This window comes from Salvelinus alpinus, chromosome 16, assembly GCF_045679555.1.
Source record: "Salvelinus alpinus chromosome 16, SLU_Salpinus.1, whole genome shotgun sequence".
NCBI lineage: Eukaryota > Metazoa > Chordata > Actinopteri > Salmoniformes > Salmonidae > Salvelinus > Salvelinus alpinus.
Window position 1 is genome coordinate 23,974,502 of NC_092101.1, and position 1,013,157 is coordinate 24,987,658.

The 1,013,157-nt window shown below is 42.8% G+C and overlaps 18 protein-coding genes and 3 long non-coding RNA genes across 68 annotated transcripts; 11 read left to right on the forward strand and 10 right to left on the reverse strand.

Annotated features, from left to right (window-relative positions):
* The first annotated feature begins 5,402 nt into the window (after positions 1–5,402).
* Positions 5,403–12,812, forward strand: LOC139541778 (uncharacterized). Its single transcript, XR_011668407.1, has 4 exons — positions 5,403–5,550; positions 11,877–11,934; positions 12,041–12,103; positions 12,221–12,812. It is a non-coding gene; the product is annotated as an uncharacterized lncRNA (long non-coding RNA).
* An 11,969-nt stretch (positions 12,813–24,781) lies between these two features.
* On the reverse strand, positions 24,782–28,505 carry LOC139541184 (putative nuclease HARBI1). 3 transcript variants are annotated; one of them, XM_071345546.1, is made up of 10 exons: positions 28,124–28,505; positions 27,766–27,836; positions 27,502–27,678; positions 27,350–27,411; positions 27,181–27,267; positions 27,052–27,093; positions 26,810–26,983; positions 26,042–26,730; positions 25,649–25,760; positions 24,782–25,554 (listed from the first exon to the last, which is right to left on the reverse strand). In XM_071345546.1, exons 1-8 carry the CDS (start codon positions 28,279–28,281, stop codon positions 26,671–26,673), a joined length of 831 nt encoding a protein of 276 aa, XP_071201647.1. In that variant the 5' UTR covers positions 28,282–28,505; the 3' UTR covers positions 24,782–25,554; positions 25,649–25,760; positions 26,042–26,670. The 3 variants fall into 3 exon arrangements, with proteins under 3 accessions (XP_071201647.1, XP_071201649.1, XP_071201646.1); XM_071345548.1 differs by having other exon boundaries at positions 25,649–25,972; XM_071345545.1 differs by lacking the exons at positions 26,810–26,983; positions 27,052–27,093; positions 27,181–27,267; ... (2 more) ...; positions 27,766–27,836; positions 28,124–28,505 and adding an exon at positions 25,857–25,972 and having other exon boundaries at positions 26,042–26,669.
* A 2,082-nt stretch (positions 28,506–30,587) lies between these two features.
* On the forward strand, positions 30,588–34,298 carry LOC139541186 (putative nuclease HARBI1). Of its 7 annotated transcripts, XR_011668321.1 has the most exons (10): positions 30,588–31,312; positions 31,400–31,576; positions 31,667–31,728; positions 31,811–31,897; positions 31,985–32,026; positions 32,095–32,268; positions 32,348–32,383; positions 32,482–33,036; positions 33,318–33,429; positions 33,524–34,298. XR_011668321.1 is itself a non-coding variant. In XM_071345553.1 (9 exons), the coding sequence occupies exons 6-9, from the start codon at positions 32,565–32,567 to the stop codon at positions 33,892–33,894; spliced, it is 1,071 nt and encodes a 356-aa protein (XP_071201654.1). In that variant the 5' UTR covers positions 30,588–31,576; positions 31,667–31,728; positions 31,811–31,897; positions 31,985–32,268; positions 32,348–32,383; positions 32,482–32,564; the 3' UTR covers positions 33,895–34,298. The 7 variants fall into 7 exon arrangements, 6 of the variants coding, with proteins under 6 accessions (XP_071201654.1, XP_071201657.1, XP_071201655.1 ...); XM_071345553.1 differs by adding an exon at positions 33,106–33,221 and having other exon boundaries at positions 30,588–31,576; positions 31,985–32,268; XM_071345556.1 differs by adding an exon at positions 33,106–33,221 and having other exon boundaries at positions 30,588–31,576; positions 32,348–33,036.
* Positions 34,299–36,117: 1,819 nt separating this feature from the next.
* On the forward strand, positions 36,118–73,263 carry LOC139541185 (centrosome-associated protein 350-like). Of its 4 annotated transcripts, none has more exons than XM_071345549.1 (38): positions 36,118–36,478; positions 38,128–38,205; positions 38,595–38,638; positions 38,814–38,928; positions 39,114–39,327; positions 39,705–40,294; positions 40,398–40,511; positions 41,303–41,416; positions 42,655–42,771; positions 43,880–44,526; positions 44,791–44,915; positions 45,584–46,518; positions 46,617–46,776; positions 47,009–47,151; positions 47,264–47,456; positions 52,353–52,567; positions 54,289–54,452; positions 54,637–54,747; positions 55,007–55,147; positions 55,335–55,576; positions 55,743–55,906; positions 56,445–56,641; positions 57,575–57,765; positions 57,986–58,073; positions 58,372–58,524; positions 58,692–58,849; positions 60,529–60,651; positions 62,105–62,337; positions 62,556–62,743; positions 63,583–63,718; positions 64,212–64,372; positions 64,482–64,618; positions 64,716–64,798; positions 64,927–66,713; positions 69,030–69,497; positions 69,610–69,756; positions 69,861–69,983; positions 70,080–73,263. In XM_071345549.1, exons 2-38 carry the CDS (start codon positions 38,133–38,135, stop codon positions 70,242–70,244), a joined length of 9,159 nt encoding a protein of 3,052 aa, XP_071201650.1. In that variant the 5' UTR covers positions 36,118–36,478; positions 38,128–38,132; the 3' UTR covers positions 70,245–73,263. The 4 variants fall into 4 exon arrangements, with proteins under 4 accessions (XP_071201650.1, XP_071201652.1, XP_071201651.1 ...); XM_071345551.1 differs by having other exon boundaries at positions 62,556–62,731; XM_071345550.1 differs by having other exon boundaries at positions 44,794–44,915.
* A 674-nt stretch (positions 73,264–73,937) lies between these two features.
* LOC139541169 (sulfhydryl oxidase 1-like) lies at positions 73,938–92,739 on the forward strand. Of its 2 annotated transcripts, none has more exons than XM_071345501.1 (12): positions 73,938–74,317; positions 76,891–76,991; positions 77,385–77,433; positions 77,567–77,669; positions 78,254–78,341; positions 78,928–79,073; positions 80,243–80,377; positions 80,508–80,637; positions 85,734–85,856; positions 86,751–86,889; positions 88,281–88,457; positions 91,201–92,739. In XM_071345501.1, the coding sequence occupies exons 1-12, from the start codon at positions 74,029–74,031 to the stop codon at positions 92,130–92,132; spliced, it is 2,412 nt and encodes an 803-aa protein (XP_071201602.1). In that variant the 5' UTR covers positions 73,938–74,028; the 3' UTR covers positions 92,133–92,739. The 2 variants fall into 2 exon arrangements, with proteins under 2 accessions (XP_071201602.1, XP_071201601.1); XM_071345500.1 differs by having other exon boundaries at positions 73,939–74,317; positions 78,251–78,341.
* Positions 92,740–103,757: 11,018 nt separating this feature from the next.
* On the forward strand, positions 103,758–113,115 carry LOC139541170 (LIM/homeobox protein Lhx4-like). Its single transcript, XM_071345502.1, has 6 exons — positions 103,758–104,033; positions 107,740–107,911; positions 109,430–109,632; positions 110,383–110,537; positions 110,675–110,846; positions 111,474–113,115. Exons 1-6 carry the CDS (start codon positions 103,955–103,957, stop codon positions 111,851–111,853), a joined length of 1,161 nt encoding a protein of 386 aa, XP_071201603.1. The 5' UTR covers positions 103,758–103,954; the 3' UTR covers positions 111,854–113,115.
* A 6,961-nt stretch (positions 113,116–120,076) lies between these two features.
* Positions 120,077–174,912, reverse strand: LOC139541171 (acyl-CoA-binding domain-containing protein 6-like). 2 transcript variants are annotated; one of them, XM_071345503.1, is made up of 8 exons: positions 174,484–174,900; positions 174,043–174,107; positions 168,532–168,628; positions 164,669–164,740; positions 161,553–161,657; positions 157,786–157,875; positions 122,790–122,820; positions 120,077–120,587 (listed from the first exon to the last, which is right to left on the reverse strand). In XM_071345503.1, the coding sequence occupies exons 1-8, from the start codon at positions 174,757–174,759 to the stop codon at positions 120,433–120,435; spliced, it is 891 nt and encodes a 296-aa protein (XP_071201604.1). In that variant the 5' UTR covers positions 174,760–174,900; the 3' UTR covers positions 120,077–120,432. The 2 variants fall into 2 exon arrangements, with proteins under 2 accessions (XP_071201604.1, XP_071201606.1); XM_071345505.1 differs by lacking the exon at positions 157,786–157,875 and having other exon boundaries at positions 174,484–174,912.
* Positions 174,913–189,426: 14,514 nt separating this feature from the next.
* Positions 189,427–307,086, forward strand: LOC139541189 (xenotropic and polytropic retrovirus receptor 1 homolog). Its single transcript, XM_071345562.1, has 15 exons — positions 189,427–189,795; positions 198,042–198,093; positions 246,445–246,546; positions 248,976–249,193; positions 249,580–249,729; positions 249,952–250,035; positions 250,707–250,788; positions 250,975–251,162; positions 286,176–286,355; positions 288,172–288,340; positions 289,444–289,638; positions 301,740–301,906; positions 302,000–302,139; positions 302,268–302,489; positions 302,709–307,086. The coding sequence occupies exons 1-15, from the start codon at positions 189,727–189,729 to the stop codon at positions 302,767–302,769; spliced, it is 2,079 nt and encodes a 692-aa protein (XP_071201663.1). The 5' UTR covers positions 189,427–189,726; the 3' UTR covers positions 302,770–307,086.
* A 1,689-nt stretch (positions 307,087–308,775) lies between these two features.
* On the reverse strand, positions 308,776–318,294 carry LOC139541188 (paired amphipathic helix protein Sin3b-like). Of its 2 annotated transcripts, none has more exons than XM_071345560.1 (19): positions 317,817–318,294; positions 316,625–316,731; positions 316,139–316,292; positions 315,546–315,884; positions 315,202–315,354; positions 314,960–315,082; positions 314,782–314,871; positions 314,547–314,665; positions 314,158–314,371; positions 313,577–313,693; positions 313,180–313,418; positions 312,870–313,053; positions 312,046–312,778; positions 311,743–311,912; positions 311,386–311,559; positions 311,028–311,120; positions 310,620–310,714; positions 310,072–310,270; positions 308,776–309,779 (listed from the first exon to the last, which is right to left on the reverse strand). In XM_071345560.1, exons 1-19 carry the CDS (start codon positions 317,922–317,924, stop codon positions 309,546–309,548), a joined length of 3,645 nt encoding a protein of 1,214 aa, XP_071201661.1. In that variant the 5' UTR covers positions 317,925–318,294; the 3' UTR covers positions 308,776–309,545. The 2 variants fall into 2 exon arrangements, with proteins under 2 accessions (XP_071201661.1, XP_071201660.1); XM_071345559.1 differs by having other exon boundaries at positions 315,525–315,884.
* Positions 318,295–319,267: 973 nt separating this feature from the next.
* LOC139541172 (HAUS augmin-like complex subunit 5) lies at positions 319,268–327,241 on the reverse strand. 3 transcript variants are annotated; one of them, XM_071345507.1, is made up of 20 exons: positions 327,102–327,238; positions 326,919–327,022; positions 326,656–326,718; positions 326,475–326,507; positions 326,286–326,310; positions 326,023–326,155; positions 325,737–325,896; positions 325,530–325,620; positions 325,348–325,439; positions 325,206–325,260; positions 324,966–325,093; positions 324,342–324,420; positions 324,099–324,247; positions 323,735–323,897; positions 320,855–320,935; positions 320,615–320,760; positions 320,385–320,481; positions 320,127–320,265; positions 319,809–319,941; positions 319,268–319,694 (listed from the first exon to the last, which is right to left on the reverse strand). In XM_071345507.1, exons 2-20 carry the CDS (start codon positions 327,014–327,016, stop codon positions 319,592–319,594), a joined length of 1,968 nt encoding a protein of 655 aa, XP_071201608.1. In that variant the 5' UTR covers positions 327,017–327,022; positions 327,102–327,238; the 3' UTR covers positions 319,268–319,591. The 3 variants fall into 3 exon arrangements, with proteins under 3 accessions (XP_071201608.1, XP_071201607.1, XP_071201609.1); XM_071345506.1 differs by having other exon boundaries at positions 326,919–327,241; XM_071345508.1 differs by lacking the exon at positions 326,656–326,718 and having other exon boundaries at positions 326,919–327,165.
* An 8,533-nt stretch (positions 327,242–335,774) lies between these two features.
* On the reverse strand, positions 335,775–341,313 carry LOC139541173 (fizzy-related protein homolog). 5 transcript variants are annotated; one of them, XM_071345510.1, is made up of 14 exons: positions 341,200–341,313; positions 339,745–339,841; positions 339,395–339,523; positions 338,657–338,720; positions 338,428–338,558; positions 338,268–338,347; positions 337,987–338,170; positions 337,813–337,878; positions 337,591–337,693; positions 337,308–337,492; positions 336,939–337,172; positions 336,741–336,845; positions 336,563–336,655; positions 335,775–336,420 (listed from the first exon to the last, which is right to left on the reverse strand). In XM_071345510.1, exons 2-14 carry the CDS (start codon positions 339,811–339,813, stop codon positions 336,379–336,381), a joined length of 1,485 nt encoding a protein of 494 aa, XP_071201611.1. In that variant the 5' UTR covers positions 339,814–339,841; positions 341,200–341,313; the 3' UTR covers positions 335,775–336,378. The 5 variants fall into 5 exon arrangements, with proteins under 5 accessions (XP_071201611.1, XP_071201612.1, XP_071201610.1 ...); XM_071345511.1 differs by lacking the exon at positions 341,200–341,313 and adding an exon at positions 340,274–340,389; XM_071345509.1 differs by lacking the exon at positions 341,200–341,313 and having other exon boundaries at positions 339,745–340,235.
* Positions 340,337–343,326, forward strand: LOC139541175 (uncharacterized). Its single transcript, XM_071345514.1, has 2 exons — positions 340,337–340,854; positions 341,127–343,326. The coding sequence occupies exons 1-2, from the start codon at positions 340,681–340,683 to the stop codon at positions 342,345–342,347; spliced, it is 1,395 nt and encodes a 464-aa protein (XP_071201615.1). The 5' UTR covers positions 340,337–340,680; the 3' UTR covers positions 342,348–343,326.
* On the reverse strand, positions 342,590–349,695 carry LOC139541176 (replication factor C subunit 4-like). Of its 2 annotated transcripts, none has more exons than XM_071345516.1 (11): positions 349,467–349,695; positions 349,125–349,241; positions 348,807–348,885; positions 348,626–348,705; positions 348,387–348,506; positions 348,059–348,202; positions 347,777–347,897; positions 343,313–343,438; positions 343,115–343,195; positions 342,880–342,993; positions 342,590–342,791 (listed from the first exon to the last, which is right to left on the reverse strand). In XM_071345516.1, the coding sequence occupies exons 2-11, from the start codon at positions 349,235–349,237 to the stop codon at positions 342,696–342,698; spliced, it is 1,074 nt and encodes a 357-aa protein (XP_071201617.1). In that variant the 5' UTR covers positions 349,238–349,241; positions 349,467–349,695; the 3' UTR covers positions 342,590–342,695. The 2 variants fall into 2 exon arrangements, with proteins under 2 accessions (XP_071201617.1, XP_071201616.1); XM_071345515.1 differs by having other exon boundaries at positions 349,125–349,245; positions 349,467–349,634.
* A 947-nt stretch (positions 349,696–350,642) lies between these two features.
* Positions 350,643–486,913, forward strand: mcf2l2 (MCF.2 cell line derived transforming sequence-like 2). 12 transcript variants are annotated; one of them, XM_071345519.1, is made up of 35 exons: positions 350,643–350,747; positions 354,854–355,076; positions 386,240–386,323; positions 390,014–390,128; positions 397,654–397,744; positions 398,077–398,196; positions 409,289–409,405; positions 409,642–409,791; positions 410,169–410,293; positions 410,403–410,517; positions 417,786–417,905; positions 418,123–418,314; positions 427,813–428,004; positions 428,117–428,303; positions 428,656–428,762; positions 429,787–429,875; positions 448,210–448,276; positions 448,636–448,751; positions 461,373–461,442; positions 461,542–461,634; positions 461,830–461,922; positions 462,351–462,476; positions 462,703–462,921; positions 463,763–463,855; positions 465,018–465,096; positions 466,703–466,757; positions 466,903–467,000; positions 469,305–469,403; positions 475,595–475,681; positions 476,249–476,323; positions 476,693–476,782; positions 477,126–477,241; positions 477,729–477,844; positions 482,597–482,694; positions 485,018–486,913. In XM_071345519.1, the coding sequence occupies exons 2-35, from the start codon at positions 354,998–355,000 to the stop codon at positions 485,098–485,100; spliced, it is 3,756 nt and encodes a 1,251-aa protein (XP_071201620.1). In that variant the 5' UTR covers positions 350,643–350,747; positions 354,854–354,997; the 3' UTR covers positions 485,101–486,913. The 12 variants fall into 12 exon arrangements, with proteins under 12 accessions (XP_071201620.1, XP_071201619.1, XP_071201621.1 ...); XM_071345518.1 differs by lacking the exon at positions 350,643–350,747 and having other exon boundaries at positions 354,646–355,076; XM_071345520.1 differs by lacking the exon at positions 350,643–350,747 and having other exon boundaries at positions 354,646–355,076; positions 398,077–398,190.
* On the reverse strand, positions 361,683–364,310 carry LOC139541180 (uncharacterized). Its single transcript, XR_011668319.1, has 3 exons — positions 364,191–364,310; positions 363,707–364,021; positions 361,683–362,724 (listed from the first exon to the last, which is right to left on the reverse strand). It is a non-coding gene; the product is annotated as an uncharacterized lncRNA (long non-coding RNA).
* On the reverse strand, positions 434,898–446,971 carry b3gnt5a (UDP-GlcNAc:betaGal beta-1,3-N-acetylglucosaminyltransferase 5a). Its single transcript, XM_071345531.1, has 2 exons — positions 446,742–446,971; positions 434,898–437,969 (listed from the first exon to the last, which is right to left on the reverse strand). Exon 2 carries the CDS (start codon positions 437,675–437,677, stop codon positions 436,559–436,561), a length of 1,119 nt encoding a protein of 372 aa, XP_071201632.1. The 5' UTR covers positions 437,678–437,969; positions 446,742–446,971; the 3' UTR covers positions 434,898–436,558.
* Positions 486,914–489,325: 2,412 nt separating the features above from the next.
* On the forward strand, positions 489,326–519,397 carry ect2 (epithelial cell transforming 2). 7 transcript variants are annotated; one of them, XM_071345533.1, is made up of 27 exons: positions 489,326–489,746; positions 490,753–490,911; positions 491,061–491,140; positions 492,328–492,423; positions 493,001–493,183; positions 493,853–493,942; positions 494,076–494,183; positions 494,889–494,962; positions 495,376–495,506; positions 495,688–495,803; positions 496,185–496,247; positions 496,688–496,913; positions 497,204–497,470; positions 497,864–497,988; positions 499,117–499,236; positions 499,464–499,532; positions 499,611–499,721; positions 499,928–500,024; positions 500,965–501,046; positions 501,184–501,262; positions 505,231–505,350; positions 506,458–506,596; positions 511,036–511,190; positions 511,936–512,043; positions 512,189–512,329; positions 512,960–513,328; positions 518,408–519,397. In XM_071345533.1, the coding sequence occupies exons 2-26, from the start codon at positions 490,782–490,784 to the stop codon at positions 513,302–513,304; spliced, it is 3,255 nt and encodes a 1,084-aa protein (XP_071201634.1). In that variant the 5' UTR covers positions 489,326–489,746; positions 490,753–490,781; the 3' UTR covers positions 513,305–513,328; positions 518,408–519,397. The 7 variants fall into 7 exon arrangements, with proteins under 7 accessions (XP_071201634.1, XP_071201635.1, XP_071201636.1 ...); XM_071345534.1 differs by lacking the exon at positions 518,408–519,397 and adding an exon at positions 515,222–515,281; XM_071345536.1 differs by lacking the exon at positions 512,960–513,328 and adding an exon at positions 515,222–515,281 and having other exon boundaries at positions 489,329–489,746.
* Positions 519,398–535,065: 15,668 nt separating this feature from the next.
* Positions 535,066–554,235, reverse strand: LOC139541779 (uncharacterized). Of its 2 annotated transcripts, XR_011668408.1 has the most exons (6): positions 554,033–554,235; positions 546,883–547,024; positions 536,328–536,382; positions 536,156–536,195; positions 535,745–535,824; positions 535,066–535,610 (listed from the first exon to the last, which is right to left on the reverse strand). It is a non-coding gene; the product is annotated as an uncharacterized lncRNA (long non-coding RNA). The 2 variants fall into 2 exon arrangements; XR_011668409.1 differs by lacking the exon at positions 546,883–547,024.
* Positions 554,236–562,419: 8,184 nt separating this feature from the next.
* LOC139540602 (spermatogenesis-associated protein 16-like) lies at positions 562,420–616,966 on the reverse strand. Its single transcript, XM_071344424.1, has 11 exons — positions 616,832–616,966; positions 615,716–616,277; positions 614,175–614,320; positions 599,985–600,074; positions 584,313–584,397; positions 581,862–582,012; positions 579,663–579,815; positions 578,033–578,185; positions 571,089–571,357; positions 567,090–567,173; positions 562,420–563,896 (listed from the first exon to the last, which is right to left on the reverse strand). The coding sequence occupies exons 2-11, from the start codon at positions 616,268–616,270 to the stop codon at positions 563,648–563,650; spliced, it is 1,935 nt and encodes a 644-aa protein (XP_071200525.1). The 5' UTR covers positions 616,271–616,277; positions 616,832–616,966; the 3' UTR covers positions 562,420–563,647.
* A 12,780-nt stretch (positions 616,967–629,746) lies between these two features.
* Positions 629,747–960,826, forward strand: nlgn1 (neuroligin 1). 4 transcript variants are annotated; one of them, XM_071345564.1, is made up of 8 exons: positions 629,747–630,238; positions 686,888–687,747; positions 688,523–688,582; positions 757,564–757,623; positions 760,988–761,140; positions 946,102–946,314; positions 950,593–951,382; positions 955,481–960,826. In XM_071345564.1, exons 2-8 carry the CDS (start codon positions 687,240–687,242, stop codon positions 956,295–956,297), a joined length of 2,601 nt encoding a protein of 866 aa, XP_071201665.1. In that variant the 5' UTR covers positions 629,747–630,238; positions 686,888–687,239; the 3' UTR covers positions 956,298–960,826. The 4 variants fall into 4 exon arrangements, with proteins under 4 accessions (XP_071201665.1, XP_071201664.1, XP_071201666.1 ...); XM_071345563.1 differs by lacking the exon at positions 629,747–630,238 and adding an exon at positions 676,041–676,453; XM_071345565.1 differs by lacking the exons at positions 629,747–630,238; positions 688,523–688,582 and adding an exon at positions 676,041–676,453.
* A 20,345-nt stretch (positions 960,827–981,171) lies between these two features.
* LOC139541182 (putative nuclease HARBI1) lies at positions 981,172–984,905 on the forward strand. 6 transcript variants are annotated; one of them, XM_071345543.1, is made up of 10 exons: positions 981,172–981,921; positions 982,009–982,185; positions 982,276–982,337; positions 982,420–982,506; positions 982,594–982,635; positions 982,704–982,877; positions 982,957–982,992; positions 983,091–983,645; positions 983,927–984,038; positions 984,133–984,905. In XM_071345543.1, the coding sequence occupies exons 1-7, from the start codon at positions 981,813–981,815 to the stop codon at positions 982,978–982,980; spliced, it is 675 nt and encodes a 224-aa protein (XP_071201644.1). In that variant the 5' UTR covers positions 981,172–981,812; the 3' UTR covers positions 982,981–982,992; positions 983,091–983,645; positions 983,927–984,038; positions 984,133–984,905. The 6 variants fall into 6 exon arrangements, 5 of the variants coding, with proteins under 5 accessions (XP_071201644.1, XP_071201642.1, XP_071201643.1 ...); XM_071345541.1 differs by having other exon boundaries at positions 982,704–982,992; XM_071345542.1 differs by having other exon boundaries at positions 982,957–983,645.
* Positions 984,906–1,013,157: the final 28,252 nt, after the last annotated feature.

Below are 1,013,157 nucleotides of genomic sequence, written 5' to 3' on the forward strand. Positions count from 1 at the left end.
GGTTTACATTTCCCTCATTGCTTGTCGTGTATTTAACCCCCCATGTCTGTGTGTAATTGTTTGTTGTAAGTGCACATTCTGACTGGTGCGGGACGGGTTTTGTACCCATATTTTTTTATTTCTGGATGCTGTTGGTTTTGATAATTAAACTGCTCCGGTTATTACCCAGTTCTGCTCTCCTGCGTCTGACTTCCCTGACACCAGTTACGCACCCCTTACAGTAACATAAGAAGAACATAAGAAGAAGATGCGGCACTGGACAATTTCGAAGATTTCACCTGCTGCTTCCGGGCAGTCTTCGACCACCCGCCCGAGGGTAGAGGGGCGGGTGAACGCCTTTTCCATCTGAGGTAGGGGACGAGGAGCGCCCAGGAGTTCGCGATGGACTTTCGGACCCTGGCTGCCGGCGCAGGACGGAACGACAGGGCCCTGATCGACCACTATCGCTGCCGTTTGCGCAAGGACGTCCGTCGAGAGTTGGCCTGCAGGGACACCACCCTCACCTTCGACCAGCTGGTGGTGGACCTGTCCATTCAGCTGGATAACCTGCTGGCTACCCGCGGACGTCCAGAACAGGGTCTGTCGGTTCCATCCCCCAGCACCACCGCTCCGATGCCCATGGAGCTGGGAGGTGCTGCGCTCAGGGAGACCGGAAGAGGTTCCGTCTCGTGCACCATCTGTGGCAACAAAGGTCACACTGCCAGTCGGTGCCGAGTTGGTCCCTCTGGGAGTCGAGGCAGCAGGCAGGGCACTCTGGCGTCACCTCAGGTGAGAAGGCACCCGTTGCACACATGTTTTTGTTTGTTACTTTTCCTGAGTTTTCCCCACATTCCCAGCATAAGGCGCTCGCCTATTCAGGCGCGGCTGGGAATTTTATAGACAGATCATTTGCACATAGTTTAGGGATCCCCATCGTTCCAGTGGCTTTGCCCTTCCCAGTTCACGCCTTAGACAGTCGACCATAAGGGTCAGGGTTGATTAGGGAGGCCACCGCTCCTTTGGGCATGGTGACGCAGGGGGGGTCACAAGGAGAGAATCAGTCTCTTCCTCATTGACTCTCCTGCATTTCCCATGGTACTAGGCCTACCCTGGTTAGCTTGTCATGACCCCACTGTTTCATGGCAGCGGAGGGCTCTCACGGGGTGGTCGCGAGAGTGCTCGGGGAGGTGTTTAGGGGTTTCCGTTGGTGCTACTACGGTGGAAAGTCCAGACCAGGTCTCCACCGTGCGCATTCCCCCCGAATATGCCGATTTGACTCAATTACCACCCCATCGTTGGGGGGATTGTGCGATTAATCTCCTGGTAGACGCCGCACTTCCCAGGAGTCACGTGTATCCCCTGTCACAGGGGATACACGTGGAAACATATGTCTCCGAATCCCTGCGTCAGGGGTACATTCGGTCCTCCACTTCACCAGCCTCCTCGAGTTTCTTTTTTGTGAAGAAGGAGGGAGATCTGCGCCCGTGTATTGACTATCGAGGTCTCAATCAGATCACTGTGAGGTACAGTTACCGGCTACCTCTGATCTCCACAGCGATTGAGTCAATGCACGGGGCGCGCTTCTTCACCAAACTAGATCTCAGGGGCGCTTACAACCTGGTGCGTATCCGGGAGGGAGACGAGTGGAGACGGCGTTCAGTACTACCTCAGGGCATTATGAGTACCTCGTCATGCCGTATGGGTTGATGAATGCTCCATCAGTCTTCCAAGCCTTTGTAGACAAGATTTTCAGGGACCTGCACGGGCAGGGTGTAGTGGTGTGTATTGATGACATTCTGATATACTCCACTACATGCGCCGAGCATGTGTCCCTGGTACGCAGGGTGCTTGGTTGACTGTTGGAGCATGACCTGTACGTCAAGGCTGAGAAATGCCTGTTCTTCCAACAGTCCGTCTCCTTCCTAGGGTACCGCATTTCCACCTCAGGGGTGGAGATGGAGAGTGACCGCATTTCAGCCGTGCGTAATTGGCTGACTCCAACCACGGTTAAGGAGGTGCAGCGGTTTCTAGGGTTTGCCAATTATTACCGGGTTTTGATCAGGTAGCGGCTCCCATTACCTCACTGCTGAAGGGGGGACCGGTATGTTTGCAGTGGTCGGCTGAGGCGGGCAGGGCTTTTCGTCACCTGAGGGCTCTGTTGACCTCGGCTCCTGTGCTGGCCCATCCGGATCCCTCTTTGGCATTCATAGTGGAGGTGGACGCGTCCGAGGCTGGGATAGGAGCCGTACTCTCTCAGGGCTCGGGTACGCCACCGAAGCTCCGCCCCTGTGCTTTCATTCTCGAGGAAGCTCAGCCCGGTGGAGCGAAACTATGACGTGGGGGACTGGGAGCTGTTGGCTGTCGTCAAGGCTTTGAAGGCATGGAGACATTAGCTTGAGGGGGCTAAACACCCTTTTCTCATCTGGACTGACCACCGCAATCTGGAGTACATCCGGGCGGCGAGGAGACTGAACCCTCACCAGGCAAGGTGGGCCATGTTTTTCACCCGTTTTGTTCTCACCCTTTCTTACAGACCAGGTTCCCAGAACGTGAAGGCAGATGCACTGTCCCGGCTGTATGACACGACGGGTTTTGTACACATATTTTGTTATTTCTGGATGCCGTTGGTTTTGATAATTAAACTGCTCCGGTTATTATCCAGTTCTGCTCTCCTGCCTCTGACTTCCCTGCCACCAGTTACGCACCCCTTACAGTAACATAACAAAATGTGGAAAAAGTCAAGAGGTGTGAATAATTTCTGTATGTACTCCTGTCTATACAGAAATAAATCAAATCATTCAAAATACTTCACCAGAGAGCATGACTTAGCCACAGAGGATCATTAGCTTATTTAGAAAAATAGCTGTGGATTGTTTCAAATCACAAGTGCATAGGCCTATTTGGAAAGCCCGCAAGTTGGGCAGCATGCATGGCAAGAGGACTAGCTGATTATTGAGTTGCAGCTGTCAGTGAAAAGCATCTAAAATTAGATAATGTGTCTTGTGTATAATTAAATATGTTGAGACAAGAAGAAGGGGAGGGGTGTGTGGCGAAGATATTGAAGTGTCTCTCTCCAGAATGCCTGAGCTGTCTCTCGCCAATTCTTGTGCATTCATTGTTTCACTGTGTTAATTGTTTGCCCTTTGATTGTTTATTTTGATCAATTTCCCATTACATTTGTCACCTGTAGTAAATGTACAGTTAATCCCCGTCATTTGGTTACATTAACTTATGTTAATGTATATATTCATTACAGTCATTTACCGTTCTCATTCTCAGAGTGGAAACATTGTTTGCATATTTCATAACCTGCTACACTTGTGAGAAACCATTTTTGGGATATTTCAGAACCATCATTTACGAGTTTTGTCAATTTCTCCATCTGGTTTCTCTGTCCTGTTAATAGAGTTCAGTGTGTCAAATCAGAGGGCCTGTTGTCCGGGCCTCTGGCAGTCTCTATGGGGGGTGCCACAGGGTTCAATTCTAGGGCTGACTCTTTTCTCTGTATATACAGTTGAACTCAGAAGTTTACATACACCTTAGACAAATACATTTAAACTCAGTTTTTCATAATTCCTGACATTTAATCCTAGTAACAATTCCCTGTCTTAGGTCAGTTAGGATCACCACTTTATTTTAAGAATGTGAAATATCAGAATACTAGAAGAGAGAATGATTTATTTCAGCTTTTATTTCTTTCATCACATTCCCAGTGGGTCAGAAGTTTACATACACTCAATTAGTATTTGGTAGCATTGCCTTTAAATGTTTAACTTGAGTCAAACGTTTCGGGTAGCCTTCCACAAGCTTCCCACAATAAGTTGGGTGAATTTTGGCCCATTCCTCCTGACAGAGCTGGTGTAACTGAGTCAGGTTTGTAGGCCTCCTTGCTCTCACACGCTTTTTCAGTTCTGCCCACAAATTTGCTATAGGATTGAGGTCAGGGCTTTGTAATGGCCACTCCAATACCTTGACTTTGTTGTCCTTAAGCCATTTTGCCACAACTTTGGAAGTATGCTTGGGGTCTTTGTCCATTTGGAAGACACATTTGAAAAAAGTTGCATGAAAGGCATGAGCTATGTTTTGCGCAGGCTGTACACACTTCATCAGTCTCTCTTGGTCACATGATCAGGTCTTTTTCACAGGCTACAAGTGAAGACAGACACATCGGGGACACAACTGCATGTGTCCTTATCCAATTCTGAGGCGCATATTCAAGATATTGGAAGAACTGTCCAAATGTACTTTTCGTCAGCCAACAAGATGAATAGCCCTACCGAACAGCAAAATCACTAGACTATGTCAATCTACTATCGCCTATAGTACAAAAATTGACCTATTCTATTCTGTGCGAGAAATAAATATTCCAAACATAGTCTGGGACAGTTGTGGGATGCGATAGATTCCAAATGAATACAACCACTAGCATCAAAAAAACTATTTTAAGCAATGAGCCTGATGCAACAGATGAAAACATTTAGCTTAAAATGTTGATAAACTATTAGGCTATTTCTTCACATTATAAGCGCAGCAATCCGCACACAGCAGTAGGCTATAACCACAAATGTTCCATTAGCAGGAAAACACCATACTCAGTGACCACAAATCTGATTATGCATGTAATGCTTTTATTATAAAGGTGCATTTTTATGGTGAAAACGATTTTCCCCAATCTTGAAACTCACAACTGTAGAGCCAGCAACGCTCTACACCCGCTGTAAAGCGGATTAATGTGCTTAATTTTAAGAAGTTATTTGGCCACTTTAGTTGTGAAACAAACCTCATCAAAACATATAGGCTACATGAGGTGTGCGAATTTGATTTGGAAATTATTTGGAAAAGTCGCAAAATAATTATGCGCTATTTGCCTTAAACTGGGGATCATTCACAAGTGATAATATATAATTCACAAGTGAAAGGCTAATATTGTCACCCATCACACTATTCTCAATTTAATCTTGTCTTTACATATACTAAATAATATATGTGTGAAATGTGTTTTGATTTAGAATAGACCATTATCATACACCTTTTTTCGAAACGGGCAGTGTCAAAGAATACATTTAATCGATACAATTAAATAGCGAATGGAGGGCGCTTTTCACGTGGTTCATTTTCATGGCAGGCAGGTAGGCTATACTCATGTTGTAAAGACAAGCAATGTGCTAAATAATTGGAAAGTTGAGAAATAAATATAGTAGGCCTAGCCTATAGAAAGCTGATAGAATCCTTCTCTTTTTAATAGAGGCCATCAATCTGTTTTCTCACGCAATTGCATAGCCTATAGAAATGTTGCCCAACATGAGCTCATGGGCTCTCGAAGTGTTTGATGAGATTTTCAAATACATTTGCATTGATGTCAGAGGGACAATAGAGTGTAGAGTACCAGGCAGTTAGCCAGTTTGGTAGGTTATTAATGACCATCAGCAGCATCAGAGCTTGGAGAAGCCTAATTACCGTGACTAAAAGGTCATGTGGAATTTGACTGTAGTCATGACTCGTGACCGCTGGTGTGGCGGTAATACGGTCACCATAACAGCCCTAGTTGGAGTTCCTTGGTCCCCAGTGGTGGTGAGTATAATAGTAGCTAGACCAAAGACTGCTGGTAATGTATCTGGTTATGTATATTTTGATAATCATTATCACTATCATCTCTAGCAGAGCTGACGTTAGCTAGCTAGCTACCAACTAGCTAGATAGCTGCCTAACTACCTAGCTAGCTACCTATCTAGCTGGCTAACGTTAGCCTACCTCAATGCAACTTGGATTTGGCTAGGAAACACAACATTTCAAAACAAGGCAAATAATTAGTAGGAAAACCTTTTGTCATGATGTGGATTGACTTTAGATGCAGTATAACTTTAGCTAGCTAATTAAGATTGAGGGGACCACTGTATTTTAGCTATAGCTGACATTAGCATTGCTAGTTATTTTTGACAAACTTTGCTAACAGCAATGGCAACATTTCCATTCTCTAAAGTAAATTTGACGACATCATAATATGGCAAAGTTGTTTCCTACTAATTATTTGCCTACTTTAGCAATGTCAGCATATTTCCATGCCACTCTAAGTTAGTGTATTTTAGACAAAGCATTCACATTAGCCTCCGAGGTGCAACCCATGTCTAGGGCACAAATAAATATTGAATGCAGCTATGGTGGTACTAGCTAACATATGTCTGACTACAACAGTGTACTAACTAGCAGCAACAAACTCAAACCAACCCAGGGCTATAGCAAAACATGTCACGGTTGGTTTCATTGTGTAACGGCGTCACCGGCCTGAATCCAGCCAGTCAGTCTACATCTGTAAAGCATAGAATTAGCTTCCAAACGAGATTACGTTATTTCTTGAGCTATGTTTATAATTGAGGGATGATGACAATCGTTGACACTGTTTTTCTGTTAGACAAAGTGCACAGTTGGGTGCAAGACTGATCCCCTGGTTATGAATGGATACCGGGACCTACCAGAAGGAGCAAAAGTGGGCATCATACCATGTCCTGCAATGTGATTGCAATGGTTTAGCGACCTCCAAAAATAATTTCAAATCACTGTTCACTTACTATTTTCACAGCTTGTCAGGAAAGATCTCAGAATAAAAGTGTGTCATGCGACACAAGTCCTCTTGTGACACTTCCTCTGAAAGCAACCTGGTCTCAGAGCATTTCATATTATTTTGTACATAAATCTGAGACACTCCATTTAGTATGATATGTTTGGAATGTATAACTTTGATGTCCATGACTCATTTCGTATGATATGTTATGAATTACAATTCATATGATATGTTACGAATTACAATTTGTATGATATGTTATGAATTTGTGTTACGTATGAAATGTTATGAATTCTAGCTAGGTGGCTAAAGTTAGCTAGCTCGCTATTGTTAGCTGGGTTTAGGGTTAAGTTTAGGAGTTAGGTTAAAGGGTTAAGGTTAGGGTTAGGGTTAGGTGAAGGGTTAGCTGAAAGGGTTAGGGTTAGGGGAAGGGTTAGCTAACATGCTAAGTAGTTATAAAGTAGCTTAAAAAGTAGTAAGTAGTTGAAAAGTAGTTAATAAGCTAAAATTGTCTGTGATGAGATTCAAACTCACAACCTTTGTATTGCTAGACATTCATGTTATACGCCTACCCATTCACTCCGACCAACAACCCTCCTTTCGTTTTTGCGCTAAGTAACCATCTGTCTTATGTAACCATGCTAAATGTAACATATCATACTAAATAACATGTCTCAGATTAACGTACAGAAGAATATGAAATTCTCTGAGACCAGGTTGCTGATATCAAAACAAATCAATTTTTATTTGTCACATGCGCCGAATACAACAGGTCAGAATAATAGAAGAGAGAATGATTTATTTCAGCAACAATGTAGTTTCAAAAAATACAGATAAGAATAAGAGATACAAGTAACAAGTAATTAAAGAGCAGCAGTGAAATAACAACAGCGAGACTATATACAGGGGGTACCGATATAGAGTCAATGTGCGGGGGCACCGGTAGACCTTACAGTGAAATGCTTACTTACGAGCCCCTAACCAACAATTTGCCATTGAGGACCAATGGCAAATCTTTTCAGTCTCCTGAGAGGGAATAGGTTTTGTCGTGCCCTCTTCACGACTGTCTTGGTGTGCTTGGACCATGTTAGTTTGTTGGTGATGTGGACATCAAGGGACTTGAAGCTCTCAACCTGCTCCACTGCAGCCCCGTCGATAAGAATGGGGGCGTGCTCGGTCCTCTTTTTCCTGTAGTCCACAATCATCTCCTTTGTCTTGATCACGTTGAGGAAGAGGTTGTTGTCCTGCCACCACACGGCCAGGTCTCTGACCTTCTCCCTATAGGCTGTCTCGACGTTGTCAGTGATCAGGCCTAACACTGTTGTGTCTTCTGCAAATGTAATGATGGTGTTGGAGTCGTGCCTGGCCGTGCAGTCATGAGTGAACAGGGAGTATAGGAGGGGACTGAGCACGCACCCCTGAGGGGCCCCTGTGTTGAGGATCAGCGTGGCGGATGTGATGTTACCTACCCTTACCACCTGGGGGCGGCCCGTCAGGAAGTCCAGGATCCAGTTGCAGACGGAGGTGTTTAGTCCCAGGGTCCTTAGTTTATTGATGAGCTTTGATAGTGACCAGAGTTACTGTCCTGATGACACAGATGGCTTCAGCAACAACGGCAGGTTGTGAAATGTGAAAAGTTGTATGAAAAAATACCTGGCTTGATAAAATAGTAGGCTAATTCCCCAGCAAAGTAGACATAGCCGCTGGAAGTGTGGGTGATGAAGCACCCCCTGAAGAATCTGGAATATATATATATTTTAATGCAAGTAGTGCCTTTACTGGGCCTTTACTAGTTCTGTATTAGCAGACCAATATAGCCGTCTGTAGCGCAGACCCCCCCCCCCCCCTACAATAAATTCTCATACCCATAGTATATAAACTCAGCAAAAAAAGAAACGGCCCTTTTTCAGGACCCTGTCTTTCAAAGATCATTCGCAAAAATCCAAATAACTTCACAAATCTTCATTGTAAAGTGTTTAAACAATGTTTTCAGTGCTTGTTCAATGAACCATGAACAATTAATGAACATGCACCTGTGGAATTGGTCGTTAAGACACTAACAGCTTACAGACGGTAGGCAATTAAGGTCACAGTTATGAAAACTTAGGACACGAAAGAGGCCTTTCTACTGACTCTGAAAAACACAAAAAGAAAGATGCCCAGGGTCCCTGCTCATCTGCGTGAACGTGCCTTAGGCATACTTCAAGGAGGCATGAGTACTGCAGATGTGGCCAGGGCAATAAATTGCCATGTCCGTACTGTGAAACGCCTAAGACAGCGCTACAGGGAGACAGGACGGACAGCGGATCGTCCTCGCAGTGGCAGACCACGTGTAACAACACCTGCACAGGATCGGTACATCCAAACATCACACCTGCTGGACAGGTACAGGATGGCAACAACAACTACCCGAGTTACACCAGGAACGCACAATCCCTCCATCAGTGCTCAGACTGTCCTCAATAGGCTGAGAGAGGCTGGACTGAGGGCTTGTAGGCCTGTTGTAAGGCAGGCCCTCACCAGACATCACCGGCAACAACGTCGCCTATGGGCACAAACCCACCGTCGCTGGTCCAGACAGGACTGGCAAAAAGTGCTCTTCACTGACGAGTTGCGGTTTTGTCTCACCAGGGGTGATGCTCGGATTTGTGTTAATCATCGAAGGAATGAGCGTTACACCGAGGCCTGTACTCTGAAGCAGGATCGATTTGGAGATGAAGGGTCCGTCATGGTCTGGGGCGGTGTGTTATAGCATCATCAGACTGAGCTTGTTGTCATTGCAGGCAATCTCAACGCTGTGTGTTACAGGGAAGACATCCTCCTCCCTCATGTGGTACCCTTCCTGCAGGCTCATCCTGACATGACTCTCACGCCCTGACCATAGATTGCTTTGTATGTTTCTATTTTTTGTTTGGTCAGGGTGTGATGTGGGTGGGCATTCTATGTTTGTATGTCTATGTTGTCTATTTCTTTGTTTGGCCGTGTGTGGTTCTCAATCAGAGGCAGCTGTCTATCGTTGTCTCTGATTGAGAACCATATTTAGGTAGCCTGTTTTCCCACTTTGAGTTGTGGGTGATTATTTTCTGTTTAGTGTTTTTCGTCACCTTACAGGACTGTTCGTTTGTCGTTTTTGTTGTTCTGTTCAGTGTTCAGTTGTTTTATTAAAATAATGAACACTTACTACGCTGCATTTTGGTCCGATCCTTCATACTCCTCATCCGATGAAGAAGAAAATCGTTACAGAATCACCCACCAAGAAAGGACCAAGCAGCGTGGTATAGAGAGGCAGCGATATCTGGAGAAATGGACATGGGAGGAGATATTGGACGGCAAGGGACCCTGGGCACAGGCTGGGGAATATCGCCGCCCCAAAGAAGAACTGGAGGCAGCTAAAGCTGAGCGGTGGCGATATGAGGTAAGGCAGCGCAACAGGCACGAGAGGCAGCCCCCCAAAAATGTGGGGGGGGCACACAGGGTGATTGGTGGAGTCAGGCGATAGACCTGAGCCAACTCCCCGTGCTTATCGAAAGCAGCGCGTTACTGGTCAGGCACCGTGTTATGCGGTGAAGCGCACGGTGTCGCCAGTACGCGCTCATAGCCCAGAGCGCTATAGGCCAGCCCCCCGCAAGTGCCATGCGAGAGTGGGCATCCAGCCAGGGTGTATTGTGCCAGCTCAGCGTGTTTGGTCTCCGGTACGCCGTTTTGGCCAAGGGGATCCTGCGCCGGCTCTGCGTACTGTGTCTCTGGGGCGCTGGGAGGGTGCAGTGTGCCCTATGCCTGCGCTCCGCCCGTGCCGGACGAATGTGGGCATTGAGATTAAGGGAGAGGTGCGAGTGGTATGCACCAGATCTCCAGTGCTCCCCCACAGCCCGGTCCATCCGGTGCCTCCTCCACGCACCAGGCCTCATGTAGGTCTCCCCAGCCTGGTGGGTCCTGTAGCAGCCCCACGCACCAGGCTGTCTCTCCGTCTCCTCCCTCCAGGTTCTCTCCAGTCCGGCGCTGCCGGAGTCTCCCGCCTGTCCGGCGCTGCAAGAGCCTCCCGCCTGTCCGGCGATGCCGGAGCCTCCCGCCTGTCCGGCGTTGCCGGAGCCTCCCGCCTGTCCGGCGTTGCCGGAGCCTCCCGCCTGTCCGGCGCTCCCGGAGCCTCCCGCCTGTCCGGCGCTCCCGGAGCCTCCCGCCTGTCCGGCGCTCCCGGAGCCTCCCTCCTATTCGGGGCCCGCTGTAAGGGTTCCCAGTCCGGGGTCGGCGGCGAGGGTCGCCACTCCAGAGGTGCCACATAAGTGGACCAGGACTAAGGTGGAGTGGGGTCTACGTCCCGCACCAGAGCCGCCACCACGGTGAAATGCCCACCCAGACCCTCTCCCTATAGGTTCAGGTTTTGCGGCCGGAGTCCGCACCTTTGGGTGGGGGGGTACTGTCACACCCTGACCATAGATTGCTTTGTATGTTTCTATTTTTTGTTTGGTCAGGGTGTGATGTGGGTGGGTATTCTATGTTTGTATGTCTATGTTGTCTATTTCTTTTTTTGGCCGTGTGTGGTTCTCAATCAGAGGCAGCTGTCTATCGTTGTCTCTGATTGAGAACCATATTTAGGTAGCCTGTTTTCCCACTTTGAGTTGTGGGTGATTATTTTCTGTTTAGTGTTTTCCGTCACCTTACAGGACTGTTCGTTTGTCGTTTTGTTCAGTGTTCAGTTGTTTTATTAAAATAATGAACACTTACCACGCTGCACCTTGGTCCTCCTCTCCTTCTCCCGACGACAATCGTTACAATGACCCTCCAGCATGACAATGCCACCAGCCATACTGCTCGTTCTGTGCGTGACTTCCTGCAAGACAGGAATGTCAGTGTTCTGCCATGGCCAGCTAAGAGCCCGGATCTCAATCCCATTGAGCACATCTGGGACCTGTTGGATCGGAGGGTGAGGGCTAGGGCCATTCCCCCCCAGAAATGTCCGGGAACTTGCTGGTGCCTTGGTGGAAGAGTGGGGTAACATCTCACAGCAAGAACTGGCAAATCTGGTGCAGTACTTAATGCAGCTGGTGGCCACACCAGATACTGGCTGTTACTTTTGATTTTGACCCCCCCTTTTGTTCAGGGACACATTATTCAATTTCTGTTAGTCACATGTCTGTGGAACTTGTTCAGTTTATGTGTCAGTTGTTGAATCTTGTTATGTTCATACAAATATTTACACATGTTAAGTTTGCTGAAAATAAACGCAGTTGACAGTGAGAGGACGTTTCTTTTTTTGCAGAGTTTATGTTTGTGTATTAAATATCACCTATCCCTAACAGCCATTGGTAATAGAAAAGTGACTATGTTTGTGTGTTTACAGATGCATGAGATGCAGAGACCTGACACTCAACACATCCACTAAACACATCCACATTGAGGTGGATACTAATAATACAGTACAGCACAAATGACAAGTAATAGCAAAACCCTTTTCATTCCATGTGTCACTGATTAACTCTGCCTCAACCCTGCCTATTTCTACAGATGGACTGGAGATTCTTCTTCCAGACGGCAGCCGTAGTCATTTGATGGGGAGACCATAATTGGGTAGGTTTTATTTGACCTGTTGAAACTTCAACATAGTACAAGTTTGTGTGGTCAGATATTACCTATGCTAACTGCCAATGGCAATAGAACAGTAACTATGTGTGTATTTGTTCACAGAAACATGTATGGAGCCAGCACATGGTGACTTGCAAGATGATGTGCTGAAGTCCAGACTGACAAACGGGCTTGATACTGATGTCTCTGAATGGAGAGAGACCTGGCACTCAGCGTCAACATTTTACTAGACACAACTTTTACTTGTATTGTCTTTTTGTTATAGTATCAGTCATTATGGGGAAGGAGAAACCCTGTGTATTCTGCACCAGGATCAGGGAACTCCTGTTGTATACAGGACACCACACAGGAAGGTATGACCACTCTGACATGTTTGCCAAGGTAGCCCCATTACCACCAGACAAAATACTGATAGGCTCGGTATCTGTATCGGCTGGGAATGACAATGAAAGATGTAAAGTGCACATTGTTATATTAGTAGAACACTGTTCTATGGTATTTTGTAAAGGGTTGTTTATTCCTACATGGACCTGTTACAACATTTGAAAGTTAGCAATGTTTTTAGGGGGTAGATCAATTTTAATATTGCAGATACATTGATGGAAGCTACAATCTAATTGTCTGCATCATTTCCAATCCCCCATATATTTCTTTGTAAATAAGCTCAGCAAAAAAATAAACATCCTCTCACTGTCAACTGCGTTTATTTTCAGCAAACTTAACGTGTAAATATTTAGTAGAAAGAGGAGGAAGGGAAGCGCTACTAAGGTACACAATAGTACATTTTGGTAGACAGAAGGTGCTCTTTGGTAAAAGGGGTAAATTGGTCATCAAAAAGAAAAGAGGACCAAGGCACTCTTCATATAATTATTTTAAATGCCTTTATTAGTATGGCATGTTCAATAGAAACAAAGTTATTTTTTAAAACGACGCGTTTCGGCCTTGGTCCTCCATTCTTTTTGATGACCAATTTACCCCTTTTACGAAGAGCACCTTCTATCTACCAAAATGTAATATTGTGTACCTTAGTAGTGCTTCCCTTCCTCCTCTTTCTACTAGTTAAGCATAGCACTTGGGTGGTGCTTAGAGGAAGCAGCTCCACAGTCATTTTTTTCTGTGTTTTTTGAGGACATTTTACAACTCAAACTATGGATTTTACCCAAGAGGCTACAAGATTTTCCTATTCCCATGAAGAGGGCCAAAGGATTATTACCACTACCTCATTGCTAGATGAGATGACAGCCACAGAGAATACTGGAATGGACTTAAACAAGGCTTACAGAGACTTGCAACACCTTGATCAACATTTCTGGAGAACCCCTATCTGATGATTACATAAGGGTCTTGTCTAAAGGACTGTCCTTTGCTCCCACATATTCAACTAATGAATTTAATACAAAGATTGACCTATTTCGTTTCTACAGGAATCTACATCTGAAGGCCTGGTACAAGTAAAACATCTCTCCAACTACAGACGCCAGTGTCTCCGGTCAGGCCGTTTCTGTTCCCTCAAAAACACCTTTTAAGCCCAAGTCCACCTTTTGTCCCATCGTCCAGAATGCCACACTAAATACATTTGCCAAGAAAGTGAATTTTGATGTGGAGAATCTGTTTAAGGGTAAAATTGACTCCAACCAAACACGACGTAATCTTTCTAAGACAGAGAGGGATGCAGTTGAATCATTGTCCAAAAATGGACGGATTGTGGTTAAAAAAGCAGACAAAGGTGGTGCTACAGTAGTGTGGAGTAAAGACAAATATGTGACAGAAGCCTACCGTCAATTAGACAATGATAAATTCTACCAATCTCTTACCTTCAACCCTACAGAGGACCTAAAAACTGAATTAAAAGGGATCCTCACAGAAGCTAAGGAGAATGGCTACATTTCAGACAATGAGTTCAAATTTCTTTTCAATGACAGTCTGCGTATGGCTTCTTTTTACCTTCTTCCAAAAGTCCACAAAAATCTTGAAAATTCCCCAGGCAGACCAGTCATTAGTGTTAATGAAAGTCTGACAGAACCCATCTCTAAGTACATTGATTACTTTATTTAGCCTTTTCTGACGTCACTCCCAGCCTATCTTCAAGATACCACAGATGTGTTGAACAAAATTAAGGAATTGAACAATATAGGTACAGCTTCCTTTTTAGTCACCATGGATGTGGAGTCTCTATACACCACCATTGAGCATGAACAAGGTTTGGCAGCTATGCACCATTTCTTGAGTACCCGACCTGAAACTGAGATGCCTCCTACAGAATTCATTGTCTCACTGACTGAATGGACTCTTAATCATAACATCTTTATCTTTCAGGACTGTATTTTTAAACAGGTCAAAGGATGTGCCATGGGAGCTTGCTACAGCCCTTCCTATGCTGGTTTGTACTTGGGTAAATGGGAAAATGACTTCATTTTGGATCCTTCTAATAACCATTTCTTTGACCGGATTATATGGTGGGGACGCTATATTGATGATGTTTGCCTGTTTTGGTCCGGCTCAGAAGATGAACTTATTTCCTTCCACCAATACCTTAACAGCATTAACCCTAACATCAAACTAACTATGGAGTACAGCAAGGATAACATTCATTTTTTGGACCTCGACATTAGAAAAAATGACAAAGGTTGTTTGCACACATCAATCTTTAGGAAGCCTACAGATGGGAATACCATTCTGAGGGCAGACAGCTTTCACCCCAAAAGGCTAAAAGAGAATATTCCATATGGCCAATTCCAAAGAGTCCGCAGAATTTGCGATCAGGAAACAGACTACAGTGTCAAATCTGCTGAATTGGAGAATCGCTTCTTGAATCGGGGCTACAGCGTTCAGGTCCTGAAAGATGCAGGTATAAGGGCTGGATTACTTGACAGAGAGAACTTGTTGCGAAGGGGAGTGCCTCGTGATACATCAGAGAGATTGTATTTTGTTACAAAATACAGCACTGAAGCAGAGAACATTAAAAGAATCATTAAAAATAATTGGGGAATCATCCAAAGTGATACGCTACTATGCCAAGTCTTTCCTGAGCCACCAGTTATAAGCTTTAAGAGATGTCCTACCCTAAATGACAAATTAGTCCACAGTTGTCTTCCGGGTGACTCTCAAAAAACTTGGCTTGACCACAAACCCAAGGGCTCTTTTAAATGTAACCATTGCAACCATTGCAGAAATATTGCACAGAAGAAGTATTTTGTTGACACAGATTCCATAATGGAGTATTACGTCAAGCATTTCATTAACTGCAAAACCACTCATGTCATCTATAGACTGGAATGTCCACAGTGCAAGGTGTTCTACATTGGACGGACAAAGATACGCCTTCAAGACCGCTTAGCGGAACACAAGTACGCCATACGGGTAGGCAATGAAGACTACCCCATGGCAAGGCACTACAAGTCCTTACACCATGGCAATCCTGCCTCCCTACAAGCTATGGGTATTGATCATATTCCGGCCTCTATTAGAAAAGGGGACCATCTTAAACAGTTAAACCAAAGGGAAAGTTTTGGGATTTACAAACTACAGGCCACTAAATACCCTGGTTTAAATGAAGATATGGATTTCTCACCCTTCCTGTAGGGTCGTGATGGGTCCATTTGCTGTCATCTAGTGGACATTTTGCTCAATTGCCCTCAGCTATGTTTTGCTGTGTTCTAGTGTACTATGGAATATATTGCTTTCTTATTCTTGACACTTCTCCCAGTCATATTTAAGGTTAGAACTACCTTTTAGTGTTCTGATACTTCTAGCTTGGAGTTGTATTTTTATGATAACATAGCTACAGTATTTCACATTTTAATGTGTATAGTATTGCTTACTAGGTGTGTGCAGTTCCCCTTTAACTCACCATGACCACCACTAATAAGCTGAGCCTCTCATGTATTATTTCTTAACCTCACACAGTATCTCATCAAAGTCCATTGTGAATGATAATAGTTCCTCAATCCTCACACTATTTGAAAAATCTTCCCAACATTTCCCCCCCTCGATAATCACCAAACCTACGTGTGAAAGAGCAACATATCATGATCCGATGATCCCATACATCACAACCTGCCGTGATTGGGAGTCCCATAGGGTAGCGCACAAATGGCCAGCATCATCTGGGTTAGGGTTTAGCCTGGGTAGGCCGTCATTGTAAATAAGAATTTGTTCTTAACTGACTTGCCTAGTTAAATAAAGGTTAAATAAATAAAAAATAAATATATTCAGTGGAAACGTCATAAAATACCTGAACACTTAACCCCAAAACAGCTCTATCCCGAGCTCACTTGTGCAGGAAACTGAGGGTTCCAAATAACTTTTTGGATACAATGTTGCAAGTTTGCTAGTGACATCTTTGGTCCTGACCTAGAGCCCTGTGACCCAGTTGATTGATTTGATACAATGTTGCACTTAACTTGATAGTTCAAGTCAAGACAGATAGAAAGGGAGTCAGACAGGCAGAGTATAGAGATGGAAACTATTGAAAGAACCTGAATATATCTGGATATTTTCTACTTTTTTACTTGTCAGCTTCATGTTGGCTATTTTTACTTAGTTGACAATGGAAGTTATAGGCATTTGCTCATTTCTTTAGCCGCCAATGGATCACGGTGTATCAGTGTGTCCATATGGACACATTGGCAGGTGCTCTCGCATTAGTTGAATTTGACCTTTTAGATTTGTATCATTTATCACAAAAATGCTCATATGAAAATCATAATTGGCATGCAGATCGGTAGAAATGGTAGGATACATTGTAAGCTTCCCCAAACTTTAAACTCAAGTGCCGTTTGACAATCAAATGAAAACATAATGACTGGTTGTGTTCATGCCATATTAAAAGGTAATATCAAATCAAATGTATTTACTCTTACATCAGCTGATATCTCAAAGTGCTGTACAGAAACCCAGCCTAAAACCCCAAACAGCAAGCAATGCAGGTGTAGAAGCACGGTGGCTAGGAAAAACTCCCTAGAAAGGCCAGAACCTAGGAAGAAACCTAGAGAGGAACCAGGCTATGAGGGGTGGCCAGTCCTCTTCTGGCTGTGCCGGGTGGAGATTATAACAGAACATGGCCAAGATGTTCAAATGTTCATAGATGACCAGCAGGGTCAAATAATAATAATCACAGTAGTTGTCGAGGGTGCAACAGGTCAGCACCTCAGGAGTAAATATCAGTTGGCTTTTCACAGCCAATCATTCAGAGTATCTCTACCGCTCCTGCTGTCTCTAGAGAGTTGAAAACAGCAGGTCTGGAACAGGTAGCACGTCCGGTGAACAGGTCAGGGTTCCATAGCCGCAGGCAGAACAGTTGAAACTGGAGCAGCAGCATGGCCAGGTGGACTGGGGACAGCAAGGAGTCATCAGGCCAGGTAGTCCTGAGGCATGGTCCCAGGGCTCAAATCCTCCGAATACATTTTTACAGTTAAATGACATGTCTTTACTATAAAACCTATAAAAAAATGCATTCACATAAGAGGTCCAGTGAAAGAAATGTGCCCCCTGTGGAAATCAAATGCCTGTCCAACTGATTTGTTTTGGCGCCAACCCTGACCCCAACAGGTGTAAGATATCTTGACTTGCCCATTGAATGAACATGGTTTACACAGCTTTTTCAGTTCAGAGAGTGAGTGTTGACATTCAAGAGATTTTTGACTCCATAAAGCAAAGCGATTGAGCTATCATTAACATAGGCTACAGTTTACAGCTGTTCAGGTGAGGTCTATGAAGGGGAGTCAACAAGTCCAAATGGGAGGGTACAATGTGGCGATTGAGATGTAGCCCATTATGTTTACTGATCTTGCCGCCCATGCTTAAGCAGGCGCAGTTATTTATTGGATAAAGAAAACGAAAAATACATCTCATGACAAGTAGTTTGTCCATTAGAGGACAAAAATCCTGCAATACCCTGGAAAAGACATAGAATTGCGGACCCCGAGCAATGTCGTTAGAATGTATAGCGGTTGCCATCCAAAATCACTACTAGAATCCCTCCGGCAGCGCATCAAGCTCTGAAACCTCACCGAAGTGATACAGCCAAGGCTCTTCAATTTCAATGTCAATGAAGAAATTAAATATGAAAAACGTACCTTGACTCATTCCTATAGCCTGCTGTCCTGCTGTCCACGCAATGCAAAAGTTGTCTGATGAGACTCTCCAAGACAAAAAATACAATAAGATCTTCCAATGCTTTCAGATGGGAAATATGTACAAAGCTAAAACATATATATATAATATATATATATCAATGACTTCCGAACACTGCTGAGAAATTGGCAGACGATCGAGCTACAAGTGTAACATTCTAACAGGCTATTTGCCTTCCCTTTTATTCTAACTGAAACGACAGTTTCACAATTTTACCTAAAGGCTGTCTCTCCATTTTTTTCTTCGAATCCCCCAAAAAACAAAGTGTTCTTAGATAACGGACATGTCCATGTTCATCGAAGAATTTCCTTGTTATGAGTGAGAGAAGATGTAAAGGTAGAGCCGGGCAGAGATACTGTATGAGTGACTGACTCTGCTGAGTTTCACGTAGTCATACAGGTTAGTTCACCACAGGGGGGCTGTGAGAGCAGGGCCGGCCCTAGCATTTGGGGGGCCCTAAGCGAGATTTGGTTTGGGGGGCCCACACCTCATGGCAAAACGTTTTTGTGGCCATCCCTCTAAGTTTAGTTTTAGTTTTAGTTTCAAAGTTAATTTCCTGCAATTCTAAACATTTTGCCATGTGGTGTACCGAAAATGTTGTCGTTTTTATTTTTTATTTTATTTATTTTTTTCTCCCCTTTTCTCCCCAATTTTCGTGGTATCCAATCGCTAGTAATTACTATCTTGTCTCATCGCTACAACTCCCGTACGGGCTCGGGAGAGACGAAGGTCGAAAGTCATGCGTCCTCCGAAGCACAACCCAACCAAGCTGCACTGCTTCTTAACACAGCGCGCCTCCAACCCGGAAGCCAGCCGCACCAATGTGTCGGAGGAAACACCGTGCACCCGCCCCCCTCGGTTAGCGCGCACTGCGCCCGGCCCGCCACAGGAGTCGCTGGAGCGCGATGAGACAAGGATATCCCTACCGGCCAAACCCTCCCTAACCCGGACGACGCTAAGCCAATTGTGCGTCGCCCCACGGACCTCCCGGTCGCGGCCGGCTGCGACAGAGCCTGGGCGCGATTGTTGTCGTTTTAAAGATAGTTTTCTGCAATTATTTTTTTTTTTACAATGTTATAATCCATGTCATGGAATTCTACTCATTTTGACATTACAAGAGAAAAACGGCTGATGCACAGCCAAATTTCGAAATTGCACCTGGTGTATTCTACTATTCTTAACTTGAGACCCGACTGAGTTCCTAAAGAAAAACGTTCAGGGCCCTAAGCAACCTGTCGCTTATGCCTGAAGCCGTCCCTGCAGGAGACTCACAGTGTACTGCCAATTAAAGGATATGAGTAATTTACTGCCACCATATTGTTCATATGATGTAATAGACATAAAATAGTGCCCATGGGCCAGTTGTTATTTATTATATTTATATTAGTAATTAAAAAATCTATATAATTAACTTTTTGTAATTGTATTATGTAGACCCACCCTATGAACAGGTAAGCATACGCTTCTGGTTTTAAAAAGAGTTCATAATTCTTATAGTCATAAGCTTAAATGTTCAATGTATGACTCACCTGTGAGCGATCTCTCTAATGTTCAGACAATTTCTATTATTTTCTCAGCAATAGGTCCCAAAGAGTGCAATTAACACAGGCCACATAATACTAGACATTTAGCAATATCCTGGAGCCAACTAATGTAATAATATATCATAATGAGATTCAAATACTCATAATGGGACAGTGGAGAACTGAACATGTTAGACTGATGTGAACTGGTATTAGAAGGGACAATATCTTACTAGGCTAATAGGCTATATTCATACAATTGTCACAAATAAATTAAAATGTTAAAAACTTTGCTCTGTTACAAATGTATCCTGTTTTTATTGAAATTAAAGGAATACCCACCAGTTTACATTGTTGACTTCATGAGGGGCGGTCATACAGACAGTCCTTGCCATACTGTACACTTTAGGATTGATAGCCATGCACCACCTCCTTCAAGTGATACACAAGCTGCATGGACTACAGCCCAGATTTTGACATAGTGCAAATTTTCCTCTGATATGGCACATTGAATTTCAGCTAAATAAGGCCCTTATTAAGGAGAACCCATTCATTGATTTAAATCTAAATACTGTAGTGAACGGCGAGAAAGGGAAGCGAACAATACTCAACACATTTCCCCAAAATCAGGTTATCAAACAGCAAATCATGTTGAGTGACTCTTCTAACTACTTGCTAAAGTGGATTTCAGGCTTGAACTTGAGAGTATGGCTTGTCCTCTGTGTGTCAGTAAACGACCACTTATACCCACTGCTTTATACAGAGCTAAGGAAATAGTCTGCAGTTAGATTTCAGCCCCTAGCACCTAAAACGTGACTTGAGCTGTGAAGTTTGATGACGGCCTTTGTACTTCTCCAAGGATTTTGCTCTTAAAGTACTCTTTTCATCCTTTTGCTGATCTGCTATGAGGATTTTTTACCTATTCAACATTAATAATTTCCTTGTAGAAAGGAAGATAGATAGATATATGTTTGAGAAGAACAACCAGGAGAGGGTGCTACAGCTCTTTCTTTCAAAATGCCTAAATAGCTAGTTTGATATTTCCCAAATGAAATGTTAGTTTATGACAGTCTCTAACCATTGCCACTGTATCTAACCATTCTGTTGTGTCTTTTCTAAATGTATGCTTATGTTTACCTCTTCTGTTTCCCTTGTTTTATCAGAGTGGCCAGAGACAGGAGATTGGAGATGCAAACCTTGTAGATAGAAGTCTCTGGGCCAGGTTCATATAGCTCAGTGTGGCCTAGCCCAGCCGGCTGGCAGTTTATGCTATTATTCCTTTTAGGTTGTTTGTCATCTGCGTCAAAGATGTTATATTATATTGACAAGATAATCAAGTGCCCGCTCAAAAAATGTAAATACATATCCTCAACGATGGAAGGCAGGCAGTACTTATCAAACAAGATATCATTGGGGTTTGATGATTGGTTTTTAACTGGATAAAGGATTTTCTTTTTGGGCGATCAATACAAGGGAGGTACAACCCAGGGAAGTGGCATTAGTCCTTTAATGTTTTCCATTATGATTGACAATGTATTCTCCCAGGTGACACCTGATATTGGGAGATCATTGTTTGTGGATGACAGGGCACTGTGGAAGAGAGGGAGAAATATTACCCATACAGCTAGGAGAGTTCAAGAAGTGATCAGTGAAGTTAAGCAGTTGTCCCTCGGGTGGGGCTTCAAGTTTTCAGTTGATACAACACAGACTGTGTTTTTTTCTAGAAGGAAGGTTGCGGAGGAAATATACTTGTTGTATGGAAAGAATCTTAAGATGGTGGGAGTGTTTTGGTGTCTGGGGGTCTGGTTTGACACTCAAATGACATGGGTGGAGCATATTAACAGAGTAGTTGTCAAAGGAAATAAAATATTGAATGTGATGCATTGCCTGTCAGGTATGGAGTGGGGGGCAGATAGAATGGCATTGAAAATGCTATATATAGTGCTGTTAAGGTCATCACTGGATTATGGAAGGGTAGCATACGGATCAGCAGCTCAGACATCTTTAGAAAAGCTAGATGTTATCCAGGCCCAAGCCCTAAGAATATGTTGTGGAGCACTCAGGACCTCCCCGGTGGCAGCAATGCAGGTAGAGTTGGGAGAGATGCCGTTAAAGTTAAGAAGACAACAGCTAACCATGACATATTGGGTAAATCTACAAGGACATAAGGTTACACATCCTACAAAAATTGCTGTGAATATGAACAAAATCTGAATAGAATTTTTGGGTGGATAGGCAATGGCAATGCGAGAGAGATGGGGTTGTTTGGGAGGGAGTTTAGCCCCTTGGTTTAGCCCCACCTTTGATGCTCCCTCAGTCAGTGATAGATCCAGGGTTGCTTGAGATGGTAAGAGCTGTTGAGGAAAGAGTAGATTCAGTTGTAAGTGCACATTTAAGAACACAATACTGTGCTTTTTAAAATATATTCACAGAAGGATCTAAAGACCCTAAAACAGGGAGGAGAGGTGCAGCTTTTAGTGTTCCTGAGTTTAAGGTGGCAGTGACAAAAAGAGCAATGGATCATTTATCTGTTTATACAATGGAGTTGCTGGCCACACTCTTGGCCGCAGAGTGGGTGGAGTAGGGGAGGCCAGACAGGGTAGCCATCTGCTCTGACTCCTGTGCAGCAATGAAGAGCTTAAATTAATTTGTGTCACGGAGCAGACAGGATGTATTGTATGAGGTATTTCAGTGCTTATATAGGGTGAGACAGATGGGGGTATATGTGATGTTCCTCTGGATACCAGCTCATGTGGGAATAGAGCAGAATGAGATCAAAACAGTGGTTAAAAACAAATGGCAAGAGTTGTGGAAAAGGGAGGGAATGGGAAGGCACCTGTATAAGATTCAGGAAAAGGTGGGGGCAGGGATGTCTTCAGGCCGAGAGAGAAGGGCGGAAAGTGTAATCACAAGGCTGAAACTGTGACACAGAAGGCTCAATAGTACATTGAAATTGGTGGGGAAACATTGACCTGGGAGGTGTGATCATTGTCAGGAGGAGAAGGAGACAGTGGAACACATTCTATTTCAGTGCCTGAAACATGGGAGGGAAAGTGAGCGATTGTTATTAGATTTGAGGAGTAATGGGGATGAAGAGCCCATATTAAATGAACTGGGGATGTAGTATTTAATTATGTATTTAATTTCCTTAGGGAAACAAGAATATTGCATAGAATTTAGACCTTTCCTGTCGCTGGTCCACACTCCAGTCCAGTTGGTGGCGGTAATGCATCTTAAGTTGGTTGCCAGCCGCCAAATAAAAATAAGAAGAATAAGACAGGATGGCACCTTTTGAAACCCCACTTCTCCTTATATGGTTACTTTCTAAATGCCCACTCCTTTCGAAACCGCCACTTTTCCTGAGAGATTACATATCAGTAGGTGGTAGCATAGAGACCATGGCAAAGTTGAATTGAAAATATCAACCCAGATTTTAGTCAATAACCTATGCCTATTGAAATAAGTCAATCTTGCAAAAAGGCCATTTATAACGGTTTGTTATCTTAACAAATGGTGCATAATAATGGCACAATTGCCAGAAAATAGCCTGTCATACCTTGGTGGTTTGAGCCCTGAAAGCTGTGGTATATCAGACCGTGTACAGTGTACCACAGGATTATTTTTTTTATTTTTTTCATTTAACTTGCAAGTCAGATAAGAACAAATTCTTATTTACAATGACGGCCTACACCGGCCAAACCTGAACGACACTGGGCCAATTGTGTGCCGCCATATGGGACTCCCAATCACAGCCGTTTGTGATACAGACTGGTTTCGAACCAGGGTGTCTGTAGTGAAGCCTTTAGCACTGAGATGCCGTGCCTTAGACCGCTGCGCCCTTCGGGAGCCCAAATTACAAAACATTTATTTTTACTGTTCTAATTATGTTGGTAACCAGTGTATAATAGCAATAAGGCACATCAGAAGTTTATGGTATATTGGCCATATACCACACATCTGGCCTTAATGCTTAATCATAGCAGTCAAAACAAGTTAAATCGACATCCATTGACAGAAAATTATCTGGCGAGTTTAATAAGGGTAATTTATATTTTCTCTTGTGACATACTCTTAATTAAACGGTCAAGAATTATTATTTTGATAGAAAAACTAATTTTGCTTCTTAGTCTTTGTCATAAAAAATTGCGTTGATATTCCTTCTTAATTCGCTTGATACGGTTAGGGTTCCCACAAAGCCATATCTCAATGTTACAGCTCATGTTTACAGAATACATATGGTAGAAAGAGAGACCACTGGTGCTAATTGGCTATCTAGCATGCTCCCTGGGGCCTGTTGCACAAAACTAGGATAAGGGATTAAGCCAGGATATCTTGGTGATCCTGGCTCAATTGATCCGTAATCCGGTTGCACTAAAGATGGATAGGGGGCAGGAGGATATGTTATGGTATAAATTACCATGGAGATTTATTCTGTGGAGCTAGCCTGCTCCAGACCAGGCTAAATTCCAGGATCTATTTAATCTCATCCCTAATGTCAGTCAGCAGTCACCACAAATGGAAACCAATAGTTATTTCACTGCTCACTATACATTGTTATCACATATAACTAGACCCACTGTTATTATTTAAACGTTTGTGATCATTAATTTCAATGATTTTGGATAAAAAATGATTTTTAGATGATGTTGCTATCATTAGATAATTTACAGTTTCCCATAGACTATAAGGCTATATATAAAATGATAGAATATTAGGGCCACAGAGGGGAAAAAAACACAAGTCATAATATTGTAACCAGTTGTTTTAAAGGAGGACAGTTGTTAAAATGACAGATGTGGGGCATTTCGTGAAATTGTACTTCAGTATGGTTTCATAAACAAAGACATGCTGATGTGCCAGAATATTAAGTATCACATTGTCATAAGTATCAACAACAATATGTAGCTTTTCTGCAGAAAGAACCAGCCTCATAAATTTATGACTTTATCCTTTTTCTTCAGTGTGGCCCTAGTACTCTGTCATATAAACAAATACACATTCCATATGAATATAAAAACACAATGTGTAACATTATGTTCCTTTATTGAATAAGGACAAAACAAAGCAGGTAAACCATCAGCTCCTTTCGAAACTGAAGTCACAGTGACTCTACAAGATGGAAAGCACAGAATCCAAGCATATTATACAAAATGATACATACACATTCAAAGGTCTGTATATAACACACCCTGCATGTCTGCACACTAAAATAAATGCAGGACAAATCCATACACATCAACTGAACAGACAAATGAATGGATGCAGTAGCCTCCCTGCAGCCTTGTATTACACACAGTATACCGCACAAACATCATAAGAGGCCAAATTCGTCAAAAAACGAACCCAAAAAAACCCAAATTCCTCTGCCACCGCAGGACATATTTAACCAAAATTGAAAGCACACATACTAACTAAAATAATTCAACACATATTGGTCCCTCAGCAGCCGACCACTGTCGTCATCAGGGAAGATTGCCGGATTGTCCCAGTCCATGGCTGGTGGCACTCTGGGGGCCCTCTCCTTCCTCAGGCAGGCCACATTGTGGAGGACAGCACAAGCCACAGTAATATCACATGCCCTAACAGGGCTGACCCTTAATTTGTGAAGGCAGTGAAAGCGTGCCTTCAGGAGGCCAAAGGTCATTTCAACTCTGGCCCTGGTCCTGGCATGGGCATGGTTGTAGGCCTGCTGTGCTTCCTGGGGGTCTGTGAAAGGTGTCAGGAGAAAAGGCTGGCAGCCATACCCCCTGTCTCCCAGCAACACACCAGAGAATTCACCTGTCAACACAAAATCTCATCATTACTACCTCATAAACACAGTGATATTCTTGACACAGCCATGATGGTTATAAATAGGGGTTGTGTGGCTTACCTTGTGATAGGCACTGATAGATTTCAGAGGCCCGAAAGATTCTGGAGTCATGGACTGAGCCAGGCCATTTTGCCACAACATTGCTGATCACACAGTCAGCATTGCAGACCATCTGAAATCATAAGATGAGGAATATTACACCAATCAATGCACATCACTGGCAATGCAGAGTGTTCGTCAATGGACAATATCAAAAAGTTATGTTCACCTGAACATTAATGCTGTGAAAGGATTTCCTATTCACAAAATCGGCCTCATGGGCACCTGAGGGGGCTTTTATCCTTATGTGTGTGCAGTCCACTGCACCAATGACATTGGGGAAACCTGTCACACAAAGTAATGAGTATCCTACTATGTGTTAACAGTTGTCCTGTAATTTGTAGATCCTCTTACCTGCAATCCTATAGAACTCCTCTTTGATGTCACAGAGTCTTCTGTGGCCAGGGAAGGAGATGAAGACATCTGCTAATGCTTTGATAGCCAGACACACACTCCTTATTGTGCGGCAAATTGTGGCCTTGTTCAGCTGTTCTGCATCCCCCACTGAGTACAGGAAGGCTCCACTAGCAAAAAAGCGCAAGGCCACACAAACCATTTGCTCCACACTCAGTGCATGGCTCCGTGCAGTGCAGTGCTTAATCCTGGGACCCAGTAGTCTGCATAGATACCTGATGCCATCTGCAGAAAACCTGTATCTTTCATATAGATGGTCATCAGGGAAGGCCAGTGGGTCCAACCGGTCCCTGAAGACCCTTTCTCGCCTGAAGGCTCTCCTCAGCACAAGTGCTTCTTCATCCACCACATCTCGCACGAATGGGCATGCCATTGTCAGAGCAGAAAGGAACACACAATTTTGGGCCTTCATATAGGCTAGTGGCCACACCTGGTGCTGGGGGGGTGGGCAAAAGAGGGCGATGCCTTATAACGATGACTTGGTTGTACTGATTGCTGGGAAAATAAAAAAAACCTTAGAAAGATGCCACCGTCCTGTGTGCTCACAATAAGAGCTCATATGTCATGGCTCACTTGACTTTACGAGAATATACCAAATTTTTATTTTGAGCTGTGTCATCTTCTTGGAGCTGGGGGAGGAAATAAAAATAATGATTAATACATTTGTGTTACAGTTAGCATACAGTGTACATTGAAGGCATATCTCACCTCCCTCTCAAGTTTTTTTATTTCAAGGTCCAGTTTCCTAATTGTCCTCTTTTTTATTTCGGACTCCAGTGCAAGATTTTCCATCTTTTTCTTCTTGTACTGAATGTCTATGTCTGCCAGTTCTATTTGGCGCCGGAGGTGGTTGCCATACAACTTTCTGATAGCTTGTGAGCTCTGTGAACACAATACAATTAGCGCAGCTGGAATTTGGCAGGATGTGGTGTCCTTTTATTAATACGCACTATGTTGCCAGGCTGGTTTTCCCACTGTATAGCATCTGGGTCCTGTAAAAGAAATTAGATTTTTTGATTTTGATGAGGACTCCTCACCATTGTAGAGTAAATAGTACTTTCACAGTCTTAACATGATACCTCATGCCTTCTGGAATCCAGAGAGATGGTCTCCTCCTCATCATCGTCTCCATCATGTGCTGTTGCTGCTGCACTGGGGCCTTCACCCTATCACATTTAATCGGATTCATATTGAAGCTAGTAGACAAGACATGCCAGGCCTACAGTATGCCTTTGATGGAGTACTCACTGGATCAGCATCGTCTGGTGCTTGTGCTGGTGGCTCTAACAGGAACACAGTGCTGCCAGACACTGCAAGGCAATAGGTAAACCAAAGTCAGACAGTCCAAATTGATTCAATATGAATGTGGTTGTATCCCATGTAGAGATGGAAGGACATACCTTGAATGAAGCGGGTGGCATCTTGGGAGGAACCTATGCTCGTCTCTTTCCCCCCAGGGATCCCCTCTAAGACGGGCCTGCCTTTATTTAGCTCCAAGGCCATGTCCTCTGCTGGGGTAAGGTCAGCCTTTGGTGACCCACCACCCGTGCCTTGTCTGTGGGTATTCTTTTTCACTGCTAAAACAGTACAGACAATGTGTGAGCAGGCACCTTCTGGGTACAATATATGCTTGTGCTTTGTTAAATATTAGTCAGGGACCATACCATTCTGCAGAATGTTCTTGTATTTGATTTTGACCTGCTGCCATGTCCGTTTTGGCCCGTTCATGTTTAATCTACACACACACACACACACACACATTTAATGGAGTCACACTGCAAAAAATTACTTGGTATTTTTGTCTTGTTTTCAGTAAAAATATCAAAAAATGTATCATAGCTTTATACAGTGTGATGGAGTTACTTTACACAATTTCACTCATATCTGCAGTGCATTTCAATTAAAAATTTAACCGTTTCATAATTACAGTACAACTGCATTTTTGGAGATGTGAATTAAATATTTGAATTGTAATTGTGATGTTTCAGCGGAGCGGTGAGTGTGTAATTGTGCACTACTTACGCATTCAGGCGGTCTGCAATACTTTGCCACGCTTTTTCTCTTTGCTTTATCACTGTGGCGGTGTTGCCTTTCTTCTTAATTATATCTTTTACCTCCTCGTATGCCTCCATGAGGATTTGTGCTTCCGACGGGGAAAAGTACGCGGCTCTAGTTGCCATGGTAAATCAGTTAATCTGTGATCTGTGGCGGGGTCTATTTGAGTGAGCCGTGAGCGCGCACCTATCCAGGATTGGTTTCACCTGGCTTAATGAATCCGTGTCTGCTCATCCTGGCTTGGTCTTTGTGCAACCAATTAAGCCTGGACGCACATGTTTTGGCTTCATTGAGCTCAGCTGAGTCATTTATCCCGGATGTCTTAATTCTACTTTTGTGCAACAGGCCCCAGGTGTCAGAGTTTCCGAGTTATCTCAAATGCACAAAAGCCAGAGGCGTAGTTGTCATAAATCCTCAAAGTTCCATAAGGGGTCAAAAATGGCAGCCATCTTGGTCATCCAAAACCAGTCTAATTGGAATGAATAACAGTAGAGGCATAGGTGCTGCATTTCCGTCTTTTACAGGAAAATAAATGGCATGTAATATCAGAAAATGTGTAGTGGAATTATCGTCAACCTAAAATGTTGACTATTGACTATTCTGTATAAATAAGCTCTAAATATATGTAAACAGAACATAAAAGTCTCAGATTGTGTTTTCTTGGAAAGCTGTGAGTGCTATTACATGACACAATATCAATACTTATTTTCGCCAATGCTTCCAAATCAAATCAAATTTTATTGGTCACATACACATGGTTAGCAGATGTTATTGCGAATGTAGCGAAATGCTTGTGCTTCTAGTTCCGACAGTGCAGTAATATCTAACAAGTAATCTAACAATTCCACAACAACTACCTAATACACACACATCTAAGTAAAGGGCTGGAATAAGAATATATACATATAAATATATGGATGAGTGTTAAGTTTGCTGGACCATTCGGGAAACTGTTGAGCGTGAAAAACCCAGCAGCATTGCAATTCTTGACACACTCAAACCAAAACTGTACTACCATACCCTGTTCAAAGGAACTTGCCCATTCACGCTCTGAATGGCACACATACACAATCCATGTCTCAATTGTCTCAAGGCTTAAAAATCCTTCTTTAACCTGTCTCCTCCCCTTCATCTAAACTGACTGAAGCTGTTAAACATCGTCATCTGATTTGAGACAGCAGTGTATGGCTGTGGATTGACTGCACTGTTTGAATTAAATGTTGGCATATTGGCAGTTAATTAGAAAAATGTATGGAATCATTCCTCTAAAACTGTCTGGCTAGCTAGCTAACAAACATACACTGCAGATACATTTTTCAAATTCATTATTTTACATACAATATCTTATCACAGACCTGGCAAACCATGGGTGACCGTTGCATTCCAGGTGACTACCTCATGAAGCTGGTTGAGAGAATGCCAAGCGTGTGCAAACCTGTCATCAAGGCAGAGTGGCTACTTTGAAGAATCTCAAATACAAAATATATTTTAATTTGTTTAACACTTTTTTGGTTACTAAATGATTCCATATGTGTTATTTCATAGTTTTTATGTCTTCACTATTATTCTACAATGCAGAAAATAGAAAAAATAAAGAAAAACCCTTGAATGAGTAGGTGTGTCCAAACTTTTGACTGGTACTGTACATAGACACTTTAATAATGGAACACTAGTCACTTTAATAATGTTTAAATAATGTACACATACTACATTACTTATCTCAAATGTACATACTATACTGTATTCTATTCTATTGTGTTTTAGTCAATGCGACTCCGACATTGCTCAATCTAATATTTTTATATTTATTAATTTAATTATTTTACTTTTAGATTTGTGTGTATTGTTGTGAATCATTTTTAGATACTACTGCCCTGTTAGATACTACTGCACTGTTGGAGAAAGGAACACAAGCATTTCGCTACACCCGAAATAACATCTGCTAAATATGTGTATGTGACCAATAAAATTTGATTTGATTTGATGATTTGATTTGAAGGGGGTCGGTTTCCTCCTTTTTAACTAGGTTTAATGGCGTGCCACCGGAAAAATAAATGCAAACTGTCTTTTTTCCCCCACCACCGTGCTAGTGGATATAGCCCAAGTTGTACTCATAAGGAGCCTACCATTACTACTTAAAGCAGAAAACAGCAGTTGAAACAACGACAAAGCGCAGATCCCGCACATTTTTCGGTAAAAAGCTGAGGGATGGCGCTAGAGAAATTTAACCACTCTCAAATGCATAGACATAGCTATGGATGCAAGGACTGACCATCAATGACATCAAAATGATAGTTTTAACCATGTGTTGAGGCTATATGGTGTTTGTTTACATTTACTTTGTTTACAAACATTGGGATAAAACAAGAAACATGACAACATGTTTCTTACGACCTTCTTCCTTTACATACATCAGGGGCCTGTTGCACAAAAGTAGAATTAAGACATCCGGGATAAATGACTCAGCTGAGCTCAATGAAGCCAAAACATGTGCGTCCAGGCTTAATTGGTTGCACAAAGACCAAGCCAGGATGAGCAGACACGGATTCATTAAGCCAGGTGAAACCAATCCTGGATAGGTGCGCGCTCACGGCTCACTCAAATAGACCCCGCCACAGATCACAGATTAACTGATTTACCATGGCAACTAGAGCCGCGTACTTTTCCCCGTCGGAAGCACAAATCCTCATGGAGGCATACGAGGAGGTAAAAGATATAATTAAGAAGAAAGGCAACACCGCCACAGTGATAAAGCAAAGAGAAAAAGCGTGGCAAAGTATTGCAGACCGCCTGAATGCGTAAGTAGTGCACAATTACACACTCACCGCTCCGCTGAAACATCACAATTACAATTCAAATATTTAATTCACATCTCCAAAAATGCAGTTGTACTGTAATTATGAAACGGTTAAATTTTTAATTGAAATGCACTGCAGATATGAGTGAAATTGTGTAAAGTAACTCCATCACACTGTATAAAGCTATGATACATTTTTTGATATTTTTACTGAAAACAAGACAAAAATACCAAGTAATTTTTTGCAGTGTGACTCCATTAAATGTGTGTGTGTGTGTGTGTGTGTAGATTAAACATGAACGGGCCAAAACGGACATGGCAGCAGGTCAAAATCAAATACAAGAACATTCTGCAGAATGGTATGGTCCCTGACTAATATTTAACAAAGCACAAGCATATATTGTACCCAGAAGGTGCCTGCTCACACATTGTCTGTACTGTTTTAGCAGTGAAAAAGAATACCCACAGACAAGGCACGGGTGGTGGGTCACCAAAGGCTGACCTTACCCCAGCAGAGGACATGGCCTTGGAGCTAAATAAAGGCAGGCCCGTCTTAGAGGGGATCCCTGGGGGGAAAGAGACGAGCATAGGTTCCTCCCAAGATGCCACCCGCTTCATTCAAGGTATGTCCTTCCATCTCTACATGGGATACAACCACATTCATATTGAATCAATTTGGACTGTCTGACTTTGGTTTACCTATTGCCTTGCAGTGTCTGGCAGCACTGTGTTCCTGTTAGAGCCACCAGCACAAGCACCAGACGATGCTGATCCAGTGAGTACTCCATCAAAGGCATACTGTAGGCCTGGCATGTCTTGTCTACTAGCTTCAATATGAATCCGATTAAATGTGATAGGGTGAAGGCCCCAGTGCAGCAGCAACAGCACATGATGGAGACGATGATGAGGAGGAGACCATCTCTCTGGATTCCAGAAGGCATGAGGTATCATGTTAAGACTGTGAAAGTACTATTTACTCTACAATGGTGAGGAGTCCTCATCAAAATCAAAAAATCTAATTTCTTTTACAGGACCCAGATGCTATACAGTGGGAAAACCAGCCTGGCAACATAGTGCGTATTAATAAAAGGACACCACATCCTGCCAAATTCCAGCTGCGCTAATTGTATTGTGTTCACAGAGCTCACAAGCTATCAGAAAGTTGTATGGCAACCACCTCCGGCGCCAAATAGAACTGGCAGACATAGACATTCAGTACAAGAAGAAAAAGATGGAAAATCTTGCACTGGAGTCCGAAATAAAAAAGAGGACAATTAGGAAACTGGACCTTGAAATAAAAAAACTTGAGAGGGAGGTGAGATATGCCTTCAATGTACACTGTATGCTAACTGTAACACAAATGTATTAATCATTATTTTTATTTCCTCCCCCAGCTCCAAGAAGATGACACAGCTCAAAATAAAAATTAGGTATATTCTCGTAAAGTCAAGTGAGCCATGACATATGAGCTCTTATTGTGAGCACACAGGACGGTGGCATCTTTCTAAGGTTTTTTTTATTTTCCCAGCAATCAGTACAACCAAGTCATCGTTATAAGGCATCGCCCTCTTTTGCCCACCCCCCCAGCACCAGGTGTGGCCACTAGCCTATATGAAGGCCCAAAATTGTGTGTTCCTTTCTGCTCTGACAATGGCATGCCCATTCGTGCGAGATGTGGTGGATGAAGAAGCACTTGTGCTGAGGAGAGCCTTCAGGCGAGAAAGGGTCTTCAGGGACCGGTTGGACCCACTGGCCTTCCCTGATGACCATCTATATGAAAGATACAGGTTTTCTGCAGATGGCATCAGGTATCTATGCAGACTACTGGGTCCCAGGATTAAGCACCGCACTGCACGGAGCCATGCACTGAGTGTGGAGCAAATGGTTTGTGTGGCCTTGCGCTTTTTTGCTAGTGGAGCCTTCCTGTACTCAGTGGGGGATGCAGAACAGCTGAACAAGGCCACAATTTGCCGCACAATAAGGAGTGTGTGTCTGGCTATCAAAGCATTAGCAGATGTCTTCATCTCCTTCCCTGGCCACAGAAGACTCTGTGACATCAAAGAGGAGTTCTATAGGATTGCAGGTAAGAGGATCTACAAATTACAGGACAACTGTTAACACATAGTAGGATACTCATTACTTTGTGTGACAGGTTTCCCCAATGTCATTGGTGCAGTGGACTGCACACACATAAGGATAAAAGCCCCCTCAGGTGCCCATGAGGCCGATTTTGTGAATAGGAAATCCTTTCACAGCATTAATGTTCAGGTGAACATAACTTTTTGATATTGTCCATTGACGAACACTCTGCATTGCCAGTGATGTGCATTGATTGGTGTAATATTCCTCATCTTATGATTTCAGATGGTCTGCAATGCTGACTGTGTGATCAGCAATGTTGTGGCAAAATGGCCTGGCTCAGTCCATGACTCCAGAATCTTTCGGGCCTCTGAAATCTATCAGTGCCTATCACAAGGTAAGCCACACAACCCCTATTTATAACCATCATGGCTGTGTCAAGAATATCACTGTGTTTATGAGGTAGTAATGATGAGATTTTGTGTTGACAGGTGAATTCTCTGGTGTGTTGCTGGGAGACAGGGGGTATGGCTGCCAGCCTTTTCTCCTGACACCTTTCACAGACCCCCAGGAAGCACAGCAGGCCTACAACCATGCCCATGCCAGGACCAGGGCCAGAGTTGAAATGACCTTTGGCCTCCTGAAGGCACGCTTTCACTGCCTTCACAAATTAAGGGTCAGCCCTGTTAGGGCATGTGATATTACTGTGGCTTGTGCTGTCCTCCACAATGTGGCCTGCCTGAGGAAGGAGAGGGCCCCCAGAGTGCCACCAGCCATGGACTGGGACAATCCGGCAATCTTCCCTGATGACGACAGTGGTCGGCTGCTGAGGGACCAATATGTGTTGAATTATTTTAGTTAGTATGTGTGCTTTCAATTTTGGTTAAATATGTCCTGCGGTGGCAGAGGAATTTGGGTTTTTTTGGGTTCGTTTTTTGACGAATTTGGCCTCTTATGATGTTTGTGCGGTATACTGTGTGTAATACAAGGCTGCAGGGAGGCTACTGCATCCATTCATTTGTCTGTTCAGTTGATGTGTATGGATTTGTCCTGCATTTATTTTAGTGTGCAGACATGCAGGGTGTGTTATATACAGACCTTTGAATGTGTATGTATCATTTTGTATAATATGCTTGGATTCTGTGCTTTCCATCTTGTAGAGTCACTGTGACTTCAGTTTCGAAAGGAGCTGATGGTTTACCTGCTTTGTTTTGTCCTTATTCAATAAAGGAACATAATGTTACACATTGTGTTTTTATATTCATATGGAATGTGTATTTGTTTATATGACAGAGTACTAGGGCCACACTGAAGAAAAAGGATAAAGTCATAAATTTATGAGGCTGGTTCTTTCTGCAGAAAAGCTACATATTGTTTTTACAGTTTTGATACTTATGACAATGTGATACTTAATATTCTGGCACATCAGCATGTCTTTGTTTATGAAACCATACTGAAGTACAATTTCACGAAATGCCCCACATCTGTCATTTTAACAACTGTCCTCCTTTAAAACAACTGGTTACAATATTATGACTTGTGTTTTTTTCCCCTCTGTGGCCCTAATATTCTATCATTTTATATATAGCCTTATAGTCTATGGGAAACTAAATTATCTAATGATAGCAACATCATCTAAAAATCCTTTTTTATCCAAAATCATTGAAATTAATGATCACAAACGTTTAAATAATAACAGTGGGTCTAGTTATATGTGATAACAATGTATAGTGAGCAGTGAAATAACTATTGGTTTCCATTTGTGGTGACTGCTGACTGACATTAGGGATGAGATTAAATAGATCCTGGAATTTAGCCTGGTCTGGAGCAGGCTAGCTCCACAGAATAAATCTCCATGGTAATTTATACCATAACATATCCTCCTGCCCCCTATCCATCTTTAGTGCAACCGGATTACGGATCAATTGAGCCAGGATCACCAAGATATCCTGGCTTAATCCCTTATCCTAGTTTTGTGCAACAGGCCCCTGGAAACTGGTTGTAGAAAGATGATGCCGCGTTGAAGTGCTAATCGGAACTAGGAAACTCTGACATTTCTGACTTAAACTATTTGTAGAAGTATGAGCTCCGAGTTGCCCACTTGAAAGTACCAGAATCAACCAATACGAAGAAGTTCTACGCAAATAACTTACGTTCAATTTTAACTCTGAGGTTCCGAGATTCCGACTTCAGGAATGTACCATATGTCTATTGCCGCATTTACTTGCTATCAGAAACTCGGAACCTCCGAGTTCAAATAAATGTAAATTATTTGCATAGGTCGTTCTGTTGGTTGATTCTGTACCTTCTCAAGTGATCATATTTCTACAGCGAGTTAACAAATCGGACATTTCTTAGTTTTCTAGGTCCGACTATTACGTGAACGCGGCACATCGTTATACGACGCGTTAGCAAATCGGAAATGTCAGCGTTTCTTCGTAAATTCAATCTGGAGTGCCAGAGGGCGCTCTGGGCGTTCGTAAATTCAGAGCATTGTCAGATGGTCCGTTTGTAAATTCAGAGCACACACTGGACGCTCTGGCCAAGGAGTTGGGTTGATCCGAGCGTTCTGACCTCACAACGGCAGTCAAGCACTCAAGCTAACTGGCTGACGTTGGCTAGCTTGCACCTTTTTTAAATTCATAATACAAAAATCAACTTACATTGCTACATCAAACATGTCTAGCAAACCAAACACAGGTATTAACAATACTCAAACATACATTGCTACCTACTTCCAGACACAAATGAGAGTACGCATCACTCTGACCATTTTACTCGTTCTAGCAGAGCTGGTAAAAGCTGTTTTCATGTTATCCAGAGCGTTGGTGACTGTAACTGTGATGCTGGCAACAATTTTATTATGCTTCTTTGCTGACGTTTACTGACACCGGCCATATTCAACGGGTATTGAGCGTTAGTAGATTCATCAGCTACTCAGCGCTCTTGCACACTCTCACGACAGTGCTCTGAAATCGTAGTAGATAACCAGAGTGAATTTATGGAACGCACTCTTCGTTCCGACTCGAACTTGAATGCAGTCTCGTGTTGTGAAATCACGTTTCCACCTCCCGCGAGGTTCTGCTGCACCAGTTTCCTGTAGTTATTTTGTCAATGGCGGACAGTCAACGTAACGGACGGGGAATATCAACACTGTAACCCGGGAAAAGACAACCTGAAAGGCGGGTGACTAATTATTAATAGAAGCCTTAAACCAAACTCTCCAATACTGAGGCTTTGATAACAGGCGACAGACCTCTGGAAATAAGTTATCTGGTTGATGCTAACAAGCTAGCTGGCTAAAAACTGACAGTAGCCTAGCTACAGTAGCAGCGGCCTGGGATTTTGGAAAAGTTGGATTTTCTGACCATCAACAAATTAGCTAGCTAGCTAGCTAGCTACCATCACTAGCCATGGACATCTAGATCGGAGCGTCACCCGTACCGGTATGTGGCCACGATTGGCATCTTTTTGAAGTTGTGTAAAACTAAGCCCCAAACTAACGTTAGTCTTATAGCTAGCTACAAAGTTAGGTATTTAGCTAATGTCGATTACCCACAGAAGAACAATCATACTGAAGATAGTTTTATTAATATACATACTAGTAGTAGCTAGCTAGTTTTCAATACAATGTGTGGTGTTTCCCCCGTCGGCAAATCCTTAGTTAGTTAGGTAACTAACGTTAGCTAGCTAACAATTTTACCTAACTAGCTAACTACTGTAGGTAGTTAGCAAACGAATGTTAGCTAGCTTCACTGAGGAGTCAGCTTTTCTTGATAGATTCAGCCTCTCATCTAGACATTGAGACAACTAGCTAACGTTAGCTACTTGCAAGTGACCGATGTTGTGCTTCAATGTGGACAACGGAACAGTCATGTTTCTGTGAATAATTCTATACAAAATGCAGCCTAAGTTGATTTAACTTTTGTGTTGGCAGCCTCACCTTAGAAAAACTATTAGATTTGTATGTGTATATATCAGCCAAGACAGGTAGCTAGCTAGAATAACACACCATTTAAGGAAACGATTTATTAGTAATGATGAATAATGGCTTTTCAAACGTATAAACACTGAAACTGTAGCTAACGTTGTGTGCCCAGTTATTACACTTTTATTACAAAGTTGCTGCATTTAAAGTATTTGTTTTTGCCTTCAATGCCTGATAATTTGCTATGTATGTAGTGAACGAATTGTTGTTGCAGATCTCATATTTTATTGAACACATTGATTTGTGTCTGTCACTTTCAGTTGGCAGAGAGAATGTAAAAAGTGGTAGCTGTGAGTGTATGGGGAGTAGGCTAGATCTTGAATGTAACCATAGCATTTGCATTAGTCATTCATGCTAGCCTGAAGTGACCAGCTTCAAAGAAGTGTTATGTGTTGTTTATGAGTAAACTGTCTTGACATGAGAGGAATGCATGAAGTGTGACTTATGAGATGCCAGAATGCCTTGTGTTTTTCTCATTTGAACACATCTAGGTAAAGGGACCATTATTGGTTTATTTAACAAAATCTTAACTCTGGGAGAGGGACATGCATTGATTGTGTGCAGCCCTATGGGACTCATAATCACGGCCAGATGTGATACAGCCTGGATTCGAACCAGGGACTGTAGTGACACCTCTTGCACAGAGATGCAGTGCCTTAGACCGCTGCGCCACTCGGGAGCCAAATACATAAACCTTGTTAGTTAATTGCTGTAGGACCGGTTTTAAATGGTAGTGCAACCTCTCTTGAGTCAGCAGTCTGTCATGAAAGACAAATGTGCCATTTCCTAGACAACCATATATATGTATAATTCATCCTGTTTTGACCCACTGCACATAGAGGTGCTTGTCCCAGTCACTTGGATTATCTGCCTGCCACTATCTTTAATGTTGTGTTTGGCTTCAGTGTGCTCAGGCAGTTTGTATTCTGTGTACTCTGTTTTCCGAGGTAGATGGCAGCATAAAAGTACTGCTGCTGACATTACATTCCTTTTTCTCACTTACAGCTACTCAGTAAACTGTATTTATTGATCAGATGATTGTCTTGGTGAAATGTTATCAAGTATATTGCCTTACTTCATTACTGTCTTCTACTATTCCAATTGAAGGTGTGATGTGGAGCTCCAAGCGGAGTGAGCCACACCTGACTCCCCCGGCGCAGCCTACTGGGCAGGACAACGGGAGAGGTCGGCTTCTTAATGTCTCTTATGCTATTATTATCCTTTTTATATCAGTGCAACATCCTACTGTCTGGCACACTGAAGTAATAAGGACTTGGGATTCCCCTCCATGTCACCTCAAATGTGTATATCACAGCAGGTTGGTGTTACCTTAATTGGGGAGAACGGGCTCGTTTTAATGACTGGATTTGAATGGTATCAAATTCATCAAACACATGGTTTCCAGGTGTTTGATGCCATTCCATTTGTTCTGTTCTGGACATTATTATGATCCATCCTCCCCTCAGCAGCCTCCTGTGGTGTCTATGGGGCTGCAAGATGTTGTTTACCTTTTTGTGTTGCCTTTTTTCTTTAGCCCTGTGTTTCTTTTCACTGAAATGCCTTTCTCCACTCAGAGCTGTCAGCTGCATGGACAAGTCTGAATCAGACCAAAGCTGCTGTAAGTAAACCAATATTTACAATGTTGTCTGATTTTACTGTTTCTTTCTTTGAGGGGAGACACCCTTAATGTAATGACTCATGGCCTGTGATATTTGGGATGTCTGTCTGGACTCTGAAGTGAGTTTTTGTTCTACATTGTGTATCTGAGGCAGGCGCTCTTGTTTTCCTTGCAGTTGCGGCACATTGAGAACCGCCTGGAGGCAGCTCCTGGCTCTGGGGTTCTGCTGGAATCCATCATGGATACAAAGAAAAGCTCTGGGGGCGCCACAAGGAAAGTCAGCCGCAGAGGTGAGGCACCCAATGGGATAGCTAATCCTTGGAAGCCATGGTTACTATTTATAGAACAAGGTTCTCTCTCGGACTGGACTTGGCAGCAGCAGCAGGCATCATCATTACTTTGCAGATGCAAGTGTAATTCATTTTGCATTGCAAGGTTAGTTTGCAGGGATCTAACCCTATCTCTCCTGACTCAGATGGGCGGCGCACAGAGGACTGCTCTCAGGCAGGTGGAACCTCCAAGTCCAGCACAAGAAGTCGTCGCAGCCCAGACAAGAGCTCCCGCAGCCCAGACAAGAGCTCCCGCAGCCCAGACAAGAGCTCCCGCAGCCCCCTGAGGAACACCACACAGGACAGCAATGTCCGTAGGAACAACTGTGTGGAGTTCAAGGAGCCTCTGGCTTCCTATAGGTATGCACTGTTAAAACACTCAGATTTTTATGAGATGTTTAAAAAAAATCAGAATTGCATTTCTACCGTATTTACTCATGTTTGCTGTGACTGAGTGGAGGTTGTGCTATGATACAGGACAAAAGGTTGTTTTTTCAGTCCCTGACTGTAATCCTATATGGCCTGCTGTCAGAGGATGGTTGTTAAGTGGCTACTTCAAAATAGTCCTTTTATACTAATAACCGCCACATCTACATGTGTAAGTCTTTGCACATAAAAGGATGCCATTCAAAGCCATGTGATCTTGACACCTCCCACTCGAGTAGCTTGTTTTTGGAGGTTTTTGTAAATAGCAACTAGCCAATTTGTTTCTGCTCTAATCATCCTGCTCCCCCTAGGGAAGCGACTCCACCACCCCTGACCTCCTCCCAGCTGGAGGCCCACAGTCTGCAGTCGGAGGTGGCTAACCCCCCTCCCCCGGACTCCCGTCTCAGCCAGCTGGTCTACCAGAGTGACACCCGAGACCAGCAAACCCGCCGAGACCTGGACAGCACACACTCGTCTGCTCTGGACAGCACTGTGGTGCGCTACCTCAACGACCGGCCCGCGCTGGACGCCCTGCGTCCACCAAGCCACGCTACTGCAGCCAGAGACCTTCACAGGGAGGAGGGCCCGGAGGACAGGCCCAAAGCACACACCCTGGAGTGCCCGGCACCACCCTCAGCAGAGAACTCTTCGTCCTCCAGTCCCGGCTCAGCCTCCCAGCGGCTGGAAAACTTAAGGCGAAGGCAGCCGGACGACAAGCTGGAGAAGCTGAAGGAGCGGATCCGCAGGCAGAGAGAGCACCTGGAGGAGGCTGCAGAGAGAGACGGGTTGCTGGGGTACCTGGATCAGCCAGTGGGCATCGCTGGAGCTGTGGAGAAAACCACCGTACCCACGGCTAAAGTGCGCAAAGTGGCAGCCGCACCTCCGGCACCTATATACAAAGGTAAGGTCCACTGGAGAGATGCAGTTACACTGGATGTAAAAATAGCATTACATAATTCCTTCAAACCAAATCTTATGTAACCCAATCGCTTGTCCCATATCAGGTTTCAGCAGTAGTGAGACAAAGATCCGCACTCCTGATGGGAAAGTGTGGCGAGAGGAGGAGTTCCACAACCTGAGTAGAGAGATCTACAGAGACCTGTCTCGCCAGCTCTCAGGTGGGCACCGAGCAGTAGATGTCAGATCACAGAACACACACTATTATATGCTACATAATAATCCCTGTAGTACAGAGTTGTAGGTTGTGACTCAATGCACTGTTGAGATGAACTGCCAACTCATCAACGCTCAATAGTCAATGGGCTGTTGAGAACAAATGGCATCAAATGGACAGTGTAGTTGGTTGTCCTGTTGACAGTCCGGTTTCAAGCTCCTGTGCATAAATGCTGCTCTGCCTTTTCAAACTGCCCTGGAAATTAGATGGCATTAGATACGCACCAGTACTTTCAGGAGGACTGAGACCTATTTGACCTATCCCAATCAACTGTTTCCTTTAAGAAATAATGTAACTGTCCTCTTTGATATGAGGATAATGCCGAGAAAGAAATGCCACCAAAGAAATCTGAGTGTTCTCTTTTTTAAATTTAGGGAAACTTGATGACTGCGCTGAGGTTTTCGCTGCAGTAGACTTTCCTTGCATTTTGCCACAACTGCAGCAATGCTCATTTCCCATAGTTTTGTATGACTACTTGAAGATATTTCTTCTCTCAAAGTCTTTTTTCTTTGTACTCCCTGGCACTCTGCTGATTCCTGGGCTTCCACCCAAGTGTAGGAGCCAAAGCTCTCAGCTTCTTCATTTACACTGACACAGTTCACCAGCTTCCTATTCAATAGCTTTGTTTTGCATTCAGATTTTTTTGTTGAACTGCTTTTTGTAATTTGATAGTTCTGTTCATTTCCACTCTTTGGTTCTCAGACTGTCATGTCATCTCCTTTCTCCCAATTTTAGACAGTACCAAGCCCCAGCAGTGGCCCACAGAGAAGGCTAAGGAGAGGAAGCCGTCCAAGCCTGTGAGGAAAGTCCATAAATCAGCTTCTGTTCCTGACCCAAAGACCAAGCCAGGTTGGATCTCTTTTCCTCTTTCTTTCAATCCCCCCCCTGTAGTGCTTACTCATCCTGGGTCTATGCATTCAATAGAAGATGTCACACTTACTTCAATATTGTGTGTAGGTTAGGTGATAATACTCATTAATAATCATTGTGAAGCCAAGGGGTCTTTCACAAAGGGGAATCCCCCTCAGTAGGAGACTACAAATCACATTTATTTTGGTTCATCAGTTACTGTGCAGTATGCGCACTGAACCAGAGCAGGCGTATCACAGTGAATACATTTGGCAGGCCCGTACCACAGAAGGCCTCTCTTAACTGTGTGCTAGTCAACAGGCCCCTCTGTTTGTGTGTGAGTGCCAGCATTTAGTCTCTTATCTTCAAAGATATGTCCAGAATGTATCGCATGCTGATTGCAAGCAAGCAGCGGCTTAGAGGCACACTATCTGGAATGCAGATGCGTCCCAGTTCAGCTGGGCTCGCCATACCAGCTCTGACAGCTGAGAACAGACACCCTTTACAGGGCCCATACCAGTCTCTCAATTTAATTTAAGGGCCTTTATTGGCATGGGAAACTTATGTTTACATTGCCGAAGATAGTGAAATAGATAATAAACAAAAGTGAAATAAAAAATGTACAGTAAACATTACACTTACAAAAGTTCCAAAAGAAAAGACATTTCAATTGTCATTAAGTCTATATACAGTATTGTAATGATGTGCAAATAGTTAAAGTACAAAAGGGAAAATAAACAAACATCTTTCTCTCCTTCCCGGTGCAGTGGAAAGTGAGATGAGTGTGGTATAACCTAGTCTTATCCTGTCACCCAGCTATCCTCCCCTTCTACCCTGCTGCTGGCCTCTGCTCCCAGTCCGCTCACTAAAAATAGCCCTCTGAAATCTGTGATCAAGTTCCTTTACCAAACAGAAACAGCTGCTGGTCTTTACATTTTCTAAGTTGATTTCAGATGGTGCATAATTGAGCCAAACTCATTAAATTTGATGATGCAGCTCTAAAATAATTAATCTCCAAAGACATTCAAAGTAGAGAGAGAAATCATGTTTTTGTCTCTCTTTTGGGGACATGAAGATCCTTGCACTTCAATAATACAATATTAGGGTTTTATGTGATTCATTTAAGTTGTAAATCTTGGCTGTCTGAGAAACAATCCTAACGTAAGTCATTACTGCAGAACTCAACACTGATTATGACCTTCTGTGTGTTTTGTTTCTGTCTTCGCTGTTGCTTTCAGTGATCAGCACCACGTCATGGCGGGAGGGCCAGAAGATGGTGAAGATGGTACTGGGTCCCCCTCCACGTCTGCCTCGAGAGCAAAGGCCAGAGCCCACAGACAGACTGGCCAGGACAGGTGGGATTTGAGACCTGCATACTACCCTCACTCCTCTCTGCTCTGCTTGGCCTTCCCCCCTCTCCTCCAACCCCTCCTCTCTCCTCCACCCCCTCCTCGTTCCACCTCGCCTACACCCCTCCCCCATCTCTCTCATCCCCCTCCACTACATTTACAGGCAAATCAAATCTAACTTTGTCAGCACTATGAAAAACCAGACAGCAGTTGGTGGTCTGGCAAAACAAAAAATGTGTGACAAAGCAATTGTTCCAGTATATGTGGTGTTGATTTCATGTTAAAAGGCGTACAGTGCCCTGCGACAGACAGTCGGCATGGCTAAAGAAATATCAATAAATAAAGGGGTTGTCGTCTCTTCCAGCACACAGGCACATTAGCAAACATTGGCTGTCAGTGGCCAGAATGAATTAAGATTGACTAGCCGTTTCTGACTGACTGCACAATTCAGCACGGTCTGGTTTCCAGTGGTTGTCCCTGTGCTAGACTCAAATACACAGGGGGAATTGGAGTGAGGCATAAAGGGTTGTACTGCCACTATTCTAAGACAATAACAGATCAGCCAGGTCTGAGTTCACATAACATATCATACAGCTAATGCATCTAGCCATGTCTACTTCTTATCCGTGTTCATAAACATGAACTAGTCACAAGTTGCTACTACTAGAATTGGGATAATTTGCTAAAATCTTTTGACTTGAGGACTACAATAAAAACAGTTGCTAAATGGAATCAGAGTTGAATCTAAAGGATTTCAGCCTTGGCATTCTAAACTTTCTCATTTTGTTAGCTAGCTAATGTTAGCATAACAAACTAGCTACTTCTGTGCAAATTAAGTGTTTGTTGTTATTTAAAGAAACACCTGTGAAAGTGTTTATGGTTGAACTTTGAAGTTTTCCTTATAAAAAAATGTTGCTCAAAACTTCCTGAAAAAATGGAGATGTGATTTAAATGCCTAAAACACAAAACAATACTGTTAAAAAGGTTGACTTTGACAGCCCTAATGGCGACCAATATTTCCCACCTAATCATGCACTCAAAACATTTTCCTTTCCATTAACAATAATATCAGTCACCAATCAGAACCCTTTTTGTCTTTACAAATCTTTTCCAGGACCCCTTCCCCGGTCAAATTCAGACCACCGTCCGGAGCTGAAGCATCGGTCCAGACCCAGCAGCCGAGACAGGACCACCCATCCCAATTTTCAGTCTGCAGGCACAGCCAAGGACAGGGCCCCCAACACAGACGACCTCTCTGCAGATATCCGGGGCATCCTGGATGACCTGCAGCTGAAGAGCAGAGCAGAGGAGCGAGGTCCAGCGGATCCCAGGAGAGGTTTGGAGTCCAGGGCCAGAACCACAGCATGGACGACTGGTGGCTCCTCCTTATGGGGCTCCCGCAGTGCAAGCCCCGCCAAGCGCAACAAACCAGAGCCCTCAGAACTAGCGCCCAGGAAGAGGCACTATGACGCCGACTCAGTGCGCCAGTACATCGCCCGGCAACAGGAGGAGCGCAAGAGACGTCAGGTGGAGGAGCGGAGGGCCCAGAGGGAGGAGGCGGAGAGGAAGAGCCAACGTCTGCAGGAGCTGTACAGGAAGCAGAGAGAGGGGGTAGCCAATAAGGGCCCTGCAGTACCGGAAAGCCCAGTACAGAAACGCCTGCAGGAGACCTACACCAAGCTACTACTGGAACAGGCTCAGCTAGGAGAGGAACCTCTGCCTTCCCAGACACAGCCAGCATCTGCCACAGTCATTTACCAAGTAAAGGCATCTTTAGTTGTAATGGGGATGAAGCCCTCACCATCCCCTTACTCGCATGGCAGGCTTTAGTGAAAATGGGGATGGTATGGCCGGTGTGTCAAATGCAATTCATAGCTGCTCTTGTTATGTAAAGGGACCAATATGTGAAATAGTAACATGTAGAATTACCCTCAGTTTAACTCCTCAAGTTGCCTGTAGGAAATGACACCTCTCATGTGGTGAGTGAAACTAGCTATGAGTTATTTGTGGTGTGTTCCCGTATAGCAGAAGTCCCTGTACCAGCCATCCGGGGAGTCGGACAAGGAGAACAAGAGACAGGAGAGACCCCAGAGTGCCTCCTCCAGCAGTGACCTGTCTCTTTCTGAGCCCCTGCCCCCTCCACTCTCAAGGTCATTATATATGTAACCTTTTCCACTAGCACTGGCTAGTGTAGAGGCCCAAAACAAAGCACAGAACCATAGTACTTCCTCATAGCGAAGCAAAAGAGCCAATAAGGAATTGTTTGTTTCTAAACTGTGTTTCCATGGGCACTCCTAGCAGCATTTCAAAACATGGTGGCGTATGCTCGGTTAACCTTAAAACAGGGAATTTCCAGTGCTATTTTAGATTCAACAGTTACATTTACACAGAGAGTCATCTGATGTATGTCTGGTCCTTGCGTGGGGTAAACATTACGGTATGTAATCTGTAATCTGCATAATGTTCATACGCTCTTGAGTTGCTATGCAGTTCTTGGAATTTTGTTGACTTGATCCTCGGCCCTGAACATGTTTGCTTGTATAGTGAACACACAGGTTGTTCTCAGAAGCTCATGGTTAGACTGTACAAACCACATATTTTAATGGCTGCATGCATTTTTAGATGTCTTAAATCCTTGTAAACCTTTGACATAGCCTATGGACAATATTGCTGAGTACTAAAATGCTTTGAGTCCATATACTAAAGGACTTTGTGAGTCCATAAAACAATATTTCCAGTGTTTCCGAGCCCTTTTTAAAAGTATATTCAAACAAAGTGTAGTATATTTGAATACTAACCCTCTGCTCTCTTCCTGTAGGAATGAGTTGGGCTTGGGTGTTCCATCGTGGCTGCAGCCGGACCGCCTGAGTTCTGCAGTCAGACCCTCCACCGCTCTGGCTCCACCCACAGACCAGCTCTTCTCCCCACTCTTAGGACCGGAAACAGCAGGGAGCTCTGGTGGGAGGGGAACCAACCCACCAGCCAGGCCCCAGCACTCCACTCTCAATGGAGCTGGCAACAAGACCAAGATGAACCGCATTGAGGCCCTGAAAGCCACCGCTGCGTCCCTGTCCACTCGCATAGAGAGTGAAGCGAGGAAACTGGCTGGCGCAGGGATCAACTATAGCTGTGCATGGGACATGGACGTGACTGGTCTGACCCCTCCGGATGACGGCCACTGGGCCAAGCCTGTGAGCCCACCGGTCAGAGAGAGAGCTGATGCTGCTGACGAGCTGTCCATGAGGATCCAGAGGCTGCTGAGTGCTGGCCAGAGCACATACAACGGAGCTCTCCCAGGGGTGGGCAACCTGCACAGCTTCAGAGAGCAGAGAGACAGGACCTCTGCTCCAGGCAGCAGGCCCCAGACAGCCCCAGGCCTCGGCTCCCATAAGCAGCCAGAGGAGGAGAAGGGAGGGAAGACCATCACCCATGACTCCAGTGGTGAGTCCATCAGTGAGGGCCCACTGCTGAGCGAATGCAGCCTGTCGGAGGGCGACGGGAGCCCCCTCACCAACATAAAGGGGGACGCAAAACCGGCAGAGCGTCTCGGGGCTCTGGACTTCTGTGCAGGCCAGCGGGAGGGCTTCCAGCCCATCTCTCACTTCCAGAGAGAGGCAGAGAAGTACTCGGGCCTCAGCCCCCTCTCTCAGCAACGGGACAGCAGCCGTGGCCCATGGGAGGAACTGGCCAAGGGAAGCCCTCATAGTGTCATCAACATCTTCACCAAGAACCACCTGCTCAACCACACCAAAGGTTAGCCAACACATTTACACACCCAACCGTATCCTTAGTGTTTTGAATGAAGAATGAACGTTTAAACAATAATCTGTTCCTCTGGCTTCTCCCTGCAGTTGGAGGAGAGGAGCGAGCAGACCGGAGTTCCCCTCCTGTGCATTGTGGCCTGTCTGCAGCCAGCTTGGTGGATGGGGCACCAATGTATGAGGATGACTTTGTGTCATCCCGTAGCAGCGGCGGCAGCAGCCAATATAAGAAAAGATACAACGGACGCAGGTAAGGAGGGTTTTTACCACTGTCACGTGACAGGGGGCTGCTATCACGCAATAAAAACATTATTTTGAAAAAACTGTAAAAATGACAGGATTAACCACAAGGTGGCACTCATGTCACATGGCTGACAGAGAAGCCTGGCAAGGAGTTTTGAAGTTGTCTTAGTAGTCTTTTTGTGGTTCGATGCACATGATGTGGGACTTGAACCATCTTTTATCTCAACGTCTCATTGCAGTGTCACGAGTGGGAACAGTCACTATGATGAGTTGATGAGTCGCAGGTCCCCTTATGACACCAGGACTGTAGACCTGCCATCCCAACACTCCTCAGGCTCCACACCAGTATCTTCACCTCACTCAAAGGGCTCTGTGAAAAGGGGTGAGATTTTCACCATAAAATAACCACTTTCCCTGAAATTATGCTATCAAGTGACCATTTCTTACCAGTGAAAGTGTCTCTGCTCTAAAGAGAGTGTCTCCCCTCTCTTTAGGCTCTGCTTCAGACAAGAGTGATGCCACTCTGGTGGAGGAGCAGAGGAGCCCCTGCTACCCGGACTTGGAGGCCCTGACTAGAGACTCCAGATGGGGAGGCTCAGTTTCCGAGAGAAGCTCTGTCCACAACCTGGTGAAGAGCGCCTACTCTGACTGTACACTAGGTGGCGCCTCAGGCGACACACTCCGCAGGTAAGTGGCCTCAGCCAAGCCCAGAGCTCTTCTGAGGGGCTTAGAGGGATTCCCAGGAGCTTGAATATCTTCCTTGACCTTCAGTTTTTACTGGTATTTCTGAGCACATTTGAGTGGGGATATTATTTTTGAAGGCATACAGTTGAAGTCAGAAGTTTACATACACCTTAGCCAAATACATTTAAACTCAGTTTTTCACAATTCCTGACATTTAATCCTTGTAAAAATTCCCTATCTTAGGTCAGTTAGAAACACCACTTTATTTTAAGAATGTGAAATTTCAGAATAATAGTAGGGTGATTTATTTCATCACATTCCCAGTGGGTCAGACGTTTACATACACTGAATTAGTATTTGGTAGCATTGCCTTTAAATTGTTGAACTTAGGTCAAACGTTTTGGGTAGCCTTCCACAAGCTTCCCACAATAAATTGGGTGAATTTTGGCCCATTCCTCCTGATAGAGCTGGTGTAACTGAGTCAGGTTTGTAGGCCTCCTTGCACGCACACGCTTTTTCAGTTTTCTATGGGATTGAGGTCAGGGCTTTGTGATGGCCACTCCAATACCTTGACTTTGTTTTCCTTAAGCCATTTTGCCACAACTTTGGAAGTATGCTTGGGGTCTTTGTCCATTTAGAAGACCCATTTCCGACCAAGCATTAACTTCCTGACTGATGTCTTGAGATGTTGCTTCAATATATCCACATAATTTTCCTACCTCATGATGCCATCTATTTTGTGAAGTGCACCAGTCCCTCCTGCAGCAAAGCACCCCCACAACATGATGCTGCCACCCCCGTGCTTCACGGTTGGGATGTTGTTCTTCAGCGTGCAAGCCTCCCCATTTTCCTCCAAACATAACGAGGGTCATTATGGCCAAACAGTTATATTTTTGTTTCATCAGACCAGAGGACATTTCTCCAAAAAGTACGATCTTTGTCCCCATATGCAGTTGCAAACCGTAGTCTGGCTTTTTTATGGCGGTTTTGGAGCAGTGGCTTCTTCCTTGCTGAGCGGCCTTTCAGGTTATGTCGATATAGGACTCGTTTTACTGTGGATATAAATACTTTTGTACCTGTTTCCTCCAGCATCTTCACAAGGTCCTTTGCTGTTGTTCTGGGATTGATTTGCACTCTTAGCACCAAAGTACGTTCATCTCTAGGAGACCGACCGCGTCTCCTTCCTGAGCAGTATGACTGCTGCGTGGTCCCATGGTGTTTATACTTACGTACTATTGTTTGTACAGATGAACGTGGTGCATTCAGGAATTTGGAAATTGCTCCCAAGGATGAACCAGACTTGTGGAGGTCTACACTTTTTTTCCTAAGGTCTTGGTTGACTTCTTTTGATTTCCCCATGATGTCAAGCAAAGAGCCACTGAGTTTGAAGGTAGGCCTTGAAATGCATCCACAGGTACACCTCCAATTGACTCAAATGATGTCAATTAGCCTATCAGAAGCTTCTCAAGCCATGACATAATTTTCTGGAATTTTCCAAGCTGTTTAAAGGCACAGTCAACTTAGTGTATGTAAACTTCTGAACCACTGGAATTGTGATACAGTGAATTATAAGTGAAATAATCTGTCTGTAAACAATTGTTGGAAAAATTACTTGTGTCATGCACAAAGTAGATGTCCTAACCGACTTGCCAAAACTATAGTTTGTTAACAAGACAAATGTGTGGAGTGGTTGAAAAACAAGTTTTAATGACTCCAATCTAAGTGTATGTAAACTTCTGACTTAAACTGTATATGGCAGAGTTTTTTCTGGATCAAATAGACTAGAGACTTAGGTGGTGGGTGTGGCAATGGGCACGGTCTGCCATCTGCACAGCTGGAGTTTAGAGACATTTTTAGACACTTTTCCATCTTGATGTAGAGACATTTTTATAATTAAGCCAATTTTTTGCAATTCTACACATTTTTTCCCATGGAGCTGAGAGAAAGTGTGGCAATTTTTAAAGCTAATTTCCTCATTCTATGTATTTTGCTATGGCTAATGCTGTTATTTTGCTCAAACATAATAAAATCAATACTGCTAGATTCTTTGTTTTTGGAATTTTCAATTCTCCCTGACTGTGTAGCTTTTATTTTGTTGATTGTTAGTTCACAAAGATTATATTATAAACAAAATATCTACAGGTCCCTCATCTTTTTTACGTACTTTATATCTGTTTTTTAGTCATTTAAGTTCACACTGAAAGCGTTTTTCCATTCTGATTTCTAGGGCAGAAGAATCCCTGTATGGCACTTAATGCTGCTTTCAAATACACATTTCTGGTCTATTGGTTTCACTGTGCAGTCTCACTTCAGGGAGAGTAATGATTAAGTGAACCCCGGTGTCCAAAGACCAGCGCTGCACCCCATACTATTTTCAAATGACTGGAGAGAATATTGAAGTGAACTTGGGACACCACATCAGCCACAGTGTTCTCTCTACAAAGTATCTCTCCGCCAACATAAAGATGAATCTTAAAACCTCTATCAGGCCTGAGCAGTGAATGTGGTATTTTCAGTTCAGTACCACATGGGGCACCCCTGTTGTTCCCCTCACTCAATGTCCTTTGCTAACTCAACACTTTGGAACGCTTATTTTGCTTAGGCTATATAAGCTTAGCAAAAAATGAAACGTCCTCTCACTGTCAACTCTTTATTTTCAGCAAAATTAACATGTGTAAATATTTGTATGAACATAACAAGATTCAAGAAGACAAACTGAACAAGTTCCGCAGACATGTGATTAACAGAAATGTAATAATGTGTCCCTGAACAAAGGGGGGGGGGGGGGTAAAAATCAAACGTAACAGTCAATATCTGGTGTGGCCAACAGCTGCATTAAGTACTGCAGTGCATCTCCTCCTCATGGACTGCACCAGATTTGCCAGTTCTTGCTGTGAGATGTTACCCCACTCTTCCACCAAGGCAGCTGCAAGTTCCCGGACATTTCTGAGGGGGAAATGTCCCTACCCCTCACCCTCCGATCCAACAGGTCCCAGATGTGCTCCATGGAATTGAGGTCCGGGCTCTTCGCTGGCCATGGCAGAACACTGACATTCCTGTCTTGCAGGAAATCACGCACAGAATGAGCAGTACGGCTAGTGGCATTGTCATGCTGGAGGGTCATGTCAGGATGAGCCTGCAGGAAGGGTACCACATGAGGGAGGAGGATGTCTTACCTGTAACGCACAGCGTTGAGATTGCCTGCAATGAAAACAAGCTCAGTCTGATGATGCTGTGACACACCGCCCCAGACTATGACAGACCCTCCACCTCCAAAACGATCCCGCTCCAGAGTACAGGCGTCAGTGTAACGCTCATTTCGTCGACGATAAACGCGAATCCGACCATCAGCCCTGGTGAGACAAAACCGTGACTCTTCAGTGAAGAGCACTTTTTGCCAGTCCTGTCTGGTCCAGCGGCGGTGGGTTTGTGCCCATAGGCGACATTGCCGGGGATGTCTGGTGAGGACCTGCCTTACAACAGGCCTACAAGCCCTCAGTGCAGCCTCTCTCAGCCTATTGTGGACAATCTGAGCACTGATGGAGAGATTGTGTGTTCCTGGTGTAACTCGGGCAGTTGTTGTTGCCATCCTGTACCTGTCTCGCAGGTGTGATGTTCGGATGTACTGATCCTGTGCAGGTGTTGTTACACGTGGTTTGTCACTGCGAGGACGATCAGCTGTCCGTCCTGTCTCCTTGTAGCGCTGTCTTAGGCGTCTCACAGTACGGACATTGCAATTTATTGCCCTGGCCACATCTGCAGTACTCATGCCTCCTTGCAGCATGCCTAAGGCACGTTCACGCAGATGAGCAGGGACCCTGGGCATCTTTCTTTTTGTGTTTTTCAGAGTCATTAGAAAGGCCTCTTTAGTGTCCTAAGTTTTCATAACTGTGACCTTAATTGCCTACTGTCTGTAAGCTGTTAGTGTCTTAACGACCGTTCCACAGGTGCGTGTTCATTAATTGATTATGGTTCATTGAACAATCATGGGAAACAGTGTTTAAAACCTTTACAATGAAGATCTGTGAAGTTATTCGGATTTTTACGAATTATCTTTGAAAGACAGGGTCCTGAAAAGGGGACGTTTCTTTTTTTGCCGAGTTTATTTGGGCATAGAGGCTAAACACTAATAATTAAAATGTGTTTAAGAGCTGTAGTTCAGTGCTAGGGAAAGTAGTGTTGTGGCTGAAGGGTCTGCAGCAGCCAGCCTCATGCCGTCGAGAAGAGGGGGGTGTGGGGGCTAGCATAACACTGACTCTTTTGATTGGGCTGCACGGTGGTCAAATCTCCCCACTGCAAAATGGGCACATCGCCAGGCAGAGTTCTCTCCTGTGACATTTGAGCATCCTCAGTGGCATTTTAAAAATATATCAGATTTCCTCCATACTGTTCTGTCTGTGTGATTTGATAACATTCAGAATCCAGTCCTTAATGCTGCAGTTGTTCTCTGGTAAGGTAAAGCACTGGGTGCTTGCTTGGGTGCGCTAGCAGTTAGGGCATCAGAGAGGCACCACTGTCCACTACAGTGTCTACTGTTTCCAGCTAGGAAGCCGAAGCATATATCATCATGGATTAGACATCGTTGCCTGTTCCACTGGTTCAAAGCAGCACAATATGGTCATTGATACTGTTCTTTCAGCTTAACATACTTAGGATGGCTTTCCTGGGGCCCCCTTTCCTTGATTCTGTTAGTCCCTGGTTCCCATTTCACCTTGTTACAGTGCTCTGTATAGCACACATACCTGAAGTCAAACGGAGTGGGAAAAGTTATGTCAATGTTTTTTTTTACTTTTTCAAACAATAATCCAGCCTTATTTAAATTGACAGTTAGAAATGGAACATGACATTTATTTTCAGAAAGCATGCATATGAATACATTCGTTTTTTTCTTGTTTCCAGTTTGGGCTTGGACAATAAGAAATCCCCCAGCAGCCCTGGCCTGTCTCCAGCTGGCTCTCCTACAGGCTCTGGTTCTCCTCGTGTGTCTCCAAGCAGCGCCTCCCTAGCCGGGGCAGACAGCCTGGGCCTGGGTTCCGGCTCCCCTCACTCCTCAGCCCGCCCCAGCTCATCCTCATCCCTGTCGTCTGCAGCCAGAGCAGAGCCCAAGGCTGCAGGTATACCACCTAGAAATACCCGCTCAGCAGAAATACATACCAGTATTGCCTATCTACAGTGCCTTCGGAAATTATTCATACCCCTTGACTTATTCCACATTGTGTTGTGTTATAGCCCAAATTCAAATTGTATTAAATAAATACAAAATCTCACCTATCTATACACAATACCCCATAATGACAAAGTAAAAACATGTTTTTAGAATTCAAATTAGTTGAAAATCAAATACAGAAATGTCTAATTTGCATATCTATTCACACCCCTGAGTCAATACATGTTAGAATCACCTTTGGCAGCGATTACAGCTAAGAGTCTATCTGGGTAAGACTCTAAGAACTTTGCACACCTGGTTTGTACAATATTTTAACATTTTTTTCATTCTTCAAGCTCTGTCAAGTTGGATGTTGATCATTGCTAGACAGCCATTTTCAAGTCATAGATGTTCAAGCAGGTTTAAGTCAAAACTGTCTTCTTGGTAAACAATTCCAGTGTATATTTGGCTATGTGTTTTAGGTTATTGTTCTGCTGAAAAGTGAATTTGTCTCCCAGTGTCTGTTGGAAAGCAGACTGAACCAGGTTTTCCTCTAGGATTTTGCCTGTGCTTAGCTCTATTCCATTTATTTTTATCCAAAAAAACTCCCTAGTTCTTGCATGATGCAGCCACCACCTTGCTTGAAAATATGAAGAGTGGTAGTGATGTTTTTGATATTTCTTTGTCACATTTTTTGCAGTTTTACTTTAGTGCTTTATTGCAAACAGGATGCATGTTTTGGAATATTTTTATTCTGTTCAGGCTTCCTTTTCACTCTGTCATTTAGGTTAGTGTTGTGGAGTAACTACAATGTTGTTGATCCATCCTTAGTTTTCTCCTATCACAGCCATTAAACTCGAACTGTTTTAAAGTCACCATTGGCCTCATGGTTAAATCTTCTACATTTTACATTTCAGTCATTTAGCGGATGCTCTAATCCAGAGGGATTTACAGGAGCAATTAGTGTAAAGTGCCTTGCTCAATGACACAGTGACACATTTTCACCTCGTTAGTTCGGGGACTTGACGCAGCGACTTTTCAGTTACTGGCACAACACTCTTAACCGCTAGGCTACCTGGCGGTTTCCTTCCTCTCCGGCAACTGAGTTAGGAAGGATGCCTGTATCTTTGTAGTGACTGGGTATATTGATATACCATCCAAAGTGTAATTAATAACTTCACAATTTTCAAAGGGATATTCAATTTCTGCTTTTTTTGAAAATGTATTTGTGAGACATGGAAAACCTATTTGTGGTTGAATCTGTGTTTGAAATTAACTGCTCGATTGAGTGACCTTACAATTATCTGTATGTGTGGGGTACAGAGATGAGGGAGTTATCATAAAATAATGTTAAACACTTATTGCACCCAAAGTGAGTCCATGACACTTGTGACTTGTTAAGCACATGTAGACTTGCCATAACAAAGGGGTTGTATACTTGACTCAAGACATTTCAGCTTTTAATTTTTTATTAATTTGTAAACATTAAAAAATATATAATTCCACTTTGACAGTAGGGGTATTGTGTGTAAGCCAGTGACACATCTCAATTTAATCCATTTTAAATTCCGGCTGTAACACAACAAAATGTTCAGAAGGTCAAGGGGTGTGAATACTTTCTGAAGGGACTGTACTATCCATGTCTTAACTCTCCCTCTCTTTGTTTCTATCCGTCTCTTTATTGTCCAGGTGAGCTCAACTACACCCCAGGGGTGTTGCAGCAGCGTATGTCTGCAGAACTCAATTACCTGGAATCTATAGAGGAGTCAGTGCGTCAGCTGGGTGACGTGGAGCGGCTGAGGGGCGTGTCTCTGGCTCAGCATGAAAGCGTCTCGCTCGCCCAAATACTCAAGGTGATAGATTCCAACCCACCAATCAGAACACCTGAAGATTGCTAACCATATGTTTAGATGCTTAGTATAGTGCTGCTGCACTTTTGAAACATTACCTTCTGCACTTTTGGCGTGTTAGTTATGTTCTGGTAGTTTTCATTCGCATTTTTCCATAGGTCCTGACCTTTGACCTCTAACCTTTCAGGCGCAGCAGCAGCGGCACGAGCGTGACCTTTATGAGCTGAAGGTGAAGGCAGAGCAGGAGAAACTGGAGACCCAACGTCAGCTGGAGGAAACACGGCAGAAAGCAGCCAGGGTACTGTACACACAGCACTGGCATTTAGAACGAGCAACTCTGTAGAATACAGAAAGGAATCACCTAGAGTTAGAACCATGCCCCAACTTGGTAGATTGTTGATACTCTCAAGGAGGGCTTCATATTTGCAAACACCTTGAATATTTATAGAACGCAATCTAACTTCACTGCATTTGTTGTGAGATGGGAGCTATTTTATTAGACGTGTGTAGACCGTGTAGTGTGATTCACTAACTGAACTGTGTGTGTGTCATTGCAGGCTCACGTGGAGCTGCAGGAGAACATGGCTCAGACCCAGCAGCAGTCTCTGGGAGGCATGCAGGAGGCCACCACTAAGATGATGAGCCAACAGGCTGAGTCTGTCCGCTATACGGCCGAAGCTGCCCGCCAGATCAAAGAGGTGAGAACACTCCCTCTCCACTCTTTTCTCTACAGCCAGTCACTGGCCTTGGTTTTTGTTCGTTTCCTCACTGAGTCACCTGTTGTATTGAAATGAGGAAAATATTACAAATATGCAAATAATTACCGTCTACTTTAGGTTGGGTTAAGTCTGCTTCTCAGTTGATACAAGTTGCTCTCTCTCCCAGATGACCGATCTGGCCCGTTCTCAGATTGCTGGAGCCATAGGTGTCCCTGCTGCTGCTCCCATCACCACCCTGTTTGACCAGCAGAGGCAGCATCACCAGAGCTTCATGAAGCAGCTCCAGTCCCGCACTGACACAGACAGCTCCAGGAATGAGGTGTCTGCTGCCTGGACCAGGACTGAGGAGCCCCTCTCCTCCCTGGACAGCCGCTCTGACTCCATCCCCTCCAGGAGACCCACCCTCAGGTACTGGGTCTTTCACACACTGGAGCCTCACAGACACCAGGGGTCTTTCCTTGTTAGCTCACTTGACTTGGTCAGGAAAAACTTGGTCCCATTTATAGGCATTACCTTGACTCAATACTCAATTGTTTTTCTATCTCCCCCGTCCCCTCTGCCTTGCGCTCCCCAGTGGTGGAGAGAGTAGCAGCCACATGAGTCCCTCCCTGGCCTCATCTGAGAAGAGGGAGAGGAGGAAGGCTGAGACAGGTAACAGCTCAGTGGAGGAGGAGGCCCATACAGCAGCTGATGACTCCATCCCCAGTGACAGCGTGCAGTCCCTACTGGATGAGAAAGGTAAGGCCTGGGCTCATAGCACGCATTGTGGGATCTGGAGGGGGACCATTATCAAGCAGGCAGTGTATAACCATAATTTATGATACATACACTCCCATCCAAAAGTATTTGGACAGTGAAGCTAAATATTTTATTTTGGCTGTATACTCCAGCATTTTAGATTTGAGATAGAATGTTTCATATTAGGCGATTAGTATAGAATGTCAGCTTTATTTGAAGATGTATTTATACATATCAGTTTTACCATTTTAGAAATGAAATCACTTTATGTATCTAGTCCCCCCCATTTGAAGTAGTCATAAGTATAGTTTATTAAAGTAGTCATAAGTTTTGTGTTTGGTCGACTAAATACATAAATTGCTTTCATTTCTAAACAGTAAAACAGATAAATAAAAGGTGACGTTCTGTCCTGTAACATCATATAAAGCCAAATATAACATAGCTTCACTGTCCAAATATGTATGGAGGAGAGTGTAAATAACCTGGAGTCTCTTAGAAAGTTATCTATGTTTCCTCTCCCCAATCTGTCCCCATACAGACAGCACCTCAGTTGCTACAGAGTACTCTCTGAAGTTTGATGAGTCCATGACGGAAGATGAGATTGAGGAACGTTCGTTCCGCTCTCTGCTTCCCTCTGAGTCTCACCGGCGGGGAGCGGTGGAGAAGAGAGGTCCCCGTGAGGAGTCAGACAACCAACCCAGTCAGGAGAAGACCACAGAACAGGACAGCTCCAAGGTTAGTATGCCACCTCATCGCAATAGTTGTAATTCTGGCAAAATAGCAAGGCAACTCAAATAATGATTGGCCTCCACAGTACTGAAATCCTAGCACTTATCCAAAAGCTTAAGTGTACTAGTTTACTTGGAGAGGTTTCTGCCTATCCTTGAATTAACTAGTGCATAATGCTTATCTAGCATTTAGCCCTATTTGACCTCATTAATGGTGAACTTATATCTTCTCTACTATTTTGGCAGCAGCATCTGTCTTAGCTCTTAATGTCAAGCCACAGTGGCAGCTCCCTGCCTCTCTGAAGGGCTCGGTGTTCAGTCCCTGAGATGAAGTATGAGGGAGTGTGCCTGGGCATACTGAGGCCAGGAAAGACCTGCCTGCCTTGTAGGGCTCCACTGGCCAGGGCATCAGAGAGACTGGGAAAGCCTGCTCAACTCATTTCTACCCTGAGAACAATAAACGAGCTGTGTTCCCCAGTCCGCTTAACTGCTCCTAGGAGATGTCCTTCCTGGCTGTATCCCTCTCTCCCCAACCTGTACTCAGTCCTCTCAAACCCAATATGTCGAGGAGAGGTTGGCTGTGGTGCAGTTAAGATAGGGTGGAGAACCATACACCCTTGTTCACACCTGGCTGCCACATGTGGAGATGATCTTGTACAAACCTTGGCCTTCATTGGGGCCTGGGTGTTTTATCTGAATGGACTTAGAATAAGTGTTGTAAATACCTATGTAGCAACAAACCTCACGGACAGAGGCCTCTCCCACGCCTCAGTCTGTTTGCCAGCCGAATAAACATTTAACCAGTGGCCAGAGTGATTTTCCGTCTATCACTGTTTGCTCTCTGTGTATGCCCGGTTTCCTGACTGATAAGGCTTTGTGTTATCTGTGTGTGAGTGACTCACTGTCCCCTCTTCCTCTACCTCTCTGCCTCCCCTAACAGCAGCAGGATGGCAGCATGCCCTTCTCTAGCGGGCAGGACAGCTTCTCCAGGTTCACCATGGACATGGTGCGTCAGTACATGAAGGAGGATGAGGTGCGCGCACACCACCAGAGCTCCCTGCTGCGCCTGCGACAGAAGGCCCTTAATGAGAAGACCAAGGCCGAGCTCGCCTGGCTGGAGCATCAGAAAAGGCACTGGTTTACTTTTATTAGGATCCATGTTGTCCAAATTAATAGTGTCTCATTCCCCGCTAAATTAAATGTTTTGTTTTCTGTCATGTCCTCCAATGATTCATATACAGTAACCACGAGAGAAATTCAACAGAACACATTGACCAAAACTAGACTCCATTTGGCACTTCTGTCCTCATTTTCCATTCATGATCTCACTTTCTCCTTTCTGACCACATAGGCGCTTCAGAGACAAGGGTGAAGATGACAAGATGCCGCCCATCAGAAAGAAGCAAAGAAGCCTACTGATGAAACTTCAACAGGAGCAGGTAACAAACTCACAACTAACTTACTAAGGGCTTGATTCAGTCTGTGACGCTGAAGTTCAGCACTATGGTGTGATTGACATTTAAAGGCAATTTTTCCTCATTCGCGGAGACTGCATTCACGGTAAACTCAGCATTTGTCTGCTCATCGGAAAGTACCTTTCAAATTGAAGCACACTATAGCACTTAACTTCAGCGATACGGATTGAATCGAGCCTTAAATCTCTGCCCATCTCACCTGCTTCCATAACTGCCCATCTGTAATGCTGAGTGACCATGACCCTGTGTGTGTGGCGTCCAGGCGGAAATCAAGTGTCTGCAGGAGGCCAACAGGGCAGCCAGGAAGGAGAGGCAGCTGCTGCTCAAACAGCAGGAGGAGATAGAGAGGATGAGATACACCACCCTCAAGCTGAAGGAGCGCCTCAAGTGTGCCAGCACCGGTGACACCCCACCAGTCAGTACTACCACCACCTTTCATCTTATTCCTATCTGAGACGCATACACTTCTTATTCATGGAGATGCTGAACTTCAGAAAGACATGCTTTTTGTGTTATTCATATGTCTAAAACAATGCTACATGGTCTCATAAAGAGTTGAAATGATACATCTGTGTCCTACAGGAGACTCCAGTGTCAGAGCCCATAGATGTGACAGCTTCCCCCAGTGCTGCGATAACAGACGGGGACGTGCGCAGTGCCTCTCCCCTCTCAGTGTCTGGCAGTGAGACCAGCAGCATCATGCAGAAGCTCAAGAAGATGCGCTCTCACATGGAGGAGAAGTAATCTTCTCTTCAATTAACCTATTAATAACTACACTGTCCAAATTTCTATTGACAACTCAAATGTTTAATTGACAGTCTTCATGGGCTCTTTTTTTCAACTTTAGGGGTTATAACAGGATTCACTAAGATGGACAATATTACGCTACCATTCTGGTCACTGAATTTTAATTTATACCAACTTTTAAACAGCTGAAATTACCATATTTGATAACCATATCTTTATGGGTGTGATTGTTATCATACACTGATGATTGAACAAAACTATAATCCTGTTCTCACATTGGCCATGTCAATCATTCAAGCAGTTTGCTTTATTATTCACAAGGAATTAGCTAGCGACCTCAGCACTTCCCTTAGTGAAAACAATTTAGTTCAAATCACTATTGCCTTGTGAAAGTGGGGGAATGGCTTGAGTAGACACCCTGATCCTTAACCTGTGGTGTGGATATGAATATAAGCATGCTTCCTGTCCTCTATAGATAGAGTGCGTTCTCTCTAACCTCTGTACTAATCATTGGAATATTAACAATATGAACCAGAGCAGATATGTATTGTAAAATGTCTGTCTGGTGTCTCGTACAAGCAACTAGGGCAGGTTTAAGTCTGTGTTAAAAATGTGGTTATGTGACTCTGGGGCTCACATAATGGTTATACAACCAGACCTGCACACTGACTAAACTCATTTGTGTACTTGAACATTCTGCAGTACAGGTCCTAACAAACGTTCAGTTGTTGTGGCGTTTTAGGATTTGGAACTTTCTTTCAAGAATGTCATCAGTACTAATTCTAGAGCTAATGATTCCTTGAATTTATAAAATGACCAAATAACACGTAATGTTACGGCTAAACATGGGAGGTCGCTGTCAATTTGAGCCTAGACTTTATTTTCTATAGGGAACTAACAAGCTTGCTTGTAGCCATGCCTCTGTCTGCTCGCTAGCTTTGGTCTTCTAACAATCTGCCCTTTCATTATGTCAATCATACCGTAGTGTTATTGTTGTGTTGATCATAGTGAAGGTTTGTGTGCTTTTGGCCTGGATTTTATTCTAATGAAGTCCAAATCAGTAGTTAAAAACATTAACAAAATGATCACCCACCACGTTTGCAACTTTTTGCAAAAATAATCTAATCTCCCCAAATTCCTCAATCCAGTGCATTTAATTAAGCAGAAGCATTATGTCTAGTGGGGTGCAAAATGAGACAAAGGCCTCTCTCTTAACCCGTAAGGATGATCATTTATCAGTCACGCCTAGCTCCCGTCTCTGGCACCGCCACCACTGCACGCATTCACACATGGCTACACATTACTAGACACCAGCGATTCATTGTAGTCCGGCTCCAAAGACAAACACGCACTACATCCTTGCCATTGTCCTGGCTCACGTCTGATGAAAAGGACTGGGTTTTAATACCCCTTTAAAGCACTGCCAACAACACAAAGCCCTAGCGCAGTAATTAAGTACATTCATTCTCTTAGAATGAAACATGAAACATTCGGTGCAATAAAACACATGCTTACTCACTGCTGTCTTCTCTCTCTCCCCCTCTTGTCTCTGGTTGTTTTTCTATTACTTCCTATTCTCTCTATTTTGCTTTTTTTTTTTTTTTCATTTTCCAACTCATGTTTTGTTGTTTTTCTCTGTGTGTCATGTGTCCCCTTGCTTTGTTTGTTGTAGACACTGCTCTCCTGTGCACTACTTCTTCTGTGTGTTTACGGCCCACCACTGGGCCTCTCTCAGTCTCTGTTTCCCCAATCTCCATCCCAACCTCCAGCTGTTTATCTACAACCAGTTGGTCAGGTACAGTGCTGCTCTCGCCTCTCACTGCTGCCTCTGTCCCATGGAGCATGCTTGTGTTCAGCCACTACCACCAGTGGAAGCATGGGTGGAATGGTGTGTGGGGGGGGGCTGCTAGGTTCTTTCCAGTTAAAAAAAAAATAATTATCCAATAATTAGGGAATTGAAAGCTTGAAAAACACAAACCAAACACAAACCAAAGTCACCAGGCATTGCATGTACGATCACAACCGTATGCATGAAGGGGCACAGAAGTAATACAATTCAAAAAGTGAAAACAAAAGGCATTTTTGTCAATAATAATATGACCTCTCTTTGACCTGCTTCGGTCAAAGGTCATATTCATGTTAATATGGTTGGCCTGATTTAAGCGAGACTCTCCCATTGAACAACGAGAGCTCACTGTGGTGTTCCTTGGAGGCGCTCATTTAACTCTCATTCAGAGTGAATAAATCATTATCTGCATCTCCTAATATTCCTCATATTCATGCACTCACTACTTAGTTGGAACAAAGTCCCTAAGATTAAATGCTGAGATATTAGGCTACAACCCATCTATGTGAAAGACGCAGTGCCTTTGGGCGTTGCTTTAACATATGATAAAGGGTTTCATCTGATTTAATGAGCCCAGTAAATCTTCACTGATTTTCCTGATTAGGTAACTGTTGCTTGTGATAGGCTAATGAGAATATATGTCAAGTGGGCTTAATAGAATTGGGAGCACAGTCTAGACCAAAGCCCTACAGTATCTTTCCCAACTTCAGTATGAATTAGGCTGGTGCAAGAGGGAGTGAGACAAAGCCAAACAACACAGTACTGTCTGGTACTTCTACTAATTATAGTCAATATGCAAAATAGCTGTTTAACTTGCATTGCATAACGCACCAGTCCTTTTCAATGTATAGTATAAATCCAAGCAATGGAGAATGAATTTGAACGTTGTCTTTTCTCTCAGCAGTGTACGTGGGAAATGCATTTTGACTCTTGTGTTGTGTAGAATTCATGTTGAAGTTACACCCATAGAGACATGTTGGATATTCTGGGGTGCGGTTTTGTATTGGACAGAGATGTTTGAGAGGTGTTAAATCAAATGCATGATGTTGGCCTGGTGATCAGGTCGCCACCACACTTTGTTTCTGTTTTTCCCCATTTTGACCAAATGCTTCTACTCTGTTGTTTGGGGAAGAGTTTGGGTGACTTGTGCACTATGGTGTCAAAATGAAACCATGTCTATCGAGGTAAACATGGTTTGTTGTGTGTGTGTGGGCGATCCCATAGGTTTTGAGTTTGCAGTGAAGATCGGCAGGGGGTGGTTGGGTTGACTGTTTGGACTGCTGGTGGCTCTGCTAGCATCTGCAATGTTGCCATCATTTCACTGCTCATGTAGATTGTGCCCTTTGTGCTTTCTCTCCTCCTCCACCCTTCTCTCCATTCCTCCGCTCCTCCCCACCATCAGGTTCCTGACCAAGCGGGAGCAGGGTTTGATGCAGCGGCGGAGGCATGCGGAGGAGCTGCTGGAGTGGAAGCAGAGGCTGGATGCTGAGGAGGCAGAGGTGAGGCACATGGAGAAGCAGGCCATGGCTGCCTGGGACAGAGAGTGTCCTAGAGACCGAGACCAGAGGTCAGAACAGAGAGAGAGCCCCAATGCCAGCCCCAGCCAGCACAGCCCTGAGGGCAGAACTGACAGAGGTGAGAAAGAGGTTGTGTATGACATGAAATAAATGGGCACCTGGTAGTATACAGTCGTTTCTGTTTACTGCCTGTTATCAGGTCATCTGTTTGCTTGCCTTATGTCATGTACTTTTATGAATGACAGAACGCCATACAGTCCATTTAGCTAGCTGCGTCTCAATGTTTGAGGCTGCAGGTCTATCTACTCTTGACCCATGACCTTTGTATCTCCTCAGACTCTGTGAGTGAGGGTGACTACTCCCCAGTGGTGACTGGCTCCAGCGTGCACACAGAGCTGTCTGGGTCCCAGCAGCCAGACATCCCCTCCACTGATCAGCCTTGCTCTGTCTCTGAGCTGCCCTCTGCCCAGCACAGCCCCTCTATCTACACCCAGGACTTTGACTCCCCCTCTGTGAGCAGGAGGGTAATGCCCTGTGCATGTTGGGATTTCATGTTTTGCAGTAATGTATTAATACAGTAGAAGACATTGATTACATGTGTTTATTAGCCTTTCCATAAGATTAGGAAATAATGTTAAAAGAAATCAAAAGCAGCATGTGTAAGGAATATGGAGGGAATTGTATAATGAGTTTACAGAATCTGTTTCCCTCCTGAGTGCAAATTGAGACTTTGTTAGCTCTCTCTTCCCATCGCTGGGCAGCTCAGTGAATGCAGGCCTTTGTCCAGGCTCCAGGACCAGTTGCTGCTTTCAGTGAATTGTCACTTCTCGTGATCAATGAATTTGTGCTACTTGATTGTTTTGTTACATGCAGTATTGTTAATCAACTGCCCTATTAGGTCAAGAAAAAAATCACTACTTTCACCCAAATTATGAAAAACATAATATGTAGTTATCTGAGTTAAATCATTTTAGGAATGTACATTTTTTCAGTCATTTAGCGGACGCTCTTAACCAGAGCCACCTACAGGAGCAATTAGTGTAAGTGCCTTGCTCAAGGGAACAAAGACTGATTTTTCACCTAGTTGACTCGATGATTCGAACCAACGACCTATTGGTTAATGGCCCAACGCTCTTAACCGCTACCTGCAGCCATGTGCAAATGGGCTATAAGCAAGAAGACTAAAACAAGGCAGAATATGGCATATTTGAATCCATTAGGGACACTGCCTTTTGAGTGTGTTTGTTTTTGTGTATGTGTGAGATGCTTGGCATGGTTAGTTAGTTGGAGAATGCTGTTGTGGTGAATGTGAGACTGTGTCCTGAATTCCCCTTGGACCCTATCCTTTTTCTCTGTTGAACAGTCTCCTTCACCAAAAGCCAGCCTCGACACTAACACACACCCAGAGGGCAGCAGCAGCAAGATGCAGCTCCGCTCCTCCTCCAGGACCGCCAGCCACGACCCCAAGGCCACTGACACCCCTTCAGGCATACACACAGGTGAGTTGGCCACAATGTCTGGAGTAGTAGTCCCTTCCAAACTGGGGCATTATTTTGTATTTTCTGTTAGATATGTTGAAAGGCAGAGTAGAAAGATGACTGACTGTGCAGGCATAATGTGATGCTGTAAGATAAGGATTGTGCGTGCAGTTCCCTGACGTTCAACCTGCTTAGTTGTGTTATGGGAGTATGGAAGCTTCCTGCCTGTGTCACCGAGCTACATTCATAGTCCTTAAACTGTTGCTGATTCTGTGTAAATATCATGGTGGGAATTTCAATCTTCAGGTTTTACCATTAACCATAACATGTACTTGTGCATGCATTTTTGGAGTATCCTATGAATGTTGGTATTGACAAACACCAAATAATGACATATTAACCCCCCCCCCCCCCCCGCTCAGAATTTGAGTTCTGTAGCTCTAATTTGGATTACTTTATACTCAACAGTCTGGTATGGATTTAGCATTCTAACAATACTTATTGTGCCACACAGAGCCCGTGTCAGATCAGAGAGATATCGAGAGCCGTATCCGTGCCCTGAAAAAGGAGCTGCGTAAACGCAAGTCTGTGGTGTACCATCTGAAGAAAGAGCAGAAGAAGAGGCACAAAGAGCGTCTGAAAGCCCAGGAGGCCAGCCTACTGAAGCAGCTAGAGGTCAGTGTGTGTCTGTCAGAGAATCCTAGCCTGCCCTGCTCCATTCAATGAGACATGACATAAAAAGAGTGACTGACTGACCTTTTTTTAATTTTTTTATTACGTCTAGTCCTACAATGACTTCATTGAGAAGACCAAGACTGAGTTGAATAAGGAACCAGACTCGACACCCTCTGCCAAGCCTCAAATCAAGGCCCCCATCTCAGCCACAGAGAAGCACAAGATTAAACCACTACCTTCTTACAGGTACACCATCGCACTTCACTATATGTATGATTCGCAAACTGATCAATTGGTCTGCTTTCATGGGATCTTAATCGGAATATTCTAATATTCTCCCCAGGTCTGAAACCAGCAAAAACTCGAAGGTTGTCTCTGACTCTGAGAAAGCTGAGAAGACCCTTCCACATTCTCCAGTTGGACAAGGTAGGTTGTGGATAAGCACTGTCAATAAGTGTATTTTTCTCCTCAAAATACTCTCTAAGACTTAGACATTTGTGCCCATACTGTGATCATAACACACATTGTTTAATGCGTTGTTGATTTGTTTTCAGATGACCTCACACAATCTGGGCTCAGTAAATATACCTCAGGGCATGAGGAGTCCTCAGACGAGGACCCCCCTACAGTCACCCCAACTCCAGTGTATGGGAGTCCAGAGCACACCAACGGTCTAAGGGGCCTGCTATCCCCCGAGCATCTCCCCAGGCAGCCTTCTGAGGGGGCACTCCCTCTGAGGGAGCCAGCCAGACCACAGGCCACCGACTCGGGGGATGAGAGCGTTGTCTCCAGCCTCCGGTCAGAGGTCATGGAGGAGCTGGACTCTGTGAAGTCTGAAGGCTCTGAGCATTCTCATTCCCGCTCTGAAGACCGACACTTTGACCATCTACTCAAACTTGACCTAGAGCAGAGACCAGCTTCCCAGCAGCACCAGTCTCTGTCTGAACATGTTTCCATAAAGAAAGGAGAACAAGGGCTTTCCCCGATAAGCAGTCTTGATGTTGATGAGAAATCACCATCCCCCATCAAAGAGCGATCATACAGCCCTGAGTCTGATGCTTTTTCATCAAATAGGGACTTTTCAGCCAAGGGTAAGGAGGCCTCTCCTTCAGCTGATGATTATCATGAAGACTTTGAATCCTCAGTGGAGTCGTCACTCAGGGAGGACAACCAAGGCTCCAAACCTACCTCACCGTCCCGCCAAGAGACCAAGGAGGCGTCCCACAGTAGTTCACCCTTCTACAGTAGTGAGGAGGATATCGGTGAAGCGCTGAGTGAAAGATCTGGAGCTAGTTGTGGCAGTCCTTGCTCTGAAGGACTTCTGGACCTGAATAGCCAGACCAAGGATTCCCAGGAGAAGGTGATTAGTTCAAAACGCTCCCCAACGATCTCCCCTTCCCAGACACCACCTTCACAATCAGTGGATGAAATGCCTAACTTCACCATTGGGGACAGGGTTTTGGTGAGCAACGTCCAGCCTGGTACGCTTAGATTCAAGGGCCACACCAGCTTTGCCAACGGCTTCTGGGCTGGAGTAGAGCTGGACAAGTTTGAGGGAAGCAACAATGGCACCTACGATGAGGTGGTTTACTTTGAGTGTGAGGAGGGCCATGGCATCTTCGCTCCTCCAGACAAGATCTCCCATCTGCCAGATAAGTTTGAGATCTATGTGGAAACCACGGAGGATGAGGACTCTTTCCTTGACGACCAGTCTGAAGACGAGACAAAGAAACGCCACATTGAGAAGACACACGGGGGGAATCTGACAAATAGAAAAGAGGAAACATCTCAGAAGAGTTATGATTCTGAAGACAAAGGACCTACTGATGTGAATGATGGTTCAGCTGAACACAAGATAAACCTGACCAACTCGCATGAGTTCAAAGAGGGAGAGTATCCAATGTCCAATGGAAGAACCAAGACAATCATTCTGGACCTTGAAGATGTGCCTACCAGTCTCTTCAGCACTGACATAGACAGTAAGATAGCCTTGGGGAAGAAAACTCTTAATGAGACCACTACCCTCATTGAGAGGAAAGGCCTAGATACCCATCAGAAGTCTACTCCAGAGCAAACCGTGGAGAAAGACGCCCTCAGTGCTTTTGCAGATAAGCTCCTCAACAACTTCATGAAAGATGCTGTGAAGCAATTCGCACAGATCAGAAAGTCCAAAGAAGAGAAGATATCAGCTTCTAATCAAATGCAAGATTACCTTTTTAATGATGAGGGTAGGGAGACTGTCTCCCAACCACAGTCTGTAGCACAAAGAGATGGTCTGCCCTTCTTCGTAGATGCAGAGCAAGAAGAGCAAGTCTCCTCTCCAGAACTCTGTAACCGGCCTGTGAGTTCATCTGACCCTTTCTAAAGACATTTATAGAGTAAATGTTCTAAGTGTTAAAACAAATAATTTAGTCCTCTAATAATGTGATAACCTGAAATCATATCATGTGTAACACATTGAATTTCAAATGTATAAATTCCTAGTTTTTCAGTTAAAGTACTTAAAAACCTCTACCGCTTCTCTCTCCCGGATCCGGGATCCTCCTCATCAAAAAAGCTGACTAGCATAGCCTAGCCTAACGCGACAGGGATATCATATAATATAATTTTCATGAAATCACAAGTCCAATACAGCAAATGATTAGAGGATTGTGAATCCAGCCATCATTTCCGATTTTTAAAATGTTTTACAGCGAAAACACAATATGTATTTCTATTAGCTAACCACAATAGCAAAAGACTCAACCGCATATTTTCACAATTTTTCTACCGCATAGGTAGCTATCACAAAACCGACCAAATAGAGATATAATTAGTCACTAACCAAGAAACAACTTCATCAGATGACAGTCTTATAACATGTTATACAATAAATGTATGTTTTGTTCGAAAATGTGCATATTTGAGGTATAAATCATAGTTTTACATTGCAGCTACCATCAAAAATATCACCAAAGCAGCCAGAATAATTACAGAGAGCAACGTGAAATACCTAAATACTCATCATAAAACATTTATGAAAAATACATGGTGTACAGCAAATGAAAGATAAACATCTTGTGAATCCAGCCAATATTTCCGATTTTTTAAAGGTGTTTTACAGCGAAAACACAATATAGCATTATATTAGCTTACCACAATAGCCAAACACACAAATGCATTTATTAGCAGCAAAAGGTAGCGATCGCAAAAACCGGCAAAAGATATAAAATTAATCACTAACCAAGAAACAACTTCATCAGATGACAGTCTTATAACATCAGGTTATACAATACACTTATGTTTTGTTCGAAAATTTGCATATTTAGAGCTGCAAACCGTGGTTATACATTGTGAATATGTAGCATCGATTCACCAGAATGTCCGGAGCTAGTTTGGACACTCACCTAATCTGACCAAAGAACTCATCATAAACTTTACTAAAAAATACATGTTGGACAGCAAATGAAAGATACACTGGTTCTTAATGCAACCGCCGTGTTCAATTATTTAAAATAACTTTACCATAACAAACCGCTTACGTTATAGCGAGACAGCGCCCGCCAAAACGGCGGATAATAGGACTCAACATTTTACACAGAAATACGAAATAACATCATAAATTGTTCTTACTTTTGCTGAGCTTCCATCAGAATCTTGTACAAGGAGTCCTTGGTCAAGAATAAATCGTTGTTTGGTTTTAGAATGTCCTTTTCTCCTGTCGAATTCGCTCCACAAGGCTAGCCAATGTTGATGACGTTCCCAATTTCTCTCGACGCAGAGAACGGAAAACTCCAAAAGTCCCAATAAACGTTAAATAATCTGATAAAACTCGGTTGAAAAAACATACTTTACGATGTTATTATCACATGTATCAAATAAAATCATAGCCGGAGATATTAGCCGTGTATACCGAACGCTTATCATAAGACAATATGGAGGTGCTTCCCGCGCCTAGGTAGAGAAAGGAAATTCTGGACACGTCATTCCAAGAGCTCTTGTTCGACCTCAGATCAAGCTAGACACCCCATTCCACCTTCCACTGCCTGTTGACATCTAGTGGAAGGCGTATGCAGTGCATGCATATCCATAAATATAAGGCAATTCAATAGGCAGGCCCTGAAACAGAGCCTAGTTTTCAGATTTTTCACTTCCTGTCTGGAAGTTTGCTGCCAAATGAGTTCTGTTTTACTCACAGACATAATTCAAACAGTTTTAGAAACTTCTGAGTGTTTTCTATCCAATAGTAATAATAATATGCATATTGTATGATCTAGAAAAGAGTACGAGGCCATTTCATTTGGGCACGATTTTTTCCAAAGTGAAAACAGCGCCCTCCTATTGACAAGAAGAGACTTGATCTAGTAAATGATTAAACAGAACTGATAAGATAACTGAGGAGGAATGTAGCAATAATTGCATTTAGCAGCACTATCGATAACCATCCTGTCTTGATTTGACCTCAAAAGACCTCAATGCGATTTGTTTGAGTCCGAAGGTCAAACGACAACTGGGACCAAGAGGCTTATGTTGACAGATATCCAGTTGAATTTGGTGCTCTATTTTCTTCCCTTTTGTAGATTTTCATCACAGTCTAACATAAACTATTAGGTTTTTATTGTTGTTGTTTTTTACTGTGAGTGACTTGTCTTTCCTTCCTCCCTCTCTCTTTCTGTAGGAGAGTCCAGTGTTGGGGGCCAGTGGTCAGGAGGAGTTGGCCAAACGTCTGGCTGAGCTGGAGCTGAGCCGCGAGCTACTGGATGAACTGGGAGACGAGCAGGACTGGTTCGATGAGGACTATGGCCTCAGCTCTCATAGAGAGCAGCAAAGACAGAAACGGAGGCAGCAGCAGCAGGAAGAAGAGGGGCTGTCTGCTGGCTCAGGATGCCAGGTGAAGACCCCACCCAGACCAGAGCTGCCCCTGCAGCCCAAGCTCCCTGAGCAGCCTGCTATGGTGGTTCCCCACTCCGCCCCTGAAGTGGAGAAACTGGTCCATGCTGCCACCCAGGAGATCTGGGACAGATTTAACTTGGGCCAGGGCACACAGACCCTCGCTGGTCTCCCTGTCCTCAAGCCTTCAGAGGAGTTCCTGGGCTGCGATACCATAGGCCAGGATAAAGGTCAATGTGTTCGCAGCTACAGACAGGTAAGACCACATTGAAAAGGATTTGCCACAAACATTTATACTATATGAAATCCTCAAGACCCATGTAATTTATTGAAATGTATCCATTGACATAACCTTTGCTTATCTGCAGGCTGTATATGACTTAACATGGGAGATCATCCAGGAGATCTTTGCAGAGGATCCTAACGCCCATCAGCCTCAGTGGGTGAAGCCTCGACGCATGAACTCCTCCTACTTCCATAGAGTAAAGAGCCCTGGCGACATCACCAGGGTTCAGGTGTGTATTCCATGTTCATGGTGGCATCCAATGTGGGTAACACTTCAGTGTTGGTGGTTTGATTTGCTAAGATCACAATGTAATATTTAACCTTGTCTTCTAAGGTGTTCATCACCACCGAGGTGTTGAAGCTGTATGGCCTGAAGAAAGACCACAACCAGAAAACAGATTGGCAGAAGATGCTGAAATTCGGGAGGAAAAAACGGGATCGGGTAGATCATATTCTGGTAAGGGCATTGAACAGTAACTTCAGGAGTTAGTCAGGAATTTTCCAATTTCAAAAAGTCCTTTATTTTCTGGTAGTAAGTATTGTGCATTTTCAGGTCCAGGAGCTTCACGAGGAAGAGTCTCAGTGGGTGAACTATGATGAAGATGAGCTCTACGTCAAGATGCAGTTGGCTGACGGGATCTTTGATGCATTAATAAAGGACACAGCAGAGGTTCTCTCTCAAATTCAGGAGAAGAGATCAAAAAGGGCCCTTTCCTGAGCTTTTAAACCTCCGTTTTAAACCCACCTTCCACCAGACATTTCCTCCCACAGCCAATGTGCCAATGATCTCCGGATGCCTTCATTTCAGTCAAACTGGTACCTCTCTGCTACACAGATTTGGATCAGCTAATTGTGGATCTACCACATGTCTTACACCAAACATCTTTGATCCAGCCTTTAACCAATATGTAAAGCCTCCCACGCTGGCCCACCTGTTCATGGCCAGTCAAAGATGGAGTAGACCTAGTTTTGCATTAAATTAATCAATGCTGCTAAATGTAATGTTCCATGACAAACTCATGGTTTTTGTGATGAGCACAGGGGTAATTTGACAAGACACTAAAGACGGGACGATAAGGATTAATAGAGTATGGAAGAATCATTGGGGTTATCAGATTTTTTTTTAAATTATAGTATACAAATAAATATTTTGCCTCCTGTATTGTGATATTTATTGTGAACTATTTGATTCGGATTTTTTTTTTTGAATTTGTAAGTAATCTTGCTGTTAACATGTTTAGAAACAAAGTTTATTTTAGAATTTTGTAAAACAGACTGATGAAATAACAAAGCACAAAAATAAATGGGAATGTGAAAATGGCAATTCATTGTATAGGGATTTAAAGGGAATGTTGTTGAAAAGACCTGCAAAGATGCCTATTTGTATTTAATATTTAAATATCTTAATATTAGTAATTGATGGATTTGAACACTGTCCCGTTTCTTCCATCGTTTTACCTGTTAACTAGCCTCTTGGCCACAAACAGATACCAAGAGGTTCTACACGTTTAGTTTAGAAACCTTTAATTCTGTCATGCTGGATTCAGTTAAAGTGCCTCTTTTCTGTTCTGTATGATTATGAATTGCCTCACTCAAGAAGAGCAACACAATTTACAGGCCTTAAGTGATGTCTCTACTCTTATGGACCTCCTTTATTTTAATGTTATTTACATACATATACCATGTTTTTCATAAATACCTAAAGGATAACTTTTCCCCAACTGGGTAAACCTTCAGTCTCTGCCTTATTCTGTGTCTACCGAAGCATAGTTCTATCAGAGAACACCTTGATATCCCCCATTTGCCTTTTGGCATTTGAGTCACTAATTCAGAAACATTAGAAATGCAATACAGACAAGCAAGTATTGCATTTCTAATGTTTCTGAATCAGTGACTCAAATGCCATTTATGGTAGGTAGATTAACTAGCTTCTGTGTCGTTATGCCTCTGTGGGTGTCACTGATGATACACATTTGATATACTGTAATGGAACCAAGTGTTCTCGCCATTCGTCCACGTACACAATGGCTTTTGCATCATGGTAACACGAGTCATGGATTAATCTGTGTGGGTCGTAGCATTCAACATTGATGTTCAAGGGCTTACTCTTCTTTAGCTACTTCAGTCCAAGAATACTGTGATGTAGCTACAGATGAATTTAACATGCATGACTATGCTTGTCAACTGTAATGTCTGTTAGCAAAGTGACTTTAATGGTGGTAATGAAAGTTTGCATACCAATTAGCATTTACCACCACTGTACTTGTACCGGACGAAGGGGTAGATATTTAAACGGTCTATTGCTAGGGCTCTGACTGTACATTTCCCTTTGATACCTGTTTCTCCATGATATGCCTAATTTCTGGTCCCTAGATGTGTTTAATGAGAGAACTATGATGTGATTTGTACCTAAGAAATGCATTTCCACAAGGCTGTATTGCAACACTTCCCCAGGGATTGACATTTAGGGATGCCCTGTTTTGGGGCTGCAGGTAGCCAAGTGGTTAGAGAGTTGGGCCAGTAACCGAAAGGTTGGTGGATCGAATCCCTGAGCTGACAAGGTAAAAATCTGTCGTTCTGCCCCTGAACAAGGCAGTTAACCCACTGTTCCTAGGCCGTCATTGTAAATATGAATTTGTTCTTAACTGACTTGCCTAGTTAAATAAAAGAATACCAAACTGCAAAGAATTTCATAAGCCTAAAATTGATATTTCTGGGTCCTCCCAGTTAAGTGAAAGACAAAACATTTGTGGGGCAAGTTGAGCCTGGTGAGAATTTTTGTACTGACAACCATTATACTAAGAATTCCAGTACTGATGTTTCTGATTCCTCCCATATGTGTAGGTGAAAGGCAGGCAATATGACACTTCTGAGTGTAAATACGACTAATAAAACTAACTAGCTCATTTACATTTTCTGGGAAGTGATCATAATCTTCGGGTAACTGAAAAATACTCCTGACTTGTCCGACTTTAATGTTAATCCCTGGTGGTCTAGAATGGTAAAAAAAAAATCTGAATTGATTGTAGTTTGGGGATGAAATGTCCCATTTATATCTATGCAGTATTTGTTGGTTGGATACATTGTTTTACAAGCCAGCTTTGTAGTCTCATTGAATAACAATGTAGTTGAAGTTCTCTGGGCCTCCCATAGGACAGTCAAAATGCCTCAAATTGTTTTCAAACTGCTGTCTGTCTTTCGGATTGTGTTGAGCCTTACTGTGAAAGGCACAAGCTGAGGCACACCAAACAATGTTTTATAGAGATGCTGACTAATGGAGAGTAAATTATAAAAATAAAAAGTCTCACATTAATTATGCTCCCAAACATTTAATGGGAATAACAACCAACGTTTTGGCATGCAGTGCCTTCTTCAGGGTTCACTTGCTATGAGGACAGGGATTTCAATTCCAAAACAAAAATGTATATTAGGCAAAAATGGTTAGATAATCAAATGGCTTGTAGACTAGCGAAATCTTTTTGCATCTTTAAAGTGTATGAATATTTATAATAATGTACTACTGTGAGAGACGCAGGTGCACTTGAAGACTTGTACATTGTTTTATGGAGTGTTCTTGTATATTCACAATCTCCTGTTGGATCAATCACTATTGAACCTATACGATTATTGTAAAATAAACATTGTTCACTTTGCGGATATGTATATAGTATACATATATATTTGTTAACTAAATTGAACTTTGAAATTGTAAATAAAGCTTTCATTATTTCCACATATTAAATGTTGTATTACCTGCAAAAAAAACACTTGCTTTTGGTGCTCAGTGCCTCAAGTGTGGTTTGCCAAATGTGGCTTGCCTTTCAGCTGTTTGAGTGATTTGCATAGGTGTATTATAAGTGTATTATTGTGTCCTGTTACACCTTGAACTTCCCATACCCCACACATTGTCATAATTTTTTTAATGGAAATTTGCATTTGGAAGTCTGACTACGAGTTATCATGAGGTAGTAAGTCATAATCATGAGCACTCATTATTTTGAGATACTAAGTCACAATTGTGAGATAGTAAATCATCATAATTGAGAAGTACGTTTTAATTATAAGGTGGTATCTATCTCATTATGACTTACTAAGTCATAATTATGAGAAGTCATTATTAGATGTTTAAGTCAATTATCAGATAGTAAGTCTGGATCATAGACATTGAATACGTTCTGCAGGCCAACCCCTTTTAAAGGGGCAATCTGTGATTCAAACAAAGGCATCCCTGCCACTTTTTTCGTAAACAGCTGAGGAATGGGGAGAAATGTAACCACTCTCAAATACATAGACACAAGTATTCTCACATATGGATGCATCAACTCACATCAACAAAGCTCAAATCAATTATATCACCTCCGTCCTTGTTTATGAATGTAGCCCTGCTTCTTCGGCGGTCAGAGGTTGGGGGAGGGAGTTGGACGAGTGAAAAAGTTTCTATAACTTTCATATACAGTGGTTGCCTTGCTCGGACCTGGTAGCTGTCAGAAAAGCATACGAAGATGGCGTGGCGCTGCTACCGTGCCACGTCTAGGTTTACAGGGAAAATACACGCAAATTTGAGAGAGTCATTCATATCTACTATCTTATTTGTGTGTTTCCTTTTTCCTTTTACCACCGAAGCTGGCTTGTACACCGCTTCTGATCAGGTAGTCGTTTTAACCCCGGATAATGTGGACAGCGTTTTGGTCAATTCTACAGCCGCACTGGTTGTTGAGTTTTACGCCTCTTGGTGCGGGCATTGTATTGCTTTTTCTCCCGTATGGAAAAGTCTCGCAAGCGATATTAAAGGTTGGTTTGCATTTTCCAGTAATATAATATTCAGTGTTGGCTTATGGCAGTCTCGCCTACTTCCTGGTGTAAGACTAGTATTGTTTTTGAACGGGTTTCAAGTTTATATCATCAAATTAATTAAAATGTAGTAATTTAAGATGTAAAATTATATTCGTGTATTAATTAACTTTTACTCAATGCCTTCTATATAGGTTTCGATTACGAAGAGAAAAACGCAATCGAAAACGTTCATTAAAGGCATCAGGTTAATTAAATTAAATTAAGGCACGAATATAATTTGGATGTATCTTAAATTACCACATTTTCATGAATTTGATATAATCTGGAAGCCCATTCATAAACAGTACCGTAGGCGGGGTTTTTACAACGTATTGAACGGGTTGTTGTTAGTAAACCAATCATAATTGACTGGTCATGTGTTAAGTGTACAAGTCATGGGTTAAACAAATTTAAATGTTCTTTCTTGCGACATGGATCCATCAATTTGTCTTCGTTTTTCACTTACAGTGCATTCGTAAAGTATTCAGACCCCTTTTCTTTTTCCACATTTTGTTACGTTACCACCTTATTCTACAATTTATTCAATTACGGGTTTTCCTTAAATCTACACAATACCTCATAATGACAAAGTGAAAACAGTTTTTTTTTTTTATGTTTGCAAATGTCTTACAAATTCAAAACAGAAATACCTTATTTACATAAGTATTCAGACCCTTTTCTATGAGACTTGAAATTGAGCTCCATTGTTTCCGTTGATCATCTATGAGATAGCCAGCCAAACTGAGCAATCAGTGTGAAATGCCTTGGTCAGGGAGGTGACCAAGAACCCAATGGTTACTCTGACAGAGTTCCAGTGTTCATCTGTGGAGATGGGAGAACCTTCCAGAAGGACAACCATCTCGGCAGCACTGCACCAGTCAGGACTTTGTGGTAGAGTGGCCAGATGGAAGCCACTCCTTAGTAAAAGGCACACGACAGCCAGCTTGGAGTTTGTCAAAAGGCACCTAAAGGACTCTGACCATGGGAAACAAGATTCTCTGGTTTGATGAAACCAAGATTGAACTCTTTGGCCTGAATGCCAAGCGTCACGTTTGGAGGAAACATGGCACCATCCCTACGGTGAAGCATGGTGGTGGCAACATGTTGTGGGGATGTTTTTCCACGTCAGGGACAAGTCCAGGATCGAGGGAAAGATGAACGGAGCAAAGTACAGAAAGATCCTTGATGAAAACCTGTTTGAGCGCTCAGGACCTCAGACTGGGGCAAAGGTTCACCTTCCTACAGGACAACGACCCTAAGCACACAGCCAAGACAATGCAGGAGTGGCTTCGGGACAAGTCTCTGAATGTCCTTGAGTGGCCCAGCCAGAGCCCGGACTTGAACACGATCGAACATCTCTGGAGAGACCTGAAAATAGCTGTGCAGTGACGCTCCCCATCCAACCTGACAGAGCTTGAGAGGATCTGCAGAGAAGAACGGGAGGAACTCTCCAAATGCAGGTGTGCCAAGCTTGTAGCGTCATACCCAAGAATACTCAAGGCTGTAATCGCTGTCAAAGGTGCTTCAACAGAGTACAAACTAAAAGGTCTGAATACTTATGTAAATGTAAATTTCAGTTATTTATTTTTAATACATTTGTGAACATTTCTAAAACCTGTTTTTGCGTTGTCATTATGGGGGTGTAGATTGATGGGGGGGGAACAATTAAATACAATTTAGAGCAAGGCTGTAATGTAACAAAATGTGGAAAAAGTCAAGGGGTCTGAGTGCTTTCCGAATGCAGTGTATGTATTCATGTTTTATATGCCCATCAAACTCCAGTGCAAATTGAGACCGTGTGTAGTATCCAATTTCTAAAACAAAAATTATTAGTCTATGCAGACTTTTTAAATGTATTTATTGCATTTTTTTTTAAATAAAGCAATTATTAACAATTGTTTTAATTTTATATTCCTGTATTATTCCACTTTAAAATGTAAATTGCGGGATAAAAGCTGTGTGATGCTGACCTTGTTGTTTTTCAGAGTTCAGCACAGCCAGTATCTCAGCCCTCCCCCTCCCCTCCCCTCTAAGGCAGACTCTACATTTTTTATTTTTTTAAAGGGGTGGATCAGCTTAATATTGCGGAAAGAATGTTGCTTCCAGACTCTACATTTGATTATTGGAGCATATGATGTGATTTAGGAATTTGCATTCTGTCCATCTCATAGCTACTCTTGTTCAAACACCATCCTTTGGAATCCCAAATTAGAATACATTTTGGCATTTCAGGTCTCAGTCTATATGCAGGATCCAATTAACTGTGTAACAGGAAAATAATCCCATGCAGTTAGTTTGAAATGGACATAGTTTCCTCTTGGCAGCAGGCCCAAACCATGAGGCAGGTTTTAAGGCCTCAGATCAAGAGAGAAGCCACCAGCCTCTGGCCTGCTTTCCTGCTGATCATATGGAATAATTGTATATGCTTAGAAGTTGTAGTAATCAGAGGAATATTTATATAACCCCTATCGTATGGAGATATGCATTTTTGGTGCATTGAGTTTGAAACTAATTATAATGTCTCTCCCTAGAGTGGAAACCGGCTGTGGATTTAGCTGCCATAGACTGTGCTAATCAAGATAATGGTCCGATTTGTTCCCGTTTTGGTGTCAGGGGGTACCCAACACTGAAGGTACTTCAACTGTTATATTCCACCAGCTTTATGGATTTTCAGTGTCTTACCTCACAGGAACCAATGTATCCAATGTTTAAAAATGAACCATATCACAGATTGTGAGTCATTCATTATCAGCTATTTTGACTCATAAACCCTAACAGTGTTACGTTTCAGGTAGCAATACACTCACTTGAGATTAGTTGTCAATAAATGTCTGAGTTCTTCTTTTGTGGTCTGGTGAAAGTCAAATCAAGGAGACCATTTGTCTGAATGAATGAGGGAGCTGCAACATCTGCAGGTGATTTAAAGTAGGAATGGGTTTTAATGGGGAGGGGTGTCCCCTGTTCCTCCCAGTGGTCAACATGTGGCGACCTGCCATCTGATCCTCTCTTTCTTTCCCTCTGACAGTTCTTCCACGCTTACTCCAAACCTGACTCCAAGGGAGAAGGTTTCAGAGGTAATACACATTTTTAGATAATTCCTGGGGCAGATGGTGATGGGGAATGGCTAGTATGAGAAGTTTTGAACTGTGTTTTTCTACGTTTTTCTACATGTTCTCTTATTAGTCCTGTGTGCCTGTATCCTCCCAGGATTTCCTCCTAATGTGAGGGGTTTACGCCATAAGATCATCGATAAGATGGAGACCCATGCGGTTCCCTGGCCCCCTGCCTGCCCCCCTCTGGAGACTGCTAGGTGAGGCAGCCTCTTCTTTTTTTCCTTCTTTTTTTAAACAAACATACATGCAGGAGAGGCAGCATCTTCTGATCACACAAACACCCTAGCGCTCACACACACACAAACACTACCTCTAGGGCCTAGGCCATCATGATTTCCATTTATATTGTGACAATACCACCCTTGGTTTAAAGGTTTTCATGGATAAGTGAGGGTGTCTTGGGTTGTGCCACAGCACATATACTCACACACTCCTCCAACCCGTCATAAGAGACACTTGAGTTTTACTTTTGGCGTTATTTATCTCCGTGACTTTACAAGATAATGGTTGATAACATAGGAAGTAGAATAAAGAAAACAGTCAGGAGGTCACGTTGATTCCTCTTTTCTGAATGAAAGTGTTAGATCATGAAGTCTTCTTCCTCTTTTGAAGAAGGCGCTATACCACTTGTCATGTGTGTTACATGTCAATGCTCAGATTGTGCTGTTGTTCAATTTTTATGAAGTCTTAATAGAAATGTACTTGATGTTTCAATCGTCAACTATTAGTGATATGTTGTGGTCCCTATGTAAATTGTATTATCCTCCTCGCTCCACAGCAGAGCAGAGCTCGACAACTTCTTTGAGACAAACAGTGTGGGACACCTGGCCTTGCTCTTTGAGACCTCTAACTCATATGTGGGCAGAGAGGTAAGAATTAATTAGCAACAGTCAAGCTACATGCTCCTCAGAGGGAAATGGAGGAGAAAAAATCGTGGGGTGGTCAAATGGTTAACATTTACAAGCACACGAAAAACATTTTCTATGTATAGCAGGTGTTGGCAAAAGACAGTGATATTTCTTTGGCTCCCCTAAATTTTGATTCAGCCCCCCCCTCAAAAAAAACTGGGGGGGGGGGGAATCTGTTCCCACGAATTCCCACAATTAAAAAATATATATAAACATTTGAGATATGTGGTGATGTCTCATTTTCATAATCATTTTTATTTTCTAATAGAATCTATTTTTGGACTTAGTTGTGGTCAATTTGAAATGTACAAATCATTGTGCCCTCCGACCATCAGCCCCGAAAAAAATCGCCCCCGGCTGAATCTAGTGGCCTACCCCTGCTGTATAGTAGACAAACATTATGTCAACTGTGTCACTCTGTCAACAAGTGTGTCACTATGTCAAGTGTGTCACTATGTCAACAGTGTACTTGTGTGCCTAGTACAACCAATTTGAAACAACATGCAGACAGTCGGTCATTACTGTGTTGGTTTTTCTTCCTCACCAGTTGACTCTGGACCTACTGCAGTATGAGAAAATAGCTGTGCGGAGGGTCCTGAGCACTGAGGATGGCCTTGTGGCTAAACTGAATGTGACCGACTTCCCCTCCTGTTACCTGTACTATCCTAGTGGGATCTTCACCAGGCTCCATGTGTGAGTGACTGCTCTAATACCATCACAATATGTGACAGAACTGCAGATCACTTTCAGCTTTCCTCAGAGTCTGGATCCTAATGTACCTACTCATCAAGAGTTTATTTTCTATTTTCACAGTTCAATACTCAACAATCTTGTTGTGAAATTTGTTGTGTTATACATTTTTATAGTAGGATGCCTTTTAACATCTGGCCTCTTAATGGGATCATGGAATTAAAATATTCTATTATTATCACTCAATATCATAATACTTTGTATGATGATTCCTCACCCTGTGAATTAATCTGTTGTTTCTTTCACTTTGTTTTGCTTATTTCCATAACTTGGCATGCAAGAGGAGTCTTTTTAGTTGACAAATGCAAAAAGGAAATGATTTATTGCTGATTTATTTATTCCCCCCTCTTCCAGGGCGTACAGAGGGGGTTTAATTTATTGCATGGATACAATAGCGTTCCTTTCCTGCGGTTCACCTGCCAAACCACCCCAACGTTGCCTCGCGCTGCGACAGATGGTCGCCCATTGAATACGTGATTGATCCGGGGGGGGGGGAATGGAGTCGCACATCCGTCATGCGTGTGCCTCTCCCAGGTGAAAACGGCCCCTCCCCTCCGACGTGTGCCTCTCCCCCCTCTGACGCGTGCCTCTGTGCTCTGGGGACCCCACAATGAATAGCGACCCAGCGAGTCTAGTGTAATTGAGTCCCAGGCAGGGGTGGGCCGGGCGAGCTCAGGCCTGGAGCGTCCTCCTGCTCTCATTGGTCCACAGGGTGGTTTGGCTGGCTGGTAAGAACAGGGAGACGGATATCAGTCTTTTTGTTCCTTTTGTAGGGTTAGTAGAGAGGGAAATGATCAGCGATGGTATTTCAGCACCATCTGTTCACCAGAGGAGAGAGGAGGGCTTAGTGAGGAGACCAGGGGCCCACCTGTGGTCTGTTGAGGGCAGGCCCTGGCACATGCAACCACTTGTATCCTGTTCCTAGACAGAGAAGCTAAAAACCGTATTTTTCCACTGTAGCTACAATATACTGTGAGGTCTGTGTTGTTATTCTAGTGGGAAGGATTTTTCACCTGTTTCCATGGTTAAAATCTTCCTGTGGCTGGTGCCAGATTAATAGAAATTCATCAGCCCTAACTGTGAACTCAACTGTCTGCTTGGCTTTCTTCCAGACAACTTGAGGCCCGGACCTTCTACACCTACGCCCTCCAGAGGCTTCCTGGGGTAGTGCGGGCCGGAAAGTCACTGCCAGTGACCTCTGACCTTGCGAAAAACACAACAGAGGACCAATTGAGACCATTTAACAGGTAAAGCATTTTAACTTGACAAAACAGTAATGGTGTCCAGAAAAATAAGTTCCTAATTTTTAGGTGTAAGATTTACCAATGTAACCCCATTGATTCCATGACAAAAATGTTGAATTGTGTGTGTCGTTAGGTCTCGTGTGTATATGGCAGACCTGGAGTCTACTCTGCACTACTCTCTGCGAGTGGAGCTGGCAGCTCACCCTGTCATCAAAGGAGAGGCACTGAGCACACTACAACGCTACATCTCAGTACTAGCGAAGGTGAGTGGACAGGTTTGCTGCTCACACTGAAACTAAACCATACCCACACTGAACACTAACCTCACCCATTCATCCTCTCTCTGTTCATATCAGCCCTAAAGAAGATGGTTGGCTGGCTGTTGTCAGGGCTATGCAGTTATGACGACATACCACTAGAGGGAGAGTGAGACAGTGCTTTGGATTTGTTCAAGGATATCAGTTGTGAAACAGAGGCCTTCCATTTAGCTGCATAATTAGTTCTAATTCAGTTTTGCTTTAAAAAGAAATATGAAAATATGGTCCATATAATTCACCAAATGAACAAGTGCCATTGTTACTTGGTTCAAAATTCCTAATGTAATACCGTTAAGTGTACAATAACTTTACTATTATATAGTTTTTACATGCTTATACCTTCACACCCAAAAATGTGTATCACAGTAGGAATGACACTCTCAATGGTGAACCCCAAATTGGAGGTAATTGACTTGACAGGTCACAAAAGGCTCTCTTGGGGAAATACTTTATTTGCTTCCCATTGGATCCCCACCTCTTTTTTTTGTATGCAGACATACCCTGATTAGGATTTCTTAGAACTGGGTAAAACCCCTGCCCCCACCCCTCACCTCCCCTCCCAGCTCTATGCTACCCAGAAGTGTGCCAGGGATCCCAAGACAATGACCTCCCCAGTCCTGCTCGTATTGGCTGTGCATCAGGCATCAGGCCTCTCCACCACCAATCTCTGTGATTATTTCAGACTCTCTAGGGAGGGATTGAACGGACTGTGGGAGGGTTTTTCTCCAGCCCCCCCATTAACTCTAGTTTGTTTTGTCAATACCTCAAACTCCCTGTGGTATTTGTCAGTGCCCCACAACAATGTCCTTGCTGAGACTGTAGCAGAGAAAGCAGGCATTGCAGCAGTATTTATTGACGTTTGTCAGACCGTTGCCTCAACAAAGGGGTTGTATTCAACCTGTCTTAGGGATGGTTTGGACCAATACAGACAAGTGAACCATGTGTATAAAACCATGGTCTGTCTGTTCATGCTCAATCTCTCGTATCCCTTCAAGTGTTATGACCAAATGGCAGACTGTACAGCACTGTTTACCCGTCTACTCGATCACACGCACGGCATGTCACAGCAAACTAAGATTCTTAAACTTCCAGAGTGACTGGTGTAATTGGATCATCCTGAGAATGAGTCACTGTGCACAAAACCTACAGCTGGTCTCATACCGATGACACGCTCAGCTGTCAATAGAATCTGTGGTGTGCTGTGTGCTCCCACATCACAGTGCATCTCTGTCCCAGACAGGACGTAAACAAGTTATATTTTCTTGCGCTGTAATATTACTAGATTTACTGTCTTGTCAACCAGAATCCAGATTTATGAATCCATACATGTATATGAGGATTTTAAAAAGTGGATCTGGGAAGCATGAGAGCATTACAAAGAGGTTTTAGGATTACCGTTTCTATCCTGCTTTCTTGAAAGAAGCCTCCTGCAGCAAGGGAGGGAGGGCCAGGGAATAAAACAAGGATTTAGGGTGGAGCTTGAGCCCAAATCCATCTCTCTCCTGTGGCGCATGGCTCAGTGTGTCCATGCTAAGGTTAGCAGTTAGCAGAGGTGGATGGTGGTGGAATGTGGCTGTGTTAACTGATTGGCCTCAGTGATACTGTAAGGGTAGCCCACCAACCTCTGGACTCCACCAGTAGGACAAAGGCCTTTGTTTGTTGGGTTGTGGCTGGGCTGTGGGCATGACAGATAGGTCCACTAGGCTGCTGCATGCAGGGAAGCAGTTAGGCAGCTTTTACTCAGTGGCATGTATATTGGTCCCTGAGGTTGAATGAGGCAGGATTAAAAAGGGCTTCCCCGGGCCAGGCCGACAGATGCATTCTATTTTGAACGTCTCTCGGAGGAGACTGCGGTTTCTCAAGTGCTGATACTAATCGGATTTAAGATGACATATTGCCGGGTGAAGTGGATTGTCATGGTCCTCTGAGAGGCTGGGGGAGGGGGCAGGGGGTTAGGTTTGGGGGTCAGGTGGGGGCTCTGATAGTGGTTAGAGGTATACTACCAGAGAAGAGGTCACTCGGAGAGATCCTTCATGATGGGAATACAGTATACTGTAGCATTGATTCATCACACTTGATATGTTCATGTTTGCCAATCAAATACTTCAGACCAAATTACTACTAATTTCCCAGCCAAATATGTTGGCCTTTGCTTATGATTTAGGAAATCGATACGCAGGTGGAGAGCAGAACATGCTAAGTGTTTGGCTCTGGTGAGCAGAGCCCATTTGCCTGCCCGTCCCCAATTTCCTCGCTGTTAAATTCAAATGTGTGTTAATGAGCTTTTCAGCCTGGTTAGTGCCCAGTAGTCCCCAGACCTAGGCGTCTCAGCCGCCCGGCCGATGATCTAATTGTCCTCCTCAGCAGCAGCAGACGGGGGACCTCTTTTGTTTCCTGTTAACAACCCACCTGTAGTACAGGATTGGGTATCTGTATCTGTGAATACCCAAACACCATCTTTTTAGCTGAATGTCTCAGATTAAGGGAGCAAATCAAACCCTGTATGGGGCTGTGTGGGCCACAGGGGTTAAGTAAATCTCCAGGTGCCTTTTTAAGTGGGCCTGGTGTAATGGAGATCCAGTTAGAGTGATGAATAGAACCATGAGCCAGGCACCCAAACGCTGCTGAACAGATGGCCAGGGCAAATTGAAAAGACTCTGCAGCACAAATCAAAAAAGGTGCACCTCTGGGATGCTGTCCCCTCCCGGCCAGGCTGGGCCAGGCCCCTGCCTCTGTGTCGCACTGATGGGTTTGTGCCCCCGTGCCGCAAAAGGGCAGCACTGGCCCACTTCCAGGTCCACCATGTTCACACTGCTGGATGTTACTACACTGACTGTTTCTTGTGGGTGTGTGCGTGCATACACGCCTGCACATGTGTGTGTGCATCTGATTTGATTGTTATCTACAGGCTCCTCATAAGTAGTTTTCGCCATGACAACACCAGAAAATGCTAATGAACTTAAATAGTCCATTGTGACTGAGACATCTTACCTCTGTTTTGAATGGGAGAAGGTTGCCATGACAGCCTACTGTTTATTTGGTCGTCTCTTAGCCGTTAGGGTTAAATCCAGGTCGACCTGTAGAATCTAGTCAATAGCAGTATAGTGATGGGTCTTCCAGGGTGGCTGTTGTAAGGGTTCTTTAAGGATCGGAAGTGGCTTTACACCTCCAATCAGCTTGTTCTGTTGTTAATGCCTCCCTGTCTTCAGCTGACCCTCTTCTGTCACCATCTGTCTCAAACACAAGGCACTGGGATTTCCTCCCTGCCTCCCATAGTGGCCCACTGTTAGTTGCAGTGTTATATTTCCACACACACCATGTTGTCTTTGTATTTATTAGGGATCCCCATTTGCTGCTTCCAAGGCAGCAGCTACTCTTCCTAGAGTCCAAACATATTAAGGCTCTTCCATCACACATAAAATAAATTATAAAACAGTACATCATATAACATTATTACACCACTACATATCTACAATACAAAATGTATAATACCACAATGCAACAATATTTCAATGTACGTGTGTTTAGAGTGTGTGTGTGTGTGTGTGTGTGTATGCATGCATGTGTCTGTACCTGTGTGTTAGTCTCTTCACATTCCCTGCTGTTCAATATCTGTTTTTTTTATCTGATTCTACTGCTTGCATCAGTTACCTGATGTGGAATAGAGTACTGTGTGCCTCCCATAGTCTGTTCTTGACTTAGGGATTGTGAAGAGACCTCTGGTGGCATGTCTTGCGGGGTATGCATGGGTGTGTCTTGCGGGGTATGCATGGGTGTCTGAGCTGTGTGCTTGTCGGTTAAACAGACACCTCAGTGCATTCAACATGTCAACACTTCTTATAAAAACAAGTAGTGATGAAGTCAATCTCTCCTCCACTTTGAGCCATGAGAGATTGACATGCATATCATTGTTAGCTCTCTGTGTACATTTAAGAGCCAGCCGTGCTGCCCTGTTCTGAGCCAATGGTAATTTTCCTGATTATGTTGGAGAGGCTTCCATTAAAGAACACCCCCTGTGTTCTGTTAGACAGGTAACTCTTGGTCCACAATATAGCAGGGGGTGTAAAGCAGTGGACTATGATCAATAATTTCAAAAGCCGCACTGAAGTCAAAACAGCCGCCACAATCTTTTTAATCAATTTCTCTTAGCCAATCATCAGTCATTTGTTTAAGTGCTGTACTTGTTGAATGTCCTTCCCTATAAGCGTGTTGAAAGTCTTATCAATTTGTTTACTGTAAAATAGCATTTGTATCTGGTCAAACCCCTTTTTATTTTTTACTAAGGGTTGCTTGTATGCTGATTGGTCGACTATTTGAGCCAGTAAATGGGGCTTTACTAAGGTAGCGGAATTACTTTTGCTTCCCTCCAGGCCTGAGGGTACACACTTTCTAGTTGGCTTAAATCAAATAAATGGCAAATAGGAGTGTCAATATCATCTGCTATTATCCTCAGTAATTTTCCATCAAAGTTGTCAGACCCCGGTGGCTTGTCATTGTTGATAGACCACAATAACTTTTTCACCTCTTCCACACTTACATCATTTGGTCAGTTATACTTGGATGTGTAGTGCCAGCGTTTGTTACTGGCATGTCATGCTTAAGTTTGCTAATCTTGCCAATGAAAAGGTCATTAAAGTAGTTGGCAATATCAGTGGGTTTTGTGATGAATAAGCCATCTGATTCAATGAATGATGGAGCTGAGTTTGCCTTTTTGGCCAAAATTTCAACCTACTTCTTGACAACGGCAGAGGTTAGAGAACGTAAACAAACAGTACAAGAAACAGTCATGACAAATTCTCCGGTGTCTTATACGCTGTCGTTTTTACTAAATTAGTGGAAAAAAACATTACACGTTAAGTATGGCAAAAGCGGGTTTAGGTGAAATTTCTAAACTCAGACAGATGGCATGACAGATGGATTTCCAACTCATAGTAATAATCATCTATTACCACACAGTACAAAATATACTGTTTAAGAGTCTATTGTATTAAATGAGAGGAGTTAATGATGATGATGTTTACCTGTAATGTTGTCTTGGGCAGTACTTCCCTGGTCGTCCTGTGGTGAACAACCTGCTGAAGTCTGTGGACACGTGGCTGAAGGGTGAGAAGGACACAGAGCTGTCCTACAGCTCTCTGAGGGACGCTCTGGACAACACTGCAGAGGTGAGGGGTCAACCCGCCAGCCAATCAGACAAGCCTGAGGCAGAACCACTCACCATATTGTTGATGAGCCAGAGTCAAGTGATTTTATAGATGATAGCTGAAATATTTCAGGCATAGAGTATCAGCACACAGGGAAGTAGGTTTATGTAATGCTGTAAATGAATCTTGTGAGCCTTGTGCCAGCATATGTATTATTGGAAAATGTATGTGTTGTTGACTTTGGATCTAAGCCGACATGCCTATAGGTTCCCCAATTGGACCAGTCACTTAGTGACATCATTAGCTTTTAGCAGCCGAATCAATTAATCAATGAAGAGGTATGAACCAGCTCCTCTAAGAAATGGACTGGTGTCGAACAGTATACACACACCGAATCTTTACTATCGACTTTGAAGTAATTCTGTCAATCACAGACTCTGCAATCCTGGGCAGTGGCAGGGAGGAAACGACAATATGTCAGAAATATGCTGTTTGATCAAAGCGTGTTTTAGCAGTGTTTCCTTCCCTTGACCTGAACACAATCTCACCACTCTGTTGAGGCGTTTCCATTAACCTGGAATCGCCATGATATAGAATGAGAATAGTATGGCATAGAACGTGCTCCCACTTAACATGACATGTTGCAGTAAAATAAATCATAGATGTATTTTCCATGTACTTACTTGGCCTGTTTTCATTAATGTAAACTAACCTCTTATTAAGAATCCTCAGATAGAGCAGGTTATATGGAAACCGCTTTATGAGAAGAAAGGGCGACATCAATCAATCTTAGTGTTAAAGTAAAATAAATCAAATCAAATATTCAAATTTGATTGGCTACATACACACATTTAGCAGATGTTATTGCGGGCGAAGCAAAAATGCTTGTAAATGTGTGCGTTTGTGTGTGATCAGGTACCTAATGCTGCGCTGCCAGAGGGGGTGAGGTGGGTGGGCTGCCAGGGCTCCAAGCCCCACTTCAGAAGGTACCCCTGTGGCATGTGGACCCTTTTCCATGTCCTTACTGTACAGGCCGAGGAAGCTGCTGGCAAAGGTAGGAAAACTCACTGAACAACAGCTATTTTTGTTTTTATGATTACATGATCACTAAACTTCAGTTAATTCAAGAGGAATGTTCCTGGGACAATGGTAGTAAGTGGAAAAGGGATGTTGTTAGAAGCTAAAACAAGTCCTCCTGCCATGTTAGCCTGTTAATGCGGCCTTTAGAGCCCATCGCCTCCTAGGAAATTGGCCAGAAGTCAGCAGCCATTCAGTCTTAGAGGAGTGAGTGTGCCCAGGCGATGAACCATGACACAAGTGTTTCCAGTCTGTTAGAACCCCTATGGCTCTCTGGGGACAGATCCCTCCAGGTCATTGAGCCAGTCAGAAGAGTGTACAGCGTTCACACAGGGGCTGCTGCTTTCAATACAGGGATATGGTTCAGCTAGGGGAGAGCAGGGTGGGGGGTGACCAACCGGGGACAAGTGCTTTGTAAACAAATTAGCCTGGAATGTTTAGTGGAATATTTTGCAATGACCGTATTTAACTGCACACACTTGCACAACATTTAGACAGTCCCACACAACAACTCTCTCACACTTACTTCAGTGTTAAATTCCGTAAGTAGCCTATACAAAGCTCTTTTTTCTTTTTTGTTCTGTTTTCTTGTCACAACAGCATCTGAAACAGTCCCTAATTGTGGGTGGGTCAAAAGGGATTTCTTTAGATTAGTGGAATATGGGTGGTTAATAATGGAGGCAGCTGACCAGCACTCCTCTCCTGGAGGGCTTAATACCAGGGCTTATGTGATGGGGTGGAAAGGGGGGCACATAACCTGCAGATGGGCCAGCAGGGGACCAGGGGTGTCCATCTGGCCCCCTGCGGATGGACCTCTGGATTAGGCCTCCGCCCTACCACCACGGATCATCTGAGGGCAAAATAAAGCTTTACTGTAGGGAATTAAACACAACAAAAACCTGCAGCAGACATTTCGGTGCTGGTACTGGTGGTGACATCTGCCAACCTGGTTGTTTTTCAGAGCACATTGACTAAATACTGGTATTCATGGAATATATCAGAGCACCGTGGGAATGCCCAGGGGACTCAGGATCCAGGCCCTTTATTGCCCTGTTATTAACCACTAATAGTTTAGCACTGAAGAATTCCTCACTATCCCTGTCCATGTCTGTTGTCCATGTTTTGATGTTTTAAGCCTTTCATAATAACTGGCAAAACATTTTAAGGGACCTTTGCACCTTTTTTACATTGTGCCAAACCCATATGTCCTTAGCCATACTAAATGTATACGAAACAATATACAGACATTCCTTGCTGCAATTTTCAAATGTACAATATTAGACTCCTTTTCAACAGTACACTGATGTGTATAACAAGTATGCTTAATCTTGCTAATAACTTCCTCCTCCAATGCGTTCTTCTCCCCAGACCCCCAGGAGGTGCTCCAGGCAATGAGGTCATACATCCACAGTTTCTTTGGCTGTCAGGCATGTGCCACCCACTTTGAGAACATGGCCCAGGAGAGCATGTCCCATGTGGGGACACTGTCCTCCGCTGTGCTGTGGCTCTGGTCCCACCATAACCACGTAAACAATAGACTGGCAGGTAAGGATGCATGACAAATGTTACTGCTACTTCCATTGAGGACGATTGGTCTTTAAGACTGAACCTCCAACACGTAAATCATAATATGCTAATTAGTAAGTATAGAATTTGCATATATCATCATATTACTATAGAGTAGTATGATAAATTGAAATGTCTCCTACAGTGGCCACCATTGTCCATACAATAACGTTAGATAAATGTGGCTCCCACAGGCCATTGTACTTTTCCCTCTCCCACTTCCCTCCTAAAGGATCTCTTTCAGCCTCTCACTCCTTTAAAAGGGCCCCTACGGACCCCCCCCCCCCCCCCAAGTGTCCCAACTCTACTCCTAACCCCTAAATCGCTATAATACGCCTGGCGATCCTCTGGGCAGACACCAGCTGTCCCCCCTCACTCCTCCTCACCCAGTCTCCCCCTTCTCTTCTTCCTCTCAGAGATTAGCCCTCCTTCCAGAAGACTGAGATCCCTGCCCTGCCCTAGCCTGTCTAGAGCTCACTACAGGTCAACAGTAAATACTAAATCTATGACCTTAACTGTAGTGCTAAAGACTGCAAACGGCCAAGACTGCAGCCTTGATGTCCGTGTCATTTTAATGAGGGCTATATGGCTGCTGAGTTGGCTGTTAGGGCCATCATTTGAGTTTATTTGGTACAAGCCTGTCATTATCACCTCACTTCGTTGAATCACATTGTTGTTGTTTCTGTGTGATGGTGGTGACTCCCCCATCCTCAATCCCCTGGACAGCCTGTGTCCTGAATAACAGGGTAGAGGGGCGTGTGCGTCACCTTCTGTGCTTGTCCCTGGTCCCCAGACACTCCTCCCTATTAGGACTGCATGTCTGTCCCTCCCCAGAGAGTCATATCCTTCGCTTGACAATTGATATGGCAACAATCTCCCAGAGCGAGGACCATCAGCCCAAGAGCTCAATTTCCAAGATGCTTGTGACAGCAGTTGGCACACGCCATGTCACCTTCATCACGCTTCCCCCTGTTTTGTAATCCCTCACCAGGATGCTTCAGGTTGTGACGTGTGGTGGGGTTTGGGGGCAGGGCCTCAAGGGGTGGGCTTGGCTGGTGGGGACGGGATGGTGCAGGGGTGTTGGTAGCATTGAGTAGCAGTATCTCCTCCGTCGGTCTACCCCCCTCACGCCTCTGCTTCTCATCCCAGTCTTCCCCAGGGGGAACGTACTCTCCTCTTCCCCCTCTCTTTCTCTCACCCCTCCCTCTCCACCTCCTCGCTAAAGTGGGGCTCTTTAGCAGCTCCCACTGTCCTCCTTTCAGAGGCAGCCATGCATGAAGCGGGGCCTATTTGTAAAGCAGCGACGCAATTAATTTAGCTGGCACAAAGAGACCCTGAGCCGAGCCCGGCTCGGTAGCAACAGCAGACCTGTCCTGTTGCCACTTGTCAACAGGGTGAGATAGAGACGCATGTCTACAGACACCAGAGCCATGGGCCTGCCAGGGCTCAGTGAGGAGGGGAAGGGAGATGCTGAGGACGCTCTCTCAGTAGTGCTGCTGGGGACTGGAGCAGCTCGTACTGTATCAGCCTCATGTTGTTGGTTTGCTTTGTAGAGCATCACTCTGCTAATCTACCAGTCTGCCTACATTAATAGTGCTCCTCTGTGTCCTGTACAGTAGATCTCCACATTGAGAATTAGTGCTGAAGAAACTATTTTGATGTGGTAAATAGATATTTCTTTATACCTGATTAATATTTATGGGATGCTTTGAATGACATTCCCTGACAAGCCTTTGTTACAGTATCAGTATACTATTGCTACTATAGTATCAGTACTATTGCTAAAGTCACCCCTGGAAATGAAAGGCAAGGTAGTTAGAATAGAGACATCAAAGACATGTCGTCATAAGGGGACGGGATATGAAAGCTGTCACGCTGGTGAAATGTATAAAAGGCTCCAAGCCTAGCAGGACATAGTAAAATTGATGTATCTCTTATGTAAAGTGCTGTATGCAGAGTACATACATACATGCATATGACTGAGATTAATCTGGGGGAGAGACGGGCGATGTAAATTGACAGCGCTGTAAAGTGACAGAACTGCTGCAGCTTTGACTTTCCTCTCGCATGGGCGACGACAAGCAATTTATTAGCAGATGCCTCCATTTGGGGGGCTAAAGAAAACATGTAAAGCAAAAAAATTGTAATTCATTAAAAGGAGAGCTCCCCTCTGGAGGTGCCTGCTTTCATATTCAATTTGGAGAGTGGGCCGTCTTCAAAGGGGTGTGGAGGTAAGGGGTTCTGGGTCTGGGAGAGGTTGGGGAGGGGGGGTGGGGTAGCTGTCCGCTTGGACGACGTCTATTATCTCGCCACCCCTCCCTCCGGGACGTCCCAGAAGCACATTGATCATTGTTAGACCCTGTCACACTGTCACACACACACCGAGACATCACACACTCATCCACACACACGATGCAAACACACTGCACTTACTGCTTATTATGAGCCATGTGGAGAAATTGATCTTTGTAATGTATTCAAGCATCAACATAGATTCTGCATGCAAAAATACCTCTGTCTTGGTATCAGTTTAGTTTAATTGTGTGAGATGTCATCAGTATGTCCTTCTATTGGACCAGTCAGTTTTACCTAATACATTTACATTTCCACAAACAGTTTACCCTCTCAACATGACTGTGTTGTTATCTGTATCATTTATGTTAGCTCTGATAAGTAAGCACACTTACTCATCCTAAGTAACCGTCTCATTCCTGCTGACCAGGTGCTCTGAGTGAGGATCCCCACTTCCCTAAAATCCAGTGGCCGTCCCCAGAGCTGTGTCCCAGTTGCCACGGGGTTAAGAATGGAGAACACACCTGGAACCAGGAAGAGCTGCTCACCTTCCTCCGCTCCCACTTCTCCTCTGAACACCTCCTCTCTGACTACCTGGAGGAGGAGGCGGCCCAGCTCCTCAGCAGGCAGAAGGAGAGGCTGGTCGCCAGGCATCAGGAGAAGGAGCAGGAGGCCAAGAGAGGAGCAGAGAGGAGGGCCAGGCAGACCCAGGACACCTTGGTCAAACCACTGCCGGAGGAGGAGGAGGAGGAAGAAGTGGCTAAAGAAGAGCCAGCAGAAGAGAAGGAGGCAGAGAGGGCAGGAGAAAAGGTGCAGATGTCTGAACCCCCACCCTGGGTAAAGCCCAAGGCAGATGTGTCCCACCAGCCCCAGCGCAGGCCCAGCATCGTGGGGCTGAAGTTCAGGCCCCCCCAGGAGGAGATTGTAGACCTGGACTCCTTCATCAACCAGCACTACAAGGCCAAGGCCCTCCGCGCTGCAGCCAGAGTGTCCTCCCGTGTCAAACTCAGGACCCTGCAGAAGAAGGAGCAGCCGCAACCTGGAGCCGGCCTGGAACAGGGGCCAGTGCTGCAGCTTGGGATGCAGCCCGTGGAGCCGGCGGACTTGTTAGGGCAGCACAACACGCTGCAGAAGAGGATTCTGACGGGCAAGTACACTGGGTCAGAGGAGGAGGGGGCTCTGGAGATGTACCCGCACCCTAACAAGAGGCGCTGGATGTCCTTGCTGAGCGTGGGCTTCTCCAGACTGGACATCAGCCTGTGTGTGCTCCTCTACTTCCTGTCCTCAATGTGTCTGCTGGCCATGTACCTCTTCTTCAAGAACTGCCGGCGGCTGCGACTGGCCAAGGTGGCTCTGCCCTGAGTCAACATTACCTGGCAATGCTACTGTAGATTTACCCATACTGTGACGCTGTGGTCAGTTCCGAAACCCTCCCAACTGAAGGATTCGTAATGTTCCGCATCAATGGATTGCTTCATGGTGCTTGCATTCAGGATAATAATTTATGACCCCAAAATATTTAGCATTTTTTGACCACTTCTGAAGGATGAATTAAAACACCAGGGAATTAATGGGATTTTATGATTTTTTGTGAAAACAACTAAAGGGGTTTATTTGATATTTATTGTAATTCTTAGGCTGTATATAATGACAAATTAATTTATGTGAAAAAAGAATCACTGTATTGAGTTTTATGGATAAAAGCCCTAATGTAATAGGAGAAACACTGCTCTTCTCTTAGACCTGTCACTGCCAGCCTTTCCAAAGAGTTCTATAAGCTGTGTACTCTAACAACTATTTTATATTCTTAGAAAGGAATCAACCTCCATTAGAAAATGTGATTTTACAAAGAGAAATGTGCCTTGAATGTCATTTTGGAAAAACAGTGCCTGAAAGTAGATTATCCATATTGATTTTAGCATAAAGCAAGTGGATGTTTCCAAATAAATAAAGATACTATATGATAAAATGTGTGTGTATATATATATATATATATAGTATGTGTGGTCAGATTAATGTTTATTGTTCACACTATAGAATTAGTTCTTATTCTATGGTTCACACATTCTGATCCAAAGTGGTCTATGTTGTGACTGGCCATACCATGCTATTGTCTGATTGGCTAGTGCATCTTACATGTCCCAATTAGCTTTGCACAATAGAGTTTAGACATGAATGAAGTGTTGTAGAGCAGCACTTGTTCACAGATTACAAAATAAGCAGGATGGGGGTTTTGGCTGGTGTCCATTACATTAGGCTTACTGGTCTCACTCAACTCGAGATACTGTGTTTTGCTTTGCTTATCTCAATCAATCAAATTATTTTTGCTAAGATTTTGCATCGTTGTAATTGTTCAATAGTGGACTTTGATAGTTCTCCTGGAGCAAGTTGCACTGTTAGAATATACACTATAACTACCTTTCTGCTGTTTTATATCTCTACAACTAGAGATTAATGTAAACCAAATGTACATACAGTATACCATCAATATCCAAAGTACCTGAGATGCCAGATTATTCTTTTTTTTTCTGTCCCTCCACAGCTTTCCACTTTATGTTTTGCATGAGGTTTTATGAGTAACATTCAAATGTTTTGTTTTGAGGAAGGGGGTAGGGTAAGGAGTGGTGGGGGTGTCTGTAGGTTGAAGGAAAAAGGCTGTTACCATCTGGTCTGTTGCGCTAGCTAAATCCTAACAATTTCATTGGGATTATAGCAAGTGAGTAATCCAGTTTTCCTTTGGGCTGTGGGAGATTACCGTGAGGATTAGCTCCCACCCGATAATAAACTTTATTAAAACGCAATCGGCTTTCAGGGTCTCTTCCTTCACACACTTGCAAGTGGGCTCTGCTGGGGGTGTTTCAACCGTGGATGTGAAGGCTGGGTGGATACCTTGGGGAATAGGAGGGTTTTGATGTGCTCCAGATTACAAACTCATATGAAGGACAGTAAACGCTTGATCTTGAGCTTTGTGTTTTCCTGGAACATTGCATTTCACCCATCCCGTGTCCCTGACCCCTCTAGTCCAAGCCCTCCCTGTCTCCTGGATTTCACATTGGCAGAGTAGAGTATAACCATGGTCACAGCAGCCAGCAATGTGATGGTGGCACTCTCAATTGTCTCCACAAAAGCACACATGATTAATGGCCCTACATTGCAGTTGAGCACCAAACCTGAGAAGCTGTGATCTCTGACCTAATCAAACCTTTCAGAATTGTGAATTATGGCAAGTTACAGTTTATGATCTGTAGAATGGGCTGAGAAAAGCATAGTTTGTGATGCTGAAATTACTGCAAAGTTTATACATTTTACTGATTGCCTCTGATGTATCATCTATATTACTCATTCCGGGGAGGTGTATCTCTCTGATTGAGCTGTCTGAGACGTCAAACTGCTGTAAGAATGATGACATGAACAAACATTTGTTAACTGTACTTATTTACTTGCTTTATCACTTGCTCTGTTACTTACCTGTTACTACTTACCTAATTATTTTTCTCAATTTACTTGTTTATTTGTTTAATTGCTGTTGGATTGTGAGTTGTAAAGGTGCTTGTTGACACCCTCCCTGCTGCTTGTGGCAACCCTCAGGTGCTTTGAGCCCTAGAGCCCAGGATATTATGTGGGTTGAGACTAATGAGAGTTAATGAGGAAGTTGGCTGTGCAATATACATCTGTGGCTTTGCCAATACTGAAGGTGAAAAGTGCACACTGAGAACAAGGTTTTCTAATCCAGTCGTAGACTCTCAGCCATCCACTTGATTTCCCTGCTCATGAATCGAGATCACAGAGGGACACTTTTACTACTTTAACATCTTTTAGAAACTGAGAAAACCTCTCCTTGCACTGATCCTAAAACGTGGCCAGACTCGGTGAGGTCTGTGTCTGTAGCACTACACCAGAAGAATGGAAATGTTAATGTTATGGAAGCTCAAAACAGAAGGGTAAAAAAATCACCTAGCTGCCCTGTATGGTGTTGTCTTCCACAATGCTTAGTTTTATTGTCGGCCTCTCCTGTATTCACAGCCAGCATGTTTATTACCTTTGTATTGATATTAAAATGCAGGACAGGCTTGATACATTTTCTGTCATCTCTCTCTGAATTTAATAATACTATAAAGCTTTCCCCTATAGAGGTCCAGAATGTAGAAATGTAGTAATTTAATTAAAAAATGAAAGACAAAATAGGTTAATATATGATATACCCTTATCACATCTCATTCACCCATTTATCCAGGGTTTTTACATTTGCCTCTAAAGAGGGAGTCAAGCAGGTACAGATTCATCTCAATTTACTGCCATGGCTCAACCTCCTCCACTTGGACCGATCTCCTTGGACACACATCTCATCTCTCATGCATCTTATCCTATCTTCAGCTTCCCCACCATGGCCACCAAATCATCCTCGGAAAAGGGATATGTCTCCTGAGAGAGATGATAGCAGAGGATACCTCCAGAGGCAGATTGGCCATCAGGCTGGACTGTTTTTTTTTTAGCTATGATCCCTTATTGATTTCACTTGTTAAATCCACTTCAATCAGTATAGATGAAGGGGAGGAGACAGATTAAATAAGGATTTTTAAGCTTTGAGACAATTGAGACATGGATTGTGTATGTGCCATACAGAGGGTGAATGGGCAAGAGAAAATATTTGTGTCTTTGAACAGGGTGTGGTAGTAGGTGCCAGGCGCACTGGTTTGTGACGAGAACTGCAACACTGCTGGGGTTTTCACAGTCAACAGTTTGCCCTGTGTATCAAGAATGACCCATCACCCAAAGGACATCCAGCCAGCTTGAGACAACTGTGGGAAGCATTGGAGTCAACATGGGCCAGCATCGCTGTTGAACGCTTTCGACACCGACACATTGTAGAGTCCATGCCCTGACGAATTGAGGCTGCTCTGAGGGCAAAGGGGGGTGCAATTGCAACTCAATATTGGGGATGTGATCCTAATGTTTGGTATACTCAAAGCATTATGAGCTGATCAGTGTGCAACGCCCGGCCCGGTTTTCTGATAGACTGAGCTGAGGTCACGCAAATTCACATTCAATGTCATACATGGAAGCACCAAAGAGACAGCCAAGATCATGGATCGTAAAAAACAGAAAGACCACATTCTACATTGTCACCTCACTCAAAACGTCCTGTTTGTTGGGCGGCTAAAACCATGATTTGGCCAAACAGTAAAGTGCATTGTCCTCATGACTCCTGTAATGAAAATGTGTCCCATTCCCTGCGTCTGTTTTACTGGGGCCAGCTGCTGTAATGAGCGAGACACTCTCCTCTCCCGCCATGCGCTCAACAGAAAAATGTGTTCTGATCCTATAAAATTTCAAAATGCAATTTCGAGGAAAACACAGCTTTTGAAGCTTCATCCCCTTGTCCCTGTCAAATAGAGGGAGGAGGGTATCAGCTTTCTCTAGGCATCGTTTTTATTTCTCAACTCTCCAAATTCAGCTCAATAGCAACTATTTTACAACCAAGATATTTGGTATGGCTTTGGGATATGGAGCGGCGCACGCGCGAAATGCGCACCGGCCATGGCGAGGGCATAGGCCTAAAGGTCTCATGGGTAGTAGCCTACGGCTGCAATGTTTTTACATTACATTTACTGTTGGATGGGTACATGGCTTGCAGTGGGTATTATATTTAGAGTTAGCGATCCAGGTAATGTGTTTTGAGTTTCCACTTCCTCAGGTGTTGAACCCCAAATTAATTAGACTATAATATCAGTTACTGAACATAAAGATACATGTCATTCATCTCTATTGAACACAAAGTCCTATTTTGACTGTAAAATATATAAACTACAGTCTAAATTGTCAACCCAAAATTCATGACAATTACTGGATTAGGTTGCACAAAATATCTTGAGTCGTGTGTTCCTGCTTGGACATGTTAGATGAAACAACGTTTTTCTTGAATATCTCAGCAGTTTATTAATTACATTCTAAATAAAGCACTATGAATTACTTTATAAGATTATTACTCATGATTTCGGACCAACCAAATCATGGGCTGGTGCCACCAACTGTAAAAGATAGTGGCACCAGTGACACCAGGGGAATGTTAGTCTGTAGCCCTATAATAGTAATTAACACTTAGGGTAGGTGTTGATTCAGGGGAACATGCATGACAGGCACTAATTTGCAATATAGCCTAAGTCGTTAGCTTGGCTTTTATAAACTATAAGGAATAAAAGCAGACAGACAGACAGACAGACAGACAGACAGACAGACAGACAGACAGACAGACAGACAGACAGACAGACAGACAGACAGACAGACAGACAGACAGACAGACAGACAGACAGACAGACAGACAGACAGGCAGGCAGGCAGGCAGACAGAAAGGCAGACAGGTAGGCAGACAGGTAGGCAGACAGGTAGGCAGACAGGTAGGCAGACAGGTAGGCAGACAGGTAGGCAGACAGGTAGGCAGATAGACAAGAGAACAAGAGAAGCACAGTGACAGCAGAGAAGGTGCTGAGACAGATAGACAGGCAGATAGACAAGAGAACAAGAAGAAGCACAGTGACAGCAGAGAAGGTACCAGGGCTGAATTATTGTCCCAGTCCGCCCCTGCATACCTCAATGAGAGTAGAGGACATATCACCATATCACTATAGCAGTGAAAACAGTGCACCCATGTTTGCATACTTTAACTATATCTCATTAATGTGACAACACAACATTTGTTTTTACATACACGGCTCAATCCATTTTACAATAATTCCATTGTCAGCATGCTGTAGTCTAATATTTACATGTAGCTTACTTCACTTGTGATAATTCTTAAGTGTAATTATTCAATAATGCATGGTGAAGAGTTGTTTGTAGATGTGTAGATGCTTTATACCTGCATGCATTATCTCAGTCCAAAGCGCCTGACTGTGGCTCTCCTGTTTCACCTAGACCTTCAATTGTCATGTGACTGCTATTTAAGGAGGACTCTTTTTAGCTGTAAAGCTCGACGATGAACAAATTCCCGGATACGTCGATCACATTGTTTTAATGCACCCAAGCACCCATGTATTTTCACCCAACAGGGAATATTTTCTGTTTCCCTTGTTTATTATAAGATTTCAGTCGATGTTCATTCAAGATGTAGATCATCAGTGTCAGGGCTGCGTGTTCTTATTTGTCAACAAGGAAATTCTGATTTTATACAAAATATAAGCCTTTTTAATGTTCACAATTGAAACGTAGGCCTGTGATATGGGGAGGTAGATAGACATTATTGCAAAATAAACGTTTGTGAGGTTTGTTTTTTAAGTCTTCAGTTCGGTCATTTTTCAAGACCTATAAGCTCACCATATAGTGCCATAGTAAGTAGCCTACCGCTGGTTGTGGTTCACATTTGTGGTCTAATAATAGCAACGGATTGATTACATTAGCCTACAGATAATACAATCAAATGTAAAATATAACGTATTAAGCCACAAAATAGTAGTCAATCAGAATGCGGTGGAAAACATGCTTTCTGACTAAAATACAGCTCGTTTGTTCAAGCAATCTCTTCCACTAATTACCTAAATGGACAGGAACTGGCAGGAGACAATAACTATTCCCTAATAGAATTTGCTCCCAAGTGCAATTTAATTTTCTCCTTGCCCTCGTCTAAAGGTCCCCCTTTCTTTCACTGTCTTTTTCTGGCAAAGAAAGGGGGAGCACGTTCTGACATGCCTCAGCCACGACGGTTCTCTCTATTTGTGTCTCTATTTTCAGAGAAAGAGAGACAGATATTATTAAAATGCTACAGCTTTCTCCTCGTGCTTGCAGAAGCTAGCTGGAGTAAACAAGAAGTGAGAAAGCCACGACCTGGCTGCCACGCTCGCGCCACGTTGAGCGCTGTCCAGTAGGAGTAGTGCTGAAATTAACATGACGCCTGCAATCCACCTAAGTAGGTAGGTTTGCATGAAGTTGTACGTGTTTTGTCAATACGAGGGGCAGAAGTGTGATGCTCCCTATGGATATTACGCATCTTGAATTTATGAAATTAATTTATTCATGTGATGTTAAAACCTGTATATTGTATAAGTCTGGGTCCATTCATTGTGATTGTCTTGTCTGTGCCACTTTGACAAGTAGGCAACGTAGGCTTATCAAAAGTAACTAGATAAGGATAAGAAGGAGATTTCGAGATTTCTCCTATGGCACACAATGTTCCATGTTCAATTCGAGTGAAGTTGATCGCTATTGTAGTTTAAGTTTCATTGTGCAAATGCATTAAATGCACAAATCAATCACAATTTACAATATATTAAAATATTGTTCCTCCTTGAATTATTTAGCAGGATATAATTTATGTTTTAAAAAGAAGATAAGTAGAGCTAGCATAAATAAACCATTGGCTTTTTTATTTATATTGTTATTCATGTTTCTCCCAATCACGTTGACTGTTTTCGTGTGCATATCATCTCATGGAGCGTATGGTGTACACACTCTACGGTGTGTGTGTGTGTGTGTGTGTGTGTGTGTGTGTGTGTGTGTGTGTGTGTGTGTGTGTGTGTGTGTGTGTGTGTGTGTGTGTGTGTGTGTGTGTGTGTGTGTGTGTGTGTGTGTGTGTGTGTGTGTGTGTGTGTGTGTGTGTGTGTGTTTTCTTACTGGAATCTACTGTACTACTGGACAACCAATGTGCAGTTGAGTTAGGTTCAACCTGTTCAACTATACAACCTGACTTGATATAGACCTTGGAGATTATTTATATTTCTGTCGATTACCCACAACTATCAACTGCATTTCAAGTAAGATACTTATAGGCTATAGGTCCTCAAGTTATTTGTGCTTTCTGTCAATCACCAAACCACTTCCCTCAGTGTGTCTCGGGTTAAATAATAAGCATAGATGACGCCTTATTTCGTTGAGGGTAATCAAGCTAGCCTATTGGTTGCAAACGTGTAATATTATTTTATAAGCTGGTTTTGGGGAAGGCCTGGTTATCCTATGAACAATATAGCGGTCCAGTGGTGAGAATGAATGGTTGTATTGCGAGACCTCTTGGTCCTTGTGCTTTACCTATAAGATGGATTTGTGAATCGCAGATGTCAATGAACTCTTACACTGAAATATTATATCTAATTAGAGGTGACTGGGTCAACAGTGGTGGTAGAAAAGTTGCCCTTTGCTTGAGTTATAGCTTCCAGCCTAGGACTCATTGTCCTATACTAAGGGATGCATCATTAGATTTTACAATGACACAATGACTTTTCCTCCCAAGCACACAAGAGGAGGTGTACTACCCACTTCCATTTATTTGTACCTTCTAGCAGGGGATCAAACAAATGCAGAAGTTTATACTATTTCAATAGGTCTAATTCTCTTCAGATATTTTTATCGCTTGCTTTATTGTATTTTTATATAGACTACTTTTTATATACGTTCGTGGGTATATGAATAAAAGAAACAACATCTACATTTTGTCCAGCAGTTTCACTGTCAAATGTGCTCTGCCATTATCCACTATAGGCCTACTACATCCATCAATACATCTAACTGAATGACCGAATGTTGACAGTCCAAGATCATTTTCTCCACACTGTATTTAAAAGCCAAATGCATGATTGCAATGCACTCGACAATCAAAGTAATTGAATAATCTTTGGGGAAAAGTGAATATTGAAAATGAAAGTGTATGACGGGATGATTCCCTTGCCTTGCCGCACTGTCCTGGATGAGGAGATAGATGGAGGGATGGGGATGAAGGGGGTGGATATAACTGGGACACCTGGCATACAGACATGAAGCAGGGTTTAGCGCTGGTGTGGGGCTGGTGTGGGGAGTATTCCCGTAATATCCCTGCTGCTCTCATTTAATCAGCTTGATGAGTGTTTTCATTTGACTAAATTCAATTTGAAATATTAACACACAACCGCGTATGGGGTTTGTATAGGCCCTATTGCACTGCAATGTGAGACAATGAAATCATCAGCTAAGTTTGAAATATCCTATCAGTTTAGCTGAAATATCCAACATCATATTCCCATTATGCAAATTATTCCGAATATCTTCTATTTTTTAGACATTGATTCACCTATAGGCCTATATTGTCAGTCTGCAAGTGATAACCCAACTGATTTGAGTCTAGTTAGCATTGATATTGAAAAATACTAGTTTTGTAGTTGTATATATTTAGAAAACGAAAGAAGATGCCCACTGGGCACACGCTGGGGGAATCAACGTTGTTTCCATGTAATTTCACCAACGTGGAATATTGACGACTGTGGGAGGATGCAAGGTGAATAGAAAAACCCCTGATATTTCTTATGCTCCAAATTGATATTTTCCTCTTTCAATTGTTGTCTGGACAAAATAATATTCTACAGTTATTGTGCTCATTATCAAAATTCTGTTGATATTAATAGGCTATTATTATTATTATTATTATTAGTAGTAGTAGTAGTAGTAGTAGTAGTAGTAGTAGTAGTAGTAGTAGTAGTAGTAGTAGTAGTAGTAGTAGTAGTAGTAGTAGTAGTAGTAGTATTGTTAGTATTGTTCTTATTATTGCTATATTGTAATACAATCATTCAATGATGGTAAATAGGCTACATATATTATTTAATGTAATAAATGTTCAATGTTCATGAGCATTAATGTAAACACTTGTTGTTATATTAGTAATGGTGGTACGGGTTATGGTAATAGCAGACATAAGCCTATATGCTATAGATCTTTTGTATTCAGATATTCCGAGATTCAGACGGTCGGCTACTTGTAGGCTTCGATTTCGTTCAACGTGTGAGTGGAATAGGACCGTATTGTTCATCTGAAAGCTTGGGACGCGGACCAAGCAACCACACTGTACATGCTTGAAGCAAATTGGAAGCGAAGATTGAGTTCATCTTGCTTGAACTACGAACTCTCCGGGGGGAATATCTTATCCGAAAGCAGTCTCTCAAACGCGGAATTGAAATGAACACTGTCAGAAGGACTGTGCTTGGACTTCTAATACCTGTCAAGGCTCTCGGACAAAAGGTCTTCCTTGCAGTCAGGTTACATCCCATTCACAGAGATCAGACACAAATATTGTGATTGTGTCCAATCAACGAAAAATAAAACGGAAACCCCGCACGCTGATGCTCATGCTCTAAGGTGATTTTATTTTAACAACCATACTACACTTAAGTCTTCATCAGGCATCCATATCCCAGATGGGGGTGGAAGGTCCTATATGTCCAATCAACAACATTTAATTAACTTGCTTTTTTAGCCTACACATCATCGATGGTAGGCCTATTTGTATGCTATCGGCAAACCAAATTCAATAACTCCAATCCTAACAAATATGACCTACCTTTCCTTAAGGTTTAGAGCATAATTTCTCTTTTTTTTTGTTGCCTACATGCAATTTACAGATCAGCTAATTGTCAAATCCTTGAGCTTCAATGCCATACAACACTCCTTCTGTGGCCTCCAACTGCTATTAAATGCAAGTAAAACTAAATGCATGCTCTTCAACCGATTGCTGCCCGCACCTACCCGCCCGTCCAGCATTACTACTCTGGACGTTTCTGACTTAGAACATGTGGACAAATACAAATACCTAGGTGTCTGGTTAGACTGTAAACTCTCCTTCCAGACTCACATTAAGCATCTCCAATCCAAAATTAAATCTAGAATCGGCTTCCTATTTCGCAACAAAGCCTCCTTCACTCATGCTGCCAAACATACCCTCGTAAAACTGACTATCCTACCGATCCTTGACTTCGGCGATGTCATTTACAAAATAGCCTCCAACACTCTGCTCAGCAAATTGGATGTAGTCTATCACAGTGCCATCCGTTTTGTCACCAAAACACTATATACTACCCACCACTTCGACCTGTATGCTCTCGTTGACTGGCACTCGCTTCATATTCGTCGCCAAACCCACTGCCTCCAGGTCATCTATAAGTCTTTGCTAGGTAAAGCTCCGCCTTATCTCAGCTCACTGGTCACCATAGCAGCACCGACCCGTAGCACGCGCTCCAGCAGGTATATTTCACTTGTCGTCCCCAAAGCCAACTCCCCCTTTGGCCGCCTCTCCTTCCAGTTCTCTGCTGCCAATGACTGGAACGAATTGCAAAAATCACTGAAGCTGGAGTCTTATATTTCCCTCACTAACTTTAAGCATCAGCTGTCAGAGCAGTTTACCACCATTGCACCTGTACACAGCCCATCTGTAAATAGCCCACCCAACTACCTCATCCCCATATTGTTTTTTTTGCTCCTTTGCACCCCAGTATCTCATCTTGCACGTTCATCTTCTGCACATCTATCACTCCAGTGTTTAATTGCTAAATTGTAATTATTTCGCCACTATGGCATATTTATTGCCTTACCTCCCTCATCTTACTACATTTGCACACACTGTATATAGATTTTTCTATTGTGTTACTGACTGTACTTTTGTTTATCCCATGTGTAACTCTGTGTTGTTTGTGTCGTACTGCTTTGCTTTATCTTGGCCAGGTCGCAGTTGGAAATGAGAACTTGTTCTCAAATGGCCTACCTGGTTACATAAAGGTGAAATAAAAACTCAAATTAAAAAATATGAGAAAACGTATTAATTTCATATGTCAGCAGAGCAGGTAGGCTGTGGATTGGGCTGTATAGGCTAGTAGCGGTTGCTCAATGTTACCTTTCACGTCTCTGAAGAAAGAGACGCTTTGATAGTGCAAAGTCTATCTATTAAAGCGTATTGCCATATTCAGCTGAAAAACATTTTACCCCTTCATTCTGATAGAACGACAATGCTATGTGCAAAGCGAGACTCTATTTGTTGATACTATTCTAAAGAAGGTTGCCTCTTTCTGGGGCATTCTGTTTTGTCACCAATTCTTCCGTCTTTCTCACTGTACACCTGCGCCCAGGAGCAGAATTCTTCCGCCCATTTGAGGCTTGATGGAGGATCCCATTGGTCCCTGGTGGTGCCTATGCTGGGGTGACGTCACAGTTGTCCCTGCAGTGTGAATGAATCAAGCAGCTTGTATGATCCACATCAAAAGAGCACGGCGAAATCTCGCACGCATGGACAATATTCCAGGATAATAAAAAATACCGGACTTTAAAGGGACAGCTAGATCTACAGAAGGGTTCATACCCTGTTTCTATTTGACATATTCTACATTTCTCACCAAAAGACGGGAGCTTCAGCCCACCTTGTTGAGCGGGTATATGTGTGTGTTTATTCCCGGTTCTGGATCAACATGATGCAAAGTGCTGCTGTTCTACCAACAGAGAGTCCTGTGAAGGGTGTACCCGAGATACTCGGAGTGCCAATGCAACGTAAGGCTTTCCACTTCCTTGTCTATATTGATTATATCATACGGAAATTGGCAGCCGAGCTCTGAAATGCTGCAGGGCACTGCTGTAGAAAAAATATGTGGCGTTTAATTAAACTGGGTTGAGGGACAGACAAGCCAGGCTAAAGAAGGCAGTGATATTATTCTACCGGATCATATATTTTCATATTATTCTACTTACTCATATAACGTGTGTTTCATATTATTCTTTGAAGTGAGGGTATTATGCATTTCATTTTGATCTTCTGGTCCTCATGTGGAATTTTGTGGAATGCTGTATGGATAGAGATTCTTTATCACATGTAGCCTATGTCTTGTTTAAAGTGTGCGTTTGTACTGCTCGTAATGTTGTCTCCAACCCCCAGCCTTATGCACGAGTTGTACATGCTGGTTTTAAACTATTAGAACCCATGAGCATATATAGGCCTAGGTTGGGACATGTGTATAATAGTATAACACTCATCAAGGCATAAACACTTTATGTTTGTACATTTTTTTTAATTATACAGGAATATTCATATTCCCTACCTCGAGCGCATTTTGTTATTCTATTCCCTCGAGCTGTATGAGAAGTTTGCTTCTGGTCAGAGATGAGACAGCTGTTTATTTGTCTGGCCATGGACGAGAGATCAGACGCTCTCATCACCTACTCTCCATACCCTACCAGTTTGACTGACAGCTATTACTGAGTCGTATCGAAATTATCCAGGCTATGTATGCGTATGCTTTGATGTTTCTGCTATAGCTGTGTTATTGTACAATTGTAGGCTACATAATTGTACAATTATGTTAGTCTTATTATTGTTTGACACATAGGGTGTAGGCTATATTACACGTATAGATTGTGATATGATATTATAGCCTACTTAAACAAGTAGTTTTAATTTTAATTTTAAAAATGACAAACGTGGAATATTTCACTACATTGTGTGTGCGGTAAATACTTTACCTCAACATCAAAGCAAATAATTGCTCATTATCTTCGCATCTGCTCTTTAACTCAGTTTTGTTCATCTACGCTACATAATCTGATCCTGCAATCAAGATGGAACTGGGTTGGATACATTCCTGACCTAATTATTCATATGCGAGCCACGGAAATGTATAGATAGACCTACTCTATTACCTCTAATGTTGCTTTTAATCCAAAATGAAATACTATATAGTTTACATCACAGATCCAAACGAGTTGTTGCTTCTTTCAGCGCAGGAGAGTATATTTTTGTTCAAAATCTAGCATCATTTATCATTTAACCCATTTAAAAGTGTCTTGAATTGACCTTCATTTAGGCTACCTTATTGGTAAAGGCAGTGAACCATAATGTTTAATGCACAAAGTGAAACAATGCAGAATTGTGAAATATAATTGGTTTAACCTATAAAACTATATGTTAGTGGTGTATGCTCTTTAATTTTGTAAATCGAAGGAGATTGTGTAAAGATTGTATAAAGATTGTATAAAGATTGTGTTAAGATCTTGCCACTCAACCCCCTTGGTGCATACATGCAGGATTTAATACCGCATTACTCTGGGAATAAAAGCAATTTAGTATTATGTATCTAAACATTATTATCATGATTCATATGGCTGTTAGCATGCTCTTATGAATATGGGTAATTATTCTAAACCGTTTGGATACAAGAAACGTTTAGGCCCCAAGAAAAATAAGATTATTTTCTGAATAGAGTTTACAGTCTGCTTGCTTTGAAGTGTAGGTCATGCAATCTACAAAACATATGAGCTATAGGCCTATGAGCTCAATGTGGCCTGTGAGCTCTATAGGCTATGTGCTCGTTCCCTATAAGACCTACAGTTATTCCGATATTGTAGCTAATAAGTAAGTTGGGTGATTTGAAACACTGTTTTTTAGTCCTGTTAAAAAACACAATTATCCTCTGCTAATCGAAATACAGTAAAACAGGATGATATATTTATGTTGTAGGAGATGCAGTAACTGAGAAAAGGAAGCGTATAGGATCACATTTGATTAGATTTGAGGACCCCTCTTGAGGAGGCTCACAAGAGATCTTAAGTGGTATGATCGTGTGAGTTTACAAGTTATGCAGAAAGAGAGGGGGGGGGGGGGGGTGAAGGGGCTATTAGACATCGAACGTGAATACTGCCAAGATTGGCCCTCGTGCTATCCTTTCAGTATCATCACGTACACCAAAGCATAATGCATAACGCTCCAAAAATAAGGGTATTTCTTTCATATTTTGTGGATGTAAAATACACCTTGCTTTCATTTAAGTTATGTAAAAAGTCTTAAAAAGCCATGTACTCCATAGTTATCTCATTTGATTGTGAAGTTGATTGGGAAACACCTGGTATGCCGATGTCTGTACAGGCTAATGCCACATCGCAATACTACAATCAAAGAATTGGAGCTTTGCAGCATCTCAAAATGCAACTCCTGTACATTGTATAGGCTACCGTATCACCTTCATAAGTGTATTGTAAAATCAACCCTCTATTTGTGCATGCTTAGCTTAGGCCTTGTGTATAAATGTTGTTGATTGAGCAGCCCTCCAGAAACTATACATAAAAATGTAAATGTTTTACTCTTCAAAAATGTCTCCCAACGTAGGCTACAGTATGAAGATGCACATGTAGGCCTACTGTATTGTAATTGTTTTGAAATGTTGTCATGACCTCCACAGCGCACATTTAAACAGCTTGGTATGGGTGTGATTAGATTACTGATTAGGCAGTATGAGTTAAACAACTATTTATTTAAAACAACAATTAGCTTGGCAAAGCCTAATTGCAGACATACTGTAGATACAGTACAAATATTAAACTGCTCGAGCACAAAAAAAATCACCTGGCCAATTATTTTGTGCACAAAACGGTGCTTATTGCATCCGTTTTCATGAGTTTGAGGGGTCAGTTTCAATTTCGATCTCTTCATGCCCTCACCCGCTATTCTAAGATAGTGAAAAGGTAATTTAGTCTACCATGAGAAGCCTCTCTTCATCTGGTCATTGTTCACATGCGGTACCATTTTACTGACGACAACGGAGATTGAGGGAAATTATTCCCGAAGTTTCATTTTCTGAAATGAAAAAAAAGAAGATGGCTATAATAATAATAATAACAATACTATTAATATGTATTATTCTATCACATTATAATATATATATATATATATATATATATATTTATAAATATAAAAATAACTCTGGTTATTTCCTTTTGCATAGACTATTCACATTAATAGCGACACTGTGCTGGTGTTACGATGTTGATGGTGATAATAGTGCATTGTTTTTAACACTATAAGGCCGAGGTTATTGCTCCTTCTTATAGCCCAGTTTTTATCTTTCACGTTGTTTATGACTATTAGTATTTATTATATATATTTACTACTTGGTTTCGAATCAGTCGGCTTATCCAATCAAATCCACTTCAAAGCTAAATATTGTGGCACTGGCACAGGCCTTTGATAAACCTAAGTCGAATGAGTGGCATGATGATACAATTTACTCTGTCAGACCATATTTGTTTTCAAATATGGGTCACAATGATGAGGAATTAGGCTACATTACCGATTTTGTTTAACATAATTTTAGCCTGCTCTGATCTTTAAAACCTGCAGGGGCAATGCTCACCTTGTCTCCTTGCACTATTCCACCACCAATATTTTATCTTAACTCATGGTGTGTGTTCTCTCTCTCTCTCCCCATAGAAATCCCCCAGTGTGCGGGCTGTAGTCAACACATCCTCGACAAGTTCATCCTGAAGGTGCTGGACCGCCACTGGCACTCCAAGTGCCTCAAGTGCGCAGACTGTCAAGCGTTGCTGGCAGACAAGTGTTTCTCGCGGGCAGGAAATGTGTACTGCAAAGAGGACTTCTTCAAGTGAGTTCCACTTCTTCATCTTAAAACATTCACCTATCTTGTTTGAATGGGAATTTTGAGAATTTGATTGCTGCAAGCTAAGTGACATTACATTGTAGAAGTGATTTACTTGAATATTTGTGAGCTCAAAAATGGCAATAAAATTGCACTGATTTTGAATTGTAAAATCTGTGACATGATCAGAGTGGTCTGTATTGCATGTTGCTTTTGAGGAAAGATTTGGTGAGCACCTTACTCATGGACTAGGTTTGACTTCACTTATCATACAGGACTAGTGCTAGTGAGGATTTTCCTCTTTACATAGTTTACTTTCATAATATAATGATGTGAGATAATGGATGTTATAAAACAGGCTTGTGTCAATACTTAGTGACAGGACCAACACAATGAGGTTAATCAAGCTGAACATCCTACAACATCCTCCTGCCTTTCTGTCCTTGTTGAATACTTATGTTGGATAAGACAGAACACATAACACTCAAACTTTCAACTCCAAAGACACTCTATATACTAATTAAATTAATTACTGATCTACCAGCCTTAGCTGGACACACACAACAGCAACTTGAATTTCTTCTCATCCCGCTTTCTCTCTCTTTTGCTTCCATCTTTTTAAGATTGAATTTCTGAGGCATTAAAGAAGTAAATTAAGTTAGACTTTTATCCAAAACAGGATCAGTACTGTCTTTTACTAAATCATGTTTGAGAGGTTTTAATGTCAGAAGCTTCAATGAGACCTAAAAAGCTTGCGAGTCAGAGAGTGGAGATTAACTTTATTAGTCGGCCCTGGGGACAATAGGGGCGGTTTCTGCTGTTAAAACTGCAGTGATGCTGTGTGTGCACTATGGGGATGCTACCGGAGACAGGGAGAGGAGTAGAGATGATGGGGCTGAGGCCTGGGCTGGAAACTGGAGTAGAGTGCAGGATTTCCTAGCAGTAATGAAGAAACTTCTCCTTGGTCTAAAGGAAGGGTTTATTTTTCTGTATAGGCTTTGTGAATTACAGCCCCATCCCGAGTCAGTGCTTTATTGGTTCTCTGCAGCCTGTTTACTGTGCAGGGCTCTTTCTACTGGTTCTTATAGCTTCCACTTCCACTGCATTGATCCAGGCCATTCGTCAAGCTGAGGACAAGCCCACCACCAACACAAATACATTCCACCATTGATGCTTTGCCCCTCTACAACTAACCCAAGTAGTATTACAGATACTATTATTACAGGTGGAAGTGGAAGTGAAAACTATGCGTGCTACGTTATAACTATGTTATAAAGCCATGTTATCTTCAGCCTCTGAACATTGGAGATGCATCCACCTGTTCTGTGTGGGGTTTGTGTATCTGATGGCAGGTGTGTGTGTGTGTGTGTGTGTGTGTGTGTGTGTGTGTGTGTGTGTGTGTGTGTGTGTGTGTGTGTGTGTGTGTGTGTGTGTGTGTGTGTGTGTGTGTGTGTGTGTGTGTGTGTGTGTGTGTGTGTGTGTGTGTGTGTGTGTGTGTGTGTGTGTGTGTGTGTGTACTTGCAGGCGGTTTGGAACAAAGTGTGCGTCGTGCCAACAGGGGATCCCTCCGACCCAGGTGGTGCGGAAGGCCCAGGACTTTGTGTACCACCTGCACTGCTTTGCCTGCGTCATGTGCAGCCGGCAGCTGGCCACTGGGGATGAGTTCTACCTCATGGAGGATGGCAGGCTGGTGTGCAAGGAGGACTATGAAACAGCCAAACAGAATGGTAGGTTTCTGACTGGGCCATTCTACTAGTTCTATGGCCAATCGGCCATCAAATAATTCAGTCTTATCTCCCTGGTTGATAAACTGTTATATTCAGAACCTCTTCAGGAAATTGACTTGAATTAACTATCTAGAGCTGGTGTGATGCTCTGAGTAATGGGTCCAGCAGGGTCCAGCAGGGGAGCTGTGGAGAGTGGTGCAGGAGTTAGCAGCCCATTCAAAAGCATTCAGACAGGGAGTTCAGCAGACAGCAAGGTGCAATTAACTCCTTTATGTACAATAATACTGAAGCATTGAGGAATCACAAGAGACAGTGGGATAGTGAAGCGACAGAATCATCATAAACCCAGCCGGATGGGGTCCCAGTGTCTCTCAGTGTCTCTCAGTGTCCTGCTTGGGCATTAAATCTCCAGTTGCTGTGACCTTTTATGGATCTGATACTGAAAGCTCTGCCTATGTATTTATGGAAATTTCCATGGCCCACTGATTGATTATGTTAAGTGATGCAATGCACTTTTACGGTGGGTCCCCAATAACTCCCTTCTTCTGGCATTCCCCAGGGAGATTTATATCCCCTACAGATAGAGTGGGACAGTTTCAGAAGGGTATTGACTTGCCACTCAGTCCATCCAAGCCTATATGATGTTTTCGAAAGCGAAAGCCACAAGTTGATTTCAATTTAAAAAAATGCAAATATTGCAAACAATATTCTTCAAGAAGATATTCTTTAATTCTTGCACATCTTTCTCAGATGATTCAGAGGCAGGGGCAAAGCGACCACGGACCACCATCACAGCCAAACAGTTGGAGACCCTTAAAATTGCCTACAAGAACTCTCCCAAGCCAGCGCGCCACGTCCGCGAGCAGCTCTCCTCAGAGACGGGACTGGACATGAGAGTAGTGCAGGTGTGTGCCTCAACAGGATCTTTAATTCCAAGCTGAGCAGTTGTCTAGTTTGGACTAGCTTAAGATAACATCCCAGTGATAATATGCAGATATATACATGAATTAGAAGTCAAACGTCTCTACTCCCACAATGGCAGGTGTGGTTCCAGAATCGTCGTGCGAAAGAGAAGCGTCTGAAGAAGGACGCAGGGCGGCACCGCTGGGGTCAGTTCTACAAAAGCGTCAAACGTAACCGAGGGGGCAACAAAGCAGAGAAGGAGAGTTCAACAGACGATGCGGGACTGAGTGACAGTGAGCTCAGCTTCAGAGGTCAGTATGGCTAACCCAACCCCAAACCTCCTTCACTTCACATCTTTCTCTCGCTTCTTCAACTCCTCCTCCTCTTCCTCTCTTTCTTTTCACACTTCTCCAATATGGAGCCTACACGAAAAGAGAAGCTTCTACTGTGCAAATTACATTTTAGACATCCCCATGTTTTTATGGTTGTTTGATGTTTGTGAGCCCGTTTTGGGGACTCATAAAAGTCTCAAGCCATTTTTAAAAGGAGGCCATTTTTACGAGAAATGAAAACCCCATAGCAGAAACTCTATAAAGTAGGTGAAGCTTTTAGTCAATTAGAGGGAAAGTGCTCTGGGGCATTGTTGTTATTGAAACAGCACTGGAGGGACTGCCGGAGACAAATATTTTGTATTGCACGCACAGACCCCCTTTGTTTGAGCTTAAGGTAAATCACAAGTCTTTCAACCTCTTACTAAGCGCTGGGAGAACACTACACACCCATGCCATTTACCTAGATGAAATCCAGATTATGTTGCCTCAATAAAAAGATTTCATAACGGCACTTAATTCTATTTAAAGATAAAAGCTGGATAATGTTGATATAGTTGATGACAGCACCATAGAAGTGTTAAAACCCTCCCTCCCTTCTCTCTGTAGATGACCAGATCCTGTCAGACCTGGGCCACACCAACGGCCTGTATGGGAGTGTGGGCGACGGGGGAGTGTTGAACGGAGGCTTCTCTCTGGACGCTGCTGGACAGCCCTATCATGACATTCGGACTGGCAGTCCATACGGCCTCCCCCAGTCGCCCTCGTCCATTGCCTCACTGCCCGGCCACACCCCGCTGCTCAACAACCTGGGCTTCACCATGGACAGCATCATGGCCCAGGGGGGGCAGGGAGGCGTGGGGCAGGCTCTCAGGTCCATGGCAGGAGGCCCCACCTCTGACCTCTCCACGGGAAGCAGCACGGGCTACCCAGACTTCCCCACCAGCCCTGCATCATGGCTGGACGAGATGGACCACTCCCAGTTCTGAGCTCCACCATGAACACAGCAGACTGACTGTGGAACAGAGACAGACGAAGCAGGCTTTTTACATTTCTATTTCCCTGAAACTGATATTGCTTGTTGTCCAATAATGGTTGTGGAAGTAGTAGGTATGCCGGACAGGCTACACTTCAGCTACCCTCCCACCACATTAGAGTAAAGGATGTGTGGAGACCCACCACTGACCTGAGCAGAGGCGCCACACAGAACAGAATGGCAGGACAAAACACTACTGAATGTTGAACTTACACTGTATTATCTTTTTTTATGGATAGATTTTATTCCATTCTCTAAAAAAACTGGATTTGACATTTCCAGCATGAGTTTCTGCATTGGGATGATGTTTGTCATTAAACCCTGAGGCAAGCCCAAACAGGCATCAGCAATGTTAGGGCCACAATCTAAATGGAATCCCTAAAAAAAGAAGCTTCCTGCATGCTTCTGAATGAGGAGGATCAATGTTCATATAAAAGCCTTTTACATTGGCAATGCACTTTACACTTCTCCTCTTTTGTACATGGACAGCAACAAACAGAAGAGAGATGAATGCACAATGCAACCCAGCAGTGTTTCATTTGAGAACTAGTTTCAAACAGCGACACAAGTCTAATTTTACAATGCAAAGGTTTTTTTTAATGTAATGCTGAAACTAGCAGCACTGGGTTTTTAGGAATTACTAGATGTTGGTCTATATAGTGTGGGAGCCACAGAGTATTCTGTATATGTGAGGGGGAAGTCGCTTTCTTCAAACCCATTCTCTTCTGTAATGTAGGTGCTCTTGTTCTTCTCTGTGAATTATCTGTAGTCCTGGGGGTACACTTTTGTCAGTATTTATTTCTCTGTTGTTCTTACTCCAAGAATATGCTCTCTGCTAGAAGTCGTCATGACCCAATGACTGTAGGATAGAAAGAAGTGCAAAGGCAACCCAACAACAATGTGGAAATTCACATTTGATATCCTCTTTTATTGGTGCAGCTGACAACATGGGGAATCTTAACTCATTATGACAGATACAGGAACAGAACAATCATTTTACTAAATGTTTCATTAATGCAGTATATTTATTTATATGAGAAAACACACACCAACCTAATCTTGACTGAGGAACATTCACTGTTAATGCTGAAAAGTCATAAACAGCCATCCTGGCTCCAGTATCTTTGGCTGCTTAGAAGCTACTCTTCTCTGTCAACAGATGTAATATCACCCATCAATGTATACTGAACAAAAAAATAAATGCAACGTGTTGGTCCCATGTTTCATGAGCTGAATTTAAAAATCCCAGAAATGTTCCATATGCGCAAAAACCTTATTTCTCTCAAATTTTGTGCACACATTTGTTTATATCCCTGTTAGTGAGCATATTTCCTTTGCCAATATAATTGATCCACCTGAAATATCAAGAAGCTGATTAAACAGCACGATCATTACACAGGTGCACCTTGTACTGGGGACAATAAAAGGCCACTCTAAAATGTGCAGTTTTGTCACACAACACAATTCCTGAAGTTTTGAGGGAGTGTGCAATTGGCATTCTGACTGCAAGAATGTCCAACAGAGCTGATGCCAGATAATTGAATGTTAATTTCTCTACCATAAGCCACCTCCATTGTAATTTTAGAGAATTTGGCAGTATGTCCAACCGCAGACCACGTGTAACCACGCCAGCCCAGGACCTCAACATCCGTCTTCTTTACCATCAGGATTGTTTGGCTCCCAAGTGGGTGGGTCTATGCCCTCCCAGGCCCACCCATGGCTGCGCCCCTGCCTAGTCATGTTAAATCCATAGATTAGGGCATAATTTATTTATTTAAATTGACTGATATCCTTCTATGAACTGTAACTCAGTAAAATCTTTGAAATTGTTGCATGTTACGTTTATATTTTTGTTCAGTATAAATACATGCAAAAGGGATTATCAAACGTAATACTTAGAGACAGTGGAAAACAGCTGATGGCCTGATTGTCATGGTATCATGAATATGCTGTTGTGTCATGTGTCATGTATCTTAGGACCCGCACTGGGTGAGATGAGAGAGGTTTTACAAAATCTCAGTCTTGTGTGATGGTGTTGGTTTCAAGACTTTCATGTTGTTTCTAAAGATTTACGACGAGAATAAGTGTACAAGGGGACAGAACAATTCCTGTAAAAAAATCTCTCAAAATCTCAATGTCTGCTAATTTATATTTCTTTCCGTGTCAATTGCCAAATGTTGAACCAGCTGAAAAGAGCATACATTATGCCAACCAGAAAGCAAACAAAAAAAAACATGCAAATATATACACACACCAATATACGTTTTGTTCAATCTGTTGCCTCAGAACTTTGCGTCTTAATTGTTGTAAATTTTGTACAGTTTCAAAAGGTGTTGACAGTCTTGTTTCATGAGCGCTATTTATTGCCATGTGTCTTTAAAAAAGATGAAACAGATAGCACTGAAACTATTCATATATGCCTTCTGTGCATTGATAGGAACTGTGTACAGAAATATCTATATGAGGAAATAAAGCTAAAATGTCTTTGGATTAAAGTGGGTGTATTTCTCTTTAATATTTACATGTATATTCTATCATAAAGCAGATAGCAGATGCAGTTAGAAGAGATTAGTCTTCAGAATGCAGAGGAAGAGGATGAGCAACAACTCAGCAGTGGGAAGGACCTAGCTATGGCCGGCCCACCACTAAAGAACCAGAAGAAAAGAGGAGGGACCATAGTTAGTGTTTCCTTCTCATAGGGAAAGGTGTGACAGACAAGCAAAGCAAGGGCCTGGGGATTGTTCACTCAATTTCTATAATTTGTCAATCTTGTTCTTACCTTGTAAGAAGCATATGGGCCAGGAGTGACTGCAACCTATGATTCATATTTTATGACTTAGCTATGACCATGCACCAGAAGGTAAGGATAGCATCAATTATCTCAACCAGTGGTGTTTAACATCACTCACTTCAGAAGAGTAATCCCATAGGATTGTAGCTATGTGTTTATTGAAAATGTAGAGAACATTATTTTCACTATTATACACGTCCATATACAGGGCATTCAGAAAGTATTCAGACTCCTTGACTTTTTCCACATTTTGTAAAAATCCTCATCAATCTACACACAATACCCCATAATGACAAAGGGAAAACAGGTTTTATTTATTTTTGCAAATGTATAAAAAAACTAAAACAGAAATGCCTTATTTACATAAGTATTCAGACCCTTTGCTACGACACTCGAAATTGAGCTCAGATGCATCCTGTTTCCATTGATCATCCTTGAGATGTTTCTACAACTTGATTGGAGTCCACCTGTGGTAAATTTAATTTGTTGGACATGATTTGGAAAGGCACACACCTGTCTATATAAGGTCCCACAGTTGACAGTGCATGTCAGTGCAAAAACCAAGCCAAGAGGTCGAAGGAATTGTCCGTAGAGGTCCGAGACAGGATTGTGTCGAGACACAGATCTGGGGAAGGGTACCAAAACATTTCTGCAGCATTGAAGGTACCCAAGAACACAGTCTCCTCCATCATTGTTAAAAATTGAAGAAGTTTGGAACCACCAAGACTCTTCCTAGAGCTGGCCGCCCAGCTAAACTGAGCAACCGGGGGAGAAGGACCTTGGTCAGGGAGGTGACCAATAACCCAATGGTCCCTCTGACAGAGCTCCAGAGTTCCTCTTTGGAGATGGGAGAACCTTTCAGAAGGACACACATCTCTGCAGTACTCCACCAATCAGGCCTTTATGGTAGGGTGGCCAGACGGAAGCCACTCCTCAGTAAAAGGCACATAACAGCCCGCTTGGAGTTTGCTAAAAGGCACCTAAAGGACTCTCAGACCATGAGAAACAAGATTCTCTGGTCTGATGAAACCAAGATTGAACTCTCCCTACGGTAAAGCATGGTGGTGGCAGCATCATGCTGTGGGGATGTTTTTCAGCGGCAGGGACTGCGAGACTGATCAGGATCGAAGGAAAGATGAATGTAGCAAAATACAGAGGTCCTTGATGAAAACCTGCTCCAGAGTGCTCAGGACTTCAGACTGCGGTGAAGGTTCACCTTCCAACAGGACAACGACCCTAAACACACAGCCAAGACAACGCAGGAGTTGCTTCGGGACAAGTCTCCAAATGTTCTTGAGTGGCCCAACTAGAGCCCTGACTTGAACCCGATTGAAGTTCTCTGGAGAGACCTGAAAATAGCTGTGCAGCGACCCTCCCCATCCAACCTGACAGAGCTTGAGAGTATCTGCAAAGAAGAATGGGAGAAACTCCCCAAATACAGGATTACCAAGCTTGTAGCATTTTGTTCTTTGTCATTATAGGGTATTGTGTATAGATTGATGAGGGAAGAAAAAACAATTTAATCCATTTTAGAATAAGGCCTTAAAGTAACAAATTGTGGAAAAAGTCAAGCGGTCTGAATACTTTCCCGAATGCACTGTATAATTTAGCTGTATGTATTTTTAGATATAGGCCTATTGTAAATGTGTATTATTGTTGCGTCACCATCTTCTTTGCGAAGATAAATAAGTACAAACATAAGCTAAATTACAGAAATCTGGATTTTTTATTTAACTAGGCAAGTCAGTTAAGAACAAATTCTTATTTACAATGACGGCCTACCCCAGCCAAAACCTAACCCAGACGACGCTGGACCAATTGTGCACCGCCCTATGGGACTCCCAATCATGGCCGGTGATACAGCCCAGGATCGAACCAGGGTCTGTAGTGACGCCTCTAGCACTGAGATGCAGTGCCTTAGACCGCTGCGCCACTCGGGAGGAATGCAGACAGGCTCTATCTATCTGAGCTACTGTGTCCAACACACCACCACCTGTTATGTTGGGCACCAACTAACCAAAAAAGGTGTTAGGATTTTTTTTCAATTACATATTTTACAACAAAAAAAGGTTTAAGGAAATACAGGCATGCACCACATTATTACAGAACAAAACAGCTCAATCAAGCCAGATGGTCTTGTAAGTATTAAAGTAAAGCTTGCATTCATTTAATAAAAAGAGCATGAAAAGGTAGCGTAGTGGGATAATGTCTTACTGCTGTGTGTGAAGAATCCAATACATGAACTTGTATGTGGTACAAATCACATTGTGGAAGCACCTCCTCTAAGAGTATGAACTAGGCTGTTTGAGAAGGTTTGAATCCTAAGCAACCTGCCTACACATATAGTGTTTAGTACAATACCAACATAGCTAGTGTAGTAGGTCAAAGCTGTGTGCTGTACAATCTTAGTAGAGCATGGGTGGGATAGGCATTGTGGTGCTCAAGTTAATTTACTCTCTTTTTCAGCTTCAGACCAATGCCTATTCTCACTTAAAACACGTTTAAACAAAATATTCTTACTACTTTGGGTAAACTATCCCTTGAAGGATGAACTGATAATAAATATCACATTCAAAGATGGAGATCCAGTTAGTAACCAATGGTGGGTGTTGGTTTTCGGTGTCTGCTAGTCCTTGGCCGGTAGTGTTTGTTTGCAAGCCCATATACACCACTCCCACCCATAGAAGAGACAAAACGGGGGCAGAAGCAGCACATCTGCTTAGCTGCTGCAAACACTGATCCCTCTGCTACTAAAGACCGCACCAGATTGCAGTTTTGCACAGTCAAATTTTTCCTTAATCCCTGCACTGTTAACTAATTGTAAACTGCTTTGTGAAATACGGATAAATATGCTTTGTGAAATACGGATAAATATGCTTTGTGGTCAGGCAAGATACACTCCTAAAAAAAAGCAAAAAGGACTCTTCGGCTTTCCCCTTAGGAGAACCCTTTGAAGAACCCCTTTTGGTTCAAGGTCAAACCCTTTTGTGTTCCATGTAGAACCCTATCCACAGAGGGTTCTATATGGAACCAAAAATGGTTATTCTATGGGGACAGCCGCAGAACCCTTTTTTCTAAGAGTGTAGAGATAGAGAGAAGCATTAAGTATGGCATAAATACAGGAGTGTATATTACATATCATAGTAAATTAACTGAATACGACAAGTCTCAATTTTAAGTTCCTTACAATTCCGCATTACTAAAACCCATGAGCTAAAGCAGTCTTGTTGGCTAGTCATCTGCAATATACTGGCTATAAATTCATAGTTAAATGGAAACAAATAGAATGTAAATATAACTCCTTAATAATTTATCCGTTATCCAGCCCTGTCAGTCATAGCATGTGTGTCCTATACTTAAGTATCATCAATTTGGTTGCGTTTTAGCTATTCCTGTTGCAGAACAAGCACGTCTGCATAAAACGCCACAAAACAAGCTGGTTTTATTCAGCCATTGATTAGACAAGCCATGGGCATTAATGGATAGCCTTTAATAGTGCTGCCTTACAAAGATAAACAGCGACAAAGACAGTTAGGATAATTTACACGGCACTTACAGCACTAGTATACAAATAAATCTGGGAAATTCCTGCACTGTTGCTTTTGCAAAGATGACAAACACAAGCACAAATGCCATTATCATCGATCTGAGGCTTTTATTACAAACTTCCTGAAGGTAACAATTCTATGTTCCTTCTGATGGAAAGAAATACATTAACATGTAAATAGATATTTGGTTCAGACTAAACTTAATCTTGGACATCAAGACAGGATATTTTTCTCGTAAAATTATGGTTTATTTTAATGTTGAGCAATGGCTGCCATGACAGACTGTAGCTTTAAAGGGTTTTGAGTCACAGAGAGGCCTTTCAATGACAACTTCAATGTTGTTCTTCTGTTTGAAGTGAAATTAGGTTAGTTTCACTGGGTCATTATAGCAGAAATGAGATAGTGCATATATAATTAGACAGAGGGAGGGTCGTTAACAGGATATTGCCTTCAGTGCCTGCTGAGGTGTTGCATAAGAACATCCTGAGGAGAAGAACCATAGAGACACTTGAGTGTCTGTGGAGCAGCTTTGATCACTATCGCCTCGAGTAGCAGCAGACGGCAATGCTTGTTAATCATGCACTAAACACACGGCTTGCAACAAGAGACTTATCGAGTCCTCTTGAAGATATTAGAGGGATGCATTTCAACAGCAGAGCTGAGATTTTGCTTACTGTTGAATTTCAAGCAATACTGTTCTGGGGACTAGCGAGCGGATTGCATTAAGAATTGGCCAGTACAATGACATGCCACTGCTTTTAACCCCCAGACTGGGGAGAGTAAGAGAGGGAGAGGAAAGTGCTCCAGTTCATCTCTGTAACAAACCTTGGCCATCTGTCACTAATGGTGTTAGAGAACCATAGAGGCGACTTGTAAAAATGCATAAACGTTAAGTAAAGAAGGTTGAGCAATATGGGCTGCGATTTGAGAGGAGGCAGTGTCAAAAGTGAAAAGCTCAGAGAAAATGGAGGCCCATAATGGAAACATAATGGGCTTAGTGCCACAGTTGTGCAGACATGCCCGGGGAGCATGCCGTCACCGACTACTACTCCAACCCGATCAGGATTTAGGAAATTACTGGAAGATGGGCGAAACATCCTTTTGGAATATACCGACAGCATAATTCCTGGTTGTGTAGGGAATGCATAACAATGCTCTCTCTCTCTCTCTGTGATACCGCAACAGAGCAGACTGTCTGGGCTGGATCATCTCTGTTCTGTATGCTGGGGCCATGGTGATAGACAGCAGTCAGCCGCAGCAGGACTCTTTTTGGTGACTTATTTAATGCCTCGCGTTCAGAGAGAGGGATTACAGCATGTCCCCATTGTTTGTTCAAATGTGCATTAGCTTCTTTATCAAGCTGTGGTTAAGAGCTGAGATTCCAGATTTAGTATTCTCATCAGGTGGGAGGGAGGGGGTGCCAAAGAGACTGCTCTGATCAGAAGAGCTTACGAAAAACTAAAGCAGATTTGGAGGCAGCCCATGTGTTGGCTATTTGGAGAACATCCAAATATATCTTAAGTGACATAATAGAGGGTGTGGGTATGTGGGGTGGGCCAAGGGAGACAGAATGTGCTCAGTGGACAAAGGGTTCACTCAAATGAAGAGGCCTGGCCAGGCAATTTGATCTGTGTGCTGCTATGGTTACGTTAGTTATTATGGAAAAACTTCTACCTAGATTTCTCCATGCTCCATCTGAATATAAAATAGCATATTCTAAGTTTCTTTTTGGACAAATATAGGTTAAATTTGTATTTTTCTTGTCCAGTTCTATATATGCAAGGATGATACCAACTAAAAATGCTAAATAAGCAGTCAGACTAGATAGGTAACAATAGGTAAACCTCTTTAGAAGTTATATTTTTAATTTTTTACCAATATACATAAGCTCTCCAAATGTCTTAAAAAAATAAATAATAATAATCAGGAAACACAAGACAAGTGAAGGTAACACAAAATCCGAAGTGCAAACATGACTGTCGTGTCATCAAAGGAGGTGGTCTGAAAAAGTCAGAGAGAAACTCATTTTTTTAATAGCGATGATGATGGATGCATTCCTTGGAATGGGACATGAGAGATGATGAAGTGGTGGGTTGCACTTTCAGAGTGGGATGACCATTACTGAGAGAGCTGGATGCTAGGTCTAGGGTGGGGTGGGCACAGGCTGGAGGGGAGGGGATGGCGAAGCTGGGCCTAGCCCTTGGGGGCGGTGTACTGGCGCAGCAGTGAGGAGATGGTGCTGGATTCAGTGACCTCCTCAGGCAGAGAGCCCTCCTGGTCTTTCATGGAAGGGTCTGCCCCAGCCTGTAGAAGCAGTTCCACTATGTCAGCAAACTCACACGCAGACGCTGCAGGACAGAGCGGGAGAGGGGGGGGGGCAGAATAACAGATCAGGGAGCGAGAACAGAAGGAGAGAGTGTGGGGGTGGGGGGGGGGGGGGGCACAGCAGGGTGAGAGAGAACGAGAGAGAGAGAGAGGGTGGAGAGAGAGAAAAGCGATATCATTGTGATGCACTTCAGAGGTAAAAGGATCCAGGATTGACTACACAGGTAACATGCCATGAAAGCAGCCATTTCCATATATCATTCTGGGTGGTATGACAAGACAGGACATAGTAAATCTCATTGTTCTGACAGCAACTTTAATACACACTTATCTGTATATCTTACAGTACCCAAATTACTAATAGAAAAGGATAGGATCACCTTTAAATATCTCCAAGGTCACCTGAGGAGACATGATGCACACAACTATGTCTAAACACAGCCTCTAAGCATTGGTGTTTATATTCCTTTTTTAACCTGAGTGCAGGAGTCAATGAAAAGCTCATATGGAGGCCCATTGACATTTCCCTGAACCTGTGGTTGCCTGAAACACTCAATTTGTGCCCGATTGGCAATTTGTGTCCCACTAAAAGGACTCACAGGCTAGGCTACGATATGAGGATAGGGCTTGCATTTTCTTAACTCAGTTAGCGAGTCACAGCGCTGATGCACCTAGATTCCTCTGTGCTCAGAGTGCTTTTCTCCGCCAGTGTCAATCGCTCTCTCCTCTTAAAAAGAGAGCCCTCCTGCTCTTGTGTGATGGGCTGATGTCAGCAGGAACAGCTGATTGACAGCAGGCCCTTTTTATCCTCCAGCCCAGAGGTGGCTAAAGTGTCACCCGTTCTCAGCAGGGAGAAAAAAAACCCAGCCTTGGTTATGTCAGGTTCAATCATTTTTTATTCTTCTATATTGTATATATTTTTGGGGGGGCTGCGTGCGCCGTGTGGGACCTTGGCCTGTAAAAACCCTCTTCCCCCCGGGAGTCGTTGAGAAGGAGAAGAATTTATAGTGTGCAGTAAACCCTTCATTAATCATTTGCCAGCCACTGTGGCCCTGTGCAAAGAGAGGTGGAAATGAATTTTCATTCTCTGCTATTTGTCTCCAAGAGTTCATCGCTTATGTTTATTAGTCATTTTTTAAGCCCCATCCTCCTGTCCCTGCCTGGGTCCCCAGTGGCGTGTGGTCTACTGTACGCTAGCCACGTGCCCAGTCCCCACCTGTAGTCACCCAGCCCAGCCACGTGCCCAGTTCCCACCTGTAGTCACCCAGCCCAGCCACGTGCCCAGTCCCCACCTGTAGTCACCCAGCCCAGCCACGTGCCCAGTCCCCACCTGTAGTCACCCAGCCCAGCCACGTGCCCAGTCCCCACCTGTAGTCACCCAGCCCAGCCACGTGCCCAGTCCCCACCTGTAGTCACCCAGCCCAGCCACGTGCCCAGTCCCCACCTGTAGTCACCCAGCCCAGCCACGTGCCCAGTCCCCTCCCTGTAGTCACCCAGCCCAGCCACGTGCCCAGTTCCCAACCTGTAGTCACCCAGCCCAGCCACGTGCCCAGTCCCCACCCTGTAGTCACCCAGCCCAGCCACGTGCCCAGTCCCCACCCTGTAGTCACCCAGCCCAGCCACGTGCCCAGTCCCCACCCTGTAGTCACCCAGCCCAGCCGGGGGCCAGATGGTGTCCCCCCACACACACACCAAGGGCTCAGAGGACATGGGGGCCGCCCATGGGAGGGGGTATTGCGAGTCTGAGGAGCACTGTTGATTTCCTTGGGGAGACCTGGTGATTATTACACACTGCCACTCCATACGCACAGACACACACACATAGACCATAGATTAGACACAAGCACATGAACACACACAAGCACATGAGCACATGAGCATACACACACACACACACACAGAGATGGAAAGAGGGAGGGATGAAAGAGACGCTGATGGATGAAAGGCACCTTAGATAGAAAAAGCAGTAAAAGAGGGAGAAGAGAGGGGGATGAGAAAGAGCGAGGGAGAGTGAGACAGATGCAGGGCCAAGAGAGCAGATGGTGCCTGCTTTCCCATCCATCACCATACAATTGTTCACACTCATAAACAGAGATGCAATTTACAGTACATGTACAGACAAACAACCATTCATACACAAACATAGCCTATACACACATATTCACCCAGAAATCTAGATGACATTCTCTGATATCTGGAAGCTTTGGTTTATGACAACTCCTTACCATAGTGTAGCGCTGTCTGGCCCTCGTCATCCTGCGAAAAGAGAGTGAGAAATGTTAAGAAACCTGAGGACAGCTAAAGACAAACAAGTCTAACTTGCAGACCCATAACACAGTAATAGGGACAGCAATTTTTATCATAGAGACAATAACCATGGCTCTGTTTGTCAAAGAACAATGAAAGAACCTTAGCCTTGACAGTTGTAAAGTTCTTACTTGTGGCTTGCAAACTTTGCAGTTGAGAAAACTATGGTATTATTGACTAAATCAAAAACCCAATGATTTCACCATAAAGGGGATTATGTGAAAAGATTAAATATTGATCTCAACCTGAGCGAACAATTAAACCTTTCAACTTAGGAGAGACTCTATAGCGACCTGAGCCAGTGGAACCAATGGCATTAGCCCAGTAGCTACCCCTGAGCCGTCCCTGCCACAGGTTAACACACTGTGGCCAATGGGCCAGGAAGAGAAGCCAGACCTCCGTGCTCAACAGGCTCTGAGGTAGGGTGACACGGCCAGGGTCGAGGGACAAAGCCTGGGCGTCTCTCGTCATTGTCCTGGGGTGAGAACGTGCTAAATGCATTACCCACGGAGGCCGTACCGTCACACAATGGTCTTAGTACAAAGGAGCAATCTGCCCTGAGCACGGCCACCGTTTGGGACAAATTGAAGTGGTATCTGTGGTCTGTGTCCTGGAGCGGGGGTGTAAATCCTGTGAACTGTATGTGTAGGAGGCATGAGGCCGGGAGTGAGACGGGGAGGGGGTCGGTGTAACACTGACACAGTGTATGACACGCATCATCAAGGGGGATTCATCTCTTAATTACCACTCCAGCGTGCCTTTTCACCCCATAATGATGACAAACTGCAATACTGTTGTCACCAGCAAGCCGCAGGATCAGATGGGAACAATTAGAATACCTGCAGTCACTGAGCTAACTGGCTGTTTCTTTAGTAAGGTCTAAGGCTGTCAAAACCTGACTATCAGCATCCAGCATAGCCGCAGGAGCAGCCTTTCTGCTCCTTACAAGATAGAACGATCATACAAGGCAGCATGAAATATACAGTCAGGTAAAGAATTATTGGCACCCTTGATAAAGACAATTCCCTATTTCTTCTCAAATAAGTTGAAATGTATAAAAAACTTTCGGTCTTCACACCTTGTTATTGGTTTTTCAACATTCCAGAAGCAATATTATTTCTGTAAACTTAAGTTTACAATTTTATTTAGAAAATAAAGACAAATGACATTGGCACCCCAGAGGTAGTACCTGGTTGCAAAACCTTTGGACAAAATAACTGCAGAATAATAACAAAATAATGCTTCTTGTAGCCATCAATGAGCTTGCTGCACCTTTCTAATGTCAATTTGGCCCACTTCTCAGCAGCAACCTGCTCTAATTCTTCAATGTTTAAGGGGTGCCTTCCACCAACAGCTGTTTTCAGATCTCGCTATAGGTTTTGGATGTAATTTAGATCTGGACTCTTCGCTGACCACTCCAGAACAGTCCAACATCTCTTCTTGAATCATTCCAGGGTGCTTTTTATGTGCGTTTGGGGTCGGTGTCTTGCTGGAAGACCCACAACCTTCAATGGAAACAAAACAAAATTTCACTTAGGGCTCCCAAAAGGCTAGGGCTGGCTCTGACTGCATGTGTGGGTATGGATATGGGTAAGCAGATGAGTTCAGATTTTTGTGTTTCCCCCACCCCCATCAAATTTGCCCATCCCTGGTCTAGTGGGTCTATTGCATGTGTTAACTTCATGCAGGAGAGATGCAGCCATGATGATACCCACTGACAGACAGGCAGGCGGAGAGAGAAAGGCAACAAACAAACAGGTAAGACAGTGAAAAGTGCCTCTCCAAGTTCAGAGTTCATATGATCTCTGATGAAATTATAGCATCGTAAGTCTAGAGGGTGAATTGTATGTGTTAACTTCATGCAGGAGAGAGGCTGCCATGATTATATTTAATTTTAGAGTGGTGATTGATTAATTTCTGTTGGACCTTTCAAGCCTACCTTAAACATTTTTTTTTAACAGATTTTAACTGTGTATGTTGCTGTTTATTATTACAGTATACTAACTGTATTCTAAGTTGAAAATATGACGTTAAGTTTTAAACCATACAGTATGTAGACCTGCAGTAGCAATAACCTGACATAGGGGAAGTGAGTAAAATACTAGGAAATTAATCATACAGTAGCAGAGAAAGAGTACAAAATGTTTGTTAAATTAAATATATCCACATTAAGTCACACTGGTATTCAGTACAGTATGAATGGTCATGGCCCTTAGACTGATTGGACTGTATCAGTGTAGGTGCCCCTTTAAAAAAATATATATATATATTTCACCTTTATTTAACCAGGTAGGCCAGTTGAGAACAAGTTCTCATTTACAACTGCGACCTGGCCAAGATAATGCAAAGCAGTGTGACACAAACAACAACACAGAGTTACACGTGGGATAAACAAGTACAGTCAATAACACAATAGAAAAATATATATACAGTGTGTGCAAATTGTAACGGTTTTGACTTGAGGTTATTGTTTGTAGGGGTGCCAGGTTGGTGGTGCCTACCAGGAGAAAATATTGATTTCTCCTTTTGGTTTGGGAGGGAATGAGTCCCATCTGGTCCGTCAAGTCTACACCAATACAAAGGAATCATGTAAAAGTCAGGATGGACATACACTTTTCATAAACCCTTAAAACATTGGAAATAACTTCAAAACAACTGTATTATTTTGCGTGGGTGGTATTACCAACATAAATGATCACACACACATAATAATATAACAAATAATGAGCTCTGGTTCCTGTACCTCGGGCCTAAAAGAGTCCAGCCAGGTAAAGGAGTTCAGGGAACTCAAGTGACCTTAGTCACGCAATGTTTGTCCGTTCATACAAGTGTAGCGTAAACCCAGTATCAAATCATACAATCAAAATTTCAACTCATTTACCACACAACCCTAAAGGGTATCAAATCTCAATAAGTATTCAACAACAACTGACCACATAAATCAGCACGGTATACATCACACCAAAACAAATGAAATGCGGTATACAAAAAGGTTGTAGTCAGTCGGTCAGTCAGACAATCCAATCCGCCAACAGATCTCCAGCGGAGAAAGACCACGAAGAGCAACGGAGATGTGTAGTCCAACGTAAGCAAAGAGTGGATCAGATCCTGTGTAAACTTGCTATTAGGCTACAAAGCACACTTTTAAATACAACAAAACAAACGGAGTAAAGAATCTTCGGAACTGAGGGTTGAACACATCCTCATTCGCACCACCATCACAACCCCACTTTTGCGCAGCTGATGCTGGCTATTTAATTGGGAAATAAAGGGGAAGCGCCCTATTGGAAGGAGAAGTACTGAGACGTTCAGACAAATTCAGGGCCGTCACACACCCCCTCCCCTGGAAAAAGCCAACCATTGCCCTGGAAGGCACATCTTGGTCTGGGAAACCAAGAAAAGTCTCATAATTTTCCTCTACAAAAATGTTCATGACTTTGTGGCGCTCACGCTCCTCAGTTGAGGGGTAACAGGCCTTAAGGCGTGAGACTTCTGGGTCTGGGAATCAGAGAAAAGTCTCATCACTTTCCTTCTCAAAGATATCCAGGACCTTGCGGCGCTCAATCTCCTCCAATTCCTCAGCCGAGGGGTAACAGGCCTTAAGGCGTGGGACATGGACAACGCGCATAACTTCACCTGTGTCCTCTTTCACCACTCGGTAGTTCAGAGGGCCCATCTGCTCCATAATCCTATATGGTCCTTGCCATTTAGGAGTGAGCTTGGCCGAGAAGAATTGTTCAGCTTTTGAGTAAGGATGAAAGCGAAGCCACACCCGATCACTAACCTGGAACTGCATGTCTCGTCTCTTCTTATCATAATTTCTCTTCTGCTTGAGGCGAGCCTGGATCATGTTCTTTGAGACAAGAGCTCTCAATTCATGGAGATGGACTACCTGGTCATAGCAAGCAGCGTCTGGTGTAAGCTGCTGGGGCTGTAGCATCGTCTCCAAGCGTCCTCGGAGGGGACGACTCAGGTTCAGCTCTGCAGGGGTGACTCCAGTGGACTCCTTCACAGCAGAATTCAGGGCAAATCGAAAACTCGTGAAGGTGCTTATCCCAGTGTTTGTGCTGTGTCCCTACATAGGAAGCAACCATTGTCTTCAAGGTTCGATTAACTCTCTCAGTGAGGATGGTCTGTGGGTGATAGGCCGTGGTCAACTTCTGTCTCAGGTTCCATCTTTGGCAGGTCTCCTCAAAGAGATCAGAGACGAATTGGGAACCTCGATCAGACAGGATGTAATCAGGCACTCCCCAGCGAGTCAGGATCTCTTTCGTGAGGATGTTAGAGACGGTCCTTGCTGTGGCCTGACGCAGAGCAAAGAGCTCCAACCACTTGGAATAGTAATCAACAAAAACAAGCATGTACACATTCTGATTGGAGCTTCTAGGAAATTAACCCATTAAATCCACTCCTAATATTCCCAAGGTCGGGTAACCACCGTTTGCTGCAACTTGCCAGCAGGCTTTCTACCTTCTGGTTTGTACATTTGACAAACCTGACAGTTTCGGATGTGTGACTTCACATCCATGCTCAGATGTGGCCAGTACAGTAATGCTTGCAACCGCTTGTAGGTTTTGAACCTGCCCAGATGACCAGCTAATGGGTCTTCATGGAAATGTTGCAGCAGTTGAAGGCGTAGAGGTTCAGGTATGTACATTTGGTAGAGTGTTCTGAGAGGTAGTTGTACAACTCGGTAGACTTTGTCTACAATGATGGTCGGCTTGGTGGTAGGATTGACCATATTTTCTCCATCTTCCAGGTTAGTCTGGTAAAAAGCCTGTACTTCTGGATCATCCTGTTGGGCTTTCCATATGGCCTCATCAGAGAAGGGAAAGTGCGTTTTGGGTGAGTCTCGACTGCTAGACAGGACAGTAGAACATGGAAGATGAGGGCCACCATTACCACCAGCAGGAGCTCTGGATAATGCATCTGGAACAGTGTTGTATTTTCCTTTCCTGTATTCTACTGCAAAAGGTGAACTCTTGCAACCGTAGAGCCCATCTGATGAGTCTGGTACTTGGTTTGTTGGTCTTGAACACCCACACAAGGGAGGAATGGTCAGTGACCACAGTGAAGTGTCTTCCCTCCAGGTAGTACCTCCACTTTTCCAAAGCCCAGACAACTGCAGAGCACTCTTGCTCGGTTGTGGAGTAGTTCCGTTCTGCTCCATTCAATGTCCGACTGGCGAACGCTAGCATTTCTTCACTGCCACGTCCAGTCTGTTGGACTAGGACAGCACCAAGTCCAACATCACTTGCATCAGTGTAAACAACAAAAGGGCAGTCAAAGTTGGCATGACCCAAAATTGGAGGCGTGACGAGGTGTCGTTTCAGGGTTTCAAAGGAGGTCTGGCACTCTGCCGTCCATCGGAATTTCGCTCCTTTTCGCTTCAATGCGTTAAGTGGTTCTGCCACCTGGGAGAAGTTCGACACAAACCGATGGTACCATCCAGCCATCCCAAGGAACCGTTGAAGGAACTTGAGTGTGGTTGGGACAGGGAAGTCTTGTACAGCCTTGGTCTTTTCAGGATCCACATGAATGCCGTCTAAAGACACAATATGGACAAGGAACTTCAGGGAGGTTTGGCAGAAGTTGCTCTTCTTCATGTTCAATGTCAGACCAGATTCTCTTAGCTTGTCCAACACTGCTTGAAGATCTTGAAAGTGTTGTTCTCTGGTCTGGGAGTAGATAATTATATCGTCCAGGTAGACTAAACAGATCTTCCCTTTGAGCTCACCTAACGCAATCTCCATGAGTCTTTGGAAAGTGGCAGGTGCATTCTTTAATCCAAAAGGCATCACCTTAAAGGAAAACATGACCTCAGCACAGACAAAAGCAGTCTTGTCCTTTCTTTCCTGGTCCATCTCAACCTGCCAATAGCCACTATTGAGGTCAAGGGTAGTGAACACAACAGCGCCAAACAATGACTCCAGGATCTCTTGGATGGTGGGAAGAGGATAGGCATCAGTCTGGGAAACATTGTTGGTCTTCCCATAGTTTACACAAAATCTAAGACCACCAGTCTTTTTTGGGATGAGAACAACAGGGAGAGGAGGAACGTTCAATTAGATCTTGTGTCAACATATCATTAATGAGTCCCTTTTGGATGATTAGCTTCGCTGGGGACAAACGATATGGCTTCTGCTTGATCGACATTTCCTGTGTAAGGAATATTTTGTGCTTCAGGAGCCCGGTGCGTCCCACCTTTGAAGCACATACATCAGAGTTATTATGCAGCTGTTCCAACAGCCTTAACTCCTCTGGCTGTTCCAGCTGAGCTCTTCTCACAGCCTGTAAAAGGAGATCATCAGAAGGATTATCAAGGGTTAGTGGTACCGGAGCCACGGCAGAGAAGACTGCCACATTTGAACCCCAATCATGTAACTTCGTAGCGTGTATGGAAACCAGTAGCAATTGTGTGCGATATTAATCTAGGCAGCGACTCTTGGGGTTTCAGCTCTGGTCAAAGCACCCAGAGTAGGATGGTCGTTCCTGCAAAGGGAGTTAGGTGTGTTGGCCTGTTGTGATTTGTGGTTTCTGGAAGGGTTTACTTGATACTGACTTGGACATGTAGCTGAAGAATGTCCCTTTTGGCTACATCTCCAACAGAACATGGGAGGGGTCTTGGTGGGAGACTTTGGCTGTTGTTGATGGTCTGGCTTGGGTAACTGTTTGGGTGTCTGTTTCTTTCTCTGTTCATATTGCTGTTGACATTCTCTGTCCTTCTCCAACTGCTGTCCCAGTCGAACCAGTCCATCGACAGTGGTGACTCTTTCTCGGAGTTGACTGGCTAGTAGTGGGTTGATGTTCTTCAAGATCAACTTAATGACCTCTTCCTCCTCAATGCCAGGATTCCGCCTTCTGCACAGAGAGTGGTAACAGTATGCAAAGTCACGGATACTCTCTCTCTTTGCACTCGATTCCTGACTCTGTCTGCCAGCTCATTGGTGTAGTCCTCAGACAGAAATGCAGAGGAAAACTTGGCCTCAAAGTCAGCCCAGGAGGTAGTGGTGAGACGTGCCACATCCCACCAGTCTCGAGCTGTCCCATGCAACACATTCCTCAATGTGGCAAGGAGTTCTTCGCTAGCCAGGGGATTGAGGGCAAGAAAGTCACGACATCTTTCCAGATACATTAGCGGATCAGGACCTTCATCCTTTTCCCCAAAGGTGGGAAATTGCAATTTAATGGGCATCGGCCCCCACATGACGTCTACTCAAATCACCATGAACAAAAGAGCTAGGAGGGATTGAGGAAGTAGAGGGTGAGGGAGTTATCAGACCATGAAAATGAACACCAGGATGCATCCAGCAAGGGGTGGCTGCAGCATGGCCTTGTCTTGGCTGTTATGAGGTGCCAGCTTGGCCCTCAGTGGTCTGAACAGAAGTGGACACCAGAGAAGCTCTGTGCAAGGAGTTGTGCCTAATGGAGGCCATGTCAACAGACACGTCATCCAACATTTTAACACATTTAGAGAGCTCTGTCTGCAGTCTTAACCAGAGGAGAAAAACAGGTCCTTGAGGACCTCAGTGTGATGACGTTGCAGGCGCCACTGGAGAGTAGCAGTGAGTTGGTTTCGTTGGTAGTCAAACTGCCTGTCCATGGCACCAGTAATATCCCATCTTCCACTCTCACTGAGCTCTGTCAGCGTGTGAGTTAGAGTGCCCAGTGAGTCTCTGAATTACATTGTTGGCCGGGGTTGGGGTAGCCAGGTGGAAAGCCGTAGAGAAATGCTTATTGAAATTCTCAATTATCGTGGTTTTATCGGTGGTGACAGTGTTTCCTAGCCTCAGTGCAGTGGGCAGTTGGGAGGAAGTGCTCTTATTCTCCAAGGACTTTATAGTGCCCCAAAACTTTTTGGAGTTAGAGCTACAGGATGCAAATGTATGTTTGAAAAAGATAGCCTTTACTTTCCTAACTGACTGTGTGTATTGGTTCCTGACTTCCCTGAAAAGTTGCATATCGCAGGGACTATTCGATGCTAGTGCAGTATGCCATAGGATGTTTTTGTGCTGGTCGAGGGCAGTCAGGTCTGGAGTGAACCAAGGGCTATATCTGTTCTTTTTTTTTTTAATGGGGTATGCTTAGTTAAGATGGTGAGAAAATTACTTTTAAAGAACAACCAGGCATCCTCTACTGACGGGATGAGGTCAATATCCTTCCAGGATACCCGGGCCAGGTCGATTAGAAAGGCCTGCTCGCAGAAGTGTTTTAGGGAGTGCTTGCAGGCGATGAGGGTAGGTCGTTTGATCATGGGCCCATAATGGATGCAGGCAATAAGGCAGTGATCGCTGAGATCCTGATTGAAAACAGCAGAGGTGTATTTTGAGGGCAAGTTGGTCAGGATAATATCTATGAGGGTGCCCATGTTTACAGATTTAGGGTTGTACCTGGTGGGTTCCTTGATAATGGTGGGTTCCCCTGGTGGGTTCCTTGATAATTTAGGTCACCAGTTTAGGTCACCTAACAGAACAAATTCTGAAGATAGATGGGGGGCAATCAATTCACATACAGTCTCCAGGGCACAGCCCCTCTGCAAGGCCCTCCTGTAAATTTGCCCATTTGTAAGTTAATATGTGTCTGTATAGCTCTCAAAAGTCACTAGAAATGAACAACAGAGTAGGGCTGGCTAATAAATCCTTAGTTTTGGGGTTATGCTCAGGTAAAACAATTTGGCTAATCTATACTTCCATATTTCCAAGTCCTATTCTTAAAGATCAAGAATTATGTTTTTTTAATGTAAAGATATAATTTACATAACCAACCCATAAAGTAAAATTGAACATCCATATTTGGCCAGCTATGTAAACTTTAACATTGATTTATCCTGCAATAGATGTCATTCAATTGGTAACATACATTTTTGTCTTCTTCTAATGCCTCTTGAGAGGAAAGTAATCTAAAAGTAACTTAATGTAATCAGATTGCGTTACTGAGTTTGGGTAAGCCAAAAGTTACGTGACCGATTACAATTTTGGACAGGTAACTAGTAACTAACGGATTACATTTAGAAAATAACCTGCTACTGGTGTATACACCTTTTCTATTCACATATTGTCCATACTGTCTATATAGACTATTCACATACAATACCAGTCAAAAGTTTGGACACACCTACTTATTCAAGGGTTTTTCATTATTGTAACAATTTTTTACATTGTAGAATAATAATACTGAAGACATCAAAACTATAAAATAACACATAAGGAATCATGTAACCAAAAAAGTGTTAAACAAATCTTGATATATTTTAGATTCTTCAAATAGCCACCCTTTGCCTTGATGACAAATTTGCAGAGAACCACATCAATTTACAGAAATACTCATCATAAACTTTGATAAAAGATACAAGTGTTATGCACAGAATTAAAGATATACTTCTCCTTAATGCAACCGCTGTGTCAGATTTCAAAAAAGCTTTACGGAAAAAGCACACCATGCAATAATCTGAGTACAGCGCTCAGACACAAAAACAAGCCATACAGATACCCGCCATGTTGTGGAGTCAGTAAAAGTCAGAATTAGCGTTATAAATATTCACTTACCTTTGATGATCTTCATCCAAATGCACTCCCAGGAATCCCAGTTCCACAATAAATGTTTGTTTTGTTCGATAAAGTCCATCATTTATGTCCAAATACCTCCTTTTTGTTAGCGCGTTTAGTTCACCAATCGAAATTCACAAGGCGCGGGCAAGTCCAGGCGAAAGTTCAGACGAAAAGTCCAAAAAGTTATATTACAGTTCGTAGAAACATGTCAAACGATGTATAGAATCATTCTTTAGGATGTTTTTATAATAAATCTTCAATAATGTTTCAACCGGACAATTCCTTTGTCTTTAGAAAGTGAAAGGAACAGAGCTTGCTTTCACCGCTGCGCGCATGATTTAGCTCATGGCCTTCTGCCAGACCCCTTAGTAAAACAGCTCTTATTCGCTCCCCCTTCACAGTAAAAGCCTGAAACAAGGTTCTGAAGACTGTTGACATCTAGTGGAAGCCTTAGGAAGTGCAATATGACCCCCTTTACACTGTATCTTGGAAAGGCAATGAGTTGAAAAACAACAAACCTCAGATATCCCACTTCCTAGTTGGATTTATCACAGGTTTTCGCCTGCCATATGAGTTCTGTTATACTCACAGACATCATTCAAACAGTTTTAGAAACTTCAGAGTGTTTTCTATCCAAATCTACTAATAATATGCATATATTAGCTTCTGGGCCTGAGTAGCAGGCAGTTTACTCTGGGCACGCTTTTCATCCGAACGTGAAAACGCTGCCCCCTATCCCAAACAGGTTTTAAAGTAATGATGGATTGTCGTTTCTCTTTGCTTATTTGAGCTGTTCTTGCCATAATATGGACAATAATGTTGCCAATAATGTTGACCACCATCTTTGAGATTTTGTTTTATTACTTTCCGATTTTTTTGTTGCATATTGTTGCAATACTGTTGCTCAGTATTTGTATAATTTATTTTATACAGTATTTTTTTCTCATCTTTATCAAGGGTGCCAAGAATTCTGGACCTGACTATATGTCTACAAATGTATGGGTTTAAGTACAGGTTCAATTGCGTCCAACATTTAAGTTGGTTCATTCAATATGGACCCTTATGTGAAAAGCAACAAACAAAGTGTTTCACTTTCAATATCAGTAAATCCTCTATTTCTTAGCCCTTGGCCCTAGCCATTAACCACTGAGCACAACCATTAGTAGACCAACCCAGTGTCAGAGACTGTTAAACCATCCCAGAGCATGAGGGGAGATCTCCTACACTGCCTGGTAAAGGCTCCCTCTAACGAGCCCAGAGATCCTATTGTTCGCCCTGAGTAGCACCACTTCAGGGGCCTGCTGATTCCATTAGAGAGTTCAATTCCCCCAAGATGGATAGAATACTGATGCAAATGCCCTCAACCATAAATGGTCAAGAGGGATATAGTATTTTCTTATGGTCTGTCCCTAGGACAATGTTGAATATTCAGTACAATGTGAGTGTTAGGTTTACTAAGCTAAAGCTGCAATAAATCATGAATGGGTATTAATCCCACTTGATGTGCAAAGTGAGTATTAATATCAAATTCACATAATAAGTACAAATGCCTTTACAACTAATTGGCTGAACAGACAGATGCATATCCGGACAATAAATGCATGTCAGCGCGCAGACGCTCTCACACACACTCACGCACTATGGTTGGTCTATTGCCCTATACAATAGAGGAGTGGCAGATGTTTAGTGTAGAGGCAGTGAGTGGGACCTTGACGCACACAAATACATACAAGAATAATTAAACTGTAAGGGGTTTAGGTCTTAATCTGCTCCCACTAATCTGGTGTTAGTCCCGGATGGGCTGGGACAGCACGGTGTGTGCAAGGACACTCCCAGGGTATGACAGGAACACACGAGTTGGCTCATGCACAACACATACACACACACACCACAATTAACACAGATGAACAGCGTATAAAATAATACAGAATAATAGCATATAAAAACTAAGATTAACAGCATATAAAAGTATACAACATAATGAAGTAACCACTGCAAAACTAAGTCTGTATAAAAATTATATTAACTTAGACTAAAAACATGCCTGTACATTTCAGTCAAATTATGAAACCAAAAGCACCAGGTTACCTTTGAAGGTAGCCTAGGCCCCATAGTATGTGGCAGCGGTATCCAGAGGTAGAACACTTTGCTGCAGGTTGGTGCACTGTGGCTGAATAAATGTATGTTAGGGCAGGTGGGGGTTCTGGGCTTTACTGGGCTCTAGTGTGGAGGCTGGCTGGACCTGTGTGTCTGGGAGCTGGTACTAGAGGGGGGTCACTGGCCCATCCTCCTCTCCTCTCACCGTTTACTAATGCTCCAAGATGGGCTTGATGGTAATCAGGGGAAATTGGATTGTCTTGCTTTGGGAAAAAGGAGGAGACTTCCTAGTTGGAGGAAGCTGTTTCCCATGTAGCCTTCCATCCCATTACAGAAGCACATCAGAGCTCAATATATATATTTTTAAATGTCACCAAAAAATACCAAGATGAATGTCAGCATACAGCTCAATAAAGCAGGGTCCATACAACAGATAGAAGCGGGGGGGTAATATAATACATACTAGAGGGCAATATGATTTGGAGGTTCACCATAAAAATTGATTGGTCTATTTGTGTGATGGCAGTACTACCTTTTGCTTACACAAATCTATCATTCCTTTTGGAGATTGAGAGAGGAATGCAACATTATTGGAATAGGTCTGCACAAGTGAATCAAACAACTACAGTCTACATCTTATTGTCTGGCTGCCTTTTTAGTGTGTGTGTGTGTGTGTGTGTGTGTGTGTGTGTGTGTGTGTGTGTGTGTGTGTGTGTGTGTGTGTGTGTGTGTGTGTGTGTGTGTGTGTGTGTGTGTGTGCGTGCGTGCGTGCGTGCGTGCGTGCGTGCGTGCGTGCGTGCGTGCGTGCGTGCGTGCGTGCGTGCGTGCGTGCGTGCGTGCGTGCGTGCGTGCGTGCGTGCGTGCGTGCGTGCGTGTGTGTGTGTGCTTGTGACAGTGTATCAATATGTCCATCTCTGTTTATCTATTTGTTTGTAGCAGCCAAAACCCTGGAGGATGCGCCAATCAGATTACCCTTGGAGGGGAGTGCTGGAATTTCCCTTTCCAGTAGCATGGGGGGGAAAGAGTCCGCAGACAGACAGAGAGAGAAATAAGACGGATAGACGTGAAGACCCTGAAAGAGACGATAAAACAGAGAAAAACATGGAAATAGAGATAAGAAACATGGACAAAATGAGAGAGAGACACGAATAGGGGTTGAAAGGGTTACAGAACAAGGTCTTTCCAGTCCATCACAGCAAAGTAGGTTTGTGTCTACATGAGCCAGACACAGATTCTGTAGAGAAAAATCCCTCTCAAATCCACTGCCATCTGTAGAACCTGCTGCAGCATATGAGGCAGCAGGCAGGGCTTGTTCTCTCTATGGCCAGCCACTAAAAGCTTTCTTGTTTTCATACCACAGCAATCCGGCAACGGCATATGGTAGGTGTGCTGAAAGCCATTGTGGGATTTTTATCCTTTAACACCATTCTCTATTGCAGCTAAATCTCACTCTAACCCCCCCTTCCTCTCTCCATCTCCCACCCCCCTCTCTCCCTCAACTGTCCCTGACAGGCACATTAAACAAGTGGGAAAAATGGACATGCAATTATGATTTATGATCAATGCATGCAGCTGCAGCTGACTTTTATAATGACAATGGCGCTGAGGAGAAGGGAGAGAGAGGGGAGAAAGGCTCAGGTGTCTCCAGGGCCTGCAGTGGGACTTGTGAAGGGAGAATCGATTGAACCCTCAGCCATTCATATGGAGATAGCATTATGATGAGCAGGTGCCATTAATCAGAGTCCCATAAAGACAGAGGAGAACGGGCTGATCCCGTCTGAAGACCTGCTGCAAGATACTGGGTCCTCTATGGTACTGTCTGTTTTCTTTATGGTACTGTATTCCATCGAAGCAGATCACAGGGCACATACAGCGCACTGATGGGCTGAACCGATAATGACATTCTACTGTACACGTCTGTTTGGCGTTCAACACAGGAGTGCAGGTCTGCACTGTCATTGCTCTTTCTATGTTAAAATTCCAGAAAATGATGTCATGGCTTTAAAAGCTTCTGATAGGCTAATTGACATAATATTAGTTAATTGTAGGTGTACCTGTGGATGTATTTCAAGGCCTACCTTCAAACCCAGTGTCTCTTTGCTTGACATCATGGGAAAATGAAAAGAAATCAGCCAAGACCTCAGAAAAAAATGTTGACCTCCACAAGTCTGGTTCATCCTTGGGATCAATTTACAAAAGCCTGAAGGAACCACGTTCATCTGTACAAACAATAATATGCAAGTATAAACACCATGGGACCACGCAGCTGTCATACCGCTCAGGAAGGAGATGCGTTCTGTCTCCTAGAGATGAACGTACTTTGGTGAGAAAAGTGCAAATCAATCCCAAAACAACAGCAAAGGACCTTGTGAAGATGCTGGAGGAAACAGGTACAAAAGTATCTATATCCACAGTAAAACGAGTCCTATATCGACATAACCTGAAAGGCCGCCCAACAAGAAAGAAGCCACTGCTCCAAAACCGCCATAAAAAAGACAGACTACAGTTTGCAACTGCACATGGGGACAAAGAGCGTACTTTTTGGAGAAATGTCCTCTGGTCTGATGAAACAAAAATATAACTGTTTGGCCATAATGACCATCGTTATGTTTGGAGGAAAAAGGGGGAGGCTTGCAAGCCAAAGAACACCATACCAACCGTGAAGCACGGGGGTGGCAGCATCATGTTGCTTTGCTGCAGGAGGGACTGGTGCACTTCACAAAATAGATGGCATCATGAAGAGGAACATTATGTGGATATATTGAAGCAACATCTCAAGACATCAGTCAGGAAGTTAAAGCTTGGTCGCAAATGGGTTTTCCAAATGGACAATGACCCCAAGCATACTTCCAAAGTTGTGGCAAAATGGCTTAAGGACAACAAAGTCAAGGTGTTGGAGTGGCCATCACAAAGCCCTGACCTCAATCCCATAGAAAATTTGTAGGCAGAACTGAAAAAGCGTGTGCTAGCAAGGAGGCCTACAAACCTGACTCAGTTTACACCAGCTCTGTCAGGAGGAATGGGCCAAAATTCACCCAATTTATTGTGGGAAGCTTGTGGAAGGCTACACGAAATGTTTGACCCAAGTTAAACAATTTAAAGGCAATGCTACCAAATACTAATTGAGTGTATGTAACCTTCTGACCCACTGGGAATGTGATGAAAGAAATAAAAGCTGAAATAAATAATTCTCTCTACTATTATTCTCTGTGTGTACAGTGTCTTCAGAAAGTATTCACAACCCTTGTCTTTTTCGAAATGTTGCTGTGTTACACAGCCTTAACTTAAAATATTAATGGAGATTTGTGTCACTGGCCTACACACAGTACCCCATAATGTCAAAGTGGAATAATGTTAATACATTTATAAAAAATGAAAAGCTGAAATGTCTTGAGTCAATAAGTATTGAACCCTTTTGTTATGGCAAGCCTAAATAAGTTCAGGAGTAAAAATGTGCTTAACAAGTCACATAATACGTTGCATGGACTCTGTGTGCAATAATAGTGTTAACATGATTTTTTTCATGATTACCTCATCGCTATACCCCACACATACAATAATCTGTAAGGTCCCTCAGTTGAGCAGAGAATTTCAAACACAGAGACCAGGGAGGTTTTCCATGGCTCGCAAAAGTAGGGCACCTATTGGTAGATGGGTCAAAATAAAAAAACAGACATTGAATATCCCTTTGAGCATGGTGTTATTAATTACACATTGGATGGTGTATCAATACACCTAGTCACTACAAAGAGACTTCCTTCATAAGGAAAGCCAATGGTGACTAAAATAGTTACAGAGGTTAAGGGTGACAGGAGAACTAAGGATGGTGCAACATTGTAGTTACACCACAATACTAACCCAAATGACAAAGTGAAAAGAAGGAAGCCTGTACATAATAAAACATGCATCCTGTTTACAATAAGGCACTAAAGTAAAATTTCAAAACATTTGGCAAATACAAAGCGTTATGTTTGGGGCAAATTCAACACAGCACATCACTGAGTACCACTCTTCATATTTTTAAGCATGGTGGTGGCTATGCTTGTCATCATCAAGGACTAGGTAGTTTTTTTAGGACAAAAATAAACAAAATAAAGCTAAGCACATGCATAATCCTTCAGACTGCTTTCCAAGAGACACTGGGACACAAATTCACCTTTCAGCAGGACAATAACCTAAAACACAAGTAAACACTGGAATTGCTTACGACATCGAATGTTCCTGAGTGGCCTAGCTACACTTTTGAGTTAAATCTACTTGAAAATCTATGGCAAGACTTTAAAATGGCTGTCAAGGAATAATCGACAACCAACTTACCCCTTTTTTCTCCCCAATTGATAGCTACAGTCTTGTCCCATCGCTGCAACTCCCCTACAGACTCGGGAGAGGCGAAGGTCGAGAGTCCGTGCCAAGCCGTACTGCTTCTTGATACACTGCTTGCTTAACCTGTGACAAAGCCTGGGATCGAACCCGGGTCTGTAGTGACACCTCAAGCACTGCAAAGCAGTGCCTTAGATCGCTGCGCCACTCGGGAGCCCTTATTGACAACCAACTTGACAGAGCTTGAAGAATCCAGGTGGTCTTAGAGACTTACCCAGATAGACTCACAGCTGTAATCACTGCCAAAGGCGATTCTGATATGTATTGACTCATGGGTGTGAATACTTATGTAAATTAGATATTTCTGCATTTCATTTTCAATAAATGTGCTAAAATTTCTAAAAACATGTTTTCCTTTTGGGGTATTGTGGTAGATGGGTGAGAGGAAATATCTATTTAATACATTTTGAAATCAAGTTGTAACAATAAAATGTGGAATCAGTCAAGGGGTATGAATCATTTCTGAAGGCACTGTATGTGTGTGCATCTGCCTCTGCGTGTGTTTCTGAGGGAGCTGGGAATCCAGTGTTAAAAGGATCAGGAGACAGGGGCACCCCTAATTGAATCTGGGCCACCTCCCTGTGCAGTGAGTGTTAACCTTGCCATTCAGCGTGTGCGCGCTACTATGCTGGTGCAAATTAGCGCTTCCTCAAAGTGTCCTTGAGGTGCCTGCCACCCCTCGCAAATGGCCAAGCCCACTCCACGTAGTTAAACTGAGACGTTTGTATCTGTGGCCTTGAGGTCTGATGCTCTTCTCAGCTCCCTAATCAACTGAAAGTTTGGGAATGGATCCTTCCAACAATGTCTGCTAGGAACTATTTATTGGGCATCTATGTGTGTTTTGATATTCAGATTGAGGTTGATTAAAACCATAGACTGGGGTTAATTTCTCTCTGCCCCCCCCCCCCCTCCCTCCTTCTGTCCCCTCCTCTCCCACGGCTCTTGCTCCCGAGGGACACCTTAGAATCCATTAAGCATTCTAGCATGGGGGAGAGTGGCAGAGAATTAACATTGGTGAGCTCCTAGTCGAGTGGATCATCAGTGATGTTTAAAAATAAATATATAAAATAAATACATAAAAGAGTGTAATATGAAAATCTATGGCCAGGCAGCAGGCATTTGGGAGAGACCTATAAAGCAGCAGTGTGTACTAACTGGACTCTAAAATGAAAACAGTCACTTTGTTTTCTCTATCCATCAGTATGCAGCTGAGGACAGCTTTAATAATGCTCAGGGCAATTTATGTGGATGGTTAAAAAATATTTAATAAAATTGTTGAGTTTACAAATTGTGAGAAACCAATAAGATGGGTAGCTACAACGCAACAAAGAGGGACTTTATTTTATACCTGAGGCAGGAATATGAGTCAAGTAGCTATTTCTTTACACAGTGCTTCATACAATAAATCCATATCTGTGCATCATCCTATTGGGACTTTTAAAATGGTTGTGTGGCCGTTTTACTTTCATTTAAACATATGCCATATAACCCCTGCTAGCAGGTATAAATGTCAAATGTTCTGTATGAGTGGTGTAAGTTCACTCTATACGTCTGTGTGTGGCTGAGCAGAGTGGTTCTTTACAACGGTTGCTAATGCATATAAGACAAAATATTGTAATACCCTACACAAAAGTAAATGGTTGCTTATTACAACTCCTACGATTCACCTCTGTTGGCACCATATGTAAAGAGCTGTCAAACTGAGTTTCTGTAGACCTCTTCTCTTTTATTAAAAAAAAAGCACACACAAAAAACGTGCTTCCACAAAACAGTGCAATTACCTTTAGGCAAGGTAAAGAAACCATATTAAACACTGGGGCAATTAATTTGTTTGTCAATGGCCCTATTAAAAGATTGGAAACCGGGCTGGCTTTCTTAAACATCTGTACATGGGTGTATGACCTGCACACAGTAGCTGTGCCATGCAGATGAGACTTATTCCTGCACATGTGAGAACACTGCCATTCTCATGCAGCAGGCAACGACCCTCCCCTCCCCCTTTTCCCCTCTCCCCCTCTCTTATCCTCCCCCACACACACCGTTATGACAAACTCCGTTAGATATTTGTTATGACTCTGATGACTGCGCCATTTGTTATGGGAGGCCGTGCTGGGAAGGGGGAGGGATACAAACCTGTAATAATGCTCCAGCCATAGAATTTCAATCAGCCGCTGTTGCCCGTGTGTGTGTGTGTGTTTACTAGTTTAATAACCAAGGCAGTTGACACTGAGGTGGAGGACAGAGATGAGAATGTTCACTGGGCTGTATTGCTCTGATAAAACAGACCCTGGCTTTGGATAGACCAGGAACATGGCTTCAATACCTGACCTAATGTCCATGGTCTACAGCAGGGTTCTCCAACTGGCGCCCCGTGGGCCTGATTTGACCCACGGGTGGTTTTATTTGGCCCCCCCATGTTTTCTGAGCATTGACGGACATAAAAACAAAAGGAAATCAGCTCCAATTTTGGAAATCTGTCCCCAAGTATTCCCACACATAAGAGAGACACGTGATTGCACACAAACTTAAGCAAGTTTTGAAATGATACATGTTTTAGTCAAATATTAAATCTGTTTGAGTTTCTTGCGATCAATTTGCAGTCTACAAATGATTTGTAATTATGTTCCGGCCCCCCGACCATCCGCGGCTGAACCTAGTTGATGATCCCTGCTCTACTGTCTAGCTTCACACAGCTGAGGGCAGGTACAAAGGGATGCATTTCTATTCACATTACATTAAAATATCAAAATTACACTGCATTGCATGGCATTGCCACTAACTAGGACGGTGCAGCAAACATTCAATAAGACAAAGAGTAAAACACAATTGACTTACTGGGAGAGAAGAGTTGTTCACAGTAAGACACTGTGAGAATGTCATTATTGTCATCATACAGTACTTAAATCTACAGCCAGAAGGCTTCTGTACAATAAATTATCCCTATTCTTAGAGCCTTGCAATGAGCTTGATTTACTCTCTTACTGTAGAGACCACTGAAATCAGGAACCTACAATCAAAGTGCCACGACTGCTCTGTGAGGATCCAAATAGTTCAGGTCAGCTTGGCAATGGATGACTTCAACCAGACCCTCTCTCACCCACAGATCAAATCAAATCAAATGTATTTATATAGCCCTTCTTACATCAGCTGATATCTCAAAGTGCTGTACAGAAACCCAGCCTAAAACCCCAAACAGCAAGCAATGCAGGTATAGAAGCACGGTGGCTAGGAAAAACTCCCTAGAAAGGGGGGAGGAGGGAACTGGTGGGGGGTTGACCGCCCACACCCTGTTGTAAATCAAGGAGAGAACATCCCTCTCCAATACTCACCAGGGAATGTGCCTTTGTCTATACAGACATTTTCCCGCCAAAAATCTAACACGTTCTAAAGTTAATACTGGAACAATATTTCTAACATAGACCACTAATGTCGGTTTGGGTGTTATTTTGTGACATCATTAAAAATGTTATAAAGGATATACTGTAACTTGGAAAGTATATCAACTATATGTACGAAGTTTCCATCCTTTACTTTGTGTATGAAATAATAATAATAAAAACGATTAAAGTGTTTTTGTTGAGAGGGATGTGATCCTAGAAACTATAAGAGTAAATTGTTTCTATAACTTCGTACAAGTAAGTAGTCACCGCCCCCTTGAGTGAAGTCAGAGAGCGTGTCAGCCTCACGAACCGCCCCTTTTGAAGAACTGTATAAAATTATGGGTTAAGAATTACCATATCAGACCAGAGAGCCGTTGAGCTGCAGCTCACGTCCAAAGTGGTTTGAACTCTACCTCTTGTTGAGATTTCAGAGACAAAGTCACCTCCTGGACAATCACTGGTACGGCTGATTAGCTGTCCTAAGTAAAGTATCTACAAAAGTGAATTTAAGTCGGACCATTCTACTACTCTTCTCAAATCACCGTAGTGCACTACTCTTATCACGCCACTGAGAACCATCGACACAGCTGGCTAGCCTATCTTCAAAGAATCATCTTCCAGAGCGAGTGGAAGCAGAGTGAGCTCTGTAGTTCTGTTCAGGACTACACCACGGGTCGCCAGATGCCGGGCGACGGCAGAGGAGAGCAACAGTAGAAGAGATGGGTGGGGACCCCTTTTGGACAATCGTAGTCTTACAAGTGTGCCGCGGAATGGTCCAACACCCTTTCCAAGAAGGCCTGATTCCGACAGAGATACACAGCGAACCAAGGCATTTACACGTAAATACATTCATGATTTCCTACTCCAAATGGGAGGCGGTTTGTGTGCAAAGTATATGATTACTGTGAGAGTAATTTATAAAATGTACCAATGCTAATTGTCTCTGTCTCTCTCTCCCTTCCTCTCCATCTCCTTTGTAACAAGCCGCCATATTGTGTCAGTCCGCTAGGGACCTGTTTCTAATGTATTAAGTGTGTATGTTTATCCTGTGTTATCATTTAGTTAGCTAGTAAATAATTAATTTAACCAATTTGTGTAGTGTGTCTAATTTCTCAAGTGTGATTCTGACACACAACAGCTATAGAAAAACATGCATCACTGTCCAGATAATGTCTGAGAATGTTTTGCTTGTCTTCACACAACCCAACAAACTGCCAAGGTCCCTATCTAGCCATATAAACAATCCACTACATTGACACTAAATATGTATACAGGCCAGGGGGCACTTAAGCACTTAGCAAAGATTTCATTTCTCCTCACATCAATATCAAATCAATGTGTTTATAGTCTAAGAGGTCGTACAGAAAAAGAACACTTACGGCATCACAAATCAAACACACACACAGCGCTTGTTGCTGACGTGCACGCTGACCTGCCAATCAGCACTCAATACCAAGTGTGGTAGAAGAGTAGTCTGATGTGAATGTCTATACGTCTATAACTACCTAAACTACTTCCCTAGTCAATCTGCAGTTGCAGCCAACAGTGAAGTACAGAAACCATCTAGGAGATAGGACACCAACATGGAGTCCCCCCCGCCTTTCCTCTGCCCCCTCTGCCCTGTGATGCCGCTGTCTGTCCCACATAATGCGTGGCCATGAACTAGTTGTAGCCCAGCCAGATATTTATTACTATTGATCTACCTGGTCCCAGCCAGAGACTTTTGTTCTCTCGGCTCTCGGCTTTGACCTCAATTAAGTTATGAATTTCTATCTGATAGACTGCGAGCGCTTTAGACCGGCGTGGCCGAGGCCTGGAGTGGATTAATTAGAATTAGTGGTGCTGGGAATCACCCTCTGCGTCTCATGGATCATGTTGTTTTAATACAAAGTAAAGAGCCACACACACAGTCGCCGGCTCAGCCAGCCATGCACACACAGGGACAGCCACTGTCACAAACCACATGCAGAGGACAGGACTAGATTCAGTCTGGAGATTATTTAATCCAGCCCCACACACAAACTGAATTTACAACCTGCCAATATAAATAGCAGATTCTTCCACTTCACCTCACTGTAGTCTTCCTCCTGCCTTGCCCCTCCGCCTCTCTCTTCCTCCCTCTACTTTTTTGCCTCTCTCTTCAAACTGTTTCTATTTGTGATTGTTGCCTGTTGCCTTACATGCACCTTACCCTCACACCCTTTTTATGAGATTAAATCTGCCCAATTCCAAACCTCCCACATTGTTTACATGTTTCCGATCTGTAATCAGCCTAGCTGAAGTCTTAAATTGTGTTTTTGTTGCTACCTGCATATCCCACTACAGCCCATTCCCCAGGAAGCCAGGCCACAGCCAGATTGCTGCTTGTTTGTTTGACACAAAATCCCAACGGGGAGGCCAGGATGTCTGAGCCTTGACCAATGAAAAGGACTCTTAAGGTCTTATTTACATTAGTGAGAGTGGCTGTGCACATAGCAATCAGAGTTTTTCCTGGATCAAAAAGTGGCTTAGGTGGTGGGCGTTGCAGGGGGTTTCGCAGGGGTGTGGCAATGAGCATGGTCGGTCCGTCAGCGTGTACAATTATTTAGGAACATTTTAGAGGCCCCCATCTTGGCAGTGTAGAGACATGATTGCATTTAAAAGCTAATTTCCTGCAATTCTACACATTTTGCCATGCAGCTCAGAGAAAACATTGCAGATTTAAAGCAAATTTCCTGTGGTTATATATATTCTGCCATGGAGATGATAGAACCCTTTAAGTTTCCTGGAATTATATGCATTTGCCATGGCTAATGCTGTGTTCTTTTGGTCCAACAAAATAACAAAATTAATACTGCTAAAATCATTGTTTTGGGAATTTTCAACCATCACCGACGGTCTAGATTTTATTTTGGTGATTGTTAGTTCTCAAAGATAAAAAAAAAAGATGCAAGGGCCTCCCAAATGGTGCAGTGGTCTAAGGCACTAGAGGTGTCACTACAGACCCGGGTTCGATCCCAGGCTGTATCACAACCGTCCGTGATTGGGAGTCCCATAGGGCGGCGCACAATTGGCCCAGCGTCGTCCGGGTTAGGGGAGGGTTTAGCCGGGGGGGCTTTACTTGGCTCATCACGCTCTAGCGGCTCCTTGTGGCGGGCCGGGCGCCTGCAGGCTGATCCCGGTCGTCAGGTGAATGGTGTTTCCTCTGACACATTGGTGCAGCAGGCATCCAGGTTAAATGGGCGGGTGTTAAGAAGCGCGATTTGGCGGGTCATGTTTCAGAGGACGCATGACTCGACCTTCCACTCCCGAGCCCGTTGGGGAGTTACAGAGATGAGACAAAATCGAAATTGGGGAGAAAAAGGGGGGAAGAAATGTATATATACACAGTGCATTCGGAAAGTATTCAGCCCCCATGCCTTTTCCACATTTTGTTGCAGCCTTATTCTTAAATGGATTAAATAATGTTTCCCCCTCACCAATCTACACACAATACTCCATAATGACAAAGCAAAAATAGGTTTTTATACATTAAAAAAAAACTGAAATATCACATTTACAAAAGTATTCAGACCCTTTACTCAGTACTTTGTTGAAGCACCTTTGGCAGTGATTACAGACTTCTTGGGTATGACGCTACAAGCTTGACACACCTGTATTGGGGAGTTTCTCCCATTCCTCTCTGCATATCCTCTCAAGCTCTGTCAGGTTGGATTGGGAGGGTCGCTGCAAAGCTATTTTCAGGTCTCTAGAGATGTTCGATCAGGTTCAAGTCTGGGCTCTGGTTGGGCCACTCAAGGACATTGAGACTTGTCCCGAAGCAACTCCTGCGTTGTCTTGGCCCTGTGTTTAGGGTCGTTGTCCTGTTGGAAGGTAAACCTTCACCCCAGTCTGAGGTCCTGAGCACTCGAACAGGTTTTCATCAAGGATCTCGCTGTACTTTGCTCCGTTCATCTTTCCCTTGATTCTGTCTTCCAGTCCCGGCCACTGAAAAACATCCTCACAACATGATGATGCTGCTACCACCACCATGCTTCACCGTAGGGATGGTGCCAGGTTTTCTCCAGACGTGACGCTTGGCATTCAGGCCAAAGAGTTCAATCTTGGTTTCATCAGACCAGAGAATCTTGTTTCTCATGGTCTGAAAGTTCTTTAGGTGCCCTTTGGCAAACTCCAAGCGGTTTGTCATGTGCCTTTTACTGAAGAGTGGCTTCCGTCTGGCCACTCTACCATAAAGGCCTGATTGGTGGAGTATTGCAAAGATGGTTGTCCTTCTGGAAGGTTCTCCCATCTCCACAGAGGAACTCTGGAGGTCTGTCATAGTAACCATCGGGTTCTTGGTCACCTCCGAGTCTGAGTGGTTCAAAACTTCTTCCATTTAAGAATGATGGAGGCCACTGTGTTCTTGGGGACCTTCAATGCCGCAGAAATATTTTGGTACCCTTTCCCAGATCTGCGCTTCGACACAATCCCGTCTCTGAGCTCTGCAGACAATTCCTTCGACCTCATGGCTTGGTTTTTGCTCTGACATGCACAGTCAACTGTGGGACCTTATGTAGACAGGTGTGTGCCTTTCCAAATCACGTCCAATCAATTGAATTTAGCACAGGTAGACTCCAAGTTGTAGAAACATCTCAAGGATGATCAATGGAAACAGGATGCACCTGTTCTCAATTTCAAACTCTCAAAGCAAAGGGTCTGAATACTTATACAGTGGGGAGAACAAGTATTTGATACACTGACAATTTTGCAGGTTTTCCTACTTACAAAGCATGTAGAGGTCTGTAATTTTTATCATAGGTACAGTTCAACTGTGAGAGAAGGAATCTAAAACAAAAATCCAGAAAATCACATTGTATGATTTTTAAGTAATTAATTTGCATTTTATTGCATGACATAAGTATTTGATACATCAGAAAAGCAGAACTGAATATTTGGTACAGAAACCTTAGTTTGCAATTACAGAGATCATACGTTTCCTGTAGTTCTTGACCAGGTTTGCACACACTGCAGCAGGGATTTTGGCCCACTCCTCCATACAGACCTTCTCCAGATCCTTCAGGTTTCGGGGCTGTCGCTGGGCAATACGGACTTTCGGCTCCCTCCAAAGATTTTCTATTGGGTTCAGGTCTGGAGACTGGCTAGGCCACTCCAGGACCTTGAGATGCTTCTTACGGAGCCACTCCTTAGTTGCCCTGGCTGTGTGTTTCGGGTCGTTGTCATGCTGGAAGACCCAGCCACGACCCATCTTCAATGCTCTTACTGAGGGAAGGAGGTTGTTGGTCAAGATCTCGCGATACATGGCCCCATCCATCCTCCCCTCAATACGGTGCAGTCGTCCTGTCCCCTTTGCAGAAAAGCATCCCCAAAGAATGATGTTTCCACCTCCATGCTTCACGGTTGGGATGGTGTTCTTGGGGTTGTACTCATCCTTCTATTCCTCCAAACACGGCGAGTGGAGTTTAGAGCAAAAAGCTCTATTTTTGTCTCATCAGACCACATGACCTTCTCCCATTCCTCCTCTGGATCATCCAGATGGTCATTGGCAAACTTCAGACGGGCCTGGACATGCGCTGGCTTGAGCAGGGGGACCTTGCGTGCGCTGCAGGATTTTAATCCATGACGGCGTAGTGTGTTACTAATGGTTTTCTTTGAGACTGTGGTCCCAGCTCTCTTCAGGTCATTGACCAGGTCCTGCCGTGTAGTTCTGGGCTGATCCCTCACATTCCTCATGATCATTGATGCCCCACGAGGTGAGATCTTGCATGGAGCCCCAGACCGAGGGTGATTGACCGTCATCTTGAACTTCTTCCATTTTCTAATAATTGTGCCAACAGTTGTTGCCTTCTCACCAAGCTGCTTGGCTATTGTCCTGTAGCCCATCCCAGCCTTGTACAGGTCTACAATTTATCCCTGATGTCCTTACACAGCTCTCTGGTCTTGGCCATTGTGGAGAGGTTGGAGTCTGTTTGATTGAGTGTGTGGACAGGTGTCTTTTATACAGGTAACGAGTTCAAACAGGTGCAGTTAATACAGGTAATGAGTGGAGAACAGGAGGGCTTCTTAAAGAAAAACTAACAGGTCTGTGAGAGCCGGAATTCTTACTGGTTGGTAGGTGATCAAATACTTATGTCATGCAATAAAATGCAAATTAATTACTTAAAAATCATACAATGTGATTTTCTGGATTTTTGTTTTAGATTCCGTCTCTCACAGTTGAAGTGTACCTATGATAAAAATGACAGACCTCTACATGCTTTGTAAGTAGGAAAACCTGCAAAATCGGCAGTGTATCAAATACTTGTTCTCCCCACTGTATAAATGAGATATTTCAACAACAATTTTTTTTTATACATTTGCAAGCATGTCTAAAAAACTGTTTTTACTTCATCATTATGTAACAAAATGTGGGAAAAGTCAAGGGGTCCGAAAACTTTCCAAATGCACTGTAGGTCCATTATCTTTTCTACATACTTTATATCTGGTTTTAGTCCTTTAAGTTCAAACTGAAAGCGTTTTTCCATCCCGAAAATAAAAAACAAATACAGTACCAGTCAAAAGGTTGGACACACCTACTCATTCAAGGCTTATGCTTTATTTTTAGAATAATAGTGAAGACATCCAAACTATGAAATAACAAAAAGGATATTCGTTTGTAGGCGTCCGTTCAGACGCTACAGTCGTTTTCGTGGTCTGACAAACACCACTATAGCTCTGCCACCTTCCACCGCAGATACTGTATGGAAGGCCGACATAGAGATATCTCAATCCACTGCATCTGCCTATCTTAAACTGACGGATATTACTTAGATTGACGCCCGGATGCATCAACTCTTAAGGACTTGTTTCAACTTTTAAATTCCTGTAAACTGAATGATTATGTTTATTATATAATGGAATTTTGAGGATATTTAGATGTGCCTTTATTACAATGCAGTACACTAAATGTCAGCCCACATAAAATAACTGAGTTATGCTTCTGACTTCACAAACAGGGTACCCTACTTCTGCCATCCGGCCCAGTTTCTGGGGTTCATTTGTTAAAGTGCAGTAGAGAAGCAGTGATATGGTGGTTAAGGGCCAGTGTGAGGCATTCTGCTAATGACAGGTGGTATACAGTTGATCTGGGTATTCATGGACAGAGCTACCTATTGTAGTCCCTTCTGATCCCAGATTAGAAATCAAACAGTCCATAATGCAGGTTACCGGGTTTGGACATCCACTGAAACAATCAGTTGATTAATTTTCAACGATTTTCACTGAACGCATTTTTTTTGTTTGTTATTTAATCAACAAATTAAACATAAATCACTTTTATCTTTATTTAACGGCAGTTGGCAGAGGTCAGTTCAGATTACTGGGATATCCAATACCCCAAAAACCCAATACCAAACATCCTCTACTGCCTATCATACACAGACAAAAGGAATGTGAGAACGTAAAACGGAGGAGACTTTTCACATTCACAGGACAATTTACAATTTAAATTATTTGATAATGATATATATCATTATACATATTATAATTCACTGCACATATACAGTGGGGAGAACAAGTATTTGATACACTGCCGATTTTGCAGGTTTTCCTACTTACAAAGCATGTAGAGGTCTGTAATTCTTATCATCGGTACACTTCAACTGTGAGAGACGGAATCTAAAACAAAAATCCAGAAAATCACATTGTATGATTTTTAAGTAATTAATTTGCATTTTATTGCATGACATAAGTATTTGATCACCTACCAACCAGTAAGAATTCCGGCTCTCACAGACCTGTTAGTTTTTCTTTAAGAAGCCCTCCTGTTCTCCACTCATTACCTGTATTAACTGCACCTGTTTGAACTCGTTACCTGTATAAAAGACACCTGTCCACACACTCAATCAAACAGACTCCAACATCTCCACAATGGCCAAGACCAGAGAGCTGTGTAAGGACATCAGGGATAAAATTGTAGACCTGCACAAGGCTGGGATGGGCTACAGGACAATAGGCAAGCAGCTTGGTGAGAAGGCAACAACTGTTGGCGCAATTATTAGAAAATGGAAGAAGTTCAATCACCCTCGGTCTGGGGCTCCATGCAAGATCTCACCTCGTGGGGCATCAATGATCATGAGGAAGGTGAGGGATCAGCCCAGAACTACACGGCAGGACCTGGTCAATGACCTGAAGAGAGCTGGGACCACAGTCTCAAAGAAAACCATTAGTAACACACTACGCCGTCATGGATTAAAATCCTGCAGCGCACGCAAGGTCCCCCTGGTCAAGCCAGCGCATGTCCAGGCCCGTCTGAAGTTTGCCAATGACCATCTGGATGACCCAGAGGAGGAATGGGAGAAGGTCATGTGGTCTGATGAGACAAAAATAGAGCTTTTTGGTCTAAACTCCACTCGCCGTGTTTGGAGGAAGAAGAAGGATGAGTACAACCCCAAGAACACCATCCCAACCGTGAAGCATGGAGGTGGAAACATCATTCTTTGGGGATGCTTTTCTGCAAAGGGGACAGGATGACTGCACCGTATTGAGGGGAGGATGGATGGGGCCATGTATCGCGAGATCTTGGCCAACAACCTCCTTCCCTCAGTTAGAGCATTGAAGATGGGTCGTGGCTGGGTCTTCCAGCATGACAACGACCCGAAACACACAGCCAGGGCAACTAAGGAGTGGCTCCGTAAGAAGCATCTCAAGGTCCTGGAGTGGCCTAGCCAGTCTCCAGACCTGAACCCAATAGAAAATCTTTGGAGGGAGCTGAAAGTCCATATTGCCCAGCGACAGCCCCGAAACCTGAAGGATCTGGAGAAGGTCTGTATGGAGGAGTGGGCCAAAATCCCTGCTGCAGTGTGTGCAAACCTGGTCAAGAACTACAGGAAACGTATGACCTCTGTAATTGCAAACAAAGGTTTCTGTACCAAATATTAAGTTCTGCTTTTCTGATGTATCAAATACTTATGTCATGCAATAAAATGCAAATTACTTCATCATACAATGTGATTTTCTGGATTTTTGTTTTAGATTCCGTCTCTTTGCATATTTGAGCTGTTCTTGCCATAATATGGGCTATCTTCTGTATACCACCACCTACAGTGCCTTGCAAAAGTATTCATCCCCTTGGCGTTTTTTCCTATTTTGTTGCATTACAACCAGAAATTTAAATTGATTTTTATTGGATTTCATACAATGGACATACACAATATAGTCCAAATTGGTGAAATTAAATGAAAAAAAGACCTTGTTTCAAAAAAACGAAAAAAAAAACGGAAAAGTGGTGCGTGCATATGTATTCACCTCCTTTGCTATGAAGCACCTAAATAAGATCTGGTGCAACCAATTAACTTCAGAAGTTAAATAAAGTCCACCTGTGTAATCTAAGTGTCACATGATCTGAGTATATATACACCTGTTCTGAAAGGCCCCAGAGTCTGCAACACCACTAAGCAAGGCGCACCACCAAGCAAGGAGCACCACCAAGCAAGCAGGACCATGATGACCAAGGAGCTTTCCAAACAGGTCAGGGACAAAGTTGTGGAGAACTACAGATCAGGGTTGGGTTATAAAAAAAAAATATCAGAAACTTTGAACATCCCACGGGGCACCATTAAATCCATTATTAAAAAATGGAAAGAATATGACACCACAACAAACCTGCCAAGAGAGGGCCGCCCACCAAAACTCACAGACCAGGCAAGGAGGGTATTAATCAGAGAGGCAACAAAGAGAGACCAAGATAACCCTGAAGGAGTTGCAAAGCTCCACAGCGGAGATTGGCGTATCTGTCCATAGGACCACTTTAAGCCGTACACTCCACAGAGCTGGGCTTTACTGAAGAGTGGCCAGAAAAAAGCCATTGCTTAAAGAAAAAAATATGCAAACAGTGGTGGTAGTATCATGCTGTGGGGATGTTTTTCATCAGCAGGGCCTGGGAAACTGGTCAGAATTGAAGGAATGATGGATGGTGCTAAATACAGGGAAATGTCAGTCTTCCAGAGATTTGAGACTGCGACGGAGGTTCACCAGCAGGACAATGACCCTAAACATACTGCTAAAGTAACAATCGAGTGGTTTAAGGGGAAACATTTAAATGTCTTGGAATGGCCTAGTCAAAGCACAGACCTCTATCCAATTGAGAATCTGTGGTATGACTTAAAGATTGCTGTACACCAGCAGAACCCATCCAACTCGAAGGAGCTGGAGCAGTTTTACCTTGAAGAATGGGCAAAAATCCCAGTGGCTAGATGTGCCAACTTTATAGAGACATACCCCAAGAGACTTGCAGCTGTAATTCCTGCAAAAGGTGGCTCTAACAAAGTATTGATTTGTGCACTTCACAAAATAGATGGCATCATGAGGAATTAATATTACGTGGAAATATCTCAAGACATCAGTCAGGAAGTTAAAGCTTGGTCGCAAATTGGTCTTCCAAATGGACAATGACCCCAAGCATACTTCCAAAGTTGTGGCAAAATGGCTTAAGGACAACAAAGTCAAGGTATTGGAGTGGCCATCACAAAGCCCTGACCTCAATCCTATAGAAAATTTGTAGGCAGAACTAAAAAAGTGTGTGCGAGCAAGGAGGCCTACAAACCTGAGTTACACCAGCTCTGTCAGGAGGAATGGGCCATAATTCTCCCAACTTATTGTGGGAAGCTTGTGGAAGGCTACCCAAAATGTTTGACCCAAGTTAAACAATTTAAAGGCAATTCTACCAAATACTAATTTAGTGTATGTAAACTTCTGACCTACTGGGAATGGGAGGAAAGAAATAAAAGCGGAAATAAATAATTCTCTCTACTATTATTCTCTGTGTGTACAGTGTCTTCAGAAAGTATTCACAACCCTTGTCTTTTTCGAAATGTTGCTGTGTTACACAGCCTTAACTTAAAATATTAATGGAGATTTGTGTCACTGGCCTACACACAGTACCCCATAATGTCAAAGTGGAATAATGTTAATACATTTATAAAAAATTATATTCTGACATTTCACGTTCTTAAAATAAAGTGGTGATTCTAACTGACCTAAGACAGGGAATTTTACTAGGATTAAATGTCAGGAATTGTGAAAAACTGAGTTTAAATGTATTTGGCTAAGGTGTATGTAAACTTCCAACTTCAACTGTAGTTATAAACTCAGTCCTCAGTCCTCTCACTGTCAACTGTGCTTATTTTCAGCAAACTTAACATGTGAAATATTTGTATGAACATAACAAGATTCAACAACAGACATAAACTGAACAAGTTCCACAGACATGTGACTAACAGAAATTGAATAATATGTCCATGAACAAAGGGGGGGTCAAAATCAAAAGTAACAGTCAGTACCTGGTGTGGCCACCAGCTGCATTAAGTACTGCAGTGCATCTCCTCCTCATGGACTGCACCAGATTTGCCAGTTCTTGCTGTGAGATGTTACCCCACTCTTCCACCAAGACACCTGCAAGTTCCCAGACATTTCTGGGGGGAATGGCCCTAGCCCTCACCCTCCGATCCAACAGTTCCCAGACGTGCTCAATGGGATTGAGATCCGGGCTCTTCACTGGCCGTGGCAGAACACTGACATTTCTGTCTTGCAGGAAATCACACACAGACCGAGCAGTATGGCTGGTGGCATTGTCATGCTGGAGGGTCATGTCAGGATGAGCCTGCAGGAAGGGTACTACATGAGGGAGGAGGATGTCTTCCCTGTAACGCACAGCGTTGAGATTGCAGGCAATGACAACAAGCTCAGTCCGATGAAGCTGTGACACACCACCCCAGACCATGATGGACCCTCCACCTCCAAATCGATTCCGCTCCAGAGTACCATCCTCGGTGTAACGCTCATTCCTTCAACAATAAACGCGAATCTGACCATCACCCCTGGTGAGACAAAACCGCAACTCGTCAGTGGAGAGCACTTTTTGCCAGTCCTGTCTGGTCCAGCGACAGTGGGTTTGTGCCCATAGGCGACGTTATTGCCGGTGATGTCTGGTGAGGACCTGCCTTACAACAGGCCTACAAGCCCTCAGTCCAGCCTCTCTCAGCCTATTGCGGACAGTCTGAGCACTGATGGAGGGATTGTGCGTTCCTGGTGTAACTCGGGCAGTTGTTGTTGCCATCCTGTACCTGTCCCGCAGGTGTGATGTTCGGATGTATCGATCCTGTGCAGGTGTTGTTACACGTGGTCTGCCACTGCGAGGACAATCAGCTGTCCGTCCTGTAGCGCTGTCTTAGGCGTCTCACAGTACGGACATTGCAATTTATTGCCCTGGCCACATCTGCAGTCCTCATGCCTCCTTGCAGCATGCCTAAGGCACGTTCACGCAGATGAGCAGGGACCCTGGGCATCTTTCTTCTTGTGTTTTTCAGAGTCAGTAGAAAAGCCTCTTTAGTGTCCTAAGTTTTCATAACTGTGACCTTAATTGCCTACCGTCTGTAAGCTATTAGTGTCTTAACGACCGCTCCACAGGTGCATGTTCATTAATTGTTTATGGTTCATTGAACAAGCATGGAAAACAGTGTTTAAACCCTTTACAATGAAGATCTGTGAAGTTATTTGGATTTTACGAATTATCTTTGAAAGACAGGGTCCTGAAAAAGGGACGTTTAGTTTTTTGCTGAGTGTTTACACACACACACACACAGGCTTCGGACAGTACTCAGACTCCTTGACTTTATATCAACACACACACACATGTGGTCGCTTAGGGCCCCAGGCAGCCACAACCCTCCATCAGGGTGTCAACTTACTATTGAAGGTTAGAATAGTAGAACACACAAGGTGCAAGTTTGATACCAAATCTTGCTTAGGGCCCCCAAAAAGGCTAGAGCTGGCACTGACAGTGGGCTCCAAAATTATTAACACCCTTGATAAAGATGAAAAAAAAGACAGTATAAATTAAATAATTCTAATACTGAGCTATATTGTATGCCCCCAAAATTGGGATATTATTTCATACTAATTCAATTTCTCAGAGAATTATATATTTTTTAACAAGTAATACTTTTTTTTCTCAAAAAAGGTAGTGGTCAGAATTATTGACACCCCTAAAGATTCTTATAAATAAAGTATTCATAAGTTTAGTATTTGGTCCCATATTACATTTGACATTTTAGTCATTTAGCAGACGCTCTTATCCAGAACAACTTACAGTTAGTGAATTCATCTTAAAATGGCTACAGTAGGTGGGACAAGCACATATCACAGTAAGTCCATTTGTCCTCAATAGAGTAGCTATCATCAAAGTCAGAGCTAGTAAGGGGGGAAAAGAGTCAAGTGCGAGAGTTAGTTCCCTAAAGGCTGTGAGGAGCGGGGGCAGCAGGATTATTTAAGATACTCAATTCCAGGCTCACGCAGTGACTACATCAAGCTTGTTACTCTACAAACTTGTTGGATGCATTTGCTGTTCGTTTTGGTTGTGTTTCAGATAATTTTGTGCCCAATGGTAATTAATGGTAAATAAATGTATTGTGTAATTTGAGTGACTCATTATAAATAAGAATAAAACATGTTTCTAAACACTTGTACATTGATGTGGATGCTACCATGATTACGGATAATCCTGATTGAATCATGAATAATGTTGAGTGAGACAGTTACAGAGGGTCAATGATCATACCCCCACGACCTGCTAACCTCTCACCATTACCAATAACAGGGGAGGTTAGCATGTCATGATCTTACTTGTTAAACAAAATCAATTTCTCTGAGCAATTGTGTTATAATAAAATATAATTTCCCCATTTTATGGAGCATACAATAAAAGCTCAGTATTTGTATTATTTATTTGATACAGTCATTGTTGCTCATCTTTATCAAGGGTGTCAATAATTTCAGACCCCAATGTATATGTCAAACCTACTACTGTACATACCTACTACGATACTATTACCACATGTATGTTTGCCAGTTTAACAGCGAAAAGGCATGTAGCATCCAAGGCATCTAGTCTAGTTCAGCATGGCCAGAAAGTGACTGAAAACAGCAATCTAATAGAATGTAATAAGAAGTAGCAGGCTTTATATCCCCATCAACTCTAAGTTACGTGGGGTTTACATTGTATAATCATTTGGCAAAGACTGTTGTATGATTTAGCTAGTCGTATTTCCTTTCGGCCACCCCCACGCCATCTCGTAAACCTGATCTCAATAATTATTGTGCAAAAATCCAGTTGCCTTAATATCTACCCTCAGGCAGCTGACTGGGTACTTCTGAGCACAGAACGAAGATGGGTTTAGTCTAGAAATGACACAGCTTTTGTCAAAATTGACTTTCATGGCAGGTTTAGGAGAACATAGGCAGCATGTTAGGAGAATTAGGTTAAGGATAGGAAAAGGTTTAGGGTTAGCTAAAATGCAAAAAATAAAATAAACTTTTGATGTCAATTTGACAAAAGCTGTATCCCATCTAGACATGACCGTAGGGGTCCTAATGGCCTGAGAGGGACTGCAGAGTGACCTCTCACCCTGGGTCTTAATAAGGACTGTCTGGCATTCAATTACACTTACTGGTACCTACACTAGGAAATAGTATGCATGTGTAAAGCTATGCATATTGCACACATACTCCCAGAGCATGTGTCTGAAACTCATCTGAGATGCCAGAGATGTACAGGTATTAGATTTGACCATATTTAACCACTTTTTTTTATATCAGTGTACTGTTATTGTAACTACTGTTATTATTCATAAATGAAGGCTAAATACAGTACATGTTACAATGGGCTTCAGAGAGAGGCTCCACTTCTCTGTAATTACAATGCAGCATTTAACATGCCTCCATTTAAGTAGTAATGTTTGATTGTAAACCATGACCATAGCCACTGCCAGGAAGACCATATAATTCTCTATAAGCCAGCGCTCTGGTTTTCATCCACACAAAAAAAGGTTCAAGGCCAAAAAAAGAAAGTCATTTGCAAATGTTCTGATTTTATGGGTTGTATAATGCAAACAATTTGCCTGATTACTTCCAATTGATTTGTCTTACCGTGGGGCAGTAAAGCCCCTGGCCCCACAACTGTATGCACCACAGTATTAATGCATCGTTCAGCCAGCTTAAGACAAAGCTGCCTGCCTCTAAACCTGAATGGCGTTCAGGGTTTTTCTCTCCACAGCCAGGTCACTAAACAACGTCTACCTGCTTACTGTGTTGGATAAACCCCATGGGATTTGTCGATATCACAAAGTGAATTACAGTAGACCTGCTCAGAGGGTTCTAGGGAGTGTGTCACCGGGCCTATAGCCCCCTGGGCCAGCCACAGAAACTAGGCCTCCATGGATACAGAGGATTGACTCTCTGGTGTGTAGTAAAATAAACTGGAGGTGTGTGTTTGGCAGGTGTGTGCTCAACTGTTGACAGAGTGTACTGTGTAAACTGGAGGTGTGTGGTGGGCTGTTGACAGAGCACACTGTGACGGTGTCATGCCCCTCTTAACACAATTGTGAATCTCACAGAAATCTTTAAATCTCCTAAAATATCTGACCCCATGAACTTCTGCATCAAGTGCCCCTTGATCCCTATCCCCAGATGTCTGTGTATGTGTGTGAGAGACTCACCTGACTGTTAATGCCAGCACTGTTCTGCAGTAACACAGACACCAGGTCTTTGTGTCCTCTGTCACAGGCCCAGTGCAGCAAATTCCGTCCCTGAAACACACAGAGGTGTGCCTCTTTATTCCTGCACTAACACATTATACAATACATGAGCAGGTACTTCAAAGTACAACGGGTACCGTTAACCATCATTGGAGTAGCTAATGAGTTGAGGAGTCAAGATACTGAATCAAATATGATAATCGTTTTTGTCTTAGGTAAAACCCTCAAAGTAAATGTCAGTACTTGTTTACACACCTTAACACTATCTATTGTAAATCCTAACTCTTGATCTACGATACATTTTCTCAAGAGGAGAAAGAAAACTAAAGCACTACCGGTAGGTACAGTACTTAGTAAGGTTGCCTAGTGAATGGACTACAGCTGGCATGAATAGTGACAGTGTGTGTGGGGCGTCTGACCACACAGAGATATGTAAATGCAGCGTGGGGACCTGCTGGAACATTCAGTGAGATGGATGGAGGCCCAACCCCTCCTCACCTCTAATAGAACCATCTATTCCCTTCTGTTATGCACGGCTCCACAAAGTTAACTACACAATAGATTTCTCAGCTTAAAAATAATAATAATGATGCACTACAATTTATAACTCAGAGCCTTCAGATCCCAACTATAAAACGAGGTGGTGACAGAATGAGCTCTGCCTCCTCACCAGCAGGAGGGGTGTATGTGTGTGTGTGTGTGTGTGTGTGTGTGTGTGTGTGTGTGTGTGTGTGTGTGTGTGTGTGTGTGTGTGTGTGTGTGTGTGTGTGTGTGTGTGTGTGTGTGTGTGTGTGTGTGTGTGTGTGTATATATATATATATGTATGTATGTATATATATATATATATGAGTGTGTGTAGGGGGGTTGTGGATGTGGAGGGGGCTGGTCCCGGAGCTCAGGGACAAATTGCGGATGGCCGACAGAGTCCTTAGAGTTGATTGATGGGATGCTGTGGACAAAACGAGAGCATCCCCTTGATCAGCCCCCACATTCTCTCTCCCCTCCTCTCCTTAGCTCCAAACCCCTCATTCTAATACAACCGCCACAGGGAGCTCATTTTTCAGTTTAGGCAATTAGATAAAGCAAACTCTCTAAGTCCTATTCTATCGCTTAAATTATATTGATCACCACGGCTGTATGTTGAAATTGATATTTATGAGAGAGGCGGGAGCCTAAATACCGCGGTGCTTTCTCTGTTTTTGGTGTGCCCCTCTGATTGTTATTTGTTAGTGTTTCTCCTCATATATTAATTACACTCCGGAACTTTCTGTATATACTCTCAAGAGAACTATGTTTTGGAAAAGAGTGAACTTTCACTTTAACCTCTCTACTGGATTGGTTCTCAGACAAAGACTGCCCAGTGCACTCAAAAAGTACACCAATAAAATGTCTGGTTGGATAAAAGAGCATTTTCATGGACCCAAAAAATATTTGAAATAACCATTTATCCTAAGGAGGAACATAGCACTCTTATTTGTCTGAGATAACAACAAAATAAGAAAACCCTACTGGAAATCATCCACCAGGAATCAGCGCTGCTGGCACTTTTTATAATAGAAGGTTAGGGATGGCCTGAACCTCTCTGTTCTAAAGTGCTAAACTAGACTCCCTGTGTAGTGGGGGATTAGCCACTTCCAGGAGCCGTGACAGGTGCTTTAACTCGCACCCACGGTAACACACAACAGACATGTCTACATGGGCCTAAAAGGGCACTCTCCTCAGTCGCTGCCTGCTCCTCAGTCTTAGTGGGAGGGGACCTGTCAGCTCAATTGGCTCTAATTGAATGGGGGGATTTGGTCCCTGAGAGAAAGAGAGAAAGGGAAAAGAGGAGTTCCTTGGGCGGTATTACAACATGAAATCCAGCCCTCCATTGTTGTGGTACATGGGATTGGTGGTTAGAAGTGGCGGTGTGATCGCTCTCAGTGGCATGTGGAGACCTGTGTGGATGTGGGGACGCTTCACCCAGAGTCTACTGGGACAGTCGCTTGTACACTACACAACTACACAGTAGTAATAGGCAAAAACACAACATATCTCATGATTATTCAGAGAGTGAAGGAGACAAATTCATGAGGGAGATTCTATTAGTAATGACTGACTAGACTGTATTCATACTCTCCAGTACCGGGGTATATTAGTCACTGTAGTCAGTGTCTAGAATCAGTCCTGTGTTCAGCTCTGGGTAGTGTACTAGACATACAGTACAGTGTCTCAGCCCAGTGTGTAGCTAGTGCTGTACAATACCAGTCTGTTCCTGTGTAGTGAATACACACACAGCCATAAAGCAACATTTGTCCTGCTTCTGTGTGGGCCTTGCTCACAGCATGTGTGATTGATCCCATGCTTATGGCTGGTGTGTATGATGTATACCTGCGGCGTGGCCCCCATGCCACCGTCCCCGCAACAGTAATAAGATGGCCTCAGTGAGCCATATGGACGCGGCGGGGCACCCTGATCTATTTTCCCCATCATTAGGATTATTTCCCCATTCGCCCCACGCCTGCACTGTACATTACAGCTAATGCCTTTGGCCTCTGGAAGGGAGTCAGAGGACCAGCCACACCAGGGGTCAGAGGACCAGCCACCCCAGGGGTCAGAGGCCATCCCCCGGGCTCATATCACCCTGAATTAAAGTGCCAATATCCCCCACTGCTGAAAACATATAACAGAACATTCTGATGAAGAACAGCCTACTAAGTCACTAATACTGGAAGACTTCGGTTAACAGTGGATACAAGAGTCATTTATTCAGTCTCTAGATATGACTTTGGAGGATACTAGTGGGACATTCAATTATGGCATATTCCAATTAGTGCAAGTAGAGAACACAAGGTTCTTGGTAGAGCAAAACTTGAATTATATAAATAGCAAAATATGAATCTGTACTTAAAAGAACCGTCTGTGGCTGTCACTGTTGACTCTTGAACATAGGCTAAACATACAAAGCCAGGCTGTTTATACTTTTGCCTAGCGGGATTTATCACCAAATTGTACCTAAACAAAGAGAGAAGACGGTAGGATATGTTAATCTATTCAATCAGACCTCTCTCTCGCTCTAAAAATAGCCTGAATTGATGCAATAACTATACCCTTTAAACTACTACAACTAGTTTGATGGTTGTAGCCATCAATTGTCCCGTTAGCAATCACCCATATTAGCAAAATTATTTCATTTCAAAATTCACATTTCTCTAGTGTAGGCTACTTATCATAATGAACAAAATCAGCAAAATGCCTCCGATAAGTTGTCGGTATGGACAATATTTGGTTTATCGTCCCAGTTCTACTCTCTCAGCTGGTTGCCTATCTGAGATGAATCACCTCAGGGGGTGGATGAAACTTCACTAGTGCCCTCTGCTGGTTGTATTGAGGACCTGCAGTCCACTGGTAAATAATGCTGGAGTGGCCCCACAAAGAACACCACCATCTGCCATGGCTGCTGATGCACCAACTGGTTCCTCATTTGAAGAATTGCTGTGATGAAAGAGGGACTAAGGCATTTGCCCTCTGTGATAAATGAATAAAGAGCAGTTGAATAGATTTGGGGTCAAAGAGCTGGGCTTCTCCCATAGATCTGAGATATTGCTGTGAGGAGTTCACATGGACTAATAGTCAATTTGAGGCCAAAGACAATGGAGCTACAGGGGAATGTTGTACCATACTGCAAATGGGCAGGTTTTGGGATGAATAACATGTTTTGTTTAAAAAGAGGACAGGATGTCACTTACCTCTTCATCTTTTGCGTTGACATCCACTTCCTTGGAACTGATAGCCGTGGTAATGTGTTCTATGTTGTTCTCTCTGCAGTAGTCAAATATGTTCTTGTCTTCTTCCTTGTGAGGGGAGAGTAAGAAAAAGCATCAGAGTACCAATGCATTGAAGTGAAGGAACTGGGAAGAGACACCTGTTCTCCAGGGAATTCTACTTCTCAGCAAAAACAATCAATAACACCACCACCACACACACGGCTAATCAAAAATATAGATCTGAATAAAATGTATTAAGTAATTGAATCCTTATTGAAATCTTGTCATTAACAAATCTGGATATGAATTCATATGCCAATATATTGAGTATTGTCAGGTGAATGGGCAACTTTCTGTTTCTTGGCCCCATAGGAGAGGAGTGGAACACACTGTCGTCAGCTGGGCATTTTGTTTGGCTGGAAAAAGCCCTGTGTCTGGCTGTTTGAGGGGCCAGGTGTGGGTGAGGTAAACCCCCCCCCCCCACACACACACACACTATGACAGCTTGGGTGGGGTAAACATAACATTTCCTCCTGCTCATCCCTGGTGGGTTATCCCTGGTGGAGCTGCTGTACGGTAGGTACGCCACACTAGCTCGAATTATATCCCACCTAATCACCTCCTGGTATGAAGCCACGCCAGGTGGGGTAAGGGTAGAGTGGGGGCATACAGGGAAGGGGCTAAATCTCATTTAGATATTTACGTCTTCCCCTCTTATCCATGCAGGGATCCTAATTAATTGCATTTAGTTGCCATTGTCTGACAGAAAGCAACCCAGTCCCAGGCCCAGTCCCAGTGGAGGACAGGCTGGCTGGGATTAACACTATGGGTTATGAGGGGAACTACCTAACTGGAGGGGAACTTAGAAATGTGGTTCTGCTTTGTGTTTTGAAGTATCTGAATAAGAGGTAGGATTATCAAATAATTAGAGGATAGGTAGGGTGTCAGAAACTCAAAATGTAGCCTAAAATAGCAACAGTGTTAAACAGAATACTGTGGAGCCCTCTCTCCCTTTGTTCCTGATGCTTGCCTTGTGCCTCTGTATCACACGTTGATTTATAAACAGCTCATTCCAGGTGAACAGAATAAGGTTACATGCGAGGACACATTCAGCCCCTCCCCTTCTCCGGTGATCGCAGCGCTGACCCAGTGTCCCTGCCACGTGGGCACCATCAGTCTCCCACGGCAACTAATCAATGGCAGCGCTTATCAGTCAGGCTGCGCTGGCCGGCGAGGGTTTGGCCTCATGGCTGCCGGCCACCCCTCCGGCCGAAAGCACACACACGATTAATGGTGCCCTGATAAACGACATAATCAGCACCACCCACCGCACGGCATGCTGGGAAGGTCACAGGCTACTCTGTCATCCCCAGTGCCTGGTTAACCACAGCTGACTACCAGCTGGGGGAGAGAGTGGGGTGGGGGGGGAGAGAGAGTGCGGTGGGGGGGGGGGGAGTGGGGTGGGGTGGGGGGGGGGGGGGGGGGAGTTGGGTAGGGCCAGTTATCATCCCTGATGTGTGTATGACTGGCCTACTACTATTGCCGCTTTTTCAGTTTTTTCAAGCGACGGTCTTTTATGGGAGTATGAGAGCCGAACCGAATCATGCAGAACTATAACATCATGTGGATGTTGTAACTACTGTGTAACTAATCAATTACTGTAAATGTGGATTTGGTGTCACGACCCCTAAACACCATTCCGTCATCCACGACACCACCCTGCATGAGCAAAACCCACATCAGCTTCATACAACAGTCCTGATGCCCAGCTCACTGACACACACCAGCCTCATACAACACAATCCTACTCCACAGCCCAGCCCGGCATACTGACAGATTTCCCCCTCATCAATCAGCCTGCATGCATGCCAGCCCTTCAACAGGAGAACACTCATCTCCCAACACAGCCAGACCACTACAGATTACTTCAACAGCTCTACCATTAATCACACACATTCTTATAGGGAGGTCACTCACACACACACCATGGGCAACACACACACAAAACACACAGGCTACAACAAAGCGCTTTGAGTGGCAATGAGAGAACTCACACTCGCTGGGACTCTCCAGCCAGTGGTCTAGAATGCCAATCAGCTAACAATAAGTCTGATGTTGATCAGAGCGTTTTCACAATCTGTGAGGATTACAAGTGTAGCTCACAAAAATCTATTCCATCACAAGCAGCAGACTTCCTTATCTTCGGGATATCGCCAATCAATCCTACTTTTGTCAATACACATTCCACACATAGCTACCCGACTCGGAGCAGAAAATGAGCAAAGAGGATGCAATTAACTCAGTGAAAAGCAGCTGTTTGAGAAGGCAGAGTAGTTCATATGGAGAGGGTCTCCATATGGGGAAAAGAGGGGAAAATTGGATATTCAGCGAACCAGTGAGTGTAACAGTTTGGAGCGGGATACACCCGAGAAAAACCTCGCTGAGGGGGAAGGTTAATGACTTCCTGTCCCCATGGAGCATCCCCATTGGCTATCATCTAGAGGGGCGTCGCCAGGGGAGCCCACACGGCAGCGTGCTATACTCACCACTCTCTCAGTTCACCACGCTAACAAAAAACTAATTAAAAGCAGGCGCTTCTCAGCCCACCTCTCTTCAACACATGCATACTAATGAGGATCATTTAGGGGAAAACCTGCTGGATACAGCCCTCATAAAAATTTCTAAAATATCAATTTTTCCAGAAACAAGGTGGTGTTTAGGGGTGAACAAGATTCTGAGGGTTTCCATAAGGGGAGTGAATAGAATTGACATAAATCAGGACTGTCTCCACAACAGTTTACAGTCTGCAGAGGAACTTCTGACACTCAGGGCAGAAGTGAGAGAGCGAGAGCGAGAGCGAGACAGAGACAGAGACAGAGACAGAGACAGAGACAGAGACAGAGAGAGAGAGAGAGAGAGAGAGAGAGAGAGAGAGAGAGAGAGAGAGAGAGAGAGAGAGAGACAGACAGACAGACAGACAGACAGACAGACAGACAGACAGACAGACAGACAGACAGACAGACAGACAGACAGACAGACAGACAGACAGACAGACAGACAGACAGACAGACAGACAGACAGACAGACTGTGTGACGTACCTGATCATTTCTTCTTGGTAGAGGGAACTGACTGCTGGGCCTCCAAATCCTGTCCTAGGCGCTCTTCTCTCCTGGAATAAGAAACTAAAAATTAAATCCAGACATTCATTGAAAGGGGTCAGACAACTGCACCAAGATCTTACACTATGAATAACACATTTGACATAATACCTCCTTCACATCTTGTAATAACAGTGAGTCTGTAGAGGTGCGTGCCACACTATTGTGCTCTAAGGACAGCTCAGTATTCCCCTACCTAGTTATCTAGTATAACAGTGCACTCTTCTCCCCACCTAAAACAAGCACACTGTGCCATACAATGGAAAACAAAAGAGCCACTGGGAGAATGAATTTCCCTATTCACAGACAGAAATAGGTTCACGTAGTCACGATGCTCTCACATATTGTTAGACGTGACTCCAAAACATGGGTAATAGTTCTATTTAAAAGGTCAGCTTTGAGTACTGTAGTATATTTTAACTGCTCAAAATAATTTGAGCTATTTTAGCTTTCCCTATTTTCTGAAAAATGTCTGACCTGATAATACATGCTGTAACGGTAAACCATCATAGCCTGCATGGATACAACAGCGCTAGTATAGTTATGTTCTATATTCTCTCCACAGTGACTCACACAAGACAACTAACAAATCAGATGTCATTTTTGAGGGGATCATGGCCTTTCAGGAGTGGTATTCACTTCTAAACTCAGAATATTAGTTGATGCACTTCCTTTTATAATGTAAAGCTAGTGCATCCCCCAAAAATAGGAGGTCAAAAACTGACTATTGTTTCTGCTGCCTTCATCCCCATCCAGCCTCTCCTAAATCTGTTTGTCTGGACCCTAGTAAGAATAGAGTCCCTGGACTTTGTTAACACTAATACAATCACATCCTTTTCAGAGGGGCATTTGTGCATTTGTCTTCCCCTGGCATTGTGCCACGCTGGGGGCCTTGTCAGCACGTATTGGTCTCGATGGCAGCACCAGAGAAAGGGACGTGTCAGGCTGGCTTGCAGGCCACTGATGCCTGCTGACACTCACATTGTAGCAGGACGGACGGAGAAGGAGAGAGGCGGGTGGAAGGCACTAGCTACAACAGGACGGGTGACAGGCTTTTATGTCACACCGCTAAACATCACTCTAAAGCTCTCCTTTGAGGACAGAGAAGGGGACATATCTGCTTTGTGCTGAATTTTCATTGGGGAAGAAATGTTGGTACTTTCCTCAGCCTTGATAAATAGAGGTCGGAACAAACGATATAAAAACCATTCTGCATCTGTTGTATCAAACCATACCCTACCCATGCTGGAAATTAAATACTTCAAAAGGAGGGACTGGTCTATTGAAACACAAACATGTTGTTTCATTCAACCTTTTTGCAGCCCCTCCTTCCCATTCCCATAGTCTTTAACCACGTTTCCATCCACAGTTTTTATGCAGTAATGTCTAAAAAAAAATCATGACAGCTTTAATGGAAACAGGAAGTTTTGGTACAATTTTATAAATAATGACAATTTGTTTGTTCGACATGGTGGGATCTTTTTGTGTCAGTAAAATGTATTATGCGAGAAATGGCTTTGGAAAAGCCTTTATGCGTAAATATTGATATACAGTGTCTTTAGAAAGTATTCATACTTATGACTTATTCCGCATTTTTTTATGTTACAGCATGTCAGAGCAGAAACTATATCATGAAGTCCATGTAACTGTTCGTAGATCTCTGAGAGAATTGTGATGAGGCATATATCTGGGTAAGGATATAAAACTATTTCTAGTGTGCACAGTGGTCTCCAACACTGGGAAATTGAAAAAACATGGAACTACTCAGACTCCGTCTGTCCGACCAAACTGAGCAACTGGCAAAAAGGACCCAATGACCACTGACAGAACTACAGATGGGAGAAACTGCCAAAAGGACAACAGTCTCTACAGCACTTCACCAGTCTGGGCTGAATGGGAGAGTTGCCAGACGGAAGCCACACCTGAGAAAAAAAGGCACATGACAGCACGCCTGGAGTTTGCAAAAAGGCACGTGAAAGACTGAGATCATAAGGCAAAAGATTCTGTGGTCTGATGAGACAAAAGTTGTACTCTTTGGCCTGAATGAAAAGTGCTATGTCTGGAGAAAACCAGGCACAGCTCATCACCCATCTAACACCATCCCTACCGTGAAGCATGGTGAGTGGCAAAGAATGTTGCAAAGAAAAAGCCATATCGCAGACTGGCCAATAAAAAGAAAAGATTAAGATGGCAATAATAACACAGACACTGGACAGAGGAACTTTGTAATTAAATTTGATGTTATTTTAAAAATGGACAAAAAATGTGCTTTTCTTTAAAAAACAAGGACATTTCTAAGTGACCCCAAACTTTTGAACGGTAGTGTACGTTTGCACATATTTCTTAAAAACATGTTTCAACTTTGTCATTATGGGGTATTGTGCGTTAAAAAAAAATATTTAATACATTTTGAATTCAGGCTGTAACAACAAAATGTGGAATACGTCAAGGAGTATGAATACTTTCTGAAGGCACTGTAATAACCATCATAACTTGGAGTCACGCGATGATATGACGTGTGGTCCTCACACTACGAATCAGGAAACCATGTTGTTTATTAAACTACAGAAGGCTACAGATTAAACAAATTATGATTAACTTCACAGTTTGGTGAAAGTGCACGGTGATCTTGGTGCTCCTTTCCAATAAATATCGAGGGTGTGATTCTGGTGACATGATGATCGATGCATGGCTGCTGTTTGACCAAAATATTGTCGCTCTTATCCATAATAATCTCATCATGTAGACTAGCCTACCCGCACTGTATCTGCCAGCTGTTGGCTAGAGCGTGGGTGCCAAGACAAGAGTAGGCACATCTGCTGTTTAATGCAACAGTTTTTGTGACAAAACTATCGGGCCAGTTGAAAATGCCATAGAAACACATTGAACTTGGGATTTTTATTCGGTACATGAAAAAGTACATTGTGTGCACTATTGCCAATTGGATGTACATCTAGCTACTGTCAGTCTGCTTGGTCCCAGTTGGCAGGGCTGTTATTGTAATGGTGTATCATTTAGTGAGTGAATGATTCCAGTGCCGTACTCCCTGAGAGAGCAGGCTCATGTCTGCATAACAACCCTACCCCTGATGCAGGCAGGTACACCACATACGCAATCTGTGAGCGCAGAAAACGTCTTGTATTTAGGCTAGAGCCAAAACCCTCACAAATAATGTAAAACTCACAATAATTGTATTTTGCCTACATAGAAGATGAAAACAAAGAGAATCACAAAATAATTTCCTGGAGTTGGTTTCATTCTAATCTGTAAAGATGAAAAGAGACAGTATCAGGTAATGTTAGACAAATGTTGACTAGCAGGGGGCACTGACTGACTATGCAACTTGGCAGAAAGACCACGCATTTGTCAAATCAAATTGTATTTGTTACATGCTTTGTAAACAACAGGTGTTGACTAACAGTGAAATACCTGTTGTTTACGAAGCATGTGACAAATACAATTTGATTTGACAAATGCGTGGTCTTTCTGCCAAGTTGCAGTCAGTCAGTGCCCCCTGCTGGTCAATGTGCCATACTGCATTCTAAGGTGCCGATGGAGCTGTCAACGTTCATTATCTTTATTTAGTCAAGTCAAGCCTACTGAAGCAATGGAGACAGGATTTTTATCAGAAGGTGCACATACTATTATTTGCACACTTAACCTACAAATAAAAATGGTTGAAATGTGAGAAAGACATTTGTTTCAGTTCTCCTATCGCTGTGTTTCCTGCAGTTGGAAATGGTATTATGTAAATATATCAGATGAAGTGTAATGTATTATTGGATTTATGAGGGCTTTTTACCTTCTGACTGCTGTCTGGGTCTAGTGAAGTTACACACGAAACGTACTCCTGCATTGCCTGTTCTGCACTCATGTCCTCAAGCTGCTTCCATGCTGTCCTGTAGCAAAACACAACCACAACACTCAGCAGATTGCTTCTGTTCCTCCCAAAAGCATTCAAGAGAACAAGACCATGCAGTAAATGAGTAAGATCCCTGACGCTCGTTCTGAACGTTAAAACTCATCGCTTTGGGTACGGTTTTGGAAACATAATGAAAGTATCTTTCATATCAGCGAGAATTATGATTTTTTTAAGCGAAGAACTTAAATGAATATACACCGTTACAGTGTTAGTGTTCCCACACGGCCACATCACCGTGTTACAGCGCTTGTTTACGCAAAACAGATGGTAGACATAGGCAGCCACCTGTGCTAATTAGTTATCTAGCATGCTCCGAACATTGTGTGTAAGCGTAACTGGGGATGAAGTGTGTAGTTCCTACCCAGTTCCTCCTCACACACAGCTTATGGATTTGTACAAAACTGCTACAGTAAGTATCTTTTTTATTTTAAAGATTATTTCTCGCTGATATGAACGGATGAGGGGCATATGTTTCGAAAACCATTTCACAAGGGATGATTATTGACATTTCTAATCATAAAAACACTACAAATTGTAGTTTACACAGCCAACCATGGGCGAAGTTAACTGTTGAAAACCCTATGAAGGATTTTTGAGAGTTAGATTCACCCAAGCCCAATATTGGACAAAAGGAGCCTAACATTACTCCTTAGTTCAAGGACTTTACATGTTCTGTTTAAAGGGCAAAAAGGCTCTGGAAGCTAACACTCCCTAATACTCCATCTAAACGTGAATCGATTCTCAATTGCGGTACGGTTCTAGAAACATAAATCCCTTTACTTTCCTATCACATCAAAATAATTTCACAATGCAAAAAACACACTTACTGAACACTATACAACCGGTTTTAACACAGTTGCAGCTGACAGTATTTTTCCAGTGTCCAGTGGTGTAAAGTACTTTAGTAAAAATCGTTTTTTGGGGTATCTGTACTTCACTTCAATATTTATACACTGCTCAAAAAAATAAAGAGAACACTAAAATAACACATCCTAGATCTGAATGAATGAAATATTCTTATTAAATACTTTTTTCTTTACATAGTTGAATGTGCTGACAACAAAATCACACAAAAATTATCAATGGAAATCAAATTTATCAACCCATGGAGGTCTGGATTTGGAGTCACACTCAAAATTAAAGTGGAAAACCACACTACAGGCTGATCCAACTTTGATGTAATGTCCTTAAAACAAGTCAAAATTAGGCTCAGTAGTGTGTGTGTGGCCTCCACGTGCCTGTATGACCTCCCTACAATGCCTGGGCATGCTCCTGATGAGGTGGCAGATGGTATCCTGAGGGATCTCCTCCCAGACCTGGACTAAAGCATCCGCCAACTCCTGGACAGTCTGTGGTGCAACGTGGCGTTGGTGGATGGAGCGAGACATGATGTCCCAGATGTGCTCAATTGGATTCAGGTCTGGGGAACGGGCGGGCCAGTCCATAGCATCAATGCCTTCCTCTTGCAGGAACTGCTGACACACTCCAGCCACATGAGGTCTAGCATTAGGAGGAACCCAGGGCCAACCGCACCAGCATATGGTCTCACAAGGGGTCTGAGGATCTCATCTCGGTACCTAATGGCAGTCAGGCTACCTCTGGCGAGCACATGGAGGGCTGTGCGGCCACCCAAAGAAATGCCACCCCACACCATGACTGACCCACCGCCAAACCAGGCAGCAGAACGTTCTCCACGGCGTCTCCAGACTTGGAGTTACATTGTGTTGTTTAAGTGTTCCCTTTATTTTTTTGAGCAGTGTATTTTAGACAACTTTTAATGCACTACAGCCCTAAAGAAAATGATGTACTTTTTACTCCATACATTTTCCCTGACACCCAAAAGTACTCGTTACTTTTGAATGCTTAGCAGGACAGACAATGGTCAAATTCGCACACTTATCAAGTGATCATCCCTGGTCATCTGCCTCTGAGCTGGCGGACTCACTAAACACAAACGCTTTGTTTATAAATGATGTCTGAGTGTTGGAGTGTGACCCTGGATATATATATATATATATATATATATATATATACACTGCTCAAAAAAATAAAGGGAACACTTAAACAACACAATGTAACTCCAAGTCAATCACACTTCTGTGAAATCAAACTGTCCACTTAGGAAGCAACACTGATTGACAATAAATTTCACATGCTGTTGTGCAAATGGAATAGACAACGGGTGGAAATTATAGGCAATTAGCAAGACACCCCCAATAAAGGAGTGGTTCTGCAGGTGGTACCCACAGACCACTTTTCAGTTCCTATGCTGGCTGATGTTTTGGTCACTTTTGAATGCTGGCGGTGCTTTCACTCTAGTGGTAGCATGAGACGGAGTCTACAACCCACACAAGTGGCTCAGGTAGTGCAGCTCATCCAGGATGGCACATCAATGCGAGCTGTGGCAAGAAGGTTTGCTGTGTCTGTCAGCGTAGTGTCCAGAGCATGGAGGCGCTACCAGGAGACAGACCAGTACATCAGGAGACGTGGAGGAGGCCGTAGGAGGGCAACAACCCAGCAGCAGGACCGCTACCTCCGCCTTTGTGCAAGGAGGAGCAGGAGGAGCACTGCCAGAGCCCTGCAAAATGACCTCCAGCAGGCCACAAATGTGCATGTGTCTGCTCAAACGGTCAGAAACAGACTCCATGAGGGTGGTATGAGGGCCCGACGTCCACAGGTGGGGGTTGTGCTTACAGCCCAACACCGTGCAGGACGTTTGGCATTTGCCAGAGAACACAAAAATTGGCAAATTCGCCACTGGCGCCCTGTGCTCTTCACAGATGAAAGCAGGTTCACACTGAGCACGTGACAGACGTGACAGAGTCTGGAGACGCCGTGGAGAACGTTCTGCTGCCTGCAACATCCTCCAGCATGACCGGTTTGGCGGTGGGTCAGTCATGGTGTGGGGTGGCATTTCTTTGTGGGGCCGCACAGCCCTCCATGTGCTCGCCAGAGGTAGCCTGACTGCCATTAGGTACCGAGATGAGATCCTCAGACCCCTTGGGAGACCATATGCTGGTGCGGTTGGCCCTGGGTTCCTCCTAATCCTAGACCTCATGTGGCTGGAGTGTGTCAGCAGTTCCTGCAAGAGGAAGGCATTGATGCTATGGACTGGCCCGCCCGTTCCCCAGACCTGAATCCAATTGAGCACATCTGGGACATCATGTCTCGCTCCATCCACCAACGCCACGTTGCACCAGACTGTCCAGGAGTTGGCGGATGCTTTAGTCCAGGTCTGGAAGGAGATCCCTCAGGAGACCATCCGCCACCTCATCAGGAGCATGCCCAGGCATTGTAGGGAGGTCATACAGGCACGTGGAGGCCACACACACTACTGAGCCTCATTTTGACTTGTTTTAAGGACATTGCATCAAAGTTGGATCAGCCTGTAGTGTGGTTTTCCACTTTAATTTTGAGTGTGACTCCAAATCCAGACCTCCATGGGTTGATAAATTTGATTTCCATTGATAATTTTTGTGTGATTTTGTTGTCAGCACATTCAACTATGTAAAGAAAAAAGTATTTAATAATATTTTATTCATTCAGATCTAGGATGTGTTATTTTAGTGTTCCCTTTATTTTTTTGAGCAGTGTATATACACACACACACAGTTGAAGTCAGAAGTTTACATACACTTAGGTTGGAGTCATTAAAACTCTTTTTTCAACCACTCCAGAAATTTCTTGTCCACAAACTATAGCTTTGGCAAGTCGGTTAGGACATCTACTTTGTGCATGACACAAGTAATTTTTCCAACAATTGTTTACAGACAGATTATTTCACTTATAATTCACTGTATCACAATTCCAGTGGGTCAGACGTTTACTTACACTAAGTTGACTGCGCCTTCAAACAGCCTGGAAAATTCCAGAAAATTATGTCATGGCGTTAGAAGCATCTGATAGGCTAATTGACATACTTTGAGTCAATTGGAGGTGTACCTGTGGATGTATTTCAAGGCCTACCTTCAAACCCAGTGCCTCTTTGCTTGACGTCATGGGAAAATCAAAAGAAATCAGAAAAAAAAATTGTAGACCTCCACAAGTCTGGTTCATCCTTGGGATTAATTTACAAATGCATGAAGGTACCAAGTTCATCTGTACAAACAATAGTACGCAAGTATAAACACCATGGGACCACGCAGCCGTCATGACGCTCAGGAAGGAGACGCGTTCTGTCTCCTAGAGATGAACATACTTTGGTGAGAAAAGTGCAAATCATTCCCAAAACAACAGCAAAGGACCTTGTGAAGATGCTGGAGGAAACCGGTACAAAAGTATCTATGTCCACAGTAAAACGAGTCCTATATCAACATAACATGAACTGCCATAAAAAAGCCAGACTACGGTTTGCAACTGCACATGGGGACAAAGATCATACTTTTTGGAGAAATGTCCTCTGGTCTGATGAAACAATAATAAAACCGTTTGGCCATAATGACCATCGTTGTGTTTGCAGGAAAAAGGGGGAGGCTTGCAAGCCGAAGAACATCGTCCCAACCGTGAAGCACGGTGGTGGCAGCATTATGTTGTGGGGGTTCTCTGCTGCAGGAGGGACTAGTGCACTTCACGAAATAGATGGCATCATGAGGAAGTAACATTATGTGGATATATTGAAGCAACATCTCAAGACATCAGTCAGGAAGTTGAAGCTTGGTCACAAAGCCTAACCCTAACCCAAATGGACAATGACCCCAAGCATACTTCTGAAGTTGTGGCAAAATGGCTTAAGGACAACAAAGTAAAGGGAGTGGCCATCACAAAGCCCTGAACTCAGTCCTATAGAACATTTGTGGGCAGAACTGAAAATGCGTGTGTGAGCAAGGAGGCCTACAAACCTGACTCAGTTACACCGGCTCTGTCAGGAGGAATGAGCCAAAATTCACCCAACTTATTGTGGGAAGCTTGTGGAAGGCTACCAGAAACGTTTGACCCAAGTTAAACTATTTAAAGGCAATGCTACCAAATACTAATTGAGTGTATGTAAACTTCTGACCCACTGGGAATGTGATGAAAGAAATAAAAGCTGAAATTAAATAATTCTCTACTATTATTCGGACATTTCACGTTCTTAAAATAAAGTGGTGATCCTAACTGATCTAAGACAGGGAATTTATACTATGATTAAATGTCAGAAATTGTGAAACTGAGTTTAAATGTATTTGGCTAAGGTATATGTAAACTTCCGACTTAAATTGTATATACACAAATAATATCAGAGAGAATGATTTATTTCAGGTTCTATATCTTTCATCCCATTCCCACACTATTATGTGTAATGTAATTGAACTGATAGTCATGATCAAGTGCTAGATTCACCCATGCAAATTCCTGCCAAAAATTGAATAAACACATCACACCAGCACAATGATTAACCAATGACAAACATACCATTTTCTTTGACCTTCAAAATCAAAAAACCCAGGCTTTGCTGTATTGCACTTTCCAACCTTTACCTGTGAACATATGAAAGAGGTGATGATTCGGGAAGGGATTGAATTGCAGCATAGCCGAATCATCCGTTTGACAGCACTAGGCAGAATTCTCACTAACCATTCAATGGCAAGTAATAGGTGAAAATTGATTATACACCTGTTTGTGATTTGTGTACTTAACTGTGGTTTACCTCCCCCACACCACAAGTCAACAAAACAGTGTAACAATGATATTGTGTACGCAAGAGCATGATTTGGTGGCACAAATAGCTAGAAAATTACAGACATGAATGTAGCCTGAATATGCATACCATGTCACCTGATAGCTATCTAGCTAGCATCTATCTAAATAACAAATGGGACCATTGTTTGGGATGTGCTGCTATCTGATAGTCACCTGTTTATACCTAGCATACAGGTACAACAATTGTTCCCTACTGGCCGTCTGAACTAGATCTCGGAGACGGTCTGCCGCTGCCTCAAATTCGTGTTCCAATTCCTCCCCTTCCAGTCGATGACCCGGGTCACCTACACCGCAGTAGAATTTCCCTAATCCTAGATCTGAGTCGGAGTCTGATCCTCCGCCGAGAGGCTCTCCTGTATCAGGCCGAGCTGGGTCGGTACCTGAGCCTGTGGCAGAATCAGGTGAAGACGATGGAGAGCGTGATGCCATTGTCGAAAATAAAGACGGCTGAAGAAATCAATGACAATCTTATAATATCGCTCTCAGTAGTTTCTACAGCCTACGCATATATAACGTTAATATGTATCGGGTTTCTATTTATTTTATTCTTTATCGCTAAGAATCGTTTATCCGTATTAGTTGGACTTGTTTACACAAATGGTCCGTCTCTGGTACACCCCACTAAAAGAGTCGGGTAGAACTAAGACTAGGAACAAAGGTTCGGAGTATGACAAATCAAATCACATTTTATTGGTCGCACACACATATTCAGCAGATGTTATTGTGGGTGTAGCGACATGCTTGTGTTTCTAGCTCAAACAGTGCAGTATTATCTAACAATTCACAAAAATACACACAAATCTAAAAGTAAAATAATGGAATTAAGAAATATATAAATATTAGGACGAGCAATGTCAACGTGGCATTGACTAGAATACAATATATACATATGAAATTGGTAAAACAGTATGTACACATTATTAAAGTGACCAGTGTTCCATTATTAAAGTGACCAGTGATTCCATGTCTATGTACATAGAGCAGCAGCAGCCTCTAAGGTGCAGGGTTGAGTGACCAGGTGGTAGCCGGCTAGTGACAGTGACTAAGTTAAGGGCAGGGTACTGGGTGGAGGCCGGCTAGTGATGGCTATTTAACAGTCTGATGGCCTTGTCTGAAGCTGATTTTCAGTCTCTCGGTCCCAGCTTTGTATGCACCTGTACTGACCTCGCCTTCTGGATGATAGCAGGGTGAACAGGCCGTGGCTCGGGTGGTTGATGTCCTTGATGATCTTTTTGGCCTTCCTGTGACATCGGGTGCTGTTGGTGTACTGGAAGGCAGGCAGTGAGCCCCCGGTGATGCGTTGGGCAAACCGCACCATCCTCTGGAGAGCCCTGCGGTTGCCATTCCAGGCGGTGATACAGCCTGACAGGATGCTTCAATGGTGCATTTGTAAACGTTTGTGAGGGTGTTAGGGGCCAAAGCCGAATTTCTTCAGCCTCCTGAGGTTGGACCATTTCAGATTGTCAGTGGTGTGTATTCCAAGGATCTTGAAGCTTTTCACCTTGTCCACTGCGGTCCCGTCGATGTGGACGGTCGCGTCGACCTAAGATCCAGACAGAAATAATTGTATTTATTTGGATCCCCCTTATCCGACACCTATGGCGACAGATAGTTTAACTGGGGTCTGACACATAACGAAAAAGACATTACAGACAAAAGACTACAATGTACATACATTTAAAAGCATTAACATGTGTTTATCTTTCAGTTACACATAAACTCAGCAAAAAAAGAAACGTCCTCTCACTGTCAACTGCGTTTATTTTCAGCAAACTTAACATGTGAAATATTTGTATGATTATAACAAGATGAAATAACTGACACATAAACTGAACAAGTTCCACAGACATGTAACTAACATAAATTGAATAATATGTCCATGAACAAAGGGGGGATCAAAATCAAAAGTAACAGTCAGAATCTGATGTGGCCACCAGCTGCATTAAATACTGCAGTGCATCTCCTCCTCATGGACAGCACCAGATTTGCCAGTTCTTGCTGTGAGATGTTACCCCACTCTTCCACCAAGACACCTGCAAGTTCCCAGACATTTCTTGGGGGAATGGCCCTAGCTCTCATCCTCCGATCCAACAGTTCCCAGATGTGCTCAATGGGGTTGAGACCCGGGCTCTTAGGTGGCCATGGCAGAACACTGACATTCCTGTCTAGCAGGAAATCACGCACAGAACGAGCAGTATGGCTGGTGGCATTGTCATACTGGAGGGTTATGTCAGGATGAGGGTACCACATTAGGGAGGAGGATGTCTTCCCTGTAACGCACAGCATTGAGATTGCCTGCAATGACAACAAGCTCAGTCTGATGATGCTGCGACACACCACCCCAGACCATGACGGACCCTCTACCTCCAAATCGATCCCGCTCCAGAGTACAGGCCTTGGTGTAACGCTCATTCCTTAGACGATAAACTCGAATCCTACCATCACCCCTGGTGAGACAAAACTGCGACTCATCAGTCCAGCCTCTCTCAGACTAATGCGGACAGTCTGAACACTGATGGAGGGATTGTGCGTTCCTGGTGTAACTCGGACAGTTGTTGTTGCCATCCTGTACCTGTCCCGCAGGTGTGATGTTCGGATGTACCGATCCTGTGCAGGTGTTGTTACACATGGTCTGCCACTGCGAGGACGATCAGCTATCCGTCTTATCTCCCTGTAGCGCCATCTTAGGCGTCTCACAGTCCTCACATTGCAGGGACCCTGGGCATCTTTCTTTTGGTGTTTTTCAGAGTCAGTAAAAAGGCCTCTTTAGTGTCCTACGTTTTCATAACTGTGACCTTAATTGCCTACCGTCTGTAAGCTGTTAGTGTCTTAACGACCGTTCCACAGGTGTGTAACAGTTTAACTTTAGTCCGTCCCCTCGCCCCGACCCGGGCGCGAACCAGGGACCCTCTGCACACATCAACAACTGACACCCACGAAGCATTGTTACCCATCCCTCCACAAAAGCCGCGGCCCTTGCAGAGCAAGGGGAACCACTACTTCAAGGTCTCAGAGCAAGTGACGTCACCGATTGAAAGGCTATTAGCGCGCACCACCGCTAACTAGATAGCCATTTCACATCGGTTACAGGTGCATGTTCATTAATTGTTTATGGTTCATTGAACAAGCATGGGAAACAGTGTTGAAACCCTTTACAATGAAGATCTGTGAAGTTATTTGGATTTTATGAATTATCTTTGAAAGACAGGGTCCTGAAAAAGGGACATTTATTTTTTTGCTGAGTTTACATGTCAGTACATACACACAACAAGTAGGTCACATGGGGAGAGGCATTGTGTCATGAGATGTTGCTTCATTTGTTTGTTTTTTAAACCAGGTTTGCTGTTCACTTGCGCTATATAAGATGGAAAGGGGTTCCATTCACTCATGGCTCTGTATAATACTGACGTTTCCTTGAATTTGTTCTGGAACTGTGGAGAGTGAAAAGACCCATGGTGGCATGTCTGGTATGGTAAATGTGTGTAAGTTGACTATGTAAACAATTTGGAATTTCTAACACATTAATGTTTCTTATAAAAACAAGTGATTCAGTCAGTCTTTCCTCAACTCTTAGCCAAGAGAAACTGGCATGCATAGCATTAATATTAGCCCCGATTACAATGAAGAGCAGGAAGTGACACTCCGTTCTGGGCCAGCTGCAGCTTAACTAAGTCTTTCTTTGCAGTACTTGACCATATGACTGGAAAATAATCACGATAAGATAAAACTAGAGCCTGCAGGACTTGCTTTGTGGAGTGTTGTGTCAAAAGAGCACAGCATCTCTTAATTACGGACAGACCTCTCCCCATTTTGACAACCACTGAATCTAAATGCATGTTTCTAGTGGTAGACAGGTACACACAGTGCGTAAAAAATCGTGGTGTCTGGTGTCAGGAACAGTTGGATATACTATGTGTCACAAAAATCCCTGATGAAGGCCTATCCCAAGCCAAAAATCGTTGCCGTGTGTTAGACCTGTAGCCTAGGCAGCCGATAGTTGGCGCTAGATCTGCACTATTGTCTAGGATTGATGTGCTGGACTAGTCTCCCTAGCATATTTGTTGCCTCCATCACTGTAACAATTTTACCCTACCCGTGGACCGGCTCGCCCATTCAGGCTGCAAATGCATAATTTTTCTCCTTAACTGGCTTTAATCGCGGGCCGTCGGAACAAATGTGTACCCTTGGCTGAACGCGGTATGCTGTGTGCAACACCCTAAATTGTCAGAAATTCCCGAAAATGGTGGTAGAAAATGGTGTTATGTTGAGAGAGTAGCCTACACATATGTGTCCAGTTTTTCCCGATGGCCATTCATTAAAGCTAGGAGGGAAATGATGTCTTTGCAGCCTGAATGGAGGATGTTCTATGTACGAGCCGGTCCACGAGTATGTATTACTTGCTGGACACATCCATCCTAGACGATATTGCAGATCAAGCGTACACTATCGGCCTCCTAGGCGATTAGACATGCAGCTGCTGTTTATTTATTTATATTCTCTACCGAAATGGCAATATTTTTGTATGTAGCCTATATTTTTTCGTTTAGCTTATATGACCATTATTTGTTTTTCTGCCCAAAAGACGTAGCAACCTATGTCGAGAAAGTGACTACTGTAAGAAATTGTATTAGATACTGGTAACTTGTTTTAACAACTTCTCAACACAAGCTATACTTGGCACAACATGCACCCATCCCCACTATACCCCCACACTTTGTACCCTTATAAATAACCACAGACCCACACACACTCCCCTCCCCCATGAATAGGCCCCTGTTAAAACAGGCGCACATGCATTCTGCTCAAGGATGGGACTTTAAGACAAAGAACTGTGTGAAGAGCCAATGGAACGTCGACATCAGGCCCGGACAGGACTACCCACGACCCAGATTGACCAATCGGAAGGCCAGACTACAAGATCAACCTACTTTGCTTGTTGCCTATATAACCAGTACAAACTGTTTAGAGCACTCCGTTTTCCGACGATTCCATACGAGTCAGACAGAAGGGGCCGTGCTGCACGATTTGCCAAATATCTTTACATTGAATAAACTGTCTTACTAAATACTGTTCCACCCTGTCCAGCGTATTGACTTGGTCTCATTTCTCTAGTAACGAATCATCAACAAAACTTGGTAGCAGAGGATGGTTAGACACCTTTGAATTCGGTCCATAGAAAGTTGATGAGAGAAAAAACAAGTTTGAGACAGATTCCAGAAGGACGGGTGACCTGTCCGCAGGAGACATCGGGGATTCAACTCACCCAGGAAACTGATCTAAGAGCTCGAAAAATAAAGGTAAGCAGAGCCTGTTAAGTCAAAAATCTGCATATTGTATTATAGATTATAACTAAATTTAAGATCAGTGACTGGGCGTGAGTATGAATTTCTGTTTAAATTTGTTTAAAAAAAAAACGTTAAAACAAAGGCATGGTGTAAGGATATCTGCGTTAAAAATCCCATTCCAAGTAGTCTGATAAACAGTGAGGAATTAAATGGATTTTGTCTGTATGGATTCCAAGTAGTCTGATAAACAGTGAGGAATTAAATGAATTTTGTCTGAATGGATTCCAAGTAGTCTGATAAACAGTGAGGAATTAAATGAATTTTGTCTGAATGTATTCCAAGTAGTCTGATAAACAGTGAGGAATTAAATGAATTTTGTCTGAAATGTATTCCAAGTAGTCTGATGTACCAGTGAGGAATTGATGAAATGATGTGAAATGATGAAATGTGATATTGTGTGATCAAGTTGGTAATAGCGAACCTGAGCCTACTGGAGTTGGCATTCCAGTAGACAGAAGTCTATGCGTGTTATTCTGAATGTATTCCAAGTAGTCTGATGTACCAGTGAGGAATTGATGAAATAAGTTGCATGAGCAGAACCGAGACTAGTCGATAACTAATTTTCGATTAGGAGCGTTGGTAAGAAGTTATTGCTTGAACTAGGTGTATAGGAATTAAACCCGAACTCGCCAAATCAATGTGAGTGATTGAACGTTCCACGAGACCGATTGCTACTAATTAGGGATATGCTAAATTGAGGCTGTGTTGAAAGTGACCGCCGAGTCAAAATGTGTAGGCTGTTGTGAAGCTATTGTGCTGATAAGTTGACTTGATTTTTTCCCTCTTGTGCTGCTGGTTTTGCCTTAAGGACTAGAAATCATTTGATAATTATTCTAGAAGCGCTAGGATATACTAATGTATTGTCCCAAAAGGACATGTTTGAAATACTTTGGGAAAGTATTTAATTAATTAGTTGAATATGTGATAATAATATTTTTTGAGAAAAATGAGTCCTAGAATTAATTAAATAATTATTCTAGAAACGCTTGAATTTACTAACATATTGTTCCAAAAGGATATTGCCGAAATACTTTGGCAAAGTATTTAATTAATCGAAAAAGTTAAAAAACAATAATAACTTTTGGGGAAAAGTTCCTAAAATCTTTATTCAAATTATTTTAGGAGCGTTTGAATATACTAATATATGGTTCCAAAAGGATATAGCTGAAATATTGTTGGAAAACGAAAAAAATAAATAAAAATAGAATAGACCCAGACATAGCTTAATTACAAAATGGCCACGACCACCGTCCCCAAACACAAATTCAATGAATACTTAGATCAGAGAATAAAAGACAGAGCAGGGAGAGAAAATAACCCACCTCCCTATTTTCAAAATCCATTTACCCACCTCCCTCAAAACCCTTTTCTGATCCCTGCTGTGGTACAGGCACCGGTGTTTGTGGTGCATGAAAGACACCTAAAAGGTAACATGACTTTGGGGATCCAAGAAGGGCAACTCGTGTGTGAAGAGAGGCCTGATCATCGAGAAAGGGAGGAAAGGGATAGAGCGTACACACAGGGACGTAGAGGGGGTTCGAACCCCGCCTCACTACAGGGACACGGTGGGTCTCTACCAACCTACCCACAAGGACGGGGTGGTGGGTCTCAACCAGGCCCTTTGAAGAGAGAAGACAGAGAGCTGATTCAGTTTTCTTCCACTCCAAACCCAGACCCAAATCAGCAATCACCTCCCCCTTTCCAGGGCATGTCTGACGAATATGCCCCATGGCCCTGAAGCTGCCCACCACTAACCTACACTCATCTTTGAGCTGGACTACTGAAGCATCAAAGGCTTTTGCACTCTTGAAAACAGATCTCTCAGTGGCAGCAGCCTTAACAGCACCTGACTAAAAGTTCCATCTGGATGTTTCTGAAAAAGAAGGATTTACATCATCCATCCTTTTCCATAAACAAGAGGGGGAGAGAAGAGTGTTGATGTATCACTCCTCCAAACTGGACAACATTGAAGTAGGACAAACCACATGCTCCAGGTATGTGGCTGTAGTGGCAAAAGCTATTGAAAAAACAGCCCACATGGTAATGTGCCATCCATTGGAAATCCACACCCACCATGGGGTTGCAGCATATCTGATGAGCAAAGAATTCACGTTCAGCGCTGAAAGAAAAACAAAAATCCAGAATAAATGCACACAATCACACATCACTTTTGTCAACACTGACAAAAACATGGCAGACGCACTCAATGCTGAAGAAGGTCTACCCCACTCCTGTGCAGAAAGAGCTGTACAAGAACTGAAACTGAGACCTGACCTGGGGAACGAACCACTCACTAACCCGGACCTATGGTTATACACAGATGGATGCTGTTACAGAGGAGAAGAAGGGAACATAGCAGCATACGCAGTGGTGCAGCAGCTTCCGGATGGATCACACGTGACTTTGGAATCTGCTACCATCCCACAACCTGCATCAGCCCAATTAGCTGAAATCATAGGTTTGACACAAGCACTGGAAAGAACTGAAGGGAAGACTGTGAACATCTACACCGACTCAGCTTATGCTCATGGAGCAGTCCATACGAATGGATCACAATGGCTGAGACGCAACTTCACCACCACAGGAAACCTTCCAATCAAACACAAGACACAGATGGAAAAAAACTGATTAAATCGGTCTCACTACCTGAGAAGGTGGCCATCATGAAGTGTAAAGGACATCAACAACTGAAAAAACAGAGTCAGCGAGGGAAATGATGCAGCTGATAAAGCAGCCAAGAAAGCTGGCGGATACACCCCGAGACAAATGGTACTACGGACCCAACCAGCTCGGACTGAGCTCACAAAGCAACACATAAAAGAACTCCAGTTCACAGCAGGACCCAATGAACACTCAGTATGGGGACAGAAAGGGGCCACCAAGGGACCTGATGAACTGTGGAGATGCCATGATGGCAGACTAGTGGCACCAGCAAACCTATGTCCAGAACTAATACGAGAAGCTCATGGGCCCACACACGAAGGCAAACTAAAGACTTTACAGAAGGTGTCCCACATCTGGTGGCACCCACACATGAAAGACATGACAGATTTATTCTGTGATGAATGCGGCATTTGTGGTAGCCACAATCCAAAGAAACCATATCAAACGCCCATGGGTTCATACCCAGTCCCTAACGCTTGTTTTCAGGACATCAGCATAGATTACACTGACATGGGGCTAGACAATGTGACAAATGGGAAAAGGTACCTTTTGGTAATGGTAGACAGGTTTTCCAAATGGGTCGAGGCAATACCAACAGCAAGGGAGGATGCAAAATCGGTCATTAAGTGGCTGCAAACCGAACTCATACCAAGGTATGGAGTTCCAAGGCAAATCCGATCCGACAAACGGGTCCCATTTCAGTAACCAACACCTGAGACAGGTGGAGGAAAGATTGGGTATTGTGCACAAGTTTGGGTTAGTGGACAGGCCACAATCTCAAAAGCCTCGTGAAACGCGCCAATCAAATGTATGTGCAGGTTTGAAGTTGATTTGGGTTGAAGCCCTGCCCCTGGCGTTGATGGCCATGAGAGCCTCTCCAGGTGCAGGCACCCATCTCTCTCCTCATGAGATAATGGCTGGAAGAGTCATGCCTGGTCCACCAAGGGAGGGAGGTCATATGCCCGCCCTTGATGTACAACAAATTGTAATGTCTGATAATTGACGGAACTTTCTGCAGCTCTCTCCACACAGATTCACAAGGTCCAAGAGGGGGAGCTGACGGGAGATCCGCCACCACTGAAGGTAAAAAAAATAATTGGTGACTGGGTGGGGTAAAAGTCCACAAGAGAAAGTGGCTAGAACCCAGGTGGACTGGACCGTACGAAGTGAGGGAGGTTACTTCACACTCAGTCCAGGTCAAAGGTAAATCAGGCGCACCTTGGCACCACCTCACACATTGCACTCCAGCCCCAATCCCTTCTAGAACACTGACAGAAGTCAGAGCTGATTTAAACAGCTTAAATTCGATTCCAAATGAAGACATTCCTGACTCAGGGGATGCGGCATCAAACTCCGCCTCCCCTGAAAAAGGAACCTCGCCCAGTTAGAGGGACATTTCTCCCTCCCTGGGCAAGGCTAGGGATATCTGGCCCCTTATTTGTGATATTCCTACTGATATTTGGGGTGTCCCTGGGCACTTTCACATGGTTAATAGAATAACTATAACCGGATCCCCATGGATGTATGTCACGGACACTCTAGTCTAACTAGGTAATAACAGATAAAAAATATATATAAAAAAAAAAAAAAAATTATAAAACAACAGTTAAAATAAGAAACTAATATGGCTCAAATAGAGCGGGTGGAGAGCTGTGCAGAGAATGGACAGAAGATGGCAGTATTGCAGCACTCAACGGTCTCCCAGCCGACGGGGAGCCTGGTTGAATGCTGGTGACATAATTTTGTTTTTGTAGTAAACGTTTAGGTTAAGGGTTTCCGTGTTCCCAGAGATAAGATATCTTAAAGGAGTACACTTATATATATATTAGGAGGATTATTTTCTGAGTTTTATTGAGACAAGGGATTTTTTAAGATAAAGGGTTCTTTTAGTATGTCTAGATATAGTATGGAACACGAATGTAAGGAGGTGATGTAACCTCTTGACCTGTCTTCATTGCATTTTCATGTGGTTTGATCACCCACAGGGGAATGTAGTGAGGATAATGAAATTGTGGTCATTTGGAATACTAATTTTGAGGTAAATTGATTATAATAGAGTTTATAACTCTTGACCATAATTGTAGTTTTAACCACAGAGGAGTCAGGTTTCTGGTTTTAAACATTGGCTATGACGGTTTTGAATGGGCTGTTATTGATTTGGTAATACAACAGAAAAAATCCCATTTGACATCGATAATAAATGGGGGAAGATATGATACATTGAAGTGTGAACAGGAGATATTTTAAGCCTATAGGGCAGGAAAATACATAAGCATTTAAATATAAGAATATTTTACTAATCTTCCCTAAGTCAATATTAAGAGTAGGTAAGGTTGATACCTGGCCAGGGCCAGGTATCAAACGGGAGAGGGGTACATTGTGGTCTAGGATAGGATTGGGGCTTATTGGATAATAAACTAATTTAAAATTTAAAATTACTAGCTAACAAATGGGTATAGAAGTTAAATATATAATCAGATAGAACAAATGAGAAACTGTTTGTTAGCCAAACTTGTATGTCCAGGATTTTATGCGTTACAGGTGAATTAAAGGAGAAGGTGATTCACTCGACCTGGGGGCATATCGCACTTGGAGGGTGAGACACACTGACACTGCCGAATGATCACAGAGTTAAGGAGAAGAACCGTTGCTAATAGAGCTCGGGGATAAACTCCTTAATGAAGAATCCCTGACCCCGACCTCTCAACACTGTGTACGTTCATAGAAGTGAAAGTGTTGCTTGATCTCTGGCTGATGATGTGTTCTCTGAGAGAGGGTGGGGTTTTTACAGGACTGCTGGTAGTCCTGAGCTGTCTGATTTAGGATACGATGGGGATGTTACCATCACAGTACTGCCAGTTCCAACGGACCAGGGTTCAGCCGGCCTCCTCCACCACTTCAAGACCAAGTCCCACACCACCACCTAAGCTCTCCAATCCGGTACAGGTAATAAATGTAAAAGACATCTCAGATAGTGACCAATTGGGGACTGAAACTGGTTATGAGGAAAGGGAGAATATGTGGTTGGCCTACAAAACACTTAATAGAAAGGACTGTGTCATATGTGGACATGCCAGACCTATTCTGGCTGCTCACGCATTTGCCCTAAGTAATGGGGAAGGTTGGATGTGTATATTGGAAAGTTTAAGCCAAATTCAACCCTGTGTAAAACTCTGAGTCTTGTGTTCCCAGAAGTCCCTCCCCAGAAGGTACCGTGGGGAGTTAAGGTATATGGGGGATATTACAGCTGTATCACTGGTACAGGTAGGGGTATAGACTATGGGAGGCTCCCTACTACTACCTGCATCACTAATGCCACTATTAACTAGAGGTGTTGCTGATGTATGGTGGATGTGTGGACCTGCCAGGCGGTTGACCCCAATTTGAAAGGAAATTGTCGTTGCACATGTGCTTTGGCCAGTCTGATACCACCATTGCCTATTATTGAGGTTATAGCTAACCAACTTCTGGGAGCTGCACATGACACAGAGACTCGGTACCAACCCAGGAGACGGCAGAACCGTGACGCTCCTTGGTCCGAGGGTACAGATAACATGCACACCAACCTGTTGGGGTCCCAATAGGGGTCCCCCACGAATACCAGACATCAAACAGGAATGATGGCCTGTGGCATTTATTGCCCATTTTTGGCCCAGCTATTGTTGATGCTAAGCAGAATGCCTGGATCAATTATATCTACTATAATCAACAATGATTTGTTAACTACACCCACACAGTACTTACGGGGATGGCTGAACGATTGGATGCTACCTCTCAAACCAGTAGACAAAATAGACTAGAACTGGACATGATTCTGGCCAACCAGGGAGGTGTATGTAAAATGATTGGAGAACAGTGTTGCACGTTTGTTCCTAACAATACTAGTCCGGATGGGAGCATTTCAAAAGCTCTGAGTGGGTTGGCAAGGTTATCAGTGGAGATGAAGGGTTTTGCAGGTGTGGAGGAGAGTGGACTGTTCCCCTGGCTGGGTGGTTGGTTTGGTAAGTACACTACAATGATGGTTACTGGATTTCTGACTCTAGTTGTTGTTTTTCTTATGCTCATGTGCTGTGCTGCCTGTATCATACCTTGTTTGAAGAAGTCTGTTACAGATGTGGCAAGGAGGCTGATACGGAATCAAGCTTTCGCAGGAGAGTGGGCCTGACAGAGGAGGACCCTTGGTTTGCTGTAGTAGAGGTTGTGGAATGAATAAAAAGTGATGTTTGTCCTCCCTGTTGTGAAGGTTTGAAGTTCCCGGGTGGCGACGAGCCCACCTGGTACAGGTTGTATAGAGGGATGGACCTGAGGGTTTAACATTTTCTCGTTTTTTGGTTAATAATGTGTGATTTTGGACTCAACAAGGCTTTGAGGCGGTCTATGGACAATTGGCAGCTACATCCCTGATGGCATTTCAAAATAGAATCGCGGTTGATATGTTATTGGCAGAACGGGGGGGGGTCTGTGCCATGTTTGGTGAGCAGTGTTGTACTTTCATTCCCAACAACACAGCTACGGATGGGAGTCTGACTGTAGCATTGGAGGGACTTCGTACCCTTAATGGTAAGATGAAACAGCATTCTGGAGTGGACACTTCTATGTGGGACTCATGGATGGATGCTTTTGGTAAATATAAGACGCTGGTTTCCTCTATCCTAGTATCTATTTCCATTTTTGCAGGCATTCTTGTACTTTGTGGATGCTGTTGCATTCCATGTGCGCGCACGCTTGCTAGCCGTGTTATCACTGCCGCCATAGACCCTAATCAGGAAAGGGCCCAAATGTTCCCATTGCTTGATGATGGGGAAGCTGGACCTGTCTATCTATTTGAGGACTAAGAAACTTTTATGTCACGTCTCTTGTGAGACGTGAAGAGGGGGAATTAAAATTTTGTCTTCTGACGAATTTTATCCCATAGCTTTGTCTTTTTTACTTTTATGTCACGTCTCTTGTGAGACGTGAAGAGGGGGAATCAAAAATTTGTCTTCTGACAAATTTTAACTAGTTTATTCACGTCTATAAGACGTGAAGAGGGGGACTTGTAAGAAATTGTATTAGATACTGGTAACTTGTTTTAACAACTTCTCAACACAAGCTATACTTGGCACAACATGCACCCATCCCCACTATACCCCCACACTTTGTACCCTTATAAATAACCACAGACCCACACACACTCCCCTCCCCCATGAATAGGCCCCTGTTAAAACAGGCGCACATGCATTCTGCTCAAGGATGGGACTTTAAGACAAAGAACTGTGTGAAGAGCCAATGGAACGTCGACATCAGGCCCGGACAGGACTACCCACGACCCAGATCGGACCCAGATCGACCAATCGGAAGGCCAGACTACAAGATCAACCTACTTTGCTTGTTGCCTATATAACCAGTACAAACTGTTTAGAGCACTCTCTTTTCCGACGATTCCATACGAGTCAGACAGAAGGGGCCGTGCTGCACGATTTGCCAAATATCTTTACATTGAATAAACTGTCTTACTAAATACTGTTCCACCCTGTCCAGCGTATTGACTTGGTCTCATTTCTCTAGTAACGAATCATCAACACTACCCTATAGAACATGTTGTAGCCTACTGACAAGAGCAGCTTTATTATTATTATAATATTATCTGGTTAAATAAAACAGAAAAGACTATCGGAACCGTTACAAAAAAAAGTTTACACTTACAAGACGGTGTTATTTTGGACGCAGTATTTGCAGCATACTGCAGTTGTACTGCACTTTAATTGCAGTTATACTGCACTCTGACTGCAATCTTTTTTCTTAAGAGAGTTAACTAATTGGATTGTAGCCTATATAACTGTAGCCTGTTGAATTAGTGTTGCTCGTCCAGTAGATGGCAGTATTTACAAGGTGTTGATCTATTATTGAAGGTGGCATCATTTAACTGCACGCACCCACACCGGTCTCGCGTTGCAGTCATCATGATGGCTTGGAACTCCAACAGGCGGATGATTCATATTAGCAGTGCAGACGCGCAAAGAGAAGTAGGCTATTGTGAATTAAATATAAAAATAGTGCACCTTACAATGTGGACCCTGGTACACCACTTGGCCTCAGAGAAGATGGATGGTCTGGAAACGAAACCAGACCAACAAAATAACTTTATTTGTGTTGACATTTGGTCCTTAATCCTCATTATATGGTCAGTAGGCCAGGCCATTGTTGCTCAAAGACGATAAATAAATGGAGAAGTCAGAGACAATTGCAGTGAAACAAATAGGAATAAAAAAATCCGATCCATAAACTTTTAACGATGGTCCTTCATTCCCGACCTTACTATAAAAAATAAAAAATGTAATTTCCTCTCATACGATAGGCTATGGAATGGCCTTGCCTACAGACAGTTGAGTAGCAATTTCATGTGATTGTGTGGCAAAGTAAAAGTTGGTGAGTCTTTCTAAAGTTCAGAAGAAACACATGTTCACAGTCTATAGCCTAAATATTAAAATGATCTAACCTTATAAAATAATGAATTTGGCTAAAATGAATATATATTGCTGTGACTATTGGCAAATACAGCCTACTTCAGGATTATTTTATACATTATACTTTTTAATGACGCGGCCAGGAATTCTGAGGCATATTCCCAGAAATGAACCCCTAGAAATAAAGTGAAAGTGACAGCTAGAGGATTCCACCCAGGTCCTTATTAATCAATATGCCTACCATAATTCATGCAGGTAGGCTATACATGTAGAAAAAAATTTCTACAAATACTCTACCAATAAAGAAAAGACAGAAAGCTTAATTGGCTACAGTTAGGGTGTCTTCCACTGAGGGTGTCTTCAGGGTTATATTCATTACGCCGACTCTGTTTCAAAACGTTTCGTCTGTTGCGAAACGTTTTACTCCAAACGGAAAACGTTTAGCAACGAAAATGAAAGTTTCTATTGGACGAATTCAGGTAAATCCCTACCCGTTTCGTTCTATTTCCTCAGTTTGCGTCTGTTTTGTTCTTAAACGGTAAACGGTTTCCTTTGCGAGATGTAATGAATACACCCCTGATACACCGCCTGTCACTGCGCAGTGACGCAACCACGTTGTTGGCTGAATGCGATGGCAAACTGCTATGTCCCCAGAATTGACAAGGGCTCGAAGGTAGAGTCACTGAAGCATTTGCACCGGGACCGTTATATTGTCATCAAACCACCTGTTATAGGGAGGGAGGCCTCTGTTCCGCTATCCCTCCCACAAAATAGTATGAGACGGAGTTTCTTTGTAGTACGCTAAACGGGATAAGACAGAGTGCCCTAGAGTAAACTGACGCATGCGAGCCAGCAAGTTGACAGACATAACAAAACTTGCGTCAACAGGGGACAGTCCTACTAGGAATTACGGACGTTGAGTAGATAGCTGGTCCTGCAAAATGAAATTCGCGGAGCACCTTTCGTCCCATATTACTCCGGAATGGAGGAAACAGTACCTTCAATATGAGGTAATTACACATGTTTTTATTTCGATGTAGGATGATGCTTTCTGATTTAAAGTGAGAAAAGTCACTCATATCCATGTTAATGAATACATAATGAATTGATAGCATAGCTTGGTATTGGTCTTCGTAAATTGTATTAATCTTGATTTGTGTTTTTCTTATAGCTGTCACTTTAACTTTTAGCCTACTTCTTGAATAGTGTAACAAAAGACTGCTTGAATATGTAAATACGGATAGTTTATGGTAGGCTATTGCGTTGGCTGTAACTTTCCTTTTGATAAACCAAGCAGTCTTATTTATTTAATTTAGATTGTTTTAACATTTTAGGCAATTACTTTGTGCATCATAGTTATCTTTGTGCAACCTTTCCTGAGGCTGTCAGTTTGATGGTACAGTACTTTTGTTCATATATCAAATATTTGCTATTCATAGGCCCTAAGCATTTATTCATTTTGTTAATTATTTTATTTACAAACTGAATTATTATATATACGTGATACATTGTTATCTTTCTTTCCATTTGTTGACATACACTGTATTTTTCACTACAGTCGTCGCGTGCGCTACATGGAACATTACATTGCAACGCTGAACAATAAGGATAGTATTTACGTGGCTTAGTCCATTGCTATTGTTTGCCAGTGTTGGAAAACAGACTTACAATATTTTTTGGTTATTTAAGAATGAGAAATGTAACTTTTTGAATCAAATATATGTCAATTATTATGCATAGGATAGTCTCAGTAAATGGGTAAAATCACAATACAATATTTTCATTATAATTCATACATTTTTTCTATCCTGGAAAATGATATCCCCTTGCGACATAACTGATTTGATTGAATACCACTATTATGTAAGTTATTTTGTTAAATGCAATTTTGGTTAATTAGATATTATGGCTTGCTTTGTTTGAAAAGCTTTAATTGAATGGATTAGATATAGCCTAGCCAAAACCAAAAAGCCTATAACTGGACATTTTTGTTGTGTCTATGGTTTGGAGAAAGCAGTCACTCCCCACATCTTCTTGGTTCACGTTAAGAGCCTGAGTGCAGAAAGGCTCTTACAAGGCTGCCCATTCCATTTTGATCTATGAATTCTAGACAAAGATGCTGATGCGAGCCTCTGGATGATTCTTCGTCTGCATCCCACTATCAAACCTGCATGCCTCACTCTGTGGGCTTATACCATGCTATAACAAGATAAGTTCATATACAACTTATAATTACCTTCATTGATCTAGCAAACCATCAAGTAGGTACAGGAAGGTATGTGCCTTCATTTGGATTAGATGACGGTTAAACACATATGGCCACACTAGTCTTTGTCTATATTTGCAGCCTGATGCATGGAATCCAATACATGGCCATAAAAGCCATTTGACACCTCAGTCAGCTTTGAGATGGATGACCTTCTCAGAGCTGTCATGCCATGTTGGACAAATATTTCAATAATACTCAGTATGACTTATTATATGCAATTGTCTTTTCAGAAAGCACTTTGCTTTGTACTTTTAGTATTTTTCTCTGAGTGAAAGAAATATGTATTGTCTAGTCTCCTTAAGCTGTTGCGCTGTATTGACAGAAATCTGGTCGCAATTATTCTGATTACAAATAAATTATGAAAACTTGTAAGACTTTACAAGTTGCTCTTATACCTGTGTATTAACACTGGTATTACTACAGCAACAACATTGTTATATATATTTTTAGTAATTGCTTAATTGAAAAGGAAAATACCTTAGAGTAATGGATCTGGTTGATGTTTTATTGTGGGAGAATTTGTTACAAAACGACCATATGCTAGAATCCCATATGGAGTTTTTTTTCATTTCATTCATTGAATGCACTTATAGGTGTTTAAATCGTATGCTGGTGCATGAGCATTAGACAACACTCCTGTGGCCAAGCAAAGTCAATCCAGATTCTCCAAACAGATTGGTGTTACAACTGTAATCTGTACAGTATCAGATGGGTGTTGAACATGGGAATGAAATCATAATAGCAAAAGGCATTATATTTCATTGCACAGTCATTTCTTTGCACAGTCATAGCACAGTAAATTAAACCATAGGCCTGATTCAGACTTGCAATGCATAGTTTGTGTGTTAGGCTACTTTAACTGTCTGACCTGTTTGTCTGTTATGGACATGAGGGCACTGGAGTGGGAGGCACAAGCAACAATTGCCAAGAGCCTCTGACTCTTAGAGAATACAGATAACTACATTTTATCCACCGGAAATATTCAATCAAATCACATTTTATTTGTCACATGCGTTGTAGACAACAGGTGTAGACTAACAGTGAAATACTTACTTACGAGTACATTTCCAACAATGCAGAGTTAAAGATCAGATACAAAATAAATAATAGAAATAGTGACACGAGGAATAAATACACAGTGAATAATAATGACAAAAAATAACATGGCTATATATAGTGAGTAGGAAATTACATTACTATATACAGGGAGTACCAATACCAAGTCCATGTGCAGGGGTACGAGGTAATTGTAACGATTGTCGTCCGGAGAAGGAGAGGAGGACCAAAGTGCAGCGTGGTACGTATCCATAATACTTTTAATAAAGATGAATACGAGAACAAAAACAACAAAACAACCAACGAACAGTTCTGAAAGGTGCAACAAACACTAAACAGAAAATAACTACCCTCAAACACAGGTGGGAACAGGCTACCTAAGTATGGTTCTCAATCAGAGACAACGATAGACAGCTGCCTCTGATTGGGAACCATACCAGGCCAAACACATAGAAATACAAAACAAGGACAACATAGAACACCAGACATAGAATGCCCACCCAAACTCACGCCCTGACCAACCAAAATAGAGACATAAAAAGGATCTCTAAGGTCAGGGCGTGACAGTAATTGATGTAGCTACAGGGCATTCGGAAAGTATTCAGACCCCTTTACTTTTTTCACATTTTGTTACGTTACAGCATTATTCTAAAATGAATTAAACACACAATACCCCATAATGACAAAGCAAACACTGGTTTTTAGATGAAACATCACATTTACACAAGTATCCAGACCCTTTAATCAGTACTTTGTTGAAGCACCTTTTGGCAGCGATTACAACCTGGAGTCTTCTTGGGTATGATGCTACAATCTTGGCACACCTGCATTTGGGGAGTTTCTCCCATTCTTCTCTGCAGATCCTCTCAAACTCTGTCAGGTTGGATGGGGAGCGTCGCTGCACAGCTATTTTCAGGTCTCTCCAGAAATGTTCAATCGGGTTTAAGTCTGGGCTCTGGCTGGGCCACTCAAGGACTTGTCCTGAAGCCACTGCATTTTCTTGGCTGTCTGCTTAGGGTCGTTGTCCTGTTGGAAGGTGAACCTTCGCCCTAGTCTGAGGTCCTGAGTGCTCTGGAGCAGGTTTTCATCAAGGATCTCTCTGTACTTTGCTCCGTTCATCTTTACCTCGATCCTGACTGGTCTCCCTGTCCCTGCCGCTGAAAAACATCCCAACAGCATGCCACCACCATATTTCACCGTTGGGATGGTGCCAGGTTTCCTCCAGACGTGACCCAAAGAGTTCAATCTTGGTTTCATCAGACCAGAGAATCTTGTTTCTTATGGTCTGAGTGTCCTTTAGGTGCCTTTTGGCAAACTCCAAGCGGGCTGTCATGTGCCTTTTACTGAGGAGTGGCTTCCATCTGGCCACACTACCATAAAGGCCTGATTGGTGGAGTGCTGCAGAGATGGTTATCCTTCTGGAGTTCCTCTGTGGAGAGTTCCTTTTCCACAGAGGAACTCTGAAGCTCTGTCAGAGTGACCATCGGATTCTTGGTCACCTCCCTTACCAAAGCCCTTCTCCCCCGATTGTGCAGTTTGGCCTGGCGGCCAGCTCTAGGAAGAGCCTTGGTGGTTCCAAACTTCTTCCATTTAAGAATGATGGTGGCCACTGTGTTCTTGGGGACTTTCAATGCTGCAGAATTCTTTTGGTACCCTTCCCCAGATCTGTGCCTCGACATAATCCTCTCAGAGCTCTACGGACATTTCCTTCAACCTCATGGCTTGGTTTTTGCTCTGACATGTACTGTCAACTGTGGGACCTTATATAGACAGGTGTGTGCCTTTCCAAATCATGTCAATCAATTGAATTTACCACAGGTGGACTCAAATCAAGTTGTAGATGTAACGAGTCTCATAGCAAAGGGTCTGAATACCTATGTAACTAGATATTTCTGGTTTGTATTTTTAATACATTTGTAAAGATTTATAAAAATCTGTTTTTGCTTTGTCATTGTGGGGTATTGTGTGTAGATTTATGAGGAAAATGTTTTATTTATTCCATTTTAGAATAAGACTGTAACGTAACAAAGTGTGGAAAAAGTCAAGGGGTCTGAATACTTTCCGAATGCACTGTATGTACTGTTCACATAAGAAGGGGTAAAGTGACTAGGCAACAGGATAGATTATAGATAGTAGCAGCAGTGTATGTGGTGAGTGTGAAAGTGAGTGAGTGTGTGTGGCGTCAGTATGTGCATGTTATGTGTGTGTGTGGGCATATGTATGTGTTGGGGTGTCGGTGTGAGTATGCAGGTAGAGTCCAGTGTGTGTGCATAGAGTCAGTGCAAAAAAGGGTCAATGCAGGTTGTCCGGGTAGCCATTTGATTAGCTACTTAGCAGTCTTGTTTAGAAGTTTTTTATGGCTTGGGGGTAGAAGCTGTTCAGGGTGCTGTTGGTTTCAGACTTGGTGTATTAGTACCGCTTGCCGTGCGGTAGCAGAGAGAACAAGGTTCAGTGTTGCTTGCCCCTGCTTGTCCCAGGTCAAGGTCGGCGGCGAGGGTCGCCGTTCCTAGGAGGCCACAGAAGCGGACTAAGACTATAGTGGAGTGGGGTCCACGTCCACGTCCAGCGCCATGCCCACCCAGACCCTCCCATATAGGTTCAGGTTTTGCGGCCGGAGTCCGCACCTTGGGGGGGGGGGGGGGGGGTACTGTCACGTTCTGACCATAGTTCTTTTGTATTTTCTTTGTTTTAGTGTGGTTAGGGCGTGAGTTGGGTGGGTTATCTATGTTTTGTGTTTCTGTGTTGGTTTTACTCGTTTGGCCTGATATGGTTCTCAATCAGAGGCAGGTGTTAGTCATTGTCTCTGATTGGGAACCATATTTAGGTAGCCTGTTTTCTGTTGGGTTTGGTGGGTGGTTATTTTCAGTCTTTGTGTGTCTGCACCAGGCAGAACTGTTTTCGGTTGTTTCTTTGTTGTTTTGTTATTCAGTGTTCAGTTTTGATTATTATTATTAAATATCATGAACACTTACCACGCTGCACCTTGGTCCTCACCTTCTTCCACTGACGACAGACGTTACATTATGGTCAGATTTGCCAAATGGAAGGGGAGGAAGAGCTTTGTATGTGTCTTTGTGAGTGGAATAAAGGTGATCTTCAGTTTTTTTGTTTCACAGGTGATTTGCTGATAGAAATGAGGTAAAACAGATTTCAGTTCTCCTGAATTAAAATCACAGGCCACAAGGAGTGCTGCCTCTGGATGAGCATTTTCTTTTTGTCTTATGTCCCTATGCAGCTCGGTGAGTGCGGCCTTAGTGTAGGAATAAGGTTATGTATTTTGTTTATTGCCAAAACAGCGTTGAGATCAGTCTGTCCCTTAGACTTGTCTTGAACAAGGTGTTGTGGTAGAAACATCAGCCACAACAAGTCTCCCTGGTTTAGTTTTGTCCCTCGCTCTAGTTTGGCTGCTCATTTGTCTCTCTAAAGGGTTATTACCATCAATCAATTAAGTTACTTTTTCTTATTTTTTTGTTCCAAATGCAATGTTGTCTGGATTATTATAAATGCCTCTGTTTGACTGCAGCAGGGCAGTTCGCTGGGCTGCATGGGAGAAAAAACACCTTAACCATTAAAACGCTTGCATGTGACTTTAGGAATTGACAAAGTGATTGAGTGATAAATTAATGAAGTCTGTTCATCCTATGAGGCTGTCCATTTTAAACACCTGTTTAGAATGGAGGTATGTCCCCCGCTCATTAGAAGACCAGAGGAGAGCCGTAAAAGCAGAGCTCGTTCCTGTGTGATACGCTGGCATTATTACAGATTCATCTCACACTCAGATAATGAAAGCAAACAGCATTAAACAGCTCCCTTTGTCCTTTCTCCTGTCTGTTTTTTATCTCATGGACCTTTCCTTTTGGCTAGTGCAATTGGTACATGGTCTTGGTTGTGTCAAGGCTGGCCCTTGGTCTGGTTCTTGGTCTGTTCTGTGTGAGTGTGGTATACTGTACTTTCAGAGGTGCAGAAACAGAAGCTGCAACATGACTGTGAGCAAGGTAGAGGGGGTTATGCGACAGCGTGGGTGGAATGAAGCCTCTTTTGCTTTTACCGTTGCAATCTAATCACGTGTGTGGGTTTATATATGCATGATAATGCTTGTGTAAGCTAATTTCCTATTTAAAAAGGGACATGTTATTATTTGCAAGATGATTCATTCTGCATAAATTGGATAATGTGAAGGTTTTACTATTCCAACCACTGTATACTTAATGACATTGACAAAAGATGCATGGTAAAAATGAGAACAGAAATAATTGCACATAACATGATGAATATGATCATCCTAGTTTATAGCCGACACAAAATGTCTGCGTTCTGGTGTAATATATCCATCTTACTTCGATAACAGAGATGGAATGGCGAGCTTCCCACAACTCATCCTCTGTTCCCTACTGGGAAGGCATCTGGTCTCAGTCAGCCCTGCCTCCGTTGCACAGTACAGCTCCTGCACTCAGAGATCCACTCAGTTAAAGTGATTATGAGAATTATCAGAGCCGTCATTTCAGATCTCAGACCACCTAGCATCTGCAATACTGTAGTTGATATTGTTATTACTGTACATCTCACTTCAACAGAAGACTAACAGACCCATTAGGGCAGTTGATACCTGCAGGTTGATCTCTGTAAGCTGTTGTACTAGGCTACAATCAGAGCATGTCAATTCCCCAAAGAGCCGCCCTGCCCTGCCCCCATTCCCATCGGTGCTATTGCCATGGCAATATGCCTCCATCTTGATGAAGGTGTGCCCTCTTCCAGCTATTAGCCTGGGCCAGTAAGCCCTGCTACGTGACCCAATGTTTGCACAGGTGGTCTACTACGAATCACAATTTCCAAAGAGAATGTTATCTACAAATGAAATGTTTCTCTTGGATTAGTGTTCAATATGAGCATACAGTAATAACTGACTGCATTATTATTGCTCAGGTAGAACAGATAACAAACTGCGTTTCTAAGTACGTTCCTTCTACATACTATGATTCATCGTCATCCTCTGCTCTCATTATATCCACTTTATACAAACATCAGATAAACCTGGCCAGAGAATGGCCATATGGAACAGAAGCTACATATATAGTGAGGTTGAGATTCTTTGTCACATCTAAGCTTTGAATAAAAAAACCTTGGTTCTACACTGTTGCACAATACACAAAGTTCATCATGCGGGTACCTGTCTATCTCAGTGAAGGTCACAAGCTTAATTATTTTGACTGGATGGCCAAGAAACGCATTCCCAGTTACTGCTATTGCTCCAGAGTGCCAGTTAGTTAGATTGGTATGGAGGAATAGAGATGTATTCAGTTCCAGGCCTCACAGTCCCAGACTAGAGAATCATGTTAAGTTAAGATGTCTCTTGTAATTATCTGGCCATATACATTATCTGCAAGGTCAGAGTGATTGAAGGAAAAAAACTCATTCTGTATAAAGTGGTCTTTGTAGTGTAGGCCAGCCTCCATCTGTTTTAATTTGAACGATCTGGAATCTGATAGACACATTTTTCATGGTTAAATACAAGTGCATTGATGTCTTATAACTCAACCTGGATTCATTATCTTCACACATCTTGGGGGTTGTAACATTAATTATTGCCGAAGGATGGTTCTTTTTCCCTGTAGACATTCTGTACTGAGTTTGCCAATTTCATATACTTTTAATATACTGCTAAGTTTTCAGATCTTTTGTTTTGTTCTTCATTTGCGTGAAGTCATGTACTTATCATAATATTCATGAGACTGGCTATGTAAGTAGATTACTTGAATGTATCAATCAATAGTATGTTGTTCATTATGTTACCATCACTGATCATCGTATTATTATTATTTACTGATATGAAAAAGTGTTAATTGATTTGATTAAACGTCAACTGTCATTTGTTGTACGGTAGTTAATTAAGAAACTGAATAGTGATTATCCCTCTGTTTTTTCCTTTACCAGGCGTTCAAGGATATGCTGTATGCGGCCCAGGACCAGGCCCCATCCATAGAAGGTAAGGAAACTCCTGGTCCACGGACAGAATGAGCTCTCCCTGTACTGCACCCGCTCAGACACCCCGAAAAAACAGGCTCTGCAACAAATAGAGGAAATTGCAGTGATCATCCAGCTACCCCTCACACGACAGAGCAGCCGCTTTGTGCTGGGTGCAGTGAGCGCCCCATCGCTGTGCAGAGCTGGAGGTCGAGGGCCCCCCCAGATAGCATATGATACCAAAATGTCTAAAATGTTTAGGAAATTAGTTTAAAACTGAAAAATTCTCTCATCCTCATAGCAAAATGTGTAGAATAGAAGGAAATTAGCTTTTAAATGGCATATTTTGAACCATAGCATGAGATGTGCTATAAAATAGCAAATGCTTCTCTTTGACCATGGCAGAAAGTGTAGAATTGCAGAAATATTGCTTTAAAACTGAAATATTTTCTCATAGCCTCATGTGTAGATTAGCATTATAACATTTCACATTTTTTCACCACTGGAGGTCGATGCCCTGGGGCCCCAAATGTGGTAGTCCGGCCCTGCATAAAAGTCCTCAAATACATCTCTGCATTTCACAATGGTTGCATGATACATACTCAACATCCAACGGTAGTATTTTGATTAATGCCTGAGTTGCCGTGCTGGTATTTGTTTACATGACATAATCTCACATTTCCATAATGCATAGCCTACTTACAGTACCAGTCAAAGGTTTGGACACATCTTCTCATTCCAGGGTTTTTCTTTATTCCACTATTCCAGGGTTTTTCTTTATGTTTACTATTTTCTACATTGTAGAATAATAGTGAAGACATTAACACTGAAATATCATATGGAATCACATAGTAACCAAAAAAGTGTTAAACAAATAAAAATATATTTTATATTTGAGATTCTTCAAAGTAGCCACCCTTTGCCTTGATGACAGATTTGCACTCTTGGCATTCTCTCAACCAGCTTCATGAGGTAGTCACCTGGAATGCATTTCAACTAACAGCTGTGCCTTGTTGAGTTAATTTGTGGAATTTCTTTCCTTCTTAACACGTTTGAGCCAATCAGTTGTGTTGTGACAAGGTAGGGGTAGTATACAGACGATAGCCCTATTTGGTAAAATACCAAGTCCATATTATGGAAAGAACAGCTTAAATAAGCAAAGAGAAATGACAGTCCATCATTACTTTAAGACCTGAAGGTCAGTCAATATGGAAAATGTCAAGAATTTTGAATGTTTCTTGAAGTGCAGTCGCAAAAACCATCAAGCGCTATGATGAAACTGGCTCTCATGAGGACCGCCACAGGAAAGGAAGACCCAGAGTTACCTCTGCTGCAGAGGATAAGTTCATTAGAGTTACCAGCCTCAGAAATTGCAGCCCAAATAAATGCTTCTCAGACACATCTCAAGTAACAGATACATCTCAACATCACCTCTTCAGAGGAGACTGTGTGAAACAGGCCTTCATGGTCGAATTGCTGCAAAGAAACCACTTTTAAAGTACACCAATAAGAAGAAGAGACTTGCTTGGTCCAAGAAACATGAGCAATGGACATTAGATCGGTGGAAATCTGTCCTTTGGTCAAATGAGCCCAAATTAGAGATTTTTGGTTCCAACCGCCGTGAGACGCAGAGTATGTGAACGGATGATCTCCACATGTGAGGTTCAAACCGGGAAGCATGGAGGAGATGTAATGGTGTGGGGGTGCTTTGCTCTGTTGGTGATTTATTTAGAATTCAAGGCACAGCATTCTGCAGCGATACGCCATCCCATCTGGTTTGCGCTTAGTGAGACGCAGAGTATGTGAACGGATGATCTCCACATGTGAGGTTCAAACCGGGAAGCATGGAGGAGATGTAATGGTGTGGGGGTGCTTTGCTCTGTTGGTGATTTATTTAGAATTCAAGGCACAGCATTCTGCAGCGATACGCCATCCCATCTGGTTTGCGCTTAGTGGGACTATCATTTGTTTTTCAACAGGACAATGACCCAACACACCTCCAGGCTGTCTAACGGCTTTTTGACCAAGAAGGAGAGTGATGAAGTGCTGCATCAGATGACCTGGCCTCAACAATCACCCAACCTCAACCCAATTGAGATGGTTTGGGATGAGTTGGACCGCAGTGTGAAGGAAAAGCAACCAACAAGTTCTCAGCATATGTGGGAACTCCTTCAAGACCATTGGAAAAGCATTCCAGGTAAAGCTGGTTGAGAGAATGCCAAGAGTGTGCAAAACTGTCATCAAGGCAAAGGGTGGCTACTTTGAAGAATCTAAAATATTATATATACTTTTTTGCTTTCAACATGATCCCATATGTGTTATTTCATAGTTTTGATGTCATAACTATTATTGTACAATGTAGAAAATAGTAAAAATAAAGAAAAACCCTTGAATGAGTAGGTGTGTACAAACTTTTGACTGGTATTGTATATCAGATGCTCTGTGTGGAAGAGGGCATGAGAACTCTCTCCAGACGTCATGGTTGAACGGTCTGCCACTGATCTGTGAACGGTGTCTAGTTCTAGTTCACTGGGGAGCTGCATCTCTCTGAAGGTCGACTTCCAGGAGACTGGGCCGACAGGCCGGGCCTTTCTGCCGAGGTGTGAGGGAGACGTTATTTCCAGTCAGTGGCTCTGTATGTGCTGGACGTGTGTGAGAGTGGTGTGTCTAAAGTATCCACTGACCTTGTTGTTTCCAAAACCACCTTTCCGGGGGAATGGGAAAGAGAGGAAGTTGGCAGGTGCGGCTGATAGGGTTGGAGATTGATTCAGCAGAATAAAGACCTGAACAGGGCTGGAACAAGCACAGGAAACAGAAGCAGAACTGAGAGTCCTCAATGGTCAGCTGGCTGGAACCCACCCTCACTGTGTCCAAAGTTGGAGGTTGAGAAATTGAAGGGGTGGTGGGTTTTTGCTACATGACTCCGAAAGAAGACTGACTCACCACTCATGAAGCATGGAATAAGCTGACAAATACCTCAGTCAGACTGTTTATAGTCTCTAGTACAGAGGTCTGTAGTTGCTTCATGATGAGAGGAAAACAGCCTAGTGAGCCGCCGTTGACAGTACCATTAATCACATTGCCAAACTTTCACCATCATATTTCAGCCAACGATGGCATGTGAAGCCTAAATGAAAGAGTTGTCTGTGTGTCTAGTTTGGCATTAACGTATGTGAGCTGTCTTTCCTTAAACACCATTCTCCCGAGGGTGTCAGGTTGGCCTTATCCCCAACATGGCTGATGAATCACGTCCTGTCTGTCCTCTGTCAGAGCTGCCATACACAGGTCACTCACTCACTCATCCATCTCTGGGACAATCCTACCCCTCCTTTAAATTCCAGTGAAGGGTAAATGGATGGAAAAACAGATGGATAGGAGGGGGAATACATGGGGGACCAAATAACTGTACAGGAGCACACAGTGAAGGTTATTGAGACTGCACTGTAGCACCAGTCACTGTTTACTTTTCATATGAGGAACAAGATTAACAGGCTTCGCATGAAATACAAGCTTAGCATAGCCTCCTCACACAAACCCTGTGTCAAATCTGTTTGAGTTAAAAAAGTAATGATTTAATTAAATCACCCCTCAACGAAATAATAATTACGTGAATCTGATTTTTGAGATGTTGTTTTTCTCTCTCGGCAGCGAGGCCTTCCGTGTCTGAGTGAGATTTGGTATTCTGAGAGAGTACTAGTGCCTCCGGGAGACAGTTTACTGGGTTATTACCACCCCCTCTAGCTGACCCGCTACCTGATATAGCCTAGTTGTAGTAGAGATTTGACATGGAGAAGTACAACACTTCAAAGCCTCTGTCAGGGCCTTCTCTTACTGCAGGCTTCTGTCAAATACTTCAGAAGTGCATGTTACTCCAGCAAACAAGGATATGGCCAGCTGTAGTCCCGCAGGATTTGAGATTCGTGCTATGTTTTATACATAACCTACCTCAATGACTGAAGAAGGTTTCTCCTATGTGTATGATCAGCACTCTGAATAAGACATGGAAGCCTAAAGGGATATGAAGTTCAGCTCCACGAGTTCTACAAAGAGTCTGTCAACAAGTGCCCCAAGACATTGATGGGCAGCGGCAGGGGCAGATGCAGGGCACAGTGTGTGTGTGTCCATTGTTTTCAACACCGTAGGCTTTCCTGTGGTTAGGCTGAGAGCATTCTTTGGATGGTTTGAATGTGAGAGCCATTTTAGATGGAGATGAATATCTTAAACTTTACCAGAGACACAATCCCTCAGCTCTGACTCAATACTAGATTGCCCACACAATACAACCTGTTGCATTGGCGTTGATTTTTATACCAGACTGATGAGGAAAGTCATATTTTGATGTTGACAAATGCCTTGTTCAGCGCTCCCTACCTGACTGTGATGAATGTTCAGTAATTAAGAAAGCTTGTTCTAGTTACATGCAGCACCAGAGTGGCTGTAGTGTCTCGTATAGCGTTTAACCTCTTGTGAGATCCTTTGTTATTGCTTCATAGTTTTAATTAAAACAGCATTTGCACTGCAGCTTAGACCAGGAGAACGCACTGAGGAGCAGCTGGCTTGAGTTCAGGCTCCTCTGCTCCTCTCTCTCCCTCCAGTGAGATTGAATTAGATAATGTCCAATTCAATTAGTCTGCCGATTATGAGATTTGAGAACAATAACTGCAGATAAACACAGCAATGGGAGGAATTTGTGTGCCCCCGGAACTATTTCTCAGTAATGTTACATGCCATAGTGGCATAGTCATAGGCAGTGTTACATCAGGGGTGATCCAGGATGATTCACATGGGGAAGGGCTCTCCCACCTCCCAGCAGCTTGACCGAGGTGGAGGGGGAATGTGGAGGAAGTGTTGTGCTATTGACTGCTCACAGGAAGACACCAGAAATATGATTTCCCACGGACAACACATACATTGGGTTAGTTAGCCAAGGTCTTGGGTATCACAAACTGGCAGTAAAATGTTTTATAGTCTCTCTAGGCTGCTCTATAATACATAGCTTGGAGGACTGAAAGCCTTGGGTTTTTATTGCATAATGAAACTGCAGATTGAATGAATGAGGGGAGTCTTTGTGTGTTCCCCTGAGTACCGTACCTTCCTTGTTGAGGTTTGATGCCTCTGTTCTGTGGTATTAGTGTATGGAGCAGCTGCAGTTTGACTGGAAAAGGATAAAGCACCATAATACACCAGTCTTTCCTTGCTCTCACCACTGTTTTAAAAAATGTAAAAATAAAATTACACCTTTTTCGCCCCAATTTCATGGTATTCAATTGGTAGTCCCATCGCTGCAACTCCCGTACGGACTCGGGAGAGGTGAAGGTTGAGAGCCATGCGTCCTCCGAAACACAACCCAGCCAAGCAGCACTGCATCTTGACACAATGCCCACTTAACCCAGGAGCCAGCCTAACCAATATGTCGGAGGAAACACCGTACACCTGGCGACCGTGTAAGCGTGCATTGCGCCCGGCCCGCCACAGGTTAGTGCGCGATGGGACAAGAGCTTCCCTGCCGGCCAAACCCTCCCCAAACCCTCCGCCGCCCCATGGGTCTCCCAGTTGCAGCCGGCTGCAACAGAGCCTGGACTCGAACCAGGATCTCTAGTGGCACAGCTAGCACTGTGATGCAGTGCCTTAGACCGCTGCGCCACTCGAGAGGCCCTCTCACCACTGTTTCTGACCCAGCTCTCAGTGCAGCCTGATTACACTGTTATTGCAATGAAATATGAGACAGTTCATACCTTGATTACACAGCTAGCATATGTTTTCTGTATGGAATACAATACGTTATCCAATGTAAGTTTATACTCTACTGCTAGATATTGCCTCAGCCAGCCATCTTCACCCCTCCTCTCTTCACGCCATGGTGATGGAGGTTTTTCCTGTGTATCTCCAACAATAGCAGAACAGCAATTGTGACTCGACTTCAGTCCTCAGGTGCAATACCAGCAGCTAGGCTCCAGCACACTTCAGGCAACTCGGTCAACAAAGAACAAAGCGCCCACCAATCAGATTATTATGTCGGAAGCTGATGTGGAGGGAGATAATTTTAGAAGTTTTCTTGATTTTTGCTGGTTGTAAAATTGGTGAGATAGTGACGTGTCAGTATATCACGGTTGCAGCCCCAGACAGACTCCCCTGTCTGCGTTGGTGGAGGTCCACAGAGTGGAGCAGAAAGCGGTGCTGTTATCAGAGAGGAGAGGGGGACAAGCTTGTTGCCTGCTGAGAGAGCAGGTACTAGCAATTAGCCTGCCTGCCTTTCTCTGATCAAAGACCACGGAACAGCACTACACTCACTATCATCCTCAATATTGCAGCCTTTTGTTCTCACACCTCAACTGGACACATTAATATTGCACTTCAAAGCCACCTTCATTGAATGAATTAAGGAAAATAAACATGGTAGTAAAAACCTCAATGCTGCCATTCCCCTTTTAGTGCCAATGAATTTCATATGAGGAGGAATATTAATGTGATAAGTACGTAATCCACTTGATGAAAGCGCTAACATCAATCACACTCCCAGATACCACAGATACCTCCACCTTTCATGATGCTTTCCACTCGCAACTCTCCGCTGTCTATAATGGGCGGCCTCCATTTTGTCTGTTGCTGGTGGTTGCTGATGGACATGGCTGGCTATTTGAAGCCTGGTGGTGGTATTGTGGTTTTTGTGATTGCTATTCCACTCACGGGTGCCTAGGTACAGCAGCTGTTATTACAGTGGGCCCAGCTATAGGAGAGGCCCCTGTGTGGCTCTAGAGCAGGAGTTCTCCCCAGTAGCCCAAGGACACAGCCCTGTACATTCAGTGGGCCAGTAGCCTAGCAGCCAGGGTCTCCCACCAGCCTGCATTATTGATGGGCTGTCTTACAAGCTGCCGCTCCGATTTGGATCAAAATGCTAATTGCTCAGTGTTTGTGGGTTTATTCCTCCTCAGCAGCGCCAACTGCCTGCTACCACCTGTATCTCAGTCTTCTGGCTGTGCATCGGTAGACAAAGCCTTGCATGTTCCAGCTTTTACAGTAGGAGGAGAGGAGGAAGAAGCCCAGGGCCATTTTTCTAGTGGGGATTGTTAAAGATATCAAGGAGTTGGGGGTAGTTTACTAGGATAGTAAACATTCTGGTTGATGCTCCAGAGAGGGAGATGGGAGGGTCAATAAAGAGCTGAGAGGGAACTCAAGGTCATAGATTAATCGAAGCAGGGTAATGAACATGAAAAAGCAGGGGACTAATTGGATGAAGAGTGGGGAGATGCTGCTCCCTCGCTCCCTCTCCTCCTTCTTTATCAGATGGAAGGATGGCCAGAGAGAGAGAGAGAGAGAGAGGGACTTAAAGCAGCAGACAGACCAGAGGGTCCCATGGCTCATCTCCAATGCATGCTCTCCTCCGCATTATCTCTGCAGCTATAGTGCACAATGCGAGAGAAGAGAAAAAAACCATGATAGATGAAAGTCTTTCCATCTATTATTCATCTGTGAATTAGATCTCGCATGAATGGTGAGAGGGGAAGTGGGGTGGGGTGGTGTGTGGGGGGAGGGGTGAACAGGAGGTTATTGGAGCTCGCAGGAGTCAAGGTCTTTCCGGAGAACTGGCACTTATTCTTTTAAGGTATTTGAGCAGTATGATGAGGGCTGTAATCAGTGGTTTATCCCTATCTCACTTACAAAAAGGAAGCATGGAGGGGGACGTCCTTATGAAGACCAACATGTGCCAGCGGGCTGTGTGTTGGCACTAATCATGGTATCATATGGATGGTCTGATAGCCAACAGACTGACTGAGATGAGAATGAGTTGAGGGTGTCAGGAGTCAGAGAGTTTATTCAGGATTAAAATGCTTTCAGACATTGTCTCTGCTCTGTCGACTTGGTTCTGTTCACCGTGACAGCCAGGTTACTGTAGCAGCTTTAATCAGGGCACAGGCCTAATCAGAAGCTCGTATGGCTGCCATCAGTCATGTAATGTCCAAAAAAAATGTTTTAACCTTTTTCTTGCATTCATGGACATGATCAATCTTGCATAGGTTGTGGCATATTGATTTGTTTTAGCTTTGTGTATTGTTTTCCTCTTTTTTCAAGAAGTATTCTGAAAAAATAATCTATTGAATTATTGAGTAGTATTCAGTCCATGTCTATTAAGAGTATATAACTAAATGATTGAGATTATATATAACTATTGAAACAGGTTGGTTTGTGATGCCTACATTCACTGAGAGCACAGTATGGCATGAGTGTGGAGAGCAAAAAGCAACTACAGTCTGAGAAAAATAGAGACATACTATGCCCTTGTCTGTAGTCTGTGTGTTTATCGCCTCTCTCACACATATAGAGTGCACAAACACCCAGGCGTTGGCTGTAGTGGGCGGGGCTGAACCATGGGTGGTGGCGGCAGTACCATATGTTCAAGTCTTTTTATTTGTGTTGATGCAAATCAAATGCATTCATTACATGCTCTTCTAATCTTTCAGGTAAACAATGTATCTTCCAAAGCTGCTGAGCTGGGGAAATGAGAAACTGTTCCTGATCTAGAAGTACAATTAGATTAATTGTGTAACGATGTTCAACTCACACATAGCGATTTCTCAAATGTCAATTCTTAATCATGTTTTTTCCACTATTGACTTCTAAACACACAATACGAAGCATTGTGTCCCAGTGTGTGTTTGTGTTGTGTATGCGCACATGTGCTAGCAGTGTGTAGGAGAGACAGTGTCCTTCAGTGCTCCACTCTGTCCATTGTCCCTCTGCAGAGATGGCTGGAGACTGTTAGCTGTTTGGCTGCGGGTATCCTCCTGGGTAACCTGCTGTCTGGTGGCTGTTATCCTCCTGGGTAACCTGCTGTCTGGTGGCTGCGGGTATCCTCCTGGGTAACCTGCTGTCTGGTGGCTGTTATCCTCCTGGGTAACCTGGTGGCTGTTATCCTCCTGGGTAACCTGCTGTCTGGTGGCTGTTATCCTCCTGGGTAACCTGATGTCTGGTGGCTGTTATCCTCCTGGGTAACCTGCTGTCTGGTGGCTGTTATCCTCCTGGGTAACCTGCTGTCTGGTGGCTGTTATCCTCCTGGGTAACCTGCTGTCTGGTGGCTGTTATCCTCCTGGGTAACCTGCTGTCTGGTGGCTGTTGCTGGAGGTCTGTGTTGGCCCCTTCCTCCCTCTAGATCCCACTGTCTCTCCCACTGACTCTTTAATCTATATTGTAATTCTCACCAGAGGGGAGCAGGTGATGACAGGAAGACAGAAAATAGCTCTGAAATGCTCTGACTAGGTATGGTAAAGCTTGTGCCACTGCTATTGACAGATACATTTTAGGCCCATACAGTTGCAGGTCTAGTTGCGCTATTTTACTCGGCAGTTAAAGATGAATCTATTTTGAGTGGGCAGTAGGAAATAGGATATTTTTTGCAGAATGTATCCAAGTGGCGTGTTGGTTTAAATTGAGTCCCTTCCCATGGGGTCAGTATGAGTGAGAGGGAGAGAAAGAGAGGGAGAGACAGAGAGAGAAGATGGCCGTTCCTGCATTGAGCTGGAGCTCCCCATGCTCAGTTGTGCCCGTGGGCTAAAGTGGCAGAGGAGAGACTGGTGACATTGACAGTGATTGTAAGATAGTAAAGCAGTGAGCTAGAGTCTTGGGGATGGCCTTTTATCTCCTCTGTTAAATGCTCTCATTACAAGGATGAACAAATTTGTACATAAATGACAACATGTCACATTGACCATATCTATCTTATTTGAGTGCAGAGGGTCAAGACGTTAAGGCAATAATGTGATTTTTATTATTATAGTAGTGAATCAATTATTCAATGATATTGTGTCCGGACAACTTGTTTTATTTTATATTAAATATTGAATTATTAACACTGTGTTAGATTGGAAATATGGCCTCTCCACAAATCTGGTAATTTATCCCAGTTACAGAAAGCCATTGTGAAGTTAGACATACATTGTATTTCGAGGATTGGATCATATGTGTTTATGGTTTACAGTGCTTGAATCTACAAATCATCATTTATGTAGAAAGCAAATCATTTGTGATACAACAATATTCCACATAGAGATTAATATGTTCATTTGCAGTAAAATAAATACTGTTGTGACAAATGTGGATAGAGCAGTAATCCTGAAATAGGCTGTATTATTATGTCATTTTCAAAGAAACACGTTTTGGATATTTATCGGGTGTAGCAGGAGAACTGAAATTACTTTAAATATGGCTTCAAATGACCAACAAAGTTTTCCTTCAATATATCCTCTTTTTCCTAACATATTCATAATATTCTCTTTGTGGAGACTCGAGCAATGGACCAGCATTTCTTTCATTAATCTTTGACCAGCTTGCTTAGCCCTAGAGACTTCCATTAGGCTTCAAAACACTGGACTGCCACATACACACTCTCACACACGCAGACACTCTAACACTCAAACATACGCACTCTGGCAGGCCCGCTATACACACTGTTACAGTTTCTAGCGCCTCTGTTGTGCAGCTGTTGGAAAATCGTCCCAAATTTCTGTCGTTGAGCTAGTAGTTCTATGTCAAGAATGTGAGCGTTTCTAATTCGTAACACTTCATTTTACCCATCGCCATCATATGGTGGCCTCGGGAAATATGCATATTTCATGTCATCCGCAGCTTGTGGATAATATATTCGTGATGAGTGTTAATAATAACCAATTACCGTTGTACAGTGAGTCTAATCCTGCGTCAGAGTTTTCACACCACATGTGGTACCATGTAGCCTGTGTCTCTCTCTCTGCCCTGGGGACGGACTGGAACTGGGACTGGGTGGCGCCAGGAAGCACAGAGAGAGAAAAGCTCCAAGCCACCAGTGGAGAAGGGACCTAATGTACTTACTCTGATTGAGTAGACTCACCCTATCCGCCCTCGTTGTTTCACCACCAAAACAAACCAGCCCACCATCTCCCAAGTGTGTTAATATGCTGAGTGGTTACTTCAGGAAATGTCCTCCACTGACAACTACCCTGCCCTATTGTTACCTTAAACTCTTCTATTGTTACCTTAAACTCTTCTATTGTTACCTTAAACTATTCTATTGTTACCTTAAACTCTTCTATTGTTACCTTAAACTCTTCTATTGTTACCTCTTCTATTTTCACCTCTTCTATTGTTACCTTAAACTATTCTATTGTTACCTTAAACTCTTCTATTGTGGTTCAAGAAATTACCATTTGTCTATGATTAGGATTTTTCTCTCCCCAGGCAAAATGCATGTTGTCCTGACAGTCGACATCTCATAATTAGGCTCCATATACCCAATCAGTATGCAGTTAAATTGAGCATAACAAACCTATTGTTCCCTTGGCTTGAAAGTGCAGTCTGCAGTAAGAGCTCATTTTCATTTCCTCATTGGCATGTTAAAGACTTGAGATGTGTCTCTAGTTATGCAAATATACGTGACTGTTTGTATAAGTGTTTCTTCTTAAAGACCAAGAGGGGGGAACAGAGCTAAACCTCACAGCCAAAGGTAACCATGGCACTCAGTTGGTGAGCAAAATCATTTGGACATTTTTTTCACATCCAAGGGGCCAAAGACACTCTGTTGGCTGTTGATAGCTGACAACATTTCTAGGCCATGAAAATAGATCAGATTTTCATGGCCTAGAAAAATGTAAGACCTTGTGCTACACTTGTGATGTCCCAACGGGTTAAAGATATTGTGTTTACAAAAATGGTCCATTGACATAGGCCTAGCCTAACTGATTTCCAGATCTGTTATTTAGCTACTGCAGCAGCTTGCGTCTGCTTTGCATAACTTCCCCTTAGATCAACACTAGCCTTTGTTTCCATTCTGGCTGCAGTTCCACCTGACAGGGAGGACTCGTACAGTGCATTACTAGTGCATTAGCGAGCTAATGAGCTTGAGCTTTCTAAAGGACAGGATCATATCAGGCTTCAATTAACAGCGTCAGCCACACTGACCCATTTTTAGCTGACCTCCCTGACAACCTGGATAATCTCTCCTTTGTTTTTGTCCCACACACTTCACACCTCCCTCTCTCTCTCTCTCTCCTCTCTCCTCTCTCCTCTCTCTCTGAAACTCAATCTCCAGCTTGTTTACAGCATATGTTTAAACCTTTCTACGGTCTATTTGGACTGAGCTTAGATTAATGACATTATAGAGCGTACTGCTCTCTTTCCTTAGAGACAAAGCCCCTCTGCCCTTGCCGAGCTCTTTGAACACAGTAGGCCACTGTCCCATGCCGCTCCACTGACAGTGTGCCACACACACACCCCCTCCGGCTCCCAAACCAGCCTTCCTCTCTCCCCCCTATCCAGGAGCCTTCCCACTGTTAGCCTAAATGCTCACCCATGGCTATGGATTTGATTCAAATGTTTCTGGGAAGCCAGATCGATCAAGTGCCTCATGAACATTACCGTCCTAAGTAAATGCTTTGCCTGTTGGATGAAATCACTTGCAATTTAGGGTGGTTGCATTTGAAATCAAATAAAATTGTATTTGTCACATGCACCGAATACAACAGATGTAGACCTTACAGTGAAACCTCCCCCTCGGATTTATACAGTTCCCTAAAATAGAAAATGTTCCGGTTATTTGTGTAATCTGTTGGGATCTCAGGTACTTTGTATTGTGTGAACCATAATGCTTTATTCTTCACAATGATCAGATTATGATGAAACATGAGTCACTATAAGAGGCATGGGCAATACCTCCTGATTTAATTGAATCAGGAAATAGCAGCTAATTTAATAATTTCAAGTATTGGATTCCACATTCCCCTCCCGCTGTGTCCTGCTATGATGCATATCCTGTGAAGCAGTTCATTACTATGGTTAAAACGTCTTTATTAGCCGTTTATAGGTACCATTCTGAACAGGTATCAGGTGTAGCATTGCATTGGAAAGTGATTCCAAACTCAAAACAGCCTGTTATCACACAGGGGAATCTAATAACATTACATAATAGCGTAGATCAACTTTCTCCAACGGTCCATTATTTCCAGAGTTGTTATTTTTTCATGACTCCCTGGTGAGTTGATTTCCTGTATATAGTCCAGACACGGTTTAACCAGGCCAGATAGAGAACCAACAGCTCTCAGAGATTAGAGCGAGCAATAAGATTTTAATAAGATAAGATTTTAAATAAATTCATCTGCACTTTCCAGTGCAACTCTCAGAATCAGCTCTCACCAGGGAGCCTAGCAGCAAGAAATACCTCCAAGACAGTCACAGTTAACATTACCGTATGTCCTTCATGTCACTTTTAGAAATTTGCTATATGGCAGTAAGTAATTCATAGCCAAGGTTTTAGCGTTGTTAGTGCTCTGTCTGGATTGGGGTGAGTGCTAGAGCAGTGTGTAACAACCTTGGAGGAGTCTGTGTGCAGTGTGTAAGCCTAGACACATGCTGTATATCCGATCCAGAGTCCTATATAGAGAGATTTGGGCCAATGCGGTTTCTGTCTGAACGTTCCGAAAGCGCCACTTTCTCCTCCTATAGACGTTGCTAAGTGATAATTGATGCCTCCGCGGTGTGCTGTTTATTTCTGATAGTTTTCAAAAACCTCTGAAGATGTCCAGTGAAAGCAGATATGCAATTTGTTGACACCACAACACAGTACAGACTTGGATACGCAATATCCCCAATGCTAATCAATGAAAACGTCTGTTAAATTGGCCGCTCTGTTTTGATCCAGCCTAGCTCATCCCATCACACACACACACCCACACACACACACACACACACACACACACACACACACACACACACACACACACACACACACACACACACACACACACACACACACACACACACACACACTCACACTCACACTCACACTCACACTCACACTCACAGTGACAAGGAGCAGGCATGGGAGCAATGGACTGCAACATGTATATTCCATTCCTGGTCCATCCCTTGCCTGATGTAAATTTGATTATGTTCACATTAACATTTTGTCTGATCCTTGTGGCGATGTTAGCCTTTTGTCTTGTGAGGTGTGCTCCTCTTCACTTTGATAATTGTTGCCTTGATATTTAGCACGCCATGTGGAGAAGGTACATCTATAGTAGACTAGTTTCATCATCAGTGAGAGACGTATATAGAGTTGTGATAAGAACCTGTTTCTTAGAGTCTGACCTGAGGGGGATGATGTGTGTAGGTGGTTATCTACCTTGATAGCTGAAGTCTTACTGCAATAAGAATTCACTAATAGTTACCATGACCATCCAAAAGTTAGCTGTTGCTGTCAGTGAAGATATTTGGTGTTTCATGCCTATTTATTGGCTGTCATGGGACAGCTTCCTACTGTCAGCCTGTTTCACACAGAATGCAGGGTGTGCGTGTGTGTTCGCAATTCACCTCATTATTGTCATCAAAGAGAGGCTTTACGGCGTGGTTCTTATCGAAAGGCTGCAGGCTGCAGCAGTTAGAATGCCAGGCAGGTCTGAAAGGAGACCTATCTGGCATTCTGAGAGGACTAGCTGACTGACTGACTGACGAGCTGACTGACTGACTGACTAGCTGACTGACTGACTGACTAGCTGACTGACTGACTGACTAGCTGACTGACTGACCAACTAGCTGACTGACTGACCAACTAGCTGACTGACTGACCAACTAGCTGACTGACCAACTACCAACTAGCTGACTGACCAACTAGCTGACTGACCAACTAGCTGACTGACCAACTAGCTGACTGACCAACTAGCTGACTGACCAACTAGCTGACTGACCAACTAGCTGACTGACCAACTAGCTGACTGACTGACCGACTAGCTGACTGACTGACGAGCTGACTGACTGACTGACGAGCTGACTGACTGACTGACTAGCTGACTGACCGACTAACTGACTGACTGACCAACTAGCTGACTGACCGACTAGCTGACTGACCGACTAGCTGACTGACCGACTAGCTGACTGACTGACCAACTAGCTGACTGACCAACTAGCTGACTGACCAACTAGCTGACTGACCAACTAGCTGACTGACTGACCAACTAGCTGACTGACTGACCGACTAGCTGACTGACTGACTGACGAGCTGACTGACTGACTGACCAACTAGCTGACTGACTGACCAACTAGCTGACTGACTGACCAACTAGCTGACTGACCAACTAGCTGACTGACTGACCAACTAGCTGACTGACTGACCGACTAGCTGACTGACTGACCAACTAGCTGACTGACCGACTAGCTGACTGACCGACTAGCTGACTGACTGACCGACTAGCTGACTGACTGACCAACTAGCTGACTGACTGACCAACTAGCTGACTGACTGACCGACTAGCTGACTGACTGACTGACTGACGAGCTGACTGACTGACTGACTGACTAGCTGACTGACCGACTGACGAGCTGACTGACTGACCGACGAGCTGACTGACTGACCGACTAGCTGACTGACTGACCGACTAGCTGACTGACTGACCGACTAGCTGACTGACTGACCGACTAGCTGACTGACTGACCGACTAGCTGACTGACTGACCGACTAGCTGACTGACTGACCGACTAGCTGACTGACTGACCGACTAGGTGACTGACTGACTAGCTGACTGACCGACTAGCTGACTGACCGACTAGCTGACTGACTGACTAGCTGACTGACTGACTGACTGACTAGCTGACTGACTGACTGACTAGCTGACTGACTGACTGACTAGCTGACTGACTGACTGACTAGCTGACGGACTGACCGACTAGCTGACTGACTGACTAGCTGACTGACTGACTGACTAGCTGACTGACTGACTGACTAGTTGACTGACTGACTGACTAGCTGACTGACTGACTGACTAGCTGACTGACTGACGAGCTGACTGACTGACGAGCTGACTGACTGACGAGCTGACTGACTGACGAGCTGACTGACTGGCGAGCTGACTGACTGGCGAGCTGACTGACTGGCGAGCTGACTGACTGACTGACTGACTAGCTGACTGACTGACTGACGAGCTGACTGACTGACGAGCTGACTGACTATCTGACTGACTGACGAGCTGACTGACTATCTGACTGACTGACGAGCTGACTGACTGACTGACGAGCTGACTGACTGACTGACTAGCTGACTGACTGACTAGCTGACTGACTGACTGACTAGCTGACTGACTGACTAGCTGACTGACTGACTGACTGACTGACTGACTAGCTGACTGACTGACTGACTAGCTGGCTGGCTGACTGACTGACTGATTAGCTGACTGACTGTAGCCTGCTGCTAACTGAGGCACTCCTGAACAAGTTCCCATCTCAATTAATTATTTGGCAAGACTTCTACTGAAAAGCCCTGCAAAATGTGAAAATGCACCATAGGTGACAATAATAATATGCCTCAACCTAACAATATGATTATTAACTCTCCCAGAGCACTGTCTCAAACACAGAAGAGCTGTAATAGTATTGTACAGTACTGTAATGGCAATGAAGAGATATATTCTAAGATCTCTGAGAACATGACCATAAAACATGTGATAACCTCAGCCTCTGGAAGGCCAGTCTTAACCCAGGTGCACTCTGTTAATGGCACGGTCACATTAGGTTAATGGACCCAGCAGCATCCTCCAGTCTCACTAAATGTGCTTACACCACATCTCCCATCCTAACAGTAGCCAAGACTTCCCTCAAGATTAATGGGTCCAACTTTGACTATTGACACAACACTTATCTGAGCGTTTATGAGCCCACTGTTGCATGGTGTCCTCGTAAAGACTTACAGTTACAGTTTATCCCTGCAGCGTCTCTATGCTTCAGCTACTGCTCTGATCCTGACAACTTAAAGGACATTTCCACCTAAAAAATATATTTTGGTATTTGTTTCATTAGTCCATTGTTGATAGTCACAAAATGTTTTGCTTGTCAGCGATCAAGTTTTCAAGATGTGTTACTGTCACAATTCAGAAATACAGCCGGTATGATGCATGATGCAAAATGCATCATACTGGCTATATTTCTGTGTTTTGAAAGTTATACATCTTGAAAACATGATTGCTGACATGCAAAACATTTTGGGACTATCAACAATGGACTAAGGAAACAAATACCAAAATGTCATTTTTAAGTGGAGTTTTCCTTTAACTGTCCCCTCTGCAGCTTTATGAGCATTTTCCACTGGCTGTTAATGGTTCTGAATCACAAACAAACAAGCTCTAGTGTTCTGTGCTTTAAAGCATATGTTGTTGTGTGACTTCACTGTAACAGTTAGAGGAGAATGAGAGGATGAGATCCCCCTGAGGGCTTTGATTCCCCTCTACCTGAAGGATCAAACACACACTCTGAAGAGAACATCACAAGGCCTGTCACTGGCGGTTATGCTAACAGATTGCCTTGACTAAACTTGTGTCTGTCACTGAGTGAGTAGGCAGCCCATGTGTGTGTGTGTGTGTGTGTGTGTGTGTGTGTGTGTGTGTGTGTGTGTGTGTGTGTGTGTGTGTGTGTGTGTGTGTGTGTGTGTGTGTGTGTGTGTGTGTGTGTGTGTGTGTGTGTGTGTGTGTGTGTGTGTGTGTGTGTGTGTGTGTGGGGGTGTGTGTGTGTGTGTGTGTGTGTGTGTGGGTGTGTGTGTGTGGGTGTGATGTGAGCTCCATTACTGCAGCCGTGTCCTCTATCTCTACAGTCTGTGCTGAGTTGCTATGTGTTGCCAGGTGTCTGCTGCCTGCCTTCCTGTGTTTGTTGTTCACAGTGTGTGTCTGACCGGGGGATTGGAAATGTAATAATTGGAACATGTGCCAGAACATTGAACCATAATATCACAGATTGCTTTTGACACACTTCACCAAACTTTTCAAGTCCCTTTAGACTGAAGCAGAATATTGTGATATTGTACCATGTATCCGTTAACACTGTATATACACTTTATATACAAAAGTATGTGGACACCTTCAAATTAGTGGATTCGGCTATTTCAGCCACACAGTTTGCCGACAGGTGTATAAAACCGAGCACACAGCCATGCATTCTCCATAGCAAAACATTGGCAGTAGAATGGCCTTACTGAAGAGCTCAGTGATTTTCAACGTGGCACCGTCATAGGATGCCACCTTTCCAACAAGTCAATTCGTCAAATTTCTGCCCTGCTAGAGCTGCCCTGGTCAACTGTAAGTGTTGTTATTGTGAAGTGGCAACGCCTAGGAGCAACAACATTTCAGCTGCCGACGTGGTGCTGAAGTGCGAAGCGCATAAAAATCATCTGTCCTCGGTTGCAACACTCACTACCGAGTTCCAAACTGCCTCTGGAAACAGCATCAGCACAGTAACTGTTTGTCGGGAGCTTCATGAAATGGGTTTCCATGGCCGAGCAGCCGCAAACAAGCCTAAGATCACCATGCGCAATGCCAAGTGTCAGCTGGACTGGTGTAAAGCTCGCCGCCATTGGACTTTGGAGCAGTGGAAACGCATTCTCTGGAGTGATGAATCACGCTTCACCATCTGGCAGTCTGACGGAAAAATCTGGGTTTGGCAGATGCTAGGAGAACGCTACCTGCCAGAATGTATATTTCCAACTGTAAAGTTTGATGTAGGAGGAATAATAGTCTGTGGCTGTTTTTCATAGTTTGGGCTAGGCCCTTTAGTTCCAGTGAAGGGAAATCCTAACGCTACAGCATGCAATGACATTCTAGACAATTCTGTGCTTCCAACTTTGTGGCAACAGTTTGGGGAAGGCCCTTTCCTGTTTCAGCATGACAATGCCCCATTGCACAAAGTGAGGTCCATACAGAAATGGATTGTGGAGATCGGTGTGGAAGAACTTGACTGGCCTGCACAGAGCCCTGACCTCAACCCCATCAAACACCTTTGGAATGCTGACTGCGAGCCAGGCCTAATCTCCCAACATCAGTGACCGACCTCACTAATGCTCTTGTTGTCACGTCTGTTCCCGCTCCCCCTCTCTGGCGCTCTCTGGCGACACCTGGGCGCACACCTGTCATCATCATTACGCGCATCTGCGCAATATTTGATTCACCTGGACTCCATTACTTTGTTGATTGCCCCTCAATATCTGTCTGCTCATCAGTTTGTTCCCTCTGTCAGTATTATTGTCGTTGAGTTTTTCATGTCCAGACGCTGTCCTGTCTTGTTTCTGTTTATTAATTAAATGTTCACTCCCTGTACTTGCTTCTCGTCTCCAAGCGTCTGTCCTCACACTTGTGGCAGAATGGAAGCAAGTCTCCGCAGCAATGTTCCCACATCCAGTGGAGAGCCTTCCCAGAAGAGTGGAAGCTGTTATAGCAGGAAAGGGGGGACCAACTCCATATTAATGACCATGAGTTTGGAATGAGATGTTCGACGACCAGGTGTCCACATACTTTTGGTCATGTAGTGTATTTTGATATTTCTCTCTGCACATGTAGTTCTGGCTTTTTTTCTGCAGATTTTTTATTTTTATTATTCCATCCTGAGACCTGTTGGCAGTTGAGTCCAAACTAGTAAAAAGCATGAGCTGACGCACACCCAACATTTTTTGGAGAGGTGCTGACTAACGAAGAGTAAACTGTAGAAAAAGAAAGAAAGGAAGTTGCACACTCTGTACATACTCCCAACAATTTTTATTTTATTATTATTGGTTAGGTTTACACATTAAATTGTTGGGAGCACATAAGTGTGCAAATTCCTTTCTTTTTATACAGCTGAGTTAGTTGAGTCCAAACTAAAACAAAAACTGCTTTGAGTTCCATGTGAAGTACAGAGTGTACAAAAATAAATGATTATAGCAGGTGTGGACTGGAGCCAGTTAGACAGCTAGAATAGTACTAGAGGAATGATAGCTGAATGAAGACATTCAGACACACTATAGAGTGACTTACACACACACACACACACACAGAGCTGGCTGGCTGGCTGGCTGGCTGGCAAGCACAATGGATCCTTGAGGAATAGCAGATGTATGAATTTATGTGTGATTGGATGATGGCCGGGAGATACAGTCAGCAATAGCGTGGTAGTCCTACACGTTGCCTGGATACAGCCGTCCCCTTATTGTGTGAGTGGCCCTGAGAATGAGTGACAGGCTAAGTGTTCTGCAGAGGTATCCATCTGATCTCTGTTCTTCCTACTCTTCTTCTCATTACTGTTTCTGTTCTATATACAATCCGCATTAATACCCCAGTAATTCTGACACACATTTACTCACTTATGTCTCTCCCATTTCATAGTTTAATCCCTAGATATATCTGCAAAGCCCTTTAACTCTGGATCTGTGCTGAATCCTGATTGTTTAATTATGATTTAGATTAACATACTGTCCGACCACCGACCACAAATGTACTCTGCTATGTTAATTTACTACAGTAATTTACTGTATTATGTCAGGCGGACTGTTTGGATGTTACAGGCTGTCTGCGTGGAGGACTGTGTGTTTGGATGTTACAGGCTGTTTGAGTGGAGGACTGTGTGTTTGGATGTTAGAGGCTGTTTGAGTGGAGGCTGTGTGTTTGGATGTTACAGGCTGTTTGAGTGGAGGACTGTGTGTTTGGATGTTACAGGCTGTTTGAGTGGAGGCTGTGTGTTTGGATGTTACAGGCTGTTTGAGTGGAGGCTGTGTGTTTGGATGTTACAGGCTGTTTGAGTGGAGGCTGTGTGTTTGGATGTTACAGGCTGTTTGAGTGGAGGCTGTGTGTTTGGATGTTACCGGCTGTTTGAGTGGAGGCTGTGTGTTTGGATGTTACAGGCTGTTTGAGTGGAGGCTGTGTGTTTGGATGTTACAGGCTGTTTGAGTGGAGGCTGTGTGTTTGGATGTTACAGGCTGTTTGAGTGGAGGCTGTGTGTTTGGATGTTACAGGCTGTTTGAGTGGAGGCTGTGTGTTTGGATGTTACAGGCTGTTTGAGTGGAGGCTGTGTGTTTGGATGTTACAGGCTGTTTGAGTGGAGGCTGTGTGTTTGGATGTTACAGGCTGTCTGAGTGGAGGCTGTGTGTTTAGATGTTACAGGCTGTTTGAGTGGAGGCTGTGTGTTTGGATGTTACAGGCTGTCTGCGTGGAGGACTGTGTGTTTGGATGTTACAGGCTGTTTGAGTGGAGGCTGTGTGTTTGGATGTTACAGGCTGTTTGAGTGGAGGCTGTGTGTTTGGATGTTACAGGCTGTTTGAGTGGAGGCTGTGTGTTTGGATGTTACAGGCTGTTTGAGTGGAGGCTGTGTGTTTGGATGTTACAGGCTGTCTGAGTGGAGGGCTGTGTGTTTCGTGGGGTAGTTAACCATAGACACCAGGCCAGGTACTCTGTTAAGTTGCTTTGTTCTAAAGTGGTCTGTTGGCAGAATGTAACCTGTTGCATTCTGTCTACTTATTTCCCCCTGACAAACCTTTGTTATTTTGCTGTAATTTTCAGGTAAGTAGGTACAGTTGAAGTTGGAAGTTTACATACACTTAGGTTGGAGTCATTAAAACTCATTTTTCAACCACTCCACAAATTTCTTGTTAACAAACTATAGTTTTGGCAAGTCGGTTAGGACATCTACTTTGTGCATGACACAAGTAATTTTTCCAACAATTGTTTACAGACAGATTATTTCATTTATAATTCACGTTATTACAATTCCAGTGGGTCAGAAGTTTACATACACTAAGTTGACTGTGCCTTTAAACAGCTTGGAAAATTCCAGAAAATTATGTCATGGCTTGAGAAGCTTCTGATAGGCTAATTGACATAATTTGAGTCAATTGGAGGTGTACCTGTGGATGTATTTCAAGGCCTACCTTCAAACTCAGTGCCTCTTTGCTTGACATCATGGGAAAATCGAAAGAAATGAACCAAGACCTCAGAAAAAAAAATTGTAGACCTCCACAAGTCTGGTTCATCCTTGGAAGCAATTTCCAAACACCTGAAAGTACCACGTTCATCTGTACAAACAATAGTACGCAAGTATAAACACCATGGGACCACGCAGCCGTCATACCACTCAGGAAGAAGACACGTTATGTCTCCTAGAGATGAACGTACTTTGGTGAGAAAAGTGCAAATCAATACCAGAACAACAGCAAAGGACCTTGTGAAGATGCTGGAGGAAACACAAGTACAAAAGTATCTATATTCACAGTAAAATGAGTCCTATATCAACCTAACCTGAAAGGCTGTTCAGCAAGGAAAAAGCCACTGCTCCGAAACCGCCATAAAAAAGCCAGACTACAGTTTGCAACTGCATATGGGGACAAAGATTGTACTTTTTGGAGAAATGTCCTCTGGTCTGATGAAACAAAATAGAACTGTTTGGCCATAATGACCATCGTTATGTTTGGAGGAAAAAGTGGGAGGCTTGCAAGCTGAAGAACACCATCCCAACCCTGAAGCATGGGGGTGGCAGCATCATGTTGTGGGGGTGCTTTGCTGCAGGAGGGACTGGTGCACTTCACAAAATAGATGGCATCACGAAGAAGGAAAAGTATGTGGATATATTGAAGCAACATCTCAAGACATCAGTCAGGAAGTTAAAGCTTGGTCGCAAATGGGTCTTCCAAATGGGCAATGACCCCAAGCAAGGCAATACTTCCAAAGTTGTGGCAAAATCACTTAAGGACAATAAAGTCAAGGTATTGGAGTGGCCATCACAGAGCCCTGACCTCAACCCTATAGAAAATGTGTGGGCAGAACTGAAAAAGCGTGTGCGAGCAAGGAGGCCTACAAACCTGACTCAGTTACACCAGCTCTGTCAGGAGGAATGGGCCAAAATTCACCCAACTTATTGTGGGAAGCTTGTGGAAGGCTACCCGAAACGTTTGACCCAAGTTAAACAATTTAAAGGCAATGCTACCAAATACTAATTGAGTGTATGTAACCTTCTGACCCACTGGGAATGTGATGAAAGAAATAAAAGCTGAAATAAATAATTCTCTACTATTATTCTGACATTTCACATTCTTAAAATAAAAAGGTGATCCTAACTGACCTAAGACAGGGAATTTTTACTAGGATTAAATGTCAGGAATTGTGAGAAACTGAATTTAAATGCATTTGGCTAAGGTGTATGCAAACTTCCGACTTCAACTGTATATACACTTGTGAAATGTGTTATCTGATTACTAAAAATAAACCTCTTGAACTGATGATTTTTGAACAATTTATTTAACATTTTTATAGTGGTTGTTTTGTCACTTATCTGACATTCCAGTGACATCATGAAGAGAGTGCAGACATAGAACAATGTGGTCTCAGATTGAACACAGACATGCCAACAGGGGCAACAGGAATGGCTGGGGAAGCAATGCCATACCTAGTTCATAAAGTGCAGAGAGAAAATCTCTGGTATAGGACCTTAAGTGGTCTCTACTTAACTTCACCAGGTTGTGTTTCAAACTAGGATTCAAAAGTGGCCTGATCATTTATTCCTGCTAGTGTGTAAAGCATACTTCCCAGACGTGGATGACGTGCCTGTCCTGATATAGGGTTGCATATTCTCCAGGCCAACTCAGACGTGTGTGTGTGCTGTCCTGGCTGACTCAGACGTGTGTGTGTGTGCTGTCATGGCTGACTCAGACGTGTGTGTGTGCTGTCCTGGCTGACTCAGACGTGTGTGTGTGTGTGCTGTCCTGGCTGACTCAGATGCTTAGACGGTGACTCAGTGAGAGGCTGCTTGTTAATGTGAACTTGGCCACATCTGTCATCACGTTAAACTCTTCTGCTACTGGGGCATGCGTTGCTCAGAGGACTGTGAAAAACACACGGCGCCCTAACACTGTTCATGGCAGTCACAGATGCCCCAGCAACCCTATTTCACGCTCCTAACAATCTCTTTATCCATGTTTAGAAACGCTTACTGGAAAATTCATGTCTCTAAATCACATGTTAACAAAAGACACTGCAATGACAACCTTCCTGTATGGCCTTTGTCTTCTCTAGTTAAATAAAGGTTACATTTAAAATAAAAAAATAAAAATGATCTATTACACTCATCCTTTCCATCTGTTTCTACCACTCTTTCTCCCTGGGACAAATAAAACACAGGAGAGAGAGAAAGAGGGGGATGGCAGGGTTCCATACGCATTCATCCTAGCCCTCTAAATCCAGAGTTGTGAAGTGAATCTCCTGCTAGGTCACTGGAATGGTCAGTGCACACTATAAATACTGACTGATGCTTTTCCAGAACTGTGGTCAAACCACACCATAAAATACCCTAAAGAACAGCTTAAAACCCTACAGGTTATCTGGATAGGTTTGGGACTGTACAGTACATTTTCCCTGACATCCAGTGCAGCCTGGTTTGTGCTAACTATGCTGAAATATGGAGGTGATTTATACTATAGATTTGCAATTACATAATGGAGATTAGTCTCTGCTGTTTTACATGGTTTTAACTTTATCATAGTGACACACCTTAATGTCTTACCGTCCCTGTTCACTTAACATGTAATATCTCTCTCCTGCTCTTTCCATCCCCTCTCCTCCCTCCCAAGGCCCATGACATGCTCTTGGTGAACCCTTGTCGCTGTTGCCGTGACAACTGCCCCCGCTCTGCAAATCTATTCACGTTTCTGTGATGGTGTGATAAGTGCTGCAATTACGTAAATTCTGCCTAGCCAAAGTGTTGTTGTAAATCACCCATCACTGTCACTATGGCTGGCTGCGTTAGGGTTTCACGTTGTGTGTGCTCTCATATTCCACATCTATCACTGTTCATCGTTATGTTATTCCTCCCCTAGCCCTCGGTCATTGCTCTTTCTCTCACATCCTCTTACTGTTTTAGGAAAGTATATACAATGATTTACATTTACAGAGCCAAACTACTGCATGTCTTCTTCTGTAAATCTATCCTAGTTTCAATTGGTTGAAAAAAACAACATAATTTCTGTTCATTTAATTTGAGCTGCTGAGCTGTGTATGTCTTGGAGCTTTTCCAAGACATACTCCATATTGTCTCTGTGGCATTTTCCCTCTTGGTTGTCTCAGGCAGTTTAAGCTTTGTTTTGTCAGCTTGCAGTTGATATAGTTTCAGTGCATGTCTTACACTGAGCCTTTTTCTAAGTACATAATTCTCTGCTTATTCATTTATGAATTTGATTTACATATCTCTCCAGCAAAACGGTTGGTTACAGCAAAATCGTGTTAGGCTTTGTTTAGTCACGGCGTGTGTATGTGTTGCCTGTGTGAATATTCACCACCGCTTCCTCTCTCTGAACAATAACTAATGCCGTGGAGGTAGGCTCTCTGGGGCTGGGTGAGTTAGCACTGAAGCTTCTCCACTCCCTTTCAATGGGACTAAGGAAGATTGAGCTTTTAGCTAGGGAGAGAAAGCTGCTCCTCTGTAGTACAGATACAGGTAATTGCCAAAATCAAAGAAGCCGCTGTCTCAGGCTCTGCTCCAGAATCTCCCATAAGTGTTCAATTGGGTTGAGATCTTGTGACTGAGACACACACACACACACCCTTTAAACCCCCTATACTCCTTTGAGACACCTCTTTCAAAGTCACTGAGATCTCTTCTTCTAGCCATGGTAGACAAAATAATAGGCAACTTGGCATTTTTCTACATGACCACACCTGTGTGGAAGCACCTGCTCAATATACTTTGTGTCCCTCATTTACTCAAGTGTTTCCTTTATTTTGCCAGTTACCTGTAGCTCTCATCAACAATAATTCCGACCTGAGGCTCTGTCTGTTGAGTCTAAGACAAATACCTGGGGGAGTCTGTCTAGTCTCTTTGGTGGTGCAGGGATAACATTAAGAATATTGTTTTGCACAGGGAGCAAGGACTTAAGACCACAAAGCACATATCCCTTTAAAAGTCCGGTCACTCTGGAGATACATTTGATGGTTATGCATTTGATTTTATGGTTATTCATTTGATTTGATGGTTATTCATTTGGGGGCGGCAGCGTAGCCTAGTGGTTAGAGCGTTGGACTAGTAACCGAAAGGTTGCAAGTTCATAATCCCCGAGCTGACAAGGTCCAAATCTGTCGTTCTGCCCCTGAACAAGGCAGTTAACCCACTGTTCCTAGGCCGTCATTTAAAATAAGAATTTGTTCTTAACTGACTTGCATAGTTAAATAATGGTAAAATAAACATTTATTTGATGGTTATTCGTTTGATTTGTATAAGGGCACAAGGCGAGACCCAAATGCAGACACAGGAGGCAGATGGTAGAGCTCTGATATTTATTATAACAAAGGCCAGTAACAAAGGCCAGTCCAAACAGTACCAGACTTACATCAAATCTCGAGTCTCGAGGTCAGGCCAGGCAGGGGTCAGAAACCAGATCCGAGTCCAAAACAGTACAAGGGGATAGGCAGGCTGGTAGTCAGACTAGACAGGCAGGCAGGTTCGGAGTCAGGACAGGCAAGGGTCAAAACCAGGAGGACTAGAAACAAACAGAGACTGGGGGGAAAAATAGGAGCAAGGAAAACCGCTGGTTGACTTGGCAAACAAGACGAACTAGCACAGAGAAACAGGAAACACAGGGATATATACACCGAGGATAATAAGCGACATCTGGAAGGGGTGGAGACAATCACAAGGACAGGTGAACCAGATCTGTGTGGGTGTGACAATTTGATGGTTATTCATTTGATTTTATCTAAGTTCTAAATTTGAACACATTTCTCGGCCCATGGATATGTGCCTTTTTGAGTTTATATTTGAATCCATAAAACGGTATGTTTCAGAGGTCATTCAATTACATTTTAGAACAGTGACAAACAATGGCTATCCTCAAGCATGGTGATAGAGACAATGGTTGGAGATTCACTTATTCAGGAATGGAGAGACAGAGGAAGACTGGAGTAATGGAGATGAACGCTATAGGAACCTGGATAAATGACCTATAATCTATAGGCCTAGTTTTTAAGCTTGTGAGGACAGGAGGAGCCCTCTCAGACAGCTGAAGAGGACAGCCCATGTGTAAGTGTTTGTACTCCATGTGCTCGAGGAGAGCCCTTGGAAACAAAGAGCATCATTGAGTGTTAGTGTGTGAAACAGCAGTCAGTCAGCCTGTTGGGTGTGTGCCTCACACACAGTCCACTCATTATCAGAGGAAGGGTTAGGACTAAACACTCATGCTAGTCCAGATGATTACAACAAATGATCCATAGACACATACCATATTACTGGAGTATTACAGATCCCCAGGGTTCTGCATTATGTACACTCCCTCATTACAGGAAAATATGTGTGTAAAATACGAAAATACATGTTTTAGTAAACATAGGATTGTGTGTGTGTGTGTGTGTGTGTGTACATCGATAGATGTGCGGTTGAAAGGGGTCTTTTGAACTTCATGACTGGACTGGTCTTTTGTTGTCTGTCTCTCAAACCCTCCCCCTCCTTCCCCCTCCCCCTCCTCCCCCCCCCCCCCCCCCTCCCCTAGCATCCACAGACTGACTGACTTTCATCTTCTTCTCTCTTCGATGGGTTTGTGTGTGTCGCTATGTTTATTGTACATGTGTGTGTGTGTTTATCCTCCCCACCTGTCCTTAGAGGTGCTGTGAGAGATTTTATAACTGTGAGGAATGCTATTATTCCTGTTGCCTTGGCCCTCTTTTCGTCTGGACTATGGCACAGTGTGTGTGTGTTCATGTGTGTGTGCCCATCTCTGTGTGTTTTCATCTTTGTTTGTGAGCTCACATGTATATTTGTGAATATGAGTGTTGTGTGTCTGCCTCAGCTATGGATGAAAACCATGAAGAGGAACCTTTAACCTGTTGTCTTAATGTCATTAATGGGCCGGCCAGCACATCATGTGTGCCTTAGCAGTCTACTCACTGGAGATGACTAGTCCCCTCCCCCGAGACACATGCAGCCTGCTAACAGTATTGAAATGAAATGTATGTATTCAAACAAGGTTATAAAGGTCACCACAAGGCTTTGGTGGTGGTTAGGAGGTGGGTGGGGGGATTGTGGATACTGTCAAACCTCAGGAGAACATTGTGAATTAACATACTGCAGCAGTTCATGTTTTTTGCTGAGAATGACAGAAAACACAGACAAATGTGATTTCTTTCTTCATCGGCTGCTCATTTATCTAATGAACCGTTAAATTGGCTCAAGGATTTCCTTATTAAAGAGAGTCCAGTGGGAAAAACACAAATAATTGAATCGTAGAGATTGACAGCAAGATGTATGCACCATAATCCACAGCGTACTCAGCTCTTGCTGGGACACTGCCTACAGTACAGTACCCTCCTCTATTTACTCCTCTAAAACCAAGCGCATCAAGCTGATATACAGTATGTACCTCACTCAGACAGCAGGCAGCCTTCAGTCAGAACGGAGTTGGACCAATCAGAGGGGAGAGAGGGGGAGTGGGTCTCATTATGAATCACTCAGGAGGACTAGCCCTGTAATGAGGATGTGGGGGGAGGCACAGAGTAGAACAGGCCAAATCAATAACAAAGGCCTACGCTGCATTACCATTCAGTGTGATAGCTGTGATAGCGTTTAGGAAGACATTATTAGCATGTTCATTTCCATGGCTATATAAAGTGATTTTACCTCCGTCTCGCTCATAACTGGATGGTTCCACAGGGAGCTCTTGCGGAGAATGAAGCTGTTGATATTTTAAGGGTATCGCTGGGATGCTTTGTTATGTCTGAGTGGTGTGTCAGACCTGGGATAACCACCAGGATTATATCTTTCACTCTCTAAAAGGGTGGCCCTTCATATCTAAGCAGTTGCAGTGTTGTTCTCTGCAGGCCTGTCTTTCCTGACAGCCTAGGCTGAAGGCAAGAGGCAAAAGGGTAGATAGACTGAGTTGAACTCTCTAATGACTTTCGTTTAGCCTCTGCGCAGACAGAGGATCTTTGCCCCACGGACGCTGCTGCAGAGAGAGCAGGGAGCCAGGAATAGAGCCTGGGGTCGCCTAAGTCTGTGGTAGAGTGACAGTGTCTAGGCCTGCTGACATCCACCCCAGCTCTACTCCCAGTGTTAATCCCTGGAGACAGGGGGATGGGGAGCTAGCCACAAGGAACTACGCCAGCACCTCCGGTAAACAGGAATCTGACACCTCGACCACAAAGTGGGAGGACACACACATATAAATGACAGGGATAAATGATTCTACTACCATGGACCAGGAACACGTATCACTGCCGGTGTTCACCTTGTGTGCTGTCAGATTGTCTCCCGTCTAATCCTACTGTCAGGGAATCCTAACATTCTAAGCCTCATCCTAACATTCTAAGCCACACTAAACCTCATTGTCTAAAATTAGTCGGCCGTTGGTTTCACTGCCATCCAATAACATCCAGCCTTGTTATGTGCCGTATGTGAGACCTGCATAGTGTGGGCTTTCTGTGTGATATTGACAGGATTCAGAGTCACTGGTTGATGTGCCCTGTGTGAGACCTGCATAGTGTGGGCTTTCTGTGTGATATTGACAGGATTCAGAGTCACTGGTTGATGTGCCCTGTGTGAGACCTGCATAGTGTGGGCTTTCTGTGTGATATTGACAGGATTCAGAGTCACTGGTTGATGTGCCCTGGAGTGTAGAGCCTCAGCTCCAAATGGACCCCCTCCCTCCTCCCTCTCTGCTGTTTATTAATGGCTGGGTTCATTAAGTGAACCTGAGCAGCAGCAGGTCTCTGTTAATGTTTCACTGGCCCAGGTAATACTCACAGTTCACTGAGGCTGACTGAGCTTCAGGGGCCTTCCACCACTCATTGTGTGTGTGTGTGTGTGTGTGTGTGTGTGTGTGTGTGTGTGTGTGTGTGTGTGTGTGTGTGTGTGTGTGTGTGTGTGTGTGTGTGTGTGTGTGTGTGTGTGTGTGGGGTGGGGGGTGAGTTTGTGTGTGAGTTTTTAATAGACCTTAACATCACCGTGGGGAACTCTCATAGTGAATGAGTTTGATGAAGAGGGCACTGTATAGAAAACATCAAACATTACAGAGCAATATCAAACTGACAGACAGGGCCAAAAACACTCAACACCTTTCAGAAACCACCAAATCAAATCAAATTGTATTGGTCACATACACATAGTTAACAGATGTTAATGCGAGTGTAGCAAAATGCTTGTGCATCTAGTTCCGACAGTGCAGTAATATCTAACAAGTAATCTAACAATTCCACCACAACTACCCAATACACACAAATTTAAAGGGATGGAATAAGAATATGTACATATAAAGTCCATAGATTCTGAGTGCTGTATTTGTAAGGTGTTGACTATAAACCCAAGTGACACTTAGGAATAATTTTGGCAAGGAATTCATCCAAAACAACTGGAGACCATTTTGGTACAACAGCTTAGATATGTTCACTTCTATCTAAATCCTCCTGTATGATGTAAATAGGTTGCCACGTCACTGACTACACAGTGCTCCTATAATTGAATCCACCGAGGACACATGTTGAGTGGGGTCAATGTCATAAAATCAATAGAATTAGGTTATGGATGGTAGAAGATTATACCTGTAAATAAAATCCATGCAGTTGCAATACAGTATCCTATCCATCATGATAAATGTGTTTTTCTTGAGGACACTTCTTCTCCATGCGGGCGTTTTAGGGTCCCTCCAGGACTGTTAGGACTGTTTTAATGAATAAACGATCAGATGTGATTGTGCTCCCGGCCTCCAATGAAAGATAGTCAGTCACATCAATCAGCGGGTGTGGCACGCTGATATCCCCAGGCCTGGCTGGGGAGAGGAGAGGAGGGGACGGAGGCTGATCTCCTAGGGCCTGGCTGGGGAGAGGAGAGGAGGGGACGGAGGCTGATATCCCCAGGCCTGGCTGGGGAGAGGAGAGGAGGGGACGGAGGCTGATATCCCCAGGCCTGGCTGGGGAGAGGAGAGGAGGGGACGGAGGCTGATATCCCCAGGCCTGGCTGGGGAGAGGAGAGGAGGGGACGGAGGCTGATCTCCTCGGGCCTGGCTGGGGAGAGGAGAGGAGGGGACGGAGGCTGATCTCCTCGGGCATGGCTGGGGAGAGGAGAGGGGAGGAGAGGGGGAGGCTGATCTCCCAGGGCCTGGCTGGAGAGAGGAGAGGGGAGGAGAGGGGGAGGCTGATCTCCCAGGGCCTGGCTGAAGAGAGGAGAGGGGAGGAGAGGGGGAGGCTGATCTCCCAGGGCCTGGCTGGAGAGAGGAGAGGGGAGGAGAGGGGGAGGCTGATCTCCCAGGGCCTGGCTGGAGAGAGGAGAGGGGAGGAGAGGGGGAGGCTGATCTCCCAGGGCTTAGCTGGTCACAAAGAGCCTAGATTCCTTTCTCCATCAGCTCTGTATTTTTAGAACTGCCATGATTAATGCAATAATGCAGACCCTCTTAACCTCCCCTCTCTTCTGTACATTATACACATGCACAAACACTCTCACTGTCTCAAACATGCACACACACACACTCCCACACGGCACACCCATGCGGTGTCACATGATTCTAGCTCCCTTGGAAACGAAGACAAAGACTTCAGAGATTAGTTAACCGATAGTAATTAGGAAGTGGTACACTGCATCAACAAGCTCCTCCTATAAGCAGTCTGATTGAGCACAATGGCAGCCTTATCGTTAGCCTTCCTAGTAGCTACTACACACAGTTTTCTCAGGTGGCTTGAGATCTCCAAGCGATAAGGATAAAGTGTGGATGTTTTTTTACACATGACTTCCCAGTAGAAGGCTCAGTCTAAAAGGGTTTTCATGTTACATTGCCAACATGAAGTCATACTGTACTTACCAGGGGCGCAACTTTCACTGGGGATGGGGGCATGTCCCCTCCTCCACATTCTGAAATTGCATTTTTGTCCCCCCCAGTTTTATAATTGGAATGTGATACAAAACGAGGCAACGGTGTGCTTTAGGACCATGCGGACGCCGCCGAGCGGTCAGGTAGGCTGTTTGGAGTGTTAAATATGTCCCCCCCACTAAAACCAAAGTTGCACCCCTGGTAACTACACACTGCACTGCCTGAGGAAAGGGCATGGTCACTAGTGGACTCAATTCCTCTGTCTGTCAGTCTGTGTCTATCCTAAATTCCTTTTGTACATTGAATGCTGTATTTGTCATGTTTCATGCCATTCCCAATCTCATTTCATTGCAATCATTTCTGCTGCCCTTTTCACCCCTCAGTGAGATTAGCTATCCCAGCCATTATAGGAGTGATATTGATTGTGAGGCATACTGAGAGGGGTGTTGCTTGCCATGCAATACAAAGATACTGGACTTGCCTGGTCAATGCCCATTGATCATTTTTTGCTGACTGCTTGCAGTGTGCAGATTTTCTTTTCAACGTACATCATGTGAAAGTAAAGGGATTTTTAAAAAATCCCATAGTTTCCTTTCTGTCAAGATAATGCATATTATGGATGTCTGCCTGATCTGAAATCAAACTGGGGAAAATTATGAATACTGAAACCGCATCATGTACAATCACTGAAACAACCCCCAAACCCTTTCACTCATTTCCCCTCAACACTACCCACCAACACACCATCACTCCAGGGCCTGGAGTGGGGCGGCAGTGTAGCCTAGTGGTTAGAGCGTTGGGCCAGTAACCAAAAGGTTGCTAGATCGAATACCTGAGCTAACAAGGTAAAAATCTGTCGTTCTGCCCCTGAACAAGGCAGTTAACCCACTGTTCCTAGGCCGTCATTGTAAATAAGAATTTGTTCTTAACTGACTTGCCTAGTTAAATACGTTTTTTTTTTTTGACTCGCTCACATCCACTCGCTCACACCCACTCCCTTAGACTCACAAACACACACATCCATGGACACCTGCTCATTCGCATGCATGCGCACACATTCACGTGAAAGCAATTGGCTGCATCAATGGAAAAGCCTCACTCCTGTAGATGGTTGCTAATGGCTACACGGTCCAGGGAAGGACACGGAGCGAGATGTCGATAATGACAATGTCACTCCCAGTGAACCCACTAAAATGGAACAGCTATTTTCTGCCAGACAGCCAGGTGATGGCTGTATTATTATTTTCAGCAACAACTGTTGTAAAGGGTGAAATATAAAGAAAGAGAAGAGAAAGATGTGTCTTTTTCTGCTGGATCTAATCAACACATTCTGTCAGAACATTCAAATGATATTCAGGTCAAATTAGATTGTGCATGTAGTTATTTTCTTTGTCAGTTGTAAAGAAGATTAGTTCCATGCATTTCTATGCAAAGTTTGTAATTATGTGGTTAATATTTTTTGATAGTTAAGGCGTATGGGTTCAGAACCTCCCTAGTAACAGTGATGAGGCGCTCGTTAACCCTGGCCAACAGAGAAGAGCCTGGGAGATTAGGCTCTGAGACTTCATTTCATCACACTGACTGGAATGCCAGTCGTTTCCAAGGGAACATGATACAATAGCAAACATCTCTCAGCAGTACCAATATATTTCTTGCAGACAATTCATTCTCTCTACCTACAGTGTCTCCAGGTTGGAAACAGAGCAATGAATTGCCCTATGCCTCTGGCTCAGACCCCACAGCTCTGTTGTGCCTCTAGACATTATGAAATATGTTAGCGAAGTGAATCACCAGCCTAGTGATGTGGCTAAATGAACCGGGTCCACTGTGTTCACTGTGACTGTGTTCAGTCTGCATAGCTCAGAGGTTGTCGCTATAGACTTTACAGCAGCAGCATCAGCAGTAGCAGTGTTGTTTTCCCTTGAATGCAGAGCTGTGAACACCGCCCTTATCCCTTCCACCTGAGTGCACAGCAGTGAGAGAGGTAGGAGGGCGGAGCCATGGAGCCAGGGAAGAAGCCTTCTCTCAGTCTAACCTCCATCGGGGAGGGAAATGAGACATCAAGAGGACAGCCAGCCGGTTCAGATCCTTAGCGCTGCACGTGTCTTAAAGATGGTTATTAATATCAATCTGTCTGATGAGATGAGAACAGAAACATTATTGTCTTAATAAGCCCGGCAGACGGTCCCTAATGAGGCGTGGCCATATAGACCTGCCCTCCTAATGCGGTTGTTTATGGGAGTGGTCCTCAGATCACACAAAGGAAGACAGGATAAACGTCTGAACACAGAGGAAATGCATTTCTGAGGCAATGAGGTTTTGGGGTTGTCCCAACCGTCTTGTCCCAGATCTCCACCTCTATTCCACTCTCTGCCCCAAGGTGATTACCCCATCATAATGCACACAATAATAAAATGTAATGGGGGCATTTTAATTAATTACACACTATTAAATGGTCATTGAATAGGAGATAAAGAAATGTTTTGAATAACTGAACATTTTCGACGAGCTAAAGTACTGAGATGTGATCCATCTGGGATTGACAGTAGCGTCAGTGTCTCTAGAGCTTCTCTATTCAGGTCAATGACTTCTCTTTAACTGGACTCTGATCTCATTACAGACTGGATCTAATCTCAGATGTCAGCCCCTCACTTGCAGGGAAGATATTTCCAAGCATGCACACTGCACATCCAGACCATTATCTTGCCCAGTTCAAATTGTAGCATTCAATTTAGCTACAGTTCAAGTTATTAGACTTTGCCCTCAGTCATCGGCCAGTGAATGTTTACTTTTTATTTTGAATAATTGACAAGATTATCAGACATTGCATTTGATTTATCATGAAATTTCTTCGGTCCTGATGATAAGAAAATGTAGATGCAGTTTCTCCTCGTGTAGAAATGTAAGCAGGCTGTTAGCATCAGTAAGAGCTAGCTGTCCTATTTAGGCTGATGGAGGACAGATCAACATTTCTCTCCTCTGTTGTTATGCCTCAGGAGGACCACAGGCGCTGGTGTCTGTGGAGAGTTGGCAAACACTGCCAGGCTCTGGACATCTGCTGGGAGAGAAGACTATTCTCTGATGAGACCTGGCATCCCCCCCTCCCCAGACTGCTCCTCTCACAGGAACACGTGGAGTCAGAGCTCTGCACCAGGGCATGTGGAGCCATCTTGTCTGGGGTCTGTGCCGGGGTCAGCATGGTGCAGTGTATTGGTCAGCTCAGCTCTCCTGCAGAGAACAGCCATACCTCACTGCCTCATCCCTCAGCTCTTCATGTTGTGACATTTAAAATGGGATGAGACTGTTTCCCAAAGCAGACCAGGCCACCTGATTTCATGCGGTGCAGTGCTACATGCTGATGTATGCAGTGGCAGTCCTGTTAATTCACAGGCACGGCTACACTGCTCCACAGAGGAGGAGGGAGAAATTGTTAATTGTCTAATTATCATGCAAGCATATATCTCTGAAATAATTGAAAGCACAGCCCTGCTCCTGCCTAATGTTCTAGCTGCGTGGCTCATGTGACTTGGTTGTGTAGCATCCCAGAGCGGATTTAGCTTATTCTGCAGGGTCATGTTTTTTCTTTGAAAGATCCTCCTTGAAATAATAGCTCATCTCTTTGATTGGATTTGTCTCTCCTATTAGTGCTGCGTGACTGTGCATGCTGAGAACATAATGCTTATCTCATTCCCTTTACTGGAGCAGTACCAAACTAATAAAAAGCAATATCATCTGAGATGCCTAACATGATAATGAGAATGTGTTCGCCTATTCGAAATGAAATACAGTACAAAAGCATTTACATATTAATAGCCAGGAATTCTATATTGTAGTTGAAATACAACACATGCTATGATTATGATACATGATACAAAACATGTTGTGGTTCAGGTTGAATTATTCCACCTCCAGGATCTGTGTTCTTGATTCATTTCCCCAGTCTTTACATCCTTGTGATTTCACTGTCACAGTTGGACACTTGTGGTACTTGTGGGGAATCTCCAACATGTATTTCTATATATTCCCTAGGTAGATGATTCTGTTTGATATTGTTCTTCAAAGAACTCCCTGTTTATACATCTACATCCACACAGCCATCACTGCACACTCCATATGTGGCTTGTATTTAGTATGTGTACAACAGTTCTTGAATTTTATTTCAATGGGTATGTATGCAGGTATGCAGAATTGTAATTTAGAGTGACGGGTTGAAAATAGCAGATTTTGTCATTGATAAGGGCCTAAATTGGAATGCAGTAGCTGTACAGTAACATGCTATACATGATGTCAGAGCTCAGGTTCTCCACTTCACAGCGTTGTATGGGTTTTGACTGACAGCCATGAAAACTTGAGCACTGCGCACAACAAGAAGATGCCCCCATCCCTCCTGCTAATTGGGCTACTTTTTGCACATGTGTTGTTGTCTGAGGAGGGAAATGCTGTAAATGGAGAGGAGTGGATGTGTTCTGAAAGATGAGACGTTGAGGATTATAATAAATAGCACTTAGGTGTGTGGTTTGGTTGTATTACATCAGAGTTCAAATGTGCGCTTCACATTTCCATATTTGAGAACTTATGTAATTTACTGCATCAACGTTTATGATCGCTATGTTTGATGTACAGTTACAAGATGACATGGCGTTGTACCCTGGGTTGCCCTGTACTGAATGAGCCCGTGTTTATTTCATTGTGAAGACAATTAGCCGTGAAACACACACTCGAATGCACTCAGGACTCCATTATATGCGCATCAAAATTACAATCTGTTTGTCTGAAGTGTCTTCTGAAAGCCTAACACTGTAAAATTGTATTTTATAACTTAGCTAGCCATGTTGGCAATAGAATAAGCTTTCAAATAATGCCCACCTGACCCAGTTTTGCGATTTATAATGAAACATTTTTAGATTGCGTTAACAACAACAGTAATTGTGGGATAGTGGGGACGCAGGGCAGTGTTCCAAAGTGTGCTTGCTTCAGTTCCTCAATGACAAAACTGGCAGAGCTCAAAAAATAACCTTATAGTTGAAGGCTCTTTCTATGAGTCATAAAAGTGCATCTTTCTCAAACCCTTGCATCAACAGTGTAATGTTTAGATTCAGTCTTGTGTCTGGTGAACTGTTGTGTTCTCGCCTTGGTCTGATCATTTCTACATAATCTTCAAAGTGTTGTCTTTCAGTTGGTACCATGGTCATGCATATGCTTTTTATAGTTCTTTTGTTAGAAACATTTAAATATGGCCCTATCCATACAGGCCAATATCCACGAGTGTAAGGGGTTAAACTGTTTGAAATATTAATCGAAAAGACTCAACAAACTTTGTGAAAAAACATTTAATTCTCCTTCATCAGTTCCATTCCTTTGCTTAAAAGATATAGCAGAGTGACAGACAGTAGCCCGTGAGCCCCTCAATCAGCTCTGTTACCAGCCTGACTTTTCCTTCTGCCTACCTGGGGGAGAGGAGTTACTCAGGAGGGCCCTGATCTTCAAGGAGCCTCTGCATATGGAGCTGTTAGCAGGCAGGGTGAGGTCTGGGCCAAACATCCTCTGGCTGTGAGCACACGAGATAACACTTCACAGCAGCCAGCTTCTACAGGGCAGAGAGACAGAGAGAGAGAGAGAGAGAGAGAGAGAGAGAGAGAGAACAACTAGGACATAAGAAAGGGCAGAAACTCTAGCAGGAGAGCTTATCAAGGCTAAGAGATGGTCACTTTCTCAAGTAAACCAGTGAGTTGAGATCAACAGACATGCCTAGTTGTATTCAGTTGTAGCCCACTGCTTCCTCTGCCTCTGACCTCCCATCCTTATGAGGACAGGGGGGACACAGTAAGTGGAGGAGATTTAAAGCCTTGTTAGCTAAATGGAAGAAGTGATTAACATTCCCATCATAGTCAATATGCTTCCTGGTCTGTGGGTTTCTTTATGCCTGGCTGGAGGATTGTGTGGTCTACTTCCTCTGTGGCCTCTGTAACTCCTTCTGACTCTGTCCTCCTCCTTCTTCCACAGCTCAACTATTAAATAAGCCCCTTAGTCTAAATGACTCAGTCTATACTGCGTAGAGAGAGGCTCACTGGGTGTGTATGCACTGTGGTGCTCTGAGGGCTATGTATGCAGTGGATTGCCCTAAATGCTGTAACTGTCCGACTGTATCACAGTGGTGATGGAAACAGTGCAGAGCAAGGCAGAGCAGGGCAGTGGTGAATACAACGGCAGTCATACACACTCAGAATCAGATGGTAATTCAATGTTTCCACTTCAGGAGTCCCCAAAACAATTGCAGGAGCATCTTTAGGTCAAGGGAGAGACACGGCAATAATAAATATGGCATAAACGACCCATGTTGTAAGAAGCATCTTGTTGTCAGACTGATTGGTCATTGTCTTGACTTATAGAGGATGGACAACAGAACTCTGGAAGGTAATTGAGTCAAAGCTATTGTGAAAGTTTTACTATAGTACTATATGGAGGAAAATTGAAGAAGTTCTAATGAAAGTATGACAAAATTCCCTTTGGTTTAGGAGCGTTGCTCTAATGCGGTTTGAGGGATGTAGGCTATGTTAAAGGGATACATTAAAACATCCTTCTATGGGTAAGAGGAGAGAAGCCAATTTGCCTTTAATTCATGGTTTTGACATTCATTCCTATCATGGTGCAGAAATTGCTTTTTTCTTATCCGAAATGTATTTACTTCACTCAAAAGCTGTTTCAGAACCTTGGACAGCGCTTCCACCTACAGTACAATAGCAAACGGATCTCCCGTTTTTTTTTGTAACATTCTCAGTGCGTGCACTTCAAATGAAGGGATGATTTTCAGCTCAATCAACAACTGCCTTTTTTCCTTAAGACATGGCATATATTAACAAAAGCAATAAAAGGCATTCACTACCTCCAGCATAATCTAGTTAGCTGCAGTGTGTTTTATTAAGTAGTGAACTGGTGAATGTTTCATGATTCATTCTCCCTGTGTGTCTCTTTGTCTCACTGAGCTGGTGTAATATTCCATATTATATCCTTCTCCTGTCTCAGTATCCCTCTTGGTCCCTCAGATCATTTCATATCCCATCTGGTCTTGACTCCTTCCTGCCACTAATGTATTCAACTGGTGCAATATCTGCAGGCTGCCGGGAATCCAACCTAAACACACACACACACACACACACACACACACACACACACACACACACACACACACACACACACACACACACACACACACACACACACACACACACACACACACACACACACACACACACACACACACACACACACACACACACACACACACACACACACACACACACTGACCAATGCACTGGATAAACAAACACCTCTCTCAAGTTGTTAAGTGGCCTCTTGAAAAGTGATTCCTCCCTTACTATTACTACTGTGTTTGAGTTGCTTACTTAGCAAGCAGTTTTTATTTATACTCCTCCTAATTTGGGCTGATAAACCACTCCGGACTTACAGTAGCAGGCTAGCCTAGTTAATGTTCATTCTGAATGGTCTCCTGGCTCCACAAACTGCATGATTGTTATAATGAATTGTGGCTGGAGGGGGGAATGGGAAGAGGAAGAAAGCAGACGAGGGAGGAGGAGTTGGGTTGGTGTGGGGGTACTGTCTGCATGGTTTTGCTTCATGGTTATCCTGTATGTCTGGAACAAGAGGATGTAGAATGGAAGCACTGCTCTGTGTGAGTGCACTTTCTCTTTCTCACCCAAACAAGGCTTCCTTACTCCTCAGATAGGGGGAAACCTGAGAATAATGCAAGCTGGGGCAGCACCTGAGCACACCCACCCACTCTCTCAGTTCAATACAGGAAGGTGATACAATAAGAAAAATACCCTGTCTAATTTGGGCAGGCCGTAGAGTCCTCACAGCACCCACAATAATAGAGCTTTAAAAAAAGTATATAGCCACTTCTGGTAAAGTTCCATTCCATTAAAATGATTTAACTCAGGTTGAGTGGAAAGAGATGAGGGAAATTAATTTCATGACTATAGTGGCAGTAACTGCACTTTCAGCTAATGATGATGCCAGAAGGACATGGGTGATAAACAGCAATGAGGTGTCATTACATGGCTTAAATGAAGTGTAAAATGACTGGGGCTGATATAGCTGTGTCTGTGTGAGACTCGGAGAAGGATCCATGTCATGTTCTCTTGCCTGGCTACACATTCAGGATAATTGTAACGATTTTCCTCCTCTTCAGATGAGTATGAAGGATCGGACCAATACGCAGCGTGGTAAGTGTCCATGATATTTGAATAAACTGAACACAACAAAATACAAAAATAACAAAGTGAACCACACCAGGCCAAACACATAGAAAACAAACAACCTAGAAAAAAGAACATAGACTGCCCACCCTAACTCACGCCCTGACCAAACTAAAATAGAGACACAATAAAGGAACTAAGGTCAGGATGTGACAAAAATAGGAGATGACGACATCACTGGTCCCAACATAAAGGGGCACATCACCCCTCTCCTCTGGGCCAGTCATACTCCATGTTCCTGTCACACTCCCAGTGATAAAAGCCACAATATGACGATGTTCAGTAAAAACAGAGAAAATGGACTATGGGCATAAAGTGGAACACCAATACATCAGCTTGATTTTCTTGTATGGGTCGAACAACTAGGAATAAAGGCTTCCACTTTAGCGGTTGATTAGGCTATATTAGTTAAACAACCCTCTCCTTCGTCTGAAAACTACAGTGCTATATCCTGTGACCCACAACACTTCATGTTTCTTTCTGTATGTGTGTGCATGCGTGCGTGCGTGCGTTCGTTCGTACAGCAAGGGAGGGTTAGAGCCTCTGACATGGCGGAGAGCTCATGTTTTCTCATCTCCACAGGGGGGTTAGTGTCAAAGATTTATGTGGAGGCTTGATGGGGTGGGTCAGGAGGGGAGATTTGAGTCAGGTCTGGAGAAGTTGCTAGTGCTCCTCATGATTTATTTACACCACAGAAGGGAAAGGGGCTGCCCACCATTATGCAACCTGCAAGGGAATACACCAAGACTTGTTTTTCTCAGAGAAGCCCAGATTGTGTTTCTGAGAGAAGACCTTGAATGAACACAATGTAGGCAGTAAGTTTAGTCATTTGTCTTCAGATATAGAACATTTTATTCAGATCCCCTTATTTCTCTCACTTTTGACCTGCATAAAGGTCAAGGGGATATCAAAGGCTTTAGAGGGGATTCATGGTTGCTCTCCTATTGTTGTATTGATATTTCATGAGGTAGACTAATATGGTACTGCTTCCACCAGTAACAGACAAGGACGTGTTCCCCACTGGACTGGGCATCACTGATAACAGCTGAGCAAGAGGTGTCCATATTTCTGAACCTCATCTTACAGGAGCCCTGGGAACCAGTGAATGCACATAGGGTTAATCATGGCTTGATAAAGCTGGCTGCTAACGGTTTGTGTAGGTTTAGATCCTATTTTTATTAGATGTGCAATTATTGTAATTATTGGGACAGTGAAGCATTTTTTCTTATTTTGGCTCTATACTTCAAAAGTCTGGATTTGAAATGATACAACTAATATGAGGTTAAAGTGCAGACTGTCCACTTTCATTTGAGGGTATTTTTACCCATATTGGGTGAACCGTTTAGAAATTACAGCACTTTTTGTACATAGTGCGTCTCTAACTTTCTCACTCATCATTATTCACGATGAATTCAGGATTATCCATAATAATGGTAGCGTCGACATTCATGTAGAAGTGTTTAGAAACATATTCTATTCTTATTTACAATTAAAGTGACTAAAATTACACAATTGGGCACAAAAACAACCAAAACAAACAGCAAACGCATCCAACAAATGTGTAGTCACCAGCTTGATGTAGTCATTGCGTAACATGAATATGGGAACAAATACTTAACTTTTTACTACTTTAATAAACATATAAGTGAATTTGTCCCGATGCTTTTGGAGTATAGAAATAAAAATCCTTCACTGTCCCAATAATTAGGGAGGGCATATTCACAAACACATTCTTATGCACACATAAACATTCACAAACACATCCTTATGCACACATAAACACTCACAAACACATCCTTATGCACACATAAACACTCACAAACACATCCTTATGCACACATAAACACTCACAAACACATCCTTATGCACACATAAACATTCACAAACACATCCTTATGCACACAAACACTCACAAACACATCCTTATGCACACATAAACATTCACAAACACATCCTTATGCACACAAACACTCACAAACACATCCTTATGCACACATAAACACTCACAAACACATCCTTATGCACACAAACACTCACAAACACATCCTTATGCACACACAAACACTCACCCATCCCTCCACAACAGAATAATAAAGTGACTTTCTTTTCCTGGCTGCTCTAAAGCACTTAAGCTTTACTCACTTCCCTCCTGTGACTGCCATGAGCGTCACTAGTTGACGGATTGAAACACGATGGCAAACTGCAGTATGTGGGCCATGCTGGGAAGCCCCTCTGTACTAGGACTGTGGAGCATACCCCATCCGCTTCAAGCACCGACAGGAAATGTCCATGATATGCAGCGCTTGTTAACACATCTTAATCAAACTGAAAGCTTACTTTTTAGACTTACTATACCCAGTACCTACTGAAACAAATACAACTAAGAAACCATGAAGAAAAACAAAACAATGGATACTTACCCAGCCTGTCCTCCATGAGACACTCTGTCGTGAGTAAAAGGTTACAAACCTCAGAGCTCCATCATGTCACTATATAGACAAAACATCAAGGAGCTCACCTCAAAAGAAAGAGTAGAACCCTGCTCAGTGCTGACAGAGAAGTGAAATACTAATGTCCAACAAACACTATCAAACACAGCACAAGATGAGGTGGCCAGAGTATCCATCTTCACACAGAGCCCCCAGGGACAAAACTATTACTCTCCTAGGAGGCATTTCATCATCATCATCCTACAGCCTGCACCACACACTTACACACACACACACACATATCCACCTAAGCGCTCACTCATCCCTGTAATGTTAGGGCAGATACTGCTGCAGGAAGCCATTTAGTGACGGCTGGTGGAGACAGCCTTGGTGTGGCCCAGCCTGTTTGCTCTCTGTGTCTCTGTGTCTTTGTAGCAGAGTGCTGGTTGGGGCAGCAGTGGGCTGGGCTGGTTCCCTTGAGGGATGTTGGCTGTTAGCTGTGCCACAGTACCACTCTGAGGATAATGAGCTCAGGGAGAGGCCCTCCAGAGCTGCCTGTCAGAGGGACACTGGGGAGGATGGTACCATTGGACTATGAGTGGGCTTGGCTGTCGCCTCACCAGCCAGTGGTGCAATAATGAGGCCCCATACAGTGAGAGAGAGAAGACATTGAGTTCAGATAAATACATCTTTGATAAATGGGAATAAACGCACTAAATACCATTATGATTTCACTCGTTTGAGTATTTTGTCCGCTGCGATTGAGCTGTTCATTTCTATCCGTTGTTTTAGTTGAAAATAAATTAGCACAGACAGTTTGTACTTTACTCTAACTCTGTGAGCCTAATTATGTTGATTCATGCAGATTTGAGTAAGGTTGAGGTGAAGCAAATGTATGTTATAGAGATGTTTTTGCATCAGAGGCATGGTGAATACTCAATGTGTAGCTGCAGGGACGGGGCTGTTTCAAAGCAGCGCTGCCTCTCGCTCCTTTGTTCTCACACGCCACACATGCTCACGCACACACATATGCGCACACACACTTCCACATGTGCACGAATACACACAGACACAGTCTCCTGGGGACCAGCAGACCTCCTCAGTAGAACTTCAGCGGGGGGAGATAGGGGTCAGTAGAGCTTCAGCGGGGGGAGATATGGGTCAGTAGAGCTTCAGCGGGGGGAGATATGGGTCAGTAGAGCTTCAGCGGGGGGAGATATGGGTCAGTAGAACTTCAGCGGGGGGAGATATGGGTCAGTAGAACTTCAGCGGGGGGAGATATGGGTCAGTAGAACTTCAGCGGGGGGAGATATGAGTCAGTAGAACTTCAGCGGGGGGAGATATGGGTCAGTAGAACTTCAGCGGGGGGAGATAGGGGTCAGTAGAACTTCAGCGGGGGGAGATAGGGGTCAGTAGAGCTTCAGCGGGGGGAGATATGGGTCAGTAGAGCTTCAGCGGGGGGAGATAGGGGTCAATAGAGCGTCAGCGGGGGGAGATATGGGTCAGTAGAACTTCAGCGGGGGGAGATATGGGTCAGTAGAGCTTCAGCGGGGGGAGATATGGGTCAGTAGAGCTTCAGCGGGGGGAGATATGGGTCAGTAGAGCTTCAGCGGGGGGAGATATGGGTCAGTAGAGCTTCAGCGGGGGGAGATATGGGTCAGTAGAACTTCAGCGGGGGGAGATATGGGTCAGTAGAACTTCAGCGGGGAGAGATATGGGTCAGTAGAACTTCAGCGGGGGGAGATATGGGTCAGTAGAACTTCAGCGGGGGGAGATATGGGTCAGTAGAACTTCAGCGGGGGGAGATATGAGTCAGTAGAACTTCAGCGGGGGGAGATATGGGTCAGTAGAACTTCAGCGGGGGGAGATAGGGGTCAGTAGAACTTCAGCGGGGGGAGATAGGGGTCAGTAGAGCTTCAGCGGGGGGAGATATGGGTCAGTAGAGCTTCAGCGGGGGGAGATAGGGGTCAATAGAGCGTCAGCGGGGGGAGATATGGGTCAGTAGAACTTCAGCGGGGGGAGATATGGGTCAGTAGAGCTTCAGCGGGGGGAGATATGGGTCAGTAGAGCTTCAGCGGGGGGCGATATGGGTCAGTAGAGCTTCAGCGGGGGGAGATATGGGTCAGTAGAGCTTCAGCGGGGGGAGATATGGGTCAGTAGAACTTCAGCGGGGGGAGATATGGGTCAGTAGAACTTCAGCGGGGGGAGATAGGGGTCAGTAGAGCTTCAGCGGGGGGAGATATGGGTCAGTAGAACTTCAGCGGGGGGAGATATGGGTCAGTAGAGCTTCAGCTGGGGGAGATATGGGTCAGTAGAGCTTCAGCGGGGGGAGATATGGGTCAGTAGAACTTCAGCGGGGGGAGATATGGGTCAGTAGAACTTCAGCGGGGGGAGATATGGGTCAGTAGAGCTTCAGCGGGGGGAGATATGGGTCAGTAGAGCTTCAGCGGGGGGAGATAGGGGTCAGTAGAACTTCAGCGGGGGGAGATAGGGGTCAATAGAGCGTCAGCGGGGGGAGATATGGGTCAGTAGAACTTCAGCGGGGGGAGATAGGGGTCAATAGAGCGTCAGCGGGGGGAGATAGGGGTCAGTAAAACTTCAGCGGGGGAGATATGGGTCAGTAGAGCTTCAGCGGGGGGAGATAGGGGTCAGTAGAACTTCAGCGGGGGGAGATAGGGGTCAATAGAGCGTCAGCGGGGGGAGATAGGGGTCAGTAGAACTTCAGCGGGGGGAGATAGGGGTCAGTAGAGCATCAGCGGGAGGAGATATGGGTCAGTAGAACTTCAGCGGGGGGAGATATGGGTCAGTAGAGCTTCAGCGGGGGGATATATGGGTCAGTAGAACTTCAGCGGGGGGAGATAGGGGTCAATAGAGCGTCAGCGGGGGGAGATAGGGGTCAATAGAACTTCAGCGGGGGGAGATAGGGGTCAATAGAGCGTCAGCGGGGGGAGATATGGGTCAGTAGAACTTCAGGGGGGAGATAGGGGTCAATAGAGCATCAGCGGGGGGAGATAGGGGTCAATAGAGCTTCAGCGGGGGGAGATAGGGGTCAATAGAGCGTCAGCGGGGGGAGATATGGGTCAGTAGAACTTCAGGGGGGGAGATAGGGGTCAATAGAGCGTCAGCGGGGGGAGATAGGGGTCAATAGAGCGTCAGCGGGGGGAGATAGGGGTCAGTAGAACTTCAGGGGGGGAGATAGGGGTCAATAGAGCGTCAGCGGGGGGAGATAGGGGTGAGGGGTCACTCCACGGCCCTCTCCCTACCTTTCTCTCCAGGCTTTCATCTCCTCCATTTCCTCTTATAACATAATCTAGGATAATTTCATCCAAAGTCCACATCCCTCTTGTTTCTCTTTCTTCCTTGTCATCTGCCTCCTCCCCCCGTTGTTTTTATGTAGACTAGTTCCAGTGTTCTATCACCTCTTCCTTTGGGATCTTGTATTTGACCTGGTTTTGCAGCGGTATTGCAGTGCCCTGTTCTCACAGGCTTGTTCTCTAAACTTATCCCAGTCTGTGCTGGGAGGACTGGCATCCAGCCAGACGATGTAAAATGGCTAAACTCTCCATTGATATGTCCTGGTCCAAGGTGTGTTGTGACTGCAATGGAATTAGGAAGTGAGGTAGAAATGCTTTCAGAGGCGTAGGCAGAGCGTACTTTCATTCCTCATGCAGATAGCTAGCTGCTGCCTCTCGTCCTCCTCTCCTCCTCCTCTCGTCCTCCTCTCGTCCTCTCGTCCTCCTCTCCTCCTCCTCTCGTCCTCCTCTCCTCCTCCTCTCGTCCTCCTCTCCTCCTCCTCTCGTCCTCCTCTCGTCCTCCTCTCCTCCTCCTCTCGTCCTCCTCTCCTCCTCCTCTCGTCCTCTCCTCCTCCTCTCCTCTATTCCAGACAGAAGGGGATGAGCTGTGTGGGTGTACACTGTAAGGCACTCACACACCCTCCTGACCTCCACTCAACACTGGCTATGACCCACTGATGCCAGCTGTGTCTTACAGCACACACACACTGACCCAGTGAAGATGATACGTTGAAGGTCATCTCAGTCCCTGTTTATGTTCTGTCTCAGTTCAGACAGTTGAGCATGGCTGCTGTTGTTTTCTTTTTGTTCAGTGATGATGTTGTTTTTGATGTTTAATGAGGACTGCAAGATGCCTCTGTCATGAGGTTAGTCTGAACTGCAGTAAGGGGACACATCTCCCCAGCACTATGGGTGTCACAGATCGCTAGGAGTGGTGGGTGTGGAGTTAGGCGCAGAGAGCAGTGCTTCCAATGAATTTGTTTTATTCAGCTGGGCCCAGCCAACAACCAGGCAAAACTGAGTAATAACCCGATAAGTCCCCCAACCAGGGAAAATAACGGACAGCAAACACGTAAGAGCAAAATAATAATACACCACTGACATAAAGGATAAGCCCGCACAACAGCAGGCGGGACCTGGGAGTTAAATAGTCCCTAATTAACAACAAATAAGATACAGGTGAAAACCATCAAAGAAAAAGGAATCGGTGGCAGCTAGTAGACCGGTGACGATGACCGCCGAGCGCCGCCCGAACAGGGAGAGGAGCCACCTTCGGTGGAAGTCGTGACAATGGGAGTGAATCATCATATAAAGTCCCTTATGAAGAAGTTTCAACCACTGAACATGATTCAATTCACTAATTATTGATATACAGATGTTTTTCTAATTTTTTATGTAAAGCTGCGCATCGCTTGACTGGCTCACTGACTCCAAGGAAAATGTTCACAGCCTTTTACTGAACACAATCACAGTCTCTCCTTGGATTCTCGCTCTGTATGCAGGTGAATAGAGCAGGAATATTGACAGCCTACACAGCCTTAGGCATCTTTTTGTTATTACTAAGAACAGAATTGAATGCCTCTCCATCTAAAGGTTTCAACTTGCATTAAAGGGCCATTTCATATGATAGGTTAGCTAACATTTCTATTATAACCCCACTCTTGCACAAACATTTAGCAGAGATAGTGTGATGGAGGGTGTGTGATGTATCCCTGGCTGTGACATTTAGATAGAACATCAATGATGCATCAGTACTGGTGTCAACTAGCAAGTCTGGCCAGACTAACATTGATAAGAGAGTGATCGGGATGAATAATCATTGAAAAATAATAGGTGTTTTAGTAGCAGAGAGAGGATATAGAGAAGCACATTCTCTCAGTGTGCAGATCCTCTTTGTCGCTGTCTTTCTCAGTCCCAGGAGACGAGGCCTGCCTCTTACACTGTGACTCTCTACTCTCAGGATCACTGTCAAATATTGCCAGCTGTTATAGATGGATGGGTTTTGGAACTTGTGGTCACTATAAATAAAATCATTAGAACTACAGCCTGTTGATCCTGTGCTGTGGACCTGTGGTCAGACTTTAAGCTGTGGCTGGGACAGTGCCCTGTGGCCCTGGTCCTCTTGGCTGCTATTGTCTTTACTGGAACGCCAGTCGGCTTAGCTGGGCTAAGGTGAATGGGGATGGGGTGGGGGGAGCGTGGGATGCAGACAGGGGAAGGAATCCCCCAGGCAACTCATAGGCGTGTTGGGTTACTCTGTGTGCTGGATGAGCAACACCAAGTAAGAAGACAGAAGAGAAGGAGAGGATGGGGAGGGAAGGGAAGGTCGGGGAGTAGGGGAGGGGAGGGACCAAATTAAATGTGTCCTTATTTAGAACTGTACCACTGTGCTTGTCCCCAACATTTAATGACCGTCAGAGGAACGAGAGAGGCAGGGGCGTGTTGGTGACTTTTCTGGGCTGAACAGTACACTGTCCATCAAGCCATTTTTAACCGTTTTGTTTCTCTTGGTACCCTGGTCTGAATGAAAGCATTGTTTAAGTGCATTTATGCTTGTTGAAGGAGAATCATCTTGAAAAAGGATGTGAATGTAATCATAAGCCAAACTGATAGGCTACCTGTTTAGCTCCAAGCTGTGGTCATATTCATCTAGGTCAATAATTTCCAGATGCATACATTTTTAAAATGTCCATAATGATGTGTCCATTAATTGTTTTTCATTGGTTAAATAATGTTTTTTTGTTGAATGTTTTGTTCGAAACGTGACCTTTCTCTCTCTCTCCGTCTCTTTTTTTCCCTCTCCAGTCACAGATGAAGACACTGTCAAGAGATACTACGCCAAGTTTGAGGAGAAGTTTTTTCAGAATTGTGAGAAGGAGCTTTTGAAGATCAACACATTTTATTCAGGTAGGCTTATCTGATGGAGCAGTGCTGCTATGCTATGCTATGCTATGCTATGCAAGTTTGTCTCTCTGACTAAGTTAGACCACCCCTTTGATTTTCTGTGAGCATCTGCAGTTTGTCCACTCATAGTTACTTATAATGCCATAGTAACTAATGCCTGCAGTGCAATGGGACTAGCCAGTAATTTCCTTGACATCTTGCACATATGGTTGTCATGTTGAGTGATAAGCTTTATTTGGGTGCCAACTACGTGATGTTTTGTAGAACTGCATTTAATGGGTTGATGCTGCCTGGCAACATGGACATTCGATATATTCTGAATCTCGTTACCAACGAGTACATACTTTATTGGTAATGGTACGAGTTAGACAGGAAGCCAACAAAATATAGAAAAGGTGCATTCATTAGTGTCTACTTTAATTTGCTTTCCCTTAAAGTCTGAAAGACTTTTAAACTCCCTATTTTTCTTCTCCAATAAACCTCCCCTCCCATCCCCTTCAGAGTTGAGGCTTTGCCAGAAGCTGAAATAAACTCAGACCAGGTTGGACTGCCAAAGAGAACTGGCACTCTGATCAACATCCTGTTGCTCCTCACTTTTATCTCCCCTGAAAAACAAGGATTTCCCATCACTGTTGCTCATTAAGCACATCCAGCAGACTGAGTCTGAGTATTTTATTTATTTTATCTTCATTTAACTAGGCAATTCAGTTAAGAACAAATTCTTATTTTCAATGACGGCCTAGGAACAGTGGGTTAACTGCCTTGTTCAGGGGCAGAACGACAGATTTTTACCTTGTCAGCTCGGGGATTCAATCTTGCAACCTTTTGGTTACTAGTCCAAAGCTTTAACCACTAGGCTACCTGCTGCCCCACATCAAGGCTAGACATCTGGCTTTACTCGAATAAATCTGTCTCAATTCAGATTATAAGGAAATCTATAGTAAATGTTGTTTTTAGCAGTGTTAGGTCTTCTTGGCTGTCTTGTAGCCCAGCCACAGTCAGTCACTTCACTCTCGGACTCCAGACTGCAGCGTCATAATCTCTCATTTTCTACGCCTGGATGTGTTGTATATCCGTCTAGCCGGATGTTGGGATGAAACAAGCAATTACTGATTCTTGTTGGACAGACATCGCTATCTCCCTCTTTTTCATGTCTTGTTCAAGGTGTGAGCTTTACATAAGAGAGTTGTCGCCTCCGCAGAGAGCTGTAGCAAGCAGCTTCCCTCTTCTGAAAGGGGTCATCGACCCCATTAAGTGAACCTGGAGCAGTGCATTTAACTATATGCCAGTGACAAAAACCAAGGCACAACACAGTCTCTGTTAAATGCTGTCACAATATCTAAAATATTTGTATGTATCCTCAGATATAGACTCCAGAGACAATATTTTACCTGTGGCTGATCCTGGCAAAGCTCAGACATTAAGGCTTATTTTAGTCTCTTCAGCCTACATACCATTCTGACACCTTTGTCTGTACACACAAATCTACCCAGGCTTAATTTCTTCCAATTTAGGTAAAGTATGTGAGTCTTGACTTTCTCACGCCTCATGTTAAGTCATGACTTGATCCATGCAGAGCGGCAGATAGAGACCCTCTGGACAGGGTAGACAGTGTCAGTGACATAATCTACTGTTATCCTGTGAGGGATTACTCTAATTTTAGCCATCAAAAGAGCAGGCATTCCTGTGAGTCAGGTACTGTGAAATTCAGAGGCTGTGTTTGCAACTGAGCGTTAAAGTAACCATTGAACCCACTGCACCTAACGTAACACCCCTGTCTTCACTGATTGACCGTGGGGAACATGAGACGGTGCTTCGTCGTTGTCACAAACACATGCAGGCAGGGCCTCTCTGCCCTGCCGTTGACCAGACAGTCTTGTTGTGAATCAGGACTGAAGAGGTCTATTGCAGAACCCTCTCTCCAGCCTTGGCCTATGAATAGGATGTGGTGGGGTGCAGACACAGGCGGAGGTGACAGTGGAGGATATGTGCCAAATCCGGGCTCGAGGAGTTCAGTCCTGGAATGTGTTCGTGGGACTGGGATGGGGAGGCTGGGGGAGAATGTGTGCCATGTTCCAGATCTACTCAGGTTCCCTCCTGCCCTGCTGCTGTCTCTCTCTCATTACCCTGTCATGACCCTGGTAATGGGCCTGCCGAGGGCTGCATTTACACGTCTGCAGAACCTAATACTCCTCTTTTCACTTCCCCGTAATGGAGAGGAGGGCAGGGAGATGTGTGTTTACCTCTGGCTGGATTTACTGCAGGACTGTTAAAGCAAGCTAATGTTTCTGACAGTCTCAGTGCAGTAGAAGTTACTCTCAAAACCACTAGAATTATCCACAAGACATCAGCAGAGTGAAATCAGATCTGTCTTTGTCATACTGACACTGTTGCTCACTCGGTTGTTCTCCATATCTCCTTCCCTCGTGCAGAGAAACTTGCGGAAGCCCAGAGGCGTTTTGCCACCCTGCAGAATGAGCTGCAGTCGTCTCTGGATGCGCAGCGTGAGAGCAATGCGCCAGGTCTGCGGAAACGCAAGACAGTGTTCCACCTTTCCCAGGAGGAGCGCTGCAAACACCGCAACATCAAAGACCTGCAGCTGGCCTTCTCCGAGTTCTACCTCAGCCTCATCCTGCTGCAGAACTACCAGGTTGGTACCCTAAACCCTACACACTACCCCTAGGTACTTCCTCATCCTGAGGCAGAACTACCAGGTTGGTACCCTTAACCCTAAACCCTACACACTACCCCTAGATACTACCTCAGTCTCATCCTGATGCTGAACTACCAGGTGAAACAGTCAGCCTATCTACACCCTCTCATCTTTCTGTTTGATGCTGCAATCAGCATCAAATGTTTCTCTGCATCTTACTACCTCTCCATCCACCTCTCTCTAGTGGTGTGTCTATTTCTTCTCTGTTCCTTTCTTTATCTCAGCAGTTCAGTTTATCTCAACCGTCTAGTCGTTGTCTCCTTCTCCCTCTCTGCATCTCTTGCTCAGTTCAGACTTAACCCCACGATTTGTCTTTCTCCCAGAATCTGAACTTCACAGGCTTTCGTAAGATCCTGAAGAAGCATGATAAGATCCTGGAGACTCCCCGTGGGGCTGACTGGCGCGTGGCCCATGTGGAGGTGGCCCCCTTCTACACCTGTAAGAAGATCACCCAGCTAATTTCTGAGACTGAGGTACGTATGGAACAGAAGCCCATGATTGTGGAGGTCAAAGCATTGTTTAGGTTGATGTTCATTCTTGACAACAGTGTATACTCCATCATCTGTTTTAACCACAAAATTGCTAAATCTGGCTAAATCTGATCCTGGTCTTTGACTTTTGTTCTTTAATATGTTGTATTGGATTTGAACTTGTTCCTGGAGGAACAGTAGTGACGTGTGTGTTGTGCTTGTCAGGCTGTGGTGACCACAGAGCTGGAGGGAGGGGACCGTCAGAAGGCCATGAAGAGGCTGAGAGTGCCTCCACTGGGGGCAGCACAGGTGAGAGAGACTGACACCACAGGTTTACTAGAGGGTGTATATTAGTTAGTTAGTGTACAATTAACCAATTAGATCATTCCCGCCATAATTCCCTGCCAGCGCCAGGATCTCATCAACATAAACGTAGTATAGTATAGTGACACACTTCCTGCTCTTCATCTCCTTCCTGCTGTGTGTGTATACAGTATAGGTATGTGACACACACACCCTATTCATCCCCACAGTATTGATCCTGTAAGAGGCTCTCCATACTAGACTGGAAAAATATATTTTCCACAGGGGATGAGAGAGAGAGAGGGCTGGAGAGAGTGCTTCACATCCCCTATCACATATCCTTTAGATTTATAGCTGTATTATTATTAATGTCATGTCCACCCTGAATTATGCCAGATCCAAATGGCTTGTCCAGATTCCTGTGGGAACCTTTATTTGAAATGTATTTTTATAAGGTGCATTGAACAAGGAACAGGTGAACTGGATTCTGGGAATGGCTTCAGCTTCCCTGGATAGGTGTGTCTATCTGTCAGGTAAATTCATTAGTAACTGCCTAGTGTGGATATGTGGCTGTGTGCCTGACAACATTACAGTAGAGCAGAGAAGACTGGCAGTCACACAGGCCTAGTAACTGGTAATTGCTCATCTCTGTCATTCTCTGCTTTTCCTTCCTGCAGCCTGCTCTAGCCTGGACTACCTTCCGCGTTGGCCTATACTGTGGGGTCTTCATCGTCCTCTCTATTTCCTTCATCCTCAGTGGTACATTCACACACAACCATGCTAATAAGGCCTTTTTACGGGGAGATTAACAGATACACAGGAAATGGGGCTTGCCATTAGTGGGGAGCTCAAGTTAGTAGTGCATACTGTATTTTATGACAGGACTGTATTCTCAGATATTTTGATGGAGAATTAGATTATTTAATTGCTATTATTATTTTGCAGGTGCTGTACTCATCCGGTATGAGAACGTGTGGCCTCTGGTGCGTATCTACCGTGGTGGCTTCCTGCTGATCGAGTTCCTCTTCCTGTTGGGCATCAACACGTACGGCTGGCGCCAGGCGGGGGTCAACCATGTGCTCATCTTCGAGCTGAACCCTCGCAGCAACCTCTCCCACCAGCACCTGTTTGAGGTAAGGGAGAGGGGAGAACCAGGGGATACAAAGGACAATAACAAGAATCAAGCCAGACAGTACACTGACACAACTACTGGTAATAATGGAGAGAACAAATTATATTGTTTGACCACCAGAGAGAGAATGATCTAGTGTGACCACCAGAGAGAGAGAATGATCTAGTGTGACCACCACAGAGAGAATGATCTAGTGTGACCACCACAGAGAGAATGATCTAGTGTGACCACCAGAGAGAGAATGATCAAGTGTGACCACCAGAGAGAGAATGATCTGGTGTGACCACCAGAGAGAGAATGATATTGTTTGACCACTACAGAGAGAATGATCTAGTGTGACCACCAGAGAGAGAATGATCTAGTGTGACCACCAGAGAGAAAATGCTATTGTGTGACCACCAGAGAGAATGATATTGTGTGACCACCAGAGAGAGAATGATATTGTGTGACCACCAGAGAGAGAGAATGATCTAGTGTGACCACCAGAGAGAGAGAATGATCTAGTGTGACCACCAGAGACAGAATGATCTAGTGTGACCACCAGAGAGAGAGAATGATCTAGTGTGACCACCAGAGAGAGAGAATGATCTAGTGTGACCACCAGAGACAGAATGATCTAGTGTGACCACCAGAGAGAGAATGATATTGTGTGACCACCAGAGAGAGAATGATATTGTGTGACCACCAGAGAGAGAGAATGATCTAGTGTGACCACCAGAGAGAGAGAATGATCTAGTGTGACCACCAGAGACAGAATGATCTAGTGTGACCACCAGAGAGAGAATGATATTGTGTGACCAACAGAGAGAGAATGATATTGTGTGACCACCAGAGAGAGAATGATCTGGTGTGACCACCAGAGAGAGAATGAAATTGTGTGACCACCAGAGAGCGAATGATCTGGTGTGACCACCAGAGAGAGAGAATGATCTAGTGTGACCACCAGAGAGAGAGAATGATCTAGTGTGACCACCAGAGACAGAATGATCTAGTGTGACCACCAGAGAGAGAGAATGATCTAGTGTGACCACCAGAGAGAGAGAATGATCTAGTGTGACCACCACAGAGAGAGAGAATGACCTAGTGTGACCACCAGAGAGAGAGAATGATCTAGTGTGACCACCAGAGAGACAGAATGATCTAGTGTGACCACCAGAGAGAGAATGATATTGTGTGACCACCAGAGAGAGAATGATATTGTGTGACCACCAGAGAGAGAATGATCTGGTGTGACCACCAGAGAGAGAATGATATTGTGTGACCACCAGAGAGAGAATGATATTGTGTGACCACCAGAGACAGAATGATCTAGTGTGACCACCAGAGAGAGAATGATATTGTGTGACCACCAGAGAGAGAATGATATTGTGTGACCACCAGAGAGAGAATGATATTGTGTGACCACCAGAGAGAGAATGATCTGGTGTGACCACCAGAGAGAGAGAATGATCTGGTGTGACCACCAGAGAGAGAGAATGATCTAGTGTGACCACCACAGAGAGAATGATCTAGTGTGACCACCAGAGAGAGAGAATGATCTAGTGTGACCACCACAGAGAGAATGATCTAGTGTGACCACCAGAGAGAGATAATGATCTAGTGTGACCACCAGAGAGAGAATGATCTAGTGTGACCACCAGAGAGAAAATGATCTTGTGTGACCACCACAGAGAGAATGATCTAGTGTGACCACCAGAGAGAGAATGATATTGTTTGACCACCACAGAGAGAATGATATTGTTTGACCACCAGAGAGAGAATTATCTAGTGTGAACACCAGAGAGAGAGAGAATGATCGAGTGTGATCACCAGAGAGAGAGAGAATGATCTGGTGTGACCACCAGAGAGAATGATCTGGTGTGACCACCACAGAGAGAATGATCATGTGTGACCACCACAGAGAGAAAGATCTGGTGTGACCACCACAGAGAGAATGATCTAGTGTGACCACCAGAGAGAAAATGCTATTGTGTGACCACCAGAGAGAATGATATTGTGTGACCACCAGAGAGAGAATGATATTGTGTGACCACCAGAGAGAGAGAATGATCTAGTGTGACCACCAGAGAGAGAGAATGATCTAGTGTGACCACCAGAGACAGAATGATCTAGTGTGACCACCAGAGAGAGAGAATGATCTAGTGTGACCACCAGAGAGAGAGAATGATCTAGTGTGACCACCAGAGACAGAATGATCTAGTGTGACCACCAGAGAGAGAATGATATTGTGTGACCACCAGAGAGAGAATGATATTGTGTGACCACCAGAGAGAGAGAATGATCTAGTGTGACCACCAGAGAGAGAGAATGATCTAGTGTGACCACCAGAGACAGAATGATCTAGTGTGACCACCAGAGAGAGAATGATATTGTGTGACCAACAGAGAGAGAATGATATTGTGTGACCACCAGAGAGAGAATGATCTGGTGTGACCACCAGAGAGAGAATGAAATTGTGTGACCACCAGAGAGCGAATGATCTGGTGTGACCACCAGAGAGAGAGAATGATCTAGTGTGACCACCAGAGAGAGAGAATGATCTAGTGTGACCACCAGAGACAGAATGATCTAGTGTGACCACCAGAGAGAGAGAATGATCTAGTGTGACCACCAGAGAGAGAGAATGATCTAGTGTGACCACCACAGAGAGAGAGAATGACCTAGTGTGACCACCAGAGAGAGAGAATGATCTAGTGTGACCACCAGAGAGACAGAATGATCTAGTGTGACCACCAGAGAGAGAATGATATTGTGTGACCACCAGAGAGAGAATGATATTGTGTGACCACCAGAGAGAGAATGATCTGGTGTGACCACCAGAGAGAGAATGATATTGTGTGACCACCAGAGAGAGAATGATATTGTGTGACCACCAGAGACAGAATGATCTAGTGTGACCACCAGAGAGAGAATGATATTGTGTGACCACCAGAGAGAGAATGATATTGTGTGACCACCAGAGAGAGAATGATATTGTGTGACCACCAGAGAGAGAATGATCTGGTGTGACCACCAGAGAGAGAGAATGATCTAGTGTGACCACCACAGAGAGAATGATCTAGTGTGACCACCAGAGAGAGAGAATGATCTAGTGTGACCACCACAGAGAGAATGATCTAGTGTGACCACCAGAGAGAGATAATGATCTAGTGTGACCACCAGAGAGAGAATGATCTAGTGTGACCACCAGAGAGAAAATGATCTTGTGTGACCACCACAGAGAGAATGATCTAGTGTGACCACCAGAGAGAGAATGATATTGTTTGACCACCACAGAGAGAATGATATTGTTTGACCACCAGAGAGAGAATTATCTAGTGTGAACACCAGAGAGAGAGAGAATGATCGAGTGTGATCACCAGAGAGAGAGAGAATGATCTGGTGTGACCACCAGAGAGAATGATCTGGTGTGACCACCACAGAGAGAATGATCATGTGTGACCACCACAGAGAGAAAGATCTGGTGTGACCACCACAGAGAGAATGATCTAGTGTGACCACCAGAGAGAAAATGCTATTGTGTGACCACCAGAGAGAATGATATTGTGTGACCACCAGAGAGAGAATGATATTGTGTGACCACCAGAGAGAGAGAATGATCTAGTGTGACCACCAGAGAGAGAGAATGATCTAGTGTGACCACCAGAGACAGAATGATCTAGTGTGACCACCAGAGAGAGAGAATGATCTAGTGTGACCACCAGAGAGAGAGAATGATCTAGTGTGACCACCAGAGACAGAATGATCTAGTGTGACCACCAGAGAGAGAATGATATTGTGTGACCACCAGAGAGAGAATGATATTGTGTGACCACCAGAGAGAGAGAATGATCTAGTGTGACCACCAGAGAGAGAGAATGATCTAGTGTGACCACCAGAGACAGAATGATCTAGTGTGACCACCAGAGAGAGAATGATATTGTGTGACCAACAGAGAGAGAATGATATTGTGTGACCACCAGAGAGAGAATGATCTGGTGTGACCACCAGAGAGAGAATGAAATTGTGTGACCACCAGAGAGCGAATGATCTGGTGTGACCACCAGAGAGAGAGAATGATCTAGTGTGACCACCAGAGAGAGAGAATGATCTAGTGTGACCACCAGAGACAGAATGATCTAGTGTGACCACCAGAGAGAGAGAATGATCTAGTGTGACCACCAGAGAGAGAGAATGATCTAGTGTGACCACCACAGAGAGAGAGAATGACCTAGTGTGACCACCAGAGAGAGAGAATGATCTAGTGTGACCACCAGAGAGACAGAATGATCTAGTGTGACCACCAGAGAGAGAATGATATTGTGTGACCACCAGAGAGAGAATGATATTGTGTGACCACCAGAGAGAGAATGATCTGGTGTGACCACCAGAGAGAGAATGATATTGTGTGACCACCAGAGAGAGAATGATATTGTGTGACCACCAGAGACAGAATGATCTAGTGTGACCACCAGAGAGAGAATGATATTGTGTGACCACCAGAGAGAGAATGATATTGTGTGACCACCAGAGAGAGAATGATATTGTGTGACCACCAGAGAGAGAATGATCTGGTGTGACCACCAGAGAGAGAGAATGATCTGGTGTGACCACCAGAGAGAGAGAATGATCTAGTGTGACCACCACAGAGAGAATGATCTAGTGTGACCACCAGAGAGAGAGAATGATCTAGTGTGACCACCACAGAGAGAATGATCTAGTGTGACCACCAGAGAGAGATAATGATCTAGTGTGACCACCAGAGAGAGAATGATCTAGTGTGACCACCAGAGAGAAAATGATCTTGTGTGACCACCACAGAGAGAATGATCTAGTGTGACCACCAGAGAGAGAATGATATTGTTTGACCACCACAGAGAGAATGATATTGTTTGACCACCAGAGAGAGAATTATCTAGTGTGAACACCAGAGAGAGAGAGAATGATCGAGTGTGATCACCAGAGAGAGAGAGAATGATCTGGTGTGACCACCAGAGAGAATGATCATGTGTGACCACCACAGAGAGAAAGATCTGGTGTGACCACCACAGAGAGAATGATCTGGTGTGACCACCAGAGAGAGAGAATGATCTGGTGTGACCACCAGAGAGAGAGAATGATCTGGTGTGACCACCAGAGAGAGAGAGAATGATCTGGTGTGACCACCAGAGAGAGAGAGAATGATCTGGTGTGACCACCAGAGAGAGAGAGAATGATCTGGTGTGACCACCAGAGAGAGAGAGAATGATCTGGTGTGACCACCAGAGAGAGAATGATCTGGTGTGACCACCAGAGAGAGAGAATGATCTAGTGTGACCACCAGAGAGAGAGAGAATGATCTAGTGTGACCACCAGAGAGAGAATGATCTTGTGTGACCACCACAGAGAGAATGATTGTGTTTGACCACCACAAAGAGAATGATATTGTTTGACCACCACAGAGAGAGAATGATATTGTTTGACCACCACAGAGAGAGAATGATCTAGTGTGAACACCAGAGAGAGAGAGAGAATGATCGAGTGTGATCACCAGAGAGAGAGAGAATGATCTGGTGTGACCACCAGAGAGAATGATCTGGTGTGACCACCACAGAGAGAATGATCATGTGTGACCACCACAGAGAGAAAGATCTGGTGTGACCACCACAGAGAGAATGATCTGGTGTGACCACCAGAGAGAGAGAATGATCTGGTGTGACCACCAGAGAGAGAGAATGATCTGGTGTGACCACCAGAGAGAGAGAGAATGATCTGGTGTGACCACCAGAGAGAGAGAGAATGATCTGGTGTGACCACCAGAGAGAGAGAGAATGATCTGGTGTGACCACCAGAGAGAGAGAGAATGATCTGGTGTGACCACCAGAGAGAGAATGATCTGGTGTGACCACCAGAGAGAGAGAATGATCTAGTGTGACCACCAGAGAGAGAGAATGATCTAGTGTGACCACCACAGAGAGAGAGAATGATCTAGTGTGACCACCAGAGAGAGAGAATGATCTAGTGTGACCACCAGAGAGACAGAATGATCTAGTGTGACCACCAGAGAGAGAATGATATTGTGTGACCACCAGAGAGAGAATGATATTGTGTGACCACCAGAGAGAGAATGATCTGGTGTGACCACCAGAGAGAGAATGATATTGTGTGACCACCAGAGAGAGAATGATATTGTGTGACCACCAGAGACAGAATGATCTAGTGTGACCACCAGAGAGAGAATGATATTGTGTGACCACCAGAGAGAGAATGATATTGTGTGACCACCAGAGAGAGAATGATATTGTGTGACCACCAGAGAGAGAATGATCTGGTGTGACCACCAGAGAGAGAGAATGATCTGGTGTGACCACCAGAGAGAGAGAATGATCTAGTGTGACCACCACAGAGAGAATGATCTAGTGTGACCACCAGAGAGAGAGAATGATCTAGTGTGACCACCACAGAGAGAATGATCTAGTGTGACCACCAGAGAGAGATAATGATCTAGTGTGACCACCAGAGAGAGAATGATCTGGTGTGACCACCAGAGAGAGAATGATCTGGTGTGACCACCAGAGAGAGAGAATGATCTAGTGTGACCACCAGAGAGAGAGAGAATGATCTAGTGTGACCACCAGAGAGAGAATGATCTTGTGTGACCACCACAGAGAGAATGATTGTGTTTGACCACCACAAAGAGAATGATATTGTTTGACCACCACAGAGAGAGAATGATATTGTTTGACCACCACAGAGAGAGAATGATCTAGTGTGAACACCAGAGAGAGAGAGAATGATCGAGTGTGATCACCAGAGAGAGAGAGAATGATCTGGTGTGACCACCAGAGAGAATGATCTGGTGTGACCACCACAGAGAGAATGATCATGTGTGACCACCACAGAGAGAAAGATCTGGTGTGACCACCACAGAGAGAATGATCTGGTGTGACCACCAGAGAGAGAGAATGATCTGGTGTGACCACCAGAGAGAGAGAATGATCTGGTGTGACCACCAGAGAGAGAGAGAATGATCTGGTGTGACCACCAGAGAGAGAGAGAATGATCTGGTGTGACCACCAGAGAGAGAGAGAATGATCTGGTGTGACCACCAGAGAGAGAGAGAATGATCTGGTGTGACCACCAGAGAGAGAATGATCTGGTGTGACCACCAGAGAGAGAGAATGATCTAGTGTGACCACCAGAGAGAGAGAATGATCTAGTGTGACCACCACAGAGAGAGAGAATGATCTAGTGTGACCACCAGAGAGAGAGAATGATCTAGTGTGACCACCAGAGAGACAGAATGATCTAGTGTGACCACCAGAGAGAGAATGATATTGTGTGACCACCAGAGAGAGAATGATATTGTGTGACCACCAGAGAGAGAATGATCTGGTGTGACCACCAGAGAGAGAATGATATTGTGTGACCACCAGAGAGAGAATGATATTGTGTGACCACCAGAGACAGAATGATCTAGTGTGACCACCAGAGAGAGAATGATATTGTGTGACCACCAGAGAGAGAATGATATTGTGTGACCACCAGAGAGAGAATGATATTGTGTGACCACCAGAGAGAGAATGATCTGGTGTGACCACCAGAGAGAGAGAATGATCTGGTGTGACCACCAGAGAGAGAGAATGATCTAGTGTGACCACCACAGAGAGAATGATCTAGTGTGACCACCAGAGAGAGAGAATGATCTAGTGTGACCACCACAGAGAGAATGATCTAGTGTGACCACCAGAGAGAGATAATGATCTAGTGTGACCACCAGAGAGAGAATGATCTAGTGTGACCACCAGAGAGAAAATGATCTTGTGTGACCACCACAGAGAGAATGATCTAGTGTGACCACCAGAGAGAGAATGATATTGTTTGACCACCACAGAGAGAATGATATTGTTTGACCACCAGAGAGAGAATTATCTAGTGTGAACACCAGAGAGAGAGAGAATGATCGAGTGTGATCACCAGAGAGAGAGAGAATGATCTGGTGTGACCACCAGAGAGAATGATCTGGTGTGACCACCACAGAGAGAATGATCATGTGTGACCACCACAGAGAGAAAGATCTGGTGTGACCACCACAGAGAGAATGATCTGGTGTGACCACCAGAGAGAGAGAATGATCTGGTGTGACCACCAGAGAGAGAGAATGATCTGGTGTGACCACCAGAGAGAGAGAGAATGATCTGGTGTGACCACCAGAGAGAGAGAGAATGATCTGGTGTGACCACCAGAGAGAGAGAGAATGATCTGGTGTGACCACCAGAGAGAGAGAGAATGATCTGGTGTGACCACCAGAGAGAGAATGATCTGGTGTGACCACCAGAGAGAGAGAATGATCTAGTGTGACCACCAGAGAGAGAGAGAATGATCTAGTGTGACCACCAGAGAGAGAATGATCTTGTGTGACCACCACAGAGAGAATGATTGTGTTTGACCACCACAAAGAGAATGATATTGTTTGACCACCACAGAGAGAGAATGATATTGTTTGACCACCACAGAGAGAGAATGATCTAGTGTGAACACCAGAGAGAGAGAGAATGATCGAGTGTGATCACCAGAGAGAGAGAGAATGATCTGGTGTGACCACCAGAGAGAATGATCTGGTGTGACCACCACAGAGAGAATGATCATGTGTGACCACCACAGAGAGAAAGATCTGGTGTGACCACCACAGAGAGAATGATCTGGTGTGACCACCAGAGAGAGAGAATGATCTGGTGTGACCACCAGAGAGAGAGAATGATCTGGTGTGACCACCAGAGAGAGAGAGAATGATCTGGTGTGACCACCAGAGAGAGAGAGAATGATCTGGTGTGACCACCAGAGAGAGAGAGAATGATCTGGTGTGACCACCAGAGAGAGAATGATCTGGTGTGACCACCAGAGAGAGAGAATGATCTAGTGTGACCACCAGAGAGAGAGAGAATGATCTAGTGTGACCACCAGAGAGAGAATGATCTTGTGTGACCACCACAGAGAGAATGATTGTGTTTGACCACCACAAAGAGAATGATATTGTTTGACCACCACAGAGAGAGAATGATATTGTTTGACCACCACAGAGAGAGAATGATCTAGTGTGACCACCAGAGAGAGAGAATGATCTAGTGTGACCACCAGAGAGAGAGAATGATATAGTGTGACCACCAGAGAGAGAATGATCTGGTGTGACCACCACAGAGAGAATGATCGTGTGTGACCACCACAGAGATAATGATCTGGTGTGACCACCACAGAGAGAATGATATTGTTTGACCACCAGAGAGAGAATTATCTAGTGTGACCACCAGAGAGAAAATGATCTTGTGTGACTACCACAGAGAGAATGATCTAGAGTGACCACCAGAGAGAGAGAATGATATAGTGTGACCACCAGAGAGAAAATGATATTGTTTGACCACCACAGAGAGAAGGATCTAGTGTGACCACCAGAAAGAGAATGATCTGGTGTGACCACCAGAGAGAGAGAGAATGATCTGGTGTAACCACCAGAGAGAAAGAGAATGATCTGGTGTGACCACCAGAGAGAGAGAATGATCTGGTGTGACCACCAGAGAGAGAGAGAACGATCTGGTGTGACCACCACAGAGAGAATGATATTTTTTGACCACCAGAGAGTGAATGATCTAGTGTGACCACCAGAGAGAATGATCTGGTGTGACCACCAGAGAGAGAATGATCTTGTGTGACCACCACAGAGAGAATGATCTAGTGTGACCACCAGAGAGAGAATGATATTGTTTGACCACCACAGAGAGAATGATATTGTTTGACCACCAGAGAGAGAATGATCTAGTGTGACCACCAGAGAGAAAATGATATTGTTTGACCACCACAGAGAGAATGATATTGTTTGACCACCAGAGAGAAAATGATCTTGTGTGACCACCAGAGAGAGAATGATATTGTTTGACCACCACAGAGAGAATGATATTTTTTGACCACCAGAGAGAGAATTATCTAGTGTGACCACCAGAGAGAGAGAATGATCGAGTGTGACCACCAGAGAGAGAGAGAATGATCGGGTGTGACCACCACAGAGAGAATGATCTGGTGTGACCACCAGAAAGAGAATGATCTGGTGTGACCACCAGAGAGAGAATGATCTGGTGTGACCACCAGAGAGAGAATGATCTGGAGTGACCACCAGAGAGAGAATGATCTGGTGTGACCACCAGAGAGAGAATGATCTGGTGTGACCACCAGAGAGAGAATGATCTGGTGTGACCACCAGAGAGAGAATGATCTGGTGTGACCACCACAGAGAGAATGATCTGGTGTGACCACCAGAGAGAGAATGATCTGGTGTGACCACCAGAGAGAGAATGATCTGGTGTGACCACCAGAGAGAGAGAATGATCTGGTGTGACCACCAGAGAGAGAGAGAATGATCTAGTGTGACCACCAGAGAGAGAATGATCTTGTGTGACCACCACAGAGAGAATGATCGTGTATGACAACCAGAGAGAGAGAATGATCTAGTGTGACCACCAGAGAGAGAATGATCTGGTGTGACCACCAGAGAGAGAATGATATTGTTTGACCACCACAAAGAGAATGATATTGTTTGACCACCACAGAGAGAGAATGATATTGTTTGACCACCACAGAGAGAGAATGATCTAGTGTGACCACCAGAGAGAGAGAATGATCTAGTGTGACCACCAGAGAGAGAGAATGATATAGTGTGACCACCAGAGAGAGAGAATGATCTGGTGTAACCACCAGAGAGAGAATGATCTAGTGTGACCACCAGAGAGAGAGAGAATGATCTAGTGTGACCACCAGAGAGAGAATGATCTTGTGTGACCACCACAGAGAGAATGATCGTGTATGACAACCAGAGAGAGAGAATGATCGTGTATGACAACCAGAGAGAGAGAATGATCTAGTGTGACCACCAGAGAGAGAATGATCTGGTGTGACCACCAGAGAGAGAATGATATTGTTTGACCACCACAAAGAGAATGATATTGTTTGACCACCACAGAGAGAGAATGATATAGTGTGACCACCAGAGAGAGAATGATATTGTTTGACCACCACAGAGAGAAGGATCTAGTGTGACCACCAGAAAGAGAATGATCTGGTGTAACCACCAGAGAGAGAGAGAATGATCTGGTGTGACCACCAGAGAGAGAGAATGATCTGGTGTGACCACCAGAGAGATAGAGAATGATCTGGTGTGACCACCACAGAGAGAATGATATTGTTTGACCACCAGAGAGAGAATGATCTAGTGTGACCACCAGAGAGAGAATGATCTGGTGTGACCCCCACAGAGAGAATGATATTGTTTGACCACCAGAGAGAGAATTATCTAGTGTGCCACCAGAGAGAAAATGATCTTGTGTGACCACCACAGAGAGAATGATCTAGTGTGACCACCAGAGAGAGAATGATATTGTTTGACCACCACAGAGAGAATGATATTGTTTGACCACCAGAGAGAGAATTATCTAGTGTGAACACCAGAGAGAGAGAGAATGATCTGGTGTGACCACCAGAGAGAGAGAGAATGATCTGGTGTGACCACCAGAGAGAGAGAGAATGATCTGGTGTGACCACCAGAGAGAGAATGATCTGGTGTGACCACCAGAGAGAGAGAATGATCTAGTGTGACCACCAGAGAGAGAGAGAATGATCTAGTGTGACCACCAGAGAGAGAATGATCTTGTGTGACCACCACAGAGAGAATGATTGTGTTTGACCACCACAAAGAGAATGATATTGTTTGACCACCACAGAGAGAGAATGATATTGTTTGACCACCACAGAGAGAGAATGATCTAGTGTGAACACCAGAGAGAGAGAGAATGATCGAGTGTGATCACCAGAGAGAGAGAGAATGATCTGGTGTGACCACCAGAGAGAATGATCTGGTGTGACCACCACAGAGAGAATGATCATGTGTGACCACCACAGAGAGAAAGATCTGGTGTGACCACCAGAGAGAGAATGATCTGGTGTGACCACCAGAGAGAGAGAATGATCTAGTGTGACCACCAGAGAGAGAGAGAATGATCTAGTGTGACCACCAGAGAGAGAATGATCTTGTGTGACCACCACAGAGAGAATGATTGTGTTTGACCACCACAAAGAGAATGATATTGTTTGACCACCACAGAGAGAGAATGATATTGTTTGACCACCACAGAGAGAGAATGATCTAGTGTGAACACCAGAGAGAGAGAGAATGATCGAGTGTGATCACCAGAGAGAGAGAGAATGATCTGGTGTGACCACCAGAGAGAATGATCTGGTGTGACCACCACAGAGAGAATGATCATGTGTGACCACCACAGAGAGAAAGATCTGGTGTGACCACCACAGAGAGAATGATCTGGTGTGACCACCAGAGAGAGAGAATGATCTGGTGTGACCACCAGAGAGAGAGAATGATCTGGTGTGACCACCAGAGAGAGAGAGAATGATCTGGTGTGACCACCAGAGAGAGAGAGAATGATCTGGTGTGACCACCAGAGAGAGAGAGAATGATCTGGTGTGACCACCAGAGAGAGAGAGAATGATCTGGTGTGACCACCAGAGAGAGAATGATCTGGTGTGACCACCAGAGAGAGAGAATGATCTAGTGTGACCACCAGAGAGAGAGAATGATCTAGTGTGACCACCACAGAGAGAGAGAATGATCTAGTGTGACCACCAGAGAGAGAGAATGATCTAGTGTGACCACCAGAGAGACAGAATGATCTAGTGTGACCACCAGAGAGAGAATGATATTGTGTGACCACCAGAGAGAGAATGATATTGTGTGACCACCAGAGAGAGAATGATCTGGTGTGACCACCAGAGAGAGAATGATATTGTGTGACCACCAGAGAGAGAATGATATTGTGTGACCACCAGAGACAGAATGATCTAGTGTGACCACCAGAGAGAGAATGATATTGTGTGACCACCAGAGAGAGAATGATATTGTGTGACCACCAGAGAGAGAATGATATTGTGTGACCACCAGAGAGAGAATGATCTGGTGTGACCACCAGAGAGAGAGAATGATCTGGTGTGACCACCAGAGAGAGAGAATGATCTAGTGTGACCACCACAGAGAGAATGATCTAGTGTGACCACCAGAGAGAGAGAATGATCTAGTGTGACCACCACAGAGAGAATGATCTAGTGTGACCACCAGAGAGAGATAATGATCTAGTGTGACCACCAGAGAGAGAATGATCTAGTGTGACCACCAGAGAGAAAATGATCTTGTGTGACCACCACAGAGAGAATGATCTAGTGTGACCACCAGAGAGAGAATGATATTGTTTGACCACCACAGAGAGAATGATATTGTTTGACCACCAGAGAGAGAATTATCTAGTGTGAACACCAGAGAGAGAGAGAATGATCGAGTGTGATCACCAGAGAGAGAGAGAATGATCTGGTGTGACCACCAGAGAGAATGATCTGGTGTGACCACCACAGAGAGAATGATCATGTGTGACCACCACAGAGAGAAAGATCTGGTGTGACCACCACAGAGAGAATGATCTGGTGTGACCACCAGAGAGAGAGAATGATCTGGTGTGACCACCAGAGAGAGAGAATGATCTGGTGTGACCACCAGAGAGAGAGAGAATGATCTGGTGTGACCACCAGAGAGAGAGAGAATGATCTGGTGTGACCACCAGAGAGAGAGAGAATGATCTGGTGTGACCACCAGAGAGAGAGAGAATGATCTGGTGTGACCACCAGAGAGAGAATGATCTGGTGTGACCACCAGAGAGAGAGAATGATCTAGTGTGACCACCAGAGAGAGAGAGAATGATCTAGTGTGACCACCAGAGAGAGAATGATCTTGTGTGACCACCACAGAGAGAATGATTGTGTTTGACCACCACAAAGAGAATGATATTGTTTGACCACCACAGAGAGAGAATGATATTGTTTGACCACCACAGAGAGAGAATGATCTAGTGTGAACACCAGAGAGAGAGAGAATGATCGAGTGTGATCACCAGAGAGAGAGAGAATGATCTGGTGTGACCACCAGAGAGAATGATCTGGTGTGACCACCACAGAGAGAATGATCATGTGTGACCACCACAGAGAGAAAGATCTGGTGTGACCACCACAGAGAGAATGATCTGGTGTGACCACCAGAGAGAGAGAATGATCTGGTGTGACCACCAGAGAGAGAGAATGATCTGGTGTGACCACCAGAGAGAGAGAGAATGATCTGGTGTGACCACCAGAGAGAGAGAGAATGATCTGGTGTGACCACCAGAGAGAGAGAGAATGATCTGGTGTGACCACCAGAGAGAGAGAGAATGATCTGGTGTGACCACCAGAGAGAGAATGATCTGGTGTGACCACCAGAGAGAGAGAATGATCTAGTGTGACCACCAGAGAGAGAGAGAATGATCTAGTGTGACCACCAGAGAGAGAATGATCTTGTGTGACCACCACAGAGAGAATGATTGTGTTTGACCACCACAAAGAGAATGATCTAGTGTGACCACCAGAGAGAGAGAATGATCTAGTGTGACCACCAGAGAGAGAGAATGATATAGTGTGACCACCAGAGAGAGAATGATCTGGTGTGACCACCACAGAGAGAATGATCGTGTGTGACCACCACAGAGATAATGATCTGGTGTGACCACCACAGAGAGAATGATATTGTTTGACCACCAGAGAGAGAATTATCTAGTGTGACCACCAGAGAGAAAATGATCTTGTGTGACTACCACAGAGAGAATGATCTAGAGTGACCACCAGAGAGAGAGAATGATATAGTGTGACCACCAGAGAGAAAATGATATTGTTTGACCACCACAGAGAGAAGGATCTAGTGTGACCACCAGAAAGAGAATGATCTGGTGTGACCACCAGAGAGAGAGAGAATGATCTGGTGTAACCACCAGAGAGAAAGAGAATGATCTGGTGTGACCACCAGAGAGAGAGAATGATCTGGTGTGACCACCAGAGAGAGAGAGAACGATCTGGTGTGACCACCACAGAGAGAATGATATTTTTTGACCACCAGAGAGTGAATGATCTAGTGTGACCACCAGAGAGAATGATCTGGTGTGACCACCAGAGAGAGAATGATCTTGTGTGACCACCACAGAGAGAATGATCTAGTGTGACCACCAGAGAGAGAATGATATTGTTTGACCACCACAGAGAGAATGATATTGTTTGACCACCAGAGAGAGAATGATCTAGTGTGACCACCAGAGAGAAAATGATATTGTTTGACCACCACAGAGAGAATGATATTGTTTGACCACCAGAGAGAAAATGATCTTGTGTGACCACCAGAGAGAGAATGATATTGTTTGACCACCACAGAGAGAATGATATTTTTTGACCACCAGAGAGAGAATTATCTAGTGTGACCACCAGAGAGAGAGAATGATCGAGTGTGACCACCAGAGAGAGAGAGAATGATCGGGTGTGACCACCACAGAGAGAATGATCTGGTGTGACCACCAGAAAGAGAATGATCTGGTGTGACCACCAGAGAGAGAATGATCTGGTGTGACCACCAGAGAGAGAATGATCTGGAGTGACCACCAGAGAGAGAATGATCTGGTGTGACCACCAGAGAGAGAATGATCTGGTGTGACCACCAGAGAGAGAATGATCTGGTGTGACCACCAGAGAGAGAATGATCTGGTGTGACCACCACAGAGAGAATGATCTGGTGTGACCACCAGAGAGAGAATGATCTGGTGTGACCACCAGAGAGAGAATGATCTGGTGTGACCACCAGAGAGAGAGAATGATCTGGTGTGACCACCAGAGAGAGAGAGAATGATCTAGTGTGACCACCAGAGAGAGAATGATCTTGTGTGACCACCACAGAGAGAATGATCGTGTATGACAACCAGAGAGAGAGAATGATCTAGTGTGACCACCAGAGAGAGAATGATCTGGTGTGACCACCAGAGAGAGAATGATATTGTTTGACCACCACAAAGAGAATGATATTGTTTGACCACCACAGAGAGAGAATGATATTGTTTGACCACCACAGAGAGAGAATGATCTAGTGTGACCACCAGAGAGAGAGAATGATCTAGTGTGACCACCAGAGAGAGAGAATGATATAGTGTGACCACCAGAGAGAGAGAATGATCTGGTGTAACCACCAGAGAGAGAATGATCTAGTGTGACCACCAGAGAGAGAGAGAATGATCTAGTGTGACCACCAGAGAGAGAATGATCTTGTGTGACCACCACAGAGAGAATGATCGTGTATGACAACCAGAGAGAGAGAATGATCGTGTATGACAACCAGAGAGAGAGAATGATCTAGTGTGACCACCAGAGAGAGAATGATCTGGTGTGACCACCAGAGAGAGAATGATATTGTTTGACCACCACAAAGAGAATGATATTGTTTGACCACCACAGAGAGAGAATGATATAGTGTGACCACCAGAGAGAGAATGATATTGTTTGACCACCACAGAGAGAAGGATCTAGTGTGACCACCAGAAAGAGAATGATCTGGTGTAACCACCAGAGAGAGAGAGAATGATCTGGTGTGACCACCAGAGAGAGAGAATGATCTGGTGTGACCACCAGAGAGATAGAGAATGATCTGGTGTGACCACCACAGAGAGAATGATATTGTTTGACCACCAGAGAGAGAATGATCTAGTGTGACCACCAGAGAGAGAATGATCTGGTGTGACCCCCACAGAGAGAATGATATTGTTTGACCACCAGAGAGAGAATTATCTAGTGTGCCACCAGAGAGAAAATGATCTTGTGTGACCACCACAGAGAGAATGATCTAGTGTGACCACCAGAGAGAGAATGATATTGTTTGACCACCACAGAGAGAATGATATTGTTTGACCACCAGAGAGAGAATTATCTAGTGTGAACACCAGAGAGAGAGAGAATGATCTGGTGTGACCACCAGAGAGAGAGAGAATGATCTGGTGTGACCACCAGAGAGAGAGAGAATGATCTGGTGTGACCACCAGAGAGAGAATGATCTGGTGTGACCACCAGAGAGAGAGAATGATCTAGTGTGACCACCAGAGAGAGAGAGAATGATCTAGTGTGACCACCAGAGAGAGAATGATCTTGTGTGACCACCACAGAGAGAATGATTGTGTTTGACCACCACAAAGAGAATGATATTGTTTGACCACCACAGAGAGAGAATGATATTGTTTGACCACCACAGAGAGAGAATGATCTAGTGTGAACACCAGAGAGAGAGAGAATGATCGAGTGTGATCACCAGAGAGAGAGAGAATGATCTGGTGTGACCACCAGAGAGAATGATCTGGTGTGACCACCACAGAGAGAATGATCATGTGTGACCACCACAGAGAGAAAGATCTGGTGTGACCACCACAGAGAGAATGATCTGGTGTGACCACCAGAGAGAGAGAATGATCTGGTGTGACCACCAGAGAGAGAGAATGATCTGGTGTGACCACCAGAGAGAGAGAGAATGATCTGGTGTGACCACCAGAGAGAGAGAGAATGATCTGGTGTGACCACCAGAGAGAGAGAGAATGATCTGGTGTGACCACCAGAGAGAGAGAGAATGATCTGGTGTGACCACCAGAGAGAGAATGATCTGGTGTGACCACCAGAGAGAGAGAATGATCTAGTGTGACCACCAGAGAGAGAGAGAATGATCTAGTGTGACCACCAGAGAGAGAATGATCTTGTGTGACCACCACAGAGAGAATGATTGTGTTTGACCACCACAAAGAGAATGATATTGTTTGACCACCACAGAGAGAGAATGATATTGTTTGACCACCACAGAGAGAGAATGATCTAGTGTGACCACCAGAGAGAGAGAATGATCTAGTGTGACCACCAGAGAGAGAGAATGATATAGTGTGACCACCAGAGAGAGAATGATCTGGTGTGACCACCACAGAGAGAATGATCGTGTGTGACCACCACAGAGATAATGATCTGGTGTGACCACCACAGAGAGAATGATATTGTTTGACCACCAGAGAGAGAATTATCTAGTGTGACCACCAGAGAGAAAATGATCTTGTGTGACTACCACAGAGAGAATGATCTAGAGTGACCACCAGAGAGAGAGAATGATATAGTGTGACCACCAGAGAGAAAATGATATTGTTTGACCACCACAGAGAGAAGGATCTAGTGTGACCACCAGAAAGAGAATGATCTGGTGTGACCACCAGAGAGAGAGAGAATGATCTGGTGTAACCACCAGAGAGAAAGAGAATGATCTGGTGTGACCACCAGAGAGAGAGAATGATCTGGTGTGACCACCAGAGAGAGAGAGAACGATCTGGTGTGACCACCACAGAGAGAATGATATTTTTTGACCACCAGAGAGTGAATGATCTAGTGTGACCACCAGAGAGAATGATCTGGTGTGACCACCAGAGAGAGAATGATCTTGTGTGACCACCACAGAGAGAATGATCTAGTGTGACCACCAGAGAGAGAATGATATTGTTTGACCACCACAGAGAGAATGATATTGTTTGACCACCAGAGAGAGAATTATCTAGTGTGACCACCAGAGAGAAAATGATCTTGTGTGACCACCAGAGAGAGAATGATATTGTTTGACCACCAGAGAGAGAATTATCTAGTGTGACCACCACAGAGAGAATGATCTAGTGTGACCACCAGAGAGAGAATGATATTGTTTGACCACCACAGAGAGAATGATATTGTTTGACCACCAGAGAGAAAATGATCTTGTGTGACCACCAGAGAGAGAATGATATTGTTTGACCACCACAGAGAGAATGATATTGTTTGACCACCAGAGAGAGAATTATCTAGTGTGACCACCAGAGAGAGAGAATGATCGAGTGTGACCACCAGAGAGAGAGAGAATGATCGGGTGTGACCACCACAGAGAGAATGATCTGGTGTGACCACCAGAAAGAGAATGATCTGGTGTGACCACCAGAGAGAGAATGATCTGGTGTGACCACCAGAGAGAGAATGATCTGGTGTGACCACCAGAGAGAGAATGATCTGGTGTGACCACCAGAGAGAGAATGATCTGGTGTGACCACCACAGAGAGAATGATCTGGTGTGACCACCAGAGAGAGAATGATCTGGTGTGACCACCAGAGAGAGAATGATCTGGTGTGACCACCAGAGAGAGAGAAGGATCTGGTGTGACCACCAGAGAGAGAGAGAATGATCTAGTGTGACCACCAGAGAGAGAATGATCTTGTGTGACCACCACAGAGAGAATGATCGTGTATGACAACCAGAGAGAGAGAATGATCTAGTGTGACCACCAGAGAGAGAATGATCTGGTGTGACCACCAGAGAGAGAATGATATTGTTTGACCACCACAAAGAGAATGATATTGTTTGACCACCACAGAGAGAGAATGATATTGTTTGACCACCACAGAGAGAGAATGATCTAGTGTGACCACCAGAGAGAGAGAATGATCTAGTGTGACCACCAGAGAGAGAGAATGATATAGTGTGACCACCAGAGAGAGAGAATGATCTGGTGTAACCACCAGAGAGAGAATGATCTAGTGTGACCACCAGAGAGAGAGAGAATGATCTAGTGTGACCACCAGAGAGAGAATGATCTTGTGTGACCACCACAGAGAGAATGATCGTGTATGACAACCAGAGAGAGAGAATGATCGTGTATGACAACCAGAGAGAGAGAATGATCTAGTGTGACCACCAGAGAGAGAATGATCTGGTGTGACCACCAGAGAGAGAATGATATTGTTTGACCACCACAAAGAGAATGATATTGTTTGACCACCACAGAGAGAGAATGATATAGTGTGACCACCAGAGAGAGAATGATATTGTTTGACCACCACAGAGAGAAGGATCTAGTGTGACCACCAGAAAGAGAATGATCTGGTGTAACCACCAGAGAGAGAGAGAATGATCTGGTGTGACCACCAGAGAGAGAGAATGATCTGGTGTGACCACCAGAGAGATAGAGAATGATCTGGTGTGACCACCACAGAGAGAATGATATTGTTTGACCACCAGAGAGAGAATGATCTAGTGTGACCACCAGAGAGAGAATGATCTGGTGTGACCCCCACAGAGAGAATGATATTGTTTGACCACCAGAGAGAGAATTATCTAGTGTGCCACCAGAGAGAAAATGATCTTGTGTGACCACCACAGAGAGAATGATCTAGTGTGACCACCAGAGAGAGAATGATCTGGTGTGACCCCCACAGAGAGAATGATATTGTTTGACCACCAGAGAGAGAATTATCTAGTGTGCCACCAGAGAGAAAATGATCTGGTGTGACCACCACAGAGAGAATGATCTGGTGTGACCACCAGAGAGAGAGAATGACCGGGTGTGACCACCACAGAGAGAATGATCTGGTGTGACCACCAGAAAGAGAATGATCTGGTGTGACCACCAGAGAGAGAATGATCTGGTGTGACCACCAGAGAGAGAATGATCTGGTGTGACCACCAGAGAGAGAATGATCTGGTGTGACCACCAGAGAGAGAATGATCTGGTGTGACCACCAGAGAGAGAATGATCTGGTGTGACCACCAGAGAGAGAGAATGATCTTGTGTGACCACCAGAGAGAGAGAATGATCTGGTGTAACCACCAGAGAGAGAATGATCTAGTGTGACCACCAGAGAGAGAATGATCTAGTGTGACCACCAGAGAGAGAATTATCTAGTGTGACCACCACAGACAGAATGATCTTGTGTGACCACCAGAGAGAGAGAATAATCTAGTGTTAACACCAGAGAGAGAGAATGATTTGGTGTGACCCTGAGAGAGAGAATGATCGTGTATGACCACCACAGAGAGAATGATCTTGTGGCACCACCACAGAGAGAATGATCTGGTGTGACCACCAGAGAGAGAATGATCTGGTGTGACCACCAGAGAGAGAATGATCTGGTGTGACCACCAGAGAGAGAATGATCTGGTGTGACCACCAGAAAGAGAATGATCTGGTGTGACCACCACAGAGAGAAGGATCTGGTGTGACCACCAGAGAGAGAGAGAGAAGGATCTGGTGTGACCACCAGAGAGAGAGAGAGAATGATCTGGTGTGACCACCAGAGAGAGAGAATGATCTGGTGTGACCACCAGAGAGAGAGAATGATCTGGTGTGACCACCACAGAGAGAATGATCTTGTGTGACCACCACAGAGAGAATGATCTGGTGTGACCACCAGAGAGAGAATGATCTTGTGTGACCACCACACAGAGAGAATGATCTTTTGTGACCACCACAGAGAGAATGATCTGGTGTGACCACCAGAGAGAGAATGATCTAGTGTCACCACCAGAGAGAGAGAATGATCTAGTGTGACCACCAGAGAGAGAATGATCTGGTGTGACCACCAGACAGAGAGAATGATCTGGTGTGACCACCAGAGAGAGAATGATCTGGTGTGACCACCAGAGAGAGAGAATGATCTAGTGTGACCACCAGAGAGAGAGAATGATCTAGTGTGACCACCAGAGAGAGAGAATGATCTAATGTGACCACCAGAGAGAGATAATGATCTGGTGTAACCACCAGAGAGAGAGAGAATTATCTTGTGTGACCACCAGAGAGAGAATGGTCTGTTGTGACCACCAGAGAGAGAATGATCTGGTGTGACCACCAGAGAGAGAATGATCTGGTGTGACCACCAGAGAGAGAGAGAATGATCTGGTGTGACCACCAGAGCGAGAGAATGATCTGGTGTGACCACCAGAGAGATAGAGAATGATCTGGTGTGACCACCACAGAGAGAATGATATTGTTTGACCACCAGAGAGAGAATGATCTAGTGTGACCACCAGAGAGAGAATGATCTGGTGTGACCCCCACAGAGAGAATGATATTGTTTGACCACCAGAGAGAGAATTATCTAGTGTGCCACCAGAGAGAAAATGATCTTGTGTGACCACCACAGAGAGAATGATCTAGTGTGACCACCAGAGAGAGAATGATATTGTTTGACCACCACAGAGAGAATGATATTGTTTGACCACCAGAGAGAGAATTATCTAGTGTGAACACCAGAGAGAGAGAGAATGATCGAGTGTGACCACCAGAGAGAGAGAATGACCGGGTGTGACCACCACAGAGAGAATGATCTGGTGTGACCACCAGAAAGAGAATGATCTGGTGTGACCACCAGAGAGAGAATGATCTGGTGTGACCACCAGAGAGAGAATGATCTGGTGTGACCACCAGAGAGAGAATGATCTGGTGTGACCACCAGAGAGAGAATGATCTGGTGTGACCACCAGAGAGAGAATGATCTGGTGTGACCACCAGAGAGAGAATGATCTGGTGTGACCACCAGAGAGAGAATAATCTGGTGTGACCACCAGAGAGAGAATAATCTGGTGTGACCACCACAGAGAGAGAATGATCTGGTGTGACCAGCAGAGAGAGAGAATGATCTGGTGTGACCACCAGAGAGAGAGAATGATCTGGTGTGACCACCAGAGAGAGAGAATGATCTTGTGTGACCACCAGAGAGAGAGAATGATCTGGTGTAACCACCAGAGAGAGAATGATCTAGTGTGACCACCAGAGAGAGAATGATCTAGTGTGACCACCAGAGAGAGAATTATCTAGTGTGACCACCACAGACAGAATGATCTTGTGTGACCACCAGAGAGAGAGAATAATCTAGTGTTAACACCAGAGAGAGAGAATGATTTGGTGTGACCCTGAGAGAGAGAATGATCGTGTATGACCACCACAGAGAGAATGATCTTGTGGCACCACCACAGAGAGAATGATCTGGTGTGACCACCAGAGAGAGAATGATCTGGTGTGACCACCAGAGAGAGAATGATCTGGTGTGACCACCAGAGAGAGAATGATCTGGTGTGACCACCAGAAAGAGAATGATCTGGTGTGACCACCACAGAGAGAAGGATCTGGTGTGACCACCAGAGAGAGAGAGAGAAGGATCTGGTGTGACCACCAGAGAGAGAGAGAGAATGATCTGGTGTGACCACCAGAGAGAGAGAATGATCTGGTGTGACCACCAGAGAGAGAGAATGATCTGGTGTGACCACCACAGAGAGAATGATCTTGTGTGACCACCACAGAGAGAATGATCTGGTGTGACCACCAGAGAGAGAATGATCTTGTGTGACCACCACACAGAGAGAATGATCTTTTGTGACCACCACAGAGAGAATGATCGTGTATGACAACCAGAGAGAGAGAATGATCGTGTATGACAACCAGAGAGAGAGAATGATCTAGTGTGACCACCAGAGAGAGAATGATCTGGTGTGACCACCAGAGAGAGAATGATATTGTTTGACCACCACAAAGAGAATGATATTGTTTGACCACCACAGAGAGAGAATGATATAGTGTGACCACCAGAGAGAGAATGATATTGTTTGACCACCACAGAGAGAAAGATCTAGTGTGACCACCAGAAAGAGAATGATCTGGTGTAACCACCAGAGAGAGAGAGAATGATCTGGTGTGACCACCAGAGAGAGAGAATGATCTGGTGTGACCACCAGAGAGATAGAGAATGATCTGGTGTGACCACCACAGAGAGAATGATATTGTTTGACCACCAGAGAGAGAATGATCTAGTGTGACCACCAGAGAGAGAATGATCTGGTGTGACCCCCACAGAGAGAATGATATTGTTTGACCACCAGAGAGAGAATTATCTAGTGTGCCACCAGAGAGAAAATGATCTTGTGTGACCACCACAGAGAGAATGATCTAGTGTGACCACCAGAGAGAGAATGATATTTTTTGACCACCACAGAGAGAATGATCTGGTGTGACCACCAGAGAGAGAATGATCTGGTGTGACCACCAGAAAGAGAATGATCTGGTGTGACCACCACAGAGAGAAGGATCTGGTGTGACCACCAGAGAGAGAGAGAGAAGGATCTGGTGTGACCACCAGAGAGAAAGAGAATGATCTGGTGTGACCACCAGAGAGAGAGAATGATCTGGTGTGACCACCAGAGAGAGAGAGAACGATCTGGTGTGACCACCACAGAGAGAATGATATTTTTTGACCACCAGAGAGTGAATGATCTAGTGTGACCACCAGAGAGAATGATCTGGTGTGACCACCAGAGAGAGAATGATCTTGTGTGACCACCACAGAGAGAATGATCTAGTGTGACCACCAGAGAGAGAATGATATTGTTTGACCACCACAGAGAGAATGATATTGTTTGACCACCAGAGAGAGAATTATCTAGTGTGACCACCAGAGAGAAAATGATCTTGTGTGACCACCAGAGAGAGAATGATATTGTTTGACCACCAGAGAGAGAGAATGATCTGGTGTAACCATCAGAGAGAGAATGATCTAGTGTGACCACCAGAGAGAGAATGATCTAGTGTGACCACCAGAGAGAGAATTATCTAGTGTGACCACCACAGACAGAATGATCTTGTGTGACCACCAGAGAGAGAGAATAATCTAGTGTTAACACCAGAGAGAGAGAATGATTTGGTGTGACCCTGAGAGAGAGAATGATCGTGTATGACCACCACAGAGAGAATGATCTTGTGGCACCACCACAGAGAGAATGATCTGGTGTGACCACCAGAGAGAGAATGATCTGGTGTGACCACCAGAGAGAGAATGATCTGGTGTGACCACCAGAGAGAGAATGATCTGGTGTGACCACCAGAAAGAGAATGATCTGGTGTGACCACCACAGAGAGAAGGATCTGGTGTGACCACCAGAGAGAGAGAGAGAAGGATCTGGTGTGACCACCAGAGAGAGAGAGAGAATGATCTGGTGTGACCACCAGAGAGAGAGAATGATCTGGTGTGACCACCAGAGAGAGAGAATGATCTGGTGTGACCACCACAGAGAGAATGATCTTGTGTGACCACCACAGAGAGAATGATCTGGTGTGACCACCAGAGAGAGAATGATCTTGTGTGACCACCACACAGAGAGAATGATCTTTTGTGACCACCACAGAGAGAATGATCGTGTATGACAACCAGAGAGAGAGAATGATCGTGTATGACAACCAGAGAGAGAGAATGATCTAGTGTGACCACCAGAGAGAGAATGATCTGGTGTGACCACCAGAGAGAGAATGATATTGTTTGACCACCACAAAGAGAATGATATTGTTTGACCACCACAGAGAGAGAATGATATAGTGTGACCACCAGAGAGAGAATGATATTGTTTGACCACCACAGAGAGAAAGATCTAGTGTGACCACCAGAAAGAGAATGATCTGGTGTAACCACCAGAGAGAGAGAATGATCTGGTGTGACCACCAGAGAGAGAGAATGATCTGGTGTGACCACCAGAGAGATAGAGAATGATCTGGTGTGACCACCACAGAGAGAATGATATTGTTTGACCACCAGAGAGAGAATGATCTAGTGTGACCACCAGAGAGAGAATGATCTGGTGTGACCCCCACCGAGAGAATGATATTGTTTGACCACCAGAGAGAGAATTATCTAGTGTGCCACCAGAGAGAAAATGATCTTGTGTGACCACCACAGAGAGAATGATCTAGTGTGACCACCAGAGAGAGAATGATATTTTTTGACCACCACAGAGAGAATGATATTGTTTGACCACCAGAGAGAGAATTATCTAGTGTGAACACCAGAGAGAGAGAGAATGATCGAGTGTGACCACCAGAGAGAGAGAATGACCGGGTGTGACCACCACAGAGAGAATGATCTGGTGTGACCACCAGAAAGAGAATGATCTGGTGTGACCACCAGAGAGAGAATGATCTGGTGTGACCACCAGAGAGAGAATGATCTGGTGTGACCACCAGAGAGAGAATGATCTGGTGTGACCACCAGAGAGAGAATGATCTGGTGTGACCACCAGAGAGAGAATGATCTGGTGTGACCACCAGAGAGAGAATGATCTGGTGTGACCACCAGAGAGAGAATAATCTGGTGTGACCACCAGAGAGAGAATAATCTGGTGTGACCACCACAGAGAGAGAATGATCTGGTGTGACCAGCAGAGAGAGAGAATGATCTGGTGTGACCACCAGAGAGAGAGAATGATCTGGTGTGACCACCAGAAAGAGAGAATGATCTTGTGTGACCACCAGAGAGAGAGAATGATCTGGTGTAACCACCAGAGAGAGAATGATCTAGTGTGACCACCAGAGAGAGAATGATCTAGTGTGACCACCAGAGAGAGAATTATCTAGTGTGACCACCACAGACAGAATGATCTTGTGTGACCACCAGAGAGAGAGAATAATCTAGTGTTAACACCAGAGAGAGAGAATGATTTGGTGTGACCCTGAGAGAGAGAATGATCGTGTATGACCACCACAGAGAGAATGAACTTGTGGCACCACCACAGAGAGAATGATCTGGTGTGACCACCAGAGAGAGAATGATCTGGTGTGACCACCAGAGAGAGAATGATCTGGTGTGACCACCAGAAAGAGAATGATCTGGTGTGACCACCACAGAGAGAAGGATCTGGTGTGACCACCAGAGAGAGAGAGAGAAGGATCTGGTGTGACCACCAGAGAGAAAGAGAATGATCTGGTGTGACCACCAGAGAGAGAGAATGATCTGGTGTGACCACCAGAGAGAGAGAGAACGATCTGGTGTGACCACCACAGAGAGAATGATATTTTTTGACCACCAGAGAGTGAATGATCTAGTGTGACCACCAGAGAGAATGATCTGGTGTGACCACCAGAGAGAGAATGATCTTGTGTGACCACCACAGAGAGAATGATCTAGTGTGACCACCAGAGAGAGAATGATATTGTTTGACCACCACAGAGAGAATGATATTGTTTGACCACCAGAGAGAGAATTATCTAGTGTGACCACCAGAGAGAAAATGATCTTGTGTGACCACCAGAGAGAGAATGATATTGTTTGACCACCAGAGAGAGAATTATCTAGTGTGACCACCAGAGAGAAAATGATCTTGTGTGACCACCACAGAGAGAATGATCTAGTGTGACCACCAGAGAGAGAATGATATTGTTTGACCACCACAGAGAGAATGATATTGTTTGACCACCAGAGAGAGAATTATCTAGTGTGACCACCAGAGAGAAAATGATCTTGTCTGACCACCAGAGAGAGAATGATATTGTTTGACCACCACAGAGAGAATGATATTGTTTGACCACCAGAGAGAGAATTATCTAGTGTGAACACCAGAGAGAGAGAATGATCGAGTGTGACCACCAGAGAGAGAGAGAATGATCGGGTGTGACCACCACAGAGAGAATGATCTGGTGTGACCACCAGAAAGAGAATGATCTGGTGTGACCACCAGAGAGAGAATGATCTGGTGTGACCACCAGAGAGAGAATGATCTGGTGTGACCACCAGAGAGAGAATGATCTGGTGTGACCACCAGAGAGAGAATGATCTGGTGTGACCACCAGAGAGAGAATGATCTGGTGTGACCACCACAGAGAGAATGATCTGGTGTGACCACCAGAGAGAGAATGATCTGGTGTGACCACCAGAGAGAGAATGATCTGGTGTGACCACCAGAGAGAGAGAAGGATCTGGTGTGACCACCAGAGAGAGAGAGAATGATCTAGTGTGACCACCAGAGAGAGAATGATCTTGTGTGACCACCACAGAGAGAATGATCGTGTATGACAACCAGAGAGAGAGAATGATCTAGTGTGACCACCAGAGAGAGAATGATCTGGTGTGACCACCAGAGAGAGAATGATATTGTTTGACCACCAAAAAGAGAATGATATTGTTTGACCACCACAGAGAGAGAATGATATTGTTTGACCACCACAGAGAGAGAATGATCTAGTGTGACCACCAGAGAGAGAGAATGATCTAGTGTGACCACCAGAGAGAGAGAATGATATAGTGTGACCACCAGAGAGAGAGAATGATCTGGTGTAACCACCAGAGAGAGAATGATCTAGTGTGACCACCAGAGAGAGAGAGAGAATGATCTAGTGTGACCACCAGAGAGAGAATGATCTTGTGTGACCACCACAGAGAGAATGATCGTGTATGACAACCAGAGAGAGAGAATGATCGTGTATGACAACCAGAGAGAGAGAATGATCTAGTGTGACCACCAGAGAGAGAATGATCTGGTGTGACCACCAGAGAGAGAATGATATTGTTTGACCACCACAGAGAGAATGATATTGTTTGACCACCACAAAGAGAATGATATTGTTTGACCACCACAGAGAGAGAATGATATAGTGTGACCACCAGAGAGAGAATGATATTGTTTGACCACCACAGAGAGAAGGATCTAGTGTGACCACCAGAAAGAGAATGATCTGGTGTAACCACCAGAGAGAGAGAGAATGATCTGGTGTGACCACCAGAGAGAGCGAATGATCTGGTGTGACCACCAGAGAGATAGAGAATGATCTGGTGTGACCACCACAGAGAGAATGATATTGTTTGACCACCAGAGAGAGAATGATCTAGTGTGACCACCAGAGAGAGAATGATCTGGTGTGACCCCCACAGAGAGAATGATATTGTTTGACCACCAGAGAGAGAATTATCTAGTGTGCCACCAGAGAGAAAATGATCTTGTGTGACCACCACAGAGAGAATGATCTAGTGTGACCACCAGAGAGAGAATGATATTGTTTGACCACCACAGAGAGAATGATATTGTTTGACCACCAGAGAGAGAATTATCTAGTGTGAATACCAGAGAGAGAGAGAATGATCGAGTGTGACCACCAGAGAGAGAGAATGACCGGGTGTGACCACCACAGAGAGAATGATCTGGTGTGACCACCAGAAAGAGAATGATCTGGTGTGACCACCAGAGAGAGAATGATCTGGTGTGACCACCAGAGAGAGAATGATCTGGTGTGACCACCAGAGAGAGAATGATCTGGTGTGACCACCAGAGAGAGAATGATCTGGTGTGACCACCAGAGAGAGAATGATCTGGTGTGACCACCAGAGAGAGAATAATCTGGTGTGTCCACCAGAGAGAGAATAATCTGGTGTGACCACCACAGAGAGAGAATGATCTGGTGTGACCATCAGAGAGAGAGAATGATCTGGTGTGACCACCAGAGAGAGAGAATGATCTGGTGTGACCACCAGAGAGAGAGAATGATCTTGTGTGACCACCAGAGAGAGAGAATGATCTGGTGTAACCACCAGAGAGAGAATGATCTAGTGTGACCACCAGAGAGATAATGATCTAGTGTGACCACCAGAGAGAGAATTATCTAGTGTGACCACCACAGACAGAATGATCTTGTGTGACCACCAGAGAGAGAGAATAATCTAGTGTTAACACCAGAGAGAGAGAATGATTTGGTGTGACCCTGAGAGAGAGAATGATCGTGTATGACCACCACAGAGAGAATGATCTTGTGGCACCACCACAGAGAGAATGATCTGGTGTGACCACCAGAGAGAGAATGATCTGGTGTGACCACCAGAGAGAGAATGATCTGGTGTGACCACCAGAGAGAGAATGATCTGGTGTGACCACCAGAAAGAGAATGATATGGTGTGACCACCACAGAGAGAAGGATCTGGTGTGACCACCAGAGAGAGAGAGAGAAGGATCTGGTGTGACCACCAGAGAGAGAGAGAGAATGATCTGGTGTGACCACCAGAGAGAGAGAATGGTCTGTTGTGACCACCAGAGAGAGAATGATCTGGTGTGACCACCAGAGAGAGAATGATCTGGTGTGACCACCAGAGAGAGAGAGAATGATCTGGTGTGACCACCAGAGAGAGAGAATGATCTGGTGTGACCACCAGAGAGATAGAGAATGATCTGGTGTGACCACCACAGAGACAATGATATTGTTTGACCACCAGAGAGAGAATGATCTAGTGTGACCACCAGAGAGAGAATGATCTGGTGTGACCCCCACAGAGAGAATGATATTGTTTGACCACCAGAGAGAGAATTATCTAGTGTGCCACCAGAGAGAAATAATCTTGTGTGACCACCACAGAGAGAATGATCTAGTGTGACCACCAGAGAGAGAATGATATTGTTTGACCACCACAGAGAGAATGATATTGTTTGACCACCAGAGAGAGAATTATCTAGTGTGAACACCAGAGAGAGAGAGAATGATCGAGTGTGACCACCAGAGAGAGAGAATGACCGGGTGTGACCACCACAGAGAGAATGATCTGGTGTGACCACCAGAAAGAGAATGATCTGGTGTGACCACCAGAGAGAGAATGATCTGGTGTGACCACCAGAGAGAGAATGATCTGGTGTGACCACCAGAGAGAGAATGATCTGGTGTGACCACCAGAGAGAGAATGATCTGGTGTGACCACCAGAGAGAGAATGATCTGGTGTGACCACCAGAGAGAGAATAATCTGGTGTGACCACCAGAGAGAGAATAATCTGGTGTGACCACCACAGAGAGAGAATGATCTGGTGTGACCAGCAGAGAGAGAGAATGATCTGGTGTGACCACCAGAGAGAGAGAATGATCTGGTGTGACCACCAGAGAGAGAGAATGATCTTGTGTGACCACCAGAGAGAGAGAATGATCTGGTGTAACCACCAGAGAGAGAATGATCTAGTGTGACCACCAGAGAGAGAATGATCTAGTGTGACCACCAGAGAGAGAATTATCTAGTGTGACCACCACAGACAGAATGATCTTGTGTGACCACCAGAGAGAGAGAATAATCTAGTGTTAACACCAGAGAGAGAGAATGATTTGGTGTGACCCTGAGAGAGAGAATGATCGTGTATGACCACCACAGAGAGAATGATCTTGTGTGCACCACCACAGAGAGAATGATCTGGTGTGACCACCAGAGAGAGAATGATCTGGTGTGACCACCAGAGAGAGAATGATCTGGTGTGACCACCAGAGAGAGAATGATCTGGTGTGACCACCAGAAAGAGAATGATCTGGTGTGACCACCACAGAGAGAAGGATCTGGTGTGACCACCAGAGAGAGAGAGAGAAGGATCTGGTGTGACCACCAGAGAGAGAGAGAGAATGATCTGGTGTGACCACCAGAGAGAGAGAATGATCTGGTGTGACCACCAGAGAGAGAGAATGATCTGGTGTGACCACCACAGAGAGAATGATCTTGTGTGACCACCACAGAGAGAATGATCTGGTGTGACCACCAGAGAGAGAATGATCTTGTGTGACCACCACACAGAGAGAATGATCTTTTGTGACCACCACAGAGAGAATGATCTGGTGTGACCACCAGAGAGAGAATGATCTAGTGTCACCACCAGAGAGAGAGAATGATCTAGTGTGACCACCAGAGAGAGAATGATCTGGTGTGACCACCAGAGAGAGAGAATGATCTGGTGTGACCACCAGAGAGAGAATGATCTGGTGTGACCACCAGAGAGAGAGAATGATCTAGTGTGACCACCAGAGAGAGAGAATGATCTAGTGTGACCACCAGAGAGAGAGAAGGATCTAATGTGACCACCAGAGAGAGATAATGATCTGGTGTAACCACCAGAGAGAGAGAGAATTATCTTGTGTGACCACCAGAGAGAGAATGGTCTGTTGTGACCACCAGAGAGAGAATGATCTGGTGTGACCACCAGAGAGAGAATGATCTGGTGTGACCACCAGAGAGAGAGAATGATCTGGTGTGACCACCAGAGAGAGAGAGAATGATCTAGTGTGACCACCAGAGAGAGAGAATTATCTAGTGTGACCACCACAGAGAGAATGATCGTGTATGACAACCAGAGAGAGAGAATGATCGTGTATGACAACCAGAGAGAGAGAATGATCTAGTGTGACCACCAGAGAGAGAATGATCTGGTGTGACCACCAGAGAGAGAATGATATTGTTTGACCACCACAAAGAGAATGATATTGTTTGACCACCACAGAGAGAGAATGATATTGTTTGACCACCACAAAGAGAATGATATTGTTTGACCACCACAGAGAGAGAATGATATTGTTTGACCACCACAGAGAGAGAATGATCTAGTGTGACCACCAGAGAGAGAGAATGATCTAGTGTGACCACCAGAGAGAGAGAATGATATAGTGTGACCACCAGAGAGAGAGAATGATCTGGTGTAACCACCAGAGAGAGATTGATCTAGTGTGACCACCAGAGAGAGAGAGAATGATCTAGTGTGACCACCAGAGAGAGAATGATCTTGTGTGACCACCACAGAGAGAATGATCGTGTATGACAACCAGAGAGAGAGAATGATCGTGTATGACAACCAGAGAGAGAGAATGATCTAGTGTGACCACCAGAGAGAGAATGATCTTGTGTGACCACCACAGAGAGAATGATCGTGTATGACAACCAGAGAGAGAGAATGATCGTGTATGACAACCAGAGAGAGAGAATGATCGTGTATGACAACCAGAGAGAGAGAATGATCTAGTGTGACCACCAGAGAGAGAATGATCTAGTGTGACCACCAGAGAGAGAATGATCTGGTGTGACCACCAGAGAGAGAATGATATTGTTTGACCACCACAAAGAGAATGATATTGTTTGACCACCACAGAGAGAATGATCGTGTATGACAACCAGAGAGAGAGAATGATCGTGTATGACAACCAGAGAGAGAGAATGATCTAGTGTGACCACCAGAGAGAGAATGATCTTGTGTGACCACCACAGAGAGAATGATCGTGTATGACAACCAGAGAGAGAGAATGATCGTGTATGACAACCAGAGAGAGAGAATGATCGTGTATGACAACCAGAGAGAGAGAATGATCTAGTGTGACCACCAGAGAGAGAATGATCTAGTGTGACCACCAGAGAGAGAATGATCTAGAGTGACCACCAGAGAGAGAGAATGATATAGTGTGACCACCAGAGAGAGAATGATATTGTTTGACCACCACAGAGAGAAAGATCTAGTGTGACCACCAGAAAGAGAATGATCTGGTGTAACCACCAGAGAGAGAGAGAATGATCTGGTGTGACCACCAGAGAGAGAGAATGATCTGGTGTGACCACCAGAGAGATAGAGAATGATCTGGTGTGACCACCACAGAGAGAATGATATTGTTTGACCACCAGAGAGAGAGAATGATCGTGTATGACAACCAGAGAGAGAGAATGATCTAGTGTGACCACCAGAGAGAGAATGATCTGGTGTGACCACCAGAGAGAGAATGATATTGTTTGACCACCACAAAGAGAATGATATTGTTTGACCACCACAGAGAGAGAATGATATTGTTTGACCACCACAAAGAGAATGATATTGTTTGACCACCACAGAGAGAGAATGATATTGTTTGACCACCACAGAGAGAGAATGATCTAGTGTGACCACCAGAGAGAGAGAATGATCTAGTGTGACCACCAGAGAGAGAGAATGATATAGTGTGACCACCAGAGAGAGAGAATGATCTGGTGTAACCACCAGAGAGAGATTGATCTAGTGTGACCACCAGAGAGAGAGAGAATGATCTAGTGTGACCACCAGAGAGAGAATGATCTGGTGTGACCACCAGAGAGAGAATGATCTAGTGTGACCACCAGAGAGAGAATGATCTGGTGTGACCACCAGAGAGAGAATGATATTGTTTGACCACCAGAGAGAGAATTATCTAGTGTGCCACCAGAGAGAAAATGATATTGTGTGACCACCACAGAGAGAATGATCTAGTGTGACCACCAGAGAGAGAATGATCTGGTGTGACCACCAGAGAGAGAGAATGATCTAGTGTGAACACCAGAGAGAGAATGATCGTGTATGACCACCACAGAGAGAATGATCTAGTGTGACCACCAGAGAGAGAATGATCTAGTGTGACCACCAGAGAGAGAATGATCTAGTGTGACCACTAGAGAGAGAGAATGATATTATGTGACCACCAGAGAGAGAATGATCTTGTGTGACCACCAGAGAGAGAGAATGATCTGGTGTGACCACCAGAGAGAGTGAATGATCTGGTGTGACCACCAGAGAGAGAGAATGATCTGGTGTGACCACCAGAGAGAGAGAATGATCTTGTGTGACCACCAGAGAGAGAATGATCTGGTGTGACCACCAGAGAGAGAGAATGATCTGGTGTGACCTCCAGAGAGAGAATGATCTGGTGTGACCACCGCAGAGAGAATGATCTTGTGTGACCACCACAGAGAGAATGGTCTGGTGTGACCACCAGAGAGAGAATGATCTTGTGTGACCACCACACAGAGAGAATGATCTTTTGTGACCACCACAGAGAGAATGATCTGGTGTGACCACCAGAGAGAGAATGATCTAGTGTGACCACCAGAGAGAGAGAATAATCTAGTGTGACCACCAGAGAGAGAGAATGATCTAGTGTGACCACCAGAGATAGAGAATGATCTAGTATGATCTAGTGTGACCACCAGAGAGAGAGAATGATCTAGTGTGACCACCAGAGATAGAGAATAATCTAGTGTGACCACCAGAGAGAGAATGATCTAGTGTGACCACCAGAGAGAGAGAATGATCTAGTGTGACCACCAGAGAGAGAGAATGATCTAGTGTGACCACCAGAGAGAGAGAATGATCTATTGTGACCACCAGAGTGAGAGAGAATGATCTAGTATGACCACCACAGAGAGAATGATCTAGTGTGACCACCAGAGAGAGAGAATGATCTAGTGTGACCACCAGAGAGAGAGAATTATCTAGTGTGACCACCAGAGAGAGAGACTGATCTAGTGTGACCACCAGAGAGAGAGAATGATCTAGTGTGACCACCAGAGAGAGAGAATGATCTAGTGTGACCACCAGAGAGAGAGAATGATCTATTGTGACCACCAGAGTGAGAGAGAATGATCTAGTATGACCACCACAGAGAGAATGATCTAGTGTGACCACCAGAGAGAGAGAATGATCTAGTGTGACCACCAGAGAGAGAGAATTATCTAGTGTGACCACCAGAGAGAGAGAATGATCTAGTGTGACCACCAGAGATAGAGAATAATCTAGTGTGACCACCAGAGAGAGAGAATGTGCTGAATAAGGGAAATTAAACATTTCAATAATAATACTAATCTGAAGACATGCACTATGTTTTTTTCTGATCCTATTGCCAAGGACAAATTATATACAGCGTTATAAAGGTAGTTGAATAAAATATATTTTGCTTGTTTGATGGCTTTATCTATTGAATTCTTCCCTAGATTGCAGGGTTCCTGGGGGTGCTGTGGTGTATGAGCATCCTGTCCTGTCTGTACTCTGAGTACACCATGCTGCCCATGCAGGTCAACCCCCTCATCCTCTATGGCTTCATGCTCCTCTTCCTCATCAACCCCTTCAAGACTGGCTACTACAAGTCTCGCTTCTGGCTGCTCAAACTTCTGGTGAGCTCCTTCTCCACTGGGACTACTGTATTATAATGATGCAATGATATCAGTACAATGAAACCCGACTCAACTGGTGTTTGTTTGTACCACACTGTATTTGATGTCTATCTCCTACTGTATTGTGTTTTGTTGTATTCAGCTTGTTTTTTATTTGTCTGATGTTTGCTGGCCAGGGGGATGGGGATGGGGGGGTAGGAGGATTCGGTGTGTGTGTGAGACAGAGGCCAGTGGGGTGAGGGATAATAGAATGCAGGCGGGTCCCTGGGGATGTGGCGGCTGTGACTGTACAATCATTACAGGGATGGATCCATCAGTATGCTGCTCCTCCAATCCTCCCCATCCCTCCGAGCCATTCCACAGCCCTCTCCAGCTTTGATTGGGCTCCACTGGGGCCTGTGCAGCATCCTAGAGAGCCACACACCCACACTGAACACAGGAACTAACCAGAGAACAAACACATAATCAGAGAACAAATCGAGACAGATTGCCTGGTGTGTTTGTTTACACAATGAATACATTTTGAGGAAGGTTTATCTTCTGAATGTCTATAATTTCTGTGTATGGAGATGGTATGGAGATCAATAGGGGCATATATTGCCAGGTAGAAATCTTTCATTAGCTCACATATATAACAGGATGAATCAATATTGTTTGACATTTGCAACTGAAACAATCTGGGACTAGGTCAGGCTGTGTAGCACCCTGGAGGCAAGAGGGGGAGAGTATCATTCCCATTCACCCACAGTCTCATTCGCAGACCCGTGATAACATGATCCAGTCCCAACAGAAACCATACCCAAAGCACAAGTAAACCCAATCATATTAGGCTATATTAAATCAGACTTCTCCAGGGCCATGCACTTGATCCTGTGCTGCTCCCAGACCATCATGTTTGTGGACGTGTGGTGTGTCGGATAGTGTGTCAGCAAAAATATAATTTCTCTGCAAATCAAGTCTTATATCTCCCTCTCTAACTTTAAGCATAGTAGGACTGCTGGCTGTTGCAGAGCTCATGACCTCAACATGTCCCAGCTCATTTGGAGAGTAGCTTCCTGTTCTGCTCTGCCCTCTCGTCTTCCACTACTCTAATTAAGCAACAAGGCCCGAGGGGGTGTGGTATATGGCCAATATACCACGGCTAAGGGCTGTTCATATGCACAACACAGAGTACCTGGATACAGTGCTTAACGTGGTATATTGGCAATATACCACAAACCCCTAAGGTGCCTTATTGATATTATAAACTGGTTACCAACATAATTAGAGCAGTAAAATAAATGTTTTGTCATACCCGTGGTATACAGTCTGATATACCACAGCTGTGAGTCAATTTGCATTCAGGGATCGATCCACCCAGTTTATAATACCCTGTACATTACAGCCTCATTTGCTGCATGACAATGAGCTTCCTCAGTGTTCAAGTCTTGTATACATGGTTTTAGCCCAGGTCTTTACATGTGTGTCCCTTCTCTTTGGTTATTTGTAATGTCTTAAATGGCTTATTGTGAGACAAGCATTGGGAGTTCTAGTGGCATTAGTATGCAGAGGTGTATTGTAGACAGAAGAGCTGTCAATGTTATCTTAACCTCAGACTATTGTTTCTACACCTGCATTGCTTGCTGTTTGGGGTTTTAGTCTGGGTTTCTGTACAGCACTTTGATATATCAGCTGATGTAAGAAGGGCTTTATAAATACATTTGATTTGATTTATTCCAACACACATTGCACCCCTTCAGTGGAAGCATATGTATTTAATCAGATCTCCTGTGTCTTGTATGGGACTACTAACTCTGTCTGTCTGTCCTCTCCCTAGTTCCGTGTGTTCACGGCGCCGTTCCACCGTGTGGAGTTTGCAGACTTCTGGCTGGCCGACCAGCTCAACTCTCTGGTGATTGTACTGATGGACCTGGAGTATCTCATCTGCTTCTACAGCTTCGAGCTCAAATGGACCGACCGCAAAGGCCTTCTGCCCATGTTCAACAGTGAGTTAGACCATAACGAATACCTACCGTTGCTCTGTAAGTGCAGAACTGTCATGTCAGGTATGCAGTGAGGTAACAGCTGAATGTATGTAACCCAAACCTATATATCATGCTGGTTCAGCAGCTCTATTCAAACTCATCTATAACAGTATTGTTTTGTTTAGGAGACATGTACTGAGGTGGAATGGTTTAGCTCTCTCTGACTCCAGTCAATATTCAGTGGGATCTGTCTGTCTGTCTGCCTGTCTGCCTGTCTCTGTCTGACTGTCTGTTTGTTTGTCTGGAAAATGAGTTATTAATGGTTCTCCTCAGTAATTTGCAGCCCTCTGCTGTGGCCTGAAAAATCAGCAGCGAGGTAATTGAATGGAAATGTTTGTGTCCAGCAGTGTGACTCTCATGTTGATTATCTGTCCACTCAGAGAGTCAAATCAAATCAAAATGTATTTGTCACATGCTTCGAAAACAACAGGTGTAGACTAACAGTGAAATGCTTACGGGCCCTTCCCAACAATGCATGGAGAAAGAAAATAGAGAAATAAACACGTAATAATAAAATTAAGTAATGATAACTTGGCTATATGCACAGGGTACCAGTACAGAGTCAATGTGCAGGGGTATGAGGTAATTCAGGTAGATATGTACATATAACTAGGAAAAAAGTGACAGATAATAAACAGTAGCAGCAGCGTATGTGCCTGGAGTCTTTGACAATTTTTAGGGCCTTCCTCTGACACCGCCTGGTATTTCCATTACACACTTTGTAACAGGACAAATATAAACACCCGCTAAATTATTATTATTATGATTGTGATTATTATTATTCTGTGTGTGTAGGAGAGCGGAGAGGGGACAGCACAATGTAGGTGTATGGCAATGAGTCAAAGCATTGGGACTACAGCTAGCTAGTCCATAAATGATCTTGAGCTGTCTCTCAGTGAGTCCAACAAACCCATTCCATTCTAACAGAACAGTTCAAAAGGTCAAGCTACAGTATAAGAATGGTTGATACCAAAACCATATACATAATGAAAATATGGCTGTGTTTGATAAATGTTTGAATGTTTTGGTTGTTAAAATGTAATTTCCTCCCCCATTCCCACTAGGTGATTACACATGCCACAGTTACTCCTATGGTCTCCGTGCCATCATCCAGTGTCTGCCTGCTTGGTTCCGTTTCGTGCAGTGCCTCCGTCGGTACCGAGACACCAAGCGAGCTTTCCCTCACCTGGTCAACGCTGGCAAATACTCCACCACCTTCTTTGTGGTCACCTTCGCTGCACTCTACAGCACCCACAAAGGTAAGGAGACACACCTAGCTTTTTGAGCCAGTTGGACAGGAAGGGGAGGATCATGGGAAGTGGAGTACCAGCAGAGGTGTCATTGAGCTGTGGTCTGACAACAGACCATTGTTTTGCTGTGATGGGAGGGGGATGTCAGGCTGAATGCTGAAGCTCAGAGCATCACAAGCTGTATGAAGACAATGAAAGCAGACCAGACCTTGAGTGCAAATGGTTTGCCACTGGAAGATGTCAAGCCTGGATTTCTTCTCTGTTTGTCAATGCCTCATTATAATGGAAATGAAAAAAGTACAAAAGCGTAGCATGGTATAAACAAGGTTTAGCTCAGAGAGAGAGAGAGAGAGAGAGAGAGAGAGAGAGAGAGAGAGAGAGAGAGAGAGAGAGAGAGAGAGAGAGAGAGAGAGAGAGAGAGAGAGAGAGAGAGAGAGAGAGAGAGAGAGAGAGTGAGAGAGAGAGAGAGAGAGAGAGAGAGAGAGAGAGAGAGAGAGAGAGAGAGAGAGAGAGAGAGAGAGAGAGAGAGAGAGAGAGAGAGAGAGAGAGAGAGAGAGAGAGAGAGAGAGAGAGAGAGAGAGTGAGAGAGAGAGAGAGAGAGAGAGAGAGAGAGAGAGAGAGAGAGAGAGAGAGAGAGAGAGAGAGAGAGAGAGAGAGAGAGAGAGAGAGAGAGAGAGAGAGAGAGAGAGAGAGAGAGTGAGAGAGAGAGAGAGAGAGAGAGAGAGAGAGAGAGAGAGAGAGAGAGAGAGAGAGAGAGAGAGAGAGAGAGAGAGAGAGAAAAAAAAAAGCTTGTCATTCTCCAGCTCCACAATTAGCCGCTGGTTAATCTGGTTCAGAAGTGTTATCACAAAAGAGGACATAGACATGGCCCTCAGTCTCCAAATGCATCCCTTCAATATTCTGCCTTTGTGCTATCTCATATCTTGGCTGCATAGATGTTTGTCCAAGTGGATAATTTCAAAGCAGTTTGCTAAGCGGTTTTTGCCATTTCATTATTTATATGCTTGTCCATCAACAGTTATATATTTATTTGTGCAAATGCCAGCTTTTAAACTTCCGCTCAACCTTTGAAAATGTTAAATGTTACTGCACAGCATGATTTTTGCTTCATTTTTCTTTATACATTTAAATCAATGTTTGTGTTTCTTCTGTAACCTGACTCTCCAATTGGCTGACAGTTTGGAGGCAGTGAGGAGGTTTTAGGTTCTTAGGAAATGAATCCATTAAGGCTTTTTCCTCCTCCAGTCAGTCGGTCCATTCCTCTAGTCTTCAGCCCTGTGGACCCTGGACTAATGAGCCCTCTTCATTTCATATGCTGTGTGAAGACCTGTTTCATCCCCCCCTTTTTAACAGAGAGGTAGAGTCGGCGGCGTTAAGTGAGAAGGGATGGAGGGAATATCCAGACTACCATACCCACTTAACCCACAGTCTTTCAACTGCGTTGGCATGGCTACCAAATTGAGAATTTACAAAAAGTGTATGCACAGGGTTTCCATAGATATTTGAAGTATGTTCTTCATAGTCATTAGAATCTAAAAGAGATGCATATGGGTTAGACTATTAAAAATATGAAAATACTTATCAAATTGTCCAGTCCATTGCTCTTTATTGTTGCTAGACTCAGTCTGAGTCACAGTATACAGTATATGTTGGTATGTCTGCTGTATGGGCCTATCGACTGAAGTCTAGCCAGATGTGAATGTGGAGGTGAGGTGCATCTTGGCCACAGAGTTTGACAGTTCTGTTGTGACATACAGTAGATGGGATAGATAAATGAGGCCTGGACCCAGTGGACCGGATCCTAGCACCTAAATTACAGAGCATCTGTTTCATAAGCAGAACAGAGCGCCGCACAGCACACATGATGATCATCGCTCAGTATTGAATCATGTTCATGCCGGGCACAGCAGTAGTAAATCAGCATAAGAAATGTTGGCAGGGCTCCCAGGTTGTGTATGGATATATCACCTTCATTATACATCCAAGTAGTGCTCTGTTGCTACCTCATGACCTCATTGATTCCAGTATTACACCAATACCACAGAGAATTGTGCTATATTCACATTACAATAAATGTATAATAATGCAAAAGGGACTCAATGCAGAGGCTAAAATGTACCCTCCTACTAGGTTTTAAGATATAGTAAAGGAGTTGGATTAATTTGAATGCAGGTTAAAGACTGAAGTTGTGCAGATACTGTTTTGGCAGTCCTGTGAATAGATGATTACAGTAATAATAATCTATAATTAAATCAAAGACCGATGCTGTGTATGTTGTCCCAGCTGATGTTCCGGGAAATGTAGAAAAAGGACGAAGGGATTTCCTGACTTTAGAGTTTAGAGTCCCCAGAACCACAGGATATTGAGCCTGACAGTATGGCAAAATACTTTATTCAGGATCAATATGGCATCTGCTCTTGTACAGTAGTAGCTTCATTTAATTAAAATAAAATGTTACTCGACACTTGCTTCGTAAACAAAAGGTGTAGACTAACAGTGAAATGCTTACTTACAGGCCCTTCCCAAAAATGCAGAGACAAAAAATTTAGAAATAATAGAAAAGTAGAGCAAGTAATAATAAAAGTAATAATAAATACTCAATGAGTAATGATAACTTGGCTACATATACAGGATACCAGTATCAAGTAGATGTGCAGGGGTACTGTTACGCTCGTTAGATGAATTAGACCAAGGCGCAGCGTGGTAAGCGTACATCTTTCTTTATTTAGATGAACACCAAAAGATAAACGAACGTAACGTTCTCCAGGCTACACAGTAACTGTACAAAAACAAGATCCCACAAACTCAGGTGGAAAACAGGTTGCCTAAGTATGATCCCCAATCAGAGACAACGATAGACAGCTGCCTCTGATTGGGAACCATACCCGGCCAACAAAGAAATAGACAAACTAGAATGCCCACCCAAATCACACCCTGACCTAATCAAATAGAGAAATAAAAAGGCTCTCTAAGGTCAGGGCGTGGCAGGTACTAATTGAGGTAGATATGTACATATAACTAGGAATAAAGTGACAGATAATAAACAGTAGCAGCAGCATATGTAAGTGCAAAAAAGGTCAATGCAGATAGTCCGGACAGCTATTTGGTTAACTATTTAACTGACTATTTAGCAGTGTTATGGCTTGAGGGTATTTTTATTTATTTCACCTTTATTTAACCAGGTAGGCTAGTTGAAAACAAGTTCTCATTTACAACTGGGTAGAAGCTGTTCAGGATCCTGTTGGTTCCAGAGTAGACTTGGTGCGTCGGTACCGCTTGCCGGGCAGTAGCAGAGAGAACTATGACTTGGGTGGCTGGAGTCTTTGACAATTTTTGGGTCCTTCCTCTGACACCACCTAGCATAGGTCCTGGATGGTAGGGAGTGGCCCCAGTGATGTACTGTACGCACTACCTTCTGTAGCACCTTGCGGTCGAATGCCAAGCAGTTGCCATACACAGCGGTGATACAGCCAGTCAAGATGCTCTCAATGGTGCAGCTATAAAACTTTTTTAGGATCTGAGGGCCCATGCCAAATCTTTTCAGCCTCCTGAGAGGGAAGAAGCATTGCTGTGCCTTCTTTACATCTGTGTTGGTGTGTGTGGACCATGATAGATCCTTCGCTGGTCAACACATGCTCTGAGTACGTGTCCTGGTAATCCGTCTGGCCCTGCGGCCTTGTGAATGTTAACCTGTTTAAAGTTCTTACTCACATCGGTTATGGAGAGCGTGATCACACAGTCGCCCGGAACAGCTGATGCTTTCATGCATGGTTCAGTGTTGCTTGCCTCGAAGAGAGTATAGAAGGCATTTAGCTTGTCTGGTAGGCTCGCGTCACTGTAATAGGCTCGCGTCATTGTAATAATCATTTGTAAGCCCTGCCTCATCCGACGAGTGTCGGAGTTGGTGTAGTAGGAATCAATCTAAGTCCTGTATTGATGCTTTGCCTGTTTAATGGTTGGAATATGTACGTACGGTCACTCTGGGGACGACGTCGTCGATGCACTTATTAATGAAGCCGGTGACTGATGTGGTGAACTCCTCAATGCCATCGGATGAATCCCGGAACATATTCCAGTCTGCTCTAGCGAAACAGTCCTGCAATTTAGCATCCACTTCATCGGACCACTTCCGTATTGAGCGCATCACTTGTACTTCCTGTTTGAGTTTTTGCTTTTAAGCAGGAATCAGGAGGATAGAGTTATGGTCAGGTTTGACAAATGGAGAGCGAGGGAGAGCTTTGTACGTGTCTCTGTGTGTGGAGTAAAGGTGATCTAGAGATTTTTTGCCTCTTGTTGCACATGTGACAATAAATTTGTTTCCCTGCATCAAAATTACAGGCCACTAGGAGTGCCGCCTCTGGATTAGCATTTTCTTGTTTACTTATGACCCTATACAGCTTGTTGAGTGTGGTCTTAGTGCCAGCATCAGTTTGTGGTGGAACATAGACAACTACAAAAAATATAAATGAAAACTCTCTTGGTAAATAGTGTGGTCTACAGCTTATCATGAGGTACTCTAATTCAGAAGAGCAGAACCTCAAGACTTCCTTAATATTAGAGATCGCGCATAAGCTGTTGTTACCAAAGAGACACACACCTCCTTCCTTGAACTTACCCGACGCTGCCAGTGTGTCCTGTTGATGCATAGAAAAAACTGCTAGATGTATATTATCAATGTCCTTGTTTAGCCACTACTCTGTGAAACATAGGATATAACAGTTGTTCAGGTCCCGTTGATAGGAAAGTCTTGAACGGAACTCGTTTGTTCTCCAGTGATTGTTTCATCAGGGTGCCCGCACGTCGGCCTCTCTTAAGCCGCCGTTTTCATTTCCAACGCTCAGAGATTATGGTCTGGGGTGAGCAGTATGTCCTTTGCCTCTGACTCTTTGAAGTAGAAATCTTCATCCAAATCGAGGTTATTAATCGCTGTTCTGATGTCCAGATACTCTTTATAGCCATAGGAAACGATGGTGGAAACATTATGTACAACAACAGTTAATTAAGATCCGCGCAAAAAACATAAAATAGCAGAATTGGTCTGGTGGGAAAGACAATGATTGGCCGATAGAGTGTGGGTGGGACAATGGATCAGGTAGAAGACATGGACTAGGTGAGAGACAGAGGGAAAATGTTCCTAAGACTAAAAATATATTAATATGAAAAAAGTGTTAACGCTAAAGAGGAATAATAGACCTGCCGAGGTAGGTGAGAGTAAAACGACAATGAAGATGAAAGAAAAAGTTGAACTCATGTGAAGGATCATCAGATATAAGAGGAGAAAGGAGAGGAGGGAGGGAGGGATGGAAAGAGGGATGGCAGCAGTGGAAGAGGGGAAGAGGATGGACTTGCTCGAGGAGAGTGAGCTGTAATAACCTTCCTGCGGCGAAACACATCTCTGGCGGATGCTGCTGGAATAGAGATGAGACTCAGGGCCAGGCCATGGCTTGCTGACTGAGTAGGATTTAGTTGTCTATGGACACACGGAGCTGCCAGAACCACTGCATAGGAAAGAGCTCAAAGTTCTAACACTCCCCAAACCAACTAACAGGGTCATGATACCCACTGAACTCTGCCTCAACCCTGTTACAACAACACTATCTCTCTGGGACATGCTGCCTATTATGATCAAGCATCATATTCAGTTGCAGGTTGAGTTGAGATATAACTACCGGTATCTGTAATGTAAATCCATATCAATAGAAATTATACTCCAACCAGGCAGGTACTAATATCACTACACAGGCTCACTATCTCACTACCAATCAGCCATGTGAATTCAACACGAGACCACTTTCCCTGAATCAATAACCTTTGTTTGTCTTGCTAGGTCTCAGTGTCTGATTGGATAGGCTCTGTGAGGAGAGGGGGGTGGTGAAAGTGATGGGGCAGGCAGGTAATAGATTCTTTATCACCTGAACAGCAGTACAAGACAGCCCAGGCAGGCAGCACCGCAGCAGATAACAACCCAAAGACAGATGATTGCTTTTCCCGGGTTCCCAGGTGCTGATTATTACCTTCAATAGGAGGCCTGTCCTGAGCCTGTCATGGCAACGTCCCACTCTTAAATGTCTTTTAACCGCTTAGGCGCCTGCTAGACACAAACATTTAGTGAGCGTGACAGAAGCAAGTGACCGCCGTTACCCTCTATTGAGCTCCAGATCAATGACTAGCCACCCACACTAGACTAGACCCTGGTGGACATCAGTCCTACAGAGCCCTTCAGGCCAACCAGAAAGGCTTAGTGATGGACGAGTGGTATCTTATGTGATCATATTCAAAGTGTTTTGATTTCAGATCTATCATATCAAATCAAGTGAAATTGTATTGGTCGCGTACACAGATTTGCAGATGTTATCGAAGGTGCAGCTAAATGCTTGTGTGTCTAGCTACAACAGTGCAGTAATACCTAGCAATAATACAATATAAATAAACAATGCAAACATAATCCAGATATTTTTTTCAATACATTTCAGTACTAGCAATGTCACGGACTGGAATATATATGTATATGTATATGTATATCATCAATCTACACACAATACCCCATAATGACAAAGCGAAAACAGTTTTTAAGAAATGTTTGCACATTTAGAAGAACAAAAACAGAAATGCCTTATTTACATAAGTATTCAGACCCTTTTCTATGAGGTCAGGTGCATCCTGTTTCCGTTGATCATACTTGAGATGTTTCTACAACTTGATTGGAGTCCACCTGTGGTACATTCAATTGATTGGACATGATTTGGAAAGGCAAATGCCTGTCTATATAGGGTCCCACAGTTGACAGTGCATGTCAGAGCAAAAAAGTAATGAGGTCGAAGGAATTGTCCATAGAGATCCGACACAGGATACCAAAATATTTCTGCAGCATTGAAGATCCCCAAGAACACAGTGGCCTCCATCATTCATAAATGGAAGAAGTTTGGAAATAACAAGACTCTTCCTAGGGCTGGCCACCCAGCCAAACAGAGCAATCGGGGGAGAAGGGCCTTGGTCAGAGAGGTGACCAAGAACCCAATGGTCACTCTGGCAAAGCTCAAGAGTTCCTCTGTGGAGATAGGAGAAGCTTCCAGAAGGACAACCATCTCTGCAGAACTCCACTAACCAGGCCTTATGGTAGAGTGGCCAGACGGAAACCACTCGTCAGTAAAAGGCACATAACAGCCCGCTTGGAGTTTGCCAAAATCCCCCTAAAGGACTCTCAGACCATGAGAAACAAGATTCTCTGGTCTGATGAAACCAATGGTCTGACGAAACCAACTATTTGGCCTGAATGCCAAGCGTCACGTCTGGAGGAAAACTGGCACCATCCCTACGGTGAAGCATCGTGGTGGCAGCATCATGCTGTGTGGATGTTTTTCAGCGGCAGGGACTGGGAGACTAGTCAGGATTGAGGGAAAGATGAACGGAGCAAAGTACAGAGAGATCCTTAATGAAAACCTGCTCCAGAACGTTCAGAATGTTCAGGGGTGAAGGTTCACCTTCCTACAGGACAACGACCCTAAGCACACAGCCAAGACAAAGCAGGAGTGGCTTCTGGGCAAGTCTCTGAATGTCTTTCAGTAGCCCAGCCAGATCCCGGACTTGATCCCGATCGAACATCTCTGGAGAGACCTGAAAATAGCTGTGCAGCGACGATCCACATCCAACCTGACAGAGCTTGAGAGGATCTGCAGAGAAGAATGGGAGAAACTCCCTAAATACAGGTATGCCAAGCTTGTAGTGTCATAACCAATAAGACTTGAGTCTGTAATCGCTGCCAAATGTGATTCAACAAAGTACTGAGTAAAGGGTCTGAATACTTATGTAAATGTGATATTTCCAGGTTTTTATTATAATAAATTACAAACATTTCTAAAAACCTGTTTTCACTTTGTCATTTCGCTTTGTCATTTCTCAGTTTCTCGCTCCCAGCTTTGAGGCACCTGTACAATCTATCTGTATCTGTAATTGTTTGTTGATGCAGTAGTTTGGTGGTGTTAGGATGCTCCAGTTTTCCTTCATTCCGGATTTACACATTTTGGGACACAAGTTTGTCCTTCAAACTTTAATGAGTATGTAATGTATAATGTATGTAATCCCAATTGCCTGCTGTGAACATATCAAAAATACTTTTTTAAAGGAGACGTAAAACATTTAAGTTTGAGGGATAAATCTCATCAGGAAATATTTATAATATTATTAATATTGGGTTAATGCGGGGACACGGTACTAGATGAGGTAGCCTGATGCAGAACCCACTGTAGAGTGAGAGCAGGGCTAGAGGGACCAATGTAATTCTCGGTGAAAAATGTCCCCTGTTACTTTCCTGGCGCTCTGGTGGCAGTATGTGGGAGGCATTGGTCATGACGGTTGGCACTGTCCCTGTCTCAGCCCTGCTGGAGTCTGTGTGTGGTCAGGTCAGACTGTGTATCTGACAGTCTGTCAGTGCACACACAACCATGCATGCACACACTGGAGCGTCGTCTCTTGGACCAACAGGCTCCGAGACAGCTTCTACCCCCAAGCCATAGGACTGCTAAATAGCCATAAGACAGCTAAATAGTTAATTAAATGGATACCCAGGCTATCTGAATTGACTCTATTTTGTACTGACTCTATGCACACTCACAAGACTATATATACACACTGTATGTACACTCCCTCACGCACACTAGACTGTCACTCACCACAAAACCCACACACATTCACATACACTATATATGAACACAAACACATAACACACACACAAGCATACAGACACAACACATCCCCAAACACACACACTGTAACGGTCCTGACCTGTTTTATGTTGTTTTTGTATGTGTTTAGGTCAGGGCATGTGTTTTGGGTGGGCAGTCTATGTTATCTGTTTCTATGTTGGTTGTGGTTGCCTGGTATGGCTCTTAATTAGAGGCAGGTGTTTTGCGTTCTCCTCTAATTAAGAGTCATATTTAGGTAGGGTGTTCTCACTGTTTGTTTGTGGGTGATTGTCTCCTGTGTCGTCGAATGTATGTACCATACGGGACTGTTTGGCTGTTCGTTTATTTTGATGTCGTCTGTTTCCTGTCCGTGAGTTTACGTTTAGTTATGTAAGTTTATGTTCAGGTTTCGTCAACGTCGTTTTCTTGTTTTGTATATTTGAAAGTGTTTTGTTTCGTGTTGCCATCGTCGTGTTAAATAAAAAGATGGCTTATTTCCCTACTGCTGCATTTTGGTCTGATGATCCTTCTCTCCTCTCCTCGTCCGAGGATGAGGAGAGAGACAGCCCTTACACACACACACACTTTCACACTCATAATAGGCTGCTGCTACTCTGTTCTTATTTTACTCTTGTTATTATCTATCCTGATGCCTAGTCACTTTACTCTGCCTTATGCACATATACAGTGGGGCAAAAAAGTATTTAGTCAGCCACCAATTGTGCAAGTTCTCCCACTTAAAAAGATGAGAGAGGCCTGTAATTTTCATCATAGGTACACTTCAACTATGACAGACAAAATGAGGAAAAAAAATCAAGAAAATCACATTGTAGGATTTTCTATGAATTTATTTGCAAATTATGGTGGAAAATAAGTATTTGGTCAATAACAAAAGTTTATCTCAATACTTTGTTATATACCCTTTGTTGGCAATGACAGAGGTCAAACGTTTTCTGTAAGTCTTCACAAGGTTTTCACACACTGTTGCTGGTATTTTGGCCCATTCCTCCATGCAGATCTCCTCTAGATCAGTGATGTTTTGGGGCTGTTGCTGGGCAACATGGACTTTCAACTCCCTCCAAAGATTTTCTATGGGGTTGAGATCTGGAGACTGGCTAGGCCACTCCAGGACCTTGAAATGCTTCTTACGAAGCCACTCCTTCGTTGCCCGGGCGGTGTGTTTGGGATCATTGTCATGCTGAAAGACCCAGCCACGTTTCATCTTCAATGCCCTTGCTGATGGAATGAGGTTTTCACTCAAAATCTCACGATACATGGCCCCATTCATTCTTTCCTTTACACGGATCAGTCGTCCTGGTCCCTTTGCAGAAAAACAGCCCCAAAGCATGATGTTTCCACCCCCATGCTTCACAGTAGGTATGGTGTTCTTTGGATGCAACTCAGCATTCTTTGTCCTCCAAACACGACGAGTTGAGTTTTTACCAAAAAGTTCTATTTTGGTTTCATCTGACCATATGACATTCTCCCAATCTTCTTCTGGATCATCCAAATGCTCTCTAGCAAACTTCAGACGGGCCTGGACATGTACTGGCTTAAGCAGGGGGACACGTCTGGCACTGCAGGATTTGAGTCCCTGGCGGCGTAGTGTGTTACTGATGGTAGGCTTTGTTACTTTGGTCCCAGCTCTCTGCAGGTCATTCACTAGGTCCCCCCGTGTGGTTCTGGGATTTTTGCTCACCGTTCTTGTGATCATTTTGACCCCACGGGTGAGATCTTGCGTGGAGCCCCAGATCGAGGGAGATTATCAGTGGTCTTGTATGTCTTCCATTTCCTAATAATTGCTCCCACAGTTGATTTCTTCAAACCAAGCTGCTTACCTATTGCAGATTCAGTCTTCCCAGCCTGGTGCAGGTCTACAATTTTGTTTCTGGTGTCCTTTGACAGCTCTTTGGTCTTGGCCATAGTGGAGTTTGGAGTGTGACTGTTTGAGGTTGTGGACAGGTGTCTTTTATACTGATAACAAGTTCAAACAGGTGCCATTAATACAGGTAACGAGTGGAGGACAGAGGAGCCTCTTAAAGAAGAAGTTACAGGTCTGTGAGAGCCAGAAATCTTGCTTGTTTGTAGGTGACCAAATACTTATTTTCCACCATAATTTGCAAATAAAATCATTAAAAATCCTACAATGTGATATTCTGGATATTTTTTTCTCATTTTGTCTGTCATAGTTGAAGTGTACCTATGATGAAAATTACAGGCCTCTCTTATCTTTTTAAGTGGGAGAACTTTCACAATTGGTGGCTGACTAAATACTTTTTTGCCCCACTGTATCTACCTCTAATACCCCGTGCCCCTGCACATTGATCTGGTACTGGAACAGGACTCCCTGTATATAGATTCATTCTTCTGTATTTTATTCCTCTTGTGTAACTATTTGTAGTTTTATTATAATGTTTTAACTCTGCATTATTGGGAAGGAGTCATAAGCATTTCACGGTAAAGTCGACACCCGTTGTATTCGGTCATGTGACAAATAAAATGTGATTTTTGACACCCTACACACACACACACACACACACACACATACACACACACACACACACACCTGCTGTTACTTACTGGTCATATTCCTTCATGGGGAAAAATAACAATACAACAGACTATTCTAAGACGCACAGTAGACTTACCCAGGGGATTCACCATAGTCAATTTCAGTTCAGTCAGAACTCTCCACCTGGGTAAAGGAGGCTGGTGTGAATAGTTGGGTGTGAATAGTTGTCATAAGAGTGGTTGTGTCACATTGCGTGACGTGTCTTCCAGGCCTGGGTGTCCTGTTGGTGTGTGAGTCTCTCAGTGTCAGGCCACACTGTTCTGTCACAGCGGGGGAGAGCCCAGAGCCCAGAGCCCAGGCAGATCAGACTAGAATACCTCAGTCATCAATAATCCCCCAGGCATTCAGGCTGTCGCTGGAGCAGCATGGGAGTCTGGCCCAGTCAAAATACACAGCTATGACACAGCGAAATCAACATGACACTACTGCAGAGCTGTTTACCACTACAAATTCTAACTGGCATGATGTCAATGTTCAAGACGAAATCAGAACATAATAAATATACTTTTTATTAGTAGTGAATTGCCAAACTGAAGGACACATCAACATGTTGTTTCAAGAGCCTCTGAATAGTTTACTAAGAATTAGCATGACATTTTCCATCCATGGTAACCTGTCTCAGTAAATGTAATACTTATGGTAGAAGTTCTCCCTCTGGTGGGGATAGTGAAGACCAGAGACGAACGTGTATGCACAAGCTGCTGTCTCTGTCCGCAGTTCAAAGCAGGCAACTTATGTGTTATTCTTAATTATCAAGGTATATGCACACAGATTGGGCAAAATGTATTTATTTATTTTATTTAACTACCGGTATACAGACTAATGATGGACTCATTGCTTTGTGTTGGGCTTCCCAGAACAAAAGCATTCCGATGCAGACATGTTCTTCTACCTGCTGATGGTGTTCTCAGCCGTCAGCTCCCTGTACACTCTGATTTGGGACCTGAAGATGGACTGGGGCCTGTTTGACCGTGGAGCAGGGGAGAACACCTTCCTTAGGGAGGAGATTGTCTACCCACAGAAAGTGAGCATCACACACACATAACCTGCATAAACACACACAGCACGGCACACACACACTCGTCCTCTGACCTGACTTCTCCGTTATATTTTCCAGGCGTACTACTACTGTGCCATCATAGAGGACGTGATCCTGCGTTTTGCCTGGACCATCCAGATCTCCCTCACCACCATGACCAACATCCCCTCTGTGGGAGACATCGTGGCCACCGTTCTGGCTCCTCTAGAGGTGTTCAGGTGGGTTACAGTATCACAGAGCTGGACAGACTACTTCTCTCTCTGTCTCTCTGCCCCCCCCTCCCTCTCTTTCTCTCTTTCTCTCTCTCTGCTCATTATGTTATACCTCATTCTTTATCCACACACAGGCGTTTTGTCTGGAACTTCTTCCGTCTGGAGAATGAGCACCTGAATAATTGTGGTGAGTTCCGTGCCGTGAGGGACATCTCGGTGGCTCCGCTGAACGCTGACGACCAGACGCTGTTGGAGCAGATGATGGACCAGGAGGACGGAGTCAGGAACCGTCAGGGCAAGAAGAGCTGGAAACGCAGCTACAGCCTGTCCCTGCGGCGCCCCCTGCTGTCCTCTCAGTAAGAACCTCCTCACACACACACAGACACACACACACAGACACACACACACAGACACACACACACAGACACACACACACAGACACAGACACACACACACAGACACACACACACACACCAAAAATACACATAACTTATGGCCACATGGCCAGGAATTGGTATATGTTAGCCTTGTGCTTGTCTGACAGTATCCATGTGTCTGTTCCTTCTCTCATCCAGATCATCCAAGAAGGACACCAAGGTGTTGATAGAGGACACGGATGATGAGGCCTTCAGCTGAGCCCAAAGCACCAGCTCTACAACCCCAGTGATCACTCCATCACAGAGCTGCCTCACACACACCACACACGCACACGCACACACACACACACACACACACACACACACACACACACACACACACACACACACACACACACACACACACACACACACACACACACACACAGGCAGACACAGATAGACACACAGGCAGACACAGATAGACACACAGGCAGACACAGATAGACACACAGGCAGACACAGGCAGACACAGATAGACACACAGGCAGACACAGATAGACACGAAGGCAGACACAGGTAGACATGCAGGCAGACACAGAGACACGCAGGCAGACACAAACATACACACTAATACATACAGACATACAAAGAAACACACAACAATTCAGTGGCACACAAACAGATTAATTTATTCAAGCACAATCTCAGTATATGATATTGGTATAGATGAGATGGGATTACACACACACACACACACACACACACACACACACACACACACACACACACACACACACACACACACACACACACACACACACACACACACACAGTTTTGAGTTATTCAGACAAAGAGGGATACACACAGGAACATATTTGGAAAACCCACCAAGCACGGGGATTTTCCTATGAGTACTTTTATTTTTTAACAGACTTTATGTTGATACTTTTTGTTTGTATATTTGTTTTTGTAGTTCTTTGCCATTTTTGGAGATGTATTAGAGAACAAACGACTGTTTACATGCATTTATTATATTAGGATCAACAGGGAGAAGAAATATTTATCAAAAAGACTAATAATAATAACATGCCTGAGCATGGACTCTGGATCGCAACATTTACCACAGCATATCAACAACATCAACTGGTTTCAACCTGTTGCTTCTTTTTCTACTCCACTTACTGGGTTGATTTTGTTTATTGAGTTGTAATAATAAAGTCTGTGTAAAACCCTGGCGGCACTTGCAGGAAAAGTGCATTTAATACAAACAAACAAAAACAACTTGTACAAAAATATAATTTAAACATATTTTAGTCTGTGAAAGTTGCTTTGTATATTTGTTCATGTGCACTATTATGTACTCCATGTATTATTTAGAAGAATGAGAATAGCTCAAGCATCTGTGCAATGATATGTATGTGTTTCTCAATGGTGGGAATGTTGAATTAGACTTGTGCCATGTTTTCTAAAAGCTATTGTTTCCCCTCTTGTCCTGTGTAGAAGACTAAGAACACTTCAGGTGGCTCATTCTCCCTCTCATATAAACTTTTCCCACAGATCAGTTAGCCAGCCCATGTTACAACTTCAAAGTTTTTCAAAAACAAACAAATCAATTATCTAATTAGCTTAGTTCAAGTGCCCTACATGTTCATAACTGTACTTTGCTTTTCTGCTAAAGCGTTATTTTAATGAATGTTGTTCACTGGCGTAGCATCAATCTAGCTAGCCTGAGAAGAATAGTCTGTTTTGTTCTACTGTGCAGCTGAGTTGAGATGTCTGAGAGTCTCGTGCATTTCTCTACCCTTTAAGAATACTATCCCATTCTCTCTTTTTATTGCTCAACAACTAAAACAGCACTGTGACCATTTTCGATTGCAGTGTTTTCTACTGATTGTGTGGGGCACTTTGTATTTTTCTGTTGTTCTGCTTTCTCAGAAGTAGTGGAGCGAGATCAGCTGACAGTGATCAGGGCTTTTCACTGGGGTTCCTCTGACTGTAATACCGCCCAAGTAGGTCATGTGGCATCTTCACAGGATATTGATTTCGTCTGCTGAGATGGGTTTTCCATAGGAGGGATGCCCTAGCTAAACAGGAGATCCTCATCTGTCATGTCTGCACTTTCACAATCCAAATAACAGTCCACACCCTGATCTCTGTCATCTTTCCTCTGAAATATCTACGAACTTTACAACATAGCTGCTGCATCACCTCTTTTGAATATATGCATGCATGTGTCATGTACAGTATCATAGGCCCTGGGACTCTGCATGTGTCAGGGTTTTTAGTGGTAGGGTTTGTCAGGCCTGTTGACTAGAACAGGGACCAAGTGAGTGAGTCGTATACCTGCTGTGTCAAGTGATCTTTAATCCTGGAAAGACTTTGCTGTGAAACAGTAGTTCTCAGATCAGATAGCCGTGAATAAATAGGCCCGTCCTCCTTGGGTCGTAGGGCCTGCAGTATTTACTCTGTTGTTTAGGACTGGGTTAGCTCACAGTTTCAAGTCTCAGTGCCCAAAAATGATGTTGAAGGTGAGGTTGATTTCAATTATCAACTCATTCTACAGTACATGTCTGTTTCTCATGCTTTTATGGCAATGCACTCATCAACAAAACTCATGATTTTGCTTTAATGTATGTTGTTCCTTGATTAACATTGGTACTTTTTATTACTTGGTTTCGCCAAGAAAAAGAACCCCATGGAAATTGTTCAACTGACATCCATTGTTAGCGCTCTTTTTGTTTGTTCATTTTGTTACATGCATGCTTTACTTCTATCATTTTCAAGCACAATCTATCGGCTGTAACTTTGAAGCGGGTAAGCCCCTTATCGTGGACCTCGTGGCTTTTCAAAGGAAGGATAAGTGTGTTGTTGACTGCTTTCTCCCCACTCCCTGTGTGTGACACCCTCTCTCTTTCACCCTGGGGCTCAACTGTGTTTACACAATGCAGTAGTTGATGTACAGTGTTGTGTTGATCAATCAGCATGAGCTTGTCTTGCCTTTCTCTTAGCTTTTCTTTATTATTTAGACTGTTGACGCGTCTAATGAGAAATGACAGTTGGGGTCCCAGCGCAAAATATTTGTTTAAATTGCAAAGTTCATAGGCTACAAAATGTTGTAAATGTGTAATAGCACCATCAACAACAAGAAATACACACAATGTCGTGTGCCTTTGATATAGATTTCTTCCATTACTGTGGTGATGATGCAGTTAGACATATGGCAATTATGGCTGTGCAATGAAGTCTGGTAGTGATAGAAACCACTATCACAAAACACACAATTCAATTATCTAACTACTGATTGTGTCCTCTTTGTTGGAAGAATAGGTGCTTCCACTTTCTTCCCACACTCACTACAAATATGGAACAGGCTAGTCAACCAGTCTTTCCACCAAAGAGCACCCTGCTGCAAGGTCGCCTTTGGCATTTCAGTCCTTTTGAAGTGATGGAGAGCTCTTCTACCCCTCAAAACACACACAGATACACACACACACTCTGTTTAATCTAGTCTAAAACTTGAACACTGTCATCTTTTGTCAGAGACCACAAACTTCTCCCTCCCAACTTCATGAGATTGTTCCAAGTATCACTCTGACAATTGTCTTGCCTGCATGCTGCTTTTGTTTTCCATTGTACATATCTGAATGATTGTTTTAATTATCTGGAGAATACGGATTATTCTAGCTGTACTGTTCATTTTTGATTACATACATTGTTTTTCATTTAGCTTTAGAACAAGCAGTATTCCAGGTGTTGAGGAGCATTTTGATTGTTCACAATCCTGCATTCTTTAAGTGTAAAACCTGTTGAATTGTGTTTGTTAAAAAAAGAAGAGAAAAAGTAGAAAGTGAACCTGGATTGTGATTGGCTGTATCTTGTTGGTGTTTCCATATTTTTTCCTGGCTCCCTCATCCTCAGGGTTTGCGTCCAGGGCTACTGGAGGGAGGGGACTAGAGGTTGACAACCCTCAGTCAAGTGAGTGATGACACTAACAAGATATTATATTAATGGTTTCCTAAGATGTTACCTTGGAAGCATTCTAATGCATATGACTGCTTAGCAGTTATTCACTAATTTATGTACAACTGAGCCATTTTTAATGTCAAGATATGGTTAGAAAGTGATAACCCTTTGACATTGAGGGTTACTTTGTATAGTTTTTTTCTAAGACCTGAATCATACGCAAGCCCTGACATCACATTTTCTCGTGAGTAATACCTCTCAATGATTTGTTGATTTTACTGCTTGCTAAATCCCATGTTATGTGCTTGATGTCTCTGCATCTTTACTTCCTTCTTGATGTTGTTGTACCCTTTCTAAAGTAGAACACTAACGGTGTCTATAGTAACTACATGGATGTACTTTGAACGCGTTATGAAAACTGATAAAAATATCAGTTATGTGGTTGTGTTTTAAAAAGACAAGAAAGGAAATGTCTTACAATAGCCCTTTTACAGAGTAGATTGTAAATGTTGAGTGTATAACACTGTACTATGATGGTTTTAATGATGGTCTCATTTGTATTTCTGTATACACTTTGGTGATCCTGTCACATCTGGGTTTTATAAACCACGCATATTTTTTTAAACTGTCGCCCTGGCTCTGGCTTTTTTATTTTGTTCATTCCATAATAAAAATAGTGTTGTCTATACCAAGATTTCCTAATGTTGAACATACATACATAGGTGAGGAATTTTGTTGGCAAATTCATTGGAATGAGAAGAAAAGCCACAATGTTGCACTTCCAAGTTCTGCAGCCCAACACAATCAAGTAAACAAATGATATGGGGGAGGTGTTGCTGTATATACAGTACCAGTCAAAGGTTTAGACACCCCTACACATTTTTCTTTATTTTTACTATTTTCTACATTGTAGAATAATAATGAACACAAATAACACATAACACATATGGAATCATGTAGTAACCAAAAACGTGTCAAAATCAAAATATATTTTAGATTCTTCAAAGTAGCCACCCTTTGCCTTGACAGTTTTGCTCACTCTCGGCATTCTCTCAACCAGCTTCACCTGGAATACTTTTCCAACAGTCTTGAAGGAGTTCCCACATATGCTGAGCACTTGTTGGCTGCTTTTTCTTCGCTCTGCATTTCAACTCATCCCAAACCATCTCAATTGGGTTAAGGTCGGGTGATTTGACACAAGACGTCAGTCGTCCTTTGCTCTTCAAGCAAATGTCACCTTTTCCTCACTGATTATTGTGCAAATCTAAGTACCACTATTCATCAAAATCCACATTTTACTATTAATTTCATCTGATGCAGCACTCCATCAGTCTCCTTCTTGGTCAAATGGCCCTTACACAGCCTGGAGGTGTTGGGTCATTGTCCTGTTAAAACAAATGATAGTTGGACTAAGACCAAACCAGAATACTGAAGTAGCCATGCTGGTTAAGTGTGCCTTAAATTTAAAAAAAAATCAGTGTCACCAGCAAAAGACACCCACACCTCTTCCATGCTTCACAGTGGGAACCACACACGGAGAGATAATCCGTTCATCTACTCTGCGTCTCACCAAGACAAGGCAGTTGGAACCACAAATCTCAAATTTGGACTCATCAGACCAAAGGATAGATTTCCACCGGTTTAATGTCCATTGCTCATGTTTCTTGGCCCAAACAAGTCTTCTTATTGGTGTCCTTTAGTTTATTTTTGTGAAATATATATTTTTTATTGAATATCCAAAACATGCAGTATAGTAAGGGTTTCTTTGCAGCAATTCGACCATGAAATCCTGATTCACGCAGCCTCTGTACAGTTGATGTTGAGATGTGTCTGTTACTTGAACTCTGAAGCATTTATTTGGGCTGCAATCTGAGGTGCAGTTAACTCCAATGAACTTATCCTCTGCAAAGGTCTTCCTTTCCTGTGGCGGTCTTCATGAGAGCCAGTTTCAGGTTTTTGCGACTGCACTTGAACTTTCAAAGTTCTTGACATTTTCCGTATTGACTGACCTTAAAGTAATGATGGACTGTCATTTCCCGTTGCTTATTTGAGCTGTTCTTGCCATAATATGGAAATGGTCTTTTACCAAATAGGGCTATCTTCTGTTTACCACCCCTACCTTGTCACAACAACTGATTGGCTCAAACGCATTAAGGAAAGAAATTCCACAAGGAACACCTTTTAACTGAAATGCATTCCAGGGGACTAACTCATGAAGCTGGTTGAGAGAATGCCAAGAGAAACCCTGGAATGAATAGGCGTGTCTAAACGTTTGACTGGTACTGTATATAAAATGTTAAAAAAGGCTTTTCCAGGCTGTTTAAGAAGTTCACAACTAGGTTGTTTATTCATGATAACTGATACAGGATAAATGTTATACATTATTTTTTTAACACTGATATTGTTTATTTTAGTATGCAAAATGACAAACCAAAGTAAAGATTTGAATATGATACATAATTCTGATGTTCCATAAAATGTACAAAGTTAAATCAATTGTGAGGACTTGTCACACTGGCAATCAATCATCTGTTTAGTCACAAGAAAAAGAAAAATGACCAGAAAAAAGTAAATATCAAGAATTGGCTGCCTGCAAAACACTAAGATCCATGTAATTTTACATTTTATCATATTCATGTAAATGCATATATAAAATGTGTACAGTTGTATATGCACATACAGTAATCAAATTACTGAAGTTGAACTTACTGTACAAAAGACATTGTGGAGCATGAAACACATTTCTAACCATTTCTCAGTACTTCAGTATAAACATATACAAAAACAAACAAAGGCCCTCTGGCTTCAGAAGCTAAAAACTACAATGGACTTTAAAAAAAGAGACATTCACATTTCTGAAACAAACATTTCTGAAACAAACAATGATTTTATTCTCACATCCCTCTGCGTGCACTGCTGACTGTGTGAACAGAGAAGCAGCATGGGTGAATCGGATGAACAGCTCCTGTGTCCGCACTGGATCCCCCAATCTCAGTCTCAACACGTCTGCAAAGTCCACCTAGTCTCTCTCCGTGTGTGTAGTAGGTCAGGTGTGTGTGTGTGAGAGAGATTGTGTCTGGATCCAGCCTCTAGGGAGAGGAGGGGGGTTTCCTACTGTAATGCACCTGGTATCTGTTGACAGGCAGGCCTTTGACCTGTGTGTTGAGGCAGGTGGTCTTGCAGGGGATCATGTCTTCTTCCTCCTCACCCATCAGCCAGTCGTGGACCGAGCGATCGGCCGCCGGCGGCACGTGCTCTGCCAGCCAGCCCTGGTGCCACTTGTCAAAGCACTCGTGCTGTTTCACAGCCACCCTGTGCTGGGACTGAGGGAGAGAGACGGGAAGAGTTAGGCCTAAAGACAGTGCTGGGACTAAGGGAGAGAGACGGGAAGAGTTAGTCAAACCTACAGACAGGGCTTCCTGCACCACTGTGGAAACAGTCTGGATGATAAGGTCTAGCTGATGCCAAAACAAGACACATAACATTAAATTAACTTGGAACCAGAATTTATGTCTGCCATCTAAAGCTATAAATCATTAAAGAGACAAGATATTCCTGCCTTAGCTGTTCTTCACCTCAAAACATACAGAGTAAGACATAAATACTAATAGCTACCTTCCTGGCTTTGACCAGCGCTCCCCGGCGGTACATGTAGTCCTCAGAGTTCATGACGAATACCATCTTGTGGGTGTTGAGTTTAAAGCGGCAGTCCAGACTGCCAGCACTCTCCACGCCCAGCTGCCTGTGCCACTCCCGTCTGCAGCGCATCGCCTCCACCTGGCGCACCTGCCAGCGTCTGAAGTGCCTCAGGTTCCTACACACAGAGACCCACACACGGTAGCACAGGGAAGCGGGGGACAGTCAGAGTATATCAGAAGGAAAATACTGTGCCTCAGGATCAGACAGAGGACCACAGGGACAGCCACATTCAGATTCAAATCAGGGCCTGTGATACCAGGACTCATTTTGTGCATTGCTGTTATGGCGGGCAGAAACCATCTGCACTCAAATACTTTTACGCAGTCATTAGTTAAGACAGTGAAATTACAAAATGTGAAAACACAATAGAGGATTGCTATGTAACATCTAGGGAAATAATGTGGCTTCATACGATGGCCAATATATGGACATCACAACTAACGGTAATAGCATGAATCTCTTACCTGGGCAAAAATACAGGTTTGAAAAAGTAGCCTTCAGTCTGCGAGCAAAGCGTCGACTCTGTCCCTACAAACTGTTCCATATAGCTGGACAGGCACTGGACAGGGAAAGAGAAAATGTAATCAATATGGAAAAAAGCCAGGACATTAAAAAACACTAAAACTGAGATTAAATAACAAAAAGGCCACAAACTCAGGGGTTTAATGATCATTTTACCTTGTATTGACTTTTGAAAGTGGGTGGGAGAACTAATAATGTTTACAATTTAATAACCTCAACCTGTGTTGTATAAACACAAGCTGCCCATCAAAATCTGAAGCAGCAAGTTGCCTTACAAGGTCAGTCTATGTTCATGTCCAAAGGGAATCCTGTGACATTCTATAGGTGCGACTGTCCATAGGATTCTTTACCTGCACATCCAGGGGATCATCGGCCTGGGCCTCCTCTGTGTCCAGCAGCTCAATGGTCAAGGTGACCTGGCCTTTGTTCTGAATGAACAACACCTACAAAGGCAAATCACACCACAGCAAGCCATTAAACATCAACGATTAACACTTATGACGGTTTCAGAATGCACAAAATCTCTGTTCCAAAAAAGCAGCAGCTAAAGCCCTACACTAATGCTAGGAGGAAACTATTCCCTCTCAACCAAATAAAAAGACACACCCTCGGACTCTCCCCATGCTCAAGCACAGAATCAATAGAAAATCTCATCAAATATTCAAGGCTAAAAGGTTCAGCGTTTGTCTCCCCAGGGCAGGCCGTTACCTTGAAGCAGTTCTCCTCAGCCATGACCCTCTCAGACTTCCACTGGTAGCTGGTCTCCCAGGCTGCTCTCACACACTGGGACGACAGGTTCCCCCCCGCTGCGCCCCTCTTCCTCTCAGCCAGGTACAGCTCAGCCACCTGTAGGCACACCTCGTCACTCACCAGGTGCTGCAGCTGCACAGAGACAGAGAAATGATATGTCAGCCCAAAGGAAGGAGAACCTACAGGCATTCAGAGAACAGTCAAACACATCAGGATCACAATGTTATTGAGGTAAAGCATGAATATGTAGTGAACGAATATGGATCTGGTTATGTAGAATGCAATCTGGCAGCTAAAGTAAGAGACAACCCTGACCTGTCTAATGGTATTCTGGATGAGCTTGTCGATGGTGAAGCCGATGTAGGCGTGGATGGTGAACATCTCCCGCAGTGTGTCCTCATACTGCGTAGACTCCAGGTTCCCATCCAGAAGACTGCGCACCATGTCCAAAAACGCTGGGTAGTACTCCTCCAGTTCCACCTCACCTGTGGATCGAGTAAAAAAAAAAAGATTAAAAAAAGGCCAACTTTAGCCCAATGTTCCCTCTCCCATACAGAGATACACTCACCAATGCGGAATACAAAATATTAAAAGACAAAATCTGAGAAGTTCTCTTACTTGGCTGTTTGAGGCGGAGCTCCATGGCCAGGTCGCTGGCCTTATCCCTGCGGCCCTCTGCCATCAGCAGCCTTTCACGGTTCTGCTCGGCCCGGTGCTCCAGCAGCTGCCGTTCTGCCTGCCGGTACACCCTCAGCAGCCGCTGGCACAGGGTCTGGTGCAGCCGCAGGAAGAAGTACCAGTTGTTGTTGACAAAGAATAGGTTGTAGACTCCGTCCAGCTCCTTCTGGTGCTCTGCCTCGGGGTCTCTCAGGTCAACCTTCTCCCCTCCTTCTGGGGCCAGGCTGTGAGAGGAGGCTCCACCCAGCTCCACTCTCTGAGGAGAGGTGCAGCGCCGCCGCCTCGACTCCCCGTTCAGTTGTTGTTGTTGCTGCGGCTGGCCAACGGGTGCTGCCACTGCTCCTGTTATGCTGCTGCTACCACCACCACGGTCTCCTCGTTCCTCCACCTCGGCCTCCTCGTCCGTCCACTCCTCCGTCTCGCTGAGCTCGCCGCGGCGGGAGAAGAATAGGTCAGGGACAAAGTGCTGGATGATGCGCTTGATATGGTCCTTGTCATCCTTGTGGATGGTGGGCTGGCGTTTGACGTGGTAGATGATGAGGGAGGCAGCATCCTCCAGGATCTGCTTGTCCTCATAGGTGAACACCATGTGTGGCTCGCTGACCACTGCCGCACTGCTCCCATCACGCCCCTGCTGGCCCACGCCCCCCTCCTCTGTGCTCTGCTCCTGACGCTGAGGGATACAGACGTGTTAGACACAGAGAGGAGATGTATCAGTTTATCAATACAAAGAAAGTAGACTGAATTGATATCGGAGTACTCACCTCATCATAAACACTTTCAATCTCATTGAGCAGGCTCTTGGATCGGAGGGCCTTCATGTCATTCTGCTTGAAGTTGACCCCCTGGTGGTCCAGGGACTTGAGGTAGGCCTTCTCATACTGCTCCCTCCAGATCTTGTTGAAGCCCTGCTGGGCTTCTCTCCACTCCTCCTCCTTTGCTTTCAATCTACAGACACAGCAGAGAAGACATGGAAGAATGAACACACAGCTAGATTCACATTAGCCAAGTATCTTAGTTTCACCCCTGGATGTGTGTGTGGTTTGTGTGTGTGGTTTGTGTGTGCACCCTGACCTCTTGAGCACCACAGGCACAGCAGTAGCAGGGCTCCTCTTCAGACCCTCTATAATCTCAGGGGCCTTATCGCCATAGATACGGTAGACGGCTCGGCGCTGGATGACCTCAGAGGTGCCACCCAGACAGTCGTCCAGACGGAAGCGGTCCTGGTCCTCGGGCGACAGACGGGACAGCTTCTTCTGAACACTCTCCAGGACCCGGATGGTGGCTAGGTTTGTCTCCAGGACCACATCCAACTTGAGAAAACAGGAAAATAACCATTAGCAATCGTTCTGGAACATGTTCATCTAAATGATTCTGCAGAACGATGCCCTGGGTAGATAAGGGAGAAAAGTCTGTTTGTATATAGTTGGTGGCTGTAGTAATAGTAGTTCTGATATCTCATCTTGCTTACTTCAAACCTCTCATCCTCACAGCGATGAAGCTGCTCCTCGTATGGGGTTTTCTTAGAGCTTGCAAACGTAGAGTCCTCTGACCACGAGGGGAAGGAAACCCAGGTGTCATTCAACACCTGGAAATGCAGGAAGTCAGGACTTTAACACCTATTTGGTTTCACTTTCAATAACCATACAATTAAGAATATTATCATTAAAGCCAACCAGAAGCCATTAGTGTCTGGGAAAAATAATAATCACATGCTCAATTCTGATTGGTCGTTACCAATACCTTATCCTCACTATCTGACACAGATGTCAAGTTAAAAGCTCCAACTAAACATTGGTCAAGTTGAACTCTAAAAGAATGTGGGGGGGGAAATGACTAAGAATTGGCATGCACTGACAAACAAAACTTGTATGGGAGTAGATTCACAGCTACTGGAGCAACAGTAATTCCTGTCAAGGCCAGATATCTAGCACTCAAGACAGAAAAAAGTTGTTTCCACTAACAGACTCAAAAAATGCTATGAACTTGGACTAGAAATCAGTGCTGGAATGGCAAATCTTAAAAAACAGAACTTGTTTAATTTATGCAGACCTCTTTGCAGATGGCAGTGCGACCGCTGCACTTGGGCTGCTGGTAAGTCTTGGGTAGTGCTCTGTAGCTAGATCCCAGGCGCTTGCAAGATGCATAGTCAACCTCCCTGCCCCCACCCCCTTCCATGTAGCGGTCTGACAGGCCCGACATTGAATGAGAGAGCTCTTTGTCCCCCAGAAATGACTTGAACTGGGTATATAGCTCTGGAAACTTCCTGGAGGAAATAATGAACATGTACAAATAAATGAATGAATGGCTCAAGAGGAGACTTGGCAAAACATACTGCCCTACAAAAATATCAGTATGCATTTATTTACTCCGGAAGACATCAGTGACTGTTCCCTTTGAAAGCTCCCATGGTCCAATGCAAGCTCCCACAGTCCACTTACCCCAAAAAGGGGGTGACAAGCTGCAGCAGCTCTGCTCCCGAAACCACTTCCTGGTTAAACAAAGCAATGCAGCGGAGGAAGTTTTCATACACCTCTTGGCTCTTGAAGAAACGTCGGACCTGCAACGAATCAAAACATTATCGTCATTAGTGACCAAGGAGTTCTTGATGTCCGTCAGAGCCAAAACATTATGGAATCATTCCAACACTGACACTTGTACTGTCTTGAGCATTACCTTGTCAAAAAAGGTGAACTCCCGCAAGACTCCATGCTTCCCAACTGAGGCAAAGGACTGGTCTTGGGAGCACGAAAACTTCATCTTTTTCTAAAATAACCAAACCATAACCAATCACATAGAGTAAAGGTCTTCTAGGAAAATGCTAAAGCATATGAATGTGTGATTAAGTCCAAACCTTGAGCAGTGGCGTCATGTGCGGCAGCAGCATGGGCCTTGATCTCTTCTTGCTATGTTTGCTCATATCCTCATCCTCTGCCCTCTTCAGTTGGTCTTTCCCTGTCAGGGAGCTGCCAGTGAACTGAAAGAACACAGAACTGATAGTTCGATATAGCAACACAAATGGCACTGAAAATCAACTGATCAAACATAATGACCAATGACAGGTAACAATCTCAGAAAGAAGGGGAAAATACTAACCAATGATCTCTTAGCATCTGGTAAGAACTGTCCAAACTCAGCCAGTAAGTCCTCTTGGCCTTTGAAGAGGCTGGCCACTTTTGAGAAAACTTCATCCTCTGTCATCCCACTACTACTACGACCCCGGCTCTCCTTGACATCAAGCTGCTCCTTCTGTAAACACAAAAACGGACCTTTGTTCCATCTGAGTAACTGTGATAGGATACACACTCATCTGCAACAATTTAAAGTGGCCTTGACCTAGATGCTAGCAAACAACTTCACTTTAAGCAGACATCAATCAAATGTGTTGTTTTCAATTGACAGAAAAACAAATCAATTACCATATTGATGACACAGTGTACCTGGTAAGTGTGTAGTATCTCAAGGAAGGATCTGTAGATCTCTGGATGGTCTAAGAAGCGGTTTTTGATCTTGTTGACATAGCTGATAGCACTGTCAAATTCTACTGGGCTGGGCTCCGAGGCAGGGGGGGACACCGAGGAGGACTGTGGCTGGGACTGGCTCTCTCTGCTGGGGAGTGGCAAGGACAGTCTACTGGGGGGCTCTGGGGGTCCAGAGGACGAGGAGATGCTTTCAGGCGATGCCACAGCTTCACTTTGGGCAGACCCAGCTTCAGCAACAGATGAGCCAGTGGCACTCACAGCAGGGCTTGCAATACTCTTCCCCTGGCCTGGGGAGACCTACCAAAGAAAAGGCGCACTCATGTTAAACATAAATTAACTTCACAACATGCATCTTAAGAGCACCTTCGTGTGTGACCATGTGGTCTGCTCTGGTAGAAAAGTTGTGTCAAACTCCACTTATATATAGGCCCACTACCAGTACTTTGTGTGGATATTGATTCATAAAACTGGGTTACACAACTTGTTGTGCAGAGGCAGCCAGTATTACGATTGTCTGGAAACGCAATCAATACACATTTATAGTGACCCACCTGGGCAGAGAAAGGTGACTGAAGGAAAACCACTCCATTCTTGGGAATCTCTATCCGATAGCCTGGGGGCAGGAAGGCATTGAATCCCAAGACAAGGTCCGGGTGTCCGTGGAAGAGCTGAGACACACGGTTTATAACACCTGGTGTGTCAATGCTATGAACGAGGAGAGAAAGACTTTTATAGGGACAGAGGACATGACCTTAAATGAGATGGCATTAAGAACATCTGCTTTCAACACATTTCAGTTCCCCCCGCCCCACTCAGCCCTAACAAATGATTAAAGTTTATTCACATGATTAAAGTTTTTTGCCCAAAAATATACTTTTAGTCCATTTTAATGGAAATCTATTACAGTAAGGTATGTAATTGTTAGCCAGAAATGATTTGATATTAATATAAAAATGGCTGCATTGGGCCTTTAAGATAGATTTTTATACTATTAAAGTTAATCACTTATCAAGAAATGGGAAAGGGAAATGCTATACCTTTGTGATTTAAATTCTTTCATTATGTCAAGAAATTTGTTGTATATTCCAGGGTCATTCCCAAATCGTATTTTCACTTGGTCCAGGTATGATAGAGCATCTTCAACCTGAGGGTAAAGATAATGGTGAGGCACCAAATGAAAATGCATTAGAGCAAATTTTATTTTTTTCTCTCTCCATAAAATGCAAGAAATGAAGGGGCCCACTCCAGATCATCAACAAAGAACATAGTGTGGTGTGTGTTATGTTATCACTGTTATTACACGTTCACAAACACAGGGGCAAACCAATCATGTTGCTCCTCAATGCAGTCAATAGCTGAATAACTTATGGCACGTCTTGACCATAACTCGTTTAGCTAGCTACCTTTCCAACTATCTACCAGTATTAATTTGCAGCTACACTTCAAATAATAGGCAGATAAAAAAAAATCTTGCTCAGACTAGTTTAAATAGGCGTACTATACATGACATCGAAACACCTTTGTCTTTGATACATTAACGTAGCTCAAATCTGGCCAACTATGAAAACGTAAACTGTATGGTTAGCTAGCTAACTAACAAAATCGATGGTTCTGTGTGCTTGGTGGAAAACAAGGAATACGCCTGAATAAACAATAACAAAACGTTGGGGTTTTCTAAATATACCATGCTGTTCATAACCAAACAAGTGAACCGACGAGTATGTTTGCTATCTGTCGACCTCGGATTACAAACCAGCAAAGACAAGTCTCCCATTTTGTGCCAACAAACACCATCCCATTCTAGACAACGCACGTTTGACTTTGTTCTGCCTTGTAGTGTGGGCAGAGAAGGTGAACAAGGAACTTCGGATGTCCGAAGTTATCTGACAATCGAAACTAGGTAGCTTCTAGCCAGCCAAATCAACTTGCTAAATAACTAACGTTATGTCCTTCTAGGCTGTATTTGGATGACCCAGTGACTCATTACTAAAATCGTGTTTAACGCCATTGAAGAACCCAAGTTAACTGGCGTTTGCTAACCTCCACTAAAGTACTGTGCATGCATGCGACAACAAACGCCAACTAGCGTTATCGAACTAGTAACATTCCAATCAGAACCCCTTATGATTAGCTAGTAAGCTAACTCGTTAGCATCGAGAGATGGCCAATTTCTGACGAACACAAAATGGTTCTGATGAAGACTTTTCCATTTTTGTTCGCGTCTCTTACCTTCAGTTTCTGAAAGTGCTGTTGTTGCACTTGTTTTTGTACAACATAGGCCTTGTCTTGAATTTGGTTTATTTGCTTCGTGTTGCTGTGTGCCTGAATTTTCGCCATTATCCCGGCGATAGTAGCCACTACTACTTGATAATAAGCTTCAGTATATGGTTGTTGGCTAGCCGACAAATCTTGCTCTTCGTCGGGAAACCAGCTAGCAACGCTTATTTGGCTAACATTAGCCAGCAAGCAAGAGGGAAAATCCAACCAGGTAACTTGGCTATGATGATAAGCTACTACTCGATTTGACTTTGATTGAACGCCATTATTGGTCCAACGGGTGACTACTACTGGTGCGCTATGTCAGAGTGAAGCCTCTTTTAAAACAAGCTTTGAGACAATGGTTGCTGATTATGTTATTTTAAATAAACGATTGCCTGTCCCTTTAAATTCGGCGGCAGCTGTGCAGTCAGTCTTGCTCAATCTTGGCATCCGGAAGCACAGTTGATCAGTGCGCAGACGCATGGAGAAAGGGGTGGAGTCGGCTTCATAATGATGCGTTCATAACAAAGTGGGAAGGTGGTTATTACCAATTGGATGCATTCACGGTTCTTCAACTCGTTGAGAAATGCAGACTACTAAGCTACTTCAACCATAAACGAAAGGTACAGCTATCATGCTTGTAAACAATTATGATTTTTATGTTTTGTTACATTTAACTGCCGAAAATGCTGTTATCGAGATAATTTCCTTAGTGGGTGACTTCAGAGGTCAGTATGTGGGAGAAGCCGCACTCGGCGATGATAGACTAGTAATTACCAGTTGGAAGGGCCGTTCATGTGGCCTTTTCCCAGTTGAATGAGGTAAATACCACCTTCCCACTTGTTTATGAACGCAGCATAACTTGAGTCGGGGCTCGGGATTGTTCTGCATCATCGTTCAATATAACAGTAGTCCTTTTTCAATTTTCACACCTTCATACGCAGACTAGAGGACAAATTTGTACATAAGTGTCCACGTTCCACGTATAATTGGCATATTTTTACGAATGCCTCCACTTGCAAAGATCGAGATATGACCGGTGTGAGCAATGTCATTTGACTGCCCGCCTCTCATCAACTGGGAAGGAAAGTACAGGGCGTGCCATAAAATTGGTCAAACAATGCAAATCACACAGAAAACCATTCCATGTGTCAAGAACAAGTCCTGAATATTGCTAGTTGCCTATAAACACAGGATATTAGTATTATTCATACAACTACAGCTCACAGACATTGCAAAACCACACCATGAACAAAGTGGTCCTATATGGAACACTTGTTTATTTAAACAATCTATTCCTCTACCAACCAAAAAAGTATTTGTCTGTATTGTCAATAATATGGTCATATGGATAACAACTAATGGTCACATAGGATTACATTTGTGATTGAGATTAACCATCAAGCACATTAAAACAGAGATAAGGTGCAGGCAAAGTTAATTTAATGGCATAAAGACAATTGAAATTTACATGTGATATAGATTGAATGGCATCATGTTTAGCAAAAAGAAGATGTGATAAACAAACAATATTGTAAATTAATGCCAGTGGGAATAAAATTGTAGTTTTAGTACTACAAAGAACAGTAATATTCTCTAAAATTCACCTTGGTGCATACCCTCAAACAGAAATTAGTCGTAAGGATGTCCCCAGAACTTCGGGAGGTTGTGTCATGGTCCCCTGGACATCCTGTTTGCTGGGTATCTATGCACTTCAGTCTTGTCTTTATTTTCTAGGGAGCTCATCAAGAAGCCTTAACTGCAAATTTCCACCTCTGTAGCCACTGCTGAAAAGTCAGTCCCCCCTTGCGTATGTCAGGCAGAGCAAACTGAGCAGGCTGATCCCACCTGCACAGAAATAACACAAGAAAAAGGTGAATTGTCAATAGTAGCTGGTGAATAATATGGAGGTTCAATATGAGTAAGAGTTATATGGGAGAAAGTGTAAATGGTAGCACTTACCAATGGGAAATGGCAATCTTGACCTGATACCCATAAGAAAGGCCCTGTGAGCAGCGCTGGGTAAGCTCCCGAACCTTGGGCAATAAAGACTTAAGCAGCTCCTTGTCTTCCTCCAGGACACGTAGCAGGAGGGCTAAGGAGGAATACATAAAAGGGAGATGAAAGCGAGACGAAGAGATCAAACATGTACGATCGCATAATCTGCCTTTGGTTAACTAGGTAAAGATGAGTGATACAGTTTGATTGGCATCTGATTGGATGGCATCGAGGTCTCCCATTTGTTAGTTTGCATCTTTGAACTCTATAGAAGATCTGTACCTTGTTGGTCAGGTGCAGGAAGCAGCGCTCCCTGCTTCTTTACATTTGTTAAAGAGGAGGAGTGCAATTGCAGCAAACGACGCAGAAATCGAAGCTCCAGATGCTGGGATAGAGCTTGGGTGTACAGTTCCTCAGGGGCCTGGCAGAGAATCATAAAGCAGGCACAAAACAGACAATACATAAATAAACAAGAGGATAAGAGCAAGAAGCAAACCACTAGGTGCATAAATGGTCATGGAATAATCAGCTGGGACTCACTCGATACATTGGGAAAGCCAGGCTTTGACACAGATTGTGGAAGGGCAAGGAATGCAAGCGATGGATAGACAACCACGCTGCTGGAATTCTCTGCTTGCTGAAATATATATAGCAGTTTACAAAACTTAACCATCTGAAACATGTCCATTTGAGCATTTTTTCTCATCCAGTGATTAGAAGGATAATAATGCCTCTCACCCATCAAACACAAACAAATATGAAGCGCTTACCCTTCAATGATCCTGCGGTCAAGTGTCAATAGTGACACGTTTCCAAACTGTCTGGCCTCCTGGGACACAGAGTTGCGAAGCCTATTGGCTGCTGAAAGAACTTTAGCAAACTGGGGAACCAGCTTTCCCTGGACAAACTGTCCAATCTTAGGTCAGACAGGAGAGAAGAAAAGGTCAAGTTAGATGGCCACTGTTTACACAATATGCATTACAGTACACAGCACCATAGAGTGGGCCTACCTCCTTGTGCACACGAGTCAGTTCAGTCTTAGCTGTTGAGTTCCCCTTGATCAGACCGCTTATCTGTTCCTGCCTGACATCCTATAAAGAAAAACATGAAAAAAGTGTGTCACATTTAATTTCTTACCTTTATTTTAACAGGTAGGCCATTTATTAAGAACAAGTCCTCATTTACAACTGCGACCTGGCCAAGATAAAGGAAAGCAGTGCGACAAAAACAACAGTTACACATGGGATAGACAAACGTACAGTCAATAACACAATAGAAAACTCTATATACAGTGTGTGCAAATGTAGTAAGAGGAGGGAGGTAAGGCAATAAATAGGCCATAGTGGCGAGATAATTACAATTTAGCATTAACACTGGAGTGATAGATGTGCAAGTAGAGATACTGGAGTGCAAAAGAGAAAAAAAATAACAATATGGGGATGAGGTAGTTGGTTGAGCTATTTACAGATGGGCTGTGTACAGGTGCAGTGATTGGTAAGCTGCTCTGACAGCTGATGCTTATAGTTAGTGAGGGAGATATGAGTCTCCAGCTTCAGTGACTTTTGCAATTCGTTCTAGTCACTGGCAGCAGAGAACTGGAAGGAAAGGTGGCCAAAGTAGGTGCTGACTTTGGGGATGACCAGTGAAATATACCTGCTGGAACGCGTGCTACGGATGGGTGTTGCTATGGTGACCAGTGAGCTGAGATAAGGCGGGGCTGTACCTAGCAAAGGCTTATAGATGACCTGGAGCCAGTGGGTCTGGCGACGGATATGTAGTGAGGGCCAGCCAACGAGAGCGTCCAGGTCGCAGTGGTGGGTAGTATGTGGAGCTTTAGTGACAAAACGGATGGCACTGTGATAGCAAATTGGATGCAGTCTGAGTAGAGTGTTGGAAGCTATTTTGTAAATGACATCGCCGAAGTCAAGGATCGGTAGGATAGTCAGTTTTACGAGGGTATGTTTTGCAGCACGAGTGAAGGAGGCTTTGTTGCGAAATAGGAAGCCGATTCTAGATGTAATATTGGATTGGAGATGCTTAATGTGAGTCTGGAAGGAGAGTTTACAGTTTAACCAGACACAGAGGTATTTGTAGCTGTCCACATATTCTAGGTCAGAACCGTCCAGAGTAGTGATGCTAGCCGGGCGGGCAGCGGCCGGTTGAAGAGCATGCACTTAGATTTACTTGCATTTAAAAGCAGTTGGACACCACAGAAGGAGTGTTATACGGCGTTGAAGCTCGTTTGGAGGTTTGTTAGCACAGTGTCCAAAGAAGGGCCAGATATATACAGAATGGTGTCGTCTGCGTAGAGGTGGATCAGAGAGTCACCAGCAGCAAGAGCGACATCATTGATATATACAGAGAAAAGAGTCAACCCGAGAATTTAATCCTGTGGCACCCCCATAGAGACTGCCAGAGGTCCGGACAACATTCCCTCCGATTTGACACACTAAACTCTATCTGAGAAGTAGTTGGTGAACCAGGCGAGGCAGTCATTTGAGAAACCAAGGCTATTGAGTCTGCCAATAAGAATTCTGTGATTGACAGAGTCGAAAGCCTTGGCCAGGTCGATGAAGACGGCTGCACAGTATTGTCTCTTATCGATGGCGGTTATGATATCGTTTAGGACCTTGAGCGTGGCTGAGGTACACCCATGACCAGCTCGGAAACCAGATTGCATAGTGGAGAAGTAGGGTGGGGTTCGAAATGGTCAGTGATCTGTTTGTTAACTTGGCTTTCGAAGACTTTAGAAAGGCAGGGCAGGATGGATATAGGTCTGTTGCAGTCTGGGTCTACAGTGTCTCCCCCTTTGAAGAGGGGGATGACTGCGGCAGCTTTCCAATCTTTAGGGATCTCAGACGATACGAAAGAGAGGTTGAACAGGTTAGTAATAGGGGTTGCAACAATTGTGGCGGATAATTTTAGAAAGAGAGGGCCCAGATTGTCTAGCCCAGCTGATTTGAAGGGGTCCAGATTTTGCAGCTCTTTCAGAACATCAGCTATCTGGATTTGGATGAAGGAGAAGCGGGGGGGGGCTTGGGCAGGTTGCTGCAGGTGGTGCAGAGCTGTTGGCTGGGTTAGGGGTAGCCAGGTGGAAAGCATGGCCGGCTGTAGAAAAATGCTTATTGAAATTCTCGATTATCGTAGATTTATCGGTGGTGACAGTGTTTCCTAGCCTCAGTGCAGTGGGCAGCTGGGAGGAGGTGCTCTTATTCTCCATGTCCCAGAACTTTTTTGGAATTAGTGCTACAGGATGCAACTTTCTGTTTGAAAGAGTTAGCCTTTGCTTTCCTAACTGACTGTGTATATTGGTTCCTGACTTCCTTAAAAAGTTGCATATCGCGGGGGCTATTCGATGCTAATGCAGTACGCCAAAGGATGTTTTTGTGCTGGTCAAGGGCAGTCAAGTCAGGAGTGAACCAGGGGCTATATCTGTTCTTAGTTCTACATTTTTTGAATGGGGCATGCTTATTTAAGGTGGTGAGGAAAGCACTTTTAAAGAACAACCAGGCATCCTCTACTGACGGGATGAGGTCGACATCCTCCCAGGATACCCGGGCCAGGTCGATTAGAAAGGCCTGCTCGCTGAAGTATTTTAGGGAGCGTTTGACAGTGATGAGGGGTGGTTGTTTGACCTCAGACCCGTTACGGACGCAGGCAATGAGGCAGTGATCGCTGAGATCCTGGTTGAAGACAGCAGAGGTGTATTTTGAGGCCAAGTTGGTCACGATGATAGCTATGTGGGTGCCCATGTTTACAGATTTAGAGTTGTACCTGGTAGGTTCCTTGATCACTTGTGTGAGATTGAGGTAAATTGGTGGCAAGTGATGAAATGCTGTGGTGTGTGTGGGAGACACAAAAGTACAGTTTTAATGATGGCAGGTTCTCACCCCAAGCTGTCTGAAGTCCTTGATGTTTTGCCATTGGCTCCGTAGGTTGCGGAGGTCCTCCTGTCGGTCCCTGGCATGCTGCTCCATTTGAACACACTGGTCCCGCAAACCATTTCTCACTGCTGCCTGAATCACACACTGCATCTCCAGCTTAAACACTGACCTGGGCAGGACGGAAACATGGGAAAAAACAAGGTTTTAAACTGGGAAAGAGTAAAGAGCATCACAAACAATAGATACAGACAACAAACCAGAGTATTCTGATGAATTGACATGACTAGTTTAGAGGCTGAGCATGTTCATTGATGACATGTAAATGTAATGTAAATTATGTGGAAGAAGCCAATCTATAGTGCAGATTTACTGTGACAGGGCTTCGGTTTGAGATTCCCCGCCAATCAGCTCTAACTGTGCCTCTTTCTTTCGGGTATGAAGCTGGGTCTGGAGCTGTTGAATTTGTGACCGTGTCTGAGCCAGTTCCATCAGACTCTGTTCCACCTCCTCCCAGGCTGACTGCAAAAAGATCCCACACATATTACTGTTCCAGCCTATGCAGTGTCTTGGCCCCATGTCGGTATTTTAGTGTAAACGGAAACGTGTAAAGCACCTGTAAAAGACTCTTAACGGTTGGTAGATTTTCCTCTTCTTTTGAGATGTCCAGCAGGTGATTACTCTCGTAGCGAAACCTAAAATAAAACAGATACATTTGCCCCCTATAATTCAAATCCATGCAGATATTTTTGTCCAGCTAACTTTCTTATCAATGTAACCATTTATCGGCCTCCTGAGTGGCACAGCGGTCTAAGGCACTGCTTTGCAGTGCTATAGGCGTCACTACAGACCCGGGTTCGATCCCGGGCTGTATCACAACCGGCCGTGACTGGGAGTCCCATAGGGTGGTGCACAATTGGCCCAGCGTCTTCCAGGTCAGGGGAGGGTTTGGCCAGGGGGGCTTTACTTGGCTCATCGCGCTCTAACGACTCCTAGTGGCGGGCCGGGTGCCTGCAGGCTGACATAGTTCACCGGTGTTTCCTCCGGCACATTAGTGCGGCTGGCTTCTGGGTTAAGCGGGTGGGTGTTAAGAAGCGCAGTTTGGCGGGTCATGTTTCAGAGGACGCATGACTCGACCTTCGCCTACCGAGTTGCAACGATGAGACAAGATCGAAATTGTGGAGAAAAGGGGTCAAAATAAAACAAAAAAGTTACATCTATATTTTTCCCAACCATTTACCGTAATGCAGCAACATCACGAGCCACATCCAAAGAGGCAAGCATCTCCTCCAATGTAATTTCCTGTCCCAAGGCCAGGTACTGCAAGGCTGACAGCACTTGGGTCGGAGGATAGCATTGCAACAAGTCCTGATGAGATTTAAAAAAAAAAATAATAATAATAATATGATTCTCACTCAAATGAAGAATATATGAAAAACAGACCATGATGTAACTAACTAGGTGCAAACAATGCAACTACCTCCACAGCACTTAACCAATGCTGAAATACTGCAGTTCTCTGTTCACGTGTCAGGCTGAAGAAAGAGAGAACAATGATTTATCAATAGAAGTATCCCATGGATGACTCCGGTTCCTATATGAAACCATCTGATGATTCTTACTGTGTGGCAGTGGAAGATGTCATGTTCAGTTCACTCTCTTGCAAAGACTGGAAGAACTGGAGTCTTTCATCACACAACTCTCTGACGTTACGCTAAGGGGAAAAATAAACAAGACCAGTAAAATGAAAAACCATCACTTCGAAGATTATCATATAAGTAATAAAATATAGTAAAGCACTTACCAGAACCTTAGGCTCTGCTCCTGATGGGTTGAGATGGTCCCCACTGCTATTGGAGGTTTCATTTCCAAACACCACCTTCACCTCTGCCCTCCTACAAAACACACCAAAAGGAAAGAATGGATTTAGGGTTGGCTTGAAGCGTCAAATGCATGTGGAAGTGTGGTAAGAAATGGTAAGGGTAAACGGCAGAGGCTCTAGCAAGCACACCTAGACAGCTGCTCCAGAACCTGGGAGTGCCCACTGATCTTGCGGATATCCTCTGAAAGAGAGTGGCGCTCCTTCATGCAGCGCTGCTTAAAAGCCTGTAAAAGCAGCTCCCTGCATTGGTTCTCCTCCACCATCTCCCAGCTCCGGTTAATGGACTGCTCTACTCAATACAAAGGGATTACAGAGTACAACACGTCAAGGCGAAAGAGGACATCCACATATACAGACCTAGCACATTTTAGTATGTGGTATGTAGAAAAAATTATATATTTGGTAAAATGCTCACCCTCAGTAACCAGCTGTGCTTCAGTCCCCTTGATTTGAGAGTCCAGGTGGTTTAGTTCTACTCTCAGCTCATCTATCTGCTCCTGAAGCTCAAACCGCTTAGCAGCATCACTCTGCCCCACTACATGTTTCAACTGCAAATGTGTACATACAATCATGTAAAAGAATGAGCACACAGAAAACATAACACTAACATATTGCTACAATATCACATTTAAGACTATCAAACTATCTAGACATTTGTTTAGAGAAATATGGTTGTACCTCCTTATCGTGCAGAACTTTGTACCTGAGAGATCACAATGTCAAGGCTTGTACAACTGTACATACAAGAAAACATGTGTCATATGTCAGAGAAATTAGGCAGTTATCCTATCAAGAGTTGGTGTCATCTCAGAGACAATGAAATTATCACATTTGTAGATAACTCAAGACACCAAAAATAAAGGATACCATTGGATATTTCCACGCATAACCCTTACATTCCTGCAAAGAGAAAGGAATAGACGAAGATATTGGAAGAACAAACGTAAAAGGACAAAACGACAATAGTTGACCTAGCTACTACAAATAATTGATAGAAACACTAGGAAGTATAAGAAATAAGGTTGTAAAAACCTGTCTGCATACCCACCTCTGATTGAAAATATGTTGTGTGACATATCTCCATATAGAGGCACCTGGGCCAACACATAACCTGAATCAAAACAAACATCAATATACTAAACGTTACTTGGGTTAACTCAATGTTGGGACAAATTCGTTTTAATTAGTCTGCAACTGCCGATATGAAAGACTGTAGTTAGAATTGCTACCAAGACAAAAAGGAATAGCTCAACAAGGCCAAAGAAAGGTGCATGTACGTTAAATTGGACATTTATGAATGACGTTACGCACGTTTTAAAGTAGTTGTCATTTGGGAGACTTTGGGTTGGTAGATTAAATTCTTCAATCGCCCACCGCTTTAGTTCCCGCAGCAGGGTCCTGTCTCCCATCCTTCTCTAGACAAAATAAGCGAGGCGTTAGCTAGCTAGCTATCCAGCTCAATAATGTTCACCAAAATCGAATACTAGCAAGTACATTTTAGCTTGACAGGTGGCTGTAATAGTACGATGGCGAAGTAGATTTGTTTCCAAGTGGTTGACTGTCAAAAAGATGTCAAGAAAAGTTAGCTGTCCGACTTTGCTCAGTTGGGCGCTTGCTATTTTTCCCGCCCGTTCAACTTCCCGCTCTGCAGCATATCCGGTGACGTTTGCTTACGTTCTGAACCAGGACAAATAGTACGTCTAACGTTCTACAACATTACGCCGATTCTGTTGCAAAACATTTCTTAAAGGGAAGCAAACTGAACGAAACGGGACGAGATCTACCTGGATTTGTCTATTCAGAATTATCGTTTTGCTCTGTTTGATTCTTAAACGGTTCCCGTAATGAACACGAAAATGTTACACAAAGTGGGAAACTTACATTTGAGTAATTTAGCAGACGCTTTTATCCAGAAAGACTTAAAGTTAGTGCATTAATTATAAAATAGCTAGGCGGGACAACCACATCAGAGTAAGTACATTTTCCCCTCAATAAGGTAGTCCGAGCGACACAGCAGCTTTCATCCACTTCACCATTCCGTATAAATATATACACATTTGTTCAGTCATATGGCAAATAATAATAAAGACCTAATAGGTAGGACCGGTCCTGGACGTTCTGCCGCCCTAGGCGAGTTAAAAATCTGCCCCCCGCTAGGTTTGGGCTTGGAACAATTTTTTTCTTAGCTAAATCGGAGGAGCGGAACATAATAGCAGCCCAATTAATAGGTTTAACACATTTTTAACACATCTGGTTAGTAGGCTATATTATCAGTTCAATGTCAATAACATAGCCTAATATTTTAAATCGGATTACATTGATAAAATAATGAATGCCCTGGATGTTCTGCCGCCCTAGCCGAGACAAAAATAACTACATCTTAGACATTCTTATGAATCTAAGCATGGCACTTTCAGAAGTTACCTTTCCACCCAGACAGGCTCTACTGACGCAGAAAACTGTAAACTTCAACTGCTGGGTACTCCTCCGTTGTATAACCCAGCAGCAGAAGTGCTTCCCTAAAAGCTGCCTGGGATTAAACAAACATCTTCTCATTTTGGAAAGAAAAAAGCTCAGTTTATATAGGGACAGAATAGCAAAGTATTTTTTATTATCTCCTCGAATATTATAGGCTGGAGTTTAGCTTCAGATTGTCATAGAGAGGAATCAATATATCCCCATATGCATCGGAGTCACGTCTTTCACAGTCATTTAAGAGCTTGTTTCTACCATAAGGCATCACAGAGTTAAGCATTGTTATAGAACACTTTATGTAATCTGGATACGATTTATGTATTTATTTCAAAATATAAAGCAAACAATAGATTCCTTTTTGCCCTTTTATTTAACAAAGGGTATGTGATACCCTCACTCAATTTGAGCCCTGGTTTTAGTCAAACACACCAAGCCCTTCCCAGACACAGGTATTTAATCAGTGCATGCGACAGTGTTGGAGTATTTGGCTATAACGACATCGATGGGTAGGATAATTGTGTCTGTCGAACAGGTAGGTTTACTACTTATTTTTTGGAAGATGAAGAAATAAGCTCCAATTATATTTAACCCCTGCATCGGAGAGTTACAATGTTGATATCATTATGCAACCTACTACCTATAGTAGGAAAACAAGTTTCTCATTAATAATATCCCACCTGTTAAAAAAATCTATCAATCAAATGTATTTATAAAGCTCTTTTTACATCAGCCGATGTCACAAAGTGCTGTACAGAAACCCAGCCTAAAACCCCAAACAGCAAGCAATGCAGATGTAGAAGCACAGTGGCAATGAAAAACTCCCTGAAAGGCCAGAACCTAGGAAGAAACCTAGAGAGGAACCAGGCTCTGAGCCAGTCCTCTTCTGGGTAGAGATTATAACAGAACATGGTCAAGATGTTCAAACGTTCATAGATGACAAGCGGGTCAGATAATAATAATCACAGTGGTTGTTTTGGGTGCAACAGGAAAGCACCTCAGGAGTAAATGTCAGTTGGCTTTTCATAGTGATCAATCAGAGTTAGAGACAGCAGGTGCGGTAGAGAGAGAGTCCAAAACAGCAGGTCCGGGACAAGGTAGCACGTCCAGTGAACAGGTCAGGGTTCCATAGCCACAGGCAGAACAGTTGAAACTGGAGCAGCAGCATGACCAGGTGGACTGGGGACACCAAGGAGTCATCAGGCCAGGTAGTCCTGAGGCATGGTCCTAGAGCTCAGGTTCTCCGAAAGTAGAGAGAGAGAATAAGAGAAAAGAGAGAGAGAGAATTAGTGGGAGCATACTTAAATTCACACAGGACACCGGAAGAGACAGGAGTAATACTCCAGATATAACCGACTGACCCTAGCCCCCCGACACAAACTATTGCAGCATAAATACTGGAGGCTGAGACAGGAGTGGTCGGGAGACACTGTGGCCCTGTCCGACGATACCCTCGGACAGGGCCAAACAGGTAGGATATAACCCCACCCACTTTGCCAAAGCACAGCCCCCACACCACTAGAGGGATATCTTCAACCACCAACCTACTACCCTGAGACAAGGCCGAGTATAGCCCACAAAGATCTCCCCCACGGCACGACCACGAGGGGGGCGCCAACCCGGACCAGATCACGTCAGTGACTCAACCCACTCAAGTGACGCATGGAAGAGCACCAGTAAGCCAGTGACTCAGCCTCCGTAATAGGGTTAGAGGCAGAGAATCCCAGTGGAGAGAGGGGAACTGGCCAGGCAGAGACAGCAAGGGCGGTTCGACGCTCCAGTGCCTTTCCGTTCACCTTCACACCCCTGGGCCAGACTACACTCAATCATAGGACCTGCTGAAGATATGAGTCTTCAATAAAGACTTGAAGGTCGAGACAGAGTCTGCGTCTCTCACATGGATAGGCAGACCATTCCATAAAAATGGAGCTCTATAGGAGAAAGCTCTGCCTCCAGCTGTTTGCTTAGAAATTCTAGGGACAATAAGGAGGCCTGGGTCTTGTGACCATAGCATACCTTGTAGGTATGTACGGCAGGACCAAATCGGAAAGATAGATAGGAGCAAGCCCATGTAATGCTTTGTAGGTTAGCAGTAAAACCTTGAAATCAGCCCTAGCCTTAACAGGAAGCCAGTGTAGAGAATCTAGCACTGGAGTAATATGATCACTTTTTTTGGTTCTAGTTAAGATTCTAGAAGCCGTGTTTAGCACTAACTGAAGTTTATTTAGTGCTTTATCTGGGTAGCCGAAAAGTAGAGCATTGCAGTAGTCTAATCTAGAAGTGACAAAAACATGGATTAATTTTTCTGCATAAATTTTCGACAGAAAGTTTCTGATGTTACAAAGATGAAAAAAAGCTGTCCTTGAAATATTCTGATATGTTCGTCAAAAGAGAGATCAGGGTACAGAGTAACGCCGAGGTCCTTTAAAAAAAATGTATAACGGGAAGGAAATGTCCTCCTTGCCCTCGTTTGGAAATGGTTGAGATAGTAGAGTTCAAAACCTCCCCAACTCCGTCTAGCAACTAGCCTCTGTGTACAAAAAAAAAGAGTACAAATGGGCTAAACATGGGCTAAACATGTATTTTCTAGAACACTTAATGTTGCAATTTTTATAAGTACTGCTGTTTTTGTATGCTTTATCCTATGAATACTGCTCCCCTTACCCAAACAAATGTAGTCTACAGTATATTAAAGGCCTGGCATAAAATATTATGCATTTTATAAATTTCAGATTTAATTTAAATCATAGATATGTTGCCATCTCTTGTACCCCCTTTTGTATTTATGTTTTATCACCAATTTTGTAAGTCGCTCTGGATAAGAGCGTCTGCTAAATGACTTAAATGTAAATGTAAATGTAAAGTTTGTGGCTGGCCGGAAGCGCTTGAGGAAAGAGGTGAAGCTCAGCAGCCCCCTGAGACTGGTGATAGACTGCAGCTTCGACAACCTCATGATGTTTAAGGATGTTAGGAAGCTCCATAAGCAAATACAGAGATGCTATGCAGTGAACAGACGAGCGGTGCACTGTACAACCATTAAGATTAATTGTCAGTTCCAACAGATCTCTTTGTTTCTTGGGACCTAGAACTAGCATATCTAGTAGTTTTGCTTGGAATAGACAAGCCTTGGTCTCTCCCCATTCGCCATCCTCCTTGTAGTGGGCCACAGAAAACTGTCATTGTCCCTCGTCTCTTGGGAAATTCCCCTCCTTATCCTGATGTGGCCCAGCCTGCATTAACATATCCCTTAAAGATCCATTCCTATATTTTGGCCACTCACCGGGATCTTTTATGTTTTTGTCTGGGAGTTCGGATTTAGCAGCAGCACCACCACTGTCATCTGGGACGGGGAGCGAGGAATCTGAATCTGAGTCTGGGTCCAAGATAGTAGGGTCTTCACCGGCATTGTTTGGAGGTGTGGCTAGGCCTGGTGCGACCACCTGTTCTTGTCCAGCCAGAGAGCTTTAATCATTGGTGGAAGTGCATGGCTCGGACTCCTCCGGGTTGCCCTCTTCGCTGCTAGGATCAGCGAACTAGGGCTCGTCGTTCTCGGCGAATGAATGGCCTGTCCTCGTAGGCTTGTCATTCTCCACACCAGCTGATGGACATTGCTGCACGCTGGACAATTTCACCAGCGAATTTTTCTTTGGTTTGAGATTGTGCCTCTTTTCTCATTGTTTTAAAAAAAAATATTCGCGTCCTGATAGTTTTTGTCTCTTAGACATGGTAGCAAATTGTTTCAAATCTCTATAGATTACTTTTAGCTAAAATAATATCCACTAGTAGTAGCTAGCTAACGTTAACAAGCTAGGTTAGGCTACTGCCTTAATCACTAATCGTTTTCGACACACACAAACATAATACAAATACAATCATTTAATTGGCAGATTCATTTTTATTAATGTTTCACAATTGGATAATCCCATATAAACACACACATCACCATTCCTACCAAGGATAGTGGGAGTGAACTTCGAGAAGCGGGAATGGGGTGGGGGCGGGAACTGCAGCAAGGCTTTTTTGTTGTTGATTTGAACTTGCTTTAAAAAAAAATTATGCACACAACAAATACAAAACAATAGAAATATACAAACAAGAGTACTTGTTTGATATTACATATCAAGATTCATTTTCAATTTGTTAAATACTTTTATAGTGCCTATTGCTTTTTTGTTTTTACATTTACTGATCATTTCAAAATAATATTTAAATTCTATCTTAAATACATTTAAATACATACATTTAAATACATTTAAATACATTAAATAATGTGAAGAGGGGTTTGTTCTCTGCCCACTTCATTTTATGGACAAAGAATCTTCCATGAAAGATAAACAAATTAACAATGAAAGTTAAATCAGGGTCCATATCATTTGGATCTAAATAAAACATATTCAAATTAACATCAAATTAACATTAATAGTCGTTTCTTTTAAAATAAAATCTTCTAACTCACTCCAAAATCTTCTGACATAAGAACAGTCCCAAAATAAATGGTCAAGAGTTTCTGGGTCACAACCACAAAAGACACATTTGTTATCAATAGCTATTTTAAATCTGTGTATAATAAAGGTCTTTACAGGGTAGATTCTATGAATGAGTTTGTATGATACTTCTTTCACCTTATTAGATATACAATATTTACCAGACAACAATGAGACTTTGTTCCAGTTCACTTGTCCTAGGGCTGCATTCCAGTACATTTTATCAGAGGGAATAGTAACATATTGACATATTTTCCTTATATACATGTAATTACATTTATAGTTTAAAATGTCAATTCCTTCTAATTGTATTGAGGCTACAAAATCCTCAACAGTTGCAGTTGTTATATTCTCCTAAAAGAAGAATAGCACCTTTAGGGACAGCTCTAACAACAATTTGATACTCCTCAGTAGTGAATGTAACATTGTGTGTTGTAATAAATTCTGGATAATCATATAATTGTCAATCATTATTCAATAATTGTTTAACCCAAATAATGTTGTCAAACCAGTTCTGGAAAAATAAAGACTTGTTTTTGTATTTATGTCTTTATTATCTCAGATTGTATACCTATGTGGGGAAAAATTGTGTTTGTACATGAGGTTCCAAGTTAGAAGTACTTGTTGATGAAAGTTTGCAAGCTTAATAGGGATTTTACCCACATCAAAGTTGCATTTGAGTAAGAGTTCTAGATCAACAATCTGTTTGAATATTAAATTAGGGATAATATTCCAGATGCAATCCTTATTTCTTGAATAGTTTTGTTTAATCTTAAATATTATATTAGAGGTTTTAAAATCCAGAGCATTCAACCCTCCCTCACTTTGGGTGCTACATATTACCGCTTTTCGTAAATAATGAGGTTTATTCCTCCATATGAAGTTAAATCATTTAGTATCAACCATTTTAGTTTACTGACAGAGGAACATCCAAGGCAAGGGAGGTATAAACTAATCGGGACAGACCTTCAGATTTTGATAAAAGTACACGTCCAGATAAAGAAAGATCTCTTAATAACCAGGAGTTAAATCTCTTTCCAATTTTCTCTACAATAGGAGAGAAATGTAAGTTGGCCCTTTCTTTCTGATCTTTGCTAACTTTAATACCAAGATATGTGATCACATCTTTTACAGGGATATTACATACTGAGTTTAAGTCACATCTTTTCAACACAAATAATTCACATTTCCTAATCTTCAGAGATAAACCTGATACATGTGAGAAGGCATTAATACACTCAATAGCTTTCCTGACTTCTTTTTCTTTTTTTCTCTTTGTCTTGTATCTGAATACCCCTAAAACTATCCTTATTTATATGATGTGCCATAACTTGTCTGACCAATAAAAATAAGAAAATAAGAAATTGGGCATCCTTGTTTAATTCCACGTCTAATGTCGAATCTTTGTGAAGTTCCATGGGATAATTTAACAGAGCTGTTACTAATATTGTAAAGTGTCTTAATTACACTTTGAAAATATTGATCAAAACCAAAAAATCAAAGAGTCTCAAAAAGAAAATAATGTTCAACTGTATCAAATGCCTTGTAAAAGTCTACAAATAAAATAAAGCCATCTTCCATAATGTGCTCATTGTAGTCTATCAAGTCCAAAACTAGTCGAACTGCAGCAAGGCTATGAGCTGGTGGCGGCAGCCAAATTGTCAAAATGCCGCCCCAAATTGAAGTGCGCCATAGGCTGGGGCCTAATCTTGCCTAATGGAAGGGCCGGTCCTGCTAATAGGCCAAAACCAGATGTTTGTTTAGATTGGCTCATGACGACAGATGCACATTTAAAAAAAATATAAACACATGTGTTGGACCCATGTTTCATGAGCTGAAATAAAACATCCCAGAACGCATGAAAGCTTATTTATCTCATTTTTTTGTGCAAAAATGTGTTTACAACCCTGTTGGTGAGTGTTTCTCCTTTGCCAAGATAATCCATTCACCTGACAGGTGTGGCATATTAAGAAGCTGATTAAACAGCATGATCATTACACAGGTGCACCTTGTGCTGGGGACAATAAAAGGCCACTCTAAAATGTGCAGTTTTGTCACACAACACAATGCCACAGATGTCTCAAGTTTTGAAGGAGTGTGCAATTGAAATGCTGAATGCAGAAATGTCCACCAGAGCTATTAGGAGAGAATTCAATGTTAATTTCTCTACCATAAGCATTGTTTTAAAGAATTTGGCAGTACATCCAACCGGCCTCCCAACCGCAGACCACGTGTAACCACACCAGCCCAGAACTTCCACATCCGACTTCTTCATCTGCAGGATGGTCTGAGAGGAGCCACCCGGACATCTGATGAAACGGTGGGTTTGCACAACCAAAGAATTTCTGCACAAACGGTCAGAAACCGCCTCAAGGAAGCTCATCTGCATGCTCGTCATCCTCATCAGGGTCTTGACCTGACTGCAGATCGGCATCGTAACCGACCTCAGTGGGCAAATGCTCACCTTCAAAGTGTGCTCTTTACAGATAAAGCCTGGTTTCAAATGTACTGGGCTGCTGGTGTGTATGCCGTCGTGTGGACGAGAGGTTTGCTGATGTAAACGTTGTTTACAGACTACCACATGGTAGCAGTGGGGTTATGGTATGGGCAGGCATAAGCTGTGCATTTTTGCCCCAGTCTATGTAACATACAACAAACACAAGTGCATTTTATTAATGGCAATTTGAATGTACAGAGATACCGTGACATGATCCTGAGGCCCATTGCTGTGCCATTCATTCGCCGCCATCACCTCATGTTTGATCATGATAATGCATGGCCCCATGTCGCAAGGATCTGTACACAATTCCTAGAAGCTGAAAATGTCCCAGTTCTTCCATGGCCTGCATACTCACCAGAAATGTCCCCCATTTAGCATGTTTGGGCTGCTCTGGATCGCCCTGTATGACAGCGTGTTCCAGTTCCCGCCAATAACCAGAATCTTCGCACAGCCATTGAAGAGTGGGACAACATTCCAAAGACCACAATCAACAGCCTGATCAACTCTTAAGCGAAGGAGATGTGTCGCACTGCATGAGGCAAATGGTGGTTACACCAGATACTTGACTGGTTTTCTGATCCACAGCACTTTTTTTAAGGTGTCTGTGACCAAGAGATGCAATTCTTTATTCCCAGTCATGTGAAATCCATACATTAGGGTCTAATTTATTTATTTAGCTAATTTCCTTATATGAACTATAACTCAGTAAAGTCTAAGAAAACACCAGACATTTATTTTGCAATACTCTTGTTCTTGAGTTCCAGCAATTTAACATCACATTTTACTCAGTTTTGTTTACTCCACCCTACTATATTAAATGTAGTGCTTTGACACATTTAGTGGCTATTTTTTTAATTCCAAAAGTTAATTGTTTTTCTTAAAACAACTGCCATGGATTGCCATGATTGTCCCATTATATTATACAATTTGCCCCAGTCTATATAACATTCAAATATAGAATTTCAAATTGCAAAAAAAATTAACTAAAATTGTAGATCCATTTCTCTACATTGTACTTTAAGGCTCCTTTAACACATACTTTCAACATAGACATGGAATACAAAAATCAACATAGAAAAAGCATAACTGTATATTGAAGTGTACATGAATAGAAAAAAATCTAATAAAAACATTGAGGACAAATTATTTTCTATCTGAAAATTATCCAGTTTCACTTGTTTCTGGGCAAAGTAAAACAGTTCTTTCCTCCTCCATGACAAGATGTCATGTCCATGTTAGGTCATTCTTTTGCATTGTGTTGATGAATGTTGTGATGAATTCAAGGCACTCCATCAAGTCTATTCCTGCGTTGCCGTTATCTTATCCTGGTAAAGAGGTTTAAAACTGACACCGATTCCTGAATAAAAAGAGGAAAAAGTTAATTTAAAATCACAGGACAACAAGAAAGTAAAACATAGACAAGTACTGTAATTTTAAGAGCAGATTTGAGTGTAGTGTGTACTGTACACAAATGTGAAAAACCAACTCCGTTTTAGCACCTTTGTTGACCGTGTTTTACTAAAGAGATTCCAGAAGCGTAGCGTTTCATCACCAGCCCCTGTGACGATGGCCTCACCATCAGGAGACATTGCCTTCATAGTGCAGGGGATAGACAATATCAGAACATTAGGAAAAGCTAGGAGGTTAGGAACATCAAAACAAGACAATGTTACTTACCAGGTAGAGCACCCTGTACGAGTGTCCAGTAAGCTTGGCTACTTGACTGAGTGCAGGATATTTCCACACCAGGATCTGATTCTGAGAGTAACCATGTGTGCTGACCTATAGAAAAGGGAGAGTGCCACCAAACCATCAAAGTGCCATCAAGGTTTAAATAACGTTAGGATCACCATCACAACACTGAGTGGTATGTACCAGTTCATTGGCATGTTTCGACCATGCCAGGTTGCAGACCTGCGAGCCTGTGTCCATGCACTGCAGTGGCTGTGCGGTGAGTGTGTTCCAGAAGCGAATGCAGCGGTCAGCCGTTCCTCCCCCAGATGCCAACAGCCCGTGCTGGTGGGGGGACCAGGCGATGGCTTTGACTGCAGCTAGGTGATCCGTGTACTGCTGCACTGGTGCCGTACTAGAGTGGTTCCACACAAGCAGCTGAGAGAAATGCAGGCCATAACCAGAACAGACATACATGGTTGGTGAGGTTGTTATGTTGTAAACTTGGCTAATCCATGTTAAAAGCCATATCTGAGGGATGTGGACACAGAGTCATGATATATGCTATTATACCTTATTGTCGTTGCCCCCAGAGGCAAGCAGCTGGTGGTCTGTACTCCACTTCAGACCACACACTTCCTGCCGGTGACCCTGCAACTGACGGTCAGACTGGAGAGGTGGTGTGCGAATGTCCCTCTGCAGGATCATACGGTCTCGACTACCTGATGACAACTGGTCTGCGTTCCATGCCAGTGCACCTGTGGAAGATCAGACATGGGAATGGTGAGGGAGAGACCGATGAAATGAACAACTAGTATGCTACATCTATAACAGGGAATTTCCACTGAGTGCTCACCAACTCTAGCAGTGTGACCCTCTAGCGTAAAGAGCTTTTTGCCAGCTGCTGCATCCCAGATCTGTACGTAGCCTTTGTGAGTCCCCACCGCCACATGATTGCCCTGAATCAGAAACGCACAGCATTGGAGTCAGCCAACCACACACACAAAAAACACCTAGAGCAAGTAAAAAGTGTTATGGTGGGATTGTCAAACGGCAGATTATATGGAGTTGAACTCACTCTCTCTGACCAGCCCACGGATGTAACAGAATTTCCCTCCACTGATAAGTCACAGAGACGAGTTACCTGGAAAGACAAATCAATGCTCTCTGAGGGTTTGTATAGAAACTAACACCATGTGTAATGAGAGGCTAATTAAATCATATGCACATGTATTAGTCACACAAGCAGTACCTGGCTGGTGCAGGCACTCCAGAGATAGACGCATGTGCCTAACCCAACACTCAGCACATTTAAAGCAGACCAGTCCACAAGGTTGAGGTAGAAGTCATCCTGTAGTTCTGGAGCATCCAAGACCTTGAATGGGATCTTTGAGATTTTACGAGTCTGCTTCCTGGGTGACCGTAGCAACTTCTGACTGCACAGAAAGAAAACAAACCAAATGAAAAAACATTGATTTGAAGTTAACAGTAACCACCCTGCATCTTTACAGAGACACCAACTTATGAATTTACCTTTTGCTACTGACAGGTGACAATGAGTAGGGAGAGATGCCATTGTCCTCATCTGTTGTGCTCCTAGCACTGAGTGAGTACTGCACATAAAGGAAAAGATTTGGGTCAGACCTTGCTCCAGAATAACTTCATGTAGCTTGGAAACAAATGAGATTCTTACACTGAAGAGACTCCTCTTTTCCGGCGTGGATGGCTGCAACCGTCTGTCCTCTGTCTGGGGGTCCTGAACTTTGTCAATGCCTGCTCCGAGCAGCTCATTTTTCAGCAAAGCAGAGTAGGCCAGCCCATCTGCTAATACAGAACCAGAGTTACATTAACTACTATAATGTAAGCCGTTCTTAAATGTTAGTAATTTCATCTGATGTGGCATTGATTGTCATGTAACTTACCTTTGCTGCCATCAGATGTCACATCCTTTGTTTTTCTATTCGGACTTGGTGATTTCTCATTCTCCTAAAAACACAGATCACATACACATTTCTCCATGAGCTGACTAAATGTGTCAATAAAATAAGCTATAGTGAAGTAATGTATTATAATTGTGTTATGGGATTTTTATGAATAATGACTAAAATATGTATACATTTGACTTAGAATTATAACTAAACAGAATACTACTATGTTACTGTATGGATGTATGAATCTTATTATAATCATAATGCTGAATATAATGTGTGAAATTGTAATCAAGAATTGGAACAAGGAATGTCTGTCCCTTGTTAGAAAGAATGGAGTTATCATCAGACAGGCTGGAATGATGTGTTCCTTACAGGAAATTCTGTCTCTACCCAGGGAGGAGAGAGACCTTGGGCTGGTTGTAGGTGGCAGACAATGTGAGGAGGCTGTGAACTATATTGCCATTGTATCCGAGAGGAGGAAGGACATTTTAAAACCTATGACATCATTATTATTATATAACCTGATGTAAATTGTACTATGATCAGTACTCTCAAGAATAAACGCTATTGATTGATTTTGAGACTGGTTTCTGTCCATTTTATGCAAATAAGTATCTTACAAATTCTTATGAATGGGCAGTGTTTTAATTGAATTGGTTGATAAACATATAGGAATTAAATTCCTTTAACAAATTGATAGAGTATTAAAGAGGTTTAAGTGACATATACATTGATTCTGTGGAAGTTGATGTTCCAGTTGGCCCCTGCACGGGATGGGATGAATCTGTCACCATGCTTGCTGGGAGAGGACATTGGGGAGTTGTTGGGTGTCAGGTTCCGCATCACCTCGGTCACCTTCTGTACAATGGCAACATGTAAAATAATCACTAATGATGAATCATGACAGGTAAATGGAGAACCAACAAGTGCCAGTGCCCTTTTAAAATAACATTGTTCTAATAGTATGGTCATCACTGCACCACTTTGGTTAGGTGAGACACACCTTCCTTTTAATAACACTTCAGAAATGTTCCCAGTAATAAAATAAAAGCGAGAGTGGCATGATAATGAATACTCACAATGGGGCTGGTGTTTTCGTTCTGAATGTTGATCTGCCGAAGCAGGCGACGCTGATACTCTTGGTCCATAGTAGTGGTAGTGCCTCGCTGGCTGGATCTTGATTGGAAAGCCACAGTTAAAAGAGCAGTCTACTGCTGGCACTGATCCTCTGCACTTTGCATGCCAGGTATTCTTTTTACCAAGTTAACAGAAACAACACCACCAAAGAAACGAGGGTTCAGTCTACGTCGATGACATTTCACTAAACCACAGATAGCTAGCTAACTTCACTAAGGTCCGGAAGAATAGACAGGGAGCCCTCTCATCTGCTTGGTAACGTTAGCAAGCTAAGCTAACTCTGATAAACTACCAAATACCACACACACTGCCTTGGACACGGAAGTAAATATTTTTAAATCTAGTGCAGGTGTCAGGACACACCAGTTTAATTTTTCTCTTATTCACGAGCAACTGAAGAGCAATAATGTAGAATGAAAGAAGTAAAAGTTCTGTGTGCTAGCTAGTTAGCTGGCATAAAATGTTACTGACCAAATTGCAATGCATTGTGGGAAATGCTTACGTAGCTAAACTGTTCAAATCAAAACACTGAACAGTCACACGTTGTTGCCAGATGAGAGGAATGCTGCTGCAACTAGCTAACGTCCGTTTGGTGAATTCTGAAAACGCACATAAGCTATGTCGTTAGGTTAGCTAATCAACGTAGCTACTTCCTTTGCTAACAATATACACAGGTTAGCTAGCAAGCAAAGAGTTTAGCCCCAAAATACTCATAACCAGAGCCATCTATGTATCTTAATACATGGCTGTGCTGATAACACCCATGGAATTATAATGAGTTAACGTTATCTAGCTCAAATTGAGCTTGAAAACATAGCAGTTAGCTGCATGCATGTCTCCATTTTGATGCTGTAGCTAGCTAGATTCGACACTAAGCCATGGAGAGTTCTATGAAGAAAGCTGTTGTGGAACGGAGGTCGAGGCTTCTGTATCTGTCCATGAGGCGTAGAGAGAAGATTAGGAAAGCCATCATGGATAAACGGATGGAAATCCAACGGCATATCAGACATAGAATGTATATCCTCAAAAAAATGAAGAGGCTTGCACATACAGTAAGTAACAAATGCCCTTCTAAAATGAATGTTTTGGATGTTGTGTAGAGATCACAATAGTCTTAATTTATACTTTCTAATTTAAATTGGGTTGGTGTGTGTGTGTGATATGATCATTAAGAAGGGTAAAGTGTATGTTTCAAGAGAACACATGCAGTATTTCAAAGACAAAATCAAATAGCCTAGGTGATTCAAACATTCCAACTTTAACAGTTTTTCAATGAGTAAAAAGTAGCAATTCAAATATCCATAACTGCTATATCTTTTTTTAGTTTCAGCCACCACCAAGCTCACCTTCAAGACCATCCTCCCCCTCAAGACCCTCACCCATGAGACATTACTCACCTGCAGAGCCTAAATCAGACTGGTGGGAGAGGGTTGTGACTAAGGAGTTCCATCCTCAAGACTGGCTCAACACATTCCATCTGACCAAGGACACATTTGACCAACTCTGTGACCAGCTCAGACCGGAAGTAAAAGACCCTACCTGTCATGTCTCTCTGGAGAAACGCGTGGCAATGGTTATATTACGGTTGGCCACCAACTTGGACTATCTCTCTATCGGTGACCTACTTGGCACAAGCAGCACCACAGTAATCAAATGTGTACGAGACATATGCAATATCATTGTGACAGTGCTGAAGCCACTCTTCATTCATCAGCCAAGTGAACAGGAGCTGGAGGAAATTGCAGCTGAGTTCAACACACAGTGGGGTTTCCCTCATTGTGTGGGTGTCATTGATTCCCTTCACATTTCTGTGAAATCTCAAAGCCAAACCAGTGATGGCTGGAACAGCAAAGGATGGCCCTCCACGGTGGTGCAGGGAGTTGTGAATGGACATGGTCACTTCTGGGACATCCGTGTAGGCTTTTCAGGCAGCACTGATGATGCAGCCATACTGCAGGACTCTGAACTATGGATGTTGGCGAGAGAAGGGGGACTGTCACCGAAGACACCTCACAAACTCATGGGCCAACCTCTTGGCTATGTGCTGTTGGGTGATGCAGCCTTCCCTTTGCAGACCTGGTTGCTCAAATGTTATCCAGAGTCACCTCAACTAACACCTCAGCAACGTGCATTTAATACTCAGCTAAGCCATGCACGGACCCCTATTGAGGGTACCTTTCGTCGCCTGAAAGCCCGCTGGCAGTGCTTAAAGCGCAACAACAGCAATGCTGCCCTGATCCCTGTGATGACTCAGGCATGCTGCATTCTACATAATATGTGTGAGATGAATAATGATCCCTTTATGGAGAAGTGGCTTGAAGAGACGAGCCAAAGCCTTTCCCAGCCGTGTGACCTAGCTCCTGCATGTCTGGATGACTCCAATGGCGAGGCGGTGAGGTCTTTGCTATGTGATTACCTCCATCAGCTACCAGAATCACAGAAGCAGGACAGTACACATGCAGCGCCACCTGACCTGGCAGACTCTCGCCCTGTCACACTCTCTGAGTGTGCTGAAGCAGTCAACATATTAACTACACTAGACTGACAATGTTGATCTGTTACATCTGTAATCCTACTTTTCAAATGCATTGAAAAGTGATGTGTGTGTATATATGATGTATATTATGGACAGTATGTGCATGTCTGCCATGAAGCATCCATATTTTATTTTTTAAATATAAAATATGGTTACTTGTTTGCTTCCTAACTGACTCAGAAATGTGAAAACTTTCTATAACACTGACCCCTGAAATATGACTTGAACAGCCCTGATTGACAAAGACAGTATTTACAGGAAACAATAACATTTTAATACAGTCAACCTACAAAAATGTATAGAAAAAGCTGTTGGTCTAGATGCATATGGAGAGGAATGATCCATGAGGTTGTGGAGTCAGTTACTCAGAGTAGCTTGCTGCATGATCACAGAACACATACTCAGCATCTGCAGGTACTCATCTGCACCATCCACTAAACACTTGTCAACCACCTGAAAAATGAGACAAATCAATAAGTCACTACTACTGTAAAATAAGATTGCCACATTGATGTAAGTTATGCCATTTTGAAACACCTACTGCCATCTTTTCCGTGATGGCAGACTTCTGCTTGTCATTCAGCTCTTCCTCTATGATGGCTTCGTGTAGCTGGTTGATGATTTGTGTGGCAGCATAGCCCTCATCTACCATGTTCTGTAAGTGGCAGAATGGCCGGGTGATTAGTCTGACAGAAAGCTGCTACATTAAAAGTGTCATGGAGTTAGATTTTCGATCCCTATGTAATGAAGCAGCAATAGAAAGTGAATGTGCATACCCGAACAGCAATCTCTAGTTTTTCAAATGTTCCCTTGAAACAGATTTTGAGCAAATTGTCAATCATCTTGGGAGGAACAACCTTAGAGAGGAATGTGAGCATAGGTGTCAGCAAAGTTGGATACCTCTCTTTTGACTAGACTGCACAGTGCAAAAAACAGGCAACTATTGTTGAGTGAAATACAATAAAAGCACTCACCCCTGCTATCTCTATGACCGCATTCTCTGTGATCTCATTATCTGTGTTCAGCCGTGCAGCACTTTGAAGAAAGGTTATGGCTTTTCTAAGATCCCCTTCTGAAACCTTCACCAACGCTGCAATACCCTGCAGGAAAACAGAATGGAAGGGGAAAAACACATTGAGACCTAGGTCTCATTTGCAAATGTGCCCTGGGAACAATACAGAAAATAAAATTATACACAATTTAAAAACACAAAATAAATAAATAGCAAATATTATATACACAAAAACAAAACACATTTATCAATATAAAAATCCCTTTCTCCTAAACTGACCCAGAGACAACACATCCAAATGAAAAGTTACTTGGAGATTATTCCACATGATAGGGGCCTGATAGGAAAAGACGGATTTACCCAGCTCTGTGGAAACACGTGCAGTCTCCAGCATTAACCAACCCTGTGATCTAGTGTTGTAATCAGAGTTTCTATATTTCCACAATGATGTTAAGTAAATTGTAGTTTGAGTTAGGCTTTATAAACAAAAACAGAATAATGAAGTGACGTACGTGTTTTTAGCAAGGTCCAACCAACTTCATGATAAAAACATCTAACAGTCAAAATGGTTTGATGTTATAAAATGAAGTGTTTTTTATTTTATTTAACCAGGTAGGCTAGTTTAGAACAAGTTCTCACTTGCAACTGCGACCTGGCCAAGAATAAAGCAAAGCAGTTCGACACATACAGTAACACAGAGTTACACATGGAATAAACAAACATACAGTCAATAATACAGTAGAAAAAAGTCTACATTGTGTGCAAATGAGGCCATGGCCATGGTGGCGAAGTAATTACAATATACCAATTAAACACTGGAGTGATTGATGTGCAGAAGATGAATGTGCAAGTAGAGATACTGGGGTGCAAAGGAGCAAGATAAATAAATACAGTATGGGGATGAGGTAGTTGGACGGGCTATTTACAGATGGGCTATGTACAGGTGCAGTGATCTGTGAGCTGCTCTGACAGCTGGTGCTTATAGCTAGGGAGGGAGATATGAGTCTCCAGCTTCAGTGATTTTTGCAGTTTGTTCCAGTCATTGGCAGCAGAGAACTGGAAGGAAAGGCGGCCAAAGTAGGAATTGGCTTTGGGGGTGACTAGTGAGATATACCTGCTGGAGCGCGTGCTACGGGTGGGTGCTGCTATGGTGACCAATGAGCTGAGATAAGGCGGGGCTTTACCTAGCAGAGACTTGTAGATGACCTGGAGCCAGTGGGTTTGGTGACGAGTATGAAGCGAGGGCCAGCCAACGAGAGCATACAGGTCGCAATGGTGGGTAGTATATGGGGTTTTGGTAAAAAATGGATGGCACTGTGATAGACTGCATCCAATTTGTTGAGTAGAGTGTTGGAGACTATTTTGTAAATGACATCACCGAAGTCGAGGATCGGTAGGATGGTCAGTTTTACGAGGGTATGTTTGGCAGCATGAGTGAAGGATGCTTTGTTGCGAAATAGGAAGCCGATTCTAGATTTAATTTTGGATTGGAGATGTGAGTCTGGAAGGAGAGTTTACAGTCTAACCAGACACCTAGGTATTTGTAGTTGTCCACATATTCTAAGTCAGAACCGTCCAGAGTAGTAATGCTGGACGGGCGGGCAGGCAGGTGCGGGCAGCGATCGGTTGAAGAGCATGCATTTAAGAGCAGTTGGAGGCAACGGAAGGAGAGTTGTATGGCATTGAAGCTCGTCTGGAGGTTACTTAACACAGTGTCCAAAGAGGGGCCAGAAGTATACAGAATGGTGTCGTCTGCGTAGAGGTGGATCAGGGAATCACCAGCAGCAAGAGCAACATCATTGATGTATACAGAGAAAAGAGTCAACCCAAGAATTGAACCCTGTGGCACCCCCATAGAGACTGCCAGAGGTCCAGACAACAGGCCCTCCGATTTGACACACTAAACTCTATCTGAGAAGTAGTTGGTGAACCAGGCGAGGCAGTCATTTGAGAAACCAAGGCTGTTGAGTCTGCCGATAAGAATGTGGTGATTGACAGAGTCGAAAGCCTTGGCCAGGTCGATGAATACGGCTGCACAGTAATGTCTCTTATCGATGGCGGTTATGATATCGTTTAGGACCTTGAGCGTGGCTGAGGTGCACCCATGACCAGCTCTGAAACCAGATTGCATAGCGGAGAAGGTACGGTGGGATTCGAAATGGTCGGTAATCTGTTTGTTAACTTGGCTTTCGAAGACCTTAGAAAGGCAGGGTAGGATAGATATAGGTCTGTAGCAGTTTGGGTCTAGAGTGTCTCCCCCTTTGAAAAGGGGGATGATCGTGGCAGCTTTCCAATCTTTGGGAATCTCAGACGATACGAAAGAGAGGTTGAACAGGCTAGTAATAGGGGTCCAGATTTTGCCGCTCTTTCAGAACATCAGCTATCTGGATTTGGGTGAAGGAGAAATGGGGAGGCTTGGGCGAGATGCTGTGGGGGGTGCCGGGCAGTTGACCGGGGTTGGGGTAGCAAGCATGACCAGCCGTAGAAAAATGCTTATTGAAATTATCAATTATAGTGGATTTATCGGTGGTGACAATGTTTCCTCAGTGCAGTGGGCAGCTGGGAGGAGGTGCTCTTATTCTCCATGGACTTTACAGTGTCCCAGAACGTTTTGGAGTTTGTGCTACAGGATGCAAATTTCTGTTTGAAAAAGCTAGCCTTAGCTTTCCTAACTGCCTGTTTATATTGGTTCCTAACTTCCCTGAAAAGCTGCATATCACGGGGCTATTCGATGCTAATGCAGTATGCCACAGGATGTTTTTGTGCTGATCAAGGGCAGACAGGTCTGGAGTGAACCAAGGACTAAATCTATTCCTGGTTCTACATTTTTTGAACGGAGCATGCTTATTTAAGATGGTGAGGAAGGCACTTTTAAAGAATAACCAGGCATCCTCTACTGACGGGATGAGGTCAATATCATTCCAGGTCGATTAGAAAGGCCTGGTCGATTAGGCCAGGTCGATTAGAAAGGCCTGCTCGCTGAAGTGTTTTAGGGAGCGTTTGACAGTGATGAGGGGTGGTCATTTGACCGCAGACCCATTACGGATGCAGGCAATGAGGCAGTGATCGCTGAGATCTTGGTTGAAAACAGCAGCGGTGTATTTGGAGGGCAAGTTGGTTAGGATGATATCTATGAGGGTGCCCGTGTTTACGGATTTGGGGTTGTACCTGGTAGGTTCATTGATAATTTGTGTGAGATTGAGGGTCAAGCTTAGATTGTAGGATGGCCGGGGTGTTAAGCATGTTCCAGTTTGGGTCACCTAGCAGCACGAGCTCTGAACATAGTTGGGGGGCAATCAATTCACATATGGTGTCCAGGGCGGTCTATAGCAAGCGGCAACGGTGAGAGACTTGTTTCTTGTTTCTGTGTGCTATGATAAATTGTGTCCAAGGGCTTCAAAACACTGGTAGCTGCATTCATGTATATAATATCGCCATAATCTATAACAGAAATAAATGTGGACTGAATATTTGTTTTCTACTATTTAATGAAAGGCAAGTCCTATTCCTACGGAAGAAGCCCAACTTCATTCTTAATTTCTCGACTAACTCGTCAACATGCTTTTTAAAAGATAGCTTTACCTCAATCCAGAAGCTCAGATATTTATAGGCGGGGACACGATCAATTGGGGCACCATCTAACATACTTATGCATAAAACATCAGTTACATTATTACATGATTTGGAAAATAACATGTACTTGGTTTTACCAGCATTTAGTATCAACTTCTGGTCAACCAAGGCCTTCTGCAAGGTAGTAAAAGCAGATTGAGGAGTCAGAGCCTGAGCTGCCGTAGGGGCAGTAGCGTATACAACAGTGTACGCAGATGACAGATGAAAGTTAGTTTTGTACAGATAGACCAATGCCGTTAATACAAATAGTGCAAAGAACTGGACCAAGAATCGAACCCTGTGTGACACCTTTTGTTATGTCTAGAAATCCTGACTTAACCCCATCAATAAGTATACACTGTTCTGTCTTTTAAATAATTCTCAAACCAGCTGCAAGCAGTCCGATCTAAGCCAATCATAGAGTTTCTGAATAAGTAAGGTGTGATCCACAGTGTTGAATGCCTTGGACTGGTCAATGAAGAAGGCAGTAGTGTTTCTTCGTATCTAAACAATTTATGACATCATCTAAAACCATGGAAGTAGTAGAGATGATACTATGACCTGGTCTGAACCTGGACTGTTTTACATTCAGAAAATATTTAGCAGTTAAAAGGAATCCAGCTGAGTATTAATCAATGATTCCAGGATCTTTTCTAGGCAAGAGAGTTTGGTAAGGGGACGATAATTATTTAGATCACTCAGGTCGCCACCTTTATGTAGAGGAAGCACATGGGCCGCCTTCCAAACTCTAGGGATAGTACCCAATATAATTGTAAAAAAATTATGATGCAGTGTGTACAGTTGTAATCATTACCTCCTTTGAGTACTTGAGATTCTCCTTGTCACAGATATCCAGCAGGCGCTCTTCTTGGACCTGATTTGCTAGAGGTTTGAAGCGGAATTTGGAGCATCTGGATGTCAGGGGCTCAATAATCCTGGAAATAAAATCAGTCAATTTAAGTTGGCTTAGCTACAGATTTAACATTTATTACATCATATTGTAAAGTGTCTCAAAGAGTTTGTAATGTTGTGTAAAAAATACAACTTATAGATTTCATATTCTAGAGTGCCTCTTGGAATACGAAGCCCAATCGACCTGCTGACGTAGTTGCAGATGAGACAGAAGCGGGTGGTCCGGGACTCCTTCTCCATGGTGCGTCTGAGAGCAGCCTGAGCAGCATTGGTCATTGAGTCAGCCTCATCCAGGATGATGATCTTAAAGGGTGGGCATGGTTTCCCACTGTCAGAGGTAAGGAATGGAAAGAGGCTTTAATATCCTAATTTAACATGAACAATATGCTGACTGTTATAGGGGGTAAGGAAAGTACATGTATTATATGATCTGATTTGTTGTGTAGATTGAGCTTGCTACATGTGTGTTTGGGGGGGGTATGTGAATAAAGGTTAAGGAAACTGGTACTTGCTCAGTGCGGTGGCCTGCTACAGTCAGCTGGGCAAATCTCTTGACTTTCTCTCTCACCACCTGAATCCCTCTCTCATCGGAGGCATTCAGCTCCAGCACTCTCTGTCGGTACAGCTCTGGCCTGTGGAAAGGAACGGACACTGAAAACTTACTGTGGTGTAGACAAGCACTGAAACCCACAAACGCATATCTGCATCAGTTGGAATGCAGTAATCTGGAAAGCTGGTGAGTCCCTCTCACCCATAAAGTTCCCTGGCTGCAGCCAGGATGGTGGAGGTCTTTCCTGTTCCAGGTGGTCCATAGAACAGCAGATTGGGGAGCTGCAACAGAAATCATGTAATATTCAAACAGAATCGCAGGCAGACAGTATTTACCCTAAGCATATGAAGTCACTACTCATGGAATTGAAGAGGTTACTTACATCAGCGCCCTCTATAGTCTTCTTCAGCACAGCAACCACCTCCTCTTGAAACGCCACCTCTTCCATACATTTTGGTCTACTGTAAACAGCCAAACAAGGGTTTTCAGTGTTGATCAAATTAATGCAGGGTTTTCAGTGTTGATCAAATTATTGCAGGGTTTTCTTTCTGACTAAACATATTAAGCCACTTTAATTATCACCAAGACATTTGTCTGCAGCTACCGAATAGCATTTCTATTTTTTGGGTGTCTGTAATTACATTCTATGAATGAAGATTCTCAAGGGCTTATACTACAACCGCTGAGAAATTGAACGTACTATTTCTCTACCCAGGGGACAGATTTCTGCTTCTTCTCTCCACTGGTCCCTGTACCTTTCTCTTTCAGAGGTCTGGTGCCTTGAGTTGATGTTCCTTTCAAAAACGCCTGCATGGCTCTTCCTTGAAAATGGGATTTAGAAAACAGATCACTGCCCATTAGTCACCGAGTCATACTTGACTGTCAAAAAGAGGGCGACGTTCACCTCTTTCTTTGACAAGCTAGCTAACGTTAGCTGGCTAAACAATAACAACCACCAGTTAGCTAGCTCGCAGAACAGTTAGCAAGTAGCAACAGTGCTCATTAGCTAGCTATATAGCTTTGGTAATAAGAATCAACTTACCCAAAGTTGATTGAAACCGGACTTTACAGTTAACTTACACCGTTTAAAAATAATTAGGTATATGTAGCTAGATAAACTGCGTTGACATTCGGAATGTGTAATCTGTTGACATGTGTGGTTGATTTCCCGCCCTGACGGTTGTCACTTGTTACCATAGCCACAAAATTAGAATTATGTCTAAAACCCCGCCTATTTATAAAATGTATCTTCTTAAAATAAAACCCTAGACGTAACCCTAACCTTAACTGAACGGCTAACATTATGCCTAACATTACATTAAGATCAAAAAGCATTTTTGTTTTCTTTTCATAATTTTTTACAACACAGCCAATGTTGACTTTGTGGCTGTTGTAACTAGTGACAACCCGCCCTGATGGAGAAGATGCGACGCCTTCTTCCGCCTACGATACTCTTTTTCCTCCAATCAGAGAGTTGAGCGTCGGTAAGGTTTTAGTATTCAATGCGGATTCTTCTCTTCATCCGTCACCTCGTCTAGGGAGGTAGTTCATGTTGTACTACTATCGAATGATGTATTTAAAATAACATAGTGAGGAAAAAGTACAATTATGCCATGGCATTGTTTAATACTCGTTTCTTATTGGCTTGAAGGGCATTCTAGAGCGTGCATTATTTTCTTATGACACACGGTATATCGGCACGGTAGAATTTGGCTTTAATTCATACTTACATGTTTTGAAAGCAAAAGTCGAGTTGAAAACATGATTGGTATTGTTGAATTCGATTATTATAATAGAAAGCTAGAACTGATGGTTTGGTTAGCTAAAATAGCACGTCTGTTTGATTACCACAGCAACTATTGTAGTTATCTAGTAAACTTGCTAGCTACTTCAGATGTTGAACACATTTCTAGTGGCAAATTAATGAACACATTTCTAGTGGCAAATGTGTTGAATTATAGCCATGGTATAAAAGGGATAATGATCAACTCGGGGCCCAATGCTTTCTCTGGAAAATAACGCAATTCCTTGGAAGGTAATTTCAACTCAGTTACATCGTCATGGAAAACACCTTTGACGTCCTTCAACATTATTTTTCATAGAACGCATAGCCCCTCGTTGATTATCCCTTACACATTTTCATTTTGTATGCCTCATCACCAGTCACGACCAGCTGTCAGTTATTCATGATTGTCGCCTGGGGTAATGGAGTGACCATTTATATTTCTATGGGAGTGACATTAGGGGCGCAGATGTCTATGGGGCGTCTGCTCGATGCTCGTCTCCGAGGCAATCGCCACGGTCCCAAGGGCAACGACGTGTGGTAAGAAGATAATGCCCTTGGCTTGCATGTTTGCTTTCATCAAAATGTGGGACAGAGTAGTAGAGGGATGGGTTGACCTTATTGTATTGAATCATGCTTTCTTGCATGACATTACACTATTAATACTATCTGTATTAATACAGCCAGTGATGGGGAAGCTACTTTGAAAATATAGGTTACCAAGCTACCATATTACTTCACAATGGAAGAAGTTAAGCTACACCAAAGCTACCCTAAAGAAAAATGTTGTTTACTTAGCTAAAGTTGATTCAACCTGTTTTTGCCCAGTGAGTAGTTCCAATAGTTAGCTACACCACCACAATTTAGTTCAACTACGATCAAGCTAATGCAAAAGGTAGTTTAATGACTAGTTAAACTACATGTAGTTCACAACTCCACACACACACACATATATATATATATATATAGTCAGGACAATACTGGTCAAGGAGGGAAACTTTATTTTTATAGTTGAAATGTTTTATTTTAAATTTTTGTTGGATTATTTTAGTTTAAAAATTACGATTAGGGGAATTTTATTAAGGGAAAATATTTTGTTTTGGGAATTTTATAAATTTCTATGTCGGATGGAAATGCCCTTGTCCTGAGCAAATTTCAATCTCTCAAAAAATGATATAATGAATATGAACTAGAAGAATATTTATCTCAAAGCTGTGATTCATAAAAAAATGTGGCCTGCGATTTGGTAAAGATTTGTAAAAAATCCTAAATGAATCAGGAATGAGCAGGTTCAGCTACACCATAACATTATTCATGTCCCCATTACATGTAGTGCAATAAGACTGCTCATGGTCTGAAAAGTTCTCTACTTTTGATAGATTTAAACAAACTACAGTGTATTCTGAAAGTATTCAGACCCCTTGACCTTTTCCACATTTTGTTACGTTACAGCCTTATTCTAAAATGTATTCCATTATTTTCATCAATCTATACACAATACCCCATAATGACAAAGCAAAAACAGGTTTCACAAATGTTTGCAAAATTCAGTATTCAGACCCTTTACTCAGTACTTTGTTGAAGCACTTTTGGCAGCAATTACAGCCTCAAGTTTTTGGGTATGACTACCTTGGCATACCTGTATTTGGGGAGTTTCTCACATTCTTCTGTGCAGACTCTCTCAAGATCTGTCAGTTTGGATAGGGAGCGTCGCTGCACAGCTATTTTCAGGTCTCTCCAGAGATGTTTTTCATCAAGGATCTCTCTTTACTTTGCTCCATTCATCTTTCCCTTGAACCTGCCTAGTCTATCAGTCCCTGTCCCTGAAAATCTCCACAGCCTGATGCTGCCACCACCATGCTTCACCGTAGAAAGAGTGCCAGGTTTCCTCCAGACGTGACGCTTGGTATTCAGGCCAAAGACTTCAATCTTGATTTCATGAGACCAGAGAATCTTGTTTCTCATGGTCTGAATGTCCTTTAGGTGCCTTTTGGCAAACTCCAAGCAGGCTGTCATGTGTCTTTTACTGAGGAGTGGCTTCCATCTGGCCACTCTACCATAAACGCCTGATTGGTGGAGTGCTGCAGAGATGGTTGTTCTTCTGGAAGGTTCTCCCATCTCCACAGAGAAACTCTGGAGTTCTGTCAGAGTGACCATCGGCTTCTTGGTCACCTCCATGACCAAGGCTCTTCTCCCCCGATTGCTCAGTTTGGCCTGGCGGCCAACTCTAGGAAGAGTTGGTGGTTCCAAGCTTCTTCCATTTAAGAATGATGGAGGCCACTGTGTTCTTGGGGACCTTTAATGCTTCAGAAATGTTTTGGTATCCTTCCCCAGATCTGTGCCTCGACACAATCCTGTCTCGGAGCTCTATGGACAATTCCTTTGACCTCATGGCTTGGGTTTTGCTCTGATATGCACAGTCAACTGTGGGACCTTATATAGACAGGTATGTGCCTTTCCAAATCATGTCCAATCAATTGAATTTACCACAGCTGGACTCCAATCACGTTGTAGAAACATCTCAAGTATGATCAATTGAAACAGGATGCTCCTGGGCTCAATTTCGAGTTTCATAGCAAAGGGTCTGAATACTTATGTAAATAAGGTATTTCTATTTTCTTTCTTTAATACATTTGCGAAAATTGCTAAAAACCTGTTTTCGCCTTGCTATTATGGGGTATTGTGTGTAGATTGATGAGGATTTTTAAAATCCATTTTAGAATGAAGCTGTAATTTAACAAAATGTGGAAAAAGTCAAGGGATCTGAATACTTTCCGAATGCACTGTAATTCGAAATCACCATGGTCACAACCATAAACTGTCAACTCTATCTATCTGATGGATAGAATATGAATTTTGGTTCAAATATGTTTGTTTTTATGTAGATTTTAGAGTCATAAAGCAACTGAGGAAAAACAAAATGTCTACTTTTTATACCACTTGAATGAAGAAAATTGCAATTTTTGTTAACTCCGTCAGATTTTTGTCTAACGTAAACGCCGTCAGAGTACTGGAAGATCTGATAGAATGGTTATGTTTATATTGGGGATTTTCAAATGGATCATGTTTCATATTTTGCGTGGCTCGTCAAATCTGTCACTGATGGCTAAACCCCCTTAATATACATTTTATTTGTCAATATTCTGAAAAATATGTTTAAGCACTGTTCTGCAACATATGCTTAAAGTATTCAAGCATTTGCTGTACTAGACCTAAGGGATGATGTTTGCTTTATAAATGTTTTTTATATATTCTGAATCTAGAAAAACTTGCCAAAATGCTAATAGAATTAGCCCTGAGTGTACAAAATATTAGGTACACCTCCCTAATATTGAGTTGCACCACCCTTTTGCCATCAGAACAGCCTCATTTTGTCGGGGCATGGACTCTACAAGGTGTCAAAAGAGTTCCACAGGGATGCTGGCCCATGTTGATTCCAGTGCTTCCCACAGTTGTGTCAAGTTGGCTGGATGTCCTTTGGGTGGGAGACCATTCTTGATACACACAGGAAACTGTTGAGTGTGAAAAAGCCAGCAGCGTTTCAGTTCTTGACACATTCAAACCAGTGCACCTGGCACCTACTACCATACCCCGTTCAAAGGCACTTACATTTTTTGTCTTGCCCATTCACCCTCTGAATGGAACACATACATAATCCATGTCTCAATTGTCTCAAGGCTTAAAAATCCTTCTTTAACCTACTTCTCCCTGATTGAAGTGGATTTAATAGGTGACATCAGTAAGGGATTATAGCTTTCACCTGGATTCACCTGATCAGTCTATCTATGCCATGTAAAAAGTAGGTGTTCCTAATGCTATAAAACAAAACAAAAAAAATATTTGTATTATATAGTTCAATAATCTAATGTTAGACTCAAACAATCAAAGTCTTTAAACTTGTTGGACAATAAATATAAAAATGAAATGTCTTACGGAGTTGACATAAATCCAGTTAGGTGCATTTTATGAAACAAATCTAGAATTAGTAGGTTGTTCCCTTACATGGTGTGATAGCTGATACTTTGGTCTATCAAAATATATATTTCCAATTTTGTTAATATTAATACAAATATTTGTGAAAAAACTAGTTGAGATTGTCCTGTTTTTCAAGAATCCCTGATCTACATATTTAATTTCTGTATGCTAACAGCCTATTTCAGCCTACATATTTCCATTATTAAAATGGATTACTTGAAAATGAAATCCTTTACTTACAATATTATATTTGAAATGTTATGATATTATTTGATATTGTCTGCCATTTAGATTAAGCAGATTTTTTAAGAAGCAACATTTTCATCATAGCCCAAGTGGTACTGTAGCTCCATTCCAGTGGCTCTATAGCTCCAGGTTTTGTGTTATGAAATCCATTAGCCCCCTATCTCCCCAAGGCAGGTAGCTGCTCCCTGATTTGCTTCCTGGTGTCTGACTCAGCCTTTATTACAGCAAGCCGAGCATCAGCCTGAAAGCAGCGTTAGCCCATCCTGATTGGCTCACACAGTGAGCGTGTGTGTATCCATCCATTACTAATGACACATACTATGCTAAATTGTATTGTACTTTTTGAGGAAAAAATATATTTTTTGTGGAGTTAGAGGTATCCGCAGAACCTGAAGTTGCTTCCCTTCTCTCACATCATCTCTGAGGTGCTTTCGGACTGGGAGTGGCACTGTGCTTTGTGCGTGAAGGGTCCTTCAGCCTCCGGTGAGGGAGCGGATTGACGAAGGAGAGTGGTGGAGAGTAGAGCAGAGGAGGGGAGAGAGGAGAGCCGAAGCTGCACACACCCTGAGATGCTCTGCTGGCTAAGAGAGGAGGAGATGTCTCTGCAGGAGTTCCAGCAGCGTGTGGGCTGTGTCATCACACATGTCGGTGAGTGTCCTGTCTTCATCCCTCCATCAGCCATCAGCCACACTGGGGGTTGTGGGGAGGGTAGGGGTATGTACCAGGGAGAGAGGGAGCAGGGAGGTGATACCCAGCAGCTGCTCCCTGGATGGTCTCCCTATTCCAGGCAGTATTCTTAGAAATGCTCAGATATGGAATTGCTTTATAATAGAGATACATGTGTAAATGTATGGTCTAAACTGGTAGAAATGTCAGATTTGGGCTGATCATTATAGCTGCAATTTACATAGTTAGTTCAAGGTCATAGTCAACGTTACACAAATAACCATGAAGTATGTGGTTATATCTAGTGGGATCTGGTATGTGGATTTATATTTTATTTTTGTATGATTCATAATGGACGCATCATGTTCCTCACACCAGTCAGACTTCTCATACTATGCTGGTGTAGTAACTAGTTGTCACAGAACTTCACAGGGGTGTCATCATCAGAGAGTGTGATTGTCAAATCAAATCAAAGAAAAATCAAATTTGATTTGTCACATACACATGGTTAGCAGATGTTAATGCGCGTGTAGCGAAATGCTTGTGGTGTAGCAAAATGCTTGTGATGTAGCGAAATGCTTGTGATGTAGCGAAATGCTTGTGATGTAGCGAAATTGTTGCGGTGTAGCGAAATGCTTGTGATGTAGCGAAATGCTTGTGGTCATATGCTCCTATATTGAAAAAGATTTTTCCATTATCTGATAATCCAATCCCATCCCATTCTTATTATGAATTTAATTGTAAATCACTATAACCACATTTAAGAGCTAATATGTATATCATCATGAAGATAGATATACTGTATTTACTGGTATCTATGGGTTTCATTAGCTATTTAATGAAAGTAAATGTTATTAGCCAAAGAAAACAGAAAACCTAATATAAATCTCGTTAGATTCCTATTTCCCCCTCTCTCAATTCCTCTTGTTGACCACCATTCCACATTCTACATCCGGGTCTTCCGGGCTGGGCAGAGGAAGTAGGTTATTGTGCCACGCTGGAGATTGTTACGGAGTGTCTTCTATCATGGCTCTAGTGAGGCAGGCAGTCAGCAGCCATCCATGGGGGAGGGGACCATGCAGGCAGTTACCATAGAAACTGAGATAGCCCAAGCTTGTGTGCATCAGGCCCTATTGATTTATGGAAGCAGCCTCCCCTGTGTTGCTGCTTGCATCTCTCACGTCCCCAATTTATCAGAGACCCCCAATTATCGTCAGTGTCATGTTATATGTTGAGCGTTATAGATCGCTGTCGTGATAATACAGTTGAAGTCGGAAGTTTACATACACCTTAGTCAAATACATTTAAACAGTTTTTCACAATTCCTGACATTTAATCCTAGTAAAAATTCCCTGTCTTAGGTCAGTTAGGATCACCACTTTATTTTAAGAATGTGAAATGTCAGAATAATAAGAGAGAGAAGGAATTATTCAGCTTTCAGCTTTTATATCTTTCATCACATTCCCAGTTGGTCAGACGTTTATATACACTCAATTAGTATTTGGTAGCATTGCCTTTAAATTGTTTAACTTGGGTCAAACGTTTTGGGTAGGCTTCCACAAGCTTCCCACAATAAACTGAGTGGATTTTGGCCCATTCCTCCTGACAGAGCTGGTGTAACTGAGTCAGGTTTGTAGGCCTCCTTGCTCGCACATGCTTTTTCAGTTCTGCCCACAAATTTTCTATAGGATTGAGGTCAGGGCTTTGTGATGGCCACTCCAATACCTTGACTTTGTTGTCCTTAAGCCATTTAGCCACAACTTTGGAAGTATGCTTGGGGTCATTGTCCATTTGGAAGACCCATTTGCGACCAAGCTTTAACTTCCTGACTGTTGTCTTGAGATGTTGCTTCAACATATCCACATAATGTTCCTCTCTCATGATGCCATATATTTTGTGAAGTGCACCAGTCCCTCCTGCAGCAAAGCACCCCCACAACATGATGCTGCCACCCCCGTGCTTCACGTTTGGGATGGCGTTCTTCAGCTTGCAAGCTTCCCCCTTTTTCTTCCAAACATAACAATGGTCATTAAGGCCAAACAGTTCCATTTTTGTTTCATCAGACCAGAGGACATGTCTCCAAAAAGTACAATATTTGTCCCCATGTGCAGTTGCAAACCGTAGTCTGGCTTTTTTATGGCGGTTTTGGAGCAGTGGCTTCTTCCTTGCTGAGCAGCCTTTCAGGTTATGTCGACATAGGACTCGTTTTACTGTGGATATAGATACTTTTGTACCTGTTTCCTCCAGCATTTTCACAAGGTCCTTTGCTGTTGTTCTGGGATTGATTTGCACTTTTCTCACCAAAGTACGTTCATCTCTAGGAGACAGAACGCGTCTCCTTCCTGAGCGGTATGACGGCTGCGTGGTCCCATGGTGTTTATACTTGCGTACTATTGTTTGTACAGATGAACGTGGTACCTTCAGGCGTTTGGAAATTGCTCCCAAGGATGAACCAGACTTGTGGAGGTCTACAATTGTTTTTCTGAGGTCTTGGCTGATTTCTTTTGATTTTCCCATGATGTCAAGCAGAGGCACTGAGTTTGAAGGTAGGCCTGGAAATACATCCACAGGTACACCTCCAATTGACTCAAATGATGTCAATTAGCCTATCAGAAGCATCTAAAGCCATGACATCCTTTTCTGGAATTTTCCAAGCTGTTTAAAGGCACTGTCAACTTAGTGTATGTAAATTTCTGACCCACTGGAATTGCGATACAGTGAATTATAAGTGAAATAATCTGTCTGTAAACAATTGTTGGGAAAATGACTTGTGTCATGCACAAAGTAGATGTCCTAACCGACTTGCCAAAACTATAGTTTGTAAATTAGAAATTTGTGGAGTGGTTGAAAAACGAGTTTTAATGACTCCAACCTAAGTGTATGTAAACTTCCGACTTCAACTGTATGTTATTATACCAATCTGACCTAAATACTGTATCCCCAAAGCGTCCTTTATAAAAGGTTCATAATGAGCTTCTCTTTACAGAAGATGATTGACTTGCTACACAAGACGCTGATGACAGTAATGTTATTCTGCTAGTGGCATTTATTCACCATTGATTTATTTAAGATCAAAGACACAACCCTCTGTTTATCTGTAAGGGATGTAGAACTGTGCAGCTTCAATCACATACTTGACATTTTAAGCCATGAGTGGGAAATGGTGAGCTTGGCAGCTGATGTCGGCAGCACTACCTCAGAGGTATTATTGCAATTAAAACCTTGTAACAGGCTCCATGACTCACAGGGAGAGAGAAAGAGAGAGATTCAAGCCTTATCTGAGTGAAGGCTGCGTAATTTACGGTAACGTCGTATAGATTTTATGAATGATTCATGATAACAAATTATGTTTCAAAACAGAATTATTGTAATGATTAGAATTCAGACCGTAGTATTTGTATCCAGTCACAGCTCTCCCAAACAAATTATATTTAGAGGAAAATACATTACCTAATTGAAATGAACCTTCAAATAGTTTTCAGGAAGAAAAGGTCAGGCAAAAGTATGTTTTGTTTTGTTGCCTCTGTAGCAACAGAGGAATTACAGTAGCACAATGCTTCTTGTGTACTGGGAAATCCTCCATAACTCACCCCAAGGATCTCTAATATGAAGAATTACATTTCCATACAGGAAAATATCAACTCAGTATTACTGGTTGAATTCTTAACCTCATTGTGTGCAAAGAATTTGGCCCAGTGTAGCAGTAACCCTAATTTTGCACACTGTACTATTTAGCAGAGTAGAAGAATGGAAATGTGTGGCATCAGTCACCCGTTGCTAATTGAACTAAGAGGATTAGTATGGTCTGACCACTCATGGCTGGCCCCATATACAGTATGTGGTTAACACAGGGAAATGAAACAGTCTATAGGCCTATCGAAAAAGAAAATACAACCACTTCCAAACATGAGCACAGAATAGAGACACAGCTTGCAGCTGACAGGGAATCATAAAGGCACCAAGGCTGGAAAACACATTCAAATGTCAGAGTAATAACTACAATATATGGTTTCCGGAGGCATTTCGTTTCAAGCATAATTTGTGTGAAAGTGACATGACAATGTACATGTTCTGCTGGCTCTACAACACAGACCTCTATCCTAGACGTTATGTATTTTGTGTGAGCATGTTTATGGTTTCTCTCACCATAAATGTTGGCTAACTTGTCTGTCATTCATTTTGTTGTAACTATGGCACTGTGGTAGTTATATTCTCTTACAGTAAGCCATGAATCCATTGAAACTCTATGGACATCTGCAATGTTGGTTTGTGCAGGTTATCATAGATAGATAAATAGAAATCAGCATTGTTTTGTCCCTCCCTTTATCTATGTGCCCATCCCTCATCGGCTTAGCAGCCAAAGGGTCAGTGCTATTCTCTAAAATCAATACCAGATGCCACCATGAGGGCCTGGTGCCATGTTATTCTGTGATAGTGATAGTACATTCATAAGCCTTGGCACAGAATGAGACACAATTCAGATCTATAAAAAACTGTCCCATACGCAGAGAGGTAAACAATGGGAAGGTCAAAGGGTCATCCTCTCTCCTGTTGGAACAGCAGCCCTGGTGTTCATCATCTCAAACGGCTTGAGCAGATGCCTTCCTTCCTTACCTCTCACCTCTGAAATCATATCCCCTCACAACAATGCCGTCAACTTTATCTCCGTGTTTGTATTTTAGATTATGTGGATTTAGGATTTAATGTTTGTAGTGATACAAGATTATATTATTTGTCGATTTGATTGAAACAAAATTGCAATGTTACACATTGGCACAAGTGCATAGAATCTGCAGACACATCATAGGCTGTTTGTTTTTTGTATCAGTGTAACCGATGTGAAATGGCTAGCTAGTTAGCGGTGGTGCGCGCTAATAGCGTTTCAATCGGTGACGTCACTCGCTCTGAGACCTTGAAGTAGTTGTTCCCCTTGCTCTGCAAGGGCCGCGGCTTTTGTGGCGCGATGGGTAACGATGCTTCGTGGGTGACTGTTGTCGGTGTGCAGAGGGTCCCTGGTTCGAGCCCAGGTAGGGGCGAGGAGAGGGACGGACGCTATACTGTTACATCAGTCATAGGTTGTCAACATCTTTGAACCTCTTTAGGTCAGATATGGGTTCCAGCCATCAATATCCCTGGTGACATAACCCCAGACAGCTCTGGGCTTGTTTACCCAGCCAGGCCAACCTTGTTTTTATGACGTAGGCTATATTCACACTGCTTCCTATTTGTCCCTGCTTTACGTGAAATGGGCTCTCGACATCCTTTGGAAAACGTTGGTCTTTTTTCGCACAGTCCCCTTTGGGCTTTGGCCAGCATTTGACTTGTGCTCACAGTAACACAATGGAACAATAGCCCACTGAGCCATAAGATATGAACATATATTTGAGAGTCTGGCCTAATTTCTGACTCTAGTGTAACTACTCGAGTCCTAGAGGGCTGAGGGTGGCCCCTCAGATCATCTTAGATCAAATGAGGTCAAGCTCCACAGCATGCTTGGGAAACCAGATGGCACGTAGGGGGAAGAGAGGAGCCTTACTATGTCAGCCTAGGACACAGAGAGGGAGTACTTGGGATTACTACTCCCTATTCTCCTTCTGTGACCTTGACCCCATGACCCTCCACTCTCTGAAGGTGGGTAGGAGGGTTTGCAGCAAGGTTTGCTCACCCCCCCACAGGGCATTGTTTTTGAGAATAATTACCTCTCAAGGCCACTGTGTCGATTCATTGTAGACAATAACACTGCAGATGTTTAGAACCTTAATCTATCTCGCAAGGGGCTGCAGTATATTGTGTGCAGTCACAGCAGACCTGATCTTTGGATCGATTTCCTATCCTCAGTGCCTCTCACGATTGAGAGCTTTGATGCATGCTCTGCTCCTGCCCTGGTAACTGAGGTTCACAGCACTAATAATTTATACATCAGATAATAGACCAGATGTTTACAACAGCTCTGAATGTGGGACAACTTACTGCTAATTTATTATTAAATCGTGCTGAAACTATCTTTTTTCATGATGTTTTCACTTATTTTAACATAATGTTTTTTCAGACTGGGTAGGGTGGTTCCTGTCAGAGAAATCAACAAATGGAAGGTAAATATATGCTATTTGGACTTGACGGACTCGGTTGTAATTTAGTCATGTACTACTTGTGAAGAGGACCAGCTGAACCTTCCAATATCTATCTTTTAAAAACAGGGTGACTTTGTGTTGACATGACAACATACATGTGCGAGCCTCATTACAATAGCAGGAAGAGAGAAAAGACACTGTGTGTGTGTGTAACAGTTTCGCCCCTACCTGGGCTCAAACCAGGGACCCTCTGCACACATCAACAACTGACACCCTCGAAGCATCGTTACCTATCGCTCCACAAAAGCCGCGACCCTTGCTGAGCAAGGGAAACAACTACTTCAAGGTCTCAGAGCGAGTGACGTCACCGGTTGAAACGCTATTAGCGCGCACCCCGCTGACTAGCTAGCCATTTCACACCGGTTACATGTGGTTATCTGACTCAGTGTGTGTGACCCTGGACCTCTTGACTACCAGCATGGTGCTGGTCAGAGCTCACATATACAGTACTCAATCAATCAATCAATTTTATTTTATATAGCCCTTCGTACATCAGCTAATATCTCGAAGTGCTGTACAGACACCCAGCCTAAAACCCCAAACAGCTAGTAATGCAGGTGTAGAAGCACGGTGGCTAGGAAAAACTCCCTAGAAAGGCCAAAACCTAGGAAGAAACCTAGAGAGGAACCAGGCTATGAGGGGTGGCCAGTCCTCTTCTGGCTGTGCCGGGTGGAGATTATAACAGAACTATGCCAAGATGTTAAAAAATGTTCATAAGTGACAAGCATGGTCAAATAATAATCATGAATAATTTTCAGTTGGCTTTTCATAGCCGATCATCAAGAGTTGAAAAACAACAGGTCTGGGACAGGTGGCGGTTCCATAACCGCAGGCAGAACAGCTGAAACTGGAATAGCAGCAAGGCCAGGCGGACTGGGGACAGCAAGGAGTCACCACGGGCGGCAGTCCCGACGCATGGTCCTAGGGCCCAGGTCCTCCGAGAGAAAGAAAGAGAGAAGGAGAAAATTAGAGAGAGCCAAGATTTTCAAAATGTTCATAAATGACAAGCATGGTCAAATAATAATCAGGAATAAATCTCAGTTGGCTTTTCATAGCCGATCATTAAGAGTTGAAAACAGCAGGTCTGGGACAGGTAGGGGTTCCATAACCGCAGGCAGAACAGTTGAAACTGGAATAGCAGCAAGGCCAGGCGGACTGGGGACAGCAAGGAGTCACCACGGCCGGTAGTCCCGACGTATGGTCCTAGGGCTCAGGTCCTCCGAGAGAAAGAAAGAGAGAAGGAGAAAATTAGAGAGCGCCAAGATTTTCAAAATGTTCATAAATGACAAGCATGGTCAAATAATAATCAGGAATAAATCTCAGTTGGCTTTTCATAGCCGATCATTAAGAGTTGAAAACAGCAGGTCTGGGACAGGTAGGGGTTCCGTAACCGCAGGCAGAACAGTTGAAACTGGAATAGCAACAAGGCCAGGCGGACTGGGGACAGCAAGGTGTCATCATGCCCGGTAGTCCTGACGTATGGTCCTAGGGCTCAGGTTCTCAGAGAGAAAGAGAGAACGAGAGAATTAGAGAGAGCATACTTAAATTCACACAGGACACTGGATAAGACAGGAGAAGTACTCCAGGTAACCAACTGACCCTAGCCCCCCGACACATAAACTACTGCAGCATAAATACTGGAGGCTGAGACAGGAGCGGTCAGGAGACACTGTGGCCCCATCCGAAGAAACCCCCGGACAGGGCCAAACAGGAAGGATATAACCCCACCCACTTTGCCAAAGCACAGCCCCCGCACCACTAGAGGGAAATCCTCAACCACCAACTTACAATCCTGAGACAAGGCCGAGTATAGCCCACAAAGGTCTCCACCACAGCACAAACCAAGGGGGGGCGCCAACCCAGACAGGAAGATCACGTCAGTAACTCAACCCACTCAAGTGACGCACCCCTCCTAGGGACGGCATGAAAGAGCACCAGCAAGCCAGTGACTCAGCCCCTGTAACAGGGTTAGAGGCAGAGAATCCCAGTGGAGAGAGGGGAACCGGCCTGGCAGAGACAGCAAGGGCGGTTCGTTGCTCCAGAGCCTTTCCGTTCACCTTCACACTCCTGGGCCAGACTACACTCAATCATATGACCTACTGAAGAGATAAGTCTTCAGTAAAGACTTAAAGGTTGAGACCGAGTCTGCGTCTCTCACATGGGTAGGCAGACTGTTCCATAAAAATGGAGATCTATAGGAGAAAGCCCTGCCTCCCGCTGTTTGCTTAGAAATTCTAGGGACAATTAGGAGGCCTGCGTCTTGTGACCGTACTAATCCTCACCATCCTTGTGTGTGTGTGTGTGTGTGTGTGTGTGTGTGTGTGTGTGTGTGTGTGTGTGTGTGTGTGTGTGTGTGTGTGTGTGTGTGTGTGTGTGTGTGTGTGTGTGTGTGTGTGTGTGTGTGTGTGTGTGTGTGTGTGTGTTTTCTGGAGGGAGGAGTGACTGCCAGATGCCAGTGACACTAGTATAATGTGGCCTTACTGCAAACATTGGACCCATGCAGTGCAGGCTTATAGTGCAGGCGTATATAGCCCTGTGATTCGTTGATGTCAACCATGGGTGATGGTAAGGGCTGGCCGGCTGATCAGGCTTCAGAACTGAATAGGTCATAGTTCAGGGAGGGCTGCAGAGGACGTGGAAATGGGAAGTGTGATCTCCAGATCCAGACTTCTTATATGCCAGCATCTTGTTCCTGTTTTTCTGTTTTTAGAGCACATGTCCCAATGGTAAAGGTCATCCCTCCTTCTGCTGACAGAGCCACATGGTGATGTCATATGATGGAATTGACTCCTTGCCCTTAAGTTGAAAAACAAACAGTGCAAATGTTGTTATAATATGCTTGCAGGAGTTGATGCTTTTGTAGTCTTTCATGCTGTTTCATTAGCATAGTGGTTTAAAATAGATACTGTCAATATAATGATTCAAAATCATACTGTTGAACTGAACTAAGGATAGTTCTACTCACATGAAGTAATCGCTCCACCTCGACACCACTTGGGAATAGGAGTCTGGACGCTGCCATTCTCTCAGCTTGAGAGACCAACTATCTGAACATAGGCTGTGGAGACTTATCTCAAAGTCATCTAAAAAGAAAGGTGGGACATTTCATTTCTTTACATTATATGCAAAAAGTGGCGTATCACGTGATGTGATATGTGCGCTGTAAGGTATGTTTGAGCAGTGACAGAACAAGCCATCTTTGTGGACTGAGCTGTGGTCTATTGTTGAAGTGTATTGTTGGGGCATGCAGAGGTAAACACTAATGCTAAAAAAGGCCTATCATGTCAATAAACTGCTCCCTGAATAGACTAGTGTATTAATATTAGCTAGCGAGAGTAATGTATGTTTATCAGCCAGTGGAAAGGTAAGCTTTAAGATACAGACCTGTGTGTTATATCTCTTTTAAGACAGGAAGCACACTGGTTACAATTTCCTGTGTCAAACATCAAGGCTACAGTATCACACATATTGGTCTTTGCTTGGAAACTAAAAGGACACATTTTGATGTAATGGTTGGTAACTCCTTTGCCTCTTCAGTTGTTACAGTATGCTGTGTGGTGTAAAAAAGTTATATTGAAGTAGTAGGATTTCTCCTTATTTTTTGCAAATAGCAGTTCTACAAACTTAGCCCCCTAAATGTGAGGGGACACACAAACACATGCACACATAGACACACTCCAACACACACATCATTTGTATTGTTTGTATATCGTTGTATTTTACATTTGTGTGACTGTCCTTGTCTATCAGTGTATTAGTGTTTTGTTGCTGTTTTGTGTTTTTTTTGTGGACCCCCGGAAGAGTAGCTGCTGCTTCTGCAAAAGCTAATGAGGATCTGAATAAACAAATAAACAAACAGATAACTGCCATGCCCATGGGTGTAACTTAGATACAGTATGACTGACTATAACTGATCATATTCTTGTGTGTTTATTCTCATGTGATACATACCCTTGTCCACTGAGAGTGTCTTGGGAGGGAGGGGTGAGTTAGTGCTTCCGAGACAAGGCCAGGCCAGTGAATGAGCTACAGCCAGAAGGAGGAAAAGCGGTGATGGGTTCCTGACGCACGGTGGCCACACAGCACAACGGCTGAATGTTGGGCAGGGTGGGGGAGGAAAGGGAAGCCCCCAGTGCCTCAGGACATTGTTGAGGAGATTGGTGTAAACTATGGCAGTCTCCTGAGCTCCACTGGTCACAAGACTTCAACTCAGACTGCTGGCGAGAGCCCTGACAGAACACATACACAACCCACCCACACACTCACAGAAACACACACAGTAAGGATTCTGCTCTGCGCGGCTCTCCATACCACAGCTGGAGTCCTCAGGGCAGGACTGTCGGTCTGGTCCAGACAGGAAGACCTCACCATGGGCTCAGTTATGTGTAAGTGACTGGATTATCTACTTTAAACCTTCATGGACATTTTCTGTGTGTTTGACACTCATACAGGTCTGGCTTCTATGGTTATTTTGCCTATGAGTGGTGTGAAACAGATGTGACGTATGCTAGTTGTGGTACTGGAGAAGCCTGCTCAGTAGATAGCAGTAGGTAGGGGCTGGTGATTGAGTGGTGTTTCCTTGTGACGTCTTGAGTAAGGAGTTCTGTGTGGTTACAGGCTGAAGACGTTTAGCAATGTGACCGAACAGAGAGGACGGTGATTACCCTGTAAACACCTTGTGGGAACCTTGTTACGAATAGAGCTAGTAGTTCAAAATGCCCTATAAATTCACATTGGAATGTATGACAGACTTCTTTTCAGTTTCCATTGCTTCTATGTTTCCATGTCGTGCTTCACAGTGATGGTGCATTTCACTTTTAGATTCTCACCTGAGTGTGAAGTCACCTGAGCTTAGATAGAGGTTAGCTAAGAAGGGTTTGTGATTATTCTCTGTTGCATGTGCCTGACAAAGAGAGGTAAGTGGAGGGAAGAGACCTAGGCAGAGGTCAGAGGCAGCAGATCAGCAGCACCTCCCTGGACTGAAGAGAAATAATTGCGGTGGTAGAGGCTGGCAGGGGACCTGATGTGTGTGTACTGTATGCAGTATGTGTGTGTGTTAGAGTTGTGCTGCTCTGAGAGACTGGGCTATCAGATGCAAGGCGCTGTAAGACAAGAGTGTCCAGGGGACATGAATAGCAGACCGGGGGGGATTCAGGAGCTCTAAGCCTGGGAGGAGAGTGACGATCTGGTAGCCACTCAGAGTTCTGTCTGTCCCTGCTCCCTACTGTCTCCCTGAGCTGAAGTCTGGACTGACCTTGGCTATACTAGGCACTGAGTAGGAAGGAACTACACAGGCTGCTGTGCAGGAAAGCCACCTCTTGCACACAAACACACACACTCAGACTCTATATTAGAGATGACTGGTGCCAATATTTAGATGCTCTGCTGTGGTGGGATGATGGACGGCTCTCCGCGGTACCAGACCATCCCTTCGCAGTGTCCGGCGTGCGGGTGGCACACGAGTCAGCCAGAAGTATGTCCTCCCTCTCTTCCCTCTCACCCTCCTCCTCAGTTCCTCTCCCTCGCTCCATCCACCTGCCATTTGACGTTTTATTTTAGTCATTTAGTAGACACTCTTATCCTTAGTGCAATGCATTCATTTTAAGATAGCTAGATGAGACAACCACATATCACAGTTGTAGTAAGAACATTTTACTTCAATAAAGTAGTTATCAGCGAAGTCAGTGCTATTAGGAAAAGACAAGTGGGGATCTGTCAGGTAGTTGATTGATGTAGATCTGCTAAGACCCTGCTATATGTTAATGCTTTGGTGAATTTTCATTAGTCTGCAGCTGCTATCTATGGTGTGCCTTTCTTTCTAATATTAGACTGATGCATTTATGAATAGGTAGTTGTCACCTTCTCAGATAGGAAAGCAACCTGGCATACACTATCTGCCTGTCAAATGGCTTTCATTGTACAGGATAGAAAAGCTCCACATCACAACCACCTTTGAAAGAATACTGAGTAGAACATGTCTTATAACATGCAAGCATGCACCATTTTGATTGTTTCCTTCTGTGGAGAAGTGGCAATGACAGCAGAAAAAATAGCTCCAGGTTTTTATTCCAAAATCTGAATCAGCGTGTGTCTATGGTTGGATAAAGCTGTCCTGACTGACTGTTTTAAATGTGTGGAAAAAGACTTGCTGGCAGTATGCCTCAAAATTGAATGATGTCACAAAATAACATACCCAGAAGCCGTTGATAGCAGTTTATGTAAAACCTTACAAGGTCCCACAAACCCTCAGTGCCTGTCTTTTTATAGTGTGTGTGTGTGTGTGTGTGTGTGTGCGTGCGTGCGTGCATGTGTCTATGTATGTGCATGCGTGCATGCATGCTCAGCCTACTCACTCTGACACATAATGTGTAGACATGCACCCTCTCTTATGTGTGATTATCCTGAGAATGGAATGTACAGCATTTGTCAAACAGTCACTTCTCTATATGGTGTACAGTTAGCCGCTGAGCCTTGAAAATGTATTCGAAAATTAATTCATTTGTTTTTTCCCCTAATCAATCTACACACAATACCCCATAATGACAAAGCAAACACTGTTTTTTGGAAATGTTTACTGAAATATCACATTTACATAAGTATTCACACCCTTTACTCAGTACTTTGTTGAAGTACCTTTGGCAGAGATTACAGCATTGAGTCTTCTTGGGAATGACGCTACAAGCTTGGCACACCTGTATTTGGGGAGTTTGTCCCATTTTTCTCTGCAGATCCTTTCAAGCTCTGTGAGGTTGGATGGGGACCATTGCTGCACAGCTATTTTCAGGTCTCTCCAGAGATGTTCGATCGGGTTCAAGTCCGGGCTCTAGCTCGGCCACTCAAGGACATTCAGAGACTTGTCCCGAAGCCACTTCTGCATTGTCTTGGCTGTGTGATTAGGGTCGCTGTCCTGTTGGAAGGTGAACCTTCATCCCAGTCTGAGGTCCTGAGCACTGGAGCAGGTTATTATCAAGGATCTCTCTGTACTTCTCTCTGTTCATCTTTCCCGCGATCCTGACTAGTGTCCCAGTCCCTCCCGCTGAAAAACATCCCCACAGCATGATGCTGCCATCACCATGCTTCACCGTACAGATGGTGCCAGGTTTCCTCCAGACATGACGCTTGGCATTCAGGCCAAAGAGTTCAATCTTGATTTCATCAGACCAGAGAATCTTGTTTCTCATGGTCTGAGAGTCTTTAGGTGCCTTTTGGCAAACTCCAAGCGGGCTGTCATGTGCCTTTTACTGAGGAGTGGCTTCCGTCTGGCCACTCTACCATAAGGCCTGATTGGTGGTGTCACACCCTGATCTGTTTCACCTGTCTTGTGTTTGTATCCACCCCCCACCAGGTGTCTCCCATTTGTTCCCATTATTCCCTGTATATTTATCCCGGTGTCTTCTGTCTGTCGCCAGTTCGTCTTGTCAAGTCAACCAGCGTGTTCTTGATAGTCTCTGTTTTTCTAGTCCTCCTGGTTCTGACACTGTACCTGCCTGCCTGACCATTCAGCCTGCCCTGACCTCGAGCCTGCCTGCCGCCCTGTACCTTCTGGACTCTGACCTGGTTTATGAACTTCTGACTGTCCTCGACCTGCCTCTTGCCTGCCCCTTGTTTTTCAATAAATATCAGAGACTCGAACCATCTGCCTCCGGTGTCTGCATCTGGGTCTCTCCCTGTGTTGTTATAGATGGAGTACTGCAGAGATGATTGTCCTTCTCTCCACAAAGGAACTCTAAAGCTCTGTCAGAGTGACCATTTGATTCTTGGTCACCTTCCTGACCAAGGCCCTTCTCCCCTGATTGCTCAGTTTGGCTGGGCGACCAACTCTAGGAAGAGTCTTGGTGGTTCCAAACTCATTCCATTTCGAATGATGGAGGCCACTGTGTTCTAGGAGATCTTCAATGCTGCAGAAATGTTTTGGTACCCTTACCAAGATCTGTGCCTCGACACAATCCTGTCTCGGAGCTCTACGCACAATTCCTTCGACCTCATGGCTTGGTTTTTGCTCTGACATGCACTGTCAACTGTGGGACCTTATAGACAGGTTTGTGCCTTTCCAAATCATGTCCAATCAATTGAATTTACCACAGCTGGACTCCAATCAAGTTGTAGAAACATCTCAAGGATAATTAATGGAAACAGGATGCACCTGAGATCAATTTTGAGTCTCATAGCAAAGGGTCTGTATATTTATGTAAATAAGGTATTTCTGAATTTCTCTTTGTCATTATGGTGTATTGTGTGTAGATTGCTCAGGATTTTAACAATTAAATCCATTTTAGAATATGGCTGTAACATAACAAAATGTGGAAAAAGTCAAGGGGTCTGAATACTTTCCGAATGCATTGTATGTGGATCTAAAGATTGAAATGTAATGAAATTGTTTAGGTACATTCAAGTGAGGATCTGTTTCCCTTTTTGTTGTTCCTGGACTGTCTGGATCCAAAGGTCTTTCTGCTAAAATTATATTTAGTCTGAACAAAGGGAAAGCCAACAGCAGTTTCTGTAACTGCCAGGGCGGAAATTCCAAGAAGTATTTGATTGTTAATAAGAGAATGGGGAATCCATCTTAATGTCCTGAATGTATGACTGAAACCATAATGACAGTCACATGACCTTGACATCTCTTCCTTAGATATCCTTTCAGCTCTTAACACCATAATGACGTCCATTAGTTCTGTTCCTCGGACAAGTTACCATATGAATGTTGGCATAACATGTTTGATCAAAGTCCCTATTTTCAGCCCTATCTTTCCATTAGGTTGGTTGGTATTCCCTCCACCTGAAGTCCAGATTATTACACAGCTGGGGCTCATTCAACTTTCAAAGGGCTCAAACACAACCAGACTCCCATTGTCTCCCAAAACCTTGCGCCTTGTAATCAAACCCTCATGACAACATACCTTTGGTTTGGTCTGGCCCCATGCCCGCCTCCCCCGTTGCCTCCCAGGAACATACTGTCAGGAACATACCTGGGAACATACATGGTTTTGTTTTCCTATGGTAGCTGTATATGTACAGTTGCCTTCCATGTTATGACATCTCTTCAATCTAGTGTTGGTTTTGGAGGCAGTGTTGGCTTCGCTTTCATTTGATATTCACCACTAGGTGAGGTTTGTTATTGGGAGATAAATGGACCTTTCTGACACATCCTTTTATTGTTTTCTTGCACGGCTGCCCTTTTCCTGAGTGTCAATGGGAAAAGTGCTCTTTTGGACGTATCTGGAATTCCGAACCAAAATAACTGTTATATCCAAACTTCCCCTCCAACAATATTGAAGGAGATTACATCAGGAGTGTTTGTAGATCTAGGACCTTGGCAATGCCATATTATTGTAAACTGTATGTACAGGTGACTTGATACCGGTACTCCTTGTATATAGTCTCGTTAATTTGTGTTACTATTTCCTGTTTTGTTTTTTGCAAATTTGTCTTACTTTTTAACTCTGCATTGTTGGGAAAGGGCCCATAAGTAAGCATTTCACGGTAAAGTCTACACCTGTTGTACTCTGCGCATGTGACAAATAACATTTAATTTGATGTATAAGTCAAATGGACTACAGGGAAGATTTCTGTATATAAACACAATCAATTCTACCAACTACATCATGTTAGGTAGTTTGAATACTCAATGGTTGAGAGTACTTACCACATATTGTATCAACGATGATATTTGATGTTCTATTTGATGATGTTCTTAGAGAGAGAGAAATATTAGCGGTCTCGTATTCTCCCTGTGTTATTAGCTTACACCATTGTGTGTATGTCAGAATGAGCGTGGGGGCTTCTCGTCCCCCACTGGACCCATGGAGGGTGGTGGTGGAGAGATGCTTGGCCTAGTTCTTCCAAAAACACTACCTCACTCTGTTTTATGGGCTCCTGCTCCGCTCAGCATGGAGTGTTGGTCACAGCTTCTTATGTCCCATTAGTTAAGACAGAACTTTTGTTCTGGAGAGGCTGTTTCAACCACTATAAAATGACATTAAAATCACAAGGCTGGACTATTTTTATACAATACTTTGTGTGTGTAATTTGATTGGGCTTCTGTGTTAAATGTGGATTTTGAGAAACGTATTACTCCACATCGACACACCTGTATGTGTTTGCGTGCACGTGTGTGTCTCTGTGTGGGTGGAGGTCATGTAGCAGGGATCCAACTGGATAAGGAACATTATGGGATGCTCAGGCCTGGTTGGCTGATGTTAATGTTAGGGGAGCTCGAAAAACAGTGCTGTGGTCCCTGATGCTTTTTGTTGAATAGTCCTTTGCTTTAAGTTGCTCATTAGGAAGGCTCCCCATGTAACATTGATATTTTAGTCATTTAACAGATGCTCTTATCCAGAGCGACTTACAGGAGCAATTAGGGTTAAGTGCCTTGCTCAAGGACACATCGCCAGATATTTCACCTTGTCGGCTTGGTTATTCAAACTAGCGTACTTTCGGTTACTGGCCCAACGTTCTTAATCGCTAGGCTACCTGCCACCCTATCCAGCCTATTAACTGTCCTCTCCTGGAGGACAGGTTTTTGTTAAAGGGATGAACTTCTCACCCAGGGCTCAATTTGTCAACTAAGGGGTTCATATTCTACAAGGAAAGTGTGGAGAGAAAGTGTGATGAGTGTGTGGCATTTAGGCTATATGTGGTGGAGATTGTAGGTTTTGTTTTTCACACAAGTATCTAGAGTATCTGTGACTTGTGTCTTCCGTTTGGAAGAGAACAGTGGGAAATGTTGTCATCAACATTGATAGATAGCCTGCAGAGTTCTGTATTACTATCCAAGTCTGTACCCAAACAATTTGAGCTTCTACTTCTAAAAATGCACCTTTCCAGAAACAAGTCTCTCACTGTTGCCGCTTGCTGTAGACCTCCCTCTGCCCCCAGCTGTGCCCTCGATACCATATGTGAATTGATTGCCCCACATCTATCTTCTGAGCTCGTGCTACTAGGTGACCTAAATAGGACATGCTTAACACCCCGGCCATCCTACAATCTAAGCTTGATGCCCTCAATCTGACACAAATTATCAATGAACCTACCAGGTACAACTCCAAATCCGTAAACACGGGCACCCTCATAGATGTCATCCTAACTAACTCGCCCTCCAAATACACCTCTGCTGTTTTCAATCAAGATCTCAGCGATCACTGCCTCATTGCCTGCATCCGTAATGGGTCTGCGACCAAACGACCACCCCTCATCACTGTCAAACGCTCCCTAAAACACTTCAGCGAGCAGGCCTTTCTAATCGACCTGGCCGGGGTATCCTGGAATGACATTGACCTCATCCCGTCAGTAGATGATGCCTGGCTATTCTTTAAAAGTGCCTTCCTCACCATCTTAAATAAGCATGCCCCATTCAAAAAATGTAGAACTAGGAATAGATATAGTCCTTGGTTCACTCCAGACCTGTCTGCCCTTGACCAGCACAAAAACATCCTATGGCGTTCTGCATTTGCATCGAATAGCTCCCGTGATATGCAGCTTTTCAGGGAAGTTAGGAACAAATATACACAGGCAGTTAGGAAAGCTAAGGCTAGCTTTTTCAAACAGAAATTTGCATCCTGTAGTACTAACTCAAAAAAGTTCTGGGACACTAACGCTCGTCTTCCTCCTCGTCTGAGGAGGAGCAAGGATCGGACCAAAGCGCAGCGTGAATACATATTGATTTATTTAAGAAAGACGAACACGAAGAACACTTGACAAAATACAAAATAACAAAACGACGTGAACAGACCTGAACTTGAGAACATAAAACATGAACGCACGAACAGGAAGGACCACACGAACGAAACGAAACAGTACTGTGTGGCGAACAAACACAGACACAGCAACAATCACCCACAAACAAACAGTGAGAACAGCCTACCTTAATATGGTTCTCAATCAGAGGAAACGTAAAACACCTGCCCCTGATTGAGAACCATATCAGGCTAGTTGACAATGAACCCAACATAGAAACACATAACATAGAATGCCCACCCAGCTCACGTCCTGACCAACTAAACAATACAGAACAAAGGAAATAAGGTCAGGAACGTGACAGACACTGTAAAGTCCAAGGAGAATAAGAGCACCTCCTCCAAGCTGCCCACTGCTCTGAGGCTAGGAAACACTGTCACCACCGATAAATCCACTATAATTGAGAATTTCAATAAGCATTTCTCTACAGCTGGCCATGCTTTCCACCTGGCTACCCCTACCCTGGTCAACTGCCCGGCACCCTCCACAGCAACCCGCCAAAGCCCCCACCATTTCTCCTTCACCCAAATCCAGATAGCTGATGTTCTGAAAGAGCTGCAAAATCTGGACCCCTACAAATCAGCTGGGCTAGACGATCTGGACCCTCTCTTTCTAAAATTATCTGCCGAAATTGTTGTAACCCCTATTACTAGCCTGTTCAACCTCTCTTTCGTATCGTCTGAGATTCCCAAAGATTGGAAAGCTGCCGCGGTCATCCCCTTCTTCAAAGGGGGTGACACTCTAGACCCAAACTGCTACAGACCTATATCTATCCTACCCTGTCTTTCCAAGGTCTTCGAAAGGCAAGTTAACAAACAAATTACCGACCATTTCGAGTCCCACCGTACCTTGTCCGCTATGCAATCTGGTTTCAGAGCTGGTCATGGATGCACCTCAGCCACGCTCAAGGTCCTAAACGACATCATAACCGCCATCGATAAGAGACATTACTGTGCAGCCGTATTCATCGACCTGGCCAAGGCTTTCGACTCTGTCAATCACCACATTCTTATTGGCAGACTCGCCTGGTTCACCAACTACTTCTCTGATAGAGTTCAGTGTGTCAAATCGGAGGGCCTGTTGTCCGGACCTCTGGCAGTCTCTATGGGGGTGCCACAGGGTTCAATCCTTGGGCCGAATCTCTTCTCTGTATACATCAATGATGTTGCTCTTGCTGCTGGTGATTCTCTGATACACCTCTACGCAGACGACACCATTCTGTATACTTCTGGCCCCTCTTTGGACACTGTGTTAACTAACCTCCAGACGAGCTTCAATGCCATACAACTCTCCTTCCGTGGCCTCCAACTGTTCTTAAACGCAAGTAAAATGAAATGCATGCTATTCAACCGATCACTGCCCGCACCTGCTCGCCCGTCCAGCATCACTACTCTGGACGACTCTGACTTAGAATACGTGGACAACTACAAATACCTAGGTGTCTGGTTAGATTGTAAACTCTCCTTCCAGACTCACATTAAGCATCTCCAATCCAAAATTAAATATAGAATCGGCTTCCTATATCGCAACAAAGCATCCTTCACTCATGCTGCCAAACATACCCTCGTAAAACTGACCATCCTACCGATCCTCGACTTCGGTGATGTCATCTATAAAATAGCCTCCAACACTCTACTCAACAAACTGGACGCAGTCTATCACAGTGCCATCCGTTTTGTCACTAAAGCCCCATACACTACCCACCATTGCGACCTGTACGCTCTCGTTGGTTGGCCCTTGCTTCATACTCGTCGCTAAACCCACAGGTTACAGGTTATCTACAAGTCTTTGCTAGGTAAAGCCCCGCCTTATCTCAGCTCACTGGTCACCATAGCAGCACCCACTCGTAGCACGCGCTCCAGCAGGTATATCTCACTGGTCACCCCCAAAGCCAATTCCTCCTTTGGTCTTCTTTCCTTCCAGTTCTCTGCTGCCAATGACTGGAACGAACTGCAAAAATCTCTGAAGCTGGAGACTGATATCTCCCTCACTAGCTTTAAGCACCAGCTGTCAGAGCAGCTCACAGATCACTGCACCTGTACATAGCCCATCTGTAAACAGCCCATCTATCTACCTACCTCATCCCCATACTGTATTTATTTATTTATCTTGCTCCTTTGCACCCCAGTGTCTCTACTTGCACATTCATCTTCTGCACATCTACCATTCGTGTTTAATTGCTATATTGTAATTACTTCGCCACCGTGGCCTATTTATTGCCTTAACTCCCTTATCTTACCTCATTTCCACTCACTGTATATAGACTTTTTGTTTTCTTTTTCCTACTGTATTATTGACTGTATGTTTTGTTTATTCCATGTGTAACTCTGTGTTGTTGTATGTGTCGAATTGCTATGCTTTATCTTGGCCAGGTCGCAGTTGCAAATGAGAACTTGTTCTCAACTAGCCTACCTGGTTAAATAAAGGTGAAATATATATATATATTTTTTAATTGTACTCTCCTTGCACTGAGCCACTCTCCTTGCACTCTCCTGAACAGTTGGCTGTCTCCTTATCCTGTCCTCAATAATGGTCTCTTGTTACGTAACCCTGTAACACTGTGTGTGAGATCCATGGTGGCTCAGGCAGGTCGACAGGGCAGACACAGCAGCCCGTCTACCCGTTCAGACACAGCTGATCTCCCTGCTGTAGATTGCTGTTGACCCTCCAAATGATTAAACACACAGCTAATTATCTCATTATAGCAGATCTCTTGGTGCTTTCTCGTGGTGCCTCGTCTCCTAACAAGCTCTCTTAGTTACGATAAGCTGCTCTCGTTGGGTGGGGGTAGAAAGCTTGTTTACACAATCAATGGTGGGGTTTTAAGTATAAACCATGACATGGATTCAGATTGCATGGACATATGTTTTGTAAATGATATAATGTGTCCTCAAATTGTATATTAAATTAAGGGACATAAAACGTTTCATCGGATTTACAAAAGAGAATGTTTTTCAAGTTGTCCTTTGACCTTTTTGAGACCATTGTAACACATTTCACCTGGCAAACTGGACATGTTTCAGTGAATCTCACTATTTTGGAAGCCAATGGGAAGGGAAGCTGCTTATTTAACATACAATGCCTCAGTAGCTGCCACCGGGGTTTTGAGACATGCTTCCTCTAGGACCATAAACACCCCTGTACTCCCAGCCAGCTGCTCTGACAGGGGGGAGGACTCAGAGGAGGGAGGGAGGGGCAGGGCGGGGGTGTCATGTTCAGTCAACCACAGAAAGGACAGAGAAAGACAGAGTCAGATTAGAGAGGGGTGCACGGTCAGCGTGCGACTTTAATGAAGAGGGATGATGCTGAAGGGATCTTCTCGCTCTCTCTCTTCATTCTTTCAGAAGTATGTAGTTAAATGTTTGGGGCTGCCCCCCACTTAAAGAGGCAGTAAGCAGTGTGTTTATGATCTCCCTCCCTCCTCCCTGATGTCCTGATAGGTTGCTTGTGTGGTTGCTATGTTCTGAGAGAGCCTTGTGAGAGGTTAGACTGGAGCTGCGAGAAGCAGCTAAGGCTGGAAAAAGTGACAAAAGACTCGGACGCACTGTTTCCTTAGAAAAAACTCCTTTGCTGCCAAGGCTCTGTACGAGCTGGGTGTGTGTATATGGGGGGAGGGAGTGTAGGGGTGTGTGTGTGTGTGTCTGTGTGTCTGTGTGTCTGTCTGTCTGTGTCGTTACTAAGAAAGTCTGAAGAAAAGAAAGGGATGATAATGGTAGAAAAGCAAGTCTGGACTAAGTTCTACTGGTGTGATTTACCTCTGCCGCCTGGATTAGGGACTTCTATCTCTTCACACCCGACTATCGTGGCGCTATGATGAAGAGAACTAGACATGTCATAGGTAAGGTATTGATACTCCCCTCACTCGCTGGCTCTCTGTCGGGAGCTATAGGGTGTTTACATGCTAAACAGAGAGAAACATTTGTTGTCACTGGCCTGGGTCCTAGACTTTATTTCCATTACAACAGAATACCAAGAGGTTGGTATATTCTCAAGTGTCTTCTGAGAAGCTCAAGGGACTCTTGCCTGTCTGTCTATAGCTAATGCTCAGGGACAAAATGCCTCAATTGTTTTGCAGTTTTCTGTGGGGGAGATGCAACTGTGCTTCAGGATTTTGTGACTTTCTGATGGCGGCCGGCTGTGTGAAAATTAGATTGTTGCGTTATAAACCTTATGTAGGCTACAAATATATAGCATGTGTTGCAATTTTTTTGTGTTTGGTATCCTGTCCTCCACTCATTATTTCGTAACAGCCTTGTGTTAATTAGTAGGCTAAGCAATGATGCATTTTTTTGCCTTTGTATAAATCGATTTAGAGGGAAAGTAGGGTAAAGTGAAGTAGGATACTTGATTTAGGGAATTCTCAACCTCGCAAATTATCTTAATATTCACCATAGCTAATGAATAAAAGGTAAAGCACCTGGTTGGTTGGACTCCATTTAGGTTATTTGAGGTGAGCTAATGTAAAAAAATGTATTTGAAGAAATTATGTACTTTCCAGAGAGAGAAACTGGTGCACTAATCTGCACCAAGCATACAGTACAACTCTACAATGGGAATCCTAAAAGTTTAGGGTAGTTAAAGCTTTATTGTTGTCAGTCAAATACTTGAAACCGTTAGCTGCTATTCTCGTCTCCAGCTCCATGTAATTAAGTTCCTGTCGTTCTCTTCTCTCAAACATCGCTTAACATAAACGGAAACCTGGCTCGTTAATTAGTTCCAGTGCGCGATCACGACTCGCTTCTCTCTCTCAGTTTCTGCATGGCTGAGACCAACCCGCTCCCTGGCCTGGCCCTGCTTTAAGTGTGGTAGAGAAAAGGAAGGCCGGTCGTAAATGAAAGTTTACATACACTTAGGTTGGAGTCATTAAAACTCGTTTTTCAACCATTCCACACATTTTTTGTTAAAAAACTATAGTTTTGGCAAGTCGGTTAGGACATCTACTTTGTGCATGACACAAGTAATTTTTCCAACAATTGTTTACAGACAGATTATTTCACTTATAATTCACTGTATCACAATTCCAGTGGGTCAGAAATGTACATACACTAAGTTGACAGTGCCTTTAAACAGCTTGGAAAATTCCAGAAAATGATGTCATGGCTTTAGATGCTTCTGATAGGCTAATTGACATCATTTGAGTCAATTGGAGGTGTACCTGTGGATGTATTTTCAGGCCTACCTTCAAACTCAGTGCCTCTTTGCTTAACATCATGGGAAAATCTAAAGAAATCAGCCAAGACCTCAGAAAATCAATTGTAGACCTTCACAAGTCTGGTTCATCCTTGGGAGCAATTTCCAAACGCCTGAAGGTACCACGTACAAACAATAGTACGCAAGTATAAACACCATGGGACAACACAGCCGTCATACCGCTCAGGAAGGAGACGCGTTCTGTCTCCTAGAGATTAATGTACTTTGGTGCGAAAAGTGCAAATCAATCCCAGAACAACAGCAAAGGACCTTGTGAAGATGCTGGAGGAAACAGGTACAAAAGTATCTATAACCACAGTAAAATGAGTCCTATATCGACATAACCTGAAAGGCTGCTCAGCAAGGAAGAAGCCACTGCTCCAAAACCACCTGTCACGTTCCTGACCTGTTTTCCTTGTTTTTGTATGTGTTTAGTTGGTCAGGGCGTGAGTTGGGGTGGGCATTCTATGTTATGTGTTTCTATGTTTAGGTTCATTGTCTATTGGCCTGATATGGTTCTCAATCAGGGACAGGTGTTTTACGTTTCCTCTGATTGAGAACCATATTAAGGTAGGCTGTTCTCACTGTTTGTTTGTGGGTGATTGTCTTCCGTGTCTGTTTATGTACCACACGGGACTGTTTCGTTTGGTTAGTCTGTTCCTGTTCGTGCGTTCTTCGTGTTATATTGTAAGTTCACATGTTCAGGTATGTCTACGTCGTTTTGTTGTTTTGTAGTTATTCTAGTGTGTTTCCTGTCTCTGTGTTTTGTCTGCACCAGATAGGGCTGTCTCGGTTTTCACATTTGTTATTTTGTTACTTGTATTAGTGTTACCGTTTATTGATCTAATTAAACATGTTGAACACTAGCCGCGCTGCGTTTTGGTCCGATCCCTACTCCTCCTCTTCAGACGAAGAGGAGGAAAGCAACCGTTACAGAATCACCCACCAATCAAGGACCAAGCGGCGTAACAGAAAGCAGCAGCAGCGATCGCAGGATTCCTGGACATGGGAGGAAATACTGGACGGTAAAGGTCCATGGGCACAACCTGGAGAATATCGCCGCCCTCGTGAAGAGCTGGAGGCAGCTAAAGCCGAGAGGCGGCGGTATGAGGAGGCAGCACGGAAGCAGGAGAAGGATCTGGGCTACACTACGTGGGAGGAGATCGACAGTTGGGCGATCGACCCAAGGAGAGTGCCGGAGCCCGCCTGGGATTCTCTGGCGCAGTGTGAGGAGGGATACCGGCGAATGGAGGCAGCACGACGACGCGGTAGGAAGCCTGTTAGTCAAGCCCAAAAATTTCTTGGGGGGGGGGCTAAAGGGTAGTGTGGCGAAGTCAGGTAGGAGACCTGCGCCAACTTCCCGAGCTTACCGTGGAGAGCGAGAGTACGGGCAGACACCGTGTTATGCGGTAAAGCACACGGTGTCTCCTGTACGTGTGCTTAGCCCCGGTGCGGGTTATTCCACCTCCCCGCACTGGCAGGGCTAGATTGAGTATTGAGCCGGATGTCATGAAGCCGGCCCAACGCATCTGGCCACCAGTGCGTCTCCTCGGGCCGGCATACATGGCACCAGCCTTACGCATGGTGTCCCCGGTTCGCCTACATAGCCCAGTGCGGGTTATTCCACCTCCCCGCACTGGTCGGGCTACGGGGAGCATACAACCAGGTAAGGTTGGGCAGGCTCAGTGCTCAAGGGAGCCAGTACGCCTGCATGGTCCGGTATATCCGGCGCCACCTCCCCGCCCCAGCCCAGTACCACCAGTGCTTACACCACGCACCAGGCTTCCTGTGCGTCTCCAGAGCCCTGTTCCTCCTCCACGCACTAGCCCTATGGTGCGTGTCTTCAGCCCGGTACCACCAGTTCCAGCACCACGCACCAAGCCTCCTGTGCGTCTCCAGAGCCCTGTTCCTCCTCCACGCACTAGCCCTGTGGTGCGTGTCTCCAGCCCAGTACCTCTAGTTCCGGTACCACGCACCAAGCCTCCTGTGCGTCTCCAGAGCCCTGTTCCTCCTCCACGCACTAGCCCTGTGGTGCGTGTCTCCAGCCCAGTACCTCCAGTTCCGGTACCACGCACCAGGCCTACAGTGCGCCTCAGCCGGCCAGAGTCTGCCGTCTGCCCAGCGGCGCCTGAACTGCCCGTCTGCCCAACGCCGTCTGAACTGTCCGTCTGCCAAGCGCCGCCTGAACTGCCCGTCTGTCCTGAGCCTTCAAAGCCGCCCGTCTGTACTGATCCTTCAAAGCCGCCCGTCTGTACTGAGCCTTCAAAGCCGCCCATCTGTACTGAGCCTTCAAAGCCGCCCGTCTGTCCTGAGCCTTCAGAGCCGTCCGCCAGACAGGAGCCGCTAGAGCCGTCCGCCAGACAGGAGCCGCTAGAGCCGTCCGCCAGACAGGAGCCGCTAGAGCCGTCCGCCAGACAGGAGCCGCTAGAGCCTTCCGCCAGACAGGAGCCACTAGAGCCTTCCGCCAGACAGGAGCAGCCAGAGCCGTCTGCCAGACAGGAGCAGCCAGAGCCGTCTGCCAGACAGGAGCAGCCAGAGCCGTCTGCCAGACAGGAGCAGCCAGAGCCTTCCGCCAGACAGGAGCAGCCAGAGCCTTCCGCCAGACAGGAGCAGCCAGAGCCTTCCGCCAGACAGGAGCAGCCAGAGCCTCCGCCAGTCATGAGCAGCCAGAGCCTCCCGCCAGCCATGAGCAGCCAGAGCCTTCCACCAGCCATGAGCAGCCAGAGCCGCCAGCCAGCCATGAGCAGCCAGAGCCGCCAGCCAGCCATGAGCAGCCAGAGCCGCCAGCCAGCCATGAGCAGCCAGAGCCGCCAGCCAGCCATAAGCAGCCAGAGCCGCCAGCCAGTCATGAGCAGCCAGAGCCGCCAGCCAGCCAGGATCCGCCAGAGCCAGCCAGCCAGGATCCGCCAGAGCCAGCCAGCCAGGATCCGCCAGCCAGCAAGGATCCGCCCCTTAGTCCGGAGCTGCCCCTTAGTCCGGAGCTGCCCCTCAGTCCGGAGCTGCCCCTCATTCCGGTGTTGCCCCTCATTCCGGTGTTGCCCCTTAGTCCGGTGCTGCCCCTTAATCCAGTGGGGTTAATTTGGAGGGTGGCCATTTGGAGGAGGCTACGGAAGCGGGGTTTGACTATGGTGGGGTGGGGACCACGTCCGGAGCCGGAGCCGCCACCGTGGACAGATGCCCACCCAGACCCTCCCCTAGACTTTAGGTGGTGCGCCCGGAGTTCGCACCTTGAGGGGGGGGTTCTGTCACGTTCCTGACCTGTTTTCCTTGTTTTTGTATGTGTTTAGTTGGTCAGGGCGTGAGTTGGGGTGGGCATTCTATGTTATGTGTTTCTATGTTTAGGTTCATTGTCTATTGGCCTGATATGGTTCTCAATCAGGGACAGGTGTTTTACGTTTCCTCTGATTGAGAACCATATTAAGGTAGGCTGTTCTCACTGTTTGTTTGTGGGTGATTGTCTTCCGTGTCTGTTTATGTACCACACGGGACTGTTTCGTTTGGTTAGTCTGTTCCTGTTCGTGCGTTCTTCGTGTTATATTGTAAGTTCACATGTTCAGGTCTGTCTACATCGTTTTGTTGTTTTGTAGTTATTCTAGTGTGTTTCCTGTCTGTGTTTTGTCTGCACCAGATAGGGCTGTCTCGGTTTTCACATTTGTTATTTTGTTACTTGTATTAGTGTTACCGTTTATTGATCTAATTAAACATGTTGAACACTAGCCGTGCTGCGTTTTGGTCCGATCCCTACTCCTCCTCCTCTTCGTCTGAAAGCAACTGTTACACCACCATAAAAAAAGCCAGACTACGGTTTGCAACTGCACATGGGGACAAAGATCGTACTTTTTGGAGAAATGTCCTCTGGACTGATGAAACAAAAATGGAACTGTTTGGCCATAATGACCATTGTTATGTTTGGAGGAAAAAGGGGGAGGCTTGCAAGCCGAAGAACGCCATCCCAAACGTGAAGCACGGGGGTGGCAGCATCATGTTGTGAGGGTGCTTTGCTGCAAGAGGGACTGATATACTTCACAAAATAGATGGCATCATGAGGAAGGAAAATTATATGGATATATTGAAGCAACATCTCAAGACAACAGTCAGGAAGTTAAAGCTTCGTCGCAAATGGGTCTTCCAAATGGACAATGACCCCAAGCACACTTCCAAAGTTGTGGCAAAATGGCTTAAGGACAACAAAGTCATGGTATTGGAGTGGCGATCACAGAGCCCTGAACTCAGTCCTATAGAAAATGTGTGGACAGAACTGAAAAAGCATGTGCGAGCAAGGAGGCCTACAAACCTGACTCAGTTACACCAGCTCTGTCAGGAGGAATGGGCCAGAATTCACCCCACTTATTGTGGGAAGCATGTTGAAGGTTACCCGAAATGTTTGACCCTAGTTAAACAATTTAAAGGCAATGCGACCAAATACTAATTGAGTGTATGTAAACTTCTGACCCACTGGGAATGTGATGAAAGAAATAAAAGCTGAAATATATCCTTCCCTCTATTATTATTCTGACATTTCACATTCTTAAAATTAAGTGGGGATCCTAACTGACCTAAGACAGGGACTTTTTATTCGGATTAAATGTCAGGAATTGTGAAAAACCGAGTTTAAATGTATTTGGCTAAGGTGTATGTCAACTTCTGACTTCAACTGTAAGTCCACATCTTACAATATTGCATTGCACTTTGAACCTTGTGCGATTGACAATCTTTAATGTGCCCTATTAACGACACATCACAATAATACATCCATACAGTATACCACACAGCTTAGTTTAGGGGAAATACTGTATGTACTTAAAGTCCTCATTTCCAGAAGATGTGTGACTGTGGCTGAGAGTGAATGTGTGTGTTTCTGCTCATTAAACCTGATGAATTGGAGCAGAAGGCTGAAGGCTGCCTAGGACAAGGTGGACACTGGGATGAGGTTTGATGAGGTGTGTGGAGAGCAGAGGACGGTGCCCCTCTGTGTTGCCATGGCATTAATCCATGGTGTCTCCACATGTTGCTGGCACAACCTGCCACAGAATCAACACACCCACCAGACTAAACATATGACTGACTAGGCCCAGGAGTTTCCCCTCACCACGTGATATAGGAAACCTGGAAGAACTGGACTTTCTTCTGGTCAGAGCCCAATAGCATACAACCAATAGCATTCCAGTAACTAGAATCAATGTGTTGTTGTGCTGTTTTTATTATTGTATACTATAATGCTTTTTGGTATTTAGTCAATAGAATTTGATCATGCATTTTTCCATTGTTTGCTCTGCAACACCAAAGAACAGGACTGACCATTGTGATCTTGTTTTGTGATCTTGCTGTTTAAAAAAAATATTAAATTCAGTATAATGTCATATTTTTTATGTGTCTGTTCTTGGAGAGCTAATTCCTTCCAGAGCCTGTAGCTGGCAGGATGGAGGTAGGAGGGTGGGTTGTGTCTTTGTGCTTTGCATGCTGTTCCTCTAGAATTGAATGTTGTGACCTTTCTCTGAAGCCTGCAGAGGCCATTATGAGACCTGGCTTTGTGATTTACTTACATGTCTGGGGCTGGGATTCCTGCAGCAGGATGATAAGATCTGGAGCTAGCGTGTTAACATGCTCCCAGACGCAGATCCTCCTTCCTCTCGCCACCACTCTGCTGAGGGAGGATGTATGTGTGTGTGAGTGTGGGTGTGTGTGCGCGCGCAGGTTTGTGTGTGTGTGTACTGTGATGCACACGTTTTAGTATATTGTCGTAAAAGGAGCCGTGGAAATATTTGTAAATGAGGTAACATGCTTAGAATAATAATGTCAATGTAATTTGGCCTTGATACCAAACAATGGACCAAATCCCTGTGGAGACTTGAAGTTGCTGGTACCATGACAACACTACAGCTTCCAACTTCCATACAGTAGAAACATGCTTCTGTGAGGCTCTCTGTGCTATCTATAGCCCTGGCTGTAAGACCCACTCAAAGCTCGCTCAGTCTTTGATAAAGTGTAGTTTGTTGTAATGCACTCCTTTATACCGTGGCCAGACAGAGGGTGTTTTGTTCACAGTGGAAAGCTAGCTGCAGTGTGCTTCAGGGTGATACCAAACTATTAAGGCAGAGAGTGATGAAGCTTCATTAACCCTCACCCCTCCCCCCCCAAGCATCCAGAATGGCTACTGAGTCTTCCAAGAACAACACAATGAAAGAAACATATGTCTGAAAGGAGGGATACAGTAGCCACATAAGCTTGTAATGGAAATTGATTGAAGGCACACAAAGATCTGCGTTCACAGCTAATGGTATTGACTGCGAGGGGCAGCGGTAGACATGGAGACCACTGTTAGCAAGAGAACAGACACTGTGCTTTGAGAGACTAGTCAAGGATCATATCACCTCCACCCTACCTGACACCCTAGACCCACTCCAATTTGCTTACCGCCCCAATAGGTCCACAGACGACGCAATCGCAACCACACTGCACACTGCCCTAACCCATCTGGACAAGAGGAATACCTATGTAAGAATGCTGTTCATCGACTACAGCTCAGCATTTAACACCATAGTACCCTCCAAACTCGTCATTAAGCTCGAGACCTTGGGTCTCGACCCCACCCTGTGCAACTGGGTCCTGGACTTTCTGATGGGACGCCCCCAGGTGGTGAGGGTAGGAAACAACATCTCCACCACGCTGATCCTCAACACTGGGGCCCCACAAGGGTGCGTTCTAAGCCCTCTCCTGTCCTCCCTGTTCACCCATGACTGCGTGGCCATGCACGCCTCCAACTCAATCATCAAGTTTGCAGACGACACTACAGTGCTAGGCTTGATTACCAACAACGATGAGACAGCCTACAGGGAGGAGGTGAGGGCCCTCGGAGTGTGGTGTCAGGAAAATAACCTCACACTCAACGTCAACAAAACAAAGGAGATGATCGTGCACTTCAGGAAACAGCAGAGGGACCACCCCCCTATCCACATCGACAGGACAGTAGTGGAGAAGGTGGAAAGTTTTAAGTTCCTCTGCGTACACATCACGGACAAACTGAAATGGTCCACCCACACAGACAGCGTGGTGAAGAAGGCGCAGCAGCGCCTCTTCAACCTCAGAAGGCTGAAGAAATTTGGCTTGTCACCAAAAACACTCACAAACTTTTACAGATGCACAATCGAGAGCATCCTGTCGGGCTGTATCACCGCCTGTTACGGCAACTGCTCCGCCCACAACCGTAAGGCTCTCTGAGGCCTGCACAACGCATCACCGGGGGCAAACTACCTGCCCTCCAGTACACCCACAGTACCCGATGTCACAGGAAGGCCAAAAAGATCATCAAGGACAACAACAACCCGAGCCACTTCCTGTTCACCCTGCTATCATCTAGAAGGCGAGGTCAGTACAGGTGCATCAAAGCTGGGACCGAGAGACTGAAAAACAGCTTCTATCTCAAGGCCATCAGACTGTTAAACAGCCATCACTAACATTGAGAGGCTGCTGCCAACATACTGACTCAAATCTCTATCCACTTTAATAATAAAACATTGGATGTAATAAATGTATCACTAGTCACTTTAAACTATGCCACTTTATATAATGTTTACATTCCCTACATTACTCATCTCATATGTATATACTGTACTCTACACCATCTACTGCATCTTGCCTATGCCGTTCGGCCAGCGCTCATCCATATATTTATATGTACATATTCTTAATCATTCCTTTACACTTGTGTGTATAAGGTTGTTGTTGTGAAATTGTTAGATTACTTATTAGATATTGCTGCATGGTCGCAACTAGAAGCACAAGCATTTCGCTACACTCGCATTAACATCTGCTAACCATGTGTATGTGACCAATAACATTTGATTTGATTTGATTTGTGGAAATGTCCAGAGCCATGCCTTGGCCTCATTTTCTACAGGTCATACTGACCTGTCAGACATGTGGATGGTTTGTCCACCGATGATGACTGGGCCAGTGTATGGCCGCAGGGCTTGATTTGTGAGGACACATTGTACGCTGTTGTTTAATGCTGCTCTCTTTCCTATACATTCCTTTGATATTGTGATTGCTGACTGGAGGTGTTCTCCCTGTTGTTTTCCTCTCCCTCCCCAGATGAGATCATGCAGCAGGAGATCAGGCCCCTGCTTGCTGTCGACATCATAGAGCAGCTGCATCGGCAGTTTGCCCTGCTCTCAGGTACGTAGCTAGGTCTCCGTCTCCTCTCCTTATCCCTGCTTCCCTCACACAAAGACGGGCAGATATTCGAGTTCCTCTCCCTTTGTAAAGGAGCAAATATGGGAATGACAAAATAATCAAATTTTAGTCAGAGGTGATCATATCTACTTTACAGTTATACCGAACAGCACAATGTAATGTTTGTTAATTCATTTTGATCACGGTCAGAAACAATTATTTTGTCATATCCGTTATGAGTTACAAGGCCATTTCCATTGTTGACGTTAAGACATGATTGAGTTGTGACCGGACTTGAACCTTTTAACTACTGATCGATAGGATTGCCTCTTAATCACTTCCTGTCTGAGACAGTAGAGAGGTCTGGTCTGCTCCATGGTCTGTTCCAGGACAATAACAGCATTATCACATTACACCATGAACCATTTCCTGCCAGGATGTCTTTGTCTCTCTGGCCATATTCATGAGCTTTGTTCAGAGTGGATAAAATGGCCACTTTTTCCATTCAGTTAAGTTGGGATGCAGAAGCAATGACTGTGTACATACTATACATTATTATTAACATGTATTTGAGAATATTGAGTCCACTAAATCATGTCCGTATACTCACAGATCACCTCAGTCTGAAGAATCTCTCAAACCTTTTTCTATCTCAGTTTTATTTCCCCTAAACCCAAATAAATGTGTCTTAAACTTCTGTCATAGCCACCTTTGAGTTACCAGAGACATAGAAGAGTATTGGAGACATGAACAGAGGTGCAGGGCCTTAGCTGGAACAATAACAGAGGGAGTTGTTGGTAGTTATTGGGCTAGCCTGGCCTCAGAGCCATACTACACGAAACATACTATGCGTATTTCTGAGCACCTCCAAGACATATGATATGTACTAATGGTCTAGTTACTTTAGACAGAAACAAAAGTAGGGAGGTTGGTCAGGGAAGATGTGTGGATGTATACCGCGACCATCTAGCAATCCAAATGTTGGTGTTCGAGTCGCGTTGGGAACAACTGTAGCATTTTAGCTAACCCTTATTCTAACCTTGACCCATTTCACCTAAACTGCTACGTAAATTCTCCTAACCTTTGTCGTTTTAGTAGTTTTTCTAACCTTTTACATAAATGATCCTAACCTTTGTTGTTAGTTCTCCTAACTACCAATGTATATTCTCCCAGTCATTCTCCTTTGTTGAAACAAGCAACTTGATTTCAGAGAAAGACAGATAATACTATACATCCTCCAGATGTATGATAAGTTACATCATCCAATTCTTAAGCTATTGCATGACTGGGTGAGACGTATATGATACGTCCTCCAATTCGTATGATATTGTAGAACCGCTATTCCATTCATAATGTAACCTAACGTAACGTAATATATCATACCAAATGGAGTAAAAGATTTACGTACCAAATCCAACGAATTGCCCTGAGACCAGGTTGATTGGACGGGAGCTCTACGCCACAGCCTCTGGCTCCACAGGGATTGTTTCCATTCCTTCCCACCTATGTCAAACCACCAAGGGTCAGCCAGCTGCGCTCCTGCCAAGCTGGTGTCTTACTTCAAAAACCCTGGCTCAGCAAAGCTAGCTTTCAAACTTATGTAATTTTACTGTGGAAAAAGCACAAGTATATTTCATTATCTACACAGCAAGAATGTTTTTATTCTCAATGGGTCTGTCACTGAGTTTGGGTTGTTTTGTATGGTTTTAAAACATTGGTCTCCATTCCTTTTCTCCATATTGTGATGCTGATACCTGACAGTCACAAGCAGTGGTGGAAAAAGTACCCAAATGTCATACTTGAGTAAAAGTAAAGATACCTTAATAGAAAATGATTCAAGTAAAAGTGAAAGTCACCCAGTAAAATACGACTTGAGTAAAAGTCTAAAAGTATTTGGTTTTAAATATACTTAAGTATCAAAAGTAAATGTAATGGATAAAATATACTTAAGTATCAAAAGTAAAAGTATGAATAATTTCAAAGTCTTAATATTACGCAAACCAGATGGCACAACTTTCTTGTTTTTATTTATTTACGGATAGCCAAGGGCACACAACACTGATTGATACATCATTTACAAACAAAGCATGTGTGTTTAGTGAGTCCGCCAGATCATAGGCAGTAGGGATGACCACGGATGTTCTCTTGATAAGCGTATGAATTGATCAATTTTCTGTTCTGCTTAGCATAAAAAATGTAACAAGTACGTTTGGGTGTCAGGGAAAATGTATGGTGTAAAAAGTACATAATTTTCTTCAGGAATGTAGTGAAGTAAAAGTATAAGTTGTCAAAATTATAAATAGTAAAGTAAACTACAGCTACCCCAAAAAACTACTTAAGTAGTACTTTAAATTATTTTTACTTAAGTACTGTACTTTACGCCACTGGTTACAAATAAAGGCCACCTCGCTGTTGACGTTATTCCAGTATTACCTCCACACCTATAGAAGCATTATTTCTGCACTACTTATGTACCTTATACCTGATGAGGTGATGCTGAGTTGAGCTTTCTAGACAGGGCAGTATTGTACAGCTCTGATTGTTATCTGGTGTACTGTTGTCAGTGAGAGAGTTAGGCAACAGAAGCTCTGACATATGTGAGGATTCCCTGTGGTGGAATTTTCTGCCATATGCAGGTAAATAATTGGATGTGTCTGGCTGGGAGGTCTGATAGATGAGTTGTCACCCAGTGGGATGGATGGCAGACGAGATGGCACAGGAAATAAACTACATGCTGCTTTTAGCACAAAGACATCTGAGTTTGGGAGGAAGCTGTTATGCTTGTCTATGTGATTTGCTTGTCAGTGTTAGTACATTTTTAGAACTGAGAGACAGAGAGAAGAAGGCAGAGGAGGATTTAGGAAGGGAACAAGTTAGTCAGTAAAAGTAAAGAGCTACAGTTACCTCACCACTAATATGAAAGGCAGCATTTCCTGACGTCCTCCTCCGGAATAAGAGTAATACAGTGTATGTCCAAATAATGTAAGTGCCCAGACTCGGGGGGCCTCAAGTAGAAAATCAGACTGCCTTGGGCAGATGAGGTACAATTTACAGCAGTTCCCCTCTGTCATCCCAAACTGAACTGTTTTGAAGTTGAGAATTCACCCTAAAATCTATCTATACTCCTATCTCCACTCAGGAATGCAGGCACTGGGGCATGATGATGTGTGAGGAGGAACACTTTAGATATAGGGTGACTTGCTGTTCCACTATGCTTTCTCATAGTGATACACTTTGACTGATAAATCTCTGATTGGAGAGATATAGGATCATGGATTATATTATGGCTGCCTCTGATTGCTTCATTTGTTTTAGGATTTAGTGAGACAATTTTGATTATTTGAAATTTACATCTCTCCTCATATTTCTTCATTTAGATTGTCATATCAACATTTTCACTCATCAAACTTATTTAGTTTCATGTTTCATATAAGTTTTGATTCAATCATGACTTTTGGCAAAAAATAATCAAATCTGAATTTGTGCTGACAGCCCAATGCCACCACCTTGTGGTTGATTAGTGGAAAATAACTTTTCTATTGATATAAAGTCACCCATCAGATCGGTAACAGCAGAATGTTGTTTTTTATCCAAATAAATATTTATTTTACTGTAGAAGCCTGGTGTAAATTAATGAATGTAACAAAATTGACATATTTCTGTCAATCTATTGATGTAACCCTATGTGTGCAGGAGGAAGAGGGAAAGATGGCGCCCCCATCATCACCTTCCCTGAATACTCAGGCTTCGGCGACCTCCTAGACGAGGACTTCCAGAATGTTGTCACATATCTGACTAGCATCCCCAGGTAAAGTATGCAGCTTCACTACAACCATAAATATGCTCCCATGGTTATGCAGTTCAGATCAATTCTGCAATTCTGGTGCACATTATTTTCCCACAGTGGAGAACAGAAGCTTACTGTAATGCTACTGTGTATTTGATCAGTACAGGCCAAAGAGTGCTGCCTCTAGCAGCACAGTGATGCATTCATTTGAATGAGTTTTGCTTGAAGAAACACAGGCTTAAATAAACATACAGTGCCTTCAGAAAGTATTCACACCCCTTGACTTTTTCCACATTTTGTTGCGAAACAGCCTGAATTTACACACAATACCCCATAATGTCAAAGTGGAATTACATTTTTAGAAGTTTTTAAGCTGAAATGGTTTGAGTCAATAAGTATTCAACCCCTCTGTTATGACAAGCTTAAATAAGTGCAGGAGTAAAAATGTGCTTAACAAATCGCATAATAAGTTGCATGGACTCAGTCTGTCTGCAGTAATAATGGTTTACATTACACCTGATGTAAAACCAGCGACTCAGGGACCCCATCATATATTAGCAAACAGTTTTTTTCTCACGTCTTGTCTTATCATCAGGTGAATGATAATGTCAAGTGGAAGTAATCAAAAAAAATTCATTATTAGATTTTGTAGATAGTTTTTCATTATTTTGACCTCCCTAAGAGGCGGGTGGACAAACAAAATCCCACAAATTCTGACAAACTCCAAGCATTGATTATGCAAGAATGGGCTTCCATCAGTCAGGATGTGGCCCAGAAGTTAATTGACAGCATGCCAGGGTGGATTGCAGAGGTCTTGAAACAGAAGGGTCAACACTGCAAATATTGACTCTTTGCATCAACTTCATGTAATTGTCAATAAAAGCCTTTGACACTTATGAAATGCTTGTAATTATACTTCAGTAATCCATAGTAACACCTGACAAAAATATCTAAAGACACTGAAGCAGCAAACTTTGTGGAAATTAATATTTGTGTCATTCTCAAAACTTTTAGCCACGACTGTACATTATAGTTGAATGTATGAACTCTAACAGAGCCTCAAATCAAATCAAATGTTATCGGTCACATACACATGGTTAGCAGATGTTATTGCGAGTGTAGTGAAATTCTTGTGCTTCTAGTTCCGACAGTGCATCAATATCTAACAATTCCACAACTACCTAATACACACAGATCTAAGTATAGGAATGGAATAAGAATATATACATATAAATATATGGATGAGCAATGACCGAGCGACATTGGCAAGATGCAATAGATGGTATAAAATACAGTATATACATATGAGATGAGCAATGCAAGATATGTTAACATTACTAAAGTGACTAGTGATCCATTTATTAAAGTGGCCAATGATTTCAAGTCTGTAGGTAGGCAGCAGCCTCTCTGTGTTAGTGATGGCTGTTTAACAGTCTGATAGCCTTGACATAGAAGCTGTTTTTCAGTCTCTCGGTCCCAGCTTTGATGCACCTGTACTGACTTTGCCTTCTGGATGGTAGCGGGGTGAACAGGCAGTTGCTCGGGTGGTTGTATTCCTTGATGATCTTTTTGGCCCTCCTGTGACATCAGGTGCTGTAGGTGTCCTGGAGGGCAGGTAGTTTGCCCCCGGTGATGCGTTGTGCAGACCACACCACCCTCTGGAGAGCCCTGCGATTGTGGGCGGTGCATTTGCCGTACCAGGAGGTGATACAGCCCGACAGGATTTCTTTACCCCTGTTTCTCCCCAATTTTGTGGTATCCAATTGGTAGTTACAGGCTTGTCTCATCGCTGCATCTCTCGTACGGACTCTGGATAGGCGAAGGTCGAGAGCCATGCGTCCTCCGAAACAGAATCCAGCCAAGCCGTACTGCTTTTATACACAATGCCCACTTAACCCGGAAGCCAGTCGCACCAATGTGTCAGAGGAAACACCGTACACCTGGCGACCGTGTCAGCGCACACTGCGCCCGGCCCGCCACAAAAGTCGCTAGTGCGCGATGGGACAAGGACATCCCTGCCGGCCAAACCCTCCACTAACCCGGACGATGGTGGGCCAATTGTGCGCAGCCCCATGGGTCTCCCGGTCGCGGCCCGGCTGCAACAGAGCCTGGGCTCGAACCCAGACTCTCTAGTGGCACAGCTAGCACTGCGATGAAGTGCCTTAGACCACTGCGCCACTTGGAAGGCCCTCAATTGTGCACCTGTAAAAGTATGTAAGGGTTTTAGGTGACAAGCCAAATTTCTTCAGCCTCTTGAGGTTGAAGAGACGCTGTTGTGCCTTCTTCACTACACTGTCTCCCTCTGCTGTTTCCTGAAGTCCACGATCATCTCCTTTGTTTTGTTGACGTTGAGCGAGAGGTTGTTTTCCTAACAACACACTCCGGATGCCCTCACCTCCTCCCTGTAGGTTGTCTCATCGTTGTTGGTAATCAAGCCTACTACTGTTGTATCGTCTGTAAACTTGATGATTGAGTTGGAGGCGTGCATGGCCACGCAGTCATGGGTGAACAGGGAGTACTACGGAGGGGGCTGAGCACGCAACCTTGTGGGGACCCAGTGTTGAGGATCAGCGAAGTGGAGATGTTGTTTCCTACCTTCACAACCTGGGGGCGGCCCGTCAGAAAGTCCAGGACGCAATTACAATTACACAGAGCGGGGTTGAGACCCAGGGCTACAAGCTTAATGATGAGCTTGGAGGGTACTATGGTGTTGAATGCTGAGCTGTAGTCAATGAACAGCATTCTTACATAGGTATTCCTCTTGTCCAGATGGGTTAGGGCAGTGTGCAGTGTGATGGTGATTGCATTGTCTGTGGACCTATCAGGGCGGTAAGCAAATTGAAGTGGGTCTAGGGTGAGGTGGAGGTGATTTGATCCTTGACTAGTCTCTCAAAGTACTTCATGATGACAGAAGTGAGTGCTACGGGGCGATAGTCATTTAGTTAATTTACCTTTGCATTCTTAGGTACAGGAACAATGGTTGCCATCTTGAAGATGTGGGGACAGCAGACTGGGATAGGGAGAGATTGAATATGTCCGCAAACACACCAGCGAGCTGGTCTGCGGATGCTCTGAGGACGCGGCTAGGGGTGCCGTCTGGGCCAGCAGCCTTGCGAGGGTTAACACGTCTTACTCACGTCGGCCACGGAGAAGGAGAGCCCACAGTCCTTGGTAGCAGGCCTATTAGCTAGAACACATTTTCGCTAAGATCAGCTGTTTACCTGGTTAAACAAAGGCTAACCATGTGTTGGCAAAAAATGTATGTCCAAGTCAAGAAAGCTTACCAGTAGCCAGTGGCGCTTGCCACACTGGTAGCCAATTAGTTTTTTCCAAAGCCTATGTCAGAAACTCCATTGAGTGTAATTGACTACAATGAGTGTAATTTGCTCAATTTTAAGAGTTGAGAAAAAAAGTTGACATCATTAGAAATAAGATATTCTCCTATTTTCTGTTGTTTCTAGCAGGTAGCCTAGTGGTTAAGAGCGTTGGGGCAGTAACTGAAAGGTTGCTGGTTTGAATCCCCGAGCTGACTAGTTGAAAAATCTATGTGCCCTTGAGCAAGGCGCGTAACCCAAATTGCTCCTTGAAGTCGCTCTGAAAAAGAGTGCTAAATGACGTCAATGTAAAATGTAGCGATATTTATCAAGACATTTTCGGGGAAAATCACACTAATAAAAAATATGTATGTTTTTGCGGACCCCTTGCAGTACCTGTAGTACCCCTAGGGGTCCGTGGATTTACGATGGAATACCCTTGGTTTACATGATTTTTTTAATGACTACCCCATCTCTGTACCCCACACATACAATTAACTGTAAGGTCCCTCAGTTGAGTAGTGAATTTCAAGCACAAATTCAAGCACAAAGACCAGGGAGATTTTCCAATGCCTCGCAAAAGAAGAGCACCGATTTATAAAAGGGTCAAACATTTTTTAAAAGCAGACACGGTGAAGTTATTAATTAGTCTTTGGATGATGTATCGATACAACCAGTCACTACAAAGATACAGGTGTCTTTCCTATCTTAGTTGCCGGAGAGGTAGGACACCGCTCATGTATTTCACCATGAGGCCAATCGTGTTTTTTTTTAAAGTTACAGAGTTTAATGGCTGTGATAGGAGAAAACTGAGGATGGATCAACAACATTGTTGAAATTAGTGCCTTTTGCATCCCTTTTATATTTTAGGTAGAAATTGTGCACCAATATTGACTTTTAGCATGTTATATTCAATGAAGTGCCCTTTAATATAAAACACATGGACAATTCAATACATCCAATGTTTAATATGAATGAAGACTTAATAAAGTGCCAAAATTCAGCATTTTCACATGTCCCTCCATGCACCCTCTGTGACTTTAACCCACTTAACCTCAAAATGTATCCAAGTTTTCATCATTATTGTAAATCCCTAGCTATTTTGTTGCTTTGACAAAGTCATTTCTGAATTTTATTATTTATTTAATGTGATTCGTGATTCATTTTAATAAAATAAAATATACTGTCAACCCTGTTACGTGAACTGAACTCTCGTTTTAATATGACGAAACTATTCCTTTTTTTTATGTCAAAAGAAACATTGAACATCTAATAGTCAAATCATAGAATAAAAGCAGGTGAGCTGGTTCTACTCTTTATGTTTTGTGGTGGGAAACTGAGTGGGTCGTGCATAACACATCACTGACACAGACACTGCCTACATACAGACTCGAAATCATTGGCCACTTTAATAAATGGATCACTAGTCACTTTAATAATGCCAGTTTAATAATGTTTACATACAGTTGAAGTCGGAAGTTTACATACACGTATGTCATTAAAACCCGTTTTTCAACTACTCCACAAATTTCTTGTTAACAAACTATAGTTTTGGCAAGTCGGTTAGGACATCTACTTTGTGCCTGACACAAGTAATTTTTCCAACAATTGTTTAGACAGATTATTTCACTTATAATTCACTGTATCACAATTCCAGTGGGTCAGAAATTTACATACACTAAGTTGACTGTGCCTTTAAACAGCTCGGAAAATTCCAGAAAATTATGTCATGGCTTTAGAAGCTTCTGATAGGCTAATTGACATAATTTGAGTCAATTGGAGGTGTACCTGTGGATGTATTTCAAGGCCTACCTTCAAACTCAGTGCCTCTTTGCTTGACATCATGGGAAAATCAAAAGAAATCAGCCAAGACCTCAGACAAACAATTGTAGACCTCCACAAGTCCGGTTCATCCTTGGGAGCAATTTCCAAACACCTGAAGGTACCACGTTCATCTGTACAAACAATAGTACGCAAGTATAAACACCATAGGACCACGCAGCCGTCATACCACTCAGGAAGGAGGCGCGTTATGTCTCCTAGAGATGAACGTACTTTGGTGCGAAAAGTGCAAATCAATCCCAGAACAACAGCTAAGGACCTTGTGAAGATGCTGGAGGAAACAGGTACAAAAGTATCTATATCCACAGTAAAATGAGTCCTATATCGACCTAACGTGAAAGGCCGCTCAGCAAGGAAGAAGCCACTGCTCCAAAACCGCCATAAAAAAGCCAGACTACGGTTTGCAACTGCATATGGGGACAAAGATTGTACTTTTTGGAGAAATGTCCTCTGGTCTGATGAAACAAAAATGGAACTGTTTGGCCATAATGACCACCGTTATGTTTGGAGGAAAAAGTGGGAGGCTTGCAAGCCGAAGAACACCATCCCAACCGTGAAGCACGGGGGTGGCAGCATTATGTTGCTTTGCTGCAGGAGGGACTGGTGCAATAGATGGCATCACGAGGAAGCAACATCTCAAGACATCAGTCAGGAAGGTAAAGCTTGGTCGCAAATGGTCTTCCAAATGGACAATGACCCCAAGCATACTTCCAAAGTTCCAAATTTGTGGGCAGAACTGAAAAAGTGTGTGCGAGCAAGGAGGCCTACAAACCTGACTCAGTTACACCAGCTCTGTCAGGAGGAATGGGCCAAAATTCACCCAACTTATTGTGGGAAGCTTGTGAAAGGCTACCCGAAACGTTTGACCCAAGTAAAACAATATAAAGGCAATGCTACCAAATACTAATTGAGTGTATGTAAACTTCTGACCCACTGGGAATGTGATGAAAGAAATAAAAGCTGAAATAAATAATTCTGACATTTCACGTTCTTAAAATAATGTGGTGATCCTAACTGACCTAAGACAGAACATTTTTACTAGGATTAAATGTCAGGAATTGTGAAAAACTGAGTTTAAATGTATTTGGCTAATGTGTATGTAAACCTCCGACTTCAACTGTATCTTGCATTACTACAGTCAGGTCCATAATACAGATACAGTCAGGTCCATAATTATTGGTAACCTTGATATACTGCAGATGAGCAAGAAAGACTGTATCAAAGATCCACCACCATATTTTACAGTAGGTATGAGGTACTTCTCTGCGTATGCTTCTGTTTTTCAACGCCAAATCCACCACTGTTGTGTGTCGCCAAAGAGCTCTATTTTCATGTAATTTGACCACGCAGACTAGTGGTGAGTTTGCGGTTGAAAAACAGAAGCATATGCAGAAAAGTACCTCATACCTACAGTAAAATATGGTGGTGGATCTTTGATGTTCTTGGGCTATTTCGCGTCCCCTGCTCCTGGCCCCCTTATTAAGGTCGACGGCATCATGAAATTTACCAAGTACCAGAACATTTTAGCCCAAAACTTGGTTGCCTCTGCCAGAAGGCTGACACTTGGCCACAATTGGATCTTCCAGCAAGACAATAACCCCAAACACTAATCAAAATCCAATTTTTTTTTCATTACTTGTCTTTATTACTTGTTAAGAAACTAAATCTATTTCTCTGAGCAATTGTATTAGTATAAAATAAAATAGCATAGAATATAGGTCAGTATTTGTATTATTTGTTTTATATAGTCTTTTTTGCTAATCTTTATTAAGGGTGCCAATAATTATGTACCTGACTGTATTTCACAAGACACATTTCTCAGGGTGTGGCAAAATGTGAAAAAGGTGTCTTGTGAAATACGCTCCGAAAATGGCACATCTGGGATATCGTTCTCTCTCTCATGACACAGTGAGTGTTCAATTAATCTGGTCTCATGTAAGCTGCTCTCAGTCAGGAAAATACACAAACGTTTTTCAGTCGAGTAGGAATATACTAGGCCCGATAACACAGTAAGATCACCACCCAGTGAGCACAAGACATTAAAAATACATATTCTTTTCATTGTCTTTTAAACGTCTTGTGCTGATAGGAGAGCAACTTCATTCACCCTTTTGTCAGAGTAACACATTGAGAATGTTAATGACCCTCACTTAACATCTTCCCTGTAAAACACCCCAAACATTAAACAAGCTTACACAGCTCCTCTTACACTGTTAACTATAATGGCCTGGTTCAGAGAGCGCTGAAGTGATTTGGTATAAGCTCTGTTTAAACTGTACAGAGACAGAATACAGCAGTGTACTGTAGTGCCCTCTTGGATATGTCTTGTGACTACATGCTTGGATAGCTTCACCTACCGCATGTGTTTATTTATATCTTTCCTTGTCTAGTTTGGACGCTGCCAGCATCGGTTTCGTTATAATCATCGACCGCAGGCGGGACAAATGGAGCTCAGTGAAGGCCTCGCTGACGCGGATAGCGGTATGAAGACGTCCATATTTAACTTCAGACAATGCTTTTATCTCTTTCCTGGTGGTATAGTCTGTTTGTGCTTCACTCGACTTCTCTCTGTGTTTGGCATCAAAGAGGAGTTTGCCACAGCACATAGAGTATGGAACCAGGCTATTTTATCTCAGCAATTACCATTGTAAAATAGACCAATGCTTCTATATCAGGAAGTCTTGCGTAAGGCAAATTATTCCCAAGTATAATATGTGAGATACATAATGGAAAGTAGAAACAGAGCAGGAGCTCCCTCCACAATCAGAACTAGGAGATGTCATGAAGCTGTGCTTTGTACCTGTGGCCACTAGGGGGCATTTCCAGGGAACCTCCAGCTGGTGTTGGTGCTGAGGCCCTCCCGTTTCTTCCAGAGGGCCGTCGCTGACATAGGCATTAAGCTGCACCGGGATGACTTTAAAATGAAGGTACCGGTAAGCATGCTTCGCTACCACTCACCGTGTCCAACTCTTAGATCATCTTATAAACTTTTCCTCTGTGTCTGGGTGTGAGATAGTGAGTGACCTGATGTCATGTGGCGTGTTGCATGGCAGTGTGATGTTCACCGGTAAACTAACTGCTAGAACAGTGACTATGTACTCACTGCATGTTTTGCTTGTTTATGTAGAGCTACTAATGTGCCAACATATATAGCCAGGTCCAAAATTATTGGCACACTTGATAAAAATAAGCAAAAACACTTTTGTTTTTTCTCGGAGAAAGAGATTTTGTTTAACATTAAAAAAATGTTCTCTCAAATATAGGGGTAAAAAGTATTGGCACCTATGTTTTCAATACCTTCAATGCGTATGCATCTTTCTTTCGATGCAAAACCCACCACTGGTGTACGTGGCCAAAGAGCTCTATTTTCATGTCATCCGACAAATGTGAACGTCTAGAGTTTGCTAAACGGCATTTTGATTGGAACAGGTGCTACTGTATGTTCAGATGACATGAAAATAGAGGTCTTTGGCCCCGAACACCATTGGTGGGTTTTGTGTCTAAATAAATATGCATATGCAGAAAAGAACCCAGTACCTACTGTAAAATATGGTGTTGGATCTTCGATGTTATGGGGCTATTTTGTTTCCACTGGTCCAGGGGCCCTTGTTAAGGTCAACAGCATCATTAACTTTACCCAGTACCAGGACATTTCAGCCAAAAACCTGTTTGCCTCTGCTAGGAGCCTGAAACTTGGCTCCAAGTGGATCTTCCAGCAAGACAATAACCCCAAGCACACATCAAAATCCACAAAGAAATGGTTAATTGACCACAAAATCCCAAAATATTCTGTATGGAGGAATGGCCTAAGATCCCTCCCAATGTGTTCTCCAATCTCATAAAACATTTTAGAAAAGGCTCATTGCTGTTATCTTCACAAGGGAGGTATTGAAAGGTAATAATTTTGACACCTATTTTTGTCTGTGCAAGTGTATTAGTATAAAATAATATGTTGCTTTTGTTTTGCATACTGTACAATATAGCTCAGTATTTTAATTATTTATTTTGTACAGTCTCTTTTGCTCATATTTATCAAGAGTGCCAATCAATTTGGACTTGACATTCATATATTTCCCTTACTTCATTCAAGAATTTTGGTGAAGGCCAATTCTCCTGCATGACTGTACACATTTTCCAAGACAAATGTTCCAAAACCTCCTTAGATTCCTCACCAACTCATGTGGGCATGCCATCATTATGCAAGTGTATGATTCAAGTCAAGACATCTGGTGAAGTGTTAATAGAGAACTGTAATAAGCCAAAAACCTGGTTGTAATAAAACCCACAAGACATCAAATCATGCTGCATTAGCACGCCATGACACTTCCCACTGGGCACAGATGTCAAGTCCACATCTATTCCACAAAATAAGCCAAAAACCTGGTTGTAATAAAACCCACAGAAGACACAAGACATCAAATCATGCTGCATTAGCACGCCATGACACTTCCCACTGGGCACAGATGTCAAGTCCACATCTATTCCACTTTGGTTCAAGGTAATTTAATTGAAATGACTTGGAAACAATGTTGATTCAACCAGTGTGTGCCCAGTGGGCTATTACATAACCCTTGAGGGAGTATTTTGCAAAATCCAGAGTGTGATGCAGAGGAAGTTGCATTAACATCTACACTCCCCTACGTATTTATTTGGTCAATGAAGCAAAAACGTTGACTTTTTCTCTGTATTCCAGTATTTTGGATGTTTCATATGAGGCGACATTACCGAATGTCACCTTTTATTTGAGGGTAATTTAATACATATCTGTTTTCATACTTACTGTTTCTGGTAAATAATGTATTGTGTCATTTAGGAGTCACTTTTATTGTAATTAGAATAAAATGTGTTTCTAAACACTTCTAAATTAATGTGGATGCTATCATGATTAAAGATAATCATGAATGAATTATGAATAATGATGAGTGAGAAAGTTACAGAGGCATACAGTGCCTTCAGAAAGTATTCACATCCCTTGACGTTTTCCACATTTTGTTGTTACAAAGTGGGATTAAATGGATTTAATTGTCATTTCTTGACAACGATCTACACAAAATACTCTGTAATGTCAAAGTGTAAAAATCTAACATTTGTGAGAAAAGAAAATATGAAAAATAAAACACTAATATATCTTGATTTGATAAGTATTCAACCCACTGAATCAATACATGTTAGAATCATCTGTAATGAACATGAGGGGAGACACAAAGGGAGGTTTCAAGCGCAGGGCACAGCAGGTGTTTATCGCACAGTACCACAGGAGAAGGCAGGTAGCTGGGTCCAGGAGCAGGCAGAAGGTCATACACAGGGTTCCAAAAGGGCAACAGTACAGGCAGGGAAAAGGCTAGTAACGTAGTCCTGGAGATCAGGCAATAGGTAGATAACAGGAAATCCGATAGGCTAAAGTACAGGCAGGGAATAGGAAAAAGGCATCGTTAGTGAGGCAGGAAAAAACTATCATACACAGGAGTAAATCACGGGGAAAAACAAAGTGTGTCACAAAACAAACAATACCTCACAGTGATGGGGTGCAAAGAATTTAACTAAATAGTGTGTGATAATGACATACAGGTGTGTGAACAGGTGATTAGAATTCAGGTGATTGGGATCTGGAGAGTGAGCTGCGTTCAGGGGATCTTCGTGTATGAGTTGGAAGCAGACGTTACATCATCTTTGGCAGCGATTACCGCTGTGAGTCTTTCTGGGTAAATGTCTAAGAGCTTTCGAACACCTGGATTGTGCAACATTTCTCCATTATTCTTTTCAAAATTCTTCAAGATCTGTCAAATTGGTTATTGATCATTGCTAGACAACAATTTTCAGGTCTTGTCATAGATTTTCAGGTAGATTTAAGTAGAAAACTGTAGCTTGGCCTCTCAGAAACAGTCACTGTCTTCTTGGTGTAGATTTGGCTTTCTGTTTTAGGTTATTGTCCTGTTGAATGGTGAATTCATCTCCCAGTGTCTGGTGGAAAGCAGACTGAACCAGATTTACCTCTAGGATTTTGCCTGTGCTTAGCTCCACTCCATTTCTTTTTTTATCCTGAAAAACTCCTTATTCCTTAACGATTACAAGCATACCCATAACATGATACACCCATCACTATTCTTGAAAATATGGAGAGTGGTTCTCAGTGATGTACTGGATTTGTGGAGTAACTACAAGGTTGTTGATCCATTGTCAGATTTCTCCTATCACAGTCATTATACTCTGTAAGCATTGGCGTCATGGTGAAATCCCTGAGCAGTTTCCTTTCTCTCTGCCAACTGATTTAGGACGCCTGTATCTTTGTAGTGACTGGGTGCATTGATGCACCATCCAAACTGTAATAAATAACTTAACAATGCCCAAAGGGATATTCAATTTCTGTTTTAGTTGTATTTTAAACCCATCTACCAATAGGTGCCCTTCTTTGCAGGGCATTGGAAAACATCCTTGGCCTTTGTGGTTGAATCTATGTTTTGAAATTCACTGCTCAACTGAGGGACCTTACAGATAATTGTCACGATCGTCGAAATACCATTCGGACCAAGGCGCAGCGTGATATGGGTTCCACATCTTTTTATTCGTGAAACGCACAAAACAATAAAAGAACAGCAAATGATACATGAAGCTATGGAGTGCTCACATGCAACTACACATAAACAAGATCCCACAAAAAAACTGTGGGGAAATGGCTGCCTAAATATGATCCCCAATCAGAGACAACTGCCTCTGATTGGGAACCATACTAGGCCAACATAGAAATAAAACAACCTAGATTACCCACCCTAGTCATACCCCGACCTAACCAAAATAGAGAATAAAAAGGCTCTCTGTGGTCAGGGCGTGACAATAATTGTATGTGTGGGGTAGAGAGATGAGGTTGTCATTCAAAATCACGTTTAACACTATTATTGCACAGAGTGAGTCCATGCAACTTTTTATAGGACTTGTTAAGCAAATGTTTTACTCCTGAACATATTTAGTCTTGCCATAACAAAGGGGTTGAATACTTAGCGACACAAAATCTCAATTTAATACATGTTAAAATTAGGCTCTAACACAACAAAATGTGGAATATGTCAAGAGGTCTGAATACTTTCTGAAGGCACTTTAGGTGGAAAATACATTGGATTTGCACAAAGTCATCAACGTAAACTATTGTTTTGAGGCTGACATTTCAACCACAAAATGATGTCATCGTGGTAACCAATTTTCAACATAGACAAACCTTGTATAAAATATGTTGAATTTGTACCTTTGAAACAATGTCAGATCTTCAACGTTAAATCCACTATCAGAAAAAGACTATAGGCTGGGCAGCACCTCCTACTGGAGAGTTAATCTGTCTACAGCTATCCGTTCAGGTTTTTAACCAAGCCCTGCTAACTAAATAGATTCACGGTTGTTATCGAAGTCATTCCAAAGGGCAGGTTTAACAGAGCAAATCTAATGTAACTGTACTCTATACGCCATATATCATCAATGATACTATACTGAACAAAAATATGAACGCAACATGTAAAGTGTTGACTCCATGTTTCATGAGCTGAAATAAAAGATCCTAGAAAGTTTCCATATGCACAACAAGCTTATTTTTCTCACATTTTGGGTACAAATGTGTTTACATCCCTGTTAGTGAGCATTTTTCCTTTGCCAAGATAATCCATCCACCTGACAGGTGTGACATACCAAGAAGCTGATTAAACAGCATGATCATTACAAAGGTGCATCTTGTGCTGGGGACAATAAAAGGCCACAGTGCAGTTTTGTCACACAACACAGTGCCACAAATGTCTCAAGTTTTTAGGGAGTGTGCAATTGGCATGCTGACTGCAGGAATGTCCACCAGAGCTGTTGCCAGATCATTTCATGTTAATTTATCGACCATAAGTTGTCTCTCACGTTGTTTTGGAAAATTGGCAGTACGTCCAACCGGCCTCACAACGGCAGACCACATGTCACCACTCCAGCCCAGGTCCTCCACATCCAGCTTATTCACCTGCGGGGTCATCTGAGACCAGCCACCCGGACAGCTGATGAGACTGTGGGTTTGCACAACTGAAGAATTTCTGCACAAACTGTCAGAAACCGTCTCAGGGAAGCTCATCTGCGTGCTCGTTTTCTTCACCAGGGTCTTGACCTGACAGCAGTTTGGTGTTGTAACTGACTTCAGTGGGAAAATGTTCACCTTCGATAGCCACTTGCACGCTGTAGAAGTGTGCTCTTCACGGATGAATCCTGGTTTGCTGATATCAACGTTGTCGCCCATATAGCATGTTTGTGCTGCTCTGGATCGCCCTGTACGACAGCGTGTTCCAGTTCCAGCCAATATCCAACAACTTAGCACAGGCATTGAAAAGGAGTGGTACAACATTCCACAGGCCACAATCAACAGCCTGATCAACTCAAACTGTCATCACACCAGATACTGACTGGTTTTCTGATCCACGCCCCTACCTTTCTTTTTTAAAGCCTTCCACAAGCGTCCCATAATAAGTTGGGTGAATTTTGGCCCATTCCTCCTGACAGAGCTGGTATAACTGAGTCAGGTTTGTAGGCCTCCTTGCTCGCACACGCTTTTTCAGTTCTGCCCACAAACTTTCTACAGGGTTGAGGTTAGGGCGTTGTGATGGCCACTCCAATACCTTGACTTTGTTGTCCTTAAGCCATTTTGCCACAACTTTGGAAGTATGCTTGGGGTCATTGTCCATTTGGAAGACCCATTTGCGACGAAGCTTTAACTTCCTGACTGATGTCTTGAGATGTTGCTTCAATATATCCACATAATGTTCCTGCCTCATGATGCCATCTATTTTGTGAAGTGCACCAGTCCCTCCTGCAGCAAAGCACCCCCACAACATGATACTGCCACCCCGTGCTTCACGGTTGAGATGGTGTTCTTCGGTTTGCAAGCATCTCCCTTTTTCCTCCAAATATAACGATGGTCATTATGGCCAAACAGTTCTATTTTTGTTTCATCAGACGAGAGGACATTTCTCCAAAAGGTACGATCTTTGTCCCCATGTGCAGTTGCAAACCGTAGTCTGGCTTTTTTATGGCGGTTTTGGAGCAGTGGCTTCTTCCTTGCTGAGTGGCCTTTCAGGTTATGTTGATATAGGACTCGTTTTACTGTGGTTATAGATACTTTTGTACCTGTTTCCTCCTGCATTTTCACAAGGTCCTTTCCTGTTCTTCTGAGATTGATTTGCACTTTTTGCACCATCATCTCTAGGAGCCAGAACGCGTCTCCTTCCTGAGCGTTATGACGGCTGCGTGGTCCATGGTGTTTATACTTGCGTACTATTGTTTGTACAGATGAACGTAGTACCTTCAGGCATTTGAAAATTGCTCCCAAGGATGGACCAGACTTGTGGAGGTCTACAATTTTTTTTCTGAGGTCTTGGCTGATTTCTTTTGATTTTCCCATGATGTCAAGCAAAGAGGCACTGAGTTTGAAGGTAGGCCTTGAAATACATCCACAGGTACACCTCCAATTGACTCAAATTATGTCAATTAGCCTATCAGAAGCTTCTAAAGCCATGACATCATTTTCTGGAATTTTCCAAGCTGTTTAAAGGCACAGTCAACTTAGTGTATGTACATTTCTGACCCACTGGAATTGTGATACAGTGAATTATAAGTGATATAATCTGTCTGTAAACAATTGTTGGAAAAATTACTTGTGTCATGCACAAAGTAGATGTCCTAACCAACTTGCCAAAACTATAGTTTGTTAACAAGAAATTTGTGGAGTGGTTGAAAAACGAGTTTTAATGACTCCAATCTAAGTGTATGGTAACTTCCGACTTCAACTGTATATAGTGTCAAAGGACACACACAGGTGTCTATAATCGTGGCCTGATATCATTGGTTAATTCTCAGATATAAAAATAACATACCAAAAACATGAATGGATAGTATATGATCATAGATACAATTTGGCTACATAGGCCTACAAACATTTACAATAGCAAAATCACAAAAATCACAAGAATGGCTTCAGATCAAATCAAATCAATTTTATTTATATAGCCCTTCTTACATCAGCTGATATCTCAAAGTGCTGTACAGAAACCCAGCCTAAAACCCCAAACAGCAAGCAATGCAGGTGTAGAAGCACGGTGGCTAGGAAAAACTCCCTAGAAAGGCCAAAACCTAGGAAGAAACCTAGAGAGGAACCAGGCTATGAGGGGTGGCCAGTCCTCTTCTGGCTGTGCCGTGTGTTGATTATAACAGAACATGGCCAAGATGTTCAAATGTTCATAAATTACCAGCATGGTCAAATAATAATAATCACAGTAGTTGTTGAGGGTGATGCAAGTCAGCACCTCAGGAGTAAATGTCAGTTGGCTTTTCATAGCCGATCATTAAGAGTATCTCTACCGCTCCTGCGGTCTCTAGAGAGTTGAAAACAGCAGGTCTGGGACAGGTAGCACGTCCGGTGAACAGGTCAGGGTTCCATAGCCGCAGGCAGAACAGTTGAAACTGGAGCAGCAGCACGGCCAGGTGGACTGGGGACAAAAATCCTGAGGCATGGTCCTAGGGCTCACGTCCTCTGAGAGAGAGAGAGAAAGAAAGAGAGAGTTAGAGAGCATACTTAAATTCACACAGGACACCGGATAAGACAGGAGAAGTACTCCAGATATAACAAACTGACCCTAGCCCCCCCGACACATAAACTACTGCAGCATAAATACTGGAGGCTGAGACAGGAGGGGTCAGGAGACACTGTGGCCGCATCCGATGATACCCACAGACAGGGCCAAACAGGAAGGATATAACCCCACCCACTTTGCCAAAGCACAGCCCCCACACCACTAGAGGGAAAGCTTCAACCACCAACTTACCATCCCGAGACAAGGCCGAGTATAGCCCACAAAGATCTCCACCACGGCACAACCCAAGGGGGGGCGCCAACCCAGACAGGAAGATCACGTCAGTGACTCAACCCACTCAAGTGACGCACCCCTCCTAGGGACGGCATGAAAGAGCACCAGTAAGCCAGTGACTCAGCCCCTGTAATAGGGTTAGAGGCAGAGAATCCCAGTGGAGAGAGGGGAACCGGCCAGGCAGAGACAGCAAGGGCGGTTCGTTGCTCCAGAGCCTTTCCGTTCACCTTCACACTCCTGGGCCAGACTACACTCAATCATTTGACCCACTGAAGAGATGAGTCTTCAGTAAAGACTTAAAGGTTGAGACCGAGTCTGCGTCTCTCACATGGGTAGGCAGACCATTCCATAAAAATGGAGCTCTATAGGAGAAAGCCCAGCCTCCAGCTGTTTGCTTAGAAATTCTAGGGACAGTTAGGAGGCCTGCGTCTTGTGACCGTAGCGTACGTGTAGGTATGTACGGCAGGACCAAATCGGAAAGATAGGTAGGAGCAAGCCCATGTAGTGCTTTGTAGGTTACCAGTAAAACCTTGAAATCAGCCGTTGCCTTAACAGGAAGCCAGTGTAGGGAGGCTAGCACTGGAGTAATATGATCAAAGTCTACGTTGAGACCGAAGGGAGCAAGAGTCTTTAAATTCACGATATATACATCTGTGCAAAATCTCGAACAGCACTGATCACTTGCACTGTGTACTTTTAATGTAATCTGAATCCAAGTAATTTGGTTGTGCTATTAGATGAAGCACAGTGATAACACATTATAAACACATAATATCTGACATTGTATTCCCATTCGAACTTTATTGTGCTTTTAAATGGTTGAACGCATTGTGATAACATATTGGAAATTCAAAAAACTTCTGTCTGTCTTTTTAAGTGGGTGAATAAAGGTTGAAATCTCATTGATCAACATCTCAACCAAAATGTACTCACATTTCTATGTTGAAATGGCGTTGTGGTTGCATCCACGTTCATTTAGAAGTGTTCCCAAACATATTATTTTCTTATTTACAATAAAAGTCCCTCCAAAATGACACAATACATTATTTACCATTAATTTCTATTTAACACAACATAATCTGAAACACAACCAAAACAAACTACAAATGCATGTTGTAGAGTCACAATCTTGATGTAGTCATTGCATGCTCGGAATATAGGACCAAATACAAAACTTTTGACTACTTTAATACGCATATATGTGAATTTCTCCAAATACTTATGACACCTTCAAATGGGGGTACTAGATACTGTCAAAGCTAAAATACCACCTCTGCAAGATTAACGACTCAACTCGAACCTGCCTACCCAATAGCAGTCAGTTATTCCTTGTCATTAATCTCTCAGATCTGTTAGATGCTGCTCTGCCTTACCACTGAGCCTGTTTACGGCTAGGGACTGTTCCTCAAACTCAACAGTAAGGGCCTTACAGTAAAGTGGGCTATCCTCGGAGCCTAGTGCTTATGCTGCCTCACTCTCGTTCCACCTGGTGCCTTCTCAGGATCACCCAGGCCAGAGCTTCCACCGTAGCCCACTATGAGCGGCCCCTATTTCCTGGGTTGGCTTAGCCCAGAATCACCCCTCTTACGACTCCGACCATTGTACTCAGTACCTATAGTTCTGTCTCAGGTTATTTTATTCCAGCAACTAAGGTTCCCAATAGACTAATTAACCAGATGCTAAAAATCCTAAATTAATCAAGTCAATTTCAGAAACCTAGAGTAAAACGACAGGCACTTGTATGACTCTTTGATGACACAGGAGTTTCAGAACAATAAAGCAAGTTTATTCAAAATTCCAGAAACAGGCATTGTAAGTCCCAGCTCAATCAATCAATATCACAAATCAATAATCACACAAGCAATTATGAGAAACAAAAGTTAACTATGGATTAGATACCTCCAGCGCCCTTATCTAAACCCCTATTAGGTTGCCAATGCAATATCTTTTGTATATCACACTTTTATGAGAAGCATATAATTTAATAACAAGAAAAATTATGTCTTACCTTCTACAACTATAAACAGTCTTTTGTTGCCCCCCTCAGGATGATCAGTCCCTCAATTGTTGTTTCAAAACTCTAACAGCTACTTAAAACGTCTATCAATAAGGTAACCTTAAGGATTCCTTGTAGAACTTTACTTTTATTTTACTATTCTAGGTCAAGCTAGCACCCTTAATATACCTATAGCTAAACATCATCATCACTACTAGTTTTAAACATTAACACTTCTTATTCCCTTCAAATCGTTGGGCCAGTAACCGAAACGTAAAAATCTGTCATTCTACCCCTGAGCAAGGCAGTTAACCCACTGTTCCCTGGGTGCCGAAGACGTGGATGTCGATAAAGGCAGCCCCCCACACCTCTCTGATTCACAGGGGTTGGGTTAAATGTGGAAGACACATTTCAGTTGAAGGCATTCAGTTGTACAACTAACTAGGTATCTCCCTTTCCTTTTTTTTTTAAATCAACCTTTAATATTCAAATTTCACTCAATTCTAATTTCACCCTAAACTAACTTATTACTCCAGTTACATCTTAAACATACAACATCCCATCATCATCCTATTATTTCAACATTATAACATTTCGCTATCTATCTCTAAATGTACTGTACCTTCAAACAAACATCTCATCCTTAACCATTTTACTATATTACTTCAGTCACCCTTTAACATTCCCCAACCATATTTAACATTTAATTATTATTTAAATACATTTCAGTCCCAATTCATTTCTTCTTCTTTTTCTTCTTTTCTAGGGTCAATGTACATTTTTCTCTCAATGTTCATTCTCCTTTGTGCGAGTGTAAGTGAAACTTCATAAGTGTGTGAGTGTGTGAGTGGGGCCTTCCTGTCAGCATCACCAGTCCTTGCTTTCTGCCACAAAAATGTCACAGAAAACTAGGCCTTAGCCTGTTATTCTGACAATACATAAAGTGCTTTAATTTCTAAAAAGTTAAATATTTATGTATGAAAATACCCTCAAATATAAGGTGACATTCTGAACTGTCGCCTCATATGAAACATTTGATCTCAAATCCCAAATGCTGGAGTATAGAGCCAAATTAAACATTTTTAGTTCACTGTCCAAATACATAGGTGACTTTATAACATACAGTATTGTATGTGAATATCTTTTCTGTCTTTACAGATTGTGATGCTGAACTCCCTGTCTGACTTACATGGCTACGTAGATAAGGGCCAGCTAACATGTGAGCTTGGTGGGAACCTGGAGTACTGTCACAGTCAGTGGATCCACCACCGGACAGTGAGTCACCATGACATTTGACCTTTGGTCTAAACAGTCTTTACTCACTGGGAATTTCTTGTAACTGCAGGATCTTACAGAGAAGTGAATACTGAAATATTGCCAGTTTCCACATAATAATCCTTTTCTACCATATTTATTTTCTACTGGGATGTCGGTTTACTATAGATGTAATCCTAAAAATGTATGGGTCATGGCACAGTATAATCTGAGGTGTGTTTGTGTTTTGCTGTCAGGCCATTGAGAACTTTGCTGTGACAGTGAAGACCACAGCCCAAATGCTGCAGAAGTTTGGCACAGATCTGGCCGAGACGGAGCTGCCTAATGACGTGCAGTACACCAAAGACCTGCTAACTACTCACACTGAGAAGCATGACAAACTAAAGGTGAGACACTGCTTCAGCATCAACATGGGGCTTCTGAACCTGGCTACCTATTAGGGTTCACCTATACCCATAGTTAGCATCTGAATATTCCCTATGTTGATGAGTGGTAGTATAGTATTAGTAGATTCACATACAGTAGTGAGATCAGTGGACTGGTTTCTATCATGGCCTGTTGCTTAGTAGTTTAACCACACTCATTAGCATCAATGGCCCAGATAACAAGCATAGCAAAGTATAGCATAGGAAGCATAGCAAGTATTCTATTCCAAAACCAGACTGTTGATCAGGAGCAGCCCCTGTCTCATGATCCCCCCCATAGGCAGGTGGGTCTCCTCCTGGCATAGCCTGGTATTTAATTAGTTGTTTAAATTTGACAGGATGAACTGAAATTAGCGGTGCAACAGGGGACTACTCTGCTGGGCTGTATCAAAGAGCAGGCCGCGAAGTCTGAGAACCACAAACTAAACCCAGACGAGATGGAGAACCAGACTACAGTGGAAAGGTTGGTTACTGGGACCTAGTTCAGATACTATATGTTTCTAATAAAACATGTTTTTATGTACAGTTCAGTACAAACATATACGTACAGTTCATGAGTGCATGGGTTTCAGGTTGTTGGCCCAGCTGGATGAGACAGAAAATGCTTTTCAACAGTTCTGGTCCAAACATCACCTCAAACTGGAGCAGTGCCTGCAGTTACGCCATTTTGAACATGACTTCCGAGAGGTATGTACATTTCTATGACAGAGTCCCTGTCTGCTGACTACTGTGGTCAGCAGGTTTTGCTTAATCATATAAAAAAAGAGAGTTGGACAGAACACATCCTGGCTGTTTGAGTTCCTCCAGAGAGAGCATGGCAGTCAAGGTCACTGAAATACATGGATATTATACTACATACACAATAAAACATTTAATTAAATGTAACTAAATGTAATTGAAAATGTAATCTACGTAATCCCCATAAGTACTTATTTATCATGAGAGGGCCATAAACAACTAGTAATGCTGCATACTCAATTTTTATTTATTTATAAATTGCTGAGGTGTAGTCACTTTTGAGGACACAAGACACAGTACACAGTACAAATATGATAAGAATATGATTATATTATATATGATGGATTTTCTATTCAAGAAAACTGTATAAATAAGGCTTGAAATTACTTTTATTCTTTCTAAATATAGCATAATCAGATTATAAAACAACTAACTATAAGATTTCACCTTCCTTATAACTGTAAAATACATTTGTATGTTTAGTGTTAGACAAAATGTGCGTATTTTCTAAAGATCTCTCTTGATCAAAACGTCTGCCCCCATCGCTGTGAATGTCTCACAGAGCTCTAGTTTTGCTTTCTGAACTCGTTAGGAACCCACCTTTCAGATCATATTAATCTTGTCTGTTTATGACAAACAGAAAGGTTTTTTGTTTAAAATCTATGAATTATTTTAGATGAATGGCTATAAATCGATCTCTGAATGTGCTACCGTGATGAAACCACTCTCTCCTGCTGCGCTACGATGTAATGATTGCGATGTAGGGTGCAGCCAGGAGTTGATGTACAGTCGGAAGTGCGAATGAAATGGTAGGAGGAACATCCCAGCTTCAAGTGGTTTCACATTCCACATCCTACGTCACACAGCAAATCCCAGGCACTGTTTCTCTCTTCTCTCACAAAGTGAGGGTAGTGATAATAAAGTCAGAGTGTCCTCCTTGTATCCAGAATATGCTGTGGAGAGGATGATTCTGCAAGTGCACTTCTGGATGCCTTCCAGTTGGTCGGAGAGGGCTTGAGTTAAGGAGCTATTCCAAGCTGGTGCTGCGTGTTCTAGGCAGTGGTGGATGTAGCCTGTGTATGGCTACCAGGTCAGCCTGTGGGACATTGAAACTTTTTAGTCTGCGGAAAACAACTTCTTGTTTCCTTTTCTAACAATGGACGTTACTTGTTCGTCCCACTGTAGATTATTTTGCACAAGGACAAGCACAAACATTTTGACTGATTCACAGACTTGCAGGTCTTTCCTGCTGATTGTAAGGGGACTTGGATGGGGCAGGTTTCTCACAAATGATATCAACAGGACCTTGCATTTCAAGGGGTTCAGGGCCATATGAGTTTCCTGGACCCTCCCCACTAAGCATTTACTGACAGTGTCATGACGTTGCCCTCTTTGGGTACATCAAGCCCCATCCCCCTCTCTCTGTCTCCTACACTCAGGCTGCTGCGACCCCAGGTCGTAAATTCCTGGAGGAGATTATCTCCTCATGGCCACAGTATCGAGAGAGAGGGAGTTTTCATAGAGAGAACAAAGGAATTTCTTCCACCTCACAGAACTGGAGGTCCGAACAGTATTTAAGTTCTGGAGAACGTATAAAAGATCGGTGAAGAATTCAGCTACGAACTGGTCCGTTTGGTACAATTTTGTGAAACTCATGGGAGACAATACGGCCACATTACCATAACGCTGTTTATATAATAGCCTCAGATATGAGGCTTACATCTAATTGTTGTACAGGATGAATGAGGAAAGATTAAACTATTTGTGAAATTATGGGATGCTATGTAATGATGTAATGTGAGAGAATTGTATTGCTGTGTAAAGTTTCACTTAAGTCACTGGCACGCCCCCATGAACACAGTTAGGACTTGGCGTCATGAGACAGCCTTTTTCTGCTTTTCCGAATAAAACCCCCACCTTGAGAATTTCTCAACAGACCATGTTTCTCTCAATTACAAGAGGACAAAGGTTGCAGACCAGCTTACCTCGATAACGAGAGGGCCAAGGTTTGAGACGATTGCTGAATCTTTTAACCATCCCACGTGGTTAAACTCTTAGACTATCGATACCGACAGAATAAGAACAAGTCTTTGATATTAATTACTAGTCTGCAGCTAGGAATTCGGTATCATTGAACGCGAAGACCGACATCCGCCGAAACATCTATTCTATAACGACATGAATGAATGTCACTCTGAACTATTCATTGTAACCACGACAGAGAGAGAGAGAGGACAGACTCTCCAACAGAAACAAACTTTTCAACAGAGATCCCGACGACACACTGAGCGTAAATATATATATTGATTGCAATTGTTCCCGAATGAGTGAGCATTCATGTGCAAAGGATTAGCATTTCAATTGTTATAATTATCAACTGTGTGTTGTCTTATCTCAGTCAACCCCCACTTCCCTTTTGTACACCAAGCCGCGATGCCGGTTTATCCCACTAGGGAAACTCCGTTATCTTTTCCTTGTAACTATCTACTGTTTGTTTATGCATTTCTGTGAATTACTTAGTTAGTAAATAAATTATTTAAGACAATTGATGTATGGATGACATAGTGAAGACTGGGTTTGTGCAGTTAACCAACAATTTACGACGTTTGGAATGAGACTAACATGAGGTAAATAATTCATTAAATCGAAGACTAAGTGATCAGATATTCAAATATCTGAAAGTTATGTTAGGAAAATTATAACTTTATAATCTGAATATTTTCCTTGGTGCCCCGACTTCCTAGTTAATTACAGTTACATGATTAATCAGTTTAATCGCGTAATAATAATTACAGAGAGTTATTTGATAAATAAGTCTTCAGTTTATTGATGCCAAAGACACGACAACAGCAACGTCTTTTGGACCAGTCTATATTTGGCCCAAACATAGACGTCTGTAATTGGTTCAGATTTGGTCCGGTCCGGAACGGCCTTGATTTGGCCAAAACATAGACGTCTATAATTGGTTCAGATTTGGCTGATCTGGACCGGACCAAATCTGAACCAAACATAGACACCTACAGTATGTTTCACAAGTTTGGACATCATAGTACAGCACAGTACAGAACAGTAGAGCACAGCAGAGTACATCACATTACAGTACACAGTACAGTATAGAAAAGTAAAGTATATTACAGTACAGAACAGTAGAGTACAGTACAATACAATAGAGTACAGTAAAGAAAAGTATAGTGTACTGCATTGTACTCTACTTTACTCTAATGTACTCTACTTAATTAAACTATAGTGTACTGTCCTGTACTGTACCATACCATACTGTTGTCGTGTCTTTGGCATCATTAACATGAAGACTTGTTTTATCAAATCAATTCTCTCTAATTATTATAACGTGATTAAACTAATCATGTAAATGTAATTAACTAGGAAGTCGGGGAAAATCTTCAGATTACGAAGTTATAATTTTCCTAATATAACTTTTCAGATATTTTAATATCTGATAAATTAGTCTTCTAATTAATTAATTATTCTTTACCTCACATTAGTCTTATTCCAAACCTCGTAAGTTGTTGCTTATCTGCACGAACTCAGCCTTCACTATGAATCATCCATACATCAATTGTCTTAATCATTTATTTACTAACGAAATAATCACAGAAATGCATAAACAAACAAACAAACAGTAGATTTGGTTACAAGGAAATGATAGGTGATGTTCCCTAGTGGGCTAAACCGATATGGCAACTTGGTAGACAAAGGGAAGTGGGTGTGGACTGAGAAGGGCGCGAAAGACAAAAGTCACTACACAGTTGATAATTATATTGATTGAAATGCTAATCCTGTGCACATGAACGCTCACTCATTCGGGAATAATGGCAATCAATATATATTTACGCTCAGTGTGTCGTCGTGATCTCTGTTGGAATCGTCCATCTTTCTGTTGGAAAGTTCATCTGATCGTCTCTGCTCCCATAAAGTCTCTCGTGGTTAGAATGGATACTTCAGAGTCCCATTCAGAAATGTTCTTATGTGATAGATGTTTAGGCGGTTGTCTCTCTTCGCATTCAATGGCACATAATTCCTAGCTGCAGACTAGTAATTAGTATCGAAGAGTTGCTCTTATTCTGTCGGAATCGATAGTGTCAGAGTTTCAATAACCATTACAACCTTAGCTTATACTGAGATTCTTGTGGTCTCCACTCAACCTTAGCTCCCTCAGCTGACCGAGGTAGGCATGGTCTAAAGGAAATTCCTTCAGGTGGGGGTTATATTCGTAACAGTAGAAAAGGGCTGTCCCATGTGGCCAGATCAATGTTTGTGCTCATGGGGCGGGCCAGTGACTTAGTTAAACTTTAAAGGGAATACAATTCTCTCACATTAACGGTTTAAAATCACATTACACAATTTCACAAATAGTTTCATCTTTACTCATTCATTTTATACAATAATTAGATGCAAGCCTCATAACAGAGGCTCCTGTATAAACAGAGTTATGGTAATGTGGCTGTATTGTCTTTCCTGAGGTCCCAATCATAAAACAAAATGGACTGGTTGTCGCTGGTTTCTCCAGCGACCGTTTACACATTCTTCAAAACATGGATATTGTTCAGTTCTCAAGTTCTGTGATGTAGAAGAAGTTCCTTTGTTCTACTGTGAAACCCTCTCTCTATACTGCCTTACCATGAGGAGAGAGTCTCCTCTAGGAATTTACGACCTGAGATAACAGAACCTGGGTGTAAGAGGGAGAGAGGGGGAAGGCACTCGCTATACCCAAAGAGGGCCACGTCATGACACTGTACTGTACTCTACTGTGCTTTACTCCAGTGGTTCCCAACTAGTGACAATACCCCATAATGACAAAGTGAAACATGTTTTTAGGCATTTTTGCAAATGTATTGAAAAGGAAATAGAGAAATATCTAATTTACATAAGTATTCACACCCCTGAGACAATACTTTGTGGAAGCATCTTTTGGCTGCTATTACAGCTGTGAGTCTTTCTGAGTAAGTCTCTAAGAACTTTCAACACTTGGAATGCACAATATTTGGCTATTTTTTTCTATTTTTTTCTTCAAGCTCTGTCGAGATGGTTGTTGATCATTGCTAGACAAGTCTTGCCATAGATTTTCAAGCCAATTTAAGTCAAAATAGTAACTGGTACATTCAGGAACATTCAATGTCATCTTGGTAAGCTACTGTATATTTGGCCTTGTATTTTTTGGTTATTGTCCTCCTGAAAGAGGAATTTGTCTCCCAGTGTCTGTTGGAAAGCAGACTGAACCAGGTTTTCCTCTGATTTTGCCTGTGCTTCACTCTTTTCCCTTTCTTTTTATCCTGAAAAACTCCCTAGTCCTTGCCCATGACAAGCATACCCATAACATGATGCAGCCACCACCATGCTTAAAAATATGAAGAGTGGTACTCAGTGATGTGTTGTGTTGGATTTGCCATAAACATAATGCTTTGTTCTCAGGACATAAATTGAATTTATTTGCCACATTCATTGCAGTTTTACTTTAGTGCTTTATTGCAAACAGTTTTGGAATATTTGTGTTCTGTACAAGCTTCCTTCTTTTCACTCTGTCATTTAGGTTAGTATTGTGGAGTAACTACAGGACAATGTTGTTGATCCATTCTCAGTTTTCTCCAACTACAGCCATTAAACTCTGTAACTGTTTTAAAGTCAGCATTGGCCTCATGATGAAATCCTTGAGCGGTTTCCTTCCTCTCTGGCAACTGAGTTAGGAAGGACACCTGTATCTTTGGAGTGACCGGGTGTATTGATACATAATCCAAAGTGTATTTAATAACTTCACTATGCTCAAATGGATTATCAAAGCCTGCTTTTTTATTTTTACACATCTACCAATAGGTGCCCTTCTTTGCGAGGCATTGGAAAACCACCCTGGTCTTTGTGGTTGAATCTGCGTTTGAAATTCACTGCTTGACTGAACAACCTTACAGATAATTGTATGTGTGGGGTACAAAGATGAGGTAGTCATAAAAAAATCATGGTAAACACTACTGTTGCACACATAGTGAGTCCCTTCAACTTATTATGTGACTTGTTAAGCACATTTTTACTCCTGAACTTATTTAGACTTGCTATAACAAATAGGTTGAATACTTATTGACTCAAGACATTTCAGCTTTTAATTTGTATTTAATTGGTAAATATTTCTAAAAACATAAGTACACATTGACAATATGGGGTATTGTGTGTAGGTCAGTGACACAACATCTACATTTTTGTTATTTTTTATTCAGGCTGTAACAACAAAATGTTGAAAATGTCAAGGGGTGTGAATACTTTCTGAAGGCACGGTAAATCCCCAAATGGATGTAGCAACTGCAGATTCCGCCTTAAAAATATTATTGTGATATAATGCTTACTTCATTGAGAATGTACATGAAATTTGGCCATAGAATCAATGACCGAAAAATACAGATTTTCAACGTATTTGATATGTATATTCAATATATATTTTAGACACCTGGAAAATACATATTTTCAATGTTACCTTTCATTCAGCACCTAAAATGCACCTGACGTCAATGTCTGGAATAGAAGTCTAAAAGACGTCTTTTCAACGTAATTTTGCTTATTGGGATAGTAGATCTGCTGGTCTCATACCCAGTTGTATCAGACACTCTATTGCTGTGGTGTGGCCAATCTTATCAAAGGCTTTGGAAAGGTTTTGGTGATTAAGGTGGATATTGTGGGTGGAATGTCAGACTCTTTGTATAGGCAGTCAAGCATACTAACCAGGGCTTGGGTGGATGATCTGTCTAAGGTTTGGTGACATGTCCTCTTTAATCCAGGCAGCGGCAAAACTCTCCGATACTTTAGAGAGCTGTGGAGTTAGTGATATACAGTAGGCCTCAACTGGTCGATGGGGGGTTAGGTATCGGCAGCACTGTGTCCTCCTTCCACTGTGAAGGGAATTTTCCCTCCTTGAATGAGGAATTGAGGATGTTGCTAACAGGGTGGCTTAATTCACAGGCAAACTCACATATATTTTTGGGATGTAAGCCTTCAGGGCTGGGTGCTTTGTGAAAAGCCATTACAATGACAACACTTTGCTTGTCTAAAAATAGTTGCTTCCCCTTTACTTTTCTCACTTTTCTCAGTGTTATACATGCTTGTTTATGGTCACACTTACAGTATAACGCTCCCTCTCAAGCATATAAGTTAGCAAAAACTGTACATGAATATGTGCCTGATCTGCAGTTGTCTCTGTGTCCTCTCCCCTCTCCCAGGTGAAAGTGTCATTGGACAGTCTGATGGACACTCTGACTTTCCTGTCAGATATTGGGGACTGTGTCACCCGAGTGGAGATGTTACTGAACGACCTCAATACCTTAGAGGAGAAGGCTCAGGTCAGCTCAGTCACATAACATACGTCATATGAAATGTAACATCTAAACTTTTCAATTCCAATGATTGAGTACATTGCACAATGTCTCCACTATGGCTTCATTAGCATATGATCATCAGCCTTTGATTGTATTGTATGTGAGCCTAACATGGATGTGCCCCAGTGTGTTGGTCATGTGAGATGAATGGCTCTCTGTCTGTCTGTTGTGTGCGTGTCAGGAGTCGTTAGAGAAGGCCCAGCTCCATGCCCTACACGGGGACCAGCTGATCCAGAGCAACCACTATGCTGTGGACTCCATACGGCCCAAGTGTGTGGAGCTCCGACGCATCTGTGACGACTTCACCAACGAGGCCAAGAAGAAATACGATATCCTCTCCAAATCAAACCAAATACACAAAGGCATAGACAAGGTGAGGTGCATTACAGAGGAAGCTCCTCATCCCTATATTTCTGACAGAAAAGACGCTGTTTGCATGATCAATTGCATCATTTACACTTTCTCTAACAGATTCAAATAACTTTCACAGTTTCAAATCTAATTTTATTTGGCACATGCTTCGTAAACAACAGGTGTAGACTAACAGTGAAATGCTTACTTAAGGGCCCAACAATGTAGAGATATTTTTTTAAATAGAAAAATAGACAAATAACAACATGAGGAATAAATACACCATGAGTAACGTTAACTTGGCTATATACATGAAGTACCAGTACCGAGTCGATGTGCAGTGGTACGAGGTAATTGAGGTATGTGGACACCTGCTTGTCGAACATCTCATTCCAAAATCATTGGCATTAATATGGAGTTGGTCCCCCCTTTTCTGCCATAACAGCCTCAACTCTTCTGGGAAGGCTTACCACTAGATGTTGGAACATTGCTGTGGGTACTTGCTTCCATTCAGCCACAAGAGCATTAGTGAGGTCGGGCACTGATGTTGGGCGATTAGGCCCATAGTCGGCGTTACAATTCATCCCAAAGGTGTTTGATGGGGTTGAGGTCAGGGCGCTGTTTAGGCCAGTCAAGTTCTTCCACACCGATCTCGACAAATAATTTCTGTATGGACCTTGCTTTGTGCACTGTCATGCTAAAACAGGAAATTACCTTCCCCAAACACTTGCCACAAAGTTGGAAGCACAAAATCGTCTAGATTGTCATTGTATGCTGTAGCGTTAAGATTTCCCTTCACTGGAGCCGAGCCCGAACCATGAAATACAGCCCCAGACCATTGATCCTTATCCACATAACTGTATAGTTGCCAATATGGATTTGGGCAGGTAGCGTTCTCCTGGCATCCGCCAAACCCAGATTACTCCGTCTGACTGCCAGATGGTGAAGCGCAATTCATCACTCCAGAGAACATGTTTCCACTGCTCCAGAGTCCAATGGCGGCGAGCTTTACACAACTCCAGCTGACGCTTGGCATTGCGCAGGGTGATCTTAGGCTTGTGTGTGGCTGCTCGGCCATGAAAACCCATTTCATGAAGCTCCCGACGAACAGTTATTGTGCTGACGTTGCATCCAGAGGCAGTTTGGATCTCGGTAGTTAGTGTTGCAACCGAGGACAGATTATTTTTACACGCTTCAGCACTCAGCAGTCCCGTTCTGTGAGCTTGTGTGGCCTACCTGAGTCATTGTTGCTCCTAGACATTTCCACTTACATGATAATGCCCGAGAAGCTGGTGTTTGGAGGATATATTGCCATGGGTGTTGTGGAAGGATGAAATAGTATGAATAAATTCATCAAAAGATGGAAATATGTCAATCATTATTTTAATATGTTGTTAACCCATTGTACAAAAGTGATATCTGTGCCAATATATCCTCCAAACACCAGCTTCGAGGGCACTATCCCTTTTGTACAATGGGTTAACAACATATTAAAATAATGATTGCCATATTTTCATAAAAATCTTTATTTTGATTAATTTATTCATACTATTTCATCCTTCCACAAGATATATTCCGAAACAAATCTAGAGTTGCTACCGAAGCCGGCTGGTCGTTCGTTCTATCGGTTTGGTTGCCAGAGACGCGACCCAGTCTTTCAGTATAGTTGTTCTGTACCTATGGTCATTTGTTCTAAATGTTCCATTGCCATATTGGCTGGGAACGTTCTTACCCCTTGCTTGCTAACTAGCCTACGACGGCTTACTTACGGTCACGTCAAACAGTGCAGCCAGAATAACAACGAAGTAGCTGCATTTGCATTAGTTTAAGCTGTTTTCTAGTGACATTTATTTGGATACATCTACAACAATGAGAGAATGTGCACGATTTCACCTGGCATAAAAAAATGTGCTCTCTCGTCAGGACACTGTTGTTCGGAGGAGCTAGCCAACAACACAGCTAACACAATCACTTCAAAAGTTTGGACACGTCACCTCATTCAAGGGTTTTTCTTTATTTTTACAATTGTCTACATTGTAGAATAATAGTAAAGAGATCAAAACTATGAAATAACACATATGGAATCATGTATTAACCAAAAAAAGTGTTAAACAAATCAAAATCTATTTTAGATTTTAGATTCTTCAAAGTAGCCACCCTTTGCCTTGGGACAAGCTTTGCACACTCTTGTAAACAAATCAAATCAAATGTTTTATTGGTCACATACACATGGTAAGCAGATGTTAATGCGAGTGTAGCGAAATGCTTGTGCTTCTAGTTCCGACCGTGCAGTAATATCTAACAAGTAATCTAAAATTTCACAACAACTATCTTATACACACAAGTTAAATGGATCAATGAGAATATGTACATATAAATATAAGGATGAGCGATGGCCGTACGGCATAGGCAAGAGTATATACATATGAGATGAGTAATGTAGGGTATGTAAACATTATATAAAGTGGCATTGTTTAAAGTGACTAGTGATACATTTATTACATCCAATTTTTTATCATTAAAGTGGCTATAGATTTGAGTCAGTATGTTGGCAGCAGCCTCTCAATGTTAGTGATGGCTGTTCAACAGTCTGATGGCCTTGAGATAGAAGCTGTTTTTCAGTCTCTCGGTCTCAGCTTTGATGCACCTGTACTGACTTCGCCTTCTGGATGGTAGCGGGGTGAACAGGCAGTGGCTCGGTTGGTTGTTGTCCTTGGTGATCTTTTTGGACTTCCTGTGACATCGGGTGCTGTAGGTGTCCTGGAGGGAAGGTAGTTTGCCCCCGGTGATGCTTTGTGCAGACCTCACTACCCTCTGGAGAGCCTTACGGTTGTGGGTGGAGCAGTTGCCGTACCAGGCGGTGATACAGCCCGACAGGATGCTCTCGATTGTGCATCTGTAAAAGTTTGTGAGTGTTTTCGGTGACAAGCCAAATTTCTTCAGCCTCTTGAGGTTGAAGAGGCGCTGTTGCGCCTTCTTCACCACGCCATCTGTGTGGGTGGACCATTTCAGTTTGTCCGTGATGTGTACGCCGAGGAACTTAAAACTTTCCACCATCTCCACTACTGTCCAGTCGATGTGGATAGGAGGGTGCTCCCTCTGCTGTTTCCTGAAGTCCACGATCATCTCCTTTGTTTTGTTGACGTTGAGTGTGAGGTTAATTTTCTGACACCACACTCCGAGGGCCCTCACCTCCTCCCTGTAGGCCGTCTCGTTGTCGTTGGTAATCACCTGGGGGCGGCCCTTCAGAATGTCCAGGACCCAGTTGCACAGGGCGGGGTCGAGACCCAGGGTGTCGAGCTTAATGACGAGTTTGGAGAGTACTATGGTGTTAAATGCTGAATTATGAACAGCATTCTTACATAGGTATTCCTCTTGTCCAGATGGGTTAGGGCAGTGTGCAGTGTGCTTGCGATTGCGTTGTCTGTGGACCTATTGGGACGGTAAGCAAATTGGAGTGGGTCTAGGGTGACAGGTAAGTTGGAGGTGATATGATCCTTGACTAGTCTCTCAAAGCACTTCATGATGACAGAAGTGAGTGCTACGGGGCGATAGTCGTTTAGCTCAGTTACCTTAGCTTCTTGGGAACAGGAACAATGGTGGCCATCTTGAAGCATGTGGGCACAGCAGACTGGGATAGGGATTGATTGAATATGTCCGTAAACACACCAGCCAGCTGGTCTGCGCATGCTCTGAGGACGCGGCTAGGGATGCCATCTGGGCCGGCAGCCTTGCGAGGGTTAACACGTTTAAATGTTTTACTCACGTTGGCCGCCGTGAAGGAGAGCCCATAGGTTTTGGTAGCGGGCCGTGTCAGTGGCACTGTATTGTCCTAATAGCGAGCAAGACGTTGGTGTCCGCGATGGGGCTGGTTTTCTTTTTGTAATCCGTGATTGATTGTAGACCCTTTCACATACGTCTTGTGTCTGAGCCGTTGAATTGCGACTCTACTTTGTCTCTATACTGACGCTTAGCTTGTTTGAGGGAATAGGGAATAGCTACACTGTTTTTTTATTCGGTCATGTTTTTGGTCGCCTTGCCATGATTATTAGCATTGGTTCAAACTTTCAGTTTTGCGCGAATGCTGCCATCAATCCACGGTTTCTGGTTGGGGAAGGTTTTAACTGTCACCGTGGGTACAACATCTCCGATGCACTTGCTCATAAACTCGCTCATCGAGTCAGCCTTTACATCAATGTTGTTGTCTGAGGCTATCCGGAACATATCCCAGTCCCGTGACCGAGCAATCTTGAAGCGTGGAATCCGATTGGTCGGACCAGCGTTGAACAGACCTGAGCACAGGCGTTTCCTGTTTTAGTTTTTGGGAGCAACAAAATGGAGTTGTGGTCAGATTTGCCCGAATGGAGGGCAGGGGAGGGTTATGTATGCATCGTGGAAGTTAGAGTAGCAATAATCCAGAATGCTGCCAGCCCGAGTCGCGCATTTGATATGCTGATAAAATTTAGGGAGCCTTGTTTTCAGATTAGCTTCGCTAAAATCCCCAGCTACAATAAATGCAGCCTCAGGATATATGGTTTCCAGTTTACATAGAGTCCAGTGAAGTTCTTTCAGGGCCATCGAGGTGTCTGCTTTAGGGGGTGTCATGTCTTTGGCTTTTCCTGATTAAGTGATATGACATGCTATTCTATAAAATAATTTCTCTGTAATTAATATTAACTGATTAAGCTAATCATGTAAATGTAATTAACTAGAAAGTCGGGGCACCACGGAAGAATGTTTATAGAGCTGTTATCTTCCCGAATAAACTCTTAAAGACCTGGTAATCTTTTACATCAATAGCAGTCAATATTTAATCGTCACCTTGTTTCAGTCTCATCTGAAAGTTGTAAATTATTGGTTATCTTCACGAACCCTGGCTAACAAGTTGAATCAGCAGTACAAATCTTTGGTTTAATAATTGATTTACTAAATACCTAAATAATCACACAGAATTACATAAACACAGAATGGATCATACATTGATTACTAATTATGTCCTACAAGAAAATGTCCCTGGGGGACGGAACCTGTATGACGGCTGGTTACAAAGAGGGGGTTGGGCTTGAATGAAAGCGCGGGAGGATGGAAGAACAAAGGGAGAAGCTATACTATCGTAAATACAGAATCTTATACATTCTAAATAACCACCCATTTGGAAAAGGAAAATGCAATAAATATTTACTCTGAGCTGCGCTTCAATAGGTTGGTTGTAGATGGAAGGCCGTGTTGCCCAACAGAGATCTTCCTTGTCCTTTGAATAGTGTCTCTGGTGGTAAACTGGATACGTTGTAGTATCGTCGTTGTGTGGTAGACTGGATACGTCGTCCGTCCTTTCCTAGCCCACGTTTACAGCGGCCGCTGCTAACTCAACGGCTAGGAGGTATGACTTCTGGAATGAATAAGAGTTTAAAGTTCATACCAAGTTGCCATACTTTTAGCTCATGCTATATTCTGGCTGGTATAGTTGAAGTTCAACCTTTCGTCATCTTCACGTTGAAATTCGATGCTAATTTCGTTAGGTTATTATCTGAGCCCTTTCAACGTGGGGGATCATCGTCCTCTCGTCCTCGGATCACAAAGTTACATTTTCGTCAAGGGCTTTATATAGGAGGGGAGAGAAGGGCGTGTTTCATAGTTTATAACCAATGTCTCTTCACATGGGCGGGGCCACTGAGTGAGCAGAGCTTTAACCTTATGAAAACCCAATTCTCTCATTTGGAAGCTGAAATTACATTTAATCTTTTCACAAATAGTTTCATATTTAAGCATTTAAATTGCACAACAATTCCATGTGAATCTGATAACTATAATGTGTAGACTTTCCAAGATCCAGTTTATGTCATCCTATCATTAGTAAGAATGTCTCAGATGCCAACTGATCTGGCATCATATTCATTAAGTACCAACGCATATTTTCAACTGGTTGGATTACCGAAACATGGTACCTTTCCCCCTACCTTTTGATGTTCCCAGACTCTATATGTTTAACAAAGGCTTTTCAAGAGTCCTTCTGTAGAGTCAAGAGAGAGGAAAGGGAGAAAGGTATTTATGGGGGTGGTCATAAACCTCACCCACAGGCCAACGTCATGACAGGGGGATATACACAGCTGTGATTATAATCGAAGAGAATTCTCTTGGTAGATAATGTGGTCGGCATTTGATTGTAAGGAATTCTAGGTCAGGTGAACAAAAGGACTTGAGTTCCTGTATGTTGTTATGATTACACCACGACTCGTTAATCATAAGGCATACACCCGCGCCCTTCTTCTTACCAGAGAGATGTTTGTTTCTGTCGGTGCGATGCGTGAAGAAACCGGGTGGATGTACTGACTCTAATAACATATCCCGAGTGAGCCATGTTTCCATGAAACAGAGAATGTTACAATTTCTGATGTCTCTCTGGAAGGCAACCCTTGCTCGAGTTCCGTCTACCTTGTTGTCAAGAGACTGAACATTGGCGAGTAGTATACTCAGGAGCGGTGAGCGATGTGCCCGTCTATGGAGGCTGACCAGAAGAACGCTCTGTCTGCCCCTTCTGCGGCGCCGTTGTTTTGGGTCGCCTACTGGGATCAGATCCATTGTCCTGGGTGGTGGTCCGAACAGAGGATCCGCTTTGGGAAAGTCGTATTCCTGGTCGTAATGTTGGTAAGTTGACGTTGCTCTTATATCCAATAGTTCTTCCCGGCTGTATGTAATAAGACTTAAGATCTCCTGGGGTAACAATGTAAGAAATAATTCATTAAAAAAAACGAAATACTGCATAGTTTCCTAAGAACGCGAAGCGAGGCGACCATCTCTGTCGGCGCCATCTTTAGCATCCACTTCAGCAGACCACTTCCATATTGAGCGTGTCACTGGTACTTCCTGTTTGAGTTTTTACTTGTAAGCAGGAATCAGGAGGATAAAGTAATGGTCAGATTTGACAAATGGAGGGTGTGGGAGAACTTTGTACGTGTCTCTGTGTGTGGAGTAAAGGTGAACCAGAGTTTTTTTCGCCTCCAGTTGCACAGGTGACATGCTGGTAGAAATGAGGTAAAATGGATTTCAGTTTTCCTGCTTTAAAGTGACCGGCCACTAGGAGCACCGACTCCGGGTGAGCATTTTCTTGTTTGCTTATGGCTCTATACAGCTTGTTGAGTGCGGTCTTAGTGCCAGCATCAGTTTGTGGTAAATAAACAGCTATAAAAAATATAGATGCAAAGTCTCTTTGTAAATACTGTGGTCTACTGCCTATCATGAGGTATTCTTTAATCTTCCATGTAGGTGATAACCACATACCAAACCAAGAACTTGTTGTAAACAGTACAACATGCCTGGATGAAGATTTACATATTGTTTAAATGCCACCACAAATAAAAAAAGAAACAAAATAATATATCTTTCGTCTCTGTATTTCATAAATGTCCTTCAATTCGCACGAGGGTGAATGTATCTCACCAGAGAAAGCATCCAAGTGAACTAAACAGCTCCACTCTGTCTCTTTATGTGTAGCCCATGTATCTGATGCTGTCTGGTCAAAAATACTATGATATTGTTGCAGCACATAACATTGCATGCAAGGGAAGCCGATGAGCATTTGGCCTCCCTTGATACTTTTTTTTTGTTGCCAATCAGCGTTGAGTTAAACAGAGGGAGCTCAGCTGTGAATGGTCCTAGTGCACCAAAAGAAAGTGTCAAGGGAAGCCAGTTTGGATTTGACTTCACACCAATCACATCACATTAGAAGCCAAACATCATTGACAGAAAACTGGAATTGTTTAATATTTTTGTGTCGGTGTCCTCCGGTGGCTAGCTAGCTAAAATTGTCTCTTTTCTAAACTAGCAATGGATGGAGATAGGGATTTTAACATGTGGTTTTACTTAATTCTCTGTACTGGCCAATGATTATAACATAAATTCTGATCCAACCATAAATTCATACATTGTGCCCCTGGCATGAGAGGATTGAAGTTCAACATGTATCTAGATGTAGTAACGTTAGGCTAATGTTAACTAGCTTGCCTGGAACATCGTTGCTCATAAAAGGAAGTTAGGCTAGCGAGCAAGCATTTTAGCCAGGTAGCCTAGGACAATAAAAACTAAAAGTGTTGTTACATTCTCCCGCAAGAAAACAAAAAATGTCGCTCAAACAGAAGGTGGAACTAACAAAGAGTCACTGACCAATAACCAAAATGAAACAGGTGGGGTTTTAGGAGGCGTTCTGAAAGACACTCATGGGGGTGTTCACTGAAAGTTGACTAGCAACAACTGGAACCCACCATGAGCGCCCACTAAATTTGCCCAAGAAGAGGCAAACAAAAGAAAAACCCAAAAAAGACAGGAAGCAAACCAAAAAGGTGGAGCAAAACAAAATCAGGGAAATCAGGCAAAGAACGGTTTTCTAGATAATAATAACTAGTTGTTGACCCTCCACATCTCTCAAGACAACTGGAGCACTTGGCCAGCCACTCTGAAATAGCACCTGGGCCAACCAGGTGAAACACCTTCCATCTAACAAGATGACCAACCAGAACAGGCGTAACACAGACTGACTAATGAGGTGACACCAATTGGTGTGCCCCTCGTGCTAACGTCCAACCTCAAAATATAAAATGGAAAAACCAAAGCCTGTAACAGCGTGTATGACAGAGTCATAGACTGTTTAGGCAACATGAAAGAGGAGGATGGCATTGGCGTTTCTCTACAGGTAGGGTGAGTCGACATGTTCTTTTCTACTTGCACACACACACACACACACACACGCACACACACACACACACACACACACACACACACACACACACACACACACACACACACACACACACACACACACACACACACACACACACACACACACACACACACACACACACACACACACACATACACACAAATCAGTACCATGGACAGCCCACATCATATTTAGCTTATGTTGATTGGAATAAATCATTTTTGGTATATTTTAGTTATCACTGTTTTAGACTAAGCATAGGTAATTAGATTATGTTGAAATAGTGCTGGAATAGTGGAGGCAGCGCCTGGTTAATATTTGCGACTTGCAGGACCTCTCAGTGGTTTTAAATCAATAGTTGTTTCCTAGTCCAGAAATGTTGGAAACATTAACTTGCTTGACTGTGCTGTAGGTAATGTAACTGTTTGTTACATGCATTATGTTTTGTGGACTTCACAGGGCAGATGTTGCTCCCTGGTTTTGTGATGAAACAAAAGTGTGGTTGAATTTATTTTGCCACTGTGGCTTCTTATTGTCTTGGTCACAGTGTCAAGGCATATTAACTAACAGGTTATAGAGCAAACAACACAATTATCACAACACATAGGTTGTAATAATGCTTTTTTCCCCCTGATTTGGCTTCCCCAGTGATTTTACCCACGCACCGCTACTGCAAATGCTATGTATAGTTGTTCAAAAGAGATAGTGCCATGCCAATGAGCATAGATATATACTACTGATGTGGAGCCTCGACAGTACATACTGTAGTTATTGTTTATTCATCCATGTGTTCTCTGGTGGTTGCAGGTGAACCAGTGGTGTGAGTCGGGGGTGTATCTGCTGGCCTCTCAGGCAGTGGACAAGTGCCAGTCCCAGGATGGGGCTGAGGCAGCGCTGCAGGACATTGAGAAGTTCCTGGAGACGGCCAAGGAGAACCAACTGAGTGACCTCAAGAACAACCACAACCAGTATGAGCTAGTCCTCAACGCTGAAGTCAAGGTATGTGCAGTGGTCCCTTAAATCACTCATGGAATCCTAGTTCCTGGAGTTCTCAGCCTACTGATTAACAATTGTTCAATTTTTTTACCACTTGTATTGTGCTTTCCCTCAGGCCAATGTAAAGAAGGCTCTAAAAAGGTTGGACGATGTACAGGAGATGTTTGAGAAGAGACAGGTCAGTCTGAAGAAGCTGTCGGCCAAACAGACCCGGCCCATCCAGCCTGTGGCACCCCGGCCTGAGTCCTCTCCCAATCGCCACGCGCCCTCCAAAACACCCAGGACCACCGGCCCTGCCCCTGGTAAGTCTCCCCCACGTTGACCTAACCACAAACTTTACCTGCCCTCAACACAAGACCATCAATGTAGAGCCTATTCATTGCTATTCAAACTGAAAGATAGTCTATATACTATACTTTACTTGCCAGGAAGTAGTCATTTTCTAGTTTTAGACAAAACATATGTTTAAAACCTTACATCCTGATGCCTTAGCCTTGTAAAGGAAGTTTATTGTATTCACTGCGGTACTACGACAGGAAGAGGACATGGCTTTGGGCCAGGGCCTTCTGCTGTTGTTCCACACATAGAGAATGGAAACAGGACTTATGGTTCTCTTTCTTCTTTTTCCCATCCCTGTTCTGTAACCATTACCAGCACTCAGTCGAAGGACCTCAGAGAACTCCAGTGCCACAAAGCAGCCCACGGAGGCTGAGTTTGCCAAAAAGAAAAATTTAAGTCGCAAAGTCAAAGGGAGCCTCAAGGTAAGATCTGATGAACTCTAGACAATTGAACCTGAATGGTTCAACCTCATCTACAACAACAACAACCATTTGTTTTTGGTGGCTAGCCACTGGTCCATTTTTATGACAGTGTTCCACCAATATAGTTATTTTATCATTTATTAGAACAGAACTCTTGGTCTGTCACGCCCTGACCTTAGTTATCTTTGTTTTCTTTATTATTTTGGTTAGGTCAGGGTGTGACGAGGGTGGTATGTGTGTTTTTGTCTTGTCTAGGGTTTTGGGTATGTCTAGGTGTGTGTTTGTAGTCTAGGCATTATGTCTATGGTTCCCAATCAGAGGCAGCTGTTTATCGTTGTCTCTGATTGGGGATCCTATTTAGGTTGCCATTTTCCAGTTTGGTTTGTGGGTGATTGTCTATGAGATGTTGCATGTCTGCCATCGTTATTCTTAGCTTCATGTTCGTTTTGTATTAGTTTGTTAAGTGTTCTTCGTTTCATTAAAGAAGATGTATTCACATCACGCCACGCTTTGGTCTCCTCACTACGACGAACGTGACATGGTCAATGGGAGTCTGGGAGAGAAAGTCATTGGGGTGTCCAGTTTTACTATCTTCTGTTTCCTGCCTTTCCCCAGCTGAAACATGTGGAGATAAGAAAACCTAGAGCCCTAGTTGAAATCAATTATGCAAATTTGTCCCTGACAACATCATGTCTGTCTGATGAATATCAATAATGTGCCATACTAGTCATGCATGATAAGCATCTCATCTTATCTAATACCATTTACATTTTTGTCATTTAGCAGTAACTCTTATCCAGAGCGACTTACAGGAGCAATTAGTGCCTTGCTCAAGGGCACATCGACAGATGTTTCACCCAGTTGGCTCTGGAATTCAAACCAGCAACCTTGCAGTTATGGCACAACGCTCGTGGACCAGGAGTGTGATATTTGAAAGGAAATAGGGGCCTCCAAGGTATATGTGCGTGACCCTTCCTCTACCTACAGTATCCATGACTGCATCACTCTGTGTTTCTGTCCCCAGATTGAGGTAATGCATGAGGCAAGCCAGGGAGGCTCCAGCCACATCCTGGTGACGAACGAGACAGAGGAGAGTCTTTCAACCAGGCGGAGGTAAATGGATATTTTCTCTTCTCTGCCCTTCTACAATATGTAAAGTAAAATATTCTGAGAAAGAGAACCGTCCTTTCTTCCTCTTTCTCTCTGCTCTCCGTCAAAGTTGATACAGAGCAACTGCTGTATGTACTCAAAAAGTTGCTAATGATATGGTTTATGATGTCAACATCTACAATAGACTACCATTCCCTCAGTAACTGAGGAGAATCTGCCGTACACCCAACTGTAGCTGAGGTGCAGGAGATGAAGAGCCACATATAGCCAACGTGTGTCAATGCAGTCAGACATGATGAGCAACACTTGGGTTAAAACACAGTGCCAGGAGGCACATCGGTTTGATGCATTTGCATGATACCAGCTGTATTTCTGTATTTTGAAAGTTATATATCTTGAAAATGTGATTGCTGACATGCAAAACATGTTGAGACTATATCAACAATGGACTAATGAAACTGATACCAAAATATAGTTTTGGGGTGGAATTTTTTAAGTAAAAAATTTACTGATGTGTAAATGTTTTACATTATTATTTTTAGATAGTTTGAAATGTTTTATCATGTATTTTTAACATGAAATATAAACACTTAACAAACAAGAATCAGGTGTCACAACCAGGACAAACATAAAAAAAATATGAGAACTATACTGAACAAAAATATAAACGCAACATGCAACAATTTCTACGGTTTTACAGAGTTACAGTTCATATAAGGAAATCAGTCAATTGAAATAAATAAATTAGAACCTAATCTATGGATTACACCTTAAGTACATTTTATGTATATTTCTCATAAATTAGAAATATACTAAAATGGTATTTGAAATAAAATTCATGTATTTTATTTACAAAAAAATTATATTTATAATGTGTTTCAAGCATACTTTCTTTCCTTGATTGACCGAGGCATCTTCTCAGACAATTTTAACATGCTATTTACAAAGGAGTTGTGGCTGGAGCAGAAATTTTTAAGGGACGTTTTTGTGAACTGTGCACCATTGGCATTTCACACTTTAGTGGTTCACATTTCGGAAATAAATGAACATTTCAATAAAATGTGTAATCTGTAATTAAAAGTACAACATTATTCAGTTTGAAAATGAACATCAAAATATTTGAATAAACTAAATATTAGGAACAATATCATAGTATAAATCAAAACTTCAGCTGCAGAAAAGGATGCTGGGAAATATGCATTTTTTTTGTGCACATTAGTTTTTGAAAGTATACTTTAAATACAGGACCAGTCAACGCCTACTCATTCAAGGGTTTTTCTTTGTTTTTACTATTTTCTATATTGTAGAATAATATTGAAGACATCAAAACTATGAAATAACACATATGGAATCATGTAGTAACCAAAAAAGTGTTAAACAAATCAAAATATATTTTATATTTAAGATTCTTCAAAGTAGCCACCCTTCACCTTGATGACAGCTTTGCAAAGGTATTCATACCCCTTGGATTTATTCACATTTTGATTTAACAAAGTGGGACTAAAACAAATTTAATTGTAATTTTTGGTCAACAATCTACACAAAATACTTTGTCAAAGTGGAAGATTTCAATAAAAAAAATTGTATTCAGCTCCCTGAGTCAATACCTGCTAGAAACACCTTTGGCAGCGATTACAGAGGTGAGTCTTCTTGTGCAATATTAGCCCTATATTATTTTCATAATTCAAGCTCTGTCAAGATGTTGGTGCTCATGGCTACACAGCTATTTTAAAACAAGCAGATTTAAGTCAAAACTGTAACTTGGCCCCTCAGGAACATTCACTGTCTTCTTGGTAAGCAACTCCAGTGTAGATTTAGCCTTGTGTTGTTGGTTATTGTCCTGCTGAAAGGTGAATTCCTCTCGCAATGTATGTTGTAAAGCAGACTGAAGCAAGTTTTCCTTTAGGATTTTGCTTATGCTTAGCTCTATCCCGTTACTTTTTAACTGGAAAAACTCCCCAGTATTTGCCGATGTCAAGCATACCCATACCGTGATGTAGCCACCAACCACCATGCTTGAAAATAAGGCGGCAGTTACTCAGTGATGTGTTGTGTTGGATTTGCCCCAAACATAAGGTTTTGCTTTTAGGCCATTTTTTTTTGCAGTATTACTTTATATATTCTGTATATTTGTATTGTTATTTTCAAATCATTATTGTGGAGTCACTAAAACGTTGTTGATCCATCCTCGGTTTTCTCTCATCACAGCCATTGAACTCTGTTTTAACAACACCAATGGCCTCATGGTAACATCCCTGAGCAGTTTCATTACTGTCCTGCAGCACAGTTCAGAAGGATGACTGTATCTTTGATGTTCCTGGTGGTTTAATACATCATCCACAACATAATTATTAACTTGACTGAAATAGATATTTCATTTCTGATTTGATATTGTTACCGATCTACCAATCACTGCCCCTTTTATGAAGCTTTTGAAGGGCAGCCTGGTCTTTGTAGTTGAATCTGTGCTTGAAATTCAAAACTTGACTGAGGGACTTTACAGATGTTCTATGTATTGAGGACAGAGGAAGGGTTACTCATTCAGAAATCATGTCAACCACTGTTATTTCACACAGAATCCATGTAACTTATTATGTGATTTGTTAAGCCAAAAACTAATTTAGGCTTGCCTAAACAAAAGGTCTGAATACTTATGCAACGACTATATTTTAGTTATCAAATTTTTATTAATCTTAATTTTTGTTTTGGACTTTTTCTTCTATTTTGACATTACAGAGTATTTTGAGTTCATTGTTGACAAGAAATGACCATTCAATTAAAGCTCCTGCTTTTAAAATTCCACCTTTCCAGAAACAAGTCTCTCACCGTTGCCGCTTGCGCTAGACCACCTTCTGCCCCCAGCTGTGCCCTGGACACCATATGTGAATTGATTGCCCCCCATCTTTCTTCAGAGCTCGTGCTGTTAGGTGACCTAAACTGGGACATGCTTAACACCCCGGCCATCCTACAATCTAAACTTGATGCCCTCAATCGCACACAAATTATCAATGAACCTACCAGGTACAACCCCAAATCCGTAAACACGGGCACCCTCATATCATCCTAACCAGCCTGACCTCCAAATACACCTCTGCTGTCTTCAACCAGGATCTCAGCGATCACTGCCTCATTGCCTGCGTCCGTAACGGGTCTGAGGTCAAACAACCACCCCTCATCACTGTCAAACGCTCCCGAAAACACTTCAGCGAGCAGGCCTTTCTAATCGACCTGGCCCGGGTATCCTGGAAGGACATTGTGTTAACAAACCTCCAGACTAGCTTCAATGCCATACAACTCTCCTTCCGTGGCCTCCAATTGCTCTTAAATGCAAGTAAAACGAAATGCATGCTCTTCAACCGATCGCTGCCCACACCTGCCCGCCCGCCCAGCATCACTACTCTGGACGGTTCTGACTTAGAATATGTCGACAACTGCAAATACCTAGGTGTCTGGTTACACTGTAAACTCTCCTTCCAGACTCACATTAAGCATCTCCAATCCAAAATTAAATCTAGAATCGGCTTCCTATTTCGCAATAAAGCATCCTTCACTCATGCTGCCAAACATACCCTTGTAAAACTGACCATCCTACCGATCCTTGACTTTTGCGATGTCATTTACAAAATAGCCTCCAACACTCTACTCAGCAAATTTGATGCAATCTATCACAGTGCCATCCGTTTTGTCACCAAAGCCCCATGTACTACCCACCATTGCGACCTGTATGCTCTCGTTGGCTGGCCCTCGCTTCATATTCGTTGCCAAACCCACTGGCTCCAGGTCATCTATAAGTCTTTGCTAGGTAAAGCTCCGCCTTATCTCAGCTCACTGGTCACCATAGCAGCACCCACACGTAGCACACGCTCCAGCAGGTATATTTCACTGGTCACCCCCAAAGCCAATTCCTCGTTCGGCCGCCTTTCCTTCCAGTTCTCTGCTGCCACTGACTGGAACGAACTGCACAAATCACTGAAGCCGGAGACTCATATCTCCCTCACTAACTTTAAGCACCAGCTGTCAGAGCAGCTCATAGATTACTGCACATGTACAGTACATAGCCCATCTGTAATTAGCCCATCCAACTACCTCATCCCCATACTGTTATCTATTTTATTTATTTTGCTCCTTTGCACCCCAGTATCTCTACTTGTACACTCATCTTCTGCACATCTATCACTCCAGTGTTTAATAGCTCTATTGTAATTATTTTTCCACTATGGGCTATTTATTGCCTTACCTCCGTTATCCTACCTCATTTGCACACACTGTATATAGACTTTTTCTATTGTATTATTGTATTATTGACTGTATGTTTGTTTATTCCATGTGTAACTCTGTGTTGTTGTTTGTGCTGCACTGTTTTGCTTTATCTTGGCCAGGTTGCAGTTGTAAATGAGAACTTGTTCTCAACTAGCCTACCTGGTTAAAGGTGAAATAAAAAAATCTATAAAAAAATCAATATTAATCCCATTCCAGGGGGTATGAATACTTTTGCAAGTTACTGTATACTTATAGTGCACTTGATCACTCACAAGCAGAGTTACATAAAATAGATTCTTAAACTTAAATACAAGTCCAAGTGTATTTTGAATGAATATACTAAATTACAATTAAAATGTTTGAAATTGAAGTTTAATGATAGTGAACATAGTATACTTAAATATTGAAAAACAATTCATTTAAAGTACACTTTTAATAAGCATATTGAAGTTGATGATAGTATATTTATAGTATACTAAAAGACTGGAAAAACAATGAATTTAAACTACACTTTTAATAAGTGTATTGAAGTGTGATGATAGCATATTTATAATATATTAAGACTGAAAAAACAATGAATATAAAGTACACATTTAATGTGTAATGATGTAATGATGTGTAATGATCATGCTGTTTAATCAGCTTCTTGATATGCCACACATGTCAGGTGGATGGATTATTTTGGGAAAGGAGAAATGCTCTCTAACAGGGATGTAAACAAATTTGTGCTCAAAATTTGAGAGAAATAAGATTTTTGTGCATATAGAAAATGTTGGGGATCTTTTATTTCAGCTCATGAAACATGGGACCAACACTTTACATATTGCGTTTGTTTTTGTTCAGCATAGTAAGGGGGTAACGGATTAAAGAACTGTCATAAATTACAAGAACCACATAGCCAGGGATCGTGGAAATCAGATTGAAACATGACCCTCATGTCAAAATCATCATTAAGCCCTGCTGGATGTAAGGTACCCAGTGTATGAATCCAAAAAAGTTCCCTTTGGCACAGCTTTTCCCTCCTATGGGTGAAACTCAATTTCCTCAACCATTAGCTTGTTTTAAGGCACTTTGAGAGAGGTCACAGACAGAAAGTGACAATTGAAAGGAGAGTTTAGGAGAGCATAGCACACACAGTATAGCTGTCTGAAGAGAGGATTTGTAGAGATGAAGAGAGACTTAAGGCAGAGCCTCCCAGCTGACAGTGAGCACCAGGTGACCACACACCTGCTTGTGGAATGTCTCCTGCTCTAATTTCAGCCTGCACAATGCCTCCTGATATGGAACACTCGTCATTTTATTCAGAATTTTGAAAACATTATTTGCCACGTCTAAGGGATTTGTTAGATTGTACGGATGCAAAAGGCAGTATAATCTCTGACACATCTGACACAGGAAGTGAAATGACATTTGCATTCCCCTCTTCTGATAAGCACAGGCATCAATGTAGGTCATGTGTATTTGAAACATACAACAGCTACTGTACATACTGTATGTCACCTGATATGCTAAAATGTCCCGTAACAGTTCTGGGTATTTTTGCATAAGAGGGCTTTTTTGTACACAATAGATTTTAAAAACACATGAATAGCAACATCCTGGTTGATTTTGATTTCCCATCACTGGCAGCATCTCTTAAAGCATAAAGTAGTACCGGATAAAACTGCACGAAGTCAATTTATTCCATATAAGGTTGAGAGATTGAGTTTTTCCATCCCACAGTGGATTTCGTCACATTCTGCATTTTTCATTCAACCACAATGGAGAAGCACTGTTTATTTGCCCTAAGTCCCTGACGCATGGTACTGTGGGCTAGGGCCCCTAGAGATCTATACTGAATCCAAATCTAGCTTCACTCCTCCCTCTGGTGCCAGTGAATTCCTGTCTGCAGTGTCACTAAATACTGCATGTTGCCTTTTTGGGGGACCCAGACAAAGACGGGAGAGATGGGGGAGCAGAGTTCATATGGAATGATTTAGTGAGCAGGATGTGGTTTGAAGCAGATTGTTTTGGGAAATTCCCTTGTCTACTCCTGGTTTGCAGCCTGACATTTTAGGAGAAGTGAAACAGGGGAAGACATGGCGTTAGCTCTGTAGAGAGAAGAGGGATTATAAAATGTGTATGATACAGATAATGAGCAATGGTAAACTGAATAAAAACACTGCTAGCAAAATTTAATTTGAAGGATTTTTCACTTTTGACTTATTGACTGCAGCCAAGAACATGAACTCTGTAACGTCTGTTTACATCACACAATTAGCTAAACCACAAAGTACAACTGCAGTATCCATCAAGCCAAGGCAGGTATGGTGAATATATGGTCAAGAACATGCCTTTGGTCTTCATTTTGAAAATGATACCAGCTGCAGACACTGAAATATAAATGAAAAAGACTGCAGTGACATTCTGTGCAGCCTAACAGTACACTATGAAAAGGCTGCCTTGCATGGATAGGTATTTAAATAGTAAGGTTTACAGAGGAGCATGATTTTCACTGCTGTGCAGTACAGCTTTCCCACCTGGCCAGAGGAAATGTCATGAATCTGTGGGTCCATAGCTGCCTTCCACAGGTAGCGGACGTCTGCCACATGTCCGTGAGAGGTGATCATCTTATCATAGATGCAGGGGTGATAGGGGGCCTTCCCTTCCCCTGAAAAGTAAACATGTTCCTGGGGAGACACCCCCATGGCGTTGGCACAGATGCCCATGAACACATCGTCAATGTACAGCGAGGCATTGAGGAACAGAGTTGCCTGGTAGATTTTGGCAGCCACGTCCCTTGAGACTACATACCCTGCCCCTGCGGTGTAGTCTGGGTAGGAGGGCCACTGGTACATCTCATAAGGCACGTGGTACTTGCTGTCCTTCTGGCGGATAGGGGGGGCTCCCCTGTGCACGTGGCCCACCCAGAGGTCCCGGGCCCCCTGCTGGATCAGGCCCTGCAGGTAGTGCACCAGGTTGGGCATGTGGACAAAGATGTCGTCGTCGGCTGACATGAGGAAGCGTGCTTTGCTGCAGTAGGTGTGTCTCCAGCGGAACTGCAGCAGCAGTTTGATGGTGAGGTTGTGAAAGGTGTCCACAAAGTCCTGCTGGACCAGGTCCCCATAGACCTGGTCCTCCCCCAGCAGCCCTCTCTGCACACTGCCCCTCTGCTGGGGGTTGGAGTAGACCCCCAGGGCAAACACCACCCTCACGGTGGCCCCCAGCTCCTTTTGGATGTAGTTCTCATTCCCCCAGGTGGCCCGGATGGCCTGCCTCCTCTCCAGGTTCTCTGGGGAAGATTTGACAAACAGCAGCAGCAGCACTTCATTGCTGTTACACTTGTCATGGTGGTTGATGAGGTACAGGAAGTTGCTCAGGCTTTCCGACTCCTGCTGGCTGATGCCAAAGCTCTTGTTGATGAAGTCATAGCTGTTGACCAAGTAGCGGTTCTCCACATGGTGGTCCAGCTGCTCCCAGCAAACCATCAACACAGACAGGACAAAGCCTGTCGTCACCAGCTGCACACATTGACATCTTCTGATCCTTCTGAAATTCATAAACATTCTGCGATCCTTCCTGCCCTCACCCCGTTTTTTTGTCAAGTCCAATAGGTAGTTGCCTTTGAGAGGCTTCTACTTTCACAATTATTCCAAATGATTTGGGAGTGCATGAGTTCCATCATATTGACCCAACTGGAGACATGGGCTCCTTTGAGAAATGTTGGTATTTCGTTGAATTTCATCTCCTCCGCTCTCTACTGTGACTGTATTGTTGAGACAAGTATGTCTCGAGTCATCACTGTTTTGCTACCCGTGTCCACACAGTCCGGTCAAAGAGCGACCCACATCATAAGATCTGAAAAGAGAAAGACAAAAATATGAACAATTGGCTAAACCTGTGTTTGGACTTCTGAAGTTATTCCAATGGTGCTAAAGTGCGAACTCTGCCGGGCTACTTAAATCAATTGCGCCCGCCTATTCTGTACCAACTGGAGCGAGACTAGTTACCACAGCCACAAAGTCAAAATGGTCTATTTTCTACAAATTCATGAAAAATGTTTTTGCTTTTTGGTCTTAATTTAAGGTTAGGAGTGTGGTTAATGTTAGGTTTAAAATCACATTTTAATAAGATAAATTGTTAAAATAGGCAGGGTTTATGACTTTGTGGCAGTGGTAACTAGTGACGACCAAACAACAACCGTGGGTCGAATTAGTCAACAAAGCTTGGACAGTCCAAATTCAATATTGATTGTAGGTCTATGAACACAAACTGGTATTGTGGCTTTTCAATCAGCCTACTCATCGGAATGAAATAACAACAAGGCTAAAGGCGAAATTATAAATGTTCTCATATTCCAATGATTCCAAATAAAAGAAGGAAAGCTGTAAAAAAACACGTATGCTCAGTGCTCGCTACACAAGAGAAGCGTCATGGCTCGCAATTGAATTCGCGACCAATTAGTGTAGGTAAGGTAAGCCTACATGTTTACCAATTAATTTTGACCTTACCTTTTCAAACGGATTTAATAAGCCTACTATGAATGCAGGGCGCGAGGACATTACTGAGGGAAATTATTTAATCGTTCCTCCTAGCCTTTATTTGTTTTCTGACTGTTGTTTTGCAGCCTACAAATGTTATAGTTGAAACCGATGATATGAAATGCCTTGAAGTAGTCCACTGGGCACACCACGTCATTTAAACTTGGACATTTGGGCAACATTTGGTTGATCAATGAGATTTCAACCTGTATTCACCCACTTGAAAAGACAGCCAGAAGTTTGTTGATTTCCCAATGTGTTATCACTATGCTTTCAACCATCTAAAGGCATAACCAAATTCCAATGGAAAAACAATGCCAAATGTTTGGTTTAGTTGTCATGTAAATATGTTATCACTGCGCTTTCAACCATTTAAAAATTCAACAAAGTTGAAATGGGAATACATTATTAGATATTTTTTATTCATACAACAATTTAATCATGTGTTCTCACTGTGCTTCATCTAATAGCACAACGAAATGACCTGGATTGTAGTTGAGATTACATTAAAAATACATAGTGCTAGTGATTTTCTATGATTACATAAGAAGGCATTTATAGTTATTACATTAACCTCAATGTGGCCATGGATGTGTTACTCATTTTAAGGTTGAATGAATACTGTTACTTTAGTTTGTAAGATAGCCTTAACTTTAGGCTATTTACTGTATTACAAAATTAATATTGAATTGTGTTTGGTTGTCAATGCAACCAAATATCAACTGTTTGAAGGAGATGTATCTTTTGTACCACTGACTTAGTCTGGCTTTAATTCTAGTTTGTCTACAAATTAATCATTAATAGTCTCCATCTCAACCAAAAATTTAAATTAAAGATTAGGAGTAAATCAAATTCAACTTTATTTAAAGTGCATTTAATGTTTGATTTTAATTAATCCTATTCATTATCTTATATTTTTGGTTGGAGATGTGAATCCAACATAACAATTCATAATTTGTAGACAAACTGGATTTAAAGTCACACTAAGTCAGTGGCACAGATGGAACTATCATAGCAGAAGATACATCTGGTAATATTTGGTTGCATTGACCACCAAACACAATTCAACAAATGTATAATTGATATGTTGGATTCACATCTTATATTAAGGTTTATCTATGTTGAAAAGTGGTTACCATGATGACACAATCCTGTGGTAGAACTGACACCCTCAAAACAACATTTTACATGGATGACTTATGGGTTGATGACTTGTAATCCAATGTATTTTCCAAGTAGATTTCACGTCACAATACGTTGACACATTACGTTGAACAACATTGATTCAACCAGATTGTGCCCAATGGGAGGTTTTTAGTGTCAGTCTATTTGCTGGAGTCAAGATACAAATAGGCCTATTACCTACAAGTGTTTTTCAGCATACAGGAAGCCTCTAGACAATTTATTATATGCTATGTCACAGAGGCCGTAGTGACTAACTTCCACAGAAGACAGCAATGGAGGTCAGGGCAGGGCAAATTTGTTTCATACAATTTTCACTAATTTGATTAGAATATTGAATTTCTGTTATTTTTCAGTGCTTACATCCATCCCTGTGTGCTCTACAGTTGAAGTCGGAAGTTTACATACACCTTAGCCAAATACATTTAAACTCAGTTTTTCACAATTCCTGACATTTAATCCTAGTAAAAATTCCCTGTATTCGGTCAGTTAGGATCACCACTTTATTTTAAGAATGTGAAATGTCTGAATAATAATAGAGAGTATGGTTTATTTCAGCTTTTATTTCTTTCATCACATTCCCAGTGGCTCAGAAGTTTACATACACTCAATTAGTATTTGGTAGCATTGCCTTTAAATTGTTTAACTTGGGTCAAACGTTTCAAACGAAGTGAGGTGAATTCTGGCCCATTCCTCCTGTCAGAGCTGGTGTAACTGAGTCAGGTTTGTAGGCCTCCTTGCTCGCACATGCTTTTTCAGTTCTACCCACACATTTTCTATAGGATTGAGGTTAGGGCTTTGTGATGGCCACTCCAATACCTTGACTTTGTTGTCCTTAAGCCATTTTGCCACACCTTTGGAAGTATGCTTGGGGTCATTGTCCATTTGGAAGACCCATTTGCGAAGAAGCTTTTAACTTCCTGACTGATGTCTTGAGATGTTGCTTCAATATATCCACATAATGTTCCTTTCTCATGATGCCATCTATTTTGTGAAGTGCACCAGTCCCTCCTGCAGCAAAGCACCCCCACAACATGATGCTGCCAACCCCATACTTCATGGTTGGGATGGTGTTTATTTGGCTTACAAGCCTCCCCCTTTTTCCTCCAAACATAACGATGGTCATTATGGCCAAACAGTTCTATTTTTGTTTCATCAGACCAGAGGACATTTCTCCAGAAAGTACGATCTTTGTCCCCATGTGCAGTTGCAAACCGTAGTCTGCCTTTTTTGGGCGGTTTTGGAGCAGTGGCTTCTTCCTTGCTGAGCGGTCTTTCAGGTTATGTCGATATAGGACTCGTTTTACTGTGGATATAGATACTTTTGTACCTGTTTCCTCCAGCATCTTCACAAGGTCCTTTGCTGTTGTTCTGGGATTGATTTGCACTTTTCGCACCAAAGTACGTTCATCTCTAGGAGACAGAACGCGTCTCCTTCCTGACCAGTATGACGGCTGCATGGTTCCGTGGTGTTTATACTTGCATACTATTTGTACAGATGAACGTGGTACCTTCAGGCATTTGGAAATTGCTCCCAAGGATGAACTGGGCTTGTGGAGGTCTACAAATTTTTTCTGAGGTCTTGGCTGATTTCTTTTGATTTTCCCATGATGTCAAGCAAAGAGGCGCTGAGTTTGAAGGTATGCCTTGAAATACATACACAGGTACACCTCCAATTGACTCAAATTATGTCAATTAGCCTATCAGAAGCTTCTAAAGCCATGGCATAATTTTCTGGAATTTTTCAAGCTGTTTAAAGGCATAGTCAACTTAGTGTATGTAAACTTCTGACCCACTGGAATTGTGATAGTGAATTATAAGTGAAATAATCGGTCTGTAAACAATTGTTGGAAAGATTACTTGTGTCATGCACAAAGCAGATGTCTAACCGACTTGCCAAAACTATAGTTTGTTAACAAGACATGTGTGGAGTGGTTGAAAAACTAGTTTTAATGACTCCAACCTAAGCGTATGTAAACTTCCGACTTCAACTGTATCTATCTATTCAATGATGATGGCCTATTCACCGTGTTCATCAGTCAGAGTCAATCCTCTGTGCTTGTTCAGTGTGAAGTATCTTAAAGGGATAGTTTGGGATTTTGGTGATGCTGCCCTTTATTTACTTCCCTAGAGTCAGATGAACTTGTGGATACCATTTTTATGTCTTGCGTCCAGTATGAAGGAAGCTAGTATTAGCGCAAAGACTGGAAGTCTTTGGGTACAGCTAATATGCTAGTTAGCGTTGGCTCACGAATCTACCTCTAACTTCCTTCATACAAGACACAGAGACCTACTAATAGTATTCACAAGTTAATTTGATTCTAGGGAAGTAACTTTTGTGAATGAATGCAAAAGCTAACCCAGCGCAAAGTTCAATAATGGAGGGGCTTTAAACCAACAGAGGCTATGGAATTGCTGAAGTCTGTACAAAACAGTCACCATAACAACAAGATATCATTACAGCAGCAGATTTAGGCAAACGGGTGGTGCACAACAATGAGCTGCCCTGACAGCATGCATCATCATTCTAGTGGAGACGGCATGCATCGTCATTCTAGTGGAGACGGCATGCATCGTCATTCTCGTGGAGACGGCATGCATCGTCATTCTCGTGGAGACGGCATGCATCGTCATTCTCGTGGAGACGGCATGCATCGTCATTCTCGTGTGCACATTTGTTTACATCCCTGTTAGTGGCGGCAGGTAGCCTAGTGGTTAGAGCGTTGGGCCAGTAACCGAAAGGTTGCTAGATCAAATCCCCAAGATAATCCATCCACCTGACAGGTGTGGTATATCAAGAAGCTGATTAAACAGCATGATCATTACACAGGTGTACTTTGTGCTGGGGACAATAAAAGGCCACTCTAAAATGTACAGTTTTGTCACACAACACAATGCCACAGATGTCTCAAGTTTTGATGGAGCGTGAAATTGGGATGCTGACTGCAGGAATGTCCACCAGAGCTGTTCCAGATAATTTAATGTTATTTTCTCTACCATAAACCGCCTCCAACGTGGTTTTAGTGAATTTGACAGTACATCCAACCGGCCTCACAACCGCAGACCACGTGTTACCACGCCAGCCCAGGACCTCCACATCTGGCTTCTTCACCTGCGGGATGGTCTGAGACCAGCCACCCGGACAGCTGATCAAACCGAGGAGTATTTATATCTGTAATAAAGCCCTTTTGTGGGTAAAAACTCATTCTGATTGCTAGGCCTCACTTCCCAGTGGGTGGGCCTTCCCAGACCCACCAATGGCTGCTCCCCTGCCCAGTCATGTGAAATTCATAGATTAGATTTACAGTGGCAAGAAAAAGCATGTGAATCCTTTGGAATTACCTGTATTTCTGCATAACTTGGTCATAAAAGTCACAACAATAGACAAACACAGTGTGCATAAACAAATAACACACAAATTATTGTATTTTTCTTGTCTATATTGAATACATAATTTAAACATTCACTGTTGACTTGCGTAAAGCTGGAAAGGGTTACAAAAGTAGCTCTAAAATCCTTGATGTTCATCAGTCCACGGTAAGACGAATTGTCTATACATTTAGAAAGTTCAGCACTTTTGCTACTCTCCCTAGGAGTGGCCATCCTGCAACGATGACTGCAAGAGCCATAATGCTCAATGAGGTTAAGAAGAATCCTACAGTGTCAGCTGAAGACTTACAGAAATCTCTGGAACATGCTAACATCTCTATTGACAAGTATACGATACGTAAAACACTAAACAAGAATAGTGTTCATGAGAGGACACCACGGAAGAAGCAACTGCTGTCCAAAAAAACATTGCTGCACGTCTGAAGTTCGCAAAAGAGTACCTGGATGTTCCACAGCACTACTGCCAAAATATTCTGTGGATAGGGTTCACATACTTTTTCTTGCCACTGTATTTAATTTGGCTGATATCCTTATATGAACTGTAACTCAGTAAAATCGTTATGTTGCATTTATATTTTTGTTCAGTATAGATTTGCTCAACTCCTGCGTCCTCCGTTCTCTCTGGCCTCCTTTTTGAAAATGGTCAAAGGTAATCGAGGAGAGGTGGCGAGGAGACGTAAAGTGGACGAAAGATTTATGAAATGACTCATTCTCCAATCGCGTGTCATCAGCCAAATTACATTTACAGGCTGGAATCCCAAAATAAATGTATAAAGTGATCAAAACAAATATAACTAGTTGTGCACGTGGTCGCGGTCCCGTGTAGCTCAGTTGGTAGAGCATGGCGCTTGCAACGCCAGGGTTGTGGGTTCATTCCCCACGGGGGGACCAGGATGAATATGTATGAACTTTCCAATTTGTAAGTCGCTCTGGATAAGAGCGTCTGCTAAATGACTTAAATGTAATGTAAATGTGCAATACATTCAATAGATAAAATGATAAGTAGCTTTTCATCTTCGAGAAAACAATAGCTGATTCCAAGGGGGGTGTGACAGATTTAAAGTCTTTCACGAAGGGAAACACTTGTGCTCCCTCGCCAAAAGGAGGCTATCGAGGAGGGGAGACCGTCTTCCGTTTGCCTACTAATGAATTGACACACTCCACTGTTTCCGGGTCACAGAGGAGAGAGAACGGATGACAGACAATGGACTTTTGCACAAATGAGGAAAATCCCTGTAACTACGTTTCTAGGACATACTGGTCGTAAACAATGCAACAGAGAGTGGCGGAATTTAAATGTTACATTTAACCCTGCAATTGTAACACTGGGCGCTTTCGAGCAGATCACTTTTGCCAAGAAGATGACCATTGTTGGTCACCACTTTTTTAAAGTGTTGAATTATGGGGATAGAAATTGTCCGACCTTGTCAAAAAAATTGTCCAAAAATATCATGTGATCAAAGGTCATTAAATTTTGACTGCAAGTTTCTGTAATTGCTCTTCACCAACTTCATTCTGCAGCCATCGCCTGCATTGTGGGAGGCTCTATTATCAACCACTCATTAGGGTGTTTTTGTTTGACCCACGCAAACGTGACCAAAGACATCACTGACACAGGAACCAACTTTGCCGCAATCCATGTATACAGTGGATATGCGCACATAAATGTGATATTTGATGCTTTCTCTCACCAATTGATTGTACAATGTACACACGAATGTAGAGTTTGTGAGCGTGTGATATGGGGGTTGGAGACACGTTTAATTCAACATTATAAAGAACAACTTTTAGAAACAATGGAGCCTTGCTGTTGAAAACCACATCAGTGTCCCGCTTTTGGCTGTCGCAGATGCACTTCCCCCGACTTCACTCCTTGGCTTTCGTTTAACAGTCGCCTTACCACTCAAACAAGCCCACCTTCACTGGTAAAAATGAGGGGTAATTGAAAAATGTTATGATTTTAAACTGATATATGGATGATGTAATTGACAAAAAAGCTATTTTGCTATATCGACATTTTATACTAATAAAATTGATCAAAGAAATAAATTTTGTTTGTTTTACTCAAAAAGGTAGGGGTCAAGGGCCTCCCAGGTGGCGCAGTGGTCTAGGGCACTGTATCGCAGCGCTAGCTGTGCCACCAGAGACTCTGGGTTCGCGCCCAGGCTCTGTCGCAGCCGGCCGCGACCGGGAGGTCCGTGGGGCGACGCACAATTGGCCTAGCGTCGTTCGGGTTAGGGAGGGTTTGGCCGGGGATGTCCCAGGGATGTCCTTGTCTCATCGAGCACCAGCGACTCCTGTGGCGGGCCGGGTGCAGTGCACGCTAACCAAGGTCGCCATGTGCACGGTGTTTCCTCCGACACATTGGTGCAGCTGCCTTCCGGGTTGGATGCGCGCTGTGTTAAGAAGCAGTGCGGCTTGGTTGTGTTTCGGAGGACGCATGGCTTTCGACCTTCGTCTCTCCCGAGCCCGTACGGGAGTTGTAGCGATGAGACAAGATAGTAACTACTAACAATTGGATACCACGAAATTGGGGAGAAAAAAATGATTGACATCCCTAAAGATTCTTATGAATAAAGTAGTCAGAAGTTTAGTATTTGGTCCCATATTCCTAGTGCGCAATGACTACATCAAGATTTTGACTTTACTAACTTCTAGGATGCATTTGCAGTTCATTTTGGTTGTGTTTCAGATTATTTTGTGCCTATTATTACGGATAATACTGAATGGGTCGCCAATCATGATGATTGAGAAAGTTACAGAGGGTCAAAAATCATACCCCCAAGACATGCTAACCTATTGGTAATGGTGAGAGGGGGTATGATTGGGGGTATGATCTTTGACCCTCTGTAACTGTCTCACTCATCATGATTGGCGACCCATTCAGGATTATCTGTAATTATGGTAGCATCCACATTAATTTAGAAGTGTTTAGAAACATATATTCTTATTCTTATTTATAATAAAAGTTACTCAAATGACACAATACATTATTTACCATTCATTTCTATTGGGCACAAAGTAATCTGAAACACAACCAAAACTAACTGCAAATGCATCCAACAAATTTGTATTCACAATGTGATGTAAGCTTGATGTGCTGAAAAGCCTCTACCCAAGAAAAATTGGAGCTACTAACCACTATAGATAAGAACACTTAAACAGAGCTCTTATTTGTATTAGCAGATGTTTTATCATATCTACCAATGATCTCTAAAATGATCTCATTTTCTATATCATTGTTGAGTATAATTGTGTTTTTTATTCTGTTAGATTTCCTGTGTCTATTGTTTAAAACCTACCAAGAGAGGTTAGGTTCCAATTCTATGAAAGGGGATTGGCCTCTCCCCCCCTCTCTCCCTCCTCATCCCAGCGATGATTCTACTGTTAATGGACATCTCCCCACAGGCTAACTGTAAAAACAGTGTGAACTCTTGCTTTGAGCACCCTAAGGTATTATAAACAGTCTTTCAGCTAGAGCATAAAACCCCCACACCTCCCTCTCCCTGATCACTTACCAGCCTGTGAGTTCCATCCACGTGTTTCTGGGAAAAGTACAGAAAAGTACTCTCCCCTGCCCCTCCTTTCCAGTAGATGAGCACTATCCCCCTCTTTCACGCTCTTTTTCTCTTTCCTGTCTGTGTGTAGGGAACAACAGCGTAACTGTGTAGTAACTCCAGGGTTCAGGGCTGCTACCTGAGCTGCTCTGTCTGTATATGTCTCTCCAACTGTGTGACTGTGAGAGAGTGAGAGAGCAGAGTGGGACTGGTGGGGGAGGAAACTGCTGGGCAAGAGGGGGAAAGCCCAGCCCCTTTACTCCCCCTGCCTGCCTCGGCTTAGTCAGTCTATGATTTCTCAAGTTATTATCAAATCAGTGAGGCCAACCAGCAGGAGTGAGGCTGGATTCTATGTCAGAGCTTGGAATTTGTCATCTGAATTGCATCCGGTAGTACATACTCTTCTTAATAAAAGTAATTCAGTGTTCCCGAGGGTCACATTAGGGAAGGGATTGTAGCCATACAAAGTCAGGTATGCACAGGACAAACTGGCATTGGCAAGGTGTTCTTTTAGTGCATGACATGTATACGTTCTTTGTTTTATATAGTTAAAGCATTGCTTTTTGGTTGGAGGGTGATTTTATCTTCTTCTTGGCACACAGAGGGCTGTAGACATCTCAGCTCGTTTATGCACTAATACATTTAGCTAGTGTAAACAACTTGAGGGAGAACGACCAAGTAATTATCATTAATATAAACACTGTCCACTAGGGCATTCAAGAAAACTTGTCTTACTTAGGAGCACCAATAACAGGCTAGGCACATGACTTCATGGAATGTTTTTTCCCCCAGGGGTTCAATGAAGGCGTCTCTGTCCATGATATTTATTCACACGATGCTGCCTTCCCACATCCAAAAATGGATATGCAAATATCCTATTGTGTTGGGACTTGGGAAGGCAGTCACCTATGATATGACAGATGCCTGCCTCCGTGAGAGTGGCGGGTGCCTTTGAAGAGCTTTATTGACCTATAAAATGTGCTCATACATCAAACAGCACTCAGTGTCTCGATGGGCTCGTGATGGCACATAAAAATCAAGACCTCAGAACTCATGTGCACATTAAAGGGGCCATTAAAGTCTGGAAATGTTAGCTTTGCTCAAGCTCCTTGGTTTTATAACAACCTCCTCTGTTAGGCCTTGTTTTCCCCCCCATGTACCTCATGTCTGGGGTGCTGTGCTTCTATATCTAGCGGAGCCTCTTTTGGGTTTGTTTGATGACCGTGTTTTCCACCTTCGACTGAGTGCACACCCACCTCCTGATGAGGATGATTATTTGGTTGGAGAACTTTGACAAAGCATTTAGGATATGAGTGGCAATTGGAGTCTCCATTCTGGGTTTTATTAATTTATCTGCACTGACAAATACCACTAAAGGGCTTCTCTGTAATTGGTGTGTATTGACGGATCCTGTATTTTTCCTCCCTAGACACATCATGAATGAGCTGATTGAAACTGAGAGGCTGTACGTCGAGGAGCTGCAGAGCATCATGGAGGTGCGTTTGTTACTGTGACACGTTGTGAATTAGTGGCAATAATGTTAGAGACAGTATAGAAGGCTCTCCTTTCTCTGCTAACTGCACCTAGGGAACATAAAACCTGACATTGCAAATGTTGCATCAGGTCTGGCCATTTCAGAATACTGTATGAACTTTTGTTGAACGTAAAATGTGCTTGCTTTGTCGATTTAGATGAGCCATTAGGCTACTCAAACTGTCACTGATTTATGTTCATATAATGTTCATTCAGATGTTAGGTGTAAAGCCATGTGAAAGACTGGGTTTTATTGGGTTCACATTATCACAGAGGCGTCATAGTTTTACTTATTGGCTTTGAATGTAATTTTCCTGTCCAGGGGTACGCTGCCGAGCTGGACAACACAGAGCTTTCCCCCCTAATCCCTACAGCACTGGAGAACAAGAAAGATGTGCTTTTTGGCAATCTCCCAGAAATATATGAATTTCACAACAGGTAAGCAAATTTCCTCTGTCTCTTTCTGAATTGCATTTCCATATCCAGCGAGTAGACAAATGTGCCTGTGACATCAAAAGAAAAAGGATTGGCATGGTCCCTATCCCTGCTGCAAAATGATAACAATCCTGAGGGAACCATCTTCCTATCCCAAGTCTCCCATTGCTAACAACTGCCATGCTTTCATTGGCTGCAGGCACTCACATGGAACAAGTGGTTTGGGCAGTTTATTCCCCCCCCTTTTTGTACTGGAAGCTCTCAGTAGAACATATTGTACAGGTATGTTATCTATGTAGGATCCTACTCCTGATGACTTGTTTTTAAAATCATGTGAGCAAAATATATTTTGCTTACTTTGTGACGCTAAACCAGACAAAATAAAACGTGCCTATCTAAACTCAGCAAAAAAAGAAACGTCCCTGTTTCAGGATCCTGTCTTTCAAAGATAATTTGTAAAAATCCAAATAACTTCACAGATCTTCATTGTAAAGGGTTTAAACACTGTTTCCCATGCTTGTTCAATGAACCATAAACAATTAATGATCATGCACCTGTGGAATGTTCAATTAGACACTAACAGCTTACAGACAGTAGGCAATTAAGGTCACAGTTATGAAAACTTAGGACACTGAAGAGGCCTTTCTACTGACTCTGCAATGTCCGTACTGTGAGACGCCTAAGACAGCGCTACAGGGAGACCGGATGGACAGCTGATCGTCCTCGCAGTGGCAGACCACGTGTAACAACACCTGCACAGGATCGGTATATCCGAACATCACACCTGCGGGACAGGTACAGGATGGCAACAACAACTGCCCGAGTTACACTAGGAATGCACAATCTCAGTGCTCAGACTGTCCGCAATAGGCTGAGAGAGGCTGGACTGAGGGCTTGTAGGCCTGTTGTAAAGCAGGTCCTCACCAGACATCACCGGCAACAATGTCGCCTATGGGCACAAACCCACCGTCGCTGGACCAGGCAGGACTGTCAAAAAGTGCTCTTCACTGACGAGTCGCGGTTTTCTCTCACCAGGGGTGATGGTCAGATTTGTGTTTATCGTTGAAGGAATGAGCGTTACACTGAGGCCTGTACTCTGGAGCGGGATCGATTTTGAGGTGGAGGGTCTGTCATGGTCTGGGGCGGTGTGTCACAGCATCATCGGACTGAGCTTGTTGTCATTGCAGGCAATCTCAACACTGTGCGTTCCAGGGAAGACATCCTCCTCCCTCATGACGTACCCTTCCTGCAGGCTCATCCTGACATGACCCTCCAGCATGACAATGCCACCAGCCATACTGCTCGTTCTGTGCGTGATTTCCTGCAAGACAGGAATGTCAGTGTTCTGCCATGGCCAGCGAAGAGCCCGGATCTCAATCCCATTGAGCACATCTGGGACCTGTTGGATCGGAGGGTAAGGGCTAGGGCCATTCCCCTGCACTGCACTGCAGTACTTAATGCAGCTGGTGGCCACACCAGTTACTGACTGTTACTTTTGATTTTGAACCCCCCTTTGTTCAGGGACACATTATTCAATTTCTGTTAGTCCACATGTCTGTGGAACTTCAGTTTATGTCTCAGTTGTTGAATCTTGTTATGTTCATACAAATATTTCCACATGTTATGCTGAAAATAAACGCAGTTGACAGTGAGAGGACGTTTATATTTTTTGTTGAGTTTATATAATGAATATGAATTGGGTGGGTTGAGATGATTAAATATAAAAGCACTAAACTTCTCTCTAAAAGCTTCACTTATTCCAAAATTTTCCTTGAACCCTAAATGGTTCTCAAGTAGATTACTAAGAAAAGCTCATCCATTGTTTAAACATGGCCTTTTTGCCTTTGTGCAGATTGCCATGTCTCATTTTCAATTAATTGAAAATTATACTTTTTTCAAAGTATCTCTCTTTTTCAAACAAGCATTGCAGAGCTGGCTACAATTTCAATTTCATCCCCCTGAAAGAAGAACAAATATTATGGCTGAACTCAAATGTGCTGGTTGATAAAATACCTGTATTTATGGGAAAGATGTTTGAAAAGGGTATTTTGTTCTTAAATTATATTGTAAATTGTAATGGTAGAGTTATGTCCTTCATAGAGTTATCAGAATTGTACAGGAAGGTCTGCTCAATCCAAGAGTACAACCAATTGATTACAGCATTACCGCAAAAATGGAGGAGGCAGGTGGCAGCGGGAGGAGGTAGGGAACTGGTCTGTCTGCCCAATATAAAGGATCAAAACTGTCAGAGGAATAAAGATGGCATAAATAGGAAAGTTTACCAGTTTCATTTGAGGACCAGGATGTTGTCAACTGTGCTATACAGATTGCAAATAGTTGGGAAGAGATTTTTGATGTACCAATTCCATGGTATGGGTGTATGAGTTGATATATAAAACAACGCAACATTCAAGACTTTGTGTTTTTCAGCTAAAATTATTATATAGAATTCTTGCCACCAACAAAATGTTGAATATTTGGGGAATAAAATCATCGAAGCCCTGCAGATTTTGTTGTGAGGATACAGAATCAATAGACCATTTATTTTGGTATTGCCCTCAGGTAGCCAGTTTCTGGTCTCAGGTTCAGGAATGGCTGAAAATGCATAGCATTGATCTAAAATTGACCCTAGAAATAGTACTGTTCGGAGATCTGGAGAGACCGGGTCAGTCAATTACTAATGCTCTTTGTAAAAGTATTTATTGTGAACTCGCAATCTGTGGATTCTATTTGATTAGATAGATTGAAATTGTACGTTAAACATCACAGCATAGTTGAAAGACGTGTTGCGTAGTGGGTGGCCAGCAGAGATCGATGGGATGGGCTGAGGGTTGGGATGTGGAATTGGAGACAAGTGGGAGTGGAGTTGCTGTGTGGGAGATCGAATGATGGTCAAAGATAAAAGTTAAGAAAAAAGAGGTCAAAATATAACATAATAAAAGGTACGTTTGAATGAACGGTGGGGGGGGGGGAACTTGGAGGGTTCGGGTTTATGTTTTTTGGCCTGGTGGGAGATCTGTCAACGTGCCCTTGAGCAGGGCAATGACCCTGGATGCTTCTGTGTGTCGCTCTGAATGGGAGTCTGTTGGATGACTGGTATGATGTAGTTGTTGAGCGGCTTCACTGCAAGTATATTGTATGTTTTGGATATTCAATAACAATAAAAATATATATATTTTTAAACTATGTAGGATCCATATGATATGCCTCATCACCAGAGCAAGAAGTAGGAAATAAACAAACAAACCCTGTGTTGTGATTGGCTGAGAGAGCTCCATTGACAGTGGGCACTGTATTGTCTTGGTGTCTTTGTGTTTTACGTGTGACGCCTAATGTAATTGACACCCATTTTCTGTAAGGCCCTGTATACCCTGTGATCACTCACTCTCAGGTCGGGTTGAATTACAGCGAGAGCCAAGGGACAAACAAAAGGTTCCACAGGGACCCATAGAGCTCCACGCCACGTGGGCATGCGATATCAAAGTTTATTGTATGTAGACAGTTTTGCAGTTGTTATTGCAGGTGCAGCGAAATGCTTATGTTTCTAGCTCCAACAATGCAGCAATATCTAGCAATACAATAACAATACACACATATATCAGCTTGAAAATCTATGGCAAGACTTGAAAATGGCTGTCTAGCAATGATCAACAACCAACTTGACAGAGCTTGAAGAATTTGTTAAAGAATAATGTGCAAATATTGTACAATCCAGGTGTGCAAAGATTTACTCAGAAAGACTCAAAGCTGAAATCGCTGTCAAAGGGGATTTTAACATGTATTGACTCAGGGGTAAGAAATACTTATGTAAATTAGATATGTCTGTATTTCATGTTCAATACATTTGCAAACCTTTCTAAAAACAATATTTTCACTTTGTCATAATGGGGTATTGTGTAGATGCGTGAGAACAATACTTTTTTAATTCAGGCTATTCAAAATTCAAAAGACACTCACATCTGAGCTATCTTTGTTGCAGGTGTATGGTAATAGTTGAATAAAATTAGTAAAATTCAGGCTCTAATACAATAAAATGTGTAATAAGTCAAGGAGTATGCATACTTTCTGAAGGTACTGTACATATGAAGTGGGTAAAACGGTATGTAAACATTATTAAAGTGACCAGTGTTCAATGACTACAGTATGTACATAGAGCAGCATTCTCTATGGTGCAGGATAGAGTACCGGGTGGTAGCTGGCTAGTGATGACTGTTTAACAGTCTGACGGTCTGGAGATAGAAGCAGTTTATCAAGAATTTGTTCTTAACTGACTTGCCTAGTTAAAAAAAGGTTAAATAAAATCAGTCTCTCAGTTCCAGCTTTGATGCACCTGTACAGTCTCCGCCATTTTGATGGTAGCAGGGTGAACAGGCCAAGACTTGGGTGGCTGAGGTCCTTGATGGTTTTCTTGGCCTTCCTGTGACACTGGGTGCTGTAGATATCCTGGAGGGCAAGCACTGTGCTCTGATGTGTTGGGCTGCCCGTAGCCTTTTTGAGAACCAGACTTCCCTAAACAGGAAGCCTGTGGCACAAAGTCAGCTAGAAATGGGTGGGAACCAGGTATAAATCAGTTACGCCTCGCAACATGTCAAACCAATCAAATGCCTTGCTTGGGCGGAGCATCAAAGGTGCTCACTAGATTAGTGTCGTAAGTGCAACAGTGTGTGAGGATGTCCATGAAATTGCAGATTTAAACCCCATCAAAATATGTTGATGTATGCCGTGTTTATGGTGAACCGTACGACTGTAACAGGAAAAAACATAACCTTTTGTAAGTTAAATCGTCTTTATTGCGACCGGACTACACAATGGCTTTAGTATAGATAATGCAACCTGTCACACTGAGTGGTGCGTTTTCAAAAGCAGTAAATTATATGGCTCCTGTCGCAATCTTCTACTCATATGAAGAAGTGCCAATGACGTGGAAAGAATGGTCTGTTTTGTGACGGAAAGAGCAAGTTCTATAGTTAGTCGCAGCACATCTTTTCGATCTGTCTCGACCCTCAGAAGTACCAAAATATACGAAGAGTGCTGCGAGACGAGGCTTATTCAGGGACCAAGCCCCAGTGACAGATGACCAGCCGCCAGATATGGGAATTCAACCGCTACAAGCACCGGTTTTTGGTGCATCATCGGCTCTGACAAGAACAAAAGTGATCACTGCGTACTTAAAAGTGCTCTACCTTCTAACAACATTCAGTAGCTATCTACAGATAACTTTTGTCAATGCAATAGGCCATGCAGCTACAGGTGTACTATTGTTTGTTTTTTATCCCAGTATTAATCATTACACTCTTCGTAGACTTATCATATAGGTTAAAAACAGTGTTGCACAAGTCCTACAGGCTCACATTTGTAGGCTACATTGAATAATATAGGCAGTTGGTCATAGTGACAGTTGTAACCTAGATAATTCATACATTGTTTGTATTTTTCCTTGACCATTAAGTAACTGATAAAGCCCATTTTATGTGGCACCAAAGTTTATCATTGCAAATGTGTTGCATATTGCATGTCAGTCTCAGATGTTAAAACCTTATTTTCCTTTTATTAAATGTCACTGTTACAACTCATTCTAGTACAAAGTCATGGATATGTAGGTGTCCTTTGGAAATAATTGGTATATGTCTTCAAGGTTATCGGCACAGAGAAATACCAAAGTATTTGATGTAAGAACTGCGAATACCATGTGCGCCTCACAAAAGACCTCATCCAATATCAAGTGGCACATGTCCAGTTTGATATTGCACAGAAAGTCAGCAAGACCATTTGAGACCACCTCTTGCAATGATTTACTAAAGACAGTGAGCTGAAGCAAGAGTCTGGAAAGCACTCTATCATCTAGCAAGTGTGCTTCTTGATCAGAAGGTGTTTGCTTTGACAACTAGCAGGTTCTACCCAAGTTCCAGAACTTCCAAATAAGCCTATTGCAAAAATTGGACTATGAGGAACTACTGTTGTGGATCAGCAACCACAAACTGAACTTAAACCGTGAGAAGAACAAACTGTCTGCTCATTTGGTATGCAGACTGAGGTCACAAACAGTTGATTTCAGCTGTAGTGCTGAGATCCTAGAATGGAAATGATCTTAAATGTCACCGTTAAAGAAGTAATGTAAGAGAGAAAGAAGACGTTGTACTGAAACCAATGACAATGTAGACTCACAAAATGTGTGTTTACTTTCATAATATTACGTTCTTTGTTGCTTTTATTTGTGTAATTATTTTAACTGAAAATATTCTGTAATTTTATGGGAGCCACCATTGCGATGCAAAATTCTCTAGGGAGGTGTGACAACAACGGGATTTTGGAGGAATGGCAAAGCGTTGACCACAACACCCTCTGGAGAGCTCTGCGGTTGTCGGCAGTGCAGTTGCCGTACCAGGCGGTGATGCAGCCCAACAGAACGCTCTTAATGGTGCATCTATAGAAGTTTGTGAAGATCTTGGGGACAAAGACAAATTTATTCAGCCTCATGAGGTTGAAGAGGCACTGTTGAGCCTTCTTTACCACGCTGTCGGTGTGAAGCATTGTTCATTTAGGCACACTTTTTAGATTTAGTCTAGTCTTAGTCATTTTGACAAAAATATAATTGCATTATGCTGCCATCTATCCATGGCTTTTGGTTTTGGTAAGTTCTAATCATCACCGTAGGAACAACATGCACTTCCTGATGAACCCAGTCACTGAGTCAGCGTATACTACAATACTATTCATTGATGCGACCCGGAACATTTCCCAGTCCGCGGGATCGAAACAGCAGTGACAATAACTAAAGAAAATTATCTTGGGACGTAATGCAGTCAGCATTTGATTGTAAGGTATTCCAGATCGGGAGAACAAAAGGACTTGAGTTCCTGTATGTTACCACAATCACACCATGAGTTGTTAATCATGAGACATACCCCTAAACCTCTGTGTTTCCTGGAGAGTTCTTGCTTCCTGTTCGCACGATGTAAGGAGAACCCCGCTGGCTGTATTGACGGGGACAATATATCCGGAGAGAGCCATGAATCTGTAAAACCGAGTATGTTACAGTCCCTTTATGTCTCTTTGGAAGGAGATCCTCACCCTGAGCTTGTCTATTTTATTTTCCTGAACTTTAGAGAGTAACACGGAACCCAAACCGGCTGCGCGCGTGCGCCATCGTGCATACATTTATTTTGTCCCACACAAAACGTGATCAAGACACGCAGGTTAAAATATCAAAACAAACTCTGAACCAATTAAATTAATTTGGGGACAGGTCGAAAAGCATTAAACCTTGCACTTGCTAGCTAATTTGTCCTATTTAGCTAGCTTGCTGTTGCTAGCTAATTTGTCCTGGGATAAAAACATTGAGTTGTTATTTTACCTGAAATGCACAAGGTCCTCTACTCCGCCAATTAATCCACACATAAAATGGTCAACCGAATCGTTTCTAGTCATCTCTCTTCCTTCCAGGCTTTTTATTCTCTTGACTTTATGTTGTGATTGGCAACCTTCACAAATTAGGTGCATTACCGCCACTGACCTCATTTGTCTTTCAGTCACCCACGTGGGTATAACCAGTGAGGAGATGGCACGTGGGTACCTGCTTCTATAAACCAATGAGGAGATGGGGGAGGCAGGACTTGCAGCGTGATCTGCATCAGAAATGGAACTGATTTCTATTCCTTGGCAACGCAGATGCTTGTTGGCGTGCGAGAGCAGTAAGGGGGTAATAATTGAATAACATAGATTTCTAAATTTATTTTGCAGCGCATGCGACGAGAGCGCTGTGGTCAGCCTGTAATAAACACGGAAGCATTGGATGGTTTGCTCTTCACCTGAGTCTGACTAGAACCCCAATTCTTCTCCGGCGTTGACGTTTTTGTGTTGCAACCCGGGATGAGTGGGGCTGCTAACTGCCTCGGGATGTTCAAAGAAAGTGTCCAGTTCAGGGAAGTAGAATTTCTGGTGAGATCTAATATCCCAAAGTTATTTTTGGCTATAGGGAATAATACAAGAAATTTAGTGTAAGAAATAACTGCCCCATCTGGCCAGGGAAAACAAAGCGGTAACATTATGTATTTATAGCCTAAGCCAATTTATTTAGAAAAACTTTGTTCTCATCGTAGCCCCCCCAAAAACATTCTGCAACTTCTTAATCACTGTCATAACACACACAGAGATCGACTTTAAAGGTCCAGTGCAGTGAAAAACGTGATTTTTCTGTGTTTAGATATATATTTCCACACTATGATGTTGGAATAATACATAATACTGTGCAATTGTGAAAATTATGTTAATATCCTTTTAGTGTAAGACTGACTGAAATTTCTTCCTGTTTTGGTGGGATGGAGTTTTGGCCTGCTTGGTGTCACCACCACACAGTAAATTAGTTCATAAACCAATAAGAAGAGGGTTCTAAACCTCTGCAAATAACAGCTGTTTTTTTCCCACTCTGACCATTCCAAGGCAGTCCTAGCAAAATTCTTGCTTGAGAAATTGCTCTTTGCTAAGAAGTTGCCACTTTCAAAGAGTGGGACACTAATCCAGACACTTGTAAGAAATCCCACTACACCCTCCAATGAATCATCAAACAGGCAAAGCGTCAAGATTGAATCCTATTACACCGGCACTGACACTTGTCGGATGTGGCAGGGCTTGCAAACTATCACAGATTACAAAGGGAAACCCAGCCGCGAACTGACCAGTTATGCGAGCCTACCAGATGAGCTAAATACCGTCTATGTGCTTCGAGGCTAGCAAAACTGAACCATGCATGAGAGCACCGGCTGTTCCGGACAACTGTGTGGTCATGCTCTCCGTAGCCTATGTGAGTAGAACCTTTAAACAGGTTAACATTCACAAGGCCGCAGTGCCAGACTGATTACCAGGACGCATACTCAGAGAATGCGCTGACCAGCTGGCAAGTGTCTTCACTGACATTTTCAACCTCTCCCTGACCCAGTCTGTAATACCAACATGTTTCAAGCAGACAACCATAGTCCCTGTGCCCAAGAACACCAATGTAACCTGGCTAAATTATTCTCGCTCCGTAGCACTCATCTGTGGCTATGAAGTGCTTTGAAAGGCTGGTCATGGCTCACAACACCATCATCTCATACACCCTGGATACATTCAATTCCCATACCGAACCAACAGATCCACAGATGACGCAATCTCAATCGCACTCCACACTGCACTTTCCCACCTGGACAAAAGGAACACCTATGTGAGAATGCTGTTCATTGACTGACTATAGCTCAGTGTTCAACACCATAGTGCCCTCCAAGCTCATCACTAAGGACCTGAGATTAAACATCTCCCTCTGCAACTGTATCCTGGACTTCCTGACAGGCCGGCCCCAGGTGGAGAGGGTAGGCAACAACACATCTGCCACGCTGACCCTCAACATGAGGACTCCTAATGTGTGCGTGCTTAGTCCCCTCCTGTACTCCCTGTTCACCCATGACGGTGTGGTCGCGCACGACTCCAACAACATCATTAAAATTCCCGACGACACGGCGGTGGTAGGCCTGATCACAGAGGACAATGACGATGTTCGACAGCATACAGGGAGTAGGTTAGAGACCTCAATAACCGCTCCCTCAACGTCAGCAAGACAAAGGAGCTGATCGTGGACTACAGGAAATGGAGGGCCGAGCCCGCCCCCATCCACATCGACAGGGCTGTAGTGGAGCAGGTCGAGAGCTTCAAGTTTCTCGGTGTCCACATCACTAAGAAATCATCACGCTCCACACACACGCCATCCAGGATGGCCGCGGCTCTTGCAGAGCAAGGGGAACCACTACTTCAAGTCTCAGAGCAAGTGACGTCACCGACTGAAATGCTTCTAGCGCGCACCACCGCTACCTAGCTAGCCATTTCACATCGGTTACATTCACGGTTACATTCATCCCCCTTTCGACCTCCTCCTTTTCTGCAGCAACCAGTGATCCGGGTCAACAGCATCAATGTAACAGCCCGACACGGGCGCGAACCAGGGACCCTCTGCACACATCAACAACAGTCACCCACGAAGCATCGTTACCCATCGCTCCACAAAGGCCTTGCAGAGCAAGGGAAACCACTACTTCAAGTCTCAGAGCAAGTGATGTCACCGACTGAAAGGCTGCTAGCGCGCACCACCGCTACCTAGCTAGCCATTTCACATCGGTTACACTAGGTGTCAACAGCCAATCCAGTAGGGGTTGGAAGCTATAGAGAGCAAAGACTGGTCAGTTGTGCCGCGATGTCAGAGTATTTGCATAAAGTTCAGCTTTCCCCAATTTTGGACCCACTCTGTTAATGTCCCTTGCCCATGATCGCATCGCCCTATGGTCCCACCGACCACTTCACTTCTTCTATTGAAAATGAATAGCTTTCCGTAGTGTCATCACCCACATCATCTTCAGTTAATACGTACGGTGAGAGCAATAGGATAAAGTGGCTTGCGCTCTGCTTGCCCTGGCCAAAAGTTACGCTTCCAGTGTAAGCAGGTAAACAAAATATACTGCTTTTGTGACGCCCCAGTACAGTGCCTTCAGAAAGCATTCATACCCCTTGACTTATTCCACATTTTGTTGTTGTACAGCCTGAATTCAAAACATAAAATATGTTTTTAGACATTTTTGCAAATGTATTGAAAATGTAATACAGAAATATCTCACACCACTGAGTCAATACTTTGTAGAAGCACCTTTGGCAGCAATTACAGCTGTGAGTCTTTCTGGGTAAGTCTCTAAGAGCTTTCCACACCTGGATTGTGCAACATTTGCCTATTATTATTTTCAACATTCTTCAAGCTCTGTCAAATTTGTTGTTGATCATTGTTCGACAATAATTTTCAGGTCTTGCCATAGATTTTCAAGTAGATTTAATTCAAAACTGTAACTCGGCCATTCAGGAACATTCACTGTCGTCTTGGTAAGCAACTCCAGTGTAGATTTGGCCTTGTGTTTTAGGTTATTGTCCTGCTGAATGGTGAATTCATATCCCAGTGTCTGGTGGAAAGCAGACTGAACCAGGTTTTCCTCTAGGATTTTATTCTTTAACGATTACAAGCATATCCATAACATGATGCAGACGTCACTATGCTTGAAAATATGGAGAGTGGTACTCCGTGACATGTTGGATTAGCTCCATACATAACTCTTCGTATTCAGGAGATAAAGTTAATTTCTTTGCCACATTTTTAGCAGTTTTACTTTAGTGCCTTATTGCGAACATGATGCATATATTTTTTATTCTGTACAGGCTTCCTTCTTTTCGGTCGGTCATTTAGGTTAGTATTGTGGAGTAACTACAATGTTGCACCATCTTCTCCTATCACAGCCATTCAACTCTGTAACTGTTTTAAAGTCACCATTGCCCTCATGGTGAAATCCCTAAGTGGTTTCCTTCCTCTCCGGCAACCGAGTTAGGAAGGATGCCTGTATCTTTGTAATGACTGGGTGTATTGATACACCATCGAAAGTGTAATTAGTAGCTTCACCATGCTCAAATGTATATTCAATGTTGTCTTTTTTTTACCCATCTACCAATAGGTGCCATTCTTTGTGAGGCATTGGACAACCTCCCTGGTCTTTGTGGTTGAATCTGTGTTTGAAATTCACTGCTAGATTGAGGGACCTTTACAGATAATTGTATGTGTTAGGCACAGAGATGAGGTAGTCATTCAAAAATCATGTTAAACACTAATATTGCACACAGGGTGAGAATGTAGGCTTGCTACAACAGAGGGGTTGAATACTTATTGACTCAAGACATTTCAGATTTTCATTTTGAATGAATTTGTAAAAAATTCTAAAAACATAATTCCACTTTGACATTATGGGGTATTGGGTGTAGGCCAGTGACACAATCTCACTTTAATACATTTTAAATTCAGGCTGTAACCCAACAAAATGTGAAAAAAGTCCAGCAGTGTGAATACTTTCTGAAGGCCCTGTAGCTATGTTAGGCTGCTGGAATTAAAAGTAGTTATTGTGTATAGAGTTGTATAGTTTGCAAAGTTAAACAATCATTGGATTTTGTTTGACATGCTTTTTAAATTGAAGAATCTGAGAGTCAGCCTTATTCTGTTACCTTGGAATCGCCCCATGTAATATACTTATCACATTCCGTGCACCACCAAAAAATACTAGATATTGAGAGAATAATGTTCTTCCTCTCATTTGGGTTGCTGACCCCTGGTTTGCAACATGGGGCTGAGGGAACATAGACATGGTCCCATTTAAGGCTGGCGTACTGGAATTCCTTGCATTTTTGTTTTCAGTTTTTAAAAAAACTTGCCCGACTGCTCAGTTCACTCACCCCAGGAAATAAGGCAACCCTTAAGGTCCCTGCTACAACTAGGTTCCGGAGTTTTACCTGCATTTAACCATCAGGAGAAAAAAAATTGCAGACCAGCATCTCTGGCTTCCCTAACATCACAGACATTCCAAACAGAAGTGCACAGATTGCCCACAAGCTGTTATTTTCCAACCCAATCTTTACTCTACACTTCCGATTTACTTCCCAGCATAGGAAATGGCAATCTGATGTAACTGAATGTGCAGTTGCTATGCAATTGAATCCAATGTCATACTTTATGTGCCTTGTAAAGTGCAAACAGGAAATGTGTAATTGAGTTCACTTATTCCTTCTTGTTCACAGGACTTTTTTCAAAGAGCTTGAAAATTGCATGGAGAGGCCAGAGTTGGTGGGGACTTGCTTTTTGAAAAGGGTGAGTTCCTTGTGTTAATGTCATTTGGAAACTGAAGGCCCGTTACGGTGTCGTTACAGTGTGTTGCAGTTCAAAGTCTCTGTGTGTGTCTCTCTCCAGAAAGAAGAGCTGCAGATCTATGAGAAATACTGTCAGAACAAGCCCCGATCAGAGGCCCTGTGGAGACAGTGTGGTGACAGCCTGTTTTTCCAGGTGACTCCCCTTCCCTATGTGTCTCAGTGTTAACATGGTTATGATATAGTATTCCACTATATAATGGTGTCAGTTTACATTAAGCAACATGTCATTGGACAAACTTACATTTTCTGTTTGGATGACTGAAATTATAACATTGACTTAACACAAATGATTGCAACTAGAAACATTCTGTGATGTTTGTTACTGCAGGAATGTCAGAAGAAGCTGGACCACAAACTCTCCCTGGATGCATATTTACTCAAGCCTGTGCAGAGGATCACCAAGTACCAGCTGATGCTCAAGGCAAGTCAAATCTCTCACCTTAGCACCATACAATCAAGCCATCTACATCAACACACAGATAACAGATACTATGCTCAAACTTGATCCTTGGGCTAACATGCAGAGCACTTCATTCTGTCCTAATAGGATTGGAAGTCTCAAGTATATGTATTTGTTATGCCTAGTGCACCTTGATATCTTGCAGTAAAACCACCCACACAGACAGGTCAGTACCTGTAGCCATGTTGCTGAAAAGACACAGCTGAATGGATATTGAATAGTATAAGTTGCTGTTGGTTTTAGAGCGGTTTCTTTGCAGTAGCCTGTGTGGTTGGAAAGCCTTCATTCTGAGACTTGGTCTGTTGTTAGTGTAGGAGTAAGCCAAACACTGAAAGATACATTATTTATCCAACTTCACTTTGTCCCTACCGGCTCTGTTCCCCTTCTAGGAGATGCTGAAATGCAGTAAGAATCAGGAGGGTACTGCTGAGTTGGAGGAGGCCCTGGCCACCATGCTGGACATCATCAAATCTGTCAATGACTCCATGCATCAGATCGCCATAACAGGATTTGAGGTCAGTATGACTGGGCTGGAGTTTAAGGGTGTGAAAAATCAGTTTGATACCTATCTTAGAGTGGATCTGCTGGGCTATGGGAAAGTTATAGGAAACCCTGCCGTAAATGACTTTGACTAATCGGGCGAAGAGGGACTGTCATGGCTAGGCTGTATAGATGTGTAGAGGGTGTACTGTATGTACGTGGGTGTGGGACTGATGGCCTCTGTGTCTCTCTCACCCCCAGGGAAACCTTAGTGAGCTGGGGAAGCTTCTGATGCAGGGCTCGTTCAACGTGTGGACGGACCACAAGAAGGGCCACAGCAAGGTGAAGGACCTGGCCCGCTTCAAGCCCATGCAGAGGCACCTGTTCCTCTACAACAAGATGCTGCTCTTCTGTAAGAAGCGGGAGGAGACCACGGACGAGAAGCCATCCCCCTCCTATAGCTTCAAGCACTCACTAAAGGTGAGGTCGGTTGGTGGGGTCAGTTCTTGTTGGACAAACATAACCTGTGTGTATGTAACTGATGTGAAATGGCTATCTAGTTAGCGGTGGTGCGCGCTAATAGCGTTTCAATCAGTGACGTCACTCGCTTTGAGACCTTGAAGTAGTGGTTCCCCTTGCTCTGCAAGCGCCGCGACTTTTGTGGAGTGATGGGTAACGATGCTTCGTGGGTGACTGTTGTTGATGTGTGCAGAGGGTCCCTGGTTCGCGCCCGGGTCGGGGCGAGGGGACGGACTAAAGCTATACTGTTACATGTATATACAAACATCACCTTTTGTGTAAGATAACTATTTCTGACCTGAAATTGAAACAAGAAAGCATGTGCTAAGTCCATTTGCTTGACTGTAGGGCCATACTGCCCATTATCCTACACTAAGTTCCCCCGCCTCAAATGGAAACTTCACAGTGGCTCTCTGAGACCCCTGAGAACCTTGGTATTCACTGTCACTCCCCATATTTCAATTCAAGCTTATCTAGACATGAAAAATCAAGGCAGTAAACAGGGCCCTACGATGACAGGAACCTTTCATCACTGGGATCCTTGAACAACCATTTGTTTTCTTGAGGAAACCTTTGAACTTGTTTTCTGCTCCCACTCGCTGGCTAGTGTGCATGTAACCAACTCAATGAATAGTGCTACTCATCGCTCAATAGAAGTGAAAAGACACGTTTCAGCTTGTAAAAAAAAAGCTGTAGCAGTTCACATTGGAAGAATACAAGGGCATCATAGTGTGAATCAGCGGTGTTAATCTAAAATATAAAGCCGTCACTGTTTTTAACCACAGCCTTGCCTTTGTTTCAGATGAGTGCCGTGGGAATCACAGAAAATGTCAAAGGAGACATTAAGAAGTTCGAGGTCTGGTATAATGGCAGAGAGGAAGTCTATATCATTCAGGTACATGTCCATATAGTTTCTGTGTAAAAAAACAACTTCCAAAACACCATTGTTCTCATTTGATATTACCAGTTATAGTCTAAAGAATTCTAAATTCATACTAGATAAACTTGATAAAACTGTGATTTAGCAACATCCTTTACTAAGTAGCATACAGTGCAATCGGAAAGTATTCAGACCCCTTCCCTTTTTTCCACATTTTGTTACGTTACAGCCTTATTCTAAAATGGATTACATTTTAAAAATCGTCATCGATGTACACACAATACCCCCTAATGACAAAGCGAAAACAGATTTTTGCAAATGCATTATAAAATAAAAAACATAACTTATTTACATAAGTATTCAGACCCTTTGCTATTAGACTCGAAATTGAGCTCAGGTGCATCCTGTTTCCGTTGATTATCCTTGAGATGTTTCTACAACTTAATTGGAGTCCAATTGTGGTAAATTCAATTGATTGGACATGATTTGGAAAGGCACACACCTGTCTATATAAGATCCCACAGTCAGAGAAAAAACCATGCCATGAGGTTGAAGGAATTGTCCATGGAACTCCGAGACAGGATTGTGTCAAGTCACAGATCTTGGTAAGGGTACCAAAAAATGTCTGCAGCATTGAAGGTCCCCAAGAACACAGTGGCCTCCATCATTCTTAAATGGAAAAAGTTTAGAACCATCAAGACTCTTCCTAGAGCTGGCCGCCCGGCCAAACTGAGCAGTTGGGGGAGAAGGGCCATGGTCAGGGAGGTGACCAATGAGTGACCTGTCAGAGTGTCAGAGTGACCCAATGGTCACTCTGACAGAGCTCCAGAGTTAATCGGTGGAGATGAGAACCTTCCAGAAGGACACACATCTCTGCAGCACTCCACCAATCAGGCCTTTATGGTAGATTGGCCAGATGGATGCCACTCCTCAGTAAAAGGCACATGACAGACCACTTGGAGTTTGCCAAAAGGCACCTAAATGACTCAGACCATGAGAAACAAGATTCTTTGGTCTGATGAAACCAAACCCTTTGACCATTGGGTGGCAGTGTTGTCCTATGAAGAGTAGCCACCCACAGACATCATTCTCACAGAAACATCCATTGTCTGGTGTGAGACAAGCTGTAGAGTGAAACCTCAGGGTGTTTATATATATATATTGTGTGTCTCCACAGGCTCCCTCCATGGATGTGAAGAACATGTGGGTGTCAGAGATCCGAAAAGTTCTGACGGGCCAGCTCGAAGCTTGCAGAGGTATACAGTGTGTGGGGGTTCTCTCTAGGCATATTCAAACCACCCTCTCTCTCATACAGCACTAGACATCTGAACACAGCCCTGAACCCTCTCAGAATGCTGATGTGAATGTTAAGCAGTGGGAGGGGGGGGGTTATCCAGTGTTGGAGGAGAGCTGATTTAGAGGTAGGGGAGGAAGGTGGACAACTGTTTGTGAACACATACCTGACCCTGACGGTACAGTCCACTCACTCACACAGACACACACACACACACACACTCCTCTCCCTCCACCACCCTCTAGCAGTATGCATCAATCGCCGACTGTTCCGCTCTGAAGCTCCTGACAGTCAGGAAAACGACCCTCTGCTCTGTCTACACTCGGCTGGACTGACAAGCTGTGTGTATGAGAGAGAGAGGATGTGTGTGTGTGAGGGGACTGAGTAATGACATAGCAGCCCTCATATGAAGCAGAGTGAGAGAAAGATGCTCTGGCCTGCTGGAGGGTTGGAGGTGATTTACGCCTGTCTCGGCTGGCGAGCGGGGGGAAGGGGAGGGCAGCACGTAGCAGAAAAGAGCGGCACACAAGATAAGCCACTGTGTGCGGTATTAAAAAGCCCGGCGATGTGGGGTTTGTGTAATAGCAGTACAAGGCCAGTATACAGACCTTCCAGCTCCAGCAGTGGCTTGTACTGAGGATACCGGCTGCAGCTGTTTGATTTGATGACTCCCCTGGGCCTTGGCAGTTAACTGTCCTGTCCTCCCGTTAAAGGTCCAATGCAGCCATTTTTCTTTCAATATCAAATCATTTCTGGGTAACAATTAAGTACCTTACTGTGATTTTTTTTTCTCCCAATGAAACTTGTCAAAAAGAAACAAAAATAGCTTCTTAGCAAAGAACAATTTCTCAAGCAAGAATTTTGATAGGACTGTCTGTGAGTGGTCTGAGTGGGGAGGGGAATACTGAAAATGAGCTATTATTGGCAGAGAGTTTTGGAACTATCTTTCTTATTGGTCTATTAAATAATGTACTGCCTGCCTTGGTGATGTCACCAGGCAGGCCAAAACTTCAACCCACCAGAAGAGGCTGAAATTCCAGGGGGTCTTTTCAAACAGCTCTTACACTAAAAGGGCATTATCATAATTTTCACAATTTCACAGCATTTTTCCAACCTCATAGTGTGGAAATGTATATAAAACACAGGATAATCAAATTTTTGACTGCACTGGGCCTTTAAAGACACGGATTAGTGGCTTCCATTCTGTCTGCACCACTGTTTTGGTCTATGGCTTCAGGTCTGACTGCACTGTTTTGGTCCACGGACTCTCCTGTGGCTTATGTGACTCTTGGGATTTCTCCTGTTTTATCGCCTGGCATTGAAACACATAGGTTTATCAGCCTGCTTTTGACTGCAGGTTTCTCACACAGTCCTACACACAGTGTGACATGCACAAGCATGCAAACACCAAATAACAAACATACACACTTGCATACCAAATATCTCACCCAACAAATTCACCTCACTGACCTTTTTATGTCAATTTAACCTAAACTAATATCCCGGTCATTCCGTTGAAAATAAATCTACGTTCTATTCCAATGCCATTTTCTTTTCTCCATTCACAGAGGCTAGTCAACTCCATCAGAAGATCACTGAGAATGTGTATCATGCTCCCATGAGGTAGAGTACTCCGTCTCTCAACGGTTTCATCATGTCGTGTGATTGAATGGCGGCACCGCACAGATGCTCTCAAGGATAGTGAATGTAACGCTTCTACAGTGGCTGTGTGATTGACTGTCCTATATCTCTCCTCTCCTCCACTCAGAAACATGCGCAAAATGGCCCTGAGGCAGTCGGACTCGTCTAGCCCGGAGACAGGCTTCAGGAGGAGCAACCCCAGCCCCAACATGAGACAGAAACGAGGTGAGATGTCACACAGCCGCAGCCAGCCCCGCCAGGCTCCCGGCCCTGCCAAACCAGCATCCACTCAGCTCCGCTGACTGGAAACAAAAGGCAGCAACTTCCATGTACAAATCATCCCATAATGGCATTATGAAAGACACCACACTGATGGCACAATTAGCTGGGATGTTTTATCTGGGCTCTAACTATTACTGGCTCCAACTCTTTCTGTCTCGGCATCAGCCCAAGCCAACCCCTCACCACCACTTCCCTCTGATCGCTCAGTACATACACTATACTGGCGGATGAGGTAATGGGTAAGATTTCACGCTGTGTAGAGCCCGGCGGCAGAGCGCTGCTGCATCACAGTGCGAGGGAGCTGGGCTAACGGTAGTCTTCCAGGGAGTGGGTGGTGGTGGTTAGAAGAGGAGAGTTGCTCTTTGACTCTGGATGTGGTCAGTGGCTGGACGTCCCTGGCTCTAGGAGTACGTGGATCCGACAGGTGCTTAGTCCTGGGTGCATGAGGGCCTTTATTACCCCCACCACAGACTCACAGAGAAAATCTATGAAATCTCTCCCATTCTCCTCTGTGGGAAAGGAATATTACAGAGCTGGTTGAGCAATGGTGTTTTTCAGTCCCAACCTTACACTACAATGTCTACATTATTCATGCAGTTACACAACCGCAGTACAGTACGGTTTTGACTACAATGAGTTTTGAACTGTGGTCTGGTGGGACTTTTTAGTTTTGACCCATATGTAACTGATGCCAACCATTTCCCTGATTGGGACTGTTTCCTTTTGGGTCAGAAGGACCCACTCCAGAGGTCATGACCCCAAATACTGTAGTCCCACTAGTACACCTCCAAAGTATTCTGGGGTTAGTCTGACTAGCTGTTAGATTCTGCCAATGGTACGGTATATACCACGCTCAGATAGTCTGATGAAAGGCTTTCCCATTCTTTATTATTATACATTTTTTTCACCCTGCTTTTCTCCCCAATTTCGTGGTATCCAATTGTCTCATCACTGCAACTCCCGTACGGACTCGGAAGAGGAGAAGGTCGAGAGCCGTGCGTCCTCCGAAACACAACCCAGCCAAGCTGCACTGCTTCTTGACACAACGCCCGCTTAACCTGGAAGCCAGCCGCACCAATGTGTCGGAGGAAACACCGTACACCTGGCGACCGCGTCAGTGTGCACTGCGCCTGGCCCGCCACAGGAGTCGCTAGTGCGCGATGGGACAAGGACATCCCTGCTGGCCAAACTCTCCCCTAACCCGGACGACACTGTGCCCCACCCCATGGGTTTCCCGGTTGCGGCCGGCTGCGACAGAGCCTGGACTCGAACCCAGAATCTCTAGTGCCACAGCTAGCACTGCTATGCAGTGCCTTAGACCACAGCGCCACTCGTGAGGCCCTGCTTTCCCATTCTTAGTCAGTCTACTGTATTCTCTCTCATAGTTGTCCAAAAGCTCTGATTTATTTTCTAATCTCAAGATCTCCAGAAGGCCAGAGTAACCTCAGAGGACAGAAGCAGCAGCTGCGTTGACATCTCTCTGTTTGGCAGCTTTGACAGAGGTGTGAGAAGAGATGAACCTGGAAGTTGTGATTATTCTGTGTTCTCACAATCAGAAGGTGATAATTATGTACATGATAATATGGACATTTTGAGCGGTCCTCCAGGGCAGGTAGTTCAAGTGTCCTTGAAATCACACACTCTCCAAGACAAGCTGTCCATTTTGAAAAAGTGTAAAACTGTCTTCTAGTTTTGGCATTGGCAGGTGTCTAAATCCTTATACCCATGCAGTTCCAGCATGATTGTGGAGGACTCTTCTCTTCCTAATGCAGGTTGTGTTAATGGAACATAGAGGGGTAAATCATGGATCAGGTTTGTCCATATGGTGAAAGTCTCCAGGAAATTCCATGGCAAACTTATTATGCATCTCAGAGCTCTGTCAGCGTTGTGATTAGACCAGAGAGAGACCCGTTTAGTGGAGATGAGAAAGATCTAGATAAAAGCCATCATTAAGGACCATCTGTCTCCAGCATAATCTTACAAACATAATTTTTTACAACCTTGTCAGCACTCTTCAAACTTGTGACAATTTGAATATATTTTCAGAAATAGGTTTAGGTTGGTCTACCCCTGATCTTTGAATCAGTTTTCATGCGGACTCAAGTGTGGGTGGTTGAATAGGGGTCTCCATAATGTCCAGGATTGTCATGGTATCCATTACTCTTACAAAGTCGTCCCTCAGGCTTTCTTTCTACCCTCTGCTTCTGCTTTCTCCTTTACCGTTTTCCTCTCCCTTTCCCTCCCTAGCTGAGGCTTCTGCAACTAATAACCCTGACCACAATGCTGCTCTTGCTAGAAAGCGCTTCACCTTGCAGGGCCTCTCCAATAGAAGGTCTCTTCCCTCAGGTAAAGAAGCCATGACATCTCCACTGACCTGCTCACCCTGTCTTTATCACCACCCTGTCCTCATCCCCTCTTTGAAGTGGTCCCACTCATTGTGTTGTATACAACTTCACCTATTCTCCTTCATTCTCATTGTTAGTCATTATCCTTAGCCTGCTACTCTGTATGTCCTCGTGCCGCAGGCAGTGCTGCTAATACACACTGGTGCTTTCACTCAGAGCAGAGAACTAGTGTATGTAAAGTATGTCAGGCGGAGTCAGAGGAAGGCACAAAAAATTGTCAAAGACTCCAGCCACCCAAGCCATAGACTGTCCTCTCTGCTACCGCACGGCAAGTGGTACCAGTGCACCAAGTCTGGAACCAACAGGACCTTAAACAGCTTCCCAAGCCATGAGACTGCTCAACAAGATTGATAAATAGCTAATCAAATGGCTACCCAGACTACCTGCATTTACCCTTTTTTTGCACTGACTATGCACACACACTAGACTCTACCCACACACTCACACATACTTACACCGACAACCCAACACACACACATTACATATGCACACACATGCATACTGATACCACACACACACACACACACACACACACACACACACACACACACACACACACACACACACACTTTCACACTCACCACGTATGCTGCTGCTCCTGCTCCACATACGCTGCTGCTACAGATCAATCTATTATCTATCCTGTTGCCTAGTCACTTTACCCCTATATATATACTCAGTGGCCAGTTTATTAGGTACACCCATCTAGTACTGGTTCGGACCCTCCTTTGCCTCCAGAACATACTGAATTCTTTGGGGAATGGAAACATTGCTCAATTGGTATCAAGGGACCTAACGTGTGCCAGGAAAACATTCCCCACACTATTACACCACCGCCATGAGCCTGTACTGTTGACACCAAGCAGGATGGGGCCATAGACTCATGCTGCTTACATCAAATCAGCATGACCCAACAGGATCTGGAATTCGTCGGACCACTCCTCAATTGTCCAGTGTTGGTGATCGCCTGCCCACTAGAGCTGCTTCTTCTTGTTTTTAGCTGATAGGAGTGGAACCCTATGTGGTCGTCTGTTGCAATAGCCCATCCGTGACAAGGACCGACGAGTTGTGCGTTCTGAAATGCCGTTCTGCATACCATATGCCATTATTTGCTTGTTTATGGACCGCCTGTTAGCTTGCACGATTCTTGCCATTCTCCTTCGACCTCTCATCAACGAGCTGTTTTCGCCCACAGGAATTCCGCTCACTGGATGTTTAATGTTTTTCTCTGTAAACCCTAGACACTGTCGTGTGTGAAAAGCCCAGGAGGCCGGCCGTATCTGAGATACTGGAACCGGCACGCCTGGCACTGACGATCATACCACGCTCAAAGTTGCTTAGGTCGCAAACTTTTCCCATTCTAACGTTCGATCGAATACTAACTGAATGCCTCGATGCATGTCTGCCTGCTTTTTAGAGAACCACGGTCATGTCACTCACTGAGTGTATGTACATAGCTACCTCAATTACCTCGTACCCTTGCACATCGATTCAGTACTGGTACTCACTGTATATAGCCATAGTATATACAGTGGGGAGAACAAGTATTTGATACACTGCCGATTTTTCAGGTTGTCCTACTTACAAAGCATGTAGAGGTCTGTAATTTTTATCATAGGTACACTTCAACTGTGAGAGACGTCATCTAAAACAAAAATCCAGAAAATCACATTGTATGATTTTTAAGTAATTAATTTGCATTTTATTGCATGACATAAGTATTTGATACATCAGAAAAGCAGAACTTAATATTTGGTACAGAAACCTTTGTTTGCAATTACAGAGATCATACGTTTCCTGTAGTTCTTGACCAGGTTTGCACACACTGCAGCAGGGATTTTGGCCCACTCCTCCATACAGACCTTCTCCAGATCCTTCAGGTTTCGGGGCTGGCGCTGGGCAATACGGACTTTCAGCTCCCTCCAAAGATTTTCTATTGGGTTCAGGTCTGGAGACTGGCTAGGCCACTCCAGGACCTTGAGATGCTTCTTACGGAGCCACTCCTTAGTTGCCCTGGCTGTGTGTTTTGGGTCGTTGTCATGCTGAAAGACCCAGCCACGACCCATCTTCAATGCTCTTACTGAGGGAAGGAGGCTGTTGGCCAAGATCTTGCGATACATGGCCCCACCATCCTCCCCTCAATACGGTGTAGTCGTCCTGTCCCCTTTGCAGAAAAGCATCCTCAAAGAATGATGTTTCCACCTCCATGCTTCACGGTTGGGATGGTGTTCTTGGGGTTGTACTCATCCTTCTTCTTCCTCCAAACACTGCGAGTGGAGTTTAGACCAAAAAGCTCTATTTTTGTCTCATCAGACCACATGACCTTCTCCCATTCCTCCTCTGGATCATCCAGATGGTCATTGGCAAACTTCAGACGGGCCTGGACATGCGCTGGCTTGAGCAGGGGGACCTTGCGTGCGCTGCAGGATTTTAATCCATGACGGCGTAGTGTGTTACTAATGGTTTTCTTTGAGACTGTGGTCCCAGCTCTCTTCAGGTCATTGACCAGGTCCTGCCGTGTAGTTCTGGGCTGATCCCTCACCTCCCTCATGATCATTGATGCCCCACGAGGTGAGATCTTGCATGGAGCACCAGACCGAGGGTGATTGACCATCATCTTGAACTTCTTCCATTTTCTAATAATTGCGCCAACAGTTGTTGCCTTCTCACCAAGCTGCTTCCCTATTGTCCTGTAGCCCATCCCAGCCTTGTGCAGGTCTACAATTTTATCCTTGATGTCCCTACACAGCTCTCTGGTCTTGGCCATTGTGGAGAGGTTGGAGTCTGTTTGCTTGAGTGTGTGGACAGGTGTCTTTTATACAGGTAACGAGTTCAAACAGGTGCAGTTAATACAGGTAATGAGTGGAGAACAGGAGGGCTTCTTAAAGAAAAACGAACAGGTCTGTGAGAGCCGGAATTCTTACTGGTTGGTAAGTGATCAAATACTTATGTCATGCAATAAAATGCTAATTAATTACTTAAAAATCATACAATGTGATTTTCTGGATTTTTGTTTTAGATTACGTCTCTCACAGTTGAAGTGTACCTATGATAAAAATTACAGACCTCTACATGCTTTGTAAGTAGGAAAACCTGCAAAATCGGCAGTGTATCAAATACTTGTTCTCCCCACTGTAGTTATTAGTTATATAATTATTTTTCTTGTTATTGTTATTCACTGTGTATGTATTTCTTGTCACTATTTTTATTTTGTATCTTTTAACTCTGCATTGTTGGAAATTGTTGAACCCGTCAGTAAGCATTTCACCCTTAGTCTACACCTGTAGTTTACGAAGCATGTGACAGATAACATTTGATTTGATTAGAATTTTCCAAATAATAATGTCTAGAGAACAAAGGGATTTCACATTTTCAAGACTAGAGAACAACCTTGGCATCCAGGCAATGAAAACGCATGAAGGCTAAATTCGCAGACAGGTAGCCTTAGTAAATGTCAGCCTGTAATGCTTTTGACATTCAAAAGTGTATTAACATTTTTTTAAGAGGATGGTTTGATTCAAGGTTCTTCTCCACAGAATACATCCTTAATAACAATACTGATAGCCTGATTAGCTACATCTGATTATATTTTACAACAAACATTTGATTTATTTTAGTTAAACAAACCAATTGAACAGGGAGATAGGTGTATTTTATTATTATTTTCTTACCACTTTGGTGCTATTACTGGGGTCTTGTGGTTTGTAAGTGGGCAATAACATTACTGTACATAATATGTCATCATTTGTATGGTGATAATCTAATACTGTGTTGTTGGCTCCATTCATGATGCAGAGCAGGCTAGCTGAAGAGAAATGGACACTGAGGGGGTGATGTTTTTGTACTTATTGGCCCGCCGAGGTAATGCCTCGCTGTGAACTTGAGTTGTCGATAGATTTCATCTTGTTAGCATACCCCACCCCAACCATACCCCACCCATGCTAAAAGATATCATGACCGCCATCGATAAAAGACAGAACTAGCAGCCATCTTCATCAACCTCGCCAAGGCTTTTGTCAATCACCGCATTCTTATTGGTAGACTCAACAGCCTTGGTTTCTCTAATGACTGCCTCGCCTGGTTCACTAACTACTTCTCAGATAGAGTTCAGTGTGTCAAATCGGAGGAACTGTTGTCCAGACCTCTGGCAGTCTCTATGGGGGTGCCACAGGATTACATTTTCGGGCCAACTCTTTTCTCTGTATATATCAATGATGTCGCTCTTGCTGCTAGTGATTCTTTGATCCACCTCTACGTAGACGACACCATTCTGTATACTTCTGGCCCTTCTTTGGACACTGTGTTAACAAACCTCCAAACGAGCTTCAACGCCATACAACACTCCTTCCGTGGCCTCCAATTGCTCTTAGATACAAGTAAAACGAAATGCATGCTCTTGAACCGATCGCTACCCGCCCACCCGACTAGCATCACTACTCTGGACGGTTCCGACTTAGAATATGTTGACAACTATAAATACCTAGGTGTCTGGCTAGACTGTAAACTCTCCTTCCAGACTCACAGTAAGCATCTCCAATCCAAAGTTAAATCTAGAATTGGCTTCCTATTCCGCAACAAAGCCTCCTTCACTCATGCTGCCAAACATACCCTTGTAAAACTGACTATCCTACCGATCCTTGACTTTGGCGATGTCATTTACAAAATAGCTTCCAACACTCTACTCAGCAAATTGGATGCAGTCTATCACAGTGCCATCCGTTTTGTCACCAAAGCCCCATATACCACCCACCACTGCGACCTGTATGCTCTCGTTGGCTGGTCCTCGCTACATATTCGTCGCCAAACCCACTGGCTCCAGGTCATCTATAAGTCTTTGCTAGGTAAAGCTCCGCCTTATCTCAGCTCACTGGTCACCATAGCAACACCCACCCGTAGCTTGCGCTTCAGCAGGTATATTTCACTGGTCATCCCCAAAGCCAATTCGTCCTTTGGCCGCCTTTCCTTCCAGTTCTCTGCTGCCAATGACTGGAACGAATTGCAAAAATCACTGAAGTTGGAGACTTATATTTCCCTCACTAACTTTAAGCGTCAGCTGTCAGAGCAGCTTACCGATCGCTGCAGGTCTACACAGCCCATCTGTAAATAGCCCATCCATCCAACCAACTACCTAGTTCATCCCCATATTTGTTATTGTTTTTGTGCTCTTTTGCACACCAGTATTTCTACTTGCACATCCTCATCTGCACATATATCACTCTAGTGTAAATTGCTAAATTGTAATTACTTCGACACTATTGGCCTATTTATTGCCTTACCTCCTTACTTCATCTGCTCACACTTTATACAGATTTTTCTATTGTGTTATTGACTGTACGTTTGTTTATCCAATGTGTAACTCTGTGTTGTTGCTTTTGTAGCACTGCTTTGCTTTATCTTGGCCAGGTCTCAATTGTAAATGAGAACTTGTTCTCAACTGTTCTACCTGGTTAAATAAAGGTGAAAAAAATTAAAATAATAATAAATTGGTTTCTAATATGCGCCTGTGAGGATGCAACCACCCGCCCGCAATGTCCACGATTTGTCTTCATCTTCCTGCACTTCCTCGTGTCTCCTCCATTCATTGCATGTTTCTCAGTCCCACAGTCAACCGCCTGCCTGTTTGAACTCACTAATTTGATACAACTAAGAGAAATTAATCATCTTGAAGGGATAGTGCGCCATTTTGGCAATTAAGTCTCTGCGTGCCATTTGAAGGAAGTTGAAGGTCATTTCTGGAGCCATTGCTAACTAGCATTAGCACAATGACTGGAAGTCTAAAGGAACAGCTAGCATGCTTCTACTTCCTTCAAACTGCATGCAGAGACACAAAACTACACTCCATGAGTTTATCTGACTCTAGGTAAGTAGAAAAAGGGGCTTAATTGCGAAAATGTCACACTATCCATTTAAGCTGGACAGTGTTTAGTGAGGAATCAACAGTGACAGTTATCACCAAGTCTTGTATCAAATCAGAAGTCAATCCAGAGAAAAGGCAGAAATCCTCAAAGCAATATGCTCATTTAGCCTTGCCACTAAAATGCTTCTCTGTGCCTTCCTGTGCCATCCATCCCTCTCTCCCTCCCTCATATTCTTCTGCCCAGCTAATTGCTAACCCTGCCCTGCCTTTCACAGCCGATCTTCCATCTAAGGTGACAGATGTCACGCGCCGCTTCTCTTTAGCCTCCTCTATCAGTGTCTCCGCCACCAGACGCACAAAAGGTACCTGATTGCCTGGGGTCTTTCGCTTTCTTTTTATCTCTACTCCCGTAGCATCAAACTTTTTAAAGTGTCTGAGAGCAGGTACAGACCGGTTAGTGAGGGGGCTTTTTGAGAGAGAGAGGGAAGGGAGAGAGAGCTAGAGATGTAGAGAGCAGGAGTCAGCTAAGGTAATGAGAAAAAAATAAAATTCTTAACAAGTCCTACCCATTTATGAATCTCATGATATTGATGAGATGATGAATAAAATCAGTCTTTCTCAGAAATGAAACAAAAAGGTAAAAAAAATTGTTGAGAAACCATAGTAATCAAATGTGAATTTTGATAAGCTGACATTTGGAATGTGGGGTGATATTCAGAGCTGCAAAGCAAGTGCAATTGTTGTGGAATTTAGATGAGAACTTAATTTTGCCAATATTCCCCTCCTTTCTTCTTCCTAATAATCAAGTATTTCAATAATTTATGAGCAATGAAAACTGAGGATGTACAATAAAATGGATTTTGCTTGACTGTCTCAATAGATCTAATTTTCCACTAACGCTTCCACCATGCATTCATTGCCCCTGACAGGTCCTCCTTCAACTCATGTTAAAAAGACCAAAAGACATGAGATAAAGAGTGATCCAACACCATTCGGTTATGAAGGTAGCTATAGCAGTATGCTGTGGATCTGTGCATGTTCAGCCGTCTTTGTTAATGGGGACGGCTTTTCATTTTGGTGAGGTGTGTGTGCGCGTGCATGTGTGCTTGCATGCTGTCTGTGTTCATGTGTGGGTGTGTGTTTTGCCTGCTCCATTGTGATTCAATGTGATGCATGGTATATGTATTAGTTTGGCACAAAAAGTGCTGAACAAGATGACTTCACATTAGCAGTGCCATGTTTTTGGTAATGAGTCAGTGTGGCTGTGGAGCGATGATGGCTCCTTCATTTATTTCTGAATGCGTATATCAATTTCCTGCAATGTGATGTAAAATGGCATCCCAGTGGTCTGTAAAGAGCTAATTTCCTCCCAGATACATTACGCAGTGCTATCCCTGCTGCGAGCAGACACAAAGGCACCACAAGCACTGATTCAGCTGTGCCTAGGTCCACTTCTCAACCAGGTAATCTACTGATGGAAAGTCACGCTATGACATATTTATCTTTTCTCATTTTGCTGGTTTTGTTTTGTTTTTTAAATTCTTTTTTTGCCATTGGGTGTCTTGTTGTATGTGACACCTTTTCGATTGGTTTCTTGCATTGTTTTTTAGATATTTCCAACTTCTTCATACCTTCTTTGACTGTCAGAATAAATGTTTCAGAATGTTCAATGCTTATGTGTAAAGGGTACATTTGCAAAGCAGTGGATGTGTAATGCCATGTCTTAAAACTAACGTGTTCACTTCTTCTAGTCAACTGAAGGGTTAACAGGACCTTGTCCTCTTTCTGTGTGCTCTTTTTCTCTAGGCTGGACACAACGTTGTTTGCCTTCAATGGACACAGAGGACTTTGAAACCATCCATTCGAGTGCAGAGGAGCTCTCCAACTCTTCGGATGGTGAGGACCAGTCCAGTAATAAAAATGTAAGTTATGTTGAATAAATCCTGACAGGTAACTTCATCCCCTCCATCTTGTTGCTCCTCTTAAATCCTTCCAATCCTCGGGAAATAAATCCTCTCTGCTTAATTATTTCCCACCATCACCCATCTTGTTAACGCGGGCTGACGACTTGACATTTAAAAGACAAAATAGCCTAGTGTGGGTCTCCCCAGAGCCTCCGGATTTCTCCTTCCATTACAATCTTTCTGATGTATGAGAGCCAGAGATCTGTTTTAATGGAGGGCCTGCTTCACAACTCTACCACACTGAGAATAATGCTCCCTGAGTCCAATATGAGACTGACGGATGGACATGCTGTACACACACATAGAATAGATGGGTGGACACAGACACACGTCACATGACACACACGAAAGTTACACAACATCACATACAAAGACAAACCACAACTACAAGGATAGGGTATCTCCTCTAAATCACCCTCCTCCTCCATTCTCTCCCTGCTCTTAGGTGGACAATGATCGCTTCCGTGTCCAGTTGACGTACGAGTCGAGGACAGCGCAGGACCTGTCTCTGGAGTCAGGAGATTTAGTACAGTTCCTGGATGAGGCAGAGAATGGCCACTGGTGAGTGATGGTTGCACCCACCCTCTCTGTCCATTGAACACTATGAGAGTCCCAGAGAGAAACCAATTCTCCTGCCGTAGTAAGAGGGAACCAACTCAACAGGATAAAGCACAATCATATTAGTCCTTGTTCCTGCACTGTATTCACACACTGCCCATCTCTATCTCTTCTCTGATTTTAAACCGTGTTTGTAAAAATGTATAACTAATAACAATGTTGTTCCTGGGTTCCCTTGGGACTAACATTTATTGCTGTGTAGTTTTATATTAAAAGTTAATTAATTGTCAAATTATTTCGATGAGGCATTCAGGATATTAAAGCATAAATGTTGAGTAGATCTGTATATCACAGTGGAAATTAAAACACAATGCCTAAATGAATAATATATCCGTCTGTTCGATTCATCCCACCACTATGAGGAGTGGTTATTACCTTCTCACAGTAATAGCCTCCAGAATCCATTGCAAGCCAGGGTGGATGAGAGAGGGATTGTGGTTTCACACGAGCTTTCGCAGTGCATTTTGGGGTGACTAATACCCCATTAGATTAAAGCTGCACTTAAAAATGCTTTGAATATGCTCATATTTCATCAACTCATGCATATTTCATATTTTAAAACCGTCTTCAATCATTTGCATCTTTGGGTTCTGGCACTAAAACGTCTCACACAACCCTCTCCTCTCCTTTTCAGCAGTCAGTGATATGAAGAATTTATATATTTTTTCATGGATGGAAGTCAACATGTACTGTACAGAAGTTTTTAAAACTCTGCACAACTCTCTTTGTGTATGATAGTTCTGACTAACTGAAATCTGGTCCACCATTTGCATTGATGTTAGCACAGTGCTCCCAGGAGCGGGTGCACCTGTCTGTCCATGCCACGGATAAGGTGTCAGCTTCACACCTAGCATCCACACGTAGGCTTCAGTACGTCCCCAGCACACTCACTGTTGACAGCATATTTACAAATGCTGTCAACAGGAACTTTGCAAGAACAAGAATGTCTCCTTTTGTGACCATTTTGATTTGCTGTGGGAGCAACCAGCACTCTGTAAAAGAGAGAGGATTCACCCTAACCGCAGGGGTTCCAAGATTATCTCCAGCAACATTGCAAACTGTTTTAGAGACTGACAGCCAGGGTATATTAATGCTCCAGTCCTCTCTGTCGTAATCAACAACAGAGGACATGGAAAGCATATCACCTGCTGTAGAAATGGTAGTACAGTCAATGTAACTTAATTTATGTTTCTCTCACTCCCCTGAATACCTATGTCAATCTAACAGCTTTTGTCATCAGTAATCATGTGCCTATAAACCTGCATTACACTGTTAGCACTGAGACAATTGACCGTAGTAGGAAGCCCACTGGGAGCAGTTCACCTTGCACTATCAGCGCAAATAAGCAACCCAGAAAAGGGCAAAAATCGCCCACAATAACATATGTAGACTGAGAAACAAGGTTCATGAAATCAATAACTTACTAACATCAGATAACATTCATTTCCTTGCTGTCGCTGAAACTCACATGGATAATTCATTTGACACAGTGTTAGCAATACATGGTTATAACATCTACAGAAGAGACAGGAATGCCAATGGGGGAGGTGTTGCTGTATAAATTGAGTCATATTCCTGTAAAACTTACAGAGGATCTCATGTCATGCTGTTGAAGCATTATGGCTTCAGGTTCACCCGCCTCAACTAAAGCCTATTCTTGTGGAAAATTGCTATAGACCACGGAGTGCTAACAGTCAGTATCTTGATAATGTGTGAAGTGCTTGATAGTGTATGTGATTTCAACAGAGAGGTATATTTTCTGGGTGACCTAAATATTGACTCATTTTCTTCAAGCTGTCCACTCAAGAAAAAGCTTCAAACTGTAACCAGTGCCTGCGATCTGGTTCAGGTTATTATTCAACTTACCAGGGTATATATGACTGAAATCATCCACGTGTATTGATCACATCTTTACTAATGCTGCAGAAATATGCTCTAAAGCAGTATCCACACCCATCGGATGTAGTGATCATAATATAATAGCCATATCTAGAAAAACCAAAGTTTCAAAGACTGGGCCTAAAATAGTTTATAAGAGATCATACGAGAGGTTTTGTAGTGATTCCTATGTTGAAGATGTAAAGAATATTTGCTGGTCTGTGTGTATTGAGGAGCAACCAGATGCCAGAATCTACACATTTATGAAATTGCTTCTTCAATTTACTGATAAGCATGCACCCAGTGGATTGATGAGGAATTAAAAAATGTTATGGTTGAGAGGGACGAGGCGAAAGTCTGGCTCCAAAGCCGATTGGCAAATTGAGAAATCATATGACTAAACTAAACAAAAAGAAGAAGAAGTTGTACTACAAAACAAAGATAAAAGATATAAAGGATGATTAAAAAGCCTTGGAGCAGCTTAAATGACATTTTTGGCAAAAAGGCAAACTCAGCTCCATCCTTCATTTAATCAGATAGCTTATTCATCACAAACCCTCTGATATTGCCAACTACTTTAATTACTTTTTCATTGGCAAATTAGCAAACTCTGAACCTTCATATCCCTTAATAACTGACCAAATTATGAAAGACAAGCATTGTTATTTTGAATTCTTTAAAGTGAGTGTGGAAGGGGTGTAACAATTATTGCTGTCTATCAATAATGGCAAACCACCTGGTATTGACAACTTTGATGGAAAATTACTGAGGATGGTAACGGACTATATTACCACTCTTATTTTCCATCTCTTCAATCTAGACCTACAGGACAGTGTGTGCCCTCAGGCCTTGAGGGAAGCACAAGTAATGCCTCTACCCAAGAATAGCAAAGCACCCTTTACTGGTTCAAACAGCTGACCCATCAGCCTGCTACTGACCTTTAGTAAACTTTTGGAAGAAGTTGTTTGACCAGATACAGTACAATGCTATTTCACAGTAAACAAATTAACAACTGACTTTCAGCACGCATATAGGGAAGCGTACTCAACACTGACACAAATGATTGATGATTGGCAGAAAGAAATTGGTAATAAGAATATTGTGGTAGCTGTTTGTTAGACTTCAGTGCTGCTGAAAAAACGTATGTGTTATGGCTTTACATCCTCTGCCATATCATGGATTGAGAGTTACCTATCTAACAGAACACAGAGGGTGTTTTTTAATGGAAGCCCCTCTAACGTACACCAGGTAGAGTTTGCCATACCGCAAGGTAGCGGTCTTGCTTGGACCCTTACTTTTTTCTATTTAAACTAATGACCTACCACTAGTCTTGAGTAAAGCCTGTGTGTCTATTTATGCTGATGACTCAACATTATACACGCCAGCTACCACAGCAAGTGAAATCACTGCAACACTTAAAGAGCTGCAGTCAGTTTTAGAATGGGTGGCTAGTAATAAGCTGATTCCTTAATATATCCAAAACTAAAAGCATTGAATTTAGGACAAACTATTCGCTAAATCTTGTAGTGAATAATGTGTAAATTGAGAAGACTGAACTGCTAGGTGTAACCCAAGATTGTAAACTGACATGGTCAGAACATATTGATGCAAGGTAGCTAAGATTGGGACAGGTCTGTCTGTAAAGCTCTGCTTTCTTGACATCACAAGCAACAAAACAAGTCCTACAGGCCATAATTTTATCACACCTGGACTACCACCCAGTTATATGGTTAAGTGTCACAAAAAATGACATAGGCAAATTACAGTTGCCCCTGAACAGAGCAGCACAGCTGGCCCTTAAATGTACACAGAGGGCTAATATCAATAACATGCGTGTCAATCTCTCCTGGTTCCAAGTAGAGGAAAGATTGACTGCATCACTACTTGTCTTTGTGAGAGGTAGTGGCGTGTCTGTTCAAACAGCTAACACACAGCTCAGACCCCCATACATACCCCACAAGGCCTCCCAAGTGGGGTCTCTTCAGTCCCAAAGTCCAGAACAGACTCTGGGAAAGGCACAGTACTACATAGAGACATGACTACATGGAACTCTCTTCCACATCAAGTAACTTAAGAGAGCAGTAAAATCTGATTTAAAAAACCCCCCTGATAAAACAGCACCTTACGACGCGGACTTCGAAGAGAGACACACACACACAGACACACACACACACACACACATGCATACGCACACACACTGTAAAATGTCACATTTTATATTGTACATTTCTAATAATAGAGTAATAATGCAATATGGTGTATTGTTTTATTTATGATATAGGCTGTTGTTTTGTTGTGATGTAATTGTTTTAATCCTGTAGCTGATGGGGGATCCTAATAAATACAAAATACATGAGAAATGGGAACAGTGCACCTACTAAGTCCCTTCATGTGGGTGGTTCGCATCAGGCCAAGGCCAGAGAGTGCTTGTTCTGCTAGGCAGAGCTGCAGAGTGTACAGGCAGAATGCTGGGAGGATTTAAATACATATATGAAGCAGTACAGAGGCTTTGGACAGAATCAACTGTCGGAGGCAGCAGCATAACCAATGAATACACAAGCTTTCCATCACACGAAGCAGGATGTCAAAAACTGAAACTTTGGACTCGACAGTTCACAGACAAGATCATAGAGAGAACTCCTGATCAAATACTATGCCTATAAATACGTGAGATTGTACACTCCCAGGGCCCCGTCAGCTCTCCCCACTGCCAGTGGCAGTAATCCAACTCCTAGTCACTCTCTGATCACTTCTATTCCAGCATGAGGCCCTACACCAGCCTTTCCATTAAAGCCTACATTCTCTTTCATGTTTTAGGCTAGTCAAGAATCTTATTACTCAGAAGACAGGTCTGGTACCGCCCAGTATACTTCAGACAGCAGCAGAAGGAGGTCACTCATACTGTAACACTACTGGTATTTCTGACTAATCCACATCCATTATAAAATTATGAGGTATTCCTGGCATTGCAAGAAAACACTCACCCTAGCTCAAAGCGGTAGTTTGATTCAGTGCTGGGGGATTGGGCGGGGTGCGTGCTTGGGTGGACTCTAACGGTAAAGCTTTTGCCTGAGAGGTGAACAAGCAAAGCATGATGTCATCCATTGCAGCATGATCTCTCTCTCCCCTCCCTCCCTCACCTCAGCCTTCCCTTGAAATGTTCAGTTCACGGCCTTGCTTGTCTTGTTGTCTTGGAGCTCTGTCCTTTAAACAAGTGCTCTCTCAAGCTCTTGTCTGCACTGAGAGGAATCCCATCTTCTGTTCTTTGCTTGGGCAGTTGACATATTTTTGCTCAGAGTTTCCCCACTTGAAACCATTTATAAGTCACATTCCAGCAGCATACTGGTTTGTACTACTATACAGTTTAATAGAAGCACTCTTCACTGGTATTGATCTTAATCAATATTGTTTCACCATCGTGTCCTTCTTTACACTGCTATTAAAACTGCATTGTTTGGTCAGTCATTGTATCCATTCTATGCAACCCCTCTCTAAAAAGACTGATGGTGATGTTTGAATCTTAAGAATCACCACTCCCTTCACGCCTGTTGCTTGGCCTCCATAACGTTAGATCCTAACTCCCATGTACAGTGGGGCAAAAAAGTATTTAGTCAGCCACCAATTGTGCAAGTTCTCCCACTTAAAAAGATGAGAGGCCTGTAATTTCATCATAGGTACACTTCAACTATGACAGACAAAATGAGAAAAAAAATGCAGAAAATCACATTGTAGGATTTTTAATGAATTTATTTGTAAATTATGGTGGAAAATAAGTATTTGGTCACCTACAAACAAGCAAGATTTCTGGCTCTCACAGACCTGTAACTTCTTCTTTAAGAGGCTCCTCTGTCCTCCACTCGTTACCTGTATTAATGGCACCTGTTTGAACTTGTTATCAGTATAAAAGACACCTGTCCACAACCTCAAACAGTCACACTCCAAACTCCACTATGGCCAAGACCAAAGAGCTGTCAAAGGACACCAGAAACAAAATTGTAGACCTGCACCAGGCTGGGAAGACTGAATCTGCAATAGGTAAGCAGCTTGGTTTGAAGAAATCAACTGTGGGAGCAATTATTAGGAAATGGAAGACATACAAGACCACTGATAATCTCCCTCGATCTGGGGCTCCACGCAAGATCTCACCCGTGGGGTCAAAATGATCACAAGAACGGTGAGCAAAAATCCCAGAACCACACGGGGGGACCTAGTGAATGACCTGCAGAGAGCTGGGACCAAAGTAACAAAGCCTACCATCAGTAACACACTACGCCGCCAGGGACTCAAATCCTGCAGTGCCAGACGTGTCCCCCTGCTTAAGCCAGTACATGTCCAGGCCCGTCTGAAGTTTGCTAGAGAGCATTTGGATGATCCAGAAGAAGATTGGGAGAATGTCATATGGTCAGATGAAACCAAAATAGAACTTTTTGGTAAAAACTCAACTCGTCGTGTTTGGAGGACAAAGAATGCTGAGTTGCATCCAAAGAACACCATACCTACTGTGAAGCATGGGGGTGGAAACATCATGCTTTGGGGCTGTTTTTCTGCAAAGGGACCAGGACGACTGATCCGTGTAAAGGAAAGAATGAATGGGGCCATGTATCGTGAGATTTTGAGTGAAAACCTCATTCCATCAGCAAGGGCATTGAAGATGAAACGTGGCTGGGTCTTTCAGCATGACAATGATCCCAAACACACCGCCCGGGCAACGAAGGAGTGGCTTCGTAAGAAGCATTTCAAGGTCCTGGAGTGGCCTAGCCAGTCTCCAGATCTCAACCCCATAGAAAATCTTTGGAGGGAGTTGAAAGTCCGTGTTGCCCAGCAACAGCCCCAAAACATCACTGATCTAGAGGAGATCTGCATGGAGGAATGGGCCAAAATACCAGCAACAGTGTGTGAAAACCCTGTGAAGACTTTACAGAAAACGTTTGACCTCTGTCATTGCCAACAAAGGGTATATAACAAAATATTGAGATAAACTTTTGTTATTGACCAAATACTTATTTTCCATCATAATTTGCAAATAAATTCATTAAAAATCCTACAATGTGATTTTCTGGATTTTTTTCCTCTCATTTTGTCTGTCATAGTTGAAGTGTACCTATGATGAAAATTACAGGCCTCTCATCTTTTTAACTGGGAGAACTTGCACAATTGGTGGCTGACAAAATACTTTTTTGCCCCACTGTATGTGAGTTTGCGTCTTTAACTCTTCTTTTTTTTTTTTTTACATTCCAGATATCTTCAGTGACATGTGCACAGCAGCTCTGTCTGACTCAGAGGAAAATGAAACCAGTATGTGGGGTGATGTATCTCAGTAAAGTAGATAAGCATGATGGACCATTTGGTCATGAACTTCTGGAACATGCTGTTTGCCCAACTTGGTCAAGCTTCAAAGTGGGGGAGCAATTTCAGCTGCTGTGCTCAGACAGAGAAAAAGCAAGTCTGAAGTCAAGTCAATAGTGGTGTAGGTGCCCTCTGTTGTTGCTATGCTACACTGAAAATAAGACTTTTGCTCGGGTCAGCTTCTGAGATTAAAGAAAATAACTTTTACCACCATTTTGCCATGTGTCAAACCCTGTACTTGATTAGTGCTCTCAAAGATATTCTGATGTGCCTTTGCTGCACACCACACTCCCTCCTGTGGCCTAATCAAGGGTGTATTCATTATGTCTTGCAACGGAAACCGTTTACCGTTTAAGAACCAAACAGAAACAAACAGAGCAAACAGAATGAAATGGGTAGGGAATTACCTGAATTTGTCCAATAGAAACTTTAGTTTTTGTTGGAAAACGTTTTGCAACAGAATAGGCATAATGAATACACCCCAGGTAACCTTTTGTGAGGAGGGTCATCCTGAACACAGTGGGCCAGGAAGTACCACCATGGAAACCGGACTTAATTGGAGACAAGCTTGATTGTATTCTTACCTTTTAAAAATCCTTAAAGTATACATTTCTTCAAACTTTGTTTCGTCCTGCTGAATTCCTTGCCCGTTCAGTTGTTTTATAAATAACTGAGGGATTTCTCATTTTGCAAGAGATATTATTCTATTCCCTGAACAACATAAATAGCTCTTTACTTCATCTTATGTACACACATGTAATATATATTATTTTTTCACTAGTGTAAAATTTGTCTAACTATTCTATAAATATAAATTCCCAACTGATCATTATATAAGTATTCATGCCATCTTCTTTCAGATTTTGGCTTGTGCCTCCCCATTGGATTCATCTCAAATCTACTGTATGTCCTGGTTGGAATGTAGTGAATTCACCCATGAAATAGCATCTTATGGTTGATTATGATTACAGGCATTGAACATAGCATTGAACTTATTCTAACAATGCACTATCATTGTAATGAAAATATTCAAATTTTACTGTACAGAATATTTATTGCTATACGCTATGTTCCCAATATATAATGTTTTACTATTATACATATTTAAGAACTAGCTAAGAGCCATCATATGACTCATATGATCCTTCAACAGTTTATCATCTGACTTTTGTATAAATATCAGTGTTTCTAAGCCATAGAATGGCATTGAATGCCCCAGATATTATATAACATACCTGAGATTGTCTACGGCCACAGTATAGCAATCTTGTAATATAAAGAGCCTCAAAAAGCTGTATTGCTACTGCAAACATTTTTGTATTTATTTATTTGACTTTTATATCCAGGTTAGTCATTGAGAAGCAATTATTTTTCACAATAACAACATATTATTCAATGAACTTGTCGCATCATCTCAATGTGATTAAATATTCTCTGAATATGACCGTCAAGGAACATTTCAACAGTGTTTTAACAATTTGGGGTGTTTTAAGAATTGGAAGACACTGAAAGTTATCAGCACATTCTCAAAGGGACTGAAGACAGAGGAAACTCTTGATGCAGTGTGGTAAATCCTGGTGATGGAATGTGAAGAAGAGGTCTGGACCTTTGCAAAAAATATCTAAGACGTTATGAAATTCAGTCAAAAGGCAATGAATTCCCACAAAGAAGCTGCCTTTTTAGACAGGTTTTTGACTCAATTGTGATGATTTAAGGCTGTGTTAAAATGAAATGTCATTATTTACGGTGAAATCAGAATAAATCTGTGACTGTTTTTATGGACCATGCCATCTAAGTGATGTGTAAATTATTTTTTCTGTAAAGTATATGATGAAATACATGCGTCTTGAAAGCCATTATTTATTAATGCTCTTTTGTCAGTAAACAATGGGGTTTCAGGTAGCAGAATACAGCCAGCCCACTACATAATTGTAATTCCCTCAGTTGGTGACCGGTACAAATTTTTTATCTATTTCTTCTCCCGAGATTAAATTATATTTTAAAAACAAGCACATAAAGTTTTAAATGCTCAAGATATCTAGTCTCTGGCACCAGTTACATGAAAGAAATGATGAAAATAGCATTATTTATAGCACTTGAAAATGATGTCTAAAAAAATTATTTCTCTCAGAATCATTCATTTTCACCAAAAGCATTAACCTAAACCTGCCACTCTAAGTGCATCAACAGATTTCTTTACATAACTGTTATGCAACATATTTTTTAGATTAAAAGTTTAAAAGATGTGATCTTCGTAGGCCAAATTTCCTTGCTGGTGAGTATCATATAGATGTACATTTCATGCTGTTTTGCATTGCCTTTCACTATCTTTTAATTTCCATTGGCATATACACTACTAGGGCATATCTTAGCACTAGCTCCACTTCAATAAAGTGTTCCAAAAAAACTATTGTGCAGTGTCCTGGACCTTTTCAAAAAGGTACTTATCACTGCAATGTGAACATTTAGTCCAACACAGCCAATCACTGCGGTAGAAATTGAGTGTGGTACAGGGAATGACAATGGCAGGGGGGTGGAGGGCAAGGCAAGGCTTTGTTGTACAATGTCTTTCAAGTTACATATGGGAATACAGGTGGAGAGAGGAGTTGACACAAAGAGCTGGAGATGTGACAGGCATACAGAAGCTGGGACTTGAGGAAAAAAGGAAAAGGAGGAAAGGGACTTGCTTGCGCTCATCACTTTGTCCTCCAGGCTTGGTGCAGGTTTCCAGAGGCTCTGTGAAGACAAACTCTGCACCGCAGCCAGAAGGGCCTGCTGGGAGGAATTAATCATGAGCATCGGCCCCAGGAACAAACTCTCAGTGATGACACCAGGGAATCTTGGGCAGTTCAAAGAGGTAGGCCTGTACTATAGGTATTTTGTCTTGAAGCCTTGTCTGGGTGCAAGTCTGAGAAAGTTGATTTGCCTGAGAGGGACTGAAATGAAAACCGTAGGTTGACGCTGTCTTGTTGCTCCACACTCCTCTTCATGTAAGCCTAGAAACAGAGGAGAGGAATACATTATGTGCTAGCCTATCTCACTTGTGAATGTACAATGCACCTTTCTCAAATCAAATGTTATTGGTCATAAACATATTTAGCAGATGTTATTGCAGGTGTAGCGAAATGCTTGTGTTCCTAGCTCCAACAGTGCAGTAGTATCTAACAATTCACAACAATACATACAAATCTAAAAGTAAAAGAATGGAATTAAGAAATATATAAATATTAGGATGAGCAATGTCGGAGTGGCATTGACTAAAATGCAGTAGAATAGAATACAGTATATAAATATAAAATTAGTAAAGCAGTATGTAAACCTTATTAAAGTGGCTAGTGTCCCACTATTAAAGTGACCAGTGATTCCATGTCTATGTATATAGGGCAGCATCTTCTAAGGTCCAGTGAATAACCAGGCGATAGCCGGCTAGTGATGGCTATTTAACAGTCTGATGGTCTTGAGATAGAAGCTGTTTTTCAGTTTCTCAGTCACAGTTTTGGTGCACCTGTATTGACCTCTTCTGGGTGGTAGCAGGGAGAACAGGCCGTGGCTCGGGTGGTTGATGTCCTTGATTATCTTTTTGGCCTTCCTGTGACATTGGGTGCTGTAGGTGGCAGTGTGCCACTGGGGATGCGTTGGGCAGACCGCACCACCCTCTGGAGAGCACTGCGGTTGCGAATGGTGGAGTTGCTGTACCAGGCAGCGATACAGCCCGACAGGATTCTCTCAATTGTGCATCTGTAAAAGTTTGTGAGGGTCTTAGGGGCCAAGCCAAATTTCTTCAGCCTCCTGAGTTTGAAGAGGCGTTGTTGCGCCTACTTCACCACACTGTCTGTGTGGGTGGACCATTACAGATTGTCAATGATGTGTACTGCGAGGAACTTGAAGCTTTATGCAATACTTATTAACAGCACTGTAACAGTTGGCATTTGGTAGGTTATTGGTAGGTTGCCAGCAATAGGGCAGGCTAATATCTTCGTTATTTTGGTCAACAATATTCTAGCTTGAAAAACACCAGAGGTATGTATTGAGGTATGTAATATAGACGACCATTGTCCCACATCTCAATTAACTACAAGTTGCCCACGTTTATTTAGGGATTTATAATAGAAGCGGGGAATTTGAAGAATCTCTGATGAAAAGGTGTGTGTGCAACATCGTAGTCAACCCGTGTCCACCGCAGTGTCAGTGGGCATCGCAGTTTGAATCCACGAGCCAGTCAGAAGCCCCGCAGTGCTGCTTCCGCTCAGGCTTTCCCATTCTTGTCCAATCAGATTACAGAAGCTTCGTATGCCTTGCTTTTTGAATTCAGGTCGAGCGAACTGTTTTGTCCACGGGCGTACAATGTCCCAAACAAAATGGATTATGCAGACAAACAATTAATTCCGACAACCAAAGTTCATTTCGCGTTTTCAGTATGCATTAGATAAGATTTCAACCAGGAGTTACGCAAATATTTGTTTGTTGTACAGCAAACATATATATATATTTACTTTTAGAGACAGGAATAACCTGCAGATAGCAGTGTCAATTCAGTTAGCCAACCGCTAGCTGAACTGGTCGGCTAGCCAGTTTGCAACTGTCACCTGCGATTATTTTTTTGTTATTTCCAAAGCTTTGGGTAAGTCCTTTGATGTTTCTGTTTACTTCTCCCAGCAACCATGATTATTAAGTAGCTAGCTAACAATGTGCACCCTTGGCCTTGCTAGCAAGCATGCTCAACAAGTGAGCTCGCGTTAATTAGCTAGCTAAAGTTGTTCAGGTCGCTAGCAACACGTTGTTGGGTAATGTATATAACTACTGTTAACGTTAGCCAGCCTGCTACGTTCAGCCTTTGACAAGTTTGTCCACTGTACGTTAACGTACACATTGTTTCTAGATAGCTAAGTAACAGCAACAACCTTGATTAACAACCGGGGATGTATGTTACTGTATTTGTACATGGCCATGGGATATGGCTTTCAACAGGGGTGGGGGGAATCGACTGAGTATGTCTAACTTTGGGACACAGTGCATAGCTAACGTTACACAGACTCCTGATGTTGTCACAATGCTAAAGTACGAATAATGTTAAATGCCAAGACAGCTACCAAAAACGCTTGAAATACCCTGCCTGAATAACGATAACTAGTTAAACATTTAGAACAGTAGTTGTTAGTTAGTTAGCTAACGTTAGTGGACCAACTTCTTACTTTCTCAAACCAACTTAGACATTGCACCAATGTGCACATAGCTAACGTTAGCTAACTAACAGTTACCAATATTCAGATACTGTATGTAACGTTAAATCTTAGAAAACAAACCAATCGTAATCATGTGCCTAGCTTGCTATCTTGATTCTAACGTTAACACTCAGATCAACAGCACTCATCCAAGCTAGTTTTGCCTTTGTAGCAGCACAGCCAGTTTTGGCTTTGTAGCAGCACAGCCAGTTCTGGCTTTGTAGCAGCACAGCCAGTTCTGGCTTTGTAGCAGCACAGCCAGTTCTGGCTTTGTAGCAGCACAGTCAGTTCTAGTTCAGACTAGAACATAACATTCGTTTCCATTTTTATTCCAAGTGGTTTGGCAGTTGACACCTCACTCTCTCCTCAAGCTCTGACTCTCCGAACTTTTGATTGTTTGGACAGGATTGTGCCACCACCCTTGTCACACTGCCATGGCTGACAGCAGCATAGTTACTTTGGGGATGGCTCGTAGCCTGCTGGTGGACTCCTCTGTGTATGACTCCAGGTTGGCTGAGACTACTAAGGATGTATTCCTGAGTTTGGACTCTGAAGACATGGAAGGCAAGAGTTTCCCCTTCTCTCAATCAGTTGGATATTAACTTCCTTTCACCTGAGGCTGTCACTCAAAACAGGAAAGACTTCTTTCTATGATTGCTTTCACATTACCTTTGAGATTCACTGAGCCCTTAGTCCTCTGTATTCTCTTGTAGAGATGCTGCATCGTGTCGAAACCAGAGTCGTTCTTGTGGGAGAAGCTGCCAAAAATGGAGCACTTGTTAAAGCACTGCAGGTACCATGCCCTAATAGTTCTGAACCCAGTTGTATGGGTTGTCATTGTGAAAACATTGCATTGTTTTGTTTCTTGTGATTGTTTTGATTGTTTTAAGGATAATGAGTGCATTGAGTCAATGTCATTACAAATACATGTGGGACTAATATAGCCTATATATTTAGCGGTCTAGCTTTGGCGAAGATGAGAAGAATCTCACCCAGGTTCTCCAGTTAAACTTCAGGCTCTGTCCTGTCCGTAGCCTTTAGAGACCCACTACTGCCAAAGCTTTCATAGTGAAGGCAGGACAGGAGACATGTCTGTGTGTGAGTCAGGGGAGGAGAGTGGGCAAATGTGATTTGTCTGTGAACGTGAAACAGGACAAGCCTAACTGCTGGAATAAAATGAGTTCACCCTTGAGAACAACTGAGAAACTTGTCATATCTGAAGAATAAACAGAATCTCGTTCAGGATAATGCCTCTGCATCCTTAAAAAAAAAAAAATCCCCACTGCCTCATAAATCCATATTTGCATTTTTTGTTTTTTTAAAACAGTATCATTCGAACATGGATTTATGGTACAGTGGAGAACATTTATTAAAAAATATATATATATTGTACAGAGGCATTATCCAGAATGAGATTGTGTTGTAATATGAGTTGGTTTGGAGTGTTTTGCAGATTTTTATAACATGCTTTAGACACATTTTCAAATTGCATTGTATTCAATGGCAAATTATGACTCTGCTAAATGTAACAAGCAATTTTGTCTTAAACAAAATATGTTTTTTTAACATTTTGGGGTATCAACTACATGCACAGAACGATTGAAAATAAGGCTACATGTAAACATGTTTGAACATCCCCTTTAAATGATCTATTTCGTGGGACAATCTGTACATAGATAAGTGCTGCACTGTCGGCACAAACATTTCGCTACACTCGCAATAACATCTGCAAACCATGTATGTAACTACTCAAATCAAATTTTATTGCTGTCACATCCGCCAACAGTTTAATCGGACTGAATTGACAAAAATAAGTTGTCCTGCTGCTTTGAACTTTTAATATATCAGAACTTTCCCCCTGGATTGCACTTGACATTTGTTTGAAGTCCTTGCCTTCTGGGTTGCAAGGACACTGGCCCCTGGTTCAGAGAATTTGTCAGTTTGGTGTCGCCAGCTTGAAGTTAATGCTTAATTTTACAGGCCGTCAGAATAATGGAAGTTCCGGTGGTTAAGATTAAAGGAGGGGAACCGGGTGTTGAGGCCGGAGAGAAATTTATCAAATCTATAGTCAATATGGTATGTGTCTGTCCGGACTGTGAGTGTGTTGCATGCTTTAATGCACCAAGGGGGTGTCTGCATGGGCAATCACAGGGTGATTTGTGTGTAACTGCAGCAGTATCGTCACAATTACTGTTAAATGGCACAGATTTCTATTAACACCTGGTGTCCAAGCTAAATGTTTAACATAATGATCTAACACGTTCACACTGTTGATTACTCTATTGCGCTGTACTCTGATGTATGGTAGTAATATTTAACCTTTTGTGTTCTTGATTCAATTTCTGCTCTTGATTCAATTTAGTGAGTTAATCAAAAACTAAATAACACCATCTGAGTGAGCACTCAATTAATTTCATACGGCATTTAGGAATGTCATCATGGTGTGCGGCAGTGTGTGTGTCTGCAAATGAAGGAACGGCTTTCAAGTACCTGAACTTCAATGTTCCTGTTTGCTCTAAACTCACCTAAATGTGCTTTAAATGAGTCACTCATATTGCAATATGATATACCCCTCATAATTATAAAATTGCTCCTTTTTATATCAAAACTACTTGTGTGTCCCTGCTCTCATTAACAGTATTTTAATCCACAGGATATCAATGTGCCTTGCATAAAGACAGACGATGTCAAAGAGTTTGGAAACGGAGAAAACACAGAGTTTGAGACTGTGTTCGTGCTCACAGACTTTGCCTCGCCTGACTACAGCTACCTTTACAAACATGACAACCGGATCGTGGGCCCCCCGGTTGTTCTGCACTGTGCGGGACGAGAGGAGGTAAGGACAGGAGCAAATCACTCCTGTAATATTCTCACTCAATCACTCAGGGATGGCACTCAGTGCTCAGCTATGGATCATTCCTCTCAGGTTCAAGATCTGATGTTTTGACTGTTATGGTGCAATTTAGCATCTGCCTGCTACAGGAAGATGAAGTAAAATGCAGGGAAAGTTGTGCTTTGAAGTTAAATAGATTTATAGGAGGGTTTTGATTGTTCCCATGAACCCTGAGAAATGCGTCACTGTTATCTGGGTCTAAGCAGAGCACCTGCTCAACACAGTCCGATTACTGCAGAAGATGAACACACCACTGGCCACAGATCACTGCACATCTCACCAGACACCGCTCTAAGATGACACTAGATCTATGGAGGAGTAAATCACAACTCTAAAAACTGAACATGGACAGACACGGATGCAAAAGGCATGAAATATGGCCATAATATTCAGAATGAGTAATTATCTCCGGCTCTCTCTCCCCTTATCTACAGAGCCTGTTAACTTCGAGATGTTTGTGTTCTGTATAACATCACATGTTTACACATGCATAGGCCGTACAGCTTTGCTACTGACCAGTAAAGCACCCCCAAAAGATTAGAACTTGATACAAGCAGTGGAGGAATGTTTTCAGTATCAGAGATTTATGAGAACCATGTTTGTTTCCCACAGCCCCTGCCATTTTCCTCTCGTCCTTTATACTCGACCACCATGCTCAACTTGTCACTGTGTTTCACTGGTTTCCGCAGTAAAGAGGAAGTTGTAAGTGGAATGCATTCAAGCTGATTTTGTCATTTGTAACACTACCAAGTACCAACATGTTGGGTTTGCTTGTTATTTTGATGCTGAGAGAGATCTTTTGGTGTCAAATGTCACTTTTGTTTATCCCCTGCAGAAAAACCTGGTGAATCTGGTGCATCACATGGGTGGCGCAATCCGTAAGGACTTCAGCACTAAAGTCACCCATCTCATTGCATACTCCACTCATGGCGAGAAGTACAAGGTTTGTAAAACACCCCTAACATTTCCTCCCATCTGGAAGAGCTCATGTATAAGCCTAATCCATATGATTTAGTTGCGATTGTGTGCCACCAATTTTTCCGTACTCAACTGAAGATCTTCAAACTTAGTTCCACAGCACAGTTTAAACTATCAAAACTCGCGGCGTGCTAATACACTCCCTCATTGGTTCTTTTAAGCTGTGTTTTTGATAGATTCACCTCAGGGAGTCGCTCTTAACTCTGGATTATTTTCTTCATTACATGACATTTCACTTGCTGACTGAAATTGTTATTTTTATTGATTCTCTATAGTTCTGTTTGCTTTTCTCCACACCCCATCCTTTTCTGAATTGAAAGCTTAACTAGTTTCGTCATGTTTTGCTCCAGCACTTTAAACAGGAAAATTAGCTTTGTTCTCTTAACAGACAGACTGAGCTGTTTTACATCGGAAGGTGTCTTAGTTTTTAACAAAGTACAAGAATGAGAGCAGTTATAATACACATGCCTTTTTTGATCCTTAGCTTTGGAGAATAAACTTGTGACCTCTTGCAGTACCTGGTGTGTGTGTATGTATATATGTATATATATATATATACACCCATAACCACCCTATGCTGCGGTTAATGTTACAGCGGGCCAGTAACCTCAATACACATTTCTAAACAATCAATCATTCTCCTAATGTGACGTGTACCTGTTTCTTGTAGCTTGCTGTGTGTATGGGCACACCCATCCTCACCCCAACATGGATCCATAAGGCCTGGGAGCATAGAGATGATGTGTAAGTACCTCCTCATGGACCTGATTGTGGTCTTCACATTCATGTTTGTACATCAACTTATACTATTGTATACAAAACATTAGGAACACCTTCCTAATATTGAGTTGCACCCCCTCTTCCCTCAGAACAGTCTCAATTTGTCAGGGCATGGGCTGTGCAAGTGTTGGTAGCGTTCCACGGGGAAGCTGGCTCATGTTGACTTCATTGCTTCCGACAGTTGTCGAGATGTCCTTTGGGTGGTGGACAATTCTTGATACACACAGGAAACTGTTGAGCGTTAACCCAGCAGCGTTGCCGTTCTTGACACAGACTGGTGCGCATGGCACCTACTAACATGCCCAGTTCAAAGGCACTTGCATGTTTTGTATACTCAGTGTTCAAGCATAGGTTCTGACAACCACCTGTTCCTACAGTAAGTTCCATGCTGGAGATGAAGAGTTCCGCACAGAGTTCAAAGTTCCCCCCTTTCAAGACTGTGTGCTGAGCTTCCTGGGCTTCTCAGACGAAGACAAGACCAACATGGAGGAAAGGACAGTCAAACATGGTATTGGCCTGAGATCTTGCTGATTCGTTAGACCGTTTCAGTATTTTTTTATTCTTTGATTTGTTATGTCTAGTCTTTACAAAAGCTGCTCTGCATGCACATGTTCCTCTTCAATAGTATTTTATTTTTATGGAGTCCTTCTGTAGTTTCTAAAACCTTAATCCTAATGTGTTTCTCCTAGGCGGCAGCTACCTGGAGGTTGGAGATGAGAAGTGCACTCACATGGTAGTGGAGGAAAACTCTGTTATGGAACTGCCATTCGTTCCATCAAAGAGACTTTATGTTGTCAAACAGGAGGTGAGCACTTCAATGTAGTAGATCTCAGCTTACGTCACTGAACTGGGGGGAGGCAGATATAAACATTTTATTTTTTTTAAACATATGAACAGTTTGTCTGACTGAAGCATACTACCTAAAATTCAGGCATTTATGCACCTCAAATTAATGCATTTTTCTAATATGTTGGCACTGTCGAGTCTTGGAAAATAATAACAATGCTTTTTCTAAACAGTATGTAAAATAAGCATTTCTATTCAATGTGTTTAGTTGTATTGATATACTGACTTGGATGGATCAATATTTTATTTTCCTTTCGACTAGGCATGTAATTTGAACAGAGATAGTCAACACTGGTGTTCCCTGCCTAGTATCAATACTCTGTTTCTTTGACTGTTCAAGTGGTTCTGGGGGAGCATACAGATGGATGCCAGAGCAGGGGAGTCCATGTACTTCTATGAGAAGGTAAGTTCTGTCTGAGTCAGTCAGATATATGCAGAAATCTCTACAGTGGAATGGACAATGCTGATATTCTATACCTGTGTCGCACACATCCTCACGAGTCTCCCTCTTTTGTGTGAGTGAAGTGGGCTAGGAAAATCAAAAACACTTTGTCCCAACTCAGAATCAAATAGGCCCCACAAAATTATTTAGTTGCTGTGATAGAAAGTTTTTCTGCATTTTTCAAAGTCTCAGCATGTAGTCTTGCAAACCATCTTAACAATTTTATCGAACTATTATATAAATCTGAGTATTCCCAATTGTAGTATTGTTTGCATGTAAAAGTAGTCCGTACACTTCCACGTCACTGCTTTGCGTAATAAACTAGGTGAAATTATCGGGGGGGGTTTCTCCATACACCTTCATCCGTCATGCCCATGTTTCTGCTACTCTCCTGCTCTCAGATGGACAGTCCTGTGATGAAGAAGGCTGTGTCCCTGCTGTCCCTCAACACACCCAACAGTAACCGGAAGAGGAGGCGTCTGAGGGACACTCTGGCCCAGCTCACCAAGGAGACGGAGATCTCCCCATTCCCTCCCCCCCGCAAGAGGCCTTCTGCCGAGCACTCCCTGTCCATTGGTTCTCTGCTGGACATCTCCAACACCCCAGAGACCTGCAAGACCCTGGCAGGTGAGAGGAGCCATAGTCACTCATAATCAGCCATACGTCATGTCACAGTTCTGGGAACACTTTGACGGTTGTTAATAAGCCCCTCTGTCCTCGTTAAAAGTTATTGCAGGCAAAAAGAGACAGGGTTTATAGCATAATTAGTGTCTCATGTCAGTTGTAATCAGGGCCCTGTCATAGACTGTGGGGACAGTCACTGCTGGTCGCAGAGGGAGGCAGGGAGAAGCAACACGCTCTGCTATTCTGTTTGAACCCCCCCCCCCCCCAATGAGACTGAACACCCTGTCTTTCAGAGAACAGTGTAGAGTGCAGCAGGCGTATGAGGGTATGTGCTGAGACCAGCAGGCAGAGGAGGATGAGGAGTGCCAGAGAGAGGCGTAGGGGGGCAGATCAAGAGTGGACCTTCCACTGCACTAGCACCCCTACCCCTCAGCAGGAGACCGGCACACTAGAGGACCTCCCATGCACCCAGCCAGCCCAGGCCACAGAGACCGAGGAGGCTTCATGGATGGACTCGTCCCAGGAGTCACTCTATCTTAGCGCAGGCCAGGAAAAGACAGGTCACTCAGTTGAACTGTCACTGTGGTGGAATCTGATTTTGCATGATATTAGAAACTGTATAATAAGTTTTTTTAGTGCTGTCTTGCTGATCAAAGAGGAAGAATAGTATATTGATTGTTAAATCCCGGAGAGTTGATTTGAGGGTGAGATGATATGAAGGGGTGCGATGGTATGAAATACACTTGTTGCCTACTCAAACGATTCTCGCTAGCTAAGACAAAAGCCCAACGCTTCCACAGAGTAGCTCTCACTTTGCATGTCAGACAATATACTCTTATTTCCTCAACTATGAGACATACAGGAAGTTCTGGATTGTGTATTGTCGAAGAAAACATGTTTTTCTCCACTGTCTCAATCAATATTCACTTCTCGACTCTCTGGCACTTTCCCAGAACACTCCCGGCCGTCGAAGAGCTCTACACCTGCTGTCCTGAAGCAGTCTGCAAGATGGCAGGTCTCCAAGGAGTTATACCAGACAGAGAGCAACTATGTGGATATTCTCACCACAGTCATGCAGGTTTGTTGCTGCTGCTGTGGACATGGGGCTCACATAACACCACCGGGGATGCTAGGGTCCTTATCAGGCTGTCCCACCGGTGCCTGAGTCCAGTGACCAGTGGGGGAGAAAATGAATAGGATTATGAGCGTCAGGACTGTCAGCAAGGCAGGCAGGCTCCCACTCACACCACACCACTCACTCTGTTGCTCATCGATCCAAGCCTCAGGCCTTTCCTTGTCTCATTGCTCCCACTTTGGCAGCTCTCCATCTCTCTCTGCTTGCTATAGCATTACTATGATACCAGTAGAATGGAATGTCCTCGCTCACTCTCTGGTTAAGCAAACATCACTATGCCAAAAATAATGTACCCACTCCTTGGCTCACTCCCCCCTAAGTCACCTGTGCTCACTTTCACCCACGCCTGGTCACCCACCACCACTCTTAAGAAGTAACCAGTAGTATTGTGTCCTCTGCCCCATGCCCACTACACCATGCCAGCTCAGATGAGACAGATGGCAGGCTTCACATCAAATGGTCTTTAACACTGACTGCTGACAGGTCGACCTCATGTCCACTGCCTTCTGAAGTTCGCCGATAAGCTGGCCTGCCAAGAGTGGGCTTGAATACTAATTTTCCATTATGATTCACACATGTTGGGCGCTCGTTAAAATGTGTTTTTATTAGAACAAATTGTAATTAAAAGCCATTTGGAGCCTTTTTTATATCTTTTACAGGGAAAGCTGAATATAGCTTAGCTAGGTCACAGGGATTTTAATGGGATTAATTCCTTTTAGTTGATTATATTAAAGACCTATTGTTTGGGTGTTTTTTAAGTCTTCAATTAGATGGGAAGGGAGGTTAGCTTGTTATATTTAATACATACCTGCACTCTAAATATTTTTCTCTTCCCCAATGCTGAAAATAGATTTACTGTCTACGTTTTTTATGACATTCTGGTTGTAATATTCAGTCTGAAATAGTGAGGCCTTATCTAAACCACTTGTTTCACAGCCAGTTGGTTGACTTCTCCACCCATGCATAAGTCAATGGTACCATCTGTATTGGGGGGTGTGTGTGTGTGTGTGTATTGGTTTAGGGAATAGTGGGATCTTGGCTGTGTCTCACCTGAAATGTCTGTTCCTATAGTTGTTCAAACTCCCCCTGGAAAAGGAAGACCAAGTTGGAGGACCCATTTTGGCTCAGGAAGAAATTAAGACCATCTTTGGCAGCATCCCAGAGATCTATGATGTACACACCAGGATAAAGGTAAGCACTTCTCTCCTGGAAATGTCCAAAGTTTGTATTTATTTTTTATTTATCTTTAGCAAGTCAGTTACGAACAAATTCTTATTTACAATGACGGCCTACCCCGGCCAAACTTGGAGGACGCTGGGCCAATTGTGCGTCGCCCTAATGACCTGAACAAGAGTTCAGTCTGCAGTAGTCATCTAAAGGCCCTCTGTGTGTCTCTGCTTATTGGGTTGTTTTGACAGGCCGATCTGGAAGAGCTGGTTATGGACTGGTCTGAGGACAAGAGTGTCGGTGACATCATTCTCAAATACGTGAGTATAACAAGCCTTTGTTCTGACTGTTGTATTTAGACATTTTGGACATTCTGACTGTTCCTTTCTCTCTGTCAGTCTAGAGACCTGGTGAAGGCTTACCCACCATTCGTCAACTTCTTTGAGATGAGCAAGGATACGATAGTGAGGTGTGAGAAGCAGAAGCCACGTTTCCATGCTTTCCTCAAGGTATGTGAGACTATGTACATTTGTGTATACATCCATGTGAGTGTGGGTTTTGAAGTTACCATATGCCTCATGTTAAAGATCATTCATTTCTCATCTCTTTATGTGAAGTAAGCTTTGAGAAACTCTGTGTGAGCATGTTTATATGAGTAGTTTGCGACATCTGTCAGGTCTCCTCTTTTTCAACATTAGTGTTTTCTTGCCTCCAGATCAATCAGTCGAAGCCCGAGTGTGGGCGGCAGAAACTGGTGGAGCTTCTGATTCGCCCCGTGCAGAGACTGCCAAGCGTTGCCCTCCTTCTCAACGGTAGACTACACCACACACTGCTCACACTTGACAGCCACATGTTGAGCCACATGCTGCATATGTGCTATGATAGAAGTACTAATTGCAATGCATTCTCCTCAGCTGCAGTATGAAGAAGTGTTGCATGGTATCGTGAAACTGTGGTACTTTTTAGATACTACAACATGAAAAACGGTTCAGTTGTAGAATCTCTGTTACTTTCGGTACTTCTATCAAATGTGTCTCATGTCGTAAACTGACTGAGCGGATCGTATCTGTCAATTTGTCTGAATTCTCTCAAGGCAGTACTAGGCTTAGTTTCTTGCCCATGCAATGGGGAGTCAGCTTTAAGCAATCGCGGGAAACACTTTGAAAGCACTTCTGATGGCCCTTGTTAAAAAGACCAGCTTTCCATCACAACCTCATTTATTTTTCAACTCCTAAAAAAACTAGCGCAAACTGCACTTTTTTGAAACAGTATCAGAATAGTGCTCCGCAATTCGACGTGACTGCATACGGGAGACCGGGGCTGAATGAAATTTGATGTGATTTTAAATGTAACACGGATCAATTGTAACAGGTAGGCAGGCCTACATTACATTTACTGTGTTGCACTTTTTTTGGAGAAATTTAAGTCATAAATATGTTGCTAACTAATAAGTTATAACTGGTTTAGCCTTCCACCAAAAAATTCTCCCCGCTTTCTTTTTTTTTGCCGTGGCATCGTTTTGGTATCGAGTATCGTGATACTAAACCTGGTATCGAATTCAAAATTCTGTTATCGTGACAACACTAGTATGAAGAGTGCTTGATTTGCAACTGAAGTGTCATAAAGGAAAAATATGCACCTCGCCTTTATCCACTGTTATAAATTTGTCCTTGTCATAACAGTTTGCCGTTGACTTTTCATTATTCTATCAATTATGTATGTTATTGTCCATTGACCCCATCCATGCTGCAGATATTAAGAAGCATACTGCCGAAGACAACCCTGACAAAATCACTTTGGAGAAGGCAATCGAATCACTCAAGGAAGTTATGACGTGAGTCAACTGTGCATTTCCAGCAATGCCTGAAGCATTTCGTTGTAATGAAGTTGAAGCCTCATCCATTATCCCTCACATTTACATAAAATTATTGTAGTATCAGTTGGCTAAACTGAATGCATTTTATCCCCCAGTCATATAAACGAAGACAAGAGAAAGACAGAGGGACAGAAGCAGATCTTTGATGTTGTCTATGAAGTTGACGGCTGCCCTGTAAGTTTGTGTATTTCGTCACTAGAATGTGGCAAGCTTTGTTGAGCCTTTAATCTGTAAATGGCTGTCCTCCAGCACAATAACGGCCAGGCCTCTCCCTATGCGTTCAGGCTGATACCCATATTTCAAATTTCCCTGGGATGCATTTTTCGTACTGTTCAATGCATATGTTTATCTTGTAATGCATTGCTTATTGTGCATGTTTCAAGTTACATTCTGGATAGAATTTATGTTGCGCTGTGTGTATAATCTGAACCAAGCCATTCTTCTGTGTTCTGGTGTCCTGTTTTGAGGTGATCATAGTGGACTTGAGTTGGTACTAGAGGGAGTGAATTGGTACACCTCTGGCTCTGGGCTGTGAGGATAGCTCTTATCTGGATTTGGTTAAGCAGAGCTAGGGCTGTTAGGGTGACCATATTAATGCCACATATTAAGTCACGACTGCTGTCAAATTCCACGGTCACGGTAACTAGGCTTCTCCAAAACTGAGCTCTGATGCCACTGATGGTCATTAGTAGTCTACCAAACTTGCTAACTATCAGTCACTAATGGCCGGTACTCAGCACTCTGGTCCCTCTAATCATTCTGACATCAATGCAAATCGAAAATCAAACCAAACACATTCAGCGTTTTGAGAGGAATAGGATTGTCTGTTGCGCTGAGAGAGCCAGCTCCTCATAGCTGGTTGATGCATGGAATGAAATTGGTTTTCCTATAAGCGCATTTTGCGCTACATTTTTATAGGCTATGCAATTGAGTGAGAACTGAGTTTTGATGGCCTCTATTAAAAAGAGGATCCCATCAGCTTTCCATAGGCAAGGCCTACTATATATTTATTTCTCAAGTTTCCTAATATTAAGCACTTTGCTTCGCATTACAACCGGAGTAGCCTACCTGGCTGGCATGAAAAGCGTCTTTTTGCGCCTTTTTGCAACTTTACCAATCATAGATGTGTGCTTCATGTAGCCTTGCCCATAGGCCAATATGTTTTGATAAGGTTTGTATCACAACTAAAGTTGCCAAATAACTCCAAACGTAGCCTAAAGGCCCAAGACCCCTGGATCACTTTTGGATAGCCCATATATATAGCCTACAGAACATTGTGAAACATGTTCTTATAAGCCCAGTCTTTGAGCAATCGAATTGCGATTGGCAATAGCATTGTCAAATTGTGAATGAGAGACTGATTAAGTGTGTGCAGCCTGCGCAAGAAACGGAGCAGAGTGCTTGCTTTTCATGCCATTTTTTTTCAAATCATTACTTGCATCATGCGTCCTTGGAATGTATTACAAATCAAAACCTATAGCCTAACATTTGTATCACAACTAAAGTTGCATGAATATCTCTAAATTAAACATATAGGAGGACCTACTTCTTTGTTAACCGCACAACATGGAATGTGCACACTCCCTCGGGAATCGCTTGGTGAACATATCCTTTCTATTTTATTCAGCTATGTTCAATTGTGTTCTTACTATAAAATAATGCCACAGGAATTAAAAGCAAATCTTGCCAGCTAAATGAACTAGTGTAGTCCACAGCCATTTGGCATAGCCAGATCAGGGCCTAACATAAAGACGACTCAGAATATGCTATTCTGTCTTCTGAAATAGGCCACATTTTCTTCATATCATGTTTCTTTAGACCTGTCTAATAGAAAGCATGAGCTGGTGCACAAACAAGAGAAAATTATTTATTGTGAAGGTGCTGACTAACAGTGAAATAAACTGGAAGCTATCAAAATAGTTTCACACACTGTATATACACTACCGGTCAAAAGTTTTAGAACACCTACTCATTCAAGGGTTTTTCTTAATTTTTTACTGTTTTCTACATTGTAGAATAATAGTGAAGACATCACAACTATGAAATCATGTAGTAATCAAGAAGGTGTTAAACAAATCAAAATATATTTCAAATAGCCACACTTTGCCTTGACAGCTTTGCATACTCTTGGCATTCTCAACCAGCTTCATGAGGTAGTCCTCTGGAATTCATTTCAGTTAACAGGTGTGCCGCCTTAAGTTAATTTGTGGGATTTCTTTCCTTAATGCATTTGAGAAAATAATTTGTGTTGTGACAAGTTAGGGGGGTATAAGGACTTGGTCTTTTATTTGGTAAAGTCCATATTATGGCAAGAACAGCTCAAATAAGCGAAGAAATGACACTCCATTACTTTAAGACATGAAGGTCAGTCAAGACGGAAAATGTCAAGAACTTAGAACATTTCTTAAGTGTAGGCGCAAAAACCATCAAGCGCAGTGAAGAAACGGGCTCTCACGAGCACCGCCACAGGAATGGAAGACCCAGAGTTGCCTCTGCTGCAGAGGATAAGTTAATTAGTTACCAGCCTCAGAAATTGCAATTCAAATAAATGCTTCAGATTTCAAGTAACAGACATATCTCAACATCAACTGTTCAGAGAAGACTGTGTGAATGAGGCCCTCATGGTCGAATTGCTGCAAAGAAACCACTACTAAAGGACACTACTAAGAAGAGACTTGCTTGGGCCAAGAAACACGAGCAATGGACATTAGACCGGTGGAAATTTGTCCTTCGGTCTGATGAGTCCAAATTTGAGATTTTTGGTTCGAATCTTTGTGAGATGCGGTGTGTGTGAACGGATGATCTCTGCATGTGTAGTTCCCACCGTGAAGCATGGAGGAGGAGGTGTGATGATTTGGGGGTGCTTTGCTGGTGACACTGTCTGTGACTTATTTAGAATTCAAGGCACATTTAACCAGCATGGCTACCACAGCATTCTGCAGCGATACGCCATCCCATCTGGTTTGAGCTTAGTGGGACTATCATTTGTTTTTCAACAGGACAATGACCCAACACACCTCTAGGCTGTGTAAGGGCTATTTGTCCAAGAAGGAGAGTGATGGAGTGCTGCATCAGATGACCTGGCCTTCACAATCCACTGACCTCAACCCAATTTAGATGGTTTGGGATGAGTCGGACCACAGAGTGAAGGAAAAGCAGCCAACAAGTGCTCAGCGAATGTGGGAACTCCTTCAAGATTGTTGGAAAAGCATTCCAGCTGAAGCTGGTTGAGAGAATGCTAAGAGTTTGCAAAGTTGTCAAGGCAAAGGGTGGCTATTTTGAAGAATCTCAAATACATTTTGATTTTACATTTTTTGGTTACATGATTTCATACGTAATTTCATAGTTTGTCTTCACTATTCTACATGTAGAAAATAGTAAAGATAAAGAAACCCTTGAATGAGTAGGTGTTCTAAAACTTTTGACCGGTACTGCATATTAACTCCCAGTCATTTATTGTTTAACCAATAAATGACTGGGAGTTTATACATATGGAGTGTACTACTCTCTTTGTTTCTTTAGACCTGTCTAAATAAATCATGGATTTACTGTGATGGTGTAGGCTATGTATTCAATTATTAGACTTTTTATAATGTAGATGTTCCCAAGGTTCGCATCAGTGGATTGTAGGCTATGCGTGGAAGCCGGCGGCGCTTAACGTAAGTTAATTAACGGTCAATTACCGTGAGACCAGCAGTTATTTGTATGACAATCACCGGCTGACAATTTTGTGACCGCCACAGCCCCAAGCAGAGCATCCAAATGAATAAGCAGTGAAATTACCAATCTTTAGTTTTAGACCCATTTAATTCCAATTATGGCCCTTTAAAGATGGAATCTGCAGTAGCGGGGAACAGTGCCACCATTATTGTTTTTATTGCGGAGCTGGCAGCATGGTAAAAAATGTTTGCAGTACATATTGTGCTCTATTGCCCGTGCAATGGGAAAATATGTTTTCGTTGACTGCAGTAACTTTGTTGTAATATCGCAAACGAACGTGGCAGTTTCACTACTAAGGATTCAAGCTTTAAATGAGGCCTGTGATTGAATCATGAAGGTATCTCTGGTGATTATTTATTCACAAATGGCTGCTGGGTGTCTTTGGTTGAGTGTGATATTCATCCTTTCTTTTCTCTCTTTAGGCCAACCTGCTCTCGTCGCACCGCAGCCTGGTCCACAGGGTGGAGACCATCGCCCTGGGAGACAAACCCTGTGACCGAGGCGAAAATGTCACACTCTTTCTCTTCAACGACTGTCTCGAGGTAACGCCCACATCAATTAAATAATACCAAAAGTGCAAACCCGCCCATCTGGCACGCCAGACGAGCTCTATGAAATACTGAAAATATTTGAAAGGGGAAAAACCTACCATTTGAACTGTGGTCTTGCCCACATGCCATCTTATTGTGACATGGCTTTAGATTGTACAACTTTACAATACACCCCAAATGCTCTCCAAGTTAACACCATCGCTCATTTTCACTATCTTGCCATACCAGCTACTCCCCTTGCCGTCCTCTCACCCTCCCCCTCATTATGAAATCTTTGGAATTTTAAATGCTTAAATGGAGATTGTTGGAGAAAAAAATAAGTGAATTATTTATCGATGTGCGATATATCGTTGCTGACAGTTTCTTATCGCTCTCCTAATTAGTGAAGTGTTACATTAGTATGGGGGTGAGCAATCAAACCCAGAATGGGTGAGGCGTCCTGATTCAGGAGAGTCAGAGAAGACTGGTAATGAGGATGGGGAGAGCAGGGGCTGCACTCTTGAATTATTCATTGATTAACTCCTCTGTATTCAGATCTCCACTCCCCTCTGCCCGATAGATATCACCCTGCCTTCATGGGACAGATGCAAACCTCCGCCCCGGCCCCCACACCGGCCATTTAAACGCATGCTAATGACTGGAACCTTTTGCCTTTTATAAGAGGCCCTATTGATTTGTCACTGCATAACCTCTATCACCCCTCCCCCTGAGGGGACACATACTTCAGATATGAAGTATGTAGTAAAGATAAGTCTTTTATTTGTCAAAGATTATATTATAAAAATCACCAAAATAAAAGCTAGACAGGGACATTTTAAATTCTAAAAACAATGAATTTAGTAGTTGATTTTATGTTTGAGTAAAAAACAAATCATGGAAACATTTTAACGAACAGCGTGCAATTAGCTTTAAATGTATCTTGACTTCATGGAGAAATGTGTAGAATTGCAAGAAATTGCCTTAACATTTAAAAAATCTCTACATCGCCAAGATGGGGGACTCTAAAAGTTTCTCAAATTCAGACTGGCCGACTGCACCCATTGCCACACCCACCACCTAAGCCCCTTTTTGATTCAGAATTTTTGTCTGTATTTGCAGATTGCCAGGAAGAGACATAAGGTGATCAGCACATTCAGGAGTCCTCTGGGCCAGATGCGGCCTGCAGCCCAACTCAAACACATCACCCTCATGCCTCTGTCCCAGATCAGGAGGGTCTTGGACCTGCAGGATACAGAGGGTGAGTGAGCCCCAGCTCCTGGCATGTTCGGAACTACGTAACAGACAGTGCTTAACCCCCTTGATACAATGTCCGCGCCCCCGTGGAAGTCTAATTAGCATAATAATAATACAAAACCTAAAAAATCTGTCAGTTTAAGCTATAGGTGTTTTTTTTGGATCTGCGGTGAAAGGTGACAGAGCTAGAGCGGTGTTTGTCAGACTGAGATCTAAAATCGATCTTCTCACAAAATCGTCTGTAGTGTCCAGACGGGTTTGGCCTTCAAACTATTGTGACCCCTTTATGGAAAGATGAGTCTCTCACGAACACGATGGTGTTCTCCGTTTTGAAGTCGGTACAGCCGATCTGACAACTTCTGTCTGTAGCATCCGAACAGCTCGGGCTACACACTAATAAAACCCCCAAACTATTGTGACCCCTCTATGGAAAGATGAGACATACGTACACGTTGGTTGTTTTGCTCTTGGACGCCCACAGTTCTCACAAGACTCATCTGAAGGTCCCCCAGTATCAGTTGAAAAAATTAATGGAAGTACTGTATACAGTGCATTCTTAAAGTATTCAGACTCCTTGACTTTTTCCACATTACGTTACAGCCTTATTATAAAATGTATCCTCTTTTTTTCTCCAATCTACACCATAATGACAAAGCAAAAACAGGTTTTTAGAAATGTGCTAATTTATTACAAATACAAAACTGAATTATCACATTTACGTACGTTTTCAGACCCTTTACTCAGTACTTTGTTGAAGCACCTTTTTGGCAGCGATTTCAGCCTGGAGTCTTCTTGGGTATGATGCTACAAGCTTGGCACACCTGTATTTGGGGAGTTTCTCCCGTTCTTCTCTGCAGATCATCTCAAGCTCTGTCAGGTTGAATGGGGAGTGTCGCTGCACAGCAATTTTCAGGTCTCCAGAGATGTTCAAGTCCGGGCTCTGGCTGTGTGTTTAGAATCGTCCTGTTGGAAGGTGAACCTTTTCCCCAGTCTGAGGTCCTGAGTGCTCTGGACCACATGGTGTGATTTTTGCTCTGACATGCACTGTCAACTGTGGGACCTTTTTATATAGACTGGTGTGTGCCTTTCCAAATAATGTCAAATCAATTGAATTTAACACAGGTGGACTCCAATCAAGTGTTAGAAACATCTCAAGGATGATCAATGGAAACAGGATGCACCTGAGCTCAATTTTGAGTCTCTTAACAAAGGGTCTGATACTTATGTAAATAAGGTATTTCAGTCTTGTATTTCTTAATACATTTTCAAAAATGTTTTTGTCATTATGGGATATTGTGTGTATATTGATTGGGGGGGTATTTAATACATTTTAGAATAAGGCTGTAATGTAACAAAAGGTGGGGAAGGGGTCTGAATACTTTCCGAATGCACTGTATATGGAGACTTAAGTGCCAGAAATAAGGGGTTAAATACATGTCAAAACCATTGCAAATGTTCCCTGATCTTTCTTATCTCTCAGATAATAGGACAGACACTTCAGAACAAACTTCCTTTAGACCTTTTTTGGGGGGGGATGTTATCTGTTTCATGTAGTGAATCTGTTATTCAATGTGTTTGTATGGGCTTATACTGTAGCAGTAAGGCCCCCCCCCCCCTTCCAAATATGATATATATATATCACACACACACAATTTCTAACAGACTGTTAAACAGCCACCACTAACATTTAGCGGCCGCTGCCAACATACTGACTCAACTCCAGCCACTTTAAAAATGGGAATTGATGGAAATTATGTAAAAATGTACCACTAGCCACTTTAAACAATGCCACTTAATATAATGTTTACATACCCTACATTACCCATCTCATATGTATATACTGTACTCTATATCATCTACTGCATCTTGCCATCTTTATGTAATACATGTACCACTAGCCACTTTAAACTATGCCACTTTATGTTTACATACCCTACAGTACTCATCTCATATGTATATACCGTACTCTATACCATCTACTGCATCTTGCCATGCCGTTCTGTACCACCACTCATTCATATATCTTTATGTACATATTCTTTATCCCTTTACACTTGTGTGTGTGTGTATAAGGTAGTAGTTGTGGAATTGTTAGGTTAGACTACTTGTTGGTTATTACTGCATTGTCGGAACTAGAAGCACAAGCATTTCGCTACACTCGCATTAACATCTGCTAACCATGTGTATGTGACTAATAAAATTTGATTTGATTTGAGATGCCTCACAAGTCCTCAACTGGCAGCTTCATTAAATTGGACCCGCAAAACACCAGTCTCAACGTCAACAGTGAAGAGGCGACTCCAGGATGCTGGCCTTCTAGGCAGAGTTCCTCTTTCCAGTGTCTGTTCTTTTGCCCATCTTAATATTTTATTTTTATTTGCCAGTCTGAGATGGCTTTTTCTTTGCAACTCTGCCTAGGAAGGCCAGCATCCCCGAGTCGCCTCTTCACTGTTGACGTTGATACTGGTGTTTTGCGGGTACTATTTAATGAAGCTGCCAGTTGAGGACTTGTGAGGCGTCTGTTTCTCAAACTAGACACTAATGTACTTGTCCTCTTGCTCAGTTATGCACTGGGGCCTCCCACTCCTCTCTCTATTCTGGTTAGAACCAGTTTGCGCTGTTCTGTGAAGGGAGTAGTACACAGCATTGCACAAACATCTTCAGTTTCATGGCAATTTCTCGCATGGAATAGCCTTCATTTCTCAGAACAAGAATAGACTGACGAGTTTCAGAAGAAAGTTCTTTGTTTCTGGCCATTTTGAGCCTTTAATCGAACCCACAAATGCTCATGCTCCAGATACTCAACTAGTCTAAAGAAGGCCAGTTTTATTGCTTCTTTAATCAGAACAACAGTTTACAGCTGTGCTAACATAATTGCAAAAGGGTTTTCTCATGATCAATTAGCCTTTTAAAATTATAAACTTGGATTAGCTAACACGACGTGCCGTTGGAACACAGGAGTGATGGTTGCTGATAATGGGCCTCTGTACACCTATGTAGATATTCCATAAAAAATCTGCCGTTTCCAGCTACAATAGTCATTTACAACATTAACAATATCTACACTGTATTTCTGATCAATTTGACATTTTAATGGACAAAGAATGAGCTTTTCTTTAAAAAAACAAGGGCATTTCTAAGTGACCCCACACTTTTGAACGTGTGTGTGGATGGATATATGTATGGATATCTCTCTCAATTCTAAATGAAGTAGCTAAGTGATCCTTAGTATGAACTTTTCCATATAGCTATAGCTTAGTAGAACCCCCCCCCCCCCGGCTTAGACATGGCTTAGACTCTTGTGGGTGAACGTTATTATTAAGCAACAGCACCGTGCTGGTTTGTGTGATTGTTTCGGGTGAATATGGTATTCTCTGAGCATGTTTATTGCTAATTCTGTCCTCGTCTCCCCCTGTATCCTTTTGGTCATGTGAAATCTCGTTCATAAGCATACTGGATAGCCTAATGTTGGGAGTCAACAGTAAGTGTCTGATATGACAGCCCAGATATAATCAAGTAAACATCTCTCCTCTCTCCCACTAGCAGTGACTCGGCTCATATTTGGCCTTGTAATAGAGCTGCTAGGTTTAATTTCACTGTCAGTATGCACTGTATTAGCTATAAGCAGTGTATGTTGATTAGGACTATGACAGTCATAGAGCTTTTGTTAATATTGGTCAGCCAAATAACTGGTCACGGTTATAACTGTTCGAGTAGCAAAATGCAATTTTCTTTCAAGAAGCACATTTTCTCATCTCTGAATGTGCTGCCATAGAAATTAATCAATAGAATTGGCATCCCCGTTCAAGTCAATGATGTCGTAATGGGTGGACTGGCGGCCATTGCGAGTGTAAGAAAAGCATAGGAGGTGTACCTATCAATATGTGCTGTGATTTGAGTCAAATCAACTGGCATTCCATTGCGTGAGCCAAATTGCTAACATAATTTGTATGAACATTCTACATTACCATGGAAATTATTGCATCACAATACTAGGCAGCCTTTGTGAGTGTACCAATGAGTTTACCAGTCAAATTGCAAGTGCTAGAGGTTCCAATTCTATTTCTGTGCTGCTGCAGGGAGGGGGGTGTTGCCTAGGCATCCGAAGACTAGTTTGCTACAACACTGCTTGTTTCAGCAAGGACCAACAAAGTTTCATCACGTTAAGAGTCCACGTTACCGCAGAAATGGACTCGACCGCACGAATGCCCGGCCGTCTCGTCTTAAGTCACCTTTTCGTTACACACAAAATATGACGGTTATTCCATAACCGTTGTTTATACAGTAATTGTGCCAGCCCTAGTGTTGATGCATACAGAGATGCTCCTCTACGTGTCTTAAAGAGAAATGGAAGAAATGTTTGGGCAGCTAGACTATTTTTTACATCGAGTCGACCAAACCAGAAAGCTCAAATCTTTCTCCCTACCCCCCCCCCTTTCTCAGATTGCCATAATGCCTTTGCCCTGGTGGTGCGCCCACCCACGGAGCAGGAGAATCTTCTCTTCAGCTTCCAACTGACCACTGAGGACACAATGAAGTCAACCTGGCTGAAGATGCTCTGTCGCCAGGTGGCCAATACCATCTGCAAGGCTGACGCGGTGAGAGATGCGAGAGACAGTGGTCCACTGAGCCTCTATAGGCCAGACGGGGCAGGGTGGGAGGGCTCCTGAGATCACATGCTGCCTGTCTGCTCGTCCTCTCACTAACACAGCCAGACTGGCCGGAGGGACCAAGGCATCCCTCACTGGTCTGGTGTCCTCATGTAGAACAGTGTCTGGACTCTGGAGGTTGAAGAGGACACAAATGCTATTATTTAATTATTTAGGCAACTTTTATTACACTTTCAAATTATGTTGCGCAAGAGTCCTTTTTGGTCATTTTAATTCTATTAGATTGTCCTCTGTGGTTAAACTGGAAGATGGATTAATGTAATTAGAAGTGGAATTGTATTTGAACTTTAACACTTCAGACATAGATGGGTTGGTTTCTCTCCTCCACAGGTCTTTTCACTGATGTAGTATTAGGGATTGATTGAGGAAGCTAGCTAGTAATTGGCTGCTACAGACAGACGTATGTTTCCCATCATAATTAAAAACAGGCGTAATAAGCTTCGGCGGTGTGCCCGGGCTATTCCAGCTTTGAGTGAGGTGTCCACTAGGTGGTGATGTAAACCTCTACTACCACCTGGACTCGCTATCTTAATTGATTCACTGGCTCTCCCCGCACCCTGAATACCAATGAGCTCCAGCTGCTTGCAAAAACGGACAAATGCTTCTCACTCTTTGCATTTTGACAGCGTTGCAGAATGGGCTGGATATTTATATTTGTTTCTATTTTAAACAGCAAGATCTAATTCAGTGCACTGAGCCTGACTCTGTCCAAGTGAGCACAAAGGATATGGACAGCACGCTGAGTAAAGCCTCTAGAGTCATCAAAAAGACTTCAAAGAAGGTAAAATGGGCTCCGAATTAGCCCGTCTCACTCTTGTATTCCACACAGGCCTATGCTGGATATTAGACATGTTCACAGCTGCATGTTAGAAAGAGCTATTTTGAGTCAGGTTTTGAGTGTTTGTGTGACTATTTTTACACCCCAGGTAACGAGAGCCTTTTCCTTCACCAAAACACCCAAACGGGTGATCCAGAGAGCCTTCATGGCCAACAGCACCCCAGATGACAAGAGCCCTGGCCCTAGCTCTGAGAACATGAGCCGTGTGGGCAGCAGTGCCACCCTATCTGTAAGTTCATCCATCCATCCCCACCCATCTACTTCCAAGTCCAGGCCTTGAACAAGGCTTGTCTAACCAAGTCAAGAGGCTAAAGGGGCATATTACAAGTCAAAAGGAGGCTAACGGCTATGGCAGAGGAAACATACGTAATTTACCATTTTGACATGGGCTGTCTAATTGCACCATGTACTTTGTTTCCCTCTGAAGATCCATTTGCAGTGCTCTCCAAAGCATGATGGTAAATGGGTTACACATTAGGAGTTTATGTCTAATGGTGAAATTGCTGTTCCTCCAGTGCAAGCCATTTTTTTATTTTGACAATGGCTGCAGTTTTCACATGCCTGTTTTGAACTTTTAGACATTTATTTTCTGTTCTTCTAACTGCGTCAGTGATGTCAGTCTTAATTTAAAAAAATCTTTGATTACCCTTTTTCTGAGCAAGGTTACCTTCTTGATATTTATCTTTCCTTTTACTAAAACGGTAAAGATTAATCATATAACACTAAATATTTGAAGAAAGTTACTGCTCTCCAACTTGGCTATTAAAAAGGGATTTAAAGTGCACCTTGGTGCAGTGGTGGGATAAGTAGTCTGTCCTGTGACTTCTCTCCCCCAATACTCTGATTTGTGACTGTGTAGATGGCTCGCTCTACCTCCACATTCAACCTCAGTGGTTCCATCAAGAACTCTGCTGCTGCCGTGGTGCAGCGCTCGAACTCCCTGGACAACGCCCCCTGTCCCCGCCTCCGCGTTCCCATCTGTATTCACACCCCCGATCCCATCCCTAGTCTACCCTGCCCCGAGGAGACCCCACCTAGACCCCAACCCACCCACACCAGGCCTCCTTACTCTACCAGCCCCCCTTCCTTGAGGATCCCGTCCAAAGGGTGGATTCCCCCTGGGGCTTGCAGGTACCTGCAGGTCCCCTACTCTGACCCCCGCAAGGCAGGCTGCCTGAGCCCCCGCAAAGAGACCCACCTATAGGCGGCTGACTGACCTCAGACTGATGTGAGCATCACTACGCTAGCTTTAACTCACTGGGATAGGTGCTTGGGTGGTGGCTGTCTCACTGACTAACTCCTAATTCCTGGACTGTGCTGGCACCAGGGCTCAAAATAAATACAAATATTGGTTGCACTGGTGCTCTTAACTTAGGTGCTACACAGGATTTTTGCATTGTAGATTAAGAAAACATCCATAATATATCTGCAGTAATAGTGGAATGATAGTGTTTCACAGTATTACTTACCGGCCAGTGTTGTGATTGGCTGTGATATTCGACTATTGATTTCTGCCGCTGGAGCAGCATCTGTTGTCAAAATGTGAAAGGTGTTCTGACTTTGGAGTCACCAGCTTCAAACGGCTGTAAAAAACAATATTTTATTGAAAATATATTTCACAGTGATTTAGGATGGTACAATGATTCCCTACACTATTCAGTGCTTGTTTTCTCACAAACTGAAATTGAGTTTAGTGTAGAATTTTAGCAACCAGGAAATGACAGAGCGATTTCCATTAGATAACGCAGCCAAAGTAGGTACAGCAATTTAGATGGTACAATGATTCCCTACACTATTCGGTGCTTGTTTTCTCACATACAGTGCATTCGGAAAGTATTCAGACCCCTTCACTTTTCCACATTTTGTTACGTTACAGCCTTATCCTAAAATGTATTCAATTGTTTTCCCTCAATCTACACACAATACTACATAATGACAAAGCAAAAAAAAAATATTTTTTTTAATGCAAATGTATTGGATTTAAAACGGAAATATCATGGTTGCATAAGTATTCAGAGACTTTACTCAGCACTTTGTTAAAGCACCTTTGGCAGCGATTATAGCCTTGAGTCTTCTTGAGTATGACACTACAAGCTTGGCACACCTGTATTGGGGGAGTTTCTCCCATTCTCTGCAGACCATCTTAAGCTCTTTCAGGCTGGATGTTTAGGGTCTCTCCAGAGATTTTCGTTCGGGTTCAAGTCTTGTCTCTGGCTTGGCCACTCAAGGACATTCAGAGACTTGTCCCAAAGCCACTCATGCATTGTCTTGGCTGTGTGCTTAGTCGTTGTCTTGTTGGAAGGTGAACCTTCGCCCCAGTCTGAGGTCCTGAGCGCTCTGGAGCAGGTTTTCATCAACGATCTCTCTGTACTTTGCTCTGTTCATCTTTTCCTGGGTCCTGACTAGTCTCTCTGTCCCTGCAGCTAAAAAACATCCCCACAGCATGATGGGATGGTACCAGCTTTCCTCCAGATGTGAAGCTTGGCATTCAGGCCAAAGAATTCAATCTTTGTTTCATCAGACCAGAGCATCTTGTTTCTTATGGTCTGAGGGTCCTTTAGGTGCCTTTTGGCAAACTCCAATCGGGCTGTCATGTGCCTTTTACTGAGGGGTGGCTTCTGTTTGGCCACTCTACCATAAAGGCCTGGTTAGTGGAGTTCTGCAGAGATGGTTGTCATTCTGGAAGGTTCTCCCATCTCCACAGAGGAACTCTGGAGCTCTGTCAGAGTGACCATCGGGTTCTTGGTCATCTCCCTGACCAATGCCCTTCTCCCACGATTGCTCAGTTTGGCCAGGTGCCCAGCTCTAGGAAAAGTCTTGGTGGTTCCAAACTTCTTCCATTTTAAGAAAGAAGGCCTCTGTGTTCTTGGACCTTCAATGCTGCAGGCATATTTTGGTACCCTTCCCCAGATCTATGCCTCAACACAGTCCTTTATCAGAGCTCTACGGGCAAAACCTCTTTTTGTTTTGACCTTATAGGGTATTGTGTGTAGCTTGATGAGGAAAAAATGAATGTAATCAAGTTTAGAATAAGGCTGTAACGTAACAAAATGTGGAAAAGGTGAAGGGGTATGAATTTTAGCAACTAGCAAATGACGGCGCGTCCGAATTTTTACAACAGATACTGCTCCGGCGGGAGAAATCAACAAGCAAATATCACAGCCGATCACAACACTGTGAGGTAAGTAATATATTATGGACATGATCTGAAAGTACAATGCAAAAAAAACAACAAAAAACACTTTTGCACCATTAAAAAAATACTAATAAATAGGTGCACCAAAATGAGAGCCTACATTGGGCCTAGTCTGAGTACCAGTCTCTTTAGCTTATTTTAGTCAATTCGCAAAACGACATTTAAGAAAAGTACCACATACCTAAATATTTATTTTCAACATTGCATTCTCACAACTTCTGTTGTAGGGCTTCCCTCATGCCCCTTTTCATGATGGTGCTAGCAGCCATGTGAGTGGGTGTTAGTTGGCTACCGACTGAAACCTAAAGCTAGCCAAGACTAACAGACTATACAGCTACAAGTAGTGAGTGGCATTAAACTGACTATACTAAACAAATTAAATGTTTTACCTGTGATGAAATGTTTTCCACACATACAGTAGCTAGGTGTAGCTTACACCAAGACCCTTCTCCCACGATTGCTCAGTCACCACATTTCCTACCCTCCCATTTCATGGGACCATTGGGAACCGTAGGTCGGGATTGAACAACACATCAGTTATTCCTCATGTTTTGTTATACAAACAAACTGTTGCTTAGCACCAGTATATCAATGTGTTCTGTGGAGAGGAAAAGAGGTGATAGAGTATCAATATTTGCATAATCGTTTTGATTTGAGGATAGCTGTGAGGGTATCGAATCAGGGAGAACAGAAGATTTTATCCTGATCTCAATAATAGATGGCAGTAAATTGTAGATGGCAGAAAGGCCAGTCTCTTTGGCACATGACATGGAGTACAGGGAGTAAATTGTTAGCTAAAGAGACTGGTACCTAAGCTACATTGGACCTATATGCGTCTCGCTTACTTTTGAAGCACACCCCTTGAAGACATCACCTTTCCTTTCCTTCTGTGCCACCAAATGTTTGCATATACTGGTGAAGTTACCAGGTTGTTAGTAGGGCTGCACGATATGGGCAAAAACAATTGTTGCAATTTTTCAACCAAATATAGGGATTTGACATGCGATATAGATCAAAACACTTGGGTGAATTGTTGGAATCATAGAAATATAATTATTATTTGAATTCTATGGGTAGTGTTTGGCATGACATCAAATGAAAAAGCCAGGTATGGGTTTTAACAGGGTAGGAACCAAAGTGTTGGTCAGTGTTTCCCAGGGGACTATAATCACATTTGAATAGATATTACATTTAGACAAAGGTTTTAAAGTAGACATCTGATTCAGAACATGCCATTGTACAAACATGCTGATCTACACCAATACTGGTAGCAACCTGTATTAGAGCTAACGTTTGCTTTGCCCTAGCTAGTGCATTTTGCTAAATGGAATTTAGCTAACCAGCTAGCGATAAACATTAGAGATTAGCATTATTTTAGGCACATGCCAGCTTTCTTAGATTAACTTGTGTTTTGCAGAGCGCAAGATACACAAACTACTAGTCTAATAGAGAGAACATGTAGATCCATATTTAGAAGCAGCCTCGGCAGCAGCCTCGCTCTTGTTTTTTAAGAATATATTGAGTGCATAAATTGACAGCATGCTGAAAGAATAAACAGCTGTGGAGAAACTGCTGCCTGCTTGAGTGAGGGGGCGGGGCTTGTGTCTGGCCTGGGAACTGGAAGCAAGCAGCCGCTGGAGGGAGAGGACTGGCACTCAGAAGCTGCAGTTAAGCAAAGCCTAATAATCATAACAATTATCTAGGTTCGTTATTTTTTTGTTCAGCCGGTCTTCTTTGAGCAGTGTAGCGAAATATTGTTTGCGATTTGATTTTTTTTTACCCGCAATGGTTCTCAAATAAAACTCCAGGTTGCACATGCAGCCTTTAGAGCCCTGGGTGGGACTCACTCTCCTGCTCTCTGTGGGCTGTTACTTATCTGCTGCACACCTCACTCACTCAGTTCCGCTAACATCCGCCTGAAGCACCGGGCAGACGCTCACTCAAGCTTTTACATAAACCCCCTCAATCAGTTTTGGAATAAGGAGGGATGTATTTTTACAGCAGTCACGGCAGTGGATGATTTGGTTATGATATATGTCCTCCAAAGCAGTAAATGTTGTGGTGACTTATTTAATCATTCTCCCACTAATTTAATCCAATAAAGCCAACATCTGTGTGCCGCATGATGCTTGAGTGTTTGGATGGAGGCTCCAGACCTTTTGGCAATCCATCACTGGGCATTTGTGAAACCCTGGCACTGGCTTCATGTCTGTCCTGTACGGTCTGGTCATCGCTTTTCCACTGCTATTGATCCCAGGTCCTCAAATTAAACCATAATGTCTCCTCAAATCTCATTAACATGGCTAGGCCCTGTTGAAGTGAAATTGTGTGGTGGTGTTTATAGCAACAAGCACGCAATGAGGTGCTGGTGCATAAATTGGGTTGCTATTCAGGCTGGCCTTTCCTTTCACCTTGGTATTAGCCAGCAGCAGCCTTACTGAAGGAGTGTACATGACACGTACCTGTTTACACTCCTACCTTTAACACTCGTGTCTCCATAGGGAAGACTCTTAAGAAGAGTCAAATATGTATGCATTTTAACCAGACAGACCCTGTGCTTCCCCAGAAAACACCCTGCATTTATGCAGCACCTTTCATGTTCAAGTTGCTGCGGTAACATATAAGTACTCAAGGTTCCTTTTCAATATATCTGATTCATCCACAGTAATAAGCAGAGAGAGAACCACATCTTTACAACATGACAAAATGTTGTGAATGGTTTAAACGCTTGTTTTGCAAGTTGGGCAGAGAACAGTAATATTCTATTGGCGTTGCTCGATTAGTTCAATGCCAACATTTGGCTGGGAAGGCTGAATGTAAAAGTAATTAAATAAGACTGGTGCATATAAAACGACCTTGTATCCTTCACTAAGCACTTCCCACAAGATTGCTTCTGCGGCCCACATGACAATCCATCTTCGTGTCGAGGCTTTTAAACTGTCTTCCAGAAGTCCCAGCTTATACTTGTGATCAGAAAGCCTTCATATAGAAGAACTTAAGTAAACACTCAAGTAACTCATTGTCCTTAAACTAACACTCGAGGGGTCATTTCTGTTTTGGAACACAATCAATTTCCTAATTTAATCGATGTCCCTGTTCTGTTCCCTCCAGGCGATGCACTCTCCCTCCATGGTCAACCTGCCATCCATGTTTGAGAGGAAGTACCATACGTTCAGTCGCTCTACAACCCACCTGTTCTGATTGACTCAGAGGGGATAAACCCAGCACGCTGTTCTGCACCGTGCACCCCTCACTATAATTCAGTTAGATCACCTTTCTGCAATGGTACTGCTGATTGGCATGTTCTGTAAGTGTTTTAATTAACACAAGTTCAGGCAGATATTGTCCGACTTGGAAAATGAAGGATGTATACCCTTGTATTTAGTGTTTACTTGCAATGTTACAAGTTGACTTCGTGTGTTAGACATTTTAACATATGTAATAAACAGCCACATGTATAGAGAAGATATTCACTGACATTTTATATAGTTTTGTCGTAGAGGTATATAATTCACTGAATGATTAACCAATGAAACTATTTCTTTGTTTTATGGGAACAAGCCTGTTGGTTTCACTTACTATAGTTTCCAGCTTTTATAAAGCTCTTGAGATGTTTTTACTTTTTATACAAATGATCAGGAATAGTGGAACAAAAGCAAACAAGCTGTAAGTCTGTCTGTTTGCTGTAGTTTTTAGGTGATTCTTTTGTTGTCAAGTGGTTGTTTTTGTTCAGAAGGGACTAGGAATGATACTGCAGTACATATTTATTCTCTAATCATTTTATAAGTCTATAAAAAGTATCTTTCTCTCTTGCTATTAATGTGTAAATGTGCCTCTATCCTGTTTGTCTGTCATTATCGGTACTGTATCATCTTCCAATGTATCTGTATCCAACGCACTTACACATGTACATGATCCAACTTTAAGCTTATTTCTAGTGGTTTATTCAGTTATAGGGTGTTCACTACTTTTGTCAACAGATTAATTAAAAAATAAGCACCCCCCCCCCATCCCCATTCATCTGTATCGAATAGTGGCTATTATTATACCGTCACTTATGGTTTAGAATTGAATTATTTTAATAAAATCCCTTGTATTGAATTATGTGTTTAGGATGTTTTTGGGGGGAGGTTTACATTAGTTATAAACAAAAACGTGCATCTGGACTTCACCCATCTACCTATTCAGTTACTTTCTCATTCATTATGTCCTTGGTGTATTCTCCTCCTTTAATACTTGGGGGAAGTGAAAATCTGAACCTTGTAGGCTGTGGAGTTCTGCAAAGAAATTACCAGGAAGCAATAAATGGCTGCCTGAAATGAAGTATTGATTTGGAAACTGTTAACTGGATGCCATTTGCTTGCCTTAAGCATCCTTTGACCACTCTTTTGACGTGTTCAGAATAGCCCACTCTAAAGTGAGACAAGGCAGCAATGTTCATTGTCTCAATTTGAGCAAGAAATGTACATTACTGGACAAAGCAAGCAGTCTATGAGCGATCATGTGTAAAGCAATAAATGTGATAACTTCCTTATTTGGCACTTTTTGCTACAGCTACTGGCCTATTAAGGTTCAGGTAACTCACTTGAAAGGTGTCTTTTTAATCCCCTTTATTTTTGCCATTTCTACATTTGTATTCATGGAACTAAAGCTCAGTATAGCACACACATCCTCCCCATCCAGTCTGTTCAAAGGGCCAGACGATAAGCAGCCTCCTGGATAGTGAGCCAAAGCTAGAGCCCAGAGGCAAAGGGAGACCAGGGAATACCACAGTGAAAAGGCACCCATTAGAGGACACACTCTTTTCATATTTGCCTTTCCTCCACTTCAAAGCAGATCTGTCAGGCCAGTTAAAGGGGAACTGCATACGCTGATCTGGCCTCTTTTTGGGCTTGCTCTTCAAGAAAAGCTGGCAGCTGTGACAGAAGCCAAATGTGAGTTGGCTTGGGGGTGTGGTTTGATGTGGGTGTGTCTTGGTGGCAAGGACACACCCATCTGTCAGAACCTTGCCTGCAGCAGTTTCCTCCCACTCAATCACAATAAACCTGCAGGTTGAGTTAAATAACTACAGGCAGATGAATGGTGAGATGCCGGAGGAAGCTTTGAATAGGTCAGTAGCCTACAGAGTAATATGGAAGAATGCAATTGTTAAATTTATGTAGATATTCTAAACTAAGTGTTTTGATAACTTTAAAATGCAGTAACAGGTACATGTAGAATAAACAAATATTTACATAATACCATAGAAGCAGTGTTCTGCCAATATAAAAATGTGTACCTTTCATTGTCATTCCCAGCTGAAACAGATACTTGCATCTGCATTTTGTCTTTTCCGTAATGGGGCTACCTTGGAAAACATGTCAGAGTGATACCGGGGTTTCCCAAACTTGTTCCAGATTTGATTATCAATGGCAGTTAGGATAGGTAATATCTAAAACCCAAACAGGTAATATGTTGAAGTTCGAACAGGTCAGATAATACCTACCCAATTATGGTCTCCCAATCAAAAGACCGAGGCTGGCGTCTGGCAAAAGCATCTACAGTCCTCTTCATCTGTAGAAACAGGCAGAGTTCATCAGTGACACAAATACTGGACATTTCTGCTGTACTATATTATTAGTAATAATTTTCAGTCCCACATTGTGGATGTGTTGAGTGCCAGGTCTCTCTCCATTCAGAGACGTCAGTATCAAGTCTGTCTGTCAGTCATGACTCCTTCACATCATCTTGCAAGTCTCCAAGTGCTGGCTCCATAGATGCATCTATGAACACATACAGTCACTGTTCTATTACCAATTGCACTTAGGATAGGTGATATCTGACAAACATATATTATGTTGAAGTTTAAACAGGTCAGACTAAACCTAACTAATTCTGGTCTCCCCATCAACGACCATTGGTGAGCAGGCAAGAGGTGAGACTGGAGGTAAGGTCTTTGCCAGAATCCCATTGATGGGCATGGCAGCGTAGATCAGTTCCTGGCCCCTCATCAAAGATACTGGTCAGTCAAAAAAAAATGGGGGAAAAATTAAATAAAACACACACACACAGATTACATTACCAATGGTGGTTATGATTAGCATGGTGGAACTAACTTGATTGCTGCATTCACCTTTCTATTACACTGCAGCTATCATATGTGGTTCCACCAGGCTAGGTTATGAAGGTAAATTGGAACAAAACTCAAAACTGTTTTGACCTTTGACCAGGTCAAATGTCACCAAGCTGATTCAAGTTTCTCTATGTTCAGTTGCAAACGGGACATCTCTCGAACAACTGCAACAGGCAATCCTCATAAACAATGTACTTCATCTTATGAGCTGGCATTGACTGGGAGAGCCTGTGACAGGGTGATATAGGTTTATGAAGCCATCTGTGTCACCAGGGCAGTAATTTGGTCAAGCTAATTCTAGGTCGTCACTAGTTACCACAGCCATAAAGTCATATAGGCTGCCCATTTCTACAATTTCTTCTAATATGTGATTTTAAACCTAACCTTAAGCACACTGCTAACCTTATGCCTAACCCCAACCTTAAATTAAGACCAAAAAACAAATGTTTGTTTTCATGAATTTTTACGATAGACAATTTTGACTTGTGGCTGTGGTAACTAGTTGAAACCATAATTATATGCTTTGACTGTAGCTCCAGATTGGATTATATTCAGGCCGGTAACGCTATTGCGGAATCAGACATGAGTTAGCTACCCCCATAGCTGCATCCACTATTTAGTTTGCCCTAGACCAGGGCTCTCCAACCCTGTTCCTGGAGTGCTACCCTCCTCTAGGTTTTCAATCCAACCCCAGTTGTAACGACCGGATTCAGTTTATCAACAAGCTAATTATTAGAATCCGGTGCGCTAGATTAGGGTTGGAGTGAAGACCTACAGGACAGCCTGGTCTCATAGATTAAATCAAATCAAATCAAATCAAATTTTATTAGTCACATACACATGGTTAGCAGATGTTAATGCGAGTGTAGCGAAATGCTTGTGCTTCTAGTTCCGACAATGCAGTAATAACCAACAAGTAATCTAACCTAACAATTCCACAACTACTACCTTACACACACACACAAGTGTAAAGGGATAAAGAATATGTACATAAAGATATATGAATGAGTGGTGGTACAGAACGGCATGGCAGATGCAGTAGATGGTATAGAGTACGGTATATACATATGAGATGAGTACTGTAGGGTATGTAAACATAAAGTGGCATAGTTTAAAGTGGCTAGTGGTACATGTATTACATAAAGATGGCAAGATGCAGTAGATGATATAGAGTACAGTATATACATATGAGATGGGTAATGTAGGGTATGTAAACATTATATTAAGTGGCATTGTTTAAAGTGGCTAGTGGTACATTTTTACATAATTTCCATCAATTCCCATTTTTAAAGTGGCTGGAGTTGAGTCAGTATGTTGGCAGCGGCCGCTAAATGTTAGTGGTGGCTGTTTAACAGTCTGATGGCCTTGAGATAGAAGCTGTTTTTCAGTCTCTCGGTCCCTGCTTTGATGCACCTGTACTGACCTCGCCTTCTGGATGATAGCGGGGTGAACAGGCAGTGGCTTGGGTGGTTGTTGTCCTTGATGATCTTTATGGCCTTCCTGTGACATCGGGTGGTGTAGGTGTCCTGGAGGGCAGGTAGTTTGCCCCTGGTGATGCGTTCTGCAGACCTCACTACCCTCTGGAGAGCCTTACGGTTGTGGGCGGAGCAGTTGCCGTACCAGGCGGTGATACAGCCCGACAGGATGCTCTCGATTGTGCATCTGTAGAAGTTTGTGAGTGCTTTATGTGACAAGCCGAATTTCTTCAGCCTCCTGAGGTTGAAGAGGCGCTGCTGCGCCTTCTTCACAACGCTGTCTGTGTGGGTGGACCAATTCAGTTTGTCCGTGATGTGTACACCGAGGAACTTAAAACTTTCCACCTTCTCCACTACTGACCCGTTGATGTGGATAGGGGGGTGCTCCCTCTGCTGTTTCCTGAAGTCCACAATCATCTCCTTTGTTTTGTTGACGTTGAGTGTGAGGTTATTTTCCTGACACCACACTCCGAGGGCCCTCACCTCCTCCCTGTAGGCCGTCTCGTCGTTGTTGGTAATCAAGCCTACCACTGTAGTGTCATCCGCAAACTTGATGATTGAGTTGGAGGCGTGCATGGCCACGCAGTCGTGGGTGAACAGGGAGTACAGGAGAGGGCTCAGAACGCACCCTTGTGGGGCCCCAGTGTTGAGGATCAGCGGGGTGGAGATGTTGTTACCTACCCTCACCACCTGGGGGCGGCCCGTCAGGAAGTCCAGGACCCAGTTGCACAGGGCGGGGTCGAGACCCAGGGTCTCGAGCTTGATGACGAGTTTGGAGGGTACTATGGTGTTAAATGCTGAGCTGTAATCGATGAACAGCATTCTCACATGGGTATTCCTCTTGTCCAGATGGGTTAGGGCAGTGTGCAGTGTGGTTGCGATTGCGTCGTCTGTGGACCTATTGGGTCGGTAAGCAAATTGGAGTGGGTCTAGGGTGTCCGGTAGGGTGGAGGTGATATGGTCCTTGACTAGTCTCTCAAAGCACTTCATGATGACGGAAGTGAGTGCTACGGGGCGGTAGTCGTTTAGCTCAGTTACCTTAGCTTTCTTGGGAACAGGAACAATGGTGGCCCTCTTGAAGCATGTGGGAACAGCAGACTGGGATAAGGATTGATTGAATATGTCCGTAAACACACCAGCCAGCTGGTCTGCGCATGCTCTGAGGACGCGGCTGGGAATGCCGTCTGGGCCTGCAGCCTTGCGAGGGTTAACACGTTTAAATGTTTTACTCACCTCGGCTGCAGTGAAGGAGAGCCCGCAGGTTTTGGTAGGGGGCCGTGTCAGTGGCACTGTATTGTCCTCAAAGCGGGCAAAAAAGTTGTTTAGCCTGTCTGGGAGCAAGACATCCTGGTCCGCGACGGGGCTGGTTTTCTTTTTGTAATCCGTGATTGACTGTAGACCCTGCCACATACCTCTTGTGTCTGAGCTGTTGAATTGCGACTCGATTTTGTCTCTGTACTGGGACTTAGCCTGTTTGATTGCCTTGCGGAGAGAATAGCTACACTGTTTGTATTCGGTCATGCTTCCGGTCACCTTGCCCTGGTTAAAAGCAGTGGTTCGCGCTTTCAGTTTCACGCGAATGCTGCCGTCAATCCACGGTTTCTGGTTTGGGAATGTTTTAATCGTTGCTGTGGGTACGACATCGTCAATGCACTTCCTAATGAACTCGCTCACCGAATCAGCATATTCGTCAATATTGTTGTTGGACGCGATGCGGAACATATTCCAATCCGCGTGATCGAAGCAGTCTTGAAGCGTGGATTCAGATTGGTCGGACCAGCGTTGAACAGACCTGAGCGCGGGAGCTTGTTGTTTGAGTTTCTGTTTGTAGGCTGGAATCAACAAAATGGAGTCGTGGTCAGCTTTTCCGAAAGGGGGGCGGGGGAGGGCCTTATATGCGTCGCGGAAATTAGTATAACAATGATCTAGGGTTTTCCCAGCCCTGGTAGCACAATCGATATGCTGATAGAATTTAGGGAGTTTTGTTTTTAGATTAGCCTTGTTAAAATCCCCAGCTACGATGAATGCAGCCTCAGGGTGTGTGGTTTCCAGTTTACAAAGATTAGACTTAGTAAATGTAAATACGGGACACTGAAATTAGTATGGATGTTACAGAAGGTTACTTAAGGTAAAACAGAAGGTTACTTAAGGCAAAAACTAATGTCTAGCAGCCCGAAGGTTTAGTGTTTGAATCTCATCATGGACAAGAGAGAGAGAGAGAGAGGAAGTGGGAGAGAGCACTGGGGGAGTGGGCAGGTTAGGGAGACACAGGATGAGAAGCAGAGGGCGTGGCAGGAGCAGATGTAACAATCCTATTGGAGCATTCTAGCATTTATTTGCATATTTCCTTTAGGGAACGCCTACTCTGTGAAGTGCACGTATGCAATAACAACATTTGCCCTTGCACTCCTTCTAAACAACGCAATTTTTGGAAACTTTGGCAAAGGGTAAAGTCTACAAAACGCAGTCCACTCTGTTTCAGATTCTAGTTTTGTATGGAGACCAAATGTTTAATTGATGAGAAAATTTGCAGAATGTCTGCCAAAATTCATCTTGCTCCATCTCCTCCCATTGCTGGCCACTGGGCTTCCTCTCATCACCATATTTGGTAGAGGTGGAAATGCCAACCAGATGCTTCACATTTATACATCCAGTGAAATATCTGGCTCATTGTTCTATCTGTGGCAATACAGACAAAACAGGACCAACTAACTAGCAAATCCGACTTGTAGGCTAACGTTAGCTAGCTAGCTAACGTTAGCTAGCCTGCCTTGCTAGCATTATCAAATGATAACGTTACATAAACAGCAGTATCTAGACAATACACAATAAACGTGTATGAGCTACAACCTAACTAAGTTGTAATGAGGTAGCGGTTATCTAGCTGGCTAGCTACGCTAACGATAACCAACCTGCCTTGTTTTATAAAAAGATAACTAGCTACCTACATAACCAGCAATAGCGTTATCTAACGTCGATAGCTAAATTAGGGACTGTACGTTATTTATAATGAGGAGTACCTGGAGAACATCAGACCTCTCTGAAGGAAAATGGATGAACCTCCCTTCAGTAAAATATATTTTGGTAATGCGTTATTTTAAGGGGTCCTTATTACAGTGCAAGTAAATATATAATTGCACTGTAACAAGTAATGTAATTAATTGTAATAATTCATAGTTACAATGCAACAACATGTAACTGGTGGTAATTGATGTCTGCAATTACAAGGGTGTAACGACAAATGCCATGCTTGTTACAAATGTTAAAGTTTCTGATAGCATCCCAACCGACCATATTTCAAACTACGTGATATGTGTTAGCCAATTGAAAACCGATCACCTCATTGATACAACTCTGCCATAAAGATTTGGAGTCTGATGCCCAGGCCAAATGTCAAAAACAGGTTCACAAATGGATCACATCAAAAAATACTTAAAATTATTAAATAATTTAACGGTACATTTGACAATAGTTCAATTCCTATAACTATCAATTAAACATTTTTTGACATGGTTAAAAGATTAAAATTGTGAGATAGCTATCCGTGCTTGTCAAATTATACGCCTATTAAGCTTGGTTGAATAATGTTTTATAAAATCACTTATAATGGTCATAAGACAAACTCTTATTCCATCATGTAACCTTGCAAGGGTTTCGCTGTTGAGGAACATTTTCACTTTTGGATGGGATGCATTGGTGCAATTATTTATTTATCCCAGGAATTAAGTTATTACATCAAGATCTGCCCATCTTGAAATAATGACAACCTCGAATGTGCCCACAGGTGTTGACACTGATGTCCTGTAACAATGTGCAAATAAAAGGGTGGAAAAGGTAAGTAACTATGTTTCCATCCACAGTGTCTATGCCAGTAAAGTCGTACGACATAAAAATAATCACGACAGCTTTGATGGAAACAGGACATTTCGGTACAATTTTATAAATACCTACAGCTAGCAAGCAAGCTAAAGGGATTGCAAATTAGTTAACATAACTCTAGCCAAACAAAAAAAAGTGTTTCTAAATATTTGCTAGCTAGCATTTATGAGGCCAGCAAACACGTTCCTCACACGCTAGGAATGTATTTCCTCCAACTTTTTAATCAAAAGGTGGGGTGAGCCTGATGTTCTGCATGTCACATCTCATGTCCAAAACATGGGAAAAGGGGAGAGAAAGTCTAAATTTCGATGCATCTACAAATGCAATGTTTCATACAATATTGTATTATATTTGATGAGTTACTGACCTGTTCGTCCACAGGCTCGATGTGCTCGCGCTCTGATCACACTGCCACAGGATGCCCATGCAGCAGATTGTCTGAGAGATGCACTCCTGTTGGACTGGAAAACAAAGAGACATTTGGTCAGTGGTGTTTCTTTTTCAATGCTGTATCAACATCTTTATCTGGACAGAAAATGCATTGATTAACATAACACAAACCCACCTTGGACAATGTGACAAGTGGTTCTCAACACCCAATCCTCGTGCCTTATTGTTTGTTCTTGTTTCCCAATCAACAGCTACTTCTCTGATGAGTGGGTCTTGGAGGTTTACAAGTGCACAGCAAGTCTACACCAGCACATTACTATAACAATACAGATAAGGTGGGATGAATCTCAGGATTTTGAAATCTTTTAGTCAAGCATTTGCCCTTTCAACATGAATCCTGTTTCTCACTATGTCTTTTGTGAGATGTATTTCACTCTCTGTGAATCTTCCGCGGTTCAGGAATGGAGGAATGTTCAGAGTGAGTCCTGCAGGCATTAAGCTCTGGATCAAGAAGCCTTTGTCTGTCAAAATCATGTCTCCAGACGTGAAGATCTTCTAAAACCCTGACTTCTGGACAATGGCTTTGTCCGACACAGATCCTGGATACAGATCACTGCAGTATGTTATCACCACATTAGGTGCAACTCCCTGGAGTAGCTAGAAGTAATACATTGAACAGTACACATAGTAGGTTTGCTTCTGCTGATCCATCGGACTAGGAATAGCAACTTCTATATCAGTACAGTCAATGACTATCCTGAAGTTTCTGCTGGAACCCTGAAAAGATGCAGGAAAGCATGTTTGGTTCTTCTCCTGACTTGGAACAGTCTTCATGATGCTCATGAAAAAAGATTGTGGATCACGATAATGAAAGTGATTGTAACAGTAATTGTACTACAATGGAATAGTTGAGCCAGGTGCAAGTTGGTGTAGCTGTGACGCAACTTCATAAGCACCATAAACACTTGATCCTCATATGACAGCATCTCAACCCTCCACTTGGCAAAGTAGACAACGCAGTACTTGTAGCGTTCCAAGTATTCAATGATGTTGAACATGTCTTTGTCTGGAAGTCCTGATTCCATCCTAAGTACTTTATCAGACAGCTGTGATGCTGAATACCTGTTGCAGGTATACAGCTGATTCTCCTGTAAACCTTCAATTGCGCTAATGTTTCCTTAAGATGCACCTCAGTGAGAACATTCTGCAACTGTGCAGACAGCAGCCTCCTACGTTCTTCAGTGGCCGAGGGGCCTGGAACTTCATCGTCTGGCATGCTGGTAGGGTTTGGATCTTCCTCTTCTATCATGGTGGATGAGCTACCTTTTCTGGTAAATACAGAGCAATTTCTCTTTCCCAATGGAAAATGGCAGCTGCATACCCGAGTGTTGTCACTGGGTTTCTGGTCCGCCCGTTTTGAAAGACATTTTTTAAAACTTTTACTAGCTAGCTAGGTTGATTACTAAAATGGTAACATCTATATTTAAATCCCATAACCCACAGACCTGACTATAATAACGGTAAAATAGACTGGGCTTTGGTCTATCTGCACATCTAAATTCTTACTATGTGGATGGGACATTTCTGCTGGGATGGAGGAATATTCTGGAATGCTCAACCAGATGATCAGGACAGTCTATGGTACTATTTGCCCGAAGATGTGAAGTATTGCGATGAGCTATACGACGGTACTTCTGATTCTATTTCTCAAGAGGAAAGTTAAAATCCTCAGCCGTGAGGTCACAGAGGAGGACCAACAGTGATAGGGGGATTGTCTGAAAGGGACTGACATGCAGCGATGTAACATAAGGATTTGGGAACTGGCCAGCAGACCACAATAAATTTTTTCAGGTCCTAAATCTGTGGCATGCCATGTTTGTAAAGGCAACATTTCACTGCTGTGTCAGGCTAGTTTGGCACATTTTCTACTGTAACGATGTGCACTGAGAGTCGGGAAGCAAGTTCAGGGAGTGAGTGATTTAATAAATGAACATAACATAATACAAAATAAGAAACACGAACAACACACAGACATGACAAAGGAATAGAAACAATAATGCCTGGGGAAGGAACCAAAGGGAGTAACATTTATAGGGAAGGTAATCCGGGAGGTGATGCAGTCCAGGTGAGTCTGATGACGCGCAGGTACGCGTAACGATGGTGACAGGTGTGCGCCATAACGAGCAGCCTGGTGACCTAGAGGCCGGAGATGGAGCACACGTGACACTACTAGCCATTTCACTGCTATCTCGGTCTAGTTTGGCACATTGTTTACTAGCCCAGTCTGAAAAGTAATGGACTCATTACATTTGATTAGTCATGTACAACAAATGCACTTGCTAAATATCCCTTCCCTGGTGGGCAAACGCTAGCTAGCATGTCACCATGTGAAAAAGTATGACTACACAAACCGTGAGCTAAAGTTCACTAGCTGGCTAGCTCACTAAAGGCTTGTCAATAAAACGGTCACAACAGATGCACTCGTGGAACAAAACCTGTTTCTATGTTTTGTATGGGGAAAACATTAAGCCCACAAGTTCTTTGTGAGCGAGCTAGCCAAATTTAGCTAATGTAGCTAACTAGCCAACCACGTTGCCTAACTACAGAGCTGTGGACTCGAGTCACATGTCTTGATAACTTGAGACTCAACTTGATAGAAAATCATTTGAGACTCGACTTTGACTTGAGACTGATGACTTGAAACTATCTGGTCAGGTTTTGTAACATTTTGTCACAAATTTTGCGGCACAGAGTCTACATGATTTAATCTATACGCAGACAGAGACAGAGACAGTAGCCGCAGCATCGCCCTTGCAAAAAAACTACAACAGATTGTCTAGTGAAACGCACACTCGGCACTCTGATTGGACCAGCAAACTGTCAATCAACACAGGTCAGGTGAGCTAGCGAACAGATTGATAATTTGCAGTACAGCTATAGGATCGGGTGCAGCGCAAACGTCAAATTGTCTGGAGAGAGTATTGCCATAATAAATACCCTATACTGTATATACAACATTATATGGACGTCCCTTCAAATTAGTGGATTCAGCTCTCTCAGCCATACCCGTTGCTGACAGGTGTATATAAAATCGAGCACACAGCCATGCAATCTCCATAGTCAAACATTGTCAGTATAATTACCTTACTGAAGAGCTCAGTGACTTCCAACGTGGCACCGTCATAGGACCACCTTTCCAACAAGTCCGTTTGTCTAAATTCTGCCCTGCTAGAACTGTCCCTGTCAACTGAAAATCATCTGTCCTCGGTTGCAACACTCACTACCGAGTTCTAAACTGCCTCTGGAAGCAACTTCAGCACAAGAACTGTTCGTGGGTTTCCATAGCCGAGCAGCCGCACACAAGCCAAAGATCACCATGCGCAATGCCAAGCGTCGGCTGGAGTGGTGTAAAGCTTGCCGCCATTGGATTCTGGAGCAGTGGAAACAGGAGTGATCACTCATGGAGTGATGAATCACGCTTCACCATCTGGCAGTCCAAAGGACAAATCTGGGTTTGACGGAAGCAAGGAGAACGCTACCTGCCCAAATGCATAGTGCCAACTGTAAAGTTTGGTGGAGGAGGAGTAATGGTCTGGGGCTGTTTTTCATGGTTCGGGCTAGGTCCCTTAGTTCCAGTGAAGGGAAATCTCAACGCTACAGCATACAATGACATTCTAAACGATTCGGTGCTTCCAACTTTCTGGCAAGTTTGGAGAAGGCCCTTTCCTGTTTCAGCATGACAATGCCCCCGTACACAAAGCGAGGTCCATACAGAAATGGTTTGTGGAGATCGGTGTGGAAGAACTTGACTGGCCTGCACAAAGCTCTGACCTCAACTCCCTCGAACACCTTTGGGATGAATTGGAACGCCAACTGCAAGCTAGTCTTAATCGCCCAACATCAGTGCCCGACACCACTAATGCTCTTGTGGCTGAATGGAATCAAGTCCCTGAAGAAATGTTCCAACATATTATGTGTGTACTTTTGTGTTTATTTTCTCACTTCGGTGGTGCTTCCGGAAGCTGTAAAATAAGGGCCAGGTTGTCAAGATGAGTAATGTACTATATAAGTACACATTAATTACAAGTAAGTAGCCTTCAAGATACACTTCATGTTAAGTAGCTAAATCCTGTGTAACACATAGTAATTACATTGTGTTTATGCAGATATTACATTTAATCTGTGGTGAACTAGTGTGATTATCCCCCCACTTAAATGGTGCTTCCAGAAGCCTTAAAATGAGTGCCAGGTTGTCAGGATGGGCAATGTACTATATAAGTACACATTAATTACAAGTAAATAGCCCTCAAGATACACTTCATTTTAAGTAGCTAAATCCTGTGTAACACCTAGTAATTACATTTTACATTTACATTTATATTTTAGTCATTTAGCAGACGCTCTTATCCAGAGCGACTTACAGTAGAGTGCATACATTTTTATTACATTTTTACATACTGAGACAAGGATGTCCCTACTGGCCAAGAGCAGACACTCTTATCCAGAGCAACTTACAGTAGAGTGCATACATTTTTATTACATTTTGTTTTACATACTGAGACAAGGATATCCCTACCGGCCAAACCCTCCCTACCGGCCAAACCCTCCCTAACCCGGACGACGCTATGCCAATTGTGCGTCGCCCCACGGATCTCCCGGTTGCGGCCGGCTGCGACAGAGCCTGGGCGCGAACCCAGAGACTCTGGTGGCGCAGCTAGCACTGCGATGCAGTGCCCTAGACCACTGCGCCACCCGGGAGATAATTACATTGTACTTATGCAGATATTACATGTACTCTGTGTTGTACTAATGGGTTTATCCTCACTTGGATGGCAAGGAGGTTCAGGTTGTTAATGTACACATTAGTTATAAGTTATTTTTTATTATAACCTTCTCGGACACATAGCGCATCTGTCCATGAGATTACAACCTTGTGACAGTTATTACTGAATCAGATGCAACTGAGAAGAAACTAAACACTAAATTGGTGAATTTGTAACAAGCATGGTAACAAGCATGTTCTTACACCTCTGTAATTACAGACTGCAATTACCACCAGTTATGTTGTTATTACAATGTAACTACAGTTATTAAATTAACAACAATATTTGTTAGTGTAATTACATGTGTAATAAGGAGGTAATAAGGACCCCTTAAAATGAAGTGTTACCTACACTACCAGTCAAAAGTTTTAGAAGGGTTTGTCTTTATTTGTACTATTTTCTACATTGTAGAATAATAGTGAAGACATAAAAAATATGAAATACCAAGAAAGTGTTAAACAAGTCAAAATCTATTTTACTTGATGACAGCTTTGCACACTCTTGGCATTCTTTCAACCAGCTTCATGAGGTAGTCACCTGGAATGCATTTCAATTGACAGGTGTGCCTTCTTAAAAGTAAATTTGTGGAAATTCTTTCCTTCTTAATGCGTCTGACCCAACCAGTTGTGTTGTGACAAGGTGGGGGGGGGGGTATACAGATATACAGAAGATATACAGAAGATAGCCCTATTTGGTAAAAGACCAAGTCCATATTATGACAAGAACAGCTCAAATAAGCAAAGAGAAACGACAGTCCATCATTACTTTAAGACATGAAGGTAAGTCAATACGGAACATTTCAAGAACTTTGAAAGTTTCTTCAAGTGCAGTTGCAAAAACCATCAAGCGCTATGATGAAACTGGCTCTCATGAGGACCGCCACAGGAAAGGAAGACTCAGAGTTACCTCTGCTGCAGAGGATACGTTCATTAGAGTTACCAGCCTCAGAAATTGCAGCCCAAATAAATGCTTCAGAGTTCAAGTAACAGACACATCTCAACATCAACTGTTCAGAGGAGACTCTGTGGATCAGGCCTTCATGGTCAAATTGCTGCAATGAAACCACTACTAAAGGACACCAATAATAAGAAGAGACTTGCTTGGGCCAAGAAACACGAGCAATGGACATTAGACCTTTAGAAATCTGTCCTTTGGTCTGGAGTCCGAATTGGAGATTTTTGGTTCCAACCGCTGTCTTTGTGAGACACGGTGTGGGTGAACGAATGATCTCCGCATGTGTATTTCCCACCGTAAAGCATGGAGGAGGAGATGTTATGGTGTGGGGTTGCTGGTGAGACTGTGATTTATTTAGAATTGAAGGCACACTTAACCAGCATGGCTACCACAGCATTCTGCAGCGATACGCCATCCCATCTGGTTTGCGCTTAGTGGAACTACCATTTGTTTTTCAACAGGACAATGACCCAAAACACACCTCCAGGCTCTGCAAGGGCTATTTTACCAAGAAGGAGAGTGATGGAGTGCTGCATCAGATGACCTGGCCTCCACAATTCCCCGACTTCAACCAAATTGAGATGGTTTGGGATGAGTCGGACCGCAGAGTGAAGGAAAAGCAGCCAACAAGTTCTCAGTATATGTGGGAACTCCTTCAAAATTATTGGAAAAGCATTCCAGGTGAAGCTGGTTGAGAGAATGCCAAGAATGTGCAAAGCTGTCATCAAGGCAAAGGGTGGCTATTTGAAGAATCTCAAATCTAAATTAGATTTGGATTTGTTTAACACTTTGTTGGTTACTACATGATTCCATATGTGTTATTTCCTAGTTTTGATGTCTTCACTATTATTATTTTGTTCTGACTTCAACTGTATGTATGAATTTATTTAGCAATGCTCGCGCACACAATGCGAGCAGTTTTGTTCAGCATGTTAGGCTCTGGTCTGTCTGAGGAGTGAGGATAAATGGCATGTTGGCATGTTCTCTGCAATCCAGTTGCAAACCATAGTCGGGATTTTTTATGGCGGTTTGGAGCAGTGGCTTCTTCCTTGCTGAGCGGCCTTTCAGGTTATGTCGATATAGGACTCATTTTACTGTGGATATAGATACTTTACTACCTGTTTCCTCCAGCATCTTCACAAGGTCCTTTGCTGTTGTTCTGGGATTGATTTGCACTTTTCGCACCAAAGTACGTTCATCTCTAGGAGACAGAAAGCGTGAGCGGTGTGATGGCTGTGTAGTCCCATGGTCTTTATACTTGCATACTATTGTTTGTACAGATGAACGTGGTACCTTCAGGCGTTTGGAAATTGCTCCCAAGGATGAACCAGACTTGCGGAGTTCTACAATTGTTTTTCTGAGGTCTTGGCTGATTTATTTTGATTTTCCCATGATGTCAAGCAACGTTTGAAGGTAGGCCTTGAAATACATCCACAGGTACACCTCCAATTGACCCAAATTATGTCAATTAGCCTATCAGAAGCTTCTGACCCACTGGAATTGTGATACAGTGAATTATAAGTGAAATAATCTGTCTGTAAACAATTGTTGGAAAAATTACTTGTGTCATACACAAAGTAGATGTCCTAACCAACTTTCCAAAACTATAGTTTGTTAACAAGAAATTTGTGGAGTGGTTGAAAAATGATTTTTAATGACTCCAACCAAAGTGTATGTAAACTTCCAACTTCAACTGTACATGTTATTCAATCATTGCACCTACACGAGTGTCTGCGTTGCCAGCTCTAAAATAGAAGTCAGTTGTATTTGTGTCGCTGAACGCGGTGCAAGTCTTGCCTCTCCCATCTCCTCATTGTTTATACCCACGTGGGTGATTGAAAGATGAACTGAGGTCGGTCGGTCGTCGTGGTACACTCTAAAAAGTAAAGGTTCCTGGAGTATCCTTTAGGGGTTCTTAAAATTTAAACTGTGGGGGAACCCCTATAAGTTCTTCGAAGAACCCTTGAAAAAGGGTTTTCAAATAACCCCTTATAATGGTTCCTCAAAGAACCTTTCTGGGTTCATTTTTTTAACTCCCTGTCCACCCTCCCTCCATTATAAAAAAAATGTTTTAATAATAATAATAACAATATTGACAATATTGATTTACATAATTCATTGTTTATTTAGTGGCACCACAAATGTGAATTAATATTTACAAAACAATTGACCAAACAAAACACATTAAACAATTGCAACATTTCTACAGACATGTCAGACCATAGTAAATAATACATTTACTTTGTATAGTGCTTTCCATTACAATTTTTTTTTTTTTGAAATAATGATTTACAATAAAAACAAGATACATTAAAAATGAATCATAGGTAAACTAACAATATTGTAGACTTGATGCTAAATACAGATGTTTTTGCTTTAGTGTGTGTCTGTGTCCTAAACCACTTAGTTATGTTAGGAAGTTTGCCATCTTTATGACCGGCCCTGGTAACTTCACCCCAACGTCTATTATCCCCAGAACACAGTAACTTAAGAATATAAGTGTTTTTCAGAAATGTTGGGGAAATTTAACTGAAAATAAAAGCCCTAGCAGAGCCCCAAGTCCCATTGGGGATGTCCTCTAGGGCGTGCATGTTCTCCCCATCAAAGGCCAGCGGGATTTCACTCTCATGGTGAAATGGATTTCCGCCGATGTGCAGTAAAAGAGTGGGGAGCGGTGAAATCTGTGTCAACAAAAGTAAGAAAAGATGAATACACATACAATTAACAAAGAACATAATAAATGTTCAGCTGTAGTTTTATATAAGCTTGCACACTTATGTTTATGAAGAAACAGATTATCTGTGCATAGGCATACCTTGTCACGGACATAAAGGCCACTCGGGTCCTCATTGAAGAGGTAGGGCAAGAGCAGGATCGCTGCTGTGGTCTCGAGTCCTAGTAAAGTAAAGCAATGATCTTACTACACTTGCTAATTTTATTGCAAAATACATTATAGAAAGGGAAGGAATAAGAGCAAATGCCTCTTCTGTATTGTCCTTCAGGAACTGTTGAAATAGCAGGATGATGTCTTCACCCCTGCCTCGCTACCTCTGCTAGTCCTTGATTTTTTTTTTGTCTATATCTATTCCATGAACTTGATTAATTTCTGAGAAGATCTGAAAAGATCTTTGCACACATTTGTATGCTAATAGATTTTAGTTTGTATTGACTGCTATGTAGGTTAAATGTACACTTCAAATGCAGCTGTCCTACAACATATCCTTACCTTCTTCTTGATCCCAATTCCATTGTGTCCATGTTCTGTCCTATAAGAATTTCAAAGGAAGAGAAAATGTGTGAAAGAGTAGTCTTACAAGCATTAAAAATATGTATATATATTTAAAAAATATTGAAAGACAAATGGCATCGACATACAATTTGATTTTAATTTATTTTACCTTTATTTATACAGGTTTTTTCTCATTAAGATAACATTTATTTTCCAAGAGAGACCTGTTGAGACAATTGAATGCAAAATAGAATAACATATTGGAGAAAGCACTAGCCAATACAGTACTGCCATACAGTTAAAGTACTGCCATATAGGCTTGAAAGATTATACGCAACATTTTGCTGAGTGGCAATACTGTGTTTGGATTCTGAAGGGCATGCATGTATACAAAAGAGGTCTAGTCACTACTAATACCATTATGCTTTGAATCTATAGCTACCATCTAAGCTATTCATTTCCCTCCACAAGGGGGCATACATGTAACCTTTCCAAAATGGGATAGTATTGTACATGTAATGTTATGCTCCCTTGTGAGTTCACAATAGTATTGCATGCTGTAGCAGGCTTTATAAAGAGGAAGCCCTCCATTGACCGATTAAGTTTGTTGCAACATCTCGTCTGGACAGGTCACCGTCCTTAGTTGGTTAGTTGGTGTCAACGAAGCTAATGTTAGCTAGTTCATTCTCACAAAAGTGAGAACTGCTCTAGATTGGAAACTTAAGTGTAAAACCATGGAAACAATATACAATATATGGGACTGAATATAGTTCAGGAAATAATACAAACCTAAACTCAGCAAAAAAAGAAACGCCCTCTCACTGTCAACTGCGTTTATTTTCAGCAAACTTAACATGTGTAAATATTTGTATGAACGTAACAAGATTCAACAACAGACATAAACTGACAAAGTTTCACAGACATGTGACTAACAGAAATTGAATAATGTGTCCCTGAACAAAGGGGAGGTTAAAATAAAAAGGTAACAGTCAGTACCTGGTGTGGCCACCAGCTGCATTAAGTACTGCAGTGCATCTCCTCCTCATGGACTGCACCAGATTTGCCAGTTCTTGCTGTGAGATGTTACCCCACTCTTCCACCAAGGCACCTGCAAGTTCCCGGACATTTCTGGGGGGGAATGGCCCTAGCCCTCACCCTCTGATCCAACAGGTCCCAGACGTGCTCAATGGGTTTGAGATCCGGGCTCTTCGCTGGCCATGGCTCTTCACTGACATTCCTGTCTTGCAGGAAATCACGCACAGAACGAGCAGTATGGCTGGTGGCATCGTCATGCTGGAGGGTCAGGATGAGCCTGCAGGAAGGGTACCACATGAGGGAGGAGGATGTCTTCCCTGTAATGCACAGCGTTGAGATTGCCTGCAATGACAACAAGCTCAGTCCGATGATGCTGTGACACACCGCCCCAGACCATGACGGACCCTCCACCTCCAAATCGATCCCGCTCCAGAGTACAGGCCTCGGTGTAATGCTCATTCCTTCGACAATAAACACGAATCCGACCATCAGCCCTAGTGAGACAAAACCGCGACTCGTCAGTGAAGAGCACTTTTTGCCAGTCCTGTCTGGTCCAGCGACTGTGGGTGTGTTCCCATAGGCGATGTTGTTGCCGGTGATGTCTGGTGAGGACCTGCTTTACAACAGGTCTACAAGCCCTCAGTCCAGCCTCTCTCAGCCTATTGCGGACAGTCTGAGCACTGATGGAGGGATTGTGCGTTCCGGTGTAACTCAGGCAGTTAATGTTGCCATCCTGTACCTGTCCCGCAAGTGTGATGTTCGGATGTACCGATCCTGTGCAGGTGTTGTTACACGTGGTCTGCCACTGCGAGGACGATCAGCTGTCCATCCTGTCTCCCTATAGCACCGTCTTAGGCGTCTCACAATACGGACATTGCAATTTATTGCCCTAGCCACATCTGCAGTTCTCATGTCTCCTTGCAGCATGCCTAAGGCACGTTCACGCAGATGAACAGGGACCCTGGGCATCTTTCTTTTGGTGTTTTTCAGAGTCAGTAAAAAGACCTCTTTAGTGTCCTAAATTTTCATAACTGTGACCTTAATTGCCTACCGTCTGTAAGCTGACCGTTCCACAGGCGCATGTTCATTAATTCAATCAATCAATGAAATCTATTTATAAAGCCCTTTTTACATCAGCTGATGTCACAAAGTGCTGTACAGAAACCCAGCCTAAAACCCCAAACAGCAAGCAATGCAGGTGTAGAAGCACGTTGGCTAGGAAAAACTCCCTAGAAAGGCCATGACCTAGGAAGAAACCTAGAGAGGAACCAGACTATGAGGGGTGGCCAGTCCTCTTCTGGCTGTGCCGGGTGGAGATTATAACAGAATATGGCCAAGACTTTCAAATGTTCGTAGATGACCAGCAGGGTCAAATAATAATAATCAGTGGTTGTCAAGGGTGCAACAGGTCAGCACCTCAGGAGTAAATGTCAGTTGGCTTTTCATAGCCGATCATTCAGAGTATCTCTACTGCTCCTGCTGTCTCTAGAGAGTTGAAAACAGCAAGTCTGGGACAGGTAGCACGTCCGGTGAACAGGTCAGGGTTCCATAGCAGCAGGCAGAACAGTTAACACTGGTGCAGCAGCACGGCCAGGTGGACTGGGGACAGCAAGGAGTCATCAGGCCTGAGGCATGGTCCTAGGGCTCAGGTCCTCCAAGAGAGAGAAAGAGAGAAAAAGAGGGGAAAAGTGAGAGAGAATTAGAGAGAGCATACTTAAATTCATACAGGACACCGGATAAGACAGGAGAAATACTCCAGATATAACAGACTGACCCTAGCCCCCCGACACATAAACTACTGCAGCATAAATACTGGAGGCTGAGACAAGAGGGGTCGGGAGACACTGTGGCCCCGTCCGACGATACCCCCGGACAGGGCCAAACAGGCAGGATTTAACCCCACCCACTTTGCCAAAGCACAGCCCCCACACCACTAGAGGGATATCTTCAACCACCAACTTACCCTCCTGAGACTAGGCCGAGTATAGCCCACAAAGATCTTCCCCACGGCACGAACCCAAGGAGAGGCGCCAACCCGAACAGGAAGATCACATCAGTGACTCAACCCATACAAGTGACGCACCCCTCCTAGTGACGGCATGGAAGAGCACCAGTAAGCCAGTGACTCAGCCTCCATAATAGGGTTAGAGGCAGAGAATCCCAGTGGAGAGAGGAGAACCGACCAGGCAGAGACAGCAAGGGCGGTGTGTTGCTCCAGTGCCTTTCCGTTCACCTTCACACTCCTGGGCCACACTCAATCATAGGACCTATGAAGAGATGAGTCTTCAGTAAAGACTTAAAGGTTGAGACCGAGTCTACGTCTCTCACATGGATAGGCAGACCATTCCATAAAAATTGAGCTCTATAGGAGAAAGCACTGCCTCCAGCTGTTTGCTTAGAAATTCTAGGGACAGTAAGGAGGCCTGCGTCTTGTGACCGTAGCGTACGTGTAGGTATGTACGGCAGGACCAAATCGGAAAGATAGGTAAGAGCAAGCCCATGTAATGCTTTGTAGGTTAGCAGTAAAACCTTGAAATCAGCCCTTGCCTTACCAGGAAGCCAGTGTAGAGAGGCTAGCACTTGAGTAATATGATCAAATTTTTTGGTTCTAGTCAAGATTCTAGCAGCCATGTTTAGCACTAACTGAAGTTTATTTAGTGCTTTATCCGGGTAGCTGGAAAGTAGAGCATTGCAGTAGTCTAACCTAGAAGAGACAAAAGCATGGATAAATTTTTCTGCATCATTTTGGACAGAAAGTTTCTGATTTTTGCAATGTTACATAGATGGAAAAAAGCTGTCCTTGAAACAGTCTTGATATGTTCGTCAAAAGAGAGATCAAGGTCCAGAGTAACGCAGAGGTCCTTCACAGTTATATTTGTTTATGGTTCATTGAACAAGCATGGGAAACAGTGTTTAAACCCTTTACAATGAAGATCTGTGAAGTTATTTAGATTTTTACAAATTATCTTTGAAAGACATGGTCCTAAAAAAGGGATGTTTCTTTTTTTGCTGAGTTTAGTTCTGCATAGTTAGGACATAACGTTATCTAGCTAGCTAACGCTACTGTGCTGTAGCTCATAACGCCAACAGTCAAACCCGGCTTTCTAATATTTACGTTAATTCTTCTGAACTATAGCTAACTAACGTGACAGCTAACCTTATGGAAGCTATTCACAGAAGACCATAATTATCTTTGTTATTCATTAATGTTTTATATTATTATAGACATTATTTTGATACATATTCAGAGCCAAACATCAACCCAACTTACCTTTTTAACTGTTGTCACATTCAAACTTGACATGAGCGTTTTCAGTTGCAAAGTTCCCCGAAGAACTCCAGCAACAATGGGGGTTCCTCGATGAACCCTACCTCCTAAGAAGTTCTTTGAAGAACCTTTTGGGGCTGTTAAGGTTCTTCGAGGATCTTAGAAGAACTCCAGTTGAACCCCTAATTTTTTGAGTGTAATAATATGAACGTTTGATGCCAATTGCCATATAAAGTCCAATGAAGAAAAGCCTGGAAGGAGGAGAGATGACTAGAAACGATTCGGTTGACCGACTGTCGGAGCAGAGGACCTTGTGCATTTCAGGTAAAATAACAACTCAACATTTATATCCCAGGACAAATTAGCTAGCAATAGTAAGCTAGCTAAATAGAACAAATTAGCTAGCAACTGCTAGCCTAATTGCCATAAATGTTTAATGCTTTTCGACCTGTCCCCAAATTAATATAACGTTAATTGGTTCAGAGTTTGTTTTGATATTTCAACCTGGTGGTCGTGATCGAGTTTGGTGTGGGGGGACAAAATAAATGTTATTTACGATCTGAGAAAAAATTGCCTTTTATAAACACATTTCTTGCAATTCTAAATAATTTTGCATGGCTGGAGACAAACAATATTTTTTTAATACCATAACAGAGCGTATAGCGTTTCAATCAGTGACGTCACTCGCTCTGAGACCTGAAGTGGTTGTTCCCCTTGCTCTGCAAGGGCTGTGGCTTTTGTGGCGCGATGGGTAACGATGCTTCGTGGGTGACTGTTGTTGATGTGTGCAGAGGGTCCCTGGTTCGAGCCCAGGTTGGGGCGAGGAGAGGGACGGAAGCTAAACTGTTAAAGGGGTAACAAGGGGTAGGCCTATGCTTTTAGCCATTTTCTTAACAGAAGCCACAATGCCCTCACATAACCCCTCAATTTGACCCCTGGTTTTAGCTTAACACAGCAAGCCTTTACTGACACTGAGATATTTAAGGAGTGCATGGTGACTGAAGGAATTGGCTGACAAAAATATGTGGATAATAGACTAGAATTTAGTCTGTCAAACAGGTAGGCCTACCTCTTATTTCTTGAATAGGAAGAAATAGGTTACAACACAAAGCCCTCCTGTTGTTTGTAGCCTAAAGTCAAATGAAGACTGTTTAAATGAATTATAGACCTTCTCGAATTAGCCTACTTTCAGAACCCATACGCTGTGCATCTCCGTGGCTGCCGATTCATAGTAATTCATGTAACTCTGATAAATAGGAGCTCTCCCTTTACCCCTCTCTCTCTCAATCAATAGGTCCACCAGATCATCGTACTAGCTGAGAGAACACCAGGAAGGAAGATGGCGGACTGAACGTAGTTATGTAGAGCACCTCAAGATAAAAACGTAATATTCAATATCGGTAAGTTAGACTGAATATTAGCACTACACATTCTGGTGGGTGACAAAAAAAATCTTAAGACTAGAGAAATGTATCGACAAATATTACGAAAACAAGCAACACCCAAACATAACGGAGAGTAAGACAGGGGAACCTATTTCAAAACGAAAACTTGACTCTTCTACAGACACAGACGATTTCATATTTTTACCACCGGGAATGGTAAAGGTCGAAACCGATCTGTTAAAATCAATAAATGACAAACTGGGTATACTTGAACTAGTCAGTAAGGATATAGAAGAGTTGAAGGTAAGCCTCGAGATGAGTGATGAAAAAGCTGCAACATTGGAGAAAGACACAAACAAGCTAAAAGGGACAGTCAATAAGATTAAAACCGAAGTTAATGAACTTAAAAAGGAGAGCACCGTTCTGAGAGAAGCCTTACTTGACATACAGACTAATTTAGATCCATGAGAGAGAATCTGGCACTTACAGGTATCCAAGAGAAATAAGGAGAAGTTCCTGAATCTGTAGTCAGAGAGTTCCTCCTTACAGCGCTTCAGATTCCATGCGAAGCTATCGAGAACATCCAACTTGAACATGTACACTGTTTCGGACAGAGAGGGCAGAGGTATGAACACCCAATCGTTGCCAAATTTGCTTTCTTTAAAGATACAATAATGGTTAAAAGCCTGGGTAAATTACTTGCTGGCACGAAAAGTGGCATGAATGACCAGTTCCCAAAGGAAATTGCAGAACGGCGTAAAGTTGTTCTGTATCCAATTTCCAAGGAAAATAGATTAAAAGGGAAACGAGTAGCTCTCGTCGTCGATAAACTATATATTGATAACCAGTTGTTCAGAGACACAAAGACTACTCCATGGCTATTTAGATGAGAAAAATAATGAAACACACAATTCTAGCCCGGTTATGGATTGTAATAATACAACAAAAAATATAGCTTTTATATATATCTTCAAATATAACTAATTGGAACACAAAAGCACTAATTCAACATGGTGAAGATAACAACTCAGTCAACAGAAGGCACAGTATGTGTGGTGTGTGATTTTTGGTGATTGGGAAAGTTTGGCGTTGAGTGAGCAAGGAAATGGTTGCATATCCCAGAACCAATGTATTGCTGTGAGCAGGGGTTGTGAGAGAGCTTTCAATGTTGTTCAGATGATGGATAAACTTTTTATAATGAATTATACATTATTTATTGTCCTATCATGGTGGAACAGCGTTTTAAAATAAATTATACATTAATGTATTTATTGTCCTATCATGGGGAACACATTAAGAAAAAAAATGTATACATCTAATTTATGTATTTATGATCCTATATTGATGGAAAGGTCCACAACCCTATACCCTATACACCCAGCTGAATGAACCTAACTGTTTTATGGGCCTGCTGTAAGCGGTCCGTATGTAGCCAAAATGCGGTCAGAGACCTAGAGCAGCACTGCCCCCTCAAGATTCTGAGCCTGCTTGGCAGGGTTGGTCCTGCAAAGCCAAAGCCCCCCTAAAGGGAGAGCATAATATACAAGGAAATTCTCAAAGCTGCTAATGAGAACCTTCACGACCTTGTACCTAGCCGATGGGGTGCCCCCACCCAGGCAGTGGCAGTCCCCATTTTTTTGCACAGTTTTGCAGGCCTTCTCATACAGCTGCAACTGTATATGCATTCGTAAATTAAGACTTTTCTTGAGTTGGGCTCTGGGATGGTGCAACTGTTGAGAATGTGAGCCTATGGTTGTGTGGGGGAAAGGGGTTGAGTGTGTATGAGTGTGTATGAGTGTGTGGGTGTTTGTGTGTGTCACACAACTGTTGCGAGGGAGTAAAAGATGTTAGGGACATTATAGGATGATTCACAATAATTGTTTGCAATAATGTAATTTTGGTAATGGCGAGACTGGTGAGAGGTAAAATCCTTTGCATAAATTGCCTACATTACTACAAATATTAATAGCTAATTATGGAAAATAAGAAATAGGATTTTTAAAATATATATTTTTTTTTGATGGCTATATATAATACAAATCGAGGTGAGGGCGATGGAAATGCATTTGGCGGTTGATCTACTTCTGTTCTGTAAATGGCACTGTGTGCTCTTTTTGAACGATGGATCCCAGTCTCTTCAGGGCTATGGGATCTGGGGTGTCGGCGATGGTCCGCCGGGCATTGGGATGACAACCCAACTCGGGATGAGGAGGGCTTTTATCGGGTGGAATAGTGGGGACCAATTGGAGGTTTACTTAGTAGCAATGCAAATATCATGGTACAGCTATATAGACACTCAATCATCATGTTACTTTTTAATGGTATGTTTACAAACGTATATTTTGATAAATATAATTTAAAGTTGCCTCATTATGGTAAGTGGTGAAATAAGTATAGCCAGTTGTATAATTGTAATGGCTTAGCAGATAATAAGAAAAGATGATCAGTATTTACCTGGCTAAAAGAAAAGGAATATAATATCTATTGTTTACAGGAAACTCATTCAACGATTTTAGATGAAGTTTTGTGGAAAAAGGAATGGGGGGTGATGGTATATTGATTAAATATATTTCTCCCATGGGCAAAGAAATTCAAAAGGGGTGATGGTATTAATTAACAGTAATTTTGATCCAAATGTGCAAATTGTCCAAACAGATCATCAAGGTAGATGGATTATTTTAAATATGTTATTGGACAATAAACAGATATGGCTTATTAACCTATACGGTCCAAATAATGATGATCCAAGCTTCTTTGAAAATATATATAAGAATTTATCAAGTCTACAAGCAACACTAGACTCTATTATTATGGTGGGAGATTTTAATACGGTCTTAAATGCCTCTATGGACCGGAAAGGAAATCACACTACAAACTATCACCCTCAGGCACTTAAGGTAATCATGAATGTTATGGATATATTGGAATTAGTGGATAGCGGACCTAGTGAGATAGCGACGACTAGCTTGATTAAGTCTCCGCCATGTATATCTCAATACATGGCGGAGGCTTAATCAAGCTAGTCGTCTTGATTACTTTCTTATGTCATTTTCTCTGGCACCAAAAGTTTAAAAAGTGTTGATAGGGGACAGAATGTGGTTGGATCATCACATAATTGGCATATATATTACTTTTACAGAGTTTCCACGTGGGCGAGGATATTGGATATTTAATCAAAGCCTACTAGATGATAAATTGTTTAGAACTAGGACAGAAGATTTTATAACGAACTTTTTCAGACATAACATAGGTAACAGCAGATCCCCTTATTGTATTGGACACTTTTAAATGTGCCTTTAGAGGCCATGCAATTCAGTAATCATCTATAAAACAAAAGCAATTTAGATCAAAAGAGTCCATATTAACAAAGGAAATTGAAGGACTAACAGTACAGTTAGATAGCAATAAAAACTGTAGCATAGAGGCACAGAATAAGTTCGAGGAAAAACACAAAGAAATGGAGGAACTTATTGAAGAAAGATCCAGTGTAATATATTATAAAAATGAAGTGAACTGGATGGAATATCGAGAAAAATGCACCAAAATCTTTTTCAATCTTCAGTATAGAAATGCTACCAATTTTTTTCCCTAATAATAATGTAACATTAACATCTGTACAGAAAGACTCATGTTCACATGAGGCTGAGTTCACATGAGGCTGAGTTTTCCCAGCCTCAGGCCAAATTACAGAGGAGGAACTTCTGGATGCAATTAAAGCTTTTAAGGCTGGGAAAACTCCAGGGCTGGATGGCATACCAGTGGAAGTATGCCAAACCTTTTTTGATATACTCAGAGGACCATTCTTAGCATGTTTTAATCACTCCTATATAAAATGGTAGATTATTGGACACGCAACCAACAAGAAGGTCTGATATCATTATTACTGAAATAGGACTCAAGTGGTATATATAAAGATCTTGTCCTTTTAAAAAATTACACTTCAAAAAAATCATAGCTAAATGCTTGGTGCATAGAATTAAAAAAGTATTATCAGATATTATTCATCCTAATCAGACAAGTTTTTTACATGGACGATACATTGGAGATAATATAAGATAAGTACTGGAAACAATAGAATACTATGAAATATCGTGGACACCAGGCCTGGTTTTCATAGCTGATTTTTTGATTAAAGTACGACTGGAGTTTATATATAAATGCCTAGAATATTTCAATTTCTCTTATAAAATGGGTTAAAGTTATGTGTAGTAACTCTAGGTGTAAAATAGTAAATAATGGCTACATCTCAGAAAGTTTTAAACTATCTAGAGGAGTAAAACAAGGTTGTCCACTATCGGCATATCTATTTATTATTGCCATCGAATGTTAGCTGTTAAAATTAGATCCAACAATAATATTAAGGGATTAGAAATCCATGGCTTAAAAACAAAGGTGTCATTGTACGCTGATGATTCATGTTGTTTTCTTTTAAAACCACAATTAGAATCACTCCACGTCCTCATAGAGGATCTAGATACTTTTGTTATCCTCTCTGGATTAAAACCAAATTATGATACTATATTACATATTGGATGACAAAAAAAATGCTAATTTAACATTACCGTGTAGTTTACTAATAAAATGGTCTGACATGGATGTGGACATACTCGGTATACAAATCCCCCAAAAAAGAAATGACCTCACTCCAATACATTTTTTATAGAAAGTTAGCAAAAATAGATAAGATCTTGCTACCATGGAAAGGAAAATACCTGTCTATTTGTGGAAAAATCACCCTGATTTAACTCTTTAATCATGTCACAGTTGACCTATTTGCTTATGGTTTTGCCTACACCTAGTGTGCCTACACATAGACGTCACTCTATCCAGTCCTTTATATGAACAAGGAATATTCCATTTTATTTGGAATGGCAAGGCAGACAAGTAAACCGGCCTATTGATATAACGAATATGAATTTGGAGGGCAGAAATGATTAAATATTAAAGCATTAGACCTCTCACTAAAGGCATCAGTCATACAAACGTTATACTTAAATCCAAACTGGTTCTCTAGTAAATTGGTAAGAATGTCTTACCTCATGTTCAAGAATGGCCTTTTTCCGTTTATTCAGATTACAACTGCTCACTTTCGGTTGTTTGAAAAGGAAAGAATCTCCAAAATATCGTTATTTTTTAAACAAGCCTTAGAAAGTTGGTTGCAATTTCAGTTTAATCCACCTGAAAAGACAAAACAAATAACACAACAAATATTGATATTGATTAAAAAAACATATTTTTCGATGAAATGTTTAAAAAAGGTATAATTTTTGTGAATGATATCATAAATAGGACTGGTGGAGTTATGTCACACATGCAGCTAACACAGACATATGGAAATGTCTGCTTTACCCAAAATTACAACCAACTAATTGCAGCGTTACCACAAAAATGGAAGAGGCAAGTAGAATGGGAAAAAAGTAAGGAACTTGTATGTTGGCCCAGTATTAAAGAACATAAATGGTTAATAAAGAGAAGTGTGATAAATAAAAACATATACCAATTAAATTTAAGGACAAAAAAATTGACAGCTGTGCCATATAAATTGCTAAATAGTTGGGAAGAGATTTTTGATATACCCATTCCATGGCACATGGTTTATGAATTGACATGCAAAACAATGCCGGATTCAAAACTTCGAATTTTTCAATTTAAATTACAATACAAAATTCTTCCAACCAATAGAATGTTATATATATGGGGGATACAATCTTCCCAGCTCTGCAGATTTTGCTGTGAGAAGGCAGAGTCATTTGATCATTTATTTTGGTATTGTTCATATGTAGCTCGTTTTTGGTCACAGGTCCAGGAATGGCTGAAGAATTGCAACATTTGCCTAGAAATAACGCTGAAGATAGCAATACTGGATCTGAAAAGCCATAGTCAATCAATCAATAATATAATAATTATTTTAGCAAAAATGTTTATCTTTAATTTACAATCTGTAGAAGCTATGAGAATAGAAAGGTTCAGTACTTTTGTGAAGCATCACAGCACAGTTGAAAAAGATATGGCAAATAGAAATCCAAAATGGATGGTGTTAAGAGATAGATGGGAGGGGTTGAATGGAGCTGAAGGGTGGGACTAATAACAAGATAACCAATGTAAAATATACAGGGTCTGTAAAATTTATATAGGTTCAGAGTTTTTGTGAAATAGCACAGTTACAAATATAAATCAAACTGGATGGACATCCGAAATAGAGGAAGGACTAAAAACAAACAAAATGTAACTATTGTAAAATAGATTATGTCTGTAGAATGTGTATAATATGTATAAACTGAAGGTAGAAGCCTAAGTGTTACTGTTTATTAGTTTACTCCAATTGGGGGAAGGGTGGTAGGGTTTGCGGGGAATAATAAAGGTATATTCTAAAAAAAGTATGTACATCTATATAGGTATGTGTATGTATATATGTGTATATATATGTATATGTATGGGTATGCACGTGTATGTATATGGATATTTACCCCAAAAATATATGGGGGATTGGAAATGATGCAGACAATTACATTGATGGAAGCAACAATCTTTCTGCAATATTAAGCTGATCCACCCCTAAAAATTAAAAATATTAAAATAAAAAAAAACAACAACTGATAAATAACCTTGTTATGGGCAACAAAACATATTGTTTTTATTAAGATCAATTATAGAAGTAGAAAGCTTATCTTTGGTCTTCCTTCTCATCTTCGCGCTCTCCCAAATGAACAGGACATCAGTAGGCCTAGTTCACGAGCACAGATATTGATTTATTTTTACAAATAAAACAATATTTTCAGAAGAAGCCTTTGACTCGCTTTCTTAAGTGCTAACATGCACAGCGCCGCCATTGGTTAGGCAGTACAAACATTTTTACATCATCAAGAGCAGAGCAGGGCTCATGATTGGGATAGCCTATCCATTGCAGTGTGTAATGTAGTGTGTAAAACTCAGGGAGGAAGAAGATTTTCTTAGAAATATAATTCTGAGCATGCTCTTTGTATAGCCTAGGTCTCATTTGATTGAGGTCACACTAGTATTAGAGGCTTTGGTTTTTCCATTAATATTTTGAGGTTGGACGTTAGCATGTTAGCACGTGGGGTTGCACAGATTTGGGTCACCTTGTTAGTCAGTAGGTGTTACACCTGTGCTGATTTGTAATCTCGTTAGTGGGAAGGTGTTTCATCTGTGCTGGTCCAGTTGATATTTAGGAGTGGCTGGCCCAGTACTCCAGTTGTCTTAAGAGATGTGGAGGGTTAGCACCTTTAGTTGACTCTCCCTGTTTGATTTCTAGACAAACAATCCTTTATCTGATCTTCCCTGTTTTTGTCTTTCTCAATCATTTTGGTTTGCTTCCTGTCTTTAAGTTTGGTGTGGGTATTTATTTTGTTAGCCGATTAACGGGCAAATTTTGTGGGCGCCCACGGTGGGTGTCTTTCAGGTCCCAAAAGGTCCCCAAGAACATCAGGCCTTTATGGTAGACTGGCCAGGCGGAAGCCACTCTTCAGTAAAAGGCACATAACAGCCCTTGGAATTTGCCAAAAGGCACCTAAAGGACTCTCAGAGCATGATCCAAGATTCTCTTGTCTGATAAAACCAATGTTGAACTCTTTGGCCTGAATGCCAAGCACCAAGTCTGGAGGAAACCTGGCACCATCCCTATGGTGAAGCATGGTGGTGGCAGCATCATGCTGCGGGGATGTTTTTCAGAGGCAGGGACTGGGAGGCTAGTCAGGATCGAGGGAAAGATGAACGGAGCAAAGTACAGAGAGATCCTTGATGAAAACCTGCTCCAGAGTGCGCTCAGGACCTTAGACTGGGGCGATGGTTCACCTTCCAACAGAACAACGACCCTTACCACACAGCCAACACAACACAGGAGTGGCTTTGGGGCATGTCTCTGAATGTCCTTGAGTGGCCCAGCCAGAGCCTGGACTTGAACACGATCGAACATCTCTGGAGAGACCTGAAAGGTATGCCAAGCGTGTAGCGTCATACCCAAGAAGACTCGAGGCTGTAATCTCTGCCAAAGGTGCTTCAACAAAGTACTGAGTAAAGGGTCTGAATACTTATGTAAATGTTATATTTCTGTTTTGGTTTTTGTAAACATTTCTAAAAACCTGTTTTTGCTTTGTCATTATGGGGTATTGTGTGTAGATTGATGAGGGGAATTTTTTTTTAAATCAATTTTAGAATGAGGCCGTAACGTAGAAAAATTTGCAAAAGGTCAAGGGGTCTGAATACTTTCTGAATGCACTGTATATGTTTGATGGATTTTTTTCTATTTATATCTGAATCCGATGCAGTCAGACACTCATAACACCTCGTTTCATGGGTGAAACGATATAGTTTTATGGATGAAAGTTACCCCTACGCCATTTGAGCTATTCTATCATCTTGGAAACACTATACTTTATCTCAGGGTCATCCCATAGCACTTCATGACCTGACATTGACCATTTTATTTGTCATCCCTTTTATTTATTTTTTATTTAACCTTTATTTAACTAGGCGAGTCAGTTAAGAACAAATTCTTATTTACAATGACGGCCTACCCCGGCCAAACCCGGACGTCGCTGGGCCAGTTGTGCGCTGCCCTATGGGACTTCCAATCACGCCGGTTGTGATACAGCCTGGAATTGAACCAGGGTCTGTAGTGACGCCTCTAGCACTGATATGCAGTGTCTTAGACCGCTGCGCCACTCGGGAGAGAAGTGGTGCAGTTTGCAACTGTCAATTAAGGTTGTCTGCTGTTTGCAAAGTGAAACATCCATGTGTGTGTAACAAGGAAGATGTGCCACTTTTGAAATAAATTAATGTTTTTTTTTCCTGTAACAGCTGTTATGTTCGTGTACTGTGGGATATTGTCTGTCTCCAACAAGCCCTTGATAAATTACCATAGTTGAAATCTTCAGTAGGACGTCACTCTATCCAGTCCTTTAGCTGGATTCCTTATGATCACAAATGACGACCTGATATTCTAGGTAACTTAAAACGCCATTGGTCTGTCTGCCTGTGCAATGAGACACCCCCTGAGAGAGAGAGGTGATACCACAACCTGGATCAATGTCTCAAATGATGAAAAATGGATGCATGGCACAAGGGTTTATGGTACTTATGGCTTTAACAGGTGAGAAACAGTATTGACTTTCCACTAAGGGGAGTGATTACTTAAAGAGCCAATATCAAATGGAGAAAGAGCGGAGGTTATTTACATGTTTTACCATAGTAATGATGAGTTAGGGCAGTGTTTCCGCTCCATTTCCAGCTGTACCTTAACATTCTATGTCTGTGACCTTGTGAGGCTCTCAGCTCTTCTCTGGGAGATTGTCTTAAGGTTTCTAGCTCGCATAGGGCATTCCTTCCCCTTCACATCTACATATCACTCACTTTCAGACTATACAGCATTTGAATTAAGAGAATGTCAATTCTTGATTTTATATAGAACATCTATAGTTTCATAGAACCAACAAACCATTCCAGTATGTGTGGAATCATCTTCCCTTCCTGGAATGGTTTTTCTTCCCACACACCTTTTTTTTACCTCCAGGTCACTCATTATTCATTTCTCTGAGCATATGTCTGTTAACATAAGCCTGGTGTCAGCAGCAAACATTTACTCACACTACAGATGTCGGGTCTTAATTTGGCCCCTTTCATCGCAGGAAGAAAATAATCCTGCAGCTGGAGAATTTGAATGAATATTGAATATTTAGAATCACCAACAGCAGCTGGATGCAGTGTTTGTACGCCACTAACATTTAAACAATTTATTTTAAATTGTCACACACCGGATATGTGCAGTGACATAAGTTGTTTTACAGGATCAGCCATATTAGTACGGTGCCCCTGGAGCTAATTAGGGTTAAGTGCCTTGCTCAAGGGCACATTGACAGATTTTTCACCTTGTAGGCTACATGCAGGCTTCAGAGCATCTTGTGTGGATTATAATAAATTGACATTTATAGGGAGTAGATGTATTTTTTGTTAGGAAAAATCTTATTTAAAAAAAATCTATTGTATTGTTATAGTTTCAAGGAAACCAATAGTCAGAATAAATGTAATGTTGCTTCAGTGCCTGTGTGGTCCAGTGGTTACAGGTGCTGACCCCACCACACATTATGCCAGAGTTGGCATGCGTTTGAATCTGGCCCACTACTGCTCTTTGAATTTTTGGAGGAACAAGTACTTTTCTAGTTACGTTCAGTGGGCTGTACTTGTACTCTTATTCAAGTAATTGCTGAAGGAAGTAACTTACTTTTTACTCTGTTACATTTGACCAAATCATTTCATGGACCAGCCCAACAAAAGAAAATACCCCTTCAAAGTGGAAAGGAGAGGTTCAGAAGAGAAGGAGGATGGGGGTAAATCTGGTTTTGTCTAGAAGGGATACAGCTTTTGATTTAAAAAAAATATTTCGTAGCAGGTTAAGAGAACTTATGCAGCAGGTTAGGATAATTAATGTAGTGGGTTAGGAGGAGTAGGTTAAGGTTAGGAAAAGGGTTAGGGTTAGCTAAAATGTAAAAGAAATGTCAGAACTGTATCCATCTACGCATGACGGGTAAATCCTACCTTGGCAGAAAAAAAATGATTGAGTTGCCTTTGGCAATTGATATCTGTTTGATTATTTATTAATTAAATGATTCTTACCTGATCTTTCATGATATTTCATTCTGAGTGAAATTCTACATCTCATTTGGTGTATATCTTTTTGCATGCATTCACCATCACATGTAGCAGTCAAAATTTTGGATACACCTACTCATTCAATAGTTTTTCTTTATTTGTACTATTTCCTACATTGTAGAATAACAGTGAAAATTGGATATGGGATCATGTAGTAACCAAGAAAGTGTTAAACAAATCAAAAAATATTTATATTTTAGATTCTTCAAAGTAGCCACCCTTTGTCTTGTTGACAGCTTTGCACACTGTTGGCATTCTCTCAACCAGCTTCATGAGGTAGTCACCTGGAATGCATTTCAATTAACAGGAGTGCCTTGTTAAAAGTTCCTTCTTAATGTGTTAACAGCTTCTATCCCCAAGCCATAAGACTCCTGAACAGCTAATCAAATGGCTACCCGGACTATTTGCATTGTTCTCCCCGCCCCTCCCCCATTTTTACACGGCTGCTACTCTGTTTATTATCTATGCATAGTCACTTTACCTCTACCTACATGTACATATTACCTCAATTACCTCAACAAACCTGTGCCCCCGCACATTGACTCTGTCGCGGTACTCCCTGTATATAGGCTCGCTACTATCATTTTATTGTTGCTCTTATTTGTTTTTTGCTATTTTCTTCTTTTTAATTAAAATTTAAAATGTAATTTATTTTTTACTTCAGTTTATTTTAAGAAAGTATTTACTAACACTTATTTTTCTTAAATTGTATTGTTGGTTAAGGGCTTGTAAGTAAGCATTTCACTGAAAGGTCTACACCAGTTGTATTCAGCGCAAGTGATAACATTTGATTTGATCGATATAAGAAAGCGATACAAGAAATCTCAGGAAATATATATATTTTTTTATACGTATTTAACCCCTTTTTTGTTGGCACAAAACTACTTCTATACTTCCAGTAATTGTTTTAACCTGTACTGGGTTACCTTCAGACGAGTCCCGTGACACTTGTGGGGGTTGTAGAGAAAAATGGGGAACACCATCGTGTTTGAGAGTCTCCCCTTTCCATAAGGTTGGTTGTTTAGCATCAAAACCGACGCGTGTGCAACTATGTGGCAAAACAGACAGGGTTCGCTTAGATTGTTGATAACAATATATAGTCTCCCTTATGTTTATTGAAAACAAATAAAGTTGCACAATGAGCACTTGTCTCTCAAAGACATTGTTACAGTTGTTGGTAAGCAAATTTTAGCCATATTAGCATAGACGTGACATCAGTCAAAACAAGACAAAACAAACAAGAACAAGATTAAACGAGCTAAAACAAGCTATTTACGATTCACCACATGGCAGTTTCTTGTCATTGTTGCTAGCTATCTGGCCCTCCAGAACCATAACAACACATGGCCTTCTGCCCCTTTGAAGCATGAGCATTGTTTTCGTTACATTGTCAGCTAGCCCAAGATGTACTCTGAATCCTTAAGAGTCTATCGACGCACCCTTGTATCAATTCAGGTAACAACATTTTTTAAATCCCCATCAAAATCTGTCAGTTTAAGCAATTGTTTTTTTTTCACCCACCATATTCGCCAATGTCTGCCTTCCGCATCTGTTGTGGAAGGTGGCCGAACTACAGCTGTGTTTGTCTGACCACGAGACATCGCAAAAATAGGTTTTCTCACGAAAACGTCCGTAGCATCTGAACGGTTTAGCCTAAAAACTATTATGACCACTCTATGGAAAGGGGTAGACTCGAACACGGGACTCGTCTGAAGGTAACCTATACAAAGGAATGGAAATATGGAGGTAGTTTTGTGCCCCAAAAAACAAGGGGTTAAATATGTGTAAAAAAAAAATATATATATATATATATACTACCGTTCAAAAGTTTGGGGTCACTTAGAAATGTCCTTGTTTTTGAAAGAAAAGAATTTTTTTTGTCCATTTAAAATAACATAAAATTGATCAGAAAAACAGTGTAGACATTGTTAATATTATAAATTACTATTGTAGCTGGAAACGGCAGATTTTTTTTATGGAGTATCTACATAGGCGTACAGAGGCCCATTATCAGCAACCTTCACTCCTGTGTTCCAATGTCACGTTGTGTTAGCTAATCCAAGTTTATCATTTTAAAAGGCTAATTGATCATGAGAAAACCATTTTGCAATTATGTTAGCACAGCTGTAAACTGTTGTTTTGTTTAAACAAGCAATAAAATTGTCCTTCTTTAGACTAGTTGAGTATCTGGAGCATCAGCATTTGTGGGTTCGATTACAGGCTCAAAATGGTCAGAAACAAATAATTTTCTTCTGAAACTCGTCAGTCTATTCTTGTTCTGAGAAATGAAGGCTATTCCATGCGAGAAATTGCCAATAAACTGAAGATCTCGTACAACGCTGTGTACTACTCCCTTCACAGAACAGCGCAAACTGGTTCCAACCAGAATAGAAAGAGGAGTGGGAGGCCCCGGTGCACAACTGAGCAAGAGGACAAGTACATTAGACTGTCTAGTTTGAGAAACAGATGACTCACAAGTCCTCAACTGGCAGCTTCATTCAATAGTACCCGCAAAACACCAGTATCAACGTCAACAGTGAAGAGGCGACTCCGGGATGCTGGCCTTTTTAGGTATAGTTGCAAAGAAAAAGTCATATCTCAGACTGGCCAATACAAACAAAAGATTAAGATGGGCAAAAGAACACAGACACTGGACAGAGGAAGATTGGAAAAAAGTGTTATGGACAAACAAATCTAAGTTTGAGGTGTTCGGATCACAAAGAAGAACATTCATGAGACGCAGAAAAAATGAAAAGATGCTGGAGGAGTGCTTGATGCCATCTGTCAAGCATGGTGGAGGCAATGTGGTGGTCTGGGGTGCTTTGGTTGTGGTAAAGTGGGAGATTTGTACAGGGTAAAAGGGATCTTGTAGAAGGAAGGCTATCACTCCATTTTGAAACGCCATGCCATACCCTGTGGACGGCGCTTAATTGGAGCCAATGTCCTACAACAGGACAATGACCCAAATAACTATTTCGTTAAGCTTGACCGTAAGAAGTGCCCATCAAGCCAATCCAACTTGTGGGAGGTGCTTCAGGAAGCATGGGGTGAAATCTCTTCAGATTACCTCAACAAATTGACAACTAGAATGCCAAAGGTCTGCAATGTAATTGCTGCAAATGGAGGATTCTTTGACGAAATCAAAGTTTGAAGGACACAAATTATTTCAAGTAAAAATCATTATTTATTACCTTGTCAACGTCTTGACTATATTTCCTATTAATTTTGCAACTTATTTCATGTATGTTTTCATGGAAAACAAGGACATTTCTAAGTGACCCCAAACTTTTGATGTATGGTAGTATGTATGTATGTATGTATGTATGTATGTATGTATGTATGTATGTATGTATGTCCTGAGCTTTCTTATATTGGACAGACACTTCAAAACTTTATTCTTATTATACATTTTTTTACTGTATTTTTTGCCATTTATCAATGTGTTATTCAATGTGTTTCTATGGGCTATAGTAGTAAATGCCAAATTCAATATTTTATCAAATATCTATTTTTATACCTAAAGGGGTCCTAAAATTCTGAATCAAATGGCTAAATGATCCATGGTATGACCATTTCAAAGAAATTCCATATGGTAGCTTAGTCCTTCATGAGAATGCTGAAGTGTCCACAGAACATAAAGATGCTAATGATTTATTGATGATGTAATCCTAGAGGGCCTTGTGCTTCCCATTGAAGATCTTACTGCAGGTATCATCTAAATGTGGTGATAATAAGAATGGACAAAAGCATCCTCAAGAATGACAAATATGCCTCAGAATCTGATTCCTTTACAAACAGAAGGACAGCATAACTTGTGCTGTGTGACCGTTTAGCTAAATTACATTTCATAAACTCTCTCGAGGTTGTCAGTCTCAGTATGCACTCTCTAGTCCTCTTCCTCGCATCTGTACTGGCTCTCATCCAATCTTTTTTCAGTAATTGCCTCTTCCAAAACTTCCAGGGTCAATTGAAGCGCTTTGGTGTGCTTTTGTGTAAAAAATACACTGATTGTTCACAAATGACTTTGCAGCGTATTAACTCTCTGAAGGTGATAACAGCCCAAGTCAGAGACTAGAATGCAGAGGAAATACTGAGCAGCTTCTTCAGCTGTCTGAGAATGCACTGCTTCTTACTCCAGGAGCTGCTAACATTCCAACATCTGACTTTTAAGCAGCACCAATTAAATGTATTTTTAAAACCACTGCACTTATGACAATTAAAATAGCATCCTCAACCACTCTCCTCATAAAGACATCACAACAGTAAACAACAGTATATAAACAGAGTACGAGGTGACCAGTGTTCCATGACTCCATATACTGTATAGTCGTGGCCAAAAGTTTTGAGAATGACACAAATATTAATTTTCACAAAGTCTGCTGCCTCAGTTTGTATGATGGCAATTTGCATATACTCCAGAATGTTATGACGAGTGATCAGATGAATTACAATGAATTACAAATACCCTCTTTGCCATTCAAATGAACTGAATCCCTCCAAAACATTTCCACTGCATTTCAGCCCTGCCACAAAAGGACCAGCTGACATCATGTCAGTGATTCTCTCGTTAACACAGGTGTGAGTGTTGACGAGGACAAGGCTGGAGATCACTCTGTCATGCTGATTGAGTTCGAATAACAGACTGGAAGCTTCAAAAGGAGGGTGGTGCTTGGAATCATTGTTCTTCTTCTGTCATCCGTGGTTACCTGCAAGGAAACACGTGCCGTCATCATTGCTTTGCACAAAAAGGGCTTCACAGGCAAGGATATTGCTGATAGTAAGATTGCACCTAAATCAACCATTTATCGGATCATCAAGAACTTCAAGGAGAGCGGTTCAATTGTTGTGAAGAAGGCTTCAAGGCGCCCAAGAAAGTCCAGAAAACGCCAGGAGCGTCTCCTAAAGTTGATTCAGCTGCGGGATCGTGGCACCACCAGTACAGAGCTTGCTCAGGAATGGCAGCAGGCAGGTGTGAGTGCACCCGACGCACAGTGAGGCGAAGACTTTTGGAGGATGGCCTGGTGTCAAGAAGGGCAGCAAAGAAGCCACTTCTCTCCAGGATAAACATCAGGGACAGACTGATATTCTGCAAAAGGTACAGGGATTGGACTGCTGAGGACTGGGGTAAAGTCATTTTCTCTGATGAATCCCCTTTCCGATTGTTTGGGGCATCCGGAAAAAAGCTTGTCCGGAGAAAACAAGGTGAGCGCTACTGTCATGCCAACAGTAAAGCATCCTGAGACCATTCATGTGTGGGGTTGCTTCTCAGCCAAGGGAGTGGGCTCATTCACAATTTTGCCTAAGAACACAGCCAGAATGGTACCAACACATCCTCAGAGAGCAACTTCTCCCAGCCATCCAGGAACAGTTTGGTGACGAACAATGCCTTTTCCAGCATGATGGAGCAACGTGCCATACGGCAAAAGTGATAACTAAGTGGCTCGGGAACAAAACATCGATATTTTGGGTCCATGGCCAGGAAACTCCTCAGACCTTAATCCCATTGAGAACTTGTGGTCAATCCTCAAGAGGCGAGTGGACAAACAAAACCCCACAAATTCTGACAAACTCCAGGATGTGGCTCTGAAGTTAATTGGCAGCATGCCAGGGTGGATTGCAGAGGTCTTGAAAAAGAAGGGCAAATATTGACTCTTTGCATCAACTTCATGTAATTGTCAATAACAGCCTTTGACACTTATGAAATGCTTGTAATTATACTTCAGTATTCCATAGTAACATCTGACAAAAATATCTAAAGACACTGAAGCAGCAAACTTGAAAAATGTATATTTGTGTCATTCTCAAAACCTTTGGCCACGACTGTACATGGGGCATTAGTTTCAAGGTGCAGGGGTGAGTACTGGGAAGATTACTGGCTAGTGATGGCTGTTGAACAGTCTGATGGCCTGGTAATATAAGCTGTTTCTCAGTGTCTCGGTCCTGGCTCTGATGCACTGTACTGTCTCTGTCTGCTAGATGGTAGCAGAGTGAACAGACTGGGGCTCAGATGCTTAATGATCTTCTTGGCCTTCCTTTGACACAGAGTGCTGTAAATGTCCTGGAGGGCAAGCAGAGTGCCCTCCAAAGAGTCATGCGGTTGAGGCCTCTTCAACCTCAGGCGGCTGAGGCCTCTTCAACCTCAGGCGGCTGAAGAAATTCATCATGGCCCCTCACAAACTTCTACAGATGCACCATTGAGAGCATTCTGTCAGGCTGCATCACCGCCTGGTACGGCAACTGCACGCTGCACTGACGGTGTCAGTGAGGTGGGAACATTTCGGGTCCTCAGTGATGTGCACACCAGGGAATTTGAAGCTTTTGACCCTCGCCTCTGTGGCCCTGTTGATATGGATGGGGGCGTGCTCCCTCTTCTGGCTCCTGTAGTCCACGATCAGCTCCTTGGTTTTGTTGGCGTTGAGGGAAAGTTCATTTTCCTGGCCCTACTCCGCCAGGGCTCTAACCTCCTCCCTGTAGGCTGTCTCGTCATTGTTGGTAATCAGGCCTACCACTATATTGTGTCGTGGGCAAACTTAAGGATTGAGTTGGAGTCATGGGTGGCTAACTAAAATGGCTTCAAAACAAAGAAAACTTGGTTTTGCAGTTGGTTCAATGTCACTGGCATTCTCCCTGGACAATGATTTGGCATTCTAGAGGAGTCTGGTTGGCAGGTAAAGTTGTCCACCTGTGGATGCCATATGGGTCCACAAACTACCACCAATCTTCTGATTGGGCTGTCAAGTTTGAAGGAGATTTTGCGGCCTGTATTGAGCGTATTCTTCGTTTCTTTAGATCTGTGTTCTGTCCCTGTGCAGAATTCTTCCTGGTTATCAGGGGCTCTGTTATCATCAAATTGACAAAAGGCTCAATGCCAGTCATTTCAATGCCAGTGGTAATCCCTGCAGATTTGCCCAGGTGGCTCAAGGTGGATTCGATTGTGTGCCTTCTGTTGCACAGTCTGTCCTTCTGTCCTTCTCAGACAAGTCGTTTTATCTCGTAGTCTGTTTCCCCCAGGTGTTTGCTCACCTCTAGGAGGCTGGACATTTGCTCCTTTCAGCCTCCTTGCTGTGCAAAACACTCTTTCCGAACAGATGAATCTTCTCCAAAATAATTCAACATTGGGTTAGAGCTGAAGCTTTGATCTGAGGCTGGGATCATGGCAGATTTGGGGCACTGGTTTGTGTCTTGTTTGGGAACACAAATCGAGTGACTTTGAGCATCTTCACTACACGGCAACCATGTTGTTTGCCACAATGTGATCACAAGGACTCTCCAAAGATGTGCGGCTGGAAGAAAACATGGCAGAGATGTTTACCACAGTACTCATCTGGGCGCAAAGCAGACTGTTTATCCCCCCTTCTTCCTAAAGCAGCTTGCCTCCCTCCTGAGTCTGTCAGCCAATCTCGCTGCTGCATCTCTCTGACAACTGTATATTTCAAACAGATGGCTTTGCCAGCACAACCTACAACCCTTCCAATCCCTTCCCAATATTATTTTATTTGCATTTTGCCGAGGTTAATCCATAACCTGCTCCCGCCTCCTGTTTCTTTCTGTTCATGTAAATATTCAAGCATCAAAATGCAGTATACAGTATGTCACGTATACTCCCTCTCCGGCCTCTAGGTCATCAAGCTACTGATTATCCCGCACACTTGTCACCATAGTCAAGCGCACCAGCGCCTCATGACACTCACATGGACTCCATCACCTCCTTGATTATCTTCTCTATATCTGTCACTCCCCTTGGTTCTTTCCTCAGGTGTTATTGACTCTGTTTCATGTCAGTGCGTTGTTTGTGTTTCGTGTTTATTGTTTTGTTTATTTATTAAAACACTCACTCCCTGTACCTGCTTCCCGACTCTCAGCGCACTCGTTATAGTATACAATTTCCACCTCCAGAACAAAATTACATTTGAAAAGTGAGGGTGCCATTTGATGTTTGAATTGACTGTTGTGCTTCCAGACAATCATTTCCCGTGGTCTGTTAAAACGAGTTCCATAATTTCCTTCCCCAAACGCAAAAGCCTATTTATTTTGAAACCCATTAGAATTTATTCAGGGGGGGGGGGGGGTTTCGCTCAGGGAGCCATACAAGCTAGAACCGCCACTGCTTTGGTCTGATGATTCCAAATTAGATTTTTGGGTCTAACCGCTGTGTCTTTGTGAGACGCAGAGTCGGTAAACGGATGATCTCCGTATGTGTGGTTCCCACCGTGAAGCATGGAGGAGGAGGTGTGAAGGTGCTTTGCTGATGCAAGAGAACAAGTACAGAACAGTACCCGCAAAATACAAGTCTCAACGTCAACAGTGAAGAGGCGACTCGAGGATGCTGACCTTCTAGGCAGAGTTGCAAAGAAAAAGCTATATCTCAGACTGGCCAATAAAAAGAAAAGCTTAATATGGGCAGAACAACACAGACACTGGACAGAGGAACTCTGCCTAGGATGGCCAGCATCCTGGTGTCGCCTCTTCACTGTTGACGTTGAGACTGGTGTTTTGCGGGTACTATTGAATGAAGCTGCCAGTTGAGGACTTGTGAGGCGTCTGTTTCTCAAACTAGACAGTCTAATGTACTTGTCCTCTTGCTCAGTTGTGCACCGGGGCCTCCCACTCCTCTTTCTATTCTGGTTAGGGCCAGCTTGCGCTGTTCTGTGAAGGGTCTAGTACACAGCGTTGTACGAGATCTTCAGTTTATTGGCAATTTCTCGCATGGAATAGCCTTAATTTCTCAGAACAAGAATAGACTGATGAGTTTCAGAAGAAAGTTATTTGTTTCTGGCCATTTTGAGCCTGTAATCAAACCCACAAATGCTGATGCTCCAGATACTCAACTAGTCTAAAGAAGGACAGTTTTATTGCTTCTTTAATCAAAACAACAGTTTACAGCTGTGCTAACATAATTGCAAAAGGCTTTTCTCATGATCAATTAGCCTTTAAAAATGATCAACTTGGATTAGCTAACACAACGTGCCATTGGAACACAGGAGTGATGGTTGCTGGTAATGGGCCTCTGTAGGCCTATGTAGATGTTCCATTAAAAATCAGCCATTTCCAGGTACAATAGTCATTTACAACATTAACAATGTCCCTGCTGTATTTCTATCAATTTTATGTTATTTTAATGGACAATTTATTTTTGCTTTTCTTTCAAAAACAAGGATATTTCTAAGTGACCCCAAACTTTTGAATGGTAGTGTGTGTGTGTATGTACACACACACACAAGTACGTAACAAAAAAGCTGTAAAAACTGAAGAGGGGGTGTGCTGGATGGGCTAATAATATATATATTTGAAATATATAATATATAAAAGATGCATCGTAAAACACTTGTAAGAATAAGTTCCATCGCTATCGGGAAACCGGGCCCTGGTCTGTCAAGACGCGGTTCTTCATTCAACAATAAATAATTACATTTGGTACTTGATGCTCGCACAGCAATTAGTAAAAACTGTAAAAAATGTGATCACACCATCGCCATGACAGTTCCATTCTACTCAAGGACTCCATGACCTCTTCCACTTTACATCAACTCCAGCAGCTAATAGACATCAACTGACCAATTCTGAACCAGGCATCAGTGTGAACCCATGTCAACAGTGTGCCACAAAACTGTGTTAGCCCACTGAGCTACAGCCTAGACATGTGGCAGTGAGGCAACAACAGGCAGTGAGGCAACACTGCAAAACAGTACACTAATTAAAACACAAAAAATAACTAACCACATTAGTATTCATATATCGCCATTCTAACCATTTTCATATAAACAGCTTTACACAAAAGTGAAAATCAAGGCTATGGCCTTCAATGTTTTCATTAAATATGCATGTAGGCTTGGATTATAATAATTGTTTACCAAATGGAAACTACACTGGGCATAATTAATCTTTTAAAGATGCCAATACAGTACCTATGCCAACGTTTTCTATCCCCGACCATTCAATAAATGCCATTAATTTATTCAGCGAATAAAATAATGCATGCCCATATTGCTGATCACAACATTGCTTATGCCGACTCGGGTGTCAACAGAATCCCCAAGGTATTAAGCACCCATCTGAACGGAAACGGAGGAAGTAAGAGACAGATGGAGGGTGGGATGAGAAAGAGCGATAGAGAGAAACACTGTACTGTAGAGTAGGAACCCTGAATGAATCCTCAAATAGGGAAATGTGGAAAAGAGAGAAAGAGACAAGCCTTTGTTTTCCCAGAGAGAGTAGATAACAGGAGAGAGAAAGAGAGAAAGCAGCTGTCGATAGCACAGAGCGCCTCTGATTGGCTGTCCCAGAGGAACTACTTTGGGAAGCCGGTGTTGACCGGCCAGTTGATGGATCAGCCGTGGGCACGTGAGTGACGAGGGCCCCACTGATTGTGTTTACTCACAAGGTTTTGCCCTGCCCGATCAATCCCCAAACTGCACATTTGGCATTGAAATGACTGTGATACTCCAGACTGTAGTAACATGGTCATCATACTGTACACAAAGTGTTTATGCTGCTGTTTCCAGCTAGCTACTTCAGGAGGAAGCATGTTTGTTTTATTTGAATCCCTTTTCTTTTCCTCCTAAGGATTGAGTGTAAAAAGGTTTTGTGGAAAAAGGTTTTGTATTTCTTGTTAGTTAACCAAACATAATGATAAAGATAATGTGATTTAATGAAGGTTGTTTCATGTTAGACAGTTTCCAAAACATCAGAATCTGGAGCCGGATTTGCTGTGAATCCCATAATGGGAATGCATACATCATTATGATCATGCTACTGTACCATATGGATTTGTTTGTGTTTACAAACCATCTGTCATATTACAACTTGCATGAACAATCATAAATTAGCGAGTTTAAACATGAAAACATCTCCTTGTGTATACATTGAACAGTCCCACACGTTTGAATCAGCGAGGTCTTTCATCTAGAGGTGGGGCTAGAGACGCTATCTTAACGAGTCAACAAGGAGGAGTGTTAAAAACAGACCCTGAATCAGAGTGAAAGCAAGGCTGCAGAGTCCATTTATTTCTGCCAGCCTAGAGTAATGCTGTGAAAGATGCTGGGACTGAAGATGAGGCTTTGTGAGAGGGAAGAGGAGGGTGTCCATTCATTTTGAGGATGAGGACGACTTCGGGCCTCCACTGTCCTGGCCTGCAGATCATGGATCTGGTAAGGTCATTGGTGCTACTGCTGTCTCCTGCTGGGTTTCAGTGGGATGGACTTTGGCCTTGTCCGTCACCACTGTACCCCCTCCTTTGGCCCCTATTTTGACCCCTGCTTTGGGTCTTCCTCTGGCTTTCCCCTCCGCCCCCTGGACCCCGACCCTCTGCTTCCTACTGGCCCTCTGAGCCTTGTTCTTCAGATAGGTCTCCTCCAGTTGGAACAACAGATCCTCCAACATCCCCACCTGAGCAGAAAACAATTCAAAACACAAGAGAACAGAACAGGTTACAATGTGCTATAAGCAATAACTAACACTTTTCACGTGAAGAGCGATTTTCCAGAGGAGCGTGAGGTTATATAGATTGTGTGTTGCGAGCCAAGCCCAGCAGCTCAACCCCTCCTCTCCTCTGCCCCACCAGGGAAGTAATTCCCTGGTAGAGATGTAGGGTTTGGCCTGTACCTCCCTCATTCATTTGTGAGGTGAAGGCTTGGCGTGGGAATTTACTGTGCCCAGCCCGCGCTCATACCGGAGAAAGGGAGGAGGAGAAAGGGAGTGAAATATGAAAGTGAATGTATGATGAAGAGATGAATTTACAAAAGCCTATTTGGAGTACCGGGGAGAGATGGAGAGGGAGCACTCAAAGTGAGGCTGAGGTGAGAGCGAAGGAGAGAGAGTGGGGGAAATAAAAGAATGAAAGAAACTGAAAGAGAAACAGTGCGATAGAGGGGAGATACAATATAGAGAGACGGAAAGAGACAGGGTGAGAGAGGGATGTGTGTGTTGTGACTGACAGAGGAGCCAGTCTGATGGTGGAGGTGGTGGTGCTGGGGTGTCTGTTTCTATTAGTGGGATCTGAGACCCAACTCCACAGCCATACCCTGGGGATTCACCTAAACTCAGAGCAGGAGAAGTGGGGCTGAGACATTGACTGGTTCAACCCCATCCTGCACTTTCTCACCCTACATACACTCTCCACACTTCCCTACCATGCATCTTAGAACCTGGGACTCCATTTGAACAACAATTAGCCTCTCCATTGGTGTGTAGGCCGCATCTGCACCCCTTTCTATATGAAAACAGCAGCAACTTCAGAGGGCCCAGGGCTGACTGAGGTGGCTGTGCTATCTATCTATTTGTTTATTTGGATCCCAATTATATTTTGCAGAAGCAGCAGCTACTCTTCCTGGAGTCCAGGAAGTAACAAAACACTGATACACAAGAACAGTCACACAAATGTACGATATACAAACACAATACAACAAAAAAATGATGTGTGTGTTAGAGTATCTTTGTGTGTGTCTATGGAGGCTGCCATGCCATGCCCAAGGAGCTGAGCTGTGATATGACACCTGTCAAAGTGTCTATCAAACCTGTCAGCCCTCATCACCACGGTGACGGAGTGTTACCCTATCGACTGACACTCAATGTATTCAAACTAGCCCAGTCAATACAGCCCTTAAAACATTTAGTGACCTTTTCACTGTTCCTAAGTCAAATGAGTTTCTAAATCAATAAAAATGAAACTTTGTGGTGAGTCACAGTTTAGGACTACTTTGTAGTTTTGCTTTGTGTTGTTTGAGCACAGACTCCTGTACAAGCACTCACAGATGCACTGCTCTTAAGCTTTTCCATCTTTCCAGGGAGGGGTTGGAAATATTCTGAAGTTTGAGTAAAACACTACTGCGCTGCGGTGCATTCCACATTTCTTATAGATATTTTATGGAGCGGAAAACATAGATGCCGTCCGTCTGCCGGAGCTGGGGAAAGGGCAGTTATTTTTATGTAATTTATTTACAGCAAGGGCCAATGTCCTTATAATGAATGGCCAAAAACAAACAGGAAAACAATGTATAAGCAGGAAAACAATGTGTATGCAGACCTGTGTCAGAATCAAGTCGTCATTTCTATTTGTTAGTTAATGCCCTGCTGATTTATGCCAGTTGAAGAGAGCCGAAGGGGAAATTAACTTGCCACCTCTAATATTTCTCTAGGCGTCGAGTAGCCGCACTCAATAAATTATTGTGTTGAGAAAAGGTTGGTTGTCACTCTCAGGATATATGAAGCAAATACTGGCGTGCATTGATTATAGATTTTACAGGTCTGAGGATGGGAGATTTTATGACCTTATGCACTTTATAGAGTGGATGGGTGCATGTATGCTAGCACAGGCTAATTTGCGCATACAGTAACAGTACAAATGGCCCTTACATAAAATATTTGAGAGATGGCATGGCTGAATGGAGGATAAGGTAGCCTACATTGCTTGCAGTGCTTCCATTTTCTTCCACAGCCTTAAGGCCTTACATATCTTAGTTTAACAACTGATTTTAGACACAGTGCAGATAACTCAGCGAAAATTACACCCGCTACAATGACGGTAAATTACAATGTGAATTCAACATGCACAATAAATTCAGGGCGACTAACCAATAATATAGTCTTGAGTAAGAAAATGTGATGTTAGTTATCGTAAGTAAAGCTTGACCTTTCAGTGAAAATCAGTTAAATATCAAAATAGGGAAGTACTATAATGTCCCATTGAATAATTCAAGTAAATTACAACTATTACTCCATCCATTACATGTTTAAACATTGAAACAGAAACAGCTTGCCAGCCCAGCCCCTTCCTGCTCAGTTTGACAGACTCTGCATAGGAATGATGTATGGGTCAGATAGGGAGTGAAAAGACCCATCCACCAGCGCTGGGCTCAGCCTGTGGCAGTGGAATTTAAGGTGTGAGTATGTGTGTGTGTGTGTGTGTGTGAGATAAAGTATGTGTGTATGTCAATGTGTGTGCATGATTAATACAGCCCATCACTAACGGCTGTGGTCATGCTCCACTGGGTGTGAGATAGACTGACCCAGTGATGCACTGCACTGCCCTGCGTCAACCCCCCTCCCATACCCACCAGGCACCAGGAAACAACTCCACACATGACAGAGAGCATGGAAATGCAATCAGGGATATTGTAATGTGATTTATCTTTGATTTCCAGCTGTCCAACGAGGCTCCAGCCCTACAGGACTTGATGTTTATACGCTGATCTGCATTACAGTATCTCAGTAGCTTTACACTGGGTTTTGTTCTCAAGCCAAGTCTGTTTGCAGTACTACGTACCGTAGTGAGATGAAATGCCAAAGCCTCACTAATTAACAAAGAAAATAATTTGGTCTGAAAATGAAATGGGCCTCTCCCTCCTGGGAGCCATGCCATTTGAAAGTTCAGCAGGCATTGTTCATCTTAATAGAGGTGACAGGCGTGCCACAAGGATATCCCAAAGCAAAATATATATATTTTTTCCTGATTTGATATGTCAAATCATCATTTAGATTTTGTTGGAAGAATGCTAAGCGTGTGTTTGGAGGGTACAGTGTAGACGTTGGTATTTCCATCCCCTCGTCGCTCTCATTGTCATTTTCCTTTCTCTCTATTTACCTTTTGCATTTCATTCCACACACGTTCTCTATCAGTCCGCCTTCCTTCAAGGGTGTCCATGGTGTCTGCCATTAGAGCCTGCAGCTGTGGGCCCGAGATAAAGATTATCAGAGCGCAATTCACACACCAGCAATAACTTCTCTAAACACAGACTTAAAAGCTAATTAAAAAATCATTTGTCGGATGATTATTTTTACAACTCATTCCTCATACAATGAGGGCTGCCATCTTGTCTTTTTTCTACATGGAGAGAAGCCTGGATGCTGTGGCCTTTCACAGCAGCGGTGGGCTAGGGGAGACAATGTGGACAAATTGACAAACAGCACTCGTCCATCCAACAACCTCTCAGTCTCACATCAGAATTGAACATTCATCCATGTTTCTCAAATGTTACATTTCTAAGTGTTTAGGTAAAGTTTAGCCATTAACGCCAAAGTCTTAATGTTAGGCATTAACTCCGAATGGGTTAAGGTTTGGGACAGGCTTAAAACCAAAAAAAACTTTGTATTACTGAATTCAAATATGCAACCTTTGGAACCAGAGGCAGATGCTAATGCCCATCCACCATACCCGCGCACAATGCCCTAGCAAAACCAAAACCTACTTGAAGGTAACAGCGCTCACTGTTGCCCCTAGTGGCCGTTTTCCATGTCATCTCCCGACGACCTCAGACATGGATGGATGTCGAATACCGACCTGTATCACGGGTGACCTGCTTGCATCCATCAAGGTGCGTGGGAGGAGGTAATATACATGGGGCTGCACTTTGGAGCCCATTTATTTGCAGCACTAACCCTTAACCTATTTTTTTTATTTAACCTTTATTTAACCAGGTAGGCTAGTTGAGAACAAGTTCTCATTTGCAACTGCGACCTGGCCAAGATAAAGCATAGCAATTCGACACATACAACAACACAGAGTTACACATGGAATAAACAAAACATACAATCAATAATACAGTAGAAAAATAAGTCTATATACAATGTGAGCAAATGAGGTGAGATAAGCGAGGTAAAGGCAAAAAAAGGCCATGGTGGCGAGGTAAATACAATATAGCAAGTAAAATACTGGAATGGTAGATTTGCAGTGGAAGAATGTGCAAAGTACAAATAGAAATAATGGGGTGCAAAGGAGCAAAATACATAAATAAATACAGTAGGGGAAGAGGTAGTTGTTTGGGCTAAATTATAGATGGGCTATGTACAGGTGCAGTAATCTGTGAGCTGCTCTGACAGCTGGTGCTTTAAGCTAGTGAGGGAGTGTTTCCAGCTTCAGAGATTTTTGCAGTTCGTTCCAGTCATTGGCAGCAGAGAACTGGAAGGAAAAATTACCAAAGGAGGAATTGGCTTTGGGGGTGACCAGTGAGATATACCTGCTGGAGCGCGTGCTACGAGTGGGTGCTGCTATGGTGACCAGTGAGCTGAGATAAGGCGGGGCTTTACCTAGCAGAGACTTGTAGATAACCTGTAGCCAGTGGGTTTGGCGACGAGTATGAAGCAAGGGCCAACCAACGAGAGTGTACAGGTCGCAATGGTGGGTAGTGTATGGGGCTTTGGTGACAAAACAGATGGCACTGTGATAGACTGCATCCAGTTTGTTGAGTAGAGTGTTGGAGGCTATTTTATAGATGACATCACCGAAGTCGAGGATCGGTAGTATGGTCAGTTTTACGAGGGTATGTTTGGCAGCATGAGTGAAGGATGCTTTTTTTGCGATATAGGAAGCCGATTCTAGATTTAATTTTGGATTGGAGATGCTTAATGTGAGTCTGGAAGGAGCGTTTACAGTCTAACCAGACACCTAGGTATTTGTAGTTGTCCACGTATTCTAAGTCAGAGCCGTCCAGCATCACAGTGATCGGTTGAATAGCATGCATTTAAGAGCAATTGGAGGCCACGGAAGGAGTGTTATATGGCATTGAAGCTCGTTTGGAGGATTGTTAACACAGTGTCCAAAGAAGGGCCAGATGTATACAGAATGGTGTCGTCTGCGTAGAGGTGTATCAGAGAATCACCAGCAGCAAGAGCAACATCATTGATGTATACAGAGAAGAGAGTCGGCCCGAGGATTGAACCCTGTGGCACCCCCATAGAGACTGCCAGAGGTCCGGACAACAGGCCCTCCGATTTGACACACTGAACTCTATCAGAGAAGTAGTTGGTAAACCAGGCGAGGCAATCATTTGAGAAACCAAGGCTGTCGAGTCTGCCAATAAGAATGTGGTGATTGACAGAGTCGAAACCTTGGCCAGGTCGATGAATACGGCTGTGCAGTAATGTCTCTTATTGATGGCGGTTATGATGTCGTTTAGGACCTTGAGCGTGGCTGAGGTGCACCCATGACCTGCTCTGAAACCAGATTGCATAGCGGAGAAGGTTCGGTGGGATTCGAAATGGTCGGTAATCTGTTTGTTAACTTGGCTTTCGAAGACCTTAGAAAGACAGGGTAGGATAGATAACTTATGTCATGCAATAAAATGCAAATTAATTACTTAAAAATCATACAATGTGATTTTCTGGATTTTTGTTTTAGATTCCGTCTCTCACAGTTGAAGTGTACCTATGATAAAAATTACAGACCTCTACATGCTTTGTAAGTAGGAAAACCTGCAAAATCGGCAGTGTATCAAATACTTGTTCTCCCCACTGTAGGTCTAGCAGTTTGGGTCTAAATAAAGGTGAAATATATATATTTTTTTAAACTAACCCTTAACCTAACCCATACCCTTACCCCTTATTGTAAGCATAAGCATAACCCTTACTGTGAGCAAAAGCCTTTTCCCTTGTGGGGACCGGTGAAGTGCTGAAATTTCCCCATTAAGATAGTAAAACCAAAAACACACACACACACACACACACACACACACACACACACACACACACACACACACACACACACACACACACACACACACACACACACACACACACACACACACACACACACACACACACACACACACACACACAGGTGTGGCTGGCTGGTACACCTGCTTTCACAACACAAATACCTTTCCCCCTTCTATTTCTCCAGACACAGGACACTTTTCTGAGGGGCAATTCACCAACATGCAGCGTGTGTTCTGAATTATTAAATTTCCTGAAAGAGAGCGCTCGCCGGAAAAACTGTGTTTTTTTTGGTCTCCGGCCGGACATCCACTGAAGACACAGAGAACTCTATAGTTCAGTTGGTAGAGCATGGCGCTTCCAACGCCAGAATAGTGGGTTCGATTCCCAGGATCACCCGCATGTAAAATGTATCCACGCATGACTGTAAGTTGCTTTGGATAAAAGAGTCTGCTAAACAGCATATATTTGAACTAAAGGCAGAGCAGCTCCCAGTACTGAGTGACTGTGCCAAAATATCCACTAAAAGAGCTGGGTATTTAAACTGATTCACTGACAGAAATATAATTATTTTGGACATGTGTTTTTCTCCTTGCCTGTTGAAAGGAGGCACATCGTCATATCGTCATGACTCCAGTGTATGCGACAGCCGACCCCTTTACTGTACTGTAATATCTGTGGTAGTAGAAGCTGTCATGGCTGTTGTTGTCTAAACAAACATGGCCCCTCTCTCCTGGTCTCTATTCATGGTAGATTTGGTTGCAATATCACAGCCACTGTGCGGCTCTATTCTAGTAAAGAGGCAATTATAGAGCTTCAGCAGCACAGGACACGGTATACCTGAATGAGACTTGCATACACCACCTCTTCCATTTCTGTTTCCCTATTCCCTCCTGTTATCTACTCTCTCTGGGAAAGCAAAGGTCTCTCTCTCTCTCCTATCCTATACTTTTTTTTGCCCGTGTGCTGTTAAAGTGCTCCTAGATAACACCACCTCAGGCCTAGGAGAGACCTCTTATCCACCCCTGTACCGCCTCTGATATTACCAGAGTGATGTTGAGGTCGCTGCGTCCTGTTGTGTGTCAGTGCACAGAGAATGAGTCAGTACTAGGTAGGCATTTCAAAGTTTGGCCAGAGACTGTTGGTTGCTTACCAGTGAGGTATCTGCGTGGCTGAGGTCCTGCAGGTAGGGGGCGACAGCGAGCTCAGCCAGCGCCTGGTGGAGGATGACGGTCTGCTCCCTGCTCCGTTGGATCTGTCCCAGGTAGCCAGCATACTGCAGCCTCTCCACAAGCCCAGACCCTGGGGAAAAACCTGCCTGTTGTCTTGGAACGAACACAGCATGTGAGAAACAAGGAAACATGTGAAGAATAAAACTTGTAAACCACCCCCCCTTCTCTCTCTTTTCACTCGGCCCTGTTGATCACTAATCACACATTTTTCAAACAGCTGAAGTTGGAAGATTACATACACCTTAGCCAAATACATTTAAACTCAGTTTTTCACAATTCCTGACATTTATTCCTAGTAAAAATGCCATATATTAGGTCAGTTAGGATCACTACCTTATTTTAAGAATGTGAAATGTCTGAATAATAGTAGAATTATAGAATTATATAGAAATAATAATAAAGGCATTATATAGAAAAAATAATAAAGGCATTGCCTTTAAATTGTTTAACTTGGGTCAAACTTGTCAGGTGGTCTTCCACAAGCTTCCCACAACAAGTTGGCTGAATTTTGGCCCATTCCTCCTGAGAGAGCTGGTGTAACTGAGTCAGGTTTGTAGGCATCCTTGCTCACACATGCTTTTTCAGTTCTGCCCACAAAATTTATATGGGATTGAGGTCAGGGCTCTGTGATGGCAACTCCAATATCTTGACTTTGTTGTCCTTAAGCCGTTTTGCCACAACTTTGGAAGTATGCTTGGGGTCATTGTCCATTTGGAAGACCCATTTGCAACCAAGCTTTAACTTCCTGACTGATGTCTTGAGATGTTGCTTCAATATAGCCACATAATTTTCTCATGATACCATCTATTTTGTGAAGTACACCAGTCCCCCCTGCAGCAAAGCACCCCCACAACATGATGCTGCCACCCCCGTGCTTCACGGTTGGGATGGTGTTCTTCGGCTTGCAAGCCTCCCCCTTTTTCCTCCAAACATAACGATGGTCATTATGGCCAAACAGTTCCATTTTACATTTACATTTACATTTAAGTCATTTAACAGACGCTTTTATTCATCAGACCAGAGGACATTTCTCCAAAAAGTACGATCTTTGTCCCCATGTGCAGTTGCAAACCGTAGTCTGGCTTTATGGCGGTTTGGAGCAGTGGCTTCTTCCTTGGTGAGCGGCCTTTCAAGTTAGGTAGACATAGGACTCGTTTTACTGTGCATATAGATACTTTAGTACCTGTTTCCTCCAGCAACTTCAAAAGGTATTTTGCTGTTGTTCAGGGATTGCGTACTATTGTTTGTACAGATGAACATGACACCTTCAGGCATTTGGAAATTCCTCCCAAGGATGAACCAGACTTGTGGAGGTCTACAATTTTTTTCTGAAGTCTTGGCTGATTTCTTTTGATTTTCCCATGATGTCAAGCAAAGAGGCACTGAGTTTGAAGGTAGGCCTTGAAATGCATCCACAGATACACTTCCAATTGACTCGAATGATGTCAATTAGCCTATCAGAAGCTTCTAAAGCCATGACATAATTTTCTGGAATTTTCCAAGCTGTTTAAAGGCACAGTCAACCCACTGGAATTGTGATACAGTGAACTATAAGTGAAATAATCTGTCTGTAAACAATTGTTGGAAAAATTACTTGTGTCATGCACAAAGTAGATGTCCTAACCGACTTGCCAAAACTATAGTTTGTTAACAACACATTTGTGGAGTGGTTGAAAAACGAGTTTTAATGACTCCAACCTAAGTCTATGTAAACTTCCGACTTCAATATGTCACTGTCACACTGTGCAGTTGTCTGTAGCGGTTCATTATACCTTTGAATTTTCAAGCGACAACAGTGGGGTGGTGAAACGGGGATTGCTGGCCACTATACGGTCTACTACAAAACATTGAACAACAAATGAGCATAGATCGTCAGCAGGATTAGCATTTTGCTGAGTTTTGGAGTATTGACAGCTGTTAACACAGTTCCATAAGGACTAGTGTCAAAGGTCCTTCCTCCAGTGGTATCTAATCTAAGTAGCTGGCGCTTCCTGAAGCGATCCATCACTGAAGATATCTTTTGGCATATCTCCCGTTGTGTTCTTTCTCCACCCGCTGGAACCTGACAAAGTGCCCAGGCCCTTTTATTCCAAGGCAACAAAAGGCTGAAAATCATGTTGAAAAATTGTGATTTTCTTTTTGTGGGACAACGGCCCACCTCTACCCCTCCTCTCGCAGACCTCAAGGTTTTGTTTGTCCTGGCCTGCCTCCCTTCTTGGTTTACTTTCAACATCCCAACGAGGGAAAAAACAACACATTCCTTTTCAATCTATGCTGTTTTGTTTTGCTCCCCCTGAATATTTCATATAATAATTTTTTTGTACTACTTCCTCCTACCCTTCGCATGCAATGTTTGGGATGCTACAGAGCAGAGCAGTACAAGGCAAACAGTGCAGCAATAGAGTTTGATTTTTATTGTAATTATGTACAGTATTGAAATTAGTTAAGTGTTGCTGGTTAAACTATGCAAATTATCAAATTGTTGGTGCCTACTGTAAAATATTTGAATCTACATCTCTATATGTTAGCATACTGTTCCTATATGAGGAGTTTAACCCAGACCCAGAACATAAACAGATGTATTTCATGAACAAATATTTTAAAATACTACATCTAAAGTAGCAGACGTGAAAAACCCATCCCCATTTTAAAATGAAACAATTTAGCATTGCGCGCTTCACAGCTCTACCAAATACATGAAGCACACATCAAATAATTGTACACTAATTGTTGGAGGGTGTTCAAGCTGCATTTGTCTAGATGCATCGCAACATAATAGGATTTCCTTGAGCCTTCTCAGCTGCAGAGTGACTAATTTAATAACCATTGTGTCTCTGCATCTCATAGAGCCGGTGTTACAGATGGAATTACAATTATGATGCTTCTGAAATCGACAGCCAGAGCTGTGCTGTGTGGCTCCAAATGAAATCTCCTCTTTAGTTTGCATTGTCCATCTTAAGAGAAAAAAGGGTCAGTGATCAACCAGTTGAATTATTGAGAGCAGCGGGAGGAGAGCAAGTTCGTCGGTGACAGGGCTGTCTATGTGGTGGCGAGGAGTCCGCTTGACCTGCAGCCATGCTGCCAGGGGCCACGGGGGAGAGCAGCATGTGTGTGTTTCTCTCGCTCTGTGCGTGTATCTCTCTCTCTCTGTGTGTGTCTCCATGTCTGTGTGTGTGTGTGAAAGTGTGTGCATGCGTGCGTGTGTGTAATTCGATTGTGTGACTCCCTCAGGCCACATGCTGCTTAGTAAACCCGAGACAGGATCGAGACACAGCACACCAATCAGGGAACTGGCCTGGCCTGCACTGCAAGAAACGAGCACTATATTTACTAGGGACAAGCACATTTTAACAACAACAACAACGACAGTGCAAACAACTTCCCCACAAAGTCTTTGTTACAAGCCACTCTGAAGCTCCATGCTACTTCATTCATTACTGCTCATTCCCTTTCAAAACACACACCTTAATTCATTACTGAATATCCGTACAACTAATGGCTATAGTACACACGTGAGTAGAAAGGGGTGTGTATGGATGTGTGTGTGTGTGGTTCTCTTCAGGTAAGCAAGAGAGAGCTGCAATGAGTTAATTAATTTCTTGCAGATAAGAGGACACCACATTATCATTTTGAAAAAACAATCAATAGTTCCTCTCATATCTCAAAGAGATGAGCCTTGTGTACATTTAGTTCTGCTCTCCACATAACCTGTACTTTCCTTTGACATGTTTCTATGGTCTTCCTCTTTATAAGGATTATTAAAATAACAACAAAAGACATCAAGGACACCACAGTCCTCCTAGAAATCATCTTCATTATGGAAATGCTGTCTTTGAAAATGTAGTAATTATGATCCACATTATGTCCTGATAACGAGCTAAAATAAATGACCATTGCTGCTTGATTACAGAACATTTTCTTACTCCACCAATTCCAGGGATTTTAGGAAATAAGTGGGTATACTACTGCCACATTAAATTACAAACTATGTATGAACTGTTATCGTGGTACAAAATATGAGAGAAAGCGTTTGAAATTAAGATACAGTTACTGTGATGCATCTGAACAAACGTTGCTTAAAGAATATGACAGACAGTTCTGACTTAATAGGCTCTTACTAGTGCTGCCTAGCCGTCTGTTAACGCTGCTGCCTAGCCGTCTGGTAACGCTGCTGCCTAGCCGTCTGGTAACGCTGCTGCCTAGCCGTCTGGTAACGCTGCTGCCTAGCCGTCTGGTAACGCTGCTGCCTAGCCGTCTGGTAACGCTGCTGCCTAGCCGTCTGGTAACGCTGCTGCCTAGCCGTCTGTTAACGCTGCTGCCTAGCCGTCTGGTAACGCTGCTGCCTAGCCGTCTGGTAACGCTGCTGCCTAGCCGTCTGTTAACGCTGCTGCCTAGCCGTCTGTTAACGCTGCTGCCTAGCCGTCTGGTAACGCTGCTGCCTAGCCGTCTGTTAACGCTGCTGCCTAGCCGTCTGGTAACGCTGCTGCCTAGCCGTCTGTTAACGCTGCTGCCTAGCCGTCTGGTAACGCTGCTGCCTAGCCGTCTGTTAACGCTGCTGCCTAGCCGTCTGGTAACGCTGCTGCCTAGCCGTCTGGTAACGCTGCTGCCTAGCCGTCTGTTAACGCTGCTGCCTAGCCGTCTGGTAACGCTGCTGCCTAGCCGTCTGGTAACGCTGCTGCCTAGCCGTCTGTTAACGCTGCTGCCTAGCCGTCTGTTAACGCTGCTGCCTAGCCGTCTGTTAACGCTGCTGCCTAGCCGTCTGGTAACGCTGCTGCCTAGCCGTCTGTTAACGCTGCTGCCTAGCCGTCTGTTAACGCTGCTGCCTAGCCGTCTGGTAACGCTGCTGCCTAGCCGTCTGTTAACGCTGCTGCCTAGCCGTCTGTTAACGCTGCTGCCTAGCCGTCTGTTAACGCTGCTGCCTAGCCGTCTGTTAACGCTGCTGCCTAGCCGTCTGGTAACGCTGCTGCCTAGCCGTCTGGTAACGCTGCTGCCTAGCCGTCTGGTAACGCTGCTGCCTAGCCGTCTGTTAACGCTGCTGCCTAGCCGTCTGTTAACGCTGCTGCCTAGCCGTCTGTTAACGCTGCTGCCTAGCCGTCTGTTAACGCTGCTGCCTAGCCGTCTGGTAACGCTGCTGCCTAGCCGTCTGGTAACGCTGCTGCCTAGCCGTCTGTTAACGCTGCTGCCTAGCCGTCTGGTAACGCTGCTGCCTAGCCGTCTGGTAACGCTGCTGCCTAGCCGTCTGGTAACGCTGCTGCCTAGCCGTCTGTTAACGCTGCTGCCTAGCCGTCTGGTAACGCTGCTGCCTAGCCGTCTGTTAACGCTGCTGCCTAGCCGTCTGTTAACGCTGCTGCCTAGCCGTCTGTTAACGCTGCTGCCTAGCCGTCTGGTAACGCTGCTGCCTAGCCGTCTGTTAACGCTGCTGCCTAGCCGTCTGTTAACGCTGCTGCCTAGCCGTCTGTTAACGCTGCTGCCTAGCCGTCTGGTAACGCTGCTGCCTAGCCGTCTGTTAACGCTGCTGCCTAGCCGTCTGTTAACGCTGCTGCCTAGCCGTCTGTTAACGCTGCTGCCTAGCCGTCTGTTAACGCTGCTGCCTAGCCGTCTGTTAACGCTGCTGCCTAGCCGTCTGTTAACGCTGCTGCCTAGCCGTCTGGTAACGCTGCTGCCTAGCCGTCTGGTAACGCTGCTGCCTAGCCGTCTGTTAACGCTGCTGCCTAGCCGTCTGTTAACGCTGCTGCCTAGCCGTCTGGTAACGCTGCTGCCTAGCCGTCTGTTAACGCTGCTGCCTAGCCGTCTGTTAACGCTGCTGCCTAGCCGTCTGTTAACGCTGCTGCCTAGCCGTCTGTTAACGCTGCTGCCTAGCCGTCTGGTAACGCTGCTGCCTAGCCGTCTGTTAACGCTGCTGCCTAGCCGTCTGTTAACGCTGCTGCCTAGCCGTCTGGTAACGCTGCTGCCTAGCCGTCTGTTAACGCTGCTGCCTAGCCGTCTGTTAACGCTGCTGCCTAGCCGTCTGTTAACGCTGCTGCCTAGCCGTCTGGTAACGCTGCTGCCTAGCCGTCTGGTAACGCTGCTGCCTAGCCGTCTGGTAACGCTGCTGCCTAGCCGTCTGGTAACGCTGCTGCCTAGCCGCCTGGTAACGCTGCTGCCTAGCCGTCTGGTAACGCTGCTGCCTAGCCGTCTGGTAACGCTGCTGCCTAGCCGTCTGGTAACGCTGCTGCCTAGCCGTCTGGTAACGCTGCTGCCTAGCCGTCTGTTAACGCTGCTGCCTAGCCGTCTGTTAACGCTGCTGCCTAGCCGTCTGTTAACGCTGCTGCCTAGCCGTCTGTTAACGCTGCTGCCTAGCCGTCTGGTAACGCTGCTGCCTAGCCATCTGGTAACGCTGCTGCCTAGCCGTCTGTTAACGCTGCTGCCTAGCCGTCTGGTAACGCTGCTGCCGTCTCTTACAAAGTCACAGGGAAATGAGTGCATATCAACCTACCCACGACCAAGGCGTGATGACCTTCACACCATCCTGCCTGTTCTTAACAAGAGGAGAGGGTAATTGACAGATAACACACGTGGTGCACAGTGGGGCGTCAGCTAGCCTAGTGGTTAGAGCGTTGGACTAGTAACCGATAGGTTGCAAGATCGAATCCCCGAGCTGACAAGGTAAAAATCTGTTGTTCTACCACTGAACAAGGCAGTTAACCCACTGTTCTTCGGCTGTCATTGAAAATAAGAATTTGTTCTTAACTGACTTGCATAAATACAGGTAAAATAAACAGTGACGCTCAGTCAGTCAGCACATTTTGTTTACCAGTACAGCACCACTCTTTTTAGTAGAGCTTAAGGACCGAATATGACCTATCGTTCTGTCAATTATGGTTGCTTTGTTTTCCTCCACTCAAAGCATGTAAACGTATACCCACAGCTAGTTTGGTGCACTTAATAAAATCTAAGACTGGTAGGATCCTCCTGCTGAACGTGTCACACACCCGCTCCATGTCCTCTGGGCTACTGGAGCTGAATGAGGCTCTGGGTCCTGAACAAACAAAGAAATAAACATACAATCAACATCCACAGACTCAGCTTTAAACTCAAACTTACTTTAGCACAAATAAATTACAGCTAATCAACACTACGGTTTGCTAATCAATGCAGGATTGATGGTGTGTCTGGTTCTGTGTTTGTGACTCACACAGAGCAGCAGCAGCACACACGCACACTGCAGTGGTGACATCCCCTTATGGTGAGCTCAGCAGCCACCCCCCCTGCGCCAGCGGCAAATGACTGATGGCTTAACAGACCCATGCAGTGCCCATGTCTTTGATACATTACACAAAGGCATCGATTTCCCCCCTGCCTACCCCCAACCCTTTTAACAGAGCAGACGACTACAGCACAGCTGACCTCCTCAGCTCTGTCTGTGCGCTCCTCTACCGAGGAACTGAACAAGCCAACAAAGATAGATAGAAAGTCAGTCAGTCAGTCAGTCAGTCAGTCAGTCAGTCAGTCTATATAATCTTTGTTAGTGCAGAGCAGTCAGTTCTACAACATCTCTCCTGTATGCTCTTTCTAGACCAGTGGTTCCCAATCCACAAGGGGTACCTAAGAAGACTCATGAGACCATAGGCCTACTGGTAAAATGTACATGAGGGGGTACTTCAGGGGCACTCCAGCAAGGGCAAAATTCTGTTGGTGGTACAGTAACCAAAACAAGTTGGGAACCACTGCTGTGGACCATATGAAGTGTCATGTAAATGCATAATACAGAAGCTAGATTACTGTTCCATTTCAACAGTGTCAATATTTCACCTCCCCTGCCCCCCTTGACGTAATGATTGCAAGATGACTGGGGTCAAATGACAAATCCACTAATTCCAAAATTGACTAGCTGACTAATGTAATGAACTGAAAGCCTGTGGTCCATTTTCCTACCATCATCCAACCTAGTGTTCTAAGCCTGCAGTACTGTGGTATGCAACAACCCTGCTTGAATAGTCGCTAATAAATATGAAATGTCTCTCGGCAGCATTGCTGTTTGTTCATTCTGAGAAGTGTGTGTCTGTTTTAGAGAAAGTATGTGGGATCTCTTTGGTGTCGTGAGTATGAAGGTGCTGTGAGAACACAGAGCTGACAGTGTGACGTGATCACCAGGTCAAGGGTTAGGTGACAGTCATACCACTCTGTGTGATGTCAAGGGGGTTCAGTGACTTGGAACTGTCTGCATACTTCAATATTCTACATCATCTGCAACCACTTCAGAAAACAACTCTATCGACTCTCTCAGTTCTCAGAGTTACACGTCCATAATAAAACAAGCATGCTTCAACAGATGTACAAACTCCAACATTTTAAAACCGTTTTACAAACTGAAAAGGCATACATGAGTTAAGAGTTGGTAAGTATTGCAGTAGCCCGGGACAATAAAATCAGTGACTACAGCTGCTAGCAACAAACTTCTGTGTTGTGTGTGTGCCAGCAGTGTCACGCGTCAGTGAGATGTACAGTATCTGTACCTGTAAAAGAGGGGCAGGTCCTGCTGGTGAGTTTGCTGAGGAAGCTGCCGTCCTGTCCCCTCCTGAAGCCCAGGGTGAGGACGTATTTCTGCTGGGTGGACGGGGGATTGCTCCAGTCTGTGGTCTGGGGCAGCAGGTGACCTCCACTGGGGTCTGGGGGACAGGCAGAGAGGAACAGGAGGGCTGGGTAATTAACATGAATCTTAATCTATTTATTTATTAGGTGAATTTCATCAATGACAGTGTACATCAAAGACATACAGTACATCTCAGAAGTGAGAAGTGATACGTTGCACCACATTTAGCTAACAGCTCATTCCTCTCAAATCAATAGAATCCAATCAGTCTTTTTAGTATATGACCAATATAATGCACAGTATGTGTGAGAGACAGACTTGGGTACGTTGATTCTTCTTGAGTCTGTTGATTGCTATTCTCACAATGCTGACATACAAGTAGTGTCTTTATGTCTTGTAATGTTCTACAGGCCAATTCACCCGTAAATATTACATTCAAAACCACACACAAATGTCAGCCCTTTCATATGTTACTGCCTGTATGCATAGTGTACCATAAATGCGTAAAAATTGGGAAATTGCCTTTTTCATCCCCCGAGGCAGTTGACAGAAGCCACAGCAGGGGATGATGTGTTCTCCATGGAATTCCAATGATTGGATTACAACTAGGCTGCATCCCAAATGGCAATCTATTTCCTATTTAGTATAATACTTTTGTTGACAGTTCATAGGGAATAGGGACCCTACATAGGGAGTTGGGTGCCATTGGAATTGGGTAGCCTACTGTATTACCAGTGTCCCCCACAATGGCTGCTTTGCTCCCAAACCAGGTCACTCATTTGGGTTGGTTTCATGGCATTGCTGACCCTTGGGTCAAAGTTACATTAATGCTATTAGCCTTAAAAGGATTCACCCCAGACAGACACTCACCCTCAGAGTGGTGATGGATGGATGATGGGTTCCCTGCTGTGTCTATGAATTCAGAGTTTCCATGGTGAATGTACAACACAAAAAAGCAATACCCTTCAGCAAGACTCACTGAGTCTTATAATAGTAATACTGTAGCCTAGACTTCTGGAGAAACTCAAGTGAATGTTCCTCTTTCCTCTCTCAGTGTGTGTGTGTGTGTGTGTCTCTCTCCCTCCCCTGTGTGGTGGTGTTATTGATGAGGCTGGTCCAGAGAGCACTCCCCTCTCCTCTCTGACCACTGACCTGTGTCACCGGGGGTTACTGGTCTGGCTTGTTATCCTGGCTGGGTGGAAGCAAAGAACTGAGCACAAGTCTAACTTTAATCAAGGCCTTCAGAGATCCTCAGCCCTTTTCGTCCACTGTCTCTGGGTACTACCCTTCCCTTCCCTCCTCCTCCTTCCCCTCTTCTCTCCTCCCCTCTTCCAACCATTCCTGCTGATGACCTTCCTGGACACTACAGCTCATGCCTCACCCCATGGCAGTTTGAGAAATCGGACCTGTCCGCGGACACATGCAACATTCAGAGCACATGTCTCAGTGTAGAGGGTAATTAAAGTGAGTCTCCAGAGGTTTTGTATTATTTCAGCCAGTAGTTTTGAAAGTAGTGCTCCCTGAAAATGTTGCACGATCGTGAACTATGTCATCCAGTTCGAATATGTTAAGTCCTGCATTTGAAAAAATATATATAAATGTTTTTTTGCAATACGTATAATACGTTAACGAATTCCAATTCATACAATATGTTACGAATTTGTAAGTGCTTAAGATCATGGACTGCATCTTTAAGAGTTAATGGAACAGCACTTCTCAAATTGGAACACACTTGCATGGGGAGGTAACAGACAGCCCATGGTGGGGTAACCAGCTAATGTGGCTAAACCACAGTAGAGGGCAGCTTATTTGATCTAGACAGGGGTCTGTAGATATGCATTTGTTTTCGATAGGAGGGCATGGTGGAAAGATGAGGCAGGGCAGGCTAATTGAGGCACTGGCAGTGTGTGTGTTTGACCCCTGCTAGTCTGAGCTGCAGGCTGACAGTGAGGAGAACAGGCTATACAGTATAGCCTCCTGCTGAGAGGAAGATGTGGGGGAGAACCATGTTCATCTCACTCACTTCTTCTACTGGAGGGAGCTCTATCATTTCTAAAGGATGAATCTCATAGAGATGAGAGTCTATTCCTCGCTCCCATTCCCCCTGGTCTATATTCCATACCTGTGAACAGGTAGTCTGTGAACGCAGTGTGCTGTTTCCTGAAGGTCTCCTCAGCCTTGGCGATGCAATCCCCCACGGAGTCCCCAGCAGAGCACGGGGTGTACATGACAGAGAAACCATCCTCCATGGTGATCGCCTCGTCCAACAGAGCCTGGGATTGTGGAGTCGTGTGAGGCAGGGAAGAGAGTAAGAGAGGACCATTGTTATCTAATTTCCTTATTTTTTTAATATTTAACCCTTATTTTACCAGGTAAATTGACTGAGAACACATTCTCATTTATAGCAACAACCTGAGGAATAGTTACAGGGGAGAGGAGATGAATGAGCCAATTGTAAGCTGGGGATGATTAGGTGACCGTGATGGTATGAGGCCCAGATTGGGAATTTAGCCAGGACACCAGGGTTAACACCCCTACTCTTACAATAAGTGCCATGGGATCTTTAACGTCCCATCCAAAAGACGGCACCCTACACAGGGAAATGTCCCCAATCACTGCCCTGGGACATTGGAATATTTTTTTAGACCAGAGGAAAGAGTGCCTCCTACTGGCCCTCCAACACCACTTCCAGCAGCATCTGGTCTCCCATCCAGAGACCAACCAGGACCAACCCTGATTAACTTCAGAAGCAAGCCAGCAGTGGGATACAGGGTGGTATGCTGCTGGCCTTACTCAGAGGTAGACACTCCTAAAATGATGAAAGTTTCTAAAAGCAGAGCTGATTGAATTGTTCAGGCTGCTACAAGAGCTGTGACAGTAGATCTGCTGATTTGGCCATTCAAGGTTACATTTGTTCTTACTGTTTTCTGTGCTTTGATGGACTGGGATTTTTTAAAATTGTAAACAAGAAAATGTCTAAGAATTTTAAACATTGCTATGCTTTCCGTTGGGTTGTTGGGATGAATAAAACATAGCAACTGGGAAACTAACGGTGTTCCTGGACTAATCTATTCTCCGTTTAAATCCACTCTGAATGAGAGGGAACAGATTATGGATTGGGGATTAACATGGCTTTGGTTTTCCCATAACCTTTTACATTTGTCTGAAGCTAAAGGGAAATATTACCCTACCAGACAATTCAGCTGTCCATCTACTTATTATTTCAGATGACATTAGAATAAGCAGATTACAGTACTATGTCAATGAGTTCGTTTTGAGCTTCAGATCGCTAGCTAGCTACCTTATTAAATCACCTCTATTGATAAGTGAAAGAGAAAGAGCTGAGGCTTCATTAGTCTGACCACCCAGAAAAACACAACATTATCTCCCTACAGTAGTTAGGGAGATAATGTTGTGTTTTCGCCCATTGATTCAATTATTTGGGGGTGTTCTGTTTTGATGGAGAATTTCTGAGCCATTTGTCAGCAGGCAAGAAAATGTATCACAACGAAACAAATGCCATAGCTAGGGCTCGAAGATATTTTCTATTGACATTCATTTCCATGTGCATGTTTAGTGAGAAAGTATTGCAATAAAATATGGAATGAGTTAGCTGTAAAGATGATCCATAAAAAGGCCATGCGATAGAAAAACAAAATGCCTCCTTGACGTCAATACCAGTCCGAAGTTTCTCCCCTGTTTATTTGACAAAGGAAACATTAAAAGTGGAAGTAGTGTGGTTCTAAATCTGTGGCCCTCACTGAGGGACTTGAAACCCACAGTGGGTAGAAGGCTGTGTGTGATGTTGGGAGCTAGTTTAAGGGCCGTCAGGATAAACACACACAGACGTATTGAAATTCACATGGGACGGAAATGAATAAAACGGAAGGTGCTTGATGTACTGAATACTAAAATCTATCCCGCACTCATCTCACTTCAAGCAAATGCAAATCAAGGCTCGATTTCAAGCGAATGCAGATCCGTACAAACCCACTTTCAAGGTCAAAAGCATTCATTTTGCCCTCCGAATTAAAAGAACTCTTCACCTTTCCTCTGCTAAACTTGAAGTGCAGAAAAGCAACTTCAGCGAGTGTAATTCCCTCTATGTTTGCATGTGTTCCTTCGCCAACCTCCAACATCTTATGGAAACTCATGTACAAAGCTTGGGGTTTATATTCAGTACTACATGGTTATGATGCTAGACATATGCAAGGCAAGTAAAAATGGGAAAACATAGCAAACACATTACATGTATTCTGTCAATTCTGTAAATTGTGTGATAGTAGTGGTTGAGGTCATTAAGATTAGAGAGAACAAGGTTTGTGTAACCATACAGTAGTCTAGAGGCTGATTCATTGGATGACCTTTGCTTGCCAGTGTTGAGGTTAGGTTCACTCGGTGCCACCACGCTGTGCTCTGGTTCATTATAAACCGTTTACTGCTATGCAGCGTTCTGCCTGATTGATATGCAAAGAGCTACCTCAGTCGGCAGTCTTTTAAGTAATAATCATTCATTGAGCTTTTGATTGGGCGGTGGGCCCCTCGTCTCTGCTCTGGGGCCATCTGTTCTCACCTGCCAATACAGTTTGATGAGCTTGCTTATGTGTTCATCTGAGCCCCCAGACAGCCAGTACACCCAGTCAGCAATCATGGCACTCCTAATGACAAGGACAGAGACACACAGAAACTATCAGACAAATTTCAATCAAGATGTTACACTCTGTGGGGAGAGAGGCACAAGAGAGACAGCACACACATTCAATAGCTAGGTGAAAACGGCATACGCAATAGTCTAGCATAGCACAGCATGGCACAGGAGAGCAAAGCACAGCAGAGTCAAGCAGAGCACATACAATACAGAGAGGTTTTCATTCTCTAAAATGGAACAGCATAGCACTGATAACATTATCAAAAGAACCATCTGCAGCAATATCAAAAAGTAAACCAAAATAGCAGACATAAGACCCAGTTTCAGTGTTTCTGGTGTCCCTGCGATGTAAGGATAAATATATGTCAAGGGAAAAGTATTGCCTGGCATCCTGCCATTCAAAAACCTTTATGTCGTTATTGTGTATTTGTCCCATGTTCTCAGAATAACCAGGTTGCCAACAAAAACAAAGAGGAATGAAATGCACATGACATGATACAAAAAAAACATAAGGGACTGAAAAAGCATTCTGTCACGTTTAGTCTTGGGAGCACTATGCCTGTAAGTGGATCTTGCACATATGAGTAACTGTATAGCGTAAACGATCACAAGGTCAGGTATTGTTTGTTTTGCAAAGAGTACCTTTGGGTTACTTTAGCATGCCCCATTTATAGCCAACGCCCGTCCATGGCTGGGGGCTCTGTATATGGCACACTGTGTCGCCTACAGATGTCACATCTGATGCTGCATAAATCCTCCGCAAACATGTTCACCAATCATCTGTGAAAGACCCTTAAAATCATCCCACCATGCAGTCACACTCCTGTCTGTCTCTACTACACTACCTCTATACTCGTGGAGGCACATTGGATTTGAGTTTTTATTCTTAAGACACTGTGGTAACATAACTGTAAAATAATTTTCAGTGCTTTGGTAGAGTGACACAAATTGTCAAATTGATGAAGCAACTATCTCTGATTTTACATCAAAGATTTATTCTCTTTTTGGCTGATGTTTGGCTCCCCACCAGAGAAGAAGCTACCAATAAATGATCTTAAGTGTTGGTACAAGGGCTGGAAGAAAGAGGCTGAGTGGTGATGATGATAATAATGATTCTAGGGGGGGCAACCGAAAGGTTGCTGATTCGAATCCCTCAACCGGCAAGGTGGAAAAATCTGCCGTTCTGCCCTTGAGCAAGGCAGTCCACCCCCGACAACAATTGCTCCCTGGGCGCCGATTAAGGCAGGCCCCCGCACCTCTCTAATTCAGAGGGTTTGGGTTAAATATGGAAGACACATTTCGGTTGATTGCATTCCGTTTGATTTGACTAGGTGTGCCCCTTTACCCTAGTTGCAGTTCAACCCTGTTGGCACTGGCCAGGTCTCTAGCAGCTAGGATCATGCCTTGGCCTGCCAGGTTGCTGTCTCCCCTGCTTCCAACAATCTATACAGTGGCTGATGGCTGCCAGATGTGCTGTGATCACTGAAAGATAATCCCAGTAATTGGTCATGATTGGTTCATCTGACAGTGATGATGATGGCTCAGCTCTAAGGGATGGATGGATGGGCCAGTGGGCCTGGATTGCCAGAGAGAGAGAGAGAGGCCAGGCATGGTTGAAGTCATCATCACAGCCACAATCAATGAACCTCATGAGAGCACTCACTGGTGTGTGTTTGAGAAAGGAAAACCCAATTGCACTCCCCAAAGAGTGAAGCAACTGATTTTCCATTGTTGGACCAGCCTCTATTGACTACAGCGGAGGTTAGGACTCATGCCTGGTTAATGGGTGTGAAGTCCATCTAGTAAACCCTAGAGTCTTAGCATTCCCACAACAATTAAATGGTCAAATGCATTGGTAGCGTTCAATGTACATCAGAGTGCTAACTCTATGCGATCTCTACAATAAAGCCAAGATTGCGAGAAGCCTGCATCTTGGATTTCCCCCTCATGAAGCATTCAATGGAATGCTAATTGCTGGCATACAGTTTGCATATAGCATGAAGCTGCGTATAGAAACAGCTATTGTTAGGAAGCAGAGTGCCATAGTTCTCAGTCATCTCTGTTTAAAATATATTCTCTTTGTTACAGAGTGAGAGCAAACACCCATTTAAAATCCTGTCATGCCACTCTTGTAACAAAGAGAGCTATAAAAACAGGTTTGCCAATAATGTCAATTGACCCCTTAATCCCCTTTTCTGAGGGTCCAAGGTAACAGGGGTGATCCGATCAATAGCTCCCTTACATGAGAGGCCCTGTCTATTGAGTGATGTCACGGAAAGTAGATGTGGCTATCACAAGCCTTTTAAAAATGTCTTCAAAACACTTGGAATTGGAAACCTTTCCGGTTGCACTGTGACCGCCCTATGAGACTAGCCTGCTGCCTACAGCCCCTCGTCCTCTTGATATGTACACATAAAAAATACATCTCCTTTATGTCGATGCTGGCAGTCAATTTGACAGAGTTAAATTCAACAGGCAGACTGGGATTTGGGTTAATTTGAAAAGTTCCTGTTAGTTCTCTCACTCTGGCCACATGGGGGGTGTGGACGAACAATAAGAGATTTGTCAAAGGACAGCATGACAACCAAAAAACAACAACCTCAAGACAGAAAAAAAAACATTTGGGACCGGCCTGACCCCTCATATCAAGATAATGACCAGTCTGACAGCATGGGGCCGTTTGTGACGGCTGGCCTGAAAAAATGGCCAATAGAGGCAGCTTGTGTAGAGAATTCACAATGTGACACCATTAAAGTCTAAGGAAGAAAAAAACAAACCGAAGTGATGGAGAAGGTAAGAGGAAGGCCACAGCAGCCCCACAGCACAGTGGACTACTAGGGGATGGTCAATTCATCATCACCACCAACTCCCTTCACATAGCAGCTCAGCCCAGGTAGCTGTACTGTACCACAACATAGATATGTTCTGATACTCAGGTGACACACCATTGTAAGAATTGTCTTTGAAAGCTGCCGAAAAGAACAGCCCAACCCCACACGCCACAGCTGCTCCATTAGCAGCACATGCAGCTGTAGAGAATGGCGTTGTTTTCTACTGGTGTCAGCATTCTACATACTCTTGGCTCCCGAGTGCAAAAGGTTTGGCATTCAACACCTCTTTTCTCACACAAATCCGAGGTCTGGGCTTGGCAAATCAGATGTATGCATAATGGAAGACAAAAGTGAATCGTATAAGAAAATGAGTTAGTGGTGTGTACAGGATATTTTTCTCTCCATTCACCAGGCACTCAGCAGCCTACCTCCTCTAGTTCCCATATTCATGGCATACATGTGTCTATTGATATACATTTGATTTGATTTATTTGGATCCCCATTTGCCAACGCCAATGGAGACAGCTAGTCTTACTGGGCTCTGACACATAACAACAAATACATTACAGACAAAAGACTTTACATACATTTACAAATATTAAAATGTAGTCTGTGTGGATCTTTCAGTTACACATACATGTCAGTACATACAACAAGTAGCTCACATGGGGGAGAGGCGTTGTGCCGTGAGGTGTTGCTTTATTTGTTTTTTTTCAACCAGGTTTGCTGTTCACTTGCGCTATATGAGATGGAAGGGAGTTCCATTCACTCATGGCTCTGTATAATACTGTACGTTTCCTTGAAATTGTTCTGGACCTGGGGACTAAAAAAACTGGTGTCTCGTGGGGTCAGTGCTTTGTGTAAGTGCAAACAACTTGCAATTTCCAACATGTTTCTTATAAAACAGAAGTGAAGCAGTCAGTCTTTCCTCAACTCTCAGCCAAGAGAGCCTGGCATGCAGGGGCGGTTCTAGCTTGTATGGCTCCCTGGGAGAACCCCCCCTTCAGTTACCCCACAGCCAACAACAAAAAAAGCACCATTCTGCACTAACTGTAATTTTTAGTCAGACATTTGGAACAACACAAATACATAGTCATAACATTTAAAACTATATACATATAAAAAATATATACAAAAATAAGACTCATAAATATCAAAAAGTAACAAAGACAAATAGAAACAAATTGTAGTATATAAATACAAATAAAGATAATCAAATTATTACACTATTACCCTATTGCTAACAATAAACACACAAAAAATTTAATTGCACAAATCCTATATCACACAAATACACAAATAGAATAACACACTTATAAAGAAGAGAACCTGATTATTACACTATTGCACTTCAAACAAGAAACACAAACTAAATTGCACAACTGCCATCTAAACCCTGACTTTTCTTGCCTTCCTTGATTCAAAGTCATCAATTACATCATCATAAGAAATCTGCCCAGCAATTGCATGGTTAATACTGATGACAGCAAGGGCACTAAGGTGTTCCTGTGACATGGTGGACCTCAGGTAGGATTTGATGAGCTTCAACTTTGAAAAGCTCCTCTCTGCTTCAGCTAAGGTCACTGGAAGAGAAGACAAATTCTGAGAGCAGTCCATAAATGTGGATACATTTCTGAGAGCTCCCTTTCGTGTATAAATATCAGCAGCTCAAGCAGGGTCATGGTCTTTTTTTTATTTTTTCCTCCTCTTTAATGTTTAGGAAAGGCGTGCCGTTAGCGGGACACCTCGACAACATCTGGTGGAATGGTAGAGCGCCAAATTCAAATTAAATTAAATGCAATACATCAAAATAAAGCTTAACTTGTTGTTAATCCAGCCGCCGTGTCAGATTTCAAAAAGGCTTTACGGCGAAAGCAAACCATGCGATTATCTGAGGACAGCGCCCAGCACACAAATGCATAACAAATCATTTTCAACCAGGGAGTTGCGACACGAAAGTCAGAAATAGCGATATAATATAGGCCTTAACTTTGAAGATCTTCTTCTGTTGGCACTCCAAAAGGTCCCAGTTACATTACAAATGGTCCTTTAGTTCAATAATGTCCTTCATTATATCCATAAAAACTCAGTTTAGCTGGCGCGCTTCAGTCAATAATCCACTCAGTTTCCCTCTATCAAAATGCATACAAAATGAATCCCAAACGTTACTAATAAACTTTTCCAAAGTTTGACTTAAGAAAGAACACGCTTTCCTCCACTTGCTTGGAAACGCTACAGCCAAAATGCGAGCCACCTAGAAAAACTACAATTTCTGGGTCATTTTTCCAAAAACCAGCCTGAAACTCTTTCTAAAGACTGTTGACATCTAGTGGAAGCCCTAGGAACTGCAATTTGGGAGGACTTGGGCTTATAATTATAGTACTAGTCATTGAAAACAGTGGTAAGGTGAAATTATTATTTTTTGGGATGGTTTGTCCTCGGGGTTTCGCCTGCCATATCAGTTCTGTTATACTCACAGACATAATTCTAACAGTTTTAGAAACTTTAGAGTGTTTTCTATCTAAATCTACCAATGATATGCATATCCTAGCTTCTGGGCCTGAGTGACAGGCAGTTTACTTTGGGCACGCTTTTCATCCGGACCTGAAAATACTGCCCCCTATCCCAAAGAAGGGATTTTTTTTTTCCTTTAAGGGGTGGTTCAGCTTAATATTGCTGAAAGAATGTTGCTTCCATCAATGTAATTGTCTGCATCATTTTCAATCCCCCATATATTTTTTGGGTAAATACATATATCCATATACATACACACATGCATACATATACACATATATACATACACATACCTATATAGACATACATACTTTTTTTAGAATATGCCTTTATTATTCCCTGCAAACACTACCACCCTTCCCCCAATTGGAGTAAACCAATAAACACTTAGGCTCCTACCTTCAGTTTATATATCTTATACACATTTTACAGACACAATCTATTTTACAATGGTTATTTAGTTTTTTTTAGTCCTTCCTCTATTTCGGATGTCCATCCAGTTTGATTTATATTTGTAACTGTGCTATTTCACAAAAGCTCTGAACCTATATACACTGCTCAAAAAAATAAAGGGAACACTAAAATAACACATCCTAGATCTGAATGAATGAAATATTCTTATTAAATACTTTTTTCTTTACATAGTTGAATGTGCTGACAACAAAATCACACAAAAATGATCAATGGAAATCAAATTTATCAACCCATGGAGGTCTGAATTTGGAGTCACACTCAAAATTAAAGTGGAAAACCACACTACAGGCTGATCCAACTTTGATGTAATGTCCTTAAAACAAGTCAAAATGAGGCTCAGTAGTGTGTGTGGCCTCCACGTGCCTGTATGACCTCCCTACAACGCCTGGGCATGCTCCTGATGAGGTGGTGGATGGTCTCCTGAGGGATCTCCTCCCAGACCTGGACTAAAGCATCCGCCAACTCCTGGACAGTCTGTGGTGCAACGTGGCGTTGGTGGATGGAGCGAGACATGATGTCCCAGATGTGCTCAATTGGATTCAGGTCTGCGGAACGGGCGGGCCAGTCCATAGCATCAATGCCTTCCTCTTGCAGGAACTGCTGACACACTCCAGCCACATGAGGTCTAGCATTGTCTTGCATTAGGAGGAACCCAGGGCCAACCGCACCAGCATATGGTCTCACAAAGGGTCTGGGGATCTCATCTCGGTACCTAATGGCAGTCAGGCTACCTCTGGCGAGCACATGGAGGGCTGTGCGGCCCCCAAAGAAATGCCACCCCACACCATGACTGACCCACCGCCAAACCGGTCATGCTGGAGTATGTTGCAGGCAGCAGAACGTTCTCCACGGCGTCTCCAGACTCTGTCACGTCTGTCATATGTGCTCAGTGTGAACCTGCTTACATCTGTGAAGAGCACAGTGGCGAATTTGCCAATCTTGGTGTTCTCTGGCAAATGCCAAACGTCCTGCACGGTGTTGGGCTGTAAGCACAACCCCCACCTGTGGACGTCGGGCCCTCATACCACCCTCATGGAGTCTCTTTCTGACCGTTTGAGCAGACACATGCACATTTGTGGCCTGCTGGAGGTCATTTTGCAGGGCTCTGGCAGTGCTCCTCCTGCTCCTCCTTGCACAAAGGCGGAGGTAGCGGTCCTGCTGCTGGGTTGTTGCCCTCCTACGGCCTCCTCCACGTCTCCTGATGTACTGGCCTGTCTCCTGGTAGCGCCTCCATGCTAAGGACACTACGCTGACAGACACAGCAAACCTTCTTGCCACAGCTCGCATTGATGTGCCATCCTGGATGAGCTGCACTACCTGAGCCACTTGTGTGAGTTGTAGACTCCGTCTCATGCTACCACTAGAGTGAAAGCACCGCCAGCATTCAAAAGTGACCAAAACATCAGCCAGGAAGCATAGGAACTGAGAAGTGGTCTGTGGTCACCACCTGCAGAACCACTTCTTTATTGGGGGTGTCTTGCTAATTGCCTATAATTTCCACCTGTTGTCTATTCCATTTGCACAACAGCATGTGAAATTTATTGTCAATCAGTGTTGCTTCCTAAGTGGACAGTTTGATTTCACAGAAGTGTGATTGACTTGGAGTTACATTGTGTTGTTTAAGTGTTCCCTTTATTTTTTTGAGCAGTGTACATTCTACAGACCCTGTATGTTTTACATTGGCTATCTTGTTATTAGTCCCACCCTTCAGCTCCATTCAACCCCTCCCATCTGTGCAGTGATGCTTCACAAAAGTATTGAACCTTTCTATTCTCAAAGCTTCTACAGATTGTAAATTAAAAATAAACATTTTTGCTAAAATAATTATGATATTATTGATTGATTGACTATGGTTTTTCAAATCACCCAGTATTGCTATCTGCAGGGTCATGGTCTTCGTTGGCAAGTCAGGCAAGTTCTTCAGTTCCTGTGCAAGCTCTCTGCCATCCAAGTCTGAGTGTTCTTTATAGTGCAGTGTCATACTAAGGGCCTCACATTGTTCTGTCAGCTCCTTATTTGAGAGACTTTGGAAGGTTGATAGCACTCAAACTTGTCTCCTACATTTTCCAATGTGGAAAATCTTTCCTGAAGGGCTGAGGTTGCAGCATCAACAACGACACTGAAAAATGTCACCTCCAGTTTCATCAGGGCATCAATCAAAGGCTCATCAATTGATTTGTATGAAAAGTTCCGCTTTATGGACCTCAGCCTTTTTTTGCTGTAGAACAGCCTCTACATTCATTCCCTCGCAAATATCCTTGGCTGACATTTGTGTAGTCATAAAGCCTGTTGCCCTGTAGTTGCTGAGACCTCTCTCTGTCTTTCTGAGAAGACTGACTGCAACATCCACATGCATACTGGGAGACTGCATACCACACCACTGTACAGATGCTGAAGTGGTATGATCCCACCTCCTCTGACAAGGAGTGGGCCTCAATCTTTATCACAGGGTCTTTGGTTTGATCCCTCACCTCTCTCACCGCTGCTGCCTGATACCTCAGTGGCTCGACACCTTTAACTTTACTCTCCCACCTTGTCTCAGTCCACATCTTCAAAGTGATGTCCACATGTTTTTTCAGGATGGCCCATCGCTGTGTGGAGGCTGGGAACAAGGTGTACAGTTTGGGTAAGATGCCAAAGTAACCTGTGGCATCGACAGAACTTTTAGCAGCATCAGCCACAAACAGGTTCAATGTGTGAGCCCCACATGGCATAAATAGAGCTCTTGGATGCATTTCCAGGAGTCTGGATTGGACACCTTTGTTTTTGCCTCTCATGTTGTCCCCATTATCATAAGACTGTCCTCTGCAGTCCTCAAAAGTAATTTTTAGCTCCTCTAATCTTTTGAGAATCAGGGATCAAATGTTGGCTCCTCTGCCTCCAAAAACCCCATAAAATGTTCCTTTATGAGGGGCTCCTCCTCCTGACAATTGTTCAGTGTGGATGACAACTGAGGTGGAATTTAGAATGATAGAGAATACTTTTGCCAGCTTGATGTCATTCACCATTATTGAAATGACCTTGCTGCTCAACAAATCAATGTGTTCATTCTGTATTTGATGGCCAAGGTAGCTGGTGGTGTGACTCAAGGTCCCTTTTTGGTCACGGTTAAGGTGCTCTTCATGACTGGATCAAAATGTGCCATCAGTTCAACCTCTTTGAGGAAATGTCCATTTGATGGAGAGTACAGTGTTTCTGTGTGTCCCCTTAGTGCCAGATTTCTAATTGCCAGAGACTGCACAATAGCAGTCAGACGTGTCAACACCTCTCTCCACCTTATCCTCTAATCCTCCATAAATGCCATCTCATGTTTATTAATTGTTTCCCCTTTATTGATCCTCATTGCCAGTTCTTTCCATGTTTTCATGCAGTTTTGGTGTTCTGAACTGCTGTTGTGTGAAGTCAGCAACGAACTTGCATGTTTCCAGTCTGTCAGTCCTGAGTTTGCTAAATAAATGTTCTTCTTAGAAAATAGTTCGCAGCAGAAGAGGCTGTTGTTTCTTTTGGAATACACCAACCAACTTCTAGGGATTTTTTCACCACTCACCAAGGTCTTCCTAAAATACTTGTGGTGGAAACGTCTTCCATCACTCTCATTCCTTGGGAAAACAGAGTTAGGTGATACCTCACTTGGTCCTCGCAAACTAGTTGTGTCCGAATTCTGTCAGTCAGAACTGAAGGCCAGTCAGCAGGGTCTGTAGACAGTGGTTCATCCTCAGCAGCAGGATTTGGTGGGGATGCATTTCTAATGGAGAGCACATGGGCATTAGTTTACACACGTTATTCACAGCATTTATAGTTTTATAGTGGTGGAACATCCCACATACATACCCAGTAATAATAAAATCATCATTGTTACCTACAATATGGAAACTTAAAACTTTGCAAAAGGGAAAGTATTTATTTTGTTTATGTTATGCAGAGATGTACACATAAACACATGCGTGTGTACTCACACACACACACACACACACACACACACACACACACACACACACACACACACACACACACACACACACACACACACACACGCTCGTGCACAAACACACCTGAAGAATCCTGCTAGGGAGAAGTGGAAGCAAATGGGTCTTCATCCTCGGGCTCAGACAACATTTGTGAAAACACCTGTGTGTCTGAGGAGTTGGATGGCTCCTCATTCTGAGGCTCCGAGATCATTTCTGAAGAGGCCTGTGTGGCTGAGGAGGTGGAAGGCTCCTCATCCTGAGGCTCCGAGATCATTTCTGAAGAGACCTGTGTGGCTGAGGAGGTGGATGGCTCCTCATCCTGAGGCTCCGAGATCATTTCTGAAGAGACCTGTGTGGCTGAGGAGGTGGATGGCTCCTCATCCTGAGGCTCCGAGATCATTTCTGAATAGACCTGTGTGGCTGAGGAGGTGGATGGCTCCTCATCCTGAGGCTCCGAGATCATTTCTGAAGAGGCCTGTGTGTCTGAGGAGGTGGATGGCTCCTCATCCTGAGGCTCCGAGATAATTTCTGAATAGACCTGTGTGGCTGAGGAGGTGGATAGCTCCTCATTCTGAGGCTCCGAGATAATTTCTGAAGAGGCCTGTGTGGCTGAGGAGGTGGAAGGCTCCTCATCCTGAGGCTCCGAGATCATTTCTGAAGAGACCTGTGTGGCTGAGGAGGTGGAAGGCTCCTCATCCTGAGGCTCCGAGATCATTTCTGAAGAGACCTGTGTGGCTGAGGAGGTGGATGGCTCCTCATTCTGAGGCTCCGAGATCATTTCTGAAGAGGCCTGTGTGGCTGAGGAGGTGGAAGGCTCCTCATTCTGAGGCTCCGAGATCATTTCTGAAGAGGCCTGTGTGGCTGAGGAGGTGGATGGCTCCTCATTCTGAGGCTCCGAGATCATTTCTGAAGAGACCTGTGTGGCTGAGGAGGTGGAAGGCTCCTCATCCTGAGGCTCCGAGATCATTTCTGAAGAGACCTGTGTGGCTGAGGAGGTGGAAGGCTCCTCATTCTGAGGCTCCGAGATCATTTCTGAAGAGGCCTGTGTGGCTGAGGAGGTGGATGGCTCCTCATCCTGAGGCTCCGAGATCATTTCTGAAGAGGCCTGTGTGGCTGAGGAGGTAATGGCTCCTCATCCTGAGGCTCTGAGATCATTTCTGAATAGGCCTGTGTGGCTGAGGAGGTAGATGGCTCCTCATCCTGGCTAGTGCCAGAGGGTGCTCCAAAATATTTCAGAAGTGCCCCTGAATTTGCATTGAAATACAGTATATGAGTCTGACACCCTAAATACATGTTGCACAATTAAATATACATGTCATTATTCACAATTTATACAACTTTCAGAATAGGAACCACATGAACCATACAACCTCCTTGGCTAATACTAGGCATAAGACACCCCAAAAGACTCAATATATCACAAAAGATACAAAATATCAGCATAATATAGACGTCTTCTAAGTAAGCCGCTTAGTAAATTCCGCTTACTGAGCTCAGGACACAATCACAGAAAACCTTTATGATGTCACCTCAATAAAAGTTAACCAAATCAATAATGTGCTAATTAGGTTGTAATCGTTTTGCTGCAGGCTACACACATTATCATGATGAAACTGTGTGAAATTATATCCAATACTATGTAAGCTAGTTGGACAGAAAACTGAATATTGTCACCCTATGTGTAATAGCATAGCAAGCAACATAGGCTAACAAATATAAGTGTTTATTTCATGACATGCATAATATTATTCTCATAAAGAGATGACATAGCTGCATACCTTTATCTTTTGCGCGTTTCTCCTCTTCTTCTTTCCTCTTTTTCCTAAACTGGGCACCTGATGGCTTAGACCTTTTCTTATCCATGTGTGTTGATTTGGCACTCGAGTATCAATACATTACCCATCCCCCAACACTGTCAACCAAGAGTCAAGACTAAACCAATCCACCTTGGTGGTGTGCAGACCGGTTTCATATTATTCTTAACGATTTCACACAAACCATTTCATAGTGTGACTGATTTTACTAATTGCATTAGTACTGTACAAAGTTAGAGGTGAGCTATTTGATAGATTCCCCCACTCCCACAACCTCGGGCTTCCAGTGGGGAGACCTGAGGTCAACCTACCCCTACCCCCCTCCCCATCTCGTACTTCTGAATGGGAGACCTTCCCAGGCAGTAGCCTGCCTAGCTCACAAACTACAATCAAGGCGCCCACTCTGACAAGGTTAATTGACCCACAGTCCCACATGGTGACATGATATCACTGAAGTGACGTGCAAATGAGTGATAGAAAACTAAATTACGCAAATGTCACCATTCCAAATTTTTTGGTGCGACCGCCCCATGCCGCTCCTGGCAAGATGCCGCACCTGGGCGGCTGCCCATGTCGCCCATACCTAAATCCGCCACTGCCGGCATGCATAGTATTAATATTAGCCCTCTGATTACAATGAAGTAGTTCCTTATAAATGGAATGCACATTAGCGGTGCGCTGGTCAGCTGTTTGTTCACCCGCACGCAATTGCTAATAATCCATCCACAACTGCCCTACTGTGATAAAGTGGAAATGCCCGACCCTAACCTGCAAATGTAGAAAATCATCTGTAGGCTACAGTCAGAGAGGACGGAACGATTTGACTCAGGATTTATTCTGACAAATTTAGATATTTTTCTGCTTATAATTATGGAATTTTGGTAGGCTATTTGTTAGTCTATAATTACATACATGCACCTTCTCTTCTGTCATTACTTGTTGCCCTAGAAGACTAAATAAAGCCTTACTCACCAGAATAATGTCTTAAATGATAGAATGAATGCTTCAATCTAGTTGACGTCGGTAAAGTTTCTCTGCTTCTTTCACAGAGCAAAGACGTTTAGGGACCTCGGAAAAAATATAAATAATTGGGGGGGAAAATGTCTAAATAACATCAGTTTGACCAGTTGTAAGAAAATAGAAATCTGTGAAAACAACCCAACATGTTTCTGATAAGATTTCAGTTTGGCTTGGACGCATGTTTTATGTGGTTGAAATACTATCAGCTTTTATGATGCTTATAAAAGATAGCACCTCTCAAGATGCTGAAACTAAGAAATTATATTTCTCCACTCCTGAGTCAGAATGTACATTTGGTGTCCCATTTTACTGCAAGAAAAGGCTTAGTTCTGCAGGAGTTCATATTAAGACTATGTGAGAAGTTATAGACCTACAGTCAGTGTCCAGATTTCAGTTTCCATTGTACCCATCTGAACAGTAGGCTACAGTTCCCTTCTCGTGCCATAGGCTTTTTTGAACTCCCCATCTTGTGACTGTCAAATTTCTAAAGTGCCTCACAATCATCATTCACACAGCAGAGGCACTGCTATCATCCTCTTTTATCACTTCATCAAATCTTTCCCAAACATGACTTTTCTGGCCCTCTCTTCTCTTTATTTTCAACTCTCCATTTCACAGCTTTCGCTTATTGAATTAAAACACAGACATTGTCCTTTTTGCCTCAGTGGATAGACATTCACTTTTGCTGCTCGTTCCCAAAAGCGTTTGGCGATTGGCTTGTATGCTATCTGGCACGTGTAAAGTTAGGCCCTGAAGCTTAGACTTATGTACTAATGCCGGTTAGACAAAAAATAATGAAAGAAAAACATTTAGAGATTTTGTTTTATGTATTGTTTCAACCCGACCGCCACCCACCCGCCCTTCATCCACACAATATTCCATGACCCTTAACCCGCCCGCACCGCGGATATAACTGTGGGGACTGCAGGTTGTGAGTCAACCTGCGGATCACTAATGCACATAACGGCCACATTTGTCAAGTGATAAATGTTCCTACAACATGTAAAACATATTTGCCAAAAACGAGGCTATTAGGATCACTGCAGCATTGTATGGGTATTCAATTATTCAGAGCCACTCTATTCATTACATTTCTGTGTCAACGCAGTTTGACACTAGAGAGCGGAAACCATGACCCTTAATTGCTTAAATGGACAAATTTCTTTGTCTAAAATCACATTCATCACATAGCCTTTTTCCTGAGAAGAAACCCTCTACAGGAGAAACATGTTATAGTATACGAGTGGTCAAATAAACATTCCTATTCAATCTTCAAGGTGGCAACCTGTAATGTAATTGTCTGCAGATGACTATCCAATGATGGAAAGTGCACCAGATGTCAGGAAAATTGCAAAGCACAATTCAGTGGAGGCATGGTGAGAGCCTTCTACTAGCAGGATTTCTTCATGGAACAAAGGGGAGAATCCATCACATTCTCACTACCATTGGCATATAAAAGAACAGAACCATTAAATGAATATTAAATGAGATTGATGTTCGTTAATTATCTGCCCACCTGAAACGGCTTAAGGAATGCATTCACTTATCCATGTAATTAGCTTTGATATGGCTTTATATAATTTACAAGAAGAAAATGGAGTGCCTTATAAGCAAGGCTAAGCACAAAATCTCTTGAAATTCCAAAACAGAAAAGGTCTATTGTATGAAAAAGATTCCATTGTAGCTCATACACCTACTGTACCCAGAGAGGTACACACAAGCAATCTTTACCAATGTGCCATCCAGAAGACACATTTAATCAGTTATTTTCAGCAGGCCAAGATTATGACTGCTTTTCTCATAGGTAGCCAAGCGGTTAAGAGCGTTGGACCATTAAGCGAAAGGTTGCTGAATCAAATCCCAAGCCGACTAGGTGAAACATCTGTCAATGTGCCCTTGAGCAAGGCACGTAACCCGAATTGCTCCTGTAAGTCGCTCTGGAATAAGAGTGTCTGCTAAATGACTCAAATGTAAAATGTCATAACAGAAACAGCATATGCAATGACTTGACAAGATGCATCCCTCAGTTCACTAATCTACGATGATTTGAGCCTAGGCAAAGATGCTGATTATCTGTTTTGGAGGGTCCAGGACAGAGCAGTGTCAGCATTGGCTGACCTGAGGGGAATGGACAGGAGTCTGAGACGTGTCCGGAGGAGAGACAGAGCACTGTCCACTGCCTGTGTCCTCCTCCTCTCCCTCTTCTCCCTGGATCCCTGACAGCTGTACTGTAGCCATTCAGTTCAGGCCCAATGCCAGAACCCCAACACAGAGACCCAAGAAAAGGCAACTGACCTTCCCATTGACCGTTTATCAAAGCCCTGATGCACACGGAAAACTGCTAAACACATAAGGCCCTTTTATTTTTGTATTAGTAGGCATGTCGCTAAATTTTTGTTTAATTGGTCCCCCAGACAATTCAAAAGAAGAGGGATGGAGGGGGGAAAGAGCGAGAGAGATTAACCAAACTTAACCTGCTCTCTGCTCCAGTCCATTCCAATGATGTGGTTCGATAATGATGAAACAGGAAGGGACATTAACAAAATAAATAGCAGACGATCGGCTGTGGCTCTGGAGCCCTTTGAGATGTATTCCCTCCTCATTCAATATAGAATAAGCACCGTCATATGTAAGGGACTACTGGTGGACACATTAACAACAATGGAGCTGTAGGAAGTGATGGCTTCTAGTATCTGGGTTATGGCAGCGTTAGCAGAGAATGTAATTATGAGTCTAATTGTCCTCTACCCACTACTCATACTACATTGAGCAGTTAGTATTTATGTGTCTCCATGAACATATTTTTCCTGGAAAAGACGGATCCAACAGTCAGCGAGCCGATGTTACAACCCGCTGACTGGACATGTGTTCATCCTCCCTCTGTAAATGACTTGGCGCTTTAGCCAAAGTTAATCTATCTTCATTTCCTGTGGAGGACCCCCTCCTCACACCCTAGCATTTACCACTAACTCTTACCTCGCCGCGGCACATGGGTTCCCCAGCAGTCGATACACCATGGCCTGGCGCAGATGGTGGCGGAAATAGATGGGGTTTAGCTGGATGGCTCTGGGAAAGAACAAAGAGAAATAAAAAGAGACTAGTGTTATTGAAGAGAGATTCAACCAGTTCAGAATGGTCCATAGTTTCATTGTCTGAGAATCTGTTTAAACGTAATTGCCTCAAAGTGTAAAACAAAAACAGCCTCTCTTTGATGCCTGATGGTTACATTGTACAAAAAAATTAAAACAACATATTGCTGAGTTGTTCTTTTGGGTCACTTAAAAGGGGAAAATATTGTTGTCATTGTGCTGAGTCAGAGTGATTTTGGCTGAGGCTGTTTCAGACAAAGAAATATACTTTTATGGCAGATCAGTTATGGAGATTTATGAGGTAATCATAGAATGAAATGTTCAATGGGAGCGAGGAACTGTGATTCAAGAAGGGAAAAGAATTAAGGTCTGATAGGTTTAATGTGAAATGTGAAATTACTCTGTGCAATTATTGTTCCTGATGTGTTTGCCATTTTATACAAGCATTGTCCTCTTATGTCTAGGCTTAAAAAGACACATCATCAAGATAACTACTGTAAAGCTAAATGAAATAAACAAATTAAATGATAATCATTTTGCTGGTAGAGTATGTTTTGACAGTGGATTTAGAAGTGGATATGAAAAAAATTATTAACTTTAACTTGATTGGTCAACTCCCCCAGCATCAATTTACATAATTTGTATCCTTTTGGGTTCCTGCAGTTCAGTGTTGTGGCACTCTAACTTTACCCACTCAGAGGGCTGTACGAAAATTAAAAAACAGTCACCAAAGATATGGGATAAAAGAAAGGAACTCAGTTGGTGAGGGATAAATATTGCACCATAATAATTAGTAGAGACCTTGAAGAGTAGGAATTTTTAAATAAATAGTTAAGATGTAAAAAGGCAAAAAATGTGCTCAACCACGCGGTTCATAAGTCAATATAAGGTACTATAAAGTATGAAGATTTTTTTTTTTATACAAATACTTATATTGGTGAAGGAAATATTGAATTGTTGACAACACACTATATTATGCAACATAAATTGGTTAAACTGCATTTCATGCCCCTTGAGGTCAATTCATCCATATTCAGACTAAATGTCGCCTGTAAAATAATGCCTATAATATTAATACAAAAATTGTACTTTGTCAAAAATGTATTATCTCAAAAGGTAGTCTGAACATATGTGAAACATGTTGGAAATACCTGGATCATTTCAAAATGTAAGAAAACTGTTTTAGGGGACATTGCACTATACACTGAGTGTACAAAACATTAGGAACACATTTCCATTACATAGACTGACCAGGTGAATCCAGGTGAAAGCTATGATCCCTTAATGATGTCACTAGTTAAATCCACTTCAAATCAGTGTAGATGAAGGGGAGGACACAGGTTAAAGAAGGACTTTTAAGCCTTGAAACAATTGAGACATGGATTGTGAATGTGTGCCATTCTGAGGGCAAGACAAAAAAGATTTAAATGCCTTTGAACAAGGTATGGTAGTAGGTGCCAAGTGCACCGGTTTGAGTGTTTTCAAGAACTGCACGCTGCTGGGTCTTTCACGCTCAAAAGTTTTCTGTGTGTATCAAGAATTGTCCACCACCCAAAGGACATCCAGCCAACTTGACACAACTGTGGGAAGCATTAGAGTCAACATGGGTTTCATCCCTGGTAGAGTGCTGTCCTTTCTAAAATAAACATTAAATCTGAGAAAAAAAACTATTGGAAGTTGTAGGATTTTACGGGGAAATATATACAGTACCAGTCAAAAGTTTGGACACACCTACTTACTTTATTTTACTATTTTCTACATTGTAGAATAATAGTGAAAACATCAAAACTATAAAATAACACATGGAATCATGTAGTATATTTGAGATTCTTCAAAGCCACCCTTTGCCTTGATGACAGCTTTGCACACTCCTGGCATTCTCTCAACCAGCTTCACCTGGAATGCTTTTCCAACAGTATTGAAGGAGTTCCCACATATGCTGAGCACTTGTTGGCTGCTTTCCTTCACTCTGTGGTCCAACTCATCCCAAACCATCTCAATTGGGTTGAGGTTGGGTGATTGCGGAGGCCAGGTCATCTGATGCAACACTCCATCACTCTCATTCTTGTTCAAATAGCCCTTACACAGCCTGGAGGCGTGTTGGGTCATTGTCCTGTTTTAAAACAAATGATATTGGGAATAAGCACAAACCAGATGGGATGGCATATCGCTGCAGAATGCTATGGTAGCCATGCTGGTTAAGTGTGCCTTGAATTCTAAATAATTCACTGACAGCGTAATCAGCAAAGCACCCCGACACAATCACACCTCCTCCTCCATGCTTCACAGTGGTAACCACACATGCAGAGATCATCCGCTCACCTACTCTGCGTCTTAGAAAGACACAGCGGTTGGAACCAAAAATCTAAAATTCAGACTCATCAGACCAAAGGACAGGTTTCCACCGGTCTAATGTCCATTGCTCGTGTTTCTTGGCCCATGCAAGTCTCTTCTTATTATTAGTGTCCTTTAGTAGTGGTTTCTTTGCAGCAATTCGACCATGAAGGCCTCTATCACACAGTCTCCTCTGAACAGTTGATGTTGAGATGTGTCTGTTACTTGAACTGTGTGAAGCATTTATTTGGGCTGCAATTTCTGAGGCTCGTATCTCTAATGAACTTATCCTCTGCAGCAGAGGTAACTCTGGGTCTTCCTTTCCCGTGGTGGTCCTCATGTGAACCAGTTTCATCATAGCGCTTGATGGTTTTTGCGACTGCACTTGAAGAAACTTTCAAAGTTCTTGAAAATGTTCCTTATTGACTGACCTTCATGTCTTAAAGTAATAATGGACTGTCATGTCTCTTTACTTATTTGAACTGTTCTTGATATTTAAAGGACTTGTTCTTTTACCAAATAGGGCCATCTTCTGTATACCACCCCTACCTTGTCACAACACAACTGATTGGCTCAAATGCATTAAGGAAAGAAATTCCAAACACCTGTTAATTGAAATGCATGCCAGGTGACTACCTCATGAAGCTGGTTGAGAGAATGCCAAGAGTGTGCAAAGCTGTCATCAAGGCAAAGGGTGGCTACTTTGAAGAATCTCAAATATATTTAGATTTGTTTTACACTTTTTTGGTTACTACATGATTCCATTTGTGTTATTCATAGTTTTGATGTCTTCACTATTATTCTACAATGTTGAAAATAGTAAAAATAAAGAAAAACCCTGCAATGAGTAGGTGTGTCCAAACTTTTGTCTGGTACTGTATATATACAGTGGGGAGAACAAGTATTTGATACACTGCCTACTTACAAAGCATGTAGATGTCTGTAATTTTTATCAATCATAGGTACACTTCAATTGTGAGAGACGGAATCTAAAACAAAAATCCAGAAAATCCCATTGTATGATTTTTAAGTAATTAATTTGCATTTTATTGCATGACATAAGTATTTGATACATCAGAAAAGCAGAACTTAATATTTGGTACAGAAACCCTTGTTTGCAATTACAGCGATCATACGTTTCCTGTAGTTCTTGACCAGGTTTGCACACACTGCAGCAGGGATTTTGGCCCACTCCTCCATACAGACCTTCTCCAGATCCTTCAGGTTTCGGGGCTGTCGCTGGGCAATACGGACTTTCAGCTCCCTCCAAAGATTTTCTATTGGGTTCAGGTCTGGAGACTGGCTAGGCCACTCCAGGACCTTGAGATGCTTCTTACGGAGCCACTCCTTAGTTGCCCTGGCTGTGTGTTTCGGGTCGTTGTCATGCTGGAAGACCCAGCCACGACCCATCTTCAATGCTCTAACTGAGGGAAGGAGGTTGTTGGCCAAGATCTCGCGATACATGGCCCCATCCATCCTCCCCTCAATACGGTGCAGTCGTCCTGTCCCCTTTGCAGAAAAGCATCCCCAAAGAATGATGTTTCCACCTCCATGCTTCACGGTTGGGATGGTGTTCTTGGGGTTGTACTCATCCTTCTTCTTCCTCCAAACACGGCGAGTGGAGTTTAGACCGAAAAGCTCTATTTTTGTCTCATCAGACCACATGACCTTCTCCCATTCCTCCTCTGGATCATCCAGATGGTCATTGGAAAACTTCAGACGGGCCTGGACATGCGCTGGCTTGAGCAGGGGGACCTTGCGTGCTCTGCAGGATTTTAATCCATGACGGCGTAGTGTGTTACTAATGGTTTTCTTTGAGACTGTGGTCCCAGCTCTCTTCAGGTCATTGACCAGGTCCTGCCGTGTAGTTCTGGGCTGATCCCTCACCTTCCTCATGATCATTGATGCCCCACGAGGTGAGATCTTGCATGGAGCCCCAGACCGAGGGTGATTGACCGTCATCTTGAACTTCTTCCATTTTCGAATAATTGCGCCAACAGTTGTTGCCTTCTCACCAAGCTGCTTGCCTATTGTCCTGTAGCCCATCCCAGCCTTGTGCAGGTCTACAATTTTATCCCTGATGTCCTTACACAGCTCTCTGGTCTTGGCCATTGTGGAGAGGTTGGAGTCTGTTTGATTGAGTGTGTGGACAGGTGTCTTTTATACAGGTAACGAGTTCAAACGGGTGCAGTTAATACAGGTAATGAGTGGAGAACAGGAGGGCTTCTTAAAGAAAAACTAACAGGTCTGTGAGAGACGGAATTCTTACTGGTTGGTAGGTGATCAAATACTTATGTCATGCAATAAAATGCAAATGAATTACTTAAAAATCATACAATGTGATTTTCTGGATTTTTGTTTTAGATTCCGTCTCTCACAGTTGAAGTGTACCTATGATAAAAAATGACAGACCTCTACATTTTGTGTCCTATTGCCTGTTAAAAGGAAAGGCTCACCGGTAGGTGCGAGTACTCTGGTGGGTTTTCTGCTTCCCTTACTCACACTCCGTTTAATGCCATTCTGCTGTGGGGCAACCAGTCGAAATCTCTCCGGGTCCTCATTGACTCTAGGGCTGATGAGAGCTTTTTTGGACTCTACCCTGGCTTCCCGAGCTGGGCATCCCCACTCAGCCCCTCTCCATTCCCATGGATGTTAGAGCGCTGGACAGGCGCTCTATAGGTCGAGTCACCTACAACACCACTCCCATCAACCTATGCCTCACTGTCAGGGAACCACAGTGAGGCATTCCTGCTCATTAAGTCTCTTATTGGGATTCTCCTGGCTTCAGCGACACAATCCCCTCATTAACTAGTCTACTGGTGCCATCATGGGCTGGAGCACATTCTGCCACGCCCATTGCCTGAAGTCAGCACAACCTGCCCCGGGACCTCTTCCTGGGGGCTTGGAAGTTACCCCGGACCTCTCCGCCATTCCCGCAGAGTACCAGGACCTCCGGGAGGTGTTCAACAAGGCCCGCACCACTTCGCTTCCGCCGCACCGACCATATGACTGCAGGATTGACCTTCTCCCTAGCACTACTCCGCCCCGGGTACGACTGTACTCTGTCGGGACCAGAGACCAAGGCGATGGAGACCTACATTGGGGACTCCCTAGCTTCAGGATTAATCAGTCCTTCTTCCTCTCCCGCAGGCACAGGGTTCTTCTTTGTGGAGAAGGACAAGACTGCGCCCGTGCATCGACTATCGGGGTCTCATTGACATAATGGTGAAGAACCGCTAACCGCTATCTCATCGGCCTTCAAGCCGCTCCAGGGGGTCACCGTGTTTTCCAAGCTGGATCTACGGAACGCCTACCGTCTGGGGACGAGTGGAAGACCGCCTTCAACACGGCCAGCGGTCACTACGAGTATCTGGTCATGCCATTTGTCCCTGCTGTGTTCCAGGCTCTGGTTAATGATGTTTTCCGCTACATGTTGAACCAGTTCGTCTTTGTCTACCTCAATGATATGCTTGTCTTCTCCCGCTCCACCCAAGAACATGTGCTCCACGTCCGACAGGTTCTCCAACGCCTCCTGGAGAACCAGCTGTTTGTAAAAGCAGAGAAGTGCGAGTTCCATCGCTCCACAATCCCTTTTCTGGGTTACATCATCACTGCAGGGAGTGAAAACGGTGGTGGATTGGCCCCAGCCTACTTCCAGGGTGCAGCTGCAACGTTTCCTGGGGTTCGCCAACTTCTATCGCCACTTTATCCGGGGTTACAGCACCTCAGCACCCTGGCACCCTGTCTGCACTCACCTCGCCCAAGGTTCCGTTCACGTGGTCTCCAGCTGCTGACCGAGTGTTCAGGACCTCAGAAATCGTTTCACCACAGCTCCCATCTTGGTTCATCCAAACCCATCCCGTCAGTTCGTGGTGGAGGCCGATGCTTCGGATGTCGGAGTGGGGACTATCCTGTCCCAGCATTCTGCCCTGGACCTCAAGTTACATCCCTGCGCCTTCTCCCAACGCCTCAACGCCACGGAGAAGAACCATGATGTGGGGAATCGTGAGCTTCTCGCGGTGATGATGGCGTTGGCGGAATGGAGGCACTGGTTGGAGGGGCAGAACATCCGTTCATCGTGTGGACCAACCACAAGAACCTGGAGTATCGCCGCACCGCCTCAATTCCAGGAAAGCTAAATGGGCCCTGCTGTTCACACGGTTCAACTTGTCAAGCCGGATGCGCTGTCACGGATCTATAGCCCCATGACTACTACCTTGGAACCCAAGACCATCCAGCCCACTTCGTGCCTGGCGACGGCACTCAGCTGGGGAATAGGAAAGCAGGTCCGTGAGGCGCAGATTTCCCAGCCAAACACTGGGGGGGGGCTTGATAACCGGATGTTTGTTACTGACGTCGTCCGCTCCGCGGTCCTGGATCAGGCCCACACCTCCAGGTTTGCATGCTACCCGGGCTCCCGTCGGACCCTGGCTTTTGTGCGACAATGATTTTGGTGGCCTACCATGGTCCCTGATCTGTCCGCATTCGTCGCCGCTTGCACAGTTTGTGTACAGAACAAGACTCCTCGGCAACCTCCGGCTGGTTTCCTCCAATCTCTGCCTGTCCCTCACCGTCCCTGGTCTCACATCTCCCTGGACTTTGTCACGGGTCTTCCCCCATCTGAAAGGCATTCTGCACCTTCATTGGGTCGTTGGCCAGCATGTCCTCCGGGTTCCACCCCCAGTCCAACGGCCAGTCGGAGCGAGCCAACAAGGACCTAGAGACTACTCCACGCTGCCTGGTCTCCGCCAACCCCACCACCTGGAGCCAGCAGCTTGTGTGGGTCGAATACACCCTTCCCTGCTCTGTCACGGGCCTGTCACCTTTTGAGTGTTCCCTGGGGTATCAGCCCCCGCTCTTCCCTGAGCAAGAAGAAGAGGTTGGCATACCTTCTGCCCAGATGTTTGTCTGCTGCTGTCGTCATACCTGGAGGAGAGCCCGGTCGGCCCTCCTCAAGACCACCTCCAGGTATGGATGACAAGCAGATCGCCACCGGACCCCGGCATTGGCTAGGGCAGAAGGTATGGCTGTCCACCCGGGATCTGCCCCTCCGGGTGGAATCCCGCAAACTCTCCCCCCGGTTTATCGGCCCGAAGTCATTAGCCCTTCTGCTGTTCGCCTTTTCTTCCCCCTCATATCCTTTGCCCGCCCCAACAAAATCCACTGAATAATTAACTGGTTTGAAAGCAGAGCTATTAAGTGCACAATCCACATTAACCTATAAAATAATTATGTTTTGTCTGTCTGATGCATCTGAACTGTGCTTATGGTCAGGCCTAACATGCCATGGATCTTTTTTTGTAAATTATGTTTGAGTGTTGGAGTGTGCCCCTGGCTGTCCATAAACTAAAAAAACAAGACAATTGTGATGTCTTGTTTGCTTAATATTAGGAATTACCAATAATTTATACTTTTGCTTTTGATACTTAAGTATATTTTAGCAATCACATTTACTTTTGATACTTAAGTATATTTAAAACGAAATACTTTTAGACTTTTACTCAAGTAGTATTTTACTGGGTGACTTTCAGTTTTACTTCAGTAAATTAACTATTAACGTAACTTTACTTTTACTCAAGTATGAAAATTTGGTACTTTTTCCACCACTGCTCACACTCTTATAATGAGCTTGATGAGTCCTGTCAGAGATTTTCTACAGCAAGCTGTGGCATTTGGGGTGGAAAACAGCTGCTTATCCCTTATTTAACATCTTCGAGCTTTGGAATGTAACATTTGGGTGTTGATAACATTTCCTTTTGGCAAAAATTTCACAAACGGATCCAGAAGCAGGTCTGCCAGCCAACCTTTCTCAGATGAACTTCTCATTCAAAACCTGAGACATTGGACCTGGCTGGTATTATCAAATATAACAAATCAAATTTGATTTGTCACATGAGCCGAATACAACAGGTGTAGGTAGACCTTACCCCAAAATGCTTACTAACGAGCCCTTAATTAAGCAATGATGCAGTTTTAAAAAAGTAAGAAATAAACTAAAGGAAAAATGGTAACAATAAAATAACAATAACGAGGCTATATACAAGGGGTACCAGTAACCAGTCAATGTGCAGGGTTAGTCAAGGTAATTGAGGTAATATGTACATGTACTGTAGGTAGGGGTAAATATGCATAGATAATAAACAGAGAGTAGCAGTAGAATATGTCAAGAATGTGAAGGAATGTGAATGCATGCATGTGTGCATATAGCATCAATATGCATGTGTGTGTGTGTTCATGTGTATATGCCTCCAGTGAGTGTACATTGAGCCTGTACAATAGTCAGTGCAAAACATTTTAATAAATAAGAATACAATTATGGGGTCAATGTAAATAGTCCGGGTAGCCATCTGATGAACTTTTCAACAGTTTTATGGCTTGGGGGTAGAAGCTGTTAAGGAGTCTTTTGGTCCCAGACTTGGCGCTACGGAACCACATGCCATGCGGTAGCAGAGAGAATAATTCTATAAGTCTATGTCTTGGGTGACTGGAGTCTGACACTGCCTGGTATTGAGGTCCTGGAAGGCAGGAAGCTCGGCCCCAGTGATGTACTGGGCCGTACGCACTACCCTTTGTAGCGCCTTGTGGTCTGATGCCGAGCAGTCGCCATTCTGGTGATGCAACCAGTCAGGATGTTCTCAATGGTGCAGCTGTAGAACTTTGAGAATCTGAGGTCCCATGCCAAATCGTTTCAGCCTCCTGAGGGGGAATAGGCATTGTTGTGCCCTCTTCATGACTGTCTTGGTGTGTTTGGACAATGAAATTAAGTCACATTTTATTGGTCGCATACACCTATTTAGCAGATGTTATTGCGGGTGTAGCAAAATGCTTGTGTTCCTAGCTCCAACAGTGCAGTAATATCTAACAATTCACAACAACACACACAAATCTAAAAGTAAAATAATTATCTTAGGCTTGTGTGCGGCTGCTTGGCCGTTGGAACCCATTTCATGAAGCTCCCAACGAACAGTTATTGCGCTGACGTTGCTTCCAGAGGCAGTTTGGAACTCGGTTGTGAGTGTTGCAACCTAGGACAGATGATTTTTACACGCTACAGCACTCGGTGGTCCCATTCAGTGAGCTTGTGTGACCTACCACTTCGCGGCTGAGTTGTTGTTGCTGAGCTGTTCTACTGCACAATAACAGCACTTACAGTTGATCAGGGCAGCTCTAGTAGGGCATACATTCTACTAACTGACTTGTTGGAAAGGTGGCGTCCTATGACATTGCCTCGTTGAAAATCACTGAGCTCTTCAATACGGGCCAATCTACTGTCAGTGTTTGTCTATGGAGATTGCATGGCTGTGTGCTTGATTTTATACACCGGTCAGCAACGGGTGTGGCTGAAATAGATTAATCCACTAATTTTAAAGGGTGGCCAAATACTTCAGTAAATATATTTGCTACTGCTTGACTAAAGAAAATTGAGATCAACCCTAAACCAAAGAGAATTCTCTTTGGAGGTAATACGGTCAGCATTTGATTGCGAGGTATTCTAGGTCAGGTGAACAAAAGGACTTGAGCTCCTGTACATTATCACAATTACACCATGAGTTGTTAATGAGACATACACCTCCGCCTTTCTTCTTCCTGGCGAGTTCTTTATTCCTGTCTGCGCAATGTACTGAGAACCCAGCTGGTTGTCTGGATGGGGACAGTATATCTGGAGAGAGACATGATTTCGTGAAACAGAGTATGTTACCATGATGTTTCTCTGTAAGGAGATCCTCACCCTGTGCTTGTCTACTTTATTGTCCAGGGACTGAACATTAGCGAGTAATATACTCGGAAGCGGTGGATGGTGTGCACAGCTCCTGAGTTGGACTAAAAGTCCACTCCGAATACCTCTTCTCCACCTGCGGCATCTTGGAGCAGCATCTGGGATAAGTTCAATTGCCTTGGGGGCAACAAACAAAGGTTCTAATTTGGGAAAGTTGTATTTCTGGTCAGAATGCTGGTGAGTTACAGCCGCTCTGATATCCAAAAGTTATTTTCCGGTTGTATGTAATAACACAAAAAACGTTCTAGGCTAATAATGTAAGAAATAACAAAACAATTAAAAATACTGCGAAATTGCTTAGGAGCTAGAAGCAGAGCTGCCATGTCTATTGGCACCATCTTTCTCATTGACAGGTCCTTAGTGATGTGGACACAAAGGAACTTGAAGCTCTCGACCTGCTCCACTATACCCCCTTCGATGTGAATGGGGGCATGACCGGCCCTCCTTTTCCTGTAGTCCACGTTCATCTTATTTGTCTTGCTCACATTGAGGGAGAGGTTGTTTTCCTGGCACCACACTGCCAGGTCTCTGACCTCCCTATAGGCTGTCTCATCGTTGTCGGTGATCAGGCCTACCACCGTTGTGTCGTCGGCAAACTTAATGGTGGTGTTGGAGTTGTGCGTGGCCACACATTTGTGGGTGAACAGGAGTACAGGAGGGGACTAAGCATGTACCCCTGAGGGACCCCCCTCCCCGTGTTGAGAAACAGCAGAGAACATTCACAGCCTTTTATGAAGTCATATCGTTCTGTTATTCTGACAGGGCCAGAGCATATCACCATCTCCCTAATCAGGAAATCATGGCAACTTAGTTCTGTTCTCTCCTTAAAAGTAGAACACTATTCTCCTTTGATGTCTGGGGACCTGTTTGTCTGAATCTGGTCTGACATTGTCTGGCTGGCTAATTGACATCTCAGCACCACTCTCAATGTATTGTAAACACGTACCTGAAGCTAAGGAGAAAAATCTGCTAGACAGTGAGATAATGCAATATGAATGTCAGTGCCACGGATCACTTTGTGAAAGTTTTGTTAACTCCTTGCACAGAAACAACCCACAAATGCTCAGTATCCTTCCCTAAAACTGTTTATGGCCATCCTATTTTATCTACATGGAAACGATTACCTGAGTAGGGCTTGGCTCTTTAAAGCCTCCCAGATAATTACCGCCATTAATCTGCTGCCTTAACTAAATGGCTGGCATTTAGATGAACGCACAGCTTTGTAGCTATAGTTTCTTGTACGTAAGTGTTCTATTTTAAACTTTACAGACAGAAATGCCAAGTAAATGGCCATTGTTCAATGAAGGTGAGGTTCATTGCTTTTAGGGAAGAAAAGAGAAACTTCTTCAGTCACATATATAGCTTGAGAACACACACCGCTACGGTGTAGCACTACATCAGGAACAATAATAATGAAAATGCACTAACTGGTAAAACATAATGACTCAAACATACTTTAGATCTGTACGTACATCAATTAATCTACTGAGAAGAAATGAGGAAAGTAAATCTAATTTACATAAGGGACACTCAAATTCTCTCAGTTGAATTTTTTTTCAGTCTGAGGAAGATGTTGGGATCTCAAAATAACTGTTTGTAGACGACAAACAGTTTGTAGATGTGCGATTTGACAATATGAGAACAGAACAGCATTGGAAGAGAGATGGCATCTACAACCTGAAGACGAGACAGACGCAGCCCTGGAACAGAAAGTAATCCATAAACACTGTCATCACAGCGGGTTCAAAGACTGCACCATGGTATTTTTATCTGTATTGTTTTGTCGGGTTCTAGCCTCCTAAACTAATACATACAAAATCCATTTATGGGGGAATCGTCATGGCTTTCTTTGATCGAATCCCCCCTTTCCCCTCATCCTGCTCAAAGCCAGCTCCTATGAAGCAACAGAAAATACAGAATGCACCACATTTACAGCCGGTAAATGCAACAACAACAAAAATACAAAAGGGAAAAAATGATCTAATCTAATGTTTGACTGGTTTTACATACTCCCAAAACATATTTTCAGTTCAAAACCGCTGCTCTAAACTACCTGTCACCCTGATCCAAAATGACCACATGCCAGAGCTGAAATCGCCAACAGTAGACAGAGCCCAAAAACAACCAAACACTTGACTTGTCTGTCAGTAAACAAGCCTTGAGATCCTTTGTCACAAGTACATGTTTTCTGATTCTATACTGCACATCAACATCTTTGGATTAAATATATTTTTTCCCCCTCACCCATCTACACACAATACCCCATAACGACAGTGAAAACATGTTTTTAGAAATCTTCACAAATGTATTGAACATTTAAAACAGAAATCTAATTTACACAAGTATTCACACCATTTGTTAGAATCCCCTTTGACATTGATTACAGCTGTGAGTCTTTCTGGGTAAGTCTAAGAGTTTTGTACACCTGGATTGTACAACATTATTCTTTTGAAAATGCTTCAAGCTCTGTCAAATGGGTTGTTGATCATTGCTCGACAACCATTTTCATGTCTTGCCATAAAATATCAAGCAGATTTAAGTCAAAACTAACTCAGCCACTCAGAAACATTCACTGTCTTCTTGGTAAGCAACTCCAGTGTAGATTTGGCCTTGTGTTTTAGATTATTGTCCTGCTGAAAGGTGAATTAATTTCCCAGTGTCTGGTGGAAAGCAGACTGAACCAGGTTTTCCTCTATGATTTTGCCTATGCTTAGCTCCATTCTGTTTCATTTTTATCCTGAAAAACTCCCCAGTCCTTAATGATTACAAGCATACCCATAACATTATGCAGCCACCACTATGCTTGAAAATATGGAGTGGTACTCAGTAATGTGTTGTATTGGATTTGCCTCAAACATAACACTTTGTATGCAGAACAAAAATGCTTTGCCACATTTTTTGCAGAATTACTTTAGTGCCTTGGAGGATGCATGTTTTTGAAAATGTTTATGCTGTACAGGCTTCCTTCTTTTCACGTTGTCATTTAAGTTAGTATTGTAGAGTAACTACAATGTTGTTGATCCATCCTGGCTGCTATCACAGCCAATAAACTCTGTAACTGTTTAAAAGTCACCATTGGCCTCATGATGAAATCCCTGAGCGGTTTCCTCCCTCTCTGGCAACACAGTTAGGAAGGACGCCAGTCTCCTTGTAGTGAGCGGGTATTGATACACCACCAAAAGTGTAATTAATAACTTCACCATGCTCAATAGGTGTCCTTCTTTGCGAGGCATTGGAAAACCTTGCTGTTCTTTATGCTTGAATCAGTGTTTGAAATTCACTGCTTGACTGAGGGACCTTACAGATAATTGTATGTTTGGGGTACAGAGATGAGGTAGTCATTCAAAAATCATGTTAAACAATATTATTGCACACAGAAAGAGTTCATGCAACTTATTATCTGACTCTTAAAGCACATTTTTACTCCTAACTTATTTATGCATGACATAACAAAGGTGTTGAATACTTTCTGAAGACACTGTAGCTCCATACATAACAGGCCCAGACAGGGGGAAATTTTCACATACAGTATAGTTCTCAGGCACTGTGTGCTTCCAAGGGTAAGAAGACAGTGGGGCCAAGACAGGGTGAGTTATGGGGGTCCAGGTCTGGGTCCTAATGGAGGGGGCGGTGGACAGGTGTAATGGTCTGACTAACAGGCAGGTCGGAGGGACAGAGGCAAGTGGAGGTCAGGCGGGTGGGCAGCATGTAAACTGCTCAGAAATAACTAGCTTTATCCCTGCTCCATTAACACATCCTCCCTTTTATACGCATGGAATCAACAGTATACAGAGAAATACCTTTTAGACTGCTTTTGGCTACACAAGATGGGGGTAATGGTTATGTTATCCTTCTGCACAAAATGGATGTCTATGGGAGTTGTATTCAGGCTTGTTGTGGGTAATTCTGACTTACTCTCCCTGCTGAGTCCTTTGCTGGGTGTTTTTGTGAATATAAAATCCTTACCTGTGGGAGTGGTTGAGGGCTATCTTCGGTCTCTTCAGTCTCAGGTAACAGGCAACAAGTCTGGACTCAATCAAACTGGCAACCTTAGAAATGTCTTCATACACCGCATGCAAAGATTGTTCAACTGCAGCGCCTTTTGAACACAGCTGAGAGAGAGAGAGAGAGAGAGAGAGAGAGAGGCTTTCACTACACAAATCTCACAATTGAGTTACAGAACAATCTCTCCCTCGATAACAACCTGAGTATTTCAACATTAGAACACAAAGCTTCTCAAAATAGACAGAAATTAGTAAAATCTCAGAAGGCAGAATGTTGGCACATTTGACATCAAGTCTAAGAAATACTTTTGTCTATGCAATTATCATATGAACAGAACATTTCAAACAAGTCCTGTTTTTTTTTCTAGGGATCATGGAAAACATGTCTGATGTGTAGTTGGGGTGACCAGTAACACACAGATGAGTCATCAGAGGAGCTTAATCAAATGACTATAACAACATTTTAGTGCCACTGGCAAAACTATGCAGCATGTGCTAATTATAGGACCTCTCAACAATGTACGGTAAAGGATTCATGAATGATTCATTTGCATATAAGAGACTGAGATGTACCTGGCGATGCACTAATGAAATAATTTATTTCAGCAGACAATAAACTGAGATTTTTACATTGAACACTAGACCAGAGGGGTATACTACAAAGCAGGTTCAAGGAGTTATCCAGATAACTTGCCTAAATATTCTGATATAGTATAACATTTTACTTTTAGAAAGATAGGCATGGTCTAATAAATTCAGCATATCTAAGTTTATATTTTTTAATGAACCAGAAAATTAATAGTCATTTGTGCTTGATCATCAAAGTTTCTCTGGGCATGAACGTCTAGTTCTGATTTACATTTGGCTGAGTTTTCAACTTATGTGAATTCAACGTCAAATCAACAAAAAAGGTCACCATGTCATTAAAAGTTGGGTGAAATGAAGACGAAATGCCCTTTCATTGATGACTTCTTGCAAATCCAATCAGTTTTCCACATTGATTCAACGTCATCACATAGATTTTTTGAGGTTGAAATAACGTGGAAACAATGTTGATTCAACCAGTTTTTGCCCAGTGGGTTAGCTGGTTAACTAATGTATCCTGCTCTAAGTTTGCTGCTTTGTGGGATTTTTAAAGTACATACGCTTTGTAATAAGCTGCTTTGTTTTAATCATACAACATTGTGCCATACAAGACAAACAGATGTACACAACTGTATCTAAAAGATGTATTATATTAAAGGCCATGACATTTGTAACACATGCTATCTGTGAAAATAGAGGTCATATACCCTGCGGGAAAGCTGGCTGCTGCCATAAGTTCTGGCAGTTTTCATTTCAAGTTTTCAACACTTTGATTTAAAAAGGTTTGACAATCATTTTACAAGACCGGGGAGGGATGGAGACAATAAATAATGATGTAATCTATTTGTTTAGGAAGTGAACAAATAAATAAATAAATGAGGAAGGACTATGGACAGATTTAATTTAAATATCAAGTACCTCCAGAGCTGTGGTAAAACGACTGGCTGCGATCCCATATTTCTTCTGTTGGTAGTATGAGTCGGCATCCTGTAAGGCTACATCCAGCCATTTGTCAATTTGAGGCAGAAAGCCGAGATTAGGTCCACTTGGAGGGCCTACTATTTCAGAGGCTTGACACATAAATTGTGAAGCCGAGGAGGTGACTGGGGACTTGGAGGGCTGCTGGGTAATGTTGTGCTGCTCGTCACCATACACTAGCTTCATCTCAGCCGCCAACAGGCTTTTTAAAGAGATACGAAGGAGTGGAGGTAAGGGGCTTCCCTCATCACATACCCCCTGCTTCTCCACTAGTGGTCTATCGCTAACACCCCTGCTGTCCGTCATTCTTTTCTTGGGCCTGATGCTGTTTCCCCTCACTCTCGCCTTCCTCCTCTTATTTGGGCCACTTTCCTTGGGTGGTGGTGGTGCCTGGGTATTGTGAATCAGATCCACTTCTGTCTCTGTAGCCGAGCTGGGTCTCTCTGGCGGAGCCTGATTATCTGAAAGCTGTGGAACTCCTGCAGATTGAACCATGATGCGCCTGCAGGAGATGATCACCAATATGAACAGATAATGTAGACTCATGAGGCCAAAGATTCAGCTGGAAAAGTTCTGAGGCAAGAATATACTTGTTACTGTGTAGCCTGGCCCTAAGCATTGTGACTGTTTGTGTGTGGGAAGAAATCTCAAAGAGAAACATGGTTTAGATGTCAAATTCCTGCAAAATATGCGTTATAGCTTATAAACCATTCCTAGTCTACATCAGAACTTTTCAAAGTAGAAAATATGAAGTTTCTCAAACATGAGGTTGGCCTAGAGACAGATTACATAATGGTAGACCTAACCTTGCCCCCTGTCTAATTGTGCATTAACCAGGGTACGGTGGGCCTACAACTGTGCAATAATTTGTTATATGTAACCTAGACTGCTTTCAAAGTCAGAGATTCTGAAAGTCACGCGGACGCTATCCACAGATCTTGCTCAGTAGCGACATCAATTCGCTGCTAATGGGTGCGTTTTAGTAAACATATTAGGCAACACCATATATATTTAATGGCTCTTTGGTATGTAGGCTAGATGGGATTTGTTACTCACCTGTATTTTGCTTGTTATGTGGGTTGTATGCATTCGATCATCTGCATTCGGTTCGTAAAACAACATTCTGTTAGACCATTTGAAAGCGTTCTTCAGGTGTTTGGATTCCATGCTTTATCATTCGCGGCAAATTTGTGCAACAAAATAAAAACACGCCTGTTCATAAAACACGTATTTGATTCCAGTATTTCAACATGAACACATAGATTTAGGTGAAATTTACTTGTTCACTGTCGTCTGCTGCAACCTGATTACAGTTTTTGGGTATGGCGAAAGTGGCATCTAGACTAGAGTTTCCCCAACTCCGGTCCTCGAGTACAACCAACAGTAGGCCTACACATGTTTGTTGTAGCCCCGGACAAAAACAGCTGATTCGACGTGTCAAGGTCTTGATGATTAGATCAGTTTCTCATAGTGGGGTCTGTGGAGGTACTGCAGGGGTCGGTCCACAGCCAGATCAAACATTTTCATTTTTAATTAATATTACTAACAACTACAGGTAAAAATAATTGGCCAAGGGATCAGTGGAATAGGTTTAGAGTGTGTAATACAATAAAATGTAATATTATGAATCTACAATTTATGTTATTAATCCTGGGCAACATGGGCCTTGGAGCCAAGGCTCACAAGGATATTTGTATCCACAGTGCTCCACCAATTATACGTTTCAACTCAATACTTCTTGTATTCCCCCTCAAGATTTTTATTTTTTATTTTTTGCTTTTATAAATGCACTACTTTAAGAATGCAACGTTTTCTCTCTGCCTCATGGAAAAAATGTAGAATTGCAGGATATTAGCATTAAAGCTGCAACAACAACACAAATATTTCTGCACCATGATATGTGTGCTGCGAAACTTTTCCTAATCTTTATTATTATTTTCTGAACACGTAAACGTGATCTGTGGAATGCACATGGCATTTTGACTTGGGACCACCAGTTCTGCTCAGATAGTACATTGAATAGCATGGTTACATCTGCATCGTTGTTTCAAATCCAGTGCACTTAGACTGTTGGTATATTCGTGTCATTTGAGGGTCGCATCATGAGCAAAGTAACTTGTATCATTTTACTTCACCTGTGAGAACCATAAGCAAGTCTAGCCATTCATAGACGCTAACTACCTTTAGGTTTATTGATGAAGGTGTAACCTTCCCGGTGGACTTCTGTTAAGAGCCCGACGCTTACTGTTCATCACATGCGGTACGGTTTTGGAAACATAAGGAACATAGCTTTCATATCAGTGAGAAATATGTTTCTCCAAACAATAGGTTAAATGACATCACACCTTTTATAGAGTTAGGTTTAGTGTTCCCACACGGCCATATCTCCATGTTACAGTGTGCGTTTACGGAAGACAGACTGAAGACAGATGGAAGACAGGAGACCACCTGTGCCTATTAGCTATCTAGGGTGTTCGAACACCTGTGTGTAAGCAAAACTGGGAAGGAAGTGTAGCGGAAGTGCAGTTTGTCTGCTGGAGGCACACAGCCTATATACACTTACTGTGCAAACCTGCTACAGTAAGTGTAGATTTTTTTATTGAACGATTATTTCTCTCTGATATGAAAGATAAGTTCCATATGTTTCGAAAAGTGTATTGCAAGCTATGATTATTGACGTTTCTAAACATTAAAACAGAGCATTGGGATTGTAGTTTACATGGTCCCACCAGTAAGCGGTGCTTATAGCTGAGAACCCTTGGGATGAGGCAGAATGCCTTATTAATGCCATGGCTTCTCAAGAGCAAGTGGACACTGATTGGCAGGCTAAAAATGATGCTTGTGTTGGAGCTCCTGACAATATAGGATACCAGAAGTATCTTGAACCAAAATAGAACATTATTTGTGCCTTTTATATGGTCTTTATATGGGTACAAAGCATTTGAAAAGTCTCTCCGGAGGAATTATTTAAACAAGGAACTGGGTGCGCTATAATAATCTATAGTTTCAACAGTGAGAATGAAGATGCTCAGATGGCTTGACAGTAACTTGCTATGTTTATAGACATCCCATAATTCACAGCGACATTGTACCTCAGCAACAGCTTGGTGACAGATGTATAATTTTGCCTCTAAGGAGAGTGAATCTGCCATTTGTCTCCAGCAGAGGTAGTTAACATTCTAACCTCTCAAGATTAATGAATGTTCTGCACACACCCGTTTCTATTTGATACCTACATTATATCCATGAATCTGTGTCTGACTTTGGTATTAGTCTACATGTTAGTCTCACTTGTGGTACTCCTAACACAACTTGTGCCTATTGTCAAGGCAATTTTTCTGGTTTTCATAGTGCAGAGAATGTTAAACCTTATCACATGCAGATGGGGATAAGTGTATGGAGTAAATGAATAAAATGTCTGAACCCTCCCATCCCAATCTCTTAGATGGTGTAATTCTGCCATTTTTAGTCTGCTGCATCAAGATGGCACTTAAAACTGACAGACCCAATTAAAGAGAAAATGTGTCAATGTCATCAGATGGCCCCAAGTCTTTTTTGTCTCTTCATTCTCTGGTTTAGAATGTGAAACTAAAATAACACTAAAAGCTTGGTATTGTATGATACTCATTTGCCATTGTGAAGATTTATCATACAACTTTGACTTAGAGTTCCTTAGAAATGACAAACGAGCTGGAGGGTGCTCAAGTATGGTGTCACATTCAGCTCTTCTAGGACTACACTCAACCTGTCTGTGTCATTTTACCAATACCCTGTACTGTGCTATGGGGTTCTTAATTGTTCAGAGTGAATGATACACTAGACAAAGACTATGAGTGTGTAGAGCCATTTGATCTCCTGTTGTTTTGAGGGTCAAAGTACAGTTTCAGCAGGTCATATTTTCAGTAGACTCAGTAAGGCTGTCTTAATTTTCAACAAAAAGACAGGTGTTGTTTAAATGCAGTAGCTTCTCTAACCCCCATCCAGTGATTTCTTGAGGGTTCTCTCCTGTGGCAGAAAGCTTTTGTTGTTCCTAGGGCTGAGACAGTCATGGAATTTTGGATGACGGTAATTGGCCAGCCAAATGACCACGGTTACAGTATAACAGTTAGAAATGCACATTTTCTCCTCTCTTCCGCTCCTGACTGCATTTGTAGCATTAGAAATTGAATGAATAGAACGGGGATCCCTTTTAAGTCAAAGATGGCATAATGGGTGGACTGGCGGCCATTGCGAGTGTACCCATAGGAGCAAAGCAGGAAGTAAAATATGTGCTAAAATATGTGCTGTGATTTGTTGATTAAACTCAACTGACGTTACAAACAATACATTACATTGGATGAGCCACATCAGTTAACATCATTTGAATGAACATTCTACATTACCATGCAAATTATTGCATTACAATACCAGACTGCCATTGCGAGTGTACCCATGAGTTTACCAGTCAAGTCAAATTGCCAGGGTTAGAGGTTCCAAGACCGTTCTATTTATTCTATTTCTATATGTGCTGCTGCTGCATTGTGGAGGCATTGCCTAGGCAACCGTAGATTACTTTGCTTGTTTCAGCAAGGAGCAAAGTTTCATCATGTTGTTAAGAGTCCATGTTATGGCTAAAACGGACTCAACCTCACAAATGTTCGGTCGTCCCAACTTCAATTAGCTGTTTTTTCCCACTCAAAAAATAAGAAAACTAATCATTTTAACGGTTATGATGGTCTTCATTCATAACCGTCGGTTACACAGTTGTACGATAATTGTGCCAGCCGTAGTTGTTCCTTTCCAGTCATCTGAGTGACAGGACCATGGTACTGGCACATGTTGCACAGCAGATTGGATGTAGACAATCGACGCAGAACAGCAGACACAGCTATTTCTCTGTTGCCTATTGTTTCCCCTTGATGCATATAAATAGCTGTTTATTCCACCTTTTGCTTACCACTCGTTTTAGTGGCTGGGTTCGATGTCACAGTCCACACGGCCTGGCAAAGTGAAATTTATAAAAGACCTCAGGTCTGAATTATTAGATAGTCCATTAGAGACAATCTTATGGTGCTGTAAATGGCTGTTATATGACTAGTGCGGAGTACATCTGTGTGAAATACTCTTATTACAGAACAGTTTCTTTGCATCTGTATTTGTCTAGAGGGCAGTTAAGAGCTGTACCATTTCCTGGATAAGTAAGTGGAGGGCTGTTATAGTATGCCATATTTCACGTTAAAGAAGTGCTTCTGGACACAGCTGCACTTTCTAAAGTCAAGTCTTTATATTTTCTCTCAATCTCTTTGCTAATAATGAGATAGTAGCTCATCCATATGCATCTACCTTACCCGAGGAGGACCTTGGGAGTATGTTTATGCTTAGTCTAACACACTATTCACAATGAAATAGAAAGCCGTCACAGAGACATCCTTGAGAGTTCTTGCTGCTACATGTAGAACCTTCTCATAATTGCAACCCAATACATAGACCTTGCTCACCCTACCCTGGAAAAGATCATACTGATGATATGCTACAGTAGAATGCATCTCCTTGCATATTGAGTAGTCAAGCGTGGAGAGTCGTAATGACATAAAAGGTGTCGACGTCTCCCGATGGAGAGGCTGCTGCTATGTGGATGGTTTGGAGGAGGAGTGGGTAACTCATTCTGGCTTCCTCTCTCCAGTGGTGGGTCTACTGTTAGACCCTACAGCTTGAAGCTTTTCCTGAGCCCCAAAAGAATCAGCAATGACGAAGGAAATATAATAACTTGAGTGGATATCTAATGAAGAAAGTAAGGCCATATAAAAATCAGTTTGCTCACAAAGGCTGACACGGCTGATTAAATAAATCATGTAAACTGGTTGTAGCTGCAGTATAACAGCAAACAGCATAGGGAGACAAGGCTAGTACTCATCAGGAGTCAAAGTTAGTACCAGTGTGTGACGCACAAAAGCGTAGTGGGTGCGGAGTCAGGCGCAGGAGGCAGAAAGTACTGAGTAGTGTTTTAATAAGGCACAGGGAAAAAAACGTGCGCGCCAAACACACATAGGCGCAACAAACACGAAACCCAAAACCAGGACCAAAATAGCCCAGAGGGAAATCCCAAAACGAAAACAAGCTACCAATAACCTACCACACACAAACACAGTGGAAAAAATAAGCCCGCACAAAGAGCAGGCGGGCCGACTAGCTTAAATAGCCCAACTAAACGTAAACACGAAACAGGTGTAACTAATAAGACAAAACCAACAGAAAAGGGAAAAGGGATCGGTGGCAACTAGTAGACCGGTGACGACGACCGCCGAGCACCGCCCGAACAGGGAGAGGAGCCACCTTCGGTAGGAGTCGTGACACAGTGCTAATGTAGTGGTTCTGGTTAGAGGAGGAAGAGGATGGGGAAGGGTGGGTGCTAATGTAAAATTAATTTAGAAATACAAATAATAATATTAATTAAAATCATCAGTCCGTAACTGATTAACAATACAAACAAATTGGTTCAGAAGAGATTCTGACTTCTTCTTCTAAGTAATGAGCATAACAGAATCAAAGTGAAATGGAAGCTCTGTGTTATTTTGTTACTACAAAAAAAATTGCTAAATATGCCAACTTTGTAATCCTAGATTCCACTGAGTTAATGAAATGGACATCAATATGCTGCTAACAGTATATCTTCCTCTACTGTCTCTGTCCCCATACTGGGCTCAAACAAGGGATCCTATGCTTTGCAACACACGTAACCACCTCCTTGCCAATGTACCAACCATTTGAACTATACAAAGAGTACCAATTAGACAGCTCCATCAGCAACATTTCAAGCTAGCTGTGGAGTGAGTTTACAGCACGTTCTTTACTCTGTTCTATCTAGGGTTAACCAATTCCAGCACTGACCCTTGACTTCAAATCATAAACCTTTACTAAACCTTACTCTCTGCCAATGCTTAATTAAATCCATATGTCATCAGATTTATTTTGGGGTAAATCAGTATCTGGTTCTTAGAGTAATATACCATGGTGTGGAATACATGTGGATGAGAAAATGCTTTCGGGCCATATCAAGAGCCCTACAATCTTCTACTCTGTATATTTTCATCTAAAATGATACACTTCAAATATATATATTTTTAAACTGTTGGATATACCACACATTATCTATGTGTCCTTCTAGAAATGCGGTTGAGGTCTGCCTTGCTATGACAATTCCCTGCTTCGGTGGGAAGTGTTCTTTATTCATACTCGGTTGAATTACTTTTGAGGGTGTTGGTACTAGACATGATGCAGGATTTCCAACCACAACATTACTGACGTAATATAATGTATGGTTCTGGGCTAATGTACTTACCCAACTTTAGTTGAACCTCTTTTGACTTAAAGTAAACAGGCTTGGAAAAACATCTTTAATGTTCAAACAGGCTTGGAGAAATGTCTTTAATGTCCAAACAGGCTTGGAGAAACATCTTTAATGTCCAAACAGGCTTGGAGAAACATCTTTAATGTTCAAACAGGCTTGGAGAAACGTCTTTAATGTCCAAACAGGCTTGGAGAAACATCTTTAATGTCCAAACAGGCTTGGAGAAACATCTTTAATGTCCAAACAGGCTTGGAGAAACGTCTTTAATGTCCAAACAGGCTTGGAGAAACATCTTTAATGTCCAAACAGGCTTGGAGAAACGTCTTTAATGTCCAAACAGGCTTGGAGAAACATCTTTAATGTCCAAACAGGCTTGGAGAAACATCTTTAATGTCCAAACAGGCTTGGAGAAACATCTTTAATGTCCAAACAGGCTTGGAGAAACGTCTTTAATGTCCAAACAGGCTTGGAGAAACATCTTTAATGTCCAAACAGGCTTGGAGAAACGTCTTTAATGTCCAAACAGGCTTGGAGAAACATCTTTAATGTCCAAACAGGCTTGGAGAAACGTCTTTAATGTCCAAACAGGCTTGGAGAAACATCTTTAATGTCCAAACAGGCTTGGAGAAACATCTTTAATGTCCAAACAGGCTTGGAGAAACATCTTTAATGTCCAAACAGGCTTGGACATTAACGTTGCCATGCAGCTTTTTGGCTCAGCTTTTTGAAAGGAAAATGGTTAAATACTGCAGAAATTCAAATGTGGGCCCATTACTTTGTATGAATTGACCACATATTGAGCAGCCTTTGTAGTGTATAAATATGTGCTGTATATGAGAATGTTGTAGGAAATGGCAAGGTCAATACAATGTTCAGTGGATCTATTTCATTAACACACTCAGATCCCCCGTGTGTAAGCCGTTTTCACTGTCAGTTGAGATCTCAGCTGTCTTGGATCAAGGACAGTAAGCTCAGCTGTACCTTTGTTTTACCATCAGATGCATTCTAAAGGTTGCATTGCTGTAAATTTGTGTTCTGTGTACTATAGTGAGCTTTACTTTCCACCACTTTGTCTACAACAATATGCTTTTAAGTGATACCATGTTTTAACATACAATAAATTCTCATCAAGAGAGATGCATAAAACATGCACACAACTACCTGTTTGCCAAAAAGGAGAATTTGGATCCAAAAGCTAATAGTGGATGCAGGATAAGAAAGTGAGCTTGGTGGAAGGCGACGAGAGACAACAGCAATTGAATGAAAGTGAATAAATAAAAGCATGGTAAAGATTGTTATATTATGTCAGAGAAAGTGTGCATCCATTGTCCTCTCTATGGATTTCAGTGTTAGCCACAGTTGGCCTGGCAGCATGGAGGACTCTGTCTCTGTCAGTGTTATGGATGGTGCTGGCCCAATGCTGTTGCTGAGTGCTAGGCTTTTCACGGGACCCACAGAAGGTGTCATCACTATGATGTTGAAATGAGCTCACAGCCCAGACTCAGTACCAGGAAGCTCCTCTCTAAAGGAGAGATGCTCTAGGTCGGGAGGGGAACCGTGTAATATTGGATGTTTCATTTATTAATTAGAAATGTGAAAAAACAGACATGAGACCCTCAACAGTAACCCATTAAATATAAAGAATGTTGTTATTGGCATATTGATAAACATTGTTTTATTAATGCTGTAGAAAATATCAATGCAGCTCCTGCCTCTGGCATTTCATAACAAATATTGGACTTACGCTGTATGTTTATCTGATTCTGGTGGTGTTTGTCGATGAGTTATTGAGCAATTATACCAGCACTGTGTGCATGTCAGTGAAGTGTTGTCTTTTACTTCTTTCAATTAGAGGCTATTTGTGTTTTTGAATGTACACAGTGTTTGACAATGATGTAGATGTGGATGGGATAGATGTTGAGTCTAGCATAGATATCATGGCTGATTGATTTGTCTGAAAGCTATACTACCCAGTACCATGAACATCATGATGACATTCAGGATCTTATCTGCGTCATAAAGGATGCTGGCAGGATTTTGTTTCCACCACCTGAAGTGGTTAAACCATGATCTAGACTTTAGGTCTACCACAGAAGGTGGGCTCTTTCGTGAGGTCATGTAAAACAGAATTGTTTTGCTACACAACCCTTCTATAACAACACAACACTTCTGAAATAAAATGAATGTTAGTTGCAACAGAAATCAATGCCTTCTGTAATTTGCCATTAATATCAACTGGTGTAGCCTACCACCTCAAGACCAAGTATTGATACATTACAACCCAATTTTCTATTCTACCATATAATTTAAAAAAAACAGAAAGACACATTTTCCACTCAGAAATTGAGGTTGGCAAATGATTGTAGCCAAAACCTAATGTTCGTTTCAATGAATATATCTGAAACATGCTGCCTCTATTCAGCAGTCATTGAGATTTTGTTTTTTTTAAACCCAGCTCCACATTTGTTCACATACTCAACTATTTACTAACTAATTTATGCAATGTTCTGAGGTACATTCCCACTCTCTCTCTCTCTGTTGTTGTAAACTAGAAATAATAATAAACAACTTTGTTTTAGAACAGGGGTTTTCATCCTTTTCTTGTCTATGCAAACCGGCAAACCAGGGAACCCCCATCAAGTAATTAACATTTTAAAATGAATAGATTTGGTAGATAGTTTTTTATTATTTTGACCTCACCATGTTACAATTGAAAGTGTAAACTCTAACATAACCTATTAGCTAGAAAGGTAACTCTAAACTACGGCTGTGACGATTATGGAATTTTGGGTAACAAACAATTAATTGTCATGCAAATCGACACTGTTATTGCCATAATTGTAATTTTGGATTTTTTTTCTTCTTCCATAATACATCTTTGAAAACCATACCTAATGAATACAACACAGCTTTGGTGACACCCCTGTCTCAAAAACCAATGGTTTTGATAGAAATGAATAGAAATTGGAAATTAAGCTTCTCCTCCTAACCCTGCCATTCTGCTCGTAAAATGATTACCAACTTTACCCACTTAATGTAAAAAGGAAAAAACTGCTATTGGGTAAACTATATCTAGTTGAATATGAAGTTGAATTCCCCCTTCTCCTAAAATGAATGTAGTAAGACGATAATGACGATTATTATATGATACTGTAATTGTGCCAGCCATACTCCAAACACATCTTTGATAATAGCAGCTGTTAAGATGGTTAAACAAAGGTTAGCAATGTTTTGGATAAAATGTATGTCCAAGTCAAGAAGGCTTGCCATCAGCCAGCTTGACAGCCAGCTGGTATGTCAGATACTCCAGTGAGTGTAATTATCTTAAATCAGTGTATTTTGCTCAATATTAGGAGTTAAAAAATAAAGTTGACATCAGTAGAAAGAAGATATTCCCATCTTTTTGGTGAAACAAAGGTTAGCAATGGTTTGGCAAAAATGTATGTCCAAGTCAAGAAAGCTTGCCATCAGCCATTCAAAAGTTTGCACACACCTACTCATTCCAGGGTTTTCTTCATTTTTACTATTTTCTACACTGTGGAATAATAGTGAAGACATCACAACTATGAAATGAGACATATGGATTCATATAGTAACCAAAAAAGTGTTAAACAAATCAAAACATATTTTATATTTGAGATTCTTTAAAGTAGCCACCCTTTGCCTTGATGACAGATTTGCACACTCTTGGCATTCACTTAACCAGCTTCATGAGGTAGTAACCTGGAATGCATTTCAATTTCAACAGGTGTGCTTTGTTAAAAGTTAATTTGTGCAATTTCTTTCCTTCTTTAATACGTTTGAGCCAATCAGCTGTGTTGTGTCAAGGTAAGTCCATATTATGCCAAGAACAGCTCAAATAAGCAAAGAGAAATGACAGTCCATCATTACTTTAAGACATGAAGGTCGGTCAATGTGGAAAATGTCAGGAACTTTGAAAGTTTCTTCAAGTGCAGTCGCAAAAACCATCAAGCGCTATGATGAAACTGGCTCTCATGAGGACCGCCACAGGAAAGGAAGACCCAGAGTTACCTCTGCTGCAGAGGATACGTTCATTAGAGTTACCAGCCTCAGAAATTGCAGCCCAAATAAATGCTTCACACAGTTCAAGTAACAGACACATCTCAACATCAACTGTACAGAGGAGACTGCGTGAATCAGGCCTTCATGGTCAAATTGCTGCAATGAAACCACTACTAAAGGACAGCAATAAGAAGAAAAAACTTGCTTGGGCCAAGAAACACGAGCAATGGACATTAGACCTGTGGAAATCTGTTCTTTGGTCTGATGAGTCCAAATGTGAGATTTTTGTGTTCTACCGCTGTGTCTTTGTGAGATGCAAAGTAGGTGAACAGATGATCTCCGCGTGTGTGGTTCCCACCGTGAAGCATGGAGGAGGGGGTGTGATGGCGTGGGGGTGCTTTGCTGGTGACACTGTCAGTGATTTATTTAGAATTCAAGGCACACTTAACCAGCATGGCTACCACAGCATTCTGCAGCGACTAGCCATCCCATCTGGTTTGTGCTTAGTCCCATTATCATTTGTTTTTCAACAGGACAATGACCTAACACACCCCCAGGCTGTGTAAGGGCTATTTTACCAAGAAGGAGAGTGATGGAGTGCTGCATCAGATGACCTGGCCGCCACAATCACCCGACCTCAACCCAATTGAGATGGTTTGGGATGAGTCGGACCACAGAGTGAAGGAAAAGCAGCCAACAAGTGCTCAGTATACGTGGGAACTCCTTCAAGACTGTTGGAAAAGCATTCCAGGTGAAGCTGGTTGAGAGAATGCCAAGTGTGAAAAGCTGTCATCAAAGCAAAGGGTGGCTAATTTGAAGAATCTCAAATCTCAAATATATTTTGATTTGTTTAAAACTTTTTTGGGGTTACTACATGATTCCTTATGTTTTGTTTCATAGTTTTGGGTTCTTCACTATTATTCTACAATGTAAAAGAGTAAAATAAAGGAAAACCCTTGAATGAGTAGGTGTGTCCACACTTTTGACTGGTACTGTATATATATATACACACTACCGTTCAAAAGTTTGGGGCCACTTAGACATTTCCTTGTTTTTGAAAGAAAAGCAATTTTTTTTGGTCAATTAAAATAACATCAAATTGATCAGAAGTACTGTGTAGACATTGAAGACTTGTGAGGCGCCTGTTTCTCAAACTAGACACTCTAATGTACTTGTCCTCTTGCTCAGTTGTGCACCGGGGCCTCCCACTCCTCTTTCTATTCTGGTTAGAATCAGTTTGCGCTGTTCTGTGAAGGGAGTAGTACACAGAGCTGTATGAGATCTTCAGTTTCTTGGCAATTTCTCGCATGGAATAGCCTTCATTTCTCAGAACAAGAATAGACTGATGAGTTTCAGAAGAAAGTTATTTGTTTCTGGCAATTTTGAGCCTGCAATCGAACCCACAAATCCAGATACTCAACTCGTCTAAAGATGGACAGTTTTATTGCTTTTTTAATTAGCACAACAGTTTTCAGCTGTGCTAACATAATTGCAAAAGGGTTTTCTAATGATCAATTAGCCTTTTAAAATTATAAACTTGGATTATCTGACACAACGTAACATTGGAACACAGGAGGGATGGTTGCTGATAATGGGCCTCTGTACGCCTATGTAGATATTCCATAAAAAAATCTGCCGTTTCCAGCTACAATAGTAATTTACAACATTCGCAATGTCTACACTGTATTTCTGATCAATTTGATGTTATTTTAATGGACAAAAAAAATGCTTTTCTTTCAATAACAAAGACATTTTTAAGTGACACCAAACTTTTGATCGGTAGTGTGTGTATATATATTTTTTATTTTTTCTTCTCACGAACCCCTTGCAGTACCTCCGTGGATCCCTAGGGGGCTGCGGGCCCCGGTTGAATACCCCTTCTTTAGAAGGAACCATATAATGAGGATAAAGATATATCTCTTCTGGGTACGGTATCTGCAATCAGAACGAGCAATGTCTCTATTACACAGGTATAAGAGTTCAAATCTTGAGATTGAGATTGAGATTTGTCAAACTAATTTTATTTCCTCAATGAGGCTGGTCTTTTCATTTTATAAGAAGATCATTACAGTGTCAAAATGTTAAGGTCCTGAGAAAACAATCATGCATTTTCCTGCTTCAAAAAGTATTTACAAGATTGCCTGTTGAACATTTGATTCCATCTCCTCTTAAATTTCTTGATAGGATTAGATGAGGTTTTAAACAGAATATGATCCTACAGGAACTTCAAACCCCTAGGGGGAAGGAAATACCCTGGGGAATCCTAGTCCTATGTGAAAACAACGCTAAGTCATTCAGCGGCTCAAAAACTGGGTTCTAAAGGTTCAAACATGTGCAAAATCATTTATATTATATTTTTGTTTTATTCTTCAGAATATTGCAGAGACATTCAAAGACAATGGTCAAAATGAATGGGTGTACATTGGGAATCTCTGTGAATGTATTCTAATAGACCAAGCTCAAATAAACGTAGCAGTTTCCCTGTAAATGTGAGATTTAACCTGTTTTAACAGCTGCTCTCGCCTGATTAAACATAGCACGTTCGCGCTGCTTTCTGCAGAATCTCACATCACTTTTGTTATGGCAGCGGAGATCCACCGCCTCGTTAAGATATGTGCGGTTAACTGCTCATCTTTCCATATCAACATTGGTGATTATAAGAGTTGGGTAATTTGTCTGGACTTGGTCTATCAACATACAGTTTAATAACCATGTCGGCGACGTTCTCATTGGAACGTCAGAACTGACTTGGATTCTTCATCGGACTCTATTCTGCTTGTTATTCCGTTCACTGTCAAACACACAGCAACTGGCGCAGGAGCGGGAGTCGACTGTTTTACCTTCAAACTTAGGGAAGGTATAACGGTTGCACCAAATGTAGCCGGTCCAAGCAGCTGGTTCAAGACATTCTGAGAAAAAATGGTAAACTGACTGTTGATAAGCTTTTTGGGAGTATTTACGGCAGAAACCGGGTGCAGTTGAAAAACCTTTGCCACTCCGGTTGCTTCAGTCATCGCAACAGTCAACCATCATTAACTGTGTATTAACTGGGGAGACTCCTTCAAGGATTGCTCCGATTCGACGAGCAAAATAGAGATTCTCCCATAACTCAGGTACGTTTTATAAGCTATCAGCATATTTTACATTATTTAATGATTTATCTTAGATCATGTGATTTATTAGGCCTATGTTTTAAGGCCAGTCTCCATCCCTTATTATATTTGCATAATGCAACTGAGGATTCATGCCTCTTGAGGAAAACTATCAAGACGAAACAAAGTTGCAGTTTCTGATTGATTAGTGTGTGTGTGCGTGTGTGCGCGAGAGAGATGATGAGTAACTGAGTGACTGTGTATTAGGCTATATTACCCGGAGGTCGATAATTCCAAGTGAGATAATTATTACTACGTCAACAAATTGATGAAACATTATTATATATTCTTATTTAGAAAGTCACATTTTTCCTCCACAACATGATCATCGAATTAATAAACTAGCTCTCAAGACAGAGAATGTTGCTTACAAAGAAATAAAACAAATCTGAAAATAACAGTTCGATCTCCATTGCAAAATCTGGTGCGACATTTTGTAGTATCAGAGCTTTTATTAATTTTCATTTAATTAACAATTGAGACAATAAGAAGTAAGCAGCTTTGCTAACTTCCCCAGTGTTTTACGATTTCCCTCACATATTCCAACGTTGGGGCCAGGCCAGCTCTAGTCTCCCCTTTAGAAAACACTGCGTCGCTGTCCATGGTGCTGATTAAGACAGTTTGCGGGCCATGCGTGTAGTTCTTGTTCAACAGGAGCCATTTCTCCAGCCTGGCTTTTCGGTTGAAATCACCAGCACTGTGCGCAGAGGCACCAGCCACCAGGCAGTACGGCATCAGTTGCCTCATCTCTCTCTCTTTAAATGAAACACTAGCTTGAGTCCAATTTGACACGGTAAATCAGTACCACAACCAACCCCATCAACCATTGCCACACATACTGGTCGGGGTTGAGGCACTGGTTGGATACTCACAACATGAGATTCATGATTGTATGACACCTTCATATTCAAAGCATTTGAGATATTCCCTGCCTCGTACAACTACAGTATAGTTGATAGCTGAAAAGGATAGCATAAATCACAAAGCTCCAGTCTCTGTACAGTGGATAGTAGTGATAACACTATGTAGGCCTAAGCCCATCAAATTGCTTGCTTATCTCCCGATAACAGTGATTGTGATCATAAAGGATAGCTTGCGATAGGGTTTTTAAATTCACTCAATTAGTGCCACTTCCAAACTCACTGGTTGTTACCCTCAGGACTGTTTGCCTGTAGATGGCAGTACAGGTCAGATATTAATTTACACACAACACCATCAATCCTGATAGGCCATTGACAGGTCTAGTGTAATTGGGGTATCATAGCGAGATATTGTTGAATTATTCATTGTGGTATGGTGATGGACTAATGTATCTTTATCATGATTTATGTTTGGATGAATGGTGATGTAAAACACTGACCTCAGTGAATGCGCAGAGTGTACAGTAATGTGCATTCTAGGCCTTCATCTAAATTCTGTGGATTACACAGTTGTGCATTATAGACTCTTTGCATAATTTCATGTAGCAGACCTTGATATATTTTATGAAGGCCTGCTCACCAGGTTTCACAGCTGATGTACTGATAAGGTCAATACTGATTCAGTGTGAACTAAACTCACTATGAAATTAAGAAGTTATATTTAATTTATCTGGATTCGGTAAGCAATGCACAGGCTCTATTGGGTGTCTGAGTCACAGGTAACATGGTTTGGTGGTCTGTTGGTGGCCCTGTGTTCCTCTTTGTAGAGATAAAAGCCAGACAGCTTTGACACCAACCACAATACAATTCTCTTTGTATTTTTCTGCTGGCCAGCTCCATGTCCATCATATAAATATTTAGAAAGTGAACAGCTGTGCTTCCACACTACACTTTTAATTTGTATTTTAAACAATAATTCCAAGGGGCATGCTGTCTGGCCACTGTTGATGTCTCATTGTTCATTATTATTGAATCCAGGGTTACATACTGTAGACTGCCAACAGAGATGTGTGCACCAATTTGTAAGTCGCTCTGGATAAGAGCGTCTGCTAAATGACTTAAATGTAAATGTAAATGTAGATGAGTTGATTCAGTTTGAATTTCTACTGCATAAGGAGAGGGGGAAAGGGAGATAGACAAACATTTAAAAAGATATTCAGAGAAATAGAGAGAGCGAGCGAGAGTTCTCAACATCCTGTTGAGTACTACAGTGGAAGAAGTAAAAGAGTGAAGAAATATTCACCACTGAATAGCTACAGAGCTATGAGTTTACTTGATGGGCTCCAATTCTTAGTCAAGTTTTCATTGTCAAATTAAGTGGTGAGTGTCATTTAGAAGATTGAATGGTTCTGTTACACAAACCAGGGATTTTAGATAAACAAATATTGAATACAGTTGGGTTATTTGATTTTTGTTTGGTTGAAGGACATGGTGAGGGTTGATCAAAGTGGGTTGCTGGTACAAACATGTTTTTCAGGTTGTACATGAGAGCCTGCTTGGCTAATGGGCTGAAGGTAATGTATCACGTTTGTAATACTTTCTATGTTAAACTGCCATCAGTGCCATGTTGTAATTACATTACATGTTATGCTTCATGTTGTGCTGGAACCTGAGTCATGCTGTTGGTCTGTCCTGACTGTTTACTGGTTGCCGTAGGCACAGGAGGGTACTGTAGAAAGCTAATCTAAATAACAGCATGTTTTCTCTATGAAGGGTCACTGCCTCACTCTGCCTCACGCTCAACAACAAATCATATAACAAGCACAGAAACACAAAACGTTAACTAAGACGCTGCTTTATTTACTCATGTCTCTCAGGGTCACTATCGCTGGAGTGTCCTTTCTTTCACAATTTCAAACCTGAATGTTGTCTCCTTGACATACATGTACTGTATGTCCATTGTTAGTGAATCCACTCCACAGTGTGTATTGGAAACAATGCTTTCTCTTTTCTCCATTGAGTTAGACTAATGTGTAAGCTGAGTGTTCCCCATTCTTTCAACATGGCTGACTAGCCACCTCATGACTACTTTGACTTTCTAAACCTGGTTCACACGTGTTTGAGGCCTCCACAGACATTACAGGTTTATTTTTGAAGCTCATGTTCATTGTCCTAGTCATTTCCATTTTCTGACTTTGTGAACAGAAAATATGGATATCATTTTTGGGAAGAATAGGTAACTGTTCTGCAGTGTAATCTCATTCTTTTGGGATCTAGCTACAATGTGTTTGACCCCGCTAGCTCCATGGCTATCTCCTTGTTTAGCCCTGTCGCCAGGAGACTGTTTATAGTCACCTTTAGCTTTTGACGGTCCCGGTCACGTCAATATGAGCACAGCTCCTCTACCTCGGTCACAGAGGCTTGAAACACGGCAATTAGCTGTGCAGTCACAGCTAATGTTAAGGCACTCTGTCAGAGGGAACAGGGGGATGAGACATGGATTGCGTCCCAAATGGAACTCTATTCCTGATATAGTACACTACTTTTGACCAGGCCCCATATGACTCTGGTAAAAAGTAGCGCAATGCAGGGAATAGGGTGCCATTTGGGATGCACACAGAGTCACAGAGCTGACGGATGGCAGAGGGCAAAGCCATGTTACGTAACACAGCTCTGGTGATGGTCAGACTCAGACTCATTGGGTTCATTTAGCAAATTGATAAGACAGCATTAGTCAAATTTGAATATTCCCCATTAGGGAAGTCACACATCAAGTGAATATGGGGAACGGATTCATTTAGTCTCTTTGGTGAGTATGACACTAATGAGCTCAGCTAACAGTTCTGTATGTATTTGGGTGAAATAGGACTGCATTTGCTGATATCTTCTTTACTACAGTTAATCTTTTTTGTATTCGTAAACCAATATAACCTACCTAGTCATTACTAGGGAATCAGACGCCTTAAAAGTCATATTGATCTATTTCATGCTCCCAGTACTGACATCATTACTTTCCTATTTTTCTGGACATTTTTCTGGTTCATGAAACCAGGCAGTTGAAACTTTATCTTTACATTTTGAATCCTCACCAGTACTCAAATACTTCAGCGTTGTATCATTATGCAACATTTCCAGGATCTGTCTCGATAATGTGATTCTAAACGTGGCTTGGAAAATTACAAGCGACAAAGCATTCAAGTATTGAATGCGGAGCTCAAGGCAAGATACAAAAAGTACATTTATTAAATTGTGCTTCCTACTAATTCATGGGCTGTAGTTATTCATTTTAGTCTGTGGTTTTGACTTGCAGCGTTGTTTGCACACACAGAGGACATAATGAAATAAGATCTGAGGGAAAGTAATCATGAAGTGAGGGTATAAAATGGCAAGTGTTCCCCACATTGATCATCCGACTCATATCCCCTGGGGGATACAGAAGACTGGAGTCAATTATCATCAAAACGTTTGTACATCTGCAGTCTATCTGAGTTATTACTGCCAATAAAGCACAGAAGCTCAGATGCAGATTTGCATTCAAATGCAGAGGATTTTTCCTCCCACACCGGAGAAGATAGCATCTTTTTGACTCACTTATGAAAATGGCTGCTTCGTTAGGAGCAGGGGGCCTCTGCCTGTACAGTACTTCAGTGTCATCGTCCAGGTCTTGTGGAAGAGAAGTGGAGGTCAACTGTTGTTTGCCAACAATCAATTGGGGTTGGCTTTAGCTTGATTCATTTAATGACAACATGAATATATTATTGAGATGTCCTGTTCAAAGATCACCCGGACCCCTACTGTGGCTCTCCACAGCTAATACAAAGGTGTGTGTGTGTGTCTGTGTGTTCGTGCTTGTGTCCTTATGTACTGGAACGATGGAACTAGTTGGGTGGTTGGTTGAGTGTTATTCAGAAAAAAAGGCTCCATATTGTCTGTATGATTTATATGTTCTGCTGCTTAGCTGATGTTGACGCCCTAGTGTGGCTGTGGCCAAACTAGTGTCATCTCAGCTGTCCGTACAGGACACTACATGTCCCCATGTCTCCACGTGTTTGGCTGCGTACGTTGTCACTGTGTGCAGCACGATGATGAGGACCGTGACCTATCCGCCTTGACCCATACAATGGGTCCATCCACCAGCCCTGCTCCTAACAGCAGCACTGCCCACTTCACCAGATTAAACAACTGACCGCCGCAGTAATACACTATATGGATCACTTGTCTATTGGCTAAAGATCTTTCTCACAGGGCCACTGCCAAGGTTATAGATGGCAACATATTGCACTACAGGCAGGCGCTCATGGCTAAAACACAGCCACGGACACTGACTGAGCCAGAACATCCTCATGAGATGGATGGAATAGCAACTGCTAGCTATCTACAGTGCACACGAGTGTAAACAGTACTAGTTTTACATTGCCTAAGGAATGCCTTTCCAAATACCATTCAGTATACATGCTACACTCTTAGAAAAAAAAGTGCTATCGAGACATAAAAGGGTTCTTCGGCTATCCCCGTATGAGAACCCTTTGAAGAACTGTTTTTGGTTCCAGGTAGAACCCTTTATGTGTTCCATGTAGAACCCTTTCCATAGTGGGTTCTACGTGGAATCCAAAAAGTGTTCTACCTGAAACCAAAAAGGGTTCTCATATGGGGACAGCCGAAGAACCCTTTTGGGATCCTTTTTCTAAGAGTCTATTTAGGCTGCCCTTTACAGGTAATGAAATTCTGTTATATTAGTTATATTTTTCTTTGCTGAAGATGTCACTAACAAGCTTACCCCAGAAGCAGGGTTCTTTCTCACTAGTGTTAAGGAGAGTTGGTAATGTAATTATTCTAATTGTTTATTCTCTCTCTCCATCCTGAGTAAATGGCCTGCACTCACTGCATTCTTCTGAATTACCTGTACTGAAGCAGTTGTACATTACCTTCTATTCTCCACCACTCCTTCCCTTCTCCTTTCTCCATTTACAGAAGTGGATGTTTGACTCTAGTCTCAGCCCAATGCTCCTGCGGCACTCCGCTCTCCCTGACAAAGTAAGCAGCAGTTACATTTTTTATTAAATAGCTCTGTGAAAAATGTAACAAATCAGTACTTCCCTGTGTTTTAGGGAAGCCTTGTCCTCTACCGATGGCTCTGTGGGACACCCAGAGAGAGAGGGCGAGGTTTGTACATTGATACGGCTTCCTCTTGCTTTTTAAGCCTAGAAACACTTGAAAACATGCCACACTCACTCATGTCTCCCCCTCGTTCGTCTCGGGTTGTTTTTGTTGCAAACATTCAAGACCTGAAAATGTTGTGTGAACCTTGTTGAACAGATCATGACCCTTCCTTCCATGAAAAGTAGGCCAGGGGCCTGATAGATATGAGGATCATGTTCTCCCAGGCCTTTGTTGGTCAGTGTGGGGAGCAGAGCAGAGCAGTGGAGGGAGGAGTGGAATAGCCACTGGTTATAGGAGAAGTGCTGGGACATGGGTTATCACTGCAGTGAGGATGAGACCTCTTTCACCTAGCTATGTGATCTACTTACTGCCTCACTTTGAACTCAAATGAGCACCTTGGGTAGAGCCACCGCTGCCTCTCCACCGCGTATTCTGTTCTCATAAGCACTGGGCCTCTTAGGAGTAAGAGGGTTCTCCAAGGTTATCTCTGGGGAGAGCTGATATGAATATGCAAGTGAAATGATGGATATGAAGGTTGATCAGACAATTATATAATTCCTGCCAGCTAGAGCACACTTTGGCTAACACTGACCACTTTGCGTATGCTTTTATTCTCAAGCCCCATCTGTTCTATTTGAAACTTTTTAAGAGTAGGTTTAAAGAAATGCATTTCCTTTTTGAATAGTCAAATGCTTCCGTTTGACTTGCAGGTGAAGATCGTGACCTTTGTACGCCATTTGATGCATTCTGCAGTCTATATCTGGCTGACCTCCATTCAGCCTGGTATTAGAGTGAATCAGCAATGAGCTGAGTGGCCCTAATACGCAATTTTTCACTCTCAACCCTCACACAGCCCTCTAAACTTCTTTGGACAAACTTAATTAAGAGCTTGAAATCAATGCACTATTGCATAAAAAAAAACACAAACAGTGAAGACGGAGGGGGAGAGATTTCGCCATATAGTTAATTATAGAGTATATATTACCAAACAACTACTTTATGTTTATTTATTTTTTTTTGTGTGCCCCTCCTAAACTGCTCAGCCCTGCTTCACTTTGGGTTTTACAAACAAAACTACCACGTCATCCGTGTCAACGATAAAAGGGCTGGTCTATGTGTAAAAACGGCAACAGGATTGCAGATTGTTGGCCAGACCTGGACATTTACGGCTGATTATTACCAGTTCAATGTTGGTTTATTAAGTTGTTTCCCTTTTTCTGAGGCGTGGTAAAAATGTCAAAATGTTCTCTAGTTATTTAATAGGGCAAATGTGCTTACCAGTAAAAACAGCCTCTTGTGATTCCCTAAACTACAACTATGGTAAATCCCAAACAACCTGGTCATCTACAATAGGTCATTGTGTTGTGTAGAGCTCACTAGACACTGAGACAGTATATAATCTGAATTTCAGAGAAGTGCAGATGGATTGTCCTCCTTTTTAGAAGCAGTAGCATGATAGACGAGGTGATTGTAAAATGGCTTCAGAAACCCTGTTGTAGTCAGACAGGTCGTATCAAATATGGCTGGGTTGATTCTATAGAGGCAGCATTAGTATGCCGAGCCCACAGTCATGTCCCTGCTTGTGATGATATCATCTGTAGTGCTCTCCGTCAAATGTCGCCCCATAGTTTACTTGGCCTTACAAAAATTACCCTGGAGCGTGGCCAAATGCACAGCGAACATGGTTGAGCAGCAGCCAACCTGCACCTGGGAGCAGAGCCTAGGAACACTGTTCGAATTTGCTGACAAGTATTCTTAAGCAGTGAGCCCTGGTGACTATTGGATTATGGGAAACAATAATGTTCTGTCCTACAGGTAGCTCTGTCCTACGGCAGCCAGCAGAGGAGCCGACACGGTCCTTAGACAGGCAGCTAACCAAGAATGCAGTGGTTGATTCTCAGTGGCATTGAACAACACTGAACACACGTCGGTGATTGTGAGACAGATTGGGATGCTGTGATCTATAATAGACAGCCATTGTGGCAAAGGATCAGGTGTAAATCACCGCTAACCCAGATCCCTCATCCCATGAACATCACATGATAGCTGCATGAGGCATTTGCAATGCATTATGTGAGGAACAGATGGTGCCATAATAAATCCCCTCATATCAAGTGCCTATATGTCACATCTCATAAAACAATCATGTGCAGTGTCTTTCAAGTGGATAATATGGCGCCAGAATGTACTCGTGTGTGTTGCCTTCTGGCCCCATAGACTGTAAAGTGAAAAAAATCCATGTTGATTTGTCTTGGATATATATAAATATACAGTACATGTTAAATATAATTGTCTTACGTCAGATGGCATCACTCCTACATGACCCTCAACCGATATGTCAGGTAGGATGTGGAACTCATCTAAATAAAATGGAGATTTTGCTCATCCGCCTAACACAAGTTCCTAATCCACTTTTGGTAGCTATCCAGCTACTATAGTAGCCTAGTGCAAGCTTGTTTGAATGGCCATACGGTAGCTAGTTTGCCAGCTTGTTGATTAAGTTGTACGGCACCAAAGTTATGGGACTGTTTTCAGAAATCAGCATGTATCTGACTCTGACAGCTGGCACTGTGCCTCGCTACTTTGTAACATTTGGCCAACGTGATAACGTGGCAGAGAGCAGTCGGCTGGCTCTGCTGTTGTACGCGACGCACTAATCACAGCAGAACAGTTATAATGAAAACTAATTTGCATTAGCTAGAACGTCACTTCACTACACTAGCTAGCTAGAGGGAGTATTAAGCATTGAGTGTGTGAACTGGCGCTGTTAGCAACCCTGCCTTTTGTTTCATATGGATTGATTTGAGACTGGTTCAGCTAGCAAGCAGACACAAGCTAGCTAACGCATTAACTAGCACATTTTCGTGTACATTCCGAATTTCATAAATACTAATTCTACCACCACAAAACACCTTAGTTAGATGTAGAATTAGGTAGTGAAGACTTGCCCATGAAAAAAAAACATCAATAGTCCCTACAGGTTTATAATTGTTGGTAAGATGAACACTTTTGAGAATAAAAGGAGTTCAGTGGACGATATCACCTTGGTAACATTTTTTAATTTTAGGACAGCATATTTTTTAGCTATCCCATGAGTGTTTGCGCGTTATCAGGCCGTCGCACTAGCCGACGTGAGACAATGTGTTAAATATATGAATCTAAATGACTCCAGGGTGTAGGATCAGAATAACGACCTGCAGTTGACCCAGTCATTACTGTGATTTGTTAATAATGAAGTATTGAGCTCCTACAGGATCTCCTTGGCTGGTAGCAGTCAGAGAGATGATGAACCCGGTGAAACGACTTGGCAGGCCACGCCAGCCACTACTGTCCTGGCTCTCAGAATGGACTTTGATTAATGTCCACTGTCCACCCTTACAGTCCCTGGGGAAGACGGACTCAGAGACCAGGTCATTGGTGTCACATTAAAGTGCTGTATATGCTGTGCATAGAGCTCCCTCTGGGTGCTCTTTCTTTACTTTGTCTGTGTGTGTGAGGACGCCGGAACATTATGTTTCTGTGAAGGGGTGGTGTGTGTTTTTTCCCAAACGCACACGTATACAGCAATGATTTATATATACATTAGGCTAATACATAGCATCAGCAATCCAGAGCTTAAATGCATCATTGTTATACAGTTGTTCTGTGCATCGAGGGTTGAGCGTGTTGTGTTTTTGAGTGTGTGAGTATTGTATGCTTTCCAGAAATGCCTGTGTATCTCAGATAGGCACTATTGGTATTGTACACACCACTGACACTGCTCACTGGTGGCTAAATGCTACACACTATAAACCACTTTCAAGCTGCCCTCTACAACATAGCTCATGGAAACTACCATGTGTGAAGAGAAAACTATTTTGCTATTGATTTGTGTGCTACAGCTTTCAAATCAAAGTTTATTGGTCGCATACACAGTTTAGCAGATGTTATAGCGGGTGCAGCGAAATGCTTGTGCTACTAACTCCTAACAACAAAATACAAAAAACAAGAAATCAAGAAATGTCAGAACAAATGCCAGTTAGCAACCCAAATAACAATGTATCAATAATCCAAATGCAATCTATGTGTCTATAAACCAAAAAATATATAGTGAGAATGATATGTACAGCAGTAGATATATTAGCTATGTCAAGAATACAGTATATAAATAAGAATCAAGTATATGAATATACGGTGTGTATAAACAGTGTAACAGAAATGCAATGTACGGTAGAATATATATTATAATGAGCTATATGAAGAGTATACAGTGTGAAAAACACTATAAAATAAACGGAAGTATCCAGTGTTTAATGTCTCTATATACACGGGACAGCACTATTGGCTGTTTGTATGTGTGTGTTCGTGAGAATGGGTATATGCTGTGTGTGTGAGTGTATATGTGAGTGCAGGAGTCTGTGTGTGTAATATGTGTGTGTGTGAGCTTGTGTGTGTGTTTTGTGTGAGTGTGTGGGAGTATGTGTGCAAAAATGTCTAGCCGGCTAGTGATGGCTGTTCAACAGTCTGATGGCCTGGTGATAGAAGCTGTTTCTCAGTGTCTCGGTCCTGGCTCTGATGCACTGTACTGTCTCTGTCTGCTAGATGGTAGCAGAGGGAACAGACTGGGGCTCAGATGCTTAATGATCTTCTTGGCCTTCCTTTGACACAGAGTGCTGTAAATGTCCTGGAGGGCAGGTAACGTGTCCTCCGAAGAGTCATGCTGTTGAGGATGGTGCAGTTGCCGCACCGGGCGGTGATACAGCCCGACAGAATGCTCTCAATGGTGCATCTGTAGAAGTTTGTGAGGGTCCATGACAAATTTCTTCAGCCGCCTGAGGTTGAACAGGCGCTGTTGCTCCTTCTTCCCCACAGCTGTGATGGGACGATTTTCTTTTGGGTCAACTTGTTCGTAAACAATTCGATTGAATATAGGCACAAAAAGTGGAAAAAGACAACAGCAAGAGAAAGAGAACAATTCTGAATGGGTTTAGGAAGAACGAAAAACATTGACAGTTATGAGCAATATGTGGAGCTTGCATTGGCGAGAGAAGACAATGTACCATCTACCTTTAGAGGGGATTAGGGGGAGTTTCAGTAGCCTGAGCTGGCTGAGACTGGTTGCGTTCAACTTAATTATGGAAGAAGAGCAAATTTGGCTTCCAATTTTAACTTCCGTTGGCTTATGGTGGATGGCTGATTAATCTGTGATTGTGTGGTGGTGTAGATGGAGGTTGTGGGTAGATTTGATAGAAAAGATTGAACACATTTAGCCATAACTGTGGCCTAAGCTCCACAGCCCTCTATAGTTCTCTAGTCTGATGGAAACCTACAGTATGTGAATGGCTGTGCTCCAGTGATAACACAGACCACGAGCTCTGCCAGCCCCCTCGGGGTAAACAATGGATTCACTAAAGGTTTTGCTGTGTCCAGACTTCTCACATCTCTAGCCGGGGCCTGCTGAATACTAATGCTTTGCCGGCTGGTGTCCATGCATGAACAAACAGACAGACAGACAGACAGACAGACAGACAGACAGACAGACAGACAGACAGACAGACAGACAGACAGACAGACAGACAGACAGACAGAGACACAGACACAGACACAGACACAGACACAGACACAGACACACAGACACACAGACACACAGACAGACAGACAGACAGACAGACAGACAGACAGACAGACAGACAGACAGGGCAGTAAGATGTCTGTTCCTGGTGATCCAGGAGGCCTGAAGGAGAGCCAGCAGCCAACCACATGATTAAGATGCCTGGTCTTGTTAGCAGAAAAAAGGCAGGGTTGCCATACACTGTGTCATTAGTTCAAACAGTGTGCTCTGCTCTGTGTTTGTTTCTGCAAATTCAGAACAAAACATAATCTTATTAATAATGAAGGCATATAAATTGCAATCGGGCTGCTGCTAGTTTCTCTGTCAGGTGTCAAGTTATGAATTTCCAATGAGGGCTTTAACAAATATCACTGGAGCACTCCAAGTTGGTTTGTTTGTCTGTGATTTTTCCTCCCTTCATCAAAGCGTGTGATACATTACAGGTATACCAGTAAAGAAGCAGAAAGTGCTCATGAGATTATTTGCTCCTGCTCGTACACATTCCCCCATATCACTCTAGTCCATACCCATTGTACGGTTTAGGAAGTGCCTCTCTATTTTTGTGCGCAAGTGTGTTCCCAGATGATAGTAGCAGGGGATTAACATTTTTAAAGGTAGTTCTTAGCAGGTCATCCACATTCTCATACAGCAGAGGCTCAGCTTGGAATAGAAATAAGGGGGACATTCGGTGGGATATTTAGTGGAGCATGTGTGTATTTTCAGACGTTGAATGGTGGATCATGCCATTTGCGCAAACTTCCCACATCGTTGTGTGATTATCTGAATGCTGGACATGAAGTGGTGGCCTCAAGCGTCTTTGTCGGTGAGGTGGGGAATAATAGCAGAGCTGGCTGATTTTTCAAGGACAAGAGGACAAAATGGTTAGCATGAAGTGCCATCTTCAACCGAGACGATATAAAGGTCGTTCCACAAAATGAGTGCCTTTTGATATTTTAAGTAGGAATTGTGCACCAATATTGCATTTTAAAAGCCTGTTATATTAAATGAAGTGCCCTTAATATAGACCACATGGAGAATTCAATAAATCAGTTATCGCTATTATTGTAAAGTTATTTTGTTGCTATTATTGTAAAGTTATTTTGTTGCTATTATTGTAAAGTCATTTCTGAAGATGATTATTTATTTCATGTGATTAGTAATTAATTTGTGTCTGTCCCTAATTTTAAGGACAACCCTGTTACGTAAACTGAACTTTTGTTTTAATATGGTGAAACTATTCCTTTTTAAATATGTTTTTTTCAAAAGAGACATTGAACATCTATCTAATAGTCAAATCATAGTGTAAAAGCAGGTGAGCTGGTTCTACTCTGTTTGCCAATTGTCTGGTGTTTTGTGGTGGAAAACTGAGCGGGTTGAGCATAACACGTCAACCCTGTTACCCATAGAAAGACAGGCTAGAAATGTTTTAACAAAAACAATATATATTTGAATTTTGCATTCAACTGCACTTCCCTGTTGCACAAAACAAGCTTCCATTCCCCCTGTCACAAGGGGATTTATGGGTGATTTAAGATTAAAACATCAACCCTGTTAAGGTCAACCCTGTTACTTTCTTTGGCACTTAATAGACTCTTACTATAGTCTTCTGGAGATGGGAAAACGTTTTTTTAAATTAAGTTGAACCTGTGCTCTTTATGACAGAATGTAAAATATTTCTGAAATCAAACATGTATATTTTTTTATACCAAGTTACACTTCTCAAAAGCAACTGAATTGGTGGACCGCCACATAGATTAAACTGTCATCAGTGAAATGGCTGCTTACACTACATTTGTGTTGTTGTTGAATACCAATAGGAGGAGTTTGTTGAGATTCACAAATGTCGAAGATTCAAAGCAGTCAGAGCATGACTACCCTGAAGGCTTGAGAACTAACACCCAGACGCAGGCGGAAGCACAACCAAACAGACAATCCCAGGTGCTTTGGAGTTATGACTAATCAGTGGAGAGAGGGCATGTTCACTGATTTCACAGCTTCTCATACAAATCTACATTGTGCAACATACTGTAGAAGCTTTAGAGCCAGGCTCCTAACACTGGGACCACTATGTTCAATTTAGAAGCCAATAATATTGCTGTGCTTCCATTTAGAAGGAAATGTGTTGTTGGGCTATTTATTGATATTTTCATATTATTTAGACAGAAATGTTCCTCTCAGTCTGATGCTGTTGCTTGATTAGAATGCAGCTAAGCTAAGTGTCCAAATACCGTCATTCGGTGCACAACGCCAGAAGTATAAAGGACAGAGACGTCAGAAGTGTTCCAGTCCTCCCTGGTGTTTGAGAGAGAGAGGATCCTTAGGAGGCCTGAGACTAGAGGAGTTAAAGCTACTTTGGCTCACGCTGTCTCCCTCAGCTTAAATCAGTAGAGCTGGATAGAGGACGGGACAGTTAAAACTCCTCTTCTGAGGAACTCACTGATCTCTGGCTCTCACTTCAAAGAGCCTCATTATGCTACAGATCCTCTGTAACTGCCTTTACAGGAAGTGGGTACTTATTGCGTTAATCTGAAAAAATCTGTCATTAGCAGTCAGACAGCTTTTGATATCCTTCACTGAAGTTTTGTTGGGATTTGAAACCAGTCCAGCACCATGTGAATGGATTATAACCCTTTGGCAGTTTTGTGACAAGCCATAGTCCCACATACCGTAATTCTGAATTCATGACACATCATATGTGTAAAAGTCAGGGTTGATATTGTCCAATCTTAAATGTCCTCCAGGCATATACTGTAGATGCATTCTGTCTCTACTTGATGTAATTTCATAGGATATGAAGATATGAAGAAAACAAAATACATGTTTTTCTCATGTTATTAAAGATGTTACCCACTTATTGATACCATATTTTAATACAGCCTGTCATTTACATGCCGTACAAAAGAAGACAATGTGGTTCTTCAATCATTAACATAGCTAATGGCCGTCTTTGCATTCAATCTTCCAAACTTGGTAGTCAGTTCAGTGGACCAATGTTCTCCTATACTATGAGAGGGAATGGTCAGAGCTCCATTGAACAAGGAATAGGTGCACCATTAATATTCCAAAACAGGTTTTATCCCCAGGTTAAAAAAAATTGGAAGGCGGCAAAAACAGAAGAACATTTGTTGTCAAGGATGAACAGATTGGTTTCCAAACAGCGGCGAAGTGTATTAGATTACCCAGTGAGGAGTCTCAGCCTGACGTCTGAAATGAGGCCCGAACTGTTGAATGCCTAAAAACAAATCCATATTTGCTGGAGGGACCTCCACAGCTCCCCGAATCCCACTTTAATGTCTTTAAATATCGAAACCTCATTATTCTGTTGTCAGAGAGGGGCATTGAGAGCCAGAGGAAGAGGGATGCCATAGTGGGCATAGGGCGGTGCACAGGAGGTGCGCCGCAGAATGTACTCCAGAGATTATAAGGGGGCCGAGGGAGGAGGACTCCTTACAGGAGAATGAATAAACCCTAATACCTTTCTGTTGTGTTGGTTCTATAGATTCTGAACTGGTGTAGAAGAAGTATGTAAATAAACCTGGAGATGGAAAAAAAAAACTGCTTGTTTTTACAACAGTATTTATTTCCTGGCTTCAGAGTGTGGATCAATATTCCTTATTCTAGTACCAATAACTGTGGCTGTATGTATGTGGGTGTATGTACGTACTGTATGTGGTCGTATTTTTATAGACTGTGGCTGTATGTATGTGGCTGTATTTTTATAGAATGTGGCTGTATGTATGTGGCTGTAGTTTTATAGACTGTGGCTGTATGCATGTGGCTGTATTTTTATAGACTGTGGCTGACAGAGCATGAGTATGTGTGTTCGTAGAGAGAGAAGTTAGACATGATAGTCTGACCATCACATTCTCTGTCTAGGAGTGGTGGGAAAGTGGCGGAAAAGTGGTGAATTTGTGGGATGAGGTGGAGTGATGCTTTTCCCACTGATATGAAACTGGTAAATTGCTCTGGGTGATTGGATGAGTACCATAGCATGGTGATGGGTGCATCCATGGCTCTGTCCATGCCTGTTCGAACAGTAGGAGGTGCTCTGACACTATACAGAGGGCTCCTAGGAGGGGTCAGGATTGGTCTCTAATTCTCCCACTTCAGGTAAAAATTATCTGTGTCCTGCTGAGCCTCAATCTGATAGGAACAGACGAGGCATGAAAGTACATGCAGGGGGATGAGGGCCCAGGGAGCTGTGGTGGCTGAGCTACCAGACAGCCTACATAAACACTGAGGCTCCAGGTGAGTCCGTTTCCTTACTTCTGTGTGATATGGTGCCCTGATCATGTGACTTGTGCCAGGTCTCCTCCCACCGTGCCTGCCCCAACCCCTCCTCCTCTCCTTGGCTGCAGCCAGGTCTGTTTGTCACTAATGGAGCTGCACCACTCAGACCTCAAGAGGAGGCACCAAGCCTTGAAATGGTGGGCATAAATCATGCATCCCGCGCTCACTACGCAGCCCCTGTTAAAAATGCATGCTGTTGAGTACGGCCCTCTTACGGGATGAACACTCCCACCGAGAGAACAGAACAGGAGCATGGCTGAGACAGACAGCCGGGTGAGGCGCTTTCAACAGGGAGCCTCCTTTAAAGCAGACCTGCTGCTATTGCCGATTAATGAATGTCTTCCCACTTCAACGTATTGGCTTAGAAGGCATAAATGGCACTGATCCCATCGCTCATTTATGCCACTCTGACTGATATTGACAGCACAGCTCGTTGGCGATGTGTTATTTTACCTCATGCTTGAATAAACCAGGACTTGAGTCATTTATGCATGGTGTGAGCAGTCCTACCAGCTCCTGGCTCTCCTAATGGAACTGGGAGCCCCTTCGCTGACCATTAGTGCAACACAAACAATGATGACCAGCAACAGAAAAATAACAGCAGATTGTGAAGTTCGATCCTTGGTTCCCACTCCTCTCTCTCCATCCATTATTGAGTCATGATGCAGTGTGTCACAGTGGTGGTCTGCTCAGAGAGGGGTTGGAGGCACACAGGTGGTGATCCACTGGCCACTGATTGGGTTGGGTGTTTTACAAATGGTCAATAGAGGCACAGTGGGGGTACACTGACATAGTCATTAACTGTGGAGAACCATTTCTCTATGCCACTGTAGGGAGGAAGATCCCACCCTGCTCGTTCGTGTTTCTTGTTATTAACGGCTGCTTCACACACACACACACACACACACACACACACACACACACACACACACACACACACACACACACACACACACACACACACACACACACACACACACACACACACACACACACACACAAATCCAAATTAAATGTAACTCACACTACACATTGGGACATTCTTACAAGCTTGACTTACAGCATTATTGGAGATGGGGGTAATGATCATGAATCAGGTCTGAGTTTTGTCATTGTTAATGTCCGTGATTCATTTAAAGACTAGAGAATGACGATGCTTCTGAATACAGAACAATATCCCTCTAAGGTTTGGGGCATTTTTTTTTCTCCAACATGCGCATAATGACATCTAAGCGTGGCTGGAGAGGACACAAAGAGAAGATTTGGCAGATATCTCTTTAGCTGCTTTGCACAAGGTTTTCCCATACAAACAGGAATTTGTTTGTCAGATGAAAAAGACTGGATTTCACAAGTAAAACATTGTTTACTGTAAGCTTTACATCCCCAAATTAATACACCAGAGAGAGGGGAGGAGGAATTACCTTAAAATAGCTTTTAACAAGCACTACGATTTCGGGTTATGCTTATGAATTGTGTTTAACCACACACTAACATATAGGACAAAAGTAAGGTAACCAATTGATAACTGAACAACAGGAATGGATCCACTGAGATGAACAACCTTGTAGCCTAATGTAGATTAACAGCACTTAAACTGCAATTAGTGACATGCTCTATGTCTGTATGGAGTTTAGAGCCTCTTCCATTCAATCTACTGTAATCCTCTAAAGGGCTTCTTCGCAGTTCCAATCTACGCCTCTGCTGTACAAGAAGTCCATTTTGACCAGCTATTTGAGTCAGATGTGGTAGTGCTTGGGTCACCAAAGTAACGTAGTGCTTCTATTGGGCTTATCAAAACACCATGTCACGCCCTGACCATAGATTGCTTTGTATGTTTCTATTTTTTGTTTGGTCAGGGTGTGATGTGGGCATTCTATGTTTGTATGTCTATGTTTTCTATTTCTATTGTGTTTGGCCTGGTATGGTTCCCAATCAGAGGCAGCTGTCAATCGTTGTCTCTGATTGAGAACCATACTTAGGTAGCCTGTTTTCCCACTTTGAGTTGTGGGTGGCTATTTTCTGTTTAGTGTTTGTTGCTCCTTTCAGAACTGTTCGTTGGTCGTTTTGTTGTTTTTGTTCGCGTGTTCATCTTTATTAAAAGTATTATGGATACGTACGACGCTGCACTTTGGTCCTCTTCTCCCGCCGACAATCGTTACACACCAGCCATTACCTCTGAAGGGTGTTGTGGCTGTTTGCTGCACTCCATTTCATTCATGCCTGCTGCTTTTTCCAGAACATGACATTTTCTTCCAGACAAAAAGGAGTTATTTTTTATTTTCAGTTTCTCTCCATGTTCTTTGAAAGTATATTTTCCGGTTCAAATCCCTCTAAAGTAACTTAGGGGTAAATAAAACCTTCGTCCTAAAATATGACGGGAACAAAACAACAAATGATATGCTTGGCTTGAAGCTGGAATTGGCTTGCCCTTTTTTACTCTGCACATTTGGGTCTTGCGGCTTGTGCTCACGGCTCAATAATCAGGCTAGTGCTCGGCCACAGACAAAGAGACAGAGATTTTCTTCCTTGTATCTGAACATACGACTGCACATACAGTACCAGTCAAAAGTTTGGACAGACCAACTCATTCAAGGGTTTTTCTTTATTTTTAATATGTTCTACATTGTAGAATTATAGTGAAGACATCAAAACTATGAAATAACACATATGGAACCATGTAGTAACCAAAAAAGTGTTTAACAAATCTACATATATTTTATATTTGAGATTCTTAAAAAGTGGCCACCCTTTGCCTTGATGACAGCTTTGCACACTCTTGGAATTCTCTCAACACCTGGAATACTTCACCTGGAATTGTCACGCCCTGACCGTAGAGATCCTTTTTATGTCTCTATTTTGGTTGGTCAGGGCGTGAGTTTGGGTGGGCATTCTATGTCTGGGTATTCTATGTTGTAGGTCTACGTTTTCTATTTCTATGTGTTTGGCCTGTTATGGTTCTCAATCAGAGGCAGCTGTCTATCGTTGCATCTGATTGAGAGCCATACTTAGGTAGCCTGTTTTCCCATTTTGAGTTGTGGGTGATTATTTTCTGTTTAGTGTTTTTTCGTCACCTTACAGAACTGTTTGTTTGTCGTGTTGTTGTTTTGTTAGAGTGTTCATATTTATTAAAATAACGTATTATGAATACTTACCACGCTGCACCTTGGTCCTCTTCTCCTTCTCCCGACGACAAGCGTTACAGGAATGCTTTTCCAACAGTCTTGAAGGAGTTCTCACATATGCTGAGCACTTGTTCTCTGGTTTTCCTTCACTCTGCTGTCCAACTCATCCCAAACCATCTCAATTGGTTATCTGATGCAGCACTTCATGTCAGGTTTTGGCCAAGACTGTTCGGGTTTTGGTCACTAGATGTCCCCATTGCACCTTTTTTGTACCTTTTGTTTTTTCTTGCTCTAATTATTGTTTGCACCTGTGGGTCGTTCCCTTGTTAGTATTTAAACCCTGTGTGTTCCTCAGTTCCTTGCTCAGTGTTTGTAAGTTAGCACCCAGCCCCAGCCCAAGCCTTGTTTTATACAGATATTTCTCTTGTTGGATTTTCCAGAGGTTCTCTGGTTTAGTTCTTGTTTATTATTTGAGTAGTCTTTTGAGGTTTGTTTTTCCCTGCTGTTTTTTACCACTTTGTGGAGTTTCTTTTGTATTTTGGAGGATTTCCATTTTGTGCCTCTTGGCTTTATTTTTGGACATTGTGGATTTAGTTTCTTTGCCTGAAGATTTTGTTCTTTAATTAAACCACCATCTCTAGTACTGCTGTGTCTGCCTCATCTTCTGGGTTCTGACGATTATTAGTGACTGTTTCTCGCACCGGGTCCTGACACTTCATCACTCTCCTTCTTGGTCAAAAAGGCCTTACACAGCCTGGAGGTGTGTTGGGTCATTGTCCTGTTGAAAAACAAATGATAGTCCCACTAATCGCAAGCCAGATGGGATGGCGTATCGGTGCAGAATGCTGTGGTAGCCATTGTGGTTAACTGTGACTTGAATTCTAAATAAATCACAGACAGTGTCACCAGCAAAGCACCCCCACACCATCACGCCTCCTCTTCCATGCTTCACGGTCGGAACCACACATGCGGAGATCAACCGTTCACCTACTCTGCGTCTCACAAAGACATGGCGGTTGGAACCAAAATGTTAAATTTGGACTCATCAGACCAAAGGACAGATTTCCACCGGTCCAAGCAAGTCTCTTCTTCTTATTGCTGTCCTTTAGTAGTGGTTTCTTTGCAGCAATTCGACCATGAAGGCCTGTTTCATGCAGTCTCCTCTGAACAGCTGGTGTTGATATGTGTCTGTTACTTGAACTCTGTGAAGCATTTATTTGGGCTGCAATTTTTGAGGCTGGTAACTCTAATGAACTTATCATCTGCAGAAGAGGTGACTCTGGGTCTTCCTTTCCTGCGGCAGTCCTCATGAGAGCCAGTTTCATCATAGCGCTTGATCGGGTTTGCGACTGCACTTGAAGAAACGTTCAAAGTTCTTGAAATGTTCTGCATTAACTTCTCTGGGATATGTGGGACGCTAACGTCCCACTTGGCCAAAAGCCAGTAAAAATGCAGAGCGCCAAATTCAAATAAATTACTATAAAAATCAAACTTTCATGAAATCACACACGAAAGACACCAAATTAAAGCTACACTTGTTGTGAATCCAGCCAACATGTCTGATTTCAAAAAGGACTTACGGCGAAAGCACACATTGCGATTATGTTAGGTCAGTACATAGCCACATAAAAACACAGCCATTTTTCCAGCCAAAGAGAGGAGTAACAAAAAGCAGAAATAGAGATAAAATGAATCACTAACCTTTGATGATCTTCATCAGATGACACTCATAGGACTTCATGTTACACAATACATGTATGTTTTGTTCGGTAAAGTTCATATTTATATAAAAAAATCTGAGTTTAGGCGGGACGCTAAAAACTGTTGACATCCAGTGGAAGCGGTAGGAACTGCAAGAAGGTCAATTAGAAATCTGTATTCCCAATGAAAATCCATTGAAAAGAGAATGACCTCAAAAAAAATCTGAATGTTTTGTCCTCGGGGTTTCGCCTGCTAAATAAGTTCTGTTATACTCACAGACATGATTCAAACAGGTTTAGAAACTTCAGAGTGTTTTCTATCCAAATATACTAACACTATGCATATCTTATCTTCTGGGGATGAGTAGCTGGCAGTTGAATTTGGGTATGCTTTTCATCCAAACGTGAAAATGCTGCCCCCTATCCTAGAGAAGTTAACTGACCTGCATGTCTTAAAGTAATGATGGACTGTCGTTTCTCTTTGCTTATTTGAATTGTTCTTGCCATAATATGGACTTGATCTTTTACCAAATATGGTTATCTTCTGTATACCACCCATACCTTGTCACAACACAACTGATTGGCTCAAACATTAAGAAGGAAAGAAATTCCACAAATTAACTTTTAACAAGGCACACCTGTTAATTGAAATGCATTCCAGGCGACTACCTCATGAAACTTGGTGAGAGAATGTCAAGAGTGTGCAAAGCTGTCATCAAGGGAAAGGGTGGCTACTTTGAAGAATCTCAAATATAAAATATTATTGTATTTGTTTAACACTTTTTTGGTTACTACATGAATCCATATGTGTTATTTCATAGTTTTGATGTCTTCACTATTATTCTACAATGTAGAAAATAGTAAAGATAAAGACAAACCCTTGAATGAGTAGGTGTGTCCAAACATTTGACTGTTACTGTACGTCTCACAGCTGCCTTATGTAACACGGCCAGTTCTTTTTCGAGTGTCATAACCGTTGAGAGATTCTGCACCGTCATCCTCCCCTGACGCAAATCCATTGTTGACAGGTGGCACAGTGCAGAAAAGAGATGGCTGGTGGGAATTATCTTGTTGTTGCGTGTGCTGTGGCTTCCTCTCACCCTGAGAATTAGGCCAGGCACACATCATTTGTAGACCTAAATAGGGCAGACACGTCCTGCTCTGACTCAGAGATACATCTGAATTCTAATCCCCTTCACCGTGGGATCTTAGCGTTTTGCATTATTTACTGGAGGAAGGCCATTAAACAAGGCTCTGTTAAGTTTTAGCCACTGACATGACATAGCCTGTCATTTGTGACTCTATAAACTATGACACTGAGTGGCAAAAGTCATGAGAACATTGCGATGTACTGTAGACTAGGCTATGTGATTGTTTTGTTAGGAAGACGGGGAGTGAAATGGAATGGTCACACTAACATTCTGAAGAGCTTCAAATTTCTTCTGGTGAATGCTCATCACAAACTGCTTTCCTTTTTTATTGACCTCATCCGAAGCCAGACACTTTTTGAACACACCGCACACATACAGACACACATCCATTAGCCTCAGACTGTTTGGTGCCATTACTTTTCCTTATTCAATTTGCTAGTAAGTCTACAAATGGTGACCTTAAACGTCTGAGGTCATGGGTCACATTGTACAAAAGGACATGGAACTTTAGCTTGCATTCTAGTCTATAAATATACATGTAGAGAGAATTATTCATTACCAGTGGGTGAAGTTGGAAGACAGAATTTCCAGTAATATTTCATCCACACAGATGCCACCTTGCATACTGTAATAATGTATTGGCCACGAAACAGCCTCATAATGTGCATACTTGTTCTCTATGCTGTAGTAATGCAAAAATAGCTGCAGTCAGTATTATTTAACAGCAGATTATTATAACTCTTATTATTGCTATTTGGAAATCGGTGCTCAGTTAATTATTCTAAAAGGAGCTGCAATGTGCTCATTAAAGTGGAAGAATATTCACATTCATGTCTCAGGTCAGCATTTTTCATCCTTAATGTATTCCATGTGTAAAATACCTTGTGGAGTTGCAGTGACAGTAATAAATAATGGAGGGATGATAAATGAACATTTCTAGGCCAAGCTATGCAAGTATGATAAACACACAGCATATGTGTGAATGTGTAATGGCACCGCTGTTGCCACAATGTGCCTTGTAAGGTCCAATCCCCTGACAGAACATCTGTATCAGTGAGACTAGAGAACCCACACCCATACAGTACCACACACACACACACCCTACCCTTGTTTCAATTCACAATGATCCAGCTCAGTTTAATACGTAATTATTCTACAATATTATGTGTCTCACCTTGGTTTATGACCTGTATCTGCAGTAGATGAGGGCAGTGTACGTAATCAACAAATGCGTCTCTTTGAGGTCTTTAATGACGGTGGACCAAGATAGGGAGGGAGTCCATATTAATTACCTTTAGAATGGAGGGTATTCAGCTCTTCACTCTCCCATTTCAGATTTAATCAGGCTCTGGAAGGACTGGCTGAGATTTACAGAGAACGAGCAGGATGAAGAGTGGAGGAGTGAGAGAGGAGGAGGGAGGGAGAGTAGGAGGGTAGTGTTGAAAAATAAGGCTTTCTCTGAGAACCACTATGAGGCCATTTCCACATTCAGTGTAGCTTTTTAATTTCTCTAAGTAATTGTGTGTCTTTTCACAATGGGATTTATTTTACGGTGCAGCACACACTGGGCCTATGCCTATGCTTACTGCCCATATAGCTCCTGTTGGCTGCTGTACTGCTCCACCGTGGCTGCCGATGCAAGCATAGCAGGCTTTCCCTGAAGTGTAATGGAATGATAAATTAACGATCATACATACAATACCAGGACATGAACGCTAGCACTCACACAAACGCAGCTGTGTCCTTCAGAGACAGCTGTTCCATCATGGGTCTCCATTCTCAGTGGTTACAGGAAAAATCCCTCTATCTAATAGTCATGCCCCCCCCCCCCCCCAACCCCAACCCCACACGCCACACTATATCCCTGGACCATTCTGCATAACTGGGATCTTGACCCTCTGCTATCGATTTTTCCACTGTGTTCACCTGACTCCTGGCATAGGGGTAATTCTCTGATTCAGCAGCATTCTCCAAATTTAAAGGCCATAGCGTATCCATGGTGATGGCAGACAGCAGTCAGTTCTTCATGAAGGTGTGACAATTCGACACCCCTTTCCTTTACAGGTTAGAACTTTTCGTCATGAATCTTGTTTTGGAAGCAGCTCTTCAGAGTAGTCACTAGCTGGCACAGTCACAAAGTCCCAAAATCTGATTTTAAACCTAACCCTAACCATAACCCTAACCTTAACCACACTGCTAACCCTAACGCCTAACCTAAACATTAAATTAAAAGCAAAAAGCTCATTTTTGTTTTCATACATTTTACAATAGCCATTTTTGTCTTTGAAGCTGGCCTATCTAAGGGGAAATCACTCAGTTCTGCATCCAGGACAAGACTCATGACAATAAACATCAACCTGCCTTTCCTTCACCCCACTTTCCCCACTTTCCCCTCTCCTCGTTACTTCTTGAACCCTGAGGTCTCATATCCTATTGTCTACTGTCATCTCTCATTTTCAAATGACTACAGCTTAATGTGACACTGCTGGGTCAATGAATACTGGACATATTGATTTCCAAAATACACCGGGCTTGACCTTTGTATTATGTGTGTATGAACACTATACAGTGCCTTCAGAAGTATTCATACCCCTTGACTTATTCCAAATGTTGTTACAGCCTGAATTCCAAATTGATTACATTGTTTTTTTCTTGCCCATCTACACACAATGCCCCATAATGACAAAGTGAAAAAAAATCTAAAATGTTTGCGAATTTATTGAAAATGAAATACAGAAATATCTCATGTACATAAGCATTCACATCCCTGAGTCAATACTTTGTAGAAGCACCTTTGGCAGCGATTACAGCTGTGAGTCTTTTTGGGTAAGTATCTAAGAGCTTTCCACACCTGGATTCTGCAACACTTGCCCATTATTATTTTCCAAATTCCTCAAGTTCTGTCAAATTGGTTGTTGATCATTGCTAGACAACCATTTTCAGGTCTTGTCATAGATCTTCAAGTAGATTTAATTAAAAAGTGTAACTAGACCACTCAGTTAATGTTTCTGTCTTCTTGGTAAGCAACTCCAGTGTAGATTTGGCTTTGTGTTTTAAGTTATTTTCCTTCTAAAAGGTGAATTCCTCTTCCAGTGTCTAGTGGAATGCATACTGAACCATGTTTTCCTCTAGGATTTTGCCTGTGCTTAGCTCCATTCCATTTCTTTTTTATCCTGAAAAACTCCCCAGTCCTTAATGATTACAAGCATACCCATAACATGATGTAGCCACCGCATTGTTTGAAAATATGGAGAGTGGTACTTTAGTGCCTTGTTGCATGTTTGGAATATTTGTGTTCTGTACAGGCTTCCTTCTTTTCACTCTGTCAATTAGGTTATTATTGTGGAGTAACTACAATGTTATTGATCCATCCAGTTCTCATATCATAGCCATTAAACTCTGTAAATGTTTTAAAGTCACAATGAAATCCCTGAGTGCTTTCCTTCCTTTCCGGCAACTGAGTTGGGAAGAACGCCTGTATTTTTGTAGTGACTGCGTATATTGATACACCATTCAAAGTGTAATTAATAACTAATAAATAAATAATAAGTTCAAACGGATATTTCATGTCTGCTTTTAAAATGTTTACCCATCTACCAATAGGTGTCCTTCTTTGTGAGGCATTGGAAAACCTCCCTTGTCTTTGCTTGAAATTTACTGCTCAACTGTGGGACCTTACAGATAATTGTATGTGTGGGGTACAGAGATGAGGCAGTCATTTCAAAACAGTGTTAAACACTATTATTGCACATAGAGTGAGTCCATGCAACTTATTATGTGACTTGTTAAGCACATGTGTTACTCCTGAATTGCTTGCCATAACAAAGAGGTTGAATACTTATTATCAAGGCACAAGGCGAGACCCAGATGCAGATGGTTGGAGTCTTACAATGTTTAATAATCCAAAGGGGTAGGCAAGAGAATGGTCGTGGAAAGGCAAAAAGGTCAAAAGCAGATCATAGTCCAGGAGGTACAGAGTGGCAGACAGGCTCGTGGTCAAGGCAGGCGGGTACAGTGTCCAGAAACAGGCAAGGGTCAAAACCGGGAGGACTAGAAAAAGGAGAATAGCAAAAGGAGTACGGGAAAAACACGCTGGTTGACTTGACTAAACATACAAGACGAACTGGCACAGAGAGACAGGAAACACAGGGATAAATACATTGCGGAAAATAAGTGACACCTGGAGGGGGTGGAGACAATCACAGGAACAGGTGAAACAGATCAGGGCGTGACAGTATCCCCCCCCCCCCCACACACCCTACCTAGGTGCATACCTGACTGACCGGGGTGTCGGCGGTGGAAATCGGCAATGAGAGCCGGGTCCAAGATGTCTTTAGGCGGAACCTAGCACCTGTCCTCCGGACCATAACCCTCCCAGTCAACCAGGTACTGGAAACCCCTGCCCCGTGGTCGAACCTTCAGGAGGCGTCTCACCGTATACGCTGGCTGGCCACCAATAACCCGGGGGGGAGGGATGGGCCTTGAGACAGAAGACAAAGGACAATGAGACACAGGTTTAATCCTAGACACATGGAAGGTAGGGTGAATACAGAGGGTACGGGGTAACACAAGACAGACAGCAGTGGAACTCAGGACTCTGGAGATGGGAAAAGGATCAATGAAACGGGGAGACAGCTTGCGGGACTCTATCCGAAGGGGCAGATCCCGAGTAGAAAGCCTCAGAGTAGAAACCCTCTGCCCAATTCGGTAGCGGGGAGCTGGGGTCCGGTGACGGTCCGCTGGTCGACGATACCTGGAGTTTGTCTTGAGAATAGCCGCCCTGACTCTTCTCCAGGTACGTCGACAGTGGCAGACAAACATCTGGGCCGAGGGTACGCTGACCTCCTGCTCTTGTTCCGGGAAGAGTGAAGGCTGATACCCCATGGAGCACTCGAAAGGGGAGAGTCCCATGGCAGAACTGAGAAGGGTGTTCCGGGCATACTCCACCCAGACCAGTTGATGGCTCCAGGTAGTGGGGTTGGTTGAGATCAGGCACCTTAAGGTGGTCTCCAGGTCTTGCTTGGCTCGCTCCGACTGACCGTTAGTTTGGGGATAGAATCCGGATAACAGACTGGCCGATGACCCAAAAAGGGTGCAGAATGCCTTCCAGAACTGAGATGAGAACTGAGGACCCCGATCGGAGACCATGTCTACCGGGAGTCAATGGATCTGGAAGACATGCTGCACCATAAGCTGGGCTGTCTCCTTGGCAGAAGGTAGTTTAGGGATGAAATGGGCGGCCTTGGAGAACCGATCGACTACCGTCAGAATGACAGTGTTGCCATCAGACAGAGGGAACCCAGTGACAAAGTCCAGAGATATATGAGACCAGGGAAGATGAGGGACTGGTAGTGACTGAAGGAGGCCAGAAGGAGCTTGCCGTGGAGTCTTGTTCTGAGCACACACTGTGCACGCGGCGGCGAAGGCAGAGACATCAGGGACCATTGTGGGCCACCAGAAACGTTGTCGGAGGAAGGCTAGTGTACGACGGGACCCTGGATGACAGGTCAGCCTGGAGGAATGAGCCCATTCCAGGACCTGAGACCAGACTGGATTAAGGACAAACAGCCGGTTAGCCGGGCCCCCTTCAGGTCCAGGCTGGGAGCGTTGTGCCTCGCGGACCAGGTTCTCAATACCCCAATCCACAGTGGCAGCAAGGCATGAGGTAGGGAGAATGGTTTCAGAGGTTGAGGGTGTGGCAGAGGAACTGTATAGGCGGGAGAGGGCGTCAGGCTTCAAATTCTTTGACCCTGGGCGGTAGGAGATGATGAAGTTAAATCTGGTGAACAGGAGGGCCCACCGGGACTGCCTGGAGTTGAGGTGCTTGGCTGTACGGAGATATTCCAGGTTTTTATGGTCAGTCCAAACCAGGAATGGCTGTTCTGCTCCTTCCAGCCAGTGCCTCCACTCTTCCAACGCCATCTTCACCGCCAGGAGTTCTCAGTTGCCAACATCGTAGTTCCTTTCAGCAGGATTGAGACGATGGGACAGGAATGCACAGGGATGAAGCTTCTGGTCCTGGGCAGATTGCTGGGACAGGATGTCCCCCACTCCAACATCCGAAGCATCCACTTCCACCACAAATTGATGCGAGGGGTCCGGTTGGATGAGGATGGGTGCTGTTATGAACCGTTGCTTCAGGTCCACAAAGGCTTTGTCAACTGCTGGAGACCATTTCAACGGTACCTTGGGAGAGGTGAGTGCCGAGAGGGGGGCCGCCAGGGTGCTGTAGCCCCGAATGAAACGGAGGTAGAAGTTTGCAAAACCAAGAAACCTTTGCAACTGCACCCTGGACGTTGGTTGAGGCCAATCCACCACTGCTTTCACCTTTCCAGGACCCATCTGAACATTGCCCTCAGCAATGACATATCCCAGAAAGGTGATTGTAGAGCGATGGAACTCACACTTCTCGGCTTTCACGAACAGTTGGTTCTCCAGGAGGCGCTGAAGGACCTGTTTGACATGAAGAACATGTTCTTGTGCAGATCGGGAAAACTTGCTATATTGTATTTACCTCGCCACCATGGCCTTTTTTTGCCTTTACCTCCCTTATCTCATCTCATTTGCTCACATTGTATATAGACTTATTTTTCTACTGTATTATTGACTGTATGTTTGTTTTATTCCATGTGTAACTCTGTGTTGTTGTATGTGTCGAATTGCTATGCTTTATCTTGGCCAGGTCGCAGTTGCAAATGAGAACTTGTTCTCAACTAGCCTACCTGGTTAAATGAAAGTGAAAAAAAGGGCAAGACCCAGATGCAGACACAGGAGGCAGTTGGTTGGAGTCTTACAATGTTTAATAATCCAAAGGGGTAGGCAAGGGAATGGTCGTGGACAGGCAAAAAGGTCAAAACCAGATCAGAGTCCAGGAGGTACAGAGTGACAGACAGGCTCGTGTTCAAGGCAGGCAGAATGGTCAGGCAGGCGGGTACAGTGTCCAGAAACAGGCAAGGGTCAAAACCGGGAGGACTAGAATAAGAAGAATAGCAAAAGGAGTACGGGAAAAACACGCTGGTTGACTTGACTAAACATACAAGACGAACTAGCACATAGAGACAGGAAACACAGGGATAAATACACTGGGGAAAATAAGCGACACCTGGAGGGGGTGGAGACAATCACAGGAACAGATGAAACAGATCAGGGCGTGACAGTACATAACTTCTTGTCACTACAGGGGGTGCTGTTTCAACTTCGACATTTTGCGTTCCCAAATTAAACTGCCTCGTACTCAATTCTTGCTCGTACAATATGCATATTATTATTACTATTGGATAGAAAACAATCTCTAGTTTCTAAAACCGTTTGAATTATGTCTGTGGGTGACCCAGAACTCTTTCTGCAGCGAAATTCATGACAGGAACTGCGAAGGTCTGAAAACTAGGCTCTGTTCTCAGATCAGTTTAAAGGTCTGTATGTATCCTAAGGGTCGACATGAACTGCACCCGCCTTCCTCTGGATGTCAGTAACCAATGAGAATTGGAATGGAGTGTCTACGTAGCTCTCAGACCTTATAAAAGGCCATGACATGCAGTGTCCGCTCTTTTCGACTTTCGTCAAGACGCAGAGGAGGACATCAGGATGGCATGCTCAAACGCTCTCGTTTTAGGCCCTATATATATCCGTCTGTGATTTAATTCGATATAGGTGTTAGAAACATCATAACGAAGTTATTTTAAACCGAGTTATATCAGTTTATGCGAGTATATTGCTATTTTCGGTATTTCTTTAGTATTGCGCCATGACGATTTGGGCATGTCTGTGCAACATAGCTATTGTTAGCTGCTAATTCCAAAGTTGAAGAGGACGTTTTACAACCGTGCAACGATTCTTTTGGACAAAGGACAACTTGCCCAAGATTCTGACGGAAGCTCGTCCAAAAGTAAGAGCTATTTATGATGTTATTCCGTATTTATGTGGAAAAATGTAAAAGTGTTTGGCCGCTATTATTGCGGCACTGGTCTGGCTGTAACGCACACTGTATGTCTAGTAACGTTAATTTTAAAAATCTAACACAGCGATTGCATTAAGAACTAATTTATCTTTCATTTGCTGTCCAACTTGTATTTTTTAGTCAAGTTTATGAATAGTTTTCGATTAGAATAGGTGCTTCTCCAAGATGGCGCCGGACAGATTGCTCTAAGTTTTGGCCACTATTCTCATTGTATAACCACGATTTGTGCCGCTAAATATGCAAATTTTTGAACAAACTCTATATGCATTGTGTAATATGATGTTATAGGACTGTCATCTGAAGAATTCTGAGAAGGTTAGTGAAAAAATTAATATATTTTGGTGGCTTATACTTATCGCTATGTTTTTGCTTGAATCAATGCTGTTGTGATGTTTGCTATTGTGGTAAGCTAATATAACGTTATATTGTGTTTTCGCTGTAAAACACTTAGAAAATCTGAAATATTGTCTGGATTCACAAGATCTGTGTCTTTCAATTGCTGTACGCTGTGTATTTTTAAGAAATGTTTTATGATGAGTAATTAGGTAATACACGTTGCTCTCTGTAGTTATTCTAGTCGCTTCGGTGAGAGTTGTGATGGTGGCTGCAATGGTAAACTATGATTTATACCTGAAATATGCACATTTTTCTAACAAAACATATGCTATACAATAAATATGTTATCAGACTGTCATCTGATGAAGTTTTTTCTTGGTTAGTGGCTATTTATATCTTTATTTGGTCGAATTAGTGATGGCTACCTATGCAGGGAAAAATGGTGGAGAAAAAAAAAGTTGTGTCTTTTGCTATGGTGGTTAGCTAATAGAAATACATATTTTGTCTTCCCTGTGAAACATTTAAAAAATCGGAAATGATGGCTGGATTCACAAGATCTGTATCTTTCATTTGGTGTCTTGGACTTGTGATTTCATGAACATTTGATTATATGATATCCCTGTGGCTTTAGGCTAGGCTATGCTAGTCAGCTTTTTTGATGGGGGGGATCCCGGATCCGGGTTTGTGACTCGTTAGAGGATAACTCCACTTTGACATTATGTGGTATTGTGTGCAGGCCAGTGACAACAATCTCAATTTAATCAATTTGAAATTCAGGCTATAACGCAACAAAATTTGGAAAAAGTCCAGGGCTGTGAATACTTTCTGAAGGCACAGTATATACTGTCGTATAGTCACTCTTTAATGAAGCAACATTTCCTTCAGGCACACATATTATGACGCCCCCATTTTATATGAGCTACTGCCTTAAGGCACTTAAACCTTATTGGGTGTTGGAACAGAGGTGAAACCTAATGGGAAAAAGAACACAAACTAACACTCAAACCTTTTTGATATACTCAGAGGACCATTATTAGCATGTTTAAACCACTCCTATATAAACTGTAGATTATCGGACACGCAACAAGAAGGTCTGATTTCATTATTACTTAAACAGGATCCAAGTGGTATATATAAAGATCCAGTCCATTTAAAAAATTGGAGGCCTCTTAGTGTCGTGATGCAAAAATTCTAGCTAAATGCTTGTCGGATAGAATTTTAAGGTTATGTCAAATATTATTCATCCTAATCAGACAGGTTTTTTACATGGACAATACATTGGAGATAATATAAGACAAGTACGGGAAACAATAGAATACTATGAACTTTTGGGGAAACCAGACATGGTTAGCATAGCTGATTTTGAAAAAGCTTTTGATAAAGTACAACTGGAATTTATATAAATGCCTGGAATATTTCAATTTTGGAGAATCTCTTATAAAATGTGTTAAAGTTATGTATAGTAACCCTAGGTGTAAAATAGTAAATAATGGCTACATCTCAGAAAGTTTTAAACTGTCAAGAGGAGTAAAACAAGGTTATCCACTATCGGCATATCTATTTATTATTGCCATCGAAATGTTAGCTGTTAAAATTCGATTCAACAATATTATTAAGGGATTAGAAATCATGGCTTAAAAACAAAGGTGTCATGTACGCTGATTTTCTAACCTCTCTGGATTAAAACCAAATTATGATAAGTGTACTGTACTGTACTATATTATGTATTGGATCACAAAGAAATTATACTTTTACATTACCGTGTAGTTTACCAATAAAATGGTCTGACGGGGATGTGGACATGCTCGGTATACATATCCCGAAAGAAAGAAATGATCTCACTCCAATACATTTGAATATAAAATTAGCAAAAATAGTTGTGGGTGAATTTTGGCCCATTCCTCCTGACAGAGCAGGTATAACGGAGTCAGGTTTGTAGGCCTCCTTGCTCACACACGCTTTTTCAGTTCTGCCCCCAAATTTTCTATGGGTTTGAGGTCAGGGCGTTGTGATGGCAACTCCAATACCTTGACTTTGTTGTCCTTAAACCATTTTGCCACAACTTTGGAAGTATGCTTGGGGTCATTGTTCATTTGGAAGACCCATTTGCAACCAAGCTTTAACTTCCTGACTGATGTCTTGAGATGTTGCTTCAATATATTGTGGCAGACCAGGGGGTTGGGTCAAGACGTTTACACAGATCAGACACGGACAGAGTATGATTAGCTCGGTTTCAAGGGTGTTTATTAAATAATACATCAAAAGAAAAGGATAGGTCTCCCCCATGAGACCCTTTCCGGGATACTGTCTTCTGGGCTCCGGGTCTTCCTGTATCCTGTCGGGCACACAAACTCAAACTCCCTCGTCTTAGCTCGGGCACCGTCTCCAACTACACAGAAGTCACCTTACTTCCCCCAGTCCTCTCCTGTGTGCTGCCCTTCTGGCAGCTTTATGGGGCTTGTACAGCTGGTGAGCAATCAGCCCTTGATTACTCACCAACTCCCCAATCAGCCCCAATTAGTCCTGGGCGGAGAGCCCGTCGAGACCTGGCACGTCCAGGAGATGGAGCCATCACCTCTTAATGTATGCTCCGTCTGTCACCAGCCCTCGACGAGTCCCCCCCTGGTGGCTGTACGCCACAATATCCACATAATTGTCCTCCCTCATGATGCCATCTATTTTGTGAAGTGCACCAGTCCCTCCTGCAGCAAAGCACCCCCACAACATGATGCTGCCACCCCCGTGCTTCACGGTTGGGATGGTGTTCTTCGGCTTGCAAGCCTCCCCTTTTTTCCTGCCAAAATAACTATGGTCATTATGGCCAAACAGTTCCATTTTTGTTTCATCAGACCAGAGGACATTTCTACAAAAAGTATGATCTTTGTCCCCATGTGCAGTTGCAAACCGTAGTCTGGCTTTTTTATGGCCGTTTTGGAGCAGTGGCTTCTTCCTTGCTGAGCGGCCTTTCAAGTTAGGTTGACATAGGACTCGTTTTACTGTGCATATAGATACTTTTGTACCTGTTTCCACCAGCATTTTCACAAGGTTCTTTGCTGTTGTTCTGGAATTGATTTGCACTTTTCGCACCAAAGTACGTTCATCTCTAGGAGACAGAACGCGTCTCCTACCTGAGCGGTATGACGGCTACGTGGTCCCATGGTGTTTATACTTGCATACTATTGCTTGTACAGATGAACGTGGTACCTTCAGGCATTTGGAAATTCCTCCCAAGGATGAACCAGACTGGTGGAGGTCTACAATTGTTTTGTCTGAGGTCTTGGATGATTTCTATTGATTTTCCCATGATGTCAAGCAAAGAGGCACTGAGCTTGAAGGTAGGCCTTGAAATACATCCACAGGTACACCTCCAATTGACTCAAATCATGTCAATTAGCCTATCAGAAGCTTCTAAAGCCATGACATCATTTTCTGGAATTTTCCAAGCTGTTTAAAGGCACAGTCAACCACAAAAATATATGGGGGATTGGAAATTATGCAGACAATTACATTGATGGTAGCAACAATCTATCTGCAAATTAAAGCTGATTTTTATTTTATAAAATATATATATATATCTTACTCGATCTGACTTTGCTGATAGCTACTTTACTGAGGAAAAATGTACTTACTATGACTTGTGATATGTGGTTGTCCCACCTAGCTACTGTATCTTCAAATAATGCACTAACTGTAAATTGCTATGGATTAGAGCGTCTGCTAAATGACTAAATTGTAAAATGTAAAAATGTTTTGTTATTCTCCAGCAGTATCTCAAAGATGAACTTTTTGAGCAGTCAGTAATCCTCTTGTAATGTAGTATTTATTATCCATTATGGAGTCAAACAAGATAGAGCTCCATTACTGACATATATGTACCTGTAATTTATACAATAGTGTGTTGTTAGAGCTTTTTACAGTTGTCAGAGGCCTCACATTCTCCCCATGCCACGACCAATTACATCAATGAAGAACTTGAAATCTAATACAAATTCAGACTTCCCTTTACACTTGAAATTATGAACAGTGGAATATGTAAGGTATCTATCAAGTTTCACAACACATACTGGAATTTTAGCCTAAAATGCATCATTCGCAGGGTAAAATCCATTTAGGTCCATTTCACACTTTCAGGTTATTCTATCTCTCTGGTGTAATTTTTTTCCACTCAGTTTAAACACATTATGCTGCTCGGGGGAACTTAGAGTTCTATGGGATTGACAAATTCAGCAGTACTTTTCCCAAGGTTTTCCCTTTATTTGCCAAGGAAGAGTGAGTCAGACCGGGAGGATGAGGGGGAAGAGGCTGTGCACTTTTTCCTCTGTTGTCAAAAACTAAGTAAGAGGTAGTTTTTTACATCAAAGAAGATGGAAAGCCCAGGTTTCATAACGCAGTCTCATCAACCTGGTGTCCTGTTTGTTTTGGAATACAAATGAGCAAAAGGCGCCGAGCAAAAACAGTTTCCCCGCAAGGACACTGAATGTGATCTCAATGTCAGGCAAATGTTTCGGGAAGAGGTTGTGCAGAATTCTGAAACAGCCATATTTGCTTGACCTTGCATCCAATGAGAAACACCACTTCTGCCTTACTTCCCCTGGTCACTACTTTATTTATCAGTTCTCGATGCATCATCATGTCCACAATGCAGACACATCCTACTAAGTTTAGCAGCACAGTAAGCCCAGCTTTATGGCCAGACCAAACTCCCTAGACTCATTGGCAAGTGGAAATGGGAGGTCAAGAAGCTAATATGTCCTCAACTGTCTCAGATAAAATAAAATAAAACTGTCTCAGATAAAATCTTTATAAATTAATTTAATTTTGTACTTATTCCAGACACTGTCTGGGACTCCTGATTGAGGGATCAGGTCACCACTAAACCAGGCTTTTGTATATCATAATAATTTCCCTACAATAAACCACACTTTTATCTTTCAGATAGATTCAGAGGTTTGTCCCTTGCCCCCTGCTTCAGAGACACTTCTGTCATCTCTTGTAGGCACAGAAATACTCCCAGGCACATTATGTGAGTCAGTGGCGGTCAGTGCCGTTTAAGATGAGAGAGGAAAAATTTGAGGTGACAGACAGTGACACATGGACAGACAGTGACACATTCAATACCGCCTTGCACACTCTTGCCTGCCTCTAGCTGATATAGGGTGTGATCATTAGCCCAACAGTTGCAAACGAGAGTTTGGGCAAATTCAGGTATGTTAATCCATTTTCGAGTCAGCAGAATTATTACACCCCTGATCACGCGTAAACACAGTTCACTTTCATAACAGCCACGTTGTATTCCTTCTCGCATGTATGCACTCTCCTCCTCTCACCTTGTCCCTTCGCTTGTGGACTTCAATGCACAAAACATCAGCTGTATGTGACCAGGCAAAAAAAACTTTCCAAGCCAAACCATATCATAACTGCTATACACAGCCTACATCGTTGCCACAATATTAGATAAAGTAACGTCATAGTCAACATAGCTAATATAATTAATGAGTTAGTAAACCTGCTACTATCATGCAGTGGCATTACAGTGTACAGTCAGTAAGCAGTTTAGCACTTACACCGGCGGGCCCTGGTGGCAATAAATTCGGGAAAATCATAAGCTTACCTTGACTTGGAAGTATTGGATAGTCATAGGCAGCTAGCTAACATAGCATCTATCTGTTTGAGCAGGGTGTTTGAGGAGGATAAACTAGCTAGCTGCATTTGCTACCTAAGTAAGTGAAACTGAAAGTGAAATAAAATGACAATCTCTCTATCTCTCTCTTGCTTCTCCTTCATTTTGGAAGAAATTTAATTTGTTAAAAACTGTTCAACTATTTTCTATCTCTGTCTGAGTCAACTACTCACAACATTTAATGCACTGCAATGCTAGCTAGCTGTATCTTATGCTTTCAGTACTAAATTCATTCTCTGATCCTTTAATTGGGTAGACAACATGTCAGTTCATGCTATAAGAGCTCTGATAGGTTGGAGGACATCCTCCGGAAGTTGTCATAATTACTGTGTATGTCTATGGATGGGGGTAAGAACCATGAGCCTCCTAGGTTTTGTATTGAAGTCAATGTACTCAGAGGAGAACGGAAGCTAGCTGTCCTCCGGCTACACCTTGATGCTACCCTACAGAGTGCTGTTGAGGCTACTGTAGACCTCCTCTGAAAAATAGTATGTTTTAATCAATTATTTGGTGGCATGTGATTATATTTAGTATAGTTTTATCTAAAAAGGATAACTTTTTAAATGTTTTCCAATTTACATTTTTCTGAAAATCACTGAGGATGGTCCTCCCCTTCCTCCTCTGAGGAGCCTCCACTGATGTGAGTGTCTCTAAGACCATGCCTCTGTCAGTCTGGACATCAGACAGAGTAGAAGATCTAGCTGATGCTCCAGACAGAGAGAGGCTGAGGAGGGCTGGAGGCTAGAGGCTTCCTCTCCCATCCCGTGGAAATCTGTTTTGCCAGTAGTGGGCCGCAGCAGTCACACTTGTTGACCCCGTGGCGCGGTATAAACAAGATTTAGTGGGCAGTCAATATGTGCCAGGCAGCTCCAGCCCCTTCCCCGTTCTGATGTAATTGGAAAGGGCTCTCAGATATGGTGGATCCACACTCTCCCAGTTCCTCACTCAGTGATAAAGGGAGAGATCCTGCACGACCAATGAATCCCATTTCACTCTACATGATGTAGGGCACAGACAAAGTCCCTTATGACTCAATGGGTGGTCAAACTCCTAAATAATATTGGACTGTATATAGACCATTCATAGTGGTTAGCTTGGATGGTTCAGCATCATAAAGCTTTTAGACTTTTTGTTGTTGTACATTTTTAACATCATATTTAAATGCAATGCATTAGTCCCCCTTTGAAAAAGTTACGACACATTTAGTTTTTCTTGTTGTTCTTTCTGTATTGACTGTGCCAATGAGAGAGGATTGTTGTGCTTTGGAGTTGAAATGGCTCTGTAAGACGCATTTAATTTCACTCTCTCCTCTCCCCCCCATATAGATTCATTACAGTTTGATGATATCAGATGATTGCTCTCTCACTCCTGGAACAATAGGCTGCCGGTCCCCCTGGCATCAGATATAAATTTGATGGGCTTTTCGCTCAGACATCAATGAGTGAGTCACTTTTGCCAGAACGTCTGCCTCTAACCATATCCTACTAGAGATGAAGGAAGAGAGAAATTAAATTCAATGACTTGAATGCCAAATGAGTGTGAATGGTATTCTGTTAAAAAATGGTTTGGTACCAAAATCTTTTGGGTTTACAAATATACAGTAGAGCAGTGTGCACATTGTCATCACTACTCTTTTAAAACTTGCATGCCTTGATTAGAATGTTGTGTAGCTGACATTCTATTGATACGTATATGGCACAGGGGAACTCATAGCCTAAAGAGTTTTGTTACAATAGCCTTCCATATTCAGCTCATTGGTAAATGTTGCAGATCCTCTCATGCTATGTTTTTCTTATTTAAACATGGCTAAAGCCGGTGTTCTTTGTTTACAACATACACCATGGCAGTTGTAAATTCATTTGTAGACACTAATGTAAAGTGATTTACTTTGTATTAAAGAATAGAATGAGCAGCACTATTTGAGAGCAGCCAACAAGGACACAAACCACACTGTCATTACAGAATACCTGTGGAACTGATTATGGCTGACCGCACACTCCGACACAAGGGAGGAGCAATCACAAATGGAAGCATTTTCATTTCCATTAATTTAGTTATAGATAAAAAACGGTTTCAGCAGGGCCTGTGCTCGAGACCTAGTTGGTAGACAGATTACACCATTAGACTATCATACCTTCTCTGTATGCGGAAGCCCCTGGAGGTGGTATCCAGGGAACAAGTGGTCGGTGGGGCTTTAAATCAATCACAATACTTTTAGAGAGATAAAGAGACCTACAGTACTTTGCTGTGCTTTGCAATATGTAGTTCATAGTGGATTGGCAGGCAGTTGAGTGGTGGTATATACAGTATGTGATGATGGTGTGGCGTGGGCTCTATTTTAGAATGGTGATCTTTTCAGATTTGCTGGAAGGTAACTAAGTGGGTGAAGAGAAGAAGAAGCAAGATAAGGTGGAGGAGGAGGAGAAGAAGCAGGAAAAGGAGGAGACTGTGGCAGCGGACAAGGAGAGTGGGTCAGACGACATGGGGGTTGGCCACAGCAGCGGCAGCTCTTCGTAGCCAGGCATAGGCAGGCCGATCATCAGAATCAGCCTGAGGGGGGCCTGGTTATTACACCAGCGTGTGCTTGGCACCATGCTTTCCTCTCTCCTCTCGTGGCAATGGAGCCACGTGGTGCTGTACCCAGCCTCTCTGTGTCTCCTCCAACATCTGTCCACATGCTTGTTCCACATTGTGCATAGGAAACGACCAGTCTGCATGATGGCAGGCACCTCAGAATGACAGCCCAGGCTGACATATGGAAAAGCTGGCGGTGTTTCATGTAATTCTAGAGAAGACCTCTCCAGCTTGGCCCATTGTACATGGGTGGAGAGAATGGCAGGGTGAATGACTAACATTTGAGTCAATTTCAAGTGTCTCCCTATACAATAGCCACTTTCTGGGAGATCATCTTGTTGCCCATGAAATACAGTATAGACAGGATGGATGCTGTTGTAGTTCTGAGCATGAGTCATATGATGGGGGTGTCCTCCTCTCAGGCTTTGAAGAGTGAACATGGATCCACAGAGGAGAAGTGGGTTGGTGTAATTTACATTGTTCGTGGTTCTTAACAGATATTAGAATCCACAGTCTGCGCTGAATGCAGAGCTTTCATCAGAGTATCCACAGGCAAAAAGCAGCTTTTAGATTCAGTGGGTGGAATGAATCTTGGATGAGGTCAGGGCAGCGTTTCACTGCTAATGACCAAAGTGCATTAATGTGAAAAGTGCATTAAAACTTTCAATGGGTTATCTGGTTGTCTGTGATAAAAATGGAGCACGTCAATTAAAATATGCAATATTTATGAAATGATATAAGAGACAATGACACTGAACAAGGAAGACCCAGTTAGCTGGAGGCTATTTTTTATTTTCAAATGGTTCAGTTCACTCAAATGGGAAACAGGCTGTGCATTGTCTTTCATTCAGTGAAAGCAACAAGCAACCACAGCATGTGGGTAGCTAGCCCAGTAGTGGCCTTTTGTGACGACACAATAGTCTTCAAGGACAGTTATGCCCACATGAGCCAAACATCCTCCATATCACAAAGGATTTACAATGCAGCAACCTCTTTGGCAATAGACAGTGGCGCAACTTTCACTGTGGACTTGGGGGCATGCACCCCCCCACACGCATGCACCCCCCCACACGCATGCACCCCCCCCACACACACACACATTCTAAAATTGCATTTTTGTCCCCCACAGTTTTATCATTGCGCTGTGATACAAAAAAACGGCATCGGTGTGCTTTAGGACCATGTGGACGCCTCAGCGGTTGGGTAGGCTGTTGGGCTGTTTTAGCCGGTTGGATTTAGGACCACTCGGACCCCACAAAGCGTGCGCACAGGCAAAGCTTCTGACCAGCACGGTGTTGCTGTCTGCAGCTGCAGTCTGTGTGTTGCGCTTTTTCTCAGAGTTGTAAAAGCAAGCAGAGCAGAAACTGGCTACTCTTTATTTGACTGATGTAGCAGGCAAGGTAACTACTGTTTTACTTTTTTCCCAGTGCAGTGCTGAGCTAGTAGTGTAACTGACATGTAATGTTAGCTAATGTTTCATCCCTTCTCGACTGAAGTTCCGTCTGAAGAGAATCAACTAGCTAGTTAGCTAGCTAGTAGCTACCACAGCCAGTTCAGCTCTAGCCTCTAGCTATATGTCAGATTGCAGTATCTAACAGCTGTTGTGTGTATGGAAATGTTTTGTAGCCTTTTTATCCTGTTTCAACAGAAGTAAATTAATTTGGCTAGTTGTCATCAGTTGATGTACCATTAGAGCTATCCAAAAGTTGGCTAACTTTAGCTAGCTAGCTCACTAACTTTCGATATTATTTTTACCTCAATCACACTAGACCTGAATCAAACGATGAAACCAACGTCCAAACGCTCGATATTCTGATGTTTTTTGACATAGCAATGTGAGTTTTTATTAAAGTCAGTATAGCAATGTAACGTTATTGATCTGTCAGTTTCTCTAGCGACTTCCCTACTTTTCATACTGACATGGTATAAACAGCTCTACAGACTACACTGTCATGGTGCACACTCAGTACACAACACAATACTGATGATGAATGAATACAGATACTGTATGTTTGAATGCCCAGTCATGTTCATATAATCTCAGACATAAATTACTGCAGTTTAAGACTATCCACAGAATGTACTATATGCCAGTGAAACTGAATATCATGCACTCAGAAATGTAAGTCCTCTGCTGGAAATGTAAAACCAAAAGAGGACATATTTGCATGTTATTGTCTTGTGAAGGCTGGCTAAATTCTGGCAAAGAGTATGATCTGTCTACAGATTCTCCCTTCTCTCTGTTTTTATTTGCTTGGAAATGTTGATACTGGAGACTGTTATCAAAAGAAACGGTGTAACCTATTATTGATAGAGGTTAGGAAATGTATTGCCATTAATTGGAAGGTTGGTTATGCTCCCACAATGTCACAATGGATGGCAGAAATGTCAAGTTATGTATCACTACTAGATTTGATTTATTACAAGATTAAGGGTAAACTATGCAACTTTCATAAGGTCTGGGTGCCTTATATGGAATAGCCTACTGTATGACAAAAGGGTCTGTATTGAAAACATGACAGTCACAAATAGATATTTTTTTTTGTCATGGCACACGAGAGACCTGTTTGATTTGCGCCTGTCTCAGTACACTAAACCATGTAGGAGCCCGCGGGGACGCCATGGTCCAAGAATAAGGGCAGTGTGGCTCAGATGCACAAAGAACGTCTCTCCAGAATGTGCTCACTCCCGCCATTTCGTATACATTGTTTCATAACTTCATTGTGTGCATTGTTTTCTGTGTCTATCAATTCCCCATTACATATATCACAAGTAGTAGCCTGCATTTGTTTAATTGCTAAATTAAATTAAACCAGTGTCTAATTGCTAAATTGTAATTATTTCGCAACTATGGCCTATTTATTGCCTTACCTCCCTTATCTTACCTCATTTGCACACACTGTATATAGACTTTTCTATTGTGTCATTGACTGTATGTTTGTTTATTCCATGTGTAACTCTGTGTTGTTGTTTGTGTCACACTGCTTTGCTTTATCTTGGCCAGGTCACAGTTGTAAATGAGAACTTGTTCTCAACTAGCCTACCTGGTTAAATAAAGGTTAAATAAAAAATTACCATCATTTCTAATCTGCAATGATTGTTTGGTTGTGGTTATTTCTGTTGATGCATTCAATATATTATTATTACAGTCATTTACCGTTCTCATTGTTGGAGTGGACATGTGTTTTACAGAACTCACAACCTATGCTACACTTGTGAGAAAGGTTGTCAATTTATTCATCATCTTTTGTTTGAAACGCTCCTGTCAATGTTGAGTAAGGATGCACACCTGATTACGCATGTAGAAGTAGGACTAGTCTACCTGGCCTGTGCGCAAATGTATGCCTGTAAATGTGCCCATTTGAGGATGTCTGGTAGTATTTCTGCTTGTCTTAACTCACCACCACTAATGAGCTGTGGAGCTTCTCAAAGTCATTTTTCTTCACCTCAAACAGCAAGTAAACAAAGTCTGTTTTTAGAATCAATTGATAATGACAATAGTTCATCAAAGTATTTACACAATATTTCCAGCTCTATCCCTTTCGATGACCACTCGGCATGAAACTGAAAAATGTAATGCTCTGATAAGGTGGAAACCTGATTACTTCTTATCCCTTGCACAAATAGCCTACAGTTGTGTCTTTTATGGGCTCACTGGCGCAGCCCAGAATATTTCATACAATGTTTCGAGTTTGCTAGCAAGAGTTTTGGGGCAACCCGGTTAATAGTTGATACAATGTTTCAAGATCGTTGCAGACAGACTGTGCATAGCCAATGTGATTTACAGGTTATTTATTTTTATCATGATATTTTCTACCTGCATGCCGCAATGTTTTTGTGTTGGCTTTATGCAGGTTATTATTACATAGTTGGGAATGGCAAGAAAAGTTACTTTTAGATTTGTATAATTTTCATTTAGATTTAGATAGAATGTGGATTAACCACAGACAATGATTTTCAGATACAATTACTTTTATAAATTAAATTAAACTGTTCCATGAAAATGTGCATATGAAAATCATAACTGGCATGGAGATTGGTAGAAATTGTAAGATAAATTGGCACTCCAAATGGAAAAGCTTGTCGAGCACTGGTGTAGCCTATTACCGGCAACTTCAGGAGCATAACAGCAGGAAGGAGAAGGAGGGTTAGGAAACAGGTTTTCTTCTTCTGGTTAGGCTATCTTGATCTCTGTCTCCTTCTTGAGTCATTTGTGTGTATTGATTTTTTAATCGAACAGCTTGTTTAAGCATCAGACAAATTCAGTACATATAGCCTAGTTGATTTTATTAAAACACATAGGGTGTGTCTATATTGGCCTATGGAATAATACACATTTTAAAATGGCGATCTATTGATTGGTGAAAGAAAAGACTACTATTGGTGGACCTAGATTTTTTGTTGTTGTGGACAGCCATAGTAGAAATGCAGGAAATTACCTTTAGATGCCCCAAAAAAATCTGAAGGAGGAACCCCTGCCAGGTTATGTCCCACCCACTTCTAAAACCAAAGTTGCGCCCCTGGACAGTGGACGAAGAGTGGCGTTGTTTCCCTTATTCTTAAAAAGAACCATTTTCCAAGTCGCCATATCAACTGTAGCAGCTGAGTTGCTTGATATCTGTCAGTGCAGTTATCACAATCTAAAGTTCTGTTCAAGTGCTTATTCAGTTTCTGGTTCCCTTGAATAGGCAGCTGAAAAAAACATGGAAAATATTCGTACTTTCTTTATGAAACACCATTTTCCACCACCATTTTGGTATTTTCAGACAGGATGTTGCACACCCTTGGCTGTACACAGTGTGCAACATCCTAAATTGGCTGGAAATCTGAAAATGGTGGTGGAAAAAGGTGTTTCATAAAGAAAGTACTCATATTTTCCCATTTTTCCCACCTTCTCGCAATTAAAGCTAGTTAAGGAGGAAAATGATGCCTTTGCAGCCTGAATGGAGGATGCACATCAAGTATTACCGGGAATGCACATCAAGCCTAGGCGTTTGTGCAAATCTAGCGCCCATGCACTATTGGCTGCCTAGGCTACTGATTCCCAAGTTATCTGATGACTGTCAACAGGACAGCACTGTTTAAGATATCACGGACATTAATTTGCTCTATTATATCCGTGTAGTTATACCAACTGAATTACTACAGTCACAACATTGTACTATGTTCTGTGTTACCACGTTAATACAATGTTGTTATTAGTGTAATTACAGCATTTCTACACGTTTAAGAGCAACTCAATGTATACTGAACAAAAATATAAACTCAACATGCAACAATTTCAACGATTTTACTGAGTTACAGTTCATATAGCCAGAAGAGGACTGGCCACCCCTCATAGCCTGGTTCCTCTCTAGGTTTCTTCCTAGGTTTTGGCCTTTCTAGGGAGTTTTTCCTAGCCACCGTGCTTCTACACCTGCATTGCTTGCTGTTTGGGGTTTTAGGCTGGGTGTCTGTACAGCACTTCGAGATATTAGCTGATGTACGAAGGGCTATATAAAATAAACTTGATTGATATAAGGAAATCATTCAATTGAAATACATTCATTAGGCCCTAATCTATGGCTTTCACATGACTGGGAATACAGATATGCATCTGTTGGTCACAGATACCTTAAAAAAAGGTAGATGCGTGGATCCAAAAACCAGTCAGTATCTGGTATGACCACCATTTGCCTCATGCAGCACATCTCCTTCACATAGAGTTGTTCAGGCTGTTGATTGTGGCCTGTGGAATGTTGTCCCACTCCTCTTCAATGGCTGTTCAAAGTTGCTGGATATTGGTGGGAACTGGGACATGCTGTCATACATATCGACCCAGAGCATCTCAAACATGCTCAATGGGTGACATGTCTGAGTATGCAGGCCATGGAAGAACTGAGACATTTTCAGCTTCCAAGAATTACAGATCCTTGCGACATGGGGCCGTGCATTCTCATGCTGAAACATGAGGTGATGGCGGTGGATGAATGGCACGACAATGGATCTCATCACGGTATCTCTTTGCCATTGTTAAAATGCAATTGTGTTCATTGTCAGTAGCTTTGCCTGCCCATACCACAACCCCACCACTACAATGGGGCACTTTATTCACAACATTGACATCAGCAAACCGAGCACCCAGACAATGCCATGAACTTGGTCTGCGGTTTTGAGGCCGGTTGGACATACTGCAAAATTCTCTAAAATGATGTTGCAGGCAGTTTATGGTAAGAAATGAACATGACATTCACTGGCAATATCTCTGGTGGACATTCCTGCAGTCAGCGTGCCGATTGCTTGCTCCCTCAAAACTTGAGACATCTGTGGCATTGTGTTGTGTAAAAAAACTGCACATTTTAGAGGGGCCTTTAATTGTTCCCAGCACAAGGTGAACATGTGTAATGATCATGCTGTTTAGTCAGCTTCTTGATATGCCACACCTGTCAGGTGGATGGATTATCTTGGCAGAGGAGGAATGCTCACTAACAGGGATGTAAAAAAATGTGTGCCAAAAAGTTGAGAGAAATAAGCTTTTATTGCATATGGAAAATGTCTGCAATCTTTTATTTCAGCTCATGAAACATGGGACCAATACTTTACATGTTGCGTTTATATTTTTGTTCAGTATAAATTGAGATTCTTATTTTGTGACCATGGCTACACAATAGAATCACAACTGAAACTCCCTTTGAAGTGTAGAAATCTATTAAACCTAGCCTTCTCTGACTTCTCTGCCCTATTATTTTAACATTAATAGGGTACAACTTCAACGGTTGTTTGTACCCTCTATCTTTCTCTACATGGAAAGGCTGTCCGTGTTGCTGAAAATATCCTTTAGGTGAAATCATATATAGTGGCAGTCCCACAATGCTTGTAGCAAACAGAACAATAGTCTTAGCATTCTCCATATGCCTCAAGTAGCCTATCAATTGTGAAGTGCTTGCAGAACAATGGCTCTATATGGTGGCTAAATCCAATCCAGGGTTTAAATAATTATCCCTCTCAGGTGGTATATGCTCATATGCACTGGTGATCATTCTGTACTACAAAATAAATAACATTCATGCAAATAAAATGCAGTCAAAAAGTACCTGTGAATGTGACGCAACAGCAGTAAATTCAGGGAAGTGATTCATTCTGGGAATAATAGCTACTTCAGAAATGCCCACACATAGAGATACAACACAATAGGTAACCTATAATGGGCTAGAGTAAAATCGTGACTTGAAAAGAGGAAGTTAAGTTGCAGACAAACGGAAACAAATATTCCTTGTCTCTTTAAAAAATATTTAGCAGCTTTATTGAAGTTCTTTCCACGGCCACTAGGTGTATCTCTGTTCCATTTTTCGATCAGGGCATCCTCTCTCCAACAGGGATGAGAAGAGACCTCGGCATTTTATCAAGCAGGTGCACCTAGAATCGTGAGGAGCAGATAAAAAATATTTCAGTTCTTTAGTTTTCATGTTGTTAAGACAAGGAGGGTTGCGCAAGACCCAGAGCAAATGGTCGTCTCTGATGAAGGAAAACATTTTGGATTAAATACACTTATTCCGGCGGAGGGGGACCCTTTAGTTTGTCTTTATTCTGCGAAATTGGACCGAATTACGACGAAGTATGAAAAAGCAAGTTTATAACCTTTGAAGTGAAAAGTCCTATTTTTTCTGGCAAGGTTTGTGTCCCTGATTTTAAAGAGCAATGCACTCTGAAATAACGGGACATGGCACTAAGGAAAATTGTCTGAGGTGACGACGAGTGGTGGAGATCAAGCCTTATGGTAAATATACATATACGCAAATATGACTGTTTAAACATGTTATTCGGTCCCAGCTTTTGTGTACTTTTATCAAATGGGGATTTTAAATGCGAGCCTTTGTGTCGAGGTCAATTGTAATATATTGGGAAGGAGGTGATAAACAAGTTCTAGACTGCCTAAATGTATTTAATTTCATGCATAATGTCTATATTGCATAGCCTATATCATTATCCTAGAGTTATGACGAATTTCATTTGGGGATGATGTAATTGTGGCTACATTAAACGATGGAGCATATGTTGCTATAGATGCTTGACAATATGCTCCTGTTCAGCTCTCTGGTGAAATCTCTCTGTTGGAAGCTCACACACTCATGTGCCTGTATGTTGAAAATGAAAATGTGATTAATCTACTTTCATAAGGGTCAGTTGTGCTGATGCCAGTTGCACAGGTGCTTAGGTCCAAAATCCCCTGTCCATTTTAACACCAGCTGCAGTCCTGTGAAGAGACCTAACCCTATTCAGTGAAATAAAGATAGAACACCATCCTCATTTGATGAAGGAAAATCAATTTCCACCCTTAATTGAAATTAATCAGCCAAACGACTTGATATTAATTGACCCATAATTAAGGATATATACCTCACGTTGAGTCGGGAATGTCTTAGCCTTCATTAATTAATGTCAATGGGTGTTCAGAGACGACTGAGTAGACAATTAAAACATTCAGCTGGTGGCTAAACATTTTATGCTATGAAGAACTGAATGTATTATACAGTAAATCGAGTAGGCAACGTTTGATGGGAAAGTTCAACACTATTGGCTATAGGCACCGGGCACCAGAAAACTGGATAAATGCGGTATTTATGTGCGCTCAATTCATAGCCTACAGACAGGACTTGCTATTCATGGCAGTAAAAGACTGGATTAGTTTATTTGGCTTTGGCAAATAGTCGTTAATGATGTTATCTACAATATGGATGTTTGAGGCATGTTTGTTATGGGGGATAAACTCACTAGTTATCATTATGTGATCTTCAAGCTATTGGTCATTGACTTACATCGATTGCTATATGCATAAGTGGGCATTTTTCAGATAGGCTCCTATACAGTGCGCTCTGGCGTGGTGCCGTTAATTACAGTTTTATTGACATGAACACTGCATGTTGTATCGTTTTAGCCACATTGGATTTTGCTCCTGTAAAAGATCATACAATGAGGTAGTAGGTAGGCCTACCCAATCAAATCGTACACAATATTAGAGTCAAGGACACAGTTGAATGTGATTTGAAATAGAGAGCCATATGATTAGTTGCTCTCAAGCATTTCCCTACTCTCGCATCACCATCTGCTAACCGTGTGTATGTGACCAATACCATTTGATATTGTAACGCAAGCACAAAAAATGATCAATTAGGTCTACTGATTTGTGAGAGCAACGAGTAAAATATTAGCTTTTTCCGTAGCCATTTAAGTTAACATCTTTAACATTGAAAGTAACATTCAAAATTGTTCATATAAATGTTAATTTAAATGGCTAGCTAAATAAAGATATGACTTTTACTCACTCAACTCAACTAAAATGTATGGTAGGAGCCAAATTGATTTGAAACAATGGGATACAATGTTGCTAATGCTTAGGCTACTGTTATTTTTTAAAACATTTATTTATGTATTTATATTTTTTAACATCTGTGTCATCAGTAGTTCATACCCCCAAAAGTCTCAAACCATTGATCTATTGTCAAGCCAGTAGCCTGAAAGGTTAGAGCTTCTTACAATAATCTACCTTCTTTCCTTTAGCCCCTGGCAGCCTCTAACTCAGCTACCCACTCTGTACATGGGAGGGAGCTAGTTCATAAATAATGGAAGTGTTGACTGCGTTCCTGTTGTTTCAGGTGCGTTACTTTAGAATTATGTGACCGATTTAGTGAACTCACCCTCATAATGTTGGTTCGGACATTTTTGGAACACTTTCTTTTTCAGTGCATTATGCACAGTGCCTACGGTAGTGCTAAATCAACAGCCTATGACAAATGAGCATTGATGGCATATTCTATTGTTCAAGTACAGAAAGTCAATTCTAGGTCTCATAATGCATTATTCATCTAATTTCCCTTGTTACAAGTATTGCAAAAAAAAGTCTGATCGCCAAATTGTCATTGGAATAATACTCTTTTCATTACAGTATTGGCAGAGAGCCTCCAACTGTCGCATGTCTTTGTACATAACATTCTCTGTCTGGGCATTTATATAGCAAGATGACCTTCACCAGTTTTTCTTTCTATACTACTATTTTAGATTAATTTTTTTTTGTTTTTAAAGCAAAATATTTTCCCTTTACAGCTTGCATGGACAGTATTGGCACGTGATCACAGTCAGACAGTGTGGCTTTTAGTTTCAGATAATAATTCCACAAGCTAATAGACATGTGGGAAGCACACCTGCTTTTGCTATGGGATGGAGAATATGGAAGATATCTGCTACCCTTTCCTCCTTAGATGATTGCTGTGGAGTTTTCTGTTACAAGTTCTGACATGGTGTTGTTTAATTTGGGGCCATTTTGGAACTGTCTGCATTCTTCGCAAATTTTCTAGCATGGGCTCCAAATGGCCCCTCTAAAGAAGGCTTTGTGAGTATCCTGTGTCATGGATGGTGTTTGGGATTTGCCATGGTAGGTGGTTTTGCATGTAAACTAGCCATTTGCTGGTTATTTAGCCCTAGAGTCTTTCTTCAACTCAAGTGGACTGATCACCGATGGTCTCCTCTTGTCAATATGAGAGCTGAGCTTAATGGTTATTTGCTGTGTTTTTGGTCAGTTCATTATGTCTGACTGATCTGAGGTGGGAAATGGGTGCAGCGAGAGCATCAGCTCTGACAGGGAGCACAGCAGGCTCTGGGAAATGGGGCATTAATCAGGTCGGAAGTGTGTGTGTGTGTACCCAATGGAGGGACGCTGGAGCACCCAATCTAATGAGTGGACAGAGGCACAGTGCTCTCCTGTGGGACCTGACCAACCCTCTGGTCTGATGACTCAGGTTCTCACCTGAGGGCATCCAGTCCTTTTACACTTCTTTTGTCCATTTCCTGAAGAAGTGAAGCACAGTATGTGCCAGGGACTCAAAGTGCAAGACAAAGCTAAACGGCCATAATGGACTTTTATCTCTGTGTCCCTGTGAGGAGTGCAGTTTTTGCTTGCTGCTCGCTTCCTCTCATCTGTACTCCACTTCTCACCTATCCACAGCTGCTGGAGTGAAAGGACGACTCAGCCAATCGATCAGAGTCCTGTAGCTCTAAAGGTGAGAGAGAGCTGGGCCACAGCAGCGCTCTCACACTTTCCAATTCAGTAGGCTCTGTGTTTTCACAAGAACACCTGTCCTTCCACTCAGGGAGGTGGCTTTTAAAGCCAGATCAGAGCAAAAAATATTGGATTCATATAGAGAATTAACACCACAAATGCTCCACTAAAGTTTTGACTCATTTATGTCTCTTAAAGAAAGTTTTGCCCTCTATTTGTGCCCATTAAGAAACCAAACCCAAGTTTGAGTCCCACCAGGGGAAACTAGCTGAGTGTAGGTTCTGTGTTTACTCTCTCCAGCTCACAGGCTTGGCCCTTGAGGGCATCCCAGTCCCTTATGAGCTCTGCAGTAACTAACTGACTAATTATTGCTTTGATGTAAACCAATTTTAGGGGGCCCCCTGGATCCTAGGGGTGGGCTAAAGTGGAGCCGTAAGACCTGTCTGCCCCAGGAGAGCTGGGCTGGGGAGAGCCCGCCACATTTGTATTAGTGGAAAATATTATCTAATAGTGGAGTTGATAATTTTCCAAGTATGATAATGACTTTCCCACGCATCCTCCTGACCAGGCCTGTTCCCTATGCCCTGAAGTGAGAGAGTGGGAGGTAGTGTTTCTCACGGAGCACAGGGACTCTCGGAGAGAAGGCAGGAAGCTTTTCCATTTTAAAATTTTTTCACGCCAACCTAGTGCTTTAGCTGTGACCCCTGGCAAGAAGGCACGAAGATGGCAGCCAGGTGAACCAAGTGGAAGGAAAAAAACAGATGCCCTCCCACACAACCATCCAGCCATGCTGCATAAATGTAGTCAAATTATGAAAACATGTTTTCTAAATACAGGCTCTAACAAGGGCTGTGATCAGCTGATCACTGCCTCTACCACCTCTACCACCTCTACTCGCTACCTGTCCCTGTCTTTATCCATTGATTGTGTTATCAATGTTTATTCAACTTGTATTCCCTTTTCTTGCATTGTTTTGTTTGGCAGTTCTTGCTTCATTTTGTTCAGTGTCTTGACACCCACGTGAAATGCAGTTAAATATAAACTTGATTTGAGAGAATTGACCCGATTTGCTAAGTAGAAGCACCAACGAAGCTGTCCAGTTATGATGCTGTTTATCATCTTGGTAAACAGTGTAATGTGGGGATGTGAGACCAGAGGAAGAGGCTTTCTTAAGGGGGCTAATTAAGGATAAGGAGGTAAAGTAAGGAGTAGTGTAGGGAGTAGTGTAGGCTATAGTGTGCAGTGTGATGCAGGACTTCACCAGAGCTGCTGCAGACGCTGTGAGTAGAGCAGGCTGAATAATGCGCAGCCACGTCACCCCTGTCGTCATGCACTTCAGTGCTCCGCCACGAGCTGCAGGCGTATGCTGGGCACCATACGCCGTGTGTTTCTCTGTGTGTGTGTGTGTGTGTGTGTATATGTGTGCAGTTTGTGTGCAGTGTGTGTGTGCAGTGTGAAGCGCTCACGGCTTGCCATTACAGTTTTAACTCCTCCATGTTCCCAGTACTCCAGAGCACTGAGGGGCCATCAGAGTTGATGTGACATGACAGCACACGAAAACCTGCTACAGTCAGAGGGACTTAAGCAGTAATTGAGTAAATCATGGAATTTGTTAAGTGTCATTAGCCATAATTAAGATGGTAGTAATGATGGAAAACCAAAATGGTGGATACTACTACTTGTATTAGTGATTCTACTACTACTGCTGCTACCAAATGTAATTGATGATATTATTGGTATCAGCGCTCTATCATTTTTTATTAGTAGCACACATAGTGGTGGTGGTCATTTGTCATATGATCATTATTGTTTCTTAATCATAATTTCCTTATGGATTTACTATAGATTGTAGATTTCTTCTTATTAATGCATGGATGCTGGATTTATTCATCAGTCTTTATTAATAACCCCAGCCCTGGGATTTCCCCCAGTTTGGAGACAGGCCTCAGTGGAGCTGCTGCAGTCAAGTCTAGTTACTCACTTCCTCACAATGTGACTGACATGTTTTACTAAAGGATGGTGATACAATGGGCATTGTCACAAACGGTACTCAATTTGTTATGAGCACAGAGGAGGCTTCTGACTCCTGTTCTTAATTCACAGCGACATCTCACTGTCACACCGCAAATCCCCAAATCACACTCTGGCCATGGCGGACCTGCTGGCTAAGCATATCCACTGAAATAGTCATAAGCAGTCGTCTATAAATTCCCCAAAAGCCTTTATTGGAGGTGAAATTAGATCATTAAGGTCAGTGGGAGCTCGCATGGATGTAAACCACACAGTGATGGAAGGTTTAGTCTGTTGACTGACTGCCACCATAACTCTGCTTTGTGCCTCTATGTTCTCTATGCTTTACAGCTTGGGCTCAAATAATAGGCCGTTTGTTTTCCAGAGTACACCTCTATATAATCGGGGACCTTCCAGTGGCTCCTATGGGGAAAAATGTGCTGAACCTCATTAAACGCTGTTCATCTACCATCGTCTCTCAGTCTATGTACTGTATAGCCATGCCTTTTCTGTGGTATTTTGCCACTCCGTATACCCATCAGTTTATTAATAGGGTAATAAATCAAGTGGTGATGACGTATTGTGATGCATCAGGTATAGATTGTCTATAAGTGAACAATTACATATTTTTGACATAACATACAGTCATAACATTGCGTCCCATTTCTAAGCTTCCCATTTCAGCATTGACACTTGGCTGTAGTGTCCCTGAGCAGGTTAGTGATTCGACTCACACTGGGACAAGTTCCTGCACTGGATCTGCAGATGAATGCTTCTCCATGTACTCTGGGAACCAACAACATACTAACAACATGGGAAAAAACGTGGAAAAACAGGGTGATACATGAGTTACTCCACATGCTAAATAAATGGCAAGGTTGATTTCATAGATCACCTCTTTTTGCTTGATCCGCTGAGCTTATTATGGTGGGGTTCTTAAGCAGGGGATTTTCAAAGGATTTGTTAAATGGATATCTTGGCCACGTGTGAAATTTGTTCTCAACACCTGGAAGGGTTTAATCACACACAGAAAGTATGGAAATTGGAGGCAAAGTGGCAACCATTTTCTGTCCCCGTTTAGGGAAAGTGAGGAAAATGGAATGAGAAATAATTTTCTAGAAGGAAAACATGAGCATATAGTACAGTATTTAATTGATTTCCCTTTTGATTCAAATTACATCAGGGTGACACTATTGTTATGCTGCAGGTATGACATAGATATTACAGAGTGTTAAGGTAGCTACCATAGGTTTGTGACCCAGTGTTGCTGGGATGTGCATTACAGTACATTACCACCCCAGAGAGATTTAGCTTTGGGAGAGACCTCAATAAACTCCTCTCACCATAGGCCTGTTTGAGTTAGATTGTCATAAGGATTAAAGGACACAATCTGATCTCATCCTCTGTGCACACACTCATTTACTTCATCTCCCTCACACAGTGCAGCACAACAATGTTACCAAATCCTGCTTTGCGCCAACCAGCCAGCTATCATCACTCCAGCCAAACCTCGCCCCTCCTGGATTCTGAAAAAAGATTAGAGCCAAAGCCCTGGTTTTTATTTGCCTGTCTGCAGTCTAAATATTTGTCTGGTGTGTCAGAGATGACAAAGGCTTGTGGCGAGGTCCATGTGCAGTTTTTCTTAGTCTCCCCATTGTAAAAACCTCACAGTAGTTTTATAGCCTCATTAACAATACAGTACACAATCAATGCCAGAGGTTTTCATTTCGTTCCTCTGTTTATCTGTTTGCCTAATTATTCCAGGGCGCAGACTGCTTGCTATGCATTTGTTTGGATGCATATCATTTGTACGCCTTTGTCGATAGATGCGATTTGTTTTGAAATATGGTTTTGTTGCAAGGGTTGACATGAGAGTGGTACCAGTAATGAATGTGTTTGGCAATATACGAAAAAACAAGTGATTGCAAATATTACCATTGGGTACACCTGGACATCTCATCTGCTGTGTCTGGGATGGTTTAAAACTATCAGACCACTGCAAAACTCCTCCAACCCAGAGCATTTCATTTACATTTACTATGGGAGATATACAGCTCTGTTCCAACCCTGTATTCTTGTATATTCACACACACATAAGTGTACTTAGGTCTACAGGAAGACCAATAAACTGACAGATCTGCTTGACCAACCTAAGTGTTTCTTTCAACATGCTCACAGCTACAGGGTATTTTTAGTACTGCTGTCTAAAAATGTCCAACCTTAGGGTGTGCTTAATGTCTTGGGGTTGTGGGTTGTTAGGATCACTTCATCTCCCCATGGTGTCAACCTACTTCACCACTGGGCCACTCATTTTAAAGTCACTTACTACAGTACATGCAGAGGCATCATGCCCATAGGGGGAGCAGGAACACTTGACTCCTCAGATTTGTCCTGTTTAAAATATATATAGATACATCTTTTTTGTATACATTTTGTTGTTGTTGTTGTTTCTCTGTAATACTACTAGCCATCTAGAAATGTTCTGAAGTTGCCTTTAGCTAGCCCAGTTATGTTCCCAATCTTCAAATCTCATAACTAGCTACTAAGAAGCCATTTCAGCCTAGCAATCAAGTTAGAGTAGCTAGTTTGTCTAACTATCTTAGCTGCCATTCCTGCTGGCAAGGTTGGTAGACTTTAGAAAAGCAAGCAATAACTAAATGTACTGAATAAAACTACAGTACATACAAATATAAAGTACATTTCTTTACCCAGATTATAGCATTATAGATACCGAGCAGCATATTCCAGTCAGGAAGATACAGACAGCTCAAGAGGTATGCTTAGATATGCAGAAAAATATACATTTTTTTTTTTACATTGAATTAAGCGTAATGATTATGACTCTAGATTGCAGGAAACGTGTTTGAAAAATGCAAAATTCTTCAACCTCTTTGACTCTATGTGTGGCGGACCCAGTACAGTAATATTGAGGACAGGCATCCCATATTGGGAGGACATAAACCCATTTTGTGTTTCGCTGGGAGATCTGGCGCTGTTTTCATGTGCTGGTCTAAATGAATGGCTGATCTGAATCTGCCTGTAACTGATTCCCTTGGAGAGAGAGAGCGAGTCGCTTCTAGTTACAAACTAACCTCCCATTCCTCATTAAGACTTGTTTTCTAAAGACGGGTTGGTTGTTTAGCAACAAAACCGATGTGTGTGCAACTATGGGGCAATACACAAAGGGTTGGCTTAGATCGTGGACAACATGTAAACTATATTTCATCTCCAATGTTTATTGAAAACATAAATACATTTGCACAATGATTTGTTTGTTAGCTAGCGAATTTTAGACATATTAGCATAGAATTGTCATCCCAGCTAGCAATGAGGAATTGGCCCTCTTCCGGGGGGCCGGAACTGATTGAATCGGCCCGGAATCGGGTGTCGGACTCGACCCGGAATCAAAATGAGTGACTGCCCAGAATCGGCCCAAGTACATCGGGCCTTTTCTGGCTACTGGAATTCAGCCGACTTTGCCGGCATTTTACCAGAATCCCTCCAGAAGTGGACCGATGCAAATTGAAATAAATGTATACCAAATTACCCAATTTAGTCATTTTAAATATGACTATTATACATTTTATACATACAAATTATACCCATCCATAAAAAAAAACATTTTGTGTCAGAGGGAAATACCATACACCTGGTGACTTTGTCAGTGTGCATGCGCTTGGCCCGCCACAGCGCGATGGGACAAGGACATCCCGGCCAGCCAAACGCTCCCCTAACTCGGGCGACGCTGGGTCAATTGTGCGTCGCCTCATGGGTCTCCCGGTCGCGGCCGGCACGCGTCAGCTCGGGTCTCGAACCAGCATCTGTAGCAATGCAGTTTGCACTGCGACGCAGTGTCTTAGACTGCTGCGCCACTTGGGAGGCTCCAGCCACAAAGTTTTTAATGCTTATCAATTGCGTTGCACAAAGTATCAAAACACTAAAATACTACACAGGACTCTTAAAGAATTTAATTTAAATGTTAATTGTATTTTTTGATCACAGAAACAATGAGAAAATATGGAAAAATAAATTCTGAAATGTTAATTATATAAAGCAGCCCATGTAGTCATCTGCCAGAGAGTAGCCCAGAGCCCCAAGTAATACATTTGGGACAGATAAATGTCACTGGAATCGGCCCAAGCCCCAAATAATTCATTTGGGCCACTGGAATCGGCCCGAGCTCAATCCCGGCATCCTAGCCATAAGTAATACTGCTGAAGGCAGCACAGACTCGGGCCACATGACTCTCAGCCGAGTGCCCCGACTCTCAGCCGAATCGGCCCAGATCCTCTGTGCTAGCTGGGATCAGTCAAAACACCTCAAAACAAGACATGGTATTAAGAACAAGATGAAACTAGCTTAAACGATCCACCTACGATTCCCCACATGGCAGCTTCTTGTCATTGTTGCTAGCTATCTGGCCACCCAGAATCACAACAACACACAAACTTCTGCCTCATTAATTAAATCATGCGTAACGTTTTCGGGACATCAGCTAACCCGTCTATAGAGGATGATCCAAATATAGCTTTCAAATATTTGTTTTATGTACCGTACTGTATGCAAGGTTGAAAGGTTTCTCTCCTAAGATTTGGAAGTAGCCAGTTAATGTGCAAGGAGAAGCAAGTCAACATGTCGCATTACCTCAAGGCTCGGTTTGCAACTTTATTATGTTATTCTTCTGAGCATATTTCCCTAATTAACGTCAATCTCCTTGTTGAGTAAACATGTTCAAAAGGGTGCTCTAGTCATAAGAATATGGATGCTCTTAGAGAATATTTTGATCTCTTTTCCCATTTCCATGCTAACACTGTCATAATTGAAGTTTCTTTATGTCCCCCACTATGTGTCTATGACAGGTGTCATCGCATTGTAAACAAATAGGATTTCCTTCTCTCTATGAACATGATCTTCTTAATTCTCCCTCCCTGGTCTGGAAGAGGAGGAGAGATCCCTTAACTAATACCCAGTCACTCAGTCAGTCTGCTACTTGCACATGATTGATGAGGTGTCACTAGGCAGACTGTGATTCCCCTGTGCTCTGCTTGATGGCAACATAGCCAGAATGTAACAGCCAGTAAAGCCCTGCTCTGTTCATATTTCTTCTCTCCACCTCAGTACTAATTAATTATTTTTTATTTCCTGCAGGATATAGACCCACGCCTCGACTGGGGTTGATTTATCTGTGGAAGACCTGCTGCAAATGGCTGCCCTGCCTGCGTCGCCAGGATGGAAAACAGGACTGTCAATAGGATGCGGCCTGACGAATAGCAGCAAGTGAAGATGTTGCCTCCGCCAGTGTGAAATCAGTGGGGAGTACTTGCCATGCAAAGAGCCTTTGAAAGTTTTGACAGCCGCACGTTTGGGAGGCCTCATACTTTTCCTTTGATTGTACCCCTTTTTGTGGGCGGACCTAAAGTGGATTGTTGCTGCTAGCGCTGCGGTGTGGTGAGCCCTAGTTGGTGTGTGTGTGTGTATCTACTGGTGTGGCAGAGGGAGCATGCCCCTGCAGAGGCCTGGCCGTCTGAGGCTGCACCCTGCCTGGAGGGCCATGCAGCCCCGGCTAGGCGTAGGCCTTGGTTTGGGCCTGGACCTCACCTTCCTGCTATGGATACTGAGCCTAGCGCAGCAGGCCCTGGTCACGGCCTCTCAGAAACTGGACGAGACGGACCCCGTGGTCACCACCGTCTACGGCAAACTGAGGGGCGTCAAGAAGGAGCTCAACAACGAGATCCTGGGACCCGTCATTCAGTTCCAGGGGGTACCTTATGCCGCACCCCCCACGGGCGAGAGGCGCTTTCAGCCCCCGGAGCCGCCCATCTCGTGGCCGGAGGTCCGTAACGCCACGCAGTTCGGCCCGGTCTGCCCTCAGACCATCGTGGAGGGGCGTCTGCCAGACGTCATGCTGCCTGTGTGGTTCACTAACAACCTGGAGATAGTGTCTTCTTACGTACAGGACCAGAGCGAGGACTGCCTTTTCTTAAACATATATGTTCCCACTGAGGATGGTGAGTTAACAGCAGGACCAACAGGAAAAACAGACCTAAACCAACAACCCCTTTTTAAATATTTTCCTGTATGTTTTGTACTGACAAGAGTGAGAAAAGCATGACCTCTGCATGTTTACGTGCATGACACTGCTTTTATGTGTGTGAGTATGTATGTGTGTGTGCGCCTCTATGTGTGTGTGTGTGTGTGTCTGTCTGTGTGTGTGTGTGTGTGTCTGTGTGTGTGTGTGTGTGTGTGTGTGTGTGTGTGTGTGTGTGTGTGTGTCTGTTTGTGTGTGAGTGTGCGGCAGTTCATCAGTCTCCTGATCCCTTCCTCACGCACATCCTCCTGTTTACCTCAGCACGTCCATTCAGGTGAGACTGGTTCCTCCTTTCCCCTCCTCCTCCTGCTTCTCCTCCTCACTCCTCACTCCTGACTGATAGCGGGTCATCATCTGTCCATTGTGTGTAGACACAATGAATAGGGCTCATCAAGGAGGAAGCTCATGTAAATAATGATTATTGATTGATTTACTGACTGATTGATTAATGAACTAAGCCAATAAGAGCAACCCACTGGGCACATACGTCAATTCAACGCCTATTCCACATTGGTTCAACGTAATTTCATTGAAATGACGTGGAACCAACGTTGATTCAACCGGTGTGTGCCCGGTGGGAACTCTCTTTGCTACCACATTCTCTCCTTCCTCAGCAGTCAGATAGTGGTGTTGCATGCTCCAACTGTCCTTAATGGAGCTCCATGTTATTTTTTAGTCTTCTATTCATTTTACAGTAAAAAGAATATCCAAGGAATGTGCCAGGAAACCGGGCAAGAAAATATGTAGACAAGGAGGTATGTATGCACTGGAATAAATAACAGAGAAAACAGAGAAGGGAGGGCCGGTGGCATGGGGCCCCAGAGAGAGGCGTCTCCCCTCCCCAGTCAGCAATCCACCGAGAGGTGAGGAGAGGAAGTGGGGCCCTCTGATTGGCTGCCAGGTCCCAGGTCAGAGAGTATCCTGTAATTGATGACGTGTGTGAGGAGTTAACTGTGGTGAGACGTCGGCCACTCTTAAATTAGATGGGCGCACGGTGAACTTGCAGAGTCTAATCTCAATTAAAAGGGATGGTATCGCTGTTCCATTGGCTTGCTCTGGCTTTATCGATCATGGCTTCATCAAGATAATGTCCTCTAGGCTCCTTCCCTCCCCACTCCTCTCTCTTTCTTTCTCTCTCCTTCCTTCTCGCCCTCTCTTCTGCTGGCTGGCAGAGTGGCAGTGCATTGTGCCTCTCAGGGCCGGTGACAGCGCCCTTGATAAGGCGTGTGGTGTTAATGCAGCCACTCTGGCAGGCAGGATGCTGGGGGGGCGGCGCTCATTAAACATCCTCTCTCTGCGCCCTCTCTCCTCTCTGCTGAGCTACACACACAAGGCAGGGCAACCCCTCTCCAACCCTCCTCCCCTCCGTAGATTTGGGTTCTGGCATATCAGGCTCCGACACTGTTATAGCATTGCCAACATATTCCCACATCATCTCAGATATTCCATCCCACTAGCAGTCCTCCAAGTCCCTTAAACATATATACCCAGAGGTAGTCACACATATAGTATTTTGTAGACATATACAGTAGCTCCAATGTACAGTTGAAGTCAGAAGTGTACATATACCTTAGCCAAATACATTTAAACTCAGTTTTTCACAATTCCTGATATTTAATCCTAGTAAAAATTCCGTCTTAGGTCAGTTAGGATCACCACTTTATTTTAAGAATGTGAAATGTCAGAATAATAGTAGAGAGAATTATTTATTTCAGCTTTTATTTCTTTAATCACATTCCCAGTGGGTCAGACGTTTACATACACTCAATTAGTATTTGGTAGCATTGCCTTTAAATTGTTTAACTTGAGTCAAACGTTTCGGGTAGCCTTCCACAAGCTTCCCACAATAAGTTGGGTGAATTTTGGCCCATTCCTCCTGACAGAGCTGGTGTAACTGAATCAGGTTTGTAAGCCTCCTTGCTCGCACACGCTTTTTCAGTTCTGCCCACAAATATTCTATAGGATTGAGGTCAGGGCTTTGTGATGGCCACTCCAATATCTTGACTTTGTTGTCCTTAAGCCATTTTGCCACAACTTTGGAAGTATGCTTGGGGTCATTGTCCATTTGGAAGACCCATTTGGAAGACCCAAGCTTTAACTTCCTGACTGATGTCTTGAGATGTTGCTTCAATATATCCACATAATTTTCCTCCCTCTAGATGCCATCTATTTTGTGAAGTGCACCAGTCCCTCCTGCAGCAAAGCATCCCCACAACATGATGCTGCCACCCCCGTGCTTCACGGTTGGGATGGTGTTCTTTGGCTTGCAAGCGTCCCCCTTTTTCCTCCAAACATAACGATGGTCATTATGGCCAAACAGTTCTATTTTTGTTTCATCAGACCAGAGGACATTTCTCCAAAAAGTACGATCTTTATCCCCCATGTGCAGTTGCAAACTGTAGTCTGGCTTTTTTATGCCCGGTTTTGGAGCAGTGGCTTCTTCCTTGCAGAGCGGCCTTTCAGGTTATGTCGATATAGGACTTGTTTTACTGTGGATATATATAATTTTGTACCTGTTTCCTCCAGCATCTGCACAAGGTTCTTTGCTGTTGTTCTGGGATTGATTTGCACTTTTCACACCAAAGTACGTTCATCTCTAGGAGACAGAACGCATCTCCTTCCTGAGCGGTATGATGGCTGCATGGTCCCATGGTGTTTATACTTGCGTACTATTGTTTGTACAGATGAACGTGGTACCTTCAGGCATTTGGAAATTGCTCCCAAGGATGAACCAGACTTGTGGAGGTCTACAATTTTTTTGTCTGAGGTCTTGGCTGATTTCTTTTGATTTACACATGATGTCAAGCAAAGAGGCACTGAGTTTGAAGGTAGGCCTTGAAATACATCCACAGGTACACCTCCAATTGACTCAAATTATGTCAATTAGCCTATCAAAAGCTTCTAAAGCCATGACATCATTTTCTGGAATTTTCCAAGTTGTATAAAGACACAGTCAACTTAGTGTATGTAAACTTCTGACCCACTGGAATTGTGATACAGTGAATTATAAGTGAAATAATCTATCTGTAAACAATTGTTGGAAAAATGACTTGTGTCATGCACAAAGTAGATGTCCTAACCGACTTGCCAAAATTATAGTTTGTTAACAAGAAATGTGTGGAGTGGTTGAAAAACGAGTTTTAATGACTCCAACCTAAGTGTATGTAAACTTCAGACTTCAACTGTATATACCCAATATACCTTTACTAACTAATCATATCATAACTTGTCCCCTCTCTCCCTGTCCTCTTTGCTTAGTCATTTGACCTCCTTTCCTGCCAGTCAGAGCCACCATGTTGACCCCCCCCCCCCCCCCCCCACTTAACATGGAAATTAGAGTATGACAGATGTCACATGACTCTGCCCCCGCCGAGTGCAAGCCAATGAAGTGGCTGATCACACCTTTTAATGTCTCTCTTAAATGTTCACTTGATGATGACAAAACTGCAACAAATATGTTACTGTGTTTTGCTACATTGTCTATTTCCATGTGTTCTTATTGCCTAAAGAAATGACACAGCTTCCTCTAAGTTAGGGCTAGAATTTATTGATTGCAGTGCTACATGGGTAAAGCAGTGTGATGAGATGGAATGATGTTTTAGTCACCACAAGCTGCAACACACTGATATGTCTGATTCATTTTTTGGCACTGATCACACAGCATTTTGCCACTGCAATTATCTACTCACTCTATATCTCGGGTCACTGTGGAAGCACACACAATTCAGGCAATGAGTAGAGCTCAGGGACATCAGTAATGCAGTAAAGATTAATGTTTTGTGCCTCTCTTTTATATGTTTGTTAGTAGGCTATTTTTCATCATTCCAGACCACATTGATAATAGGATTTCAAATTTACAGATCAGAATGTCTCAGTCACCTTGATTGTTTCAGGGGAGAGCTAACTCATCCTCTATATCCTCTGTAATACTGCAGAGCTTTTCAGTTATGGTTTGTATTCATTCAATGTTTTGTTCCTCTTTGGGCATATGTAAAAGAGAGGCATATTTGAAGTTGAGTGTTTGGTGTAATTCAGGTTGAACTGTGATAGTGTGGTCCTTCTATTCTACATCCGGGGTTCCCAAACTTTTTCACTCGGGCCGCCTTCCAGCTTTTAGGAACATCCCCCCCCCCCCCCCCCTGCGCGCGCATTCACCACGTCTATTTCTATGGGCACAAGCACTGTCCATGACACAAACTGTTCACACCCCTCTTGTTGGCGGAGAGAATTTTGCAGGTTTAAAGCTTATTTCTTGCAATTCTACACATTTTGTCATGGGGTGCAAATAAAATGTTGCATTTTTAAAGCACATTTTCTTGCAATTCTATACATTTTGGCCATGTCTAATGTGTAATCATGTGATATTTGAGTGACTAAAAAACAAAACAAAATCTATAGGTAAAAAAACAAAATCAATGTTTTTTGCTAACATGGGCTAGTTGATCTGGACATTTCTGACAAGTTATAAATAGCTCTCTAAGGTATACAATGACTAACATGACAAGAGGAACTCATGATGCACTACACAATGTGCGTTCTACTATTACAACTTTCAAGAGTAAGTTTAAAGCCGGACTGAGTTCCATGCATTTTTTAAAATACCCCCCATCTAGTAAGATATTAGTTAGTTTGTTCTCCAAATTTGCATCCACATTGAGGGTACGACAGAGCTGATTTAGAATAGATCTGTGTGGTTGGGGAAAGTCGGTGAAGCTTAAATAAAGCTCTTTAATCAATTTGGGGATGGTTTCTATGAGCTGCTGTTCAGTTGTTACAGTAGTTCTGCAGTACTCCAAATAACTGGAACCCAGTGTAGTTAGTGTTATGATGAAGGCTGTTTCACACATAGAGTAATATATAGTTGCCCTTAGCACCCCCACCCCCCCTTTCCATTTATGAGGTCTCGTCCCAGTTTTGTAATGGTTGAAGGGGGCTCCTGGGGGAGGTGCAGGTCCTCAGGAATAGATTTTTACAGCTCCAATAAGTTTCCAGCCTTCTCCCCACTGTCTCCCCGGAGAGAAGCTGTCTGTAAAACCTGGGCTAAAGTTTTAGTTTTAATGGTGTGCTGTAGCTTTCTTTATGTGGGCTGAAGCACTGTGGGTGGGTGGGTGAATGTGTATATGGTTGTATGTTCCATGTGTTTCACTCTTTCTCTGTAAGATAGATCAAAAGAGGCAAACCTGTGTGTTTGTGTTTGTGCAGGCAAACGTGGGTGTGCATTTGTAGACTTTTCTGTACACATACAAACTGCCTTGTTCTCTATCAGGAAATCAGAGATGAATTGTTCCAGTGGTGACTGTGAACATCACCTGTAGTTTGTGCTAAGTGTATTCAATTTGAGCAGAAGTTTACAATGGTGGGCTCAGCATTTATAAAAAATCAGGCTGTGAGTGAAGTCATTAGAGCTTGGTAGAGTTGGGAAAGGCCCTATATGTTATGCATGGTGGATTGGATTCTCTCTGCGGATTGTGCTTGCACATACAGAGGGTTTTAACTGCTGTGGTGTGTAGTAAGTATGTGTGAGTCGTGGGACTGCTCTGTAGACTTAACGAGGTGCTTCCAGACTTTGTGGGAAATCTGTTAATTTTCAATTGATCGATGTTGATTCCACTACTGAGAGCCACACTTCAAGTGTATTTTCAATCTGAAAAAGTAATACCTCACCTGGTTTTGATAGCTCCGTGCTCTCACCGTGAGTTTCCATCAACTGAGGTATGAAAATGTTGATTGGAAAAGTCTCCCCTGATCTTTTATGCTGTAGCAGGAAGAATGGTGGCTGAACATTTACTATTGTTGTCATACTGAGAGGTTTCTGTGAAGGTACAAATGGTATTCCAAGGTTCCAGTGTTGATAGCTTCAGTTAAATATTAATGACGACTGTATTATGATAAATAAATGAGTATCTTAATTTTTGAATCTTTAATAAAGGGCATTAAACTGAAGTTAACAGTCCAGGCATGGCACTTATTATAGAGCTCCTCTAGTAGTAGGGAACAATGGAAAACAACAGACCTAATATTGCTTTCTGTGCTGTTCATTTCTAAGAAATGGTCTTTTGATGCAGTGTGAAATGCATTGCAAGCTCTCATGCATATTTAAAATATACTGTTGAATCAACATAGATATTGCTGCCGAGAAGTAACAGCTTTTTTACCATAGTTTCAATTTCATATTCACAGACATTCTTTATGGGCCTTTCCAAAATGTGCTTATACTATGTAATGCATGAGGCTGCAATGATGGAGAACATTCAACAATGATAATGCAATGAGTAGAGAAGGAAATGTTCCCACATTTAGAGTTTGTTTTCTTTCTAACAATCAGTGTCAATACCATGTACTATAGCTCTAGTGTTGATGCACAGACGTACACGCACTGTACAGTATGCACATCTTTGCACTTTTACACATGCTAACATATGTTCATCGCAGTAGGGTTTGATTCTCTCACTTCATTTTTTGTGATCTCATGGCCTATTCATCGGAATTCAGAGCAGGGTTGAATAGAGGCTCTTTAAGAAAACACAGGCCCGGATGTGCAATGCTGCAGTGAAGGAGAGAGAGAGAAAGAGAAAGCGAGGGATAGAAAGAGGGAGAGAACGAGAGAGAGAGAGCGCCAGTGGGTGATATAATGTTTGGACCGACTTGGTCGGTGGCAGCTGTGATAAATTCTGAAACGCCAATTCACTGCGGCCCATTTTAAAGGGCCAGGCCACACTTTAGTGCAGAGTTGCTGTGTGCCTCATTTGAACTACAGTGGGAAGCTGTTAAACATCATCTTCCTTGACATACAATCCACTAATTGCCCAAGGACATGTTTGCTATGTGTCAGAAGACTGTGAGGTATAACTCAAACAGAATGGTAATGCCAATGGCAACCTGTAATGAAATGTGATGGTACAGGAACCTTGATTTCAGGATGATGCAGTATTGGAAAGTGGCTTGTTTGTTGGTTCTGTGATGAGTAAAACCCCATAGGTTTTATGTAGGCCTTACATCATGGATACCTGGGACCGTATACTCAGGATACCTTGTACTATACCTGACAGAGGAGATGTGTTTTTTCTATTTGCACTATAGTCCAAAAGTGTCAATATATCGTACATTAACCAAATGCCATTGATAGTTGTACATCAGTTTGAACGTATTTAATACTTGTCAGGGTGGGCATTTAAATAACAAGTCCACATCATCAGGCTCATTTTTGGCTACCAACTGCACACCCATTCTTGTGATCAGGGAGTATGAAATTTGGTTTTAGCCGACTGCCAAGTCACTTTAATTATGGTTTATGCTAAATTAGGGAGTGTCGGATGAAACAGATTCCGTGCCGCACTTGGCCCTGTTCCTGGTTGAGCACAGTGCATTTTCTCAGTAAGTGACAACTATTGAACCTGAAGAAGAGGGGGTAAAAGAGAGAGAACGAGAGCGGGTTGGAGTGACAAGCTGTTGCAGATGGCCACCGTGCAGGGGAATCTAAGTAAATGCAGGTTTCACCTTGACTTGATAATGGGAACAAAGCACCTGACCCAGAGTGTGTTAATCACTGGGTTTAAGTTCACCTCCCAGCTGCTACCTCTTCTACAGTCTGTCTGTTTACTGTAGAAAGGTCATTGGCACATTTTCATTCCCATGTAGAAACTCATTTTTAATACTTATGGTTCCCATAACAAATATGTTTAAATGACAGAGGTTAGTCTTGGAATAAGAAGTAATAAACTGTAATTTTCACATACAGTAGTCCATAAATCACTTAGCCAGGAGCCACGTTCTACTGAGGTGCTCCATATCAGAGGGTGTCATTAATAAATGTTTAACCCCAGCAGTTGTCGAGGCGGCTTTCAGATGCATAATAAAGATAAATCCATGAGGATTTGAAATCATTAAGTACCTTCACCCTGTGTTCACTTGTTTTAATGTTTAATTTCAAACAAAAATCAGGAGTGGTCGAGAATGGTACATGTGGGACTTGAATACTTCGGGGACCAAGCCACAAATTACCCAGGTCTCCCATGCTCCCACTTTCCACCAAACATTTCATTATTGGCCTGGAGTTAAAGCCAGTAATTAGTTTCACCAATCCACGGAAGTGTGACTAATTGGAATTTAAGGCTTCTGTCGGTCAAAGGGACAGCAGATAACTTGCTCCCCTGCCCGGCAATCTCTTACACACTCATATACAGTACACACACACACACACACACACACACACACACACACACACACACACACACACACACACACACACACACACACACACACACACACACACACACACACACACACACACACACACACACACACACACACACACACACACACACTCCCTGAAGTATCCAGATACAGTCCACCACAGCAAAATCAATGGTCCTATTTGTGTCTGCACAAAGGCTGCAATAGACACCTCAGTGCCTCTAATTAGACGAGAGCTGTCAATAACTCATCACTCCTGTCATTAAGCATATTGGCAACCAGGAAATGGGCCGCAGTCAGGTTTTTTTCACTGGTTCAGCGGCTCGCCACATCGTCCGTCTCCCATCTGTGACAGTGCACATTGTCGTTATAGCGGGGGTCATTTAATCACAGAGTTCATAATGTGTGCACGCAGTTAAAAAAGTAACATGTATTCTGGTGGGTGGCCTCTCCACTCATCTTGCAACCAGGCGACGCTCTGGTCTGACAGGTAAAGGCAAAGGTGATGATTAATGGAGGGGTGGAGGAGTACATTAAGTGACGATCAGAAAACAGGCAGACTGGGAGAAATCAGCCTTGAGGTCCGGCCGCGCCGAGCAGGTTCCACAAGCAGTTGAAACTATGAGGAGTTCACCTTGAATATTAATGGCTGGGCAGAGCCATCAATCCCTGTGGCAGCCAGGCAGAGGGAGAGAGGGAGAGAGGTAGGTAGGGGAACTTCAGTATCAGACCGCTGTGGTTATTCTGTGTCAACTGTGCAGCCTGCTTACAGCAGAATTGTATGTGGACATGATAGACAAGTCAAACCAAAATATTTTCAATCCAACTGCAACTACATTCTAAGAAAAAAGGGTGCTATCTAGAACCTAAAAGGGTTCTTCGGCTGTCCCCATAGGAGAACCTTTGAAGAACCCTTTTTGGTTCCAGGTAGAACCCTATTCGGTTCCATGTAGAACCCTTTCCCCAGAGGGTTCTACATGGAACCCAAAAGAGTTCTGCCTGGAACCAAAAATGGTTCTACCTGTAACCAAAAAGGGTTATCCTATGGGGACAGCCGAAGAAACCGTTTGGAACCCTTTTTTCTAAGTGTGTAGACAAGAAATATCAAGATGTCCTATAAGTCAACTAAAGTAAATCCTGGACAGACAATTTGTATCTATTTCTTTTCATTAGAGAGATATTCAATGAGGATACTGTACAGGTCAAATCCCTTTCTTACTCAGTTTTAAAATTGAAGAACAGGAATGGTGGCATAATCCTACATTAGATATACCTTTCTGCCTTCCAGTGTCAATAAAGGATCCAAAAAGATTCACCTATGATGAAGTCACCAGAGAGAGTTAGATTGGGGCTGCTGGACCCACTGGCTAAGAAACAGTATCTCCATTAATATTCATTCAACAAGTAGACATTCTTATGAAAAAGGGGCAGAGGGGGAAAAAACTAAATGTATATTGTTTTACAGTGTGGTAACTCAAAAATAACCAATAATTAGTACACTACAGTGCATGAAACCAAAACAACCTAAGATCTATTCAGCCAAAACAATCACACAGAATCTTATTCGTATATGTGTAATTCCGACAGTCTGCAGAGTGGAGACTTGTTTGAGCTGAGTATACTCCCCTGGGGTGTTAAAGGATGTCAGTGCAGAGTTAAAAGCAGACATCAGAGTCCGGCTGCGCCAATCACATGCCTCACTTTGAGTCAGTAGTCGACTCTATATAGATGGTGCACCATTTCAAGTCTGAGTCACACTCCTTTTTGTGTGTGACTAACTTTGGATCATCCCACTCAAACCGCACCCCGAGCTAGGATGTGATGCTTTGTTGTCTGTTTTATGTTTGTGGGTGTTCGCCAGAGCTGAGTGTATCAGTGTCTCTGTGTAAGAGATCTAAGCCCAAAGAATAATTCCATAAAGCAGAATTTCATGTTGAGTCAGAGGGTAGCATCATAAAAAAACAGTGCATTGGGAATGCGTTCCAGCCTCCTTTTGTGCTGTCACTTTGTGACAAGAAGGGCTCTATTCAATCCGTAGCGCTGAAGATCCGCTTCATAGTGCGATTGACAATTAAAGGCAATGTCTCAAGCGGCAATTACCTTTATATTTTATCTTCCGCGTTCCGGGTTGAATCCAGACGGAAGAATATGACAGTATATAGCATCATCTACTGTAGTTACATTATTGTCATATGATTTAGGAATTTTTCTGTTGACCCCGTCAGTGTTAGTAAATCATACATTTGTATGCTCTTGCATGTGGTATACAGATGTAAGATCTTAATTTGACCACTCTTTTGTTGCTGAGAATGTTCCTGCATTGCAGGAAATGCAGATGAGCTTTGTGATTTACATACATTTACTGAAAACCCACAGTAACAGGGTTATATTAACAGTACTGCATTTTTCATGTAGCCTATTTTGGCCAGTTAATAATAGCCTAACCACGGATCAAGCAACATTATGGACTACACGTTCAAATCCTGTTGCTGCAGGATTATTTTGCTGTGAAATTAAAGTCAAATTAAGATCCAACACCTACATCTGTACTATTATGCCACTTTTTGACACCCTCTAGCTACAGTAATTTTAGCATAACCTTTAAAACAGCAGGATCTTCTCTATGAATTATGCTTGAATAATCTGTCTGACTGTTGCAGGCAGCACAGGACCCAGGAACTGCATTCATGCCATCAGAGTTCATTTTGTGGGATCACTAAATTCAGTTCTGCTCAGGGTCACAGTGAAGAATTCCAATAGTATTGGACAGGCAATGGTCAGGGTCACGTTTGCCATCTCCCTCCAGCGCTACTCCATAAAGAGCTTAATCGGAAGCCTTAGCACTTAGACCAAAGGTCAACACAGACCAGAACCACAGAGAAAAACTGCAACAACATTCAGACTCTAGAAACATTACATTCCTGTAGGGCCAAATCATGTTTGTTGGAGATTGTAACAAATGCAAAGAGCATATTTTCTGTGTTTATTTCAGGAGGATTTATGACTTGGTGATATAAAACGGCACGCTATACTCAAATAGCTAGCAGCGATTTAGCCACTAAAGCTGTCAGGACTCCAACTGTTGGTCCTTATTAACCAGTGTAGTGGCATTTAGGAAGCCACATGACAAGCTTGGCTAATTCTCTACCTCCTTCCTCGTAAAAGAAGAAGAGAATAAAACTCAGGCTGAAAATCAGGTTAGCCCAGTCCACAGATTTGAAATATCAAGATTGTTAATCACACTGGTCTTTTGCTGGTCCCTGACGTTTGAATAATCGCAGGAAGACAGCCTGGCTTTGGCTTTTAATGTGCTTGATGGTAGTCCACTGTGACTTGGCCCTCTTTGTTCCGCTGTTTAAATGTTCTATCTAGCTGCTGACACAGAGGCCTGTGTTTAATTGTATTCAGGGCTCTTTGTTTGGGATTTTGGAGCGCCATTATGCCAGGAAGTCGGGTTAATTGGTGTTTCTGCTGATAGGAAGGACCTTTAAACAGCTCAAACTGAGTTTGACATCTCTGACCAGATATTGCTCAATGCCTCTCAAGCCACTGCTATAGCAGATCAGTAACAGGATGCTAGTTTCACTGAGGCAGCGTGGAGCAACAGTTCCCACTGTACTGTATAACACAGGATATCGGAACAGCGACTTGTTATCATTTGCTCTCGTGACACCTGTCTCAGTGCACTCAACTCCCGATGTCTCAATAATGGGAAAGAAGGAAACCTTAACTACTCACAAATTGTGTTTGCCAAACGTTCCCATATATCAAAGGAGATTTGCACCTGGCTGATACCTTGCTTTTTATTTCCAAAGGCATTTCAAAGTTTGTCAGGGAGATAAAAGTGCTCCAAAGGAATAGGGTGTGAAATGCTGTTTCTTTTCAAATCATTATATTTCTGGTGTTTCTCTTAAGCCCTTAGAATTTATGGTCACCTGCTTGTCGCCTGCAGTTCTTAGATGATGAAGAGAGGCTCTCCACATTAGAGATCCTGCTCTCTGATATCTGCCACTCTCATCTTCCTTCAGCCAGTCATCGATATGCCTTGTTCTCAGTCACAGCAAACAGGCAGCGCAAATCAAATCAAATTAATTCAAAAAAATTGTCACATGCGTCAAAAACAACAAGTGTAGACTTTACCGTGAAATGCTTACTTACAAGCCCTTAACCCAACAGTGCAGTCCAAGAATATTTACCAAGTAGACTAAAATAAAAAGTAATAATAAAAAGTAACACAATAAGAATAACAATAACGAGGCTATATACAGGGGGCACCGGTACTGAGTCAGTGTGTGGGGGTGCAGGTTAGTTGAGGTAATTTGTACATGTAGGTGGGGTGAAGTGACTATGCATAATTAATAAACAACGAGTAGCAGCAGTGTAGAAAAGGAAGGGAGAGTCAATGTAAATTGTCCGGTGGCGATTTTATTATGGCTTGGGGGTTGAAGCTGTTGAGGAGCCTTTTGGTCCTAGACTTGGCGCTCCGGTACCGCTTGCCGTGCGGTAGCAGAGAAAAATCTCTACAAACGATCTACGACTTGGGTGACTGGAGTCTCTGACAATTTTATTGGCTTTCCTCTGACACCACCTATTATATAGGTCCTGGATGACAGGAAGCTTGGCCCCAGTGATGTACTGGGCTGTACGCACTACCCTCTGTAGCGCCTTACGGTCGGAGTCCGAGCAGTTGCCATACCAGGCGGTAATGCAACTGGTCAGGATGCTCTCAATGGTGCAGCTGTAGAACCTTTTGAGGATCTGGGGACCCATACCAAATCTTTTCAGTCTCCTGAGGGGGAAAAGGTTTTGTCGCGCCCTCTTCACGACTATCTTGGTATGTTTGGACCATGATAGTTCATTGGTGATGTGGACACCAAGGAACTTGAAACTCTCGACCCGCTCCACTACAGCCCCGTCGATGTTAATGGGGGCCTGTTCGGCCCGCCTTTTCCTGTAGTCCACAATCATCTCCTTTGTCTTGCTCACATTGAGGGAGAGGTTGATGTCCTGGCACCACACTGCCAGTTCTCTGACTTCCTCCCTATAGGCCGTCTCATCGTTGTCGGTGATCAGACACTGTTGTGTCGTCAGCAAACTTAATGATGGTGTTGGAGTCGTGTTTGGCCACGCAGTCATGGGTGAACAGGGAATACAGGAGGGGACTAATTACACACCCCTGAGGGGCCCCAGTGTTAAGGATCAGCGTGGCAGACGCGTTGTTGCCTACTCTAAACCCCTGGGGGCGGCCCGTCAGGAAGTCTAGGAGGGAGGTGTACTTAGCTTAGTGATGAGCTTTGTGGGCGCTATGGTGTTGAATGCTGAGCTGTAGTCAATGAACAGCATTCTCACATAGGTATTCCTTTTGTCCAGGTGAGAAAGGGCAGTGTGGAGTGCGATTGAGATTGCGTCATCTGTGGATCTGTTGGGGCGGTATGCGAATTGGAATGGGTCTACGGTGTCCGGGAGGATGCACTTCATGGCTACCGATGTGAGTGCCACAGGGCAGTAATCATTTAGGCAGGTTACCTTCGGTTCCTTGGGCACAGGGACTATGGTGGTCTGCTTGAAACATGTAGATATTACAGACTCAGTCAGGGAGAAGTTGAAAATGTCAGTGAAGACACTTGACAGTTGGTCCACGCATGCTTTGAGTACATGTCCTGGTAATTCGTCTGGTCCAGCAGCTTTGTGAATGTTGACCTGTTTAAAGGTTTTGATCACATCGGCTACCGAGAGCGTTATCACACAGTCATCCAGAACAGCTGGTGCTCTCGTGTATGCTTCAGTGTTGCTTGCCTCAAAGCGAGCATAAAAGGCATTTAGCTTGTCTGGTAGGCTCGCGTCACTGGGCAGCTCGCGTATGGGTTTCCCTTTGTAATCCGTAATAGTTTTCAAGCCTGCCACATCCGACAAGCATCAGAGCCGGTGTAGTAGGATTCAATCTTAATCCTGTATTGACGTTTTGCTTGTTTAATTGTTCGTCTGAGGGCATAGCGGGAGGTCTTACAAGCGTCCATTAGTCTCCCGCTCCTTGAAAGCGGCAGCTCTAGCCTTTAGCTCGTTGCAGATGTTGCCTGTAATCCATGGCTTCTGGTTGGGATATGTACGTACAGTCACTGTGGGGATGACGTCGTTGATGCACTTATTGATGAAGCCGATGACTGAGGTGGTGTACTCCTCAATGCCATTGGATGAATCCCGGAAAATATTCCAGTCTGTGCTAGCAAAACAGTCCTGTAGTGTAGCATCCGCGTCATCTGACCACTTCCGTATTGAGCGAGTCACTGGTACTTCCTGCTTTAGTTTTTGCTTGTAAGCAGGAATCAGGAGGATAGAATTATGGTCAGATTTGCCAAATGGAGGGCGGGGGAGAGCTTTGTATGCATCTCTGTGTGTGGAGTAAAGGTGGTCTAGGATTCTTTTTCTCTGGTTGCACATGTGACATGCTGGTAAAAATGTGGTAAAACTGATTTAAGTTTGCCTGCATTAAAGTCTCTGGCCACTAGGAGCGCCGCTTTCTGGGTGAGCATTTTCTTCTTTGCTTATGGCTTTATAGAGTTGGTTGAGAACCCTTTTAGTGCCAGCTTCGCTCTGTGGTAAATAGACGGCTACGAATAATATAGATGAGAACTCTCTTGGTAGATAGTGTGGTCTACAGCTTATCATAAGGTACTCTATCTCAGGCGAGCAATACCTCAAGACTTCTTTTATATTAGACATCGCGCACCAGCTGTTTTTGACAAATAGACACACACCCCCACCCCTCATCTTACCAGAGGTAGCGTCCCTGTTCTGCCGGTGCATGTAAAATCCCGCTACCTCTATATTGTCCGTATCGTCGTTCAGACACGTCTTGGTGAAACATAAGATGTTACAGTTTTTGATGTCCCTTTGGTAGGATAATCTTAATCGTTGGTCCTCAATTTTATTTTCCAATGATTGCACGTTAGCAAGAAGAACGAATGGCAATGTGAGTTTACTCGCTCGCCTACAGATTCTCAGAAAGTTGCCCGATCTGCGGCCCCTTTTCCTGCGTCTTTTCTTCACGCCAAAGGCGTGGATCTGTGCCTGCTCCAGTGAAAGCAGGATATCCTTCTCGTCGGACTCGTTAAAGGAAACAGTTTCTTCCAGTCTGAGGTGAGTAATCGCTGTTCTGATATCCAGAAGTTATTTTCGGTCATAAGAGACGGTAGCAGCAACATTATGTACACAATAAGTTACACAAAATGCAAAAAAACTAACAAAATAGCACAATTGGTTGGGAGAATGTAAAACGTCAGCCATGTTCCTTGGCGCCATATTCAAGCGTTTAGAGGAAATATATTTTTGACACAAATAAAAGGAGGGCTGAGCATTCACTGTGGTCTCTTTAATTATCCCAGGGGAGAAGAGGAGCTGGTGATTAATGGGAGCAGGGACCTTTTGAAGGACAGACAGACAGGCAGACAGACAGGCTGCCAGCCCAGCAGGAGAGGTGAGGGGAGACAGGCAATGACGTGTCGGATAGAATGTTCCCTCTCTCACCCCCCTCAGCTCTTTGACATGCCTACTGTTTAGCATAGAAGCGCACCTGCTGTGGGGGTCCCTCTTAACTTCTCTGCGCTACGGATCCCTTTTACGGGATCATTTTCCTAAACAACCGCTGAATTGCAGGGCGCAAAATATTACAAAAAATATTTATAATCATGCAATCACAAGTGAAATATACCAAAACACAGCTTAGCTTGTTGTTAATCCACCTATCGTGTCAGATTTTGAAAATATGCTTTGTAACGAAAGCAATGTAAGCTTTTGTGAGTGCATCAATCAATGCTAGAACAGTTAGCCTTATATTAGCTTGGTTAGCTTGGTCACGAAAGTCAGAAAAGCAATAAAATGAATTGCTTACCTTTGATAATCTTTGGATGTTTGCACTCACGAGACTCCCAGTTACACAACAAATGTTATTTTTGTTCGATAAATATTACTTTTATAACAAAAAAACGCCATTTGGGTTGCGCGTTATGTTCAGAAAACTACAGCCTCGTTCCGGTGCTGAAAGGCAGAAGAAAATTCCCAAACGTATCAGATTCAAAAATATTACTAAAAATATTTATAATCATGCAATCACAAGTGAAATATACCAAAACACAGCTTAGCTTGTTGTTAATCCACCTATCGTGTCAGATTTTGAAAATATGCTTTGTAACGAAAGCAATGTAAGCTTTTGTGAGTGTATCAATCAATGCTAGAACAGTTAGCCTTATATTAGCTTGGTTAGCTTGGTCGCGAAAGTCAGAAAAGCAATAAATTTAATTGCTTACCTTTGATAATCTTCGGATGTAACCTATTCAATAAGAGAGAAAAAGAAAATGGAGAGCTCCCCTCTCGCGCGCTGGAACTATTCAGAGGACACCTGACTACTTTTGAAAAATCTTGCTCATTTTTCAAAATAAAAGCCTGAAACTATGTTTAAAGCCTGTTCACAGCCCGAGGAAGCCATTGGAAAAGGAATCTGGTTGATACCCCTTTAAATGGAAGACAGACGGGCCAGGAAACACAGATAAAAAAAAATAATCACGTCCGGGTTAGATTTTCTCAGGTTTTTGCCTGCAGAATCAGTTTTGTTATACTCACAGACAATATTTTGACAGTTTTGGAAACTTTGGAATGTTTTCTATCCTAATCTGTAAATTATATGCATATTCTACGATCTGGACCTGAGAAATAGTCCGTTTACCTTGGGAACGTTGTTTAAAAAAAAAAATCTGACCCCTAGCGTCAAGAGGTTAAAGCAGAGACAGAGCACTAACTGTCCAAGGGTTGGTTCAGGCGTCTAATGGTCAAGTTAAAGGAAAATACCACCCAAAAATTCTCTTTTGGTATTTTAATTAATTAGTTCATTGTTGACATAGTCCCAAAATGCTTTGCTTGTCAGAAATAAAGTTTTCAAGATATGTAACTTTCAAAATACAGAAATCATCCCAGTATGATACAAAACGCGGCATCATATGATGCAAAATGCATCATATGGGGGCAATTTCTGTATTTTGAAAGTTACACATTTTGAACTATGTCAACAATGGACTACCAAAAGATAGTTTTGGGGTGGAGTTTTCCTTTAAGCCTTGCACACATCACACCAAATGTGGATCTAGCGTTCCTCTGTCGATCGTTCAGCGAGCTGTGTTTTAGGGACCACCCGCTGTAGACGTCTGACTGACATCGGTCAGCAAATTACGTTCAACAGTGCTAAATACTCTCGGCCAGCAAACGCTATTGGTGTGTCTGAGCCCTTAGAACCTAGCTATAATGATTGATGTGTATAATTGATTGATAAGAAACGCTGTGTCTGTAACATATTATAGATGAATTGTAAATGACAGAAGGGCACCAAGCTTTGCAGTTGTCATCTATACATTCAGTACAGTAGATTATATTGGGACTCCATGAGGCTTAGATTTAGCAGATTAAGTTTTCAGAAATGTATTCTGCATTGATATCCCACAAAACCATACGATGGCAAAGCAGCAGCCTCTAGGGGTAGGCTGAGTCTGCCAGAAAGCCCCTCTGAAAGCCCCTTCCTTCCCCTTCTCCTTCCCTTCCCTCCGCTGGGTCGGAGACACACACAGGAGACCATCAGGGAAAGCACTTCCCTTTTGTTGAGAGAAAACAAGCTTGAAGAAATGTGTGAACTCAGGGGCGGCGTCTGACACATCGGGCCCAGCATCAGGCCCTGCAGCCTGACCTGCCAGATTGGAGCTTCTGGGGAGGGGAAGCGAAACAGCGATTTCCGCCAATGTTTGGTATTTAAGACTTGGGAGGAGAATAAAAAGAGATTGATGTTGTGATGGATTGTCATTGACTTATGACCTTTTCCCCCACATTTCAGTACGGCGAGCCGTTGTCAAATGGCAGAGGGAATTTGCAAAGCTATTACCTTAGTGTCTAAGGTAAATCATATGCCTCTGAGTGGAGATGGCTCCCATAATACCTGCCATTTACTGGCCAAATTATCTATTATATTCCTGCTTCATATTTAGTTTGCTCCAGCCTGGCTCTGAGTCTGAGTCTGAGGGTAGAGAGGGGTGGGAGAATGGGAGCCTCAGCATTATTCACACCATGCAGGCCTGACTTCTATAGTCCTCTTTTTTTCCTATTCAGATATTTCTTTGTGGATGGCTTTTGATACGCTTTGAGAGACAAGTTCAAATGCTTTTTTTTTTACTGCCACAGAGATTTATCAGTTGAGATTTTCACCTTTGGAGATTTCAATTCTGTTTCGAAAATTAAAATCATCCCCAAAAGGGACTTCAAACTGAGGGAGGCTTCATCATATTGTTTTTGATGGCCTGGTGGAAGCAGCAGCAGCGTTTGCAACAGCTGTGGATTCGCAAAAACTGTATTTGTGTGATGAAAGGAGCATAATTGAATTCAAGGATGTAGGAGGCCACGTTATTAAGCCCTACCCTGCCTGTTTGTAAGGAATTAAAATACCTAAAATAAACCAATGGCGGGGATATTAATTGAATCAGAAGTTAGACTTTCTGAGCAGGAATGATCTCTTTCTTATGCTAATCCGACGTCATTAGCATGCCTGTGGTAATCTTTCCCCATGCAGACTGACTCATCTTTCGGTCCATCTGAAAACATGATGCTGTCAGCGAGGGTAAAGCTACAGTACATGGTCTTGTGCTCCATACTAGCTACTGTGTGTTCATAAAAAGAACACAATCAATTAGTTATAATGGACATTGAGAACCTAATGTCAGCTTTAATTATAAACACTGAACCATTTTTAGTAGTACTCATACCATTGTTTATGTTTCGAGTACCAACAAATTATTTATTATGTGTGATATACTGTCTCTTAGTTCATAGTGTTCCATTTGAAACCAGGTTGCATTTTGCTTCATGGGTTTCCAGGTAGTCCAGACTAGGTGCCTGTAATTAAGGGTGTCGTGATGCTCGATCCCAGTCGCTAGGTCCTTGTTGCTAGGTCGAGACACTTTTAATGACTTTGGAATATGAATATATAAAAAAAATAATTAGCTGATCTGTGGCGATAATCTCAGTCAAGAGTCAATTAGTAGTTTTTTTTGTTAACGTGACAAAGGTTCCAGAGATAGAGAGGTGACAGTTATTAATTACCTCAGTTTGTCAGGCTCTCTATAGAGAAACCCAGACTCAGAGACCAGGGTAAACTGTCTGACATGCCAGCCATAGCCCCAAACAATGGAGAATTGAAGATATTTGACATACTGTACAGGCTGACTGAACACCCTCTCTCCTCTGGTGCTATTCTATTCTGGGAGCCATTTGTTCCTTTCACTGGGCTTATCTATGCCTCCTCCTGTCCTGCCATTCTTAGTTGGACTGTGCCTAGGTGTGGGTAATGAGGATCCTCAGACCTCATTGCCCTTCATTACCACTCATCCTGATGGGACTATTTCTCTGTACGGAATGTCACCCTCAATGTGTTATCCATTGACGCATCTGTGGAAAAGAGCCCTTACAATTTTCTATCTCTATGAAGGTTTTAGTGATCAGGTCCTCATAGGCTTTAGAGTAGAACGATTACACCTAGTCACCCATGTACTGTATAGAGTTATTTTAAAGGAATTGCTCTAATTCAAGCTTGATTGTAATTTTTTGGTGGATAAAGGTTCTCCTATATGCAAAAGATGTTGAAAAGACAATAAATACTGTACCAGTCAAAAGTTTGGACACACCTACTCATTCAATGGTTTTTCTTTATTTGTACTATTTTCTACATTGTAGAACTATGAAATTACAAATATAGAATCATGTAGTAAGTAAAAAAGTGTTATAAAAATCAAAATATATTATATATTTGAGATTCTTCAAAGTAGCTGCCCTTTGCCTTGATGACAGCTTTGCACACTCTTGCCATTTTCTCAATCAGCTTCATGAGGTAATCACCTGGAATGCATTTCAATTAACATGTGTGCCCTGTTCAAAGTTAATTTGTGGAATTTCTTTCCTTCTTAATGCGTCTGAGCCAGTCAGTTGTGTTGTGTACAGAAGATAGCCTTATTTGGTAATAGACCAACTCCATATTATGGCAAGAACAGCTCAAATAAGCTTTAAGATATGAAGGTCAGTCAATGCGGAACATTTCAAGAACTTTGAAAGTTTCTTCAAGTGCAGTCACAAAAACCATCAAGCGCTATGATGAAACTGGCTCTCATGAGGACCGCCACAGGAAAGGAAGACCCAGAGTTACCTCTACTGCAGAGGATAAGTTCATTAGAGTTAACTGCACCTCAGATTGCAGCCCAAATAAATGCTTCACAGAGTTCAAGTAACAGACACATCTCAACATCAACTGTTCAGAGGAGACTGCGTGAATCAGACCTTCATGGTCGAATTGCTGCAAAGAAACCACGACTAAAGAACACCAATAAGAAGAAGAGACTTGCTTGGGCCAAGAAATGAGCAATGGACATTAGACCAGTGGAAATCTCTCTTTTGGTCTTAAGAATCCAAATGTGAGATTTTTGGTTCCAACTGCCGTGACGCAGAGTAGGTGAACGGATGATCTCCGCATGTGTGGTTCCCACCGTGAAACAGGGATGAGGAGGTGTGATGGTGTGGGGATGCTTTGCTGGTGACACTGTTGATGATTTATTTAGAATTCAAGGCACACTTAACCAGCATGGCTCCCACAGCATTCTTCAGCGATACGCCATCCCGTCTGGTTTGAGCTTAGTGGGACTATCATTTGTTTTTTAACAGGACAATGACCCAACACACCTCCAGGCTGTGTCAGGGCTATTTGACCAAAATGGAGAGTGCTTCATCAGATGACCTGGCCTCCTGAATCACCCGACCTCAACCAAATTGAGATGGTTTGGGATGAGTTGGACTGCAGAGTGAAGGAAAAGCTGCCAACAAGTGCTCAGCATATGTGGGAACTCCTTCAAGACTGTTGAAGGTGGTTGAGAGAATGTCAAGAGTGTGCAAAGCTGTCATCAAGGCAAAGGGTGTTTACTTTGAAGAATCTAAAACACTTTTCTAAAACACTTTTTTAGTGACTAAATGATTCCATGTGTTATTTTATAGTTTTGATGTCGTCACTATTATTCTACAATGTAGAAAAAAGTACAAATAAAGAAAAACCCTTGAATGAGTACGTGTGTCCAAACTTTTGACTGGTACTGTATATTTCTCCCACATTCCTACTATGATATTGATATTTGCCTTTGTGTCTAAGCCTCTCTACTCATAGCATGTTCACACATTATATGCCCTATAATTATATGCACATTATATGCCCTATATGCCTTTTGTGCTGAATAATACTGTGAAAGTAAAGAAGAATTTGTCCTGTTGTAGCCTCGTTATAAACCATTCTGTTCTCGTGAACATCAGGTTGGTTTGTACGAGGCTAGTCCTGCATTACCCTCACCAACACACATGGACCCAGATGAGGGAGGGGAAATTGGATTTGAGCAGAGAAAGATGGATGCAAAGAACTCCAGATATTTGTTTTGATATAGGTGGTATTTATTTACAGTGCAGGTCATGGAGAAAACTGGATCCCGAGTTACTTTTACAAAAATGAAGGCTACAAAATGGCAAAAATTACTTAAGAAATTTTCAAGAGAAAAGCTGACAAATTAAACTTGGTTAAAAGTTTGGTTTAAGGCAATACTATTTGTTTAAGGCAATACAAGGCATCATTTGCATAAGCATGAATGTTTCTAATAATACTGAACAAAAATATATACGCAACATGTAAAGTGTTGGTCACATGTTTCATGAGCTAAAATGAAATATCCCAGAAACTTTTTCAAAAGCACTGAAATCTTATTTCAAAATTTTTTGGGGCACAAATTCGTTTAAATCCTTGTGAGCATTTATCCTTTGTCATATCAAGAAGCTGGTTAAACAGCATGATCATTACACAGGTGCAACTTGTGCTGGGGACAATGAAAGGCCACTCTAAAATATGCAGTTTTGTCACACAACACAATGCCACAGTCTCACGTTTTGATGGAGCGTGCAATTGGCATGCTGACTGCAGGAATGTCCAACAGAGCTGTTGCCAGATAATTTCATGTTCATTTCTCTTCCAAAAACTGCCTCCAACATCGTTTTAGAGAATTTGGCAGTACGTCCAACGGCCTCACACCAGCCCAGGACCTCCACATCCGGCTTCTTCGCCTGAGTGATAGTCTGAGACCAGCCACCCGGACAGCTGATGCAATTGAGGAGTATTTCTGTCTGTAATAAAGCCCTTTTGTGGGGAAAAACTCATTCTGATTGGCTGGGCCTGGCTCCCCAGTGGGTGGGCTCCCCAGGACCACCCATGGCTGTGCTCCTGCCCAGTCATGTGAAATCCATAGATTAGGGCCTAATTTATTTATTTCAATTGACTGATTTCCTTATATGAACTTTCACTCGGTAAAATTGTTGCATGTGGCGTTCATATTTTTGTCCAGTAAAAATGTGAACACCACCTAAACGGTAGAAATAAATGTAAAACAATTGGCATGAACCTGTGGCTAAATCCAGGTACTTCACCCACTCACATTCACATCGGAGCCAGTTCTCTGAGTAGCCTACAAAAAAGGTTGGCGATACCAAACAACAGATATACAATTTAAACATTTGTATAAATGATACAATTACCAGTCTCTGGCATGTGTTATTTTATAATGCAAAGCAAAATGTTTGATGGGACCAGTGTTAGAATAGGTTAGTTAGTAAGCAATGTGTAAAGCGAACAATTAGTCCTTTCATGTGGGGAGAGAAACGGAGAGAAATATCCGATTTGAGGAGTTCACATGCACATTCCTCATCACAGGCGCCTACATAGAAAAATTGCATCAGCACATGCTTTATTGCCAGAAGCTGAAGCAACCCCTTGTGCCCTCTGCAATAAATTAGGTGAAAACAATCTGGAGGAGTTGGAGGAAACAAATCTGGCTACCAGAATCAGTGCCAAGCAGAGGGCTAGATAGAAGGTAAGTGAGGTCAGCGCGCTAGTGAGGAGCAGTCCTGGGGTGTATTCATTAGTCGGATTCTCCAGATGGAAATCGTTTTGCAACAAAACTAGAGTTTCTATTGGACAAATTCATGTAGGGCCCTTCCCGTTTGGGTTTGTTTGGTTTCGTTTGGTTCCTTAACTAGGCGGTTTACCTTGCAAAATGTTTTGCAACAGACGAAACGGAATTGGTCTAATGAATACACCTCTGCTTTATACTGAAACTGATGACAGCCTCTGATTGGACTGTGTTTACCAAATATTCCAACGTTTATTGGGATCTGTATTTTGATTGGTATATAGAGTGCTTTTTAGAATGCTTTTTGTCTAATTTGTTGGCCTTTACCAGTACTGCAGGGTTTGGGTTTTATTATTTGCTAAGCAGGGTGGATTGCTGGCGAGAGGCTTTATTGGTATTTGCGCAATATTGATTAAGTGACACCATGGAGAGCTCTCCTCTCACCTTCAGTGGCTGTTTTGTTATTGGTTTGATTACTGTAATACCATGGTGACTGATGCACTTTACATTTAGTCATCATCCATATCTGCAGAGAGTACACAAGAGGAGGTGCTTTCAACAGGCCAATTTTTATGTTCTCCTGAACATTTGTATTGTTTGTCTACTGATCATTATCTTGTCATTTTGTATGTTTTGAACAAATGTTTTTGAAATAGCTTTTCTGTTCTCTACCGGATGCTGATAATGGTTAACAACAGCAAAGCGAAAGTTCCCAGAGTAGAACATATCAAACCCAGTACCCAGTCATAATCCCATGCCAGTTCTATGTGGCTTTATAAAAAAACTGTGCCCAATCCAGCCCAATCCCCTGTTTTATCACTGTAAATGGATATCCCTGGGCCGTGTGTTCACCCTGCTGTTCTGCACCTGAATCCCACGGAAATAATTCTCCACTCTGTAGTGTTGAGTCTCAGGAGAGCTGGCCATTGTCTAACCTTACTGCTCGTTTAAGTTCAGGGGTTTATTGTCATTAAGGGAAGGGGCAACAAAATCCCTGAAATGTTCTCCCTCTGTGTTCAGCAATGAGTTGCCCTTTGATGCTGGGGGTGTGTGTTATTGATGTTATTAGCGGTGGGTATTGAGCTTTAGAGAATATATGGGGCCCTCTGTTTAAATTTAGAACCGTTTTTTTTTATCTCACCTGTCTAATTAGCTGCGGTAGAGACTAATTTTTAATGGCACTGCCATTATTGCTCTGGGTTCTTTTTTTTATTCCAAATGGAGCGGGCTGCTTTTGTGAGGCATAATTAGGTTTTATAGTGTTACTCAAACCAGCCCTTTTTGTGGTGGCAGACAGTCCACACGGTTTTATCAGCCACTATTCTAGAGAGCAATTAGTACGACTACAGCATTTGTAGTTCTTCCGTCCCTTTCTGCTTAAACCAATAGATTAGTATTACTGTGTTAGAAGCACTGCTGTGTTTTTGCTCTCAACCTGCTGTTAGACAAGCAATTATCCAGTAGTTTAGCTTGTGGGTGGAGCCTTGCTGATTTCTAGAGAGTCTTGGTTCTGAATAAAGAAATTCTTAACCAGATCTATGGACTGAAGTGTGGAATGCCAGGGATTAGGAGATGGGATTCCTCCTCATTTGTAATTTGGCGTTGTTCTCTACTAATTTGACGCTTTCCATGGTTTCTCAATTCCGCTATGTTTTGCCTGCTCATATATTTCACTTTAACTCCAGCCCATTAGATGTAGGCCTATACCCCCCACACACTACGGTGTTGTTTGACCCGTTTCCAAAGTTGAAAAGGATATTTAACAAACCAAACAAAAACAAACTTCTTCTTCATTGTGTCTCTACTTAGACGGTCTCACTCCAAGAAGTGTGTTTTCTCTATAATCCTGGCAAGCGAAGCGACTACTGAGAAAACAGCAATTAGAGGGAGTCATGGAGATGATCCATACTGTCTCCCAGTATGGAAACCAAATGTAGTCTTTCCCATTGCTCCAACAATAGGAGAGTTATTGTACTGTTTATCTCTGTGGGCTGCAAGCTGTTGCATCCCACCAGTTAGCAGATACATTGATCCCGAGCTAACCAATTAGTCCAAACACACCATTTCATCTACACACTGAGCTCAGTGCAAATACAAGTGGATTGGGTTAAGTCAAATGACACCAAACGCTTTGTCTTTTCTCCCTTTGTTAAATTCACCTGCTGGATTGTTTGAGTGAAAGTATGAGTCCCCCAGCCCTCTGTGCCCTGGTCCAGGTATCCTCTTTAATGACAGAGTCGTCCTAGCCTGGACATAGAGCTGGAGCTGGGAGTCCTGAGCTGAGCCTTTTAAACCATGTCAGTGGGAGGCTTAGCACACAGCATTTTCATCTCCATCCGCAGCCCATGAAGTGGATCTCCTAAGGGCTTATCGGTTACACATCAGAGTAGCCTTTCATGTCCCTTCCACACTACCATCTGAACCCAAGAAGCTGGGTGTTTTTTTAAGGTGGTGGAACAATGTAGGTACATGTACAGTACGTAGATGTTGATGCAATCAGTTGTTTGATTTAACAAATATTTATCAAATATCAAAATGTTGTTTGTGGTTTTGGTGTCAGTCAGAGAAGTTGAAGGTATTGTTGGTGAAAGATTCACACGGATGGCTGAAGGGAACAGGTATAAACGATAATGCACATCCGTTAGAAACTGTAACACCACTTTCTTTGTAGGTTTGATTATCATCAACCAAGATGGCGTAGCAGTGTAGACGTGTTTCTTTAGTCCTCTCGTGTACGTTCGTATTTATTCGTATTTCTTGTATATATTTTAACATTTTTTTCTATCTCTTTTCGATTTTTAATTCGATTATACCTTCCGGTAACCTACCTCACCCAATGTGATACGGAATCGCTATTATTTTTTAACTTTGGAACACTTTCAAGAACCCCCAGTAGCTAACCAGCTAATCAGCTACAAGCTAATTTAGCCATTTTTTGCCGCTGCTAGCAGCTTTTACCTTCTGCACAGACACCAGCCCTGTTATTAGCCTGGATATTACTCACCAATTTACCAGCATCGGACTGTCTCTCGACAACAACGCCGGATTCCTGCCGTAATCCCTGAGCCACTACTTCTGATCCTCACAGCTAGCTTGCAGCTAGCGCAGCTAGCGCCACTGCCACGAAGCTAGCACCAGTTAGCAAACACAATTCTACAATTCACAACCTCTCTTTCGCCATCGCCATCCGGCTTGGATTCTCTGTCGACACGACCACGTCTGGTCTGCAGACGAATACCCCATCCGCTGTGCCCTCAACCGGCCTCCGTCTGAGCAGACCCCCTCCGTCTGAGCAGACCACCCCCCGGGCTACTAACTTTAAACGCCGCGTGCTAGCTTAGTGGAGGCCTCCCTGCTCCATCTACGGCTGCCCCCTGGACACTATGATCACTTGGCTACATAGCTGATGCCTGCTTGACTGTCCATTAATTCACGGTACTCCATTCTGTTTATTTGTGTTTTATCTGTCGGCTCTGTGCTTTAACTCAGGATCTGTGTGTAGTTAATCCGACCCTCTCTGCCTAGTCGTCGCCATTTTTACCTGTTGTTGCTGTGTTAGTGGACTAGCTGCTGTTATCTTACCTGTTGTTTTAGCTAGCTCTCCCAATCAAGACCTGCAATCACTTTATGCCTTATTGTATGTCTCTCTCAAATATCAATATGCCTTGCATACTGTTGTTCAGGCTAGTTATCATTATCATTGTTTTGGTTTGCAATGGACCCCGTAGTTCCACTCTCCGTACCTCTGATACCTCCTTTGTCCCACCCCCCACACATGCGGTGACCTCACCCATTGAGACCAGCATGTCCAGAGATACAACCTCTCTTATCATCACCCAGTGCCTGGGCTTGCCTCCGCTGTACCCGTGCCCCACCATACCCCTGTCTGCACATTATGCCCAGAATCTATTCTACCACGCCCATAAATCTGCTCCTTTTATTCTTTGTCCCCAACGCTCTAGGCGACCAGTTTTGATAGCCTTTAGCCGCACCCTCATCCTACTACTCCTCTGTTCCTCGGGTGATGTGGAGGTAAACCCAGGCCCTGCATGTCCCCAGTCACCCTCATTTGTTGACTTCTGTGATCGAAAAAGCCTTGGCCTCATGCATGTCAACATCAGAAGCCTCCTCCCTAAGTTTGCCTTACTCACCGCTTTAGCACACTCTGCCAACCCTGATGTCCTTGCCGTGTCCGAATCCTGGCTTAGGAAGGCCACCAAAAATTCTGGGATTTCCATACCCAACTATAACACTTTCCGTCAAGATAGAACTGCCAAAGGGGGAGGAGTTGCAATCTACTGCAGAGATAGCCTGCAAAGTTCTGTCATACTTTCCAGGTCTATGCCCAAACAGTTCGAACTTCTAATTTTAAAAATTAATCTCTCCAGAAATAAGTCTCTCACTGTTGCCGCCTGCTACCGACCCCCCTCAGCTCCCAGCTGTGCCCTGGACACCATCTGTGAATTGATCGCTCCCCATCTAGCTTCAGAGTTTGTTCTGTTAGGTGACCTAAACTGGGATATGCTTAACACCCCGGCAGTCCTACAATCCAAGCTTGATGCCCTCAATCTCACACAAATCATCAAGGAACCCACCAGGTACAACCCTAAATCCGTAAACATGGGCACCCTAATAGACATTATCCTGACCAACCTGCCCTCCAAATACACCTCTGCTGTCTTCAATCAAGATCTCAGCGATCACTGCCTCATTGCCTGTATCCGCCACGGGTCCGCGGTCAAACGACCACCCCTCATCACTGTCAAACGCTCCCTAAAACACTTCTGCGAGCAGGCCTTTCTAATCGACCTGGCCCGGGTACCCTGGAAGGATATTGACCTCATCCCGTCAGTTGAGGATGCCTGGTCATTCTTTAAAAGTTACTTCCTCACCATATTAGACAAGCATGCTCCGTTCAAAAAATGCAGAACCAAGAACAGATATAGCCCTTGGTTCACTCCAGACCTGACTGCCCTCGACCAGCACAAAAACATCCTGTGGCGAACTGCAATAGCATCGAAGAGCCCCCGCGATATGCAACTGTTCAGGGAAGTCAGGAACCAATACACGCAGTCAGTCAGGAAAGCAAAGGCCATCTTTTTCAAGCAGAAATTTGCATCCTGTAGCTCTAACTCCAAAAAGTTCTGGGATACTGTAAAGTCCATGGAAAACAAGAGCACCTCCTCCCAGCTGCCCACTGCACTGAGGCTAGGTAACACGGTCACCACTGATAAGTCCGTGATAATCGAAAACTTCAACAAACATTTCTCAATGGCTGGCCATGCCTTCCTCCTGGCGACTCCAACCTTGGCCAACAGCCCCGCCCCCCCCGCTGCTACTCGCCCAAGCCTCCCCAGCTTCTCCTTTACCCATATCCAGTTAGCAGATGTTCTGAAAGAGCTGGAAAACCTGGACCCATACAAATCAGCTGGGCTTGACAATCTGGACCCCCTATTTCTGAAACTGTCCGCCGCCATTGTCGCACCCCCTATTACCAGCCTGTTCAACCTCTCCTTCGTATCATCTGAGATCCCCAAGGATTGGAAAGCTGCCGCGGTCATCCCCCTCTTCAAAGGGGGAGACACCCTGGACCCAAACTGTTACAGACCTATATCCATCCTGCCCTGCCTATCTAAGGTCTTCGAAAGCCAAGTCAACAAACAGATCACTGACCATCTCGAATCCCACCGTACCTTCTCCGCTGTGCAATCCGGTTTCCGAGCCGGTCACGGGTGCACCTCAGCCACGCTCAAGGTACTGAACGATATCATAACCGCCATCGATAAAAGACATTACTGTGCAGCCGTCTTCATCGACCTGGCCAAGGCTTTCGACTCTGTCAATCACCATATTCTTATCGGCAGCCTCAGTAGCCTCGGTTTTTCTAATGACTGCCTTGCCTGGTTCACCAACTACTTTGCAGACAGAGTTCAGTGTGTCAAATCGGAGGGCATGTTGTCCGGTCCTCTGGCAGTCTCTATGGGGGTACCACAGGGTTCAATTCTCGGGCCGACTCTTTTCTCTGTATACATCAATGATGTTGCTCTTGCTGCGGGCGATTCCCTGATCCACCTCTACGCAGACGACACCATTCTATATACTTCCGGCCCTTCCTTGGACACTGTGCTATCTAACCTCCAAACGAGCTTCAATGCCATACAACACTCCTTCCGTGGCCTCCAACTGCTCTTAAACGCTAGTAAAACCAAATGCATGCTTTTCAACCGGTCGCTGCCTGCACCCGCACGCCCGACTAGCATCACCACCCTGGACGGTTCCGACCTAGAATATGTGGACATCTATAAGTACCTAGGTGTCTGGCTAGACTGCAAACTCTCCTTCCAGACTCATATCAAACATCTCCAATCCAAAATCAAATCAAGAATCGGCTTTCTATTCCGCAACAAAGCCTCCTTCACTCACGCCGCCAAACTTACCCTAGTAAAACTGACTATCCTACCGATCCTCGACTTCGGCGATGTCATCTACAAAATAGCTTCCAATACTCTACTCAGCAAACTGGATGCAGTTTATCACAGTGCCATTCGTTTTGTTACTAAAGCACCTTATACGACCCACCACTGCGACCTGTATGCCCTAGTCGGCTGGCCCTCGCTACATGTTCGTCGTCAGACCCACTGGCTCCAGGTCATCTACAAGGCTATGCTAGGTAAAGTGCCGCCTTATCTCAGTTCACTGGTCACAATGGCTACACCCACCCGCAGCACGCGCTCCAGCAGGTGTATCTCACTGATCATCCCTAAAGCCAAAACCTCATTTGGACGCCTTTCCTTCCAGTTCTCTGCTGCCTGCGACTGGAACGATTTGCAAAAATCTCTGAAGTTGGAGACTTTTATCTCCCTCAACAACTTTAAAAATCTGCTATCCGAGCAGCTAACCGATCGCTGCAGCTGTACATAGTCCATCTGTAAACTACCCACCCAATTTACCTACCTCACCCCCCATACTGCTTTTATTTATTTACTTTTCTGCTCTTTTGCACACCAGTATCTCTTCTTGCACATGATCATCTGATGATTTATCACTCCAGTGTTAATCTGCTAAATTGTAATTATTCGATTTATTGCCTACCTCATGCCTTTTGCACACATTGTATATAGATTCTCTTTTTTCTACCATGTTATGGACTTGTTTATTGTTTACTCCATGTGTAACTCTGTGTTGTCTGTTCACACTGCTATGCTTTATCTTGGCCAGGTCGCAGTTGCAAATGAGAACTTGTTCTCAACTAGCCTACCTGGTTAAATAAAGGTGAAATAAAATAAATAAAAAATCAAGCCTGCAGTGGATTTGATTACGCTGCAGCTCAGGCTTATTTAGTTGAAAACCCTATTATGAGCTAATAAGTGCTACGCCGACTTTATTTCCTGTGTGAGAGTTAGCAAGGACTCTTTAACTCTGAGGTCGGCGACTTTGTGGATTCAGACGTTCTGGACACATTAGGCTACACTACATTGCTTAAACTAAATTGATTGTGAGCCTTGAGCCATTCTCAGGAGATTGTCTCTCTTTGTCATCGTTTTTCACATGTCGGCTCCACTAATTGATGTAATTAATTTGCTTATTGATGGAACTCACTTGCCTGATGGTTTTAACTTTTTTTTTTATCTGACATTTTAGTCAACTAATGAAGCAATCGTGAGAATGATTGTGATATTTTACAAGTAGTTTGTGTGAAACTAATAGCTTGACTGCTATAATTAATTGACCCCAACAAACCTGAATAAGCAGACTTTTAATGAGATGTGACAGAAAAAAAATCCATTCAGCGCAGTTTACTGTAAAGGAAAAGCACTGAGTCATATGCTCTGTCAGATGAATAGGAAATGTCCCTTTAAGGTTGGTCCAAGTGTACATTGTACATATTAATAACTGTTTTAGAATTAAGTGTGGATTTTGCTTCTAATGGGACTTCTGTTATATTTTCAAAACGTACTACACTGACTGTGTGCTCTGAGCCATCTCAAGGACTTGGGGAAGGGTGTAATCCATGGAAATTCCTCACAATCCAAAACACATCTGTGTGACAGGCCTACATGTTTTCAAGGCTCAAGCACTTCTCTGCTTGGGCCTTGAAAACATGTAGGACCAAAAGGTCCGAAGCAAATCTGAATATTACTTTCTGAGAATATTGTAGCACACTATTAAGGTGTATATTTTGGACTTTTTCTATGGCAGGCTTCATGTTTTGACAGACCCACCATGCCAGTGACTCCGATGTCCACATAGTATAAAAAACACATGTAGACATCAATTTGCTCCCGAGTTGCGCAGCGGTCTAAGGCACTGCATCTCAGTGCTTGAGGCACCACTACAGACATCCTGGTTCGATTCCAGGCTGCATCACAACCGGCCGTGATTGGTAGTCCCATAGGGCGGCGCACAATTGGCCCAGCGTCGTCCGGGTTTGGCTGGTGTAGACAGTCATTTTAAATAGGAATTTGGTTTTAACTGACTTGCCTAGTTAAATAAAGGTTAAAAAAAAATCTGATGTGCCAGCATACATGTGTATGACGGATTTCACAGCTGTAAAGGAACAGGTCTCTTTTCTCCAGAGCTGAGGGGCCAAGGGAGGGCTGACATCAGCACAGTACCAAGGTTAGCGGGTTGCATGTTGATCTGCAGGTTTAGACTTTAAAACCATGTCATGCTCCTCCATCTCAAAACAGGGCTGAGATATAGATCCATTGGGTGGGAGAACAAAAGGCCGCCATAAACCCAAGGGAAGGGCAACGTCTTTTTTTTCACCTCTCTTCTCTCGTTTTTGCAGAGTATGCACATTGCCTTCATCCTCCCATCCCACAATATGAGAGAGAGAAACATGAAAGGCTGCCACATGGAATAAGGATCTTTCTTCCAGTATAGGAGTATGGTGTAATTGGATGAAAGCGGATGACCTTCGCCTCATTCGTTCACACTCATCTAGTGGCAAAATCTGAGAACAACCAGGTGTTAACATGGAGGTGCTCTGCCCCAGCTAATACAGGTCTCGCCATATCAGCTTTCCTGTCTCTGCTGAGTTAAACAGATCCAAAGAGAGACACCATGGTAGGATGTGAGCAAAGTGAAGCACTGATATTTGGTTTGGCGGGGGAAATACCCCTGGGGACACACTGGTTGAATCAACATTGTTTCCACGTAATTTCAATGAAACCACGTTGAACTAACGTGGAATAGACATTGAATTGGCGTCTGTGCACAGAGGGTAGTCATGGATCAATGATGTAGACTCTACTTTGATCTTAAGGGCTCCCAATTGGTTATGTGATTTGATTACCATGAAACTACGATTGTAGGTATGCTGTCATATTGGAGAGCTGGTAAAACCCTTGTCAAGTTCTTGGGAAGCTGCATGTGGAATCTGGGCTTGCTGCAGTTGCAACATATACTGATCAAGAACATATAGCTGTTCATCAGAAAAGGAAGGTGTTAGTTAATTTGTGAATGTGGTTTCTGAATTATGGGTGAAGGATTTAATTACCTACTTGGGAGGGATATTCCTTCCGGTTAGGTTGGCATAGGCTTCCTAAAAAAACTGCATACAAGGCCAAGTTTAGTTACTATTGCATGTTCGTCATTTAAACAATACACAAATAAAGGCCTTTTGTTAGTGTAACCTGCCCACAGTGTTATATAGCTAATAAAATATGACCTCTAAGAACCTGTAGTATTCTAGAAATGTCTCAAGGACTAGTACACATGAGTATTCTAAATAAAAGAATGCAATGCAGGGTAAAGGCTAAATTAAATGGTGTATCCTGGAAGGAAATGTATTACTGTAGATTGAAAAGAAGGATTGTGAGGTGAATGACTGTTTTTAGCAATATGACCTTGAAATGAATCAAATAGTTACCTAGACCGTCAAAGTTCAAGTATGTATTTTTACAGGTCATGTCCAAGCCAAAAAGTGGTTAGACAGTCTTTGGGGTTCTGGAGGACTTGTTCAACACGTCAGGGCCAGCAGGCCATGCTTATCCAGGAGGGGTTAGCCCTAGATCAAACACTGCACCATCGCTGCACCGATGGTGCTAAAAAATGTACCTTTCTCTTTGGAAGAGCGGGGATAGAGTTCTGTCTGAAACCACGCAGTGCGCCTCGTCAGACTTTTGACATTAGTTCAGCAGCCTCTGTCGCTCTTCCGCTGCAGTGTGGGTGACACACACTTCTGTTTCATGCAGCGCACCAGAGCAGTTCTTCCATTGTCGGGAGAAATGGGAATGAATATTAATATATGTTAATTGCATGCAAATAAAGGTTGCTTCGCTACCACACCCACAACGGAAGCACAATCATGTCCTCGGATTTTGGAGGTGGACGTGTTAAAGTATCTAGTGTCCTGCCTAGCATATCTTTGGTCCATGGTGCACCTGGGAAGGAACCACTTACTAGGGAGAATGGGGAAGGGTACTCTTTGCCTGGTCCAGTCAGTGCCCCCTCCACAAAATATAGCTGACAGAGCTTTTTATAAATATTTATGATAAAACTTGGGCTTAAACATGAAGTTTAGTAATTAATTTAACATCTGAAGAATTCAAAAATAAGTCAAATGTATAACTCTTAGGGGGCACGTGCTCCCTATGGGCATGACGTCTATGCTTCTAGTCTGCTCTCAGCCCCTGCTTTCTGGGTCTGCTATGTGTGTGTGTGTGTGTGTGTGTGTGTGTGTGTGTGTGTGTGTGTGTGTGTGTGTGTGTGTGTGTGTGTGTGTGTGTGTGTGTTTGTACGCCAGCCTCTCTATGGAGCCAGCCCTCCACAGATGGTGGCAGCCACAGCAGACCCCTGCATTCCCATGCACAGCACGTCCTGGGGCAATCGCCACAGCGATTTACCGGTTGCTCTGTTGCCGTGACGACTGAGTGGGAGGGTCAGGATGGGGCCCCTATTAAGTGGTTTTCACCATATGCACATCCTCCCCGAGTGACAAGATCACATCTAACGCTAGAGAGACACAGAGGGCACAGAGTTCCCATGGTCAACATCTCTTATTTCCCCATTCTATAAATTTTTTTACGATTTCACATCCGGTCCATTTTATTATTTTTCAGCAGGGGGTTAATTGTTCCCTGAGAAGATGCGTTGCTCAACACCTGACTTGTAGTCATTCATAACTGAACCAGAGGGAATATTTTCCCAACCCTTTTTCTTGTGGCTGTGCAAAGGACTATTGTCTTGTGTCTTGTTGCTTACATTTGATTTAATTTATTTATACTTTTGCATAATTTGTTTTAGCAGAGACTTCCACTTTGGGGGGCGGACTTGTAATTTGAAAGCTGAATAACATTAGGCACTTACTTAGAATGCTTAATAGTGAGGATGAGACCTTAATATACTTCTTATTACTTATAACTTTGAATTACTGCTGGAACGGGCTGCGATGTATTATAATTCGAGGAGGGAGCCTTTGAGAAGTTGCTCTGCTGAAAAGGCAAGGATGAGGGCTGGGAGATTAGAGTTTAGGCTAATGGGAATCTTAGGCTCATTTTGAGTTGATATCTCATCTTTGGTCCTGCTCGTGAGGGGATTGGATTAATCAAGGCTGAGCTCATCTGTAATGGATGCTTGAGCACACAATCTGACGATTTGGATGCATGGAATGGACGGCTCTCTCTGTTCCTCCTGTGCATATCAGATCTTCATTAATAAGAGAAGGTGGGGGGGTGCTTTTCAGTTCTGCACACACAGTACTGTCTGTCTGTCTGGGCTTATTAAAGAGTGTAGACGGAACTACATGTTCTACTTGACTTATCTACGGTTGAAGTCGGAAGTTTACATACACTGTGGTTAGAGTCATTAAAACTCGTTTTTAACTACTCCGCAAATTTCTTGTTAACAAACTATAGTTTTGGCAAGTTGGTGAGGACATCTACTTTGTGCATGACACAAGTAATTTTAACAATAATTGTTTACAGATAGATTATTTCACTGTACTACAATTCCAGTGGGTCAGAAGTTTACATGCACTACATTTATTGTGCCTTTAAACAGCTTGGAAAATTCCAGAAAATTATGTCATGGCTTTAGAAGTTTCTGAGAGGCTACTTGACATCATTTGAGTCAACTGGAGGTGTACCTGTGGATGTATTTCAAGGCCTACCTTCAAACTCAGTGCCTCTTTGCTTGGGTAAATCAAAAGAAATCAGCCAAGACCTCAGAAAAACAATTGTAGACCTCCACAAGTCTGGTTCATCCTTGGGAGCAATTTCCAAATGCCTGAAGGTACCACGTTCATCTGTACAAACAATAGTACGCAAGTATAAACACCATGGGACCACGCAGCCATCATACCACTCAGGAAGGAGACGCGTTCTGTCTCCTAGAGATTAACGTACTTTGGTGTGAAAAGTGCAAATCAATCCCAGAACAACAGCAAAGGACCTTGTGCAGATGCTGGAGGAAACAGGTACAAAATGATCTATATTCACAGTAAAATGAGTCCAAAATCGACATAACCTGAAAGGCCGCTCAGCAAGGAAGAAGCCACTGCTCCAAACCGCCATAAAAAAGCCGGACTACGGTTTGCAACTACACACGGTGACAAAGATCGTACTTTTTGGAGAAATGTCCTCTGGTCTGACGAAACAAAAATAGAACTGTTTGGCCATAATGACCATTGTTATGTTTGGAGGAAAAAGGGGAGGCTTGCAAGCCAAAGAACACCATCCCAACCGTGAAGCACGGGGGTGGCAGCATCATGTTTTGGGGGTGCTTTGTTGCAGGAGGGACTGGTGCACTTCACAAAATATATGGAATCATGAGGGAGGAAAATTATGTGGATATATTGAAGCAACATCTCAAGACATCAGTCAGGAAGTTAAAGCTTGGTCGTAAATGGGTATTCCAAATGGACAATGACCCCAAGCATACTTCCAAAGTTGTGGCAAAATGGCTTAAGGACAACAAAGTCAAGGTATTAGAGTGGTCATCACAAAGCCCTGACCTCAATCCTATAGAAAATCTGTTGGCAGAACTGAAAAAGCGTGCGCAAGCAAGAAGGCCTACAAACCTGACTCAGTTACACCAGCTCTGTCAGGAAGAATGGGCCAAAATTCACGCAACTTATTGTGGGAAGCTTGTGGAAGGCTACCTGAAATGTTTGCCCCAAGTTAAACAATTTAAAGGCAATGCTACCAAATACTAATTGAGTGTATGTAAACTTCTGACCCACTGGGAATGTGATTAAAGAAATAAAAGCTGAAATAAATCATTCTCTCTATTATTATCCTGACATTTCACATTCTTAAAATAAAGTGGTGATCCTAACTGACCTAAGACAGGGAATTTCTACTGGGATTAAATGTCAGGAATTGTGAAAAACTGAGTTTAAATGTATTTGGCTAAGGTGTATGTAAACTTCCGACATCAACAGTATATCACTGGGAAGCCAGAGTTGGCAGTCACCAGTCGAAAAGCATGAAGACTATGCACTATGCAATTTGATTAGATTGTGTGATTTTCTGTTTTTGTTTGTCAATTTGTGTCATTTATTTCACAAAGGAACTAAAAGTAGCAGATTTTTTTTAGATAATTTTGGCAGGTTAGTGTTTTTCGTCATGAATCCTGTTCTGGAAGCAGCTCTGCAGAGTAGTCATTAGCTAGCACAACCCAAAAGTCCTAAACTCTGATTTTAAACCTAACCGTAACCACACTAAAAGAAAAATGTTGTTTTCACAATATAGCCAATTTTGACTTTGCAGCCGGCCTATCTAAGGTCAAATCGCTCAGTTCAAAATTTTGAGCCACCTTTTTCAGTGTTCTTTTGTCATTGTTATGTAACAAGAAAACAAACCTCTTACCTTCTGTCTGTACTGTAGTTGTGTCGCAGGGGCAGCATACTGAACTGCTTTTGTAGCTGCTTTTTATTCTGCCTACAGAGGGGAATGGAAATGGGATGTAAAAGCAAGTTAAATACGTTCGACATCGCCCTTCAGGTCCGATGGGAGACCATCTAAATAATCTTTCTTAAGATTCAGTGGTTCAATTTGAGGGGAGTTCACGGAGTACCATGAAGCCTACTCACAGGAGACTTGCTCATCCGACTTGCTCAATTTTGTCAGAATTGTCTGTCAGAAAGAAAAGAGCCTTGTTAGCCTTCGTTTATAGTTGTTTAACTAATTACTGTGATAAAAAGATCAATACAGCTAGAGAAATATGTAATCTCAGGGTTCTCCAGCATTGGCTGTGGCATGTTGAGGGTTTCTTTCATTTGTTCTGTATGTCTCAGGTTTGTGAGACAGGTAATATTTTCTACACTGGCTGCCATGCTATTGTTTAAGCTAGGTGGTCACCTCAACTAGCCTCCGAATTACCAGACGGATTATCGCAATCCATGTAGCGAAACAGAATGTAAGCTTGCAAGACGTTCGGATGGTTGTATGAGGTTACACCTCAACTGCCAGGGGCCAGTTTGTCAACTTGTCTTGTACACTGTATGGCATTGCTGTTTTTGCTTTGTCATAGGAGGTTTGGAGTCCCATATCTGGGCCTGTTGTTTTGGGTTGTGATGCAGGGCAGGTCTCTTTCCAGCCTGTTTGGGAATGCAAAGGAGTTGTAGGCTGTCAGCAGTGGTTTGCTTGATGCCAGCCAGGCATGGATAAACATGTGAGCTGGCTGGCAAGCTGGCAGGACGGGATGGGACAGGCTCTTACAGGAAAACCCCCTTCCCCTCCTAATGCAGGAAAGGAATAACTCTTTCTCCTTATTCCTTTTGTCCCTTCTGCCTTCACACTCCTCTTCCTCTAATTTCTCTCCTCTCATTTTCTCCTCTCTGCCGTCTCTTATTCCCAGCTTTCTCTTTAGGGATGGATTGAAATTTGCAGAATGGTTACCTGGATGAAAATGGGGGAGGGTCATGCTTTTTCAATTTCAGTCAATCAAGGACAGGGGAGGGTCATGTATTTTGTAATTTACAAAATAACGTTGGGCGTGCAGTATCAAGTGCGCCTACAGGCTATTTAGTGTAATCTATAGCCTATAGGCTCTAGGCTACAAAGTGCATTCTTGGAGAAGCACAGAGCAAAGTTATATTTCTAAAATAGCTGCTGGGATGGTGTAAATAAAACTAAGCTGCATTACACACTGCAATGGATATTCTAAACCTGAGCCTCGGCCTGCTCTGCTCTTGCTAATCAAAACATTTTTGTGTCCTGTCCAACCAATCACTGTGCTGTGTAGGCCTATGGTGGCAATTCAGGAGGAGAGTCAAAGGCTTCTTTCGATTATTTGTTTTATTGGGCCTAGTCCAAAAAATGGTGCATGCGGACTAGCCTATAGCCTATTGTCACGCCCTGGCCATAGAGAGGCTTTTATTCTCTATTTTGGTTAGGCCAGGGTGTGACTAGGGTGGGCATTCTAGTTTCTTTATTTCTATGTTTTCTATTTCTTTGTTTTTGGCCGGGTGTGGCAGCTGTCTATCATTGTCTCTGATTGAGAATCATACTTAGGTAGCCTTTTTTCCACCTGTTTGTGGGTAGTTGTTTTCTGTATAGTTGTAGTTACCTTACAGAACTGTTCGTTTTTCTCTTTGTTATTTTTGTTTCAGTGTTCAGTTGAATAAAATATCATGAACACGTACCACGCTGCGCTTTGGTTCACTCCTTCTTCATCAGACGAGCTTTACACCTATGTTCTATTCAGTTTAAGGAGGATAGCCCGAAGATGAGAAGGAGGACCGGAGGTCAACTTTGATAGCTTGCTACTACTATAATTGATTTGATTAAAAATAATGTTTCTTTCCCATGATTTATTTATCAGAGTTATTGACCTCACAATAAGCCGTATTTGAGTAATATACATCGTGGTGCTGAAACTTGAAGCAGCAGCGGCACAATCAATTGGAAATGGACCACTCATGCTACTGAAAGTAGGCAAATTTGAGTAGGCATAATCATTTTATTTTTTATTTAACTAGGCAAGTAAGTCAGTTAAGAACAAATTCTTATTTACAATGACGGCCTACACCGGCCAAACCCGGACGACGCTGGGCCAATTGTGCGCCGCCCTATGGGACTCCCAATCATGGCCGGTTATGATACAGCCTGGAATCGAATCAGGGTGTCTGTAGTGACGCCTCAAGCACTGAGATGCAGTGCCTTAGACCGCTGTGCCACTCGGGAGCCCAAAACCATCTTCATTTGAATTAGACTTTACCAACAACAAGAGGGCTTTGTGTTGGAGCCTAATTCTTCCTATTTATGAAATAATAGGTAGGACTATCTGTTTGACAAAAGAAAATATCCATAGATATAGTCAATTCCTCCACCCACCATGCACTGTTTAAATAGCCTACCTTCGTGTCAGTGAAGGCCTATCTTTTATTAAAGACAGTTGCAAAAAGCACAGGCCTATCCCTTGTTAGCTTAAGATTTTGAAGAAAATAAGCTAGAACCAAGCTGTGAAATACCCGGGAAAGACATGACTCCGATGCATATTGGGAGATACTTTGCATTCGGAAAGTATTCAGACCCCTTGAGTTTTTTCTACATTTTGTTACGTTACAGCCTTATTCTAAAAATGATTAAATTATTGTTTTTCCTCATCAATCTACACATAAAACCCCATAATGACAAAGTCAAAACAGGTTTTTAGAATGTTGTGCAAATGTGTTAGAAAAACTGAAATATCACATTTACATAAGTATTTAGGGTTGTTTTCCTGTTGGAAGGTGAACCTTCACTCGAGCCTTATGTCCTGAGCGCTCTGGAGCAGGTTTTCATCAAGGATCTCTCTATACTTTGCTCTGTTCATCTTTCCCTCAATCCTGACTAGTCTCCCAGTCTCTGCCGCTGATAAACATCCCCACAGCAGGATGCTGGTACCACCATGCTTCACTGTAGGGATGGTGCCAGGTTTCCTCCAGACGTGACGCTTTGCATTCAGGCCAAAGATTTCAATTTTGGTTTCATCAGACCAGAGTATCTTGTTTCTCATGGTCTGAGAGTCTTTAGGTGCCTTTTGGCAAACTCCAAACTCAATGTGCCTTTTACTGAGGAGTGGTTTCTGTCTGGTCACTCTACCATAAAGGCCTGATTGGTGCTGTTGTCCTTCTGGAAGGATCTTCCATCTCCACAGAGGAACTCTGGAGCTCTGTCAGAGTGACCATCGGGTTCTTGGTCACCTCCCTGACCAAGGCCCTTCTCCCCTGATTGCTCAGTTTGGCCGGCGGTCCAGCTCTAGAAAGAGTCTTGGTGGTTACAAGCTTCTTCCATTTAAGAATGATGGAGGCCACTGTGTTTTAGGCACAGGAGGTTGGTGGTCCCTTAATTGGGGAGAACTGGCTCGTATTAATGACTGGAGAGGAATAGGTGGAATGGCATCAAATACATCAAGCACATGGTTTCCATGTGTTTGCCTTTCCATTTGCGCCATTCCAGCCATTATTATGAGCCATTCTCTCCTTGGCAGCCTCCTGTGCTTCAATGCTGCAGAAATGTTTTGGTATCCTTCCCCAGATCCGCGCCTCAACACAATTCTGTCTGATAATTATGTAGACCTCATGGCTTGGTTTTTGCTCTGACATGCACTGTCAACTGTGGGATCTTTTATATAGGCAGGTGTGCACCTTTTCAAATCACGTCTAATCAATTGAATTTACCGTAGGTGGACTCCAATCAAGTTGTAAAATATTCTCAAGGATGATCAATGGAAACAGGATGCAAACAGGATGCACCTGAGCACAATTTCGAGTCTCATAGCAAAGGGACTGAATTCTTATGTAAATAAGGCATTTCTGTTTTTTATTTAAATAAGTTAGCAAAAATTTCTGAAAACCTGTTTTCACTTTGTCATTATGGGGTATTGTGTGTAGATTGATGAAGAGTTTTGTATTTATTTAATCCATTTTGGAATAAGACTGTAACGTAACAAAATGTGGAAAAAGTCAAGGGTCTGAATACTTTCCGAATGCACTGTATATTGTTTTGTTTCATTGACATTCAGAAACTGAGCTACAATCTTCTTTAGCCGAGGAGACAAAAAATTTACTTTGCTTGGGAAGTAATCTAATTCTGTCACTATCAATTGATTAAGCTATTCACTTTCTGTACACTAGAAGACGTTAAACCCAGACTTCTTTTGGGGAAACACCTTCTCGTTGGGTTCAGCAATGGAAGATAAGTTGCCAGCAGTTAAAGCTTACATTTTTCAACGTCGGTAGGCCTACTCTGTCTGGGTTGGAAAGGCAGCCCTAACTTTTGAAAGTACCATGCTCAGATTCCTAATGACGTCTCAAAATGTATTATTAGCAAATAGGGACAGTTTCATTGCAAATAAGACACACTGATTTGGCATTAGAGAAATAATGATGATAAGCTGAACACAGGCCTATCTCTCTGTCCATTCTTAGCCTGTAATTCTGGTAATGTGTGTGGTATAAAAAAATATTTGGCTAATATATAAAATGACGTAGAATTGCATGAAATGTTGATAAAAGGCAATTTTGTCACGGACCTGTAAACACGATGATAGATTCATGCAATGCTTTTACTATGAAGGAGATCCTTGTCCACCCATACACTTGTCCACGAACCCACAACAGATGGACAGATCAGTGAAAGAACTGTCCATCTGCTGGTTCTTCTCTGTCCTGGTGCAGAAACATAATGAGAACACCAAAGTGTGGGGGCTGAAGCAAGAGGATGCCATGGCAACTCAGCACTTACCTGTAGCACTGAGTAGGAGGTATGAAAATAATGAGTGTTTGAAATCGCAGGGGGATAAAATACACCAGCAGGGGCGGATTGGCCATCTGGCAATTCTGGCAAATGCCAGATGGGCTGGACCATTTTTTGGTTGAGTGGGATGGTAGAAATTGACACACAAAAAATATATTTTTTATATAAAATAAAACAATGGAAAAAGTGACGATTGTTATGCTGTTTCTCTGTTATACTAATCTGTAATGAGCCTTTGGCTGATCAGTGGGCAATGGCCGGCCCAGTTTTCTGATAGGCTGAGCTCACGGAAACTCACATTCAAAGTCAAACGCGTCATCAGCAAAGAGACCTGCTCCAACTCTGTCATCAGATAGACAGCCAAGATCATGGCTAAAAGAAATGGAATGTGTGCCTATAGATGTAGAACGAGCAAATTTTTCATTGACCAAATCATGGTTTTAGCCATACAAAAAAAGTACGTTTTGAGTGAGGTGACAAACAGTAAAGTGCATTATCCTCATGATTCCTGTAATAAAAGTGTCTGCCCTGCCCCTGTGCCCTCGCTGGGGCCTGCTGCTGTGATGAGCAAACCACTCTCCCCCCATGCGTTCGAGAGAAAAATGCATTCAACTTTTAAAAATGCAATTGCAGGAAAAACACAGCTTTGGAAACTTCGTCCCCTTGTGTTTATCGAACTGAGGGTAGCAGCTTTCTGTTGGTGTACTTTTTAGTCTCAACTCAAAATATTCAGCTCAATAATTTGATATAGCTTTGAGATATGGAGCGGTGCGCACGGGAAATGCGCACCAGCCATTGGCCTTTAGGCCTCATGGTGTAGTAGCCTGACCTAGAACTACAACGTTTTTTAGAACATTAAATGTACGATTGGATGAATACATGAATCACAGTAGGTATTATATTTAGGGAAAGGTGGATACCTAGTCAGTTGTAGAACTGAATGCATTCAACTGAAATGTGTCTTCTGCATTTAACCCAACCCCTCTGAATCAGAGAGGTGCGGGAAGCTGCCATAATCGACATCCACGTCTTCGGCGCCCGGGGGAACAGTGGGTTAACTGCAGAACGAAAGATTTCTACCTTGTCAGCGCAGGATTGGATCCAGCAACCTTTCGGTTACTGGCCCAACGCTCTAACCACTAGGGTACCTGCCGTTAGGAATCTAGTTAATGCGTTCCTAAGGTGTTGAACCCTAAAGTAATTAGGCCAGTGGTTCTTAACCTTGTTGGAGGTACTGAACCCCACCAGTTTCATATGCGCATTCACCGAACCCTTCTTAATTGGAAAAATAAAATATGATTTTTTCAAATTCAAAACATAGGTATATATTTTACTGGTGCACAAAATGAACCGTGCATCAACATCAACACCGTGTGTTCAAAGAACAAAATCATCAAAACATGATTTTCACACAAAAACAAAAACATAATAATGAATATTTACTGCAAATCAGTGTGACTTCTGCTGTTGCCTTTCAGAGACCAGTTCAGAAATGCGCGGCTTCACCTTGGCAAGTGCCACTCTCATGTCATTTTCGCAACAAAGTCTGTTCCTTTTCTTCGTTTTTATGTCCAGCATCCTCGAAAAGGATTGCTCGCAAAGATATGTTGTAACAAACGGTATGAAAATCTCCAGAGGATTCTTAGCAATAACAGGATACGTTACCATTTGTTGACACCAAAACGTTGAAAGTGTTGTTGTTCTGAAGAGTTGCTGCTGAACCTGGCTCTGCTGAATTTCAATGATTTCATCGAGGTATTCATCATTGACATCTGTTGTCTCAACGCTAAACGTGAACGGCTGTCTCACCCATGCTGGATATGACTCTCTTGTAGGGAAGTATCCGTCGAGAGACTTTGCAAGCTCATCTAAGTGCGTGGCAATTGCTTGCTTCAGTTCCGCGGGTACAGAAATGTCTCCGATTCCAGATACATCTTCGATCTTACTTACATAGTCGTCCAGCAGGGGAAAGTTTGCGAAGTTATCGTTCTCTGTTCGTCGTTTCCATAACGGTAGCTTTTTTTGAAAAGCCTTCAGGTTTTCCTCTGCTTCGATGATGTTGACTCCACCGCCCTGCATCTTTTGATTGAGATGATTGAGAGCTGCAAAGATATCAGCCATGTACGCTAAAATGAGAATGAACTCAGAATTTTTGAAGCAATCTGCATGACAATGTTGGTGCTCTTGCAAAACCAGGGCTAAAAACACGATTCAGCACCTGTCCCCGGGATAACCACCGAACGTTAGAATGGTACAGAAGTACCTCGAATTCAGAGCCCATTTGTTTACACAGCTCACTGAAGATGCGGTGCCTCAGAGCACTAGTTCGCACATAGTTCACGCATTCCACTACAATTTTTAATACTTCTGCCAGTTTTGGAGGCAAGGTTTTTGTTGCCAACGCATGCCTGTGCAGAATACAATGCGTAACAATGATGTGTGGTGCATCGGCTTTCACTAGCGCACCAAAACCAGACTTTCTTCCCAGCATGATTGGAGCTCCGTCCGAACAAACTGCAGAAACCATATCCCACGAAAGATTGTTGTCTTTGAAGAAGTCATCCACAAGTTTCTTCACATCGGCTGCCTTAGTTGTTGTTGTAAGAGGCTTACAAAATAAAAATCTTCCTTTATCACGTCGTCTTTCACATAGCGCACGAATAGAGCAAGCTGGCTTAGATTGGAAACGTCTGTGGTCTCGTCGAGTTGAAGGCTGAATTTTGCCGGGCTTGAAATCAGATCTGCAACTACTTGAGCCAAGATGTCTTTGCTCATGTCCTCTATTCTGTCGCTGATGGTGTCATTTGAAAGAGGAATTTGGGATAACTTAACTTCAGCCTCTTTTCCCAGCATGATATTCGCCATCTTCAACACAGCTGGTTTTATGAGTGTTTCACCAATGGTGTGTGGTTTGCCCTGCTTTGCGATCAGGTAAGCAACTTCGTACGATGCTGTGAGGATCGGTTTGTTGATGGGTACAAAGCCGAGAACAGGCAGAGTAGCCTTTTCATCGAATCTGGCTCTCTTCACCTTGAATTCAGCGAGCGTTGTGTTCTTGTATTTTCCATCTCCATGCAGCTTAAGGAAGTGTTCTCTTAGTTTTGCCGGTGCTAGACTAGAATTGCTCAACTTGGCATTGCAAATCATGCAGTTAGGACGCTGACTCCCATCACGTTCCGTTATACATGTGAATCCATATTGTACATATTCGTCCGACCACTTTCTTTTTTTGCTTGACATAGTAAGTATGAAGGGATTAAAATATTAAGAAAGAAATCACAAGACGTACCATCACGACAGTCACAAGTCGACTACTGAGCGCACCAAATTCCCTGCAGCACAGATAGGCCAAGCGATGTAGCGTGATCACCTGTAGCCAATGATGGCCAAGCGGGGCGTGTCATCACGAATCATATGAGTCGGATGTGTGTCTTGACCTCCGCCGAACCCCTGAGACTGACTCACCGAACCCCTGGGGTTCGATCGAACCCAGGTTAAGAACCACTGAATTAGGCTATAGAATTAGGGCTGTCCCGAAAAAAGAAAAGAAAAATATATAAAAATTGGTCGACCCAAGAGTCGTCTGTTCTTTCCCCTAATCGATTGGTCAACATTTTTAAACGTGTATTTTTCCATATAGACACGCCCTATGTGTTTTAATAAAATTGACTATGCACTGAACTTGTCTGATGCTTTAAGCACACTGTTTGATTAAATAATTAGGACATACAAGTGGCAGTTTGTTAATGTTCTTCAATCGCATTCATCTCTCTACTCCGCCTGTCTGCAACAAAATTGAAACATTGTATCAACTATTAACTGGGTCAGGCTAGGAGCAGAAGCTTGCACTAGCAAACTTGCCATATTGTATCAACTATTCCTGGCCCTCACGCCAGTGCTCCGGACAGACACAGCACACAGCTGTAAGGGATAAGAAGTAATCCGGTATTTTATAACGTTTCCACTGGATCAGAGCATGACATTTTTCGCTTTCACAACGAGGCTTGTGGTTAACAAAAGGGAGAGAGCTGGAAATAATTTTCAAATGCATTGAGGAACTATTTTCATTAAAAACATGTAACATGTAAAAACAGACTTTGTTTACTTGCAGTTTGAGGTGAAATCAATTTTCGCTAAAATGACATACCCAAATCTAACTGCCTGTAGCTCAGGACCTGAAGAAAGGATATGCATATTCTTGATACCATTTGAAAGGAAACACTTTGAAGTTTGTGGAAATGTGAAATTAATGTAGGAGAATATAACACATTAGATCTGGTAAAATAGAATACAAAGAAAAAAAATGTGTTTTCTATAAAGAAATGTGTTCATTCATTTTTATAATGCAAGAGAAAGGCCATTATATCACCTAGGAGTATAGGCTCAATTTACATTTTGGCTACTAGATGGCAACAGTGTATGTGTGTAACGTCCGGGGTGTAGTGGATGAGAAGTCAGGTGCAGGAAGCAGAGAGTTCAGGGTAGTGCTAATATTTTAATGCACCACAACGGTGAACATACGCCAACCCAAACAAATGCCCCAAACACGGGGGACTTAAACAGTCCAGCAAAAAACCCAAACACATGGGAAAAACCGTGACACACAGACGTGTACACATGTACAACGAAACAGTGCTGCAAGGTGAACAGACACTAAAACAGAAAATAAACACCCACAACCAAAATGTGGAAAACAGGCTACGTAAGTATGATTCTCAATCAGAGACAACGATTGACAGCTGCCTCTGATTGAGAACCATACCAGGCCAAACACAGAAATACAACAACATAGAAAAAAGAACATAGACTACCCATCCCAAATCACGCCCTGACCAACCTAACACAAAGACATAATTAAGGAACTAAGGTCAGAACGTGACAGTATCCCCCCCCCCCCAAAGGTGCGGACTCCGGCCGCAAAACCTGAACCTGTAGGGGAGGGTCTGGGTGGGCGTCTGTCCGCGGTGGCGGCTCTGGCGCGGGACGTGGACCCCACTCCACCATAGTCTTTGCCCGCTTAAGTGGCGCCTTTGGAGCGCCGACCCTCGCCGCCGACCTCAGACTGGGGACCCTTGCAGCGGCCCCCGATTAGATGGGAGACTCCGGCAGCGCCGGACAGGCGGGAGACTCCGGCAGCGCCGTAGTGAAGAGCGACTCCGGCAGCCCCGTAGTAAAGGGCGACTCCGGAAGCGCCGTACTGACGGGCGGCTCCGGCAGCTCCTGACTGACGGGCGGCTCCGGCAGCTCCTGACTGACGGGCAGCTCCGGCAGCTCCGGACAGACGGGCGGCTCTGGCAGCTCAGGACAGACGGGCGGCTCTGGCAGCTCAGGACAGACGGGCGGCTCTGGCAGCTCAGGACAGACGGGCGGCTCTGGCCTGGAGAGAGAACCTGGAGGGAGGAGACGGAGAGACAGCCTGGTGCGTGTGGCTGCCACAGGACCCACCAGGCTGGGGAGACCTACAGGAGGCCTGGTGCGTGGAGGAGGCACCAGATGGACCAGGCTGTGGGGGAGCACTGGAGCTCTGGTGCGCAGCCTTGGCACCACTCCTCCAGGCTGGATGACCACTTTAGCCCTGACTATCCAGAGTGCAGGCACAGGTTGAACCGAGCTGTGGGTGAGCACTGGAGATCTGGTGCATACTACTCGCACCTCTCCCTTAGGTTCAATGCCCACATTCGCCCGGCACGGGCGGAGCGCAGGCATAGGACGCACTGCGCCCTCCCAGCGCCCCGGAGACACAGCATGCAGAGCCGGCGCAGGATACCCTGGGCCGAAACGGCATACCGGAGACCAGACACGCTGAGCCGGCACAACACGCAACACACAACACAACACCTGGCTGGATGCCCACTTTCGCATGGCACTTGCGGGGGGCTGGCCTATAGCGCTCTGGGCTATGAGCGCGTACTGGCGACACCGTGCGCTCCACCGCATAACACGGTGCCTGACCAGTACAACGCTGCTTTCGGTAAGCACGAGGAGTGGGCTCAGGTCTCCAACCTGACTCTGACACACTCCCCGTGTCCCTCCCCCCCAAAAAAATGTTGGGCTGCCTCTCGTGCCTGTCGCGCTGCCGTGCTACCTCCTCATATCGCCGCCGCTCAGCTTTCGCTGCCTCCAGCTCTTCCTTGGGGCGGCGATATTCCCCAACCTGTGCCCAGGGTCCTTTGCCTTCCAGTATCTCCTCCCAAGTCCAGGAGTCCAGAACCCTCTGCTCCTGGTTACCACGCTGCTTGGTCCTTTTTTGGTGGGTGTTTCTGTAGTGTTCAGTTTTCGATTAAATTATGACGAACACTTACGACGCTGCATTTTGGTCCTCTTCTCCTTCACCAGACGAGAATCGTTACAATGTGCAAAGTTTCAGACTGATCCAATGAACCATTGCATTACTGTTCAAAATGTTGAATCAAGTCTGCCCAAGTGTGCCGAATTGGGAAATTGCTACATTTTCAAGTACATTACTATAGAGAAAATACAACAATTATATGGTAAAAAAAAAATGGTTTACACATTCCCAGGAATGTCGTAAATGATGGATATTTAGTTTCCCTACAGAAAAGACACAGCAGGGGATCCAACTGTAGAACCCAGTTCCTACATTTGAATATACAAATTGATTTTATTAAATAAAACTATGCTACATTTTTATCTCTGGGATCTTCAGGATAACAAATCAGAGCAAGATTACTGAATGTAAGTACTTTATTTACCTTCAGAGGTGAATGTATCAAACCAGTTGCCGTGATAAAAGTTTTTGTTGCTGTGCACTCTCCTCAAACAATAGCATGGTATTCTTTCACTGTAATAGCTACTGTAAATTGGACAGTGCAGTTATATTAACAATAAATTAAGCTTTCTGCCCATATAAGAGATGTCTATGTCCTGGGAAATGTTCTTGTTACTTACAACGTCATGCTAATCACATGAGTGCACGTTAGCTCAACTGGCCCGCGGGGACACACCGATCCCATTAAAAGCTCCACTGATCATTAGTAGTGGAGAGCTAAGACTATCAAAAATACTATCAGACATCCCCGAATGGGCACATTTAAACAGTTGTGCGCAGGCCAGGCACCCTAGACCTACCTCCTACCTCTACCTCACCCTAGACCTACCTATTTTTATTGTTATTATTTATTTGTGTCTTTTCCCACTCCCGTATGGGCTCGGGAGAGGCAAAGGTCGAGAGCCATGGGTCCTCCGAAACGCGACCTCGCCAAGCCGTACTGCTTCTTGACACCCTGCTCACTTAGCCCGGAAGCCAGCCGCACCAATGTGTTGGAGGAAACACCGTACAGCTGGTGACCGAAGTCAGCATGCATGTGCCCAGCCCGCCACAGGGAGTCGCTAGATCGCGATGGGACAAGGACATCCCGGCCAGCCAAACCCTCCCCTAACCCGGATGACGCTGGGCCAATTGTGCTCCGCCTCATGGGTCTCCCAGTCATGTCTGGCTGCGAACCATCCTGAGATTAACCCGGGTCTGTAGTGACGCCGCTAGCACTGCGATGCTGCGCCACTCGGGAGGCTAGCCTAGGCCTACTTCTATGCGTAATCAGGTGTGTCCTTATAAAAGACAATGAATATATGGACAAAACTCGAAAAAGGAATTAAATAAACCAAAACTTATTTCTAACACATGTAGCATAGGTTGTAAGCTCTGCAAACAATGTGTCCACTCTGTAACGACTGTAATAATAATAAAATATTGAATGCATAAACCGAAACTGCTGTAACCAAACAAATATTATAGATTAGAAATAATGAGGATTAGCGGTAAATGTACTACTGGTGTTATACCATATGTAATGGGGAATTGATAGACACTAACAGTCAAAAGGCAAACAATTCACACAATTAAGTTATGAAACAATGAATGCACACAATGTGGCGTGACAGAGCGAATTATGGAGATAGATGGGCCTTGTGTGTCTTAGCCAGACTCCCATTCTTCTTGACTCAACATTTTAAATTAAACTCAAGAGCCAAGACACTTTATCTTCACACATACTGTAGGCCTAAGGAATACTCTCACAAATGGTGTCAGGTCCAAAGTAGTACCCATTTATCGAAAACCAATGCAATTTCAAACTAATGCAATTTCACTTATTTTCTAAATTGTATAAAATTGCTTGGTGTGCCAAGACAAATACCCTTGCGGTGCGCGTGTCTTACGTTGTCGATGCCTGTCTTATAGAGTGATGGACTGTGCCATCGCACGGCCTCCGCAATGGATTAGTCCAGGCGCGAATCAGACCGGTGTTTCGTGTGCCATGATTTTTTATTTTTTACTATTAGCGACTGCTTGACTTAAATAAAATCTCAGTCGATCAACAATGACCAAAACAATCAACCAGTCAACTAAATGAGGTCAGCCCTATAGCACATAAAGATGTAATTAACCTCTATAAAAAAATTATAATGATTCTGGAGTTCTATTTTGATAGTAAATAATATCAACTATAGTCTATTTGTCAACCCATAATTCATGACAATCACTGGATTAGGTTGCACATAAATATATCTTGAAACATTCAACATGCTTGGATGTTTTAGATCATTTATTGAATACCTCAATAGTATTTTTATTATACTTCTTAATAAAGCACTATTAATTACTTTATAAGATGATTACTCATGATTTAGGTCTGACCAAATCATGGGCTGGTGCCACCAAATGTAAAGGTTAGTGACACCAGAGGAAAATGTTAGTCTGCAGCCTTGTAATAGTGATTAACACTTAATTGTAGGTGTTGCAAGGGAACACATATGACAGACACTAATTTGCAATATAGCCTAAGTCAGTAGCATGGCTTTTATAACGTACTGTATAAGGCAGAGAGACAAGAGAACAAGAAGAAGCACAGTGACAGAAGAGAATGTGCTGAGACAGATAGACAGCACAACAGTGAGACAAACAAAATGGCTAGATCTGTTGCACAGTTATAGCGGTGAGTTGGATCTCTTGTGGTGTTTTTATATAATGTCTTTCTTCTGAACATGAACTGGTTAAAAAAGAGGAGGACCATGTCTCGACAATCACTGGTACAGAAATGGTTGAGAAAAGCTGTACTAATGTTATGTGTCAGCAATATTGCCTGTGTTGAAGTAGTGTGTGTAGGGTCAGGGTATATAGGGTGTGTGTGTATGGCTGGTGGCCTGCCGGGGGGGTTGTGGCGGTGAGTTGGCAGCACTCGCAGTGATGTGGGCTGGTGTGGATAAAATGGCATTGCGGAGTTCTTGTCCCAGTCCGCCCGTATACACCAGCCATGCTGGTCTCCAGATATTCTGTGGAAATTTGCTCCATCTTTATCTGACACTTTCTGCCCAATGACACCTTTAATGAACTGAGATGAGATAAGTGTATAAGTCTACTAAGCATGGTGCCGTCCAGACCTACTGGGTACACGAAACAGTGCATTTGGAAAGTATTCAGACCCCTTGACTTTTTCCATATTTTGTTACGTTACAGCCTGATTCTAAAATAGATTTAAAAAAAAATCTAACTCAGCAGTATACACAGAATAACCCATAATGAAAAAGCAAAAACAGGTTTTTAGAATGTTTTGCAAATGTATAAAAAAAATAGAAACAGAAATACTCGATTTACATAAGTATTCAGACCCTTTGCTATGAAACTTGAAATTGAGCTTAGGTGCATCCTGTTTCCATTGATCATCCTTGAGATGTTTCTGCAACTTGATTGGAGTCCACCTGTGGTAAATTCAATTGATTGGACATGATTTGGAAAGGCACACACCTGTCAATATAAGTTCCCACAGTTGACAGTGCATGTCAGAGCAAAAACCAAGCCATGAAGTCAAAGGAATTGTCCGTGGATCTCTGAGACAGGTTTGTATCGGGGCACAGATCTGGGAAAGGGTACCAACATTTTTTTGCAGCATTGAATGTCACCAAGATCAAAGTGGCCTCCATCATTCTTAAATGGAAGAAGTTTGGAACCACCAAGACTCTTTCTCGAGCTGGCCGCCCGGCCAAACTGAGTAATCGGGGTAGAAGGGCCTTGGTCAGGGAGGTGACCAAGAACCCAATGGTAACTCAGACAGAGCTCTAGAGTTCCTCTGTGGAGATGGGAGAACCTTACAGAAGTACAACAGCACTCCACCATTCAGGCCTTTATGGTAGGGTGGCCAGACAGAAGCCACTCCTCGGGAGAAGGCACATGACGGCCCGCTTGGAGTTTGCCAAAAGGCATCTAAAGACTCTCAGACCATGAGAATCAAGATTCTCTGGTCTGATGAAACCAAGATTGAACTCTTTGGCCGGAATCGTCACATCTAGAGGAAACCTGGCATTATCCTTACGGTGAAGCATGGTAGTGGCAGCATCATGCTGTGGGGATGTTTTTCAGTGGCAGGGACTGGGAGACTAGTCAAAATCGAGGGAAAGATGAACGGAGCAAAGTACAGAGAGATCCTTGATGAAAACCTGCTCCATAACGCTCAGGACCTCAGACTGGGGCGAAGGTTCACCTTCCAACAGGAAAACGACTCTAAACACACAGACAAGACAACGCAGGAGTGGCTTCGGGACCAGTCTCTGAATGTCCTTGAGTGGCCCAGCCAAAGCCCGGACTTGAACCCGATCAAACATCTCTGGAGAGACCTGAAAATAGCTGTTCAGCAATGCTCCCCATCCAATCTTACAGAGCTTGAGAGGATCTGCCGAGAAGAATGGGAGAACCTCCCCAAAACAGCTGTGCCAAGCTTGTAGCGTCATACCCAAGAAGACTCTATAATCGCTGCCAAAGGTGCTGCCAAAAGTGCTTCAACAAAGTACTGAGTAAAGGGTCTGAATACTTATGTAAATGTTTTATTATTTCAGTTTTTTATTTTTTATACATTTGCAAAAATTTTAAAATCCAGTTTGGGATTTGTCATTATGGGGTATTGTGTGTAGATTGATGAAGGGAAAAAAACGATTTAATCAATTTTAGAATAAGGCTGTAACCTACCTAAATGTGGAAAAAGTCAAGAGGTCTGAATACTTTCCGAAGGCACTATATGTATTAGCCAAAGCTCTCAGATTCAATCTAACATGTGCTCTCCTCTCTCTGCCCATCAACTCCTCCCTCCCTCTCTCTTCCTCTACAAGGCTGGGCTGCCAATTTAAAACGCCACAGACTGTTAAGGTTAAACTGGCTCTACATGTTGTAAGATCTACTCTTAGCTTGACTTGTTTTCCTGTTTGTTAAAGTAGAGGAACCTACAAATAACTTCCTGTCTGTGTATTTCTTCAGAGGAATGTTCTGTCATCCCTTGTCTTCTCTGTGGGCATGTCTATAGGGAGTCTGTAGTCAGTTTGATTCTCCTTCGCGGGGAGAAGACCAGAATAAACCCCTGCTTGTCAAGCTATCTGCTATGTAACTACAAATACAGTTTTAAATGGCTAATCTACAGCCCCTCTTCCTGCTTTATTGTGAAATATAGCTTTTAGTTTACACAGCCATTGTGGTCATAGATAGTAGAGCTGGGCCATATAGACAACAATCCATATCGCAATAAATTGCTTGAATTGAGGCGATAACGATAAATAGAATGACAAGTTTATCACATAAATGTGCAACTAAAAAAAAGTATCCTTTAAACTACTAGTTTAATGGTTGTAGCCATCAACTATCACCCATATTAGCAAACTTATTTCATTTCAAACTTCACATTTCTCTAGTATAGGCTACTTATCGTAATGAACGATATCAGCAAAATGCCTGCGATAAGTGATCGGTATGGTCGGTGTCGATAATTTTCTGTTTATTGTCCCAGCTATGATAGATACTGTAGGTCATCATTTTCAGTTGGTTTATGTCACTGCAATGTTCTTATGCTCTCCTAACCTGCACTTGTTCTGTGCTGGGTGGGACTGGAAGTGGGTTGTTCTCCAGCACATTGCAACGCAACAGAGAGGTGATCATTGGCTGCCGTCTTCTGTGCGATCCATAGCCGACCGTATGCCCAACGATTTCCTGCCAGCCTTTTAATGTATCTATAGGACAGGTCGATGCCTCCGTGGGAAGAATTCTATATTTTTGTGTGATGAACTACTTAATCATCTCAGTTGGTCACTTGCGTCAGAAAATCCATATCCATTTTCCTTTTGTCTTTTATTGACCTGTGCTTTTCAAGTCATCAGAAAGGGAGAGGGGGATAGCAGATTAATGGGTCGGCTACTCGGTTTCATACTTTGATACTAATTAAAGCTTTCTGAGACTAATTTACTAGTTCATTACCCCTCCCTGGATTAGTGATATGTGGGCATTTACCCTGATAATTCTCCAAAGAGTGCACAGGGTTCTCAGCGTTTAAAATAACATTTATGGTAGGACCCACCTTGCATTTATAACCCCCTTTCACCACTTCTCTGCCTCTATCTGCCTCACTGTCTCTGTCTCCATCTCTCTTTCTCGCTTGTTCACACTTTGATCCGCTATCCCTGTGTAGCTCTGCCTCTCTGCCTCTGTGTTCCTGTATCTCTTTCACTCCCCTCCCTCGTCTGTTTTCATGCCAACTCCTTTATCACTCTCCACAGAGTAAGGTTTGTCTGTGCAGGGTTGCCCTGGTACATATTTGTACAGTTTAATGGCAAACAATAAATGGATTTTAAATGAATTTGGAGCTGTTAAGCGGCTCACTGTCATAGCTATTTTTACCAGTGTGCCCTCCATGTGGAGATCTGATAAGAAGGACACACTCCTCCTGCAGCTGAAAAGATCTTGATTCACTGTGCAATATTTCTATGCAGATGTCATTGCTAGCACGAAGCACTCTACAAACCCCATCCATTAATCTCTAGTAAAATATAACCCCAAACATCTGAAAATACTCCCTATGGGGATAACTTATTATATCATGTTACTATGGTGATCTGCCAAAACTGATACTATACAACCATGGCTCAATCTAAGAGATGATTTCCAAATAATTTACGTTACATCTTCTATGCTGTATCAAAGTAACCTGATGCTACTTTGAAGTGTTGTTTTTTGCCCAATGATTTATATATACACTAGGTGACTGGTAGGGGCGCTGTGCTGAAGCTACTGTGCCTCCATCTTGGCACTCCCCCACTATGTAAAACATATTTTGGAAGCTATAGAAATGCATTTATTAATGTCTACATTTGTTTTTACCACATTTATTATATTACAGACATCTTAATGCATACTTTAAATTATATTATGTGAGCTAAACATACAGATAAAACATTTAAAAAAACATTAAAACATGATTCCTTAAAGTATAATTTCTGGGAGATTAATAATGTTACTGTGTCCACTACAAAAAAACAAAATACTTAAATACATGTAATTCTGTCCTTGAAACATTTCATTGAAATAGTGTAGAACTCCATTCACTCCTATGGAGGACTACTCCTACTGGGGAGTGCCAATATGGCCGGCCGGTAAAGAGAACTAGGCTATTATAAATGGCCAATGCATAGCATCAGCAATCCAGGGTTTATATTTATTTTTATTTTTTATTTAACCTTTATTTAACTAGGTAAGTCAGTTAGAACAAATTCTTATTTTCAATGACGGCCTAGGAACAGAGGGTTAACTGCCTTGTTCAGGGGCAGAACGACAGATTTTTACCTAGTCAGCTAGGGGATTCGATCTTGCAACCTTTCGGTTAGTCCAACACTCTAACCACTAGGCTACCTGCCGCCCCAGGTAGCCTGTATATATATATACATATACAATAACAAAAAACGCAAAATGCAACAATTTCTAAGATTTTACTGAGTTACAGTTCATATAAGGAAATCAGTCAAGTGAAATAAATTCATTTGGCCCTAATATATGGATTTCACATGACTGGGAATAAAGATCAGTCCCCCTCACAATGGGACATTAGGATCTCGTCACGGTATCTCTGTGCATTGAAATTACCATCGATAAAATGCAATTGTGTTCGCTTATGCCTGCCTATACAATAACCCCACCGCCACCATGGGGCACTCTGTTCACAACGTTGACATCAGCAAACCGCTAGCCCACACAACGCCATACACGTGGTCTACGATTGTGAGGCCGGTTGGACATACTGCCAAATTCTAAAAAACAACGTTGGAGGTGGCTTTTGGTAGAGAAATTAACATTCAAATCTCTGTCAACAGTTGACATTCCTGCAGTCAACATGCCAATTGCACGCTCCCTCAAAACTTGTGGCCTTTATTGTACCCAGCACAAGGTGCACCTGTGTAATGATCATGCTGTTTAATCAGCTTCTTGATATGCCACACTTGTCAGGTAGATGGATTATCCTGGCAAATAAGAAAGGCTCACTAACAGGGATGTAAACAAATGTGTGCACAAAATTTGAGTGAAATAAGCTTTTTGTGCGTGTGGAACATTTCTGGGTTCTTGTATTTCAGCTCATGAAACATGGGACCAACCCTTTACATGTTGCATTTGTTGTTCAGTGTAATTGGTTGCCCCTATATAATCAGACTGTTCCCTTTTCGTACATTTAATTAGAAATCGAAGATGATTAATTGTGATGTAGTTTTGCAATGTTTCCACCATTCAGCCGATCGGTGGAGCCAGCCAATAGTGTACCAGGCTGGCCAAATGAGTGGCCTTGTTGTTCAGTCTGGATGCAATGCTGCTGAGATGTGCTCATTAACTTGAAAACAGGGTAGGAGGAGATCAATTAGCCAGGCTTGGGTGCTGCTGATGTAATTGAGTGATCTGCAAATGGAGGATATTGATTCAGCATTATGCCGTGCACTAACATTCTGACCATAGGTGGACACCAGGGGATACTCAGAGAGAGTTGTGACAGTGGTAGTTTGGCAAAGATTATTGCCTTGCAGTAACATTCTTCTGATACCTTACCATAGGTCTACACTAGGAGATACAGAGAAATAGGCTTAGGCCTAGTTGTAACAGTGGTAGAGTTTGTCAAAGATTCCTTCCCACTTTTTAAACTATTCTTAACTGAATCAACTTGGTCTTGGTTAGATGACAGAGAAGGTTTGCAGTTTAATGGGTAGACTCATAGAGAAGTTAGTAGATGGGGGATTGTTAATGGAAATCGGCATCCTCCTTGTGAGGGTAAAACTGCAGGAAAACAATGCTTTGATGATTAATTAGCATACTGCTTTATTTCTCAATTGTGTTCCATTCTTTGCAAGTGAGCTTTGACAGCGAATGCTTCTCCTCTGTGCCAATCTATTGTTGTATAGTAGACCGTCAGGGGATTGTTGTTGTTGTGGTTTTGTACTACATTTCACTGAGAAACACAAACAGTAGCAGAGAGCGGAGATAAGAAGAACATTGGAGGAAATCCAAAATCAACATGATTATTTTTTGTCATAAGGAAAATCTCTTTATCTTATCGCTCTTTAGATATTGCTGCTCTATTTCCATTTTTGCATGTTCATTTTTTAAATATTTTTTATTTTTAGGGGGAGGGGTTCTAAACAAGCAGGAGATATTGATATAAAATGTACCTTGGGGTGTTGTTGCTTTGGTTTACTAATGCTCTTGTCTCCCTGGCAAGATGCATCGTTCACTTTTAACCTTCGTTTCACTGTTATTCATCTTCTCTCCCTCCGAAAAGTGCCGTTCTTTTTAAGTGGATGACAAAGTTTAAATTTAGCTTTGATGAGACGGGATTGAACTTGGTGCTTGGGATGATAGATACAAAACCTCTCCTGGAGAACATTAAGGGGAGTTGGAGCCATCCATTATTCAGCCTTACAGTAATATCAAAGGCAAGGCAGTTTCCATGTTGTGGACCTGTTCTTCTCTCTGCCATTGTGTTGCCTGCTTTTTAAGCCTTTCTCTCAACAGGTAATGGGCACAGCTTTAGTTCCTATCAGTGACAATACTGATTATCATTATTACATAACCTATCACACACTGTTATGTTCAGAACAACTTTGCATTACTTTTGTGATTGTTTTCCAAGTACTGTACACAGTTCATAGGATACGGCATATCCAAACTCCAAAATGTTTTCCCTTTGCAACCATTAGGATCGGCATTTTGTGAGTTAGAGTGGGATATATGCAGGTTCTCAGATGGTAGAGATGAAATATTGATTAAAAGCTAAATTTGTAATTTGTTGGTCCAAATGAAAGGCATCAGTGCACACACTGCAAAATGAGAGAAAGAGCACGTGTTTGAATTCATTTTGGAGCTGGTAAAGGATGCCTAATTCTGCTGACGTGCTGTTTGAGAGGAGAGGAAGGCTGGGGTTGAGGGATGTTGATGGCAGAGCTGAGCAACGCACTGCAGTCCTCTCTTTCATCCCCGCCGCATGGTAATGCAGTGCTTTGAAATTGAAATGATTTGAAAATAGAATACACTGGCAAATTAGCCTGTTTGCTGTCCCGCTGGTGCCTGGGCCTCTTTGAACATCCCCCTTTCCTCATCATCTCACCTCCCCTCGCTGAGGCCTGGCCTCAGAGGCATGCTCCGTGCTCTGTGTCATGTTGGGAGCCTTGGCTAGAACCCTGATGAACATTGGCTGTCCAGCTTCTGTCAGAGTACAACTCATCTGGAGTCTAGAGACCGAGCATCCAGCTAGCATAACATCATACCATGTTGTTTAGGAGCAGGTGCATTGTTCAGCTGCAGGTTGGGTTTGGCCTTTAGTCAGGGCCATGGGGTGCGGCTAGTGAGTGGGGTAGTCTACAGGTGTCAGGATGTAGGTAGATGGGACTTGTTTGAAGACAAGCCCCTCCTGAATCACTCTGAGCATCCACAGAGACTTAAACTGGAATGAGAAAGTGAAAGAAACCAAGACAGATAAACAGACCCAGGCAGACCTAAACAGAAAGACAGAGACTGACGGACAGAACGATAGCAAGAGAGAGAAGGAGAGAACGGTCTCAGAATCTCCATTTAGCTGCGACATAAAAGGCCCAAAGCAAAGGAACCAAACCAATTTGATCAGGCTGCATCCCTGGCAACGACGGATACAAAATGAATACATAAGCAGATCATCCAGAAAGTAACATTTATGTTTAATAAATTATTTCACTCATGAGGGTTGTTTTATGTGTGACAGCTCCTCGTAAGGTTGTTTAGCTCAGTGTCTGGAAGATTCCTTGTTTGGTCGTTATCTATGGTAGATTTCACATGCTCAAGGCGGCATCTAACTCAACCACAGCCATCTCCACGCTTGATTTTCTCAAGTCCTTTTGATGTATCAAAGTGAGACAAACAGATGCATACCGATACAATTTGTAAAAAGAATATATACATACAGTACCAGTCAAAAGTTTGGACACATTCAAGGGTTTTTCTTTATTTTTACTATTTTCTACATTGTAGAATAACAGTGAAGACATCAAAACTATGAAATAACACATATGGAATCCCGTACTAACCAAAAAAGTGTTAAACAAATCAAAATACATTTTATATTTGAGATACTTCAAAGTAGCCACCCTTTGCCTTGATGACAGCTTTGCACACTCTTGGCATAATCTCAACCAGCTTCATGAGGTAGTCCCCTGGAAATCATTTCAATTAACAGGCAAGCCTTGTTAAAAGTTCATTTGTGGAATTTATTTCCTTCTTAATGCGTTTGAGTTAATCAGTTGTGTTGTGACAAGGTAGGGGTGGTATACAGAATACAGCCCTATTTGGTAAAATACCAAGTCCATATTATGGCAAGAACATCTCAAATAAGCAAAGAGAAACAACAGTCCATCATTACTTTAAGACATGAAGGTCATTAAATACGGAACATTTCAAGAACTGTGAAAGTTTCTTCAAGTGCAGTCGCAAAAACCATCAAGCGCTATGATGAAACTGTCTCACATGAGGATCGCCACAGGAAAAGAAGACCCAGAGTTACCTCTGCTGTAGAGGATAAGTTCATTAGAGTTACCAGCCTCAGAAATTGCAACCCAAATAAGTGTTTCACAGAGTTCAAGTAACAGACACATCTCAACATCAACTGTTCAGAGGAGACTGTGTGAATCAGGGCTTCATGGTTCAATTGTTGCAAAGAAAACACTATTAAAGGACACTAATAAGAAGAAGAGATTTGCTTGGGCCAACAAACACGAGCAATTGACATTAGACCAGTGGAAATCTGTTCTTTGGTCTGATGAGTCCAAATTTGAGATTTTTGGATCCATCTGCCGTGTCTTTGTGAGACTCAGAGTAAGTGGTTCCCACCGTGAAGCATGGAGGAGGAGATGTGATGGTGTGGGGGTGCATTGCTGTTGACACTGTCAGTGATTTATTTAGAATTCAAGGCACACTTAACCAGCATGGCTTCCATAGCATTCTGCAGCAATACGCCATCCCATCTGGTTTGTGCTTAGTGGGACTATCATTTGTTTTTCAACAGGACAATGACCCAAAACACCTCCAGGCTGTGCAAGTGCTATTTGACCAAGAAGGAGAGTGATGGAGTGCTGCATCAGATGACCTGGCCTCCACAATCACCCGACCTCAACTCAATTGAGATGGTTTGGGATGAGAAGGAAAAGCAGCCAACAAGTGCTCAGCATATGTGGGAACTCCTTCAAGACTGTTGGAAAAACATTCCTTATGAAGCTGGTTAAGATAATGCCAAGAGTGTGCAAAGCTGTCATCAAGGCAAAGGGTTGCTACTTTGAAGAATCTAAAATCTAAAATATATTTTGATATGTTTAACACTTTTTTGGTTACTACTTGATTCCATATGTGTTATTTCATGGTTTTGGTATCTTCACTATTATTCTACAATGTAGAAAATAGTAAAAATAAAGAAAAACTCTTGAATAAGTCGGTGTGTCCAAACGTTTGACTGGTACTGTATATTATTTTAAAACTTTACAAGATGTTGAGTCAGGACACTTCAAGCAATTTAGGATAAAAATTAAGAGTACTTTATAGTGAATGGATGCATAGAATTTCACCCTAAAAAGACGTGGTCTGACTTGCTTCCATATAAAAAAAAAGTGTGTATGTGTAATGAGTGAACATAGAAATTGACAAGAAATAACATAATTTATGCGCAGTGGGGCATACTAATCAATGATTATAGGAACATGTGAAGCATTGATCAAAAATCATCATGCATTGCCAATACTACATCTTGTGATTCCAGTACAATTAGCACTATCTGTATCTGCACTTTTAATTGGATCAATATTTTGCTCTGCTGGGAAATTGGTCACACTCAAGTCTATCCTCTCCTTGTGCTTACTTAACTTTATATCGAATGGAGATGCCACTCTTCATGATCAAATGGTCAAGGCCTGAATGATTATGCCCACACTCGGCTAGCCAATAACAGAGCTGCTACAGCACATGCTCCTGTTAGCTTATTTATTTTCAGTGTTTCTCCTAGGATTTTTTTCAGCAGCAGCAGTGCCAAAGTGGGTGTGACCAATGGCGCATTTTAAAGGTCGTCTTCTTGTCCGCAGCAAATAAAAAATAAAAAAATAAAATTTAAGCTAATTTCCTTCAATTCTACACATTTTGCCATAGGTCTGAGAGACAATTTGCAGTTTTAAAGCTAATTTCCTGCAGTGATACACTTTTCCACATGGCTTGTACCTTGTTCTTATGCAATCTGAGTTTTATGTTGGTGATTGTCAGTTCTCAAAGATGATCTTATTAAAACATATATAAGTCCACTATCTTTTCTACATACTTTATATAGGGGAAACACTGATCTTGCTATGTGCTCCTCGCAGGGGGTGGTGTCGCTGACCCCCTCCCCTGGCAACTTCCCCTCAACAGGAAGGGTGCTTATTACGAGGTGTGTCATTTCCTATGTCCCTGTTCTCATTCTGACAGCTCCTAATGAAATCCCCCCTGCGTGCACACACACACACACACATCGATGTTACCTGCCTTTAAATCCTGTCAGTGGCTGGCTCTAATGAGCAGCAGCACCTTTACAATCCAAAGGCGCTGTGACATTTGGGTCCCCAGGTCCTCTCTGCTCACCCCAGGGGGGATTCCAAGAAAATACATTTTTGCTGGCATTTACTACTGATATTTGAAACCCAGCATCAGAGCCTTTTTCGCTGGGTCCAGAGACCCTTGTCATCAGTTGTTAGAATGTCAGCCATGTTACGGAAATCAAATATTTATGAATCTCCAGTTGTTACCATTTGTGACTGATGTTACACAGTATTACACAGTGACTGAGTGTGCAGTACATGTCAAATATATCATAATATATAGGTATATAAAGGTATAGGTATGTGTATTGATTCATTAGGGGAGAAAACACTGAAGTAGAGGGCTGCGGGTCCAGACAGAGATCATTGCGGCACGGTCAGCATTTTTCACGTTGCGGGCGGCCAGACAGATTATTTTGGGATGAAAATATATTTTTTGTCTCACAGATTATTTGAAAACATAATCTTTCTGCTTTGTAAAAGCACATCTTTGTCACATTATTTATCTTTGTCGCTGCTTCACCTTCAGTAGCCTACTTTTCCTATTCTAGTTGGGTGTGTGAGATCAGCCTGGTCTCATAGACTAGACGTAACATAGGAAATACGTGACACTGAAATGATTATGATATGTCACATTTTGTGTTTTTACATACGACAGAAGTATAATGCAAATGACTAGCAACCCAAAGGTTGCGTGTCCAATCTCATTACCGAAAACTCTAGCATTTGAGCTAATTAGCAACTTTTTTTTACTACTTAGCATGTTAGATAACCCTCCCCCTAACTCTAACCTTAACCTTTTTAGCTAACTTTTCACCTAACACTAACCTTTAACCTTTAACCCTAATCCAGCTAACATTAGCCAGCTTGCTAACGGTAACCACCTAGTCACCTAGCTAACGTTAGCCAATATAAATTGGAATTCGTAACATATCATACATTTTGCAAATGTAACACATTGGACTAATGGCAATTCCTAACATATCATACACATTGTAATACATAACATTTGACAAGAAATGGATGATGGACATCCTCAAATGAATACATACTATACGAAATGTAACATATCATACTGAATGGAGTGTCTCGGATTTACATATAGAATAATGAAAAATGCGTATACTGGATATGTGGTCTCATTGAAATAGAGTAGGCTGCCTATGCATGGTTGGAGAATCACTGGCAGTTATCTTTCCAAGGAAATGCCTGAAAATCGTCGCACTCCTAAAAGGTAGGCTTTAAAAATAGCTTGAGAAACTGCAAGTCTCCCCAACTCTGCTTTTCTTCCAAATCCGTCAAGTATATTGTCATATAGCCTAGTAATAATGGGCCACGTGAAAATCTCAATTTAACCCAGGCTATTTCTTAGGTTATTTTTGCACATTTTGATATCGCCTATAGGGCACAAAATTGCTGAGACCATGGCTGGCATCACATGTGCCTACGGTTGGGACCAGTTCTTGCAGTTGGAGTTGGACAGAAAACCTGTGGGTGCAGTATGAAAAGCTGCGGGTGCGGGCGGGATGAAGAAATCAGTCCCGCGCAGACCTCTACACTGAAGCACATTCAAGTAGCATCATGAAATATTCATGCTGGAAAATGGTTACAAATCATTTTTGAAGAAAGAAATGTTTTATGTCAGGTCTCACTGTGCCAATACAGTATCCTACTTGGATTCTCTCACTAGCATCTGCATGGAAGAGAGCAAACAGAAAAGATGGGGATGATGTGCAATACCAGTTAAATAGCTGAGTGCAACAGGGTTGAGTCCTGTATGACACAGTTGACGTAGTTCTCATATGTTACAAGCTGTACTGTATATGAAAGTGCGGGTTGGAAAATAAGCCTTAACTCCCATGGGAGTGTGCTCTAGATGCGTCTTGTTCAAGTCTGTGGTAATCGGTCCTGTCAACGAAAGCTTCATCCTAGCCTCTCCCCCTCATCTTGTGCTTTAGCCGTCACACATTTTAGTACAGTATGTCTCCCTTCTATGAGGGTAGAGAATGCTCTCTCTCTCTCTCTCTCTCTCTCTCTCTCTCTCTCTCTCTCTCTCTCTCTCTCTCTGTCAGGTGTGACCAGTAGTAGGGTGCGTAGTTGGACAGACAGGCTGCTGGGTTGGAACTGAAGGAAAATCAGGGCGGTTGCCGAGGCTTTTAGTTCCATATGGCATGGTTAGTTGCCTTGGGCTCGACATGTTAGCCTAGACGTGTGAGAAGCCTTGTCATAGGCAGGCAGGCAGCCAGGCAGGCAGCTGAGAGGGTCATCTGTTGTACTGGATGTATACTATGTGTGTTCTGCAAAGCACATAGTAGTCACGTGGTCTTCTCTACCCTGCCTATCTGTATAGTTCTACAGAGCCCCGAGAGCTGCATGCACAGCTGGCTTAAAGCGGCAATCAGCAGTTGAAACAATAACAACGTTTTTCGCTAAAAAGCTGAGGGATGGTTCTCGAGAAATATAACCACTCTCAAATTCATAGACAGAGTATAGGAAAGTATTCAGACCCCATGACGTTTTCCACATTTGGTTAGGTTACAGCCTTATTCTAAAATGTATTTAAAAAATCTGCATCGATCTGCACACAGTACCCCATAATGACAAAGCAAAAACAGGTTTTTAGAAATGTGTGCTAATTTATTACAAATAAAAAACTGAAATATCACATTTACATAAGTATTCAGACCCTTTACTCAGTACTTTGTTGAAGCACCTTTGGCAGCGATTATAGCCTCGAGTCTTCTTGGGTATGACACTACAAGCTTGGCACACCTGTATTTGGGGAGTTTTTCCCCATTCTACTCTGCACATCCTCTCAAGCTCTGTCAGGTTGAATGGGGAGCGTTGCTGCACACCTATTTTCAGATCACTCCAGAGATGTTCGATCAGGTTCACGTCCGGGCTCTGGCTGGGCCACTCATTCAGAGACTTGTCCCGAAGCCACTCCTGCGTTCTCTTGGCTGTGTGCTTAGGGTTGTTGTCCTGTTGGAACGTGAACCTTTGCCCCAGTCTGAGCTCCTGAGCACTCTGGAGCAGGTTTTCATCAAGGATCTCTCTGTACTTTGCTCTGTTCATCTTTGCCTCAATCCTGACTAGTCTCCCAGTCCCTACCGCTGAAAAACATCCAGTTAAATCTTGGTTTCATCAGACCAGAGAATCTTGTTTCTCATGGTCTGAGAGTCTTTAGGTGCCTTTTGGCAAAATCCAAGCGGGCTGTCATGTGCCTTTTACTGAGAAGTGGCTTCTGTCTGGCCACTCTACCATAAAGGCTTGATTGGTGGAGTGCTGCAGAGATGGTTGTCCTTCTGGAAGGTTCTCCCATCTCCACAGAGGAACTCTAGCGCTCTGTCTGAGGGACCATTGGACAATTCCTTCGACCTCATGGCTTGGTTTTTGCTCCAGCATGCACTGTCAACTGTGGGACCTTATATAGACAGGTGTGTGCCTTTCCAAATCATGTCCAATCAATTGAATTTACCACAGGTGAACTCCAATCAAGTTGTAGAAACATCTCAAGGATGATCAATGGAAACAGGATGCACATGAGCTCAATTTCGAGTCTGATAGCAAAGGCTGAATACATATGTAAATAAGGTATTTCTAAAAACCTGTTTTCGCTTTGTCATTATGGGGTAGTGTGTCTAGATTGCTGAGGATTTGTATTTATTCAATTCCTTTTAGAATCAGGCTGTAACGTAACAAAATCTGGAAAAAGTCAATGAGTACTGTATGCACGCTAAAAACAAAAGGTTCCTGGAGTATCCTTTAGGGGTTCTTCAAGTTGAAACTGTGGGGGAACCCCTATAAGTTATTTGAATAACCATTTAAAAGGGTTCTTCAAAGAACCCTTTTAATGGATCCTTGAAGAACTTTTTGAATAACCTTTTGGGGTTCATTTGATGAACTGCCCCCCTCCCCTATTATTATTATTAATAATAATAATATACATAACAATAACAACAATAACACCATATTTTAGTTTTCAGTGTTTATTGTTATTTTAGTGGCAAAGCAGAATAAGAACAATCTAAAGATGAGGTAAACTCCCAGCAGAGCCCCAAGTTTTCCGTTACCATATCCAGAATGATTTTGCAGTGCATGGTGATCGAACAGGTTTCCTGTTAAATTCATCAGAGATGAAGTCTGTGAATCCAAATTTTTTAAATTGTACAGATAATTAACAAAACATGCACGACAGTATTCATACCTTGGTTTTTGTGGAAAATGTGAATGAACTGTTTTGATAATGGTTTTCATGCACATACCTTGTCCATAATGTAGAGGCCTATGGGATATTCATTGAAGAGGTAAGGAGGGAGGATGATAAATGTGATCTGCATAACATACCAATTGACAAAAGGATGCAAAAGTGAGCAGTTCAGTCGTCTGCACCCAATACATCTTGCCTTCAACATATTCTTATAGCCTACGTATTCTTACCTCTTTGTTGATTTGATATCCATTACATATTGTCCATTTTCTGTTTTAGAAAGATTTGCACAAATATGAAAAGATAGGTGGTATCACCATAAAACAATATCAATTTACATCATACAAGGGACAAACCTTCCCTTTAAATTGAGACCTTTACATTTTTCAGTTAAGTGCCTGCACCTGCTGTCCTTTGAAATTCAAATCCAAATTTCAGTTGGGCAGTTAGGTTCCTGCAAGAACGCCCACCAACTAACGAGGTTCCTCAATGAACCTATTGGGGGCAATCTTCAGTGCTTAGAACCTTAAGGTTCTTCGAAGAACTTTGAGGATCTTAGAAAAACCCTTATTGAACCCCTAATTTGTAGAGTGTGGATGCAAGGACTGACCATCCAGATATCAAAATGATAGTTTTAACCATGGTTTGAGGCAATACAGTTTACATTTACAAACTTTGGAGTAAAACAAGCTTATATTTTGGGTTCTGATGGGGTACGAGAGTTGAACTAAGCTCATGGGGCATTTATAAGTTATATTCTTCAAGAATCAATGGGTCCATATCAATAATTTATAAGTAAAAAAATGTATGCACCAACTGCTGATTGCCCCTTTAATGATGAGTGCAGGTTGAGGTTCTTATATTGTTTTAGAATGTTAATGCAGTCAAATCCTCCCCAGCCACACCTGTGAGCATTTGTTTCGCATCTGTGTTATTGTTTCTGCTTTGAGAGTGTGAGTCAGTCAGTCAAAGAGCCAGCCTCTCTCTGTTATGTGCCTCTAACATTTGAATAGAGTAGGATGGCATTGCATCAAGTGCACAATACATGGGTGGATGTATTCAGTAGTGTCCTGTTCCTGAGTACCACCTGGTCCTGAGTCATTTATCAAAGAGATCCACAGAGCTGTGAGCCCTGTAATTGGCTGTATAGCCATGCACACTGCACTACATGTGTCCCATGGGCACCAGGCTCATGACTCACTCGGCCCCTGGGAATGAGTTGTACTGTTGGACTTGATTTGAAAGGTAAGTTCTTGTGTATTCTGCTCTTGATCAAAATGTTATGGCACAAACTGCATTGTATGAAATATTTCACCATATAGGCTATATTTCACCATAGACATTCAGTCATTTATCAAAGGATGTGAAATATTTGTTCATGCAAGAATATGTTTTATAGCCAGTATTATCGAAGGTCAGTACTTAATCCCCAGATTCATTGGCTTTTGTATGTTAGAGAGCCCGTTGTTTTTATGGTCAAATCAATCATTGATTGAGTTGGTTTGTTTCCATTTGGATAGGCCTAAGATCCTTGACGAATGTGTCGTATGGATGCCCATGTGCACAATGTGAGATCAATTGAGCTCAAAGCATTAATGACCTAATCTGGTTGGAGCCTCAGGGTTCATAGTGCATTAAACTGTTAAGGGCCAGGAGCCCCGGAGTCGGCCGCCTGCTGCACGCCTCACCAGCCCACCTCTTTTTCTGCATTACAGAGTACTCAAGCGTGAAGTTGCACTTTATCAGTCAGAGATGAACACAAATCAATATCGGCACAACGAGGGATATGGAAATTCATTTGGAAGGGGTGTGTAAGAGCTAGGCTGCAGTAATAAATCAATTTATCATCTGACTGGGAGACAGCATTACTGGTGAGACAGACAGTGTGTGGGGGGGGATACAGAGACAACGGCACAGGCAAACAGTTTGGCAGTTAGACAGACGGAGAGGCAGAGTAAAGAGAGGGAGAGAAAGGTAGACCGAGGTAAAGGGAGAAAGAGAAAATAAATACTGGGAAAGACAGAAAAACAGAGTCTCCCTAATCAGTGCAGTGGAGCCAGGTGCGACACACAAGTGTTGAGGCTCTCAGTACTCCAAGGGGGTCAGAGGGGTTGAAAGTCAGTGTGCAGGGCCTGGCCCTCAGTCACTTGGAGTTTAGGAGTGACGTGATGCTGACAGCATGCTGTCATGTTGCCGTCCTGACTGATATGATCCAACCATCCCCTCAGTTAGGGGACAGACATGCACAGTCATGTCACAGGGCACTGCAGTACCATGCTCCAGCATCTCCGTTCAGTTGCTTTATAAGCCTTACCTTAGCCTATGAGAATGTGATGGTTTAATGATGTGATGTGTTTAATTAATGTTTAATGATGTGTTCCGATAAGGTAGGCTACAGTGTACTTTACTCTAACTGTTTTCATTTTTTGTCATGTATCTCACAAAATCAATCTCAGCAAGGCTGCTGGGTGAAACGGGATGTTTACGCCAAATGTTCTCTCCAGTGTTGAATGACCTCTGTTTTCTTCTCCAGAATGTTGCTACAAATTATAGAGGTGTCATGCCATTGCCTACTGCTCTAGCGTTCTGGCTACAAGACATGAGGAAAATAAATGACTGGACTATTTTAATAGAATGAACAGAAAACAGAGCATTTCCATTTCCCCCTCCCATCCCTGCCTCTCATTGCTTCCCTGTTTTGGTTCTCCTGTACTGTATTGTCATGAAGGAGCATGATCATAAGCAGGATGAGTTTGAGTGATGTGTGTGAAGGATTCTTTCATTGGTCATACTGTGTATCTCACTCTTTCATGTGCTGCTCTCTGCTTACACATGCTTGATCTAGCTCGCATGTGTCTAGACTAGCGCTTTGTCAACCTTGTGTGTCTGTGTGTGCCCCCGTCTGTCTTTCTGTGCCCCCCGTCTGTCTTTCTGTGTGCCTGTCTGTCTTTCTGTGTGCCTGTGTGTCTTTCTGTGCCCCCGTCTGTCTTTCTATCTGTTTGTCCATCTGTGTCGTGTTTATAGTACAGTCCATTGCTGTGGTCTTTGTGCTGTTACTCACTAAATTAATCCTGTCTTGGTTTATTCTGCTGCAGTCTGACCTATTTCCTGCTTTATTATTTTGCCAATGAGGGAGAATTAAGCAATTAACCTCTGTGTTTGGAGCCACCTAATACATTAACTTTTTCCATTTGCATTTTGGTACTCTGTGATCCTACAATGAAATGAATTAATTTAGGTTCTATTTGACATATTTACATAGTATGAGTCCACTAATGATTCAATCTGGAGTATTCTCTTTTAGCACATTAACATTCACAGACGTGGGCTACTTATTGGAACATAATGTTAGAAGACACCCTCACAAACATCCATAACAATTATGCTTTTGTCTGTTTACTTGAAATTGGGAAAGAGGGGTGAGAATGACATGAGGTAAAGCTGTGTTCTGAAAACACCCTATCTGTTTTACTGGGAACGACTTATCTTACATTCTTGAATCTTTTTGAAAGAAAGAGTCCTATTTTGAAGATCCTTCTTGTTTTGTTACAGTACTTTGTAACAAAAGTCTTACTATCTCATAGCTACCAAGCTCCACAAATGTGTATGATATTGTTTACATTCTTTCTCTTTCAGTAAAATTTTTCACAGAGAAAATCACTTAAGATTTCTTTCTCTTCTGAGCGTTTTTAAGGTTTGTGTGTTCTTATATTCTCTGTTTCCTCCATCTTCTCCATTCTTGATCCTAGGTCCCCTTACAAAGAAACACAATGATGATTTAGGTGATAATGACGGGGCGGAGGATGAAGGTATTTTTTGATGCCAAACTGATTTGCATGACAAGGAACCCTCCAATTTTTCCTCTTTGTTTTTGTTTTTTACATTTCTTGTCCTTTTTTTGAAAGTGAAGATTTTTTTTTCTCCGTAATTTTTGCTGGATGTGTTTTGTCTTTTTTGCTTGATGTTTTAAGAGTATGTTTAATGTCGCCTATCATTCCAGAGTACTTAATTGTTAATAATCTAACATAGGTTTTTGCTTGAATTCTTTTTACATTTTGTAAAAAAATAAATACATGTTGCATCCCATCTAAAAGAGAGTAACTATTAACCCTTCAATGAAATCGTAACACCTTTTTGCATGATTTTTCACAACTCTTTTCCTTTTCCAAAATAAAATATACTATTCCAACCCTGGGGAATTTGATACCCTGATCAATCCTAACACATAAGTCACCTTCAGTTGTGTTATAAAAAAACTGTACGTTTCCTATGCAACATGTATGGATGTTCCTGGATCGTTATGGGCAAAGACATGTAACATATTGATCACAAAATCCCTTCCTAACGAGGCCTCTTCATCACTATTTTACACAAATTCAAGTACATTATGGCACAGTTATGTAAACCTAGGAATCAAGGCCAAATGTTTAAATCGACAAATCTAAAATGGGCTTCTCACTGAAAAGTAACAGACTGAAGAAAGTACTCAAATAACCCCAAATTAAGTTATTCAAAGAGGAAGTGAGAAAGTTAACTTCCTACTTAATGACAGAACACAGTCTTAATAATGCACATCTCCTGTATAATCTGGTGAAATAAGCACCAATTACAGAAAACTAAACTAGGAATGCTGCAGCTATCTTTGATCTGCAGCAACTTGCGATTTCCTGAGTACACACATCAAAAGATTAGAGACACAAATATACAGTGAAATCCCAGCCAGCCTCTCGAGTATTCACTTGATAAAGAATCCAGGCCAGACTAATAATCCTCTCTAAAACAGAAGACAATATGCTGTTAAAACCAACGCATTGAGATGTGTGAATGAAATGGCCCAAGGACCAATCGGCTTGATATCTCACTGGCGATGCTCTTTTGACATTTAACCTCTAGCCACAACAGAGATATGTAATCAAACAACAACAACAACACACTGCCATGGAACCTCAATGTCATGGAATGTAAGGTGTGCAGTTCTCTGTAGGTGTCACTCCACCTGTGGATTTGTAATGGATGGGAACTTTTGTCCTCAGCAGGATTGTGACAGGGACATTCTCTTTATACTGTAGCTTGTTAGCAAGGCCATCCAGATTTGGCATTGGATGGAGATCCATTGCAGTGCTTTTACAGCTAGTCTTCTGTGATGTGAGTGCCTGTATAGGAACGCACCTGTCCTCACTTACCTCTGTACCTTACCTACAGCTAGGATTAGCCTAGCACGCTATGGTGTCCACGTAGGATGCATGACCGAACCCTATGATTAGTAGGCCCAGTTTAGAACAAATGGCTGAATTGCCATCTATTCTCAAAAGCCAGCACACACAATTCCCTGGCTTCTATTCCTCATTTATGGAGGTTTAAAATGGTTTGACCTCTGTCAGAGAAGCCTGGAATCTCTCCAAAGGATTTACTTGCTTTTTTGCCACTCACAAAGATGAAGTGAACACAAAAACAAACAGCATAAAGGACTGTGAATGACATGAATGATGTAATGGACATCCTGACAGACACCATAGCCATAACCCTCTGTGACCAGATGTGTGTCACTTTAATCTGCTGTTGGCACCCGCACAAGAGACAGAGGGGGGAAACACATGCACTGTATGAATCTTTCACATGTACGCATGAACGCATACATTGACATAGACAGACAAACAGGCACACAATCGTTCCAGTTAGTCTTCATTCCTAGTTTTATTTTACATATTTAATCATTTACCTTGTTGTTATGTTTGTAACTATATGGAGAGATCAGGTATTACTCTCCTTTCTCAATGCTGCTCTAGTTTACACACTTGCGTGAATCCAGCTGCTCTTCTGTGATTCAATTAATTAATCAAAGTGAATGGAAGATGTTAGGATTCTGATGCGCAATTTCTGAAAATAATTTCGATTTTCCCTCTGGATCTCTCTCTTTACAGTATCTCCTCTTTCCCTATTTCTCTCCCCTCTCTTGTTCTCTCTTTTCTTCACCACTAACTTATGCTTTTGCACACACACACACACACACACACACACACACACACACACACACACACACACACACACACACACACACACACACACACACACACACACACACACACACACACACACACACACACACACACACACACACACACACACACACACACACACACACACACACACACACACACGCATACGCACGCATACGCATGCACACACACTCAGCAGCTGCTCAGTCCTAATCAATATTATAGAAGTTATGGATTGCCTACTGAAGACGTGAGGATTAGAGGTGCCCTGGCATTTTCTTCCCTCTCTACTCCTCTGTAGGAGCCCACTTTCACTGGAAATGTAAGAAAGAGAGCGAAGGAAAGAGAAAGACAGAGTGGGAGGAAGAAAATCAACTAAAAGAACAGAGATGGGCTTGGATTTTGCAAATACAGCCTCATGTTTTGCCATAAAGGCATTGTGGAAGATGCCATCTTACTTTCTTTACTATTTAATTACTTTCCTTAGCTCCGAAGACCTCCTGCAAGTGTCCCCTAACACCAAACATCGATAAGATATTGAACATGAATGTGGATATTTTGCACCCAAGATGAAACGCCTGTCTCCTTTGTGGAATATAAAAGTAATCAGAAGCCTATTTTTTGTATCCCTCCCTATCCCCCATTTAATTCAAACCCAGCGGCCAAACTAGATGTCCTCCCTCAAAGACAGCATCAATTGAGTTGATGTCATTATGCAAAGTTCAGTAAGCGTAACACTTTGTTAAAGAGAAACGTTGGATGTCTGAAATTGAATTAAAAACTTTTCTTGAAGAATGTTAATCATTGAAACATTTAGGTTCAATCTTGTTTATTAGATTCTACGTTACTGATAAAACTAGCTACCTGTGCCGCTTAAATTGAAATGTCAGTTTTAATCTCTACGCTTCTTTAATGCTGACAGTTTATTGGCCCTCCAAAAATAAGAGCCCATAAAATTTCCTGAAACAAAAAACAAGATTAATATGGAATTTTCAATCACCAGGAACATGTCATACTTGTCATGTATGAAATGAACAGTCTCACGTGCAAAGCAGAAATTGTCTCAAAGCAAAGTCAATGTGTCCGAAATTATGAGAAAACCAAAGCGTCCACAATTTAGATTGCATCTCCAGCTGTCATTTTAATTTGTCCTTTAATCATTTCCTTCCCCTTGCAGACATCCGTGAAAGCGGTAGCCCCAAGCCAGTGATGGTATTTATCCATGGGGGATCCTACATGGAGGGCACTGGGAATATGTTTGACGGCAGCATCTTGGCAAGTTACGGCAATGTTATCGTCATCACAGTGAACTACCGGCTTGGAGTATTAGGTAAGGTTTTCCAGCTTTTGTCCTTATCACTAATCCCCCAACACTAGCTACCTATATACATACCGGACAGTAGGCGCCCATCAATGCTTTTTCTTTGCCTTGGGGGGACAGTGTGAAACAGAGTGAAACGGAGGTGCTATGGTTTCACCCTCAATGAGATTATGCTGTCATTTGTTTTCATGAATATCCTTATTCTCGCTTCATATGGTGATTTACCCCTCCTGAAAAGCATCAAGGCTTTAATGCACACAACTCTGTGGCAATATCCTCCTTTCACTCACACCAGCAGCAATATGTGTCAAAGGAAACCGAGCTTGGAGGCACAAGATTTAAGATGATAGTAAATATGGGGTATAATTATAACCATGAATACTTTATGACCAGCCCCCAGCATGAGCCCCAGCTTTTGTCCCCATAAAGCGACTATTTCCAAATTGATTTCTCTCCATAACAAGTCTTTATTTGTACAAATTATGAATATTAGAAAACGTGGTATGTCAGATGTTTTTATTGTGAACAATTTGGCAACGACTTGAATGCCTCCGGAATTTAAACTTGCAACGATAATGATTGGAATTTTAAAACATTAGGCCTGATTCCTCTGGACTGGTTTCATGTTGATAGTGTTCATGTGAAGATTTAAACGCACCAGTTTTGGTGATGATCAGGTAAGTGGTGTGGCTGTGTTTTCACTAATGCTGGTTCTCCTGTCAAGCTAAGAAGCTGTGGTTTGGTGCTACAGGAAAAATGGGAGCATATTTAATCAGATGTATCTTTTTAGCATCACAAAGAGTCTTGTTGACATTTTCCTCAGTGTTTGTATTTACCCCTGTGGCGGTGGGGTAAGCGGATCAAACCACTCAGCTCTGCTGAATGAGATGAGAGCAGAGTAACGTTACAGGAGCAAGCAGACGCTGTGTGATGTGTGACAAGCCTGCGCTCTGCTCATCTGACCAGCCAATCAAGGGCCTGTCTAACAAGGCCCAGAAGTGCCTTGGCCTCTGTGGCCCTTTTGTAGTGAGGACTGTGTGTGAATGTGCAATAGGAAGTAACAGAGGGGCCCTGTCATCGTGGCCCCTCTGTGTGTGTGTGTGTGTGTGTGTGTGTGTGTGTGTGTGTGTGTGTGTGTGTGTGTGTGTGTGTGTGTGTGTGTGTGTGTGTGTGTGTGTGTGTGTGTGTGTGTGTGTGTGTGTGTGTGTGTGTGTGTGTGTGTGTGTGTGAGGCGAGGAAAGGCTATTTAACCAACGCTGCTACTCCTCCTAATTAACCTGACAATTAGAGGAGAGCAGAAAAGAGGACGAGAGAGAACGGGAGAAAGAGAGCGAGAGAGAGAAAGACTGGGAGAGAGAATGCTAGTGGTGCTTTTCTCTCCCACTAATGAACCAGCCAACATTATTGCACCTTTTGGGTTCCTGGTCTTTTTTTTTTTTGCCACCTGATGATTTGTTTTTCTTTGTCAGGGAAGGCATGCAGAGTCATAAGGAGCCCGAAATATGAGAGTGGCTGACGTGAGCTTTATTTATCGGTTTGTGTGTAGCGCGGGATGGATTTGGCCAGGGGCCGTTTCTTGGCCTGCCTCCGTGTGTGTGTGTGCAGGTGTCAGGTTTTTGTAGGACGCCTTAATGGAATAATGGAACTCTGCTGTCAGTGCATCATTATCAGAATTGCTCTGAATTTATGGGCCGAATCATACTCATCATGGACTCCTGTATAAAACCACAGTCTGGCCGCGCTTCAACTCACATAAGACCTATTTAAAACATAGCCCTGCGCACTGTAGTGTTGGCGTGAACCTTATGGCCTCAACACATTCTCTGGTCCAATCCATCGTTTAGCATCCTTTGAATTCCAGAATTGTAGAAGCTCACAAATATGACCTTTGAGTAGTTAAAGCCAAGGCTAATAAAGGAGTTAATAACATGTCTAAATCAGGATGGCTTTTATTGTGCTTAATGACTCCCTGTATCAGAACCCAGCTGGCCTTTAAAGCATCTGTTGATCTCCCAACAGTAGGTAGAGCAACAGAGGAAAGTGATCTACCACCGCTGTCTGGGCATTAGCCAGGTAAACAGCCCAGGTTCCACTGTTCCTCCTATGCTAGGCCTGCAGCACACAGCATGTCAGCGTGATATTGCACCAGGCAGGGCTCCGGGAGCAGATGCAGCCAGCCATGTTCTTCCCATTGTTTACCCTTTCAACAATCTTCACCGCTGCCTTTTGTTCTTGCTGAAATAATTGGTTCTGCAGTTTTTTATTTAATCATTGCATGTGGCCCAGTGTTGAGGATTATTGTTTTTCATGCTTATTTATTTATTCTCCCTGAAACAAATACCGCAGATAATTTGTTTCATTAGTCTGCGTCTCTTTCCTTTCTGTTGCTTCACGGCTGGCCTGCCCATTGGCCCGACTAACATGTTAGCTGCTGGCCTCAGTCGCTGACTGGTAACCCTGGGCTTGCCTAAGGATCTTTAAGAGGAACATGGAAAGTGTCTGACCCCATTTCTATGAGCAATGCGTCTTGGGAGATGCTTAATTTGAGTGTGTTTATTAATATGCGTTTAGCTGTTCTTCAGGATTGCCCTCTCTCTCTACAAATGCTACATGTATACAGTGTCTTGTATCTTGAGTGGATATTATATACTATTGTACAGTGGCAGTTAGTGCTGTTTAAGATGAGGGAGGACGATTTGTTTTCATGAGCATGGCCTTATTTCTGTTACAGCCTATTGGGTGACAGTCAACGTATGAATCATAACCTCTTATCATATCATCATTCTGAACATTCGTAACCTCCTTGCATCTGCAAAAAACCCAGCCTTACTTATGATTCAGTACTACACAAATTGCTTTCATTATTTATTTACTAGCTAACTAAATGATAACACAGGATAAACATACACACTTAATACATTAGAAACAGGTCCCTAGCGACTGACACAATATGGCGTCTTGTTACAAAGGAGAGAGAAGAGAAAGAGAGAGAGAAAGAGATACTTCGTAACGGCTCTCGTTGGTGGTAGGAAGAGTGGACCAAAGCGCAGCGTGGAAAGTGTTCATGATTTTTTTATTCAAAAAACAGTCAAACAAAATAACAAAAGCGAAAACGAAAGCGCATAGTTCTGTCAGGCTAAGGCACTAAACAGAAAACAAGATCCCACAACCTAATGGTGGGAAAAAGGGCTGCCTAAGTATGATCCCCAATCAGAGACAACGATAGACAGCGGCCAAAAACAAAGAAACAGAAGACATAGAATTTCCCACCCGAGTCACACCCTGACCTAACCAAACATAGAGAATAATAAGGATCTCTAAGGTCTGGGCGTGACACACTTATCGTTGGTACATTTTAGGAACTACTCTCACAGTAATCATATACATTGCACACGAACCGCCGCCCGTTTGGAGTAAGAAATCATGCATTTATTTACGTGTGAATGCTTTCGTTCGCCATTTATCTCTGTTTGAATACCATTTATCTCTGAATGTGTAAATATTTGTATGAACAAGACATGTGACTAACAGAAATTGAATAATGTGTCCCTGGACAAAGGGGGGGGTCAAAATCAAAAGTAAGTCAGTATCTGGTGTGGCCACCAGCTGCATTAAGAACTGCAGCGCATCTCCTCCTCATGGACTACACCAGATTTGCCAGTTCTTGCTGTGAGATGTTACCCCACTCTTCAACCAAGGCACCTGCAAGTTCCCGGACATTTCTGGGGGGAATGGCCCTAGCCCTCACCCTCCGATCCAACAGGTCCCAGACGTGCTCAATGGGGTTGAGATCCAGGCTCTTCGCTGGCCATGGCAGAACACTGACATTCCTGTCTTGCAGGAAATCACACACAGAACGAGCAGTATGGCTGGTGGCATTGTCATGCTGGACGATCATGTCAGGATGAGCCTGCAGGAAGGGTACCACATGAGGGAGGAGGATGTCTTCCCTGTAACGCACAGCATTGAGATTGCCTTCAATGACAACAAGCTCAGTCCGATGATGCTTTGACACACCGCCCCTAGACCATGACGGACCCTCCACCTCCAAATCGATCTCGTTCCAGAGTACAGGCCTCGGTGTAACGCTCATTCCTTCGACGATAAACGTGAATCCGACCATCACCCCTGGTGAGACAATACCGCGACTCGTCAGTGAAGAGCACTTTTTGCCAGTCCTGTCTGGTCCAGCGACGATGGGTTTGTGCCCATAGGCGACGTTATTGTCAGTGATGTCTGGTGAGGACCTGCCTTACAACAGGCCTACAAGCCCTCAGTCCAGCCTCTCTCAGCCTATTGCGGACCGTCTGAGCACTGATGGTGGGATTGTGCGTTCCTGGTATAACTCGGGCAGTTGTTGTTGCCATCCTGTACCTGACCCGCATGTGTGATGTTCGGATGTACCGATCCTGTGCAGGTGTTGTTACACGTGGTCTGCCACTATGAGGACGATCAGCTGTCCGTCCTGTCTCCCTGAAGCGCTGTCTTACGCGTCTCACAGTACGGACATTGCAATGTATTGCCCTGGCCACATCTGCAGTCCTTATGCCTCCTTGCAGCATGCCTAAGGCACGTTCACGCAGATGAGCAGTGACCCTGGGCATCTTTCTTTTAGTGTTTTTCAGAGTCAGTAGAAAGGCCTCTTTAGTGTCCTACGTTTTCATAACTGGGACCTTAATTGCCTACCGTCTGTAAGCTGTTAGTGTCTTAACGACCGTTCCACAGGTGCATGTTCATTAATTATTTATGGTTCATTGAACAAGCATGGGAAACAGTGTTTAAACCCTTTACAATGAAGATCTGTGAAGTTATTTGGATTTTTACGAATTATCTTTGAAAGACAGGGTCCTGACAAAGGGAAGTTTCTTTTTTTGCTGAGTTTAGAACTAACGAGTTAGTAAACCCACTACAATCATGCAGTAATGTTACAGTGTACAGTCAGTAAGCAGTTACACTGTCGGGCCCGGTGGCAATAAATTAATAAAACCAAAAGCTTACCTTGACTTGGAAGAGTTCCAGTGTTGTGTTGGATAATCATAGCCAGGTAGCTAACATAGCATCCCCCTGTTTGGGCAGGGTGTTTCAGTAGGCTAAACTATATAGCTGTATTTGCTACCTAAGTAAGTGAAACTGAAAGTGAGATAAAAAATGACAATTTCTCTCTATATAAATTTCTCTCTTGCTTCTCCTTCATTTTGGAATAAATGAATTTGTTCAAAACTGTTCAATGATTGTCTTTCTCTCTCGTTCTCTCTCTTACTCACCAAGCTTATGCTTTTAGTACTAGATTACTTCTCTGATCCTTTGATTGGGTGGACAACATGTCACTTCATACTGCAAGAGCACTGATAGGTTGAAGAACGTCCTCTGGAAGTTGTCATAATTACTGTCTAAGTCTATGGAAGGGGGTGAGAACCATTAGCCTCCTAGGTCTTGTATTGAGGTCAATGTACCCAGAGGAGTATGGAAGCTAGGTGTCCTCCGGCTACACCATGGTGCTACCCTACTGTAGACCTTCTTTGCAAAATAGTGTGTTTTAATCAATTATTTGGTGACATGATTATATTTAGTATAGTTTTATCTAAAAAGGATAACTTTTTTAAAAATGAAATTCACTGAGGAGGATGGTCCTCCCCTTCCTCCTCTGAGGAGCCTCCACTGATTGCATAACATGTACAAGTGCAGATTGATGTTTATTGTCATGAGGCTTGTCCTGGAGGCAGAACTGAGCCATTTCCCCCCTAGATTGTAAAAGTTAATAAAAGTTCAACCTTAATTTAAGGTTAGGGTTTGACCTTAGGGTTAGCAGTGTGGTTAGCGTTAGGTTTAAATCTGATCTTATGACTTTGTGGCTGTGCCAGCTAGAGACAACTCTGCAGAGCTGTCTCCAGAACAAGATTCACGATGAAAAACGCTAACCTGCTAGATAAGTAACCTACACACACATCTGAACTAGTCATGTATGGTAATCCCAATAGTCAGTTGTGGTCTGCAAATTGTTGCCAGGTGACTTGACGCTTTGGTGGAGGGAAAGAGAGGCTGTGGCTGAAGTACACGGGTATGTGCCACCAGCAGGGCTGTGGGGGCTGTGGCCTCAGTGTTCTGGTGACACAGTGGATATTTGTAGTGGCTGGTACAGCAGATGTCCATGTAAGCATGCTTAGTGGCTGGTCTTTCTGTCCTCGACACCCCCCCCCTCGCCCCACAGGCTCACTAGCCGGACCCTCTTAGAACCATGCTCTCCTAATATAAGTACATAGTTTGGCACAAGGTCTGCATCAGGAAGACATAGTCAGAACCAAAAACCACTCAGGATGTGATGTTTCCTCGTACACGGGGATGACACACAAGGATGAGTGTGGCTTTGTTCCTCTTTGTCACTCCACTGTTGTAATCCTCTGTGGATCTCACCGGGCCTGATGTTTGTATTGGTCTGTTTTCACTGGGAGGTTATCTGACTGAAGGCTCCCAGCTAACTGTACTCCCCCCCTACCACCTTTATTTACTGTGTTTCGACTCCTGGGGAAATTGCATTGTGACTCCATCTCATGTGAAGCTGCCACAATTTACGGCCAAAGCCCCTGAAGTTATTTGGCTGATGGCCGCGGGGGTTTCTGTCAAGCTGACCACCCTCATCCGGTCCAGCCGTGGCATTTATTTTGCTTGCAGATAAGAGATACTGTGAGGAGCTGACGTGCAGGAGGGCAACAACAGATGGATCGATGCGGACTGACACATCTATCTTTACCACAGCGTGAGGGATAAGCTTGCCTTGCTCCTGGGCATTTCTGTGGAAACCAACCAGTGTGGATGATCAAGGTGCTTTCTGGGCTGAGTGCGGGGAGCAGGGGCAGCACGGTGCGGGGCTGCAGTCTGGGCTCCAGGAAAACAGATGGATATGTTTAACAACTTGGAAACGAGGCGTATTGTAGGATCAAAGCGGGAGAACCTTGTATCTCAAGAGGGCACCCTGTTCACATGTACACATGTAGAAGGAAAGTGGGAAAGCAAACCTTTCTCTGTGCCAGTGTCATTTTTTTTATAGGCACTAACCATCCTCCCTAGCTGTAATCCCTCCTCAACATTTGATCCAGTGTATTTTGCAGTTGAATTATTCATATCTCCTGCAGTAATTTAACACAGCCCAGAGGTGTCTTTCTCTTTGTTATAGCAAAGATATTCTTTTATTCTGCCTTGCTTGAATAAACCCCACTCTCCTGTCAACTCTTGGCTCGAGGAAAAGCGTCTGTCTGCCCCAGCTGCCATGGCCCGGGATGCTGATTGGTTGGCTGGGTGCTGTAACTTGTGTCATATTTTTGAGGCGAGTGAGAGGGCTGCTGCTGATGCAGGTCAGCGTTTTCCATTCGGCCCTCTCTTACAGCAGATAATAAGTGGGGATGAATAATATCTGACATTTACCGTGTCGTAATCATGCCATGATGCTCTCCCCCTGCTTGTGAAATGGACACTTATCTGAGAAGATGCTCAGGGGAGGTTTGACCAATGGTGGCATCTCACAGTTTGTTTTTAATCTCATGAGTGCAGGTAAAGTCATATTCCCTCTGGTTCTGTCAATTTTATGAATCTTATACATTACCTAACCTGTTCATAACCAAGATTCTTTTTCACCTTTGTGCACCAAGCTCCTTGAGAAAACAGGTACGATTCTGTGCTTGTAACCAGCCCTTAGACTCATCCTGGCTATACACTGAGTTCATAAACAGAGAGTTAGAAATAAGACTAGAGTAAGCTCACAGAGCTGGAGAAATATCGGTCAGAGGATTTTTCTTTAGCCCCAGGCCCGATTTGTCTGTGCTCTAACTCTTTGCCTTGACTCTGCTGGCCTTGATTATTGAGGATTAAGATTACCAGAACCTCGCAGGAATTTATCTTGGGCCTGGTAACCTGCAGGCATCCAGCCCCACACCTCCTAGTTTCATTTATTGGTGGGTTTTAACTGAGATCCACCGCTGTAAATTGTCCACAAATGTGGTTAGTTAGAGGTGAATCTGTGCCCCAGAAGATTTATATCTTCAACCACAAGCGTGAGGCTGGGGCAGGAGCTAGCGTAGCTACTTACTATGGTTTGGTTTAACCTGCTATGCTTCAGCCAATGTGGACAAAACACTGTCATGTCCTTTACAATAGACCAAGCTTTCCAAAGGACATGAGCAGATAGACATATTCATCATAAACTAATTTGTGATCTCTCTAAGTTACATGTTGAGATCAACAACCATATGATTACAAATGAGTTTATGATGATGATGAGATTTTACTAGTTCTTACTAGCAGACATCAGACATGCGCTGTCTGTTCACTGGGGTTTACAATGACATTGTTATTAGTTTTATATTTCATTTCATTTCCTACAACTAGGGCTGACTCTAGTCTTTTGGGGGCCCTAAGTGAGATTTGGTTGGTTAGTTTATTTTCTGCAATTCTACACATTTTGCCATGGGGCACAGAGAAAATGTTGCTGTGTTAAAGCAAGTTTTCTGCAATTCTACACATTTTGGCCATGGGACGGAGAGAATTTTTCATTTTACAGCTAATTTCCTGTAAACCCCCCCAAAAAAATACATGGGATGGAGAAACATTTTTGCAGTTTTAAATACATTTTCTGCAATTCTACACATTTTGTAATGACTTAATAATATGGTTAATATGGTATCTGAGTGAGAATGACTAACTAAATCATTGGGGGCCCCCTGGAAGTCAGGACCCCTGGGCACGTGCCCTGTCGGTATTCGGCCAGGATTACTATAAGTTTAAATTGTTGGCTAGACTAACTACCAATCTAAAAATTGTTAACTGACATTGATAATTGAGTGACTGTCAGTGACTGACATAACAAGAGAAAAAAACACTGATGCACAACCAAGTTAAAAAAAATTATACTGTGCTTACTCTCAATAGTAAGTTGAGAGTTGAGAGGGGGCCCTAAGCGACTGCTTATGTCACCTGGAACCGGCCCTGCCTACAACCATGTTTTGACTGCAGTCTTTTAGTAATGTGGTATTTTAGTAAATACATCTGCCAATGTCTCTCTGTCTAATACCATCGCAAATCCCCAAATCCCCTTGAAGGTCAGTCTTTTCCCTGCAACAGGGCGTTTTCTTTCTTTCCTTGTGGAAAAATCAACACAATATGGAGGATTAAAGGAGTAGGGATCCATCTCTCTAATCACGTTGCGTGAACAGTGAGACATCCCGTGTTCTCTCCTCATACCGAAATGGTGTAAACCAGGCTGCCTGGGTAGACTGAAAGCTGTATGTCTCATTACAGGCGAGAGAACATAGTGTGATCACAACTTGATTTGCATGTAAAAATGAATACTGCAGCATATTGCATCCTGCTGATTCTAATTACTGGAATAATCATTAATAGGAACATTTAATCATTGATATTAATCTCTGTAATTATTATTAATTTTGTCCCTCTAAAACACAACTAGGAAGTGTCACAGCAGTGCATGCATATCAACCTCTTCATTACCTTGGTTATCTCTCTCGCTTTATCTCTCTCGCTTTCTCTCTTTCCTTCACTCTCTCTTGCTTTCTCTCTGTTTCTCTCTTTCTTTCTCTCCCTCCCTTTTTCTCTCTCTCACTTTCTCTCTCCATCTAATGTATTTGTCTTTTCTTCCCCTGCCCCCCTCCCAAACAGTATACTTAGAGGTTGCAGCTTGGCTGTGTTTTTAGTTAGTGTGTACTGTCTGTGAGTGGGTGTTTCTCTCTCTCTCCCTGTCTGCTTGTTACGATATTGTGGGGACGGCATAAACATTCCACATTCTTATTTTCAATACACATCTCTCTCACTACCATAGTTTAGGATTGATGGATGAGCATAAGGGAGATTGGTTGTAACACTGTCTGTCTCCCTGTCCTTCTAGTTTAGTTTAGTTTATTAGGATCCCTATTAGCTACTGCACATGCAGCAGCTACTCTTCCTGGGGTCCACATAAAATGTACAAATACATGACAAAGTACAGAACAGTTATAGACAATGACATTACTGTAACAAAACAAAACAAAAACATGTATATATTTATAATAAAGTCAAATATATATATATATATATATATATATAGTACCAGTCATAAGTTTGGACACACCTACTCATTCCAGCTCTGAGTACTGGTCTCTGGGGAAGCCCTCTCTGGGAGGAGAGCTGGGCTCTCTGGTAGAGGGGATGGTCTCTCTGGGTGAGGTGAAGATCTCTCTGAGCGGAGTGCTGGCCTCTGTGGGTGGAGTGCTGGCCTCTGTGGGTGGAGTGCTGGCCTCTGTGGGTAGAGTGCTGGCCTCTCTGGGCGAAGTGCTGGCCTCTCTGGGCGAAGTGCTGGCCTCTCTGGGCAGAGTGCTAGTCTCTCTGGGCAGAGTGCTGGTCTCTCTGGGCAGAGTGCTGGTCTCTCTGAGTGCTGGTCTCTCTGGGCAGAGTGCTGGCCTCTTATTTGCTGGCTTTCCATAGGCCGGAGGCTCCTGGTTTTTCTTCTCACATTGGCTGTGTACTTTAGCACCCTTGCAAAGACCTTTACACCGCACATGTTTAGGTGGATGTGGTCTTGCATCTGGTGAGGGTGGATGTCTTTCTGGTGTGCCAAAAAGTGCACATTTTCTTGAGAGCTCTGCATTGTTTTCTAAAATAATATTGAATGGCACATCGCAGCGCGGGAGAAGAGATTCAAATCAAATTCTTGCAGATGGGTATCTCTCTGTGGTCAAAATGCCTACTTCTGCCATAGCTGAAGTTATTTAGGTTGTTCGTTCCAGTGAGGATTATTACTGTCTTCGCTCCTATTGAAGTGTCCTCTGAAATTATTTTGAGGGCACTCAGTCATGGGGCAACATATTTTTCTCACCTCCATGCCAGATAGTAGTTCTCTTTCCTGTAGATGTTTGCTGTTGGAGTCCAAATAGTGGGAGTGTTGGTTGAGCTAGCAGAGATGGTAGGGAGGTTATTTGTTGGACAGGGATCTGAGGGAGGCGAGTTGGTGTTGGTTGGAGAGGGATCTTCTGGAGGAGACAGGTTGGTAATGGGTGGAGAGTGATCCGTGCTTCTACACCTGCATTGCTTGCTGTTTGGGGTTTTAGGCTGGGTTTCTGTACAGCACTTTGAGATATCAGCTGATGTAAGAAGGGCTATATAAATACATTTGATTTGATTTGATCTCCTGGAGAGCTGTTGGGGGTGAGTGGGTGGAGCACGGCGGGGGGTGGGCTGGGGTTAGTGACCCTGGGTAGCTGTTCGTTCAGAGCCTGTATGGTGTACTCTCTGTTCTTCAGCTCCTTTTTTGCTTCTAAAACCTCTCTTCTAATCTGCTCCTTGATCTCCTCTACTTTTGTCTTCATTTCAGAGTTCTTCCTTTCTTTCTCTCTGGAGTTCTCTGACTTCTGATGTTAGGTTTTCTATCAACAGTTTGTGTTTATTCTTCACCTGGCAGAGTTGGTCACACAGCTACTCCATCTTTACATCAGTGCTGGTGGAGAGCTGGACTTGTTCTTTTAACTCTACAAATTCCACAATGGAAATGGGCTTCGGTGATTTGGGCATTTCTTTGGCCATGTCCTCTCTGTCTTTGTTCATTGGGGTGGAGCTTGCTTGTGATGTTTTAATGTTGATCAGGGACTGGTAATTTTTTCCCTCTGCTTTCACCAGAAAAAAAAGCTGGCTACAAAGGTGTGGAGAGCAGCTTCACTCCCTTGAACCCTTACTGTTCCATTCAGGTATATGTTTATTGTGAGGTACCTTATTTCTTCTTGATCCTCCAAAATCTGTGTGTGTATGTGATAGCCCATGGGGCTGTGGTTTAACTCCGACATGGTGGGGGTGTAGTCATTTATAGGGGACCCTCTCATATGCCCAATCCCAGGCAGAAGGCTTAGATATAGCGCACAGTCTGCTGTTCTCTAATCTGCGTGTTCTCTGTGTCTGCCATCGACAGAATAGATAGCGTTCTCCTCTCTCAATGCTTGGCCCTGCACACAGTGCACACAGAGGGATCTGTCTGTACTGTACTGGGCTGGACGGTGAGGAACAGAAGCAGGAGGGAGATGGAGGGATGGTGGGCTGGGTTTAGGAGTTACTACCCATTGCTCCGTGGTGCAGCCCCAGCGCCAGAGTTGTGATGAAGAGGGGGCAGGGGAAAGGTGGATTTATCAGCGCTGCCCTTACAGGTCCTCAGAGAGCTGTGAGGTGGCCGGGGTTGCCAGTTTGGGAAACCGAGAGGGTGCTTTACAACTATCCAGAGATCATATGTTTACTAACACCCTATAACAGCTTCTGACATAGGAGATGGCTTTCCCCTCTGTGCCAATGCTGCTCACTCCAAACTGGGAAGCTGGGAAGATATTTCTAGTTTACATACACACCATGTACTTCTCTCCATTTACCGAAGCACCATAGATTACTAGTGGAGGAAAATTGCCTGGTGTGTGTGCAGACTGTTTGTGCCGTGTGTTGGTTTTTTTTAAGGAGAGGGGAGTGTGTGTAGTGAGGCAGTGTCACAAGGTGTTTGAGCAGGCAGGCTGTAATGAGTTCCTTGTCCCATAGACAGGTAACAGGCTCCGCTCCAGACATTGTGGAGATGGGCTAGCTAGACAGACACAGAAACATACAGCATGCTGCTAGGGACATTTAGAGTGGGAGCCCTACATCCACCTTTACTCGACTCAGTAGTAGCGGTTTCTGGTGTTTGTGTATACGTAAGTGATATGCGGCATGCGTTTCTGTGTGTGTGAGTGTGTGCACGTGCTCAGTGGATGTGGATGTGTCTGTTAGTGTGCGTGTCTGTGTACATGCATCTGTGTGTGTGTGTGTCTGCTTTAGTGTATCTGTGTGTGGTGTGTGTGTTTGTAAGTGTGTGTGAGCACTGTGGTGGGTGCGATGCCACAGGCCTGGAGGGGGGACAGATGTTGAGTTGTCTCCAGAAGCCCTCTACAGATTAGAGTGGTGCTCCCAGGCAACTTCCCAGCACAGGGGGAGAGCATTGCACAACGCTCCGGGCCAGCGACGTTGCTTAACTATGGTAAAAGAGGAATCTCACATTTAGCTGGAAACTATCAGCATGCCGACTGGTTGGTTGGTGGAGATTGTTTTCGCAGGTTGCTGTGAGGTTTTCTAAACCAGTAATATTAGCTGAAAATGAGATTTTTCTTTTCAAACTATACTGAACAAAAATATGAACGCAACATGCAACAATTTTACTGAGTTACAGTTCATGTAAGGAAATATGTAAATCTATGGATTTCACAGGACTGGGCAGGTGCGCAGCCATGGGTGTGCCTGGGAGGGCATAGGCCCACCCACTGGGAAACCAGGCCCAGTCAATCAGAATGGGTTTTTCCCCACAAAAGGGCTTTATTACAGACAGCTGTCCGGGTGGCTGGTCTCAGAAGATCGCGCAGGTGAAGAAGACGGATGTAGAGGTCCTGGGCATGGTTACACGTGGTCTGCGGTTGTGAGGCTGGTTGGATGTACTGCCAAATTCTCTAAAATGACGTTAGAGGCGGCTTATGTTAGAGAAACATTGAATTCTCTGGCAACAGCTCTGGTGGACATTCCTGCAGTCAGCATGCCAATTGCACACACCCTCAAAACTTGAGACAACTGTGTTATTGTGTTGTGTGACAAAGCTGCACATTTTGAGTGGCCTTTTATTGTCCCCAGCACAAGGTGCACCTGTGTAATGATCATGCTGTTTAATCAGCTACATGATATGCCACACCTGTCAGGTGGATGGATTATCTTGGCAAAGGATAAATATACACTAGCAGGGATGTAAACAAATATGTGCACAACATTTGAGAGAAATAAGCTTTTTGTGCATATGGAACATTTCTGGGATCTTTTATTTCAGCTCATGAAACATGGGACCAACACTTTACATGTTGAGTTTATATTTTTGTTCAGTATAGTTGATAGCACGGGTGTGATGGAATGTGCATTAAGATTGAAGGTTGACCATCTGTAGGTAAGGCACTGGTTTGGATTTATCCTCTCAGTGAAGAGCTGCTATCGAGATCTCCTACAGGCACAGCCAGTGGCACAGCACTCTCTGACTCATTTAGGATTGGCTGTCATCCAACCTAGATTTGAATATAGAGAAAATGTTTTAATATATTTCCACCACTGTCACTGATCTGATGTTCTGTCGCACCAATGATCTCAGAGTGTACTGCAGGATGTAGGAGTGCTACTCCAAAAACACCTTAGAAGCAGATTGTGTGTCTGTGTCGATGCCTGTGCATGTGGGTGACTAGCAGCTGCCACAGTTGGTCCCTTAGTCGAACAGACAATACTGAGACGGACGTTTATCGTAGTGATTCATACTCTTTAACACGTTATAACTAAAGAGTTGTATTAATCACACTAATCCAATTACCTGTAACTTTACCATATGTCTCTGTGCTTAATGTCATGAGGCAAATCCACCCGCCGCTGGCAAGTTAATTAGCTTTTATCCTCAGAAGGCTCGTAAGTCATCCGTTCACCTAAATCAGGAGGTTTTAGTCACCAGATTTACTCTGCTTGTTCATCGTCCTCACTTTCACTAGCTACTGCTGAATGCACGGCTGTGTTTATATCCATGAGAGAAGGTCAGGGCCATCCATCCACATGTTTTGTAACTTCTCTATCAAATCCCTGTAGGTAAGATGTTGCTGCCTTTTTTTGTCAGCCACTTTACACAGTGGGTGTCAGTCACAGCTTCCTAGACAAACCTTGTTACCTCTCACATGTGGTGTTGCTGCAGACAGTCCAGTTACACCACAGGTCTCTATAGTACTCCATACTAAACTACTCTTTAGCCACTGGTCCTTCTGTCCTGCTGCTCCCCTCATCCACTGATTCATCATGTCCCTGCAGCCACCATATAGAGGACAGACAGACTGACAGACTGAAAGGCACTGATGGCAGCTAGAAGTTATTAGGACGTTGCCACAGATACAGTAAACAAACTAAGAATTGAACTACTGCTGTACCTGTCAAGTTATTGACAGGACCAGGTGATGATTAATTTTACACTTACGTCTAGCTTTGGAGTGGGATTGTTACACCTTGGTACAAAGAGTCTCTTAAACTGGATGGCTGGTTGCTTAACTTATAGGATTTTGAAACCTGACACCGTTGTTGTCGAGATTCCATCATGTGTTGTTTAATGTGTGAGCAGGTGTGTTAAATAAATTCTCTCTTGAGACGCATTGGTGAGAATATGCATAATCAATAGAAAAACAACTAGAATGAGAACATTCTAGCTAACAGCTGATGCCTGATGTGGAAGGACAATGCATTCCCTTATTTATTTGCATAGTTAAAACTAAGACAGAAAAGATGAAGCCATATACCACAACATGATAAATTGCTTTTCAATGAGCAGAAAATATATTCCATTCTGGGAATTTCCAAGAGCTCAGCAGCATTGTGGTAATAAGATGGTAGAGGGGGGCAGCAAGCAGTCTCTCCCTCACCCCCCTCCTCTCCTCTCCCTCTCCCACTCTTTCTATTCTCTCTCTTCCTCTCCCTCGCTCCTGTCACATCAGTCAGGCTCTCTTGGTTTATGTATTTTTAAATGCAATTTTGCCCATTCAAATTTAACAGTAAAATATTGTTTTCATTAGCAACTGACAATAACGTGGATATTTAAACAGATGAGTGGCTTTCAATTTCAGCTTCCTGTCACGGATGTGCCGTGCTTTACTGCCTTCCCGCCACAAAAGGACCAAAAGAGCGCAAAGCATGTTTTTCCACCGCTAATGCATATTAGTCAGAGATGTAATTTAAGCATTTTCTTCTGACAACGTGTTTAATCTGTTTCATCAGCAGTATTAGCACTATTTATTTGCCTCTTAACCAGGAACAGTAGCATGGAGACTCCTCACAGGCTTTTAACATGACATTTTTGAGGAAACTCTCCTGGAGAATGTATGCACCAGTTAAAAAGAAGCACACATGTCCAGGAATCATGGCATAGCATCAGAATGTATTCACTGTTAGTCATAAATGGGATTAGTCGATGAGCAGGAATATTTCTGATGAGATGACTGTCGGGTTGTGGTTCTCATGGTCAGTCTGAAGGATTAGGGTATTTGGACGGATTAAAACAGACAGTTTTTGGGCAGAGAGCAGGCTGGCTGTTTCCTTTTTCCATTAAATTTCACAAAATGTCAACACATAGAAAATAAACACACAGTATTGTTTCAGGTTTTGATATTTAACACCTGAGGCCTAGAAGACATTGATAAAACCTCTTGAATCTAGTTTTGGTGTTCCATGCATATTCCACCTAATATATAGATGCTAAGCAGGAGAAAATGCATCATGAGTGCATGGCTATTTGAAAGCATGGCCTTCACTGTCACATTCCCAGCAGAATCTGTTCAGGACAATTCCCAGCACTGCCTGGCGCTCGCAACATGCTCTGTCTTGAGAAGAGGATCTCGAACGATAGATGTGCTACAATTGTTCCCAAATAGATTGAATTTCACACGCATTCATTTGCTGGGAACAGGGTCATGATCAACACTGTGCTGCGTCGTTAATACATAGACGTCACCCTCATCATAGCCCGTTGTGTGCATGACTAACACCAGAGACCATTAGTCAAAACCAATATTAACAGGTACATACAATTTTCATACCTCCCACCATGTGAAGGCAACGCCAGCCCAAGTGGCCATTAATCACCCCATACTGAGTGACTCACCCTGTGCTGTGTGACTAGCGCCAACATAACGCTAACATAACTCTAACGCAACGAGCACACGCTAGCAGGAGGCATGTACCAATGAGAAAAATACAGGAAATTGATATGTTGGATGCTAACTTTGTGGAGATGTACTGTAAGCTGTGAGCGTTGGGCTGATAGAGACATGACAGGACTAGACTGGTCTATTATGAAGAGGTAGTCAATTCCCCCCTCAGTTTGGGCTGCACACATCCATCATATTTGGCATGAGTCAGCGTCAGAGGAAGATCGGGCTGGATGGAGGGGGAGGGACAGTACAGGAACATTAAACCCATCCTGAATCATGAAGAAGGGTCTCTTGTCCTACACAAGGGGATGATGGGAGGGGAAGGGGGTGGGAGTGAGTATGCTCATATGCTCTCTGTCTATCTGAGGAGTGGCTGTGTCGTTCCAGAGGTAGCAGCATCACATCACAGAGTTTAAGGCCTGGGATAAAAGTGGTGGGGTGTGGTGAGTACGGCAGTGTGAGTGATAGGTGAGTGGCGGAGCTTAATTCCGAGGGAATATCTCCAGAGCCTGAGTAAACAGCGTGCTGCATTTGAGGGGCTGGAGCGGTTGAGCGGTGGAGGCAGAGCCCACCGCCCTCTGTGCTCCATAATCTCTCGTCAGTTCAGCCTGTGCCACATTTTTGCTTAAATGTTTTTGCAGAAGAGGGCAAGCTGTCTGGTTTCAGGAAGTGGATCATACGATTCAGAGGCAGGCAGGCAGGCAGGGCACAGCAGAGCAGACCTCTCTCTCCTCTCCCCAGCAACTGCTGGGCTCACCGTTCAACCGGCCGACCGGACCTCTGGCGGGAGCAGGGAGTGGGGAGATGTTTTACCCTCTCACTGGCACCAGCAGCCAGCCAGACTCTCAATGGAGAAATCCACTGGAGACAGAAAGCTTCTAGCCTTCCCCCCTCTCCCCATCTTAAACTAAACTGATCTGATTTGGGTGAATGAGCTGGACTTATACGACTGATAGATAGTTGTCTGTCTTTTTATTGTGAAATCACATCCACTAATTTGATTAGTGTGTACATCGAGCGGGTTAGTATTGCACAGGGCCAGACACAGATACGTACACATGGCTTTTCATCCAGTAGAGGAGAGTGGGGTAAGTTGAGCCACCCTTGTTTCTAGGAAACCATACATAAAATGTAGAGGTAATCATTTCATGAAGGAAGTCTGAAGGAAGAAACCACATAAAAAAAGTGTTAAGCAAGTTAGGTTCAATTAAAATGAATTGATGCTTGTAATTGAAGCTTGCGTCTTAACCAAAGTAGATCATTCTAAGATTGTTCTATACATCAGGCCTCTATAAGCTTCAGTATGAGGTCCTAAACCTAACACGAAAGTGCATCCTTGTAACTGTCTGGGCTAATATAGTCAAAATGTTTGCCTTTGGGTAATTTGAGCCAATGTACTTGGGGTAAGTTTAGATAGATAGATAACAGTACAAAGTGTGTGTTGTGTGTTAAATTATGCTTAAAATTATTCAAATGCAAAAAGCTATTGGGTTGAATTGTTTGGGAAATAAAGATTGACATGGTTTTAAAAGGATAGTGGTAATATTTCATTCAGTACGGACATTTTTAGGCATCTTAACTTATACTGTAAGTTCTGCCAAGAGACCACTTTTTTTAACAAGCTATCGATGTTACATTGAACAGGGTGAATGGAAAATGAATGTTAGTCATCCAATATGCTGTAATAGAAATAAGGCCATGCTCATAAAATAATTGTCCTCCCTCTTCTTAAACGGCACCGATCGCCACTGATGTAGACATCTTTGTTAGAAAGAATACTATATTTCCCTTGACAGAGTGATGCTGAATGTAAAAATGGCTCAACTTACCCCACTCTCCCCTATCTTAGTTCATTTGGTTTCTATAATGTCACAATGGCTGTTGTACTGCTCTACAGTCTTTATAGGGCTGCCTCTCTGCCCTTGACGCCAGCGTGCCCATTAATGTCTCCCTAAGTTGGCTGTAGTGCGCCGAGCGTGGAGGAAGGGGAGGGAGGACACAAAATTTGTCCTCTTGACTTGAAGAGATTGTTCTTGCAATTATTTGAGGACCTTTCCCTGAGTAAATCAATACAATGTAACAATCGTAGATTGCTTGACACTACTTGACTGATGGCTCTAGTCCAGGGGTGTCAAACTCATCTTGCCCTGGGGGCCGCATTCGGTCTTCAGTGAGGTCCGGAGGGCCGCATTGAAAATTTGTTGCATTTCCTCTACATCAAAATTGGAAACTGAATTGTTCTCTATCCATCGTTCTGGGAATTTTCTATGTCTAGCTTTCATTCTGGTGATTATTAGCGAGCTGGGCACAATCTACAAATTGTTTGTTTCAATTTGATTTGAGTCATTTTAAAGTATACTGAGTTCATTTTATTTTTTACTCAAACCACACGCGGGCCTGATTGGACACTCTCGTTTGCACAAGTTCAGCCGCCTTCATCATGCATCGTTTAACAAAGTCACCGTCGGAATACGGCTTCGATGCTAATGCTATTTCGCTAGCAATTAGGTAGCTGGCTTTTACCGCTGCTTCACTGACTTCTCGGCTCTGGATGAAAGTTGACTGCTGTTTCCTCAGACCCGCCAGCAATTCGTTAATCTTATCTCTTCTCAGTTGTCCTTGCAAGCCGTCATATTTTTCGCTGTGATGAGTCTCGTAGTGGCGTCGAATATTATATTCCTTCAATACCGAAACTTGTTGCAAACACACCAAGCACGAAGGTTTTCCGTGCATCTCTGTAAATAAATAGGACGTGGTCCATTTTTCTTTGAAAATTCTACACTCCTTATCTACTTTTCTCCGTTTGGATAACGACATTTTGGCTAATGAGGGTGTAGCGGAGAGGTAGAGACCAAGGTATTAACAACGTCGTAACAAGCAGCAGATGGCGCATTGATACCGTCTGCTGTTTTCAGTCTGTCTCAGTGATGCGGCTTGTCTTCTACTCTGATGGAAAGAGTGCGCCCCTTAGCGGATAATCCATGAATTGCAGCGAATTAAAAATATTAATTCCATGTCTTTTATGCATTTTTTCCACTTTCAAATTATCCTGCGGGCCTGATCGAACCTCCTTGGGGGCCGGTTCCGGCCCGCGGGCCGTATGTTTGACACCCCTGCTCTAGTCTATTTATTTTCTCTCTCTCTCTCTCTCTCTCTCTCTCTCTCTCTCTCTCTCTCTCTCTCTCTCTCTCTCTCTCTCTCTCTCTCTCTCTCTCTCTCTCTCTCTCTCTCTCTCTCTCTCTCTCTCTCTCTCTCTCTCTCTCTCTCTCTCTCTCTCTCTCTCTCTCTCTCTCTCTCTAGCTCTCTCTAGCTCTCTCTAGCTCTCTCTAGCTCTCTCTAGCTCTCTCTAGCTCTCTCTTTATATAAACTCAGCAAAAAAAGAAACGTCTCTTCAGGACCCTGTCTTTCAAAGATAATTCATAAACGGACAGCTGATCATGCTCGCAGTGGCAGACCACGTGTAACAACACCTGCACAGGATCGGTACATTCGAACATCACACCTACGGGACAGGTACAGGATGGCAACAACAACTGCCCAAGTTACACCAGGAATGCACAATCCCTCCATCAGTGCTCAGACGGTCCGCAATAGGCTGAGAGAGGCTGGACCGAGGGCTTGTAGGCCTGTTGTAAGGCAGGTCCTCACCAGACATCACCGGCAACCACGCCTATGGGCACAAACCCATTGTTGATGGACCAGACAGGACTGGCAAAAAGTGCTCTTCACTGATGAGTCACGGTATTGTCTCACCAGGGGTGATGGTCGGATTCGCTTTTATCGTCGAAGGAGTGAGCGTTACACCGAGGCCTGTACTTTGGAGCAAGATCGATTTGGAGGTGGAGGGTCCGTCATGGTCTGGGGCGGTGTGTCACAGCATCATCGGACTCAGCTTGTTGTCATTGCAGGCATTCTCAACGCTGTGTGTTACAGGGAAGACATCCTATGACCTGAAGTGGTACCCTTCCTGCAGGCTCATCCTGACATGACCCTCCAGCATGACAATGCCACCAGCCACACTGCTCGTTCTGTGCATGATTTCCTGCAAGACAGGAATGTCAGTGTTCTGCCATGGCCAGCGAAGAGCACGGATCTCAATCCCATTGAGCACGTATGGGACCTGTTGGATCGGAGGGTGAGGGCTAGGGCCATTCCCCCCAGAAATGTCCGGGAACTTGCAGGTGCCTTGGTGGAAGAGTGGGGTAATATCTCACAGCAAGAACTGGCATATCTGGTGTAGTCCATGAGGAGGAGATGCACTGCAGTACTTAATGCAGCTGGTGGCCACACCAGATACTGACTGTTACTTTTGATTTTGACCCCCCCCACATGTCTGTGGAACTTGTTCAGTTTATGTCTCAGTTGTTGAATCTTGTTATGTTCATACAAATATTCACACATATTAAGTTTGCAGAAAATAAACACAGTTGACAGTGAGAGGAAGTTTCTTTTTTTGCTGAGTTTATGTATATATTTCTCCCTCTCTCCTTTCTCTCCTGCTTATGAACAGACGTGCCCAGTTCTCTGTAGTAGATTCACTAGGTAAAACGCCCACTACCCTTATGAGAGATCATATATTTCCAATTTGTAATGGAATTGTTTATGGGGAACCACATGGAATGGAGACTCATCTAAAATGGACCCTAGTTCACTATCCGCCCTATGTTTTTATAAGTCGTGGATTTACTGAACGTGAAAGTGCTGTGGCAGTTGCTTGATTTCACTGAGCCTAGGCCTGTTTTTATAGGACACCATTAGATGGGCTGGAGTCTCCTCGGTGCTTTCTGGATGTGGAGGTTCCTTCTAAATCAGTCAGGATTTCTTTATTTTACTCAGTGCCTGTCACTACTGTGAAAGATGATTGTTTGCTTTATGGTCATATCTGACTCCAGCCCAATGGAGGGTAAATATTGTTCCTTTCTCATAGCAGACCGACAACAACGTGGTGAGGACATGGTACCAAATCAGAGTCAAGATAAGCCTATCCAACCTGTCCTCCAAATATAGATTATCTATCTTAATATGTGTTGTGGAAATTCTTGCTCAGGGACACTCGAAGTCAATCTTAAATGACTCATTGTTTATTGTCAGCGCGCTGGAGAGGTTCCAATAAACTTGATGCACCATAGTGAATGTCTGTCAGGAGCTCTAACGGGGCAGTCCCATTACTTCCAGTATATACTGAGGACAAGTCATATTTGCATGATTAAGCTTATTCATAATTAATTAATCATTAAAGTTTGCTTCATTCATGTGACCGACCAATACTGGTTCATAACATGTGACAGACCAATACCTCACGAGGCTTCTTTTCTCTAAGCTGAGACCTTGAAACTGAGATATCCCTTTCTCTAAACAAGGTTCTGGGCGTACTGCCAAATTGCAGACACTGATAGTGAGGATTTGTTCAATCAGTCACTTGCATGAACACAGAAATTGGTTTATAGAAATGCACCAACATAGAACATAGAAATTGGTAAATAGAAAAGCACAAACATAACATTTTCCATCACATATGCATGTTCAGTGTCTGCACTGTAAACCAATAGCCCTCTCCATCTCCCATTGAAGCTTAGCGCTGTATATTTTCCATTACTTAGCGTAATTGTGCGTGCTAATTATTTTCCCATTATGATTACACAGTGTGCTGCAATTTATCAAAAATGTATTTTTCTTTCAAAGTTGCCTATAAAATGTAATTTTCTTTCCTGAATCCAGACTTCCTCTGTGATGGTGACAAATGTGCCCGGGGATTAGAAGAGCCCTGTCTCAGATAGCACCCTCTCCTTCTCTTTCTCTCTCCCTCACTTCCTCCCTCCCTGTCTCCCTTCATTTTCCCTTTCTCTCTCTCTTTCTTGCTCTACCTCCTTCCCCTGCTATCTACTCTCTCTCTCCATCTCTCGCTCCCTTCCCTTCTCTCTGCTCTCTCTCCCTCCATCTCTCCCTCCCTCCTCTTTTCTCCACTCTCTCTCTCCTTCCGTCTCACCCACTCTCTCTACTTTCTCTCTCTCTCCATCTCTCTGTCCTTCCATCTCTCCCCCCTCTCTCTCTCACCCTCCATCTCTCTCTCTCCCTCCATCTCTCCTCCCCTCTCTCTCCCTGCATCTCTCCCCCTCTTCCTCTCTTTACTCTCTCTCTCCCTCCATCTCTCCCCCCTCTCCCTCTCTCATTTCTCTTATTCCCACCCTTTCTTGTAACCACCGAGTTTCCTCATTGTGGCTGGGTGAATCATGTTATAGTGCGACAGGGCCCTGAGATGGGGACTGGGGGGGTTTGGGTAGTGGAGAGATTGCATGCATGGCCCTTTCTCCCAGACATAATTCTCACTATGAGACGGATCACACAGTTTGCACAAGGCTCCCAGGTTCCTACCATAGCCACTAGTAAATCCAATTGTGTCGTTATGCTGTGTACTCTACCATGGTGCTTCCCTAGTACTCGTACCCCTGCACATCGACTCTGTACTGGTACCCAGTGTATATAGCCAAGTTATCGTTACTCATTCTGTATTTTCTCCTCATTAAATAATTATTCTATAATTTATCTTTTTTTCTCTCTCTGCATTGTTGGCAAGGGCCTGTAAGTAAACATTTCACTGTTAGTCTACACCTGTTGGTTACGAAGCATGTGACAAATAACATTTGATTTGATTTGATTTACTGCCAGGGCTCAGATGGCATCATACAGATGATCCATCCCAGGGCCTTTTAGGCACTGGATACATTTTGGTTAAAGTACCGAATACACACACTGTTATCTTGATGGGTAGAGTCTTAACTCCCTTTTTTGCTCCAGCTCGTCGTCATTGGTGACGTTGACAAAAAACGAGGGGGTGCCTGCTGAATTCTGAACAGGCTGATATACGATTTCCAGCAGGAGCCCAGATCCAGCAGAGGTCATGGATGGACTAGGGTACATTACATTGATTGAAGTGTGCCCACACACTACCGTTAATGTAGTAACAGTCTCTTGGCTGTGCCCTCTAACCCAATCACTGTTCTGCTGATGTGAGCCCCTGGCTGTTCCTGGCTCCTGCACGGCTCCCAGGACCCAGCGATTAGAGTGAGCTGGACTGATGTTTATTACAAGCTATTCCAGCATGCCTGCTTTATGATTCCAGTTCACGTTTCCTCACTTCACATGTTGTTTCTTTAAATATGGGGCTTTACTCTGCAAATCATAGAAACGGCCTCATATTGTGACATCTCGTAAAGTAGCATTACACAGCACTGGACCGTTATATGGCCTCCTGTGGCCCTGAATGGTAATAACCCTGAGATAAACGAAAATAAGTTGTGAACCAAAGAAAACGGATTGCAGATTTATTAGAATTTCGGAGATGACAAGCATAAGCCAATCACATAAAGAAGAAGAAGCAGCAGCAGCAACAGATGGCAACAGTGACGGGTGACCCTTAGCATTCATCTCTCCGGCCTGCAAATTAAATGTTACATGAGGGAGAGTGGAGTGGAGATGGAGGAGGCGGCAGGCTAGGATTGCTCATTAGATGGGTCGAGAGGACCCCTCTGTTAACCCCGCCGATCCAGACCCCCAAAACGGCAAACAAGCAGAGAGATATCTCTTAATTGTCTGTCTGTTTAGCATTCACAGCGGCCCTCTGTGTGTGAGAGGGAATCTGGTTGTGTATGGATTGAAGAGAAAAGGCTCCACAACGCTCCACTAAATCACTGTGTAATGTCGTCCGCTGGGGCAGCTGCACTCTGATGGGTTGTTATTCCATAGAGGAATCATTTCACTGTGGAAAACACAAAACCAGAACAAAAAAGCATTTGGGGAAAATTATGTTCTCTACTGGTTTAAAATGCATTCTGCAGGGTAGGGAAAATAGTTGTTTGATTCGGATGGATGATGCAGTAACATAATAGTATTCTCTGTGAGTGCTTTGGTCAGACACGTGGGTTTGAAGGCTTCAGGCGTTGAGGTGAATGACATTGATTCAAGCGCATGCTAATTGCCATTGTGCTGGCGTTGAGAGCAGCACCTGTATGTGCATGCATCCAGGGGTCTTTCAACTGCTTGGCTCTCAGGAGGCATCACAACAAGGTCTCAAGACCACAGCTGCAGTAGATCTGTCCACCATCTCAAAGACTTGCTGCATAAATGTATATCTAAATGTTTGTGTGTGTGCGAGGGTGTGTGTGTGTGTGTGCTTATGTGTGTCTATATATATATAGACTGTCAACTATCGTTAGTGAAGAACAATTCATCCACAAGAGCTCTTCTTCAACAGGATCGTTGAGTGTATGCATGTAACGACTCACTGGTACACACAGCAGGATGTTGAGAGACCTGGCTAGTATCTGGCTAGAGTGGAGGTGGTGGTTCCTACCTACCTGTCTCTGCTGTATCAAAGACTCTGTGGGCGTCGGAGTGACGATCACTCCATTCTCTGGAGAGTGATGTCAGATGTGCTATTTATCACCCTGGACTCTACTTCAGAGGGGGCCTGAGCATGAGAGAGCACGTCCATGACAGGGGCACTCACTTTGATTAAGACTCCTGTGCTTGTTCCCTACCGCTGTCTGAATACAATCCATCTATAGTGCCACCATGCGCTCTCCTCTTCCTTAACTCCTCTCTTCTCTGACTCCGATCGTTTTGGCCATTGACCGACCCTCTACGATCCCCTTCTCTCAAAGCATCCATCACCTTCTCAACTCCAAACATTAGTTCCATGGAGCTGGGAAACCTTGCCATCCTATAGGCATCAGGCAGGATGTAAACCATCACCTTCGTGTAGTAAAGCCTGTGGAATGATTAAAGTGAGAGGAGAAAGGAGAGGCAGAGGGGACAGAGATTGGTCCTGTTGTAACAGCTCCAATGATTCCACACTGGGGGAATATTGACTGGAATGCGCCTGGTGGTCAATCGAAGTTCACAAGGCAGGACCATATTTATGACAATCTATAAAAACACAAGCCTGGAAGTATAGGCTAGTATGTTGGTGGGCTAGTTGTATTTCTTTCACATCAGATTGATTGCTGCTTTTTTGTAATGTTCTGCTAGCCAGCCACCCACTATTCCAACGGTCACACATTCCTTAAGGGCCGACAAGAATATAGTTTTTTTAATAACCCGTTGTATTAGCAAGCAAGCAAGCAGTGCATTCCTGCCAATCATCTCATCCCTCCTTCCCTCTCATCCCAGTGCACAGTCACCACTCTTGTTTACACTCAACCACGTCACCCTCTCTGTTCTGCAGCCAGAAGAGTCATTCTGTACTTGTATGACATAGTGGTGTCTCCAATGCATTAATAGGTTGTTTGAAAATGTCAAGGTCTTAAATGTAATTTCCAATGCCAAAAACAGAGTTGTATTAACAGCTAAATCTGAGCTAATTCAGAGAGAGAGAGAGAGAGAGAGAGAGAGAGAGAGAGAGAGAGAGAGAGAGAGAGAGAGAGAGAGAGAGAGAGAGAGAGAGAGAGAGAGAGAGAGAGAGAGAGAGAGAGAGAGAGAGAGAGAGAGAGAGAGAGAGAGAGAGAGAGAGAGAGAGAGAGAGAGAGAGAGAGAGAGAGAGAGAGAGAGAGAGAGAGAGAGAGAGAGAGAGAGAGAGAGAGAGAGAGAGAGAGAGAGAGAGAGAGAGAGAGAGAGAGAGAGAGAGAGAGAGAGAGAGCTCTGACCACAGACCCCTTGGGCCGTCTGTCTAGGATCTGGGTGGGTATGGGCACAGTTGTGTGTTTGCACCACCTGTATGTCCCTTGGCCTGCCTTGTGACCTCTTATCCTCATTCAACTGCAACAGAGAGGACTTTAGACAACTGCTAAATATATAGCCGTCTCTCAGGTAAACCATCCCCATTTTAAGACCAGCGCTCAGATCTCTCTTCATGCTGTTCACTAAACAAGACAGTGTCTCAAATCCCCTTTTAGTGTGAAAACATGACTCTATGCTAAATGATACAGTAGAAGACAAGGCATTTACGTCCCCTTTGTTTCCAGTGAAACAGGATTGCTGCTATGATGAGAACACTCCAGTCAGTGAGCTTGCTCTATTTCTAAAATGCTACAGTAAATTAAGCTACTATAGCAAGATTTATTGTTCTGTTTTTTAGGCTCTGACACACAAGCTTTTCACAGCACATGTCCTTTCCTGTGCCTTTATCTGCTTTGTAGCATGAGCCTGTGTGCTCTTCTCAGGGCCTGCTTCTCTGTGTAACCTCCTGCACCTGACATGTGGACATCAATTCCCTATGACAAATAAATGGTCGTCATGCTAGATCCCTGTGCCCCTATAGCCTGTGAAGAGACCTTTCTGGGTAATAGGCTCTAATAGTCCCTGTGCCTGGATCCATCTTAACAAGAAGGGATCAGTTAAGTTGTCTGCTGGATAGAGTCACCTGGGGGATGGTGCTAGTGCTCACTAAGCCTTACTAACCGAGACGAGGAACGGGAACCTCTATCTCTCTCTTCCCCCAGACACTATCAGACTGTGTCTTCGGTGACAAATCCCCTTTTTGTGTTCTGTGAAAGAGGTAGAATTATTTTCTGAAACAGATTAGGCTATCGTTCTGAAGGCGAGTTATTATCATGTTGAATAAAAAGAAGCCACAATGTTTATACTTTATTTTTTGGGTTAACAACACGTTATGATGGTTAATCCTGACTGGGGGATTGCTGCTGTGTGGAATCCTTTAAGGGATCTGCCCTAAATTCCATGCTGTCATCTAACATAGTAGCATTGGTGTGGGTCAGATAAGCTCTTGCTCCCATCGTTGTGCTTCTGCCACCCAAACCAAATCTTTTATAGTAGAACAGAGAGGGGGAGTTCAATACTCCGATTGTCCAAACTGTGAGCAAATTGTAATGGAAATTTGCAGCTGGCAACACAGATGTGCATAACTGAAAGCCCTAGTTCAATGTGCCAATCCTGTTTGCTGGAGTACTCAGTCCTCAAGAGCCTGAGTGAGGGGTTTTGGGAAATGATGTCCAGCCTCAATAGTGGGAATTTAGGCTTGTTCCATATGTTAATGGTCAAATTGTGTGCAAAATCACATGTAAGCATTTGTTATAATGAGATTGTTGCATTTGTTCTCCTTCATTGTGAGTTACTGACATTTTTGCAACGTACATCAGAATAACACTTAGAATATTAAACTGATTATATTTGACCTTTACAGAAGATTTATTGTCTGAAATGGGCCTTGTTGGAAAACTGTTGGAAACCCATCATGATGCACAATGCCCTTTCATTTCTGAAGTGAAGTAGTCCACAATGTTGTTGAGTTTTTATTAGGCAAGACATATTCAGCCTCTTTAGTCTAAAGATTTAGACTTGACCATGAAAGTACAACACTTTATTTATTTCCTGTCATTGGTGTGCTCTGTTATTTGGTGTTATTACTGTAATACGCTGCATGGCAATTTATTGGCAGACAATCATTGCAACTCATGGCACTCCATTTTAAACAGCGCTAACACAAATTCATGTTTGGTCATGTTTCAATTATTCATATTGGCACGCTTTGATCCTAATAACTTCTAAAGTAGCTCAGCAGGCTGTTATCAGCACAGTGTAATGCTGAAACATTAGTACAACACTTGGTGTCAAATCAATAATAATTAGCGAATAAAAGCCATTTATTATTTTATTATTCCAGAGCCATGAATACTTGTATTGAACTGGCTAGCTCCAGCTAAACATTTGCCCTTGTACAACAGCTTAGTAAATGTGACCCTTAGTGTGATGAAAAAGGGACACATTTTATGTTGTCGTAAAACAAGTTCAATATAGCGATCACAATCTGTCTCCAAGTCCAATGTTGTGGTAAAGCAGGTTATTCACAGCAACATGGCTGCATGAGAACATTTATTTTATCTCCTATGTTACCTGTCACAGAGAATCCCTCCACATCACTCCCAGTTCCCTTGTGTGGTACACAGCATCGTTTACGTGGATTGGATTTACTTGCAGATTGATCTGCTCAAAATAATGAAGGGCTTTTGATTTCCCCCGAGTCGGCTGGGGCTCGTCGCTCCTCACTCACTGAAATCATTGCTGATGGCTCTCTCAGGCCTGGCTCCCTCTATCCACCTGGAATTAACTGCTGAAAGACAAAGCTTTTGGCATTATGACTGTAGTTAGATTACCCTATCAGTGTGGAGATAACACTCCTTTAATAATCAACGCCTGCATGTCAGCCGACAAAACCAAAGGGATGGAGTTGAGGACTGAGGACAGAGATGTGAGACGGAATGGGCTGCCCGTTTGTCGGGGTGAAAGTGTCCGTTTTTTGAGGGGGGACTATACTGAAAAGTCCATTTCCTTTTTCTAATATGTACTTTATCGTAATAATGATTTCATCTTGAATTATTGATTTACTTTAGGGTCTGGAAAGAGACTGATTTAGTCCCTGGAGAGCAATTTGTTTCATTGGACTAGGAGGATACAGCTTTCATTAGCACGGTCTTCATTAGCACATTATACTGTATGTTTGGGGTTCTGTGAGACACGTGTGTGTACACATACACACACACACACACACAGTATGATGCACCCATGTACAGTACATCAGCATGATTTCAAATGACAGATCTTAAACAGATCTTCAAGGCTGTTTTTAGCTGCAATGGAAATCAATTGGCCTTCTGTAGTTGTTTTCATGATACCACATCTTGCTTTCCTCCATGGTGGCTGCTGTTCCTGTTGATTTAATTATCATGCTAGCAGTTTAATGTGGTTACATTTTGTCATGTCACTATCTGTGTGCTTGATAACTTCTTGATTATGTCCACATGAACGATGAAATTCACGTGGTGGTACTGCAGTGAAACAATGTTTGCTGTTCTGTAGCTGCATGCAATTCACAAGACACCATGTAAACCAGATTGTTCTGAGAAATGTGTGAAACATAAACATTTAGAGTAGATGCTCAAATTTGACACAATGCTTCCATATGATTGAGGCTGCTGATTGGTTTATGAATACCTGCATTTACAGTGCATTCGGGGAAGTTTTCAGACCCCTTGACTTTTTCAAATTTTGTTACGTTACAGCCTTATTCTAAAATGTATTAAATCGTTGTTTCCCCTCACCAATCCACACACAATACCCCATAATGACAAAGCTAAAACTGTTTTTTAGAAATTCTTGCTAATTTATAAAAAATTAAAATAACTGAAATATGACATTTACAGTGGGGAGAACAAGTATTTGATACACTGACAATTTTGCAGGTTTTCCTACTTACAAAGCATGTAGAGGTCTGTAATTTTTATCATAGGTACACTTCAACTGTGAGAGAAGGAATCTAAAACAAAAATCCAGAAAATCACATTGTATGATTTTTAATTAATTAATTTGCATTTTATTGCATGACATAAGTATTTGATACATCAGAAAAGCAGAACTGAATATTTGGTACAGAAACCTTAGTTTGCAATTACAGAGATCATACGTTTCCTGTAGTTCTTGACCAGGTTTGCACACACTGCAGCAGGGATTTTGGCCCACTCCTCCATACAGACCTTCTCCAGATCCTTCAGGTTTCGGGGCTGTCGCTGGGCAATACGGACTTTCGGCCCCCTCCAATGATTTTCTATTGGGTTCAGGTCTGGAGACTGGCTAGGCCACTCCAGGACCTTGAGATGCTTCTTACGGAGCCACTCCTTAGTTGCCCTGGCTGTGTGTTTCGGGTCGTTGTCATGCTGGAAGACCCAGCCACGACCCATCTTCAATGCTCTTACTGAGGGAAGGAGGTTGTTGGTCAAGATCTCGCGATACATGGCCCCATCCATCCTCCCTTCAATACGGTGCAGTCGTCCTGTCCCCTTTGCAGAAAAGCATCCCCAAAGAATGATGTTTCCACCTCCATGCTTCACGGTTGGGATGGTGTTCTTGGGGTTGTACTCATCCTTCTATTCCTCCAAACACGGCGAGTGGAGTTTAGAGCAAAAAGCTCTATTTTTGTCTCATCAGACCACATGACCTTCTCCCATTCCTCCTCTGGATCATCCAGATGGTCATTGGCAAACTTCAGACGGGCCTGGACATGCGCTGGCTTGAGCAGGGGGACCTTGCGTGCGCTGCAGGATTTTAATCCATGACGGCGTAGTGTGTTACTAATGGTTTTCTTTGAGACTGTGGTCCCAGCTTTCTTCAGGTCATTGACCAGGTCCTGCCGTGTAGTTCTGGGCTGATCCCTCACATTCCTCATGATCATTGATGCCCCACGAGGTGAGATCTTGCATGGAGCCCCAGACCGAGGGTGATTGACCGTCATCTTGAACTTCTTCCATTTTCTAATAATTGTGCCAACAGTTGTTGCCTTCTCACCAAGCTGCTTGGCTATTGTCCTGTAGCCCATCCCAGCCTTGTACAGGTCTACAATTTATCCCTGATGTCCTTACACAGCTCTCTGGTCTTGGCCATTGTGGAGAGGTTGGAGTCTGTTTGATTGAGTGTGTGGACAGGTGTCTTTTATACAGGTAACGAGTTCAAACAGGTGCAGTTAATACAGGTAATGAGTGGAGAACAGGAGGGCTTCTTAAAGAAAAACTAACAGGTCTGTGAGAGCCGGAATTCTTACTGGTTGGTAGGTGATCAAATACTTATGTCATGCAATAAAATGCAAATTAATTACTTAAAAATCATACAATGTGATTTTCTGGATTTTTGTTTTAGATTCCGTCTCTCACAGTTGAAGTGTACCTATGATAAAAATGACAGACCTCTACATGCTTTGTAAGTAGGAAAACCTGCAAAATCGGCAGTGTATCAAATACTTGTTCTCCCCACTGTACATAAGTATTCAGACCCTTTACTCAGTACTTTGTTGAAGCACCTTTGGCAACGATTACAGCTTAGAGTCTACTTGGGTATGATGTTACAAGCTTGGCACACCTGTATTTGCAGAGAAGAATGGGAGAAGCTTTCCAAATACAGGTGTGCCAAGCTTGTAGCGAATGGACTGTACCCTCACAGAATATAGGTTATTTGGCCAAGGGCCAGCGATGCCTTAAACAGGCTCTTTCTAAACATATCCCTGAGAAACGCCTTAAGGGGATATTATCAGGGTGATCTCAGATAGACCCAGAGATAGCACATGAGTGTTGGTGTGACTTTTCTACCCAGGCTCAGCTCTATCCCTGTGGGGAGGTGCTGGGTGTTTAAGCCAAGCTGCTAATGAAAGTGCCTTCAGCCACAGGGAAGCAGCAGTATCCATCTTCATTAAGTCACACTTTTGTTTTTAACCCATGCTGACCTCCCTTTTTACCATAGCCTTTCTTTGTATGCACCCACAGTTTCAATGCCATGGTATTGTTTTCATAGCCACAATTTTATTTCATGCTCTTACTGTAAATAATGTTACAAGTGGTACACATTTTGGACAGATGCTCTTTTTTTTCTCTTGCTTTCTGTATGGGCTCAGAAACAAGCCAAAAAGGAAAATTGTTTCAAACACACTGTTGAAATATGAATAATTGAGGAAATTGGTGGCATCGCGGTGTGCTATGAACATTTGTGTGGTGGACTCATGGAGGGGCATTTGCAGTCTGAATGGGTTAAGCAATCAACTTCAACCCCTAGTGATTTGTATGTTACCTTTCAATGCTGACGGGAAGCATTTAGCTATTGTCACAGTGTTCAATAGTCACCTGCACAGTCACTCCTCATGGCCTCCAGGCCTTGTAAAGGAGAAAGACAATACAACCCTCAATGTGGCAACACCCTATAACCACCATTTGAATTCTAGTCAGTCTGAGAGAATGAACCCCCCCTCCCTTTCATAATAATCCACCCTCTCCAAACTGCATCACAGTCTATTTTATTGGGATAAGGTCATTTGGGAATGAATTGTACTCCCAGCAGTGTGGAAGGTAAAAGCAGCTCTAAATAAGACCTAACCCCACAGGTATGGCCTGGCTCCCTGCGAGGCCACAGAACAGCTATAATAGGTGTCCTTCCTCTGCCCAAATGTGTTTTTAATGCCATTAGTGTGCCCTGCCATTATTGTACAATTAGACAGGGCCCTGTGTTAATACACCCACAGCCCGTACGCCATCATTACCTCTGGAATACTAACAAAGAACACATTCACTCTGTGTATGGCCAGCATTCCAGCAGGCATTTCCAACGTCGCCCTTGGTGAACTAATTGAATTGCAGACCTCTGACTGATTTTTGGGACCGGATGTCGATCATTTCAATATACAAGGGCATTACTAGTCATGTAGGAACATTTACCCTCCATGTGTTGCCAGGAAGAGTTATGTCCGTTTCGCCAATAGTACAACCCCCCTCCATCTGTACCCTCCTTGTTCGTCAGCATTTGAAAAACCCCTTGTGAATGAATATGCTAAATGAATCCAGCATAAGGAGCTCTGCCTGCCTGCATGGTGTTCTTGTTTAGGAGACCAGCCCTTTAAAGGGGGAAATCTTTCCAACCATGAGTTATCAGATGTAGCCCGACGGCCATGAAACACGATAGGGAGGGCGAGTTCAGGGACTTTGGCTGATTGTTCCGGAGATGCTTCAACAGTTTTACACATACATGGCCGACTGCCCACCAATATGATCATCCGTGCCCTCAGGCATCTCTGTGTTATTGTTGTGCAGAAGGAAGAGAGAGAAATAAACAGATTTGCAGTTTATGACCCGTCACTTGCCATCCCATCATGCACTAGTTGCGTGCTGCAATTAATGTTATTGACTCATTGTGTTGATGAATGGAGACAGCAGATGAGTTAACAACCCAGCGTTAACCTGCTCTGCAGCACAATACTACAGTTTACACAATTGTACACAACACCCCTGAGCATTACGGATGAGGCATGGGCGAAGGACAAGGACACATGTGGCCTATTATAATACAATCAAATGCTCTAATTATTCTTGTAAATTCTAAAATAGAAATAGAGTACTGCGAAGAATCATAATTCTGACTTGAGAGCTATCTAGCAACAAAAGAAGTACAATTTGAGGTCACAGCAGGGAGTCTCAGTGCTCCTCATGCTCTTTACAGATGTTAGAGAGCTAGCTCCCGCTCTTATTTCTCACTCAGTGTGCCACAGTGGCTCTGTGTGAACTTGGCATGTCACAAATCTCATTGTGTAATTCCCTCTGTCATCCGCAGCGTGGTTGCTGTGGCCGTGGCGTCCGAGGCCCTTGGTGGGCACAGACTAAAGATCTGCAGTGTTGACATGTGTGTCGCCAGGATTAGGGATGAATTAGCAAAGCAGTGCTGAGAGAACAGAGGGAAGTTGTTCATCACTCATCTCTTCACTGCTGCGTGAGAGAGAGAGAGAAAGGGTGAGAGGGGAAGACAGGGAGAAGAAAGAAAAATATAGTTTCCCTCCCTCCTTGTGTGTGTCATTAGTTACCAGTATAGGCTACAACTAGGCCAAGGGGAAGAGCAGGGAGGGTGGGGCAGACAGGGACATAATGGGCCTGGTAATTTACAGTGCCAAGGACTTTCACTCAGACACTGGGTGTGTGTGTGCGCAGGCATCCATGTGGGTGGGTGCATTCACAGGTTGGTGGATAAGGAAAGCATTTGAATCGCTCAGGTCCTTCACCTAGCCTAGCAGCCATATTTGTCCTGTAACCCTTCTCCATGGATCAGTAGCCGTGAGCAGACACACACCTGAGCTCTCCTTAAGGCCATGGGAATGAGTGACAGAGCTCAGGGTCAAAAACATGACCTAGCATAATCATATAGCATTTGCTTAATTTCCCTTCAATGTCAATTCTACACGCTAGGTGCTGATCCAACACCGCTCTGCTGCCTCCTATTAAAAGACATAACAAATCAAATTGTATTACATTGTTGGAATTGAAATTCCTATTCAGACGTCCATAAAACCTGATCCCATAACCACCAATGAGTTGTGTTTCCATTTGAAATGAGTGACACATGCTCTCTCTTCCCCCCTGAACATCCCTTGGAGAAAGTTCCTTTCCAGCTCCATTCCATCCAAGCAGATCCTTTAAATGCATTTAAAGGTGTTTAAAGAGGGTCCTTGTGGTGCATCGTTGCAGTCAGGACCTGCGTTAACAGCTAGAGAGACACAAGACAGATAGGAGGGTTTAAGGGGCTCAGCAGCCCAGGGCCTGGCGCGATTTAGAGCCCCGCCCGGCTTCACTGCACTCCATGCTCCAGGAATTAATAAGGCAGGACTTTACCTCGTCACATTGTTTATTAAAAGCAGGCCCTCTTTATTTTCCATCCGTCGCTTGTTCTCCCCGCTCGGGTTATAAACACCCAGTAATCGATAGGAGACGTCGGAGGTTGGGGAGAGAGGCTTTATGGGGTTGCCTTTTGTTTTTAAATAGATCCCAGTTAGGCCTGGGATTTGGGCTGTGGTAGGAGGGGATGGAGGTGAGGCTCTGGAGAGAGACAGAGAGAGAGAGTCGGAGAGGCTCATGTGGTTCCAGGCACTCGCTGTATATGTTAATTGAGGTTATGCACTTACTGTGCTGTGAGCATTATAACAGTGCAGTCATACCACTTGACAAAAGGTGAGTAATTCTATAAAAAAGTTAATTTACATGATACAAGGATACTGGTCTTTAGAGCATACTTTTTAGTTGGAGTGTCAGCAGCATATTTTTTTTGTCTCTGGTGAGCTATTGTTGTACTCCAATGAGTCACTGCATTGAGCTGGCATTTAATGGACATAGCCTTGTCGGTGGAACATGCCTGGAATAATGAGCCCTAATCAGAAGGACCTGCTGATATTTGCGCATGGATTTTAACTAGTCATTATTTGTTTTGGCGTTTCACCTTTTATGTGGTGGACACACACTGCAAGCAAGATATTATGCATGATTTTGTTATTAGCATTACACAGTGAAATTGGAGGAATTTGGGTAAAACTCATGACATTATAGTGGAATTGAAGAGACACATCATTTGGTATAGCATTCAAATCTCCTGACATAAGATCTACACAAAACAAAAATATATATGCAACATGTAAGGTGTGGCATATCAAGAAGCTGATTTACACAGGTGCACCTTGTGTTGGGGACAATAAAAGGCCACTCTAAAATGTGCAGTTTTGTCACACAACACAATGACACAGATGTCCCAAGTTTTGAGGGAGAGCGCAATTGGAATGCTGACTGCAGGAATGTCCACCAGAGCTGTTGCCAGATCATTTAATGTTAATTTCTCTACCATAAGCCGAGGTGTCCGTAGGTTATGCCTGCCAATACCATAACCCCACCGCCACCACGGGGCACACTGTTCACAACATTGACATCAGCAAACTGCTCGTCCACATGACGCCATACACGCCATACACTCATTGGAGGTCAACGTTGTTTAAGAGAATTTGGCAGTACATCAAACTGGCCTCACAACCGCAGACCACGTGTATGGCGTCATGTGGACGAGCAGTTTGCTGATGTCAATGTTGTGAACAGTGTGCCCCGTGGTGGCGGTGGGGTTATGGTATTGGCAGGCATAACCTACGGACAACAAACACAATTGCGTTTTATCGATGGCAATTTGAATGCACAGAGATACCGTGACGAGATCCTGAGGCCCATTGTTGTGCCATTCATCCGCCTCCATCACCTCATGTCTCAGCATGATAATGCACGGCCCCACATCGCAAGGATCTGTACACAATTCTTGGAAGCTGAAAATGTCCCAGTTCTTCCATGGCCTGCATTCTCACCAGACATGTCACCCATTGAGCATGTTTGGGATGCTCTGGATCGACATGTATGACAGTGTGCTCCAGTTCCCGCCAATATCCAGCAACTTCGCACAGCCATTGAAGATGAGTAGAACAACATTCCACAGGCCACAATCATTAGCCTGATCAACTCTATGCAAGGAGATGTGTCGTGCTGCATGAGGCAAATGGTGGTCACACCAGATACTGACTGGTTTTCTGATCCACGCCCCTCCCTTTTTCTAAAGGTTTATGTAACCATCAGATGCATATCTGTATTCCCAGTCATGTGAAATCCATAGATTAGGGCCTAATTAATTCATTTAAATTGACTAATTTCCTTATATGAACTGTAACTCATTAAAATCTTTGAAATTGTTGCGTTTATATTTTTGTTCAGTATAATATTGCCTCATCGTTTGCCTGTCTGCCATTGTCAGACCACATGAATATTGTTGTACCAACAATGGTATATTGTGTGGGTGCAATATATTAGGATAACATGACATCATGTATTCTTATCATTTAAAGCTGTCGCTTCTCCATTTTCCATCTTCATCACTGCGTATTGCTGTGTGCAGTATATTGTCTTTAATATAGCTATAAGATGGATATGACTTATAAAAAGCATCATCCACCTGTGTCAGCACAGTTCCACCAAGGGACCTGACTTGTTTATAAGCTGGCCATCTGGCTCGTGACCCCTGGACCAATATTAGCTTTTTCTCTACCGATCATTTGACAAAATGGGAGAATGGAAGTTAGCTGAGAGGACAAACCGGAAGCCCAGAATTAGCCCTGTGTTCACAGTGTTCTCTGTCAAAGGCTACACACACACAGAGAGAGAGAGAGAGAGAGAGAGAGACACCTCTTAGCGAATGACAGGTGTGACTAATAGTGATAACAATAGGAACCTAATGCCTCTTTTGGTCAATGGCAAATGTGTTGCTCTAGTTAGAAACCTGTTGGAAATAACCACAAATGCCTGCAGACAAGTAGAAAATCCTTAATTAAAGATGCACTATGCCGAAATCACTCTGCCATTTGCTGGTTGCAAGTTCTAATAGTTTGCCTAATTTCCGTTTGTGACAAAACAAGCAAGTATATGGTAGAGAATCATTGTACCATCTAAACCGCTGTGAAATATATTTTCCTTAACCAAAAATATTGTATTTTCAGCTGTTTGAGCTGGTGTAAAAAAAAAAGAAAGTAAAAGATGCAAAAATGTAATTGAAATGGGAAGAATAAAAATAGCGCATTCTCAATAGAACAGATCTACCAGATATAACAGCTTCTTAGACTTGCTTCAATGGGAATTACAGATCTATAACATAATTTCTATGTGAATTTGGTCAGGTCACCCAAAACGTTACATATTGAAGTAGAAAAAGGGGGGGGAAAAAGCTTCATGCAGGACAACTGTGTGAGCAGAATGCTTAGCACCGACAGACTCGTTTATCATAGTCCCGTTGCTAGGGCAACGGGAGTTCTTGGGAATCATGTGATCCCAGGCAGTGGGTGACTGTCTTCTTAAGAGAGGGGCTCCTGTGTTTCTGCCAGCAAGGAGGGGAAAAGAGGACGAAAGACTGACATTTTCCCAAACACGAGAGTGGAGCCTGTTGCAATAAAAGAGATCATATCTCTGTCTTTAGATTTGTTTTGATTGCTTTGGAAAATGCCCACACGTCTCCTTAATTGAACATTTCAAAAGTATGTGGTGTTTACGGAGTCTCATGTTGTGTGTGTGTGTGTGTGTGTGTGTGTGTGTGTGTGTGTGTGTGTGTGTGTGTGTGTGTGTGTGTGTGTGTGTGTGTGTGTGTGTGTGTGTGTGTGTGTGTGTGTGTGTGTGTGTGTGTGTGTGTGTGTGTGTGTGTGCGCACGTCTGTGTGTCAGCAGCAGATTAATTTAAATCACAGCACTGGGCAATGCGCAACACTTTCTCTTTGTGACAAACTGGCTCATTGCCCCTCACATGCTTAGGGGCTCTGTCTCTCTATCCATGGGTTAGTTTAAAACAGGGGCAGCAGCCAGAATTCCAGCAGATTTTTGCTGCAGGATCTCTGGTACACAGCAGAAAGCCCTTATGCAATTGTCTCAGCTCATTTGCTTTGAGTTTGCCCGGCTTATATAACAGAATGGCTTCATCGCTGCATGCGGCATTGGCGTCGGGAGGTGGTTGTGGTGTGGGGGGGAAGTGTCACTGCTTGCTAATATTTGTCTAATGTCTGCTTTTGGCCTTCCTCTTCCTGCTGCTGTGCACATTCACTGTGCGGTATTTTGGTTGTGTTTGTGAGCAGCGTTTGTTCTCATTTTGGTGGGTTCTGGCCGTGATCATTAATGCTATTGCCAAATCGGCTACACTACAGCCCGAAATTGGCCTACTAAAAACCTTAGGATTAATTTGAGGATAAAATAGGCAGTTTAGTACAGAGATACATACAGTAATGTACCACTGGGCCTAAATTGACCTAGAGCACATGTTAAGAGCAAATATCCATCCCCCTGAGTGCCTGTGTGTACTCAGACTTTCACATCAATCTCTGTCTTGGTGCCAGGTAATGAGTTGAGAACCCATTTTAACATGAAGCTAAACATGACTGGAGTTTACGGAATAGTCCAAATTGTCTCTTTCTTCAAAAGCTTGGAGACTCCTATGGGGTGTGGAGGAGGCTCAAAGAGAATTATTAATTTGGTGTTTACATACTAGGTTTGACTAAATGAGACTCTGAGCAGTAGTGCTGGTGTTATTTATCGGCTTTGCCTGCAGGATAGAGAGACTTGTTGAGCTCTTGAGAATATGGACGGCAAAAAGCTCTCTAAGAGGAAAGCTCTCAAACATTGATGATGCTAAATGATCACAGTGATAAGCACTACATTATCAATGTCATTATGTTTGACTTGTCATTCTGGGTTGGATTGATGTTAGACTTGCCTCTGTTTGCTTATTATTAAACATTATTAAATGGGCTAATTACTAGGACCAGATGCATTGACGAATTCAAATATCCTAAGTACATCCGTTGGTGATAGGAATGAGGATTGAGGGGGTCATTTTGGGGTCATAAGTCAACATATCACCAATTTTCTTTACCAAACAACATTTAGCCTACCTTTACCCTGCCATAATCACAGACATCCATTCATACAGCACATTTAGCAGAAATATAGCAGTTGAAGATCCAAGTTATTTAAAAGGTTCAAGTTATTTAACGGAAAGTAGGGCAGCTATTTTAAACTAATTTTCATTACCGCTGAAAGTCAGACACTTGAGAAACTAGAACACTCATATACTGTAGCACAATGCATCCTGAGGTTCACTGCGAGGCCACACTTGTACATGCTTAATTGATTGTGGTGACTACAGACCACACTCTCTCACTCATAACTGTATATTATTCCATAATGTATCCTCCTTTACTGCACAGCTTATCCTTGTGTCAGATAATCACACTATAAATATTTTCCACCCCTTGATATCAAATCAAACACCCATCCTGAGCATAGAGAGTATACATTTCAAGGGATAACATATGGAAAGAACTGTCATCCTTGAATTTATTACCACTTTGAAGTATCCTTTTTCATGTTTATGGTGATGCGGTTAGACTCCATGGTGGAATGGAGAGGCATGTGAATTTCTCTGGATGCTGGATGTAATAGGATGCTTTAATTGGGTTAGGCTGTATAACAGGCACCCTAAGCTGGAGCTGTAATCTGGGTTTACACTGGCCCAGCATTAATCAGTTTTACATGTCCATTCAGGAAATGCGTGCTCTGCTCAGCACTGCCAACCCAACAGGGGAGAGGAGAGGATAGTGACTCTTCCTGTAGTCCATGATGGGGGGGAAGTAGATTGGCTACTATGGCACCAGTACAAGTCTTCTAGGACTCACACAGAATCTACCAAAAGCCTAGATACACTGGCTGGAGTGTTGTTGACCTTGTAAACATAGTTCATTACTTAATTAATTAGGTGCTTTTATTTATTTCTGTCAACATTTTATTGTGAGTCCCCTTTTAGAGATTCTTAATGATATAAATTAATGAGATTCCTCAATGTCATGGCCAGGGAAATTAATTCAAAAAGGAGACACCACACTGTAGCTTTTACTGTAGCTGTTTAGAACCACCCATTGTCTTGAAATTGGCATTTTCATCTGCTGAATCACTTTGTGATGACATTTGTCTAGCTGCTTCCGCGTATCATTAAAAGTCCAGCAAAAGGAAAATCAACCGGGTTTTATTGGTCAACTCGTCAGGGACCCTCTCCAATTAGGCAGCGGAGGGTGGTGGTGTGTGCCTGTGTACTCCACCACGCCATGTGACATTTCACTCAAACCTAGAAAAAAACACACTGACAAGAAATTAAGAATTCATTTCAGACCTGTTTAGCACAGAGGCCCTTATCAAAGAGACAAATGCTTTTGTCTGCAGAGAAACAAGGAGCCGGGCCCCGTACGGCTGAATTGGCTCTCTGGCATCTTTTGTGGCTCTGAGTGACAGAAGCCCTAATCATATTCAATGGAAATGAAGTCCAGGAAGCTGGATGGTGGGTCACAATAAAAGGTTTCCTTGATATCACCATGCAAAATCAGCATGCTAAATGCTACCAGACAAGCTGTCCCCAAACATATTGAAGATAAGGGTCTGGCGTGGGGAAGGAGGGGAGGATGGAGGGACCATGGCTTTGCTGAAATGAAATCACAAAAGGAGCTTCTTACAATGAGCTGGAGTTTCAATAATTTGCTGCCAGTTATCCCAGCAGCAGTGCCTTCACACAGCAGTTAATCTAAGCTAAAGGATGCCAGCGGAGTAAGGTAATGCAGAGTTTCTCCAAATAGATTACCAACAAGTTGAAGGCTGACGTGCACCTTCTCCAATTTCGTACAACACATGGCAGGGGTAACCCTACATTATCTCTGGATATGCCCATTAAGATTTTCACTCAAAAGCTAATAATGCTGAGAGGTTGTGGTTCAGTGTCTCTCTAGGACCAGGGGATAACAGCACACCTAGCCAAGTGGTTATCCCTGCTCAGAACAGGTGTGAGCCACAGCAACGTTAATTGGGGTAATAAGTTGTCTAACACAAAATTGGTAAAACACATCTGACTCCGACCGCAATGGATTTAAAGAAGAAGCCAATCAATATGGATGAGCAAGAGACATTTTCATATTCATTAAGTACTGTTTTTAAAGGCAGAGAGACAATCGCTGTGGGGATTGGGGTCTCAGATATGATGGGGATGACATTTACAACTGCAGCCCTCTACCATAGCTGATTGGAGTGGATCAGAGTTACTGCTACCTAGCCAAGGTGTAGGAATACCCTAAACCCTGTCATTTTACATTTACATTTGAGTCATTTAGTAGACGCTCTTATCCAGAGCGACTTACAGTAGTGAGTGCATACATTTTAATACTGTTTTTCGTACTGGTCCCCGTGGGAATCGAACCCACATACATGGCCGCCTTGCTCTACCAACTGAGCTACACGGGACGTATCACTGATAGTATCACTCTGACAAATCAATTAGACAATCCTCATTCACAGAGTAGCTTAGTAGGCATCCCTCACAGAACAATGGATAGCAAACATGGTACCCATATCAGTGTGATAATATACTATTTGATGGTACCCATATCAGTGTGATAATATACTATTTGATGTTACCCATATCAGTGTGATAACATACTATTTGATGGTACCCATATCAGTGTGATAATATACTATTTGATGGTACCCATATCAGTGTAATAATATACTATTTGATGGTATCCATACAGTATCAGTGTGATAATATACTATTTGATGTTACCCATATCAGAATGATAAAGAAAATCAGCCACCCTTCATAGACATAAACACAAGGGCTAACCAATCAGCCAGCTCCCTATATCTTGAATTAACTGCTGCTGGTATTTTGAGCCAGTTTTGTCTGTTATCTTTGTGACATAGGACTTTATTGCTACTTTTCATCTTTTGAACTGTGGGGGGACAATAAAGGACTGTCCTTTATTTTTTCTCAGAATTCCACTTCCTCCTATGCCAATTCCTCCTATCTCTTAATGAGGTTCATCCCTGCCTCGGTGCTGACATTAAGATCCCTTCTTCGAATGGCATATCAATTACTCAACCTGGGAGGCGGTCCAGAGAAGTGACTCATAAATTGAGAACCCCTACTGTCAAAGAATATTGGACATCATCTTTTTGATGATTTTGTTTTATCTCCAGAATGTTAAAATGGGCTGAGAAACTAGCTGTGAAATAGCTCGTTAATCTGTGTCCATGAAAGCACGTGTCTCACATTTTGTGGAATTCACGTGTAAAAGAGTAACAGTTTGTGAACTTGGCAACAACCATTGCTTTAGTTATCTCATAGTCTTACGAGATGACTGAATGTCCAGTCAGTTTTGGATAACCTACAGTATTTTTACTGGTAATTTCAATTGCATGACATGGTTACAGGCCAGCAAGGGGGGTCTGAGTTAGAAATGCAGAATTAGGCCAACATGATTCAAGATGTTTTATACTTAGTCAATAAAGCCCGATGGGGTGTGGTATATGACTAAGCGCTGTTCTTAAGCAAGACACAACGCGGAGTGCTAGGACACAGCCCTTAGCCGTGGTATATTGGCCAAATATCACAACCCCCCAAGGTGCCTTATTGCTATTATACACTGGTTACCAATGTAATTAGAACAGTAAAAATACATGTTTTGTCATATCTATGGTATACGGTCTGAAATACCACAGCTTTCAGCCAACCATCATTTAGGGCTTGAACCACCCAGTTTATAATAGGGTATCAGAAACAGTTAGTGTCTTCAGAAAGTATTCACACCCCTTGACATTTTCCACACTGTGTTGTGTTATAGCCTGAATTGAAAATGTATTGAATTTAGATTTGTTTGTCACTGGCCAACACAACCCTGTAATGTAAAAGTGGAATTATGTTTTACATTTTTTTAACAAATTAATAAAAAATGAAGCACAGAGCCCGGATCTCAATCCCATTGAGCACGTCTGGGACCTGCTGGATCGGAGTGTGAGGGCTAGGGCCATTCCCCCCAGGAATGTCTGGGAACTTGCAGGTGCATTGGTGGAAGTGTGAGGTAACATCTCACAGCAATAACTGGCAAATCTGGTGCAGTCCATGAGGAGGAGATGCACTGCAGTACTTAATGCAGCTGGTGGCCACACCAGATACTGACTGTTACTTTTGTTGTTGACCCCCCCTTTGTTCAGGGACACATTATTCAATTTCTGTTAGTCACATGTCTGTGGAACTTGTTCAGTTTATGTCTCAGTTGTTGAATATTGTTATGTTCATACAAATATTTACACATGTTAAGTTTGCTGAAAATAAATGCAGTTGACAGTGAGAGGACATTTCTTTTTTTGCTGAGTTTAGTTATTAACACATACAATTATCTGTAAGGTCCCTCAGTCGAGCAGTGAATTTCAAACACAGGTTCAACCACAAAGACCAGGGAGGTTTTTCATGTCTCACAAAGAAGGGCACCTATTGGAAGATGGGTGAAAATAAAAAAAGCAGACATTAAATATCCGTTTGAGTATGCTGAAGTTATTAATTACACTTTGGATGGTGTATCAATACATCTAGTCACTACAAAGATACAGGTGTCCTTCCTAACTCAGTTGCCGGAGAGGAAGGAAACCGCTCAGGTATTTCACCATGAGGGCAAGGGTGACTTTAAAACAGTTACAGAGTTTAATGGCTGTGACAGGAGAAAACTGAGGATGGATCAACAACATTGCAGTTACTCCACAATACTAACCTAATTGACAGAGTGAAAAGATAGAAGCCTTTACAGACTAAAAATATTCCATAACATGCATCCTGTTTGTAATACTGCAAACATTTTGACAAATCAATTCACTTTTTGTCCTGAATACAAAGTATTATGTTTGGGGCAAATCCAATCTAACTCATTACTGAGTACCACTCTCCATATTTTCAAGCATAGTGGTGGCTGCATCATGTTATGCGTATGCTTGTAATCGTTAAGGACTGGGGAGTTGTTCAAGCACAGGCAAGATCCTAGAGGAAAACCTGGTTGTCTGCTTTCCACCAGACATTGGGAGATTAATTAACCTTTCAGCAGGACTATAACCTAAAACACAAGGCCAAATCTACACTGGAGTTGCTTACCAAGAAGACAGTGAATGTTCCTGAGTGGACAGTTTTGACTTAAATCTACTTGAAAATCTATGGCAAGACCTGAAAATGGTTGTCTAGCAATGGTCAACAACCAATTTGACAGAGCTTGAAGAATTTGGAAAATAATTATGGGTAAATGTTACACAATCCAGGTATGGCAAGGTATTAAAGACTTACCCAGAAACACTGACAGCTGTAATCGCTGCCAAAGGTGATTCTAACATATATTGATTCAGGGGGTTGAATACTTATCTAATCAAGATATTAGTGTTTATTTACTTACTTTGACATTACAGATTATTTTGTGTAGATCATTGACAAAAAAATGACAATTAAATCAATTTTAATCCCACTTTGTAACACAGCAAAATGTAGAATAAGTCAAGGGGTGTGAATACTTCCTGAAGGCGCTGTAGATATGTGTGATACTTGCGACTTCAGATGTCACCCAATGTTTTTAATTTTGTCCCAAAACATCCGCCTCCCTTGGTGCTTAATTACATTTTTTCAAAAAGTACATGATGTATCTTCCCTTTAAATTGTCGTTCATTTTTACATTAGTGAAGTTTGACTGTAGGAGACAGGATACCTCTTTTATTGTATTGGAGCACTTAACTGTTTACCTGCCTGTTGTCACTGCAGATTGTAATACCAGTAAAAACACCAGATGATGAACAATGAGATCCAATCTCTGTTCGGGGTAGAAAATAAAGCACTTATCGAAAACACAACAGTACTGATATACTGTTTGTTTTATCATCTGAGCAAAGAGGGCGAAAAGTGCACCTGGGAGATCGATATAGGAATGAAAAATGCACATATATGCATGAATAGGAATAAGGAAAAAAGTAATTGTTTCATTTTTAGCACACCACCCCCTTTGTCAGTTGATTTGGAGCGGTTATAAAATATTATTTATCTTCCTTAACCATGCTTCATCTCTTCTCTCTCTTTATTTTCCACTTCCCTCCTTTCCTCCTTCCTCTGTTTCTCTCTGCTGGTTATTAATATGTGGGTCAGCCTCAGAGGAGAATGATGATAAATTAAAATACCAGGAGTGCTGCATCCATCTCCATGAAGAATATGGTGGCCATAATAAATCATTATGAGTGCTTTGATCAGAGCTGGACTGACAGGGACTCTAATCAGCAATATTGGACACAATGCATCAGCCGCAACCCTACAGATATGCTAATGATATTAAGTTCTCGCTGGTGTCCATAAATGTGGGGGCCGGTTGGTGTTATTGACAGAATCCTCGGCTCCAGGGGAGACTAGGATCGAATAGCATCATTATTCCTCACCGGGGAAAAGTGGGATCAGGCTTTGGAAACCTCTTTGAATTATCGGAATATACATTTTTATGATTAAAGTAATACACCATCTCGCTTCTGTTCGAGGATGAAATTTTAAACAAGGAATTTGCTGCCCTGGCCGAGCCATCAAATATGGATTGCGGTAGTTTTGGCCTGTGCTGTGTGAGTGGACGTTAGCAGAGCAGGGGAAAGATATGAGAAAATGGCTGACTGACTGTCTCGGTATTAGGAAGGCCATCGCCTCAACTCCTGGCAAAGGGGATGTATAATACTTTTTTCACATTGTCATAATTGTATGTCTCATCTCTGGGTGAATGGAGTAATATGTGCACAGAATTTTTTTTCTTACATATATTTCATAACTCTTAATTCTCTGTCTAATCTCTGTCCAATTCCCTTGTTGGTTAGTGCAGGGTAAAGGACATTCTTAGGATAATTATTATTGGCAGCATGTTTCTGTTGACTGTCATGCTTTTCAAGTCTTCATGATACAAATGTCTTGGACTTTGAACTGGATTCATTAAAATGCGAACTGCACTTTTAAATGAAATAATATTTCAATTGTGATATGATAATAAACAAACTAAAACCTAAACACCTGACCAGCTTTTGATATAGCTGTTGGTCAGAGACAATTTTATATATGAATGGACAAAACCATCGGTCACGTGACACCATTCAAGACTCAATAGTGCATGGAAGACAAATGAAGTCGGTTAAGATGGCGTCTCATGGAGAAAATACTGTAACGTGCACAGTTTGAGCTACTCCAGGAAGTGACATTGCAGGCTAGCTCAGTGCTGCACCCTTTCATGAGTAACTCAAATTGAAGGCCAACTGGTATACTGCAGGAATCTATTAGCAACTGAATTATCCTATCCTTATCACTTCTGTGTGTGATTAAAAAAAAATCTATTCAAGGGCATACATTGTGTATTATTGGTACCATGATTTTCTAAGTATTTTTTGTACTTACATGAAGATTGCAATATTTCCATTCACTATAATGGGGCATCCTGTTTTCTTGTTCTTTTCTTTATATTTTTTTTAGGTGGTAGATTAGCTTTAATATTGCAGATAGATTGTGGCTGCCGTCAATGATATTGTCTGCTAATTTCCAATCCACATATATATATTTTTTGTAAATACATAAAATATATGTATATTTGAAATATATATTTCCTTTATTATTTTCCCTTAACCCGACCATCCCTCCCCTAATTGGAGTAAACTAATGGACAACAACACTTATGCTTCTACTACCAGATTATTCATACTATATACATTTTATGATTTACAATAGTTATCTTTTGTTTGTTTTTAGTCCCATCCTTCAGCTCCACTCAACCCATCTATCTCTGAACACCATCCAGTTTTTATTTCTATTTTGTTTTCTGCAAAAGCGGTCGGCCTTGAACTTCGGTGGCTTCAATGAGAGAGGGCAGTCGTTCTCCCTTGGTCATAGAGCACCATCTGTGTTTTAGTGTGAATGTACAGGGAGTTCTAGTTCACTTCAGGACCATTTCACCATGTCACCCCTTTACATCGCTAAGAGTTTTAGGGCAAAATGAAATGGGAGGAAAAAAACATCTCTGCTCCATCTGTAGTAGCCGCGTTTCAGAAATGACTGCCCCCTGGCCCAGTCTTTTCCTTAACAGTCTTATTTAGAGAAGAGAGCTCCAAGCCCCTGGTCAACTAAAGCCTGATCTCATAAACTCTCAATGTTCTCAGTGGAGTTGAAATGAGGCGGCGGCAGCCATTGGCCCAGAACACATTTGGGTCATAAGCATGTTATTTGGGAAGTCTCTTTAATTGTGAGTGGTCATAGCACAGTAGTATATCAGTCCACATTTTAAGATATACTGTGAGTAAATGTGATATTTAATAGAATAATTTGACGTTAGGCTTGATATGAACTGTAGAGGAACAAAGGGGGTTCTTGGCCACGAAACCACAATCCTGGACCTAACTCTAAACATAATCTCCACATGTTCTGGGTCTTGCAGCCCATGCCTCTCTCTTCTTCGCCCAGAGGTAAACATGCCCAGCAGCTTGCTCTCTGTTCATTCCCCTGTCTGTCCCTTCCTATCACGGGTGGCGCTTTAATTTGCTCGCCGTCTCTCGTTATCTCATTAGGATGGCTGTCAAATGGCTCCAACAATTACCATCCCTGCTCCTTCAGAAAGAGGTGTGGGCCTAATTGTGTGAGCCTGCAGGGTATCTCATCATGAGACATGGTTAGGCCTGCTCAGACTTGGAGTTTATGGCCACCACCTCCACCACAACAACATCGTGACTCAAACGGGGGGAACCGAGGTTCATTTAAAAGCATTATTTAATTATCTTTGAGTCCTGGCCGGGAGATGAAAGTGATTTATTTTGGTCCAGATCTGATACCCTGTATTCAATCTTTTGGGAAATGTTGTGACTGAAGCACTGCAGATGGTGTTTCATAATTTATTTTCAATCAGTTCCACCTGCCCTCTGTGATAGCTTAGATATAAAATATTTCACCACCTCCTCTAAAGTGGTTTATGGCCTTGGAGACGTGGCACAAATCTGAGACAAAATCGCACAGAAAATGTATACACAAAAGTACTAGCTACCTCTCCTAGCACTGACACTAGTAAAACTAATACCTCTACTACTGCACTATTACTGTACCACAACTTTAACCACTAATTTATTCTAAATGATATCCTGTTTGATAATGTCAAACCTAACAGCAACCATGCTCATGGTCTTCATTTGGAATGTATGATGGAAGGCAGAGAGGGAGCCTGACACATAAGGTCCAGTCAGGGCGGGGTGAGGGTGAGAGCGCGCTGCACAGAGGCAGTGAGTGTTGACCTTGTATGAGCATGTGTCTCTGGGCCGGATCCCAGGGACTGAGTCCTGAAAGGTTGGCTGAGCAGTATCCCCGGCTGAGGTCCCAGGCCAGCCAGAAAGCAGGAGGGAATCATGCTCTCTCATTTAAGAAACACACACACACACACACATACTGTACCATGTGCCCTGTTGACGGGGAAAGGCTTAAGCCAGACTCTCCATGAGTTCCCAGTGTGTGAACCTCCCATGTGTTTCCAATGTAGTGCTTATGATATCCTTTATGTAGGCTAGTTGCCATGTACTGTATTCTTTATGTACAGTATGTATCTATGTCTGTGTGGTGTTGTAATCTATACTATAGAGCATATGTAAGTATGTTTGTGCAACAATGCCCTTCATGAATGTGTAAGCCTGCGGGGCCCATGAGCTTTGGTGTGTGTGTCACTTTAAGTAGAGCATCTATGGCGGTGGCAGCTGGGGCCGCTGAGCTGTGGAGGGAGAATGAGCCTCTGTCTCGTTTGCTTCGCGGGAGGTCCTGGAGTGTAATAGCTGGCATCTGCGGGGCTCCCATTAGAAGGGTTCTTGCACCTCCCCAAACTGGGCTCTGTTTTCAAAGCAAATTAGCCAGCACTTCTATACGCCAATGTTCATCCTCACCTCCCGCCAAGGAAGTGTGTCGCGGCTTAAATGTCAAAACATTTGAAAAGCTGTGGTCTGGCTCCTTCATTATGGTGAACGGTCCTGGAATTGTGATGGTCTGTTTAGGTTTACTCTGCTTAAAATAATACGGCACAGGGACGTCCTTCCTGCCGAGGCACCATAGAGACAACTTAAGAACACTCGACCACAAGTCAGCTGCTGTCGCAGTAATTTACAGGAGAGAATACACTTAAAAGAAAATGTTTTTACTGCAATTCAGCACATTTTCGCCTGATTGGACTTAATAGAAAACACAACCTCAACCATCCCTTGGCTCAGTAAACACTAGCTGGGGAGTATTGTGTGTGTGTGTGTGTGTTTTGTTTTAGGGTCTTGTAGTGAGTTTCTTTGGCCAGAAGAGGGAGTAGGGTCCAGCTGCGATCACAGAGAGACACACACACCTGGGTCATCTTTTGTCTCAAAGTGTGAAAGACAGAACAGTAACCTAGGTTATGCTAATGTTTAGGAGCTATAGATGTGGCAGCTGTTTCAACAGCACCTAATGAGGTTTTAATGTATGATTCATACACTATAAGTGAGTTATTCTAAGTGAAATGTAGAACATACCAAACCAATGTGAGACGAGGTGTGGAGCAGGGGCGTAATGTGTGAAATTTAGCCAATGTAATGTTATTGTCCAGCGGATAGGTGAAATAATGGTTCCATTTTATGATACAAGCATCAAACTTGGTACACTAATACTAGATACCTTACGGAACATTTTAAAGATTGGAGGCAGCCTAGGAAGCCTCTCTGTCAACCAGGTCATCCACATTTCCTGTTAGAAGAAAATTGGGTAAAATCTTTCCATACAATAAAAAAAGAGTTTGTAATGTTATCTACCCACTAAAATAACCCACAGAGAATATAGACAATTCTGATCATAAAGTACTCTTAAGACCTTAATAAGGTTCATATTGAGGTCATTTTAAGCATAGTCCAGCGGCTACGTCATTTTTGGGGGCACTTTGTGATTAAGTATTTCTGGCTATAGTATCATCGCAGATTGTCCATTACCCCTTGTCGGTCATTTCCAATATGGCCACTGAACAATAGGTTAAGAAACCCAAGCTAGGTAACTGGTTGGATAAATGTCACCAGGTGTACTTTGCTCCAGTCAGAGAGTAAGAAGATAACAGAGACAAAGTTCACATATTTATTGAGGACTTGGTTGGACATGGTAAAGTTGGATTTGTGTGTGGTTCTTCAACAAAGTAGAGACATAATAAGCAGGTTGCATAACATAACAGGTAAATGGGATAAGGATGAATCTATTAAACCAATATATCTCAAATAATTAAAATAAGTAAACGACATGACATCTTAATGTTGTGACTTATCAAAAATATGCATGGAAAATAGGAAACAAACTTGCTCTTAACTTAGATGCACACAACTGGAAAGAAACTGAGGAAGGGCTTGACAGGAATTAAATACAAACTAAAGGTGTGAATGAGACTATCAGGGCAGTCCTGATAATTAGTGAAAAGGATGTGGCATTGAGAGAGAGTCAACAGGTGAAATCAACTTGGTTGATCAAGTTAATCTCAGTAGTATGCTGCTCCACTTTGAGGGCTTTTGTACATATGCCAACCAGCTTTATGGGACTGGACATTAATCACATGGCCATATCTTCATAAATAATTGGTACAGCCCGGTGATGGCTTAACATGTTTGAGGAGGTCTGGAAAACACAGTAAAATGGACCAAAGTTGGCATATATATGTACGTATGTATCCTTTAAAATGTTTGTAGGAAAGTGGTGAAAGCGTGTGCCAACTTGCTGTTTTTTGTAAATGTTTTCATGGCTACTTCCAATAGTTTACATGTAAACAATCTAAAAATGTATGAAATTATATTTAATATGATATTCTTTTTTGTGTCAATTTTAAGAAATGTTTCAAGAAACCTGCCCTGTACATGCCACTTTAGGTAAAATCCCACAGAACTGCCTTATGTCCAGCAGAGAGACAGGTATGATGAGACCTTTCAGTCTTGACACAAAGTGAGTAAACTACTACATAAAGAGAACTAGCTATAGTGGCATTGCAGATTTAATTACCTATTAAAATATAATATACCAGCTTTCCAAAATGACCGCCAACCAGCTACATTGGTTCTAATTGGACAGAATTTACATGGCCATATCTTCGTAAATAATGCAGTCCAATGATGGCTTAAAATGTTTAAGGTGGAGTATGCCTTATGTGTGTGTCCTTTATACATTTCTTGAAATTAACAAAATACAGAACATCATATTTTATATGATAACAGAAGATGGCGCCGGAAGAAAATGGCAGCCGTTTTACGGGCGACTAACCAATTGTTCTATTATGTGTTTTTTTCCCACGTTATTTGTAACCTATTTTGTACATAATGTTTCTGCCACCGTATCTTACGGCAAAAAAGAGCTTCTGGATATCAGGACAGCGATCACTCAACTCGGATTAGACAAAGATTGTTTCTTCAACAAGCAAGACGCACAGGATGTACTTCAGACACCCAACAAGGCCGAAATCCCCGTCATTGGCAAGAAAAAGAGATGCAGGTATAGAGGACACAGGGCGGGGTGCCTCATAAGGATCCGCCGACGTCAAGAGGGAAATATGCCCTTATCATCAATATTACTTGCCAACGTACAATCATTGAACAATAAATTAGACGATGTACGATCACGAATATCCTACCAACGGGACATCAAAAACTGAAACATCTTATGTTTAACTGAATCGTGGCTGAATGACAACATGAAAAACATTCAGCTAGTGGGATATACGCTGCATCGGTTAGACATGCCGAGGGGGTGCGGTCTGTGTATATTTGTAAACAACAGCTGATGCACTAAATCTAAGGAAGTTTCTAGATTTTGCTTGCCTGAAGGAGAGTATCTCATGATAAGCTGTACACCACACTATTTGCCAAGAGAGTTTTCATAAAAAAATGTTGTGGCTGTTTATTTACCACACTGAGTCAGCTGTATAAGGAAAAAAGCAAACATGAAACCGCTCACCCAGTGGCGGCGCTCCTAGTGGCCAGGGACGTTAAATGCAGGGAAACTTAAATCAGTTTTACCTCATTTCTATCAGCATGTTAAATATGCAATCAGAGGGGGAAAAAATTCTAGATCACCTTTATTCCACACACAGAGACACATACAAAGCTCTCCCTCGCCCTCCATTTGGCAAATCTGACCATAATTATATCCTCCTGATTCCTGCTTATAAGCAAAAATGTAAGCAGGAAACACCAATGACTCGATCTATAAAAAAGTGGTCAGATGAAGCAGATGCTAAACTACAGGAGTGTTTTGCTAGCACAGACTACAATGTGTTCCAGGATTCTTCCGATGGCATTGAGGAGTACACCATATCAGTCACTGGCTTTATCAATAAGTGCATCGAGGACGTCATCCCCACAGTGACTGTACGTACATACCCCAACCAGAAGCCATGGATTACAGGCAACATTCGCACTGAGCTAAAGGTTAGAGCTGCCGCTTTCAAGGTGCGGGACTCTAACCCGGAAGCTTATAAGAAATCCTGCTATGCCCTTAGACGAACCATCAAACAGGCAAAGCGTCAATACAGGGCTAAGATTGAATCATACTACACTGGCTCCGATGCTCGTCGGATGTGGCAGGGCCTGCAAACTATTACAGACTACAAAGGGGAGCACAGCCATGAGCTGCCCAGTGACACGAGCCCACCAGACGAGCTATGCTCACTTCGAGGCAAGTAACACTGAGGCATGCATGAGAGCATCAGCTGTTCCGGACGACTGTGTGATCACGCTCTCCGTAGCCAACGTGAGTAAGACCTTTAAACAGGTCAACATTCACAAATTAATCACAAGTTAATCACTGACGGATTACCAGGACGTGTGCTCCGGGCATGTGCTGACCAACTGGCAGGTGTCTTCACTGACATTTTCAACGTGTCCCTGACTGAGTCTGTAATACCAACATGCTTCGTGAGAATGCCATTCATTGACTACAGCTCAGCGTTCAACACCATAGTCCACTCGAAGCTCATCACTAAGCTAAGGATCATGGGACTAAACACCTCCCTCTGTTCACCCACGACTGCACGGCCAGGCACGACTCCAACACCATCATTGAAGTTTGCAGATGACACAACAGTGGTAGGCCTGATCACTGACAACGACGAGACACCCTATAGGGTGGAGGTCAGAGACCTGGCCAGGTGGTGCCAAAATAACAACCTATCCCTCAACGTAATCAAGACAAGGGAGATAATTGTGGACTACAGGGAAAAAAAGGACCGAGGACGCCCCCATTCTCATCAACGGGGCTGTGGTGGAACAGGTTGAGAGCTTCAAGTTCCTTGGTGTCCACATCACCAACAAACTAGAATGGTCCAAACACATCAAGACAGCCGTGAAGAGGGCACGACAAAACCTATTCGCCCTCAGGAGACTGAAAAGATTTGGCATGGGTCCTGAGATCCTCAAAAGGTTCTACAGCTGCAACATCGAGAGCATCCTGACTGGTTGCATCACTGCCTTTTACGACAACTGCTCGGCCTCCGACCGCAAGGCACTACAGAGGGTAGTGCGTACGGCCCAGTACATCACAGGGGCTAAGCTGCCTGCTATCCAGGACCTTGTCAGAGGAAGGCCCTAAAAATTGTCAAAGACCACAGCCACCCCAGTCATAGACTGTTCTCTCTGCTACTGCATGGCAAGCGGTACCGGAGCGCCAAGTATTGGACCAAAAGGCTTCTCAACAGCTTTTACCCCCAAGCCATAAGACTCCTGAACAGGAAATCAAATGGCTACCCGGACTATTTGCATTGTGTTTTTTTTACCTAAAGTGACATGTACAGGGCAGGTTTCCTGCTATTTTTCTTAAAACTGACAAAAAAAAAAATCATATTATATATCATTGCAATCAGTAGACTTCAAGGAACACCCACATTGCATGTAAACTACTGGAACTAGTAATGAAAACGTTACAAAAAACAATAACGTGGCATGTATTTTCTCACTTTTTTACTAAAAGTTTACAGGATAAAAGTTTAAATATTTCTTTAGACATGCAGCAGCTGTGTGTGAAATTTGGAGGCTCTATCACAGTCCACAATGTTTTCCCATAGCTGCTGGACTCTGGTCAAAATGACCTCAATATGACCCCCATGAAGGTCTTAAGAATATTTTATGATCAGAATTACTGTCTATATTATCTGTGGGGTTTATTTAGTGGGTAGGTAACCATACAAAGTCATTTTGTTATTGTTTGGAATGATGATTTTACCCTATTTTTCTTTTAATGGAAAATCCGTATGGCAGCCATGTTATTCAAATGTCTACCCTGGCTGACTGACATGCTTCCCAGACTGCCTCCAACCTTTAAAATGTTCCTTAAGGTATCTAGTATTAGTTTCCCAAGTGTTATACTTGTATCATAAAGTGGAACGATCTCGGGTATGTTTGGTTCTTATTCGCTGGACTATCATGAGTGTTCTTTTCAATGACCTTGTTTTAGGACCATATGGTGTGTTTTTTGCACTTCAGTAAGGAGCGATTGAGGAAAATGAGAAGTAGAGAGGGGGAGGGAGTGAGAGAGGGGGGAGGGAGAGAGTGGTGAAGTTATTGCAATGAATTGAATGTATTATTCACAGTTGCCCTTCATGATGGCACTGTGTGCTGCTGTATCTGGAGGGGAGGAATTGAGAAGAGGGGAAAATCATCCCTAATTTATGCTCTGCTCTTATTCCAGGCCTGGAATCTCTCTGATCATACAATAGACCTCTGAAAAATATGTAGGTTCTTCCCCGTAATACTGCTATGCTATCTTTAGCCAGTGGTGTCGTGAGTAGGCCCAGTTCAACTCAACTATTTCATTGGAAACATTGAGGTGGAAGAGAATCCACTGAGGTAAGAACTGTAAGGTGCCAACTTTGATCTAAAAGGCCTGCCAACAAATGATAAATCCACATCTCTGCTCAGTTTTCTGTTTATTGTGACTTCACAGTTAGCGACAAGGAAACTTGGTTGGTTGTTCTTTTCCATCAGATTGGCTAGGGAAAGATCAAGTGAAGACTGCCATGTGTTTGGTCTCATACAGAGTGACATGATTAGCCTGGTAGGATCTAAGGAAGAGGTAAACCCGATGTGAAAATAAAGTATTATCTCCCCTGTACTACCTCAGTGTCTTTGCATGCTAACCACGGCTAAGGGCTTAGTCCAGTAAGACATTTTGGCTGTCAGATCGGACTAAAACAGCCAGTGACAAGTATACATACTTACATCTCATTCCAAGCAAGAAAATTATTGGAAATAAAGTAATGTTGTGAGCTTTAATTCCTCCGGCTAATTTTAGATTAAATCAATGCTTAATTAATGAGCTTAAGAGGAAGGCCTCTATATGCGTCATATCATCTCCTCCATCAAGACTTGCCTTTAAACCTCTGAAAATATATTTTTTTCATTCTGACTCTTACGTAACCCTGCAACATTTCATTTTCTTGTAGTCTATGCAAACCCACGGTGCAGAAATTCAGATGGTGGGAAGTTTTGCTATTAGAATTCTTAGTGTTTCAATTTGTGTTTTAATTTCCCCTTCTTTTCCAGATGCTTGGCATGTAGCCTTAATTATCTGAAGTTTCAGCAGGCTAATAAAATCCCTCATGATATAACACAATTCGTTGGAAGCAATGAGGCCAAACTAATCTCAATTTGATCAAATATGTGAATAGAGGTACAGTACCAGTCAAAAGTTTGGACACACCTACTCATTCAAGGGTTTTTCTTTATTTTTACTATTTTATCTATTTATTTTACTATATAAGACATTAACACTATGAAATAACACATGGAATCATGTAGTAACCAAAAATTAGGGTTAAACAATTCTAAATATATTTTAGATTCTTCAAAGTAGCCACCCTTTGCCTTGATGACAGCTTTGCACACTCTTGACATTCTCTCAACCAGCTTCATGAGGTAGTCACCTGGAATGCATTTCAATTAATTAACAGGTGTGCCTTGTTAAAAGTTATTTTTTGGAATTTCTTTCCTTCTTAATGCGTTTGAGCCAATCAGTTGTGTTTGGACAAGGTAGTGGTGGTATACAGAAGATGGCCCTATTTGGTAAAAAGCCAAGTCCATATTAAGGCAAGAACATCTCAAATAAGCAAAGACAAACGACAGTCCATCATTACTTAAAGACACGAAGGTCAGTCAATCCGGAACATTTCAAGAACTTTGAACGTTTCTTCAAGTACAGTCACAAAAACCATCAAGCGCTATGATGAAACTGGCTCTCATGAGGACCGCCCAGGAATGGAAGACCCAGAGTTACCTCTGCTGCAGAGGATAAGTTCATTAGAGTTAACTGCACCTCAGATTGCAGCCCAAATAAATGCTTCACAGAGTTCAAGTAACAGACATCTCAACATCAACTGTTCAGAGGAGACTGCGTGAATCAGGCCTTCATGGTTGAATTGCTGCAAAGAAACAACTACTAAAGAACACCAATAAGAAAAAGAGACTTGCTTGGGCCAAGAAACACGAGCAATGGACATTAGACCGGTGTAAATCTGTCCTTTGGTCTGATTCTGTCCTTTGGTCTGAGTCCAAATTTGAGATTTTTGGTTCCAACCACTGTGTCTTTATGAGACACAGAGTAGGTGAACGGATGATCTCTGCATGTGTGGTTCCCATCGTGAAGCATGGAGGAGGAGGTGTGATGTGTGGGGGTGCTTTGCTGTTGACACTGTCAGTGATTTATTTAGAATTCAAGGCACACTTAACCCGCAAGGCTACCACAGCATTCTTCAGCGATACGCCATCCCGTCTGGTTTGAGCTTAGTGAGACGAACATTTGGTTTTCAACAGGACAAGTACCCAAAGCACACCTCCAGGCTGTGTAAGGCCTATTTGACCAAGAAGGAGAGTGATTGATTGCTGCATCTGTCACGTTCCTGACCTGTTTTCTCTTGTTTTGTATGTGTTTATTGGTCAGGGCGTGAGCGGGGTGGGCATTTCTATGTGTTGTGTTTCTATGTTGGGTTAAAGGGTTGCCTGGTATGGCTCTCAATTAGAGGCAGGTGTTTGGCATTTCCTCTGATTGAGAGTCATATTAAGGTAGGTTGTTCTCACTGTTTGTTTGTGGGTGATTGTCTCCTGTGTCTTTCGTGTCAGTGTATGTGCACCACACGGGACTGTTTTGGCTGTTCGTTCGTTTGATGTAGTCTGTTCCTGTTCGTGAGTTCTGCGTGTAGTATGTAAGTTCCATGTTCAGGTCTGTCTACGTCGTGTTTGTTATTTTGTAATTTTCAAGTGTTTTCGTGTTCATTTCGTATTTCAATAAATATCATTTATGTCATCATACCTCGCTGCGTGTTGGTCCGACCCATGCTCCTCCTCTTCGGAGGAGGAGGAACGCCGTAACAGCATCAGATGACCTGGCCTCCACAATCACCCGACCTCAACCCAATTTAGATGGTTTGGGATGAGTTGGACCGCAGAGTGAAGGGAAAGCAGCCAACAAGTGCTCAGCATATGTGGGAACTCCTTCAAGACAGTTGGAAAAGCATTCCTCATGAAGCTGGTTGAGAGAATGCCAAGAGTGTGCAAAGCTGTCATCAAGGCAAAGGGTGGCTGCTTTGAAGAATCTAAAATCTAAAATATTTTTTGATTTGTATAAAACTTTTTAGGTTACTACATGATTCCATATGTGTTATTTCATAGTTTTGATGTCTTCACTATTATTCTACAATGTAGAAAATAGTAAAAATAAGGGAAAACCCTTGAATGAGAAGGTGTGTCAACTTTTGACTGGTACTTTTGACTGGTATGTGCTTGTCGGGTGTAATGGTTTACACAGTGAACGCTTCCCTCACAGCTGCAGACAGCTAACAGAGGAATAAGAATGAGGCAGTGAGGTGCTGGAGGCACGTTGTGGAAATTCTCATCTACCATACCTACAAGACAAATTACCCAGCTCTGACCACTAGTTTACAATGTTAATGGTAACTCAATCCATAGTAATTTGCATTTCATATTGCATTGATCCATGACCTTGTTCATGTGTCAATCACATTATCAGAATCATATCAGTACTGGCATAGCATCTCCAGTCTGGATGTTGATTCCATTTGCCATAAAAACACGTAAATGGGCATCCCGAGTGGTGCAGTGGTCTAAGGCACTGCATCGCAGTGCTAGCTGTGCCACTAGAGATTCTGGGTTCGAGTCCAGGCTCTGTCGCAGCCGGCTGCGACCGGGAGACCCATGGGGCGGCGCACAATTGGCCCAGCGTCGTCCGGGTTAGGGGAGGGTTTGGCCTGCAGGGATGTCCTTGTCCCATTGCACATTAGCGACTCCTGTGGCGGACCGGGCGCATTGCACGCTGACACGGTCGCAAGGTGCACAGTGTTTCCTCCGACACATTGGTGCGGCTGGCTTCCAGGTTAAGCGGGCATTGTGTCAAGAAGCAGTACGGCTTTGTTGGGTTGTGTTTCGGAGGACACATGGCTCTCGACCTTAGCCTCTCCCGAGTCCGTACGGGAGTTGCAGCAATGAGACAAGACTGTAACTACCAATTTGGAAACCACGAAAAAGGGGTAAAATATACATTTTGAAATAAAATAAAAATACGTAGATAATTGTTTGACAATTGTGAGTAATACGTTTCTCACTGGGCACAGACATCCAATTCAACGTCTATTCTACGTTGGTTCAACGTAATTTCATTGAAATGACGTGGAAGCAACATTGATTCAACCAATGTGCTAAACAAAATTTACACAGGCGAGAAAATCGGGGGTCATTCATTTTCTATGTCCCACCCTCTAGGAAAGATGCTAATATGAGTCAAGTGTCTGTGGCTCTGATAGCTACTGTAGCATTACTTCTACTGCTCTCTTTCAAAATGGGACTGTCTAGACATGATGCTCATCCATTAAACTACTCATGAAAGATGAAGTTTGAAATATTTCGAATTAATCAATGAAATAAAATCCACATTACACAAATGGTCATACATACAAAGTATTATAATGCCAACATATTGATTTAGTCTTAGGACTGTAGCATCCAAATCATACATTAAAAGTTATTTGCATACCTAAGCTTCCCTGAGGTTAAAACACAATATTAAAGCCCTCAGGAAATGTATATGTTATAACAGAAGTGTGTGGCTTTTTATTAATATGTGATATCAAATGTAATTCAATATGTATTATAGGGGAGAGTGTGGTAAGTTGAATTTTTTTAAATTTGGCATCACTCCATCAAGGGAAATACTGTATAGTATTTTTTCTAACAAAGATATCAACATATATTTCAGGATGTTGTGTATCCCTGGACAATAATCAGAATTCATATTAACATTATATTTTTGAAAACATAATTTGTACAAAAAAGTGGTCTCTTGGCAAAACTTACCCCGGGTATGGGGTAAGTTGTGCGGCGAAACAGGGTATATTAAGCCGCACTACCTTTTTAAAACATGTATCTTTATTTCCCAAACAAAATTCAATACAATCCCAATCGCTTTTTTGTTTTTAATAATTTTAAGCATCTTTTAACACAGGTTTAACACCTAACAAGCACTTTTTACTTAAAAAAAACTTTTAACATGGGCCAGGCCCTATTGTTACCTCATATCCCATATCCCTCATATACACTTGCCATTGGCTCAACTTACCCCAAGGCAAACATTTTGACTATATTAGCCCACACAGCTACAAGGATGCACTTTCATGCTAGGTTTAGGACCTCATGTTGAAACTTATAGAGACTCCAACTGGTTTAGAACAATCTTAAAATGATCTAATTTGGTTTAGATACAAGCATCCTGAAACTTCTAGAAATGAATTTGACTTGGAGAAAACCTAAATTGCTTACCACTTTTGGCATGTGGTTTCTTCCTCCACAGACTCCATGAAATGATGACCTTTTCGTAAATATTTGTTCAAATTAATAATTTGGTGTATGGTTTCCTAGAAACAAGTGTGGTTCAACTTACCCCACTCTCCCCTAGTACTGTGGTCTTAGCAAAGAGTTGGATGTTAGATTATAGTCTCTATAGATGTGGGCCCAAGGTGGAAGCAGTTGCTAAGAAACTAACAAGTATGGTGGTATATTAGCTGTGCTATTTTTTTGTCTGGATGACAAGTTCAGAGAAAAATGTCAGCGAAAAATCAATCTCTTCCACCCTCCTCCTCTTGAGTATTGTTTTCACCTCAGCCTGTCTCCAAATCAAATGAGTCACATGAAAACATGTTCACTCATTATACTTGATGTGTCTTTGTGTGGATGGAAGCGGAGGTGGAAGCTGGAAGAGGCGGTGGTGGTGGGCTGGGTTGGGTGGATGGATAGATAGATAGATGGAGGGCGTTCAGGGACCTGGTTGAGTGACAGGCTCATCTGAGAGAGGGAGAGAAAGGGAGAGGGGTGAAGGGTACAGACGGCAGTTGACTTAGCCATTAGCAGAGGTGTAGCGGAAGGCCACCTTGAATGAAATGAGGGGTGGAGGAACACATTTACACTGTCTTCAAGGGAGGCATCCAATTGAGAATAAATTAAGGTAATTACCAGCGCACAGAAAGCGGCAGAAATCAGGTTTAGTGTGTTATTTGTGTTTGACATTGCTACATGCTTGTCAGTGTAAGTCTGTTTGTGCTCTTTATGTGTGGGGAGGAAGGCGTTGAGGTTTACGATAATGGATCCATGGAATGTGACTCTATATTTTATGCAGCTTGTCTATTTAAATGAGCTGTAAAATGAAAGCCAGGCCCACCACACAACCCACTCCACACTGTTTGCCTTTGCCACAATAGAGCAGGAGGAGAATGCGTGCTTTTCTGAAACAACAACACAGATAGGCAGGATGGTCCCCCCAGACAGCTGTGGAGAGAGTGCAATGGAGAGAAAGACCGAGAGAAAGGGATAGAGCTAGAGAAAACAAGAAAGAGGGGGCTTAAGAGAGATGGAGAAAGATGAGTGACAGCCTTGCTTGTGCATTGAGGGAGGTGGAGAGAGAAAATGATGGACCAAGAGAGGGAGGGAGAGAGCAGAGTTTCTGGGGTCTCTTAAGAGATGTATCAGGACTGTGTTACTGTCAAAGAGACAGGGAGTGCATGGCGGTGTGTGGTGCTGGAGTGCAGTCACCGGCTGCCTGTGTCACTCTCAATACAGAAAGGCTCTGACAGGAGACCTACAAGAAAAATGGCTGCTTGATTAGGCCAACCAGCAGGCTGACAACACAAGATGGATTACACACTAAGCAATAGAGAGAGACCACAAAACACAGTCACCATCCAGCATTCTATATGCTTGATTATCTGTAGCAGTAAGGACTGTTTGTGTTTTGGCTTCAGTATGTCCCAGGGTTTTAGAAGACTATCTCTTGATGATCTGATTTTGTTGTCCTTAAAGGCCTAGTCTGTAAATCCAATATTGGCATCCGTAGCCTCTGAGGCAATCCTCCATCGACATGATATTTATGTTTTGTGTGAAGGGGATAGGCAGTTATTACATATCTGGTTATTTTATTAATCCTTCTCTAAGATGGCGCTGAGCGCAAATATGTGCATTCATGTCATTTCGATTTCAAATGGAAATGAGAGAAACAACTCCCAGCTGTTGTACTGTGAAATGGGTTTATCTAGTAACTTATTCATGCACATTTGCATCTTGCATTCATTTATTGCAGCAATAAAGCCAATTAAAATTGGTGCCAAAAATTATATTTTCTTCCTTCTGATGTCAGCTCTTCTTTGCAGAGAGTAGGGATGGGTAAACATGGAAAACATTTAAAGCCAAACACACACACACACACACACACACACACACACTCATTCATCTAAGGAACTGTACATGAACTGGTGCTGGCCCAAGTGTGTAATGAACCCGAAGAGGTGATTAAATGTGTCTCTGTCTCTTTCTCACGAACAGAGCTCTGGATGGATGGGTGCCAGGGGGTGTATGGTGGCACTGCATTGTTTACACGTGCCACATTAAAAATAGCTCTGTTAGGAGAGGATGTTCATCAACATGACACAGCACTGGCTACATATATTAATCAACTTCTCAACAAGGTTGAGCCTGTTATATCTTACGTCTAGAGAAATACACATGGACATTGGCATTGGGTGTGTTTGCTTGTACCTGCTTTAGACCATTTTGTACTTTCAAATCTGATGAGACAATGTTTGCATGTTTATGTTTATGGCATTGGTACACCATTTGTCTTGGTTACAGTAATTATTTTGCCTATTTGTCTGCTACAATTCCACATAACTTTGATGACAGTGAATTAAAATGTAACTTCGTTATCCTGTGCTCCTCATCTATTCTCTCCTTACACAACTTGCAGTTCCACTTTCCCCTCTTGTTTCCAAGGGAACAGTTTCTAAGGTTACAAATTTACACAGTTTTTTTCTCTCGCTCGCTCCACAGAAGGTCTATGCACCTACAGGAAAGATTCATGAATATGATGTGGTTATTGTGCTGCCAGGTCCTTTAAAATATAAGTGATTTCTCCCGTACCATACCCAGGTCTTTAAAATATAAGTGATTACACTCGGACCATACCCAGATCTTTAAAATATAAGTGATTACACCCCGACCATACCCAGATCTTTAAAATATAAGTGATTTCTCCCGAACCATACCCATATCTGTAAAATATAAGTGATTACACCCCGACCATACCCAGATCTTTAAAATATAAGTGATTACACCCCCCGACCATACCCAGATCTTTAAAATATAAGTGATTACTCCCCGACCATACCCAGATCTGTAAAATATAAGTGATTACTCCCCGACCATACCCAGATCTGTAAAATATAAGTGATTACTCCCCGACCATACCCAGATCTTTAAAATATAAGTGATTACACCCCGACCAAACCCAGATCTTTAAAATATAAGTGATTACTCCCCGACCAAACCCAGATCTTTAAAATATAAGTGATTACTCCCCGACCATACCCAGATCTTTAAAATATAAGTGATTACTCCCCGACCATAACCAGATCTTTCTAGGTGTGCTTTGAAGGATGCTCATTGCCATTCTGACATGAACACCATGTGACTGATGACCTACTCTCTGAAAAAGCAGGACCTGACACACATCTCTGTAGATACACACATATCTGTAGATACACACATCTCTGTAGATACACACATATCTGTAGATACACACATCTCTGTAGATACACACATCTCTGTAGATACACACATCTCTGTAGATACACACATATCTGTAGATACACACATATCTGTAGATACACACATCTCTGTAGATACACACATATCTGTAGATACACACATATCTGTAGATACACACATATCTGTAGATACACACATATCTGTAGATACACACATCTCTGTAGATACACACATCTCTGTAGATACACACATCTCTGTAGATACACACATCTCTGTAGATACACACATCTCTGTAGATACACACATCTCTGTAGATACACACATCTCTGGTCCTTCACATCATCTGATGGATATGTTCTATTCCCTTGTGATCTCTCACAGGCCCAATTGAAACCCCTCAGAGTCAGACATGTTACATTTGCCTCAGCTACGTTCAAATGTGATCCTAATCGCTCTCTACATGTGTCAAGTTAATGAATGGTCCTGCGTGGAAAGTCAGGGAAGCAGCAGGAGTGGTGAGAGGGTGGGAGGGAGGGTGGCTGGCCAGTGGTAGCTCCTGCTTTTCCAACTACATATTAATATACTGGCCATGTTGCTTGTTGGACCATTATCTGAGAAAAATAGAGCCTCTCTGAGGATGCTGGAATGTGTGGGAGAGTCGGCGATGAGCTAGCAATATTATGTTGATAAATGAGTGGGTTGGTGGTTGGGCACGGCTCAAGTGAGCCATCCTACTATAAGCTTGTATTTCCACTGCAATGTTTTGATGAGTGGAGTGACATCTTAGAGCTTGATCTGTAGGAGTGATTTTTTTTTGCTTACCATCTGGTTGAAGCATCGACTTAATGGAAATCTCTGGCTGTTTTAGAAGGAATGGATGGGCTTGTGAACACTTGTATGTGTTATTTGTACAGTGCCGTCAGAATGTATTCATACCTCTTGACTTACTATAGTTACAGCCTGAATTAAAAAATGATTAAATACTGTAGATGACCATTGCCAGACAACCATTTTCAGGTCTTGCCATAGATTTTCAAGTAGATTTAAGTCAAAACTGTAGCTCGATCACTCAGGAACATTCACTGTCTTCTTGGTAAGCAACTCCAGTGTAGATTTGGTGTTGTGTTTTAGGTTATTTTCCTTCTGAAAGGTGAATTCATCTCCCAGTGTTTGGAGGAAAGCAGACTGAACCAGGTTTTCTCTAGGAATTTGCCTGTGCTTAGCTTCATTCCATTCTTTTCATCCTGAAAAACTCAACAGTCCTTAAGGATTACAAGCATACCCATACTTTGATGCTGCCACCACCATGCTTGAAAATATGGAGAGTGGTACTCAGTAATGTGTTGGATTTGCCCCAAACATAACACTTTGTATTCAGGACAAAAAGTGAATTGCTTTGCCACATTTTTTGGAGTTTTCCTTTTGTGCCTTGTTGCTAACAGGATGCATGTTTTGGAAAAAAAAATTCTGTACATGCGTCCTTCTTTTCACTCTCTCGTCTAGGTCAGTATTTTGAAGTAACTACGATGTTGTTGATCCATCCTCTGTTTTCTCTTTTAAAGTCACCATTGGCATCATGGTGAAATCCCTGAGCGGTTTCCTTCATCTCTGGCAACTGAATTAGGAAGGACGCCTGTATCTTTGTAGTGACTGGGTGTATTGATACACCATCTAAAGTGTAATTAATAACTTCACCATGGTCAAAGGGATATTCAATTTCTGATTTTTTATGTTTACCCCTCTACCAATAGGTGCCCTTCTTTGCAAGGCATTGGTAAACCTCCCTGGTCTTTTTTATTGAATCTGTGTTCAAATTCACTGCTCAACTGAGGGACCTTACAGATAATTGCATGTGTTAAACACTATTATTGCACACGGAGTGAGTCCATGCAACTTACTATGTGACTTTTTAAGCACATTTGTTACTCCTGAACTGATTTAGGCTTGCCATAACAAAGGGGTTGAATACATTTCACCTTTTCATTTGTAATTAATTTGGAAAAATATGGGAAAGAACATCATTTCACTTTGACATTATGGGGTATTGTGTGTAGGCCAGTGACAAAAATCGAAATGTAATCCATTTCAAATTCAGGCTGTAACACAACAGAATGTGGAAAAGTCAAGGGGTGTGAATGCTTTCTGAGTGGTAAAGAAAGCACTAGAATAGATGACATCCTCCTTGACATCTCCATACCTTACATTTATTTTGAATGTCTTTGCATTTCCCTAGGACATCAATAGAAGGAAGGAAATATGCTACAGTTGGTGTTATTATTAATGAGATGTCTGATTGTTGGGCAGTCCCTTTGATTGAAATAGCCCTAGTATTCCTACTCTCTCTTTTCTCTTTCAAACTCTAATACCACTCGTTTACCTTGAAGCCACATTATTAGCTGATGATGGTATCCATGCTAACCTATCTGTGTGTTATAAGTTGTGACCCACACTGTGTGAGGCCCTGGTAATTACAGATACTCTGCGAGAAATTATTTCAAATTGACTGATAAGAGTTTTGCCTCCCACATTATTTCTGCTGTGCTGGATTCTTTAGCCCATTCTGTCTACTGTGTAGAATGAACATATCTTTGAACAATGACGGAGGTCTCAGAATAAAATTTGAAGGTGAGGATCTCTCGCTGTTTCCTTTCATTTCATCCAATTGGATTCTTTTCTTAGTGGACTTTTATATAAAATTGAAATTCTTTGGCCGCTTCATTTTGGTTATGTAGCTTTTGTAGCTATTTCCATTTGTTATAGTCGGACCTAGAAGTGGGTACAGATGATTTGTCATTCAAAAGTTTCGACCAGGCCTACCGAGTGGCTCAGCAGTTTAAGGCACTGCATCACAGTGCTTGAGACGTCACTACAGACCCGGGTTTTATCCCAGGCTGTGTCACAACCGGCCCGTGACTGGGAATCCCATAAGGCGGCGCACAATTAGCCCAGCGTCGTTCGTGTTTGGGGAAGGTTTGGCCGGAGGGGGGGGCTTTACTTGGCTCAACACGCTCTAGCGACTCCTTGTGGCTTGCCAGGCGCCTGCATAATGACTTCTGTCGTCGGCTGAACAGTTTCCCACTACACATTGGTGAGGCCGGCTTTCGGGTTAAGCGGGCAGGTGTTTCGGGGGATGCATGAGTCGACCTTCGCCTCTCCCGAGCCCGTTGGGGAGTTGCAGCAATGAGACAAGATCGTAATTGGATATGACAAATTTTGACCAAGATTTTCACTGAGTTGTGAGATTATTAACTGCAATTTAATATGCTTGAGCATTTGTTTTTCAAAACCACCATGTCCATTTTCTTTACATTATTTTTCAATTATTCAAGATGAGGCATGTTTAGTATAGCATCCTCCGTCTTCCTATCTTCACACTCCTTGAGCAATTCATCACAGAAGCAATTTGTGCTAATTTATTCAAACATAGACATACAATTTGTACCAGAAATGTACCAGAAATTATATTTTTATAAAGAAACCTATTACAGTATCTGGGTCTGGAGAAGTCCAGACCCAGGGAATTATTATTTTGCATTAGCAGCCAGAACAGCACGCGCCCACACAAATGCTAATTTTAATGCTTGAGCTACTTTTAAATGTCTGTGAATGTGTTCTGGTACAATGGCTCTCACCCTAATCACAATAACACTCTGCTATCTCACTGCTGTAACCATATTTCACCGGGCCTGCGATCACAATGGGCCACACTTCAAATGAAAAACAAAAGACGGCTGTACACATTATTCATAATAGCCATGGCCAACATGAGTGTTTCCTTCTTTTCAACTCTGTTCATTTTAGTTGCAGGATTTGTTGGAAATTCTATTACCCAGAAAAGTCCATTGAAAGAAATGTAGTGAATTGAGAATCGTCAGAGAGTTTAATAGGCCAAAAGAGAATTAAATACTTGCCTTGTCTGGCTAATTTCATTAACATTGTAAGCAGTTAATCATTCCCATGACAGATAAAGCACTGTACAACTCATCCCATAATAATCTGGAATTACAGACAGCCAGGTACCAAATGGTTGTGTGTATGAAATGTGTCTTAAAAGCCCATACTGAGAGGATAACTGAACTCTAGAAGGATTAATAGTGATTACAGCAAATGGAACTTGTTCAGAGGACGGAATGTGCACTGTTTGTGATTATGTCACCGGCCTCAGATTGAATCTGAAGGTGGCCTGTAGTGATGAAGAGAAACTGCCACAAAAGTTATCGTCGACAGTTCTGGTCACTTTCTTTATTTTGAAGAATAGTGCACACTAGGGTTGAATATTTTCCTGGTATTTTACAAATGTTTATTCCTGAGATTAATCCACTTTTCTCCTGCGTAACCCGGTATTTCCCGCCAAAACCGGATGTGTCATTCAAGAGCATTATAAAGTACAGTTCAATCGGAAAGTATTCAGACCTCTTGACTTTTTCCACATTTTGTAACGTTACAGCCTTATTCTAAAATGGATAAAATAGTTTTTTTTCTTCTCATCAATCTACAAACAATATCCCATAATGAAAAATCACAAACAGGTCAAATTTTTTTTTGCAAATGCATAATAAAAAAAATATATATATATATCACATTTACATAAGTATTCAGATCCTTTACTAAGTACTTTGTTGAAGCACCTTTGGCAGCGATTAGAGCCTTGTCTTCTTGGGTATGACGCTACAATCTTGGCACACCTGTATTTGGGCTGTTTCTCCCATTTCTCTCCCACAGTTTTTTCAGGTCTCTCCAGAGATGTTTGATCGGGTTCAAGTCCGGGCTCTGGCTGGGCGACTTAAGAACATTCAGAGACTTGTCCCAAAGCCAATCCTGCGCTGTCTTGGCGGTGTGCTTAGGGTCGTTGTCCTGTTCGAAGGTGAACCCCCCCCCCAGTCTGAGGTCTTGATCGCTTAGGAGCAGGTTTTCATCAAGTATCTCTCTGTACTTTTCTCTGTTCATCTTACCCTCAATCCTGACTAGTCTCACAGTCCCTGCTACTGAAAAACATCCCCACAGCATGATGCTGCCACCACCATGCTTCACCGTAGGGATGGTGCCAGGTTTCCTCCAGAAGTGACTCTTGGCATTCAGGCCAAAGAGTTCAATCTTGCTTTCATCAGACCAGAGCATCTAGTTTCTCATGGTCTGAGAGACATTCAGGTGCATTTTGGAAAAATCCAAGTGGGCTGTCATGTGCCTTTAACTGAGAAGTGGCTTCCGTCTGACCACTCTACCATAAAGGCCTGATTGGCGGAGTGCTGCAGAGATGGTTGTCTTTCTGGAAGGTTCTCCAATCTCCACAGAGTAACTCTGGAGCTCTGTCAGAGTGACCTTTGGGTTCTTGGTCACCTCCCTGACCAAGGCCCTTCTCTCCTGATTGCTCAGTTTAGCCGGGCAGCGAGCTCTAGGAAGAGTCTTGGTGGATCCAAACTTCTTCCATTGAAGAATGATGGAGGCCAATGTGTTCTTGAGGACCTTCAATGCTGCAGAAATGTTTTGGCACCCTTCCCCAGATCTGTGCCTCGACACAATCCTGTCTCGGAGCTCTACGGGTTATTCCTTTGACCTCATGTTTTGGTTTTTGCTCTGACATGCACTGTGGGACATTATATAGACAGGTTTGTGCCTTTCTAAATCATGTCCAATCAATTGAATTTACCACAAGTGGACTCCAATCAAGTTGTAGAAACATCTCAAGGATGGCCAATGGAAACATATTGCACCTGAGCTCAATTTCGAGTCTCATAGCAAAGGGTCTGAATACTTATGTAAATAAGGTATTTCTGTTCTTTATTTTTAATACATTTGCAAAAATGTCTAAACACCTGTTTTCACTTTGTCATGATGGGATATTGTGTGTAGATTGATGAGGAAAATTATTTATTTGATCTATTTTGGATTAAGGCTGTAATGTAACAAAATGTGAAAAAGTCTGAATGTCCTTCAGTGGCCCAGCCAGTGCCCGGGCCTGAACCCGATCGAATATCTCTGGAGAGACCTGAAAATAGCTGTGCAGCGACACTCCCCATCCGACCTCACAGAGCTTGAGAGGACCTACAGAGGAGAATGAGAGAAACTCCCAAAATACAGGTGTGCCAAGCGTCATACCCAAGAAGACTCGAAGCTGTAATCACTGCCAAAGGTGCTTCAACAAACTACTGAGTAAAGGGTCTGAATACTTATGTAAATATGATTTTTCCATATTTAATTTTTTATACATTTGCCCAAAATGTAAAATTTTTTTTTTTGCTTTGTCATTATGGTGTATTGTATGTAGATTGATGAAGAAAAAAACTATTTTATGAATTTTAGAAAAAGGTTGTAAGGTAACAAAATGTGGAAAAAGTCAAGGGGTCTGAATACTTTCTGAATGTACTGTATATGTTCGCTCTTCTTTCAAACTACCCGTGAGTTCTATTGCTTGCTGTATGTAACATTAAGAAAACAAGAGCTTGGGACCCTCTTCGAAAAGTCTATTGGTATGTAACGTATACGCTGGGAGTCAGGAAGCAAGTGCAGAAGGTGAGTTTAATAATGAACCGATACAGGTGACCGATACTACCTAATGACTGATACTACTGAGGGCTAAATAAAGGAGAGTAATCAGGAGGATGATGAAGTCCAGGTGTGCGTAATGATGGGGAGCAGGTGTGCGCAATGATGGTTGCCAGGTGTGTGTAATGTGGGTTGCCAGGACTGGTGCTTAGTAGACCGGCGACGTCGAGTGCCGGAGGTAGGGAGCAGGAGTAGGTGTGATTTGTTTTAGAAATGCAACCCAAAAAATGTCCAGCAAACTATTCTAGTCTAGGTTTTCCTGTATGGGACTCCAAGAGCTAAGGAACATTTTTTAAGGAGACAGGCCCCTGGAACACAGGTCTGTGGGTATTGAGCAAGAGACAGAGGCTATACATTTGAATCTTATTATGCATAACCAATCAATCATCAGCTAAATATAAGGCTAATACTGCATTGAATTTATTACATGAAAGAGGTAGGCTAGGACATCTATATATCAATCTAGAATAGGATTATCTATTTTGGATGCAATTTGACTGGAGTTGATGGAGAGAGAGAAAGACTGCGAGAGAGTGCTTGCATGGGCACTGATTTAAAGCAGTGGTATTCAAGTCATAGGTTGTTTTAAAACTCTGCAGCCGCAATAAAAAAATAGCTATATTAACAATTTAAAAAATAAGGTGACCCCGTAAGCCAGATTTAGATGGATAAATTAGACACGCATTTGGTCTTTACAGTATATTAGCATAGACTATGCTGCAGAAAATGCAGGCCTACCTGTCACAAGAAAAAACTTGACCATGATGAGATATGATGAGATGATAGGTCTACATGCATTGTGAACTGCGCTCCATACTGAGATGAGCTGTCTGTCCACACCCTGAGCGTTGATGATTCATCATGCAGAGGCCGGAGAGAAACCAGATTTAGACATTGCATATCATTTAACAGTTCCATTTCAGGCCATGCTGTTCATATAAATAATGTACTCGATTTTTATCAGTTTCTCGCAGTTATTTATCCTGGGAAAAGGGAGTGGTTTTGGTAAATATCGATAACCGGTTCCCGCTCGCTTGGCCATAACTTATTTCCCCCACTAACACAGTGCAACAGAGCCATCTTTTGGACTGATGGACTACCTACTGCTAAAACATGTCGAAAATAATAGGTTAGATTGTTAAGACAAATAAACTTTGGTTTAAAACAAAGGGGTGTTCCAACCAATTATACTCTCCCCTCCTCTTTTGATGACTCCTGGCATCTATTAGTTTGTCTGTCTGTAATCAAGTCATTGTCTCGTCAGCGTCTAGTATGTCCAACAGTAACCTCATTGGAACACTGGATAGGGCATCATGTTTCCAGGCGTCATGTAAGGACTGAATGTGACTGCATTTGCTCCCGCTCTCCATGACTGGAATGACAGTTGGCCCAGCCTTTCATACGTGAACATTTCCCGAGGCCTTCCACAGGTACAGTTGAAGTCGGAAGTTTACATACACCTTAGCCAAATACATTTAAACTCCGTTTTTCACAATTCCTGACATTTAATCCTAGTAAAAATTCCCTGTTTTAGGTTAGTTAGGATCACCACTTTATTTTAAGAATGTGAAATGTCAGAATAATAGTAGAGAGATTTATTTCAGCTTTTATTTTTTTCACCACATTCCCAGTGGGTCAGAAGTTTACATACCCTCAATTAGTATTTGGTAGCATCGCTTTTAAATTGTTTAACCTGGGTCAAACGTTTCGGGTAGCCTTCCGCAAGCTTCCCACAATAAGTTGGGTGAATTTTGGCCCATTCTTCCTGACAGAGCTGGTGTAACTGAGTCAGGTTTGTAGGCCTTGCTCGCACACGCCTTTTCAGTTCTGCCCACAAATTTTCTATGGGATTGAGGTCAGGGTTTTGTGATGGCCACTCCAATACCTTGACTTTGTTGTCCTTAACCCATTTTGCCACACATTTGGAAGTATGCTTGGGGTCACTGTCCATTTGGATAGGTGGCCTCACCTCTCGTCTGACCTCTGCAGAGTGTGGGATATGTGTATCCCTGGGTCTCACCTGCAGTAGGTTTCATAATTTTCTCCAGGGTTTGAGCACATGCCAACACAGTGTCAATCAGCTCCTGGATGGCTGTGAGGTTGGTCTTCACTTCACCGTCAACCTGGGTGGGGGAGACTGGTCACATTGTTCACTTTCCCCATGTTTCTGTGTTGAGCTGACATTTACTGGTCTGTGTCTAGCACTGCAACCTAGACGTTTCTGTCTATCTGCTTCCTCACTGGCTGATTTTGTTCTCTGCTCGAGGATGAAGTTGTCAGTCACACTACGACCAGAGATGTGTTCTTGATGTCATCTCTGATTTTTGCGAATTTTTCACTGAGACTTAATGTGTGTGTAGAAGCACACCCTTTTAGGGTTTCTGAGGAGTATATAGAAACGTATTTTGACTTATTGAAACAAAGTTTAGGGGTAGATGTTTTGATTATTTTCTCTGCTTGTTGAACGAGTGGATTACTCAAATCGATGGCGCCAACTAAACTGACTTTTTGGGATATAAAGAAGGATTTTATCTAACAAAACGACACTACAAGTTATAGCTGGGACCCTTTGGATGACAAATCCAAGGAAGATTTTCAAAAAGTAAGTGAATATTTAATCGCTATTTGTGAATTTATGAAACCTGTGCCGGTGGAAAAATATTTTGATGTGGGGCGCCATCCTCAAACAATCGCATGGCATGCTTTCGCTGTAATAGCTACTGTAAATCGGACAGTGCAGTTAGATTAACAAGAATTTAAGCTTTCAACCGATATAAGACACTTGTATGTACCTAAATGTTTAATATACATCATTTTTATGATTATTTATTTTAATTGCGCTCCCTCCAGTTTCACCGGAAGTTGTCCGGGACGCCTATCCCTGAGAGGTTTGTCCTTGAAAGTACCTGGTTTGATTACTTTGAGTACATTTCTAACTACCTCTGACTCAGCATATTTCTCTCTGAGACTGTAACGATCATCTAATGGAGGAGACCGAAACGCAGCGTGGTAAGTGTTCATATTATAATTTAATTCAAAACTGAACACTAAACAAAATAACAACGAGAGTGAACGAAAACTAAACAGTTCTGTTAGGTGAAAACAACTACCCACAAACACAGGTGGGAAAAGGCGACCTAAGTATGGTTCTCAATCAGAGACAACGATAGACAGCTGCCTCTGATTGAGAACCACACCCGGCCAAACACATAGAACTAGACAACATAGAACACAACATAGAATGCCCACCCCAACTCACGCCCTGACCAACCGAAATGGAGACATAAAAAGGATCTCTAAGGTCAGGGTGTGACAGAGACCTTCATCCATTTGTTTACATATACTGCTGTAAGTAAAATCAGACCCAGAATAAGAGATTTGACCACCATGTATCTTAAACTCTCTACGGGCAGCTTTGCGACTACATCAGTAACCCTCACCAACCCAGATACCTGTTCTGCAACAAGGGGTGCTGCAGGCTTTGTACCATTGCTTACAGTGCCTTTGGTTGGTGTCGTGTTGTTGATCGGTTGGTGTGTTGTCGTTGGTCTTGGTTGGTGTAGTGTCATTGTGTTTATTTGGTGTGTTGTCATTTTCTTCGGTTGGTGTAGTGTCATTTTATTTGGTTGATAACAGTTTATCAAGTTGATCATACAGGTCAGGCAGGCAGGACAAGCCCTTTTCATCCAGCTTCAGCAGCTTCTCACACTTGATGCGGTCAATGATGTAGTCAAAGGGTTCTGGTTCATTGGACTCAGGTGACTCTAGAATGTCTCTCTCGCTCTTGCTGTCTAGTGCCACTGCTAGTGTGTGCAGCTGGCTTCCGTTCAGTGATGTTTGCTGTTTCTGGATGTCCCAGATGATTTTGCAATGCGTCACCATCTTCACTGGATACCTGATGTTTCACTCTGCTCTTTGATGACTCTCGAAGTTCTCCCTGTAGCCTCAGCTCTCTGGATGACTCTCGCAGCCTTTTCTGCAGCTCTGCCCTCAGTATCTCGGTGTTGTAGGATCAGCAACCAGGATTAGCAACGATCCCGCACGAGCACTCAAATTTTACCGGTCTCAGACTGATTCTGAGGGTGGCCTTTAGTGATAAAGAGAAACGGATCATCTTGACAGTTCTGGCGCTTTCTTTATTTTGAAGAATAGTGCTCGCACTTGGCCAGAACTTGTTCTTTCCCCCACTACCACAGTGCAACAGCACCATCTATTGGACTGATGGACTAACTACTGATAAAGAGTGTAGAGAATAAGAGTTAGATTGCTAAGATAAACTTTTGTTGAAAAAAATTAAGGGTTGTCTGTTTTTAGTGACTTAGTTTTTCAACCCATTACAACTGCTTTCCAAAATCTGACAAGTCTAAGAGAAAATATGAACACATCTGTAAAGCCTAGTGCAACTCTCTCTCTCTCTCTAGTATGGTACAAAGCAAATCCCAGAGCAGACGGTATAGAGCAGGAATAAAGGCATGCATCAGATGAGCCATCATAGTGTCTGTGAATCAGTGTAGCTCACCTCTGTCTTCTCTCAAGGTGCCATTAAATAACTCTCCAATTATTTTAAATAATTATGTAATCATCCAGGCCTGACATGTGAGGGGCTTTAATTAAGATAATTAATTAGTTGATTAATGTGACTTTTCTCTGGAACAGAAACTCAAGTCATTCTCTCAACTTCTGAAACACAAGTGTAATTAACACTTTAACCAGAGAGCCCTCTCTTACATCAACACAAACAGTTAGACACATGTTCTGTTCTGTTCTGTGCTGAGAGATGGAGGAGGTGGCTACATGTGAAAATATAGGCTGTGGGAAATATGTATATGAAGAGCTACATTATTTTCTCCAGTAGACTTTTTTAAAACACTCAATGTAGGACCATTATGTACTGTAAATGTAAAGCCTAAATCTGTGTGGGTTGACACGTGTTTTCAATATATTTTGTTAATTCACACTATACTACCACGCATGCAGATTAAATATGCCTGTAATATTCTGTTCAACCGTTTTTGGGGGAGCTGAATATGTCACTGTCAAAGGCCAGTGTAATTGATGCCTCGTCTCGTCACATTGTCAGACCATGTTAAGTCTTTGTATCAACCGGTTTTTCTGGTGGAAAATGTCTTCATAATAATTAAAGGTATTTGAATAATCTCAGGTGACCTTTGCGCTTGTAACGGTATGTAGTCAGTTTATCCAATTAATTTTAATAGGGTACTCAATTTATCTGGAAATGGTGAGCCCCCCTGGGAGAGCGATAACGTCTATCTGTCTTTTACAAAACAGCAATCTTTTTTTCTTGCCATTTTTCCTCATATCATGATGACGTCACCAATGAAGGACATTGTAGGGCAGGCCTGTTTCCTTCTTCTATGGTAATTACAACCATCAGTGTGTTACTTCCTCCTCTATTACTGACTACGCATCCATGACACACACAGACCATGGTGTCCATAACACTCTCCTTTCCAGGTCTCTGGGAGCTTAAGGGGTTCTGGCCAGACATACGAAATGCTCCATCAAATACAATCTAATGGAATATAAAGTTCATGAACTCAATTGTGACTCGTTTCAGGAAACTAGGCGTATGTCGCACATCACTACTTCAAAGGAGAGCCATTTGAACGTACACTTTTTGTTGTTGTTGATCAAAATGCATTTTTTGGCAGAAATGCCTTCTGGAACATGTGAACTTTCATGTGCCTTAATAACAAACTTGTATGCTATATGTCAATACGAATAAAATAGTTTAGTTACGATTCTAGTTGGTTTAGCCACGGAAAAAGCCAGCAACCTTCCTGCTAGCCATGATTGGCTGAGATAATGAGTGGGCAGGACATGCCGAGAGATGAGCCATGTAGCACGTTTCTGTCTATAACATGAGCTGGTCAGTATGTGTAGGTACTCCTTTCTAAAGCAGCTTTTTTGAAAGGTATCACATAGTAGAATTGCATAAGTGTTGCTCTCCACTTTCTGGAGGACCCGGGTTTTGAAATCAGAGGAATTAGAGTATGATAGCTAAGGAGATGGAGAAAATGATGGCGTTTGATTGCAAATATGCAGACGGAGTGAAAAAGAGACAACACAGAAGGCTGTTGTATAAAACACCTGTCTTCGGTTTGCATCTTCAAACTAAGGGCAACCATGGCATCCAAGACAGAGAGGGAGAATGGTCCATCCATGTATACGGGTCAGAGAGTCTAGCTAGCTACATTTTCAGATATTACACATTTCTAATTTTGTCAAAAAGTCATTTTCATTTCAAGTCTACTGTTAGCTAGCTAGCTAACATTAGCTGGCTGGCTCACTAACTAGCGTGACATGTATGATCTGTGTAGTAATATTATTCATATCTCAGAGCCATTTGCATTGCTAGTTATAGCCTAATGTTAGCTAGCTAACATTGAACCTGGTTGCTTAGCTACATGCAGATTCATGCAGGGTAGTAACATTATGAGTTGGGATTATGTTTCATTGTTTAGCTAGATAGCTACATGTCAAAACAGAATACCCCACTATGCAGGTAACCATTTCAATAGAATGTTCATGATGTCACTGCGACAACTGTTGATAGATGTAGCTGGTAAATTCGCTCAACACCGGTTGAATATGGCCGGTGTCAGTAAACGTTGGCAGAATTCAAGTGTTGCCAGTAGCACAGTTGCAGTCACCAATGCTCTGGATAACATAAAAACAGCCTAAAATGTTCAGAGTGAGCTATTCTCTCATTTGTGTTTGGAAGTAGATTTTATTTATTTTATTTTATTTATTTCACCTTTGTTTAATCAGGTAGGCCAGTTGAGAACAAGTTCTCATTTACAACTGCGACCTGGGCAAGATAAAGCAAAACAGTGCGACAAAAACAACAACACAGAGTTACACATGGGATAAACAAACATACAGTCAATGACACAATAGAAAAATCTATGTACAGTGTGTGCAAATGTAGCAAGATTAGGGAGGTAAGGCAGTAAATAGGCCATAAAGGCGAAATAATTAAAATTTAGCATTAAACCTGGAGTGACAGATGTAAAGATGATAATGTGCAAGTAGAGATACTGGGGTGCAAAAAAATAAAAAAAATAATACAATATGGGGATGAGGTAGTTGGGTGTGCTATTTACAGGTGGGCTGTGTACAGGTACAGTGATTGGTAAGCTGCTCTGACAGCTGATGCTTAAAGTTAGAGAGGGAGATATAAGTCTGCATCTTCAGTGATTTTTGCAATTCGTTCCAGTCATTTGCAGCAGAGAACTGGAAGGGAAGGTGGCCAAAGGAGGTGTTGGCTTTGGGGATGACCAGTGAAATATGCCTGCTGGAGCGCGTGCTACGGGTAGGTGTTGCTATGGTGACCAGTGGGCTGAGATAAGGCGGGGCTTTACCTAGCAAATACTTATATAGATGACCTGGAGCCAGTGGGTTTGGCTACAAATATGTAGCGAGGGCCAGCCAACGAGAGCATACAGGTCGCAGTGGTGGGTGGTATATGGGGCTTTGGTGACAAAACGGATGGCTCTGTGATAGACTACATCCAATTTGCTGAGTAGAGTGTTGGAGGTTATTTTGTAAATGACATCACCGAAGTCAAGGATCGGTAGGATAATCAGTTTTACGAGGGTATGTTTGGCAGCATGATTGAAGGAGGCTTTGTTGTGAAATACGAAGCCGATTCTAGATTTAATTTTGGATTGGAGATGCTTAATGTGAGTCTGGAAGGAGAGTTTACAGTCCAACCAGACACCTAGGTATTTGTAGTTGTCCACGTATTCTAAGTCAGAACCGTCCAGAGTAGTGATGCTAGTCGGGCGGGCGGGTGCGGGCAGCAATTGGTTGAAGAGCATACATTTAGTTTTACTAGCATTTAAAAGCAGTTGGAGGCCACGGAAGGAGTGTGGTATGGCATTGAAGCTCGTTTGGAGGTTTGTTAACACAGTGTCCAAAGAAGGGCCAGATGTATACAGAATGGTGTCATCTGCGTAGAGGGGATCAGAGAGTCACCAGCAGCAAGAGCGACATCGTTGATATATACAGAGAAAAGAGTTGGCCAGAGAATTGAACCCTGTGGCACCCCCATAGAAACTGCCAGAGGTCCAAACAACAGGCCCTCCGATTTGACACACAGAACTCTATCAGAGAAGAAGTTGTTGAACCAGGCGAGGCAGTCGTTTGAGAAACCAAGGCTATTGAGTGTGCCGATAAGAATGCTGTGATTGACAGAGTCGAAAGCCTTGGCCAGGTCGATGAAGATGGCTGCACAGTACTGTCTTTTATTGATGGCGGTTATGATATCGTTTAGGACCTTGAGCGTGGCTGAGTAGCACCCATGACCAGCTCGGAAACCAGATTGCATAGTGGAGAAGGTACGGTGGGATTCGAAATGGTCGGTGATCTGTTTGATAACTTGGCTTTCGAAGATAGATAGCAAGCTAGCCAACATTAGCCAGTTAGTTTGCATGCTTGACCGTTGTAGTTAGGTAAGAACGCTCGGATCAACCCTACTCCTCGGCCAGCGCATCCAGTGTGCGCTTTGAATGTTCAAATTTACGAACGGACAATCTGACAACGCTCTGAGATTACGAACACACTCTGGCACTCCAGATTACATTTACGAACACACCTGTACAGTAGTATAAACCAGGTTTTAGTCTTGAAATATTTTGTTGTTTAGTACATGGCCTCAAATGTGAATCGTTAAAGAGATGGATGGGGCACAAACCTAAGAGGGGTTGAACGATGCTGAATGGGTGTAGACAAAGAAGAGCTCTCCAGTAGGTGTACTAAAACATTCAAGGGCCATTTTCCCAAAAGTGAGGTTACAAGTTTGTCAACTTTCATAGCAGAATTAGTTTCCCATGGTTCCTCAAGTGTAATGTATGAACCACCATTTTCTAACACTGAGTCTCTACTTTTATCCAATGCAAAAAACACAATTTCAAATTGTGCTACTTAAGATCGAGCCGGTCGGTCACAATTGGTGCATGATGAAATGAGCATCATTGCTTTGTTTGTCTGTAAGATACACTTTTTTAACAAGCTCAAACTCTTTCCCTCTTCTAAATTCTGGGGTCTGCTTGTTACACAATAGCCTGTCTGACTTTGTTTACTTCTTGAAGGCTCCAATCTGGATATCAAAACTCATAAAGATGTGCACATAAAAGGAGTCCAAAGTCTCTATGGTACTCTGCTTCTCGCCACAGTTTGTCCATACACAGCACTGCCAAACATACCATCAAACACTAGTGATGTGTGTTGACTGAGTTTTTTTATATGTCTCGCTGACAACGTGATGAAATAATGCAGTTGGTTCTGATGGATGGCTCCCTTGTTGCCATTTGATTTCATTTTCACTGTTGATAGTTACTCTGAGGTTCCATTCTCAACTCTCCAGAGACTAAAGCACCACAATGACGGCAGCTGTGATTCTGTTAGAAATGATTGATTATTGATTATCAATATTACAAGAGTATGCTAACTGCTAATAATGGGCAGAGAAGTGGTAATATTGATAGCCACAGCAGCCACAGCAGCCTGAGAAGGCTATCGTATTACTATTGAGCCATTAAAATATATATATTTTTAAATAAAACAATTCTCTTCCTCTGCCTCTTCTGTTATGACATTGTGCTTTCATGTAGAGTGTAAGAGTGATCTGTTACAGTCCTTTTTCACAGTTAGGCCCATGACAGTGATAATTGTCCACTCCTCAACCGAAGGTAAGAAACTCTAATTGGAACTAAGTTGAATCCACACTAAGGAATTTCACACTCTAAAGATTCTCTTTCTAGTCTTTGGACACTCTCGCTAACCTTCAAGTGGGAACCAAAGTTACTGCCGTAATACACTTTCCAGACTGGCTACAGTCTGTTTATTGTTAAAGACATTCAGTCCATAAATGAGTGGAGACATCGATTCCTATGAGCAGAATAATGAGACAGAGAATGCTTTCCTTTAGAAGCCATTCCCTCTGTGTATTTTGTATTGTTTTTTAGATCAGCCTCCCCACCAAAGGGCCTTTTGCTCTTCAAAGACTTGGTCGGTATGGAGGGATAATTGAATGGCACCAGGTTGAATGCAAAGTGGTCTGTGTCCACGCTAACAGATTTATCAGCCCATCTCCAGCCCCTGCCCCTTTGACCTTGCTTTCTGGACGGCATGTCAGCATGTACATACAGCCATTTCTCAGTGGGGAAACACTTAGCCTGCATGCTCAGGAGAATACAAATCTGGCTTGAAAATGGGAGTTTGTCTCTTTCACACCGCTATATATCCCCGCTAAGGTTTTGTCCGATTCTTGGTGGCAAACTAGCCATCTGTGGTCAAGCTGTATGAGGCATTTCTACTGTGTGTGTATGCCAGTGATGTTTTGAGGTTGGTGGCTCTGTCACGACCTTGCTCCTCTTTATGTATCTATTTCTTCTCTCCTGCTGTGCGTGGTGCATCATTAAGTGGGTGTAATGAAGTTGTGCCGGGCGTTCTTAGGGAAAGGTCAAGCAGAGAGTTGTTGGCCATGGAGGTTGGGAGGATGGTCTGAGCCTGCCATGGAGGTTGAGATATCCATTAGAGATGTGGCTAGAGAGCTGTGATTTCTATCAACCACACTAGAATAATGACCATGTTGGCCGTGATTTCACCCGCATACATCATCTGGAATCTTGACATGTAGTGAAAGGCGGACTTTTGCTTTTGATTTTAGGTATTTTAGCCAATGGCCTCACTCATGATAGTTTTAATTGCTGTGTGTTTGGTATGTGGCCTCTTACCCTCCTGTCAAGTGGAAAAGTTAGCTTGATGTTTGAAAGGTTGGCCCATAAAACATGAAAAACTGAAAGCTGGACTAAAAAAGCAGGAAAAACAATAGGTTTCCTGCAGCGTCTTGCTCTGAATCTTATTAACAAGAGCTTGCCTGAACTGCAGCTGTATTCGTAATAGATTATTCAGGTATGGTGGCCTGTGCTGGTGATCTACTGGGCTCTGTGTGGTAGAGACAAGGCCTCGGGGGCTAGGCCCAGGGCTGTTAAAATACCCAGAGCTGTGTTCTGTTTAGAGCTCTGAGTTGCTGTCTGTGATTATTATTAATTGACCCTGCTGGTCATCTATGAACGTTTGAACATCTTGGCCATGTTCTGTTATAATCTGGCATAGCCAGAAGAGGACTGGCCACCCCTCATAGCTTGGTTCCTCTCTAGGTTTCTTCCTAGGTTCAGGCCTTTCTAGGGAGTTTGTCCTAGCCACCTGCATTGCTTGCTGTTTGGGGTACATCAGCTGATGTAAGACGGGCTTTATAAATACATTTGATTGATTGATTGATTGATTTGCCCCTCTCTTTGTCTTAGCGCCCAGAGGGCCGTTTGGAGATGGTTTGTGCATTTTTTGCATGTACCGGATCCATTCTGTGATATGTTTCACCCTTCAGTCCCACTCCTCTTTGTTTAATTGACTGAGACCCGGCCTTTCCTATAATCCGTCTAAGGCTGGTGGCTGAGAGAGACAATGGAGTGGGAGCTAAGCAAGCACTTTCCTACTAGAAACAAATCACACTGAGGGGTTTACACTCTTATGTGTTGACAAATTCTCTGGAATAAATTGTCTGATGATAATTAAACCTCTGTCTCTATACATCTCATATAAGTGGCGCATCAGCAGCATTCTGTAGTTTTAAGCATACGTTTTCTTCATTAGAGTAATAGAAAAAAGATCCTATTAAATGGTGACTCATTCCATCAGGATTATGTTTTTAGACTAAGCCATACGGTACCGTCACAACTTCCGCCAAAGTCGGTCCCTCTCCTTGTTCGGGTCGACGTCACCGACCTAGCCATCGCTGATCCATTTTTCATTTTCCATTGGTTTTGTCTTGTCTTCCTTCACACCTGGTTCCAATCCCATCAATTACATGTTGTGTATTTAACCCTCTGTTTCCCCTCATGTCCTTGTCGGTGATTGTTTGATTGTATGTTATGTGCAAGTTATGTTCTGGTGTGCGACGGGTTTTGTACCCACTTTTATTATTTTGTATATTTTTATTTTCGGAGTTTTGTGAGCATTTATTAAACGACTTCCTTTATACCAAGTTCGTTCTCCTGCGCCTGACTTCCCTGCCACCAGCACGCACCCTTTACAGGTACATTCTGTCCACTTTTGACTAATTCTTATATGTAAAGATGTTATGTCATGACATTCAGCAAGTCCTTTGTGTCACCTCAATATGTTTTGTAAATCATACAGGCTTAAATACATTAATCATTAAGGCTTAAATACATTAACCCAAATGTAGTTAATACCGGTGTGGGATGCGTACTTCCTCACCACTATTGTACTATAATGACCATGCAGAGCTGCGAAACATAACAATAGATACCAATTCAATTTAGGCTAACAAAGATCAGCAGGCCTTCGTAAAAGATGCAATCTCAATTGTGACTATTGGATATGGAACTTATACAGTTATACATTAAGTAGTAGAAAATGGTTTTAATAATCAAGAGACCTGTGTAATGACCCTGTCTTAGTGCATTTAAGCAATAAGGCCAGGGGTGTGTGGCATATGGCCAATATACTGTACCACGGCTAAGGGCTGTTCCTTAGCACAACGCAACGCGGAGTGTGCCTGCATACTATGGCTGTCCCTGACTAAAAAAGTATTGCTTGACCAAGAGTCTTCTGTTCTTTCGACCAATCGATTGGTCAAAATGTTAAAATGTCTATTTTTCCAAATATAGATACATCCTATGTGTTTTAATCAAATCATCTATATGCACTGACCTTGTCTGATACTTTAAGCGAACTGTTTGATTAAATAATTAAGACACACAAATGACTAGAGGGAGTCTGACCGCAATTGATTTGATTGTGCTGGGCCCAGCTCAGACTTGCTGCGCTGTGTAAGAAAAAAAAGACAACGAGTGACTAACTAGCACCCGTTGTCTCTCTCTCCTCCCTGCTGTAGCAACCACCACAGAACATTAACAATGTGTATTGCACTGTCCGTGTTGCTGAATTCTGAAAATTAATTACAGCCATTTCTGATTGAAAAGTTATGTTACCAAAACCCCTAATTTGTTTAGGAAAATCATTCCCTATTCCCTCAACCGTTGCTCTCTTTACGTGACACATGTATGCATCGGATGCACGTGACCGATACCTATACTGTGCATATCATAATCACATCAATAAATTGGTTATAACAAACTCTGAACACCATAACACGTGACAGCAAAATGTACAGTATGCAGAGGACGTGACAAACTTGAAATGGGGGAATGTTTACTGTTTACGCAGGAGGTTAAGGGGAAGTCAGATGTGTGGAATAAATTTGACTTGTTGTGGAAAATATTGGAGATCAAGAAAAATAAGGTATGGAGCAAGCCCTGCGTGCATATTATGTGTGCTAAACAGGTGCTGTTAGATTACAATATCCTTTTTCTGAGCATTTGGGAAAGTGTAAACACAAAATAAATTATAAGCGTACAAGAGTCTAATGTTTTTTGTGGTTTTTGTAAAGCCTTTATTACAGCAAAGGCTATAGATATATATGGATGATTTATAAAGCCAGGCACATTTAACAGTTAGGATATTGATTATAGACCTAATTAAGTTGGTTTCCTCTCTCCTCTGTCACGATCGTCGTAGTGAGGAGACCAAAGCGCAGCGTGATGTGAATACATCTTATTTAATGACAACTAAAGAACACTGAAACAAACTATTACAAACTATACAAAATAACAAACGAACGTGACGCTAATGATAACGAGTGCAGACATGCAACATCAACATAGACAATCACCCACAAACCAAACTGGAAAATGGCAACCTAAATAGGATCCCCAAAAATAAAGGAGAGCCGCACACTCCAGGAGCTCAGATGCAAAAACATTTAATTTACCAACGTTTCGACAGGCAAGCTGTCCTCATCAGGGTACAAAAAAACCTAAATAGGATCCCCAATCAGAGACAACGATAAACAGCTGCCTCTGATTGGGAACCAATCCAGGCCACCATAGACCTACATATGCCTAGACTACACACACAACCTAGACATACAAAAACCCTAGACCAGACAAAAACACATACCACCCTTGTCACACCCTGACCTAACCAAAATAATAAAGAAAACAAAGATAACTAAGGTCAGGGCGTGACACTCTTCACTTTTCTTAGACAATTAAGGCAAGGGCTGTTTTCTTGTCTGCTAACTCTGCTGCTGCCTGTACCACATTGTTCTCACCACCAATATGCTGGTTAACTTTCCTATCAGGCACATAGCAACATGGTCTAGGAAAAGGCGCCAATTCAATAGCGCACTGATATGTTTTTTGAACCACGGACCGCGACCACTATCCAACACAGTAGAAAGCGCATTTGTTATAAAATAATATAATTGTATTTATGTTGCACCATTGTTATTACAATAATTAACCAAATACAATTTCTGTAGCACATGTCTGAGACTGTGCCATCCCCACGACTTCCACAATGGATCAATCTACTCGGACAGGCACGTCTTCTACACCATACATTTTTTTTTAAATATATGTTTTGCTACTGCTTGACTAAAGAAATCTCGGTCTACCAAACAATCGACCAGTCGACTAAATGGGGTCAGCCCTACTGGATACAACCCTTAGCAGTGGTATATTGGCCATGTACCACCAACCCCAGAGGTGCCTTACTGCTATTGTAAACTGGTTACCAACGTAATTAGAACAGTCATTTTGTGTCATACCCATGGTATATTAAAGCAGTAAGGCACGAGGGGGTGTGGTATATGGTCAATATACCACGGCTAAGAGCTGTGTTCTTAGGCACAACACAACGCGAAGTGCCTGGATACAGCCCATAGACGTGGTATATTGGCCATATACCACAAACCCCCGAGGTGTTTTATTGCTATTATCAAATCAAATACATTTGTATTTGTCACATGCGCCAAATTCACCTTACAGTGAAATGCTTACTTATAAGCCCTTAAGCAAAAATGCAGTTTTAAGAAAAATAAGTGTTAAGTAAAAAATACATAAGTAAAATAACAAACAAATAAAGAGCAGCAGTAAAATAACAGTAGTGAGGCTATATTTTATTTTATTTATTTATTTCACCTTCATTTAACCAGGTAGCTGCTAGTTGAGAACAAGTTCTCATTTACAACTGTGACCTGGCCAAGACACATACAACAACACAGAGTTACACATGGAATAAACAAACATACAGTCAATAATACAGTAGACTCCCGGGTGGCGCAGTGGTCTAAGTCACTGCATCGCAGTGCTAGCTGTGCCACCAGAGATTCTGGGCTCTGTCGCAGGCTCTGTCGCAGCCGGCTGCGACCGGGAGGTCCATGGGGCGACGCACAATTGGTCCAGCGTCTTCCGGGTTAGGGAGGGTTTGGCCGGCAGGGATATCCTTGTCTCATCGCGCACTAGCGACTCCTGTGGCGGGCCGGGCGCAGTTCACGCTGACCAGGTCGCCAGGTTACGGTGTTTCCTCCGACACATTGGTGCGGCTGGCTTCCGTGTTGGATGTGCATTGTGTCAAGAAGCAGTGCGGCTAGGTTGGGTTGTGTTTTGGAGGACGCATGGCTCTCGACCTTCGCCTCTCCCGAGTCTGTACGGGAGTTGTAGCGATGAGAGACTGTAACTACTACCAATTGGATACCACGAAATTGGGGAGAAAAGGGGTAAAAAAAAAGTGTGTGCAAATGAGGTAGGATAAGAGAGGTAAGGCAATAAATAGGCCATGGTGGCGAAGTAATTACAATATAGCAATTACACACTGGAATGGTAGATGTGCAGAAGATGAATGTGCAAGTAGAGATACTGGGGTGCAAAGGAGTGTCACGGCCGTCAACAGAAGTAGACCAAGGTGCAGCGTGGTGAGCATACATATTCCTTTATTTATATGATGCCGACAAAAACAATAAACAATCCAAAACAACCATGAAGCTAAAGGGCTATGTGCCACAAACAAAGTTAACCTCCCACAAAGACAGGTGGGAAAAAGGGCTACCTAAGTATGGTTCTCAATCAGAGACAACGATAGACAGCTGTCCCTGATTGAGAACCCTACCTGGCCAAAACATAGAAATACAAATAATAGAACTAAAGAACATAGAATACCCACCCCAAATCACACCCTGACCAAACCAAATAGAGACATAAAAAGGCTCTCTAAGGTCAGGGCGTGACAAGGAGCAAGATAAATAAATGAATTCAGGATGGGGATGATGGTTCACAGTCTAACCAGACACCTAGGTATTTGTAGTTGTCCACATATTCTAAGTCAGAACCGTCCAGAGTAGTGATGCTAGTCGGGCAGGCAGGTGCGGGCAGCGATCGGTTGAATAGCATGCATTTAGTTTTACTTGCATTTAAGAGGAGTTGGAGGCCACGGAAGTGGAGTTGTATGGCATTGAAGCTCGTCTGGAGGTTTGTTAACACAGTCCAAAGAAGGGCCAGATGTATACAGAATGGTGTCGTCTGCGTAGAGGTGGATCATAGAATCACCAGCAGCAAGAGCGACATCATCAAGAGAGTCGGCCCAAGAATTTAACCCTGTGGCACCCTCATAGACTGCCAGAGGTCCGGACAACAGGCCCTCCGATTTGACACACTGAACTCTATCAGAGAAGTAGTTGGTGAACCAGGCTAGGCAATCATTTGAGAAACCAAGGCTGTTGAGTCTGCCGATAAGAATGTGGTGATTGACTGAGTCGAAAGCTTTGGCCAGTTCGATGAATACAGCTGCACAGTACTGTCTCTTATCGATGGCGGTTATGTTTAGGACCTTTAGCGTGGCTGAGGTGTACCCATGACCAGCTCTGAAACCAGATTGCATAGCGGAGAAGGTACAGTGGGTATAGGTCTATAGCAGTTTGGGTCTAGAGTGTCTCCCCCTGGATGACCGCGGCAGCTTTCTAATCTTTGGGAATCTCATACAATTTCGGAAGATCATTTTAGAAAGAGAGGGTCCAGATTGTCTAGCCCGGCTGATTTGTAGAGGTCCAGATTTCGCAGCTCTTTTAGAACATCAGCTATCTGGATTTGGGTGAAGGAGAAATGGGGGAGGCTTGGGCAAGTTGCTGTGGGGGGTGCAGGGCTGTTGATCGGGGTAGGGGTAGCCAGGTGGAAAGCATGGCCAGCCGTAAAAAAAATGCTTCTTGAAATTCTCAATTATTGTGGATTTATCGGTGGTGACAGTGTTTCCTAGCGTCAGTGCAGTGGGCAGCTGGGAGGAGGTGCTCTTATTCTCCATGGACTTTACAGTGTCCCAGAACTTTTTTGAGTTTGTGCTACAGGATGAGAATTTCTGCTTGAAAAATCTAGCCTTAGCTTTCCTAACTGCCTGTGTATATTGGTTCCTAACTTCCCTGAAAAGTTTCATATCACGGGGCCTATTTGATGCTAATGCAGAACGCCACAGTATATTTTTGTGCTGGTCAAGGGCAGTCAGGTCTGGAGAGAACCAAGTGCTATATCTGTTCCTGGTTCTAAACTTTTTGAATGGGGCATGCTTATTTAAGATGGTGAGGAAGGCACTTTTAAAGAATAACCAGGCATCCTCTACTGACGGGATGAGGTCAATATCCTTCCAGGATACCCGGGCCAGGTTGATTAGAAAGGCCTGCTTGCTGAAGTGTTTTAGGGAGCGTTTGACAGTGATGAGGGGTTGTCGTTTGACCGCAGACCCATTACGGATGCAGGCAATAAGGCAGTGATCGCTGAGATCTTGGTTGAAAACAGCAGAGGTGTATTTTTTAGGGCAAGTTGGTTAGGATGACATCTATGAGGGTGCCCGTGTTTACGGAATTGGGGTTGTACCTGGTGGGTTCATTGATAATTTGTGTGAGATTGAGGGCATCAAGCTTAGATTGTAGGATGGCTGGGGTGTTAACTTCTCTGTGCTACGGATCCCTTTTACGGGATCATTTTCCTAAACAACCGCTGAATTGCAGGGCGCAAAATATTACAAAAAATATTTATAATCATGCAATCACAAGTGAAATATACCAAAACACAGCTTAGCTTGTTGTTAATCCACCTATTGTGTCAGATTTTGAAAATATGCTTTGCAGCGAAAGCAATCCAAGCTTTTGTGAGTGTATCAATCAATGCTAGAACAGCTAGCCCCAAATTAGCATGGTCACGAAAGTCAGAAAAGCAATAAAATGAATCGCTTACCTTTGATAATCTTCGGATGTTTGCACTCACGAGACTCCCAGTTACACAACAAATGTTATTTTTGTTCGATAAATATTACTTTTGTAACAAAAAAACGCCATTTGGGTTGCGCGTTATGTTCAGAAAACCAAAGCCTCGTTCCGTTCGACGAAAATTCCAAAAAGTATCCGTAATGTTCGTAGAAACATGTCAAATGTTTTTTATAATCAATCCTCAGGTTGTTTTTAACAAACATAATCGATAATATTTCAACCGGACCGTAACCTATTCAATAAGAGAGAAAAAGAAAATGGAGAGCTACCCCTCTCGCGCGCAGGAACTAATCAGAGGACACCTGACTAGTTTTGAAAAATCTCGCTCATTTAAAAAAAATAAAAGCCTGAAACTATGTCTAACGCCTAGCCACAGCCAGAGGAAGCCATTGGAAAAGGAATCTGGTTGATACCCCTTTAAATGGAAGAAAAATGGGCCAGGAAACTTTCGGGTTAAATTTTCTCAGGTTTTTGCCTGTAGAATCAGTTTTGTTATACTCACAGACAATATTTTGACAGTTTTGTAAACTTTGGAGGGTTTTCTATCCTAATCTGTAAATGATATGCATATCTTCTTATGGCTGAAGGGGCAATATTGAGTAGCTTGGATGAAAGGTGCACAGAGGTGCCCAGAGTAAACGGCCTGCTCCTATGTCATAGTTGCTAATATATGCATATCATTATTAGTATTGGATAGATAACACTCTGAAGTTTCTAAAACTGTTTGAATTATGTCTGTGAGTAAAACAGAACTCATATGGCAGGCAAAAACCTGAGAAGTTCCACTTCCTGTTTGGATATTTTCTGGGGGTGCCAGATTTTCAACCAAGCTCTCATTGAAAATACAGAGCGATATGGATGGGTTTTCACTTCCTACGGCTTCCACTAGATGTCAACAGTCAATAGAACTTTGTCTGATGACTCTAATGTGAAGGGGGGCCGAAGGAGACAGGAATGAGTAATCACTTCCATGAGGTGCCCACGCATTGAACTGGCGCGTTCATGTGAGAGGGAGCTCCGTTCCATCAGTCAATTGAAGTCGATGTAATTCTCCGGTTGGAACGTTATTCAAGATGTATGTTAACAACATTCTAAAGATTGATTCAGTACATCGTTTGACATGTTTCTACTGACTGTAACGGAACTTTTGGACATTTCGTCACGTTATAGTGGACGCGTTTTGAGACTTTGGTTAGGGAGTTTGGTAAACAATTCGAAAGTAGCTAATTGGACATACATAACGGACATTATCAAACAAATCAAGCATTTATTGTGGACCTGGGATTCCTAGGACTGCATTCTGATGAAGTTCATCAAAGGTAAGGAAACATTTATCATGTATTTTCTGGTTTCTGTTGAGTCCAACATGGCGGCTAATTTGGCTATTTTCTGAGCTCCGTCTCAGATTATTGCATGGTTTATTTTTTCGTAAAGTTTTTTTGAAATCTGACACAGCGGTTGCATTAAGGAGAGGTATATCTATAATTCCATGTGTATAACTTGTATTATCATCTACATTTATGATGAGTATTTCTGTTGAAACGATGTGGCTATGCAAAATCACTTGATGTTTTTGCAACTAGTGAATCTAACGCGCCAATGTAAACTCTGATTTTTTTATATAAATATGAACTTTATCAATCAAAATATGCATGTATTGTGTAACATGAAGTCCTATGAGTGTCATCTGATGAAGATAATCAAAGGTTAGTGATTCATTTTATCTCTATTTCAGCTTTTTGTGAAAGCTATCTTTCGCTGGAAAAATGGCTGTGCTTATTGTGGTTTTGTGGTGACCTAACATAATCGTTTGTAGTGCTTTCGCTGAAAAGCATATTTGAAATCGGACACTTTGGTAGGATTAACAACAAGATTACCTTTAAAATTATATAAGACACATGAATGTCGGAGGAATTTTAATTATGAGATTTCTGTTGTTTGAATTTGGCGCCCTGCACTATCACTGGCTGTTGTCATATCGATCCCGGTAGCGGGATTGCAGCCATAAGAAGATATTCTACGATCTGGACCTGAGAAATAGTCAGTTTACCTTGGGAACGTTATTTAAAAAATAAATAATAATCTGACCCCTAGCGTCAAGAGGTTTTAAGCATGTCCCAGTTTAGGTCACCTAGTAGCACAAACTCTGAAGATAGATGGGGTGGAAATCAATTCACATATGGTTTCCAGGGCACAGCTGGGGGCAGAGGGTGGTCTATAGCAAGCGGCAATGGTGAGAGACTTGTTTCTGGAAAGGTGTATTTTTAAAAGTAGAAGCTCGAATTGTTTGGGGGTAGAGGAGGTACCACTGAGAAATGTACTTGTTTTTGGACTAGTTGAATATCTGGATCATCAGCATTTGTGGGTTCGTTTACAGGCTCAAAATGGCCAGAAACAAATAACTTTTTTCTGAAACTCGTCAGTGTATTCTTGTTCTGAGAAATGAAGGCTATTCCATGCGAGATATTGCCAAGAAACTGAAGATCTCGTACAAACCTATGTACTACTCCCTTCACAGAACAGCGCAAACTGGCCCTAACCAGAATAGAAAGAGGAGTGGGAGGCCCCGGTGCACAACTGAGCAACAGGACAAGTACATTAGTGTCTAGTTTGAGAAACAGATGCCTCACAAGTCCTCAACGGGCAGCTTCATTAAATAGTACCCGCAAAACACCAGTATCAACGTCAACAGTGAAGAGGCGACTCCGGGATGCTGACCTTTTAGGCAGAGTTCCTTTGTCCAGTGTCTGTGTTCTTTTGCCCATCTTAATATTTTCGATTTTATTGGCCAGTCTGAGATATGGCTTTTTTTTGCAACTCTACCTAGAAGGCCAGCATCCCGGAGTCACCTCTTTACTGTTGACGTTGAGACTGGAGGGGGCTGAGCACGCACCCCTGAGGGGCCCCCGTGTTGAGGATCAGCATGGCAGATGTGTTGTTACCTACCCTTACCACCTGGGGGCGGCCCATCAGGAAGTCCAGGATCCAGTTGCAGAGGGAGGTGTTTAGTCCCAGGGTCCTTAGGTTAGTGATGAGCTTTGAGGGCACTATGGTGTTGAACGCTGCACTGTAGTCATTGAATAGCAATCTCACGTAGGTTTTACTTTTGTCCAGGTGGGAAAGGGCAGTGTGGAGTGCAATAGAGATTGCATCATCTGTGGATCTGTTGGGGCGGTATGCAAATTGGAGTGGGTCTGGGATTTCTGGGTTAATGGTGTTGTGATCCATGACCAGCCTTTCAAAGCACTTCATGACTACAGACGTGAGTGCTATGGGTCAGTAGTCATTTAGGCAGGTTACCATAGTGTTCTTGGGCACAGGGACTATGGTGGTCTGCTTGAAACATGTTGGTATTACAGACTCGGTCAGGGACAGGTTGAAAATGTCAGTGAAGACACTTGCCATTTGGTCAGTGTATGCTCAGGGCACATGTCTTGGTATTACGCCTGGCCCTGCGGCCTTGTGAATGTTTAACTGTTTAAAGGTCTTACTCACATCGGCTACAGAGAGCGTGATCACACAGTCATCCAGAACAGCTGATGCTCTGTGTTGCTTGCCTCGAAGCGAGCATAGAAGTAATTTAGCTTGTCTGGTAGGCTCGTGTCACTGGGCAGCTCGCAACTGTGCTTCCCTTTGTAGTCTGTAATAGTTTGCAAACCCTGCCACATCTGACGAGCGTCGGAGCCGGTGTAGTGCTATTCAATATAGTCCTGTATTGACGAGCTGCCACTTCTTGAACGTGGCAGCTCTACCATTTAGCTCAGTGCAGATGTTGCCTGTAATCCATGGCTTAGTGCAGATGTTGCCTGTAATCCATGCGGTTGAGGGCGGAGCAGTTGCTGTATCGTGCTGTGATACAGCCCGACAGGATTTCTCTCGATTGTGCATCTGTAAAAGTTTGTCAGGGTTTTGGGTGACAAGCCACATTTCTTCAGCCTCCTAAGGTCGAAGAGGTGCTGTTGCGGCTTCTTCGCCACACTGTCTGTGTGGGTGGACCATTTCAGTTTGACTGTGATGTGTACACCCAGGAACTTTAAACTTTCCACCTTCTCCACTGCTGTCCCTTCAATGTGGATTGGGGGGTGCTCCCTCTGCTGTTTCCTGAAGTCCACGATCATCTCCTTTGTTTTTTTGACATTGAGTGAGAGGTTGTTACCTGACACCACACTCCAAGTGCCCTCACCTCCTCCCTATAGGCTGTCTCGTCGTTGGTGATCAAGCCCACCACTGTTGTGTCATCTGCAAACTTGAGGATTGAGTTAGTGGCATGCATGGCCACACATTCTTGGGTGCACAGGGAGTACAGGAGAGGGCTGAGCACACACCTTTGTTGGGCCCCAGTGTTGAGAGTCAGCGAAGTGGAGATGTTGTTTCCTATCTTCTGCACCTGGGGGTGGCCCGTCAGAAAGTCTAGGACTCAGTTGCACAGGGGGGGGGGGGTTGAGACCCAGGGCCTCCGGCTTGATGATGAGCTTGGAGGGTACTATGGTGTTGAATGCTGAGCTGTAGTCAATAAACAGCATTCTTACATAGGTATTATTTTTGTCCAGATGGGATAGGGCAGTGTGCAGTGTGATGGCGATTGCGTCATCTGTGGACCTGTTGGGGTGGTATGCAAACTGAAGTGAGTCTAGTGTGGCCGGTAAGGGGGCGGTGATATGATCCTTGACTTACCTCTCAAAGCACTTCATGGAGACAGAAGTGAGTGCTACGGGGCGGTAGTCATTTAGTTCAGTTATCTTCGCCTTCTTGGGTACAGGAACAATGGTAGCCATCTTGAAGAATAGGGGGACAACAGACTGAGATTGGGAGCGATTAAATATGTCCGTAAACACACCAGCCAGCTGGTCTGCGCATGGCCCTAAGGACACGACTTGGGATGCCGTCTGGGCCAGCAACCTTGCGAGGGTTAACATGTTTAAATGTTTTACTCAAGTCAGCCATGAGAAGGAGAGGGGGGGTGCAGTCTTTGTTAGCGAGCCGTACTTTGGTGCGAAAAGTGCAAATCAATCCCAGAACAACAGCAAAGGACCTTGTGAAGATGCTGGAGGAAACAGGTACAAAAGTATCGATATCCACAGTAAATTGAGTCCTATATGGACATAACCTGAAAGGCCGCTCAGCAAGGAAGAAGCAACTGCTCCAGAACCGCCATAAAAAAGCCAGACTACGGTTTGCAACTGCACATGGGGACAAAGATCGTACTTTCTGGAGAAATGTCCTCTGGTCTGATGAAACAAAAATAGAACTGTTTGGCCATAATGACCATCGTTATGTTTGGAGGAAAAAGGGGGAGGCTTGCAAGCTGAAGAACACCATCCCAACCGGGACGCATGGGGGTGGCAGCATCATATTGTGGGGGTGTTTTGTCAGGAATTGTGAAAAACTGAGTTTAAATGTATTTGGCTAAGGTGTATGTAAACTTCCGACATCAACAGTATTTACGGTTGGGATGATGCAGACAATTACATTGATGGAAGCAACAATCTTTCCGCAATATTAAAGCTGATCCACCCCTTAAAAAAATATATAATAATGTTTTGTCATACTAGTGGTATATGTTCTGATATACCATTGCTTTCAGCCAATCAGAATCCAGGAGTCAAACTACCCGGTTTATAATATGTAATAATACGCTGCGTGTCACATGCTCTCTCAGATCAACAGCATCCATCGCCTACAGTTTAGTGAAAGGCCATGTGGTTTACAGTATGAGACCGGTATAGAGAACTCTCCTGTGGAAGTTTATTTTGTGAAGGCCAAGCAATTCTGTTTAAGGTTGTGGTTGTGTAAATGCTGGACTGTAGGGATTATAGGAAGGAGATTTATTGCTTTCTATCCACCCTGCTGGTCAAGTCTCTCTGCCCTCTGTGCTCCCCAGCCCCAGTTAGTTGGACATCATCAGCTTGAGTATTGTAAGTACTGTAGAGGTGAGGTAAACAGTACACTACCTCACTGTGAGTAGTGTATTTATCTCCTAATCCTGGGTATATTATTAGAAAAGGACCGGCAAAATAAATACTTGAACACCTTAATCACATTTAATGTGTTTTTCCCTCACATACTCACCTTTTTTTCTCTATATGCTATAATGGGGCTGGCTGCTAAAGACACAAGAATGTATTTGCAGTGTTCCCTGCTGCAATGGAGATAGAGAGAGAGAATAAACTAGAGGAAGAAAGAGAGGATGAAACGGAAAAGTGGAGAAAGAGAGAGGCCGGTTTTTGCAGTGCACCCCACAGTGAACAGACATCATAGGCAGCTGTCTGGCTAGCTGTTTGTCTGTCTGTCCCTAAGGCTAAAGGTGTCAGAGCAGATAGCGGGAAAGAGAGATGGATACAAGGAGAAGAAAGGGAGGGGATATGAGAGATGGACAAAAAGAGAGGCAGAGATTGAGAAAGAATAGATAGACTGAGGGTGAGAGAAGGCTATAGGGAGAGATAAAGAGAGAGGGAAATGGGTCCCCCTGCTTTACTCTGTAGTCCACTAGCTCCCCTGCCTGTATAAAAGAGAGCGAGAAATCCATTAATCAGAGGGAAATCATCACTTTGGGCTCAGCGTAGCACTCCCTCTCATAGGGGCGTGTGCCATGGGCGGATGTAGAAATAAAAAAGGTATCATTGCGAAATAATTTCTGTTAATTTAGGACTGGGGACGATGCATTATTGTTATTATTCAATGTAGGATGGGCTTGCAATGGAGAGGCCACAGTGCATCCAGGCCCCATACATTACACTATTTATGTTGCCACACTCTGCATTCTTTCTGGGATCACATCATTTATTATAAATGACAGAATGCCATTTGTCTGAAAGCTTTTTATGACCTTGTTATGATACAACACCATCCATTTTGTGCCAAGTGTATTATGCAATCCAAAGCAGCACGAAAAGGGGACGATCCCCTGCATTATTTATGCATTGCCATTTCTAAGATGCAGTGCTACGTTCTTCATCCCTGATTCATTACGCTGAGATAGGGGATACCATTTATGTCATCCTGGAAACCTGATACAAAATAACGTATTTCCCAAATGGATTTCCATATTCATCCTCTTTCACAAGAACCAGCACAGCAGCCCTTTTATTGAGATAAAGTCTGCTCCTTACAAGGAATGATGCACGGGACCTAGTACGGTTCTGTGACTGATAGATCAATACCTATGCTGGGCTGTTTATTTAGATTCTGATCTTTGAGCACTTTACCTCTCCAGCGTATCACAGTAATGTCACCTGTTACTTCAAGTAATGTCACCAGTAATGTCACTTCAATCTGTGTAGATGAAAGGGAGGAGACAGGTTAAAGAAGGATTTTTAAACCTTGAGACAAATGAGACTTGGATTGTGTATGTGTGCCATTCAGAGGGTGAATGGACAAGACAAAAGATTTAAGTGCCTTTGAACGGGGTATGGCAGTAGGTGCCAGTCGCACCGGTTTGAGTGTGTCAAGAACTGCAACGCTGCCGAGTTTTTAATGCTCAACAGTTTCCTGTTAGTATCAAGAATGGTCCACCACCCAAAGAGCATACACCCAACTTTACACAATTGTGGGAAGCATTGGAGTCAACATGGGCCAGCATCCCTGTGGAAGGCTTTTGACAACTTGTAGTCCATACACAGACGAATTTAGGCTGTTCTGGGGGTAAAAGGGGGTGCAATTCAATATTAAGAAGGTGTCCATAATGTTTAATATGGTCAGTGTACATCAGAGTGAGTGAGAAAGGGTCTCATGCACTGACATGGGAGATCACTTAAATTAGGTTGGTGAGTGGAGGTACACAGGAACAACAAGATACCATTGGTAGTTGGATGTGAGTATTTACATACTGGATTTACATTCAGTTATAATCAGTGACCTTCATAGTTGTATATTTAAAAAAGACTGCGCTGCCAATTCGTTACACAAGTCTGGAACAAATAACCCTAAGGAAATTACTATCTGGAAAGTAAGCTAGTTTTTCAAACAGCCTTTGTGAGACAGTGAGCACAATCAAGGTTCTTTATTCTCTGGGTGTTGTGTAAATCGTTTTCTTAATATAGAATTCATTTATTTCTTTTCATTCTCACTTTCTCCGAGTTTCAACAGATATATGCAACAGTACAGTCAATTGGATGGTGCCATTTTGTCATACCTATTTTAGTCTTTCAAAATGATTTCCCTCCAGAGCTCACAGTAAGGGTCCATGCTGCTAGCCTTGGTTCTGTGTTGGAAGAGGTGACGTGGAGGAGGGTTGTTGAAAGTGCCAGATGTGATGGTTTATGGATCAGTGGTGCCAGCTTCCATGGTAGTGTGTCTCAACTTAGCAATGCATATACTATGCACATCATTGTTGTGTTCGAGACCAGGACTGGAGGGGGGGTTGAGACCGAGTCAAGACCGAGACCGGGAGAGGGCAAGGGGTCCGAGACCAAGTCAAGACCGAGACAAGACGAATGTGAGTTCAATTCAAGACCATGATTGTCATTTTGTCGAATCACCACCATAAATAAGAGTTCAAAATGTCCAGTATTTCTGTGTTCATATTTCAGAACAACATATGGATTCTTAAGACATTCAAAATAGTGAAAAAATGCATGCTGAGGAAAAATAGAGCCACTCTACAAATTATTACTAACTCAAACACAGTGTGGAACAATGGGCATTCTACACCTTTAGAGAAGGGCTAAGGATTTATAAAATAATGATTACAATAATAATGATAATTGTATTATTATTTTCAATGATGTTCTGATTTAATCTCTTCAGTTTTTGTTGGAAAGGAAATGGTTAATACAAAAGGAAAAATGATCCAATCAGGACTTTTCTTTACTGGTCTCTGGGGAGATAAATCTAGCTAGCTAAGTCAGCTAGCTAAAGGCATCTATCATTCAACTGTATTAGTGTGACATTTTTGAGTGACAGTGGAATCAACCAATCACATTTTGACTTTATGGATGGGACCGTTTTTACAAAAACATATGGAAAATGTTGCGTTCTTGAAGGCCAACAGGTCACCACGCAATAGTGAGCAGTAGTTTTCCCACAGTCTAGCTAGCTAGCTTTTGTTGTCGGCTTGTTTGCAGATGCTGCAGCAGGTGTTATCAAAGAGGATGTTGTTGCTAATTTGTTAGCTTCTCCCTTTTCAATAATTATTTTCAACAAGAAGTTCAGTTTCAAATGATCATCTTCTGGTGAGTGGAACTGTGTTTTTTTTTATTGCATTACGCTTGCTGTTGTTAGCCATCTCTTTGAAAAGAACTTATGTGTGTGAAATATTGTTGCATTTAAAGTGGAACTGACAGCATTTTAGCAACATGTAATCTTATTCAAATCTGCTCATATACACCCCCAGGAAGAATATGACACTTTTTAAAAACATTTTCTGACAAGGGACTACTTAGATATTTTCAGGTTTTCATAAATTCTTAGAATGTTTGGGAATTACGTATACTAAGGCATTTGTGAATATTGTATAGCTATATAGAGTGGGAAAGCAGCCGTGCGTTTGGACAATTAATAGACACTGCAGTAAATAAAATGGAATAAAACATCTGTCTTGTCCAGGACCGGTGAGCTATAGCCAATCAGAAACCAGTTATATTTAGCGGTTGTTCTGGGCAATGGCACACTCAAACGAGAGCTCTCTGAAATCGGAGTAGACAGCCAGAGTGAATTTGAGAACGCAAGAGATATGCTAATTGGATAACCAATTAGTACCAGGCCAGCTGTGATTTACAACCTGATAGTAATATTTTTTGGACAACCAAGAAATGTTTTGTTGAATTATATTAATCATGCATTGAACTGCATCCATATATTCTGCCAACAATGCCTTAGTGTACGTCATGGAACGTTGAGTCAAATAGAACCTATTTTTATAACCTCTTATAAAGTTGGGTTTGTAGCATAAACTGGAAGTTTTATATGTTTGACTGATATTACTATCGTCTGTTTGTTTCATATCTGCAAAGTAGTTAAAGCGCTGTCAGTTCCACTGTAAACTTTAGGTCACAGGTTTCTTTGTGTGCTCAACGTGAAATGTTTTTTTGCAATGGGAAGTAATAGTTGTACATTTAGATTGGGAAATGCTTAATGGTTGTGTTATGATTGGAACCTACTGCCTTATTATGTGAATGGACTGCTTATCCTTTAACATTCTGTGTGTGACTGCTGTCTTTCCATCGGCCCTATGCAGTGGTGCTTGGAGAAGTGGGTATACAAACATTTTGCCAAAAAGTTCCCAAACGGCCCGCCCAGAAAGGAAAGGCGCCCTGTGTGAAAAAATCCAATGCTTTTTCTGAGCTTTCCTATAGATTTTTCTGATTTTCACTCTCAATCACTTTTTTGTGTGTGGAAAAAATACCAAAATGTGATGGTCTAAGTCCACAACAATGCTTAAACCACATCAATCAGATTGGGTGGGCTTCTGTCAACCCAAGCCCACCCATGTTTACGCCCCTGATGCAAACAGCACATGATGACAATTGCACATCACAATATGGCCTATTAACCAACACTTCGGACTAAACTTTTTCAATACCTGGTTTGCATACCCATTGTTGCCTTAGTTAGCATTTACTGGTAGATATCGTAAGTTCAAACGTCTTTCCTACCCTACCGGCTACCGATGTCATTCTTCTGTGAGCTGCTCCATGCCAAAACCAGTTGAGAGCTGCACACTCTTGCTGCCTACAGATTATATTCTGCTGAAACTATGCTATGTGTGCGGCGCGCATGTGAATATATTAAATGTGCTTTGTGATTCTGTAGGCTACTTTGTTCAATTTCTCTATTGTACTACTGGACATAATTGATAAACCTCCACTACACTACTTTGATACGCATCAGTAGGGATTAAGAAGTGAGTAAAAAACAGTGGGTATACGGTTTACACTAGAGGTTGACCGATTATGATTTTTCAACGCCGTTACAGATCCCAATTATTGGAGGACCAAAAAAATCAGATACCGATTAATCAACCAATTAAAAAAAATATATATATAAAGTTGAAGTTGGAAGTTTACATACACTTAGGTTGTGCATGACACAAGTACTTTTTCCAACAATTGTTTACACACAGATTATTTAACTTATAATTTACAATTTCAGTGGGTCAGAAGTTTACATACACTAAGTTGACAGTGCCTTTAAACAGCTTGGAAAATTCCAGAAAATGATGTCATGGCTTTAGAAGCTTCTGACATCATTTGAGTCAATTGGAGGTGTACCTGTGGATGTATTTCAAGGCCTACCTTCAAACTCAGTGCCTCTTTGCTTGACATCATGGGAAAATCAAAAGAAATCAGCCAAGACCTCAATTTTTTTTTGTAGACCTCCAAAAATCTGGTTCATCCTTGGGAGCAATTTCCAAACGCCTGAAGGTACCACGTTCATCTGTACAAACAATAGTACGCAAGTATAAACACCATGGGACCACGCAGCCGTCATACCGCTCAGGAAGGAGACGTGTTCTGTCTCCTAGAGATGAACATACTTTGGTGCGAAAAGTGCAAATCAATCCCAGAACAACAGCAAAGGACCTTGTGAAGGTGCTGGAGGAAACAGGTACAAAAGTATCTATATCCACAGTAAAACGAGTCCTATTTGGACATCTGAAAGGCCGCTCAGCAAGGAAGAAGCCACTGCTCCAGATCCGCCATAAAATGCCAGACTACGGTTTGCAACTGCACATGGGGACAAAGATCATACTTTTTGGAGAAATGTCCTCTGGTCTGATGAAACAAAAATAGAACTGTTTGGCCATAATGACCATTGTTATGTTTGGAGGAAAAAGGGGGAGGCTTGCAAGCTGAAGAACACCATCCCAACCGTGAAGCACGGGGGTGGCAGCATCATGTTGTGGGGGTGCTTTGCTGCAGGAGGGACTGGTGCACTTCACAAAATAGATGGCATCATGAGGAAGAAAAATGATGTGGATATATTGAAGCAACATCTCAAGACATCAGTCAGGAAGTTAAAGCTGGGTCAAAAATGGGTCTTTCAAATGGACAATGACCCCAAGCATACACCCAAAGTTGTGGCAAAATGGCTTAAGGACAACAAAGTCAAGGTATTGGAGTTGCCATCACAAAGCCCTGACCTCAATACTATAGACAATTTGTGGGCAGAACTGAAAAAGTGTGTGCGAGCAAGGAGGTCTACAAACCTGACTCAGTTACACCAGCTCTGTCAGGAGGAATGGGCCAAAATTCACCCAACTTATTGTGGGAAGCTTGTGGAAGGCTACCCAAAACGTTTGACCCAAGTTAAACAATTTAAAGGCAATACTACCAAATACTTATTGAGTGTATGTAAACTTCTGACCCACTGGGAATGTGATGAAAGAAATAAAAGCTGAAATAAATAATTCTCTCAACTATTATTCTGACATTTCACATTGCTAAAATAAAGTGGTGATCCTAACCCACCTAAAACAGGGAATTTTTACAAGGATTAAATGTCAGGAATTGTGAAACTGAGTTTAAATGTATTTGGCTAAGGTGTATGTAAACTTCCGACTGGATACACGTGTAATAATGACAATTGCAACAATACTGAATGAACACTTTTATTTTAACTTAATATAATACATAAATAAAATCAATTTAGTCTCAAATGTAGTCTCAAACATGTTCAATTTGGTTTAAATAATGCAAAAACAGTGTTGGAGAAGAAAGTAAAAGTGCAATATGTTCCATGTAAAAAAGCTAACGTTTAAGTTCCTTGCTCAGAACATGAGAACATATGAAAGCTGGTGGTTCCTTTTAACACGAGTCTTCAATATTCCCACTTAAGAAGTTTTAGGTTGTAGTTATTATAGGAATTTATAGGAATTTTTCTCTCTGTACCATATGTATTTCATATACCTTTGACTATTGGATGTTCTTATAGGCACTATAGTATTGCCAGCCTAATCTCGGGAGTTGATAGGCTTGAAGTCATAAACAGCGCTGTGCTTCAAGCATTGCGAAGAGCTGCTGGCAAACACAGGAAAGTGCTGTTTGAATGAATGCTTACGAGCCTGCTGCTGGCACCACCGCTCAGTCAGACTGCTCTATCAAATATCAAATCATAGACTTAATTACAATATAATAAACACACAGAAATATGAGCCTTAGGTCATTAATATGGTCAAATCCGGAAACTATCATTTCGAAAACAGAACTATTATTATTTCAGTGAAATATGGAACCATTCCGTATTTTATCGAACGGTGGCAACCCTAAGTCTAAATATTGCTGTTACATTGCACACTCTTCAATGTTATGTCATAATTATGTAAAATTCTGGCAAATTAATTACGATCTTTGTTAGGAAAGAAATGGTCTTCACACAGTTCGCAAAAAGCCAGGCGACTCAAACTGCTGCATATACCCTGACTCTGCATTCACTGAACGCAAGAGAAGTGACAGTTTCCCTAGTTAATATTGCCTGCTAACATGAATTTCTTTTAACTAAATATGCAGGTTTAAAAAAAATAGATTCTTGTGTATTGATTTTAAGAAAGGCATTGATGTTTATGGTTAGGTACATTGGTTCTACGATTGTGTTTTTTTCACAAAGGCGCTTTTGTTAAATCATCACCCGTTTGGCGAAGTAGGCTGTGATTCGATGATAAATTATATGCAAAGCAGGACAAGCTAGTTAAACTAGTAATATCATCAACCATGTGTAGTTAACTAGTGATTATGTTTGTTTGATTTGATTGATTTGTTTTTTATAAGATAAGTTTAATGCTAGCTAGCAACTTACCTTGGCTCCTTGCTGCACTCACGTAACAGGTGGTCAGCCTGCCACACAGTCTCCTCGTGGATTGCGAGGTAATCGGCCATAATCGGCATCCAAAAATGCAGATTACCGATTGTTATATGAACTTGAAATCGGCCCTAATTAATCGGCCATGCCGATTGATCGGTCGACCTCTAGTTTATACCTGCGTATAGACTCCACTACAACACTGGCCCTTTGTGTTTTACATGAAGTGCACTCTCCTACATGAGTGCGCTGGTATTACGGTTGTTGTCCTTTCAGAGTCAAGAGTCTGTCACACACGGAAGGCCTGTAGGTTCACCAGTGCACAAACATGTCTATAATAGATATAAAGGCTGTTAAGATACTGTATTAATGTTTCAAGAAAGGAGTGTACATACAGCGCATTCGGAAATACTTTTCCCACATTTTGTTACATTACAGCCTTATTCTAAAGTGTATTAAATCGTTTTTTCCCCTCAATCTACACACTACCCCATAATGACAAAGCAAAAACTGTTTTTTAGAAATGTTTGCTCATTTATACAAATAAAATAGAAAACTGAAATATCACATTTACATAAGTATTCAGACCCTTTACTCAGCCCTTTGTTGAAGCACCTTTGGCAGCGATTACAGCCTTGAGTCTTCAGGGGTATGACGTTACAAGCTTGGCACACCTGTATTTTGAGAGTTTCTCCCATTCTTCTCTGCAAATCCTCCCAAGCTCTGTCAGGTTGGATGGGGAGTGTCACTGCACAGCTATTTTCAGGTCTCTCCAGAGATGTTCGATCAGGTTCAAGTCCGGCCTCTGGCTGGGCCACTCAAGGGCATTCAGAGACTTGTCTCGAAGCCACTCCTGCATTGTCTTGGCTGTGTGCTTAGGGTCGTTGTCCTGTTGGAAGGTGAATCCTCGCCCCAGTCTGAGGTCCTGAGCGCTCTGGAACAGGTTTTCATCAAGGATCTCTCTGTACTTTGCTCTGTTCATCTTTCCCTCGATCCTGACTCCCAGTCCCTTCCGCTGAAAAACATCCTCACAGCATGATGCTGCCACCGTAGAGATGGTGCCAGTTTTCCTCCAGATGTGACGCTTGGTTTCATCAGACCAGAGAATCTTGTTTCTTATGGTCTGAGAGTAATTTAGGTGCCTTTTGGCAAACTCCAAGCTGGCTGCATGTGCCTTTTACTGAGGAGTGGCTTCTGTCTGGCCAATCTACCATAAAGGCCTGATTGGTGGAGTGTTACAGAGACCGTGTCCTTCTGGAAGGTTCTCCTATCTCCACAGAAGAACTCTGTAGCTCAGTGACCATTGGGTTCTTGGTCACTACCCTGACCAAGGCCCTTCTCCCCCGATTGCAGTTTGGCCGGGTGGCCAGCTCTAGAAAGAGTCTTGGTGGTTCCAAATTTCTTCCATTTTAAGAATGATGGAGGCCACTGTGTTCTTGGACCTTCAATGCTGCAGAAATGTTTTGGTACCCTTCCCCAGATCTGTGCCTCGACACAGTCCCTTCTCGGAGCTGTACGGACAATTCCTTCAAACTCATGGCTTGGTTTTTGCTCTGACATGCACTGTCAACTGTGGGACAGGTGTGTGCCTTTCAAAACCATGTCCAATCAATTGAATTTACCACAGGTGGACTCCAATCATCTCAAGGAAGATAAATGGAAACAGGATGCACCGGAGTTCAATTTCGAGTCTCATAGCAAAGAGTCGGAATACATATGTAAATAACAAATTTCTGTTTTCAATTTTTTATTAATTTGCCCCCCAAAAATAAATAAATAATGTTTTCACTTAGTCATTGTGGGGTATTGTGTGTAGATTGATTAGGGGAAAACATTTAATCAATTTTAGGATGGCTGTAATGTAACAAAATGTGGAATGATATGAATACTTTCCAAATACACTGTATTTGGCCCGGGGAAGTGGTTTTATGCTCTGACTGAATGGGAGCTGATAATTATGAGTTTTTAACTCCGCTGGTCTCAGGAAGAAATTACAAGTCCTCACTGTCTGAGACCTAGTCAAGACCGAGAACAAATTTATCTGACACCGAGACAAGACCGAGACACTCAATATGTGGACCGGTCACGAGTACGACAACACTGGTGCACCTAGACACACAACATATCAGGTCAATATTATCAAGATCCAGTCTTTGACTCTGACCCACCACAACTGTGAAATGTACTGTAAATCCACATTTGTTCTCTTTGGTAATGTGCTGCTGTTTGTGACTATTCCAGCCTGAGCCCTGTTTCAGCCAGCTGAGAATCCCTGGGCTAATCTGCTGTGCTTCTGAATCAGTTGGACACGCCGATGGGCTAAATTCACTTAATGGCCATGTTTGGCACTGGCTCACTGTGTTATACTCACTGTGTCTGGGTGTGAGCTCTGCTCGGCTCTGCTCTGAATGCTGGGAGAATTAAGCCTTTTACATTCAATTTATGCAGATATGCTGATAAATACACTGTAGTATTACAACAGTGTGTCTCTCTGAACCACGTTTATTTACAGCTGAAAAAGAGATTATACAATTGGCCTAATGAATTCAATGTTAACATTAGTGCTGTAAATAATAGCTTGCAATGTGTTTTTTGTTTGTATCAGTGCTGTGTGACTGATTTTGTGTGAAAAGCAGCATTCCAAAACACCTACTATAATACTTCCTTTCAGAGCTGGAGGCAAGTGCCGTTAAATGTCTGTGCCCTTGCATCAGGAAAAAAGCTATTGAACATTTACAACTGTCCTGCAAATCTCATTGCCTGGGCCCTGTGGCTGTGGTATGATTTTATTGCATCCCCCACTAGCGTCTAGATAGAGGTGATAACCCCATCTCTCCAGCCAGAGTGCTGAGCTGCAAACTTTCTGATTCCTGCCATAAATTGCATTTTTTTCACTATGAAAAATCATGGGAGAAGAGCGATGGAAAATACGGAGGCTCCTGGTTATGTTACTTGGCCACCCACAATGCCTGGCCTCACACAAAATCAGGGCAAAAATAGGGACAGTGATAGCAGAAACATTCAGCTAGAATAAGTCTCCTCATCCATTCACTTTGTATTATCATGTGTGTGTGCATGCAACCGTGTGTGTGTCACAGGGTTCAAAGGGTGGATTTATCATCAGGAAAGGAGATGAAAAGGAGGAACACATTACGTGCTAAGATGGGAAACCCATGGCCCTACATTATGTGATGAGACCGAAACGGACTGTAGTAACGTTATATATTCCACGCTTTATTTTCCAGTTTCTCCAGAGACCATTGTTAGTGGTAGGGACGATAATATGGGTCACTCTGCAATGTTTTATTAGTGGCTTCTTCATTGGTTTCAACCGCATAGTTTCCTGGGGGAACTTGATTCAGTAAACAGTGGTTTCAGACCCGGCTTAAGAACATTGACTTAACTATTTAATCAAAAAGATACTGTATTACCACTGTAGTCTATCAAAAGCTTTTTATGTGTCGAGAGAGAGAACTGCACAAGGAGCTTTGGTTTCTGATGAAGCATGTGAGATATGTAATTGACGGAGGTAATCTGAGGATAATCGTTTTTTAACAAACCCGCTTTGGTCCAGATGTACCGATTTGGTTAAGTTTTGAGACGGAATGACAATTTTAGAAAATAGTTTAATACGTGTTTATCAAAGATAAAGATCGATAGTGAGAGCAATATTCACTAATTGATCATTACTGCGAAGCTTGTTAGCTAGTAGACGACTGGGTAAGATTACCATGGAAGTAATGGCAAATTCTGCTCTCTGTTTTATCAATAGATGTAGTTCTGTCTTGACGTTGAAGAGAGTAGTCACTACCTGGTCAAAAGAAAAGTGTTTGCAGAGAATGCTCTAACATCATTAACAACTTTTCCAATTGGGATTTATTCAACCCAGATGCAAATGCAATAGTGTTGTTTTTAATAAAATCTTTGACGTCCCATAATATTTTAGGATCATCAACTGAATTTTTGTTAATCATTATGAATTCATTCAATTCAGTTTCAAATTGTTCACAGAAAGTAGGATTTCTTAGAGGCTCATTTGTATCTGGTATTAATGAGCATGGCGATCAGATACTGTAAGCTCATATGTCTATTGTCTTGATTAAAGAAAATAGAGGAGTAGATAATAGTATGAAATCGAATTCAGGAGAATGTTTTGTGCCTGTTTGAATAAAGTGTACTCTTTTGCTTTAGGGTTATGAGCTCGCCAGGCATCAATGGTAGCCTGTGGATTGTAGTTCGTCTTATTAGATTTGTCCCGCATGTCCAGAATGGCATTCCTGTCTGTCCCAATAACCAGTTGGAATTCAGTTAATTCTAACAATATGCCGTTCAGAGAATCAAAAAAGTGGGATCATATGAATTTGGTGCATACACATTAAAGGAGAAACTAATTCAGTGGAGTTTGCCCTCTCCCTTTCTGGAGTGCAGAACTGAGACAGCTGCAAAAATGTGTCGAAATGTGTCAAAAATGTGCGATTTGTGACATTGCTGGCTGCAGGCCTCTCTCTGTTGTCAGTGAATGCATGATTGACAAATCCATTGAACTGTTCATTGTTTTATTGAAAGCGTACGGACGAATAAGCTATTTTTGTCAAAAGAACTATTGGTTTTGAGTCAGAAAATGTGAACCTAAAATATTTGAGATTATTTTCTATGATTATAGGGGAAGGGGAAACTCTGCTACGTAGAAATGTCACAATATGCACTTATATGGAGCTTCATGCCACAGATTACATTTTTTGGGGAGGTAGAAGTAGTGAGTATACTGAAGCTGCAATATGTCACTTTTTGGTTGACCCGACCAAATTCACATAGAACTGTGAATTATAGATCTGTCATTCTCATTGAAAGCAAGTGTAAGAAGCGGTAGATCTGTTCTATGTGCATTATTTCTATGCTTCCCATTCTTAAGTTTTGTTTTTGCATCTTTAACTCTTGGTTTTGTACACCAGCTTCAAACAGCTGAAAATCCAATATTTTTTGGTTATTGAAAATATATTTTACAGTGGTTTAGATGGTACAATGATTCTCTACACTTGCTTGTCTTGTCACACAAACTGAAATTAGGAGAACTATTAGAATTTTAGCAACCTTGAAATGGTAGAGGGATTTCTGCATATTATTGCTCCCTGAAGACCGCACAGTCGTAATAATTGTCTTACAAAAAAAAAGATGTCTGACGAAAGAGTCGCGAGTGAGGAGGAAGAGTACCCTCATGGAGGGGCATCAATGTTTTCAAACCTTGTTTATTTAAGCCAGAGCAGCCTATTCTGATGAAGAATTTAAGCAAATTCTACTTCAGATGGTAGCCACCGTTTTAGAAACAAAGGCCGCAGCAGCAGCTGGACCTGGGCTCCGCTCATCCCCAGGATCAACACAGACTAGTGGTTCAGTTGTGGCAATTGCGTTCCAATGCCGACAAATGAGGAATGTTTGTGCTGCATAGAATTTGAATATGTGACTTACAGACATGGAGGAACCTAATTGATGATGAGGAGTAGTTAGTTTGCTTTTGCGACCACATAGATTTTGCTGCCCACAAAATCTCTCATGTCCTGGAAACATTTTCCGTTTCCCAAAAAGGAATTGGAGACACAACCCTGTTCCAGGTAGGCCAAATGGACAGTTATCTAACGATCTAACGAGTAAGTAGCTAATCTCTTATCATGAACCTCTATGAGTGGGACCGTTAGTGGGTTTATGTTTTTCACATAAGCTCAAACCACTATATAGCCTATGTTTATTTATCACAATGTTTTTGGGATATTCTATTGTGCCATGTAAGGTGACACAATGTCTATTTTCTCTTCAACCCCCCTTGTCATAAATACATAGGGCACACATGCTAACCTGTAGAGCACCTAGGCCATCATGTCTACATGATATGGTGCAATGGTAATAACACAATAAGAACACAGCGAAATTCAAGTCAAATTGTATTGGTCACATACACATGGTTAGCAGATGTTATTGCGAGTGTAGCAAAATGCTTGAGCTTCTAGTTCCGACAGTGCAATATCTAACAAGTCATCTAACAATTCCACAACAACTACCTAATACACACCAATCTAAGTAAGGGGATGGAATAAGAATATGTACATATAAATATATGATGGGCCATGACCGACCGGCATAGACGAGATGCAATAGATGGTAGAAAATACAGTATATACAGTACCGTTCAAAAGTTTGGGGTCAGTTAGAAATGTCCTTGTTTTTGAAGGAAAAGCAAATTTTTTGTCCATTAAAATAACATCAAATTGATCAGGTAGACATTGTTAATGTTGTAAATTACTATTGTAGCTAGAAACGTCAGATTTTTATGGAATATCTACATAGGCGTACAGAGGCCCATTATCAGCAACCATCACTCCTGTGTTCCAATGGCATGTTGTGTTAGCTAATCCAAAAAGGCTAATTGATCATTAGAATACTGTTATTCAATTATGTTAGCACAGCTGTAAACTGCTGTTCTGATTAAAGAAGCAATAAAACTGGCCTTCTTTAGACTAGTCGAGTATCTGGAGCATCAGCATTTGTGGTTTCGATTACAGGCTCAAAATGACCAGAAAAAAAGCACTTTCTTCTGAAACTCGTTAGTCTATACTTGTTCTGAGAAATGAAGGCTATTCCATGCGAGGAATTGCCAAGAAACTGAAGATCTCGTACAACGCTGTGTACTACTCCCTTCACAGAACAGCGCAAACTGTCTCTAACCAGAATAGAAAGAGTGGAAGGCCCTGGTGCACAACTGAGCAAGAGGACAATGACGTTAGAGTGTCTAGTTTGAGAAACAGATGCCTCACAAGTCCTCAACTGCCAGCTTCATTAAATAGTACCCGCAAAACACCAGTCTCAACGTCAACAGTGAAGAGGTGACCCCAGGATGCTGGCATTCTAGGCAGAGTTCCTCTGTCCAGTGTCTGTGTCCTTTTTCCCATCCTAATCTTTTCTTCTTGTTGGTCAGTCTGAGATATGGCTTTCCTTTGCAACTCTGCCTAGAAGACCAGCATCCCAGAGTCGCCTCTTCACTGTTGAAGACTGAATAAGGTGACGATAAATAATTGACTGCTATTGATATAAAAGATTTTCAGATCTTTAAAAGTTTATTCGGAAGACAGCAGCTCTATAAACATTCTTCCGTGGTGCCCCAGGTTATTAACAAGTTAATTGTTGCAAGGTTTAATTCAATCACGTAATCAATCAAACAAACGTTAGGTAATCAATTTGATAAAATAGCCTGTCATATAATTTAATCTGTCAGAGACACGACATTAATGACGCCCTGTGCGAGGGATCTAAAATAGAATGACGCTTTCATTTGGATTCAGCCTATATAAAATTGAAAAGCAGATTACATAATACACCCAGATGATATTATACAGCAGAGGAGTTGTAGACAATAATTATTGGTGGTGTGTGTGTGGTTGCCATTGGAACTGGTCCTGGTGTTACGTATCTGATGTCGTCAGAGTGGCATATGAGTTGAAAAATAAGTGCTAGGACACGATCCAGCTACTTATACAAATTTGAGAAATAGAGCATTTGGCCAAACGTTGTGCTATTTCTGCCTCCCGGATTTCAGAAGCGGGTAGGCTCGGTCATTATTAATTTCTCGAGCAAGGACACGGGGCCAGCCGGCTGGAATTTGAGTAAATATTAGCTTGACTAGTGATAATTATCTCTCATGTTTCCATGTGAGTAGACCAACAGTGTATATCTTTGTTTACCGCGCGTTCCGGCAAAACATTGCGTGAAACTGTTGCCTTGCTAAAGGTTGCTGTTGCCTTGCCCTAATTTGTGCTTGGAAGCGAGATTTCTGTACAAATAGGATTAGCTTAGCACCAGATGCTACAGCTAAAAAAGAAACAGGAGCCATTTTGTTTTCGTGTGTCACACTGAATTTCCTCCGGCTTGCACGATGAAGTCCCGCCCTTTGTACTTCCGTTTGAATTCAGCGTGTGCTGAACCTCTGGTGGTTCAGAATAGCCAGTACATTTAAATAAAAATAATTATTTAGGTGACACCCAAATGTGGATCACGTTTAACAAGTGGTTACTGATGATAATATCCAATCTCAATTGATTGGATATTAATGTCTCATTCAATTGAACTAATAAGTAAAATTGCCAGACTTACCTTTTCAGGTGGATCTTATAAATAATATCCAATTTGATTGGTTTTCTACAATGAGACAATTCAAACTTTTCCATATTAACCTAGATGAGGTAATGCTCTCAGGTTAATTAAAGTTTAATTCCCAAATAGCCTATACAGGTTTGATTTATCATTAAAATTGATCAATCAGTAAAATTTGCTTTTGCAAAGCACATTCAATAACCCCCAGTACAGACGGAAGTCCCGCCTCCAGCGGGAATCCCATGTGGCTTTGGCCTTAGGAATATGTGAACTTGTTGGTCAATGTACCCTAACATTTGAACTACTGTTTGCACTTATGACAATCCAGACAATCTCAATTGATTGGATATTATCGTCTCATTCAATTTAATAATTTAAATGGTCGAACATGCCTTTTCAGGTTCTTCCAAATAAATGAGACATTTTAAACTTTCCAATAGTAACCTACATGAACCAACTTCTCAGGTTAATTAAAGTTTAATTCCCAGATATCCTGATCTATCCTCTGTATTCAATTTGCTTTTGCAAATTCATTCACATCCAACTCCTACATTAGTGGTACAGTACTGATGGTTCATTAACGTCTATAAATAGATTAAAATCGTCTTTGCAGCTTCCAACGTATTCCAAAACCAATCTTTGGAAAAATAGGATAAACATTTTTTCCTTTCAAATGTTCTAATAATGTGCAAGCTATCAGAGGGAGTAGTCCCCACTTGCCCGCTAATTAGTGAGCCTCCACCCATAAATGGATTCATCTCTGACCTCAGCAGCGATATCACCCATAATTATGCCATTAGCGGAAAAACAGCAGAAATTGCGAACAACGCTCTCCAGAATCACCCATCGGGCGCATGCCTTGTAAAGGTTCTCTCCAGTCTAGCCCTGATGTCTTCCCATCCGAGATTGGCATCGGTCCAATACCACGGTGCACAGCTGAAGCACGTGCAAGTAACGGTAGAGGTAAAGGGACAGGTGAGGTGGAGAGAACTGGGACACTAATGACAAACGCAGAAAAGGGGAAAATTCTGCTAGCTATGGAACTACGTTTGAAACTGAACAATTTAATGTAATTGTAAAAACTTATGATGATGAACGAACACAAACTCTTTAACAAAATCGTCTTCTACAGGAACAAAAATGTCTTCTACAGGAACAACTCGATTTAGCCAAAACTAAATACGATGATGTCTACTCCAAACAAGATAACTCGTCAGATTTATCTACAAACAGGAGCTCAAAACTTGATAACATGCATGCAGTTTTGTTGAACGTTACTCAAAGTAACAATGTTCTACTCAACATGCTACAGACCAAAGACAATCAGTTAATGAACACAATGACTAAGTTGGATGACAGGTCAGCAGAACTCATTGAAGTCGCTGACCAAATGAATGATGAGAGAACTCAGGTGATGAAGATGCGGAGGAAATCTCATCACTGAATCACCCACTCCGTACTCAAGACCTCTTTCTGTAAACAATGACAGATACATTTGAGACCGGACGGAGCAAGTGTGACACTCATGTGTCCAAAATCGGTACTCTAAGCGCTCAAGTGGACTCTGCAATGTAGCGGAATACCACCCTTAGGTACAATCTGGTGGAATTCCAGAATGTCACGCGATATAGCGTGAATACCTAACCAAGCAACCAGAGTCCGGTAGTCAAAGGAGTGAAGACAATAGAAGGTTTGAGACTTTGCCTCCCTCATGTGTCCCTCAGTCTTCTCCTCTTGGCTATTTGGCACTGAGTAATATGGCGCCTTCGCCAACAAAGCCAAAGCTTGGCTTCTCCTCTTGGCCTTTCGGACCCAATTTCTCCACAGGATAAGCCAACCCTCTCCGCCCGCTTGGCGCGGAACACCTTGACAAACTTGTCAAGAATTTCCCCCCCTTTGACCCCGTTCCAGGTCAGCCAAACGATACTGAGACGTTCCTAGCTGACATAGAGGAGGCATTGGATGGCTACCCGAACACTACGGGTTCTGACAGGGTTTACCTGTTGAAGCAAACGCCGAATAGATACGTGACGAGGTTCATTCGTCTACAACAGCAACACGTACTTAACGACTACGCTAAACTTGCCACAGCTTTGAAATTAGAATTCAGTGGTTCTGCGACTCGCAAACACGAAAGCTCACTGGCTAACACTGTCAAACAAGTTCGGAATGAACACCCACAAGCTTATTATTACAGGAAGAGCTGTTACCATTCAAACAAATGTTTCTGTCGAGCATGTATCCCACCTTCATTACCTACTTGGGCCCTACAACCCATTTTGGCTTGCAAGCACAGCTTTTGAAGCATCAAAAGATCACAACGCTAAGAGCCCTGACCACTCGGTTTTGAAGTTTGACCAGGAGCACTCACTCCAGTTAGAGGGTGCATTATCAGGTATTGGAGTGTTGAGAGATGACTCACAACAACGGTTTCCACCACGAAACCACTAGTCCACTAACCTCCGCGGTCAAAATAACTGTAAAGTATGTTGCCATCGAAACGACTACCGCTCCAATCGACCTGTTCGCTACGTTCCTGCCCTTGTGTCAAAGCACAAGGGTAACAAAGTGTTAAAGGACGATCAAAACGTAGACCAATGTTCTCTAGAAGTTCCACTATGTGAAGAACTAAAGCGAGAAAAACTTGAGAAAAGGGTCAAAGATAAGTCACAAGGACTAGACGGGGAATTACCAGACACCAGGTACGCAGGAATTAACACCCTTAGCAAGGATGTTAAAATTAAAATGTATCCTGCTCCCACTCGAGACCCTATCCAGGGCCCGCTTGATCAAGAAACAAGTCCACAGGCTTTGTCTATAGATTCTGATACGAAGGTTGTGAAGAAAAAGGTAAAACGCTTTGTTGAAGCCAAGCCCACTCAAAATCTGAAAAGTCGATCTGCTTTCACCTTGAACAGAAATGGCACATCACGTCGTTGTGAACGACCACTCCACTTTGTGGGGAATATGTCCACTAAACGTGACTCTAAACGTCCATACCTGGAAACAGTCCTGCAGGACTGCTTAACTTGTCATGCACTAATTGATTTGGGTGCGATAATATCTCTCATCTCTCAAACATTGTTCGATGTTCTCAAAAGGGTTTGAAGCCAACTAAATGTTGGTTAAAAGTGGAACGATGCGACAAACTACACTTCCAGGACGTATCGCTCGTTCACCCTGTGTATGTTACCAGCCTCAAATCTGAACCCCTGCTACTTGGAGCGGACTTGATGGATCGGTTACTCCCACTGATGGATTGGAAAACCAACCATGTACGGTCACAGGCCACAGTGCCTTCTCCACTGACCACACGGTCTTCCCAAAACGCTAGCAGCAAAGCAGTCATTCGCGAGGGATATCTGTCGAAAGCACCCCTTGAGAAAAAGACGTTTCAAAACCTCTTGGTGCGGAATCCGATCCAAGGAGATATTACGATATCTCGACACATTCCATCAGAAAACCTAATTGTCCATTATTTTCATGATTAAGAGCCAGCAGTCTCTGTGAATGCGCAACTTCCCTCCTCCTTGAAGTCGCGCAATACTGTAGTTGAGATGAACTTCTCTTGCCTTTCGGACACTTCTGCAAGCACTGTGGCAAGAAAAACAGCAAGAAAAACATTGACGCGCAAAGTGTACTCTGCTTCAAATGATACCTCTTCCACTTTGTGGGGGACTCTCACCCCTTTCAATGACACTAATGGTGTCAGTCCAGCAATTGACCCAATGACTCCCACTGGTGAAACACTTTGCAATATCACATATCCTCGTCTCAGTTCACAGGTACTGAAGAGTTTGCCACACGCGGACGCTGTGGTGACTGACAGGCCTCGACAGCCACTGAGCGTTTTGAAGCACAAACACTAGGAGATTTGGTTGGAAGGTTACAGCCATTCTCATAACGCGTTCGCTGACAACTCGTACATAGTGTCCGACCTTTTCGTTTGTGCCTCGGATACCAACACCAACCGCTGGTGGGGGGTCCCGAGACACAAATGGGGGGAATACTAGCCCAGACCCATGATGAGCCTCGGTGGGGGGGTTGAGACCACGTGTAACACCGTACAAGGCCTCCAGAGCAGAAAAAATATATAGTTGTAAACTGCAATATGAGAAAAGTGAGTAGCAGACAGGCCCCTAGACGGGGATAATCTTAGAACACATCTAACATATTACTGAGGTGTAACACACTGGTTGTAAAAGAAGTTCAGTGGACTTCCGCCTCCAGAACAAACGGCTAAAATAGTAAAATGCTCTAATCATGTGTTCCTGTAGAATAAGGTCGGTCAACTGGTCCCCTTGAGTACCAGTAACAATACCACAGTCAGTCCAGCAACAATCAGTAAGAGGATTAGAGACCTCAAGTCAAATTGCTATTGATAATAGCGACAGAGGAGTTAGTTGTCACTCAGATTGCAACACGCGTAAGGGAATCTCCAGAACATTCTTCTTATGGTCAACACACATACCACTAATAAACAGAACCCTCCATTCAGGAGGAAAGCTATTAGAAGTCCTGAACCATGATCACACTGTGTACGATTGGTTCAGTGCTTAGAGAGTACTTCCGTCGTGAGGTTAGCTCCTCCATGGATAACATAGCTATGAAATAGACTTCTTCATACCTATCGCCACCACAATAGTGGAAGACGCAGTGACTTGTAATAAAACCACTACATACTCCCTCGACACCAATTCTGACTGACCTCCAGGCATTGACCTGAAAATTACCTGATTACATCAGACTCATTCTGAACAAGTTGTAGTCTACCAGGATACTTGGTTTTCTTCCCTTGACATGCGCCCTTGTCTAAGCATATGTACAACGGAACATCTAATTAGGATTTATGCCAGGATCACTTAAGGGTCCGAGCAAAACGCCAGCCTGGGTAAAATTGAAAATGTACCCTGAGGCCTTTGACCCTAGAGCTACCATACTCACTTATCCCCAGAAGTCCATAGTTCATCCCTGCCCAAAACGAGTGCCTTACAGCTGTAGACTTATCATGTAGTTATCAACTTAGGATAGCGCGCTAAGCAATACCCCGCAAATTAGGAACGCCCTAGACATGACATTAGAAACAACGTTATGATAGTCATGTTGCCAAGACCTTGGACGTATATAGAATACAGTCCAATTAGATGATTAACGTGTGATAACTAGATTTTGTATTTGTCTTTTGTTTATGCTTTTATTAATTTTGTTTAGGAAAAGATAGAGCCATAAACAACTTCCCCATACAACCATCAGTTAGTGCAACAAAGCCGCTCATTTGGGAGGAAATGTAATTATATATTTCTTGAGTGTGTGTGCGTGGTTAACATCTGCCTAAGTTACTGCCCAGATCTTGTCTGGATGACCAGACGACAGGTCCGGAACGGCGATCCCCAACCCAGACATATCCTGGCCATTCCTGTGATGCTTGGCAGCTTCCAGAAAACCTACCAAGGTAGACCATCAGAGTGGGGACCGCAACAGCGGTCACCAACTGGACATCCGCTGCCCAGCCTTGGAGCTGCCTGCTTCATTCGCATAAACCTTACCCAGGTCAACCACCAGAGGGGGACCACAACGATGGTCCGCAACCAGGACAACCCACAGTCATTTTTATGTTGGTTTGCAACTTGCAGGTTAATCGCAAGATTGAGCCCAACAAGGTGAGACTGTCATGACGTTGCCCTGTTGTATGAGGTTCATGACCCCCATAAATACCTTTCCCCCTTTTCTCTCCACCCTACAGAATGGACGCTTGTAAAGCCCTTTGTTAACATAGAGAGAGTATGGTAACATCAAAAGGTTGGGGAAAGGTAGAATATTTCTGTAATCCAACCAGTTGAAAGTGTCCGTTGGTACTTAAAGAATATGATGTCAGATCAGTTGATGTCTGGGACATTATATCAGATGATAAGATTACATACATTGTATCTTGGAAAGTCTACACATTCTACATTCAATTCACATGGAATTGTTGTACAATTTAAATGTTTAAATATTAAACTATTTGTGAAAAGATTAAATGTAATTGTAGATTCTAAATGAGAAAATTGTAAACTATGCTCACTCAGTGACCACGCCCAAGTGAACAGACATTGGTTGAGAACTATGAAACACACCCTTCTCTCCCCCAATACAAAAGCCCGTTGACGGAAGTCAACCTCAGTTCCCGACGACGTAAGGACTGGTATCCATACGTTTAAAAGGGTTAATTTCAATGTGGAGGTGATGACCACCATGCTGGAAGGATGAATTTCTACCAGACCAGCCAGAACTCAGCACGAGCTGATTATGGCAAAATGGTATGAACTTTGAACTCTTATTCACTAAAGAAGAAGTGATACATCCTAGAAGACGAGTTATCAGCTGCAGCTGTAAATGTACGTGACCTAGGAAAGGACAGACAATCTCCTAATAAGAACGACAGGGTACAACGTATCCGCCCTACAACACTACGACCAGAAATATTCCTTGAAGGACAAGGGCGATCTCTGCTGGGCAACCCAGTCTTCCATTTTCGACCCATCTATCGAAGCTCAGCTCAGTGTAAATATATAGATTGCATTTTCCTTTTCCTGAATGTGCTGTTATTGGAATGCATAAGATTCTGTATTTATGGTAGCATAGCTTCTCAAGGTCTGATAGAGACCCAATTCCCTTTGTAGGGACTTTTTCTTTAATTACATGATTAATAATTGATGTATGATCCACCCTGTGTAAATGTAATTCTGTGTGATTATTTAGGTATTTAGTAAATAAATAATTAAGCCAATTTTTGTATTGCTGATTCAACTTGTTAGCCACCGTTCGTGAAGATCAAATAATTTTATGACGTTCAGATGAGACTGAATAAGGTGACGATTAATAATTGACTGCTATTGATATAAAATATCTTCAGATCTTTAAGAGTTTATTCGGAAGACAGCAGCTCTATAAACACTCTCCGTGGTGCCCCAGGCTATTAACAAGTTTATTGTTGCAAGGTTTAATTCAATCACGTAATCAATCAAACGTTAGGTAAGCGATTTGATAAATAGCCTGTCATATAATTTAATCAGTTAGAGACACGACACAAGCAAAAAATAAAGCAGGAAGCACCAGTGACTAGATCAATAAAAAATGAAGCAGATGCAAAGCTACAGGACTGTTATGCTAGCACAGACTGTAATATGTTCCGGGATTCCTCCGATGGCATTGAGGAGTACACCACATCAGTCATTGGCTTCATCAATAAGTGCATTAATGACATTTTCTCCACAGTGACCGTCGTACATACCCCAACCAGAAGCCATGGATTACAGGCAACATCCGCACTGAGCTAAAGGCTAGAGCTGGCGCTTTCAAGGAGCGGGACTCTAACCCGGAAGCATATAAGAAATCCCGTTATGCCCTCCGACAAACCATCAAACAGGCAAAGCTTCAATACAGGACTAAGATCGAATCTAACTACACCGGCTCTGACGCTCGTCGGATGTGTCAGGGCTTGCATTAGACTTATTAGACTACAAAGGGAAGCACACCCGAGAGTGACACAAACCAACCAGACGAGCAAAAACTACTTCTATGCTCGCTTCGAGGTAAATAACACTGAAACAACAATCTCTATTGCACTCCACACTGCCCTTTCCCATCTGAACAAAGGATCACCTATGTGAGAATGCTATTCATTGACTACAGTTCAGTGTTCAACACCATAGTGCCCTCAAAGCTCATCACTAAGCTAAGGACCCTGGGACTAAACACCTCCCTCTGCAACTGGATCCTGGACTTCCTGACGGGCCGCCCCCACGTGGTAAGGGTAGGAAACAACACATCCACCATGCTGATCCTCAACACATGGGGCCCCTCAGGGGTGCGTGCTCAGTCCCTTCCTGTACTTTCTGTTCACTCATGTCTGCACGGCCAGGCACCGATGACACAACAGTGGTAGGCCTGATCACCGACAATGACGAGACAGCCTAAAGGGAGGAGGTCAGACACCTGACCGTGTGCTGCCAGGACAACAACCTTTCCCTCAACGTGATCAATACAAAGGAGATGATTTGTGGACTACAGGAAAAAGAGGACCAAGCACGCCCCATTCTCATCAACGGGGCTGCAGTAGAGCAGGTTGAGAGCTTCAAGTTCCTTGGTGTCCACATCACCAACAAACTAACATTGTCCAAGCACACCAAGACAGTCTTGAAAACGGCACGACAAAATGTATTCCCTCAGAAGACTGAAGAGATTTGTCATGGGTCCTCAGATCCTCAAAAGGTTCTACAGCTGCACCATCAAGAGCATCCTGACAGGATGCATCACTGCCGGGTATGGCAACTGCTCGGCCTCTGACCTCAAGGCACATCAGAGGGTTGTGCGAACGGCCCAGTACATCACTGGGGCCAAGCTTCCTGTCATCCAGGACCTCTATATTAGGCGTTGTCAGAGGAAGGCCCTAAAAATTGTTAAGGACTCCAGCCACCCTTGTCATAGACTGTTCTCTCTGCTACCACACGGCAAGTAGTACCGGAGCACCAAGTCTCAGCTCGTAAGTAAGCATTTCACTGTAAGGTCTACACCTGTTGTATTCGGCGCATGTGACTAATAACATTTGATTTAATTGCAGCACTCGCGTGGGCAATACACTGGACCACTGCTATTCTAACTTCCGTGAATCATACAAGGCCCTCCCTCGCCCTCCTTTCGGCAAATCAGACCACGACTCCATCTTGCTCCTACCGTCCTATAGGCGGAAACTCAAACAGGATGTACCCGTGACTAGGACCATTCAACACTGGTCTGACCAAGATTGTTTTGATCACTCGGACTGGGAAATGTTCTGGGCAGCCTCAGAGAATGTCTATACGCTGTCTCGGGGAGTGCATTGGAGATGTTGTACCCACTGTGACTATTAAAAAGTACCCTAACCAAAAACCATGGATGGATGGCGGAATTCGTACAAAGCTGAAAGCGCGAACCACCACATTTAACGGCCAAATATAAACAGTGGCCGAATATAAACAGTAGTTATTCCCTCCGCAAGGAAATCAAATAAGCGAAATGTCGGTATAGGGACAAAGTGGAGTCGCAACTCAACGGCTCAGACACCAGACGTATGTGGCAGGGTCTACAGGCAATTATGGACTACAAAAAGAAAACCAGCCACGTCACAGACCAACGTATTGCTTCCAGACAAACTAATCACTGTCTTTGCCCGCTTGGAGGATAATACAGTGTCCACAGTTCACGGATGTGTGAGTCATGCATTCACTGACAACGGAGCAGAGACGAGGCCTGCATCCAGCAACGTCATGACTCACATGCCCCGTTTTTGCAGTCTCAGGAAGAGAGAGGGGGAGAGGGGAAAACTCAACTGAACTATTTTCAATGTATGGAATCACTTGGGAGTTTCTGGATGTTGGGTAAACTTCTCATTTAATATAGACAATTTTCTTTCCATTATGGATACATTTAAGGAAAGTGATTCTCCCTTCTTGGTCTTCGCCCTTACCAAGGTAACATTGAGCACATATGTATCATTATGAATACACCCTTAGTTTTGTTTGGGGCTAATGAAAAAGCAGTTATCTATTCTGTGTGCGTCCTTTTGGAATAAGTGTGTTTCTTGAAGCATTGCTGTATATCAAAATGGTTTCTTTATAGAATATCAAGACACCTGGAATGCTTGATAGGATTATTAAGGCCTTTCAAATTCCACAAGAGAATAGCTAGTGTTGCCATTGTTTTTCTAAAATGTAACTGTTATCTTTAGGGTTGATAGGCCCATGAATGTAAAATAAAAAGCAGGACCCACAGGGAAACCCCACCCATTGGTCGCCCCCCCCCCCCCCCCCCTTCCCTGCCTGAATAATGAGCCATTTATGGGGTTCCATCTGTCGGCTTATCCCCTTGTGTGTTCGATTTTGAATAATTCTTGAGCTTCCTTGGCAGTGGAAAACGTGTGTGTTGTGTTCTGGAAGGTCAAGATGAGTTTTGCCGGGTGGATCAAGCCACATCTCAGGTTTAGTTTGTGTAGCTGGGATCTCACCTCGTTGTAGATCTCACTCTGTTTTAGCAGTTCGGAAATCAGGTCTGGGTTTATGCTGATCCTCCTCACCTGCGTATGTCAGACCCCCGGATTCCGCTGTAAGGCGAATAATTTGCCGCTTGACTTGAAAGCTGTGTATCTGTACAATCATACAGCGAGACCCATTCCGGAGAGGACCCGTGCGGTCATCAATGTTAATCAGTGGCATGGGACCCAGCTACTCCTTTTTTTTTTTTTTTTTTTACCTTTATTTAACCAGGTAGGCTAGTTGAGAACAAGTTCTCATTTGCAACTGCGACCTGGCCAAGATAAAGCATAGCAGTGTGAACAGACAACAACACAGAGTTACACATGGAGTAAACAATAAACAAGTCAATAACATGGTAGAAAAAAAGAGAATCTATATACAATGTGTGCAAAAGGCATGAGGAGGTAGGCAATAAATCGAATAATTACAATTTAGCAGATTAACACTGGAGTGATAAATCATCAGATGATCATGTGCAAGTAGAGATACTGGTGTGCAAAAGAGCAGAAAAGTAAATAAATAAAAGCAGTATGGGGGTGAGGTAGGTAAATTGGGTGGGCTATATACCGATGGACTATGTACAGCTGCAGCGATCGGTTAGCTGCTCAGATAGCAGATGTTTAAAGTTGTTGAGGGAGATAAAAGTCTCCAACTTCAGAGATTTTTGCAATTCGTTCCAGTCGCAGGCAGCAGAGAACTGGAAGGAAAGGCGGCCAAATTAGGTTTTGGCTTTAGGGATGATCAGTGAGATACACCTGCTGGAGCGCGTACTACGGGTGGGTGTAGCCATTGTGACCAGTGAACTGAGATAAGGCGGCACTTTACCTAGCATAGCCTTGTAGATGACCTGGAGCCAGTGGGTCTGACGACGAACATGTAGCGAGGGCCAGCCGACTAGGGCATACAGGTCGCAGTGGTGGGTAGTATATGGGGCTTTGGTGACAAAACGGATGGCACTGTAATAAACTGCATCCAGTTTGCTGAGTAGAGTAGTCCTGTCCGAACAGTTCATAGAAAAGATTGCTCATGAAGAAAGTTGAGTTGCCCACTTCCACACCAGTTTCAAGTCCTGTGACCCTCACTTTGAATTCACGGGAATGATTTTTGAGTGATTCCGTTTTCTCTTTTAAGAGTTTGATTATCCCTTCCAACTTAGCTTGTGCTGATTCCAGGTCATGGAGTTGTACCTCCAGCACTTGGCTGTCTTCTGCAGAATTTCCACTTGGTTAAATAGGTATCCACTTTAGCAGTGAGCACTGCCAGTGATTCATTTACCAGTTTTAATTTTAAATCGAAGGCAGAGGTAATCTCCTCACGAACAATCTCTCGTATAGTAGCGTCCAGCTCTTTCTGCTGTCTGGTGTTCATAGCTGCCATGTTCCCACAGTTGAATTGTGGATGGACAAATTCTAGCTGCTCGAGCGTAATAGACCTGCTAGTTATTTCTTGTCACACAATGAATGTCCCATACCTTAATATGATGTTTAGTATTGATACGTTTTAGGAAATAAGTCTGTTAATTCATAGTAATTTGCAAAAGCAAGCTACGGAAAGGCCACACGTTTCAATGCATGCCACTGGAACCGGAAAACATCTTTGTTAGTTTTGATTACATTTTCAGGCAAGGGAAGGCAGTTGGTCTGCCAATTACGGTTTGTCCTCCCTGTTCTTTTTATTTGGCTAATTCCAACAACCTTCCAGTCACCTTCTGCTTCCCCAGGCTGTGTGTGGAGGAGTGTAATAGCCTTGGCATGTGTCTGTGTGTGAGTCTGCCTGGCTGGCCCATTCCCGGCCCGGCTGCCTCTCTCCATACAACCCCCCTCTCCTCTGTGCAGGTACGCTCTGGACAGATTGGGGTTTTGTTTTGCGACTCCCGTCTCGCGGGTCTTTCCCTTTCATCAGTTTTATTTTGGAAGGGGGGCCGGGCAACGACATGCACCCTCTCCGGCTGTCCCTTCCTCCCACGCTGGTCCTCTGAAGTTGGAGCTAATTAGGCTTGGCGTGGGACTAAGCCTCCTGTGCAATGCCCTATCTCCTGACTCCTCCACTCCTTTCAAGGTCCTAATAAAGAAGTGACAACATGGTCTGTAATGGCCAGCAGTCACCGGGAGAGGAGCAGAGCCAGGCTGCAGAGAGAACGAGGCTTCTACTGTATCATGATGATTCACAGCCAGCCAGTACTGGACTCCACTGAGAACATATGTTACTTTCCTCCTCCTCCTACTGTTGCTTCTTGTGAAGTGAAAAACAAAGAGCTGTATAATGCAATTGCGTCTGTTCTTGTCCCAACAATGCGGCGAGCTGATGAGGTACTTTGTAGGTGTTAAATAATATTTGTATTGCTACGTACACCGGATAGGTGCAGTGGAATGTGTTGTTTTACAGGGTCAACCATAGTAGTTCAGCGCTCAAGGGCACATAGATTTTTCACCTTGACGGCTTGGGTATTCAAACCAGTGACCTTTTTGTTATTGTCCCAACGCTTTAACCGCTAGGCAAGCTGCTACACTGTGTTTATGGATTGGCTGCAACGCTCTCCATTTATCTGTGGCTCATTTAGGTGTGTGGTGCATCCAACTGACAATCTCTTAGAAAAAAATGTAAACTATTGGAACCAAGACTTAAAAATAACTGATATTGGCACAAGATGGAGTGTTGGAACGTAATGAACGAAATTACTGTTAACGGAAAATTATGCTTAATCCAGTATGAACTAATGTATAGAATTTATTACACGAGACAAAATTCACAAATTCTACAGCACAATCAATCAAATGTATTTATGAAGCCCTGTTTACATCAGCCAATTTCACAAAGTGATGTACAGAAACCCAGCTTAAAACCCCAAACAGCAAGCATTGCAGATGTAGAAGCACGGTGGCTAGGAAAAACTCCCTAGAAATGCCAGAACCTAGGAAACCTAGAGAGGAACCAGGCTCTGAGGGGTGGCCAGTTCTCTTCTGGCTATGTCGGGGGGAGATCATAACAAAACATGGCCAAGATGTTCAAACGTTCATAGATGACCAGTAGGGTCAGATAATACTCAGTGGTTGTAGATGGTGCAACAGGTCAGCACCTCAGGAGTAAATGTCAGTTGGCTTTTCATAGCCGATCAATCAGAGTTAGAGACAGCAGGTGCGGTAGAGAGAGTCCAAAACAGCAGATCCGGGACAAGGTAGCACGTCCAGTAAACAGGTCAGGGTTCCTTAGCCGCAGGCAGAACAGCTGAAACTGGAGCAGCAGCATGACCAGGTGGAGTGGGGACAGCAAGGAGTCATCAGGCCAGGTAGTCCTGAGGCATGGTCCTAGGGCTCAGGTCCTCCGAGAGAAAGAGAGAGTCATGTCTTAAGTGTAAAACTAACAATGACTCAATAATTCATACCTTCTGGGAGTACTGTAATGTCCAAAAGTTATGGGCAGAGTTAGAAAGCTGTCTGTCAGAAGTTTTATAATGTCTCTTTACTTTTAATCCGTCTGCATATTTCAAGACATGGCATATGGGGGTGCTGTGAGATACCCAATGGTTGTGCATCTCAATATTAGGAAGGTGTCCTCAATGTTTTGTGTATAGTTTTAAACACAAGTGACCGGTTACAGGATCTGAGGGGTTTGACGCTGGTTCCTACTTCACAGTAGCGCTGTAAAAAATTAAATGTGTATGGTAAAACTTATCAGCCTAGTTGAGTCAAGGAGAAAGCCCTGAGCTATACGGAAAGACAGGATCCTTCCTGGCTAGTCATGATAGACTAAGATAATGGAGTGGTTAGACATGCCGAGAGACGAATCCGGATGTTTATGTCACAGGCTTCTGTAACAGAATGGGTTCTTCCCTGATTAGTATATAGATCATCTTTGCTACTGCAGATTTTTTGAAAAATATAGCTATGGCCAACTGCAAAAGTTTTGCTATAGCTCTCAAAATCATTGCTTCCCAGAATTTAGCTGGGTTTAACCTTTACAGCCCCGGCGTTCCGCTAGCGGAACTCCTCCCACATTCCACTGAAAAGGCAGAGCGCGAAATTCAAAATATATTTTTTTGAAATATTTAACTTTCACACATTAACAAGTCCAATACAGCATTTGAAAGATAAACATCTTGTGAATCCAGCCAACATGTCCGATTTTTTAAATGTTTTACAGCGAAAACACCACGTATATTTATGTTAGCTCACCACCAAATACAAAAAAGGACAGACATTTTTCACAGCACAGGTAGCATGCACAAAGCCAACCTAACTAACCAAGAACCAACCAAACTAACCAAGAAACAACTTCATCAGATGACAGTCTTATAACATGTTATACAATAAATCTATGTTTTGTTCGAGAAATGTGCATATTTGAGCTATAAATCAGTTTTACATTGCAGCTACCATCACAGCTACCGTCAGAAATAGCACAGAAGCAGCCAGAGTAATTATAGAGACCAACGTGGAATACATAAATACTCATCATAAAACATTTCTGAAAAATGCATCGTGTACAGCAAATGAAAGACAAGCATCTTGTGAATCCAGCCAATATTTCAGATTTTTTAAGTGTTTTACAGCGAAAACACAATATAGCATTATATTAGCTTACTACAATAGCCTACCACACTACCGCATTCATTCATCAAGGCACGTTAGCGATAGCAATAGGCACGTTAGCGATCGTAACAAACCAGCAAAAGATATATAATTTTTGACTAACCTTGATAAGCTCCATCAGATGACAGTCCTATAACATCAGGTTATACATACACTTATGTTTTGTTCGAAAATGTGCATATTTAGAGCTGAAATCAGTGGTTACACACTGTGTTAACGTAGCATCTTTTTCCCAGAATGTGCGGATATTTCTATTAGACTCTCACCTATTCTGACCAAATAACTATTCATAAACATTACAAAAAAATACATGTTGTATAGGAAATGATAGATACACTAGTTCTTAATGCAATCGCAGTGTTAGAATTCTAAAAATAACTTCTTTACGACATAAGGCTTACGTTATGGCGAGATAGTGACCAAAACCTGAGCGCAAAACTAATAGTACACAGTTCGACAGATATATGAAATAGAATCATAAAATGAGTCCTACTTTTTATGAGCTTCCATCAGAATGTTGTACAAGAGGTCCTTTGTCGGGAACAATCGTTGTTTGGTTTTAGAATGTCCTTTGTCCCTCTTGAATTAGCAAGCACACTCGCCAAGTGGCACACAACTCTCCATCGTCAACAAACACAGACAACGCAACACGCCTAACGTCCCGAAAAAATTTCAATAATCTAATAAAACTATATTGAAAAAACATACTTTACGATGATATTGTGACATGTATCAAATAAAATCAAAGCCGGAGATAGTATTCGCCTGTAACGACAGCTTTTCAGAAGGCAATTACAGGTCCCTCCACGCGCCTTCCAGAAAACCGAAAATGGAGGACACGTCATTCCAAGAGGGTTCATTCCATCTCAGGCCAAGATAATCAACTAATTTCTTCTCTCACTTCCTCTTGACATCTAGAGGAAGGTGTATGACGTGCACGTATAGTCATACGTATCATGCCCATTTATAGGCAGGTCCTTAAACAGAGCATCGAATTCAGACTTTCCACTTCCTGGTCAGAAAGTGTGCTGCCAAATGAGTTCTGTTTTACCCACAGACAAAATTCAAACGGTTTTAGAAACTAGAGAGTGTTTTCTATCCAATAGTAATAATAATATGCATATTGTACGAGCAAGAATTGAGTACGAGGCCGTTTAAATTGGGCATGATTTCCCCCAAAGTGAAAACAGCGCCCTCTGGTCCTCAACCTCTTGACACTACAGGGGGTGCTGTTTCAACTTGGACATTTATCGTTCCCAAATTAAACTGCCTCGTACTCAATTCTTGCTCGTACAATATGCATATTATTATTACTATTGGATAGAAAACAATCTCTAGTTTCTAAAACCGTTTGAATTATGTCTGTGGGTGAACCAGAACTCTTTCTGCAGCGAAATCCATGACAGGAACTGCGAAGGTCTGAAAACGAGGCTCTGTTCTCAGATCAGTTTAAAGCTCTGTATGTATCCTATGGGTCGACATGAACTGCACCCGCCTTCCCCTGGATGTCAGTAACCAATGAGAAGTGGAATGGAGTGTCTACGTAGTTCTCAGAGCTTATAAAAGGCCAAGGAACGAAGTGCGCTCTCTTTTCGTCGTTCGTCATTGCGCAAAGCAAGACCTCAAGATGGCATTTTGAAACGCTCAGTTATCGGCCTTAGCTATATCCGTCTGTAATTTAATTCGATATAGGTGTTAGAAACATCATAACGAAGTTATTTTAAACCGAGTTATATCAGTTTATGCGAGTATATTGCTATTTTCGGAATTTCCTTAGTATTGCGTTTTGGGGATTTGGGAATGTTGTGGCCACATAGCTATTGTTAGCTGCTATTTCCGAAGTTGAAGACGACGTTTTACAACCAAGCAACGATTCTTTTGGACAAAGGACACCTTGCCCAAGATTCTGATGGAAGCTCGTCCAAAAGTAAGAACTATTTATGATGTTATTCCGTATTTATGTGGAAAAATGTAAACGCATTTGTCCGCTGTTATTGCGGCACTAGTCTGGCTGTAACGCACACTGTATGTCTAGTAACGTTAATTTTAAAAATCTAACTCAGCGGTTGCATTAATAACTAATGCATCTTTCATTTGCTGTCCAACCTGTATTTTTTAGTCAATCTAATCGATAAATAATCGTAAACTTAGGTCCCTTTCCAAGATGGCGCCGGCCAGAATGCATGACCTGTTGCCACTGATCACATTGTATAACAACGATTTGTGCTGCTAAATATGCACATTTTCGAACAAAACCTATATGCATTGTGTAATATGATGTTACAGGACTGTCATCTGACGAAGTATATCAAGGTTAGTCCAAAATTATATATCTTTTGCTGTATTGTTACGATCGCTAACCTGTGCTGCTGGTAAATTGCTTGTGTTTCTGGCTATTGTGCTAAGCTAATATAATGCTATATTGTGTTTTCGCTGTAAAACATTTAAAAAATCTGACATATTGGCTGGATTCACAAGATGTTGGGCTTTCATTTGCTGTACGCTGTGTATTTTTCAGAAATGTTTTAAGATGAGTAATTAGGTATTTGACGTTGGTCTCTGTAATTATTCTGGCAGCTTCGGCACTATTTCAGATTGCAGCTGCAATGTAGAACTGTGATTTATACCTGAAATATGCACATTTTTCTAAAAAGACATATGCTATACAATAAATATGTTATCAGACTGTCATCTTATGAAGTTGTTTCTTGGTTAGTGGCTATTTATATCTTTATTTGGTCGAATTAGTGATGGCTACTGATGGAGTAAAAAACTGGTGGAGTAAAAAAAGTGGTGTCTTTTGCTAACGTGGTTAGCTAATAGATTTACATATTGTGTCTTCCCTGTAAAACATTTTAAAAATCAGAAATGATGGCTGGATTCACAAGATGTGTATCTTTCATCTGGTGTCTTGGACTTGTGATTTAATGATATTTAGATGCTAGTATTTACTTGTGACGCTATGCTAGGCTATGCTAGTCAGCTTTTTTACTGTGGGGGGTGCTCCCGGATCCGGGTTTGGGATGAATTAGAGGTTATGTCCGGAAAAACTCCAGGGCTGGATCGCATACCAGTGGAGGTATACCAAACCTTTTTTGATATACTTAGAGGACTGTTATTAGCATGTTTTAACCACTCCCAAATAAATGGTAGATTATCAGACACTCAACAAGAAGGTCTGATTTCATTATTACTTGAACAGGATCCAAGTGGTAAATATAAAGATCCAGTCCATAAAAAAAAATTGGAGGCCTCTCGTACTTCAGTGTTGTGATGCTAATAATTCTAGCAAAGTGCATAGAACTTAAAAGGTATTGTCAGATATTATTCATCCTAATCAGACATTCTTTTACATGGACGATACATTGGAGATAATATAAGATAGGCACTGGAAACAATAGAACACTATACACTTGGAAACCAGGCCTGGTATTCATAGCTGACTTTGAAAAGGCTTTTGATAAAGTACGACTGGAGTTTATATATAAATGTCTGGAATAGTTCAAATTTGGAGAATCTCTTATAAAATGGGTTAAAGTTATGTATAGTAACCTTAGGTGTAAAACAGTAAATAATGGCTCCTTCTCAGAAAGTATTACTGTCAAGGAGTAAAACAAGGTTGTCCACTATCGGCATATCTATTTATTGCCGTTGAAATGTTAGCTGTTAAAATCAGATCCAGCAATAATATCAAGGGGTTAGAAATCCAGGGCTTAAAAACAAAGGTGTCAGATTCATGTTTTTTTTTATCCACAATTTGGATCCCGCCACAGCCTCATAGAGCATCTAGATACTTTTTCTAACTTCTCTGGATTACAACCAATTTATGATGTGTTGTATATATAAGCAATATGGCCAGAGGAGGTGTGGTATATTGCCAATATACCACGACTAAGGGCTGTTCTTATGTAAGACGCAACGCGGCGTGCCTGGACACAGCCCTTAGCCGTGGTATATTGGCCATATATCACAAACCCTTTAAATTGCTTGCCAACGTAATTAGAGCAGTAAAACTAAACATTTTGTCATACCCGTGGTACAGGGTCTGATATACCACGGCTTTCAGCCAATCAGAATTCAGGGCTCAAACCACCCAGTTTATTTGTTTTATTTATTTTATTGAACCTTTATTTAACTAGGCAAGTCAGTTAAGAACAAATTCTTATTTACAATACGTATTGAATCACAAAATAATACATCTTTTACATTACCGTGTAGTTTACCAATAAAATGATCTGACGGTGATGTGGACATACTCGGTATACATATCCCGAAATAAAGAAATTATCTCACTCAATACATTTTAGTAGAAATGGAGCAAAATAGATAAGATCTTGCTACCATGGAAATGAAAATACCTGTCTATTTGTGGAAAAATCTCCCTGATTTAACTCTTTAGTCATATCCCAGTTTAACTATTCGCTTATGGTCTTGCCTACACCTAGCGACCAGGGAATAAATTATTAAATATTAAAGACCTCTCACTAAAGGCGTCAGTCATACAAAAGATATACTTAAATCCAAACTGGTTCTCTAGCAAATTAGTAAGAATGGCTCACCCCATGTTCAAGATTGTCCTTTTTCCCCCTTTATTCAGATTACAAGTTCTCAAAAGGAAATAATCTCCAAAATATTGCTATTTTTAAAACAAGCCATCTAAAGTTTTTTGCAATTTCAGTTAAAACCACCAAATGATACAACAAATATTGTCGTTAAACTCAAATATACGAATTGATTAAAAATATATATATATTTTTCGATATCATAAAAAAAAAAGGTATTATCTTTGTAAATGATATCATAAATAGGACTGGTGGAGTTATGTCACACATGCAGCTAACAAAAATATATGAAGATGTCTGCTCTACCAAAAATGACAACCAACTAATTGCAGTATTACCGCAAAAATGGAAGAGGCAAGTGTATGGGGGAAAATGTAAAGGAGCTTGTCTGTTGGCCCTGCATTAAAGACCAAAAAATGGTTAAAGGAAATTGTGATAAATAAACAAGTGTACCAGTTTAATTTTATGACAAAAAATGACAAAAAATTACAGCTGTGCCATATAGATTGCAAAATAGTTGGGAAGAGATTTCCGATGTACCGATGTACCGATGTACCGATTCAATGGCACGTGGTTTATGAACTGATATGCAAAGTATCTTGTTTTTGGTCACTGGTCCAGGAATGGCTGAAGAATTGCAACATTTACTGTCACGCCCTGACCTGAGATATCTCTGTTTTCTTTATATTTTGGTTAGGTCAGGGTGTGACTAGTGTGGGTACGTTAGTTTTTGTATTGTCTAGTTTTTTTTTTTGTATGTTTAGGTTTTTGTAGGTCTAGGTGTTTTGTATGTCTATGGTGGCCTGATATGGTTCCCAATCAGAGGCAGCTGTTTATCGTTGTCTCTGATTGGGGATCATATTTAGGTAGCCATTTTCCCTTTGGTGTTTGTGGGGTTCTTGTCTATGTGTAGTTGCCTGTCAGCACTCATTTGTATAGCTTCACGTTTCGTTTTTGTTATTTTGTTAGTTTGTTCAGTGTTCATTCTTTTAATAAATAAGAATGTACGCATACCACGCTGCGCCTTGGTCCGATCCTTATAACGAACGTGACATTTACCTGGAAATAACTCTGCAGATAGCACTACTGGGTGATTTGAAAAGTCATAGTCAGTTGATCTATAATATAATACTTTGAGAATTTTTTTTATCTTTAATTTACAATCTGTTGAAACTTTGAGAATCAAAAGATTCAGAACTTTTGTGAAGCATCACAGCACAGTTGAAAAATATATGGCAAATAGAAATCCAATATGGATGGTGTTAAGAGATAGATGGGAGGGGTTGAATGGAGCTCAAGGGTGGCACCAGATAAGGGTGGCACAAGGTAACTCATGTAAAATATACTGTGTCCGTAAAATGTGTATAGTTACAGAACTTGTGTGAAACAAAACAGTTAAAAATATACAGCAAATAGAAATCAAACTGGATGGACATTAGCAATAGATGAGAGAGGTTGAGGGTAGAGGCAGGACAGGACTAAAAACAAACTAAATATACGTTTTATAAAATAGATTGTGTCTGTAAAATGTATATAGTATGTATACGCTGGAAGTAGAGGCCTAAGTGTTGTTGTTCATTAGTTTACTACAGTTAGGGGAGGGGCGGTAGAGTTAGTTGAAAATAATAAATGAAAATACATTTTAAAAAGAAATGTCTATTTATATGTATGTATATTTGTATATATTTATATATACAATACCAGTCAAAAGTTTGGAGACACCTACTCATTCCAGGGTGTTTCTTTATTTTTACTATTTTCTATATAGTATATAATAGTGAAGACATCAACACTATTCAAAGTAGCCCCCCTTTGCCTTGATGACAGCTTTGCACACTCTTGCAATTCTCTCATCCAGCTTCATAAGGTAGTCACTTTGAATGCATTTCAATTAACAGGAGTACCTATAGTAGTTCATTTCTTTGAGCCAATCAGTTGTGTTGTGACAAGGTAGGGGTGTTATACAGAAGATAACCCTATTTGTTAAATATTTCTAATCATTTAATTTGAATTTGGCGCTCTGCCATTTCACCGGATGTTGTCAAATCGATCACGTTAACGGGATTTGATCCCTAAGAATTAAGACGTGAAGGTCAGTCAATCCGGAAAATGTCAAGAACTTTGAAAGTTCAGTCGCAAAAACCATCAAGCGCTATGATGAAACTGGCTCTCATGAGGACCGCCAGAGGAAAGGAAGACCCAGAGTTACCTCTGCTGCAGAGGATAAATTCATTAGAGTTAACTGCACCTCAGATTGCAGCCCAAATAAATTCTTCACATAGTTCAAGTAACAGACACATCGTAACATCAACTGTTCAGAGTAGACTGAGTGAATTAGGCCTTCATGGTCTAATTGCTGAAAAGAAACCACTACCGAAGGACACCAATAAGAATAAGAGACTTGCTTGGGCTAAAACACGAGCAATGGAATTTAGACCGGTGGAAATCTGTCCTTTGGTCTGATGAGTCCAAATTTTTGATTTTTAGTTCCAACCTCCGTATCTTTGTGAGACGCAGAGTAGGTGAACGGATGATCTCCGCATGTGTGGTTCCCACTGTGAAACATGGATGAGGTGGTGTGATGGTTTGGTGCTGCTTTGCTGGTGACACTGCCTGTGAATTATATAGAATTCAAGGCACACTTAACCAGCATGTCTACCACAGCATTCTTCAGCGATACGCCATCCCATCTGATTTGCTCTTAGTGGGACTATCATTTGTTTTTCAACAGGACAATGACCCAAAACACACCTCCAGGCTGTGTCAGGGCTATTTGACCAAGAAGGAGAGTTATGGAGTGCTGCAACAGATGACCTGGCCTCCACAATCACCCAACCTCCAGCCAATTGAGATGGATTGGGATGAGTTGGACCGCAGAGTGAAGGAAAAGCATCCAACAAGTGCTCAGCATATGTGGGAACTCCTTCAAGACTGTTGGAATAGCATTCCAGGTGAAGCTAGTTGAGAGAATGCCAAGAGTGTGCAAAGCTGTCATCAAGGAATAGGGTGGGTACTTTGAAGAATCTAAAATATATTTTGATTTGAGAAACAGATGCCTCACAAGTCCTCAACTGGCAGCTCCATTAAATAGTACCCGCCAAAGACCAATCTCAACGTCAACAGTGAAGAGGCAACTCCGGGACGCTGGCCTTCTGGGCAGAGTTCCTCTGTCCTGTATCTGTGTTCTCTTGCCCATCTTAAACTTTTCTTATTTTGGCCAGTCTGAGATGTAGCTTTTTCGATGCCAGGAAGGCCAGCATCCCGGAATTGCCTCTTCACTGTTGACGTTGAGACTGGTGTTTTTCAGATACTATTTAATGAAGCTGCCAGTTGAGGACTTGTACATGTAGACACATGTACTTATCCTCTTGCTCAGTTGGGCACCGGGGCCTCCCACTCCTCTTTCTATTCTGGTTAGGGCCAGTTTGCGCTGTTCTGTGAAGGGAGTAGTACACAGCGCTGTACAAGATCCTCCGTTTCTTGGCAATTTCTCGCATGGAATAGCCTTCATTTCTCAGAACAAGAACAGACTAACGAGTTTCAGAAAAGTGCTTTGTTTCTGGCCATTTTGAGCCTGTAATCGAACCCACAAACGCTGATGCTCCAGATATTCAACTAGTCAAAAGAAAGCCAGTTTTATTGCTTCTTTAATGAGAACAACAGTTTTCAGCTTTGCTAACATAATTGCAAAAGGATTTTCTAATGATCAATTAGTCTTTAAAAATGATAAACTTGGATTAGCTAACACAACATGCCATTGGAACGCAGGAGTGATGGTTGCTGATAATGGGCCTCTGTACGCCGATGTAGATATTCCATTGTAAATCAGCTGTTTCGAGCTACAATAGTAATTTACAACATTAACAATTTCTACACTGTATTTCTGATCAATTTGATGTTATTTTAATGGACAAAAAATGTGTTTTTCTTTCAAAAACAAGGACATTATTAAGTGACCCCAAACGTTTGAACGGTAGTGTATACACACACTACCAGTGAAAAGTTTTAGAACAGCCACTCATTCAAGGGTTTTTCTTTATTTTTACTATTTTCTACATTAAAGCAAGTTTTTTCTACAGTCTAAAATAAAAATAAAGAAAAACCCTGGAATGAGACGATGTGTAGAACTTTTGACTGGTAATGTATGTACAGTTGAAGTCAGAAGTTTACATACACCTTAGCCAAACTTGCTTTGTGAGTAGGAAAACCTGCAAAATCGGCAGTGTATCAAATATTTGTTCTCCCTGCAAAATCGGCAGTGTATCAAATATTTGTTCTCCCCACTGTATATAAGTGTGTGTGTGTATATATATATATATATATATATATATATATATACGTATATATATATATATATACAGTGGGGAGAACAAGTATTTGATACACTGCCGATTTTGAAGGTTTTCCTACTTACAAAGCATGTAGAGGTCTGTAATTTTTATCATAGGTACACTTCAACTGTGAGAGACGGAATCTAAAACAAAAATCCAGAAAATCACATTGTATGATTTTTAAGTAATTAAATTGCATTTTATTGCGTGACATAAGTATTTGATACATCAGAAAAGCAGAACTTAATATTTGGTACAGAAACCTTTGTTTGCAATTACAAAGATCATACGTTTCCTGTAGTTATTGACCAGGTTTGCACACACTGCAGCAGGGATTTTGGCCCACTCCTCCATACATACCTTCTCCAGATCCTTCAGGTTTCGGGGCTGTCGGTGGGCAATACGGACGTTCAGCTCCCTCCAAAGATTTTCTATTGGGTTCAGGTCTGGAGACTGGCTAGGCCACTCCAGGACCTTGAGATGCTTCTTACGGAGCCACTCCTTAGTTGCCCTGGCTGTGTGTTTCGGGTCGTTGTCATGCTGGAAGATCCAGCCACGACCCATCTTCAATGCTCTTACTGAGGGAAGGAGGTTTTTGGCCAAGATCTCGCGATACATGGCCCCATCCATCCTCCCCTCAATACGGTGCAGTCGTCCTGTCCCCTTTGCAGAAAAGCATCCCCAAAGAATTATGTTTCCACCTCCATGCTTCACGGTTGGGAGGGTGTTCTTGGGGTTGTACTCAACCTTCTTCTTCCTCCAAACACGGCGAGTGGAGTTTAGACCAAAAAGCTCTATTTTTGTCTCATCAGACCACATGACCTTCTCCCATTCCTCCTCTGGATCATCCAGATGGTCATTGGCAAACTTCAGACGGGCCTGGACATGCGCTGGCTTGAGCAGGGGGACCTTGCGTGCGCTGCAGGATTTCAATCCATGACAGCGTAGTGTGTTACTAATGGTTTTCTTTGAGACTGTGGTCCCAGCTCTCTTCAGGTCATTGACCAGGTCCTGCCGTGTAGTTCTGGGCTGATCCCTCACCTTCCTTATGATCATTGATGCCCCACGAGGTGAGATCTTGCATGGAGCCCCAGACCGAGGGTGATTGACCGTCATCTTGAACATCTTCCATTTTCTAATAATTGCGCCAACAGTTGTTGCCTTCTCACCAAGCTGCTTGCCTATTGTCCTGTAGCCCATCCCAGCCTTGTGCAGGTCTACAATTTTATCCCTGATGTCCTTACACAGCTCTCTGGTCTTGGCCATTGTGGAGAGATTGGAGTCTGTTTGATTGAGTGTGTGTACAGGTGTCTTTTATACAGGTAACAAGTTCAAACAGGTGCAGTTAATACAGGTAATGAGTGGAGAACAGGAGGGCTTCTAAAAGAAAAACTAACAGGTCTGTGAGAGCCGGAATTCTTACTGGTTGGTAGGTGATCAAATACTTATGTCACGCAATAAAATGCAATTTAATTACTTAAAAATCATACAATGTGATTTTCTGGATTTTTGTTTTAGATTCCGTCTCTCACAGTTGAAGTGTACCTATGATAAAAATTACAGACCTCTACATGCTTTGTAAGTAGGAAAACCTTCAAAATCGGCAGTGTATCAAATACTTGTTCTCCCCACTGTATATGTGTGTGTGTATATATACAGTATATAGAGTGGGGCAAAAAAGTATTTAGTCAGCCACCAATTGTGCAAGTTCTCCCACTTAAAAAGATGAGAGAGGCCTGTAATTTTCATCATAGGTACACTTCAACTATGACAGACAAAATGAGAAAAAAAATCCAGAAAATCACATTGTAGGATTTCTTATGAATTTATTTGCAAATTATGGTGGAAAATAAGTATTTGGTCAATAACAAAAGTTTATCTCAATACTTTGTTATATACCCTTTGTTGGCAATGAGAGAGGTCAAACGTTTTCTGTAAGTCTTCACAAGGTTTTCACACACTGTTGCTGGTATTTTGGCCCATTCCTCCATGCAGATCTCCTTTGTGGGGCCGCACAGCCCTCCATGTGCTCGCCAGAGGTAGCCTGACTGCCATTAGGTACCGAGATGAGATCCTCAGACCCCTTGTGAGACCATATGCTGACACATGCACATTTGTGGCCTGCTGGAGGTCATTTTGCAGGGCTCTGGCAGTGCTCCTCCTTGCACAAAGGCGGAGGTAGCGGTCCTGCTGCTGGGTTGTTGCCCTCCTACGGCCTCCTCCACGTCTCCTGATGTACTGGCCTGTCTCCTGGTAGCGCCTCCATGCTCTGGACACTACGCTGACAGACACAGCAAACCTTCTTGCCACAGCTCGCATTGATGTGCCATCCTGGATGAGCTGCACTACCTGAGCCACTTGTGTGGGTTGTAGACTCCGTCTCATGCATAGGAACTGAGAAGTGGTCTGTGGTCACCACCTGCAGAACCACTCCTTTATTGGGGGTGTCTTGCTAATTGCCTATAATTTCCACCTTTTTGTCTATTCCATTTGCACAACAGCATGTGAAATTTATTGTCAATCAGTGTTGCTTCCTAAGTGGACAGTTTGATTTCACAGAAGTGTGATTGACTTGGAGTTACATTGTGTTGTTTAAGTGTTCCCTTTATTTTTTTGAGCAGTGTATATACTCGTGTGTGTGTGTATATATGTGTGTATATATACCCATTTATATGTGTATATGTGTATTTATGTGTGTATATACGTGTCTGTATATACGTATATATATATGTGTGTATATATATGTGTATATATATATGTGTGTATATATATATATACATATACATGCGTATATATATGTGTGTATATATATATATGTGTATTTATATATGTGTGTGTATATATACGTATGTGTGTATATATATATATATACTCATGTGTGTGTACATGTATGTATGTGTGTGTATATATATGTGTGTGTGTATATATATATATCAATACCGGTCAAAATCTTTAGAACACCTACTCGTTCAAGGGTTTTATTTATTTTTACTATTTTCTACATTGTGTAATAATAGTGAAGACATCAAAACAATGAAATAACACATGCAATCATGTTAACCACAAGTGTTAAACAAATCAAAATATATTCTTCAAGAGATTCTTCAAATACCCACGCTTTGCCTTGATGACAGCTTTGCACACTCTTGCCATTCTTTCAACCAGCTTCACCTGGAATGCTTTTCCAACTGTCTTGAAGGAGTTCCTACATATGCTGAGCATATGAGTCAAGCAACCATATATTAGTGGTTATGATGGGGTATAGTATAATCTAACGAGACATCTATAAATGATGTTTTTGAAGAATCAATTGGTATATAAATATTTAAAATTAACATTGAACCGCTCTTAATATTGCAGTTTGTACCTGCATGGTAGTCTCTAAACTGTTTAGCTGAATTAAGGATCACAGTTCTTATTGTTCGTAACAGAGCTAGTGAGTTCTGAAATTTTGCCGAAATGGTAAATTCACTCAGACATGTATGCAAAATAACATTGACGGCTATAAAAATATCAGTGGGATCTTTGGATTAGTTAACCTCACATTACAGCTATTATAATATTATGGTCGTAAATCGATTGACTAATTATGGATAACGTTTTGAGGTTAAATGATCTCCTTGCTGATATCTTGGCTAATTAACCTTTCAGTCCTGTAGGGCTGTAATAACTTGAGAAAGATAGAAGTCTGCTGTGTGTGTCTAGCATAGCATGTTGGTGTGCTGTATGTTCCTTTCTGTGCAGGTGGCCCGCTTTAGGATATCACTTGTTGTGCATGTGCCACAATGCAGCTAACAATAGCCCCAAGTTATTATTTTGTTTGTTCATCCCAAACTATCCAAATTAAATGTATTTTGGAAAGGGGGTAAAGCAATTTTTGTGTTATGAATAGATGATTAAACAAAACATATTCTCCTTGCAGGAGTTCTACTCTGTTCTACTCTACTTTTTACTTTTTACTACATTTTACACAGGTGTATGGGGCTGTTGACATTATTTTTTTTGCTGCCTGCCACAAACATTGGGATTCTATGTGTCTCTGTTATGCCATTGGATAAGGTTAAGCTGTGTCAAAAAGTACTGTTGGAGCAGGGTCATTCTATGTGACAGCTGTGGTCAGGATACGTCTGGGCCCTGAAAGGCATGAGAGAGATTGATAACCATCCTCCGCCTTGTACACATCTGCAGGTCTGACTGAGATACCTCTTTGAAAAGCAAGAGATATCAATTTCTCTCTCAGATAAACAAGGGATTTGCAGTAGCTCCTGGCATTGTTGAGTTTCATTGGTAGTGTGGTGGTGCAGTATCTTATCTGAAGGGAAATCAGGTCAGACTTAAGTTCAGAACAAGTGGAAATATCCCATGCATAGAATTAAACGCTGCTTCATTTTAGTATTGTCAAAGAACATCATTACTAACACCCAGTTTGAGAATTTATGGATGAAATAGGTGAAGCTCAGCCAGGTATAATGAACACTGACTGGTAATTTCTGAGCTTGAGTATTTACACAGAGCCTCCTGACCACAAGTACATTTCCAGAGCCACCTATCCAACAACTGCATGATTACAACTGTCAGATGGGAGTCAGATGGGAGCCTTTCCCAAAAGTCTGACTGAAGTGGCTGAATTCTAAGTCGCTCCAGCTAAAAGCACCTATTTGAAGAACTTCCTCCAGACTCTATTCTTGAGGAGGTCAGATGAACAGGTTGGGAGTGGAGAGTGTTGTTCTGAGGTGTAATCAACAACACATTAGAGGCGTGGCACTGCCATGACAGCTCCCTCGTGTTAGCAAGGTGGCATCAGGTAGAAAATCCCTCCAGCTGGTCCTTATAGCTTCAGCAGCTCTTCTCTTCTTCCCTCTCCGCACTGGGAAATACAGTCATCTGTAACCTATGTTCTGTCTACCATATATCATTTCTCAAAATGGATTATCTACAGTGCTCTAACAGTAGAAGAAAGAGGAACAGCTCTGTGAATCCCAGTACTAATAAGTGATCATAGAGGGCTATGAGGTATGCTGGGGCTAGTGACTAGAGCCCTGGTTGAATTATGGCTGTGTAATCAGTAAAGCGCACAGACACTTCCTAGTCTCAGCCAGACACTTAGCTCCCTGCATAGTGCTGCTCTCTCCCCTTGACCACGCCCAAGTGAACAGACATTGGTTGAGAACTATGAAACACGCCCTTCTTTCCTCCAGTACAAAAGCCCGTTGACGGAAGTCAACCTCAGTCCTTGATGACATGAGGACTGGTGTCCGTACATTTAAAATGGCTAATTTCAACGTGGAGGTGACGATCAATTTGAATTGTGAATTTCGACTAGACCAACCAGAATACAGTACGAGCTGATTATGGCAACTTGGTATGAATTTTGAACGATTATTCACTAAAGAAGAAGTGATACATCCTAGACGTCGAGTTATCAGCTGCAGCTGTAAACGAACATGGCCTTAGAAAGGACAGACAATCTCCAAAGAACGACAGGGTACTTTAACATATCCACTCTACAACACTACGACCAGAAAGATTCTTCAAAGGACAATGGTGATCTCTACTGGGTAAACCAGTCTTCCATCTTCGACCCATCTATCGAAGCGCAGCTCAGAGTAAATATATATATTGCATTTTCCTTTTCCCGAATGGGCTGTTATTGGAATGCATAAGATTCTTATATTCACAGTAGCATAGCTTCTCAAGGTCTGATAGAGACCCAATCCCTTGGTCCCTCAGTCTTCCCGCTCTTTCATTCAAACCCAACCTTTGTGTAACCAGCCGTCATATCGGGTTAGCCCACTATAGGCTTTTCATGACATGATTAGTAATCAATGTATGATCTATCCTGTGTATATACAGTTGAAGTCGGAAGTTTACATACACCTTAGCCAAATACATTTAATTTCAGTTTTTCACAATTCCTGACATTTAATCCTAGTAAAAATTCCCTGTCTTAGGTCAGTTAGGATCAACACTTTTATTTTAAGAATGTGAAATTTCAGAATAATAGCAGAGAGAATGATTTATTTCAGCTTTTATTTATTTCGTCACATTCCCAGTGGGTCAGAAGTTTACACTCAATTAGTATTTGGTAGCATTGCCTTTAAATTGTTTAACTTGGGTCAAACATTTTGGGTAGCCTTCCATAAGCTTCCCACAATAAATTGGGTGAATTTTGGCCCATTCCTCCTGACAGAGCTGGTGTAACTGAGTCAGGTTTGTAGGCCTCCTTGCTCGCACACACTTTTTCAGTTCTGCCCACACATTTTCTATGGGATTGAGGTCAGAGCTTTGTGATGGCCACTCCAATACCTTGACTTTGTTGTCCTTAAGCCATTTTGCCACGACTTTGGAAGTATGCTTGGGGTCATTGTCCATTTGGAAGACCCATTTGCGACCAAGCTTTAACTTCCTGACTGATGTCTTGAGATGTTGCTTCAATATATCCACATGATTTTTCTTCCTCATGACGCCATGTATTTTTGAATTGCACCAGTCACTCCTGCAGCAAAGCACCACCACAACATGATGCTGCCACCTCCGTGCTTCACGGTTGGGATGGTGTTCTTCGGCTTGCAAGCCTCCCCTTTTTCCTCCAAACATAATGATTGTCATTATGGCCAAACAGTTCTATTTTTGTTTCATCAGACCAGAGAACATTTCTCCAAAAAGTTCGATCTTTGTCCCCATGTGCAGTTGCAAACCATAGTCAGGCTTTTTTGTGGCAGTTTTGGAGCAGTGGCTTCTTCCTTGCTGAGTGGCCTTTCAGGTTATGTCGATATAGGACTCGTTTAACTGTGGATATAGATACTTTTGTACCTGTTTCCTTCAGCATCTTCCCAAGATCATTTGCTGTTGTTCTAGGATTGATTTTCACTTTTCGCACAAGTATGTTCATCTCTAGGAGACAGAACGCGTCTCCTTCTCCCCCGTGGTCCCATGGTGTTTATACTTGCACACTATTGTTTGTACAGATGAATGTGGTACCTTCAGGCGTTTGGAAATAGCTCCCAAGGATGAACCAGACTTGTGGAGGTCTACAGAAAAAGAATTTAGGTCATGGCTGATTTCTTTTGATTTTCCCATGATGTCAAGCAAAGAGGTACTGAGTTTGAAGGTTGGCCTTGAAATACAGCCACAGGTACATCTCCAATCTACTCAAATGATGTCAATTAGCCAGAAGCTTCTAAAGCCATGACATCATTTTATGGAATTTTCCAAGCTGTTTAAAGGCACAGTCAACTTAGTGTATGTAAACTTCTGACCCACTGGAATTGTGATACAGTGAATTATAAGTGAAATAATTTGTCTGTAAACAATTGTTGGAAAAATTACTTGTGTCATGCACAAGGTAGATGTCCTAACTGACTTGCCAAAACTATAGTTTGTTAACAAAAACTTTGTGGAGTGGTTGTAAAACGAGTTTTCATGACTATAATGTAAGTGTATGTAAACCTCCGACTTCAACTGTACATACAGTACTACTGTACATACAAATACATACATACATATATATATGTGTACTGTATATGTAATTCTGTGTGATTTATTTAGTAAATAAATGATTAAGCTAATTTGTGTATTGCCGATTCAACTTATTAGCTAGGGTTCGTGCAGATAACCAAGTACTTACGACAATCAGAATGAGACCGATCGAGGTGACGATTAATTGACTGCTATTGATATAAAAGATCTTCAGATCTTTAAGAGAGTGGATTCGAGAGATAACCGCTCTATATAAATGAATGCGTCCGTGGTGCCCCAGGTTATTAATGGTTTAATTGTTGCATGGTTTAATTCAATCACGTAATCAATTAAATGTTAGGTAATCGATTTGATAAAATAGCATGTCATATAATTTAATCATAGTCAGAGACACGACAGCAGCGGTGGCGAGGGCTGCTGTGGTGTTCTGTGTTTTCGTGTGCCCTGACACACAGAGGCATGCTGACCAGCCCAGAGGCATGTGAGACACACGGGTGGAGTGCTGGAGATGAGACAGAGACACAGCAGCCTGCAGGCCCAGGGAGAAGCATGTGATGCAGAGGGGGGTTGGTACAGTACTGAAGATTTAACCCTGCTCTGGCCCTTTAGCATTGAGAGATGGCCTAGAGATAGCCTATTTGAGTTTAAGAAGGGTCTGTTATGGTTGTGCTTTTAAAACAGATGATTGCCGGCCTCCCGAGTAGCGCAGTTGTCTAAGGCACTGCCGGGGGGGGCTTTACTTTTCGCGCTCTAGCGACTCCTTGTGGCGGGCTGGGCACCTGCAGGCTGACCTCAGTCGTCAGTTGAACAGTGTTTCCTCTGACATATTGGTGCAGCTGGCTTCCGGGTTAAGCGGGCGGGTATTAAGGGGTGCGGTTTGGCAGGTCATGTTTCGGGGGAATGCATGACTCAGCCTTTTGCCTCTCCTGAGCCCGTTGGGGAGTTGCAGCGATGAGACAAGATGATAATTGGGAGAAAAAGGGGTAAAAATACAAACGAAAATAAAGATTTATATATGATTGTGGAAATATCAATGCCTGACAAGCAAAATAGACCTCCGTTGAACATTTCCAACCATAACAATGAGAACAAATAACTATATGGGGTAGTTCGCTGGTGCAAACTAACCTGCTCCCCCACACACACACATACAGACACACACAACAACAGAAAAGCAGGACTTGTGGAGAGCACTGGATATTGAAGCAATAGTACACATATTCAAGAACTATGACAAAGAGTTTGCAATGCTGGAATGATGTGAACCAAGTTTGGCACGTTACCATCTTACTTTGTCTCTGTATATTCCGTTTCTAATAATATTATTATTATAATATTATAACAAACGGAATATACAGGAAGACAGTTCAATTCTCAGAATCTGCAATTAAATGGTAAAGGCTTGAACTGCAGTTCTATGAACCAGCAAGAAGTATTGTCCCTCTCTATTTCTCTCTGAGTCATTGCCAATGGGAACAGAGGAAGAAGGCACAATTAGTTGGCAGATTTTGATCTTCTAAATACAATGTAATGCACTCTTAACTGCTGAGAGGGATTGCCATTTTGAGAGCCTTTTTTCTTAATACTCCTCTTTGCCTCTAGCAGGCTATTTTCCTCTCTCTTCAGTTTTACCCCCTTTAAAAAAAGTAATGCAGTTAATTGTGTTTGAGTGAAATCAATGCCACTGACCATAGCCAGTTCTGTCTTAGGTTCGAAGTTATCTGATAAAGGCTTTGAGGGTGCGGTGGGTACCTAATGCTTTCGGGGGTCTTGAGACCTACCGTAGTCAGTTGATTGGAACATTGAACAAGGGGTATGGAGGGATAGGGAACGGGGGATGAGGGGCAATATGCTGACAAGCTGTTAGGCCTTGGAGCCGGAGTTAATGGACAGCTAATATCATGAGTGAACGGTAAAAGTGGAGTCTTATCCGTTGGTGGATGTAAAATCAATAGTCTATTAGAGTCGACAGGGTAGGAGAAGCAGTAGAGAGGAGAAGGGAAGAGGAAGCCTAGCGCATCGCTGCTTCCCTATCCCAGGCCTCAGCCTTCCACTCTGTCAGCCAGCCCCGCTAACTACTAATGAAGCGGCCGCTGTGCTGCGACGCCAGAACCGGGCCGGCGAGGCCCACAGGATTGAAATGGTAATGACAAAGCCAGAGAGGACCAGCAGTGGATGAAGCTGCCACACCATAAGGCATGCTGACAGACAATTAAACCTCTTTATCAATGTGTCCCTCTTTCTCCTCAGATGAATAAAAAAACTATCCCATGGCATGCGCGCAACCCTGGCAGGGTCTTGGCACGGCCGTCTGCTACTAGCTGGAGGTTCACTGCCCCCAATCCACTTCCATGACTCTGAAGACGTCGCTCCACTCCTCTTGAAATGTATCCATGGAGGGGGAGTTTGTCAAGTCAAATACAGCCTCCATATTGAGAATAAACATATTGTCTGAGACGACGGCCTGCCTGCCTTCTTGGCTGGTATGCCTGGCTTGTGAGGCATTGTGAAGCCATATGTGTTGGAGCATAAAGTCACTTAAGCTCCTACACTTTTCTCACTTTTCTGTCAGGCGTCTGTCAGACTTTAGTTCTGTCAGTTTTCTTATGACAGAGATAGAGGGAGGGAGTTGCGTTCAGATAAGGTTAGGAGTGACAAGACAGGAGCTGGTGCTTTTGTGACTGTCTGTGTCTCATCGAGCAGCTCCCAGACCTCCCAAGAGGACCGCTTCTGAACACTGATAAACTAGTGAGGCAAAAACAGAAATAAAAAAAGGGGGGGGGGGATCCTCCTCACTGGCTGACATACCCTCCTCAATTCAACCACTTGTACAATCATGCCACGTGTGGGGATGAAATGAGGTCTCATTGGCGAGGCAGAGGACATTAGCAAGAGCCACCTATTGCTTCCCACCACATCAAGGGAACTGCTTGCGTTGATGTGGCTGCAGCGTGCAGTGTCACAATGTCTTTGGTGTGGCATGAACCGTCCCCTGGGCAAAGTGATCCCATAATTCTTGTGACTCTGTGCTGATTTCACAAACAAAGCAGGGGGAAATACAGTGTATAGACAGAAGCTTGTTGGGGTATGGGAGTTTGTTCCAGGGAAGAGAAGTATTGACCTGGAAATGGCTCCACATGGCGCTCTTCACGGAGCCACAGAGCAGGAGCCTGTTAGGGAAGGGAAGGGACCATTAATGCCGTGTGGGATGGGTGCGTGTGCAACCAACAACCAGAGGACTCACACTAGTGTTACATAACCTGGCCTGGAGTCACTTTGAATCACTGTTAAAACATTTGCATAGCATGGTGAAATGTCTGATCAAACCTCCACAATGACGTAAATTATACTTTGTTCTGATTACTATATTCCACTCTTCATTGTGTATTGGGTGTGAGACATGCAAGAACAGTGGGGTTTTATGTTTAGAGATTGATTTAGATAAGTCGTTACTGTTCATATTGAACCACTTCACTGTTTGGTGTAAGAAACATTAAGATATACAGTGCAGTCTGAAAGTATTCAGTTACGTTAGACTTATTCTAAAATAGATTAAATACACATTTTCATCAATCTACACACAATACCCCATAATGGCAAAGAGAAAACAGATTTTTAGAAAAACAAATACCTTATTTACATAAGTATTCAGACTATGAGACTTGAAATTGTCTGACAGGTGCATCCTGTTTCCATTGATCATCCTTGAGATGTTTCTACAACTTGTGCTCAATTCAATTGATTGGACATGATTTGGAAAGGCACACACTTGTATATATAAGGTCCCTCAGTTGACAGTGCATGTCAGAGCAAAAACCAAGCCATGAGGTCGAACAAATTGTCCGTAGAGCTCCGAGACAGGATTATGTCTAGGCACAGATCTGGGGAAGGGTACCAAAACATGCAGCATTGAAGGTCCTCAAGAACACAGTGGCCTCCATCATTCTTAAATGGAAGAAGTTTGGAACCACCAAGACTCTTCCTAGAGCTGGCCCCCTGGCCAAACTGAGCAATCGGGGGAGAAGGGCCTTGGTAAGGGAGGTGACCATGATCCCGATGGTCACTCTGACAGCGCTCCAGAGTTCCTCTGTGAATATTGGAGAAACTTCCAGAAGGACAACCTTCCAGAAGGACAACCATCTCTGCAGCACTCCACCAATCAAGCCTTTATGGTAGAGTGGCCAGACGGAAGCCACTCCTCAGTAAAAGGCACATTACAGCCCGCTTGGAGTTTGCCAAAAGGCACCTAAAAGACTCTCAGACCATGAGAAACAAGATTCTCTGGTCTGATGAAACCAAGATTAAACTCTTTGGCTTGAATGCCAAGCATCAGGCCAAAGGTGAAGCATGTTGGTGGCAGCATCATGCTGTGGGGATGTCTTTCTGGGGCAGGGACTGGGAGACTAGTCAGGATCGAGGGAAAGATGAATGGAGCTAAGTACAGAGAGATCTTTGATGGAAACCTTCTCCAGAGCGCTCAGGACCTCTGACTGGGGCGAAGGTTCACCTTCCAACAGGACAATGACCCTAAGCACACAGCCAAGACAATATGGGAGTGCCTTCAGGACAAGTCTCTGAATGTCCTTGAGTGTCCCAGCCAGAGGCCGGATTTGAACCTGATAGAACATCTCTGCAGCGATGCTCCCCATCCAACCTGACGGAGCTTGAGAGCATCTGCAGAGAAGAATTGCAGAAACTCCCCAAATATAGGTGTGCCAAGCTTGTAGCGTCATACCCAAGAAGACTCTAGGCTGTAATTGCAGCCAAAGGTGCTTCAACAAAGTACTTAGTAAAGAGTCTGAATGCTTACACTACCGTTCAAAAGTTTGAGGTCAGTTAGAAATGTCCTTGTTTTTGAAGGAAAAGCACATTTTGTTGTCAATTAAAATAACATCAAATTGATCAGAAACACAGTGTAGACATTGTTAATGTTGTAAATTACTATTGTAGCTGGAAACAACAGTTTTTTTAATGGAATATCTACATAGGCGTATAGAGGCCCATTATCAGCAACCATCACTCCTGTGTTCCAATGGCATGTTGTGTTAGCTGTGCAAAAATTTCAAAAAAACTGTTTTTGCTTTGTCATTATTGTGTATTGTCTTGATTTGATGAGGAAAAAACATTTTTTTAATACATTTTAGAATAAGCATATAATGTAAAAATTTTGGGAAAAAACTTAATACTTCCCGAATGCACTGTACTGCAGGACTTTTTAAAGCAGGATAAACTCCTACTCTTCTGTGACTTGAGTAATCCCTGTAGCCTTCCAGTACAGTATAGGCCTTTCTTTTGAAGTTTTCTCTTGCTGTCTCAAGTCAGGCATCTTGATGAGTCTTAACGTAGGGCAAGGCAGTGTACAAGCCACTCGAAGAGAGAGCGAGAAAAAAAAATCTAATTTCCATGGTGTTATTGGACTCCTATATTTGGTGACAGGGCTCAGCGGCTCCTACACATCTAAAGAAAGGTTGATATGTACAATATGAATGCATTTCCTTCCCCTGAGAGTGCTTCATTTCCCCCAAATACCAAAAGCTGCATGTGGTGACATTTCTGATACGGGAAATGCATACGTCTGTGGTTCAGGCAGCAGTGGTGTGGCTGCTGCTACTCTTATGCATGATTAATAGCCACAGTAAAAGCTTATATCACCCACGTTTTCCATTGAGCATCATTATTAAATGAGCATATACCAGACCTGGGAGGATTTTTTTGCTTGTCTTTTACTGCTACACTATGTGCCAATACACTTTCCATGGATATATCTGGCCCTGCTCCAGTCGAACTCAGATTGCTGCGCTGCCAACACCTGTGCTTTTCACCTGTCTGGCCAGCTCTGCTAGGTTTGTGTTGAAATATTAAACGCTACCTCAGGCTTTCTCTGGCATGAGAACATGTCCTTGCCTTTTTTTTTTTAAGAGTATTTCTGGAACACTCTCACAGGTGCTAATGTCATTATTTGACCCATTAATTGCCCTCAGTGTCATGTCAGTTTTCAGTCTGTTATACACTCTGTTAGCTTCGAGACATCAGCAGACTCATATAATGATGTTCTGAAGTTAGAAACTCCAACGGCACACAGCTATTCTCAATAGGCCTACTGGCACAGAAATACTAATTGATACCCAATTACATATGGATGCAAATCATTTCAGTTATATAGCATGTATAATTATTTTTATTTTTTTACTTAACTGTCTGACAAATTTCATACAGCATTACGGATTCTCTGTCTTCATGTCTCCATCAGGAATATGGTAACCATGGCTATTCAGCCTACAACTCTTTCATTGCTGCAAACTCAAACACTATCAGGAATTTCTTTGAAGAAAAGTTACTTGAGAGCACTTTGAAAGTTTTCTTCCTAACTAAAGAAAATGTCCACATAACTTAAGCTCCACACTGTTTAAAACCACACAGCTCCCATTTCCATCCACCGCAGCTTTGGTTCATTATGTAATCATGCATTCTAAACGTGTGTGTGTATGTGTGTGTAAAGTTTATAAAAGTCGGGGAATGCATATGAAATTAAGAATTATGCAATGCATCAAGCTAGAAGACCCCACAGGGAAGCTTCTGTTCATTTGTCAGCCAGCAGAACAGATACTGCACGTTTCAAGTTGCTTGGACTCTGAAGGGAAATCTGAGTAATGTATTGTATAATGCGACCAAATCTCAATACACTGTTTACCACCCCCCTATTACACACTTCTGTTTCACCTTCGGGCTTTGAGAAAATGCTGCTTTAATGGAGAAACCATTAAAGAGCTGGCCCGCTATCACAACACACCTAATTGGACACGGAGACGACCCTCTCCACATCTACATGAGCAGTGTGCTTAATGTCTTAAAGTACAACTCACAAACCATGAAGATGCAACACTCCCTCTTCTCTTACTTCAAGCTCAGTATGAGGAGCAGGTTCATGTGGGGTTTACAGCTACTGTAGCAGGCTTGAATCATCTGTCAAGAGTCTTTTATGGAGGGATATTCCTTGTTTGAAAAACATACAGAGAACAAACAGTGATTCCATGACTGTGGTTTCTGTAGTAGATTATACAGTACAGTATAATGATCATCCAACTGTGAAGAGTGAGGTCATGATGGGGAGAGAGAGAGAGAGCGAAAGAGAGGAGTTGTTGGACTTATTTTTTTTTTTTATTTCACCTTTATTTAGCCAGGTAGGCTAGTTGAGAACAAGTTCTCATTTACAACTGCGACCTGGCCAAGATAAAGCAAAGCAGTGCGACACAAACAACAACACAGTGTTACACATGGAATAAACAAGCGTACAGTCAATAACACAATAGAAAAAAGAATGTCTACATACAGTGTGTGCAAATGGCATGAGGAGGTAAGGCAATAAATAGGCCATAGTAGCAAGTAATTACAATTTAGCAAATTAACACTGGAGTGATAGATGTGCAGATGATGATGTGCAAGTAGAAATACTGGTGTGCAAAAGAGCAGAAAAGTAAATAAAAACAATATTGAGAACGTGTGTGGTGACAGATTGTGTTGAACTACAGAAAACACCCTCTCCTCCAACAACTGTGGCTAATGAGAACTGTTGTTCATTTTCAGCTTTATGAGAAACGCTGCAATGTTTGATTCATGATACAAAAAAATAACATGCCCCCTTTAAAGGCCCAGTGCAGTAAAACATGATTTGCCTGTGTTTTATATTTCCACACTATAAGGTTGGAATAATACTGTGAAATTGTGAAAATTATGTTAATGCCCTTTTAGTGTAATAGCTGTTTGAAAAGACCACCTGAAATTTCAGCCTGTTGTGGTGGGATGGAGCTTTGTCCTTCCATGGTGACATCACCATGCGGTAATAACCAATAACACCTAGTTTTCCCTTACCCACAGACCATTCCCAATCAGTCCTAGCAAAATTCTTGCTTGAGAAATTGCCCTTTGCTAAGAAGCAATTTTTTATTCTTTTTGACAATTTTAATTGAAAAAAAAATCACAGTAAGCTACTTAATTCTTACCCAGAAATGATTTGAAAATGAGATAAAAATGACTGCAATGGACCTTTTAAAGAAAAGTTATACAGGTAATTAAATAACATGAGGCTGGTACAGAGAAACCAACCAGAGATTAAAAGGAAATAAAACGGGAATTCTTACAGAATTATTGATGGTGAGATGCGAGCAGTGCTGAAGAGTAAATAAGGCCCAAACACACAGAACGCTGAGCTGCTCCACCAGGGGTGCATGCTGAGATTTGGAGCAATTAACTATCCAGCCTTATGGATGTACTGTAGTGTACATGGAGATGAGAGAGAGGGACTGGCATTGGCTGGCAAAACACTTTCTAGAGTTGATTAGTAATATATTTCTCTTTCATAAGGAATACTTGACACAACAAAAAGCATTTCAGCTATTGAATCTGACCTGTTTTTATAAACCAAGAAAGAGATGTTGCTCTGTGACGCCTTGGAAGTGCATTCCATAGATTGTATAGCATTTTTCTAGTTCTCTGTGAGAAGGTAGCTGTGTTAGTTTTTTCCAATACCTCCTTTTGTGGATTGTAATGCAGTATTTCTGTGCTTTATGTAAGGTTAACCTCGAGCTCAAGGGTTTGATAAAATCTTCCAAACCTACTGTGTTTTTTGTGTTCCATTGTGTTGACATGTCTTTCTGAGCCATGCAGACTTACTGGAAGTGTCTTGGGATAGAAGGATAAGTGAACAACTGTGTGTTAGTTATTCACAGTCACATTAATTGTATTGAAATACACCGAGATCACCAAATGCTACATTTAAAACTGGGTGGTTCGAGCCCTGAATGGTGATTGGCTGACAGCCGTGGTATATCAGACTGTATACCACAGTTATGACTAAACATTTATATTTACTGCTCTGATTACATTGGTAACCAGTTTATAATAGCAATAAGTCACCTCAGGGGTTTGTGGTATATGGTCAATATACCACGGCTGTATCCAGGCACTCCGCGTTGTGTTGCGCATAAGAACAGCCCATGGTCGTGGTATATTGGCCATATATCACACCCCCCTTATTGCTAAATTATACACTGGGAAGGCAAACAGGGCCAAGAGGTCTGTCATGGAAATTCTAATAAATGAGAGACAAGGGCAGTCAGCAATCAAGTTTTTTCTTTATTCAACACATATTAATGAGGGAGCAGGTCACACCACACACACAAGTGAATAGAGTGAGAGCTCCGAGATTCTGAGTTGGGGCTTGTCTTATACAGCCCAACCTTGTTACATTTCCTTAATCCACCACAACTGTCTCAATGTGTCGAACCAACCTCTGTGTTATCCTGTGAGTATTAAGAACTGTTTGTTCTTAGAATAGAGGATAAGGAGAGACTTCGTTCTGAACATAGATACCTCGTTTCGAACATGCAAGTTTCAGAGTGCAGAGGGTGGGGGAAAGAACACGAGATGTGCACAGCCGTGGTGGATTAGGTACAGAGTTAGGTGAAAACAGCAATTTAAAAAACCAGAGTAACGGATTGTACATACAGTGGCTTGTGAAAGTATTCACCCCCTTGGCATTTTTCCTATTTTGTTGCCTTACAACCTGGAATTAAAATGGATTTTTTGAGGGTTTGTATCATTTGATTTACACAACATGCCTATCACTTTGAAGATGCAAAATATTTTTTTGTGAAACCACCAAGAAATAAGACAAAAAAACTGAAAACTTAAGCGTGCATAACTATTCACCCCCCCAAAGTCAATACTTTGTAGAGCCACCTTTTGCAGCAATTACAGCTGCAAGTCTCTTGGGGTATGTCTCTATAAGCTTGGCACATCTAGCCCATTCTTCAAGGCAAAACTGCTCCAGCTCCTTCGAGTTGGATGGGTTCCGCTGGTGTACAGCAATCTTTAAGTAATACCACAGATTCTCAATTGGATTGAGGTCTGGGCTTTGACTAGGCCATTCCAAGACATTTAAAATTTTCCCCTTAAACCACTCGAGTGTTGTTTTAGCAGTATGCTTTGGGTCATTGTCCTGCTGGAAGGTTAACCTCCGTCCCAGTCTCAAATCTCTGGAAGACTGAAACAGGTTTCCCTCAAGAATTATCCCGGTATTTAGCGCCATCCATCATTCCTTCAATTCTGACCAGTTTCCCAGTCCCTGATGATGAAAAACATCCCCACAGCATGATGCTGCCACTACCATGCTTCACTGTGGGGATGTTGTTCTCGGGGTGATGAGAGGTGTTGGGTTTGTGCCTAACATAGCATTTTCCTTGATGGCCAAAAAGCTCAATTTTAGTCTCATTTGACCAGAGTACCTTCTTCCATATGTGTGGGGAGTCTCCCACATGCCTTTTGGTGAACACCAAACGTGTTTGCTTATTTTTTTCTTTAAGCAATGGCTTTTTTCTGGCCACTCTTCCATAAAGCCCAGCTTTGTGAAGTGTACTGTTTAAAGTGGTTCTATGGACAGATACTCCAATCTCCGCTGTGGAGCTTTGCAGCTCCAGCTTTGGTCTCTTTCTGATATTTTTCTATAACCCAACCCTGATCTGTACTTCTCCACAACTTTGTCCCTGACCTGTTTGGAGAGCTCCTTGGTCTTCATGGTGCCGCTTGCTTGGTGGTGCCCCTTGCTTAGCGGTGTTGCAGACTCTGGGGTCTTTCAGAACAGGTGTATATATACTGAGATCATGTGACACTTAGATTGCACACAGGTGGACTTTAGTTAACTAATTATGTGACTTCTGAAGGTAATTGGTTGCACCAGATCTTATTTAGGGGCTTCACAGCAAAGGGGTGAATACATATACACGCACCAATTTTAATTTTGAATTTGTTTGAATTTTTTTAAACAAGTTTTTTTTTCAATTCACTTCACTAATTTGGACTATTTTGTGTATGTCCATTACATGAAATCCAAATAAAAATCTATTTAAATTACAGGTTGTAATGCAATAAAATAGGAAAAACGCCAAGGGGGATGAGTACTTTTGCAAGGCACTGTACCTGTCATTTAAAGTAATGCTAATACAAATTCTCCCCTCCCATGCCTAATCCATAGTGACATCATCCATAGTGACATCAATCAATGGAATGATTTCACCACACGCTTATTATGCCATGGAATACCCACCCACCATGACTGATTTATTGAGCACAAAAGTTTGTTCCTCAACACTGAGGGACAGTTTTAGAACAACTGGGCACTCTTTTGAAGTGAGAGAGTTGCAGTGTCTCTTTTTCTATTTCTTGGCAAACTGTGTGAAAATATTTATCACTGTCTAATTCAGTCTTTTAAAAAGGCATGAACAGTGTGAGGGCAAATTCCTGTCTGTAATCCTGTTTGGTCTGACATTGTAATCCTGTTATGTCTCGTGTGGTGCAAACGCCTGTTTGTTTGGCCCTTAATCATCCCATGACCATGAGTGCTGCTCTGCAGGTTTGGGTGGGTTTATCGGTGTTTATTCTGTTGTCTTATAAACAAATGAATGGTTATACTGTAGTATATACTGTATAAATAGTTATTAGTTTACAGGTATTTATCAACGCTATCTTTGTTTCCCCCTGAAGTCTCATGCTGCAGTCTCATTTGCAGATTGTCAAACTGTGCACGAGAACAAATCAATCAAATCAAGTTGTATTGGTCACATACACATGGTTAGCAGATGTTATTGCGAGTGTAGCGAAATGTGGTGTAGCGAAATGCTTCTAGAACAGACACGTTGCTTATTGAAAGTAATCCCCGTAATCAAGCAGTCCAAAGATTTGCCCAATATCCTGGCATGTCAGTCTACTACACTATTGTCTTTCTTGTAATCTCTTCCATTAATCTGAATCAAAATTATCTGCTGCACCCAAGTGATCATCATCCTTTGCCTTTTTTTTTTATGGGGTGAATGTGGGATTGCTGACCTTGGAAGTGAGAAAGAAGTCCTACCAACCTATTTAAGTGATAATGTCAGAGAAGTCGGTGTTTTGAGGAAATATTGGTATTTATTCATACTTTTTCAAGCTTCCACAAGATATAGTCCCGACACAAATCTAGGGTTGCTAGCCAAGCTGGCTGGTCATTCGTTCTGTCGGTTTGGTTGCTAGAGTCATTCAGTCTTTTTGTTCTGTATCTATGGACTCGACTAAGTCGTTCGTTCTAAATGTTCCATTGCCATACTGTCTGGAAAAGTTCTTATCCCTTGCTTGCTAGCTAGCTAACAACAGCTAACTTAGTCACGTCAAAAGGTGCAGCCAGAATAACAGCAAAGTAGCCGCATTTGCATATGTTTAAACTGTTTTCTATTTGGATACATCCATAACAATGAGCTAATAATGCTCTATTTTGCCTGGCTTAAAAAATGTGCTCACTCGACAGGACACTGTTTTTCAGAGGAGCTAGCCAACAACACAGCTGACACAATCACTTCAAACTGAAGCTGGAAAGACTGCAAACTAGCTGCACTTTGTTTCTTTGTTTATATCCATAAAAATTATGCCAGCTGATTCATGATTTCGACTGGCTGAGAAACGCTGCCTACTTGTCTGTCTCGTCCCAACTCCTGACATGTTCATTACTATGGGACAGCTGGAGATCGAATTTGAATATTGAAACAATGTTGCAAATGTCGGAGTGACAGACAGTAAGGTTTATACAAATCTCCTCTGTTGAAAACTAAATGTTAGTCTAAAAGAAATGTGAGATAATGTCTAGATGATTTTTATAGCGGTGATCAAGTTTATAAATTGCTTGGCTGGGCTAATGAGACAGTGGATTGCGCAGTCAGATGGAACAGAGTAAATAGGCATTTTAACATCATAGATTTAACCGGTGGTAACTTGTGGAATAGACATCGGTTGGAATGCGGTTTTAACCGATCAACATTCAGGATTAGACCCACCCATTGTAAACATTGAAAATACTACATGCGTTATTGTACAATGACTATTGGAAAATAATGAAAAGGTTGTCGACAAAGAGGGCCCAGTTAGGCTACAATTGTGAAAATTATCTCAGAATGGAACGTCTGCTCTTGCCATTTGTAATGCGTTAATGGTACACGTAAAAAAAAAATGCAATTATGAGGAGAGAGTGGAAGAGAGGCTCTGTGGAACGTGTATATAGTCTTCTATTTCTCTTCTTCTGCATTTAATTTAGCACCTGTCTTCGCCTTCTCTTCTTCTTTCTGTCCATACTGTGATGAGAGGAGAAGAGAGTTATTAAACGGGGATTGATAGAAAGGGAGAGCGCAAAGAGAAAGTGAGAAATATGAATGGTCTGAACTGTGTTTGTGTCAGTATTCATTTTGTCAACAAAAACAACTATTTCTCAGTGGCAATTGACGATATTATAACTAAATGAGACCCAGAAAAAAACTAAATCATTATTCAAGTGACAAAAATGTGACTAAGACTTAGTCATTTTAGTCAAAATGAATAAGACTAGAATAAATATGAACGTGTGTGTCTGTGTGTGTGTGTGTGTGTGTGTGTGTGTGTGTGTGTGTGTGTGTGTGGACCAGAGGCAGGATGGGAAGGCGGGCAGGCGCTGCAGTAATGAATCTGCGGCCTCTGCCAGTGCAGCACTGTGGAGATGAAATTGCATTGGCCTTTCTGGAGGCTGAGTTAATTGGCTGATTGTTGAGCCCTCTCTCTGGCTGTAATTTATGACTTCCCCACCATACGTGTGTGACTGTGGAGGGTGCACTTGACCTTCTCAAAATAAGGGGGTGGTATTATTTGGGAGGTGTGGATATGCGCTGCGCTTTAACAGGGGGAGGTTGTGTGTTTCCTGACAATTTGTTTAATGTCAAACAGGACAGCTTGTTAGACAGCTCTTTCTTTGGAAAGTTAAAAGCCTAAGCAATTCATGGCTAAACACTCACACGAGGGCATAGGGTATGCGCACACAGACTACACACACACACACACAGCATGGGCAGACAGATGGTCACTTGTGCAGAGTAGTGGCTCTAAAGAATAGCCAGAAATTCCCTCCCATATATTACAGTAGTGTTATAGAAGCATGGAATACATGAAGTCAACTGTTACTTCACAAGACATTCCGTAACATTGTCACAATGTCATCCAATTGTATTGTTTCCAGGTTGTCAACCCTATCCCTTCCAGTTCGTGTCATTTTGATTCCACATCACATGAAGAATTTAATTGAGAAAATTACAGGACAGGCTAGCTTGCAGTGTGATGGACTGGGTCCTGCCTGGATGGTATTCCCAACCCCAGACTGGACTCGGGACTGACCCAAAAGCAGCTGCTGGTTGCCTCTTTGCTTGGCCCTCACCTCTCTGGACCATGGAAACTTTCCACCCTCCCTCCAACTCATATCTCTCCTTAGGAAATGATGCTTTGCTCCATCTCTTTCTGCCTCCCTCTCTCATCCTCATTCAGTCCATTCTGGATGAGGGATATTTTATTTTATTTTTCCTTTATTTAACTAGGCAAGTCAGTTAAGAACAAATTCTTATTTTCAATGACAGTCTAGGAACAGTGGGTTAACTGCCTTGTTCAGGGGCAGAATGACAGATTTGTACCTTGTCAGCACAGGGATTCGAACTTGCAACCTTTCAGTTACTAGTCCAACGCTCTAACCACTAGAGCCTAGTGGTTAGCGCGTTGGGCCAGTAACCGGAAGGTTGCTTGATTGAATCTCGAGCTGACAAGGTAAAAATCTGTCGTTCTGCCCCTGAGCAAGGCAGTTAACCCACTGTTCCCCGGGGACCGAAGACGTGGATGTCAATTAAGGCAGCCTCCCACACCTCTCTGATTCAGAGGGGTTGGGTTAAATGCGGAAGACACATTTCAGTTGAATACATTCAGTTGGACAACTGACTAGGTATCCCCGTTCCTCACTCTATTTTCTCCCATCTCTCTCCTTCAGCCTCTGTCTCCCCCCCCCCCCCACGTCTGTCGTTCTCTGCCTCCCCCTCACTGCGCTGACATCTTAGGCACACACATACGGCTCCCGAAGAACAGGCAGGAATGTCACAGCCGTTAGAAGTCACCTGTCCTGTCTGACTTAGAGCTGACTGTACCCTACCCAATTAACCTTTCTGTCGAGGAAGCCCTGAGAACGCACAAAACACAGCCAACGATGATCTATTCATTTGTTTCTGTTCTCTGCCAAGACAATTTATAATGAATCAGTGGCACAGTATCTTTTCATATGCTTGGGTCAAAGTGGTGTGTGCATGTGGATCGGTCATTCCACATACAGTATTCTACAGTTCCAAGCCTTTTCTCTCTGAAACCACACCATCATTTAGGTTGGGGGAAGAAATTAGTCATCTATATCAGTCTAGTCAAATTTATAGTCATAATTTCCCTGTTGGTGTATATTTTTCACCGCAAGAGCCTATGATGGGTTATTTTGGAGCCCAATTGACCATAAGTATACCCGAAATTAGAAAACACTGCTGGGGTTTTAATAAAACATGAAAGGATCACTTCATCACCATTTGGAATTTGTTCCTGTTTGAGGTAGTGTGGGCTGGTGATTGATTCCCATAGGGATGGTGCTCGCTCCTCTGAGTGTTCTGCTGAAGTGGGGATCACGTCATGCCTAGCGATAATGTTCAGATATGCTGCTGGGCCGTGGTAATGTTTTATTAACACTTCCAGTGTGTTCAGCTGCCGGACGCTCCTTGATTCTGTTGATTCGCACTCATGTTGGTCTCAGCAGGGTTTCTGTGGAAATCACTTTGCAAAGGGCTCTTTTGATCTCCTGGTTTTATTTACTTGGGCACAGGGCCGCAGGAGGGCTACAGCGGGGCTGGGCCTCTGGCCAGGGGGGCAGAGTAAAGGATGTGGTTACGACGTATGTAATTTGCCCCAGAATAAACTCTTGCTCATGCTCCTCACTGCTCACCACTGTTTGTCTTCACCATGGGGCTTCGAAATAAGCACCTTTCACACAGGTGTCATCCCTAATCAGACACATGCTACCCTTTGGTCCCTGGTCCTCTGTCCAGTCATGTCACTGCTGGTCCACTCTTTTTCAGAGGTTACAGTTGTATTTACAGTGCCTTCCGAAAGTATTCATACTCCTTGACGTATTCCACATTTAGTTGTTACAGCCTGAATTCAAAATGGGTTAAATTGATTATTTTTCTCATCCATCTACACACAATACCCCATAATGACAAAGTGAAAACATGTTTTTAGACATGTTTGCACATTTATTGAAAATGAATGACAGAACTATCTAAGTAACATAAGTATTCACACCACTGAGTCAATACTTTGTAGAAACACCTTTGGCAGCGAGTACGGCTGAGTCTTTCTGGGTAAGTCTCTAAGAGCTTTCCACACCTGGATTGCGCAACATTTGCCTATAATTTTTTCAAGATTCTTCAAGCTCTGTCAAATTGGTTGTTGATCATTTCTAGACAATTGTTTTCAGGTCTTGCCATAACATTTTTATGTCAAAACTGTAACCCGCCCACTCAGGAACATTCACTGTCTTCTTGGTAAGAAACTCCAGTGTAGATTTGGCCTTGTGTTTTAAGTTATTGTTCTGCTGAAAGGTGAATTCATCTCCCAGTGTTGTTGGAAAGCAGACTGAACATGTTTTTTTTGCTTGTGATTAGCTCCATTCCATTTCTTTTTTTCCTGAAAAACTCCCCAGTCCTTAACGATTACAAGCATACCGATAAGATGATACAGCCACCACTATGTTTTACATTTGGAGAGTGGTACTCAGTAATGGGTTGTATTGGATTTGCCCCAAAATAACACTTGGTGTTCAGGAGAAAAATTGAATTGCTTTGTCACAATTTTGGCTATTACTTTGGTGCCTTGTTGCAAACAGGATGCATGTTTTGGAATATTTTGTATTATGTACAAGGTTCCTTCTTTACACTCTGTCAATTAGGTTAGTATGGTGGAGTAACTGCAATATTGTTGATCCATCCTCAGTTTTCTCCTATCATAGCCATTAAACTCAGTAACTGTTTTAAAGTCAACATTGCCCTCTTGGTGAGTTCCCTGAGCCGTTTCCTTCCTTTCCAGCAACTGAGTTAGGAAGTACGCCTGTATCTTTGTAGTGACTGGATGGATTCATACACCATCTAAAGTGTAATTAATAACTTCACCATGCTCAAAGGGATATTCAATGTCTACTTTTTTTATCCATCTACCAATAGGTGCCCTTCTTTGCGAGGCATTGGAAACTCTCACTGAACTTTGTTGTTGAATCTGTGTTTGAAATGTACTGCTCGACTGAGGGACCTTACAAATAATTGTATGCTTGGGGTACAGAGATGAGGTAGTCATTTAAAATAATCTTAAACACTATTATTGCACACAGTGAGTCCATGTAACTTATTATGTGACTTCTTAAGCAAATGTGTAGTCCTGAACTTATTCAGGCTTGCCATAACAAAGGGGTTGAATACTTATTAACTCAAGACATCTCAACTTTTCATTTTTTATTCATTTGTAAACATTCCAAAAAACGTGGAAAAAGTCAAGGGGTGTGAATACTTTCTGAAGGCACTGTATGATACCATAGAATTATCAGCATGTAAGCTGTAAATTACAGTGAGCCTACAGTGAACAGGGGTCATGTTGAGACCTCTGGATGCCCTTCTAGGTCCAGACATGCTACGGGGATTCAAACCACTGCACACAGAGCCCAAATGAACAACCCTCCTAACATATGGTAATTTCATGCTAAATTATGGATATATATTCCACTTTTTCTCATCTACTGTGTTTTGTACAGAGAAAAAAGATGAGGATGAGGTGAGTTCAGTGAGTTATGATAGTCTTGAATGCATTGGGACCTGGTTAGGTTGTAGGTTGGATGGGTATTAGTTTCCCACTCTGTTGGTTTTTGCTCGGCTCAATTGAGAGTAATTATTGGTTCATATCAGATTCAGATTTGTGCCGTTGAGAACCTTTATCAAAGCCAACAGAACTCAAGTTGTGAAACCCCAATCCAATGTAGATAAACATTTCCCTTCTCCAAAGACATAATCACTGTTCTTCTATCTGAAGAACCCCAACTCAAATATTACAGTTAGTCAATGAGACATAATTGTAGCATCTCCCTTACACAGCATGGTGTTGATTTGAGCTCATTTCAACAATTCTTTGTCAACTTATAGACAAAAATTTATTAGCTTGCAAACCCTGTGTGTTTTTTGTTAACAACAGTGATGATTGAACTAAGTGATGACCTGTTAACCCTTTGCACTCATAGGAATTGGCCTATATGGATAGGCCAAGTCATGAGTGCATTCAGTTTCGTGGTCCGCAGCAAATTTTCTTCACAATGAAACAGACTCATTCTGTTCAGTACCACCCAGGGTGTAACGACATGTCATCTTGTATGAGTGTAAAGGGCTACCATGCCTGACTGAAAACTGAAGAAACTTCGGGAAATTACTTTACAGTCCGATAGTATTGAACATACTGAAATATCACTCACCTGTTGAATATTGTTATCATCAATTGCTGTGATTGTGGAATTTAAGCATACTTTATTGATGTTGTCATCTTTCCTTTTCTGTTTATCTTTCAGTTTGCAGTATACAAATGATTTGTAATTATGTTCTGGCCCCCTGACCTTCCACTCCGAAAGAATGTCCCTGCGGCTGAATCTAGTTGATGATCCCTGCTATAGACCAGCTATAGAACCATATTTCACAAGTAGGAGGGTCGCTGTGAGGGTCAGCAGTGTCTACATACTGAATGTGATGGAAAGGCTTTGCTGTAATATAGAGCAGTTCAATAGGTCTACGTAGTAGAGCTGGTTATTTCAGCGGTGCTGCTGCATGGTGAGTCTGTGTTGTTGCTGTCTGTATCCTCTATGTGGCTTGTCCTTGGAGGGTTTAAAGCCAGTGTTTCACTCTGGGGTAGTGTTGCTAGCAGATTGTGTTGGACAACGTCTTATGATGCCCCTGTCAGAGAAAGGACATTTTTACAGATGTTTGTGTATACTACGAGGACAGTTTTTGTGACTAGGACAAGAGTAGCGCAAACAGGGACAAAAAGTGAGGGACCAGAACTGGAAAGCTGCATGTTATGGTGGAGTGGTACATTTGAGCAAATTTCAACAATGACATTAAGTTGTCAGGGAAGATCTGTTCACATTTTCCACTGAAATGGGCGGAGGAGGAGGGAGGGGTTTTTAAAATGTCAACACTCGACCAAGGGCGCTGTCAAGAGTTGAGCTGGGTGTATTTGTGTTTCTGTCTGCTTGAGTATCTGTATGTCTCTATTTAACTAAGCTTTTGTGTGTGTTTGTCTGTGTTTGTATCTTAGAATGTTTTTGTGCCTGTCCACGTGTGTGTGTGTGTGTGGCATAACTGGAGATGTCTGTCAGAGAGCTGTCATCCTCTAGGTGCACTGGGCATGTCTGTCCTCTCCAGATGTCTGGGCTGTGATTAGATGTCTAGCATGTCAGCCTCATCACGAACAGACAGTGTGAAGCCACTTTGGGGAGATTTAATTGCATTACGGGATGCAAGAGAGAAGGCATCTCCAGGGAGGGAGAAGTCACGATTACCTGCATGGAATTAGGCTTCTGACACGATACAGATCTGCTTAAACTGAGTCCTTTTCAACCGCACATCTAATGTTAAATCTGTATTTTTATGTCTGAAAGGAATTGAGATTTCATAGGAGTCTGAAGATGGCGATTTTGTTCTGTAATAGAAATGTCTGCAAGGTTGTTTGGGGGGAAGGGGGCCGTTTGCCAAAGCTCGGATGTCAAACAAGTCTTTGTCCCTATTAAGAACTGTTTAAAAAGCACTGTTCACATTTAAGCATGCCCTCGGAGGGTAGGCTATGCTATTTTTGTATCTTTTACTATAACAACTCAGTGCCTCCAAAGCTGAAATCTGTCAAATATTATTATGTCTCCTTTTCTCCCTTTCCGTCTTAATGCCTCAAAAAGGAGATTAGAGCCATCAACACAATTGTTTTTGTGTCACAGATTTTCAGATCACGTTATTGGACTGTGTTTCCACTTTGGTGTGTGTGTGTGTGGTGTGTGTGTGTGTGTGTGTGTGTGTGTGTGTGTGTGTGTGTGTGTGTGTGTGTGTGTGTGTGTGTGTGTGTGTGTGTGTGTGTGTGTGTGTGTGTGTGTGTGTGTGTGTGTGTGTGTGTGTGTGTGTGTGTGTGTGTGTGTGTGTGTGTGCGCTGTAAAATAACAGGATACATGGTCTGTGAATGATTCAACTTTCCTGAATCAGCTATCTACTGACCACCAGCCTGTTTTAAATAAGATTTATTTCCATTTAGTTATTTCAGTTGTCTGAATTCTCAGAACGAGCGCCACTCTTTTTGTTGCATTCTAAATGCTATTGATGGTGAGAAGCTTTTGTCAAATGTGAAATGAAGCCTTTCATCTGTGTGGGGTCTCAGTGTTTTCAGGTGGCATGCAGACAGAGAGGTGCATGATTTCCAGCGGCATTGAACACTAGCATGGTCTGACTGGTAACCATACCAACAGTAAAACAAATAAAAGTTGCTCCTAACGGAGTGGATTTCATTATTTATAGCTGCCCAATTAGGCATGGTGCATAGTGTATTAGAGCAGAGCCATAGAAATCTCTTTCATGACCTAGTGAGATGAAGTAACAACAGGAAGTACAATCAGGCAGCAGGAAAGTAGACTCATATTGTGCTGTATGATCCTTATTTTGGTGAATATGACGTGCTTAGTTTTCTGTTACGGTTTCAACACACAACAGCTTGTTTGAAGTCGTTTTATTGCACCGCTAGAGACAGAAGAAGCAAAGCCCTACCTCTACAGATGTTGTCATTAACCAGACCTTGCATAAGTCATTACTTTACATTTGTCTTTTTCCCTTTCTACCCATCCCTTAGTTTTCTACCATCAATTAAATTGTTTCAGCTCCTCCAAGCACAGGACGCAGCCAGGAATGATATTACTGGAGCAGATTAGTGGAAACCCCTTGGTGTTAACATATTAATTCTTCAGGTTATTATACAGGTGTACACTTCCCTCCATTCAAAGGTCCTAAATAGGGAAAATAAAATGTTCTGTTAGCGATCCAACAGATAATGCAATTAGGACTTTCTCTTGATGTTTCTCACTCTCGTAATAATCGCGAATCACCTTGTTGTGGAGGGGAATAGGGAGCTGGCCATTCTCAGTCTTTTTTCATATGAATACAAATGTAAGCTCTCCGAAAGCCTCTTCACCCATTACGGTGCGGATGTGTGCTTTTACTCCGGTTACATTTTCCATACACACAGAGATGTGATCCTAGTGGGTTTAAACGGGGAAGTGAGTTAAAACTGTGAAGTCCTGGCTTTTGCTGTCTCTTAAAATCGAAGACTGGACCCAGGAATGGGATGTGCCAAGTGTGTTTTCTACCCTGTGTGGGGCATGTCCTGCCACCCTGCAGACCTAGCACTGGACCCCAGGGTTGTTCTTCTGAGACAACCTTATCCATCAGCACCCTCTCAGACTCACCCAGAAAGTGTCGCAATATTCCTCCCACCTTGGGATGGGAATGGACTGGGTGCTGGGGGAGATACTTGGTTAATCGCAGTTCTTTGTAACTGTGAGAAATATGGCCTGGTCTGTGCCTTATACATCACAGTGCAGCTACAGAGGCTGGGCCTAACGGCCGTAAATCTGCCATGTGGCGTGTTGCATCGTTTCCAGGAACTTGTTAGGGATGTTTGGCTACAGCGCCAGGTGTTGACTCACTATGTGTGGACATTAGACTGTAATGGCACTACTTCCATAAGAACCAAACACTGGAGGGAGTCATTATTCCTTCCAGTCATACACATACCCTCATTATGGCTTGTTAAACAGTTCATCTAAATTCACCAAGACATTTTGGAGGACAATTAAATCAGCAGCACATATTTCATTGCAGCTTGACTCATGGAGGATGTGAAAGTTCATCTAGGTGTGTGTGGACACAAAGACACACAAACACAGGGCTTTATGATAAAGTCCAAACGCTAGTCAGCCCTGCAGCCACACACACAGCAGTTGAGTCGGGTGGCTGTCTGGCTGTCAGCATTCTCATCCCAACAAAGATCCTGTCACGCTCAATGAAAGATATGAGCTGGATCTAACAGTCAGGCTAATGGCCCTTTTACGGCCCTCCCTGGTAATATCAGCTGGCACAGGCCTGCCCAACTCTGCCCATTCCATGTCGTCTTTGTCGACAGGGTTTTACTTACACCACCATTGGATACGAGGGGAAACTTTATGGGGCTTCTGCTATTGTGGTATTGTTATGTCTCTATTCAGTGTAATTGATTCAGACCTGGTGAAGGTTAAACCGTTTAAAGTCAGTCCTTTGGAGCAGGATTTACATAGACCCATTGGTCTGTCTAGCAGCCCAGCCCTGATGGTTATTGATATCCTACTTGTTCCTGTTGAAGAGATCAATTGAAAGCCATTCTTCATAATGCTATTCTGCCACCCCCTGGGCTTACCTAGATCATACACGTATCTGAATCCTTTGGCATGAAGGCTATTGTTGAGGCATTTTGTCTGAGACATCTTCTGACTAACGTCTGCAGCATTGACAACAATAGATAAATGCAGAGCAGAATAGGGGGGAGTTATAAACAAGCTCCAGTTTCTCCACCCAGGGCTCTAAGCAAGCACACAGCAGGGAGTGTGACATCGTGACTCTGTGCAGCTGCTCCACACAAACAGCCAGACACAGAGTTTGGGAAATGGAAAAAAAAGAAAGGTCTCTGTGAAAATATGTGTGATGACAGCTATAGGTATTTGACTCCTCTCAGCAATAATTTCCTACTGAAACCTGTTTACCATCTTGTATTTTATTTTACCATACCTGTCTGCCCGTGACAAGGTATAAGGATGTGTTTTACTGAAATTAGTTTTTTTTCCCAACAGTGCTGTGCTGTTTGTGAATACTTGAAGAGAAATTCTAAAACAGAGACCTGCTGTTATTTGTGGGTTTGTGAGACTTCATTCACCATGTGCTGCTGCAGTGCAAGCTGTTTGTGGATCTCACATACCAAGACAGGTTTGACAGCCAGTCCCCAAAGAGAGGCTCACTCTCAGTTGAAATCTTTTATAGGCTGCAATATTTAGTAATTCTACAGTGAGCTCTTTGAGGTGGGCCCCTCGTCTTTGTGGTAAGCCCCGTCTTCTTTGAGTTGGGCCCCATTGTTGGTGGATCCCTGGCTATGAGGATCCATCGCAGCTGCTCACTGCTAATACAGTCATCCACTCAGATGAATTGAACTATGTTTCACGAGCACCACAAAAAAATGAATGATTGATACAAACTTAAAACAGAAGCCGGGTGGAGCATGCTTAATTAACACAATTTGTTGCTTAATATGAGCAAGTTTTCCATTCTGAGGGATGTGATGAATGTGTGATCAAGCATACCAGACAGAGCTAGAAATAGCTATCTTGTAACATTTGTGTTAATTTGAGTTTTGTTTTTCTAGGGCTCCATTACACTTGAGCACAGATCACATGCAAACATAGTGCCTCTCTATGTTTGCATGGAAACAGCAGTGCACCCTGGGTAAGGCAGGCAGCAGGACTCAGTAAGATAGCAGGAGCCAGTGAGGCAGCAGGAGCCAGTGAGGCAGCAGGAGCCAGTGAGGCAGCAGGAGCCAGTGAGGCAGCAGGAGCCAGTGAGGCAGCAGGAGCCAGTGAGGCAGCAGGAGCCAGTGGCTTAGTGAGAGTGTTGAATAATGAATAGCATTATTAGTTACCTGACTTGGTGGGGGAATAGATTGATGAATATGTCTCTCTGTGTGTGTATGGGAGAAAAAAGGTAGTGTGAAGCAGTGACATTTCATCTTGGAGAGAGCAAGAGTGACGGTGGGGTGAGACAGGGGGTGGTGGTGGTTAAGGGGAGGCTAACCTAACGTATCAGGCGTAAAATAAAACGCCCGAGGGGAGATCCCACAAATGGTTTTCAGCGGAAAAGGAAGCTAGGTTGAATTAGCTGTCTCTCTGAACACTGGATAAATCCGGTTGTTTGCAACTCCGCTAAGGGTAAGGGGAGAGAGGAGGTGGGTTCACGGAATTCACCACATGGTATTTGGTGGAGCTTCAGTGGCTTGGTACAGTACAAACTGCAGATGGGTGCCATATCAGGTGTAGGCCCCAGACGTCACAGCTGTCAAACACAGTTAGCTCCTCCGGACCTTGAGACTACACTCAGTACTGTACGCTCACCTCCCTTCCCTCCCTGGCCCTCTCTCTGACATCTCATTTGTCCTTCTCTCATTTTCTCCACAACAGACTTCTGGCAACTCAGACGGACAGACATAACTTACAGAAAACGTTCTGTTTACCACAGCTAATAGCATTGATCAAGAAAATGAAGCTATGAAACACATACATGATATACTGTCATACCAAAAGTGTTGAGCAGTGACTAGACCTCTGACTTCTTCAGAATACATTAAACTGTATTTGGAGTGTCTGAATAAGATTGCTGATGTTACAGTTCTTGACTTTTATTTGAGGTTTAGCAGCCACTTTAGCTAAGAGAGAAAAGTACAAGAGCCCTCCCCTCGCTCTCTGCTTGGTCCGATAACTTTTCCACCAAACAGACAAGAATAACTTTTTATGAAAGTTGGCCCTTGCATGTGGTCTGAGCTATGCAGTGGTAGTTTCGACTGTATGCTGTGAGGGGATAGCGTGGTAGTCTTACTGCAGACAGCAAAGTCCCTCTTGTCGTACCCACTGGGCAAAAACTGGTTGAGTCCATGTTTTTTCCAAATCATTTCGACCAAAAGATTCTATGTGATGACAACGTGGAAAACGTGGAAAACTAATTGGATTTGCAAAAAAGTATTTAATGAAAGGGTATTTGTTTGTTTTTTTCACCCAACTTTTAACCTAAATCCAATGATATAGTGATATTTTTTGTTGATTTCACATTGAGTTCACGTAAGTTGACAATTAGACCAAATGTAAATCAAAACTAGAAATTTGCCCAGTGGGTAGGCTCTCTGTGATGACAGACTGATGGAAACGTGTTCTGTCTTGGCATCTTCCCTCTAATGTGGGGGTGGCTAGCTGCAGAGATGGTCTCATTCGTACCAAGTGGGATACATCCTCTTGTTAGGCCTCCATTGTTAGTCATCTCTGGTCTTGGGGAAATTACATGGAGCACTAGGCTATAGCCTATTAGGATTGTTTCAGATGTCTCTCAGGGAATTGCAGAAGGCACAAATGTGAAGTCTGTTGTCATGTGAATTTTGTTTTGTAGAAATTCACTACCTTCCCTCTATGGAAGATATGTTGTGTATAGTTTATATGGCTGACGCAGCAGATCTTCCCTTTCATTATATTTGATTTTAGATACATTTGTGAGCTTTGTAAATACAAAACAAATATCTTTGTATTATTCCAAAGAAGACATTTGTACTATTTTATATTCTTCAAACAATCCATTCTTGTTGCTGCTTTTCCCCTAATCATTCTTCAGACTCTGTTATGGAGATAATTCCTTATTTGGCAGAGACACATCTCTCCTCCCTGCTATTTGGCCACTTGTCAGGATATGGCATCCATGGTCTACATTATATAATCTGGTATTCCAACATGATAAACTCATGCCAGTAAAGGGCATTGTGGGTAATACCTCAAGTGACCATGTAAATCAACAGTGCATGAGACCACACAAAAATACATATGGAATTAATGATCCCAGATTTTACTTCCAAGTGTAAGTCTGTATAGAACGGAGGAAATCATTGTATGTAAATCCAAAATAACCTTTCAAACAAATCTCTGCAATAAATTCCTTAATAGTCCAACCCACCAACCTCACTGTAGTCTGATTCCCAGGCCTCTCAGTGCTGCTGTAGAGTTCTGGTGACATTGTCAGCCGTGCTGTTATGACTGGAGGGAGCGGGCTCCACAACATAATTTCTCTGCCTTGGCTCATTAGGAAGACCTTGCCTGCAGCCTGCAGGTTCCTCCCATGCAGTCCCAGGGTTCTGGAGTGACTCTGTGCTCTCCTCGGGGACATACACTGTGATGTCTGTGATGCCCAGACAGCCCTGGGATCATTACCCATGTGACGTCTCTAATATCAGCCTGTCCTCTGTTGACTTAAGATCTGTTTCCAGGTCAGCATCCCTTCTGTTCTCTTTCCACTTGTTGACCACCATCTTAACCACCACTAGTCTACTTACATTTTACCGAGACCTTGGAATAAGTTTCAGTGTGAACTTGTGGACCCAGAACAATGTATATGGCTGGCTTCCTTATGCTAATAAAAACTTCACTTATTATGCAGAGTTTTGTATTCTCTGCTCATACTCTCTCTCTCTCTCGCCTTGCTTCCAACCACCTCCCACTCTCTTTTCTCTCTCTTTTCTCTCTCTCTCTCACTCTCTTTCCCCTCCCACTCTCCATCTCTCCCTCCCTCCCTCCTTCCCTTCCTCCTTCCTCCCTCCTTCCTCTTTCGCCTCTGTGTGTTAGTCAGTGGAGACCTGTTATCTGTATGCAAATGTTGTTGTTCTCATAAGAAAGGGAGCTGGTTAACAATTCAGATCAGGCTCAATCTGTGGCTCTGCTGAGACGCACATTTCAAAGAGAGCAGGGATCCAGTCTCAGGGATGCATGTAGGTTCTACCCACTCTGTGCACTAGTACTTTCACAAATATGCATCCCCCCATTCTGATGGTAGAGGAATCTGCAGACCCTCATGCTGTATGTATCAGGTTTGTCTCTGGGCTTTAAATGAATGCCATTTTCAGGAACTGTCACTTTGACAGTGCTATGGAATGGACGTTTTGTCCTTGTTTGGGGACGGTTTCACATTCAGCTTTTTCTCATTGCTCATGGAGGTCTTTATTTCCCATAGAAATGTAATCTACATTGAACAAAAATATAAACTCAACATGCAACAATTTCATAGGTTTTACTGAGTTATAGTTCATATAGTGAAAATCAGCCAGTTGAAATAAATAAATGAAACCACAATCTATGGATTTCACATGACTGGGAATACAGATATGCAGATACCTTAAAAAAAGGTAGGGACGTGGATCAGAAAACCAGTCAGTATCTGGTGTGTGACTATCATTTGCCTCATGCAGCGCGACATCTACTTCACATAGAGTTGATCAGTCTGTTGATTGTGGCCTGTGAATGTTGTCCCACTCCTCTTCAATGGCTGTGCGAAGTTGCTGGATATTGGTGGGAACTGGAACATGCTGTTATACATGTCGATCCAGAGCATCCCAAACATGCTCAATGGGTGACATGTCTGGTGAGTATGCAGGCCATGGAAGAACTGGGACATTTTCAGCTTCCAGGAATAGTGTACAGATCTTTGCGAAATGGGGCCATACATTATCATGCTGACACATGAGGTGATGGCAGCGGATGAATGGCATGACAATGGGCTCCGGATCAGGATCTTGTCACGTTATCGCTGTGCTTTCAAATAGCCATCGATAAAATGCAATTATGTTCGTTGTCCATAGCTTATGCCTGCCCATACCATAACCCCACTGCCACCATGGGGCACTGTGTTCACAACGTTGACATCAGCAAACAGCTTGCCCACATGACGCCTTGCACGCTGTCTGCCTTCTGCCCGGTACAGTTGAAACTGGGATTCATCTATGAAGAGCACACTTCTCCAGCATGCCAATGGCCATCGAAGGTAAGCATTTGCCCACTGAAGTCAGTTACAACTCCGAACTGCAGTCATGCCAAGACACTGGTGGGGACAACGAGCATGCAGATGAGGTTCCCAGAGAAGGTTTCTGACAGTTTGTGCAAACCCACAGTTTCATCAGCTGTCCGGGTGGCTGGTCTCAGATAATCCCGCAGGTCAACAAGCCGGATGTGAAGGTCCTGGGCTGGAGTGGTTACACGTGGTCTGCGGTTGTAAGGGCCGGTTGGATGTACTGCCAAATTCTCTACAACAACATTGGAGGCAGCTTATGGTATAGAAATTAACATTAAATTCTCTGGCAACCGCTCTGGTGGACATTCCTGTAGTCAGCATGCCAAATGCATACTCCCTTAAACTTGGCATTGGGTTGTGTGACAAAACTGCACATTTTAGAGTTGCTTTTTATTGTCCCCAGTACAAGGTATACTTGTGTAATGATCATGCTATTTAATCAGCTTCTTGATGTGCCACACCTGCCACACTTAATGTTAGCTAGTTAGCCAGTTCAAATAATGACCATATCATATAGCTTGAAAAGTCTTAAATTTAGCTAATATGTATTCGTTATTACAAGAAAATAAACTAACAACAAGATAATTCTTTATAAGTGAATGACGAGCTACTAATAGAAAATAGCTTACGGTTGTGAGTGTGACAAAATAAAAGCAGGGCATTCTACCTGAGAATTGTAGAACTTGGACACTCTCTTGTTGACCTAACGTTACTGTATATCCTAATTAGAATTTGGTGCAGGTCATATTTTTCACATTACCTACTCTGGTAAACACACAGTCAAAGTGTATTTGCCACATGTACGAGATACAGAAGGTGTAAACGGTACAGTGAAATGGTTACTTGCATTGTGGAGTCTGTAGCTAGCTAGCTAGATAAACAATTAAACATTATCCCAACTCATAACATTACTACCCTGCATGAATCTGCTGGTAGCTAAAGCTAACCAACTATCTAGGTTCAATGCTAGCTAGCTAACATTAGGCTATAATTAGCAATGCAAATGGCTCTGAGATACGAATAATATTACTACACAGATCATACACTTAATGTGAGCTAGCTAGCCAGCTAACATTAGCTAGCTAGCTAAAAGTACACTTTAACTTGCAATGAAAATGACTCTGACAAAATTTGAAACGTATAATATCTGAAAATGTAGCTAGCTAGACACTCTTACCCATATACGTTGATGAACGCTTCTCCCTCTCTGTCATGGATGCCACGGTTGCCCTTAGTTTAAAGATGTAATCCGGAGACAGGTGTTTTATACAACAGCCTTATTCTGTGTTTTCTTTTCGCATTATTTGAAATCAAATGCCAGAATATTCTCCATCTCTTTAGCTATCATACTCTACTTCCACCAGACATTCCATTGATTTCAAAACTCTGTCCTCCAGAAAGTGGAGCACATTAGCAACACCTAAGCAACATTTCATCGTGATGTATTTCAAAATAGCCTCGTGAGCAGTGCATCATGTTATAGATAGAAGCGTGCTACATGGAAGACCAATCCGAACTCATCTCTCCGCATGTCCAGCCCATCTATTATCTTAGCCAATCATGGCCAGCGGGAAGGTGCCTTACTTTTTCCGTGGCTAAACCAACTAGCCTTGTAATTTAACAATTTTATTCGTATTTACAGATTGCATACAAGTTTGTTATTAAAGCACATGAATGTTCACATGTCCCAGAAGGCATTTCTGCCAAAAAAACGCATTTTCATAAAAAAAAAATGAATGGTCAAATTCCTCTCCTGTAAAGTATTGACGCGCGACATATGACTAGGTTCCTGAAACAAGTCACAAATTATATACTAAAACTGAGTACAAAGCGAGACCTCCCGGCAATGTCTATTCATCGGTAAGCTTGGGGTTTAGCTGAGTCACAAGTCACAATGAGTTGCATAACAAACACATTGTCTCTCCCTGATGACATCACTTCTCCTGTAATAACAATACACCAGAAATTGGAACAGCTTTAAAACATATGAAACTTCCCTTTAATGCCCTATAAAATGGGGCATCTTTTATTTCCACTCTCTAGCCAAGTCTAGACCTACTAATTATAGGCAAAATAAACAATGCCTCCGTGGCCTGTGAAACAGCTTAATCACACACTGTTCAAAAGCAAACCTGTCATTACTTCTCTCATCAACGCCGCTGTGCTGTATTCAGTCCAGAATGACTGGGCCCTAGCTGGCTAACATACTGCACTACTTACCATCCCATGGATTCAGTTCAGCAGCTCGAAACACTCAGTAACAAGACTGAGTCGATGGCCTTGGTGAGGGATTTGTTTAAGGATTGGAGAGGGCTGAACACAAATTAACACGTGTTTATGCATACCAAGACATTCGTACATTATTTCATGTGATGCTGACAGACTAATTTAACTTGCGCTAGCGACTAACACGGGGGGAGAGAAATTGCCATGTTAATACATTTAATATTGCCAATTGAAAAATGTCCTCTCTCACAGGAGCAACATACAGCATTTACCGTAAAATATGTACAGTAATTGAAAGACACTATTTTACCAAAAGTATATGTGTACACCTGCACGTCGAACATCTCATTCCAAAATCCTGGGCATTAATATGGAGTTGGTCCCTCCTTTTCTGCTATAACACCCTCCACTCGTCTGGAAAGGCTTTCCACTAGATGATGAAACATTGTTGCAGGGACTTCCATTCAGCCACAACAGCATTAATGAGGTCGGGCACTGATGTTGGGCGATTAGGCCTGGCTCGTAGTCGGTGTTCCAATTCATCCCAAAGGTGTTTGATGGAGTTAAGGTCAGGGCTATGTGCAGGCCAGTCAAGTTCTTCCACACCGATCTCGACAAACAATTTATGTATGGACATCACTTTGTGCAAGGGGGTATTGTCATGCTGAAACTGAAAAGGGCCATCCCCAAACTGTTGCCACAAAGTTGGGAGCACAGAATCGTCTAGAATATCATTGTATGCTGTAGAATTAAGATTTGCCTTCATTGGAACTAAGGGGCCTAACCCGAACCATGAAAAACAGCCACAGACCATTATTCCTCATCCACCAAACTTTACAGTTGGCACTATGCATTGGGGCAGGTAGCGTTCTCCTGGCATGTGCCAAACCCAGATTAGTCCGTTGGATTGCCAGATGGTGAAGCGTGATTCATCACTCCAGAGAACACGTTTCCACTGTTCCAGAGTCCAATGGCTGTGAGCTTTACACCACTCCAGCCGACACTTGGCATTGTGCATGGTGATCTTATTCTTGTGTGGGGCTGTTCGGCCATGGAAACCCATTTCATGAAGCTCCCGACGAACAGTTCTTGTGCTGATGTTGCTCATTTGAAGGGGTGTCCACATACTTTTGTATATATAGTATATTGCGCTGCGTAGAGGTACATTATGGCCTGCTGCAGTGTATTACAGTAACTGGGCTTTCTGTACACATTTTCACAAAGCCCAGAATATACTGTACGAAATACCTACCCATTGATTCTGTTTGTTGTGAAAAACTAGACTGATAGAGTGAAATATTGATCCATTGTTGCATTAGTCCATTAGTCCCTCAGTTGATCCTTGTCTAAGGTAGAAGAGCACATTGATTCTGTACAACTAAAGTCTATGCAGGATTACCCATAGCGCCTCTGTTTTCCGTTCCGGTGGATCCTGTGTATCCATTAAACAAAGTTAGCCAAGTGGAATAAGTGCAGTGCAAGTGTTTACATTAGCTTTCATTAGTCTCCCCTCTCCCCTGTGTACCTCAACAGGGACTGGATATAATTAGAGTATCGCTGATCCACCCAAACCCAAACTCCACCAACCGCAACCTTACACACATATACTGAATATGAATACATGTATACCTGGCTGAGAGAATAGAACTCGGATACTACGTGGAATACATTTTCTTCAAACATCTGAGCCTGTCTAGCTGTTTATTTCCAGATACTGTACATTTATTGAAATATGAAGCTTTTGGAGCGATATACAGCAAAGCCTCAGCATGGAGTTCTGTGGTGTGTTCATTCACATTAGCAAACAGTCGGCTTCGCCCAAGTTAATTTCACGCACACTGTCTACTGAAATGGGATATGACAGGGATGTTAGTATGATAAAAATCTGACATGGCTAATGTATGCAGAATAATGCAGCATCTTGACTGTACAGTAGGTGCCATGTTATATTCCCCATTATTGAAATGTACATTTAACTTTCATCGCTCTCATTTACCCTAGATAGTTAACTCTACTGTTGCCTGTGTTTGGACTGCATTTGGAATGGCTTTTTTCATATGCTAATATACTATATCCACGGACTGAATCCATTTTGCCTGTGAAAATCAAACCCTTTATATGTTATTTAAAAAAAAATCCATTCAGTTAAACACTAGCCCCACTATCTTCCCAACGAGCATTGAGAGAAAAAAAATTGAAAAATAAGAAGATAAAACAATTGTGTGAAAGTATTTTGAGGGAAATTGCAGTGTTGAAATTCTGTTGTTGTTTTCTCTCTTTTTAATGCGCATTGAGGAGATTGGAATTATAGTGTCTGTGTATTTCGCCTGGGGCAGCAGTTTGGGTCTTACATTCATTCATTTCAAGGAATTTAAGTCATAAATAGGACTGTCAAGTCACATCTCGGCAAGATAATGAGAAGGCTTGCTGTTGTTAACCTCTGTGTAATAGCCAGCAGTCACACCGGCCAGGTACCTGGGGAGCTGGAGAGGGCTGAGGGAGGGAAGGGGGTACAGAGGAGGGGGGCCGGGGGATTGCTTTGTATAGATACTGGGAATATTGCAGCATAGTTCAACCACCAACCACATGAGGCACTATAATCTCATCTGTCTTCAAAAGTAGAGAATCTCCTTCAAGATTAGGGAAGTGAATAGATAACTGGTAATGAAAAACCATCATCATGGAAAAGGAAACAATTTGGTGAAGAATTCCACCACCTACTGAATTCCAATTAACCCCTGTGTTCAGCTTTAAAGTAAAGAATGCATTGTGTTTTATCAGTGTGCTCCTTGTTTGCCTCCATGCCAGTACTAGCGTATGGAGAGTGCAGATATGAATGTGTTGCTGCTCTAGCACTGGAAATATTCTGTAGCAAATGTTTCCGAGGGGTTCATTTTTTCCAGGCGTTGTGTGAAAAAGAGGTTGGATGAGGAAATACAGCACCAACACATTTGGGCAATGTTTCTTTTTGTAATGCCAAGAGTGCCAAACATCAGAATATATCATTCCAAGCACATGCCAAGATTTGTTGCCACACTCGGTCTCCTCACCTTGAAAGGACTGGGAAATAATGTCTCAAACAGGGATCCTATTTTTCTTTTTTCTCTCGCCCTCATCTATGCCTTTTCTTTCCCTCAGACTATCCATCTGAAATGTAGATCAATTCAACATCTTTGCTTTTTGCTTGTGTTCCAAGAGGCAATGATTAAAGTATATGACACTTAGACCCACGCCTTTCTGCTAATCTTTTATTGAGGTGTGCAATGTGTCATTAGATGGGTAGAGGTCTCTTTCCTCAATCAGAATGTTTGTTTGGCCTGACATGGCTTTGTCATAATCCTGCAGGTTCCATAATAAAAGCCTCTAGTATTTTACACAAACTCTAGATATGGCAATTAGAGGGAAAGCAGACACCAAGAGATGGACCCGTGAACTGTTATTTTCTTTTCACATTACTTTGCTTCTGGTTATGGCTCTTTCCCAGTAGTTTTTGGTACTCTGCCATTGGTTGTGAATGTAATACATGTTAAGTGGTCTTTTGTGTGACACCGATGGAATTATTTATTTTCTCTCATTTGGCATTCATAAGACAGGGGTGAGGATTAGAAGCTATAGAGCATAACTGTGAAAAATGTATCTGTGCAGAAAGCGGCATTTCAAGTAAACCATTTTTCCATCTGCCTTTTCTCTTGGTTGGGTTGTGATAATAAGACTTAAGCCGGCCCCAGACACATTGTGACACATCCCATCTAGTAAAGGAAAATACACCATATAGGGAACAAAGAGGGATGGCATGGCACTGAATCCTATACTCCATGTTTGTAAAAATGTTTTGTACTTTAAATGACAAACACACCATTCAACATTATGCAAATTGTAGAGCAATTTCCTCCCCAGAGTTACAAACATGGAGCATTGCATTGAGACTCCCTCTCTCTGATCTGTTTACCTTAGTTTATTCATTCACAAAGCACAATTCCCAAAGTCCGCTTTAGGTCTTTCAGCCAATGTTAGATCAGAGAGCAACATAGACACAAATCCATCTGTATCACTCCTCAAGCCTTCACTGTACCATTGCTTCAAGATTACTTGTGTTCACCTCACCTTGCAAAATGTTCCATGGCACATAATTCTTTGTGATTTCACCAATGAAAAGATATGATATCGCTGCTTTAGCCCACTATCTTATTTAAGCAGTGATCTGCTTTAGCTGTGCTATCGCTGTATGTTTCTACCCCAGTAAGTATCTCTAGACACAGCTTGCTCCTTGATCTTAGACTATGTACACCATATGCCTGGAGTGAGCTGGTGTCAGTCAGCTTCATTCACAACTCTGTACTGTTCACTTAACTGGGGGCCTTGCTCTTTTTCATTGAGTGTGTTATGTTCCCTGTTGACACTGAGCATGTAGGTGCATGTAGATACAGGTCTGATTCACCCCCATCCCAGCCCAGCTAAATTGAATAAATTAAACATGCTCTTGTAGATTGTTGTTGCCTCCAGGAGATTAGGCTTTGAATGGATTGGAAAAAGTTCATTAAGAAGTCTGCCTGACTGCAGGTCTCAATGCTTCAGATGAGCATTTTGCAGCAGCGAAAGGTTCTGAGCCAGAGATCGCATTTTGATACTTTGTGTGTCTGTTGAATTGGTCCATTTGGTCATTTTCTCATAACAACCTATATCGACTCTGCATAGCTCTATAGGCGACGGTAAGCAACATAAACCTCGATAAGAAAGAGAAAGTTGTGAATTGAAAATGAGCCATAAAAGGAAATATGTCTCAGGGTTAGAGGGGAAAGCACTCCCAGGGTGATTTCCCAGGTAATGGACCTTTTAGCATGGAAAACAGGGAATAGGGACTCCCATTAAATGGCTCCACTGTTGCTCTTTTGGGATGCATGGACTTAATCAGATATATTTCACAGATGCCATCTTTTATATATGGGTACACATTGATCTTCAGTGTTACAAGTCCCTAATTGGACAGAACCATGTGGGATAGGCCCAGAATGAGAAGCAGATAAAATATGATTCTCCCTATAATTGATCAGGGCTTTGCTGCTATCACAACACTCAGAGGACTTGTTGAAGTCATACACCGTAAGTATCTAGAAGTTACTAACTGGTATTAGGCTTCTGTGTTTCTTTTGATACTAATCTTGGCACCCAGAACCAAATCTTGCATTCATATAGCATATATAACGTCTTTACTATAACAGTGTCGGGAAAATAGTGTGGGATCTTGATGTGACAGCAAGCCATTCTCTGAATTCTTTAGTAAGCTCGAGCATCATATATGATACATTATGTAACTAATTAGCGATGTCTTCAGAAATATAAATCACAATATTTTTGGAATGGTTTGATGATTTTCTACAACTTCAATGTGTTTCTATGGTAACATACGTTCATACTTAATGCTGTAGCCCTATATGACATGGTAAGACTCACAAATACATTCTTAAAGATGTTCCGTTTGCAGCCCTGAAGCTGAGACTACATTGAAATATTTTATCCATAGTGTATTTTACATGTGGTACGGATTAGAGGTCGACCGAATAATCGGAATGGCCGATTAATTAGGGCCGATTTCAAGTTTTCATAACAATCGGTAATCTGCATTTTTGAACGCTAATTATGGCCAATTATATTGTAACGACTTTCCTCTTCTTCTGACGAGGAGTAAGAGATATCAGACCAATGTGCAGTGTGGTAAGTGTCCATTTTAATATATAAAAACTGAACACTACAAAAATACAAAATAACAAAGTGAATGAACAAACGAAAATCGAAACAGTCCCGTATGGTGCAAACACAGACACAGGAAACAACCACCCACAAAACACAAAGGAAAACAGGCTACCTAAATATGGCTCCCAATCAGAGACAACGACTGACACCTGCCTCTGATTGAGAACCATACTAGGCCAAACACATAGAAATAGAACAACAGAACAAAACATAGAAAAACAACATAGAATGCCCACCCCAACTCACGCTCTGACCAAACTAAAAGAAAGACATAAAAAAGGAACTAAGGTCAGAACGTGACAGTACCGCCCCAAAGGTGCGGACTCCGGCAGCAAAACCTGAACCTATAGGGGAGGGTCTGGGTGGGCATTTACCGCGGTGGCGGCTCTGGAGCGGGACGAGGACCCCACTCCACCATAGTCTCGGCCCACTTCTGTGACACCTTAGGACCGGCGACCCTCGCCACCGACCCCGAATTGGAGACCCTAGTAGAGGGCGCCACTGGACTGACGGGCGCCTCCGGACTGGAAGGAGACTCTGGCAGATCCGGACTGGAGGGAGACTCTGGCAGATCCGGACTGGAGGGAGACTGGCGGATCCTGACTGGCGGGCGGCTCAGGCGGCCCCTGACTGGCGGGCGGCCCCTGACTGGCGGGCGGCTCAGGCGGCTCCTGACTGACGGGCGGCTCAGGCGGCTCCTGACTGAAGGGCGGCTCAGGCGGTACCTGACTGACGGGCGGCTCAGGCGGCTCCTGACTGACGGGCGGCTCAGGGGGCTCAGGACAGACGGGCGGCTCAGGCGGCTCAGGACAGACGGGCGGCTCTGGAGGGTCCGGACTGGAGGGAGGCTCTGGAGCATCCGGACTGGAGGAACACACAGGAGACTTGGTTCTTAGAACAGGCACAGTACTCACCAGGCTGGAGAGATCTACTGGAGGCCTGGTTCTTGGAGGAGGCACAGGATAGACCGGTCCGTGGAGGCGCACTGGAGGTCTCGAACTAAGGGCCTGAACAACCCATCCTGGCTAGATGTTGATTTTAGCCCGGCACTTGCGAGGCACAGGCACAGGACGCACTGGGCTATGCAGACCCACAGGAGACACAGTGCGTAGGGCTGGTGCCATATAACACGGACCGAGGAGACGCACTGGAGACCAGATGCGCTGAGCAGGCTTCATTGCACCTGGCTCGATGCCCACTCTAGCCCGGCCGATACGAGGAGCGGCAATGTAGCGCACCGGGCTATGCGTGCGCACTGGGGACATCGTGCGCTTCTCCGCATAACACGGTGCCTGCCCGGACCACCTCTCTCCACGGAAAGCACGGTGAGTTGGCTCAGGTCTCCTACCTGACTTAACCACACTCCCCGTGTGCCACCCCCCAATACATTTTTGGGGCTGCCTCTCGTCCCAGCCGCGCTGCCGTGCTGCCTCCTCATACCAACGCCGCTCAGTTTTCGCTGCCTCCAGCTCTGCCTTGGGGCGGCGATATTCCCCAGCCTGTGCCCAGGGTCCCTTTCCGTCCAGAATCTCCTCCCATGTCCAGGAGTCCAGAACTCGCTGCTGCCGTTTACCACACTGCTTGGTCCTTGGTTGGTGGGTGGTTCTGTAACGACTTTCCTCTTCTTCTGACGAGGAGTAAGAGATATCAGACCAATATGCAGCGTGGTAATTGTCCATTTTAATATATAAAAACTGAACACTACAAAAATACAAAATAACAAAGTGAATGAACAAACGAAAATCGAAACAGTCCCGTATGGTGCAAACACAGACACAGGAAACAACCACCCACAAAACACAAAGGAAAACAGGCTACCTAAATATGGCTCCCAATCAGAGACAACGACTGACACCTGCCTCTGATTGAGAACCATACTAGGCCAAACACATAGAAATAGAACAACAGAACAAAAGAGATAGAAAAACAACATAGAATGCCCACCCCAACTCACGCTCTGACCAAACTAAAATAAAGACATAAAAAAGGAACTAAGGTCAGAACGTGACATATATGGCAGGCTGACCACCTGTTACGCGAGTGCAGGCAGCAAGGAGCCATGGTAAGTTGCTAGCTAGCATTAAACTTATCTTATAAAAAAAAAGAATCTTAACATAATCACTAGTTAACTTCACATGGTTGATGATATTACTAGTTTAACTAGCTTGTCCTGCGCTGCATATAATCAATGCGGTGCCTGAAACTGTGTCACTTCTCTTGCTTTCAGTGTAAGCAGAGTCAGGGTATATGCAGCAGGTTGGGCCACCTGGCTCGTTGCGAACTGTGTGAAGACTATTTCTTCCTAACAAAGACCAAAATTAATTTGCCAGAATTTACATAATTATGACATAACATTGAAGGGTGTGCAATGTAACAGCAATATTTAGACTTAGGGTTGCCACCCGTTCGATAAAATACGGAACGGTTCCGTATTTCCCTGAAAGTATAAAAAAATTGTTTTCAAAATTATAGTTTCCGGATTTCACCAAATTAATGACCCAAGGCTCGTATTTCTGTGTGTTTATTATATTATAATTAAGTCTATGATTTGATATTTGATAGAGCAGTCTGACTGAGCGGTGGTGCCAGCAGCAGGCTCGTAAGCATTCATTCAAACAGCACTTTCCTGCATTTGCCAGCAGCTCTTCACAATGCTTGAAGCACAGCGCTGTTTATTACTTCAAGCCTATCAACTCCCGAGATTAGGCTGGCAATACTAAAGTACCTATTAGAACACCCAATAGTCAAAGGTCTATGAAATACAAATGGTATAGAGAGAAATAGTCCTATAATAACTTCAACCTAAAACTTCTTAAGTGGGAATATTGAAGACTCATGTTAAAAGGAACCACCAGCTTTCATATGTTCTCATGTTCCGAGCAAGGAACTTAAACGTTAGCTTTCTTTACATGGCACATATTGCACTTTTACTTTCTTCTCCAACACTGTGTTTTTGCATTATTTAAACCAAATTGAACATGTTTCATTATTTATTTGAGACTAAATTGATTTTATTTATGTATTATATTAAGTTAAAATCAAAGTGTTCATTGTTCACTCAGTATTGTTGTAATTGTCATTATTACAAATATATATATAAAAATCGGCCGGTCAATCGGTATCAGCTTTTTTTGGTCCTCCAATAATCGGTTTTGGCGTGGAAAAATCATAATTGGGGCGACCTCTAGTATGGATTAAATCTGTCTACCTCAAAATTGGATTTCCAAAATTATACTTAGCGTAGCGTCCACTAAGTCGACTCTTTGGAGTTATAACTCCTGTTTTATTGCCAAAAGTATTACATTCACAAGCTTGTTGGTTTTGCGTGTAAAACTGTGCTGTGCGTAATGAGTCTGTTGTGAGTAATTTCCAGGTTGACTCAATAAGATGTTTAATTATCAAACACTATGAAATACCTTAAAAATACATATACAATTTAGCTTTCTCTCTCATTAACTTTAAATGGAGTTTCTTCCTAAGTTTTGACTACATTACAAACTTCTGCAAAATATGCAAAGATATAATCAGTGTTTGCATAGGAATGAACCATAGCACCACAGATAGAACAATGTGTCACGTTCTGACCTTAGTTATTTTGTTATTTCTTTGTTTTAGTATGGTCAGGGCGTTAGTTGGGTGGGTTATCTATGTTTGTGTTTCTATGTTGGTTTTTTCGTTTGGCCTGGTATGATTCTCAATCAGAGGCAGGTGTCGTTATTTGTCTCTGATTGAGAATCATACTTAGGTAGCCTTTTTTCACCTGGGTTTCGTGGGTGGTTGTTTTCCGTGTCAGTGTTTGTCCCACACGGAACTGTTTCGGTTTGTATTTCCCGTGGCGTTTATTGTTTTGTTTCTGTGTTCGTTTGTTTCATTAAAATATAGTATGGACACATACCACGCTGCGCATTGGTCCGACATGTCTTACTCCTCGTCAGAGGAGGACGAAGAAAGCCGTTACAGAACCACCCACCAACAAAGGACCAAGCAGCGTGGTAACCGGTAAAAGCAGCAGCAGCAGCGATCGCAGGACTCTGGACCTGGGAGGAGATTCTGGACGGCACGGGACCCTGGGCACAGACTGGAGAGTATCGCCGCCCCAAAGCTGAGCTGGAGGCAGCGAAAGCGGAGAGGCGGTGGTATGAGGAGGCTGCACGTAAGCGCGGCTGGAAGCCAGAGAGGCAGCCCCAAAAATGTATTGGGGGGTGGCACATGGGGAGTGTGGCTAAGCCAGGTAGGAGACCTGCGCCAACTCCCCGTGCTTACCTTGGAGAGAGAGGGACCGGGCAGGCACCGTGTTATGCCATGAGGCGCACGGTGTCCCCGGTGAGCAGGCATAGCCTGGTGCGGTACATAGCAGCGCCTCGTATCGGCCGGGCTAGAGTGGGCATCGAGCCAGGTGCCATGAAGCCGGCTCAATGCATCTGGTCTCCAGTGCGTCTCCTCGGGCCGGGGTACATGGCACCAGCCCTACGCATGGTGTCCCCAGTTCGCCAGCACAGCCCAGTGCGGCCTATTCCACCTCGCCGCACTGGCTTGGCTACGGGGAACATTCAGCCAGGTAGGGTTGGGCAGGCTCGGTGCTCGAGACCTGTAGTGCGCCTTCACGGTCCGGTCTATCCGGTGCCACCTCCACGCACCAGCCCTCCGGTGGCAGCCCCCCGCACCAGTCTGTCTCTCCGTCTCCGCACTACAGGTGCTCCCGCCTGCTCAGCGCTGCCAGAGTCTCCCTCCTGTCCAGCGTCGCCTGAGTCTCCCTCCTGTCCAGCGTCGCCTGAGTCTCCCTCCTGTCCAGCGTCGCCTGAGTCTCCCTCCTGTCCAGCGTCGCCTGAGTCTCCCTCCTGTCTAGCGCCGCCTGAGCCGTCCGTCTGTCCAGTGTCGCCTGAGCCGTCCGTCTGTCCAGCGCCGCCTGAGCCGTCCGTCTGTCCAGCGCCGCCTGAGCCGCCCGTCTGTCCAGCGCCGCCTGAGCCGCCCGACTGTCCAGCGCCGCCTGAGCCGCCCGTCTGTCCAGCGCCGTCTGAGCCGCCCACCGGTCAGGAGCCGCCAGAGCCGCCCGCCGGTCAGGAGCCGCCCTCCGGTCAGGAGCTGCCCTTCGGTCCGGAGCTGCCCTTCGGTCCTGAGCTACCCCTCGGTCCGGAGCTGCCCCTCGGTCCGGCGCTGCCCCTCGGTCCGGAGCTGCCCCTCGGTCCGGAGCTGCCCCTCGGTTCGGAGCTGCCCCTCGGTCCGGAGCTGCCCCTCGGTCCGGAGCTGCCCCTCGGTCCGGAGCTGCCCCTCAGTCCGGAGCTGCCCCTCAGTCCAGTGGGGCCCTTTAGTAGGGTTGCCAGTCCTAGGTCGGCTGCGAGGGTCGCCGCTCTAAAGACACAACTGAAGCGGACTAAGACTATGGTGGAGTTGGGTCCACGTCCAGCGCCACCGCGGACAGATGCCCACCCAGACCCTCCCCTATAGGTTCAGGTTTTGCGGCCGGAGTCTGCACCTTGGGGGGGGGGGGGGTACTGTCACGTTCTGACCTTAGTTCTTTTGTTATTTCTTTGTTTTAGTATGGTCAGGGAGTGAGTTGGGTGGGTTATCTATGTTTGTGTTTCTATGTTGGTTTTTTCGTTTGGCCTGGTATGATTCTCAATCAGAGGCAGGTGTCGTTAGTTGTCTCTGATTGAGAATCATACTTAGGTAGCCTTTTTTCAGCTGGGTTTCGTGGGTGGTTGTTTTTCGTGTCAGTGTTTGTCCCACACGGAACTGTTTCGGTTTGTATTTCACGTGGCGTTTATTGTTTTGTTTCTGTGTTCGTTTGTTTCATTAAAATATATTATGGACACATACCACGCTGCGCATTGGTCCGACATTTCTTACTCCTCGTCAGAGGAGGACGAAGAAAGCCGTTACACAATGAGACAGATATTTCACCGGATGTGTAAATGTAAAGCATCCGGTTGGCGTTTCCACTCACCAAATATGTGTGACCCACCACCTGAATTCGGTCCTATGTAGCAAAATTTGAAATTGTGTTTTTTGCATTGGATAAAAGTAGAGACTCAGTGCTAGAAAATGGGATATTATACACTGCAGTTGAGGAACAGTGGGTAAGTAATTCTGCTTTGAAAGTTGATAAACTTGTAACCCCACTTTTTTTGGCCGTTGAATGTTTTGGTACACCTACTGGAGTGCTCTTCTTTGTCTACACCAATTCAGCATTGTTCACACCCTTTTAAGCCTTAGCCCCACCCATCTCTTTAAGGTTTCACGTGAGGCCTTGTTCTAAGAGTGAGTAGTATAGTATAGAGTGAGTAGTATAGTAAACAACCAAAGATTTGAAGGCTAAAAGTGGTAAAAGTAGTAGGAAATAATATGGAAAAACTCCTTGGCCTATATCCTAATCTGACTTTGGTGCAGGTCATGTTGTTCTTAACGTTACCGTCTCTGGTAAACAAACACTATATCAAATAAAATCTTATGTTTATTTATCACATGCACAGGATACAGAAGGTGTAAAAGGTACAGTGAAATGGTTACTTGCACAGTAGAAATATCAAGTGTCTAGATAATTATTAGATGACGCTTACCCAGACACACTTGTCTAAATTGATGGGTCATGTGAAATAAATGTTATAACCACCACCAAGCCACATTAACTAAGTGGATGGGTCACTATTGTCTAGACATGTACACATGTTCATGAAATACAATAGATGGCCCTAATCACCCCCAGACACACCTGGCTAACTTGATGGCATAATTGAACCGGCATAATCTCAACTCATACTACTACAAATACAAAACTGATTGTCATAGCTGTAGTATAAATCTGCAGGTAGCTAAAACTAACCAACTAGGTTCAATGTTAGCTAGCTAGAGAACATTAGGCTATAACTAGGAATGCAAATGGCCTTCAGATTCAAATATTCTTATTACACAGATCATACACATGATATCTTACGAGCCAGCAAGCTAACGTTCGCTAGCTAGCGAACAGTAAGCTTTAACTTGCAATAAAAAAACGACTTTTGACAAAATTAGAAACGTATAATATCTGAAAATGTAGCTAGACTCTCACCCGTATAAATGGATGAACACTTAACGGCAGACTGGAACCATTTAACTCTGTTTTGTTTGTAGCTACATCTTGTTTGGCCAGCATTGTTTCAAGTCACTCCGGTTCACACTTACTATGACATGTATAGAAAGTAGCCCATCACAACATTTTCCAACTGATCTGTCAATAGCGCCTGCTAAATTCAGCGCATCAATATTATTGAGAAAACTAGCAAAACTTTTGTAGTTCTCGATGGCTAATGTTATATATTTAAAAAATATGCAGTAGAAAGGATTATCAACACATACTGAGCAGCTAACGTTATAGACAGAAGCATGCTACATGGTAGACCAATCCAAACTCATCTCCTGGCATGTCCAGCCCATCCATTACCTCAGCCAATCATGGCTATAGGGAAGGTTCCTGGCTTTTTCCGAGGCTAATCCAACTAGGCTCGTAATTATTTATTTTTATTCGTATTTACAGATGGAATACAAGTTTGTTATTAAGGCACATGAAAATTCCTGAAGGCATATCTGCCAAAAATAATAATAAAAAAATAGACATTCAAATGCCTCTCTTGTGAAGTAGTGATGTGTGACATACGCCTAGATTCCTGAAACGGGTCACATATGGTGGTGAGAGGAAGCCCAGTGGCCGGCAGTGGGAGAAGATGGAGCGAGATGAATTTGGCAAATATTCTGCAAATTTTCTCATCGATTAAACATTTTATCTCAATACAGTTTTCTGTTTCCAAAATTAGAATCTGTTATGAATAGAGTGGGCCAAGTTTTGTAGACTTTCCCCTTTGCCAAAGTAAAAAAAACTGCATTGTTTAGAAGGAGTGCAGGGGAAAATGTAGTTATTGCAAACACACACTTCACAGAGTAGGCGTTCCCTAATAGAAATATGCAAATAAATGCTAGAACACCCCAATAGGCTCTCGCTAGCTCATACGTGGCTCTGCCCACCTCCTTGCTTGTTCTACCCACTATGATTAATTTGCTCCCATTGGAAATGACAGGCTGTGGTCTATCTTGGGTTAGTTATAAAAATATTTGGTAGCTCTGTGTTCATACCTCCAAGACAGCCCAGTTTGTTGATCTGTTCTCTGTTTTGTTCTCTCTGTCTTCCAGGTTTCTTAAGCACTGGGGACCAAGCTTCCAAGGGAAACTATGGACTCCTTGATCTGATCCAAGCTCTGCGCTGGACTAGCGAGAATATTGCTTTCTTTGGTGGTGATCCTTTACGAATAACTGTTTTTGGATCAGGGGCTGGCGCCTCCTGTGTTAACCTCCTGACCCTGTCCCATTATTCTGAAGGTAACCGTTGGAGCAATTCAACCAAAGGTATAATGCAGAGGTTGCAACTTTTGAACATTTTCGGTGTCGCATGCCACCTTCATTATTGTGTGATTTGAGTTGATGTGGGTATTTTGTTCTGGAATGGCTGTACAAGGGTGCTGTTGATTATGTGATTTGACATGCCACTGGACCTTATGTTGTGTAAAACTCTTGAAGGTTTACTAACCCGGGGAGAAGGTTAAAGTTGACTAAAGCAGTGACCAAATATACTGTAGAATCTGATGGTATTCCATACCAGAATACCAGACACAGCCCCATTTTATTTTGATTGTATCACTCTCTAATCTCCTAATCCACGTTCCCAGGGGAGCCCCAGTAAATGTTACCATGTCAGTGTATTGCTTCCTCTAATCTTATTGTCTTCAGAAATTAATTCCACAAAGTATTAATATTCATACCACAGTATGAAACACCATTCAGATGCAGTACGACAAATCATAGTCACTGCTGCCAATGCAGGTGAATGACAACACTTTTACATCAAACAAGATTTGACAGCCCTTTTCACAGTGATATATGATCCTTTCCTATGTATTCCTCTGAGCCATCACCTCATGGTCTCTGAGGGCTCTGCTCCCACTTTGTAACAATTGCCAAAGTGTATATTGAGATACACATAATAATAATTATTATAAGAATTTATAGAGCTATTCATTACATAAATGATCTCAAAGTACTTTAAAGCAACACAAAAAATACAAGCAATTTAGAAAACGACAACCACTACATAATTGATGGAAGGTCATGAGAGGTTTGGAAAGTTCATGGCTTGAGTGGTCATCGGAGGGAGGTGGTCAAAGGGGGAGAGCAAGCAAAGATGATCTCTGCAGCAAGTTCGGGGGCAGGCAGGCAGCACGGTGTCATCAAGGTGTCTCGCCTTCCTTGCTGTCAGTGTGGCTTCTCCAGTTCATGGACTCTGTAGCAGGTGTAGCTAGGCTTCACTACTACCAAAATGAAGCACCCACTTGGGTGAAGCTACAGCAGTCACGTGGCGCCAGAAAGCACACCACATTTCAATGATAATTAAAGAGTAGCCTTGTAACTTAGTACGCCTTAGGATCCTCATCACTGCACACCTCAGCCGTCTTGCTTTCGGGCTTCTCTCCATCCTCAACCTCCGGACACACATTTTACATTTACATTTTAGTTATTTAGCAGACACTCTTATCCAGAGCAACTTCCAGTTAGTGCAGTCATCTTAAGATAGCTAGGTGGGACAACCACATATCACAGTCATAGTAAGTTAATTCTTTGCACAATAAGGTCGCTATAATCAAAGTCAGAGCTAGTCAGGGGGGGGATGTCAAGTGGGGGGGGGTGAGTCAAGTGCGGGTGGGGGGGGGGGGGGGGGGTAAAGAGGTGATGTGTTGGGTTGTGTTGTGGGATTATTTAAGATACTCTTTGAAGAGGTAGTGTTTCAGATGTTTTCAGAAGATGGGCAGGGACTCTGCTGTCCTAGCTTCAGGGAGAAGCTGGTTCCACCATTTGGGTGCCAGGACAGAGAACAGCTTGGACTGAGCTGAGTGGGAGCTGCCCTCTCGTAGGGGTGGACGGGCCAAGAGACCAGAGGTGGCAGAATGGAGTGCTCGGGTTGGGGTGTAGGGTTTGAGCATAGCCTGAAGGTAGGGAGGTGCACCTGCTCCATAGGCAAGTACCATGGTCTTGTAGTGGGTGCGAGCTTCGACTGGAAGCTAGTGGAGTGTGCAGAGGAGCGTGGTGACATGGGAGAACTTGGGAAGGTTGAACACCAGGCTGCACCATTCTGGATAAGTTGCAGGGGTTTGATGACACAAGTGGGGAGCCCAGCCAACAGTGAGTTGCAGTAGTCCAGATGGGAGATGACAAGTGTCTGGATTAGGACCTGCGCCTCTATTGATGTTGTAGAGCTTGAACCTGCAGGAGCGAGTCACTGCTTTGATGTTTGCAGAGAACGACAGGGTGTTAACAGTCGAGGGTCACGCCAAGGTTATTTGCACTCTGGGAGGGGGACACCGTGGAGTTGTCAACCGTAATGAAGAGGTCTTGGAGCAGGGCAGGCCTTCCCCAGGAGGAAGAGTCTTGTTGAGCTTGAGGTGTTGGGCCGACATCCAAGCTGAGATATCTGCCAGGTACGCAGAGATGCGTGTCGCCACCTGGGTGTCAGAAGGGGAGAAGGAGAAAAGTAGTTGTGTCATCCGCACAGCAATGATAGGAGAGACCATGTGAGGAATATATATGATGGAGCCGAGTGTGCCTAGAAACGAGCTCTGGGGGACACCAGTAGTGAGAGTATGTGGTGCAGACACAGATCCTCTCCATGTCACCTGGTAGGGCCTGAGATGCCCAGCCTTGAGAGGATGGAGATGAGGATCTGATGGTTCACAGTGTCAAAGGCAGCAGATAGATCTAGGAGGATGAGAACAGAGAGAGAGTTTTGGCAGTTCAGAGAGCCCCCGTGACACAGAGAAGAGCAGCCTTGTTTGAGTGACCCATCTTGAAGCTGGTTAGGGTCAAGAAGATCGTTTTGAGAGAGATAGTGAGAGAGTTGGTCAGAGACAGCACCCTGAAGTGTTTTGGAAAGAAAAGAAAGAAGGTATACAGGTCTATAGTTTTTGACGTGTCAATTGTTGGTTTCTTGAGGAGGGGAGCGACTCAGGCCATTTTGAAGTCAGAGGGGACGCAGCAAGTGGTCAGGGATGAGTTGATAAGGGAAGTGAGGAATGAGAGAAGGTCTGGAGAAGGAGATGGGGTTGAGCGGGCAGATTGTCTAGCGGCCGGTCCTCACTAGTCGCATGATTTCATCTGGAGAGAGAGGGGAGAAGAGGTCAAGGCATAGGGTTGTTCTGTGTGAGTGGGACAAGTGGACTCAATAGGCTGAGTGAATAAGAAGCGGATGTCATCAACCTTCTTTTCAAAGTGTTTGATGGCTGGCATTCGAATCAAAACAATTGCCAGCTAGCCAGCTTACATTAGCTAGCTAGCCAAACAAAGAAATTACATGCCAGCTTCAGTTGTGAAACTCGGTGGTGGATTCTAATGATATTATTTAGCTATATTAATTGTTCATTCTTAAAATAAAAAGTTTGCAGGGAAAAATGCCAAAAAAGTATTAATTATACAAATATTTACAAAATGTACACCAACTTTCTGCCTAGGCGACCTTACGGTGCCATGGCAACCACGGAATCCACATATACTGTAGCTGATGGGAGTTAGTGTTACATGAGCTCATCACCTTAAGGAATCACATTGCACCGTAATCTGAATCTTAATTTCCTTCTTCTTCTGAATGTACATTTGTGGGTTAGATCGAAAGATTTCATATCAACATGTTTGAAAATGTGATAGTTAAACCATGTTTTCGTTAACTTATTAGAATGATAAAAATACATGTTTACATGAAAATACATGTGATTTCTTGTTTATAAAACTTAGCAAATCATCAACATTTATAAAAAGCATGAAGTCAAAACGGAGCCCATGGGCTGTCATGGTAACACAGATTAGTTACCTCTCTTTACCTCTCTCTCTTTCTCCATCTCATTCCTTATCATCCCACACTACATGGTGTCTTCCTACAGTACCTGGCTTGTGTGGTGTGTGTCACATGTGTTTGATCACATCATATATTATGACAGCAAGTTTTAATGAGCACTGTGCACCCTGTGTGAGAAAAGGATACAGAAAATGTTTTATGATAAGGCACATGGGTAGTTCATTATAAAAGCACTAGTATACAGTATAGTATGAGTATGTATTAGTATGTAATATCATGATAATTCCTGTGTAAAATGGCGTAACATGTTTGTCAACAAACCTTGGCAAACAAATTCTGAAAGAGCAAGTCTGTCTGTTTGTAAAGCCCTAATCACTGCTAACGATGCAGATGTCTGTCAAGGCAATAGATACATGTTTCCCTCTGCTCTCCCAGGAATGGCACAATAAACTAATCCAGACAAATTTACTTTTACATTTTTACGGTTTTGAGGAGAGTTATGTCTATTTCCAGCAAATGTAATAGCTGCATCAATATCATCAAAGTAATCAATATAAAAAGGTATTCAACTTTTATAGTAAAAGTAGGCTGTTTATCAGTGAAATTATGAAAATGATATACTGTTCAAGGGCACATTTTGATGTAAGTGTGAATACACATCACACTACATTTAGATGTGTTAAGTCATGACATAGTTTCAGTGGTAGATGCATGTCATGTGTGTAATGCATTGTGATTCTATGAGGTGTTTTCTCACTCTGGTGGGCTTCTATCTTGTCTCTCTGCAGGACTTTTCCAGAGAGCTATAGCACAGAGTGGAACTGCGTTGTCCAGCTGGGCCGTCAGCTTCCAGCCTGCTAAGTATGCTCGCATGTTGGCCAAGAAAGTGGGCTGCAACCTGAAAGACACGGTGGACCTGGTGGAGTGTCTGCAAAAGAAGCACTACAAGGAGCTGGTGGATCAAGACATCCAGCCTGCACGGTACCACATCGCCTTCGGGCCTGTTATTGACGGTGACGTCATCCCAGACGACCCCCAGATCCTCATGGAGCAGGGCGAGTTCCTCAACTATGACATCATGCTGGGCGTCAACCAGGGCGAGGGCCTGAAGTTTGTGGAGCTTATCGTAGACAACGAGAACGGCGTCCAGGCCAATGACTTTGACTACGCCGTGTCCAGCTTCGTGGACGACCTGTACGGTTACCCGGAGGGAAAGGACATTCTGCGGGAGACCATAAAATTCATGTACACAGACTGGGCTGATAGACACAACCCAGAGACCAGGAGGAAGACCCTACTAGCCCTGTTCACTGACCACCAATGGGTGGCTCCGGCCGTGGCCACAGCAGACCTCCACTCCAGCTTTGGGTCGCCAACGTACTTCTATGCCTTCTACCACCACTGCCAGACAGACCAGGTGCCCCCCTGGGCAGACGCTTCCCATGGCGACGAGATCCCCTATGTGTTTGGCCTGCCCATGATTGGCCCCACAGAGCTGTTCCCCTGTAACTTCTCCAAGAACGACATCATGCTCAGTGCTGTGGTGATGACCTACTGGACTAATTTTGCCAAAACTGGGTATGTGCGGTACTGAAACCTATTTTAAAATGTTGTGTATGTGCGTGCATGCGTGTCATACTTACACATTTCTCTAGTTAATGAATTGAGAACCATTTTGGTTGTGTTCATTTTTATGTTTTTAAATCTTGGACAGGATACCAATGTCATTGTCTCATCCAATATTATTTAACATGCTGTTAATTAATGACAAAGGACAGTTTCCATGAGAGTGCAAATCTCGAAAGGAAAACATTTGAATCCTTTCTTGCATTTCCTTTAAGCATGTACTGTAGTCATGGAAATAATCGTTTTTTTGGAACATAATGGGGGACAATGGCTTTTTCCCTCTGCAGCCAAAGAGCCCAACGGGACCATCGGGATACTATTGATCTACTTACAGTACCAGTCAAAAGTTTGGACACACCTACTCATTCAAGGGTTTTTATTTATTTTTACTCTTTTCTACATTGTAGAGTAATAGTGAAGACATCAAAACTATGAAATAACACATATGGAATCATGTAGTAACCAAAAAAAGTGTTAAACAAATCAAAATATATTTTATATTTGAGATCCTTCAAAGTAGCCACCCTTTGCCTTGATGACAACTTTGCACACCCTTGGAATTCTTTCAACCAGCTTCATGAAGTAGTCACCTGGAATGCATTTCAATTAGCATGTGTGCCTTGTTAAAAGTTAATTTGTGGAATTTCTTTCCTTCATGCATTTGAGTCAATCATGAAGGTCAGTCAATGAGGAACATTTCAAGAACTTTGAAAGTTTCTTCAAGTGCCGTCACACAAACCATGAAGCGCTATGATGAAACTGGTTCTCATGAGAACCGCCACAGGAGAGGAAGACCCAGAGTTACCTCTGCTGCAGAGGATAAGTTCATTAGAGTTAACAGCCTCAGAAATTGCAGCCCGAACAAATGCTTCACGGAGTTCAAGTAACAGACACATCTCAACATCAACTGTTCAGAGGAGACTACGTGAATAGACCGGTGGAAATTTGTCCTTTGGTCTGATTTTGATTCCAACCGCCGTGTCTTTGTGAGACGCAGAGTAGGTGAATGGATGATCTCCACGTGTGGTTCCCACTGTGAAGCATGGAGGAGGAGATCTGATTGTGTGAGGGTGCTTTGCTGGTGACACTGTCTGTGATTTATTTAGAATTCAATGCACACTTAACCAGCAATACTACCACAGCATTATGCAGCGATACGCCATCCCATCTGGTTTGCTCTTAGTAGGACTATCATTTGTTTTTCAACAAGACAATGACCCAACACACCTCCAGTCTGTGTAATGGCTATTTGACCAAGAAGGAGCGTGATGGATTGCTGCATCAGATGACCTAGGCCTCCACAATCACCTGACCTCAACCCAATTGAGATGGTTTGGGATGAGTTGGACCGCAGAGTGAAGGAAAAGCAGCCAACAAGTGCTCTATAATGACACAGGGCGAGACCCAGATGCAGACACAGGAGGCAGATGGTTCGAGTCGCTGATATTTATTGACATACAAGGGGCAGGCATTGAGCAGGTCGGGGACAGGCAGAAGTTCATAAACCAGGTCAGCGTCCGAAAAGTACAGTGGGGGCAGGCTCAAGGTCAAGGCAGGCTGAATGGTCAGGCAGGCGGGTTCAGTGTCAGGGCAGACAGCCCGGGTCGGAACCGGGAGGGCTAGATAAACAGAGACTAGGAAAACAGGAGCACGGAAAAAGACGCTGGTAAGCTTGACAAGACAAGACGAACTGGCAACAGACATACAGAGAATACAGGTAAAAATACACTGGGGATAATGAGGAAGATGGGCAACACCTGGAGGGGGGTGGAGACAAGCACAAAGACAGGTGAAACAGATCAGGGTGTGACAGTACCCCCCCCCCCCTCCAAAGGACCAATAAAGCAGGGGGTAAGTTTACTGGACTCCACCCGGAGGGGCAGGTCCCGCGTAGACAGCCATACCTTCTGCTCAAGACAATAGCGGAGAGCCGGAGTCCGGTGGCGGTCCGCTTGTCGACGATACCTGGAGGTGGCCTTGAGAAGAGCAGACTGAGCTCTCTTCCAGGTACACCGACAGCGGCAGGCGAACATTTGGGCCAAGGGTATGTTGACCTCTTCTTCTTGCTCTGGGAAGAGCGGAGACTGATATCCCATGGAGCATTCAAAGGGCGAAAACCCAGTGGCTGTGCAGGGAAGAGTGTTCCGGGCTTACTCCACCCATACAAGTTGCCGGCTCCAGGTGTTGGTTGAGACGAGGCACCTAAGCACAGTCTCCAGGTCTTGAGCTTGCCGCGCAGTCTTGTTCTGAGCACATATTGTGCATGCGGCAACGAAGGCTGAGACGTCAGTAACCATAGTGGGCCACCAGAAGCGTTATCGGAGGAAGGCCACGGTTCGACGGGAGCCGGGATGGCAGGTGAGCTTGGAGGAATGAGCCCATTCCAGAACATGAGCTCGGGCCGAATCAGGGACAAATATTCGGTTAGCCGGGCCCCTCCCAGGGGTGCCTTGCGACCCAGGCTCTCGATTCCACAGACAACTGTAGCTGCCAGATATGAGGTAGGGAGGATAGTCTCAGAGTCAGGGGATGTGGCAGCAGAGCTATACAGGTGAGAGAGACCGTCCGGCTTCACATTCTTGGACCCTGGCCTTTAGGAAATGGTGAAGTTGAACCTGGTGAAGTTGAACCTGGTGAATAACAGACCTGCCTAGAATTAAGGCGCTTGGCGGTGCGGAGATATTCCAGATTCTTATGATCGGTCCACACCAAGAATGGATGTTCCGCCCCTTCCAGCCAGTGCCTCCACTCCTCCAAAGCCATCTTGACTGCCAGAAGTTCCCAATTTTCTACTTCATAGTTTCTCTCAGCAGGGTTGAGACGATGGGATGGGAAGGCACAGGGATGTAGCTTTTGGTCCTGGGCAGAACGCTGGGACAGGACGGCCCCCACTTCAACGTCAGAAGCGTCGACCTCAACCACAAACTCACGGGATGGATCCAGATGGATGAGGATGTGGGGCTGTAGTAAAATGAGGCTTGAGGTCCAAAAACTCCCTGTCAACAGCTGGAGACCATGTAAACGGCACCCTGGGAGAAGTGAGTGCAGAACGGGCTCCAACCCAGGATAGAACCAGTGGTCCAGTCAATAACGGGGTTGTGCCTCTGGAGCCATGAAAATCCCAAAACAATAGGAACATTGGGAGATTCAATGAGAAGAAGCTGATCACTGTGATTGCCCGACACACGTAGGTTAATGGGCACCGTACTATGAGTGACACTGCCTATGTTGCGTCCGTCCAGTGCTCGGGCATCCATGGGAACGGAGAGGGGTTGTGAGGAGAAGCAGGCAGAAGTTCATAAACCAGGTCAGAGTCCGAAAGGTACAATGGGGGCAGGCAGGCTCGAGGTCAAGGCAGGCTGAATGGTCAGGCAGGCGGACTCAGTGTCAGGGCAGGCAGAACGGGTCAGAACCGGGAGGACTAGGAAAACAGGAGCACGGAAAAACATGCTGGTAAGCTTGACAAGACGAACTGGCAACAGACAAGGGTAAAATACACTGGGGATAATGAGGAAGATGGGCGACACCTGGAGGCGGTGGAGACAAGCACAAAGACAGGTGAAACAGATCAGGGTGTGACATGCTCAGCATATGTGGAAACTCATTCAAAACAGTTGGAAAAGCATTCCAGGTGAAGCTGGTTGAGAGAATGCCAAGAGTGGGCAAAGCTGTCATCAAGGCAAAGGGTGGCTACTTTGAAGAATCTCAAATATGAAATATATTTTGATTTGTTTTTGGTTACGACATGATTCCATATGTGTTATTTCATAGTGATGTTTTCACTATTATTCTACAATGTAGAAAATAGTAAAAAATAAAGAAAAACCCTTGAATGAGTAGGTGTGTCCAAACTTTTGGCTGGTACTGTATATAACAGTAAATTAACATTTAACACAGGGCACACATGAGATTTATGCTTCCACATTGCCAGTTTATGCTGGCTCTGTATGCCATTCCCAGACAATGGTGCTCGTTCTGCTGGAAGTAGCCTCCATTCCTCATGCTGTGTAGTGGTGCTTTACTCATACTAAGTTCCCCTTTCCCTTGCAGTGACCCCAACCAGCCAGTCCCCCAGGATACCAAGTTCATCCACACCAAGCCTAACCGCTTCGAGGAGGTGGCGTGGACGCGCTACAACCAGAAGGACCAGCTGTACCTCCACATCGGCCTAAAGCCCCGAGTCAAGGAGCACTACCGAGCCAACAAGGTCAACCTGTGGCTGGAGCTGGTGCCCCACCTCCACAGCCTGAACGAGGTCACCCAGATCACCTCCACCACCACCAAGGTCCCCCTACCAGAGGTCACCCCCAGGACACCAAAGAAGATTCCTGTCAACACCAAGAGGCCTAACCCCACTCCCTTCCCCACCGAGACCCAGGACAGTCAGAACCAGCCCTTCCTGGTGGACCAGAGGGACTACTCCACAGAGCTGAGTGTCACCATTGCCGTGGGCGCCTCACTGCTCTTCCTCAACATCCTGGCCTTTGCAGCACTCTACTACAAGAAGGACAAGCGGCGGCACGACGTTCACCGGCGCTGCAGCCCCCAGCGCAACACGACCAACGACCTGGCGCACACGCAGGAGGAGGAGATCATGTCCCTGCAGATGAAGCACACGGATCTGGACCACGAGTGTGACGCCATGCACCCACACAAGGTGGTTCTGAGAACTGCCTGCCCGCCAGACTACACGCTAGCCATGCGACGCTCTCCTGACGACATCCCCCTCATGACCCCAAACACGATCACCATGATCCCCAACACCATGCAGGGCCGCCAGTCCTTGCACAACTTCAACACCTTCCCCAGTAGTGGACAGAACAACACCCTGCCTCACCCACACTCACACTCCACCACCAGGGTATAGCCGGACGGACGGACGCTGACACACACAGCACACGCCAGAGCTCACACCCAGCCTGAATCAAACGGATGTGGAATAACTTCTACTCCTGTGAATATATGAAAGGAATATAGGAATGTTGCTGGGACGGGAGAATAATTTCATTTTATATAAAAGAAGATATGATTAAAAGTACAAAAATATTTCAAATGAAAAAATGAATAAAGAGAAGGATCATTTTTATTTCTGGTATTGCAACAAAACAAGGTCAACTTTTCCAGCTATAGATATCACCTTCGGAATTTTATAAACGATTGCTTGATCCTGTTATCATGGAAAAGAGAGAAACCTCAGTGAAGCCTCAGAGGAGTAGCAGGGCCGCTTTGTAAATGAAAGAAAACATATTGTTTTCCTGAGGCATCAAACTGTAGATTACTCTTTCTGGAGCCAAGATGAGATGCCGCTTAACCAATTTAGGCATGTGTTACTCTACAAGTAGAGGCAGTGTAAGATATGACAAAAACTATCTAGAGAGAGGGGGAAAACTCTTAAAGAATATGCACAATGTAGACATTTTTTAAATGTCTTGGATTCTTTTCATCAATTTATTTTTGGGGAACAGTTTTATTGTATAGAACCTATTTACATATCTAGATATGTACACAAAGCACCAATGCTGTTTAAGTCCTTCTTGGGCGTCAATACCGCAAATCTGCCAGCAGAACAAAAAAGGGGGGATCCACTGGCTTTCTGGCAAATACAGCTTCATCACACAAGTGCTGTCTATACCGAGAGCTGGAGGACAAAGGATACTGGATATTTTTAGCACGACGCGCATGACAATTTATCTGCTTGATGGCTGTTCTGCTGATTAAGTCATAATTAAGAATACTTTTCATCCCCATTGGATTGGTTTGAAGGAACACTACTGATTAGCTTACAAATCCATAGGACTTTGGGAATGGTCACATGGGTGAAGGTCATGGGTCATAATTGGGGACAGTAGGGGAGGGTGGGCTTATGGTAACTACAGTACATACACAATAGCTTGAGTGAACATGGGTATAAGGACTAGTTTTGTACAATTTGTGTTGGTACAACTTTTTGATAGTGGTGAATCACTCGCTGTTTGGGATCCCAATGGAGGGACCTTTCATTGTACTCTTTTAGTTTGGATCAATGTTCTTTGCTATTATACATATTGGGTTTCTTATCACCACTCTTGACTAGTTCAAGACCACTTTAATGTAGAAAAGTAATTACCTGCACTGTTGATTCTTTTTTGGGGGGTGGGGTTCGTATGAATGATTCCTGAACACAAAGCGTGCCCAGGGCTATGAAGAAGGGAAGGTGAAGACTAGGAAATAGTAGAACCTCTTGGCTGCATAGATTTTCTTTCCTCCTATTATCCTTTCATAGAGTATGTTCCGTAGCGCTGTTTAAAGATTAATGCGTATAAATGTGTAATTGAAGCGAGGAGGCCCTCCACTGACATGGTTGATTAGGGGGTTCTCTCATCCTGTCGTCCCTGCAACTCAACACAGAGCGAGAAAGAGAGAGAGAGAGAGATTCAGGAACTCCCATGGTACACCTCTCCCAGGCAGGTAACTGATCAGTCAGATTCTTGCTCAATGCAGTAGAACCGGTTTGCCCTCACCCTCGTCTCTCAAAGAGTAAATGCCATTTGCCTCTGTTTTTTTTTATTTTCTACTGAAGATGCTGTACTGTATCATATCAGATTTTCTGGACTTTTAGTTCTCCTTTTTCTTTAGCATGGTTTACACACGCCTTGGTGTCACATTGTACATGCCTGTCGGCATGTTACCATGACTGCCCCGCTAGCCCCAGTGAGTGTTCCTGCCCTCGCAGTACTAGAGTGCAACTTCCCTCTGCCAGCTAGCGCAAGTGGAGTAATAATGTGTCATACAAATACAAACCAGAGTGAATAGCTTAAAGGAGGAAGCCGCTGAGGGGAAAATAGTTCTCTCTAAACAGACAAAATGCCTGCTGTACTCAAGCAGAGAGTGGAGACGACAAATACATTAGTAAGAGATGACTCATAAGTAAGACATAAAATAGTAAGAAACATTCTACCACTCCCATTTTCCTGTGTCATAAAAGCCTGGACATTCGTTTCACCTCCTTTACTTACTGGCGCTCTACAGTCATTCAAAGTAAAAACATACACTTCCAAACAATGAGATGTAGACAAGGTGTAGCTTTCCTGGGGGAGGTGAACATAAATTATAACAAAACCTTCACGTGTCCCAAAACTAACACCCAAGCAGTTTCACTAGCCTGTATTACAGTGCTGTGACCTCTTAACAAGGCTCCTCACTGGAGAAATGACACTTGGGGGGGAGAGAACCACCCAGCGAATTAAACATGTAATTGCACTACGGATAAATGATCAAGTAACATTGGAGAGTTGGCAGGAGAGGAGAATGCGAAAGAAGCACTTACTTTAGCACGCATAACCCAGCCCCCCCCCCCCGTATTGTAAACAGAGTTAGAAACGAGCCAACCTGGACTACTCTCCTCTCCCATCCTCCTTCCCTCCCATAACAGCTCACTCTGTGCACCCCCCATTTTCAATTAGGTATGAATATGGATAGTTGCTGCCCACTGTACTCTCTCTCCATCATGCTCCCTCGGAGTGGTGTTAAAATTGTATGAGCCAGTGGTGAAGGAGAGCTTTTCCAAATTTTCATGCAGGACTTCTAGAAGGTAAGAGAAAGAAGGGGGGGGGTACCTGAAACTATAATGTGACCATGTGGCTCATGCCTAACCTGTGTTACCCAGTCCTGGACAGAGGAGGGTCAAGCATTGTGAATGAATGTAATGCAACGAGTGCCATTTTATATAAAACGCTTCTCGACATCTTTGAGATCTATGAAGATCTTTAAGATCTGTCAAAGGGTGATCGCTCTTTCAAAATGTCTTTGAAAAGGGCGCTATGTGAGTGGGTATGGCAGTTGTATTGTAGATTATTTGTTATTTGTCTTTCTTTCTGGTTAAATAGTAATTACTCTTCTGGAGCACAATAAATGATTTTAATAAGCTGAATTAGCATTGCTGTAACTCTTTTTTTCCCCGTTATGTTTGTTCAATAGGCTGATTTTATTAAATTGCAGAGTAGACACTCACAGTTAAAGAATGCTTGACTGAACTGAACTTCAAACAAGCCTGTAGTCACTCACTTGTCTGTTGGTCTGTCACACACTGTTGGGTTCCTTTTCTGTATAGGACTTCATGTTGACGTGTCCTAGACCTAGACTGAAAACAAAATCTCAGACAGTGGACTTTTACATGGCTAAAGTAACCAAATGAATACAACCAACAATATGGAAAAACAAATGACTCTTCTGAAGGGTAATGTACACACCAAACATACACTTACTGTTTTCACATTGGTTATACAACAGATATTCAGCTAATGCGAGTCACAATTTGTTTTGTATACACCGTGTATAATTTTTACAAATAACAGAAGTCCCAGATACAATATCCCCTCAAACCATAATGTAATATAAAATGTATCAGGAGAAGGTTTCTCAGTTGCTACCTGCTAGGAAAAAGTACAAAGGCTTAAGACAGTGCCATTCTTTTCTGGCATACTGTATTTCCATCAATCCTGTACACCTGTCACTCCTCCTTACTTGTTGTACATTTTATGAACTTAAAATTTGATTGTTGAACACTGAAAGAGGAGCTAATGTCATTGCTGGTAGAGGTGTCCTCCCTTACATTTTCTAAGTCAGCGTGTAAGGAAAAATAAAATGCAGCTAGTTAGGCTTCAGTATCAAAGTATTTAATTTTATAAATACTTTAGAAAAAGGATATAACTTATTGTTTTTATCTGACATTGTCAACTCCTTTGCTTTGAATGAAGTAAAAATACCTCTGTCTGGTATTTATTAAGAACCTGAAAATCATATACTACAGAATACCAATGTTAAACTAATTTAAACAAAGCAGCTACCAACCACACCCATGTTTGTTGCATTTGTAAAGGACAAGTGGGTGGCATTTCTGTGATTTTTTTCTGTAAATAATGCTTTATTATAGCTTACTAATACAAGTGATAATGGTATCTCATCATTTTAGCTGCTGCATTTTATAAGGTATCTTACAAGGTGCCAAATCCAAACACAAGACCTTCAATGTCATCCATATACAACCTACAGTGGTGATCTGTAAAGATGTAATAAAGCCATTTGTCATTCTAAAACAATCTGGACAGTTATATAATTTTCCCTGTTTGAGACCTGAAATAATGTCATAGCAGTCTCTCTCACACTTCCTGATCATAGGAAAAAAAAATTGTGTACGTTTTCTTTTCTGATTCCCATGCTCAACAGAATAGAGGGCAGTCTGTCATATTCTATAGTAGTATTTGCATGCTTTCACTAATTTTAGCTCTTTATGTACTAATTGGCCTTTTAAAGCAATCAACAATGTCTAATGGTTTATTTTTTGCAGGTTTTGACTGTTTCAGTTGTTGTTTTAAAGTGACAGATATGAAAGATGAGTAATTAAATTGATTTTCACTGCTGTGCTTTCTGTGGTCTGTTGGGGCTGTGTGTCATGGAGGTGTCAATGGTATATTTTCCTCTTATCTGTACAAATCACAAACATATTTGGCATTTTCCTTTCATGGTAATAGGAAATAATTAGAGACTCTCGTCCACTTTTGAAATGGTGACATTTCTACTTGTTGGCAGCGATTAATAACTAATTATATCACTGCCTGACTTCAACATTCGCTAGCAGGCAAGGGAATCTGCCTTGAGACTGAGAGGGGAACAAACAGAGAGTTGTTTACCGCGCATGGTTTTGACCAAGGGCACAGATGCTCCTGTCAAAGAGCTGCTCAAATCCTGTTTGATAAGGGTTTGCCATTTCCCATTATGGAGTATTTCACAACATCAAACACTATTGCCTCTGATAACCATTCTTTCATTTACCAGCACTGTTTGATCTATTTGCTTTCTCATCCCTGGGCCATTTCTTGCAAGCCTTTTATAACATTAGATAATTCCTATGTACTTAAGCAATGTTTTATAAATAAAACTATTGCATAACTTTGTACTACCTATAGCACAGCAGCATATTTTGTGAAATAGATTGAATATCCTGTGAAAAGTGCAATGCAATATGCTCTGAGAGTTGGGAAAACCATACCGAAGAGTTGACCTAAACCAATCCTTATGTATGTTCCAGATTTGAATGACTGTGGGGAAATAGTTTGTGTCACATTTAAGTTTGAATTGTTGGTTACAAATGGAGGTTCAACAGCCAATCAGCTACACTTCGATCATGTCGCCCCCCTTTTTCAAGTACAAGGGATTCACTACAATTAAATATACACTTCTATGTGACCCTGTGCAACTGACTCTGCCAATAGACAATGTACTTTGCATTATTGGTGGTTTGTTCTCTTTGGAATCTTCTAAATAATGTTAACAGCCTCGTCCCGCCAAACCCATTTTATTTGTAATGTAAGGTTTGTCTTCAGTGACTTAAGTTTGCGTGTGAACATCCATGGCTTTCATGAGCATTTTTAATATCATAAATAAATAGTATCTTATTTTTTTACTTGTTCAGACTGTTGTCCTCCTGTGTTCTATAACCGTTGTATAATGGAAGAGTCTTCCTATTTTTTACTTAGGGAATCTTACACTGAAATAGTTGAGGTCAAATATTACTATGGCTGTGCGATAAGGCCAAAATATATCACCATATCTGTCACGGTTGTTGTAAGAACGGGACCAAGTCGCAGCGGATGTTGAGTTCCACATATTTATTGCAAAGTGAAACTTAAAGAAAAAAACAATAAATCAATAAACGAACAACTAAACATGACTACGTGGTGCACAAACACAAAACAATATCCCACAAACACAGGTGGGAAAAATAGCTACTTAAATATGATCCCCAATTAGAAACAACGATTACCAGCTGCCTCTAATTGGGAATCATACAAAACACCAACATAGAAAATATAAACTAGAACACAACATAGAAATTATAAACTAGAATACCCCCTAGTCACACCCTGACCTACTATACCATAGAGAAACAAGGGCTCTCTATGGTCAGGGCGTGACAATATCTTTTTCATTTTTGACATTATGACAGTATTTTATTTTTCTGAATATGTTTTATGAGTAATGCTTGATTCTAGGATGCCAACAAATTCATTCTAAGTGGTTTTAATGGGCTTTCTCCATTCTGATTGTTTTAAACTCAAACTAGGACAAAACTGACAGTGTTATAGTCCAATTTGTAGAACTTTTCATTTATTAATAAGCACTATATCAAAATATTGTTATAGACTGTATTGTAAAACTCCATACCAGTATGTGGATCCATACCGGTATACCTTATATCACCCGGCCCGTCCCTAAAAATTACAAAGCCATAGTCTGCATTATCTGGTGTATGGTATTGCATACAATGTGCTCCATGCATAGACCTACAAGCTCAAATCAAATCTTATCAAAGTTTATTTGTCACGTGCGCCGAATACAACAGGTGAAGTAGACCTTACAGAATGCAAATAGTCCAGGTTACCTGTTCAGGAGTCTTATGGTTTGGGGGTAAAAACTGTTGAGAAGCCTTTTTGTCCTAGACTTGGCACTCTGGTACCGCTTGCCATGCGGTAGTAGAGAGAACAGTCTATGACTGGGGTGGCTGGGGTCTTTGACAATGTTTAGGGCCTTCCTCTGACACCGCCTGGTGTAGAGGTCCTGGATGGCAGGCAGCTTTGCCCCATTGATGTACTGGGCCGAACGCACTACCCTCTGAAGTGCCTTGCAGTCGGAGGCCGAGCAATTGCTGCACCAGGCAGTGATGCAACCGGTCAGGATGCTCTCGATGTTGCAGCTGTAGAACCCATGCCAAATTTTTTTAGTTTCCTGAGGGGGAATAGGCTTTGTCGTGCCATCTTCACGACTGTCTTGGTGTGTGTGGACCATTCTAGTTTGTTGTTGATCTGGACACCAAGGAATTTGAAGCTCTCAACCTGCTCCACTACAGCCCCGTCGATGAGAATAGGGACGTGCTCGGTGCTCCTTTTCCTGTAGTCCACAATCATCTCCTTAGTCTTGGTTACGTTGAGGGATAGGTTGTTATTCTGGCACCACTCGGCCAGGTCTCTGACCTCCTCCCTATAGGCTGTCTCGTTGCTGTCGGTGATCAGGCCTACCACTGTTGTGTCGTCTGCAAACTTAATGATGGTGTTGGAGTCGTGCCTGGCCATGCAGTCATGGGTGAACAGGGAGTACAGGAGGGGACTGAGCACGCACCCCTGGGGAGCTCCAGTGTTGAGGATCAGCGTGGCAGATGTGTTGCTACCTACCCTCACCACCTGGGGGCGGCCCGTCAGGAAGTCCAGGATCCAGTTGCACAGGGAGGTGTTTAGTCCCAGGTTCCTTAGCTTAGTGGTGAGCTTTGAGGGTACTATGGTGTTGAACGCTGAGCTGTAGTCAATAAACAGCATTCTCACATAGGTGTTCCTTTTGTCCAGGTGGGAAAGGGCAGTGTGGAGTGCAATAGAGATTGCATCATCTGTGGATCTGTTTGGGTGGTATGCAAATTGGAGTGGGTCTAGAGTTTCTGGGATAATGGTGTTGATGTGAGCCATTACCAGCCTTTCAAAGTACTTCATGGCTACGGACGTGAGTGTTACGGGTCTGTAGTCATTTAGGCAGGTTGCCTTTGTGTTCTTGGGCACAGGGACTATGGTGGTCTGCTTGAAGCATGTTGGTATTACAGATTCAATCAGGGACATGTTGAAAATGTCAGTGAAGACACCTGCCAGTTGGTCAGCACATGCCCGTAGCACACGTCCTGGTAATCCGTCTGGCCCCGCAGCTTTGTGTATGTTGACCTATTTAAAGGTCTTACTCACGTCGGCTATGGAGAGCATGATCACACAGTCGTCCGGAACAGCTGATGCTCTCATACATGCCTCAGTGTTGCTTGCCTCGGAGTGATTTAGCTCATCTGGTAGGCTCGTGTCACTGGGCAGCTCGCGGCTGTGCTTCCCTTTGTAGTCTGTAATAGTTTGCAAGCCCTGCCACATCCGACGAGCGTTGGAGCCGGTGTAGTACGATTCAATCTTAGCCCTGTATTGACGCTTTGCCTGTTTGATGGTTCGTTGCAGGGCATAGCGGGATTTCTTGTAAGCTTCCGGGTTAGAGTCCCGCACCTTGAAAGCGGCAGCTCTACCCTTTAGCTCAGTGCGAATGTTGCCTGTTATCCATGGCTTCTGGTTGGGGTATGTACGTACAGTCACTGTGGGGATGACGTCCTCAATGCACTTATTGATAAAGCCAGTGACTGATATGGTGTATTCCTCAATGTCATCGGAAGAATCCCGGAACATGTTCCAGTCTGTGATAGCAAAACAGTCCTGTAGTTTAGCATCTGCTTCATCTGACCATTTTTTTATAGACCGAGTCACTGGTGCTTCCTGCTTTAATTTTTGCAGGAATCAGGAGGATAGAGTTGTGGTCGGATTTACCAAATGGAGGGCGAGGGAGAGCTTTGTACGCATCTCTGTGTGTGGAGTACAGCTTCCTGTCCTTATAGTTTTCCTCAATTTCATCTGGATTTGATACAGATCAAAACATGTTCTAAAATGTAGTTTTATCATTCTTTTGACAACGTGCAAAAGCATTGTTCATGTAAGCTAAATTCAATTAGAATTAATGAACTGCTCACTGTTGCTTGTTGGTCTTGTGGATGCTAATGCTTACCATCAGGTAAGGAAATTAGGCTGAGTTTAGACAAGCAGCCCAAATCTGATATTTTTTCCGCTAATTGGTCTGTTGACCAATCATATAAGATTTTTAATTTCAGATATTTTTCAGAGCTGATCTGGTGAAGAGAAAAAAATACCAGATTTGGGCTGCCTGTCTAAAGTCAAGAACTTGTTCTTTTCAAGGCAGATACCTGCACCTCTTTTAACCTACAGTAGGTTAATGTGGGGTAACTAAGACAATGTCCAATTGCTGAAAAAAGTTTGGTAAAAATGTATTATGTGGATGATGGTCATGCTTAGGCAAACAAACTATGAAGGGAAATAAGTGACTATTTAATGACAAAAAAAGTGGGGTACGTTGGCCCCCGAAGATTGTGTTTAAAATGTTTTATACATTTTATTTTGAAAATGTTTAGTAATTAACTCTTATTAAAGTGAAGTCTAGGTATCTTATTCTAATTAATTAAATGAAATATTGAAACAAAATGGCACTTTTAATATTGATGCAAGGTTTCCGATAAATCATTTTTGTGCCAAATCATGTCCAAAATGACTGTGTAACTCGATGAAGTTACTTGTAGATGATTTGGACATGATTTGGAAGATGCTAAATCCGGTACCATTGCCTAGAAGTTGCCCCAATGGAGGGGGGTGGGGGTGGGGGTGGGGTTCTATAACTTTTTATAAATTTAAAAATATTAGATCAACTTACCTCAGAATCGTTTTGGTAGAGTGACCTACATTTTTTGGGATGAGACAGATACAACGTTTAGTTGAGCAAGAGTAGTTGCAGCAAGGGAAAGAAACATTGGTGTCATAAAGTGGTTTCTGTGAGAATTATGGCAGGGGGGGGCAGTTACCCCGAGGGGGCTATTTACCCCACGTTACCCTACTACTGAACATGCATATGCTTGATCAAAGGTGAGTATATGAGGACACCCAGGTATTGATGTTATACAAACATTTGCTCATAATTGTAATGACATGAATTTGAACTTGAACTTGAACATCTCCATGAGTCTTGAAAACCTGGACTTCAATATTGGTGATTCAACTACAACCCTGATATGGCACCTGCTGGAATCATATATCACACTTAGTTCTTTGACTTTGATCTCAATTCAGTTCAACCTGCATTGCTGTATTTATTCAGTATCTCAAAGTATACATATTTCCCTGTTGTTAAATCATTTTGGACACAATATCTGGAGGACTACTCCAGTACTTGTTTTCCGTTTTTAGAATAATGTCTCTATTCAATCCGTATCGCAAATGTTCCGGGTTACAGCGTGATTGAAATTTAAAAGCATTGTTCCCGTGTTTAGCGGAGAGCGCAATCACGGTAAACACTGCATATGTCGGCAAAATCGGAAATTACATTTACATTTCTATCACGTAATCTGTAACGCGTCAGCAATACAGATTAAATAGATCCCCGAGACACGTGTGTGTGCAGGGAGAAGTTTGTTAATGATACTGCATAAACATTGCTAGAGCAGGTGCAATGGCCCTCTACCATGCTTTCCCTGGCTAGCAATGTCCAATCAGAGCTTCTTAAATGTCCTTCTGAAATATCTAGAAATGTGAGTGTTTAATTGTTTATTGTCAGGTGTCAACATTCATGAATGTACTTCAGTGTCTTTTTAACTGAACAGCTCAAATCTAACACCATATGGTCTGTCTGTCTGCCTGCCTGTCTGTTTTCTGTCTAACTTTCTCCGGTGTAATGAGAACAGCTCAACATTTCATGGAAGAATGTCATACAGAGACAAGAGGACTGAGCATGGGGGAATTATTTAAAGTCAGGCAGTATCTTCAGATACCCTCAGACACAATGTTCCCTTAGCTGTACAGTTCAGTATACGTGTTCCAGGCTGCACCAGAAGATGGACGGCCTAGTTCTCAGGCATCTCAGACATTTTGTCATAATCTGTGTAGTCTTTCTCATCCCCTGCTTCCCCTCCTTGTAAAGCCCTTCTCTACCTCTGTTCCTCGAGTTTATTTATGAAATGCTGTGATAGAAAAGTACAGTACATGCTCAACATAAAATGTAACATTGCTGACAGCACATTAGGTCAGCAAGGGTGATTCTGGCTTTTTTTCTGTTATACAGTGAACAGAGTATATTGACTGAAAGCCAAAGGAAGAGCCTGCTATTTAAGGGTGGAGTGTATCCAGTCATACTGTTGTGTCAACTGAGAGTCTAGTGAGAGTCCTTCATTCGAAAATGTAACAAGGATACCCTGTCTTACAACTTCATCAGTCCACAAAATGATTTATTCCTTTACAAAAACCTTGGTCAATAGTTGTGGCGGAAAGTTTCTGGATCTCACTTCCCTTTGATAACACCTGAAGACAGATGGGGGGAAATGAATGTTGCGGATGATGAAAGAGGATTCATTTTGTACTGAGGCAGGAGGTTTATTGAGGTGTCCTGTCTGAGTGAATATTTTAATAATAGCCCCTCCCCTCAGCACCATTGACGTTCATTGCATCATGCTTTAATTTTGACAATTACAATGTAATTTTAAATGTTTTTAAGAGGATTTATTCTCCTTTTTTCAGCAATTCAGTAGTTAAGCCATTACTTGTTCTCTGGAATTCATCCACCTGAATGGGTAGAGGGGACATATTGTGACATTGGTTAGAGTAATTGTAACGGCCGTCGTATGAAGAAGGTGTGGACCAAAGCGCAGCGTGGGAAGTGTTCATGATTATTTATTTTAAAAAACTGAACACTGAGACAAAATAACAAAATGTAACAACACGAAACAGTTCTGTCTGGTGAAGACACAAAAACAGAAAACAACTAAAACAACTATCCACAAAGCATTGGTGGGGAAAATCTACCTAAGTATGGTTCTCAATCAGAGACAACGATAGACAGCTGCCTCTGATTGAGAACCACACCCGGCCAAAACCAAAGAAATACAAAACATAGAAAATGAACATAGAATGCCCACCCAAATCACACCCTGACCAAACCAAAATAGAGATATAAAAAGATCTCTACGGTCAGGGCGTGACAGTAATGTATTTTCTCTGTTGTGTCATCTAAAGCATTGTACAATATATACATTGTGTTGAATCAGTCTATGTATGTCTGGTGACATACATAGATCCCCGAGACACGTGTGTGTGCAGGGAGAAGTTTGTTAATGATACTGCATAAACATTGCTAGAGCAGGTGCAATGGCCCTCTACCATGCTTTCCCTGGCTAGCAATGTCCAATCAGAGCTTCTTAAATGTCCTTCTGAAATATCTAGAAATAACACAAAAACTACTCCCTCCTTTCAAAGAGCGCGTCCTCGCGCTAGCTTGCGACTCTACGTCTTACAGGAACGCGCTCACCGGCCAAGCACACGCACTGTCGTGGATGCAAGGTCCGATCACTTCCGACACCATCAGCCTGGAACACGTATACCAATGTAATGAAACCGCAGGGAGCAGGTCTCGAACCCTCGACCTTCTAGCCCGAGGTCCGGCGCGCTATCGACTGTGCCGCAAAAGCATGCTCGAGCGGCAGAGTCGATTTCCGCGCTTATAAACCCAGGGTCGTTACACTACTCCCTCCTTTCAAAGAGCGCGTCCTCGCGCTAGCTTGCGACTCTACGTCTTACAGGAACGCGCTCACCGGCCAAGCACACGCACTGTCGTGGATGCAAGGTCCGATCACTTCCGACACCATCAGCCTGGAACACGTATACTGAACTGTACAGCTAAGGGAACATTGTGTCTGAGGGTATCTGAAGACAGGACACCCACATATTCCGTCTTTGTTGGCTGGGCTCCCTGCCTGTGCCATTAAACCCCTACAACTCATCCAGAACGCCGCAGCCCGTCTGGTGTTCAACTTTCCCAAGTTCTCTCACGTCACCCCGCTCCTCCGCTCTCTCCACTGGCTTCCAGTTGAAGCTCGCATCCGCTACAAGACCATGGTGCTTGCCTACGGAGCTGTGAGGGGAACGGCACCTCCGTACCTTCAGGCTCTGATCAGGCCCTACACCCAAACAAGGGCACTGCGTTCATCCACCTCTGGCCTGCTCGCCTCCCTACCTCTGAGGAAGTACAGTTCCCGCTCAGCCCAGTCAAAACTGTTCGCTGCTCTGGCACCCCAATGGTGGAACAAACTCCCTCACGACGCCAGGTCAGCGGAGTCAATCACCACCTTCCGGAGACACCTGAAACCCCACCTCTTTAAGGAATACCTAGGATAGGATAAAGTAATCCTTCTAACCCCCCCCCCCCTTAAAAGAGTTAGATGCACTATTGTAAAGTGGTTGTTCCACTGGATATCATAAGGTGAATGCACCAATTTGTAAGTCGCTCTGGATAAGAGCGTCTGCTAAATGACTTAAATGTAAATGTAAAAATGGTGGGTACAAATGTAAGTCTGTTTTTTTGTGTTTACCCTGTGTGTCAAGTAATCAACTTTAATCAAATTATAAATGCCTGCATCATAAAGAAATAATGCCCTTCATGTAGAAAAGTTAATATGTCACATTGCAAATGTAATCATAATTGATCACAAACAATATTTTCCATCTACCAATATTTTCCACCAAAAGCCCAAAATTTGACCGTGCTCTTGAGTCCACCATGGGTGCATAAATCAGACCAACCACAGAGGCTACCTTAATTCCAACCCAGCGGGAAGTTGCTTTGACCTCCTCTGGTCTTATAAAAGATCCAATGTCACTGACTCTTTCTCTCTCTGGGAGAAAATGAGTTTGGGTGCAGTAATTTCTTGAAAGTTGACACGTTTATTGTGTTGTGATCTGCAGGACCTGAGTGATGAAATGACACAGGGTGGTAAAGTGCTGATCTGCAGACACTTCTCTTGCTTGTTAAGACCGCGCCACACTAAAATATCAGACTCGACCAACGTCTGAGAGGTACCAAGACTACCATGACCTTTTGTTATGTTTTATTCCACAGCAAAATCTCTGGCACTTTCCACAGGATCAGACCATGAGGAGTTATCCCCCCTAAAGTTCCAAAACTTCAAAGAAAATAACCATAACATGATTTGTCATCTGTCTCTTAAAGGTCAGTGTCTCTATCTTGAAATCCCTACAATATTATCTGTCTGAAAATCATCAATGTACAGTATGGGCTAAAGAACCATGCAACTCTACATTGTTTTTTCTTATGGGAGATAAAATAATCTATTTTAGACTAGATTATGTTTCAATGCTCTTCAAATGTAGGCATTTCAAACCGATGTCAGGACCTTTTGCTATCAGGAGAAATTGCGGACAGTGCAAGGTGGGAAAGACAGGAGCAAATATAAGTAACACGTTATAACAAGAAGTTGTCCTAAAACAGCTGTAGAGGGAAAATAATGTTTTTGATACCTAGCCTAGGCCTAGCAGAGATTGGGCTATATCTAAGTTAGTAACACTTTCTTTTAAGGGTCCATAATACACCATTTATAAGGCACTTATAAGGCAAATAAACAAACCATGTATTAATCATTACTCCCACATCTGTAAATGTTAGTAGGTTATTCACATACAGTGGGGAGAACAAGTATTTGATACACTGCCGATTTTGCAGGTTTTCCTACTTACAAAGCATGTAGAGGTGTGTAATTTTTATCATAGGTACACTTCAACTGTGAGAGACGGAATCTAAAACAAAAATCCAGAAAATCACATTGTATGATTTTTAAGTAATTAATTAACATTTTATTGCATGACATAAGTATTTGATACATCAGAAAAGCAGAACTTAATATTTGGTACAGAAACCTTTGTTTGCAATTACAGAGATCAGACGTTTCCTGTAGTTCTTGACCAGGTTTGCACACACTGCAGCAGGGATTTTGGCCCACTCCTCCATACAGACCTTCTCCAGATCCTTCAGGTTTCGGGGCTGTCGCTGGGCAATACGGACATTCAGCTCCCTCCAAAGATTTTCTATTGGGTTCAGGTCTGGAGACTGGCTAGGCCACTCCAGGACCTTGAGATGCTTCTTACGGAGCCACTCCTTAGTTGCCCTGGCTGTGTGTTTTGGGTCGTTGTCATTCTGGAAGACCCAGCCACGACCCATCTTCAATGCTCTTACTGAGGGAAGGAGGTTGTTGGCCAAGATCTCGCGATACATGGCCCCATCCATCCTCCCCTCAATACGGTGCAGTCGTCCTGTCCCCTTTGCAGAAAAGCATCCCCAAAGAATGATGTTTCCACCTCCATGCTTCACAGTTGGGATGGTGTTCTTGGGGTTGTACTCATCCTTCTTCTTCCTCCAAACACAGCGAGTGGAGTTTAGACCAAAAAGCTCTATTTTTGTCTCATCAGACCACATGACCTTCTCCCATTCCTCCTCTGGATCATCCAGATGGTCATTGGCAAACTTCAGACGGGCCTGGACATGCGCTGGCTTGAGCAGGGGGACCTTGCGTGCGCTGCAGGATTTTAATCCATGACGGCGTAGTGTGTTACTAATGGTTTTCTTTGAGACTGTGGTCCCAGCTCTCTTCAGGTCATTGACCAGGTCCTGCCGTGTAGTTCTGGGCTGATCCCTCACCTTCCTCATGATCATTGATGCCCCACGAGGTGAGATCTTGCATGGAGCCCCAGACCGAGGGTGATTGAACTTCTTCCATTTTCTAATAATTGCGCCAACAGTTGTTGCCTTCTCACCAAGCTGCTTGCCTATTGTCCTGTAGCCCATCCCAGCCTTGTGCAGGTCTACAATTTTATCCCTGATGTCCTTACACAGCTCTCTGGTCTTGGCCATTGTGGAGAGGTTGGAGTCTGTTTGATTGAGTGTGTGGACAGGTGTCTTTTATACAGGTAACGAGTTCAAACAGGTGCAGTTAATACAGGTAATGAGTGGAGAACAGGAGGGCGTCTTAAAGAAAAACTAACAGGTCTGTGAGAGCCGGAAATCTTACTGGTTGGTAGGTGATCAAATACTTATGTCATGCAATAAAATACAAATTAATTACTTAAAAATCATACAATGTGATTTTCTGGATTTTTGTTTTAGATTCCGTCTCTCACAGTTGAAGTGTACCTATGATAAAAAATTACAGACCTCTAAATGCTTTATAAGTAGGAAAACCTGCAAAATCGGCAGTGTATCAAATACTTGTTCTCCCCACTGTATACACTACAGTTAAAAAGTTTTGGGTCACTTAAAAATGCCCTTGTTTTCCATGAAAACATACATGAAGTGAGTTGCAAAATGAATAGGAAATATAGTCAAGACGTTGACAAGGTTATAACTAATCATTTTTAATTGAAATAATAATTGTGTCCTTCAAACTTTGCTTCGTCAAAGAATCCTCCATTTGCAGCAATTACAGCCTTGCAGACCTTTGGCATTCTGGTTGTCAATTTGTTGAGGTAATCTGAACAGATTTCACCCCATGCTTCCTGAAGCACCTCCCACAAGTTGGATTGGCTTGATGGGCACTTGATGGGCACACATACGGTCAAGCTGCTCCCACAACAGCTCAATAGGGTTGAGGTCCGGTGACTGTGCTGGCCACTCCATTATAGACAGAATACTAGCTGACTGCTACTTCCCTAAATAGTTCCTGCATAGTTTGGAGCTGTGCTTTGGGTCATTGAAGGAGGAAATTGGCTCCAATTAAGCGCTGTCCACAGGGTATGGCATGGTGTTGCAAAATGGAGTGATAGCCTTCCTTCTTCAAGATCCCTTTTACCCTCCCACTTTACCACCACCAAAGCACCCACAGACCCTCACATTGCCTCCACCATGCTTGACAGATGGCGTCAAGCACTCCTCCAGCATCTTTTCATTTTTTCTATGTCTCACGAATGTTCTTCTTTATATTCGAAACACCTCAAACTTAGATTTGTCTGTCCATAACACTTTTTCCCAATCTTCCTCTGTCCAATGTCTGTGCTCTTTTGCCCATCTTAATATTTTATTTTTATTGGCCTGTCTGAGATATGGCTTTTTCTTTGCTTTTTCTTTGCAACTCTGCCTAAAAGGCCAGAATCCCGGCGTCGCCTCTTCACTGTTGACGTTGAGACAGGTGTTTTGCGGGTACTATTTAATGAAGCTTCCAGTTGAAGACTTGTGAGGCATCTGTTTCTCAAACTAGGCACTCTAATGTACTTGTCCTCTTGCTCAGTTATGCACCGGGTCCTCCCACTCCTCTTTCTATTCTGGTTAGAGACAGTTTGCGCTGTTCTGTGAAGGGAGTAGTACACAGCTTTGTACGAGATCTTCAGTTCTTTGGCAATTTCTCGCATAGAATAGCTTTCATTTCTCAGAACAAGAATTGCCTGACAAGTTTCAGAAGAAAGGTCTTTGTTTCTGGCCATTTTGAGCCTGTATTCAAACCCACAAATACTGATGCTGCAGATACTCAACTAGTCTAAATAAGGCCAGTTTTATTGCTTCTTTAATCAAGGCAACAGTTTTCAGCTGTGCTAACATGATTGCAAAAGGGTTTTCTATGATCAATTAGCCTTTTAAAATGATCAACTTGGATTAGCTAACACAATGTGCCATTGGAACACAGAAGTGATGGTTCCTGATAATGGGCCTCTGTACGCCTATGTAGATATTCCATTAAAAATCAGCTGTTTCCAGCTACAATAGTCATTTACAACATTAACAATGTTTACACTGTATTTTTGATCAATATGATGTTATTTTAATGGACAATTTTTTTTGCTTTTCTTTCAAAAACAAGGACATTTCTAAGTGACCCCAAACTTTTGAACGGTAGTGTATATTTCCTTAAACAGCCTGTTTTGTGTTTTTATTGTTTTACCAGGAATTGCAGGAATGTCTACCAAAGGCATGCCCATCTTTTTGTGAGAAATTACACTAGTCACTCAAGACATTTATAAAGTATTCATAAACAATAAATATCTCTCACTTTAGATTAGAGACTGCAAAACATACTTGACTAATGATTAGGAAATGGTTTACAAATGTGGGAGTAATTAATAATAAATGTTGAACACACAATATATTAATGAATAAAACATTGTTTCTTACAGACCTGGGGTCAGCCCAGGTAGCCTAGCGGTTAAGAGTGTTGGTCCAGTAACTGAAAGGTCTCTGGTTCGAATCCCCGAGTTGGCAAGGTGGAAAAATCTGACGTTTGATCATTGGAACGTCCCAACTCTGATGTTGACAATTAACATGAGTAAGGATAGGGGTTAGGTTTTAGGTTAGGGACGCCCCAATGTTTCCGTATAGCACTAACCGTTATGTCACCTGACCTAGTATTCAGACATTAACTTTGATGCAGTTTTTGGTCGAGGAACAAGTGTTTGTTTGAACTGTTAATGACCTCTCTAATTAAGCTGATTTTACTCCCTCAGCTTTTATTTTCTCAAACATTTTAATGAGTCCTTAGCCTACATAGTCCGGTTACGCATTACTTTATTATTTTACCATCTTATGTTTTTATTTTTTAGAGACACATTTTCTTAGCTAGGCCTCTAGTTCCTGCATATTGATCTACCTGCCTACCTGTGAGCACGAGAAACACCTGTCCCCCCCCCAACACCAAGCGAATCCATGTATCAATTTTTTGCCTTTTTCCCACGACTGTTTAGAAGGGAAACTTGTTTTAATCTTTAGTCCACTTTGCTTGTTGTAATGAAATAGTATAGAATAGTATAGAATAACAACCTACAACCTATCAGAGCTCTTGCAGCATGAACTGACATGCAGTGGTGTAAAGTACTTAAGCAAAAATACTTTACTAAAGTAGGTTTGGGGTGTCTGTACTTTGCTATTTCTATTTTTGCCAACTTTTACATTCCTAAAGACAATCATGTACTTTTTACTCCATACATTTTCCCTGACACCCAAAGGTCCTCGTTACATTTTGACAGGAAAATGGTCCAATTCACACACTTGTCAAGAGAACATCCCTGATCATCCGTACTGCCTCTGATCTGGCGGACTCACTGTTGGAGTGTGCCTCTGCTATCTATCAATAAAAAAATGAGAACATTTGCCGTCTGGTTTGCCTAATATACGGAATTTGAAATGATTTATACTTTTACTTTTGATAGTTAAGTACATTTTAGCAATTCCATTTACTTTTGATACTTAAGTATATTTAAAACCAAATACTTTTAGACTTTTACTCAAGTAGTATTTTACTGGGTGACTTTCACTTTTACTTGAGTCATTTTCTATTAAGGTATCTTTACTTTACTCAAGTATGACAATTAGGTATGAAAATCCACCACTGCTGACATGTTGTCCACCCAATCAAAGGATCAGAGAATTAATCAAAATCTAAATAAATCAAATCAAATGTTATTGGTCACATACACATGGTTAGCAGATGTTAATGCCAGTGTAGCGAAATGCTTGTGAATTCTCCTGGATTCAAGAGCACACGCATCTTAATCTTGTACTGAAAGCATAAGATACAGCTAGATAGCACTGCAGTGCATAACATGTGGTGAGTAGTTGACTCAAAGAGAGAGAAAGACAATAGTTGAACAGTTTTGAACAAATGCCTTTCTTTCAAAATGAAGGAGAAGCAGAGAGAGATAGAGAGAGAATGTGTCATTTTTTTCCACTTTCAGTTTCACTTACTTAGCTAGCAAATGCAGCTAGCTAGTTTAATCTACTCAAACACCCTGCTCGAACAGAGGGATGCTATGTTAGCTAGCTGGCTATGACTATCCAACACCTGGAACTCTTCCAAGTCAAGGGAAACTTTTGGTTTTACTAATTTATTTTATTGCCACCGGGGCCCACTGGTGTAAGTGCTAAACTGCTTACTGACTGTACACTGTAACGTTACTGCATGATTGTATCAGGTTTACTAACGCATTAGTTCTATTAGCTACAGTATGTTGACTAAGACGTTACTTTAGCTAATATTGGGCCAACGATGCAGGCTGTGTGTAGCAGTTATGATGTGGTTTGGTTTGGAAAGGTTTTTTCGCTTGGTCACATACAGCTGATGCGTTGTGCATTGACGTCCACAAGCGACAAAGGGAAAAGGTGAGAGGAGGAGAGCGCATAGATGCGAGAAGGAATACAACGTGGCTGTTATGAAAGTGCTGTGTTTACGTGTGATCAGGGGTGTATTCATTCCACCGATTCTGTTGAAAAACAAAACGAGGATAAACATACCTGAATATGTCCAAAATAAACTCTTGTTTGCAACTGTTGGATTAATGATCTCACCCTATATCAGCGAGAGGCAGGCAAGAGTGTGCAAGGCGATATTGAATGTGTCACTGTCTGTCCATGTGTCACTGTCTCGCACCTCAAATATTTCTCTCGACCTGACATATCTTGTAAACTTTCATTCACAGGCTAGGTTGTAGCAACCTCATGATGGGTATAGGGAACATTTGAGTATCATGTGGTAGCCTAAACCTATCGCTGTTACATTGAACAGGGTGAATGGAATATAATTGACAGTCATCCAATATGGTGTAATAGAAATAAGGCCATGCTCATGCAAAAAAAAATGTTGTCCTCCCTCATCTTAAACGGCACTGACCACTACTGCACAATACTAACCTAATTGACAGACTGAAAAGAAGGAAGCCTGTACAGACTACAAATATTCCAAAACATGCATCCTGTTTGCAACAAGGCACTAAAGTAATGCTGCAAAAAATGTGGCAAAGCAATTAACGTTTTGTCCTGAATACAAAGTGGTATGTTTGGGGCAAATCCAATGCAACACATTACTGAGTACATATTTTCAAGCATACACTCTTCGGAAAAAAAAGGTGCTATCTACAACTGAAAAGGATTCTTTGGCTGTCCCCATAATCAAATCAAACACGTGATTAGTAGATGTTATTGCGGGTGTAGCGAAATGCTTGTGCTTCTAGCTCCGATAGTGCAGTAATATCTAACACGTAATATCTAACAAATTACACAACATATACCCAATACACACAAATCTAAGTCGGAATGAATTAAGACTATCTACATATGGATGAGCGATGTCAGAGTGGAACGGACTAAGATACAGTAGAATACTATAGAATACAGTGTATACATACAGTATGAGATGAGTAATGCAAGATATGTTAACATTATTAAGTGACTAAGATACCGTAGAATAGTATAGAAAGCACTATATACATATGAGATAAGTAATGCCAGATATGTAAACACTAAGTGAGTAAAATACCGTAGAATAGTATAGAATACAGTATATACATATGAGATGAGTAATGAGTAATGCAAGATATGTAAACATTATTAAGTGACTAAGATACCGTAGAATAGTGTAGAATACAGTATACATATGAGATGAGTCATGCCAGATATGTAAACCTTATTAAAGTGACTAGTGTTCCATTCCTTAAAGTGGCCAGTGATTTCTAGTCTATGCCTATATGCAGCAGCCTCTAATAAGAGAACCCTTTCCACAGAGGGTTCTACGTGGAACTCTAAATCGTTCTACCTGGAACCAAAAAGGGTTCTACCTGGAACCAAAAAGGGTTCTCCTATGGGGACACCCAAAGAACCCTTTTGGAATCCTTTTTTCTAAGCATATAGTGATGGCTGCATCATGTTATGCTTGTAATTGGTAAGGACTGGATAGTTTTTAAAGGATAAAAAAGAAAGGGAATGGAGATAAGCACAGGCAAAATCCAAGTGGAAAACCTGGATTAGTGTCACGCCCTGACCTTAGAGAGCTTTTTATGTCTCTATTTTGGGTTTGGTCAGGGTGTGATTTGGGTGGGCATTCTATGTTCTATTTTCTATGTTTTTGTATTTCTTTGTTTTGGCCGGGTATGGTTCTCAATCAGGGACAGCTGTCTATCGTTGTCTCTGATTGGGAACCATACTTGGGTAGCCCTTTTCCCTCCTTTCTTTGTGGGAAGTTAACTTTGTTTGTGGCACATAGCCCTTAAGCTTCACGGTCGTTTTTGTATTGTTTATTGTTTTTGTTGGTGTCATTTTCTTAATAAAAGGAATATGTACGCTTACCACACTGCGCTTTGGTCCAGTTCTTTCGACGGCCGTGACAATTAGTCTGCGTTCACCAGACACTGGAAGATTAATTCACCTTTCAGCAGGACAATAGCCTAAAACACAAGGCCAAATCTACACTGGAGTTGCTTACCAAGAAGACAGTGAATGTCCCTGAGTGGCTGAGTTACAGTTTTGACTTAAAAAATCTACTTGAAAATCTATGGCAAGACCTGAAAATGGTTATCTAGCAATGATCAACAAACAATTTGACAGAGCTTGAATAATTTTTTCAACGATAATGGGCAAATGTTGCACAATCGAGGTGGAGAAAGCTCTTAGGGACTTACCCAGAAAGACACACAGCAAAGATGCTTCTACAAACTATTGACTCAGGGGTGTGAATACTTTCTATATTTCATTTTCAATAAATTTGCTCAAATGTCCCCAAAAGAATCAGGCTGTAACACAACAAAATGTGGAATAAGTCAACGGGTATTGATACTTTCTGAAGGCACTGTTTTACTTGACAAAGCCACTAAGGCATTTGATCTCCTTTAAAAAATGTGGGCTTATTGTTGAAAATAACCCCTTCCTGTGTGCCTTGGCATATGCTAGAGAACGCCCTGTCCCACCGAATCAGAATCCAGGATCTGCAGTTGAGCAAAAATCTTCAGTGTAACATATTATATTATAACCATACTTTGATTGTCTGAGCTCTATTTTAACAAACCTAACGCAATGGTAAATCTAAGTGCTGGCGGTAGCGCTATAGGTTCGGAAGGGGAGGGGTCAGAAATGTTGTTGCTATTTTCACAACCATAAACATGGGTGCAGTTCTTGGAGGTGACGTGAAAGGGCTGGGTTTTGATGAATAAACAAGTTGTGGGTGTGTCGAGACTTGGCCTCTCACTGGGCGATCAGAATGTGCTCCATGGCTAAATATGTGGTTGCATCAAGTTGTGTGTTTACTGTCTTTCATGTATTGCGTTGTCATCAACTCCAATTTGAATGTTAGTCTGTTATAGCTAGTTCGTTACATAGCCTGCCCCATATTTGAAAAATATGTTAAACATGTTTGGAGTCCACATTGTTCCAGTTGCATTGCTTCAATATGGAAATACATTGTTAAACATAGGCTATAGCATTCACAATGATTTAGGGGCTACTGTAAATTGCAGTCTGTGGAAATGCCAAACGGAATCAATGAGCAAGGCACCATAATTGCTCCTCATGGGCGTATAATACAGACAAGGCAACATAGACTTTCGAGGGGTTTTCGCACATCCAAACTTTTCACAGGAGCTGGATAAGCTGGATAAAGATCCAATATAAAGAGAAAGGGGGAATGTCTACTCACCATGGGCCCGACTCCACAAGGGGGGAAAAGTGGGCTTAGCATCATCAGTTGAAACTTGTGCCCCCTCAGTTTTTGTTTTATGCCCCCTAGATAAAAATAGCAAAAAAAATGATTGAGTGACAGGTTGGTGCAAAATCTGTATTTCCACTGCACTTTGTCAGCAAAACGGACAGAGCGTGCCGCGGTTTGTGTAGGGGGGCTATGGAAAGCCACTTGGGTGGTTAGGTATGACTCCTTTGGGTTTCTGTAAAATTTGTGAATAAACACTTCTCATCCTTGGTAGGCTTGGTGAATAAAGTGATACTTGTAATATTTGATTTTGATTTATAAGGGCAGGGTCAAGTTTACCGTTGAAGCTGCTTCACTCAACTCTGCCTCACGCCCCACCACTACAGAGTTTAGTTAGCTTCTTAGCTAGCTGTAAAAAGCATTAGTGCGATTAGTCTATTTTGCTACCTCAAACCAGCTAATCTGCCACTGCCACGATGGATATCAGCAATTGGCCTCGCAAAAGTACCCAAACGAAGCTAAAGGAAAAGGAGATTGATGAGCAGCAGCAGCATCAAATCACAAAGGCCACCTCCGAGCTTAGCAGCGATGATTCTGCCGAGCTCCAGCTAGCTCAGTGTGCAGAGCCTACCCAACCTTCCACAAGCGCTGCCAGGATAATGGCTCCACAGCCCCCTCCACCTCCGACTGTTCGTGACAATCTTGGAACAGAGCAGCCAGCCAAGGTTAGCCTAGAATCAGACCTTAAATGTTAATTTGTCCAAAAACATTCATTTAATAGCAATTGGTTCATAGGAAAAGAGAGGCGTGAATACTCGGTTACTGCAGATGCAGCATTTTGTTTCCCATGTCGAAAGTTCTGTGTTGGGTCCAATGTTAACACAGACAAGGCCTTCACCCAAGCTGGGTATTCTAACTGGAAGCATGCTAATGATAGTACCAAAGGATTCACTAGGCATGCACCAAGTAAAAAATATTTCAAATGCACTGCATTGTTGAAAGAAAAACTATTTCTAAATGCTAAGGGAACATCGGTGTCAACAATTGTTAATGATGTGCAGTTGGCATGAAGTAGTATATATTTGTCAGCAGTTGTGGACATTATTAAGTTACTTGTTTCAAACCAGCAACCACTAAGGGCAACATTGGATGCGATAGAGTCAAGAGGGGAAGGGAGCTTTTTCTGTTTGGTGCTAAACACCTTGCCTCACAATGCCACAAACACGTCACACGATATTCAAAATGAAATCATAGGGCTCATGAGTGGGGCGTCCGCAGCTACTGTACATGCGAGAACTCCTTTTTCAATTTGACAAATGTGTTCAGTCAGCATAGAAGAAGCATGGTACACTAAAACCCTACACGCGCATTCATTTTAAGCCCAAGCTCTACCCATGCCCACAACGTTCAGGCCCTACCCTACCCAGACCCGATTGCTTCTGCCAAATTTAAGGCCCAGAGTCATGTAAAAATCTTCAGTCTGAAATAGTTCCATTCATCTGATTGTGTTGTGATTGTTACATTATGTTGTAAACATTTTCACAGCGTGTCAATATTATGCATGCATGTCTGTGTGGATGGCTGAGCTCGTGCAGATGTTTCTCAAATCAAATCACACCCCCCATCCTTGATTTATCTAGCTAAGTAGCATAATTAGCTGTAAACTGGTCAAGATGGCTTGTTCTCAGAGATGTACAGTTTTAACTTGTTTGTATAGTTACCTAACTAACTAACAAACAAACAAATATATGCACTGTCACTCGAAAACGTAGCGCCCAAGTCTTTACAACCGCAAAAAAATGTCTCCTCACATCAACCCTCAGCACTTCGACGCGCGAGTCCGGGGGCCTGTTGCACAAAAGTAGAATTAAGACATCCGGGATAAATGACTCAGCTGAGCTCAATGAAGCCAAAACATGTGCGTCCAGGCTTAATTGGTTGCACAAAGACCAAGCCAGGATGAGCAGACACGGATTCATTAAGCCAGGTGAAACCAATCCTGGATAGGTGCGCGCTCACGGCTCACTCAAATAGACCCCGCCACAGATCACAGATTAACTGATTTACCATGGCAACTAGAGCCGCGTACTTTTCCCCGTCGGAAGCACAAATCCTCATGGAGGCATACGAGGAGGTAAAAGATATAATTAAGAAGAAAGGCAACACCGCCACAGTGATAAAGCAAAGAGAAAAAGCGTGGCAAAGTATTGCAGACCGCCTGAATGCGTAAGTAGTGCACAATTACACACTCACCGCTCCGCTGAAACATCACAATTACAATTCAAATATTTAATTCACATCTCCAAAAATGCAGTTGTACTGTAATTATGAAACGGTTAAATTTTTAATTGAAATGCACTGCAGATATGAGTGAAATTGTGTAAAGTAACTCCATCACACTGTATAAAGCTATGATAAATTTTTTGATATTTTTACTGAAAACAAGACAAAAATACCAAGTAATTTTTTGCAGTGTGACTCCATTAAATGTGTGTGTGTGTGTGTGTGTGTGTGTGTGTGTGTAGATTAAACATGAACGGGCCAAAACGGACATGGCAGCAGGTCAAAATCAAATACAAGAACATTCTGCAGAATGGTATGGTCCCTGACTAATATTTAACAAAGCACAAGCATATATTGTACCCAGAAGGTGCCTGCTCACACATTGTCTGTACTGTTTTAGCAGTGAAAAAGAATACCCACAGACAAGGCACGGGTGGTGGGTCACCAAAGGCTGACCTTACCCCAGCAGAGGACATGGCCTTGGAGCTAAATAAAGGCAGGCCCGTCTTAGAGGGGATCCCTGGGGGGAAAGAGACGAGCATAGGTTCCTCCCAAGATGCCACCCGCTTCATTCAAGGTATGTCCTTCCATCTCTACATGGGATACAACCACATTCATATTGAATCAATTTGGACTGTCTGACTTTGGTTTACCTATTGCCTTGCAGTGTCTGGCAGCACTGTGTTCCTGTTAGAGCCACCAGCACAAGCACCAGACGATGCTGATCCAGTGAGTACTCCATCAAAGGCATACTGTAGGCCTGGCATGTCTTGTCTACTAGCTTCAATATGAATCCGATTAAATGTGATAGGGTGAAGGCCCCAGTGCAGCAGCAACAGCACATGATGGAGACGATGATGAGGAGGAGACCATCTCTCTGGATTCCAGAAGGCATGAGGTATCATGTTAAGACTGTGAAAGTACTATTTACTCTACAATGGTGAGGAGTCCTCATCAAAATCAAAAAATCTAATTTCTTTTACAGGACCCAGATGCTATACAGTGGGAAAACCAGCCTGGCAACATAGTGCGTATTAATAAAAGGACACCACATCCTGCCAAATTCCAGCTGCGCTAATTGTATTGTGTTCACAGAGCTCACAAGCTATCAGAAAGTTGTATGGCAACCACCTCCGGCGCCAAATAGAACTGGCAGACATAGACATTCAGTACAAGAAGAAAAAGATGGAAAATCTTGCACTGGAGTCCGAAATAAAAAAGAGGACAATTAGGAAACTGGACCTTGAAATAAAAAAACTTGAGAGGGAGGTGAGATATGCCTTCAATGTACACTGTATGCTAACTGTAACACAAATGTATTAATCATTATTTTTCTTTCCTCCCCCAGCTCCAAGAAGATGACACAGCTTAAAATAAAAATTAGGTATATTCTCGTAAAGTCAAGTGAGCCATGACATATGAGCTCTTATTGTGAGCACACAGGACGGTGGCATCTTTCTAAGGTTTTTTTTATTTTCCCAGCAATCAGTACAACCAAGTCATCGTTATAAGGCATCGCCCTCTTTTGCCCACCCCCCCAGCACCAGGTGTGGCCACTAGCCTATATGAAGGCCCAAAATTGTGTGTTCCTTTCTGCTCTGACAATGGCATGCCCATTCGTGCGAGATGTGGTGGATGAAGAAGCACTTGTGCTGAGGAGAGCCTTCAGGCGAGAAAGGGTCTTCAGGGACCGGTTGGACCCACTGGCCTTCCCTGATGACCATCTATATGAAAGATACAGGTTTTCTGCAGATGGCATCAGGTATCTATGCAGACTACTGGGTCCCAGGATTAAGCACCGCACTGCACGGAGCCATGCACTGAGTGTGGAGCAAATGGTTTGTGTGGCCTTGCGCTTTTTTGCTAGTGGAGCCTTCCTGTACTCAGTGGGGGATGCAGAACAGCTGAACAAGGCCACAATTTGCCGCACAATAAGGAGTGTGTGTCTGGCTATCAAAGCATTAGCAGATGTCTTCATCTCCTTTCCTGGCCACAGAAGACTCTGTGACATCAAAGAGGAGTTCTATAGGATTGCAGGTAAGAGGATCTACAAATTACAGGACAACTGTTAACACATAGTAGGATACTCATTACTTTGTGTGACAGGTTTCCCCAATGTCATTGGTGCAGTGGACTGCACACACATAAGGATAAAAGCCCCCTCAGGTGCCCATGAGGCCGATTTTGTGAATAGGAAATCCTTTCACAGCATTAATGTTCAGGTGAACATAACTTTTTGATATTGTCCATTGACGAACACTCTGCATTGCCAGTGATGTGCATTGATTGGTGTAATATTCCTCATCTTATGATTTCAGATGGTCTGCAATGCTGACTGTGTGATCAGCAATGTTGTGGCAAAATGGCCTGGCTCAGTCCATGACTCCAGAATCTTTCGGGCCTCTGAAATCTATCAGTGCCTATCACAAGGTAAGCCACACAACCCCTATTTATAACCATAATGGCTGTGTCAAGAATATCACTGTGTTTATGAGGTAGTAATGATGAGATTTTGTGTTGACAGGTGAATTCTCTGGTGTGTTGCTGGGAGACAGGGGGTATGGCTGCCAGCCTTTTCTCCTGACACCTTTCACAGACCCCCAGGAAGCACAGCAGGCCTACAACCATGCCCATGCCAGGACCAGGGCCAGAGTTGAAATGACCTTTGGCCTCCTGAAGGCACGCTTTCACTGCCTTCACAAATTAAGAGTCAGCCCTGTTAGGGCATGTGATATTACTGTGGCTTGTGCTGTTCTCCACAATGTGGCCTGCCTGAGGAAGGAGAGGGCCCCCAGAGTGCCACCAGCCATGGACTGGGACAATCCGGCAATCTTCCCTGATGACGACAGTGGTCGGCTGCTGAGGGACCAATATGTGTTGAATTATTTTAGTTAGTATGTGTGCTTTCAATTTTGGTTAAATATGTCCTGCGGTGGCAGAGGAATTTGGGTTTTTTTGGGTTCGTTTTTTGACGAATTTGGCCTCTTATGATGTTTGTGCGGTATACTGTGTGTAATACAAGGCTGCAGGGAGGCTACTGCATCCATTCATTTGTCTGTTCAGTTGATGTGTATGGATTTGTCCTGCATTTATTTTAGTGTGCAGACATGCAGGGTGTGTTATATACAGACCTTTGAATGTGTATGTATCATTTTGTATAATATGCTTGGATTCTGTGCTTTCCATCTTGTAGAGTCACTGTGACTTCAGTTTCGAAAGGAGCTGATGGTTTACCTGCTTTGTTTTGTCCTTATTCAATAAAGGAACATAATGTTACACATTGTGTTTTTATATTCATATGGAATGTGTATTTGTTTATATGACAGAGTACTAGGGCCACACTGAAGAAAAAGGATAAAGTCATAAATTTATGAGGCTGGTTCTTTCTGCAGAAAAGCTACATATTGTTTTTACAGTTTTGATACTTATGACAATGTGATACTTAATATTCTGGCACATCAGCATGTCTTTGTTTATGAAACCATACTGAAGTACAATTTCACGAAATGCCCCACATCTGTCATTTTAACAACTGTCCTCCTTTAAAACAACTGGTTACAATATTATGACTTGTGTTTTTTTCCCCTCTGTGGCCCTAATATTCTATCATTTTATATATAGCCTTATAGTCTATGGGAAACTGTAAATTATCTAATGATAGCAACATCATCTAAAAATCATTTTTTATCCAAAATCATTGAAATTAATGATCACAAACGTTTAAATAATAACAGTGGGTCTAGTTATATGTGATAACAATGTATAGTGATCAGTGAAATAACTATTGGTTTCCATTTGTGGTGACTGCTGACTGACATTAGGGATGAGATTAAATAGATCCTGGAATTTAGCCTGGTCTGGAGCAGGCTAGCTCCACAGAATAAATCTCCATGGTAATTTATACCATAACATATCCTCCTGCCCCCTATCCATCTTTAGTGCAACCGGATTACGGATCAATTGAGCCAGGATCACCAAGATATCCTGGCTTAATCCCTTATCCTAGTTTTGTGCAACAGGCCCCGGGTATTCATATCTTGGTATTTATAAGCAAACTTCACGCCTCAACAAGCTTCTGATTGGTCAGAGTCAATAATCCTGGCCACCATTGGCAGATGTGTGAAGCAAATGCGCGTGCCTACAGAACAGTTTTTCGAGGTCGAGGGAGGGTGTGAGAGAAACATCCGCACGAGCTCAGCCTAAAGAGATGCGGGTGCAATTATTGAACTGGGAACATTTTCACGCTGGGACAAATTTTACAGCATGACGTCACAATCAGAACACAATCAGAACAACTGGGAACTATTTCACGCTGGGAGGATTTTTACATGACACTCGGCCTTGCCCGAAACCCGAAATCAGAAATAACTTCCTCCATTAGTAAATCCATTAGCTGCTCCTCTCTGACTGTCACTCGATCGCTCCCTGAGTGCAGGAAGATCGCTCCGCATGCACTCTGCTCATGGTGGCTCTGAGTCGGTGTATCCATAGCAACGGCTCGACTTGGGCTGCTCTGCCAGAGATATTAAAAAAGGAGGAGATATGAATACCATTGTTCAATGAATGGAGGAACGTATTACACCCCACCCAGCACACTGTCGAACAATCGCGTTCACTTTGTCATACTGCGTCACGCGGTTGCTAAGCTAATCGTCACTCAATCCCTTCTCAAAATCAGGGTAGGAGTCAAGAAACGCACGTATTTTCCTCGAAAGTACTTGTAAATGTCACAATTCCAAAGCTGTACAATATTACAGATAGCAAGTTAATTATCTCATATCACGTAAAAGATTTGCAATGTTGTACTTCATTTTGACAAAATTCATGCTAAATGTTGGGTTTTTGACTCTCATGCACTCCTTGAAGGAGAGCTCTCCTTGTCCCAGAATCATCCAGAATGCACCACACGGCCCATTGACATAGAATGGGCAATGTACACAATGGGCTTTTATACGATTCTAATGGAGTTTCCCATCTCATCAAAAGTATCTCTGGCTCTGCTCAACAAACGATGAGACCTCTAAACTCTTGACAAAACTCAAAAGACATTTTTGAAATAATCTCTCCCGTTTAATATTTGAAAAGTTTTAAGCACTTCTGACACCATGTTATGATCTTAGTCAGATATGACTACTGCGCAGCAAATATAGTTTTTTTTATGTTTCTAATTACAAAGTAAGTATACAGGCACCAAAAGCACATTACTCTTGTTCATTTTTTTTAATTTTTTTTGTCATTTAGCAGACGCTCTTATCCAGAGCGACTTACAGTAGAGTGCATACATTTTATTACATTTTTACATACTGAGACAAGGATATCCCTACCGGCCAAGAGCGGACGCTCTTATCCAGAGCGACTTACAGTAGAGTGCATACATTTTATTACAATGTTTTTTTTTTTTTTTTTACATACTGAGACAAGGATATCCCTACCGGCCAAACCCTCCCTAACCCGGACGACGCTATGCCAATTGTGCGTCGCCCCATTGTTCCATGTGCATAAGGGCAGTGTGTGTCATGGCTGGATAGGCTGCGTTTCCGCTGTCAACCAAATGTGTTAACGCTTTAATAACCAGCTTCTGTTTGAACTTATATATCCCTGCCAGCGCTGCCTGAAACACACCTCTAATATTTCCAACCCTCCCATCTAGCGCATTCGAGCTGATATAAAACAGGTAAATTACCAATCCTTCGCAAGTTTGAACATAGCAGAGCGCTGGCTTTAACAGGTTGAAATTGACAACGAATGTGTGTTTGACACTACCGTTGCCTTAACGCCAGCCGAAAATAGAGCCTTCGGGCTTCAACTTGTAAAATATGTCTGTAACCTGCAGTAATACCTTGGAATAATAAGTCTTCTGTCTGGTTCCATGCCATTCATTTTACGACAATGGGCTAAGATAGGTATATGTATACTAAATTATATCTTCAACCAACAGAGACTTTTCTATCTCAAACTACGTACTATGAAAACCAGGGACGCAACTTTCACTGGGGACAGGTCCCCCTCACATTCTGAAATTGCATTTCCCCCCCACCCCCAATTTTATAATTGTAATGTGACACAAAACTAGGCAACAATGTGCTTTAGGACCATGCGAACACTTCCAAGCTGTCGGGTAGGCTGTTTGGAGTGTTTATCCTTCAGGATAATAATAAATAAAAACTAATAAAATCAGTGTGCAAAGCTGTGATCAAGGCAAAGGGTGGCTATTTGAAGAATCCAAATATAAAATTAAAATAAAGAAAAACCCTTGAATGAGTAGGTGTTCTAAAACTTTTGACCGGTAGTGTGTATTAGAAAGATCAGCTGTAAAAACGTATGGAGCTTATCAAGGCTCAGGCTAACACCCAGATGCAGACACAGGAGGCGGATAGTACGAGTCTCAGAGTTTTTTATAGTACAAGGAGCAGGCAAAGAGTCGTAATCCAAATCAGTGTAAGGCAGGTAAAGGACGACAGGCAGAAAGGTCATTACTGGGAAGACCAGGAAAACCAAAAACTAGCTCACGGGACGCACGCTGGTAGGGCTTGACAGGACAAGACTAACTGGCAACAGACAACAGAAAACACAGGTATAAATACACAGGGGATAATGGGAGGAGATGGGAGACACCTGTTGGGGGGTGGAGACAAGCACAAAGACAGGTGAAACAGATCAGGGTGTGACAGAGCTAGCATTAAGCCAGCATTACAGTGGCTTGCGAAAGTATTCACCCCCCTTGGCATTTTTCCTATTTTGTTGCCTTACAACCTGGAATTATTTTGGGGGGGTTTGTATCATTTGATTTACACAACATGCCTACCTCTTTGAAGATGCAAAATATTTTTTCTTGTGAAACAAACAAGAGATAAGACAAAAAAAATGAAATCTTGAGCGTGCATAACTATTCACCCCCACAAAGTCAGTACTTTGTAGAGCCACCTTTTGCAGCAATTACAGCTGCAAGTCTCTTGGGGTATGTCTCTATAAGCTTGGCACATCTAGCCACTGGGATTTTTGCCCATTCTTCAAGGCAAAACTGTTTCAGCTCCTTCAAGTTGGGTGGGTTCTGCTGGTGTACAGCAATCTTTAAGTCATACCACAGATTCTCAATTGGATTGAGGTCTGGGCTTTGACTAGGCCATTCCAAGACATTTAAATGTTTCCCCTTTAACCACTCTAGTGTTGTTTTAGCAGTATGCTAGGGTCATTGTCCTGCTGGAAGGTGAACCTCCACCCCAGTCTCAAATCTCTGGAAGACTGAAACAGGTTTCCCTCAAGAATTATCCCGGTATTTAGCGCCATCCATCATTCCTTCAATTCTGACCAGTTTCCCAGTCCCTGATGATGAAAAACATCCCCACAGCATGATGCTGCCACCACCATGCTTCACTGTGGGGATGTGGTTCTTGGGGTCATGAGAGATGTTAGGTTTGCGCCAGACATAGCGTTTTCCTTGATGGCCAAAAATATCAATTTTAGTCTCATCTGACCAGAGTACCTTCTTACATATGTTTGGGGAGTCTCCCACATGCCTTTTGGTGAACACCAAACGTGTTGCTTATTTTTTTCTTTAAGCAATGGCTTTTTTCTGGCCACTCTTCCATAAAGCCCAGCTCTGTGAAGTATACGGCTTAAAGTGGTCCTGTGGACAGATACTCCAATCTCCGCTGTGGAACTTTGCAGTTCCTTCAGGGTTATCTTTGGTCTCTTTGTTGCCTCTCTGATTAATGCCCTCCTTGCCTGGTCCGTGAGTTGTGGTGGGCGGCACTCTCTTGGCAGGTTTGTTGTGGTGCCATAGTCTTTAAAAATGTTAATAATGGATTTAATGGTGCTCCATGGGATGTTCAAAGTTTCTGCTCTTTTTTTATAACCCAACCTTGATCTGTACTTCTCCACAACTTTGTCCCTGACCTGTTTGGAGAGCTCCTTGGTCTTCATGGTGCCACTTGAATGGTGGTGTCCCTTGCTTAGTGGTGTTGCATACTCTGGGGCCTTTCAGAACAGGTCTAAATATACTGAGATCATGTGACAGATCATGTGACACTTAGATTGCACACAGGTGGACTTTATTTAACTAATAATGTGACTTCTGAAGGTAATTGGTTGCACCAGATCTATTTAGTGGCCTCATAGCAAAGGGGCTGAATACATATGCACGCACCACTTTTTATTTATAATTTTTTTAAATGTCACTTTACCAATTTGGACTATTTTGTATATGTCCATTACATGAAATCCAAATAAAAATCAATTTCAATTACAGGTTGTAATGCAACAAAATAGGAAAAATGCCAAAGGGATGAATACTTTTGCAAGGCACTGTAAGACACGAACCAACTCTGATTCAGAGGGTTGGGTTAAATGCGGAAGACACGTTTCAGTTGAACACATTCAGTTGTAAAATTGACTACGTATACCCCTTTCCCAGCTGGACCAAGGCTATCTAGTGGCGCAGTGGTCTAAGGCACTGCATCTCAGTGCAAGAGGAGTCACTACTGTCCCTAATTCAAATCCAAGCTGATTGAGAGTCCCATAGGGCGGTGCACAATTGACCCAGTGTCGTCTGGGTTTGTCCCAGGCCGTCATTGTAAATAAGGATTTGTTCTTAACTGACTTGCCTAGTTAAATTAAACTTGTTTTGAAAAAAAGACCACGTACACCCAGAATCTGACCTAGGATACTTGTTTGGTCATTATGTGTATGTGTATGTATGTGTACAGATGCTGGATCTTCATTGAACCAGTTTGTTACAGCAGGAAAGTAATCCTGCAGCAACAGGAAATGTGAATTATAATGTGGATTACAGGCCTAATTAATGACATATTATGTAGAGGTTGATACATTTTTCTTTAGGGCAAATCAAGTCTGACATTTTAAGTAGGAAATTACAAACTTTAGAAGCCTTGTTATCCTTGAATACACTACAAGTTTGCATTTCTTGCTGTGCAGGAAAATTCTCAGCAACAAAATAATGGTCAAATTAAGATCCTACATCTGTACATATGCACACTATCTGTTTTGTTTTTGTCTCCATGATTCTTCTCTTTAGTCATTCTTTAGGTTTTTTTTCTACCTCTTTTTTTGTTTGTGGTTGCTCCCCTTGGGTACTGCTTGTATGTACTGCTTATTTGTTGTCTTATATACAGTATATATAAAGAACAATTATTATTAATTTAGTGCGCCCAAAAGTCTACGGCCGGCTCTGACTGCCACTGCGCCCCCTCATGATGAGTTCCAATGTTTTGTGGCCCTCACCCCCATCAAAGTTGCCCATCTCTGTTTTAAGATTGAGATACTGTACTGCACTATATAGTAGGCACTGGCAGTACATGAGCAATGAGTTATGTACTTCATTAAGCTAAAGTAATTTCCCTCTCAGATATCATGTCTCCTTTAAGCCATTCTATAATCCATCGTACACAGCCATTATCTATATTTAGCACTAAGGAGTAGACTACTAGAGCTGTTCATACAAATCTATGTAGAGGTTTTATTTCCTGGTACAAGAGCATAGATTAACAAAAAACGTAATATGTCTGAAAACAGTAAGTTTGCAATCAGTGATTAAAAGTAATTCACTTTTAATAATCAAACTTTTGGTGGTAACATGAAGGCAACTTAAAATCCTTCCTCATTAAATTGGTGTTACTCATTCATGTCTCAATTACCTACCACTGATTATTAACATCTCATAGCTGTCTACTACTAGACTTACATACCACAGCTTCCAATGAGTTGGAAAGCTAGCCTTCTGGTTATCCTTTCACAGCCTTCGTAGCATTAATATCGACCTTAGAGACCATGTAAGGAGCATTGTTAAAACTTCTCTAGGATAGGGGGCAGCCTTTTCACGTTTGGATGAAAAGCATACCCAAATTCAACTGCCAGTTACTCATCCCCAGGAGATAAGATATGCATATTATTAGTATATTTGGATAGAAAACACTCTGAAGTTTCTAAAACTGTTTGAATCATGTCTGTGAGTATAACAGAAGTTATTTAGCAGGCGAAACCCCGAGGACAAACCATTCAGATTTTGTTTTGTTTTGAGGTCACTCTCTTTTCAATGAGTTTTCATTGGGAATACAGATTTCTAATTGACCTTCTTGCAGTTCCTACCGCTTCCACTGGATGTCAACAGTCTTTAGAAATTGGTTGAGGTTTTTTCCTTTGTGTAATGAATAAGTACGGCCATCTTGAACGAGGGTCACTGGAAGTGTACTGTTAGTTAGAGGTGCGTGACCAGAAAGCTAGCTACAGTTTGTTTAAATCCTGTATAGAACACAGATCATCCCGTCTTAAATTTTATTGATTATTTACGTAAAAACATACCTAAAGTTGTATTACAAAAGTAGTTTGAAATGTTTTGGCAAAGTTTACAGGTAACTTTTGAGATATTTTGTAGTGACGTTTCACAAGTTGGAACCTGTATTTTTCTGGATCAAACACGCCAAATAAATGGACATTTTGGATATATATCGACGGAATTAATCGAACAAAGGACCATTTGTGATGTTTATGGGACATATTGGAGTGCCAACAACAGAAGCTCGTCAAAGGTAAGGCATGAATTATATTTTTATTTCTACGTTTTGTGTCGCGCCTGCAGGGTTTAAATATGCTTCTCTCTCTTTGTTTACTATGGTGCTAACTCAGATAATAGCATCGTTTGCTTTCGCCCGAAAAGCCTATTTGAATTCTGACATGTTGGCTGAATTCACAACCAGTGTAGCTTTAATTTGGTATCTTTCATGTGTGATTTAATAAAAGTTTGATTTTTATAGTAATTTATGTGAATTTGGCACTCTGCATTTTCTATGGCTTTTGGCCAAGTGAGACAGTAGCATCCCGCCTAAACTCAGATTTTTGGATATAAATATGAACTTTACCGAACAAAACATACATGTATTGTGTAACATGAAGTCGTATGAGTGTCATCTGATGAAGATCATCAAAGGTTAGTGATTAATTTTATCTCTATTTCTGCTTTTTGTTACTCCTCTCTTTGGCTGGAAAAATGGCTGTGTTTTTATGTGGCTATGTACTGACCTAACATAATCGCAATGTGTGCTTTCGCCGTAAGTCCTTTTTGAAATCAGACATGTTGGCTGGATTCACAACAAGTGTAGCTTTAATTTGGTGTCTTTCATGTGTGATTTCATGAAAGTTTGATTTTTATAGTAATTTATTTGAATTTGGCGCTCTACATTTTTACTGGCTTTTGGCCAAGTGGGACGTTAGCGTCCCACATATCCCAGAGAAGTTCACAATCAAAGATGAATCAAAACCCACATTACTAACATTTATGTTATGACCTTTATATAAAGAATTAATGAGTACTCCAGACTGCTCACAGAGCAACATAGTGTATCATTAGACACATTTCTTCAAAGAAACACAGAAAGATACTCACAAAACATTGTATTTTAGAAACAATAAAACATTCACATAGATAGAGGCTAACGTTCCAAAACATGCAGGGGGGAACTGTGCCCTGGCCAATACAATGTGTCCTAAAGTGTGCACATTCAGCATTATATTTAGGCTATTCTGAGAGCTTAATTACTCAAGAGTAAAGTGATTGTCAATCAGGATGTAGGTCCAGGCAACATGCTAGTTAAGCTCATATACAGCATCACTGGGAAACCCTTCAATTTGGTAAGTGATAACAGTTTCCATTATCCATCCAAAGATGTTTTGTTCACATCAAGTCAAGTGACACATGCTCTATAACTGCAAGAGAAACTGAGCCTAACTTCACTGTTTGTCAGAGTAATCTGGTTAGAACCTGTATGATTTCAGTGACTAACAATTGATTATCAGTGAACATATCAAAGTATATTCAAATCAAATCAAATGTATTTATATAGCCCTTCTTACATCAGCTGATATATCAAAGTGCTGTACAGAAACCCAGCCTAAAACCCCAAGCAATGCAGGTGTAGAAGCACGGTGGCTAGGAAAAACTCCCTAGAAAGGCCAAAACCTAGGAAGAAACCTAGAGAGGAACCAGGCTATGAGGGGTGGCCAGTCCTCTTCTGGCTGTGCCGGGTGGAGATTATAACAGAACATGGCCAAGATGTTCAAATGTTCATAAATGACCAGCATTGTCAAGTAATAGTAATCACAGTGAACAGGTCAGGGTTCCATAGCCGCAGGCAGAACAGTTGAAACTGGAGCAGCAGCACGGCCAGGTGGACTGGGGACAACAAGTAGTCATCATGCCAGGTAGTCCTGAGGCATGGTCCTAGGGCTCAGGTCCTCCGAGAGAGAGAAAGAAAGAAAGAGAGAAAGAGAGAATTAGAGAGAGTATACTTAAATTCACACAGGACACCGGATAAGACAGGAGAAATACTCCAGATATAACAGACTGACCCTAGCCCCCCGACACATAAACTACTGCAGCATAAATACTGTAGGCTGAGACAGGTGGGGTCAGGAGATACTGTGGCCCCATCCGATGATACCCCCGGACAGGGCCAAACAGGCAGGATATAACCCCACCCACTTTGCCAAAGAACAGCCCCCACACCACTAGAGGGATATCTTCAACCACCAACTTACCATCCTGAGACAAGGCCGAGTATAGCCCACAAAGATCTCCACCACGGCACAACCCAAGGGGGGGCGCCAACCCAGACAGGAAGACCACGTCAGTGACTCAAGTGACGCACCCCTCCTAGGGACGGCATGAAAGAGCACCAGTAAGCCAGTGACTCAGCCCACATAATAGGGTTAGAGGCAGAGAATCCCAGTGGAGAGAGGGGAACCGGCCAGGCAGAGACAGCAAGGGCGGCCGTTGCTCCAGTGCCTTTCCGTTCACCTTCACACTCCTGGGCCAGATTACACTCAATCATAGGACCTACTGAAGAGATGAGTCTTCAATAAAGACTTAAAGGTTGAGACCGAGTCTGCGTCTGTCACATGTGTAGGCAGACCATTCCATAAAAATTGAGCTCTGTAGGAGAAAGCCCTGCCTCCAGCTGTTTGCTTAGAAATTCTAGGGACAATTAGGAGGCCTGCGTCTTGTAACCGTAGCATACGTGTAGGTATGTACGGCAGGACCAAATCGGAAAGATAGGTAGGAGCAAGCCCATGTAATGCTTTGTAGGTTAGCAGTAAAACCTTGAAATCAGCCCTTGCCTTAACAGGAAGCCAGTGTAGGGAGGCTAGTACTGGAGTAATATGATCACATTTTTTGGTTCTAGTCAGGATTCTAGCAGCCGTATTTAGCGCTAACTGAAGTTTATTTAGTGCTTTACCCGGGTAGCCGGACAGACATTTTTGCAATGTTACGTAAATGGAAAAAAGCTGTCCTTGAAACAGTTTTGATATGTTCGTCAAAAGAGAGATCAGGGTCCAGAGTAACGCCGAGGTCCTTCACAGTTTTATTTGAGACGACTGTACAACCATCAAGATTAATTGTCAGATTCAACAGAAGATCTCTTTGTTTCTTGGGACCTAGAACAAGCACAGCCATCTTGGCTCGTGTTATCCATGTATTGTTGTCATTTGCAAAAAGCAAAAAACATCAGTCAAGAGGAGTGACCTTGGCTGAAGCAGTGTTAAATGGGCCGGCAATGACAATTTTAGTGAGATATTGCTGTTATTAGACCACCATTTTCCTATTTCTCTTTGTCATTGATGCTTGACAGGTTAGGCCTATAATTTCAATTATCTCACTTGGATGGAGCCCACTCAAGCAAAGATTATTATTAACATATATTTTTTACCTTTATTTATCCAGGCGAGTCAATTAATAAAAACAAATTCTTATTTACAATGACGGCTTGGTGAAAATGATAGAGATAGTGGGTTTGATTTTTTTAAACTGTTTCAATCAAATAAGTGTTTCCACTTTGTCACTGACTAATGACTAATGGTTTAAGAACATAATTATTTGGAAATGTTGGTTAGAACAACACTATTTATCTTATTCAGCTGTCAGTGTCAATACCATCATTCATATTGTATTACCGTTTATTTTTCAGGGACATCAATTCAACAACATCTACTGTAATGAGTAAAAATGACAATACATAAGGACAGACTTTGAAGGGTTAATAACTGAAAAGGATTCATTTCAGTATGGACCCTTATCGACCAGCTTGAGACAACACTCATGTTCATTTGAATATTATGTGTGCTTCCACTGAAGTCATTAATTGAACAGGCTGCTAAGTACTGTGGGTATATTGCTTTTGTACAGTGTATCCATAAATCAATAACTGTAGTGCACCACCTACTCTTTGATATTGATACAGTATGTCCATTCATGAACAGAATGATGTTCTTGGATGTTATTGCTGATGGGCTTGGTGCGCTCAATACACAATACACAATGCATATTGATCCAAACAGAATCATTCAAAATGGCAAAGCAAGATAACAAGCATTATATGATCACATGCATTATTTGAAAAATGTCGATTTCACAGTAGTACAGTCCCTAGTGAAACTCACCCCTTGCAAAGTCTTCACATTTTGCTATCTTAAAATGTTATCCCCGTATGTCTTCATACCCTAGAGTAAATACTTGGTGGAAGCACCTTTGGCAGTCATTACAGCTGTGGATAATTTTGAATAATATTTGACCAACTTTGCACAACTCTTAGGGCAAAATGTATCCATTGTTTTTGTCAAAATTGCTGAAGCTCAGTAAATTTGGTTGGGAGTCATTGATGGACAGCAATATTTATGTAAGTCAGGACTGAGGCTGGACCACTCAGGAACACTCAACACCTCTTTGAAAGTAATTATCTTGTGTCTTTGTCATTAAATATAGTGTGATTGTGTAATTGCTTAAAAATATAATTCTATATCCCAGGGTTAGATTTTCAGAAGACTAAGACAGGGTTTCCTCTCAGTTTTTACCTGGGCTTTTCTCCTTTCATATTTATTTTGATCCTGACAAACCTTCCAGTCCCAGCCGATGATAACAGACCCATAACATAATGCTGCCAACACAATACCCTGTAAAATGTATATTAATTAATAGCCCAGGCATTTATTTGCTTCAATCAGTGAACACAACCAGCACTTGTTAGAGACAGGCTTCTATTTGAGACAGGCATTTATTTCCTTAATGCACACAGCTTTTACTCAATACCATTTTGAAAAGACTTCCACACTGTTTATTGTGACCAGTATGACCAGTATAAACCAAATCCATTTCAGATCAGACTTGCAAAGACTAGGCTCTAGGCTGCCTATCATACACCCTCGATTTTGTGCTTCAGCACCATTCTCTCACTAGTGACACCTCCTTGCACCGTAGTTGCAACGCAATCACAGCAGATAAACTTCAGTATTCAACGTCTGTCCAGGTCCCCAGGGCATCGGGAGATGCTTTCAATATCATCCACCAGGGGCAACTAGTGCAGTCTTTTACATTTTATTTTCTTAAATCAACAGTGTATGGTCCTGTGTGGTGCAGTTGGTAGAGCATGGCGTGTGCAACGCCAGTGTTGTGGGTTCAATTCCCTTGGTGTCACACTCTGATCTGTTTCACCTGTCTTTGTGCTTCTCTCCACCCCCCAGCAGGTGTCTTTCATTATACCTGCATTTTCTGTTTGTCTGTTGCCAGTTCATCTTGTCCCGTCAAGTCCTACCAGTGTTTCCTGTGCTCTAGTTTTACTTAGTCTTCCCAGTTCTGACCTTTCTGCCTAGCCTGAGCCGTGATACACAGGGAACCAGTCCAAAAATGTATGCACTTTAGATAAGAGCGTCTGCTAATTAACTAAAATATCTAATAAATCAATGTGTGTGTTTATTTCTTTAATATAACTCCAAAATATATTTTTTATAATTTATTTCCCTGCTCAGTCCAACTGTGTGGGTGTGGGGATAATTGTTTTATATATATTTACATACAGCCCTCATTGGCTAATAGAATAGTATAGAGCCCACCCTTTAAAAAAACAACAACAAAGGCACATGGTATTCAACTGGAGTGCTTTGTTTTGTCATCAAAACAAAAGGCATACATCACGCCAAAAGGCATACAATTTTCTAAATAATTGTTGTACTGTTTTCAATAGTCACCAGAAGATTCAGTAGGTCACCAGAAGAAGCCCATGGTATAATCTTCAGTGTCATCATAAAGTCTATGTCATCATTTTGTGAAATAAACTTTGTGATGATACTGGTGATTATAAATTATACATTTTTTATAATAAGTAAGCACTGTTGAATTGCACATTTTTAAAAAATGTTTTCTGTTGTTGAAAGTAAATAAGGCAGACTGCAATGAAACGTGTTATTCATCATAAATTCTCTTGTCAGTTATTTACATAAGATAATAAACAGATCGTAAACAAAATTACAATGAAAGTCAGAATCATGGCAAATAAGTATCTTTTCAATTTATTGTTTTACAACTCAAGCTCTGGAAGGTATAACTCACAATAAAATACATTTATATTTTGATCCTTAGGAACACCTGTTTTAGTGACTAAATTTCAATGGAACTTTCTGTGATCAGACACTTTCTTATCCGGCATAGCACATTAAACACATATCTGCACCAAAACTATGTACATAAAGCATTGACTCTTACACATGATAAGGAAAGACATACACAAGTAACATACAGTACCAGTCAAAACTTTGGACACACCTACTCATTCAAGGGTTTTTATTATATTTGATATTAAAGATGGCGTATAAGGTAGTAGTTGTGGAATTGTTAGGTTAGATTACTCGTTGGTTATTACTGCATTGTCGGAACTAGAAGCACAAGCATTTCGCTACACTCGTATTAACATCTGCTAACCATGTGTATGTGACAAAAAATGTTTGATTTGATTTGATTGCAGTCTAAATATATGCTTCACAGATTTCAAGTAACAGATACATCTCAACATCAACCTTTCAGAGGAGACTGCGTGAATCAGGCCTTGCTGCGTGAATCAGGAATTGCTGCAAAGAAAACGCTATTAAAGGACACCAATAATAAGAAGAGATTTGCTTGGGCCAAGAAACACGAGCAATGAACATTAGACTCGTGGAAATCTGTCCTTTAGTCTGATGAGTCCAAATTTTATATTTTTGGTTCCAACCGCCGTGTCTTTGTGAGACACAGAGTAAGTGAACGGACGATCTCCGCATGTGTGGTTCCCATCGTGAAGCAAGGAGGAGGAGTTGTGATGGTGTGGGGGTGCTTTGCTGGTGACATTTATTTAGAATGCAAGGCACACTTAACCAGCATGGCTACCACAGCATTCTGCAGCGATACGCCATCCCATCTGGTTTGTGCTTAGTGGGACTATCAATTGTTTTTCAACAGGACAATGACCCAACACCTCAAGGCTGTGTAAGGGCTATTTGACCAAGAAGGAGAATGATGGACTGCTGCATCAGATTACCTGGCCTCCACAATCACCCGACCTCAACCCAATTGAGATGGTTTGGGATGAGTTGGACCACAGAGTGAAGCAAAAGCAGCCAATAAGTCCTCAGCATATTTGGGAAATCCTTCAAGACTTTTGGAAAGGAATTCCAGGGGAAGCTGGTTGAGAGAATGCCAAGAGTGTGCAAAGCTGTCATCAAGGCAATGGGTGGCTACTTTGAAGAATCTGAAATCTAAAATATATTTTTGTCAATTATAAAATATATATTTGTTTAACACTTTTTTGGTTACTACATGATTCCATATGTGTTATTTCATAGTTTTGATGTCTTCACTATTATTCTACAATGTAGAAAATAGTAAAAAAAATTAAGAAAAACCCTTGAATGAGTAGGTGTGTCCAAACTTTTGACTGGTACTATAATATTAATAAAACAATAACTTTATTGAAAGAATAAGGTTAGGGAAATAAATTGTTTCATTCAATCCTGAAAACAAAGTGCAAGTTACATCACCATCATAACCATAAAATCATACACAACCGCTTGCCCTTGCATTCAGGTGCCACACAAGCAACCTATGTCATATTGTCTTTTTATCTTTCCTGTAACAAAGCCAACAATTTCTAGAGTAGACCTCAAGTACGTTGAAGTTTCACTCTTTCTGTTCTGGCAATCAGCCAAATCTTAGCTTGGTCTTCGATCTGTTTGTGCTATATAGCCAACTCCTGTGTATTGCCATGGTAACATGGCATGGATAACTGTCATACATTAGGAGTTAGCATGACAGCGTAAACAGATTTGGGACCAGGCTAGAGCATTTCCACGACCTGCACCACTAGCTTGGTATGTACAGCTGCCACCTCCATCAGCATCAACCTAGGAGGGTTAGGAGGAAGCAGTTCAGCTGCTTCTCTGCCAGGCGATGTTAACCTGTCTGTCCTGTCATGTGTGTGTCATACTCTTTATCCTCGTCTTCACCAAGTTGCTCCTCATCAAAAGTATCTTCCGCCAAGAAGTCCATGACCTCTTGGTCCTTTTCATCCTGCAGGCCTTCCTCAGTGATGACCTTTTAGCACATAGGAAGGGGAATCATGAATGGAAGGGAATTGTGTAGCTACAAGTTATCAACCTGTTTGCAAGGTGACAAAGTTATCTTTTATAATCCTAAAATGTTCACTCTAACATTTGAGAAAATATCAAACGTAATTTAATTTCTGTAAGTCCATAACTGAAATAATATGTTCATGTATGCCTGCAGCAAAGTCAAACCAGCTAGATCTCCAGCCTAAGCTTTCATAAGTCATATGATATATCATAAGGTTTATACATTCATTCTTGTATTCAACAGCCAGAAGGATTACTAAGTTGTATGAATCATATCACAGATAAACATACACCCAGCTAATGAGATACAGTGCCTTCAGAAAGTATTCATACCACTTGACTTATTCCAGATTTTGTTGTGTTATAGCCTGAATAAAAAAATTGTCAATATATATTTTTTCTCACCTATCTACAATGACAAAGTGAAAACAATTATAAAAAAGTATTATTATAATATATGAAGTACAGAGATATCTTATTGACATAAGTATTAACACCCCTTAGTCAATAGTTTATAGAAGATACTTTGACTGTGAATCTACAGCTGTGAATTTCTTTGTGTAAGTCTCTAAGAGCTTTGTACACCTGGATTGTAAAATATTTGCCCATTATTCTTTGCCAAGCTCTGTCAAGTTGATAGATTTTCAAGTCCATTTAAGACAAAACTGTAACTCGGCCACTCATTCAATGCCGTCTGGGTAACCAACTCCAGTGTAGATTTGGCCTTGTGTTTTAGGTTATTGTCCTGTTGAAGGTGAATTCGTCTCCCAGTGTCTGTTGGAAAGCAGATTGAACTAGGTTTTACTCTAGGATTTTGCCTGTGCTTATAGCAGTATTCTGTTTCTTTTATCTTAAAAAACTCCCTAGTCCTTGCTTATGACAAGTATACTCATAACATGATGCAGCCACCACCATGCTTGAAAATATGAAGAGTGGTACTCAGTGATGTGTTGTGTTGGATTTGCCCCCACGCTTTGTATTCAGGAAAAAAAAGTTCATTTCTTTGCCACATTTTTTGCAGTGCCTTGTTGCACACAGGATGAATGAATTTCAATATTTTTCATCTGTACAGGCTTCCTTCTTTTCACACTGTCATTTAGGTTAGTATTGTGGAGTCAATACAATGTCGTTGATCTTTTTTTTGTACCTTTATTTAACTAGGCAAGTCAGTTAAGAACAAATTCTTATTTTCAATGACGACCTAGGAACACTGGGTTAACTGCCTTGTTCAGGGGTAGAACGACAGATTTTTACCTTGTCAGCTTGGGGATTTGATCTTGCAACCTTTTGGTTACTAGTCCAACACTCTAACCACTAGGCTACCTGCCGCCCCCACTAGCCTATCATATCACAACCTTTAAAAACTTATTCGGGATCGGTGTCCCTTCCGCGGAACGGTTGAGCTAACGTAGGCTATTGTGATTAGCATGAGGTTGTAAGTAATAAAAACATTTTCCAGGACATAGACATATCTGATATTGGCAGAAAGCTTCAATTCTTGTTAGTCTAACTGCACTGTACAATTTGCAGTAGCTATTACAGTGAAAGAATACCATGCAATTGTTTGAGGAGAGTGTACAATTTTGAACATTAAAAGATATTAATAAACAAATTAAGCACATTTGGGCAGTCTTCATACCAAATGTGGAACAGAAATGCAATGGTTCATTGGATCAGTCTAAAACGTTGCACGTACACTGTTGCCATCTAGTGACCAAAATCTAAAAGGCACCTGGGCTGGAATAATACATTAGGGCCTTTCTCTTGCATTTCAAAGATGATGGTACAAAAACTGTATTTTTTTTCTTTGTATTAACTTTTTCCAGATCTATTGTGTTATATTCTCCTACATTCCTTTCACATTTCCACAGACTTCAAAGTGTTTCCTTTCAAATGGTACCAATAATATGCATATCCTTGCTTCAGGGCCTGAGTTACAGTTAGATTTGGGTATGTCATTTTAAAATAGCTGAAAATAGCTGTTCAGTGACGTTCCCCCATCCAATCTGACAGAGTTTGAGAGGATCTGAAGAGAAGAATGGGAGAAACACCCGAAATAGAGGTGTGCCAAGCTTGTAGTGTTATACCCAAGTATACTTGGGGCTCTAATCACTGCCAAAGGCGCTTCAACAAAGTACCGAGTAAAGGGTCTGAATACTTATGTAAATGTGAAATTTCCCTTTTTTATTTTTCGTTAGATTTGTAAGAATTTCTAAAACCTGTTTATGGCTTGTCATTATGGGGTATTGTGTGTAGATTGATGAGGTGGAAAAAAACTATTTAATCCATTTTGGAATAAGGTTGTAATGTAACAAACTAGTCGTATGTCGCACATCACTACTTCAAAGGAAAGCCATTTGAACATAAACTTATTTTTTTATCAAAATGTGTTTTTTGATAGAAATGCCTTCTGGAACATGTGAACTTTCATGTGCCTTAGTAACAAACTTGTATGCCATCTGTAAATATGAATACAATTGTTATATTACAAGCCTAGTTGGTTTAACCACGGAAAAAGTGAGCAACCTTCCCGCTAGCCAAGATTGGCTGAGATAATAAGTGGGCTGGACATGCCTAGAGATGAGTTCAGATTGGTCTGCCATGTAGCACCGAGTTTTGAAATCAGTGGAATTAGAGTACGATAGCTAAGGAGATGGAGAAAAGAGAACACAAAGAAGGCTGTTCTATAAAACACTTGTCTACGCATTAGATCTTAAAACTAAGGTTAACCATGGCACCTGTGACAGAGAGGGAGAAGCGTCCATCCATGTAAATGGGTAATAGAGTCTAGCTAGCTACATTTTCAGACATTGCACGTTTCTAATTTAGTTAGAAAGTTGTTTTCATTTCAAGTTAAAGTGTGCTGTTAGCTAGCTAGTTAACATTAGTTGGCTGGCTAGCTAGCTAACATTACATGTATGATCTGTGTAGTAATATTATTTGTATCTCAGCATCATTTGCATTGCTAGTTATAGCCCAATGTTAGCTAGCTAACATTGAACTTGGTTGGTTAGCTACCTGGAGATTCATGCAGGGTAGTAACGTTCAGTTGGGATTATGGTTCATTGTTTAGCTAGCTAGTTACATGTCTAAACAAAAGACTCCACTATGCAAGTAACTATTTCAATATAATGTTTATGATGTCACTGCGACAACTGTTGATAGACGTAGCTGGTAAATTCGCTCTGGCTATCTACTCCGATTTTAGAGCGCTCTCGTCTGAGTGTGCCAGAGTGCAGAATAACTGACAAATTTACGAACGCTCAACACCCATTGAAAATGTAGATAATAGTAAAAATAACTTTTGACTGGTACTGTATATATATATATATATATATATATATATATATATGCTATTATAATGTGTGTATATATATAGAGAGAGAGTTGAAGTCGGGAGTTTACATACACCTTAGCCAGATATATTTAAACTCAGTTTTCACGATTCCTGACATCTAATCCAGTAAAAATTCCCTGTTTTAGGTCAGTTAGGATCACCACTTTATTTTAAGAATGTGAAATGTCAGAGTAATAGTAGAGAGAATGATTTATTTCAGCTTTTATTTCTTTCATCACATTCCCAGTGGGTCAGAAGTTTACATACACTCAATTAGTATTTGGTAGCATTGCCTTTAAATTATTTAACATGGGTCAAACGTTTCGGGTAGCCTTCAACAAGCTTCCCACAATAAGTTGGGTGAATTTTGGCCCATTCCTTCTGACAGAGCTGGTGTAACTGAGTCAGGTTTGTAGGCCTCCTTGCTCGCACACGCTTTTTCAGTTCTGTTCACAAATTTTCTATAGGATTGAGGTCAGGTCTTTGTGATGGCCACTCCAATACCTTGACTTTGTTGTCCTTAAGCTATTTTGGGGGGTGGCAGCATCATGTTGGGGGGTGCTTTGCTACAGGAGGGACTGGTGCACTCCTTAAAATAGACGACATCATGAGGCAGGAAAATTATGTGGATATATTGAAGCAACATCTCAAGACATCAGTCAGGAAGTTAAAGCTTGGTCGCAAATGGGACTTCTAAATGGACAATGCATACTTCCAATGTTGTGGCAAAATGGCTTAAGGACAACAAAGTCAAGGTATTGGAGTCATGTTGTAACCAAAAACGTGTTAAAATAATACAAATATATTTTATATTTGAGATTCTTCAAAGTAGCCACCCTTTGCCTTGATGACAGCTTTGCACACTCTTGGCATTATCTCAAACCATCTCAATTGGGTTGACGTCAGGTGATTGTGGAGGCCAGGTAATCTGGTGCAGCAGTCCATCACTCTCCTTCTTGGTCAAATAACCCTTTCACAGCCTGGAGGTGTGTTTTGGTTCATTGTCCTGTTGAAAAACAAATCAAACGATAGTCCCACTAAGCACAAACAAGATGGGATGGCATGTCGCTCCAGAATGCTGTGGTAGCCATGCTGGTTAAGTGGGCCTTGAATTCTAAATAAATCACTGACAGTGTCACCATCACACCTCCTCCTCCATGCTTCACGGTGGGAACCACACATGCGGAGATCGTCCGTTCACTTACTCTGTGTCTCACAAAGACACGGCGGTTGGAACCAAAAATATCAAATTTGGACTCATCAGACCAATGGACAGATTTCCACGAGTCTATTGTCCATTGCTCATGTTTCTTGGCCAAAGCAAATCTCTTCTTATTATTGGTGTCCTCTAATAGTGATTTCTTTGCAGCAATTCCTTGATTCACGCAGCAATGCCTGATTCACGCAGTCTCCTCTGAACAGTTGATGTTGAGATGTGTCTGTTACTTGAACTCTTTGAAGCATTTATTTGGGCTGCAATCCGAGGTGCAGTTAACTTTAGTGAACTTATCCTCTGCAGCAGAGGTAACTCTGGGTCTTCCTTTCCTGTGGCGGTGTTAATGAGAGCCAGTTTCATCATAGCTTTTGATATTTTTAGCGACTGCACTTGGTCTTGGTCTTTTACGAAATAGGGCTGTCTTCTGTATAGCACACCTACTTTGTCACAACACAACTGATTGGCTCAAACACATTAAGAAGGAAATACATTCCATAACCTAACTTTTAATAAGGCACCCCTGTTAATTGCAATGCATTCCAGTTGACTACCTCATGAAGCTGGTTGAGAGAATGCCAAGAGTGTGCAAAGCTGTCATCAAGGCAAAGGTTGGCTACTTTGAAGAATAACACTTTTTTGGTTACTACATGATTCCATATGTGTTATTTTAAAATGTTTTCACTATTATACTACAATGTAGAAAATAGTACAAATAAAGAAAAACCCTTGAATGAGTAGGTGTGTCCAAATTATTGACTGGTACTGTGTATTTCACAGATGGGGAAACAGTGACCACATCACGATAATGATTATTGTGAAACATTTGGTGGGGAAAGATCCTATTCCTCTTATGGGATTCCTCTCATGGAACTATTTTCTTTGTGGTTAAGGATGGGGCCTGGGAGTTTTCACAGAGATGTTTTGCTTTCTTTTCTGTGGCTGTGTGGATCCGGCAGCTGTGTATCACACTGTGTAATCCCCCGAAATCAGAAGAAGTCCCCTGATAAGACAATCTTGCCTCTCCAAAGTTTTTCTGACACCACTGTGGCTGTACTGTGTGTGTGTGGTGTCACAATCACCAGCGAGAGATCTTTTCTCTTTATTATTCAGTAAAGTTTCTCAACCTTCCGCCATAAAGCTGAAAAATATATTTTGACATATGATATATCTCCAACCACGTCCTCGGAATTATAAATCACAGCCAACGACCAGTTTACGTTGGAGTCAAAATAATGCTCAACATTCGCCATGTGAATATTTACATTTGAGAATAACACCTCGGACTGCCTCTTTTCATTTACACTACCCCCTTTATCACTTGCCATTGTACTACTACTTTTTTGGTTACTACATGATTCCGTATGTGTTACTTCATAGTTTTGATGTCTTCACTATTATTCTACAATGTAGAAAAAAGTGAAAATAAAGAAAAACCCTTGAATGAGTAGATGTGTCGTCAAAACTGTGTGCTGCACAAATAGTTATATTCACTACATCTGTCTTAGCGTGCTCATTAATTTCTTAATCGAAATCCCGGATTGCCTCTTATCTGGTCATCGTTCCCTTATGCCATAGTTTGTACATCTCAATTGTCAGTAGAAACCACATTTGTTTAAACTAGTCAGCCATATCAGCTATGTTTTTTTTTTTTAAATGGCAGTAAATGAGGCTGAATTAACTGTTTTGCTGCCAGACAAGGCTCCACTGATAGCCAGGTGTAGCAGTGGTAAGGATTCACTCCATGGTGCTGAAAAGAAAGCTCTGCTGTTGGGATAGCTTTATGTAGGCCCTAACAGTTTGTTGGCACCGTTTGTCACTTTTGTAGTGAAATTAATGTATTGTTTATTGTTATAGTGGCTTTGCTGACATGCATCAAAAACAATTTTGGGGGTGTTTGCCCCACCAAGATTTACATGCTAATATAGCAACTGGATACAGCCACCACCATGCTTGAAAATATCAAGAGTCGTAACTCAGTGATGTGTTGTTTTGGATTTGCCCCAAACATAAAGCTTTGTATTCAGGACATAAAGTTAATTTCTTTGCCACATTTTTGCAGTTTTACAATACTTTTACTGCAAACAGGATGCATGTTTTGGGATATTTTTACTCTGTACTCTTTACTCTGTACTCTTACTTTCTTTGCACTCTTGTCACGTCCACTCCCGCTCCCCCGCTCAACGTCACTGGTCTACTAACCACCGGTCCTGGCAACCCATCTTTACACACCTGGCAATCATCATTACGCACACCTAATTACTTACCCATCCTCAGTTTTCGCCTATCACAGCCATTAAACTCTGTCACTGTTTTATCACTATTGGCCTCACTATTGGCCTCACTGTGAAATCACTGAGCAGTTTCCTTCCTCTCTGGCAACTGAGTTAGGAAGGATGCCTGTATCATTGTAATGACTGGGTGTATTGATACACCATCCAAAGTGTAATTATTAACTTCACCATGCTTTTGTTTTCTTCCCATCTACCTATAGGTGCCAAAACATTTGAAATCCTCCCTGGTCTTTGTGGTTGAATCTGTGTTTGAAATTCACTGCTTGGCTGATGGACCTTACAGATAATTGTATGTGTGGGGTACAGAGATGAGGTAGTTATTCAAACATCATGTTAAGCACTATTATTGCACACAGTGAGTCCATGCATCTTATTATGTTAGCACATTTATATTCCTGAACTTACTTAAGCTTGCCATAACAAAGGGGTTGAATACTTATTGACTCAAGGCATTTCAGCTTCTCATTTTGTATTAATTAAAAAAATATCTAAAAACGTAATTACACTTTGACATGATGGGGTATTGTGTGTAGGCCAGTGACACAATCTAAATTGAATCAATTTCAAATTCAGTATGTAAGACAACAATTGTGGAAAAAGTCAAGGGGTGTGAATGCTTTCTCAAGGCACTGACATGTAGGTAGGGGTATAAGTGACTAGGCAATCAGGAGAGATAATAAACAGAGCATCAGCAGCGTCTGTGAGTGAGTGAGTGTGTGTGTGGGATCGTATGTAGTGTGTGTGTGTGTGTGTGTGTGTGTGTGTGTGTGTGTGTGTGTGCGTGCGTGCGTGCGTGTGTGCGTTGGAGTGTCAGTGTAGTATGTGTGAGTCTGCAGTGAGTGTGCATAGAGCCAGTGCAAGAGAGTCTGCACAAATATAAAAGGGTGTCAATGCAAATTGTCAGGGTAGCCATTTGATTAACTGTGCTCCAGTCTTATGGCCTGGGGGTAGAAGCTGTTCCGGAGCCTTTTGATCCCAGACCTGGCACTCCGGAACCGCTTGCCATGCCGTAGCAGAGAGAACAGTCTATGACTTGGGTGGCTGGAGTCTTTGACAATTTTTAGGGCCTTCCTCTGACACCACCTGGTATAGAGGTTCTGGATGGCAGGGAGCTCGGCCCTGTACTGGGCCGTGCGCACTACCCTCTGTAACACCTTATGGTTGGATACCAAGCAGTTGCCATACCAAGCAGTGATGCAGCCAGTTAGGATGCTCTCAATGGTACAGCTGTAGACCTTGTTGAGGATCTGAGGTCCCATGCCAAATCTTTTCAGCCTCCTGAGGGGGAAGAGGTGTTGTCGTGCCCTCTTCACGACTGTGTTGGTGTGTTTGAACCATGATAGGTCCTTAGTGATGTGGACACCGAGGAACTTGAAGTGATCGACCTGCTCGGCCCTCCGTTTCCTATAGTCCACGATCAGCTTCTTTGTCTTGCTGACATTGAGGGAGAGGTTGTTGTCCTGACACCACACTGCCAGGTCTCTGACCTCCTCCCTGTCTTATCGTCGTTGGTGATTAGGGGGGGGGGGGGGGGGGGGGGACTGAACACGCACTCCTGAGGGGTCAGTGTGGCAGGTGTGTTGTTGCCTACCCTCACCACCTGGGGGCAGACCGTCAGAAAGTCCAGGATCCAGTTGCAGAGGGAGGTGTTCAGTCCTTAGCTTAGTGATGAGCTTGTAGGGCACTATGTGGCTGAACGCAGAGCTGTAGTCAATGAACAGCATTCTCACATAGGTGTTCCTTTTGTCCAGGTGGGAATGGGCAGTGCGGAGTGCAATAGAGAGCTCCCGTGTGGGTTTCGCTTTGTAATCCGTGATAGTTTTCAAGCCCACATCCGACAAGCGTCAGAGCCGGTGTAGAAGAATTCGATCTTAGTCTCGTATTGATGCTTTGCCTGTTTGATGGTTCGTCGGAGGGCGAAGCGGGATTTCTTATGAGCGGCAGCTATAGTCTTTAGCTCAGTGTAGCTGTAGACTGTAATCGATGACTTCTGGTTGGGATATGTACGTACGGTCATTGTCGGGACTACGTCTTCGATGCCCTTATTAATGAAGCCAGTTCTTCTTTGAGTGTTGTGGATTTGGGCCTGGTCCGGGATGAGCAGTATGTCATTCGCCTCTGACTCATTGAAGTAGAAATCCTCATCGAAATAGGTGACTATGTCGCTGCCGGCAGATGGCGGATTGTGAACTTTCATAACAATGGCATAACGCGACCCAGTGATGGAGGTGCAGCCTATGAATAGCAACATTTGTTTTTCATTCTTCTATTTTGCCCAGCTCTCAGACCGTGTGTGTGTGTCTGCCAGCCTGTCTGTCTAGGATTTCCAGATGTGGCTGGAGGTGTGGCGGTGGCCAATGGAGGGCAACTTTACTGGAGCACATGTAGGAGCTCATCATCATGAAGTTCATATATAACAGCTGATATAAGTAGGTATCCCATATGAGGTACTACTACAATGCTACCTAGTACATGTACCACAGGAGGCTGCTGAGGAGAGTATGGCAAATAATAATGGCCCAGAATGGAGCAAATGGAATGGCAACAAACACCTGGAAACCATTTGTTACCATTCCACCTATTCCGCTCCAGTCAATACCACAAGTCCGTTCTACCCAATTAAGGTGCCAACAACCTCCTGTGACATGTACATATGGATTTACAGTACTAATTCATATTTGATTAATGTACAGAGTCCACTTGGACCCAAGAGAACAATCCAGACTAAGAATTTAGATGGCGCCGGAGGGGATGGCTGCCGTCTTATCGGCTCTTAACCAACCATGCTATTTTGTTTGTTTTTGTGACGTTGTTCGTAACTTGTTTTGAACATAATGTTGCTGCTACCGTCTCTTATGACCGAAAAGAGCTTCTGCACATCAGAACTGGGATTACAAATTGGACGAGGAGTTATTCTTCAATGAGTCGGACACGAGGGATATACTACAGACACCCGACCAGGCCCAGATCCCTATGATTTGCTGGAAAAGAAAACATAGATTTCGTGGAAAGAGATCAGGATGACTTGTGAGGATCATTTGACGAGTGGCTAATCTGCCCTTGCCTTCCGTTCTGCTAGCTAACGTTCAATTGCTGGAAATTAAATTTAAGAACTGGAAGCACGTATATCCTACCAACGGGACATTAAAAACTGTAATATCTTATGTTTCACCGAGTCGCAGGCTGAACGACGACATTAAGAACATACAGCTGGCGAGTTATACACTCTATCGCCAGGACAGAACAGCAGCCTCTGGTAAGACATGGGGCAGGGGCCTATGAATATTTGTAAACAATAGCTGGTGCACGATATCTAAGGAAGTGTCAAGGCTTTGCTCGCCTGAGGTGGAGTATCTCATGATAAGCTGTAGACCACACTATCTACCGAGAGAGTTTTCATCTGTATTTTTCATGGCTGCCTACATACCACCACAGACCGAGGCTGGCACTAAAACTGCACTCAATGAGCTTTATTTTGCCATAAGCAAACAGGAAAATGCTCATCCAGAGGCGGTGCTCCTAGTGGCCAGGGACTTTAATGCAGGGAAACTTAAATCAGTGTTACATCATTTCTATCAGCATGTTTTAATGTGCAACCAGAGGGAAAAAACTTCTAGACCACCTTTACTCCACACACAGAGACGCATACAAAGCTCTCCCTCGCCCTCCATTTGGCAAATCTGACTATAACTCTATCCTCCTGATTCCTGATTACAAGCTAAAATTAAAGCAGGAAGCACCAGTGACTCGGTCTATAAAACAGTTGTCAGATGAAGCAGATGCTAAACTACAGGACTGTTTTGCTAGCACAGACGAGAATATGTTCCGGGATTCTTCCGATGGCATTGAGGAGTACACCACATCAGTCACTGGCTTTATCAATAAGTGCATCGAGGACGTCGTCCCCACAGTGACTGTATGTACATACCCCAACCAGAAGCCATGAATTACAAGCAACATTCGTACTGAGCTAAAGGGTAGAGCTTCTTTCAAGGAGTGGGACTCTAGCCCAGAAGCTTATAAGAAATCCCGCTATACCCTCCAACGAACCATCAAACAGGCAAAGCATCAATACAGGACTAAGATCGAATCATACTACACCGGCTCCAACGCTCGTCGGATGTGACAGGGCTTGCAAACTATTACAGACTACAAAGGGAAGCACAGCAGAGAGCTGCCCAGTGACACGAGCATACCAGACGAGCTAAATAACTTCTATGCTCGCTTCGAGGCAAGTAACACTGAAACATGCGTGAGAGGATCAGCTGTTCCGGACGACTGTGTGATCATGCTCTCCGCAGCCGATGTGAGTAAGACCTTTAAACAGGTCAACATTCACAAGACCGCTGAGCCAGATGGATTACCAGGACGTGTACTCCGAGCATCCGCTGACTAACTGGCAAGTGTCTTCACTGACATGATTCTGTAATACCAACATGTTTCAAGCAGACCACCAAAGTCCCTGTGTCCAAGAACACTAAGGTAATCTGCCTAAATGACTACCAACCCGTAGCACTCACATCTGTAGCCATGAAATGCATTGAAAGGCTGGTCAAGGCTCACATCAACACCATTATCCCAGAAACCCTAGACCCACTCCAATTTGTATACCGCACCAACAGATCCACAGATGATGCAATCTCTATTGCACTCCACACTGCCCTTTCCCACCTGGACAAAAGGAACACCTATGTGAGAATGCTATTCATTGACTACAGCTCAGAGTTCAACACCATAGTACCCTCCAAGCTCACCATTAGGCTCAAGGCCCCTGGTCTGAACCTCACCCTGTGCAACTGGGTCCTGGACTTCCTGACGGGCCTCCCCCAGGTGGTGAAGGTAGGAAACATCACCTCCACTACGCTGATCCTCAACACTGGGGACACACAAGGGTGTGTGCCCAGCCCCCTCTTGTACTCCCTGTTCACCAATGACTGCGTGGCCAAGCATGCTTACAACTCAACCATCAAGTTGGCAGACGACACAACAGTGGTAGGCTTGATTACCAACGATGATGAGACAGCCTACAGGGAGGAGGTGAGGGGTCTGGGAGTGTGGTGCCTGGAAAACAACCTCAACATCAACTAAACAAAGAAGATGATCGTGGACTTCAGGAAACAGCAGAGGGTGCACCATCCTATCTACATCGACGGGACCGCAGTGGAGAAGGTGGACAGTTTGAAGTTCCTTGGCGTACACATCACTGACAAACTGAAATGGACCACCCACACAAACAGTGTGGTGAAGAAGGTGCAACAGAGGCTAAAGAAATGTGGCTTGTCACCTAAAACCCTCACAAACTTTCACAGATGCACAATTGAAAGCATCCTGTCAGACTGTATCACCGCCTGGTACAGCAACTGCACCGCCCTTAACTACAAGGCTCTCCAGAAGGTGGTGTGGTCTGCCCGCCCTCCAGGACACCTGTAGCACCCGATGTCACAGGAAGGCCAAAAAGATCATCAAGAACATCAACCACCCGAGCCACTTCCTGTTCACCCCGCTGTCATCTGGAAGGCGAGGTCAGTACAGGTTCATCAAAGCTTGGACAGAGAGACTGAAAAACAGCTTCTATCTCAAGGCCATCAGACTGTTAAACAGCCATCACAAAGTCATTAGAGGCTGCTGCCTATTGGCATAGACTAGAAATCACTGGCCATTTTAATTTGCTTGTAAAAATGTATAAAAACATAATCCCACTTTGACATTGTGGGGTATTGTGTATAGGCCAGTGACAAAAAAATCTCAATTGAATCCATTTTAAATTCAGGCTGTAACACAACAAAATGTGGAAGAAATCAAGGAGTGTAAATACTTTCTGAAGGCACGGTAGATGAACTGATACACAGCTTTATATTTTCATTTGATGTTTACTGTCTATTATAACTTTCCCTTAAGCTATACTTGATCTCTACATATATTTACCAATTTGTTTTAATATCTTGAAAAGTCGATAGTTAGATATTCATTTAACGTATAATGATGGTTCAAATGATAATAGTTGATAATGACTATAAGCTCTGATTATGGAAATCCGTTAATCATGATATGAAAACCAGATGTCCTTCACTTTACCATGCATATGTTTGTTTCCAGTCCAACTGGATTATCTTAGTTTACAGGACTGTAACACTTCCATTTAATCATAGCTAAATAGTGAGTGCAACTCTATCACAATGTAAAACAAGGTAAAACCACAGAAAACAAGTCACCCACAATGCAACTGCCCATCACACCTGGAATAATGTATTGAAGTCATTATAT

Bases quoted from the DNA above. Each gene is read 5' to 3' on its own strand.
- LOC139541184 (XM_071345545.1), bottom strand. From the start codon at position 26,513: ATGAAGGCCCAAAATTGTGTGTTCCTTTCTGCTCTGACAATGGCATGC. The intron at 25,973-26,041 runs GTAAGAGGATCT...TTTGTGTGACAG, and splicing joins GGAGTTCTATAGGATTGCAG to GTTTCCCCAATGTCATTGGT. The intron at 25,555-25,648 runs GTAAGCCACACA...TTGTGTTGACAG, and splicing joins CTATCAGTGCCTATCACAAG to GTGAATTCTCTGGTGTGTTG.
- LOC139541186 (XM_071345555.1), top strand. From the start codon at position 32,565: ATGAAGGCCCAAAATTGTGTGTTCCTTTCTGCTCTGACAATGGCATGC. The intron at 33,037-33,105 runs GTAAGAGGATCT...TTTGTGTGACAG, and splicing joins GGAGTTCTATAGGATTGCAG to GTTTCCCCAATGTCATTGGT. The intron at 33,222-33,317 runs GTGAACATAACT...TTATGATTTCAG, and splicing joins TTCACAGCATTAATGTTCAG to ATGGTCTGCAATGCTGACTG.
- LOC139541185 (XM_071345549.1), top strand. From the start codon at position 38,133: ATGTGGAGCTCCAAGCGGAGTGAGCCACACCTGACTCCCCCGGCGCAG. The intron at 40,512-41,302 runs GTGGGCACCGAG...TCCCAATTTTAG, and splicing joins CCTGTCTCGCCAGCTCTCAG to ACAGTACCAAGCCCCAGCAG. The intron at 69,757-69,860 runs GTGTGTATTCCA...TTGTCTTCTAAG, and splicing joins GCGACATCACCAGGGTTCAG to GTGTTCATCACCACCGAGGT.
- LOC139541169 (XM_071345500.1), top strand. From the start codon at position 74,029: ATGGCGTGGCGCTGCTACCGTGCCACGTCTAGGTTTACAGGGAAAATA. The intron at 74,318-76,890 runs GTTGGTTTGCAT...GTCTCTCCCTAG, and splicing joins TCTCGCAAGCGATATTAAAG to AGTGGAAACCGGCTGTGGAT. The intron at 79,074-80,242 runs GTGAGTGACTGC...GCTTTCTTCCAG, and splicing joins ATCTTCACCAGGCTCCATGT to ACAACTTGAGGCCCGGACCT.
- LOC139541170 (XM_071345502.1), top strand. From the start codon at position 103,955: ATGATGCAAAGTGCTGCTGTTCTACCAACAGAGAGTCCTGTGAAGGGT. The intron at 109,633-110,382 runs GTAGGTTTCTGA...CATCTTTCTCAG, and splicing joins TGAAACAGCCAAACAGAATG to ATGATTCAGAGGCAGGGGCA. The intron at 110,538-110,674 runs GTGTGTGCCTCA...CCACAATGGCAG, and splicing joins TGGACATGAGAGTAGTGCAG to GTGTGGTTCCAGAATCGTCG.
- LOC139541171 (XM_071345503.1), bottom strand. From the start codon at position 174,759: ATGGCATCACGCTCTCCATCGTCTTCACCTGATTCTGCCACAGGCTCA. The intron at 157,876-161,552 runs GTAAGTGACATC...TGTGTGTTTCAG, and splicing joins TCAACGCAAAAGATGAAGAG to GGACGGAATTTGCTGCACTG. The intron at 120,588-122,789 runs GTAAGGAGTTGT...TCTGTCCTGCAG, and splicing joins CCAGACAGCGCTACACTATG to CGTCTGCGTGTGAGTTTGCT.
- LOC139541189 (XM_071345562.1), top strand. From the start codon at position 189,727: ATGAAATTCGCGGAGCACCTTTCGTCCCATATTACTCCGGAATGGAGG. The intron at 189,796-198,041 runs GTAATTACACAT...TTCCTTTACCAG, and splicing joins AACAGTACCTTCAATATGAG to GCGTTCAAGGATATGCTGTA. The intron at 288,341-289,443 runs GTGAGTTAGACC...CATTCCCACTAG, and splicing joins CCTTCTGCCCATGTTCAACA to GTGATTACACATGCCACAGT.
- LOC139541188 (XM_071345559.1), bottom strand. From the start codon at position 317,924: ATGGCGAAAATTCAGGCACACAGCAACACGAAGCAAATAAACCAAATT. The intron at 314,666-314,781 runs GTAATGCTCAAG...GATTCGTTGCAG, and splicing joins AGTTCACCTTTTTTGACAAG to GTCCGACGTTTCTTCAAGAG. The intron at 310,715-311,027 runs GTAAAGAATCCT...TTCCCTGTCCAG, and splicing joins ATGATCCCCTGGATGTGCAG to TGCCTGTCCAGCTATATGGA.
- LOC139541172 (XM_071345506.1), bottom strand. From the start codon at position 327,016: ATGGGAGACAGGACCCTGCTGCGGGAACTAAAGCGGTGGGCGATTGAA. The intron at 326,156-326,285 runs GTACAACCATAT...ACACATTTGCAG, and splicing joins AAGTTCTGCACGATAAGGAG to TTGAAACATGTAGTGGGGCA. The intron at 320,482-320,614 runs GTAAGCGCTTCA...TATATATTTCAG, and splicing joins GACCGCAGGATCATTGAAGG to CAAGCAGAGAATTCCAGCAG.
- LOC139541173 (XM_071345510.1), bottom strand. From the start codon at position 339,813: ATGGACCAAGAGTATCAGCGTCGCCTGCTTCGGCAGATCAACATTCAG. The intron at 338,559-338,656 runs GTAAGTTACATG...GTTCTGTATTAG, and splicing joins GACATCTGATGGCAGCAAAG to CAGATGGGCTGGCCTACTCT. The intron at 337,694-337,812 runs GTGAGTTCAACT...TTTCTGATTCAG, and splicing joins CCGTGGGCTGGTCAGAGAGA to GGCAATCATGTGGCGGTGGG.
- LOC139541175 (XM_071345514.1), top strand. From the start codon at position 340,681: ATGGAGAGTTCTATGAAGAAAGCTGTTGTGGAACGGAGGTCGAGGCTT. The intron at 340,855-341,126 runs GTAAGTAACAAA...ATCTTTTTTTAG, and splicing joins TGAAGAGGCTTGCACATACA to TTTCAGCCACCACCAAGCTC.
- LOC139541176 (XM_071345516.1), bottom strand. From the start codon at position 349,237: ATGCAGGCGTTTTTGAAAGGAACATCAACTCAAGGCACCAGACCTCTG. The intron at 348,886-349,124 runs GTACGTTCAATT...GGCTGTTTACAG, and splicing joins GTCCCCTGGGTAGAGAAATA to TAGACCAAAATGTATGGAAG. The intron at 343,196-343,312 runs GTGAGTGCTTTT...TTCCTCTCTAAG, and splicing joins CGGTCATAGAGATAGCAGGG to GTTGTTCCTCCCAAGATGAT.
- mcf2l2 (XM_071345519.1), top strand. From the start codon at position 354,998: ATGCTCTGCTGGCTAAGAGAGGAGGAGATGTCTCTGCAGGAGTTCCAG. The intron at 428,763-429,786 runs GTAAGATCTGAT...TTCTGTCCCCAG, and splicing joins AAGTCAAAGGGAGCCTCAAG to ATTGAGGTAATGCATGAGGC. The intron at 461,443-461,541 runs GTGAGTTCCTTG...GTCTCTCTCCAG, and splicing joins GGACTTGCTTTTTGAAAAGG to AAAGAAGAGCTGCAGATCTA.
- b3gnt5a (XM_071345531.1), bottom strand. From the start codon at position 437,677: ATGTTTATGAATTTCAGAAGGATCAGAAGATGTCAATGTGTGCAGCTG.
- ect2 (XM_071345533.1), top strand. From the start codon at position 490,782: ATGGCTGACAGCAGCATAGTTACTTTGGGGATGGCTCGTAGCCTGCTG. The intron at 499,237-499,463 runs GTAAGCACTTCT...TTGTTTTGACAG, and splicing joins ATGTACACACCAGGATAAAG to GCCGATCTGGAAGAGCTGGT. The intron at 499,533-499,610 runs GTGAGTATAACA...TCTCTCTGTCAG, and splicing joins GTGACATCATTCTCAAATAC to TCTAGAGACCTGGTGAAGGC.
- LOC139540602 (XM_071344424.1), bottom strand. From the start codon at position 616,270: ATGGTTCAATCTGCAGGAGTTCCACAGCTTTCAGATAATCAGGCTCCG. The intron at 584,398-599,984 runs GTAAGAGTTAGT...CCTTGTCATTAG, and splicing joins AACCCATGTGCCGCGGCGAG to GAGTGCCATGATTGCTGACT. The intron at 567,174-571,088 runs GTAAGCAACCAA...TCGGGCCCACAG, and splicing joins GCCACGCAGATACCTCACTG to CTGCAGGCTCTAATGGCAGA.
- nlgn1 (XM_071345564.1), top strand. From the start codon at position 687,240: ATGCCCCTGCAGAGGCCTGGCCGTCTGAGGCTGCACCCTGCCTGGAGG. The intron at 688,583-757,563 runs GTATGTATGCAC...TCTTGATCCTAG, and splicing joins GAAAATATGTAGACAAGGAG to GTCCCCTTACAAAGAAACAC. The intron at 951,383-955,480 runs GTATGTGCGGTA...TTTCCCTTGCAG, and splicing joins ACTAATTTTGCCAAAACTGG to TGACCCCAACCAGCCAGTCC.
- LOC139541182 (XM_071345540.1), top strand. From the start codon at position 981,813: ATGTGTGTGTGTGTGTGTGTGTGTGTGTGTGTGTGTAGATTAAACATG. The intron at 982,186-982,275 runs GTATGTCCTTCC...ATTGCCTTGCAG, and splicing joins TGCCACCCGCTTCATTCAAG to TGTCTGGCAGCACTGTGTTC. The intron at 982,338-982,419 runs GTGAGTACTCCA...TAAATGTGATAG, and splicing joins CACCAGACGATGCTGATCCA to GGTGAAGGCCCCAGTGCAGC.